Genomic DNA, 1153433 nt, shown 5'->3' on the forward strand with positions numbered 1-1153433 from the left:
TGTGTCGTATTCAGCCAGTGTCCTGTGGCTGTGCAGAGGCCAGCTCGAAGGAGCAGGGGCCCTGGGTTCTAGGCAGCATAGAAAATATGCAAATTCGCCTCCTTACTCACATTTTATGTGTAACTCCCAAAATCAATACTTGTGTTTTTATAGACATTCCAGAACGTATGTGGAGCGGGGAGACATTTGAGCTGCCTCAAATTTGGTGCACGTGTTCCCAGCTGAGGTCGAATAAGGCGACGGTCTGCCTTCTTATTTCAGCTCCTACTGTCCTTTTTGTGGCATTTTGGTGTTGTGTTGTTCACGATTTTGTGCTTTTTTTGGTTCACAGTTTCACATGCCCCTGAATGTTGGGAAAACTGGACAGCGACACGCAAAAGAATGAAAATGGATCACCGTATTACATCGTACACAAAAACAAACTCAAAAGGAATTAAATACCTAAATGTGAGACCTGAAACCATAAAACTCTTGAAAGAAAGCATAGGCAGAAAGCCCCTTTGACATCAGCCCTAGCAACATTTTCCTAGCTGGGTCTCTGTAGGCAAAGGAAACATAAGCACAAATAAACTACTAGGACGACACCAAAATAAAAAATTTTGCACAGCAAAAGAATCCACCAGGAAGGGACTCTTGGGTGGCTCAGCTGATTAAGCTGCTGCCTTCGGCTCGGTTCATGATCCTAGGGTCCTGGGATCGAGTCCCACATCGGGATCCTTGCTCAGCAGGGAGCCTGCTTCTCTCTCTGCCTCTGCCTGACACTCTGCCTCCTTGTGCACTCATTCTCTCTCTCTCTCTGATAAATAAATAAATAAAACCTTAAAAAAAAAAAAAAGAATCCACCAGGAAAATAAAAAGGCAACCTGCTGAATGGAAGAAGATAGTTTCAAATTATATAGCCAATAACAGGGTTAAAATCCCCAGTACATAAAGAACTTAAAACACTCAGCATCAACACACACATACAAAACCTCAAACAATTGGGTTTAAAAATGGGAAGAAGACCTACATAGGCATTTTTTCCAAAGAAGACATCCAGATGACCAGCAGACACATGAAAAGATGTTTAGCATCACTAATCATCAGGGAAATGCAAATCAAAACCACAGCGAGGTATCAACTCACGCCTATCAGAATAGCTAAAATAAAAAAGATAAGAAATAACAAGTGTTGGCAAGGATGTGGGGAAAAAGGCACTCTTACGCACTGTTCATTGGGAATGCAAATTGGTAAAGCCACTGTGGAAAACGGTATGGACATTCCTAAAAATATTTAAAATAAAAACTACCATTTTTTAACTTGGCAGCATTATTTACAATAGAAAAGATACGGATGCAACCCAAGGGTCCGTCTATAGAAGAATGGCTAAAGAAGTTGTGGTATATATAATGAAATATTGCTCACCCACAAAGAAGAATGAAATCTTGCCATTTACAACAACATGGATGGACCTAGAGGGGATGATGCTAAGTGAGAGAAGGCAGACAGAGGAAGACAAATATGGCATGATTTCACTTCTGTGTGGAATCTAAAAAACAAAGCAAATGAACAAACAAATTCTTAAATACGAAGTGGTGTTTGCCAGAGGGGAGGGAGTGGGGAGTTAGGTGACCTAGAGAAGAGGGATTAAGAGGTACAAACTTCTTTTTATAAAATAAATGTCATGGAGATGAAAAGTCCAGTGTAGAGAATCGAGTCAACAATATTGCAATGACATTGTATGAGGACACACGGTGACCATGCTTCTTGCCGTGTGCCTTGAGTAATGTACGGAAGGAACTGTGGAATTAATAGACAGTATGACTCGAAACTAGTACAGCAGTGTATGTCAATTACACTTCAATAAAATAAAGAACAATGAAAGCGTCCCCCGAGTTCAGCACTGAAGTGCCGTCTAGTGCGCTCCTAAGCTCCAGAAGGCCGTCTTGTGCCCGACGAGGAAGGTAGGTGTGTTGGAGAAGCTTCATCAGGACATGAGTCGTCGTGCTGTCAGCCATGAGGTCACGTGAAGGCACCTACAACAGGTGTCAAGTGTGTTCACACCCAGAGCCAGACTCTGTACCGCCGGCCTGATGAAGTGTGACCGCTTGCGGGAGCCTAACCCTTCCTGTGTGTCCCTAGAGGCTGTGGTTTAATCTTTGCTAATTCGGTGTACAGCCACTTCACAGAACAGCACAACCCTGAATACCGAGAAGCAGCTGTGGAAACTCATTTCGTCTTCGCAATGACCCTCCTAGAGCTCTCATTGTCAGCATTTTGCTGACGAGAACACGGAGGCCCAGAGAGGCTGCCTCCTTTGGCTGAGACCATCCAGCTCTACGTGGCAGAGTTGGCATCAAAGCCAGTCGGAGTCGTCAAGTCAGGTCAAGTCACGTGCCGAGACTTTGAGGGGGCACCCCCCCCCACATCATGTGCCCTCATTGAGGCTCTGCCACTCGGGGCCACTGAGGCCCTGGGACCAATGGTCTCTGAAGTTCTCTCTTCTCTGATACTCCAAGCCCTGTAATTTCTGCCCCTTCTTCCAAGCTTGCCCCGCAGTGTAGGAGTGGGCTGGATCTGCAGGCCAGGGGCTGGCGAGCTGTAGCTTCGGGAGTGGAAGTTGGGGTGCAGAGGCTGTGGGCATGGGAGGGAGCATGCTGGGGAGGAAGATCTTCTCGGTTCAGGTGCTGTCGCAGAGAAGCCTGGGGAGAAACTTGGCTGTCACCTCTCCTATTGTCCCAGTGTCTTCAGAGCTGTCCCCTCACTGACGGGGGGTGGTGGGGAGGGCTACGATAGACTCATTGTCTTGCATAGAAGTGTGACCGGAAGCTGAGAGAGCTCTCCAAGATGACAGGACACCTTGGGATGGACCAAGAACAGAGCTCATGAGGAGTGATATTAAAAATATTCAACAGTGGTGTGGCACAGCCTCCAACCAATATTCCCAATTGCTGCTGTAGACAAGGAGACTGTTGGCACTGAGGATGTTGGCTGAATCTTTCTGGGGCCAGGGGTGGTCCTGGCTACTAAGCTCTACTCCTCTGTCTCTTGTCACATACCCGGATGTGCAGAGCTGGAGGGATTTTTCTACTTCAGTAAGAATAGTACCATTGTCTGGGTCTATCAAGCTACATGAATCTTTAGCAGATGCCTTTCCTGGAAAATTCTAGTGCGTGTTATGAATGCCAGGGCTCACCTCTCCCTCACATCACAATGATTACCCATTCAGTGCCCTGTTAGTGAGAAGTGAGGGCTGGGAATCTGGAGAGAAGGTCTGAATTCAAATCCCAGATGTCCATCAGCGCTTGCCCGGGAGCAAATACGCCTGCCTTTCTGGGTCCGGTTCTCTTATAGGTTAAGTCGGATAAAACCATACATCTCACTCGGTGTTGTAAAGTTAGGGGACGATTTTACAGGTGAAGATGGGCCGTATGTTGAAAAATTCTGTCTATAAAATGAAAAGAATTGAGCTGGGTCCTATCTGAAGAGGGGAGGGGGGGATCTTGACATTTAGGTCAGATGGAGCTCCTTTGGATAATCTAGGTGGCAGAACTGTCACTTGGCCACACATTCTCCTTCCCTTCTTCCATGGCCATTGGATTTTAGTTGGAAACTTGACTTCCCAGAATTAAGTCTTAATTTCCCAGACTCTTTGGTCACATAGCCAAGCTCCAGCCCATGGGATATGAGCAGAAGTGGGTGGAGGAGGGGTGCCTGGGTGGCTCAGTTGGCTGAACAGCTGTATCTTGGTTTTAGCTCAGGTCAAGGTCCTGGGATGGAGCCCCCCATTGGGGCTCTGTGCTCAGCGGGGAGTCTGCTAGAGGATTCTCTCTCTCTCGCTCGCTCGCTCTCGCTCTCTCTCTGCCCCTCCCCCTGCTGGCACTCTCTCTCTTAAATAAATCTTTATTTAAACAAAGCAAAGAAAGAAGTGTTAGGTGCAATTTCTGGATATGTCCTTAAAGGGCAGAGCTCTCCATTCTACACCCCTCCCCCGCCCTGCTCCTTCCTTCCTCCTCCTTCCAGAGCCCGGATGTGGTGACCAGCTGTCTGAAACCATGAGATATGGCCAGGCCCCTGCCCCCTCCTCCCCAGCCTGGGGATGGCTGAGCAAACATGGATGGTGCTGGGTTTCCTGCCATGCAGGGCTGCCGCAGCACTCTGGGCTCCTGGGCTCAGACTAGTGCATGAGGGAGAAATGCTTTTTCTCCCATTTACAGCGTGGTATTGTTACAGCAGCCAGATCTCTAGCTTTACCATGTGAAGGTGAACCCAATAGTGAAGTCAAAATGGTAAACCAGTTCTCAACAGGCTAGTTGCCAGAGCATTGCCTGCGAAGTCGGGAGGACAGGTAGCTATAAGAATACTCTTGAAAGGTGGCTCAGTGGGTTAAGCATCTGCCTTCGGCTCAGCTCATGACCTTAGGGTCCTGGGATAGAGCCCTCCTGCATTGGGCTCCTTGACTAGCGGGGAGCCTGCTTCTCCCTCTCCTGCTCCCCTTGCTTGTGCTCTCTCTCTCTGTCAAATAAATAAATGTCAAATAAATAAAAAATAAATCAAATCAGATTATATATATAATATATATGTTCTATGTGTGTATGTGTATATATATATATATATATATATATATATATATATATATATGAATGCTCTTGAGAAGGGTGCAGCAAGCTACCAGACATCTTTGGGTCATTTTGTGAATTATTTGTCACTAGGCAGTACTTCAGAAATATCAAAAGCATAAATACTCTTCCGCCATCTACCCGTTCCCTCAAGACTCCCTCTCTTCCTGGCTCCCTTCCTCTCTCCCTTATCACGCACCACGCATTGTCCCCATTCTGTATCCCTGAAAATACAGTGAGGATGAATAAGACACAGTTTCTGCCTTCAAGGCATGATACAATGCAGACTCCAGCCACTTAACTCACAAACCCCAGGGTCAGCCTCAACCCATCTCTCTCACACCCTATAAAGAATTCATCAGCACATCTTGTTGGACCAACTTTTCAAAATCTACCCAGAATCCACCCTTGCATTCTGGCATTCTGATTCTCCTGGTCTAAGCCACCACCCAAGGCTCCCTAAAAATTTCCGTGTTTTTTACCCTCAGCCTCTTACCCATAGTCTCTTCTCAACAGAGCACCCAGAAGGACCCTCTTAGACCATAAATTAGGTCATGACACTGCCCCCTTCAAAAGTTTCCAGTAGTTCCTCATCTCTCCAGATTAAACCTCACATTCCTTTCAGGAGTCCATATAACCCTATGTGGTTGGGCCCTCAAGTCTCTCGCCTCAGCTCCCACCATTTTGTGCACAGCTCTCTTGGCCTTGGCTATTTTTTCCTGGATATTCCAAGACTTGTCCCTCACACAGCCCTCTTCTCCTGCATCACCTTCTCTGAGAGGACCTCCTGACGACCCTCTGTAAATATCACTGGCCCCATCACTTGCCACCTGCTTCACCCTACGTGATGTGCTTCCTAGCATTTATTATCAACTTATATTTGTTTCAGGGGCCAGCAGATGGAGTTCCTGGGGGGGCTATCTTCCTGGTTATGCCATCGCACTAGGGGTTCAGGCTTCAACACAAGAGTGTTAGCCTACAAACGGCCAGTCCGGGGCCCTTGTTCATTGAATTCCTCCCCCCACTAGGTGTAAGCTCTTTGAGAGGATGGTCTAGGCATCGGGGTCTCCATTGCCTGCACTGAAGCCAGCACGAAGTCGGGGCTCTGCACGTTCTCCGGATGGGGAGTGGGACTGCGGGATGAATTGCTCCAACAGAACACAGGGGCAGAGTGGCCTCCTGCAGGGGTCCAGAGAACGTAACTGTTCCTGGGTGTTGGAAGGTGACAAGGAGGGAGTGCTCAGCCTGAGTCCGTTCAGATGGCCCGCCAGGCCAGCCAGGCCATGCTCCGACCTCGGTTCTAGAGAGTTCGGTTTGGAGACGAGGGAACCATCAGGATGGAGCTGGAGGGATAGATGACTCCCCTAGTCAGGGACTTTGTCCAGGGTGGTCAGAAGGGTGAGGTAGAGGCAGAAGGGATGGCTGGGATTAGAGAGAGGGGGCCTAAATCCAGGGGAAGGGACAGGAGGCAGGGATGGTGGTGGGTGGGCAGGCTGAAGGGATGCGCGTGTGGGCCCCACCTTGCCCAGACCATGGCTGCTGGAGCGCGCCGTGGCGCCTGCTGTCCGTTTCCAGGCCTGGCTGGGTGTTTCCTTGGCCAGTACTTTGGGCAGCCTTGGCCTTTCCTTGCTGAATGTTACTGCTGAACTTCAGAGGCAGAGTTAAGTAAATACTGGCTCCCAGATACGGGAACTCAAAGCATACAGGAAATGTGGGGGCGGGAGGGAGCCGGAGGACCACTTGTGGGTTTCCCCTGCTGGGGGGCCCCCAAGAGCACACACCCAACTCATTCACCCCTGGCCCTGTGAGGAGCGAGATGGGTCATCCTGTGTTTTCCAGTGGAAACCCTTCTTCATGGCATTCATCCATTCCTAAAGCTGGCAACCCTTCCTGAGCCCTAAATGCCATTATCAGGCCAGGAATACAGAAACCTCTGTGCGCCCAAATTTGCATTGAATGTTGACGGTCTCCTGTTCTGTACTTTTTCCTCCTCTCACTCTTGAAACTTCTCCCCACATCAGTTCCACGCCCTAGACTGGTGCTCTATGCCTGGGAGCAATGGTGTGCTGGTAAACGTTTAAACCTCTGATCCTCGGGAAGGAAAGCCCTGATCTGTAGCTGATGAACATGGTGTCCATATTACCACCATGGCTACACATGGCTACATTTTCATGCCGCCAATGTGATGTCACTGAATGACAACGTGATGTCACCGAATGAAAAATTGGGCAGAGTAGCCCAGAGGAGACCAGATAGAATATACACCACACAGACGCCGTCGTCCGTCTATATGACCTCGAGAGCCTAGAGAATAGTAAAATCCAAAATGTGATTAGGGAGTGAGTTTTGAGTCATTATTGTCTCTGCGTTAAATACAATTTAATTATAAACTTATGTAATTTAATTTTAAATAATGACTGTACTTAAAAAAGGAGCCACAAAATTCCCGAAAATGTTAACAGTCAACTCTTGTAAGTCAGCCTGTCAGTGCAGGGAGCTTGTCCGGAAGGCCAAATCCTAGACTTTACACCCCATCTACTGAATCACAGTAGGAATTTTAACACTTTTAACAATGTCCTCAGGTCTGGGGCGCCTGGGTGGCTCAGTGGGTTAAAGCCTCTGCCTTCGGCTCAGGTCATGATCTCAGGGTCCTGGGATCAAGCCCCACATCAGGCTCTCAGCTCAGCAGGGAGCCTGCTTCCCCCCGTCCCTCTCTGCCTCTCTGCCTACTTGTGGTCTCTGTCAAATAAATAAATAAAATCTTAAAACAAAACAAAACAAAACAATGTCCTCAGGTAATTTGTGTACGTGTTGGAGTTTGAGAAATGTGGCCCTAGAGATAATCACTGTTTAGGACTTGGTGTCTTCTAGAACTTTTTCACAGCAAAGATGCGTATAATTGTCTATGGTGTTTTCCTGTCTCTTTCTTCTTCTTTTTTTAAAGATTTTTTTCATTTATTTGAGACAAAGAGAGAGAGAGAGAGCTTTAAAGGGGGAGGGGGCAGAGGGAGAAGCAGACTCCCTCCTGAGCCGGGAGTCCGACATGGGGCGCCATCCCAGGACCCTGGGATCATGGCCTGCGCCGAAGGCAGACGCTCAATGACTGAGCCACCCAGGTGTTCCTCCAACGTAGTTTAAACAGAAGTGGTAAGAATGGGCATTCTATCTTGTTTGTTATTTTCATGGGAATGAGTTTACATTTCTTATATGTTCTCATTAGAATGAAGAGGTTTTGTTACTCTTAGTTAACTTACTTTCTTTACTTATACTTAAAGTATTTTTTTCTATTTCCAGTTTGCTGAGTAAATTTGCCAAATGCTTTTTCTGCATCAGTTGAGATGCTCATCTTAGTTAATCCATTATTTATTTTTTTTAAACATTTTATTTATTTATTTGAGAAAGAGAGAGAGAGAGTGAGAGCAAGCATGAGAGGGGAGAAGGTCAGAGGGAGAAGCAGTTTCCCCACAGAGCCAGGAACCCAACGTGGGACTCAATCCCAGGACTCAGGGGTCATGACCCGAGCCGAAGGCAGTCACCCAACCAACTGAGCTACCCAGGTGCCCTAATTCATTATTTTATATTGAGATATAATTGACCTACAATATGATATTAGTTTCAGGTATACAAAAGTGATTCAATGTATATATGTATTACGAAATGATCACCATAATAAGCCTAGTTAACGTCTGTTACCATACATAGTTACAGAACTTTTATTATTTTTATCCCTTCGGTTGCTAATGTGGTATGTCATAATTATAGATTTTTACGCTAAACCACTCCTAAATTTCTGGAATAAATAAAACTGTTTCATAATATATTATCTTTTTTTTACATACTGTTGGATTCAGTTGCTAATATTTTGCTTAGGACTTTTTACATTTACTTTTACCTCTATGTTCATGAGTAATCCGGCCAGTGGTCTTTCTTTTCTCACTTTTCTTTTTTTTTTTTTTTTTTTTGTTTATTTTTATTTATTTGACAGAGAGAGATCACAAGTAGACAGAGAGGCAGGCAGAGAGAGAGAGGGAAGCAGGCTCGCCGCTGAGCAGAGAGCCCGATGCGGGACTCGATCCCAGGACCCTGAGATCATGACCCGAGCCGAAGGCAGCGGCCTAAACCACTGAGCCACCCAGGCGCCCCTTTTCTCACTTTTCATTTCTCATGTCTGGTTTTGGCATCAAGATCATATTAGATTTATAGTCTAAAGTAGGGACACTTTTCCTCGTGGAAGAGTCTGCTGATGATTCTCTAGTAGTACTGAAGCCTCGAACAGAGCATCAACGTCTAGCCGGCCACATAACTGAAGACTGCATTTCCCAGCTTCCCTCCTCGTCCTGCATGTGATTAAGTTTTGTCACTACCTCTTTATTGGCACCATAGTAAGTCACTGCTCTATAGCTTTGACCACTGGGATTTATGTCCTGCATTGAGAAATAGGTCTTTGAGGGCATTTGTTTCTAATGGTTACCAGTTTCATTAAAACTAAGAATACGATCTAGCATATAAGCCCCTTCACATGTATGTTTCTATGGGTAGGATTAGAGAAATAACTTCACTGTTTCTTGATATATTTACATCTTCCCTAGATACCTTAACATAGTGGGAAAAAAATATCAGTTCCCGAAGTCACTAAACCAGCAACTACTTGCATGAAAGGATGTCAGTTATGAAACATTTTCAACTTTTATGAAGATCTTTAAAAACTCTTTTTTTTTTTAGTGGTAAGAAAGCTTGTTCCTAAATATATGAACCAATGCAAACTTTGTATTAAACTAATAATAATAATTGTATTATTGTTGATGTGTTTCTTTGATTTTCTTATTAAATGGTTTATATAATTGGCTGCTCCCATGTTAGGAGCATAGATATTTAAAATTGTTAGAGCTTGTTGGACAGACCCTTTGAGTATGATATAGTGTCCTTCCTCATCTCTTACTATAGTCTTTGGCTTAAAAATCTAATTTGTCTGATATGAGGATTACCACCCCAGCTTTCTTTTGATGTCCATTAGCATGGTAAATTGATTTCCATCCCCTCACGTTAAATCTGGAGGTGTCTTTGGGTCTAAAATGAGTTTCTTGTAGACCGCATATTGATGGGTCTTGCTTTTTAAATCCAGTCTGATACTTTGTGTCTTTTGATTGGGGCATTTAGCCCTACCCTTGTATGTTACAAACTCTTGTCCCCAGCTGCTTTCAGGATTTTCTCTTTGTCACTAAGACTTGTAAGTTTTACTATGAGACGACGGGGTGTGGACTTATGTTTATTGATTTCGAGGGAGATTCTCTGTGCCTCCTGGATTTTGATGCCTGTTTTCTTCCCCAAATTAGGGAAGTTCTTGGCTATAATTTGCTCCAATATACCTTCTGCCCCTCTGTATCTTTCTTCTTCTTCCAGGATCTTAATTATCCTAATATTGTTTCATGGTATCACTTATCTCTTGAATTCTCCACTCGTGGTCCAGTAGTTGTTTGTCTCTCTGTCTCTCAGCTTCTTTATTCTCCATCACTTGGTCTTTATCACTAATTCTCTCTTCTGCCTCATTTATCCTAGCAGTAAGAGCCTCCAGTTTTGATTGCATCTCATTAATACCTTTTAAAATTTCAACTTGATTCGATTTTAGTTCTTTAATTTCTCCAGAAAGGGATTTTATTTCTCCAGAAAGGGATTATCTAGTATCTTCCATACTTTTTTCAAGCCCAGGTAGCACCTTGATAATAGTCATTTTGAATTTTAGCTCTGATATCTTACTAATCTCCATATCAATTAGGTCTCCAGCCTTGGTACTTTGGTACTGCCTCTTGTTCTTTTCTTTTCATTTTATTTTTTTAAAAAAGATTTCATTTATTTATTTGACAGAGAAAGTGAGAGAGCACAAGCAGGCAGAGCAGCAGAGGGAGAGGGAGAAGCAGGCTCCCTGCTGAGCAGGGAGCCCGATGCAGGGCTTGATCCCGGGACCCTGGGATCATGACCTGAGCCGAAGGCAATCGCTTAACCAACTGAGCCACCCAGGGGCTCCTGCCTTGTCATTTTATCCAGATAAGAATAGATGAATGAAAGAACAAAATACTAAAAGGGTAGCAATGACCCCAGAAAAAGATATACTAACCAAATCAGAAGAGACCTGAAACCAGGGGGAGAAGAAAGAAAGAAAGATGTATACACACACACACACACACACACACACATATATATATACATATATACACACACACATTAGACTGGTGAGTAGAACAGAGCCACACACTTGATTTTGGGTGTATTTTGGTCTGTTAGAAGAAACTGCCTCCCAAAAATTTAAAGAAAGAAAAACTTATATATATACAAAAATAAGGGTAAACATGATGAAGGGATGGAATATGACTGCAAAGATGAAAATTTAAAAATGATTCCAAAAAAAGAATTGATAAGATGAGAAGTTTGTTGAAAAAAGAAAAGGAAAAAAAAGAGGAAAGAATGTGATCAGTCTGGAGACTAGAACAAAGCCATGCACTAGATTTAGGGTATATTTTGGTCTCTCAGAAGAAACTGTATCCCAAAATTTTAAGGAAAGAAAAACCTATATGTATACAACAAAATAAGGTTAAGTACAATGAAGGGATAGAATATGACTATAAAAATGAATATTAAAAATATTTTTAAAAAGATACTGATAAGATCAAATAGTTTAAAAATGTTAAAAGAGGAAAGAGGAAAAATTAAAAAAAATAGAATAAGAAAAAAATAAAATTAAAAAATAACTTTGAAAGACTAAAGAATTATGGGGGAAAAGCCATGAATTCTATGTGCTGTATTCCCGTAGCTCTGATGTATTGTAGCTTTCATTGATCGGTAAACTTGGACTTGGCTGGATGTTCTTGCTAATCTTCTTGGGGAGAGATGTCTTTGCCCAAGGCTGAATTGCACCACCCTTGCCAGGGGCCAGGCTAAGTAATCTATCTGCTCAGGTTTGCTCTCAGAGAGTTTGTTCCCTGAATGCTTTCTATACCGCTTTGGAGGACAGAAATGAAAATGACGGCCTCCCAATCTCTGGCCTGTAGGAGCTGAGAGCTCAGGCCCCACTCCTCAGTGCGCCCTCAGAGAAAAGCAGTCAATCCTTCCCATCTCCCTGGTCTCCAGCTGAGCTCTGAGCTCACCCGGCCTGTGACCAAGCATTTCTATCACAGGCGCATGGCCCCATTTGGAGTCTCCAAACCCAGCAGATTCCTGCCGCTCGCTCCTGTGCTGCTCCTCCCAGAGGAGGAAGGTGGGTCTCCCCGGATCTGCCACTTGTGGGGTCCCTGCTCAAAGAGCAGTAGTGGCCTGACTGTGCCTCGGATCACAGTTTAAGGTAACTCCAAGCTGAGAGCTCACTGCTCGGCTCCGTCTCTGTAGCTGGCTTCCCCACTTCGATAGCTGGGAACTCTGCCGCACTCAGACACCCACAGTCTTTCTATGACCCCACGGGTCCTGAGACCACACTGTCCCTGCGAGGGATCAACCCCCTGCTTAGCCTCTGGAGTGATGTCCCTCAGTGGAACAGACTTCTAGAATTCTGATGTTGTGCTCCGCTGCTCTCTCACGTGCCAGGAGCCGGCCCCTCCCCCCCGCGGTCTATCCTCCCATGGCTTCGGAATCACTTCTCTGCACGTCCTACCTTCCAGAAAGTAGTCACTTTTCTCTTTCTAGGATTGCTTCTCCTCCTCTCTTCGATCTACTATTGAGTCTGTAGGTGTTCAGAATGGTTTGGTAGCTCTCTAGCCGAACTCCTGTGGCCTGATGTCATCTCAGTCTGCTACTCCGCCATCTTGCTCTTCCTCCGACAGGAAGGTTTTAACACCGGGTCTTTGCTTTTAAAAGAAAAAAAAGGCTCCATCCTTCGTGAATCACTTGCTGGATGGAGAGGAGCTTTTTCAAGGCCCACAGTTGAGGATGCATTAAATTTTCCATGCAAATTATAACAGAATGCTTCAGTTTCACAGAAAGAGGTTGAAAGCTTAAGAAGACAGAAGAATTAGAGGAAGTAAGAGGAGATACCCATTTCCACCCCCTAAATCTACAAATGCTTTGTAGTATGGGAGAAGCCATTTCACATAATAATGGTTCTGTTTCAGGCAGCCATGAAGATAGGAGGCAAGTTCCTGTGGCAAATGAATGTGGTGGTAGAAGCCTCCTATGAGAGGGTGTGGCCTGCTTTGCAGAGGCATGATCTGTGTCCCCAAGCAGATGCGGGGACCTCCAGACTAACTGAATTAAAAGCAGGAATTGCTTAGTTCAGCCAAATCATCTCATCCCAAAGCTCTTTCCTACCAGTGAAGTCCAAGCTGAGAGGATTCCAGCCTGTGTTTCACAATAAACCAGGGAAGGCTCAGCCAGAGATTCTAGGGCCCTTCAGTTCTTTCCAGATGGCAGTGCCAATTGGGACTACAGAGAAAAGGCCATCCCCAAGATCCCCAAGATCTCCTCCAGCTGTGACCTCTGATGCCTTTGCTTTTGGATTTGAGGGCTGAGCCATGAGGATGTCTCAGCTTGCACTAAACAGAGGGGAAGGCAGTGAGAGTGTACAGTGGAGAGCACTGGACCAGAAATCAGAGGGCAAGGGGTGAACATGGGCTTTTCCACTCCCTCACTATGTGGCTGGTGACAAGTCACTTCCCTGAGGATTTACTTCCTCATCTGCAAATTGGAAACAACATTGCCTATTCTTTCTAACTCATGGTGGTGGTACAAGGCTCTGAGGAGGTCATGTCTGTGAAAGTGCTCTGAAAACTGAAAAATACCACAGATAGGATTCCTATCATATCCAGCACATTTACACCTCTCCAGCCCTTTCCCCCACCATGTTTCCCCTTGTGTCCTGTGTTCCATCCAGCCATGTAAACTGTCTTTCAATTTCTTTGTAGGCAGTTCTCTTCTGCCACTGGGCCTTTGTACATGCTGGCTCCATGCCCCCAAAGAACTGCTTTTCTTGGTTTTCATCCTACTCACCCCATAAAGCTCAGCTCAACTGTCAACCACTCCACCCCCCACCTCGAACAGTTTAGGTTGGAGTACTCCATTACATGTGTGCCTCCCTGGCACCACTATCTTACCAATCACCATCTGCACTTCTAATTTGTTCAGATTCTTGTCAGTCCTTGTCCATAGACCATAAGCTCCATGAGGTCAGAGAATGATATATTTTTACTCATCTTTGTATTCCCAGAGCTTAGCCCAGATACCAAGTAAATGTTAGTGATTACAGAGTGGGGACAGGAGTGTGGATAGCAGGGATGCTGGATTTAGGAGCCAGGGTTAGGATCCTCAGAAAGAAAGAAACCAGTAAGGAGTGTCTCCTCTCTGAATAAGCTCTGTGTTTCCCCTTTTACTTCCCCTCCCTTTGAGCCAAGCTGTGCTCCACTATGTGATGTTGTGTTGATGTCCATATACATTGTATACATCAAACTGCGGCAACTAATTATTAATCGTAAATCAGGGGATGCCTCTGTGTCCATCAGGAGAGGTAAACAGCTCGGGATCCAGAGAAGAGCCAGCCAGAGCAGGAAGTGGGCTTCAGAACAAGGAGCACAAGATGTGTTAGTAGATGCTGCTCTGTCTGGAACACTGCTTGGGAGACTTGAATTATTAATAAAAATTCTAGGAAGCCTGTGAGCTTTTCAGGAACTTTTATCCAATTGAGAGAAGATAAATTCCAAGTATGCTTCCAAGCACCATTAATTTTTTTTTCATTTTGAAAACCTCATATTGATGTACAATATTCATAAAGAAAATACACAGATCCTAAGTGCACAGTTCAATATTTTCTCACAAACTAGACACCCTGTGTCATCACCAGCATCTGGGTTAAAAAATCAAACATTTCCACACACCAGAAAGTCCCCGCATCCTGCCTTTCAGTCACTTCCCCCTCCTCAAAGGGAACCACTCTTCTGATTTCTGACAGCTTAGATCAGTTCTGTCAATTTTTGTATTCTATGTAAATGGAATATCCAGTAAGTACTTTACTGAATCTGGCTCCTTTCACTCAACATTATAGTTGTAAAATTCACCCACGTTGTTGTGTATGGGTTGTAGATCATTCTCATTGCTATATAATAACCCCTTCTGTGAACATAGCACAATGTATTTACCTGTTCTACTGTTGATGGAAACAGGTTGTTTCCAGTTTGGGGTTATCACAAATGGCAGCACTGATAAATTTGGTTTGTTGTAAAGAGGTATTGAAAAGTAAATCAGGCTGTTTTTCATTTGCTTTTCTGCCCACATTTTTTTTTCCCCTCCAAAATCTTTTCTAGGGAAGCGAGAATCTGGGTGAAAAGAGCGCCTACCCCTTTTCCTCAGAATTCACAGGTGACCTCTCCTTCCTTCTTCTCTCATTTGCAACTTTACTTTGTAAGTTACTTTCTGTGTTTGATTTTCCCTGCTTCCTTTTTTTTTTTAACACAAAAAAAGTAAAGATCATTTTAAAGACGTTAAGTACTATTACAAGCAACATTGTGAAAAAACTGGAAAATATAGAGAAGCTTAAAAAAGAAAAGGACAGGGACACCTGGGTGGCTCAGTGGGTTAAAGCCTCTGCCTTCAGCTCAGGTCATGATCCCAGGGTCCTGGGATCGAGCCCCACATTGGGCTCTCTGCTCAGCAGGGAGCCTGCTTCCTCCTCTCTCTCTCTCTCTGCCTACTTGCCATCTCTCTCTGTCAAATAAATAAATAAAATCTCTAAAAAAAAAGAAAAAGAAAAGGACAACCTCCTCCCACCCAGAGATAGCTACAAATGCGTTAGCATATTTTTTTAAAAAGATTTTATCTTTTACTAATCTCCACACCCAACATGGGGCTCAAACCCATGACCCCAAGATCAAGAGTCGCATGCCCTACTGACTGAGCCAGCCAGGTACTCTGTGTTAAGATATTTCTTTATAGTGTTTTCTTCTGTATATATTTTACACACTTGAGATTGTATGGAATATGCTTCTTCATCTCTCCTTTCACCTAAGATTATTCCATAAACGTTTCTCCATGTCATTTATAACTATTCTTCAACGCTGTTTTTCCTGGCTACGTGATAGTTCATCCCATGTGTGTGCCAAAAGTTACTCGGCTAATCTCCTAAAGTAGGACACGTAGGATGCTTACGCTTTCATTTTGACGATTAGAAACAATGCTGCAGTGACTATCTTGGATGCAGATCTTTGCCCTCATTGTAGATGGTTTCCTTAAGTTAATTCCTAGAAGTGGAATGAACTGCATCAGGAGTATGAGCATGTTATAGGAGTCTTGTACATCATGTGTTGCCAAGTTGCCATTTTTACACTCCCACTAACTTTATGAGCCAAGAGCACAAAAGAACACATTTTACTACATCTTCACGAACTTTGAATATTGCTTAATATGGAGTGTCTTCATATTATTTGGTTTTGAGTATTTAGAATTTTGAGAATTTCTCTTCTCACTCTCTCTCTCTTTTTTTTAAGATTTTATTTATTTATTTGATAGACAGAGATCACAAGTAGTCAGAGAGGCAGGCAGAGAGAGAGGAGAAAGCAGGCTCCCCGCTGAGCAGAGAGCCCAATGCGGGGCTCGATCCCAGGACCCTGAGATCACCATCTGAGCCGAAGGCAGAGGCTTTAACTCACTGAGCCACTCAGGCGCCCCTCTCTCTCTCTTTTTTTTCTTTTCTTAAGTAGGCTCCACGATGGGGCTTGAGCTCAAGACCCTGAGATCATGACTTGAGCCTAAATCAAGAGTCAGATGCTTAACCGACTGAGCCACCCAGTTGCCTATAGATCAAACTTATTCATTGTTTTTAAAAAATTTTTAGTTAAAATTTTTTATTTTGAGAAAATTATAGATTCACATGTAATTGTAAGGAATAATACCAAGAGATCCATTGTATCCTTTGTAATTTCCCTTAAGGGTAACATCTTGCAAAACCATAGTAGAATATTGCTTGCAGGAAGCTGAAGTAGATACGGTCTATCTATTTTATTCAGACTTCACTAATTTTACTTGTACTCATTTGCATGTGTGTGTGTGTGTGTGTGTGTGTGTGTGTATTTAGTTCTGTACAGTTCTATCATGCATAGGTTTTTGTCTCCACCATCACGGCAACATAAGGCCATCACAACAAAGATCCCTCCCATTGCCCTTTTATAATCACAAGCACCTCCCTCTTGTCCCCCCCCCTTCTGCCCCTAACCCTTGGCAACAACTAATGTGTTCTTTGTTTCTGTAATTTTTGTCATTTCAAGAGTGTCATATAAGTGGGGAATTATTAGTATGTCAACTTTTGGGGTTTTTTTTTTCACTTACATGTTGTATTTGTATCAATAGTTTATTCTTTTTTATTGCTGAACAGTAATTCATATATGGATGGACCACCATATGTTTAACTATTAACCCAGTGAAGGACATCTAGGTTGTTTCCAGTTTTTGACTATTATAAATAAAGCTGCTAGAATATTCATGTCTAGAATTTAGTGTGAACCTAAGTTTCCATTTCTTCTGCATAAATGTCCAAAAGTGCAATTAGTGTGCTTAACAACTGTTTAAAAAAATGTCGACTTAGCCGATTTGATCTGTTTATCTTAGATAATTGAGAAAGACTTTGAAGTTGACTTAGTGACATAAGTAAATTTGAAGCTATTTTATGAGAGGCATACAAGTTTAGAGTTGGCATAATTTTTTGTCTGCCAAGCGAGAACCCCAGGGCCTGGGATAGTGGATCTGGGTTCAAGAATTCTGTGCTGCTGGAACCAGAAACTCCACCAGATGTAGTGCTCTGATACTCTCTAACTCTATGGCAGTAACGGTGGTGTCATAGTTACCAAGAACACGAGAGGATTGGTCTGAAGTTGTGCCATTCTTTAGAACTTGTATCGCAGGTTCGTCATCACCATGATGATGCGGTGGAGGAAGGAAGTGAGCGTACTATTTTGCCCACAGATGTCCCTGGGAGAAGGGAAGTGGAGGAGGATGGCTTCCCTTCAGGTGCGGACTGTATATGCTGGTAGCTGGGAGCCTGGCTTGAAAAATCTGGCGTGTTTGTTCATTTGGAGTGGACTCTGGAGAAAGTTCTCTTACCTGTAGAGTTTGCACGGGAGAAGAGATGCTCCAAATATACAAAGAAAGGCAAATATAAGCCCTGCTAGGACGTCTTTCCTCTTTGAGGTTCTTTCGTATTTGTATTAGTTATGCTCCGGAGAATTTACTCTGCAGGCAGGCAGAGGTCGACTCCTGCATCCCCCTGCCTCTGGGCAGCATTGCCCAAAGTGCCTCCCATCATCACACTTTCCCATGTGTGCTATTCTCTGTTCGCATCAATTCGTCCTTCAGGGGTCCCTCTTCCTTGAGCCTCATAGCACTTACTGTCCTCTCAACACTAATTGAGCAAGGCTGCTGTGTGAGAGCCGGACTGAGCAGCATGTGGTCTCCGCCCTAGTCTCCTCTTGCTGCTGGAACACATTGTTACAAACTTAGTGGCTTAAAACAACACAAAGCTTTATCTTACAGCTCTGGAAGTCAGAAGTCTGAAATGGGTCAAAGTCAAGGAGACAGCAGAGCTGTGTTCCGTTTGTAGGTTCTAGGGGGGAATTTGTTCCTTGCCTTTTCGGGCTTCCAGAGTCTACCCACATTCCTTGGCCTATGGCCCCCTACCACTCCAAGCTCTGCTTCTGAGATCGCATCTCCTTCCCTGACTCTGACCCTATTGCCTCCTCTAGTAAGAACCCTTGCGACTGGCTTGGGCTCACTGGGCAATCTGGGATCATCTCTAAATCTCAGACTCTTTAACGTAATCACATCTGCAAGGTCCCTTTTGCCATATAAGATGACATTCACAGGGTTTGGGGATTAGGATGACGACACCTTTGGGCCAGATCTATATTGCCATTAGGTGTCTGGCTGTATCTGCTCAAGCCCTGGGATCCCCTTTAGATTCTCATTGTGCATCGTCTAGAAGATTCCATCAGCCCCCTGACCAGTCTCCGTTTGTCTGGCTCCTCTACTAATCCATGTCCACTGCAGCTACAGTGTCTCACCCAGAGTCTACAAGATAAACACAAACCCTTTACCTTGGCTCAGGTTCTCAACAGATTGTTCCCGCTTTTTCTCGTCTTATCTCCTACTAGTCTTCTTTACTTGCTTTGATTACCAGCCCATTTAGTCATTTATTTATTTTAACATGCATAGAGCAATTCTGGTTCTGTGCTTTTACTTCTTTCTGTGCATCTAAGATGCCCATTTCCCTCATTTTCACCTATCAAAGTCCTGTTTGGCTTTATCATCAGAGACCTTAAAATACAGACTACCACTGACCCAGAAATTCCACGGGAATTTCATACAATGGAAATAATCCTGAGGGTAGTGTATAGCTACAACTTCAAAATTCATCACTCACTGCAGCGTTATTAATAAAAACTAGGGCCAACCTAAATAGATAACCAACAATATGGAATTGCTTACATAAGTTGTGGAATGAAGTGAAACATTATTCAGTGAACACAAGCAAAAAAGCTTCCTAAAATGTTAATGAATTGAATATTTATGATATATGCAAAAGGAAAAGGCCAGATGATAAGACTATCTGTATGAAAAGATTTTATTTAAAAATTATATATATACTTAAAATATAAATACAAAATATTATATAAAATAGATGAAATATATTTATATTAATATAATATATAAAATAGAAAATAAATAAAAATAAATATTAAAATTTTTATTTAAAAAGGAAAGTAACATGCTAAACTCTTGTCAATGGTAGCTTCTGTATAGTAGAATTATGCACAATTAAAAAAAGTTTTTATTTAAATTCAATTTAATTAACATATAGTGTATTATTGGTTTTGGAGATAGAATGTAGTGATTCATCAGTTGTATATGACACCCAGTGCTCATTCCATCATGTGGCTTCCTTAATGCCCGTCCCCCACCTCCTTCCCCTCCAGCAACCCTCAGTTTGTTTCCTAGAGTTAAGAGTCTCTTATGGTAGGTCTCCCTCTATGATTTCATACTTATTTTATTTTTCCTTCCCGTCCCTTATGTTCATCTCTTTTGTATCTTAAATTCCACGTATGAGTGACATCATATGGTACTGCTCTTTCTCTGACTGACTTATTTTGCTTAGCACAAGACCTTCTAGTTCCATTCACATGGTTGCAAAGGATTATGGGCAATTTTTATTTTCTCATTTTTTTGGTCTATCCTTTTTTTCCTACAAGAACCAGAGGAGACTTTTGTGATAATAGAGACGTGATTAAAGTTGTTAAAATATCACTCTACCCTCCCTACACAGGTCAGTTCACACTCCATCCCTTCTTGCTAGGGGAGATGTTGGCCTCCGCTGGCAATCATCCTGGATGAAGGTGAGTGCTCTTTCCTTTGGCTCTCCAGCATGGTTTGTAAGCTCTTAGCACACCTCCTGTATTTTTATTTAAGAAATTGCTACAGAGCAACCTCTGGGAGAAGCGTATCATCCCTATGGTGTAAGGCTCTGTCTGGGGCTGCTCTTTGCCCTCGGGAGTGCCGCTGGAGAGGGATCCCCCAAGCATCCCACACACCACACCACACCCTATGGCAGGCAGCCAGGATGCAAGACTGGGTGACTGGAGCTAGACCTGGAGGGTCATTTTTGCTCCTGTGTTTGGAGGTGGTGTAGAGTCTAGAAGGGCAGGCTGATTTCCAAATTCCATTCCTGTTGTCATGGAACTGATGGTCTAATTAGGGAGATAAGACATCAATACACTATGTTTTAGAAAAAAGTACAAAAATTGCCAACAGATATCTTGGGAATATGAGAGCAGAGAAAGGAGAAGTCACACAGGTCATGGCAGAGGGATGTGCTCTGGGCTGTTGAAACATCAGGCCCATGTGATTAGACCCCCACACTATATATAAATCTGTCTTAAACGCTCATGTGGCTCAGGGCCATTGGCTCATGTCTAGAACTTTCCTTTCAAATAATGTGCTTTTAAACACAGAGAACTTTCTAGAATCCCAGGGAAATCAACCACATCAATGGAAATATTAACTCAGAAAAGCCTCCCTGGACAATTTTTAAATGTATTAACAGAGCAGTTGCATTTACTATGTAAAATACCTATTAAAATCCCTGGGCTTGTACTGTCAAACATGAAACTTGGTGGCTTGGCCTCTGACTTGGGATTTCCTTAGGTAATGGGGGACGGCCCAATTCTAGCTATGCTCAGTGGAGTCAGAGGTCTGGGTTGGAGGGGGGTGCTGAGGGCTCTGAAGCCTGCTGCAGCAGTTCCCGGTGTCCCTCTTCCTCCAGCAGCTTCCCCTCCCCACCAGTGCAGTTCACTCAGCCCTCCGTGTGGCAGACAGGGAGTCCCAGTGGCATTCATCTCCCTTTCCCTGTAGAGAAAATAGTCTTTGTGTTCTAGGCAAGAGTGTCATATCCGATACAACAGAAGTACCAGGGTCATTTAGAGATAGGAAGTGCCAAGTATTATGCTAGTTATGGCCACAGAATGCCAGATGAGTGCACAACCCTGGTCTGATGTCACTGTCCCGTTGCAGAGCAATCCTGTGACTCTCCTTGTGTAATTTCCTCTGACCACAGTGGCAAGTGCCCCTTTCCCCCAATTTAATCTCTGTGTTAAACTGGAGAGTAGCTCAAGATCTTCCTCAGATACTCAGTAGCTATCTGCAGTTCCAGCCCTCAAGTTACGTTTTAATATTATACACTAATTAAACACCACGGGGAGTTCAACAAACATTTATGGGGCACTGGCTACATGCCATGCCCCATGCCAAGTGCTCTAGAAGATACAGGGTTGCATTAGGCATGGTCCTTGTTCTAGGAGAGCAAAGACTGGAGGAGATAAGGCTTGAATAAGATAATGCACAGCAGAGTATGTGGAGAAAGGGGAACCCTCCTCCACTGTTGGTGGGAATGCAAGCTGGTGCAACCACTCTGGGAAACAGCATGGAGGTTCCTCAAAATGTTGAGAATAGAACTACCGTATGACCCAGCAATTGCACTACTGGGTATTTACCCTAAAGATACAAACATAGTGATCCGAAGGGGCACGTGTACCCGAATGTTTATAGCAGCAATGTCTACAATAGCCAAACTATGGAAAGAACCTAGATGTCCATCAACAGATGAATGGATAAAGAAGATGTGGTATATATACACAATGGAATACTATGCAGCCATCAAAAGAAATGAAATCTTGCCATTTGCGATGACGTGGATGGAACTAGAGCGTATCATGCTTAGTGAAATAAGTCAATCAGAGAAAGACAACTATCATATGATCTCCCTGATATGAGGACATGGAGAAGCAACATGGGGGGTTAGGGGGATAGGAGAAGAATAAATGAAACAAGATGGGATTGGGAGGGAGACAAACCATAAATGACTCTTAATCTCACAAAACAAACTGGGGGTTGCTGGGGGGAGGTGGATTGGGAGAGGGGGAGGGGGCTATGGACATTGGGGAGGGTATGTGCTATCGTGAGTGCTGTGAAGTGTGTAAACCTGGCGATTCACAGACCTGTACCCCTAGGGATAAAAATACATTATATGTTTATTAAAAAAAAAAATTTGGAAGGGGAGGTGAACCATAAGAGACTATGAACTCTGGAAAACAACCTGAGGGTTTTGAAGGGTCAGGGGTGGAAGGTTGGGGGAACAGGTGGTGGGTAATAGGGAGGGCACGTTTTGCATGGAACACTGGGTGTTGTGCAAAAACAATGAATACTGTTACGCTGAAAAAATAAATAAAAAAAAATCAACACAGGATAACTGATAATAAAAAAAAGAAAATGCACAGCGGAAGAGTCACAGTAGAGATGTCAGGGTGGTTCAAAGGCAAGAAAGTGGTTTCTAGACAGGAAAGTGGGTGATGAGGGAGGGAGGAAAGGTAAATTAGCTTCTGGAAGATTGACAGGTGCAGCGGAAGAAAGAAGGACTTGGCATCAGATGGAAGTCTGTTCAGATGCCCCAAACAGCATAATCCTTTGCAAGTTACTGAGCTTGTGTGAGCCTTAGCATCCTCCTTGGTAAGATGAATGGTTTTTAGGAGGTGTGGTGGGTTGTATGGTGCTCCCCAAAAGATATGTCCATGTTCTCACTCCTGGAACCTGTGAATGTGACCTTATATAGGAAAAGTGTCAGGGCACCAGACTGGCTCAGTCGACTCTTGCTCTTGGGGTTGTGGGTTTGAGCCCCACATTGGACACAGAGACAGCTTAAAAGTAAAAATTAAAAAAAAAAAAAAAAAAGGAAAAGTTGTAAGCTAGGGATCCCAAGATAAGATCGTTCTAGATTACTCAGGTGGGCCCTAGTCTCCATGACAAGAGTCCTTGTAAGAGACTCACAGGGGAGGCCCTCAGAAAGAAGAGCGGAAGGCCCGTGCGACAGGCAGACCTTGGAGTGAGGCGGTTAGAAAGGAAGAATGTCTGGAACCACCAGAAGCTGCAAGAGATGAGGAAGTTCTCTCTCTGAGAGCCTTCGGGAGGAAGGTGGCCCTGTGGAGACCTTGACTTCAGCCTTCGACAGAACTGTGAAAGAATACATTTCTGTTGTTCCAAGTCATGACGTTTGTGACAAATTGTCACTGCAGCCCCAGGAAACGGACAGAAGAGGGCTAAGAAAAGCACGGAGCAGTGTCTGCGCTTGGAAGGTGTCCACCAGATGACTGATCTTTCTCTCCAGGGGAGGGACATGCAAGGACGATTGCAGGCTGGAGTGGGAGAAGAGGAAGTTCTCTTGGACGGTGGAAATGAGTAAGCTGAGACCAGGAGGAAGTGATGCCGGTGGGTAGGAGCAGACATTTTGGGGTGCACAGTGGTGCCGGGACGGGCAGGAGGCAGTTAAACACACCGACTGTGGGGCACGAGGCCCCAGAAGGAGGGCCCTACAGAAAGGGAAGAGGTAGGGGCTCGGAGCTTACTCCGCTGCCTTTCCCTGCTGGTGTTCCTGCATTTTGGCTGCTCCTGCCTTGCCCACACCTTCCTGGGGATCAGGATGGAGCTGGCGCGGACAGCTGGTGGTCGTGCCAACAGGGCCTGGGAGTTGCTGGGCTGCTGCTCTTTAAGGGAGTTGTGTGGACCTGGGAAGGAGGAAGGGCAAGGGGCTGGGCTAAGATCTGAGAACCTTGACCTTGCTTCCTGAGCTCATGGCATGCCCTGGGCTCTTGGGTCACCCTGCCTGTAAAGAAGGTTGCATTTTATTTGATGGAAAGAAAACAAATGATGTGGCATATCTTCTCCATGGGAGTTTGGGGACAAGATTATAGTTCCACCACAGCTTGGGAGATAAATATTTCCAACTTCTGCAACACTTCTGGGATTTCTTGGCTACCCAAGACACTGGTACCAGTATTGTCTCTGGGAAGGAAACTAGGGGGCTGGTAGGGTAACCAACTGTCCCAGTTTGCTGAGAACCGTCCCAGTTTTAGTAATGAAAAGCCCGCGTCCCCAAGCGTCCCTCAGGTCACAGCAAAGTCGGACAATTGTCATCCACCTGGCAAGGAGGGAGGTTTGACTTTTCTCTGTGCATCCTTTCGAACACTGTGTTTGTACTTTTACTTCGGGCCCGTGTTACCTAGTGCCCCTCCCCCACCGAAAAAACATGAAACAAGTCCCCAGACTCTTGTACATAAGAATCCCCACCATAAATAAAGATTAAAGGTACATGGAGAACTGAGAAAAACATTTGCATATTAATGTGAGGAAAAAAGAATAATATTCTTTATCTATAAAGAGCTTAAATAAATCAGCAAGAGAAGACAAACATGTCAGTGGAAAATGAGCTAAAAACACTGGCGAGAATTTCACAAAGGCAGAAATACAAATGGAGAATTTTGTCTTATTTTATTTATTTTTTTTAAAGATTATTTATTTATTTATTTATTTGACAGAGAGAGAGAGAGAGAGAGATCACAAGTAAGCAGAGAGGCCAGCAGAGAGAGGGGGGAAGCAGGCTCCCCGCTGAGCAGACAGCCTGATGTGGGGCTCGATCCCAGGACCCTGAGACCATTACCTGAGCTGAAGGCAGAGGCTCAACCCACTGAGCCACCCAGGTGCCCCACAAATGGAGAATTTTAGAAACTACTTCTCTGTAATTAAAGGAATCATTTCAAAACAATAATCGTATACCAGTCTTTTGCCAGTTAAATTACCAAATAATAAAAAAGAATTGTCTTAGCTCAGGCTACTGACTATTTAAAAAAAAATGATGCTATTTATTTATTTATTTATTTATTTATTTATTTGAATGAGAGAGAGAGGGAGCATGCGAGAGTGAGAGTGGGTTGGGGAGGGACAGAGGGAGAGGGAGAGGGGGAGAGAGAGAGAATCCCCAAGCAGACTCCCTGCTGAGCACAAAGCCCAACACGGGGCTCGATCTCATGATCTCACAACCCTGAGATCATGACCTGAGCTAAAATTAAGAGTCAGATGCTTGACCAACTGAGCCACCCAAGCACTCCAGGCAGCTGACTTTTTAATGGTGTTTCGCTACAACAAAATACCAGACTGGGTGGTCTTACCAATAGACATTTATTTCTCACCGGTCTGGAGGCTGGAAGTTCAAGATCAGGCTGCCAGCAGATTCAGATTTTGGTAAGGGTCTGCTTCCTCCCTTGCAGACCGTTGTCTTCTCCCTGTGTCCTCATATGAGAGAGAGAGAGAAAACTCTGTGTCTCTTCCTCTTCTCCTAAGGGCACCAATGCTATCACAGGCCCCAGCCACACGACCTCATCTAACCCTAATTACTTTGAAAAGCCCACCTCCTAATACCATCCCATCGAGGGGAAAGGACTTCAACACATGAATTTTGGGGGACACCGTCATTCAGTTTGTAATAATCATGAAATGCTTTGGAAGCGTAAATTGGTATAATTCTTGGCAGAATATATAAAAGTCTTAACAATTTTTGTGCCTTTGACTCAGTGATTTTTTTTTTTTAACTGCTAGGAATTTGTTTCAAAGCAATAGGCCATGTGTGCAAAAATGGGTGTGCAAGGATGCTAGTCACTCTGCTGCTTGTAAGGGCACATGCCAAGGTCCCTGGCTTCAGGCCTTTCCTTCTTCTTCTTCTTCTTCTTTTTTTTTTTTTTTGGTGGAGGGGGGTGCTTTATCTTTTCAATGAAAATTTCAAGCATACAGAAAACCGGAGAGGATACTCTAGTAGATTAGATACATAGATAATGCAGTGGAGCTCGGTCCCATCTCAACCTGTTTCCGTGTTTGCTTCATATTTTTGAAATGATCAGATAAATAAAACATATGAAAGAGGAGTATCCTTTTGTGTACTGCTCTTTGGATCTCATCTTCCTCATTCTTCCCTAAAGGCAGCCACTACCCTGAATTTACTGGTTATCACACCAAGCCTGTGTATGTGTACTTTACTGGCAACTAAACGTATTTGTAAGCAATAGTATACGGTTTTATTTTACACGGTCTTTGACTTTACATAAATACTATCACACTGTAGAGATACTTGCTTTTATTTCCTGCTCACTATTATTTTGGGGATTTATCTATGTTGGTACATGTAGTACATGTAATATATATATTTTTAAGTAGGCTCCACACCCAGCGTGGACCCCCAATGCAGGGCTTGAACTCACGACCCTGAGATCAAGACCAGAGGTGAGATCAAGAGTCAGTGGCTTAAGTGACTGAGCCACCCAGGCGTCCTGATAATTTTTTAACTGCTGTTTGGCATCTCATTGAATGAATGTACCACAATTTATTTATTCATGCTGTTGAAGTATAGTTAGGTTGTTTACACATTTTGGTGACCACGTTCACTGATGCAAGGAAGCCTTCTGTGCAAATTGCTTTGTGCACGTGGACGAAAGTTTCTCCAGGGGATATGTCTAGGACTATAATTGCTGGGTCATGGGGAAGAGCATCTTTAAATATCATAGCTATTTCTACATTTTGCTCCAAAGTGATATACCATTTGTCCTAACCACAGCAAATGGGAGTTCCAGTGGCCTCACATCCTTGCCAATCTGATGGGTAGATAACTAATTGTGATATTATTTTGGATTTTCCTGATGACCAGTGGGGTTGAATGGTTTTTCATATGTTTACTAGCCAAATGGGTTTCTTCCTTTTCTGTGAATTGTCTTTCTGTATTACTTACTGAGTGCCCCTGGGTCGTTTGTCCTTTTTTTTTTTTTTTAAACTTTAAAAGAATTGAGATATAATTGACATATAAAATTACATTAGTTCCAGGCACACAGTGTAATGATTTGATACTTGTATATATTGTGAAATGATCACCACAGTAAGTCTAGTTAACATCTGACACCATCCATAGTTCTAATTTTTTTTCTGGTGATGAGAACTTGTAAGATCTACCCTCTCAGCAACTTTCAGATATCCAGTACAGTACTCTTAACTAATATCACCATGTTGTACATTATATCCTGTGAGGGATTGATTTTATAACTGGAAGTCTGTATCTTTTGACCCCTTTCACCCATTTTGCCTACCCTGCCTCTTGCCCCTGGCCACCATCAATCTGTTTTCTGTATCTATGAGCTTACTTTTTTTTTTTTTTTTTACGATTTTATTTCTTTATTTGAGAGAGAGAGAGAGAGAGTGCACTCATGCGAGCATGAATGGGGGTAGCGGCAGAGGGAGAGGGAGACAATCTCCAGCAGATTCCACACTGAGTGTGGAGCCCATGAGGGGCCTGATGCCACAATTCCGAGTTCATGAGTTCATGAAACCGAGAATTGGATGTCTAATGGACTGAGCCACTCAGGCGCCTCTCTTCTTTTTTTAAAAATAGCAATCTCTCTCTTTTTATTTATGGCACTGTTTACTTTTGTTTCCTTTCAATTTTTTAAGTTTATTTATTTATTTTTAGTAATCTCTATGCCCAATTTGGGACCTGAACTCATGACTTTAGGATCAAGAGTTGCATAAAAATCGCATACTCCACCAACTGGTCAGGCTCCCCTGGAATTCCTTCTCCCCCAACTCGGAATTCATTTTTAAGTGCCTTACAATATTTGTTTTACTGGTAGAGTCATTTTAAAGATTACATTTTATAATTACGTAGGAACAGAATAGGTTTTGAAAATTCATCTTATTTTAGTAAGCTGCTGAATTCTTGGAATTTTTCAATGCAGACAGTCACATCTTCAAATAATAACTATTTTTGCTTTTTCCCTTCAAAGTCATGTTTAGCCTTGTGTTCGTTTACTATACTGGCCTGAATGTCGGCTCCAACGTTGACTAGCAGGGATAATACTTGGCATCTTTGTCTGCCAGTTGTTAAAGGAAAAGTGGCTTATAATTTACCATAATTGTGAAGTTTACTCTCTTTCTTAGGTCAAGAACATTCCCTTCTTTTAGCAGGTCACTAAGATTTTTTTTTTTTTTTAAGTTTGTTATTTTAGAGAGAGAGAGAACGGGTGGGAGGGGCAGAGAAAGAGAGAGAGAGAGAGAGAGAATCTCAAGCTGACTCCACACTAAGCATGAATCTCAATGCTGGGCTTGATCTCGTGACCCTGAGATCATGACTTGAGCTGAAACCAACAGTTGGAGGCTTACTGGACTGCGCCACCCAGGCGCCCTTTACTAAGATGTTTTTGATTGCTTGTTTTCCATAAGTGAATGCTGTTTACTTTTACCTGAAGCTTTTTCACTTTGCCTTATAATCCAGTAATTTAAAAAATACAATTGGAGCTTATATTATGAAGTGCACATGAATCTATAATTATTTCTTCCTGGTGTGTTCAACTTATTACCAACTTTTTATCCTCCTTATGTGTAAAAGTTTTATCTTAGATCTATTTTGTCTGATGCTAGTATAGCCAGTTTTCTCTTGGTTACCACTGACTTTTGCTTTTTTTCCTTGCAATCTCTGTGTTTTTTATGTTTTAGGTCCTTCTCTTGAACGTTGCTGGATTGTGCGCCATTTGTTTCTTTTGAAAGAAATCTAATATGACAGTCTTTCTTTTTACTGCTGGTTATCCATGTTTGGATGTTTTATGCTATCTTAACTTATGCTGTTGGCCCTGCTCTTGGCATGTCTCCCCCCGCCTGCCAGGTCAACTTAGTTTTATTTCCTATTTTTCTCATTGGTTTGGAAAACTTACATTTAGTTTTTTTTTTTAGTAGCCGCTCTTAAAATTTTGGTATGCGTTGTAGCCTTAACCAAGCCTACAGTTATCATCCCTTTCTTTCTCCTGAGCAATTTGAGGACCTTAATACACTTTTACTCTCATCACCCACTCCCTATATGAGGTGTTATTGCTACCTGGTATTTTGGTTCTATCTTATTTTTATAACTCCCTAATTAATCATTGCTATTGTTACTGTTTTATGCAATCACTGCTTGCTCATATTTACCTCCGTATTTACCAGTTTCTTTGTTTGCCTTTTCTTCTGGCATTTTCTTTCTGGGTTTAATTTCCTTCTTCCTGAAGTAGTCTCTTTAATAGTTCTCTCAGAAAGGCCTCTTACTGTTAAGCCCACTGTCATTTTTCTGAAAAATGTCTCTACTTTCCGGGAACTCTGAATCATAACTTAATCAGGCAGAGCAGATGCTACAGTACCTCTCCCATGTTCCTCGGAACTTCAGGTATTTCTTCTAGCCTGCCAGTGTCTGCACCATTGTGCCCAAGGGCCAGATGTGTGGAGGACTTAGTGCCCCCTGGAGCAGCCCATGACAATTGATGACCCATGTAACTATAAAAATACCTCTGCTTTCTTGACCCAAGACTGGGATGATTCTGAGCATGAGACTCAGCCTTTCTCCACATTTTCCTCACAGAGTTACCTCAGGTGCCCATGTGGTGGCCGTTCAATAAATATCTTCTGTTGGCAGGTCTCCCTTCCCCATTTCATGTCCCCATTTCCCTGTTGGTGTTTCCTGCTCTCCCAGATAAATTATGTACACTTAAATTCTCAGGGCCTGCTTCTGGGGTGCATTCAAGCTGAGGCATGGCGCACAAGGGCAATCCCTCAGCGCTTCTCTTCGGATTGTCTCATTCTATTATGTTCCTTAGCCCAGGTCTCGTTTTTTCATCTCCTTGTCTCTTTGGAGAATGTCCTCAGTTCTGTCTTTCTTCAGAAATGTCTGTTGTTTGTATTTGGATTTTTCAATGAATTTATTATGTATTCTCGTTTCTTAAAGTTCTTTTTCAAGTCTTCCTGTTCTCTTCTCATCACGTCTTATTCTTCTATGTTTTCAATTTCTGATCTTTCACTTACCATATTTTTAAACATTTGGATTTTTTCCATTTCTATCTGATGATTTTATTATCTGAAGTTCTTGGGGGGACTCTAATCCTGCTTTGGGTTGTTACTGACTATTCTTGCACATGGTGGATTGTTTTCTCAAATGTTTTAACATTTGTGATTTTGAATTGCTCCTCGAGAGAGCTTTATCTCTGGATATCATATGGGACAGGGGAAGAAATTTTATCTTTTTAGATAGATTTCAATTATTTGTTTCTACCAGGGGCCCCAGGTACTAACCTAAGACTAACCTCTGTGTCCTCTTCTCAACTTGGGAGTTCCTGGACTATGTGTCAATGTCCATTTGAACCTGAAACCTGCCTGAGTGTGGACCCGTGGCTACAAATTCTAGAGAAAGGCTTCATTTCCCATCAACAAAACTGATGGAGATAAACAAGCTCCTTTTCTTCTATGTTGGTGGCTGGAATTTTTCCTAGTCCACCTTTTGGAAGGTTTCCCTTCACATATCAACCTTATGTAGGGTCTTGTCCAGATCTCTGCCTGGGTCAGGCCCAAGCCTTGTTTCATATTCTTGCAGAGCTCAGCCTCAAGCCTGGAAGGTACCCAACTCACTAAACCTGTAGGCTGGCCTCACTTCCTGCTCATGGGGAATCCTTGATCCTTGGAGATATCCATTATTTTCCCCCCACATCAGCTGTGAGTTTAAAAAGTATTTGTAATACTTAACATGGCATTTAAAGATATTTCACAGTGGGCAGATTTTCAGGTTATTTGGTAAAAAAAAAAAAAAAGAAAAAAAAGCAAGCTGGAAGTGGAAATCTTTAAGTACCTTTTCTACTCTATCCTATGAATTCTGGCCTCTACTACCATTTTCTTCCTCAGGAACATTCAACCTCCTCTTCTGGGTGGTAGAAGGAGTGGTAGAGCATGAGGCATGTGTGTGGGGAGTGGGGAGGTTGGGGACAGAATGGTCTCCCAGACTCCCAGAGTCTTAGGGCAAGTGGGAATCATAGGTGAGAAGCAGTGAGGCGGGCTTCCTTACCTACATGTGTCTGTGTCTGCCCATCATGATGCCTGGAACCCCACCGTGAGAGTGACCTTCCTCCTGTTTTATCAGCTACCTGTTTTAGCAGGAATAGGTTTAGCAGATGATGTGGAGAATTTGGCTCTTAGGAATGGGAGATTAGGAAGGATTGAGGTGTGTGGTGTGTATGTGGTACATACATGCATGTGTGATGTGTGTGTGTGGTGTGTGTATTGTATGTGTGTGGTATGTGTGTATATGTACACATGGTAGTGTGTGGTGTTATGTGGGTGTTTGTATGGTGTGGGTAGTGTATGTGGGGTGTGTGTGGTATGTGTGTTGTGTGTGGTGCATGCGGATGTGGGGTATGTGTATGTGTGGTATATGTGGGATATGCGCATATTGTCATGTATGTGGTGTGTGTGGTCTGTATGATGTAGTGTGTGTGATGTGTGCATGTGTTGTGTATGTGTGGTACATGTGTGTGTATGTGTGGTGTTATATGGTTTGTGGTATGTGTATGTCTGTGTGTGTGATATGATGTGTATGGTGTGTGTATAGTGTGTATGTGTATGGTGTGTGTCTGTTATGCATGTGCGGTGTGTATGTGCTGTGTGTTGCTGTGTATATGTATGTGCTATACATATGTATGTGGTGTACGTGCATGGTGCGTATGTATGTGGTATGAGTGTATATGTGTGGGGTGTATGATGTGTATGTGCATACGGTGTGTGCTTGTCTGGCGTGGGTAGTATATGTGGTATGCATGTGGTGTTGGATGGGTATGTGTGTATGTGCGGTGTGGTGTGTGTATGTGTGCATATGCGATATGTGTGTGTGTGTATGTGCATGTGGGGTATATCTGTATATTGTGTGTGCGTGTGGTGTGTGTGCATATGGTGTATGTGTGTGTTGTATGTGTATATGGTATGCGTGCATGTGTGGTATATGTGGTGTGTGTGGTATATGTTAGGTATGTGTGTGTGCATGTGGAATGTGTGTTGTGTGTCAGGTGTGTGATGTGTGTGTAGGGTGCATTTATGTGCATGTGGTGGTGTGTGTGGCATGGATAGTATACGTGGTGTATATGTGATGTGTGCGTATGTGTGTGGTATATGTGTTGTGTGTGTTGTGTAGGTGCTGTGCATGTGTGGTGTGTGTATATGTGGTATATACTGTGTGTGTATGTGCATGTGGGGGGTGTGTGTGTGTACGATGTATGGGATACATGTGTGTATGCTGTGTGTATGTGCACGTGGGGTATGTGTTGTGTGTTGAGTGTGTGTATGTGTGTATGTGTGTGTGTGTGGTGTATGAGGTCAGGGACATGTCAGTCACCAGCAGCAGCAGGAGGAAGAGTCTCTGGGGGAAGGACGAGAATGAAAGGGTCCCGGCCATCATTTTACAAAGGCCTGGGCTCGGGAGCAGCCCCTTCATCTAACTAGTCTGTGAATGCTAGCCCCGACTCAAAGGGCCTGTTTTTGTCTAGGCCAGGACCGCATCATTCATACCTTAACATGGACAGGAAGCATCCGTTCTCTTCTTTCTCCAAACACAGTGGCTGATTTGGCTCAGGTTGAGGTGTTTTTCCAAACTTCCCTGGCGTCCGGCCTTGGCCGCCGGATCCAGAGGCTGTGTTCATCAGGTCTGGACTCTTCCCTGGCCTGGACCAGCCTGCTGGGGGACAGGCAGCATTCCCAGTCATCACATCTGTGTGGAGCCCGCCGTGCAGGGAGGACCAGGGTTGGGGTGAGGGGGGCGTGGGGAGGACAAGGCAGCTCATTAGGGCAGCTGTCTGAGGTCTCCCACCAAACTCTTCAAAGCCTTATCGGCTTGAAGGTATTTCTAATAACATTTCCGCTCATTGTTCCCTTGTGGTAATTAACAGGAGGCCAATCCCCTGCTGGGGCAGCTCTCCGCTATTGTGGTGGGAAGGGCGGGGGGGGGGGGGGGGGGGGGGGGGGTTGGTGGACGTCATGACTTGGCCTTTATCTCCCCCTGGCTGTGGGAGTGCAGCCCCTGGGTCACTTAGCAGCAAGACAGCGCAGAGCTGCAGCAGTCCCTTCAGCCTTGGCTGCCCAGGAGCATGGCCTAGGCGGGCGGCACCTGTCGTGCGACGCTGAGCTTCCCAACGGACCTGGGGATAACTGCACCCCTGCTCGCAGGAAAAGGTCTGGTCTTTTGGGGGCAGGGTTGGATCAGTTTGGGGAGGAAGATCAGGACTGGTCCCAGCCCCTGGGGGAGAGGAGGTCCTCTGTTCCGGGGCTAGAAGGGCTTGCTGGGAGGGTGACTCAAAGCCAGGGACCATCCAATGGCCGGCTCGCCTTGTCGTTAGGAAGTCCTGTGGCCACCTCTGTTCACGCCTGACTTTACTGCATGTAACATACGAAGAGGCAAGCCTGGAGTGAGTTTTGCGCTTACCTCTGGCTGTGTTCTGGGAGCCGCTTGATGTACCTGAGTGTTGGGAGCTTGTAGAGGGTCACCTGCTCTGAGACCAAGACGTGGCTCTAGCAGATGTCGAAGTGTCCGTCCCGCAGATGCATGACAGATTGGGTTTGTCTCTCCTGGGTTGGATGAGGCACTGGGCAGGAAAGGGGTCACCCCCAGCGAATCTCAGGTGATAGATTCTGTACCTATTTAATAATGTTCTCAAGAGGAGAGGGGCTGTGAAGATTTGGGGTGCGCTCTGCGGCCAGAGTCAGTGGTCTCTCTCTGGGGGTAGGCACACTATGGGGGGCCTTGCCCAGGCCTGGAGCTATTGGACGGCTGTCCATTCATCAGCTCATTGCCTGAGCAGCTCCTGGGGACTGGCACCCTGCCAGGTGCTCAGGGTATCATGCTGGGGATGGACCAACAAATGTGGTTGTCGAGCATTCTCGACATCTGGGGCCTGTGGTAGAAACAGAAACATTTAATAATTCTTTCTCTGCAGTTTGCTGTCGGGTGTGGAAGAATGGAGAGGCAGGGGGGGATTAGGTGCATGTCAGCTGCTGGCTGGTGCAGGAGTGCGGGGGTAACGAGAGGCCAGGCAGTCCTGGGGGCATATGGACCAGAAGGCAGAGCTTTTGTCCTCTGCCTGGGCTCTGGGACGGCTGTTTGGAGAAGGACGCCTGGGGTCTGGCTCACAGTGACTGTTACTCTTGGCCCTGGGCCTGGCTGGGAGCTTTTTTGGTGGTGGTGGGGGTGGGGGTGGGGGGGGAACAAGCCCTCCATGTTCAAGGCAAACAGGGGCCAGTGAGGATCAATCTTTTCTCTTGCTTAAAAAAAAAAATGTTTTTCCCACTCGCACATGGACTGTAGTGCATACCGGTGGCTATCTGTGAGGCCAGTGATCAGTGACCATTTCTCCTGCCCCTCTGCAGATGATTCCTGCCAGACTTACGAGGGTGCTGCTAGCTCTGGCCCTCACCTTGCCAGGTAGGTATCAAACTGCTTCCATTCTTCACTCCTGTCTCAGAGTCATTTGGAAAAATTCTCTTTGAGGAATCAGCAGGTGTGTCTGGAGCTCACCTGTGCACCCAGGCCCATATTAGGCATGTGTTGGGCCTGCCAGAGTCACTAGTTCATTCCTCTGGCGAAGCTTCTTCAGAGCCCTGTGCTCCTGACTTGTGTTCCTCAAGGAGCAGGTGCCTGCAAATGCCAGTCTGATTGGACTGTTAAGCATAAGGACCACACAGGACAGTCCTCTGCAGTGGGTTTGCAGGATGGGGAAGAAGGAATCCAAGAATTGGATAGAGACTGCAGAGGTCATCTAGTTGAACCTCTCAGAGTACAGACAAAGGGACTGAGGGTCAGAGAGGAAAAACAAATGCTCCAAAGACACATACAACAGAGATCAGAGGTCGGTTCTCCTAGGTCCCAGGATACTACTCTTTCACTGGATTACACTGCCTTCCTTCCCATGCTGAGATACTGAATCTGGGAATGGCAAGAGGGACCGTTTTCTGACCTTGGCTTGTCCTCACTTATACCACTCAGGCCAGCAACATCCAGCCTGCTGCTCACAGTGTAGTCTGGGGGAGAAATGTACATTTTTCATACCCTCTACGTCTTCCTTCTAGGTGGGTCCTGTGCCAGTGGACCCAGGCAACTAGAAATTTCCTACTGCCCCATCTGACCACACACACACACACACACACACACACACACACACACACTGGAAAGGTGGCAGGAAGGTCTCCTGGGAATTAGCATATGATCCTAGAGGATCTAAGGCTTCATAGATTCTGCATGTTGGACACATAGGCTAATTTGTTGCAATGTACACTGTTCAAAATATACCAGTAGATTAATGCATAAAGGTGCTCATTACAATCTACTTATATGTTAAAAATTAAAAAATGCTAAGAACCTAATAGTAGGGGCTTATACTGTATATATTCAGGTGCAAAATATAGTCACTATAAATCATATTTTGCAAGTATACACAATGGTATGGTAAATTCTTTATAATACCTGAAGAAATAGACACGTTATAAACAGTTTGTATAGGATGATCACAAATTCGTAAAAAATCTCTAATTGTATAAATGTTGTGAAATACAACTGAAAGATAAAACTAAAATGTTGACTCTAATTGCTGTTGAATGTTGGTTACAGGTGATTTTACCCTGTTTGTATTTTTCTTCTGTATTCTCCAAATTTTCTCTGATAAGCATGCATTACATTTTAAACTAGTGAGGAAACATCATTCAAACAAACAGATATCCTGAAAAGCTGTTCCTCGAGCATTGCTGTGAGTCCTGGGTCATTCTTGAGGGCCAAATGCAACAACCTGAGTCTTGTTTAGGAAGGAATGTGCTTCCCTAATTTTTGTCAGGCACAGTCTCATTTCCATGAGGCTGAAGTGCTTTGGGCTGATGGTCCCAGCTTGCTCACCTGCCGTCTCTCCCTCTAGGGACACTTTGCATGAAAGGGACTGTCGGCAGGTCCCCGCTGGCCCGATGCAGCCTCTTTGGAGACGACTTCATCAGCACCTTTGATGAGAGCATGTACAGTTTTGCAGGAGATTGTAGTTACCTCTTGGCTGGAGACTGCCAGAAACACTCCTTCTCGCTTATCGGTGAGTCTGGGGCACTGGAGGGAGGGTTCAGAGCAGGTGCTAGCTAAGCTCAACCCCAGTGTGGGTGGGGGTTGCGGGGATAGTCTTATGTTGGTGCCTGAGCTTTGCAGATTCCTGCCGAAGCATGGATGGCAATGGCCTTTCCATGACCAAGATCTTCCCTTAGCTTCTCCCCCCCAACCCGCCGCAACTCAGGTCTCTCTCTCTCGGGAGCCTGGTGGGGTGGAGAGAGTCTTCCTGCTTTTCCAGTAGTTGTGTGCATTGCTCTGGGTCCAGGCAGCACTCTGGGAGCTCCAAAACATCAAGAGAAATGAACCAGAAGATGCTCTGTAACACCCAGAGCTCCTGGCGGACGGGAGGGGCTGTTGCTATGTTCACAGTGGAATTCAGGGTACCTGGCTGATGTTGAGCCCCTTGCGTGCTCCTGGAGGAGTGCTGGTACTTTGGCCCCTGTTAGGTCTGCACCCCACAGCGGCTCTGAGATGTGCATCCGGGTGCAGCCACCCCTGTTTCACACATGAAGAGCCGAGCCCAGGGAGGTGGTATGATCCTGCCAAGGGTTGACAGTTAACAAAAGGTTGAGCTGGATTTGGATCCTGGCCTTGTCGGGGTGCAGAATGTTCCTCTGCACTAGAGAGGGAGCTCTCTGGGCGGGGGTGGGGGGTGGGGGGAGCGGGGCTGGAGGCGGTGATGGGAGCTTATGGTTCGGCAACCCTAAGGATGAATCGGATGTGTGCGATGGGTGAGCGAGGATGCTATAAAACTCGCAGAGACGGGGTCTGCAGCCTCGGGAAGATGGCGTGGCAATGGACAGACCCACACTGTTAAAGCACAGATTTCATGACACTTGGTAAACATAGTTAGGAAGGCTTTGTTCAAGAGGGACCACTGCCATGGGTTGGGGAGGGGGTTGCAGTAGGGGAGAAACATGGGGCTTCACACCAAGTATCATAAGGCCAAGTGGGGATTCACAGCCAAGGAGCTGGGTGGGGGTCAGGGCATGGAAAATTACCGCGGGGAGCACATCGGGGATAACATCTGGCTAAGCCCGCTCAACAGGGTTCTTGCTGAAGGCAGGCTGGGGCGATAAGACATTGAGGGAGGGGTGTAAGGAGCTGGTCAGTTATTGAGGATGGGGGATTTTCAATTAACTGACCCTGCAAGATTCTTGCCGAACTGAACTAATCAGACCAAGGACAGAGCCTGAGGTGGGGCTTAATTGAGAGGAGCCTGATTCAGGTTTGGTCAAGGAGAGATTTGGTCAACACCCAGACCGAGATGCAGGCCCTGGGGCCCTTGGGGGGGTCACTCCACCAGTCTCCCAGGCTGGAGGCAGCCCTTGGGGCTCAGTGCAGGGCGAGATGGTCTGGGAGCTGTGTGGGCTGACAGCGTCCTAACTGGGAGGCTCCTGCCGCCTTCCTGCCCGCCGTGCCTCTGCTGGAAAGCCTGTCTCAGTGCGACTTCAGTGGGCTGAGCTTCACTGGGCTGCCACCTTCCCTTCTCCTCTGTGAGCCCCCCCAGGGGCAAGGACCGTGTCTCTCTCATCTTTGTCTCCTGGTGCGGCTCAATGGGGTCTCCGGCAGCATGGAACGTGGGGGTGGGGTGCGGATTCACACAGCACAGTGCTCTGTTGTACCGAAGAGCCGATTTTGTGAAAAGCATGGCCTCTGAGGAGACTTGTGGGGAGGGGGGCGGGGGGGTGGTTCCAGTTGGGCGGAGAGGACCAAGAGGACGGGCAGGGGGCTGCAAGCAGCGGGGACAGCCAGGGCACAGGGAAGAGGCTGGACAGCATGTATGTTCCCTCAGTGCTGCCCAGTGGGGAGGTCAGTGTGGCCGGCATAGTCGTTCTCAAACAACCTACCTCAGGATCGCTGGGAGGGCTGCTTAGAAACAGGTTGCTGGGTTCCATCGTCAGTGTTTCTGGGTCTGTGCATCTGGAGGGGGCTCTGCAAGGCTCATTTCTAGCAAGTTCCCAGGTGCTGCTGCAGCTGCTGGTTTGGGGATCAAACTTTGAGAAGCATGGGGCTGGGGGGTAAGGCTGGGTCATGGGGTGAGGCTGACATCCTGAGACGGGAGTTTGCGTCCTGACTCAGCAGCACTGAGGAGCCTGTGTAGACAGATTGTGCAGCTGGAAGGATGAAGAGGGAATTGCTACTTAGCCAAAATGGTCCAGAAAGGGAAAAAGGCGGGAGTAGGGTGGTCTTGGCCGCGATAAAAAGGCAGGGGTTGAAAAGGACCACAGACATCCCCAGCCGTCTGCCAAATGGAGAAAGCCATTCTGAACATTGAATTTGGGGACCCCTCTTGCTTCAGAGACTGGGGAGAGACTTCGGAGAGTAGTTGCAGAGAAAAAGTACCCTTGACCTTCCCCTGGAGGCTGAAGGCTGAGTAACTCCTCCCTCAGGCAGCCCCCCCCCAATGTTTATTTGGATTTCTCTACCTGAAAAAGCACAGTGCATTGACGACAACATGGAAGGAACTTGGGGGCATTCTGCTAAATGAAATAAGTCCGGCAGAGAGAAACAAATACTGGATGATCTCACTTCCATGTGGAATCTAAAAAAGAAAAGAAAAAAAAAAAAGCCCAAAACAAACCCAAACTCTTAGAAAAGAGATCAGATTTGTGGTTATCAGAGGCAGGTGGTAGGGAGAGGGGGTCTTGGAGGCAGGGGGTCACATAGTACAAACTTCCATGTATAAGACAGAGAAGTCCTAAAGAGGGGCTGTACGACAAGGTGACTCTAGCTAACACTGCTGTATGGTGAGCTTGACGTTGCTAAGAGAGCAGGTCTCAAGGGTTCTCATCACAAGGCAAAAACCATTTCTCTCTTTTTTGTCTTGCTTCTCAATGAAAAAATCCATAGTGGCCTCTTATATTTCCATAAATAACCCAAAAGTTACCAGAGAGAATATCCAAGATTTATTTTTTTAATCAAACTTTTTATTTTAAGCTAATTATTGATTCACATGCAGGTGTAAAAAAAAAAATACAAATCTGTGTACCCTTTACCCAGTTTCCCTTTATTGGTAACATTGTACAAAACTATCCATAACTATCCTGACCAGGAAATTGACATTGAAACCATCCACTGATCTTTCTATGTGTACTCAGTTGTATGCATCTTAAAAAATCATAGTGGGGTTCCATATAGACCTCCTGCCCAAGAACCCCTCCCTAAGATGACTCTGGGGTGTCAGTGGGAATGGACGTTTAGGAGTGATGGGAGACAGATTTTGAAAGAAGAAAGAGTGACACGCTTTCTGCCGTGTGGCCTTGGGCTTCAGGGGACTTTCCAGGGGACCCTACGGAGACCCTAGGGATTGCTATCTTGACTCCCGGCTGTGGACTTCTTACCCTGGAGGTGGATTTGAAACATGTGTAATGAAATCTTGGGGCCAAGCACAGAGTGCACCTTCTGGGCTCAGGGAGGCCAGCATGATGTTGGACAAGTCCCCGTCCCCCACTGACACCCCACTCCAGACCCCTCCCGGCTCAGGGCTGGCTTCGCAGGCAGGGGACTCAGGCTGTCTCTGTTGCCTCCTCCAGGAAGCCCCTGACCACGCTGGCAATATCCAGCCCTGGGCTCATCCTCTTGGGGGCTGGTTGTTTTCCATCCCCCAGCATGACATGGCTCTGCCCCCAGCATGACAGGGAAGCGTAGAAAGAGCCACAGTTGTGGTCAGAAAGCGGTGTGCTTGTCTGGGCTCCCCCCGTTCACGGAGTGTTCTTAGGGAAGTGCGCCTGTGCCCCCGCTGCCCCTTCCTCATCTTTAAGATGGGGACACCGTGAGGACTGAGGGAGAGAAATCACTGACAGGTGTGCAGGATTACCCCCATCTTCATGGTTGAAAGCAGCCCCTTAACACGGGGTGTCCACTTGTTGGGCACCAACGTGGTGGGGCCATGGGCTGCAGGGCCCTGGGGCCTATCTCTGTCAAGGTCATTAGTCCATCCTCCCCAGCCTATCGCTTGGGTTTGTGCCCAAGGGCTGGCCGTTCTGCCCATCCTTTTCAGGCTTTCAGGGCCCAAGGAGAAACTGCAGGGCTGTGTTAGGCCTCTCTGTTTCAGAGCATTTCAGTGGGACACCCCCCCTTCCCACCTCCCACCGTACACCACTGGGTTGTTGTCAGGGGGCAGTTTTCTGGCAGGTAATTGGCCTAAAGCAGCCTATGGGTTCTTCACACTTTTTTTTTTTTTTAAACATTTTATGTATTTCTTTATTTGAGAGAGCGTCCTTGCACGAGTAGGGGGAGGGGCAGACACCCCACTGAGTGCTGCTTCCTTGGAGCCGAGACATAGGGTCAGGCATGCTTGGACATGGCAGTTCCAGTTTCCACGTGCATGCCCGTATCCCCTCCCACACACCTCTGCCCCATTGTTCTCCAATGACATCCTGTTTCCTTGCTTCCAAATCACAAATTCCCATTCTTCTCGAGTGCCTGTGGACCTTATTCATATCCTGGGTAAAGTGTTTATATCTGAGCATGAAGGACCACCTGGTGCAAAGGGTGGGAGGATCCTGTCCTCAGTCCTGGCTCTTGGTCAGGCCGGTCCAGGCAGGCTTGAGTTATGGGTCTCCTGGCCCACTGGCACAGGGACGAGAGAGCGAGATCCCTGGAGTCCAGGAGCCCCTGCTCAGAGAGACTGCTCTTCCTCCAGCAGGCTGAGGGATCTGGTTCCCATGCCGGCCCAGAGAGAGCCATAGACTGACAACGCACCCTGTACTGAGTCACTTAACCTGGGGGAGCCTCAGTTTCCACATCAGTAAATGGCACTATTAGACCAGATCCCCATTTCTCAGTGTTTGGAAGATGATCACCTGCATCAGAATCACAGGAGTGGAGGTGGAGTATTTGTTAGAAATGCATATTAGTGAGTTTCACATTCTAAGGTCCAGGAAAGCATCCTGATCTGACTGATTCCAGCCACCAGCTTGCTCCCCAGTAGGCTTCCCACTCCAACATGGGGTGGGGGTCCCTTGTTCCCTCACACAGCCCCCTCGGTCACTGAGTTCAAGAGGACAGGTGAGAGACAGAGCCATGGGGAAGGACTTCCCTGGTTTGCTCTGGCCCCTTGCAGGGGATGCCCAGCCCATCTTTTCCCTGTGTCCATAGGAAGTTGCCCCCTGTGCGTCTGTGGAGTGTGGGAGTCCCCCCTGGGCTCACCGGCAATTTTTAACGACTCATCTTCCTCATAGCTGCCATTGGATTCTCCCCCTGAGTTCTGCAGGGAGGGAAGGAAGCAAATAAAGATAAGGCTAATCAGGAGTTCTCTCCCACATTAGTGGTTATGTGAATCCAGAGTGCTGAGATGTCCCGTTAGGCAGCTTTGTGTTTGGAAAGGTGATTTAACCTTGGAGTCAGAAAACCTGTGGATGGGCTTTGCCTAACATTAACAGCGTAAACCAATGGTTCTCAACCTAAGTGATTTTCTCCCAGAGGACATTTGGCAGTATCTGGAGACATTTTGGATTGTCACAACTTGGGGATGGATGCTACTGGCATCGAGGGGGTGGGGGGTCAGGGGTCCTGCTAATTATCCTAGGATACTTTAGAAGGCCCCCACGACAAAGAAGTGTCTGGGGACAGCTGAATGGTTCAGTTGGTTAAGCGTCTGCCTTCGGCTCAGGTCATGATCCCAGGGTCCTGGGATCGAGCCCCGCATCAAGCTCCCCAACGCAGCGGGGCGTCTGTTTCTCCCTCTCCTTCTGCCACTCTTTGCATTGCTCATGCTCTGTCTCTCTCTCCCCCTCAAATAAATAAAAAGATCTTAAAAAAAAAAAAAAAAAGAAGTACTTGGTCCCAAATGTCAATATTGATGTGTGGACAAACCATGTTGTAAACTCAGGCTTCATCTTCTCTACCTATGAAGTGGAGTCAGTCTAGATCAGTGTTTTTCAAACCAAGTCATAGCGTATGGATTTAAAATTAATGGGTGTAACCAGCATTTAAAGAAATTATATGGGACAGAATAGAACACCTTAGAAGGTGTCAGAGTGCATGGCACATGGGAAGGGTAAGTGAAGGGAAGTGTGTGAGTGTGTGCATACAGCCTCATGAAGTCAACTGTGTTTTTATTCTGCTTTTGGGCGAAAACGTCTTAAAGCCACCTGTTTAGACCATCCCCAAGAGACTTCTTGTTGCCATGATGTTTTTCTTTCTCTCTCTCTCTCCCTTTTTAAGATTTCTATTTTTTTTTAAAGATTTTATTTATTTATTTGACAGAGAGAGAGAGATCACAAGTAGGCAGAGAGGCAGGCAGAGAGAGAGGAGGAAGCAGGCTCCCTGCGGAGCAGAGAGCCCGATGCGGGGCTCGATCCCAGGACCCTGAGATCATGACCTGAGCCGAAGGCAGCGGCTTAATCCACTGAGCCACCCAGGCGCCCCCTAAGATTTCTATTTTTAAGTAAACTCTACACCCAACATGGGGCTCGAACCCACGACCTCGAGATCAAGAGTCACATGCTCTCATGACCGAGCCAGCCAGGTGCCCCCATAGTGTGTTTTTCTGTACCGAAGTCTTCAGGACACACTTCCAAAAATCTTCTTGCTGCCCCTGCCTGCTTTGGGTGTGGAGTGATCTGCTCCTCAGATGCCCAGTGTCGGAAATCCCACAGACTCCTCGAAGTTCAGCCTCACCAAGTGTCCCAATCCCCACCCCCTTGGGACCCTGGGCAGCCAGCTCCACCTCCCCTGACAGGGCACTGCCTCACCCAGTCTCTGCTCAGCAGGTGTTCCCTGCCTTCCCAATGCCTACCCACCCTCCAGCAACATTCTCCCTGGCAGCCTTGTTCTCCAGAGCCCTTTTGAATCCCCATGAGAGGGCGGGAGATTCTACAGGGTGTGGCACACAGGGATTCCTCTCCTTTCCAGGAATGAGATGCCTTTGGCTCAGGGGCAACATGCTGGTTGAATCACTCAGTGAGGCAGAGGCAAGACCGCCCATCTATCTGCTCTATGACACTGGGCATGATGGCAAGGAAAGTCATACTGATGGGGAGCCAGGTTCTGTGGTCATACAGGACCCAAAGCCCCCGACTTCTTGGGCTCATCATCCACCCTTGCCCACAGGCATGTGGTAAATGGAGTAGTGAATGGGTGGGCTAAGCTCCAGAACAGGCCCAGGAAGGGAGCTGCAAAGGCCCAGGGGCACGGAAGGCTCTGGGGAGGGACTACTAACTGGAGGTGGTCACCAGGCTGTCCCCTTTGCTTGTTTTTTCAAGATTTTACTGCAGAAATGTCCAACCATTTAGAATTGTTGAAAGAATAAGACAGTGAGGGGCACCTGCGTGGCTCAGTTGTTGTGTGTCTCACTTCCACTGGGGTCATGATCCCCGGGTCCTTGGATCGAGCCCTGCATTGGGCTCCCTGCTCAGCGGAGAGCTTGCCTCTCCCTCTCCCACTCCCCCTGCTTGTGTTCATGGTCTTGCTGTCTCTCTTTCTGTCAAATAAATAAATAATCTTAAAAAAAGAAAAAAGAATAACACCCATATGCCCAGCACTCAGATTCTACCATTAACGTTTAACTCTATTTGTCCGATCACCTATCTCTGTGGTGTTTATTTTTCTTTGCCTAATTTCTTGCTGTCAGAAAGTTTGCTTAACTGTTTATAAAGATTTGCTTGTGGCAAAACTGTTCTAAGTGAAAATTCAGAACAGGCAATCTCCTCAGGCAAACAGGACAAAAACCCCTTTAATGTGGTTAGCATCTCATTTTCCTCCTGCCTGATTCGGTCTGGAGCTCTGCAGACTGTGGTTTGTGGGCTGCGGGTGGTCTGGGGGCTTTTCCTGGGGGCCCCTGAGCTGCTAAGAATGGACCGTCTAGGAATCTGGTCTTAGAATGGGCCAGTTATTTACCTGTGACTCCCTCACTGAAATCTCACCGGAAGCGACCGTATTTTCTGGTTGGTGCGTGTGGGTGTGTGTGCGTGTGCACGCCATAGCTCATCACTGTCCTCCAGCAGCTCGGTCCAGCTCAGGTCTCAGCTGGGAAACTCCTCCTCTCTGAGGTCAGTGGCCCAAACCGTGGCAGCAGTACCCATGCTAGCAAACCTTCACGTCTCCTGCGCTTAGTTTCACAGATATTCTTTTTTTTTTTCTTTTAAGATTTTATTCATTTGAGAGAGAGAGAGGGAGAGGGAGCAAGAGCAGGTGGGGGGAGTAGTGTAGAGGGAGAAGCAGACTCCCTGCTGAACAAGGACCCTACATGGGACTTGATCCCAGGATGCTGGGATCATGACCCGAGCCGAAGGCAGCTGTTTAACCGATTGAGCCATCCGGTGCCTAAGTCCACAGACATTCTTGCCTCTTCCTTTGCTGAGTGGCTGGAGCCCACACTCTTCTAGGAGAGGGACTGTTTCCTCATTTCCAAGGTTAACTTCTTCGCCTGGGTCCTTCGCCCTAGTTCTGCAGTTTCCCTCAGACACTGAACCCCATCTTCGACCCCCTTTTCTCCAGCATCTTCCATCTCTGTGTGCACTGCTGCCCTTCATCTTTCCTATTTTCAGCAACTTCCGGGTCTCCAAGGCTGGAGACTCAGCCTCCACATTGTCCCTTCTGGCTCCTTCACCTCCGTGGCCAGTCGGTAATCTTTGAAGACCCCCAGTTCTCAGGGCCTCGTGGTGGGATTAGTCTCCATGGTGCTGGGGCCGCTGGGGCGCCTGCTTGTGCTCCTGCTCTCAGGTCCCTGCCCCCGCCCTGGCCTCTGAGTTGGCCCCTCACAGCGGAACCCTTGCTCAGAGACGACTGTCTCATGTGTTCGCCTAGTCACACATCTCTCGTGGCAGTATCGATCCTTTATCGCCTCCTTCCTGAGATTCCCAGGAGGAGTGAGGCGCTTCGCCAGCAGGAGTTCTAAATGTCTCCCAGAGCATCACATTCAGTAAACTGAGACAGAACTCATGAATCTCCATTTTATTATTATTTTTTAAAGATTATTTGTTTGTCAGAGACTGGGAGATCACAAGCAGGGGGAGCAGCAGAGGGAGAGAGAGAAGCAGACTCCCTGCTGAGCAGGGAGCCTGATGTGGGACTCAATCCCAGGACCCTGGGATGATGACTTGAGCTGAAGGCAGACATTTAACCCGCTGACCTGCCCCCAGCGTCCCATGAGTATCCATTTAAAACAAAGAGCCCAGGGATTCTGATTTGGGCTGTCCTAAGAGAACAATTTATGTAACTCTATCCTAGGGTACCTGTTACAGATAACTCACAATGTGGCTTTTATTTGCCTCCTTACAGTATGGTCAATTACTGCCTGCTTATTTTACTTAGATGATAAGCTCCCAGGGACACCTGGGTGGCTCAGTTGGCTCAGTGTCTGCTTCGGCTCAGGTCATGATCCAGGGTCCTGAGATCAAGCCCCTCATCAGGCTCCTGCTCAGTGGGGAGTCAGCTTCTCCCTCTGCCTGCCATTCTCCCTGCTTGTACACTCCCTCTCTCTCTGTCAAATAGATGGATAAAATCTTAAAAAAAAAAAAAAAAAGATTCTAAGCTCCCAGAAGGGGTTATGCTTTTATGGTTTTCTTTTGAGAAGAAGAGACTATTAGCAGGCATTCAATAAATATTTTTAGATGAATGGGAAAACGAGTGAGTAAATGGTATTTTGGGGCAGATATTATTGCCCATTTAAGCCCTTATGTGGCAGGAAGAGTTTTCCACGGAGATGAGATTTTGTGATGTACATGAGATGATTAGAAATAAATATCCAAACTTTTTGGGTAATAATCCATGATACTGACTCTTTTCTCTTTCAGGGGGCTTCCAAAATGGTAAAAGAGTAAGCCTCTCCGTGTATCTCGGAGAATTTTTTGACATCCATTTGTTTGTCAATGGTACTGTGCTGCAGGGGACCCAAAGGTAAGTCTGAAGCCCAGAATGTCTGCAATGTCTGAGTTTAAAAGGACAAGACACCGGAATGGGTGGGGGCTTTAGGGGGCTGGCGCCTGGGCGGCTCAGGCAGTTAAGCGTCTGTGTTTTGCTCAGGTCATGATCCTGGAGTCCTGGGATTGAGCCCCACATCGTGCTCCCTACTCCAAGGGGAGCCTGCTTCTCCCTCTGCCTGCTGCTCCCCCTGCTTGTGATCTCTCTTTCTCTCTCACACTGCACTCCCTTCCAATAGATAAATACAATCTTTAAAAAAAAAAAAAAAAAAGGACCCTGGGGATCCCTCTTGCAACCTCCTTGTTTTTTCAGCTGAGGGAGCTAGGGCCCAGAGAGAGGAAATAAATGTGCCCAGGGAAAGTGAGAGACAGGGCTGGGTGAGAGCTCTGTGTCCGGACTCCTGGTCTAGACCCTCAGTGACTTTGCACCAAGGTCCCAACCTTGGAGCAAGGGGTTGGGGTTGAAAGGTGGGAGAGACACCCAGGAAACGCACAAGAAACACACTTCCTGAACTCATCCTTGTCCCTCAGCATCTCCATGCCCTATGCCTCCAACGGGCTGTACCTGGAGACCGAGGCTGGCTACTACAAGCTGTCCAGTGAGGCCTACGGCTTTGTGGCCAAAATTGATGGCCATGGCAACTTTCAAGTCCTGCTATCAGACAGATACTTCAACAAGACCTGTGGGCTCTGTGGCAACTTTAACATCTTTGCTGAGGATGACTTCAGGACGCAGGAAGGTAAGTGACTCTCGGATACCATTTCCCTGGAGTTGTGGTATTGTTTGTCATTTCCCTGCTTACAAAACTTCACTAACACCCCTCCTCAGGCATGTCATGTTTATTCTGCCAACCTTAACTCTGAGCGTTCCAACCCACTGCCTAGACCTGCCCCCAAACCACATCTTGGAGGTTGGTTGGTTCATCTTGGCTTGGTTCAACTCGGATTTGCCCGCAGAAGCTTACACAGGGTAGGTGGTTGGTAGATGCTGGATGGTTTCAACAGATCCTCCCAAATGAGTACAATAGGACTTCATGGAGGAAGTCTATAAGGGGAGGTCCATAGTCCAAGAAGGCCGGTCTATGTGTGTATTCATGAGCAATAGAATATGGACATGTGGAAACTACTACTTATCTTTAATCGTCTTTTGATAACTTCAATTATGTGAATATTCAATCAGTGATGCTTCCTTACAGAAGCTGAACGTTTGTACATAAGTTCTTCTTCCTTACGGCCCAACTACCCTCTGATTAAGGGGTGAGCATCTAGAGAAACAATTGACTATTCCTTTCATTTCACTGTATATGTTGGAAAATAGTCAGATCATTTGTTTTCATCTTCTCCAGCATTGATTTCTCAAACTTTGTATCATCCGATATATACGTTTTTAAGGCTATACATTTTCCTCTAAATGTCATCTTAACTACACCAATTATGGTATTTTCATTTTCATTTAGTTCTATGGATTTTCTAATTGCCATTGAATTCTTTCTTAACCTGTAGAGCGTGTTCAAAATTTCCAGATGTTTAGAATTTCTAAAGTTATCTTTTGTAACTAAATCGATTTCTAATTAAGAAATTTGGGGAGATTTGTTTGTGACCTCCTAGATGATCCTTTTATGCTCCAAAAGAATGTGTTCTCTGATTGGTGCAGGATTCTGTATATACTTGTTGAATTAAGTTTGTTAACTACGTTATGCAAATATTCTACATAATTCCTACTTTTTGTCTTCTTCAACTACCCTTACTAAGAGAGCTGTATTAAATTTTTCTACAGTGGTGGTGAACTTGTCAATCACTTCGTGTAATTCTATCAAGTTTCCTCTACATATTTTGAGCCTTTGCTATTAGATTTTAGAAATATTGAATCTTTCTAGTGAACTGTTCCTTTTATATAATGACTTGCCATTTTTAATAATGCCTTATGCCTTAAAATCTGACATTAATATATAAGTACCTCACTTTTTTTTAGGTATTTGCTTGACATATATTTTTTCATACTCTCAACTGGTCTGTGTGGTTTTGTTTCAGATGTATTACATGAAAGAAGCACATAACTGGGTTTTATTATTATTATTTTTAAAGGTCAGATTTATCAAGGTATAAGGCATATACAGTAAAGGCCACTCTTCCAGGTCTACGAGCTTTCAGGAAAGCGGGGAGCCATGGAACCACCACAAACTATGGAACAGCCTCCTCCCCCCAGAATTCTTGTGCTCCTTTGTAGGTGAACTCTCCCTGTGCCCCTAGCCCTGATAGCCACTGCCCTTTTTTCTGATCCTATAGTTTTGATTTTTCCAAAGTTCATGTAACTGTGATCATACTATACTTGGAGTACTTCGCCTTCCATGTCTGGCTTCTTTCACTTAACATCATCCTTTAGAGATCCATCTGTGTGGTTGGATGTATCAGGAGACTGTTCCTGTCAGTTGTTGAAGGGTACTGCTACAATGCATTTATCCATGCACAGGGAAGTGTCTAGTCTTAGGCAATTATGGATAAAGCTGCTATAAACAGTCATGCAGGGGCGCCTGTATAGGCATCGGACCCTTGATTTCCGTTCAGGTTATGATTTCAGGGTCATGAGAACAAGTTCTGTGCTGGTATGGGGCCTGTTTAAGATTCTCTCTCTCATTTGCCCTCTGCTCCCTCTCCCCCAAATTCATGTATAGGTTTTTTTTCTCCATTTTAAAAATTGTGGTAAACAGGGGCACCTGGGTGGCTGAGTGGGTTAAAGCCTCTGCCTTCAGCATGGGTCATGATCCCAGGGTCCTGGGATCAAGCCCCACATCGGGCTCTCTGCTCAGCAGGGACCCTGCTTCCCCATGTCTCTCTGTCTGCCTGCCTCTCTGCAGACTTGTGATCTCTGTCTGTCAAATAAATAAATAAAATCTTTTTAAAAAATTGTGGTAAACACACATAAAATAATGTTGACTGTCCTACTAATTTTTCAGTACACACTTCAATGGCATCAGGTACTTTCACACTTTGATGCAATCAATCACAATGTCTGTCTCCAGAACTCTTTTTCTCTTGCAAAACTGAAACTCTATACCCATTAAGCAGTAACTTCCCATTCGGCCCTCCTCTTTCCCAACCCTGGCCACCACCATTCTACTTTCTGTCTCTGTGATTCTGACTACTCCCAGTACCTCATGTAAATGGAGTCATACAGTATTTGTCTTTTTGTGACTGGCTTATTTTGCTTAGCATAATGGCTTTACTATTCATCCACGTGTTGAGACGTATATCAGAATTTCCTTTTTTTTTTTTTTTTTTTTGGTATTTAAATCATTTATTTCAACACGGCATTGTTTTAAATTTGTACCTCGTGGGTTTGGTTGTTTTTTTTTTTTTAAGATTTTTTTAATTTATTTGACAGAGAGAGATATAGCGAGCAAGGGAACACAAGCAGGGGGAGTGGGAGAGGGAGAAGCAGGCTTTCTGCTGAGCAGGGAGCTCAACATGGGGCTTCATCCCAAAATCCTGGGATCATGCCCTGGGCCGAAGGCAGACGTTTAACGACTGAAGCACCCAGGTGCCCCTAAATTTGCACCTTGTTTTATAACGCATTTCAGCATCTAGAGAACAACTTTGAGAACAACAGCAGATGAGCATTATTTGTCAACAATTTAACAAAGTGCTTAAGGCCCGTTTGTGTCAGAAACACAGTGCCAGTCGCAATGAGCCCCGAAGTAAGTGCTAATAGACTCGCAAATGTGCCTGCAGAGTAAAATAGTACACATTTACGCTATACTTGTAAGTGGGATATTCTGAAGCAGTATTGCTATGAACAATAAACCCTTGGGAAGAAAGGCACTTTTTTATTGCAGTGTAATCAACATCCAGTGTTATCTTGGCTTCAGGTGGACAACATAGTGATTCAACACTTCAGCACATTACTCAGTGCTCATCGAGATAAGTGTAATCACCATCTGTCACCAAGCACGTTTTACAGTCTTATTCACCATATTCTCTGCATGCTGTACTTTTTACCTCTGCGACTTATTTATTTTGTGACTGGAGGTTCATACCCCTTCATCCCCTTTAGGTCAGAATTTCCTTCATTTCTAACCTGAATGTACATTGTATGTATCTACCACGTTTTGCTTAGCCATTCATGCCTTGGCGTTGTTTCCATGTTTTGCCAGAATGAATAATGCTGCAACAAACCGGGGCGTACAAATATTTTTTCAAGACCCTACCTTCAAGGGTGCCTGGGTGACTCAGTCATTAAGCATCTGCCTTTGGCTCAGGTTGTCATTTCAGGGTCCTGGGATCAGGTCCCATCTCGGGCTCCCTGCTCAGCAGGAAGCCTTCTTCTCCCTCTCCTACTCCCTCTGCGTGTGTTCCCTCTCTTGCTGTTTCTCTCTCTGTCAAATAAATAAATAAAATCTTTAAAAAAAAAAAAAAAGACCCCACCTTTAGTTCTTTTGGGTAGATACCCTGAGTTGGAATTGCTGAATCCGGTGGCAGTTCTTTTTTTATTACTTATTACCTTTTTTTTTTTTTTTTAAGATTTTGTTTATTTATTTGAGAGAGAGAACACAGAGGGAGAGCAAGAGGGAGAAACAGGCTTCCTGCCCATGCGGGACTCGATTCCAGGACCCCAGGATCATACCCTGAGTCAAAGGCAGACACTTAACCGACCGAGCCACCCAGGCTCCCCTCATTCTTGTTATTTTAATGCAACCTATCCTCTCCTGTCTTCTTACTGGGAAGTTTTGCCTCTTTTCATTTATTTTATATTCAGTTGTGGTGCTGGTGTATTTGGATTTCTATTAACCGTCTTATTTTGTGCTTTCTACTATTGCTGCTTTTAATTTTTTTAATGTTTTTAAATTTTTTTAAAATTTTTATTATTTTTTAAAGATTTTATTTATTTATTTGACAGAGATCACAAGTATGCAGAGAGGCAGGCAGAGAGAGAGAGAGGAGGAAGCAGGCACCCTGCTGAGCAGAGAGCCCGATGCGGGACTCGATCCCAGGACCCTGATCGATCCCAGGACCCTGAGATCATGACCTGAGCCCAAGGCAGAGGCTTTAACCCACTAAGCCACCCAGGCGCCCCCTATTGCTGCTTTTTAAAATGTTACTTCTCTCCTCACTACTTCACTGACCCCTCTACCTTTTTTGAATACCACCAAATTTGGTGTTATTATTATAGTTTGACACAATCAATGCTTCTTTATTTTTATTTTTTAAAGATTTTATTTATTTATTTGACAGAGATCACAAGCAGGCAGAGAGGCAGGCAGAGAGAGAGGGAGGAAGCAGGCTCCCGACTGAGCAGAGAGCTCGATGTGGGGCTCGATTCGAGGACACTGGGATCATGACCTGAGCCGAAGGCAGCGGCTTTAACCCACTGAGCCACCCAGGCGCCCCAATCAGTGCTTCTTTAGATGTATCTTCATGTTTAACACATTCTTTGCTCATAATTTCCTCTTGTATCTTATTCTTTTTTTCTAGGTTCAATTTCTACTTTAAAAAAAAAAACATCCCTCAGTTCTTCATTCAGGGTCTGGTAGTGATAATAGCAGTAACTGGAACAAACACCCCCTCATTCTTACACGATACTTTAGTTAGGTATAGAAATCTAGGACATGAGTTATTTCTCATAGTACTTTAGAAGATGTCACTCCCTTGTTGTTCTGGAGAAGTAGATTGTCAGTCCAATTGTTATTTCATTGCAGATAATATCTTTTATCTTTGTACACAAGTCATCTCTGTTCTTGGCATTCTGAAATTTTACTATGTTGTGTCTAGATGTGGGTTTTATTTTTATTATCTTTTTAAAAATAGATCTTACGTATTTGAGAGAAAGGAGAGAGTGAGCACAAGTTGGGAGGAGTGAAGGCAGAGGGAGAAGCAGGCTCCCTGCTGAGCAATGAGCCCAGTGTGGGACTCGATCCCAGGACTTTGGGATCATGACCTGAGCCAAAGGCAGATGCTTAACCAGGTGCCCCAGTCTTAATTTTATTATCTTGCTTGAGGCTGTGATTCCTGAAACTGAGGACTCCTATCTTCCATCAGATTTAGAAAAATTTCAGTTATTTTCTCTCTATCTGTTAGACATACATCAGATATTTTTATTCCATCCTTTTTTTTTTTAAACCTTATTTTCGTTTTTCTATCTCTCTATTCCTCTTTGTTGCTTTTTGGGTGGTGCACTCATGCTGGCTGGTGAGAACCAGTTGCGTGTGTCTTTACCAGGTCTGCATTCAGTACTGACAGATTGGTAATTAGAAACTGGCCATGGTGGGAGTATCTGCTGCATAGAAATCAGCAAATCCTAAAATCATAAAAATCAGGACTTTGCATTTCCAGACAGCTGGCTCATCAGCCCATCACTACCTAGATCTATCTTCTGGTTTACTAGTTCCCTCAACTCTAATTTCCAGATGATATTTAACCCACCAATTGGGCTTTCTTTCTATTTCATGACTACATTTGTAGCTTTAGAAGATAAATTTGGTACTTCTTCAACTCTCATTTTTTTCTTATTGTCTTGTCTCCTTGTATTAGGTTTCAATTTCTTCTTTATAGTAATAATTTTAAGCATATTTGTCTTATAACCTCCATACGAAGATGGTATAACCTGAAGTTTTTGGAGCTCTCATGGTATATTAGAAAGTGGACAAGCCTGTGTGGCATGGTGACTAAGAACGCAGAGGGCATTTATCATAATGCCTGGCATACAGTAGAAACTCCATAAATTTAAATTCCCTTTGGCTTCTCCCATGGCTTAAAATAACAGAAGTTTATTCTCTCACAAGTTCAGGAGGCCCAACGTCTAAAATCAAGGTGTTGATAGGGCTGCACCCCTCCAGAGGCCCTACTGGAGAACCTGTTCCTTGCCTCTCCCAATTACCGAAAGCAATCCTTAACTTGTGGCTACATCGTGTCTCTGTTTCTCCTCCTGCTGCCTCCCTCTGATAAGGATATGTGTCGTTGGATCTAAGGCCCACTTAGATAATCCAAGATAAGCTTTTCCTTTTAAGATTCTTAAAAACTTAACCACATCTTTTTGCCCTATAAGAGAATACTCATAGGTTCCAGGAATTAGGAAGTGAATCTTTGAAGGGTGCCATTTTCCCTGCTGACGACACGCCAGATGCCTGCTGACAATACTTCCATCGTCCTGCTTTTCCTTCCCCAAGGATAGTTTATTTTCTATTCTCAAGTACATTATTTGACCTTGAAACATGCTTCAGTCTTCCAGACCTGGTTATACAAAGGGACTGTTTGCCTCAATGATGCATTAGTCCCTTGGCAGTGAAGACTCAGAAGGGGTATTAGGACTCTCCTTTGCCATGGAAGCCTGTAGTCCCATCTGCTGTGGGCGTTAATGGAGGCACGATCGGTATAAGACTAAGGCCCCAGTGCCGTGAGAGCCCGGGGAATGCAGTGACTGGGGGCTCAGCTTCCATGTCACATTCTTACCTTCAATCTGCAAAAACATTTTGAGTGTGTACAAAGCGCCAGATAAGAATTCAGAGCGAAGAGACACAGCGTGTACCCTGAATTAGGGAGCTCACGGTTGAATGGAGTATGAATATAAAAAAAAAGGAATACTAACACAGAGGGCAATGAGAGTTTTGATGGAAGGATGGCAGGGGTGCTGAGGGAACACAGACTGGGGCAGGGGGCTGGGAACAGAACCACTTCAGAGGGCTTCCTGGAGGAAGTGGCACTGGAGCTGCATCTCAAAGAATGAGTGGAGGCAGCCAAGGTATTAGGGGGTGGAGAACATTCTGCACATAGGGAAAAGTCATGCAAGGACGGGGAGACAGCGTGGATGGGCACGCTCCTCATCACCTTTCAAGCTGCCCTCCTCACTGTGCCCATCCAGCCAGCCACCCCTCTCCACACACGGGCTGAGCTCTGAGCCCTGTGCCCTGTGGTAACCTGCTGAACGCTGCACAAAAGGTACTCCCCACCCCAGGCTCCTATGTACCAACCTAATGGAAGGTTGATTCAGGTGACGAAGAACCCAGAGTTTTCACTCAGAAGTCCTGGCTCAGGCTTAACTGTGACTTCCTTCCTGAAACCTTCTCCACAGGGACCTTGACCTCGGACCCCTATGACTTTGCCAACTCCTGGGCCCTGAGCAGCGGGGAACAACGGTGCAAACGGGTGTCCCCTCCTGGCAGCCCATGCAATGTCTCCTCTGAGGAAATGCAGCAGGTGGGTACCGCCCCAGCTGGGGTGGTCTGAATGGAGTGGGTTTTCTGGGGTTAAGAGGCAGAAAGTCATCTGGTCTCAGATCCTCCACTGAGGCACAGAGTGGGCCTACCTCTGTGCAGAGTCTGGTTAGCTTGAATCTAACACTGTTCTGGGCCTGCACCTCTGAAAATGAGTCTAAGGAGTTGGTAGAGTGAACAACCAGACTTTTCTGTTTTACATTCTAATGCCCTCTCTTGTCCCCAAATATCTCCATCATCAGCTACCGCCTATCTGAGATTCTGCAATTCCTCTAAAAAGGAATCGATTCCTTTTTAGGTGTTCAACGAGTGGTTTTTAGAAAATACGAATAGGAGGGCAAGGCCCCAAGGTCTTACCAGCATAAGAGCTGCCAGGGGTTTACTTTATACTCAGAGAAGCTGAGCAGAGAGGAGGGAGGTGAGCCTGAGGTGTCCAACCTGTACGTGATAATATTTTCCTGAGGCTGTGGTGGCAAATTAGTCACAAAATCAGTGGCTTACGGCAATGGGAGCATATCCTCTCATAGTTCTAGGGGCCAGAAATCTGAATTTAGCTTTCCTGGGCCAAGATCAAGGTGTCAGGAGGGCCGCCCTCTCCAGGGAGACTCTAGGGGCAAATCTTTCCTTTTCCCTGTTCTGGTGGCTGTGGCATTCCATGGCTTGTGACCACATCAGTCCAGTCAGTACCTCTGCGGTCACAAGGCCTTAAGCATCTGTGTGTGCCTCTGTCCTGAGACTCAGGACAGATGGTGGCACCTCCCATCCCTTTCCCCACAGCCCCTGTTTCTAACCATATGGCAGCTTCTTCCCCTTCAGAGTTGCCCCTTACAACCCCACTACCAGACCCTCCCCCTTGGAGAGGAGGGGGTCTGGTGGGAGAAAGAGGCAGGACTGTACCATGCCTCTACCTTCTGCAGGGATGGCCTTGTGCCGTGGTGGGTGGGGTGTTAAGAGGGTGATGTTTCGTGGGTAGGGGGCAGACCTCCCTTGAGGCATGACCCCTCTCCCCCATGGGGTCTGGCTGCTTGGGCTGAGAGAGGAGAAACAGCATGGCTCTGGGTGAAGCTGGGCTCTTGTCGGCACAGGGATGGCCCTACTGAGGCTGTGGCACACACTCACTGTCTGGGGGACAAGATTTCTTGGGGATGGTGTGAGTCAGTTCTCCTGGGCAGGGAGTGACTGGAGACCTTCTCAGAAGCAGCATCTGGAAGGGTGTGAGAAAGGCAGCATGGGCAGGGGGGAGGGTGAATCGCCATGTAGTACATGAGGCAGATCCTTCAGGGAGCTCTGAAACCTGGGGGGGAGTGATGTCCCCCACTAGGCAAGCCTGAACTGACTACTTGGTCATCGGATATAGGCTTCCTTTGCGGCAGAGAGGCAGGACAGCTCTCTTGGACTGAGGGCAATGCCTGCAGCGACTCAGCTGTGAGCCCTTAGCCGCCAGCACCGTTAGCCGTGAGGAGATGAGTCCTTGGCTTTGAAGGGCATCCACACTGCCCTGGACATCCCCTGTAGAGAGCCGTCCCCCACCCCCCACCCAGGGAGCAACCACCCTGCTCCAGCCCACAGCAAGAGGGTGGCTCCTGCCGCACAGCCTTGACAGGCCTCCAGGGCCACGGTGGGCCTCCACGGTTCTCCAGAGCAGTGAGGAGAAAGCGAAGCCTTGGGAGGCTAGGTACCTGTCCAGCATCAGCCGTTTACAGGCTGCAGAGTCAGAGTTCCCCGTCTCTGGCTCCCTGGTGTCTGCATCTCTGGCCTCATTGCCTCAGGTGGCTCATTATCTCTGCCTGTGGTCCTTGAGTTTTCCTTGATGGCTTCCAGGATTCTTAGGGTTCCTTTCAGCTCTAGAACACTGTATGTTTCACTGGATTGGGCTAGAGAGACAGATGTTCAGTGGGTGTGTTATGTGTCTGGAGACTGGGACTACCTCCACAGCATCGATGCCCCATCTGAAGCCTGCAGAAGTCTGATCTACCCAGCTCTGCCCAGAAATAGAGAAACTCCAGCCTCTCCTGCTCCAGAAGCAAAAGAAACACACACACACACACTCCCGTGCCTTAGCACAAGAGACTTTCATTGCTAGCTTGTAACTCGGGTAGTGAGCCTTTTCCATTTTTGTGGAACAATCTGATCTTTGGAACCAAGGACTTTGTCAGGCACAGGAAAATATTCTAGCTTGATATTTAGTCCAGCTGCCGAGATGGTAAACACAATTTCTAGTTTCTAAACAAGCACGATCCGAATGCCTCTTTATCTTGGGTTTCCAGGGTTTCAGTGGTGCTAGGTTTCCGGCTTGTCCATAAACATCTGTGTCACCTGGACCGTAGCCCAGTCCTGGAAACCGACTAAGGCTGACCAAGTTCTAACACCCGGAAGGAGGGTCCTGTTGTGTGGAAGAGGGTAGTTTACTCTTCTTTCCAGGAAAACTTTTGAAATATCTGGTGGTTATCCTTGGTACCCCCTCGATTTTTTTCTCCTCCATGGGCATCTGCATGATGCTAAGGATATGGGTTTGGGGTCAGGCCACTTCCTGGCTTTGTAACTCTGGGGAAGACACTTGCCTTGTCCAAGCCTCAGTTTCTGCATGCATAAAATGGGCATAGAAGAGCAGCTGCTACAGAGGGTCACTGTAAGAATAAGAGAGAAAGAATCTGTGTGGAGTGTTTAGGGCAGTGGAGTTCAACTGTAGGCACTGTTCTTGTTATTATTAATTATTATTATTTCTTGACTCCCGGCATCCTCCGGCTGTCTGGGCTCTCGGCTTCAGGGGCTCTACCGTGAGCGTGGGAAGAGGCCAAGCACACACAGTGTTTTAAGCCTAAGATCCAAAATTCATTTCTTTCTCTTCTCCTCCCCTCTTCCCAATTATAACCCAGTTCCTTCTGGGGGAGCCAAGACTGAGGTTAGAAGGAGAGAAGGTGTCTAAACACATCCACGCTGAGTGACGGGTATGTGACCGAAGCCAAATTTTCTTCTAGAGCTGCTTGGCAACCCAAGTGAATTTCAGATGGAGGGCCCTCCAGGAATCAGGTGCAGTGAGGGGCAGGAAGGGAGATTTTGGTCATTTCTGTCTTTATTTCCTAGCTTCCTGTTTTGTGGCTGGCAGGCGCTTCCCCCTCTCCTGCCCTTCAGTGTTCTCTAGGCAGCGGTGGGGTTAGGCAGGGGGTGCCTCTGTGGTGAGGTGGGGTTGTGGGTCACCTAAGTACCTCTAATGCTGAATCTGCTTCTCCAGAGCATGGGCTTTGTCTCACTGTTCTTTGCAAACACAGGCCAGTGCCAAGAAGTGCTAGACAAATACTCCCCGACCCTTGAGATAGAAAGGGATATTCTCACCTATCCCTAAGAGGTGGGAGGTGAAGACGGGATTTTCACATGGAGAACCTGATCCTAGGCCACTCTGGCTGCTGGAGACAAAGGTGAGGGAGGGAGGGAGGAAGGAAGAATCCATGAGAAGCCTTGTCTGTCTCCAGGGTTGCCTTTTGGAGGCTCCAGCTACAGGCTTGCTACTCACTTTGTCTCCTGGGTGCCATTGAAGTCCTTACTAACCAGTGTCCTGGGAGCAGCCTGGGAAACTGGTTTCCAAGTTCTTAGTGCTGGGCGGAGGCCCCCCAGACACGCCAGACCTCCCCAGGCGCAGGCTTCTTTAAGCTCAGAAGTAGTATCAGGTTGTTTACCTGCGAAGACAGAGCTGGCTTGGTCTCCACCAATCAGGTTGTGTTCACCCAAGACCGGGCGCCCTCATTGGCTGGGAAGCGCAACGACTCCTCTCCTGGGAGGTGATTAGTGCAGGCTCTGGAATCGTTCTCCACCTGCTTGGTCCCCTGGGCCACCGGGTTCAAAAGGCAGGTCTGGTAAATGGGCATCACTTACAAGAGCTTGCCGTTGTGGCTCTAAGGACCATTTGCTGTGGCAGAGTGTTCTGTGGGGAAGACTACCTTGACCTAAGAACTTTTCTTGAGAGCCGCCCGAATCTATTCTCCCCCTTCTCTGGCGCTCTCCTTTCCATGCTGGTAGCCAGGAGTCAGCTTATTCTGAGCCAGGTCATATTATAGCTAGGGGATGAATGTTTCCTTGTTATGCCAACAACCCCACCCCCCAGTCTCCCTGCTGGGACTGAATAATGCCTTGTTTGATTGCATGCAAATTTCCAGGTTTTTTTCAGCCTTTGAAACAGAGGGTAGGGCTGCTGGAGTCTGGAGCTCAGGGTGCAGACCTAGTAATAAAAAGCCCCAAGCTCTAAATGCTCAGATAATTGATGTTAATTTGCAGGTAACTCTACTACATAATGAACATTTTAGAAAGAGTCTTAGGTTGCCTTTTTTTTTTTTAATTCAAATTCTGTTAGTCTGGGTACTGTCAGAAGGGCTGAAGCTTATGAAAGGATTCTGTCTTTGTCCTTAGTCCTCACTACCACAGCTAGTCCACCCAATAGTCTTACTAATTAGACAAAGGGCCCCTTGCTCAAGGCACTTTACCGCTCCCTGTTGGGAAATTGCCATAATAAGTATTAGAAATGTGCATAGAATGTACGTGTACCTGTGTGGTGTCTATGGTGTGAAAGATAACCCCTCAGCATGTTGCCGCCATGTGCTGGACGCTCTGCAGAACTCTACTGATGGCCATGACCTTGACCTTGCTTTCACTGGAAAAACGGCAGTTGTTGCAGCCATTCTCCTCCCCAGAATCACTTCCCCCAGACTGGGAAGACCATCTCTTGCTTTTGCAGCTGCTACCTGAATATGAGGATGCTTTCAGTTCCCCCGCCCTAAGAGTTGTCTCTGTATACCTCCCCAGAGTTGGTCCTCAAGATGACAAGTCTTTCCTGGAAGACTGAGTACACCATATATTGCTTGGCCCTCCAGCAGTCAGTTGTCCTGCAGCAGCAGCAGCAAAATCAGGCAGGTGTCTGGAGCAGAAGAAATTTTTTTCATCGATGTTAGGAATCTTAGGCTTATCATAATTCAGAGTGGCAGTGACCCCGCGTGATTGTGGTGGGTTGGGGGTGACCTTGACCAGTGTGCTTTTGGGGTCTAGTCTGATAGCAGAGATCAGGGGCTGCCACAGGTTTCCAGAGACTTCCCCCAGTCAAGCAGTATTTATTTGACAAACCCTTGAGGAAGGTCAGATAAGGTCCTAGTCCTCAAGTTTCCAGTTCAAATGGCTTCCTAACATAACAGTCTCAAAATCCTTTAACAAACTTAACAAAAGTGGCTTTCTTTTCCTTTTCCATTCCCTGATGAGGACAAGAATGAGCAAGTCTGATGGTACCCATGCGTACGTATTTACTGAGGTATTTTATGGGGCTTGGGTGATAGTAATCTGTGTGGATTGGATCTGCAATCTTGTTCAAGGGACAAAACACATTTGGGAAACTGAACAACCATGAAAGAGAACAACATAAACGCCATCTTGGATCCATAGGTGACAGACTGCCATAAGAATGGTGAGTGGTGTTGTGGCTCTTAGCACAGTGCTGATAATCTTTCCTCACTGGGAGCAGGATGAGTAGAGTGGTTCCATCCCAGGGCTTGGACAGACCCCAAACTGGGAACCTGGGGATGGTGCTTGGCCTGCATCCCAGCCCACTGAACCCTGCCCTGGTCCCTGACAATGGCTCAGATACCTTCCAGGAGACCAGGGCAGAGGGTAAGGAGGGTCCTTTGGAATATGGGGACTTCTGTGACATATCCAGTTACCCTATTCCTCATGAGGGCTGTACCCCAGTCATCTCAGAGAGAGGAATGTCCAACTTTGAAAAAAAAAAAAAAAAGAAAGAAAGAAAGAAAAAAAACCCACAAAAAAAAAAACCAAAGAACATCCATTTGGTGGAAATCTATCGACCAGTTTCATGGGGGCTTTGTGAGCCAGATCTTGGAATGTGGGTGGGAGTCCCAGGCCAGCCAGAAGATATAAATAGAATCAGCAACCCTCCCTCATCTGTCCTTGCCGGCTGACCAATGAGAAACTATGCCCTGCCACGGGGGTGAATTCTTGACCCCACTATTCTGGACCTGTTCAGGCGCCAGGCGCCTCCATACCTCCTCCAGGGCCAGCCGCAGAGCACCCACCCCAGGGCTGGAAAGAGCAGGGCCGTGGTGAACAATCTTGCACTCTCTATATTAGCTTCTCCTTCCTTTGTTCACTTCAGTCCTAGGAATGCCCCCTCCCTTCTCCTGGGTCAGCTGTTTGGGAACAAACACAATAGCTAAGCTTTGGGTCTCCTCCCCGCCTGCCTGTCTGCCTGGGGAGATGTGCTGCTTTTCTCTCCCACCCCCTCGCTCCCTTGGACCGGGCTGGGCATCCCCAGGGAAGAGGCCTGGACTTCTTTAATGAACTGCAAATGTGATTAAGTTGGGCTGCCGTTGGCTCTGCACACCCGCCCGGGCAGGGTGAAGTCATGGGCGGACGGAGCTGGGGCTGGATCTCTCCCGCCAGCTGCTGGCACTGCAGACGAGATGAAGGAAGGCAGAGTAGCTGCTGCCAGGCACTGGAGCCAGGGACATGCTGGGAGTGAGCAAACGAACTGACCATCGCTCGTGTCTCTGCCACAGCGGCTCCACGGAGAGCTGAGGAGGAGCCATTTTCGCGCTGTGTGGCTGCTATTGACAATAGGCTAGTGGCCCTAGGGATGGGTCCTCGACTGCCTTTCCCGTGTAAAGTCGTGCGGTCTTACTTTGCAGCAGCTGGCTTCCGTAGGTATTGCTGTCTGTGTCCGTGAGGAGTAGGTCCCACTGTGAGTGATGAGACACCTAAAGTAAAAGAGAAGTTTATTTCTCTCTTGGTGTAAAGGAGCTCAGGTAGGATGTCCAGGGCCAACACAGGATGCCTTGGTGTTGGGACCCAGGGACCTTCAGTCTCGTTTTTCTGTTGTTGTTGGCATGGAGCTGCCACTTCATGGTCCAAGATGGCGGCTCTCACCTCAGGCGTTGCAGCTGCATTCCAGCAGTGGGAAGAGAAGGGGCTAAGAATGAAGCACCCTTTCCTTTTGAGGACATTGCCTAGAACATATTTCGTTATCCTTCTGCTTATGCCCTACTGGGCAAAGCTTCGTTACGCCTATGGGCATATGCCTACAGGGAAGTGAAGAGATGGAATCTTTATGCCCAGTGGGCACATGCTCGGGGGATGATTGAAAATTGAAGGTGCTGGGACTAAGAAAGAAGGGAGGAAGAGATCCCAGACAACTTTCAATCTCTTCTCTGCTCTGCCTTCTTTACAGGGGAGGAAACAGGCACAGACTGGCAAGATCATTTTCCCACAGACGTACATTTTGGAAGTGATGGGGTTGGGACTGTAGAACAAACACGCTTCTAAAACTCGAGCTCTGTCTCCTGTGCTCCGTTTGTCTAACCTCGTGTGAGGAAACAGGTGGGGAGGGTGGGGGCGTGGAGGAAAACCATGTAAATTGTGGTTTGGTGACAGGCCTGTAGGCTGCGATCAGGTTTGAGCCCTGCTCGCTACAGGAGTCTGTGAGCTGCGCAGTCTGATGACGCCCTGACGCGCTTAAGAATAATAGAAGACACAAAAGAGATTTTCTATGGTTTATCTGTTGATTATGGGTTTGGATTATCTATTGATATATACTATATTAGATACTAAAATGGAGACATTTACAACATACTCCTTTAAAAATAATAAACGCATTTAACAAGATGACATCTTTTTAATAAAAGCCACTATAAATTCCAAGCAGAAAAATGTGTAGAGAGAAGAATGGCATTGTTTCACAGTTTTGCAAATCTCTTTGCTATCTGGCTTAAGAGAAATCAGCTGGATTCCCATGTCAGCATCTGTAGTCAGTCTGTGGTGTGATTATCTATCGTGGCGCTTCTGGAAAATTCCACTGTGCCCTCATGAAAGAGTGAGAGCCCAAAGGCCAGAAAACATCTTAGTATGATTATTACAATAATCTTGCAAGGATCTTGGGAAGTCTCCCAAGGATTTTGGGGGGTCTGTAGGGGCTTTCTGGACCAAGTCACACTGTGTGAACTGCTGACCTAGTGAATGCTTTACTTTCTCCATGCCTTAGTTTCCAAATCTGGAAGTCTGTTTATCTGGCCTTTCTCTGAGGAGTTTTGTGTTCTTAGAAGGTGTTTTAGGTTTACGAAGGGCCCGTTTGTGGGAGGGGGTGCCAAGGTGGTCTCTGAAACCACTTCATTTGTTCGGGGGACATTGGTGATGTGTGAGATGGGGAGTCGGAGGGGGAGAGCTGGACAGTAGCCGGGATCAGATCCTAGAATGCCTGCTGCCTTTCTAAAGGAGTTAGAACTTTGTCCTTTAAGCTGGGGTGGGACACAGTCAGATGTGCTTGTTGAGTAAAGGTTTGGTCACCTCCTACCTGCTGACGTCTCTCCAGGTTCTGAGAGGATGCCATGTCAGCTCCAGCCCGGACTTATTTCTGTCTCAGGACCTGGCTTGACCCCTCCATGTGGAGCGGGAAAGGCTGGGAGGCAGAGGTGGCAAGCAAGGTGTGCTACCACTCTGCACCGCGGGGCCCTCAGACTCTGGTCACCCTCATAGGCCAAGTTCAGGCCAGAGCTGACCAGAGGAAGACCAGAGAACAAGACGGGGAGACAGAGTTTTCCTTTTGTCTCTAGCAATCCTAGTCAGATTTTCAGGTGCACATGGAGAGGCCAGAGGCATTGTTCTCAGAAGGGAGGTGGCTGTTTCTGCAGAAATCCACTCCCATCCTGCAGGCAAATAATCAGAAAACACCCTTCTTGCTACAGCTTTCTGTAAACCATTTAATATCTCAAGGGACCTCCCAGGAAAAGTGCTGGCGAATGGGTCCCACTTTTCCTCTGAGCAAGGAACAGACAGGTTTGGGCCAGCTGGAGATGGGCCATGGCGGACTCTTCCTGACATCGCTCTCAGTGTGGGAGGGGACACTGGACTCCTGAGTCTCTTCTTTTTTCCGGTTGACGCTATGCTGTGCTGGTGATGAACCCCAGGCGCCTGGTCCCTATGGAACCGTCCTGTGATACAGGGGCTGCTCCAGGCTGCTGCCCGACAGACCAGGTGATGGCAGCATCACTAGAAAAAAAAAAAAAAACAACCCATGGAGTTGCCTTTTTGGGTTTTTCTCTGGTTCCAAATTTCGGATGAGGAGGAGGGCCAGCAAGAGCCCAAGCCTCTGGCCCTCCCCGGGGCACCCTTGGCAGCCCTTTGAGAGCCCAGGAACGTTTCTCTCTGAGCGGCCCATCTCATGGGCCAGACAGTGCAGCAGAATGGAAAGAACTAGACCCAGGCTCCAGCCTCCTCCCCCTGAGCCTCAGGAGAGTCTTAAACCTGCCTATGGCAAAGAAGAGAGGGTCCCTCCTCCATCCCCTCGCTCAAAAGAGTCTCCAAGATACTAGTAAAGCGATTGTGTTGTCATGGTGACCATTCATCCCAGTGTTGCCCAGTCTCCCCAAGATGCAGACAGAGGGAAAGGGACAAAGATGTCCTCTGTCCTGCTGCCGAGCTGCCCACCATTCTGGAGGACAAGCCTCCTGGCAGGAGGGAGAGGGGAAGGGACCTCTTTGGTGGCCTCGGTGATGATACAGAGTCATCATTTTTGCAGTGAAGCCTTTACCTGCATGATTTCATTCAATCTGCACTACCATCACATCACACAGGAACTGTCATTCTTATCCCCAGTTGATGGAGGAGCAGGGGTCTAGAAAATAATCCAAGGTCACACAGCCAGCAGGTGCAAGAGGCAAAACTCAGATCCAGGGCTGTGAATTCATAACAAGTCCAGGGCAGGACTCTTCTGGCATGGTCTCCCGAGACCTCAGTTTCCCCTGCATAAAATGCCCAGTATGGCAAACAGTGGGCTGTAGGTCATCACCCAAGACCTCAGTGGTCCTGGGACCTACTACAGTGATCTTCATTCATGGATCGCTGGCTCAGTGCCGGGCACTACGGTGTCTTCCCACCGCCTGCAAGGCAGCACCTGCTGGGATTATTCTCATGTTACTCAAGGACGCCCTTCTCCAGTGAGGCAAGGAGATTTCCTTCCTTCCCTACCTCCAGCAATGGCAGGGCCTGGGCTTCAGCCCTGCAGTGGGTGTGGAGTCTCCAACCTGAAGCTGGTAAGCCCAGAGAGGTGGAGTCATGGAGGGAGCAGCGGCTTTCAGCAATGACCCGGCTGGCTCATGGTCCTTGTCCTTACGTCTGCAGCTGCAGCCCTGCAGTCCAGCAGTCCCTGTGGCTACAGCCTTCCTAACAGGTGCGGGGAACTGGCCACATCCACCTGCTTGGTGGGGCCCTGGGCATCCTTCTGTGTCCTCCCCGCCCCCCTGCCTGCTATGACCCCAAGGCAGCTGTGACACTCTGCCATGCTTCCTAGTTCTGAGGGCAGACTCCATGCATGCCGGGGAGGGGCAGGGTCCCAGCTCAGGTGGCCTGTGGGCAGGATGTGGCTTTTCCCCAGAACCACAGCTTATCTTTGGCGTAGCACGATTGCTGTTCCTCTGGGCTTCCCATGGTGCTGCCAAAGCGCCGCACGGGCCTGCCCCCCAGCTCTTGATTTGCACAGGCTTGCTCTGGCCATCCTTCTGTATAGTTTGAGCAGATGGGTTTCCTTCTCATCAAAGCTCTTTTTTCCTGTTCCCTGTAGTCACACCGATTTGCTCTGATTTATTCTTCAGGGCACAGCCTTCCATTTAGATGCTCTGGTACTTCTTTCTTTTTGACTGAAGGTTTTTTTGTTTTCTTAAATTTTTCTGCTTTATTTACTTAAAAAGTAGGCTCACACCCAGCGTGGGGCTCAAACTCATGGCCCCGAGATCAAGAGTTGTGTGCTCTACCGACTGAGCCAGCCAGGCACCCCCTTCCGTCCATTACTCTCCAGTTGGAGAGCGTTCTGTGCGTGAAAGGGCGGATGCCCCCGCGGGGAGGACCCATGGTGACGTTACATTACTGTGTCAAGTCCTGGACACATCATGGTTCCATGTGTCACTAAGCAAGAAAAGTCGAGGAGCAGAGAGAAGGAAGCAGAAAGTAATGCGGTGAGAGGGAGAGAAATCAGAGGGAGGCCTGTTATCTGGGTCAGTGGTTATACATGGATTTTCCTGTAAAAATATACTAAACAAATGAAAAACTAATTCTTTAATGTGTTCTGTAAATTTTCTTGGGGGTTTTGTCTTGGTCAGTATTCTGAGGCAGAGGAGAGAGTCCACGTTAGACAACTGGAATAAGAAGGATTTATTGCAGCGGGTCAGATGACTTACAGGTTATTAAGATGGCTCAAGAAAGATCTGTAGGGTGAGATTCCAGAATCCATTCTCAAGTCCAGAAAAAAAAAAAAAAAGCTGCTTCCAATTGAAGTGTAAGATTGATTGGAATAGGCACCTTAACTTCAGAGACTTTGTTTTGTCAAATAAAGACAACGATTATTTGCAGCAAATAAAGAGATCAGGGAATAGCTTCTAAAACTGTGACTCCCAACTTCAGAGATTTTAAGATTTTATTTATTTATTTATTTATTTGAGAGAGAAAGAGAGAGGGAGAGTGGGTAGGGCAGAATAGAGAGGGAGGGAGAGAGATAAGCAGACTCCGTGGGAACCCAGTGCAGGGATCGATCTCACCACCCTGAGATCATGACCTGAGCCTAAACCAAGAGTCAAATGCTTAACCAACTGAGCCATCCAGGTTCCCCATCAACTTCAGAGATTTTAAACTACACACACACACACACACACACAGTGCAGTTGGAATCATTAAAGCAGAATGCAGAGATGTTTACAAAGACAGCACATAGGAGTGTCTGTATTACTGTGTTTTGGGAGTAGTAATCAACAATTTCCACCTCGCCCTGTGTTGTTAGGTTGAGGGTATTAACAAGGTGGTAAAAGCCAGTGTAAAATGCCAACCTTTGCCTGGCAGAGGGTCTGGCGGACATTTCTGAGAATCCTAGCTTGTTTTTGCTGATGGGAACGGATTCTGTCTGGCGCCAGGAATCACCTGGTGAACACTGGGAAAACCTGTCGCTGAACTCCACCCCTAGTAGAGCTCATTTCAATTCCTGAAAGTCCTGGGGCCATCTCCTCCTGTGTGGTAGGGGGAGGCCCCGTTGGGGAGAGGAGGAGGAGGAGGCAAGGTCAGCAGGAACCAGACGCCGCTGGGCGTTCCTGGATGCCCTGGTCTGTGCTCCGCACCTTTCACTCCCCTCTCTCTGCTCTTTGCTTTCTTTCCTAGGACCCCCCCACCCCGCCCCAACCTGCCATGGCTGTTCAGAGGCCCTGGGCTCTGATGTTCAGGGCTCAGCCTGGGAGGTAACCTCAGTGTCTCCGTCTACTTCTGGTAGCGTGTGTTCAATATCTGCCCTTGGATTGGTAAGACTGTGAGAACAGCTCATCAGCACCCGCTCCGTGCCCGGCGTGAGGCAGCTTCCCCAGGTTTCCGCGTGGGATGGGCTCTTCATGGAGCCGCATTCAGGAAGACAGAACCAGTGCCCCGTAGAGCCGGGGCTGCATGGCTGCCGTCCTCACCGAGTGGCATCTTGTTCCTGCAGGGCCCGTGGGAGCAGTGCCAGCTTCTGAAGAGTGCCTCGGCGTTTGCCCGCTGCCACCCTCTGGTGGACCCTGAGCCTTTCGTGGCCCTATGTGAAAGGACTCTGTGCACCTGTGCCCAGGGACTGAGGTGCCCTTGCGAGGTCCTCCTGGAATACGCCCGGGCCTGTGGCCAGCAGGGCATGGTCTTACATGGCTGGACCGACCACAGCACCTGCCGTAAGTCCACCGCCCACCCTCCCAGCTGGGGACGAGTGGTATCAGTCCTCCTGGGGTGTCACTAGGGAAGCCCTCTGGCTTGTCACGCTCCTGGGCCACCTGATCACAGAAGGCTGGCCTGCAGGGGGCGTCCCTTCCCTTAAAGGCTGTGGCTAGGAAGGCCGCCTGGCGTCTGGCTCCCTGCCTCCATCCGGGACCATGCCTCCCCCAGCGCCCTGGACTCCCTTGGGAAATCTATTCCCTGGACTTGGAGAACATTCCCCGCCTCTGATGGGAAACCCAGCTGTCCTGATTTCAGCTCACGGCTCCGCCGCCGCCGGCCTGTCTGCATTGACAAGGAGCAGAGAGTTGTCCACACTGTCCACAGCGGTGGTGGTGGCAGTGGCGTGATCTCAGAGAGACTGGCAACCTCTCTGTAAGCCCTTCCCTTTTGTGAACCCAGGCTTCTCTCCTCCCTGCACGGGGCTCCCCTTTCCCTCCACCTCAGGACGCCTGTGTTTCGGATCTCCCAGTCTCACGGGGTCTCTGATCGCTGTCATTGTCACCATCCCCAAATTGTCATAATTAAATAGGAGCTTCTTTAGTTCCCTTGCAAGAAGGCCGCTCTCTCCCCAGACGTTCCACCACGGACCAAAAGCCATGCAGATGGACAGTCCGCTGTAATTACACGGGCCATCCTGGCTGATGGAGCCGGAACAGCGGGCCAAATATTTACAGCACACACATGTTTTTCAGTGTGTGTGTTTTTTCCGCTTATAAATTAGAGCTTTTATCTCTGCTGTGGGGGTGTGAGAAGGTGGCTATTAGCAGCTGGCTTCTTGGCTGTAGGGTGGAGTGGCTGTTATTTGAGGTCTTTGAAGATAGGGTGCGGGGGGTGGGGAGTTGCCTCTTGGAGGAGAAGGGGTTTGGAGCCATTGTTTGGTGTTGTGAAGCCCAGGAAAAGTCACTGGTACGTTCTGGTTCTTCAGTGACTCTGAGCATCAGTCAGTCACAGGGTTGAGAGGCAAAGCAGGGGAGTCGGTCCTTGCCCAGGAGGAGCTGGGTCCAGTGGGGAGGACAGATGCTTGGATGACAAGGCTCTGAAGACAGTCCTGCAGTGCAGTGGAAAATAAACGTCGAGCATGGCAGCCACGTGGGGAAAGTGGGCATGAATGGTGCTGGGCGGGGGCCTTCCACGGGGACCGGTTTCATGAGCAAGGGGAGCCCTCAGAGGACGGATGTGATGCAGATGGCACTTACCCCTTGCTTGGCCCCCGGAGGACATTTATTCTCAACCTAGAGGACTTTGGTATTATCTTGAGAGGGTTTTAGGTGAAAGGGACAGAGCATAGGGGGAAAAAAATGCCAAGAAGCAGATGACCAAGGGGGAAGGGGTGCCGGTCCCAGGTGACTCTGCTGAGTCTTAGCCTGGCCCTACAAGGGGGAAGACATCCCTTCAGGGAGGGATGGTTGGGCCACTGGGGTGCCACTGGGGTGGAGCTGGCCCCTGGGACCCTGAAGACAGAGGGGAGCAGAGGAGAGAGTGCAGAGGCTCTGAGGACAGCGTGGCTGGGAGGTGCCCTCTGGGAGGGAGCTGCTCCGGGAAGACTCCCGCATTTTCCTGTTTCAGGACCGGCCTGTCCGGCTGGCATGGAGTACAAGGAGTGCGTGTCCCCTTGCACCAGAACCTGCCAGAGCCTGCACGTCCAAGAAGTGTGTCAGGAGCCATGCGTGGATGGCTGCAGCTGCCCTGGTAATAAGCTTCTTACTCTATTCACAAATCCGAGACCTTGCCGGTGTCCTTGGCTTGGGAAAGCCAGATGAAGGCCACTTGTGTTTGTCACCCGTGGCTGGAATCAGAAGGCTTTTATTTATTTTTTAAAAAAGTCTTTGTACAGAGGGATCAGGATCGAGCCGGGGTTTATTTTTAATTTCTGTTTTCCTGTGGTACTGTATCCGTGAAAGCGCGTGTGTCTCGGAAACAGAAGGACCGTCTGGGCTCCGACAGCGACTTTGTTTGGGGAGCACGTGGCCTGATCGGAGTGGCACTTTTGTTTCCTCAGTTGAGTGTCAGGGAACGGGTCTGGGCAAGATATTTTAAAACGTCTCCTGGGTTTGCCACGGGAGCTCAGCTGAAAAAGAGCTTTGCACTAGAACTTGTTTCTCCGGGGAGACCGAGTGAGCTTTGGTGAAAAACACTTTAATTACTGAGAGTGAGGCCTGTGTGTTTTGACTAACGACTTCCCCGCTGGGTGACCTGGAACAAAAACTCTTGCCTCCTTTCTTCATCTGTGCAATGGAAATTAATAAATAAATGACTTCTTCCAATGCATGACTGTGAAAGCAAGGGTCGTACCAGTTCTTGGAGCTTCCTGGGAGAGGCTCATAGCCTAGACTCATGCTTTCCTCACTGGTGGACCTTGAGCAAAGCTCTTTCCCCCATTTCTTCACTGACAGAGAAGGATTAATATTCTCCCTCCCCCCCAATATGGCCCTATTGAGACAGAGCAGGTTCTTTGAGCTTCCTTGAAGAAGCCTAAGCTGTGGTCACCCATGGGCATTCTGGAGCTGCTAGATGAGTAATGATGATAAGTTGAGTTTTTGCCTTGATGCCCTTGAACCCAGAGGGACAGCTCCTGGATGAAGGCCGCTGCGTGGGGAGCGCTGAGTGTTCCTGTGTGCATGCCGGGCAACGGTACCCTCCGGGCACCTCCCTCTCGCAGGACTGCAACACCTGGTACCTGGGGCTGCGCCGTAGGGTCTGGGAGGGCAGCCCAGGGGCAGTGGGTGGCAGGAAGGGCAGTGGCAAGTGCAGTAGGATCTGGCTGGGCAGAGGGAGAAGCGGTTGAGATGTGGGGGCACTTTGAGGAAGGGGGGGACATCAGTGAGGAGGAGCAAGGATGGGGCTAGAGGAGGGAGTTGGGGAGGAAAGGCCCCCTTACATGCAAACATGGTCTCTAGCTTTCCCCCCAAGCTCTGCTGTAATGAATGACTCTCTGAAGGAAGGTTACCTGACCATCACCACACCACAGGCAGCTCTCTCTGTGAGGACAGAACCCCTCACTTCATCTTCAGGCCTCTTCCCTTTGCTGTCTTTCCCTGCTCGACTGTCTTCCAGGAGCCCCCATGGGCTGGCCGGCATGGGTCTGGGTGGCACCCCTTTCACCAGCCCTCCCGTCCTCGCTTCTCCCAGTGGTGGGGAAGGGACAGCTGGTGGGGTGGGGGTGGGGGGTAGGAATTTCACTGCTCAGTGGCTGGGTGGATTTTCAGAGATGTCGAGTCCCCTCAATTTTCTTCTCCTCTGTCTTTGTCAGGGTCGCTCCCTCTCAGCCTCATCTCCAAGGTGCTTCCCACTTTGGCCACAGCACTGTGCCATTCATGTCCAGCCTCATAAAGACCCCCTTAGCACCAGCTCTCTCTTGTCCCAGATCCCTCCCTGTGGGGTCTGTGGCACCTGTGAGGAGCTTTAGGTCTGTTCCTGTGCCCTCGGGTTTGCACAACTAGCCACACCCCGTGCTTTTCTCTCCAACAGCATTTGCCGAAACAGCCTGTGGATCTGCAGCAATGAAGAATGCCCAGGTAGGAGCCTTTCTGCTCATCTCCCCTTCTCCGGATGGAATGGTGTGTCGTCCTTGCTTGATAGGGAGGGCTGCATCTCAAGGCAAGGGGAAGGTGGCCTCTGTGCCGGCTGGATACAACCCTCTGACCACAGCTCTGGTTTGGGATCCCAGCTGTGCTGACCCACTTGTGGGCCTGGCAGAGGGACACCCAGCATAGCTGAAAGGTGAGAATGCACCTGGGCTAAGGTTTTATTGTCCTTTTCTTCTCACTTGTTTGCTCAGGGGATTATGGTTCAATGAACTGTAAGAACTGTAGAGTCACAGTCTAAACAAAGATGATGCAAATTCTTTGGAAATTGAGAGGAAAAAGGGCCTGGTAATTCTTTAAATTCAAAGTGAGAAGTTTCTGGAATGCCTGATAGGAAGGCCTTAGAATGGCACCCTGGAAAATGTCTTTAGGAAAAGTTGCTTTATAATAATCTCTGCCCTTTATTGGATCTTCTCTTTGTCCCCAACGCTATTCTATTTGTTGCAAACTTTGCCCATTTGAGGCTCCCTTCTGCCTAATCCCCCCATAACCCTGGCTCTTCTCCTGATAATTGTCCCTCACATGGTGTTCGCTGTGGGTTAGGCTCTGTACTAAGCACTTTACATGCCAGCCGGTGGGGCAGGTAAGTTATTCTAGGTCAAAGAAGGAGGCAGAGCTGGAGAGATTACATAACTTGCCCAAGTCACACAGCTGCTAAGAGACAATGACAGGACTCAAACTCACACCTCCCTGATTGCTGCTTTTGCCCTTCCGTTTACTCTCCTTCCTGGTCCTCCATCTATTCCTTTGCAGGAAGGTCTTTGCCATCCTTCACCGGCCCAGAAGAGGACCCACATTTAGCTAAAGACCAGCTCAGCCTCAGCTTGTATGCTGGGTACTACTTTTTGGGTTCCCTTGGCCTGTAGAGCACAAGAAAAAACTACAAGGCAAATAGCTTGATAACAGGCTCCCCTCCCTTTGGCTCAAAGAGGCCACATTGGCTTTGGTGGGCCGACAGGGCCTGAACTTGGATATTGGGGTCATATTTGGGGCCTGTTGGCTGGAAGGTCACTTAGGATCTAACCCAATGCCCACCACACTGGGAAAATTCTGGAACTAGATGGAAAGTGGTCACTAGAACTAGGTCAGTTAGTTTGGCTTAGGGATAGCCAACCAGCAAGTTTATCTTCTGTGCAATTTTTAAAGGAAGCATGAAGAACAAAAGATTGTTCTTGCAAGGGATATCAATGTTCCGATTTAACATCATCAAACCCTGTGAAAGACCTAAGGAGCCCTTTGAAAGACAAGAAGTTGCTATAAATGCCTTGCAAAAACACTGTTAATATCTAAATAATCATTGTTATTGTGAGCCACAATGGACTGAATTAGGAATTCGTTTACTGTCTTTTGTTGGATTAACGGATTTGGAATTCTTTTTTTTTTTTTTCTTTTTAAGATTTATATATTTATTTGAGAGAGAGAGAGTGTGGGGAAGGGCAGAGAGAGGAGGAGACAGAGAATCTCAAGCAGACTCCCCATCAAACACAGAGCCCTATGGGAGGCTCAATCGTGCAACCCATGAGATCATGACCAGAGCCAAAATCATGAGTCTAATGTTCAACCAACTAAGGCACCCAGGCACCCCCAGATTAGGAATTCTTTTTTTTTTTTTTTAATATTTTGTTTATTTGACAGAAATCACAACTAGGCAGAGAGGCAGGCAGAGAGAGAGGAAGAAGCAGGCTCCCTGTGGAGCGGAGAGCCCAATGCGGGGCTTGATCCCAGGACCCTGGGATCATGACCCGAGCTGAAGGCAGAGGCTTTAACCCACTGAGCCACTCAGGCGCCCCCAGATTAGGAATTCTTAATAACGACTTTCTGTAGGGAGCATCTTTCACTCAGCCAACTGTCCATCTGTTCATCCATCCATCTATCCAACCATCCATCCATCCATCTATCCAACCATCCATCCATCCATCCATCCAACTAACCATCCATCCATCCATCCATCCATCCAACTAACCATCCATCCATCCATACATCCATCCAACTAACCATCCATCCATCCATCCATCCAACTAACCATCCATCCATCCATCCATCCATCCATCCATCCATCCAACCATCCATCCATCCAACTAACCATCCATCCATTCATATATCCATCCATCCATCCATCCAACAATGATTTGAACACTCACTGTGCACATGTTGGAATGTTTGGTCTGGGGCAGACTACAACCCCTGGTCTTCAGTTCAAAATTTAGAAGATAGCTTTGCTGAGGATGTAAGATATTTTCTTGACTCCTTGATGGGAGGATAACCAGTTCCAACTCTGCAGTCTACAGAGTGGACGATCCATATTTTGCCCACACAGTCGCTAAACTCATACTCTGTATATTCAAAGCCTCAGCTCTGACCCTCTTTTTCAAGTTCTGGAGTTTAGCTGGTCATCTCCCATCTCCTGTTGTCTGGTTGTCTCCCATCTCCAAATGCTTGACTCCATTTCTACCTGTAGCACACAGGCATGTTTCCATTATTTGCCATGATGCAGCTGGCAGTGGGGCTGTCTTATGCCCCCAGTGTGACAATTGCTGGTAAAGCTTCCGATGGGAAGGTTCTGGAAGGGGATATGCTTGACTCTGCTAGAATAGCAAAGAGCGGGCTATGACTTCTCCACAGTCCCTGGAAGAGCTGATATTGCGAATCTTAGAAGTAGGGAGCTGGGTTTTGATTCTCGGGGATAAGATGAGAGTGTACTAATTGTCTATTGTGTAGACAATTACCCCAAACTTAGCAAACAAACTTTTTTTTTTTTTTTTAATCTTAGAGCTTCTGTATGTCAGGAATCTGGGTGTGGCTGAGTCTGGCTCACTATTTCTCATGAAGTTGCAGTCCAGGGCTGACTTGGGCTGTGGTTTTATCTGAAGGCTCCTTTAGGACTTTGATAGCTGGCTTCTTCTAGGGTGAGTGACCTCAGACAGAGTCAGGGAGAACAGCCAAAATAGAAGCCCTGGTCTTTTAAAAACCCAATTTCCAAAGTGATATCCTTCACTTCTGCTGTATTACATTTACTAGAAAAAAGTCAACATGTCTAGTCTACACTCAAGGTGAAGGGATCACACAAAGACATGAATACAGGAGGTGGGACCATGCGGGGAGCATCTTAGAGGCTGCCTGGCACAAGGAGTGTTGTGTATGGGGAGTGGGAGGGAGAAGAAATTGCCCAGGAGAACATCAGTCTGTATGGGGAGGGGTTGGAGCTTCAGGGCTCCTCTAGGCCTTCATTACTCACTGAGGCTCTCTGTTCTTGTTAGGAATTAGGGCAGCAGCAGGCAAAACTGTGGTTTTCTCAGACTTCCTTTTCTGTAACCCCAAGCCTCTCTTCCCTCTCCTCCTCTTCCTTTCCTCTGCAACACATGCTGCCCAGGAAAGTTCTGCTAATTTGGTTCCCATTGAACCATAAATGTTTGATCGGGGTCAATGAGGAAGGAGCATGCCTATTAACAGGGACTACTCTTCCAGTAAAAGTTCTAGAATTTCAAACTCCTGATGGAAGAATGTAGAAGGTTCTCTTCTGCAGCTGGGAAGGTGTGAGTGGAGGCTTCCTCACTTGCCCATCCTATGCCCATTGACAGGTTATCATAGCAGGGGGCCAGGGGCCTGGGCAGTGGGGTGGACTCGGGCAGCCTGGCCAGAATTCCAGTTCCCTCACTTCCCAGTGGGGTGACTCTGGTAAGCTGCCTGATCATTTGCAGCCTCAGTGTCCTCATCTGTGACACAGGGATGGTAACAGCAGCTTCATCCCACAGAAGCTGTTACTTGGCAGACAGCAAGCACTCAATTAATGTTAGCCATATTCATTCCCAGTAGCCCCGACTGCCTCATTAAGCAGGATGGGAGAAGGACTGAGACATATAGGCACACGCCCAAAGGAGTCTGGCCTGGGCAGGGTGTAGCTTGGGGCCTGAGGGGCAAGAAGGTCAGAGAGAACCCACCCCTGCCTTGGGCTTGGCTTCCGGGCAGGGGAGGGCCTTGGTATAACTTGTTCCTTGTTTGGTTCCGTATAATTTCTGATTCCTGTAATTCAACGTTAGGATTCAAGCTATCTGTTCCGAAGCCTCAGGGAAGACAGACTTCTTCGTTGGCTAACAGAGACGGTGATTAGGACCAGTGCCTGTCCAATGGGAGCGTGCATTCCTAGGCACCTGGGCTCACCTGAGGGATCTGAATGCCCAAGTTCACTGAAACGCTGCTGGGGCCTTCCCCAGCCAATACTGGGGCTTCTGGAGTCCCAGCAGACCTCCTTCAGGACAGGCCAGTGTACTACCTTTAGAAGCCAGGGCTCTTCAGGAAATAAATAAATCTTTAAAAAAAAAAAAAAAAAAAAAAAAAGGAGCGGGGAAGCGTGCCTGGGTGGCTCAGTTGGTTGAGCATCTGATTCTCTCGGTTATGCTCTCAGGGTTGTAAGATGTAGTCCCACATCGGGGGTCTGCGCTCAGTGGGAGGTCTGCTTGACATAACTCTCTTCTCTCCACTGCCCCTCTCCCCACTCTTTCAGATAAATAAATAAATCTTAAAAAAAAAAAAAAAAAGGAAGAAGCCAGGGCTCATCTCCACTCAGTCTCCGTATCCAGACTCAGTGGTACCTCGGCCCCTTGGCACGGGGCCCACGTGTGCCCAGGCTCAGAGTGACCCAGGCTTGGCCTTCACCATGTCGGGGACTATGGGAAACCGCAGGAGCTGGCCCGGGGGAAGGGTGCTGGGTAGTGTGGAGTGCTCTGGGCCCTGAAGCCAGGCACAAGGCCCACGAGCAAATCCCTGTCTGAGGACCTTGGGCCTTGGGTGAGTTTTTCTCTGTGCTTCGCTTTCCTCAGCTGTGAACTGGGGTTGGTGACGGCTGCCTCATGGAAACAGTGCATGAGACGCACCCATGGAGCCCTTGAAGTGCACCTTGTGCATTTGGGGGACAGGTGATGTTATTGTCGGTCTACAGGCAGGCTTTGGGGGAACTTCCACTGGGGGAGTCTGTGTTGCTTTGCGAGAGGCTGGCATTTCTGGAGGCCATGTGGCAAAGGATAGAAGCAGACGGGCTGAGCGGAGAAGCCCCAGGGACGTCTCAGGTACTGCAGATTTCTTTTAGACAAGGGGTTTCTTTTAGACAAGGTCATGCGTTCCCATTGGGGGAGAGGGTTCTTTCCAATTTTTTCATGAGGGAAGATCTTTTTTTTTTTAAGATTTTATTTACTTATTTGACAGCAAGAGTGACAGAGCACAAGCAGGCAGAGAGGCAGCCAGAGGGAGAAGCAGACTCCCCAAGGAGCAGGGAGCCCGATACAGGGCTCGATCCCAGGAGCCCGGGATCATGACGTGAGCTGAAGGCAGACACTTAACCCACTGAGCCACGTAGGTGCCCCAATAAGGGAAGATCTTTATTCACGTAGCAGATCTGCTTTAATTCCCGGCCATTCTACTTTGAGGCTCTTTTAAGAATCCCCTGTTCCGGGACACCTGGGTGGCTCAGTTGGTTGAGCGGCTGCCTTCGGCTCAGGTCATGATCCCAGCGTCCTGGGATCGAGTCCCACATCGGGGTCCTTGCTTGGCAAGGAGCCTGCTTCGCCCTCTGCCTCTGCCTGCAACTCTGTCTGCCTGTGCTCGCGCACGCTCTCTCTCTCTCTAATAAATAAATAAAATCTTAAAAAAAAAAAAAAAGAATCACCTGTTCCTCACTGATTCTGATTCACCAGACTGTCATTGCCCGCCTTCTCCATCGGCTGGGCAAGGTGGGGGTGGGGGGGGGCGGGGGGGCAGCCATTGGTTGGGGGCTGCCCTTTGTGGCTTGACCAGCTAGCTGACCGGGAATGTCCTGGCCATCCTGCTCCGGGCAGAGGACGGGTGAGAGACAGGTTCCAGCTCCCAGGGCCATCCGAGAGCCCAGCAGCTTCCCCATCTGTGTTGTTAGGTTTCCTGTGCTCACAGCTCCGTCCCTCAGTGGTACCAGAGCGATAAGCTAAATGTCATATTTAGACTTTCGATTCCTGAGGAACTTCAGAGCACAAGTCAGTGGGGGTCGGAGCAGGAAATCAGATCCGGCGATTAGATTCAAGCTCTGGAAGTTCTGCTTTTGAATGTTTGTGCATTTTTCTTCTTGACCCCTCTTTTCCTAGACCTCATCGGAGATAATGCAGGCCCACTTTCATACTCAGATAAGAGCCCTCCTGAGAAAACAGAGAAAGGTCAGGGGAAGAATTCCCACCCATTTTATTGCCATGGGGTCAAGATGTTTGACACCAAGGTCCATATCACTCTGTTTGCAGGATCGTGGTGGATTCTGAGAAACAGCCCTTGCAGAAAGGCTTTCCTGTGACACCAGCTGATTTGGAATTTCAGCACATTTACAATGGGTTGGGGTGACCTTTGGCCCGACCTTTACTGCCTGCCATGAACAGTGATCCCTCACTCTTGCTTTCTTTGGGGCCGATGTCATGGGAGGACCTGAGCTGTCCTATTTATAGCACTTCTGACGTGAAATGTGTGTGGTTTTCCCCCAAGTCAACCAATTCTTTTACTTTCTGGTTGCCAACTGGGTGTCCTACAATTCAGTCCTGACACTAATGACAGGAATCATGCAGACCCTGCAGGTTAGGGGCTCCGTCACCCAGGATGCCCCACTTCAGGTGCTGAGCCCAAGTACTGGGCTCTCAGGGTACCCACTTCTGTCGGATTGGTTACAAGTTGGGGGTTCCCACAATGCCTTCCTCAGGTCCAATAATTTGCTAGAATGGCTCCCCAGACTCAGGCACTTTATTTACTAGTACTGGCTTATTATAAAGGATACAAATCAACAATCAGGTGAAGAGGTGCACGGGGCAAAGCCTAGAAGGATGGAGCTCCTGTCCCTGTGGAACTGGGTATAGCCACCCTCCTGTGCGTGGAATATTCACTGACTCAGAAGCTTTCTAGATCCTCTTGTTTAGGGATTTTAAAGGGAGGTTTTACGCAGACGTGATCCATTAGTAATCCCCAGCCTCTCTCTCTGGTCCCTGGAGGCTGGAGGGTGGGACTGAAATTTCCAATTCTTTCATTTCGCCTGGGTCTTTCTGGTGACCCGCTCCCATCCTGAAGCTGTCTAGGGGCCCACCAAGAGTGGTTTCAGTAGAACAACAGCTGCTCCTAGGATGTCCCAAGGGCTTTGGGAGCTCTGTGTCAAGAAGCAGGGATAAAGACCAAATGTATATTTCTTACTATCGCAGAGGGTGATGCTGAAAATGATCTGGGGCCTCCCTGATTTTTAATTTCTTCTGGGCTGAGTGTGCCTTCCTGGCCCATGTCGTTTTGGGAGGGGTCAGCCGCCCTGGGGACCAGTCAGAGGACACTCACAGTGACCTGAGGCTACTCTCCCCTACCCCTGCCTTCCAGTACAGACCAAAGGCAGGACCACACCCGGATCCAAAATTGTGCCTGCCATGCCTTTCAGCGCAGACGTGGGCCTGAGGCGGCAGGTGGTAGGGATGTGTTGGGCATGTATTCGCCAGGGGGGGCGGCTCCAACGCCCCGACTGGGAGACAGAGCCTAAGAGCAGCCCCTGGTGGTGGGCCAAGGTGGGACTGGCTCTAAGACCATTTTAGGGGGAACTTTCAGTTTCGGCGGGATTAGTGCTCTGGAGAATAGGTGTCTGCAGTTTGGAGGTCAAGGGTGACTGGGTGGGAAGGAGGGACCCCTACTTTATGGGACGGTCATGGTGGGTGTCTGTATTTCTCTAAAGAGTAGAAGGCACAAAAGAGAGAGGAAATACATAGAAGGAGATTGGGAAGGGATCCAGATGCCCACTTCAGCTTCAATGGGCCCATTGTGGGTCCTGGGGACGGAATTGCCCCGAGCTGGGTGGGAGCGTGTAGGGAATCACTGGGGACTTTGGCAGCCCCCCCCCTCAACCCCCCTCCCCACCCACGCTGCGCGGACACTCTGCGGGATGTGTGACCTCTGGCCTGAGGTGCCTTGAGCCAGCCTCTTGGCGGGGCTGTGATCTGGGGCGGGATGGAGCGGGGCTCAGGTGGAGGGTGAGCCGAGGGCTCTGCGTGGCAGGGTGACCAAGGGGAGTCCTCATCCCTGCCCACAGATGTGTCAGCCTGAGCTAGGGAGCTGGCTGGGCAGTGGTGAGATCATGGGCAGATGGCCTCCCGGCCCCCCATTGGCCCCAACTGAAGTCACAACATGGACTTGCCCATGAGGAGGCCTTAGAGCCGCCCCTCGGCTGAGGGGCGAGGATGGTGCCCCGGCCGCTGCCCTGCTGAGCCTGGAGAATGCCCGCCTCACCCCTCCTCCGTCCTCCACCTGGGCTGACCTTTCTGCCTGCTTGCCTCAGGGGACTCTCCAGGGTGGGGCCGTGCCCCAGAGCCCCCCACAAGGCCAGTGCCAAGAAAGGCCCTTCCTGGGACCAAGAGGCACCTGACCCCCGCAGAGCCAGACCCTGTGGGGTGGCTGGGGGAAGCACAATGAGCCACACTGAACCAAGAGCTCAAGCCGCGGGCTCCAGGCCGGGCTCCGCTGCAGACTGCATATGGCTCTGTCACTGCCCTTGGTTGTCCCCTCCAAAAAGTGAGCCATTGACGTGATGATCCAGTGCTGACCTCTCACTGTTTGAGGACTGGGACCTGAGTTCGAGTCCTCCCATAGAACTCATTTTCAGACTGATGTGGGGAGAGAACGTCTGTGCAGTTCCACGAGAGGGGCCCGGTTTGCTCATGCAGGCCTCCTTTGTCCCCCTCCCCCACCGCCACCAGGGGTCTCCCCTTCCTGTTCTCACCGCCTCCCTCTGTGTCCCTCCAGGGGAGTGTCTCGTCACAGGACAATCCCACTTCAAGAGCTTTGACAACAGGTACTTCACCTTCAGTGGGGTCTGCCAGTACCTGCTGGCCCAGGACTGCCAGGACCACACCTTCTCTGTTGTCATTGAGACTGTGCAGGTGAGCTGGCCTGCTGCCCTGCAGGAGGTGGTGATGGAAGGCGAGGGGCAAGGTGGTTCCTTCTCTGAGTGGCTGTGGTACACACTATCCCTCTTTTCTCCAGGGACTGGAGCAAGGAGGGCAAATCTAGAGGGCACATGGCTCCCCCTTAGGACTGAAGTCCCAGATTTGCTTTGGAACCATAGGCCCAAGCAACAGGAAGATAGAGGCCTAGGAGGAAGGGAAAGGGTGTGGGGAGCTGCAGGGAGTTGGGCAGCTGTGAGCGCTGGGCTCAGGGCCTTGTTCAGCCACCCCTCCAGGGGACCTACTCACAGAGACCATTCTGTGACAATGGAATTGTCACTCAGAAGGCCAGAGGCTGCCTGGGGTTGTGCTCTTTCCATTGAGTAAATGGGTCCCAGGCTGGGGTGACGGACAGGGGGTTTGTGGTGACGTCACTCTGTGTGGCCCTCTTGGCAGTGTGCCGATGACCCCGATGCTGTCTGCACCCGCTCAGTCACTGTTCGCCTGCCCCAATGGCACAACAGCCTTGTGAAGCTGAAGCACGGAGGAGGCGTGTCCGTGGATGGCCAGGATGTCCAGATCCCTCTCCTGCAAGGTGTGTTCTGTCCTCCTCCACCAGGCTGGGGGCTGGTCCCACTTACTCCTCAGCCATGCTCCCTGCCCACCTCTTCGGTGAGGAGGCTTCTGGGGAGGGGTGGGTATCCTCAGCAGGCATCCTTGCAAGCAAGGAAGGCTTCGTGGAGGGGGAGGATGAGTTGAGGAAGCTGTCGTTAGTGGTGTGTGTCTCCCTCTCAGATCCCTTCCTCCAGGGTAAAAGGTATGTCTCCTGCCTCGTCTTCAGGGACGAGTGCTGCACGCAGCTCTGCACACTCATGGCGCAGCCTAGAAGCAGTGCAAGGGCAGAAGCGCCTGGGGGAAGGCTGGGGGCTGTGGAGGTGGGGTGTCAGGAATTCAATGGGAGGCAGAGCTGCCTCAGCAGAGGATGCAGGAGCCTCTGCCGCCCTCTTGTGGCAGTAGAGTGAATGGCAGGCTGCCGCTGGGATAGTGGGGCACCTTTCTCTGGAATTCCATTTGTACCAGGTTCATCCTGCTTATCTTTCCTCCTGAGAACCCCTTCAACCTCATGGACATCTCCATCTGTCCCCAACTCCTTGATGTCATTGTTACAGTCCTTTGTGAGACACTCTGTCTCTCTCCACGATACATCTGCCTCTCACCACCCAGCCCTCTCCCCATCTCTGCTGAAGGGCTAAATCCTGTCCCTGCTCGGTTCCAGGTGACCTCCGCATCCAGCACACCGTGATGGCCTCCGTGCGCCTCAGCTACGGGGAGGACCTGCAGATGGACTGGGACGGCCGGGGGAGGCTGCTGGTGATGGTAGGTGCCCTCCCGGACTCGGCCGCCTTGCAGCGGGGACCTTACAAAGTGCCATTTGTGCTCTGGGAGAGTGGCTTTCTGTGGTGGGAGAAGAATTCCTCTCTCCCCAGGCCCTACGCCCCCAGAGGGAGGAACAGGCCTCTCTTGTTTATGAGAGACTGGTGTTTGTTGTTTGGATGCCCCTTGTTTGCCCTGGGGGTTCTCACCTCTGGAGCTCTGGCTCCCCAGGGGCGCCCAGACTGGGTAGGCTCCTGAGGGGCTAAGAGATAGCATTTTGGAGCGCAGCTTCCTGGCTGTGACAAATGGGAGCCGGGGGCATCTCTCTGTGGAGGTACCCACAGTGAGCAGAAAGGAAAGAGCAAGTCTGGAAGTGGCCACTGAGATCCTATGTTGTGCTCCCCAGGGGTACAGACCATCCTGGCCCTGAAGGGTTGCACTGGGAACTGCCAGGTCTCTCATCCCTTCCCTGAGCCTTTGCAATCTGGGGGGGGGCACCCCCCCTTGGTCTCTGTGGTCCCAGAGGCACATTTGGGTAGCAATCCATATATATCACAGGGCTTCCTTATACACTGTTTCCTCTGGGAATTTCCTGAAGCAGTAGGGGCAGTATGGTTTTCACTGCTGTTTTTATGAATGAAGCGACTCAGGCACAGGTGAGCGGGGAGAGGTGCCCAGCACTGCACACGAGGCTGGGGCAGAGCTGGTCAGCGCTCAGGACAGTGTCCTTCCTGCCGGACTGGTGCTTCTCATTGTTTGGTCATCACATGCCTTTGTACTCTTACAAATTACTGAAGACCCCAAGATCTTTTGCGAAGGGTATAGCTGTCAATATTTACCACACTAGAAATTAAATCAGAGGCTTAAAATATGTATTTACGAATTCACTTAAAAATTACAATAATCAGGGGCACCTGGGTGGCTCAGTGGGTTAAGCCTCTGTCTTCGGCTCAGGTCATGATCTCAGGTTCCTGGGATTGAGCCCCGCGTCAGGCTCTCTGCTCTGCAGGGAGCCTGCTTCCTCCTCTCTCTCTGCCTGCCTCTCTGCCTAGTTGTGATTTCTCTCTGTCAAATAAATAAAATATTTTTAAAAAAATTACAATAATCATATATGGCACACCTGAAACCAATATGATACTGTATGTTAATGACACTTCAATTAAAAAAAACCCAAACAAAAAATAACAATAATAAAACCACTCCATGTTAATATAAACAATATATTTAAAAAAAAATAATCATGTTTTCCAAAACAAAAATAAGTTGTGAGAAGAATACCATTGTTTTACATTTCTGCCAATTTCTTTAATGGCTGGCTTAATAGAAGACAGCTGGAGTCACAGATATACTTCTGCATTCAATCTTTTGCAACATTATGTGTCATGTAGCCTCTGGAAAATTCCACTGCACACTTGTAAGAGAATGAGAGGGAAAAGCCAGATAATGTCTTTGGATGATTAGGAAAATAGTTTTGGCCTCATGGACACCTTGCAAGTCCTCAGGGATCCCTCACCCCCAACTTCAACAGCTCCCCAAGGCCACTCTTGGAGAACTGCTGCCCTAGATCATTCCTTGGATCCCTGGAGAGTCCCTTCTGATGCACAGGTGTCCTGTGGGGCACAGGGCCCTTGGTATAATCCTGGCAGGGGCATTAGGGCATTCCTGATGAGATCTTGGTTTCCTCTGTCCTCATGATACCATATTCTTTCCCTTGTCTTAGAGTCCTGGAGAATGTTCCATATTAATGACTTTCTTTTCTTTTCTAAAAAAATAAACCTTATGACCACAGATCATAGAGCAGGAAGATCTCGGACAACATCTTGTCAGCCACTCATTTGCAATTAGAAATAAAATCCCGGGGCGCCTGGGTGGCTCAGTGGGTTAAAGCCTCTGCCTTCGGCTTGGGTCATGATCCCAGGGTCATGCTCAGCGGGGAGCCTGCTTCCCTTCCTCTCTCTCTGCCTGCCTCTCTGCCTACTTGTGATCTCTGTCTGTCAAATAAATAAATAAAATCTTTATAAAAAAAGAAAGAAAGAAAATCCCTTTCTGGAGCCAGAAAGAACTCACCCTGGATCTCGTGGTCATTTGGTGACAGAGCGAGGACCAGAGAACTCAGGTCTCCTGACCCACTCACCTCTGGTACCCTGGTCTTCAGGGAGGGTGCCCCCCTACCCTGCCAATGGCCATCCCACCTTCTCCACAGCCTCCCACTTCCCAGAAAAGGTGCTCTTGATCTGAGGGCTGAGCCTACCCTTGAGTTAAGCCAAAGGGACTGAGGGAACGGATGACGCTATTGTCTTAGTGGGGGGGTGGTGGGACAGGAGGTCTGGATGACCAAAGGGACTTGGGGGTGGGGGGGCACGACGGCACTCAGTCTGGGAATGAAGCAGGAGGAGAGGGTGCTGTGGCATGGGTGGTGGAGTGAAGATACCACCGATTTAGTTGCTCAGCTGGGGCCTCGCCTTGACTGCTAGCATGATGTTTCAGTCTGTGTCCTAGGGAGAGCCTCATTCACTCATGAACTCAGCCATTTGTTCAATCATGGACTCAACACAGCACCTTTTGAGTGTGCAAAGTCGCATTTGAGAGGCCGAGGTTGCAACAGTGAGACAAAACAGACAAGAAACCCTGTCCTGCTTCATTTATGTTCCCTCCGGGGAGCCAGACCAGAAACCAAACCAAGCCGTAAATTATATCATATATTAGAAGGTGATAAATCTGGAGGAGATAAATAAAGCAGCCAAGAAGGACAGGAAGTATCAGGGTCAGAGGATTTACATTTTAAATAGGGAGGGCAGGACAGGTCGTCCATGCCTAGAGTGGCAACACTTAAAATTTGTAAAGCAAACAAGGAAAATCACTCTATTCTCTTTCTTTTAATGCTATTTCCTTGGGTACGTTTTATATGGGTCTGGAACCTTCCACTAGATTGTTCATCCTGCATCCTGTGAAGTCGTAGCTAGAAGCTGGAAGAGGCTTCTAGAGATGACCATACCGGGCCCAGTCCTACCGCGTGATGGTTTCAACCCAGGAAGGCTGTCCGGCCATGTTAATTACATGCAAAGTAGGAGTCAGGACTCTGGGGTCCCCGCCCTGGCTCTGTCTTTGGATGAGGGCCCTCTTACTAGAAACTGGTGGAAGCCCCCCCTTGTAAAGTGTGAAAGGCAGGTTTTACTCTCCAAGTTGTCCATGAGTGTGCACTTTGGGTTCCAAAGGATGGAGAACAAACCGTTTGCTGGTGGCCTAGACTTTGCCTCCAGAACCATCCTGGTCACCCACAGTAGACTGCCCCAGAGTCCTTGCTGACCCTAGCTTCTCTGATCACAGCCCCTAGAGTCCTCCTTGGCTCATGGTCTTTTCTCTCCAATGACACCCAGTGGCTGAGTCGAATCCAGACGGGCAAGTTTTGTTCTTTGTCACCAAATGTGAGCTCTGAGACTACTTGGACCACAAGGGACCTGCTTCCCCCACATGTGTGACTGATATAAATGTTCCGTAAAGGGCTCTTTGCATTTGGTTCTCCTGGGTGGCAGGGCCCGGTGGCAGGAGCATCTCCTCTGATAGGCACAGAGCATGCTGGATGGGGACCTGATCCAGCTACTGGTCCTAGCTCTGCCGCCACCTCTGTGACCTTAGGCCAGTCACTTTCGCTCTCCTGGACTGTCTCTCCATCTTTAAATGGCTAGATGATCTCTGAAGTCCCTTCTGGCCCGGCTGCTCTCTGACTCTAATGATTTAAGAGTGGGATGTTGCTGGTGGTAGGCTTACACCCCATTGGGCTCCCCCCCGCCCACAGCCTCAGGCTTCTGCTGCAGTTTATTAAATTTGTATTTATTTTTCACCCGGGGAGCGGTTTTTGATGAAAACCATCTCATTAGCCGAGGGGAAGCTGTGGCTGCTTTGGCAGCCGCAGCTCCAAAGGGGTGTGCGTCTCCCCACAGCTGTCCCCAGTCTACGCGGGGAAGACGTGCGGCCTGTGTGGGAATTACAACGGCAACAGGGGTGACGACTTCGTGACGCCCTCAGGCCTGGCGGAGCCCCTGGTGGAAGACTTCGGGAACGCCTGGAAACTGCACGGGGACTGCGAAGACCTTCAGAAGCAGCACAGCGATCCGTGCAGCCTCAACCCGCGCCTGAGTATGCGAGCCCCCGCGGGGGGGCATGGGGGACCTTGCAGAGCCCTGAGGTCTCCGGGCTTCCATGGCACGGTGCACCCACTTGAGGGTACAGGGGCACTTGGCTTTTACCACCAACATTTGATGATCTCCATCTGGATTGTTTATTCTTCCAAGTTCCTTGACTGCGCAACCCCTCACCACCACCCCCCACCCCGTGAGCCTAACCCTGGGAAAGAAGAGAACAGTCCATGCTTCCTGTCCCTGGACCTTCTCTCAGTCTGTTGGCACAGCAGCCACACAGATCCAGAATTAAATTATTGGAAGATAAATGCTCTGGGGTGGCCATTTGCAGATTTATCTGTGGCAACATTTCAGGCCTGCATTAATTTCCCCCTCTTACCCTGCCCATCCTGGAACTTTCTCCCTTCTGTCAGTGGGCGTGTGCCCTGGAAATGCAGTTTGTTATGTATTTAAGCCAAATGTAATTAGGAGAGTTTATTGGCTGCAGAAGAAAAATCACAGTGATTTCCAGAGGGATGTGAGGTTGTTTTGTGGGGGAGAGCTGCCTAGGGAGGAGCTGTTGGGGGGATTTCAGAGCCCGACTGGTCCTGGCCCTCTGGGGCCTGGGCGCCGAGTGGGGCGGGGTCGCCGCCAAACCCATGCCGCTCCCTCTCCCGCCACAGCCAGGTTTGCAGAGGAGGCGTGCGCCCTGCTGACGTCCTCCAAGTTCGAGGCCTGCCACCGCGCCGTGGGCCCTCAACCCTACGTGCAGAACTGCCGCTACGACGTCTGCTCCTGCTCCGACGGCAGAGACTGCCTTTGTAGTGCCGTGGCCAACTACGCCGCAGCCTGTGCCCGGAGAGGCGTGCACATCGGGTGGCGGGAGCCCAGCTTCTGTGGTGGGTGCCCTCCCTCCCCGCCAGTCCCCACACAACCCAGGCGAGCCCTCCTCAGGTGCCCTGTGCACTGCTGGTCCTTTTCTAGGCGCTGTCTTAGCATTACTGCATTCAGTACTGGGCCCAAAGGCATTCAGCAAGCCTGGATCCCGAGAACTCTTCATTTGCAGCCGCTTTTTCCTTCCATCTCCAGCAAGACGCGGTGGTGGCGACTGGCTCTCCCACAGGATAGTGTGATTACTCTGGCCTGTCCTAGGAGCTCGAGCAGCATCCCCCTACCTGGAGGTCCAGAACCTTGGAGTCCCTGCCAAGCAGAAATTTCCTGTGGCTGCTGCCACCTAGCGTTCAATACGTGTATGGCCAGGTTGAGGAGAGAGTGGGTCCCAGATCCCAGTGGGTCTCTGCATCCTGGAGGGTCTCACGAAGGGAGTGGGGGAATGCACATACCAATCCTTCCTTATAACTCCAGGCAAACCACCAGTAGACTCCTGGCCCAAATCTCTAATAACACAGGCTGGCTGGCCTAGCATGGTCAGGCAACGCCAGTGGTGTAATTAAAGCCTGAACTTTCTTCCCTCTTGAGGCACAGGTGGGAACTGCCTCTCTGCTAGGTGACTATCACACTGAATAAAAGATAATTAGTTTGAGGCAGGGGCAACCAAGGAAGGCCTTCTGGAGGTGGTGTATTTGACCAGGCCTTAAAAAGACGCCATCTTGGCTGAAAAGAGCTGTTCCACTGTTGGACAGTAGTAGTCATTTGGGGAAATGAAGGGGATATTCTGAGAGGATGAGCTGTCATAAATATTCTGAATTTTAGAGTGATTTTGCTTGGAGACAAAAATGTCCATGGTCTTGGCAGAAGCAGGAAAATAGAGGAGATATGAGAAATGGTGAAAGGTCCTAATCTCATATCATGTATTTGAAAAGAAGCTTAGGTAGGGGTCTAGAAGTGTCTAGACCCTTCTAGAAGGGTTGCGGCCTAAGTGCCATTTCACGTTTGGAGTCTAAGCAAGGTCATAAAAAAGATGAGCAGAGGCAGAAGTAAGGACGTAAGGGACCATGTCTATGCAGGCATGCCGTTTTGCCTCCCTATCCCTCTGGGCCTGGCACGACACAGAGGCATGGCCAGCAGCCAGAGGAGTAGAATCTGAGGTCTTCCTGGAACCAGCCCTTGACTTCCCTGCTCTGCAGCCTTGAACTCTTTGTCTTGCCCTCCACACCATAGCTTCCTCCTTGGGGTTTGCTGTTTAGAAATTAGGCAGAGCAGTGAGGAGTAAATGGCATACTGCTCGTGAATATGCTTGTCTGCCATATTATGGTTCGTTTGTCCACCAGCATTAGAAATTCTGTTTTATCAGTGTGCTGCAGCATCGGAAGGATTTCCTAATTTAGGACATTGTCCCAGAGGCTGAGGGCTTACCGACATAGTCTTTAATCTTGAAAGAGCCATCGTCCTTCACCTCCATTGAGAACAGAACAGGAGGGAACAGGCTGAGATTTGGCTAGGGAGGCAAAAAATTTGAGGGGAGGTGGGAAGGAGTTTTCTGGATCTATGGGCTTACTTGGAGGTAAACCAGAGAAAAGGCTGGCCAGAGGGCCTGGGAGGCCTGAACCTAAGGAGGATGGGCATTTTCGTCCTGAAAAATGAACAGAGCTCCTTAAGCCACTCCATGCTTAAGAAGGATGAAGAACCCACGCCCACTGGGGATGCTCAGGGAGCAATCACCGTTCACGTAGCTACTCTGGGATGCTGGGAGAAGATCTGGGAGAAGTACACCCTTTTTTTCTTCTTCTTCTTGTAACTGGACAAGAGCCCAGGCTCCCTGCAGGCAGGAGCCAAGTCTTACCGTTTCTGCATCCATGAGCGTAGCACAGCCCCAGTACACAGTGGACGTGCAATACGCTTCTGTTCCGTTGAGGTGTGTACCACTTCTGGGGACAAAGGCCAAAAGAGAAATTTCATAGGGCTCTAAGCCGGCTCTCTGCTCCAAATGCTCCTTAATGGGTGAAACGTGACCTTACTATCATAGGTTCGGTGGACTGAAAGCGAGTCGCATCTTTATGCCCCATACGCCCCATCTTAACCCGCCCTGCTCTAAATATTCACCCACCGCGACCCAGCCTCTCTGCTGGTTCAGAGAAGAATCCACGTCTAATATGGTGACGGAGCCCCCTGCCTTCTCAGCCACCCTCAAACCCTGAGCCCTGAGCATTTGCAGGAGGCGGAGGCCGCAGGGGCTCCCCAGATGTTCCCACCCCCATGTCCGGGGTTCGTGGCCTGGGCTTTCTGTTACAGCTTCCAAGACACGTGCTGCCCGTAGGTTCCTCCTGTAGAATTGGATCCTAACAGAGAGGGCAAGGCTTCCAGTGGTCTCAGGAGTGTCCTCTGAGTGAGGCCCTCACTTCCTGGACAGCAGCTGGTGCGCAGCGGGAATGCCTGCAGAAGGGGTGAAGGGCTTCCAGCACACCCCAATAAAGAATTTCTTCACTGGGGTGCTCCCAGGAGTGCGTGCGGTGGCCGGATCCCAGGAGTTCCAGGCCTTCCTCTGCCTAGGCCTTTCTCTGGAAAGCCCCTCCCTTCAGGAGCTCTCAGAGCTCAGGCTGAATTTCCCCAGTCATCAGAGTGATTAAGTAGCAGTGACCGTGTGCCACGGGCCATGCCTGCCTCAGACCTGCTTGGCTCGCTCAGCCTTCACAACAAGCCAGGCGGGTATGAGTCCCTTCCAGCCAGGAAACTGCTCAAGGTCACGTAGTAACTAGTGGCAGAACTGGGTCTCAGACCCAGGAACTTGGGAGACAGAACCCATCTACTTCCCTGTGTTGCGACGCTTGGCCCCACGACCTCTTGGCTCTTGGACACCGTGTTGTCTTTCTGTGGGAGGCCAGGGAGAGTGAGGCAGCGGGGAGGCAGGGCTGCCCGCCTTGCTGGAGCAGGTTCAACAATGGCCAGCTCTTTGCGGCTGTCCTCCAAAGCACAGCTCCTTCGGGGCAGTTTGCTTTTAGGGCATAATGGTGAAGAGCATGAGCTTTCGGGTCACGGAGAACTGGGTTCAAATCCTGCCTCAGCTTCTGCCTGGGAGGCATGATCTTGACCAGTCACTCAGCTTACGTTGAGTTTTCTTCCGTGTAGGACAGGGGCCATGAGATCTAGCTCAGTGAGAGGCGTAAAAGGCATAAAAGCTGTGTGAAGGGCAGGGTTACAGTAGGGGCTAAATTAATGATCTTTATCCGAGGAGAAATGTCCTTGCCTGGCGCTCCCAGTTCTTTTTAATAGTCACAGTATCAACGTCCCCCCAATTTCTACACGTCCCAGGCTTCAAGGCTTTGGAGACTGCTAAGGCGGGAGCCCTCGGGTTCAGCAAAGGGGAATCCATGTGCATCTGTTATTATCAGAGACGTTTGTGAGCCTGAAAACCCAGTTTTGCTCAGAGTGGGAAAGGAAGGTGGTGATCGTATAGCTACACTTGGAGTCCCAGCTGCAAGGGTGGCACCCCAAGTCCCAGAACCCTAGTCCTTGGCATCTGTGTGTTTCTATGCTTCCACTGAGGCCTTCCTCCCCTCCCTTCTCTCCCAGCGCTGAGCTGCCCACCGGGCCAGGTGTACCTGCAGTGTGGGACCCCATGTAACATGACCTGCCGCTCCCTTTCTTACCCGGATGAGGACTGCGATGAGGTCTGCTTGGAAGGCTGCTTCTGCCCCCCAGGGCTGTACCTGGATGAGAGGGGAGACTGTGTGCCCAAGGCCCAGTGCCCCTGCTACTATGACGGCGAGATCTTTCAGCCTGAAGACATCTTCTCAGACCATCACACCATGTGGTAAGTACGAGCAGTGGGACTGCGGACCCCAGGAGTGGCAGAGCTCAGAAAGGAAATGGTCCTCCAGGTCCTTCATTTCATGGAAGGGAGACTGAGGCCCAGGAAGGGAAGGGACTCACCCGGAGTCACACAGCAGGTCGGAAGCAAAGGTGGGATTCACCCAGCTCGAATGACTTCCTTGCACTGTAGGGATCTAGAACAGGCTACCAGCAAGACTGCTTCAGCTCCGTTGCTAGCTCCCATTTGCCTGCACTACGTCTCAGCTTCCCCTTTTGAGAACAGTAAGTGTCCCCTCCACTCTAGCCTCCTGGCAGGGTTCTCGCACAAGGGCATTTGAGCCAGAGGGAGACCGACCGCGGCTCTTGATCTGCTTCTTGCACTGCCTGAAAAATAGCTCCCGCTGTATGCACTTCTTGTGGCCTTTTGCCCGGGGCCTCGGTCACAGTCAGTTTCAGCAGAGCCGTCGCGGTCACGAGAGAAACCAGTAACACAGCATTTGTTGGGCAAACACTTCCTTGGCACGTGCTCTGCCTTGGGCACTGGAAGGTGAAGAAGACACAGCGTCATCCCTGAGGAAGCTGACAGTCTATAGAGGAATGAATGCACATGTCCTGATTCCAGAATATTCTGTCATGAAAGGAGAGAGCGTAGTGTGAGGAGCCCTAAGGCATCCATCCCCAGCTTCAGCGATGATCAGCACTTTGCCAATCTTATTTATGTATCCCCACCTCTCCTTTTTGGCTGGAATAAAGAAAATCTCAGCTCTTACATCATTTCATCTGAAAATGTTTAAGTTTGTGTTTCTAACAGATAAGCACTTAAAAAAAAAAAACCAAACGTGACCGTAATATCATTATTAAGCTAAGTGTTAACAATAATTCCTGATAACACCTAATGTTCCACCCGTGTCCACTTTTTCCTATCCATCTCCAAATGTCTTTTTACATAGAATTGGTATGTTCAAATCAAAATCCAAACAAGGTCTGGACATTGCATTTGGTAATGAAGCTCACTTAGTGGAATTTACAGTCATTCCCAATCTCGTGTGCTCGAGGAAGGTTTTTTACACTCAGAGTACAGCAGTGGCTGTCATCGGAGTTGGATTTCAGAACAATATGCTCTACTTCCTCTTGGGACCGTGACCTCCCCAAGAGTAGAGACCATATCTTAGGTCCTGATCCCCAGCACCCAACACACTTCTGGTAGAAAATAGGTACGCTCAATGTTTCTTGAGATGAAAGAACATTGTGTTTGATAGACTTGTCATTTTGGAGACATAAAAAATCTCTACTCATTCTGGAAAGAGCAGATTTCTTCCAGTTGGAGAAGACTTAGTGTAAGAGGTAGCTTTGGGTTTGAGGAGGATTCTAACAGTGGGCATTGTGGGCCCATGGGATGAGGGCTTTGGGGTGGGCCCATGCCCAGGGACTGAAACCCACAATGAGTCCTCACCCATCACCAAGGTAAGTCCTCTGTCAGAGGGAAGAGAACCTTGGAGGGATGTTGAGGGACTTTGAAAAGTAGGGTGAGGACTTGAGCAGTAGGCAGTGAGGACCTCAGAGGTGTTGAACAGAGAGCAGAGAGCATCAGAGCGTTCTGGAAACTTTGAGAGGCATGAAGGCAGGGAGATCCGCTGTGGGAAGAAGTGGACAATCCGATCAAAAGGTGTCAAGGCCCTGGGCCAATACCAGTCGTGAAAATGGAGCAAGGGGACAGACGCCAGAGACCCTGGAAGTAAACAGACTGGGGGCATGTGTGGGGGGATGAGGTTTGCTAAAGATGACCCCAGGACTCTGAACTGGAATGCCAAGAAGACCAGAAGGGAGGACAGGAAGAGCAAGAGAGCTCCTCGTTGGTAGAGGAAAGACAACGTGTTTGGTCTTAGCCCAAATGAATGAGTTACTGAGAAGGCATGTTGGTGAGTGATTGGAAACAGTCACAGGGATGATGGCTGTGGGTGGAACTTGAGTCTGGACAAGATTCATGTGAAGGTAGGGGGGATAGCCATGAGAGTAGCGAGGTTCATGGAGGGTGTGGGCCAAGGAGCAGGAAAGGGGACTGAGTCCAGAGCTTGGGGGGATGTTTAGAGGACCAGGGGAGGAGAAAGAGGACCCCATGAGGGAGGCCAAAGGATAAAGGCCAGCAGAAAGGCATAACGAGGGCAGAGCCCTGTTGTGGAAGTGAGGGGACCAGGGGAGTAATAACATCTGTTGGGTTGAACATTGGGCCTTCGCCCAGTGGTCGTTTTACTACAGTTGTCCGGCTGTGACTTTCAGGGTGTTTCTCTCTGGGACCTTAAAACAATGTTGTTAGGAGTCAAGCATTGCTTTTTTAGCAAAGAATTTGAGACTTAGAGAGATTATCGCTTTCCCAAATCATTTAGCGAGTGACAGGACCCAGGGACTCTTGAACTTTTCATATTACATGAAGAGTAGGCGACTGGATTTGGCGATCAGAAGGTCATGGTGGTGCCCATGTTGCAGTAGCATGGTGAGGAAAGCGGCTGGAGGGTAGGAGGCTGGGGTGACTTGGAGAGCAGCTAATGTCCCTGGTCATTTTACCATATCGGAGGCACAGGGAAAGTGGGAGATGAGGTACTGTGGGCCCTGGGTGAATAGGGCTGCAGGGGGAATAGCCCTGGCTTCAGGCTGTCTTTGGGATTTGCACATCAGTGACCTCTCCATGATGTGGAAACCTCCTCTTTCTGGTCTTCCCTTCAGGCACCAGGGCTGTTTGTGGCTCTTTATATTTACTCTTCAGATGATCATGAGTCCCATGGACGCATGCCGGGGGCGTCTACAACAGGTAGTAGGAAGGGCAAACACCTGTGGCTAGCGTGTGTCTTCAGGCCATTTGGCTGGTCATCGGACAGGCTTATGGGTAGAGTGCTTGCCCTCTTGCAAGCCAAGATCCGGGACAGGAGTTGATTGTAAACCCTCCTGCAAGGTTTTTCTTTTCTTCTTTCTAAAAATAAAATTAGGCGTTTGTTTTAAAAGATATATTTATTTGTTTATTTATTTGAGAGAGAGAAAGAGAGCAGGAGCCGGGGAGGGGGAGGGAGAGGGAGAAGCAGACTCCCACTGAGCAAGGAGCCTGATGTGGGGCTTGATCCCAGGATGCTGGGACCATGACTTGAGCTGAAGGCAGATGCCTTCTGTGTGAGCCCCCAGGTGCCCCAAAATTAACCTTTGGGTCACGTCCAAATGACAGGCCAGACATCTGCGGGAGGATATCTGTAAATCGAGTGATAGTTAAAAACCAGAGGGTACAGTTTCTGAATGTGCCCAGGTCAGGAAGGGCTGATTCTCTTGCTCATTCAGTTCAATTTTGATTAAACAGCAGCCACATTGAAAATGTTCACAATCATTACAGTCAGAGAAGTACAATTAAAACAGTGAGTGTTACTCATATCTATTAGAGTAGAAAAACTGGAAATCTGGGTAATGCCAAGTATTGGCAGGACTGTGGAATATGGGGCCCCGGATCTGCTACACGTAGGACATACACTGGTTCAGAGAACCCAGTGGCTTTCCAAAACCTCAAGCTGATTATGTCATACCTCTGCTTGGAATTCTTTTTTTTTTTTTTTTTAAGATTTTTGTTTATTTATTTGACAGAAAGAGACAGTGAGAGAGGGAACACAAGCAGGGGAGTGAGAGAGAGAGAAGCAGGCTTCCCACTGAGCAGAGAGCCCAACGTGGGGCTCGATCCCAACACCCTGGGATCATGACACAGACCGAAGACAGAGGCTTAACAACTAAGCCACCCAGGTGCTCTCCTGCTTGGAATTCTTAATAATTTCCTTTCAGGAGGCCTGAGGATAGACACCTAATCCTCAAGATGGTCTCCAGGGCCCATGCACTTTGACCCCTGCCAACTCCTCCCCTCTCCAGCCTCCTGGCCTTCCTTAATCTGGAAGGTGCATTGCTCCCTTCACATGCAAGGTCAGCTGCCCCTGGGAGAGCCGTTGGCACAGTTTATGCAAATTAGATACCCAGCCTTGATAACCCCACAGTTCCGTTCTGGGGCATGTATACTAAAGAAATTCTCACACTGGCTCTTAAGAGCACATGTATGAAGATGTTAATCACACCTTTGTTTGCTGTGGCAAGGAGCCGGTGACAATCTACGTCTATCCATGGGAGGGTACATATGTAAAATGTAGTGGATGCAAACCATAGAGGGCTGGGCAGCCTTAGAAGGAACCTGGCAAGTAGGTATGTACTAGCAGGGTGAATTTTTTATTTATTTATTTATTTTGAGAGAGAGAGGATCTTAAGCAGGTTCCACGCTCAGCGCAGAGCCCAACACGGGGCACCATCTCATGACCCTGAGGTCATGACCTGAGTTGAAATCAAGAGTCAGATGCTCAACTGACAGAGCCCCCCAGGCTCCCTGGCAGGGGTGATTCTTAAACACATGGTGCTAAAGAAAACAGCCAAACGGTGTGATATATGAGACAACACCGCTTATGTAAATTAAACATACCCGCGTGTGAAATAAACACACTTTATGAGAATACATTCAGGCAGGTATACATTAAACAGAATAAGATTGTATTAGTTTTCTTTACCTATGGCTGCATAAAACAATGAACCCCAAATGTAACAGCTGAAAACAATGAACATGTATAAATCTCTAAGTTTCTCGGGTCAGGATTGCCGGAGCAGCTTGGCTGGGTGGTTCGGCTTGGGTTGGCTCCTACGCCTGGAATCATCTGGAGCCTCAAAGGGAGCTGGAGCCTCTAGCCCCAGCTCATTCACACAGCTCTCGGCAGAAGGCTTCAGTCCCTCACCCCGTGGAACTCTCCACTGGGTGGCTTGTGAACTGGTATCCCCAGAGTGAGTGATCCAAGAGAGGGCCCCAAGAGAGGAGCCATAGTCTTTCATCACCTAATCTTCGGTGACACGTGGTATGTCACTGTTACCACATCCTGTTGGTCACATGGACCAACCTTGGTGCAACAGAGATGACACCAGAGTGTGAACACCAGGATACAGGCATCACCGGGAGCCCTTTAGGAGACCAGATATCATAGAAATAGTGGTGCGTGTGAGGGGAGGGCATTGGGATTGGAGGAGAGGAAGAAAAGAATATAAAAAATATATTGAGTACTTTATGCAAAGCCTTGTGCTGGCTGCTGAGGAGATAATGAGCAAGACCAGTCATGGCTTCTACCTTCTTAGATCTCATAGTCCAGTGATGGAGAGAGAGAGAAATGTTAGCCATATAATAACTCCAATGCACGCAAAGGCACGAGGGTAGGAGGAAGAGAAGTATGTGGACTATGAATGCTTGACATGGGCTAGAGGAAGGGCAGGCTGAGTTCCAAGCACATGGGGCCAGGGATACCGTCTTAGGGATTTGGTCTGTATCCATCAGTTCGGAGTTTCTGCCTCGTCTGGGTGAGAAGTGGTGGTGGCTCGAGAAGTCGGTCTGAGGGCCAGTGATGTTTTGGAGACGAAGTCCAAGGGCTGGGTGATGGCCAGATATGGGGGCGGGGAGAAGGCGGTGGCAGGGCTGACCCCTTGTTTGCTGGTTTGTGAACGTGGATGGATGGTGGTATCATACAATGGATCCAAGCGCTGGAGGACGACTGGCTTTGGTTTGGAGGGATCATGAGGTCAGTTTTGGACATAGTGAGTTTGAAGTCTTTGAGACACCAAGATGGCGATCCTGTAAGCGCTGGAATGTATGGATCTTGGGTTCAAGGTGGGAGATCCCAGCTGCTGATGTGAGTGTGTGAGTCATCTCTGTCCTCGAAGCTGAAGGTGTGGATGACAGGACAGGGTGAGAAGAGAGAGCGGAGCGGGGAGCCAGCGGCGGGGGAGTGGGGGGGAGCAAGCCTAAAGGAGCAACCAGGAAGTTAAGAGGAAACCAGGAGGGGTTTTCTCTTTTTCTAGAAGAACGGAATAGTCACAGTGATGAATAATGTTAAAAGGGATCAGGTAAGCAAAGAACTGAAGACATTCCATTAGGATTGGTAACACAGAGGCCGCTGGGAGCCTCAGCAGACTGTGTTTCCGATGAGTTGGAGGGGTCAGAGGGTGAGCGAGAGGCAAGGAAAAGGAGATCGCCAGGGTCTCCGCTCTTGCAAAGCTGGGCTCCCACCTTCCTGTCTGCAGCTACTGTGAGGACGGCTTCATGCACTGTACAACGAGCGGAACCCCGGGAAGCCTCCTGCCCGACACCGTGCTCAGCAGTCCCCTGTCTCACCGCAGTGAGTACTGGGCTCTCCATCTCCCGGCTGGGCTGCTCTGTCCCATGGGTGCATGTATTCGGGCGTGGGTCAGGACCGACACAATGTTTGCGTCTGTATGACTGACTCTCAGGCCTTAACGTGTCTTTGCATATGTATATCCAGATTATTGAGGCAAGGAGGAATTTTAGGGGGAAAGATTGAGTTCTCTGCAAGGTGGATTCAGTGGGACTTCTGTTTTGCCCATGGTGACCTTAACCTAGAGGGCAGCTGTAAGTTGGTCACCTTGATTGTAGTGAAGACTACCCTCCTTCTTTGGCTTCCTTTTGCCCACAGACATGCTGACAAGGATATCTGTCTGTCTGTCTATCTATCTATCTAATCGTTTTAATTTATTTTTATTCATCATGATAAGTGCACTCATCAATCCCCCCCCAACACCGTCCCCACCACCTCCCCTCTGGTAACCAGCGCTTTCTCTATAGTTCAGAGTCTGTTTCTTAGTTTCTATTTCTCTCTCTCTTTTTTTCCCTTTGCTACTTTGTTTCTTAAAATCTACATAAAAATGAAAGTATCTGGTGTTTGTCTTTCTCTGACTGATTTTTCAATGCATTAATACTCTCTAGCTCCATCCATGTTGCTGCAAATGGCCAGATTTCATTCTTTTCATGACTGAATAATATTCCATTGTACATCTATACACCACCTCTTCTTTATCCGTTTCTCTATGGGTGGATGCTTGGGCTGCTTCCCTAGTGGGGTTACTGTAGATAATGCTACAGTAAACACAGGGGCGCAGGTATCTTTTTGAAGTACTGCTTTTACTGTCATTGGGTAAATATCAGGTAGTAGAATTATTGGAATTATTGGGAATTCTATTTTTATTTCTTTTTGAGGAAACTTACGCTCTTTTCTAGAGTACCTGTACCATCTTGCATTCCCACTAACAATGTAAGATAGTTCCCCTTTCTCCACATCCTCTCCAACTCTTGTTTCTTGTGTTGCTGATTTTAGCCATTCTGACAGGTATGAGGTGGTATCTCATTGTAATTTTGACATTTCCCTGATGATGATTGATGTTGAACGTCTTTTCATGTGTGTGTTGGCCACTGGATGTCTTCTTTGAAGAAATGTCTGTTCATGTCATCTGTCCATGTTTTAATTGGATTATTTGTTTTTGGGGTGTCAAGTTGCATAAGTTCTTTATATATTTTGGATGTTTTTTTATATATAAGCTGTGTCGTTTGCAAATATCTTCTCCCATTCAGTAGGTTGCCTTTTAATTTTGTCGATTATTTCCTGCACTGTGCAGAAGCTTTTTATTTTGATGTAGTCCCAATAGTTCATTTTAACTTTTGTTTCTCTTGCCTCAGGAGACCTATCTAGAAAAAAGTTCCTATAGCCGGTGTCAGAGAGATTACTGCTGCTTCTCTTTTGAAGGATGTTTATGGTTTCAGGTCTCACATTTAAGTCTTTGAAGACAAGAACATCTATTTAGGAAGCTTTTCAGATGGATTTGAAGGCAGGGATCTTGGACCCTTTGTTCTCAGTTTGAAGGTCCTCATAGTTGGTACGCAGTTTAAGGACAAGGCACAGAAGGGAGAAGGGGTTGGTCCGGCACTGGTGGGACCATATTCACATTATAGTTCAGGGAGAACTAATTGGCTTCCAAATGGATCTTTGCTTAGAAAGGACTGTCCCAGGAGAGGGAGAGGAATGACTTTAGGCAGATACATACACGATTTTCAGTGTCCCGCTTGACCCCCTCTCTCTGAATTTCTCTTCCCTCAAGACCCCATCTCTCCAAGCGAACCGGGTGTGTGCTCTGCCTTTGTTCTCCAGTTCGCCCTGGGTGAGAAGTCGGGCTGCCCCGTGTGACTGCTTGGGGAGTCTCTCTCAGCCTGGAGCTGGGGCAAGATCCCAAGCACGTGGGCGGCTCAGAAGTTGAAATAAGAACTCATGACCTTGTCTTTTTCTGTTCAGGCTGCCATAGCAAAATACCACAGACTAGGTGGTTGAAGTGTGAGAAATACAATTTCTGTCTTTGTCTTGTAAATGTACTTCTCACCGTTATGGAAGCTGGAAGTCCAAGGTCAGGGTGCTAGCAAGGTCCCGGTGAGGGTTACAGACTTCTCGTGTCCTCACAGGATAGAGAGGGCTGGGGAGCTCAGTGGGCTCTCTTCATGGGGGTATGAATCCCATCCGTGAGGGCTCTACCCTCATGGCGCCGTCACTTCCCAAAGGTCTCACTTCGTAGCACCACTACCTTTAGGGTCAACATGTGAATTTGGGGGGCAGCAAGATATTCAGTCTGTAAGTGACCCTCAGGTCTCTTACAGACTGAATGTCTTGCTGCCCCCCAAATTCCTGTCCTGCCCTGCTCTCTGGTGGTTGCTTGTGTCCCCACACTCTTGGCTTTTTTTCTGTCCTATAGCCCCTGGAAGGTAACTTATTTTTCTTTTTTTAAATAAGTCAGGAAGCTCCTAGAATTTTGTGCAATTTGGAAGGTCCACCTAATCTTTTAGGGTTTCAGTTTCCTAACAAAGTTTCTGTATAAAAATAAGGCTGGAACTTGTCCACAGGAGATAGTAAGTGCTCTACATAGTCAGATATAAATGCTGTGAGGCACATGCAGGTTTTTGAAAGGCAAGTGCTGTAGCAACCCTCCTGTCATCATTTATTCAATCGGCCCGTGATAGGTGCCCATGGTCAGGAGATACGATACATCCATGTACAAAGGAGACAAAACCCCTTCCTTTGGGCTGTCTGGGTGGCTGTCTGTTAAGTGTCTGCCTTTGGCTCAGATCATGATTCCGGGGTCCTGGGATCAAGCCCTATATTAGGCTCCCTGCTGAGCAAGGGACCTGCTGCTCTCTCTCCCTTAGCTTGCCACCCCCCCTCCTTGTGTTCTCTCTCTCTCTCTCAAAAAAATGAGTGAAGTCTTTTGAAAAAAACCCTTGCTTTCATGGAACATATCATGGTATTCTGGGGGTGGGCAGCTGGGTGGGCAATGTACAAATAAGTACATAGTGCATCAGAGGGTGGCATTAGAGATGATCAGATGGAGGATGACAAAGCCGGGAGGGCAGGGAGGAGTGTGGAGGGACAGAGTATAGCAAATTCAAGCAGAGCAACTGGGGTGGCCATTGGCTGGGCAGAGGATGGCATGGAAACAAAGTCCCTCTTAAAGATTTTGTGGCTCAATTAGTTGTGACCATTTTATGAGCGATCCAACTAGTGCCCACAAAGGTTCCTTTTTAGCACCCAAATGCATGTCCTTTAGAGCATGGGTCTGGACATTTCCACAGTGCATCCTGATTTAATGCTTGAACATGATGCAGTGGGTTCAAGGGGAATGAGGAATGGGCTGATAAGGGGACAAGGAGGGAAGGAGAGATGCTTTCCATTTAGGCAAAGGTCAGGGGCTCAGATGAGTAGATGGGGTGGCCCTCCAGTCTCACCAGGGGAACCTGGCTCAGGGCAAGGCCTGCGGGAGCACCTGATCCCAGGAAGTGGGCGGCTGGGTCTCTGCATGCAAGTGAGGCGGGGACCAACGACAGGGTGGAAGGGAGATCCATTGACTCTTTTGCTTTCTTCTACTTCCAAGGTAAAAGGAGCCTGTCCTGTCGGCCTCCCATGGTCACATTGGTGTGCCCCGCCGATAACCCGAGGGCTGAAGGGCTCGAGTGTGCCAAAACCTGCCAGAACTATGACCTGCAGTGCATGAGCTCCGGCTGTGTCTCCGGCTGCCTCTGCCCACCGGGCATGGTAAGCCACCGGAGCCACCGTGAGCAGTGGAGGGTGGGAAGCCTTGCATTTTCCTGCAGGCTAAGCATGGGCCAGGTGGCTCTGGAGCAGAGAGAGAGGACGAAACAGGAGCAAAGCAAGAATGGTAATGGGGGTGGAGGCTGTGACTGGGGTAGGGGTGGGAGACAGTTTTCTGTGGCTGACTCAGCCGCCAGAGCCGGGAAGGGAGATGGTGGGAAAGTGTCTGGAGTCCATCCTGATAAGATCCGACAAAAACACAGGAATTCCGTGCACAGAGGTACTGCAGGAAGCAAAGTGAGTATTTCCAGAAAATACTTATGTGTGGAAACTGGCATTTCCCCTGAAATTTTCCCAAGGGCGGCTGCATTCCCTGAATGAAGAGGAGAGGGCACGCATATATTTGCATATCGTTTGCATATATGTGTAGAACTTTCTGTTGCAAGAGATGATGTTGGTGTTGCTGTCCCTTCACCAGCAAGGACTGGCCCCAGTCCCTTCCCCTCACTGAGCCTGGTTTTCCTCACCTGGGAAGTGAGTTACGAGGTCTTGGCCAGCTCTTAATAGACACAGCCTGCGGCCAGCAGTTCCCAGCATGCCTTGCATGGTCCAAGGTCTGCTGCTTTGCCTCCACCTGGTTCTAGACGGCTGCTGGCGGCAGGGGTCTGAGCGTGCCCAAGATCCTTGGCTTCCTCCCAAGTCTGCTTGTGGGTCAGTTTTGTACACATACATTACGGCCGGTCGTTCCCGGTTACCCACCGTCCACTGGGGTCCAGAAGCAGGTGCCTGCAGTAGCCTAACGCCGTGTCTCAGTGCCTGTCCCATCCCCCTCACTTCATGTCACCACAGAGGCATTTTGTTATCTCACATCCTCACCAGAAGGAGAAGGGTGAGTGGGTACAGTAAGGTGCTCAGAGCACATCGTATCACTCTTCCTAGGTATAGTGTTATAACTGCTGCATTTTTAGTTATTGCTGTTAACCTCTTCCTGTGTCTGATTTACAAATTCAGCTTTATCATAGGTATGTGTGTATAGGGAATAAAACAGTATATATGGGGCTTGGTCTTATCTGCGATTTTGAGCATCTACTGGAGGGTCTTGGCATGTATTCCTGTGGATAAGAGGGAGGGGAACTGCATAATAGGTTATTCTTGTCACCCTGAAAAATGTAACTTCTGGGTTTTTCTCTTTCCAAAGCCTCATGTCTCCTCACTTTCCCTGACTCTGATTCCCCTGTACCCAAAGCAAGTAGTGTAGGGCTGGGGCAGGAGTTGGAGAGGCCAAATGGGAGGGGGCAGGATGGCTATCCTATATGACTGTACAGAGTGTGAGTGATGCCCAGGCCTTGGCTTGAGGGGTGATGTACTGGGCCGTGGGAGCTGCCAGTATCCTGTGGAGGGAACTGGGACCCATCACCGGTGGCCCTCAGGCGGGCTGTGCATTGGGGGTGCACGGGCACGTGACTGATCTTTCCCTCCAGCTGTCCTCCAAGACAGAGAGGCGAGCTGTTCGCTCTGCCTAAGGTGTTCCCTTCTGCCTTAGCCCCTGACGATTTTGAACTGCCTTTTCTTTTTTTTTTTTTTTAAAGATTTTATTATCATTATTATTATTATTTTTATTTGTCAGAGAGAGAGAGAGGGATCACAGGCAGACAGAGTGGCAGTGAACTGCCTTTTCTAATGGGGGAGCTAGAGATTGGCCGGGAGCACCCCTGACCTAGAAGGTCTTCTTTTCAGGAGGTGGCTATTCAAGGAGGCTAAATAAGGAGGGGAGGCTCAGAGCTGCATAGCGGCAAGAAAGAGGATGGGGAGAGGAAGATTCTGCATTGCTCTTTTTATCCCAAAGGCCTCTTATTTGACTGTCCTTTCACTGTACCTGGAGGAGAAATTCTCCAAACATCAGAGAAGCCTCTGGCAGCGCCTGGGTGGCTCAGTGGGTTAAGCCTCTGCCTTCGGCTCTGGTCATGATCTCAGGGTCCTGAGATTGAGCCCCGCATCAGGTTCTCTGCTCTGGGGGGAGCCTGCTTCCCCGTCTCTCTCTGCGCGTCTCTGCCTACTTGTGATCTCTGTGTGTCAAATAAATAAAATATTTTTTAAAAAACCCACAAAGAAACAGAGAAACCTCTGGCAAGAAAAGAGGTATCACTCAGGGGCTTATGTCAGCATGAGACTCTTTTAAATAACCCCCCCTATTTTTTCAATGAAGCAAATGGGACGGATCATCTTAGATAATAACCACAATAATTGTGTCATGGTCCCAAATCCCCACTGGGGAGCTAGACCTCATGCACAGGATGTGGGCACACCAGGAGCTCCCTGGCATTTCCCAGACATCTGGCACACACTCTGAGGACAGTCTTTAGGTGTCTGTCCTACAGCGAGGTGACTCTAACCTCAACCGCAGGGACTCAAAACTCAAAAGCTCAGAATGTGAGCGATTGGCTTATTTTCACAACTGCTTCGTTAGGATGCCAACAGAGGTGCAAATCGTTGAGGCTAGATTCAGCAGAGCAGAAAAGTCCATGATTTACGAGGTGCGCAGGCGGCTGGCCCCTGCATCGGACACGTGTTCCTGGCGACAATGCAAAGACAAAGGAGCTGTGTGCGCCCATGTGATGGTGTAGACATCTTACCCAGGGGTGTTTCTCTGTGTGGCCTGTCCTCCGGGGGAGATGTAAGGATGTGGCCAGGGACGGAGGGTTCGGGGAAGAGGTCGGGCGTTTGCATCCTATGCACTTGAGCAGGGGGCCAGGCCGGGGTGGGGTGGGAGTGGGGAAGGAGCTCTTTGCTGGGGGGCAGATCTTGGAGAGCAGAAAGAGCACCTGAATAGGAACAGGGTAGGGGGCCTGAGTTCTCTGTTCAGGCTTCACTCACCCTGGGGTGAGCGTGTGTTCTTTCTCTGAGCCTCGATTGCCTTACCTGTGATATGGGCGTATAATTCCTGTTCTGCCTTCCTCACGCATTGGCTGTGGGCCCAAAAGGGTTGTAGAATCATAGGGATAGCTTCAATTCTTTTTGTAAATGACCAAGTCTCAGTCCCAGAGGCTCTGTCAACCTCCTCCTGTCCACAGGAGAGATCCAAGAAGGGCCTGTTTTCTTAAATTTTCAATCTGTCGTGGCCTAAAGCTTTTGTAGATATAATAGCAATGAATGATCAGAAAAAAGAAGCAGAAAGCAAGGACATACAAAATAAGTACAAAATGTGCCCCCCCATTTTTATTTGATTCAACAGATGTGATGTATTGCAGTAGAATTTTCGTAGCGCCTTTCATTTGCATACTCATTATCACAGAGTAACACTGGCCAGGGGACCACGCTGGAAGACTGCCTCTCTCTGTCCATAGAAGACATTGCTCAGTGTCCACTGTAAAGCCCGCAACTGTCTGAAAATATTGGGAATGGATTGGGGGTCCCTCCTCTTTGCAGTCTGTGCCCAGCTTGGCATCTGCTTAGAGCTGGGGTTTCCTGGCCACTTTGTCTGCTCCTGACACTGCTGCAAAGGTCTCCTTGCACAGGACAAAGCAGGGGCGGGGGGATGCTTTCGATACGTGGCCAGTGTCCTCTTAGGTAAATGGTTAGTGGAGAAGCTGAGTGGGAAGGGCAGTGGATTGGAGTCCCGTCCTTCCAGGTGTGAACCCTGGCTCCTGACATTTACTTAATGGAATGGCAAGTCACTTAAAACCCTTGAGTCTGATTTTTCTCATCTGTAAAACTGGGTTAGAAGGGCGGTTGGGAGGACTGGTAGTGCAGTGACAGGGTCATGGAAGTTGCTTAGTAAGTGGTACTTTGATCACTGTTGGAAGCTTGGGGAGAAAAACTATGAATCATATTATGAACGGAGAGATGCTATAGGAAGTTATCAGACACCAGGAGCAATTTTAAGACCTCAGTGTCCACATTCGGAGGCCCTTGAGATCAATCAAATAAGGGGGTTGCATTAGAAAAATTTCCATCTTTTTCCTTAGTTCAAAAATTGAGTGATTTGCCTTTGTTGGACTATTACCCACTTTTACCACGAGGTGACAGCAAAGCACAACCCACTGCCCTGCTCACTCGTTCAGCCGCCCCATTCATTCTCTTTAGGAGCAGGATCCAGCGGAGAAGTGAGAAGGAGCCCTAAGGACTCGGGGTTTCTGCCCCTTCTATCACACGGGAGTCTGCGGAAAGACAGGAACCAGAACCACTCAAGGCTACATAGTTCTATACTGGAAATCCTGGTTTCCTGATTCCCAGGCTGGGATCCTTCCTTCAGTCCTATTTGCCTCCCTCTCTCCTGTGAGGTGGTCTTGGAAAGTGTGGCACCCCAGTGTGGGGGATGCTGACTTACTCTCTGAAATCTAGTAGTGACACTTTCCTAGCTGGTACCTAGTTCAGCTGGCACGAGGAAGCCCTTGGCAGCTAGGAAACGTGTTCATCTCTCTGTCCTTTTATGCCTGTTTTTCTCACTGGCCCAGTATGAAGACTAAACAGACTCTGGCATTGCTTTTTTGAAATGTAGAGTTTGGGGGTCCGGGGCCCATCAGGGGTGGGCCTCACATGTGGGCACTGTAAATCCCATGAGATGTAATTTTAAAAGGCCCCCAAAGCCTCTCTGTCTCAAAAATATCTTCTACTCCTTGTATGACTGACATTAAGTGAGCATAAATTCATTTTGGTTAACAAGAGTTTTAGAAAAGCTTACAGCTTTTCTAAATTTAAATTTAAATTTAAATTCTCACAGGAAGTCATTCACACCTTAGTGTGAATTATTTAATCAGGTTCTTGCCTCAGTAGCAAACACCTAGTTGTAATCAGATGCATTGAGCTGGAAGTATTGGTGGGATAGGGAGAATGAACAAAGGATAGCTGGGAGGCAAAAAGGTTTTGGAGAATGGATCAGTATGGTGTTCATGCATGGGGGCTGGGCGGGGTGAAGGTGAGGATGGTGCCTTTTCAGAGAAGAGTAAGAAAACCAATTTTTTTCTACTTCATAATTTTTCTTGGAGCTGCCTAATACCTAGTACCATGTTCTTGGCATGAACTATTCTTCCTCAAGATGGCCCAAGTTGATGAATAGTAACAATGATTTCTGCATGTTTTCTTCTCAAGTCTTGGAAGGGCATTTGTTAATTTTATCTTATTATCATTCTGGTGTTCCAAAGGGACAAACACTCGTCAGAGATGGTTTACTTTATTTTGAATGTGATACTTAAGTGACTTTTCCCAGCTGGGGACTGCTGTCCTGACTTACCCTATGTGTCTGACCAGTCCTCATCTGGATCCTCTATCCTCCTCATCCCCTGTGTTGTGCCTTTATCTTTCAGTTTCCAGGGATTTTTTTTTTTTTTTAATGCTTTAGGACTCTCTGGGTGTTTTTGGCTGGACTGATGTTATTTGATCTTCTCTCCCAAGTCAGAGCCTGTACAGAGGTGAGGCCTGGAAACCCTCTTCTTTCCTTTTAAGGTTTTGCTTTGTCCCCTCTCTAGCTCTCACTTGTGGATCTAACTCCACACCCCTGTTGTCTATAGAAGTCTTCCTCCAGTACAAAGGTTCTTTTTTTTTTTTTTTAAAGATTTTATTCATTTTTTTGACAGACAGTGACACAGTGAGAGAGGGAACACAAGCAGGGGCAGTGGGAAAGGGAGGAGCAGGCTTCCTGCTGAGCAGAGAGCCCCAGGTGAGGCTCGATCCCAGCACTCTGGGGTCATGACTTGAGCTGAAGGCTGACGCTTAAAGACCAAGCCACCCAGGCACCCCCCAAGTTCTTATTTTAATACTGTAATCCAGCCGTGGGTCAGGGCAAAGAGGAGCCTTGTGGTTTGTCAGTGAGAGCACAGAAGGAGGAAATGGGAGCAGCAGTGGTGGCATTATCTCACGACCAAGCTGGCATTTAAGTTTATGTCCATTGGAGGGGGGCTGGGACTCACCCATGGGCTGGGAGAGGGGCTACCTAAGCCCTGGGTGTGCAGGACTTTTGTCAATGGGCTGAATATCCTGGAGAGAGGTAGAAACAGCCAACATGCAGACTGGGAGGTGTGGGAGCCTCAACTCAGCCTGCTCAAAGGAGAAGGGATAGGGCATGTTCTGCTGAGGTGAGGTGAGGTGAGGCGAGGCGAGGGAGGTGAGGTGAGATGGGCAGGGTTCTGTTTCCTGGAATCCGACTCTGTGCATCATGTTTGTCTCAATAATGTTTCTAATAGGGAGACTTACTGTCTGGTCTCCATCGTTGGTAGATGTGGGGGCTGGAGAGCTCATCAAGCTTCTCCAGCCGATGCAGCGGTCATTCTCAGAGTAGCCACTACTTAAGTCAAGGCTGATGAAGCCTGGGGGTGGGGGATGGATATGTGGGAATGAACCCTAATTGGGACAGCTTCAGAAGGCTGTGGCAGAAACAGAGGCTGCCTCCTCCCTGTGCCTCCCCTTTCCTGTGCCTCCCAATCTGCCATCTTCTCTGCTGGGCGCCTAAGCTCACGGTCTTCCAAGAGCAGGACATGGCGGACCTGCTTCTTCTTCATTTTCTGTGTTCCCACCCTCCCCCTTAGGAGCTGAGGACTTAGGGTTGGATGAAGGTGGTGGTGAAGTAGTGGAGGTCGTTCTTCCCATCCCCTCCCAACACAGACACACACACACACACACACACACACACAGACACACACACACAGACACACACACACACACACACACACACACACACACTACTTTAGCCTACGGTTCCTGACATGAAAGCCCTTTGTTCAGGCCCAGGCTGCCCTGTTCTCACAGCCTTGTGGGAACTCAGGCTTGTCTGGGGAGTGACTGGAGCACACGGATCCTGACATACAGACCAGGAGTTCCTCACCCCTTAGGTAGCTCTGGCACCAAAGTGCCATGGTCCCTTCACCTGAGGGTGACCCAGGACTCTTGAGATCACCTGCCATTAGGCTACTCCAGAGCAGACAGCCACAGCTGCCCTGTCATCCCCCGGGGCTGGGACAGAAGCATGTCTACACACTGGGGTCAGAGGGTTTGGACAGCTCTTCTGGGACCCACTGGAGCCAGTGGGTCTTAGTTCTTTTGTCCCCCTGAGGAGTATGACATGCTCACATAGTGCTTTCTTCATGGGCAGAGGGCAGGGAAGCAGAGCATCCCCCCGTGGAGGGTGTCAGAATCCTGGGGGACTGGGTGAGGAGTGGGCTTGTGGGGCTCCAACAAGCCCCCAGACTCTGGCTTTGGCCCATTCCTGCCTGTGACCAATATGCAGCCTTCATCTCCAGCGCATTACATGCATTTAAATTTTATTAAATACATCGTCCATCTTTTCTGTTGTAAGTATAATACGGGCTCACTGATGAACATTTGGGGAAAAAATTTTAAAAACCAAAGATGAAAATAAAATTCCTCTATTCCTCTATCTCAGCCTTCCATTCAGATGGAACTTCTGTATTTCCTTCTAGTCCTTTTTGATATCCATGTATATATATATGAGTGTGTATATAGTTTTATAGATATATGTCACATATATATTTATAATTGGGACCATATGTATGCAAAGTTTTCCTTGTTTTAAAAATGAACAGCCTCAGTGTCTCTCACAGCATTTAAAAGTCTTCCAAAAGGCCCTTCCAAGAGCTCCAGAGGATGCCAATACCTGGAGATTCCTTAATAGAATTCAACATTTTCCTATTGTTAAACGCTTGGTTATTTCCATTTTTTGCAATGATAAGTGTTTCTACATTAACCTTTGTCCATAAATCTGTTCCCTGTGGAGAAATCCTCTGCGTGGAATCACTGGGTCTATGATATGCACATTCCAGGGGCTTTGGCCACAGGTTACCAGTCTTCACTGTGGTCTCAGCAGGGTATGAGGGCAGAGGGTGGACGGAGTGTCTCCAGCTGAGCGAGGGGGCATCTGTGTGGATGGGGGCACATGTTTGCTGAGCCCCAGTCGGGGCGTGGGTTCCCTGGCCTGGCCTGCGGCAGAGGCTGTCTTCCCAGCACTCATTATGGCCCCCAGAACATTTGGATTCCTTTCCCTTAGGTCCGGCATGAGAACAAGTGTGTGGCTCTGGAAAGGTGCCCCTGCTTCCATCAAGGCAGAGAGTACGCCCCAGGAGAAACCGTGAAAATTGACTGCAACACTTGGTAAGTCCCCTGGGTGGGGACTGGAGCCCTTGGGGTGGGGGGAGTGACAGTGGGGATGTGGGGGCCAACACGGCCACAGGGCCTCTGGCACTTGCCTGTAGCACCCTGTGGGAACATGGTTATTCTTTTCCATTTCTCTGTGCCTCTGTTTCTCTATCTGTAAAGTGGGGGGAGAATCTTTATCCTCCCCTGGGCTCATCCTACACGGACAGTCTCCTGGAGAGTAGCGTTTCCAAGAAGGACCGTGGCCCTTATGGATCATTGCACGTGTGGCCAAGCTGCCAAAAGGCATGGGCTTGTGAGGTTCCCTCTCTGGCCTCATAATGTCCCCTCAGCATACTGTAAATGTCCTTGTAATGGCATGGTTCGCCAAGGACCTTCTGAGGGTGGCTGGTTTTCTTCTTTCTTCTCTGTGGCCACCCTTCACTGGCCCTTTGCTCTGCTCACTCACCATGCTGTGACTTCTGGGCTGTGCACAGCTGCAGGGGCAGGCCTATGTGGACAGAGGCAGGCAGGGCTGGGACCTGGAAGGGGCTTAGCTGTTTCTTGGGTCTGAACTTACCACCTCTGATGCACAGAGTCGGCTTCCTGATGTCAGCTCTAGTGACTGGGTGGCGGGGGGATGGGGTGCTGTGATAGTGGGCAAATCACTGTAGATTTAAATATAGCTATGTACACACAAAACCTCTCCTGGCAGAAGTTGATGGTCGATCACTGTTTTCCCAGCCCAGAACTTTCCTGCTGTTGTGTCTCGTTCTCCCCATTCACCTCAGTGGGCTCTCAACCTCAGTGTGCCTCTTCTGTAGAGACCCCATGGCCACTCTCAGGCATCTTCCAGGGAGGCTGAACTTCGGCAAATCCACAGCAGATGGTCCTCAGAGCATCTTTCCCTGGCTGCCCAATCCCCTTGGGTGACCTGTTAGCTTCTTTGCCTCCCCTTCCCCCTTGGAACAGGAGAGCAGCATGGCTTCCCTCTCTCCTCCTCAGCCTTGTGCTCTAAAAATGTGATTGTTGATGACTGAATTGCCTTCCCACACCCACACCTCCCAGGTGTGGCTTCTAGAGGCTTCCTGGAGGGTAGGGGTGGCACCCCAGAGTGATCTGCATTCCTTCATTGTCTCTCGCTCCCCAATGCCCGGAAGAACCCCACACACCACAGCATCCAGCTGGTCATCCCGGCCATTACTCTTCCTAGTGTCTGTCGGGACCGGAAGTGGAACTGCACAGACCACGTGTGCGACGCCACGTGCTCTGCCATTGGCATGGCGCACTACCTCACCTTTGACGGGCTCAAATACCTGTTCCCTGGGGAGTGCCAGTACGTTCTGGTGCAGGTGAGAAGGAGGGAGGGCAGGGGTGCTGTCTGTCTTTGGGGGGCGCTGGGAGGTGCCGACTGCCCTTTGGGGGTTTCTGGGTCAGATTCTGCTGTTCTGTGTGTGGAAACAGCTCTGGGGCTGGTTTCTACTGCAGCAATTTTCCAGCCCCTAAAAAAGGGGCCTGAAACTCAGAGCACTGGTCCATTTTCCTTCAGCTGACCCGGAGACTTACAAGAACAGGGCAGAAACTCCTTTGTTGACCGGGATGGGTGTGGGGGCAAGGCTAGCCCCAGCCCAAGTTAGCACCCACGAGTAGCTAACGCGTTGGTTCCTTTTGGCAGACAGCCTCAGTCAGGACTTATAGGGGAGAGGGGAGCTCGGGCTGGACTCAGCCCCCTCACCCTCCCTGCTGGTGAGTGGCCCAGGACTGGGGGACAGTTGGAATAATCCCTGAGTTGGCTTCCCGCCCTATGATCCTGTTGTCCACCATTTCCATTTCAAACCTAGTCCAGTTCAGAAAGGGGGGTGCACAGAAAAGTCGTACTGCCCAGAAAATCCTAGCTGGTGAGTAAGGGGACCCGCCCCTCCGTCTCCCTCTCCTGCCGTCTGGATTCCTGTAAACTTCTCTTACTGGTTGACACCAAAGCGAGTAAGCAAGGAGATGATGAGTGCTTTTCTCATGAGGGATGCGACAACTTGATGCCGCGAAGCTTTAAACAAATGTGGTTTCCTGTCTCCATTCTTGGGAAGAAGGGAAGGGGCTTGGCGTGGTCTCAAGGGAAGACCACAGACCTATAGGAGCCCCAGTCCCAGAGACAGAAGCCGTGAGGCCCCATGAACCAGGTAGTGAGTGTGCCTGAGCATGCATGTCTGCAGAACATACTGAGAGTGAAGCAGAACCGGCAGCAACGCAGAGCATGCTGGGAGAGGGGTGAAATCGGCAGCAGCATAATGCATGCTGGGAGTGGGTGGAACTGGCAGCAGCATGAGCAGCTGTGGGCAGAGCATGCTGGGAGTGAGCATTGGCACCAGCTAACCAAACTTCCATCTCCCGTGACCCAGTGTGGCCCCAGAAAGGCAGGCAGCGTGCTGGGGAGACAGAGAGGACATGCTCATCGTGACATGATTTTACTGACACTTTATGAACCTGGGGTGTATCCCCGTCTAGAGCTGTGCTGCAGATTATATATGGCAGCCTGTCTTTCGATTATCTGCCTCCCAATGCTAGTAGCAAGAGATGGGGAGACACCAGCTCTAGGGCTCAACCATGCAGCCAGTTTCAAACAGACAACACTCACTAGTTCAGTGCTCTGAGAAGCAGCTGGTCAGATCTGCTCCCCGCTTTTCTCCTGCCCAGGCAAAGCTTTCCCAAGTGGGCCAGTTTTAGAGTCCCTTTCAAATTGTGCTTCTTTGTGGGTTGCTTGTTTTCCTTCCTAGCCAGTCCTGCTGTCCCCTTCTGATACTTTGTCCTGGATCCTCCCCTTTCTCCCTTCTTCCTTTGGGACATGTTGTCAAGACTTGACTCTTTTTGAGCCAAATTTCAGCTGATGCCAAGAGCCATGTATAAAGCACCTGTACCTTTGTTCCCTCATTTACCTTTCACAATCCCATTAACACAGACCCGTTTAACTTAACAATCCCACCACTGGCTGACTCTGTCTTTTAGAGAGACAGATTGTATGTGTGTGTGTATGGGGGGTGGTGTCAGAGAGGTAAGTGATTTGCTCAATGTATCCAGTAAGTGGCAGCACAAAGGCTCACACCTTTTTCTGGGTCTTTTTTTCCCTCCTGTCATACCACAGCAATAGCCACCATGGGGTGGTATTTGCCAGAAATGTCCCTCCTTTCCTTAATTTTTATGCAATTGACCAGCAGGGACCAGTAGTCCCTAATTCTCTATTCCCAACCAGAGGGGGTAGCTCAGTGCCATGGAACTGTGTCAGATGACCTTTGGTTATATTTATGGGCCGGCAGTCCGGAGGGATTCAGCCGGAATCAAGAGCCACAAAGTGCCTTGTGGTCAAACTGTCCCAGTTAGCTGGGTAAGACTAAGCACTAACCAGTTCTGGATAGGGGCTTATAGGCTGATGTGCTCAAAAAGCATACCACAGGCCATTTGCCCTCTCCTCTTCTCCCTTCTTTCTCCCTTGTGCTCACTGACTCTGGTTTGTATGTTGTGGCTGAAGATGACACACCTGTCCCTTCTCTTCCACCCCCATCCCATCCTCTTTCCCTCTCTCTCAATTTCATTCTGTCTCTCTGTCTCACACACACACGTGCATCGCACGCACACACACGTGCACGGACATGGTAACATCCTTTAACACGTATCCTTCAATGGTCTGAGATGATGAGATACCATCTTCCGATCTGGGGAGAGAGAGCGGAGATAATATTCCTCTCCCGGCACCCCCTTTCCCCAGGATGACTGTGACGGCAACCCTGGGACCTTCCGGATCCTGGTGGGGAACGAGGGGTGCAGCTACCCTTCGGTGAAATGCAAGAAGCGGGTCACCATCCTGGTGGAAGGAGGAGAGATTGAACTGTTTGACGGGGAGGTGAGTGCCAGCCTTCCCCGCTCCACCCTCACAACCCCGTTGTTCTTCCATCAGCCGATTAAGAGCAGGCATCAAGCATTGTTTAGCTCTTGTGCTCTTGGGATGTTGTATGGCCGTTAGAGGGCATAAGGTAGAGCTGTATCATCTGACCTTGACGTGATCTGTGAGAAGAACAAGTTGTAGATGACTATGGATAATGCAATGTTAACGAAGGGCAGAGGTGTGTGTGTGGAGAAGAACATGTAACTATATCTGCCAAAGTGCAGTGCTTACCTCTGGAGGGTGGAGTGGGGACTGGAAGGCAGGAGGCCTTTCCCTTTCATGTATGCATCTGTAGATGAAATATGTAGATATGAATACACACACAGCACACATATACACCAACACACACGTATGCATGCACAGGACACAGATATATCACACATGCACACGCACACACACATATGTGTGGCACACGATACATATATATCCACACACACGCATATATCCCACACATTTATACATCATGTGCATATATAACACAGACACACAGAGATCTATCGCATATACACACATGCACATACACGTGTACACACATATATACATAGCATGTGTACATGTCATATACCACGCACACATATACATGATATAAACACATATCACATGGCTACCATATCTACCTATCTATACACTTCTATATATCAATCATATACATGTACATCAGCTCTACATGTATATATGACATGCATACATATACATACATATACACATGTAAGATACACACATAACTTATACATATATAATACATATACATATTTACATATCCATCATATACACACGTATAATATATGCACAAATATATACATTATATGTAACACTCATAAACATTTACTTTGGGAAGTAATGGTCTTTTGGGGGATTTTGACTTTATGTTTTTCAGTTCTCTTCAGATAAAATCTTTTTAAAAGAGCTCAAAAGAGAAGTCATCAGATTCAGTCCTTGTGTACTAAGAGTTTATGAAGTGGTTCTCAGAAGGGTACAGAAGAACCACCTAGAATTTTGTTTGAGATACTGACCCTAGAGTCTACCCCAAGTTTCTGAGTTGTTAGGTCTGGGTGGGACCCCGGAATCTGCATGCGGAATGCCAGGGTATCTGGGCACCACCATTCTGCTTCTGCTGGTCTGGAAAGGGAAGCATCTTGTACTGGGGAGTGCAGGCTCTGGGCTCAGACCTGTCCTGGTACCTTCATTTTGTTCCACGGCCTCAGCCCGCATCCCTGCCTTCCTGCAAATAGGCACCACTGATCTTAGGGGACCGAGGGGCAAATTCCCGTGATTACTGCAGATCAGCAGTGTCCACTCTGTTTCAGAGGACAGAAGACAATGGTGATGTCCAATAGGAGGTGTGCACTTATGATTCGCTCTGCATGTGGTGGGTCACTAAGGAGAGAATGCTTGCAAAGGGATGACAGGCCCTTAGCAATAACTTCAGTTTTACAAATCAGTCAGCCAAACATGCCGAAATGGGCTCTGAGCGCTCAGCACTGGTGACAAGCGTGCTAAGTCAAGGGCTCAGGCCAGAGTCCTTCTGGAAACCGAAATCCATGATTCTGGCCACCAGCGCTGAGCTCCTCAGTGTCCCTTTTCCGTCAGCGGTGGCTCCTGATGGCAGGGACTCTGGGGAGCAGGGTGGGGGGAAGGAAAGGGAAGACTCTAGTGTTCATTTATATAAATGGAGAGATTTTTATGTCAATTGCTTAGAAATGTTTCAAATCATGTTCATGTTAAAACCAATTTAGGGGACCACAGGCATTTAATGATCAAGTATCAAAAAATTCTTTTTTTTTTTGCACAGTGATGGCTATTTTCCACTAGTTGGCTTCATTGTATTTTTAATCTCCTAATTATGATTTTGCCGTCATCTATGGTGTCATCAGCTAGTCATAGGGTTCTTGGCCAGTGATAGGCGAGACGGACCGAGAAGCATCCAGGCAGGGTGCTGGCCTGGAAGGGACATGCTCTGACCAGGTGGGGTGAACAACTTGTGGTTCCGGGGGGGCTGCAGCAGCAGGCAGGGGTGTGGGGTAGAGGGAGGAGCTCGTCCCCCCTGCCTGCTCTCCACACTCTCTGTTCTCTCTCACCTTCAGGTAAATGTGAAGAAGCCCATGAAGGATGAGACCCACTTTGAGGTGGTGGAGTCCGGTCATTATGTCATCCTGCTGCTGGGCAAGGCGCTCTCCGTGGTCTGGGACCGCCGCCTGAGCATCTCCGTGAGCCTGAAGCGGACATACCAGGTCAACGGCTCTTCTCTGTTTCCTCTTCATCTTGTCTGTGACGTACTCCTTGCACCTTCCTCAGGCCACTGGCTTGCCCACCATCACGGGAGAGAGTGGGTGACCCTCCAGCCCGGTCTCCCTCCTGACACACGTAAGACTGTGGATTCCATGCGTGGGGTCAGCTTTGGCTGTTTCTTGAGTCAGCCGCATGTAGGAAGGATGGTGGGGGGCCCCCTGCACCCTCCCAACCCAGCAAACATTTCCTTGACTGACCTTGCTAGGCAGGCAGTTTCTATCCACAGAAGAAGGAAGTGAAAGATCAGACAACAGCTTTTCTTAAGTTTTCTTAAAGAGGCAAACCGATCACACACACTCTTAGGAAAACCCTGGGAAATATTCTGGGGTGTGGACTTGCCATGGAGCCATCCACCAGCCCGGTGTGAGAGCTCTTTGCAGAAATGCTGATACGCTGCTTTTGTGAAAGCGATGGTATTTGTGGCCAGGTTCCGACCGCGTGTTGGGACTGTTTTTCTGAGGAGCGTGGGACAAGTGCTCTGTGTACTCTGGGGGCTGATTTAGTCTTGGGGCCTCTCTGACCGCACCGTTCATTTCAGCTGTGCTGAGGTGAGGCCTCATGGCCCTTACTTCTTGTGGTTGCCCATTCTCTTTCTAGAAAGTATTAACAATTCACACATTCATTTATTCACCAAATCCTTACTAAGCTCTCGTTTACATCGGGCATTGTTCTGGGCACTGTGGATACAGTAGGGAAGAAACCACATGTATATCATACATACATACACACACACATATAATATATATTGTTACTATTAGGTATAATATATATTATTATTGATACAAATATATGTAACTATATATGTATCTACACATCCATACCCACATGTGTGTATATATATGTATGGGTGTGTGTATATATATATGTTTTAAGCCTTGTCTTGTTTCCTATTGCTGCTGTAACAAACCACCACAAACTTAGTGGCTTAAAACAGCAGCATAAATTTATTACCTTAAGGTTCTGGAGGTCAAAAGTATAAAGCTGGTTGGCAGGGCTGCTTTCTCCTGGAGGCTTTAGGAGAGAACCCATTTCCATGCCTTGTCTAGCTTCTAGGGGCTGCCCAAATTCCTTGGTTTGTGGTCCCATCCTCCATGTTCAAAACCAAGAGCACAGCCTCTTCCAGTCTCCCTCTATGCTCCTGTCACCTCACCCTCCTCACTCTGATGCCTTCGCCACCCCTTGTAAGACCCTGTGATTATCCCGAGCCTACCTACATTGTCCAGGACCCCCTCTCCATCCCAAGGTCCTTACCCCAATCACATCTGCGAAGTTCCTTCTGCCATGTGTGGATTAGGGCATGATCATCTTTGGAGGGGGCCTGTGGTGTTGCCCTTTACTACCCTGGTGGAGATCATATTCTAGTCGGGCTGTCATTTTAGCGTGGTTGGTCTGATGAGACCTAAAGGTGACATGAAGAGTCTTCAGGGAAGGGAGGGAGTGAGCCATGTAAATATCTGGACAAGAGAGTTCAGACAGGTGGAACAGCATATGCAAAGGCCCTCTGGTGGATGGAGTTTGGAGCGTTTGAGCAGGGAGGCCAGTGTGGCTGGAGAGGAGGGCCTGGAGTGAGTGGTAGTTTACAAGGACAGGGGCTGTACTCTGGGGCCATGAGGCCTTTGTCCAACTGTGAGAACATTCTTCTTACCTGTTCCCCAGTAAGTTCACCCTTGTACCAAACCAAATTCTCCATATTGAAGTGAACTAGAGCAAGTCACATCTCTCGGTGCCAAGACAGGGCTCTAAATATGTTTCAAGAGCATCACACTTGTTTCTTTTCCAGGCCAGATAGTTCCAGTGCTTTACATGTGATGGTTTCCATTCATTCAGTAACGACTTGTTTGGGACGTGTGTGCCTGTTTACGCATGAGGGGTGAACACGGAGACAGATGAGATATGCTGTGGACCCCGGTGGCATTCCGTATACAGCAGAATCCTGGCCAGCCTGTTCTGGACAGACATTCAGTTGCTCAGAATGGGCTCGCTTGTCTGCAGTAAAATAGGACCAGAACATTCCCTCTTGGGACCTGTACACTCTCATTGACATAACGTTGAAGCAGCTCCCTCTGCTCAGCCTGTTGATGGGGAGAGAGGTGACCTCTATTTAGCTCCAAGATGGGCTGTGTGAGGAAGCCTGGGAGAGACCACAGTGGGGACGTGGCTTTGTCCATTGCCCTGGTCTGCTCCTGGGTCTCTGTCTTCATCCCTCTGCCTGCTGCCGCTTCCTCTGACGAGCCTGCCTCCTCTGCTGCCCCGGGGAGCCTACCTTTCCCCGAATCAGAGAGTTTGCCCTGAGGTTTAGGGTGCTCATGACCTCATCTTGTCTGTCAGGAGCGTGTGTGTGGCCTGTGCGGGAATTTTGATGGCATCCAGAACAATGACTTCACCAGCAGCAGCCTCCAGGTGGAAGAGGACCCCGTGGACTTTGGAAATTCCTGGAAAGTGAACCCGCAGTGTGCCGACACCAGCAAAGTATGTCTGGGCTCTCCGCATGGCCTGGACCCCAGAGGCCTGCTTCCCAGAACGTCACCCCTCCCCCAGTACTCTCATGGGGGCTGGAGGGGTGGGGTAAGGTGTGGGGCGGTATGAATGGCTGGGGTAGCAGGGCTGGCCAGGAGGGACTCTGGGATCCTTCTGGGTTGATGGTTGGGGGTCTCTCTGTGTCCTCTTGCCCTGCCCCCCAGGTACCCCTGGACTCGTCTCCTGCTGTCTGCCATAGCAACCTCATGAAGCAGGCGATGGTGGACTCCTCCTGCAGGATCCTCACCAGTGACATTTTCCAGGACTGCAACAGGCTGGTGAGGGCTGGGGGGAAATAGAGGCAAGAGAGCCCTGAGGGTTGGTCTCGTGGCTTGGGCCCTCGGAGCGTGAGCTTTGCCCTGTGGATGCGACCTTGGAGGCTTGGAAAGGACCTGTATCACGTCAGCTCTCTGGTCCCTTTCTTGGCTTCAGGCTGGGAGACAGAAAGCGTGGTGGCCGGAGTAGGAGGAGAGTGATGTCCTGCGAATCATTTCTTCTTCCGCACAAAGTGTAGCTCTTCTGGGCACCTGTCAGTGCTTCTCCTTGGACCTCGTCTTAGGGCTTGTCCCCCCATACCCCACCCCACAGGATCTTGTCTCCTGCACGAGAGCCAGGATTTCATCCTCCTGTTCCTGCTGCGTGTCCGGCCTGAGCACCCCCTGCCCTCACAAAACCCTTTAGCAGAAACTCTTCTCAGAGCCGATACTCAGGGATTTTTGAGGCCTCGTTGAGACTTGTTTCGGGTCTTTATCTCAAAGGGTGACAAGCAGTTCCCCAAAGTTGAATTCGTGTTCTGTCTCTGTATGAATGTATATACTCATGTATGCGGGTGCCTGTGTGGGTCCGTGTGTGGTTGCGTATGTACGTGCACACAGCCACGTACACACGCGCTGCTCTGTGGCACCACACGTGGGAACATCTGGCCGAATTCCTGTACTCAGCGCTCCTTCTCCTGTCCCCTGATTTGTGGTCCCTGAGGATACGGCAAAGCTGGTTTGAGGGGATCCTTGGGCATCTGAGCTGGAAGAATGCCGAGAGCCTGGCAGCCAGGGAAATCAGGATTGTTGGAATGTCTTGGGAACAATGACCCACTTAGTGTCCGGATTCATTCCTGTCACAGCTACCTTGGAGAAGGCCAGTGTGGGCAGCAGTGTTTGGGGGGAATGGGGAAGGGGGGAGGCGGTTACTGTGGCTGAGGGTAGGTGGGGGGTGGGTAGGCTTGGGAGCAGAGTCCGGGGAGCCCAGCCAGCCTGGCTGTCCAGGGAATAGCCCCACAGCACCTCAGTGAGGCAATGTAAGCAGTCTGATGCGTCTCCTCCTCCGCTTTGCTGAATGTTGGCAAAGGAGGAAGGTGACCAGCTTGGATGTCTTTGTTTTGTGTAGAAACACGCAAATATCCATGAGGTTGGGAGTGGGTTATGGGAATGGCTGGCTGGCTGAGCAGGTACATGGAAAGATGGTTCAAGGAGAATGTTCTGAAAAATTCTAAGGCACATTACATTCTAGGAAAGGCCAGCAGCACTCCTGTATCCAACTCTGCTTATTGGAGTCCAGATTAGAACCTGGGAATTATGCCTCTGTACCCACTCCCTGTTCGGGCCCCTGACCAGCATGTCTCCTTCCAGCCAGAGGCCCCATTGCCCGACTCTGACGCCCAGAACATTCTCTCTCAGACCAAGAGCCCGAGTTCCTAAGTTCTGCCCAGGCCGAGGCCCACCCCAAGGTTCCCTTGCAGGTGGACCCTGAGCCATACCTGGACGTTTGCATCTACGACTCCTGCTCCTGCGAGTCCATTGGGGACTGCGCCTGCTTCTGTGACACCATTGCTGCCTACGCCCATGTGTGTGCCCAGCACGGCAAGGTGGTGGCCTGGAGGACAGCCACATTGTGTCGTGAGTCCTGATGTCCCTCATGGTCTCGGACACCCACCCTCCCCCCTCATGAGTCTAGACCTCAAAGTGGGGTGCAGGAGGACTCCTTCGTGGGAGAGAAGACAGAGCTCCCATATGGGGACCGGTGGCCGAGGACTGAAGGGAGTTAGGACATCGACGTGAGTGAGGAGGGACAGGGGAGAGCGACTAAAGACATTAATATCTAGAGAAATTCCAGAAGAGGGAGAAGATGGAGCAGTGATGAAGAGAAGAGGGAAGTCAATATATTAATCACATTCAGTATCTTTTAATTAGATGCTAACGTGAGTGAGCAACGCATACATTTCTATAGAGTCTTCCTCGGGTGTGGGCAGCTGATTTTTTTTTTAATATATTTTTTATTTATTTGACAGAGAGAAATCACAACTAGGCAGAGAGGCAGGCAGAGAGAGAGGGGGGAAGCAGGCTCCCTGCAGAGCAGAGAGCCCGATGTGGGGCTTGATCCCAGGACGCTGGGATCATGACCTGAGCCGAAGGCAGAGACTTTAACCCACTGAGCCACCCAGGCGCCCCCAGCTGATTGTTTTTATATGGAAAACTGATTGAGAACGTTTGGTTCCTGGTTGGGTGCTTTATTTATCTTTTTAAAGATTCTTTAATTCTTTTTAAAGAATTTATTTATTTGACAGAAGGAGAGCGAGCACGAGTAGGGGGAAGGAGGGAGAAGGAGAAGCAGACTCCGCTCTGAGCTGGGAGCCCAATGCAGGACTCAATCCCAGGACCCTGGGACATTATTTTAGCCCAAAGCAGATGCTTAACCAATTGAGCCACCCAGGCACCCCTGATTAGGTGCTTAAAACATCAACAGCCTCAAATATTGGTGACTGCCCTGGCTGCTTAGTTCCCCACCATCACCATCGCCTCCCCCAGGGTCATGGCCTCCATGGGTCTTGCCACCGTCTCTTTGGGGGACTTGGGTGCAGGCCTGGCTTCTCGGGTTGCACAGACTGGTCGTGTTCTGTTTCCACAGCCCAGAATTGCGAGGAGAGGAACCTCCACGAGAATGGGTATGAGTGCGAGTGGCGTTATAACAGCTGTGCCCCTGCCTGTCCCATCACGTGCCAGCACCCCGAGCCGCTGGCGTGCCCCGTGCAGTGTGTCGAAGGCTGCCATGCACACTGCCCGGCAGGTAAGGCACCACCCCGTGGTCGGGACTGGCGGGAGGCTGGGCTGGGCTCTCAGGAAGGGTGCTTCCCCGGTATTCCTCTTCGGCCCCGCCCAGCGCTGCCCTGTCCCCGTCCCTGACACCCTGGGCTCTGCTTCTAGGTGCCCTTTCATCCAAGCCAGGCCAGCCATGGTTTTGTCAGGCTGAGCTCCTGCGTGGGGCTTGTGCACCCCTATTTATAGGCTTTTCACCGAGAGCATGTTCTGAGAGAATGTTCCGCAAGGATGGGAAAGTTCTGCTGCAGTGTGGCTGCTGTGTCTGAAAAGCTGAATTTTCAGTTTTGCTTAGTGTCAGCTCACATTTTAAGTTAACGAGTGGCCTGTGGTAACTACCTTAGGGGTAGCACAGATGTGGAGTAATCAGCTGTATTCTTTGCTGGCGTGAAATGACCGTTGGAGAGAAGATTTCATTTGTCTTGAGGCTTGGGTGTGGTGAGAGAGGTGGAAGGAATGCCCCTTCCTGGTCTGGCAGAGAGATGAATCAAGGCCCAAAGAAGGAAAGTTCCTCCCCCGGAGGTGAGATGTCCCTTGAGGGAGGAAGGCAGAGCTAGCCTCCGGGACTGAGTCTTCCTTGTGTGAAAGGTGAGAGTTTCGGCTGCTAACGAGGGATGTGTCATGCAGGGAAAATCCTAGATGAGCTTTTGCAGACCTGCATCGACCCTGAAGACTGTCCCGTGTGTGAGGTGGCTGGTCGTCGCTTGGCCCCGGGAAAGAAGATCACCTTGAACCCTGATGACCCTGAGCTCTGCCAGATTTGGTAACACAGACCCCCTGGTGTTGGAAGGAAAGGGTCTTACCGTCTCCTCTGGGTCCTGCTCAGGGGCAGATGTGTGGGGACGAGCCCTGCTATGTGAACTGAGAGCTTGAATGCTGAGTTTATTTTGTTTCGAGAGTCTGCTTCTCTTTCTTTAAGGACAGACCCCATTGCTTTCCAAGAAAACACCTCTAAAGAGGCTGGGGTTTTGGGCCTCTTCTCACTTAAGAAAGAAGGTGGTCTCTTATTGCTCCTGGAGGTCACATCTAGCCCAAACACAGGTGCCTCCAGGAGTCAAATTTTTTTTTACTCAGAGCCCCAACTGCTCCGTGTGACATAGACCCCTTGGGGACACAGCCAAGGTCCCCGGATGAGGCTTTCGTGTTTGGGAGGGAAGACACTCATCACAGCACCCCCGGCTCCCACTCGGATTGCCTCTGAGCACTGGCCTTTGTGGAAGTGAGGAGGAGTCCTCAGGGCGGGCTCTGAGCTTTCTGAGCTCTGCTCCCAAGCTGGGAACATGTATTTAGATCTCGAGGTGTTTAATACCACACCCTGACCCTGATGGAGCCTTATGGGAACTTGAACTCGAGAACTTAAATTTTCTGGGGAAGGCCTGTGGCCACAGCTGCCAGAATCAGACCCCACCACCGCCATCTGTACAAACAAGGGGGAACACTGCCTGGGGTAAATTTTCTAGCAGACACAGGAAAGTCTGTCACTCATGCATTGTTAACCAAGGACTGAAGCAATAAATCGTGTGGGCCACAGGGAAGTAGGAATGAACTTCCTGGTGAGATCCTGCCGGCCTACCTTCCCCATGTTGACACAGAGGCTGTAAGGAATAAAAAGGGGGTGAACCCAACACTGGCTTGAGGTTCTGAGCCACACAGGCATGAGAGCTTAGAGCCCTCTCCCAACCACCTCCTGCTGGCCTGTGGGGAGGGGCAGCTACCAGGGAGCAGACTGTGGCATCATGCCGCTGTGGATAGTAATTCCAAAGCAGGCTGGGGACATCGCCTAGGAGGCAAGCCACGGGGACCCTTCTCAGGGCTCAGGGCACTGTGGCCTCTCAACTTTACTGTGGGTGCTGAAGGCAAGTTGCTTCGAAGGCAGAGTGTACAAGTAGGAGAAGGTCTCTGTGGGTCTGTGGGTCTCTCTCATAGGGCAACTTGGTTTTCACCTGCGGTCTGGCATACTTTGCCCTTTCTAGGACACTGGTGAGGAGTGACCAGAAGGGATTGGAAACTTGGCCTGGTAGTGCCGGAATTTATGTGAGGGCAAAGGTTCTGCCACAGGCTTGGGGTATGTGCTTAGGGCTGGGTGCAGGGCCTAGGTGCTCCTTGGCACATGGCAGGTGCTCACCATGTGGTTGTTGGATGAATGAAAAATGAGCCAGTGTCTTTCCCCCTAATATCTAGACCTTCCTGAATACAATTTCCATCTTTATTCTGGGATAAAGTTGGGATTTTAAATCTTTGTTCATCTTCCAAAAATGTTTTCACTCCACCTTTTCCTGTTTTTCTTAAGGCACAATGTATTAAACATGGTACAAAATTTATTCAGCTTAAATTCTGGTACAATAAATATCGTAAAGCATTTGTCTTCAATAGGACATTCACATGCCTTGGCCAGCATCAACATTTTAGGGCGGTATTTGTTTTTGGAGACCCTTGCAAGAGAGTTTGAATTACAATTAAATATTTATCCTGCTAGAGGTGTAGGTTGAAAAGACATTGACTTTGAATGGCTGCGAGGATGGCCTAGAAGCAAGAAGGGTTCTTTCTTGGGTGCTACAAGGGGTTAAAGCTTTGGCTTCTAGAATAAAGGGAGGCCTTTGCCGTACGTGCAAATATGTGCACAGGTGCTGTTTGGGGACCTTTGCTGAAAAATGTTGGGTCACTTGGGTGGGGAGTGGTCCATGGGAACTCAGCTCAGGTAGGCCAGGCGGGTTGTTCTACGGGAAGGCTTGGAAGGGTTCTAGATAAGGTTGAGAAGTGCCCAGAGGTTCTCCCTGAGCCATATCTGGTCTTCTCTCTCTCCTGCAGTCACTGTGAGGGCGTCAACCTCACCTGTGAGGCCTGCATGGAGCCTGGAGGCCCTGTGGCACCCCCCACGGAAGGCCCCATTGGCTCTACCACCCCGTATGTGGAGGACACCCCCGAGCCGCCCCTCCACGACTTCTACTGCAGCCGGCTTCTGGACCTGGTTTTCCTGCTAGACGGCTCCTCCAAGCTGTCTGAGGGCGAGTTCCAAGTGCTGAAGGTCTTCGTGGTGGACATGATGGAGCGTCTGCACATCTCCCAGAAGCGCATCCGCGTGGCCGTGGTGGAGTACCACGACGGCTCCCATGCCTACCTCGAGCTCCAGGACCGGAAGCGGCCCTCAGAGCTGCGGCGCATCGCCAGCCAGGTGAGGTACGTGGGCAGCGAGGTGGCCTCCACCAGCGAGGTCCTCAAGTACACGCTGTACCAGATCTTCGGCAAGATCGACCGCCCTGAAGCGTCCCGCATCGCCCTGCTCCTCACAGCCAGCCAGGAGCCCCCGAAGCTGGCCCGCAATTTGGTCCGCTACGTGCAGGGCCTGAAGAAGAAGAAAGTCATCGTGATCCCTGTGGGCATCGGGCCCCACATCAGCCTCAAGCAGATCCGCAACATCGAGAAGCAGGCCCCCGAGAACAAGGCCTTTGTGCTCAGTGGTGTGGACGAGCTGGAGCAGCGGAGGGACGAGATTATCAGCTACCTGTGTGACCTGGCCCCCGAAGCACCCGGCCCTACCCAGCGGCCCCCTGTGTTGCCGGTCACTGTGGGTCCGGAGCTCTTGGGGGTCCCATCGTCTGGACCCAGCAGGAACTCCATGGTTCTGGATGTGGTATTCATCCTGGAAGGCTCAGACAAAATTGGAGAGGCCAACTTCAACAAGAGCAGGGACTTCATGGAGGAGGTGATCCGGCGGATGGACGTGAGCCAGGATGGCGTCCATGTCACTGTGCTGCAGTACTCCTACGCCGTGGCCGTGGAGTACACCTTCAGCGAGACCCAGTCCAAGGGTGAGGTCCTGCAGCACGTGCGGGAGATCCGATTCCGGGGCGGCAACAGGACCAACACCGGGCTGGCCCTGCAGTACCTGTCTGAGCACAGCTTCTCCGTCAGCGAGGGGGACCGGGAGCAGGTCCCTAACCTGGTCTACATGGTCACGGGAAACCCCGCCTCTGATGAGATCAAGCGGATGCCTGGAGACATCCAGGTGGTGCCCATCGGAGTGGGCCCTCATGCCGACCCACAGGAGCTGGAGAGGATTAGCTGGCCCAGTGCCCCCATCCTCATCCAGGACTTTGAGAGGCTCCCCCGAGAGGCCCCTGATTTGGCCCTGCAGAGGTGCTGCTCTGGAGAGGGGCCGCAGCCCCCAATCCCGGCCCCCAGCCCAGGTAGGCGGGCACCTTGCCCTCTGCGAGGGCTGCCGAGGGCGGGCGGAGCCACAAATCTTGGGTTCTGACCCTGCTTTCTTGCTCTGTGCCTTCAGTCAAACCCTGGCCTGTAGAGTGCCTTGTTTCCTCACCTCCCAGCCAGAGGGATGCATCAGTGATCCTTTTGCGGGGGTGGAGGGGCATCTTTTCTTACTGCTTGTGCTTGTAAATTCAAAGGTTACACGAGGCTGTTGTTACAATGTAAACAATGTCAAGGATACAAAGTGAAAAATACAAGTCTTGCTTTATCATCCCCACCCAGCCCACTCCTTGCTTTGGAGGTAACCTATTACACGTGGTGACTCTCAGCTTTGACCACGTGGGACGGATAAAAACACTCCTAGTAGCTGGTGATCTTTGGGGCAAGACCAGGAAGTTAGTGACAGGTTGGAGCCTCAGATTCTGGAGCCAGACTGCCTTAGTTTGAAATTCAACTCTTGCCACTTACCAGCTGGCTAATTTGGAACAACTTATTGTTGGTAATAATTTTGGGGTGGCTTTGAGCAATTACCTCTGTGTAATACTCTGCTCATGTGTAAAATGGAGATAACAACAGTGCTTGTAAAATGCTTAGAACGGTACCCAGCACATAGCCAACAGCTCAAAACCTGATTGCCACCAGAGCTATGTGATCGCCTTCTTAACTGATGCTAATGTCTAATTGGATCCCAGTTCTGAAGCATAAGAGTGTTCAAGACATTTTTTGGGGTGTTTGAGACTATCCCAGAACCATTAACTTCTTTTTTTTCCCCCAAAGAGCGTTATTGTTTTTTTCTAATTGAAGTGTAATTAACACACATTGTTATGTTAGTTTCAAGTGTACCACATAGTGATTCAACAATTCTAGACATTTCTCAGTGCTCATCACGATAAGTGTGCTTTTAATCCCCTGAGAGCACACAAGCTTGTCCCCCAGCCCTCGGCGGCACTCTGTCTCCTTTAGCCATCCATCTCCCTGCTGTGCTGCTCTGGTATTTTGCTCAGTTCTAGAAGAGTTGCAGCCTCCAGTTACTGAGGGAGCTGATGTCTCTTGCTTTCATCTCTAGGCATATAAAGTGCCTTTGGGTGGACTCAGAGTCTTTCCAGTGTGTCCAGACCTGGGGCACTCATGGGCTCCTCTTGCTCCTCCCTGGCCAGTGTTCCCACTATGCGGGACCAGCAGAGACACTCTCCCCTTCGTGGTGCCGCGCGGCCGGCAGCATCCCGCTCACGCTTGGATGTGCTGGGTGCCACGGGGGGCCTGGTGCCAGCCCCCCTGCTGGCCCCTGTGTGCTCCCACTCTGCTCTCTTGGCAGACTGCAGCCAGCCCCTGGACGTGGTCCTCCTCCTGGACGGTTCCTCCAGCTTTCCCGCTTCTTACTTCGAGGAGATGAAGAGTTTTGCCAAGGCTTTCATTTCTAGAGCTAATATAGGTGAGTGGTGCCCCGGGTGCTGCATCCTGGGGGGCCCCGCCTGACCCAGAGTGTGATTCCCATGTTGTCTTTCCCGCCAGGGCCCCAGCTCATACAGGTCTCAGTGCTGCAGTATGGGAGCACCACCACCGCCGCCGTGCCATGGAACGTGGCCTACGAGAAAGTCCATCTCCTGAGCCACGTGGACCTCATGCAGCGGGAAGGAGGCCTCAGCCACATCGGTAACCTGCCACGGTGGCCGGGAACTCCATCCAGTCTTAACTCCTGGCATCTGGGACTGAGTGACCTTGGCCGGTCCCTTGGCTCGTTGGGCTAGTTTCCTTTCCCGGAAAGCGTGCAGGCCTTGCTGCTCTTCCCGATCTCCGTGTGTGTTTCCCTGCCTCTGAATCGTTCCGTTCTGACCACCTAAGGATCTGCCATGAGATGGGCTGCCTGATGTGCCTGCAGTCGGGACTGACTTGGCGTGGTCTGTTTTCCACTGGCAGGGGGTGCTTTGGACTATGCTGTGCGGTACATCACCTCTGAAGTGCATGGTGCCCGGCCCGGAGCCTCAAAGGCGGTGGTCATTGTTGTCACCGATGTCTCCGCAGATTCGGTGGAGGCTGCAGCCGACGCTGCCACATCCAACCGTAAGTGTCCGGTGTTTGATGCTGAGACTCTCCTGGACCCCTACAGCACTGAGAGTGGGCCCCGGGGTGGGGGTGCTTGTGGGTGGCCTGGATGGTTGTGGGTGCTACAGAGCCACCCATGGCCTGGTTTCAAACAGCAGGAAGTGGCCCAATCCCCGTGTTACTTGGAAACCCGACAGTAATAAACACTTATCTGTCCTTCGTTGATCTGCCTGCTTTCTGCTCTGACCTGTAATTTCTCCATGCCCTGTGAGTCCAGGGCTGGGTCAGACTGCCACACCTTTCCTTTCTGAGGTGGTGTCCTTGCTCTGTCCCCACTCTCACCGCGTCTGAGGCCAGAATGACTCATTATGGGGCCGTGGGAACCATCAACCCTAACAGGCATGGGCGGGGTGCTGGTCGGACAAGAGAAAGGGTGCAGCTTCAGGAAAGGGACAGGCGTGGGCATGACCCAGCCTTGGTGCCCCATGCGAACCTGTGGTGTCAGTGGCCATGGAACGTGAGCCAGGGCAGGTGGCATTGTGCCCAGGGAAGCCCGGGTGAGTGGAATCACGTTAAGTCCTCAATTTGCTTATTTTCCTGTCATCTGTGCATGGTGCACAAAATAGGAGGCCATCTAATGTTTGTTGAACAAATGAAGGGGAGTTTATGAAATTGATTATTTTAGGGAAAAGAACCCTAAAAGGAAAAGGATATACATTTGGGTGATACAATGAGCTGATAAGAACTGATAAGGAAAAGTTGCTGGTAGAAAATCAGCTCTAACCTTAAGCCAACTGCAAGTACCTAGAACTTTCTGGAGAACTGAATCGGGGAATTTCAGGATAGAGACAACACTTCTCTAGTATCATGAATCTGAAGAAAGACTGCGTCTGGGAGAAAAAGACGTGCTCTAGGGAAAGTCATTTAACTGTTCAGAGCCTCAGTTTCTCTTCAGTCAATGGGCACGTACATACTCTGGGCTCAGGCCTATGACATTTTCTTGTCTCTTCTTACACTCACGCCCTGGCTGGTCTCATTCAGTGTCACGGATATAAATCCATTCATACACCGCTGACCTCAATATTCCTGTCTCCTGTCTGGATCTCTTGCCTCGACTCCACCTTGATGTCCTAAAGAGAAACTCATCATAAATCAAATTCACATCTGAATCTCCTTTGACAGGTTTTCCCATCTTAGACAATGGCAGCTCTGTCCTTCCAGCTGCTCAGACCAAAACCTCAGCATCTGTGATTCCTCCTTCTCTCTGAGACCCCTGTCTGATCCATCTACAAGCTACAGCTCTGCCTTCAGAGCAGATTGAGAATCCCACCCCGCCATACCACGCCCACCACTGCCACCCCTGTCTTCCACCTGAACTGTTGTAAGAGCTTTCTGATGGAACCCCAGCTGCCGCCCTTGCCCCCTGCAGTTTATCATCAGCACAGCAGCCATAGTGACCCTTTAAAAATGGGTCAGCCCAGGGGCGCTTGGGTGGCTCAGTCGGTTAAGGGCCCGACTTTTGATTTCGGCACAGGTCAAGATCTCAGGGTTGTGGGGTGGAGCTCCATGTCTGGCGCCATGCTCAGTGCAGATTCTGCTTGAGATTCTCTCTCTCCCTCTCCTGCCCCTCCCCCCTCTAAAATAAACAAATCTTGAAAAAAGTTGGTCAGCCCATGTCACTCCTCAGCTCCATAGTCTTGGCTGGCTTCTCATTTCATTCAGAGAACATGTTACATCCTTATGTGTTGTATGAAGCTTTGCATGGTCTGTGCCTCACCCCCTCTCTTACTTGCTCTGCTCCCGCCGCCCCGGAATGTGCACTCATACTATTGCTCCGGCCCTTGTGCTCACTGTTCTCTCTGCTTGGGATATCCTCCAAACTCCTTCAGTCCTATTTCAGGTCCCTGGTCTCTTCACTAAATGCTTCTCCAGCCACCTTGGGAGAAACAGTAATTCCCACTCCTACCCCTGGGCACTCCCATCCTCATATCCCATTTTGTTTTTCTCCTAAGCTCTCGTACATATCTGAAACATGGGGCACTTACTTATTTTTGGGTCTGGTGTCTGTCTCTGCCCAGTGTGAGGTCCATAAAGACAGGGATTTCATCTGCTCAGCTCAATGTGTCCCCATTGCTTAGAATCATGCCTGACAGGGGCACCTGGGTGGCTCAGTGGGTTAAGCCTCTGCCTTAGGCTCAGGTCATGATCTCAGAGTCCTGGGATCGAGGCCCATGTCGGGCTGTCTGCTTAGCAGGGAGCCTGCTTCCCCCCTTCTCTCTCTCTGCCTGCCTCTCTGCCTACTTGTGATCTCTCTCTGTCAAATAAACAAATAAAAATCTTTAAAAAAAAAAAAAAAGAATCATGCCTGACAGAGTGGCATCATTAATGTCGGTTGACTGACTGAATGTCTTGTTCCCAGGGTCAGTTTATGTGACCCGTCTGGAAAACACGAGGCTCTGTACAGATGTTGGGTACAGCTGTCCATTGGGGTCCCAGCTGACCAAAGCAGATTGATACAGACCCGTTCTCGTTCCTCTGCTAACCCCAGGAGTGACTGTGTTTCCCATTGGAATTGGGGATCGGTATGATGAGGCCCAGCTGAGGAGGTTGGCAGGCCCAAACGCTGGCTCCAATGTGCTGAGGCTCCAGCGAATCGAAGACCTTTCCACCATGGCCACCCTGGGAAATTCTTTCTTCTACAAGCTGTGCTCTGGTGAGTCTCCTCATGTCTTTCTTACCCCCTCATAACACAAAAACAAAACCCATTCTAGAGACCTGAGGTTGGCCAGGCACGGGCTCTGGCCTTGATGAAGACTGTTACATAGACCGGGACCTTTAAGTCCCTCCTCATGGAAAGTTCATATGACAAACACCCAAGGGGCTACCAGAAAGTTCTCTGGGTATAGCCCTTCTCCCATCCTAACTGTCCATCAAGACTTCAGCAGAGACAGCCCGTGCTTACTAGTGCAGAGTGATCTTAGACAAAGAAGTGTAAGACAAAAGCAGGGAAGCCCAGCATCCCACACACCATGGTCTTTTTCCCCACTCCCTATATTTACCCTCAGCATGCGTATACAGGGCCTTAGAGAAATAGCAGCATAAAATCTAATATTAAAGTACCATAGTTTATACTGACTTAGATTTTTTTTTCCCATATGTGATTTTTTTTTTGCCTGTTTTTAATTATTTCCCTAAAGTAGCTAGCTGTGAGTCTAGCTGTGAAATCTTCTCCCCTATGCTCCCTACTTCACTCCTACTGGCTCACTATACCAACAGCAGCCAACTTCTCTCACTTAATGTTGGACAGGCTGAAGTAAAACCTGCCCCACAATTCATCCTTCTCTTTCCCTCTATTGACCAGGTTAACATGGGTTTTCTGATACAAAGATGAGCATGTGTGTGGGACTTAATAAAAATGTGTGGAAAACCAATAATGTGAAAAAGAGATACTTGCCTACTACAGAGTTATTGCCCTCTCCTGCTGGAAGATACCTCTCCTGGCAGGACTCTTAAAGATCTCTTTCAGATTTGGGAGGATCTTGCCTCATTTCCTCCCTTTTTCCCTCACTAGGCCCTGATCTACATATGAAATGGGAAAAGGAGATACTGACCAAGAGAGGCTTCATGCACTGTAGGGATTTCTGTGTTCTTGATATCGTTAGCACCATAATTATTAAGAACCACAAAGCATGTAGGAGAAAACCGCAGGCCACCCGGTGGACCAGCATCCCATGGTTAAACCCACTAAATCCTTTGCAGAGTGACGTCCACTTCATGGACGAGCCCAGGACGAGCAGACATCGTGAATGACTTGGAACTTCTGCATAATGGGTGGAAATTCAGATCTTATTTGTGTCTGTTTCAGGGTTCATTAGAGTTTGCGTGGATGAGGATGGGAACGAGAAGAGGGTGAGTTCTCAGCTGACTGAAAGAAAGATCAGGAATGAGTATTTCGGGTGCTTTTTTCCCCTTGTTCCTCTTTCTATCTTGGTTCTGTTCTCCCTCTTATCATTATGTCCTGCTTGTTTGGTTGGGGAGGGGGTTCCACCTGTAAATCTTGTGTTCTGCATCTTTGCTGCTTGGGCCCATGTCCATGTCCTAGTCTCTGTGTCCTCAGAGACGGTCAGTTGCCCAGTTGATGGGCTTAGGGCTGGACTGGCTCAGCCTATGCCTTCCTGAATCTGCTTCTTCTGCAGCCTGGAGACGTCTGGACCTTGCCAGACCAGTGCCACACAGTGACTTGCCTGCCAGATGGCCAGACCTTGCTGAAGAGTCATCGGGTCAACTGTGACCGGGGGCCGAGACCCTCATGCCCCAACGGCCAGCCCCCTCTCAGGGTAGAGGAGACCTGTGGCTGCCGCTGGACCTGCCCTTGTAAGTCCGTTGCTTCACCAGCCTGGACGGTGTTATAAGGGCTGTGCTTTTAGCATGGCTGTGCAGAAATGTAGACCAGAAGCCCTTTCCCTCCTCATTACATGCAGTGTGAGCCCGTCACCCATGTTGCCTCCCCCTTGTGTCCTTTGGACGTGTTTTCATTCAGTCCCAGGGATCACTGTTCTCCTTCTGTATCTTTGAAAAGCACTTCCCCGGATCAGGCATAACCAGAAGGAAGAAATGATTTTCTGAGATCAGTGTTCAGCCTGGCTGTTTGCAAGTCAGCCTCTAGGAGTCTTTGCCGGAGAAGTATAGCAGTGAGAGTGACGCCCTCAGAAAACTTTCTGCTCACACCTAGAGCTGTATGGGAGCTGGGTGCTATGGTACATCATCACAGTGGCCTGGCGCAAGAGGAGGACATAGTCAGCTCCATCTCCGGCAGACCGGTGGAGGACATTCATCCACGGCGATGGGTTAGCGCTCTGCCTTATGGTTGGGAGAAATGGTTGCATTTGGCGGTACCCACTCTGTGTAATTACTATGTTGAACAGACACAACCGGTGGGATAAAAGCAAAACTGTATGTTATACCCCACCCTCCCTTGAAAATTTGTTTAGTGAGTGAAATGATCTCCCGGGACTGGTTGAGAATGCTACCAGACCTCATGTCACTTCTGTTTATTTGTAAACAGTTCTATGGTTCCTTTACGTTATAGAACAAACTCTCAACTTGGTAATTAGGTGCCCCCTCCCGTGTAAGAATCAGAACCTAAAACTTGAATTAGAGTTAAAACAGCTCCCTAATCCCAGTTTGGGCTGCCTGCCCCCAGGACAGGGGCGTGTCCTGCTTGTGGGATGCAACCCCATCTCTGGGAGGGGCCTCTGGAAAGTCCTTTTCATAAGGCTCAGGTGTCTCCTTTGTCCCTAGTTGGGGTGTGAGGCTCACAACGCAACAGGAGCTTCGAGCAAACAAATTTCTTAAATTCAGTCCCTCAATACCCCTCTGGACTCCTTTTAAACCCTTGGCTTTTTTTTTTTTTTTTTTAAATTCTTTATGTTCTCTTTTGTCAGTAGTGGTAAAACTTGATTTACGCTCTTTTTTTTTTTTTAGGGATTAAAAATTTTAAATTAAAGCCATTTAAAATAGACACATTTAAAACTTTTTATTTTGATTAATTTCAGACTTACAAAAAAAAAAAGTTTGCACAGACGGGACAAAGAATTCCTGTATATACTTACCCAGATTGTAGTATTGTACATGGTCACAGTGTAATGATCATGGTCAGGAATTAACCTCTGTAAAATATATCCATAAAAGTCTTGGTTTTTGTCAGTTGTCCCACTGATGTCCTTTGTTTGGTTGCAGGATTCAACCCAGAATCACACATACCATTAGGTTGTCATATCTCTGAGGTCTCCTTAAATCTGTAGCAGATCCTTAGTATTTCTTTGATATTTGTGACCTTACCCTTTTTTGAGAAGTTCTGGCTAGTAATTTCGTAGAATGTCCCTCAATCTGAGTTAGAGCCAGGTTATTCATGTCGGCAAGAATACCCCAGAAGACATTGTATCTTTTTTGGTTTATCAAGAGGAGGCACATGGTATTGATTTGCTTCGTTCCAGGTGATATTAAGTTTGATCACTTGGTTGAGGTGGTATTTACCAGATTTTCCACTGTAAAGTCACTGTTTTCCTCCTTGGAATTAATAATGATCATGTACAGAGACATTTTGGAATTATGGAAATATGCTTTTACCCACTGAGTTTACCATGCATAGGTGATCCTTACCTGACACAGTTATTATTGTAGTATTTGCCAAATAGGGATTTTTGATTTCCATCATTCCTTCCACATTTACTAGTTGGAATTCTACTGAAAGGAAGAACTTCTCCTTCTCTGTCATTTATTAATTCAATTCATTATTTGTCAATATGGACTCATTGGCTCTTATTTTATTCTGGGGGTAGGATCAATTCCTAGCATTATTTATTTTCTTCATCAGGGTCCCAGATTTGGCTACTGGGAGTACTTTCTTTTGGGACTCACATCCTTTTGACATCCCCAGCTGCTTCTCTCACACTGCGAAGGGCCTGGCTGTCATTATCCACAGTATATTTCTGTGTTGACTTAATCCCAGAATACACATAAAGTCGTTGCAGAATTGCTAACCAAAACAAATCTACTAACTAGCGTAGGATACTCTCACCCAATTCTTTTTGTCTTTTGTCTTTGAGTATAGTCCGTTTTCCCCCAAAAGTTATTTAGGTGAGTTTCTCCCCTTCCTACAGTTATGTTACTCATGACCATGAGTTTAATTTGCTTCTGTTTGTTCCGTTTTGGGTTTCCCTCATCCCCGTCCTTGCTGATTTTATTCATATGTTTGTTTTCAATGTGTGAATTACTAATGCGGGTCCAACTGTGAGGATGTACAGAGAGGTTAACTCAGATGTCACCCACGGCTCCCTTTCCTCTGTCCTTTCTGCTCACTTCCACCCACGTTCACGCAGGCACCAATCTCATTCATGCCAGGTTTATCCTTCTTCACAAACGAGCTTCGCCTTTTTGCTTAAAAGCATAGCCCGCAAATCCTCTCTATGAGCTCAAAGACCGCAGCGCAGCAGGGACAGGAGAGGATCACAGAAGTGGAGTAATTTATCCCAGATCACAGTACAGTCACGGGGTGGGAGCTGAATTCAATCCTGGGTTTATCTGGCTTGCAAGTACCCACTTGTCTGTAACATTTCATGTGACGGTGGGCAGAGCCGCTCTCACTGACCTACCGCACGGGAGCTAACACTGTTTCTTTGCCTGTGACTTGTTACATCCTGATGGAGCTGGGGCTGATCTCCTTAAGGCTGGACGTTCCCCACAGCTGGAGTCTTGGGGACACTTGTAGCGTGGGTGTTGGCGGCCCAATGGCGTTCGGTACTGCCGCTTGGAAGAGACCGTGTGCTTCAGGATGCAGGAGATTTTGAGTGGAAGAGCTCCTGGCAGGCTGCTCAGCTCTGACAGCTGGTGCATCCAGCCCCTTCCTTTGTTGGTGGCCATGCTGCTTGACTTGTAGGCCACTCGTGTGGGTGGAGGTTTCCTAGACCTTGTGTGAGTGAGTGAAGGACATGAGCGTCTTCTCGCTGACCCCCTGTGTCTGCCTCTCACTTCTCGGGCTTTTATTTAACCACTACCGTAGCTGTGGCCATGGTTCTCCAGCTTCATTTCAGTCCAAGATTAACTTTCAAATCATGCATGGCGGTGGTGCCTTCCCTGGGGGCATTTTTATGGAATGGTCTTAGGCAGATGCAAGATGACTGGTATTCCCAGGTGGTGTTTTAATAGGAGCCTTGAGAATTTGCTGACCATGTGAATGAATGAGTGGCAAATGAGGGAGTGCTGAGACCCAATCATTTGTCTTGGCTTCAGAAATATTCCTCTTGTGTGATTTCTTAAAGGATCAAGTCAACATGGCCTCTTGTACCGTTAGAAACTTGGCAGCTGAGAGGACACATGTGTCTTTAGGTGAACTTTCTTTACAATGAGCTCATAAGCTCATGATACGCTTAGCTCCTCATGATTTCAACAAGTCCTAACAACCCTGAGACTTAACTTTGTTTCCTGGGCCAAGGCATCCCTGTAGAGGAGATCATTCACTTCGCACGCTAAAGTTTTTTGGAAGTATAGTTCTATAATTTTCCATTTTTTTTTAATGTGATACTTGTCCTTCTAAATGTTTTCTAGAAAAATATTTACTGGCCAAGGATTACTTACCTAAGATATTCTCTTAGAATTGTTTTCATATTCCGTATAAAGGAGGAAATTAGACTGCAGGACCTCAAGGGGCCCATTCAGCTCTCAGCTCTGTTAACTGTGTGCAGCTTGGTAACACCCGCCTCTGCCTCTTCGCACGTGTGGGAGTTTGGGGGAACGTCACACCCATCCTTTGCTCTCCCGTCCAGGTGTGTGCATGGGCAGCTCTACCCGGCACATTGTGACCTTTGATGGGCAGAATTTCAAGCTGACTGGCAGCTGTTCGTACGTCTTGTTTCAAAACAAGGAGCAGGACCTGGAGGTGATTCTGCATAATGGGGCCTGCAGCCTTGGGGTGAGGCAGACCTGCATGAAATCCATCGAGGTGAAGCATGACGGCCTCTCAGTTGAGCTCCACAGTGATATGCAGGTGAGAGGTGCTTTCTCTGGGTCCCGTGTAAGGCGGCGGCAGAACCTCGAAGAAGTCTCTGCTGGTGGTTGGTTTTAGCTGGTGTGTCTTTTAGGGACTCCACCTTCTGCCTCCCCAGTAGAGCACCCCCTTCTTAGGAGGGGCCCATTCCCATCTCCCTGGTGGCATGATTTCACATTGTTCTGGCCCAGATTTGGAAGAAAGGATCAATTTTAGGTAACTTTAAATCACAAGAACAGAGCTGGTTTCCGGTTGCTCGTAGAAGATTGGGGTTGGCTGTTTACCCAGCAAGCACTATAAGCCCCACGCTTAGGGCCTGTGAGCTTCCCAAAGGAGAATATTTGGAGCCTCAGTTAGGGCCTTTGAAAATATTTGTGGCCTAAACAAAATGTATGGCTCCAGAATTCAAAAAGAAAACTGAAAAACTGGTAAAAATAAATATTTGACTAAATATTCACAAAAGGTTACATGATGCGAAATTATTTATTTGTTCATTTAGAAATCGTAAGGATTTCATGAGTTGAAAACAACTGGTAGGTTAGCTCCTCTCATTCTGTAAGAATTCCTGAATATACACACTAATTATTGAAAAATCGTAGCCAGGCCTTTACTAAATGAGCAACTCACAGCCCCAGATTTTAAAATTAAAAAAAAAAAAAAAAAGCTTCCAAAATTTTTAACATGAAAAATTATGTTCCTTGTGGTACATGACTGCCTTTTTAAAAATATGTTTGATGTATAGTGGGGCCTCCAAAGAGCTAGTGACCCAAAACACATACATACATACATACATACATGGACTTAACATAGTTCCGTGTCATGCTCCTGGAGACACTGCCCCTGAGTTGGCAAAAGGCAACTTTCTCAGCCCATCTGGGGGGGCGGGGGGGTCATCCTTCCCTGTTGAATGCACACAGACTCAAGGCTGGCTTTATCCCCTGGGCTTTTGGGTTCCAGGAGCGTGGCCATCTGTATAGGATTCTGATAATCTGTTCTGCTAAGCTGTGCAAAGCCCTTTTATCTCAGAAGAGTTACTGGCAAACATCAGAGTTTGTGGATGACATTGGAGTTGAGTGTGGCAGAAGCGTAGGGAGTGGCAGGACCCTCGGGAAGAAGCTAAGAGTGAAATTCTAGGATTCCTTACTGCTACGACTACTGATAAGTCACTTCCTTCTTTGGACAGCTGACAGTGAATGGGAGACTGGTCCCCATCCCATACGTGGGTGGGGATATGGAAGTCAATGACTACTGATAAGTCACTTCCTTCTTTGGACAGCTGACAGTGAATGGGAGACTGGTCCCCATCCCATACGTGGGTGGGGATATGGACGTCAATGTCTACGGCACCATCATGTATGAGATCAGATTCAACCATCTTGGCCACATCTTCACGTTCACTCCGCGAAACAATGAGTTCCAGCTGCAGCTGAGCCCCAAGACCTTTGCTTCAAAGACGTATGGTCTCTGTGGTGAGAACATTCTCCTTTGTTCTGGTCTCAGGTCTCTTGACTGCTTGTATTTCTGGGTCCAGTTGATTGTAAGGTTCAGATGCTGGTGAACATGGAGAATGACCAGGTCTCTAGCATCAATACGTGGGCACCCAGGGCTACCGAACTTGCCTTTCCTATCTGTCTAGGGATCTGTGATGAGAACGGAGCCAATGACTTTGTGCTCAGGGATGGCACAGTCACCACGGACTGGAGAGCGCTCGTCCATGAATGGACCCTGCAACAGCCAGGGAAGACATGCCAGCCGATCTCCTGGGAGCCGTGTCCCGTCTCCAGCAGCTCCCACTGCCAGGTCCTCCTCTCAGAATTGTTTGCTGAGTGCCACAAGGTCCTTGCTCCAGCCACCTTTTATGCCATGTGCCAGCAGGACAGTTGTCACCAGGAGCAAGTGTGTGAGGCCATCGCCTTGTATGCCCACCTCTGTCGGACCAAAGGGGTCTGTGTCGACTGGAGGAGGACCAGTTCCTGTGGTGAGTCTCCATAGGTGTCCTGTAAAGTTGTGAAGACAAACTGATTTGGGCTTGCTCAGCCCTCTTTGGGCCTTTTCTTTCTGGGTGCTAAAGATCGAAATCCCTGCTTTTCCCATTACCTAGTATCCCATTTAAGATCAAATAAGACAGTAGATGTCTCAGTAATTTGAGTGTAGAATGTCTGTGTAAATGGAAACGTTTCTATAGTCCAGACAAATGTGACTTTAATGTATCGGACAGAGATAGGTATCAGCAAAGTGCAGAACGACTAGTTACATTTCTGAACTTGAAATTCCTCCAAGGGTAGCAGAGGTTCACAGAGTGAGCCACAGCTGAGCAGGATGTTGAAGGGTGAGTGGAATTTTGTCACGGAAATACCAAGAGGCATCTTAATTACAAAGACCACGGGATTGCTAGTGGAGGTACCTTCCCAAGTTCAGCTCCCTAACTTGGAGTTGGCATTTATTTATCATTTAGCATGTGGGGGATACCACAACAAATCAGATGTGCCTCCAGCCTCAAGGGCACTGCAATGAAAAGAACGCTGAACTTCAGCACCTCCAGTTACTGGATATAATCCCTCACTTTCTCTGGAGGGCAACCAATATATGCAAGCCTCTTGGAGTCTCAGAGTTTATTATTATAGAGCAGTCGCGGCTCGAACCTATGGCTGCAGGACTTGGGCACCTAGTTCCAGCTCAGGCGGTGATCAGCTGTTCTCTCTCTGGACCTTGCTTTCTGCTTCTCAGAATGAGATGACCCCTGCATTCCTTCCAGCTCTGCTGTTGTGAGTCTCTTAGCTGGTAGTGCCTCGGTTCAGTCTGCCTGCCGATCAAGAGGCAAATTGTCGTTCCTGAGTTAGCCATAGTCCTTCTCTACTTACTAATTTCTTTGTCTACCCCTGGCTACTCATGGTGCGTTTACAGGAAAATGCTCGGTGCTCTAAATCCTTGGACACCCCTGCCCCCTGCCTTGGCGCGGTGAGAAGGGGTTGAGCGGGGCCCGCTTGGGGCAAGTGAGTCAATCATCTTGTACCTTTCCTCCAGGCAACTCTTCACAGCTGCGCATTCCTTATTTAATTTAAGAGTGTTTTTAAAGGACTCACCATACCGGTATTCAAAAGGAAGACCCATAAAACTTTCTAAGGATACATCATCCATTAGGATTAGATGTGGCTCAAATAACAGAGAAGTAAAAATTCTCTCTCCCAGGTGTGATCGGAGGGACATGCCTCCAGCTGTTTCTGGGTTTCAAATTGGATTCTAGCTTTTTGCTCTGTCCTCGCTTGGGTGTGCTTTTTTCTCCTGGCTTAAGATGGAGCTCTAGCTGTCAAACCCAGGTTCCAAATGGCAGCATGGGGAAAGAAAGGAAAAGGGACAAAGGACAAGCACAGTTGCCCTTAAAAAAAAAAAAAAAAAAAAAAAAAATCCCTGGAAACTGCTATTGGAGTCTACATCTGCGCTTACAGTTCATTGGACAGAACTACAGTCATGTGATTACACTTAGCCGCAAGGGAAATTGGGAAATGTAGTCTGTATTCTGTGGTCGGGTGCCTCACTTCCAGGTCTACTTTTATGGAAAATGGGGGAAATAAAAATGGGTAGTCAACCTCTTTGAAGCAGCTGTGTCTCTGTTTCTCTGTGGTTGGTGTGGGCTGAGTGTGACTTTGTTCTCTGTCTGTAGACATGTCATGCCCACCATCCCTGGTGTACAACCACTGTGAGCGTGGCTGCCCCCGGCTCTGCGAGGGCAACACAAGTTCCTGTGGGGACCATCCCTCGGAAGGCTGCTTCTGCCCCCAGAACAAAGTCATGCTGGAAGGTAGTTGTGTCCCCGAGGAAGCCTGTACGCAGTGCATCAGTGAGGATGGAGTCCAGCACCAGGTAAGAGCCTTGGCCTTTCACCTCCTTATTTGCTCCCATGGGCTGGTTCTCCTGTGGGGCGGTAGTGTGAAGTGTTCACCAGTCAGTGGTCCCTCCATCTATGGCAGCAAGGGTCACCTCTGAAGGGGATCACTGAAGAATAGGGAAACAGTATGGCACAATGGCTTTGGAGCCAGACACGTCTTGGTTCGAATCCCAGGTGTGTCCTGTATTAGCTGTGTAAGCAAACACCAAAGTATTAATAACTTGTTACTATTACTACTACTGTTATCATCATTATATTCATGTAAGTAGAAGGCTATAGGAACCCAGAGGGGATGGGGAAAGAATATTTATATTAATATTAATTTATATTAATTTAATTTATTTATTAATTTATATTAATATTTATATTAATAGTGATGTCTACTGTGATTATGATCTATTATGTACCTTGCACTGTACTCAATGTATCTCAACAATTTTTGAAGGTTTGTTTTGCAAGATATTAACAATCACCTATGGTCAAGAGAGTTTAAAGAACATTAGCTAAACAGGTTTCTTTACTGCAGCATTCTTTAAAGCTTTTAATGTGCTGATGTATGGTGCAAGTATTTAAGAGGGTTTTTGCCTCTCAACATTATCTGACCATGGCACTTGTATGTGTGTGGGAGTGAGTGAACATGTGTGTGTGTGTGTGTGTGTAGCATTCCCTTGGACAAGGGTACCATAGAACACATTGGGATGTCTTTCATCATCTTGGTAAATACTTACAAAATCTTTAAGAGAGAACCAAGGCTTAGAGAACTTCTTTGCCCACGGACATGGTTTGTAAATGACGGAGTTGGGAACTGGACTCAGTATTCAAAGCTCTGTCTGACTCCAAAGAGTATGTTCTTTTGATCTATGAAAATGCAGTTTTGCTCGGTCTTCTTTGGCTTTTTTTGGGAGTCATGGAGTCATCAGTTCTTGTAGTCCTCTAAGGTTATTGAGTACATTTTGAAAGGATACTTACCCCCATCTTGGCCGACGATGGCAGTCATAGTGTCAAAATTGACACCATGGACATTGGTAGTAGATGGACAGTGTGTGTATGGGCACGTGGCTGAGTGCAGGCGTCCGGTCCTTCCTCTCAGAATCAGGGATATTGCAGAACATGGCAGAGGGAGAGTAGACTTGGCTTCTAGCAAAAGAGACTGTATTCTATGATCAGATGCTATGCCCCAGACCTAACATCTCCATCATCACCAGGGAGGACTTTTATCACTAAGTGAACCAGGGGAGATGACTTACTATTATTTAACCACAACTAGGAAAACTCATGGTAACTAGCTGACCAATCTCGAGAATGATAAAAACAGTAATTCCTGTAACAACACTGTCTGTCCCAGACATTGTCAGCCACGAAATGAACCATTTCCTTTCACTCTCTCCAAAACTCCATAGGGTCGTTATTACATGTACCACTAAATGGGTGAGGAGACTGAGGCTCAGATAAGGCTGGGTTCCTACCCATGACACCAGGGCGTCCCATAATGTCCTAGCCCTGCCTTCCATTGGTTGGAACCGCGAGCTAAACTTTGAACTGTGTGTTCATGGAAGCATAGGCGTTCATCCAGTTTTGTTTTGGGGCTTTATCCTAGTGGGCCCCATTTGCTCTCACTGTGGAGCAGATGAATTAGGCGGGAAGACCCGTCCCATTCTACCTCTGTATTTCAACTTGCCAAATGAAGTAACTGCCTGTCCCATAATATTTTCCAAAACGAGTAAATAAAACCTTACATTGCTCTCCCTGACCCGCACACTCCTAGAGTTCCTCCCACTGGCCTCGAAGGGTAGGTACTGTTCACGTGGGGTACCAGGACCCAGTGGTCCTTTCAGCCTGGATTTGCTGGTGGTGGCAAGGCGCTCTCGGAGGGAGGCAGAAATGGTTTCTGCCCTCTTCTTAGGCATTCTGCAATGAGAAGGAAGCTGAAGTTTGTAAAGCGTTTCTAGCTCCCCAAGTGTCATTTGGCTGCAGGGTGCTGAGAGCTGGAAGCTTGTGAATTTTATCTTCGTGTCTCCGCCCACCCCCTCTGACTCGAGTTCTCCTCTCACCTTCCATCCAACACATTGGAATATGTGTTTGAGTTGTGTAGAGAATGCTTCCAAGTAGTGCAATATTTTGGACATAGAAACAGTCTTAGAAATGTATTTCAGAACCAAGTGACAGTAAAATTAGTTAATCAAAAACTATGAAGGGAACAAAGCCAGTTTCAGTTTATTGCAGAAAATGTAGTTTAAATGGATGAAAACAAATATCTGATCAGCCACCTGCAATTTCAGCTTTTCTATTCAAAGCAGAGAAAGAATAAAAATCTAACATGGAGAACATTTCCATTAAATGAAATGTCTTTAAGCGAAAAAGAAAGCCTAGACAGCTTTTCTTCAGGGAAATAATCCAGGGTGTAAGTCTCTGGTGGTAACTTTGGAAGGGCAAAATATTTACCAGTTTCCATAGCTCTTGTTGATTTTACAGAATGCAGTATAAACACGTGAGCCTTTGCGGCTGGCTCAGAGGGGATCCAGGCCGAGCAGCAGCGAGCAAGTGGCTGTCCCCCTCTGGGTTGGGGGCTGCACCGGGGGCAGCAAGGACCGCCCCTATCACAGGGACAGAGCACCTCTGGCCTGCGCTTCCTCCTCCGTGGTCTCTGCTGTGCCCTGGTGGCCCAGTGCTTACACTTTCCTGCATCTTCCCCCAGATCTTTGGCTGGGGTGGGTGGTGCATGGTCACTGGCTGTGTCCCTTCTCTGACCTGGGGTTTTGAAGACTTCAGTTTTCCCTTACCATATTCTCTGCAGGCTGTTCTTTGTCATCTTTATTGAATTTAGAACTGCAGCCAGTTCTCATTCCTGTTCTGTCCTGGGAGTAGTCCCTCCTTGGTACCCCGTAGGTGAGGCAGGAAAGGCGGCTGGAGTTGACCTGTCCTGGTGCAGGAGTGCCACCTGCTGGTGTGTTCACTGCATGACCGGACAGGTGATACCGGGGCAAGCTGGCGACAGGTGCTTTTTTATCTGGAAAGGGCTTTCTCAGGGACCGTAGAGGCTGTCCCCTGCCTCGGGCATGCCTCATTAAAGCCTCCTGGGGAAATAAAAATCCCTGGAAGAGGAGGCTTAACACCTGATTTTGACCATCTGATGTTGTCTCTTGTTCACTCTCAGGATTGTGGGGAAATTGTATTATTTTTTTCTTGAATTTAGATATCTAAAGTTCACATTTAAAAAGAGAGAAGAAAAACCCAAACAGGAAAAAAAAATGATCCTCTCCTTTCTCATCTCATCACTTTTGCCATTTAAAGGTCTAAATATAGATCCCTTGAATGGTCATTTTCTTGGCATTACCATCTGTGCAAAAAGCAGGAAAGAGGCAAAACAGAGCGAGGCCTGGGGAGATGTGAGATGTCCCCTCCTCCTTCCATTCCAGGCCTCAGAGGCCAGCGCCCTGGGCCCTCCCTGGACATTCCCAGCCCCTAGGAGAGCACTGGGCTCTGGTGCTGGCTCCTGCCTTCTCTGTCCTGCTCACTTATTCGACATTCTTCTCTCTGAGGCACGGTCCTGCTTACAAAGTGTCAGGGTGAGTATCGCCTGTCTTGTGAACCCCCGAAGTGGACAGGGAAGGCCTCTAGAATCTTCTAGATATCCACAAGGACCTTCCATCCTCTGTTCCCACTCAGAATTCCTTCTCTTTCCCTCTGCCCGGGTCCTTCCAACCCAGCACAGTGTGCCTTGTGCGGCCTTTGTGGAGCACCCCAGCTTCTGTGAACATCTCTTCGGCCCTGCTGTGGCTCTTGTGTTTCTCATTTTTTAAAAAACAGCTTTATTGAGGTATAGTTTACTTACAGTAAACAGCTCCTATTTAAAGTGTACAATTTGATGAGTTTTGACATACAGACATTCCCATAAAGCCATCATCGCAATCAAGACAATGAACTTTTCCATCAGTCCCCAAAGTTTCCTTGGGCCTCTTTGGAAGGCATCCGTTGCCCCCATCTCCCACCCCCAGGCAACCACTGCTCTGCTTTCTGTCACTAGAGATACGTTTACATTTTCTGGAACTTTCTGTAAATGGAATCATGCAGAGTGTACTCTTTTTTTTTCCCCCCTGTCTTCTTTCACTCAGTTTGATACTTCTGAGATCCCTTCGTCTTGCATGTTTGCATAGTTTGTTCTCATGGCTGAGTAATGTGCCAGGCTGTGAATGCATCACAATTCATTTCTCTCATTCAACTTTTCATCGATAGGTCTTATTTCCCCAGTTTGAGCATCAGCTGTTTGAGGGCTGAGATGGGGCTTTCAGCCCCTCCACTCCTCCCACGGCTCCAGCAGTGTGACCTGCCCATTGCAGGCAGTGTGATTGCCGATGAAGGCAGCTGGAGTGCAGAAAACACGAGGTGTCTGGGACCGGAATGCCAGGTTCAGTCCTGGGGGGTACCTCCAGGTCACATTTCTTGTCTGGGTCTCCATGCATCATTTGTAAGTGTAGATAATGACAGTACTTCCCTGATACGGTTACTATAAGGAGTATGAACTGAATAAATGTGAAGTCCTTAGAAAGAGATCTTGAACATATTTAATGCTAGTTATTGCTGGGAGGCAATAGAGCATGGTGTCGAAGAGAGGGCTTGTGGGTTCATTTCGTAGCTCCGCTGCTGTGATGGTATGACCCTAAGCAGAGGCCTCAGCTTTTCCATTTGACAAGTGGGGGTAATACAGATGTCCTCACTAGTGGGCTACAGTGTGAATTAAATGAGTCATTTATATATAAAACCCGTAGAACAAGGGTGCCTGGGTGGCTCAGTCTGTTAAGCAGCTGCCTTCAGCTCAGGTCATGATCCTGGAGTCCCAGGATTGGAGTCCGCATTGGTCTCCTTGCTCAGCGGGGAGCCTGCTTCTCCCTCTTCCTCTGCCCCTCCCCACCAGCTCACACACAGACTCTCTCTAAGTAAATAAAATCTTGAAAAAAAGAAACCATAGAACAGTTGTACAGAGCATATGCTCTTCAGACATTGGCTGGTATTATATACTGAGTGAGGGGACGGTATCAAGGTCAAAGGATTTAACCTTGGAGGAACGGTGTTTTCCTTGGAGACCTCTTATCTTCCTTCTCAGCTGACTGATTGCTAAACCTGGAAACATGCAATAAATAAGACCTTCTTCTTCTTCTTCTTTTTAAAGATTTTATTTATTTATTTGACAGACAGAGATCACAAGTAGGCAGAGAGGCATGCAGAGAGAGAGGGGGGAAGCAGGCTTCCTGCTGAGCAGAGAGCCTGATGTGGGACTCGATCCCAGAACCCTGAGATCATGACCTGAGCCGAAGGCAGAGGCTTAACCCACTGAGCCACCCAGGCGCCCCTAACTAAGACATTCTTGACCTGGGAATTTTTTAGCCTTTGAGATACTGCTTAAGAATGTGTTTATTCTTAAACACATTTTGGGGTGGGGGATTTATTTTATCTACTTTTATTTAAATTTAATTAATTAACATATAATGTATTATTAGTTTCAGAGGTAGAGGTCAGTGTTTCATCAGTCTTCTATAACACCCAGGGCTTATTATATCACATGCCCTCCTTAATGTCCCTCACCCAGTTACCCCTTCCCTCCACCCCTCTCCTCTCTAGTCATCCTCAGTTTGTTTTCTATAAATTAGAGTCTCTTATGGTTTTCTCCTTCTCTGATTTCATCTTGTTTTATTTTTCCTCTCTTCCCCTATGATCCTCTGTTTTGTTTCTTAAATTCCACAGATGAGTGATATCATATGATAGTTGTCTTTCCTTGATTGACTTATTTCATTCAGCATAATACCCTCTAGTTCCATCCATGTTGTTGTAAATGGCAAGATTTCATTTTTCTTGATGGCTGAGTAATATGCCATTGCATATATACACCACTTCTTTATCCATTTGTCTGTTGATGGGGATTTAGGTTCTTTCCATAGTTTGGCTACTGTGGACATTGCTGCTCTAAACATTCAGGTGCACAAGCCCCTTCAGATCACTACATTTGTATCTTTAGGGTAAATACCAAGTAATACGTTTGCTGGGTCGTAGGGTAGCTCTATTTTCAACATTTTGAGGAACCTCCATGCTGTTTTCCAGAGTGGATGCACCAGCTTGCATCCCCACCAACACCACAAGAAGGTTCTCTTTTCTCAGGGGCAGGCCATTTAAATGTGAATTTAATTTTCACTCTGAATTTGACTCTGGCTGAGCATAGAGGGATGACTGGTCCTGGCTCGGTGGTCCCCGCCTGCGCTGGTCACAGGCTGCACGGCCGAGGTGGGCCTGCTGCCCTCTGTTTGCAGGAGAGGAAACCGGCCGGGGAGTGAAGCCCCACCGTGGAGTTCAGGCCTCCCTGACTTCACAGCCCTGCTTGCAGTGGGGCTGCCTGCAACTCTGGGAAAGCTGCATGAACCATCATCTGCCCTCAGGTCTCCCGCCACGCCCTGTACCAGCAGTGAGATGAGTCTGAGTGTCTCGCTGTCCACCCCTCACACCTCTTCCTGCCCCATCCATGTCTTATCAATTTCAGGAAGAAATGGAATCTGTTTCTCCAGCTATACTCCAGCTTTGGCTTAGGAAATGGCGAGCTGTGTGGGCATGGGAATGCTCACCTTCTTGCCTGCTTCCTTTCAGCACCCCTGGTGCTTCTCCAGCTCTTTCCTCTCAGAACCTCACACTGCCTTTCAGCGTGTGCTCAACTGTGTGGTTGTGACAGGCAAGGCTCCAGCCCTGCCCTCGGAGGGGAGACCGAGCCGGAAGTGGGGGGACCGACTTCCATGACCTCTGAGGCTTTGTGCCGCCAGTGTCCTGGCCTTCTCTGAAACTTGTTTTCCTTCAGTTCCTGGAAACCTGGGTCCCAGCTCACCAGCCGTGCCACATCTGCATGTGCCTCAGTGGGCGGAAGGTCAATTGTACGTCGCAGCCCTGCCCCACGGCCAGAGGTGAGCGTCCCCATCCCTGCTGCTCCTGGAGGAAGGACCACTCCCTGGAGCCCTGGCCCACCCTGTCTGCATACCTGCGGGCGAGATACAAACGTCTGTTTCCTCCACCCCTCCTGCCCACCCTTCCTTCCCTCGCTGGACTCGGGGTCCCCTTTTCTGTGCCTGGAGTAGATACTCTCAGAGATTAATCCTGCCCTCTCCACCCCATCCCTACCTTGGCCTTCAGACTCAGAGTCTCCTAGAGGGTACGTTTGATGGGACCACCAGGACACCCCGGGAAGACTCGTTTGTCAGAGGGCCCTTGGCCCGATTCCTGGTGGGCCTCGCAGGCGGGGCCCGTGCTGGTTTTCTGCAGCATTCTGAAGGCTGCATCACTGATCTCTCCGACTTCCGTGGTCTTTTCCCTCAGCTCCCGTGTGCGGCCCGTGTGAAGTGGCCCGTCTCCGCCAGAACGCAGAGCAGTGCTGCCCGGAGTACGAGTGTGGTAGGTGTCCTGCCCTGGGCGCCTCCCCCAGGGTGCAGGCCCCAGCCCCAGGCGATCCACATGGCAGGTGCTACAAGGCACGTGTGGGCTCAGGCATAGGGTGAGCCAAAGGAAGGGGAAGGGGGTAAGGGCTGACTGGCTTTTTCAAAAAAAAGGGCAAGAGTAACCTCTGCAAAGTAGGATTTGCTTCCTAGGAAAAATTCTGCAGTGGATTAGGAAATGTAGGTTTGAAAGCATTTAAAAAAAAAAAAGAATGGGGCAATCTCTGGTGGGGAGGCAGTGCAGAGATTTATTGAAGAAACAGTCATGCCAACCCATATGCCTTTTCGATAAAATCCTAAGGGTAAAAGCTCTAGAGAAAGGCACATGCAGGGCACCTTGATTTCAGCAAGTGATTCGTCAAAGGGTTTCATTATAGGCTTGCAAACTCCACGGTGAGTAATGGGCTGAACACACAGTGTAATGAGATGAATCCGGAGCTGATGGGATCATGGTTAACATGACAGGAACTCTCCAGTGCCCGGTCGCTGTCCTGTCCAATGTGTTTATTAATTGGGCAGATGAGGACATAAAGCGCAGATGCATCAAATCTGCAACGACGTAGGTCTGCAGGTCTTTGAGGGAGAGCGAATAGATCAAGGGACTGTCCGGGCGTCTAAAAAAGAATGAAATCATCTGAGAAATGTATTCATGCTGATGAAATTGATAACGCACAAATAGAAAACTTGCGTGGAGGGAGATGTGGCTTGAGATAAACTTGTGGAAAATAGGGCTCAGAATGTTAACAGTGGAGAGAGCTGGGGCAGCCTTTAGTTCAAGCCCCTCATTTCGAAGATGTGATTAAGCTTCTATGATGGGCCAGACACTCTGTCTCCAGTATTTCATGACATCTGGAGACTGGTCCTCAAAGGTAGTCTTCCCCACCTTGCAGAAGACGAGACCGAGGCCCAGAGGGTTCAGGTGATGTGGCTGACATCTGGAAGTCCCAGCAGTGTCCAGAGTAATCAGCATGAGCTTATCATATGACTTGGATCTATCTGTCCGTCTACCTACATGTCACTTCTCCCCTTCTCTCCTCCACCTCCAGCTCCATCCCATCACCATCACGCACCTAACAGTGGAGGTCTGCAGGAATAGGAATGTAGGGTGCCACGGGCAATGGTGACCTTGCTGACCTCTGAGTGGGTGTCTCTCTTTCCTGGCCTCAGTGTGCGACCTGCTGAGCTGTGACCTGCCCCCAGTTCCTCCCTGCGAAGGTGGCCTCCAGATGACCCTGACCAATCCTGGAGAGTGCAGGCCCAACTTCACCTGCGGTAAGGCCTCTGTGGATGAGGAGGGCATGGCATGGCCGCTGTCTTCTGGCCTGGGGAAGGTGTCCTGTGTTCTAGTTCATTGAAATCTGGGCTTTGGGCACACCTGGAGCAGAGGGGGTCAGATCGCACCTGAATTGAACCTTCCAAGCCATTGCTGCTGCAGCCTACCAGGCATGGGCATAGCTGTACACACCTCCCTCTGGAGCTGTGTTGAGAGACAGTGGGACCTGAGATGGAGAAGCATCCAGGCCCAACCTGTACTTACTCCCATCCTCCCACACACCATTGAGGGGAGGAATATTCCTCTGGGTTGTCCTCATCACTGAATCTTACTCCCAAACAAATCTGTCAGTTTTCTTCCCCTTGTGTACCTACTGAATCACCAACTAGTGTCATGTGAGCATAAGGTTGAGCTAAAGCAAGACATGGCTAGGAACACAATTCCATGTGTCTCCTTTGAGAATACCCGCTTGATGTCAAGTGGGGTTCCTGTCCTGTTGGTCTGGAGTCTCACTTGAGCTCCTAGATGTGAGACCTGGCTGGTCAGAGGAGACCCCATTGTATTTGAAGGAAGTTGGGACGAGGCAAAGGACACAGGGAGAGGATGGGCATTTATGAAAAGACACTGTGGGTTGTTTTTTTTTTTAAGATTTTATTTATTTATTTGACAGACAGAGATCACAAGTAGGCAGAGAGGCAGGCAGAGAGAGAGAGAGGAGGAAGCAGGCTCCCCGCTGAGCAGAGAGCCCAATGTGGGGCTTGATCCCAGGACCCTGGGATCATGACCTGAGCTGAAGGCAAAGGCTTTAACCCACTGAGCCTCCCAGGCGCCCCAACACTACTGTGGGTTTGACATGGTTGCTAGCATTCTTCCGTTCAACATTGTTGGGGGATCTAAAATTATGGGGCATTGTTCTAGGTACTGAGCCAGGGCTAGGATCACAGAAGCTACCAGCCTGTGAGAACGCTTGCTAACCCATGGTGTGCCCAGGCCTGTCTGGGTCTTAGAGATTCTATGTCTGCTGTCTCTGAGATTCTATAGCTGGAAGGACCCTCCTTTATAGAGCAGAGACCCAAGCAGCCTTCACTTCTCCTCCATTAGAATTCCTAGCTTCACATTTCTCCTTTTCATTAATGTTCTTATTTTTCCTGTAGACTGCTTTTTGTAATGATTGAAAATCCCACAGCCCCCAAGCTGGGCTCAAGGGCATTTCTGATTTTATAGTCTGGGCTTTGGAGTTTCCTGGGATCTTATATCCAGGGTGAATATTTATGAACCCTGGCTGAGCGCACCGCCCAGTGTGGCAGGACAGAGACATTACCTCGTGCTGCCCCTCAGCCTGCAGGAAGGATGAGTGCAGAAGGGAGTCCCCGCCCTCCTGCCCCCCCCACCGGACACCGACCCTTCGGAAGACCCAGTGCTGTGATGAGTACGAGTGCGCCTGCAGCTGTGACAACTCCACCGTGAGCTGCCCGCTGGGGTACCTGACCTCGGCCGTCACCAATGACTGTGGCTGCACCACGACCACCTGCTTCCCTGATAAGGTAGGGGCTGCTTCGTTCTGGCTGGGAAAATGGCCAAACATTGGCTCCTCACTAACTCTGCCTACCTAACCATCCCTTTCTGCCCAAACCGAGTGCTTTAAGGGTAGGCGAGCAGTCAGCATTCCATCACAGCTGGAATAGACATTTAATTATCTCAGGAGGTATTTAGAGAGAACCTACCATGTTCTCAGCATGGCTAGGTGCTAAGGTTAAAGCAAGCTATAACACATGGCCCTACCATTACAAAGCTTATTTTGTAGGGTAGCTAAGGAACTAATATGATCACATGAATTATTAGTTAATAGTTTACTCTATTCATTTGTTAATTGCTATCAACTTATCCAGGCATCCGTCCATCTATCCACCTATCCTTTCTTCCATCTATCTACCCGTCCGTCCGTCCGTCCATCCATCCATCCAATATTTATTAAGCAACAACTATGTTCTAGCAGAGCTGGTGCTATGTTAGGTGTTACGGGAGAAATGTAAGAGCAGATGACCTATGATCTTAGTAGTATATAGAAGATCATTGTTTATAAATGGAATATCGTAGGCAAGGGACAGTATAGCAAGTAAATGCAAGTTGCGGTCTCTTGGGGGAGAGATGCACCAAGATGAGCTATCACGAGCCAGAGCTGCTGCGGGAAGACCTGGGGACACTTGCAGCTGCTGGATTATTGACAGTGATCCCGAGAACAAATGCCAGGGAGAAGCCATGGTTCTCCCTCCCTGGATACTTGCTGCTTATGGGCGGTCATTGGCTCCAGACCTTTTTGGTGAATAGATCTTGGAAATATATTTCTAAAGAGGATAAAACTCATGCATTCATAGTGGTATTTCAGATTCAAATCCAGTTTTAAGGTTTCACTTAACTTCTTTGATTTATACCCATACCACTTCTCTTCTAAGTTGCAGAAACTGGTTTCGTAACGTCATTGACATCATTAGTTATTTGCTTCATACTACAGAATGCCTAGAAGAGTCTCAGAAATAAGAATGCCAACACTATTGCTAACAATTTTAGACAACTGAAAGAGGTTGAAGATTTCTTTGCAGTTTTTTAGCCTAGGAATAGAACCCATTAGGGATATATAGTCAAAACCCTGGCTTTTAAAGTTATTTGAAATAATGATTTTCCTTGTGTGATCTTGCCACTGCTTTGTTATCTAGTTAATCAAATTATTTCAGTTTGTTTTCCATTTTTAGGGCTTGCTTTTACTTCCTTTTTGATTTACTATTTTGTTGCATGAAACATACCGTGTCATAGTAGCATAGTTATTGATCACACTGTAACAGATAGCCTCGGACACCTGTCATTTTGTCTCTGGGGCAATGTGTTTTTTGAGGTAGACTCCTGGAAGGGAGATTCTGGGTGGTAACATTTTCTAGCATGTTCTTAATAGAAGAACCAGGGGTCTGATTCAACTTCATTGTGCAGCAGCTGGAAGACCGAGCCGGTAAAGGGTAATGACTTATGAATACTTGCACTGCTATGATGTGTGTGAGTGAGGGTCTCCACCTGTTCATAGCTTCAGAGGGCAGATTTGGGATTATGTCAAAACTGTCATTAAGGGTCCTAATCAAACAGTGCCTCATTCCTCTAGAATAAAGTCTGAGTATTATGTTCAGCCTGGCTTTACATATTCTAATCTCAATCAACCTTTGTAACTTCATTTCCCATATCCCTTCTGTAGCCTGTAGCCCTTCCAAGTGGGATCCCTTGTCTCTCAAGCATATTCCATTGTCTGTGCCCCAGGTTCTTTCCTGGTCCTGCTCCTTGTCATCTGCGGGCATCAAGGGAGCACCTATTCATAGCCCACCCCTCACCTTCAGCCCACTCCTAATAAGACAGAGGGCTGTGTGTGGATGGGGGCTAAGTCCAAGGACTTCAGTGGGTGAGGATTAGGGAACAGTTTTCTGTGTGACGTGGGAGGGAGTTAAATGCAATTAAGGCAGTGATGAAACTGGATTGAGGCAGCCAAGTGAGTTATTTCTGAGCCCATGGTCCAAGATGGACTCACTAGCGGTCACTAGCATATATACCCGCGATGGCTCTTGAGGGCTGGTGGGCGGAGAAGGGCAGAGGACAAAACCTCCTTCATAAATATCCCTCTGGGTGGGTGGAGAGCATGTCAGTTTAACGTACTGCTGTATTCTCAGCACCTACAGCAGCTTCCCACACACAGGAGGTGCTTCCCGATCTCTTGCTGAAATGGACAGAATGAGTCTGCTCATGCAACCTTGTGTCTGCAGGTGTGTGTCCACCGAGGTACCGTCTACCCTGTGGGCCAGTTCTGGGAGGAGGGCTGTGATGTGTGCACCTGCACCGACTTGGAGGACTCTGTGATGGGCCTGCGTGTGGCCCAGTGCTCCCAGAAGCCCTGTGAGGACAACTGTCGGTCGGTAAGTGGCGCAGAGGAGCTGGGCACTTCCTGGAGCCGTCAGGGCAGGAGGCTGGGGGGTCCCAAGAAGGGGCAAGAAATCCGCTTTAGTAACTTCTGGTTCCTGGTCAGAGGTGAGGGGAAGAAGGGGGCTGGGACTGGGGATGAGTGAAAGAAGGCGTGAGGAGTGGATTGCTATGCCATCCTTCTGTGAGTCCGTCCTTCTGTGAGTCCGTCCTTCTGTGAGTCCGTCCTTGGCTAATGGCCATGTCTCTGTTGGTCTTGAGTTGAGAGCGCTGTGGAATTCATTTGAGCAGAAATTGGATTTAATGCCTACAGAGGAGGGCCTGATATTTTCCCCATGTCTTTCCCCTCAGACAGCACCTCAGCCTGCCCCTAGAACAGACACACATTCTGATTTTTCGGAAGTTCCCCCAGTTTCAATGTCCTACAGTGTGTCTACACAGATTGGTAATTTTTTTAGACTGCGTTTCTAATTTGTGGGACAGGAAACATGGTCCCTGCTCCCCAGTTCAGTTTTTAATTCTTCTGGCGGTGGCCTGCCCCCTAAGGCTGCTGTGTGCTCTGCGGCACTCTATTCTTGCTCATTTCAGACTGACGAGATCCTAGAAACAGGGGAGCAATGGTGTGCTGGAAGAATTGTGGGTCAAATTCTGGTGCTATTATTATTCTTCTGACAGTGTTATCAGGAGATGATGATGGTGAGAGAGGAGGAGCTGGGACAGACAAGGACATACATCTTGTGCTTGTCTTCATAACAGCAGTGATGCTGGCTTGGAAGGGGGTGCTTTGATGGTGGAAGGGAGGAAGGGAGGGCCTGAGAGCAAATCCCAAAGTTGGAGAGTCTGTTCGGCTCATCTGCTCTCCACCTGCCTTGCTGGTACTGAGGAGGGATGGAGTTGTGAGGCGCCCTTGGGAGAGGGTGATGTGGTATCCAGGTGTGTCCACTGGGGACACTGAGTTTGGGAAACCTATCAGTCTCCATCCCTTCCCACAGACTATGGAAGGTGATGGAAATAACTTGCCATCAAGCAAGAGAGTGCTGCTTAGAGGTCATTTCTATAAAACAAGCACCCAGTGTGTGCATGTATATAAATAATTTAAAGATTTTATTTATTCAAGAGAGAAAGTGCAAGGCAGGGGAGGGGTAGTCAGAGAGAGAGAGAGAGAGAGGGAGACTCTCAGGCTGATTCCATGCTGAGCACGGAGCCTGACACGGGGCTTCATCATGACCCTGAGCCAAAATCAACTGTCGGACACTTAACCAACTGAGCCACCCAGGCACCCCAGCCCCCAATGTATTTTGCTATCAGTAGGGAGTTTCAACTGCAAAGAACAGACTCCACTAAAGCTAGCTAAAATGAAAAGGGGATTTATGGAAAATACAGGGAAGCTTTCAGAAATGAAAGACAAGAGATATGAGTGGGCGCCGTGGTCATACAGCATTTCTCTTCATTTGTCCCGTGAGGCCCTGTCTCTGCTTCTCTCTGCCCATCTATTCCAACTCCTCCCTGCAGGCCGACTGCCTCTGGGAGGAAGTTTTGCTTTCTCGTAAATTTCCTTTGCACGTGGCTTTATTGAATCTGGCTTCAACCCAACATGGCTTTGCAGACCCAGGGTTCATCCCTGTCTAATCTGACTTATTCAGTCTTTGTGTTCCACAGAGTAACTTCTCAGGAAGAAAACCGATGCGCTCAACTCAGTCTATGGATTGGGTCCTCTGTCCGGTCCCCACTCTGGCCTGGTCAGCTGTTAGGGAGGGTGCAGGTCACGTGGTATAAGCCTGGCTGTCAGAAGGCTGTGGTGCTGGAGGCAGTTTCACAAAGAAGATGGGTGCAGAGGTCGGGGAATGGGTGGAGGGGGGTCCCATGTCTAGATCTCTTGACTGTATGATTGCTCAAGGGAATTGTCTGAGAGACATGGCTGTCTTAGAGACTGAAAGCTCACATCTTCCAGGAGAAGGCAGCCTCACGGTTTAGTTCAAGCTAAGGGGATGTGGGAGGCCGTGCAATGTGTTGAATTGAGGTGGGGCATTCGGTGAACTCAGAGGGCCTCAGACTTCATTCTGCAAGGAGGGTAGCATCAGCTCAGGTCCAAGTAGAGACATCTGAGCTCACTTGCCTGGATTCATTTGTTTTCTAGGTTGTGACACCAAGCAAGCACAGGACAGCCTTACCCACAAAGACTACCATTACCGTCACCCTCTGATTGTTCTTTTCTGAAGACACGGTCTGCAGAAGTAGACTTTCCCTGACCACCTCCATAGTTCTCAGCTCTTCATGTCAGAAAAATGTAAAGCTAGCAAGGGACATTTCAGGCTTCCCATAGAATTTGTAGCAGGGGGGACCTATGTGCATACGACCTTGCTTCCATGTGGACAGCAAGAGGAATTCCCACTCCTTTGTATATATCTTGGAAGAACTTTCTTTGAAGGCTTCTGACTGCCTGATTCCCTACCCTTAGACTCCAGAATCAGACTAAATCATGGAAACTTAGGAACGGTTCTGAGGAACTGAATATTAGGCATTGTATTTTATTTATCCTCATGATTCTCTTCCAGAAAGAAGAAGAGGTAAGGCTCTTCCCACTGGCCAGATAGGGAGCAGAGGACTAGCACAGGTCATGAAGGGGCCCATAAGTTCTACAGCTCACTGGAAGCCAGTGGCCATGAGAGTGTCCTGACTCCTGGCCCAGGGCCCATTCTGATAGGCGAGTATACAGGCAACACCAGCAAGCATTGCAAGGGCCGGTCTGAAGCAGCTATGGGACAAGGACAAGGGACCAGAGCTCCATGCCTCCCACCTCCATGTCAGCTATGGCAATTGTGCTGCTAAATACGTTAGGGATTTATTCTCAGGGGCATCTGTCTTCAGATCGGGGGATCGTAGATACACTAGTTCCATTCTTCCCTTTCTTTTCCTTTCCTTCCTTCCTTCCTTTCTTTCTTTCTGTCTTTCCTTTTCTTTTTCTTTCTTTCTTTCTCTCTCTCTCTCTTTTTTTTTTTTTTTTTTTTTTTTTTGGTAAAGATTTATTTATTTGAGAGGAAGAGAGCAGGAGCAGGAGGGAAGAGGGAGAAGGAGAGAGAATTCCAAGCAGACTCTACTGAGTACGAAGCCTGGAGCCTAACATGGGACTCGAGCCCACCACCCCAAGATCAGGACCTGAGCCAAAACCAAGAGTCGGATGCTCAACCAACTGTGCCAGCCAGGCGTCTCTACTTAGTTCCATTCTTTTTTTTTAAGATTTTATTTATTTTTATTTATTTATTTGACAGAGAGAGAGATCACAAGTAGACAGAGAGGCAGGCAGAGGGGGGGGGGGGAAGCAGGCTCCCTGCTGAGCAGAAAGCCCGACGCGGGACTCGATCCCAGGACCCTGAGATCATGACCCGAGCCGAAGGCAGCAGCTTAACCCACTGAGCCACCCAGGTGCCCCCTTAGTTCCATTCTTAACTGGGGAACCAGTGAAAACAGGGTGGAGAAGAGTAAAGAGGTGTGAGATACAGATTTTGAACAGTTGTAAGCTAGAGGATTTGGAGAAATATGGGAAAAGAAGGAGAGATGACATGTAGGATAAACCCTGGGAATACACAGCAAGAAGACGGGACTGTTGGAGGCTTGGAGGGAATCTTAGAAAGATGGCAACCAAGAAATTTGGTAGCATGCCTAGGAGTACCTGAGTGCAAGAAGTTGGTGGGGTTTTAAGAACAAGGCTTCTGGTCTGGAGTTAGCCAACATTTGGACAACATGTTTGCCCATGATGGCGGGAGTGGGATGGGGCAGCAGCAAACAGAAAGATTATGCAAATCCCGGTGACTCAGCACTCTGAGAGAGGCATACAAGAGTAACTCTAGATCCCTGAAGGCATTAATGACTCTCTTCTGTGCTCCCCTGAGGCTTTCTTTTCTGGCACTTTGTGGATTCTGCTTGTAGTGAAGGGTGCCTAGATTGTACCATCCTCATTTGTTGGCTCCTCCAAAGTACCTAGTACGTCATAGATACACAATAAATGACTAGACTCTCAGCTGATAGAAGACTGGGGACAGCTCAGTGGGCACTGTCGTGACGCGGGTGGGGATGTAAGTAGGTCCCATGCAGAGGGTGTGAGGTTGAGCCGGGTCTCTGGAGGGCTTGTGTTCCCCCAGGGAGAGGCAACAGTGTTGTGCGCATCTCCCAACTCGGCCTTGCTCGTGAGTGTGCTTCTGGAGCAGCGCAGGCTTGCAATCATTCCTTCTCTCTCGAGGACAGAGCTCCAAGATGAAGCTTGGTCCTGGGTTCTCTTTCCAGGGCTCCTGGGACAAACACACATAGCAGTGTTTCGCTCATTCTTTGCATATTGCTTCAGAGTTTCTGTGGAGGATTTCAGTCCAAGTCCCTAAAGCTTTGGCCAGATGGAGGACCTCCAAGAGGCAAGATGGGCGGGCCTACTTGCAGGACCGTGGTCTCCCCAACACGCTTTCTGGAAAAGATCAATCTGTGTACTCTCTTATCTTACTGTGTCCATAAACCACTAGATAATATCAAGCAATGACCAGGGGAAACTCTGTAGGTTGGTGAGAGGTCAAGGTGTTCATCTTGTATAGACAGTTATCCCTGTGAGAGCAGAGAGTAGAGCCCAGGCATCTGACTGATTTTCCTTAGTCAGTGAGGAGAACTAGGGTTGTCCTAATCTCTGTTCTTTGCGTTTTTCCAGGGCTTCACTTACGTCATCCATGAAGGCGAGTGCTGTGGAAAGTGTCTGCCTTCTGCCTGTGAGGTGGTCATTGGTTCACGGCGGGGGGACTCCCTGTCTCAGTGGAAGAATGTAGGTCTGGGGCCCGGGCTGGGTAGGAAGGAGGGTGGGGACCTGACCAGCTTGGTTGGCCACTCTGTGGTCCACCGCTGGCTTTGATTTTATCCCCCACCTTTCGGTCTCCCCACAGAGAGTTGTATCTGGCTGTGGTTTTAGCAAGATGTTCTTTGGGATGACTATACTGTCATTGTTCCTTTACAGGAACAATTGAGATTGCCTCCGACTTCCCATTTGGTTGATGTGAGGGGAGGCCCAGTTCCTTCCCTAAGAGTTCTGTAAACTCCTGGGGGATTTGCGTCCTCCTGTTTACCTGTGAATCTGAGGTCTGCTTCCCCTGAGTGCTCGGTGTGAGACACCCTCACCATCCTGTGTCTGTGGTAGGCTCACCACCGCCCCAAAGCTCCACAGGCTCTGAGTACTGTTCTGCACTTGGCCGGGCCACTCATCTACAGGCCTGGAAGCCCGGGGCACAGATTGCTGGGCTGTGGGGGCCAGGTGCCAACATCCCTGGTCTCTCGCTATTTGCCTGTAGGAGTAAGTGGAAAGTAGCACCCGGCTGGGAAATGCGTGGAGTTCCTTCCCCATCTCTTCTGTGTCCGTCCTTGCTGCCGCTTCTCAGTCAGAGTACCCTAGAGCCTCTGAGCTCAGCTCACCGCCAATGCCTGGGGCGGTGGGGGGGGGGGGTCCCCAGGCTTCCCTAAGGTGTGAAGACTCTGTCCATAGAATGCATGGTCCTGAGTGAGGCTCTCGGTCAGGGAGGCTTTGACCCAGACTCACTGAAGGACTTGGGATGTGCCCCACTCGTTCCCTCTGTGGGCCTTACCCTGTGGGTGGGACTTAGACATTCAGCTGGAGCTCATCCCCAGATCCCAGATCGGCTCCCTGAGAGAACAGCACACCCCTCTAGGACCCTTGGCCTCAGCCTTGCTCAACTCCGGGGCTCTTCCTGCAGGTTGGCTCTCACTGGGCCTCTCCTGACAACCCCTGTCTCATCAATGAGTGTGTCCGTGTGAAGGAAGAGGTCTTTGTGCAACAGAGGAATGTCTCCTGCCCCCAGATGGAAGTCCCCATCTGCCCCGTGGGTTTCCAGCTGAGCTGTAAGACCTCAGAGTGTTGTCCCACCTGTCACTGCGGTAAGACGTGTGTCCAGGGGCCGCACCTCCAAGCCTCTCTGTCCACTAAGGGCTCCTGAATTCTTTACCTTTTCAACAACTCAGGGCGATGGGGAGGATCAAAGTCCTCCTATCCATTCCTAATGCTTTCGTGGGAAAGCAAATAAGAGGAGAAAAATATTACAGTTTCCTGAAGGTCATCATCGTGCTCAGTGGTGGCTTTCTACCATGGGACCTCTGTTTGCTCATGTGAGTTAGTGAGGGGTGGACTCGCTCACTCCACACTTCTCAGTCATTCACTGTAACGCCTCTGCTGGGAAAGGTGCTCCAACTTCCCACCCCAACCCTGCCAACAAACAAACAAAATAAGACTCTCTTCACCACCTGTTCTGAATCCTTTGGGACTTTAAGTTTCCAGAGTAGAATTTCCCTCTTTCAGAAGCCAAAGTGCCCTCTCACTCACTCCTTAAGTGTGGACCATTTAAAAAGGGCTGTCCCCTTGAGGACTCAAGAGAAAAGGATCTTCTCACTGTGCGCTGGGTGGTAGGACAGGCCGCCTGCCCTTCCTTCGCAGGCCTGGGGGAGCAAGGCCATTGTGGCTCTGGCACTAGGACCCCCAGCGCCTGGAGCAGGGGTGGGGCGCTGGACTGCCGGATGTAGGAGAGGGGCCCAGACTGAGAGGAGAAGACCCTGAGGGGATCAGTTCTGCACTTTTCTCTCCTCCCAGAGCCCCTGGAGGCCTGCATGCTCAATGGCACCATCATTGGGGTAAGCCTTCTTCTCCAGGGCGAGTTGTGGGGGAGGCACGGGGGTACTGTGGGAAGGGTAGGCAGCTCAGTCATTCTGAAGTGGAAATGAAAGGAAGCAGGGAGCCCTATCCTCCACTTTCCACTGCCTCCCAGCTTCTGGGGCATCTTGGTGCCCAGGCTCCCCCCCATCTTGCTAACTTTCTAGGGCCTCACCTTCCAGCCTCCACTGAGGCTCACAAGCAGCTCTTCTGTGTGCAGAGAAGCCCTCTGATGGCATGACACACATTTTAATCTATCCCCCTCTCCCACTGTTCAGCCTCCCTTTCGGGGCATAAAAGCTCTGGCTTACTATTCCTATCCTTAAGGTGGGAGGGCAGGGAGGGAGCAGGCCACTGGACACAGGAGAAGTGACGGGGCGATGACTCATCTTGGCTGTGGGCCATGGGGCCCCCTTTCCTAAGGCAGATGGCTGAGGTGAGTGGGAGGGTTGGGGGGTCAGCCTGGGCTGTCTGACGCTGGTGCCTCTGGTTTCAGCCCGGAAAAAGTCTGATGGTTGATGTGTGCACGACTTGCCGCTGCACAGTGAAGGTGGGGTTCATCTCTGGATTCAAGCTGGACTGCAGGAAGACCATCTGTGAGCCCTGCCCCCCGGTAAGAGGGTTTGTCAGGGACCGAGAGTCCCTGGGGACCCGGATACTTGGGGGACCCAAGCACTGGGACCTCACTGGGTCTGTAAATAAAGGTCTTGCTATTTTCTGAATGTGGGCAGTATTTCACAACTATAATGGAGAATCTTGTTTTGTAAATTTAAGGAATAAATATAATATTTGCAAGTCCTGGGGAACCATATTTATGGTTCTTTTTCTTTTCACACAGCATTTTAAGGAGCATCACTACCATTCTTTGAAAACGTTAAAAATTAATTAGTTAACGAATATCGATCAGACACTCACTGTGTGTAAAATTCTACACACTCTTCCTTGGAACGGATGTACCCCAGCCTATACTTTCATCGCTGGGCACTGAGGTGGTTTAAAACCTTTCACCCTGTTTCTGCCAGGTCACAATGACTCTGTTCACTCTGAGGGTGGATTCTGAGAAGTAGAATCATCATTCTAGTTGGGTAGATAAAAACCGGCATTCACCACTTGAGTGATGACTCAGCCCCACCTCCAGAGCTGGACTGACAATTCCTCCTCCACGTGCCGTCTGTGTTGGGGGCTCCTGCTTTTTTTTTTTTTTTTTGGAAAACAGAATTGGACACATGAGCCTCTTGTCAGCCAGAGGCACCGAATACAGTAATAGCTCTCTCATTCGGTGCCAACGGAGGGCTTTCCCTCTCAGCTTCGTCAGGGAGCAGGCAGGCTGTGGGGCGGCGTCTGGGAGGAGTCCTTCACGTGAGTAGGAGCGGAGCCAGCCAGAGTGGGAGGGGACTTCAGGAGGACAGGGACCAAGAACACTTGAGCGGGTCCTTTATATGGAGCGTTCCACATCTGTGTGCTTCATGGCACCTGGCACAGACTCATGCTCCAAGAAGGGGCGTAATAAAATATCTGCGGAGTGAATGGGTCTATAAGAGACACAGCTATTTCTGACAGAATGATTCAAAGAGAACATTCCTGCCTCAATCAGAACGAAGCCAACTAAGCACATGCTTTAAAAAAAAAAAAAATCCCAGTTGTTGCTCTAGGATTTTGGGTGGTGTATGCGCACGTAACAGCTCCCCTAGAATACATATCAGCTTGAATAGGGAATGAAATAATGCTGTGTGGAGTTTGTGACAGACCTTACCCCTTGGATGTCCACTGAAATACAGTCAGTGCGGCAAGAAGTCCCCACCAAGGGTCTCCAAGGAGAGCGTTCAAGAGGGCAAGCGGCTAACTCTCTAAAAGCGCCCTCTAGTGGCCAGAAGTTGGCACAGTCCGCTCCTCTGCATCCACGGAAACCCAGCTTTAGAACCAATCCAGTCTAGCACTAGGTTTCAGCAGTTTTAAATCCATGCCCCCACCCCCCCGCTTTTTTTTTTTACTCTTCCTCCTTTCCTCCAAAATTCGGATATTCCCCCATGGCAGTGTCCTCACTTCCTCCCTCTTGAGAACTGCTAGATCCGTCTCCCTTCCATGTTATTGCTCAACTTTTGCTGAAAACTGCCTCAGTTGTCCGCATCCTAGTTTAGCATCCTTAACTGGTCTTGCCACTGTCCTCTTCTGTGAAGGTCAGAGAGGTCTCCTGCAAGTGAGGCGCTGTGGCGAATTAAGTTTAGGTAGGTCGGCTTGAACTGCCTACACCAGACTGAAGTGTTGTCATCACCATGTGAGTCCTTCATTTCCTCCCAGTGGAGACTGTGCTTATACCTAAAAGGAGTCTGTAGAAGGTGGTTTGTGCTGGTGGGTAGTAGACGGGAAGCCTGACCAGTGAACTCTCAAGGAAGGCATGAGGAAGAGAGGTCCCCTGACATGGAACGCCGAGAAGGCACCTGGAGGGACCCGACCACGAGCTGACCTTGAGTAGAGAGTTGAATATAGAGGACCTTCCAGGAAGGGGAATGGGGGCTGGACTGGCAGCCGGAAGTAAGAGAAGACGACAGCAGAGGGAAGCAAGACTGGCAGGCTTTGAGCAGCCAATGCAATTTCCAGAAAGTGCCATGAGATACAGGCAGGGCAGTGTTCAGGGAATGACTGGTCGGGGGCAGGACGGACTGGCTGCTCAGACCTACAGAAGTGAGCTCAGGCTGCTAGGAACTTGGCTGGCAGGCAGAGGAAGTGGCTGCTCCTGATTGGATGTTTGGGGGAAAGCCCATTCAGCGGTGCGTTACGCTGGGTATGAGTGCGTGTGCGCATGCGTATGTCTGCAGCTGGAGCACATCATGGTGCCAGGAGTGGCTGGGAAGCCTCACAGGGCTAGACAAGCCCTGTTACCTGGTGCAGCTGCATTCTGGCCTTCTACGGCAGGGGACCTGCACAGGGCATGCTTTCTTTGTTTACTCCTGTAAGTGGGTCCTGCCATGTGCCCCTCCTCCCCCTCTTCCTTCCTCCCTGGTTCCCAACTCCAGAATCATTGCCCCTCTCCTATTACCTTCTACCCTGTGTTCCTTTACTTCCTGCTGTTTTTTCCTATCATAACACCCTCTGCCTTTCCCTATTTTTGGCTTCATTGTGCCCTCTGCTTTTCTGGAGTGTGGGTTTTATCCCCATCACCCTGTCCCTTTACTTAATGGTCCCCTCCTTCCTTTGTCCCCTGCCCACTCACTTCTCCTGTAAAGATTTTTCCATTTTCCTCTCCTTCGGCCTGCTGAGCAGAACCTGTTTCCTGGTCTCTTCTTCTAACACTTACTGAAAAGAAAAGCACCCAAATCCATGCTCCCACAAAATCCTGCCCAATTTAATCCCTGTTTAATCTCCTCCTTCGGACTGTAACCACCCACACTCACTTATACTGTTTATTCCCTCCCTTTCTTCCTGTCGCCTTTACCTCCATCGTACACCTTCCAGGAATTGTACGTTTTTTTGAAAACACAGTTAAAACTCACCAGTGAAAGACGACCGGATGCCTCAAACTCCAGCGGTGTCCTTCCCAGCATGGAGAGTATGGCCTGGACCCAGGAGCCCCGATTCTGTGCTGACTCCACACTCACTGGCTTTCTGCACAGCCTACTCCCTGACAACACGTTGTGTTCAGAAGCTTGGTTTATGAGTAGCAAAGTGTTTACATTTGTTCTGCACAAGCTTATGGACTCCTAACCTTGCCTGCTGATTAGAAGCATTCAGCCCATGTGCAATGAACAAGGGAGCAATACAGAAAGGCCCACATTTTCTGTCCGAGGGCTCCAAACGGACTGGCTAGCGCTTCATGTTCGGAAAACCTCAGGACCTGAATGACTGAATCTCCAAGTGGTGATTCCTAAATGTGGCAAAATGAGAAAAAGAGTGACGCTGTAGCTGGCTTCTCATATAATTCAATTTATTCTTTAAAAATGTTGTGAGATGACGTCCCCCGTCCCCTTTTATTTTGGAGTGGTGGGTAGCATTAAAAGAGCTTAAAAGAGCTTGATGCAGTGATGAAGCAGTTGATGGTAGCTTTTGGTTTTTATTTTGTTAACATTGTTGAAAATACACTTACTTTGCAAGATAAAAAGTTGGTTGCCCTGTATTGTCTCCCAAATTTGGGGGCATTTTTGCAAGACAGTGAGGTCCTATTTTAGGGAAGCTGGAAGCTCCTGCTTTTTCCAGCTCAGATGTAAATGAAGGATTGTCACTTAAAGACACTGTCATGGAGTTCCCAGCTCCGCTGATACTAGTGATTGTAGGAAGCCTACTTAGAGCCAAGTGCTGCATACGACAACAGCATAGACTTAGTTTGGAATTTACATGCCTCTCAGGGAGAACAAATGAAAATTTCAGATTGTGTTAAGTGTTGGTTTTTTTTTTTTAAGATTTTATTTATTTATTAGTCAGAGAGAGAGCACAAGCAGGGGGAGTGATGGGCAGAGGGAGAGGCAGACTTCCTGTTGAGCAAGGAGCCCATGCAGGACTTGATCCCAGGACCCTGGGATCATGACCTGAGCTGAAGGCAGATGCTTAACCAACTGAACCACCCAGGCATCCCTGGATTGTGTTAAGTGTTATGAAGAGTATGTGTGTGTGTGTTGTATCTTGCAAGACCTCTCTGAATAATGATATTTGAAATGATTACTGAAGGATGAGAAAAGCTAGTTATACAAGCATGGGGAAGAGCATTCCAGATAGAGGGATAACATATATAAAGACTCTTAGGTGAGGAGGTTGGGATATTCATGATCCTAGAAGATGCAAAGGTGTAGATTGTCAAAAGCAAGGGGATAGTCATAGAAGACAAGGTCAGAAAACTAGGAACGAGCCATACAGGGCCTTGTAGAACGTGTTAAGAAGATTGGATTTTATTCCAAATGTAATGGGAAGCCAAAGCAAGTCTTATTTTTAAAATTTTTGTAAAAGTATTATTTTTTAAAAAGCAGGATAGTTCATCTACAATAAAATACATAGATATTAAGTATATAGTTTGATGAGACTTGATAAATGAATAAGTCTGTGTAACACTAAAATAGTAATGTGAAGAAATGCACCTAAAAGGCCAATGGGGAAGAGAAAATAAAATTCTAAACAAATAACTTGATTAAACCAAAAGAATATAGAAAAGCATTAACAATAGAACAGATAACAGAGAAGACAACAAATAAAATGAATAGCAGAATGGGAGATATAAACCCAAACATATCAATAATTACATTAAATATAAATGGGAAAACAAAATCCCAATAAAAAAATGGAACTTATCAGTCTTGGATAAGAAAGCAAGACCCAGTTAGTATGCTGTTTATAAGAGATGCACTTTCAATTCTATTTATCTATTTATTATTTTTTAAAGTAAGCTCTATGCCTAAGGTGGGGCTTGAACTCAGGACCCCCAGATCAAGAGTCGCACATTCCACCCACTGTGCCAGCCAGGTGCCTCAAGATTTATTTTCACTTTAAAGAGATGGAGACGGGGTACCTGCGTGGCTCAGTGGGTTAAAGCCTCTGCCTTCGGCTCAGGTCGTGATCTCAGGGTCCTGGGATCAAGCCCCACATCGGGCTCTCTGCTCAGTAGGGAGCCTGCTTCCTCCTCTCTCTCTCTCTCTCTGCCTGCCTCTCTGCCTGCTTGTGATCTCTCTCTGTCAAATAAATAAAATATTAAAAAAAAATAAAGAGATGGAGAGATTGAAAATAAAATGATGAAAAAAGATAATGCCAGTCAATGCTAAGAATAAAAAAGTTGTGATGGATAATCTAAGAGACAGACTGTAAGATGAGGAATGTTACCACAAATAAAGAAGGTTATTTCATAAAATGTCATAAAAGACTACTATTCATAAAAGACTACATAAAAGAAGGTTATTTTATGAAAGACTACTCTGAAGACACAAGAATCCTAAATGTGTATACATCTGGTAGCAGAGTTTCCAATATGTGAAGCACAAATTGACAGAACTAGAAATAGACTTATCCACAACCATATTTCATAATTCTAATATTTTTCTCAGTAGTTGATAGAACAAGTAGGAAAAATATCAATAAAGATATAGAAGATTTGGAAAACTATATCCACCCACTTGACCTATTGAGAATAATAGACTGCTATACTCTCAAAGCGCAGAACACACAATCTTCTCAATGCACATGAAATTTTCACCTATCTGGACCAAATTCTGGGCCATTAAAAGGTCAATATATGTCAAAATTTTGAATTTTGACATATATTGACCTTTTAATGATTAGATTGAAATTAGTAATAAGGTATTTGGAAGCATGCCCCACCACTTGGAAATTAAATAAAATATGTTAATTTATGAATCAGAGAAGAAATCACAAGTGAGGGTGGAAAATATTTTGCCATAGAAAATTCCAGTTACTCCAGAGATTACAATATGCATCCTTGACTTCTCATGGTCTACCTTGGTTTGATAGTAAACACTTCATGTATAATGTACTTACCCCCCTATACTTTGTGCTATTGTTGTCACATTGCTTACTTCTACATGAGAAATGAATTCACAAGATGTTCTTTTTGCCATCCAGTGCCTTTCAACAATTGTTTAAAATATTTTGTCAAGAGTTTATAATCATTGTCTATAGAGCGTCAGTCCAATATAAGCTGTTCTGCCATTACTAGAACAAGAATTCCATGAATGTTTTTTAAGCAGAGGAGTGACATGACTAGACTTATAAGAAAGTCTTTCTAACAGATGTGTAGAGACCTATAGGATCAGTACAGGGGCAAGAATGGAGGTAGAAAGACAAATTAAGACTGTTACCAGAGTCTAGAGGTACATGATGATTGCTTGGACTAGGTGATGACAGAGGACATTGGTCATGACAAGTGGCGGTTGAGTCAGAATTTTTGGCAAGATTTGGTGATGGGAGTGGGGGAACGAGAAAAAGAAAGAAGTTAAGGATGACTCCCAAATTTCTGGTTTTGAGCAACTGGGTAATGAAGCTATTTACCAAGGTAAGGTAGGACAGGAGAAGGATGAAATTTGGGAGAAATATCAAGTTGCATTTTATGAATAAGTCTTGAGAAGATAAGATAAATAGTTGTCAAATTAAGCAATTGAATTTGTAAGTCTGGAGCTCAAGGGAGGGGTCTAATTTAGTAGGTCTGGCTGCTAGAACATGAGCAAGATGTACATATGCGGAGGGAAGGAATGCCATCTAGGGGACTGAGAACTGACAAAGGTCAGCCAAGAGTTGAATGTTAACTTTCTGAGCTCTGGGTGCAGCTGCTGGATTGGAAAGATCAGAAGCTAGAAAAGTAAGCCTCCTTATGATGGGGTGTTCTGGGGGGTTAACCAAGGCTGATTTTTCTCCTGGATACAGGGTTACAAGGAAGAGAAGAACCAGGGCGAATGCTGTGGGAAATGTCTGCCTACGGCTTGTACCATTCAGCTAAGAGGAGGACAGATCATGACACTGAAGGTGGGAACAAATTGAACTCATGTCACCACCTGGTTTCCTATTTTGGCATCTCTTCTTCAAGAAAGAAGGACTAAGTTTGGGTCAATATCAGCTTCCCACCCATTTCTGATTTTATAGAAAAAAGATGGATAGCCTGTAGAAGGTACAGAATTTTCTCTTTGATTTAGTAATTTTTTCACTCTCCTCGACCAGAGTGTAGTTGGCGTAAGGCCTATGGTTTAGAGTTGGTTGATCTTTAAGATTTCTTCCAGCCTCCATTGTCTATAAGACTGATGGGCAATCAGAATGACACAAAGTCTGATCTATGAGAGTGTAAATTAGTTGTTAGGGCTGGGTGGTGGTGCCTGGTTCATCTCTGGTTCAGTTATTGATTTGCTAGTTTACCCTCACTATGTCTTAATTTTTTAAACTTCTAGGTGGTCAGAAGGGTTTGGGGGAGTTCTCTGCATTTATGCAGCCCTATTCACAATAAATGAGCTGGGACTCTACTTCTGTTGTGTGCTCTGGGTGTGGAGACCATAGATAGACTCAGTCTTGCTCCATAGTCCTCCAGATTGTTTCAACAACTTCAAGGAGTCATGGTCATGGTTTGAAGTGCCTTTGCAGACCAAACACTGTCTTCAGATTTGCTCTACCCATTTCCCCTCTTTGTTTTCAGCGTGATGAGACACTCCAGGATGGCTGTGATAATCACTTCTGCAAGGTCAATGAGAGAGGAGAGTACATCTGGGAGAAGAGGGTCATGGGCTGCCCGCCCTTCGATGAACACAAGTGTCTGGCTGAGGGAGTGAGTAGTTGAAGCTCAGGCCCTAATTTCCTCTTGACAGCTCTATCTTTGACTCTAAGAACAGAGTCCTCTGAACAGTATGGTCTTCCCTGACATGATGTCCCAGTGTCCAAGGAGACCCCAGACCTAGTTCAAAAATCCATGAGGTTTCAATATCAAAGCCTAGTGGAAAGACAATATATAAGCACTATATGGTGCTTTCAATAGATACTTTTCCCTTGGGGAAGACTGAATCTGTGATCCTCGAATGGGAGGGTGAGAGATCAAATGAATTCTAGTCCCTCCTGAGAATGATGGTCCTGGTGATGCAACTGAGAGAGAATCTAGAATAATCAGTATTGTTCCAGCCTGGTCAGGTAGGGTGGTCAGTCTGCTTTCAGCTGTGATGTCAGTGCACATTTTATGTCTGGGGACTGAAGCTCGGGGCTGCGAGGCCAGAGCCAGGAACTGGCCGGGAATGACCTGGAAGCTGTCTGTTGTGTCCTAGCTGTGCCTAATCTGGGTTTTTGCTCTTTTCTTAGGGGAGAATCATGAAAATTCCAGGCACCTGCTGTAACACATGTAAGTATATTACATGTATAAGTATAATAGCTTGTCCCTTGAAATCTGTCAGACCAAGTCCAAGGGCTGTTATCTTTGGAGGAAGCTTGTCTGGAAAGATCATTCTTAATCACTGGCCAATCACTAGGTTCAGTTCTTCAGGGAACCGCCACCCTCCCTGAATGTTCTTAGACTGCCTACTCCTCAGATCGCCTTCAAATCCCTGTGAAGCAGGCTCTTCCCCTTTTCCAAAACTCCTAACGCTTTCTATCCTCCTACCTGCTTTTTTCCCTCCCAGAGGCAAGGGTGGCTCATAGTCCCATCCTGAGACAGTATCTTCTTTTTCCGGCCAGAGCTCCTCGAAGAAAAGCATCCTTGATCCATAATCTTGGCAGAGCAGACACTCAAGACACATGTATTCTTTGAGGGTCAGACAGCCACCTCCCAGAGAAAGAGAAGCCACAGGCTAGCTGACATGAGCTCCCACCACAGGTTGTGAGGCCTGCAGACGCAGAGACCACAGAGTCTTCTCAAGAGTTCAGAAGACTTGTCTACATTGATTAACCTCCCCTTCTTCACTCTCGGCCCCTCATGGCCTTGCAGTTGTGTTCTGCCAGTGGGTCCTCGTAGCTCACAGCAGGCTGCCAGTGCCCATCAGACTTTAATGTCAATGCACATTCCTGTGTTCACGAGACAAGTAACTTTCTGAATCCTAGTGCTAGTGCTGTGGTCTCTGAACATAGACTATTTTTTTGGTTTTGGTTTGGTGCTTTGTGTTTTTTGTTTTATTTGGGGCTTTTGGGCCCATGTTTGGTATTGGGTAAAGAAAGGAGGAGTAAAAGGATGAATACCTTCGGTGCCCAATCATTCATTTTCTTCCTGATGGCTCACTCTGACAGTCCCTGCAGTTGCTGTAAGCAGGTTGCTGATCGAGGAAACATGCTCTGAAAGCTACTCTTTCTGTGATTCCTATCTGCATGAGTTTCAGAATGCTGAAGTCTGGAAACCATCAGGGAGCAGGAATTCTCTCTGGGCACATTTTGCACACAGAATTTGGTCAAGAGACAGTTATTTGCCAAACTAGCAGGGAGGCAGCGAGGGGCCTGTGTTGGTCAGTACTCTCAGGAGGGTGGAGACCCTTCGAAAGGGGAGGAAGCCAGGCTTGGGGATTTAAATCTACAGTGAGAGAATATAGCCTGTTGGCCTAAATATATTTTCCTTATTCATTCTTTTAATGTGGTTGGCAGACTTTCACTGTAAAATAAAGTTATTTGGAAATTGGGAGGCAGGCTAATATGTAGTTAGGGTTGATTTAGTTTGGGAGCCATTCAAGAATGGAAGAGTTCCAGTGTTCAGATGGGGAATGGTGAACTGGTATTACATCTTAGAATTATCAGTGGGCCAGGCAGAGGTTCAGATCTGAATGCCACTAATCCTCACGTGCCAGAGACCGGAAACAGCTATTCCCAAAGGGAAGACTCCATAAGGGGTCCTAGGGATCCTCTTAGTCCCCTGTGTGGTTATGACATTTGCCTTTCCTCTTTTCCAAAGGCAAAGATAGATGTTAGTTATATTTATTGGCTCCTTCCTTGCCCATTAGCTTCCGGATATAGTTTTAAGCATAAGGAGATTGCTCCAGTCATTATGGTTTTTAGAGTCTACAATTACATAAAAGCAAGTCTCATCCATCTGTATCACCAATGCACAGTGATAGGCCAGGCTCCTCCTGCCATTCAGATTGTACCACTAAGTGAGTTAAACCCAGCTGTAACTATTACCTCTGAATCAGAGGGCCAGGAGTTGCAGAGGTGAACTAGGATAACTAATACCCCCCCGCCACCGCAGCCGGCTTCAGTGATTTGGTTACTGTGAAACTGACCTTTTTCCAGTGAAGTGTGGGAGATGGGCCAGAGAGCTTTCTATGGAACCTCAGCCAGGCCCACGTCCCGTCTCTCACCTGTCCTGTAGGTGAGGAGCTGGAATGCAAGGATATCACTGCCAGGCTGCAGTATGTCAAGGTGGGAGACTGTAAGTCTGAAGAGGAGGTGGACATTCATTACTGCGAGGTAAGGGGGTCCTGGCTGCAGTGAGGCTGGGGTGGGGAAGGTTAGAATTATGTTTCCTCATCAGACATGCATAGAAATTGGAGCTCGTGGGATTTGGGTTAATAGGACCATAAGGATAGGGGGCATGTCAGACTTTCCTGAGGTCTGCCTTTGCAAATTGCCTAGCAGGACCCTTCAGTGTTGCAATGCCAACCCCCCCCACCTTGTTCCGTCACAGGGTAAATGTGCCAGCAAATCCTTGTACTCCATCGACACGGAGGACGTGCAGGACCAGTGCTCCTGCTGCTCGCCCACGCGGACAGAGCCCATGCTGGTGCCCCTGCAGTGCACCAATGGCTCCGTGGTCCACCACCAGATCCTCAATGCCATGCAGTGCCGGTGCTCCCCCAGGAAGTGTAGCAAGTGAGGTCGCCCCAGACCCTGCCGTCGCCCGCCTCACCTGAGACTGGACCAGCCAGCGTGCTGCTCTCGCTGCTCCTCCTCCTCCTCCTTGTGCTCCGCTCTGGAGCCGTCCTGAGCCCACAATAAAGGCTAATCTCTCACCTTGCAAAACGCTGGTGGTTCACTGCCTCTTCCAGGCCCAGATGGCCAGAGGAGAGGGGGCAGGGCCCAAGCTCCGCATCTTGTTCTGGGGGAGAAAGCACAGGCTCCATCCGAAAAAGCATTCCAGCCCCAGGCATGGCCGGCCTCTGGGAAAAAATGGTGTCTGCCTCCATGGGGTGGGGAGAGGATTGTCTGGGGCAGGACTTCTCAGAACCCAGCCCAAATCTCCAAAGGGATTTGCTCAGAGCACTAGTTCTCCAAGCTCTGGATCCAAGGGCTTCTGAACAGAGCAGAGGGGTAGGCCACGGAGCCAGGCTCCTGCCAAGGCAGACGTGGTCATTGCCAGTGTGGCTGACCTTGGGATGAAGGAACTTGAGCAGGTGTGCAGGGGTTTCTCCAAGCCCTTGGTTCCCTAAGTTCCCGTGTATCCTCGGATACATTGAGGACTGAGGGACTGGAAATGGGGTGCTGGCAGGTACAGGAATAGGGGCCCATCCAGCCAAAGCTCAGCCCTGGGGGATGAACCCGACTTGTGGGCAGGCCTGGGTTCTACACATGGCCCTCGTTCTACTTTGTGGCTCCCAATAAGACCATTAGTGGTTCTCGGCCTTAGTTTCCTCGTCTGGAAAATAGGAACATTAGTCTGAGTCATAAGGTTGAGAGTGTCAAATACAACTGAAAGTCTGGGGCAAACTGTCAATTGCTCTTTAATAACATAATAAGTGGCAAGAATAAAAATGAGGGGAAATCAAGGCTCCAAGCGGGGGAACAAGTGTCTTGTCAGTGGCAGAGCATTAGGGACTGACTGTATCCTGAGGGGAGGAAGAGCTGAGTTTCTTTTGGGCTGTGTGCTGGATGCCCAGGCCCTGTCGGTTCCAGTGCCATGGAGTCAAAGTTTAGTGGAAGGACAGAGATAACGCCAGACTTCACCCAGTCCCCAAACCACTAACTGGTAACGTCACTTTTTTTTTTTTTTAAAGATTTTTATTTATTTATTTTACAGACAGAGATCACAAGTAGGCAGAGAGATAGGCAGAGAGAGAGAGGAAGGGAAGCAGGCTCCCTGCTGAGCAGAGAGCCTGATGTAGGGCTCCATCCCAGGACCCTGGGATCATGACCTGAGCCGAACGCAGAGGCTTTAACCCACTGAGCCACCCAGGCGCCCCCAGTAATATCACTCTTAAGGAGAGATTGTCCTTCTTTAAACTTTATGTGAAGAGTTTATGTGTATAAGCTGGCAAGATGGCAGAGACTCTAGCTGGGGAAAGAAGACCCATGAATATGAAGGGCATACCCTGGGTTTGTAACAGGAATTTGATGGAGAATTGATTTTCATTCCAGATCCTTTTAACCCAGGAAAGCCTCTACTCACTGGAAGGGCTGGCTGGTGGGGCTGGAAAGGATTTATACATCATCCAATCCACTGCTCCCCACCCCCACCTTTACAGAGAATAAAAACAGCTCAGAGGACTTGCCAAAGGTCACACAGCTCCCGGGTGGCAGGGCACATTCAGAACCCAGGTGCCTGACACCAAGGCAAGAACTCCCAGGTCACTCCACTGGAACCACGCTGTCCCTGTTGCTTATAGGGCAGGTCCTTGCTGGCGTGGAAACCAGGGACTGCTGCGTTTGTAGGACTCACCCGCTTCCGATGCTGTGGGGAATCACACGGAGGGGACATACGCTACAGGCAAACAGCATGGATTGTGTTGAGCAGCTTTGGTGGGGGGTTAGTCAGCAGAGGAAAGGAAGAATGGATAGAAGTTTTATATAACTGCTCAATAATTTACAGATTGTCATCTGTCCGTCCATCTCCAGGCCTCCAACTCTGAGTAGCCTCTGAGGTCTCTGTAGGAAACCAGATCCCGGGGCAGGGAATTACCTATCTCTCTTCTTACCGGTCGCCTAACACTCTACCTGGCGCTGAGGTGTTACTGGAGGCCTCTTGGCCCCAGAGAAACTCAGCAGGGAGGCTACCTCTCCAGCATAAGGCGTCAATTTTCCAATCCCCTATGCCTCCTAGCCTGAATTTCTCCTCAGATTTACTGATAGGACAATTCACAGCCAAGAAAAAAGCCAAATCAGAAAAGCTGTATGCTTTGATTTTTAAAAAATGGCAAGGAGCAGGAAAAGGAGGCTGCTGACTGAGAAAGCCCCAGTGTGTGTGTGGGGGGGTGTCTCGGGGCTTTCCCTTCCTCCAGGGGTTTAACAGGACAGGGTCTGCCTCTGGTCTCAGGGACACCTCCTGCTTGTCCTCAGAGCAGGTGACATAGAGTCCCCCCAAGGTAAGCGTTTCAGGGAGAGTCTCAAGGAGAGAGTATACAGGGGAGAAGGGATTAGAAAGTGCAGGAGGAAGAGAAGAAAGGGAATGGATCAAGGAACCAGGGTAGAAAGGCTTCCAGGGTTCTTGGTCTTGAAAAGACACGGAGAACGGTCACTGGGAGCGAATGGGGACAAGGCCCTTGTCTGGGAGGGAAAGAAGCAGAAGAGCAAAGCGTTGCCGTGGACGCTGAGCAGGCTGGCTGCTTGGGGATCCCGGCACAGCTCTTAGAGGCGAGATGCTTGAACTTTTACACTGTGGTCTCATCTGTCAGACGGGCACAGCGGCAGCAACTGCCTCACAGGGCTGTGTCAGAATCAACCAGTCCCCCGGGTACAGCTCTGAGAGGGACAAGGAAGTCCTGAATAAAGGTTAGCCCCCATCACTCCTCGTGGCCCCAATAAAGCTCTGGACTGGGATCTCACACTTCTGGTTTTCCTTCTGCGCCGCCCCTGACTCCTCTGTGCTGTGTACTCCCCCTCTGCTTGCCCTCTGACAAGCAGGGAGCAGTCGCCACCCGCCTCCCTTATCCGTGCGGGAGACAGGATTCCTCACTTCACACTGAAGAATAAATAGCATACTTGACCTTAGCAGAATACCCTTTCCCTCGTTTGGATCCCTGTTGTTCTCGAACTCGTGGAGCCTTGGGGCGTCTGGGAGTTGCCGATTCCAGCGCCCAGAGCGGCGCTTCAGAGGGTCTTCCGTGTCTCTGCTCACCGCGGGCACCTGAACCCGGCGGAGAGACGGCGCCCCTCGAGTGCTCTGGGATGGAGCTTCCAGACTCCCTCCTCCACCATGTCCCGGTCCCGAGCGTCTCAGAGGGACGGGCCCCGTAAGACTACCTCGCCCTCCCTCTGCCCCTCGCAGCCCCTCTTCCTGTCCTCCTGTCCCTTGTACCTTATTCCACCCCTTCCGCCCCTCGGACTCCCGGGGAGGTGGGGGCAGCAGGTCGCCGGGGCGAGTGCGGGCCGCCGGGCGAGGGGAGCTCGCAGTGCCCGGGACGGACGGGGCGGCGGGGCGGGACCGCAAACTACTCAGCCGCACCGCGCGCGCCACAATCCGGCCAAACGCGCACCCCGACCCAGGTTCGGAGGCCCCTCCCCGGCTCGGGCAGGGCCGGCAGCTCCGCCTGGCTCGCCCCTCGGCGTCACCAACCCCGGCGCGGCCGGGACTCGGGCCGCCCGCGGGCGCACTCCTTGCCCACGTGCCGCTCGGCGCGCCGGGAGCTCCCGCTCGAACCCTGGCGGCTGGGCGGGCGGCGCGGGGTGGCGGGCGGGGGAGGGGCGGGCGGGGGGCGGGCACGTCCGGGCGCCGCCAAGCGCCATGGAATTAGCCCCGCGGCGGAGTAAGCCCGAGCGGACGCCGGCGCCGCCGCGGGCTGGTTCGGCTTTCGTGTCCGGCGTGCCCGCGCCATGGCCGCCCCCGGGCTGCGCGGTGAGTCTCCCCTGCCCCGGACTCTGGTCCCGGGCGTCCGGCCAGCTGTAGGGGGGAGCGGGGCTGCGAGGGACGGGGCCGGCATCCTCACTCCTCGCCTCTGGGGCCGCTGACCCCACGTGAACCCGGAGAGGGAGGTGCGGGGCCCTGGTCCCTTCCCCGCCGCGGTCGGGGAGCTGAGGGACGCCGGAGCAGTTTTCCACACAGTTATTATTAGTATTCTTTATTTTTATTTTTATCGAGGAGAGAGGAGGCAGGGCAAGAGGCGGAGGGTTGGTGCAGCGGCTTTTTGGTGATTGATGACCCATGCTTACCTCTGCGTTTTGGCCTCAACTCATTACTAGTCGTTAGGTGTTTAGTTGAGCTTATTTGGGGCAAGCAAGCGGCTGGGGTTTAATTACCAAGCAGTCTGCTGAGTATGGAGGTTTTAGATTCATCCCCAGCGACTTTGACTTTGGCTTCCCCAGGGTGTCCTCAGGATTTCAGGAAGTCTCTCCCCCCCACCCCAAACCTGCCTTCAACAGGGGCCTTTACACCCCAGGGTGCAGGGCCACACAGGCGCCCCTTTTCTTAGAGGGAAAGCAAGTGCAGATGGACTTCCTGGGAGGGGAATATTATCCTGCCGCTTCTCTTTCAAGTTATACTGAGCGGCACTTGGGCCGGGTTGACCTTGCCTGCAAAGGGATTATGTTGAGTGTCTTTCTTCGGGTGGTTCTTGAGTGAGGCATAAGGCTCATTGGCATAAACTGTGAACCAGGAGAACTGAAAGGTAGGTGTCGGTTACAGTCCTGGAGATACCTCCGGAACCATGTGGACCCTGGGTGGGGACACAGCCCAAAGGCAAGTGGCAGGTGTGGGGAGGATCTTAGACCAGTTGGAGGGAGGGGAGGCTCTCCTAGAGGACTATGGTTGGTATTCTGGGTCCCTCTACTCTCCTGGAGTTTGTTCTCAGGACCTGACCCCAGAGCCCTGGCCCATCTATCTGGGTCATCCTGGCAGACATTTGCTCCTCTCACTGTGTCTTGCCACACACCTGTCATTTTGGGAGGCAGAGACCTAATGGGATGGTCCTTTCCAGCAAGCTGTAATGCTCTCTGAGTTGCCTGGATGTGAGAACCTGAGCTGCTTTGATGGCTGAATGAAGTGGAGGTGTTAGGGGGAGCGGTGGGTTCCAAACACCAACCTCAGGTTCTGGTCTGTTCACTCTGTGTACCTTCTCTGCCCTCGTCTGTGGTAGGGCAAGGCTCCAGGACATGAGGCATAGGGCCTGAAGTGAAGCTTGTCTTTGATTTAATGAAGTGAGGACCTGATTTTGTGGAAATCCACCCATCTGTGAACTCTTTCTGCTGGCCGAGGGAAACTTGTCCCACCCTATGTGTGGCATTCTTAGAGCACGTGGAGAACAGAAATTTGACCACTAGACATAGGGATCTTGCTTCTAGTTGCAAAATAGACTCGGTCTCCATTTGTGATCAAGTGGTTAGGTAAGGCTTCTCTGCAGAGATGAGTTTGAACAGAGATCGTGCTGAATGAAAGAACAAGCCTTGCAAATATCTGGAGAATGAACTCGCAAAGGCAAATATAGGCGAAAGACCCTGCTGCAGGAGTGTGCTTGAGCTGTCCAAAAAATAGTGGAGAAGCCAAGTGCCTGGAGCAGAGAGATGAAGAGGGAGCAAGAAGGAGCCAGCTCCCGCAGAGTGTTGTAACTCAGGCTACCTGTTCTTGGCATTCAGAGAAAAGGTAGACTAATATTCATTAAGCATCTACTGTATCCAGACTCTGTGCTAGGTACTTTGCCTCACAACAGCTTTATTGTTGGTGTTCAGTCCATTTCATCGAAGAAGAGCCTGAAGTTCAGAGAGGGGCAGAAATAGGCCTCTTACCTTGTGTTAACCCCCGAATAATCACGGAGGGATAAAGTTGGAATTCAAACTTGTTTTCCCCAGCACCTCACCTTGTGGCTTTTGCTCTGCTCATAAGAAATCATTAGAAGGAAGTGTAGGTACCAGCAGGTGGGGTGGGAAATGTGGGAGGACCTGGGGCTTTAAGGGGGATACTTATTTTGCAAGGCTGTTGGTGAAATAAGGTGGTCACAGGCCAGGCCGGGTATTATCTTTACACTACAGTTGACCCTTGAACAATACGGCTTTGAACTGCGTGGTTTCACTAACATGCAGATTTTTTTTTTTTTTTTTTTATAGTACAGTACCTGAAGTGTCTGTTCTTACGATATTCTTAACACTTTCTTTTCTCTAGGTTTGTTCTAAGAATGCAGTATATAATACACATAGAAAACATGAGTTAATTCACTATCTATGTTACTGGTAAGGCTTCTAATGAATAGTAGGCTATTAGTAGGTAAGTTTGGGGGAGTCAGAAGTTACATGCAGATTTTTAACTGCATGAGGGCATTGGCACCCCTAACCCTGCTTTGTTCAAGTCAACTGTATTTCCAGTCTCAGGTCATCATGGTTAGTTTATCAAGTGGGACCAAGCCCAAGGAGACTGGATGTCATCACCAAACTTGTAAGGAAATGTACCACTGTGATCTCTGCTGGGGATATGCCTTAACCAGCACGGATTAGCTGAGTTCCGCGTTTAGGGTTTACATAGGCATGGGAAACTGACCTAGTGATGACTGTGGGGAAGACGTGTTTAATGTCCTGATGGGCTCTAGCAAATCTGGCTCACTGTAGTATGCCCTTATAAGTGCAGCTCAAATCAGCTCAGAGGACACCTGTGAGCCAGACTGTGCCAAATACTGTGCTCAGAATTGTAGTTACAAAGATCAATAGGGCACAACACCTGCCTGTCAAGACCATACTTTCTAGACTCTTGGAACCCTAAGATGATCTTAATACTTTAGCAGCCTTATCCACTGCTGTGCGTCCTGGGAAGGAGGAGGTGGGGTCAAACTTTGACTTGTTCAGACCACACCAATGGCATTAGCCTAACCACACTGTAGTTATATCAAGAGGTACTCAACGTCTTTCTTGGACTCCTACTGACGGCCCTGCTTTTCCTCCAGAATCTTCAAGGACATAATTTTTAAGTCTGTCTGGCTGACAACTCTCCCTCTAGGTTAGCCGGCACTGAAACTACTCAAGGATCTCCATTCTCACAATCAGCTGGTGTCACGCCCTCCCTCTGCTGAGCAAACACAAGCAGAGGACACACCACCCTTTGTTAAAAAATGGAATCCAGCCACGTGAATTGGAAGGTTTCATTGGTTTTATTAAGTGGTACCTGAATCAGGCAAATCCTATCCAGCAAGTAGAGGGGAGCGCTACAAAAGGGAAGGTTTTAATAAGTAGGTGGGCGGGGCAAGAAGTTATTAGCAAAAGAAAAAGGATTGTTTCAGGCCTGGAAATAGTTTTTTTTCCCCATGATTTGGAAGATGTAATTTATATATATATATATATATATATACACACACACACACATATAAAAATATATAAATATATAATTATATATTATATAAATTAGAAATATATATATATTTAAATAACATAGAATGTAGTATTTGCTTCAGGGGTACAGGTCTGTGATTCATCAGGGTTACACAATTCACAGCGCTCACTGTAGCACACATGCAAGGTCCGTCACCCAGCCACCCTATCCACCCCCCCACCCCCCTACCCCCCCACCCCGCCTTTTCTGGGGCAAGGGAATGATAGTGTGTTTCTCATGCAGTTTACTACCTCACCAGTGTTGATGGGGAAATTTCAGACAAACCTTTCAAAGGTTACATACCCAGGATAAAAGGTCACATTCCTGGGATAGGTTGAAACTGTTGATTTGCTGGAGGGGTGTGTGTTGTGTATGTGTGTGTGCAGATGACTCAGTTTTGGGCTTGTTTTGGTTTTTTTTTTTTAAATACCTTGTATCTTCTGACTTGTTCACTGACATAGAGATAATCCATACTTTCTAGCAGTCCTTGATGCCTGATACACAATATTAGCTAATTAAAAATAGCTTAGAAAAAGCAATAATATACTTCCATGTGGAAAACTTTAAATACAAATAAATAAATTAAAAATAAAAGTTCCCTGTTTTTAATTATTTTGGTAATTAGTCTTCACTCAAACTCCTTTTTAGTCTGTTTTTATTTTTGCCTGTATCAAATAACTGTTTCTACTTACTATTAATTAATCTTCAAACAGTTTACAAAAGAGGAAACCCCAGGTACAGTAACACTTAAATGAACAAATGCCAAATAATGAAGGATTGGGAGCACAGTATTATATCACAAAACTTAGACTAAGAATAGGTACTGCAGTTGAACAAAAATTTATCTCTGAACTTCTGAGAGGCAGGTTAGAAAACAGACAGCAAGTTGCATGGGCTTCATTGTCTGATAGAAGGAGGCTAGTTCTAGTTCATCAACATTAAACTGTAAGAAGAATGTCACAGTGATATTTGTGCTATTTATATAAGACATTGCCCAACATAATGAGCTGTAGTTTCATTAATAGATTTTTGGAAAGAGTATTATTCATCACGTGAGCATTTATTGTTTCTCATTTTTTTTTAAAGGGGTGTTTGTGTGCTATTCTTTCCTGGGCCATACTACCCTATTATGTTTTTAAAAATGCTGTTTGCAAGCTTGTAGGTCACTAGCTACTGGATTAAACCTCTAATTTGAAAAGTATAAAAAGCTCCTCGCTTCATCATGCATTTAGACCAGAGGCTGCCAGTCGAGGGACACAGGACCCTTCCTCAGGAACAGCTCCCCAGGTTCCCTGTGGTACCGTTTCCCTTCAACCTAAAGAACCTCCTTTAGCAGGTGTTGAAGTGTAGTTCTGCTGGTGACAAATTCTCTCAGCTTGTATTTTTTTTTTTTTTTTAAGATTTTATTTATTTGAGAGAGAGAGAGAGAGCGAGCACGCGGGGGCTTGGCAGAGGTAGAGGGAGAGTGAGAATCTCGAGCAGACTCCCCATTGAGCACAGAGCAGGGCTCCATCTCACAACCCTGAGGTCATGACCTGAGCCGAAACCAAAAGTTGGACGTTTAACTGACTGAGCTACCCAGGCACCCCTCTCAGCTTGTGTTTTCTTGGAAGACTGTCTGTTTTACTCTCTTTCCGGAAAAACATTTGCATCAGACAAGTTTTTCCTTTCAGGACTCCAGGTGTTCTCTGTTGGTCTCCATGGTTTTGATGAGAAGTCAGCCTTAAACCAGATTTTTATTTTACTTATGTGTAATACTTTCCTAATCTGGTAGCTCTCGATATTAATATTTTATTTTATTTTTTTTTGGTGTTCAGCAGTCAGACTACGATGTGTCTGGGGTGATTTTCTTTGTGTTTTTTCCTCCTTGGTTTTTTTTTTTTTTTTTTTTGACCTTCTTGAATATGGATGTTATATTTTATGAGCTTTTGGGATAATTTCTCTCGCTCTTTCTTCCGCTGTTTTTCTGCCTGATTTCCATCCTCTCCTTTTTCTAACATGTATGTTAGACGATGTGGTCCTACCAGTTCCTAAGACCATGTTAAATTTCTTTAGTCTTTAGTCTTCTATTCTTTTTTTTTTTTTTTAAATATTTTATTTATTTGACAGAGAGAAATCACAACTAGGCAGAGAGGCAGGCAGAGAGAGAGGAGGAAGCAGGCTCCCGGCGAGCAGAGAGCCCGATGCGGGGCTCAATCCCAGGACCCTGGGATCATGACCCGAGCCGAAGGCAGAGGCTTTAACCCACTGAGTCATCCAGGCGCCCCTAGTCTTCTGTTCTTTAGATCAGATCATCTCTATCGTTCCGTCTTTAACTTCCACTGATCTTTTCTCTGCCTTCTCCAGTTTGCTGTTAAGCTCATCCAATGAAATTTTTCTTTTTCATTATTGTACGGTTCAGTTCTAGGAGTTCCATCTTTTAAAAAATGCCAGCTTTATTGACATATAATCACATACCATAAAATCCACCCTTTAAAAATGTACAATTCAGTCATTTTTATTCATAGAGTTGTGCATTTTCACTGCTCTCTAATTTTAGAACGTTTTCATCATCCTAAAAAGAAACTCATACTCCTTGACAGCCATTCACCTTTCCTCCCTCCCTCTAACTCTCTGTCTCCATGGATCTTCCTATTCTGGATATTTCATGTAGTGGAATCATACTGTATATGGTGTTTTGTGCCTGGGTGCTTTCACAGAGCATGTTTTCAGTGTTTATCTGTATTGTGACATGTATCAGTAGCTCAGTTCTTTTTATAGCTGAATAATATTCCCTTCTGTGGATACACCACATTGGTTTATCATTTGATGGACATTTGGATTTCCACCATCTGGTTACTATGAATAATGTTGCTATGAATGTTCAAGTACAAGTTTTTGTGTGTGCGTATGTTTTTATTTCTCTTGGGTATATACCTAGAGTAGTATGGCTGGGTCATATGGAAGCTCTGTGTTTAACATTTTGGAATTGCTAGGCTATGATTTTACATTCCCACCAGCAATGCCTGAGGGTTCTAATTTCTCTACACCCTCACCCACACTTGTTATTGTTTGTCTTTTTTTTTTTTTTTTTAAATCATAGACATCCTACTGGTGTAAAGTGGTATGTCATTGTCGTTTTGATTTGCATTTCTTTTTTAAAAAATATTTTATTTATTTGACAGACAGATCACAAGTAGGCAGAGAGGCAGGCGGTGGGGGGGTGGTGGAAGCAGGCTCCCCACTGAGCAGAGAGCCCCATGCGGGGCTCGATCCCAGGGCCCTGGGATCATGACCTGAGCGGAAGGCAGAGGCTTTTACCCACTGAGCCACCCAGGCGCCCCTGATTTGCATTTTTTTAATGACTAATGATGTTGTACATCTTTTCATGTGCTACTGAATATTTCTTGCCTATCTTCTTTGGAGAAATGTCTATTCATTTCCTTTGTCATTTTCAAATTAGGTTATTTTTTAAATTACTGAGTTGTAAAAGTTCTTTATATATTTTGGATACAAGTCCCTCTTCTGATACATGACTTAGAAATATTTCTTCCCTTTCTCTAGGTTGTATATTCACTTTATTAATGGTGTCTTAAAAAAAAATAAAAGATTTTATTATTTATTTATTTATTTGTTTGCTTAGAGAGGGAGCCGGAACAAGGGGAGGGCAGAAGGAAAGGGAGAAAGAGAATCTTAAGCAGATTCGACATGGAGCCTGACACGGGGCTGACCTCAAGCCCTGAGGTCATCACCTGTGACAAAATCAAGAGTCGGTTGCTCAACAACTGAGCCACCCAGGTGCGCCATTAATGGTGTCTTTTAAGACATTTTTAATTTTGATGAAAGCTAGTTGTCTATTTTTCTTTGCTTGCATGTGCTTTTTGGTATAATACTTAAGAAACAAGTGCTTAAGGTAGTAAAGATTTACTCCTGTGTTACCTTCCACATGTTTTATATTTTTACCTATTGCATTTAGGTCTGTGATCCGTTTCTGGAAAATGTGAATTTTTATGTGTGGTGTGAGGAAAGGGTCCAACTTCCTTCTTTTTTGTGTGGATATCCAGTTGTCCCAGTACCATTTCTCCATTTCTTTCTCCACTTCTTAGTTCCTTTGTTGAAATTCAAGGACTTATTTCTGGGATCCCAATTCTAATGAGTGATTAATTCTTCTGTCCTTATGCCAATACCACAGTAACTTTGTAGTAAGGGTTTTTTTGTTTTGTTTTGTTTTGTTTTTGTTTTTGTTTTTGATTTTGGATCCTGAAACTTTACTGAAGTTAATAGTCCTAACAGTTTTTTGATAGTCTCTAGGGTTTCTCCATATAATATTATGTCATCTGAAAATAGTGCCAGTTTTACTTCTTCCTTTCCAATTTGGCTATCTTTATTTCTTGTTCTTGCCTAATTGCTGAGCTTGTAGTACATTTTTTTTTTTTTTTTTTTTTTTGCCTCGGAATCTGCTTTCCATTGTAGTACATTTTGATATCGGGGAGTGTGAAACCAATTACATTGATTTTTGTTTATATTTTCTAGTTCTCTGTACTTTTTGCAGTTTCCATATCTTCTACTTACTAAGATCATAGAAGTATAAACAGTGCAACTAGGAAAGAGCAATGAGAACAAACACTAATCCCCTTGACAGGGCCAGATCCAGCATAGGCTATGTCTGTGTGTATGACCAAGGCTCGCCCAGTAGCCTTGACAGTGCAGGTGAGAATCTTTCATGAGATTGGGGAGAGAGTTCATTGGCCCTGGGTCCCTCTGGACCTACTGAAAAAGGCCAGAGGGCTGATGTGAATTTTTATTGCTTTCTTTGTATCTTTCATGGGTCACTTTTGTCTGTTTCTTGCATGTCTAGTAAATTTTGATAGTAAAATGGACATTGTGCATGATACAACACTATCTTTCAGGAGAGTTAAAATTTTTTTTTAAGGGGGCACCTGGGTGGCTCAGTGGGTTAAAGCCTCTGCCTTCGGCTCAGGTCATGATCTCAGGGTCCTGGGATCGAGCTCCGCATCGGGCTCTCTGCTCAGCGGGGAGCCTGCTTCCTCCTCTCTCTCTCTGCCTGCCTCTCTGCCTAGTTGTGATTTCTCTCTATCAAATAAATAAAATATTAAAAAAAATTTTTTTTTAAGAAAAGTTTTCCAGCATGTAGTTCAATTACGAGCTGATCCCTTTGAGCTTAATATTTAGGTCTAGTTTTCTGCTCATTAAGGTCTATTTTTGGAAAACACAAGGTTTTTCCCATGATTCTCTAACTTGGTAAGACTCAGCCTCTCATCTCTCTCCCCTAGTGATCTGTTCAGGGCTTGGCCTTAGAAGTTTTTAGGGATAGTCTGCTAGAAACATTTTTCTAGCGTGTGGTTCTTACTCCTAAAATGGGATCTCATGTCTTAGCTGGATATCTGGAACGTTAGGACATGTTAATGAGGTCTTGCTGCTCTGGCTGGGATGGAACATCAGTGTCTTCCAGTACTGCATGACCTTCAGCGTCTTGTTCTGATCTCAGCATGGTGGTAGCCTCTCTCTGGTCAGCCTCACACATCTCGCACTTACACGTGTGGAGACTTGCTCTCAGCCAAGGACTCATGAAGGTCCCCAAAAATCTCTCTAGGGAACATTCTTTGCACATATTTCTCCTCTTTTTTACTCTGCCCCGTAATTTCCAGCCATTTTAGTTTTCTCCAAGCCTTGACCTCTGCCTCCTCAGTTCAGTGGGATTTTCCTTTACTTGGGTTCCTGCTTCCTGAACCCCAGTCAATAATGTGTCTTTATGGGATTACATTTGTGACTTTCTATTCTCGAAAATTGCAGTTCCATACGATGGATGTGTTCAGTGCCTGAAAATGTTTGGCTTGTGTACTTTGTCCTGTTTTGTAGCTGTTTACAGCAGAATGTCCACCCCAGTACCAGTGATTTTATCGGTACTGGAAACAAGTTTATCAGCAGGTTTTTAGGTAAAAAGTATTCTGTTGAAAAACAGTTTCAGTTGTAGGTCATTGGCAAAGGCCAGAAGTAACAGGACTTTCTAATATTAATTAAAAAGTGATCTTCATGATTTAGAAAAGAATGAAGTTGTTGTGTTTATCTAATTTTAATGAGAAGCTGAGAGCCCAGCCTTAATTTCTGTTTTAAGAGAGAGTTGGACTATGGAGGTGCCTGCAGGTAAGGCCGTAACTTTTCTTTAAAATCACCTTCGTTAGTGCTCAACAGTACTGGATAAACATAATGAAAGCTCCAGAATTCTATAGCACAAAGCATAGTGGAGATTATTTTGCACAAAGCATAGGGGAGAAATCCTTCTGCTCATCTTTTGGGCATTTCAGTTTTTAATTTGCTCTTTCGTTGAGCACCTACTATGTGCCAGGCTGCAGTGAAGGTCAAAGATGATATCCAGTCCCTACCTCTGAGTATCTCTCCTGGCTTGTGGTTTGCAGAAATTAAAGAGGGGGCTGTTAAATCTGGCAGGTTGGGAGAAGTTTGGGGAAGGGTCTGTTGAACTGAGCTCTGACATGTGGGTATTTGGCTCGGATGGTATCTCAGTAGACTAATTACTGCACTTGTGAGTAGAGTTATTTATTATTATCTGCATTGCTAGTGAAGGGTACTGCGTTAGTTAGGGTAACACTCAGCTGCTCTAACGAGTAGACCAAAAAATAAATAATAAGTAAAACATGACAGTTTCCTTCTTGCTAAACTTATAGTCCAGCTGAGTATACAAGTGACTGGGGTGGCTCTTATCCATATAGCTTTCCAGGGACCCAGCATGATGGAGGCTTTACCAGTTTCAACTCTGACTTCCAAGGCAGCCCCGAGGGCTTTCCTCCCAGTTATCTGAAAGGGGAGAGAGCATGGACGGGCAAGCAGAAGCACGCACAGGAGGTTTCTATGGGCTAGGTCTGAAGGTAGCACATAGCACTTTGGTTACATTCCTCTGGCTGGAATTGTCTTGTAGCTACATGTAATTGCAAGGGAGGCTAGGAAATAGGGTCTAGCTATGTGTCCAGAAAAAAAGAGAGAACATGGAATTTTGGTAAGCAGCTAGTAGTCTCTGTCTTAGGGACTTATCAAAAATGATAATTTTGGTGTGGCATGGTCACACTTATTTTCCTGAACTAAAGTTGCAGAATTACACATTTGTCTCTCCAAAAAAGTCTCTGAGGTCTTCAAGTTTCAGCACCCAGGGCAGGACAGGGGTTGCTAAATACTTATTAAATGGTTTTTGAATGAAGGAATGAATTTTTAAATTTAGTTTTATTTGTCTGATGCCAAAGTCCCCAAATGATGATGATGATATTGATAATAAGAACTGCTGTTTATTGAGCATCTACTGCATGCTAAGCTTTGTAAGCATGATCTCATTTCTTTTTTTTTAAATTTAATTTTATTTCATCATGATAAGTGTACTTTTTAACCCTCATCCCCTATTTCCCTGTCTCCCCACCCATTTCCCCTCTGGTAACCTTTAGTTTGTTCTATGTAGTTAAGAGTCTGTTTCTTGGTTTGTCTCTCTCTCTTTGTTTTTCCTTCGCTCACTTGTTTTGTTTTTTAAATTCTACATATGAGGGAGATCATATGGTATTTGTCTTTCCCCGACTGACTTAGTTCACTTAGCATAGTACTCTCTAGGTCTATCCATGTTGTTGCGATTGGTAAGATTTCATTGTTTTTTTTTTTTTTTTTTAATGGCTGAATAGTATTCCATTGTGTAAACATATACCACCACATCTTCTTTATCCATTCCTCTGTCGACAGACACTTGGGCTGCTTCCGTAGTTGGGCTATTGTAAGTAATGCTGCTATAAACACAACGGTGCATGTATCCCTTCAAATTAGTGTGTTGGTATTTTTTTGGTAAATACCCATTAGTGTGATTCATATGTAATACAGTAGTTTTATTTTTAACTTTTTGAAGAACCTCCATACTGTTTTCTATGGTAGCTGCCTCAGTTTGCATTCCCACCAACAGTGCATGAGGGTATTTTTTTCTTCTCAACCTCACCAGCATTTCTTACTGCTTGTCTTGTTGATTTCAGCCATTCTGACAGGTGTGAGGTGATAGCTCATTGTTGTTTTGATTTGCATTTCCCTGATGATGAGTCATGTTGAGCATCATTTCATGTGTCTGTTGGCAACCTGTGTGTCTTTGGAGAGATGTCTGTTCAGGTCTTCTGCCTGTTTTTAAATTTGATTATTTGTTTTTTAGATATGGAGTTATATCAGTTCTTTATATATTTTGGATACTAACTCTTTTTTTTTAAATTAACCTGTAATGTATTATTTGCTTCAGGGGTACAAGTCTGTGAATCATCAGTCTTACACAATTCACAGCATTCACCATAGCACATACCCTCCCCAATGTCCATCATTCAGCCACCCTATCCCTCTCCCCACACCCCCCAGCAACCCTCAGTTTGTTTCCTGACATTAAGAGTCACTTACGGTTTGTCTCCCTCCCCATCCCATCTTGTTTCATTTTTTCCCTCCCTACCCCCCACGACTCCCTGCCCTGCCTCTCAAATTTTTCATATCAGAGTTCATATGATAATTGTTTTTCTCTGATTGATTTATTTCGCTTAGCAAAGTACTCTCTAGTTCCATCCATGTCATTGTAAATGGCAAGACTTCTTTTTTGATGGCTGTGTAGTATTCCATTGTGTATATATACCACATCTTCTTTATCCATTCCTCTGTTGATGGACACCTGGGCTCTTTCCATAGTTTGGCTATTGTGGACATTGCTGCTATAAATGTTCGGGTGCACGTGCCCCTTCGGATCACTGCATTTGTATCTTTAGGGTAAATACCCAGTAGGGTGATTGCTGGGTCATAGGGTAGCTCTATTTTCAACTTTCTGAGCAACCTCCATGCTGTTTTCCAGAGTGGCTGCACCAGTTGCATTGCCACCAACAGTGTAGGAGAGTTCCCCTTTCTCTACATCCTTGTTAACATCTGTCCTTTTGTACCTGTTAATTTTAGCCATTGTAACTGGTGTGAGGTGATATCTCACTGTGGTTTTGATTTGTATTTCCCTGATGCTGAGTGATGTTGAGCACTTTTTCGGAGGTCTGTTGACCATTTGGATGTCTTTGCAGAAATGTCTGTTCATGTCTTCTGTTTATTTCTTGTTTGGATTATTTGTTCTTTGGGTGTTGAGTTGAATAAATTCTTTATAGATTTTGGATACTAGCCCTTTACCTGATATGTCATTTGCAAATATCTTCTCCTATTCTGTCAGTTGTCTTTTGGTTTTGTTGACTGTTTCCTTTGCTGTGCAAAAGCTTTTGATCTTGATGAAGTCCCAGTAGTTCATTTTTGCCCTTGCTTCCCTTGCCTTTGGTGATGTTTCTAGGAAGAAGTTGCTGTGACTGAGGTCAAAGAGGTTGATGCCTGTGTTCTCCTCAAGGATTTTGATGGATTCCTGTCTCACATTGAGGTCTTTCATCTATTTTGAGTCTATTTTTGTGTGTGGTGTAAGGCAGTGTTCCAGTTTTATTTTTCTGCATGTGGCTGTCTAATTTTCTCAACACTATTTGTTGAGACTGTCTTTTTTCCATTGGACATTCTTTCCTGCTTTGTCGAAGATTAGTTGACCATAGAGTTGAGGGTCCATTTCTGGCCTCTCTATTCTGTTGCATTGATCTATGTGTCTGTTTTTGTGCCAGTACCTTTCTGTCTTGATGATGATAGCTTTGTAATAGAGCTTGAAGTCTGGAATTGTGATGCCACCAACTTCGGTTTTCTTTTTTAGCATTCCTCTGGCTATTTGGGGTCTTTTCTGTTTCCATATAAATTTTAGGATTATTTGTTCCATTTCTTTGAGAAAAATTGATGGTATTTTGATAGAGATTGCATTAAATGTGTAGATTACTTTAGGTAGCATAAACATTTTCACAGTGTTTGTTCTTCCAACCCATGAGCATGGAACATTTTTCCATTTCTTTGTGTCTTCCTCAATTTCTTTCATGAGTACTTTATAGTTTTCTGAGTACAGATTCTTTGCCTCTTTGGTTAGGTTTATTCCTAGGTATCTTATGGTTTTGAGTGCAGTTGTAAACAGGACCGAGTCCTTAATTTCTCTTTCTTCTTCTCTCTTGCTGTTGACTGTCTATACATTTGGTGTATAGAAATGCAACTGATTTATGTGCATTGATTTTATATCCTGACACTTTTCTGAATTCCTATATGAGTTCTAGCAGTTTTAGAGTGGAGTCCTTTGGGTTTTCTACGTAAAGTATCATATCATCTGCAAAGAGTGAGAGTTTGCCTTCTTCTTTGCCAATTTGGATGCCTTTTATTTCTTTTTGTTGTCTGATTGCTGAGGTTAGGACTTCTAGTACTGTGTTGAATAGCAGTGGTGATAGTGGATATCCCTGCCGTGTTCCGGACCTTAGTGGAAAAGCTGTCAGTTTTTCGCCATTCAGAATGATTTTTGCTGTGGGTTTTTCATAGATGGCTTTGATGATATTGAGGTATGTACCCTCTATCCCTATACTGTGAAGAGTTTTGATCAAGATAGGCTGCTATACTTTGTCAGATGCTTTTTCAGCATCTACTGAGAGTATCTTATGGTTCTTGTTCTTTCTTTTATTAATGTATTGTATCACAATGATTGATTTGCAGATGTTGAACCAACCTTGCAGCCCAGGAATAAATCCTACTTGGTGGTGGTGAATAATCCTTTTAATGTACTGTTGGATCCTATTGGCTAGTATTTTGGTGAGAATTTTTGCATCCATGTTCATCATGGATATTGGTCTGTAATTCACCTTTTTAAGGGGTTCTTTGTCTGGTTTTGGGATCAAGGTGATGCTGGCCTCACCTCCAAATGAGTTTGGAAGTTTTCCTGCCTTTTCTATTTTTTGGAACAGTTTCAGGAGAGTAAGTATTAATTCTTTAAATGTTTGGTAGAATTCCCCTGGGAAGCCATCTGTCCTTGGGCACTTGTTTGTTGGGGGTTTTTTGATGACTGCTTCAATTTCCTTGCTGGTTATGGGTCTGTTCAGGTTTTCTATTCCTTCCTGGTTCAGTTTTGGTAGTTTGAATGCATCCATTTCTTCCAGATTGTCAAATTTGCTGGTGTATAGTTGCTTATAATATGTTCTTATAATTGTTTGTATTTGGTTTGTTTGGTTGTGATCTCTCCACTTTCAGTCATGATTTTATTAATTTGGGTCCTTTCTCTTTTCTTTTTGATAAGTCTGGTCAGGGCTTTATCAATCTTATTAATTCTTTCCAAGAACCAACTCCTAGTTTTGTTGATTTGTTCTACTGTTCTTTTGGTTTCTGTTTCATTGATTTCCTCTCTGGTCTTTTTTATTTCTCTTCTCCTGCAGGGTTTAGGCTTTTTTTTTTGCTGTTCTTTCTCCAGCTCCTTCAGGTGTATGGTTAGGTTGTGTATTTGAGATCATTTTGTTTCTTGAGAAAGGCTTGTGTTGCTGTATACTTTCCTCTCAGCACAACCTTTGCTGTGTCCCAAAGGTTTTGAACAGTAGTGTTTTCATTCTCATTTGTTTCCATGAATTTTTCAAATTCTTCTTTAATTTCCTGGTTGACCCATTCACTCTTTAGTAGGATGCTCTTTAGCCTCCATGTATTTCAGTTCTTTCCAGGTTTCCTCTTGCGGGTGAGTCTAGTTTGAAAGCATTGTGGTCTGAAAATATGCAGGGAATGATCTCATTCTTTTGGTACCAGTTGAGACCTGATTATGACCCACAATGAGATCTATTCTGGAGAATGTCCCACGTGCACTAGAGAAGAATGTGTATTCTGTTGCTTTGTGATAGAATGTTCTGAATATATCTGAGATGTCCATCTGGCCCAGTGTGTCATTTAAAGCCATTTTTCCTTGTTGATCTTTTGCTTAGATGGTCTGTCCATTTCAGTGAGGGGGGTGTGTGAAAGTCCCCTCTATTATTGTATTATTGTTGATGTATTTCATTGATTTTGTTATTCATTGGTTCCTGCACTTTCAATCTGGAGATGTCTTTGGGTCTTAAAATGAGTTTCTTGCAGACAGCATGTGTGTGGGTCCTGATTTTTTAATCTATTGTGGTACTGTGTGTCTTTTTATTGGGGGCATTTAGCCCATTTACATTTAGGGTAACTACTGAAAGATAAGAATTTAGTGCCATTGTATTGCCTGTAAAGTGACTGTTACTGTATATTGTCTCTGTTCCTTTCTGGTCTGTTGCTTTTAGGCTCTCTCTTGGCTCAGAAGACCCCTTTTAATATTTCCTGTAAGGCTCGTTTGGTGTGCAAATTGTTTTAGTTTTTGTTTGTCCTGGAAGCTTTTTATCTCTCCTTCTACTTTCAGTGCCTAGGTGGATGTAGTATTCTTGGCTGCGCGTTCTTCTTGTTTACTGCTCTGAATATATCATGCCAGTCCTTTCTGGCCTGCCATATCTCTGTGGATAGGTCTGTTGCCAGTCTAATATTTCTACTGTTGCATGTTACAGACCTCTTGTCCTGAGCTGCTTTTAGGATTTTCTCTTTGTCACTAAGACTTGTAAGTTTTACTGTTAGATGATGGGATGCTGACCAATTTTTATTGATTTTGAGGGATGTTCTCTATACCTCCTGGATTTTAATGTTGTTCCCTTCGTCAAATTAGGGAAATTCTCTGCTATAATTTGCTCCAATATACCTTCTGTCCCCCTCTCTCTTTCTTCTTCTGGGATCCTGATTATTTCAATATTGTTTCATCTTTTGGTATCATTTATCTCTCGAATGGTCCCCTTGTGTTCCAGTAGTTGTTGGTCTTTTTCTCGGGTTCTTTATTCTCCATCTTTTGGTCTTCTATATTACTGATTCTCTGTTCTGCCTCATTTATCCTAGCAGTAAGAGCCTCCATTTTTTATTGCACCTCATTAATAGCTTTTTTTGATTTCAACTTGGTTAGATTTTAGTTCATTTCTCCAGAAAGGGATTCTCTAGCATCTTCCATGCTTTTTTTGACCCTCAGCTAGCACCTTGATAATCGTCATTTTCAACTCTAGTTCTGACATATTACTAATGTCCGTATTGATTAGGTCCCTAGCCATTGGAGCTGCCTCTTTTTCTTTTTCTTGTGTTTAATTTTCCCACCTTGTCATTTTATCCAGGTAATAGATGAGCTAGAGAACAAAATACTGAAACGGTAGTAACAACCCCAGAAAGATATACACTAACCAGATCAGAAGAGACCTGAATCCAGGGGGAGAGGGAAGAAGGAAAAAAAGAAAAAAATGTGTATATTAGACTGGTGAATAGAACAGAGACACACACTTGATTTTGGATATATTTTGGTCTGTTAGAAGAAACTACCTCCAAAATTTTAAAGAAAGAAAAACTCATATATATATACAAAATTAAGGATAAACATATTGAAGGGATTGAATATGACTGTAAAGATGAAGATTTAAAAAGATCCTAAAAAAGGAATTGATAAGAAGTTGGTTGAAAAAAGAAAAAAAAAGATGAACGAATGGGATCAGGCTGTAGACTAGAAAAAGCCATGTGCTAGATGAGGGTATATTTTGATCTATTAGAAGAAACTGTACAAAAAAATAAGGTGAAATACAATGAAGGGATAGAATATGAGTATAACAATAAAAATTAAAAAAGATTTTTAAAATGGTATTGACAAGATAAAATAGTTAAGAAACGTTAAAATAGGAAAGAGGAAACATTAAAAAATAGAATAAGAAAAAAATAAAATTAAAAAAATTTAACTTTGAAAGACTAAAGAATCATGGGAAAAAAGCCATGAATTCTACATGCCATATTCCGGTAGCTTTGAAGTTCTGCAGTTCTCATTGATTGGTGAACTTGGTCTTGGCTGGATGCTCTTGCTGATCTTCTGGGGGAGGGTTCTGTTGCCCTGATTCTCAAATGTCTTTGTCTGAGGCGTAATTGTACCATCCTTACCAGGGGCCAGGCTAAGTAATCTGCTTGGTTCACTCTTGGGAGCTTTTGTTCCCTGAATGCTTTCCATACTGCTTTGAGGACGGGAATGAAAATGGCCGCCTCCCTATCTCCAGCCTGGAGGAGCCGAGAGCTCGGAGCCCCACTCCTTAGTGCGCCCTCAGAGAAAAACGCTCAATCCCTCCTGTCTCCCTGGTCTCCGGCTGAGCTCTAAGTTCACCCAGCTTGTGACCAAGCATTTCTATCACAGGTGTACGGCTCTGTTTGGAGTCTCCAAACCCAGCAGATTCCTGCTGCTGGTTCCTGCACTGCTCCTCCTAGAGGAGGAAGGTGGGTCTCCCTGAATGTGCCTCCTGTGGGGTCCCTGCTTGAAGAATAGTTGCCCGACTGTGCCGTGGATCACAGTTGAGGCTAACCCCAAACTAAGAGCTCATTGCTCGGCTCCATCTTTGCTGCCGGCTTCCCTGATCCAAGACCTGGGATCTCGGCCACACTCAGACACGCATGGTCTTTCTGTGACCCCAAGAGTTCTGAGACCACACTGTCCCTGTGAGGGCTTCCCCCCTGCTTAGTTTCTGGAGTGCCACCCCTCAGTCGAGCAGACTTCTAAAAGTTCCAGTTTTGTGCTCCACTGCTCTACCACTTGCTGGGAGACGGCCCCTCCTCCTGTGGTCTATCTTCTCGTCTCTTTGGATTCACTTCTCCGCATATCCTACCTTCCGGAAAGTGGTCGCTTTTCTGTTCCTAGACTTGCTGCTCTTCTTCTCTTCAATCTCCTGTTGAGTTTGTAGGTGTTCATAATGGTTTGATAACTACCTAGCTGAACTCCTGGGACCTGATGATATTTAGGTCTCCTACACCTCTGCCGTCTTGCTCCTCCCCCTCCAATACTAACTCTTTATCATATATGTCATTTATAAATATTTTCTCCCATTTTGTAGGTTTCCTTTTAGTTTTGTTAATTGTTTCCTTTGCTGTGCAGAAGTTTTTTATTTTGCTGTAGTGTCAATAGTTTATTTTCTCTATTTCCTTTGCCTCAGGAGACATATCTAGAAAAATGTTGCTATGGCTGATGTCAGAGAGATTACTGTGCTCTCTTCAAGGATTTTTATGTTTTCAGGTGTCACACTGGGGTCTTTAATCCTCGTTGAGTCTATTTTTAGTACGGTGTAAGAAAGTGGTCCAGTTTCATTCTTTTACATGTTGCTGTCCATTTTCTCCACCACCATTTTTTGAAGAGACTGTCTTTTTTCCTATTGGATATTCATTCCTCCTTTGTTAAAGATTGATTGACCATATAGTTGGGGGTTCATTTCTGGGTTTTCTGTCTATTCCATTGATCTATGTGTCTATTTTTATGCCAGGCCATACTGTTTTAATTATTATCACTTTGTAATACAACTTGGAATCTGGAATTGTGATGCCTCCAGTTTTGTTTTTCTTTTTCAAGACTGCTTTGGCTATTCAGGGCCTTTTGTGGTTCCGTACAAATTTTAGGATTATTTGTTCTAGTTCTGTGAATGAAGAAATGAATTAATGGTTAGTCAGTATGATATTAACTGGCCAAAAGATTCAGTTGCTTCTTTTAAAAAACTGAAAAAACTTAATTTTATTGAAGTGGTATCTGACTGGTGTGAGCTAGAGTAAGCAGATGAAGGCGTTGTGAGTCTTGTCTTAAATGTGAAATACATACTTCATTTGTGCTTGATTCCCAAGCAGTTCTTTGAGATGCTAAGTTTGAATGTGATTTCTCCTTTGGAACTCAGTACTTTTCAGAATTTATATACCCTGATGAAATCAACACACTGGGTTAAAGGAAGGAGACGGAGAAATTATAAAAATAATATATGAACTGGAGATACAGTTGCATATTTAAAAACTTTTTCTTTCAATAAAAACCTCATTATAAAATACTGAGCCAGGGTACTGAGTTATGGGGCTTGGCTATCCCTGATCCTCTGAAGTGAGATGAAATAATAATGTTCTGCCTGAGGGTCGCCTTTTAAAAAAAGTTGCTTTTTAGGGGCGCCTGGGTGGCTCAGTGGGTTAAAGCCTCTGCCTTCGGCTCAGGTCATGATCTCAGGGTCCTGGGATCGAGCCCCACATCGGGCTCTCTGCTCCACGGGGAGCCTGCTTCCTCCTCTCTCTCTGCCTGCCTCTCTGCCTACTTGTGATCTCTCTCTCTGTCAAATGAATAAATAAAATCTTTAAAAAAAAAAAAGTTGCTTTTTAAATGCATGCTGTATTAGGATGGTCATATACGTTGATCTTGAGGCTCTTCCTGGAATGGTGCCAATTTTGAGGAAGATGCTTGCCTTTCTGTTTGTTATGGCAGGTAGGCGAGCCTCCAGTTAGTGTATCAACTGTATCACATCATTGAGGCACAAGTTCACTACAGTTAATGACATTTAGTGTTTGGATTTACTTGGACCATGTAAAACTCATTCCTGCCTCCTCTGATCTCAAGCTGGAATTACGATCTAGGCCCTCCAGTATGCTTTAGAAGTCAGGGAGCCAAACCAAAGCTACAAGAGTGGAGGGTCTTACCCCTGGTTAAAGCACACACTTCTTCTATAGCCACTGGCCCAAGGTGTGTTCGTGGGTTGCCAAGTATGGTCGTTTTCTTTTCTTTCTGCAGGGACAGGCTTCCTTTGCTTCTTGGTTCATGCAGCACCCACTTTTTTTTTTTTTTTTTTTAAACACCCAGGCCAAGAAAGGTCTCTAAACTTAAAATGTTTAACTTGGCCATGCAAAGTGGCACTTAGTTTTATTTGTCTTAAGCTCACTTTTTTCAGGTTCTAGGTGGTACTCCTTTCCTTCATAAGCTCCTTTCCTTCCTTGTGACTTGATTTCTGCCCACACTTTTGATTCCATAGACCAGGGATCTCACCCCTGGTGGTACAGCGGAGCACCTCACACAAATGAAGTCCAAATCATCAGGTGGAGCCCAGACATCAATATTTTATCTTTCTTAGGTGATTCTAATTATGGATCCAGGGTTGAGAACCAGCCAGTTTCTCCACGGGCTCTGACCTTTCCCAGTTGCTGACTGCTAATATTTTAAGTCTGGCTTCCCACGACCATCTCTTCCCCCCCCCAACAGAGCAGCTTCTGGATGCTTCTGTCTCTCCTTCTCCAGGACTACTACTTCTGGTTCTGTCCTTTGGAATGTGGTGACCATCGCCTCACTGATAGTCAAATGAGGACACATCTGGTTTTAAGTAAGAACAATTTATATTTGGCTAGGTCTAGTAGAGGTGAAGTTAGGAGAAATTAAAAAATTTGTCTCTTAAACTTCCCTCCCTCCTAGTTATTATGGGCTCTCCAGTGCTTTAAAAAGTCTGACCCAGTCGGTAGGGGTGTTTCCAGTGTGTTCATGAACAGTTCTTCAGGCCTCCACGTGGCGTTAACCATCTTAGTTGATGCTTGAAGTTGTGAATTTCCTTCTCCCAAGTTGTGGGGAGAAACCTGTCCTCCTCCTTCTGAAGCCAGCTATGTGCAGTCCTCATGCTTGGGGCTAAGCATATGTGGTGAGCAAGATAGGCACTGTTCCTGTCCTCGAGGAGAGCACAAGTGAGCAGGTAAGGCTTGTTGTCTATGTGATATGAATTTACTCATATCAGCTAACCAGGCTGTAGCACAGAGAAAACTTCTGCGCAATTTCCTATAGATTATACATGTATTTGAAATATTTGATAAAATTCTCACATCCATCCATGTTCTTCTTCCCTGCTGAACCCCTCTGTATGCCTCATTTCTCATCCAGGTTGGAAGTCGGGGTGGCCTGGGCAGGGAGCTATGATTGCAAGAGCTGTCTTAGACTTTAGCCTCAGACCCAGTCTATTTTGGGCAATGGAAATCTGTTCCACCTTTTTTGGAGAGCTGGGAATAAGACAGAGATCATCAATCTTGGTTATACCCCTGGTGATGAGAGGTGAGAGAGGTTTGTTGGTTATGGAGGAAGATGGGGGATGTTGCAGGAATCCACCAAATATGTCCACGAGAGGACACCCTCATTGAGCGGTGTGCTTGTGTGTGTGGTATTGGGGGGGGGGTAGAAGAAAAGTTACATTTTGCTCACCATTGCATCATCATACTCTTTTCATGTTAATGAACTTGCACAACAGGTTGTGGTTGGCCAACAGACCAGTTTTGATCAATTAGGCTGTAGACTGGCTGCTTCTTCCTGGTGTTGGGGTAGGGATGCTTACATTAATCTCATCAGCCATACTCCAGACCACAGTGTAGGATGGGCTGCTGGTGAGTAGGTTTCATCTGGAGAACTCCTCCAGATCCCAGTCCATGGGTTTTGTCACTGAGGGAAGTGCTTCCTGAAATTCTTATTCTTTTCTTGACCTGGGTCTACACTTCTATGATCTTGGGTCTGAGCGTTGACCGTAAGTGCTCATTGTTTGAAGGCCTTTTGTAAAGGGGAGGGGAGAGATGTTAAGAATGCTACCACGAAGGGACTTACCAAGTAGTCTTGGTTGAGAAGAGATGTTTAGGGGCAGAAGGGAGTACAATTCCAAAGATCAGAGACCAAGGATAAGAAAAAGCAGGTCACCTTAAGGAAGCTGCTGGTAGTTAAATGTGCCTGGTGCGTGTGTGTGTGTGTGTGAGAGAGAGAAAGAGAGAGAGAGAGAGAGAGAGAGAAATGGAGGAAGGGAGAAAGGGAGGGGGGAGTAGCCAGCAGGAGGTCATTGATACTGGCAGGTTGACGGAAAAGAGAGTAAGGGGCCTTGTAGGCCATGTTACAAGTGTGTATTATAAACCAGAAAGGTTCTTTCTCTGCCCCTCCAATCCCATCACATAGCTGGCCGCCTGCTGGGGTTATGTGGGTAGAAAGGAACATGAGGAGGAGGAGGCAAGCCTTGCTCTCAGAGGGTTGATGATCTGAAACAGCCAAGCCCAGCAGCTGATTGCAAAGGACATGCAAATGATTGCCTTTCTCCCTGCAATCCCTTTTCCTCCCTTGCCCTTTGGAATATGCCCACTTCTCTTTTCTAGATGCTTCTCAAAAGTCGTGTACCCTGGGAGGCCTTTCTTGCTAGCTCTAAGCAGAGCTGCGGGCTTCTGCTTCTACAGGTTCTTGTTCATACTCCAGCTTTAGTTTTTCTCTTGTTCTTGAAATGATCTCCTTATTAGTCTATTTTCCTTATTAATCTGCCTTCCTTGGGAGCACCTAGGGCAAGCCTTATATTTCCAATGTATTATATAGAGCCCAGGAAGTGAAATGGTTCTGAAATGAATAGAAACATAGGCGTTCACTCCCCGACCCTGTAAGGACAGCCACTTGAGGTTGGAGCATGGCGTGATGGCTTGTGGTGGTGGTGGGGGGCTGCAGGGAGGGGTAAGCAGGCTGTGGATGGGTGTTAGATGAAGGAGTATTCAGACAGGTGGGCAGGGGCCAGATCATGAGAGGTCCTGTGTGCATATCAGACAATCTGGTCTTCATCTAAGAAGAGCGGATTGAATAGGAGTAACTTGGTCAGGTTGTGACCCGAGAATCCGAGGGGAGCAAGGTAGTGGCAGGGAGGCCAGTTAGCTCTTATTTACCCAGGTTCAAGGGTCATGTTGCCGTGTCATCCTTAGGAAGGGAATATTTGAGCATTGGCGGACAGAGAGCTGTTTTTGAGTCTGAGAGGCAGAGCCCAAGAGGCAGATCCGCAAATGGTCCTTTTTTATGTGGAGGGGCCTGGAAGACCGTCCTTCTGTTGCTCAGGCCTAATGCAGGGTCTAGGAAGGTGCTGTTCAACAGCAGCTGTGGGGCAGGGTGTAGGGTGATCAGCAGGGCCATTGGGTCCAAATTTTAAGCTTGGCACCTCCAATTTAGACGATCAAGTTCATGCAGGAAGGCAGGGTAAGACCTCTGCACAAGTGCTGACCCTACCTGAACTGCGTCCATCCATCCCACAGTGCTTGGGGCAGGGCCACGCGAACATCCACAAAGTCTGCACATGCCCCGGTCTCTCTGAGCCCCACCTGGAGTCTTGTTCTCGACCTGGGAGAGTGTGGATGTGCTGTCTCCGCTCAGGGTAGCCCTGGCCTGTCTGGCTTTACCTGAAGCAGTGGCCTTGAAGGGCTGGAGAGAGAGGCGGCCCTGTTCTTCCCTTCACACTTGCCCTGCCCATGCTTCATGACGAGGCAGTAATGACGCCATGAGGGAAGCTTCGAGGAAGAGCGCTGCTGCCTGGAGGTCAGGCTCCCACAGGACACCACCTCCTGCTGTTCTTTCTTGGAGGCTCTGGAAACCTCCGAGAGCCCCGATGACTCATCTCCCCCTCCTACCTGCCTGGGGAACCCGCTCCCAGTCTGTTCAGCCTTCTGCCGCCTTGCTCTTGACTGTGCTTCCTGGTCCCTTTGTTCCGGTTCTCCCGCCATTCCCTACTGCCTGAGCTCTCCCCACCCTCCTCGCTCTCCACAGCCTATGCCTGGCCGTTTCCCCTCCTCAGAAGCCCCGCCTCACTCCGATCCTTTGCTGTGACCCCGAAGAGTCTCACCAAACTGTTTGAGAGCCGGGGCATGGTTCGAAGGGTCTGGAAAGAACCCCTGCAGCATCTGTGCCCAGCATGGTGCCCAGTGCCTACCATTGGAGGCTATTCCTCGTGGTGAGACCAGAGCCCTGCCCCCTGCACACATACAGGGCTTGGGACATCTCCAGAGCGCTTTAGAGTTCCCTGAATTCTTTCCCTTCTGTTGTCTCAGGATGCCAGCTCTTGGTACTCCGGAGTCTATTAGCTTGGAAGCCAAGACAGCGAACAGCTCAATGGAGGAATGCGCGTCAGAAGTCCCTGATGGTGGATGGGAAAGCGCTGCTCGGAATGGGGACCCCAGCTGGGGAGGGGCCTTAGCTGGGCCGGGCTGGGGGAAGGGATGGTATGAAAGGGCAGGCCACAGGAGGACCCTGAAAACAAGCTTTTTCATTTAGATTTGGGGGCTCTCCCTGCCTTTGTCTCTGTTCCTTTCCCTCTGGATCTCTGATCCTGCTTCTTTGTCTGCCTCTGTGGTGTAGCCTAAGGCACCTGCAGCTCTCCTGAGCAGTGGAGGCGGGATCCGTGCAGAAGGGACAGAGTTCACCCCTGAAATTGTGGTTCTAAAGGCTAAGAAAATGTGCGATGGTGCCAGATGACAAACGAAATCCTGGTAATGGGGGGATAGAGAGCTGGTGCTTCTCCTGCCTCCTTTAGGAGGGCTTCCAGGGGGAGGTGAATAGGAGCAGGCAGGCGGGTGGCAGAGAAGGGCAATTCTGGGACTTAAGGCCAAGTGACTGGTATGAAACAGAGAAGTGAGGGTGGGCAGAGGCATGGGAAGGGGCAGGCCCTGAGGCCCTGGGGTAGGATTTGGTAATAATCCCTCACATTTTCTGTAGCTCGTGGACTTCCCAGGAGTTGTCATCTTTCCTCTTGTTGTGGGGAAAAGATAGGATAATAATAATCCCTCCTCTCAACTGTGGAAGTAGAAACTGACGTCAAAGAAATCACATTATTTTTCTGAAATTGTCGCAATGCCAAGATGTGGCGCCGAGGGTCCCCCTGGCTCAGCGTGGGGCTTGCCATGTGGCAGGGTGCTGACAGCGAGGCCTGCGAGGAGTGCTGGAGAGGAATGTGGTTGTCGCCCCAGCACTCCTCAGTTGTCTGTAGATCCCACTCCACTGTGAGATTCCTTTGACTGGACGGTCAATGGCTGCCATCAGTAGGTTACCCTTATTCGGTGACCCCAGACAATAAATGCCCCACTCTTTGTGGTGCCCTCCCGACCAGTGGAGTCCATGGGATAAAGCTCGGAGGCCTTCTCCTGCAAGCTAGACCTGTGTCTGTGTGTCCCCCAAGTCCTCCCAGCACCACCTCAGCTTGGGGAACCGCAAGTCTTGTCTGCAGAGGAAGCGAATCAGCTTTGTCTCTAGTGTCTGAATATTTCCGTCTTAGACCTTGAGCAGTAGCTTTTTGAAACAGCCATGTGTTAATTTTGATTTTGTGGGTCCCTTGTGACCCAAAGAGCAGGTGGCCCACAGCTAGACAAAGAAGCACGTCCTAGCCTGAGGGAGGAACATGGGTCAGGCCCTGGGCTGGGAGAGCGTGTGGTGCGTTCCAGACACTGTCTACAGAGCAGCAGGGCTGGGACTCAGAGACGCAGCAGACCCGGGGAGCAGCGGGGTGCGGGCGTCAGCAGGCCGGTTAATTCAGGGTCTCCCAGCTGTGGGGGGGAAGCACCAGAAATCTCCATGCATGCGGATGTCGTAGCCAGGCTGACCGCCTTTTGGGGAACAGTGGAGGGCGAGAGTGGAAGCAGGGGGTGCTGTTGGAGTGACCCCGCCGCATGAGCATGGTAGTTTGGACCAGGGTGGTGGTCATGGAGGTGGTGGAAAACAGATGGCTTTGGGAGCTATTTCAGGGCAGAGTTCCTAGGGTGGGTGACAGTGGCTGTCGGGCACGGGGAAGGCTGTCCAGGCTGGAGTCTGGACTGGTGTGGTGGCGGCTGCCACAGCGACAGGGAATGCTGGAGCAGAGTCCTCCTGCGGAGCAGAATGCAGGTTTGGTTTTGGACCTGTAGGTTCTGAAGGGGGCACCGAAGCATCCAGGTGGAGAGGCCAGTAGGCGGGAGCGTGTTTGGATCCAGGGTGTTTGGAAGAAAATAAGGGTCAAAGACAAAATGCTGGGCGTCATGAGCACAGTTGATCATTAAGGCCGTAGGAGTGGATGAGAGTATCCAGGCATAGGGTGAGAGTGTAGAGAAGAGGCCCCAGGTCCAAGCCTTGTGAAAATCTGTCTGGCTGATCCAGAGGTGGGGAAGCCAAGCACCTTCCCCACCCCACATGGCACTCAGAGCCCAGGAGGCAGCTGCATCCTGCACACCCAGGGTTCTGTTGGGCAAAGGCAGTCTCGGCCAAGAGCCAAGTGAATGGTCAGTGAAGGAAAGATTATTTTCAACTTTGTAACATGTTCCATAGGCTGTATGTAGGCCTTTCCTTCCGATCAGACTCAAGTTCCCCCTTTTTCAGCTTCTTGGAGGAGTCCTGTGGAGTGAGTTCTCCTGTCCCGTTTGTCCTGATGCCCAGGCTTCACTCACCCCTCCCGTCCCCCCCCCCCCAATTTCGTGGTGAGGCCAGGTGACTTGAGTGTCTCCACCTCTGTGTCATTACTGCCTGTTGTGTCTTTCTGGAGGTGGGACGACTCAGCCGTGTGCTGTGTTCTCATTGTTGGGTGCGGGGGGCGAGGGGAGAAGGTGGACATGAAAGCAGGGCCTCAGGCAGCTGTGGTCCATGCATCAGAGACAAGCTGAGGGAGCTGCTAGGATGACTGGTAGAGCCCTGGAGGCCAGCCTCAAACCCCAGGTTGTACCTTCAGGGGCTTGTGCCTCCTGGATAGGGGTTTGACTAATACTGGGGCTGACCCTGAATCTGAGCTACAGCTGTGAATGGGAATACAGCTGACCAGCGTGCTTGAGTGAGGCTTACCTTTGTCCTGCCTGAGCACAGGTGTACATTGAGGTGGTCTTGGTCTCTTTCGATGTGCATCTGGAGGTTTTTCAAGCCTTCCCTGGGGACAGTTCTGCCCTGGGCCAGGTGGTAGGCAGGCATGTGAAAGGCACAAGGGGAGAAGAATAAGGCAAGATGAGGGACTGAAGAAGGAAGCCCTTCCTTGCCGTCCTGAGCCCCAGGTCCTCCATCCCACCACCAGCACGCACATCCACTGTTGCCCTTCTGTGTTCTCGCCCCTGCCTTTCCAAACCCATCCACCCTTCAAGACCAGTGTTGGGCTCGGTCCCTCTGGAAGCCTTCCAGCCTCGCTGGTCTCCCACAATGTAGAAGTAAGTTATGAGAGCTCTGCTCTGCATTCTTCCTGCCTGCCAGTTCTGTCTTCGTGAAGAGATGATCAGGTTTTCCAGGACAGGGACCGAATGTTCTAGGGCCCCTGAACTGTCCAGCAGAGAGCTGGGTGCCTAAAAGGCTCTTCTGAGCTGCTTTTTGTTCATTCCTCCTTAGAGCAGGTGTTAGGGGCTGAGCTGGCTGTCCGTGGTGTGATTTCTTCTCGTACACAGCTCAGAGTGAAAATGAGAACAATTATGACAACCACCTTTTATTGCGTACCTGTGGGCTGACGACTGCCCTGGGGGTCTTGCATATGTATCTGTCCTTTGGTTTCTCACCACAGCCCGCCAGTTTGGGATTCTCATGCTATAGGCGGGAGGAGCCGGCTCAGAGAGGTCTGAGCAAGTGGCAGAGATGAGGGTGAAGCCCAGGCGCCCTGCGCTGTGCAGCTTGGCTGGAAAGAGTATTTCTCAGAGTGGGTACAGATTGGGCCTGGTCAGCTTCGAGGTCCTGGCAGCTCGTGGGCCCTGTCTGGGGTGTTTAGTGCTTCGGTGCCATCCAGTTCTGACATTCTGCAATTTTGTCACCAGCCTGCGTCCTTTCCCTGAGGAGGTGAAGCTGGGAGGTCTCTGAAGTAGCGCTGGTGCCCGCTGTGTGTTGCTAGGGGGCTGCTCTGAGGAGGGCTGGGAAGGGGCTGTGGAGCTCTGAGGCCCTGGTGGAGGCAGCAGGTGCGTGGGAGCCCCTCAAGGGCATTGGAGACAGCGCTTTTGTCAGAGCAGGCCTCTGCCCTCAGGGGACCCACGGTGGTGTGTCTGTCCTTGCTCTCTCATCAAGGGGCGTGAGGGCTGGCCAGGGTGCCCTGGGAGAGACCCTACAACTCCAGCCTTTGGCATTAGTTCCGGTGTCTCTCTAGGGAGTGCTCCCACTCACCCTGGCTCACCTGAGCCACTATCCCCTCTTGTCTGGGAATTAGAAGGTTGTGACAGCTGTCACCTGAAGGAGCTTCTGCCACTGGCTCCCCCGTCTCTCTCTCTGTGTGTGTGTGTGTGTGTGTGTGTGTGTGTAGTGCTGACACCCTCTTCCTCATCCCACTGCTTCCTTCTACTCTCTCCCCACCCTGTGGCCAGTGTGACTTTGCCTAAGCAAGACCGTGAGGAGGTGTGGCCTCTTTCTTAGGGATATCCCGGTTTCCCTCCCTCAGTGCCTCAGTTTCTCTGTGTCCTGGGTTTCCTGTCACCTGAAGCTGCTTTTTCTCCTTTGTCTTTCCCTCTCACAGATATCCCCCTGCTCCCTGGCTCTCCGCGCCGACTGAGCCCTCGGGCAGTGGCCAGAGGGGATGAGGGCCCCAAACATGGACAGCAATACCTCAAGGTGCCGGGTCCCCAAGCCCCCGGCCCTAGCCGTTCTGGCCAGCAGGGCAGTTCTGCCGGAGAATCTGGCCTGGCTTCCGGTGGAGGGAGCTCCTGCAGCGGCTCGGTGAGTGCTGGGTGGAGTAAAGGCTGACCCTGTTGGGCACCCCAAAGGAAACTCTTGACTGGGGCCCCATCCACCTGGAGGCAGGTGTGTGTGTTTGTGTGTGAGTCTGTGTGAAAGAGAGAGAGAGAGAGAGAGAAAGAGGCCCAGGGGATTTGTGAGGGCCTTTTCCTCTCTTCCCTCTCCAAGTCCACGCTGAGTCTGGGAAGAGGAGAGGGAAGGGGAGGCGTGAGAGGCCACGCGGGCCCACCTGTTGGTCTGCAGACTCCCCAACTCCCCTGCCAGGTCTGAGGAAGCAGAGCTCTGCCGCGGCTGCTCGGAGGCTCTCCCCTGTGCCTGGCACTTCATCTGGTTGCCCAGGTGGCCTCTCAGGTGGCTGCAGAGGCAGATGGGTAGCAAACCACGAACAAACAGGGAAACCCCCAAAGGGAGGGAGGCAGGTCCCTCTCCTGCCCCGCCTTGGTCTTTCCCCTCCTCTTCTCTCAACCTCCTACCTCTGCGCTGGCAGAGAGCAGAAGCCGGTCCCCCTGCTGCAGTCTCTGGCAGGGTCCCGACTGGTCCTGCAGAGCAGGAGGATGTGGGGCTGCGAGGGGCACAGTGTCGAGTGAATCCCTGGGGGGTGGGGCTGGGGCCGGCCTGGTGACAACAAATTGGCCTTTGTTCCGATGGATCCAGAGAACTTGCCTGTGAGTAGTCTGGGTGTGTCAGGAAGGGGATGTTTGCGGGCCAGCCAGCAGATCTGCAAGGGGATGGGTATGTGTGGGTGTGTTCCAGCACACGTGGAGGGCTGTGTGTGTGTGTCCGAGTGCCCTGGGGTGCGGTGTGTGTGCACACGCATGTGTGTGGGGTGCCGTGTGTATTTGCTCTGTGTGCACGTGCAGGAGCGCCGTGTGGCTCTGGTGTGCAGGGCTTTGCCGCTGCGTGTTCAGACCGTGCATGCAAGCGAACGTGTGTGCGTGGTGGCCACAGTGGGTTGGAGGGCGCGGATAGCCAGGCTGCGGACAGGTGCGGGTGGCTGTGTGGGCCGGGTGTGGCAGAAAAACCTAGGCCATTCTGTCCTTCCACTGGGGGAGCCAGGGCTTCGGGGCCTGCGGGGCTTTTTGCCCCCCTCCCTGGGCCCAGAGCATGAGGTTACCCCCCTCCATCACTCCCTTTTCCTCACCGGCCCTCACTGTCCCTGTCCTGTTCTCTCTGGCCAGGTCATCAACAACTACCTGGACGCCAATGAGCCAGTGTCCTTGGAGGCCCGCCGGAGCCGCATGCACTTCCATGACAACCAGAGGAAGGTCGACTACGTGCTTGCCTACCATTACCGCAAGCGTGGGGTGCACCCTGGCCAGGGCTCCCCTGGCCAGTCATTGGCGATTGTCTCCAATGGGGAGACAGGCAAGGAGCCTCATCCTGGGGGCCATGGTGACATTGAGCTGGGGCCCCTCGACGCCCTGGAGGAGGAGAAGAAGGAGCAGCGGGAGGAGTTTGAGCATAACCTGATGGAGGCCGGACTGGAGCTCGAGAAGGACTTGGAGGTGAGGTTGGGCAGGGGGCAAAGGGCCGTGAGGTGGGATGGCCATGCAGGACTGGCCTCCTGGTGATTCGGGTCACCTGCAGGGAACATTGGCCTTGTTCTGGCAGGTGGCATTTTCTTTTTTTTATCTGGTGGGCAAACCAGATTTTCTTGTTCAGAGACTTGAGGAAGAGCCTTGGTGTAGCCAATGCTCCTGCCTGGGGGATCCTGGGTAGTGGTGGTAGGGAGCTGCCAGTCTGTTCTGTGGGTGTTGGCCTCCTTAGAGATGGGAGGCAAGACATTTCTTTCTGGTGCTTGAAGACCCCATCCTGTGGCCTTCCTCAAAGGTTTCTTTGAGGTGAAGACCCAGATTGCATGTCGAAATTTGGATCACATTCCTCTGTAGGGGATATATGTCACTAAGAAATGTGCTTGCCTGGGGCTCTCCGAGGGAGGGGATTCATTGGAGACTGAACTTTGGACATGTTTTATCAACTTGTGAGCAATATATGTTCTGACCTCTGGTCAGTAGCAGCTTAAGGGATTCCATGAAAATCCATTTATCTACATATCCATATCTGTCCATCCATCCTTCCATCCATTCATTCATCCATCGATCCATTTCTTCATATCACAGTGATCCTTTAAAGATGACCTGCCCTAACCATCCCCTCCATACTCATCTTCTACCCTTCCTACCCTCCTGCACCTGCTCCAGCCCATTGGCCTTTTCTTGGTTGTGTGTTGGTCACCCTTACCTCAGGGCCTTTGCACTGGTTGTCTCCTCTGCCTTGGGCACCCTTCCTCAGACCTGTGCCTGCTCAGCCCCTCACTTCAGAACTCTGCCTAAATGTCATCTCTTTGCAGATATCTTCCTGACCATCCTAGTTAAAGTACTCCTACCCCATCACTCTAGTCCTTGGCCATGCTTTACTTTCCTTCATCACACTTAGCATTGCTACCTGGAACAACAAGATAAGTTTTTTTTTTTTTTTTTAAATTTGTGCCGCAACCAGCTTCATGAAGGCAGGGGTCTTGTTTGGTTCACTTCTGTATCCCCAGCCCCTAGGACAGAGTCTGAAGAATAACGCAGTGTAGTAAGTGCTTAACTAGCGTTAGTTGAATAAATAAGTTATCTCCCTAAATCTCACATTTCTCATCTGCAAAACAGTTCATGTCCTGCTGAGGTGTTGTTTCACGCAGGTCCCATCCATGGATGGGGCAATGAAAACATCTCATGCAATGTGTACTACATAGTAGGCGCTCAATAAATGCTCGTTAGGATTATTTTAAGTAGAGTCATGCTGAGGGGTGTGATGCCATTCTCACCTCTTTTGTAAGAGTCAAGTTAATACCATCCCCAAACTGGAAGGGACCCCCAGGGGACATTTGTTCATTTCTCTGATCCCGAGAAATATGGCATGTGGCTTGGCTCAGAGCCTCGTCCTACTGGCTTGGGCTACTTATCCAGACCCTTAGACTAGGAGCTGCTTCTCTCATTCTTTCCACCAATGCAAGGACACTGCTCTTTGAATACAGACTGGCTCCCTTGCCTCCTTGATTTTCACTTTTTGGAACCCAGAGCTCACTTGGTGCCTTGAATTAGAGTCTGATGGGAAGGTTTCTCGAGGTAGTAGTTTGTTTTGAGGATCAAACAAGAAGCTCTTGGCACTGTTATCGTGGGAGGCTCAGTCCCACACCTGTCTCTGGGTATCAGGGAGCCGAGGCCCTGGGCCTCGTTCAGCTGCTCAGTTGGGAAACAGCATTGTGCTCAGGAAGGTGGTCTCTGGAGTCTAGAGACAGATGCTCACATCCCGGGTCTGGCATCTACTAGACTCATGACCTTGGGTGAATGACTTGCTCCTTGGGAGTCAAAGTTTCCATGTCTGTGTAAAGGGGAGAGCCATACATTCTTCACTGGGTTGTTTGAAGATGAAAACAAGACGAGTGAATTAAGGACTTTGAACAGTAACAGTGCATGTCACTGCTATTATTATTATTATTATTATTTAGAGTTGCCAGATTTATCAGATTCAAGATGCCTAGTTACATTTGCATTTCAGATCAACAGCAAATAGTGTTTCAGCCGAAGTATGTTCCATGAAACATTTGGGACCTGCTTAGATACTTAAAAATTTATTTGTTGCTGATCCGAAATTCAAATGGAATGGTGCAGGGGGTATAGCTCAGTGGTAGAGCATTTGATTGCAAATGGAACTGTCCTGGCAACTCCCCCCACCCCACTCCCCCCGCCCTCCAGTTAAAGATTTTAATTCAGGGCGCCTAGGTGGCTCAGTGGGTTAGGCCCCTGCCTTCGGCTCAGGTCATGATCTCAGGGTCCTGGGATTGAGTCCCACATCGGGCTCTCTGCTCGGCAGGGAGCCTGCTTCCCTCTCTCTCTCTCTACCTGCCTCTCTGTCTACTTGTGGTCTCTCTCTGTCAAATAAATAAATAAAAAATCTTTAAAAAAAAAAAGATTTTAATTCATTTGACACAGAGAGAGAGAGAGAGCACAGGCAGGGGGAGTGGCAGGCAGAGGGGGAGGAAGAAACAGGCTCCCTGCTGAGCAGAGCCCTACGGGGCTTGATCCCAGGACCCTGAGATGGTGACCTGAGCTGAAGGCAGAGGCTTAACCCACTGAGCCACCCCTGCCTCCTGTTCTGGCAACTCTGACTACTGCTACCAGTGTCACTGCCCAGCTTTGCTGCCCCCCAGCAGGTTCCATTGTTGTTGCTCTTGGATTTTCCCAGCTTTGGCTGGGAATTAGGAGGGCCCAGAAATAGCTCTTGGGATTGCCCAGTGTTAGATGGGGGCATGGAGCGGGTCCTAGATGATTGTCCCTGGTCTGCAACTAGCCAAAAGCGCCTCCCTCCCAGCCTCTCCGACCCCTTTGCTCACCTTCATAGCCTGCTTAACTCTTCTCCTTCAAGGGCAGGTGACTCAGCTCCTTGGAGCCCCCTTCTGTCACCAGAGCCCCCACCACTCATGCAGCCTTTGTGACCTACATTCCTGCAGTGTTGCCCCCCCCCCAATTTAAAAAATCAATTATTGTTAGTTTTGGGACCTCTGATGCAAAGCGCTAACTTAACGGCACTTGTCGTTCAGGCCACGTCATCGTCACTGGTCTGCGGGAGGACCCTCTCACCACCTGCACAGATGCCTGCCTGGCTCTTCCCACAAGCAGTCATACCAGTGCGGTGTGTTTCTGGGGAATGTATGGTGGTGTTTTTGCTTTATGTGAGTTTTTCATTTGAAAAAACAGACTTTATTTTTTAAAGCAGTTTCAGACGTATAGAAAAATTGCACAGAGGGTTCCCGCAGACTCCATACCCAGTTTCCTCTGCTGTCAACCTCTGTGTTAATGTGGTGCTTTTGTCACAATTAATGAGTCAATATTGATACATAATCCTTCACTAAAATCTGTACTTTATTCAGATTGAGTTTTTACCTACCATCCTTCTTCTGTTCCAGGATCCCATCCCAGACCCCACATGACGTCCAGTTTCTTTGCCTCCTTAGGCTGCCCTGTCTAGGACAGTTTCTCGAAACTGGACACATTTTTAGTGTAGCGAGGAGGCACTCCCGTTTTACAGCTCACTCTGTTTTTGGCCTTTCCTCTTAGCCCTGTATTGTGAGACCACTCGTGTTCTGCATGTGCCTCTAACCCATCTTTCCTAATGGATGAGGGCTTTGTAGCTGCTGCGGTACCCTGTTTCTTCCCTGAGGATAATGGGCACCCACGTTGCCTCCAACTGTGTGCCACCCCAAGAAGATGGAGTAGGAATTGTTCCCTCCTTCCCTGTCTCCGACTCTCCCCCTGCCCAGCCCCCGCCCAGCCCCCGCCCCCATGCCACACTGCCAGTGCTAAACACTGGCTGGAGATTGGTCAGCTGGAGCCTCTGAGGGCCTGAGTAGCTCTTTGCGGGGCCTGTTGGGGCCTGCACAGCTCTTCTCGCTGTCAGGATGCTCGGTCTCTGCCTTGAGCAGCAGGCTGCCGCTGGCAGCTCCCGGGAGTGGGGCTGTGGCTCAGTGGCATCTGGGGGGCAGTCTTGGGGGGCAGGTGCAGTTGGCCCCACCTGCTCAGCCCTCCCCGCCCTGCTGGGCTACACTGTCTTAGGCTCTAGTTTCAATTTGATTTTCAGATAAATGGAGAGGAAATGGGTTTCTATCAGAGACCCATTAAAAATTATTCATTTAGCCTTATAGATCAAAAGAACTTTGCATCCATCAAATCCTGACTGAATATCACAGGAGTCGTTTCCCACCCCGGTTGCTATATGAGTGTGCCTGATGCAGGACGGTGATTGGCGCGTACCTTCCCTTTGGTGTTTCACTGTTTTATTCAGTGGGTGTAGGTCTGTGTATTGACTTGTCCGTGATCATATTTTAAAGGCTGTTTAGTATTTATCAGATGACTACATGATGGTTCGCATGTCTGTTTTCTTACGTGTAGCCATTTGATTAGAATTTCATGTAAAGGCATCATTGGAAGTGCCCATGGGAGGCAGAGACATGGGCCCCCTCACTGTCACTTTGGGTATATGAGGGCGACCTGTCTGGAGAAGGGCATCTCTGCGCAGTGGCCGGCGAATGTGAGCATCTGAGGGGATCGCCCACCTCAGGCCTCCAGGTGGGGTTGTGGAGGGGTGGGCTGAGCAAGGCCTTCTGTGACACGCCTCCTCCCACCTGTTCCCAAGTGCCCTGCCCTGACCCAGACAGCTGGCAGGACAGAGGCACAGACTCAGATGAATGAGGGCCACCAGGGGGATCCCAGAGCCAGGTGCAGTGCAGTGCACGTGCTGGCCCTGGGGGGGCCTGAAATTCCGGCAGGCGTGGCCCATAGCTTCATCTGTGTGGGCACTGGACCTTCCAAACTGGGAATGGAGGAGAGGGTATTAATGGGGAGGCCAACGGCCCCCTCACTCCAGACTAGCTCTCCTGGGGTGAGGGCACCAGAGGACCGAGAGCAGAAGGTGCCTTTTTTCAGCACGATCTGGCATCTCGGGCAGGTCCCAGGGCAGCTTTGGGCAGAGGCAGGTGTGGAAAGGGCAGAATGCCAGCTGGAAGGTAACAGGGGCGCACAGCTTTATTCTGGTACAGAGCTCTCCTCTCTGACTTGGTATCAGGTGGGAGCTCAGGACGCACTAGATCCCTTCCCTCTCTGCAGGAGGAGAGCGCCCCCACCCCCGCCCCCCATAAGCCTCAGGATGGCCTCGACACCTGACCGTTTACCCTCTAGCCCTGGAAGTCTGGTGTCTCAACCCAAATTACTGTTCTGAGCCAGAAAAGTAGGCTAGGGGACTCTGAGGTCTAGGACATCATGATCTCCCACGGGGGCTCATTTGGGGGAAAAAATGAGCGCCAAGAAAATCAGAATGTCTTCTCACTTTCTTCAAAACAGAGGCCACTGTTTCTTGACCTTTGTCATCACCTCCTGTTCCCACTTCCTTTTCAGAAGCGTTGTTATACATCTGATTAAACAGCTGATAGGACCCTGTGTCCTTCTCGGCATGTGCACGGAGCTGGGGTGACTTTGGGCAATGCTCTCTGTCATTAACCTGTGGTTGTGGGGGAGGAAACCAGCTTCCTGAGTGCCTTCTGGGTGGACTTGTGCTCCCTCCGTTAGTCTTCGCGAATCCCCTGCCAGGTGACTCTTCTCCCCATCTCTTTAAGGAGGGGAGAGAGGCTAGTGTCCCCAACATGGGGACATCTATGGAGTGATGGACCCAGCTGGGATTTGAACTCTCTCTGGGGTCTTTGTCATAGCAGGGATGACTGCCAAGCCCCTGATAGTGCTCTCCTATCCCTCCTTGCCCAGAATTCTTACAAGAGGCTCCAGCGAACGCAGGGAAGATGGAAATGTGGATCCCAGGATGTCCCAATCCATGCCGTGTCTTGCTGTGGGCCACGGTGCTCTCATGAGTGTGGGGAGCACACGCACTGTGGGCGACTTGACTTTCGCTAATGACCGAGGAAAATGTGCTGATTTCCCCCTGGCTTTGCCTGTGTTCCTGTCCCGCGTGCCCCACCCTGAAGCTGCACGCAGGAGCCTTTGGCTTCTCACCTGCCTTTCTTTCCTGCCCCCAAGGGACTTTCAGGGGACACAACAAAGACAGCCCCAGCAACCCCTGCCCCTGGGACTGCACAGCTGAGTAGAGCAGGGTCTCTGCAGGGCTGGCTGGATCTCATCTCCTGGGGGAGGCCTCTGCACAGCCTGGTGGAGGGGGGGCTACCGGGAGAAGGGAGGAAGTCACGTGCCCCCTAATGGGGTACCTAGTTCCTTTTCCAAGGAATTTAAAAAATTAATACTCAGTATCCTTACTTGATGCTAATGGCATTCCCACTCAGGTGGTTAGAGCAGCTCTTTTCCCCTTGTCACAGGAAACCGAAAACGCCTTGCCAAGCTGGTGAGGAGCCGGGCCAGGCCTTGCAACTTCTCCCCTGTTCTCTTAAAAACGACTGTCCAGGGGTGGCAGTTTGTCTACATAGCCCGCCACCTGGGGATGAGCAGTGTCTGGGGTGTGAAAGAGGTGGGGTGGAAAGCAGGTGGAGTTTGCTGCTGCTGGGGTGTGGCTCCCTCTTAGTTCCTTCACGCCTGGGGTCCTTATGGTCCAGGGCTTCCAGAGCTCACTAGGATTCCGCAGAAGGGGCTGGGAGGAGTGTCCAGGCTCTGACTTGCCAGTCCCATGCTACAGAGCAGAGGTCAAAAATCTGTGCCTGGCCTGGCTGAGGGCCCCCTGCCCGGGCCCCTGGGAGCTGGTGGTGTGTCCTACTGGTTTTCTGTTACCAGGTGCAACTGGAGAGGTATGAGAAAATGTGACCATGGGATATTAGAGCTGGGAGGACTCTGGAGCATTCCTTTCAGTTCCGTTAGAGCAGAGCCTGAGGTTGCGAGGATGTGGCTTGTACGATCTCATGTTGCTAGTTAATGCCTTAAATAAATGAAATCTTGGTGATGGAGAGTGTGTGCCACAAACAAGTCAGGAGGGTGAGCTTCCATCTGTTCGGCCTGTCATCCCGATAGCTGAGTTCCTAACTTCTGGCATGGCTGAGGTCTGACGGGGGCTCCTGGTCCGATTGTGCCGGGGTCGGTGGCTGGGGCCCGTTCTTGCTGGCTCTTAGATATTTTGAGTATCGCTTGTGCTTTCCAGGGGGGTTGGCATCACTCTCTGCATTTGGTGAAGAGAGGGTCAGAGGACAGTTGGTCTTTGTCCTGCTAATCCTTCCCCTTCAGGTCAGCTCTAGATGTTTTGGGCTCAGAAAGAGACATGGAGAAAAAAGGCCCTTCTCTGCTTGTGAACTGGTAAGTTTAAGGTCTTTGTGGGCCGGAGGTGGCTTGGGCAGTGACTTGAGCTGTAGACCCTCAAGGGAACAGGTCTGGGGAGACCTGCCAGGCTCTGCCTCTGCCACCCTCTCCTGCCTCTCATTTTGTAGATTTTTTTTTTTTTTTAAGATTTTATTTATTTGTTTAACAGAGAGAATGAATAAGACAGAAGGAGCAGGGTCAGGGACAGAGGGAGAGGGAGAAGCAGATTCCCCACTGAGCAGGCAGCCTGACGTTTGACTCAGTCCCAGGACTCCTGGATCATGACCTGAGTCATCAAGGCAGACGCTTAACCAGCTGAGCCACCCAGGTGCCCTCATTCAGCAGATCGTGACTGAGGTTTGTAGGTGTCACGTCCCGGGAGCTGATGACATGTGTGACTACAGTGTGGTCCCTGCCTTTAAGGACCTCGTAGTCTGTTAGGGGACGCTGACCTGACTGCAGAGAGTCACCTAAATTCCATCTAAAAGTGCAGTAAGAGAGGGTGTGGGGAGAGCCACAGACTGGGTGGCTCCCTGTCCTGCATCTGCGTGGAAGCTGGATCACTGTCTCACTGCCTGCCACGGGTGCAGGGTCCTGGCAGGCGTGAGCAGGCTGAGTCTCCTACTCTGATCAGGTCTCTGGGCAGGATTCAGTCTGCACACTGAGCCACTGGGGGATGCTGGGCAGGGTAGAAGGTGTTGCTCAAGCGGGTGTTGTATGTGGCAGGGTCTTGGAGCCTTTGAGGTCTGGAGACACCGGGAGTCATATCCGGTGCTTGGGAGGTGGTGAGGATGGTTCTGGAGCTGCTTCAGCCCAAAGCTTCTCCTCACTGGAGACAGGGTCTCCCTGTCACCTCAGGTCATCTCATCCGGGTGCCTCCTCCATACCTGATAGCTGATGACCCTGGGGCTGTGAGGCAGCATCAGGAGCTCCTTAAGCCTTGGGGGTTCTGTGAAGAGAATTCAGAGGCAGAGTGCATAAACGTGGATGGTGGAAAATTGTGCTTTGTTTTTACCAACATTTAACTAGAACTTAGTGGTTATTTCAACTAAGGATATGGGCACAACCTACGTACTATGAGTTCCTGTGAGTTTGTCGCCAATAGAAAGCACACGTAGATTCATATCAGGTGGCACAAATCTCCAAAAGCACGGACGCTCATCATTACTTTGAAATTGTGACAATTTTCGGATACACTGCCAGGTCTTGCTATTTAATGTGTTTGACAGAGAAGCAAGTATATGAGTAGATCGTGAATTTACATTTAAATGTTTCAGTAACTGTATTTCTGTATACTTACTCCCTCCTTATTCTGTTAATTATTTTACATATCTAAAAACATTCTGAGAAGGGGCCTATACATTTTAGCTGACTGTCATAAGGCTCCAAGGCCCCCGAAAGATGATGACTCCCTGCACATAACCCCTCAGGCAGTGAGGGGTGATCCCGCCTGGCTGCTGGGGGAAGGGAGATCCCATGCGGACAGCCACTGGCTGCTCTCTGGAGTCTGGCTGGCTGAGAGAAGGTTCCTGAGGAGTACTTGAGGCAGGGTCCTAATTTGATGGGCGTGTCAGCTGTGCCACTTGTAACATCAGCTAGCCCTCACGCGCTGCAGCCCCTGCTCTGTGGGACCCATGTGGCTAATTTAGTCCGTGATATGCTTGAACCAAAGAAGGACACTGAGAGGAAAAAGGGTTGGGCTGAGCACCAGATGACCTGGGTTCTAGATCCCCTTGTGCCACCTGTGGGCTTCTTTCTGGACCTTGACTTCCGTGTCTGGAAGCTTGGGCGTCATCAGGGATGCCCAAACTGTGTACTTGAGAGTCCTAGCTTCTCGTGACTTACACTGATACTGTCTGTGCTAAAAGAAAACTTGATACTGTTCTCTCATTTAGCAGGAAAATTGCAGTGATAACGATAATTTCCTCAATTTAAAATTGTTCTTGGGGCACCTGGATGGCTCAGTTGGTTAAGTGTCCGACTCTTGGTTTTGGCTCCGGTCATGATCTCAGGGTCGTGCGGTCGAGCCCACGTCAGGTTCTGTGCTGGCTGTAGAGCCTGCTGAAGATTCATTCTCTCTCCTTCTACCCCTTCTTCCTCTAACCCCTTCCCCCAAATTGTTTTTTTCCTTAAAACTTTGGAGGCTGGTCTTCCAGGAAGCACTTGATGAGGGCAAAGGAAGCGCATGAGAAGTACAAGAACACTAATGGGAAAACTTAGAATTGACCAGTCGTGTTTGGTTTTGCAACTTACTTTTGGCTGTGGTTTTTTGTTTCCTATCCTGTGAGTTCTTCCACTTAAATTTGTCTTCGTGTGAATGTTGGGATCAAGCATGTTGGTATTCAAAGGACTTCTGTAAAGGATTCTGCAAAGAGATGATGAGCTACAGGTGTTCTGACATTCCGTGTGGGCTCCAGGCCCCTGCCGGCTTGGCAGCGTGAACATCTGGCACCTGGGGATGCCTTCTGCTAAGAAGGCTGACCTTCATTCTGGATGAGCAGAGGGTGAGTGGGCGGGTGAGTCTGAGTGGGGGGATGGCTCTTCTCCGGGGGAGATAGTGCTCCTGTTTCCTTCAGGCCAAAAGCAGAAGTGATAGAGCCCTGACGTGTTCCCAGCCTTCCCTCTTCCGTGTGCCATGACTGCGAGGAGGACAAACAACAGTACTTTCGAAGCAAAAGGAGGAAGAGCGGGCAGGGTTGTTAGCCAAGTTACCATCTCCTGAAGTGGACAGGGTACTGCGGAGACCCCACCTGCCCATGTCCCTCCATCCCTCTTGACGTGGAGCTCAGCTTCACAAGGCAAGAGTGTTGCGAATCGCCCAGCAGGACTCTTGGAGATTGCCGTCTATGGTGGCACGGCTCCCAGGAAGCCCTGGGTGGATTCTGATGGCTTCCAGAATGTGTTCACCATCCGCTGAGCCTCGCCGGTTTGGGGGTCTCATTGGCTGCATATTAGCCCCCCATGGAGAGCAGCCAGACTCTGGGTCCAGTTCAGCTGTCCAGGGGGCCGGGTGACCACGGGTATTCTTATAACCATCTCATTGAGTTTCCGCTCAGCAATCCGGCCATTGCTGTCAGGTGTTGAAGGGTGGAGTATGTCTGACTGGGAATGTTGTAGCTCAAGCTGTGTTTCCCCTGCTCTCCGAGCTCGTCCAGTCCAGGGAATTTACACTTAGCTCATCCACAGGCCCTTGGATTGTCGAGGTTTCCCAGGCCGCAGAGAGGGCCTGTGGCGTTTTAGCACCTTTTTTAGGAACAGGAATTCATAAGGAGTGGAATTTGATGGGTAGGCTGTTCTGTTGTGTTTCGTCAAGTGCAGAGGCAGGAACCCCAAAGGCTTTGGAGCTGAAGCCCCGGGGCCCTAAGAGTTTGCTGCTGGCTCCCTGCACACACAACCCAGCCCTGGTTACAGCGTCGTGTGTGTTGCTGTGTACTGTTCTCACCGCGCACCGTGGGGCTGGAAGGGGATGCATTCAGACCAGCTCATGCCATGGTCTGTGATCAGGGCCCACGAGTCCCAGCTTGGATAGTGGAGCATTTTAGAAAACCAGAGGCTATCAATAGGAGTTACTTCCTGTGGGTCCCTTGGACTTGCCCAGCCGCGGAATGTAGTGGGAAGAGCTTCGTGTGTGGAGGGCAACCAGCAGGATTCACTGATGCGTGCTTTGTGCAAGTCTGTCAGGCATGCTGGGTCGGTTTTCTTTTCTGAAACCTGTAGCCAGCACCTTCCACTGGGAAAATATTTCATAAATATCAGAAAATGAAGTGTCCTTGTTTTCACAGTTCCTTATAGGAGTGGTGTGGGGTTTCCTCGACCACACGACCCTGAGATCATGACCTGAGCCAAAACCAAGAGCTCTCCCACCTGTCCATGCTTTGTCTTAATTTTCCAATTTTTTAACCTCCCTGTGAGCTGAGTTAAATTTCCTCCCTATGTTCTGAGTGAGTGAAAATGCCCTCTGTGTGGATTAGGCACCCCCGAAGGGAGGAAGACATTCAGGGAGTTTACTGTCCAGCTGGGAGACGAGATAGACACACGAGGGCACATGCGCTTACTGCTTCTTTTCTGGGTCAGAAAGTCTCACAATTTCAGTTTTCTGAAGACCATGATGGTGATTTTGATTACCACGGCTTACCCATTGTAGGATTTTCAGGATTGCCATTCACTATCTGTGCTGTTACTTGTTGAATATTTTTGCTAAGTTGGCTTGCTTTTTAAGTTTTTAATTTATCTTAAAAGGAAATATTACATTGTTATACATGGAGAACTGATACTACTGACCAACAGGTGGACAATACTTACTGCAAAAATGAACCACACCAGAAACACAATAACCTTATTAAGTCCGGCTGGACACAGCTGACTGCCGAAAATCTTAGGCTGGGGGGCCTGCTCAGTCTTCCTTGAGAAAGTAGGCTTGGCTAGTGTCGGAGAGGTTAAAGGTATCTAATTGAAACTCTATCTTTGCAGGATAATTGGAAAGGGGCTAACTTTCTCACTATTCAAAAATGCTATTTAAAAAAAAGATTTATTTATTTGAGAGAGAGAGAGAGAGCGCGCGCATGCATATGCACTTGTGACTGGGGGGAGGGGCAGAGGGAGAGAATTTCCAAGTAGACTCCCTGCTGAGCACGGAGCCTGAGGCTCTATCCCACAGCCCTGAGATCAGGACCTGAGCTGAAACCAAGAGTCCGAGGCTTAGCTAACTGAGGCCCCTGGGTGCCTCTAATCTTGCTGTTTGGTACTCTTTTGTATCTATTATTTGATGCTCCTTGTTCCGTACTTGGGCCACATCACAAAAGTAGTTAGGACACCCTCTGAGCTTCACTTGTCCCTGGATAGACTGAAGACTTGGAGAACAGGGATTGTGTTTTCTGCTTTATTTCTTTGTACAGTGTCTGGCACATCGTTAATACTCAGCAGTGTTTGTTGACTTGTTTCAGACGTGTAGCAGAGAACTATGCTGTAGTGTGGAGGGGATGGAGAGATCCATGAGAGTCAGGCTTGGCAGGGGAGGCTTTCCAGAGATGGCCCCTCTCATAGCCACCTGGAGCCTGTCCCTTTGCTGCTCCTTGTGAGCCCTCTCCTGTTCTTCCTTCTCCTTCTTGGTTTCCTCACCTCCTTCTCCAACCAGAGCAGCAACCCACTTCCCCCTCAGAGCCACCCACCCTGAGGAGAAGGACGAGGGGAGCCAAGACCAGGGTGAGAGGTGGGAGGAATGGGGTCTGAGGGGAGAGTGAGGAAGGGGAGAGGTTGGGGGAGGGAGAGCTGGGTGGTCAAGAGACCTGTGGGCTAGGGCTGAGCCCTTACAGGCTGCCGGCAGGTCCAGCATTAAGGGGAGGGAGTCTGGTGCCTTCACCAGGGCAGAGGTGGAGCTCTGGGGGTTGTCAGCTGTCTTTTTGTGTCATTCCAACCTCCTTCCTCTCTAGCTGCTTCCCATTCTTCTTGTTGACAGCAGCCTCTAGCTCTGTACTGGTGGGCAAATCCCACAGCCCCAAAGACCCCTGTGGTGAAGCACTTAGTGGTGGTTGTGTTTATTTGGCTGGTCTCTGGCATGTGATTACATAGTCCTTCAGAAAAAGATGCAGACAATATTTGCTGTGGACACCGTATCAGGAGCTGCCCTTATGACCCATGGCTGTGCCCCAAAGGGCCTCTGGCATTAGGACCTTACTTTCCTCCAGTCCCTAGTAGTCCCCGTGTTGCAGCGGGGGCGGGGCTTACTTGTTCTCTCCCTCCCGCCCTGGGAATCTGGCCCCTTCCCTCCCTGAGCGGCTATGTTACCTCGGCTTTCCAAGTTACTAGTAATGACTACAATTACTTCTACTGTGCTCAGTGCATCAGGTAACTCATTAAATCCTGATAACAAGCCTCTGAAGTATTTATTCCAACCACGGCTCTTTTGCGGATAAGAACACTGGGGTTTCCTAACTCGGTCAGGGTCAATCAGCTGGTGTCAGGGATTCAGACAGACCCTGAGCCTGAGCTCTCAGGCCCTCTGGTGTCCCACCTCTCCAGGGATAATGCTTCTGCCATCTGAGCCTGGTGTGGGGAAGGGATGGCCTTATTCTCACCATTAATCTTACCTTATTCTGAGCAGTTAAAGCAGGTTCAGGAAAGGAAAGGGCAGGAAAGGCAGTATTGTCTGCTTACCTCCTGGTTCCCAGTGGTGCACACCTGTCTTCCCTCCTATCTGCATGGGAGGCCATGGGCTGGGGAACAGTTGCACCCCACAGATAACTTTTCATTACAAGGTTCATGATTTGTTTGTGGTGAGAGTCAGTCCACTCAGGACAGGTCCTGAGATGGTTTGATGGGTATGGAGCCAGCAGGCAGGGACAAGAGGCATCAGGGTTGCCCAGGAGGGTGGGAGGGGTGGCCTAGGGGGACAGGGCAACAACTGGAGAGCACATGGGTCCGGAGCTTCTTGGGGCCCCAGTAGGGAGGGCAGTGAGCCAGGGTGGAAGGTCAGCTTCCCTAGGGAGCAGGGCTGGGATGATCCCCAGGTGTGTGTCCTGCCCTTTCCTGCCTTCAGGCAGCAGAGTGGGTGTGGGGGACCAGGAAATATTGGTCTTAAGCATGCTCAGCCTTCCCGCTGCGTGGCTTCTCCCCGGCCGGTTTTCCCATCACGCCACATCCTGTGCATGGACTCTCAGGTCTTTCCTTCAGACCCTTCATGTCACCTTGCTTTCTACCAGCTGCACTTTAATGGGGATCAAAGCTTCAGGCTTTTGGACACCAGCCGGTGGAGCGGGGCTCTGGAAATCACACTGTACTGGCTCTTTCTTTTTCCAAGCACCATGGCCTCCACAGGCCTCCCTCCTCCTTTCCCCCAGCTGTCATAAGCCGCTTACCTTAGAGCCTGATGCCGTAACAGCCAGGCCACATTCGGGTTGGAATGCCCTTAAGCGCAAAGGCCTCTCTGCTGATCTGGGATGAAGGAGGCCGTGGTCAGTACATCTGGGGGTGGGAGGGGTCAGTGTTTAATGAAGGAAACAGAAGGCAGGCAGTTTTTCAGGGTCCTGCAGGATGACCCCTGTAAATGTGCAGGGTTGTTCCACGTGGGGCTTCTTGTGAGGGGGAGGGGCTAATCTGCTCAGGGCTTCCTATATTCTGGGTCATTCCCTCCTGCTGTTAGGATGTTCAGGAAATGGAAGCTAATTCAGTCATTAATCTTAGCCTAAGCCCAGCTGAATCTGACAGACATGCTGGGATCTTCCTCCCTCAGACGCAGAGTGTAATACCCTCCAGGACCGAAGGGCTGTGGCTTCTCTGCGCCGCCCCTCGCCTTCACTGGTTTGGGTAACTGGCAGCTGCCCAGGCCTTGTTTGCCTGTGTACGAAGGCACACATCCTGACTGTCCTGCTGGGATGACTGGAGCCAAGGGGAACAGGGCCAGAAGGTTTTCTGAAGGAGGAAGTTCTGATGTAGGCAAAGTCGGAATGCCAGACTGAGTCTGAGTCCCGGCTCAGCCATGGAGTGACGTCTGTCTAACCTTGGGCAAGTCGTGCAACGTCTCCTGTCCCTTCAGTGTTCTCGGTGGATCTCTTTGAATTGTTTTGAGGAAATATTTGACACGTGTTGGACACTAAGTATTGGTCAGGGACACAAGTGGTTCAGTTTTGGTTGCTATTCCAGCTCCTTGGTCTCAGATCCAGAGATCCCTAAAGCGCTTTTGTCTTTTTCTGGCCCCTAGGCCGTCCTGTCTATAAATGAGATGCAGTCTCCCGTCCAAGTGATGCCCTGGCTTCAGGGACCAGCGGTAGACCACGACACCGGCCCCATTGTCCACTTGCCCTGGGAGCCCCTCTTTAGGAGGCCTTTTCCCCCCCTTTTTCTTCTTTCTGGGGTCTCTGGAGCTCTTTCAAATACCTTACCAGAAGGCTGACTGGTTACTCCCTGGGCCTGTGACTAGGTCTGCAATCTTTGTCCTGGTTTGAGCTGTCAGTTGTCTCACCTGTTACACTGAATACCGAATTTTAAAATCCTCGTCAGTCTTGAAGGGTTTTCATGTCACTTGTTAAAATAAGTGCTTTTTCTTTTTTTTAAAAAATGTTTAATAATTTTTTTATTTTTCATAAACATATAAGGTATTATTAGCTCCAGGGGTACAGGTCTGTGACTCGTCAGGTTTACACACTTCACAGCACTCCCCAATGTCCATAACCCCACTACCCTCTCCCTAGCCCCCTCCCAAAGTAAGTCCTTTTTCAAAGTGAACAGTCCGTGTCGTTGATCTGTTTTCTAAACTTGGACTTTCACAGGGCACTCCCGTACCTCTCTCGCTGTGCTTTGGTGGGAAATGCTCTACACCATACAGTTCTAAGCACATTCTGGCCCAGGAACCTACAGAAGGAAGAGGGAACAAAAACGGGCTCTCTTGCTTGCTTGTGTGGTATTGGAAAGCTCAAGAGCGAAGTTCTACTTGGGGTCTAACCTAACTCCCTCCAGGGCAACCGTCTGTTGGTGAAGGAGCAGATCAGATGGCATGCACTTGATTGGCCCCGCTGGGTTTCACGTACCTAGGGATTTGTCTCCAGAGCCTCATTTTGAAGCTCCCATGTCCCAGGCAATGGAGCCAGTGGGAGGATTGGAAAATATCTTCTTTATGGGGCCAAGGAGGAGGGAGTCCGGCCATCTGCAGATTGGGCCTCTTTTCCTAACTTTGTCTCAGACTCAGGCCCGTCGTGGGACTTTTCCCAGATCTTGCATTTCAGTGTTTGGGGCTGGTTTGGGTTCCTCCGTGTCTGTCTCCTGGGCATCGATAAATAGGTCTGCTTGCCGTCTTCTGCAGAGTCCCATTTTCCTTGGTAGGCTGCATGGGACACCTGCAGGCCGTCTCGTCCTGCAGGCTTCCTTGTCTGTGTCCTTCAGACAACTGCCCAGAGACTTCTCTATCACTTCAGATAATACATCCCTATGCTTTGTAGTGACAAGGTTCTTTCTAGAGTCTGACTTGAACCTCTCTTGCTGCCATCTCAGTCCCTTGGTCCACCCAGTCCTGGCCTCTAGAGAGGCCAAGAACAGCTGTGGGACCCCGCCCCTGTTCCTTCCTCATTCTTGGTGGGGTATCACCTCTGTGCATGCAGCTCGCGAGTCCCCCGACAGTTTCTTTGTCACTAGATCACATTGCAAGCTCCTGTCCAAATGCTGTCTGGCCGCTTCCTGTTCCAGGCATCTCCCTCCCACCTGAGTATTTGTGTTTCTGATTATTTATCCCCAGATGCAACGGCCACATTTTTCCAGGTTGAATCTGCTCGTTGTTACTTCCTGCCTCGGTTTGCTAACATCTCCAGGTCCCTTTTGCTGCCTCCGCTTGCTGGGCGGTATGCAGACCGAGTGGAGCGGGACGGGGAGCGCCTGTTCCCCTGCCTGTTCCCCTGCCGTGAGGGGCCCCACCCGTCTGAAGTCAAGGCCCTCCCCCGGAGGACATCAGAGCAGATGAACACAGAAAGCCATCAGACGCTGCCAGCAGGAGGATGACCTACGTGGAGACCTGTCACAGCTGTTCGACTTTCTCATAGTCTCCTGAGCCCAGAACAAGGGGACGCCTTCCTGCCCTCTCGGCCTTGGCTCTGTCCGGACAGCCATCACCAGTTCTAATTAAATACTCTGCAGATGAAGCCACCGAGCGCCAGAGGAGGGGACTGGGGCCACTTCCTGTCTGGGGAGGGGGCCGGGCCAGGATGGCAGGGTCTGCGCAAGTTAAAGGCAGAGGAAGTGCAAATGATCCCTCTTTTTTTTTTTTTTTTTTTGAAAAGGAAGAGTTTATTTCATTTTAGTTTTTCCTCTTTTTTTTTATGGTGAGCCCCGATGACTCAGAACGTCAGAGTTGCAAGGGACCTTTGAGAGTCTTTAATACGCTCGTCTCGTTTTTACAGCTGGAGGTCTGTGGACGTTTGGTATCTTTCTCTGGTTCCCAGAAGCGTTATAAATGGTCCTCTGCCCTCTAGATGGGTGCTGAGTATTAGATGTGGAAAGTTAAAATCTCTCGAGACTAGGAGAGGCTCAGCGACAGATGCCTGTGCAGACAAGCCTGTCTTCTTCCTGCTGTTCCTTCCTTGTGCTTCCCCTGACTTGGGGCTGGAAGGCGAAGTCGGGTGGGTGCCGTGGGTGCCGTGGTGGTACCTCTCCAGCTTCCTGGGGCTCTTGGTTGACCTTGACTACGTTGAGGTCCACGTGAACACGGGGGAAGTCAGATGCTTCTCCCGAGGGGGGTGGCAGAACTTGAGTGGTCGGGGGAGACCATTAAAGACGGAGCTCCTTGTGTGTCCTGCCTCCTGGCCTGGTTCTCTTTCTTCCTACCCCAGCACAGCTTCTGGGTTTTGAACATGTTGCTCTTTAGAAGGCTTCCTTAGAAGATGCTGATGAATCCGGAGTGATTTTAAAATTCATCTGGGGAAATAAACAGCGGCAGCTTGAAACACAAACACACACATTTGAGCTGTTGTCTCCGCACCCCCCTGGACCTGCCCCCCTGCCCATGCATCTAGGAAAAGCGAACACACCCAAACTGTGTAGAAACACAGACGCCTGTGTGGATGGGCTAAACGAGCGCTTCGAAGGGAAAGAGATGAGCTGTCCTGCAGACGTGCATGTGTCCTGCCAGGAGGTTGCATGGTCTTAAGAACATGCATCTGGACTCCTAGAGACCTTCGCATCCCTGGTTTGTGGGGACTCCTGGCAAGACAGGGCTGTCTGTCTTTTCTGAAAACCTTCTGCTCTCCGAGGGAAGGGGGAGGAGGAAGGGAACGAGCCCTTGTGGTCACCCGAGTACTTGCCGGCCTCGTAGCCTCTTCAAGCTACTGTGTACGTTTTCCAATTTTATAGAAACTGAGGTTTTTAGAGATGAAGCTCCATTTGAGAGCCATGCACTTTCCAGGACACTGTATGGCCAGTGGAGTCCCCTGGCTTCTGTGGATCTTCCTGACTCAGGGTCTTGGCGTCCCTAGTCTTTGAGGGACTGTATGACTTTGCAGGTTAGCTGCGAACCCATGACATGTGTCTGTTTTCTCCTCTGAAGATGGAAGTCATGCCATTTGGCTATTTGGCCACGTTATTAGAATTCCTAATAACATGAGGTCTAGAGTCCTCTGAGCTGTGATCAGGAATGACTGTGAAAGCGGTGTTTGCCGGCCTCTGAAGCACTGTCCAGAGGGGTCGTTTGCATTAGTCTACTGTGCCTCTACTGTGCCTGGGCACTTGTGGGCAGGACGCAGAGTCCCAGCTCGGGCAGACAGCAGGGAGAGTCTCTCCCACCTCAGTGAGAGATGGCCAGCTTTTTGGCTGCAGTTGGTTCACATGCCTGCACCCCCTTTTCTTTCTGTCTTTAGGAACCCCTCTTTCAACTCTGTTACCCCTCAGTTATGACCTGCTCACTCTTGTCTCTTCTTAGCCAGGCTTAAAACTTCCTGTTGAAGAGAACATAGATCAGCAAAGCATAAGTGTGCGAAGTGTGAGTGTGCAGCTGCATGGATACATAGTGTAACTGCCACCCAGATGAAGAAATAGGGCATTTCCAGCCCTGCAAAAGCCCAGCTAGGCTTCTGCCTGGTCATGGGGCCCTGCCAAAGGTCTTAATATCCTACTAGCTTCATGCATGAGTATTGCCTGTTTCTGAAGCATTCAGAATAAATGGAATCATTCAGTATATACTTAGTGCCTGGCTTTTTTTGTTGTTCAATTGTGTAGATTCATCTATATTGTGTATAGTGGTTGTTAATTTGTTCCTATAAAGGTATTTATTTTGTTGTCTGAGTGTACCACAATTTACTTATTTATTCCACTGTCAGTGGATGTTAGGGTTGTGTCCTGCTTTAGACCTGAATACTGTTGCTTTGACTGTTCTTTTGCAAATCTTTTGGTGAATGCACTTCTGATGGGTATATACTTTGGGTGGAGTGGCAGGGGGAGCTGGGTCATATGGTGTATGTATGTTTGCTTCGCTTTAGTAGACATGACTGAGCAGTTTCCAAAGTGGTTGTATCAATTCATACTCTCCATGAGCCGCGTGTGAGAGTTCCCGTTTCTCCGCATACTTGATGACACTTGGTATTGTCGGTCATTTACATTTTAGTCATTCTGGTGACATACGTAGTGGTGTCTTAGTGTGGTTTTCATCTTCATTCTCTGGTGGCAAATGAGATGAAACGTTTTTATATGTCTTGTGTTTTTTCCCCCCAGCCATGTGGATATCCTCTTTTGTGAAGTGCCTTGTTCATGCCTTTTGCCCTTTTTAAAAGATGAGGTGTCTGCCCTTTCCTCATTGATTTGAAGGAGTTTTTCATGTATTCTTGGTACACGTCTTATACTGAGTATCTGTTTTCAGAATATCTTTATTTCCACTCTGTGGTTTCCCTTTCACTCTTTGTGTCTTTTAGTGGAGAGAGAGTCTTAATTTTATTTTAGTTCAATCTATTGATTTTTTTTCTAATGACTAGTGCTTTTTGTGCTCTCTTTAAGATATCATCACCTATATAGTACAAGTCACGAATATATTCTTTTCTTTTAAAAGCTTTTATTTATTTATTTGAGAGAAAGTGATAGAGAGAGAGAGCGAGCGAGCATGAGAGGAGAGAGGTCAGCGGGAGAAGCAGACTCCCTGCTTATCAGGGAGCCTGATGTGGGACTCCAGGATCATGACCTGAGCCGAAGGCAGTCGCTTAACCAACTGAGCCACCCAGGCGCTCCATGAATATATTCTTTAGTGTTATCTCCCAGAACTATGTTAGTTAACACTTCACATTTGGACTACAATCCACATAGAACTGATTTTTTTCTTGCGTGTGTGCATGGTGTGTGTCGAGATTACCCCCCCACCCCAATGTGGATATCTGATTGACCCAACAGCATTTATTGAAAGAACCATTCTTTTCTATGGCTCTGCCGTGTGTCATGTCATCACACATGTGTGGGGGCCTCCTTCTGGAATCTTCATTTTACTCTGTGGGTCTGTTTGACCATCTTTGCTCTAATACCTCATTATCTTAATCACTACACTTTATATTAAGTATGTTATTAACTTTCAAGGATTTTTTTTTTTTTAACTATTTACATTTTTTATCTTAAACAAGCTCCTTCAGTTGGCCTTCCGTTCCCACCACTCTGCCCCAAGTGCCCTTGTTGAGATGAGCATTGCTGTCTGGTTGGTGCTAAAACCTAACACAGATATTTTAGTTTTCAACTTCCCTACCCTTATAGCAATATCAGCACAGCCGACCACTCCTTCCTGTTTGAAACACCATCTAACCTGACACCACACTCTCCCAATTTCCTTCCTTCTCTGGCTACCGCCTTTAAGGAGGGTTTTTCTGCTTGGTTATTATTTAAAATTTTTTTTTTTAAAGATTTTATTTATTTATTTGGCAGAGAGAGGGATCACAAGTACACAGAGAGGCAGGTAGAGAGAGAGGAGGAAGCAGGCTCCCCGCTGAGCGGAGAGCCCGATGCGGGGCTCGATCCCAGGACCCTGAGATCATGACCTGAGCCGAAGGCAGAGGCTTAACCCACTGAGCCACCCAGGTGCCCCTGGGTTATTATTTTATTTTATTTATTTATTTATTTAAAGATTTATTTATTTATTTATTTGACAGAGAGAAATCACAAGAGAGGCAGGCAGAGAGAGAGGAAGGGAAGCAGGCTCTCCGTTGAGCAGAGAGCCCGATGTGGGACTCGATCCCAGGACCCTGAGATCATGACCTGAGCCGAAGGCAGCGGCTTAACCCACTGAGCCACCCAGGCGCCCCTGGGTTATTATTTTAAATGTTAGGCTGCTTTGAATCTCATTTCTAGGCTCCCTTTTCTCATTTTACAGTTACTCTCAAAATGATTTATATCCAACATTTCTGCTGCCATCTTTATGGGAAGAGAGCTCCTAAATTTATATCTTCACTTAGAATTTTCTTCAGAGCTTGAAATCATGGATTATCTCAATCAGAGTTTTTCCTCAGGGGTTCACTTACTGAATTATTTTTTTTTAACCCAGGATTTTAAAAAAAGATTTATTATTTATTTGAGAGAGAGAGAGAGGAGGGACAGAAGGAAAGGGAGAGAGAGAATCTCAAGCAGACTCCCTGCTGAGTGCAGAGACTGATAGGGGGCTTGATCCCATGACCCTGAGATCATGACCTGAGCTGAAACCAAGAGTCAGATGGTTAACTAACTACCGGAGCCACCCAGGTGCCCCTAACCCAGAATTTTTTTTACCTTCCTACCCTTCTCTATGTACCCAGATTCCCTCCAGTTGGGCTTCAGGCAATGGATTTAATCTCTTTGAGATTCAGTTGCCCCAAAATCATTAATTGGGGGCAGATTTCTCTCCTACATTTCTCAGGAAATTGAGAGAATTACCTGATTTATTTCTGTCAGTTTCTTTGTTCTCTTAAGAGACAGGTCATATCCCTACAAAAATGTTGGTTGTCAACACTCTTAGATTTCTACAAAGCACCTCTCATCATTTTCATATTCATTTTGACCATCTAGAATGGTAGAACTTCAAAGGAGGGGGAAATGAAGGCACAGCAATACCAAGTGGATTCCTCCTATTGCAACTGGTGATCAGTGAGGCCCTCAGTTTTTCCCATCAGAGTCCCCTGACAAGGAGCACTGATGATTCTCTGAAGCTAGATGTCCGATCTCCAGCCTTGATTACTGGTTCAGGGCAGGGAAAGAACTGCCCCTTTCACTCTGCTGGGGAACTGACAAACAGGTCTGTTTATTTGTTTATTGCTTAGGCCCTATTGTTCAGGCCAGAATCATCCACTGTATCTCTTAAAGCTGGAGTTTCAGTGTCATAGTGACTACTAATCCCAATTTCTATTCGATTGAAAGTTCTTTTTTTTCTTTTGTGATCCATTTGTTCTCAAATTTGAGCATTGTCAGAATTACCTGAAGATTTTGTTTAGGAATATGTTTCTTTCTTTCTTTCTTTTTTTTTTTTTTAAGATTTTATTTATTTGTTTGAGAGAGAGTGTGTGCATGAGCAGGGGAAGGAACAGAGGGAGAGGGATAGGCAGACTCTATGCTGAGTACAGAGCCAACATGGGACTTGATCTCACGACCCTGAGATCATGACCTGAGCTGAAATCAAGAGTCAGTGCTTAACTGATTGAGCCACCCAGGCTTTTTAGGAATATGTTTCTTTGTATGGTTTTATTCGTGGTTCCTTGAGGGATTACAGTAGATATGCTTATGTTTCCACTGTCTACCCAGAAGCAGTATTTTACGCCTTCAAGGATAGTGTAGAAACCTTACCATCTCATAAGTTTCTTTACCCCTCCTGCTTTGTCTCATTGTTTTCTTATGTATTACAGTTACATATATTGAAAAACCCAATCAGAAACATTTTGATTCTTGTTTTTGACTACTAAACATATTTTTTAAAAAATCAAGAAGAGAAGAGTGGTATATTTCATTCACTCAGACATTTACCAATTGTGTGGCTGTTTCTTCTTTCCTGTTGTTCTAAGTTTCCATTTGGTGTCATTTCCCCCTTCTATCTGAAGAATTTCCTTTACATGTGCTTTTATAGCAAGTGTGTTGACAATAAATTATCATCGTTTTCCTTTATCTGAGAAGCCTTTATTTTAACCTTCATTTGCGATTGATATTTTCACAGGATATAGAATTCCAGGTTGACGATTCTTTTCTTTTTGCACCTGCAAAATTCTTCCACTGTCTTCTTGGCCTTCTGTTTCCTAATAAGACTTCTATACTCTTTCACATCATTGTTTCCTGTTTAACTCTGGTGTGTGTGTGTGTGTGTGTGTGTGTGTGTGTGTGTGTTTTGTCTTTAGTTTTGTCAACAGTTTGATTATATGTCTGGGTATGGATTTCTTTGGGTTTATCCTGTTTGGGATTTGATGGGCTTCTTCAATCTGTAGGTTTACATCTTTCACCAAAGTTAGGAGGAAGTTTTCAGTTATTATATATTTTTTCTTCTTGTTCCTAACTCTTTCGTCTTCCTGGAGGCTTGGCGGCATTAATGTTGGATCATTTTGGTAATGTCGCACAGGTCTCTGAGGTTCTGTTTGTTGTTTTCAATCATTTTCCCCCTCTGTTATTCAGATTGGATAATTCCTATTGATTTTTTTAAGGACTCTCTTCCTTCTGTCATCCCCATTCTTCTACTGAGCCCATTAGTGAGCTTTTGATTTTGGTTATTGTATTTTTTTCCTGAAATTTCTCTTGAGTTCATTTTTATATCTTCTCTTTTTTTTTCCCTGAAATTTTCTACCTATGTATTTCAAGAATTTTCTATCTATGTATTTCATCGTTTCAAGAGTTCCTTCTTGAGGCATTTTTATAGTAGCTACTTTACAATGTTTGTCAGATGTTCAGTATCTTTGTTAACTTGGAGTTGGCATCTGTTGTCTTTTCCCATAAAGACATTTCCTGGTTCTGTGTATGCTCAGTAGTTTCTGATCATATCCTGGACATTTTTTAATATTATGAGACTCTGGGTCTTCTTTAAATCCCATTTGTGTTTTAGCAGGCAATTTATCTAGTTGGGTTTGGGCTACAAGTTCTGACTAGTCCTCTGTGGGCTGGGTCTCAATGTTGGTTTCATTTTCAAAGCCTAGTGTTATTTGGATCTGTCCTGCGGATGCTACCAAGTGCCGAGTCTGGACATGGCTGGTGGTCTACCATATAATTCAGTCTCTAACATATGTAGCATGCTACTCAGGGTCAAATGTGTACGTGTGGAGCCCAGGGGTAAGTGAAGGAATTCATGAACTGCTTTATGGAGTCACTTTGCTATATTCCTCTCTCTCCATGATCTTTCTGTACCCTCAATTTGCCAGGATCCCTTTTGTCACTTTTCCAGAAACCTTGGAATTTGCTTACCCTCCTCTGCCATATACTTCCCACAATTGCATCTGTATCCGGGGTCAAGTGGTGGGAGGACACAGAGAGGGAAAGAGCAACAAGGATTTGCTCCACCCTCTCAGGGGGTACAGCTCCTCTGTTTAGAGCAGAGCATTCCTTTCCCTTGGACTTCTAGGGCCTGTGGGCTAGGGTGCAAAAGAAAGGGGGTTTGCGTCCATTGTCTCTGAGTGTTAAGAGAGTCCTTTTTTATTTCTCAAGTCAAAACTGGAGGGCTTCTCTTGGGGCTCTTTGTGATGCTGATAATACGGACATCTGGCTTTTGGACCACTTGAGTCTATACTGGGGGGATACTGAAGGAGAAGGACACCAGTTTGATATTAGTTTAAATTCCCTTCTTCTTCCTCAGTCTGCCTACGTTTTTTACTTTTCAGAATTCTCAGATAGCTGCTCCTTACCTTCTGTTCAGGTTTAGTAGCTTTATTCAGAAGAAAAGAAACTGGGAGTGGCTTATGCCATCTTTCCTGGAACTGAGACTCTTGGAAGGTTTGTTTAAAACACAGATTTCTGGCCCCCACTCTGTTTCTTTGTTCTCTTGAGTTTGTTTGTTCACTCTGAGACTTTCTGATTCAGTTAGTGTCAAGGCCTGAGAATTTGCAATCCTAAAAGTTGCCAGATACTAATGCTGCTTGTCCCAGAACCACATTTTGAGAACCTCTGATCTAGTCTATCCTTAAATAAACATGGGAAAACTTTTTATCCAGGGTAGAATATAAGTCAAGTTACTTCATTTTAATAATGTTAAATACCCAGTGGCTTATTATTTAATAAGCTGAGAAAGAACAGTGGAAATTCCTTGGTTGAGCAGATGAGATTAAAAGAAATAAAACATTGTAGAGTTTATTATCTATTAGATGGCCAGGGACAGGCTAGGAAGTGTGGTTGATACTTTACAAGTTTATAGAGCTCAAAACTTGTGGAAATGTTGTAATGGAGAGTTTCCATTATTGAGATATCTGTTCTACGTATACATTTTTAAAGCAGAGTATTATGGAACATCTAGAAACCCTTGAATTTCTTTGTAGGCTATTTCTTTGACCATAGGAAAGATAATAAGGGGAAGTAAATTTTCATCTCATTTCCGAATAACAAGGAAAGGCTGGTAGGCAAAGGAGGAACCCCATTTGGCCATGCCTTCTTGGCAGTGATGAAAGCCCAGAGCCTGGTCAGATATAGGTACCAAGCTTTTCATGTGAATGTGATTTACGTCTAAGAAAAGATAGATATTGCTTGAATGTGTATCACAAGAATCTGAATTTTAGAAAAAAGAAATCCAGTTCCACTCCCTGCTCCTTAATACAGGGCTTGAGAAGTGATTGCTGGGATGAATTCTTTCTATCTCCCACTTTAATGTGTGCCTTGGGAAAGGTCCTAGAAGTTAGAGCTGCTCAAAAATAATTAACTTCAGGTTAGGTACTTATAAAGCCAGAGCAGTCCATTGATCTCTTCTGACACGTGCACCTCTCACCTTGGGCTGTGGGTGGAAGGCCCTCCTTGGAGGGGACCCAGGCGGGTTTAAGGCCGAGTCTTGTTCTGTTGCCTGATGCTGTTCCGGTGTGACCAGCTGGAAGCACATTCTCTGGCCTGTGCACTAGCGGTGAGGGTGCCAGCATCTAGAGCAACTGTCGTGCTAGAGGAATGAGCTCTGCAGCCACGAGAGGCCTTGCCACTTTCCCCAGGCCCCTGGAGGAGATTTTCCATGCTGCCAAGGACTCGGTACTGGTGGAAATTACCACCTCTGGGCAGAATTGTTTTTCCCAGGTTGCGGGTATGGACAGAAAATTAAAAAAAAAAAAATGGAATTTTAAGCTCCAGGGGCCACAGACCAGAGAAGGCAGAGACCTGATGAGTCCATTTTTCCGTCTGTGTACCTGCTTTTTCTTCCACAGACACACTGCCTCTGAGCCTCTGATTGTATTTTAGGGCTGAACTCTTAGCCCCAGGGCATTATTTGCACAACTGCCATGAGTCCTCCAGGCCACCAGGGGGGGAGCAGTAAAGAGCAGTGGAGGGCTGTTTGGCTGAGTATAATTCTGTAAGAGTAAGTATAACTCTGTAACCCACTTTAAGAAGAGGTTACTTTTCTTTAGGCCCTGACCTGAAATAGCTTCATTTTCCCTCTGCTTGGGAACTCCACGTTGTCATTCCTGAGTTGATTGTGCATCTGCTGGCAGGCACATCCCAACCCTGGCACTCTCTGTGTGGGATGGGGACAGAGGGACTGTGGAGAGGAGGCCACATGGTTGGTTCCCAAGAAAGCCACAGGCGGGGGAAGGAGATAAAGACACAAGACATTTAGAGTCTAAGAGTCCCATCCTGTAATCAGTCTCGACTCTGGTTGTGGCTCTTGGGCACCCATACCATACACTGGCCCACGTTTTAGCAAGTGTCTTTCGGAGTACCATTGCTCCTGCCCTGCTGTTGTTAGCAGCGTGTGCACTCCTTGAGGGCAGGGGTCATGTGGCATTAATTTCTGCATCTCTGGGCATGGGCCAGGCAAGTCTAGACTCAAATCCCTGTAAATCCCGGAAGCTTTATCTCCTTCATTAGGAGTTTGCATTTCCATTTAAAAAAAAAAAAGGGAGGGGCACCTGGATGGCTAGGTTGGTTAAGGGTCCCACTCTTAGCTTTGGCTCAGGTCATGATCTCAGGGTTGTGAGATCGAGCCCTGCGTGGGGCTCTCAGTCAATGTGGAGTCTGCTTAAGACTCTCTCCTCCCTCTCTGTCCCTCTCCCACCTCTAAAATAAATAAATAAATCTTAAAAAAAAAATGTCATATCAGTCGTGTGTACTCTTGTATGAGGCATGTAGAGACAAGGCTGTGAAGAGCTTAGAGCTGTGCTGGGTGAATTACAATGTCCTGAAGACCTTAGTTCCCCTGCTCCTGTCTTACTCCTCCTCCTTCCTTGCTTGCAGAGCTTCTCACGCTGCTTGGCATAGAGAAGGTGCACATTAAAATGTTAGTTGAATGATTAAGAAAATGACTGAGCAGAGAAAACCAGTTATGACTCAGCGATATGGCTCATTGGGCCTCCTGGGGACAGGCTCCTGGGTGTCCCTGGGCACTGGTGGGAATGGGCTGCTGCAGGGCCTTTGGGAGGGGCCAGCCTCCAGGATCAGCATCCCCACTGGGGAAGCAGCCGGTTCTCAGGGTTGGTCCCAGCCCTGTGAGCATGATCTGCCTGGAATCATACATTTTTACTGAGGGTGCTGTTGGGTCAGGTAGTGTTACTTACCTGAATAATTGAGTATTGGAAGATTTAACTTTCACTGTCCTGGATTTCTGTGAATCTGTCATTACATTTCATTGGTGTTTGAGGCTAGGGAACGTAGCTCCTTTCCATCTGTGGATTTTATGGATTACTTATTGCTTCTTGCTTTTTTTTTTTTTTTTTTTTTAAGATTCAAGCCTAATTTTTAATTGCTGTTAGATTCAAGAGACATCACATTATATATTTTTTGTGATTGCGGTGAAATATGTATAGTTTAAATATATGTACATAAGATTATACACACAATTTTGAATCAAATAAAATGTACCATTCTAGCCATTTTTAAACAGACAGTTCTGTGGCATAAAGCACATTCACACTGCTGTGCCACTATCACCACCGTCCACGTCCAGAACTTTTGCATCTTCCCAGACCAAAACTCTGTCCCTGTTCAACACTAACTGCCCATTCCCTTCATCGCTAGTTCCTGGCAACCAGCCTTCTACTTTCTGTCCCGGTGACCTTTACTACTCTAGGTACCCCATATATGTGGACTCATACAGTATTTGTCATTTGTGACTGTCCTTTTATGTCCCCTTATGAATGTCGTTAAGGTTATCCATGTTGTAGTAGGTGTCAGAACTCTCTTCCTTTTTTTTTTTTTAAGATTTTATGTGTAAGTAATCCACACACCCAATGTGGGGCTTGAACTCACAACCCTGAGATCAAGTATGTTCCACCCGTTGAGTCAGCCAGGTGCCTTAGAATTCCCTTCCTTTTTAAGGCTAATAGTCCATTGTATGCATAGACCCCATTTTTGTTTATCTGTTCATCTGCCAGTGGACAGTTGGGTCGCTTCCATCTTTCGGCTTGTGTGACTAATGGTGCTCCGAACATGGGTGTACAAATACCGCTTTGAGCACCCGCTTTTCCTTTTTGCTTTTCAGCTTGCTTGGGAGGGTCAGGGTGGCTTTGGTTTGCAGGCTGGGAAGGACCTCTTCTCCTCAAACGCAGGTCCTGAGTCCTAGGTCAGGACCCTATTCTGCATCAACTTGGCCCACTGCAGGCATGTACTGGGTGATAGGGTCTGTAGATTCTCCTGGAGATCCCTGCTCACGGAGGGGGTGGCGGCATACGTCTCCAGAAAGACAGACACAGGAAGGTTTGCTCTGGCTTTGGATGGAGTCAGCCTTGACAAGGGATGTACTTGAGTATGTGCCGATTTGCAGTCGGGATCTGTAAGTCAGGTGGAGGCAGGGCTGTATTGGCTTAGGGTCTTAATTAGCCACTCGCTGCACAGCCCTCACAGTCATCCCCATTGCTGCTCATTAAGGTCCGCACAGTTCTAAGGGATGTTCCAGAGAACTCAGACCATGCTGGTAGCGTGCTCAGTGGTTAAGGACTTGGACTCTGGATTTAGACTGCTGGGGTTCATGCCTTGGCTCTGCCGTTTATGGACCCCCTGAGCACATGACCAAACCTTTCTGGGTTTGTTGAGACAATCAGATGAGTTAATGCTTTGAAAAGCCTTAGCACAGGGGCGCCTAGGTGGCTCAGTGGGTTAAGCCTCTGCCTTCAGCTCAGGTCATGATCTCAGAGTCCTGGGATCAAGCCCCGCATCGGGCTCTCTGCTCAGCAGGAAGCCTGTTTCCCCTTCTCTTTGCCTGCCCCTCTGTCTACCTGTGATCTCTCTTTCTGTCAAATAAATAAATAAAATCTTAAAAAAAAAACAACCAAAGAGAAAGAAAACCCTTAGCACAGTGCCTGACATACGGTAAGGTGCTCTTTCAATACTAGGTATTATTACGTTTGCTTGCGACCACTTCCTTCTGCTCGGTCCTGGTCATTAGTCAGTAAGCACGGACCTCAGACAGAGTGTGGTCTGTGTCTGTCGTGCATTTTTCCTTCAGTTGTTCTCTCTCTGCAGAAGCCTGACATCAGCTCACTCGACCTGAAGGCTTGCTGAAAGCTCTGACACCTTGTAAAGCCTCGCTCTTCCCTTATAACTTTCTGTGTGAGTCAGAGGCCGCCCAGAGTGTTTACGCTTCCGGACCCTAGCACTGGGGAAGGGGTGGTGGCTGCCACTGGCTTTGTAAGCTTCCAGGCAGCCGGGGCCAACTGGAGAGGTCGACCCCACCAGAGGAAATTTCGTCCAGCTTCCACGGAATAGGAATATTAATCTGACATGGGGCCAGAGCAGACTGGACCAGAGGGAGATGAAATAGCAGAGCAAGAATGTAGTGCTTTCTGGTAGAATCAGGCAATGGATGGCTGCAGCAAATCGGAACCAGATTTTCGAACATGGGTCTGATGGTGGCGGATCGGAAGGTAGCCTTCCTGCTTTGGGTCCTCTCTGCCCTTCGTCTGCGGCCCTGCCCTGGGGCTGTTTGTCCTTAACCGTGCTGGGGGAGGAGAGTGTTTGCGGGGCTGGCTGTGGGCCTCCTCTTACTTTTGTTTGGTCCATTCTCTGTTCAGATGTTCTAGAGCAATCCGCAGGCCCAGTGTATTGTCCTGGGTCATGGGTTGGAGAGAGGGCTCTAAGCTGTTGCTCTTGCCCTCCAGTGGAGACTCTCAGGCAAGGGGGCAGCACCTTCCCCAAGCAGGCAGGACACCCCCCCACCTGGCCCCCAGGAAGAATTTCCTGCCTTTTGTGTGGCTGTTGCCTGTTCGCCCTCTGGAATGGTGCAGAAAGTGTGGGCTGTGCTGGGTCAGGACAGAGATAGCCTCGGGGGCCTTAGTGTCCCCACCTCGCCTTCCTGCTGTGATGGCTTTTGGTTCAGAGGTATTTGTCATAAAAGCAGCAGGAAGAAGGGGGAGGCGGGGTGGAGGGCGTGGAGTGGAGGCTTTCCCGCCTGCCCTTGGCTGGCATTCACGAGTGCACCTGAGGCTGGTCAGGGAGATGGGGTGAGGACGACACTCCCGGCTCTGGACAGAGGACAGTGATTTCATCCTCCGCTCTTGCACTTTACGGCGCCCCCCTGTGGTGGCAGCTAGAATCGCTGCCCACTTTGGCTGTGAGGGAGTGCTGCTGGGCACCTTGGCTGGCGAGAGGCCCGGGTTCAGAATGCCATTCCTTAGGGGCGCCTGGGTGGCTCAGACTCTTGATTGAGGTTCAGGTCGTGATCTCAGGGTGTGAGACTGCTTCCGTCTCCATGCTCAGGGTGGAGTCCGCTTGGGATTCTCTCCCTCTGCCCCTCCCCCCACTTGTGGAGCTCCCTCTAATTAAATAAATAAGTAAGTAAATACATAAATAAAATCTCTTAAAAAACAACAACACACCCCGCAAAGCAAAATACCCTTCCCTTCATTTACGGCCAACCGGCCAGTAGAGTGTCCAAGTTCAGTGTTCCGGGTTTAGAGATAGATGACTGGAGTTTGCCAGCTCCTTTTTCACTAGCTGGGTGACCTTGGGCCACATTTTAAACTGTTCTGTGGCTCCGTTTCTCTCTCTCTCTCTGTCGGGTGGTGACTATTATGTATCCTTAACAGGGCTGGTGAGGGGAGTAAGTCAGAGAGTGCATGGGAAGGGTTTAGAACACGGGTTGACAGTCAGAGAGAGGAATCCTGTGATTTTTCTGGGACTGATGGGGTGCACTCCTGTTTGTGAGATTTACAGCTTCAACCCATTTTCCTGACATAGGCACAGGGTTACAGAGCTCAAACATTTTGCCTTTTTGCCTCATTAAAAGGCCACGGTCAATCAACATTTGCCATTATACTTATTCATTATACCTGGCACTGTTTAAAGTGTAGTAAATAAACCCAGAAAACGTCAGAGCTAGAAATGGCCTGTGACGTTAGTCATTGCAACAACCTCCTGCTTCTGTGGAGAAACTGAGGCCTGGCAAGGTGACGTGTCTTGCCAAGGCCCCAGTTCCAGGCCATAGGAGAGCAGGAGCTTGAAGTGAAAACCTGAGCTCCCAGCCCAGGGCTCAGACTGCTTCCCCACAGGGCCCTCTTCTCCAAACTCAGAGCTAGTCCTGCAGAACAGCCAGAGATCCAACGCCTGAGCAGACATCTGCAGGTACAAACCCACCCAAGTCTTTTTGCTATTTCCCGTTGACGATATCGATGACTGCGCAAGAGAGATGACTCAGGGTGTGCATGAAACGAACTGCTAAGTGACATTCCCTTGAGTGTTTGTACAGAGTGGCTGTAAGTTTACGAGTAAGCTCTGCGGCACAGCACTTCTCCAGGTCTGGTTCATCGGTAGAGGAGGTGGGCCTACCCTTGTCTTCTTCGTAGGGCGGACTGTGCGGGAATCTGCATGGCTGTGTGTGCGAGCCTCTGGTAGTTAGCTGATCTCCATGTTCTGCACCCTAGCTGGTGACAGGAAGCTAGGGAAGGGGGAACACAGCCACTCTGAGCTTGGAGGTCGACCCATAGGTGGTGGCTTGAGTGGTTTTCAGCAGGGTGTGCAGTGGGTGCCTGACACTCCTTAGTTTATCATTAGCAGAGGAGCCCCAGGGAGGCGCCTCTGCCCATGTGCACCCCTCTGTGATCTCCTGTCTCTCCTTCTGGCTCTTAACCTCCCCATCTTCTAGAGAATTTTCTCTTTGTCCATCATCTCTCCAACAGACAGCATTGAGTGACTCTGAAGATTGCAGTACCATCCCCCTTGACCCCAGCTAGAGCAAGGTCATGGCCCTTTTTCTTGGGGCCTGCGTCTGCTGCTGGACTTGGCGTCAGGAAAACAAAGACAGCTCTGTTTGGGGATGTGGGCGACCGAGTGCTCTCCTTTCTCCATCCCCTTCCTGTTCCCTAATGGCTCTTTCAGACCACCCAGCTAATGCCTCTCCTTGCTTTGATGTCGGTTTCCTCTGAAGCTTGGACCAGAAGACCTGTCACATGGCTCCTCCTCTGGCCACCAGTCCCTCTGATGTCTGACCAAGCTGTGAATGTCCTCAGTCCTCTGTCTAGCCGGCGGGCCAGGACCCGAAACTGGCACAGCCCCTACTCTGTGCCTGTGGGGAGGGGTGCAGATACTGGCCTGGCCGTTTGAAGGTATCATTAAAGGCCCTTGCTCTCCAAATCCCCTTCCCTAAGGAGTGGGAGAAGGTCGAGCATGGTAGCAGTCAAGTCAGGTGGTCCCAGGAAATCACTGCAAACTTGACTTTCCCATTTGTGAAATACAGACCACAGCCTCATGGGGTCTGTCCACGTTCTCCTGGTGAACTTGGACCCCTGATGGACGCTTGAGCTGGGGAGAGGCACTATTTCTCTCAGACAGTAGGAGAGATGAATTATACGGACCAAGTCGATAATAGGTCAGGGTCTACTGCTGTCAGAAAGTCTCAGGCTCAACCTGGAGATGTTTCTGCCTGTTCCTTTCCTTCCCACTCTTAAGGATCCCTGAAAAAAGGTCCTCAGTGTCTGTCAACTGGCCTCCCTCTTTCACGCATGGTTTATGTTTCAAAATCTCTTTCTCGGCCTCCCCCACCACCTACCTCCAAGCATAGCCCGAGAGAGTTAATTTGATTCTCGGCTCCTGCCAGGAAGTCTCACTTTGCCAGCAGAGTCAGCCCGAGATGAGCATTATTGAAATTGCTAATTTATTTCTGTAGCTTCAGTCTCCAGACTGGAATGGAACAATGAGACCGCAAGTGTCCCAGACACAGTGTTTGTTTAATAAAGGAACATTCTTCCAGCTGAGCTGTATGGCTGTTGGATTTTCTGGTTTGATTGGATAACCCCCGTAAGCAGTTTGGCTTTCTCTTGTTAGAGCTGGTGGGCCTAGGAGGTTGCGGGGTCCATGAGCCCCTCTAATTGTTCTATTGTTACTCCCCGGACCCTGACCTCTTACCTCCTCAAAAGGTTTGACTTCTGAAACATCATCCTGCATCCGGAGAATTGGTTAAAGCTGTAAATCTCACAGAAATGAGCGTGCTGGATGGCCCCGGGAGAAATGACAGGACGGCCCCGGGAGAAATGACAGGACTGCCCCTTCTGAATTTCAACCCCTTTGGCTCTGAGAAGCCTGTTGATTTTATTATTGATCATTGAGTTTGATCTGATGCATTTCACAGAGACTTGGCTCTGTGGCTGGGCCGTTGGCTCCAGGGGCAGCAGCTACGCTGATGACAAGTTTTTCCGTTCCCCCCTGCCAGATGCAAGAGGTGGTAGGGTAGACGCAGACCGACCCCTCCCCTCCTTCTGGTAATTCTGATTTGGATGAGTGCGTGTGTGGGTTTCTTTATGTTACTGATGGTGTGCGCTAAAAATTGTTCTTGACCTATTGCCAGCGGCAGGGGGATAGATGGAATGACCTTTGGAAGGCCCTTCTTGGTAAAATAGCTCTGAATTTTTTTTTTCTTATTATTTTATGGACTGGACACTTCCTTTTTTTTTTTTTTTTTTTTTTTTTTTTTTTTTTCCTGTCGCTGTAGGTAGATGACTATATGACTTAGCTTGGAAGGGATGCCCTGGGGTCACCTGTATCTCTGTGGCTCTGGAAAAAAAACCCTTGCAAATACAACCCATGTTGCTGACATTGAGTTTAGTCGGGGAACTTGGGGGTGGTCAGTATGAAGTATTCCCTCCCTCCATCCATCCCTCCACCCACCATTTATCAAATGTCTGCTAAATTTCAGGAACGATGTTTGTGTGCTATTATTTAATTTTGTTTGATATTTCTATTCAGTGAAATCAGAGATGGTTTCAACCCTGTTTTAACTGGGTCTTTCTTTCGCATTTGCCACAATTGACCACTTCCGACTTGGGATTTTCTCTTCCGAAGGTTTCCAGGGTCTGTGACATGATTCGTTCCTACGTTGGCTGCGCATCTCCGGGCATCCTTACTCCTCCTTCTCATGTGTTCTCCCCACCTCCCCATTTTCTGGTGAAGGAACAGTGTGTCAGGCTTCTATCTTCAGCTCCTTTTCTCCTTTCCCCTTCACCCTTCTCTTCAGACTCTTTCCCCGGGCAGTTTTGCCCATGTCACCATGGCCAGGTTATTATTTACATGCATATGACGACTCTCAGTTGCTTTTATTTAACCCAGCCCATGTGCTGCCGGCTCTTCCGCCGGTCTGCTGACCGCGCATGCCTGGGTGTTCAGGAACATCTCACACTGATATTCGTAGATGAACTCAGCATCTTCTTTGTCAGTCCTGTACCTTCTTGATTCTCTCCCTCGAGGGTTGTCTCCCCCATTCTCCTTCTCCACCATGTCAGAATCTGGAAGCCTCCCTGGATGTCTCCCTCCCCTCATAGCCACATGGAGATCAAGTCGTGTCAGTCCTGTTTTTCCTATCTGTTCCCACCTGTCCTTCTTCCAGGGCCACTGTCCCGATTCCGGCACTCAGTACCCACCCCCCTCGCATTATTGCAGGATGTCTTAACTGGTCCCCAGGTTGCCCCCTCCAAACCATCTTCATGCTGTACCGGGGTGGTCTTTCTCTGTGCAAGTCTGACCAAGTCAACCCCTTACATGACATCCTGCAGTGGCTTCCAAGCGCCGAAGATCAAGATTACACTCCTTACATATGCTGTCAGGTTTCCGTGATTAGCTTCTTGCCCACATCTTTGCCTTGTCCCTAGTAGTTCTCTTCACGGACTTGACCCCAGACACACACCCGAGGCTCCAGTCATGCCAAACCATGGCCTGTGCAGCTTCTTGCCTCCACACCTTTGCTCATGCTTTTCCCTCCACCTGGCATGGCTTTTCCCCACCTGAGGTTTGGGTCTCAGCTCATGCCTGCTGTCTTCTGTGAAGCCTGCCTTGACCCACTGTGTTTCCTCCTTCCCCCTTCTGTTGTGCCTTGCAAATGTCATAATGATCTGTTTTCATGTCTGTTTCCCCACTAGACATCAGGTTTATTCCTATAACCCTAGTGAGTCACACAGGCCCTGTACCCTGAGAGTACAGGCTATATAGCCCCCTAAGATTATTTTTCCTCCTCTGGTCTGTACCTTGAGTTATAGAAACTTCATTGCTTGTCCGGTTCAACTCTTTCTGTCTTACCCTGTTGAAAATCTGCCAGAGACCATGAGAACTTCTGAAACTAGTTTTGTTTCTCATGTTGGGTAGAGTCAACTTTTTAAAAATTTTTGTAAGATTTTATTTATTTATTTGACAGAGAGAGAGAGATAGCGAGAGAGGGAACACAAGCAGGGGGAATGGAAGAGGGAGAAGCAGGCTTCCCGTGGAGCAGGGAGCCCGATGCTGGGATTGATCCCAGGACCCTGGGATCATGACCTGAGCTGACGGCAGATGCCCAATGACTGAGCCACCGGGGTGCCCCTACAGTCATCTTTTATTATCTGTCTGTAGTTCCATCTGCTGTTTTGATTATATGAAGGTGAAATTATTAATATGGACTGAGCCTCACTTGGGTTCTTAGGCCTGACCCTGGTGCTGCCTCCTTCCCTTTGTCCCCATCCTGCTGGAGCGGGGACAATGGATGGCTATCATGTCAAGCCATGTTTTCAAGGGAGAAGGATGGAAGGACACCGTTCTCTTCTTGCAGACCCCCCACGTTTGTGGTTTTGCCAATGGTCCCACATTCAGTGTTCTTAGCGGCCATTTCCACTTTCTTCCCTCTGGTCTGCTGTTAAGACTGACCTGAGTAGAACAGGATTAGCATTCTGCTTCAGGATAAAATCTTAGAAGGTACGCCTTTGCTCTCTGCTCCATTTTCCATGGAGAACTGAAATCTTTTTTTTTTTTTTAAAGATTTCATTTATTTATTTGACAGAGAGAGAGATCACAAGTAGGCAGAGAGGCAGGCAGAGAGAGAGGAGGAAGCAGGCTCCCTGCAGAGCAGAGAGCGCGACGCGGGGCTCGATCCCAGGACCCTGAGATCATGACCTCAGCTGAAGGCAGCGGCTTAATCCACTGAGCCACCCAGGCGCCCCGAGAACTGAAATCTTAATGCAGTTAATGGATGGCGCGTTCCTCCAGGGCAGTGCCAAGTCTCACTGTCACCTTCCCTGGCTTCTCTAAGTAACAAAATACAAAATATGTGTTTTCGGTAAGGTTGTGTGTCCACGTAGGATCCTGTGTAGGTCAGTGTGGGAATCTGATGTTCCCATGAGTCTGTCCATTCATCTGGGGATTGCTGTTTAGCTTTGTAGCTGTTGGGTACTTGGTTTTATACTTTGTGGACTGAGATTAAGAGAAAGTCCCTGATGCTAATATTTGGGTCAGTCGAGGGTTTGGGGCACAGTTACTATTATCTGGGCCTTGTGCTAGGGCTGGTAATGCAGCGGGGAACAGAACTGGTCCCTGCCTGATGGGGAGGGCATTAAAGTCACATAGACCTGAGTGTAAATCTGGATTATATCACCTCTTACTGTGTGGTCCTAAACAAGTCACTCAACCTTTTGGAGCCTCCGTTTCTTTACTTATAATTATAGTGAGGATTATTCTCCTTCCCTTGTAGTCTCATTGGCAGTATTAGAGAGGACATCAAGCATACTGTGGTTGGCACAGTGCTGTTCACTTAATAGACACTCACAATGACTGTCCACCGCTACAGTCGCGATTATAGTAAAATATATATAAAACTTAAATTCTCCGGTCTGCTTTAGCTGACCATAATTGCTGAAGTTTATAAGGCCTGTTCCCTAATACAGACTCTCTTCTCAGGGGTTTCCGTGTATTTATGCACTAAATCCTTACAGTACTTTTATTCTTTTGTCGAAGGGGAAATGGAGGCACAGGGCAGTCGAATAACTTGCCCAAGATCACCTAGCTGCTGAATGGTTGGCGGCAGCCTTGGCCCTGGGCAGTCCGGCTTCATGGGCCATGTTGTACTCCCTCTCCGTGAAATGCTTAGCCTCCTAGTCTGTCCAAGTTGGTAACTGTATTGTTTGTTCAGGCTGCCGCAAAACATTACCCCTAACTCATCGGCTGGTGACAACAGGAGTTTATTCGCTCACAGTTCTGGGGGCTAGAGTCCACAGTCAAGGTGTCTGCAGGGTTGATGGCTTTCTTGGAGGGAGACTTGGCCTGTGGCCCTCTCCTGGCTTTGGTGGTTGCCAGCAGTCCGTGGCTTTCCTTGGCTTATAGCTGCGTCCCTCCAGTTCCTGCCCTGTCGCCGCACTGCCTTTTCCTCTCAGTGTCCCTTCCTCTTCTGCTTCGGCCACCAGTCATTGGATTTAGGGCCCACCCCAGTGCGGTAGGCCTTCGTCCTCACTGATTGTATCTGCAGTGGCTTATGTCTGGGGATCGAGGTGGGCGTGAATTTTTAGAGGACACTATTCACCCCACTACAATACCCATTTGCTCTTTATTTTAAAATGGAAATTGACTGAGGAAGGTTTATTTACTGCCTTATTCCAAAAGGCCGGTGAAATAATTCAAATGATGCTCTGAGAACCTAATCATATTTTAGAACGTGATTCTTTTTTTTTTTTTTTAATATTTCAGTTGCAGTTAGTTAACATACAGTGTAGTATTAGTTTCAGGCGTACACTATAGGGATTCAGCCCTTCCGTACAGCCCCTGGCGCTCGTTACAAGTGTCCTCCTTCATCCCCATCACCTCCCCGCGGGTAAGCCCTCCATTTGTTCTCTGTAATTAGTGGTCTGTTTCTTGGTTTGTGTACCCCCCCCCTTCATTTTTGTTTTGGGAGGGGCTGTGGCCAGACAGTGGACTCAGAGGACACTTCCTTCTTTCTCAGGCAGTGGTGGCCCTGCCCAAGCTCTTGCCCTGGCCTTCTCTGTAGTCAAACACCTTCATCCGTTTTTCACTGGCTGTGGCCTTGAGTTCTTCTACTTTTCTCCTGCCTCTCCTCTGAGTGGGCTCTGAGTTGTCTGGCCCTCTGTCCCCTTGAAATGCTTCGGTGAGAAGGAAGTCTTCCTCTCTGTCGTTTGAGACATGGTCTCGGTCACATTAGCTCTTGGTATCGAAGCCCTGGGACTGGTGCTGCCTGCTGCAGTGACGTGGAGCCCGTCAGAGCCTGTCCGAGTACAGTGTGTTCGTTTGTGGAGTGGGGGGATCCTCACACTCAGTCACAAGTGTGTCCTGCGTCGGGTGGCCTGCCGGGGCCGGATGGTCTTTCCTGCCTGTGCAGTGCCACGAAGCTGGTAGTGGTAGGTGTTGGGCATCATCTGCAGGTTCAGAGGAAAGCACTGGAAACTCCCCCAGATGTTTGCCCTCCGTGTTGATCCCCGGCCCGGGAGGGCTAGCCCTCTGGGTGAGGGGGTGGAGGAATGGATCCAAGAGGCAGAGTGTCTGGTCCAGACTTTTGATCAGGAGGGGCACCCTTTGATGTAGCAGAATGGAGTTGCCTCCAAGAGCCCTGCTGAGGCCAGCAGGCCAGCTTGCCACCCCCCCCCCCCCCAACCCCTGTGTTCCCTGGCAGGCAGGCATGAACTTGTGTGGCTGGGTTTCGGCTCTAGGCCATCCTCCCCTTGGGGCTCAGCTGCATCTTGAGATCTCCTGGGCTTTTCCTGGTGGTGATCTCCCTTGGTCATGAGACGTACAACGTACGTGTGATGGGACAAGCACTTACTGGATCTATGTATGCAGCATATCTAAGGCACAGTATTAGATTGGGATTTAGCAGTTCAAAGACACAAAGCCAGCCTTTAAGTAGACAATCGCAGTGACGGGAGAGGGACCAGGTGGAGGTGTGTCTGTCAGGGAGACCCGACCTAGATTAACGGTTGGCCCCCTGTGGCCTGCAGACCAAATCCAGCTCGCCACCTACCTTTGTGAGTAAAACAGTGCTGGAGTTCGGCTACACTCGCGCATTTATGTATCGTCTGTGACTGCTTCTGCACATCAGCCGCAGGTTTGAGTAGCTGTGCCAAAGACCATGCGGGCAGAGCTTTAAAATCTTGGCTATCTGCCCCTTTACAGAAAAAGCTTACTGCCCCCAGTCCTAGATGACGGGTCTGTAGGCAAGGGCTTCGAATAAGAAATAGACATGGATCCTATCTCGGGACCGTCCTGGAGCTCGTTTGTGCACCTAACACGGGATTCAGAGAAAAGCAGCTGGAGCAGCTGGCCCGGGGCTGGGGGGAGCTTTGGAGCTGTGAGTGAGCTTTTTGACCGGGAAGCAAGAAGTCAAAAAGCAGGGCAGGTGGGCAGGAGGTGTGAAGCATTGGGAGAGAGCGGTGCATGCACAGAAGCACTTTTACAGGTGCCTTCCCGGGGCCAAGCAAAGACAGGGAGGCATTACGGGGACCTGAGGCCATGCTGTGGTGACATAGGTCACTCAGTGTCAGGCATTCAAGCCATACGTGACCCTGGAGTTGGAACGGTCCTTACCCATTTTCCACCCCGCCGCTCACTGCATTCGTCACACAAGTGAGGAGAAGGGAAGGGAATGGAGGCGGCTCATGTAAGCTCACCCAGCCAGTGAACGGCAGGTCAGATGCAAGTCATGGCTTTCTCTGCCGGGTGTGACCTGGGCCCCGGGACACTGACCCTGTGACCTGGCTCTTCACAAGAACGGTCTAGGAAACTCAAGCTCTTCCCCCAGCAGCCTTTCTCTCTTAACTCTTCTGTGTCCCTCAGACTTTCAGTCCTTTTTTCTAGCCCCTTGGAAAGTTCCCCTACCTGAGGGCAGGGTCTGGGTAGGGCTTCTCTCTGTGAGACTTTTCATGGATGCGTGTGAAAGCCGTGAGCCTCTGGTCCTTCATCCCCGTCTTCTCACGAGGTCGGGGTTCAGTGGGCATCCCTAGGGTGGGGTGGGAGTGGGATGATATTCCTGCTCATAGCTGTAGCCGGTGTCACTGGGGTGGAGAGGGCCCTCAAGAGGCCTGCGAGGCTGTCACTGAGACTTGACCGGCTTGACAGCTCCCCATGCGCTTTGTCCCCCATGCGCTGGCCACCGCAGAGCCTTTCCTCTGGAACGTTTTACCACCCCTGAACAAGGAGCTTCTTTCCGTGCTGAGTGTCTCCCAAGCAGCCGCATCAGCTGAGGGAGGATTCAGTCGGGATGCCGTGCATCTTCCCTGATTGACAGAAACCCCTCACTTGTCCTGACGTGTTGACGGGACTGCTGGAAGAGCAGCCAGCGATGACGCTAGCACTCGGCCCGTCCCTAACCCACAGGACTTTTTCCTCCCGGCCTTTCCCAGTCTTCGAGCAGACTCCCCTTGGCTTCCCCCTGCGTGTTGGACGGGCGCCAGCCACGGTCCCTCCAGGGAGGCAGAGATGGCCAGAGACGTGGACGGGGAGGGGAAGGCGGCAGGCATGCCGTGCGGACCGAGTTGGACCGGGTTTGCCCACGCAGTCCCAGATTTGTCTGTCATCCGTACAGTAACATAAAAGTTGTCCAGAGTCCGAGGCAGAGCTGGCTCAGTGGTGGAGCCAGAGAACACAGGCCAGAATTCTGGGGCCCAGGGACACCAGGTGTCATGAGAGAGACAAAGAAAATTTCTTTAGGTGCTTACAGGCAAAACCTGCCCAGTTATGACCCTGGCAGGGCCTGTACCCTCCTTGGTCTTCATCCCCTCTCTTTCATCGCTTAGCAGGTCTTATTTACATAGAGCAATAGAGAAGCTGGTCACATGTGGCGGCCGTGGGGACCTGGCCAGGTTACCAAATACTGAGGAAAAGAAAAGACCCAAGTGTAAATCATACCCTGTCACTGAAGGAGGTGATGAGGCCATGCACCTACTCCAGGCACGCCTGTGGCCAGGGTTCCCCACAGCTCTGCCCATCGGCTCTTCATGGTGGTCTCGTGGAGGGCGTCATTTCTTCCATTCTGTGGTCCAGGGCTCCGAGTAGTTAGAGAACCCCCAAAGTCATACAGAAGGACCAGTAGGTCCATCAGCTTCCGGAGACTGTTTCTTTCCATGTCTCTTCCCAGGACCATGGACACGTCCTTTTCCTGGGGAAGCACTATTTAGGAGGCCTTCCCAGAGTCCTGACAGCGCAGGCCCTCCCCGTGGGCAGAAATGAAGGTTTAGGTAGCATGATTTTTTTTAAAAAATTGAGGTAGAATTCTCAGACCACAAAAGATTCCCTTTTAAAGGGTACAACCATGTTGTTTTTACTATATTCACAGAACTGGGCAAGTATCAGGTAGGTGGCACGATTTGAGCCTCCCTGGACTTTCATCCTCTCCCCCCAACAGCCTCCTTGTGGGCCTCAGTGTCTGCTCTGAGCCCCAGGGAGGAGGAAGCATTCATGCCCCTGTCACGGTCCTGCTGAGTGGGACCAGATCTTCACCAGCTTTTCATGCCTCAAGGGGTTGCCTCATCATTGACCGACGAACTTAGTCTCTGGGTGGTTTTACTGTGTGGGAATCTGGGGTCAGGCTGTGAGCTTTCTCAGGACATCCCGGGCCTGCCTTAGCTGCAAGGATGTGGGTTCAATGAGAGGTGAGCCAGGATGAGGGAGTGTTCAGGGTACAGACCCTTCTGAGCAACCCAGGGGCAGGTGGAGGGTCCCTTAGAGCTCTCTGAAACAGCTAGACATGGAGAGAAGAAGAACTGCAGACATATTTAATTCTGACCTCATTTGCCTAGACCTTGTGAAAGCTGGCAGATGCCCCGAGACTAGTCTCTGGACGGCTTCTCTGATTCTCTTGGTTGCAGGATGAATAAAATGAGCTCAGAAGGTTGTCTGTCTCTAACTTTCTCTGGTTTTAGAAACATCCATGAAACTCCTGAGCATGGCCTGTTGGCAGGGCTTATGAAGGACTCTAAGTGGATGTGTTGTGCTTTCTGGCCAGCGTGGTCTCTTTGTGGGCTAAGACTTAGGGCTACTAAGTCCTGGAGTCTTTCATGACCCACTCGTAGGCTCTGCATTCCTCCATGGGTCCTGTTCATCCCAGTGAACTGTTTGGAGTGCTTACTATCCCATAAGTACTGTGCCAGGTGACTTCATGCTTGATGAGCAAGCCATGGACCCAGTCTTCAAGAAATTATTTCTTTGTTTGATCCTTTAACAAATACGGGTATTCCCAGGAGGTGTTCTGCTTTGGCTTACTGGTCACTTACAACTTGTGTAGATGACTTTTCTAGATTATATTCTGGAGAGCAGGTTTTGCTCCAGGGCACTGAAAAGGACACTAAGTGCCCCTGTCCTCTTTCTGGTGGTTTTCCTGTGGGTCAGCATCCAGGGTTAAGATGGGTGCCACAGCCAGTCCATATGGCATCTTTGTGCCAATTAGGAAAAGGTCTTCCTTCCTCAAGATACTTTATTTCCATTTTTTAAAAAAGATTTTTATTTATTTATTTGACAGACAGAGATCACAAGTAGGCAAAGAGGCAGGCAGAGAGAGAAGGAGGGGAAGCAGGCTCCCTGCTGAGCAGAGAGCCCGATTCAGGGCTCGATCCCAGGACCCTGGGATCATGACCTGAGCCGAAGGCAGAGGCTTTAACCCACTGAGCCACCCAGGCACCCTTTTATTTCCATTTTTAAAAATTGTTTTTTTTTTTTTTTTTTTAAAGATTTTATTTGTTTATTTGACAGAGAGATCACAAGTAGGCAGAGAGGCAGGCAGAGAGAGGAAGTAGGATCCCTGCTGAGCAGAGAGCCGGATGCGGGGCTCGATCCCAGGACCCTGAGATCATGACCTGAGCCGAAGGCAGCGGCTTAATCCACTGAGCCACCCAGGTGCCCCTAAAAATTGTTTTAATAGGATGATTTTTTGTTAGATCAAAACAATTTCCTGCCATGTGTCAGAAAACTGTGGACTCTAATGAAACTTCTCTATGGTTGAGACCCTCTTATTGCAACATCTGTGTGCAGTACATGACCTGCACAACTGCACAGGACCAGTTTGGGTAGGGTGAGTACTAGAGTTTAATAAATATTCTTGCTGACTGATGTCTGCTGCATTTTTCATCCAGGAGAGAGGTGCCTCATCCTGATTTGGACTTTTGATCCTTTCAAGTTTTAGAATATGAGAACAGAGATGGGAGCCTTGGGGAAAGAAGACAGAAGAAATATAGCTCTGTTTAGGCAGTAATAGTTTCTGTGACTCTGTGCTCTCACTTACTTCTGGGAGGATGGAGGCTTTGCAGCCCATCAGTTTACTTTTGTGGTGGAATAACCGAAAGGCCAGTGATTTGGGATGAATTGCTAAGAAAACTCCCAGCTTTCATGAAATCAAAAATCTTTCAGTGTGCGGATCTTTTGAGTTCAGCCTTATCATTTTATAGGGAAGCAGAAGGCAGAGGCCCAGGGAGGCTCGGGTGTGACATCCCAAATGTACCCCAGATGGGAAGTGCAGGGCCGGCACCAGGACCTGGGACTCTGTGTCATCAGCTCATGCCCCGTTTCTCCCACTGCTCACCCTTGGGGGTCAGCAGTGCTGGAACAGTGTGGGTCCACGTGAGCAGGAGAGACCAGAAGCGACCGTGGGCTTTCTTTCTGCAGAGACCTCACAGTCGTGGCGTATCCTATTGGCTTGGGATAGAATGAACCTGCTATGCAGAGAAACACCTCCATCCCCGCTTCTCAGAGGGGGATTTTTCAGCATGGGTTGGTCTTTTACTTCCCCCCTGTTGTCCCTGATGCCAAAGTAGGCGAAGCCTCAAAGCAGTTTTTGTGTTGGCTTCTTTTGTCCCTTAAACACACATGTTTAGTGAGAACAGGGGTATTCATGGATTCAGTGAGGGGCTCCCGCCTTTCTTCTAAGAGCTGGACTTGACAATGGGCCCAGCAGTGGCTTCTCTGTGGTGCCTTGCTCCTGTTCCCAGAGAACGAGTTCTAGCTAATTCTCCCAGTTAGCGTGGAGTGTAATAATTAATTATGAAGTTTTGAGCTAAAAGGGGGCAAGTAGTTCAGGGAAACTCCTGTAGTTTTGAGAAGCCACAGCCTGCGTCTCGGCCAAATTGGAAGAGTCATTGTCAACAGGGGGAGGGCGTGTGTGTGCTTCCTCGTGTTCCCCAGACCCATCATTCGTCCTCTTTACCCTGGACCCTGAGTGACCTCTGGTTTGTGCTCTGGCCTGAATACGGGTTGAACAGACCACATGTGTTTGATTCCAGGACACCCTGCGGTAGGCTAACTGCCGCAGCACACAGGGCCTAGAGACAAAGACAGAGAAGCCTCAGAAATAATCTCAACCCATAAAGGGTGAAGGAGAGAAAGTCTTCTCTTTGTTGTGTTGTTTGAGATGATGTCACTCCCCTCTCCCACTGTGTTGAGAGCCTACTAGGGGCTGAGCCCATGGTGATGCCAGGAGGAGCCAGTGAGCTCCAGAGCTGGGTCTCTGTGGCCCTGGAGGTAGAGAAATCAGAGACAGTGCTACGTGTCCCAGATAAGTGGCCAGTGAGGAGACAGGTCTCACTCACTTTGGGAGCCCGGAAGGGCTTCTTGGAGAAGGTGTGACTCGAGCTGGAGCTTGCATGGAGGACTGTCTTTGGAAATGAGCCTCGGAGAATGCCTCGTGGCCCGGCCAGGTGGGACCCTGGCACCAGCTCCTTCTCCATGTGGCCTCAGCATGCAACTTCTGTCCGTTCCTCGTCATTCACCTCTTACTGCCCATTCTCCCACTTGCCACCTGTCACCGCCGCCCCCAAGTCCTCATTTCCCAGCCTTCTTCCAGCTCACCGCTCAGTGTCTATGTTCCTGATTATTCCCCCCAGTTAGTTGCTTGCATTCTTCTGCATTGAATCTCATTTTGTTATTTCCTGTCCCATATTTCCTAAACTCCCCAGGTCCCTTCTCATTTATTTCCCCATCCTCTCTGGTGCTGTTTGCAGCGCCGCCCACTTTGTTATCATCTGTGGATTTAATTAGCGGGGCTGATGATCCCTTGTCTTCCCGACCAGAGGAGGCTGCGGGGCAGGACGGGCGGTCTCAGGCAGGGCCAGCTTGATGGCAGCGTGCATGTGCACAGAGACACGGCTGTGGAAAAGCTGGTTTTGGCTGCGTGGAGGGGACATGTTCCAAACCGGGCTCTCGCTTCATATAGGGGAACAAAATGCTGGCGGAGCCAGGTTTTTCTGGGAAAAAAGGGAGGATGCTGGAAACTGGATTGCACAAACCCCCTCCATTCAAATTCCTCTGGCCCTCAGACACCATCTGCAGAATCCAATTACTGTTAGCATGGAGCACCTATAATGCGCCAGGTGTGGTGCTAGGCTCCTTCCTTGCATCGTTGCTGGTCTTCTCAAGTGCTCTGTGGGGTCACTGCTGCTGTGGATTATTATTTTTCTGTTTCACCAACCAGGAAAGCGTGGTCCAGAGAAACTACATACCATGTCCATGGTCACACAGGGGTATATGGAAGAGCTGGGATGTTAGGTCACGTCTCTCTGAACTCCTCCTTAAATGTACCCTGCTTCTCAGGGACCCCATCTTCTTCATCCTCTGGCCCCCAAACCACTCTAGGCTCATGGATTATTTTCACAGCCCTCTTGGAAGGTGGGCTAATTCTGTGTGTTTTTTTTTTTTTTTTTTTTGGAAGCCCACAAAGTAATCAACTCTTCTTTTTATTCATTATAGTGATGGCTCTTTTCTTGAAGGTCCCTCCTCAGCTCCTCAATATTGGATCCAAGGTCGAGATCTTAGCTAATTTAACAGCATTTATTCACAAGTAATTTCTTTAAGCTCCCCCTTAATATGTTCAAGTCTGGGTCTGGTGGGGTGGGGACAGGAAACTGGTGAGATAATTGCTTTTCTGTCTGGTCTGATACATCTGCGGCAGCACATGGGTTTGCACCTCCAGGTCCCTGAGCTCTAGGGTACCGATTCTTGGTGGAGCATTGGATATTTCAGGAAGGAGAATTTTCCTTGTGTGGGACTTTCCAAAACATTGAAGCATATTTGACATCCCTTCCTCTGTCCACTAAATGACCGCGGTGCTCCCCAGTCATTGTGACGATCAGAAGCTTTCACCCGCTCCCAGGGGGGAGTAGAGTAGTACAACCCTTGCAGTTTGCATCAAGGTGACACAGAGACCATCTTAGCACCGAAGATGGCTGGTGAAGTTCTGGTCCTCCGAAGTTCAACCAGGACTGCCCCTTGAAATGTTTGGTTTGAGGAAAGGGTTCTTTAGCTGAATAAAGCATAGTGTTGTAGGAGGTTTTATAGCTTCTTGGTACATGTTCAGAATCTACCTGCCTCCCTATAAAAGACCTCTCTTATAAAGGCTGAATGGCCACTAGAATAAAGAGCCAGAGCCCCGCCTTTAAGAAATCTGCTTCCTCTGACCTGCAGAAGGTCACAGTGGCACCTGGGAGGCTTGCTCCTTTATGCTCTTGACCACAGCCTAGACCAGCTGTGGAGCAGGGGGACAGTCCCTGCCCATCTATTGTATTTCTTAGACTCACTGGCCATTAGGAGGATGTTCCCAGCTTGAGCTCTGCTGAGAAAGGAAGAAGGCAATTTCTCAGGGGGTACTCTTGTTACTCTTTATCCTCTTGAAGAGCTCTTGAGTGTAGGTGACTGTACAGGGTTGATCCATCCAGGTTTCTGTTTTGTGAAGTTCACGGGCAGCGGTAGCATGGCAGGTTTTAGGCAGACTGGGCTCTACACGCCACACACATTACTCCTGGCACCTTTATCTGCCTATCCCTCCTCTCCCTGCCAGCCACAGCCCTTTTGCATCTGTCTGTCCCATCCTACAGTGTTCACAGCACAACTCACAGTCCCTGTCCTCCCATGGCATCCCTTTCTGGCTCCTCTAGCCCAGACTCAGCTCTTCTACTGGTTTCTAAGATCAGGGAGAACTCTTGGTTGCATGGACAGAAAACCCAACTCAAACCAGCTTGAACAACAAAGGGAATTTATGAGCTCATGTGATCAGAAAGCCCATAAGTAAATTTGGTGAAGCTTGATCCAGCAGCTCAAATGATGTCCCCAAGGACTCCCTATTTCTCCACTGTTCTGTTTAACCTTCTGCAGGTTCTACTTCTGTTTACTCAGTGGTCCCTTGGCTGACCCAGGTCTTCCCTTTATGGAACCAATTGACTGCCACTATTCTCCCCAAAGTTCTGGCAGAAAGGGAAAGCTGCTTTCTCCCGAATCCCTGGCCAACATTTCCTCAACGTCTTATTGGTTCTGACTGCATTACAAACCGATTCCAGAACTAGTTGTTTTGGCTAAGAGGAGGGATACGCTGATTGGCTCAGGCTAACTGGGCTTAATTCTGGAGGTGGTGGTCGGGTCAGTTCCACTGAAGTCGTAGGCAGAGATCCAGGAGAAGTAATTCTCTCTGAGCAAAACCTGGCAATTATCGAAGAGTGAAAGGCAAGAATCATATGAACATTCACAAGGTGTCCTGTCCTTTTGGACATTACTTACCCCTGGTCATGATGTTGTTCATCTGGCTCATGTGTTAGATATCATTCATCAGGTTTCCAAAGAGTCTGAAAGCTGTGTGATGGTATGATAACTTATATTTCTTCTGTATGCCCTTAACTCTTAGTACATTGCTGAACACACTGTTGTTGCCCAATAAATACTTGTTGAATTGAAATATGTTGAGATGATTGAATCATAGGAAATAGTGGAGTTATTCCCTGGGGGAGAGGTGAGTCATGGCTAAGAGAAGACAGGGCACATCTTTGGGAGGGAGAGAGGTTAATTAATGATAGCCTGACGGTTTTATACAAATGTCTTCAGAAGGGGAGAAAAGTATCAACATCAAAGAATCACATAAGTTTTGAGTTAGGAGGGATATTAGTGATGGCGTACTTATAGAGGTAGTAGAGGCTTTTAAATGCCTGGAAATGCTTCTCTTTGAGTGGGACATTTATCACAGGGGCCAAAGGAAGGAGGGAGGCACTGGGCATGGCTGCCTGAAGGTTTGATGGCTGTTGGATGTCGTGGTGATCTGTTTACTCACTGCTGATCTGTGGGGTGACCCTAGGATTGACTGTCTAATCTGGGACGTTTCTGATGGTGCTCTATGGGGTTGGATGATGAGGCAAGAGAAGTAAACTGCGACTCTCCCAGCCCACCCAGGACCCGTGGATCATCCTTGGTCTGCGTATGTGTCATTCACCAATGGCGGCCCTGTTGTCCACCTCCCCACATCTCTCTCCCTTCCTCTGGGCATTGAAATGCTCACAGCATCCTGCTAGGGGTGAGTGGGAAGCCCACACAGGGCTGAGAGCTAGCCTTCTGAAGCATCTGATTCCACTTGCGAGATGTTGGCTGTCCAAAATACTTTTGCTATGATAAATAGGGAAGGCCAACATTTTCCTCTGGTCTTTGTCATAGTTTATCTGTGACCTCTTCCCCTCTGTCAGGGGCTGGCCCTGTGCACCTGAAGCCTGGTCCTCAGCCCCTCCTAACCTTCCTTAGTTTGGAGAGAGGCCCTGTCCTTTCTGCCAACATCTTAAGGGCTTATGGATTTTTATCCTCTATTTTTGCAGAAATTTGGTCCCTGGCTCATGGGTTCTGTTTAGCTTGTTACTTTATACATTGCAGATTCCCAAGGCATTCTCTTTTATCTTTGACCTCGCTTGGTGCTGTTGAGGGACGTGCCAGGAACTATTGCTGTTCTGGGCTCAGTTATGATTTCTCCTAGGTCGGACCCAAGAAGCCTGGTAGGATCCCCATGGAGGTCAAGGCCATACGTTCTGTGATCCAAAGGCAGGAGCAGTTTCTGTCCTTTGAGTACGGAGGCAGAGATTTGGCAGTGGCTGTCCTCGAGTTCGCTCTCGAGAAAATCCTTTTTATTTATATGTGGTAGTTTGCAGAATATTTATGTAATCTCGTCTGCTTCTGAGCTACCATGGGATCAGTATTAACTTCTGAATATTTACTAACTAAAAACCAACATATGGCATATTGTTAACCAAATAGCCTATTCATCTAACATATTTTAATGAAAAATAAGGGTCTTTTCCAAAACAAAAAAATTGTGAGAAGTGTGGTGTTGTTTTACATTTTTCCTCTAACTTTATCGAGGTGTAACTAATGGGTGATAAACTGCGACTATTCAAAGCATCGGGGCTGTTGAGCTCTGACTGACGTCTGTACACGCCTGTGAAGCATCGTCAGGACAGCGGTAATGGACATACGTACCCCCCGAGAGAGTCTGTGGGTGTCTTTGTACCGTTTGTCCTTTTGTCCTCTAGGTGGTATTAGTTATTACGATTATTTTAACATTGTCTCTGAGTTTCAAGAGCTTTGGTGATACGTCATGAATGGCGTAGCTCGTTAGTGATAGAGCCAGGCTCCCAGACCGGGTCCTGAGGCCCGAGTACCCACGGCCTTCCCACGGCGTGTCATATATGGTGAAGATTTGCTCTCATTTCTTCTGCAGGATTTTTAAAGTAGAATGAAGCCCAGAGAACAGTTAGTCCCGCTCTGTACGTGTGGCTCTCTTTCCAGGGTGCCGTGCCGCCCTTGGTGGCCTCTTAGCCGGGACTGGCGGGGGGAACGGGCTCTCTCACCCCCTGGTGTGTAAGAGGGTCTGAATCTTCAATTTTCCCGGGTTTGCCCTCACGACTTCATCTCCACCTGGGCTTTGGGGGAGGTTTTCTGGGAGGCTCCTGTCTGGAGTGCAGGGTTAGGTGATACACAGAGTTGACACTTCGGTGTGGGTCCAGAGATAATTGCTTCTGGGAACCTGTCCATTTTGGTAGCTGACCCAAGGGATCCTCCCAGCCCTGAGTGTCCTCCCCTTCCAGGAACTTTGGTGATGACTGTTTGCTTTGAAAAAAGGACAAGATGGGGCTGAATTTTCATTTCCACAGGACCCTGGCTAGGTTGTCCTGAGTCTTTGGTTGGGGACTAGGTAAAGCCTTTCCTCTTATAGGGGACATGCCTTGTCTTATAGCCTTTCCTCTTATGACCCCTCTTATAGGGGACATGCCTTGGATATTTTGGCGGGGTTTCTGGGACAGGGTGCAGTAGGCAGTTGGTCCTGCCCTCTGCCTCTGCTGACCCATCCCACCTTGGCTCGGAGAGGCTAGGGTTCAAGAGAATGTTCCCTTGCTGTCACCCAGGGCCTCTCAGATGATCTGAGAATGTGGGAGTCACTGAGGGCTTCTGTCACCCTCTCTGTGGGACCGTGTGCCTGTGGTCCCTGCCAATCCCAGGTGACTGAGTTTGGTGATACCTTAGGTGAGCCTGGCCCTGCTTTGTCCCTGTCTGTTGTCCACATACTCATCTCCCCACCCTTCCTCTGACTGCCCTTTTCCTGGGCCACGATGTGCTGCCGCTGATGTTCTCGGCTCACAGCAGGGCCCGGGACCAGAGTACACTCAGGCGTCTGGGGTCAGCGTTGAGGCGGCTTGGCAGGCCTGTGTGGGAAGGCGGCTTGTGGAGTATCGGTTTCCAGTGTTTGGCTGGGGCTGCCTCCCATTCATTCTCGTCTCTCTGGAGGGAGGACGTGGTCTTGCAAAGCCACATGCAGTCTTTGGATAACAGCAGCAAGACATAAACAACACGGAGAGCCGCACCAGGAGCACTTGGCCCTTGGTCCCTGCCAAGGACCCTGACAAGTGGCTGGAACACTGGAGAGGGGTTACTGGGGGTGCAATTCCCTCCCAACACTGCTGTTCCTCCATCCCTCATTCACCTACTGTCCTGTGAAGGGAGAGGCTGCAGGATTGCCCTCCGACGGACTGGGCGCCCTCGGGGACGTGTGGTGCCGTCCTGCTCACGCACTGTGGGGCGGGCCCCAGTGTCAGGAGACCTGGATTTCTTTCCTGGCTCTGCTGCTCACTAGCTGCATGTCCACGTCCAAGCAGGTGAGCCTCTTGCATTCTAGGTCTTCATTCGTTATTTGAGGAAGGTACGTTAGCTATCTTCGGAGGCCTCTTTATCTCCAGAGTCCTTTAGTCAAATCAGTTCGTTCTTCTGACTCACCACACTCATTGGCGGCTCTGCTTTGAGCTGTCTGCGTGGGGAAGCTGAATGGTACCGTGGAAAGCTGATGCTTGGCAAGTACAGATACCAAAGGCTTTTACAGTTGAAGTCCCTTTTATTTTCCAAGGTACCCCTGGTTCTCCTTAATGCTGCAACACCCTTTAAGGCTATAAGGCAGAGAGGTTCTAGGTACGTGCAGTCCTAGCTCAGTTCAGATTGCGTTTTGCGAGCACCAGAATGAGTGTGTGCATGTGGGTTAGGCCTCCAGGAAAGGGAGCAGTGGTCTGCAAACACAGTGAGGACCAGGGGCTACTGATGGGAATGGAGAGGCCCTCTTGCAAGGCCTTCATAAGGTTCCTGGTCAGATGGAATCTTGAATCACTTCCGTTGTTAACAGGAGAAACAGATTCAGAGATGACACTTAAGAGTAATTGAATTATTCTCTTGAAATCGAACTAGATTTAAATGTGGTTGGCCAAAGGTCACCAATTGCTTTCTGCGCCGTGGTAGCCAATTTTTAGAAATTATTCACAGGATCCACGCAGAACTGACTAGGCATCTGTGCATATTGGGGTTATACTACATACTTACTGAGTTTGTACTATATGCCAGTACTGTGTCGCCTGCTGAGGACAAATCTGTCACCAGGAGAGACACGTGCTATGTCCTCCTAGAGCTGAAGGTCTAGTCAGGAAGAGAAGCGCTAGATACCAAGTCGTAGCAATTGCACTAGTGGCCAGTGCTATGGAGGAGAAGGACGGGAGCCAGGCAGGCAAGAGGGGGACCAGGCATCATCCAGGGTTCAGAAAAGGCCTCCTGGAGACAGTAATGATAAAGGTGAGAAGCAGTTAGGAGTTGGCTGGGTCTGAGGGCAAGAGAGGACTTTGCAGGGGAGGAAACAGAGTGTGAGGAGGTTCTGAAGTGGGACACGGGCCAGGGCGGTTGGAATCCCTTGGGAAAGGCTGTGTGGCTGGAGTCCAGGGAGCGGGCAGAGGAGCTGGTGTATTAGAGGAGGTGCCTGTGATCAGGCCTGCTGTCGAGGTGACTTTAGAGAGGAAGGAGGGAAGGAGAGGATGGGACGCTGGCTGTCTAGGCAGAGCACAGGTGCACAGGGGACCCGACTTGGCTTTGTGAACTCCGGGTTCCACTGATTTAGTTTGTGGTGAACAGGTCTAAGAAACCAGGGACAGTACAACTTAAAGGAGACCGAGAGAGCTGAAAGTCAGGTTATGACTGAGGAGTACATACCGTGGGGGATACCCTCCAACACGCCCCCCCCCCATGGATGCCTCAAAGTATGAATGGTACTCAACCCTACATGTACCGTTCTTGTTTTATCTATACGTGCTATTCATTTTCTCGACCAGAGTGCTTGCATCCTCTTCTCGGGTACCTTTTCTTGACACCCAGGAGATGGAGACACAGAATCTTTGGGGTTTTATGAAGATAGAATCACGGTGAAAGCAATCGCAGAGTTTTGTGAGACATTTCAGCTGAGCAGGAGAGATTTTTCTGCTCTGTCATCTATTTCACCTTTCTTGGAGCTGGCAGAGTTGCGTCCCCAACACGGATGTGTTCGTGCTTGCTTGCAGAAATCTTTAGGCACCGTTTCCTTTGTCTGATGACCAGAACCAAATGACACGTGACAGTTCCTTTTCTATGGGTTTGAAATCTAGTTGCCTGATAAGGTGTGGGAGCCCCTCCAGTCACATGGGTAACACATTTATAAAATCTCTTCTAGAGATGGGGGCCATATGCTGTGATAGGCCATCTCTTATTTACTCTATACTGAATTTCATGTCGGTTTCAGAAAGTCCTGTTTTCTGTCCTCATCCTCAATGTCTGGAGATGTGCTCTATTTTGAACCTGTGAATTTCCTTTAGGACACGTGGGACATTTTGAAAATCCTGTTGATAATCTTAAAAGTTCAAGGGCAGTAAAGGATTGTGTAGTTACCGTTGTAATGTAACAGGAACTGGTGTTCCCTGAGTCTTTCTGTTGACGGCAGGAATTCAAGGAGGACCTCCTCTGTGTCCAGCCCCGTGCTAGGTGCTGGAGGAGCTGGCCGTCCCTGCAGTCATTTCAGTTGGGTGGCGCGCATCCACATGGTCATGGCTGACCTCTCCCCTGGCCCACAGTCCAGGCCCTGCGGCAGGGACTTTGCAGAAACCTTCTCTCCAATCCTCACAAGAGACCTGCAGTCTTTCTCATCCATATTTAGATAAAGAAACTGAGGCTCTTTGGTTTAGTGCCTTGTCCATCGTCCTACAGCTATAAAATCCAGCATTCAGATCTGAATCTGTTTTTATCTGGAGCCCAAGCTCTTTCCACTCCCCTGCTCTGCCGGAGAGAATCTGAATACGGGGAAGAATGGATGGCAGTTGGGCCTAGAGAAGAAGGAAACTTCTTTTTTCCCCCCCTTTAAAGCCGGATCTGTGTTTCCCTTCAATTTTAGATTCCTGGGTTAGTAGAAAGAGCTTCTGTACTGGGTGGTGGTTCTGCTCAGGGGTTTTCAAGCCTTTGATTTTCTCCGGGAGACCTAGCTAACATTTCACGTGAACTCGTGTGACTTTCTTTTTATGAGAGGGCAACAATGTCGCACGGATTGACAGGGCCGTGGCTGGGTGTTAGCGCCACACCAACTGTGCTCCAGCTTTTATCTTCATTTACTACACGTCCCGCTAGAGAAGAACACAGGAGAAGTACGCTTTGCTGGAGGGAACTAGCCAAGAGGTCAGGCTGCCATTAATAGACCCTCTCAAGTCACAGTCTGTTGTGACACTCTGAGGTTAGGACCCAGATTTTCTCTTGGTACTTTGCTCTTTCTGGCCTTGATGTTGACTTCAAGGTCTGACGTGCTTGGCTCCACGTTCTAGGCAACTGATCAGGGGAAGGCAGGACAATGGAGCGGCAAAGGTCACCCCTTTGCTGTCTTTGAAGAGCGTTGCCAGCAGCTGCTTCATGACACTTCCTCCCACACCACACGGCTTAGAAATTAGTGTTTGGTTATGCCTAACGATGCAGGGAGATACAGACTTGATTCTGGATGGTCATATACTTAGTTTTAAAGTGGGTGAAGGGGATGAGAATGGCTGTCAGGGGATAGCTAGTGATCTGCCATCAAGGCCATGGACTCAGACCCTTAACCTTCTTAACCCTCCCTCAAACTGTGAACATCTGCAGTCACTTAATGGACATTCAATACACACTTGCACTACCAATTATAGGTAAAATTTTTTTTTTTAAGAAAAATGTTCATCACAATTTAAAAGCAAGGACAAAACATCATATATTAAAATCAGCAAGAGTCATGATTTCATCTCCAGGAGAAAGATGGTACCGTTTGCCATCTTTCACCGAAAACATTTTTCCTGGTGCCATGATGGAGAGCTAGGGCTACAGGTCAGCTTCCCAGACGGTTTCCTTTCTTACCCTTCATTTTCACTAAATTAGAGAAGCTTAAATTACAGTTAGGAGTAGCAGCAAGTGATGGATAACTTCGTCTAGTAACCCTGGACATTGAAACCATAGACAGACGTAGGAATCGAGGAGATTCCTTGCTGAAAGCCACTTCCAGTGTTTCAGCAGAACGATGTCATCCTTGGAAGCTGGAAGGTTGAGTGTTTCATCTTAGGACTGCCTCATAGAGTCCTTATCCATCTTTTGATTGGATTTTAGTCCAAAAATGTGTCTTTATGTTCCGTTTCAGCCCTTGGAGGTGGTTTGTGACTCTGCCCGGTCATATGTTTGGTCTGTCCCCCGTGGACAAGAAGATCATCAGGTAGAGCATGGACTGCTTGGGTCTAAGTACCTTTTTTTTCTATCACAATATTTATGTAACTTTGGACCAACGATGTCGATTTTCCCTGCCTTGATTTCCTCAGCTGTAAAATGGAGTAGATGACAGTACCTGCCGACCACCTGGCCCTGAATATCCTTTGTGCTAAAGTACAGGACCGTCTCGCTCTGTCCTCGTTCGTGACACACACTCAGTATATGCCCATCACGATTATTGTTATTATTTTCAGGTGTTTGCTGACTCTCCAAGACTTTCATACCATAGTTAAGTCTTCCTGTAAAATCTTCATTTCTTCTTCCTCCTTCTTCCTTATAAATTGTAACCTTTCATCCCCAAAGTGGGGGCAGGTAGGTTCTGAATGTGTGAATTACTGAACAGATTGTGGGACTGCCATTCAGAGTTGTAGAGATGGTCTTCACTTTCATTACGAACACAGTAAAGTAGCTGTTTATCTTACTCATTGCCGTGGTCCACGTACTTCTGTGGGGGGAGTGCGGTCCTCTGGTTTCCTACCTATTCTTCTGTCCAAAGCATTGGAGAAGCAAATGGTCGGGGCTGTGTGTGGCCGGCTGCCACTGTTACCTTCAACACCAAATCAAGACCAGAGGGTGGATTGTTGAACACATTCATTCGTTCATTTTTTTTTTTTTTTAAAGATTTATTTATTTGAGAGGGACAGCATGAGTGGGAGGGGCAGAGGGAGAGGGAGAGAGACAGTCTCAGACTCCACGCTGAGCCCGCAGTGCCCAACGCGGGGCTCGAACTTGCAACCCTGAGATCATGACCTGAGCCAAAACCAAGAGTTGGAAGCTTGACCCACTGCGACACCCCAGGGGCCCCGAACACGTTCATTCTGCGAATGAAGCTGGAGAATGATTTTTGAAGGGAAGACCTGCTTTTACGTGAGCGGTAACACCTTTGCTGCACGCAGAATTGGTGACTTCTCAGTACTGATCTCTGTGATTCCTGCTTCACAAAATATGCAGGAATTCAGTAGAAACCTGGGGGGCTAGAGGGCTGGCAGAACAAGAAGCTGCGAGCATTCTCTCAGCAGAGCACATGCACTAGGACTGGGTTCCCACGCCGCCCCTCGGCTGCACGCTGATGTCTGGGGCAGGCTGGCCGGCCCACCAGCATCTTCCCACCCTGGGACCTGGGTTCTGTGTGATCTCCAGCAGTCACGTGATGAAGCAATGGTGCCCTCGGCTTGTTCTGCTATTTCTGTGAACCCTGCGGGTTTGTAATGAATTCTGCAGGTGGAATTCATTATACCTTTCTTGGTAAGAATGGGGTTTTTGCCCATTTTTCTGACTTGTTTTGGTTTCCTCTCATTCTTTAGGGACAAAACTAATTTTTTTTTTTAAAAGATTTTATTTATTTGTTTGACAGAGAGAGATCACAAGTAGACAGAGAGGCAGGCAGAGAGAGAGAGAGGGAAGCAGGCTCGCTGCTGAGCAGAGAGCCCGATGTGGGACTCGATCCCAGGACCCTGAGATCATGACCTGAGCCAAAGGCAGCGGCTTAACCCACTGAGCCACCCAGGTGCCCCGGGACAAAACTAATTGAATGAATGTCAGAAGTAGTCGTTTTCTTTGTGTGCTTGTTTTGAAAAGAATTTGAGCTTTTATTTGAAGATGGGGAGAAACTGATAGCTTCTTGTCATAATCTGACCAGTATTTTATCACAGGCACTGTGACGAGGGTTACTGAGTCAATAAGACCTGATTTTCAAGGGCTTATTGCTACATTTCCTTTCCTTTTCATTTTTGGGTGAATTCACAACACTCACATAGTCACTTACGCGGGGACATAGATTTATAATCTGGGTTCACGCTGGAACCCTGTTCGTGATTTATGTTTATGATGTCATTTTGCATTGTACTACCTTACTGTTTATGTCATACCTTTTGGGCTTCGTGAACCACTTTTGTTGTTTCGGCTATGACATAGCACAGTAGGAACACAGGTTCAAACTTAACAATGAACAGTGAAACCATGCGAACGGGATGAGTGTCTGGCTTTTTGTTGCGTGCCAGCAAAGGTAACTCCTCTCACTGCTCGGAAAAGCGTAATAGATTTCTGCGAAAATCATAATTGCTTACATTTCCAATCTGGGGACAGGCTCTTTTTAATTCTTCTTTTCCTCTGAAACCATGAAGCCTCCAAGGACCACACTTTGGGAGCAGTACGCTGTGGTTTTTCATGAGAGCCTTTCTGGAACAGAGCTGGTGAAGGGGATACGGGCGGGAGGGGACTGGATCTTGGTGAAATTTCAAGAGAACAAACACCAGGTCAGGGCTTCTAGTTTGGGAGAGTTGGGGAGACAGGAATTTAAGCTATGTCCTTCTAAGTGTTTCCATTTTTTCTTCCTTTGTACCTTACAGAGTAAAAGCCAGGGATCCGTCTTTGTCCGGATACACGCCCCGTGGCAGGTGCTGGCCAGAGAGGCGGAGTTCTTGAAGATCAAAGTCCCCACCAAGAAAGTATGAGGATGTTTCTTCTGGGTTTGGGGGCCTCCTGAGGGCTGGCTGGATGGGAATAGTGTGGGGACAAGGCCAGGGTTTGGGGGATGAGGGCTTACGGAGTTGAAATTGCACTTGCCTCCCCAAGAACCTTACGTATGGGGCAGTGCTGTGGGTAGGGTGGGGAAGAAAATTGGGGTGCAGAGAGGGGCTGGGAGATCCCTTCACCTCGGAGCTCTACCTGGGATGTGCTTCATGAGAAGCCAGACATTGCCCTGGTCCAGCTTCTTGGTTTCTCTGTTATACCACTCTCTCCCTCTTCTTGGTGTTCCAACACTGCCAAGCTTTTTTTTTTTCTTTTTGAAAATTTTTAAGCAAATTTAGCAATGAGAGCAGACAGCAAGCCTTGCTCATTGGGTCAGCAGCATGCAAGGTTGTGACCCTGCCACTAAGTACTGCATGGTGGTGGCTTCCTCTGGTCTCTTCTGTAGGATAGAGGGTTCTTAATCAGGAGAGTTAATAAAAAATATCATCTGGGGAATGTTTTTTAAATGTTCATGCCGGTGTCCCACCTCTGGGATTTTGATTCAGGTGGTTCATATGGCATGAGTTTCTGTCATCAGTATTGTGGGAAAAACAAAACAAAACAAATATATCCCTGGTAGGTTCTGATGCATATTTGAGTTGAGAACCACACAGTTCAGATGATTTTCGGGTGCCTTTCAGCCAACATAGGTTATGTATGATTTCAGAATCTCCCCAGGGAATTCCTAGGTGAGTGTCCTTGTATAACAAAATTTAGCAAACACTTCCAAGGAGAAAGGAAAAGTGTCCATGGATTTACCATTCTTTTGTTTTTATTAGGCATTTTAGGGGAAAAGGGTAGTTATGGACTTTGGCCATTTGTGATGTCTGTAGGAAGAGTCCTGGGGTGGATGTTACTCTGGTTTAACAATGGGTGATTTATAGATGATGTCTCTGTCTGTCTCTCTTTCTCTTTCTCTGATTGTCTCTGTGTCTTCCTGTCATTCACACACACACACACACACACACACACACACACACACACACACACACACACTGCTTTATAAGTGGTGACCTAGCTTTGCAGAGATCATTTTCCTCATTCCACCCACCATCACCGTGATTCCCACCCCCATCGTGAACAGAACTCCATGTCTGTTGCCTTTGGCATCACCACTGCATCACCTGCCTTCTTATCACTGCCTGCACTATCATTACCATCCTCACGGTCAGCAACACCACTTTGATGAGCATCTCATGGGCTACGTTTATACCATTTTCACGACCAGCAGATCTACCGTCTCCATCAGAATTCACTCATTGACTACCAACGTGTGGGCCACCATCACGAATGCCGTACTCAAGAGGCGTGAAGTCTGTGGGTTCTGTTTTTATAGGTGTATTAAGACAGACGATACCTTCATGGCAGGTGGACAAATGACTATCAAACAGTGAACACACGCAGATGGGACTATCAGCTACAGACATTCTGCAATAGAAAGTAAATGTTTTGGGGTCACCTGCCTGAGTGTCTTGTTTTCACAAGGACCACACCAGGGTCTTCTCCCCTTCAGTCGCCCTGCTGCGTTGTCTCCTAGTTTTGGACCTCTTGCTCCTAAGCCCATTGTTCCCAAATGCAGGTGTCATGGCATGTCCCCCCACTCCTCCACTGATCTTCTCCTCGACTCATCCCCAGTATCAGTCTTGGATGGAAGCTTTTGCTTCTCTCAGGTGGTGTCCTAACTTGGCCAACCCTTTCACTTTTCTTTCTTCTGCTTCTAACTTCAATATATTTCTTCTCTTTTCGTTGGTTTATGTGAGTATCAAATGTTCTCTTAATCTCATTCTATTTGTATCTTGCTTCTTGTGTTTTATCTTTGCTGGCTGATCCTTGGAAAGAAGGTGAGTGAAACTCTAGTGCCCATGCTATGGCTTCTGTCTCCCAGGATGCCCTTATAGCAGGAAAGCTAGAGACACAGAAGAAGTATGTATCCTTCTCTTCCCGCTTATGTCTCTTTCTTCTTTGCTCACCTTCCTAACCTTCTTCCCTTCCCCTTCCACCTCTCTCTCCTGATGCCTTTTCCTAGCCTCCTTCTCTGTTTTTGGGACATCCTACCATGCCTCTCAATTCTCAATAACCTTCTTCTCCTCTTCATTCCCAGACTCAGCCCCTGTGTAGTACCTATCCCTAGTCTCTGCTTATCCTTTCACAGGCTCATAGCTTTGAGAGCATAGATCTGCTTAAATGACCTATTTCCCGCAGAGTTATGTGCCCCCATACACTAGTCTACTGGGACTACCTGTAGTTTAGGTGGTGCCTGTACTTGAATTTGTAGATGAGATGATGAGGGCAAGGACATATTGCAGTGCAGCCATTTGTCTTTTTTTATTTTTTATTTTTAAAACAATTCAAATATAGTTGATATAACCTTGTGTAAATTTAAGATCTACAGTCTGTAAATTTGGTACACTTATGTATTATAATATGATTACCGTTGTAGTAATAATTAGCACCTCTGTTATACAATTATGCTTTTTAGTGGTTGGAATAATTAAGTTCTAGTCTCTTAGTGAGTTTGATGGCTATAATTCAACATCATTGTCTGTATTTGCTGTACTGTGCATTAGATCTCTGGCGCTTATTTCCTACTCGTTGCAAGCAGGAACGCTTAAGCCCCATCTGTCTTATCCCTTCAGTTCTACGCTCCCCACCCCCTGCCCATTCCCTGGTAACCATTCTTTCACTTTCCGTTTTTACAGGTTTGGCTTCTTAGGTTCCACCTATAAGTGGTAATACACAGTACATTTTTTTCTCTGACTTCCTCTCACTTAGCATCGTGTGCTCAAGGTTCATCTGCATTGCCAGTGGCAGGATGTCCTTGTTTCTTGTGGCTGAGTGAGAGTCCACTGTGCCCACGTACCACATCTTCTTTATCCGTTCCTCTGCGGATGGGCAGTTGGGCTCTTCCCACCTCACCCCCCTTCCTTTTTCTTTTGGAGGTGTGGAGTGGCAGACACTAAGCTAGACGAGTCCTCAGAAGCCCAGACTTGTCACCTTGGCTCTGCACGTATTTGCTGTGTGACTTGGGGATGTCACTTCCTCTGTTGGAGCCCCAGTTCCTCATCTGGGATATGGGCATAATAATACCTGCCCTATTTTTCTTAGAACTTTGTTCTTTTTTTAAAATTTTTTTTATTTGTTGGAGAGAGAGAAAAAGAACAAGCAGGGGGAGGGAGTATCAGTAAAGAGAGAGAGAGAAGCAGACTCCCTGTTGAGCAGAGAGCCCGATGCAGAGCTCAATCACAGGACCCCGGGATCATGACCTGAGCTGAAGGCAGAGGCTTTAACCCACTGAGCCACCCAGATGCCCCTCTTAGAAGGTTGTTCTAAGACTCTAACTCCTAACCAGTGCTATAGAAATATAGGAGTTTATTATTGTGTCTGTGTACTCAAACATTTTTATGTGCATTTTCGATTCCTAGTCCCCTAGTCAGCTTCCCTGCTGCCAGCACCGATGAGGTCCCACTGTAGAGGGTTTTTGGAGAGACACTGCAGCGCACAGAAGTAATCCAGGCTCTCAGAGAGCTTACAACCAAAGGACACAACAGGAGGAACGCGCATACCCAGACAGCAAAGCACAAATTAAATGCTATCTCAAATGGCAACTCATTAGCCCAGCACTGGTCTCTATGTAAATACGATGGGCCAGAGAGTCTGGGGACGGCAAAGCCAGGTGGTGGCTCCTAGAAGGCTGCAGATATAACAGAAAGAACTTTTCCCTAAAGTCTGTGAGCCCCAGACTCAACACAGGTGGGCTGTTGTGGCATCCTTCTGTGGCTCCAGCCATGCGGCCCCGATCTTTGTATTCATAGAATGCAGTGGCCGACCTCACAGGGGATGTCATGAACAGAAGGGGATATAACCTGGTGGCAGGGTGGGATGCATATGTTTTTCACAGTCAATCTGAGAACCTGATTACAGGGGTAGAGGTGGGGGTTATGCCCAGTTCCTGAGATGAGACGGGGGCATGGACAGGGAGGACAAGGCGGGGCAGTCTGCACAAGGCTAACACTGGGGCCAGTGGTGTTTCCCTCCTGTTTTCGTGGGTTTGGGAAGTGACTACAAGGAGAATAAACTGCATTTACCGGGGCCCACGTCCTGGTGGCCGGGGGAACGCAGAGGAAGACTGAGGCACGGTGCGGGATCAGCTGAGTGTTCTCCAGGCTGGTGGAAGTTTATATCTTTAACTCAGCAGGGTCTGGAGAGACCAGGAAGACGGGGAGGAAATCGCAAAGTAGAGATTTCAAACCTGGACAGATCCATAGTAATGCGTCCAGGGACTCGGAGTCCTGAACACAGATATTAACCGGGAGGGGGAACCTTGGAAGGAAGCATTTGTTTTCCAGAAACAACAACAGGAGAGCCAGCATTTTGTGAGACATGCTCAACAGCCATGCACAGGAAGGGGGTGGGGAGGCCTGGCCTTTGGCCCTAGGCAGCTTGGGGAAGTTTGAAATGGGTGTTTTCTCAGCTTTATTCATTACTGGCATTAATGTTCCTCTCTCATTCACTTTTTACGAACATCCTCCCCCACGCCAGAGCCCCCATTTCACTTATTCTCCAAGTGCTCCCTACAGCAGAGACAAGGCTGGGAACAGACAAGGGGAAGGTAACGGAGTCCATTCTTGTCCATGAGATCATATTAATCCGGCCAGAGTCCACTGAATTTGGATGAAATGACATACCTGGAGCAGGTGAAAATCACTTTTGTCCAGCCTGTCAAAACTTCCGTGGCTCTTCTGAGTAGACAGACTGATGTTGCAGGGGCCATGTTTACTGTTCCCAGGAGCCTGTGAGGAGTTTTGCTTATGAGCCCTTTGCATGCAAGAGGCTGTGAACTTCTTGCAGGTTCTACCTTTTTAGGCAAGCAGCCTTAGAGCAAACCTCATCTCCAAAACAGGAGTAGTAAATGTTGTGGTGGGCTGTTGTTAGGAGCTGTGCTGATATGGGATACCTAGCATCGAGGCGCAGGCAACACATGGTAGCTGGTACTACGACTTTTGTCACTATTGTTGGTCATACGTGAGGGGCAGAAGGCAGCATGGTTGGCAATGACTTGGGTGGTTCATTCCTGCTATTTCCCTCCACCGCCAGCATCTGCAGTGTTGGGGGAATCATACCCAGTTCTTTCAACCTGCCAAGGCAGCCAGAAGCCCAGGCACGAAATTTGTGGCGAGGCAGGAACAGATGGCCTTTGCGCTGTGTGCTAGGGGATTTCTGTTTCCTAGAGCATGGCTCCTTGGGGCGTCCCTAAACATAATGGCTGCATATGTGAGGTCTGTGATGCAGTCCCGGGAGGAGCCAGCAGGAAGGCTGCTCAGCCCCACAGTGCAGGAGGGAGGGCTCGAAGGTGCTCATTTCGGGGGACAGACAGCAGGTGTGGCAAATTGAGATGTGAGTTTGACTAGTGGCTCTGCCCCCATGAACCTGGGGTTATTTCAGATCTTCCCCTATTTCCGGAAACAGGACTTGTGAAGGGTTGCGACCGAAATCATAAATGCATATGGATCATTTTTAAAAAGGACAGATAACAAAGAACCCTGTAATTGGGGGAAAGTAAGTAAGTGCAGGGGAAATGATGATGGTAGAAATGAAAATAAGAGTGACTCATGTATGTGTGACAGATTTCACTTTGAGCTTCCTGGCAGCCAAGGCAGAAAGGACTGGGACTCATGTAATCCCTGGCAATGAGCAACCGTTTTGGCAGAGGAAGCAAACTTTTTCCTGCTGTTGAAGCATAGTTGTTATATAAAGGACACAAACAATAGAAGGGACCTATTTTCAGTAATGAGTGGATAGAAGGTGCTGGAATGCTCTTTGTATAGCCACTTCTTAAGTGCTTCTGGATAAGAATTGGTAAGTCATGTTAAACTTAGTGCATGGTGGGTTCTAGTACAAAGTAATATATGTCCTTTTCTGATGAGCCGATGATTGAAAGACAAAAGGGCGGAAATGTCATTCACCCTTTAAGTCTCTCCGTGGAATTCATGGTTTGAAATATCTTTTATTTACTAAGCAGCATTTATTAAAGAATAATTCATCTTTTAATTTTCATTAACTGAAAACATGCATAACTGCCATTAAGAAATTTCTGAGCAGCGTGAGAAAATTGGTGTTACCACACTGAACAACTATAATTCTAGCTAAAAAGCAAAGCCACTTGGCATTGTGGTTAGCCTGAGTGGCCCCTTAGAAGAAGATATTAATTCTTTTAAGCTTTGTAAATCATTGGAAGGTGTTTGGGTATCTGCTACTGCCTCTCTAGAGATTCTGATTTGGTAACCATGGCTTTTACAAAAGCTCCATGGGAACACCCTCGCTCTGGCTCCTGGTATCCAGCCAGCTTCTGGGACTCTGCCCAGCCAGGACCAGAGCATCTCTTCTCAGTTGTCCAGATTTGCAGCTTGTATTAATCAGGGCTCTCCAGAGAATCAGAACCAATAGGATGTGTGTGTATGTGTATGTGTTTGGGTAGTGTGTGTATTATATATATTATAAGGAATTGTTCCATGTGATTATGGAGGCTGAGAAATCCCGAGATACGCAGTTAGCAAGCTGGAGACCCAAGAGAGCTCATGGTGTTAAGTTCCAGTCCAAATGCCCATCAGGCTTGAGACCCAAGAACAGCCTATTTCAGTTCAAGTCTGAGGGCGAGAAAAGATCTGTCTCAGCTCAAACAGTCAAGCAGGAAGAGTGCCCTTTTACTCAACCTTTTTGTTCCATTCAGGTCTTCAGCTGATTGGATGAGGCCCACCCACATTAGGAGGGCAAGGCGCTTTACATAGTCTACCCATTCAGATGTTAATCTCATCCAAAAACACCCTTACAGACACTCTCAGAATAATGTTTGGACAAATATCTGGGCACCCCATTGCCTGTCAAGTTGACACATAAAATTAACCTTCATAAGCACTTGTGATTTTGAGGTCCATAATCCTTTCTGTATTGGTTTGAATAGTGGTGTCCACAAATATATGACCAAGCCCTAACCCGTGAATGTGATTTTATTTGGAAAAAGACCCTCAGAAAAGGGTCTTTGTGGGTATAATTAGGTAAGGATCTCCAGATCATCCTGGATGTAGGGTGGGCCCAAATCCAAGGATGGGCTAAAGAGAATTGAGATCCACAGACCCGCAGAGGAGAAGACCAGGGGAAGGCTGAGGCTGAGATCGGGGTAGTGCAGCCCCAAGCTCAGGGAACAGGTTCAGAGAGGCTAATAAACTTAACCTAAGGTCACATGTCCTGAAGGGGTTAGATCTAAGGCCCATTTCTTTCTGACTGCAAAGCCATACTCCTACCACACTTTAATGAGGAGTCCAAAGTAAGGCTTGAGTTAGCATGGCCTAGAACAGCATTTCTTAGAGCCTAAGCTGAAGAACAGTGGTCTTCTGATTTTTTTTTTAAGATTTTTAAAATTTATTAGAGAGAGAGCAAGCATGAGCAGGGAGGGGCAAAAGGAGAGGGAGACTCCCTGCTGAGCAGGGACCGCCTCCCCGACGAAATGCAGGGCTCAATCCTGGGATTCCAGGCTCATGGCCTGAACCAAAGGCAGATGCTTAACTGACTGAGCCATCCCAGATGCCCAGTGGTCTTGTTTTAAAAGAAGTTCATGATCTAACAAACTCTAGAAACACTAATTATTACAGTTTATCTGACAAATTAAAAGTTCTGAGACTTTTAGAAAGAACATGGTTCCATTTTATTCAGCTCTTTTCCTGCTGAACATTCATAGATTATTTGTAGCTGTATTCCTAGGTATCCCAGGGAAACAGTTATCTGCAGAACATTCTCTGGGGAACTCTGTCCTAGATTAAATACTCCTGGGCAGGAGAGGCAACACATCTGAAATTTTCTTTTGTCATTGCTTTGGGCTGGTATGGTTAGTTACTTAGCAGTCCTGGATTATAGTTTTCTCGCTGTAAGGTTTGGAGGTTGGACCCTGTGACTTCTCTGTCATAGCTTTATAAAATGCTGGGGTCCATATGGCAGTCAGTTGAGTTAGTGAATTTGTTCATTCTTCTCCGTTATGATGTTAGCAGAGGGATCCGAGGACAGATACTCCTGTGGAGTCATTCACACTCTGATTGTGTCCAGGTATCTAAGAGAAAGTGTCCCACATCTGCCACTTCTTCAAGCTGTGTGTTAAATGAGGTAGTACACTTAGCCTGTGGGTCCCTACTCTGTATCTGGGGCAGCCCTTTGTCCCAGAGCCTGGCAATGTCACTGGATCTCCTCTGAGTTCTCCTGTCCACGCCTTTCTGTGGAGCCTACACTGAGCTCCCTGACTTAGACTCTTACGAAGAGGGAGTACTTTACTCTCTCTTCCAGGGACTGGAGATGATTTCAGCATTTGCCTCTGATCCTGGAGTGATCTCGCCATCTTATCTACATATACAGTAAACAATAAAGAAACTCTGTGTCCCAGCCCAAATCTCACTTCTCTCATAGACCCTCCTTTATTCCTTACATGGATTCTTAGGCAACCTACAGGTAGGATTTTTCTCATCCATTAGTTTTTCCTTAATTGCTTTGGGTGCCTTATATTCTCGTGTCTCCAAAGGTGCCATAAGCCCTCCCTGTGCCACCCCCGCCACCTGAGTTGTTTATAGTTTGTTTCCTGTCTGTTCCCTGCAAACTGTAGTGTGATGTTGCCTAAATAATAGGTGGTAAGTAAATACTAGATTAATCGGCTGACGGATGCCAGATCATGCTTGCTCACCCTGGCCCCAGGAACTTCTAGCAGCTGTGACCCATAATGTAACAGTGGGCCTTTAGCTCGCAGCTGCATACAGTTCATGCCGTCTTCCAGAACAGGAGGCACATTCTCTTCCTTCCTCATCTGGACCAGATCCTTCCTTCATTAGGTGGTGAGCTCTCTTTGGGGCTATTTTGATAGCTCAGTGAATCTTCTCTGGTGATCAGAATGTAAGAAGCCCGAGAAACTTGGGCTTTGTCAAGGATGGAGAGCTTGTAGACCCCTGGTCACAGGGAGGAAGGTCACCATTTTCTCAGCCTCCAAGATGCCTTTCAGGGCAGACTCTTTTTATTATTACTGGCAGTAATTTTCAAATGAACCAGAACTGTTGATGTTTGCGCCGGGTTGGCTGTAGGTGGGGCCTTGCCCCATGTTGTCATTGTCTGTTCCCAGACATTTGTTTTTAATAGAGGTGCAGCTGAGAGGGTAGTGTTTATTTGATATCTTTATGGGCTTTTGGTGCACGCTCTCTGATTGCTATTTGCATAGGCTGGAAAGAGTACAGAATACTTTGACTTTTTATTCCTTCTTTGTTTTTCGTAATGCTTCTCGTTTTCAAACACAAAAACAAAATAATCAATGCCACCTATGTGCCGCGGTTTGAGCGAGGAACTTGACATGGCACACGGCCATGTTCTAGGAGTGCGTAGGGGCCTGGTGAGACCGCACAGGCCTGGCCCACCTCACGCAGCTCTGTTAGGAGATAAGCCTGACGTGGAGCTCAAAAACAGTGTTGCTGAAAATATGAAAATATAGTGGGAAGTGAATTTGAATAGCTGTATGAAATTGTTTTAAGACTCAGGGTTAAAAAAAAATGGCAATAGAAATGGTGGCTTTGTTTTTTTAAAGCCTTGAGTCGTGTCTCTCTGAACTGGGGGATCACCTGCCAGCCTGGGGCTGGCTGGGACCTGGACACCAGACCCAGTGCCGGAGGGCAGCGGGCAGGCTGACCATTGAATTTGGCATCCCAAGTGGGGCCCTGTGATTATGGCAGAACGTAGTACTAGATGTTGAATATGCCAGGACTGTCCCGAGTGACTGGGCCTGGTGGGCGCTCCTTGAGCTTGGCCATGGCTGTTCCTGAGGGTGTGTGGGGAAGGGTGAGCAGGTGGAGAAAGGCAGAGAAGCAGGCAGGGACAGTCACTTTCTGGCACCTGGGGATCATGGACGGAGGGCTCTTCTTACCCAGTTAGAACTGGGGTTGGTGACATGTTGACTCCTAATACCTCTTGAGATCCGATTATTACGTTTTCAGGAATTTTGCAAGCTGGTTAACACAACTGGTACCTTGAAAATGGCCACGGTGGACATTATTTAGACCATAGAAATCCGCCAATGGTACACATCAGCAACGGGAGCCCCCTCCTCCAGGTGGTTGCTAAGCATTTCTCAGGACAGCACCATGAAAGCCCGAGGGTGGGCACTGGGTGGAACCTCAGGGACTATGGGTATGTCCCATGGCCAGGGCCTGGTCCAACCTGAGGGTGTCTGTGATTCCTGCTATAGGCAGGAAGGGCTGTTGGTCAGACAGGGTCCAGGAATGACAATGTCTCTGTCAGGGACCAGAAAGGGATGCCATGTCTGCCACCTCTGGTACAGAAACTGATTGCCCACCACTCCCTACTTGCTCTCTCTGCTCTAGCCACACTGGCCTTCCTGCTGTTCCTCCAGAATGCCAAGCCCGTTTCCATCTCAGGGCATCTCAGCTTGCTCTTCCCTCTGCCCGGAACACCTTCTCTCACTACCCACAGAACTCTCTCACGTCTCTGGGGGCTGACTCCTACGTACCATCCTTGGACAGGCCTCCCTATGCGAGGCAGGCCCCCTGCCACTCTCTACCCCCTTCCATCATTTTTCCTTCCTAACACTCGGCGCTGCCCACTCCTGAGTCATGTGTTTGTGTCCTTGTTTGATTGTCTCCCCACTGCATGGGAAGCTCTGTGAAGGCAGGGATTTGGTTTTGTGGTGCAGGCAGTGCCTAGAAGGGGCCTGGGAGAATGAATGAAAGAACATTTCCCACAAACCACACCTGATCTACAGTGGCAGCACTGCAGACTGATGCCAAGTGGGCTGTAAGGCCCATCTGACGGCATTCGGGAGGACCGCTGCCATGCCTTAGGGCTGTCTGTAGGGGTGGGGCTGGCAGCCCACAGACCATGGTGGCCATCCCTGATCTGGGTTTTCAGCTGCTCCTTCAGTTGCTAAGAAGCATTTGTGAAGAGCGCACTGTACCTAGTTTGGGGCTAGGTTGTATAGAGGGGTTCCTAGCCTTTTAGAAAGGCTACATTTTTTCATCCATCCATCCATCCATCCATCATCCATCCATCTGTCTTTCCGTCCATCCACCCATATGTCCATCCATCCACCCATCCGTTTGTCTATCCATCCATCCACCCATCTGTCCAGCCACACATCCATCTGTCCATCCATCCACACGTCTGTCTGTCCGTGCGTCCATCTATCTATCCATCCATCTGTCCATCCATCTGTTTGTCCATCAACATATCTGTCCATCCATCCATCCATCTATCCATCCATCCATCCATCTACCCACCCATCTGTCCACCCATCTGTCCACCCATCCATCCATTCATCCTTCTATCCATCCATCCATCCATCCATCCATCCAGTGAATACCTATTGAGTATCACTAGGTGTGAGATGACCCTGCTGAGGGTGGGTGAATCAGTGGTGTCCACAAGTGGTCCTGTCCCCATGTGGCCTCGGCCACATGTTGGTGAAGATTCAGAAGAGAGCTGTATGAGCTGGGAGGCACCTACAGAGGAAAAAGAGCAGGGTGGACAGAGAGACAGCCAGAGGAAACTAATTTAGGTGTAGGGTGCAGTGAGGGAAGCTGCCAACCCAAGGGCTGGGTTGGGGTTTGCCAGGTGGGGAGGGCATGTGAGAATCTTCCTGGGAGAGGAAGCACACGTCTTCTAGTCCAGAGGTAAGAAAGCCCCCCAAATATGGGGAAATGAGAGGAGGCCCTCATGCCAGTGTGCACGCAGCGGGAGGCGGGAGACACGGCTCACAAGGGCTTTGTCAGCCATGTAAGTAGCTTGGATTTTAGCCCATATTTTTAAGGTCACCAAACATCCATTCATGTGTAGAGGACATACCAAAACAGTAAAAAGCCATAAAGGAATATAGAGGTAGACAACAGGAGCGTGTGTGTTTTGTAAGTGTATCACTTTCCACACTCGGTGGTGCTTCAGGCAAGAAATGGACCTGTAGGCACAGGTGGGGATGGAGAGACTTGTTAATTCCTGTTGTCGGCGTCACACAGTATCTCCCTGCGGGATCTTGAATGCCACTGATCTTAGTGGCTCCTTGTGCTGTTCGCACTTTGATTGGTGAGTAGCTTCACACTTACATGCGAGGGTAAATGTTTACGCGGGAGACTCCTCAGGTCGGACGCGGAGTGTGCACGCATGTTTGTGTGTGTGCACGTGTGAGCCTCTCTCTGCCCTCAGGTACCAACAAGGCGCATGAGAACAGGTGACAAATTCTGTGGCAGCTTTAGCTTCTCTTCCTCATAACTTCTTGAGTCCAGGGGCTTCCACCCTCATGCAGCTGGTGGCCTGCGGTGCCAGGCTCCACGCTAGCATTTCAGCATGCCTGTTCCTTTTGCAATTAAATGTCGGTAAGTGGGTGTTATGATAATCTCCATCCCAGCCCTACCTCTCAAGGTGAGCAAGCTGTCATAAGTAACAACAGTTGGTCCCCAATTATCCAGTGACCAGAGGAACAAAGGAAAGCATAGATTAAAAGTGGCAGATAGGGGCACTTGGGTGGCTCAGTCGGTTAAGCATCTGCCTTCAGCTCAGGTCATGATCCCAAGTTCCTGGGACTGAGCCCCACATGGGGCTGCCTGTCAGCGGGGAGCCTGCTTCTCCCTCTCCCTCTTCTGCTGCTCCCCATGCTTGTGCTCCCTCTCTCTTGCTATCTCTCTCTCTCTGTCAAATAAATAAATAAAATCTTTTTAAAAAAGGGGGTAGATAATTAGAAGTAATACCTTTTGGGTCATGGGGTGTAAGCAGACACACATGGCCAGAGTTTTACGCCTGGTCTCTGCTTATCCCACTGACTTTTCCTGTAAGTTGTAAGGAAAGGTCTTTGCTCACTACAGATAAGGGACTCATAAAAAAATCAAGATTATATTATTTATAGCTTATATTGTTAAATCTTCTTGATCTTTGGGGTCATTGGACCTCTTCATGTTTGTACGACACTGGGCATGTTAGTGAAACTTTCTGTACCTTGGTTTCTTTGTCTGTAAAATGGGGACAGTACTGTGTATATCACCATAGCCTTGGTTCTTTGCATCCCAGGAGGGAACATGATTCCAGTGCAGGAAGGAAACAAATCAGCCCTCAGACCACAGTGTTGTACCTCTCTGGAGGGGAGAGGCAGGGAGACGGGGGTGGGGGTGGGGGAAGAAGTAAGAAAAGAAGGAATCTCGGTAAACCTCTTAGACTGTGACAATGAGGCCAAAGTGAGCTTTTATAAGAACCACATTTGAGCCCTGGAATAAAAAATAAGAGCAACATACTTTAAAAATTATTTATGATTTTAAGCACATGAAAGGCGTATCGTGTACCCAGGGAGGGCATAATGGGGAACAGCTGGCTAACATGTGTCTCACCATTTCTGAGGATGTTCATAATTCTCTGATGTCCAAGAATAACAATAATAATGATGCTGCCGCTGAGAATATTAATGATGATAAAGAGGGCCAGGGTGCCTTTCCTGGATCCTGCTGGACCCAGGAGAAGAGCCAGACTGCTGGGTTTGGTGGGGGCTGACAGGCAGTCCCAGCCTGCATCCTTGGGCAATCATGGAACCCTTCCAAGGATCAAAGGTTGAAGGAAAGAGCCTGGATGGGGGAGTCAGGAAACCCGGTTTCAGGCCTGGTTCCACACCAGTTCTGGCATTTCCTTGCCCCTCTGAGTCTCAGTTTTCCCATCTGTAAGATAGCAATGCTAACACTACTTGGCAGGCGCACTTGCAGAGTTTTCGTGGAGCGCAATGAAACTGTGCTCGCGGAAGTGCTGGACACTTCACAGAGCATTCTGTGTTGGAAGGGTCATCGCCCTCTTTGTGCTTCTCCAGCACTTGGCAGATGAACCACTAAGCTCAGCGCCTGGCATCCAGGAGATGCCTACAACGTTGAAACGTAGAAACGTCATGAGTGTTTCTTTTCATTAAATGTTTAAAGCTGTAGAATGTCAGACTTGGACAATACTTTACAAGGCACTTAGTCCAGTTCTTTCTTTTATGATTTGTTAAGGGATCTGGAGCAGTGCACCATCTAGGGTCTAATTATCCCGCACTGCTGAATCAACCTGAGTACTCTATCCAGTGCCCTGTGGATGATGAGCGTTTCCATTCTGCCTGATGGGAAGAGTGCTATTTTCAGTCCTTTTATATGGTTCTTTCTCCAGACTTAGCTAGTCCCCTTGTATCCATGCGGCCAAATACTCACAGGGGACCTTCTGTAGTCCTCCGGGGCTCCTTGGGAAGCTCGCTCCTCTGGACTACTCTGTCCTGTGACCTCCAGTGGCCTTGTCCTCCCCAGACTTACAGCTCTGTCACCTCAGCTCGAGGGGTTCGATGGGCTCTACTTGTCTCCACTTCCTGCCCCAAGGCCGAGAACCTCTCTTAAAGTAGTGAGCTGGAGCTGTCCCAGCAGCCGTCTTGCTTGTTTCCTATTTCCCAGGAACTTTGTTCAGGATGCTGATGGCCAGTATCCTGAAAACCATGGTCTTGGTCCACTGGGGCTGCTGTAATGAAATACCACAGACAGGGGGGCTTATAAATGAGGAATTTCTTTCTCACACTTCTGGAGGCTGGAAGTCTGAGGCCAGGGTGCCAGTGTGGTCGAGTGAGGGCCCACTTCTGGTTCATAGCCAATCCTTCCTTGCTCTGTCTTCACATGGTGGAAGGGGCTCCACTTTCATGACCGAGTCACCTCCCAAAGACCTCACCTTCTAATACCATCACATTGGGCATTGAGGATTTCAAACAATGAATTTTGGGGGAAGCCAGACATTCAGGGGGGCCACAAACATTCAGACCACAGCAACCATTATTTCAAAGTGGCCAACTTTCCCAGAAGTTTTTCTGGGAAAATTAATGCTTAAGCCTAGAAGGTGAAGGAGAGGTAGGAGCTGTCCAGGTGAAAAGGAAGGGAAGAAGTTTCAGGAATAGGTACAGTGCATGCTAGGGCATGGAGGTAGGGAGCAGGTCCTTCGTCCTATAAGCTTAGTGTCCATGACATTGGGCCATGGGACCCACTTGTGTTTTATTGCAGATATGTGTCTGGTTCCATCCCCCAATAGTCCCTGAAGTCTAGGAAATCTCTTTCCAGCATAAGTCAGTCAGACCTTTCAGCCTGGGCATGTTTGTGTGGGGTCTTGGTCAGGGCTGTGGAGCAGATATTACCTAGATGTTTCTGGTGAGACTCGCCTTCTACACCTGTTACATTTTTCCTGGAGGCAGATGATATTGCTTTCAGTGATCTGGAGTTCCCATCAAGAAGCAGTGAACATTTATCCTCGGCCTATGCCTCGCCCCTCTAAAGACATACCATATGTACCTACTCCTCTTAGGTGTTCCTCCACATGCGCTTTACCAGAGCAACCGCCAAGGTAAGGGTCAAGAACTGCATGGAGGTTCTCAGCTAACCTTCTGCTAGAATAAAACCCTGAGACAGCTGCTGGATGATTAATCTATAGCAGTTGAGGGGCGCCTGGGTGGCTCAGTGGGTTAAGGCCTCTGCCTTTGGCTCAGGTCATGATCCCAGGGTCCTGGGATCGAGCCCCACATCGGGCTCTCTGCTCCGCAGGGAGCCCGCTTCCTCCTCTCTGCCTGCCTCTCTGCCTAGTGTGATTTCTCTCTGTCAAATAAATAAAATATTAAAAAAAAAACCTTATAATATATAGCAGTTGAATATAGGCGTTCTTGACCTCTGTCGGGGCTGGGCTCCAAAATACATTTGTAGGTGGTGAGGACAGGAAGAAAGCCAGAGTCTTTGGGCTTCTGGCTTTATTCTCCAGTCTGGTTTATTTCTACCAGGCCTGTTACCTTATGGCTGTTCTATTCCCAGCTTGGGCTCCTTCTGCAGCAGCAACTGCCATCACTGATGCTGATTTCCCCCTAATTTATCATTCCTTCATTGATTCATTCATTCAAAGATAGGGAGGAGTTTGTACAGTATCCTGCCTTCATGGAGATCATGGTTAAGTAGGGCAGCCAGACATTAATCCAATAATCTCTTGAATAAATGTGGAATTATAATTGTAGTAAGTGCAGTGAAGGAGAGGAATTTGGGCCCTTGAAATCCTGAAGGTGGGACTTGACCTTGTCTGGAATTCAGAAAGGACTTCCCTTAGGAAGTGACGATTGAGGGAGGCATCAAGTGTGAACAGAGTTGGTGTGGGAGCGGGGAGGAGATGAAGAGCGTTGAGCGCTCAGCGTGTTGGGAAACCGCAAGAGGGCCAGCGGCTGCGTGCAGGGAGCAGGGACTGTGGGGGCAGGGAAACATGGAGACTCATACAGGGTCTGTGGGAAGACCTTTGTGTGAAGACTTGGGCTGTGTTAAGAACTTTGCCCTTTATCGTTAGAACAATGTAAATGTTGAAGGCTTTTTTTTGCAGGAAGGTGGTATGATCAGATTCTTGCTTCAGAAACACCACTCTGGCTCCAGTGTGGAGACTGAATTAGAGGTGGACAAGAGTAAGGTTGCAAGGTAAAATATGGGATGCCTAGTTAAACTGAAATGTCAGATAAACAATGAATACAGTGAATACTTTTTTAGTCTAATTGTGTCCCAAATACTGCATGGGACTGTACTTGCGCTAAAAAAATGGCTCACTGTTTATCTGAAATTCAAGTTTAACTGGACATCTTAGAATTTTTATTTGGTAAATTTGGTAGCTCTGGGCAGAAGATGTGGGGAGACCAGTTATTGTGGTAGTTGAAGCCTTCCCAGACTAGGAGAGCAGAGGTGGACATGCAGAGAAGTGGACAAAGAAGAAGTACCGTGGTGGGTCCAAGTCTGTCATTCCAAAGCATCTGGGTGACAGAGTCCATCAGCTTCCCTCCTGTTCTGAAACTCCCATTTCCACACACATGCCATTGAAAGACACATGGTGATGGGTATAATGAGCACAGTGTAGTCTCAGTGTAGGGCGCATGCCTGTTCAGCACCTGCCTTTGGAGGTGACCTGTGAGATGTGTGCTGGGAACCCCTGAGGGGACCGTCTTTCTGCCTCCCTGTCCCTTTAGGCCCAAGGATTCCCACGGGGTGGACACTTTGCACTACAGTGACCAGTGTGCATGAAGGAGAGATTTGGCAGGACGGTCAAGAACTTAATGACAAGAGAGGCATTACTGTAAGTTGCACACTGTTTTTCCCCCTGATAACTCATGGTTTAGCAAATGAAGCAGTAGCATAGGGCAGTCAAGAACACAGACTTTGCCAGGAGCTTCCAGTGTTCCAGAGGTTACTAGCTGGTTTACACTCTCTCTGTGCGGCAAAGAAACCAGGTCATTTAACCCCTCTTCAGTGCAGCTTGAATTTTTCTACCTTTTTGTTGCCTAGACGTCTTTTCCTGCATCTTTGCGAGTCTCGTTCAAACTATTTATAAGGTAATGTTAATAGAAGTATGATCAAACAAGATAAAGCATGTATAGAAAATAAAATAAATGTCACTAGGGAAATGACTAAACCAATTAGCATTCACGTCTGCTGTGCAGTATTACACATTCATTAAGGTAGTTGTATGTGAACTGACCTGGAAAGATAATATATCTGTGATGTATTGCTAAGTGAAACAGGCAAATGGTTGGACAATGCGTGAAATATGATCATAGTTGTGTTTAGAAAGGAATGTGTATGGAAAGTGGGAGGAAACGTACTTCAAATTGTTAATAAAGATTTCCTCTTGAAAGGAGGGTGGGATTGGGTTGGGAGTAAAAGGGAAATGCTCACACTTTATTAACACCCTTTTATGGTTTGGTTTTGTTTGTTTACTAGACTGGTGTTAATTTTGTAGTTGAAATAAAATTAAAATGCATCAACATTTTGTTAGCGTAAATAAACCACGATTATGTTTCATCTGTTAGATTGGGGACGTTCTTCCCCTCCCCCAATTTACTGTTTTATTAGAGAACAAAATGGGAATAAAAGAAAGTTACCTTTCTGTAAAGCCTGACAGAAATGCTGCCCCCAGATGAAACATTTTTCTGATTTGTCAACTGGATGTCCTATCCCCTTTTTTTTGAACCCCTAAATGCTTTGTGTGACTTTTGTAGCATTTACCTTGATCTTGGATTTCATCCCTGTTTTACTGCCTCTCTAGATTTAAGCCACTGGAGGGTTATCGTGGTAGAGAAGAAAATTGGCTCTCAAGCTAGAAGATCTGGCGGTTGCTCTTGTTCTGGTCTCCTTTTACAGCATGACAAGTTAGCCCACTCTTAGTAGCTGAAAACACAGTCACTTTTTTATTTCTCATGCATTTTTGGTCAGGAACTTGAGCAGAGCTGGGATGGGGGATTCTTCTGCTCCATGGGGTAGTGAGTTGGATCACTTGGTAGAATTTAGCTGGACAGGAGGGTCCAAGAAGATGTCCTTCCTAGGCCTAATGCATGGCTGGGGAGCTGAAAGGCTGGACTCAGCCTAGGTCCTTTGTCTTCCTGATGACTCTTACCTCTGCATGGACTTCCTCCTAGAGGCGCCGGGCTTCCAGAGACCAAAGCAGTCCAAAGCAGGGCTGCCCATCTTCTGAAAGGATGCAGCCGGCGTAGTGTCCCTTCTGCTGTACTGGTTAAGCAGTGACAGAACCCATTCAGATGGAAGGGGGTGGGAACAGTGCAGCACCTCTTAAGAGGAAGATTTGTATGTAAAGTTTGTGGCCATCTTTAATCCATCACAGCTTTGGGGCTGCAGTGTCTGCAGAAGGACCCTCTGCATTATAACAAGCTCTATGTCCTAGAAATACCGAAAATTATCTCAGTACTAACTCTATGCTTGATTTAAGGTAGGTACTTGTTAGGTTTCATACTTTGAGGGCAGACTCATTTATCAGATATTTCCTAAGAGGAACACACAAAAGCAAGGGTGTGGGTGATGACGCAGGGGCACTGCCTAGCTGTGGAATACAGACTTCAGTTTGGTTGACATGAGTTAGATCCGCGCTGTCGCTCGGTTACTGTCTGTGTGACCTTTCTTGACGCCATCATACCTTTCTGAGCCTTAATTTACTCATCATAGTGTGAGAGTAGTAGTATTCGCTTAGCTGGGTTGCTGTGTGCGTTGAAGCTAATTTGTGTAGAGCACTTAGTATGGCGACTCACATAGTAGTTCCTCTGTGTAATGATGTGTGTAACGTAGTCATGGAGCGAATTTGGCCTCTTCACTGGTTTCTCTGTCCCGGTTACCTCCGTTCACACCGATGACTGAGAGGGGGTCCAGAGCCCACGCCGTATGAAAAGCCATGGTGGGGAGGGGGTAGAAGGGCTCTGCTTGCTTCCGCCAGTCTCCTCCTCTTTCCAGAGTGTCCCCTGCTGGGGGTTCAGTACCCTGTGAGCTGTGGTTGTGAGTGAATCACTCTGGTCTCCATTGGATGTGGCCTCCTTTTTAGGCCTGTGGCTTTGCCTTCCCTAGATGTACGAGATCAAATCAGAAGGCAGCATTGCAAAGAAGTTCAACGAACTTCTGCAGAAGCTGAGCTCGCCCCTGAAACCCAGAGTTCCGGAGCACAGTAACAACAAGATGAAAAACCTCTCCTACCCGTTCTCCAGGGAGAAGATGTACCTGTGAGTATGGGTGCTGTGGGGGTAGGTATGGGGACAGGGAAGGGGAGGGAAATCAAACAGCACTCCATGCCCTGGACTCCCACAGTGAGTGCCCTAGTGCCTGGGAGATCGGAGAGGGGGCATGCTCTCATGGCCAAGTGTTCCCTGGATCTGCTTCCTGAATCCCCTTCCCTAAGTGAGACTACCCCAACGATGCTCCCATGTTTGTCCAGTGGCTTGTGGGGACACCTTCTGTTTCAGTCCTTTGACACGACGGCGAATCGTGGAGTACACAGCCATAAACCTAGGGACTCTGTGAGAAAATGGTCGAATACCAGTTTCCCTTCTGTGGGGAAACCGTTCTGCTCAGTTCCTAGTCTAACAGGGTTTCACCGTATTGTAATCAACCAGAGAGAAGGAGGATAAAGCTTCGGGAATTCTGTGTCCCCAGCTGCCTCCTCATGTACTCACCTCAGTTGCCAACAGTAAGTCCCCGTTGTTCCCTGTGCCTCTGACTGGCCGGCTGTAGTCCAGAGCTTTCCATGACCTCCTCTTTGGGTTAGATTAGTTTGCTAGAGAAGCTCTCAGAATTCAGAAAACTAGGTTTGCTCACTAGATTCCCGATTTATTACAAAGGACACGAAGCAACAGCCAGGTGAAGAGATGCAGAAAGGGAGGTTCCGAAAGAAGGTGCTTGTGTCCTGTGGAGCTTGGGGCCCAACATGGTGGCACATGCAAGTGTTCTGGTTCCCCAGCCTGGAAGCTCTCCAGATCCTTTCAGATTTTTTTTTATTTTTAAGGATTTTTAAAATTTACTTTAGAGAGAATAAGTGAGCGAGAGAGAGACAGAGAGCACAAGCAGAGGGAATGGCAGAGGGAGAGGGAGAAGCAGACTCCCTGCTGAGCAGGGAGCCTGATGCAGGAATCAATCCCAGGACACTGGGATCATGACTTGAGCCGAGGGAGGTGCTTAACCTACTGAGACATCCAGGCGTCCGTCCTTTCAGGTTTTTACAGAGGCTTCGTTAAGTAGGCTTGATTGATGGGCCATTGGAGATGGATTCAACCTCCAGCCCCATCCTCTCCCTAGAAATCAGGCATGGGACTGAAAGTTCCACCCTTCTAGTCCCGGCTGGTTTCCCTGGTAACCAGCTGCTCCCCTCTCCATTTTAGGAGATTTCCCAAAGTCACCTCATTGGCATAAGCCCAGCTGTGGCAGAAAGGGGCTTGTTATGCATAACAAGACACCCATCTCACCTTTGTGGCTCTGACGGGAGACCAAATATTATGACGGAAGATGCTCCCATTGCTCTTGTTGCTCAGGAAATTCCAAGGGTTTGGGGAGCTGTGAGTTAGCGGCCCGGGATGAAGACCAAAAGAGGTATTTATTATAAGTCACAATATCACCTCCCCTCATGAGGTGGCCATTCAGATAGAACTGTCTGTCTCTTAGAAAGAACCAAGACCTGGGGGCTGTTTGAGGTCAGACAGCATGAAGTGGCTGAACTGGGACTAGCATGTTGATCCCCTGGTCTGCTGGTTGTTTTTTTGTTTTTGTTTTTTTGGTGTGCTCTGTGCTTCTTCCATGCTTCCCCTTCCATGGGCCTGCCTTCATGCCCATGGTGGCATCTGGGCTGCCCTCTCCCTTGCATCTCCTGTTCTTTCAGTGCCTGGGGCCCTTTAAACCCAGTTCCTAAACACCTCCATCTGGAAGAACCTTCTGTTCTTCCCACCCCAAAGATGCTCTCCATCCTCCGAGTTTTCCTAGCAGTGGTCTACTTACTACCATGTTCTTCTCTTCATCTGTTGCTAGGAGACACCCCTCAACCTGACTGGCCTCCAGGAGTGGGGGCTGGGAGCATGATCTAGGAACCTGGGTGCCCAGTGCCTAGAGTACCCTCAGCTCTAGGCAGGTGTTCTCTTTAGTGGAAGGTCATAATTTAGAGTTTAGAACTGACACATACCTTGCGTAATTAGGAGTTTGGTAGCTAATTGATTTGACAATGGTGACAACGTTAAATGAAAGTTTGAAAAATAAAGAGTTACCATTCCAGCATGTGGAAACTACACTCTTTGGTGGTTGTTATATTTTTTACTATCTTTGTACATTGGAATCCTTTCTACATACTTTTATGTTTAAAACTTTCTATGATTATAATTTTCAGTGACTGCATGATCATCCATCCTATAGATCATAGACTTACGTTTTATGTCCGTAATCCTTATTATACGTAACCTCATAATGAACATTTTTATGCATGGGACTTTTTTCTCCTATTGAACTTATATTTCCTAGAGTCCATTTCTGTGATAAGCTCTCAGAATTACTGGGGCAAAAAGAATGATGAACACTATGCGTGAGCATGCGCAAGTATGTGTGTCTCACACGTCTTGCTATGCTGCCTTCCAGAGGTTTGCTCTAGGCCTGGGTAACAGTGGTCTCAGGACCAGGGTCATGAAATGAGTCGACCTTCTGTTTTCTTGGTGTCTCCAGGTACAACGTCCAGGACAAGGACACCTTCTTTGATAATGCCACCCGTAGCCGCATTGTAAGTACACGGGTCAACCAGGGGCGGTGGGCTGTGGAAGTGAAGGGAAGGCTGAGGACCCAGTGTGGCCAGCGTTCCCCTGCTCTCCCTGCTACCTTCCCTTGTCATTTGCTTGGGGTTGCCTAGCAACTGAGAGGCCTGTCTCAGAGCTTCTGGGTCTTCCTTGCAAAAGGCACAGCAGACAATTGCCCTCACCCACAGGTTGAGAGAAGTGCCTTCTCTTTAAGATTCTCCACCCAGGCCTGTCTTGGAATCACAAAAAGAGGAAATGTGACAGCTGGTGGGGACTTTCAGCTATCAGGTGGATCCCCCGCCCCCCTTGCTTTCCAGCTGGGGAAACTGAGCCTCTAAGAAGCAATGGATTAAAAAAAAAATTATACCAATCATTGGTATCTGATTGAGGACCATTGTTGGGCTACTGTGTTTCTTTGCCTCTCAGAGGAGTCTTATGCATTTATACTGTAGGGAATGCTGGAACTAGCCAGTTTGTCCAAGAATAAAATTAATCACCAGCCCATTCAGGGGAAAGGCAAGATTCATGCCTGTAGCTGTTCTTCTACATATTTTTTTTTTTTTTTGCCTTTTGAAATCAAGTTTTTGAATTCTGCAGGATGATTGCTTCTAATGCAAACCTGTATATGGCCTGTGCCCTTGTGGCCCCTGTTTGAGCTGTGGCCTGTCTCCATTCACTGATCCATTTATTCTCTCTCTGCCTATACAGCATTCAGTCTAAGGGCAGAGGGCGAAGAGGGGGCCCGAAGAATGCTGCACACTTCTTCATGCCACAGTGGGAACCTGGCAGTGTGTTCCCATTGATTCCTAGGGAAGCACTTAAGTTTCCACAGAGGAGGGGTGAGGTTAGATTTCTAGAAGGACTTCCAAGTCAATAAGGTGATAAGGATTAAGAAAGGACAGGTGGTTAGAGGAAGCTACAGAACATTTCTAAGGCATACTGAAAACATGGCCTCGACTCTTTGCTTACAGGTTAGGCAAGGAAACACCGCAGGTCCCTTTGGGTTGTGTTTTAGGAAGGTTTAAAATGGGCACATGATTTCTTTTATCATCCTATGGAAAAAGGCATAAACTTCCCATTTTTTGGTTGATGCTATTATAAGCCATTTAAATCTCCCTGTGGCTTGGGTCTCATGTCTGCGGGGGAGTTATAGGGTGTTGTGGAGTTTACCAAATAATTGCAGAGTACTTATAAAATAGTACAATGCCATATAAATGCTGCTCCTAATTATTATTGTTGTTGAATTACTGCACAGTATTACAAGTGAATTAAACATTCTGGGCCCCATACTGCTGGAAGTTATTTATTTCCCACTCCCTCTAGGTCTGTGGCTAGAAGATGGGAGTGTGAATGATGATGGAGGAACACACTTCTCTCATTCAGCTCTCATTCTAGAAGATTCTCCCTTTCTCTAGTCTACCCCACATGGTTGAGAAGGGGAAGAAAAAACCCTTCAACTTTTGTCTTGGGGTCTACTCTGCCCTGGACTTCTGTCTGAGGACTGTGTTCACATCTGTAAACGTCATCCCAAGCCCCTTCCCTGTGGGTTCCTAAGCACCCCAGCCATTTGTCCCAGAGCAGACTGCCTTGCTTGGCATGTCTTCTTAGCCTGGCTCAGGCTTGGAACCCACTGGAGGGCACCAGTTGGCCAACAGGTTTACCTGTGTCCCTGTTGCCTCTGCAGGGACGACCCAGCAGCCCTCCCTCCTAGGTGACAGGCAGTCCCCTGCAAGCCCTGTGTCCAGGGCTTTGTTCAGCTGGTTTAGGCATGCCGTGGCTGTTGAGCTGGTGGCCTGCCCTGTGCCCCAGAAGTGCTCTGAGCGGTGGCGTCTTGAGGAAGTGTCTGACTGGGGAGATGAGATGAAGACTCGGAGAAAAACCAGAGAAATAATAGTAACAATGAGCAAGATGTAGGTGGTCCTTTTTTAGTTTACAAAGCAGGTTCATGGTTTCTTGAAGCAGCTCTGTGAGTCAGCTCCGTTACAGAGAAGGCCGTGGACCGTCAGGGTCCACAGACAGCTCACTCAGGACCCCTTGGCTAGAAGCCAGCACTGGAACTGGATTCGGTGGCCTTCTTGTCCTGTGCTTTCCCCAGCGTGGCAGCAATCAGGGCTGGTGGAGAGGACCGTCTCTTCTTCTCCTTCCCCAGTCTGGCCCAGGCACTTCCTCCCTGGCCCTCCAGAGGCATGTGGGTCTGGGCTCCCTGCTGTGTTTTCCTTACCTCCTGTAACTGCAGTCAATTTATAGCCGTTCTTTATTTTTTCAGGGTGGGGCGAAGGGGGGAGTGTGTGTGAGGGGCTTAGATTCTTGTTTCCTCAAAGCACTCAAGTCTGAGTGGGTTTGACAGACCAGGCACGAGCTTGGCACATGCTTGGCTTCCCCCTCCCTGGAAGCGGGTCCAGCTGCCTGGTCCACTGCCCAACCTTGTGTGGTGACACGCATGGTCATGGCGCTCACAGCCCTGCTGTTGTCCGTCTTAGGTGCACGAGATCCTAAAGCGCACAGCCTGTTCTCGAGCCAACAACACGATGGGTAAGGACCCCCTCCCCTGCCCCTGGGCTGGTGGTGGTGATGGGCTGCCCAGGGGGCCAGAGCTGTCCTTTCAGTGGCTCCCTGTGGGGGCGGTGTTGGGCAGCAAAGAACAAAACAAACAACCGGCCCCCACAGAGGAGGGGAGGCTGCTTCTCTCAGGGCCAGAAGTCCTGCTTGCTCTCTGGGAGCAGCAGTGCCCCATTTCATGGGGGCACGGTTCTCCTTGGGTTGTGGTGACTTCTCTCAGACCTTCATCCATCCCTGTCTCCACAGTCTCTGAAAGTTTTTCACACTCACCCAAACATGACAGGAGTTACTTATTTCGTAAGAAGAGAGGCAGGGGCTCCTGTGTGGCTCAGTCAGTTAAGTGTCTGCCTTTGGCTCCAGTCATGATCCCAGGGTCCTGGGATCAAGTCCCCTGGGAGCCTGCTTCTCCCTCTCCCTCTGTCTGCCACTCCCCCTGCTTGTGCCCCTCCCCTCTCTGTGATATAAATAAATTAAAAAAAAAATGAGGCATCTCAGAGGCCCATTAGTGTAGCCTCCTCCTTTATGTGTGAAAGACGTGGCCTCCCACAGGGTGAGTGACTTGTCCGAGGCCACACGTTAGTCGGAATGTGTGGCTCCTGAGTTCAGCGTTCCAGTCACCAGAATGTGGCTGTTTCTGTTCCCTTGGTGGTTTGTTTTTGAAATTTGAGGATATTAGTCTTTGCAGCAGGAATGTCAGCATTTGGGGGCCCAAAAGGCAGGCCGACTGATGTTGGCGGACTTTGCAGAAGACACACATAATGGCTGAGGTAAACATGGGAGCTTTTAAGCACAAGCACGTGGCTTTTCCACAGGAATCACTCTGCAGGCTGAGCGCTTTCTAACAGTGTTACCGTCACTCAGAATGGCTTTTGAAACCTTTGAGAGAAAGTCCTTTGGAATACATTCTGGGGTGCCAAATCTTTGGCTTTTGAGGCAGCTTTGAGTTACAGAGTCCAAAGTCATTGAGAGGCAATGATAATAATGATAATAATGGCTAATATTGGAGAGTTTGAGTGGGGGGGACTCATAAGATGCCTCACTACCAAGAGAATGATACTGAAGAAGGAACCAGAATGGGTTTTATGTAGTGACAGGGCTTTTAGTATAGCACAGAACTTCTCAAGGGGGCGCTATATGTATGACTGTTTGCTTTGACGTATTCGTCTTGCTACTGAATTACAGGTAACACTCCAATTCTAAAAGTCAGGTCTTCTGTGTGATGTTATTTGTCTGGACCATGGTGCTGATGAGGCCAGGACATGAATGAGGAAGGTAACTAATTAGCCCAGCTCGATTCCGTGGAACAGACTGGAACCCTCCCTTAGAGCAGCCATTTGTCCTTTGTTACAAGGACAACCAGAGGAATCAAGAGATCTTAGAGTATATTTTGTATTTTCTCATGGCTTCTATCAGAATTCTTGAATTTGTCTCACTTCTTGACCAGTTCACTCCTCAGTTCCATTAATCTGCCTTTTATCCTGTCACACCACCCCCACTGGACCAAATCTGCTCCTTCAGGTATCATATGTGACCTCCTACTTCCCACAGTTCATGGCCTTTTCCTTAGTCTTCATCTTTCTTAGCCTCTTACGTCTTTCCAAACCTTCTGTACCATCCCCCGTCTTCTGAGAGTTGATATCCAGGAAGGTGCTACTGCAATGCTAATCTTCTGCCATTCTGTTTCTGCCTCCTGGACCACACTTTCTTTGGTTCTTCTTCCTTCTTCTAGATTCTTCCTTCTTCTAGATTTTAGATGTTTTCTTCTCCATATTCCCATGGCCTCCTTACTTTCTGTCTATACAGATGACTAGCAACCATGTATTTCCTTTCTCTTTCAAGATTTATATATTTATTTGAAAGAGAGAGCATGAGAGAAAGTGCACTTGGTGGGGAGGGGGAAAGGAAGGGAGAGAATCTCAGTCAGACTCTCTGCTGAGTGCAGAGCATCCTGCAGCATAGATCCCGTGGCCCTGAGATCATGAGCGGAGCCAAAACCAAGAGTCAAACTCTTAACTGACTGAACTGGCACCTCTGGCACAATGGTCAGGCACCTCTGGCAACCATGTATTTCTATTTCGCCCTTTTCTCACCAGTTCCAGCCCAACATTTCCAGCTGCGAGATGGATATCTCCACTGAGATATTCAACAGAACCTTAAAATCAATATAACAAATGTCCATTTCTATTGGATTCCCTCTCTCTCCCATTTCTCTTCCTGTTGACCTGACCACCACCATCTTCTCTGTTTATACTCACACAGTTCCCTTCACCTGAATGTCCTTTCTTCATCTCCCCCATGTCCCTCCCCAGACCAGACATGGCTGTCTCACAGTTTCTCCCAATGCCCTCTCCTTGGCATTCCCACCAAACTCATTGTCTTTCTTGCTAATTGCTATGTGCATGGCTTAGACTCCCAAACACTCCTTGAGGTGTGTCTGGATCATCTTCGATGCCCCAGTGCAGTTAGCTGTCTGCCTTGCACATTCTGCTCTGTCAGTTTAGTGAGTTAATTAAACATGCCTAGCTGGTAATCGTGTCCATGGACAAATGGCTCAACTTCTCTGCAAGTCAGTTTCCTTTGATGTCAAGTGGAGATAATAACACTATCTTGCAGAGTCTTTGAGAAGATTAAGTACAGAACTGTTTTTTTTTATAATCTGGAAAATCCTGAAAAACTGAAATTTATTTTGAGACAGTCTCTGGGTTGTTGAAAGGCCATTAAGGACCCTCTGCTTTAACGCTGAAAGTTTTGTGTTTTTTTTTTTTTTTTCCTTTGAAGATCTAAGTTTTTTGGTGATGTCTCAAATCAAACATCTTCAGGATTTTGTTGCTGTTGAGTAGCTTTCCAAAACTTCTTCCTTTTTTGACATCCTGAAAACATTTATTGAGCATCTTCTAGGTATCAAATGATATTACAGAAATGGAGAGATGCTAAGATGAATTTGACCTAATTTCTAGCCTTGAGGGGCTCTTAGTCTTGCCATGCAGACAGACATGTAAATAAATAATTATGAGATAATCTGCTAGGTACAACTATGGAGACATGTCCAGAGTGCAGAGAGAACACAGAGGTGGAAGTAATTACTTCTATGCTTATGTCTGAGTATCAAGATAAATGATTTAATACTCACTTTGTAGCTCAGGGGAAAGTTGGGATGTCAGTAATTCTACAAATGGGGACAGAGAAGACATGTGACTTGTCCAGGGTCACATACTGAATCACTATCAGAACTGGGTCTACAGCTTGGGTTTCTTTGCTCCAAATCTCATTTCCATTCCCTTTGGGATGCTGTGAACCAGGGGTGGAATTAGGTTGAGTCTTTAAAGTCTGTTACTACAGAAGCAATAGTTATCCGGCCACCAATTTAGAGGCACTTGAATTAGAAGGGAAAGCCTACCTTTTGTGGACATGTATTGAACCTGAGATCCTAAACACCAAGGTAGGATCTCGGCAGGGACCTCGGCAGAGAAACATGGTGAGTTCAAGTTCTATCTCCATTTAATTCAGTTAGGTTTTAGTAGGCTCTGGGGTGTCCATTAGCCTCAGTTTTCCTGCACTTATAAAATGATGAGTAAAATGAGGGAACACTGAGGCTAACACATCATAAAGCCTCTTCCTTAGTGCCATTCTAATGTAAGTTAAACCTGAAGTACACAACTCACTGCACAATACATTTTAAAATTCCCTTGTTGATTTCTGTGCTTTATGCATGGGAATGATACAAATCAAGTGATGAATGATTTTTTTTTTTCTGTAGATTCTCAGAATTATCTGACAACAGACTCGATATCTCATGCAGATCCTCTGAAAGAACCTCAACCCCAGTGTAAACAAAAAAATACAGATTTCCTTTTGGGGGGACAACCCAGTCCCATCCATGTACCCCAAATTTCAGTGAACTCTGGTACTTCATTTCACAAGCCAGAAACAATAACAGTGTTGTTGGGTTGATCTTGTGAACATGTCTGAAATGGGTGTTTACAGCCATTATCCTACTCTACATCAACTGTATTTTGTTTTTTACCTGAATTTACTATCCCAGCCACTAAGAGGTCTTCTTAGCCCCAGTTCTGTCCATTTTTAATCCATGCCATAATGTAACAGCCTATATGAGCTTTTAAAAATGCAAATCTGGTCATTTCACTGGTCTGCTTGAAATGGTAAAATAGATCCACATTTCACTTAGATAAAATCCCAACCCTTTAATAGTTACATATTGTTATGGACTTAATGTTTGTGCACCACCACCCCCCACCCCGCCTGCCAACAGATCCATTCATTGAAGCCCTAAACCCCACCGATAATGTGTTCAACAGTAGCTGCCAATGGGTTTGTAACCATTACTGGGTTTGTAACAAGGGACATGTGACTGAAATTCTCTGATTCCCAGTGGAAGAGAGCCCTGAGGCTGATTTTCAAGTTGTTTGTCTTCTGTCTAGGAAAGTGAAGCTCCCCCTAAAATCTTTGGCCAATGTACCATCTTACTTAGAAGATCAGAAAAACTAAGGAATGTAATGACACTCAGAGGCCTCAAGATAACATGGCCCTTTGAGCCATGGGGTAAATTTTGATTTTATTGCCTTTCTCTCTGTTTTTATAGAGAAACACAAATGGCTAGAATTGAGTTGGATTCCTCCAGAGGATTGTTGCCTCATAAAAAAGAAGAGAAAAAGGGAGAACAGTGCTTGGCATTGTTTTCTAAGGTATTTTTGTTGATCCTTTAGCCCGGGAATTACCTTTAATATGGTCATTATTGTGGCCAGATTACAAAGCTTTATTCCCTTTGCCAGTGTACAAATTATGTACACTGGGTTATGTTATGAAGGGAATTAGAAGATAGTGAACATAAAGAAAGATTAGAATCGAAGATGGAAAATATACGAAAGATAATGATAATTTGGAAATACTTCCATTTATTCAGTATTATCACTTTGTTTTTCATTGTGGAAAATACATATATCTGAGTGCCTACTTTTGCAAAGCATGAAGCTGTATATAAGTCGCATGTGTGGGATTATTTATATTCCTGTCTTGTTCCACAAAATTTCTGAGGTGGCTTACAAGAAAAACAATAAAACAGCATAATATAAATAAATTAAGAAATAAGAACCAGGATCTTTGAAAGAATCAATAAGATTGATAAACCCCTGGCCAGACTCATCAAAAAGAAAAGAGAAAGGACCCAAATCAATAAAATCATGAATGAAAGAGGAGAGATCACAACTAACACCAAAGAAATACAGACAATTATAAGAACATACTATGAGCAACTCTACGCCAACAAATTGGACAATCTGGAAGAAATGGATGCATTCCTAGAGACATATAAACTACCACAACTGAACCAGGAAGAAATAGAAAACCTGAACAGGCCCATAACCAGTAAGGAGATTGAAACAGTCATCAAAAATCTCCAAACAAACAAAAGCCCAGGGCCAGATGGCTTCCCAGGGGAATTCTACCAAACATTTAAAGAAGAACTAATTCCTATTCTCTTGAAACTGTTCCAAAAAATAGAAACGGAAGGAAAACTTCCAAACTCATTTTATGAGGCCAGCATCCCCTTGATCCCAAAACCAGACAAGGATCCCACCAAAAAAGAGAACTACAGACCAATATCCTTGATGAACACAGACGCAAAAATTCTCGCCAAAATACTAGCCAATAGGATTCAACAGTACATTAAAAGGATTATCCACCACGATCAAGTGGGATTTATTCCAGGGCTGCAGGGTTGGTTCAACATCCGCAAATCAATCAATGTGATAGAACACATTAATAAAAGAAAGAACAAGAACCATATGATACTCTCAATAGATGCTGAAAAAGCATTTGACAAAGTACAGCATCCCTTCCTGATCAAAACTCTTCAAAATGTGGGGATAGAGGGCACATACCTCAATATTATCAAAGCCATCTATGAAAAACCCACCGCAAATATCATTCTCAATGGAGAAAAACTGAAAGCTTTTCCGTTAAGGTCAGGAACACGGCAGGGATGTCCATTATCACCACTGCTATTCAACATAGTACTAGAAGTCCTAGCCTCAGCAATCAGACAACAAAAAGAAATTAAAGGCATCCAAATTGGCAAAGAAGAAGTCAAACTATCACTCTTCGCAGATGATATGATACTATATGTGGAAAACCCAAAAGACTCCACTCCAAAACTGCTAGAACTTGTCCAGGAATTCAGTAAAGTGTCAGGATATAAAATCAATGCACAGAAATCAGTTGCATTTCTGTACACCAACAACAAGACTGAAGAAAGAGAAATTAAGGAGTCAATCCCATTTACAATTGTACCCAAAACTATAAGATACCTAGGAATAAACCTAACCAAAGAGACTAAGAATCTATACACAGAAAATTATAAAGTACTCATGAAAGAAATTGAGGAAGACACAAAAAAATGGAAAAATGTTCCTTGCTCCTGGATTGGAAGAATAAATATTGTGAAAATGTCTATGCTACCTAAAGCAATCTACACATTTAATGCAATCCCTATCAAAATACCATCCATTTTTTTCAAAGAAATGGAACAAATAATCCTCAAATTTATATGGAACCAGAAAAGACCTCGAATAGCCAAAGGAATATTGAAAAAGAAAGGCAAGGTTGGTGGCATCACAATTCCGGACTTCAAGCTCTATTACAAAGCCGTCATCATCAAGACAGCATGGTACTGGCACAAAAACAGACACATAGATCAGTGGAACAGAATAGAGAGCCCAGAAATAGACCCTCAACTCTATGGTCAACTAATCTTCGACAAAGCAGGAAAGGATGTCTAATGGAAAAAAGACAGCCTCTTCAATAAATGGTGCTGGGAAAATTGGACAGCCACATGCAGAAAAATGAAATTGGACCCCTTCCTTATGCCACACACGAAAATAGACTCCAAATGGATGAAGGACCTCAATGTGAGAAAGGAATCCATCAAAATCCTTGAGGAGAACACAGGCAGCAACCTCTTCGACCTCAGCCGCAGCAACATCTTCCTGGGAACATCGGCAAAGGCAAGGGTAACAAGGGCAAAAATGAACTCTTGGGATTTCATCAAGATCAAAAGCTTTTGCACAGCAAAGGAAACAGTTAACAAAACCAAAAGACAACTGACAGAATGGGAGAAGATATTTGCAAACGACATATCAGATAAAGGGCTAGTGTCCAAAATCTATAAGGAACTTAGCAAACTCAACACCCAAAGAACAAACAATCCAATCAAGAAATGGGCAGAGGACATGAACAGACATTTCTGCAAAGAAGACATCCAGATGGCCAACAGACACATGAAAAAGTGCTCCACGTCACTCAGCATCAGGGAAATACAAATCAAAACCACAATGAGATATCACCTCACACCAGTCAGAATGGCTAAAATTAACAAGTCAGGAAATGACAGATGCTGGCGAGGATGCGGAGAAAGGGGAACCCTCCTCCACTGTTGGTGGGAATGCAAGCTGGTGCAACCACTCTGGAAAACAGCATGGAGGTTCCTCAAAATGTTGAAAATAGAACTACCCTATGACCCAGCAATTGCACTACTGGGTATTTACCCTAAAGATACAAACATAGTGATCCGAAGGGGCACGTGTACCCGAATGTTTATAGCAGCAATGTCTACAATAGCCAGACTATGGAAAGAACCTAGATGTCCATCAACAGATGAATGGATAAAGAAGATGTGGTATATATACACAATGGAATACTATGCAGCCATCAAAAGAAATGAAATCTTGCCATTTGCGACGACGTGGATGGAACTAGAGGGTATCATGCTTAGTGAAATAAGTCAATCGGAGAAAGACAACTATCATATGATCTCCCTGATATGAGGACATGGAGAAGCAACATGGGGGGGTAGGGGGATATGAGAAGAGTAAATGAAACAAGATGGGATTGGGAGGGAGACAAACCATAAATGACTCTTAATCTCACAAAACAAACTGGGGGTTGCTGGGGGGAGGTGGGATTGGGAGAGGGGGAGCGGGCTATGGACATTGGGGAGGGGAGGCGAACCATAAGAGACTATGGACTCTGAAAAACAACCTGAGGGTTTTGAAGGGTCAGGGGTGGGAGGTTGGGGCAACCTGAGGGTTTTGAAGGGTCAGGGGTGGGAGGTTGGGGGAACAGGTGGTGGGTAATGGGGAGGGCACGTTTTGCATGGAGCACTGGGTGTTGTGCAAAAAGAATGAATACTGTTACACTGAAAAAATAAATAAAATGGAAAAAAAAAAGAAATAAGAACCAGGAAAAACACAAATTGAAATAGAATGCCAAAACTAAGGGAAAAAAATAGAATACAGATATTCAAACCGTAAGGCCCTGTAGTTTCTGCAGTTGGGCTGCAAATTTGACCTTGAACCAAAGTGAAAGGGGAGTATGGGTTAGTGGTTTAGTTCTTGAGGTCCTCAGCGATGTCTTTTTATACAGAAATTTTCTGAAATCTCTTGTACTATTCTCTGCTTTCTTATATAGGATAGATCAAGGTACCTTCTCTGGATAGATGCATATGTAACCTTTTTTTGGATGATTCAGGATCATCATTAAGAATACAAGTTTTTAAAATGTTTCCTTAATAATCATCTAAGTATTGTTAGGGTTGTTGCCCCACACTCTCTGATATCTTGAATTTCTGACTCTGGTAACCACTGTCTCTGAATTCTGCTCTTTCAGTTTTGCTTTTGCTGTCGGGGAGACAGAAGAACAAGCTTGTGAGAATCTGGGATAAAGAGAGAGAGAGCAAATGCACTGAGGGGGGGGTCTGTGGGATTCTGCTGTGGTGAGGGTCTACAACATTAGGGAATGGGTTTTGTGAGATTTACATACTTTTTCTTTCTTCTGGGCTCTTCGTGGTGAGACCTGAGATAAGCAGATAAGAGATCTCTGAACACATAAGGTATTACTCTAACCAGAACTATCAGGACCCATTGCACAAGTACACTTCTACACTCATTTCTCATGTAATCCTTGAAACCTACCACACAGAGGAGGGTCAGCAGAGGTTAGCCAATTTCAGGGTGGAGAGATAAATAGGCTGCCCAAGATTAGAAATTTAGAGCCAGATTTAAATCCCAGGTATCCTGGCTCTTTAAATTAATTAATAAAATAAATTAATAAATGGATGAGGCTTTCGGGGAAAGATTTCCCAAAGAGGTGGAAGCTGAGGTCTTCCCGGGATAACATCCATTCATTTATTCAGTGGGTATTTACTGAGCACCTACTATGTGTCCTTCCTGTTCTAGAACTAAGGGATAGAGTAGTGAATCAGCCAGACACAACACACACCAATCCCTGCTCTTGTGGGGCTTACATTAGCATTTGAGGAGAAGAGGTAATAAGGCATCACGTGGCTGTGCGGCCAGAGAGACGCATACAAGGAGAGCAAATAAGAAGACATGATGGGAGCCACTCCAGAGAAACACGGTCCCAACGGGAACAAATGATATGATCAAAGTAGGATAGTTTAAGGTGGGAATATTGAGACACCATTTCCAAAGGTGGGGACAGGGAGTTGGGAATGCCTGGAATGAGCAGCAGTAAAGCTCTTCCTAGCTGTAGATCCATGAGGCGAGAGAGAGGTTACTGGAAGGAACATGGATGGACAGAGCAGAGTAGAGGAGACCCATGGAAAGGAGCAGGTGGCTGTTCAAGGAGGAGGTCAGAGGGTCCCATCCCCCTCTGGCCTGCCAAACCCAGTAGAAAACCAGAGAGCAAGGGAGCCCATTCATGTCAGATAGAGAAGGAGAGAGAGTGTATCTAGGAGGGGCCAAAAGAAGATAGGCACACACCCAACAAGGCTGAGAAGCAGGTGGCATTTCAGGTCCGGGATGAACAAATTGAGAACCGTAGGTCAAGTCACAGCTCCTCTCTGGGCCCATTTCTTTCTCCTCTTGTAACATAAAGAGGGACCCCTCAGTATGCTCGAAGCATCTAATTCCAGCTCCAGCATTTCGTAAACTTGGATTCAAAGGAGCAACATAGTCTCCTTTCCATAAGAACCAGCTAGGCTGAGACTAGGGACTAGGTTTCCTATAAATTCACGGCGAGCAGGTCCACAGGCCATAGCCAGGACTTGAATTGCACAATGTTTGTGGACCTCAAAGAACAAGGGAGTAGACAGTGGAAGGGAAGGTGAGGATTCAGGACTGTTGGCCAGGGTGGTTGGGAGCAAAGATGCCCTCCTACCTCGCTCCTTCTCCCGTGGCCATGGGTGACATTGCTCAGGTGTGGTGTGCTTCGTGGGTATCTGAGTCCCCTGGTGCATCTCTGAAAGCCCTGGCTCCCTGGGCCCCACACCGTATTTGCTGGATCAGAATCTGCAGGGGCAAGGCACCAGGGGCTACAGTTTTAACAGGCTATCCAGAGGACTCTTAGGGACTTTAAAGTTAGATAAAGCTGATTATGGGCAGGCAGCCTCCGGCCTCTTGGCCTACTGACATCTGGGAATGGAAAGAATGGTGCAGTGTACTCTGTCCTCTGGGGATTTGGCCCTTGGTTTTCTGAAGTATCCAAAGACAACCAAGATGTCTCTGTGAAGAGCTTGATTGTTGCTAGTACTTTGCTAACATTTGTCATGTGGGCATTTAGTTCATTTAGTTCAGTCTCTTTTTGTCCTAGCCAGCAGTAGGGCCCCTGGGACTCTCTTTCTTCTCCCCACCCCTTTGCTAGAAAGATGGGCAGGAGGGTAAAAACAAGCATAAGAAGGCAAAGAAAGGGTTACCGACTATCAAAAAGTATGGGTGTATTGGCATTGGCTGATGGTCTAACTTGTAATTGGGAGGATTTCTTCTGTAACCCAGCTTTTCCCTCTTATTTACCCAGAAGTGAGGGATTACAAACTAAGGCACATATGGTGTTCAGAGACCAGATTTATTTGTGAGTTTGGGTTCTGCATGGTGGTGGTAGTGTGTGAGCAGTCTTGGCCCAGTGAAACTTGGCTTGCCCCCATGATGCCTCCTTAGTCAATGTAATCTAAGGTCAACTATCAGGGTCCTGCAAATTCATCTTATCCTGGAATGCCTTTCTAAAAATGAAAGTGTAATTAACATACAGTGTTATATTAGTTTCAGGTGTACAACATCATGATTCAGTGATTCTGTACATTGTCCAGTGCCCACCACGATAAGTACATACAACATTATTGCAATATCATTGCCTATAAGCCTTTAAAGTGCACTTCGCTGTGGAGAGAAAGCCAAGCCCTTGACCACATCAGAGGGAGAGAGACACCTTTTCTACTTCTTTTGTACGGAAGTTATTGCTTCGTCTTCATGGACAGAAAATTACAGATTGATGGAACTACATTTTCATAGACACTTCGGTGTCAGAGCATTTCAACAAATGTACGCTTCGGGCATCTCTCCTCCCCACTCAGGAGACGATGTCTTAATTATTTTGACTGAAGCCAGACTGTGTTGTGTGTTGTAAACATCTGGTTTATCATTCATCCAACTGAACTGGTTTATATTTTGTTAGAAGAAAAGGCTCGGGATTAAAGGCATTTAAATAATTAAGCGCATGTCAAGACAATTTGGTGATGGGTAAATATAGTCTCTGTTAAATGCACCGTCTGGGACCTCTGGTTTAGATTTACGTCCGGCTGGAGCACAGGATGAAAGCAGAATGCCGGGTGGACTGGGCCCTGTTCTGGGGGGGGATCAAAACCAAATGGGTTTTCAAGAGTTCACCACTGCTCTAAGTACCTGTCCCACTGGATGAAAGTTTCCTTTGAGTTTGGCCTGGAGGGACCAGAGCTGCCGTCCCTGTCACCCAGCAGCTCTTGTAGATTTAATGAGGCTCTCTTTGGGAGGACGACCATCAACCATGCTTTGGTTGATCCTTTGTGTCTGGGAAAACCAGAGATGTCTTGGAAGCTAAATGCTAGGCCTTGGGTTTTGTGTTCTGAGTGTGTGTTTTCAGGTACGGGCCTGGTGCCTGAGCCCACCCTGCTCTGTTCCTTTACCCTGACCCTCTGGGTGCCAAGGAACCATGTTGCCAGGCCTGGCCAGGTCAGGCTGTGTAGAACTGTGGTTGGCACAGGGCAGAGGAGAAGCATGAGCCTTTTCTTTTAGGGATTATAGTTCTAAGAGCAAGAGATGTGAAGGATCTAGTGACTTAAAGGGACCCGAGGGATCAGTGAGGTGCTTCTCACTGATGTGAGATGTCTGAGCTGAGACACTGCTTCTCTTTGTGGGGAGAGGGAAAGGACAGTGTCCTTTGTGCTTTCTCCTTCTTCCTGGCTCCCCTTCTGGGGGCAGTGGGACGAGAAGTTGGGTCTTTCTCTCTCCCTGGGTTTAGAGCAGAGAGGAAAGACTAGATGTGATCCTAAAGAAGAAAGCTTTGCCATTATGGCCAGATGGATGGGGCACGATGGAACCAATTAGCTCATTTTTGCTGAAAAGAAAGGAAAAAATTCAGAATTTCAGTTTTCAAAGCAGAGACTCTTATTTAAAAAAACGTTTGATTATTTTCTTCTTCTTTCAAACTGATTTCCATGCTTGTTTGGGGGTAGGATGTTGGTTTCTGAAGTCTGTGGGTGACCCAAGAGGCCAGAGCAATTCCTATTCTTGGGTGAAGTTGTGGATGAATAGTTATTTTCAACTCTCCTTCCCCCTTCCCTGTTCTTCCTCCTTTTATGTGCTGTTCCCTCCCTCTACAACAGCCACTGATTGAGAGCACCCATATGATGCCATCTGGTAAAAAGGAGGCATCCAACCCTGGAGGACAGAGGCACATTCCCTCACTGCATTTTGGGGCTCTGCTTATCTGGGTTGGGACAACTCAGGTTTGAGGACATGAATTGTGTTGGCCCCAAGACCAAGAACCATTGGTTGTGCTTCTTCTCTAGGAAACAGACCAATCAACCCAAGTTTAAAGGTTCTTCATCAGCAATGGTTGCCATAGAAAATTGGGGGAGTGAGGAAATGGGTGCCTGGGATATATGGGAAGAGAGAGTGCAGTAATATTAGCATGATTTATCAGCCTTTATCCCTTCTGTGTTCCCAGCAGTGAACTAGCTGCCACGAGAGATACAGCTGAGGGGGGAAGGGGACACTTGTGAACTTTCAGGGGACACACAAAACAACGGGCAGACAACATTCTACAAGGGAAGTGAGCTCTTCTAGGCACGTGGTATGCAGGAAGCTTTATTTGAGATGCAAGGTGGAGTGTTTTAGACCTCCAGTGATCTGCGATCCTTCTGAGGATCTGGCAGCAGGACCCATGAATTCAGGTTGTCAGCTTATGCTGTCAGGTGCTTGGCTACTGTGCTCAGAGCCTAGCAAAACCAAGAATTCCATACCTGTTTAACTTTCTCCCCCATGGAGCTTGGGAACTATCTTCAGGGTACACGCTGCTGCTGTGGCTACCATGGGTGTGAGTGCAGGGATTGGGGGGGTAGTGCGCAGGGTACGGTCTGGGTTAGAGCTCGCCCCGCCTGTGGTGCTTCAGCCTCTGTCCCCATCGACAGACCTTTTGTAGCTTCGGGCTGCCCCCACCCCCTCTCCTGACTCGGGACCCCTCCCCTTGGTTATTGTAGGGTGGCTTCGCATTGCTGTGGTTACGGATCTTGAACTGATTAATGATGTTCAGAGTGAAATTGTAGTCTTGTGAGTAAGACAGATCTGCAACTCATTCAGCCCCTGGGCACCCTTCCCCCATCCACACTCCCTTTACCCACCCCCTGCTCTCCCCGCCCCCCACCTCCCAGAGTTATTTCAGATGGTATATGTTCATGCCAAGGAGGAAACTTAAAATAGGGAAAGGACTTGCCCCTTGGCAATGCTGCTGCTCCCAGCTCCCTGGAAGAGTGGTCCCTTCTGAGAGCGCCCCCTGCAGTCTGCCAAGGGCCTCTGCTTCCCTGTGGGGCCCATGGCCGGTCTTGCTGGCATCCCGTGTCCCTAGAAATGAGGCGAAGAGGGGCCGGGTTTGAGGAGAGAGAGTTGTTTGAGAGCCTCTGTGGTCTCTGAGTATGTGGGTGGGGTATCGCTTGGGAAGGGGAGGTGGAAAATGTTGTCTAGATTGTTATCCGTCCTTGTCATTTATCCAGAGCCGTGCAAATACAGATTACTTAGCATTAGTATGGGATACATGTTTCCCTCCAAACCCAATTTGCTTTCTTCTCATCTCACGACTGTCTGCAGTCTCTCTGGAAAGAATGGTTCAGGGCAGAAAGTGTGTTTGAGGCAAGGGGAGTCACCGAGTTCCAGAGCTCCCCCCTCCTCCTCCCTCTCCATGATTACATGTGCATCCTTGCATGGTAGGGACCATGGTAGTGGGGGTTGGCGGGATATAATGTCCCCCATATGGGAACCGGTGACCCAGGACAGACTACCCTGAGTCAGGATGTACAGTTTTACAGTCTCTGAATAAAGCTGTGAATGAAACAAGTAAACAACACTGCCTCCGTGCTGGGCGAAGGTTCTCTGTTGTGACTGTGCTGGAGTTATCAGGATGGAGTCATTGACTGATTTAGCATATATCCAGTAGGGTCTGCTCTGTGCACATCGTGTAAAATACTGTTGGGATTAAAACATGAATCTCTTGTGTGGTTTTCAGATTTTGTGGCCTCAAGAACCCTTTGCATTTTTAAAAATTATTGAGAGTATCCAAAGGACTTTGGTTTATTAACTGGGTTGTGTCCGTCAATATTTATTGCATTGGAAATTAACCCTGAGAAAATTTTAAAACACAAGGGTCCATAAGCACATACTCCATTAGCTGTCGGACGGGGGGGGGGGGGGTGATGCCATACCATTCACAAAATGCCACTCTGTACTCAGGAAAGAATAGGAGGGAAAAAGCAAATAATGTCCTAGTGCTATTATAAAATTAGTTTTGACCTTGTGAACTGCCTGAAAGGGGTCATGGGGATGCCCAGGGCTCCCCAGACCACATTTTGAGAACCATTGCCCTGCGCCACCCTACCTTAGGCAACTAATGGTCCAGGGATAGGGATGCCATGGGCAGGGATAAACACTGCTCTGGGAAGGAACAGGAAGGCACCAGAAATGAGTTCTGAGAACATGCTGTGGGATGCTCTGACGTAATTTTATTGATCCTAATGACAGTAATCTGTAGGGTCATTCCTGCACTGTCACTGAACACAGGTGGTATCACTGGACAGTTGTGGTGCTGGTGATGGAGTATCTCTGGTGTCCTGAGGGTGTGAAGACAGGGGCACGTGAGGTTAGAGAGCACATTTGATCCTAGACCATAACTTTGTATTTGGGAAATACAAATATCATTCTTGTGCTGAGATCTAAAGCTCCACAGAAACTTCTAGACTGGGGGTGACGAGGAGCACACAGCAAGCCTCAGCTGGGGAGGTGGTGGGGATAATGTTTCCTGATGGACAGAGGTTAAGTTGAGAAACCCCTGCCCTACAGTTACCTTTTTCATCTTCCCTCCTTCCACAGGCATTAACTCTCTGATAGCAAACAATATCTATGAGGCTGCCTACCCTCTCCATGACGTGAGTATCCTTTCCTCTGTGTGCTCCCCACAGTCTTCAAACAATTGCGTACCTCAGGTGACACGGTGGCTGAAGGCATGCCAGGCAGGGCAGAAGGGAGTCAAGCCGCTCAAATACCTGGGCTGATTCTGGCCTCCTCAGGGCCCACGGTAATCTCCCCAGAGACAACTGTCTCTCCTGGCATTGCCCCCGTGGCAAACTGGTTTGGATGCGAGCATTCCCCGTGCTCCCTGCGGTGGTTTTGGGAGGTGGTGTGAGAAGGCTGACGAGGCATGCAAGTGTCTGAAGAGAGGAGGAGGTGGTGAAATTTCTCAAAATTCCTTATACTCTTGTTTGGTTAAGCAGAGAAGACAGAGAGACTGTAAGGAAAGCTTTCCTTGATGGGGGGTCGTGTTAGAAACATCCCTGTGTTAGAAATGGCAGTGATGTTCTTCGGGATGCTTCATGAAGAACTTAACTGGCCCATGAATGAGATGCCCTCACAGCAGTTTTGGCCCCTGGCTGGTCACTTCCTTTGCGTGGGTTACACGGTTATGCCACATGAGGCTGCCAGGACGGGGGGTTCCCTGAGTGCCCGAAGAAGTTTCCAGATGGCAGTCTCTCCCCACTGATGGCTTTGCTGTGGGCAGATAGGATGTCTGGTGCTGCCACTTGTGTACGGGGGTTGGGGGAGTGTGCCGTGGCCCAGGGTGATGTCGGACGGTCTACTGGGCGCGGGCTCTGCCATTGCCTTTGCTCTGAGGAGGCACAGGCTGATCGCGGACGCATTGGAGGGGGGCATCTTTGTGTGAGAGGCTGTCCACAGGAAACACTGCACGCGTTGCTGCCTAACAACACGGAATATTGGCTCCTTACCATGGCGTGCTTTTGACTTTCCTCAAAAGGGGAATGAGAGAAAGGGATGACGCCAGAGAATAGAAAAGAAAATCCTTGCTCTGGCTTTGATAATTCCTTTGGCTTTATGCAGCAGCACTCCTTTCTCTCTTACAGGGTGAATACGACAGCCCAGGGGACGACACGAATGATAGGAAGGTAAGCTGGCCCGCGGCCGCACGCAGCACTGGGGCACAGGGGACCGTGGGTGGGTGTGGGACTAGCTCCAAATGTCCTGAAAGTTCTGTTTACCTGCTTACGTATTTTTTAGCAGTTCTTCACAGCTCCTTGGCCTCCAGGGGTTGGAAATGTGGGGGCCACTTCTGGTCACTGACATGACAGTGTGTGTGTGGGGGTGCTGTGGGCATTTATTGTCTGGAGGGCCAGCACTGCTCACCATTCTGAGGTCTCCAGCTGTCCCACCCCCGATGACCAGGGGGCTGCAACTGAGAAAACTGAGCGTGCAAATCCTGTCATTTCTAGGTGGGGAGACTGAGACACAGAGTAGCACCTTGCCCATAGTGACCCTGCCACCGTGAGCAGAGAGGAGACTTGCAATGCTTCTGACTCCCAAGCCAGTATCCCTGTTAAAAATGTATTATTATCCATTCTGTTGTGGTTTTTTCTCGGAGTGGGGGATGATCTTTAACTTATTCTTCTTACCCTCGAGGCAGACAAGTGGGGTATAGAAACCTGAGGGAGAGGGAGGCTCAGTGTGCTGTGGGCAGCTGGGAATCAGAGGTTACAGTTAGTGAGGGAACAGTCCCTTTGGAAGGACCACTCCTGTGCCAGTCACAGCACCTGCCCTTACCTCTGTCTCCTCGCCTACCACCCAGACCCCGGTTCTTCTGCATGGGTTCACCACCCTCCCCCACCATGACATGGCACTCTAAGCGTCACCTGCCTCTTTAGTGGGGACTGCCTCATCTGGCTGTCAACCCCTTCATGCCATTCTCCCACCCAGCTTCTCCCAGCCATCAGCAACTCTGGCAAGCAGAGGAGGGAGGGCAGGGGCAGGAGGGCTGAGGAATTGAAGCCCGAGGAGATCCCCCCCCCACCCCTGCTCTGTTGTCTGGAAAATTATTCATCCCCCAAGTTGCCTTTTGAGCAGCCTCCTTTTTATCCTGCCTATTAGTCCCTGTTATGAAGTGTTAAGTATTAAAAACATAAAAGGTCTTTTCCAGAAATACTGCTGTGATTGCTTACACATGTCCCCTCTCTGCCTGCCCAGGGAATCTGCTGTAGTACTGCCATGTCTTAACCTCATCTGTTTTCTATCTGATGCTAATAGTCTCGGTGTTTAATTTCCTGAAAAGTCCCGGATCAGAGTTAAAGGAAAAGGAGGAAGCATTTCTCCTCACATCTCACCTAGCTCGCCCCAACCGTTTTCTGTCCTCCCGCTCTTTCATTTCCACGTTCCTCCCCTTTAAAGGGTGATCACCACTGCTGCCCACCTAAGAGTCCTCCTGCTGAGTGGGTGCCCCGCAAGGTGGAGCACTTTACAGGAACATTCCACAGACCAGGAACACACAATAACTCGGGGGAGAAATCAGCCAAACCTCTGTTATCTGCACGGAGGCAGAGGAGAGCAAATTGTAGACCATCTGAAATAGATGTTTATTTGTCTTTGGAATGATGTTGTGTTATTGTTAACAACACAATCTTGTAATGGAAATTTTTCCTTCCAGGAAATGTTTTGTGTAGGCCAATAGAACTTTTCCCAGCGCACAGCCGAACTGGCAGAATGGGTAGACGTTGGGAGGCAGGGACAGAGCAGCTAGGAAGGAGCTGTACCTTGGTGGATATTTCCTAGAGTTGATGTCGAAAGGCACATAGATATCTTTGAAAGACAGGAGGCTCCTTCCTTGTGGGTTTACCTTCAGCTTGCTGGCCAGTCCTTATTTTCCTCTGCCAGGGTCATGGTTAGGGAAATAGGCTTTCCTGGGATAGGGAGAGAGGAGATCCATGAGAGAGGGCAAATTCCCTCCCCACCCCACCCCATCCATTTGGGTTGGAAAACTGATTCCCAGCTAGGTAAGGAGATGGTTTCAGTGGCTGTAAAATGATTGTCAAGTCAGGATGAAAACCCTGGCGTCCGCAGCCCCAGCCAGCCCCATACAGCCAGCTCCTGAGCATCTCAGGTATGGCGAGGGGAATTCTCAGCACAGTGCTGGCTTTGTTCCTGCAGTTTCAGTATATGGGTGGGGCCTAAAAGGGTCCTCGTGAAGAAATAGTCCAAACCTCTGAATACGTGCAGCATATTGATCTGTTTTAATTGCATTATAATAGTCTAGTGTTCTTGGAGAGGACTGCAAGCAGATTTTGGTTGGGTGCCAGGGAGAATCCTCACATCTGTTGCTCAGGGCGTGGAGAAGGGTCGGGAGCTGCCGTGGGATTGCCCCTCTGGGGGCCTGTAGAGGTGACTTGCAAGGGCATCCCAAGTTGCCCATCATGCCAGTACCTACATGTCCTCCTTTACTCTTCCCTGCAATTTGTGCCTGTTCCCCTGATCTCCTGGAGGCCCAGGCTCCTCCCGGGCAGATCCCAGGAAAGACCGGGGGCCCCTGAGAGTGCAGTCTTCTTCCCTTCCAGCTTGCCTAGTGCATTTGTACGGTCTGGATGACTCAGCTCCAGCTAGGGGCTGGAAGTCTCTCTCTCCCCATTCCTGGAGGGTAATTAACAAGACGCACCCTGCCTCTGGAGAGCAGGGGTTTTCCGCCTTTCTAGAAAGCACAGCAGCAGGAAGAGGGAACAGCGTGGGTGTGGATGGGTCTCCCCTCGCTGCCCGTAGCCACCTAAATCCTCATGAGCGAGACCTGCCTGGTTTTCTCAAGCATTGCAGGGAAGTGACTGTAAGCATCTTCGGAGGGCTGCCTGAGCCCCGCCCCTCCGTGCAGCTTCCTTACCCAGTACAGGGGACCCTAAGGTCCATCACTGGACTGTGCTTTTCTTTAGCAGTGTTGAAACCCGGGCCTTGGGTTTTCCAGCTTCTGCAGATGATTGTCTTCTCTAGTGGATGGTTATAAAGTGACCCCATGAAAAGGTGTGTAAAGAGAGTTCTGTTTTTGTGACTAGAAGCGTCTTTGGTCCTGAGGTGTCCCCTCCTGCCCTCATTTTGCTAATGGAGGAGGCCTAGAGAGTCGAAGTGACTTGCCAACAATCTGAAAAGGTCATTACAGGATCTGGGAGTAGAATTCCTTTCTTTCCCATTCAGTTCACCCTGTCCCATCACCAGCCATCTGTCGGGGGCATCTTTCTTCCTGTTGGGGTCTGGCTCTCCGAGGAGCCTGAGGCCTTCAAGAGAGCCAGGAGTCGCAAACATCTTGCCATTCTCTGGCATTGCGAATGGTTTTCACAGTTGGGCTCCTTTATGGTTTCATGAAATACTTAAACCCACTGACCCACCGTCAAGTGTGATCCCCAGGGAGCCAACTGGCCGCTTGAATGCTCTGATCCATCAGGCGGGGTGGTCCCCGTAGAGGTTTGGGGTAGGGCTGACATGTCTAGAATTATATCCAGGGCCTCTGCTATAAGGCACTGTCCATGGAGAGGGAGCGGCAGACCTTCCCTAATCTATTCGCAGGCATGGCCAGTCGTGAAGAGGACACTGGTATAGCTCTGAGGGAGAAAGTGGGTTTGCTAAAAGCTGCATTAGGAGGCTCTAGACGCTGCCCATTTCTCAAGGGATTGTTCCAAGACACTGTGGATGTCTTCCTGCATTTTACTCCACCATACTCATCCCCCTGGGGCAGAGACTCCAGAGCACGCTGCCTTCTACCCTGACTGCTAGTCTGTTCTCGGACCCTGCGGCCTGGGCTTTAGCGTGACCCCCTTGGTTTCTGAGTATGTGCAAGTGAACATTTCATAGAGATGGGGAAGGGTCTACGGTGCTGCCCACCCCTGCAGGGAGGTGTGAGCCAGCCTGGGTCATAGCCACATGGGCCCTAACGGCTGTGACACTCCCAGGCCTGGTGCTCTGTGTCTGTAGGTCCCTTGCAGGGGCTACCCTGGGATGTCCTCGGTGCCCATCCAGCCCTTCTGCCCCAGGCTCACTCAGGTCTCTTGGCTCACCCCTCATCCACAGCGACAGACCAAATCCAGCTTCATGCTCAGAAGGCAGCACACTGAGAAAGGGTGTTTCTTATAGCGTGCCTGGGATCCCACTCAGGGTAAGGCCGGTGAGGGTGGCTTTCACTTTGAGCCTGAGCCACCTGTGCCATACTGGTTCTCGGGGGGCATCTCTCGTCTCTCCCTCCAGGGCAGTGGCAGATCAGAGCTCACAGGCTTTGCTTTTGGCTTGATCCGGGACTCAGAGAGGAATCCGCTCCAGAGGTCAGAGCCTGTGAGGCAGGCAGCGACGAGCCACGGCCCTCAGGGGAGTCCTTGCCCATACCTCCTGACGCACGCTGGCCTCCCTCTGGGCCACAAATGATGTCACTGTGACTGCCAGGTGCTAGGGAGGGCAGGGCTTGCACCAAGGGAGGGAATAAAGACCCAGGGCAATAGAAGCACCTGAGGTGAAGGGGAGGAGACATCTAATGAGAACAGTAAGATTCAGTTAGGAGCCGTCTGCCTGGAAGGAGCGGCCTCCGAACTCGTGGATTCGCATCCTGACCTACCAGTCAGGCTCGGAGGGACCCCTTTATTTATGTCCGGGTTTCCTCCTTCACAGGTGGTGCTAAGTGTGGCTGCCATTTGCTCTGTCCAGGTCCATGTATTTTCGGGTTCAGTGTTGCCGTTACTGGGAGATACTATGACAATAAAAGTCTAAACCCATTAAGTAGGAATGCCAGTTCTTATGTCAGTTTGTGAAAAAAAAAAAAAAAAATCATGTCTTTAAAGGGCTTGAGGTGGAAAGGATGACCTCCTACTGTTTAACTAGCTATCCAAAATACCTGGTTAGGGCAGGTTCTCCTGGTCAGAATGCCTTGTGACTTCTGTGGGCTGGGTAAGGGGACTAGAGAACATGACAAGATAGCCAGTGTCTTGCAGACTTGTCAATTCTAGACATATAATTTGATTACATGCCAATGTCTCTCAGCGTGGATATCTAGATGATGTCTAATTACTTCATTTACTAGTGGATAATCTGTGAAGCCTGCCGGCCAAGTGTTTGAAACTGAAATGCCATTTGCCCTGGTGGTGACACCTAGGTTTTATCCACGTGCTAGTTCTGCTAAAGTTGCCATTCATCTATCACAAGATGGCACGCCTCTGTGTGTGGGTGCATCATTTCCTCCTGTAACTTCTAGAATGTGTTCCACTCAGGCGTTGCCCCCACACATCCATGGAAACTACTCTTATAAAGGTCACGAGTGACCTTAAAGTCACCAAACCTGGAGGTCGCTTCTCCATTCTCACCTGAACTGGCCCGTCAGCAGTGTTTGACACAGCGGGACATTGTTTTCTTTTTGAGACTAGCGGTCCTTTTGCTTCTGGTGCACCACACCTTTCTAGCCCTTGACATCCCTGGCGGCTCCTGTGTCTCCCTTGCTGCCCCTGATCTCCTCGGCCTCTGAAGGTCACCACGCCAGGTCCCCACTGTCATGCCCCTTCTTTACCTACTTCCTCTCCCTTGTTGGTTGCATCCATAGCTCAATGACCTTATAAATCATCTCCCGTCAGACACCTCCCAAATTTTCATCTTCTTGTACATTTAGGAAGTGGACACTCCTTTGAAATCCAGACACTTGCATCCGGTTGCATACTGAGTAGCCCCACGGGGATGCCTACAGGGTGCCTCAAATGAGTGCACCCCAAAGTGAACTCCTGGTCCTGTCCTTCCCCACCTGCTCTTCCACAGCACACGCAGTCACCGCCTCCATGGGGAAGGCCACCTTAAGTCTCCTGGACTGCTGCAGAGACCCCTGCTCCTATGGTCGTTCTCAGTCTCTTCTCCACGTGGCAGCTGGCATGAGCGATCTGCGGTCCAGGCTGGGTGGTCTCTCCCCACTGCTGCACGGCTCCCCCTGGCTTCCTGCAGAGTGCAAAGATTTTAGCGTGGCCCACAAACCCCCAAGTGAGCTGCCACTTTAGTACCTTCTGATGCTATCTCTGCCTATTTGCTTCACGCTCACGCTGCCCTGGCTACACGGCTTCCCTGTTTCCCCCAGGACATACCACATGCACTTTTTCTCAGGGCCTTTGCACAGGAAGAGTGTTCTTCTGCCAGGTGTGTTCCCTCACTTCCCTCAGCTCAGCTGTCACCTCAGAGAGGCCTTCCCTTGCCATCTGTCTGAAATAGCACCCTACCCTACTCCCCTGCCCTTCGTGTTCTACTCCCTTGCCTTGATTTAGCTTTCTCTGTGGCATTTATAAATCCTGTGTGTTGACATGTTTCTATCTGTTTCCACACGTCAGGGTGTAAGCTCTACAGCAGCAATGACTTTGGTTTACAGTGCTCTCCAGTGTCTGGCACGTAGTAGATGCTCAAGAAACACATGTTTCGTGAAGGAATGAGGGAACATAGCAGGCTCATTTTGCTGGACTGAGCCAGGCGAGGGAGTGAAGAAGGTGGGGTTATGATTGGCAGTGCAGCAGAGTCTGTCCAGGAGTGTGAGGAAGGTCACCTTTAGTACGTGGGGAAGGGCAGTCAGCCTCTATAGCCTCACACCATTGGAGACCCTCCTTGTGGATGTCTTGGGAGAATTTTCCTAGAAGCTGGGCTTTGGTGACTCAGTTTTGACTTGCTAGGGTGGCTGTGGGGGATCAAATTCTGATTTGCTAAGGTGAACAAAAAGAAAGGAGAATGGTTTCCCCCGCCACCCTTAATCTGTTTCCCTTTTCTTTTTTTAGCTGCTGTATCGAGAATGGGCACGCTACGGAGTGTTTTATAAGTTTCAACCTATTGACCTCATCAGGTAAGATGTGAGGGGCACTCTTGGGAGGACCGTAGAGCTGCAAATGCTGAAACATACCCGTTAACCCTCTTAACCCCGGGCCATCTATTGGACAGGCAGAGGGACCTGCCTTTCTGGGCTGTATTGTCCTGCTGTATGTCTGACACATGGGGAAGCAGCTCAGGGGCGGTGAGGGGGGTTGGGGTCTGTGTGAGGCAGCAGATAACATAATGGATGCATCATGACTTCCGTCTTGAGGTCTTTACCACCGTGGTCTCTCTTTCCCTGCCTGCGCCTCTGTTTATGGGTGGAGGGGGAGGTATGAATGCAGTTATCAATCTTACACATTGCCCTTCAAATTTGTCCTGGAGAAGGATGGGGTGAAGCAGATCCTTAGGTTATGAGCAAGTCGCCACAGCGTGGACCAGAGAAGGGGAGACCCGGCAATCTCATGAGGAATGAGCTGGCTGGTCTGAGAGGGCATGTCAGTTTCTTATGGCTTTTTCACATTAGAAGGGAGAAGAGAGAGGGCCTTGGAATCCCTCCCTTCAGTGCTGCCCCTCAGATGATGTCCTGGTACCTTGGGAGTTTCCCTAGCTTCTACCAAGTGTTAGTGAAAGTCCTTCGAGAAAACTTACTAGAATGCTGTAGGTCTGACTAGCCTAAAGTGGGTTAGGGGCTCTAGCAGCTCCGTGGGCTTGTTGAGTCGAGCTGCTTTCCCAGCTGGAAGGTTGGGAGGCAGCACTGTGAGGTGGGAAAGCACTGGGCTGGGAGTGGAGACTGGGCCCACCACTATGGCCTGTTGCTTCTTCCGGCGAGCCGTGTTCTTTCCATGGTCTTCAGGATCCTGGTTATCATAAATTGGATTAAAAAAATGGGAGGTTGAACTGAGGGATCTGGGAGGAAAGTTGGTAGCATACTCGTTTGGGAAAGATGGGCACTTTTGGCCCCATGCCTGACATAATGGCCTCACCATCACACAGTCACTTGTGGCTCTTAGAAGGAGCTAATTAATCAGCCGGTAAACACAGAGAGTGTTCCTGGCTAATTGCCCCGGGCTGGGATTGTGAGAGGGGCAGCAGCCAGAAGGATTGTGTCCAGAGGGAGGAACTCCAGCTTCTCCTTGGAAGAAGAAAGCAGCCTGGGGGCCGCCGTTTGGGTAGGTTCACCGCCCACACAGAGATACACGGCCCTCCCGGGGAACTGGGAGCTCGGTTGGATGTCTCTTGACAGCAGGTGTTTGTTCCAGCTGGAGACCGTTAACTGCAGTGCTGGGGTTGCGGAGCAGGGCCACGGGGTGCCTGTGACTGAGGCTTCCTCACCCCGCACCTCCCGTTCCCAGGCTGCCTTGTATGGAGCTCGGGCCACCTAGACTGTTCTCTGGGCCACAGCCTTGGTGTGGCTGTTTCCTCTGTGCCTGGTGGGCTTTGATCTTTCTCTCTGCATCCCAAGTGGCCACCCACTCTGTCGCCTGTTTTCTCCAACTACTCGTTCGTTTTTTTGTTTTTTTTTTAATATGATTAAAAAATAAGAATTCTTCCTACCAGAGAGCCTTGTCTTTTTCCCCAGAGACTTCAGGTGACTGGCCGCCAGCTAAGTGGGAAATGTCTCCAATCTGCACTCAGTTTTGGCCACCAAAGCAGCCTCACCTGCAGGGGAAGAATTGCCTTTGGAGCAGAGCCCCGATCTGGGGCCTGGCTGTTCCTGAGGACACAGAGCTCAAATCTGTCTAGACGGGGCATGGTGTGCTGCAGAGCTGGAGACTGTCCACTGCTCCTCACACATCAGATGGCTCAGGGAGCTCCCACAGTCCCTGGGTGAGGCCAGCAGCTTGGCTGGTTTGGCCGGGAGGGAAGAAGGCTGGGGACCCAGGCACCTCTCAGAGGCCAGCTGAGGGGAAGGGAAGGGGACACTGGGTAGTGTGCATGTAGGGGCCCTGCGGGGGTCCGGGGAGGCTGCTGTCTACCCAGTGGATACCGACTTCAAGGAGCTGCTGGAGGGAGAAAGTGGCAGTCGTGGGGAGAGAGGGAAGGGCCAGAGGCAAGAGAGAGGGGCAAGCGGAGGTAGTAGGTGGGTAAGCAGAGACAGGTAAGCAAGAGCCGGTTGCTGGAGGGTTCATGAAGGGGGAAGAGGGTGCAGGGTGTTGGGAATGGCTACCCACACTCAGCAGCCGCCTCCTGAGACTCACGTGACATTGCTTCCAAGGCCCAGCTCACTCTTTCTGATTCTGTCAAAGCTACCTCCTTCCCCTCCTCTTTGTCCTCTGCCCTCTTTCTCACTGCCCACTGCCCTCTCTGACACCAGGTCCTGTGGGTGTTTTTCCATGCCCTTTCTCTCCAGCTGCTTCTCCATCTTTCCTGCCGCTACCTGTCAGGACCCACCGGACCCACAGAGCCCACCCAACCGGGCTGCCTTCCCTGAGCCATCACTGGCCCTCACACTGTGTCAGTGCTGTTCCATTGCTACTTACTAAGGTGAACTGTACCTTTTTGGTGCCTCGCACAGAAATTGTACCAGTGTGTTGGTGCTGAAAGATTGGCCGCAGCAGGGGAGTCTTACATAAGTTAGAAATGATAATTCATTTCTCACAAGAGGTCCTCCCGCCTATTTCCTTGGACACTCAGTCCTTGTTTTCAGCATGGAACTTCTATTGCTCCTGTGGGTCCCCAGGGCTCCTCTCTTATGCTGAACATTTGGAACATTCTAAAGCATTTGAGCAGTTGAGACCTCGGTGGGGGTGGGAGAATCGTTTGCATTTTGAAAGCCCCAAGGCTAACTATCTTTCCCTTCCCACAGGCCTTCAAGTCTAAACTGGCAGTTTGGGGTTTGAGGCTCCTTTCCTGGGTGTTGGAAATGGACCGAGGGGAAGCAGACACCCTTCCCTGCACCCCTCACCCCTGCATCCTGCTGCTGCACCTTCATTCATGCCCAGCAGGCTGCACTGTGAGACTGCTGATGGGTGTCTCCCAGCCCAACAAGGCTCTCCAACCCCGGATCCTAGCTTTGCTCTAGAAAGCTCGGGTGGGGCCTGTAGGCCTGAGCTGACTGTAAGTGTGTGTGTGTGTGCGTGTGCAAGCGTTGCCTGGAAAGTTCCCCAGGGAGGCATCCAGCAGGGACGCCACTCACAGTAGCTCTCTGGGAACTAGCAGTCAGCAGTGCTGGTGCCCTGGCAGAAACACGGCTTGTGACCAAGCCAGTGGATGAAACGGTGCCTTTGCTGGAAGGAAATGTCTCTTTTGGTCCCTTAGGAGCCATAAGAGCTCCTCGTAGCCAGAAAAGTAGATTTTTGCCTACACCGCCCTGGGTTAACTCCCCAACATCCCAGGAGGAAAACAGCCTTTATTGTCTGGGGAGCCTGGGGGCCTGGGGCCTTTTGGATTTGTACAGGTGTGATTCACTATTAGTCAGGGCCATGACCTGGCTTTTCACTAAAATGAATGTCTGCTCGCAGGCTGATTTTCTTAGTTGGAAGGTTTTGATACGGATGAGACAAAGCAGTAGGCTTTAAGCTGAGTCTGACTGAGCTCCTAGCTATGTTGAAGCTGAGCTACAAAAATTTTATTTTCAGTCCTGGCCACTGCCTGCATCAGGCCGTATAAGGAAAAGAGGGGTCTAAAATTCCCCTAAGCTTAGCGCGATGGCAGCCCATTGGCTTTGGGGAATTCACCAAGGGGGTGATGCTCGGGCAGCCTAGCGTTCGCCGTATGGAATCAGGACTATGGTCTGGAGAGGAGTGATGGATTGGCTCTCCCTCATTCCCACTCCTCTCAGGAATGCCCACTTCACGAGTGAGGCCCTGGACATGAAACCCATCCCATGTGGCAGCTCTGGGGTTCTCTTAGCAATGTCCCGGCCTGAAGCCTTCAGGTACAAACACTTCCACAGCAGCTTGAGAGTGATTTCTCTGGGGCCTACCATCTCAGGAGCCTTTGGGCCTGGTCCGTGGCAAGATGCGTGATCCTGTGCCCCCACCGTGCTATGTACACATCTCTGTCATAGAATCCCAGCTCTCTCCAGCCCCGTCTGTGGGGAGCCAGTCTGCAGGCCTAACATCACAGCTGTTGCCTTTCCCTCCTCCTATGCAAGGCTAAGGTCCTCATCGTTGCTGGTGTTCTCCAGAACAGCCGCTAGAAGGCTGTGTGATAGGATTCATCCCTCTTGGTCTCTGGGCCCCACTGCTACCCTCCTGAAATGTGACCGGTCCAAATCCCTCCAGAAGGAAGACAGAGGAAGCCACATTCTTTCTTAGGAGGCTTCTCAGCAGGCCAGGCTCAGGAAGGACTGGCTGCAGATGGTTTGAGGGAGGGAATGGAGAGGAAAAAATGTTGATCAACCCGTGATTAATTATTTCCTGAGTCCTGCTGCCTCCTCCTTGATCCTTCTCTGGGATTTATAAAGGCGGTTCAGTCAAGCGCGGAAAGCATTTACTGATGCTTATGGTGAGCAGTCTCTGTGCTAGGCAGCGTGGGGAGGAGCGGTGATGAGTAAGGTAGGTGCCCTGAAGGTCTAGCAGTTATGAAGGGAGGTAGGCATGTGCAAGGCAGGGTGAAGTGAGGGCTTACAGGGCTGAGGACATAAATACAAACAAAATACTGCAGAACAGTGCACGAAGAGTAATTGCTATGAGCAAAATAAGGGAAGGCTTCCTGGAAGAGGGGGCACTTGAATTAGAAATGTTCCTTTCTGAAGGGCTGAGGTTAAAGGACCTAAATGTGTCTTCACCAGCCTGGGCTTCCCTGTGTACAGATTTACTCTTTAGCCAGCTATCAATGGCCAGAAATGCCACTGACCCAAAGCTAGATCCTTCATGACTGTTGATTGCGAGTGGTTAGGTCCAAAAGTTGACTTGGAAGCCTCACCTGTGTAGATTCTGCGCCAATCTGACCCATGCCCCTCGTTCTGCCCTGTGACTTAGCAGAGAATCCAGGGTTGGAAGGAGGTGAGACTAGATCCCAGGGAGGGGAGATCAAGGAGGCATGAAGTGTGGGACTAGTGCCTTGGTCTTTGCATAGGTCCCCAACATTTGAAGTATTGGATTTAGCTGGGAAGCATTTTGCCGGCTGGAAAGAAATAGTATCTTGTAGGCCTGAAGAATGTTTTTCTTTTCCTTCTGGGAGTGGGGGAGGGAGGGGACAGAGTAGACACAGAACAGCAGGCCGTAGCTGGTTGAGGCAAGGCTGAAACAAGGATGGTAATGTTCTGTGATTTTATGTTCTGGCCCATTTTCCAGATCAGGAAATAAGCCAGGCTGTTTATTAAATCTAGTTGCGACAGGGCTCTTGCTCCCCCCACCGAGTGCCACTGACCTTCAGTGTGCCCCCTCTGAGGGGGAAAGCCCATGGCCCGTGGCCTACCAGGAGTTGGAACAAAGTGCTCTCCACTCCATGCCTGGAGACTGGCTTGGTCTTATGAGGGTGGCCTCTCAAGCCTCAGAACAGACTTCCATGGAGGGTGGTTCCTGTTTCAGATCAAACTCTTCATCTTTCTGCTGTGGTATCAGCCATATGGTACAGAAGGTGGATCCCCAGCACCAGGAGGTTGCCCGGACACACACACACACATGCTCCCCGTGGCCACCCAGAATTCCATGGGCAGAACAGGGGAAGGAGCAGGCTGTCTGGCTCGCAGCTCATTCCTCCTTGACTCTCTTATGTCCAACTTCCCAGGGAGGAAGAGAGGCTGCTCTTATTCTAAAAATATATGGCAAGGCTCTATATTCCATTCCCTTTGGGCCCTGGTGAGCAATAATCTCTCAGATACCCAGCACCGCTGGGACCAAACCATGGCAGCACAGAGATGGAATGTGCTTCCGGGTCAGCCGCCTCAGGGCTTAGGCCTGGAATGAAGGGATGGAAACCTGCTCTCATGGCATATTTCTCTAGCAAGTGCCCAGCTTCTGCTGCATTTTTCTTGTAGTAGCGAATGCCTTGCCTCAGGGGAAGCTTGTTGCTCTGCTGGACATTTCTAGCCATGAGGAGGTCATGGAGCCAGAGCAGGAACTTTCCTGATTTCCCTCCTTTTGATTCCAGGTCATCTCCCTGAAGCTCAGTCTTTTAAATAATGGGAAAAAGCTCTTGGCTCTTGTGTTCCTAACAGTTCTCCTATACCTGAGCTTTTTTTTTTTTTTTTTTTTCCTTCCACACAATCTACTCTTGGACCTTTCTGCATGTCCTCATGTGACATGGGATCTTCATCCTCACGATGCTTCTCTGCAGGACTTACTGGCCTGGGGAGCTCAGAGCAGGGTCCCTCTGCACACCTCACCTGGGGTTGTTGGACCAACACATATTTTGCATTGACCATATGTCAGACACTGGTGCTGGACATACGGAAATTAATTAAGTATGGCCCTGTTCTGAAGGCGCTGAAGTTCAGAGTCAAAGCTCTAAGCCTATAGATGACCACAAGGCTTTTCTGGGAAATGAAGGGACAAACTGATGGAGGAATTTACAGAAAGTAACTGTGAGGCTATAAAAATAGCATATGGAAAAGATCATGAGGGGAAATTGACCCCCAAACTAGTCATCTAAATTGGCTATGCCTCAGGCAAAGATTATTGGGGGTGACCATAACTCTTTCTAGAAACATCCATGTGATGTGTTACAGTACCCACAGACCCTGGAAATTGCCAGGAAACATCTTAGGATCACATCACTTATAAATCGTGGCAGAGCCAGAGCCTCACATGTGTCTAACTTGGGTCATCACGTCTAAAGAAAAAACTCCCAGCCAGACTGGAAATATTTCGGGGAAGGAAAAGTAATGTGATCAAAGATTTGGAGAGGATACATCTGAAGACAGACTTAAACAAATAAGAGCTCCCTATCCAGGAAGAAAATGGAGGAGTGAGGCTGCCACTGATGAAGGTAGGGGACAGATAGAGAGTGCACATGTTTAAGTCCTGAGGCTCGGGCTTAGGGACATTCCTGTAGGCTAGGAGCAGTGGGTTAAGAATGAAAAGAACTCAGTTTCAGCTCCAGCTTTGTTTCCAGTTGATGTAATGTCTGGACAAGACTCTGTCTTCCAAACCTCAGTTTCCTTGGTATGAAAGAGGGATCATAACACCTGTCCCACATGGCCCACGATACTATTTCATGGACTGTGATAAAGTATTGCACAGATACTGTGGTGATGGACATAGGGGTAAGTAAAGGTATTATCTGCTCCCTAGAGGAAAACATTAGTGTTCCCTATGCTAGCAGGATTTTGCAGAGTCCTTCAACTCATGAGTTTTGACAAATACTATATAATTGTAAGACTATTTTTTTTTTAAAGATTTTATTTATTTATTTGAGAGAGAGAGAGAGACAGAGTGAGAGAGCATGAGAGGGGGAGGTCAGAGGGAGAAGCAAACTCTCCATGGAGCTGGGAGGCCGATGTGGGATTTGATCCCAGGACTCCGGGATCATGACCTGAGCTAAAGGCAGTTGCGTAACCAACTGAGCCACCCAGGTGCCCGACTTTTTTTTTTCTTACTGTGAATCAATGTATCATGACTGTGCACTTTGTATGTGAGTTCCATGCCTCCTAATGACCCTGCAAAGTGGGTATTTTTACCTGCATTTTACAGATGAGGATACTGAGCTCCGCGAGATAAGGAGCTTCCCCAAGCCACAGAGCCAGCCCATCTGGGATCAAACCGAGGCCTGCCTGATTCTAGAGACAATGTTTCTCCCTTGTAGCATGGGGCTAAAGGTGACAGAACCCTTCATCCAGCTGGGTGTCAGGCGAGCTGGGTCTCCAGCCCCCTGGTGTTAATCCCTGAGGGAAAACTGGTGTGGGCTACTGGTCAACCCCTGCTTTATAATGGCATCGTCCTAAGGAGAATTCCCCTGTATTTAGCAGGAATGATGGGCCCCCCCTCAGCTTGTTGAGCTGGATAGCATCATTTGTGCCTCTGTTAAGCAGAGAATGCCATGTTTTTGATTTCTCAGTTCTATTTTTTATAGTCCGTTTGTTCTGATTTCTTCCATGCTGTCAGGTTGTTAGCGGTCACTTCTTTTGTCAGCCGAGTCTCTCCCTGCACGCTGCCACCACCACGTGGCTGGGTCTCAGTGGCAGGTTTTGGAACCAGGTTCACACCATGCACCAGGCGAGACTCTTCCGTGGCCTGTCCTGGAGTCCTGACAGTCCTGGCTCCTGTCAGTGTGGGATTTTGTGGAAGGTCTGCCTTTGTCATGGGAATGTCTTCTTTTTGTTTCCCACTGAACGTGAAATGATGTTTCTGAAGTTCAGGGGGCCTCCGAGATGGGACCAGAGTAAGTATGACACTGCCAGGTCCCAAGAAACCCAGACTCCCAGAGATTTTTCTTAAAACAGAACTCAGAGTCTATTAACAACGTGAGGATGGATTTTTATATCAAGGGTTTATTGGTGAAGAACTTTGTCCTGGGGTTGGTGTCAAAGCTAAAAGAAGAGGCAAGGAGCAGGAAGCTCAAAGTGTCATGGCGGGACACAAGGTGCTCACAGTGGAACGTTGCTGATGGAGGTCACAAGCTGTAAGGAGTGCCCAGCAAGGAGCTGACACACACACACACACACACAGCTAGATGTCGATGTGCTAGGCCCAGGTGGTAGAAGGTTTCGAAGGGATAGTAACTGGATTTAGTGTGGTTTGTGAGAGGAAAAAAAAGCAACTTATGGGGCTGATGAGTTTGGAGTAGAAAGCAGAGATTTGAAGGTGAAAAGAAATATGGTTGGGAGATTTACAGGATTTGGATGAAGTCATTCCTGGTCAGGAGAGGCTGACCAGAGAGGCTCAAGAATGGCTGGGGCTGAGGAAGGGCTGAGAAGAAAGCACAGGGCTATGGGCAGTGGTTGGAGGAGATGTTTGAGACAGTGAGGGAAGAGAGCCCAGACAGAGGCCTCACGACAGGGGAGAACCAACTGTCAGGTGGTTTCTCTGGAAGTTAGGCAGGCGGCAAAACAGCATACGATGGCTGGGGGACGTGTGTGCTCCGAGCTGTGAGGTGAGAGCAGGCAGTTTCTCACCTAATCTTCTAGGAAACTTTGGACAAGTCATTCAGCCCCTTTGGACCTGGTGCACTCTCTCTCTCTCTCTCTGACAGAGAGGAGAATCTGTTCTCCACAAAACCTCTAGGCTGGCCATGGCAGGTGCAAGCCTGTCTGTGGGAGTCAAGGACTTCAGGTAAATCTGAGGGACTGATCTTGCCCTAGAAAGAGGGAGGGGACTAGCATACGGATCAGTTACCATGGACACAGCCCAACTGTTTGATCCCGGGAGCCACGGTCTCACCACGTGGCTCTGGAACCCTTGAGCTCCCTGTTCCTGCTAATGATATTCCCTTGAGTGATGTTCTCCACCCACACCACATGGGTATGTAACCAACATAAACAGAAAACGTCTTAACACATTGAATAACATTGGCGGATCACACGTTACAACAACAACCACAAGATAGCTAAATTTAATTAGTCCGGCACGCCCAGGCTTTTCGCAGAGGGACATGCCTCTGTTTTAGAAACGGAAAACCACAGCATTTTGTGGGTCTGGAAGTCACAGACGCAAGCAAGAAACAAACAAAACAAAAAGCTTCAAGATCCCTGCCTGGGAGACTGCTGTCCTCTAGTACCTTTGAGATCATCTCAAGATATTCAGAGATGTGGGTAGTTGGCTATCTGCCAAAGATTGCAGTCTGCCCCTGGCACAGTGGTTGAACCAGGCTGTGGAAGATGTGGCAATTAGCCTGGGTCACCCAGCCCACTGAAGGGACTCAGGAAAATCGTCCTTGAGGGCATAGGCCTCAGGGTTGTTGCCTCGGCTTCATTGGTTTCTTTCATAGACTCCATATTCAACTGAACACAGGAGAGACTGAGAGGGGCTTGGAGGACTGAGATTTTTCGCTTTTTATTTGGGCATTTTAGTCTGGATGAAGGTAAGGGCAATGGCTGGTTCCCAGCTGTTATCAGTAACAAAATGGCGGTGTTTCTTGAGGTTGATATTCTGCCCACTCCTCAACCTTTAGTCAGGAAGGTAAGCTGCTCAGTGGAGAGAAGAATCAAACCAAGGATGTCTCTTTGCCCCAATCATGGGCACTCTGCCCCGTGGAAGCCGCACCTGATGAGCCTGATGTAGATTCCTCTTGCCGGGGTTCCTTTCCTTTCACTTTGGTCTTTCTCCATGCTTAAGCCATGGTCTCTCCCCACTCTTTTTCAAATCCTGTGAGATCATATCTCCCTTTGGTATACAAGCCCTTCTCTGAAGGCTACATCTTCCTGTCAAATCCTGTGAGACTGTATCTACCTTTGGACATATTAGCCCTTCTCTGAAGGATTAACATCTAACCATGGAATTGGGAAGAAGACTTCATGTTTTGGGAAAGAGATTTAAGAGACCGTGTAATTCAGTTCAGTTTTACCCAGCATATTCATCCAGCACTTCCTCCATGCCAGGCACTGTTTTGGGCACTGGAGTTAAAGAGATAAAAAGATGGATACAGACTGACTTTGGGTAATGAGATACTGTATCATTTAACCTGGAACACTTTTGAGTAGGGAGGTGAGCACTATTAATAATTATGCCTAGTGTGCTAGTCAGCTGTTGTTACAAGAATGCTGCATAACAAACTATCCCAAAGTCAGTAGCTTACAATAGCAGTCGTTTACTAGTCGTGCTTATGTGTCTGTAGGTTGAGTGAAAAAGCTCAGCTTCAGGCTGGTAATTGGCTGGGCTTCGCCTCAGGTTCCAGATTGCGTTCAGGTCTTCATAGGTCTGTACGTTCTCCTTAGATCAGAAGCTACCTGGGGCATGTTTCTCTCATGGTGACTCAAAAGACCCCAAGCCAAGGAATGGAAACAAACAGTACCTCTTTTGGTATTGCTGACATCACTTTCGTTAGCATTCCATTGGCCAAAGAAGTCACATGACCAAGCACAAATCCATGTTGCCGGGAAGTATACTCTTACATAAGGAAAGAGGAGTTCATGTTTGCTGAACGCTAGTCTAACCTACCATATGGAGACAACAGGTGAAACCGGGACTGCCCCAGGAGTATCTGTGGTCCACACTAGTTTGAGCTCATGGGCCTTGTGATCTAGCAGGGAACACAGCCTTTTTTTTTTTCAGCGTAACAGTATTCATTGTTTTTGCACCACCTTTGAGATAGATACTATTATAGTCATTTTACAGATGAGCTACTGAAACACAAAGAGATTGTTAAGTCCCCAGGGTCACCCAGCTAGTAAAGAAGAGGGAAGATTTGGACTCCTAAGTCTGGTTCCAGAGTCGGTTCTCTTCGCCGCTGTGTATACTGCCCCAGTGTTGGGAGAGGGTGCTTGGCGTGCAGGGACATTAGGTCTGCAGTGAGGGGAATGCTGGGGGGCCAGGCTGGGGCAAGGCAGGTGTCAGGGCCTAGTGGATCCTGTAGGGCGGTGGAGGATTTTGGACTTTATCCTAAAAGAAAGAGTACATCCTTGAAAGGCTTGGCTTGTGTGGGTGCACTTGTGTGGGCAACACTGCCATGATCTGGGTGGCTTTTACTTTTAAAAGATTTCAACTTCTTCCTTGTGGGACATTAGGAAGGGATTGCTTGTTTTGTGCCAGACAGGGTGGCGGGGGGTGGGGTGGGGGGTTTGAGAGGGAATATCTGGGGAGAAGAGCAGCATCTACTCCTGGTTATCTGTGTCCTTCCAAGAGGACATGAGGGATGTTTTGGTGATGTGATGCTGAGCTCAAGTCTGTTTTCTGTTCTCACCCTCCATATCCTTGCTAACCCATAGATTTCACTAGGTTGCAACGTCCCTGTGCCCCAGTGGCAGATGTCTCAGTGGGCATGGTGAAGGCCATTACTGACAGCATCAAACACCACACTCACCATGTACCCATTTCACCGCGCCCTTTGTATGCACAATCTGCTTGGATCTTCATGGTAACCCTGTGGAGTTGGCACAGTCATCGTCCCCATTGTCCACAACAGGACATTGCAACACCAAGAGGTTAAGTCACTTGCTCCAGATCTCAAGCAGTACAACTTTAGAGCCCATTATCTGAAAGGTTTTGCTACACTCTGTAGGAGGAAGATGCTGGCGGGACGCAGGGGCTGCTTCCTGAAGGGGCCTTGAGGTGATGGTGGGGATAGTGGACCAATGTGGTCAGATGTTAGATGGGATAATGAAGGGACTCAGGATCTTTTAGAGTAGAACAAATCTTATTCCTTAAGGGGGTATTGCTGAAGATCATGAGGACTTAGGAATTTCAGATTTGGGGGGGTCCTTGAAAGCCATCCCCTCACTTTATAAAAAAGGAACTAAGATCCTCTTAACAGATTTAATGGAGCAGAGGGACAGAGGTATCATGTCTGAGGACTTTTAGATGAAGAATCATTAACCTGTGCTGCTATTACCTGCTGATATTTAATATGGACAGCGGTGAACTGGGAGGTAGGAGGGTGTGGGGAGTTAGAGGTGGTGGGCAATGCTCCAGACAGGTTGACTTACCTGCTGCCTTCCTCACCTAATAGTAGGGGGGATGGGACAGGTGATCTATAGCAACACTTCCAGGGCCAACTTTCTAGGTTCTATAGATAGAACCTCAAGCCTGAAGCTAGTCTGAGGTCAGGACTCTGGGTCTCACAAGGAGACAGGTTGAAGTAGGGATTGGCGCCTGGGAGTCTGGATCCCAGTTCTAGATTCCATCCATCGGTCTTACCACCACCCAGGGCACTCCCACTGCTGCGCTCCTGGATTTCGTTCATTCTGTCCCCTTTCCTAAACACCCCATCTCTGTTTTCTTTTGCCTCTCCAGTTTTGATCACATCTGGAGCATTTTGTGGAGTTGATGAGTGTGTATTTTCCTATTGGGACACATGGTGTATATCAGGGACATTTAAGAAGCTTTGGACGAGTGGAAAAGGCTGCGTGGCATCTCAGGGGCTGCTGGCCTGAGAGTGGATGGCAGCTGCATGGCAGGAGACCTGGCAGGAGGGTTGGCTAACTCTCTGGGGAAAACCCCGAGGCCCAGCTGCTCCAAATGGCTCTGAGTTGTTCTAGTGGGGTTGGTGCATGGGAATTGCGTGCATGTGTGTGCACGTGCGTGAGTGTGTAAGAAGAGTGGAAGGCCCTCTGCCTTGTGGCTATGGAATGCCACCCTTCAGGGCTTTGCTGTCCGTGGTAACTGGGGCTCTTATCTGCCTGTGTGCACATCGAATAACATAAACCAAGGGAGACAGTGGGTGACAAATGTGACACAGAACAGAGAGGCAGAGCAGTGCCTGAAAAGGGACAGTAATTTCCAGTGAGCCACCAGACAAGACCACCGAGCAGTGAGGATAGATCAAATGCAAAGTGGGCTCCCCATGGTGAAGGAGTGGGAATATGCCAATCCCCTGACCAGGATTCTCTTTGCTGTCCATTATCCTCTCCCTTGGTGTTGACCTTTAATCCTAAATTATTGGATGGGCAAGAGGCAGCTGGTATGTTTATGTAGGTGAAGATACTTTCAGGAAGTATCTTTAAGAAGAATGGTGGTGGTAGAAGCTGACAGATTCTGTGAGAGTGATTCGGAAGGACCAAAGTCACCCTGGCTCTACTTTTCTTTCTTCTTTTTCTGGGTGGTAAGGAGGGATACATGTGCCTGGCCAACTCTGTTTACCATTTATTTGGAGCCTGGTTTCTGGGCACAGTCTTTCAGAGCCCATCATGGCTCTCCTGAATCCTTCCCACTCCCTCCCAGGGCTTGAGTTAGTGATCCTCAGCCTTCATGGCTGCAGACATCTCCCTCTAAACCTCTCTGCCCTCCCCTCCCCCCAAACTTTCTCCTTTTCCCTCCTCCAGTAACCTCCAGGCTTTATTCTTCTTCTTCCATCAACTTTCCTTACCAGTCCATCCCAGCTCTTCTGTACTCGTTCATTCTTAGTGATGTCTTCCAGATTTGGGGATGAGTGACCCCCATCTTGGCCTGCTGAAGGTGATTTTTGAAAGTAATAGAAGATATTCATAGGCTCAGGGTTTGGGTGGTACTGGGGAGTGCCACACAGAGTTCAGCCTAGAAGGTTGCTTACGCTCTTGCAACCCTAACAGAGAACAGTCCTTTCTATCCATGGTTCAAATTAAATTGCAGATGCCCCAAACTCAGGGTTAGGAACGTAAACAGCTAGTGGGTTGTCGACTTCAAGCCATGAACAAACTCGGCAGGAGAGAGGCCTAGAGAGGGCTGGCCAGGGATAGATTTTCCAACTGATGTTTTTCCAGAGGCTTCCCTGACTTCTTGGATCCCAGGCACCAGAGCACCTCTCTTGGGCAGCACATCTGGGAGTGTGGCTCCTCCTTGGTTGTGAGGCAGTTGTGAGTGGAGAGAAGAGAGGTTTCTTCCATTTAACTTGTCCTGCCCAGGGAGAGGATTTAGACAGAGGGTGGAGAATTGAGCCAATGGCCTGCAGAGTCACATAGGGATGTTAGACATTTTGATTCCAGCTGTGACATAGAGTCCCAGGAGCCTGGGTCTGAGCTCAGGATGCTGTGACAAGGGCTGAGCTTGCAGGCCTGGCCCCTCCTCTGAGTGAGGTAGGCAGCTGAACCACGTGCTGGGACTGACTCATCATTTATTCCCTCATCATTCAAAACACTTTGTGGTTCTAACACCTATCCTATGGCAGGAACTGTCCGGGCAGTGGTAATGAAAAATCCTGATCTTCAAGAAGCTTATAGTCAACTTGGTGAAAAGATGAGTCAGCTAATACCTAAGGATGTATGATGAATGCTCAGAATATGTGCAGTGGGATTCAGAGGGCACCTGAATCAGAAGAGGCCTGGAAGATGCATGACTGAGCTGAGTTTAGCATCATGATGTAAGATGGGTGGGAAGAGGGGGATGGGCATTCCAGGCAGGGAGAACAGCATGAACTAAGGCATGCAGTAATGAAAAAGCATACTGTTCAGGAGTTTACAGGGAGCTGCCTGTGGTTGGAATGAGGAGTATACGGGTGATGGGGAGAGATGTCGGGCAGGAAAGGTAAGCAGGCATCAGATCATAAAGCCAGCATGAAATGCTTAGCCCAAGCAATATGGAAGGATTTTGAACAGGAAGCTGGTAAGATCAAACTGAAGAATGTTATTTGAAGGATAAAGTCCCCCTAACTAACTTTTCCCAGAAGCCTGTCTAGTCACAGCCAGGGCAATGCCAAGCCTTGTGGAAATGGGGCATAGATGAGTCTCTGATGGGAGAAGGGTGGGAGAAAGAGCAAATCTTCTTGGGGAGGGAGACCTCACAGGAGTAATTAGACCCTTGGGAAAGACAGCTCAGTAGCTCAAGGCCATACGGCTAATTCGCAACGGGGCTGGAGCTGCTGAATGGAAGCCAGACGGGAATAGTGACCCTACAGTCTTGCTGTGTGGTGGCCCTAGTTACCTGTGGAAATGAGCTGCTAGAGTATTCATGGGAATGTTTATACAAATTCCACATACATACTGCAAATTTACCATCACCTTGGAGTTTTGCCAAGATGCTAAGAGCTGGTTTACTTGTTTGTGCTTCCTCTCCTCTGTTCTCTATTCTCCTGGGAGTAGAGGTTATGAAGAACAGAGGTAGTACTTGTTGGCTAACATTAGTCAAGGGGATTGTGTCATGCCATCTAGTCACTAGGCTCTGGGTCCTTAAGAATGGGAGGCATACTTATCAGATTTTCCATTGCACACATCTGGAAAAAGTAGTTACCTTGAAAGGTAACAGAGTCAAGATTCAAAATGTCCTTTGCAAGTAGAATCCTGGTCCCAAACCAACAAGGTGAAATTTACTGGTGATAAATGAAAGGTCAGGACATAAATACAGTGCAGGACCTGAAAACCTGTTGTGGCAGGCATTGGTATGAGTGAGATGGGAGGTGGTTGTGAGCTGACCAGCTAAACATGAGCTCTCAGTTTGTTTTCAAACATTAACTTGTCTTAACTGAACTAATGAACTCATGGGAATATGGATGGGGAGTAATTTTGGTGTTACTTACCTTGAGCTTCAGTCAGTCCTCCATGGAAGCTGGAGCTCAAATCTGGGCATTCCATTTTAAGAGATATATTGATGTTAAAGAAGAGTCACAGGAATTGCAAATGAGTGGCCTTGGAGAAGACTTCAGCCAGGAGACATTTCAAAATACTTGGTCCAAAAGATCTTTTAAAAACATTACATGTGCATATTTTCAGTCAGAACCTACGCTGTGTGGTTCCTACACCTCCCAGCATTCCCTGCTGTCTCATATCCAGCAGCTCACATTTCTGCTCTGTGCCTTTATCCTACCCTTTAAAGTGGGACCCTTAAAGCAGAGATTCCCAATTCTAGTAGCATACACAAATCACCCAAGAAACCTTTTAAGCATCAATTCCCTACTTCCACATCTGGCCAGGATGGAGTTCCTGCTCTAGCACTAGCTTTTCTGCCATAAACTACTACAAACCTAGTTAAAATTTATGTCATAAAAATTTCCAGACATCAAACAGCAGGCAAGTAATCCATGAAGGAATGGGGTTAGCCCTATTGTTGCTCTGAAGAAGTACAAAATAAAATAGCAAAATGGCATACTTCAATTCAAGCATATTGGTAATCACATCAAATATAAATGGCCTAAACATCAAAGTTAGGAGGTAGAGATTATGAGATTGGATACAAAAGCAGTATGTAACTATGCTGCCTACTACAAACATACTTCAAATATAAAGGCACAGATAGATTAAAAGTACAAGGATGAAAAGAGAGACAGCAAACAGACTAATCAAAGGGAAGCTGGAGAGGCCATGCCCATTATCGGAGATATGGTAATATTTGTGTTGATAAAGGAGCCAATGCCTTACAGAGATGCAACAATCCTATTTGATTGTGTGTACCTGACAGAACACATGGAACACAAATGAACAAAACAGAAAGGAGAAATAGACAAAGCCACAATGATACCTAGGAATTTCAACTCTCTCAATAGTTGACAGAACAAGTAGCCGATCCATTGAGGATGTTGTAGATTTAAACAACATTGTGAATGCAGTGATCCTTATTAATAGTCATAGAACATTGCACCCAAACTGCAGCAAGCACATTCTTACATTCTTTTCCCTTGCACATGGGCCACTTACTGAGCTAGACCATATTCTAGCCCCTAAAGCAAGTTGCTGTGATTTCTGGGACTTGAGGTCATAAGGCATATATCCTCAGATTGCGACGGCATTAAGGTGGAGATCATGAACAAAAAGCCCCTCGTGCCTCTGCCCCTTGTTTATGTAGGACCCTCCCCCTGCTCCCATTCATCTTTTGCACGCTGGCCTAAGCCAATTTAGTCATGCACCATTTTTTTCAACAGCCTCTGAGGTTTTGAAGTAAGTGACATTTATTAACAAGTGTGGAAAATGATAGTTCATACGATGTGTTCAGAATGTCCTAACTCATTGTTCTTTTGTATTCTCTGACCATCTCCATGCATGAAAGATTCACTCCAGGCAAAGCCCTCAATTCCGGAGGCAGAACTTTGTCACCTTTATAAACAGTGTCAGGGAAATAAAATCCAGAGACTCAGATGTGGGACCATTTTGGGGTTTAGCCGGAGGTATCATCCCTAGGACAAGGGGTACAAGCCTCCTTGGATATTTATAAGAAAGGATATGAGTATGTCTAAAATAGGTCAAGGCAGTCCATGCTACTTGAATACCTCTAATTTTGCCAAATGAAAACCCTTTTCTAGCATTCGTTATGCTATTCAACAGGCCATTATTTTTACCCATGAAAATCCATTTTTGACAATCTATGCTAATTCACCAAGCTCTGCTTGTCGACAGAGATAAGCCAGGTAGAGATGCCACCTGTGAGCATGGGCTTGCTGAACACCTGGGCTGTCTTGGCTGGCAAGACCTGCATCAGAGGTTCAGTCAAGGAAGACACATCCTCTCACCTTTTATGTGATGACGTATCTTGAAGTAAATTCTGCACATTGTAACATTTTCCTAGATGGTCTCCTCTTCTTTTAAAGATGTCCAGGAAAACATGCCCATTCCCTTTCCCTCCAAGCTATTCCAGTACCTCACAAAGTGATCAAGGTTTCCTTTTCCCCTTCCAGAACCGCTTCCAGGAACATCTTTATGCTTGTTTTTGGAGCCTCCCTCAAAATGTGCAGAGCCCCTACTGCCTGTCCTGCCTTGTAACTTTGATTTAAGACTCGACATTCCTGAGGGCAGAGAGCAGAGTTGGCCGAGTTTCCCTGCTAGCGTGTTTACAAGTGAACAGTCACTATTAGCTTTCTCTCTGTGGTTGTCGTACTAATTGTTTTATGCTCAGATAATTACTTTCAGTGATCGCTTTGTTCACTTGTGGTCTCTCCTGAAATCGAAGGAAAGTCTGCACATGTTGAGAGACTAGAGGTGCTGCTGGACGTTTCTCTGGTTTCTTCTTCTGTGATGGTTTGTGGAGCCCAAGAAATCAGACATTGCTACTTAGACACCAGGACCTGGGCTAAGTGATGCCTGGGAAATGAGAAGAAATGGGTTCCATTTATTTTTTTTACTTTTGATTTGGAAGTAATTTCAAATTTACAGGAAAAATGAAAAATAATGCAAAGGACTCCCTTATTGTCAGGACTGAGATTCATGGGTTCGCATGTTGCTACATATACTCTGTCTTTCCCTCTCTCTTGCTCTCGTTCTCCACAGACATGGATATATTATGATTATTGAACCATTTAGGAGAATGTGGCAGACATCATGCCTCTTTATCCCTAAATTCCTGTGTGTGTTTTCCAAAAACGAGGGTTTTTTTCCTCGCAGCTTAATTTTCAAAACCAGGAAATTTAACACTGCTGTTACATCATTATCTGTTCGAGAATCCATACTGGAATTTCAGTGGTCCCAATAATGTCTTGTGTTACAGTTTCGTGTTAGTATACCTCCTTAGTCTCTTTTAATTTGTAACCTTTTCTTAGTTTTTCATAATTTTGATGTTTTTGAAGAATAAAGGATCATTTTATTGAAGGTCTCTCAGTTTGGGTTAGTCTGATGTTCCCTCATGACTGGATGCAGATTATATATTATTAGTAGGAATCCTACATAAGTGATGTGTGTTCTTTTCAGTATATCACAACAGGAGGCTCATGCTGTCTGTTTGTCCCTTTTATGGTGATGTTAGCTTTGATCCCGGATTATGGTGTTGTCTGCTAGACTCCTCCACTGTGTGGTTACTCGTTTTCCCCTGTAATTAATAATATGAGGACAGTCTTTGAGACCCTGTGAATATCCTGCTTCTCATCAGATTTTCATCCATTACTTTCAGCAAGCTGAAATTGTTTTCGGTTCCTTTACATCTTGGAGCAGTATTCTGAAGGAGAAAGTGTGGAGGAACTCTTTATTAAAGGCTCCCCTTGGTGTGAGATCATTCTCTATTCCTGTTCCCTAACACCATACAGCATTTCCTGAATAAAGTAGACTTTTCACCAACTGAGCCACCCAGGCACCCCTAAAGTAGACTTTTAGATATTTAAATTGAAAATAGAGAAGGGAGATTAATTTACCTTTAAATGCCTGTGTGTGTGGGTGTGTGTGTTTGCGGATAGGAGAGATCAAAAAATGGGGAAATGGGAGAAGGAAGCTTGGTTAGAGAGAAGGGAGTAAGCACAATACTGCTGAGTGAGTTCTTGATTCGATAATGTCAATGCCCAGTAAGTTTCTGTAGTTGAGCAGGTTTCCCATTTTAGGTACAGAATCCTGGGTCTAGGATGGTTCTCCAGAGGTCATCTGATTCAACGCTCTGCCTCTGGCAGGAATCACTAGAAATGTTGGATGGGTTGGGCTTTCCCTCACTTTTTGATACTTCAGAGGGGAGATACCACCATTCTTTCTTATATAATGCAGAAATGAGAACTTGGGGAACAAAAAAAAGATCAGTTGAAATCCCCATTTTTAAGAAACATGTACTCTTCTAGGAGAGATGCTTCAAATCACCAATCAAGGTTCTTTCAGACTTTTTTCTTTTCTTTCCTTTTTTTTTTTTTTTTTTTTTTTTTGGCCTTTACATCTAAAATTGATGCCACTGTTTTTGGACTGTTCTATCTGGACTATGACACTTACTTTATTTGTCACTTAACACTCACTGTCCCAATATTATTCATAACACTTTCATATAGAACTGGTCTTACTTTGAGATGATCATTTTTTATTGATTCCAAGAGTCTGCTGATTGTAAGATGCACATTTATTTTATGTAGTACTTAAAAGTGAACATTTAAATTGATGAAATATGGTATAGGAACATTGGTGGCAGAACCTGTCATTTGTACTTGCTTGTTTATTCATTCAACATCCATTCAGCATAAAAGGTTGTCCTAGATTTTGTAGGGAGGTACAAAGAATTCCTTTCAGCACTGAAATCCAAGAAAATAGGGAAAAACAATCAGAGTTGGATAAATTTGAGTTTGTTCCTCGTGCCACCATTTCCTAGCATGATGATCTTGGGAAACTCCTTTAACTTCTCTGTGTCTCAGTCCTCATCTATAAAATAGGGTTCATTATACCCATTTTTACAGTGCTGTTGTGGGGACTGGTTATAATATTTGAAAATCATCTACTTTGTGTCTGACACACAGTGCAGCCCTTACTAAGGTAGCATTCGATAAATATTTGTAAATAGATTGATTTATAGGCATGTCATGAATATGCTCTGTTCTCAGAGTGTGTTAGAACTGGTCATTGCGTTTGACGTCGAAATTGTGTTCCCTCTGCTCTAATGGAAGCCTTTTGTTCCATTTCCAGTGGAGATGAGGAACAGCTGGACACCAACCCTTTGATAAAGTCTGAGGGCCGAAGTGGACTCACCCTTACACATGGGTCTTGAGACCACAGGGAAATGATGTGTCACCTTACCCATTTAAGTGTCCAAGATTTTGGGAGCCATTTGTTTCTAGTCCCCTCTGGCAGACCACATGTCTGCTCCCACCTCAGGGCAGTTACTTTCCTGGCTGTTAATGTTAATGACAGAGCTGGGTGCCACTGCTGTTTGGATCTGTCAACCAGCGACCGTTATTTCCCTAGCATGTTCCAAGCTTGCTTAAAACCATACTAAGCATTTTGGTCCCTGGCCGTTCTTTTGTTTTTTTTTTTCCTTTTCATTTAGAAATCTGTATGTGTTTTTCTGGCATGAGGAATGGAGGATGGCGGCGGGGCGGGTTGGGGGGGGTAGATACAATCATATCCATATGTTCGTGATGCATTTGCCCCGAAATAATAAGACAGGATTGCTGGGGAAGAGCCTTTGGATGACTTAGGAGCCACTTTGACATTGCCCCATGCAATGTCGAAAACCTGGCTGCTACTTGCCAGGTTTTTAGAGGATCACATTCATGCAGGGACACTGCTCTCTTCTCTTCTCTTCCTTCTTGCTGCCTTGGTCCCTAGGACCTTGTCTCTTCTGTATCCTCAGTATACAGTGAGGCCATAGCTGATGACGGCTACTATGACCTCACTGCCTGATTAAAAGACCGTTCTTTTTCTTATCCGCCTTGCTGAGGATTCTTGGTTGATGCTCATGCAGTAAGCCACAGCTAAGCGGCCCTTGTGAGCTTCTTCTCTCTAACCACCTGTTTACTTCCTCCAAGCTCATGCTGGTTTCCCCATCTGATTATTTCATTTCTTTCACCCTAGCCCTTACTGCATATTTTAAAGGGATATTTATCTTTCATGCATCTGCTATCATGTGTCTGGGGTTTCACAAGTTCTTTGGCAGAGGTTTGAATAAGGGATTCGTGACCTTCCTCTAAGATCTGGATGCTGAATTGTTCAGGGCCTTCCATGGTCAGGAGCTCATCTCCTCACATTCTGACGTGGTCTTCCCGGTTCCAGCATCGTTCTACACTCACATACCTCAGGAGCCACGCCAAAGATCTGCAAGCATGTAACCTTTGACTTAAGCCTAAAGTTCTGCTAGGCTTCTACCTATATGTACTGATGAGAACAAGACAGTGGGACTGCGGTTGCATCTAAGTTAAAATGAGCTCCTCATCCCTGGTTCTTAAGTCAGAGATGCTGGGAGAAAGCTCTTGGGGTTGGGTGGGGGGATTGATGGCCAGAGCTGCTCCAAGGTAGATTCTTCCATGGAGTTAGGATTCTGGTCACAGAGACTGGTGCTGCCCCTGCATGGCTTCATTTCTAAAAGCCATTCGCCTGAAAAGTGAATTACCTGAAGCGTGCTTTCTCCTTCTTGCCATTACTTGACACACAGGGGAGCTCACTTCACATGCTCACCATTCACGGATTCAGTGAAGATTCACCAAATGCTGGGAAAGGGCAGAACTTTGTACAATAACCAGGTGGGGAGAAAAAGATGTGTAATGCCTGGGTGTTACAGTAAGGCTGGGGAGACAAGACACAACCTCTTAAATGATAAGAAAGAGTAGAGCCGCATGAGCTCAGACAATGGAGACAGAAGACATGGTCCCAGCATCCCCTCTCTTAGCTCTTTGGCTTTGGGCCAGTTGTTTTGATCTGTGATCTTTACTTTCTTTTCCAAAGAGTGTTTGGGAGGATTGCATGAGATAGAGTATGTGAATGTACTTTGTACACCATAAGGTGCTGTGCAAATTTTCAGTACTGTTGATTTTGATAGTAAAGTTGCTGTACAATGCAGAAGAACTAAGGTCTAGAATGTAGGTGAGGTATGAAGACATATGTCTGCCAACAGTGCTCATAGCCTGTGTGGGGTCTGAAGAAGGATAATCAGACTGGGGGAGGATATTTTGATGGTCTTCCTTGTAGCCTTGGTATGCCTAAGCATATTTACCCCCAGCCATCGTATGTGAGGATGGGGTTTAGATGTTGTTGGTTTAGGTCAAAGTGTTGAGCCCATGCTGCTCCATTCATTACTGTCATTTGCAGCTTACAACACCAAAGACTGCAGTGGGTGCTGGGCAGGGCCCTAGCCAGGAGGATTTCTGAGCCAAGGGAGCTTACTCTGTCAGAGACAAGAGAGGTGCACATTGGAGAGATTAGAGGGAGAAAACTGAACCCCTGAAGAAAAGATTTATGGTGCTTAGGACAATGCATTTCAATCACTGGAAAAGCAATTAGGTGGTTTTTAATTTTTATTCTCCCATAATTTTTTTTATTATGTTATGTTAGTTACCATATAATTCCATTATTTTTAACGTGATGCCTATGAGCATGTGGTCATCTTCTGGGTCAAGATGAGACAATGGAGATTGTTCCTGTTTTGTAGGATCTATTTTCCTGTGTGTGTGTGTGTCCGTGTGTGTGTGTGTGTGCGTGCATGTGAGAGAGAGAGAGAGATAGATACAAGTATTCTTGTTCTCTTAGCCATTAATCACTTTATATCAATAGAGGAGGGAGGTATAATTAGCAGTGGAAGGAAAGGGTTTGGAATTGGTACAGTGGGACAGTGGAAAAGATCAAAGACTCTCAAAGTAGGCTTTGGTTGGAAATTCAGGTGTGTAGTTAAACTGGGTGTGGATCTGGAACATGGGATTTAACTTCTCTGATGCGTGTTTTCCTTATCTGCAAGTGGGAGAATGATTTCAAACTCATAGGGTAGGGATTAACTTATCTGTGTATGTAAAAAGCAGTGTAAGTTCTTAATATGGGTTCCTTTTCTTCCCTTTCTTGGTGGATGAGAGGGGAACAAATCTGGGGAAAAAAGAAGTCATCAAGAAGAGGCACAAACGCCCAATGACAGAACAAACAGGGTTATTTTTAAGATGAGAAATGCCCCTTGAATTGGACCAAAAAGCCACAGGGGCATGGCCTGTGTCTTGGGAGACAGCAGACAGAGTTTGGGAGGGCTGAGCTCTCAGAGGGCTTTTCTAGAGGTGGCCCCATAACATCAGGTGTTCTTCAAAAACATCAATACCGACATTGTTCATGAGCTTATTACAGTAAAAGCTGTGCTTTGTATCAAGACGTTCTTTTCATCAACCTTTCAACATGAACTATAACAGGTTTCTTGGCATGATTGTTACACATCATAGTGCTGGCTGTTCTTTCCCCTTGAGAATATTGAAGAACACTGAAGAATGATTTTTTTTTTTTTTTTTGTCATACGGGAAAAAAAGCTTATTTTTTTCTGCCACCCACACACATTATGGAATAGTGAAGTCAGAACAGTTCTCCAACCTCTTCTTATTCTCATCTCTGGCCTCTTTTCTTTTTGGAGGAATGTGGAGTAAGGAAGCCACAGTCATTTGTGCTGGAACCTTCTGCTTTAGAATTCTTAAAGTACATCTCATATGCTTTCTCAGTGGATATTTGTAACTGCTCAATGAGATGAAGTTCATTTTCATTTAACAGTGACAACTGCTTGCTGGGGGACCTTGAAGTAGGGCCATTCTGTGGCAGCTGTGCAGAGCTCAACAGGGCACCTGGCTAAGGCAGTATTAGGGGGCTGGAATGCACTCCATGTTATTACCAACCCGTGAGCCTTGGCACTTCTTTCTCATTCAAACTGAAGGTAGCAGGGGTCTTGCCTTGGCCAGAACCTTTCTGGGCTTCAGTTTCTCCACCTACCCAATAGAATTAATTTTAGAATCCTTATGCCAGAAGGATTGTGTATTTTTAAGTCCGTGTCCTCCCCCCACCTTTTTTCCTAAACTAGATAGGGAATTAGCACACGACAATGACGATGGTGATGATGATGCTAGCTACCTAACTTTTCTGAGTATTTACTATGTGCCAAGTGCCTTTTCAAGCAATTCATGTGTCTTAACTCATACGACTGACTCTTCTAACAGTCATACCATGTATGGTCTCTGTTATTCCTGTGCCAAATTCTTATCTCTAAGTGTGGCTCTGCCTTGTTTTGCGTGGGGATTTTGGACAAGTCTGGTTCCCGAATCTGTCAAAGGAGAGGTTGTAACAGATCAGCAACTTCTAACTCTTCTCACATTCTTTTTTGATTTTTGAACTGTGTATTCTTTAGGAAAGAGGTGACACACTCAAAAGGGTAACTGATTAATGGAAATCCGTAAAGGATGGCAAGGCGCCCTAGGGATCAGCAACAGTGGGGAGCTGTTAGTACATCCAGGGCCAAAGGGCAAGAGGAAGTTGTGGTTATAGAACTCTGAGAGGGCTGTGGCTGGAGCCAGTGTGCAGGAGAGGCCCCTGACTGCCAGCCCAGGGCTTTGTGGCCATGTGGTTGGGGGAAATCAGTCCTCCACCGTCTTTATTCCCTCTGCCCATCGATGGCCTTCTGATGTCTCCCATTGGCCAATCCAGACACCAGAGAGCCAGAGGACTTGGTTGACTCTCTCCAGTGAGGTCACCATCATGGGGACACAGGCCATGTGGAGCTGGGTGGGTGGGGGGTAGGTCTATAGCTCCACATAGGCCATCCTCACAGCAATGCATGTCTAATCCCCTAGACCCCCTTAGGAATTGTTTTTAAGTCAATATTTTATGGAATATGATGAAGAAATAATTCTAAGTAAAAATATTTTATTTTAAATTAATATTAATGGATGTTATCCTATAAAATTATTACATATAATCTTTTATAATAGTCATTATACATAAAGACAAGTCTGTCCTTTTCTTTTTGACAAAGGTAGCACACTGTTCATGTTATCACATTAAATGATGCAAGGAAAAAAAATGTCCCAACAAATAAATTTTTAAATAGCAGAGTGTGTCATCCTTGGTTTGGGTAATGATGTATATAAAAACTTAGATTTTATCATCATATTACATTTTCCAAATAGTCAGAAAAACACTCATTATTTGAAATTTGGAATGTTGTAATTTGAGTTCAGAATTTAATATTTATTCTTCATTCCCAAATTAAGAGCTAAAAAAAAGTTTTAGGTTACTCTTGCAAGGATTTTTCTGTGGATGACGTAGTAGTTGGGGACAACACTTAACTCTCAATATGTGAAAAGCCAGTTGGGTAAAACCGGATGTTATAGCCCCTCCCACCTTTTAACATTGAGTTTTGGCATTGAGGATATCTTTTTATATGTCATATTAATAATTTTGGCTGGTGGCATGGCATTTATGGATCTGTGTGAATATCACCTAAAGGTGAATTTATTGACTTTCTTGCCATTTTTATGTTTTGCACTAACGTGTTATATTTCGACATCAGTAATCCTTATGTTTCGATCTTTTTTTTTTTTTAAAGAGTCATCTTTAACTGTTTAGCTCATCCGAACCGAACCTTAATTCTAACACTGATTTTTAAATTGCCTTGTAAGTTTTTGTAAGCATTAAATGGCGTACTGTGTATAAAGCACTAAGCCAGAGCTTGGCATATGGTACCTGCTGAATGACTGTTGCATTTCTCCCCTTGCTCTCCAGTGTTGACCCCATATGCAACCATGGTCCACTTAATATTATTTCCTAGAGCTGCGGGTACAGGAAAGGGACATTGGTAAGGCAGAAACCACATTGAAACCCATCTCATGGTTTCACCAAGGAGAGGCCTTAGAGAGCTTGCCTAGTTTCTTATGTATCTGGGAATTCCCAGGCTGTCTTCCGGGGAGCCATCCATTGTGAACTCTAATTAAAGGCTCTGAACTTTCTCTTGGGCATCCCTGCACCTGCCCACAGTTTGTCTCCCGAGGGCTGGGAAAGCCTGAGCTTTTTGTTAAGACCAAGAAGGAAGGTGCTGTGCTTGCCATCCTGTCACGCTGATGTGGGCTTGGCAGGAGTTGAGAGCAGAAGTTGCCCGTCTCTCCTGACAGGGCCAGCTCCCCTGGAACATGCCCTGCTGCCATGTCTGGTCTGCTTCTGATCTGAATGCTTGGGAATGGTGCAGGCAGCATCCAACCTCCACCACCGCCTTGGGCTACCGGGCCAAATGCCAACCTTGCATTTCAGGGCTGGCAGTCAAGTTCTGAAAGCCTTGTCTGTGCTTCATCAAGGTGAAAATTGCCTGTTCAGGTCTGGTGACAGACTGGGCCTGAAAGACATGTACACCTGATGTAGATTATAATGCCATTGGGCTTGAGGGCTAGAGAATGGACAAGGTGATCTTCTGGGAATCTGTTGGCCTGCAGATTATAAAAAATGTGGTGTCTCTTAAAAACCATTTTAAGGTATCTTTGTCTATTTGGGGTCTTTTGTGGTTCCATGCAAATTTTCATAATATTTGTTCTAGTTTTGTGAAAAATGCTGTTGGTATTTTTATATGGATTACATTGTATCTATAGTTTGCTTTGGGTAGTGTGGAAGTTTTAAAAATATTAATTCATTTAACCCATGAACATGGAATAGCTTTCCATTTGCTTGTGACATCTTCAAATTCTTTCATTAGTGTTTTATAGTTTTTGGAGTATAGCTCTTTTACCTCTTCTGTTAAGCGTATGGGGTTTTTCTTAATTTCTCTTTTTCTCTATTTTGTTATTAGTGTATAAAATTGCTACTGGTTTCTGGGTATTAATTAAGTATCCTGAAGCTTCACTGAACTCATTTATTTACTTTACTGAACTCAATTTATTATTTCTAGTAGTTTTTTGTAGAATCTTTAGGGTTTTCTATATATAGTATCATGTCGTCTACAAAATGACAGGTTATTTCTTTACAAATATGGATACCTCTTAATTTCTTTATCTTGTGTGATTGCTGTGGCTAGGACTTCCAGTACTGTGTTTAAAACTGGTGAGAATGGATATCCTTGACTTGTTCCTTATCTTAGAAGAAAATCTCTCAGTTTTTCTCTGTTGAATAAGATGTTACTGTTGGTTTTGAGGTACGTTCCCTCTAACCCTACTTGGTTGAGAGGTTGTTTTTTTTTTTTTAATCATGAATGGATGTTGATATTTTGTCAGATGCTTTTTCTGCATCTACTGATATGATCATATGAGCTTTTAAAATTTATTTTTTATTGTGTTATGTTAGTCAACAATAGTACATCATTGTTTTTTGATGTAGTGTTCCTGGATTGTTTGCATATAATGCTGATTCAGATTCCTTTTATTTCTTTTTGTTGTCTGATTGCTGAGGCTAGGACTTCTGTACTGTGTTGAATAGCAGTGGTGATAGTGGACATCTCTGCCATGTTCCTGACCTTAGGGGAAAATCTCCCAGTTTTTCACCATTCAGAATGATTTTAGCTGTGGGTTTTTCATAGATGGCTTTGATGATATTGAGGAATGTACCCTCTGTCCTAAAACTGTGAAGAGTTTTGATCAAGAAAGGTTTCTGTACTTTGTCAAATGTTTTTCAGCATCTATTGAGAGTATCATATGGTTCTTGTTCTTTCTTTTATTAATGTATTGTATCATATTGATTGATTTGAGGATGTTGAACTAACCTTGCAGCCCAGGAATAAATCCCACTTGGTTATGGTGAATCATTCTCTTAATGTACTGTTGAATCCTATTGGCTAGTATTTTGGTGAGAATTTTTGCATTCATGTTCACTAAGGATATTGGTCTGTAATTCTCCTTTTCGATGGGGTCTTTGTCTGGTTTTGGGATCAAATTAATGCTGGCCTCATAAAGTGAATTTGGAAGTTTTCCTTCCTCTATTTTTTGGAACAGTTTCAGAAGAATAGGTATTAGTTCTTCTTTAAATGTTTGGTAGAATTCTCCTGGGCAGCCATCTGGCCCTGGGCTTTTGTTTGTTGGGAGTTTTTTGATGACTGCTTCCATCTCCTTACTGGTTATGGGTCTGTTCAGGTTTTCTATTTCTTCCTGATTCATATGTAGTTTATATGTCTCTAGGAATGCATCCATTTCTTCCAGATTGTCAGATTTGCTGGTGTATAGTTGTTCATAATATGTTCTTATAATTGCTTGTATTTCTTTGGTTTGGTTGGTTGTGATCTCTCCTCTTTCATTCATGATTTTATTAATTTGGATCTTTAATCTTTTCTTTTTGATAAGTCTGGCCAGGGGGTTATCAATCTTATTAATTCTTCCAAAGAACCAGCTCCTAGTTTCATTGATTTGTTCTACTGTTCTTTTGATTTCTGTTTCATTGATTTCTGCTCTGATTTATTATTTCTCTTCTCCTGCTGGATTTAGGCTTTCTTTGCTGTTCTTTCTCCAGCTCCTTTAGGTGTAGGGTTAGGTTGTGTCCTTGAGACCTTTCTCGTTTCTTGAGAAAGGCTTGTATTGCTATATACTTTTCTCTCAGGACTGCCTTTCCTGTGTCCCAAAGATTTTGAACAGTTGTGTTTTCATTTTCACTTGTTGCCATGAATTTTTTAAAATTCTTCTTTAATTTCCTGGTTGACCCATTCATTCTTTAGTGGGATGCTCTTTATTCTTTTTTTTTTAAAAGATTTTATTTATTTATTTGACAGACAGAGATCACAAGTAGGCAGAGAGGCAGGCAGAGAGAGAGAGGGGGAAGCAGTCTCCCTGTGGAGCAAAGAGCCTCATGTGGGGCTCAATCCCGGGATTCTGGGATCATGACCCGAGCCGAAGGCAGAGGCTTTAACCCACTGAGCCACCCAGGTGCCCCAATGCTCTTTATTCTTTATTGGGATGTTCTTTCCAACTTTCCTCCTGTGGGTGAGTCTAATTTGAAAGCATTGTGGTCTGAAAATATTCAGGGAATGATCCCAATCTTTTGGTGCCAGTTGAGACCTGATTCTGACCACGATGTGATCTATTCTGGAGAATGTCCCATGTGTACTAGCGAAGAATGTATATTCTGTTGCTTTGGGATGGAATGTTCTGAATATATCTGTGATATCCATCTGGTTCAGCGTGTCATTCAAAGCCTTTTTCCTTGTTGATCTTTTGCTTAGATGATCTGTCCATTTCAGTGAGGGGAGTGTTAAAGTCCCCTACTATTATTGCATTATTGTCAATGTATTTCTTTGATTTTGTTATTCATTGGTTTATATAATTGGCTGCTCCCATGTTAGGGGCATAGATATTTAAAATTGTTAGATCTTCTTGCCAGACAGACCCTATAATTATGATATAGTGTCCTTCCTCATCTCTTATTATAGTCTTTGGCTTAAAGTCTAATTTATCTGATAGAAGGATTGCCACCCCAGCTTTCTTTTGATGTCCATTAGCATGGTAAATTGTTTTCCACCCCCTCACTTTCAATCTGGAGGTGTCTTTAGGTCTAAAATGAGTCTCTTGCAGACAGCATGTCGATGGGTCCTGATTTTTTAATCTATTCTGATACCCTGTGTCTTTTGATTGGGACATTTAGCCCATTTGCATTTAGAGTAACTATTGAAAGATAAGAATTTAGTGCCATTGGATTGCCTGTAAGGTGACTGTTACTCTATATTGTCTCTGTTCCTTTCCGGTCTGTTACTTTTTGGCTCTCTCTTGGCTTAGGGGACCCCTTTCAATATTTCCTGTAGGGCTGGTTTGGTGTGCAAATTGTTTTAGTTTTTTTCTTTTTTTTGTCCTGAATCTTTTTAGCTCTCCTTCTATTTTCTTTCTTTTTATTTTTGAAGATTTTATTTATTTATTTGACACACACACACACAGAGATCACAAGTAGGCAGAGAGGCAGCCAGAGAGAGAAGGGGAAGCAGGCTCCCTATTGAGCAGAGAGCCCAATGCGGGGCTCAATCTCAGGACCCTGAGATCATGAACTGAGCTGAAGACAGAGGCTTAACCCACCTAGCCAGCCAGGTGCCCCTCTCCTATTTTCAATGAGAGCCTAACTGGATATAGTATTCTTGGCTGCATATTCTTCTTGTTTGGTGCTCTCAATATATCATGCCAGTCCTTTCTGGCCTGACAGGGGCTCTGTGGGTAGGTCTGCTGCCAATCTAATATTTCTACTGCTGTATGTTGCAGACCTCTTGTCCTGAGCTGCTTTCAGGATTTTGTCTTTGTCACTGAGACTTGTAAGTTTTACTATTAGATGATGGGCTGTGGAGCTATTTTTGTTGATTTTGAGGAGGGTTCTCTGTGCCTTCTGGATTTTGATGCTTGTTTCCTTCACCAAATTAGGGAAATCTTCTGCTATAATTTGCTGCAGTATACCTTCTGCCCCCTCTTTGTTCTTCATCTGGGATCCCAGTTATTCTAATATTGTTTCATCTTATGGTATCACATATCTCTCGAATGTTCCCCTTAGTTGTTTGTCTCTCTTTTTCTCAGCTTCTTTATTCTCCATCATTTGGTCTTCTATATATCACTAATTCTGTCTTCTATCTCATTTTTTAAAAAAAGATTTTATTTATTTATTTGACAGACAGAGATCACAAGTAGGCAGAGAGGCAGGCAGAGAGAGAGAGAGGGGAGAAGCAGGCTCCCTGCTGAGCAGAGAGCCCAATGTGGGGCTCGATCCCAAGACCCTGGGATCATGACCTGAGCCAAAGGCAGAGGCTTTAACCCACTGAGCCACCCAGGCGCCCTATCATCTATCTCATTTATCGTAGCAGTAAGAGCTTCCATTTTTTATTGCACCTCATTAATAGGTTTTTTAATTTCAACTTGATTAGATTTAATTCTTTTACTTCTCCAGAAAGGGATTCTCTAGTATCTTCCATGCTTTTTTCAAACCCAGCTAGCACCTTGACAATTGTCATTCTGAACTTTAGTTTTGACATATTACTAATGTCCATATTGATTAGGTCCCTAGCTGTTGGTACTGCCCCTTGTTGGTTTTTTGTTGTGAATTTTTCTGTCTTGTCATTTTACCCAGATAAGAATAGATGAATGAGAGAATGAAATACTAAAAGGGTAGCAGTGACCCAGGAAAATATACACTAACGAAATCAGAAGAGACCCAAAATCAGGGGAGAAAAAAAAGAAAAAAAAATATATACATATATTAGACTGGTAGATTGAACAGAGCCCCACACTTGATTTTGGTTGTATTTTTGGTCTGTTAGAAGAAACTACCTCCCAAAATTTCAAAGAAAATAAAACTTATATTGTATACAAAAATGGGTGTAAACACAATGAAGGGATGGAATATGACTATAAAGATGAAAATTAAAAAAGATTCTAAAAAAGGAATTGATAAGATAAGTTGGCTAAAATGAGAAAAAAGAAAAGAGGAAAGAATGTGATGAGTCTGGAGAGCAGAACAAATCCGTGTGCTATATTCAGGGTATATTTTTATCTATTAGAAGAAACACTATCCTCGGGTGCCTGGCTGGCTCAGTGGGTTAAAGCCTCTGCCTTCGGCTCAGGTCATGATCCCATGGTCCTGGGATTGAGCCCCACATTGGGCTATCTGCTCAGCAGGGAGCCTGCTTCCTCCTCTCTCTCTCTCTCTCTCTGCTCACTTATGATCTCTGTCTGTCAAATAAATAGATAAAATCTTTAAAAAAAATCAGAAACACTATCCCAAAATTTTAAAGAAATAAAACCTATATGTATACAAAAAATGAGGTGAATTACAATGAAGGGATAGAATATGCCTGTAACAATGAAAATTTAAAAAGATTTTTAAAAAGGTATTGGTAAGATAAAATAGTTAAAAAATGTTAAAATAGGAAAGGAGAAACTTAAAAAATAGAATAAGAAAAAAATAAAATTAAAAAAATTTAACCTTGAAAGACTAAAGAATCATGGGAAAAAAGCCATGAATTCTATGTGCTGTATTCCTATAGCTCTGAAGTTTTGCAGTTCTCATTGATCAGTCAACTTGGTCTTGCCTAGATGTTCTTGCTGATCTCCTGGGGAAGGTGTCTGTGGCAGTGATTCTCAAATGTCTTTGCTGGAGGTTGAATTGCACTGCCCTTGCCAGGGGCCAGACTAAGCAATCTGCTCAGGTTCGCTCTTGGGAGCTTTTGTTCCCTGAACGCTTTCTGTACAGCTTTGGAGGATGGGAGTGAAAATGGTGGCCTCCCAATCTCCACTTGGAGGAGCTGAGAGTTCAGGCCCCACTTCTGAGTACACCCCCGGAGAAAAGTAGTCAATCCCTTCCGTCTCCCTGGTCTCTGGCTGTGCTCCATGTTCATGCACCCTGTGACTGAGCATTTCTGTCTCTGGCACACGGCCCTGTTTGGAGTCTCCAAACCCAGCAGATTCCTGCCACACCTTCCTGAGCCACTCCTCCTGGAAAAAGAAGGAGGGGCTCTCCACAGATCTGCCAGTTGTGGGAACCCTGCTCGAAGAGTAGTGGCCCGACTGTGCCTCAGATCACAGTTTAACGTAATCCCGAGCTGAGAGCCCACTGCTCGGCTCTGTCTCTGTAGCCAGTTTTCCTGCTGTGATACCTGGGAGCTCTGCCACATTCAGACACCCTGGTCTTTTTGTGACCCCGTGGGTTCTGAGATCACACTGTCTCCACACATCTCCACCCCCCCTACCCCCCCCACCCCCCACCCCCACCCCCGCTTAACCTCTGGAATGATGTCCCTCAGTGGAGCAGACTTCTAAAAGTTCCAATTTTATGCTCTGCTGCTCTACTGGCTTGCTCACTGGCCCCTCCCCCTGTGGTCTATCTTCTCGTCTCTTTGGATTCACTTTTCCGCATGTCCTACCTTCCGGAAAGTGGTCGAATTTCTGTTCCTAGAATTGCTGCTTCTCTTCTCTTCAGTCTCCTATTGAGTTTGTTGGTATTCAGGGTAGTTTGATAGCTATCTAGCTGAACTTCTGTGACCTGATGATATTTTGTCTCTTTCTCCTCCACCATTGTGCTCCTCCCCCCATCAATGTGGTTTTCATTTGAATTTCCCTGATGCCGAATGATGATGAACAGTTTTTCATGTGTCTGTTAGCCATTTGTATGTCTTCTTTGGAAAAATGTCTGCTCATGTCTTCTGCCCATTTTTTGACTTGATTATCTGTTTTTTCTGTGTTGACTTTGAGGAGTTCTTGGTAGATCTTGGATATCAGCTCTTTGTCTGTAGTGTCATTTGCAAATAGCTTCTCCCATTCTGTGGGATGACCATATTATTTTTATCCTTCCTTTTGGTGATGAGGTGTATTATGTTGATTGGCAAATATTGAACCATTCTTGCATCCTCAGAATAAATCCCATTTGATTGTGGTGAATTATCATTTCAGTCATGAGAAAGAAAAACAAAGTTGAGGTATCACAATTCCAGATCTCAATATATATAATACAAGGCTGTAGTAATCAAAACAGTATGGTATAGGCACAGAAATAGACACATAGATGAATGGAACAGAACAGAGAACCCAGAAATAAACTTATGATTATATGGTCAGTTAATTTATGGCAAAGGAGCAAGAATATGCAGTGAGGGAAAAGAGAGTCTCTTCAGTAAATGGTGCCGGGAAAACTGGACAGCTTCATGTAAAAACATGAAACTAGACCACTTTCTAACACCATACAAAAAATAGACTCAAAATGGATTAAAGACCTAAGTGTGAGACCTAAAACCATAAAAATTCTAGAAGAGAGCACAGGCAGTAATTTCTCTGACACTGACCATAGTAACATTACTCTAGACATGTCTTTTAAGGCAAGGGAAACAAAAGCAAAAATAAACTATTGACATTACATCACCATAAAAAGCTTTTGCAAAATGAAGGAACCCATTGCTAGATCTAAAAAGCAACCTACGGGGCACCTGGGTGGCTCAGTGGTTTAAGCCTCTGCCTTCGGCTCAGGTCATGATCTCAGGGTCATGGGATCGAGCCCCATATCGGGCTCTCTGCTCAGTGGGGAGCCTGTTTCTCCCTCTCTCTCTGCCTGCCTCTCTGCCTACTTGTGACTTCTCTCTGTCAAATAAATAAAATATTAAAAAATAAAAAATAAAAAGCAACCTACTGAATGGGAGAAGATATTTGCAAATGATATATCTGATAAGGGGTTAATATCCAAAATATATAATGACTAAAGACAATGCCAAAACAATAAATAACCAATCAAAAAATGGGCAGAGTAACCGAATAGATCTTTTTCCAAAGAAGACATACGAATGGCCAAAAGACACATAAAAATATGTTCAGCATCTCTAATCATCAGGGAAATGCAAATCAAAACCACAGTGAGATATCACCTCACACCTGTCAGAATGGCTAAAATCAAAACACAAGAAATAAAAAGTGCTTGCAAGGATGTGGAGAAAAAGGAATCTTTGTGCACTGTTGGTGGGAATGCAAACTGGTGCAGCCACTGTGGGCTAACAACAGTATGGAGTTTCCTCAAGAAATTAAAAACAGAAATACCAAAAGATCCAATAATTTCACTACTGGGTATTTACCCAAAGAAAATGAAAACACTCATTCAAAAGGGCATATGTACCCCTATGTTTTTGCAGGATTATTTATAGTAGCCAAGCTATGGAAGCAACGAAAGAGTCCATTGATAGATGAATAGATAGGAAGATGTGGTATATATGTATGTATGTATGTATGTGTGGGATGTATCATGGAATATTATATAACCATTAAAAAGGATGAGGTTTTTGTGTTTATTTGTTTGTTTTTTGCCATTTGCAACAACATGGATGGACCTAAAGGATATTATGTCATCAGAATAAGTCAGACTGAGAAAGACAAGTACCATATGATTTCTCTTAAATGTGGAATCTAAAAAAATGAATTAACAAACAACAGAATCAGACCTGTTAACACAGAAAGCAAACTGATGGTTGCTAGTGGGAGTGTGCACAAAATGAGTGAAGGCAGCGGGAGGTATGGGTTCCATACCTCCCACTTCCAGTTATGAGATGAATAAGTCACAGGAATAAAAGACACAGCATAAGGTATAGTCAGTGGTTTTGTAATAGCATGGTGTGGTGACAGATAGTAGCTACACTGTGGTGAGCATAGCATAATGTTGAAACTTGTTGAATCACTGTTTTACACCTGAAACTAACGTAGCTTCGTGTATCAACTGCTCTCAAATAAAAAAAAATAATAAAAATTTAAAAATGAAACCATTTAAAATCAAAATATTATATACCTATAGTATATTTGCTGAATTTTTGCAAACTGAACACACCCATACAACTAGTACCCAGATCAAGAAAGAATATGATTAACACTACATCTGGACTTCTAGCACAACTATTTTGTTTTTAACTTTATATACATATAAATAGAATAATTAAATATATATAGTTTTAGTGTGTGACTTCTTTTGCTCAACGTTGCGTTGATGAGATTTATCCATATTGTTGTGTGTTCTTTTAATGTATTCATTCCCATTACTGTATAACATTCCATTGGGCAAATATGGCACAACATATTTATCCATTTTATTGCTTGTAGGCATTTATGGGGTTTTATAGGCATTTATGGGGTTTCCAGTGTGGGGCTATCATAGATAGTGCTGCTGTTCTGTGTCTCTCAATGTGCGTGTATGCATTTCTCTTGGGCACATACTTAGGAAGAGAGTTGTTGCATCATTGGTGATGCCTATGTTCAGCTGTAGTAGATATTACCCATCGGTTTTCCCAGAGTAGATCTACCAATATACATGCCACCTGCACCGTGGGAGCATTTCTCGTTTTCCACATTTGGCCAAGACTTAGTATTTCCCCTCTTTTTCGTTTTTACCATTCTCTTGACTATACAGACTTATTGTTTTGTGATTTCATTTGCTTTTCCCTGATGATCTGATGATGAGGAAAGTTGAGTACATTTTCATATGTTTATTGGTCAATTGAGTATCTTTTTTGGGGGGAAGGGGCAGAGGAAAAGGGAGATAGAGAATCTTAGGCACATGGAGCCCGTCACAGAGCTCGATTTCACAACCCTGAGATCATGACGTGGGTCTAAATCAAGAGTTGGATGCTTAAATGACTAAGCCACACATGCATCCCGATTGGTTATCTTTTTAATGAAGAGTTCCTTAAAGTCTTTTGCTTATTTTTCTGTTGAATTCCTAATTCATATTCATCTGTAGAAGTTCTTTATGTATTCCAAATACAAGTTCGTGTATACAAATTTTTTTTTTAACTATTCCTTGGCCTGTCTTTTTACTCACCTAATAGTACCATTTGATGAGAAGTTTTCCATTTTAATGTAGTAGATCACATGGGTTTTTAGAATAAGTGTCATCAGCAGTGTTAACATTTATTACTTGCTTATTGTGTCCTAGACCTTGCTCATTTCATTTTCACATTAACATATTTTAAATGGAAAGAAAATGAAGCTTTGAGAGATGGAAAGACTTTCCCAAGGTGGGAAACAGCAGAGGGCATTCATGCCTGCTCTCCCCACTCCAGAGCCCTTGTTCTGGGACCTCTGCTATACCAGAGAGGACACCAGCTGATATCCCATAGACATTGTCCAGCCCTTGAATTTTTTGTTTGGCCTGTACATTTTTTTTCCAGTTGAATTAGTTGCCAACATTGAAAAATTAGGAGAAATACAGATTTCCAGCTTTTCTTGGAAAATTGTAGGGTCTGGCAATATTGGTCCCATTTTCTCACATGTCTCCCAGAACTGCTGGACCTGAGTAGTTACTGGTCCCTGTAGATAGAAATAAGCCCTCTCCTGTTCCACTGGAGATGCTATGATTGGTTGTGCTTGGCCTGCTTTGGTCATTTATGTTTCCTGCCTGGTTCCTGAAGGCATCGAATTTTTGACAACTAAACTGTTGCCCTTAAGTGGCATACCTGACTCCTTTTCCTTCTTTGTTTCATCTGTTCTTACCCTAATAGATTTTGACTTTGCTCGCTTCCTTTGCAAGGTATCTGGGCTCTGTGTTCAGGCTTCCTGTCTACCTTTCTGGCCATTGATGATTTTATGGTAAAAAGAGGAGTCAATTGCTTATGTGGAACAGTTAAAAGAACTCCTCAAAATATTCTCTCCCTTCCTTTAAGGGGTGAAGAAGGCATTGTTTCCATAAGGCTTGAAATGTAATTCCTTTCCTGGAAGAAGTGACAAAGTACCCCAGTGAGGTTTAAGTTACCAGATCAGCTCCTTAAGCATAAACCTGGGAAGCAACAGGAGAAAAGATTTGTAGATTTTATGGGTTAAGAGACTGGTCAGGGAAATCTGTCTCCGAATGGCGGAGTGCCTCGGATGGGATGCTTCAGTGGTCCGGTTTCAGAGCTGGAAAAAACTTGAGAACATGGCAGGGGATGGAGGATGAATAGGTAGCTATGATCTGTCTTTCTCTAACTCAGCAAATTTTCCTTGGGCATGTCCCCTGCCCAGCCATTTCCTTCCCTTCCCTAAGTCCCTCCTAGAAGTTAGTATACTGTGGAGGAATCTTGAGAACTGGAACTCAGTTAGCCTCACTGAATTTGAATCTTGTCTCTGCTTTCTTCCCAGCCATGTGACCTTGGGGTACTATCAGAAAACCATCAGTGTCTTCATCTCTAACTGGAAGATAATAGCATACTACCTCATAGAGTTGTGGGGACTAAAAAAAAAAATGAGACAATATTTAGAATCTTCTTAGAACAGAGCCTGGCAAAGAATCAGCCTTCAATAAATTTCAGTCCCTATGACTGTTGTTGTTATCCTGGCAAGAGCACATGGAGGGGTCAAATGCCAAGGGACCAAATGCTTGCTTTGCCATCCACTAGCCATGTGACCTTGGACAAGTCTGTTTATCCAAAGAACTTCTGTTTCCTCACCTGGAAAAGATGCTGTGAGAATTAAAAGTGGAGTTAAATAAGACGATCAAGACAAGAGCACTAGGACAGTTTGTGTTTGTTATGTCTTATGTCTCTTCTATCTTCCCGTTCCCCACTCTTCTTCCAGAGGTAGGCAATGTAGCCTAGAGGGGAAGGCAAGATGAGCACCCATGAGGGAGCAGCTAACAGTTCCCCATGATCATGGAAATAGGAACTGTAGCGATGTCCCTTTTTTCAGTCCCCATATTGGTAATTTGTGTTTTGTCTTTCATCTTCTTGATTAGTCCGACTAACATTTATCAAGTTTATGGATCCTGTCAAACAACCAGCTTTTGGTTTCATGGACTTTCTTCCTGTTTTTTTCTGTTTTCATTCTCACTGATCTCTGCTCCCCACTTTATTATTTCTTTCCTTCTGTTTGCTTTGGATTGAATTTGTTCTTTTTCTAGTAGAAGTGAAAGCTTAGATGATTGATTCAGAGCTTTCTTATGTTAGTACAAGTATTCAATGCTATAAATTTCTAAGTATTGCTTTAATGGCATCCTACAACTTTTGGTAATGTTGTGTTTTCCTTTTCACTCAGTTGAAGCTACTTTCTAATTTCCCTTTTTATTTCTTCGTTGACCTTTCCTTGGGTTATTTGGATGGGTGTTATTTAATTTCCAAGTATTTATTGACATTTTCAGATATCTTTCTGCTGTTGATTTTTAGTTTAACTTAATCGTGCTCAGAGAATAAAATTTCATTACTTCAATCCCTTTAGATTTGTTAGATTAGCTTTATAACTCAGAATATGGACCATTTTGGTGAATGTGTATTGGAAAGAATGTATTTTCTGCTGTTTAGTAGATGATTCTATACATGTCAATTAGGTCAGGTTGGTTTGTAGTGACTTCTGTGTCCTTACTGATTTTTTATGTCTCCTTGTTCTCTCCATTACCTGAGGAAGTGTTGATGTTTCCAGTTTATACTTGAGAATTTGTCTATTCATCCTTTTAGTTCTCTCAGTTTTTGTTTTATGTATTTTGATGTATGCAGCTGATCTGTATATTTTACTGTATGCATTTAGGATTATCAGGCCTTCTTAATCAGTTTACCATATTATCATTAATTGATCTGCTTCTTTATCCCAGGTAATGTTCTTTGTTCAGAAGTGTTTGTGTGTCCCACTTCCTTTTGATTCCTGATTGCACGATATATTTTTTTACTTTTCTTCCATATATGCCTTTATAATAAAAGTGGGTTTCTTGTATGCTTACATTTGTTATCATTAATGTATTTATATATAGTTTTAAATTTAATTTTATTTTTTTCAGTGTTCCAAGATACATTGTTTATGCACCACACCCAGTGCTCCATGCAATATGTGCCCTCCTTAATACCCACCACCAGGCTCACCCAACCCTCCACTCCCCTCCCCTCCAAAACCCTCAGTTTGTTTCTCAGAGTCCACAGTCTCTCATGATTCATATCCCCCTTCGATTTCCCCAACTCACTTCTCCTCTCCATTTCCCAGTGTCTTCCATGTATTCCTTATGCTCCACAAGTAAGTGAAATCATATGATAATTGACTTTCTCTGCTTGACTTATTTCACTCAGCATAATCTCCTCTAGTCCCATCCATGTTGATACAAAAGTTGGGTATTCATCCTTTCTGATGGAGGCATAATGCTGCATTATATAATGTATTTATATTTTAAAACTACCGCCTTACTATTTGTGTTCTATTTGTTTTGTCTATAGTTTCTTTCTGTTTTTCCTCTTTTCATGACTACTTTGCAAATGAGTACATTTTATGGCTCCATTTCATCTCCAGTTTGGGTCTGTTAATTATTACCTATTTTTAAAATTCAATGGTTGCTCTAGGGTTTACAGAATTCTTTAACTTACCACATTCTACTTTAAAATAATATTATACCATTTCACACCCTGGGGAAAGGCATTCCAACACTATTTCTCAGTTTCCTCTCTCCTATCACAGGTGCTGTTGTTGTCCTACTCCTATATGTGTTACAAACTCCACAAGACATCATCACAATTTTTGATGTTTACCAATGTTTCTCTGCCTTTTTTCTATTATTGCTTTCTTCCATGAAATTTTAATACCACATATATGTTCTGTGGCCCTTTGGAGACCTAAAACCACTGTAATACCCAAGATAGTTTTTGGCTTCCAAAGAACTAGTTTTATCCCCACGGGAGCACTGTTTCATATAGTATTCTGGGTTGACCGTTACCCCCTGCCTTCCATACTTTAAGGTTGTCACCCTATTATCTTCTGGTTTGCATAGTTTCTACCAAGAAATTGGCTGTAAGTCTTACCTTTGTCCCTTTGCATATAATATCCTCCCTTTTCCATCTTTCCCTCCCCAGCAAAGCCTCACCCCCATCCCAGCTTAATTAAAGATTTTCTGTCTTTGTCTTTCAGATTTGATTATGATATGTCTCAGTGTATAAGTTTCTGTTTTTGTTTTTATATTTACTCTGGTTGGGGTTCTCTGGAGTTCTTAGATCTATGTTTTATTGTGTTTGATTAATTTTGGGAAATTTTTTTAGCCATAGTCCATTCAGATATTTCGAAAGAAGAGACAGTGTACATTCTAGATCATGTTTTTTTCATGATCTAGATAGCTCTTCAGGATGCATTCTGTGTCTGTCTCTTTTTTTTTTTTTTAAGATTTTATTTATTTATTTGACAGACAGAGATCACAGGTAGGCAGAGAGGCAGCCAGAAAGAGAGGAAGGGAAGCAGGCTCCCCGCTGAGCAGAGAGCCAGATGCGGGGCTCCATCCCAGGAGCCTGGGATCATGACCTGAGCTGAAGGCAGAGGCTTAACCCACTGAGCCACCCAGGTGCCCCCATTCAGATATTTCTTCTGTCTTCTTTCTATTAATCTTCCTGGGACTTCAGTTATATATATGGTAGACCCTAGAATATTATCCTCTGTCCTGCCCCTCCCCCAGAACAGACTGCTGATTCTTATCACTCAATGATTTGAATGAGAGATGGTCTTGGAAGATGGGTGTGCTTCAATGCCCCTCTGCAAATAAAGAGGCCCTTTCCAGTTTCCTATGTTGCCCATTACCCTCCTTATTAGTACCAGATGGTGGGCATTGGCTGGGATCTTATGAATGACTGCAAACCCCTCTTGTGTCTGGAGCTCCCAATTATTCTAACCTATCATGCTAACATATACTCAGCCTTTCAGAATTTACAAGATATAATCTTGTAAATTTTTCTTTGTACTGCCTATTCCTCCTGTGGTCTGCCAAATCTGAAAGGGTTTCCATGTCCCATTTTCCTTGGAGGTACTTGTCACTTTTTAAAAAAATATTCACTTCACATGATTACCTTGTAGTCTCCACTCTATGATGGGTTCAAGGAAAGTTTAATGTCACAGATTATCTGACTTCTCTTGTTGTTAGGGTGGAAGCCACATTATCTTGCCCTTGTGTGAATCCTAGGTGAGAGCAGCCCCTTTGTTAGTGGACAAATAGATTCAATTCACTGTTCTTATTCTTTTGTCCTCACATCAAAGGTGGGCTGCACTCCCATTTCCCTCCTGTGTTTTATGTCATAGCCTCTTGGGAAAGAAAATACATGGTTTCTCTGTGGTCTGTATTTTTCTACTCAGGTGCCTATCACCAATAGTTATTTAAAAGAAAAATTCCTTTTTAGAGACAGTGTGGCAACTTACTAACTTCCTGACCTGGGGATCAAAAAGATAATGGCTTGTAAATTTTCTCTTTAAAAGAATTTTTTTTTTTATTTGTATTTTTTTTTTCCATTTTATTTATTTTTTCAGCGTAACAGTATTCATTCTTTTTGCAAAAAGAATTTTTTTATTATAAAATTAATTCATTAACAAAGTAGAGAGTTTAAAAAATGCAGAAAGGTAAACAAAAAAAAGAAATAAAACCCATCCATAATCCCATCAGCTAAGGAAACCATTGCTAATATCTTACCAAAATTCTTCTGGTCATTTTTCTGAGTTTTATGGTTTGTATACATAAGTATGTGTGCCCGCCTGTTTGTGTGTTTTAGTGACATAGCAAAGTTTTGAAAAGGTATTTTTCTATGGGTTATGGTACTCATGAGGTGATGTGTTACTCATGTTTGTCTGGTAAAGATGCCAAAATGTATGGCCTATTTTCAGTTTGCTCTTAGGGCTGGATTCCTTCTTGGGACTATTTCATGTGAATAGCCAGGATTCCCTGGTGTGTGTGTGTGTGTGTGTGTGTGTGTGTGTGTGTGTGTGTGTGATTGCTGGAATTACATTCCAGGGAATGTAATTCATAGTGGAAGAGACCAGTTCTTTGTGCTGAGGTCCCTCTTGTGCCATCTAACTTCCATCTCTTTTTATTTATGCTGACCCGTTGGCAGGTTTAGAACAAACAGAAATGGAGGAAGTGTATGGTGTTCTTAATATGTGTTGCAATTGTCTTTCTTTTTCAGAAAGTATTTTGGAGAAAAAATTGGACTGTATTTTGCCTGGCTGGGGTTATATACATCATTTCTCATTCCATCTTCTGTAATTGGAGTAATCGTGTTTCTTTATGGATGTGCAACAATCGAAGAAGATATTCCCAGGTGAGATGTTTTTAAGGAAAAAGCCTCAGTTCCCACAGGGCAGTACTTTGGAGTTTCATCCCAGTTGCAAGTATAGTTCACACGCTTCCTTCCAAAGTCCTCACCCTCTATTCTCTCCTCCCCTTACCACACACGTAACCTCCCTCCAGAGACAGATCTGGTAACTACAGAGTCTGGGAATGGCTTCAGAGCCTGCTGGGGATGGCTCCCTTCCTTTCCTAGTTAAGCTCTTCTCCAGGGCTGGAGGCTGATGTGGGCAAGTGGATTCTACCTGATGAAAAAACCCACGCCTGAGAAATGCATTTTCCTTTCAACTTCACCACTTTTTTCTCTGGTTTCTCCTGAGACCTGAGGCGGGAAACATTGAGTGGCATTGGATAGAGATCACATGTCGATATGGCAAACACTGTTGGGGTAAAATGCTGTGAGGCTATCCATAGAAGCAGGCAACTCTGAAACTGAGGAGGGCTCAACTTCTGGTTCAGGAAGTCAGAAACTGCAGGTGACAGGCCCCATGGTGGGGCTCTTGGAGAGCCAAGAGATGGAACAAAGGCTGGTCTTTATGGTGAAAAGAGAGCCTACAAAGAATATAAGCACTTAAAAATAGCATACTTGGGCTACCGGGTGGCTTAGTTGGTTTTGGCTCAGGTCATGACCTCAGGGTCACGAAATCAAGCCCCGTTTCCAGCTCCATGCTGGGTGTGCAGCCTACTTCAAATTCTTTCCCTCTCCCTCAGTGTCCCCCCAACACCACTCATGATCTCTCCTCTCTCTCTCTCTCTCTCTCACAAAAAAAACAGCATCGTTTAGGATGGAGAGCATTACATATTAGCTATAAGACTGGATAGTTCACTCCCCAGGTCTTCCTTCCCTTGGCTATAAATAGTGATAATAACACGTACCTTGTGATGTTGTTGTCAGGATTCAGGAGATGATGTTTGGCACATAGTAAAATATTAATAAATAATTGTTGAAGGAATCAACATATGTGGAAATGAAGTACAAGTGACACTTAACTTACATTTGGCATTTAAATCTCTTGCCGTCTTCAGCACTGTCCTCAAAAACCAAAGCGTGATTAATGTATTTTAATACTTTTTCAGTTGCAAGTGATAGAAATGCAACATGAACTAGCTGAAGCCAAAAAAAAAAAAAAAAGGAATTTATTAGAAGGATTCTGGGGTGTGTCAGGGAACACAGTGGCAGGTGTATGGCTAGCCTAGGGGCCAGTGGAAGTAGGGACTCCTGTTTATCTCCCATCACTGGCTTTTTCTTGTATTTGTTTCACTGCAGGTTTTCTCCATTGGATGTAAACATTCCTACTAATAGTTCAGGGAACTTGGATCTTAGAGCTTTCTCTAATTGGTTCCAAAAGCCCCGCTGGCTCATTTTGGATTAGGGTGGAGGCCCTGGGCCGTAGTCGTGGCTGTGGGGCTAGATCACTCTTTACCAACAGGATGTTCCCTCAGTAGCCCGGTGGAGGAGGACACTGGGCAGACTGGGTGTCCACTAAAGTTGGAAGAAGCAATGGCTGTCCTGAAGAAAGGACCAAGAGCTGGGCTTCTTTGAGGAAAGGGTTTCACCAATGGTCAATACTTAGACCTACTTAAATACTTAAATACTTAAAGCTGGATAACTTAGTGTAAGAGACAAGGGTTTGGATATTTCTATGTGTAAAACCCTGGTACCAACTGCCCAGTGTTTTGACTGGGGGTTCTGGGACCACAACAGAACAAATGTGATGGAGGTTTTGCTTTCCTCAGGCCATCTAGCATGAGGGAAAAACTAATACTTACCAAATGCCTTCCTTGTGCCAGGCATGGGGCTGGGTGTTTCTCAGATACGAGTTTCTTGGATCCTGTAGAAATCATGGTTGTAACCTGTTAGATTGGTATTATTTTCACCTAACAGAGGTGGAGAAATTGATGCTACAGTCATGTAACGTGTCTAGCTTCAGCAACTAGAAATTGTCAGGGTTACAGCTTGACCTCAACTGCCCCCTTTCCCCCTGAGATGTGACATCTCCCAGAAGCCTCAGATCCTCCTTGGCAGCCAAGCAGTTTCAACTGGCCTTGCCTGGTACCTTCTCAGAAAACATGGCTCCCATGTTTCTCTTGCCCAGTTTGATCCCTAGAGAGCTGGGCCTCAGGTTGATCCACATGGGAAAACTCGACTGTGCGTAGAGAGCTAGTGCCAGGGTAGAGGGTGGGCCATCGGCGTGCTCGTTTACATTGGGATTTAGAACTTGTGCCTTGGTTCTCCATATGGGAATACATATGACAGGGACCGTGTAGCCGGAAATGACCATGGTCTGCATGTACTGAGAAATATGAATCTGCACACATGCAGTCATGTACATGCAGGTATGCGTGGACGCGAAACGTGACCGTTATCACTGCAGATGTCTCTTCTCACCTGTCAGAGTGGGTAAGGTTTCACACACTATGTCTAGCAGCCCATTAGGGGGTTAGAGAACCAGCTGAATGGTTGTCTTTTTTTTTTTTTTTTTAAGATTTTATTTATTTATTTGAGAGCGAGAGAATGAGAGAGAGGCAGAGAGAGAGCGTGAGAGGGGAGAGGTCAGAAGGAGAAGCAGACTCCCCGCCCAGCAGGGAGCCCCATCTGGGACTTGATCCCAGGACTCCAGGATCATGACCTGAGCCAGAGACAGTAGCTTAAGCAACTGAGCCACGCAGGCACCCCTGAATGGTTGTCTTTTAAATGAACTAAAATAGGATAGAGTAGAATGAAATATGATAGTAGTATTCATCACAAGAAGGAAGTAATAGGTATTGTTTCATGAGATTTTATTTAGCCATATAAATATGTTTATGGTGGGGAGAGAGAGAATGTTTGTATTCGCATGCTGGAATCTGATGGAAAAGATTATTTTTAAACTATAGCTCACGGTCAAAAAAGTTTGAAGTTGACTCTTTTAAAGCTGAGATTTTGGTTGTTGGCTCTTCAGACTCAGGGTGGGGAGTGATTTTTTTTTCTATTATTTACATCTTCCTTGTTTAAGTGTATTAGGAAGAATTTTTAAAGGAACTGCCCTTTAATCATAATTATATTGCCATCAAAAATCCAAGCTCAATGGGCTTGACGAAAACTCATAAAATACCACTCCCCATCAACAAAAGAATAGTCTTTAAATCCCAATACTGAATCTAAACAAATTTATACTCTTCTGGGATCTGTGTCTGTTAGCCACACCTAAGCATGATTAAAAACTTGTACCATTCCTGGGATTACTTTAGAGATTTCTTATTAAGCCTGGAATTTATTATCTATGTATCATTTTTTAAAATGTTCTATTTTATAAGCATTATAGATTAATAGGAAGATAGTACAAAGGGGCCCACTGTACCCTTCATCCAATTTTCCCTAGTGGTTATATCTCATATAACTTTAGGACAATATCGAAAGCAGAAAATTTACATTATGTGGAACTTTAAATGGTACCTTTTATCACCAGCAACTTTGATATATGAATACAAATATCATTTATAAGTAATAATTCCATATGTGCATGATACATCTATAGAGCTTTTCTCTACTTACCAAAGGATTGGTTCCATTTATTAGGCATTGGCTTACATGGGTAGGAAAGGCTAGAGGATTAAAAAAAAAAAACAACCAACTAAAAAAAAAAGATTGATTGATCTAAACCATGTTGAAAACAAAAACTGGTTACCTTAGTCTGAAACCTTGATAGCAGATGCTGTGTCTAAATTTCTAGACTAATTCCCATGTTGCACCTTCTCCCTTTGTGCAAGCACGACCCTGTATCACCTATCTTATGAGCAGTGAGTTACTGATTAAGGACACCACTCACTTTGGGGTCCTGGTTCAGCTCTTGTCGACCATTTATCAACCTTCTCGTGCTTTCTAGAGACAATGATAGACTGAAGAACTACAGCATTCGGTTTATAGCTACAGTTGCTTCTAACTAGAAATCCGCAGATGATGCAGCTAGTGAGTAACCCAGATGAGATTTCAGTTCTAGCTGAGCTTCCCTCTCCTTTCTGCTTCTCTTCACAGCCTTCTCTAGAGAGGCAGCCTCTCTCCGAGAACACAGAGTTGTTTTACACTTGATCTTAGTCAAAAGGCCAAGAAGCAACCACAAAGTCACTTTAATATCACCCTGAAGCAGAATTTCTCCAGAATTCTGTTCAGATTGCTTACATCAAACAGACAAATCAAGAAACAGATCACCCTAATAGCTCTAAAGCATTCTGACTTCAAGTTTAAATGATTTGGGGAGTATCGACGTGACTGCAGTACCATTTTGTACAAATGGTTGATAGTTGACCGTCCTCCCATTGTAAAGCCAGTAACTGAAGGAGCTCTTATGTTTCCGGGTGCTCTGGACTTTGGTAGCTGGTTGCTAACACTTTTTCATTCCTGACCTTTTAGCATTGACTAGCTTTGATTAGGATTAAGTTGGTTAGAGATGATCCCTTCCTCAAGTCTATGTGTTAAAAAAAAAAAAAGGCCCAAACAACAAAGTGCTATTCCTGGCACACATATTTGAAGGGCAAGACTGAGAAACTTACATGTCCTCAGACACGGCTTAAAAACACAGCTCCTTACTCTAATTTATATAGACCAACTGGTTTCTGTGTGAATCTGTTTCCTAAGAGGGGACTCTCCTCTCAGAAAGTAGTGACTCCTCCTCAGCGATATAGTGGACACTCGTCTGACCCCAAAGACTTAGAATAAATCTTGCTGTCTGGTTACCCATTAAGAATGTGCCCAAGTGAAACTAGCATGGCTGAACTTACTATTAAGACGTTCCTATTAATACTGTCGTGAATGAGTCACGGGTATTGACACTTGCCAATGGGGAGCTTAGCAGCGAGTTAGTAGAGGAATGAGGATTTACTCTCAGAGACGTAGAGTTTCCATTCTCTCACGCAGAAGGCCTTTCCTTGCTGTGGGCTTAATAGTTCATTAAAAAACAAGCCTGAAAGCCGGGACTTGACAGACAGTGACAGCCCTCAGAAGAACCCTTCTTCTTCTTAATGAAGGGGAGCTGGACCCAGGCACTGCTTGATTTATGGTTTTCATCTACGCACTTGCTTTAGCGATTAGGGTACCAGCTGGCTGACCCTGACAATGGCCTCCCACTTGTCAGCCATGCTCTGTAGTGCCCTCTGCTGCTTCTTTCCAAAGGAAACACAGTGGTGGTTTTCAGTGTAGGACCCCTGCCTCCTCATGACTGTGTCTCCTCACCGTCCATGAGACTGTGTCTCACAGCTGCTCTGTGAGAACAGCCAATGCTTCATTTTCGTGAAATCTTGAGTTCTCCACCCTGTTCCCCCTAACAATGAGCTTAACCATCGACCCATTCCTCCAGGGAAGTATTACACACCAGAGTGATGAGTTCATTCATTTTCCTACCAATATGTAGTGTGGAGGGACACTAGGGAAGCCAATTAGGGCTGGTGGTTCTTTGGTTCTTATCTGCAAGTATTCATGTAAGCCTGAATTTATTGATCTAGCTAATCACCTAAAGAGTGAATGGAATTTCAACTATATTCGTTTGTCCGCTAAATAGAAATATACTGAGAATAAGTTAGAATATAGCTAATGGTTTTTTTGACTCGTGCTTCTCTCTATAAGTATCATAGAACCTAGGCTTTGGAAGAATTTACTTTATTCTTCCATTCCCCCTCATCCCATTTCATGGTTTAGATCATTCTTATTAGGCTGAGGTTATTAATCCCCCTTCTACAAAGGGTCATGCCCTGATGTACTTAGGAAGGGGCTTCCAACCCAGCTCTGACTCCATTCTTCTCCACATGGCTTGTAAGTAAGAGCTTGTGTTGATCCAACCACACACTTGTATTTTCTTCTCCTTGTGACCAGGTCTCACACAGTTGTGAGGCAGCCAGTAGGCTTTAAGAAGACCGCCTGTAAGCACAGGCATGATGAGGGGGAATCTAACTTCTGACAAGTGACGGATTCCTAGTTGTTGGTGCTCCCCACCAACCTCTTAGACTCAAAACATTTTGAAGGAGCTTTATAAAGCACCATGTAATGTACAACATCTCTGACGGATGCTCACTGATCTTCTGTTAGGACACTCCTAGTGACAGGGGGTCTGTACCTCAGAAGTTGCCCACCCACTTCATTGATAAAAATACAGGAATAATGCTCTCATGGTAAAGGATCCGATTCCAGCGTCTTTAACACACCTCGCTGTGGGAGTTGATCAGCTCAGCCACGGACTTGGAAGTAGGAGATGTCTTGGGGTGATTTACTTGGGGTGGGTTCGGCTTGATGTCCTCTTGACCCAGCAGCCTCTCTCTACTGCAGCAAAGAGATGTGTGACCAGCAGAATGCCTTCACCATGTGTCCCCTGTGTGACAAGTCCTGTGATTACTGGAACCTCAGCTCAGCCTGTGGTACGGCAAAGGCGAGCCACCTATTTGACAACCCTGCCACCGTCTTCTTCTCCATCTTCATGGCTCTGTGGGGTAAGTGGTTATCATGAACCTTGCTTATTTTGCTGATGCCCTTACATGGGTACAGTGACCATGCTCTGAAGTCCATATCCTTTGATTTATGTCTTTTAGTCCTTATATCTCAAGAAGTATTTTAGGGACAATAGCTTTCTCTCTTTTGCTTCTGTTTGTGAATAGAACTAAGACCATCCTCCTTGGCTTTATATATTTTTTAAAAAATTAGAGGATGTTAATCTTGTATTAATCTCATGTATGCTTTATTCAGAATTTGAACCAATGCAAATCCCTAGCACACCCATAAGGCATTCCAGCTATCTCTACTAAGATACGTAGTTATAGATAGTCACTATAACACTCAGAGGGGGTGGGGAGACTGCCATGGCCGCAGAGTTCACTGGTGGAGAAAGTGGATCCAAACCTGATCTCCAGACTGCAGGTTCTGGGCAATTTCCAGGACACCATGAACACAGACAGTAGAGATTTTACTTAATGCCAGAGTAGTGTTTTCAGTATTTCCACCAAAGGGATTTGTGAAGGAAAGAACAGATAGTTCCTTCATTTTCCTTCTCCTCCCTTTATCCCCAGAGTATTAGGGTAATAAACATTTTCTGGGCCATAGCCATCTGACCATAAGCACACACACACACACACACACACACACACACACTTTTCACAAACGTGAATGGAATAACCTGGAATAATAACCCCTGTGGTAACTGGACCTTTCCAAGAATACATACCCATGAGGATCATACAAGGAACGAAGTCAACATGTTTCAGCCCATCTTGAGTAGCCTCCTCACTTTCACTTTTTACTCCTCATTGGATATGCAGGCCCTTTGTTTCCCCTTTGGATCACGGAACAGCAGGCCTGTGATCCCACTGCGAAGGATGCTTGATTATCACTGACTCCATGGGGCCTGGAGGACATGCCAGGATGGGACCATGAGTCACACATTCCTGAAAGTGTGAAAAAGAGAGAGGGAGGAGGGAGAGGTCCATTCTCAGTAGTGCTGAGAGTACTAATACAAGCTTTCTTTGTTCCCAGCAGGGACCTCTCCTTGGGTGGAGATAGAACCAGAGTGGAAAGATTGCCATATTACTAGGCCACCAGGGAACATTTCCAGGGGACACTCTATTCTCTGTTCTCTTGTGGAATCGCCCCTGCCCAGGATACATGGCCAGTAGTCAGCCCACAGAAGTAGGGGCAGGGAGTAGGAGGAAGTGGCGCTTGTCACCATGGGGCCCTGGAATTGTTCACAGGAGGGGTTCAGCAGAACGAGCTGGAGCTGGCGCTTGTTGCCTGGGAGTGTTAGGCAGCAGCTCTGTGTCTCCTCGTCAAGCAGGGCATCTCATGATTATCCCCAGATCCACTGGAACTGATTTGGAACCCGGAATACACGTTCAGTTTTTGATATATTGCAATCCTAATTCCCATTCATTTGTCTTAAGAGATTCCCATGACTGAGTAGCTAAAGCTTAATGACGCTGGGCCCATGATCCCTTACGGACTTTCCTGGGATGTGTAATTCCTTGTTGTAGAGAAACTGAGTTTTCGGTTGTACTTGGCCACTCTCAAGCCCCAACAACTACCTCTTTTTCCTCGATAGCTGTAATTAGCAGATGCCTCCCGGCCCCTGGGATCTGCAATCATTTACTGCCCCACCCCTGCCCTTCTCGCTCCCCCTCACGTGGCAGCACAGGAGAAGCATGGAGGGTGGGATGCGTCAGAGCTTCCTGGCATAGCGTGGGGTTCAGTTGTGTTTTTTAACAGTCTTGCTGAGTTTTACGTGATTGTGTATTTGGTCGCAGCAGCCAAGAGCCGCTGGGCACAACTGCCTGCAAATTACAATGAAAAATAACAGTACTGCCTCTTATTACCATGATTATTATGATCAGCGGTGCTGTGCTGGGTGGGCCTGGGCTGGGGCCCAGCCTGCCAGGAGGAAAGCTGGGGAGAAGTGGTTCTCGGCAGAGAGACGGTCTGTCAGTGGAGCAGGAGTGGGGCCCACTGAGGTGCTGGCCGGCAGGGCCTGGATTTGTGGGGTCTTCAGGCCGAGCTCCTCTGTGGTTCAGCTTCAGACTCCAGGGAACCCTGGAAGCCTCACTGAAAAGGGGAGTAAAGGGCGAGGGTTCCTGAACCCTGTTCTGAAGAGAAGTTAAGGGCACTGACTTAGGGATCAGGCAGGTCCTAGTTGCATGTCTCAGTCCTGCTCCTTGCCAGCTGGGGGTCCACGGCAAGACAATGTGGATCTAGCTCCTTGTCACAAAAGTCAGCACTCTCAACCAATGTGCCAGGTGCCTGGGGCAAGCTTCTTAACCTTTGGGCATCACCCTGCTCATCTGTGAGATGGGTGAACGAGTTCCTACCCCATAGTGTTTTTGGGACAAGTGAGGAATATCTGTGTGCAGAGCACTTAGCATAGTGCCTGGCAGGGGACATACATCAGGAGCTGTGAGCTTCTCTTCCTCATTGTGGTGGGCCTCCCTCGTCCTCATGACCCCTCTGCAGTGACTTCTCTGCCCCTCTCCTCTGTTCCCATGCTCTGAATTCTCGTCTTCATAGAGATCACAGTCAGGAAGCACTGTGGACCCTGCTGTATGCCGAGCCCTCCTCAGGCACTGAGAAGAGCCTAGGAAAAGGAGGGATGCCTTCCTCCCCACCTTGTCCCCAGAACATCCCCAGGCCTGTGCCAGTGTTGGGAGGTCAGGACGTATTTATACTGAAAAGCCGCAAATCCCCAGGAGAAACCCTACGAATCTGTGCACTGTAACGTAGCGCCAAGTCAAACAAATGGAGCTTCTAGCAACTGCACATTCAGCCGGTCTGTAGGTGTCTGTTCCGCTTGGTTCTGTGCTGTGCCCGAGGCAAACAGGCAGCCAAGAGCTTAGGAAGTTTACAGCCCTGTTACTCCACCGCAGACCTGAGTCGCAGGCAACAGTGTGGGGCGGCACGTGGTGAAGGGTGTCCGGGCTTTTCTCGTGGGTGGTGTTGAGGTGCGTGCGGGGGTGGCCTCAAGGAGTGTCCCTTCCCTTCCTTTCTAGGGCACCAGACCCTGAGGACAGTAGGAGCGGGGAGGAGAGGGTGCCCCCAGCTGAGTGGGTCAGGAAAGGATGAGGGTAGCCCATGGACGGCAGCAGAGGGGCGCAGGGCAGTTTGTAGGACTTGAGTATGAGGAGGGCAGCGAGGGGGTGACATTAGCAGCAACCCAGGTATGAGGTTGTGTGTTGACAGAGCAAGGGAATGGATTTAAACAGAGGGGTCGGGCTGCATACACAAGGTCTGCCCGTCCAGAGAGAAGAACTTGAAAGGTAAGGAGCCATTGAAAATCTAGACGGGGGAGTGTTGGCATTCTCCCTCTCCCCGCCCCTTCTTCACAGCCCAAATGCCATTGTTCTTCAAGACTTGGCTGAGATGGCTTCTCGGGCAGCCAGCACTCCCTCAGCTGCATGCCCACAGCTCTCCACTGGGCCATTCTTAAGGCCCTGAACACTTCATGCCTTGTATGGTAGCTATTTACAGTCCCTCCCCATAGACTGTCAACAGTTTGAGAGCAAAATCCACAGCAGAGTCACCTAACCTCCCTCATGATGTCTAGAAGGCTGTTTTGTATATTACAGATTCCTTAATCAGGCCCAGTTCTTTTTGCAGGTTTGGAAATTTAGTCCAGCTTGCTCAAAGAACAAGAGAGGTGTTGTAAGAAAGCCAGAAGCTAGCTCCTGGATGCTGGTAACAAAAGGGAGCCAGGCCTCCAGGAAGTGGAGCTGGGGGAACTCTCTGGAATCCTGGCCCTTTCTCCTGTCAGGTGTTGCAAGGTTCATCCCAGTTCTGCTTCTCTTTGTGTCGCTTAGTTTCAGTTTTCAAAAGAGTGGGTCCATATGGTTCATCAGCAGGCTCTGGAGGAGGCGTTGGTCCTGGGGTAATGAGCCGTGGCTGTTGTGTGGAGGGTGCTGGCTCTGCCTGGAGCACGTTGGCCTGGCCCTTGGAGGGGCTTTGTGTGGAGCAGACTGACCGTGTGGGGATGGGAGACACTCAGCAGTTACTTGCTAAACAAGTAGAGGCCTGGGTGAATGCCCCGTAGGGGAGAGCTCTCCATCAGCCACGTGCAGCCGGGCTCGGAAGTCAGGTGGAGCTATGAGGCGACTGTTACAGAACCTCAGGACAGGATAGTTGGGGAAGGGAAGTGGTGCTGGTAGAAAGTTGGGAGAAAATGGGTGAGAACGCTGAAGAAGGTGCAGGAGGAAAGAACGTGTATGTAAGGAAGATGAGCTTTGTCCAAAAAGACTACAGACCCTCCTGTTCTTGTTGTCTTCATCCTTCCGTCCTTCCTTTATTTCTTGAGATCCCTGTTTGCCCTCTTCTCATGACCTAGAAGTAGGGAGAGGTGCACGCCTGCGTGTGTGCTGGTGTGTCTCCCTTTACGTATATCTGTTGGGCTCTCAAGGATGGGGACTAGTTGGAGCAGTTCCAGTTAGAAGTAAGAGGAAGGGAATAAGTGCTTTAAAGAGAGTCCCTAGATTTGAAATCTCTTAAGTTTATCCTCTACCTCCATTGGTGATCCCAAAGGGTACTCAAAATTCAATCTTTAATAGAATTTTTTTCTTTATCTTTAAGCTACCATGTTTCTGGAAAACTGGAAGAGGTTACAGATGCGGCTGGGCTACTTCTGGGACCTGACTGGTATAGAAGAGGAAGAAGTGAGTTCCCTTGCGTACTTCTCTGGGTCCTTGCTTGGTTTCACCCTGCAAATAGACCTTCTTGAGTGAGGTGACCACTTAAATTTGCTGTCACATCAGCCAATCCCTGGCTCTATGGTCTTAACTGTGGTAGATATGCACTGAGGCCAAGAGCTCAGATCCCCACTCTGCTCCTGAAACACTGGACCTGAAGGGTAGTCAGATGTCCCAGGGACCCTCTCTGGAAAAAGAGATGGCACAAGAGAAAAGCCTTTGTGGTTCCTTTGAAATTTATCTTAACATTCTTCTACCTCCCATTTCGTGGGTGCATGAAGCCAGAGAGTAGGAATTGCTCTCATGTAACCCAGAGCACGCACCTGTCAGCTGGCCTCTATAAGCCTCCTGAGGATCAAGAGAGTGGTATGGGTGCCAGATGCTAATTGCCTTTGGTGCCTATGGAAGAAGAAAGAAGCACTGAACTATTACAGTGTAAGCCAGTACAGCATGGGTGAAACTAGAGGATGAGCTAAGGGCAAAAGATAGGTTCTTCTCTAGTGTTATGAACCGATGATATTAAAGGTTGAAAACAAGTCAGCCTTCCTTCTGGGCTCTTACGGGGGCCCCAGGCCTGATGTTGGTGAGCTGGCAATGAGTAGTGTGTGTCTGGTCGCTCACAGTTCTTATCTATTCCCACACGCTACCACTGACAGAACAGTAGATGTGAATATTGGATAGGGGCTCCTGATATTGTGGACATTGTTGATGAGGTGCTGGGACCAGTGTCTAGAAAGACCAGGAGGCACTCACATCTGCCCAAGTACTGGCTTGCAAAGGCTGGGCGCGAACATAATGGCGGCTACACGGAAAGCAAGCCTTTTCTGCATTCTCCCCTAGTAACTGATGCGCCTCGCCTTAGACTAGGGATCGCTGGCTTTGTGGCCCTGATGTTTTATGACCAAGCAAGGACCTCTCCAATTCAGTCTTGTTCTCAAGCTTGCTTGGTTCTATATGTCTGTCGCATGATGTCGTTTCTTCTCCTTGACGCTCTCACTGAGCAGGTGGGCATTCCATCCCCATGCATTGAGTGCCTGTGCTCACTGTGTTCCAGGCCTGTGGATTAAGCATCTGCCTGGACACTAATGGTATCATGGGTTCCGTGGCGGATCAGAGTATGTCCACGTGGGTTCTACCTTCAAGGGGGATACAAATTAGGAGGATAAGCATCAGAGAATGATGAAGGCAATTGTGTTTTTTGGTAATTAGTGGCAAAATGAGTGCTTCCAATAGAAAGAGCTATGGAAGTGGGACTATGGAGGTATTCTGGTTGACATCCTTGCCCTATGGATGAGAGAGAGAGAGAGAGAGAGAGGGAGACAAGGGAGTTGTGGTGGGTGTGGGGAAGCGGGAGCTCCTGCTCTCCTAATGCAGGGCCTAGCATGGCTCCCAAGAAGAGAAGAAGACATATCCTGGCATCCAAGCCTGCATAGGGCCGGAGAAGAGCTAAGTGTGTCTGCTAAGTAGAACTGAGGAAGCCAGAAAGTATCTGGAGAGGAGGTGTAAACACTCACACAGAGAAAGCCATCGGTTATGACTCAATGTCCTCAAGAATCTCCATCGCAGGCCCCTGGCAGGTGGGGGCAGGATAATCCATTTTGTTTCTGGAGCCAGTTTTCCTGTTTTCTGATTAACCCAGAGATCAGGGGTAAGATCACGGGTGGACCATGATTTGAGGAACTCGTGTGCAGGCTGGGAGTGGGCTGGCCAAGACTGGTTCACCTGTGGCACAAGGAGAGGTTTGTCCTGGGCCCTGGTCGCTCCTGATGGGAGCTTATTGCAGGGTGGCTTGCTTTGACCGCGTGGTTGGTGCGCCCTGGGCCAGGCATGGTTGAGACGAAGGGAGGACAGCCTCGTCTTGTCCTTTGATGTATTTATATTTCGAACTAGGATATCAAACACACTTTAAATTTAGTTCAATCTGAACAGTCTCTGAGCATCTCCAAAGGGTCACATTCAGCTAGGGTGCTTTCTGGTCTCCAAATCTTTAGAATACGGTGGAGAATATGTGAGAGAAATTTTTTCTGGCTAATGTAGCCAGGAAGGGTTGAACAAGTGGGGTGCCTCAAGTCCAGGTTGTAAACCAGGGAGAAGTGGAAGGAGGCTGGAGACCATTTTCTTTCAGGGCAGGGAAAAGCATGAACAACCAAATCCAACCTCCACTTCTGGGTTAGTGTGGCCCCTGCCTAAGGGGGTCTGTGTGTGGAACCAGGAGGGTCATCTCGAGAGACTTAACTGAGAGACTCTTTGGATCCTGTTCGTGATGAAGGGAGGCCTGCCAGACATCCAGAGCCTTTAGCTCTGAAGTCGATAATCTTCAGCTCAGTGGGCCTCACTTGCCTGATTAACTTCTGTCAGACCCCCTGGAGTGTGGCCTTGTCTGAACACAGACGGCCTCTCCTCCACCTCTCTCCCAACCCTTGTCTGTCATATCAAGCTTTCGGTGTCCTACATGGCTTCGCCTCACAGGAAGCAGAATCCTCTACCCCTGTTTCTGAACTCAGTACATGTCCTTCTCCTTGCTCAGCCCTTCTGGCTACAGAGACCTTCATCCTCTCCCCAGCTCATTCTAGTCTCTGCACCGGCTGTTCCCTCCCCTAGAATGCTCCAGTCTCCACGTGGCCTACCCTTTCTTGGCCGTTCCATCCCACTCAAAACATGACCCTCCTCAAATGGGCCTTCCCAGAATCCCATTCGGAAGCAGCCAGCCGCATTTTATTTCTTCGATTTTTCTTACCCCTAGCTGCTGGTTTCTTACTTGTGTCTGTGTTTTGTCTGCTGTCACCTTCCTCCCCTTGAAGATAATCTCAAGCTCCACTGTGGCCTCAGAGCCTAGAAAGAATGGCAGAGGAGCTTGAAGACTCTTCAATGAAGACATTTGTTGAGCGTGTATCTGGGTTTACTTCTTTAGGTCAGAGAAGGCTGGTCCTAAGCTGGCCTGGGGCCCTCCTTCAGCCAGCTCCTGAGGAGACCAACCAGGTAGAGGTAGCTTTGGGAAGTATTTCCCAGGGTCGTGGTGGGACGGGTTATGTATTTATGGCAACTTTGCATCAGACCACCAGTCCAGAGAGGCCACGTGTTCAGAACATCAGGAATAAGGAGGACCCACCCGTGGCTGGGGGCACTGGCACAGCCCACACAGGGGCTGGATTCTGCTCTGGCCAGGAGCTCAAGCTCTGCTTGTCCAGCTCCTGGCCTTTGGGGAACTCTGTAACCCCACCGGACCTTCTTGGCCACAGACAGAGAGATCCTTGTCTGACCTGCTTCAGCTGGAATGCAGAACAGGCAAAGACTCTGCTCTGAGAGTCTTGGACTCCTGTTCATGTGGCGAGAATGCTCAGCTTGTTCTAAAGAGATGAGGGGTTCTGAATGGGTGCCCAGCAGGGGGCGAGGCGGGATGAGGGTGAGGTTGAGGTGGGTGAGAGGGATGCGAGGACGTGCCTCTGTGTGGTGTCACAGCTTGTCTTTGGAAAGTCAGAGGCAGGTCAAGAGCAGCCTCCTAGTCAGAAGGGGAAGTTCCTTAGCTCCTTTGCCAGGTATGAAAGGTAGGAACAATGCTAGCTTGAGGCAGTTTAGGATCCACATTATGGTACTCACCAAAAAGATCCTGCTCTTGTTTTTTAATGAAAATCTTGCATGGAAATAATATAAATGAAAAGCGACCAGATTTTAGGGGCCATGGAGGACAACTTCAAATCAAATTTCTTGAAACGTTCCGGTAGGGTGTTCATTGTTGTAGGCAAAAGGATTTTTGCAGGAAATGTGGGTTTTAAAAACATTAAGCAAGTGGCTTCACAGTAGAACTTTTCAGAGCTAGTATGTTCATTGTGACTCTCAGGTGATACATTGTGTGGGCTTTTCCAATCTCTTAGCCCCTGGAATCCCTTTTTAGCTACAACTCTTAGCACACGCATTGGGAAATGATGTGTTGGAGAATGGATGAAGGTGTGAGACCAAATCAGTGAGCCTCACAAGCCTTTAGAGATTTCTGGGTGCTCCACATGGTACTAATTACTGTGAGAAATAGAAAATGAGACATACTGGGTCGCAGATCCTTATGTTAGTATAAAGAGACTCTCAGATGCAAAACAGCTAGGAAATCCTGGAAGAAAAATACATAATTGAGAACGGCACGTGGTATAAGTTATACTATTCTAGGCTATTCGAGAGGGAGGAGACTCCACCAGGTTGGACGTGGCAGGGAAGTCGTGGAAGGGATGGGGCTGATGGGTCTTTGAAGATCGGTAATGGCGGGCTGCCTTAAAACTCTGGAATAACATTGCCTCCTGTTGTATCAGTTATGTTTCTAAGCCACCTGCATGGTTTCTCCTCTCCAATGTCATGGCATGTCCCAGGAAAGCCGAAGACTTGTCAGGAGCCTAGCTTGTTGGCTTTTGGAATCTCTGATGCGTGAGTGGTGATAAGGAAGTGGTGTGTCCTCTGAGTCAGCTGTGAGCCAGCGCCTGAATCCTTGCACAGGAGTCATTGATAAATGATGCGGGAACATGCAGTCCTCACACCTGTAGATGTTCGTCCTCGGACGCTGCAGGGAAGACCTGCCAGTGAGGCCAGGTGTACACTGTTAAATTCCCTTTGAAGTAAGTCATGCACCTTCCTGCTTCAGCACCTGCATTGATTAGGCTGCAGTCCTCTTGATTAGTCAGGTGCTCTTTCCTGTGCCTGGTGACTCACTGTTCAGGGTTGTGTTGCTGAATGGCTCAGTGATATCTCTTGAGCATTGGTGTACTTGCCAATGAGTTACTCACCTAGGCTGCACAGGAAACAGGTTTAGGCAAGTGAGTTTTAAGATTCCCCGTGGCCATCTTTAACTTTGATGTTTATTGGTCGCCATTTTAGCTTGCAGAATAATGGAGCAGGAAGAAGTTTGGTCGTTGCCCTAACTCCCAGCTGCGGGGCACATCTGTTTCTCTAGCTGGGATTTGGCTCATTGAAACTTACAGTTTGAGGTATGAGAATAGTTAGTAGCATGACCAGATGCTTCTGTTTGTTTCAGTTGCCCAGTTAACGTTTCCTCTCTCCTTTCTCAACACCGGCGCCATCCCCAGGAACGTGCCCAGGTTTGGTTTTCAGTGTGGTAGCAACTGTTATGTGTCCCCTCTCTCTCCCCCACATTGTGTTCCTGGTCTAGACTCCTTGTGGTCGTGTGTGGTGTGACAGTTCATGTCTAATAGCATTTGATCCTAAGTCCTGACTTGAGTGGGCTTGTGGCGTCTGGTTTATAACCCACAGGCCAGAGCCACTCTTCTGCTGTTTACTAACTCCGCATTGACTCTTGGGTTTTAGGAACACTCCCGACCTGAGTATGAAACCAAAGTTCGAGAGAAAATGTTGAAGACGAGTGGCAAGTCGGTTGTCCAGAAATTGGGTACCAATATGACTGAGAATGAAGATGAGGTAAGATGCTGGCACTCGCTGCTCACTGTCTTCTTTATTTCTTAAGGTCCTGTTGTCATCTCATTTGGAGTGCCTTTGTGGACAGAGACTGGGCTGGGAGAAGGGGTTGACTGGAATGGGACAGGAGGGAATGATTCATGACACTTCTCTTTGACCTACACGCAGAGCTCATGGGGAGCAGGGTTTTGCTGTGACTTGATTTATCTCTCTTCCTGGGTGGCAGTGTCTGGGCAAAACGGGAGAGCAGGTTGGAGGAGAAAGAAACAGTTTCCGGCCCAGTTACTCTGAACTCCGTCACCTAATTATCTAATAATGACAACTACCACCATACCAACTAGCACAATGGCAGCCAACCCCTGTCGAGTGCTTGCTCCAGGCCAGGTGCCATTCTCAGTGCATCATATCATTTTATTCTCACAATAAATTTAGGAGGCTGCCACTCTTGTTGGGCAAATGAGAACTAATGAAAAAAGTTATATTCATAACTTAAGTCAGTTGCCAGAGATCACCCAGCCTGTGTAAATGGTGTGTGGACCTGGGATTCCAATCTCGGTCTGTCTCTGACAGTTGGTGCAGTACTGTCCTTCTGGGGCAATGAAGAAGTCTGAGCAGGAACTGGCTCTTTGGGCTGGCAGAGGCTAATTCATGCCTGTGCTCGCTTGAGCTGCTCATAGAATGTTCCTTATATTTCATTTTATCTGGGTGGGCCTTCGTAAGTAGGAATGGGATGTGAACATGTCTCCTGAGTCCTATTTCTGAGTTTTAGGGTGGCATTCAGACATTAAAACAGAGCTTCAGAATCTGTGCTGTGATCTGCAAATACTCTTGGTGTGCGTGAACTGGGGGGTTCGGGTGGGGGGCTCCTCTTTGGCAGCGCCTGTCTCCTCTGAGCGCCACCCTGCTTTGAAACCTGTGTGTGTGTGTGTGTGTGTGTGTGTGTGTGTGTGTGTGTTTATGTCTTTCCTAATCTGGCTCCTGAAAAAAATCAACAAGATTGGAAATCTGTTGTTTTTGCATGTGTCTTTTCTCCATCTTGGATTTGAATTCAAATTTCATTTAATTTTACATTCTTAAAGTTGGAACCATTCATGTTAACATGCAAATTTATTCAAGCACCAAAACAGAAGAATGTGGTGTTTTTGAGCCCAGAACACTGGCTTTTTTTTCCTTCTTTCTCTCTCTCTCTCTCTCTCTTTTTTTTTTTTTTTAAGAAAATAGGACTTAAACAGAAGAGAGAGGGGGTGGCCCTCTGAGTTTTTTTTTTTTTTTTTTTTTCATAGACGAAAAATAACTGCAAGACCATCAATTTTTGGGGGGAAATAATGAATTCGTTCTTAGGAAAGCCTAATCATCACCACCACCCTCATCAGAAAGCAAGCATTCTTGTTCTGTCAGCTTCGGCAACTCCAGGCAACCTTCTTTCTCCACCCCAGAGCAATATACAAGGGATAATTTTATGGAAATCACATGTAACTTTTATTGATCACTGACTCATTTAATTTTAATTCCATAGACGGGAATGCCAAGGAGCTGGAATTGTGTACATCGAGGCTGTGGTTCTAATATAAACTTTGTTTGGATATATATGCATGATAGGTCACATAACTTTCAGGAACCATGAATAATTGAAAAACATCTGAATGCATTATGAATGATACATATGTTTATGTTTTAGCATTCAACATCTATTTCCATTACACTGTCGAGAATGCAAAGCTCAAAGCATCTAATGTCTTACGGGCACCGGGGAGAAAATGACCTTCCCAGATGAGCAGTGCAAGATGAAATTGGCCTGGAATTTGATAGTCAACATTCTTCTTGTGTTCCCTCCATTCTGTTAATATTGTAAATATTCTGTTCTTGCTGTAAATCTAGCCAAAGGTGGGAGATGATGGAGGGGGGGCACATGTTGCTTCTGTTGGGTGGGATGCAGCTCTCGCAAGTGGGACGAGTCAAGGTCAATGCTCACAGCATAACATGGCTCTGGGGGCACCCTCATGTGTGGGATATTTAGGAAAGACACCTTCTGCTGGGGAATAGAGAGGGACTAAAACCCAAAGTCTAGCTGGTGGTCTTGGGTATGGGTCTTTCATCCCAGAGGACCATCTTGGCTCTGCCTTCACTGTGACCTTCAGGCTGCATATCCCCACCTCTCCTTACTTTCCTTCCTTTTGGATGATCAGGTACCATTTATTGAGACCCAGAGCAGTATGGGAATTTGCTGAAGATCACATAACATGTGGGGAAGCTGGTAGTCAAACTCAGCTTCACCTGATCTCCAAGGCCCGTTGCTTTTTTTTAAGTTTGAGGTTACCGAGCCCATTTTTAAAAACACCTCTATTAAGATTTAGTTCTCAGACCATAAAATTCACCCACTTAAAATCTACAATTCATTAGTTTTTTATTATATTCACAGATTTATGCAGCCATTTCCACCATCTAAGTTTAAAATATTTTTATCACCCCAAAAAGAAACCCTGTACCTAGTAGTTACCAAACTTTGGGAAACAATTATGTACTTTTTGTTTCTTTTTTTTTTTCCATTTTATTTATTTTTTCAGCGTAACAGTATTCATTCTTTTTGCACAACATCCAGTGCTCCATGCAAAACGTGCCCTCCCCATTACCCACCACCTGTTCCCCCAACCTCCCACCCCTGACCCTTCAAAACCCTCAGGTTGCCCCAACCTCCCACCCCTGACCCTTCAAAACCCTCAGGTTGTTTTTCAGAGTCCATAGTCTCTTATGGTTCGCCTCCCCTCCCCAATGTCCATAGCCCGCTCCCCCTCTCCCAATCCCACCTCCCCCCAGCAACCCCCAGTTTGTTTTGTGAGATTAAGAGTCATTTATGGTTTGTCTCCCTCCCAATCCCATCTTGTTTCATTTATTCTTCTCCTATCCCCCTACCCCCCCATGTTGCTTCTCCATGTCCTCATATCAGGGAGATCATATGATAGTTGTCTTTCTCCGATTGACTTATTTCACTAAGCATGATACCCTCTAGTTCCATCCACGTCGTCGCAAATGGCAAGATTTCATTTCTTTTGATGGCTGCATAGTATTCCATTGTGTATATATACCACATCTTCTTTATCCATTCATCTGTTGATGGACATCTAGGTTCTTTCCATAGTCTGGCTATTGTAGACATTGCTGCTATAAACATTCGGGTACACGTGCCCCTTCGGATCACTATGTTTGTATCTTTAGGGTAAATACCCAGTAGTGCAATTGCTGGGTCATAGGGTAGTTCTATTTTCAACATTTTGAGGAACCTCCATGCTGTTTTCCAGAGTGGTTGCACCAGCTTGCATTCCCACCAACAGTGGAGGAGGGTTCCCCTTTCTCCGCATCCTCGCCAGCATCTGTCATTTCCTGACTTGTTAATTTTAGCCATTCTGACTGGTGTGAGGTGATATCTCATTGTGGTTTTGATTTGTATTTCCCTGATGCCGAGTGACGTGGAGCACTTTTTCATGTGTCTGTTGGCCATCTGGATGTCTTCTTTGCAGAAATGTCTGTTCATGTCCTCTGCCCATTTCTTGATTGGTTTGTTTGTTCTTTGGGTGTTGAGTTTGCTAAGTTCCTTATAGATTTTGGATACTAGCCCTTTATCTGATGTGTCGTTTGCAAATATCTTCTCCCATTCTGTCAGTTGTCTTTTGGTTTTGTTAACTGTTTCCTTTGCTGTGTAAAAGCTTTTGATCTTGATGAAATCCCAATAGTTCATTTTTGCCCTTGCTTCCCTTGCCTTTGCCGTTGTTCCTAGGAAGATGTTGCTACGGCTGAGGTCGAAGAGGTTGCTGCCTGCATTCTCCTCAAGGATTTTGATGGATTCCTTTCTCACATTGAGGTCCTTCATCCATTTGGAGTCTATTTTCGTGTGTGGTGTAAGGAAGTGGTCCAATTTCATTTTTCTGCATGTGGCTGTCCAATTTTCCCAGCACCATTTATTGAAGAGGCTGTCTTTTTTCCATTGGACATTCTTTCCTGCTTTGTCGAAGATTAGTTGACCATAGAGTTGAGGGTCTATTTCTGGGCTCTCTATTCTGTTCCACTGATCTATGTGTCTGTTTTTGTGTCAGTACCATGCTGTCTTGATGATGACAGCTTTGTAATAGAGCTTGAAGTCTGGAATTGTGATGCCACCAAGTTTGCCTTTCTTTTTCAATATTCCTTTGGCTATTCGAGGTCTTTCCTGGTTCCATATAAATTTGAGGATTATTTGTTCCATTTCTTTGAAAAAAATGGACGGTATTTTGATAGGGATTGCATTAAATGTGTAGATTGCTTTAGGTAGCATGGACATTTTCACAATATTTAATCTTCCAATCCAGGAGCATGGAACATTTTTCCATTTCTTTGTGTCTTCCTCAATTTCTTTCATGAGTACTTTATAATTTTCTGTGTATAGATTCTTAGCCTCTTTGGTTAGGTTTATTCCTAGGTATCTTATAGATTTGGGTGCAATTGTAAATGGGATTGACTCCTTAATTTCTCTTTCTTCAGTCTTGTTGTTGGTGTACAGAAATGCAACTGATTTCTGTGCATTGATTTTATATCCTGACACTTTACTGAATTCCTGTACAAGTTCTAGCAGTTTTGGAGTGGAGTCTTTTGGGTTTTCCACATATAGTATCATATCATCTGCAAAGAGTGATAGTTTGACTTCTTCTTTACCAATTTGGATGCCTTTAATTTCTTTTTGTTGTCTGATTGCTGAGGCTAGGACTTCTAGTACTATGTTGAATAGCAGTGGTGATAATGGACATCCCTGCCGTGTTCCTGACCTTAACGGAAAAGTTTTCAGTTTTTCTCCATTGAGAATGATATTTGCAGTGGGTTTTTCATAGATGCTTTGATAATATTGAGGTATGTGCCCTCTATCCCTACACTTTGAAGAGTTTTGATCAGGAAGGGATGCTGTACTTTGTCAAATACTTTTTCAGCATCTATTGAGAGTATCATATGGTTCTTGTTCTTTCTTTTATTAATGTGTTCTATCACATTGATTGATTTGCGGATGTTGAACCAACCCTGCAGCCCTGGAATAAATCCCACTTGATCGTGGTGGATAATCCTTTTAATGTACTGTTGAATCCTATTGGCTAGTATTTTGGCGAGAATTTTTGCGTCTGTGTTCATCAAGGATATTGGTCTGTAGTTCTCTTTTTTGGTGGGATCCTTGTCTGGTTTTGGGATCAAGGGGATGCTGGCCTCATAAAATGAGTTTGGAAGTTTTCCTTCCATTTCTATTTTTTGGAACAGTTTCAGGAGAATAGGAATGAGTTCTTCTTTAAATGTTTGGTAGAATTCCCCTGGGAAGCCGTCTGGCCCTGGGCTTTTGTTTGTTTGGAGATTTTTGATGACTGTTTCAATCTCCTTACTGGTTATGGGCCTGTTCAGGTTTTCTATTTCTTCCTGGTTCAGTTGTGGTAGTTTATATGTCTCTAGAAATGCATCCATTTCTTCCAGATTGTCCAATTTGTTGGCGTAGAGTTGCTCATAGTATGTTCTTATAATTGTCTGTATTTCTTTGGTGTTAGTTGTGATCTCTCCTCTTTCATTCATGATTTTATTTATTTGGGTCCTTTCTCTTTTCTTTTTGATGAGTCTGGCCAGGGGTTTATCAATCTTATTGATTCTTTCAAAGAACCATCTCCTAGTTTCATTGATTTTTTCTATTGTTTTTTTGGTTTCTATTTCATTGATTTCTGCTCTGATCTTTATGATTTCTCTTCTCCTGCTGGGTTTAGGGTTTCTTTCTTATTCTTTCTCCAGCTCCTTTACGCGTAGGGTTAGGTTGTGTACTTGAGACCTTTCTTGTTTCTTGAGAAAGGCTTGTACCGCTATATATTTTCCTCTCAGGACTGCCTTTGCTGTGTCCCACAGATTTTGAACCGTTGTGTTTTCATTATCATTTGTTTCCATGAATTTTTTCAATTCTTCTTTAATTTCCTGGTTGACCCATTCATTCTTTAGAAGGATGCTGTTTAGTCTCCATGTATTTGGGTTCTTTCCAGCTTTCCTCTTGTGATTGAGTTCTAGCTTCAGAGCATTGTGGTCTGAAAATATGCAGGGAATAATCCTAATCTTTTGATACCGGTTGAGACCTGATTTGTGACCCAGGATGTGATCTATTCTGGAGAAGGTTCCATGTGCACTAGAGAAGAATGTGTATTCTGTTGCTTTGGGATGAAATGTTCTGAATATATCTGTGATGTCCATCTGGTCCAGTGTGTCATTTAAGGCCTTTATTTCCTTGTTGATCTTTTGCTTGGATGATCTGTCCATTTCAGTGAGGGGAGTGTTCAAGTCCCCTACTATTATTGTATTATTATTGATGTGTTTCTTTGATTTTGTTATTAATTGGTTGATATAGTTGGCTGCTCCCACGTTAGGGGCATAGATATTTAAAATGGTTAGATCTTCTTGTTGGACAGACCCTTTGAGTAGGATATAGTGTCCTTCCTCATCTCTTATTATAGTCTTTGGCTTAAAATCTAATTGATCTGATATAAGGATTGCCACCCCAGCTTTCTTCTGATGCCCATTAGCATGGTCAATTGTTTTCCACCCCCTCACTTTAAATCTGCAGGTGTCTTCGCGTCTAAAATGAGTTTCTTGTAGGCAACATACTGATGGGTTTTGTTTTTTTATCCATTCTGATACCCTGTGTCTTTTGATTGGGGCATTTAGCCCATTAACATTCAGGGTGACTATTGAGAGATATGAATTTAGTGCCATTATTAGCCTGTAAGGTGACTGTTACTGTATATTGTCTCTGTACCTTTCTGATCTACTACTTTTAGGCTCTCTCTTTGCTTAGAGGACCCCTTTCAATATTTCCTGTAGAGCTGGTTTGGTATTTGCAAATTCTTTCAGTTTTTGTTTGTCCTGGAAGCTTTTGATCTCTCCTTCTATTTTCAATGATAGCCTAGCTGGATAGAGTATTCTTGGCTGCATGTTTTTCTCGTTTAGTTCTCTGAATATATCATGCCAGCTCTTTCTGTCCTGCCAGGTCTCTGTGGATAAGTCTGCTGCCAATCTAATATTTTTACCATTATATGTTACAGACTTCTTTTCTCGGGCTGCTTTCAGGATTTTCTCTTTGTCACTAAGACTTGTCAATTTTACTATTAGGTGACGGGGTGTGGACCTATTCTTGTTGACTTTGAGGGGGGTTCTCTGCATCTCCTGGATTTTGATGCTTGTTCCCTTTGCCATATTAGGGAAATTCTCTCCAATGATTCTCTCCAATAGACCTTCTGCTCCCCTCTCTGTTTCTTCTTCTTCTGGAATCCCAATTATTCTAATGTTGTTTCGTCTTATGGTGTCACTTGTCTCTCGAATTCTCCCCTCATGGTCCAGTAGCTGTTTGTCCCTCTTTTGCTCGGCTTCCTTATTCTCTGTCATTTGGTCTTCTATATCACTAATTCTTTCTTCTGCCTCATTTATCCTAGCAGTGAGAGCCTCCATTTTTGATTGCACCTCATTAATAGCTTTTTTGATTTCAACTTGGTTAGATTTTAGTTCTTTAATTTCTCCAGAAAGGGCTTTAATATCTCCAGAGAGGGTTTCTCTAATATCTTCCATGCCTTTTTCGAGCCCGGCTAGAATGTTCAGAATCGTCATTCTGAACTCTTGATCTGACATATTACCAATGTCTGTGTTGATTAGGTCCCTAGCCTTCGGTACTGTCTCTTGTTCTTTTGTTTGTGGTGATTTTTTCCGCCTTGTCATTTTGTCCAGATAAGAGGATATGAAGGAGCAAATAAACTACTAAAAGGGTGGCAAAGACCCCAGAAAAATGCGCTGTAACCAAATCAGAAGAGACCCCAAATTGTGGGGTGGAGAAAGGGGATAAAAACAGGTTCTGAAAAAAAAAGAAAAAAAAAAAAAGAAAAATATTTAAAAAATAAAACAAATTAAAAAATATAAAAAAGAAAGAAAAATATATATATTTAGATGAACTAGTCAAAAAACGTTAAAAAAGAAAAGGGTAAAAGTTTTAAAAAATTTAGCAGAAGAAGAAAAAAGAAAAAAGAAAAAAATATTGAAAAAAAAATTGAAAAAAGAAAAAAAAATTGAAGTAGCCGCAAGACTAAAGAATCATGGGGAGAAAGCCATGAGTTCCGTGCTTTGCTTTCTCCTCCTCTGGAATTGCTCTGCTAGCTTAGGAATTGAACCTGCTTTCTCCTTGATAGATGAACTTCGTCCTGGCTGGATATTTTGTTGATATTCTGGGGGAGGGGCCTGTTGTAGTGACTCTCAAGTGTCTTTGCCCGAGGCGGGATTGCACCGCCCTTACCGGCGGCCGGACTAAGTAATCGGCTCGGGTTCGCTTTTGGGAGCTTCTGTTCCCTGAACGCTTTCCGTAGAGTTCCGGAGGACAGGAATGAAAATGGCGGCCTCCCAGTCTCCGGCCCGGAGGAGCCGAGAGCCCGGGGCCCCACTCCTCAGTGCACCCCCAGAGGACAGCACCCAATCACTCCCGTATCCCCAGCCTCTAGCCGCGCTCCGAGCTCACCCAGCCCGCGACCAGTTCAAGGTAACCCCGAGCTGAGAGTTCAGTCCTCGGCTCTGTCTCTGCAGCCGGCTTCTCCGTTCTAATACCTGCGAGCTCTCCGACACTCTGACACCCCCGATCCTTCTGTGACCCTGCGGGGCCTGGGGCCACGCTGACCCCGCGTGGGCTTCACCCTGGTTTAGCCTCTGGAGCAATGTCCCTCAGTGGAACAGACTTTTAAAAGTCCTGATTTTGTGCTCCGTTGCTCCGCCGCTTGCCGGGAGCCGGCCCCTCCCCCCGCGGTCTATCTTCCCGTCGTTTTAGATTCACTTCTCCGCCAGTCCTACCTTTTAGAAAGTGGTTGATTTTCTGTTTCTAGAGTTGCTGTTCTTCTTCTCTTCGCTCTCCCGTTGGATTTGTAGGTGTTTGCAATGTTTAGATAAAGCTATCGAGCTGATCTCCTGCTACCTGATCTAGTCTCAGGCTGCTACTTTTCCGCCATCTTGACTCCTCCCCCGTACTTTTTGTTTCTATGGATTTGCCTATTTTGGATTTTCATGTCAGTGGAATCATATAAAATATGGTATTTAGCTTCCTTCACGTGGCAGAATGTTGTCATGATTCACCCATATTTTAGCTACTTCAGTGCCTAATTCTTTTTTTATTGCCAGATAATGTTCTGTATTGTGGATATACCTCATTTATGGCTTGATGGACATCCGGATGGCTTCCATTTTTTGGCCATTATGAATAATGGTGCTATGAATATTTGTGTGCAGGTTTTTGTGTGGATATGTGTTTTCATTTCTCTTGGATATATGCCTAAGAGTGGAATTACTGGTTCTCTCATGGTGGCTGCATATTTTTTTTTATTTAATTAATTAATTTATTTTTTCAGCGCAACAGTATTCATTGTTTTTACACAACACCCAGTGCTCCATGCAATACGTGCCCTCCCTATTACCCACCACCTGGTTCCCCCAACCTCCCACCCCCCCGCCCCTTCAAAACCCTCAGGTTGTTTTTCAGAGTCCATATTCTCTTATGGTTCACCTCCCCTTCCAATTTCCCTCAACTTCCTTCTCCTCTCCATCTCCCAATGTCCTCCATGTCATTTGTTAGTGGCTGCGTATTTTATACTTTGAAGAACTGCCATACTATTTCGCAAAGTAACCATGCTATTTCACATTATTATTTTTTAAAGATTTATTTATTTATTTTAAAGAGAGAGTGTGTATGTGTGAGTATATGCATGCATGCATGGGGATAAGGGGAGGGTCAGAGGGAGAGGGAGATAGAGAATCTGAAGCAGTCTCCCCGCTGAGCATGGATCCTAATGTGAGGCTTGATCTCATGACCCTGAGATCATGACCTGACCTGAAACCAAGAGTGGGACACTTAACCAACTGAGCCACCCGTGCGCCACCCATTTTATATTCTAACCAAACAACATACGAGGGCACCAATTTCTCTACATCCCGGGAACACTTGATATTATCTTTTTTATTTTATCCATCTTAGTTGTGTAAAATGGTATTTCATTGTGGTTCTCTTTAGCATATCCCTAATGACTAATGATGTTGAACATTTTTTCGTGTGCTTATTGGCTATTTGTATGCCTTCTGTGGAAAAATGCCTATTCAGATTCTTTGCTCATTTTTATTAAATTATTTTTTATGATTGTGTTAGAAGAGTTATTTACATAATATGAATACCTCTCCCTTATGTGATATGATTTACAAATATTTTCTCCCTTCCTATGGATTTTTTTTCACTTTATTGATATAATTCAAAGCTCAAGAGTTTTCTGATGTAACTCAACTTTTATGCATTTCCTTTTATCACTTGTGTTTTTGTGTAATATCTAAGAAACCATTGCCTAGTTCAGTGTCATGAGATAGATTCCTAGGTGTTCTTCTAAGAGATTAAAACTTTAACTCTACTATTTTAGGTGCGTGATCCATTTTGAGTTAATTTTTCTGTATGATGTAATTAAGGGGTCCAAATTCTTTATTTTATTTTATTTTTATATTTATTTTTATTTGTATTTTATTTTATTGTTTTTGTCCTAACACCATTCATTTAAAGACTGTCTTCCCCATTGAATTATATTGACACCCTCATCAATAATCTATTTACCATAAATAAAAGAGTTTTCTTCCATACACTGTTCAGTTCAGTTAATCTGTATATCTGTCTTTATACCAGTGCCACATTGTCTTGATTACCACACCTGTGTAATGAGTTTTGAAATTGAGAATGTGACTTTTGACTTTCTTTTTCAAAATTGTTTTGACCTGGGTGTCTTGCATTTCTGTATGAATTTCATGACCAGCTTCTCAATTTTTACAAAAAACCCAAGCTAGGATTTTTGATAGGGATTGAGTTGAATCTGTAATTAATTTAGGAACCATTGCCATCTTAACGCTATAAAGTCTTATAATCTATGAACATGGTATATCTTTTTATTTAGATCTTCTTTAGTTTCTTTCAAGAGTGTTTTATATTTTCAGTGTACAAGTCTTGTACATAGTTTGTTGAATTTATTTGTAATTATTTTATTCCTTTTGGTGCTATTGCAAATGTAATTACTTTCTTAATTTCAATTTTGCATTGTTCAGTATGAACATATAGAAATACAGTTGATTTTTTTTTAATTTATTTATTTATTTTAGAGCGAGAGAGAGCATGCGAGTGAGCACAGGGAGGGTCAGAGGGTAAGGGGAGAGAAACTCCAACAGACTCTTCTCTGAGCTTAGAGCCTGACACAGGGCTTGATCTCATGACCCTGAGATCATAACCCGAGCTGAAACAAAGAGTTAGATGCTCAACCAACTGTGCCACCTAGGGGCCCCTTGATTTTTTGGTATATTGATTTTGTATCCCACAGCTTTGCTGAACTCATTTTTTAATTCTAATTGTTTTTTAGTGAATTTCTTAGGATTTTCTATTTATAAAATCATGTCATCTATGAATAGAGATAGTTTTACTTCTTCCTTTCCCAATCTGGATGCATTTTATTTCTTTTTCTCCTTTCTGTCTCTCTCTCTCTTCTTTTTTCCCAGCTAATTGCCCTGACTAGAATCTCTTGTACAATGTTGAATAGAAGTGATGAGAGCATACTTCTTTGTCTCATTCTTGATCTTAGGAGAAAAAAAAAAAATTAGCCTTTCACTGTTGAGTATGATGTTAACTATGGCCCATTGCTTTTTTTTTTTCTCTCTCTATAAGGCTTCCCAGAGAAAAATTTACATGGCATCAAGATGATACTGATCTGAAATGAAAATTCTCTACTGTAATGAGGTGGTAACTACATGTTCACATTGGGGGGGGGGCAGTGCAGTGTGTCCCAAGGTTGGCAGGGTCATGGTACTCTAATTAAGTAGCTGAACTTGTCTCTGAGCCTCTTCTGCTTCAGCTGTCACATGGGGAGAGTGAATTTTAGCCTCTGCAGTTCTGAGAGTTGGTGACTTTCTTTGTTTTTGCAAGAGATGATGTTGGTCATTAGCCCAGAACTTTGGGGCATAGACTGTCTCTTATTTGTCTTAGATGTTGTTAATTTGGGTATTCTTACATCTATTTTTTTTTATACCTGCCCTTTAAAAAAAGTTTTAATTTGAGTTCCAGTTAGTTAGCATACAGTGTAATATTAGTTTCAGGTGTACAGTTTAGTGATTCAACACTTCCAAGCAATACCTGGTGCTTGTCGCGACAAAGTACACTCCTTCATCCCCATCATCTACTTAACCTGTTCCCCTCCCCCACCTCCCCTTTGTAACCATCAGTTTGTTCTCTATAGTTTAGAGTCTCTTTCTTGGTTTGCCTCTCCCTCTCTCTCTCTCTTTTTATTTTTTACCACTTTGCTCATTTGCTTTGTTTCTTAAATTCCACGTAGGAGTGAAATCATACGGAATTTGTCTTTCTCTGACTGACTGAGTTTGCTTAGCATAATACTCTCTAGCTCCATCCATGTCATTGCAAATAGCAAGATTTCATTCTTTCTGATGGCTGAGTAATGTTCTTGTGTGTGTGTGTGTGTGTGTGTGTGTGTGTGTGTGTGTCTGTCTGTCTGTCTGTCTGTGTCTGTGTACCACATCTTCTTTATCCATTCATCAGTTGATGGACACTTGGTTTGTTTCCATAATTTGACTATTGTAGATAATCTTGCTATAAACATCAGGGTGCACGTGTACCTTTGAATTAGTTTTTTTGTATTCCTAGTAGTGCTGTTGCTGGATCATAGGGTAGTACTATTTTTAACTTATTGAAGAACCTCCATACTGTTTTTCAGAGTGGCTGTACCAGTTTGCATTTCCACTCACAGTGTAAGAGATTCCTTTTTCTCCCATCCTCGCCACCACTTGTTTCTTCCCTTTTTTATTTTAGCTGTTCTGACAGTTATGAAGTGATATCTCATTGTAGTTTTGATTTGTATTTCTCTGATGATCAGTGATATTGAGCATCATTTCATGTCTGTTGTCCATCTGCATGTCTTCTTTGGAAAAATGTCTGTTCATGCCTTTTTAAATGGGATTATTCATTTTTTTGGTTATTGACTTTTATAAATTCTTTATATATTTTGAATACTAACCCTTTACTGAATATGTCATTTGCAAATATCTTCTCCCATCCTGTAGGCTGCCTTTTAGTTTTGTTGTTTCCTTCATTGTGAAGAAGGTTGGTTTTTGTTTTTTTTTTAATGAAGTTCCAGTAGTTTATTTTTGTTTTGTTTCACTTATCTCAGAAGACATACCTAGAAGGAAGTTCCTACAGCTGATGTCAAAGAGGTTACTGCCTGTGTTTTCCTCTAGGATTTTTATGGTTTCAGGTCTTGCATCCATTTTGCACCTATTTCTGTGTATGGTGTAAGAAAGTGGTCCAGTTTCATTCTTCTGCTTGTTGTTGTCCAGTTTTGGCAACATCATTTGTTGAAGAGATTGTGTTTTTTTCCATTCGATGTTCTTTCCTGCTTTGTCAAAAATTATTTGACCAAATAGCTGTGGGTTCATTTCTGGATTTTCTATTCTGTTCTAGCGATGGCTGTGCCTGTTTTTGTGCTGGTACCATATACTGTCTTGATTGCTACAGCTGTGTAATGTAACTTGAAGTCTGGAATTGTGATGCCTCCAGCTTTGTTTTTCTTTTTCAAGATTGTTTTGGCTATTTGGGGTCTATTGTGGTTCCATACAAATTTTAGGATTGTTCTAGTTCTGTGAAAAATGCTGTTGGTATCTTGATAGGGATTGTATTAAATGTTTAGGTTGCTTTGAGTAATACAGACATTTTAACAATATTTGTTCTTCCAATCCATGAGCATGGAATGTTTTTCCACTTCTTTGTGTCATCTTCAATTTCTTTCACTGGTTCTATAGCTTGCAGAGTACAGATCTTTTATTTATTCTCAGGCATCTTATAGTTTTTGGTGCAATTGTAAATGGTGTTGATACCTTAATTTCTCTTTCTGCTGTTTCATTATTGGTGTACAGAAACACAACAGATTTCTGTACATTGATTTTGTATCCTGTGACTCTACTGAATTTGTTCATCAGGTCTAGCAGTTTTTTGGTGGAGTCTTTTGGGTTTTCTGTTTAGGGTAACATGTCATCCACAAAGAATGAAAGTTTCACTTCTTCCTGCTCATAGGACTTCCAGCACTATATTAAATAACGATGTTGAGAGTGGACAACCCTGTCTTTTTCCTGACCATAGAGGAAAAGCTCTCAGTTTTCCTTACTGAAGATGATAATAGCTGTGGGTTTTTCATATATGGCCTTTATTATGGTGAAGTATGTTCCCTCTAAACCTAGTTTCTTGTGGGATTTTATCATGAATAGATATTGTACTTTGTCAAATGCTTTTTCTGCATCTATTGAAATGATCATATGGTTCTTATCCTTTCTTTTATTAATGTGGTATGTCACATTGATTAATTTATGAATGTTGAACCACCCTTGCAACCCAGAAATAAATCCTACTTGATTGTGATGAATGATTTTTTTTTTTCAATGTACTGCTGGATTCGTTTGCTAATATTTTATTGAGAATTTTTGAACCCCTGGTCATCAGGGATAGTGGCCTGTAGTTTTTGTTTTTGTTTTTGTTTTTTAAAGTGGAGTCTTTGTCTGGTTTTGATATCAGGGTAATGCTGGCCTCATAGAATAAACTGGAAAATTTCCTTTTCTATTTTTTTTGGAATACTTTGAATTTCATTTCTTTGCTGGTTATCAGTATGTTTAAGTTTTCTATTTTCTTCCTGTTTCAGTTTTGGTAGTTATGTGTTTTTTAGAAATTTGCCTATTTCTCCCTGGTTGTCTCATTTTTTGGCAAATAGTTTTCATAATATTCTCTTATGATTGTTTGTATTTCTGTGGTGTTGGTTGTGATTTCTCCTCTCTCGTTTGTGATTTTATTTATTTGGGTCCTTTTTCTTTTCTTTTTTTGATAAATCTAGCTACAGTTTTATTAATTTTTTTTTCAAAGAACCAGCTCCTGGTTTCATTGATCTGTTTTGCTGGGTTTTTTGTTTTGTTTTGTTTTTTAGTTTCTGTATCATTTATTTCTGCTTTAATCTTTTTATTTCCTTCCTCTTGGCGTTAGGCTTCATTTGTTGTTCTTTTTCTAGCTCCTTTAGGTGTAAGGTTAGGTTGTTTGAGATTTTTCTTGCTTCTTGAGGTAGGCCTATATTGCTCTATACTTCCCTCTTAGGATCACTTTTGTTACATTCCAGAGATTTTGGACTGTTGCATTTTGTGGGTTTTTTTTTTTAATTTCTTTTTGATTTCCTGGTTGACTCATTCATTGTTTTCTTAGCATGTTGTTTAGCCCCCATGTATTTGTGTTTTTTCCACATTTTTTAGTGTGGTATTGATTTCCAGTTTCATAGTGTTATGGTCAGAAAAGGTGCATGGTATGATTTCAGTCTTTTTGTATTTATTGAGATCTGTTTTGTGACCTAAAATGGATCTATTCTGGAAATGTTCCATGTGCACTTGTAAAGAATGTGTATTCTGCTGTTTTAGGATGAAATGTTCTGTAATATTTCTGTGAAATACATTTGGTCCAGTGTACAAAGCCATTGTTTCCTTGTTGATTTTCTGCTTAGATGATCTATCTACTGATGTAAATAAAGGGGGTTTTAAAGTCCCCTACTTTATTTTATTATTATTGATTAGTTGCTTTATGTTTGTTATTAACTTTTTTTTTAGGATTTTATTTATTTATTTGACAGATAGAGATCACAAGCAGGCAGAGAGGCAGGCAGAGAGAGAGGAGGAAGCAGGCTCCCCGCCAAGCAGAAAGCCCAATGCAGGGCTAGATCCCAGTACCCTGGGATCACGACCTGAGCCAAAGGCAGAGGCTTTAACCCACTGAGTCATCCGAGCACCCCTGTTAGTAACTTTTTAATATTTGGATGCTCTCCTGTTGGGCACATAAATATTTACAATTGTTAGATCATCTTGTTGGATTGTTCCCTTAATGATTATGTAGTGTCCTATTTGTCTCTTGTTACAGTGTTTGTTTTGAAGTCTAGTTTGTGCTACTCTAGTTTTCTTTTGACATTCATTTGCATATAAATGTTTCTCCATCCCCTCACTTTCAATCTGCAGGCATCTTTAGGTCTCAAATGAGTCTCTTTTGGGCTTCTTACATCTATTCTTAAGATTTTCAAGGGTATAGCAAGGATTGTAGTAATGATAACATTATGGGTAATATTTGTGGGGTGCTCATTGTGTGTAAGGCTTTACGTGTTTTGTTTCATTTAAGTCTCAAAACCATTATGGTCTCCCGTTAATGCATGAGAAGCCTGAGGATTAAAGAAGGAAACAATTTGCTCAGTGCTGATATGTGGGAGAGCCTGAGAATGAGCCAGGTGGTCTGACTCAAAGCAATGTTCTTGAGCATTGTGCTCATTCTGCCTTTCGAATGTTTTCCCTCAACATATCCTCAAACACTACTAAAAAGTCATGCTTACTTCTTCTTTCTTATACTAAAGAAAGATGGACAAGGGTATTCATTGGAAAGATGGGTATGAGACAAATTTGCTGCCCTGTTTCTTTTTTTTTTTTTAAGATTTTATTTATTTATTTGACAGAGAGAGATCACAAATAGACAGAGAGGCAGGCAGAGAGAGAGAGAGGGGAGGAAGCAGGCTCCCTTCTGAGTAGAGAGCCTGATGCAGGGCTCGATCCTAGGGTCCTGAGATCATGACCTGAACCAAAGGCAGACGCTTAACCCACTGAGCCACCCAGGCACCTCCTGTTGTTTCTTTCTGTGTCAGTGCTCATGGGGTGATGGTCTGTCTCCACTGAGGACAACAATGAGTAGAATTAGCTCAGTTTACAGCAGGAGGTTCAACAGACAGTAGGGAAAATTCAAGAACATAAACACAGATATATATGTTGTGTTTCCAAGGAAGAATATAGAGTCTGAGACCTTTTAATAAAAGAATAGGCGCTCTCTCTCTCTCTCTCTCTTTTTCCCCTGGATCAGTTTAAGTCTTTTCTGGACTAGTCTGTCCTAGACAGATTTAGAGGTTTTCTCAAGTTTCCCTCTGAGGCAGGATTTTTCTGTTTTTACAGGATGATAAAGCTCTAAGCTATCTAACCCTGCTATGAATGGCAAGGTTGGGGGCCAATCCCAGTCTTTCCTCTCATCCCTCTGACCTTTCACTCAGCCCCTTCTAATTCCAGCTCGTGCCCCCCCCCAATAAACTTTGTATTAGGCAGGGTACACTCAGCAGAGCATTTGCCAGTCAAGGGAAAACAATACGAGGACCTAATTACAGAGGTGTTCGAACTAGGCAAGGAGGGGAAAACGTCTGGGAACGGTGAGGCAGCCATAGGGACTTGCTGCCATTCTTAGGACTGGAAAGTCAAGGAGGGAGGTGGGCTTACCAGAAACTAGGCACCCAGACCACACAGTGGGGACCGGAACCCTGCAGGAGGTGCAGCCCCTTCTAGAGATGCCTTCTGAAGCAGGTGGGGAGAGCAGAGGAGAAAGGACCTGAATCCCCTGCTCCCGCCCTCCTGTCTCCCATCAGTGCCCACCCCACCACGGGCCAAACCCAACTCAGAGTCGGTTACTGCCTTCAGTCTGGGGTTGTCATTTTCAGGGGTTAGTACCCGGCATCACTGAGCAGAGGAGGAGAATGGCAGAGAGCGGAACTGAGAGCAAGGGGTAGGGGACCGGCACAGCGTTCGGTCAGTAAGTCAGCGGATCCTTCCTCATCGTAGCTGACTCGACACAGAGCCTTACCAGCCTGGCTCCAGCTTTGGGGAGTTGAGAAGCTTCTGGGGCAGAGAAATAACAATTTGGCAAAAAGTATAAGAATGCCCACCACTGACAAAACGGTCAGGGGTTCAGACCACTCGTCAGTCGTCGTGAATGTTTGTGTGAGCACATGTGAGTGTGAGTTCGTAAATGTGTGTCGGAAAGACAGAGCCTGGGTGTGATGGGGGTGATTGGAGAGACAAGTGGGAGCAGATCACCAACGGCTTCCACAAGGAGGGGAAATGGATTTTTGTGTCAAGGAACAAGGAGGTTGCAGCAAGCTGGGGAGAGGGCAGGAGTGAGTCTTCAGAGCGTATTCTCCCGTCAGTCACACCACGGAAAGGACTCTGAGACAAACTCCTGTCGAACTGGTCCCGGGAGTTTACCTCGCGGGACTTGTCCCCCAACTGTTTATCCAGCGTGGCCGGGGGCACCTGTCCTCCCTCTGCGCCCGGTGATGCTGCGTTTAATGAATGTTTTATAGGAGCATTGAAGCCGGAGCCTGTGCCAAGAGGAGGCCTGGGGATAGATGGGTGTTAATTTACTGTACAGTGCACCACCCTAGGGACAATTATTTCAAAAGAAAACTCATCTAAAGTTAAAGTATTGAAACATTTACGACAGATGCCTCTGGCAGGCGCAAACAAACATGTGGAATAAATTATGCATAATTGTAGGGCCTTTGACGAGGAGGCTGGGACGAGAGCAACAGGAAGCTCGGGACTGTCAGAGTGCTCTGGAGAGAAGGGGGGCCCAGGGAGGGATGGGCTGTCTGGGCCCTCACTCTGGGCCAAAGGGTCTGGCCCCGGCTTTCCATAAAGGCCCTTGGTTGTCTGTCGGGATGTTCCCGTGGAACAGAATAAAGTTCCCTCAGGCCCTCTTTGAAGACACTAACTGACTTGACCGCTTGAGGGTCAAGGAAAAAAAAAAGAATCTAAGTAATTCTCTTAGACTCTTCTTAGGGGTGAAAAAGATTCCCCATTGGCACAGGGAAACATTGGGGGCAGGAAATGACCTGGTTTGCTAAAGGGCCCGGTAGTGAGGAGCTAAGGTGAGGCTAGAGCCTGGGGCCATTGCTGAAAGCCTTGTATTTGCATCAGTGCTGACAGTCCCTAGTCTGCCTTATTTTCTGGGTGTTTCATGGCCTCTCAATATTAAGGATGAGTTTCTGAATGCTGGGGCCATCCTGGGCCTTCATTCTGTCCTGTGCTTCTGCATGGACTGAGGACTGTCAGGAAAGAGGCTGATTTGATCCCACACTGCAGGGCCTTTTACAGGAGTCAGGCCCCTTGGTTTGCAGACCCAGCCCCTTACGTCAGCTGGTAAGGACTGACTGACCGAGGGCTGGTCCCCTCTCAAATCCCCTGGTGCCACATCATTCATCCCCGCTTCCCTGGAATTCCTCAGGTTTGATAAGGCAAAGGATCAGGTCCCTGTACGGTGGAGCTCCGTGGCGAAACACAGCTTACAAAGTTGACTTGTTACTGCAGGGCCTCCACCCCCAAGCCCCACTGACCATTTTATGTACTTTCATTTACTTTATTTTATTTTGTTTTATCTTATTTTATTCATTTTTTGTTTTTACTAACTGATTATTATTTTCTTGTATTTTTTATTCATTGTTTTCAGCTCTGGGTCATCTGTTTCTCTCTCTCTTTCTCTCTGTCCCTCACCCACCCTCTAGCTCTCACTGTCTTTCTGCCATCTCTCAGGGAGAGGCTTCTGTTTCTCACCTCGGGTCCCTTCCTCCTTGGGACAGTCTTGCCAAGGAAAATGGTAAGCAAAGGAGCAGAGAAATGGATGTAGTGAGGGGACGAGGGAGTCAGTCCTGTTTGACTTTAGAATAGAGGTATCTTCTTAGGAGTAGTTAAGGACCTAAATTTGGATTTTTGGGGTTCTGCGTCCCTTTCCCTCATTGGTGGGATCCTGCCCCATGGCTCCACATAGAGAAAAGGCAGGCTGGGATATATGGTTCTTGCCAGCAGCCTCCAGGCAACAGCCCCAGACTACCAGAGGACAGTGGCCTTCTCTGCCACAGTGTCACGATGTAAGGGGGATGTGAGCAGTTAGACTCTGGGAAGGTGGCTGGAGGGGTTAGTGTGGAAAAGTCCACAGGTGATTCTGACTCTCACCCTTGAGAGTCACTATTGTGAGAAGTGAGAGAAGATGGAAGTTTCCTGAAGAGGGAAATGTCATGAGGAACAATAAGTAAGATACGTTTGCCTGTCAGTGTTCTGCGGAGCCTGACTGAGTCCTTTAGTGAATAAGTCCCTCCACTGGAGTTTGGGACTGACCCTCTCTGCACAGAATTTAGCCTTATGTGAAGAGGTGGTTTAGGTAAAGTTTTGGGTATGGGTACATTAAAATTTTGGGTTTTTTTGTTTATAGTTATACAGGAAGAGCATTCTCCTCAGGAAAAATTCCACATTATGAATAAAATGCAGGGCTCCCCCATTCTCATCTCCTCCAAATGTTGTCTGTCTCCCTAGAGGTAGCCATAGTTACAGTTTGGTTTGTGCACTTCCAGACCTTTTCCTGGGAGTTTTGATTCATGTGGGACCTTGTATATGTTTTGGTTATGGGCTTATTTACACACACATACACACATTCAAGGAGAGAGTCCTGGACAAATAGTTTCATTATGCTGAGACAGTTTCTTAAGGCAGGAAGGTAGCGTTTTCCAGACAGTGCCACAAGACGCCCCCAGGGTGCCACAGTGAACTCACAGAGGTGTTGTGGAATTTGTGCACATCTCTGAGGGAAGCCCAGCAGGACCTGATGTCTGTCAGACACCACGTGAGTTACCGCCTTGGCTGTGTGAGGGTTAACACACATGATAAGCTGTTGAGTGTCGTCCCATCTTTGTGAGGTTGAGTTCCCAGTACCTGTGGTGCAAGTTCCGCACAAAGGCATCCTGGAACAGGAGGTGAGAGTGCTCATGTCCAGTCAGACTCCAAGGTTGGCGAATTGGGATAGTGTCCAGCAGGCGAGCCCATCCTTGTAGTAAGTCGTTAAGGCTGAGAATGAAAGGAAATATTTTTTCCTTCAATTTGTGCGTATTTTTTTCCCCAAATGTCTACTAACATTGTTAGGACATACTGAGGAAACACTTACTAATTTAGTTGGACTCAACTACTCTAAGTGGAACTGTTAAATGTTTCTTCTAGCCTAGGGCATTGTGTAAAAATTATAGAGACATTCCGGGTACAGTGAACCAAGAAAGTTTGGGAACTGCTGCATGGAGAACTTCCTAAGTTCTGTAGAGATTTCAGAGTGACATATACGGCCAAGTGTAGAAAAGCTTAAAGAGATAAGTACTGAGTTTTAAAGTTACAGGAATTTATTTGGGGTGGCAACATTCTGCGGCAAAGTGTGTGCTAGGAAGCCACCAGGAGGACTGGCTGCTTCTACACTTGCTTTGACTACACTCCTAGGCCTTAGAGTACAGCCGCCCCAGGACAGGGTCTCTGTGTCTCTCTGCCTCTTCATCTGACTGTTTCTTTCTCTCTCGGTCTCTCTGCGTCTCTGTGTGTGTGTGTGTGTGTGTGTGTGTGTGTGTGTGTGCGCGCGCGTGCGCGGAGGGGACTAAGGGTACTGATTCTGGGCATCCCTTTAAATCCATGGGCTTAAAAATAAACTTGACATCTTTTTATCCAGGAGACTTTGCTTTCCTTATAGTCTCCAGGGTGGTTTGGGCTGCCTCGAGAGGGATGCCAGAGAAGCACAGAATGTGTCCATAAACATGTCCCTCTGTGGAGCCTGGGAATTACTCATCCCAAGGAGAGACTCCTCGGGTGGCCCTGGCCATCAGATGGGGGTCTCTGGCCCTCTTCAACAGACAGCCCACTCTCGGCATCAGAAGTGCTGGCTAAAATAAGACCTTCCCTCTGCTCTCTTTGTATACATTTCTACGGACCCAGGTCTAAATAAAGAAGTTACAAATAAGGAGAGTCCCGAGGACTGTGTTATGGGGGAGACTGGAGCGCGGTAGGGGAGGCAAAGCAGAGGCTCTGGCCTTGGAGTGAAGACTGGGCACATTCAGGATGGCATTTCAGACCAGACCTTCTTGGAAAACACAAGGCCCAAATATGTGCAGTGATGGAGAATGTTGGAACGGCAGACTAGCAAATGAAGGCCAGCACATACCATCGGGCTGTGTGATGTTTGCCACTATTGACTTGCAGTTTGGACTTTTCTTTTTTTGGTCTAAATGATTTTTCCATATACGGCCTGAAGTATGTAAATTAAATTTGTCTTTTGCTGTCTGGGCCAAGGTCATTATTTCACGTCCCTAGAATTCACGGGAAGCACACATAAGCCCTTCAGGTTCCTCTGCTCTCTTCACTGTCAAGGGACAGAAAATTGAGTGTTGGCTTAAAAAATTTCTTCTAGGGTCAGGAGGTATTCTGGCTCCCTGTGATTCTTTTGACAAGATGGTCAGGAAGAAAGCTCCCAAAGAAAGCAGATGGGATTGCTCTTGGGCAGAGAAAACAGAGACCTCAAGACCATGCTCTCCTACCAGTCATATCCCAGGCTAGAGGAGGTTTCCGGAATGTCCCCCTTCCCCCAGCACTGTGGCCCGCTCAGCTGTGCTCCAGCCGGAGAGCATGGGCAGCTCGCTCGGAGCATCTACAGTCACATCACTGAGTTCTCCTTGGATGTGCCTTCTCCGCTCCCATGAAGAATAAGGACTAATTAATAGGAATAAGAACTAGGAAGAAAAGCAAAAAGGGTCCTTGCTTAAGGTTCACCCAGATGCAGACCCTGAGCCAAGGAGTCAGGTGCAGAATTTAAAAAGGCCCCATAAGATGAACCATGAGAGACTATGGACTCTGAAAACCAACCAGAGGGTTATGAAGGGGCGGCAGGGGGGTGGGGGGGGGTGGGAGGTTGAGGAACCAGGTGGTGGGTAATAGGGAGGGCACGTACTGCATGGAGCACTGGGTGTGATGCCAAAACAATGAACACTGTTATGCTGTAAATAAACAAATAAAAATAAATATTAAAAAAAAAATAAAAAAAAAAATAAAAAGGCCCCACAGTGGAGTGGCAAAGTGATAGAGGAGGAAAGGCAGCTGCCAAAGGGTGCCACCTTCTATGCTACCGCTCGTTTTGCTACATGACTGTGGGGTTTGCCATCCCCAAAGCGGACTCTTGAGAATTTCCAAGGAATTTGAATGGACTCCATTTTGGGAAAGGATAAGTGATAGGATGAGGAACATACCCCATACCCTTGTCTCATCCCCGCCCCCCCCAACCCCCGTTCTCAGGTGTCTTAGGGTTATTCCTATGCTTTTTGTTCTGCATCTTCTGCCTCCATCATGGAGGTCATTGGGGGAACACCACATCTTACTTACATCCCTTTTCTCTGTGTCACTGGTACTCCGACTTGCCAAGGTTTGGTTTCTGCTGTTTCAGTTAGGTAGGTTTCCTTCCTTTCAAAACCTGGAATGTGCTGGATTCTTTCTCTCTTTCTCTCATATCATTACCACATAGACATGTTGGCTTTTACCTGTTCAATAAAACCAAATGTCAACATTCTGTTTGCTAGAAATAGTGATCTCAATTCATGCTTGCCCCCGCCCCCCGGACACCCCAGGCCTTCAGTGTTTACCTCATTTGTTCTCCCAACCTTCCTGGAAAGAAGTTATGTTCATGTAGTCTCCTGTTCTTTCAGATGGGGCAGCCCAAGTGAGGTTTTCGTGACTAATGTGCACCAAGTCTGGAGCAAAGCCAGTCCCAGTGTCCACTTCCCTTGGTTACCACTTCTGAGTTGGGTTCACTTACGAGCCAGCTGAATCCATAATATGACTAAGAATGCAGTGATCTACATTTCTATTTTTTTTTTTAAATATCTAAGACCAAATCGGTAGGCATATTTAATATTCACATGCTACTAGGAGAATGACATCTTAGGAGAATGACATGCTGTTATCCCAAGCAGGCCATATGGTTCAAGGTAAAATATAGTTCAAGGTAAAATATACATTGAAATTGGGTCTGTGGAGGTACTAACCCCAGAGACGAAAGGAGTTGGATCCCTCTGTGGGAAAGGTAAGCAGAGGATATTAATTGAGTTACCTTCTTTGGGTTTTAGAGACTGGAGCAGTGTGATACAGGGAACAAGGCGATCCTTGAATTAACTCACCTTCTCTCCCTGTCATCTCTGCAAATCACACTTCTTTGCAAGAACATGTCTAAAATCAACTCCTGTGGGACCTTTCTTCTTTTCTGTTATCTTGACTTTCAGCTGAAGTCCTTGAGATGTGGTTATAAGACGACCTTGATATGCAATTCCAGATCCTCTGGGCTGACTTGGGCATTCCATTTTCTCTGAGAAATGAGCATGCATTATACTCTGGGTGGTGAGAGATGAGAGAAGGAAAAACATTATCCCAGGCCTTGAGGAGCACCAGAGGCTTCTTCACGGTTCCCACATAGCCCCCATACCAGGTGTTTGCTACCGGCAGAAGCCGGCACAGCTGGAACTCAGTGCTGGTCTGGGCCTGGGGCAGCCTGTGCCATGAGCCATTCTTCATCCCCAGATTTGCCAGAGCCAGTTCCTCATCTGGGGACCTGCTGCTGTTGCTTTTCTTCAGAAATACTATGCTTTCCCAACATTGTGTTGCCAGATGCAGGATTTTCTGCACACTGGCTTTCTTTTTGCTTGGTCTAGGGCTGGGGGGCTTGTGCTGATTTTCAAAACACCTTTTGATCACGTCCATCCCCTGGGTGGAGGTACACACACCTCTGGAAGGGTTGCCATCCACTCGGGGCCAAGGTCCTGCTCACCAGTGGCCTGGGTTTGGACCCAGCCTCATGATTCCTTGGGAAGGACAGACGTGGTGTTCAGTTGGCTGCAGATACTTGACATCCAATTCATTTTTATTATAATGGTGCAGGGTCTGCCAGCCAACTTACATAAATTTTGTTCTGAATTTGGGCATCTGCATTGAGTTTAGAGAATTGCAGCAGGAAGTTTGCCCTGGCAATGTACTCAGCCGATTATTCGCACTCCTTAGCATGAAGTGACTCCCATCCAAGAATCTTAGAGAGCTTGTCTATAAACATGAATGAATTAATCCTCCCAGCACCACTGTATGCTCTTTGCCAGCTGGATTATTTTAAGGGAAGTGACCAGTCCAGGGGCCTGTAGTGAGTCATGAAAGAACTTGCTCATAACCAGAGGGTTTGGAACGCAGGATGCTGGGTGGAGCCAGGGACCACTCTGGGCCCTTCAACCCCCAGTGCGTGCAGTGTCCGGATGGGGGTCGGCAATCAGCATGGTATTTCTGGTGCTGGCTGGCCACGTCCCAGCTCAGCGCATCCTCCTTCAGCATCCTCATCATCAGCCCCCTAAAACCATGGTTTTGTTAAACTAAATAACTTTGATTTTTCCTGTATATAAAAGTAAAATGTGCTAAGTGTAGAAAATCTAAAAAGGGAAGTCATATATAAAGAAGGAAAGTAAATCATTCATTATTTCATCTCCCAGAAAAACTCTTGTAAGCCCCGTTTTCATGTTATATTGTCACATGGTTAAAAAAAAAATCATTCTACATATTTAATTTTCTGTCACGATTTCTTTACTTAGGCTTAGAACATGAGGAGTTCCCAGTCTTGTTAAATACAACTCATGAGCATCATTTCAATAATTGCATAATATGTCATTATGGGGTTGTATTGTATTTTTCTTAGCCCTTATTCTGTAGTTAACATATGATGAACACACTCATTTCTTTCCATGAATTTTGTGTTATTTGGATTAATATTATGTGAATTTATCATAGTTTTCTTAGTCTCTGTGCTGTGGTTGAATATATTTGTACTTCTTATTTCAGTGGGAGGATGGTTTGGATTTTCAGGAGGGTTGTATTAATAGGAGAGATTACTGGAAGCTTAAGGTCATTATTCAGTTGCTGGGTTTCTAATTGTACAGGCTGTTGTGCTTGTTGAAGGAACTACACAGATACAGCCCTGACATATGACTGGTAAGTGGAGGTAGCGTGAGGGTAATTGCCCTTCTTGCCACTGCTCAGTTGTTCACTGTGAGCAAAGGTGGGTCAGGTCACTGAATCCATGTTGTAGGACTTTCCTATTGACTTGGGTGCCCCTTCTGGTACAGCAGGGGGCCTTTGTTTTTTCTGCATGTGTGATGGGGAGAACAGATGTTCTGGGATATAGGTGGGTCATTATCTTAGTCTCCGGGTTTCATTTCTGGCCAGGGAGCCATTCATCACATCCTGGGAATGGGTGGGTAACTTGTATCAAATCCTAGAACTGTCCACATCTTCCAACTCCATCATTAATATGTAAAAATGCTTGTGGGGCAATGGATGGATCATGAGTGCTTCCCCAATGAAGATATTTTATCATTCGAACTAAGGCCGATTTTTGGCAGGGAAATCAGTGGGACAAATTGTGAGCTATGGTTTTAGCTCCAAGAGGAAATGTGTCCTGGTTGGTGAATGATCAACCAAAAAAGTATGAAATGATAACTTAAACTTCTGGAAACAATTTAGAGGGCAAGTAGGGTCACTCTGACTTCCGAGAAAGGGAAAGATTTTCTTGTTGTTGAGATGCCGATTTTTTTCCCAGCTTTACAACATGTACACACAAACAGTGTTGACCTATGGAAAATATTATTAATCCACAGAAGAGCCCTCGATAAATACTTTAATATGATGTTCTTTCTTTAGTACCATTTTTCATTTGACTTGAATTTTCCATCAATAGTCACTTTGTCTGCCTGTGGTTCCTAGGCGCACCTTCACACTCTTTGATATATCAGGAAAATGCAGTATTAGCCACAAAACTGATCTAATTGGGCTCGGAATTTAGAATGCATTTTGTGCTTTTCCCTGTCTTTGCTTTTCCAATCATACATAATTTAGGATAGAGGCTCCTAACTAGTTCGTGCTGTGATTCTAAACTGGGCACCTTTGAAATTCTAAAAATGTAAATTCTTTTTTTTTTTTTTTTTTTTTTTTTTTTTTTTTTTTTTTTCTAAAGATTTTATTTATTTATTTGACAGAGAGAGAGATCACAAGTAGGCAGAGAGGCAGGCAGAGAGAGAGGAGGAAGCAGGCTCCCCGCGGAGCAGAGAGCCCGACGCGGGGCTCGATCCCAGGACCCCGAGATCATGACCCGAGCCGAAGGCAGCGGCCCAATCCACCGAGCCACCCAGGCGCCCCTAAAAATGTAAATTCTTAATCAGAGTTAAAATAAGTAGACCTCATTAAAAGGAAGGAGGAGGAGGAAGGGACTAAAGAGAAAGGAGAAGAAGGAGGAGCCGAGGAAGGACTGTAGCTACTATTACTCATGGATAACAACGAGCGCCATGTTAGAACCTCATTCTCCAGAGTTTTTAGCCTTTTCCCATAAATGGAGTGTTTCACGGCTATTTCTAGCTCTCTGGAGGCCCAGGCGGAAAACAAAGCTGGCAGTAGCTGCAAGCTTGTCAGACCTGGGGGTTGGCTAATGTTTCTTGGGCATGGTGTACAACTTGCCATAGCCTCACCTCCACTGGAAGTCCCAGAGCCAGCCTCCCTGCCTCCTCTGTCCTTATTTAATCCCTATTGGATGACAGTAAGTGGGTTGAGGTTCCTTCTTGACCTTTGTTTGGTCAAGACTTGCGCTAAGAGCAGAGATGGAGCACTAATATGGATTTGGCTAAAATGATTGTGTCCTTTGAACTTTTGCCAGGCAAAGTTCACTCCGGAGTGATCTGATAGAGTGGCAGATAATCCACATGTGGGAAAGTAGAAGGAATGGACCAGAATTTTGGCAGGCCTAAGCGAAGCAGGGAGGTTGCTTAAAGTCCGCAGGCTCTGGGCCAGATCCTGATACTAGATCTTGTTTCTTCCTGCTTTAGCATCCCTCCCTTTGTCTCCTTTTCTTTGGCAGAAACCAGGAGCTGGCAGACAGAAGGGGGGCCTGAGGTGGCTCCCCGAGAAAATGAGACTAGTGTCTCTGGGCCAGCTGAGCCCTGAGGGGAAGGGCGTAGCTGGGAACGCCTCCTTCCTCCAGGCTTTTGTAGCCAGTATCATGGATGGTAGATGGTGGACAAAGGATTCAGTCTGGGAACCAGCAGGGGAGTCTGGCCACTTGAAATCTGGAAGGTGGTGGGGCTGCCAGGCTGAGTCATGCCAGAGGGGAATTGCTAACAACTACTCCGTAAACAAGCCAGGAGTTCCCAGTTCCCGAGAGCCCACCACGTGTCATCTTCCATCTTTCTCCCTAGAAGCTCCATAAACCTTGCCTCCTTGCACTGACCCCTCTCGGTGATTTGATTCATGTGTTGTCACAATGCTGGTTATCATGTTGGCATACAGGGTCAGGGTTGGGGGGGGTTTGGTGTTCTTCTCAACCCCCTGCCCAGGTTTCCCAAATGGAAAGTATGGCTGGACCGGCAGCTTTCTGGAAGGAAATGTTTCAAGTAGTTGAGGACACAAAGACACCTTCGAACACTGACGTTTATCTGGTATCTGTAGCCTTAGGTTAAGAAATTAGTAAGAAACTAAAACAAGAATAATTGCATGCGTCGTAAGGTTGTTAGATGACACCGATTTTGAAGGATTGAGTTGTATAAACCAGAGACTCAGGATTCGTCCACAGTTGCTCTCTTCCCCTCCTCCTGCTATCAGATGAACCCCTGTCTGCCAGGGCAGACTTAATGTCCTGCATTTACCCCTTCTTCTTTATCCTCTGAGCTCAGGCCCTCATCAGTTCTTGCCTAAACCTCTTCGGTGACCCCCTGCCCCTTGTCAGGCCCCTTTCCAGCTGTGTCGGAGGGATCCGTCCAGATTGCAAATCTGATTATGACACTCCCTTGCTGAAAAATCCTCTAATGCGCTCCAGAGTGTTTAGGATTATTTTCAAGCTTCTTGGCTTTACCCACAAGGCCCTCCAGGACCCACCACTCCAACTGCGTATCTCGCTCTCCCACACAAAGCCTCTCTGCCAAACGTTTCCCAACTACTTGCAGTGCTCGCAGTGTGTCTTGCTGAATCATGCCTCAGTGACTTTGGGCATGCAAGTCTCTTTGCTTGGAAGATGCTTTCCCTGTTTTTATCCAGTGCACTCCTTCTTGTCTAGAAAACTTGGGGCTAATGTCATCTCTACTGGGAGGCCGTCTCTCACTGCCCTGGCAGACTTAGCTGTTGGCCTTTGTATTTATATTCCAGGGCTGTTATAACAAATTACTGCGAACTGGGTGGCTTCAAACAACAGAAATTTATTCTCTCACGGTTCTAGAGGTCAGAAGTCCAACACAGAGGTTTTGGCCGGGTCAGACTGCTGCTGAAGGCTCTGAGAACCTGTCCTTGCCTCTTCCAGCTTCCGGTGGCTCCTGGCACTCCTTGGCTTGTGGCCGCCTCACTCTGGTGTCTGCCTCTGTCTTCACTTGGTCTCCTCCCCTGTGTCTGTGTCTTTGCCCCTCCTGTCTTCCATAAGGACACTGGTCATTGGATTTAGGTCCCCATGCTAAATCCAAGATGATCTCATCTTAAGATCTTTTGCTCAGTTACATCTGCAAAGGCCCTTTTCCCAAATAAAGTCACATGCACAGGTTGCAGGGGTTGGGACTCAGATGGAGTCTGAGGAATTCAGATGAAGTTGGGAGTCACACTTCAACCCACTGCAGCCCTTATAATGCCCTGTATATTCCTCTTAGGAGGGGATTTTCCATGGACTTTTTAAGCATTAATTGATGTTCCTATTCCCCCAAGAATTCAATCTCTTTGAGGGCAGGTCTTCCGTTTGACCTCCTTGTGTTTTTGCACAGGACCTGACTGCATCTCGGCGTGACATTTTCATTACATTAAGGCCACTTGTCTAAGGGCCGTCCGTATGTCTGCAGGTCCTTATCTTTAGCTCAGGCTGATGGCAGCATGCTTGGAAGCAGCAGCTTGGACTGTATTGCCTCTGCAAAGCCCATCCCACTCAAGGAACCAGTTTCTGCAGTTTTTGTTTGGATCAGAGTGCATTTTTAGGCTAATTGATTTCAAGGACTATCCAGAGGAGGACTTGGGAATATCAGAAATCACAGGGAGAGTCCATTCTGGTGTGATTTGCCTGTTGGATGATGACTAGGTCTATATATGTATTTATAAGGTCACCAAGTGGCGGAGAGGAAGCACTAACATTTTTGAGCATGTATAGGCATTGCCTGGATTCCCTCCATTTCAGGTCAGAGCTTGGCTTTCGAGGGAGGAGCCAGTCTTGGGGAACTGGTCAGGAAATTCATGTGTATTATGTTTAGGAGACCTGCCTCTGTTATTCTCTGGGCCTCAGTTTATTTATTTACTTTTTCTTTCAACAAAATTGAAAAGAACATAACCTTTTGATTTTCTTTATCTGCTTGTGGTCAGAATTCACCCTGGGAGTCCAAAATCCCATCTCCCAAATCAGTCTACAGATAATTAGTATGGCCCTACTGTGTGCCATATCCTTATCCATAGGCCTGGATAAATGAGGCCTTTGTCTTGGACTCTTGGAGTCCTTTGGAAGCATGAAGCTTACATTATTCTGAGGATTTTCATCTTTGGTTACAGGAGCCAAATAGGAAAGTAATTTGGCAGGAGTCTTTTAGCTCCTGTTTAACCACTGACTTCTCTCTTTGAGGTCTCCCTTCCCAACCCACATTAACAAGACTGTTTATGTGAAAGAAACTATAAAATCAAACTGTTCTTTTGGAAAAGGGAGGATGCGGCTAATTCTCAGGGCTCTGTAAACTATTTACAAAAGGCTTAAGTGTTCTCGGTCATCTCTGCCCTATGTCACCGACAGGGTAGAGCCCTGAGTGCCAGGCCCTCTTCTCTATGCAGAGCCGGCCATGCCCTTCACATCTCTGGGGAGCTCTTGCAGCAGCTGGGACCTGTCCTTGCTCTCCATGTCAATCACCCATGACAGGTTGGCCCAGCATTCTAGAATCAAAGCCTCTGTAATCTTGGGCTTTCATGCAGGACTTCCCATCTTCAGGGAAAGCTTCTAATCACACTGGGCTCCTTTTCAGCTTCTTACCTCTTCTGAAGGCCTGTCTTCATTCAATGTCTTACGACCTACCCCCTGGCCATTATTTCTGCTCCTGAATCCTCAATCCAGCTCCCAAGATCAGCTCATGCAGCATGACAGATGTTCAAGGCCCTGCCCTCCAGCACATTCTCACTTTCACTGTGGAACTTTTCCAGTTCCCACCCATGTCCCGGACCCCTGGGTCCTTGCCCACCCCACCCCTTCTTCTCTGCATTTTCTTCCACAGCCCATACCTGCTGGCCCACAATGCTTCCTGTCCTTCCAGAACAGTTAGGCTGGGGCATGAGTTCCTGCGACCAGCTTAAGGCACTGGAACTGTACCCCCACCTCTCTATTGAGGTTTGGGCACCCCAAGAATTTCCCACAGTCAGATCACCCCGGTAGTGTGGAGAGCACAGAGAAGGAAGGAAGCGATGATGGTTGTGGGTCACTCATTTGCCTTAGATGTATTGCTTACAGAAAATACAGATTCTCGGGGCGCCTGGGTGGCTCAGTGGGTTGGGCCGCTGCCTTCGGCTCGGGTCATGATCTCAGGGTCCTGGGATCGAGTCCCGCATCGGGCTCTCTGCTCGGCAGGGAGCCTGCTTCCCTCTCTCTCTCTCTGCCTGCCTCTCTGTCTACTTGTGATCTCTCTCTGTCAAATAAATAAATAAAATCTTAAAAAAAAAAAAAAGAAAAAGAAAATACAGATTCTCAAAGATTTGTCAAATGGCACGTGGATGTAGAACCTGTGTGTGAGTAAAGGAGCTGAGGTAAGCTCAGTGGAGGGGAATCCTGGGGAGGCGTTTCAAGCCCTCTCATGGCTTTCCTGGAGGCCTCTGGTTGGTTGCCAAACCCTACTTGAATGGAACCTGAGTGTGGCTAAGTATTGATCCCTTCCTGGGCTCAACGGTTATAGTAGTGGAGACATTTAAATACTTGGAAAGAGTTGACATTAAACATATTTTGATCAAGAATATGCTTCAGAGAAGGGGGACTGTCAAAGGGAAGAGCACCCTCCTTCCTTTTAAAGACACAGTCTAGAAGTTGTATGTGAGACATCTCTTCCTATTTCATGAACCGTAGGCCATGGCCACTCTTCATGGCAAGGGAGGCCGGGTGGTGTAGCTGTTCTTCTGGACATCTACAGATGCAGCTAAATCCGGCAGCTCCAACACTGTGCAAAAGGAGAATGGATTTGGGGAATACCAGTGACCTTTGGGGGTGGGGGTCGATACATTTCATTAATTGCACTAAGTACCGTACTTACGTGGGGGCTTGTGGAAAAGCCAGGTTTGCAAATGAACCCAAGTGATACTTATTGAATCGCTTACTCCATGAGTATTTATTGAGCACCTGCTGTGCGCCAGATGCTATGCTGGGAACTGCGATGGAAAAGTGAATGAGATGGACTTGACCTCTGCCTTTGTGAAGCTTAAGCTTATGAAGAGGATAGACTCTGAATGAGGAAATAATGAGCTACATCCTAATTTCATCCAGCGACTCAAGTGGTATGGGACTGTGTAACAAGAGAAACTAGCATACTTTGAAGAGTTGAAGAAGCTTTGCCGATTAATTGACACTTAGAGAAGATGAAAAGCTGAGCAGAATTTGGGGGGAGAGAGGAGCTGAGAATAGCTAACGTGTTTCATGTGCCTCCCTAAGTGCCAGGCCCTGTCTGAAGCGCTTTTAACTTTTACAGCATGGAACTTACAAGGTAGGTACCTTGATGATCTCCGTATTTCAGGTCAGGAAATTGAGATAGGGCTCAAGTACTGCATCTAAGGTCACAGGGTGTTGGGTGACCTTGGGTGACCCAGGGAACTCTTGATACCCGGGCAGTCTGACACCAGGGCACAGTCCCTGAACCACTGTGTAACTGAACAAGGAACCTGCTTAGTAGTCAAGGGAAAGGATGCACTTTGGAATGTCCTGTTGAGAACAGGGGCTTAGATAGGGGCTAAAGGACCTCTGTAGGCCTGGCTAAGGGTTTGGCCTTTGTTTTAAGACCAATGGGAAGTCTCTAAAAGATCTGAAAAGCAGGGACACTCCATGATCAGATTTGCATTTTTAGATGCTCTCTGGCTGCTGTGTGGAATCCTGGTGAAGTAATGCCACGTGCAACGGACATCAGTGATGCCTGTATCTTTTAGGCCAAGGAAGGAGGAGTACAGACAACTCCAGATATGTAGCAGGGAAAGTTCACCAGGTTTGGTTAGAGAAACAGGTAAGAACCACATACAGGGATCTCACTTGAACAGCTCAAGGTGGTGATTTTATTTACTAAGGTGGAGAAGACAGGAGAAGAGGCAGTTGGGGAAAGACATGAGTTCAGTTTTGTGCATACTCAATCAAGGGGTTTATAGAATGTCCATGCGGAGAGGTCATTTTGGCAGTTGGGCCCAGAACTCAGAAGAGAAGTCTGGGCCAGAGAAATAAATGTGACATTTAGATGGTATTTGAAACATAGACATAGACAAAATAGGGATGTCTTTGTCGATAAATATCTTGCTATTTAGAATATATCATTTAGAATAAAATGAACACAAGACAGCTTAGCAGCATCACACAGCATGGTGTGAATTTCATATATGCCATCTGTTCAGAGGAAGGAGAAACCAGTGGGAGGCTGGGAAGACTGGCAGTGGTGGACAGTGTTTCAAAGATGAGCCCTGAGGATACGTGGAGCATCAGAGCATCCTCTGGGGGGGAAAATCTGGGGGCACGTTCAGTTTGCAGAAGGCCTCAGGGCCCTGAACCGGGTCGGAGACTTGCTTCCGCCACTTCCTCACTGCCTCACCTTGGGGAGGCCTTTGACTTCCCTGAGCTACTAGGATGGACACCCACCGTATCTGACACCCAGACTGGCATGACTGCAAAGAATAAACAAGATCTACCCCTAAATGACTCACGTATGTTATGAAGCTATGCAGGTTTGAAAAGTTGTCTTGTTAAGTGAAATTCCGGGTCCACACTGGACAAGGTCATCTGGCTGGTAGGTGCAGGAGTTGGCAGTGGGGCCTGGGTCTTCCAGCTTTCAGGGGAGCAGTGAGGGTTGCGGGGGCTCCTAGCTACACATCCTGGGGCAAGTTACATAGCCCGACTCCCCTCTCCCTCCCACAGAACTGAGGAGGTAATGCCATCAACTCAAGTATTAACCGTTTCTTGAATGTTTGCTATGGACCAGACACTGTTTGAGATCGCCGGATCACAGCAGAGAGCCAAGCGAAGTGCCTGTTTTCAAGGAGCTTCCGCGGTGGTGGGAGGAGCACAGGCCACAGGAACAAGCTAGTGAAAGTGCAGTGTGTCAGAGGGTGGTGGAGGCTCAGAAGAGAGATAAAGCAGAGGACGGGGACAGAGAGAAATGGGACAGGAGGTCCCATTTTTTATAAAAATAGGGTGGATGGGGGGCGCCTGGGTGGCTCAGTGGGTTAAAGCCTCTGCTTTCAGCTCAGGTCATGATCCCAGGGTCCTGGGATCTCCAGCCTCTCTGCTCCGCGGGGAGCCTGCTTCCTCTCTCTCTCTGCCTGCCTCTCTGCCTACTTGTGATCTCTGTCTGTCAAATAAATGAATAAAATCTTTAAAAAAAAATAGGGTGGACAGGGAAGATCTCTGATAAGGTAGCGTTTGAGCAAACGTCATCATGAAGCAAGAAAGCAAACAGTAAGGATACGTGGGGAGAGAGCATACAGGCTGAGAAAACAGTCAGTGCAAAGGCCCTAAGGCAGGAAACTTCCTGATGTGTTTGAGGAACAGTCAGGAGTCCAGGGTGATGGTAACAGAAAGAGCAAAGGAGAGTGGGAGCGGATGAGGTCTGAGAGGTGGCCGGTGGCTGGATCCTGTAGGGCCTTCTCAGGCACAGTAGGGATTCTGTTCTGTATGAGACAAGCAGCCACCACATGGTTCTCAGCAGAGATGTAAGGGATAATATCTGTCTTCTCGGTAGAGTTTTCTTGAAGAGTAGATGTTGGTAATGCATACAGAATTGCTTGATGAATTGGAAAGTTAAGTTCAGGAATGTTTCCAGGGTCATATAACTGGCCAGGCACTAACAGAGCCAGCACAGAACACAGCGTTCCTGACCCCCAGGCCACCCCTCTTTCCATGGCACCCGGGGTCTCCCTCAGAAAGCATGGGCACCATGTCAGTGTAGGACCAGGCCAAACCCTTGAGGAGGATCCAAGACACTCCCTCCTTCCCAAGCCAGAGGGCTTTGGGAACCTCAGTGACCTGGCAGCATTTGACTCTTGGAAGGAGCTGTAGGGGCTTGTGATCTTAAATGGGTAGAAAGAAGGGAGCTGGAAGCATCCAAGGCAGTTGGGGTTTGGGCAGAAGGCATTGTCTTAAATTAAACACAGACCTCTGCTCAGGGCTGTACTAGAGAAGCTAAAATATCAGGACTTAAGAGGAAAAACCAACAGTTATGATAGGTTTTGGAGAATTCCTTTAATATCTACTTAGGAAGCCACAGAGTGGCCAAAAATGACAGAGACCAAATTTGTAAGAATTTATAGTTGTTTATATAGTATTAGGCATAGATTAAGCAGATGTAATAGTGCGTGAATTGGGGTACTCAGAGTGACCTTGTATTGTACACCCTGCTCTGACAGGGCAGCTCTGTAGATGGCCACATCTGGCCAAGGGCTCTGCCTGGCTCTCCCTTTGTGTGGGCAGACTGATAATGATGCCGGAGGGTGACAAAGAGAAGGCACACTGAGGTCTTGGCTGGGGAGCCTGGGGTTGGAGTTCTGGCCCCCTTGTGTCTTCTCTGTTTAGGATTTTTTTTTTTTCTCTCTCTCTCTACCATCCTCTTTTTCTGGCTTTCTTTCCTTTTTTTTTTTTCTTCCCTTCCTCTGTCATGAACAGAGAACATTAACCAATGTTTGATTTCCCTCTGTTAAAATTATAATAGTTCACAGGACAATTATGTATCACACGCCCAGAGTCCACCCCCTACAAGAAAATCTCATCACAGAATCTCCATTCCCAATACAATATGCTCTATATGCCTACTAAGTGGTCCTCATAAATTACCAGCTCTTAGGAAAACAAAGTGTCATAATTTTTTTCAATGAAACTTTGTTGGATTCCAACTGTATAAAAGCCATAATGATGAACAATCTGTTAACGAAATTATGTTTCTTAACCAAAGGTATGATTTTCCCAGAAGTGACAGGCAATTGATATTCCAATTTCAATTACTTTAAGTAGGTAAGTTTTAAAAACACAACTATCTTAATGTCTGTGTATTTTTCAAATGATTCTTGTTATAACCTAAGGTTTCTTTGCCTACAGTTCCCTCATCTCTGAATCTTGGTAGACTCAGAAATACATTTCCTCTAAAACCATAGAAAACTTGGGGTACAATTGAAAATACGTGTAAGAAATACAAATGGGGTGTATAACACACACACACTCACTCACACACGCTTCTTCTTGCTAGAAAAGCTCACTCGGGGGGTTTCCAAGGGCAGAATCAAGTCCAAGTGGTAAAAGTTTCAGGGAAGACAGATTTCAGATTCCTCGGGGAAGAACTTTTTTAACAGTCAAATCTGCCCACCAACAGAATTGGCTGCATCACAAAGTTCAGTAAAAGGCTGGGTTTTTTTGAGAACTTTGTAAATACCAGAAGCTTCCAATGACAGGACTGTTCTAAAAAGAGCATTATTTTATGCCTGCCCATTTAAAAACCATGCCTATAGCAAGTAAAGAAGGAGCTGCTGTCATGGCACATGGTGAGTGTGACCTGCTGAACTGGGAAGGACTGGGCGGTGATGTCACAGAAAGCACATGGACAGGAGCGGATGTAGATTGTGATCGATGATGGCAATCTTGGTAATGCAGGAGTCACGAGGGATTTCAGACATTTATGTATTCTGGCAAGAAGCTAATGCTCTGAGATGTTTAATTGCAATTCTGCAAATGTGTTCTATGCAATGAGTTCCCCCACCTTGATCCCCGCCCCACCCCCAATCTTTTTGCTCTTTGGATCTAAGACTGAAAAATCCCTAAAATAGCACACGTCCTTGTCAAGTCAGATCCTGGGTATTCTGAATAAGTAATATTCTATTGTAGTGAGCTCCCCACTTCCGGAAGTGATCAAATAGAAGGTAATATGGATGTTGCCAGAAACGTTAAATAAGGAATTTCTGCTTTGTGTGACTAGAGGAAACAGATAATAGGCTTATGAAGTTGTGAAATACTTTGAACACACTGAAGAATTTAAAGGAGTAAACTAATGAGTACCTATGTAACCCAGACACAGTTTTGTCATAAAGCACATTTTGTCGTATTTGCTTCAGATCTCTCTTTTTATTTTGTGAATGTCATTACAAATATAAACGAAGCCCTTCTCTGACATTCTCGCTCCTTCTCTTCCTACAGGTTACTAATATTCTGAAGTTTGTGTTTATTATTTTCATGGCTATTTGTGTGCTTTTATTTAATGTACATGCACACAAATGCTCTACAGTATTTTTCACACGTTTGTAAACTTGATCTAAATGGTATACATATGAGTCTGTTACTGGCTTTTTTGCTCAGCATTGTTTTTTATTTTTTATTTTTTATTTTATTTTTTTTTAAGATTTTATTTATTTGACAGAGAGAAATTACAAGAGAGGCAGGCAGAGAGAGAGGAAGGGAAGCAGGCTCTCCACTGAGCAGAGAGCCCGACGCGGGACTCGATCCCAGGACCCTGAGATCATGACCTGAGCCGAAGGCAGCGGCTTAACCCACTGAGCCACCCAGGCGCCCCTCAGCATTGTTTTTTAGATAGATCATTTTGATATATATACTTCGAGTGCATTCATTGAAACGGAATTACCATATCCCTTAGATTAGTGTACTGACATTTATCTACCCACTGAGGTTAGTTCCTTATTTTCTACTATCAGTGATGCACTTGTGTGCACTCTTACACGTGTGTCTGGCAGCAGTTATGTAGGAATTTCTCTAGGAATAGAATTACTTCTAGAGGTTACACATCTTTTTAGGATATAATCAAATTGTTCTCTAAAATGACTGAACTAATTTATGCTCCCACTAATTTATACGTCCCTACCCATTCTTGCCAATAGCAGAATTTAAATTTTGCCGAGCGATAATTATTAAATGGTATTTCATCAGTTTAATTTAAATGTAGTCCTATTTTTTGTTTTCTTTTCTGTTTGTTTTTGTTTTTTATTTTCCTTGGACTTGTGCCTCTTTGTGTTTCATTTAAGAAATTTCTCTGGCTTGTAAGATCATAAAGATATTCCATTTTTTCCTAAAAATTTTTTAAACGATTACTTTTTTACATAAATTTGAAACTACCTGGAGTTTATTTTCATGTGTAGAGTGCAGCGGGGACCAATTTTCATGGTTTCCTGTATGCTAGTTTTATTTTACATTTTCTAGGCTACTAATAAGAATGGGCATCTCTGCCTATGTTTATTGTCCGTGTGAGTTGATTGTTCTTCTAGTTTGGTCATTTTCCTCTTGAATTGTTTGCCTATTGACTTATAGGAATTCTTAATATATTGTGAATACTATACTTGTGAGTCCTGTGAATTGAAAATATATCTTCTAATAGTCTGTACTTGTTTTTACTATGACTGTGGCATTCTTTGATAACATTGGCATTGTTTTGATGGTTTGATAGATCTTGTGATACATGGCTCTGGTATGTATTTGGTAGAAGGGCAGCAGCATTCTTTATCAGTCTGTTAGATAAAGTGTGCTAATTGTGGTTTTCATGTTTTCTGTAACCTGGTGAAATTTTGCCTTCTTGCCTTATCAGTCACTGACTGTGCTATATTGAAATCTCCACTTTTTTGAGTTTGAGTTTGAGTTTGATTTTGAGTTTGAGACATTTATGAAAATCAACCATGTCTCAAGCAGGAGGCAGGTCTGAACATGTTTTACAGAACTTATGTTATGAAAATGACATTTTCTGAACACCATGGAGTTAATTTAAGAATGATTTTTAAGGGTTATCAAAACTACCTCTATATCTTTAAAATTAAAAAAAAAAAAAGTCTTCCAAAAAACTCATGGGTTGAATAGCAATAAGAAAAGGATTGGAATTTAATGATGACAATTAAATATTGAATTTATCAATTTCTCACGTAGGACTAACAATTTTTGGTTGTTAGTAGTTGCCTATTCATTTAGAACTGGTAGATTAGTACACTTTTTGGAATTGGTTCTTTCCTTGTTGTAACACCGGTTCAGGCATACCTAAAGAAAATGCCATTTCATATGTTTTCCCAAGAATTAGTATGGTTTCCATGCTTGGAAAGGTCTACTCTGCATTTTGTGTACCACACTACTAGAAATGGGAGTGCCTGTTCCATTTTCTATGCAGTAGACAGTCACATTTTCTGCAAACAATGAAAATTTTGTGGTTTTTTTGTTTTGATTTTTGTATTTTATTTGTTTTCTTGTCCTACTGCATAGCCAGTGTCTGTAGTACCATGTTCACTAAAAAATGTAAGCTTGTATTTTATTTTATTTCTGATTTTAAATGGAATGCTTTTCAGATTTTATCCATAAATAGGAGTTTGTTGTGGTTTTTGTTGTTGTTTGTTTTTTTTGGTCGAGACCATTTATCAGGTAAAAAAATTCTCTTCTGTTCTTATTTTGCTAAAATACTTAAAAGTAAATTTTCAGATGCTTTCTCTTGAGTTTTTATTGAGGTGACTCAATCACATGACTTTCTCGTCTAACCATTGAATGTAAGGATCTTCAGTGATAGAGCTCCAAAGTTAATCTGTGCATGCATTCCCGGTAATGCCAAGAAGGTCATTATGTACTCATTTTTGCATGTGGTCATATTTGGTTTGCTTATATTTTATTTAGGATATTTGCATCTATGTTTATGAGTGAGGTTGGACCAGAGGTTTTCTTTTTCTTGTTCTGTGTGTCTGGTTTTAGTGCCAAGATTGTAAAAGCTGTATGTCATTAGTTCAGACTGTTCCTTCTTTTTTTGTTTTCTGCAGTATGTTATTGAAGGGCAAGATTATTTGTTTCTCCGAAGTCTGATACAGCTCATTTTAAAAATATCCGGGCCACCTGGTGGGTTTTGCGGGTGGCTTTTTAATTTGGAATTCTTTTTACTGGTTCTGTTCTAGTCAGGTTTTTCTCTTTTTGATTCTGGTTGTTAAATTATATTTTCCTAGGAAGTAAGTTGTCTGTTCTGTGTGTATTTTCACATTTATCAGTATGAAATTCTTCATAGAATTGTCTTTTGAAGTTCCTAATTTTTGTTGCACCTGCAATTATATTATTGCCTTTGTGATTCCAAATATTGTTGTGTCATCTTTCGTTTTAAAAATGCGATCAGTATGGCAGATGTTTATTAGTCTTAAAAAAAACAGATTTTGGTTTAATTTACTCTCTCTGTTGTTTGTCTTTTATTTCATTTATTCCCATCCTATTACTTCTTTCTTCCTTTCTCCTTTTTTCTTTTCTTTTCAGATTTTATTTATTTTTTTGAGAAAGAGAGCATGAATGGGGGTAGGGGCTGAGGGAGAGGGAGCGAATCTTAAGCAGACTTTGTGCTGAGTATGGAGATTGGGAGATTGATCTCACAACCCTGAGACCATGACCTGAGCCAAAACCAAGAGCTTAACCTGATTGAGGTATCCAGGTGCCCCTACTCCTTCTTTCTTTGGACTTTCTCTGTATTGTTGTTGAATGTTTAACTCACTCATTTCTAGTCTTACTTCTTTTATTCATGTACATTTATTACCATTTAACTTGTTCATTTATTCCTTCCTTCCTTAATGCAACAAACATATATATGCTAGGCACTATTCTAGGTTCTAAGAATTCATCAGTGGACAAAAACAACCAAAACCCCTGTCCTCTTATTTTAAAAAATTCTAATTTAATTTCTTAATTCCATGAAGTATGTTTTACATTTCTATTGATGTAGGGGTGGGAAGTTTGATATCTTGGCTCTTTCTAATTTACTTGAGTTTTGTTTAGAAAATGTGGCACATATGATATTGATTTTGGGGGTACTTTTGAGATTTGCTTTGTGACCTGGAATGGGTTATTATTATTATTATTATTTTGGTAAAAGTTCCATGCATACCTGAATTGAATGCTAACCAAAGAAAGATTTTAAGATCCTTTTCCAACTTGGCAATTCAGTGGTTCTCTGTCAAGGTCCGTAACCCTGCCTGGTCTGACATGTTGTTCGAAGTCGTGGTTAAAAGGGCCTAATTCATGTGGACGCTGATTCCGTAGTGAGTCAAGAGTGGTGCTTGAGTACGCCCCATGGTAAGATGAGAGTTTAGGGGCGCCTGGGTGGCTCAGTGGGTTAAGCTGCTGCCTTCGGCTCAGGTCATGATCTCAGGGTCCTGGGATTGAGTCCCGCATCGGGCTCTCTGCTCAGCAGGGAGCCTGCTTCCCTCTCTCTCTCTCTCTCTGCCTGCCTCTCTGCCTTGTTGTGATTTCTCTCTGTCAAATAAATAAATAAAATCTTTAAAAAAAAAAAAAAAAGATGAGAGTTTAATGAGGGCCAGTCTCCTCTTCCTTTCTGGGAGTAGCAGGGCAGGAATTACAGAATATCAAAACCAGAAAAACCCATTAGAGGGCATCCATGGCTGCAGGGCCTTCACGGCGTAACTGTGAGTGTGCAACAGACACTTACGTAGTACATCAGGCATGGACTTTACGGATACCGACTGTGCCCATTCGTACCCACGCACTTCGTCTTCATACCAGGCCTTGGCAGGTCGCTGGTGAGGAGACTGGGTTGGATTCAGGCAATGTGTGAATGCAGGGACCGTGCTCTCAATGGTTCCATGATGCCGCCTCCCACGCAGATCTGATGGTAAACTCTTGTTAAAAATACATATTTTCCTGCCCACCAAAGACTTCCAGTATCAAAATCCATCCAGGAATAAAGTATCTTGTTTTGTTTTGTTTCTAAAGCTTAATTTTTTATTAAGTTTTTTTAAAAAATTTTAATTCTGGTACCGTTAACGTACAGTGTTGTATTAGTTTCAGGTGTGCAATACAGTGATTCAGCCCTTCTTCTTCTATATGTAATCCTTCTATATGTAATTCTTCTATATGTAATCCCGGTGCTCAGCCCAGGTGGACTCCTTGATCCCCATCACCGGTTTCATCCCGTCCACCTCCCCTCTGGTAACCATCTGATCTCTATAGTTAAGATTTTGTTTCTTGGTTTTGTCTCTAGGAATAAAGTGTTGAAGGCCATGTGTTCCACGTCTCCAGGTCGATTCTGATAGGTTATGGAACTACTGTTAGGCCATTCCCTTCATTTTAGATGGGACAATGGGGCTAGAAAGGAGGAAGGGAAAAATCTGATCCCCTGAGGCTCGCCCCTCGGTAAACTCTGTGAAGATGCTGGGGAGTTCAGGGATCCCGACATTGCTGGAGGAAGTCAGGCTCACCACTCTTCTTGTGGATCTGAATAGCTCAGCCTTTCCCAAAGAAAATCCATGGAGACCGACTCCACCTGACTTTCAGTCCTTCTGTCTCTCTCTTTCTCTCTCTGTCCCTATAGCTCTGTCTCTCTCTGTTTGTCTGACTGAAGCTCTATCTCCTTAGAATCGAAGCAGAGATCCTGGAAGCTTTGGGGGTTGGTGTGAGCTTTGGGGCATGTTCTTTTCTAGTGGAAAGAGTTTTAGAACCAAATGGGGCCAGTTTGAGTCCCTGATCTGCCACCCTCTGGCTTTGTCATATTGGACCAATTGGTCATAATGGACCAAAGGGACCATTATTGTCCTCTCAGCTTCCTCATCTTTAAAGAGGGACATCGTAAGACCGACCTTGTAGTATCTGGAGAGGACGAAGTGAGAGTACACTTGTAAATTTCCTGGGACGTGAGCACACCAGCACATGTTGCTTGAGGCCCCGCTCTAAGCCAGACACAGACCCAGGCTGTAGGGATGCAGCAATGAAAAAAGGGACAAAATCCCTGCCCTCAGGAGGGTTTGCTGCCTAGTAGTGAGAGGCAGACAATAAAACGAGTGAACAAGTAGGTAGATCGTGTGTTCAGTAGCAATATGTGATGTGGAGATAAAGCAGAGTAAGGGGCTAGACGGAAGAGGAAGATAGGGTGGTCGGGAGTGGCCTCTGGCCCAGTGACGTCATGGAGCAGAAATGACCCCGTGAAGGAGCAAGCCAAGCAGTAGTGAGGAGCAGCGGGTGCAGAGGCTCTGGGGAAGGACAGGTTTGTTGTGCTCAAGGAGCAGTGAGGAGGCCAGTGTGGCCAGACCAGAGAGTTCTTGAGAGAGGAGGAAGTAGCTGGAGGGAAAGGCCGGGTGTATGTGTGTGTGGGGGGGGGGTGGCTGGGGTCACAGGTGGAGAGCCTATAGGCCTTTGGAGGCCTCTTGGTTTCCTCTGGATGAAATGAGAAGTCACGGGAACTCTGAGCAAGGACTGACATGGTCACTAACATTTTTGAATGTTCACCCTGGTTGCTTTGTGTAGACTAGACAACTGTGGCAAGGGCAGAGCACAGAACCAGTAGGAGTCTATTACAGTGGTCCCCAGGGAGAAAACTGTGGCCTAAATGAGGGGGCTAGCCATGGAGACAGTGATAAGTGTCCCTATTCTGGCTCTATTCCAAAGGCAAATCCCTTAAGATTTGCTGATGGAGGGAGCATGAGGTGTGGGGGAAAGAATGAAATCAAGGATGACTCTAAGATTCTGGCCTATGCACCAGAAAGGACGTTGGTTAGGGAGGAAATCTGGAAGTGAGTGGCACGTGTGTGACATGGTGATGGCTGTTAGGGATCCATGGAGAGATGAAGAGAAGGCCCTTGGATATGCTCAGGGGCACACTGTCATCATCTATAAAGAGGGGTGTCATAAGACCGATCTCGTAGGATCTTGAGAGGACTGAGAAGTACATGTGTAACCTGCCTGGTCATGGAATGGCCCATGTTGATTGAGGCTGTCCTCTGAGGCAGACACAGACCCTGGCTGGAGGGGTGGTGGCACTTAGAGGCTTTCCCAGCTGCGAGATTCTCTGAGCTCACCCAGTGTGTAAGCGGAGGTGGAGAAGAGTGATGCCCAGGAACTGAGCCCGGGCCCATCTGAAGTTCAGAGATGAGCCCAGCCAGAGTCACCGAGAAGATAAAAAGGACAAAAACCTGGAAGTGATCCTTTATTCTTTTTGTTCCCTTGTCCCCTGTATATGTAGTCCACAATAAGTCCCTTTGGTTCTATTTCTGAAATGTATCCCTTATCTGAACACCTTGTCCAAACCCCCATCACTTGCCAGGGTTATTGCAAGAACTCCCTGCCTGCTCTGTCTGGAGACCTCATTCTCTTGTAGTCTCGTCTCCACACATTAACCAGGATGCGCTTTCTGAAGTATAGATCAGATGGTATAGATCATCCCCATAAAACCCATGAGAGGCCTCCCCCATCGTGTCTGTAAGACCCCACAGGATCTGGCCCCCATGCCCCTCTCTCCTTCCACACTTCCCTTATTTACCACACAAACTGGATTTACTCTTTTTTCTGTCCCTGAAATATAGTTCATATCCATCCCAGGGTCTTTGGTTGACCGTCCCTTCTTCTGGAAGGTTCTTTCTCAGTGTCCCTTTTGGCCATCTGCTCTCTTCATTCTGCTGTCAGCTTACCACTCCCTCAGAGAGATCTTTGCCAGCCCTAGCTAGAGCAGTCCTCCCGCCTTCACCTTTGTGATTTTCCTCGTAGCACCTGACAGTGCCCCAAATGGTCTTACTCATTTATTTCTTACTTGTTTGCTGACTGCCCCTCCCCTCTTTATGTCAGCTCCTTGAAGATGGGAAGTCTGTCATCCCAGTTTTAGCATATGTGCTGCTGAAGCGAGCGCAAAGATGGGGCGTCTGTCAGGCTTGTCACTGCCATGTACGCTGTCTCTGCAGTAGGGCAGAGTCTTAGGAGGTGTTCCCTCAGTAAATGCCTGCTGACTGACCGACAACCAGAACTTAAAGAGAGTAATTTTAGGTCTGGTTTCTGATTTTCATTAGGTTTCCAGCTTTACTTTTATATTGAGAACAGGGTAACTTGTTCCAAGTATAAGGAGCGTTGTGATTCTGCCTGACCTTTTGAGCCGGTTGAGGCCAGGAGTGAGGGACCCTCTTTCCCAAGGTAGACGTGGGGGGGCTCACCCGCCTCAGCTCCCAGCCCCTGTTCTCACCAACCACTGCCACAAGACAGGGTGACAGTGGGACAGGAGGGAACCTCGGGCAGCCACCTTCGAAACTCTTGCCCTGGGGTCACTTGGCTGATGCCCCAGCATGAGACCTTGATAAACCAGGCACAGAGCAAAGGAGAATTTCGCCCCGCAGAGTATGTAGACTTTGAGGAATCCGCAGAGCGGGCCAAGTTATATTAACATGAAGCTGGCCAAGAGCTTTGGCTGCTTCGTTTTCCTCCTAGAGATCCAAAGTCAGTAGCAACTGTGGATTCCCTCATTTCAGAGCACTCACTCTTATTCGGCTTTTTTTTTTTTTTTTAAAGTATGTTGTTTCAGGGGAATCCTGAGTGAGAAAATAGTGAGGCTGGCAGGCAGGCGGTTCCAAAGCTGTGGGTTTCAGTCCTGGTGGGTTTGGGACAGGATTCAGGGTGGTTTGAGACCCTTGTCACCTTTACTTCGTGTCTCCCTCGGTCCCGTAAGTTAGTTCTGTTGTGAGTGCCTGTGTTAAGGAGTGACTTCATCCTTAGGTCCAGCCAGCCAGTCGGTTCTCAGAGCAAAAAATCTGCCTGGGTAATTTTAGACTTGACTTTGCCCTGCTGTGTCTGGCTGTGAGGGGCATATGGAGAGCTGCTTTCTGCAAGCGGTCTGAGACTTAAACATGTCACAACGAAGCTCACACACTGCCCACGTCGGGAGTCTGTCTTATGTCAGCCTCTTACACAAGCAACATTTTAGCTGCCTTGCTTAGGAAAAATCATTTTCCATTAGAAGCCTCCAAGAAGGGAGACAGAATACAAAGCAGGCTGAAGTTCAACGATTATTTCTTGAGTGTTTACTATGTGCCAGACACTGGGCTGGCAACTCAGCAGGGTCACATCCTAAGCGAGGCCACAAGGAAGACCAAGACCACAGTAGGTCCGGCATCTCTCCTTAAACTCGCCATTGCCACGGGCACCCCTTGGGATTCTCAGCCCCCCTGCTTGTGTCACACTGGGCTTGCAGGGAGGCAGTGCTCGAGGGGCAAGGCAGCGAAACTCAGGAACCGCAGGTGGGTTTGGAGGAAAGGTAAGAGCTGGTCGTGAGAACAGACCAGAGTCCGTGAGCGCCTCGGAACAGGACAGCAGTCACTGTAGGCGAGCTGGGGCCCGGCCCTGGAGGTAGCACCCAGGGAGGAGCTGAGAGGCTGGGTCCGCAGTTAGAGCCGTAGATTCCAGGTTCCACCAAGAAGGCTTTAAATGAAGCCAGTTCCTACCTCCTGCAAAAAGCCTGTCTCTCTGTGCATGAGCCCATCTCTCCCTGTCCACTCCTGGGCTTTTACTTGACAAAAACGATCTTTTTTTCTTTCACATTTATAATCTCTACTTCCTCATTATCACCTTTCTTGCCCTAAAACCCAAGCCTGCTCTCTTACAAATTCCCCCTCAAATAGGTACTCCCCTCAAGTATGCCATCCTTGGTGCCACTGTCTGTCTCTTACTGGTCGTCTTCTGGAAGTTCCTACCTTGGCCTCATTACATGCCTGCCCTTCAGTAACTTTGCCATCTGTTTCCCTCCCCAAACCTTCTGAAAGGAGTCTCTCCAGAGATCACGAGTTGCCTTCCTAATCAGTACACTCTGTGGCTTTCACTTCATCTGGGCTCTGTGCACCCAGAGGGCTAATCACCAATTTGAGGCCTTGGCCCTTTAAGACCTGCACTTCCTGTGTGGGACAGCAGAGTCGGGCCTAGGATACTGGTGTGGGGAGACTGGGGTTTTCTTTCTTTCCTCCTGCTTGAAGAACTCTGAGAAGGGAGGGGCGCTCCCATGGTCAGAATTTTCTCTTTAGCAAAAAGAGGAACAGAGACTGTATGGAAGAATGCCAGCCTTGGATGAACCAGGCACCACCCCCAGGGCTCTGTTACCCTTTGACCTATTTGCAGAGGAATAGGCAAATCAGGATTAAGCTGTGTGCCACTGTCTCCTGGGTTTGCATAAAGCAGCATGCCTAATTGAGATTTTCACCTTTTTGGTCTCTGCCCTTTGGATCTAGGTTCCCAAGGATTTGAGTAGGTACACATAGGATTAGATTAGTCAGTACTTTAAGCCTCCCTCAAAGGGGAGTTAGAGGAGTCAAGCCTTTGTTTGGGGGCAGCTGGGGCTTTAAGGATTGACTGTCAGAAAATCCTTGTTGAGGGTGTAGCCAGGGCTTTGGACTAATTAAGAGAGCCCTCTGATTAAAGCAGAGAGGGGTGACTGATCCTCCTTGGGAAGGGTTGTCTTTGCTGGGGCCTCTTGTAACACTGAGCTGGTGTTTGCTTCTCGGGCTCCCATTCAATCCAGACTTCCTTCCCTTCACGATTTCCTAAAGTGCTGAGTGTTGCAAAGCTGCCCCTAACGCCCCACAGAGCTGATGGGCTCTGCCCACTGATCAGGTCCCGATTCAATGGTAGGATTTTGACCTCTTCCTCACCACTGTTGTTCCTGCGTTTCAGTCCTCATTTCTGTTCCCCTACAAGATCCTAATCACTGAAGTAGGAACCTGGAAGAAGAAGAGGGCTTGGAGCCATGACTAATACTATTTTTTAGTGGTCTTATTGGATTCCACCAGACATTCATGATGGTAATACAACAGTACTCATATGTACATTTCCTTAATGCTTTTAACTCTCAGCAGCAAAAGGTCAAGGCAAAGGCAGGAGAAGGGACTAGTGTGGGGCATGAGGCCAGACCACTCCTTTTCAGCAGTCCGGCATTTGCTGTGTAACCTCAGGAAAGTTTCTCTCCTTCTCTGTGTCTGTCCCCCCACGTGTGCAACAGAGGTAATCATGCTGGTCCCCTCCCTGCCTCAGAGGGAATGAGAGGATGAATGAGATCATGTCTATAAGTGTGTGGAATTCCTTGGAGAAAGGTACTATAGAAATTCACAGATGTTGGGTATTTGTGCAGCACTCCAAGTTCTCAGAAAACACGGCCTCATGCAAGGGACACCTTGCATGCTGCTAGCACTCGGCATCCAGCCCCAGCCCCCATACCATGCGTTGGGGACTGGGTGTGCCCTGGCGGCCATGCAGAACCCCACCTGACCAGCCCAGACCAGGAAGCCAATTGCACGTGCTTCCTTGGAAGCATATCCCAGGGTTTCAGAAAGCCCCCCTTGACAGCAGTCTTCCCTGTGTGGGGCTGCATCCCCACTTCCTTTCCTTCCATATTCACTGAAGGTCATTCATTTTTATTCAGCAACTGTTCTCAGCTACCCGTGAGATCAGGTGGTGAACGAGTCAGGCCTCTTGAGCTGAGGGTCCAGTGCAAAAAGCAAATCACTGAAGAGTGTGTCACATGAATTGTGCATAATTTAAGCAGGTGGAAACAGTGCCTTGTCCAGTCATTTATAATGTAGCCTAACTGAGTTGGTTAAAACACCATTTCTCAGCTCTTCTAGGCCCAAGTCACGCCAGGTGCTTAACTCAGTTACTTAAAATGTTTGGCAGCTGTTTCTAGGTGGCCTTTTCTTTTTCTTCCATTTCTTTTTCTATACCCCAGGTACCCATCACCCTTTCCCCGGCCCCCCACAGCCATATTTTGGTGCAAGCACGCACACCCGCACTTTCCGTGAACCTCCTCTACTCGAATTTGGATCTTTCATCCTGACTGTCATGAACAGCTTTGCAAAACATCTAGATTTCCTGAAACATGGAGTGGGACACAGTAGATGCAGAGGAGACAAGGAAACGGGGTGGGGTTATTGTATTTTCACCAACTACACGAAAGGAACTAAAGGATACATATTGAATTGGCATTACAAACCCTCAGAAGACCATGCCCATCAGGGACAGTGACCCTGCTGGCTGTCAAAGTAGCTGGTGTCCTTGGGTGGGCTGTTGGCTGCCAGGTTTTGATGCTGGATGCTAGCTTCCAAGAGGGCCCATGGGGCCCTCCAGCCCTCCCTTGAGATGCCCCTAGACCTTCATCACAATGAGCTGCTCCCCCTTTGTGGTTCCATAGGATTTAAATGGACTTCTCTTTTATTGCTAGTAGTAGTGGACTGCCTTTGTGGCACCGTTTAATGGTATAGACCCGTTTTCCCCTCTAGACTCCGTACTCCTTGGAGGGGATGGACCGTCTGATTTGTCTTTGTCTCTCCATTAATCCAGCACATATTAAGTGCTTAATAAATATTTGGGAAAGAAAAAAGGAATGTAGGCATTTTCTGTTGGAATCCATAAGGAGAGCTCTGGAAATTCCTGTCCATGGTACCTAGTTAGCACTGCAAGTTGCTAAGTGTTTAAGGAAGTTTTTTTTTGTTTGTTTTTGTTTTTAAATGCAGACCGTGTAGGTCGTAGTTCTGTAGGGGCCCACTGGCCAATGGGTTGTGAGAGCACACACATGCTTTCCATTTTCTGGGGTGCAGTGGGCAGGATGTCCATGGAGGGCTCTGCCAGGGGAGGGGAAGTGAAATGTTGCCATTCCAGGTAGTTGCCCCAGGACCTCGTCCTGAGGGAGTCTCTGTACTCCGTTGCTATGTAGAGGTTGCCCTGCCTCATCTGGGGGGCTGGCCCATCTCTCTGGCTGCTACCACAACTGTTCCTTTTCCCGATGAGAGGAAGCCAGTCTCCGTAGAATTATCTCTTCTGCCACTTGAGGGGAGTGCTGCTCCAGCTGAAGAGGTGGGGAAATGGCCGATTCCTCTGTGGGCAGAGCTATTTCCAGAAGCCAGGCTGGCTCGAGAAGTCCACCACAGGCAGTCGTCCTGTCCTGCCCTCGGCTCCCCCTTGAGGCCCTCTTCTCTGCTCTGGAGGGTGGAGGTGAGTGGTGAGGGAGGGAATGGAGATAAGGAAAGAACTTGACCTGACCCGGAGGGGTGGACTGTCACCAGCCCCTCCTTCTGCCATCCTTTCCGTGTTCACAGAGACTGCTGGGGACATGCCTAGAGTATTGTTGGTACTCTATAAGCCCCCAGATTTCCTACTGTTCTTCTCTAGTCTTCTGCTGATCGGCTCAGTTCAGACAACCTTACATGCCTCACTCTGAAGGCCAGGCCCCTTTCTGGGGTGGCTTAGCAGATGCTTGGAGCCTTCTTTGCCTCTTCTCCCACTGGCCATCCCAGGAGTAGAAAGGGCTTATTCCTCATAACCAAGCCCAGGTGGGCACAGGCAGGCTCCGGGTTGCCTGTAGTCTATGCTATATACAGATCTGGCCCCAAAGAACCCTGACTTCCTGAGAACATGTCATGTACGTGACAGAGAACTGGACCTTCCCCCTATATTATTTTTTTTAGTTCCCATTACATCATCTCTTGGAGTTGATTAATTTGATACATTGTGTAAAGGGAAATGGAGGCTCACCAAAACAGGCAATGTACCTGATCTCCTAAGCTAATAAGTAGTGGAGACAGAATTTGCACCAAGGGCCCATAACTCTAAAGCCTGTGCTTTGAAACACTCTTTCAACACCAGTCTCTCTAGGACCTCCAGAGGGACAATGAAAAGGCAATGTGGACCTTATTCTTGGGGGAGTAATGGTTGGAATGGGAACCAGTATAACTACATAGGATGAAGGCACCCGAGATATCTGCAGATGGGTGTGTCCTGCCATAGAGATTTAGGATGGAATATGGTTAGTAGGGAAAGGTTTCCTAGAAGAAGTGATGTTTCAAGCAAGGCTGAATGAAGTCTGGATGCAAGGCAGTGCGAGTGGTTGGTCAGAAGTTGTACTCTATTGGAGGAATGGTATTCCCAGGTGGAAGCTGGCCTACTTTTACCCGAGACCACAGCCCTCCCATGTCCCCCATAGAGGGACAGCTCCCTGTGCAGCGTCCAGGCCATCTAAACTAATTTCTTCTTAATCAGCTATTTCCCCATTGGATTATCAACTCCTCAATGGCAAAGACCTTCTCCATTTCATTGTGATATTGTCTATGTCTAGCCCAGGGCCCGAACTCAATGAATATTTGTGAATTGGTCCACTGATCCCTTAGAGGAGCAGTGGTTCACTGTTGGCAGTGACCCAGGCGCTGAAAACCCAGAGCAGCTGGGTTTTTTAATTTCTGTTGAGGCTGCTTGCTGCCAGATCTTGGTGCCACATTGTGAGCCGAGGAGCCCTAGGGCCTGTAGGTGTGTGGGAGGGACATCTGGCACGAAGGGCCATAGGACAGGTGTTGGGCCTGCTGAAGCTTTGAGTGTGACCAGGGGTGGGAGTGGGAGGGCTGTTTACAGTCTCCTCTTTCCATGCTTTCTGATCCCTGCACACATCTGCCACAGTGAATTATAGATGGTGGAACACTGGGCCACACAGGGGTAAGAGGGACGACCCAAGAGAAGCCGATTCAAGAGAGATCAGAGTGGGAGTGGAGGTAGGCAGCCGAGAGGCCGAGCCTTGGAAGGGCCGGACTAGCTGGCATGCTCCCTTTTGAAGGGTGAGAACCATTTCCAAGTCCCTGTCATGGCCTCCTCCATGAAGCCGTCTCTGACCTACCCTACCTCTACTAGCCTCTTCTTCCTTCGTCGTCTGAAATTCTCTTATCCATATTTTCTGTTTGACTCTTTGGTGTACGGTTACAGTGACTCTGTTTTCTGACCTGAAAATCAAGACATATGACCTAACAATGAATCTGTTAAAATTGAGGTTGTCCAGAAAAATCCACTGTATGTGGCCAACACAAAATTGACTCTGTGGGCCTCCCCGCCTTGGCTTGCCTATTTAAATCTGTTGTTACTTATGTAGGGTTTTTTAGTTTTTGTTTTTTTTTTTTAGAGAGAAAGAGCGAGTGGGGTTGGAGGAAGGGCAGAAGGAGAGGGAGAGAGAGAATATTAAGCAGGCTCCACACCCAGCATGGAGCCCAACATGGAGTCCGATGTAGGGCTCAATCTCATGACTCTGAGATCATGACCTGAGCTGAAATCGAGTCAGGTGCTTAACTAAATGAGCCACCCTGGTGCCCCCAAATCTGTTGTTACTTGTTTAGTTTTGAAGTCCTCACTTGTCTGAGCCTTATCTCCCCAACCAGAGTAAAGTCTGTTGAAAGGAAGACAATAGAAATGGCATTCCTTTGAGATTTTTGAATCTTTCACAGATCTCTGACAGTTCATCCATGCTTTGGAGAGTAGGAGAGACATTTGAATCTTTCCTCTATGACTTGACTTTTTTTCCCTCCAAAATAAGATAATTTAGGATCTTACTTGAGCTGGGTTTTCTATCTTTAGTTGTTGGCTTACATAGAGAGAGGGCCACGAGAAGGCTTGTGATGATGATAAGGCAGAGGGCTGGAGGTAGTATGTCCCATAGTCCAGGCTCAGGATATGCTTGAGAATGCAGAGTAGAGACAGGTCCAAGAGCACTGCAGAGAGGAGGTGGCAGGTGGCCCTAGAGGAGGTGACCCTAGGGGACAGTGGTGAGCACATCACAGCCCCAGTGCTCATAAGGTCCTAAGAAAAAAATCAGGGTTTTTTTTTTTTTTTTTGGTCTCTCCATCTGCCTCCAAATAAGATCAAATTTCACCCACTTCACTCAGGTGAGTGATCTTTGTTGTGTATTCAAATATGGTACCGACCAGATGGTTAGGTTAGCTCTTCGAAGTCAGAGATCCATTGTTTATCATTTTGTTTCCCACCCTATTTGGCATGGCAGTAGCCACATAGCAGAATTCAGTAAATCCAACACAGGGAAAGAGATGGTCAGGCCTATATGTTGCCTGCTTTCATGCCTGACTGCCCTCACAAACACAGGCTCTTAAGTGCCTAACATAGTGTTTCTTGGCCTAGGATAGGACCTGAGCCGGACACTGCAAGTTTCCAGGGTACTGGAGCCGAACAGCATGAACTACAGAGCTCTTAGCCTTGCCTCTAGCCTGTGCCTGTGGCTGCTGTAAGAAAGTCACCACTACCCCGGCCTCCATCCCTCATCGTTATCTATGCTCTTCCATATTCCTTCCCTTTGCCTAGCCCCACCCAGCAAGAGAGAGAAAGAGAGAATGCAGCCTATAACTCAATCAGGAATAATGGTTTCTCTTGTAGATTTTTCATTTATCTCTTAAACCTCGAAAGATCAGAAATCCCAACGTACTTGCTGGTTATGATGAATATAAGAGTTGGGAGAATTTAAGAATCCCAAACTGGGGGATAGGAAGCCTAGAAAGAAAGGCACAAGTCTTAGGATAAACAATTCAAAAGAACCATTGACCTACACTTATCTCTCTGCGTCTGTTTCCTCCCTTCCTCCTCGGAAAACAGGAAAATCCAGTATAGAGAAGGAATTGATACCATTTTTAAAATAATTTAAGTGATGCAGTGGCCTCTTCTTCCATAATTTTGTCCAGTTATGCCTTCTACCCCCTCTGTTTTCCAGCACAGTCTATGCTTATCCTCTAGATCCACGAAGGAAACTTTCCAAGACTGTGTTCCTGGGGGTTATTCAGAGGAAGCGTGGGTCTCTGGGTTGACCAGGGAAACGAGGGGAAAGAAGGGCTGTCAAGGAAGAGATGTAAGAGTTTAATAAATAGCCTTTGACTCAAAAAATAGCCGCAGGGGCCATAAGTAGTAATGGGCTCCAGGGAGTAAAAAGAGGATATGAAGCTGAATAAGGAAGGAAAAGGTTAGAGGAAAAGAGTACATTTCCTCCCGGGCAGAAGCAGCCCCAAGAGCAGTAGGGAATTGGTTTATTAACTTCTAGTGGGACTTGCACTTTTACCATTATTCCCAGGGAGGGGAGTGGGAAAACGGGTGGGGTCTGCCACGACTGTGAATGCCGGCCTCACTGGAGCTTTTCCCCAGGGCTCCCCGGCTTTGGCCTCATCCTTGTGGGAAATTGATTACACCTTGAGCCCTCTGTCCCTCCCTTCTGTGCTGTGACCTTGATGTCACTGAACCAAAAGTCACAGAATCCATGACAGTCACAGCAAATGTGGGAGGTGGCCACCACCAGCCTTACATATCTGCAGGCCTCTCTTCTCTTCCCAGAAGAGAACCCCAAGGGCAGAAAGGGGACATGACTTCCTGGATGTCATAGGGCTGCTGCCACATTGTGACTTCATCCCAGGTCTGTTGATAGGGATGCTGCCTGTTCTGGGTTTATCTGAGACCTCTTCCTTGCTTCAGGCTTGCCTTTCCACGTGGAGGGCAAGGTAGTGCCCTGGTGTCGAAGTCTTTGCACAGGATCTGTGGCTGGATGGCAGTGGCACCAGGCCTTGAGGAACACCTGCCTCCTCCGCTCTGATGGGTCTCAGCCTGAGGCTGGGGTAGAAAGCTCTCTGTTCTTCCCCTGCAGAGCCGCTCTGCCATCCAGAGGCTGGTCCCTCATAAGAGCTTCACCCTGTCTGTGTCCTTTACCCTGAGAGCACCTGTGAGTCTGCTCCCATTCATCCACATGACCAGGATGCCAGCAGGTGGCCAGCCACGGCATAGCCCATTAGCTTCTCATCATGCCCTGGGATCATTCCTTTCATCATTACGTGGCCCTGAATTCATGGAGCCCCAGGGTTAAGAAGGACAATCCAAGGGATCCAGTAGGTTCTACCAGGTCTCTGACAGGTGCTCATTGAAGTCTCTGCTTGACTATTTCTAGGGATGGAGATTTACCACTTCCTAATGCAGTCTGTTCTGCCTTTTGGTCAGAAAGCCCATGGTTTCCACCAGGGTGTCCTAGTGCTGCTCTCGGAGCCCATACGGCAGAGGCAGAGCCGTCTTCATGAGCCAGGTCTTCTGATGTGGGAAGGCAGTTGTCCTGCCTTGCTTGAGTGCTTTCCATGTCCAGCAAAGCAGTCCATTGACTTCCCCCATTCCTTACTTGATGCTGTTTCCAGACCCTTTCCTATTCTGGTCACCCTCTCCTGCTGATCCGTGTCCCTTTTAATACAGTGCCAGAGAAGAACTCCTCAAGTGAATAGAATTGGACTTAACTCGGTTCGTTTCAAGTATCGTACATCTTTTAATAAATAAGCTAAAGTTTAGAGGCTGAATCACGTTTTTGGTTTATGCCAAGCTCAGATTCTAGAGAGCCCCAGCGTCTCGCAGGGATGAGCTGATGTCGGCATGGGCTGTACCCACCTCTGTTTTTCTCTGAACCTAAATGTAGGTCTTAGCAACGGTCAGATTCGAACCTAACTTGTGAATTCCAGCTCTTCTCGCTAGGCTGCTGAGACCTTCAGGGCTACCCCTGCTGCCAGCCACAGTGTCGAACTGCTCTTTCTGGCTTTGTGATATCTGCACCTTTGAAGCTTCCCCTCTCTGTCTTTATCCAAATCACTGATGAAAATATTGCCAGAAAAAGGGAAAGGACTGGCATGCCGTCAAAAACTGTCCTTCATTATTTCACTTGTCAACACCCCTTGGGTACTTTTGCTCCAACAATTATAAGTCCATCTAATTCCATGTCAGAAGAAAAAGATGGTGTTCACTCCACATCAGCACTTTCCCTTGGAAAATGTTAACCTCAGTCCCCAGTGTTTGCCTCGATATGTCTCTTTACATAGAGACTGTGGTCCCAGGCATCTCAGTCTTTCCTTTGGCAGAGAGAGAGGGCTGCAAGCTTGGCTTCCTCACCCAGAGCCCAGAGATACCCTTACCACCCAGTTGGTGCCCTGAGGATTTTGGCTTTAAGCTTGGGGGGAGTTGGAGGCAACTTGAGGCACCAGTCCAGGCCTCTGGCTGGACAGCCCTTCAGAATTCCTAACATGAATGATTCTGTCACATCTGGTGGACGGTGGGGATATAGGGATCCAGCCATGCAGCTAGCGTTCCAAACTGAGAGTCTTTCTAAATTAGCATCAGAACATCTTCAGGGTCACCCCCAGGAAATATATGTCAAAATCTGCCAGCTTCAATTACCCAGGGGCCACTGTCTCTGAACAGAGCCCAAGGAGTGGGACTTCTCAGCAAGGAATCTGGGCCCAAGGCCTTTGCTGGCTTCAGGAAAGAAAGCAGCATGTCTCACAGTCTCGCTGTTTCCCTGGGGTGGGTTTTCTCCCCTACCTCCAGCGGGGCTACCATCCTGCTTCTTTTCTGCACACTGGTTTGATTCATTTTCTCAGCACTGCCCTCACTCAGGAGTACCCGGCTTTCACACAGCTCCACCCTCTTCCACATTTCCGGAGTGTGGGCTACGGGAGAAAGGAGGGCATCCAGGGATATTGCTGCTACCCCGGATGGGGGATCTTGAGGATAGAGGTCCCTGTTTCCTATGGATGAAAAGATGGGACGGGTACTCCTTTTCTCTTTCCCAGAAAGGAGGTACCTTTGGAAAGGTATAAATCCATACGGGCAGCCACCGCCTTTGGTTAGAATAGCCGAGCCTTCCTGGGTCACCTGTGCAAGGAGAGGACCATGGGTAGGGTCCCTTGGGTGGCGGCCGTGTGGTGGGGGATGAGGTTTGGTGGGACTGGTAGCCTGGAGAGGGGAGGACAGCACAGAGAAGCTCCCCAGCACCCCAGGGGTACCTAACTAGGGCCTGGGCAGAACTGGTACATCGATTTTCCTTCTGTCTGCAAAGCCCCCTCTTGCTAAAGGGGGAGGAGGCGGGATGGAGAGGGATGATGGATGCTAACAGGATAATAACTAATAACTAAGAAAGGATAAATGTACATTGAAAGGATAGCACCTTCTTGAAACTTCAGACACCAAGAGAGAGAACAATGTCTTTGCTTATACTCAGAAGCAGGTTGTGGCTTGGCCCCGTTGCCTTCTGGGCCATGCTGGTTTGCATTTCCCTTTGTCTCCTATACGTCTGACTTCTGCATGAACAGGAATTGGTCTTCCATGCCGTATTTTCCTTTCCAGTGGGCTATGGGGCCTTTCCCAGCACCACACCCCGACCCTGCCTGATCCCAAATGTCTCGTAGAGCCTCTTCCTTCTGCTGTCTCTTGCCCCTCCTGGGTCCTGAGAGCTGCTGTGTCTTCTCTAGTGACTACACCTCATGTGTTACTTTCTTCTCAATTTCGTGTCGGCTTTACAGTACATTTTTAAAGAGAAGAATCTTTTATTAAACATTTTTATTATTTTTTAAAATTTTATTTATTTGGAGAGAGAGCACGAGTTGGGAGAGGGGCAGAAGAGATGGAGAGAGAGAATCTAAAGCAGACTCCAGATGAAGCGTGGGGCCCAATGCAGGGCTCGATCTCACGGCCCTGAGATTCTGACCTGAGCCAAAATCAAGAGTCAGATGCTTAATGGTTGAAGCCACCCAGGCTCCCCCTAGCATTTTTGTTTGTAAAATCTTAGGATGGGGTAGCATTTCCAATGATATAGTTTATTTTTTTTCCTTTTATAAAACAATCCTTGTTTATTGTAGGTAAATTAGAAACTATAAATAAGAAGCATCCTTCCTAATGTGATATTAGTATTTTTGATATTGGTGTTTTTCATTTGAATCTTCATGTGCATTTGTGAGCCTGTGTGTGTAAATAAGATGGAATGTGCAGTACACTTTTTGGCCTGAGCTTTTCACCCAAGAATTATCGTGAACAGGGAGCCATCTTTCATCTTGTTTGTTGGCTTGATGCTTCTAAAAGGAAACAGTGGCGTCCTTTTGTTGTTCGTTCTTTGTCAGTACCAGATAGTTGGCTGGCGTGTTTGTTTCTCGGCCAAGCGGTGACTGAGGGCTCTTTTCAGTTCTCTCTGTACACCTGTGAGGTCCTCTTCCAGGGTCTGATGCCTCTCCAAAGTGTATTTCTCATCACGGTGCTCAGAGCTTCTGGTCCCTCAGGAGGGGTTGTCAGCAGTTCTTGCTAAGAGCCCTGCTGTCCTCTCATCCCCTCTTGCCCCTGTGACAAGGAAGAGTGGCATGTCTGGTCCCTGGCGAGAACAGAGGCCCTGATGAGGAGGAAGGGGAGCAGAGTGGTTGCGCAGAGCGGCATCTTGGAAGAAGGGATGTGGCTCCAGGTCCAGGAGGGGTCTGGAGGGAAATCACAGAGCCCTCCTGCCTTAGAAGGGTTGTTCGACCAGAAGTAGACATGTGCTGCTCTCCAGGGCCCTGAGGTTACCGTGAGCACAGGAGCTGCATGAATCACCAAACAGTAGAAAATGGAGAAATCATGGGCACCTTTATTTTGCAGATATGGAAACTGGGCTCCAGAATGGAGAAACTTTCGTAGCAAGTAACAGCAGAGCTGGGACATGGGACCAGGACCCTTGATTCCCAGAGCAGAGATACTGCTACCACCTGTGTTGGAGCAGCCCTAGGAACCAACTGGACCACTGGTGACATATTGGGTCAGGGGCCAAGGCCTAGGGTAGTTCCTCCTTGAAAAACATCAGGAGTAAGGCTCAGTTCACTTTTTCTTTCCTCTAAGAAAGGCTAGGGTTTGGGGTGGTAGGGATCTCGGGGAGGTGATGACTGGCAGCCTTTCCCCGAAAAGAAGCCGTTCATCCAGGAGGTGTTCCTTAAGTGCCAGATTGAGGCTGACACTGAGACCAATGATTACGCTGCGCGTGCCGTCAGAGTGTTGGTGGAGTGCTGCATTGGGTGCTGGAGGCTTTGCCCGTTATAGACACACTAGAGCAAGATGGGCAGTCATGGGCTGCAGCCAGTAGAAAACTTTTGGGGTCACAGGGATGAATAGGTTGTGTATATTGTGTATACAGAGAGGCAGCAGGAAGAGTGTCACACTTGGCCATGGAGTCACACTGACCAAGACTCAGATTCCAGCTTCTCATTACACTCCTTCCTTCAGCCATCCAGCCATCTCGTCATTCTTTCACTCACTTGTTTATTCAGCTAATATTTATTGGAGGCTAGGAGCTCTTGTAGGTTTTAGGACTCTAGGAGTAAACACAGTAGACGCCCCCTACTCTCATGCAGCTCACATTCTAGTAAGGTTGCTGAGTGATCTTGGGCAGCTCAACCTTCCATCCCTGAGTTTTAAAGCTGGCCTGCTGACCCTGTTTCCCAGGGTTGCTGTGAGTGAGTGAGGCGGTATGAGGAAGATAGAGTTGGGGGCCTACCCAGACCCCTTCTCGGCACCCAGCATTTGCGGGTCATCCACAGATGATCGCTGTTGTTAATGACATTATTATTATTTGTTGTTATTTGAGACTAAGAGCTGATAGTCAGAAACTCCCCTAGTGTCTGGGAGCACAAGGTGGCTGGTGGGGAGCAGGAGGAAATGAGGACAGGAACACGACATGGGAGAAAGCCCTGGAGAGAGTGAATTGAAAGCCAGGGAGCAGAGTTGAAGCCCAGTGTGGTAGGCAGTGGGGGTGGTCTTAGTACTCCGCTCTGAATGCGGGCCAGGGGTTGCTGAGCCACGATGAAAAAATAAGTCACATTTATTCAACCATCCTAGCCTACCAGATGCTCTGCTAAACATTCTGCAAGCATATTTTCACTTATTCCTTGTAACTCCCCCAGGAGGCAGACGTTTACAGATGGGGAAACTGAAGCTCAGGGAACTAAAATCATGACCCAAGACCAAGGGTTAGAGGTAGGAGTAAAACCCGGCACTTGTAACCACTGCGCTCGGGGTGGCCCTCCTGAAGTGTGGCGGATGTGGCTGGCAGCTGGTTTCCACAGAACTCTGTACCTTTCCCAGGAAATGCTTCTTCTGGAAAGAGGTGGTCACCACCGCCTATAGAAGGCTGTGGCCCTGGAGTGAGCCTTGTGCTAGTCAGCTTCCGTGTTTGAGACAGTGCTGCTTGCCAGAGCTGCGAAGTGCCTTCTGTTGTGGCTGGGGGGAGGGCTTTCCCTGGGTTCTGTGTGGGGAGGGAGATGTATTCAGGAGGAGATGGTGACTGTGTTGCTTCCCGAAGGAAAGGCGAGAGCCCAGTGCACAGTCTGGGGACTTGACCTGAGATTCTCCGGTGGCCTGGAAAAGATGTGTATCTTGCGGATTAGTTCAGAAAGTTACTGGTCCATGGTGGTTTTACTTGGCTCTCCTTTCCTTTGCTCATGAGCTACCGCAAATTTATAATTATTTTTACTGGAGAGTGGAAAGTGGTAGCACTCTATGTCTGAAGCAGTAACTAGCTCCTGGTGAGTTCTTCACGTCTGGAATCTCTGTGTAAACACTGTCTCCTCCAGGGCTCACCCTGTCTTGCATGTGACTGAAGCCAGAGCGAGGAAATGGGCCTTCCTGAGATCATCCGTCAGATCTAAGACCAGAGTTGGTCCCGATGGCGCGGGCAGGTCAGGGGTGAAGCCGGGAGCATGAATGTCCCTGGAGATCCAGGAGAGGCAGCAAGGAATCCGGGAGAGGATTTCTTATCCTTGCCCCAAACCTGGTGCTGCCACTTCACCCCCACTTGCCCTGCCTGCCCTTCCAGCTCAGCTCTGTCAAAGGGCGGGCCCGACTGTTGCCAGCAGGTAACCCTTAGAATCCATGTGATTCCTAAAATGAATATGAAACAGGAAGAAAACCATTATTTCTGCTTCTCTGGCGGGAGGGTAGGAAGTGACCACTGTCTCAGGAAAGGCTTGTGTTACCAAAGTAAACCGTCGCTGGTCTGGCTCTGAGAGGAGCCAGCTCTCTGTCTCTTCAGGCTTACTCCAGGTGCCATTAATTTGGAACTTAGTAATCAATCAGATTCTACTAATATTTATTTTATGAAGTGGCTACTATGTGCCAAGTACGGGGCTGAGGCTTTCACATAGTTAGGTCATTTAGTCATTCGAAGAGAGAAGGGCTCAGAATTTATCTTTGCATGATCTGTGAGGAAAAGGTTTACTAAGCAAATGAGTGGTGTGTGCAAGGTTGCCAGGGGAGATTTTAAACTACTTAAGTAAGAGGACAAACTGCTTGTGAGAAACCCGCCAGTGCCTCAGAGATGCTGCCTCACGCAGTACTAAAAAACAAAATTCAACCGAGTGAATTTTTTAATTTTTTATTTCTTCAGTGTTCCAAGGTTCATTGTTTATGCACCACACCCAGTGCTCCATGCTGTCCGTGCCCTCCTTAATACCCACCACCAGGCTCACCCAGTCCCCCACCCCTTCCCCTCCAAAACCCTCAGTTTGCTTCTCAGAGTCCACAGTCTCTCATGTCAACCAAGTAAATTTTTAAAATCCTGTTGGTTTTATTCATGAATTGGGCAGGGTCCAATCTACCAGGTAGAAAGGAGCTCCAAAGAGCTGGACAATGTGAGACTTTTATAGGCAGAAGGGGGTGGAACAAGGAAGTTACTAACAAAGAGTGGATTGTTTAAAGCAAGATCACCTTCTTCCCGGGGAAGGCAGGGGTCTGTCAGGTGGATGAGCTCGCTGGTCCTGGTCAGGAGAGTCCAGACTGACTGGTCCAGATCATAGTTCTGGGAGAGGCTGAACCCACAGTTGGGTTAGTTATTAAGTCTGAGTTTGGTGACGTGGGCTCAGCACAAAAGAGCCCTGGTTGGACCTGTTGTCTCCTTTTTTTATTTAAGATTTTATTTATTTATTTGACAGAGAGAGATCACAAGTGGGCAGAGAGGCAGGCAGAAAGAGGGGGGGAAGCAGGCTCCCCGCTGAGCAGAGAGCCTGATGCGGGGCTTGATCCCAGGACCTGAGATCATGACCTGAGCCAAAGGCAGAGGTTTAACCCACTGAGCCACCAAGGCGCCCCGTTGTCTCTTTTTTAACAGTGGGCAAAGTGCAGGTCGGGGAGACGTGTGGGGAAGGATCTAGGATGGAAAGTCCACAGAGCTAGCTTCCATGTCTGGTCCTGTGCCACGTCCAAGCCACTGCACAGTACCATCCGCTCCCCAGTTCTCCAGCTTGCCCACAAAGATGGTAGAGCCTTCCTCAAGCCTCGCCGAAAGTATGCGACAGGGTGCGTGGTGTGCCTCCTTCTGTGTCCAAGGGGGAGAAAATGTGCATAAACGCACACACACATTTGTGCTTCTGTGTTCGTAAGCTCAGTCAGGAAATCAGGAGTAGCGGGAGGTAGGACTGAGAACCGCTCAGGTGTGGACCCGGATGGCAGGGAGACTTCTCACCCCTGCAAGGACCCACTGGGTTTTTGGAGCCACTAGGACACATGACCTGTTTATAAACTAAATTCATGAAAAAGCCCTCCTGAAATCTAGAGACAAAGGGAGTTAGGGCATTATCTGCTCTAAGACACCACCGCTGGCTCTTTCTAAGTGCTCTGAAATGCCTTTTGAAATCGTTCTAGACTCTTGCCCAAGACGGATGTTATTCCTCATTGCCAGGTCACGAGGCAGAGATTGTCTATATATTGGGTCTCTATTACTTTCTTTACTTCCTCAGCAGGTGCGTGTGCACACGCACACACCTAGAGAAAGAAAGCTGAGTCACTTCCACCAGGGAGCTGACATCCAGGGATTATTCACACTAGGGCCGAATGTAACCTGGAAAAATAAAAATGAGCAGAGCAGCATTTATCTGGAGAACTTGATTTTTCAGCCCAAGGAGTGCTTTCTAAATCAAGAGCATTCAGAAGGGCACAGAGCCCAGGACATTGCCGGGCCTCTGTTACCATTCACGGTCCTGGCCTCCGTGAGGCATGAATGGCCTCCCGAGAATGCAGTGATAACACAGCATATGCCATGCGGATGGACCACAATTATAGAGTTACACTGAACTTTTCCTCCACTGTTGTGGCCTTGGTACATTTTTACATATCCTTGGACTGGAGGATGGGCGGCCAGGTCACGGGCTTAGCTTTTTATTCTGCTGGTTGCCTCTTGGTTCTGTAAAAACCCAGGAGATGCCGCAGAGAATCCACCAGGTGGGGAGTCCAGCCATGGCTTGAAGAGTTGCCTGACTTGGGGAGGAAGTGTGGAGGCAGCCTTGAGCTCACTGCTCCCTCCAGCCCCCGGCCAGGAAGAGATATCCAGGCCGTGCCATGCCCAGGATATGTGTGCCAGGGCACGTCCCACTACAGGGCTGGCAGAGGGGACTGGGCAGTGTTTCTCACGCTCCTTGGGGTTTTCTGGTTGGCCAACTGATGTGTGGCTGCAAGAGCGTGAGAAGAAGTTAGAACATGGGGTGTGAAAACACAGCCCATCTTGTGACTCTCCTGTCATGGAGGAAGAGAGAATTCTAGGATGTGGGCTTTGGCAAAATATGGTCAGAGGAAAGAAAATGGTTGACTATGTCTGCACACTTTTGAGTACTGTTGTTATTACTTGTGCCATGTTGTTTTTCCCTTTTAGGGAAAATTGTATAGCTCCCAGGGTCAAACTTCCAAACAGATGCAAGCCACAGCCAGCTCTAGCACCGCAGATGGCCATGTTCCTAGTGTGGCTTTTGAAAAGTGTGTTTCTTTTTTTTTGAGCTCCATCCATCTCCTCTGCCCTCACACACAAACACGCGCACACACACATGCATGCATGTAAATGTATACACACACTTCCGTGTACGTGCTCATACACAAACACACAGTTCCTTCCTTTGCAGAAAAGATGGGCTGTTCTTTCTCTATTCTAGAGCAAATCCTTTGGAAGGTAAAGACTCTTCTGATGATATTCTTGTCTCTTTGTACAGTCCGCACATAAACTTAAAAACAGGACTGTGAGCAGGTTTGAGGAAGTTGCTGAGAGTCAGGCCTGTGTGCTACACACTCTGGGAGCCTCCAGCGATGCTTACACAGTGCTCTTGGGGACTCACACCAATGTTCACAGATGATGATTGTGACTTCGAGGAGGCCCTGTGCTCCTTAAACTTCTTCTTTTTTTTTTTTTTTTAAAGATTTTATTTATTTATTTAACACAGAGAGATCACTAGTAGACAGAGAGGCAGGCACAGAGAGAGAGAGAGAGGGAAGCAGGCTCCCTGCTGAGCAGAGAGCCTGATGTGATCCCAGGACACCGAGATCATGACCTGAGCTGAAGGCAGCAGCTTAACCCACTGAGCCACCCAGGCACCCCGCTCCTTGAACTTCTTAAATGAGAGGTAGAAAGGGGCCCTTGCATAGGAGAGAAAGGTGCAAAGATGTTTGTCCTCATCTCTACCCCTCTTTGCAGTGGGAGCAAATCTAGAAGCAAACCTAGACGTTCAGAGAACTCCTTTCCGACGGCAAGCGTGGTTGTGAGTGAGCAGGTTCTGGCCGTGTAGGACATCACCTCCCCGGAGCTGGAGAGCTGGGGATGGGGGAGATTGCATGGACGGGGGAACCTGTGGCCCCAGACCCAACTGTCCCTCTAACACTGTGTGGAAACCCCACATTTCCTTAGTTCTGCCTTGGTTCCCCACAGGTAAAGTGGGACCCGGAAGACTTGCCTCACGCTGTTGCCAAGAGGAGGATTTTAAGTGCGTATGTTACTAGAACATTTCAAACGTGCCCAGAAAAGGAGGAGACAGTGGAGCAAACCTTCAGCTCCTCTTACGCAGCTTTGGGAATTACCAACTCACAGCCAGCTGCTGTCATCTGTACCCCCACTTGTGGCTTTTTCCCCACATCTAGCCCCCCAACACCAGAACGTGAGGACTTAAGGGAAAGAAACAATGGTATGGAGGCACCTTCGAGGTCCCTAACAGCTAGTCAGTCGATTATTCAAAATGTCTATGAAATCTGCAACAGTGTGGGCTTTAGAATGATTTCCGCCTGGCACCTGTGGGCGGCAGGGCAGGGGGGCAGATGCCACGTTCTTTCTTGCTGTCCCACGGCGAGAGGGCCTAGTCGTAGGTCAAGTGGCTTCTATGAGGTCATGTAGCCCCCAAGGGTTGGGAGGCTGTCACTGGGACACCAGTCTCCACGTCCCATGGGTGCATGCCTCGCTCCACGCTGCTGCCTCTGTGCTGGTTTTTCCTCCTGGCTATCTTCCTGGAGAGGAAGGGAGACTTGTGATGTTTGATGTGGGCTCACAGTTCAAAGACAACCTGTTTGTGGGGCTCAAGAGCCATGCATCCATGGACACGACTGCTTACTGTCTCTGAGGGATCGGCACCCCCAGTTCAGTTCCTCAGGCTCTCTGTGTGTCACTTTCTCCCTTGCTCTCCAGACAGTGGGAGATGAGTAGGAGATGGCCGATCGGCGATCTCCTGTGCACGGAGACGTGCAGATAACCGGACCGAGTGGAAAGCAGGAAGCTTAGTCTGCCGAGTTTGCCGAGACGAGGCTGTGGGACTCCTAAGCACGCTGTCTCCATGAAGGATTACGGATACGACCAAAAACTGCAAGCCTGGCACTGGGGCGATTTGTGCTGGCTCTACAGTTCTGAGAGCTGACTGCTAGGTTTAAGGCTAGCCCTGTGATCTTTTCATGAACTTAGAGACTTTATTTTAAAAAGATTTTTTATTTACCCATTTGATAGAGGGCATGTGTGAGTGTGTGCACAGCAGGGGGAGAGGCAGGCAGATGGAGAAGCAAACTCCCCAAGGAGCAGGGACCCCAATGCGGGGCTCGATCCCAGGACCCTGGATCATGACCTGACTTGGAGACAGACACTTGACTGACTAAGCCACCCAGGTGTCCCAAGCTAAGAGTCCTTATTAGGTCAGTTTTACAAACCACTGAAGGAAGAATGGCTCCCCCAACAGAGGTACCATCTAGAAATCCGTTATTCAGTATTATCCACCCTGGAAATGGAGGCCAGCTGTGAAGACTTAGCTAACTGCACAGTGAGAAGCACTCTGCACAGACCACCCTCACTTCTGATACAGATCCCATACTTCTGTTACATTTAGTGACTTGCTGGAAAGACTCAGAATTCACTGAAACTTGGCACCATTTATTTCGGAAAAAAACCAGGTTGGAGCCTTCGTCCAGGTTGGACGAAGCACATAGGGTTGTGTCCAAAGAAATACCAAACAGAGAATTTCCATCTCCCTGTCCAGGCAGGACTATGTCACTTTCTCAGCATCAATGTGTGACAATATTCACAGAGTGTTGCCAATCAAGGCAATTCTCTGGATCATATACCACCTGCGTGGCTGACCTATCGTCTCCAATCCGCCCAGGGGTAGAACTGATGCCTTGTACCCAAAGATCCCAACATAAATCACATTATTATGCTGTCTGATGGCCAAATCCTCCAGACAAACAGAGATGCTCCCATCAGGCATGGCATCCTAAGTAGCCAAGGGCAAAGGCCAGTCCTCCTTTTGGTTAAAGTTAATTACTTACTACACAACTATCAAAGACTCTTCGTCTGCAAAAATATCAGTAGTCAACTTTGGGGGCTGAGGGGCTGGAAGCTTTGGGAGAGGAAAGGAGATGGACATAGTAATGAGCATAGTTCTGAAAATCATTTTACTTTTTCAAGGTAAAATGTAATAGTGAGGAATTTAAACAATTTTATTTTTCTTTCTGGTTCCTGAATGGTCATGCAGCAAACAAATCACAGTGCTGGGCTAGAACCCAACTTCAGGAGCGCTTTCTCAACACAGACCAGTGGAGACGGTGAGCCCTCGACTCTAGGGCAACCTGGGGCTTGCTGCCTGACGCTTCCTCCCCACACTCAAGTAGGAGGGAGAGAAGTCAACAGGGGTGCCCAGGCAGGAAGAAGAATTTGAGGCTCTCTTTCCTTCCCTTTTGTCTTCCTTCCTTCTCTCCCAGCAATATTTCTCACCAATATGGTGAAGCAGTTGGGAAGAAGGGAGAGAAAGCAAGAGTAAGGAAGGAGACTCCTTGTTTCTATCAGGGATTTGTTGCCATGGTTCCCTTCTTCCAGGTTACCTGCCATGTTCAAGGGGTAGATTTCCCTTCCTTCCTCTGCCTCAGTCTTCACTGTTTTTGAATCAAACATAATAAAAAATAATGCATCATCCATGAATTCTTACCTGGTTCATGCAGGATCCTAGAGAGCCCTAGGTGGTCAGGAGAGGCCAAGCTCTCATATTAAGCTGTGCATTTTGTTCCTTAAGTAAAGTGATGCCCTATGCATGACCTGGGAGCCAACTCCAGCCGCTCCTGGGGGTTAAGCATTCAGGATGACTTGAGCTCACTGGAAAGAAAAAAAAAAAAAAGTAAACCCTTAGTCTGTGACACAGTGAGGTGGCTGTACCCTGTGGTGCAGAGCAGGGAGCCTGCTTGGAGCAGCTGAGCCTGCAGATTTCAGGGCAGTCATTGCCCAACAATGCAGTGAGTCAGGGCCTGGAGTGCAAGGAGGTGACGTGTGTTGACTCTTTGGATGGTGTTGGGGGAGGGGAGGACAGGGATGTGGGGCAAGCTGCAGAGTGGGGGGGTTCCCCCAGGTGGACACCACACTGGGTCACCGTTGGCTTCTGGTTCTTGGCTGCAGGTCGGTGGAGGCAGGGCCCCGCCTCACTTTCTGAGGCAGTAAGTACAGTCTCTTCTTGGCATGATGCACACGTCTGGCTTGGTCCTGCCAGTCTATCTCGTTTTCAGGAAGAGAACTGTGAGCAGGATGGAAAGAGAAACTTGAGAAGTAAGTATAGATAGAGCTTCTCCTTAATGCTGAAGCTGGGGACAGAGAGGCTGAACATTGGGGAAAAAGGCCACTGTCCTGCAGCCCAACAGTAACATTTACAGTGGATGGTATGAGGCTAGAGTAACCAGGAAGATGGGTCCTTGCCCGGGGCCAGTAACAGTTTAAGACTCAGAGTCAGGAGATAGGATGAGAAGGTTCCAAAGTACATGCAACCCCAACTTGCAGGTCAAATCCCTCGCTTCTGTGAAGTCTAATAGTCCCTTTACCCTCTGTGTTTCATGGAGATCCCAGCAGCCCAGGGGAGAGAACAGAGGTGAAGGGCCGTTGGAAAAAGAACATCTTCAAGATGCAAGCGGGTGGGTTGTTGCTGGCATAAGGTCAGACCATTATCTGCTGACTTACTAATGTATTAGTATAACCCTGGTCAAGTAATCTTCTTGGGTTCTAATTTCCTCAGGCATAAAATAGGTCTAATAATTCCTATCTCATAAGGTTATTGTGAGGAATAAGTGAGATCAGATAGATAAAGAATCCTAAAAAGTGCCTGTAACATAGTAAGCACATAGTGAAGGGAGGAAGGAAGGAAGGAAGGTTGGATGGATAGATGTGTAGGTGGATGGATGAAAGAATTGATAGATGGGTGGATGGATGGATGAGTGGGTGGGTAGTTGGGTAGGTAAGTGGGTGGGTGGATGGCTGGTTGGCTGGGTGGCTAGAGGAGTGGGTGTTTAGGGGGCTGGGTGGCTGGGTGGGTGGATGGATGAGTGGTGGGTGGATGGGTGGGGGGATGGATGGATAGAACAGTCAGTCTTGGACCACTACCCTAGCTAAGCAGAGTCACTATTCTGGGGCACCCCCATACCACAAAGCATGGTTGTATGTGTATGTATGCGCACATGTGTGTACAAGCACTCATTCATGCATTCCTCTGAGTCTTTTCTGAACACAGAGAAGTTAGGAGTTCCTCCGCCATGCTTCCACGGCATCCTGGTCATGGCCACGTCCCAGCAAGTATTCCACTGCACTGTAACTGTTTACCCATCTGTCTCTGTCATGACATTGAGAGTCTTAGAGCATAGCACAGTCCCTGCACACAGCAGATGCTCACAGAACCACTGTAAAAGAACTTGCCAGCACCTCCTCTCAATAGTCTGGCAGGTAGGGCCACTGCATCATTGACATCTGAGAGGCCTGACCCCAGCAGCCTATTAATGTATTATAACCCTTCTTGCATGTCAAAAATAAATCCTCTGAACTCAGTACTGCCTGGGGAGTCCGAGGGGCCGATAACATCTGTATGTGGACGAGATGAGGGCTGGGCAGTGTGGCAGTGCAGTGGGTTCCACTAATAGCATCGGGCCTCAGGTCCTTCCCTTCCTCACCAGCTGGCCTGGTGAGAGTCATCTACAGCAGCTTCGAGGGTCTGCTTGGATTCACCCAGTTTGCCCTCCCATGCTGGGACCTGCACACGCTCAGTCCACTCAGTAACTCTCTGTGGGCGGAGCCTCATTCTGGGCCCCGTGGGGCAGTGGCAGCAGAGAAGGTTAGGCAGAAACTACCTGTGCCTGCAACCGTCCTCCCCCCTGCTCCTCCATTTCCTCCCCTTTATAGACTTTTCTTCCTCTCCTTTGCTCCACTCCCCTCTGTCTGCCAAAGCCTGGTGAGGCATGCCACGGACAGTGTGCCACGGACACTGATGTCTGGTATGGTCCTGTGGTTCTGCTGGGATATTCTCAGCCTAGCTGGGCATGGAGAGCACTGAACCCAAGGGAGAAGCATGCACAGGTGGGGCAGGATCTCCCCTCACCTACAGTCCATACAGAAGGAGACATCCCTGTATGGATTATTTCACTTTTTAATTTCAGAACAGATTGCCTAAGACTGTATATTCTAGCAGCTCTGGGTGTGTCCACAAGTGGTGCCAGGGCTGGTGCTGGAGATCACTGTTCTCCTGAAGCGTAATGGAGGACACCTCCCTTGACTGCGGCCCCCAGGTTTGAGGAAGATCAAGGGAGTGCTTCTGCCTGGCTTATCCCGTTTCCCTGGCTGGGGTTCCTTTCCATTTGTTCTGACCCCTGTTTTTAATGAAGAGGAATAGCAACGAACCACTGTCGCGTACTACTTAACAGCTTCGGAAACCAAACCAACAAACATTGCAGGCTCAAGTTCAGTGTCACCAGATACCATGATGCGAGTTAATTACAGTGTCTTTTTGCCAGTTTACTGTTGTTGCAAGTTCCTGAGCGAATGTTGCTCATGCAGTCCTAGTTCCAGACCAGCTAGTTTACATGTGTACAATGTAACAGTCACACTGTGGTATAAGAGCCACAGCTCTGTCCCTGGGCCGAGGCCAGAACAAACTGACAATGTTACTAAAATAGTGAACAAAATTTCCTGAAAGTTCATTATTTATTCATTTGCCCGGGGAATCTTTCAAAGGGCACACTCTTTCAATAAAAGTCACCAACACTTTTCCAAATGTCCTTTTTCACATGGAGAAAGCTGTCACCTCTGGTTTTGAACGGAAGGCAGTGACCGTCTCTTAATATGGTGTCTATGATGCTGCTCTGCACACAGTGGGGAATGTAAAAGCTCAACAAATTCACCAAATGCAACGTGAACTTTACAAATGAAGTCAGGGAGTCAGCTGTTGCCTGGGTCATCTCTGACATGTCAAGCAAATGGTTCGAAACTCAAACCAGGTCTCAGCGGCCGGCCTCCCAAGCACGGCTGAGGCCCAGCGGGTACACCCCTCTCTCTTGCCCTTCTTACCCCGTGAGCTGCCGACACCGTGTAGCAGTAGAGCTGAAACGTATCCCCGCACTGGAGTGCGATCGGTCCTGGCTCCGTCCCTATAGTCAGCTTGTGGGAGGGCGGGGAGGGCGTGGCTGCCAGCCAGTTGGCAACTTGGCCGGGCCAGCAGCACAGCTGACATGACAAATTCTGTGTGGACATCCTGCTCGTGAGGGAATGGTCTCCAGTCTCGCTTCCACACTGTGAGCTCCTCTCCGAGACTGTTCACAGAGGGGCAGGCTATAGGAATATGGGCCCCAGAGCAGAAACAGCAAGGGAGGGGTGAGTCCTGAAGAACAACAGTATTTCCCAAATGGGGCTGCTCTGTGGCATCACCCATAAAGCATTTTCAAAACCAGACTCGTTCACCCCCATCTGTCTGGGACATGGCCAGGCATTGGTTTCCTTTGAACTGTTGCCCCAGTGATTATGATGATTAGCTAATGTGGGAGCCAGTGACATTGCCCTGGGTGTCCCATTCCAACTTCATCCCCATACAGTGGCCCCCATCTTCTCTTTGGCCTGAGCATCTGTGGGGGGACTGAGCCCCCAACCCTCTCCTATCTCCAAGACTCAGGACCTGCTTTCCAGTGTCCTGCCTGTCCCAGCCCAGAAGGTGTGGAGACCCACCTGCAGCGTGATCATGATACAGAGATAATAGATACAGATGGGAATGCAGAGCCATGCATGTTTGGTAGGGAAAAAAAATCAGAATGACAAGTAAGTTATTCTTCAGGTACTTGAAGAAAGCAAGAATAAAGCGGGGGATTTCATGAGGAACTTCCCATTTGTAAACAAATATTTTGCAGATCAATTCTCTCTTCTGTGGGCTAGAATATAAGGAAAGGGTCCACATTGCTACTAGAGGCTTGTAGGTTAGACTAAGAGATACTATGTGACGTAAAGGGACAAGACACACCAGAAAGAGCTAGGTGTGGCTGCAGGGTCTCTGTCACAGAGATCTCCCTGATTAGCACAGGATGGCTTAGGTCCTCCTTGTCTGGAGGCAGGAGGATGGATCAGAACCCAGCCAAGTATCAGTCGCAGGCTAAGGCTCTCCCTATAGCGTTTTCCATGAGAAAAGCTGTCCGCATCGGCACATGCCTGTGCCGCTTGTTCTTGACCATTGTTCTCAAAATCTTGAAAGGTCACCACGAATGTTTTTCGTTTTCCTCTTAGATCTTGGCACTCGTACATAACCTGAGGCAGTAGTATAACATTGCTTTGCGGGCTCCTCCTGTGTGAAACTAGGTTTGATGCACTCAGAGCCAAAATACTCAGGCCCAACCTTATGGGCACTGGGCGCTACCGAAATGAGCGAGGCTGTTGTTTGCCAACTAAAATTCACCCACTGAGTCATACTTGCCCATGAACTCCATGGGCCCAGTTGACTTCAACGCTGGAGATCCAGTGCAGAATTAGACACACAGGCTGCCTGCCCCCGCGGAGCTTATGTTTTCCTCAAAGAGATGTAGAGGAGATAAATAAACAAGGTAGCGTCAAGAGTGAAGAGGGTTGTGGTCGAGAATGGTAAGGTCCAGGGGATGGGCTCATGCACTGGGATAGACCTCATGGTGGGGGGGGTGCCAGCACTGAGAATGGAAGGGTGGGCCCAGGGCCCAGCTGGGTAAAGAGGTGGGAGAGGAGTCTGACAAAGGTCCTGGGGTGGAAGCCAGCTGGTGTGTTCAGTGGACAGGAAGGAAGCCAATGGACTGAAGTGGCGTTAGCAAGAGATTGAATGGTAAGAAATGAAGTTTGAGAGGAGCCAGACCCCCGATCATGTTAGCCTTGGGGTCTGGCACAGGGTTTAGATGCATTCTCGGCCTGTGGTCATTCGGCTTAAGGCCTTTCTGTGATGTTCTAGGTGAGGTTGTGTATTAAGGATTCACGTGTAGTGCTAGTGGAGGGAGGCGATGGCTTCAGCCCAAACTACTCTTTTTACAGGCAGGGAGGCCTGCAGAGAGACAGTGGAGTAGGGTGTCCCCTTGAGAGAATGAGTGGGAGGGGCTGTCTCTCATCTGAAGCCAGGCAGGGCACCTGGTGGAACTGTGGGGACTGGGGTCAGGGAGGGAGAGGCGCTCGGTCTAGTACTGGAACCCAGGAAGGCCAAGGCAGTTGGTCGGGAATCAGAGAAAGCGAAGCAGTAAGCTGTCTGGGGAGCCTGAGGGGTCAGAATAAGCAGGCTTGACCTCAGGATGGGAGACAGGGAGCCAGAGTCTGTTTTTCTATGTCTGCTGGGAAAACCAAGCAGTGGGAGAATCCAAGAATGTTTTCCATTTTAGCCACAAATTATACTGCATTCAGCCCTGGGCTTCAGGCATGCCTGTAGACTTAGGTGCTGGGCCATGTGACTGCCTCCGGCTCCTTTGCCAAGAGTTCTCTCCTCGATGGAGGCCCTGTCCCTAAAAGTTTTTACCTCTAGACTCTTGAGACGGCTCTGGGCCTTAGTTGTGGGCAAGTCCACAAGGCTCAGCCAAAGAGGTTGTGTGCTTGGGCTGTGGGGACAAAGACCAGTCTGGGGGCCCTCGGGTTCAGCGAAAGGAGGAGACATGCACTCCCAAGCTGGCCTCACTCTTCTGGACAGGCCATGAAGGCTTCCTGGAGGAGGAGCTATTTGAGGGGAGAGAACTCGAGAGAGAGAGAAGATGGTTAAGTTGGTGGGATCTCTGTTCCTCGAGTAGATGTTTTTGAGAGTTTTTGAGGGCTCATCCAACACAGGGAGCTCCAAGCAGCCTTGTGTGAGGGCAGAGTAGCACCAGAGTGGCAGAATGAGACCACACAGGAGGATCGGGTAGTCTTGGAACAGGAAGAGTGGCCCCTGGGTCTGTGCTGTAGGAAGCATTGCCCAAAGTGAACTGGAGTTTCTTCATTACATTGACAAGGAAACTTCGCCTAATGTGTTCCAGCCAGAGCCAACGTCCCTGGTAGGCGAAGCCACTGTAATGGTAATGGCATTAGGTAACAAGTACTGGGTTCAAGCTGGGTGCCAGGCACAGACCCAGGCAGAGTCCCTTGTGTTACCTCCTTTCATCTCCAGAAGCCATCTTGCACAGCTGCCAGTATTTTCAGTCTTACTTTTAGGAATGAGGGAATAGAGGTGTAGAGAAGCTGGTCATGTGCCTGTGGTCCCATAGTAAGTGTGCAAGCTGGGAATCAGACCTAGGCAGCTGTGCCAGGCTCACCCGCCTTGCACAGTTCTTGGGCACACCACGGCTCTCCCAACCAGGCTGCTGGGAGGCCCGACTCCATCAAGGAAGAAGCAAAGGGGGATGAGAAGGAAGATAAATGAGCAAAGAATGTTGTTTTTCTTTTTTCTCAAATGCAACTTGATGGCCCCATTTTATCGATTGCCGGCCTCCAGACCTGACTGCATGCCAATGGTCTTTTTCCTTGTTACTTTATTCAGTGTGTATCTAGAGGGCTCCAGAAATTCACAACAGAACTCCTGTCAGTTTCTTGCTTTCATTTAGGTAGTGAAAGGGGACTGAATCCCATCTCTTTTTGCACAAACATTTATTCAGCTTACACTGTGTACCTGCCGCTTTGCTTAAACACCAGGTGCGTGCAGACAAGTAAGACAGGGCCTCTGCTCTCCTGCAGTCAAATGCTCTACCCCTGAGCTATACCCCCTGCTCTGGCCTCTGCTCTCCTGGAGCTGGAAGTCCATGAGGAGAAGAGACAAGGCCTTGTGCACTTAGAGCAGAAGGTAATGAAACCGAAGATGCTCGGGTCCTGAACTGTGGCATCAGCAGGAGAAAGGACAGAAGGAACAGATGAGGAGAATGTTTCCCGAGCTAGATGCTACAGCACTTGGGGCAGCTTGCGGTGAGTGTCGGGGAGGAAGGAGCCCAAGCGAATGCCTCAGTTTCAGGCTTTTTCTGCTCAGAGGGTCATGGTTCAGTTTACTGAGTCAGGGGATATAAAAGAGGAAGATTTCTGGAGCAAGATGATTCTTCTTCTGGGACATTTTGAGCTTGGGACATTCCACTGAGCCTGCACCCTCGAGTTCCCTCACCAAAGCCTGTAATTTCCATCTAATTATGAGGAAAACTTCAGCTCAGCCTATATTAAGGAACATTCTATGAAATACTTGACCAGTACTCCTCCGAAAATGTCATCAACAACAAGGAAGTCTGAGAAACCATCATAATCTAGAGAAGCCTAAGGAGATATTATGATTAATAATAATATGGCCTCTTGGATGGGACCCTGGAAGACAAAAAGGATGTTAGGTAAAAATTAAGAAAATCCAAATAAAGTATAAACTAGTTAATAGTAATGTACAGTCTGGGTTCATTGGTTGTGAAAAATATACCCATATTAATAGGGTAATAGGGGAAACTGAGTATGTTTGCCTAGACTCTGTGCCATCTTTGAAGCTTTTCAGTAAATCTAAAGCTCTTCTAAAATAAAAAGTTTAGGGGCACTTGGGTGGCTCAGTGGGTTGAGCCTCTGTCTTTGGCTCAGGTCGTGATCTCGGGGTCCTGGGATCGAGCCCTGCATCGGGCTTTCTGCTCAGCGGGGAGCCTGCCTCCCCCTCCCCCTCTGTCTGCCTCTGTGCTTGCTTATGATCTCTCTCTCTCTCTGTGTCAAATAAATAAATAAATAATATCTTTTTAAAAAATAAAATAAAAAGTTTATTTAAAGAAAAGAAAGAAAGCAGAGGAAGAAATTCTCATACATTACTGGTGCAAAAGCAGAATGGCATGGTCATTTTGGAAAACGGTCTAGCAGTCATTTACAAAATCAAACATAGATTTACTCTATGACTTAGCGATTCCACAACTTGGTATTTAACTAAGTGAAATGAAAACCAGTGCTTACACCGAAGACAGTAGGTGAAGACTTAAAATGACTTTATTCATAATCACAAGAAACTGGAAACAGCCCAGACACCTCTCGGCAAATGGACCATGTCATGTCCATGTAGTGAATTGCTACTTAGCAATGAGCAGGAACAAGCCCCGAGAACGCCACACGGACGAGTCTCAGCTCTGCTGTGACAAATGAAGGAAGGCAGGCTCGAAAGGCTCCACACTGTCTAAGTTTACTTACATGGCATTCTGAGAAAGGCAAGACTAAAGGCACACATGGCAGGTCATGCCGGGAGCTGGAGCCTGGGGGGACAGACTCCAAAGGGAGTTGGAGGGGGTGGATAATGAGTGATTTGGAATTGCTCCTTGTCCTGATTGTGGTTGTTTCTACACGACAGTGTACGTTCATCACAACTCCCAGAACTGCACGCCAGTAAGGTGAATTTTGCCATATGTAAATTGTACCTTGATTAAAAATGAGAAAATAAAACAACTCAGGAATGACTGGCCGCTTTTCAAAGCTGCTCTCCACAGGATTTGTTTGAGTAGTATTCTCACCTGCTATCCTGCTCCCGTTTCCAACTGCTCAGTTGACCAAAAGGGCACTTTGCTGCTGTTTTGTGAATGTCTCTGGGCTGTTTGCTGTTTGGAGTCTCCGAAGTGGCAGTCACAGTCCAGGAACAAAGACCCAAGACAGCAGAGACAAAGCGACAAACATAGACAACAGCTTGGCTTGTCTCTTAACAATGGGGACATTAGCTAAGTGCTTTCCTAAGCACCTGCTTTTGATACAATCGTGAAGCTGATGAGATCTTACTTTTGTACGGCGCCTTATAGTTTCCAAAGCTCTCACAGCCATTCACTTGTGATCCACACAACGCCTCTGTGGCTTAGAGGGACAAGTGTTGTCACCCCCGGTGTTAAAAGGAGACACGGCACCTGGGTGGCTCTGTCCATTGAGCATCTGACTCATGGTTTTGGCTCAGGTCATGATCTCAGCGTCGTGGGTTCGAGCCCCACATCACTATGCTCAGAGTAGAGTTTGTTTGGGATTCTTCCTTTCCTTCTCCCTCTGCCCAGCGCCCCCTCTCCCCACCACTGGTATGTGTGCTTGTTCTCTCTCTCTCTCTCTAAAACAAATAAATAAACAAAATCTTAAAAAAAGAAAAAGAGGGATGTCTGGGTGGCTCAGTGGGTTAAAGCCTCTGCCTTTGGCTCAGGTCATGGTTTCAGGGTCCTGGGATCAAGCCCCGCATTGGGTTCTCTGCTCAGCAGGGAGCCTGCTTCCCTCTCCCACCTCCCACCACCCCCCCGCCCCGCCTGCCTTTCTTCTGTCTACTTGTGATCTGTCTGTCAAATAAATAAATAAAATCTCTTAAAAAAAAAAAAAAAGGAAGGAGAGGGAGATATTGAGAGTTCTCACTTAGCTGTGTATGCCGGTGCACTGGCTTGGCCCTCTCCGTAGGCTGGTAATCAATATGAGACACATAGTTATTCTGTGTGATATTACTATCTTGTGTATTTTACAAATAAAGAATAGAATGACTTTATAGATGATGAACCTGAGGTTGTAGGTATTTTCCGACGTCACTTGACAAGGAGGTGGTAGAGGCAAGAGTTAAACTCAGATGTTCAGCTTCCAAGCCTACTTCTCTTTCTCTTATCCCATATGCTGGTGATAGGACTTTCCTGCATAGTGTATTTAGATTAATGGCATTTTGCCATGAATCTTCACCTCTTTAATGTGCCAGTGAGTGGACAGTGTTAGTGAACTTCCACTACCAGAGACTGTTATTACACATAAAGTCTGCTTTACTCACTGACATCTTTACTAGGAACTTTTGGGGGCTTGGAAACAGTCTGCAATCTTGTGTTTCTCTCAGCCCTTGTGTTTGAATAGTGTCTGAATGTATGAGAACTGTGTGTATGTTGGAAGCTGTGACTTCCAGAAAAAAAAAACAAAAAAATCCACAACCCCCCCCCCCCACCAAACTCAGTGGGGTAAGCATGAGAGGGAAGGTGATTTTTCAACAAACACCAGAGCATCTACGTCAAAATTAATCTTTTCCCCTCAGATAGCTGCTTTAAGAGGATATCCAGTTCAGTTGCTTTTTAGCTGTTTCATTTTTATGCAAAATAGTAACACCGTGTTCCTTACCAGGATTAGCTCTGAAAATCCTTTCCTTTGATTCCTTGGTGGTCTCTGAGCTTCTTCTGGCCTGGGCTGAGCCTTCTCCCCTCCATGTCTTCAGGTATCCAGAGCATGGCCCTCTGGGTGCTCCGACTGTCTTTTGAGAGGAACTGAACCAGAACATTCTCCAGGATGGAGTTGTCATGGCAGGGTAGAGGCTGGTCCGCAGACATCTTATCCTCCTTGACCTCTCGCCTGAAGAACATGGACAACAACCAGGCAGGAAGCCTTAGCCCAGACTGTCTCAGATGCCTGACCTTGCCCCAGGTTTATTAGTCACTCTGTATACTTCTTTCTTTGAGCCCATTTGACCTTGGCTATATTTTCTGCTCCTTGACTTATGCTTCCCTTCCACCATTTCTTCCAGGACTCTCCAGCTCTCCCTGGGGGCCACTCTGAGCCTTAGCTCACCCTCACTGACTGGTTTTTCTCACCCCTTCCCTCGCACCATGGACCAAACATAGGTTTTTCCACTCCTGCTTGCCCTGCTTCTCACTCAGAAGCCCCACTGGGAAGGAACTGGAAACCAGTGGAACCTCTATCTGGATTTTTCCTGGATCACCACCGATATTTCTGAGCACCGATATATTTGCTGGGGTTTAAGGCAGAACCTCTCATCTCTAGTCCAGAGAGAAGGAACAAAGAGAATCACCAAACCTTCCCTGTACCGTGGGGGCCTCAGGAAGAGCCCGCCATGCTCTGCCGTATTTCCATCCTGAATCCCTAATGAGTGTTCCTGCCCACCACTCATCCTCAGTTTTCCTCCCCAAAATCTTAGAGGAAAATATCACCAGTGTGAGTGCAACTAAGAATGAACACTGAAGGAGATAAGTGAAAGAATGCTCTTCCCTCTTAATGTTGACTTAACATATGAATGAGCCTTATTCCAGTCCTAATAGAAGTAAGTTTACATGCTCCCACCTATTCAGAATGGTTGCAACCTATAATTGCCTGTTCTCACTATGTGATGGGAAGTCTGCTGGTCTCAGAATCTAGAGCCTGGATTCTGTTGCGCCGTCTATGACAGCTGAGTCTCACATGCTTATGTCGTCTGGGAATGACAGTGCTGATCACTGAGTGACTTCTGCGCTAACACTCCCTTGCACCCCCATTATTGAGCCAGCTCAGCCTTGTGCTCAGTTCCAGTTCCAGTGAGATAGACACATCCTTCCTTACTCAAGTTGCCTACAGGTTCGCTCTCCAGATAACCCTCTCTCTCGAACGGCAAGTGATTCCTGAAGCTTTCTGGGGTGGGTGTCCCTTCTGTCTCATTAGACTGTGAGCCGCCCCCCCCCCCCCCAGAGCAGTGATCGTACCCACTTTCTTCTGTTTCCCCACCATGCGTGGCCCCAAGATCTGCCCACGGTAGGCACCCACTGGCTTTTAGAAGGAAGTCTTTCAGGCCAGGAGGGCTCTTAGCCTACAGTACAAGCTCTTAAAGGCTAGATGGCAGTATTGCTAGAGCCAAATCAGGTGTGTTGGGAAAGAAGGGGGAGGAGGGAAGAGAAACCAGAGCAGGAGGCCCTGGACTGTTGAGTTGCTGAGTTTGACTCAGACTTATTACAGAGATGCATGAGGACTCCTGCCAGCATGGCTTCAGTGGGTCCTCACCGCAACCTTGGTAGTGGATAGGACACTGCACCAATTCTAACTTTAGAGAAAAGCAGCTCAGAGAAATCAAGTGCCTGGGCTCAGGTTAAGGGGCAGCTAATGAGCAAGGATTTCTTCCCTCTGTGCCTTGTTGGCATTGCTCTGCCAAGGAGGGCCCCTGGAGTTCACCCATGGAGGACTGTGGTTGATGGCATGGCTGTCCCAGGACAGTGGCTTGGGTGAACTGGACCCAGTGTGAGCGGAAAAATTAGGGTTTGCAGGTAGACTGACTGCAAGGCATCAGGCTAACTTCTGCCTCAAAATATTTACTTTTGTGATGAGGGGAGAATGCAGTCATTGTGGAGGAAACAAAGATAACACATACAGGTTCTTTGAAGAACGGTGACTATAGGTAATTTGTACCCTTGCAAGGCTCTAAGGTGAATGGTTGATAGTTCATCTAAAGAATGACTTATTTGCGGATGCTGCTCTGTGGCTGGGTTCTAGCTGTCTTTTGTCCATTGCTTCATTATGTTCACATGTTTCTCATTAAAACGAAACAACGTAAATAAGACCATCTCATGCAGTAAGCAGGATGGGGTCATGACCGTGTCCGTTTTACAGATGAAGAATAGAGGCTCAGAAATGGTCACATGGCTGATCATTCAAACTTCAGCTCAGTCTGAGGCCAGAATCAAATTTGTGCTCTTTAGAAAAACCATGGTTTTTCCAGGCTAGGCAGAAATCACAAAAATAGGTGGGCTGTTGTGGATATGAAGGGTAAGGCATCAGAGACTAGGAAGAACCTATTCAGAGTAGTGAATGATTAAGGATATGCAAATGTGTACAAATTTGAGGGAAAATTGATACATCTGTTGTTGGTGCTATCTGATCATATTCTCCTGTTTCCCTAGGATGATGAAGATAAGCTGACCTGGAAAGATCGTTTCCCGGGTTACCTGATGAACTTCACCTCCATCTTGTTCATGGTAATTTTCTTAATGGAATCCGGCCTATGACTTATGCATGTAGATCCCATAGAGCAAACCATGGGTGTGTTATTCTAGCATGCTGTGGGGATAGTGAGGGGCTAAGAAAGATGAAGCCACAGTCCTGTCTAAACAGGGAGGATCTTACCTGATAATGAGGCGCTGTGGGTGCCAGCCACCAGAAGAGGGAAAGGGGATTCCCTCAGACCTGGGCTGGGGGTCAGTGGCCTTCAGTGGCTACGGAAGGGGTTCTGTCTTCCCAGGTAGAAGAGCATAGGGAGGTTCTATCTTCCCAGTCCTGCACACAGGGGTTTTGAAGTTGGAACTTCTGGGGGTGGACTGTGAGATGGTACCTTCCATGTTGAGAAAACCAAGACCTTGGAAGAGGTAGCCCAGTTAAGATGGCTGCAGGATTGTGGCGGCCTGTTCGGGCTGTGGGCTGGCTCTCCCTGAGGGTTTGTGGGATAGAACAGAGCCTGGAAACCACAGAGGACAGCCAGCTTGGGCTCTGTGCGAGCCTGATTCTTAAGCTCCCCTATAGTTGTGTCTATTTCCCTATGTTCTCCCTTAGAGTTTGGAAGAGGCTTTTCAAAAGACCCACATGGGTCTCAGCTGTGTCAGGGAAGATGAGGAATGGGTGGGATTCATGTTCGAGTCAGATCAATAAAATGGTAGCAGGTCATTCCTGGGAGTCAGGGTGGGTGAGATAACTGTGAACCTGGGGTCTTCTTGTCCCTGAAGCTCAGGTCCCGGAGACCTCTTCTCCCCCTTTATGGGTAGATTCCTTCTAGTAGCCAAGACTGGAACTTCTGTTTTACAAAGGAGAGCTGTGTCCTTACAGCATTTCTAAGCAGGACTACACATTAGTTGTAGGGTCGGATTGCTTATTCCGGGACTGAAATCATAACCATTTTCTGGACCTCCTTGCCAGCATTACCTCTGGCCCCGAGGTCATTATAGCTGGTGTGCTCCTGGAAGACAGGAACCATGTCTTTGTCTCAGAGATTTAAAAAGAAAGGGACTCCTAGGCAGGCACCTTTTATATCAGCACCTCATTTCACAGATAAAGTACAGAGGGCATGGGTGCCTTGCTTTGCCAAAACTGAGATTTTGCATTCCTTACCTTCTCGTTGCTTAAGAAGAGCAAGGCGTGCAGAATTTATTCAAGAATATGTGGTGAATCACAATGTGTTAAGCTGGAATGATGTAAAGTTTAATTTAGCATTTCAGAGCCTCCCACAGTGTGCACACTGTTGTCAAAGAGTTTGTTCACTCATTCAAGAAATATTCAAGGGGGAGGGGCGCTCAGTTGGCTCAGTAAATGGAGTGTGTGACTCTTGATCTGGGTTCGTGAGTTCAAGCCCCACGTTGGGTGCAGAGATTACTTAATATAAAATCTTTTTAAAAGAAATTTTAAAAATATATGTAACAGGTGCCAGCTATATAGTTGACACTGTTCTTAGGCATTAGGGATAGAGTAGAAAATAAAATAATCTCTCCTTTAAGGATTTTACAGATAACAAATATGTACATAAATAAGGAAATTGGTAAGTGAAATAGACTTCTATCTCCCGTAGCAGTAGGTTAGGATATTTTAGCATCCCATCTTGCTGAACATAAGAAATATATATGGATGAATGTATTTTTCATTCTTTTTAAAGCCTTGAGGGTCTAATAAGTTAATAAAGAATACTAAGCGATTCCTAGTACAGATCCACCTAAGGGAAACGGAACCAAGGAGACAAATACTTGGCATCAATACTGCTTTTGCCTTGAGGACATTCTCCCATCTAGGCAAACTCGGGCTTTGGTTTTTGTGGTTTTATGGTGCACAGAGGATAGAAATTGGGGTGTGGCTGGCTCAAAATGGAGATGCTGACAGGAAGTTCTCACTAAGCTTGGAACTCCACAAAGATCTATACTCGCAGAATAAAGGTGAAGTAGAACTAAACTCACCCCTCCCACTTCTGGGACTGCAGAGAACATTGCTCTGGCTCTAAGCAGAACAGGGGGACACAGGGAAACAAAATCCTGTCCCTAAGAAGTGGCCATAGACAATCCCCATTGTAGACTTCCAGCCCAGTTTTTCGCTTGAGAAGACCTGGGAAGCTCACACTGTGAATGTGGCCAGGGAAAGTCGTGCTTTCGGGTACCCAGCAGAAGCAAGCATACATTCTCTCTGTGGGAAGGCAGATTTACACCCTTCCTCAAGAAATTCTCCCAAAAGAATTTTTTAAGGGCAAAGAAGAGAATGCAGTTAAAAATAATCAATTATACAGAAGCTAAACACAATGAGAGAGAACCAGTGTGGAGAGACAGCAAAGACTAAAGATACTAGAAATACGCAGTCACAGGTCAAAATGCAAAGAATAAGAAACTATTTTAAAGATTTTATTTGCTTATTTGTCAGAGAGAGAGAGAGAGAGTGCGCGCATGCACAAGCAGGAGGAGTGACAGGCAAAGGGAGAAGCAGATTCCCCAGGGAGCAGGGAGCTCGATGCAGGACTGGATCCCAGGAACCTGAGACCATGACCTGAGTTGAGGGCAGACACTTAACCAACTGAGCCACCCAAGTATCAACCAAATAAGAAACTTTTAAAAATGGCCAAAGGATTTGAAAACCAGCTAATGAATCTTCTAGAAATGAATATATATCAATGAATGTGAATATATAATATATAATAATATATATGACACACACACACACACCAGGGACGGGTTTAAAACCAATTAGACATAGCTGAAGACATCATTTGTGAACTGCAATTCAGGTTAGAAAAAATTATCCATAATGTGGCACAGGGAGGCAAAAGATTGAAAATTCAAAATAGAAATTAATAGAGTGAGAAGATTTCACATGTATTTAATTCCACTACTGGAAAAAGAGGTGAGAAGAGTAATGAATGATACACTGACTGGTGGTCTCTTAGGTGGCTAGTTCTGCTAACAGAATTCCAATTCAGAGATTGAAGAATCCCAGTGAAATTCAAGCAGGAAAAATAAAAATGACTCTATCTCTGTGAAACCATAAAACGTATGAGACACAAGAAAAATCTCAAATGCAGTCAAAAATCAAAATAAAAAATTACCCTTAATGAAGACTGTTTGATCAGCCATTGATTTCACATAGCAGTTGGAAGTCAGAATACGGGGACGTGTGTATCTTCATGCTCTGAAAAGAAAACAGTTGCTAACCCAGAATTCCATACCCAAGAAAAATGTAATGTAGAAGTATTAGTGTAAAATAAAGATATTTATAGCCAAACAAAAGCTGAGGGTTTGCAGCCAACTGAATCTTTCACTAAAGGAAATCCTAAGAATGTTCTTTGAATGTGATCCCATCTGGAAAACCACAGTTTTAAGAAGGAATGAAGAAAAAAGTGGTAAATATGTGGGAAAACCTATGATATTTGACTGTAAACAAGGATGATGGTGTCTCATAGGGTTAATAATAAGATAGAGGGGTGCCTGACTGGCTCAGTCAGTAGAGCATAGAACTCTTGATCTTGGGATTGTGATTTCAAGCCCCACACTGGGTGTGGAGTCTACTTAAAATTAAACAAAAAAAAATAAAGTAGAATTACATTGTACCACATTAATAATAGCATAAATTGGATGAGCAGTAATGAAACAATAACATTGTAAGGTCTTTATATTTCCTCCATGAGAATATATAAGGAAGCAAAAAGGCTGAGAATAGTCAAGAGGCTCTTGGGGCAGATGGGTTGCTCACTCTATTATGCATCCAATTCTTTTTTTTTAAATTTCTTTTATGTATTTTTATTTATTTATTTATTTATTTATTTAACATATAATGTATTCTTTGCTTCAGAGGTACATGTCTGTGAATCATCAGTCTTACACAATTCACAGCACTCACCATAGCACATACCCTCCCCATTGTCCATCACCCAGCCATTCCATACCTCCCTCAGCAACCCTCAGTTTGCTTCCTGAGATTAAGAGTCTCTTACGGTTTGTCTCCCTCCCTGGTCCCATCTTGTTTTATTGTTTTCCCTCCCTACCTCCCACAACCTCTTGCCCTGCCTCTCAAATTCCTCATATTAGAGAGATCATGTGATAATTGTCTTTCTCTGATTGACTTATTTCACTCAGCATAATACCCTCTAGTTCCATCCACCTCATTGCAAATGGCAGGATTTTAGTTTTTTGATGGCTGCATAGTATTCCATTATGTATATATATACCACATCTTCTTTATCCATTCATCTGTTGATGGACATCTAGGTTCTTTCCATAGTTTGGCTATTGTGGACATTGCTGCTATAAACATTCAGGTGCACATGCCCCTTCGGATCACTACATTTGTATCTTTAGGGTAAATACCCAGTAGTGCGATTGCTGGGTCATAGGGTAGCTCTATTTTCACCTTTTTGAGGAACCTCCATGCTGTTTTCCAGAGTGACTGCACCAGCTTGCATTCCCACCAACAGTGTAGGAGGGTTCCCCTTTCTCCACATCCTCGCCAGCATCTGTCATTTCCTGACTTCTAATTTTAGCCATTCTGACTGGTGGTGAGGTGATTGTCTCACTGTAGTTTTGATTTGTATTTCCCTGATGCTGAGTGATGTTGAGCACTTTTTCATGTGTCTGTTGGCCATTTGGATGTCTTCTTTGCAGAAATGTCTTTTCAGGGGCGCCTGGGTGGCTCAGTGGGTTAAGCCGCTGCCTTCGGCTCAGGTCATGATCTCAGGGTCCTGGGATCGAGTCCCACATCGGGGTCTCTGCTCAGCAGGGAGCCTGCTTCCCTCTCTCTATCTCTCTGCCTGCCTCTCTATCTACTTGTGATCTCTCTCTATCAAATAGATGAATAAAAATCTTTAAAAAAAAAAAAAAAAGAAATGTCTGTTCATGTCTTCTGCCCATTTCTTGATTGGGTTGTTTGTTGGGTGTTGAGTTGGATAAATTATTTATAGATTTTGGATACTAGCCCTTTATCTGATATGTCATTTGAAAATGTCTTCTCCCATTCTGTTGGTTGTCTTTTGGTTTTGTTTACTGTTTCTTTTGCTGTGCAAAAGCTTTTGATCTTGATGAAGTCCCAATAGTTCATTTTTGCCCTTGCTTCCCTTGCCTTGATGATGTTCCTAGGAAGAAGTTGCTGTGGCTGAGGTAGAAAAACATCTTTATTTTGTGCTAACTTTTCCTCAGTTTTTTCATTAAAAAAAAAAAAATCCTGGGCGCCTGGGTGGCTCAGTTGGTTAAGCAACTGCCTTCGGCTCAGGTCATGATCCTGGAGTCCTGGGATCGAGTCCCACATCGGGCTCCCAGCTCCATGGGGAGTCTGCTTCTCCCTCTGACCTCCCCTCTCATGCTCTCTCACTCTGTCTCTATCTCTCTCACTCTAATAAATAAAATCTAAAAAAAAAAAAAAATCCTCAGTCTTCTAAAGAGAAGGGCTTGGCACTGCCCTAGAACAAGGTGTGGAGTGGGAGATAAAGGGTTACAGTGGTGTTTATAAAAAAGTGAGATTTGCTTATAGAATTAGCGTAAGCCAAAGGCATCTACTGCAACACACAAGAGTACTGAGTATCCTTCCCTTCTTCACCCCCTGTGACTACATCTTAGCAGAACATGCCAAGGTCATGGTCATGGGGAAAGTTTCAGGGATGCCAGTCTGCCAGATCAGCTGGGGCAATTTTCATGGGATGGTGAAAGCAAAACAATGGCCCAGGGCTGTGTTTCTCTTCCTCACCTGTGACAGAGGCCAGCCACTTCCCCACCTGTTACAGAGGACAAAAGTGAATTTCCTCTTTCTTCTCCAACCCAACGTGTTGAGCTACAGTTTCTGTCCTTTTTTTTTTTTTTTAAGGTTTATTTATTTATTTGAGCTAGAGAGAGAGAGAACTTGAGCAGGGGTGGGGGCAGAGGGAGAGAGAATCCCAAGCAGAGTTCCTTCTGAGGGTAGAGCCCACTCGGGGCCCGACCCCACAACCCTGGGATCAGGACCCAAGCTGAAATCAAGAGTTGGATGCTCAACCGACTGAGCTACCCAAACGCCCCTTTCTTTCTTTTTTGAATTAAACTTGCTTTGTTTCCCTTTTATGTGGGAGAAGATTATCAAAAGCAGTGTCCTGGCTCTAGGCTAGGAGCCTGAGCCTCCCTCCCACATGCCCAGGATAGTCATTTACTTCTACTTGGGAATTAGGAACCAGCTTCCAGAAGCCACCTCCTTCACCTGGCTTGTGGCAAGGGGCCCCTAACTGTGCGCCTAGAGATGATCAGCTAACTCATCTTTTTAAAATCTAGATCAAATCTCACGTCACTTCTCTGCTCACAACTGTCTTAAGCATCGGCCTCTTATGAAATATAGAAGCCAGCATCCTCTGTACGTCCTTGTACATCCTGTCCTGTGTCCTCCTCTTCAACCCCACCCCTCCCTTGCTTTCTTCTTTACCCACCCTCTGCCCGGAAGCCCCTTCCCTCAGACAACCCCCCTCAAGAGCCTTGCTGAGGGGCACCTGGGTGGCTCAGTGGGTTAAGCCTCTGCCTTCGGCTCAGGTCATGATCTCGGGGTCCTGGGATCGAGCCCCACATCGGGCTCTCTGCTCTGCTTCCTCCTCTCTCTCTGCCTGCCTCTCTGGCTACTTGTGATCTCTCTCTGTCAAATAAATAAATGAAAATCTTAAAAAAAAAAGAGCCTTGCTGAAATGTTACCTCCTCACCTACGCCTTTCCTCACCACCCTCTTTTAAGCTGCAACCTGTCCCACTACTCCTGTTTTGCTTTATTTGTTTCTAAAGTATTTATCACACCAGATATACTATCTGGTTGATGTTAGTTGGTAGTTGGTTGTCTGTCTTTCCCCTCTAAAAGTGCCACGAGGGCAGACAGTCCTGTGTGATTTGTTTGTGACTATATCCCTGACACTTAGCATGGTGACTGGCACACAGAAGGCACTCAAGACATAAATGGCTGAGTGAGAATATAAGTTAATTAATCAGATTAATAAAGTTGACAGGGACAAGTTATTATGTCAGTGATAAAGCCATTAGTGTGTGTATGGTTTAAAATTGAGCCACTAATTCCATGCCCTGCTTTAGACTGGGTACATTCCTGCTGGTTAGCCCAGGTTGCTTCTGATTTGTCCATTTCTGCTTGCTTTTTAAAAATTCTTTTCCCCAAGCCTTTCTCATAGGAAACCAACCCAAAACTACTTCCGTAGGATTTTCTCTAATCCCTCTGCTCTCTGTTCAGAGCATAGGAAGCACATGAGCTGAGCCTGTACTCTGTCCAGCTGCTACAAGGCTCATCTTTGTATATGTGTAATGATTTTCTCAACTTTGATTCAGAACGCAAGACCTGGAGGGTGGGGTCCAGACCCATTCTCCTTCCTGTCTCTCATAGCATTAAATAGGACTCTGGACTCCATAGCCTGACTTTCGTTACAGTTTGGCTCTGTCTACAAGTAAAGCTACAGGATCAGAATACAAACAGCAACGGGGAGCATGGTGATTTGCCATGTCCTTGAGAGCTAGATTCCTAGAGCTAGGGACCAAGCAATCTTTACCAAGCAGGTTCTATAGTGAGGCACTGTTGTGAAAATGACACGAGGTGCAGAATGCAGTTACAAATCCAATCCCCACTTTTGGCCTATTTGGGGGGAAACTGGTCACAAACATGAAATATACCCAGTGTGTATTTGCTGAATTTAATAAGCAGAATCAACATTGCAGCCAGAGTGGTGAAAACAGTGCTGGATTTAGTACCAGAGGACCTGCATTCTAATGTCAGGATGGGACTGTAGGCGTGGGAGCCACAGAGCAGGGTTCAGGTCCTGGATGGTTAGTAAATCACATCCACAAAAGCCATATTTTATGCTATTGTTGTAAGAATTACTGCTCATGAAGATAGGCATTGAATAACAAAATTAAGAGGACACAACAAGATTAGTTCATGATGATGGTCCCACCATTAGCATCCCAGCTTTGCCAGGAACTGTCTAGACCTTGGACCCATCACGTTGCTGCTTCTCAGGCCTCAGTTTCCTTATATATGAGATTAGAGGCTGGATTGGGATGATCCCTGAAGGCTGAAGTCCTTTAACTCTTACGAGAATCCCAGATATGAGGGTTGTAGTCCAGGCCTTGTGACCTTGAACAAATCTCAATTTCCATGCCAGTTTCCTCATCTTCAAAGTGGTCACAGGATGGGACTGGTGTTCTCCAGGCTTTTTCAGCTTGAGAACTGTGATCCTTATGGGAACCACTGAAAGACAGGTCAGAGCCTGGTTTCTCTAGTGGCTTGGGAAATCAGGGGCTGAGAAATTAGGATCAAAAGGGACAGCAGCAGAGGGCTAGGGAGGGGTGTGTTGGAGATAGGGCCGAGGAGACAGGGAGTGTGGGAAGAAGGGCTTTCCCAAGAGAGCAGTGCCTCTAGAACTTGAATGGGAATCTTGTTCACGTGCAGATTCTGAGCCAGTGCGTCTGGAGCTGTGCTTGAGACCCTGCATGTCCCCCCAAGCTCCCGGCTGATACAGCAGGCCCACAGATCACACAGTGGGTAGCAACGAAGAGTTTTCTTCTTCCCCCGTTGAGCAGCTGAGCTTCTTGGAGAAGAATAGAAGCTGATCTCCTCCCCACTCATTCCTCCATGCTCCACCCCCAAGACCCCAAAGCCAAGGATGTTTTTGCCATTGTTGTTTTCCCCCAGACCCACCCCCAGATGCACACACACTCACTCTTTGATGCCCTGGCCTCCCCCCACCCCCCAACTCTCATCAATACCGCCATCACTGGCCTTCACTGCAAAAGTGATTTTGGGGGAAAAGAATCTCACACCACGTTTTCCAGGCCCTTACTGTCTGGCAGTGACAATCCCAGAGGAACGGGAAGTGAAAGCGTCTCCATTGCTGGAGAATGGTGATGTCATGTCCAGGTTTTCCCACTTCCATGGGTCGTCATTCCCCACTAGTCCTGGAGGCTGGGGCTGCTGCTGCTCCCGCCCCCACCCAGCATCAGAAGAGGGGCCTCCCACACAGGGTCCTTCCCATCTAACCCCTCCTCCACTCTGACACCCCCTGGACCCAGAGAACATCGCCATCCTGCCTGCCTTCACATGGTGGCCCAGAGGACAAATGCTAATCTTTGTGCGGCTTACAGGGATAATCAGCTAAGGCTGCATCCCCAGGCATCCCCCCCAGGGGTCTGATGATGTTCCCAGCTTGGCTCTTCTGCAACCCATTCCCCATTTTCTCACTGGTGTCCTGCACGCTGCTTGAAAAATATTGCCTGAGCCAGAGCCCCCTCCTCCCTTCCCCTCTCCTCCATACCCCCTCCTCCTCTTCTTTCTAGGGAGGGAACATGTAGTCCAGGACAATTTGTCGTTTCAGAGGGAACGTTCCCCCCCCCCACCCATGTATCCATGGAGCTACCCATAGCCAGTGCCAGCCCCCCATCCCCTGACCCCAGGGGGAGTACTATCTGAACAGCCTGCTCTGTGGAAAGAATTCTAAGAAGACTTCACTTGACTGACACGAATTAGAATTTTGCTCAGAGCAGGTTATACACCTAGATATTCCGTGTCCTCCCTCGGTCCTCTCTGAGAGCTTACTCAGGCCACTTTCTTCCCCTGACATCCTCATGCTTCATGGAAATGGGCTTTCCTGGGCTGTGATGGGAGAGGGAAGGGGCTCGTCTGGGAGAGTGATTTATTGTTCTCAGGTTCTAGAAGGAGGAAGTGGAGGACCCTTAGAGGTCCATTGGCTGGGAACCTTTCCTTTCAACGTGAACAGCCCGAGGTTTTGGCATCAAATGAAAAATCTGAGTCTCTGTTACCGTTGCCTACTAGAGAAATCTTAGTGTGATTTTTAGTTCACCTGAGGACTGAGAGTCTACAAATCTCACTCCTGGTTTCTCTCCCTTGGTTCTCGTTGGGGCAGCCTTCTGGCACCCAGCGCCTGAAGCTCTAACTCACCGCTTCTCAGTTCAGATGCCTTCCATGGCTCTGTTTCCCTGCACTGAGAGTCTGTCCCATTACCCAGCCTGGTCCTTTTGCTCCTCTGTACCCTGTCCCTTCACTGAGCACACAATACCTCTCCGGTAGTCCTCACCGTGGGTTAATAAGAGTTCAGCTCACCTCCATAGTTGGCTAGAAGCTCCCTAGTGAAGGAAACCACGTTGCGTGTGCCACACACCCCTCAGTGTCCGGCGTTTTCACTCTTAGGGTTTTGTGTGTGTTGTCGACTGTTTGGCATCTGATAAAAATGGAAGACTCTCTCTTGTGGACAGTGCACCTGTCCTCAGGCTTGGCACATGAGTTCACAGGGTGCACATGAGTGGACTCCATATCCATAGTTTCTGGCATAGCGGCTAGGATGATTGGCTGGGTAAGTAGGAGCTGCTCAGTACTTGTCCACTGGACACTGACTCTCCCTGTTTCCCAAACAGATTGCCCTGACCTTCTCCATCGTCTTTGGGGTCATCGTGTATCGCATCACGACCGCCGCGGCTCTGTCTCTCAACAAGTCCACACGCTCCAATGTCCGGGTGACAGTGACAGCAACAGCAGTCATCATCAACCTTGTGGTCATCCTCATCCTGGATGAGATCTATGGCGCCGTGGCCGTGTGGCTCACCAAAATCGGTACAGTGTCACCAAACCTCATTTTGCCCCAGGCCCCCTCAAACGTGGTCAGTTCAACGTGCGCAAGGTTTTTGGTGGTGGTGACCGAAAAGGAAGAAAAGGGACAGGGACAAAATGCTTTGTGCAATGCATTTTAATTGAGGAAATGAGGAAGTATGGTGGTTCTGTACTTCCCCTGAGAATCATCCATGGGGTCTCTTCCTTTTAGCCCAGCCTAGAGACAAGACGGGTTGAACACTTCCTGCTATGAATTGCGGAGTTTTAGCCCTCCTCACTTTCCCAGGAGTGTTTACAGAGTCGAGAAAGCTCTTGATACTTGAGCCCTGGGAGGGTCTTATCTATCCCCATATTGCCGAGGCCCCAGAAAATCCACACATTCCCCACGCACTGAGCAGACTTCAAAGAGGCATATCAAACTTCCCCAGCTTCAAGCCAGTGAGAAAATGCGGTGGCCTCAGTATTCACACGTGTCATTTGAGCTGCAACCTGCTGTTGCCTGAGTGCCACTTTTTGGCATTTGTGTTTATTAGGAGGGGGTGGGCTGAGAGCTGAGACCCTTTCCTCATGGCACGTATCCTAGGTGGCCTAGAGGCGTGCACCTCTTTCCCTGGTTGAATCTGGGCATGGGGACTGTCAGCCTCTCACTAACCTCAGCAAAGTTGAATTAATGATATGATATCTTTAATTCACTGACCAGTTAGAAGCTAGACACTTGATAGACTGACCCCATCTTCAAGAGAGCCTCCCCTTCTAAGAGGATCAGAAAATTCCAGAAAGGTTTCCCTAATTCCAGTCAAAAGGACTCTTTCGGTGCCTTTCCCTAGTCCCGGGCTCTACTCACAGTGGGCATTGACTTTGGGTTTCCATGTGGCTCTAGGCAAGGTGCCATCTAGAGTGGAGGTCTGCTCCCTTTAAGTGTGTGCACGTTTATAAATGTTCTCTGTGTTCCTTCATAAGGTTCTCGAGAAAAGTCAGCAGAGGATGTTGCTTCGGTGTGTTTAGTGGTATGTGGGATTCTATGGAAGCACTTAGGGGGGCCTCCAACACTCCTGGGGGCTCAGGAGAGGCTTCCGAGACAAGGACGTCACGTTGGGAAGCTCACAGATAAGTGGTCTTCACACAGGCAAGTGCACAGGGAGGAGGAAGCGAGCCGGAGGACAGGAGGTTCCTGGCAGAGGGAACAGAATGAGAGGGAGAAATCAGATCCCTCAGGAACAGGAAAGGTATGTGGAGGGGTGCATGTGGCTTGGATGATGGCGACAATGGGTAGAATTTTGGTGCCAGGGAAGGAGCCAAGAGCTCGGCCTGTGAAAGAAGGAAAACATGAAGTGCGTCCAGGATGTGTGAGGAGCCCAGCATGGCGGTTCCTATTGGGTCTGTGGCACGTCCAGGGCACAGCAGAGTGGGGGCTGGACCCAGAGCATTGACTGAGAGCTGAGTTTTCAGTGGAAGACCTTGGATGGCACTGAGAACTCTGCTTATTTTCATAGACAGGGAGAAAGTGTTTGCTAGAGCTCAGAGGGTCATCCAATAAAAATTACCCATCTCTCTGGCCTGATTGCTGAACAAGCTGAGAAGTAAGGAAAGGCAGACATAGGCAAAGGCCAAGATCTCACTTTTAAAGCTAAAAATGGCTACATGGGAGGAAGCAGCTTAGCAGGAGAGCAGATAGGCTTCCTAATACCAGATGACAGACAGACTTCCCTGCCCGGGGCTGGCAGCAGAGGACAGGGAAGCCTGGGAAGTCTTAGGACATGGAGGGTGAGAGGGCCAGAAGAACACCTGCTTCCTGCAGGCCCTCAGCTCCCCAGGGGAAGGGCAGAGGAAATGGGTGGACGAGGAATGCCAATGTCACCTTCCAGACAGACCAATGAGATAAGCTTCTGTCCCCCAAGAGGGGAAATGAGCAAGGTAGGGGAGACAGGGTGGGGCATGACGACTAAGCCCTCTCCCTCCCTAATACGGGTGACATCAGGAGTGGAAGGAAACGTTCCCTATTTCCCACAAGAGCTCTTACCTCACACCACTGGGGTTTTTGAAGAGGATGATGCGATTGGAGCTGGATATTTGCAAAACAGTCCTGGCAAGGACTTAGGATGCCCCTAAGAAGAGAGAGATGGGAAGGCCTAATGCAAAGGGGATTGCTGAACATGCAGGCAAGAAGGAAGGAGAGAGGAGCAGGAAACCAGCGATGGTGCAGAAACGTCTCCCTGCCACCTGTCTGCAATACTTTATATCACCTGTCTTCCATAGCTCAGAGACTGGGAGGCCTAGAAACTAGAGTGTGGCCCACAGTGCAAACCTCACTAACAAGTACTTAGTGAGCACCTCCCATGCACAAGGCTGGGCAAATTCTCTTCATATCGGGCTGTGAAACACTTCCCACACCGTGAAGCTACATCCACTGTTTGTAATAGCACTCCCTCCCTCACCCAAAAATCTTAGCCTCCTTCTGGCTGAGAAGCCAGGGGCCAGGAAGGAAGCCTGTACCCTGGAAAGGCGATGAAATTCTAACAACTCCAGTTTGTTCTTTGTGATAGTGATACTCATAGAGCGGCTTTAAACTTAAAAGAATTCCATTATCCCATTTTATCCTCACAAAAACTGTGTGTGGTCAGCAAGGGAAGTATTAGATCCTCATTTTACTAAGGTTCACATTCAGATTGTCCCTCTGAAATGCAAATACCTTTTGTGTGACGCTGACCTGAGTTTCTTACTGTCTGGAGAGAAGTGGTGTATTGGGTCTCCGTGCAGTAACCCACGTGGGCCTCGTCCCCAGATGGCTGCTCTTGTCTGCCTCACACTGGGTGTTCCCAGAGGGCTCAGAGAGGCGCTTTTGTGTAGTGGAAGGGCCACTCAATTTGGGAGCCCAGTGGAAGGAAACTGTGAGCACTGGGCCTGGTTCCTTCTCCCTCCCAACCCCAGATGTGTGGCATTGGGCAAACAGGGAGCTTTTCTGGAATGAAAATGTTTGGTCCTTTCTTTGTCATTTTCCTCCTCCCTGTCCATGGATCGTCCCCTCTGTGTCAGCTGTTGTCATAGTCTAAGGACTGTGCCGTTGTCTTTAGCCCCTTTCTCTGGGCCTCTAGCTTAGAAATCCTACCCAGGAGGTCTTTCTCAAACCTTCTTCCTGGGCTGGGAGAGGGGAGAACCACTCCTATCAGCACCCCCCCCACACAGCAGCTTCCTTTTGGTCTTGGGTCAAATATCAACTAGCATTTGAGGCTCTCAGCCACCTTCTTCCCAGTGTCCTCCTCCACCCTGGCAAGCCACGCCACTCACGGTCACCCGCGATCACCCTGTGTGTTCCCACCTCTGTGCTGTGCTTAGGCCGCTGTAGGCACTCCCACAGCCCTCAGTGACCCTCCTTTTATTTTTTTTTTTTTTTTTTTTTTTTTTTTATTATTTATTTGACAGAGAGAGATCACAAGTAGACAGAGAGGCGGGCAGAGAGAGAGAGAGAGAGGGAAGCAGGCTCCCCGCCAAGCGGAGAGCCCGATGCGGGACTCGATCCCAGGACCCTGAGATCATGACCTGAGCCGAAGGCAGCGGCTTAACCCACTGAGCCACCCAGGCGCCCCAGTGACCCTCCTTTTAAAGGACCTTGAGAGGCCTGCCTCCCCTCTCCTTTTCTGGTCACTCAGGCCTCAGGGAGTTTCCTTATACCCGCTTCTGAACTGTGGTGCAGATCATGTGTTCCCTAGTCCATCCCCCGGATGTGGAATGTCTCCTTTGTGCCAGGCACAATTCTGGAAACACAGCCATAGACAAGGAAGACATGCCCTTGATCTCACCGAGCTTACCCCGTAATAAGGGAAAGATAGTGAGCGGGAACACTCCCCCGAGGGTGAGAACAGGCACGGGACCATAGTGTGGTGGTGTGCGCTATGGTCAGGGGGTCGGAAAGGCCCGTGGAGGTGGTAACATGGTGGCTGAGACTGGGGTGGCAGGAAGGCACCAGCACACAGAGACCTGGAATGAGGTCTCTAGGAAGAGGGGACACCACACCATAGACTGGTGGCCCATAAACCAGCAGGTGCAAGTAAGCTTGGGCGCCTTATCTGCTCCACCTCCGTCTTTTCTCGTCGCTGGACTCGTGTCTGTGTTTACAAGTCTTAGAATAGATGAGGCTCTGCCAGGGTAAAAAAAACTAACCCCAAAATCTCAGGTGCGTGATGCGCAGTTGTTTATCTGACCCCGCTCACGGATCCATGTTCGGTGTGGCAGGGCAGGGGGCTCGGGCTCACACAGAAGCCTCACGCAGACGCCATGTTGGCTGTGAGACGCTACAGGCTGGAAGCGCCTCCCTCACTGCCGGTCACGGCACGCTGGCTGGAGCGGCCTGGCTGAAGAGCCGGGGAAAGTGTGTGGAAGTGCATGGACGTTCCGCAAGCGGGCAGGGTCACTGCTGCTGGCTCCTGCCAGGCCGCGGAGCCCTGGAGGACAGCTGCTCGCGCTTGCCATTTCTTTGTATCCGCTACATGGGGCCTGCCTCCCAGTAGATCTTAGCACAGCTTTGTCAATGCCTTTATTGGCTAAATCCATCTCTCTCTCCACTGGTGCCCTCGAAAATTTGTTTTCAAGGAATGCCCGAGGCTAGGCATCCCGCAAGTCACAGTGGGTGCTACAGCGAGCATTTATGCATTGGGTATTTCCTATTTACCAGAGAATTTGAGGAAATTTTGAGATGAAGAACGTACATGCCAAGTTGTCTTGATGGGCCAGTGATTGAGAGTTGCAACCAAGGCATCAAAAGTCTTGACATGTCCTTAATGGCAGAGGGTGGGTGTGAGCCCATGAACGAATGGAGGTGGAGGTGCCCAGTGGGGTTCCCGGTGCACCTATAGGCAGAGGCATGGCTGCGGAGTCCCCCAGGGCTCCATGGGGACAGAAAGCTGTGAATAATGCCACCTAATGGAACGAGGATTCTGCCGGGTTTAGGGGCTTCCTTTGCTATTCTCACGCTGGTTTAATACCCGTCTGGCTTCTTGCCCCAGATCTCCTGATTGATGAGGAGGCTGTGATGACCGCCTTGCTCACCGGGTGCAAGCAGCTGGTGTAAACAACCCCAGCAAGTTCCCAAGTGTTTCCTGCAAGGCTGGGTGGTGAAGACTGGTTTCTTGGGAGCATCCCCCAACAGGCTCAGACATCAGGCCAATCCAAGGTCCATTCTTGCCACAAATATTTGTCACCAAAAAAACCTCCAGAATTTGCTAAGAGTTGGCTCTGCCGTGGTAGATAAAGGCAGTGATTGTCTCCCTGGCTGCCATGTAACAATGGTCACCGGTTTGGGGGCAAGACACAGTGTTATCTGGTGGCTGCGCGCACTGGTGGGGCAGGGAATGACCTAGAACCTGCGGTGGAGGGATGGGGCTCCTGGGGAAAAGTGAATGAAGCTCGGGGCCTTGGCGGACAAGGCCCTCTGTATAAGATGTGCAGTCCGGTTCAGTAGCATCAGTGATGAGTTTGTGAGGATCCTGGTAAATGGGTGGGACAGGATGGTCTCCAGTGATCTGTTCATTCTTAAACCACTTAAAGGTGGTTCTAAGAAAGGGTCTGCCTCCAGGGATGGGAAACAAACCAGAGCTGGCCAGGACATCAGGACCTCAGCTTCCCAGGCCAGTCAGACAGGGCTTAGCTGTCCTGGGAGGCCAGGGGAGGAGGTAAGGTGACAAGAGTCACCAAGTGGATGAGCTTGAGGGGTCTGCTTCATTCCTACTCTGTTCTGCTGCTATCCCAGAAGCCCATAGAGTGGGTATCAACAGTGGAAATGTGTTTCTCCTACCCTGGAGTCTGGGAGTCCGAGCTGCCGGCAGAGTTGGGAAAAGGTCCTGTCCCAGGCCACAGATGTCTGGCTGTGTCTGCCCATGGCAGAGGGAGTAGAGGGCTCTATGGAGCCTCTTTAATCAGGGCACTGATCGCTCTCATGAGGGCTCCATCCTCCCAAAGGTGCCACCTCCTGATCCCGTCACATTTCAGCATGTGAATTTGGGACAGACACAAACACGCAGACCATAGCAGCTTTCTCCTCAGGACGTGGGGAGGTAGCGTGCCTTTGAGGCAGCAAGCTCCTGAGCCCACACAGAGGGAGCAGAACTAGTGCTCCCGAAAACTGCAGGGTCTTCCCCTGCCCCATGTAGGCATGGGTCCGCCTTGGCCTGGAAGGGGAGCCTGTCTGCACCCTCGCTGTGGGCAATCTTCTAGCTGGAGGCAGAGTGGGGGAGGCAGGACTCACAGCAGGCTTCTAGACCGAATCACCCAGGTGCCAGCCGCTCCTTTGTCTCAGGAGCAGTCTCCATCTCTAGCCCCACCACCTCTGCCTCCTCCTCCTCTCTTCCAAAAATGTGTGCGCGGTGCTGGTTGTGCGTGGGGCTGGGCGGTTCACCCATCACTCTCCCAGGTATGGGGCTGGGCTTCTTGTAGGTGCTCAAAGAATGGTGGTTGTGTCAAGTCAGAGTCTCCAGTTCTCAAAATGGCTGTATTTGTGAGTTGTTTAAACACTGCGAATGTCCTGCTGCTCCGGGGCCTCTGAGGTGGGGCGGGGAAGTGAACAAAAGGAGGGGGTGGGGTAAAGGACCTGGTTTTAATGGAGCGCCCACCACCTGTGTGGGACAGCGGTGGGCACGGCACATACATTGTGCCATGGAATCTTCACCGTAGGGCCAGGAATTGGTCATTGCTTTCATTTTACTTCTGGGAAGCCTGAGGAGGTTTAGGAGCTTGGCCCATGAGCGCGTGGTTAGTGGTGTGTGTGTGTGTGTGTGTGCGCGCATGCCAAACACTGCTCTAAGCACTTTCTGTTTATCAGTATATTTAATCCTCAGAAGAGCCCCCAGGATGTTGGGAGTCTTAACATGCCCATCTTAGAGTCAGAAGACTGAGCCACAGAGAGATGAAGAACAGGCCCAAGGTCTTGGGGTAGTGGGGGTGAGCTGGGCCTCAGTGCAGGGACCTGTCTGGTAATACATAGCTGTCCTTGTCCTCAGGAAAGCTCAGAGGTGTTAAGAAAGGAAAAGAAAACACTGCAAGAGGCTCTAGGTTTATAAGGCAATGCCCCCACTCATGTGGATGCCAGGTGGTAGGGGTGTCCGGAGAGCAGGGGGACTCAGAGGGAACAAGCCCTGCGTGCCCTGTCCCCTGCCTCCTAGGCCCCCACGCACGAGCACACCTGTGTAGGTTCACAGACTTTGGGGTCCCTCATGCATTAGTAAATTTAAAAAAAATTTTTTTTTCGAAGAATTGAAATGCCTCAGTGTAAAATTTTGTATCCAGTTCTAAGCTCACCCCAGGGGAAAGTCAGTCTATTACTGTCAAGGAGAAGGAGAGAGGGAAGGGAAAAAGGGAGAGGAAGCTCAGCTCCAGAGGCTGTCAGGACATCGAAAATTCTTTTAAAGAACATCTTGAACATTCATGGGTGGGTCTAATTTTCCATCAAATGTGGACAACGTGTGTTTTCAGAGTCAGGGGGAGCGCTGCTTTGTTGGCTCTGAGCGTGGGGACAAGGGGAGGTGGCGTCACTGGGGCCTGAGCCTGCTCAGGAGCAGCAGAGTACTTTCCCCAGGAGGGATACGTGGGGATGCATGTGGATGTGTGTGGGCAGGGATGTGTGCCTTCCTGGGGTGGGGTTTGGGGGCGTGTGGAGACCGTAGTGCTGGTAATTTGAAATCTGGCCTGAGAGTCAGGTCTACAGGGTCCATGCTCTGCCACCAGCTACAGACTCCCTGGGTGGCCTCAGGCAATGGGGGAGGAAGAGCCTCCTGTCTGGCCGTCTGTGAGGCCAGGGGAAGTGTGTGGCTCCAGGGGATCCTGCTGCTGTCTGGGGGCCCCCTCGCTGCTGTGGGCATGAGGTCTTGTGCATGTTGTCTGGGAGGGACGAGGACATGGGAGGCCGCTGCTAATAATAAAAGGGGGGTGATCATGGTTATATAGCCCAAGTTTGTGGCACAATTCATTCCAGTTATAGGAAACTGTTATTAGTAACATGCTACTTATAATAGTTTAATACAACTGGCAAGAATCCCTTCCCTAACTTGAGCTCTAACTATGAACATGTCTCTTTCATGTTGCCAGTGAATCACGGAAGCACTCCTCTCTCCTACTAGCAGGAAGTCCAATATATTCCTCTCCTTTGAGGTTTCCAAGTACCCCGACTCAAGACTTAAGCCACGAGAAGAGAAAGGAGTACAGTGGGCATTGTTTGCTGTGTTTTCTCTCCAGACCCCTTCTCCCCGCTTCTTCACCAGGTCCTGTGCCCCCAAGCCCAGCAGCAGATGGTGTCACAGGAGCTCCCCAACTCTGGCTTCCCATTGGGATCAGTTGACAGGAAGCCATGGAAGAGCAGGAGGAAGCTTAGCGGGTGGGAGAGGGAGTTGGGGCTAGTTCTTCCCTGCTTCTCCCTCCTCTCTGGGAGAAGTGCCTCCTTTCCTAACCATGGCTTCTATGGGATGAATCCTCCCTCACAGTCCTTGTTGGCCTGCAGGGACACCATTTCTTCTTCTCACCCCTTCGCTGCTGTAAGTAGAAGCTTCATTAGATGCATGTCCTTTGAACATCTGAGGTGAATTATGTTTCCTGCGGGGATCTTGACTAATAATAGAGGCAGTCGGGCCAACATCCTTGTTTAAATAGGGAAGTACCTGCAGTATGTCCAGCCTTCCACTCTTTTGGGTCTCCCAGCCTCGCACCATGGCTGCTGGATGCCAGCCCTGTCCCATCTGACAGAAGAGGCTGGGCCTTTGCTGAGAGGGTCCCTCCATGCTGCTGGTCATGGGCAGCCCATTGCTCCCCAGGGAGGAGACCCTCCCCTCCACAGTAAGCACGGGGGAGGGGCTGTGGCTGTCAGGGTCCCTGCTTCCAGGGACTCGTATGCATCTCCACCCCCCATCTCCAGGATGCCCTCCATCCCATAGACCAGACCAAGAACTCCCTTCTCCCCCTGGAAATCCACTCAAGGAGCATACAGCTTGTCGTCTTCAACTTGCACAACACAGTAGACCTGATACTACGCCTTTTCATCTCCCTCAAGGAGACGTTACCCTCAGCAACACCAGGGGCCCTTGCCAACACAAGTGATGCCCACCCTGACCTTCTAAAAGGCCTCTGTCAGAGATTCTTAGTAACATGCCGGACCTCTCTCACGAAAGAGGAGACAAATGTCCAGATTAAATGCCTGCTACAGTGCTTTGCTACACTAATCAAAGCAGATGTTTGTGCCCTTACTCTCTGCTTGGTGCTCCCCATACTTGATTTCTCTCAGTCTTTACAAGAGATGCTTAAGGAAGGTCCCATCTGAGGAGTTAGGACAGTGAGGCTCAGCAAAGGAGATCACTTGTCTGGGAACACTGGGACTGAAAAGTCCTTTCCGCCCAAGGTCTTCATCTGTTCTGTTACAGCCTTGGGACTTGTGTCCCAGGACACAGAAAACCAGAAGCGAGAAGCCCTTGGGATATCTCCCAGTGCACCGTCTATCTATGGCCACGACTCGCTGGAGGCTCTGGTTTATCAAAGCTGGAAGGTGGCTGGATGCTTTGAAGGATGATTCGCAGTTGTAGTGCTTCTCCCTGCTGGGGACGTGACCCCAGGGGGACAAAAGCATGGAGTTCCAAGGACTCCTTTGTCCAACTTTGAGCTCTTAAGTTTTCCTTCAAACCTGCTACTTCTCACCCATTTATTTATCGTCTCAGGAATGGGAACCATCAACCACTCAAATGCTTTTAGCCAAACCTGTGTGTCATCTTGGACCTCTCTCTTGCTCTCTCTCTTTTTTTTTTTCCACACCCAGATTCCAGTCTGTTAAGTACGGCCCATTCCACCTTCAAACATACCCCATACCCCCGATCTGACCACTGTTCACAGGTTCCATCATCATACTGGTCATCTCTTGCCTGGACCGCTGTACACTCCTCTTTGGTCTCTCTGCTCCTACAACTGTCCCACCCTCCACACACACACACACACACACACACACGCACACACACGCACACACAGAGCTCATTTTCTGTGATCCTTTTAAAATCTAATCTAGCTCTTTCCCTTCCCTCTGCAAAACCCCAAGCTGACTTCCCATTGTGCCTCCAGCGAGATCTAAAGTCCTCCCCTTGGCCTGTGGAGGCCCACTAAGCCATCCCTGCCTTCCCCTCCAGCTCTACTGCCTACTAAATGCTTTCTCCTCACTCTGGCTGCTCCAGTCCCTTGGGCCTTTCTGTTCCCTGTGCATTCGTAGACCTCTCCCGTCCACAGCCCTTCCCCAAGGTGGCTACCCCAGCTCCTCCCCAGCCCCTCCATGCTGGCTTCGCACGATCCCTGGGGCCTCAACTGAGAGGTCAGCTCCCCAGAGGCCTTTCTTGACTGCTCTGGTTGAAACAGCCTTCCTGCCCCTCTTCTTCTCCTCGTCTCCCTGCCTTTTATTCTCATTGCTCTCCAGAATGGTACGTGTGTCTGTGCCCTCTCCCAGACCATCAGCTCCACAGGCTGGGGAATATATTGTTTGGCGATCGCTGTGTTCCCAGTGCCCAAGGCCTGGCACATAATAGCCCCTTGAGAAATATTTCTTGAGTAGAAAAGGGATAAAAAAAATAAAGCATTCCCTCTGAGCTGCCTTCCCTGGGAAGACATGAGTATACGGGCTAAGGTGGCATGACTCCCTTCCCACTCATTGGGATTGGTTTCCAGACCAGTGTGCTTGCGAGATGACCCATTGGTGTCATGGGAGCCTCTGTGGTCCCACACCGGGCACACCTACCTACCTGTTTTCTCCCTGCTCCTCTCATTGCCACGGGGAGACAGTCCTCATGGTGCAGCTGAGGCAGTCAGATGGGGAATCCTTGTCAAGGGCCTGGACAGTGCCTGGCACGCAGTGGCCCATGATGGGGCCCATGAATCTCTCTGCTCCCTTGCTTCCTCTCCCCCAGGAGCTCCCTGCCTACTTTGTCTCCTTCTTTCTTAAAATGAGATGCCCTGGGGTGCTGTCACCTTGGGTGAAACTGCTAGTCAGCACAGTAGGTCTCCCATCCCTCTGGGAACTAGAGTCATCTTCTTGACTTGAACGGGTTGGGGGGGATCCCTTGCACTAAGACACTCTCGTGGGCTACAGGAGTATCTCAGGAGCATCCACCCTTAATCTCCAGTTCTGGGGCTCTCCAATCCCTTCGGCCATGCACGGGCTGCTTAATTACCCAGCTGGCTGGCTTTCCCTATGGTGATTCCCTCCCTTTGACGATGGCGCAAACAAGGCAACAACATCACGCAGGAGGCTGAGACATGCCTACCCGCGCTCCCACACACACGCACACACACAAATAGAGGGAAGGCCAGGGCTGGTACTAGTTGAAATACACACTTGGACAACTCATTTCCTTTTGTCGCCATCACTGTATCTGCGCTGGCTGGGTGTCCGGGACTCCAGGGATGCTGAGCTGCTTCTCGAAAATTCAGACCCTGCAGCTGGCATCCTCTCATGGGCCATGCTGTTTTCATATGATTAGGATGGAGCTCTGGGGACGTGGACTTCTGAGCTGGCCCCCTGGGACTAACTTGGGCTTTCATACTAATTATTTTCCAAGGCAGTTTACAGCTGGGTCATTCGTACTCATATTTTTTCATGACACAATGCTCCAGGGGTTTAACACTTCAGAGAAAAGGGGGCTTGGGTAATGGCTCGGCCCAGGAATTCAATGCGATTGCCCTTCTGCTGGGACAGCATCTGCCCTCTGCTGGAAATCTGCCTTGGCAGGTCAGGAGGAGGTGGAACCCTCAGAAGACCTCTAATCAAGGCAGGGTGACTTTTAGGGGGACACGGGATTTTGGGAGCGAATAAGGATGCAGAGGGGTTGCCTTCTACCTGCTCCCATGGTCTCCACGTTGACGCCCCTCCTACACCCCTGTAGCCATCGCAGTCTAAAGGCACTGTGTTCAGGGTTTCATGAAGCACAAGGCTCTGAGCTGTTTTCTCATGGGCTCAGCTTCTGGCCCCTCTAGAGGTCTGTGTCTTACGAGGGGATCCTGCCAGTGGCCTGAACTGCAAATTGTTCTTCTTGGCCTAAAGACATCATCCCCATCTCAAGTGGACCCTGGGAGAACTTTTTCTATCTCTTGAGTCATGTAGCCTTTGTAGTAGATGGACGAGGCTCCTTGTGTTGGCCACTGAGAGAGATCCAGCAGTCCGACTGGAGCCTCGGGCTTTGACACTCCCCACCCCTGGTTATCTACGTCCCTGGGGGGTGTTTCCTGGACAGCTCAGCAAAGCCCAGAACGTGGCTGCAGAGCTTCTCTGAGGTGGGGGCATCCAGCTGATTTAGTGGCCTATCAAGGGGATTTGGATTGTTTATTGGAAGTGCCCATTATTTATGGTGGCCCATGGCCCTAAGAACACAGGCAAAGGCTGTTTTTAGAACTAAAACTAATAAATAATAACCAGGCCCATGATTTATCAGCTTGGAGGAAGGGAACCACTCTTTTCCAGTTGGAGTCAAGCATCCCAAAAGGATCAGATTCTCTTTCCCAAGAACGTGGAGGACATTCCTGCAGGGATTGGGAGATCTGAGCACAGAGAGTTCCAAGGAGATTATAAAAGAAAATCAAAGACACGTGCCTCTCTGTACCTCATCCTTAATCCCCTCCTTGCCACATTTACAAGACAAGTTTTCTAAATTTTCAGCTCCTTAGACCTGATTACTCATTTTTGGGTGAGATAAGTTTTAATTTTCTTATACCCCAAATATTTTAAAATGAGAGACAAGAAGTGGTTGTTACTGTTGAATTGGCTGCTTCTGGTATACTGGGCAAAGGCTCAAAATCGCGCTGAAAACCTTTTCCTTCCCCCCTCCCTTCCCTCCTTCTCCCCATTTCTTCCTTCTTCTTTCCCTTTCTTTGCCTTCCCTTCCCTTCCCTTTCCTTCCTCCCTTCCTTCCTCCTTCCTTCTTTCTTCAACAGGGAAGTGAAGGAACATTTCTGCTGGGTGCCTCTGCCCCTCCCCCATCACTTACATTTTCTTCTTTGGCAGCAGCTCTGCCTCACCTCCTGCCCCCTCTGTCAGGAGGTCCTGTCAGGGGCTATAGCCCTTCTGGGTCCTGCATCCAGCTTCAACACCCCCATTTCTTATCTCGTGGGTAAGGTGGGAAATTTAATTAAATGAAATTGAAATTGAAATGAGGGAGATTTCACTCTTTTGACTGTTGCTTTCTTGTAATTTCATACCCACAAGCAATGGTCCTCCCTTGGAATGTGACAGGGAATTTTTATTAAATGATAAATATTTTTTCATTATTCTAAATCATATTTTTTTGTCACTAATTCATTCATTCGATAAATACGCTTAGTCAGGCTCATCTGCTGCATAGGACCTGACTGTGCTCATTGTGGAAAAGCCATCCACACCATGCATGGCGGGGCCGGGGAGGCGTGGGCCTAAGGAAAGGCAAGGTTAACAGCCACATGGGGGTTGAGAGTCACGAGATCTTAAAATGGAAAGTGACCTTAGAAATGGATGGCAGGCATTTCTTGGGCCTCAGTGTTACTTCCTTTTGTCAAGGAAAATAGGAATCAGACTAAAGAAGGATCCTGAGCCCAGCGAAGATTTGAGAAGCATGAATCCAATAGGAACATACCGGCTTCTTTGTCAGGCAGACATCATAGCAGGGAAGGAAAAGCCCTTACAGGCGACATATCTGTGGGGCTTTGCTAATGTCCTTAAACTGAAGAAGAAGTCGCAGTGTTCACTGTGAGTGGTGAGTATAGACCATCTTCCAAATGTTTGTTGGGCAAGGCTATGTGGGATTGGCCACCCTTCTAGCTCATGGGGCTGTGCCCGTGGCCCTCCAGGCGGGGCAGGAAGGAGAAAACCACAAAGAAGCTGTCTGCCAGCTCAGGGATAGCATGGTAGACTTTTCCAGCTTCTTCTCCTATAAAATTATGGCAATGTCTCCAGATTCCCTAGCAGACAATGTTTATTTCCAAAGTTGTCTGGGGGACTTCAGGAAGCGTGGGCTGGGAGTTCTGGGGAGGTGGGGGGAGGGGCAGTTTTGATTAGACCTTTCCAGCTACGTGCCAGCAGGGTCACCTACTAGCTGTCCTCCCCACTGGTTGGTAGAGAGTACTCATTAGTCAACATGAAAATGATGCACAGAACCTTAGGGTCTAGAGTCATACACAAATCCCTGGCCACAGATGGCCCAACTATGCTGCAGAAAGCAGGGCTGCCAGCTTGGAGGAGATGACGGCATTGGAGGACGCTATTTAGGACACCAGGAGCTATCGTTTATTGAGGTCCAGCACTTGCCTGGTCCTAGGCTGAGGGCTCTATCAGCATCCTATGCTGTCTTTAACAACTTGTGAGGGAGATGTCGGTACCCTTCCTCTATAAGTTCATTCCTCTAACTATGCTCTGCATTTGAAGTCAGATGTGTCTGATGCGCAAATCTGTCCCTATGGCCATCTCTGGAATAGAACAGCGAAGTAGTCACTGCCATCAACATACAGCTGAGCCCAGAATAGCATGACTGGGTGCTTTGTAGGTTCAGCTTGGCCTGCCAGGGCCTCTAGGCCTGCTCAAGAGCATAGGCAAACTTAAGTAGGCTTCAGGATGATAAGACTCCTGGAGAATGAATCAGTTTTCAGTGTTCCTGGCTGCCTAGGGGTGATGCCATGTTTCTTAGGGTTCACGGGGGCTAGGATATGACTAGAGGATGAGTAGCTCTCATTTCCCCAGGCCTTAGGGAGAAAACTGGGCCAGGATCAGAATTGTGATAGTAGCACTATGGTGTCTTAAGCTTTTCCGGGGCTCTGGGTTCCCAGGGGCTGACATCTGCCTGCGACAGTCTCCTCAGTAGGTCTCTGCTCACACTTGGACCACTGCTGATGCTCCTGGGCATCACCTCTCATCCTCGGGACTGTGTTCTAAGATTGCAAAGGAATGAGGGGCTCACTATGCTTTGTGGGAAAACAGGTCATGGAAATCCTTCATTCTTCTCCCTAAGATCCCCTTGATGAAAGGGGAGAAGATTCCTTGCCACTCACAGATTGTCTTGAAAAGACCTGGCAGTTTGCAAAAGGCTCCCCCAGAGACCTTGGTAAAAGAAGCTCCTTGCAGGAAGGATGGAGTCGTCATTCACCCTGGCAGCCCCCAGCTGGGGTTCAATGAATGTGACCTGAGCACTCAGAAATATTTCTTAGGTCCCTATCCTGTGGACTGGGGTGGAGGGTGGGGAGGTGGAAGAAGAGGTGTGATGGAAACACCAGTCCAAGGTCCTGATTTCACAGTGTGGTGGTGTCTCTTTGGAGACAGGGGGATCTGGGTTCAGACCTTAACTCTTATGTAACCTGAACTTACCCCCTGTGTGATCTAGAGCAAGGCTCTCACTTCTCTGGACCTTGGCTGTCTCTCCTTGTAAAAGTGAGATGTGCTACCCCCCTCGCATAAGTAGGTACAGGACACATGTCCCTTTGGCCTCCCTGGGGGTCCCCGCAGCTCTCTGCCTGCGGGAGATCTCCGGTTATGAGCTCAGCCCCTGCGCAGGACGAGGCAGAAGTGCCAGGGAGTCAAGTCCAGTGGTACCCATCGCCCAGTGAGGGACTGCACTTGCTCTTTCCTCAGGGTAATAATTATGAGGGGTGTTTCACAGTCTCCTACAAGGTCTCCAGGGAACTGAGCCCCCATCGCCTATGGCATTCAGTTGTTCAGAGCACATCCGTGCTGCCCTCCCTTGTCTGTCTCACTGCCACACTCCCTCACCAGGCTTCCTGGGAGCACTTCCCAAATAGATTACTTATTCCCAAACTACTTACTTCTTGACATAGCAGGTAACCCCAACTAAGACAGAAGATTAATGAAAAGTCCTGTTATGATTTTTGGAAGGCATGGAGATAGGTCATTAATACTGAGAAATATAAAATACGGTGGAAGAAAAAGAGATTACCACCCTCTGAAGTCATCGGGGAAGGCTTCGGGGAGGAGATTACAGGCAACATTTGATCTGATTGCGATAGGATGTGAAGGATTTATACGTAAGGGGATGGGTTTGGGAAGGGAATATCAGGAGAAGAAACCGAGTTTTGCATCCACTTTTCCAAAGATGTCTACTAAAGCTACGTGTAAGTCAGGTGGGCAGACACTGACAAGTCTGTGCACCAACCTCATCGGGGCACAGGGCCTCCCGGCTGGCATGGTCATGGTGCTTTGGCCCTGCCCTGCCCTTGGCACACTTTCAAGTACACGACGCAGGGGTTGTGCTTGCTTTCCGCCCCTGAAGTGTAGCCCTGTCACCTCTTATCTTTGCCAAGCCGTTTGTCACAATCCATGAATCCCCAGCAAACACTCGGCCCCGTTGTCCACCACAGCATCCCCCGGTCTCGAGTCTTCTGAAGGCATCAGGGAGGTTTCTGCCCAGGGTTTCTTAGGGCTCTTGGGGGATTATGGGCTGACTCCTCTGCCTGAACCTCATAGGACTTGCTGGGGCTGTGTCCCCCGATTTGGAGACATTAGGCTTGTGTTTGTTTCGCTTGTCTGATGGTCCATCATCATTTGAATGCGTGAATGCAAGGTGCCCCGGTCTACCCAGAGAGTGTACAGATACAGGCTTTCCTGCCGGAAATGAAGAGACAAGAAGGAGGAACTGTGTCATGGTGCCCAAGACACGTCTTTGCTGCCTAATGACTGTAGCTCGTTGGTTGATAAGGCTTTTTCACCAGGGACTTTGGTTCAGCTAGAATCTTACAGAAGTGGTAATCGCACAGTTAAAAGCAGAGTCCCCCCTGATGAGGTGAGCGTGGTTAGAAGTTCTACTGGCTCAGATGGCATAAGAGGAGGGAAGTGGAGGGAGAAAGGTGATGATTATGCATACCCTTTGCCTCTGTACCTGGCAATCCATTTGGGACCTCCCAGATGAATTCAAATCTGATGTGCCAGAGACCAATCTCTTGGTTTCTACTCTGAAGGAAGGAATGCTGAGAGACAACAGCTCATGTAATCGGGATTAAAACTCTGAAGAGGTGAAAAATCTGTCTCTCGGGGCACCTGGGTGGCTCAGTGGGTTAAGGCCTCTGCCTTCGGCTCGGGTCATGATCCCGGAGTCCTGGGATTGAGCCCCGCATCGCATCGGGCTCTCTGCTCAGTGGGGAGCCTGCTTCCCCCTCCCTCTGCCTGCCTCTCTGCCTGCTTCTGATCTCTATCTGTCAAATGAATAAATAAAATCTTTAAAAAAAATATGTCTTTCAGTCTTACAAGCTTTGCTCTTCTCTTTCAGAGGTTCCAAAAACAGAACAGACTTTTGAAGAACGACTGATACTCAAAGCTTTCTTGCTGAAGTTTGTCAATGCCTACTCGCCCATCTTCTATGTGGCCTTTTTCAAGGGAAGGTGAGTCCAATGGTGTCACGCATGAAGGGCATCTTGTCCCTAAGACTGGGTCCCCAGCTAGAGTCAGCTTGTGCCTGCTGCCAATGCACACCTTCTTCCCACCTGACCACATTGTTTGTGAAGTCGTGGCATTAGCGTTACATCATTTTGGATTAGAATCTTTAGACTGTGATAACCAGGGAAACTACGGGATTTGACCCTGGGCTCCAAAGGGAATCTCAGAATAATCTGGGACTCCCAACTTCGAGCACGAGATAGGAGGGAATTTCCTGTCTGGCAAGTGGCTCTTAGGTCTTGCATTGCCTTTTGGACACTAGCTACCTTGAGTTAGCACAGACATCACAGGTTAAGGGCACAGTCTCCCACAGGACTGCCCTCACTCCAGACACGAGCTGCAGGCTCTGGGGTACCTGTGCCACTCATGATTCAGACCAACTGGCTACGACCACTAATGCCTCAGGTTTGCTCACAGAACTCACAGAACTCAGGAATGTCCTATACTTAAAATTACGGTTTTATTATAGAAAGAGGGTACACATCCAAATCAGCAAATGGGAGAGGCACACAGGGTGAGGTTTAGGAGGGTCCTAAACAGAAGCTTCCAGGTCCTGCAGATGCACTAGTTTCCTGGTACATTGATGTGTCCCACCACCCAGGAAGCTCATTCAAGCCTCTGTGTCCAGAATTTGTAAGGTTGTGGTACGTAGGTCTGATTGGTTGAATCATTCACCATGTGACTGGGCTCAGCACCCCCCACCCCACTCCCAGGCTCCTGAGGTTGGGCTGCTACTACCTGGGTCAAAGGCCCAACCCTCCACTCACACAGTTGGTTTTTGTGGCATGGCCTCCTCCATCCTGAGTAATCTCATTAGCATATATTTAGGTATAGTCCCCAAAGCCCACCATGAATAACAAAGAGAATCCTCTGGGGAAATTCTAAAGATTTAGGTGATTCTCTAAGAACCAGCAACAAAGAATCTGGTAAGACTCTTTATTATGCAAAACGTCTAGATGTAAAATCACTTCCGATAACTATTTCTCATGGTCAGATCAGTTGGCTGCCTATAAGGAGATTTCCCAGTAGGCATTAACTTTGTCAGGAAAACTTCCCTAAGACCAACATCTCATCAAGCAGGCATCCGTAACAAGAGCTACTATTGTGCATATTTGATAGTTTCTTACAAATAGGTTCGTGACAAAACCACAACCCCTTTCCAGGGATCTCTGCCCTTGACCCTTATGAAATTAGAGTAGCAGAGAGACTGTTCATATTAGTGGATATATATACTCCCCTAGTGCTTTCTCTCTAGATTTAATATCAATAGCAAGTTTCATACGTAGATAGTCTAGGCCAAAAAATAGGGTCCTGACCCTCTAGATAAATCTGTGGTCTGTTGAAAGAGATGGTATTGTCAACAGCCCATGCAATGAGTTGCAATCAGAGAAGTATGAAGAAAGTGTCGGGGAAATACTTAATTGTGAACAGAGACAGAAGACTTCACAGAGAAGGAAAGATTTGAGCTGAGCCTTAAACAGATGGGTAGGATTTCCACAGGTGGATGAGGGGTAACAGTTCAAGAAGGAGTCTTCTCATTACCTGGCTGCTTCCGTGGTTGACTTTTTCCTCTCGACCTCCCTCGCACCTGCTCCATCTTCTTGTCCTCCGATAAGGTAGACTCTACTTGGAGGAGGAAGGAGGCTGGCTGTTTCCGTGCCTTTGAATATTCTCAGTAAGAAGTCTGAATTTTTCTTTTCTGATCCCAGGAATCGCTACTTGTGACTTTGGCCTGTCTCCTCCTCCATTTCCTGGGAGATCAGAAGCTCCCATTGAGGAGCTGTGAACAGAACTCAGTTCTTGACATTAGTTGAGGGAAGAAGGTGAACAGATAGTACATTTAGGGATAATCCAAACCTCATGGTCTTGAGGCTCAGAAACTGTCACAGATGCCCATACATGGGACCTTCCCAGACCCTTGCCAGTCCCAGCCTCAGCCCCGGTCCCCTGGAACTCAGGTTGAGAGGTGAACCCTCAATGGTGCAGGTGGCATCTAGCCAATAACATGGTGTCCACCCCCATGCCTGGGTGATTTAGCGCCCACCCTGGCCAGTTCTTTCCATGAGGGTACTGACCACTGCCTCATCCACTCAGAAGGCAGCCCTTCCAGCAGCCCTGCCTTCTCCTTCCCTAACTCTCCCACACTTCTGGACTTCAGGTTCGTGGGCAGACCTGGAAGCTACGTCTACGTGTTCGATGGTTACCGCATGGAAGAGGCAAGTACAGCCTGGCTGGTGGTGGGTCGGTGCCCCCCCTGGCCCCCGCCCCCTGCCCCGGGCCCCAATCGTGCCCGTCCCGTCCCCCGTCCCCCCCCCCCCCCCGGCAGCGTGCCTCATTTCTTGTTCTTTCTTCTCTGAGCTCCATTCAGTCTAACCAGTCTTCTGTGATCTTCTTTTCTGGGCAGTGTGCTCCGGGGGGCTGCCTCATGGAGCTCTGCATTCAGCTCAGCATCATCATGTTGGGGAAGCAGCTGATCCAGAACAACATCTTTGAGATCGGAGTCCCGTATGTAATGAACCCCTCTTCCTCCTCCTCTGTCCTCACAGGGCCGGACTTCCAGCACAATGTTCCCGGCCTCCTCCTCTCCGAGAGCCTGGTTGTTTACTCCTGGTGGATAGTTTTCCCCATGAGGCAGGGCCCCTCCCACAAGGCTTGTTTGCTGATCTGATTTGGGAGGTTTGAGGCTTAGAAAGAGTCATAAGCACTTGCTGCGGTAGCATAATGGCTAAGCAGCAGAGCTAGGAGTCAGGCAGCTTGGACCTCGAAGTGTGAAGTACATTTAATGCTCACTGTCCTCCCACTGAATAAGTTAAAAAAATATTTCATCATAGTGGATATAAATGAACACAAAATTTTGAAATATTGCAATAATAATTTAGAGCAATTTCCCTAAGGAGCTGTGGGACATGTGATCTTAGGAGGGGAAAGATGCAGAGCCAGTAAAGCCCAGACTGGATCTTCACATGGATCTTCTCTCCGCTCCCATGTGGTTTGGTACAGACTTCACAGAAGGACCTCTTTCAGTTAGGTATTGCGTGGAGATAGTCATGAGAAGAAACGCGGACTCACAGGCACTGGGTCTAAAAGAAACAAAAACTCAATAATGAAAATCTACCTTCAGGTCAAAGAAAAATACAAGCCCTCCGCTCCCCCCCGCCCCCACCCCCGCATCTTACTTTTTCTATTGCTTTTTGGTGTTCACGTACCATTTTAGGTGTTTTTCTTTTTGGTTTCGTGTACCATTTTAGGTGTTTTTCTTTTTGGTATTCACGTACCATTTTAGGTGTTTTTCTGCTCTCATTCTGAGACAATCTCAGGAGCCCTTGGGTGTGTGCTTTTCTTGGAAGAGGATGGGTGAGAACATCCATGTCTGGGCGTCTCTCACCTCCCTGCTTAAGCCAGCCTCTAGTCATCAGTCAGGACGTGATCACTTTTGAGAAACTCCACCCTCTGAAAGTGTACCCAGTTCCTAGCTTTCTGATCGAAAGCCATTCGGAGATAGTCAAGCAAAGCTGGTGAAACACATGGTCACCGTTCTCTAAGAGCTTACCATCTCAGAGAGAGACCACATTTGTTATGGATAAACATCCAGAAAATATACAGACCAAGAAAAGATGTACCAAGCCACATCTGGCTCCTTTGAAGCTACAAGAGCAGCCCCTCCACTCCTGCTACAAAGGAAAGTCTCTGTTCTCCTCCAGACATCTGGGGAAGACACCTGTCCTTCCAGTGCATCGTTACTCTGCTCTGGATGGAATTGTATGCAGCTTGCAGGCATGAGACTTACTTATCCCTGGACATCTGCTCTACCACTTAGTCCATTCACTCTGGATCCAGAGGCCTTTTTTAGAGGATAGGAGAGACAAGAGCTCAGGCGTATGTTTGGATGATGTATTGGCATGTCCCCCCACCCATTAACTCCATCGGCTCCATAACAGATGAAATTAACACACCACTGTTTGCCTTGAAGCCTCAATTTTCTTGTTTATGCTTGATGTGTGTTTAATATGCCACACATTAATTAATGGCAATTGCATGGTGACTCATAAAGCTGTGGGCAAGCCACTTCTCTAAGTCTTGCTGTCCTCCTCTCTAAGGTGTTCTCATTTCAGCTCTGACATTGAGCGAACTTCTTCTCTATTCAGTGACCCTGGACACCGCTGCTTCCAAATACAGGTCACTTCTGTTTCAAAAGATCGTTCCTCATTTCATTTTCTTGTCTGCTAGAGGACACATACAACATAATTCTGTAGTTAATTTCATATATATATATAAACTATATAAGATATGTAGTTAATCATAATAATAAATATGTAGTTAATCCCTGAGGATTTAGAGCAAAAATTCTTCTACCAGGCCCCAGTGTCTTTTATCTCCAGAGCTCCTTGTAGTTCTGCAGGTTGTTTTCTGAGTTTGGCCACGTGAAATCATTATGATGGTGATTTTTGGATTTTCCACTCCCTACTCGGAGCCCACTCTCAAGAAATTGGACCCCACCCAATCCAGAATTCAAGCATCTGGCAATACCCTTATGTGGGACACCATTGAGAAACATGACATAAGCAAGGGAATAAAAAGGAGTCTTTCACAGTCAAGAGAGACATGACAGTTGAACCTGGCAGTAAGGAAGGAGAGGTCTAAATTACAAAACTTAGACTCAGTGGTCTTGAATTTTGTGGCGGAGGTAGCTCATCTCAGTAGGACAGAGATTGTCCAACAGATCTGGATTTAAATTGAAGCTTTTTAATATACTCACTCTGTGACCTTGTTAAAGTTATCCTAAGAAGATTTTCATGCACCAAGGCTTATGTAAAAATAAAGGTTGGATGACAAATTAAAACAACATTGAGATACCACCTAACACCAGTTAGAATGGCCAAAATTAGCAAGACAGGAAACAACGTGTGCTGGAGAGGATGTGGAGAAAGGGGAACCCTCTTACACTGTTGGTGGGAATGCAAGTTAGTGCAGCCACTTTGGAGAACAGTGTGGAGATTCCTGAAGAAATTAAAAATAGAGCTTCCCTATGACCCTGCAATTGCACTGCTGGGTATTTACCCCAAAGATACAGATGTAGTGAAAAGAAGGGCCATTTGTACCCCAATGTTTATTGCAGCAATGGCTACGGTCGCCAAACTGTGGAAAGAACCAAGATGCCCTTCAAGGGATGAATGGATAAGGAAGATGTGGTCCATATACACAATGGAGTATTATGCTTCCATCAGAAAGGACGAATACCCAACTTTTGTAGCAACATGGACAGGACTGGAAGAAATTATGCTGAGCGAAATAAGTCAAGCAGAGAGAGTCAAGTATCATATGGTCTCACTTATTTGTGGAGCATAACAAATAACATGGAGGACATGGGGAGATGGAGAGGAGAGGGAGTTGAGGGAAACTGGAAGGGGAGATGAACCATGAGAGACTGTGGACTCTGAAAAACAACCAGAGGGTTATGAAGGGGCGGCGGGAGGGGGTGGGGTGTGGTGGGAGATTGAGGAACCAGGTGGTGGGTAATAGGGAGGGCACGTACTGCATGGAGCACTGGGTGTGATGCCAGAACAATGAACACTGTTATGCTGTAAATAAGCAAATAAAAATAAATAAATAAATTTAAAAAAAAAAACAAAACAAAGGTTGGATGAATGCCCAGCTGTCTAGAAAATAGAAAATATGGAGTCCAAGAAAGGAGGAACCATTCTTCGGGGTTCCAGGCAGCCTGGGGGACCTGAACATCATTACCTTTATGTTTTTAAGTGTTGCTTTGTGAGTGTTGCAAGTCCAAGAATGAGATTGAAAAGACCAAGTCAGGAGCACGGTCTTTCTCTTCTCTTCAGGGCCTAGCAGCTTTTGACTCCTGTACCTTCAGATTCTTTCCCCAGAGGAGATAAATATTAGGCTTAGAGGCCAGATTTGATTTTTTTAAAAACAGAAGCAAGTCTGAGAAGTTAGGTGATTATACTAGATAAGCATACTTGGGATGGGGACGCCTGAGTGACTCAGTTAAGCCACTGCCTTCGGCTCAGGTCATGATCCCAGGGTCCTGGGATCGAGTCCCGCATTGGGCTCTCTGCTCTGTGGTGAGCCTGCTTCTCTCTCTGCCTCTGCCTGCCAGTCTGCCTGCTCATGGTGCGCGCTCTCTCTCTCTCTCTGACAAATAAATAACATCTTTAAAAAACGAAAGAATACTTGGGATGAAAAAATATAAGATTATACAGTTAGAAGATGTTTATCATCTACTTCTGAAAGTGATTTTCTAAGATTCTTCCAAAGAAAATTTCAAAATATTAAAGACTAATTGGCTTTTGTCAATAGCCTGTCAATAGCAATAATTTATTTGTCTCCTCGAGGGTGAAGCATTCTTATTAGATTCTGTGTGTGGGCATATCTTGTAAAAAGTACTATAACCACAATTTTGATGCCCTTGAGAATCTTACAGTCCAGTCAGTTTCTTGTAGAACATTGCTTCCCAACTTCAGTGATTTGTGAACTTTTAAAGTTTTTTTTTCCTCCATACCTACCTAAACAGCTATCTGCATATTCATTCCCTCTAGACCAACTCACTTTTAAAATCCGTAACATTTCTGAAAATGGAAAACGAACGCCACCAGCTACCAGGAACTGCAAAGCACAATAGAAAGAAACGCGATCGAAGTAAACCCTATTAATTAAAGAACCGATGACATCGGCCCGAGATCTGTGTTCTCTCTCTGATAAAGGAAAACTGTGTGGGCTCTGGGGTGTTGTTAAAGACATGCCAGCCGCAGACCGGGGTTTTCTCCTTGAGCACAATCTGAGGGGCTGAAGGAGCACAGGGAAGGGAAGAATTCTGCCAGATGCTCTCATGCAATGAAGGCTAAGTGTAGCGACCTCCAGAGGTGTCCCAGTGAACTGCAGGTGCAAAGTGCATGTTGCTGGGGAACGTTTCTCTCAAGCAACAGCATCATCTGCTGATCCCACTGGTTTCCACAAGGCTGGGCCAGACTCGGGCATGTCTGAGGATACCATACAGCTCCCTTGGGGGACCCAGAGAAGCCTCACCAGCTCACTCAGGCTCTCCTTTGCTACCCCTTGAATCTCGCAGGTGCCAGATCTGCCCCGAAATCCGCAGAGCCGTGCAATAGCCCAACTTGTCCAGGCACCTTCCCCCAGGCAGCGGCAGTCCCACCTCGACCAGGCCCAGTTCCGAGGCCCTGGGGATGAAAGAAACACAGTGCTTCAAAGGATGCAGTAAAGCTGGGAGCAGAAGGCCCTTTAAGGGCAGCTCTGCGACTAATTGAGGACACGATAATAAATAAAACTGGGTTGCGTGATCTGGCCTTGGACTCTCCCCACTCAACAACCCCAGGCTCCTGGGGCCTGACACAGTTGCGACAGATGCTTTCCAGAGAGGCGTTGGATGGTTTTAAACATCACAGGCCCCAGAACAACCCTCACCGGCAGCTCCCTCTGGGATGACTTCCGACATGGCGGGCAGTGTGGCAGAATGCGATCTTGTGCTATTTATTACCGGAGTCCCCTGACGGGGGTTCCCATTCCCTCCCCTGCTGCTGCCCCCCCCCGCGCCCCGCCTTTCCCACATGTGTTTGTGCAAGATAGACTTTGCATGGATCACATGGGGCCCCTGACACAAGCCACCCCACATCCTAACTTCTCACCATAATTTTATCTCAGACTCCGCTCCAGTCTTCCTTGAAGCAAAATTGGAAATGGGCCTTTTATTATTAACAAGCATTTTTTTTTTTTTTTTGATAAGAGAGAAAATGCTATCTTTTTCGAATGCCAGATTCTCTCCTGGGTAAAGTCTGAGGCAGACAGAGCAAATCCATGAATACTCCAACCAGCAAACTGTCCCCCATCCCTATTCTTACTAAAAACACCAGATCACATCCCAAAATAGCTGTAATGTACCTTGGACACGGCCAGCAAGATTTTATAAACTTTCTGCTCCCCCCCCCCAAATGTGATAAATACTACATTTCAAGACATAAAACAGTCTCTCTTTAAAGCCATCACAGGCGAAGGAGGTCTGCATTCTCAAAGACAGTGGAATCTGGCCATGAATCAGAAGTTTAAGGAACAAATTTGAACCTTGTCAGGTGTCGAGGATAAGAATACATAGCTCAGTGGTTGCTGTGTTTCTCTTCTTTGGCCCATTTAGGGCTTGGTTCTGCCTTCTCTGATAAGGCTTGAGGCGTGTGGAGCCTGGGTCTGAGGAGGGCTGCCTGGGGCCCAGATTCCTGTGGCAGGAAGGCCTTAAGGTGTGACAGACAATCACCATGGTCTTGGGGTGAGCCCACAGGGCACAAGCAAAGGAAAGGCTCTGAACCTTCCGGACAGTTTCTCAGACCTGTCATTAAAAAAGGGACGGAAAAACAGCAGAGCAGATGAAAAGGACAAGGGGGTAACATCAAAGGAGTTATTTTAACGAGCGAGTGCATCATACGGTCGGAATCATAATATGAAGTTTTCCAAACGGCCCATCTGTATGTTATACAATTTGCAGGATTCCTGTTAAATCCTGTTCTCGAGGGACTTTCTTTACTAATTTTTTTAATGCTCACTGAGATCTGCAGGAGGAGAACTTTTGGGAAGGAATGGTGCATAAGAATTATTTGAGGATTTTTTTCCCCCTCATCATCCTTGACCTCCCCACAGTGTATAACACTGTGACTGAAGTCTTTCCTGAAACTCCCCTTATGCCCTTCCCTTCTTTGCCACATGGGCTCGAAGTTGACCTTCTGTTCCTACAACAGCTGCTTTCTTGCCCTTGGAAGGCTTCCTCTCCCCATCCCTTGACTGTTGGTATTCCTTCCCTGTGCTCCCTCCACAGGTGGGGCTCATTGCTGGGGTGTCAGTTCCTCTCTCCAGGATGATTCTTATTATTGTTGGTTTCTATCCAGACCTGTTTTAAGGGCTGTAGACCCATGTATAAAATGCTTACTAGATATCCCTACTTAGTTGTCACGTGGGGTCCTCTTCCTCAACCATTCCTCCCCCCTTCATCAAAATGGCCTCTTCTCTAGTGTTCCTGTCATAGCAAACTGTACCACCATCCACACCCATCCTGACGACCCCAGAATGGTCCTTATTCCTCATTCTTCTTCCCTTCCCAGTTATGGGTCACTACCAGCTTCTTAACTCTGCTTCTTGAGCCCGTCTCAGTCTGTCCTCATGTCCACTGTAGTGACTGCGGACTCTGTGGCCATAATCTCTCATGTCAGCCGCTGCCTAAGATGGCCGACAAGGCCTTCCATACTGTGAACCTGCACTACCTTTTCACTCTTCTGTTTCCTCACTTTTTCTCTCCTACTGTCTGCTCTGAGCATTTTGAACTCCTTTCAGTCCCTTCTCTGAGCCATTTTCATATTTGCCTTGAGCCATTGAACAAATATTGCACATATAATCTCCTCTGCCTAGAACACACCTTCTCCCTCTTTCCCATAGTTCCATCATCTTTCATCCTTTAGTTGGCTTACATATCTCCTCAAACTTCCCCTGATTTAGGTCAAGTTAGTTTTCTGCTTTCATAATTACCTGAATTTCTTCCTTCATGATACTCATTACACATTATTGGCAGCACTTGTTCAAGTGTCCACTTTCCCCTGCTAGAACACCTCATTAAACACATCAGATGTCATGTTTTTGCCTACAGACCATCCTCTGGGAATCTTCATTCTCCTGTTCAAACCAAAACTGGTCACTAAACCTTCTATGTTGCTACCCATCCAGTTAGCTCCAACACTTCCTTTTTCTAATGAATTTCTTGTTTGCTGGATTCCACTGTTTCCTTTCTTGTTTTATATCCTTGGTCGGTGAAATTCAGCCTCCCAGAACTTAATGAGGGTGGATGCCTAGAAGGATATCTTTTTTAAAACCTTGCATGGTTTACATTTCTTTATTCTGCCTTTGCACTTGAGGTGTAATTTGTCTGGGTATAAAATCCTTTGCTAAAAATAATTTGCCTTCCCAATATTAATAATTTTTTCTAGTATATTCTAGTGTCAAGGGCTGATGTTGAGAGTTCTATTTTTTTGTTTCCAAATAAATTTTAGAGACTCTTTCTCTCTGGACATGGAAGCTTTTATTCCTAGAGTGGTGAAAGCTCATGATGACAGGCTTTGGTGGAAGTCCTTTTTCTTATCATTATCCTGAATAAGTCCTTCTAATCAGACAATGCATATCTTTCAGCTCTGGGACATTTTCTTGTATTGCCTTGTACTTTCCTTACAATTTTCTCTGTCTTCTCTTTCTGATTAAATGTTGGAGTTGCTGGACTGATTAATTTTATCTTTTCTTTCTTGTCCATTTATTTGTCTTTTCTTATTTTTTCTGCGAGTTTATTGATTTTTAAACTTCCTATTATTTTATTGGATTTATTGTAGATCTAAATTTCCCCAGCTCATTTTTCCCTCTGAATAAACTTTTTACTCCTGCTGGTATTGGGAAAATAGTAGTCACCTGGGAAATATGGGTAGATGGAGACACTAGGGTCTGCTTTTCCTTAAAGAGTGCACTGACCAATCACTATTGCCTGCCTTTGATGATACCTGGTGCCTGAAACTCCTGAGCCTTTCTGAGATTGCAGCATGAGTTGGCTTGCTTTTCTCTGCTGTCTTTCCCTGTAGGGATTTGGTATTCAGCCATCACAGCTTTACTAACCCCTTTATCTACTGTCTGGCTTCCAAGATATTTATTAACATCTCTCATACCCTGTTGTACTCATGACTCTTTTCTTTAACCTTGTGGTTTTAGACATTTTAAAATTCATTCACTGTCATTTTTGTAGCATTTCAGAAGTGGAAAGGATATATGTATGTGCTCAATTTTCCATATTTAATTAAAACCACTGATTATTCTTTACTAAAGATTTAGCCAAGTTTTCTGATTACTGGTATCTGGAGCAAAATTCTCAATTTGAGTTTTAATTCTGGACCTCCCTTTCATCCATCCTTCCCTCTCTCTCCTTTTGCTTTATTTCTTTTCTTCTCTCTCTCTCTCCTTTATTTTTTTTTCTTCATGTCTCCTTCTGTCTTGACCTGCAGGCAGGGTCTCAGCCAGTCCATACTATTTGGCTTCAGAAACTTTAGGCTCCTCCTAGGTTTTTCTTATTATTATCACAGAATTACTGTTTGCTTTTTATCATGAAATATTGCATTTTACTGCTGCTTCTGTGGATCTCAACTCATTCTTTAAATCCTTCTGTGATGGTGATGATGACGACGATGATGATGATGATGATGATGGTGGTGGTGGTGGTGGTGGTTGTCGGTGGTGGTGGTAGTGATGACAAGAACAAGGATAAGCCCTAAGTTAAGCATGTTACATAGATTATCTCCTTTAACTGACCCTAAGGACTAGTTAATATTTATTTTCTCATAGATAAGAAAATTAAAGCTTATGGAATTTTGTTTTTTTAAAGATTTATTTATTTATTTGGCAGACTGAGAGACAGTGAGAGAGGGAACACAAACAGGGGGAGTGGCAGAGGGAGAAGCAGGCTCTCTGCTGAACAGGGAGCCCAATGCTGAGATTGATCCCAGGACCCTGGGATCATGATGCCTGAAGGCAGATGCTCAATGACTGAGCCACCCAGGTACCCCAAAGTTTATGGAGTTTTAATAGCCTGACCCAGAAAATACACCTGGTGAGCTGTGAAAGTGTGTCTTAAGCAATTATTTTCTGCCATCAAAGATCAGACTTTCCCCCACTACACTACACCACTATACCCCATTTTCTTGATAGCAAATGGTATTATTACACAGGACACTGATCAAAACATTATTTTGAACTTAGATTTCCACTAGCTGTCAGGAGCATACTATAACAATGGAAGCCATACCTAAATGATATTGCGAATGCTTTTCTGGAAATAGCTGCATAGAGGTTAGATGATCCCATGTGGGCAATGTGGGGGGAATTCCTGCATTGGATGGAGCATGGACTTCAAAATCCCTTTAACTCTTCAAGTCTGTGATTCTGACTGTTCTGCCAATAATTCTCCTCCCAACTATTTCCTAGAAACTTTCTTCTAAATTGATCAGAGGAATTGGTACTTTGTTCCTTTACCTAATTTCATTCTCTGTGATGGTGTATCAACAAAAAGTATAAAAAGACTATACCATGAGGACTATATCCTCAGGCATATTTTAGCATTTAATTTTTTAAGATTTTATTTATTTTTGAGGGAGAGAGAGAGAGAATGAGCAGGAGGAAGGTCAGAGGGAGAAACAGGCTCCTCACTGAGTGGGGAGCCCGATATGGGGCTTGATCCTGTGACTCCAGAATCATGACCTGAGCCAAAGGCAGATGCTTAATCAACTGAGCCACCCAGCTGCCCTATATTTTAGCATTTAGTATTAAAAGTTATTATCTGTTGAATGCTTACATTGTCCAGATATTATGCTAAGGATCGTATTATAAACATCATTTCACTTGTTGACTAGTGTCCTCGAGCTGCTGTCACAAAATATCATAGACTGTATGGCATGAGCAACAGAGACTTTTGTTTGCCTCCAGAGCTGTGAGTAAACTCATTCCTGTTATTTAAACAACAAACAAACAAAAAACCCTGACAGGTACTGATTCTCACAGTTTGGGAGGCCGGAAAGTCCAAGACCAAGGACTGGAAGAATTTGGTTTCTGAGGGCCACCATCCTGGATTGAAGATAACCAACCATCTTCTTACTGTGTCCCCCCTGATAGTGGAGAGAGGAAGATCACTGTCTCTTCCTTTTCTTATAAGGTTGCCAATCCTATTGGATTAGGACCCCAGTTTTATGACCTCACTTAATCACCTCCTAAAAAAGTCCTGTTGTCCCCAAATGCAGTCACATCTGGGATTAGCCCTTCAACATATGAATCTTGGGGGAATTCAGTTCAACCCATTAGAGTGGTAGACAACATTTAGGTTGGCTTTGATGGAAATATGTTGATGTTTATGCTATTAAGACCCAAAAACGTTTGAGCTGGGAGGAGAGCATCTTTCTAGTGCTCTCTAGACATCTCTCTTCCTCATGAAGAGGGTGGATAGATCACCTATTGGACAATAGTGTGGTCTCAGCATTTGGCAAGAAGGGCCAACTGTCTTGTTGCTTCTTAAACAGTAGCAAGAGTTCAGTTTCTTTGGGTTTAAAGAAACTGGACCCTTTGTGGGGGGAACCTTTCATCATCCTGTTAAAAAAACCTCATGTTGTCTTAGAGAGAAAAGTAGTCTTTTTAGTGTCCCTCTCTCTGTGTCCTTGGAGCAGAGATGACTTTAGTGTCAAAAAGCCTTATTTTATTGTTGTTGTTGTTGTTTTCTCCTTCAGTCTCTAGAACACTAGTCTCTGTCTGCCAGAGGCTTTTGATGACTGGTCCATTTCTTTCCCAGGAAACTAAAGAAATTATTTCGGAAGCTGAAAGATGAGACAGAACCGGGAGAAACTGACTCTGCCCACTCAAAGCATCCAGAGCAGTGGGACCTAGACTACAGCTTGGAGCCATACACTGGACTGACTCCAGAGTACATGGAGATGAGTAAGATCCTATAATTTTTCCTCCCACTTAGGGGAGGTTCACATGGGGGTTCTGCATGGAGGTTGCAGGGAAAGGGATTAGGGAAATGATGGGGGCCGTCTCTGCATCTTCTTGGGCTTCATGGCTACACAGTGTCACTTTCAGTGCCACATGGGAGTGATGAGGGTTGGTCAGAAGGAACCCTGGAATGAGAACCAGGAACAACTCTGTTACTACCTTGACAGTAGGGTGATACACTCTTCTCCTTGGCCTTCTCATCTATGAAGTGAGAAGTTTGGTCTCTCAGGTCCCTTCTCATGGTTTCTGCCATTGATAAATGTGAAATAGTGAAAGGGAAAGAATGAATCTTGAAATTTAGAAATGGAGGTTCCATTAAGGAAGAGTAAAGTAATCCTAGGACCCTCAGGCCAAGGATACAGATGTCTTTGACATGGAAAATACAGGAGAAGCCCCCCCATTCTACCCAGGTGGGGCTGGGTTTTCTCTTCAGAAGTTGGGATGTTTTGTGTAGGGGATGAGAGGTAGATTTCTAGTTGTAGAGCCTCTTGCTGTTCTTGGCAAAGGCTGGAAAGCAGGAGCACATGTAGTACAGGCTCGTGGAACACAGTCATTTCACATGTGGGTTAAAAGCCATGAGTTCTCCATCATGAGTGTACTAACTTAGATTAGCAGCCTTCAAGCTCTTGGTTGCTTGGGACTAGTCCTGACCTTTTCCTGGGGTGGATATTTGAGAAGCATCTTCACAAGACTTGGAACTAATGAATTAAAAACATAGGACCAAGAGGTCAGCCACATCATCTCTGCATTTACTCAATCTAGAATGTGTGAAGAAATGTCAGATCCATCAGAAGAATTACTCGGTATTCTATCTTTGGACGTATCATTGTGTTCTCGAAATGGCTCCTGCCTCCTCTGGTTCATCACTTGTAATAGGGCCCCCCGATGCCTCTCTGTGCACCAGGTCCCCTGCTTGTTACTTCTCATGGACATTTCCCCCCCTTCTGTTCATAAGAATGTGTGAATGTGAAGGGTATTGGACAGGGTCTAGAGTAGATGGCTATAAAAGGTCTGTTCTAGTCCTGCGGTTCTAGAATTCCAGGCAAAATCAGCACTTTGTAATCTTAAATAAACTCACCAGAGTAGGAACAATCATTATATCTGCTTCAGGAACAACAGGCTAGGACCCAGCTCAGGTAAACGTGTAGTACCTTCGTCTGAGTGCTACTGACCATGGACCCCTGTCTGGCCCTGAACCAGGTGTTTACACAGAGGTGATGGCTCATACGCCAGATGCCACTCCTCTGCGTCTCCATCCTGTCAGGCAGAAATTGCTGCTAGTTGTTGAGGCTTCCACTGGGGAAGGGGCTTACCTTAAAAATCCCTGCACTCTGTCTCCCAGTGCCTACTCTCTAACCCCAGTCCCCCACTCCCACCCCCACCCCACCCCCCAGTGGTCCATGCAGGTTTTTCTGGCCTGTCTGTCTAGATAGCTGGCTATTTCCAGGCTTCCTCTTTGGGTCCTTAAGAGCAGAGACATTTGAGCCCTGGGTTCAAATCCTGGCTCTGTGACCAGCTATTTAGACAGCTTTGGGTAAGTGGCTAACTTTTATGTGTCTCAATTTGCTTTAGCTATAAATAAATAAAATAATTAATAATAATAATGATGATGATATCTACCTCATGGGATTGTTGTATTTAATGAATTAGTATCTGCAAAGTGCAAGAAGAGTGTCTAGCACATTTAAAAGCTGTGTCGAGTACTACTGTTTCTCTCAGTGGTCTCAAGGTACCAGGAAAGCAGAGTGTAGGGATATATGGGCAGTCTGCCAGCCACTGTAGCACTGAACGGACACCCACTGAGAGTTCAGACTTGGGCAGTCTACAAAGTAATGAGAAGAGGAAAAAAACCCGAGAACTAGACTTAGTGGCTTCGGGAAGACGTTCGTACCCCGATTTTGTAGAAAAATTCATTCTGTAGATTAGATGAAACATGCACACGTACACACATAGGCACACACACAACTCTTTACAGGCTATCAGGGAACAAATAAACCATATAATAGAAAGTTTGAAAGTAGAGAAAAGAAGGGAGCAGGACTCCCAAACTTACTTCATTTCAGCCCAGTTTTTATTAGCATTTTGGTGCCGTTTCTTCTTAGACACTTTTCGTTATGTATATGATTTTAATACAAAGTTGTAATCATAGGCACACATTTCTTGCTCCTTTTCCAGTTAGTATTAGATGAGTATTTCCAAGTTGTCATATAATATTCAAAACTAAGAGCTGCATGATAAATGATCCTTCTAATAAACGTATCATAGTCGATTTGCTGAAGCCCATTGGAGGCTCGTTTTCCGATTCTTCCCGTATTTTAATGATCTAATATATACTGTCTTCATGCATATAATCTTTCCCATATTTCCTAATGATTCCCCAAGGTAGATTTTTACAGATATGATTGCTAGATCGAAGGTATGACCATTGTATAGTTCTTGTTTTATTTTACTAAAATGCTTTCTGAAAGGATTAGACCAATTCACCAAGCCACAGGCAATGTACTAAATACTCTTCCAGTGAATACAGATTATTTAGTATCCTGACGTAATGTGATGTGAAGGGATTAACAGTGTACAGTAGGCTTGGGATTCTTGGCCTGTGGTCACCTCATTCCACCTTGTTGATGTGAATATTCCAGACTCATCCTTTAAGACTTGACCTTTTAGGGGCGCCTGGGTGGCTCAGTGGGTTAAGCCGCTGCCTTCGGCTCGGGTCATGATCTCGGGGTCCTGGGATCGAGTCCCGCATCGGGCTCTCCGCTCAGCGGGGAGCCTGCTTCCCTCTCTCTCTCTCTGCATGCCTCTCTGTCTACTTGTGATCTCTCTGTCAAATAAATAAATAAAATCTTTAAAAAAAAAAAAAAAAGACTTGACCTTTTACCATGCTTCCTCTGTGAAGTCCTCTTAGACCAGGCCCCATTCCTCCTAAGAGGATCATTAATTATTTGCTTTTTTGTCCCAGCATTATGTGTGATACACACACTGATGGTGTATCTTACCGAATTACGGCAATATTGCTCACATATCTGTTTTTCCGCAGACCCAGTCTCTCAGATTATAAAGAGCAGTGTGTAGCGGTCATGGCTTATTCATTTCCATGTCCTCCATGACCCAGCACATTTACTGGCACATGATAGATACTCCCTGTGTCCAGTAAACAAAGATGAGTCAATGAATGCTTTATTAATTAATGAAGGAAGGTTTCTTAACAGAAATAAGTGTTTACCAACTTTAAGGGGCAAATGAAGGATCATCTTCAAAGTGGGGCTTGGTTGGTGGTGGGTCAAGGATGTTTTGAAGAGATTTCCAGTGTAGATAGAAGGTTGAACTTGATCCCCAAGGTCCCTTTAGATTCTTTTTGTCTACATATTGTGATGAGTAAGGGAGGGTATTCCAAGGAAAAGGACTCACAAGGTCGTTCAGTTTCCTGGCCATGAGTACATGTTGCCAAAGCAAATGGTGGATTTGGGGTAGGGAGGGTTTGGTTGAAGGTCTGGTAGGTTAATGGTGAACCCTGATGATCAGACAAGTTTATGTTTCATATCAGGCCCTAGGGAGCAGTTGTAAAATCTTAGCCAGTGCTGTGACTGTGTTTCCCTTTAGGAAACAGGCAGCAAGTACACAGAGGGGGTAGTAAGACAAAGGAAGGAAAAAGAAACAGAGGAGGTTTCATTCACTCGTTATTTCATTCATCAAACATTACTAAGCACGTAAGGGGAGGAACAAGTTTAGAGACCAGGACAGAGTCAAGCGTTCAGAATGATACTGATTCAATCCACAATTCAGCTGATACTCATTCAGTTTTCTGTGGAAGAGGAAGCCGAATTACACATGAGTTTTCCCAGCTGAGTTTCACAGACACTCACTCCCAGAATTCTTTAGGTCATTAATTTTTTAAAAGGTTTTATTTATTTATTTATTTATTTATTTATTTGAGAGAGAAAGAGAGCACAAGTAGGCAGAGCGGTGGGCAGAGGGAGAGGGAGAAATGGGCTGTCCACTGAGCAGAGAGCCTGACGTGGGGCTCAATCCCAGGACCCTGGGATCATGACCTGAGCCTAAGGCAGAGGCTTAACTGACTGAACCACCCAGGTAGCTAAGGTTTAGGCCAGTTTGCTAAGCTATCAGTCATTTTAGAGACATGACTATTCTATTTCATATTTTATATAAGTGCATGGACTATGTTTCTAAGTTAGGTTCCTTTCACTCCTTTTACCTCTGGAATATCCTCTTCACCCTGGAAGGGAGTATTTGCTCCCATTTGCAATCAAAGTCTGGGCTGCAGACTAAACTCGACCAAATATTACTCGGCCTAGTAGTGTAGACTAAGTGAGGGTAGGGGTAGGCTCTGGAGTCAAACTACCCGGCTTCTAGTCCCAAGCCTGCACTGGCTAGTTACATGACACCTGGGCTTGATGCATAAAGTCAGCCAGACTCAGTTTCCTCATCTAGAAAGCAGATTGGACGATGATAGCACCTACCTTACAGAATGGTTCTGAGAAGTGGGTCATGGAAATAGGGTAGTTAAAAACCAGTGCTTGGTACACACAGGCTATCCATGAATATGACCTGTCACTCTTCTCGTCAAGAGTCCAGTCTCTTTCCTTTTAATCTGGGAATTGGCTGAAAACAGTCTGAAGCCCAGGTCACCTAGGCAGCTTAGTCGTTTAAGTGTCCGACTCTTGGTTTCCACTCAGGTTGTGATGTCAGAGTCGTGAGATCAAGCCCTCAGACTCACAAAGAGTCTGCTTGAGATTCCCTCCCTCTCCCCTTGCCCCTTCAGCCAACCCCCACCCCACTCACTCATGCTCCTCCATTCTCTGTCTCTCTCAAAGAAAGAAAGAGAAAGTAAGGAATAAATAAAACGAAAACAAAAACAAACCCAGGCAACAGTCTGAAGCACTCAGTGTAGTGAGCCCTGGATGTTCTTCTCAACCCTCGAGTGTGGGGTTGGGCAGTAATGTTGATAGACTGAGGGTACCAGACTCCAAAGCAAATCTAAGAATCCCACTCAGAATCCTGAGATGTAAACACTCCAAGATGTTTGTCTTTTCAGAGAATTCTAAGCCCTTAGGGCTCTATTTGTCAAGTCTGGCATCTCAAATGGGCTCTTTTGTCATCTGTTTATGTAAAACCCACAAGCTTTTGTTCCTCCAGTCATCTAAAAAATAATCACTGTTGTCTTCCTGATTCAGAAATTCAGTTATCCCCCTTCAAGCCTTCCTCCAGCTTCTTGAATACAGCCCAAGTTTTGAGGCCCTTAATGTGGGCAAAAAGACACATTTCTTCTGTAATTCACATAGTCATTAGAGGAAGTCTAATTTTTCTTGGTCATGAGTTTACATCCTGTCGAACTTTAATAGAAAGGGGGATGCATTGTGCTTGCAAATGTACACATTCATTCACTTGGACTGAAGGCCAGATCACGACCTTGGAGGGCCAAGGGCTATCCATCCTCCACTGTTGTCTAGATGCGTCCACCAAGACCTGTGAGTGTCAACCAATGGGTGGAAATGGGTAGGGCAGGTCTGCTCAGAGACCAGGGTTGCAACACCCTCCTGAAATTGCAGATTTGAACTTCTGGGTTCAGGAGTTGCATCCCAGAAATGGCATCCAGCCTGTCTGTTCCCAAGACTCCTCTCTGACTTTGCATCAGCTCCAGTGGGGAGAGGCCTGCTCAGTATGATCCAGAATCCTTTTTATTCATGGCTCCTTACCTCACTGGTTTTACCTCTACTAAGAGTTTTCCATTCCCACTCAACCATTCCCACAGTTCCTCCTTTTTCTTCTTCTTCCTCCTCTTTTTAATTTTTTAAATTAATTTTTAAAAGATTTTGCTTATTTATTTGAGAGAGAGAGCATGACCAAGGGGAAGGGCAGAGGCAGAGGGAGCAGCATACTCCCCGCTGACCAGGGAGCCTGACCTAGGGCTCAATCCCAGGACCCCACGATCATGACTTGAGTAGAAGTCAGATGCTTAACTGACCGAGCCACCCAAGCACCCCTCTTCTTTTTTATTATTGTCTGTGTACCCCAGGCTATCCTTTTCATCTCCACGGCTTACTTATTTTATAACCAGAAGCGCTTGCCTCCTTTGCATGACTGCAGACATCCTAACTTGCTCCCTGCTTCCTTTTCCCCTCTCTTTCCCCATTTCTTTCTCACTTTTTAAAATGGCTTTTCTAAAATGCAGTCCAGAGCACGTTTTCTTTTCTACATAAAATCCTTCAACGTGACTGACTTCCCTTAAGTTAAAGTTCAAATATCCCGCAGGGCGTAGCTTCCTAGGTCACCCAGGAGCAGGCTCTGCGAATGCGCACCTGCTTGTCTCCTGCTTCCGGGGCTGGATTTGCCGGTGCTGGTCTGTCTGCCTGCAGCAAGTTCTTGCTGAGTCGCTCAGGCTCAGACATGTCTTCGGGAAGCAGTTTTGGGTTCTTCCACTGATGGTTCTTCTCGTCCCCTGCACCTGCTTTAGTAGAGGAAGAAATGAGTATTTGAGGACAGAAGATCCCCTATTCCTACCTAGTCTCAACTGGCACAATTTCTGGAATGTAGTAGACCCCAATAAAATGTTTCTTTTTTTGTTTTTCTTAAGATTTATTTATATTTGAGAGAGAGAGAGAGCACGAGCAGGTAGGGCAGAGAGAGAGAGAGAGAGAGAGAGAGAGAATCTCAAGCAGACTCCCCACTGAACACGGAGCCTTATGAGGGGCTCAATCTCATGACCCTGAGATCAGGACGTGAGCTGAAATCGAGAGTTGGAAGCTTAATCGACTGTACCACCTGGGCACCCCCAGTAAAACATTTCTTGAATGAATGGTACTTTAGCTCCCTTCCTTCAGTGGCAGAGAAAGAGAGGTCTCACTTCTTTCTGTCCCATGATAGTTGGGCTGGCCTCCCTTTTCACTGCAGACGTATTTAGATATATATTTTTATAGGCAGCAATTTTCATCTCCCAAGACCGAAGTGAACCATGTTTATGATCAGGGCTTACCTCAAAGAACAGTCCCTGCTGGCTTCAGTTTGCTCCTTTGCCTTCAGGGATCGGACATCAGCAGAAGTGGACAGAGTGGAATGCTGTCCCTCAGACTTGGATTTAAGCTCAACTCCGATTTCACATCTCCCTCTGCAGTGGCCCCATCCGGGCCCTCCCTGAGGGTACTGCTAGGTCAGGACCTACGCCAGGCACCGGGCCTACAGAGGCAACGAGTGGGACCCAGGCCCTTCAGGACCTCAGGGGCTAGCGACAAAGAGAGGGGGTAGTTACAAGCAAGGGCCTCGTGGTCACAAAACAAAAAACAAAATACAACTAATGGTGCTTTCTTCGGAGAGGCTGGGCCGTGAAAACTTCCGTTTGATGGAGTAGAGGTGTGTATAGAGCATTGTCCATTCTCTTCCACCCCGGCTGTCATTGCCCCCTCACCAAACTGCGTTGGGTTTCGGAACCCATGTACTGAGGCAGAGCAAACTCTGGCCTGCAAACAAGAGACTCCTTGCCCAGCCTCCCCCTCAGGCTTGTTTTGAGGCATTAGACAAGGCCAGGAGGAGACTCTGTCCCTGGGGAGACATTTCTCAGTCCTCTACCTAGAGACTCTGCTCCTGGGACCCTCCTGTGTTCCTGACCATAGGGATGCTTCGTGGCCCACCAGGCCCCGATAACATTGCTGTTCCTTCACATTTCTGTCTCCACACACCTCCCATCCAGGGGGTTTGATCTTGCCTTGGGAATATCTCTGGGAGCTGCTGCTTCTGCTCAGCCTCTGAACCTCTTGAACCTGGTGCTTTGCCTAGCACACCCTCAGCGCGGCTCCTTGCAGCCACCGCCATCTTGCTACTGCCCTGTTTATGATTTCCAACGTTAGCCTTGGTCTTACCATCCATTGTTCAAAGACTTCCAGGGTTCCGCTATCTTTACCAAGGCCCTGTGGGATGTTCTTTCAAGGTATGGAACCCTAGGCCTCTTTACACACCCTTGGTCCAGCCAAAATGGACACCAGTGATTTCTCACCCGCAGCCTCCCTTTCACTCCTTTCCTGACACTCCCTAGCCACCTTGCCCTGGAGCTCCCTGGGCCTTCTCATTCTGATGGCGCCTCCTCCCCAAAGCCTCTCCCTTCCCATGCTCTCCCCACCCCTCCCCTCCAGCCTCCCCCATTCCTTAGGATTTTAGCTGCCCCCACCCCACCCCAGGATTTCAGACAAGCTGCCTCCTAAGACAGGGACGCCTCTGATAGCTCTTGGTAGCTAACGTCCTGGGGGCGGGTTCCTGGAACCACAGGGCCTAGCGCAGGCCCCACCACCGCACTAGCACTGAACACACACCAGGGAGCCCCGTGAAGGAGTGACTGAAGACAGGAGGGTATCCTTCTCTGGCTCTCCTTTCTCTTACCAGCCTATATCTTATCCAGGCTGAAACAGCTCCCCTCCAGCAGGGCTGCAGTCAGTTCTCGGTAGGAATTGACTGATAATCCAGTGGGTGGATTACCAAGAGGGAAGTTAGCCCCGTTTCTCTTTCTCTGTCCTCCTCCTCCTTTCCTGTCTCCCCCCTCGCCCCTCTTCCCCTTTGCTTGTGCCTTCTGCCCTCCCCCAACTCAGCCTATCATGTCCTCCGTTCAGTGAGTAAGCCAGGGAAGTAAGAGCAATTGTAACATGAACCCTTCCATGCTGCTGTCAGGTAGCAGCCCTGGAAACAGCTTGCTGGGGGGAGGAGAAGAATGAAGTCCACGACTGTCAGAACCTTGTTGGGGGCCGCAGTTTCTGCCATCCCTGGGGAGGACTGAGGTTTGGTGGTAGTAATCCTATCACCGCTTCTGATTCCTCCACACTCTGTCTTCACAGCAAGCCCTTTTGTCTTCAGATGATCACTGCAGGGCAGAGCAAAGAGTCTGTCCCCTTCCCATCTTCACAGGGTGTCTGTCAGGTGGGAAGCGGGTGTGAATCCAGTTTTCCCTTTATCCAGAAGTGGCCCTGAGCACGTCAGAGCATCTCTCTGGGCCTCACACTCCTCCTTGATGTGGTAGGGCCGTAGACTAGAGGGGAATCTTTCCTTGTGGAGATGCGACACACGGGTCTGTGGTCAAAACCAGCTGCGGAATAGGTCACAGATCAGGTGCCGCTACTACCGGTCATGTAGTTTAAAAATACGAGGTAAAGCAGAGTCCACACCACCCTCACTCTCTCACATTTCTAGATTATTTTCGAGTGGGAGAGCAGGAGAGGTTTCAGCACACACAGAACCTGGCCGCCACAGTGGGACTGAATGGTGCACATAACCGTTTGTCACTGATGTCTTGACAAGAGTAAAGACTTGCATACCAGGCAAAAAGGACCAGGCAACCTCCAGGGAGTCTTCCGGTGCTGGCACCCCAGTTCACACATCCGGCTAGACGTGTACCCTGAGGCCAAGAGGTGCAGGGAGTGGGACAAGGCGCCTAATGTTGCCCTGAAGGCCCATTAGTGAAACTGAAGCTAGAGCCCCTGTCCAGATCTCCAGATCGTTGCATAAGAGACTTTCATCAAGACCCACAGGAACTTGGGCTTTTGTGGAGGGATAGGGGTAGAGGGAGCTTTCCTCCTCCTTCCCAACAGGCTGGACCTCCCGATTCCAGAAAGACCCTTGTCTTGGGCTTTGAACAAAAAGGAGAGCAGTGAAACCAAAGCTGCCCACTCCCTCTGGTGTGCCTGACATGGTGATCCCTGGCTCCGCGCTCAGCTGTCAGCTTACTTCCCCGTGATCCCCAGGACCACCCATGCAGACAGGAAGTGCATTGAGCCCACTCTGAGCCTGTCAGTTGTAATGGTGAGGCAGGTCATCAGTTGAGGAAGGCAGCAGGGAGAGATGTATTATATTTACATTTTTCTAAATTGAGCTGGAACCAGGGCCTAGGGCCCAGCAGGCATGGGGGAGGGGTCCCGAGGTGAAAGGGAAGCTGGGAGTTGGGGGTGGGGCTGGGAGTCAGCCCGTGGAGGGGGCGCTGGCTGGCCATAGGCAGCTACCTCTGGGCAGCCCTGCAGCACCCGGTGGTGGGGCTGGGCTGGCCCCAGACAAAGAGAAACCTGAGAGTGAGGGATTAAGCTGGAGAAACCTGTGAGGGGGAGCTGCAAGCTTTCGAGGGAATCTCCAATATCAAACCCTTTTCCTGAAGAGCTTACTAAGGGGGACTTCAAGGGTCATCCCCCACCCCTACCACTGAGGGGAGGAAAGAATGCTCGCCCAAGAGCAGGCCATGACATTCATCATCACTGTCCCCAACCCCAAAATGAGGCTTCAGAGCTTTTTGGCCACAGGCCCCTCACAGCTCCGTCGTGGAGTTTTCCCCAGGGCCTGATGGGAGGAAATTCTTCAGTTGCTTTAAGGGCTGCAAGTGTAGTTCTCTGACACTGACGGCAGTTTGGTTGTACAGAGAGGAATTTGGCATAAGAAGGTAGGCCTAAATTTAATTCTGTAATTTCCAAAGGAGTCTCTTAATCAAGTTTTGTTACCATTTTACCAGGTAAATAAGGGATACAATGAAACACCAGTAGCCTGTGTTCATGTTCATGAAATTGGGAAGGGAGCTTCTCAAGGGCAAGATTTGTGTCTTATTTATTCGTAGTACCTAACCACAGGGCCAGGCATACAGTAGGTGCTTAATAAATGTTTGAAGAAGAAAAAGGAAGACTAAAGAATGAAAGAGGTGATCCTATAGCGAGGACCTTGAAGACAAAGTGACAGTTGGACTCTACAGCCATCTCTGTTCACCGGAGCTCTCTGGACACCCTGGCTGTGTTGATTTAGCTGCTCTCCTTTTTGTTCTACTGCTTGACTTCCCCCCAGCCGGGGGCCAAGGTGCCTTATTTTCAAATGCTTGTAATGAAGAGATGCTATCCTCTCAAAGGCAGGTCTCCTACAGCGATACAAATTGATAGGCTTGTCCCATCATCTGGGTGGTTTAGGCAAAGTATCCCATGTAATAGCTGCTGCTATCGTAAAGCTTCATAACAAATAGCCCAAAGTCTCAGTGACTTGCCACTGAGACAGAGAATAGAAAGCAATGGAAAGAGCTGGCTGCAGACATCACTGAGTGTCTTCCCTGGGTAACAATCAGGTAAAGGTGGCCACTTATTAAAGAAAGGGTAGAAAGGTTTGGATAGAGCAGTGACTCAGATGACACCCAAGATCCCTTTCCTATTCTGATATCCTTTCTTTGGTCATGGGTGGTGGGGATCACACTGGGTAATTTCCAAGTTCCCAACAGACCAGACATACAAATCTAGTCCCAAAGGTGCCTTAGATGTAAGTGATGAAATATTCCAGAGTATCTGTACAGTCATCAGCACTGAAGCCCAAATATTCTTTCATAGAACTCCAAGATTGTATGCTACAAGGCAATGGCTCAAAGAGCCAGGAACTTCCTTTCCCTGAGCCATCCTGTTTATACAAACTGAGTCATCTCACTGGCTAATCAGGCACCTGCCATCTTCTTCAAATGGCATTTAAACACAGTTCAGGCAGTATCCAGGGTCTCATTCCAGTATTTCTGGGAAGTAGGGTGAGTCACAGGTCATCTCTCTCTCTCTGTCATTCTCTCCCCACCCCCCCCTTTCTTTTTTTTTTTGCTTTTGGAGCATACATTGCTTGTCATTTTCCATGCTAGGAGTCCCTCTCCCCATACATACTTAGGAGAAAAGGCCACAGTATGTCTGGATACCATACCCCTCGAGGTTCTACAGAAAGCTCCTGACATGCAGGAGATGCCCAGGCAGTGCTTGTGAAATGAGTGGATGAGTAAATGGAAGGCAGTCTTTAAGATTAAAACTTACCGAGACCTCCATCACTTTGTCTTTTCTCTTCTAACTGTAATAGCCAGGAAGCTCAGAGTGCGCTCTCTTGCTCAGCCAGAGCCCAGGAATGGGTCCTTAGAATTTGCACATTTGTTTCTTCCTCCTTGCCCTGTCATTTCCTTTTTGTCTAAAATTCTGTAAACCCAATTATGTGTTCTTTTTATTGATTTTTCTACAGCCCTTTGGGAAGATGAAAGGGCAAAGGGATAAAGGAAACAAAGGTTCTCAGTCATGATATGTTGCTTGGGAACTTCTTTCTGGTCATGCTTACTTTCATTGTCCTTCCACCTCACTGGCTGTGTTACTGCAGCCCAATGGGTAGATGAGAAGTCGGACAGACGGATGGATGGATGGGAGGAAGGAATGGATAACTGGTCTTCAAGTTCCCATTTTGCAGGTGGATAAAGTAAACAAGAGTGAGTAAGCCAGGTCATTCATTTGTTCACAATAAACATTTACTGGAAAGTCACTAGGCTGTTCTCTGAAAATCAGAAATAAATCAGTAGATCTCATCCTTCAATTCTCTCTAGTTTTAACAAGCTGAATTAGGGGGCACCTGGGCGGCTCAGATCATTAAGCATCTGCCTTCGGCTCAGGTCATGATCTCAGAGTCCTGGGATGGAGCCCCATATCAGACTCCGTACTCAGTGGGGAGCCTGCTTCTCCCTCTGCATCTCCCCCAGCTTGTACTCTCTCTGTCTCTCAAATAAATACAGAAATCTTTTAAAAAAAGGAGAAGCTGAACTGGGTCCACTGATACAAGTTTTTTGAGGTGGCGCAAACGCAGCCAGATAGGAGCAGTGACACAGAAAACAGCAGGGACTGTCCAACGCACCAACCCCAGAAGACGTGTGAGCGAAGATGCTTTGGAGAGGGAAAATATCAATACAGATTGCTGGTTAATTGTACGACAGGAAGATTAGAAATTAGATTGGAGAAGATCCAATAAAGGAAACCCAAGGGATACGAAAGCAGCTTGGGAGGAGGATGGACACTTTCGCATCAGGGCTGAGTATTTTCCTTTTTGTGTGGTGAAAAGACATGGAATTTGGGTGACATCAGAAGCTGTCTTTGTGTCCCAGCTTCATCAGTTGTTAGGTCCGTGGCCCTGGGAAAATTATTCCACCTCTCTGAGACTCAGCTTTCTTACTTGAAGATGGAAATAAGAGTACTTGGCACTGGAGATTATTTTTCTGAACCAGAGAGCCTGCATCCTGCGCTGGTGGACGTGTAGGAGATGCGGCTGAGGTTCCGTGAAGACTGACCATTGGAGTTTTGCTTAGAGGCTGTGGAAGGGGAGCAATGGGCAGATGTTTCCAGAAGACCGTAGTGTCCAAGCCTTTAAGCTCCCCCTGTCTGAGAGCCACATTCTCCTGCCCTTTGCTGTGGTCATCAGCAGGGTTCATCCCAGAAGGCTCCCATGGTCCCAGCCTCTGTTCCCAAGGTAGAGAAGAGGGCTGCATATGGACTGGTCTGCATCGCACTGTCAACCCACATTCTGCTGTCCAAACTAGACTCTGAATTATTGAGTAGCAGGGCTCTCAGAAATCACTGGACCATCTTCCTCCATCTGGAGAAACTAGTGTTTCACTGTTCATGTGGTGAAAAAGTGGGGACTGGCTCTCCCTTAATCACAAAGAAATGAAGAGAGTATGTCTTGCCTATCTCTCCCAATGTTGCATTTGTATGCAGTGAACTCTTAATATTTAAGCTGTTCCTTCCAGCCTGTTCCTTCCTGTTGTGACTTCCAGAGTTTCTGAATTGAGCCCGATCCGCTGTATAAACCCCAAGTGACTCCATACAGACTGGAGAGGAATTCCACCTACTATCTTTATTTCCTAAGTAGTTTGTTTGGAAATTTGGATCCGTGGTTTTCATGACATCTTAACTACCAGCCATAGAGCCAACCTTCAAATGCTTTCTTTTCTTTTCTTTCTTTTTTTTTTTCCCAAATCCAGATTACTTTATTTTTGTTTTGTTTTGTTTTGTTTCATTTTTCTTGTGTTATGTTAATCACCATGAAAGACATCATTAGCTTGTGATGCAGTGTTCCAAGATTCACTATCGTGCCCTCCTTTTGCTTTGCTCTTCAAGTCAAGCGCAACGGTTGAGAAGCTTTATGGATCTGCTGGTGAATGTGAATTATTCCTGCCCCAGTGCTCCGGGAATGCTGCCGTTAGAGTTCTAACTCTCTGACACCCGCAGTGTCTGTCCACATGTCCACCTTCTCCACTGTGCACTGTGAGCTCTTGGGAGGATGGCACAGTAATTTGTTCGTCTTCATTTCCTAGCAACAGACATGGTGTCCAGCATATAGAATGTGCTCAATAAATGATTGTTGGATGGATGAATGAATGGTGACTGATGGACACTGAGAACCTTCTTAAATTCTTTCAGCACTTTTAATTGTTTTCCTAAGCATTAGAGGCCCATGCTCATGCCCTCATTATCTCTTCCTGTTTAACGATCAACCGACATTTGCAATTCCTTTTTACACCGGATACCCTCTGTGCTGAGCCCAGTTGGCTTCCCTTGCCCTCAGGAAATGGGCATCACTGGGTACAGCCTTGAAATATGGGCTGATAAAATAAACAGTGATGACCTTCCCTTGCTCTATTTTCACATAAGTATTTATATTAACGGACTGTTTCTAGCTGAATCTTTTCAGGGACTGCTTCCTGAGTGAGAAGACCAACTCACATCAACAAGTCCCTTAATCATTTCCTTGCATTGCTTGTTAGTGGTTCAAGAAAAGGAGGATTTTTAAGCCCCCAGTTTGTCATCCTTTGAAGAAGATTGTGTTGCTGGGGCGCCTGGGTGGCTCAGTGGGTTAAAGCCTCTGCCTTCAGCTCAGGTCATGATCTCAGGGTCCTGGGATCGAGCCCTGCATTGGGTTCTCTGCTCAGCGGGGAGCCTGCTTCCTCCTCTCTCTCTCTCTGCCTGCCTCTCTGCCTTCTTATGATCTCTCTCTGTGTGTCAAATAAATGGGTGGAATCAAAGAAGACTGTGTTGCTTTTACTAAGCTATAGAAAGTTAAGGGAAAAAAACAATATCATGATTTTCATTAGTTTTAGACTCTCCTAACTGACTGGTTTTATGTTCACTTTCTTCCAAGTCTTCCATGCAAGTTACAGCACTGAGAACTGCCATGTCAAGGTGTCAGCATTTCATGTCCCATCTCTCCTCACCATCACTAAGTACCACAATTTCCCTTCACACAGTTGAGCTGACCTCTTTTTTATCTGTTTTGTGTTTACAGCTGGTGAAAAAAATAACCTTATATTTATGAACCAACTAACTTCTGAACACCTGCTGTGGGATAGCCACCACACAAAATTGTGAGGACTCAGAAAAGAATTTGATATGTCCATGGTCCCTGGGGCTCCCCATCTAGGGAGCGAGTCGAGTAGACCCGTAGAGCTATGTATGCAAGGCATGATGGGAGTGAGTAGGAGAGGGGACTGTCGCACTCACTTCTGCCTGGGCAAGGTCGTGGGACTGGGGCGGAAAAGGTTCTTTATCGAGAAGGTTAGGTTTAAGTCACACCCGAAATGCAGATTGTAATTCATTCATCACATGAGTGGAAGTATGTATGAGGGCTCAGAAATATGGAAAACATGATGAGTTTGAAATGGTTTTTTGAAGTGGTTGGAGAGCAGGCAGAGTTGGTCTCCAAGCATACCTGCTAAATATTAGCCCTGAGCTCAGAGCGTGGGTGGGAAGGCGATGTGTTTGGAAAAATAAATTCGGGTTAGATCACAAGGTCTTGAATGTCACAACAGAGATCTGGGCTTGTGTGTGTATGAGTGCATGCATACGGGCATATGTGTGATGGGAAGGTGGATATTTTCACTGAAGAATTGTAAATTAATGAGTAAAAACTGTGCTGGATCAAGAGCTCTTCCATAAATCCTGGCTAATCTATTCTACCTGATGCACTATTTTTCTTCCCGAAGCAGATTGTCTTGGAATGTCCTTGCTGGAAGCCATCTTGTTCCGTTTAGCCCGCTCCTCCTAGTTATTTTAACTAAGCCCGGGTATCGAAGGCCGAGATTTTAATTGTCTCCAGTGTCAGGCAGTGTAGGGCTGGTGTTGATTTGAGAAGGTCCTGGAGAGAGGAGAAAAGGAATGGACTTTGTGCCTCGGAGTGTTTCCAGTCTTTGTGCTTCCAGCCCAGCATTGCTGGAGCTCCTTAGAGCAGGCTTTGTAAAGATTTAGCTGAAAATCAACTTACGGATTCCTGCCTAATTGGCTTGGCCAGGTTTAATCTGTTACTGGTCAAGCCAAGCTGGCTTCTATTATGCAGTGCACGGAGGGTTCCCGGCGACGTTCTTATCCTAATGGAGGCTGGCTGTTTGTAGAAGTAAATCTTGGTGTTGGTGAAGGCCAGTATTGTTGTGTCCTCTGAAGTGAACCCAGAAGGACGCCCATCTGATACAGCCTTTAGGCCTTAGACTTAAAAGAAAAAGTCTTGGATTTGGTATGTGTATGTTAGAGGGTTAGAATTTTGTTTTTTTTTCTCCCCCAGATAAAACAAAGCTTCCTATTTGTTTCTGCCTCTTTGGGCTGATTCCTAGAAATGTGCAGTGTACCCTGTCCAAGCAGGCAGCACCTACCGCTTAGGACATCTGCAGAGAGGGGCTCCTTGTGGCCTAGGGTACCCTGCGGAACATTGGAGCAGGAACGGGGGTATCCTGTCACTGCAGGCCCAGCACCATAGGCCTTTGCTGAGCCCACCCCCTTGAGGTCATACAGGGCTGGACACATAGGCTCACATGGCAAGGAGAAAATAAGAACCGTGTCATGGCCTTGAAGTAATTCAGGTGCACTGTGAGCATCGAGCCACCACTGAAAGTCCTTGATGTTTACCCAGGAGAGACCAAAAGGAGCCTGTAGGTCTGGAGAGTTTATGAAGGTTAAAAAACAAACCATCAGGGCAACCCCAGGGAGAGGGCTCATCTCTGCCCCTGGAGATCACATGAAGAAAAGGAGAATGAGGGCACAGACCTATTTTCCTATTTCCTGGAAGACTCTGGGTGTCTGCGTGCCATTTGCACAAGTGTGGTGATGGCGTGCTGTGTACATTGACAGCCGCTCAGAAGTAACCTGTCCCTTCCTCCCCCTGCCAGTCTCCCTGCCAGGCCCTTGTGGGGGCTTTGGAGGGTTTGCATGGTTTTGCTTGAGGAAGTCACTACCAAAAAGAAGAACACTTGCCCTGTAGAACTGAACTCATTAGAATCAAGAAGACCAACTTAGAAGTCCATAAATAAAGACACATTCATACATATACTTAAATACAGACATGTATTTTAAAGGTTTTAGAAAGCTAGTCTAACATCTGTTTTGCTTTCGTTGTTAATTCCGTCCCCTCCACCCCTCCGCCCCCACCCCTACCCCTGACTCTAAAGTGAATTCCTCAGCAAAGCCTGATTTAAAAGATGCCGGAGACCCTGCATTTCGAACTGGCTCCCAGAGCTTGTTTTTGAAGATTTCCCCTCCTGCTCCCCACCGCCCCAACCCCTTCAGTCAGCCAGCTTGGCAGGCGTCATTCCAAGGTCCCAACCTTGACAAATCTGCGCCTTCTGGTGATCTTGCCACCAACTGACACCTGCCAGTCCCCTGGGGCCAACTGAGAACCCGCTGGGCATCAAGGACCACATGGAAACAGACAAGAGCAAAAAACGACAACTGTGGGCCCAAGCAAACTGCCAGATCAAAAGCAGTTCCATGCAAGTTCTCTTTCTCGAAACTTCTACTGCCATGAGGCATATCCCTCTGTGAACGTTTTTCTATTTTATTATTATTATTTTTTTAGTTTAGATCCTGGGTTTTCATTCTTTATTTGAATATCCTAGAATCTTGAAGCTTGTCCAAGAGAATGAGAATCACAGCGTCATTACAGATCAGACCTGGAGAGGAATTTAAACCAATCTCTTCAGGGCTTCTCAGCGAGGATGCTGAAGCCTATTGAAACAGAGACAATTACACCAAGACGTGTGGCTAGTGAGAAACGTCTCCAACGCTGGAGGTCAGGCCTCCCGACTCTTCATTCAGGGCTTACAGCCTAAATTTGTGTCCGTGTAACATCCGTGTGTGGTCTACGTCGCAGCCGCTCGTAAGGGTTGATATTTATCCCAGTAAGGGATAACGTTATCGAGCAATGATTAGGTGGCAGACACTGTTCTAAGCACCTGATTTGTGCAATATCACTCACCCTTGTGACAACCTAGATGGGCATCATCGTTCTCCATTTGCAGTCAAAGTAACCGAGACCCGGAGAAGTTAAATAACTTGCACTTGGCATGTAGGGGCTTCCTATTAGACTGTGACGTTCCCGGGACTCGGGCTGTGGTTGCTGAGCCCCTAGGGTTGGATGGAGCCCTCGCCTGTCTAGTGGAAAAGAAGTGTGAGTAGATGAGAAACAACAGCGCACGATGAGGGCTGTAACAGAGGCAGGCGCTAAGGCAGGGCGAGAGTAGAGGAGGAGGAAGGGGCTTCTCTGGGAAGATGGCATTTGAATAGTCTTCAGGCTGCAGAGATGTTGTTAGCTGGAGAGCTTGTGCACAGGCGAGGGGGGCACCTGCTGCCTTCCAGGAAGATCCCAAAGGGGAGAAGCCCGGTGCCCGAAGGGAGAAGCGTGCTGACTTTGGGGGCAATGTGGAGAGATAAGGATAGAGAGGTAGGTGGGGAGCAGATCATGAAGTACCTGCCTCCCGAGATAAGGAATTTGGCTGATAGGAAACAGAGGGGAGCCCAGAGCCATTTTTATTTAGGTAAGTGCCAAGATCAGGGGGAAGAGGCTGTAGAAGCCTGGGCAGATGGGACAAGGGAAGAAGTTAGGGGGTCGGGCAGTAGCCCAGGCGGACACGATGAGGGGCCAGGCACCACGCAGCCATCTGATTGGCACAGGCCTCCTCCCTTCTTTGCTCACACTGCTTCCAGGGCTTGGAATTCTCTCTTCAGCCCCGGCCCATCTTTGAAGACCAAGCTTAGGTGTTTGACCTGGAGGCTCTCTTTAGCCCCCACCATGAATGGGCTTGCGCTCCCCCTCCCCTGGGTCCCTGCTATCTCTGACACATTCCTCGTTCACTCTTGGCACGCAGTCTTGGTGCTCATCTTTGTGTATGTTTCTCTCTTCTGCTTCGCACTCAGCTCACCAAAAGCAGGACCAGACCTTTGCCTCCTGAAATACTTGGCAAGGTGCCTGACATTCAGTGAGCTCTCAATAAATGTGTGACAAATGAATAAACTTTCTAAAGACAGTGACTATTTATATGGAAAGATGAGGCCCAATTTGGGAGGTGATTTTTTTTTTTTTTAAGTGACCGTAGGGGTTGGCCCATGGGCCAGTTTCAGCCCACTTTATATATTGCTTTTGTGAATAAAGTTTTATTGGAACACAGCCAAGCTCATCTGTCCACGTGCTGTCTCTAGCAGCTTTCGCCCTACGGTGGCAGGGTTAAGTCATTGTGACAAAATGGTGTGGCCTACAAATGGAAAAACACTTACCATCCAACGCTTACTGAGAAAGATTGTCAACCTGTGAGTTAGAGGGCCAGGATTAGTGACTAGAGATAAAGAGTGATGGAAAGGAGAGAGTCACATCTTTTCTTTTTGTCACATCTCCTCACCACGCCTCACGCAGAGTTTGCTCCGCGGTGATGGCCTTGGCCTGTGGGCCTGCAGGTGCTGGGAGAGAAAGACCATAGCTGTGGGGCAAGAGGAAGCGGGAGCTGGGAGACCAAGGTGGGAAAGGGACCCCGTAAGGAAAGACAAGCCCGTGGCTGCAAGGCCAAGTTGACCTAGATCCTGCTTCTTCCTGGGGAAGCTCCTCACGCTCTTCTCTCCCGTAGTCATCCAGTTTGGCTTTGTCACCCTCTTTGTGGCCTCCTTTCCTCTGGCACCTGTGTTCGCCCTCCTCAACAACGTCATTGAAGTGCGGCTTGATGCTAAGAAGTTTGTGACGGAGCTGAGACGGCCAGATGCCGTGAGAACCAAAGATATCGGTATGTTCCCTGCCTAGAGATCACGGCAGGCCCTCCAGCCTCCGTCCATCCCCTTAGGCTCCCTGCCACGTCCTGCCATCACCATCTCACTCTGGATTCAAGAGGGCTGGGGGAAGCCCTTGCCTCACCATCCCTTGGAGCTCCTCATCCTCATATCTTCAGGCTCTGGGAGGTCTTTATCCACACCCACTCGTCCCCCTGATTTCCAGACAGGTGCACCTAAGCCTTCCTAGGCAAGCCCATCCCTGGGGGCCCCACAGACCTCCAGTGGTACTTTGTCTGTGGATCCTCACCCTGAGCTGCAGCCTTCTTGTCACCAGACCAACGGTGGCAGCGAGCCCGACGCCCTGCTCTCTGTCTTACAGGGATTTGGTTTGACATTCTCTCTGGAATCGGCAAGTTCTCCGTTATCAGCAACGTAAGTGTTCCTTCCATGACACCCTAGCTCTGTGGGGAGGGAGCTGCTGAGGGGGCCTCTAGGGGAGCTGCGGCTTTCAAAGCAGGGTACCAGCCCTCGTTACCTCCAGCCTTTTATTTTGGAGCTTTGTTCAAGGCAGCCCCTGGTTAATAGCGTGTACATGCCTTCTGACTCCTGCAGCAGCCAGGGCTGCGCGACGTGCTTGTTAATTTCACTATGCACAAAGGTAATTATCCACCAGAATGCATACCTTGGCCTTAAGAGTCAAAAATCTGATCTTTCTTTGGAGCCAAGAATAATGAGGAAAGAATTCCCCATATCTATCCATCTCTTTCCTTTCTTTTTTCTACTCCCAAGCTAAACAATACCTGGACTGGTGCCCAGGTCCGTGGTTCCTAATTACGGTTCCTCCAAGCTGTCAACACGGAGTCGTAATTACTCCCATGGACTCTGGCCTGCGTAGGTTAGGATAGGACAGACAAGAAGAGGGATCCTACCTGTTGTGACCTCCTTAACTGCCTTGCCAGACATGTCAGCATTTCAGGGGAAATCCTGCTGGGCCCAAGCCAATGGCAGCTTTTGCTCCTGCCTTTTGTACGGATGGTGGCCCTGCAGGACCTTTTGTTCCATCTCCCAAGAAAGTCCTGCAGGCCTGGCACATACCAAGAAAGCCACCGCCCCCCCCCCCCCGCGGGAAAGAAACTTTGGTTCTGGCTGGGACTGGGTTGCCTGTTAAGAACAGGTAAAATGACTAGAGAGGCAGAGAGAATCAGCCCCCTGCATTTTGAATGCTCGAGGTAGGAAGCGCACATCTTAAGTCTGGCAGATAAGGTGGAATTCAGAAAGTAGGTCCTTAGCTACTTTGGAGTTGTGTTTACCAGGAAAGGGGCCTTGAATACTAGGCACCTTCCACCGTACCACAGAATGACAAGAAGTCTTTCCTCCCTGGCCTTTCTGAGACTCCTTTACTTATCTGTAAGAATGGGAGAGCATAAGATTACCCACCAAAAAGGATCATTCTGGAGATTAAACGGGAAGATGAAAGGACATAGAGCAAGAGCTCAGTAAGTATGTTACTCATTCTCAAATATGGTTATGGCCATCCACGCTCATATATACATGTAGAAAACAATACCTAAACTACATTTTAAAAAAAAAAAGAGCTTTAATTATTGGTGCAGAATACAGTATAAACACTGCCAGAAAGATTTAGGATTTTCTTTGCAGAAAGTACCTCCACATTCAAACATGCCATCATTCACTCGCTGTTTGCTTTGCTCCATAGACAGTTATAGGACACTTAAATATGCCAGACAGTACGTTGGGTATGTGTGGTTGGATCCAGCAAGACCCACTCCTTCCCCATCGGGGTCTCAGTGTTCCTAAGTCCAATGGATGAAAGCACAACTCCCATTACGTGCTGTGCTAAAAAGTGCCGAGAGACGATGGTCAAACGGAGGGAACTGTGGTACCAAGTCCCTGGTACTCCTTGTTCTTTGGTGTCCCGCAGAGGCAAAGGTTCGTCGTCATCCAGTGTCCTTGCATGTTGCCTCTAAGTGGCACTCTTGTCACTCTCAGTAATCTTCTCAGAAATTCTTCCACTCTGCCTTGGCTTGGCCAACATCAGGGTCAACTTGGATATTTCAGAGGGGCTCACTCCCGCCAGAACCCAACAACAGTCCACACTGGCTTGGTACTCTCAGCAGCCAGCCACTGTCCAGTGGGTTCTCTTACACATATCGAAGGTGGGAAACTGCATGAGGTCCGAGTAAGGACTTCTCTATCAGAGCGGTGCCTCTGGATGGGGAGCCCAAGAGGGACCCGTCCCTCAGCCAGAGGGACCCTGTGCCCCTGGACAGCATCCGCCCTGAACACCCCTCAGCACCCCTGTACTTCTGTCCTTCAGGCCTTTGTCATTGCTGTCACCTCCGACTTTATCCCCCGCCTCGTGTACCAGTACGCCTATAGTCACAACGGGACCCTGCATGGCTTTGTCAACCACACCCTCTCCTTTTTCAACGTCAGCCAGCTGAAGGAAGGAACGCAGCCGGAAAACTCACAGTTTGACCAAGAGGTTCAGTTCTGCAGGTAAAGTAATCGGGTGGAGGAGGGCGGGAGCAGGTGACCAGAAGTGATAGATCCAAGGAATTATCTGGAAGATCTAGATTTATATCACTCTCCTCTCCCTCTTTCTCCTACCCTCAGCCACCCCGAATCACTATAAATCGATTTCAGTAAATCAGTAAGTATTTATTGAGTGTCTTTTGCCAGACACTACAGAGCAAAGAAGTATATAGCCTTGTCTTTACCATCAAGGCCTTTGTGGTCTGGTTGGAAAAAGCAAGCAGAGCAGATGGGACAGAGCATGCTATTCAGGGACTCTATCTAGTGTGGACCGTGAGCACTGGGGGTGTTCAGAAGAGAGGAAGATCGGTGGGGGCTAGAAGGGAAAGGTAGGCTTCCTGGAGGGCCCAGGAGGAGATGTAAGATGGAAAGAGAGTATGCTACGTGGGGAGTTAGCATGGGCTCAGTCATGGGGTGAGGATGAATTTGGGGTGTTAGATGAACACTCAGGGGCTAGGTATTGTAGTTATCAAGAAGAGCACTTAGAAGATAACAAAAAGGAATAGTTTTGGAAAGACAATATATCAGAACTCCTAGGATAATATAAGCCAAAACATTGTTGAATTTGAATAGGTAGGACGAAGTCGGTGATAGGAAATCTTGATATATTGCAGGAATTGTAATGTGATGGGAGACTGATAGGTAAAGTGTAGGCTTAGGAAAATTCGTCTCAGAAAGAAGTATGGACTAGAATTGGGAGAACTGTGCTCGCTTCGGCAGCACATATACTAGAATTGGGAGAACTCAGGGAGGGCAGCTCGGCCTCTGCCATCATTCAGGCATGAACCATGGCAGGCATGGTCCAGGCTGATGGAAGGAATTAGGAGGAATTGAGGAGCTATTTACTATAATACATGGTAGCATTGGTAGCAAGAGAGTAAGAGGGAGCAGGAGCCAAGGATATCTCCCAAGGTTGGGCTGAGGTCAGAGGTGGGTCCATTGACAGCGATGGAGAAAATGCTAAGAGAATCCGATTTTATGGCATGTAGGATGAATTTGATTTCAGTCACATTGATTAAAAAAGAATGGTGGGAAAGTTTTCACCTAACTCTGAGGCACAACTAAGCTGGAATTCCTAAGGGGTCCAGGTCAGAGTCGTGGTTGAAAACCACCAGCACGGGGAACATGGAAGCCAAGAAACAGAAAGCTCCACTATTAACCCAAGAAGGGCAAATAAAGAGAGGAACAGATGGGAACCAATTTGGACCCTTGTGAGATGATAGTAAAGGACTTTGGCAAAGATCACAGCTCATATACTAAACAACATAGAGCAATAAATACAACAGAATCAAAACCTAAGAAAGGTATCGAGGAACAAACGGAGGGCTTTTCCAGGCCATCCCTGAGCGTGTCTGATGTAAGAGCTGGTGACCCTCCGTCAGAGAAGCGAGGCCTCAGTGGTTCTTGCCGCAGGGGTGACCGTGGGTACAGCTGTCGTGTGTTCCTGCTTGGTACCCGAGGCCTGCCGTCCGTGAGATGGCCGCTCAGGTTTAGACTCACAGTCTGACACCACACAGGAGAGGAGACGATTGGTCCTCCCCACCCAGATGACCGAGCGATGCAACTTTATCCCTGTGTGATTGCAATGGAAGGGTATCTGGTCCTCGCCGAGAGAGCTGTAGGGTTGCGCTCTAGCCGACCTGGAGAAGGCTCAAAACCAGTGACCGGATCCAAGAAGAGGTCAGTAAATTTAGTCACAGATAGTGATTTCTGTCAGCCTAGATGTTTCCAGTAACCGCACAGCTGGCGCCAGGGAGTCTTACTCTGGGACTGAGGGCCTGTGCAGGCAGATTTGCTACTACGCGGTGCACGGCCCAGGGCCACTCCACTGTGCGCCCGCCACGCCGGACTGCCTGTCCTTGCCGCTAGGTTTTGGCCCACAGATGCGACAGACGTAGTTCCAGCATGCGGAGGATGTGTCCTAGCCGCAGGCTTTCCTGGTAGCGTCCAGACCGGCTCCAGCAGGGTACACGAAGTCGGCCAGCAGTCGGTACTACAAAGTAGTATTTCCAGAATCGTTTCTATAACCAGAAGGTATAGGAATGATCTTTTCGAAGCTCCCCATTCTACCGAGGCTTAGAAAGGTAAAGAATTCTCCGAGTCACTGGGGTTTCAGGGACAGATCCTGAAGTAAAACTCACGTATATCCAAGAAAGCAGGCTCAGCCCCCAGACACAGCAGGGAGCAGCACCGTGTGGGTTGTGGGGAGGCAGGGCTGACACTGTGTGTTTTGTGTTTTTTAAAAAATATTTATTTGTTTGAGAGACAGAGAGAAAGAGAGGGAGCTCCCAGATCAGGGGGGCAGAAAGAAGATGCAGATAGAGAAACTAAGCAGACTCCACACTGAGTGCAGAGCCCGACACAGGGGCTCAGTCTCATGATCCTGGGATCACAACCTGAGCCGAAATTAAGAGTTGGACACTTAACCCACTGAGCCACCCAGTCTTTCTTTTCTTCCTTTCCCTTCCCTTTCCTTCCCTTCCCTTCCCTTCTCTCTCTCTCTCTCTCTCTCATTCTCTCTCTCTCTCTTTCTTGGGAGAGAGGCTCCCCACAGAGCAGGGAGCCCAATGCAGGACTCCATCCCAGAACCCCAGGATCATGACCCGAGCCAAAGGCAGACACTTAACTGACTGAGCCACTCAGTGTCCCATCCCCCCCCCCCCATGCGTTTCTTTAGTCAGTCTAGAAGCACTGAGGGTCTGTGACCTTGCGCCTGACGATCGGAACTTCCAGAAACACTGTGGGGGGTATAGCTCAGTGGTAGAGCATTTGACTGCAGAAACACTGTGAATATGCTTTCCAGATATATCAGGGGCTTCACTGGCTTAAACATAAAAGGACTTGAATGGGTGGCCACATTGAAAGTTGAAAGTAGTTCTAATTTTAGGCAAGACTTGATTCAATCAAGTCTGCCTAAACCAAATCTTTCTCCACCTCCCTCGCAGTACTATTCCAGTCAACTACCAGCAGCTCCTGGGTCCAAGTCCAAGTGGGAACATACCTCTTTCCCAGCGATCCTGCAGAAGTCTCATTGGCTAGGACCAGTAGGCGTGCCCTCCCCCGAACCAGTCACGGTTTCCAGGGGCGGAGCTGGCGGTGGAGGTGAAGCGATCTTGGTCTGAAGCACCAAGTAGGAGGTAGTTGCGTGGGAAGAAGTTAAGGTGAACGGATGCAACAGTAAATGTCCTACACACCAGGTATTACTAGTACACACGGAGCAGGTCAAGCTTTGTTGTAGCTGCTTCTAGACTGCCCAGCCAGCTCCAAAGCCTCGACAACTTCTCTCTCCATCGTTTCCATGTAAGCTGATGGGATCGTGGCTTATTAGGGACCCGTTAAAAAACAACAAAGGGGCACCTGGGTGGCTCAGTCGTTAAGTGTCTGCTTTGGGTTCAGGTTGTGATCCCAGGATCCTGGGATTGAATGCCACATGGGGCTCCCCGCTCAGCGGGAAGCCTGTGTCTCCCTCTCCCACTCCCCCTGCTTGTGTTCCTTCTCTCACTGTGTCTCTCTGTGAAATGAATAAGTAAAATCTTTAAAAACAACAACAGCAAAACCTCTCTTCCAGCAAAGTGGCAGAATTATTACTGAATGCATGTGTAGAAGTGTGTTCTGTATTTCTGCTAAGAAAATGTTTCTGCAAGATGAAACCAAAATGATTTTTGGAGCGTCTGACATGATTTCCTTACCCAGTGCCAGTAAAGAGTACAGGTTCACTGTGCAATTATTTTTGAGACTTTACGAGAAAGGCTTGTTGTTGGTTCCATGATAAGGAATAAGACACAATGTCTCCCTCAAGAAGTCTAGATGGAGGAGATGAGCAAGTAAGCAAGCAATTAAAGTCTAGCTTTAATAATTTATAACAGAGTAACTGCAGGGAGCTCCGAGAGCCCCGTAGAAGGAGGCACACACCTAACCCAGACCCGAGTATTGCGGCGAAGCTTCAGGGGAGCTAAATCCTGGAGGTCGAACATTGTGCAAGTTTGGCCAGACTGATGCTCTTGTCGACGCTCCTCGTTCGCACGACCAAGCTGGCCTGGGAGGGCTGGGAGGAGTGTGGGGGGACTGGAAGGGAGCCTCAAGTGCTGAAAGAGGTCTGGGGAGAGCAAGGTAGATGAACTCCTTGGTGCTGGGTGGTGGGAACTGGAGTGGCGGATAAGCTCTGAAGGCGAGGAGGGAAGAGAATGCAGAAGCCAAACTGAGAAGAGCGTGGTGGTCTTATGGAGGTGCGTGGACTCCCCCTTAGGGCAGTGGGGAGCCACAGGGAGCAGGGATGAGATTACACTTGTCATTGGGGTTCTCTCTGGCTGCAGTGTGAAGGTCAGTGGGTTACATTTGAAATAGAGATGCTCCACTCTATGGTGTAAACAGGTGTCCAGAGCGGGCTCAGCCTATTACCTGGATACGACATACCAAATAGGTGTATTTCGGGGCTACCTTCTCCTAGAGGGGCAATAATTATTGATGGAAATCTCTGCCTCAGTGGGTCCTACTCGCCACATGCTGTGGGAACTTGGCCAGCTCGCCAGCGTCTCAGGAGATTTGGAGGGAGGCATAAGCTACTGATGTAAGCCAGGGATCGTCAGTGGCTATAAGAGATAGCAATGAAGGAGAAGGAGAGAGAGAGATTAGGAGAGGAGAGGGAGGGAGAGGGAGAAGGAGAGAGAGCTCTAGAGCTAGTCCCAAAGCCAGTGTTTAAAACTGCTTCCGTGGTGGGAAATGAAAAGTTTGCCCTGATTTTCTGGCAAATAGTGTTGGGAACTCCATGACCCTTCTTATTCTTAGCTTTCAGTGACCTCTGGAGATAAATGTGGTCACATAAAACTGAGGGCTCGGGCTCCAGCCCAGCCTTGCCAGGCATGGAGGTATCCTAAAAATAGCAGTAAACGTTGGGACATGTCTCCAGCTGCCCATTTGAGATGCGTTCCCAGCATTTTGGGAGCAGCGTTCACTTCGGTCCTCTCGCTGTGCTGGTGGGGCCGCTCCATAAACAGTCCGGTGACGTGGGTCTGCGGGCAGGAGCCGTGACGGCTGACAGGGTGGAAGGGCTACCGTGTTCTGGAGGGCGGATGGTGGCCCAGGCTCCCAGCTTCACGGGAAGGGAGCGGAGGGATGGGCAGGGGAGGGCCTGGCCAGGGAGCTGACTTGGGCCTGGTCAACCCAGTGGGACTGCCGGGGGCTGCCGAGCATCATTCCGGGCGTCCACCGGGTTTCTCTGCAGGGCCGAGTTCTTGCATATCCCCAGGTCACGTGACAAGTCTTTGGCGAGGCGAGTTCTCTTCAGTCCAGGACTGTCTCTCATCTGCTCCATGAATGCAGAGGGAGAGTCAGCTTTTCCGGGTGTTGCCATTACTGATCTTTATCGACCCCTGGATTAATGTGGCTCTCATTAGTTCCTAATTGCCTGTACTGTTTTCCCTCCTTAAAGGCCAGTCTCAGAAGGCAGTTTTAAGTAGCTCAGATGGAATGAAGATATTGTATGTAATTGTGTTTAGCATGAAAATGACACTAATTGCCATTGGGACTATTAAATTTTTTTTTTTAACATACCACTGTTTGGAGTTGAGAACCGTATTCATAATGTAACTAAAACCTCATTTTTGGAAAAAGCTATCCCTGACTGTTGATGACTAAATACTCAGTCTGTAACTTCGGTATCCTTCCCACCCACAGTGGTGTTGGATGAGGAGGAATTGTGGCAGATGTCCCTGTCACTGTCACTGGCCACCCCTGCAAGGAAGGATGGGCTGGGGACATCTGAGCGGGGAGTCTCTCTCCTCTCCCTCCGCACCTCAGTGTCCCCATCTATAGCTGACATGGAATGAATGATCTCCAAAGATTCTTTTCTGCTTCTTTCTAAAAAAATTAATATTTCATGATACACGTAACATACTAAAAACTCTAAACATTAACGGGCAGCCTCTACGACTCTGTCCCACATCCGTCTTCCCCTCTGTCTGGTCCTAGGCACCTCCCCAACAGTACTCATGGCGGGACATTTCCATGCGTCTTTCTCAGACTTTCCTTTGTGAGTTAACATCAAGTGAGCTCATAGAACCTTTATGGGGTTTCATGGCTTTGTTTTACAATAATGAAATATATTCAGATTAATGGGAATGTTATTTCTTTAGGTAGTGTATAAATTCAAACTCCATGTGATTTTTCATAGTGTTAGAACAATCTAGATATAATCTTACAGTAATTTAGAGCTACAATATAATGATGATTTTTCTACCAGTTTCACTTACTGTGTATGAGTCTGTCTCAGTTAACGCTATAATTTTGCTCCTCAAAGCTTAGTATAAAAATGTGAGTCCACCGAATATTGCCATTAATTATATCCTCTTGAAACTGTAACTTTTTTTTTTATCATAAAAGCAATTCTGTATACATATGTATATATACAAAAGGAAAAGTCTTTCTTGATCATCCTTACCCTAGTCATTCTCTCCCAGGAGAAACCATAGTCTTTATTCTTGGTGGAAGCCTCCAGAAATCAGTCACGTGCATTGTCTTATTTAATTTTCACTGTGCTTTCCTTTAACATTTAACGTACATGCACACACACGCAGGCCCATACTCATTTATTTATGGTCGGTGGGTGAGAGCTGGAGCACTTCTGTGTGCTCAGCACGGAGATGTGTGTTCTACGAGCTCCATTTTACAGGTTAGAATGCTGAGGTTCAGAGAGGAGAAACAGGTTTCTCGGGGTCTTATAGCTAGTAAGTGACAGAGGCCACTCCCAGTGCACACTTGCTTTTTAGACACTCCAGTGGGTTTGTAATTGCAAGCCTCTTCTTATTACAAGACTCTCAAAATTAATATTAAGGCTCAAAGACAATAAAGAGAGCTCTGGAGGGGTGAGGATGAGGTCTAGGAATGGCTCCTAAAAATCCTAACTCTGAACTTAAATCCCAGCCAGCAGGTGCAGGAAGGGACCAGATGTGGGGGTTCTCCCAGTGCTTGGCCCCTTAGGGAGACTTTGGGAGAACTGCACTCCCTCAACCAGGGAGAAGCATCTGGTTTTGAAAGGCCTTTAAGCTCCTGGGAATGGGGCAGAAGTTCTACCTCCCACAGGCCTGAGGCTTACCTATTTTGTGCCATTTACTTGGACACGGATCCCGAGAGAAGCCCCTGGCAGTTGTGGCGCCGACTGACCCTTTCTGATTCATATCAGCGTGAGGGGAAACCTGGAACGTCTGTGCCCGTGAGCTCAGAGACAGCCCCCCACCCCCCGGAATGCGGGAAGCCCTGGGAGCAGTTGTGTATGTGCTCTGTCCTCTTCCCAGGAGTGGTGTCAGCCACCTCCAGGCAAAGGGGAAAGAGTAGCTACTGTTGATGGGGCACATGTCCCTGTGGGATGGAACGTTGAGGCCACTTTGTAGACCAGCACCTTGGCCATCAGAACGTCAGCTAACTTGCAAGAGAACGTAGAAGCAAAGTGATAGAGGTAACATTGAGCTGTCACCTGCTGGCTCTGAAGTGTATGCTTTTGCCAGTGCTGTGCACGGGGCGTAGACACCAGACGGACCTGGCCGACAGTTCACGTGTCGTGGTGGACACAGTGAAGGTCATTGGTCCCTGGTCTTTTTTTTTTTTTTTTTTTTTTAGATTTTATTCATTTATTTGACAGAGCCCAAGCAGGGCGGGCAGCAGAGGGAGAGGGAGAAGCAAGCTCCCCACTGAGCAGGAAGCCTGATTCGGGGCTCGATCCCAGGACCCTGAGATCATGACCTGAGCTGAAGGCAGACGCTTAATGACTGAACCACCCAGGCGCCCCATCACTCATCTTTTGTGGCCATTTCTAGCCTTAAAGATGATTATCTCTTTAAGTAGTGCCTTCTTGTTACTCACTGAAAACATTTGATAAGCTTGACTTCTTAGGATGACACTTGAAAAAAATGATGAAATCTGAATTTATATTGGAATGTAAACAACCAGTCCTTTCCTGGTGGCAGAAGCTTACGGGAATAATATTCTTCAATCTATGAGTCATTGTTTATGAGTGGGTTAGGAAATCACTTTAATTGGTCATGATCAGCATTTTATTTTATTTATTTATTTTTTAAAGATTTTATTTATTTGACAGAGAGAAATCACAAGAGAGGCAGGCAGAGAGAGGGGAAGGGAAGCAGGCTCTCCGCTGAGCAGAGAGCCCGATGCGGGACTCAATCCCAGGATCCTAAGATCATGACCTGAGCCGAAGGCAGCGACTTAACCCGCTGAGCCACCCAGGCGCCCCATGATCAGCATTTTAAAGACGAGAATAGGATAAGACAGGAGACGATAGATTCAGAAAATATTGGTTCATCACACATGGCGAGGGTATGATTTTCAGCTCAGTGATGTATACTTAACGTTTGCATTAATGGACAGTGTATTTCTCACTACTGTAGGTCATGGGTTTTTTTTAAAGTTTGCTTCAGAAAAGGAGATATGAACAGACACATAACTCATTAAATTGTGCATTGTTCTTTTCCGTGGATCGTTTGTCCTCTAGTTCCTACCAGAACTACCTTTAGCCCATTGGCATAGTGGTGTTTTCAAGTAAAGCTTTCTAGAAATATCTGTGTTAATCTTTCCCCAGATCTTTGATTCAGTACATGTGTTTGTTAGATTTTAAAAATGTTTTGGACACTCAGGGAGGGCAAAGGGACATTTGCAAAAGCTGTGGTGAGTTAGTATCAGAGGTGGGACCAGAATTAGATTATTTATGGATTCTTTCCAGACTTGGAAAAAGAGGGGTGAGCAGTGGCTCCTAGAGCAAGGTCAGTGAGCAGCTGTTCCTTCCTAAGTGGAGCTAGAGCATGAGGACAGACTTTGGTTGTAGCAGGAGAGATGGGACTGACCTGGGGAAGGGCATGCCCATGGTACAGGCTGGGCGCTAGGTGTCGCGCCCATCCCCCTGAGGTCTTGAGAAGAGTAGATAGATCCGCTTTTGCCGTGAGGTCCTTTGGGGGGCAGCTGGAGGGCAGCGAGCCTGAGCTTTTTCCCACCGAAGGTGTCCCTCTCCATTTAGCCATGCTCTCCCTCTCTCCCGTTAGCAAGCCTAATCTAGGGCTGGCCGTGCTTCTGTCCTCGGCCACGGGTGGATATGCTGAATCCCGCGGTGTACCGCTGGGCTGCAGTTAGCTTTGCTTTTCAGCCGGATGTCAAAGCAAGCCTGCGACAGCTGTGATCAGCTGTTGGAAGGGCGGGGGTGGGGAAGGGGCAGCTCCTGGCCTCCTGCCCAACCCTAGTCAACTGCTTACTGTCCACATCTGTTTGTCTGTTCCTGTTGCTGACTCTGTCACTCTGCCGTGTTCTGTTTGTGTGCATCTCTTTTCTTCTTCCTCTTTTTTTCCTTCCTTCTTCCTGCATCGCTCTGGACAGTTGGAAGCCACTGTGCTTTTACCTGGATCTTTTAGGGCAGCTGGCTCATTCGAGATGAGGAAGGGACAGAAAGCTCCCATTTCTGGGGTGCCTGGGTGGCTCAGTCCATTAAGCGCCTGACTCTTGATTTTGGCTCAGGTCATGATCTCCGGGTGGTGGGATCTTGCCCTGCATTGGGCTCTGCACTCAGTGGGGAGTTTGCTTGAGATTCTCTCTCTCCCTCTGCCCCTCTCCCTATCTCTCTCTCTCAAGTAAATAAATAAATCATTTTTAAAAAACCCCAAAACCATTTCTGAATCTCCCACCTCAAACCACAGCTGTTGGCGAGGTGCTTTCTGACAGTAGAGGAAAGGTCCGCCTTCATCCAGACTTGGATTCTCGCCTTGGCTGTAGTCCTTGCTGGCCAGGAGAGAGCCTGGGCAAGTAACTGACCTTCTCTGAGCCTCAGTGTTCCCTATATTCTATGGGGATATCAGCACCTGCTGGAAGATGCTATGGAGATTGAATAAAAAAGCTTCCAGAAAAGCTCCTTGCTCGGGGATTGGTGCATACGGCATGTTCAGTGTAGGTCATTTTCCTTGTTGGCCCCTCGTCATGCACAGTCCCCACCCTGCCTTCCTTGGCTTGGTGGCCTGACACCACCCCAGTCCTTCCCCGCAGGGCATGTTTTGCTTTGACTAAATGTCAAAGATCTGTTGAATTCCATGGAGAAAACAGTTCCATGAAGGGTCATAATTCTTCTGGTACCAGCTCTTGTCACTTTTCCAGGCTTAGAAAAAAAAGTGAGTCTGAGAAAAATGAGCCTTTTCTTTTTAGAGGTGGGGGGGCAGCATGGGGAGCAGAGGAGGAGGGAGGGCGAGAATCTCAAGCAGACTCCTTGCTGAGCACGAAGCAGGGCTCGATCTCACCACCCTGAGATCATGACCTGAGCTGAAATCAAGAATCAGACACTTAGCTGACTGAGCCACCCAGGTGCCCCAAAAATGAGTGGTTTTTAACCAGAGTCATCACAGAAAGGGGGTGAAAAGGCAGCGGTGAGGAAAATCTCCATGGGTCTGAGAAAGAGGCGTGAGCAAATGTCAGGCATGGACATTTTGTTTCTTAAGCCACATGGACAGATCGTAAATGCAGTCAGTAGACGAGGATACTGACCAACCATCACTATGACAGCCATTCCCCCCGTCACTCAACCTTGAGCTTGGTTTGAGTCGGCCTTCCTTGGGCTGCAAGAACGCAGCCGTCTCTATGGCCGTGGTCCTGGAGCAGCCAGCCAGGAAGGAAGCCTGGGGTTGTCTGCAGGCACCTGTGTCACCGCTGAGCCTAGGGGCTGCTGAGAACTGTCCAGTTTCTGGGCATCTCCCTCCCCTCTTGAGCTCATGGGCCAGTGAGGCCAACAAGGACCCATGGTGCTGGGCTCCTCTCATGATTCCTGGGGTCCTCTGGAAGAAGAATCCATGTGGAAGTCATGAGGGATATTAAAGAGAGAGAAGGAAAAAGGCATTTCCAGGCCAACACTCGGTGTTTTTTGTTTGTTTGGACTTTGGTCATTTTATGCAATGGACACCTGTTGGTGGGGCCGTGAATTCCTCCCTCCCGCTTCCTGCTAATTCCCACATCTGGGAGCCAGGAGCTTGCCTGCTGCTCTGTTCCTTGAGGGTCATAAGCACCCCTTGCCCTCCATCTCTTCCCAGTCCTAATGCCACATTTCTTTCTGAGCAGGTTTAAGGATTACCGAGAGCCGCCGTGGGCCCCGAACCCATATGAGTTTTCCAAACAGTACTGGGCCATTCTGTCTGCCCGTCTGGCTTTTGTCATCATCTTCCAGGTGAGCTGAAGCCCGGCTGCGTGGGTGGAGACAGCCATGTCTCCTTGCCTGCCCCTCCGCTCCATGTGTCCTTGGTGCCGTGACACCAGGGTCCCCGCAAGCGGAGGAGGCAGGAAGCGCTCTCACGAGGACCTCCATTGGATTGGCAGAGAACAGAATGCAGAGTAAGGTTACAGGACAGATGTGGGGTAAGATGCAGGGTGGAGATAGATCCCACTGAGACCTAAGACAAGGAAGGAAGCGAGAAGGGCAGTGGGGACCAGAGTCTCAACCCTGCAGCAAACAGCCCCGCCTGGTCTCTGCAGCCCAAGAAGGGGCTCGAGTTCGGAACCGTTCTTCTTACTCTCAGCTGGCTCCCTCCTTTGTTAGCGTGCTCTGGCCCCTGAGACACCTGGCGAGGAGGGCCCCAGAGCCATCCAGCCATGCCTCTGTGGATGAATAGCAAACTCGAGCCCCCGATCGCTATCTCTGACAATAGCCGTAGCTCAGGTTGCACGGCTGAGAGCCGCGACGCGCAGCCCCAGGTCCCACTCGGGGTCCTGCCACCTTCAAGCAGGAGCCGGGATCCTTTTGTCTTCCACTCCCTCTGGCTTTTGTATTCCCTGAAGGCAGATCTCTGGGGGGCTCTAAGATATCCTGCCCTGACCCAGCCCAGGAAGTAGAGAAGCCCATCGGCTAGTCTTTCACCTAAAGAAGACAGCCCTTCTTCCTCTGGGGAGATGGGATGATGGATTTGAAAAGCTGCTCCCCCCCCCGCAGGCGTCCCCTGGCTTTCCCACAGGTCACATGCAACACTCGTTAACTGTGTAAAAGTTGATTAAGAGAAGAATGTGACTTGAGGCAGCTCTAGAGGAGCCCCTGGAAGCCGCAGTTGGTCCCCTGGCCCTCCCCTGGGCCCTTAGGTGTGAGTGAGATTCAAGGTCAAGGTGGGAATAGGTTTGGAGCCTGGAAGACAGCCGTGCCCTAAACATCTTGTCCTGAGTCCCAACGCTATCCCTGGATCTCAGAGTGTGTGTGTGATCGGCGGGCAGAGAGTGCCACAGCTGGGGAGTGAACTGGGCAGAGCATGGCTTGGGGAACTGGGCGGGAACCAGGCTATAAAGGAGCGGTCACATATTGGGCCAAGCTGGCACTGTTGCAACGTGGTCCCCGCTTCCGTGGAAAATGCTGCAGGAAAGGGAGTCCTGTCCTACCTCTGCTTCTGAGAGCAGGGTTGGGGCTCAGCGGGTGGATGAAGCCCATTACGAGTGCACACAGAGGCTTGGAATGGAGAAGGGGTGCTGGGGGCAGGGTCCCTAGCCAGGCCCATGTGACCAGCTTAGTGGGATGGAAGAGAGAGCAGGATCGGGTGAGGGGAGGTGGGCTGAGGCCAGTACTTAGCACAGAATCCAGACATCCGTCTCTGAGCTGGAGGACAGAGGGCAGGCTGGGAACAAGAGAGGAGCAGCTGGCTCAGGGAAGCCCTGGGGAGGCCAGTGGGCCCCGTGCCCACTTCCCAGGGAGTGCTGGAGCAGGGTGCTGGAGGCTGAGAGGCCATCCAGGAAGGACAGGATGGGGACAGCCCGACCCCATGTGAGCTGTTGACTGATTTCCTCCCCACAACAACCCCGGGACAGGTACTCTCACTGCTCCACTTTCTACCTGGGGATGCTGTGGGGCCCCTCGGCACATTGGCTCAGAGCACCTGCTAGTTAGTGGCCGGGCCAGAAGGACACAGCGGTGTCCTGCTTCCGGGTCTGTGCTCGCCACAGCCCCCACCTCGGCACCACGCTGCCCGCCCCACTGCTGAGACCATCACTGACGGGGAGAGGTGGCCGGGGGCGTCCCCAAGGTGTCCCTTGGGGCTGGGCCTCTCCTCTCAATCCCCCTCCCTGGCTTTTGGCAGAACCTCGTGATGTTCCTGAGTGTCCTCGTGGACTGGATGATTCCAGACATCCCCACGGACATCAGCGACCAGATCAAGAAAGAGAAGGGCTTGTTGGTGGACTTCTTCCTGAAAGAGGAGCATGAGAAACTCAAGCTGATGGACGAGCCGGCCCAGAGGAGCCTGGGAGGGGGACGTCGTAGCAGGAGCCGGGCACCCAGCTGGGCCCCCTCAGCCCAGAGCCAGCCGGGCAGCATCGCGTCCTCTGGTTCCCAGCACACAAACGTGTGAGCGAACCAGCCCCCCTGTGGGAGGGACGCCGCAGCCAGGGACCTCACAGAACGCGGCTGTGCACCTGCGCGGGCGTGGTGGCCTGCATCTGCCGGGGTCTGGCCTGCCGGAGTCTCAGAAAGGTGTGCGTGCACAGAGAGAGGTTAGAGCGAGCGAGAGAGTGAGCATGGGCAGGAAGAGAAATGGGGCTGCTTCTCAGAAACTTCAAGCTTAAGTTTCTTTTAGGTCCCCTTTGTGTATCTTTTTAGGGGCGTGGTACCCTATTTTGAGTCACTTGGCGAAAGAAGGGGTATCTTGACCCCAGAGCACCCAAGGGGCATGAGCCTTCCCTGTGGAACCTCAGGTGTCCTCTCTCGGGTGGCCACAGGCTGGGAGAGAAGTGAACCCCCATCCTGAGGTATCCCTCACCCCTTCCCACAATTTCCCTGAGCAGAGTACCCCTGAGTCACTTTTGCAGCTAGGGCTGTCCCAGCCCCACTGGGTGCAAATTAAGTCGCAGGGCTAATCGCTGCGGCCACTGGACTGTGATGGTGAGTGGCAGAGGTCCAAACCCGAGCTTGTCCCCAGTGCGCATCACGGGGAGCTTGTGGAACTAGCTTAGCCATCACTTCATGCAGGCTCAGATTTAAAGTAATAAAATAAATGGAAACATTCTTTGTAAAGATACGTCTCCTTGTCTTTGGTCCTCTTTTTCTGTCACTTCCTACCAGTGCTTACTGAGCACCTACGACGTCCCAGATGCTGTTCTCAGATGAGAGATACGGTAGAGTCCAAGAGGGAAGGTCTCGGCCTCGTGGAGCTTCCTTTCTGTGGAGACAGACAAGACGCCGAGGAATGTGTAGGATTTCAACCAGTAACAAGGGCTAAGGAGAGATACGAGGATGAGGGAGGTCAGGGGCACAGGAGGGAAGGGGCTTACCATTTTACATAGGAATCGATGACAAACCCAAGATGCCCAAGATGGTTCAAAGGTTACACCTTTCCTCCCAGAGCCGGGGTGGGGGTGGGGTGGGGGCGGGGTGAGATTTTCAAGACTAGTTGGAAGCAAAGGCCAGACATCATTCATCACGGTCTTTCGCACACCTCAACCCCACCTGTGGTGCAGAAACCTGGGGCACGGTCTTGATCCTTGGGACTGGGCCCCTGTTCCTCCTGGGTTAGTCTGACTAGAGTCCAACTCGGTGTCCAGGTGGAAGCGTCGTGGAGGGCCGCGCTCCAGAGGAGACATGTGTGTTCTGTTTTCAGCTCACCTGCTGATTCAAGGCCCCATGGGTGCCGGGCTGGGCATCCTTGCTGCTCACCCAGGCTTCTGTTGCTCGCCCCCAGCCGTGTGCAGGATCCCACTGCCACCAGCTCTTGCTCCAGGAAGTGGTCCCTTCTTCTGTGGGGACACCAGGACACAGCTTTAGTGGGAGCCCAGATGAGGCTGTCCCACGCCACTCACAGACCGGTGGTCCTAGGGTACATTTTAACCACATCACGCCTTCGTGGTCACGCTCAGCATGTGAGCCTAGATGCAAACTCCAGTGTTAGCAAAACAAAACATGGCATCGCCCTACAACACGCCTCAGCTAACTTGGGGAGAGGGGAGTGGCCCACGGGAGAGAAATTTCCCTGCAAGAGTGTTAATGTCGTGGAGATTCCGGGCCCATCAAAAAGAAGCTTTCCCCATGGACGAGTCCTAACAGGGTTGGGGGGATGGGGGGTTGGTATTTCCCAGAAGCTGGAAGCCATGCGGGTCCACACTGAGGGTCAGGGGCCGCCTCCAGCACCCAGACACACACTGTACCCTGACTGTGGCAGGCTCACAACCCCACCTCCCCCCACCTTCTTTTTTCAAGTAAACTTTTAATATGATCACAGAGATGCCACTTGGACCCCAAGAGTCAATCAGAAAATCAATGAAGAAGACAGTGAAATCACCCCACAGTCCCCCAAATTTAGAACCAACATCAGCAACTGTGTTTCCCTCCAGTCTCTCATTTCCTCTCAAAGGCATGCGCATTTTTAATTTTATTACTTATTTTTTTACTTAGAAATCTGTCTTTATTGGCATACAATATATATACACATAAGTTGTGGGAAGAACAGCATAATGAGGAGGTGGGTATACAGCTAAACGGAAACCAAGTTTTTCGGTTGGTTTTTGTTTTTTGTTTTTTTTGAATCTTAGAACGCATGCGTATTTTTAGTGACCATTCTGCAGTATATGCTATCTTGCTGTTTCCACTTCCTGTAGCTCAGCAGTCCTTTTGTCTTGTAAATTTCAGTTTTCAGTTTTGAATTATTCAAAATGGCATACGGACCACTTACCCTGTGTCAGGCTCGGTGTGGGGCCCTTGGGCTACATCCCTTGACACAATGTTTCCTGCCCTGGGGAGTTTGCAGTTCCTGTGGGTGAGTCAGGAAGACATCATGAACCACGAAAACAAACCACATAGTATGTTAGAAGGTATGAAATGCTATGAATGCTATGGTAGAGGGGATTAGTGGTGGGAGAAGGAGCTCCATTCTATTTCATTTGCATAATGGGCCTTTTGCTGTGTTTTTTCCCTGCCCCACTCTGTCCTGTTAAGGGGTCGGAGGTTGGGGATGGAAGCCTGGGGTGGCCAGAGCTCACACAGGAGAGGGAGGGACTGGGTCAGACGGAGCCTTCTGGGGAAATGTAGGTGGAGAGGAAGGGAGATTTCATCTGCCCAGGTATAGGTTTCCACTCGGAAAGGTTTCTGAATTAGGAACTCTGTGATTTGTCCCACCCCCTCGCCCAGATCATCTCAGTAGCACCCCCACTACCAGCACGACCACCGGACGTGCCCACCTAACACAGCAGCAACTGGATTTAAGCAAAGTAAGAGGAACTTCCCCAAGGATCTGTTAAGTGGGGTAGAGAGAGGGTAGGGTATAAAATGCAAAAAAACAAAACAAAAAAACTGTGAACACGCACTGAAACACTAAGAAAGGAAAAACTATCACTCCTTTTCCAACCCCCTTTCTCCAGAAATAGTAACAGTCAATATTGGGGTTTGAGTTCATCTGTGTCCTCCTGCTGTATGTGTGGCCACCTACATTGATCTGTAATAGCATCTATTTTGTTTAATCCTACAAGAAACACACACTCATCGAAGAATACTTAGAAAATGCAGAAAAAGTAAAACATAAATAAAATAGAGGAAATCGTCTTTTTCCTCCAAGAGAAACAGCCATGAGCCCCAGGTGGAGGGCTTGGTGACCAGCCCTATTCGCCACAGCGGTCATTAGTTTTTCCTTATTAAGAATAAAAAGACATGGAATCCATTTGATAGTTGATTTAAATGAATCTTAATGGCTCTTTCTTTGATGCACGCATTATAAAGACAAGAGGTGGAATAAAAGGTAGACGTCCCTTCCCATTTCCCCCCTCCCAGTCTCTTCGGAACAGAGCAGCCTTGTCTGGAGCATTCCTGCTTGGCGAAATAAATGGAGCTAATCTCAGTGAAGACTCCTCCCGCCCTTCCTCCCTCCCTTCCTTCCAACATTTTTCAGCTTTACTGAAAGGTATAATCGAAGTATGATTCACAAAAAATTTGTAAGCTCTTTTAAGTGTACAGCATAGTGATCTGATACATGTATACATTATAAGAGCACTCCTCCCATTAATTTTTTTTTTTTTTTGCTGTCTACAGGAGATATACATTTTTTTCAAATTTTTATCTAAATTTTAGTTAGTTGACATACATGTAATATGGGTTTCAGGAGTAGAACTGAGTGATTCACCACTTACATACAACACCCAGTGCTCATCATAAGTGACCCCCTTAATGCTCATCCCCCATCTAGTTCCTCCTCCCCCTCCTTCCCTCCAGGACCTTCAGTTTGTTCTCTGTCATTAAGAGTCTCTTATGGTTTGTTTCCCTCTCTCTGTTTCCCCGCTACCGACATGCTCATCTGTTTTATTTCTTAAATTCCACGTATGAGTGAAGTCATATGGTATTTGTCTCTCTCTGACCTATTTCACTGAGCACCATACATTCTAGCTACATCCACATTGTTGCAAATGGCAAGATTTTTGATGGCTGAGTAATATTCCATTATATATATGTATATGGTGTGTGTGTGTGTGTGTGTATACACATATATACATTATATATATTATCCATTCATCAGTTGATGGACATTTGGGCTCCTTCCATATTTGACTCTTGTTGCTAATGCTGCTGTAAACATCGGGATGCCTGTGGCCCTTTGGCTCTGTATCCTTTGTGTAAATCCCTAGTAGTTATCACAGTGTAGCTCTGTTTTCAACTTTGTGAGGCACCTCCATACTGTTTTCCAGAGTGGCTGCCTTGGTGAGGATTTTAAAGACACAGAAAATCATCATTAACTCCTTCTCAAATGGCCATTATTTTGCCATACCAAACTTTGCTTTTCTGCAAGATGAATGAAAGCCTTTAGGTTTGGTGAGCTGCCCAGCACAAAGTTCTAGCCTTGTATAGAGATGAGCCCGTATTAAGAAAGACAGGAAGGAAACTTACCAGGTATTCTTTTGAGCGCCCATAAATTGTGGTAAAAGATTCCACCAGGTTGTGGAAGGCATTTCTAGAAGCAAGGATAAGATGAGTTGGGAAAACTCAGGGACCAGTCTTGGGTCCCATCGTTGCTTGAAATATGTAGTCAAACAAGGTCTGGGGTTAAAAATAAATGAGGAAAATGCTTCTGTCTTTTCATACTGTCACAGTGTCCCCTGAGTTGGCCAGAGTATGCCTTTAGGAAAAATGTTTTTTAACAATATGGTGTTAAAAGTTCCCTGTTTTTCCTTATTGGAAAGGATGTCAGTGCTTGGTGGCTCTGTGGGTTAAAGCCTCTGCCTTCCGCTCAGGTCATGATCCCAGGGTCCTGGGATCGAGCCCCGCATTGGGCTCTCTGCTCCACAGGGAGGCTACTTCCTTCTCTCTCTCTGCCTGCCTATCTGCCTAGTTGTGATTTCTCTCTGTCAAATAAAATATAAATAAATAAATAAATAAATAAATAAATAAAAGGTCCCTGTGGGACTAAGGCACTCACCCCCCTCCCCAGCTGTTGATGATCACAGCTGGAAGGCCCTTTCAGAACTTTGGTTAGTGGAAAGGGGCTGCCTGGACCAGGCCACTCCTTGCTTGGAAGCTGCCTCTCATCTCTGCAGGGGCATGAGCCTCACTTTGGCTCAATTCTGGATCCTTCTAAGGGCTACGTCAGCCCCAGAGTTCCATGTGCAATTGGCTGAAACTTACAGCAGCTCAGCTCTCCCCCCTGCCCATTCTGCTCACCTTGTCCCGCTCCCCAAACACCAGCGTCCCTCTGGAGCACACGTACCAGTCAACCCTCTGCAGGCCAGGCATGCAGCTTCCCATCCCAGAGTGTGCTTCCCGGACAACTTTATCCAAGACATGACTCACGCTGGGGGGTGGGGGGGGGGCATTTGCTTTTGTTGGAACGATGACTAACCGGATTTACCTTTCTCAGGTCACCATCCTTACCTTCCAAACGCTGTGACTCTGGCAATGAATGATACTATTCCATGGTTTCCGAGGGGGGGAGAAATCATCTCTGGAATAAGCCTGATACATATTCCTTTGAATGTATCTTTTCCCAATCCTGCCTTGGTGTTTATAGGACTTTAAAATGTATATTTGGAATTCAAACATTACACTAGGCTATGTCTTGATGTGTGTTTCTTTTAGTTAGTGTGCCTGAAATGAGGTGATCACCTCCAGTCCCCATACTCACTCCTTTCTCAGGTCTGGAAGGTATCCTCCCAATGCAGGAAGGGAGTCGAGTATAGCCAACCCAACTGTTTTGATTACTTTAAGGAAATGCTGAAGTTGTGGGTCAGCTTTCCGGTTTTTTATCTCCATGTCCATCATCCTTTTTCTGAGCATGTCTCTCCCTGTCCTGATCCTCTATATTTCAGGAGTACCAAGTTCCTTTTCTTTCTCTGCCCCCTCCCCCTCGGAATCACTCCATCTATAATCTCCAATAAATTATACGAGCAGCTTCGAAGTAATTGTAAGACCCTCAACAGCTAATCTGGAAGAGAGGTGACGATTTCTCCTAACCTCCCCCATAACCTTACTCTTCTGAACTTCCTGTGCTGCTAATGGCCTTGTCTTTACCTGCTGTATGTATTTCCCAAGATAAGCCCCCTGCTAGTAAATGAAGAGGTTAGACTGGGCAAGCACTGACATCCATTCCTGCGCGGACATGTACAGTTCTACAGGTTAACCACAAACGTGAAAAGCATGGTCAGTTTCACCTTCCACATTGCCATTCTAGTCGTCTTTCACAATCCAGGCCTGGCATCTGTGTCTCCGATATCGTCACCCAGTTCAGCCCAGGGAGGAGATGCTGGATGGAGTTTCTACTCTTGCCCCAACCCACCTTGGCATCTGATCTGCTCGGCCACAGCAGAGGGCGCCAGAGAGCAGAATCCGCCCTTGGAGGCTTAGCCCCAGTTCTGGAAGACAAAGCAGCTGTTTCCTCAGAATGCAGCCTTGTTTGCACATCTGGCTAGCCTCCTGCTCCCCATTCCTGTTCTATGGAGCAGAGAATGGCAGGGCCCCCAGAACCAGACCCCTCCTGAACCAGGCTAGAAGACAGACGTCTCATCAGGACTCCTGCCCAAATGAGGTGGAACCCGCTTACTCTTCTTCCCCTCCCATGGCGCATGCGGCTTTATCTGCAGAAAGGAAGTGCAGGGCGAAAGCCAGATGGGGATTCAAAGAGACAGCTCTACATACGAGTTCAGGAACCTTCATGTTTTATTGCCCCACCTTTGTCTCACTTCCTGTCTGTCTAACAGAGCAAGGAGTTGAGGACTGAGGCTTCCAAGCCAAGATGTCTTCCCCAATTAGGGGAATAAAGCCATAGACCCTAAGGGAAGGAGGCAGACTTTTGACATGGATCCCACATCATAACCTGCTCCTAGTTTTCTGCCTGCACGATGGACTCTGGTTGGCCTGCACCTAATTCTTCAGAGAGTATGTGTCAACTTCTATCAAGAACCACATCTGCTTGGTCTGAGTGAGGCTGCTCGTCGAGAAACAGATGAGGGCCCGAAAACAGGTCTCTTCGACCCTCTTCTATGGGGCCTCATTCCTACTCCACTCAGAAACTTTTCTCAGTATCAGCCTTAACAACTTCAAGTTTAGTTTTCTTAGCAGCCAACCTCTGTCTTCACTGTCCTGACCCAACCTGTCTCTTCTGATTGTTCTCTGTCTTGTCACAGGGCAAGGTTTTTTTTTCTCTGTATTTGTCTTCTCAATAGTTCCCACCTCCTTCCAGAAAGCCCCCGAAGGTTTTCTCCAGGTCAACGGGCAGCATATGTAGAATGCTTTTCAATGTCATGATGTCAAAAGTACGTAGTAGTATTAACACAGGCAGATCCTGGCTTTGTGGGGCCAGAAGCTGCCACAATTTTCGGAAGACTCTTTCAGAAAAAGTTACCCCAAATTATAAGATCAGATCAGATACAAAGTGAATATTTAGCACCCAAAGTTCCGAATACAAATTCTAGGCTACACCAGAAACGTCACGAAATCCATTAACAGTTTTGTCTTTTACCAGTGGACAAACTCACTCGTCTTTCTATCACAAAACAGCTCCGTCCACATCTTTAGTCCTGAGCTCTTGGAAGGCTTTCCGTAACAGTGTTTTTCATTAGGAAAGAGAAACCTAATTCATCCTTTCCCCTAGCCAAGGTGATCAACATTTGCATTATATTTCTTTTCTGTGTGTTTATTTTCGGCAGATCCCGCCACAAGTTAATTTGTACAAAGAGCCCAGGAGGACACCGGCCCCGGGCAGATTAAGCCCAGGGTCCCAGCAGTCTTTCTGTCCTCACAGCAGCAGGTAGAAGCCTCTACCCTGGAGCCTTTGTGGGGCCCTGAGCACCTTTGGGAGCTGGAGTCAGTCTCAGCTGCAGCCTCGACCTTGGCTCAAGACTTGACCTTGGACTCTGGCCGGCAGAACCTGAGACCCTTGGTAATGTGGGCACCAGCACGCTTCCCGAGCTTGTAGGCAAGTGATGTAGGCCAGTCGACTGAGCCTGTGGTAGCAGCCATTGGGATCTTGGGCTTGACTTCCTTGGGTTTGACGAGGGCCTTGATAGCCTCAGGATGTGCGCACATGACCTTGGCCTTGCTGGCCTGCATCTGGTTCAGGCCCTTCTTGCTGTGCTTCTTGGCAGAGCACATGTTCCTCAGGAACTTGGAGTCCTCCCCGTTAAGAGATGTGTGTCTTTGTGATGGGCTTTCCTGAGGCCATTTCTGTGCCATTTCGTGAGATTGTGAGTGGTGTGGTTCTCAGACTTGGCCACGTCTGTGCCGAAGCCTGTGCCTCCCGAAGCACCTTGGACCATGCATTTTATTTCTGGTGGAAACTAGAAACCTAGGAAGTCTCTTCCAGGCTTGCTGTTGGGGACTGCGTCTGACTGTTAAGATTATTGTCAAATTTGGGAAAGCTCCTCTCAAGTTTCTTTCATATATAAGCCCCAAGATATGAAAGAATTTTCCATACATTTCCGAAGTCGTTTTGCCCCCACTTTCCACATATCCTGGGCTCCCGTGGGAGGAGACTGCCTGGAAAGGTTCCTCTTCCCATTGGCTCCATTTTCGTTGTCACTGGAACGGAAGCTAAGAGGACTTCAACCCCCGGGGGCAGACCCCAGCCTGTGTTTCTTCGACATCAGGGCTCCTCCCTCAGAAGCCCACTGGTCCTGGGTGCTCTGCTAAGTCCCTTGGAGTGACATGATAGTCGTGGCAGTGGTGACAATCCCTGGGAGCCTGTTGCTGTGCCAAGAACCGTCCCCTCATCGCCTCACTGAATCCTCACAGAGGCCTGTGAAGCATTCCTCTGCCCCATTTTGCACTCACCCACATGAGCCGCACCCCTGCTTTGCACCGCATGCCCCTCTTTCCCCTACCAGTCACCTGAGTGCCCGCATCACTTCGAACAAAGCTGGAGCGAGAGGCCACTGATATCGCCCACCTTTGGTGTCTTCAAGTCCCCAGGGTGGATTCTACCCCAAGGGGGGATTTCGGGGACCCCTTGAAGAGATGGCAGGGGAGTATTCTGTCCTCTTTGGCTAATGCCATGCAGGGTGTCACTGGGGACATTTGCCATATCGGCACCCAGGCTGAAGAGATTTCTGACCATAACAAAGTCATGCCCCACACTTGGGCTCCAGCATCCGCCCGAGGGGCTGGAACCCCAAGGATTCCCAGCCTCACCGCCTGTGCACTAGCTCCAGCCCTGTCCCAGGAACTGCCATATCCTTGTAGTAAGTCAGGTTTGCCAGCCTGGACACCCCTTCCCCACAGGGACATCCCCTCGGAGGCCCTGGCGTGTCCCTTACCACACTCATCCAGTCTGATAAACACCAGTCAGGGATTCCCCACTAGGGGTTTCAGAATCGTGAAAAAAAATCTTCCCTCTGGACCAAGCTGAGTCTAAAGGTTTGCCTCTCCCAGGCCACGGAAGCTCCTGGTCTCCTTCCACTCTGGGCAGTCCTTTGTCACATAGAAGGAAATCCTTGTGTCAGGCTTCTCTGAATCTAGAACCTGCAGTCCGACCTGGCAGAGATGGCGCGGGGGCCATGGCAGCGGACTCGGGTGCTCAGTTGCACACAGATGCTCCGCTTGAGGCTCCGAGAAGCTCTGTCTCTGTTCAAAAGTCTGAGGCGACAAAGTGGCCGAGCCGGAGTGAACTGCCGTCTTTCTCCTCCCAGGGCCTCTGCTCCTAACCATGCGCTGGAGACAGGCGAGAAGGCACGCTGCTCAGCGTTGTGTGATAAAGCTTTGTGGGGACAATATGTCCTGTGAGGCTGAGACCATGTACTTGCTGGAAGACACACTCCGTTTTGGAGCTGGACCTGGTTCCAGTGCCCGCTCTCCCAGTCAGGCAAGCTGCAATTTCTCTGTGCTCTTCTTCTCTCTGGAACATGGAGAGGATCCCTGCTCTGCCTCCTTGTCAGGGTTGTCCTCAGTAGGTGGCCGAGCGTGAGATCCACGGGAAGGAGTGGTATCAGAACACACACACGCATTTCTAAGAAGACAGACATCATCATCCAGGGCTAAGACGAACGTATGCCCACTGTGAGATCCACTCCTGGAGGCTGTTGTGGCCAAGAGTAAATCCAGAGTCCAGGCGTGGCGGTGGATGGCATGGCATGCCAGGAAACAGAGCCCTTGCGTGCCGGAATGATCTCTGCCGAGTACCCGGCAGTGCCTGGTCAGCATTCTTGACATCAGCACGTTCGTTAAACTCCGTTTCAGGCTGGGTTTCCAGATGAGTAAACTATTGAGGAAGACCTCAAAGGCAATGTCACTGCCCAGCATTCACTAGAATTATTGTCTTTCCTCCCGACTTCTGTTAACGTGCCTTGGCTTTTAAAACAAATGCCTTGCTTTGACGTCGAATAAGTATGTGGTGGTTTTTTAAAAACATTGCACCAACTCCATTAAAAACATATCGAGTGATACCCAAGTATAAGCTTCAGTCACTAGACCATGATTTTCAGAAAATGCATTAATCTAAACTAATTTTTCATGGTTTTCGTGGTTTCCTTGAGTGGTCTTCATGAATGTCTACCAAAGAAAAGAGGGTTTATTGTGGGAGCAGGATAGATAGACTTCTGGACTGAAATGCTTCATCATCAAGACTGAAATCCCCTCCGAAGAAAACTCGCTTTTCTACTGATCTTTGGATAAGTACTTCATGGCCTCACGGCTCAGCCAGAATCCAAGATGGCGACTCTGGCTCTACTACTGCCTGTTTGGGATGCCGAATGCAGGCAATTTTTTTTCTAGGATCACAAGTCAGAAAACGCCAAAGGACCTTCAGAGAATGGCAATCAAGACTAGGCTTTCTGAAAAGTATCTTCCATCTCTCAGTGGAAGTCTGCAGACTCAAATCTATTTTCAGGAAGGGTAGAAATGAAGAATTAGATGCCCATTGAAGAGCGCCCCCTCACATGAGAATTTATATTGGAAAGATGTGATGTAGCCGTTTCTCTACCCCTTACAAATGGGGCATGCGGGCAGGGGCATGTTGTTCGGAAAGCGAGGGGTCAGATAAAAGCATGTCTCACTGGCAAAGAGATTTTTAAAAACAGAAGATATTTCTGTTTCTTTATAGATTACCTACTTTGTTCTTTATATATATATATATATATATACACATACATACACATAGAGAGAGAGAGCGCGCGCGCGGAAGCGCAAACAGGGGAATGAGGAGGGGCAGAGGCAGAGGAAAAGAGAGAATCTTAAGCAGTTTGCATGCTCAGCACAGACTTGGGGCTCACACTCACAACTCTGAGATCCTGACCTGAGCCCTTCTCAAGAGTCAGACACTTCACAGATCGAGCCACCTAGGTGCCACTAGATTACCCACTCTGGAAAGAGATTTAAAGCCACTATTATATACACGAAGGAGTTAAAGTAGAGAGGTGTCGGAAAGTACATGCAGAGTGTGTCAGGCAATGGACAACACAAGGCTTATCGAGTCTTTAAGTTACTACAGTAGCTTCCCTGAGTATCTAACTGGACGCTTCAAGTTACTCCATCCTCACTGTTTGAGCAGGAGCGCTGCTCCAGCATGGCTATGGCTCCCACTGTCTGACCCTCCACACCACGCGTGATCGCACAGGGTGCCCGATCCTGGACTGACCTTCTCTTCACCTCTGCCATCCTCCCTGAGATCCCTGCCCCTCCCTCAGTTCTCCTGCCTGGGGATCCTCTCATGAGCCCACATTGGCCTCATCCCTTGCCGCTGGGCATGCCCTTCCCTGGCAATTCTTAGGGCAGGTCAGGAGACTTCTGTCTACTGTGGTCATGCCCACTGGGCCTAGGCTTCGTGTTCCACCAGCTCGTTCGACAAACCCTTTACCATTTTCTCCTCCATTCTGCAAGGGGAATTACACACACATTGTGGGTCTGGGGCTGGAAAGGGGACGGATGTGTACGCATATTACAGCCATTCATTAGGAAATGTTGGACCAGACATATCAGAGTAATTATCTGTAATCCTCACAAGGACCCGTAACAATGATCCCATTCTATGGATAAACACCTGGTGTTCTAAGACACTCTCTGCTTCAGCACTCATAGCAAATGCATTCATGAGCCACAGGTGAACCCCAGGTCTGTCTTAGAGGCCAGGCTCCTTCCTCTCTGCCACTCCGCCATCAGTTTTCCTCCAGCCTTCTCCCCATTATTTGATTGTATAAACTTTCTTCTTTGGCCAACCCATCTGGGGTCATCTCTTCCATATTCCCATGTTCCTTTCCTGGGCCTTGGCTGCACCTGGAGTTCTCATTTCTGGTGGGCTGCCAGAAAACTGTGCTTTTACACCTGACCTTTGGTTCCCACTCAAGACGACACACAACAAACGGCCCGCCTTTTCTCTCGCGGTTGACAGTGCTTCCTCCCATCCCCAGCTCCTCGCCCCTTTACCATAAAACCCCTGCGACTGGGCTTGCATGCTGGTGGGCCTCGTGTGAGCACACTCGCCCATGGAAAGGTGTGAACAGCTCACCCACGGGCTTGACTTTCCTTAAGGAGAAGGAGCACATGTCTGTCACCTCTGGATCCAGAGCCTGGCACCACCCACCCCCCCCCCCCGGACACACAGTCCACACTCCATAATGGTGGGTTGCTACAAGGCAGGAGGGTGGGAACAGATGCCGGGAGCTAGGAGACAGGGGCGGCTGGGGCAGCTGCCGCTGCAGGTGTTCAGAAGGTGAAGCTGGTCAGCCTTGAGGCTTTCACGGGGAAGCAGCCATGGCCCGCCATGGCGCTCCCCTTCCCGCACCTCATCGCCTTGTTCTCTGCAGAGAATCAGAGCTAATCGTCCACGGGCATGCCAGCCAGGCCAGATTCAGGACTAAAATATTCAAATAATTTTCTACTAGATTTTAAATAGCCACCGCCCACCCCTCCCCACCCCAAGGTCTACTCCAAGTGTACCCCAGGCCACCCAGCTACCTGGGGGCCCTGCTCCTCCCCATGCTCCTGGAAGTGAATAGAGGAGTGCTGCTTGTCACACCCAAGGCACCTCAGGACTCCATAGTCATCAAGGCTGGTACATACAAGTCCCAGTTCCTGGGTGCCTAGTCCTGGAAGTCTCACCGTCACCCACTTGCCCTCCATCCCCCCCGCACCACACCCAGAGACTCCCCTTCCGCAATGTCCAGCCATCATTGGAACCCCGAGTTGATATCCTGAGCGCAGGCTGCCCCTCTCGCCTTGAGGCTCCTGGGTCCCTGCAGGTGGCCAGCATAAACCAACCCAGAGGAACCTCCCCAAATTCATTCCAAAGAAACAAGCCAGGCAGCTGCCTGCCTTTGCTGTGGCTCCGTGACGTGAAATCCAAGACAGGGCAAACCTTTGGCGTCTATCAAGTTGGCGTCTCTGTTATCAAGTTGTTGTCTCTCTTATCAAGAAACGTTGGTCCTTCCAGACTTCCTGAAGAGACTGTAGCAGAGGAAAACGCTTGTGTGTCTCCGATTCCTTGGGTCCCTCAAATCCTAGGCTCTTCCTAAAGGAAAAGGTAATTATCATTTTCAGTCTGCTCTGAGGACATGTATTAATCACAGCTGGACTGGTGTCACATCCCCAAAGCCCCGGAGAGTCTCCGCCTTTCTTATGTTCTAGTGGATGTACTCTGAGCTGGCTGGCATCCTTTCCGGGGACGACTAAGTGGCTAAGATGCCTCTGTATTCAAGGCAACTTGTGTTTTCGCACTGCAGATAATAGATTTAAACACAAAGAAACCCATTTTAATGAACACCTGCTATCTTCTCCATGCAATACATCTTTTGCAGGAGAGAGAGGACAGCGCTCACACTATTCTCTCTGCTGACACTTAACTCATTTCCTTCCCCTCTCTCCCTCCTGCCGAGCAAGGGCTCCCAGAGGCTCAAATGTGCCAAACTCTGACCTGGTTGGTGGTGATGTGACTCAGACACACCGGTAATTCCCGTGGCTTGTGGATTCCTTTGGAGCTCACCTCCTTCATCCCCCTGCCTCCAGTCCAGGAACCATATCAAACTCATCCCAGATTGGTATGTCAAAGACCGAGCGGGCAAATGAGCCCCAGACCTGGAACAAATGAGTCTAAGATGAAAGGAAACCATGTCCCAGGAAGAGAGAATGGCGCCTGGAACAGATAATACAGACCAGCCTCCGGCACCATATTGCCCAAGGCCCGCAGTGGCCAACCTCAGGCTGGTTGGGGTCATGACGGCCCCGGTGAGTGTGAGAATGGTGTACAGAATACTGGAGAGGGGGCGAAAGGCTCATTATGTCGAACTTAAATTTATAACCTATCTGACTCAACACTGTTTTTAAGAGACAGAATTCCACAGCCACCATGAATTATACTGGTGGCGCGGGCTGGCTCTTGTGGGTCCCGAGGTGAATGTTGCTGTGGTAGCTTTCTGGGGCTCGTGTCCCACAGCTTCACGAAACACACGAATCTCTTCTCACCTAGGGCCTCTGTACTTGAGGTTCCAGTGCCTGAAATTCTCCCGTCTCGAGCCTCCTTACATTATTCAAGCCACTACTCAACTGTCCCATCTTCAGAGAGGCCTTCCCGAACCACCGTGCGTCCACTCACGGGTGCGTACACGGGTGATCTATTCCGCGCTTGGGGGGACAGAGCCACAGAAGAGAGCGTAGAGCCCTGCATGTGGGCTTGGGGTGATCAAGTCAGAAAATTCTGGGGTCTTGAAGGGGGCGTTCCTGACTGCATGGGGAGGCGTGTGGCCGGCAGACAGCAGGACCAACACAAGGGTCCAGAGAATTCATGCAGGCTCCTCTCTTCAAAGCCATCGCAGAGCTGCAAGCTGGCCTCCGATCCAGCCATCACTTTATTCTAGGGGAAAAGAGTAAAGCGGTTTCCTTTCCTTAGGAACTTTCTGGAAGCCACACTCTGTAACTTCTGTTTACACCTCATGGCCCAGGACTTAGTCTCAAGGGCCCCTCTCTGAAAGGGAGCCTGGAAGTGTCATTTTCTTCGCTGGTCACATTGCCTGAGGGGGTAGAGGTTAAAGGCAAGGTTCCACTGGTGAGGGAAAAGAGGAGTGTAGACTTGTGCTGGGCACCGAGTACTCTCTGCCCCCATCCTTCACGTGACTCCTTTGGACTTTTAAATAAAGAAGAGGAAGGTCTAGTTTGAGGTTGGAGGTGCACGAAATAGAAGCACTGGGGGAGGAGAGGCTGTTCATCCAGGAAGGGTCCAGATCATAACCGACCTTGAATGCCAACTTAGTAGCCGAGAGACTCCAGGTGGTGACAGTTGCCTGTGGCAGGGGCTTGCTTCGTGCAGGGCACAAAGTCCAATGTCTTTATATGTACGACTTCATTGGACCCTAATAACCAAGCCATGAGGTAGATTTTATGGTTTCCATTTTCCAGAGGAAGAACTGGAGGCTGTCAAGTGTCTTGGCTGTCAAGGGTTGGCTTTCTTCCTACTGTATCTGATTCCAAAGCTCACACTCCTACCCCCAGGCAACAGCCTGCCAAGTGTCCAGCAGCGGCTCCATAGCCCCACTCCCTGGAACCCTGGGTCCTCAGCCTGCTCTCTTCTACCACCATCCCTCCTTCCTCTCCCTGAGACCCTCTCCTTTCCCAAGTTCCCTATGGTTGTCCTCCTGCTGCTTCTCTCAGCGGCGGCCCATGCAGCCTACAAGTCGGGGCTGGAGACTGTCTCTGCCCTCCGGCCCCGGCAGGTGGCATAGCCCTGCTGCGAAGACCACTGGAGACCCTCGTGCTGATGAGCAGGGGAGCCTGGGAAGACTTGGCTCTCTGCCTGCAGTGCAGAGAGCAGTCGGGGCAGACGGGATACCTGAGAGCTTCCTAGGGCCTGATGGCACGAGGTTATGTTGCACATTCGGGCAATATCCCCCCACTTGATGGGTGTTTCTAAGACCCAGCAAGTAAGGAAATGTGCCCAGGTGGTGTGCACTTAGTATGTACGGATGCTGGGACACTGACTCCACTTGCCCTCTACAGTCCCCGAACCGTCTGTGTACACCCCCTGCCCACCCCCCCACCCCCGACGAAGCCTGCTTCTATAGGAGAGAAAGGGAGGATGGGAAGGCAGGAGGAAAGAAAAGAAGGAGAGAACGAGTAAGTGTGACACAGACCTCTGCAGCCTACAGGTCACGTGAACCTCCAGTGCCCAGCTCATGCTCCAGCTCCATCTCACCAGATCTCCTTCCTAGGGGTTTCTGGTAATCCCGGGGAACTCTTGCTTGGGTAGCATCCATGGGTCTCAGCCGCGGCTGCTCCTAAGCCAGTGGTTGGGCTCTGATGTCATGCCCGTCCTTGGCAGGTCCCTTTGTACCCTCCCTGTGCAGTTTCCCTTGAGATGCCGCTTTTCACTGCCCCTATGTAGACAGAGACACATTCCTTAATTCTCTAAGATCAGACAATCAAGAATCAAGATTTTCAGGGCTTTACTAAGAGACAATCTCATGCAACATCAAGTTGCAAGGGGCAGAAATCTTCCCCGGGTAACAGGGAAGTTCAGGGATAAAGTTGACCTTAGGAACCATGGACACCCAACTGGGTCTTCCTCTCTCCCTCTCTCCATCCCTTCCACTCATCTCTCTTCCTTTCTTTTCACTCTCAGGGTGCCATCAGGAGAGTAGGGCTAAAGGTAGCTCTAGGTCTACATCATCCCAACTTTGTGACTGCAGAAGGAAGAGTCACTGTCCTGGCATCTGTACAGAAGAAACCAGGGAAAAACTATGATTGGGTGATAAGTCTTGCCTGGCCCACTACTTGTAGCCATGAGCAGTTTTTACCCTGTCAACCAGGTCTGACCCAGAGGGTTTCAATGCGACCCACAGGAAACCGGGATGTGGTTCCCAAGCTTTGCCATTTCTCCCAGGTGATCAGCTTGGTTCCTGAAGGCCTGCCTGTTCCAGTAGCCCAGAGTTGCCCTAGCAGAGAGGCAGAATAGTCCTCTGGAATCCCAGCAACGGACCCAGGTGCTCAGGAATGAAACATGTCTCATCTAGAAAAATGAGAACATGATTCTGGAGGAAGGTAGTTCTAGACCAAGCTTTTATGTTCCTTCCAGGGTTCGTAATCTGTGGCTCCAGGATGCTGAAGTCTTGGGAGAGTTGGTCACAATACTCCTGGATATTTGTTCAGAATATACTTATTGGCTATACTTAGTATAAAGCCCCTTGTTGGCAAGCATGGCAGGGAGCTCGTGTTCATTCCACAGATGAGGCTCAAGGACCTGCCTTGTTGCAGTGAGTGGGGAGCTGGTCTCCTTGATCACCTCGTCCAGTGTTCTGTCCTCCATCACCCATTGGCTCATGGTCTTACCCAGAAGACTACAGGACCCAAGCCCACCCAGATAGGAAGACTCCTGGAGAGAAGGTCTGGTGTGTGCTCTTCGCCCTCTCCCCAACCTCAGAGACCACTGACCCTGGGCCAGCTGGCTCCCTCTGACATTCAACAGAATGCATGGAGAATGCTCTTTCCTTAGGACTCTCCCACGTCCCCCACCACACACACTCGTGCACATGAGCTCATGCCACGGGGATCATATATTCCCTTCTTCCAGATGTTCACTCTGCTCAGACGTTCTTTTGCAAGCTGCCCTGGTGATGACAAGGAAGAGATAAGGGAAGTGAGGTAGATAGAGGTGAAACCGCACTCTCCTCTTGCTGTCTGCACTGCCTGTGTCAGAAGAGTTCACCTTTTATTGAGTGACGTGCCGATGCAGGTGGGTAGAAGGCAGAGGGGATATTTTTGGGGAGTGTGAGAATGTCATCCTGCTGACCCACTAGTTGGCAAGTCTGCCCTGAACATTTTCTCTTTGTCTGGTTCAGAACAAAGTGCTAAGAGAGATTCAGAGGCACAGAGGTACAGAATTTGGAAGTACAATTTGATAGATGCCCTTGAGAACCCAACGTTCTCAGGAAGCAGTCCCACGTGCCAAATTTGTGAACCAAAAACTTTTGGTGGACAGGGAAGCATTAGCTGTTGAGGTGCCATTTGAACTGAGCCAAGGAGTGTGATTGGTTTTCTGCAGATGGAAAAAAAAAGGTGAGAAAGTTATGGCTGCCCAGACAGTAGATAGCTGGGCTGCTAGATGGGCTAGCAGGACTGCAGGGTTAGAGAGGGAGGGGTAGGTGGACGACAAAGTAAGAATTAGGGCTTGGTCCTTTGTAAAACTCTAGAAGGCAGTTTGGATCAATGACCCTATCAATCAATCAGCATTTACAGGGTGCTGGGCACTGGTGACTCAGAAATGCACAAGACTTGATCTGGACCCTGATACTAAAACATAGAATATTTGGAGAAGAAGGCATTTGGCATAGAATATTTGGAGAAAAGGACATTTGGCATAATAAAGGCATTTGGCATAAATCAGGTAAGAAGCTATGAGTCTTGGGGCGCCTGGGTGGCTCAGTGGTTTAAGCTGCTGCCTTCGGCTCAGGTCATGATCTCAGGGTCCTGGGATCGAGTCCCGCATCGGGCTCTCTGCTTGGCAGGGAGCCTGCTTCCTCCTCTCTCTCTCTCTCTGCCTGCCTCTCTCCCTACTTGTGATCTCTGTCTGTCAAATAAATAAATAAAAAAATCTTTAAAAAAAAAAAGAAGCTATGAGTCTTGTCCTAGAGATGACCATGGAAGACCAGACATCAGGCTCCCTATTGCATTCAGGTGTAAACCAGTTCTCACTAATGGATTACGGTGAGTGACCTGGAAGTCCTTTTCAAAGGAGAGCATACCTTCTCCACTGCTCTACCCACCTATATGTTGGACGCAGAGTCACAAGCAGAAGGAGGCTGAGTCCCTGAGCCAGAATCTTTCTAACCAGGACATAGACGCTGGACTGTTACGAGAGTCGGAGATATACCTCTATTAAGCCAAGCTACTGACACGTTAGGTTTTATTTACTATAGCAGCTGGGACCTCTTAGCTCTTTCACACTGGGCATTCCCTGGAAGGAAATGAGTCAAGTAACCCCTTAGTAGCATTTTCCAGACCCCATTCTAGATCTCAGGACACAAAACTGGACTTAGGCAGAGCTCGGCAGAGAGCTGGAGCTGAGGCTGAAATGACTTTATCTGTTTCTTAGGAGGTTCCGACCCTTTCTACTTCCTTCATGTGCCCAGGAGGGAAACCGTCTCCTGCTCCTGCCCCCTCTCTTTCCCCTTAGGACTCACAATAACCTAGAGAGATCCTACGCTCACCCTCCTCGTTTTCCTACAGAACTACTCAGGGGAGATCCTGGCCTGCCACTGAAGGAGATTCTATAATCTTCAATTTTCTGCCAGATCCTTGATTATGAAAAATTTAACATGGTTTCATAACTTAAGACACTGGTTGCATTGTGCAGCGTTCCAAAACCCACTTGAGCCATTTCCCAAAAAAGACATGCATTGGTAACGAATCAGAGTGGATCCTAAGGAGAAGTGACACCAGCACACAAGAGAGTGACACAGGGACGGCGGTGTGAGGAGTGTGCTAGGACTCTGTGTCCTCGGACGCTCCAGGCCCTCCAGACCCACAGGAGGGTCTGCTTGCCTCTGCATGGGGCCAGTCTTGGCAGATTGGAGCAGCTTGTCTCTCGTACCCTCTTGCCGCCCCATCCCAAGCAGGCCTCCTCCTGAGGTCCTTGTCCAACTTCTCCCCACTGTCACCCAGAACCCACAATATTCTATTCCTGGTTCCAGGTAAGGAGGTTTGTAATTTCCACTCCCCAGACTTAAATCATTTTTCTTTTAAGAACAACAACAACAACAAAAGGAGTCAAAGAAGGGCCTTCTGAAGATGAAAAAATAAGGCTTGAAAGAAGACATTACTGTAGCTGTATCACACAAATTGGTGTAACCACTTCAGAAAGTTGTGTGACACTCGTCTGAAGGCTAACATACACATTCTCGAGGACCACCGGAGTCCACACCCAAGAATATACCTGGAAGGTATGCGTATATTTGTGGGGAAGAAAAAAAAGACTATGAAAGAAAGCTCATACCGGCATTATTTGTAACAGCCCAAATTAGAAACAAACTTCATGCCCATCCATAGTACACAGATAAATTGACTGTGATAGATAAACAATTGATAAACAATAGAGTACCTTACGGCAAAGAAAAAAAATACAAACTCTACTACGTACAACAGCATGAATCTCACAGATGTAATATGGAACAAAATAAGCCATAATGAAAAATGTTTATATGATTCCATTTATATAGAATTCAAAAACAGGCAAAAAATATTTTAGGAAAAACAAGAGTACTGGTTATTTTGGAAGTGACTGACTGGGAGGGCAGGAGGAAGCTTCTGAGGCTATGAAGGGGGTGTCCTCAGTGTCTGGAACGTTCTATGGCCTTAAATTGGATGGTGGTTCATGTGCTTCAGACTTTGTGGGCCTTGTTGTACATATGCTCTACTGTGATCTTACAGTGTTCAGATAAAAAGGAAGCTTTATCTGAAGGTTTCGTGGAATGCTAGAAAGTTTTTTAAGATTAGGGAATTTTAAAACTGGATTTAAACACAGTTCAATTTTACTTGGTCTCTTTGAAGTTTCCCTAAAATGAAGGGTCTAGGGACTTCTCCAAACAATGCCAATCTTATTTTATTTTCATATGACAAAGTTCTAGAGGTAAGCCACTGCAGAGGTGCAGAATTAGCATTGCAAACACTGGCAACTGGCGGTTAAGGTACTTACGAAGGGGAGTCATCGATGGGGTCTGTGCCCTTAGCCTGTGGAGGAGCTAGAGGCATGGCTCCTCCTTGTCTTCGAGGAGTTCTGGATGGTGTGGGGTCAGCTTTCTGCTTTACCCTGTGCTCTTTCTGAGACCTGGATGGCCTTGTCAACAGAACCAAAAATAGAACAGCTCAGCCCACCGTAGCCTATGGCGGGTAGCAGCGCTGCTTGGCTGCCGTCTTTCTCCTGGGCCGTTCCCTGTCCTGCTTGGTTGGGTAATAATTGTCTTTTTCCTTCCTCCAGACCACCAGAATTTCCCTCCTCACCGTCTTTCTCACGGAGCATGCTGGAGCCGTGAGAGGCGGGACTCTAAGCCTGCCCATCCGCCCTCCGGCACTTTCCTGTCCCGCCCCTCCTGCCCCACCTGTTTCTCTCTCTGGGGTGATTCCTGTCTGTAACAGCTCCCACAGGAAGATAAAAGTAGAAAAACGTCTCCTTCTAATTATTGTCCTATTTCCCCGCTTTCCTTGAGAGCACAATTTCTCAAAAGACTTTTAAATCTCAATGGTCTCCACTGAAAAGACTTTTCTCCTCTTCTCTCTCCAACCCTCATCATCTGGCTTTGGTCGCCACTGCTTGTCAAGGTTACCAAGCACCTCCTGTTGCGTGGTCCACAGGTGTTCTCCGTCTTTACCCTGTTGAGAACCAGCCGCCCCTGCTACAGGGGTTCGTACCCTCCTCTCACTGCTCACCGGGCTGCGGGCCATCTCCCCTCCCCCCCATCTTCGCCCTACTTCCCTGGTTGCTCTCACCCTCCTGCTCCTTTTCTTCTGTTGGTTTCTTTGCTTCTTTTACTTTAGAGATTACTCCTTGAATCTCCCCCCCCCTTTCCCTACCCTTACCTCATTATTTCTCATGTAGTGTCAGGTTTTAAATATAAATTCAAAATATCTACCTGTGATTGCCTTTTGGACATCATAGGAATATCTAATTTTATCTCAAATTTAGTATCTCCCAAACCAGATTCCTCCGGCAGGATTCCCAGCATATAGTTACTCTGCTTTCCAATTACTTAGGCTAACAACCTTTCATGGTTTCAACCCTCTCAGGTCTTACTCAGTCCAAAGAGTCAGGCTTTCATCCAAATGCCACCCACGATCTTGTTCATCTCTGGTGACGGAAACTCCATCCTTCTAGCTGCTCACATCAAATCTTTACCATCATCTTTCCTCCCTCCTTCTTTCATGACCTATGTTTGTCAGCTCTACTTCCAAACAATGTCTGGATTCAGAACACTTCTTGGCAGGTGTACTACTCCCCAGCCGCTGTCGCCCCAGCAGGACTGTGACCATGACCTCCTGAGCTCCCTGCTTCAGGTCTCTGCTTCCTCACCATCTGTGTCAGCGTTCTCCACCTTGCAGCCAGGTCAGGCATTTAAACCTGTCAACTGTCCATGCCCCTCCTCTGCTCAGAACCACCCTGGGGCCTCCCTTCCCATCCAAAGTAAAAAACCAAGTCTTTCCTACCTGATCTGGACCCTGCTCCTTCTCCAACTTCACCTGCGTCACAGGGTGCTATTCAGAATGGTAAATGACATGGAAAGGTGCCCGCAGAGGCGCTGACACTCTGAATGGGTGCCCGCCATCAGGGTGGGGGGAAGGGCATGTAGGTGTCCTGCTGCACCAGGCATTCCCTTGTAGCCGTCGCCGGATCTGAGTTCCTAGGGGGAAGGTGGGTTTCTGTGGCTAGAGCCATGCCGAGGTGGCACTGAGACTTTGGAAGAGAGGTTGTTTGCCGACCAGCTTGGACCGTTTGCAGTGTTTTAATAATCAGTACTCCCATACACGCACGTGTCGGCTGACCACCAGTACTGCTCCTGCCATGCTGAGCCCCACTGCCGTGTGCCAGGCGTGCCTGTGTGGGGTGCTCCCCTGCCTGGGACTCGCCGTCTCACTCCTGCACACCTCTGCTGGTGTTTTTCTCAGAGAAGCCCATCGTGATCACCGGCATCCCCATCACCTGTATGTCCCTGGTTGTTCCCCAGAGTTCTCTCGACAATCTGATACATCCAACCTGTTTGTTTCTTATTGCCTATCTCTCCACTAGAATGGGAACTTCAAGGAGGAACTGGATTTCCTTTTTCTGCCTCAGCTCCAGCACCTGCCCCTAGTAGGCACTCAATGAAATTGTTAAATGAATGAATAAATGAACACTCTGTCATTAAATGAGACCAATAATTAGTACCAACCAACCTTCAGGCTAAAGCTCAGAGTAAGGAAAAGCTTTGTGAGGGTCAGTGCTACTCATGGGAGGAACGGGCTATTTCAGAGAAATGGTGTACTCTCAAGTTCAGGGACTCTGTGCATTATGCTGGGCAATCTGGCTTCCACCATCTGGGCCTCAATGATGCAACCCGCTTAACCTGTCAGGGCCTCAGTGTCCTCATCTGCAAGATGGGGTAATATCACCCACGTCACAGGGTTGTGTTAACGGGATATGCAAAGTGCTTATCATGATGCCTTGCACGTGTTAGGCTTATAGAGTTGGTTCCCTCCCCCTTCCTTCTCCTATCCCTTCAGGGGGTGTGGTGGTCCTCAGATGGGCTGCAGCTTCAAAGATGCACGAGTAGGTGGGGCACACAGATCCAGCCAGGGGCTGGAGAGTGGGGTGAGGGCAGGGATTGGTGCCATTGCTCCTGCTGGGGTGGCTCCAGTCTGCTGAGTTGGAGGGCACAGAGCAGGCCCCATCTGTGCCACCAGGCCTTCTGTGATGATCTGGGAGAAGTGACAAGAACTACCCCAGATCATGCATATTCAAAGCCCAGTCTGGTTTCCTGGCACAATGGGCCAGAACCACAAAGCAGGTAACAGCTTGCCTCCTTGAGTCAAACCCTGAGTAACTGGGTCGTTTAGGTCTGAATCAAAGGATAGGATGGGATCCCAAGAAGATGCTATGTCTTTTTCTTTGAATTCAGGTGGCCTCTCTCCGAAACAAGGGTTCTCATCCAAGATCCCATGACTTCCAAGATACGTTTGGATAGAATTCACCCAAGAACTTGGATGGGAATAAAAACATGTTTATTTTACTAACCTCTAACTGAATTGTCGCACACATACTTCTACTCTGAGTGCAGGTACCAGCGTACATTACTAATAGTGGTACTAGTGACTTTGTCACAACAGAACTCACAGAGAGCTTCATAGCGCATCCTCGTTGTTGCAAATGTCATGAAATACCATCATACTCACCACTGCTTTGAAATAATGGTAACTCTTTAGAATTGCTGCAATATCTTATTATTTAATGCTTTGCTAAAGACATTTTAATCAAGGTTTTGTCATACTTCAATACCCGTGTTTCAGTACCATTGGTTTCATTTGTAATACTATGTGTTTTGTTGTATTCTAGAAGATATTTCTACAAGAAACATTATTCTGAGAAGTGGCTTTGGGCTTTAACAGACTGCCAGAGTGGTCCTTGGGTGCTGGCGCTTCTCTGTTTTATATATATATATAAATCCAAATTGCATGAGGTAATATATGAGGGAGAGAGAGATGTTTGTTGTGCCTTGTGTGTCGTGTGTGTGTCTGTGTGTGTGTGTGTGTGTGTGTGTGTGTGTGAGTGCATAGATGTATTTATGTTCCTGACCCAGAATTAACCATCAATCTAATTTCAGGAACACTCCTCCAGGTCAAACTCTGATCCTTTCCTACTGCCAGAAAGCCAGATTACCTGGTGTCAGTAGGCCTGGAGAATAGCTACCTATCAGACACTAGCTTTCCCCACACCACAGTGAGGTCACTCCAAGCCGTCTCCTCTCACACGTGATTGGCTAGGACAATGGGCTCCTTATTCCTGAGCCTAATCCCAGCCCCGTCATCATCCACTCACCCAGGACCACACTGGCACTGATTATCTTCCTGAGCTTTCTCATCTTTCCCCATCTGTTATTCACAGAAGGTTTGAGCTTCTTTTTACATCCAAAAACTTCACTCTATAAAGAAAAACAAAATACAGTACCATCAGCTGAAAATTAGTAGATTGTCAGGTCCCCACATAAAGAGATTGAAGCTTCAGAAGAGCCCAGGAAACTTTGCTGATGTCAGTATCCAAGTCACCTATCTTCACTCCTGCTTCTCTAGACATACTGGCAAGACTCTTTAGCCTGAAGACACCTGGGCAGTCACCTTTGCTGTTTCTTCATTTTAATGAGACAGGTTAGGCCAATAGAAATAAGAAAGGTAGCTGAGTGGAGTGTTCAGAACTGAGCAAGAATACCCCTAATTTGGAGCTGTTGAAAACCAGAACCTTCCCTCCCCTGTCTCTTGACATCTTGAGCGGCTTGACTATAAGAACCAAGTAATAAAAGCACAGACACATAATGAGAAAGTACTAGGCTTTGCCCTGAAGACACAGTAGTGGATAAGACGATGTCTCTCCTCACAATTTGCAGAGGAAAATGAAACATAAATAAATGAAAAGAGAACAACATAACAGGGTATATTAATGAAAATCTTTTTTAGTTGCATGTGACAGACACCCAATTAAAACTAATTCAGGGAGGAGAGCACAGACAGCAATCTCTCTGACATCAGCTATACCAACATCTTTCTAGATATGTCTCCTGAGGCAAGGGAAACAAAAGCAAAAATGGACTGTTGGGACAATATCAGAATGAAAAGTTTCTGCAGAGTGAAGGAAACAGTCAACAAGTCTAAGGCAACCTACTGAATGGGAGAAGATAATTGCAATGACGTTATGATATGTGATATGTGACATTATGATAAAGGGTTAGTATCCAAAATATATAAAGAGAGCTCCTGGGTGGCTCAGTCCGTTAAGCATCTGTGTTCAGCTCAGGTCATGATCCCAGGGTCCTGAAATCAAGTCCTGCATCAGGCTTCCTGATCAGTGGGGAGTCTGCTTCTCCCTCTTCCTCTGTCTTGTCCCCCTGCTCGTGCTCTCTGTCTTGCTCACTTGCTCTCTCAAATAAATAAATAAATAAATCTCAAATAAATAAATAAAATCTTAAAAATATATATATATAAAGAACTGATACACCCAAAAAACAATCCAATTAGAAATGGTCTGAAGACATGAACGGATATTTCTCCAAAAAAGACATACAGATGGCTATAGACATGTGAGATGTTCAACATCACTCATCAGGGATAGCCAAATCAAAACTATAATGAGGGGCGCCTGGGTGGCTCAGTGGATTAAGCCGCTGTCTTCGGTTCAGGTCATGATCTCAGGGTCCTGGGATCGAGCCCCACATCGGGCTCTCTGCTCTGCAGGGAGCCTACTTCCTCCTCTCTCTCTGCCTGCCTCTCTGCCTACTTGTGATCTCTCTCTGTCAAATAAATAAATAAAATCTTAAAAAAAAAACTACAATGAGATGTCACCTCACACCTGTCATAAAATGAGAAACACAAGAAATAACAAGTGTTGGTGAGGATTTGGAGAAAAAGCAACCCTCTTGCCCTTTGCTGGGAATGCAAATTGGTGCAGCCACTGTGGAAAACAGTATGGAGGTTCTTGAAAAATTAAAAATAGAACTATCCTGCAACCCAGGAATCACACTACTGGAAATTTACCCCCTAAATACAAATACGTTAATTCAAAGGGATACATGCACATTTGTGTTTATAATAGCATTATTTACAATAACCAAACTATGGAAGTAGTCCAAGCGTCCACCAATGGATGAATGAATAAAAAAGATGTGACATATATATTATTCAGTCATTTAAAAAGAAAGAGATTGGGAAGGAGCAAGATGGCGGAGGAGTAGGCGATTTAAATATCGTGGGGTCCTAGGACTTCAGCTCTCAAACCATTCCAAACACCTACAAACCCAATAGGAGATTGAAGAGAAGAGCAGCAATTCTAGAAACAGAAAATCGACCATTTTCTGAAAGGTAGGATCTGCGGAGAAATGAATCTGAAGTGACAGGAAGATAGACTGCAGGGGGAAGGGCCAGCTCCCAGCAAGCTGTGAAACAACGGAGCACAAAACTGGAACTTTTTAGAAGTCTGCTCCACTGAGGGGCATCGCTCCAGAGGCTAAGTAGGGGGTGGAGCTCCCGAGGGGACAGTGTGGTTTCAGGTCCCATGGGGCCACAGAAGGATCGGGGGTGCGTGTGTGTGGCAGAGCTCGCAGGTATCAGAGTGGGGAAGCCGGTGGCAGAGATGGAGCTGAGGAGTGAGCTCTCAGCTCAGGGTTACCTTAAACCATAATCTGAGGCACAGATGGGCCACTGCTCTTCTGGCAGGGACCCCGCAGGAGGCACATTCGGGGAGACTCACCTTCCTCTTCCGGGAGGAGCAGCATGGGAGCGCACTGCAGGAATCTATGGGGTTTGGAGACTCCATGCGGAGCTGTGTACCAGAGACAAACACTCGGTCACAGGTGGGGTGAGCTCAGAGCGCGGCCGGAGACCAGGGAGACGGGAGCGATTGAGCGCTTTTCTCTGAGGGTGCACTGAGGAGCGGGGCCAAACTCTCGGCTCCTTCGGGCCAGAGATTCAGAGGCTGCCATTTTCATTCCTGTCCTCCAGAGCTCTACAGAAAGTGTTCAGGGAACAAAAGCTCCCAATAGCGAACCCAGATTGCTTAGCCTGGCCCCTGGCAAGGGAGATGCAATTCTGCTTCAGGCAAAGACACTTGAGAATCACAGCAATAGGCCCCTCCCGTGGAAGATTAGCAAGAACATCCAGCTGAGACCAAGTTCACTGATCAATGAGAACTATAGAACTCCAGAGCTAGAGAAATAGAACACATAGAATTCGTGGCTATTTTCCCCACGATTTTTAGTTTTTTATTTTATTTTTTTCTTATTCTTTTTTAAAAATTTGTACTCTTTCCTATTTTAACCTTCTTTAACCATTTTATCTTATTAATACTTTAAAAAAATCTTTTTAAATTTTCATTGTCATAGTCATATTCTATCCCTTCACTTTATTTAACTCTATTTTTTGTATACATATAGGTTTTTCTTTCTTTAAAATTTTGATGAACATGGATGCAAAAATTCTCACTAAAATACTAGCCAGTAGGATCCAACAGTACATTAAAAGGATTATTCACCACAACCAAGTGGGATTTATTCCTGGGCTGCAAGGTTGGTTCAACATCTGCAAATTAATCAATGTGGTACAATACATTAACAAAAGAAAGAACAAGAACCATAAGATACTCTCAATTAATTCTGAAAAATCATTTGTCAAAGTACAGCATCCTTTCTTGATTAAAACTCTTCACAGTGTAGGGATAATGGTGCATACCTCAATATCATCAAAGCCATCTATCAAAAAGTGAATATCATTCTCAATGGGGAAAAACAGGGAGCTTTTCCCCTGGTCAGGAACACAGTAGGGGCTGTCCACCATCACCACTGCTATTCAACATAGTAGTAGAAGTTCTATCCTCAGCAATCAGACAACAAAAAGAAATTAAAGGCATCCGAATTGGCAAAGAAGAAGTCAAACTCTCACTCTTTGCAGATGATATGATACTTTATGTGGAAAACCTAAAAGACTCCCCTCCAAAACTCATACAGGACTCATGCAGGAATTCAGAAAGTGTCAGGATATATATTAAAAAAATGCACAGAAATCAGTTGCATTTCTATACACCAACCGCAAGACAGAAGAAAGAGAAATTAGGGACTCAATCCCATTTACAATTGCAGCCCAAAGTGTAAGATACCTAGGAATAAACCTAACCAATGAGGCAAAGAATTTGTGCTCAGAAAACTATAAAGTACTCATGAAAGAAATTGAGGAAGACACAAAAATGAAAAAATGTTCCATGCTCATGGATTGGAAGAACAAATATTGTGAAAATGTCTATGCTAACTAAAGCAATCTACACATTTAATGCAATCCCTAACAAAATACCACCACTTTTTTTCAAGGAAGTGGAATAGTCTTAAAGTTTATATGGAACCAGAAAAGACCCCAGATAGCCAGAGGAATTTTGAAAAAAGAAAACCAAAGTTGGTGGTATCACAATTCCAGACGTCAAGCTCTGTTATAAAGCTGTGATCATCAAGACAGTATGGTACTGGCACAAAAACAGACAAAAAGATCATTGGAACAAAATAGCCCAGTAATGGGACCTCAACTTTATCATCAACTAATCTTTGACAAAGCAGGAAAGAACGTCTAATGAAAAAGACAGTCTCTTCAACAAATGGTGTTGAGAAAATTGGACAGCCACATGTAGAAGAATGAAACTGGGCCATTTCCTTACACCACATACAAAAATAGACTCAAAATGGATGAAAGACCTCAATGTGAGACAGGAATCCATCAAAATCCTTGAGGAGAACACAGGCAGCAACCTCTTTAACCTTAGTCACAGCAACTTCTTCCTAGAAACATTGCCAAAGGTAAGGGAAGCAGGGGCAAAAATGAACTACTGGGACTTCAAGACCAAAAGCCCTTGCACAGCAAAGGAAACAGTCAATGAAACCAAAAGACAATGGACAGAATGGGAGAAGATATTCCCAAATGACATATCAGATAAAATGCTAGTATCCAAAATCTATAAATAAATTATCCATCTCAACATCCAAAGAACATATTTGTTCTTTGGGTGTTGAGCTGGATAAGTTATTCCAATCAAGAAATGGGCAGAAGACATGAACAAACATTTCTTCAAAGAAGACATCTAAATGGCTAACAGACCCATGAAAAAGTGCTCCACATCACTTGGCATCAGGGAAATACAAATCAAAACTGCAGTTGAAATACCACCTCACACCAGTCAGAATGGCTAAAATTACAAGTCAAAAAATGACAGATATTGGCAAGGATGTGGAGAAAGGAGAACCCTTCTACACTGTTGGTGGGAGTGCAAGCTGGTGCAGCCATTCTGGAAAACAGTATGGAGGTTCCTCAAAAAGTTGAAAATAGAACTACCCTATGACCCAGAAATTGTACTACTGGGTATTTACCCTAAAGATACAAATGTAGTGATCTGAAAGGGCACATGCACCAAATGCTTATAGCAGCAATGTCCACAATAGCCAAACTATGGAAAGAACCTTGATGCCCATCAACAGATGAATGGATAAAGAAGGTGTGATATAGATACAGTGGAATACTATGCAGCCATCAAAACCCCAAAATCTTGCCATTTACAATGACATGGATGGAACTAGAGGGTATTATGTTAAGCAAAATAAGCCAATCAGAGAAAGACAATTATTATATGATCTCTCTGATATGAGGAATTTGAGAGGCAGGGCGGGGGGTAATGTGGGGGGAAAGGAGGGAGAAAATGAAACAAGATGGGACGGGGAGGAAGACAAACCATCAAAGACTCTTAATACCAGGAAACAAACTGAGGGTTGCTGCAGGGAGAAGGGTGGGAAGGATGGGGTGACTGAGTATGGACATTGGGGAGGGTGTATGCTATGGGGAGTGCTGTGAATTGTGTAAGACTGATGATTCACACACCTGTACCCCTGAAGTAAAGAATACATTAAATGTTAATAAAAATATGTGGATATTAGAGTGAGAAATTGTAATATTTATATAATTTTGAGGGTAAGTGTATCTTTGAGGAATTGCATACCTACCAATTCAGTCCAAACGTTAACCAGCACATCAATTCACACCCAGGATAGAATTCTTTCTTTTATATATTGGGAGAGAGAGAGAGATACGAGAATATTCATGCAGCAATGTTTGATATAACAATCAAAAACCAAAAACTAGAAAGTAGTAGGAACATAGATAAAGTGTGACCTATATTTTATATGCATAATTTATATGAATTATATTGTGACTATGAAATACTATCAAAAAGCGAAAAATATAGGGCACCTGGGTGGCTCAGTCATTAAGCGTCTGCCTTCAGCTCAGGCCATGATCCCAGGATCCTGGGATAGAATCCCACATCTGGCTCCCTGCTTGGTAGGAAGCCTGCTTCTCCCTCTCCTACTCCCTCTGCTTATGTTCCCTCTCTCACCGTGTCTCTCTCTCTGTCAAATAAATAAATAAAATCTTTAAAAAAGTGAAAAATAATGAACTCTTATTGTATAGATCATTGTGGATGAGGCATGAAAGTATAATGTGGAATTAAAAAAGGAAAACCACAGAAAGATACATGCAATATTATTTTACTCATACAAAGTTTGAAAGCAGGAAGAGAATGAACAATAGAATGATTTACTGAATAGGAATATAAGAATACGTGAAAACAGACAAAAGTGAAGAAATGATAGGCAAAAATTCAGATTACTTCTAGGGGTTAAGGGAACATGATGGGATCAGGGAAAGCACACAGGGGCTAATGTTCTACAACTTGAGTGGAGCCTTGTCTTCATGTGCACATTTATTGATTTTGACACCCTTTTCTTTATGTTGAAAGTATCTTTTAGGGGTGCCTGGGTGGCTCAGTGGGTTAAAGCCTCTGCCTTCGACTTGGGGGCTCGGGTCATGGTCTCAGGGTCCTGGGATAGAGCCCCAAATTGGGCTCTCTGCTCAGCAGGGAGCCTGCTTCTTTCCCTTCTCTCTTTCTGCCTGCCTCTCTGACTACTGTGATCTGTCAAACAAATAAATAAAATCTAAAAAAAAAAAAAAAGAAAGAAAGAAAGCACCTTTTGAATATACTCAACATATTAAAGGTATGAAAAAATTCATATCAAGCAAATATGTACCAAACATATAACCAAGTTTTTTCAGATAAAATGCATTTTGAGGTAAAATCCATCCAAAGGGAGAGAGAGAGATACTAAATATCAGTAAAATGAATATACAAAGATATATAGTGATCACAAACATGTATGCACCTAATAATAAAGCCTTAAGATATATAAAATAAATACTGAAACTTAACTTTTGAGATAAATAGATCAATCATTTGTTGTAGCTGGTGATTTTAGCACATTCCTTCATGAAACTAATTAATTTGACAAAAAAGAAAAGATATGATAGATTTGAATTATACACCTGTGCAATTAATAAGCCTGAACTAATACATATATACATATATATTTCACACCTAATAAATATAGAATGCACGTGCTTTTCAAAAACACATGGAACATTCACAAAAGTCAACATTAAACTTGAGTGACAAAGGGAGCCTCAATAAATTCCAAAGAACTAGTCACTGCACAAAACTTACTCTGACTATGATGCTAAATAATGAAGACTTGATAACAAAAAGATAATTTTTAAAAATCCTATATAACTGGAAACTACAATGAATGCTACTGAATAACACTTTTCTTAAAGAGGAGTCATAGGGAAAAGTATGAAGTACTTTATTTTTTTTTAAAGATTTTATTTATTTATTTGACAGATAGAGATCACAAGTAGGCAGAGAAGCAGGTGGGGGGGGGGGGGGAAGCAGGCTCCCGGCAGAGCAGAGAGCCAGATGCGGGGCTCGATCCCAAGACCCTGGGATCATGACCTGAGCCGAAGGCAGAGGCTTTAACCCACTGAGCCACCCAGGCGCCCCAGAGTATGAAGTACTTTAAACTGAATGGAATAAAAGCACCATATATCCAAATATGTGGGGCACAACTAAATCACTTCTTTGAGAGAAATTTACAGCTTTAAATACATTTATCACAAAGCAAGAAAGAACAAAAACAAATGAGCTAAGCTTCCAGCTCCAGAAGATAGAAAAAAAGCAGTTGTGTAAACTAAAAAAAACTAGAGGTAATAGAAAATTAGAATGAGACAAATAAATAAAGAAAAGTATCTTATTCATGATTGGTCAGTCTAGCATTGTAACTATTTCAGCTCTCTCCAGAGTAATCTGTAACTTCAAGTTAAGTCTCAAAAGGATTTTTTTAAAGGACATAAACTTATTCCAAATGTGTATCAAAGAACACAAATCTGCAAATAGCTAATTAAACATTATAAAAATAAAGTAAAAAAAAAAACTTTGCAAAAAGAAAATAAGTCAAGATAGTCATCTTACTAAAAAAAAAAAAAAAAAAAAAAAAAGAGGGCCTCCTGTGTGGCTTAGTCTGTTAAGCATCCCTTTGTCTCAGGTCATGATCTCAGGGTCCTAGAATAGGCCCAAATCAGGGTCCCAGCTCAGCGAGCAGTCTGCTTCTACCTTTGGCCCTCCCCCTGGTTTGTGCTCTCTTTCTCTCTCTCTCTCTCTCTCTCTGTAGCTTGCTCCCTCTCAAATAAATAAGAATATAAAAAAATTTTTTAAAGGAAAATGTGAAAATATTACAAACCTATAGTAATGTAGCAATAAAAGCAATGTGATTTTGGAATAGGGATAGGTAAAGAGATCAATGCAATAGAATTCAGTGCTAAAAATCCTCATTATATTCATATATGTTCTTTTCCCTAAATATATGTGTATGAATCACCACAAAATCATGACCAAAAAAATTACATTGGAGGAGAATAAATCGTATACCTACTTTACCAAATGTAAATGTGATCTTTTAAAAGATTAATGATCTATATAGGAAAAGTAAAATTATCACATCATAAAAGAAAGAGGTAACACATCTGTAATTATTTATTTATTTGTTTTTAAATGTTTTTTGATATTTATTAAGTGATAGTACAAAAATGCAAATGACAAAGAAATTTTTAAAAATGATACATTTGACGGATTCCTGGAATCCATCAGAATCATAGAGGAGAACACAGGCTGTAACCTCTTTGATATCAGCCACAGCAACTTCTTTCAAGATATGTCTCTAAAGGCAAAGGAAGCAAAAGTGAAAATGAATTTTTGGGACTTCATCAAGATCAAAAGCTTCTGCACAACAAAGGAAATAGTCAACAAAACAAAGAGGCAACCCACGGAATGGGAGAAGATATTTGCAAATGACAGTACAGACAAAAGGCTGATATTCAGAATCTATAAAGAACTTCTCAAACTCAACACACAAAAAACGGATAATCATGTCAAAAAATGGGCAGAAGACATGAACAGACACTTCTCCAATGAAGACATACAAATGGCTATCAGACACATGAAAAAATGTTCATCATCATTAGCCATCAGGGAGATTCAAATCAAAACCACATAGAGGTACCATCTTACCACCAATTAGAATGGTCAAAATTAACAAGACAGTAAAGAACGTGTGTTGGAGAGGATGAGGAGAAAGGGGAACCCTATTACACTGTTGGTGGAAATGCAAGTTGGTACAGCTCCTTTGGAAAACAGTGTGGAGATTCCTTAAGAAATTAAAAATAGAGCTTCCCTATGACCCTGCAATTGCACTACTGGGCATTTACCCCGAAGATACAGATGTAGTGAAAAAAAAGGGCCATTTGTACCCCAATGTTTATAGCAGCAATGGCCACAGTCGCCAAACTGTGGAAAGAACCAAGATGCCCTTCAATGGACGAATGGATAAAGAAGATGTGGTCCATATACACTATGGAGTATTATGCCTCCATCAGAAAGGATGAATACCAACTTTTGTATCAACATGGACGGGACTAGAAGAGATTATGCTGAGTGAAATAAGTCAAGCAGAGAGAGTCAATTATCATATGGTTTCACTTATTTGTGGAGCATAAGAAATAACACAGAGGACATGGGGACATGGAGAAGAGAAGGGAGTTGAGGAAAATTGGAGGGAGAGATGAACCATGAGAGATTATCGACTCTGAAAAACAATCTGAGAGTTTTGACGGGGTGGGGGTTGGGAAGTTGGGTGAGCCTGGTTGTGGGTATCATGGAGGGGACGTATTGCATGGATCACTGGGTGTGGTGCATAAACAATGAATTCTGGTACACTGAAAAGAAATTTAAATAAATAAATAAAATAAAAAGACTAAAGACATGATAATTGCGAATCCGTGATCTTGGATTTTCTTCTGTAATAAAGGACCTCATTGGAAAAATAGGTGAGATCTGAATAAGGTTTACGTATTAAGACCTAATCCTAATAATGCTGTATCAGTGTTAAAATGCTAACTTTGATCATTGTATTGTGGCTATATAATAAACTTCCTTAATTTTAGGAAACAAAAAAAAAAGATACATTTGACTTGATCATAATTTTTGGTTAGCAAAGACATCACTGTCAAGGAGAATAAACCAGTAACAGATTGGGAGGTGTTTACAAAAATGAAAAAAACAGGGCACCTGGATGGCTCAGTGGGTTAAGCCTCTGCCTTTGGCTCAGGTCATGATCCCAGGGAGCCTGCTTCCCCCTCTCCCTCTGCTGCTCCCCCTGCTTGTGCTCTCTCTTCTTCTCTCACTCTCTATCAAATCAATAAATTCTTTAAAAAAAAAATAAAAAATAAAAAAAACCAAGCCTGAGGTGCTCAACAAACAGAAATCAGCAGCAAATATGTGGGTTTCCAATGGAATAATGGGGAAACAAGCTATGAATAAGCAACCCACAATATGGGGAAACCCAAATGGCCAAAAAGTGTATAAAGAGATGCTGAATCTCACTAGAAGTGGTGGTACAAGTAGCAGCAGCAAATGGTAGTAGTAGTAATTACTAAACATTTATATACGTACCACACTACTAGTTCATCTACTCCTCATAGTAACACCATGAGGAAATTATATGACTCTCTCCATTTTATAGAAGCAGAAACAGAGGCATAGAGAAGAATCTTATCCAAGCTCTTGTAGGTAGTCAGTGATGGAGTGAAGATTTGAACCCACACTTCTAACTATCACAAAACCCCAAACTTCGCTTTCATATGAGTGTCGAGGATATTGGTAAGGATGAGAGGAAACAGCTTCATGCCCTGCTGGCAGGAGGACAGTCTGGGGCTGAGGTTCTAGAGAGAGCCTCAATGGTGAGTACACCGAGTATGTCTTTCTACTTATCTCCTTCTATCACGTCCTTAAAAGAGGACAGGAGCAGAGTCAGGGGCAGGGGCCCGGGTACATGTAAAGGGGTGGGCGCTCCCTGGAACGCCAGGTAGTGGAAATCCAAACCAAGAGTTGGAGGGACATAGAGCATTACAGCCAATCTGGCAAATGTACTTTTAAATTAAAAAAGAGAAGAAACAGAAAGTGCCTAGCAGGATGCCATTTATGTAGATTAAATACAAAAACACAATGTATTTAAAATGTGTTTTAGGAACCGCATTTCTATTGGGGTGCCTAAGTTGCTCAGTCCTTTGAGCGTCTGACTCTTGATTTTGGCTCAAGTCCTGATCTCAGGGTCATGAGATCGAGCCCCGCATCTGACTCTGCGCTCAGCCTTGATGGATTGGGGGGTCGGGGTGTCTGGTAAAAAGTCTCGCCCTCCGCCCCTCTCATTTGCGTTCTCTCACTGCCTCCCTCCCTCTGTCTAAAATAAATAAATAAAGCTTAAAAAAAAGAGAGAGAGAGAGAGAGAGAGAAACTCCATTTCTCTTTGGGAGAAACACATTGGGAGGGCAGTGAGGGGACTGGGGATGGAGGACACGGAGGAGAAGATTAACACACCACCGCCAGAGGGGCTTGTGCCGGGTCACAGTTTGTGTGGTTAGCTCTCTCTTCCCTAGGGAGCAGTGAGTACTCTACTGCCTCTCCGGATGCCACCTGCCCCTGCAGAACCCTTCCTAGGGGTTCTGCCTGGTCACCGCGGCCAGAACTCAGACTTGCCTCTCTGAGACCCTGGCTTCCCTCGGCTGTTCAATTCCTAGAACGTGGAATTTTGGTCACGTCCAGACCTCATGCCTGAAGCAGAGCTTCTGGTACTCGGGGGGGAGGGGGGGTGTACTGATACAGAATTCCATTGCAGCCAGGTGCCCCTTCAGGGGAGAATGGCTCCTCCTCTCCAGGGCCCACACACCCCCATCCCACCCACCTGGAGCTGAGCTCAGCAGGTTCTCCTACCCAAACGCTTGCCCCTGTTACTGCCGGCCTCCACTGGGCTCAGGGGACCACAGTGTCCCTGACCCAGAGCCTCCTTTTCCTTCCATCATCCCAGTAAGGGAGATGCCCTTCCTGCTCCTTGCCCTGAGTGGCACTTCTCCCAGACAGCTCCACCCTCCTCCTGGTGCTTGGCGTGCACACAGGCCTGGCACCGGGCCTCTGAGCTCTCAGTGTCAGACGGCAGGAGCGTGCCAGGTGTACCGCGGGCCAGCCTGGGCCCTGCGTTCCAGCTGTGTGGGCTTTCAGCATTTTTGCTTCTGTCTGGGCTGTGTCACTTGGCACTTTGAGATGTGTTGCTTCCTATTAGAGTCATTTCCCACATATGCATTTAATGTCCCTTGCTAGACTGACAGCTTGTCCCACTCCCCATTGCCCTGGAAATGCATAGGTGTGTGCCCCTGCGTAGTGATTGTTCTGTTGTTTTTCAGGAGTGGGATGGACCAGCCCTGAGCCAGGCATACCTAGGCAAGGCAGCCTTCCCCCGCTCCCATCCAACCTACACGACCAGGGTGCAGTATCAGGAAAACCCACAGAGCTAATGGGGTAGAAATAACAACTCTTGGGAGTCTGGACCTCCACAGCATACAAAAGCCTTTTCACAGGCCATTAGGCATTTAACTGTTCCAACCTCTCCGAGACCCAGCACCCTACCCAAACCCCTGGGGCAGCCTGAATTTCCCAGCTTCTGCACCCACCTCTGGGATTTTCAGAGGAGCTTGGTCCGACCAGCCACTGCCTTTCTCTCGAGTGGAACACACAGTGCCTGTGCGCTGGGGTTTGGGCCCAGCCTTCTGGCCTGTCCCGCTCTGCAGAGGCAGGACGCTTTCATGACCACCTCGGCCTGCAGGGAGGGAACGCTAACCAGCTCTAACACTTCTTTCCCCAAATGGCTTTCCTCCTAATCAATCCCAGGAGCTCCCCCTTTGGCTGCAGGGAGATGCTGACTGAGACACTCCAAATGCTCAGTGCCGCACAGTAGCAACTTCGACTGTAAATACTCCAAATTGTGTTTAGACAGCATTAAAGCCTGGTTAGTTAGCAGCAGGAAGCTGGGCTAGGGCCCGGCCTCCATCCTGGTCTGGCTGGCTCCCTGCTCACACGCGGGACAGAATGCACCCGCTTGCTGGCCTATCTGCTTCCCCTGAGGAGTGTGTCTCTGTCCCTATCTCTTGGACACAGCAGGGCTGGGGGGAGAACTCCTGATGAAAATGGGGTCTCCTGGCTCCCCAGTCCTTATCATCCCTCCCTCTGTCCCGGCAGCCAGTGTTGATAAGAAAAACACGGTGCCAGGGGTAGAGCCTTGTTACTTCCATTTCCTACGGCTGCTGGGACAAATCACAGCTCAGGCAGTTAAGACAACAGAAATGTATTGCCTTCAGTTCTGGGCCCCGAGTTCCAGAATCAGTTCCACTGGGCCAAAGTCAGTGTGTCTGCTGGGCCTCCTCCCTCTGGAGGCTCTGGGGGAGAACCTGTCCTTGTGTCTTCCAGAGCCCCTTGATTTGCAGGAACGTCCCTCCCCTCTTCGGGGTCAGCGTCTTCTCTCTCTCTCTGCTCACCCTCCCATCACCTTCTTCTTGGTGCGGGGTCAAGTCTCCTCTGCCTCTCTCTTATCAGGATACATGCATTTGGGGCCCATCCAGAGAATCCAGGGTCATCTTTCCAACTCAAAATCTTTGCTTTGTTCCCTCCTGCAAAGACTCCTCTCCACACCACATGTCAGGTTGTGTTCACAGTTTCCAGATACCAGGACGTAGGTATCTTCTGGGGGATGAATATTTTTCAGTCTTTGACAACCTCTAATTCCTTGTGCTGTTGGAGAAGTTGACTTCCTCTCTGGGCCTCAGTTTCCCCATTTGTGAAGGGGGAGGCCTGGCTAAGATGGCCTCTGAAGCCCTCCCAGCGTTCTGGTGTCATTAACCTCCCTCCACAAGCCGATCCAGCTGGATGACCCTGGAGGCGGTGTTTCCCGGGCAGTGGGTGAGGGGGGACGCACGCACATTCTCCTCCCCACCAGGGCCATTTCCGGAGGAGTTTCAATTGCCCGAGGTGTCGGAGCACTGACTGACAGGTGGCCAGAGCAGCCTGTGCTCTCACGGGGCGCCTGTCAGACCTGTGCCAACACCGGCCACCAAGCTCTGGGCCCAGGACAGGGAGAAGGAAACAGGGTAGGGTGAGGAGGGCAGAGGTGTAGGACTCTTCCCTCCTACCCCTGCACCTAATGCACGCCCATCCGCCCATCCAGTCCCTTTGAACAGGAACACCGAATGTCGGCCAGCTCCTGCCCTGCTGCCCCCCCCGCCCCCGCCACCCCAGCTGCGTGCTCCCGATAGTAAACACATGACCTCACGTCTGGCTGTCTGGCATTCTGGAAGCTGTCCAAGGAGCCTAGGCAGGTGGGTATGGCAAGCCCCTCAGCACGGAGCAGCCACAACCTCAGGCTGCCCCATCAGCCCTGTGCTCTTGGATTTTAAAACCCATCTCTGCTAACCTGACAACAAGCCCCATGCTCTGCTCCCTCTCTGTTGTGTGGGGCAGCCCCCAAGCCCTCGTGTGTGGTGAGCGTGACGGTCTCCTGCAGCCCGGGGTGACCTCGCAGCTGTGCCTCCTCTCTCCGTGGCCCCAGCTACCCGGAATCTCGGCCCATCAGCAATTACCCAGCAGAACTCTGTTTCCGGGCCCCTGGCACATGCCGAGGACACTGTTAAACGTTCTACTCGTGTGATCGAACTTACTCCTCCAAACCACAATCCCCAGAAGTTTGTGTTATTCCTGACTTCTTTACAGGTGAGCCAGTGGAGACCTGGATAAGTCATGGATTGGCCCACGGTGGCCTCGCTGGTCAAGTGGTGGCCTGGGGGTTGAACCCCCCTGCCTGAATTCCGCACAGGCCTCCCAGCAGCTGGGAGCCCTACCACACACCACTCTTGCCCCAACACGACGTGTCTCCCGTCTGTCTCTTTGCCAGGCATGTCCTTCTCCGCCTCTGAGGCCTTGATCACCTCTCAACAACGTTGTCATGATTGCTCTTTTCCAGAAGACTCCTTGTACCTAGGTTCATTCCAGACCACCCTTATCTTCACTGTAAAATTCCATCCAGATGCTCGGTTGATGTTGACAGAGGCCAGGTGCAGTCCTGGGCAGCTCTCGGGCCTCAGTTTTCCACCCTGCGGACTGGTGGGGTTGGATGAATCTATTGCCCTCTGTCTTCACCCCTGCTCTGACCTCCGTTCCCTCATAGACCTGCCCACCAAGGCTGCTGGAGAGAGAAGAGAGCCAGTGCCAGCCCTGCCCCTCACCCAACCTCCTGGCCTCCGGCATGACCAGCCCTGCCGTGGGTCTGGAAGGCCGTGGGGATCCAGTGAGCAGTCACATAGTCCTTGCTCACCACACTGACTTTTCTTGGGGTACAGTCCGTGGACTGGCCTTGCTTGGCCTCCTCTTCCCGGCTTCCGATTGGCCACCTGGCAAAGAGCACAGGCTCAGTAATCACACAGACCCTGGTTAAATACCAGCTCTGCCACCCAACAGCCATAACCCTGAAACTCCAAAGGTCTCAGTTTTCTCCGCTGTAAAATGGGGATCATATGACTTCGGAGTGTCCTAAGATCTGAAGGAATGTGGCAGAGTGCCTGGTATAAGGTAGCACTGGCTATGGGTAGCTCCTCTTACTGGCCTCCCCCCATCCCATCCTCCCCTCTATTCCTGCCCAGACTTGCAGCCTCGTGTCCAGCCCTTGCCCAAGGCTCCGGGTGGAACTTCTAGGGCTGCAGACCGCCTAGCACTGCCTGTGGTTTGGAGGTTCTGGCTAGAGCCCAGCGAGTGTGTACCTCAGGATGCCAGCTCAGTGCCTCTGCGGGATGGTCCGTGGCATCCAGTCCCACTCCAGCTTTAGGCCCATGGTCTGCCTGCCCTGTAGGGTCATATCACTGCCATACACCCAGACCCACTCCTTGAGCCCTGCTTTCCCCTGTGGCACTTGTCACTCTGCCCCATCTCCTGTTGGCTCCTCCGCTGCCTGCTCTTACTGTGTCCCTGTGACCAGCTGACCGCTCGTCGTGTAGAGATGCAGCCTCTGGGGACACCTGCTTATCTACGAAACAGCCAGTCTGAGGAAGAACCTAGAACCGGACACAGTGTCTTTCAATTTGTTTTCGGGCCGCAGAGGAATCGTCAGCAAAGATCGAGGAGGTAATCATAGCATGTGGAGTGCTGCCCTTATTACAACCTTCTAAGATCGATGAAGGTTGGATTTTACTGGGATGATACAGGAAATTATGGTATCTGAAGCGTGGAAACAGTCAAGATAGTGCAGTGATTTCACATGGTGATAGCGAGAAAGCCCAGCCAGGACTCAGAATCGGCTAACGGAGGTCCGGGACTTGCCACCAACCCTAGCTGCCCTATTCCACCCCCACGCCAGAGAAGCTGTCTCCCTCTCGGTCCTTCCATGAAATTCTGCTCCAAACCTGCTGTTCCTGCAGCTTCTACCCATAGACTGGGAGGGCCGGTGGGACCCAAGGGACCAGCTGGACTCATGGTTCCCAAGTTTGGCTGCTCCCCAAAACCACCCTCAGAAAAATTACAGATATGGGCTTGTGCTCCAAGTCCACTGACTCAGAATTTCTAGGGGCAAAAGTCCAAGAGAGTGGGATTTTAAAAAAATTTCCAGGTTATTCTTCCAGACACCCAGACTATAGAGCTCCTGGCTAACCCCTGTTCCCTCATCACACAGCTGAGGAATGAGATTGAGGGGGAAGCCAGCTGGTTCAGGGTCAGAGCTAAGCAAAGCAGGACTAAACAGACCCTTGGAGGGGGTCCTCTGGCTACCACGTGATCCCATCCTATTGGACGGCGGCATGCCCACCCTAAGCTTGCCAGGGCTCCTCTGTCCAGGTATGCACATGGCCATGGTGCTGGGCTCTGAGGTCACAGGCCAACTGTGAATCCCATCTTTCATCTGCAAACTGGGGCAGGCATGTAGTTTCTACTCTCCTCTGATCCTATCCGGGGAGTCTGGGTTGGGCTCTGCCCATGGGATCTAATTATGTGATCTTTCCAACTCATTTTGCCTCCAGGAGAAGAGGCCATTGAAAATAATCTATGCCATTCCAATTTAGGAACAGGTTAGATGTACCTAGATTCTTCTATATTTTTAAACTCTACTATGGATACATACTCCTCTTGGAATAGGTCACTCAGGCTGACAAAACCTTGCATGGTCAAGGTGACTCTCTCCTTCCTCTTCTCCAAAGCGTAAAGCACTTAATTGAGCGTCATTGCCCCTGCTTGGCTTGCAGGGACGTTGAGGAACAATAAGGAGATGTGGATTTACAACATCTCAGCAAAACAGGATAAAGTTGGTTCTAGAATCTTTTCATTCCTTGTTTCTGTATGGTAATATTCTGTCAAACAGGGACCACTCACATGGCATCCTCAAGGAAGGAAAATATTTTCTGCATCTGATTTCATAGTAAAAAGACAATATGTTCACATGGCTTTTATGTGGCTTTCTGTTTTGAGGATGAAACAAGCACCAGCCCTTCCTCCCCAAGTGAGAAATTAACATGTTTCATAGTTTACAAAATGCTTTCACATGCATTATCTCTCCAGACCCTGCGAGATAGGTACTGTTCTATTGCCATCAGAATCCGTACAGACAAGTAAACTGAGGCCAGGTGGTTCAAGTTCTTTCCATCTGACTACTCTGTTTCTCTGAAGGCAGAGCTGACTCGCTTGGGGCCAGTCCTGCCACAGTGGTCTCATGTGGCCACAGGATCCTGCCCATGCCTCCCTGATACTCTAAGTCCCCTGTTCTGCTGCCGTCCATGGATGCTTCCATTTCAGCTGTAAAACTTGCTCAAGCTTTGGGGCTGCTGAAACTTGGGCAATTTACAGACATTGCCCTATTTTTCCCAAATGAAAGCTTTGCATTTAGGAGCAAATACACGGAGACTGAGAGAATGTCCGGTAGATTTTCCATGCACCCCTCCAAATCTTTTCTCTCCCTGCTCTGTGCTACAGGGCTGACCCACAGGAGCCCACAAGGACCACACCATTGGACTCTCTTGCCCACCGGCATGCAGTTGGGCCCAGCCCATGCACAACACTGGCAGGAGATGGGAAAAGGAGGAGAATGAGCTCCAGATGCTTTCCCAGCTTTTCCTTGTAGAGGTCCCAGTTCCTGCCAATTGGTCCTCTCCACTCTGTCTGCAGCTTCTAGGAAGCGTCTCCTAACCTTGCCCTCCAGGGCGGGGGGGCTGGGCGTGGCCATGTCCTGCACAGCCGCATTGGAGTGTGAGGCAACAGGAAAACTGAAGGCCTCTACAGACATGCTTTTATACCATTTTTAATGATCTCTTTTTTTTCCTGAAACATTAACTGAACAAATATTAAAAATTGAAAACGGGTATATCAAAGCTCACATTATTTTTATATTTTTAAAAATATTTTATTAATACTCCACATTGAATGTATCATAATTTATTTCCCAGACTTGAATGGAAGCGAGCTCATGGTTAATACTTTCAAAATCGATCTCTTCACTAAGCTTATTTTCAGTGGAGAGTTACAACAAATAAGAGGAAATAATTTTGAAAATACTTGATGAATGTAAGATTTTAGTAACAGATATAATATACTTCCTGAATTTAAGAAGAAATGAAAGGGGCACCTGGGTGACTCAGTCAGTTATGCATCTGACTCTTGATTTTAGTTCAGGTCATGATCTCAGGGTTGTAAGATCAAGCACCTCATTGGGCTCCACACTAGGCATGGAGCCTACTTAAGATTCTCTCCTTCTCCCTCTCCCTACCCACTGCAACCCGCCATCCCTCACCCTTTGCTTATACTCTCTCTAAAAAATAAATAAATCTTAAAAAATAAAACACCACAACAAGTAGATTCTGAAAACACTATTGCTGAAGTTGCTTTCATTTTAAGCCAGGAAAATAAAATTATGGCACAATCTGGTTTTGATACAAACAAAATATTTTAGTTCAAATAATGCTGAGTTACAGCCACTTACTTTTAATTTTCAGTATTTTAAAAGCTATATGTTCTGGAGAAAAATTAACCATTAAAAACATACAGAACTATGTATCTGTAGGGATGCCCATTTTTTTCCTTTTGCCTCAGGCTCCGACATGGCTCAGCGTGGAAATCCTGGAGCTTGTTTTTAGGATTTTGATATTTTGTTCTCTATAGTTTTTAAAAAATATTTTTAAAAAATATTCTTGCTTAAGTAGATACCATTTTTAAAAAATTTTTAAAGACTTTATTTATTTATAAGAGAGAGCGCAAGAGCACAAGCAGGGAAGCACAGGCAGGGGGAGAAGCAGGCTCCCCGGCTGAGCAGGGAGCCCGGTGCGGGGCTCCATCCCAGGAGCCCGGGATCATGACCCGAGCTGAAGGCAGACGCTTAACGAACTGAGCCACCCAGATGCCCTGGGTTTTTTATATTGACTTTAATTTGAAAAAAATATTGCTTTAAGATACTCTTTATCTTGACTGCTGAGTTGTTCAGCGGCCCTTCCCTAGCTCTCCCTCGTCTGGCCCTCCCTGGGTCATGGCGCCATGCCGTTTCTAGCCCCAGGGGACTGCACCTCCCCCTTGTGTCCCCATTTTTATAAACAAGCCATTACTACAAATCTCTTCAAATTATCCAATTTGACTGTACCTCCGCTTCCCGCTGGAATCCTGACTAAGACAACAACATCCAGGAACTTGCCCAGGGTGACAGCAACCCCCAGGTTCAAATTCAATCCGTAGGACTCCAGGGTTCTCGCCTACTCCCCCGTGCAGTGGGGTCTCCCTCGTGGGAACAAGGACTTGGAAAAAGTGAGGCTGTCCCAGAGACAGCTAACTACTGAGGCACCTGTGCTCTCTTTTCCTGTCTGGAAGGGTGGGACTGCACAGGCTCCTTCCTACCCTGCCCCTCCCTCCCCCCACCAACTCCTACCCAGGGCACACTGCCGGCTGGGGCATTCGTCCTCCACCTGGGAGTCACTGCGCCTCTGGCAGGGAGGATTCAGGAGAGGATTCCATGCTAGACTTCTTCTTCTTTTCCAACTCAGCCTCTAATTGCAAATGACCCCATGCAGCTGTCAGCCTGGAGGCCCCGGGTGTCTGCACCCCAGCCTATGCCAATTGCGGAGATCCTTGTTGTGATGACATCAAGCGCATACGCCCAGGAAGACATTAACAACTGGTTGTTTGCCCCTGACAGGAAGGCGCTGCGGAGCACAGCCTTGGGGCTCCTGAAGCCTGGCAGCGCTCCTAGAAACCGGAGAGCCACACGCGCGGTGCCTGTTCGCAGACACAGCGAGTCCTAGCCTGCCCTGCGAGGGGCAGAGACAGGTGGACAGAGGAGGTGCTGGGTCAGGGGATTGCAGGGGAGGCTTCTCCCCACGTTGCCGGTGTTGAGAACACCAAGGGCAGTGTCTCAGAAGGGAGCCACAGAGTGACTTTCTCTGGCACACAGTTTTGGGACAGAATTTGCCTTCTCGAGGTGGACTGTCTTGTTGAGAAAGCAAAGACTAAGGCTGGCTTACCCTCTCTGAGCTCGTTTCCTCCTTGGCACAATGGAAGTAACTACAGTACATCTTTGGATGGGAGGGAGGAAAGCATGATTTGAAGAAAGAAAACAAATGCTTCTCTCTCTCTCTCTCTCTCTCCCTTTTAACAGAGAAGCAATGGGATTTAACTCTGAATTCCTAGTATAACATTTGCTCTGTGCTGTAGACTGCCCCTTCACTTAATGATTATCTTACAAATCAAAACATTTAGAAATATTAGGAGAAATAATGCGAACACATAGGCTTCTGCTCCATAAACGCTTATCCTGAAGCTGGGGAAGACAAAGTACTATTCACTGTGGTAGGTATACAATGGGATGCAAGACAGCTGGGACCGCGGTGCAAAGTGGCCCACATTCAGCATCCAATCAGTAAAGAAACAAGTACACAATATAGCAGAAGGTGGTGGTAAGCACTAGTCAGGGAATAGAGAGCGAAGGACATTGTAAAGAGGAGTGGGGTACTGGTGATAGTGGGTGTTTTAGCTCTGGGGGTCAAGGAAGTTCTCTCTGAAGAGGTAGGGATCGAAATATCATAAAAATTATTCCATGGGGAGATCTGGGTCAGCCAGATCACAGTCAGAGGCAGAGAGCATAGGTAGTGCAAAGGCCCTGAGGCAGGAATGTTTGGCAGATTGAAGGAAAAGCAATACTGCCCTGTGACTGGAGCAAGATTGGCAAAGGGGAGAGTGATGAAATGTGGTGAGAGAGGTAGTCGGGGTTGGGTCTTCTGTGGTCTGGTAGGTTCTAAGAAGTTTGGATTTTATTCTAAGTGTGGTAGGAAGTCACTGGAGGAGGTTTTTGAGTTGAAAATGAACATAACCACACTTTTGTTTGAATGGGATCTTTTTGCCCACTGGTTACAAGAATATGTAGGGGGGAAGGATGGAAGCGGGAAGACCAGTTAGATTTGTGCAGAAGTCTGGGGGATAACTGTTGATGGCCTTTGCTGGGTGGTGATGGAGGCAATGGGATGAGGTTGGCTTTTGTGGACATTGTGAGGAGAGGGTTATAGTGTATATAATGGGCAAGCTGCAGTACAAAAGAGAAAGATAATAGAATATTTACATAAATAGATATGGTTTTGCTTTGCTTTTCATGATGTCCCTCCATTTTTGGTCCGAGTTGCTAGTTGAGCAGAGGAATACGCTACCGAGGAATTACTTACCCAAACTTGGGCTGACTCTGTGGGAGACGGGTTTGGGGAGCGGGCTGGAAATCGAGTTTGCCTCTGCATGTTAATAGTATTTGCACAGAGAGATGCAATTTGAGTAAAATTTGAAGAATGATAAACTCATAAGTCATATAAATATCTCGCTAATTGACCTAATTGCTGATCGTTCATGAATCTGGCTTTATCGCCAGACTTTGAGAAGAAATAACCAAATCTGAGCCCAGCGGTATATTGGCTTAGGCTCCTGGGGTTTTTCTGATGATGAACTAGTAAGTTCCTTGAGGGCTAGGACTCTGCCTTATTTATTTTTGTCATTTCCAATGTCTCCCTGCTTTAGGATAGACTTCTAACAAATATTCATTGAACCCAGAAGGGAAATGGAATGCTTCTACCGAAACAGGGTCAATCCTCGGCAAACCTTTGAGTGCAGGCGTGCCTGCGTGCTCTTGGGGTTTCAGCCTGATTACTTCCCCTGACCTCATGGAGGCCCCTACTGGGACACTCAGCCAAATCTGCGTCCCCGCCGGGGGTCCACCCCAACCTAGAAGCAGCCATTCCTGCCTCTGATTCCCATTTCTCCTGCTAGCTCATGCCACCGAGACGGTGGTGGGCTGTGTGTTTGTCTACATGATGTGTATCATCTCAATTGTAATTCAAAAGACTGATTTTTCAGACCACAGTTTTGGATGCCATGGCTGGCCCAAGTGGCTGATACTTTATGCCTCTCAGTTTTGAAGAGACCTTGAAAAATAAAATCATATCACATAGACAATTGTCTGTATGTCTTTATACATAAAGCGGGACTTTTGGGTGGGAAACTTATTTTTAAGAAATAAATTAGTGCAGAGGTAGAAAGACCAGATCCTGTGCATGGAGGGTCAAGGGAGCAAAATAGGGGAGGGCTGGGCTGTCATGGGGGAGATTCTGGGTGTATCATCTCTAAGCTATTGCTGTACAATGAACTACCTGCTACGGCCACTCATCCTCACTCACATCAGTTCTGCTGATTGGAATCGGGCTTGGCTCATCCTGGCTGATATTGGCTGGGCTGAGCTGGGCTGGGCAATTCTTCTGGTGGTGGTTGGGGGTCATATATGTGTCCCACCCTCCAGTAAGCTAGCCTGGCATGTGACAGTTCCAGGAGTCCAAGAAGGAGAAAGGTGTTGTGTAAGACCTCTTGAAACCTGGGCTCCAAATTTACTCAACAGTACTTCTAGTTCATTCTTTTGGCCAAGTGGCCACAAAGCCAGCCCAAATTTAAAGAATGGGGACATAGTCTCCACCTCCAGATGAGAAAAGTGTGAATTCACATTGCAAAGGACTTGATACAGGGTGGGATGGAGAAGTGGGGCCATTTGTACAGGCGGGGGGGCCCTTCTGCTTTTCGTTTCTTGTCAAATAGGGTCCTCTTGATGTATCATGTGGCATATTCCAAAGGAAGGACAGCCCCAGGGGGTGGGAGGTGGATGCCTGGGGCACCAGGAAGGAGGTCCTCTGTTTCCTATAATTCCCAGAGATGCTAGGTTGTAAGGCTTTTCATCAAAGGAGCAGTGACCTTTGTGAACGTTATCTTGGACTGGACATCAGAAGCTCACCCCTTTCTGACTTCTCCTTCCCTTATAGAAAACTGAAGCCCAGAGAGGGAAGTGGTTTGATCAAAGTCACACAGCTATTTCTGGTTCCAGGAGAATCCAGATGAATATGGAGAGAAAGTGGTTTTTTTGGTTGTCATTTTTATTTATTTATTTATCTTTTTACTTTTATAAGATAAAATGACAGCCTATTCCAAAGCGAGGGAGGGAGTTTGTATGAAAGCATTTGGAAGAGTTAAGAAAAAGATTTCAGGGCCTTATAGGATAGGGATGTGATGGACAAAGGGAGAGAAAATTGAGGTCTCAGTGTCTGGAGACCATCCAGTGCCTCTGAGCAGCCTGGCAGGAACAAAAAGGGCATCAGATCTCAAAGAGCAGGTCATCCCTCGATCCCACAACCCTGAGATCATGATCTGAGCTGAAAGCAGGAGTCGGATGCTTTACCGACTGAGCCACCCAGGTGCCTCTTAAATACACACCTAGCATATTAAAATATGTTTATTGAATGCCTGCTATGTGCTGGGTAGCCTCACCAGTGCTGATAATGCCGCAGCAGAAAGAAGAGACAGTCCCCGTTCTCGAGGTGCTTGCATTCTCATGAGCACAAAAACACCAGACGGAGAGCGAACTCCAGGACAGGATATGGCAGGACAGAGACAGAGCGCCGGGAAGGAGGCGACTGTTAAAATTTCCACCTGAAAGACAAGAAGGAGATGGCCAGTGGAAACGTGAGGAAGGAGCATTCGGGGTGGACAGAGCAGTTAGCTCAAGACCCCCATGAGCAGAAGGGAGGGTCCTGTCTGCAGCTTAGACTAACCTGCGGCCTCTAACACCGAGCAGGTTTTGCCCTTCAAACAAAGAGTTGTTTTTGTTTTTCCTTTAAGCTTTTTCCTAGTTGAAAACAGGCTGTCAGCATTGGCTCAGAAACCATTTGTTCGCCCGACGGGGGCATAAACACACGGTCTCCGTGCCTTGATCGCCTTCAGTGGAGCCAGCGCCCTGGTGTGTAGGGCAAGAAAGATTTGAGCCCTGGAACCGCATCCAATTTCCCCCAACCCCAGTAACAAGATCTCATGTGCTTGACAAGCCGGCCCTCTCCCCACTTCCCGCACCATCCCTGCCCCCTGGAATTCCTGGGCAGAACAGCTGCGCCAGGGGCTCAGTTTTCAATGAAACAATAAAATACTCCTGCGTGTCCCGAAGAGGATGGCATTTATGACTGGGGTGGGCCAGATTCCCTGCACAGACACCCCCTCCCCGATTCCCAGGCTCGCCAGCCCAGACGGCCACATGTCCCACAGCCTGTCCTTAAGCCTCTGGGAACTGCTGTAGCATGGGTGCCCCAGAAGGTCCTGGCGCAGAGCACACTGGTGGAGGAGAAGGACACGCAGAGCCAGTAAACAGAAGGACCTTTGCCAAGAAGGACCAAGCACACATTTGCAGCCTGGGCCGTCCAGTAGGACACCCTCTTTGGCACCACACCCTGACCCAGAACACTACCACCCCGCCCCACGCACACAGCTGCCTCGGGGAGACTGTCTGCTCTCTGGTTCAAGGACTGGAAAGCCCTCCCTGGCTGGGAGAGGGGAGAGGAGAGTGGGTGTGGCCTACATTCCACCAGCGTCGCACACCCCTCCCCCACTCCCCGCCTCTGTCCTGCGCTCTTTAGTGGAGCAAGAGGTCCTTGACGTTCATCAGTTTCTCTAGTGCTCCGCATGCACATTTGGACCCTGCGCGCTGATCCCTCGGGTCCTGCCTCCGAGTGCCCGATTGGAACTTCCACGCGGAGGGGCCGAGCCCTGCAAGCTTCCACGTGGGGGCGCAGCCTGCCAGCCCACCGCTCCCCATCGGCCAGCACCCTCTGCCTCAGGCTCTGAGTTTGTGCCGTTCTGTTACGTTAATTTAATTTTGTCCTTCCTGCTTTATAAAAACAGAGCCATGGAGAGCAGAGCTAGGGGGTTAGGTCTCATATGCAGAATATAATGCGACTTAGATACGCGTCATTAGGAATGCTCCAGGAAGAGCAAAGAAGCCACAAGCAGGCGCTCACTAGAATGAAGCTGATGGACTTGGGGTTCCAGTGGGTGCCCGACGCAGGCCCGCTGTAGGCCCTCTACCCAGAATGCTCTTCCCCCGGGCTTGCACAGTGCTCTCACTCGCCAACCTTCCAAGTCCTTGCTCAGAGCTCAGTATTTCAGTGAGGCTTCCTGACTCTCCTGTCTACCCTCCCCTGCCTTCTGGGACGTCTTTACTCTGTTCTGCTTTCTATCCCCCCTTCCCCCCACCCCCGCAGTCCCCCACCCCCGCTCCCCCTGGCACTTAATCGCCATCTCACAGACTGACTTATTTATTAAGTGTCCTTTTTATTGTCTGTTTCCTTGGCTTGGCTGGGGTCTGGTCCCTAAGACATTTGACATTTCATTCATATTGGCATTTCGTTATGAATGTTGGATTGTAAAGGAAATAAATTAACGAACGCGTTCAAACGATGGGGCCTATTGCAAAAAATGCTCAAAACAAGGTGAGGTGTACTCACAACGTTACAATTTCTTTAAGGTCCCTGGGGAAAACACATACCTTGGCTGTGTAAGGCTATGACTCTGCTTTCAGGTATTTTACTGTAATGACCAGTTTCAGAAACACTATATACACCAGTAGGGATGGCTCTTGAACAAGCTGAGCCCAGAGTTAGAGCAGATACAGGTTATGAGCAGAATCCAAGGAAGGAGAGTGAAACCCAGAAAGACTTCCTGGAAGAAGCAGTGGGAACTGCCTTTAGAGTGGTTGATGTTTGGCACACAGTGGGTCAGGTTTCACAGTGGGCTCTTTCTAAGCAGGGACAGACTGGAGACTAGAGCCTGGGCGGATCTGGAATTTTGCCGGCTGGGTATACCTCCTTGTGCGCTCTGTCCAATAGGAAATGGGGACAAAACAAGTGGCTGTTCCCCAAGGCAGAGGAGTAGAGGGTGCAGCTTCCAAATGAGGCCTGAGGGAAGGGGACAGGTAGAGCCTCTGGAGCAAGGACGTGGTTGCTCCCCACTCTCCGTTTCCTGTGATTCTCCCAATCACACCTTTAATAAAAAACATCAGCTACCCTGTGGTGGGCACCTGTGAAGCGCCCGGTCCTGTACTAAGTGCCATACCCACAGCAATAACTCACGACCTTCTCACTGTGACAACTATCCTGTGTTCTTCGGTTCCCTTCCTTCCATGTTCCAGATGAGGAAAGGAAGGACCCAAAGGGCTCATTTGCCCCTGTTGCACAGCGAGTATAGGATGGAGTTCGGGTCAGAGCTGCAGCTGTCTGGCTTGGGAGCCCGCACTGTTAACCCCCTCAAGGGCCACAGAGAGAGGGGAGACCCTAGGGGACCGGTGGGACCCCTCTCTCACCCACCTCCCCCAAGTCCCTCACCCGGGGGGAATGCAGAGGTTCTCTGTGGGATGGATAACAAAAACCAAACCCTTTCGTGCTGCTGAAAAAGACAAACAGGAAAACCTTACACAAGAAACCAGAGAAAATCTTATTTGGGTTGACCAGATGAATGGAGTAGACAATGCCCTCCGAGTCACCTTCATTTTGGGTTCAGGGAACTGTTTCTCTTTCTATATGTAAACACAGAAAATGTGCATCATTTCCTCCCAACTGCACAGAAGTTCACCGCAGCCTGGGACTGCAGGTCTGGACACGGGTGTCGCTGGGGCAAGAGGTGGTGACTGGTGGGGGTGGGGGTGGGGTGGGGCGCTGGACGTATGTGTAGTTCAGTTTGTCCGAGCCCCAGCCTTCAACCTTGACCAGGGCTGATTTACCAGGAAATTATGAAATTTCGGTTTCCCTCATTGGCTCCAGCCCCTTCCAAAGGCTGGGAGGCGCCCTTACAATGTCTTCATATGTGACATGATTTTTAAAATCTTGTGGTACTAAGATTAAGATTATTCGGACATCAAGAAACAAATTGTAACAAGAAAAATCTCAGATCAGGGGCACCTGGGTGGCTCAGTGGGTTAAAGCCTCTGCCTTCGGCTCAGGTCATGATCCTGGGGTCTTGGGATCGAGCCCCGCATCGGGCTCTCTGCTCAGCGGGGAGCCTGCTTCCCTTCCTCTCTCTCCCTACCTCTCTGCCTGCTTGTGATCTCTGTCTGCCAAATAAATAAATAAAATTTAAAAAAAAGATTTTAAAAAAAATCTCAGATCACACTAATGTCTTAATTCATTAAGGGAAAGACATACATTTCAATAGAAATGATACATTTCCAATCGAAGTAATGAGTAGGTCTTGGCTTGTTACATAATCCAGTTAAAGGAAAGAAATGAATTATATGTTCACATGGAAAAAAGATTTCTTTTCTTTTGCTGATGCAACAAAAACTGCCATCATTGACAAATACGTAACATAACCCCACAGTGGGAGCGATGATGAATGTCGGCAATTCAGAGAGTAGGTGAGATCAATCACGGCCTTAAAAAAAAAGAAAAAAAAGGAAATGTCCTGACATTTTTCAGCTGATATGTGAAAGAACTTTAAAAAGAGGTTTTCCTAAATTTAGTGACCATTCTGAAAATGCACATGATATTACCAAGGGTAAGTTGTGAGCCCGGAAGAAACTTTGCCCAAATATCAGTATTGCAAAAAGCACAACACGATCACCCATGTGAAAAGAAAAGCTAAAGGTCTCTTTCTCTTCTCTCTATAGAGAAAACATGATGAAACTATTGTCAGGTGTGAGGAATAAGCAGACAAAAAAATATGGGAAAGAAAGTATCATAGGCATAAGCCTGGCAATTAATGAAATTAATTAATATTAGTCTTTTCACATTTTCTGATGTTTTAATAGGACCTGTCTCCTTTGACATTTATAATTTGTTGTGTTTTATTTTTCTTCTTTAAGTACCTGTATGGGTTTGTTGGGGCTGCCATAGCAGACAGGGGCTTTCACCATGGGAATGGATCGTCTCAAAGTTCGGGAAGTCCAAGATCAAGGTGTCAGTAGGGTTGGTTTCTTCTGAGGGCTATGAGGGAAGAATCTGTTGGCTCGTAGATGGTGGTCTTGTTCCTGTGTCTTCACGTAGTCGGTCTTCCGTGTGTGTGTCCTAACCTCTTCTTCTTCTAAGGACATCTGTCAGATGGGATTAGGGCCCAACCTAATGACTTCCTTTCAACTTCATTACCTCTTTACAGACCCTCCCTCTAAGTACAGTCACATTCTGAGGTACTGGGGATAGCACTTCAACACTTGAATTTGAGGGGCGGGGGAGGTATGCACGATTACGCCTATAATCATACTCAGTCCTTTGTCCCGTGTTTTTGAAGAGGATGTCAGGTTTTTTTTTTTTTTCAAGTTTCCAGCACCAGGAAAGCTGGACCTATGGGTATCTCTTTGTTTCTGAAGTTCATAATCCCTTGCATACAAGAAGTCTTTCCAATTCAATAATGTTTGTTGAGGACCTACTACATGTGGGCACCACTCACACTGGGGCTCCAGTGACAACAGCCATGGGTCCAGCTTGCCCGGTCCCCAGGGGAGGTGAGTGCTGGGAGGGAAGCAAGCACCCAGTGTCTGGAGCCCAGAGCAGGAGTAGATTGGTCTCACAGGGGCACCCCCCGGGCAGTCCCCCAGGACCCTGCCTGTAGAGGGGCTCTGTGCTCGGGGTTCATATTTCCCTGTCACCGCTTTGAAGTTATTTATCTGTGTTTGCCTTGAGCATCCGGCCCTGCAGATTCTATCCCCAGTCCCAGGGAGGGAAATTGCAGCAGCTTCTGGTGATGGCCAGATTAGTGCTGATGGCTGGCTAGAGTTTTCCCTTCAGAAAAAGTGGAGGATGAGCCCGCAAAGGGGGACCAGGGTCTGCAAGACATGTGGGAGCACTGCATGTGTACTCTGGAACTCTCTCCCTTCTCCATTTGAGTCCTGAGCTCTGGAGACGGAGGGTGCAAGACCAAATGCCAGCACTCCAACTGCACCTGCGGGCAAGGCACTGACCCTCCTGGCACTCAGCAGCCTCATCTGTCACAGGGCAGGGAGTCCTAAGTTCAAGAGTCAGGACTTCATACCCACAATCCCTCTCCTTTTCTGGCATCGCTTTCAAGTTAGAGCAGGCTGGGGGCTGGGACCACTGTGCCTGATGAAGGTTTTGGTTAGGGAAGGATCTGGGGAGGTTGGGAAGGGGGGAGTGGCTATGCCAAGGCTGTGTATGCACCTGGCAGGTCTGGGAAATACGGCGACAATCATGGAGGCTGATCTCGGGGTCTGTGTGAGAGAGAGAAAAGGTCAGAAAAGAGACTGCACTACATTGTCAGTGACCCCCGTGCCCAGCCAGGAAGCTTGGACTCTAGTAATCGGAAATCTCCTGGAAGCATTTGGGTGGGGCCTGATGAAAGTGACATTCATGTCTGGGAATAATCTCCTTCAGTTCCTTTACAAGGAGGGAGGAAAAGCCAGCATGACTGCGGGGCTCCTGCAGGAAGGAGGTGAGACCTGCTGCTTCTGATCGGCTGCAGTGGACACACCACGCAAAGGGCTCCAGGGGGCCGCCAGGAGCCCCGTGCTCTGAAGACCACCAGAACTGTGCTCTCTGTCTTCCTACCTCTTAAAGAATTGCAGCCTTGCTGCCCGTGGGTGGAGAAGGGAAGTGTGGGTCGCTAGCCTGGAACAGGGCCTGTGGGCTTCAGAGGCAAAGCAAGGCTCCAAGATGCATGCCGAGGAGACCGACTCCTCTGGGTGGACTGTCAGGCTGACATGAAGCAGGGTCCATGTCAGAAGTTCAGGAGGAAGCATGACAGGATAAGACGGAGAGGAAGCCAGGTAGACAGTGCGATCGTCTCGGGACCGAGACCCAGCATCTGGCCTTCCAGCTGCAGCAGACCAGAAAAGGCAGGAACCAGAGCCGGTCCTTCCACCAGGCCAAGGGGACCAAGGAATGCAAAGGGGGATGCCGAGGGAGGGGTCAGAACCAGAAGATGGCATGAGGGACGAAGTGGCCCTTGCTGAGTCCCACAGCTCCTTTCTCCAAACCTGGTTTCAACCCACCAGGAGGCCTCCCAGTGCTTTCCCTTTCACCTGATGTTGAGCATGTCCTTCCCCCAGAGAGGATGTAATAGCCCAGCCTGGCCTGAGATGTGCACGGGACCCACCAAACAGCTACTGTGCTGCCACCCGGGCTCCTCCCACTCCAGGCAGGCCTGGGTCTGCTCAGATCCAGGGAAGCAGCTGGAGCAGGTGGTCCAGGGGGTACAGAGCCCCAGAGGATGGAGAGACGAAGCTCAGGGCCCTTCTTGACAGATGAGACTCTTGGATCCATGGTGACCTCTCTGTTGAAGGCTATTCTTCTGCTTAGCTCCCACAGGACGCAGACTCCCCCATTGTCAGCAGGACTGGTCCAAGTTCCTTAACATTGGATAGTTGGCTTCCGTGGTGTGGCCCTTGCCATCCTCACTCCCTGCATTCCAACAGCACAAACCTGTTGGTGGGCCTGCGGCAAAAAAAACCCTTATCTTTGCTCTAATGATAATCTATCATGAAACTATTGAAACACTGAGGGCATTGCTATCTGTGTCCCTGTCTCCAGGACAACGGGCTGCGGCCTTGGGCGGGATCCTGACACAGAGCCGGTGCTGAGAGAAGACGGCACGGATGTGACCTAGAGACTCCTGCCTCTTCGGCGGTCTTGAGGGGGGACCGGTGTGGTCGGGTTCACATCTGTCGTTCCTGATGCATGCACGAGCTCTTGCCTGTCAGTGTCTCTCCCACCTCTTGCTAAGCAGAAAGGACCAGGAGGAGCGATGTGGCACCTGGCAGAAGCGGCAGGACCTGAGTCCCGCTGGAGCCAATGTCAGCTAGAACACGAAAAGACAGGAGGTAGATGCTGCAAAAGAAATTGGGAGAAATCAAGAATCCTCTGCTCTATGGCCACCTTCCCACCCAATGGTACTGGGCTTTCGGAACCTATGGGTACTTTCAGGAAGACCTCAGGAAGCTTTCCAATTGGTCTGGACTAAAACATCAGAAGCCCTGGAATTGGCTGAGCTCTAGCACGAGGGATCCGGGCAAGGACAAGAAGAGAGGGTGGCAGTGGGCGGCATGAGAGTGCATGCCTCTGTGCAGGTCCCCCAGGCGAGCACCCGCTGCCTTTCCTCTGGGCTCCAACACTCTGAGAGAGGGTCCAGTGAGGCCCCTGGGACCCTACCCCAGCCTACAGCCCTCCACGGGCCCCCACTGCCTGTTCCAGCTGTAGACACCTTCACTCTCTCCGGAGAGGCAGCTCTTACATCGTCTCCATTTAAAGAGACTGAATGAAATCAGGGAACTTGCCCAAGATCTGTGATTATGAGTGGCCAGGACAGGGGTCAAGTGTAGGTCAGCTGGACTTGGGTCCCCACATCACACCACAAACCTGAGGGGCAGTGTCTGGAGGGTCTGAGAGCCACAGAAGGAAGATTCTTGCTGGAAAAATCCCGTCTCTGGGAAGTCCCTGGAAACAGTAACTCATTTGCTGGCAGGTCAGATGCTAGGCTGACATCTGCAAGGTCCTTGTGAAAGCACTTCTGTGGGCCTAGTAGAAATATCTAGATGGCTCCTGTTCCTCACCCTGTAGCTCGGTCAAGAAAAAGGCAGTGTGGAGGGTTTCTGGACAGAAGATCCCGTTCTCATCCTAGCTCTGCCCTGCCTATTAGCTGTGTGACCTTGCCTGGTTTGCCTGGACTCTCTGGAGTCCAGCTGGCTTCGTAGGTCGGGGTGGGAAGTAGTCCTGGTGGCCTTTCTGGAGCTTCTCAGAGGCCACCCTGCCTGCCTCTCCTTTGTGCAGTCTCAAATCTTTTATCCCAGCCACTCATTTTTAGGGTAGGCTGGTAGAGCGCCCATGATACTTTGTAACTGAAGGAGAAATGTTTTATTTATTTATTTAACAGAGAGAGAGAGAGAGAGGAATCACAAGTAGGCAGAGAGGCAGTCAGAGAGAGAGGGGGAAGCAGGCTCCCTGCTGAGCAGAGAACCTGATGCGGCGACTGGATCCCAGGACCCTGGGATCATGACCTGAGCTGAAGGCGGAGGCTTTAACCCACTGAGCCACCCAGGCACCCCAGGACAAATGATTTTGTACCCATTTTTCAGGAAGGAAAACCAAGGGCTGCAGAATAGAACCCACTCCACTATGGTCTCAAGAGAAGTCACCGTGACAGGGCCACAGGCTTAGTTTTCTTGACATATGACTTAGGTGAAAAGAAAGTTCCCTTGGGCACCCGAGCCAGAAACCTAGCCTTGGGTGGGGCAAACTTCTCCAATGACCCAGTTGGGGAGCTGCTCCCAGGAACCAGAGAGAGTGGCCCTGCCCACCACCTGTTTCCCTCACCCCAGGGCTTTCAGCATCTGGAGGGGGACCAGAGGGCCCTCCCTGACGGCGGGAGGGAGTGACTGAGTCTTGCTTCTCTGGAATGGAACAGGTTTGACAGGCTAAAAAGTCCCTCAGAGGGAGGGAAGGCTGGAGAAGACGCTCTGGGGAAGAGCAAACTATGCGGAAGGGAGAGAGGGGTGCCTGAGGTCTCCGGTAAACAGCTTTGCCCAGAGATGATTCATTCATCGGGCCCTGTTTGCACCTCCCACTGCCGAAGCCTGACTTTTGGTAGCAGACCCTGTGCCTCAGTTACGGTCATTAATGGCTCAGAGTACACGCCGTGCGTTTGACCTCCTTTAGCTGAACCGCCGTGTCCGCCTTGAACTTCACAACATTTCAGTCACGAGGACACCCAGCGGGTAACAGCACCACCCCCCGCCCCAGCCTGCTCCCTGCTCATTCCTATCCTTTGTCTGTTTCAGATTTCTTCTTAGCGGTGACCACTGCCTGCCTGAGGCTTCTTCCTTTATCTTTTTGCCGTGTAGCCCACTCCAGGCGGGAAGTCCCACGAGGGCATGGGCATCATCGCCTTGTTTGTCATTATACTAGTCAATGCCCAGGAGGAGAGCCGGCACGTAGCTGGGTCTCTGTGCAAGTCTATGGAACGAGGGTGTGCTCGCTTGAATGGTTGAATGACCGCTCCACCGGTACATGAAAGGCTTTATTGAAGAGGTGTAAACACAGCCCTGTTTCACGGCCTTGTGTTGTGTTTCCCTTAACTTAGGTTTAAGAGCTGTTTGCTTCCAGGGTGCCTGGGTGGCTCAGTGGGTTAAAGCCTCTGCCTTCGGCTCGGGTCATGATCTCAGGGTCCTGGGATGGAGTCCCGCATTGGGCTCTCTGCTCAGCAGGACGCCTGCTTCCTCCTCTCTCTCTGCCTGCCTCTCTGCCTACTTGGGATCTCTGTCAAATAAATAAATAAATAAAATCTTTAAAAAAAAAAATTTGTTTCCTTCCAACTCGTGTTCTTACCCCACATTTCTACCAATGGAATAACAGAGGCTCAAAGCCTAGGACCGAGAAGGACATTAGGATTGTAGACTATTGGATGTTACAGATTTTGGAACTTTTTGCCTCCAAAACATATTCCTCTAACTCTTCATCGACATCTAAATAACTGAAGAGTGGTACAGTCTTCCACACTAATCCGTTCTCCTTTAGGTTGAACCCAAATCCTTCCTGTTGTTTAATTTTTTTTTTTTTTATTTATTTGACAGAGAGAGAGAGATCACAAGTAGGCAGAGAGGTAGGCAGAGAGAGGAGGAAGCAGGCTCCCCGCGGAGCAGAGAGCCCGACGCGGGGCTCGATCCCAGGACCCTGAGATCATGACCCGAGCCGAAGGCAGCGGCTTAATCCACTGAGCCACCCAGGCGCCCCCTTCCTGTTGTTTAGTAAGAGGCCTCATTCTTTCGTTTGTGCTATAAATACTGATTGAGGGCCTCCTGAGAGCGGGGTGCCCAGCATTCGGGATATGGTTCTAAAACCCGTTCTGCTTACAGAGACTACAGCCAAATGGGGCAACAAATCCAGCAAAGGATCACACAAACACCCAGAGGAGTGACTTCGGTCGCGTTCTGTGGGAGGAGATGAAATTCTGGGTGCTGTGGGAACACGCGGCGGAGGGGACGACTGGGTGACGAACTCAAGAGGAGGCTTCAGGAGAGGTCCCCCCCAGGGAAACGGAAATTACAAACTGAGATCTGAAGACCGAGCAGGAGTGAGTCTGACCAGGGGAGTGGAGGACAGAGGAAGAACATTCCAGGCAGAGGGGCATGGCCTGTCTGCGCCTCCCGCGTGGAGGGTGTTGGCTCCTTCAGGGATTTTTCTAGTAGAGGAATCTTTCATTTTCCTGATTGACCAAGGGGCTTTCAAGGAGACACGTTAACCTTGGTAAAGGTCCTAGGCCCAAAATAGAACACAGTAAGTCCTTCCTTGCCAGAATCTTTAGATTTTAGCTCCCCAACATTTGACTTTTCCCTTTACAAAGGAGCCTGAATTGTCCTTGATAGGAGTGTCCTCAAGCCAGATGCCGAGGCTCTGCGCTGGGCCTCAGAATGTTCATCTGCTTCTCCCCGGTCATCTCCACGCTGTCTGTCCGGCTTTCAAAGTGATACAGAAGGAGGGTGGATGAGACAGGCAGTGGAGGCCGGGCCACAGCCCCCCACAGGGGTCCAGACACCACACCCCGATTTACAGATGAGCTCAGACCCGCCGGCTGAGCTCTGACGACACCCATTTGCAAACGGCTTATCTACCCTGGGTTATTCCTAAATAAGTAAAAACTGTTCTTTCAAAACCCCAAGCATAAAGCTATCTTAATAACTAACTGTCTGTTGGGTCTGTGTACCTGGATGTCCCACCGCCTCCTTAAACCAGTCGTCTATCATTCCTGCCTTCAAACCCACTTGTCTCACTGTCCTATTGAATTTGGTTTGGAGCCAGCATACCTTGAGAACGTTGTGGTCATCTTCCTTGACACCTTCCTCTCTCGCCTTCTGCATCCAGTGGTGACCAAGTCTTCCTGACACCATTTCCCAAACGCTTCTCCAACCCGATGGGTCTCCCCACCCCCGCTGCCTTCTCTTTAACCTATGTCCCCTCTGGTGTGTTATGTACTGGTGTTCTTCCAGCTACCAGCCTAGCTCCAGTCTGTCTGTCGGTTACACTGCCTCCCAAATCATCTTCTTTAAAAAAAAAAAAAAAGGCTGAAAAAACCCTATTGAGTCCTCCTCATTGCTTAGTAGACCGGTAATTCTCAAAGGGTGCAGCACCGTTACCTGGGAACTTGCTAGAAATGCGAATTCTCAGGCTTCAGCCCAGACCTAAGGAATCAGGAACTCAGGACGGGGCCTGGCAAACAATTTTAACAAGACTTCTCAGTGATTATTCTGATGCTAAGTTTGGGAGTAGCCAAATAATCACATACAAATGTCATAGCCTTTCACACAAGGCTTTGCATTAGTTGGTCTCCGCTGCTCTCTCCAGCTTCCTATAATCATGAAATTCCTGTTACCCTGAACCTTTTACTTTCCTCTATGTATGTCAGACCCTTTCACCCTTACACACTTTTGTAGGCTATTCTTCTGTCCGGGATACCCTTCCTCTCATTCTTCCCTGTCACAAGTCACCCCCTCCATGAAGCCTTCTTTGACTGTCCCAAGCAGCACTTAGTGGCTTATTTTCTAGGTTCCTGTAGCCCGTTTGTTGATAATTTAGTTATAGCTGTTGTATCTGTGGATGTGGCTTCAACATGGGAAATGGATTTCTAGCAGACAATTAGTCATTTTACCATAGAATCAGCTCTCTGGGAAGAAACGCTTAGAGAAAAGGTGTGGAGATTATGAAGGCCCCTGTCAGCTGCTATCTGCTACGGTCCCAGCCTTTCTCCACTGTCTCCTGGGAGAAATGACCTCTCGTGCTGAATGTGTGTGCTTGGACAAGGTACACAACATGTTACAGGCATTCCGTAAATTAAAAAGAAAAGGATTGAATGAATAAAAGATTTCTGCTTTGTAAGGGAGGATGAAAGTTTCTATCCAAATTTGAAATTCCTGTCTTCTACTTCCTTGCAAAGGCCCCAGAGAAATAATACAGCAATGCTGGTCTGTACATTTCAGGGACAAGCCACAGGCCCCCTCCGTGGTTGCCCTGCTGCTGGGTTGGGGGAGGGAAGGCGCAGCCACTGCACAGTCCGGCAGTTCCCTCAGGTGGAACGATCATTGGGCATTTCTGCTGCACTGACCCTTCAATCTCCCCCGTGTGCTGAGAGCTCGCCACCCTCCTTGCTCCCCTTACCCCATCGCGATCCACCCAGCAGGTCCTCTGAAGCACTCGGCATCTTCTCCATCAGTGTGTCACTCACCCAGCTAAGGGCATCATGCCTCCAAACCGCATAGACCTCTGGGGCTCCAATCTGGGCCCTTTCCTTTACCAGCTGCTCAACCTTGGGCATGGGACGACTTTTTTTTTTAAACCAGTGTTCCCAACTGCAGGAAGAAGTAAAAACCAGGTGCACACAGGGCTTTACATGGAGGGATCAGCCAGAAAATGATCACCATTACTATTATTTACTCTTTGGTCCAGACTTACCTTCTACCTCTTAAGCTCAGTACCAGCTTCCAGTGCTTTCCTACCAAATCAGAAAGCCCACGAATCCAGCTCCTTCTGTTTTGGCTGGTGGAGTCTCCCCCATGTCTTTTCTGTCTGTAAATCCTCAACCCTGATCAGCCCGTTTTCTCATCCCAAGAATGTTCATTTTCCATATGCTCGCCAGCTGGCTACCAGCTCCGTCTCCTAAAGGTTAAACTTGTGTTCCGGAGCATTCTTTTTGAGCATTACCTTTTCTTAAAAAAATGCAATACATCAGTGGTTAGGAAATCAAAGCAGCTACACACACACAAACACACACACACACGCAAACACACGCATGCCCACCCACCTCCAAACATCTCTACGTGAAAAACCGTCTAATTTTGAAGAGTGTTTCACAATTTCCCAAGGAACTTTTATGTTTTCTTGCCCCGGAGACTTCCGTAATTGACAGGCAATGCCGTTAATTGAGCTCTGTAAGCTCAGCCAGACTCGTCGGTGGTAGGCAGCTTCTAGAAACGGCTTCTAATATTTCTGGACATGGCGTTCCACCTCCTTGCTCCTCTACATGCCTGGCTCCCGCTACCCGGAAATCTGTGCTTGTTTCCTTGCCTTCCGTATGCTGTAACCGAAGACAGGCCAACCGTGAAGGAAACAAACCCACCACCTATCGGGGGCCTTCCGACCTGCTCTGTGGTTGCGCTCTGCCCAGCTGGGCCAGCCTCCATCTGGAACCGAGGGGCTCCAGTCAACACAGAGGGGCTTGCGTTGAAGCCTGTGGTGAACACGTGCCTTTTGAGGCATCCACTCGCCCAGTGTAACTTGTGTAAAGAGTACGGCTCTCCTTAGACGCAGGGTTAGCCTGAAGAAGGTTCCAGGTGAGAGAATCAGCCTGCCGTGGTGGTGGCCCTTCCTCTGTCTGCAGAAGCAAGCAATTCAAGGACCTTGGGCAGGGGTGAGGACGGTGGTGGAGCGGGTGGGTGTAGGTAGGGGTGGGGTTGGAGTGGGAGGAGGGGCTGCTCTAGGCTGTTGGCTATTCTCCCTGCTTCAGAGTGCCCTCCTGGGGCTGAGTGGAGCGGAGCTCTGGGAGGAAGAGCCACGCCTAACCAAAGACCTGACATTGGCTTTGCACACCCAAAGCCGTCTGAGCTTGAGGTCTGGGGATGCGTCTTCCTGGTGAAGCCAAACGAATCTCTAGGTAGCCATAAACTGACTACACAGGTTTCATTTCTGAACACATGTTTAAAGGTGGTAAAATGAAAGCAGATAGTTTCTCCAAGCCTCAGTGGAGGGTTTTTAAGTGGACTGACTAAAGCAAAAAGCACACACGGACACCCATATGGGAAAGGGAACAGCAAAGAAAGCCTCAAAAATGCCAACCCAAAGAACCCAAAGAACCAAATGAACCAAAGATCAACCTGGAGAAAGCCTTGTGGGACATAACCAAGGTGGAGAGTAGCAAGAACAAGGCTCTGTCACACATTTGCAAGAAGGAACACAAGACACACGCACACACGCCAGAAAATCACAGTTTGCTAGTAGTTCTTCCAAGGAGGCTTAGACACACCTTTCCTGGTGTGTCAACTGAGGAGTCAAGGTCTGTTGAGGAGACGGGGCTGGGGACGGGGCAAACGCTCCCCTGGGGACTGCATCCCATGGGGTTGGTGATGGATACACTTCAGTCAGGAATAATCCACCTGGAAGTTTGGAAGTTTCCACCAGAATTCCAGAATGAGGACCTGTGCAACTCCCCCGATAGCTACTCATCACCACCATCATCGGTAACACTCAGCGGAACTTACGAGCCAAGCACTGGATGATTGCGTTACATTGCCAAACACACTGATGGCGTGGTACTGCCCTCACTTTACAGAGGAGGAGAGAAAAGCTCAGAGAGGTTAAGTCACGTGCGTAAGGACACACAGCTTGTTGATGGGAGACTTAAGGGAGGGCAGAGAGAATCCCCGCCGATGGCCCACAGGGCTACTCACGGCAGCCGCCATTAAGGAAGTGAGGACCGCCTAGTCTGGCCACTGGCCCTCTGCGCAGCAGAAACTCATGGTGCGGGAAAGCCCCCATCCGGACAGGTAAGTCATCTGAGTACACGGGGCTGCTGTTGGCAAGAAGCGGGGCCGCAGCCTGTTTCCTCCTGTCCGGTGAAGGTCTTCACACCGCAGCACACCTGCCTGTGTCCTGAAGCTCCAGCAGGAAACCAGGCAGAACGGAAAGATGAAGGCGAATGTGGCGTTCTCCCAGAGCCAGACTCCAGCCTGCCAAGTCTCCTCTAGGGCGAAGAGCTTAATCATGGAGCTAAAGCAATGGCAAGTGCGCACACTAGACAGAAAGGGGCCTCCTGTGAATCTTGAGGAAGGCTCTGCCCTGGGCCCATAAGCCCGACATGTTGACTTTGGCAACACTTGAATGCCCTTTTCTGCTAATAAAGTTACTCACATGGAACTGAGTAATGCGTCGCTGTTCTGCCACCCAGCACGGGGTGGGGAGGGGAGGGCAGAGCCGTCCCAGTGGCCCGAAGGCTGGAGTTCCTTTCTGGAAGGTCTTCATCTCATCCCCCGGCTCACTTTGCTGCCCTGTTGTTTAGGGATGGTGCCTTCCCAGGCCAGACCCTCTAGGCGACCCCTACACCTGCTTGGAATAGCAAGTCCAGAAGAGGAACATTAATTCTAGCCCGAGAAGAGGGCTTGGGCTTGACCATCAGGCAGCCATCCCCCTATCAGCGGGTACATAGTGTTCTTGCTCTTGAAGCAGGAGCACAGAAGGTTTCTGTGCAGGCGACTACACTTTCCATGTCCCTAGGACTGTAATGGTCATTTGGCAATGCCAAGTGTCGCACAGAGGGGGGGATGAGGGGGCTTAGTGAAGAAGAAACGAGACTGTGTCCTTTTCCAGGCACGGATGTAACTCTTCGCCCTGCCTCCTGCTCGCTCAGTGAGCACAGGCGAGGGAGTCCTCAGCCACGTCTTCTCACCTGTAAACTGGAGTGACAATGTCTACCTCAACAAGCTTGTGACAAGGACGGGGGGCCGTGTTTGCAGGTGCCCCGCAGAAATGGGTGGGAGGCAAATTCCTCCGGTCCTGTCTTCGGAGTTGAGGCGTCCGGAAAGGAGTGCTGCATTATGGTGCTCCTAACCCAAGCCACGGTGATCGGCGGAAGCTGTTTCAAGAGGTTCATGCCACATAAAGAACACACATTTTCTTAGGCATGTCAGATCTCCAGGGCATGGGCTGCTCTAGACAGAGAACACTCAGACCTTGAAGGCAGGGCATTTCATGGAAGACCCAGGACAGGGATCCCAGGCAGAACACGGGGTACATGTGCCTCCGACAAGATGGGAGATGAGAGTCTACGGGCTCTAGGACCAGGGGAGAGTCTGCTTCCCAGTGGGGTAGGGCTTGTAGGAGCCACTGTGTCCTCCTCAGGCCTGCCTCTGTGGGCGGTGTGGCCCTCACCATAGGGATTCCTCTGGGACTTGGGATCACCTTCCTTCCATTTGAACTTCTACTTCTCAGAATGATGAACCCACAAAAAAATGATACAGAGGAATACGATAGCTAAGAAAGAAGAGGAAGGGAAGGGAGAAGGATCGATCTCGAACGCCTCCCCTATGCTAGGATGTCCACAGTGACAATTGAGCTGAGACCTCATGACAGCCCTTTGAGTTAGCAGAATCCCCCCATGACTTTCCAGCCCTAGGAACCCCAGGCTCGGAGAGCCTTCAAAGCCTCGCCCCCAGTCACAAGGAAGGGAGGACCCGGGATCTGAACCCAGGTCTGACTCTGAAGTACGAGCATTTTCCAATTCCTCATGCAGCTCTGGGAGGGATCCCTAGGGAGGGGAGGAGGCCATGTGCCCAGAGGATCTCAAACGAGGAAGTTCTCTTCTGTCTGTAGATTTTTCATGATCTGTTTCAGCTGGCTTCTGGGTAACCATACAATTATTCTGTTACAAATAGTTAAAACATTTTTTCCTATATGCCTAAACGGATCAAAACCACTTACAGAAAGCAAAACAAAACCATAGGCCTCCCTGCCCAATCCAACCCTTAACCCCAAACCCCAAAACAACAAATGTGCTGAAAAGAGACTTCCAAAACTAAAATTGCCAGGTTTGTTGTTACTGTTCCGGGACCATAACCTTGGAGCAAATCAGGGTTCTAACTGGCAAAAGCGACAGCCCAGAGAGAAGAGCAAGTCCCTGACAGTGAACTTGCTGGCCGGAATGAAGCATGGAGCTCAAAGCTACTGTGTGTCATTCCAGAGGATGTGCCGACTGGGCATTTAGTGAACTGATCAAACATGAAGTAGACCAGAAACGGGTTGGGCATCACTGTGTCTACACACAACTCTGACAGCATCTGATTTTAACAAGTTTACTAAAATGACAGTCATGGCCTTGACAAATACTGAATGCAGAATACTGGTGTACATAGATTTTACAGAGCGGCTCCCGAGAGCCGGGTCACAAAATAAGGTCTAACAGATGGGAGAGGCCTGAGGGAAGGCAAGCACACGGATTTTATTGAGAAAAAAGCTTATATACTGTAGGGTTGCTGAAGTTTAATAAATAAAGGTCAACTTATAATATATAAAAACAATATAAACATTTATATGCTACATGCATATCATATAATTTAAAGTAATAATTTATATATGGGGAGAGATGCCAATTTATGTTCTTCCGATTTTTCTCGACAAGGCACACACACAGGAGGTGTCTATCCGTATCCATCGCCAGCCCACAAGTTTATTGTTTTCTGACGTCAGTGCTCGGACGTAGGTCTGGGACGTTTTGCACTGAGAGTTCCAGTGTTTATCGTCAATGCCCCTGCAACCGTTTTTGACGGGCCTGGCTTCTTTACATCGTGTCTCATAAAAATACTGTTTGACGGGAGAGTTGCCGGTTTTGATCTCCCCCAGCACTGTCACCTGGTGTCCCCGAATGTCGATAGCCGATGACTTGTCGGTTACCCACAGACTCTCGCTATCGCATACGGAGTACTCCCCTCGGTGACTCTTGTGCTCCGCATACCTCTTTCTCCGCGACGTTCTGTTCGCGGCCGCGGGGTTGCCCACGTAATCCTCCATGAGATACAAGGGAGGGGGCTGCAGGGGGGTGCTGTCACTCAGCAGAACCCGGGGCGAGCTGTAGCGCCTCTGCTGCCGCAGCAGCTCCGTGTCCGTTGCAATCACAGGCTGGAATTCCGACTTGGCGGGCTCTCGCTGCTCCGGCTTGCGGGGGGCCTCTGCTTTGGGCAGGGTGCTCTGGTAGTTCTCCTTAACGTCCACCATCTGCTTGGAGAGCTTGTTCTTCAGAATATCTGCCTGGATCAGCTTAATTATCAGGGAATTTAGCGAGTCTTCGGGCAAACTCCTTTGATCCATGTTGTTACCTTGGATGCCACGGAGATACGCGAGAAATATCACATAAAACAAGATGGACATCACCTTGTTCACCTGTAAGATCTGAAAAGGAAACACAGGGGTTAATGGGGGCCCGTGGCAGCTCAGTCCATGTCAATGTGGGTTGAGTAACTCTGCGAGAGCGACCAGGCTCCTCTCTGATGTCGGGAGACCAGGGTTGTCGATTTCTCTCCTTTGGAAATACTGCCTTTGAATATCTAATGGTATCTTTTCCCCCTAGAATTCCACCTGTCTTTCCCCCAGTAATCTTTCCTGCAGCGTGGCGGCCGTGTGCTAGGGAAAGATGGGTGCGTGTGAGCACATGTCGTTGTGTGTCTCGTGTTCCTGAGCCGACAGAAGGCAAGATCACTTTTTTTTTTTAAACTAAATAAGCCAAAAACATGAGTGGCGAGGTCTTCGGTATGGAAGAGTTAGGGTCGTCCCCAGGACCTGTGTCCCCAAGAGTCTCCAAAGCAGAGGGAGGAGCAGACTCATACTTAGAACTTCCGCCTCCGCCCTCTTTCCTAGACAGAAGCCCCCCCACGGCATCTGCATTTGAGGTCTGTGCTTATCTGCAGACTTCTGTTGTGTGCAGATGTCATCCGGCTGCTTCTTTAAATATCACCTGAGCCCGAGAAGACCACAGTCCACTCCAACTTGGCAAACTGTGAAGTTGTACCTGAAAACTATGAAGGCATATTTGCATTCTTTTAGCAACAGGAACAGACTTGCAAATGGTCTTAAGGAACATAGCTCTACTGCCCTCCCCCACACCTGATGCAGCTTCTGGGTCTCTGGAAGAAATACCCTGAGGCTGGGGACGGGTCACCTGCCTGTGCACTGCAACATCTGCACGGGCTCGTCTCTGGCCAGGCCACGTCTGGGGAAGCTGGTCCCCAGCCCTGGTCATGGCTGCCCTGCACTCTGGGAGAGGGCCCAGCTGAGCTCGCCGAAGGACATGCCTCACCAGGGCACCCAACGACTTCCCAGAGACCCCCTCCCCAGCAGAGCTTGGAGGCATAGCAACAACCAGCTCAGGTTAATGGGCTGGACTTGCCCGAAACAGCAAGATTCCTTGTGGATTCATTTTTTCTCCCCCTGTACACAATGTTTCCTTTGGGGGTTACATTTTCATTTTGCTATCTCCTTGTTTAAATGGAACTTGAACTCGTCCGCACTCTCCTTTTGTTGCCAGAGCAGAACCTTGACACGGGGTTTCTGTTGGGTCCTTATGGGATTATAGGACTGATCTCCAGATACCTTTCCGGCTGGTTTCTCCCTCACTAGAGCAAAGCCCAGCTTTTCTGAAGCTTGGCGCTGGCAGGAGACTCTTCAGGCTGGGCGGGCTGGCAGCCGGAGCGATCTCCACCTGCTCTCTGATCCACACCACCCCCATGAGGTAGCCAAACCTTAGTTACTATTGCTATCACTTCACTGGCCCCCAGGGCCTCATGGTTTCCTCTTTAAGGCCCTAAGCATGGAAAATAAAAGCCCTTCCCTCGGTTCACCTTTGGTATTTGCCGAGAGACTTTAGTAAATCCAGGGGGAACGTAGAAGGGAAATAAACAAGAGAGACACAGGAATCAGAGAAGCAACCCTGCTTACCAGGTACCCATGTCTGAGCTTGCCCACGCTAACTTGCTCCCGGGACTTCCAGATGCGGCCTCTTTCCCCATCTTGTCTGAAGTACTGCTCTCTTGTCCCCAAAGGCCAGCAACGCTGCGAGCATTTTGCTCCGACTTCCTCCTCCTGGCTCGTGGCCCACCTCTTTGATAAGGGGATCATCTTCCTTCCATGGGAACCACTCTTGCGGACAACAGACTCCTTCAAGGTCAAAGCCGAGAGAAGGATTCTAGATTCACCGCCCACCCCTAGAGACTGCTCTAAGAATCCCATTATCCTAAGAAAGTGGTTCCCACAGGATAACTACTCTCCCTCCCGCTCTGCATATAATTGACATTTCCTTCAATGTTGCAGGCCCAACAAAACGAACCTTGAACACCAAACGTACAGCATGCGTGCGACTAGAATTGCATGCCCTTTCTCCCGTCTCCAAACGGAACACCGCTGCAATAAAGCAATTTGGGACTAAGAGTCTGTCACAAAACAATTTATTAAATCCTCCCAAAGCCCAGCCACTGTAAGCTAAGAATACACAGGGTACCTGCTCATAGGGAAAGAGATCAAAGAGGGTCAGTGAGGGGAGGTCCCAGAGAGAATGAGGGTCGATGTACTGACTAGCCAGGGAATGACGAGGGGGCATGGACAGGAGGAAAGACTGATGGGGCCGGTGGACTGGGGACGCAAAGAGGAGAGTCTTTATGACTGGGGCCTGAACTCAGAACCAAAGGGTTTCAGGCGTAGAAGAGCCGTATAAAGAAAGCATTGAATCCAGCTCCTTCATTGCATAGACGATGAAAACCTAACTGCGGTTGAAGGAGGAAGAGAGATGCACAGGGTGGAGGGGTCCTCCGCCCTCCAGCCTAGTGGCCCTTTCTGTCAGGTCATGGCTGGGTGTACACTCCCGGGCCCCAGCCCATTTGCTCTTGCAAAGCTGCCTAAACAAGCTTTAGGAGCCGTGTGCATGTGCTGTTCCCTTCTGCTGTTCCCACTCTTTCCTCAGCTCTCCTGCTGAAATTACACTAATTCTTCAGCGCTGGGTTGGAAAGTAACTTTTCTACGAAGCCCCCTAAAAAGCAACAGGCCCCCCAAGGCGGCAACCACCACTTCCTTTCCATTCCTGTGGCGTATTTCCGATGACCAGCCTCAGGGCTCTCCCTGCTTTACTCACTGGATTCCCTCTCCTCTAAGGCCAGGAGACCCTTCCTGCCTGTGCCTCCCTGCTGTGTCCGCACCGCGGTGAACACACGGTGAACACACGATGGAGGTGGAGGTCTGGGTGTGAAGAGGTGGGGACGGAAGGGAGGGGGGCAGAAGGCAGAAGAGCCACCTGATTTGGAGGGCCTCGTTGGGAGATAATTTAGAGGCAGGGTGGCGGCAGGAAGGGTGACTGCCTTTGAGCCAACTCTCCGAGCCCCCCAGGTGCATGCTCCATTGTCCCACCAGACCTCACTTACAAAACAGAGATTTGAAGATAAAATTCTTAAGAATTTCCAAATGACAACCACAGGGCATTAAACCCCGAATGTGGGGTCCCCTTCTGGAGTGCAGGGCCTTGGACGATGGGCATTGGTAACACGCCCATGAAGCCAGCCCTGCTGCAGGAGTTAGAATGTTCCATTTTGGTGAAATTGTGTGAAGGGAAGAGTAGAAATCCATTTTGCGTTGGGAGGGACGGGCAAAGCCCAATGAGCCCTTCATGGGAGGGGACACGTTCAGAGTTGTGGGCAGAAGCCATGACTTCAGCAGCAGTCTGGGGGGTGGAGAGAGCCCACTGGGGATGTTTAAAGTGAAAAGGCTCTCATGACGACCTGCTTTCCTTCTCTGGGCAGTGGCAACCAGGAACTGTGGGAACCAAGGGCGTCAGGGTGCTTCAGTTGGTTAAGCGTCTGCCTTCAGCTCAGGTCATGATCCCAGGGTCCTGGGACTGAGCCCGGCATCAGGCTCCCTGTTCAGCAGAGAGCCTGTTTCTCCCTCTGCCCCTCAACCCACTTATGCTTTCTTTCTCTCTTTCTCTCTCTCAAATAAATAAATAAAAAGTCTTAAAAAAAAAAATGGAAATGTGAGAACTAAATGGGGCAGTGGGAGAAGTCACGATCGTCAGGCAGGAACATCGTATCGTGGAAATGGCCCCAAATTGCCAGAGTATGCTGATCCTAAAAAGCAGAATGACTTGTAGTTGATTTTATTACTGTTTTTAGCTTCTGCCCGGACAACACTCAATGCTGTCCCTGCGTGGACGGCTCCTAATATCCCACCTTACTGTGCCCTGCCTCTGGCAGCCCAAGGCATTGCGTGGATTAGAACCCAGGTCTCCTGACTCTTTTAGACAACTCAGCTCCTCTCAGGTCCCAAGCACAGAAACTCAACACAAAGAAATCAGGCCACCACCGTGGGCAGGGGTGAGACACACATGAAAAATTAATAATGTAAGAAAATTTCCAAATGCCTCTTAGCATTGGTTCTACTTATTTCTGGAGCTCTGCTGTTTCTTACCATCGAATCCAAAACCTTACCATGATACTTGAGAATAAGTTAGGGGAATAAATTAAGTGCAGACTGGTAGAGGTTTCTAACCCACTTGTAAGGCTGCATTAAAACCCAGCAGGGGTGCCTATGGCTGTCCCCTTGATGATCTGCTTGTAGCTTTTTCACAGTGAGCAAGTCCAGGGATGTTGCTACCAGTCCTCTCCAAAACACAAATGTTTGAAGCTGGAAAGGACCCTGTGTAAACCCCTCATTTTTATAAGTAAGAGAACTGAGGCCCAGGGTGGTGATGGAGGGAGTCATCTGAGATTAGTCTCCTCAGTAATGGCAGAGAATGACAGAGGACACCTGGTTCTAAAGCTCAGTGAATAAATGTGGCTTGTGTAAAAGCAACATTATCATGGGGGTAACGATGAAATCTATGTAAGAGCTCCCAGTACCATCTCTGGCATGGAGCGGTACACTGGGAATGATCATTGAATGTGAATTTGCGTTCTCTGTGGCTGCAGAGTCGCTGTACACCTGTCCTCCACACTCACGTACGAGGTACCAAACAGCGGGAGTCAGGAATTCCTTTTCCTCATACAGCCCACAGCAATCTGCTCCGAAACAGAGCATTCTCCCAAATGCCACTGCTAGCAAGTGCTTGGATCTCAGACCAGCTACACAAGTTGTGGGAGAAGAAAAGATTATTGCCTATTGGAAGCACAGAGAAGAGGAATATCGCAAAAGCAAACATGCATGGGAAACTGTGAAGTGGTGTTTCTGAATATGGCCGGGGGCAAGAACCTAGATCTGATCTCCGGGTCCTTCTGGCTACCAAAAGCCTGCAACTTCCTCCCCATCTTCTGGGATGGGTTTTCTCCAGAAGGCTAGTTCCCTTGAGTGGGGAGAGAAGAAAGGAAGGCATTCTGGCTTGACTGCCATGACCCAGGCAAGGCACGTCAGTGAATTTTTCAATTTAGAAGGACCTCTATGCTCCTTCTCTTTCGGTCACTGTTAATACGGACCCCATCCAAGCATCCTGTTGTGTTATCATTGGCCTTACATCTTCTCTTGGCTGGGGGGTCAAGCCTTCTTCATCCACACGTGCCCTCTGCTTAGCATGGAGCTGGTCCGCTGCAGAGTCTCAAGGTCTAGTTGGTGAATGAGTGCCTACCACAGTTGAGACCTGCCCAAGACACTGCTCACTGGCCTGAGATCCTGTACGGGCTTCTGCCAAGCCTGGTCTGGAAGCCACTCAACCCTGCTTTCTTTTTCCCAAAGAAAATACAAGGCCTGGCTCTGAAGTAGGCCATGGTCCCCAGGCTCTTCTTGGCTATAATTGGAAAAAGACCTGTTAAAGACCTCAGTAAAACCCCCTTCCTACACTCTCCCCAGTGCCCATTTCCCCTGCTCGGAGTTTTCCAAGATCCTGACCAACTAGCAGATGCTATTTTCCTCACTTAGAAATGCTTTCCCACATATGGTGTTTTCTCAGTCCCTGGAGCAACATTCCTACAAGGTTTCACCATCCCTCAAAATACTCAAAAGAGAGCAATTTCTGATTTCTCCTTTCTGGCTCAGTTTACAACACACACACACACACACACACACACACACACACACACACACACACACAGGGTTTTTGGGCAAAGCGGCTGAAATGGAAAAGAAAGCTGGGTGGAGAGTGAGGTGGGACAGGACCTGGCCCAGAGCCACCCTTGTCTGTCCTGTCACACACGAACACCTGGGGCGCTCTCCTTTGAGTTCTAATTTACCTTTCCACAATTAGCTTCCCAGCACGTGTCTCCTCCTGACCGTGGATCTGGAGCCCTTGCTTGCTCCACTTGTAGAGTGAAGGTTTAGCCTGGCTGGAGTGGGAACATCAGCCAGGGACCGGCATACATTAAATCTCTAATCTCAGTAGGTACTAACATTTCCCATTTCAGATGGGGAAACTGAGGCAGGAGACGGTTACTAACCAGCTAACAAGCAGCAGAGTCAGGATTTGATCACAGTTTGGCTCGGGAACTGATGCCCTTATGGACTATGCTATGAGGTCTATCTGTCCCTGCTCTGGAACATTCCAAACAGTTTATTTCCAGAGAAAGTTCAAGTTCTGAGGCTGGAACCAGGGAGTTTGAGCACCTCCCCCAGGAATCCCCAGCTCTGGGCAGAGCTTCTAGGGTTTGAGGCCACCACTCCTGTTTCTTCCTGCCCGTATTCCCTGTGAGAGTGTTCGCCATGGAAGTAAACAACTCCTGTCCCCCTTTGGCCCCGTCCCTCTGCGGGTCACCCATCCTTGCAGAGGCCATGTGTTGTAGTGGACGGAGCACCAGATGCCCCATCTCAAGGCCTGGCGTTGGCGCCAGCGCTGGAAATCAGGGGGACTTACAAATAAGGCATAGGGGCTGAGCTCTGGCTGTCCTCAGGGAGGAGGCATGAGATCAAAGGGAAGCACTTTTTAATGTGCCAAGTTTTTAATATGCAAATTCAAGAGATTTCATTATTTCTGATGAGGCCGTATCCTGTGGAGGCAAATGCATTTCTCTGGCTGGGTTAACAAGGACACTGTCCAGCTGTATCCAGAGGGCCTAATTCTTTGGAGAATTCCTGCAGCTATGACATGGTCACTGACTAATGTCAAGGGCTCAAAAGTCTACATCCTGCCAGATAACCCTAATATCTTATTCAGGGACGGGAAAGGGGGAGAGGTGGGAAAGCGATAGATATAAAGTAGAATGACAAAAAGGAAAGGAATGTGGTGGAAATATTAAACTCAGGCCATACAGAAGACTGACTAAGTGTGTTCCCCATATCTTAATTGCAAAATTAATTCAAACCGGCTTTGTTCTGAACCCAGGTCCTGAGGCCTGAAAATTAGTCAGTGGGGCCATATGAAGATGTTCTGACCCATGACAAGGCTGGTCGCCGGGAGAGAGAGATCCTGGCGGAGCCTCCGCTGGGGACTGGTCTGGTTTTGGTTAATCTCTTTATTAATGATCCGGAAGCTGGAGAGAGGAAAAAGTGGCAGATTAATTAAAATGCACAGATGACGCTCAAAGGGAAGGTGCTACAAACACCGGTGAGGACAGACCAATTATTCCCCAGCACCCGTGGGGGTTGGCAGCCTGGAAATAGCACGATGAGATTCAAACTGGAAACATGTAGGTTAACTCACTGGGGGCAAGATGAATCCAAAACCAACAAGGGAGGGAAATGCTTGTAAAGGGATGAAGGGAGAGAACGACTTGGAATGGCTACAAGGAGTAAATGAGAAATGAACTCACATGACAAGGGCAGTGTGGGTTTCCACGGCCCCGTCTTCTTCCCCTATAGCCCTACGGTCTTTCCTAAATCCCACCTCATTCACTCTGAGCACGCCTTTGGAGTGGAGGCAACTCTTAGGTGCCCTGTCTTATAAAGCGGAAAAGTACATAAGTTGAGCTTCAGAGAGGGCAAGAAACAGAGTCAGGACTGGAGAGCAAGTGGATGGCTATCACCGGAAGATGCCGACCAGCATGCTCTGCGTTCCCCCAGACCGGAAGTGAGCGGCGATTGGAGCAAGAGCCTTCTCTCTGTGCTTCACTTGGTGACACCTCATTCGAGAGTCCTGATCCCTGGGCAGAGACTGCACCTACACAGTCCAAACCAGCGAGAGCAGAGGCAGGGAGATGGACTGCTCTCCTGTTCTTCTTGTTAAAATACTTAAGGAAAAATTGGGACAGGGACAACACATGGCCCAAGATCTGGGATAGGACAAGGTCCTCAACTTTCAGGGGCTGCTGGCTTCCCAGGGGGAACGAGGCACACAGTCAACAGGGAAGTCCTATTCTAGAATGAAATGAAACAAATCAGAGCACTTTCCTCACCTCCCTCAGAAAGGAATTTCTGAAACTGGTCCCTCTTGGGAGCCTGAAAATGAGGAAGGCAGATTCCAGAATGGACAAGGAGCCCGTATTCAAAAACCAAGCTCGATGCCCTGAGATGGAAGTTGAAAGCTGTGAGTTTGCTTTGTGCAGCTGTTGGAAGAGGAATTTTACGTTGTTCAAAGCTTAGCCTCCACTCTGGCCCCAAGGCAGTGAAAGACGGAAGGTATGGTATACGTCAAAACAGTGTGCCTCACAGCTCCAAGAGCAAGGTAGCACAGTTGTTCCCCAGGCCACGGAAGCCTCTGGAGTGGCCCCGTCTTGGCAAAGAGATCTGAAAGGACCTTCGTATGCCAACACAAGCCCCAGGAAATCCAGATTTACTTTATCCTTTGCATACTAAACTCTCCTTTCATGCCCAGAGGCTGGACAAGGAAGGTTCTGCAGAGAAAATCTGAGTCAATCATCTACTGGCCATAATGTATTGTTACATTTAGTTTTCTTTGTTCTGGGCCCTAACACTCATCCGCCACTGGGCATAAAAGTGCATGCATGGGCTTGTGTGTGTACGTGCACACGTGCACAAATGGGGGCACCAACGCGTGCACACACACAACACACACATTGCAGCCCCTGAGACGAGAAGACGTTACAGCCAGGCTACTTCTAAATTACTGCATCATGGAATATCCCAAGACATTCTGATTTGGGTTTTGTTTTCTGCATTGGGGGAGACCTCGTTTTCCGAGTATGAAAACTCGGAAGGTTGTTTCCATTGTACAGACAGCTGGGTGTACAGTTGACATGAAAATCCCAGCATCAGAGAATAGCTGTCCAAGTCAAGCTTCTGCTTTACATTTGTGCCTCATGTTGAGGTTGGGTTCATGAGTTGGACATCAGCACTACCTGCAGAGTTCTTTACAGCTGTAAGTTAGTATTATTACAAGGTAGGGGCTGCTAAGTAATTGTTCTTTAATAAACATAATAAATAATGATGACGCCAATGATGATAAGTTATTTATTTTGTCCCCCCAGCCAAGAATGGGTCTCAAAATGGCAGGAAAAGAAGTTGCCTTCACCTTGAGAGCTGGAAGCTCAGGGAAATCCCAAAGCGCGACTTCCATCCACGCTCTGGATGCCTCTTCCAAACCAAGACCGCAGCTGCCTTGGCAACGCCCAAACCCCTGTGCATCAACCAGAGCAGTGGCAGCGAGAACAGGATCAACCCAAACCATAATGGTTTGGCCCCACGAGGACTTGGCTGCGGTGTGCTCGGATGGCAGCCTTTCTCCTCCAGGCTTGGCGATCGGGCCCGTGTCAAATACAGTCTCTGTCTCCCCCTCAGACATCCCGCTGGCCCCGCAGCCAACCTCCTTTCATGAGGATGAGGGACTGGCAAATGGTCTGGGCTTTCTTCGGTCTGGACCACCTCTCCAGGAAACCGTGAGGCCTGGAGACTCCGAGAGCCACGGCTTCCTTCTACTCTTCTGGGCGTCTCTCCGCTCTGCTCACCCTGGCCACCGTCATTCATCTGAACACCCTGACAGACCAGGACACCGAGGCAGGAGAGACACCTGTGTGATTCCCTGAGCCTCTTCTCACCGCTTGTAAAGTGATGCTGGGATGTGCATGCAGGAAGAAAATCAATCTTCCACCCAAACCGGAGTGTGCAGTAGGCACGTCATAAACATTATGACTCCACTCCCCCAAACAGTCTACGGCTCGACAGAAAACCATCCCAGAGCTTGTCCTCTGAAAGCAATTTTGGCACCAACACTCCGAGCCCAAAGCTGTCTTTAATCACTGACACAGTCATAATAATAGCTTGTAATAACGGCTAGCTAGCATTTACTGAGCCGCGCCATATGCTAGGGACTCTGTGGGACACTTTACACGGATTATCTCAATTAATCCTCACCGATACGATTCTTATCCCCATTTCTCAGTCGAGGAAACTGAGGCTCAGAGGGATTAAGGCATGTTGTCTGAGATCACACATCAACGGAGGGGTAGAGCCAGGGTCTCTACCTGTCTGCACGACCCCGCGGGCCTTACTTATAGCCAACACTGCCTCACACCTCCAAGTTCATTCAGAAGAATCTAAGTTACCTGCCACTTGCTTGCAGTGAACTAGGCAGTGAGTGCCATGCTGGTATATTAATGCTTCTTCCCTTTTTAGAGAAAGGGACCTGCAGGACAGGGGCTCTGAAGTGTCAAGAGTATGTTTCACAGTCTAAGCCTGGTGTCACCAATTTGCGGTGGCTGAAAGATAAACCGACACCGCTTAGGGCTGTCAGGCTCCTTGATGTACCCCCTGGCTTCCCGAGAAGTAAAATGCTTCTTTCCTCCCTCCTTATTTGATGGTGAAGAAGACCATCTCAGGGGTTCTTTTTAAAAATTGCTGGATATTTTGAAGGTGAGGCAGATTTCTGATTCTTTGGTTTTCTTTGTCGTGTATCTGCAGTTGGCAAGGAGAAATGAAATAACGTGGACTCCTGGCATGGTTTCTGCTCTGATTTATGAATAAAACCCAATTCTGCCACCAATAAGCTTTGTGGCAAAGGAGGAATCATTGCTTGTCTTAGGGTTTCAATTCCCAATATTTCTCCATGGGGTGCCACTGGTCTTCGGGCAGGGTAGTTCTTCACCGCTCAGCCTTGTCCCCCACACACAAAGCTCTGGCCGCCATCTACTACATGCCAGTCATGTCTCCCCAGTCCCCGTGATCATGGGAAATACGCACTTGACCTTTCCAAATGCCACCTCACCTGGGCACGCTTTATCCCTCCCAGTTAGGAATCACATTACATAACATCGGTGGACTAAAGCAGGGTTTTTAACCATTTCTAGATCATTGACCCTTTCCAGAATGTGACAGAAGCTAAAGCGTCTTTCCCGTAAGTAGCATACATGTGCACACAAAAGAAAACTTTTCAGGGGCACCTGGGTGGCTCAGTAGGTTAAAGCCTCTGCCTTTGGCTTGGGTCATGATCCCAGCATCCCAGGATCGAGCCCCGCATTGGGCTCTCTGCTCAGCAGGGAGCCTCCTCCCTCCTTTCTCTCTGCCTGCCTCTCTGCCTACTTGTGATCTCTGTCTGTCAAGTAATAAGTAAAATCTTAAAAAAAAAAAAAAAAGAAAATTTTTCAGAAAACTTTCAAGGCAGTGCAGACTCCCTGAAACCTCACCCAGAGGTCCACAGATCCTAGGTGAAGAATTCTTGAATGAAAGAATATTTAATTCAGGCTTATTTATTCATTTGAGAGAGTGAGTGGGGGCAGGGACAGAGGGAGAGGTCCTCAAGCAGACTCCCATTGAACGCAGAGCCCAACTTGATCTCAAGACCACGCCTGATCTCAAGACCTGAGCCCAAATCAAGAGTCGGATGCTTCAACAGACAGAGCCACCCAGGCGCCCCTCAAACTGAAGCGTTTTAAAGCCTCCTTTGAGCAGGCATACTCTATTTTTCTATTGTCCTCTGTCAACCTTGAGCCATTCCTTCGTCAGACTAAGTAATTCTCATTATGGGTCTCATTTTTTGGTCCTCCCCATTTTGTCTGCATCTCTCTGAAGCTATGGAGCCAGGCACCCACATCCTAATCCACTCGGATTCTCATAGCCTAGGAAGATTATGGCAGGAAAGTGACCTGCCCCGAACGAAGCAACAAGTTAGTGGGAGAGCCAGAAATAGAAGACAGCTCTCCAGAGGACCAGCCCCAGGCTACTTGTTTGGAACCAACACAGGACACTATATTTAAGAACACCAGGAGGAAAACCTGTCTACAAGGCTCACTGCCTCCAGGGCTTCCCTAGGAGGCAGAAGGGTCCCAGGTGAGCCGGACCAACATGGCACCTTCAACATTACAGGGTGAGAGGGCTGGAGTGCTCATAGCCTGACCCAGTCAGAGAGGTAGCCCATAGAAGCAGAATCCTTCCCTTCCTCCTTGTGCAAATATCTGTGTCACATCAGCACCATCCCTCAATGATACCCACATTCCTCAAGGGCTTTGGGATTTTGTGCATTTTCCTTTCCATGTCTGATTCTGCCATCATGTTGGATGGCCTCATGTCCACCCTGATGACTTTTCCCTCCCTTTGGTCTCCCTGTGTCTCAACGCCCCCAAGACCATCATGTTGGAAAACCTCATTGTTTCTGAAGAGCTTCTCTGCATTCCAACTGTCGTTATGATTCTGGGGATTCCAAGACTTGAGTGTGGATGCACATGCTCTCAGAGGAAAGCTGGTCACATGTGGAATGCTAGAAACTTGGGAGAGCTTTAAGCATATATAGAGGCTATAGAGGCTCTCTTGATAAAGCAGATATCGAAAATGGGTCAGTCTACAAGATGGTACAGCCAGAAAATACACTGGGGCCAGGTATCACACACAAGCAAGTTGCTAGTTTGAAAACAGCTTCTCATTGCTGCCACTCCTGCCTAGAGGTGCTGTCCACGTGCCCTCCCCTTATATGGGGGTGGCCTGTGTGGCCACTATATGGTGGCCACTATGACTTCCAGTATAGCAGAAGTCATGCTAGATGACTTTCAAGGCTCAGCCCTAACAGGGCATGAATCTTGCACCTGTTGTGGGAGACCTGAGCTACCGTGTGAGTCACGTGACAGTCCCAAGGCCACCATGCCAGAGAGGCTCCCCCTGATGGTCTTCTAGCTGACCCTGCCAAGGCGCTAATCTTACAAGTAAAACTGACCCAAATAATCCAGACCAGCCCATCAGCCATACTTCCGCATACTTCTGGTTATGCACGGCATATCCACGGCACAGAAAAATCACCAGACCCAGCAGTCCCCGAATTCCTGACCCACAAAATCATGAGAAATGTGAAAACGGTTGCATTCTATGCCATTAAGCTTGGGGTGGTTTGCTACATAGTGAAAATAAGCAAACCCCCAGAGCTGGAAAAAACTATAGATTATATGTGTCATTTGTTAGTTTCAATGATGACATTTCATGAAATCTGCCCAGAAGCGTCTGAGTAAATTCCTGGAGGACAGATCTAAAATGGACCTCTAGGACCACTGCCAGCACACTGCTGACGACTTGAGGCTGGAACTGTGAAGGGGAGGGGTCCCTGGGAGCTGCCAATCACCGGAGGGTGTGCTCCAGCTGGGGTGCCGCAGTCCCCATGCGCCTGACTGCGAAGTGGCAAAACGGGGGTGTGAAGCCACCCTCTACTCTTCGAAGCTTCAGGGTGTATGCGCACGAGCACGTGTGCCTGTGTATGTGAGAGCGAAGGAGGGAGGGAGAGAGGGAAGGAGGGTGGCAGACACAGAGAGGCGGAGAAGGTTTTCCTGAACAGGGTTTTGCAGCTGACTCAAAGGACCCTGGCCTGGGGCACTTTTTCCTGACTAGGGAAAAACAGGGGGCCTGGGAGTCAATGTCCCCTCCCAAGACATCACCACGGTAGCCCCAGAGCTGGGGGCAACTCGATCCATGTTAGAAACCGTTCCGCCTTGACGTTATTCCCAGATCTGCGCCGTAGCTCCATTTCCTTCCCACCCACCAGAGACGTGATCAAGCTGGTGATGCAGGTAACCAGAGATCAGGGACCGAAGGAAAGCCTGACCACAGGGGCACTCAGGTTCCCAAGGAGCTTCTGGCAATGCTGTCGAGGCCCACAGAACTGGCCTGATCATTTGGGCCATTTGTGGCTCGTTCTAAGAGTGGGAGGGGGCAGTGCCAGTGACCCTTGGTCTTCAGAGATGGGGAGAGCGGGAGTTCCAGCCAATGCATGTGCTGTCGGGAAACAGGCCAGGCAGTGCGTGTGTGTGTGTGTGTGTGTGTGTGAGTATGCCTGTGTGTGACCATCTCTGTATGTCCATGTTGGTGAACACGCACATGTGTGTATGAATGTATTTGTGTGTCTATGTCTATGTACATCTGTGAGTGTGTATGTCCGTGTGTGAGTCTGTGCATAAATGTGTGTGTCCATGTGACTGTCTGTGTGTTGTGTGCATCTGCATGTGAGTGTGTAATGTGTGTGTCTGTATGTGTGAACATCTGTATGTTTGTGTGTGTGGTGCATCTGTGTACATGTTGGTGTAAGTATTTGCGTGTGATGTGTGTCTGTTAATATCTGTGAGTGTGTCTGTGCGGGTGTATGGTGTGCAAGTCTGTGTGGATATCTGTGTGTGAGTGGTAAGTGTGTGCACGCATGTGGTGTGTCTATGTGTCTGTATGGGTATATGTGTGTGGTGTGTTATGTCCATACGTCTGCATGTGAGTGTATGGCGCGTGTGTGTGTGCCTATGTGAATATCTGTGTGAACGTGTGTATGGTGTGATTGTGTGGAGTGTGTGACTGTGTGCGTGTGCAGTATGCTGGGAGAGGGATGCTGACAAGGGGAGAAAACCCAAGGGTTAAGAGGACTCCAAAGATGGGGGTCCCTCCCAGCTTGTAGTCACTGTGAGACCTTGGACAAACCTTTTTTTCCCCGAACCTTTCAGGTATCAGTTTGCTCTTCCAGAGTGAGGGGATCAGAATAAATCATCCTCTGATCATTCCAGTGCTATCTGTGTGCCCCCCACAGGGGGTCTAAGGCAAGGCTCTGGGCTGAGGCTCTCTTTCTGGCCCCTTGCACATAGAGGATTGAGAGATGGCTCTGGGGCTCCTCTGTAACCCCCCCACCCCCGCCACACACACACACACCACGCCAGCTCTGCTCATCTAAAGAGCAAGGCGCACGTTTTGGTGGCCTCGCTCGGTCCCTGTGAATTAGAAACATGTAAGGACAGGCAGGGGAGAAGCCCAGGAGATAGAAAGAGAAACTCTGGGTCAAGTTTGCATTTCTCATTATTTCTCCAACCCTTCTCAAATTCCTTTTGTTTAGAAACCTCCTTGAGTTTCTGAAGGCTCCCCCTCCCCCATCCCACCCCTGAAAACCTCTAGAAGCTCCTCCAGCCTGTAACCCTTCCCGATAACACATTCCATATGTCGGTCACTCTGTGCATGAAACGTTTGCACTCACTTTTCTGGTCACATCATCTGTGGGCTCCCCACACCGCCTCTCCCTAGAACAGCCCATCCAGCCCCTCTCAGGCCCTCTGCTCAAGCAGCGTGGGTTGGGGTCTCGCTGGAGCGCTCCATGCATTCCGTCCCAGGAAATTCCCACTTAGGATTCTGGCAGGTCTGGCCTCCTGCATGCCTCTGCCCCAGCCCGCCGTGCCAGCCACCACCGTCCCTGCAGGGAGACCCTCCTTTAGGCACTGGGGCTAATTGAGCAGTGCTCTGACTGAGCTTGCCACATTATTTGCTTAAGAGTGTGCTTTTATAGGAAGGCAACACAGCATTCTATTGTCTTCCTCTTCCCAGCCCGGCTCCCCCCTCCTCCCGTGGCTAGCCACCATGGTAAATAAAGGCTTAAGAGATTTTTCCAACATAACTTCCAATACTCCTCATGAGGATACAGACAGACCTTCCGTCCCTCCTCACCCACCCCTACCCCATGCACCACACCTCCTCGCCCCACTACCCCTTGTGACTTTCTGATGTATCTTTGAAAAATACAAGGCATGGCTTCGCACTAGTTTTGGGGGGTTTCCGCTGCTCTGGAGGGGTTGCGCTGGAAGGGCTGAAGACCTCAGACTGGTCCAGGGAGCCTGAGGACTGCGTGTAGCCTCTCTTCCTCAAAAGCATACTTGCATTTAATGGCTTTGTCCCTACAGGTGCTCTGGAGAGCAAGGAGAATACCTTGAGACAGGAAGTGAGGCCCCCCGTTAACCTAATGGATGCAGCCAGGGGCAAGTGGAGAAAACACGAGTGCCCAGGGGCTAGATCCAGGTCTCAGGGTCTTACAGAATAGACACGTGGGTCCCCGGCAGAGAAACACATCTGGGGACATGACAGAAACATCAACTCTCTTATAGAGAAGAAGGGAGATAACTCGGGCACATGCTCTATGCCAAGGATGGCAATTTAAAACTTAGATCCTGTGAAATAAGTCAATCGGAGAAAGACAACTATCATATGATCTCCCTGATATGAGGACATGGAGAAGCAACATGGGGGGGTAGGGGGATAGGAGAAGAATAAATGAAACAAGATGGGATTGGGAGGGAGACAAACCATAAATGACTCTTAATCTCACAAAACAAACTGGGGGTTGCTGGGGGGAGGTGGGATTGGGAGAGGGGGAGCGGGCTATGGACATTGGGGAGGGGAGTCGAACCATAAGAGACTATGGACTCTGAAAAACAACCTGAGGGTTTTGAAGGGTCAGGGGTGGGAGGTTGGGGGAACAGGTGGTGGGTGATGGGGAGGGCACGTTTTGCATGGAGCACTGGGTGTTGTGCAAAAAGAATGAATACTGTTACGCTGAAAAAAAAAATAAATAAAACTTAGATCCTACTGCCTTTAGGGTTTTTGGTCTAGATGGAGTTAGGAAAATTAAAAGAGGCTATTTCTGAGGGTGCCTGGGGGGCTCAGTTGGTTAGGCATCTGCCTTTGGCTCAGGTCATGATTCCAGGGTCCTGGGATCGAAGCCTGCAACAGGCTCCCTGCTCCGTGAAGAGTCTGCTTCTCCTTCTCCCACTCTCCCTGCCCTCCCAACTCCTGCTCTCTCTCTCTCTCTCTCACTCGCACTCTCTCAAATAAATAAACTCTTTAAAACAGATAAAAGAGGGTATTTCTATTTTAAGGCTGAGAAATTTAGGGCATAGAGGTGAGTGATAAGGCTTGGTGTTGTCGCAGCTGGAGGTAAAACTATAACACGAGGGGCGTCTGAGTGGCTCAGTGGGTTAAGCCTCTGCCTTCAGCTCAGGTCGTGATCTCAGTGTCCTGGGATCGAGCCCTGCATCCGGCTCTCTGTTCTGTGGGGAGCCTGCAACCCCCTCCCACTCTGCCTGCCTCTCTACCTACTTGTGATCTCTCTCTCTCTCTCTGTCAAAAACAAAAACAAAAACAAAAACAAAAAAACTAGATCCCGAGTCCCTGCTCCCTGACTCCTGGTCCTACACTCTTCCTCCAGGACAACCCTCTCTACCACCAAAGTCCTAAAGAGTCCAGAGGGCAGACCACATGCCCGTGATGCCCCAGGAAGCAGAGCTCCGTCAGCTGTCTGTGAACTCTGGGACAGCCCCCACAGTACAAAATGCGCACTGCACTTTCCTCTAGGCTCACCTGATCTTTGATGCTCCAGTTTATATAAAGTGGATGCACTACCTCTGGCTGCAAGAACGTCCCCCTGTCCAGGCGGATGGATGGGGCCTGCCGTCAGCCCAAGCTCTGCACCTACTCCTTTATAAACCACCCCTACCCCCGCCCTCCCCTCACCGGCCTCCCTGTAAAGCTTTCCTGCGTTCTGGAGATCAAACAACAGGTTAAGCAAAAGTGCGTGTTAAAAACGCTCTTTGTCCACAACACCTGCATTAAGAAAATGACAACAGTCATGAAGGGAAACATGTCGGACGATGGGTTTGGATGACGAGTGGTGGCTAATGAGACAGCTGAACTAATGTAATTGGAGGATCCGACTTCAGAAGCTCCAGTTATGCTTGACGGGCTTGGCGAGGCACACTGCAATTTGGTGCTAATGAATGGATTAATCCGGAGGAGAAGGTGGAACCCAGGAATGTGTCCTGACACCGTGCTGGGCATGCCGTGGTGGGGCCAACGAGGACCTGACAGATCCAGGTAGAAAAGCTTGTAGGCTCATGGCAGGGTTGCCATTTCCGGCCAGCCTACCAGCTCTTCCGCCTCTGGGCTGCCTCACAGAGCACTAGAGCTGTCTCTGTGAGGGAGGTCTACTTCAGCTTACTAGAAAGAACGCAGTAGTGAGTCTCCAGGCCTGCAGGCTAAATGACCAGGTCAACTGGATTTAATAGAGCCGACTGCAAAAAAGTTCCTTCCAGACCTGAGGCTCTGGGACAGTATGCTGATGTTGTGAAGGCAGAAACTCCACCGCAGGGAAGCCGATGAGGCCGCAGAGATGTGTGGGAGCCACGAGTAACTTCCACCCCAGGGTGGGTGAGTCATGGGGTTGGAGGGAGGGGATCACTTCAGGCTGTGGTCACACGGAAGGGTCTGGAAATACACTGACATTGATTCAGAACATGGAACTTTTGATCCTATAAACATGATACAGTCTAATTCCCCTTGGTGATGTTAATAATGTAGTTGGCTAATGCCACACTAACAGAATTTATGAAGTGCCACTCATCCAGGAAAAGGAAGAAGTAATGACCTCAGTGTGTACCCTACTCATGCTTCTGAAAAGGTTGAGTGCAAATCAACGTTTTGTGAACTGAATTTTATTTGAAAGAATACTAGAAGGGCTTACAACAACAACAAAAATCTGACTGTGGATTCCTATGGAAAGCAGTGAAAGATCATTCTTCAATTAAAAATACTATATATAAGACTAGTTTTAGCTAGAAACATAATGGAGAGCAACCATGCTATAATTATATTACAATCGCACAGTGAACACATATGCTTTGAGATTAAACTCTTGACATCAGCCTTATTTATCCTTGGATTAAAGGATAAATAAAACTATCTGGGTGCTCTATGAACATGCATTATTCCTTATTCCAGGAAATTGGAAATCCAGAAGAAGAAAAGAGGCAGGAGAACTTCCTGCTGCAAATTCCCCTTTTTTCCCACTCTTACGTCTTAAACCACGTCGGCCTACGTTCCTGGAGTAAACCACACATCAGTCTTCTCACAGGTCCCAATAAGGAAAGGAACAGAAGGAAAAGAGGGCAAGAAGAAGTCATACAGTCTACTTAGTGAAGGTTCAAGACTAATTAGAAGGTCGGTGATGATGCTAGCTAACCTTACTGAGCATGACTCCACGTCAGGAGCTGTGTTGGGAACTCTACAATCATAACTGGTTTAGTTCTACAGTAACCTTCCCAGGAAGGTCCCCTCGTTCATAGTCTCTTCTCTGAAACCCTGTATGAATATAACCTAATACTCTCAATGGGCCTGGGGCAGTACCCCATGATGAAACGACCTCATATTTCTGCTGCAAAATTACCAACACTCACTGAAGGGAGGGAGATTCAGGTCATATTTTGCAGCCAAATGGATCTGCTGTAACTTCAAGAAAGGACACCGGGTTTTTGAGTTTCAGGGGTTTGGGAATTATAAAGATGAGAATGGGGGCATTTACTGCTCTCCCTCTTTCATAAATCAAGAAACCACACCCAAGGGGTGCTGGGTGGCTCAGTGGGTTAAAGTTTCTGCCTTCAGCTCAGGTCATGATTTCAGGGTCCTGGGATCGAAACCCATCGGGCTCTCTGCTCAGCAGGGAGTCTTCTTCCCTCCCTCTCTCTCTGCCTGCCTCTCTGCCAACTTGTGATCTCTGTCAAATAAATAAATAAAATCTGAAAAAAAAAAATAAGAAGAAAGAAACCACACCCAAGAGAAAGTAGCTTGCCCGAGATCGCACCATGGCAATCCCATACAGTGAGTTGGTAATGAAGATTAGTAGCAGAGCTGGGATTCAAACCCAGCCATGTCTCACCCCAAAATCCATGTTCTCAGACACCAGGCCAGGCTGGTGGTGTTCCTCGGGTGAGTCCTGAGGGAATTAAAAAACTCCCTACAATGGTTTTCCAAGGAGACAAATTTAAACTGTGATTTCATACACCCTTTCTTATGTTTAAAGAATTTTTTCCTTAAATAAATTTCTCTAGAGAGTCTTTTTCTTTATAAAATAAGAGCATATTGAAGAATATTCTAAAAATGTACAAGTATATAAAGAAATCTATCAGCTCCCACAAGTATCAGTATGGAATATTTGTGTCCAGCCTTTTTTAAACACATACGAAGCTTTTCTCTGCATTCCATAGTTGAGAATGGTTAATATGTGGTGTTCTGTGAAATTCTTCATCTCATAATTGAAGCATTCTCCTGTCATTTTAAAAATTTTGATGGCTACATAATATTCCATCCTAGGAATGTGCTGTAATTTGCTGGATTATACACCTTTGTAGGAAATTTATTATTTCCAGTTTTCCACTCTCGTAAATAAAGCTGCAGTCAATGTCTTTGTGCACAGAGCTGACTGCTGGTATGAGTTACTGCCCGGAGCGTGGGCTCAGCCGATCCGCCTGCCGTGGGCAAGTCTGCCTCGGGTGTCAGGTGCCCTGGAGCCTCTGCCCTCTCTCCTGACTGCTGGGCTGCTCAGAGGCAGGGACAGCAGAGACACACTATCTGCTGCCCAGCAAATTCACGCTCTCAGGTTCAGCTCAGCCCCGGCTGTGGACCAACAACGCCTGCTGGTGTTTCCGGCTCTTCAGAGGACACTTGTTTCAAAATGACACTTGTCTCCTGAGGTCTCTGAGTACACAGAAAACCCTGCCTCTACTTCACAGAGCCCCTCAGATAGGAACTCTTTAACTCCTTATCTGCTGGAACCCACTGGAATGCGTATGGTTCGAGGAACCGATCCTGCAGCCCCAAACCCACACACTCCCGAAAGTGAAAGGGGGTGCGGCTGATCACGTGGCTGGGGGAAAGGCGTCATTGACGGCCTGCCCTGGGTCAGCCTTCATTTCCTCTGAGTGACCAGGTGTCCCTGTCCCAGCCCTCTCTAGGACCTACGGTGACCGCTGGTCCCACTCCCTCCCGTTTGCTCAGATGTCTCATTCCATCCGGGCCTCCATCCTGGCTCTATCCTCAGCCTTCCCCGCTATGGACTTCTTCCCTTTGGTTCATAGTGTCCATCTCTTGCCAACCTTAAAAGCAGAAAATATTTGTCCTCCTCTAAGGACGACTACCTGTCCTAGCCCAGGCTTGTACAGCAGCACATGCCTCTCCGTCCATTTCCTTAGCCCCTTGCAACAGACAGGATCCCCACCTTCCGTCACCAGGGTGCCAGGTGACTCACAGAGCAGCGTTACCAGGACACCCCTGAGCACCTCGTGTCAATCAGACAGACACCTGCAGTCCTTCCATCAGCGGCTGTGACAGCACTCTCACGGCTTCGTCCAACCGCCACCAGCACGGACCTTCCCACGCATTCAGCGCCGTTCCCCTGATCCTGTTTTCTTGTCTGTGCCCGTGACTGCACGCTCATGCGTGCCTGTCCCTGTGCGGCTAACTCCCACATCCCCGCCTCCAGCACAGACCTCAGTCCTAGACTCCACGTCTGCGGATGCAACTGCCCCCAGGGCGTCTCCACTTGAGTGTTTCAGAGACATCTCAAGGGCAGTCTGACCCCAGCCAATGTCATCACCTTCCTCCAAGCCCTGCTCCTCCTCTGGCCTCCTTGCTTGCTCGCAGGCAAGGGCACATACGGTGTTCGAGTCTTCGCCCTTCCCTGTCCCCCACATCACACTGATCTTTAATTCCGGGTGATTCTGTGTCTCCTCTGTTGCTGGCCTGTCCCCCTTTTCTGCGTAGCCCACCCCTCTATGGCCCGTGCGACTTCTCTTGCCAGGTGACGTCAGCAGACTCTGAGGTGGTCTCTGAGACCCCACTTTTGTCCTCTCCCAGACTCCCTGGCACTTCTTCTCCACACTGGAACGGGATGTGCTTTCTCAAGTTGAGCCTTATTGGGTCACTCTCCAACTGTAAAAGTGTGTCCATTTCTACAACCTTCAGCATAAAGCCCAAATTCTTCGGCCAAGCAGGAGGCCCTTTCCAGCCTGGCTCCGGGGTGCCACTTTCCTTGTTCTCCCCTTACGGGCCACAGGGGAGGGCCAGCCCCTGGGAGGGTCTTCAGTTCTGCAAAGGCCCCCAGTACCTTCTCACCTCTGCATGGACTCCCCACCCCTTTCCTGGCTGATTCCTATCTGCCTGTCTGTCTTTCCCCGCTCTTATCCCACCCCCCGACAACTTCCCGCAGCACGTCCCCATTGTTTATAAACATGCATTCACTGTCCGTCTCCCCCAGTAAACTGCAAGCTCTCTTTCCATGTCTGGTGTCCCCAGCATCTACAAAGAGTGCCAAGCTTGTGGTAGAAAAGATTCTAGAAACAAAATCCCTGGGACAAAAGGATGAACCTTTTAAGAAGTAGGACCATTTAAATTTTTCTTTGGTAGAGTTATTATTAGGTTCTCCCTTTCAGTCTCACTTTTCTCTAAAGGCTGTTGATATGGGCTACCTGCCCCCTGGAAAGATACTTGTCCAGAGTCAAGTGCAAGAAAGTGGCCCAGTGAATCTGCTGAATTTGCTTATGTGAGGGTTGGAGTTAGCGGTTTCTGGATGGCCTGGGTGATGGTGACTGATGAGGCTGATCGACCCCTCCTACAGAACTCTGTGTCAGCAACTGCCAAGAAAGGATTCAGCTGCCAAAAAGGGAAAATAAAAATTTTAATTCTCGGGAGCCTGGGTGGCTCAGTGAGTTAAAGCCTCTGCCTTTGGCTCAGGTCATGATCCCAGGGTCCTGGAATCGAGTTCCGCATCAGCCTCTCAGCTCAGCGGGGAGCCTGCTTCCCCTCTCTATCTCTGCCTGCCTCTCTGCCTACTTGTGATCTCTCTCTCTCTCTGTGTCAAATAAATAAATAAAAGCATTTAAAAAAATTTCAGTTCTCGCAACGCTAACCCACTGCCCAGAAGCAGCACAGTTACCTCTCTTCAGGAAAGAAAAGCAAGGAGGAGGAAGGCAAGTGTACAGAGAAAGGTGGGAAGGAACTGGCCCTGAGGTCCTAAGGCCCTCTGGACCTGAGCCTGCTCCCCTCCTCCCTCTCCCTTATCCTTATGCCTCTCCCTCCCTTATGCCTTATGGAGGCATAAGACCATGATGCCTCCAAGCAACTCTTCCTGGTCCTGGCTCCTTCCTTCTAGACCTGGCACAGCAACAGTCTCAGACTGGGGATTCCTAGGTATGGGAGAGGATGCAGAAGACCAGAGAACCTGAAAATGAAAGCAAGTCCAATAGGACTTAAAAATGTGAGATTAGGGCTGGGCCAAAATGCCCCCTTAGGCAGTGTTGTGATGGGCTGGTCTGGGCTGGGGCAAGGCCCCAGGAGGGCTTCCTAGCAGGTCAGGGGCTCCTGCAGCTCTAGGAGACCACAGGGCTTCATCGTATCTGAGGCCAGGGCCCACACCATATTCACCTGGGAAACCTCAGTGTTTAATACAGTGCCTGGAACAACGTGAGCTGCACAATTCCATACATGGATCAGAAAACATTTGCTCCCAGGAGCTGTACAGGATCTAGAAGAGCTTGGCAGGCAAAAGGTAAAGAAAAGAAAGGGCTGCGGGACGCCTGGGTGGCTCAGTCGGTTAAGTGTCCGACTCTTGATGTCAGCTCATGGAATCGAGCCCCATGTTGGGTTCTGTGCTCATTGAGGAGTCTGCTTGAGGTTCTCTCCCTTGCTCTTTGCCCATCCCCCTGCTTGTGCCCTCTCTCTCTAAAATAATAAATAAAAAATCTTAAAAAAAAAAAAAAAAGAAAAGAAGGCTGAAATCCCTCATGGAATGTTCTGGCTCATTGTTTTTGAAATGGGTAAGATAGGAACTGGGCTAGAATCTCCCCAAAATATATGCATGCCTTACAAGTAAACCTCAGAGAGGCGCTCTTCTGGCCCAAAGAAAAATAAAGCTTGAGAATTTTCTTTTTTCCCCTTAAGAAGTTCACTGAATAACAGCTCTTGGTGTAAATTAATACAGTCATGAATATAGTAATCTGAGGACACTGATTCTCTAGAGCAGAAACCAAAAGGCTAACTCTGAGACTAGCTCCTTGAGTAGAGGTCTCTGACCCTGCCACTTCCCTTAGCATCGCCATCCTGGGTGGCCCTAGGAGGTGGGATAGGAGGAGGAACAGGTGCAGAGGGGAAGAGACCAGTGAAAGAGCAATGCCAGGCTTGAAAAACTGCCCAGCCGCTCAGCATCATGGGAGATGAGCACCTGCCCAGTCCCAGGCGAGTGTAAATCATAGCTACAAAAAACTGACCAGAAAGAGGGATAGCATAAGTAACCACTGAAGGGAAAACAAGGCAAGGATGGTGGCAGTGGTAGATTCCAAATGTCCTAATAATTCCCAACATATATACTGCTCTGTATATTTTCAAATCGATCGTAGTTCAATGAGATACGAGATACGAGACCAAGAGTCTTTTCATTTTCAACCTAAGCAAAATGAATCACAGGAAGGTGAAATGAACCGTCCGATGGCAAACACCCAGTAAGTGACAGAGCCAGAACTAGGACCCCCAACCTCTGCACGTTCGTGTACACTACACGCCCCATCATGCTTTCCCTTCCCACTACACAGACCTTCAACGCTCTTTCACCGACACAGTCCTAGGATTCTTGTCCATTCCACAAAGGTAAAGTCTGGGTATAGATTTTTCCAAGTATTCCCATTAGTAAACAAAAACTCAAAACGTCTTGAGAGCCTGTGTATGGATACAGGCAACCCTACTGTTAGCTAAGTAACAAACTTCTTGCCAGGTGATATTTTTCCTGACAGGATCTCAGGTATCACATTTGTCAAAATGAAACCAGGTGAAAATTGACAGTAGGCAGACAAAGATCTCAGGGCTCCAGGGTTGGTCTTCTGTCTTGTACATAACACATTCCTGCATCAGACTTCAAGGGATCATGCAAGGCAGTGGGGAGCTCATTCCCTGTCTCCGTGTGCTCCAATCACTGATCAAGACAAAACCTCCAGGATGCCAAACCTGCCTTTCCATCTTCTGCTAGACAACAGAGACTAAGTCATCTCTGCCTGAATTCTGCAGAGATCTGGACATCTCTCCCCAGTGGACAAATTCAGATCTGTGCAGAGGTCTGACTACCTCCAATGCCTGCTCATGTAGATTTCTGACCATTCTTCCCCAGCCCCGACCCAGACCCCCTTGACTCCAACCAGAGCTCCCTAAGAGTATGGCCACCCATCAAGGGCTGGGACTATAATGAGCCCACGCTGAAGATGACCCTTCTAAAAGGTTTCTGGGAGGGGCCGTGGAACCTCTCAGTTGTCTATGCCCCTGCTGTCTACTCAAAAGCTTCTTACTGCAAAACCAGTCCCTTTCCTTTGGGGATGCTTTCAGTGAAAATGGGAATGTCAACAAGATCCTGTTTCTATACCTTAGCTTAACTTTATAATTTCCACACACTATCGTGTTAGAGTTTCCCTAACCCACACAGGGCTTCTGTGTGACAGACGAGGAAACTAAGGCCCTATGAGGAAAGTGACGTATTTAAAGTTGCTCCCTGGCTGATGACACAAGGCAAAGTAGGAATCCAGGTGTGCTGACCCCCTGTGAATTGCTGTTTCCAAAGGCGGTCTGCTCCACATTAATAGCCCATGAAACAGTCTATAAAAGCCAGAGGAATTTTTAGTGCTAGAGAGGACCTTAAAGTCAGCGAGTCCATGTTTCTCAACACAAATTATACAGTGGAAGAATAAACTATTTAAAGTGTCTATTGCAAGACCTAGTAACAGGGCAGGAGAGAGAGGAGGTCCTGGAGGAAATGAATTGCAATTTAGTTGCCAAAAGGAAGGGTGGGGAAGGGGAAGGGAAAGAGCTCAGAGCAGGTGTTGACAACATGCCCAGCTTCTGTGAATACCAACACTTGAGAGACTCACACATTTTGTATTTCAAAATAACAGCCTTTATCAGCCCTCAGCTAGGGGCCATACTCATCTTACAAGCAGTATATGTTTTATTGAAGACAAGCCTCAGGGCTGGGGGGCATGTCCTGAGAATGCCTTTGGGCTTTGCAGGTGAGGGAAATATCAGGTCTTTAGGTCTCATAACAATGCTGGCTGGCACAGATGGGTAAAGGCAGGGGAACCCATTGATGGCTCCCTAGCCCCCTTTCTTCAGCCACAGCCCCAGGACCCAGGAAAAGGCAGGGGCACACTTGTTCAGGACAAGAAGTAAAGGGAAGGGCACAGCCCTTGCCCTCTAGCCAAAGGAGGATGGGTGGTGGAGGAAATTTATCAACAGGAACTGCACAAACCATTCACTCAGGTTACAGCCGACCAAGTGCGATGCCCCTAGAACACGGATGTTCCTTCCACTTCGGCATGCAGACCATGGAATCGGGAATAGACTGGCTGTTTTCCTGCTGCAAAACTTGCACGTGCTAGATACTCCCTCCTGGAGCCTGTGGCAGTTAATCCAGCTTCCTGCTCTCACTTTGAAAGGGGTCTTGTCTCCACATCAGAGGAGGGGAAGAATCCCAACCATATAATCCCTTCCCATGAAAACCTGTACACCAGAAGCCCCTCTTAAAATGAACTCATGAACAACTAACAACGCAAAAGGGAAATGGAGAGCCTATCATTCAGTTGTAGTTTTTCTTTTTTTTTTTTTTAAGAAAGAGCGCATGAGCAGGGGGTTGAGAGGGGCACAGAGAGAAGGAGAGAGAGAGAGAGAGAGAATCTCAAGCAGGTCCCATGCTTAGTGTGGAGCTTGCCGTGTGGCTCCATCTCATGACCCCAAGATCACAACCTCAGCTGACATCAAGAATCAAGGCACTTAACCAACTGAGCCACTCTCTTCTCTCTCTCTCATTTATTAATATAGGGTGTCTCACTAAATCAAAGGGTAAGTAAAAAAACAATGGAGGCCATGAGTCAAAAATTATTTCATAAGAATTAAATGTTGGGACAGCTGGAGAGTATAGTTGGTTGAGCTTCTGACTTTTGGTTTCAGTTCAGGTTGTGATCTCAGGATTGAGATCAGCCCCGTGTCAGGCTCCACGCTCAGTCTGCTTAAAACTCTCTCTCCCACTGCCCCTCCACCTCTCTCTCTCTCTTAAACAAATCTTAAAAAAAATTAAATGTTAAAAAATGTATGGTTCAGGGGCGCCTGGGTGGCTCAGTAGGTTTAATGTCTGATGTCAGGTCAGGTCATGATCTCGGGGTCCTGCTATCAAGCCCTGTGTCAGACTCCCCAGTCTGTGGAGAGACTGCTTATCCCTCTCTCTCTGTCTCACTCCCAGCTCGTGCTCGTAAATAAGTAAATAAATAAAATTGTAGAAAATGCATGATTTAAAATTATTTTTGTATTACGGTGGAACGTGAAAGAGACACATATTCACCAAGATTTGTGACCTTCAAGGAAGGCTTGGCCAGTGTTCCTGCATTTTGCCTTACTGGTCTGGATTAATGATAAAACCCCATCCAAGTCCATGCTCATCCATAGCATTTAGCAAAGCGAAGATGTGGGGCGTCCCCCTTACGCTGTTCACTTGAGATGGTCACTACACCCCTGGCGAATGTATGTGCCCCCTGCCATGGTGGTGCCCTCCCTGGGCAGTTCTCTGTCTATCTCCAGGACTCTGCACCCCCCAGCCCCTCCCTGCCTCCCTCCAAAGACAGTGACCGAGCTTTGTCGCTTCCCCCCAGAACTCTCCTGTCCCTGTCTGTTGTTTGGGAAAATGGCTCCGTCGTCGCTATACTCCGACTCCTCCAGACTTTCGCTCTGAATGTTGTGAAGTTAAATTTTCATAATTCACGAAACACTTTTCTCTCTTAAGTGCCTGGCTTGGGAAATTAAAGCCATGACTTGCCAGAATCGATTCTATGATTCAACTGACTTCCCTGTTCTAGATGGTATCCACCCTCCAGATAAGGTGTTGAGTGTTAATGACCTTGCAGGCAGTGGGGGCAGGGGTGGGGGGGCTTCACTGTCACTCAGAATACTGTCCGGCTTCACTATATCCACATAACCAGTCAGTGTAATTATGGGGCTGGTACAATTCAGCAAGTGGGGCATGTACCAGGATTCTACCAGGACGCTGCCATTTCTGAGTTCATTTCAGCGTTGTCTTCTAGGTCCTCCCTGAGTCAGAGCTTCCCCGGGGCCGCCTCATATCCTTTCTTCCAGACAAAAGAAAGGATGTGTAATAAGATGAATGAAGACTGAGAAGGCAGCGCCGGTAGTGAGGAGCACGGAGAAGCCAATCACCCACCTCATTCTTCACGACCCTGCTACATGGATGAGATTTAGGACTGGGGAGAGAAGAAGTCTGCCCTCTGTTGATAACTTGATTTTGGCCCAGATTTAGAGAGCTCTTCTTAAAAAATAAAAAGAGCCCATCAGAGTCCTTGAAATGATTACAATTTAGGTGATAGGCATTAAGACACTGATTTGGAAAGAGATGAAAAGAAATTACAGGCATGATGGAAAGTGCATCTCTCTTTCAATCTGTAATATACATACATTACATGTAGTATATACACATATATATGTCTTTAAGTGTGTGTATAGAAAACAGCCTGAGAAGTGGAGGACACAGCCTGAATTACACGAACAAATCAAGGCAGAGTTGATATCACTGAACAGACTGTGATTATGTTGATTGAAACCAGGTTGAAAGGACCAGGGGAATTTGTTTGGGAACAAAGAACAGGACCAAAATATCCCCTCGGAGAGGAAATCTCATCAGAGGAGAACCGTGGGGGTGGGGAGCAGTGGGGAGGAAGGGTGAGTGGGGGTTGGGGAGAGGCAGGGGTGGAGCAGGCACGGTGGCGGAGTTCAGGAAAGTGGGATGGATCTGTCCACTTTCAAGGGTGTACGAGATACACAGCAGGAAAAATCCAGGGGAGAGGGTGGCGGGGTGAAGCGGAATCTGGGCGGGGAGGGAGGAGGGCCAGGAGGGAGGAGGAAGAGCGGGCCTGTCTATCCCTCTGTGGCTACGTGCTGGGAAATAAATTCGCTCCGATTTGGGAACTTAACAGTGAAACATACCTCATCTCTAATTGTCGGAATTCAAGGATGAACGTTCATCATGTTCAGGTTTGAAGGAAGCAAGATTAATGGACAGGTCTAGCAGGATGAATCAAAAGAATCTTTTTAGGCGCGACCATTGAGGAGGGGTGAGAGGCAGGAGGTGCAAGAATCTGGCATTTGGCCAATCTCTTGGAGAAGAAAATGGCAAATTCAGAATTCCTACCTTCTAGGCCAGTCAAAGCCACTCACAGCTGACTGCAGCCTGACCGAATGACAAGCTCGCAGATACGTGACAACACGGGGTCACACTCCCCTGCGGGATCTCCCCAAAGAGATGCTTTGAAATGACAGTGATATTTAAAAAACAGTCATCACGGGAGGAGAGGAGGATTTTAGCGCTGGGGGGAACATGGAGGTCATCTAATCTTCAGCCTTTATTTTACAGCTGAAGAAACCAAGGCCCAAAGAGCCAAGGTGAACTGCCCAAGGTCACAGGCAGCTAATGGTCCAGCTTGCATTGGGTTTTGTGCATCCAATTAAATGTCAGTTTCTACCTGTTCTTCTTTTTTTAGTTTTTTTTTTTCTTTTAAATATTGTGCTGCTTTTATGACAACATCGTAACCTTCTTCAGATCAATTAAATTCTAGAAGACACTCAAGGGAATCTGGCCTAAGAATAAGTAAATTAAATACAGAACAGAAATAAGCACCACACTCAAGCCCTTCTTCCTCCCAGGCACTAGGATGTGAGCATTTTGGGAGAACAAAATTCTGCCTCTTTGAAGGCAGTCACAGAAATAATGGGAAGGGCAGAGTAGAAGGGCTGGTGGAGATCACGGAACCCAGATCCCAGGACCAGCTCTTCCTAATGTCGTCCCAATGCTCCTGAAGTGAGTCTGCTAAGTCCCCACTCTTCAAGGGCATGGAGGAACATTTGGCGGGGAGGGTCTGTTCCTGCTGCTCCCTTTCTCCACCTCCCTTCCCTAAACAGAACTAACAAGTACAGGGAGTTCAAGTTCCCTGATCGTCCCAGGGCAGACGGCTGCCAGTCCTCCTGGGAAATCCCAACCTACAGCATGTCTCGCCTATTCATTCGAAAGTGGAGGAATTTTTTTATTTTCAAGTTCGAACAGGAGACTCTACCCAGGGGGGGAAAAACCACACAAAAAAATGGCAAATAACATTTCAGTGAGTACGCAGTACTTTCTGGATATAGTTTTCTGCTACATTCGAGCAGATCCAAACTTCTCACTTCCCCTCTCCTCCTCTCCCCTGGACTCCCCTCAAGCGTGTATGTGTGCGCGCATGTCACTTCTGGAATGACTGGATGCCTAGGAAAGTCCGGATCAAAAGGAGAATTTGTCAGAAGAATTACGAGGGAACAAGAAGTTGTCATAAAAGACACCCCAGGGGCTGGCAGAACATTCTTCTGGCCTTAACCTTGCAGGCTGGTTTTAGAGCTCAGCCGCGCGAGAAGGGACAGCCCCATTCCGCTGACACACTGCGGGCAGCCGTGTCGCAGACCAGCAGCTTCCCTCACCACGGGGCATCTCAGTCCTGGCCACAGTAGAACAGGACTCTCAGTCCCGGCTCCACCGCTTGGAAGCTGGGCAGCCCTGAGTGAATCCTGTCATCTCTCTGAGTCTCGACAAGTTTCTTGTGGCAATGTTTCCTAAGTAGCCACTCCTGGTGCACGGGCTTTTAGCTAAACAGGGGTGCTGGTGTGAGAGGAGGGCCAGTCTTTCTGGAGATGTCACTGCTGTGGCACCCTCAATGAACCAGTTCAGTAGGGTCCCCGGCCTGGGACTCAGGAGATGCAGAGACAACAGGTGACTCACGCGGCAGGCGGCTCTGATACAAGAGGGTAGGCTGGGAAGTCAGAAAGACCCAGAAAGGCCTGCTGTTAGCTGTCCATGCTTACATTACATGGTTTCTCTGGGCCTCAGTTGTCCTAGCTGTAAATCAGGCCAGCTGGGTTCACTGGCGACCTCGCAGAGCAGGGAAGAGGAATCAAAGAGGCCTTTCATGGTTTACACCCAGTAAACCATGCATGCTGCCTGGCACATAGTAGGCATTCAGTAAATGCTAGCTCCATTCATTTAGGAAAAGTACTCCCTTTGACTTGAATTTTCCCACCGGCAAGCTTCTGGATAATAAACTCCTCCTTTCTGCCTCATGGGAATCCGGTGCAGGGGAAACACCATAGCACACGCCCTCATGGTGCTACCTACCCCTGTAGAAGGCAGATAGGAAAATCCATCATTCTCAGCACCAGGGGTCATCCCAGATCAGAGCCGTGCCAGCTGCCCTGCGCTGGATGACAGGCTCCAGCCAGTTCTCTGCCACCTGGAGTCTGGCTCCCTGTGCAGCTGCCCCCAAGGACCCAAGCCCACAGTGGCCTTTCCCAACTGTGGAATCCAGTGCTCTGAGGAGGAAAAGGATGCTTCTCACTTAGCATGGAATGGGGGAGCAGCCCTGAACCGAGGGCAGGAGCCGGGCTCCGAGTGGTGGGCCTTACACTTGCTGCTTCTGTGGGCTACGTGTACAGATTCCCCTCTCTGAGCCTTCGTCTCCATATCTGGAAAGAAGAGATAAGGACACCTGACCTGTCCTCTGTAGGGGGCTCTTTCCAGTCTCACCGGATACAATGAAGGCTTAAGGAGATGGTGCAGACGCTAATGGAAACATGTCCCATGGGAGTGATTTGCTTCCTGGAGGTTCTAAGCTGTGCAGACACTTAGAAGTGTAGGTTTTACCGTATTCTAGCTTATATTCTCCATCCCAGCCCCCACTATGGGACACAGACGGCTGCATTGAGCACATGGGAGAAAAGAGACAAATACTGAATTCATATAGACACAAGGGATGTAGAACATGGTCTTCTTGAGTCGTGATAATTGAGAATCCTCCTTGGGCTGGCGCTCCCTAACCTTGGCCCAGCATCACGATCATGGGGAGAGAGGTTAATGTTACAGACTCCCAGGCCTCATCCCGGCCTTACTGAATCAAGGAAAGGGGCCCAGGAATCCAGATTTCAAAGAAATGCTCTATAATAACTCTAATAAGCCTCGGGTCAGGGACCCGCTCCTCCCTCCCTGTCTCCCTATCTGCCTCAACGTTAGCAGGAACCTCCACCCCACATGACCCCAGCACAGCACCCCACACAGGAGCTGCTCCAAAAGCACTGACTGAATCGACCTGACGTGCCAAGGCGGTGGCCCAGCAGAACACAGCCCACTGGAACCTCCCAGAGGACAAGGGTGAGCTGAGCTGTGTACTGGTGTCAGGGCAGAAAACAGACAGAGCAAGCCTTCGGTCAAGCCCCGAAGTGGACCCCTGATTTCTACTGTCATGTGGAGACGGGTCCCACTTCGTTCCCACTCCCTTCTCAAAGAGGCACTGTAAATACATAAACAAAGTTTCCCATCACCTTTCATCATCACCACAAAATCATAGGTGTCGGACCTGGAACAGCCTAATTCAACCTCCTGGTTCTACAGGTGTGGAAACTGAGGGCCAGGGAGGGAGGCAGGAGCTGACCATGTTATCCAGCAAGTGAGGGCCCCCATGCTGTGGGGAAACGGGAAGAGAACCAAGCCAGCTGTCCAGTTATCCAAGCATTCTGCAGACCTGCCGAGATCCCACGCTGGATCTGTTGGAGAACCCATAGGTATCATCAGCCTTGTCTCTGAAATCCAACCTCAGCAAAGGAAGGCATCTTGTCTCTCAGTCCATGCCCTTTATATAAATCCATCCTCATAACAACATGTATCCGTCAGGGCCCTTTATCTCCACAGCCTCACTCTGGGGGCCCCTTCTGCCTGTGGGTCCTATTGTCCCACTCCCACAATCCCTGCCCATCCATCTAGAGCTCTATGTCCAGACTGACCCCAAATGCTACAATCGCTTACCTCCTCCATGAAACCTTTTGGGATCTGCCTCCCAAGGCATTTTGATGGTCTGTTTGGTAGATCTTCTATTTTTTCCTTGCCCTTTGTATATTTCTTTATCCCTCATGACAGCTTTTAAGCTGTGTAAGGACAGGGACTACATTTTTATGCCTTTCAATAGTCCCTATATCGTCTAGCACACACTCAGGTAATTAAAACGTATTTATTCAATCAAACTGAGTTTTGACCTGATGCAATGGTCTGGGTCCTGCCTCTCTCATTCTAGAAGAAAGAGCAGAACACCCTTGACCAGGGTTTGGGATGGAGTGCCCACACTTAACTGGAAAGATAAACAAGGTAAAGTCCTGAGAGAATTTGAAGCCACAGGGAAGAGGCCTATTCAGCTTGTTTTTTTTTTTTTTCAGTGCAGACCAGTAGGATAGGAAGTAAAATGCATGCACTGCACAGTATGTATATACATATACACACACACATATATATGTGTGTATATATAATTACTTTTATATAAAAATACTTATAAATAAAAATACTTATTATATATAAATTATATATGAATATATAAAAATACTTCTCAAGTCTATATATGTAAACTTGAGAAAGCATTTTTATATTTATATATTTCTAAATATAAATAATTTATATTTATATATACATATAAACTTGAGAAAGTATCTTAAAAACTATTTATTTACTTATTTTAAGTAGAGAGAGAGCACAAGCAGGAGGAGCAGACCAAGAAGGAGAGAGAATCCCAGCCAGACTCCACACTGAGCACAGAGCCCAAAGCGGAGCTCAATCTCAGGACCCTGAGATCATGACCTAGACGGAAACCAAGATTTGGATGCTCAACCAAGTACACCACCCAGGCACCCCCAGAAGGCCTTTTAAAGTCATTAATATCTTGGGATATATCAATTTATGATACTAAGGCTTCAGCTTGCTCCAAGAATGGTCCCTGAGCTTGCTGCTTGGCAAATACCTCCTTCCCAGTCTGGAGGCAGGGCTGGATTCCATTCTGACATCGCCTTATTCCCGGGGATGTCTTGCACACCACTCTGCAGTCTTCCGACCTCGGAATGAGGTCAACTACAGTGAAACCTCCTCCAGCAAATCCTGTCCTACCATCTCCGTGTCAGCCAGTTGTACAAAGATCTCCACCAAGATCTCTTCTGGAGCTTTCTTCAGCCACAGGAAGATGCTCCAGAGAGCCAAGTACTAACGCAGGCCCATTGTTGCCACAGGGCTACACACTTAGCGTGTCACGTCCTGACACATGGGTGTTAACCGTGTCCTCCCAGGGTAACAAGGAGGCATTATATCAGCTCACGAAAGAAAGATTTCACAGCAGTCTTGAGCATGTGAAGTTGAAGGGAGGTAGGTGGGGAGGGCCCAGCTGTTCTCCATCTGCCTTCACCGAGGACGATAAAGGAAGCAGCAAGGGCAAAAGAAGTACTATTCGTTGTTCCACATGTTGGGGGGTGCACACTGTGTCTGTGCCACTTCACATGGTATTTGCTTATCATTTGCTGAGTGCTTACAACATGCCAGGCACTGTTCTAGGCACCCCCGCATATGTTATATTGTATATGTTATCCTACTGAATCCTGACCTCAGACCTTGGTGATGAGCTAGTTTTGCCTATCAAAGATGAGGAAGCTGAAGTTAGATGATCATTATTAACAACTAATTATTAAAAAGTAATAGGTCCGGGGCTGGGATTCGCGTGTTCTGAATCTGAGCCTAATGTTCTTTCCATTAAAGTAGAGGTTTCAATGGGTTTCCATCTAACTTCCAAATCCAATTGGCTGATACATAAGGTGACCTGGAGGTCTGTGTAGAGGATTAAAAGACTTGGTGAAACTCAGTGGGAACAAGGGCTCTGATTGGTTAGTGATGTCTGCTATGGGCAAAGGAGTGACAGTAGGAAGGAGTGGTGTGATTGATTAGCAATGTCTGCTCTGAGCAAAAGTACAGAGTGTAAGCACGTGCGATGAATGTATTTGTTACCCTTGCACCAAAGCATACTTCAGTGAACAACTTACCCTGTTACAAAGTTTGAACACAAATACAATTCCCCACTACATCCTTTTAACACTTATGCTCACACATACCCCTCCAACATTTCCAACATTCCCTTGCTTTTCTTTTCCCAAGTCTTCCAAGTTCTCCACATTTTTAAGTTGCCAGCCCCCAAAACAAGTCTTGGATTAGCATAGCTGATGAACACAGATTTCCCTTCTAAGGGCTTCTTCCTGTAGGCTGCCCCAGTTTCACCTTCCTCATTATCCAGAAGGACCCCTTGGGGACAGAAAACATTCTCAAATCACAGAGGGTGACATGCTTTACCTGACCCTTGACAATTGCTCCCTGGAACAAACATTACCAACTGATGGAGCATGAGGAATGGAGTCCTGGAGAGTCGGGAGTGTGAGGACAAGGGAGGAGGGCGTCAAGGAGGCAAGACTGCACATGGGGGTCAGAAGTCAGCGCACAGGGAGCTGAGCAGCCCCTTGCAGAGTGCAGACAAAACCGCACTGCCTGCTTCAGCAGGGACTTGAAGAGTGCAAAGAGCAAGGCCAATGACCAAAAGCGATTCCGTCTAAAAGTGATTTACCATCTTGTGGAGCCAACCGTTGAAAAAAATAAAATAGACAGGAAAAGAAAGGGAGGAAACATCTCTTCTTCATTTTAGCTGCACTGTCTTAATCATCGAAGTCATTTGGACGTCGTGCTGCAGGCAGGACTGACCGCAGCTGAGAGCCTGGAGAAACCGGATCCTACCCTGGGCCCCCTTTAAAGCGATTAAACTTGTATCAGACCAGGCTGGACCCCCTGACAGCAAAGACGTCATGCTTGGAGCAGCAACCCAGGGAAATGCTCATTGGGCAAATCAAGACCTTAAAAAATAATTACAGTTCACACATCCTGAAGCAATAATGACTTCAAAACTCCCTTCACATGTGATTTATATATAAGCACATTTCCCCCTTGAACCTTCTCCCCCATTCCCATTCTGCTCACCCCACCCCAATCCAAGTGGTTAGAAAGTCAATATTCTTAGGTCCTGCTAAAAAGTCCAGATGGAAAAACCCTGGTCTGTATCAGGAGGAAAGAACTGCTAACACCACCTGCCATTAAAATTCTCATACACCCAATTGTGCATGAATGTGAGTATGTGCGTGCATTCCAAGAAGTTCAAAGGAAAAGAGAGAAAAATTAATTAAGCCTTCACCTCTCTGCCAAGGAATCAAATGCTCTCTGGGGCCTGATTTTTAAGGCAAAGAAATGTACTCCTACAGGGCTGCTGGTTCTGATCCAGTGTATTGCAGAAAGAAGGAAGAATGAGATTAAATCTGGGCCGGGGCACTGGGATTGACCCTGACCTCTTTCCTTGTCCCCAGGAAGGTGTCCCAGGTTGTGAGACGGAATGACCACTCAATGTGCACCTATTGTATGCCGAGTCTGGCATAGGTAGAGGTAAAAGGAGCATACACAGATGGAGAGATCCCTTGGGTGGTTGGCCTTGTAGTGACTGATTCCACTTCCATGAGATCCCAAGGGGGGACTGATAAGTGGGATCAGGAAAAGGAAAATGCAAGAGGATAAGCTGGCCCCTTAGGACAAATTGCAAATTGGAATGAGCATCTGGGATGACGAATCAAATATGCTTTCAATGTCGGTCGTAAAGACATGAACCAACTGCACAGACTGAGCTCACATGTCTATGAAGAAGAAAGAACCAGACACCCCAAAGAGAAAGCAGCTGAAGAAGGGTGTCCCCTCAAAGGCCCTGCTGATGATATCTGCTCTAGGGCTGCAGTCCCTTCTGGAAAACAACTGCCAAGCACCTTGATAACCTGGGTCTGGGACATCAGCTGAGCTCTTTTCTTCCTCATACTGCAGCCGCAGGTGTAAAGAAATGGAAATGAAATTTCACAGCCAGGCAAAGATCCAAGACGCATGTTCCTCCCTGAAGATAATTGAAATACGGAAACAGCTTCGAAGAGGATGGAATCACTTATAAGACCTCTGGGAAATAGCCTCTTGCTGGGGTGTGAAGGGTAGGAGCCAAGGCCGGGTGTCACCCTAGCACAGGAACAACAGCAACATCTTTGAAAGAGAGGGACAGACGTGTCCTTAACTGAGCAGCCTGTGGGGCAGGTGCTGAGCCCTCGAGCTTCTCAAAGCCTCCTCCTCCTCCACTAGCAAGAACTGGTTGCCTCCTGAGAGCTGCCACGAAACTTTATGGGGGTCAAGGAGGAAGGGTGTGGTCAGTCTCCATCCTCTGACTTCATCCCATATGAGAATCCAGAAGAGGAAGAGAAGATGAACTCTAAGCCCAGGAAGGAGAAAACCAGTTGGGGGGGGGGGGGTGGGGGTGGAGCGGGAGATCCGGTGTTTGCTTTGGGAGCAAGCTCGCCGATAAGAAATGGGCATAGGGGCACCTGGGTGGCTCAGTGGTTTAAAGCCTCTGCCTTCGGCTCGAGTCGTGATCCCAGGGTCCTGGGATCGAGTCCTGCATCGGGATCTCTGCCTAGCAGGAAGCCTGCTCCCCCCTCTCTCTCTGCCTGCCTCTCTGCCTACTTGTGATCTCTCTCTGTCAAATAAATAAATAAAATCTTTAAAAAAAAAAAAGAAATGGGCATAGATTACGCTACAGACTTCACTGTTAGAGTCAAACCTGCTTCCCCAGATTGAAGGCTGATGGGATTTTCCATGGCATGCCAAGAGCCCAAACTGAAAAGTAAGTTACCGTTTTGTGTGTTTGGGCATGTCCATGTGCGAGCGTGATGTCTGTGAGTGTGTGTGTGCGTGTGCATGTGTGTTTATGCTCCTTTTTTTCTACATCGCTGCTCACAGAGGAAGAAGGACCAGCTGGTCTACCTGCCAAAATCATTTCAGAGCTTAATCTAAGAGATTTTCAAAGAAGGAATAAGCTCCTTGTGAGGAGGGATTAAATCTCATTCCACTTTTTACCTGTCTGTGTGGCATGGAGTAACTGTTTGTCAAAGCAAATGAGGTTAGTCACCTGTTCTGGGAACTCAAGATGCCACCTTCTGAAAGTGGGTTCCTTAATCCCAGGCCAGATCTCAGATCTGAGTCCAGGTTTCTGCTGGATAAGCACCTTCCATTCCCTCCTCTATGTATTCGACAACTAGCATTAAGCCAGGCACTGTGCTGGGTATGTTTGGCGGGAATGGTTCCTGCCCTTGAGAAGTCTAGAGCCTAGTAAAAAAAAAAAAAAAGAAGAAGAAAAAAAAAGGCGTTGAACGGGTAGTTAGAATACAAAATGTTGGTGTGAGGAAAAACACTATGTGTATGAGAGCATGTGGGAGGGGACCCTAACACAAAGTCGGATTAGGGACAAACTCCCCAAGGAAGACGTGTTCAAGCCGACACCTGAAGACTGTTAATCAGACAACACGCACTGAGGGCAGAGAGAGACGGTTCTAGGTAGTGGGAACCATTACCTACGGACTGAGGCTCAGGGGCAGGAAGGCACATTTTTATATTCCAAGAAACAACAACAAAAGCCAGAGAGGGATAGAGGAGAGGGGAGAAAAGGGGGATAGAGGGGTAAAGAGAGGGAGCAAGGATGTATAAAGAGGAGGGTGATCGTGAACAGTCGAGGGTCTTGATAAGGACTCAGAAGCAATGGAGAACCGTTAAAAAATTTCAAGTAGAACAATGACCCGGTTAGCTTTGCAAAGTGTGGAGAACAGCACGAGATAAAGGTGATTCTGATTAGCGTTGTGGCAGTGGAAATGAGGAGATCAGGACAAACTCAAGAAGTATTTTGGAGCTTAGAACTAGGATGACGTGGAGATGGCCTGGTCATGGGGAAGGAGGGCGGAACAAGATGGGGATGACTCCCCAGGCTTCTGACTTGACCAAGCGCGGTAGCAGGTGGCTCTATTTACTAAGCTGCGAAACAATGGAGAACATTCACTGGAGGGGGAGCAGGTCTGCGGCACAGAGGGGCCCAGGTTGAGTTCGGGCACACAGAAGACACGTGGATGGCATATCTGCTGGGCAGCTGGATGTATGGGTCTGGAGCCTAAGAGAAAGTACCCGTAGGTTTGGGAGTCAGCACTGTGCAGATAAGGGAGGCCACCGGAATGCCTGACATTGGCTATGGAGAGCGTGTGGAGAGAGGAGAGCCCAGGTCAGGCAGAGGAGAAAAAGTCTGCCAGGAAAAGTGTAAGGACGCTGTCCCAGAGGTGGGATGAAAAGCAGGACAATGTGGTTGATCAGGGGAAGCCAACAAAGAAGAGAGCACGGAAGATGAGTTTGGCTCTCTTCACTGGTTTAGTGACACAAAGGCCTGAGGCCAGAGAAGGCTCTGGGGCTCATCACTGGTGACAGCCCCACCCAGTGGGTCTGAGCACAGAACAGAAGTTGCAGGAATAGAGACTCCATTGAAGAAGTCAGGTTGTAAAGAGGAGAGAATCAAGGACAGAACTGGAATGGCGCATCCTGGGGTGGCAAGAGGGACAGCAGTGGCTTCTAGTTCGCGGGCCCCAGTACTTCCTGGCAATGGCACCCGGCGACTGGATCGGATTAATTTCTAACTTCTGACCACGTAGACCTCAAATCCTAATATGCCATGAATTTATACGGTTCCTGTTCTCTCTGGAATTCAAAACACTTCATAAATATGTCCTCTTTGTTCTCGTTCCATACATGTAGCAAAAGCAATGAGATACCCTTTTCTTCTTTTTGCAGGTGAGCAAAGCCAGGCCGACACTGCCTTGGCCCCATAACCCTGTGTGGGTGGAGATGGGACGGCAGATCGGCAGCCCCCTTCTTCCTCCCGCACCCATCTGTCCTGGACCAGCAACTGCAGGAAGCTTGGCACGCTCTTGCTGCTAACAGAGCAGTTATTCAAGGGCTCTGATAAACTTGGGCCCCAATCACTTGACCTAAGGGAGCTTGCTCTGTTTCCCTGTCTATTTCAGGAAGCCTGGTAAAAATCTTGGCAAATATCAGAGCTGGGAAACTGAATCTGGTCCTCGTCATCCCATCTGGGCTGAGCTGTGGAGAGGGAATCTTACCCAAACCTTTCCTCCGACAGTCAGACACTTAGCAGACTAATGCCAGAGCTCTGACCCCGAGTCACAGTTCCAAAGGGGAGGGGTGGAGGTGGGCTCCGCAGGCTCACAGCCGGGGGGGACAGAAACAGAACAGGGACCACCTCTGCATGGAGAGTTTTCTGCCAACAAAAGGCAGCCCTGCCTGAGGCAGTTAGGTGCAGTCTGCCCCAGCAGCAGGGGGATGGATTAAATAACGCTGGCAAGGCTCCACCTGGGGCTGAAGATTCCAAAGCTCCCAGTGTTCAGTACGTTTCGAGAGTGAGAAAAGGAAGCGGAAGTTATGTTGCAAAATCACAAACGCTGGAGATCATTCATTCGTTTTTCACTCATTTAATCAATGTTGATCTATGTGATTCTCTGAAAGGGCTGGTACATCCCCTCCTGAGGGGCATTTGGAAATGTGTGGCGGTGACCTTGGTTGTCACGGTGACCGGAGGAGGGGAAGGTGGTCCTGGTGTTCCATGCTCGCAGCTCATCCTGCACCACCAAGCACTGTCCCATGCAAACTGCCCGCAGTAACCCTGCTGCAGACCCCCAGCCCACCCACTGACTGGAACTCCTAGGACCCTGGAAGGAAGGAGCCATTGACATGCAAACACCTGGCCTGCTCTGCCGTGGGACCACACACCCCCACCCTTTTCCTCTATTCCCAACACGGAGACTTACCTTGTCTGGGGTGGGCCATTATGATCCCCGTGTGCCAGAGTTGGTTCTGTTCCCCTAGATTCTGTGGACCATTTAATGCTTCCCACTGCCCTTCATTCCTGACCCTTGTCCTTGCTTGTCCTTCCCTGTCCCCACCAATCGTGGAAGGCGGTCTCAACAGAAGGATACCCCGAGCCAGCTTCTTCCATCAGTGTCTGGGGGTCAGTGGCTCATTCTAGTTTATCTGCTGGGTGCCCCCAAGCAAGACAGTCACTTCTCCGAGCCATCCCTAACCTCCCCATCATCCATACAAACAGGGTGCAGACCTTGGCCTCATACTACCCATGATGCAAGCCGGCTAAATCAGACGGCACAGGCAGGGCTCGGGGCCCTAGGAATACAGAGCAGTGTGGGTGTCTGTGCGTACTGAGGAGACATGAATAGGCCATCCCCGCCCCGAGATGCACTGAACTATTCGGGCAGCCCCTGTGCAGTCGAAGCTGGAGCCAGGCCCGGGCGCTTCTGCCCCAGACCGGCGTGCAGGCATCTTCCTCTCAGCTCCCGGCGAAAGCACAGGACAGAGCCCAGTCAGTCACAGGCTGTGTGCAAGAACCTTGGCATAGCCTCCCAGAGCTGACAGCGATCGAAGACAGATGTGTGCAGTCAAAGACTACTGGGAATCATGAAAAGGAGTAGCAAACTTACGTGTGGAACGAGACAGCAGCTGGTGGGGGAGAGAAGTGGGAGCAGTTTACTGAAGAGCAGGCCGGGCACTAGAGGCACCCTGGGTGACCCTGCCGGCAGGCCAGCCCTGCTGGGGAGATCTTTCTGCAGGAAGAGGGGCTGGACTTTCTGCAGGGGGTTGGGAGCTCCCATTCACTCTGCACGTTAGGCTCTAATTGAGAATTCTGTTTCGGCCAGGAAGGGACCCTAGGGAGCAGCCATCCACTTCCCAGTCTTACCCCTGGAGAAACCCAGGGTGCAGAGAAGTTGAGTGCTTAGGCCAAAGGCACACAGCATAGCAGCAGGGCTGGGACAAGCCCTCATGGCTACTAAGCAACCTTGTGGTGCCTCCTTGCCAATCTGGTGCCTCACTCACTGTACTTTCCTGATGTCTCCACTCCTGGCACAGCCCTCCACTCCACTCTCTGCTTTCCCAGACCGCCCCCCCCCCCCACGCTGTTCTCTACCAGCTGCCCTCCCACTGCGCTTTCTCTCTGTGGACCCTGGAAACTCCCAAATTGGTAGAAGAGGAAGGCAGGAATCATGTTGGAAAAAAAAAAAAAAAGTAATGGATTGAGAAGGAAGGCAGGGCACCTTCCTTCTTGGATACCAACTCTTGCTGAGACAGACAGAGGTTCTACTCTAAGGTCTTGCCACTCTTCATCTTAATTCTGCAAAGAACTCGCGTATTTGCACACGGCCTGCCCTGCACAGTGGGAATGTGTGAATCCTTAATGTCTTTCCTTCCTCTTATAGGTTGAACTGTGTCCCCTGGAGAGAGACAAAATCCGAAATCCCAGCACCACAGAATATGACTTTATTCGGAAATAGGGTCTTTACAGTGGTAATCCAGTGACAGTGGGGTCTTTGGAGTGGGTCCTAATATAACCGGTGTCCTTCTAAAATTGGGAAATTGGGACACAGCCAGACATGCACAGCGGGAAGACAGTGTGAAAACACACAGGGAGAATGCCGTGTAAAGATTAAGGATTTGAGTGATGCATCTACAAGCCAAGGGACACATCAGGCTACTAGAAACTGAAGGAAAGGCGTGGGAAGTTCCTTCCCTGGCATCTCTAGATGGAGCGAGGCCCCACCAACACCTGGAGTTTGGACCTTGAGCCTCCTGAACTGTGAGGCAACACATTCTTGCTGTTTTAAGCGACCTGGGAAACTCAAACGGTACTTCCCCGGGTAATCTTCCTCGGCAGCCTGCCCACCCTAGGGCCTCACTCCGTGGTCCACACAGACAATTCAGGCTGAGTTTTTATCAACACGCCACAGAGTACAAGCCCCATCATGGATATCGTGGATCAACAGGATATCCTGATCAACGTGGATCTCCTAGGACCCGTCTAAGAAACTTCAGCTGACATCCCCAACTCCCTCCTCGCCTAAGAGCAGCCGTTCCAAGGAAATCCTCATCAACACGCCACCTCTGATGTTGCTGAGCAGATGAAAGCTTCAGGACAGATGTCCCCGGTCTGTGGTCAGCTGGGGCAGAGCCCCAAACTAGTTGGGGCACCGGAAGGGGCGTGAGGGTAGGCGAACGGGATGAGAAAATCACCCCACTACCCACACATCTGCTGGGAGAACGAAGCCAGCTCGACACGGATCTAAGAGGTTTCCGAGTAACAGCGAGAGTGGTCCTACGGTGCAGCACACGATACAGCCAGCTGGAAAAGCTGCCCGCCAGGCTCTGATTCCTCCTCAGTGGAACAAACAAACTGATAAGGAGGGAGAGTCCCAGAGGAAGAAGTAGCATGCACACGTGGGTAGATCGGGAGGCGGCGAGAAGCCCGTGCTCTGTAAAATAGGGAGTGTCCAAGGGGAGGGGAGAGAGAAGGAAAGAGAAAAACCTGAAACGGAGGCAGGAACTTGTGTTAGGGACCTGAGAAAGTCGCTGGCAAGTCACAGGCACACAGCGGTGCTCACACACTTGCAACAGGCTCTACAAGTCGAAATAGTATGACACAGACATTAGGAGTGACAGTCTGTTACTGATTTATCCATCTTGAGATTTATTTAATAAACTGCCACTTACTAAGGGCTTCCTGTGGGCCAGGCACTGTTTGAGGCATTCTGCGTGGATTCGATCGTCTGGTCCTCCCTCCATCTGATGAGGTAGTTCAATCATGAGCCTCACTTTACAGAAGAGGAAAATGGGGATGACCGGCAGAAAGTAACCCGCTCAAGGTCACCCAGCTAGGGCGAGAGGGGGCCAGTCTGGCTCCCGCATCCCAGTTCTTCCCCACCACGCTGCAGGAGAGGTGCACTTAGCAGAAAGGTGGCGGATGAGGTGGGGAGAGAAGCCAAGAGGAGAACCATCCAAACTTAGATCAAGAACGCACATACACCGGAAGGAGCAAGCTAATGGCTCGAAGGGAGGGGACAGGCTTTCTCTGACCCTTCTGCTGCCCTGTGATAACCGCCAGCTCACTCCCCACTCGGAGCTGATATACCTTTTAAAACCGACCACCTTAAAAAAAATGTTAATATCTTTAAGCCCAGAAAGGTAACTTCTAGAAATCTATTTTAAGAAAATAACCAGACACGTGTATAAAAATCTATATAAAAGGATGGTTAACTGTAATATAAAAACAGTGGCCAAAATGAAAATACGCAGCAGCAGTGACATGGTTCAAGCGTGGTGCATGACGGAGGGATACACAGTGAAATTCATCTTACCCAAGAACGCCTGAAGATATGGGGAGACACATATGATACATAGAGGTGGGAAATGCCACTTAAATCTGTTTATCAAGTACGATGCGCTCCCTTACTAAGAAAAGGAAACACACACACACTCAAGGACACATGTGTACACACACAGAACTGCAGGGGATACATACTGGAAACTGTCTTCCTCTTCATTTATCCTAACATCTTCCTAATTGTCTATCGTGAAATCATGCATTAGAACAGGTACTTGTTTCATCATCAGAAAACACAATGTCGTATGTTGTAACTGCTTTGGGAGGGTCCCAAAGCTTTGGCTGTCACTTTTGGCTTCTGTCTCATCTATTTTCCACCAACTGGGTGCAAGAAGAGGGCATTCGAGAAGCCTCCGTCAGCATGATGGTATTTCTTTGTCTCTGATCTTAATTTAGGAAGAACCAAAACTTTGAATTAAGGAGAGCACTGTTTTGTGTTTCCAGTTAGATGAAAGAATATAGATATATTATAGATATATTATAGACATATTATAGATATATTAATAGATGCATAGATATAGATTAATGACACCTGCTGATTTAACAGGAAGGATCCTGCTTAGGAGGTCAAGTGGGCTGAGGGTACCCTGTGGCCGGGGACTGTCGCTTACTGCATCTAGTAAATGACAGCTGTGCCATTTACGCAGCTAGGGCAAGAAGGGGTAAGGCGCTAGAGAGGTGGGCAGATGGGAAATTGTAAATAAACAGGAAGGCAGCCTGAATCAGAAGAGTTCCAAGCTTGGTGCCACCACTTCTTAGCCATTTAACCTCGGATGAGTTATGTGGTCGTTCTACAAATATTTACTGAGTTAACTACTCTGTGCCATGTTCTACTCCAGGTCGTGGGGATAGAAGAATGAAGCCAGGATACAAAAATGCACTGCCCCCATGGAGTTCACTTATATAGAAGGGAGAAAAAGAGCAGCACCTGGGTGGCTCAGTTGGTTAAGCGTCTGCCTCCGGCTCAGGTCATGATCCCAGGTCCTGAGATCGAGCCCCATGTCGGGCTCCCTCTCCCCTCACTGCTCGTGCTTGTTCTCTCTCTTTGTCTCTCAAATAAATAAATAAAATCTTTTTAAAAAATAGGGAGAAAAAGATAATACGTTAGAAAAACAAGTAAAATATGTAATTTCTCAGATGATCTTAGGAGCAATGGAGAAAAATCTGCCCAAGCCTCAGCTGCCCTGTCTGCAGAATGGAGTGGGGCTAATAAAGTAGCCATTTCGTCAAGTACCTGGGAGAATTTGTGAGGTCACACGTAAGGCACTGAGCACGATTCCCACCTCAATAGATATTACCAGTTACCATTATATTGAGATTAGAGTTAGATCTACTCTTGTCCGAGTGATGACACAGGGAATTGTAAGAAATGGTCGCAACCATTCACAAATTGAAGAGCCAATGGGGCTTCATCCCCAGCAATGAGGAAACATCAACCCACCAACTCTAGTAGGGTATTGAGCTTCCTACCGACCACGACAAAGAACAAAATTTTTCTCCCTTGGGGTTTTTCCAACCCCAGAAGAAGTCAGAGGACTCCATGATGATTTCTGTTATCATGGAACAAGGACAGTATCTGCCCCTTGGTTTCTCCCACTTCAGGATTTAACACAAGGCACCTGATCCAGCGAGCTCCCCTGCGTCCCCGCAGCTCTGCCATCATTTCCTCCCCCATGTCTCTCTAAGGATGGCAGAGGTCAAGAGGAAAGGAGGCCTGTAGCTTGTCTAAGTCTCCACACTTCCAGGGCCATGTGGGAGTCAGAAGATCGGTCAAAGATTCACATGGAGTTCTCCTAAAACCTGGCGGCCCCAGATTATAGATCACTGTGCAGATTTCCACACGGACTTTAGGAAAAAGCCCCCAGAATACAGGGGTGCTTCTGACCCATGGCCCAAACACTGGGCCAATGGCCAAGGATTCTCTGAGGGAGGAAGGAAAGAAATGGTGCCGTGGCTAGTCAGAAGGAAAAGCTTTCCAGAAGTCCATTTTACAAGCCTTGGATTCTAGCCTCCTGGAGAGGCGAGAAGTCATGAGAAGTTCGCAAAGGGCACAAAGAGAGAGAGGTGTGTGTTTGTATGTACATAACGCCAGCATATGTGTGTGCAAGAATGTTTTAAGTAATTAAATGCAGAGCTTAAATCAGGTGGATTATCCCAGGGTTTCACAGACCAGTAGCTTATTTTCGGTGGACCTCTGAGGAGCCCAATGCTTTGTCTGCCCTTGACATCAAAGAGGATAGCTTGTTAGTGCTTTTCCTCTTCTCTCTGTAAAGCCAGGTTTGGCAGAGCTCTGGCTCTAACTCAGGACTCAGAAGTGTTAGGATTTTCTGTGAAGTCTGCTGCTGCTGCGCTTATGTCCTTCCTTCCTTGGGACTGGGAGGACAACACAGGGTTGAACACAACGGAGCATTCGGGAAAGCCGAATCTCAAAACACTACAAGCTCCAAAGCAGGAACCCATGAGATGGAGCATTGTGTTAAACTAGGAACAGATGAGAAGACCCCAAGAGGAGTTTCTAGAAAGTTCAAAGAACACTCCAAGGGGGAAATAATGCAAACCAAAACCAGAAAAAGGGAAGAGAGGGCCCATGAGAGGATGCAATCTTCCCTTTCCCCCAAACTATAGTGCCCAATGAGTGGAGGAAGGTACCTTGAGACATAGCTTCTCTTACTGCTATGCATGAGCTCTCTCTTTCCAGCACATCAGTCAAGCCTCAAACACTGTGTGCTTTTCCCCACCGCTATGTCTCTGACTGTGCTATCCAGATCTACCCCCTAGAACTCTCTTGCCTGAGCCAGGGGTCTCTTCAATCATCTACCCAATGTCCTTGGAGCTCTAACTGCCCTCCACTTAACACACCCCATTGCCTTAATCCTTTCTCTCTGGTTTTGTTTAGTTGGTGATGTCTCATTTCCAGAGATGTGCTCAACGTTCCTAGAGGTGAGGAACCACACATTTTTGTATTCCCCACAATGCAGGACATAATACCTTACCATATCAGGCACTCAGTAGCTCGCTGCCGAATGAGTGTTTAAGAACCAGAATTTATGCCCATTAGGTCACTGAGCAGAGTTCATTTTTCAGAGGAGAGAAATGATGCATACTGAACATTCTGACTGCTTTTCTTTCTCTTGGGCTCCTGCTAGGGGCACACACAGTCTCAGGCATGGAAAGCAAGCTTTTTCTGATAGGCCTCCAGAAGTCAACAAGAACCATGGTGCTGGGGCTCTGACAGCCCCTTCTACCATCACAGCTTGCTTTCCCTTACCCTCCACGGCTTGTCCATCAGCAAATCCTTCCATCCCTCCTTCCAAAACAGATCCCCAGTCTTCTGGCTCCTTCGACCTCACTCATGACCACCCAAGTCCAGGCCACCACCTCTCTCACCCACCATGTTGGCATCTGATGGTCTCACTGCCTCTGCAGCTTGCCCCCCAACAAGGTAGGCAGAAGAACCTTTTAGAATGGTTAACCAGATGACATTATTTCCTGCTCCAAACCCTCCGGTGGGTTTCCATTACACCCGAGAGGGGAAAAAACTCTGGCTTCCCAACATATTTGCCAGGGGCACTGGAAGGTCCTGACTTCTCATTACATGCTTCAACTCATCATACAAATAAACTCTGTAAATGGCCCATGAGGCTCTACATGATCTGGCTGGCCTCTCTTGCTGCTCTCTGTCCCAGCCTTCCTGCTGTGTCTTGAACATACCAATCGAAAATTCCCTCTCCCCCTGCCTCACATCTCCTTGTTTTATTGTCCCCCATGGCCTTGATCCCCATAGGAAAATGTCATTTTTGGATCTACTTACATGCTTGCTTGTTTCTGCATTTATGGGCTGTCTCCTCTGGAATGTAAATTCCATGAGGGCAGAGGGTTAATTTTTCCCATTCACTGCTCGATCTACTCCATCAGAAACAGTGCCCAGCATACAGTAGGCACTTACTAAATGTTTCTGGGTAGAAAAATCTTTTGGGATACTGGTGTAGGAATTACTTGCCAGCAGAGCTCTTTCTAATGTCAATATTCATGCCCAAAGACATTCCTAGAGATCAGAAATTGAAAGCCACGATTTTATAGCTCTTTTTAAAGTTATGTAGTTGAAATTTCTCATGAAAAGAACAGAAGGCTTTTAAAAATGGCCACAAACCTTCCCACAAAGATGTGCTCAACAAAGATAGATCTCGCGGGGCTGAAAAGAGTCTCGCCAATTTCTGCTTACCCATTGCGCAACTTTAGGTTTGTTTGCTTGGGGTCCAGTTCAATGTAACCAACGTTCCTTGAGCACTGGAATTAGGTCCTGGCGAATATAAAGATGATTAGCACAGGGCTCTTACCTGCAAAGAGCCTAAGGACGCTTGGTGAAGACAGACACACGAGCATCATATTTGCAGGGCGACCCAGGGTAGTAACGCAGTAAATGATAAACCAGAGATCTGTCTGGGGTCTCAGGGGACATTTCCTGCATGAGCACACCTCACAGTCAGCAAGGCAAACAAAGGTGGAAAGAAACCCTAAGCTTTGGGAGAAACACAATGAAAGTATGGCCGCGAGAAACCCCAAAGAGGCAGACAGAGTGTGTCGCGGAGGAACAAGCAAGTCACTTCCCAGGAGTCTGGACCATATTTGGTGCAAGCACGGAGAGAGTCTTCTACTGCACCTTAGTTATTCAAACACACAAGTGTTGGGTAGTATGGGATATGTCTACTCTTTTCTTCCATAATCAACAAAGTTGTTCATCACCAAAAAAAATCCCAGCTCATGTAGGAAATGGAGAGAAGAGTGAGAGGAAAGACAAGGGCTGAGACTTTGGAAGCCCACTCAGAAGTTAATCTAACAACTAGATGACAGGCTACAATAAAAGAATTTCACATGAAATCCAGTGAAATTGTGTACCTCTTACAGAAAGGTATGTGGCTTTATTGAGAGAATGGATGAATGGAAGGAAGCCAGACAGACAACCACTGTAATCCTGAACGAGGAGGTGCACGGGTCACTGGGTAGCCTGTGAGGCTGGGAGTCAGACCTTGCTTCTGCTCAAGGCCCCACTGGGCAGGCCTCTTTACTTCTGAGTCTCAGTTTCCCCATCTGTAAAATGGGGGGAATTATGTCTAGGCGTCCTGTCTAGTTGCTGTGGGGACTGGGATTGTTCAGGGAAACCACTTAGCACCATGGGATACTCGGTGCCATGACCCCAAGTACAAATCAATCCTGAACACAATTATCCCATTAAAAACTCTCCTTGGGGATCAGAAACTGGTTATCTTATTTGCTTAGGGTTTAAGGATTTGAATCTGCCATTTTAGATATTCTTAAGGCCTTCATTGTTCAATCCCGTATTCAGCTTGGAAAATACAAGGAATTAAAAGGCTCACACAATTGGGAACTCCCTGTATACAGTGAGGCGCTGCGCTTTTTGACTTTATGAGAAGAGCCCAGTGGACCTTCAGAGGGAAACGCTCAGCTCTGTGCTTAGGAAGGGAAGCTGAGCTTCGACAAGGCAAGCCCGGAGCTCCCAGGGCTACACAGCATGGGTGAGGGAGAAGGAAGGACCCGCCTAACCGAACCTCGCCAAGCCTTCCTGAACTACAAGCAGAATGCATTTCCTGCTTGTCGACTCAGGTAAAAGCCCTGATTGAATGATTACCCAAAGATAGAGACCAGGGATGGTCTTGAGCATGTGGCCTGAGGCTCGACAGATGTCTTGCAGCAAAATGGGGAGCAGTCCTTTTCCTAACAGGATTCTCTGCGTGATCCTCTCATTTGTCATATTTGTCTGCATTTTGCTAACTGCTTCTCTCCTCCCTGGTGTGGATGCTCCTAACTCCAGTTCAGCAACAGCGCGGTATGCCGCCCCGGAGAGACTGGTCTCTTCCGCCTGTCCCCATCCATCATCACCTGAGAAGCCGCACACGGCTCATTGCTGTTTTCAGTTCTGACATGATTTATTGACCATTTTAACGGATAATTTGGGGGGTAAATGCTCAGTCCACAGGCCTCTGCTCTGAGAACAGCCGCATCTTTGTTGAAAGGCTGGGCTTCTGACGTTATTTATGGACTACATGACATGACCCCGCTGCCCTGTCCGCGGCTCATGAACTCGCACGAACCTCTGACTCGAGCTGGGCCGGTCAGGATCTCTCTGTAAGGAATCGGAGATGGGGGCCCTGGGACCGTCCGTGGCTGGGTCTTGAATGGTGGGGGGTACGGATGCAGGGAGAGTGGAGCCCACATGATCCTGTAGAGAACATCCTCCAGGACTCTTGGTTAATGTCTTAGGAAACCCGTTGGCAGTGTCTGCTCTTGGGTCCCTAAGATGGCACTGTGTCTAGTTATTTTTTTCCTTTGGGTTCATTAGCAGCATTTGAGATAAAATCATGATAGTAATAATTAACATTTATTAAACCTTGACCGTGTTCCAGACTCAGAGAGCCACGTACTATTTCTCATTTAGCCCCTCCAACAATGTGAGGATATCCTTTATGCTTAAGAAAACCAACTGAATCTTATCAATACCGTCAAGACTGCACAGCTAAGAAGTGAAGCTGGGATTTAAAACTGGGCTGATGGTCTACTTTCAAGGACATACACAGCTGAGAGAACAATTCTGCCCGTGTAACCCCTCCACCACGCCACTGTTGGCGAGCACCCTGCTAAGATGTCTAGCTGTTAACCCCCATCACCTCCACTGCAGTGATGGACTTCGATGTTTCTGCTGGCAGAAGCGTTCTGAGAACTTCGAAGGGAATCCCTTTCAAGATAGCAAATGGTGTCCCCCCTGAAGACTTCCTCCTCCCGGATCAAATTCATACGCATAGGGGCACCTGGGTGGCTCAGTCTGTCAAGCGACTGCCTTTGGTTCAGGTCCTGATCTCAGGGGTCCTGGGACTGAGCCCTAAAAGCCAGCACCAGGAAAAGAAAACAGCAAACTGGTACCGGAAAAACTCAAACCCAAAGAAGGCATTAAAAGAGGAATCAGGAAATTGAGTGAGCAGCAGAATTCTTTGGAATATCATTTTTCTATTTTATGTATATACAATCAATCAAGAAAATGAATTATGGACAAAACAAGCAATCAGAAGGGGATTGCGAATATTTCATAATCTCGAAAAAGTAAGGTGCTTCATCCACAAAATGAGAATACCATGCTTCAAGGAGATTTTCACAATGATAAGAAGACACACCGGAAAGTCGTGTCAACCATGAGCTCTGCAGCCAGATCCACGATGGTGCTGGCAAGGAAGTTCTGTTTGGCAGATACACACGTGTCCTTGAGGAGGGAGTATCAATCACACAGAGCAAGCAGCTGGACACAAACGGGGTGACTGGCCTCATGGAAGGGGTAGGCAACCTGCACTGAAATGAACTCAAATTTCCTAGATGACATTTTGACTGCCCTGCTTGTGTCCATTTTTTTTTAAAGATTTTATTTATTTATTTGACAGAGAGAGAGATCACAAGTAGGCAGAGAGGCAGGCAGAGAGAAGGGGGGAAGCAGGCTCCCCACTGAGCAGAGAGCCCAAAGTGGGGTTCGATCCCAGGACCCTGAGATCATGACCTGAGCCAAAGGCAGAGGCTTAACCCATTGAGCCACCCAGGTGCCCCTTGTGTCCATTCTTAACATTCTGTCCCACCAGCCATCCCTCAGGAATGGCAGGACCCTGAGCTTATACCCCAGGTGGCAGCATCAGAAAGATGTAAATTAATGCATTGATTCTTTCAAGTCACACCTGGAATATTCCTTCCCATTTCTCACGGTGCCCCCCAAGGCTACCTCCCAGACTCCCAAGGTTTGCAGGAACACCCAGGTGCTGCAGGGTTTTTTTTCTGGGAGTTCTCCCAGCCTGACTTGGAGGAGAGCCACCTTTCAATCAGAACAATGTGCTATTAGGATAAGAATATACCAGTTTAACCATAACATATATTTGTAAAGTAATTTACAGCTTGCAAAACACTTTCCTATGCACTATCTCATCAGCAACCCTGCATTAATTATCTTAAGTAGGTAGAGTTCGTTATCGCAGTTTACAAAAGAGGAAATTAAGGCTCCAAGACGTTGTGACCATTAGCGATGGACAGACTGACAGAAGTGGAAACAGACCTGGGTCCTCTTTCTTAAATGTTAGTTCTCAATATAATTCACCGTAATGAGGCTTACATCCCTTCACCACTCCCTCTAAGGCAGAAATAGCCCAAGAAGCATTTTCTCCTGAAGCTCCCCTGCAGGATCCCAGGGCGGGGGGGGGAGGGGGCGTGGGGGAGACGACTTCACTACTCTTACCTGCTCTTCCTGCCGAACGCGCTTCATGTGCCTCAACCCTAGTGTCAACTTTCTACTCAGTACATGACCCCCTGTTTCCACAGTCTACACTGGATATCGGAAAACAAAATAAATTGCCTCGTGTCCAGAAATAAATGCTTCAGCTAATCTCTCGCCTTTGAAACATTCCTGTCCTTTGACTTTAAAAAAAAAAAAAAAAAAAAGGCCACTGTTGAAGGTGATTGCTAGGTTGGGGGCGGGGGGGGGGGTGGTCACAACTACACACTGCCAAGAATGACTTCAGTTCCATCCACTTGATACACACAGAGAGAGACAGCCCCGGGCTTCCTGCCTCCACTGTTCTTTGCAGGGCTTCTCTCTGGCTGTGGCAGTGCAATCCTTTGGCAGTCCCTTGTGCAGGATGAGGCCTGTCCCCACCTCACTGCCTGGTGCTGCAGACTGCGGTCACACCAACGTCTGCCCTCCTCCTATGAACCCCCTTCCCAGTCTTCACATCTGGTCAGCGTGGCTCACTCCACCGCATCATGGCTCCTAAACCATCCTCAGGTCACTCTCCGCCATCAGGAGAACCCCAGGTCCAAAATGCTTAGGGAAGCACGCACTTAACCATGGGTGTTAGTCGCCCAGCCCCAGCCTGCCTGACCGCCTACCCGGTAAAATCTTTTTGTAAACGAGAAACCCAGAGACTGCGATGATTCCAGATGGTCCACTTTACAATTCAGGACTATGTGGTTGGAAGCATAACTTTTGCAGGCCTTATTCGTGTTTTCAAACCTTGGTTTTTAGCTTCCTTCTCTGACCCTCTGCTCCCTGGCTCTCCTGCAAGCCCTGGCTTCCCAACAAGAAAATGTCAAGGGAGAGAACAGCTACTTTCTTGGGCGTAGAGAGCCGCTGGTGAGGGTGTGGCCTCAGGCTGCGCCTCCTGGAAGCCCCATCCCAAGACGGGCACCAGGGCTGGATGGCACAAAGTGAGAGGGGAGCGAGGGGCTTCCTTTCCCCCAAGCCATCAGTGCAGAAATCAGCAGCCCTGATCCCCAGCTAAGCCTGAAGGAAGGTCTCTGACTGGTATGCACATTCCCAGGAAGCACCAGTGCAAGAAATCTGATCATTCAGAGACCACAAACCATTTTGCATCTTAAATGCACTATGGAAACCTGGTATAATATCTGCCTCTGAGGGCTATTGGGGAAACTAATGAGATGACATTTACAAAAGTGCCTGCACAGCACTCATGTCCTGGGAATGCTGGTCTCTGCTTCTTTCTCCTGCTCTGCGCCATTCATCCTCAAATCCCCCTCCAGGAGACGGGGGTCGTGGGGCCTTCACTATCCGCTGATGACCCGTGACCTGCCCTCCTGGTGTCCAGTTTCTAAGGCAAATGCAAGGTAGTTAGGGTGTAGGAGAGCTCAGCCCGAACTCGCTAACCATCCTTAACTAGGTGAGGACGTCTTGGAAGGACACCAAGCATGAGGATGGGCATAGACAGAGCAGCGTGGGCCGATACTGTCAGTCAGGGCTTCTCAAACTTGGCCATCTGTTGGAATCACCTGGTGAGCATTCAAAAGTGCAGATGCCTCTGTCCCAACCCAAGATTTTCAAAGTCAGTTGGCCGGAGTATCATCCAGAGCAACCACTGAGCCAAAGCTGAAAGATCAAGTGCAAAATGAGATCAGAACCACAAGAACATGGGATGGGCTGTCTCGAAGCCCTTTGAGATGATGATACCTGAGGCTCCCTTTGGCTTCACCAGGTGAAGTTCTGGCATTTCCACATTCCAAGTCACTGGGCGGCATGCCAAGTGTCCATCTGGGTCACTGTTACACAGACTCTCCTTCTAATATCCTAAAAACAGTGTGACCTTGCAAGGAACTCTGTACAGATTCAATACTGGCAAAGAGGTTCTGTGAATTGGGGTATTTTCAGGAGACTCTGAAACACACATGCACACACATACCCATAAGAATCATCTACAGGTGGATCTGATCTCCAGGAATCCGGGACCCAGAAACCTTAGCATCTGTTCACATTCCACTTTTCGCCTGGGAAAAGGTCTGTGCAAGCGGCCCCCTCTGGGGTCACAGTTCCATATTTTTAGGGGTGCCACTCCAAAGGCCACTTTCTTTCTTGTCAATGAAACAAAAATCAGATGGAAATGCATAGAGAAAGAAAACCTGCCAAGCATCTTAAATTCCGAGCATTATGAGTTCCTAAGTCTAGTTTTTGTTCCCCTGCAGTCAAAGCCACTCTGTCTGTGTATGTCTCCCCCCCGCCCCCACCACCCCTCTTCCAGGGCTGGCATTATCTCCCCCAGCCAGCACTAGTCAGAGTAGCCAGAGCCCACACCAGGCCTGATGCTCCCGCTCTGCCTTTCATTCATGTGTTCCCTCACTCATTCATTCTTCCGTCAATCCAACCAACAGTCATTCTTTCACTGTAGCTATAAATTAAGAGCCAGAGTGATCCTCCTCTTTGGAGCCAAAGCCTAACTTTGGCCTCTCCAGGGCTGACCCCAAGTCTTCAGTAGTGTCCCATCACCCTTGGGGGAAAAGGGAGCCCCCTGTCGGCTCCTGCCTCCTCCACACCTCTCTGTACCCATCATCCCAGGCTGTCCTGTGCACCCACCACCTATGCGGGCGTCTTTCAGTTCTAACTGCTGTTCTCACCTTGTGGCCTCTTCCCACCTGCTTCCTCACCTGGAACTCTCTTCCCCCTCCATCCCCTCCTGCTTTCACGGATGCTTACAAATCACCTCACACGCCTTCAGAAAGCCTCCCCGCTATTTCCTGTAGTTGTTTGGCTTGGAACTGCTCTCAGAGGAAATTTCTTTTCTATCTCTACTGTAGCCCCTGCTCACTGTTTCTCTTTGGACAAGAGTCTCAGATATCCCCGTGTCCCCAGGAAAACACATGAAAAACAACAGGAATCCTTTTCCAACCCCCTCATATTTTTTTTCCATTTTCGTAAAAAATCGGACCTTCTCGAATGGCTCTATCCTGGACGGTGCCTCTGTCGAGTGGTCCCCCAAATGACTCAGGAGACTTGCAGCAGACAGACGGTAACTTTATACAGCAGCCCCCAAAAGGAGATGTAAACACCGAAGGGGGCGCTGGGAAGACATATTCCCGAGTCATACAAGAGCCAAAAAGTAAAAAGGGAACGTCAGAGGATTAGAGTGACATGCTGAGGTCTCTCTGCCAGTAACCCAACCACATTCAACTTGATTTCCTAGACTTGCTAATAGACCACAATCTAAAGTCTTTCTTTCTTATTTCCACACACACACACACACACACACACACACACACACACACACTCTGAGACACAAGAACATGAAATGAACTGAACGTTTCCTTGGTGACCATTTAAATGCTAAGAGAGAGAAGAGTATGAGGGTGAAGTGATGAAAACAACTTTTTCCCACTTTAATCCACAACCATGGAAAATGCGCGCAGAGTTAGAAACAACAACAACGACAACTTCCTTAAAGCCAAGCCTGGATTCTAGCGTGACGGACTCCCACACTGGACCTGTGACCACAGCGAGGGGACCGACGCAGGTTTTCGGGTGGGGGGTGCTATCTCTGACTCAAGCACTGGGAGTGGACGGATCTTCAGAAGGAAGGTCCAGGAGAGGGAGGGTGGGGAGGAACAGGGCAGACGACTCAAGAAGCCATTCACCCCCTGGCCTTTGTGTTTGCACTGCCCCCACGACTCCCCTGGGAAGTTCGGTCTCTCGCACTATGTGGGGGCCCACCAGGACAGGCAGGGCCACATCTCGAGGTGCCCCTCCTTGCACAGGATCCACGTGGGACTCTCGTGCTGCTGCTTCCCGACAGGCTGGACCCAGGAACCACTTCCGGCTGCATTCAAGATCAGGGATGGGATGGCCCTCAGACAGCAAGCCAAACAGCCCCAGGACACATGGTGGCCCTGTAGGTCCCAGAACTTTCAGTCCTGTGCCACGACACCAGAGAGCTCCCTCAGGATGCTCTCGCTGACCCCTGGAGTGGTTAAAGCAGACCTGGTGGGTCGTGCTCCTCCACATGTCTTTCTGATCAGCCTAGCCTACAAAGACTCCTCCTTCCTCCAGACTCTCAAAGCCCCTCAAGTCCCTGCTTCTTATGTGCCGCTTACCAAACATATCCTGCCCCCAACCCTGGCCACCCCCACTGGTCTATTTGTCTGCAATCTGTCCCAGACTCCCAAACAGACTGCAAGGTTCTTGAAAGCAGGGTCCCTGCCTTTCAGCCCTTGGAGGTCCCCAGGGTGCCCAGCATGGTGGCTGAGAAGTGTCAGGTGAGGCCGGAGGCCCTCTTAAAGTAACACTTTTGTTCAGTGGTTAAGAGAAACATCCAACAGATGTGTTAGGTTTGTTTTTTTTTTTTAAAGGACCCTTATAAAATCCAAAGAAAGCATTAATAAGGATCTGCTGTCTAGTGGTATCTGGACCAGTTGAAAACAGGATATGAAAAAAAATTGCTGAGGTTCTCACTGAGCAGGAGGGACTCGGCGGACAGAAGTGGACAGTAGATGGCAGTCTGTCCCTGTGTCGAAGTGGTCACAGAGCCAGGAACTATGCGGGGAGGCTGCAGGGAGAAGCGGTGAGCTTCTCCAACAGATGCACCACCCCTGTCTCTGCGGACCAAAGCCAGGAGCCAGGAGACTTCTGGAAAGCACACCTGCAAGCACACGCATTTACACATGGACCACACGCACCTGCCACAAACTCTCCCCATGAAGAATCACGGGCACGTGCATCCCAACGGGCTCTGAGCATCCACGGCCCGAGTTCTGCGAAGCATTAGGAACTTGGGGATGCAGAGAGCCACTGCCCTGCAGAAGGGATGACTGCTCCTGACCAAGAGGATTACCAATCATCATTCACACTAAAAAACAACCATCCAGGCAGGAGCCCTGCACGTGCTCTTCCGTGCTCACACTGCTCCTCCCTGGAGGACCAATGATAGGACACCTGTCTCCCTCACCAGCTCCTGTATCCTCAAGGTCAGGGGCAAGGCATTCACCTGCATCTTCTCCAACAGCTAGCACAGGGCCAAATACTAAGCAGCAACCAACATATATTACACATACATTTTCGAAGTGTCTAGAGAAGGATTGCCTTCATTTGTACGCAGTGACACCCCACTCACCGGTGATCACAAGCCCAAATTTGCAGATGAGCTTGGCAGAGGAAGACATGGGGTGGGGAGTCCAGGAAGGGAGCAGGAAAACCCTTTCCCAGTGAGGAGGCAGTGAGCACCATGACCTCAGCCTTGGGACAGGCTCAAAGGAGACACAGAGAACACAGCCCTGGACCCTTGGCCAGGCGCGTCATTCTCTGAGCCCAGCTCTTAGCATAGCACAGTCTGGCCTCCCGGATGACCTGTCATACACTCATTCACCGACACATTTCTGTAGCAGACACTGCTCAAGGTGTTGGGGGACACGAAGATGAAAAGTCCAGATCCTTTCTTCGCAGAGCTCGCATTCTAGTGAAAGGTAGGAATGCAAATAAAACTTGGGCAGTTAAGTGCTATAACACAGGGAGGCTGGGGAGGGAGAAGAGGGCTCTTTGGGGGAACGCAGGGAGGCTTTCCAGAGAAGGTAATGGTGAAGCAAAGATGTGAAGGATGATTTTCATATCCTTGGTGAAGAAGGAAGGGAGGGCATTCCAAAGACAGAACATATCCTCCAGGGCCATCTCAAATTCAAGAACAGATTTCTATTTCTGCCAATCACGACATCTTGTAATTAGGGGACATTAAGGCACATCCCCTTATGGATCCAGCCATCCAGGTTCTTCTGCTAATCCTGGATTCCCAAAATAAAGGGTGAGGAAGGAAAGACTTTAGGCATCACCAAAGCTAGTAGTCCTCAGAGATCACACTTAAAACCTGAGCAAAGTGAAACTTGGTGTGGGGTTCAGGGACCCCCCAAAATTGCACAGTTCGTCTCTGCTGGAGTTTAGGGCAGAGTCTGGTCTTCTTCCTCACAGCTTAGGATCCTTCGGATTTAGCTTACTGAATTCTGCTACCCACAGACAGTTTTATTCCATATAAACCTCTCCCTACACTCCCAACTTCCAATCCAAGATCTGCCACAGATCTGGCAAGCTTGTTTCTTCAACACTACAAACATACACTCATCCGTATGTTCAATAACTTATCTGGCATCACATAACTTAATTTCCTCCTCCACCCCCTCCACATCTCTGCACATAAGTCCTGCAGGCCAGTAGGGATACCTGGAAATCCCAGGCATGGACCACAGTGAGGCTTAGGGAGCGGCAGAATCACGGAAGATGTGAACTGTTGCAACTGGCAGGGGCCCTTGGCCTTTTAGTGAGCCCAGCTCACTCTTTTTCCACAAGGGGAAACAGAGGCCCAAGGAAGGAGAGTGATTTGCTCAAGGTCACGCAGCTAGTTTGAGTTCTTTTGCCAGGAGAGATGGGGCAAGCTGTTCCAGGTAGAAGTTAGGAGTCAGGAGAGCTGGGCATCTTCCTAACTGTGGGCCATGCTTGTTGGCATCCAGGTGATTCCCAGAGCTGCACTTTCCTCCAGAACCCAGTGGAAGCAAGGGACATGCCCTATGAACCACCAGGAGCAGCAGCCCTGCTAGACACGGTATGGAAAGAATCCCAGACTACGAACGTGATACATATTCCCTAAGGGATAATTTAGAACCCGGGGCGGGGGGGGGGGGTAGAATATTTTTTAATTCTAGAGTCTGAGACCTAGAAACAGAAGGAGGAGGGCAGTACATTGCCAGGACCCAGCTATCATAAATAAATAAATAATGAAAGGGCTACGTCCTCTTATGGAGAAAAAAGCACCACCCTATGTAAAAAAGTATTCTAAATAAAATGAACACATATTTTTAAGCACCTACAATCTCACAGGCCCTTATGTTAGTGTCCTATAGTTATCTGCACATTGCAAATACCTTCCAGCAACCAAACAAAGTCATTCTCATTAATGGCCTTGAAGAGGTAGTGAGAGTGGTGATGGGGAAATCAGTGGAGGGGAAGGAAGAATAAGAGCCTCCAGTTATGGCTTCAGAGATGGCAACATGCACCCCCAAGCACCCCTGTGTTTTCCCTACTTCTGGTACCGCTCAGAGATAGGCATGAGGCAGGAAAGTGCCAAGGCTGGGGGGTCTCCAACTGCTGTGCATCAAACAGAGCCTGGGGATCCCAGGCCTTAGCAGCAACCCCCACCCCAAACTTTCAGCAAGAAATCAACATCCACTTTGACCCCGGTGTAAATGGAAGGAGTTCCCAAGCCTATTAGGGAAGGCCATTTTCCAAATTCCGAAGGACCTGCGTGCTGTCCATGCAGATTCTCTTTTACTTCAATTCCGTGCAACCCTCATCGCAGGACTCGAGAATGCTGGGACCTACCACCTCTTGTGGGCGTGTGGATCAAAACCAGATGTCCAGCTCCAATCTTATACAGTTTACAAGGAGGCAATTGTGGCTTAAATCAATACCCCTATTCTGGAAGGGCAGATTCCCTTGTCAACAGAACGGGAAGTGAAGGGGGAGGGCTGATGGGAGCTAAGACAGATCGGACACATGCTTGCCAGCAGGTGGCTAAAAAGCCTCAACATTTGTCTTGCACATGAAGAAAACACAATCTGACTGGCGGATGATGGACTTGGGATGGCCATAGGCTTCAGGATAGAAGGCCTCAACAGTTAGTTGTATAACTGTAACCATATCTCTTAATGTCAGGTAACCTCCATCTTCCCATCTGGAAATGAGATTATCCTGGCCATTGAGATAATGCCATGGGGTATTTGTAATAATGCATGTAATAATAAAATAATAAAATAAATTTGTAATAATGCCCAGTAAGTATTCAGATATTAACTATCACCATCATCATCATTATCACCATCATCATCATCATTATCACTATCATGGTCATCATCAATCATCTTAAGGGTGAGTACTTGTTTTAGTCAGAAACACTGACACTAAAAGGCACTCAATGTAGAAGCCGGTTGATAAGCATCAGGCTTACCCACATGCCAAACCCAACTCCTCTCAACTCTGTGTGCACTGTGAAGGGTAAGCCAACTTCACGAGCGTTCTTGGCCAAAACAAAACACTATGGCAAATTCTTTGCATGCCTTTCTGCCTTTGACTAAGCCATTCCCCAAAGATAAGAAGCGGGAGTTCATTAAGGGTGTGCCAAGATGCAGTCTAAGCGCAGCACAGACTATAGGAGGATGGGCCTCGGCAGAATCCCAGGTTGGTGGAATGGCAATGGGACTTGGAGGTTTTCTAAATCAAGCTCCTCCTTTACAGATGGGGAAATCAAGGCTCAGTGAGAATGCTGAGGGGCACATAACAACAGCTGGGTAATGACAGATCAGTCTCAAGAGTGATCCCCTACCTCCAAGTCAGCAGGCTTTCTGCTGCCCGGTGTTGCCTGATATCACCTCATTGGCCTGAGATCTTTCGAGATCAGTAAGCTACTGTTTACTTCTACAGCTCTGGCCTTAAATGAACAGGAACCTTAAGATTTTCAAAAATCCCTGACTAAACAAATCCATAAAAGATCTGGGTCTTTTCTACAAATGTTGTTAAAAAGTGAGCAATCACAACAGACCACACCAAAGTTCACTTCAAGATCTGTTCTTTCTCCAGCTAAATCAAACTTATACTCAGAGGTAGAGAGGTAGGCTGAGAGCCACAGACAGCCTCTGGCAGTTACCAATTAAGACTGCTTGAGAAGGACCAAGGCATAGATGGGGACATGAAACAGCCAATGCATTTTCATTATCCAGAGGTGCATGCCCTCTCTAGCCCCTTGGCATTTTTAGGTAGAATGAAAGGCTGAGTTACAGAAAACGATGAACAACAAAAAGTGCTTTAATGACCTTGGACTCTCTACACGGGCTTTCATAGGTTCTGAAGTTGAGTTCTCTGTAGGGTTTATCTTTGCCCACCCTTGATCTTAATAGCAGTCTGTCAGGGTAGAGCAAGATACCATCTCTACTGGCCTCATACTTCTTAAAAGTTCCCACATCTCCATCCTTATATACAAATGATCTGAAAGAAGCTTCTACCAACTTTTCCCACAAGCTGGCCCTTCAGCAAGAAGAGTCACCAGCTTCACGTATCATCTAATCTGAGCCAGGCAGCCATGTACAGAGCTCTGCAAATGGCACCTGCCCACCCAGGGCCGCTCTAGAGTTCACGTGTCCCCCAGCATGTACACGTGTATCCCATGCTCCTCTCTCCCTCTGCACACGTCTGTCCATGCACAAAGTACATCCACAGCCCTTATCAGCAGCACCGCACGGGGCTTACGCTTGTCTCCAGTAGAGGATTTGGTCCCTCTCCAACGGACCCAATTTTAAATAAAACTAAACCTAAAACCCTAGCAACGGTCATTAGTTCACCATCTCCACCACCAGAAACCGCCTGCCTCATTAAAGTGTAAAACAGCAGCTGGTGAGGTCTCCAGGCAGGGTGGTGGGTTTTAAAGATCTTCTGTGTCGGCCTGACTCCCCTCTCTCACTTCAGCCAACTTGCGGATTTACATTCCCTCCAGTTGGGGCCAGAGCCCTGTAACTGCTCAGGAAAAGGTCTGGAGGAGCCTGGAGCAGAAGCCACTGCTCTTGAATAGAGGGGAAGTGGAGAGGCCTGAACATCTGATCCATCTGGGAGTGGAATTGCAGGGATGGGAAATGTTATGTAATTAAACTCTGCTGGCCTGTCCCGCCTGGGGAATGTGAGACCCATCAGCAGTGACCTCTTCCAATCAACTTAATTGGCCCAATCTCGCCAAGAAAAGCAACAGAATTGGTTTAGTGCCTCATGGAAATAGCTTAGCTCCTGACTATTTATGGCCACTGAACTCAAGGATGGGAGCCTGACTCTGAGCCAGGAGTTGACAGCGCGTGCTGACTGCTGGGAGGACTTGGAGGCTTCAGTGGATTCCCTTGCCTCTCTGGGCCTCCGTTTCTGTCTCTGGGGGAAGGCGCTGTAACCGCGTGCTGCGTCGGGTGCACGGCACTCCGCAGACCCAAAGCCTCTTACCAGGCAGGCTCTTGCCTCCAATGACCCACGGTCTAAAGAAAAACAGACCTTCACAGCAATCCGGGATGGCTGGACTTTGCTCCTATTTTATTCAAATATGCCAAGGACCACGGCCATTTCCTGTTTCCAAAGTCACGTTTGTTTTAGTGTCGTGGTCTATGTAGCTCACGTTAAGGAATGGGCAAATGTCTCTGATCATCAAGAACATTGATTTGGGGACCACCTTTCTTTGGAAGCATTCAAGGACCTTTTATGAATACAGAGTCCCATCAGCTGCAATCTAGGCTGGGCTGCCTTGGTTTATCGGGCGAGTAGACCGAGGCAGTTATAGAAAGTTCTCTTGGCACAGTGCGGGAGCAGTAGACATGCAGTGGATGTTAAGACTATTCTGCCAACTTGGGAAGGGGTGCACATCCCATTTTTATTATGGTTCACAGGCATGCTAACACCTATGTTCAAGGAGACTTCATCTCTGAGTAAAGCTTTGTATTCCTAAGCACTCAAAACTTAGGGGGTAAAAAAAGAGGGAACTTTTCTCTTTATTGAGTCATTACTGAGATTCGGACATTGTCCCAAAGTCACCCTGCCCCCAAAGAGGCCCAGCTGAAATAGAATCAAGGCATTCCCAGCATCTTTGGAACTATGAACCACCGGATCTTCAGAACCGATGGTTCAAGCCTTTATCAATTCTGTCCCACACGGGTGAGTTTTACTTAAAATTAAGCTAGGACCTCAAAGTGACAGCTTCGATGTCACAAATTTAAAACTGTCAGGAGTCAACTAAAGTCTCCCCCGTTATATGCCCTCATGTGATTAGAACCTAATAAATGAGGTTCCCTTTCACCTGGTCCAGGTAAGCCGGTATGTGTAGCCAGAAGCCCACCCTCCTTGTGGTCTGAGGAAGTTACCTCACTAGCCATCCTAAGGTACAAACGCCACCAGACTTCACCTTTCCTTCACTTCCCAAATGCTCCCGGAAGCCTACAGCTCTTGTTCTACGTATACGTTTTACACTTAAAATACACATCTGAGCATCCAAGACAATTCTCATCTTTCCTCAGGCACAAAGAATTCCTGCAAAAACGTATGCCCTACCCCCTCGCGAGGGCCGGGACATGTATGCCTCTTACCCTCAGGCTCTAGCTTTCTCTCAGTCACTTAACCTCAGCCTCACGCTGCGCGCATGCGTGTGCCCAAGCCCACGCACATACACGCACACCGGGTTAGCTGTATGCTTACAGTCCAGAAAACATCAAAGTGAACAAACACTCCCAAGCCGCATCCTCCCTGATCCCAGCTTCTCTGTCACCAGCTCCACATATCAAGTCTCATTCTTGCTAGTGAGACCTGCACATTCCCAGAAACTCAATCCTCTGCTGTATCAGGACCTGCCTTCTGACCTGAATTGTGGCACCCGCCCCAATCATCAGCCCACACCCCCTACAAGAAATAGTCACACCCCTCAGTTGCCTCCCCAGCGCATAAAACCATACATCATTCTTATCGTTATGCCCCATTTTTACTTAACCACAGATACATTTCAAGTCAGCTTCCCTTTGGCCCCCAAGATCCATAAACATCTCTAGAAACTGAATTACAGTTCTTGAAGAAACCTCAGCTAGCATCCAGCTCTCTTCGCTCCTTTTGGCAAAACTGCAGCAGTCAGCTGAGTCCAAGAAGGAATTTTTCCAGGGCACTGTGCCATGCACCAGTACCCAGCAATGGACTCAGCATCCTGTAGGCATTCCATAAATTTTAATTACTAATCAATATTAACTGGTGACAATGAATTCCCTTATTAAATAAGCAACCCATCATCCAGCATAATATAACACGTGTCTCTGTCCCCAGGCGTGCAAAATGTATTCCTCCCCTCACTCCAGTCTTAAGTAGATATTCTCCCCGATCCTTACCTAGTGCCAACACACAGGACTCTTCCCCTTAAATGTATACCTCTCATTCTAAGCCTTCTCCAATTCCTTCCTCTCTGAGGAGGTACAGAGGGGCAGAAGGCAAAAACCAACACAGCCTCCTTCTCTGCAAATGCCTTGTTTCTCCATAATGAGTGCCTGAGCCCATTTTCCTATCCCCTGGCTACCCAGTGCCATCCTAGCGGAATTTCCCCTTGCACACTCTTAAAGTTCACACTCTTTTCCCCACGGAAAGTCTTCCCCCACCCCACCCCCACACACATCCCTTTGATAATCTTCAGGAGGCCAACTTTCCAGACACGTCCACCTTTCGCTCCTCCACACAGCAACCCTCCCATGCCACACCCACTCCATGTGTCTGTGCAGACATGCACAAGCCATCTGTCTTCGACACACTGTACCTCTCCTCCTGCTCTGACACCCTTCACAGGCACAGATTTCTCATTAGCTACACCTATGTTCCCACATGCTCTCATCTCCTGCCAGTCACACATATGCCCATCCAACAGACTCCCCAGAAACATACACCTCCACGGCACACCCAACAGGGTAGAGCTCCGGCTCTCTGACCACCCGCAGTACACACCCTGCTGCGGAGACTTTCCAGAAACCTCCTTCCTTGACCACACAGAGCACCCAAGTGGCCTGGATCTCCCCCCTCCCCTCCCCCCAGGAAAGCAGACCCCATTCACACAGAACCCAGTCCTCCACTTCCAGCTACAAGCCAGTCCTTACCAAGGCAAAATCTCACACACTCCTTGCTGCAGGCCCGAAGACTTGGTGTTTTCCTCCCACACTGTTCACAGAGCCTGCTTTCTCTTCGTCTCCCCCCAACTCCCAACACCATACCCAGGTCTAAGTGTCTGAGCCCAAGGCAGAGGTGGTTGGATTTTGTCCCCTGAATTCTACCTCTCAACTTTCTTTGTGCAACATGTCAGGAAGGAATTGGGGGCTGGGGGGGGGGGCGGTCAGCTGAATATACTGGAGAATTTCTGAGTGTAGGGAAAACAGAAGGGATTGCAAAGTTCCCTCTCTGTTACAACTTTCTCCCCTCCTGATGTTTAGGGCAGAGGGTTTACATATTTCTCTTGCTCTCTGTTCTGGAGGGTGGGAGAGGGCATCTCTTTATGAAAAAGCAGGTCGTCCAGAATATTCTCTAATAGGTGAGTTACAAACAAGAGGCTCCAGGAGGGACACCCACCCCCGTTTAGGCCACCCCTCCCAGCTCCTGCCCTCAGCTCTTCTCACACATAAACAAGTCCCCCCCGCGCGGTGTCCCAGCTCTCCAACTCTGAGCCCAGCGCTCAGGCTGCGTCCAGGCTGCGCCTCCACTCTGACTCTGAACCTGCCACCCGCCGCCAGAGGTCGAAAGGAGGCGGTCTAATTCGATGTTTTCCCCCACCTGGAGTACCTCCAGACACGCGGGGTGGGGGGATGTACTTCTTACCGGTTGGCAGCCCTCACCCGGTTGAGCGCGAGGTTCTCAGCTCCATGCGTTTGAAACGCAGCCGAGGAACGCAGCAGCCACCCCCCCCCCCCCCCGCCCCCAAACAGCAGCGCCTCCTCGCCGCCGGGCACCCACTTGTGCCCGAAAGCAACAAGCAGCGTCCCCTCCCCCACCTTAACCCCTCCTTTCCCGAACCTTCAACTCTCAAGCGTCCCAGATTTCATTTAGAGTGTGAGCAGCGCTTTGGGGCAATGGGGTAATTTGGCCCACCCGGGATCCTTCTGACTCCAACCTAGCTCTGCCAGTCCCTGGTCTCCCAGCCTTCCCACACCTCCGCCTCAAATTCCTAGAGATGGCCTGGAGAAATCGCGAAGAATTCCGCAGGGACGTCCTGGCCAGCTTCCCTGCTGCTCCCCTGCGGGGTCCCAGATGAGCCGGCTGCGCGCGGAGCTCCAACATCTACGCAGAGACCCAGGGTGGGGTAGCCACAAGGTGGGCGCTGGCCACCACGAACCCGGGGTGCGTGGCCTTTGCCAAGAAAAGCTTTCGGAAGAGGTAGGGTACTCCAGGACAGGTACGCCGCGCACGGCGAGGAGTTGCAACTCCCCTAACTGGGAAGCCTGCGCCCAGGTCGTGAGCTCCGAGTCCCCTCCCCCAGCCCACTCCCGGGCCCGGGGAGGGGGAGGCGTGCGGGGAACCCCGAGCTCTGGGGAGCCGGGCACCGAGGGCGTGCTGGGGAACAGCCGCGGCACACTCGCGTCTTTCCCGCGCGGGATCTGTCTGCCACCCCCTTTTGTTACGGGATGCGCGGGGAGCCCTCTCTTGCAGGAGCAGACGGGTGTGTTGGTTGGGGGTTGGGGGCCAGTTCTGCTGAATCCCTTTGCTGCCCTTCCGTCGTCCCTATTTCCCCTCGCCTCCGCCCCCATTTCCAATCCAGGTCCCTTAAACCTGATCACTTTCCCAGATATTGGGCGTTTTTTTTTTTGGGGGGTAGCCGAGGGACCGGAGAAGAGGTGGGGAGGAGTGTCCGTGTGTGTATGTTTGTGGTGGGGAGGGGGTGGCTGCGGTCGCGCCTGGGCCTGGGCAGATCCCAGCGCAAACTTCGGGGAAGGCACAAGCCCGGGAAAGTGAGTGAGTGAGACCCGATGGGGGTGGGGGCGGGGTGCAGTTGGGGTCCCCCCTCGCTAGTCCACAGGAAAATCTCCCCACTTAACGCCCCCACCCTCGAACCTGCCCACCTAACGTGCCCGCCTCCCCTTACCGTGGCAGAAGTAACCATGGCATCCGTGTGACTGTTTCCAGGGACGTCGACATGAAGAGAAAGGTGGACGCGAGCTCGGTCATTCAAAGTCTCCCCCACCCCGCCGCAGCCACTACCCAGCAGGGGAAAAAAAGAGAAGAAGAAAGAAAGAAAGGAAAGGGAAGAAAGTAGTTGCGCCGGGCTCTCTCGCGGGGCCGCGCGCGGAGCTGCTCGATAGGGAGAGGAGCCTTCAACTCTGAGTCCCGTGAACATAATCTGCGCGGTTATAACCAGCCAACCCGGCCAGATGGCTCCGCGCTCAGCGCCTTAACCCCTTCCGTGCCGCGCCGCCCGCCCCCGCGCCGGGCCGCGCGTTTCGCCTGCCCGAGCCCCTAAGCCCCTGCGGCTTGGGGCTGGGGACCCAATGGGGCAACGGGGTCATTTCTCCTAGCCTGTCTTAAAACAACAACAACAAAACAACAACAAAAACTTCTAAATTAATGGTATACTTCAGTATCCCCTTTTTAGAGACCCAGGGGGAAAAAAGAAAACGAAATATTCATTTTTTCACTACATTTTACATGCTCATGTCTTCAGCCTGTCTTATTTGTTCTTTTTCTTGAAAAAAATTCTTTTAAATTTTCTTTTTCTTTTCTTTTTATTTAAGATTTTCCTCTCTAGGCAGAAGGGCCTTTCTTGCCCCTTCCCCCTGGCGGCTTGGGGCTACTGTGCAAACTCCTCCTCCAAACCTTAGACCCTTCCAGCTCTAGATCTCTCCCCACCTCCTATCAAGCCCACCCGTCACTCCTTCCCCCACCCCACAACACGAACACGCCCAAGGACAATCCTTCCCCAGCGAAATCGCTGCTCCCAGGGACCAGTACCCAGGACGCTGTGCAGGCCGTCAAAGACAGCGAGTCAGAGAGGTAGGGGGCGGGGGTCAGGGGGACCAAGGAAGGGGTGGCCCTGTGTGTATGTGTGTGTGTGTGTTTGCGTGAGCGTGAACGCGAACGTGGAAGAGAGAGGGAGGAAGGATCGAAGACTCCCATTTGACCCAGATACCGACTTCCAAGCCCCTTCCTTCCAAACTAGGATGGGGCCCTGCCGCTGAGCACCCATCCAGCACCCACCAGTCTGCACGCGGGGACAGCGCGGGGAAGCAGAAAAGGCAAGCCACAAACAAACCTCTTAGTAGCGCTCCCAAAGTAGTGACGCTCACTCCCCCGGAGATTATTCGGGGAAAGGATGGGAGGGAGGGGACAAAATCTCTTATTTCGCGATAATTTTAGCTGCCCATTAGACCCCACTTGTTCTGAGATCGTTCTCTCTAAATTTACCGAGTTAAGTCATCTTTCTTTCGTCCATTTGCCATCGAGAGAAGTGGCGGGGGTGGGGTCGGGGTGTCGCTTAGGGGTCAAGGAGAAATCTAGAGCCTCTGAGCAGAGTTTTGAGCTCCTGACCCCCTCCGAGGGCAGCTCCCCGGGCGTGGCGGACTCCCATCTCCCGGCCCCCCACCACTTCCTCCCTGTAGCCTCTGCCACCCTTCGCCCCTATCTCTCGCCAGGACATTTTGACTCAGGAGCGATTGGGGGAGGGGAGCAAGTATGTATCCGGTCTAGTCCCTACCCTGCCATTCCAGGTGTCTAAGAAGCAACCCACTCAATGTTTCAGCCGGGGTCCAGGTTCAAAAAAAAAAAAAAAAAAAAAAAAATCCAAATTCTTTGAACTTGTTTGAGAATTTGGTCAAACAAGGAGAAGCATTGGCAATGTCCTACCAGATCAGGCCAAGGTGGATGCAGAGAGAGGCGGCGGGGTCCGGGAGGAGGTAGGAAGGGATATGGAGCCTGGGGGCTGCGTACTAGATAGATTGTACCTGCCTCATCATTATCCTGGCAGATGGAGGCTGCCACATCGAAAAACGGCCGGAATGGCCCACTGAGGCCCAGGGGCGGAGCTCCCGCAGTCCCTGGGAAGAGTGGGGTCCTCCTTCAGTGCCGGCCTTCTGCCAAAAAGTCGAGGTCTTCCTCCGGACCAGATTAAGCTGCGGAGTTGTTTCCTCCACTGGGCACACAGCACCATGAAGGTTTGGATTGGGCGTGATCTGCTGGGTTCTGGTTTTCTCCTTCTGCTCCGGCCCGCCTCCCTGCCCTCCCCCACTTCCAGCACTTCACCCCCACCTCCTCTGTCAAAGGAGGGATTCAGGCCCAGTTTGAGCTCCACTGGCTAAGGTCCAGGGGCTCTTTTCTGGAGCTCCAGGTCCACCGGTAACCCAGGATTTGCAGGGAAAGAGTTGGTTGGTTCCTGCTGCAGTGAGGAAGGGGTTAAAAACATGTGCGGGCTGATCCGCCTGCAGCTCCTCGGTCACTGGCAGTCTGGAGGGAGGAGGGGAAGGGAGGGGGCAAACTTAAATTTGAAAAATCAGAAGAAAAAAAAAAAAAGAAGAAAAGGCAGCAGTGAGTTTAAGACCCGATTTGTTCTGCAGATGCCTTGCACGGACTGGCGGCCACAGTTTGCCAGGACCTAGGCAATCCCTGGAAGAGTTTGTATTGTTTTCTGACTCGGGGTTGGGGGGGGTTGTTCTGTGCTGGTGGGTCTGTCTTTGCGTGCAATCAACACGCCTTGTAATATGAGAGGTGACACCTTAATCTTGCCAAATATGTGTGGTGCCTTGGGGGGGGGGGGGGTTGCAGAGGGAAGGGCTGAGGGAAGGAGAGAAGGAGAGAGAGAGAGAAGCAGACAGAAACCAAGAGTAAAAGAGGCATTTTCTTCACTTTTTCCAAATGGAGAGCTACTGGTCCTTTCCTTTGTGAAAGACCTTTTTTAGACAATCTCCCCGAGCAAGCAAGCTGCCTTTCCCTTCACTGTTTTCCTTTCTATTTCAGAGCTGAAGATTCTCTTCTCTCTAAAGAAGACTAGGGACAGTTGCCCAGGTCTCTCTCTTGACTTCCAAGAGCATAGCAAGGTGATCAAAGAAGGCGGTCAGAGAAAGGAGTAGAAATCATATATATTCTTTAAAAGAGTACAAGATGATTGCATATAATGTGATGCATTTTGGAACTGCAGAACATTGGGGCTTCTAAGCAAATCCGTTTTTTCTAAATAGAGGAAGACCTTAATGGTACAGATAGCTCAAGCAAAGAACAGAACTAGGAAGTAAGCTGATGAGCTCATGCCCCATAGACAGTGCTGGGTGTGGAAGTCCATCCAGGACTAGGTCTTTTCTGATTCGCCAGGTAATTGCCTCTCTCCAAACTGACTCCTTTGTCATGGCCTTGGCTGTCTGTCCATCTGTTGACTGTATGTTTAGGTTGCTAAACTTTCTTTTTCTCCCTGCTGCTTCTGAGTGTAGGGCCTGACTCCTGAAAGTTGTTTGTGAGGGCAGAAATTAGATCTAGTGATTGAAAGCCCCCTTTCAAAACCTCTTAAAGCAGATTTCTAGAGCGTGCCTTCTGCCCACCCTTATCTTTTGCAATAGCACCACTCTGTGGTTGAAATACTGAACAGAAACGAAATGGAAATGGGAGAATGAATCATGCCTTTACCTTGTGAAATACAGTATTGATGTTTCAGTTAAATGGCCTGTGTGTTGTGGGGTGGCGGGGGTGGGGGTGGGGGGGTGATTGCTCAGCATGTGGCAAAGGAGGGCGTCTTGGGCAGTAACTGGATGTGGTTAATTCATTATGACATGGTGACCCAAGAAATGAGAGTCTTGGGCCTAATGGCCTCCAAGGACCCTTTCCTCTGTGACCACATGTGGCAAAGACAAGCTCAGTTCTTTGCCCCAGCACGGCAGAGCTAGCCTTGAATGTTTGTCCTCTACCTTTGTGGGGTTTTTTCTTTCTTTCTTTTTTTTTTTTTTTCTGTCTTAGATTGCTAAGCTATACTCCACACCTTAGCTCATCCTAAAGTGTTTGCAAGTTGCCTCTTCTGCTGCTGGAGGGTACTGGGGAGAGGTCTGCAGAATACTGGCACCTGCTTTCTTCTGCCCTACCCCATTCACCCCCACCCCCACTCACTTAGACATCAGCTTGAGCTCCCGGAGCTGGAAAGTCTATGTTTCTGAAACAATTAAAGTGCCTGCAAAAGGTATTTGCATAGGGACTGGGAATTTAAGGGCCCAGGAAGACTGTGTGTTACCTTGGCTCCGGCATTCAGAAGACTCCTGGCTGCCCACCCATTACTACACACACTGTAACTATAGCATTAGTAACCAACAGCCGCATGAGCTGTCCTGGCAATTAGCTACTCCGCCCAAATGCCCTGAAGAGTCATGGGAACCATTCTTCTTCCTTTTTTTTTTTCCTCCCCAAAGTGGGTGCAGATGTCTGCAGAAACTGAGTGACTTTATGTTTATTTAACGAACCCAGATCCTCCCTAAAATGTTCATCATCTTGAGAAAGCCAGCTTTGCTGCTATCAACATTGATAAATGTTGATAAAACAGAGCAATGAGATGGATCAAATTCTGTCAGCCTCTGTGTCCCTTCCCCGCATTTAGTAGTTAAGAAAACTGAGGCTCTGGCTTCTCCATGAATTTCCCCAGGAAAACAAACAAACAAACAAACCCCCCCAAAACAAAACCAAAAGCCCTCACAGTAACAGATCAGGAAGTAGAACTCATCCAAAGAGTGGTTCTTGGAATTGTACAAACCTGGGTTCTGTGCTCCCTCCTTTGCTGGTAACTGTGTGTCTTTGACAGGTCGCTGAACTTCTCAGAAGTTGTCCGTAATTGGTAGAAACAATGCCAGCCTCATAGGAGTATTATGGGGAGCACACGAATTAATTAATTTAAAACGCCCAGCACAGTGTCAGGCACAATAAACGCACCAGTTCCCAATCTGATAGTCCTCCTATCGGAAGACGGCCAGCTATGCTGGGAGGCAGAGGGGATCTTAGCTTCCCTCTGGAATATCCTCTTTGTTACTTGTAAGCCGTCTTGAAACATTTCCCTAATGTAGCTTCATGGTTATATATTTTTCCCTTGGACAAAGACAGAAAGAAATTAGCAAACTGACGTGGTGAACATTTTTAGAATTTATATGTTTCCCGGCGTGGACCTCAGAGAGCGTGAAAGGCATAGTTGAGGGATTTCAGAATCTCATCTTATTCATTCTGTCTCTAAGGCAGGACTGCCTCATCATGTAAGAGGAAATTCCACCATGTCCTTCAACTTGTAACAGATTGCCTAGTATATTATTGGTTTGTTGTTACTGCTAATTATGTTCTAGAGCTTACATTGAACAATATGATGAATTACGTTGAATAACAATGGATCAACTCATTTTGTGGACTAGCATACATATTCATAATTATGTTTCAAGAAATTACCCATAATGATAGAGGGAAGGTATGTATTCCTACCACACAGGTGGATATAGAAATCATAATAAAGTCTCCTATTTCACCAGTCATGACATGAATTCCTCGCCACCCTATAAATTAACTTTATGCTGCACCTAACTCCACTCATAAAAAAAAATGACATTAAGGTTTCCTAGGTAACTAATGCACTTCCAAAGGGAATAGGCCTCAGGAGACAAAGAGGGCAGGGAAAGGATGGGGGTGGGGAAGGAAAGAAAAAGAAAAAAAAAAAACATTAGCTTAGGCGCATGTGCCATAAACAAAATATTTCATGGGGGGAAGAACTCATAAAGTTTTATTGCTTGGGCTTGAAATAGATATGGCACTGCCATTAATTCCATCTTCGGACAGTAAAATACTCAATAGGCTAGCCTTCCCACTAGGGATGCCAGCATCTCCTCTTTGAGGTTCAGATTAACAAAAGGTGAGAGTCATCAGTCCCTTACATTCATCTGCTAAGCTGTGTCCACTCACCAGCCAGCTGATTCTTGAGCCCTTTATGGTTGTATTTAGACATAACCAAATGTTGAGATGAACGTGAAAAATTGGATTGCTTTGGATGTTTCAAAGTATGCAGATGCTTTTAATCTTACAGACTCTGAGAACCTTGGAGCAGGTATGTTAGCCTCAGGAGAGGGCTGGCACCCCAGGGTTGAAGTGACAGGGTCCAGGTCCTGTTTCCAACCACCCTACTCCTACCTGGTGGTCTTTTTACCCTGGCTTCCTTCTTTTAGGGAAAGGTCTGGATGCTAATGAACTCTTGAATGCTTAGGAGGAAGTGAAAGATTAAGATGGAGTGTAGGTTTTCATTTATGCTGTAAGAATTTTGAGCAATTCTGAAAGACCATGCAATCCGGAGAAGGTCTATGGGCTGGAGACTGGAAGAACGAGAATGTGAGCTAACTTTGGCAATGCTTTGTGAGCTACGGGAAATCACTGAGCTTTTCAGTGTCTTGGTTTTACTGTGTTTAAAAGGGACTTAACCTCATTTTCTTGTATAACTGGAAATATAAATAAGAAAGTAAAGAAATTTGAATACAGTTGGGAGTTTTGTATTATCTGCTTTGAACCTACAATAGCCCAGAGTAACTGATCTCAGTGGGTGGAAACTCAAACTGGTTGTAAGTCACAGCCAGGTGATTTCTTTGTGTCAAGTGTGGTGAGTTTCCCTGGTGATTCCCATAGCAGAAGTGTTCCTGCCCGTTACCACTGGGACAGTCAATGTTGAGATGCAGCCTGCCTTTTGCATGTTCTATGCCCTGCTGAAGAAAGGACACGAGATGCAGGTTCATGGCTGAAAAGTTGAAAACCAGCACTGTTTGCATCACACAATACCTTCCATTGGGGATTGAAGTCATTTTGGGATTTGCTCTGGCTGGGTCCTTGGTGTGGGACTGAGGAGTAGAAAAATCTCTGCCCATGCCCTCCATTTACTAACTTTATTGGGTACTAAAGGGTGGGGAGACTCTGGGAAGCAAACATGTAGCAATCCAAATTTGCAGGTTTCCCAAGGATTTAAGGCTAAGTAAGATGGAGACCCAGGTCTTCTCACCCTCACCCAGTCTAGCCATGTGTATGACAACATATGATAACATGTCCTGTGAATATTCTCTTCCAACACATCTCTCCCCAGAATTCAAGGCTTGGGTTACCCGACAAATGTCACTTCACCCATCCTCCTGACCCCAAGATCAGTTCTCACTTACCACTGACAAGATAGGTACAAACTATATGGGATGGGTTGGTGGGCAAGGAATGTTCTTTCTATTATCCATGTATCCTTGAAAACATTCTCTCCACTCCAGTGGTCTAGGAAAACTGAGGAAGGAGAATTAATCACAGTCTTTTACTTTATTTTTTTAAAAAGATTATTTATTTATTTGACAGACAGAGATCACAAGTAGGCAGAGAGGCAGGCAGAGAGAGAGGAGGAAGCAGGCTCCCCCGCTGAGCAGAGAGCCCAATGCAGGGCTCCATCCCAGGACCCTAAGATCATGACCTGAGCTGAAGGCAGAGGCTTTAACCCACTGAGCCACCCAGGCGCCCCACAGTCTTTTACTTTAAAGACCTTATGTCCACAGTTCCCATGAAACAGCAAAAACAGGTATTAACAGCTCTTGGGGACCAAGGAAATTTGAGTTCAAGGTAAAATAAACTTATTTACCTCTACTTTCCACAACACACACACAGAGACAGACAGATATACCCCTGTAGACAATCCATCTGATGGTTTTCTGTATTTATCAGTCAGTTCACTGACATTTCTGCTCCAGTTCTCACTCTCAGAGCAGGCTGTCCTCAGGCCTTTGTTCAGAATGCAAATGATGCTCCCGCAGGGAAGAACAGCCCAGCTGGGATCTCATAGGAACAAATGCCCAGCTCAGGAAGGAATGTTAGCAGGTGGGAACTTCTTACCAGATCACCATCATCATGATGATCACAACAGGTAGCTTTTATTGAGTGTTCGCTGAATGCTAGGTACTGTTAATAATATCAGCATAATATGCCAGGCACTGTTTCAGGCACTGCGTGTATTTGTATATGCATACACGTGTGTGTGTGTGTGTGTGTGTGTGTGTGTGTGTGTGTGTGTTAGTACTTGTCTTAGTACTGCAATAGAAACAGTGTTCATGGCTGAGGTCTTCTGTGATCTTAGGCAAGATACCTGTCCCCTTCTAGATCTCATTTTTAAAAAATCTGTAAAATAGAGATAATAATAGTAGAGATAATCAAGTAGAGATAATAACAGTACCTACTTTGTAGGGTTTTTCCTAAGGATTAAATGATAGCAGGCACTATTTTTTTTTAACATTTTATTTATTTATTTGAGAGAGAGAAAGTGTGCGGGTGAGCAGGGCAGTGGGGAGAGTGGGGAGGAGAGGGAGAGGAGGGAGAGAATCTCAAGTAGATTCCCCGCTGAGTGGGGAGCCCAACACAGGGCTCCAACCATGACCCTGAGATCATGACCTAAGCTGAAATCAAGAGTCGGATGCTTAACTGACTGAGCCACCCAGACCCCCGGTAGGTGCTATCATTATCTTCACTTTATAGAATTAAAACTGAAAAAATTGAGCCATAAAGAGTTTACATAACTTGCCCAAGTCTACATAGGTAGTAAATGAGGGTCTGAACAGAAGTTTGAACTGCGACTGTCTGTTACCTCTACACCATCCAACCTCAAGAGTGTGACATTTTAACAGATGAGGAAACTGAGGTCCAGGAGGGATGAGCAGCTTGCCTAAGCACACTCAGAGGAGCTCTGATGCCAGCCGGCTCTCTTGCCTGTGGTCCAAGACTGAGAGCAGCAGCAGCTGGGCTGTAGTGTGCATACAGGCAATTCTTCTGGGCCGAAGGGTGTCCTCGAGTGGGGAGGGAAGCAAGGAAGTGGACGATGAAGTCAAGTAGGATCAGGTCCATCTGTGGGCCCTTTGCATGCATTTCTAGGTAACTGTAACTCACACTGCAACAGTGACTTGGTACATGGGAAAAAGGACTGGTTTCAGCACTTACCCATCTCTTCAGAAGGTTCCTTTGTCAGGACACACCTGTATAACTACATGACTTCCTTGGGCCAGAGAGCTTCTACAAGCAGCAGGACAAAGCCACATGGTGTCAGGTGGCTTAGAATTCTTCTAACGGGCCAGGCCATTGACTTGGCTCCAGTGATTAAAAAGCTAATCGAAATGATATTGCTAGTGTTTGCAGCATCGAGATACACAGAAAAAAAGTTGAGTCTCAAGTCCCTCATAAGTAATACTTCTGTAAATGCCCACTTAGAAATTAGAGAGCCCTGGAGTAGAACATTATGGCAATTGATGTTTTGCTACAAATGTTTCACTTAAGTCCTGTCATTTTGCTACAAATGTTTCAATGTTTGAATTCTGTACAGTCACAAATACATAGTCATACAAATGTCTCTCCCTCTAGCATAGGCATAGACTTAAATGCCATTTAGAGCTCAATCTGAGCGGGGAAGCCAGTGTTCAAAATCTGCCTTTAATGAACTTTAAATCTGGAGCTGCTGCCAAGATAGTAAGCATGAGGCATCAGATTTGTACTTCACTGCTTCTCCATGCCCACACGAGGATAAGAGCCTGCCTTCTTCTCGCAAGGCTTAAATGATGCCAGTGGTTTTCAACAATGAGCCCAAAAGTTAGAAATTAGCTCCTTCCCAGTGAATAGAAAGAATAACATTGCAAATGATGATAACCATTATCTTTCTACCTGTATCGATCTCCTGCAATTAACTCTACGGACACCTTAAAAGTGAATGAATGGAAGAGGTACACAGCATAGTTGGAAAAAGGCTTCTATGGGTAGAAATGAATAAAACCCCTAAACCATGTCTTTTTCCCCCAGGGTTGGTAGATGAGGATGGACTCATGATTGGCAAGAGACCCACAGTATGAATCACTGGTCCACACTCTGTATCTCAAATTGGAGAACAGAGACTGGCTGCAATGTAGAATCAAGGAATGAATGACTCCTAATGACTTCTGTTCTTCCGTATTACCCACCACCTGGTTCCTCAACCTCCCCCCCCCCCTTCAAAATCCTCTGGTTGTTTTTCAGAGTCCATAGTATCTCACGGTTCATCTCCCCTTCCAGTTTCCCTCAACTCCTTCTCCTCTCCATCTCCCCATGTCCTCCATGTTATTTGTTATGCTCCACAAATAAGTGAGACCATATGATACTTGACTCTCTCTGCTTGACTTATTTCGCTCAGCATAATCTCTTCCAGTCCCGTCCATGTTGCTACAAAAGTTGGGTATTCGTCCTTTCTGATGGAGGCATAATACTCCATTGTGTATATGGACCACATCTTCCTTATCCATTCATCCGTTGAAGGGCATCTTGGTTCTTTCCACAGTTTGGCGACCGTAGCCATTGCTGCAATAAACATTGGGGTACAAATGGCCCTTCTTTTCACTACAATAGATAACATTTTTAAGACTTCACTGACATGAATCTTTTTTTTTCCCCAAAGTGTCCTTCTTGCTTTTTAAAATCTTTCCTTTGTGTTAAAGATGGCAAAGGATCAGTTTTTCTAGGGAAATATTTCTTTGGTAGATTAAAATTTTCTTCTTGCAATAAAGCAATCAATAAAACCTGGGTCAAATTATTTACTCTCCTGTTTGCCTCCTCATTTCCTTCCTTATAAAATAACTGACACTAATATCTGTCCTTGGCATTATGGATGTTAGAAGCCTAGAAGCACCCAACATATAGGATTTGAAAAGAGTCAGATATCTGCAGGGTTATTATGTAAATGAAAATGTGACTGTTCTGTAAGACTTCAAGGGGTAGAACTAGGATTGATGGCTGGAATTTACAGGGATGCAAATTTCAAGTCAAGACAAGGGTGATGGTTCTGACATAGAGAATTTCCAAAAATAGAACCAATTGCTTCATAGCTAGTGAGTTGTTTTCCTGTCATTGGACAAGCTCAGGCATAGGACCACCTTCAAACAATGTTGTGGGGGGGGGTCCACATTTGGATGGGTGAGCGAACTATGACATCTCAGTGATCTGGTCACTTTAGAAAGTACGTGCGTTCCCAAAGCATTTTGTATATATTAAGATTAACAGGTTTTTTTGATGGCACATAGATAAACATTTTAAATTACGGTAGTTATATTTAATTTGTTTCGATGTACCAATTCAAAAATTCCTTTAAAAATACATTTATTTGGGACTTTCTCTTCCGATTATAGCAGACTAAATTGTAATATACCATTCTTTTCACCAAAATACTTAGAAAACCTGGAAAACTATTTTTAAAAGCCATCTGAAGGTTCTACTTATGATATGGTTGTGTAAATCCTTCTATAGGTAACAGATACAGGCTGGGAACAAGAGAATGGGAAAGTAGGCAGATTTTCAAGGGAAGTTGACATTTCAAGAAGAGAACAAGATAGGATGAGTTTTCTGTCTTTTATAAGTTTTAGCTTGAGAGCAGTCCTCAGTTGGTGTCGCATGAAGCAGCAAAAGCTTACAGGGAGAAACAGACAATTCTCAGTGATAGCTTGAGATTTTAATACCCTTGTCTATGCATTAGTAGAACTTAAAATAATCTAAATCCCAGTAAAGGCAAAGGTGATACAATCAATCACCTTTACTTAATTGCTATTTATAGAACACTACACCCAATAAATGCAGAATACACATGCTTATCAAGCATATATGGTATGTTTACAAAGATAGTCTCTATGCTTGGTAATAAAACAAGCCATATTAGATTTAAAGAAAAAAATCATGTAGAGCATATTCTCCAACTTCAATGGATTAAACCTAAAAATCAATAAAATTAAGATGTGTAGAAACCTCTAAATAGTTAGAAATTAAGCAACACACCTTTAGCTCTTCTATAGGTCAAGGAGGAAATCACGTGGGAAATTAGAAGGTATTCTGATCTACAATAATGAAAATACAACATATCACAATCTGTGGGATGTGGATAAAACAGTGCTTAGAGGGAAAGTTACAGCTTCAAATGTTTATATTAAAAAGAAGAAAGATCTAAAAATCAATGACCAAATGTTTCACCTTAGATATCTAGGAAGAGAAGAGCAAAATAAGCCAATATAAATAGGAAGAAGGAAATTATGAAGATAAGAAAAAAAGCAATGAAATGGAAATTAACAGAGCCAAATTTTTGAAAAGATCAACAAAACTGGTTACTTCTTAGATTGGAAATGAAAGAGAAGAAAATAACCAATATTGGGAAGGAAGAGGGACTGTCGCTCAGATCCTACTAATGTTAAAAGGAGAACAGGAGACTATCATGATGAACTGTATTTTCCATACAATATTCCATACATATATTCCATACAAAATTCCATACAATAAATTTGACAACTTAGAAGAAATAGACAAAATAATTGAGCTAATACATGGTCAAATAGAATAGCTGAATAGCTTTTTAACCTACTAGAAAAATTGAATTTGTTACCATAAATCTTTCCACCAACAAAACAATAGAAAAAGATGATTTAGGGGCACCTGGGTGGCTCAGTGGATTAAAGCCTCTGCCTTCGGCTCAGGTCATGATATCAGGGTCCTGGGATCAAGCCCCACATCGGGCTTTCTGCTCAGCAAAGAGCCTGCTTCCCTTCCTCTCTCTCTGCCTGCCTCTCTGCCTACTTGTGAGCTCTGTCAAATGAATAAATAAAATCTTAAAAAAAAAAAAAGAAAAAGATGATTTAAATTTAGGGAATAGTATCATACTTAAAACACTTCATAAGTTGTTATATGTGGTCAGTGTAATGGTAATACTGAAGTTTTACAGGGACATTATTAAGAAAGGAAAAAAAGAAAGAGGAAAGAAAGAAAAAAAGAAAGAGGAGAAAGGAAAATGTGCAAGAAATAAAGAAAAAATAAACAAAATTATAGACCAATAATTTTTTTTTTAATCAATACCTGTATAGTTTATTCAGATTTCCCTTGTTTTTAAGATTTGAAATATAACCGACATGTAAGATTATATTAAGTTCAGGTGTATAGTGTAATGATTTGGTATTTGTATATATTGTGAAATGATTGCCATACTAAGTTGTGTTAACACCATTAACACACATAGATGCAAATCTTTTTTCCTGTGATAAGAAATTTTAAGATCTACTCTCTTAGCAGCTTTGACATACAGTATTATTAACTATAGTCACTATGCTGCACAGTATATGCCCATGACATTTTTTTTTTAATTTATTTATTTTTATTTGTTTATTTACAGCATAACAGTGTTCATTGTTTTGGCATCACACCCAGTGCTCCATGCAGTACGTGCCCTCCCTATTACCCACCACCTGGTTCCTCAACCTCCCAACCCCCCCACCCCCCCGCCGCCCCTTCATAACCCTCTAGTTGTTTTTCAGAGTCCATAGTCTCTCATGGTTCATCTCCCCTTCCAGTTTCCCTCAACTCCCTCTCCTCTCCATCTCCCCATGTCCTCCATGTTATTTATTATGCTCCACAAATAAGTGAGACCATATGATACTTGACTCTCTCTGCTTGACTTATTTCGCTCAGCATAATTTCTTCCAGTCCCGTCCATGTTGCTACAAAAGTTGGGTATTCGTCCTTTCTGATGGAGGCATAATACTCCATTGTGTATATGGACCACATCTTCCTTATCCATTCATCCGTTGAAGGGCATCTTGGTTCTTTCCACAGTTTGGCGACCGTAGCCATTGCTGCAATAAACATTGGGGTACAAATGGCCCTTCTTTTCACTCCATCTGTATCTTTGGGGTAAATACCCAGCAGTGCAATTGCAGGGTCATAGGGAAGCTCTATTTTTAATTTCTTCAGGAATCTCCACACTGTTCTCCAAAGTGGCTGCACTAACTTGCATTCCCACCAACAGTGTAAGAGGGTTCCCCTTTCTCCACATCCTCTCCAACACACGTTGTTTCCTGTCTTGCTAATTTTGGCCATTCTAACTGGTGTCGGGTGGTATCTCAATGTGGTTTTAATTTGAATCTCCCTGATGGCTAGTGATGATGAACATTTTTTCATGTGTCTGATAGCCATTTGTATGTCTTTGTTGGAGAAGTGTCTGTTCATATCTTCTGCCCATTTTTTGATATGATTATTTGTTTTGTGTGTGTTGAGTTTGAGAAGTTCTTTATAGATCCTGGATATCAACCTTTTGTCTGTACTGTCATTTGCAAATATCTTCTCCCATTCCGTGGGTTGCCTTTTTGTTTTGTTGACTGTTTCTTTGCTGTGCAGAAGCTTTTGATCTTGATGAAGATCAAAAGCTTCTGTCACTATTTATTAGAGGTGAACACATACTTAGCTTTGGCCCAGCAATTCCGCTACAAAATACATACTCAGTAGAAATATGTCATGCTTTTGTACCAAAAAACATGCGCAAAATGTTTGTATTGCAATATTTTAGAGACAATAGAAATGCCCCTCACCTGTGGAATGAATAAATAAATTGTAGTGTATTCATACAATGGAATACTCTACAGGAAATGAAAATTATGAATTATTGCTGCATGCAATAGATAAATCTGACTTCCAATATATTGAAGAAAAAGGGCAGACAAAAAAGTCTTACATAATACCATAATTTCATTTTTAATGAGTTGCTAAAAGATGGGATGCCTGGGTAGCTGAGTCAGTTAAGCATCTGCCTTCAGCTCAGGTCCTGGGATCGAGCTCCTTGCTCAGAATGGAACCTGCTTCTCCCTCTGCCTGCTGCTCCCCTGCTTGTGCCCTCTCACTCTCTATCTCTCTCTCTGACAAATAAATAAATAACATCTTAAAAAAAAAAATCACTTGCTAAAAGAAGCCAAACTAAGTTGTGGTTTTTGAAGTTAGGATAATGATTACCTTTGAGGATAAAAGTTTAGTGTTTAAGAAAGAGGCAGAATGAGGTCTTCTAGAGTACTGGTGATCATTTCTTGATTTGGATGATGGTTAAACAGTGTTTGCTTTTCAAAAAATTATATTTTCTGTAAACTTATATAAATATATTTATATAAATATGTTATAAACATATTTATATTATAAACATATTTATATAAATATATTTATATAAGTTTACAGAAAATATAATTTTTATATTTTTATATTTATAATAAATAAATATATTATAAATATAATAAATATGTTTATTATAAACATAACAAATATATTTATTATAAATATGTGTATATAAATAAATATATAAATGTAGTATTTTATTATAAATATATTTATAATATTTATAAATTTATATTTATATATTATGACTGGGGAACTACTCCACATGAATTTATACTTCAATATTTTTGTAAAAAAAGAAAACATCTCTCTAAATAAAACAAATTAAGCAATTTAAAGAAAAATATTGCTTATAATAGTTTTATTGATATGCCTATATGGGGAAAATATTATATGGTTAGCAAAAGATAGACGTTTGGAAAATATTGAGCTTGTAGCGACTTATATTTCACATTTCTCATTTTTGGGTGTCTTTTTGTGTCTCTTTAGTCTGGGGACAAAGGCAGAGGGAGTCTGTCCCGACATTACGTATTTCCTACCCTTCAGCCTTCTGCAGTCTGTAGGGCTGTGTCACACTAGAGAGCATCTTTTTTTTTTTTTTAATATTCACGTATTTTTATTTATTTTTATTTTTTGAAACATTTATATTTATGTTTATTTAAATCTTTGTCTGATCTCTTGAACCTCACAAAGGTACCAAACAACAGGGGAAGTTTCAAATGATGTAGCATGTCTCAGCCTCCAAGTGTAATTTAGCATGCTGCTTCTGTGAAATTCCTTCACCAGTACCGCCTTGGATAACTCCATCCTAAAAACAAGCTCCTATAGGTGAGAAAGTATAGGATAATTAAAAAGAGAAAAGAAAGGAAAAGAAAAAAAAGCAAGGAAGAAAATAAGAAGATGAATAGGAAAGTAAGGGCTGTAGAACCAAACTTGTTTTGAATCCCAATATTTTAGCCACTTTCCGACTGGAGAACTTGGGCAAGATCACTAACATGAGGTTGCTTCTCTGAACCAATGTTTCCTCTTCTGTAAAATGAGCTGTTGTGACAATTAAATAGGATAACAGATGGGAGGCCCTTGGTACTGCACCTAAGATAGAGACCCCACAAAATTTTGGGGTCTGCATTGCCTCCGCATTCAACTGCTTCAAGAGAAGGATCAAGGGCGAGGAAGTGATCTCAGGGTATTCTGCATCTCAGACACAGGGTATTATCATTGATCCCACACCAGGCAGTCTACTTTAACACGTGAGAGGGAGGGTAAGGTTAACCCTCCTGAGAATATCTGTAATAGATCCCTCACAGGGTCTGTACTTGAAGAATGTTGGTTGAACTAAACTCTTACAAATTCATGGTCTCCAGAAGGCCTCTGTCAAAAAGTGTAAATTGGGAAACACAGATCATTTGTGCTCATTAGCACTTATCAGTTTATCAGATCAAATGGATCAGGTAAGGAAGGCACATTCCACTGGAAAGAAGCAGTTAGCCCTATTAGTGGGGGCAGCCTGGTTGGTGTACCCCTGCTTGCCAAAGTGAACAGGAGAGAGAGTTCTGTCTAATGGCCAAAAACACAAATTCTGGGGACTCCTTGGGTGGCTCAGTCGCTTGAGTTTCTGCCTTCAGCTCAGGTCATGATCCCAGGATCCTGGGCTGGAGTCCCACATCAGGCTCCCTGCTCGGCAGGGAGCCTGCTTCTCCCTCTGCCCCTTCTCTGCTCATGCTCGCTCTCTCTCTCTCTCTCTCTGACAAGTAAATAAGTAAAATCTTAAAAAAAAAAAAAACCCACAAGTTCTGGAGCCACTCTGTTTAGATTCAAATCCCTTCGTACCTCTAAATTTAGAAAAATCACAAAATTTTCTGTACCTCTGTTTTCACATCTTTATAATGGAGATGATGGCTGAGTAGAAGGAATGACAGGGAGCAGGGTATGAGGACCATTCTAAGGAATGTCTACAAGAGTCATTTGCTTCTATTTCAGGCTCCTTACTTGTAGTGCCCTTTCATAAAATTACGTAAAGTCTTGTTACTGTTTTGCCAAAATCAGTTGCACCATTAATAACTGTATCCTTATCTGATATGCCAGTTAGGGTTTAGAAAAGTGACCCAGCATAATGGAAAGAACACTGGATTAGGAATGTTTTAAACTGGTCTCCATCATGGTTATACCACATAATACTCATTAAGCCACTTTCGCCCTGAGAGATTCACTTCTCTCTGCAAGATGAGGGGCTGCACTAGACAATTTATAAATTCGCCCCCAGTGGTAACATTTTACAACCCCTTTCAATTTGTAAGATGGAAGGGTTTGGTACATGCTGTGACCAGGTGATTTTGCTAGGTGACTTCGTGAGGCGTCTTTCCCATTCCTTATCCTGTGGGCTTGAGTGAATAACTGGAGTTTTCTGTTCCCCTTGACAGATAATAGGGAAAGTTTCTATGTGCCTATGTATGGGGTAATAGATTCTAAATCTCTTTGCAGCCTCTATGGGAGAAAAAGGCAAAGAGACAAAAAGTGATTACCCAGTAAATTCTTAAATTCAAATTTCTGACTTCCCTAAACTACACATTAACTTCTGAAATGAATTAGCATTTATAATCCTTGACAATTGTTTATAATATTTGAGATATCATGAAAATGTATCAGACACTGAAAACAGGCAGATATTATTGTTTTCAAAATAGGAAACAAAGATGACTTCAGGACACTATAGGTTAAATGGAACATTCTGAAATGAATCTTGTGTAGGCAGCATGTAGATGGTTCTTGTTTTTTTATACATTCTGACACCCTTTGTCTTTTTTCTCTTTTTTAAAATTTTAAATTCAATTAGCCAACATATAGTACATCATTAGTTTCATATGTAGAATTCAGTAATTCATCACTTGCATATAACACCCAGTGCTCATGACATCACTTGCCCTCCTTAATGCCCATCACCCAATTACCCCATCCCCCACCCACCTCTCCTCCAGCAACCCTCAGTTTGTTTCCTACAGTTAAGAGTCTCTCATGGTTTTTCTCTCTCTCTAATGACTTCCCATTCAGGTTTTCCTCCCTTCCTCATGATCTTCTGCACTGTTTCTTATATTCCACATAAAAGTGAAACCATATGATACTTGTCTTTCTGATTGACTTATTTTGCTCAGCATAATACCCTCCAGTTCCATCCATGTCAATGTCAATGATAAGTATTCATCCTTTCTGATGACTCAGTAATATTTCATTGTGTGTATGAACCACATCTTCTTTATCCATTCATCTGTCAATGGACATCTTGGCTCTTTCCACAATTTGGCATGTAGACATTGCTGCTATGAACATTGGTGTGCAGGCACCCCTTCAGATCACTACATTTATATCTTTGGGGTAAATACCTAGTACTGCAATTGCTGGGTCATAGGGTAGCTCTATTTTCCTAGCTTTCCAGAGTGGCTGTATCAACATGCATTCCCACCAACAGTGTAAGAGGGTTCCACTTTCTCTGCATCGTCTTCAACATCTGTTGTTTCCTGACTTGTTAATTTTAGCCATTCTAACTGGTGTGAGGTTGTATCTCATTGTGGTTTTGATTTGTATTTCCCTGATGCTAATCGATGTGGAAGGATACCCTATATCTTTTTTTTTATTTGTTTATTTACAGCATAACAGTGTTCATTGTTTTGGCATCACACCCAGTGCTCCATGCAGTACGTGCCCTCCCTATTACCCACCACCTTGTTCCTCAACCTCCCACCCCCCCGCCCCTTCAAAACCCTCTGGTTGTTTTTCAGAGTCCATAGTCTCTCATGGTTCACCTCCCCTTCCAGTTTCCCTCAACTCCCTCTCCTCTCCATCTCCCCATGTCCTCCATGTTATTTGTTATGCTCCACAAATAAGTGAGACCATATGATACTTGACTCTCTCTGCTTGACTTATTTCGCTCAGCATAATCTCTTCCAGTCCCGTCCATGTTGCTACAAAAGTTGGGTATTCATCCTTTCTGATGGAGGCATAATACTCCATTGTGTATATGGACCACATCTTCCTTATCCATTCATCCGTTGAAGGGCATCTTGGTTCTTTCCACAGTTTGGTGACCGTAGCCATTGCTGCAATAAACATTGGGGTACAGATGGCCCTTCTTTTCACTACATCTGTATCTTTGGGGTAAATACCCAGCAGTGGAATTGCAGAGGATACCCTATATCTTTTGATTGGAATGTTTAGTCCATTTAGAAAAGATGATTAAATAGATGGCTTTGCGTTTTTAGACTAGAAGGTGATAGTCTCTAGGATCTAGGAAGGATTCACTGAAAATTAGTTGCAGCAGCTAGATTAGTCAGCAGTGAATCAGGCAGTCTCAGTGGGTTGAGGTCAACCTGCAGTCAAGTCCCAAGAGGCATGAAGAGAGAGCTGTGTCTGTGTTCCATACTTTTTGTCAATGACTTGGAAGAAGATGAGTTCAAACTTTGCATAAAAATAGAACTACTCTATGATCTAGCAATTATACTAAGAGGTGTTTACCCAAAGGATACAAATACACAGATTTGAAGGGATACATGCACCCCAGTGCTTATAATAGCATTATCTATAATAGCTAAACTATGGAAAGAGCCCAATGTCCACTGACTGATGAATGAATAAAGATAGTGAAATATCACTCAGCCATCAAAAAGAATGAAATCTTCCATTTGAAAGGATGTGGATGGATCTAGAGTGTATTATGCTAAGTGAAATAAGTCAGCCAGAGAAAGACAAATGCCATATGATTTCACTCATCTGTGGAATTTAGGAAACAAAACAGATGAATGTGTGGGAAGGAGAAAAAAATAAAAAAAGAGAAGGAGAGAGGGGGAGGCAAACCATAAGAGACTCTTCATGATAGGGAACAAACTGAGGGGTGATGGTGGAGATGGGTGAGGGATGGGCTCGATGGGTGATGGGTATGAAGAAGAGCACTTGTTATAATGAGCACTGGTGTTATAGGTAAGCAAGGAATCACTCCTGATTCAAACCCTGATTCAAACTACTCCTGAAGCAAACAAATGAAAAAAAAAAAAAAAAAGAAATCCAACTTTCCAAATATATCGGTTACTTCAATCTTGGAAATAATTTGTTAATTCGATAAATGGCAGAAATAACATTCAAAAGAATTTTGAAACTTAAAATTTTGGGTAAAAACTAGCGATATGAAATTAAAAATGAAAGAAGAGGACAAAAAATTCAAGACCTGCATTTAGATGCAACAGCAGTTCTGTCAGATCAGGAGTTGGGTGATCTGGCTTGACACTGAGTAGTTCACATGGAAGAGAGTAGTAGTCTACTGGACAAGGTAGACTGGACATGGTAGTCTACTCTGACTACTGGACATGGTAGACTGTGTCCTATATGTAGTATACGACAAAGAGTAGACTGTGTTTTATATGACCAGAACCAAGATGCATCCAACGACCTTTAGATTCCTCAAAGGACCTAATCCCAGGGACACTTGTCAGACCTTTGGATATGTAGGGTAATTTGGACTACCACAGGCCCTTGGCACCCAAAGTCCCTTACAACCAATTTCGTTGATTGTCCTTCTGAGTCCCAGCGCATTTTCACCTTATGTCTTCTAGCTCTGAGTATAAGTTATTTCCTTTTCTCTCCACTGGATAGTTTATCTTGTGCATGGTTATGTCCAGAGCACCAGCCCATTAGGATGAAAAATATACTCTCCTGAAATCTCCCCAATTTATTGAATGGTTCCTTTTTTTTTTTTTTTTTTCTCATTTTTGAATGGTTCCTTTTAAAAGCATTCTAGCAGCAACTCAAAAGAGCTTTCAGAGGCAAGGTGTCTGATCACTCAGAGAATGTGTGCAAGAGTCTTTTTCATGCCCACAAGATGAAGCTGTGTTCCTGCAGGAAGTTGTCGTCTGGAGTCTGATAGTATCAAGAAGGGAGAATCACAGTTTATCAAGTGAGTGAGAAAGGCTGATGGTTAGGAGCTGAGCTGTGCAGGTCAAATCCCGGTATAGGGACAATCCCTGCTCAAGGACTTACCACTGCGTGATCTTGGGCAAGTCGCTGAGCTTTTCCATGCTTTTCTTTTCTTGTCTGAAAAAGGGAGAGCATGGTGATAACAGTACATACTTAATAGTGGTGCAATGAGTATTCAATAAGCTATTATATTAAAGAGTTTGGAAATGGCTGTGTGTTCTTGGGCAAGTTGCTTGATGTTTCTGAACTCTGGTTTCCTCAGCTCTTAACTGAGGATGACATTACCCACTTACCATGAATATTACCCACAGTCATGAAACTCAAGTAAAACTATATACAACGTCCTTTTCATAGTGTGTGACCCCTGGTGGGAGTGTTAACCTTGACAGACATTAACCAGAGGGAATACAATTTCTCTAGTCCTTTAACACATAACCTATTCCAAAATGAGGACCCTGGTCTGTCGCTAAGAAACAAAAATGTCATCATGCCCATACTGAATAGTGACTGCCCTTCTGGTATCCATTAGCTGAGAATATTCACAATGACAGACGGATACAAATTCAACAGTTCTTTTATTTTTTTAAAAAGATTTTATTTATTTATTTTGACAGAGAGAGATCACAAGGAGGCAGAGAGGCAGGCAGAGAGAGAAAGGGAAGCAGGCTCCCCGTTGAGCAGAGAGCCCAACTTGGGGCTCGATCCCAGGACCCTGAGACCATGACCTGAGCCAACAGCAGAGGCTTTAACCCACTGAGCCACCCAGGCGCCCCATCAACTGTTCTTTTAAATTGATGTTTACTTTGATAATCTTAGCATGTACATCCACCTGAAAAATGGTAGCTCATGTATGTACAGAACACATGCGTATTATAGTGGCCCATGCTGCTGACCTAGGAAGACTGCGAATTCAGCAGTGTGTGGACATACTTCCATGTGTGCTTAGATGTGGCTGTGTGCTCTACCCCTGCAGCTCTGGAAAACTCATGCCATGGTGGGCTCTGCAGTGGGTGTCCCCTCATCCTTGGATACTCATGCAACTGCTTCAATTCACATCAGGGATTTTTCCTCTCCCCTCCCTTTCCTTACAAAATGCCCCCCTCCCCAGCACTCTTGCCATCCTACCATGGAGTGATGCATTGGTCATGGGTTTTGGCATGGCAATCACCTGCCCCTTGCTGCCTGCAATTCCTATCACCTGGTTCTTGACATACAGTTGAGACTTTACTATTGCCTTCCTTTCAAAAATAAGTAATATAATATATGTCACATTCCCAATATCATGGCTGACAGCCAGCAGTGGCTAACTGCCTTCCTTGTTTCCCTTCCTCCTCCTTATTGACATTCTATCTCTCTTTAATGCCCAAACCCAGTCCACTGTAGATAAGAGGTAATTAATAAATGTTTAGGTGATTAATGGATTGCCTGTCAGTTCTATGTCTTTTCATATTGTTTGGGTGAATGGTTATTTTAAGTGATTAAGATGAGATATTAGGATATGATTAGAATAAAACATTCTCATATTTAAATAAGCCTTAACCCAAGGAATAATTACTGTAGGAATTTCAGGTACCCATATAGGCCAGTGATCTATATATTTGGACCCAGCAACTTGGTGAGTCATCACACCACGTACATCATGGCAGGCTTTACCTGAGGACAAGCGGTCACACATGTATGGCTCTTCTTCTGTGGTCGGTCCCCTTAGCCCATAGCTTCAATAAAGTGTATGTTATATGCCATTTTATTTCATCTACTTGTAGCTGCCTGGTCTCTATCAGACAGCAGGAAACTTCTCTGGACTGGGTCATATTCACCTTTGTACCGCCAGTATCTATGATTAGTTTGACATATACAAGTGCTTGACAAATGTTGAATGCAGGAATGAAAAACGAAACAAGAAAAGCCAAATCATATGGCCCTCTTGAAACAGGAAAGTGTCTTACTCTTCTTTCTGCAGAAGGGAGGCTTTCATTTCCCGTGGTGGTGAAGCCTCATCTGACCCAGTGGGAAGGAGCCACCTTGACTCACCTCAGACATAATGTCTCCAGCACTATTTTCAGGACTTGGCCTTGACATTTAGAATTGGACACACCAGGCAGCCAGCAGAAGGCACACATTTCTCTTCCAAAAATACTATACTGGGAAAGAGGAAATATATCTTACTTTTCTAAGAAGTAATTTAATTATCCAACAGCTAACATGACCGTGGAGACTCCCCACACAGCTTTTGGAAGACTCTGATCTCATTCCTTTCTTCCTTCAGCATGGCTTTGGTTCAAGTACAATGTGAACCAATGGCGCTGTGCCTGGAGGCTTTACGAAGGAGGTGCTTACCTTCTCTGGCCAGTGACCTTCCCCTAAATCTGACCTCTTTGGCATTTGCCTCTTCTGAGAGGCTAAAAGAACATTGTCCAGAGTCTTGGGGAGCATTCCATTCCTTAGCAACCCTCGCCTCTGTGACTTCTTCACGGAGGAAACACTGGAAAATGGCCCAAAGCATTGTAGTATCTTCCTAAACAGGCTCCCTATCTGCAATTCTCCCCACTCTGAGCATTCTCTCTGCTGCCACACCAGTAATAGCTCCAAGAAAGCAGAGACTCATGTCAGAATATTCTGCCTTGTCCAAGTAACAACTTTATTGTTGAGCTTACAGGATAAAATTGGGACCCATACATACATGCCTAATCCTTTATCTTTAGGGTCTTTTCTGTCTTACACATTTTCTGTCTTATTGCCTAACCTCTCCCCATGAGAAACCATCTGATCCATCCAACTCTTTCAATAGGAACTTGTCGTGAATCGCCTGTTCCCTCTGCCTGGAATTACCTTTACATATTCAATCTCTACTGGAGTAAGAAAGAGAGCCTGGAGTTGTGCGGAGTTCCCCACTCTTTAGGGGAGCTCAACCCAGCAAACTTATATGAAGGACCTACTCTGGCCAGAAGATTCATTCAATCTGGTGGTTCTTTACAAAAATTGAAACTTTTTTTTTTCTTGTGAGTAGCCATAAGATATCTGATTTATTATGAGTATAGGGAGCTTCCTTCCTATTCGTAGGCTGAATTGTGCCTCCCTCAATTTCATATGTTGAAGCCTCAACTCCCAGAAGCTCAGAATGTGACTGAATTTGGAAATAGGGCCTTTAAGAGGTGAGTAAGTTACAATGAGGCAATTAGGGTGGGCCGCTGTTCAGTCTGACTGGTGTCCCTCTAAGAAGAGGAAATTTGGATGCACAAAGAGACACCAGGGTTGCATGCATATAAAGGAAAGTTCATGTGAGGACACAATGAGAAAGTAGCCATCTGCAAGCCAAGGAGAGAGGCCTCAGGAAAAACCAAACCTGCTGACACCTGCCGCTTAGACATGTAGCTTCCAGAACTAGGAGAAAAAACGATTTCTGTTGTTTAAGCCATCAACTCTGTGATATTTTCTTATGGCAGCCCCAGCAGACTCATACTTGCAACAAGAAGAATTTTCTTATTCAACTTATTCCTTAAATTCTTAGTACTTAGAGCTTCTTGGAAAATAGAAGATAGTAAATGTACATCAGAAGACAGGAAGAATCTAGAGTTGGCATCATCCAAGAGGAACTGGATATAGGCACCGCGTACTGAGGGAGAAGGATGCACCCAGCCCCAGAGAGATCTGGGGAATTTGCAGGAGTTTAGGGCATTAATAAAAATGTTAGGGGACTTAGGCTCTGCCGTTCACTCCCACATCACCAGTCAGGCTCATGCTCAGCTACCCTCTGTCTTCAGAGGGTATCTCTTCCCTCCTAAAGGAATTTGCATCCCTTTGGGTGATGTTTCAAGATTCTTCACTTAGTTTTTGTTTATTATAAGGAAATAAGAGTGGGTCTCCTTTTTTCCATGTCAAAATTTATTAGTATAACCTCCACCCCACATATTGCCTTTCACCTCTTAAAAATAGGACATTCCTCTTTAGTGAAATAACATGCCAGCAACAAAGACAAATGGAGAGCAGCAAGAAAAAGAACTAGGGAGGCTGTGAATTGCTTTCTTTCTTTCCCATACAAATATAGCAAGAGAATGTCCGAACGCATAATAGTGCTTTGGGGAAAGATCTCAGCCCATTTATAGGGGAATAGTGAGGACTCTGTTTTTTACCGAGCCAACTTCTACTGGAGGGAAAATTGATGTTGGAGCCAAGTTATACCCAGAGTGACCTTTTCCCTCTATTTTTCCTCAAACTACATCTCCAGACTCTCTTCTGGGATTAACTTTCCTGGGTCATCCTACCTGCTGCAATGTTCCTTTTCCTCTGTGTGCTTATCCCCTTCACTTGCGCAGTTTGTGAGCTTCTCCAATTTATACTTGTTAGTATGCATTTTTAAAAATCAAGTTCATAAAGCTTTTGTTTCAAAGTGTGGCTGCCTGGTTTATGTCTTAGCCCATTTGTTCTGCAAATGTTCGCTTACTCTCTGAAACAACAGATGAGATTAAGTTTGTCTCCCTACTTCCACCCTAGTGCATAAACACACACACACACACACACACACACACACACACACAAACTTTGTGTTGGTTGACTGGCTATTGTCCGCAGCTAAAGAGATCTGACCTGGCTGAATGTGAAACTCCAAGACTTAGGGGAAAACGGTGAGTTGAGATGCTCCCAGATAACTTAGAGAATAATTAGACACTGAAAAATGGAGACACAGAATATCCAAAGCCAATCACCCGATCCTGCAGAGCCAGAATGGAAAGGCCTCTTGACTTTTAGTTCTGTCCCAGGCCCAGAAGTCCTTTATGGTTGCCCGGTTTGGAAGACTATTTCACTAGCTTGCCCACTAATTCTGAAATCTATCTAATGTACTTGCAAGAAAATCTACATCCAGTTAGGGAGAGAGAAAATAGAGAGGCGGGGTGGATTAGAGGGGAGATAGCAACAATAACTGGTTTTATTGGGCAACCTTGTGGGGGATCCTCATAGATATCCCCCTTCCTTTTCTGCACACACATGCACACACAGAGGCACACACACACACAGAGGCACACATACATGTATGCGTGTACACAAATAGTTCTCCATTCTACATCCCTTCCTTTGTAGCCCACCAGCTTCAATGAGCTGTCAGAATTTCATCTGCCTAACAGGGTGTCTTGACCCACATTTGCCTTTAAACAGGGCCTCATGCCCTGGACTGCTAATTCTTCATCAGTCCTATTAGAACTGCCCAGTCTCAGCTCTCGTCATGTCAGTTGTATCTATTCCAGAAAAACATTTATTGGCCCAACACAATTAATGGTGGCATGTCAAGTATTGCCAGAAGGCCAATGGGGAAAAGATTATTTTAAGGGAAAGGGGCCTCCTTAAATTACACCACAAGTGTTCCCTGTTTTTTAAGCTGGCTCTACTTGATGCCTTGGGGCTATAGACAGCCTGCTGCAGGATTTCTACCTTGATAAGAGTTTGGAGAGGAGCTGATTAGACTCCAGTCTTTAATATGGTAAAGGGAATATCTCAACTACTTTGTAAAACATGTTCTCTTATGGCTCTATGCAATTCTAATGTTTAAATATGGGTCAATCTGATCATTTCGTATTCAGTTAGTAACTCATTTCTATTCTGATCTCCAGTTTTTCATTGTGCAACTCTGTAAGGGAGCAGCACGGTGTCTCCTCTTCTCCTTCAGGGTGTGGAGACTAATGATCTCAACCCCACAGAAGCCCTCCAGAGTTGGAGACAGCTGGTCCTCTAAAGTAAATTGAACAGTACAGCTGATGAATGAGGCAGTGTTAATTAATGCACCTAGAATAAATGGCTTATGGTAATTCCTTCATTCGGCATATATTTACTCATAAAACAGCTTTGTTTTGATTTTCTCAAGGAGACTCTGACATCTCCTTGGAGGTACAGAAAAGTCAAAATCTGTTATTTTCAGAAATAAAAGGCTAGAGAAGAAAGAATAAAATTTAGGCTCCAGTTTGAAGTCCCCAAGCCAGAGCATGCCATATGTGATAAAACATAGGTATTAATAGTCCACTTCTCCTTCTCATCGCTTTCTTATGTGGGCCCAGGAAGCCCTGTTACTCCCCAGCCCGTCCATTAGCATGGCTAGTGCAGTGATTCCTCCAATACTTCCAAATTCGTATTTATCCCAAGCATTTGTATAAATTGGATCTTTAAAAATTTAGCATCATTGCAAGGAGAAAGGCTCTGATATGCTAAGGAGGCTCTTCCCACTCCAGCAATGTGGGAACCGCTGATTTTTTTTTTTTTTAAGCTCACATTTCAGAATTAGTAAGAAAGACCGGTGTTTCAATTTTCTCATTTGATCAAATTAGCTGGCTCACCTCTCTAAGCCCTGCTCTCTTCATCAATGAAGTGGGGATAACTATACCTATCTTAAAGAGTTGTGTGTGCATATGTGAGTTTTGGGTTAAAAAAAGAAGGTGCCTATGGAGTGATTATCCCAGTAGGTGGAACACAGTAGGTTTTCAATGACTATTAACACCTGTGTCTTTCAAGTTTCAACCCCGAGAACTGAATGAAACCACATTCACTTCTCCTTCTTTGCATCATGTCTGCCTTTTCAGCTCTGAAGTTTCTTCCTTCCTCATGGACCTGAAGGGTGGGTGAGACAGAATTATAGGAGTCCCCAGTCCTTATCCTGTGCCCTGCTCGACACCCTTATCACCTCAGAGGGCTCCATGGAAGACATTCCTGTCTCAATTACCATATTTCTCTCTCTCTGTACACACACACACACACACACACACACACACACACACACTCACACATGCGCACGTATATGCATTCACCCTGGGATGGGTTCACAAAGGCCTTTTCCGATCCTCCTATGGGATCTCTAGCATGCTGTGAAAGCTGATCAGGGTCAGCTGAACCTCAAGGTATGTGTCAGATTCACTCCCATAGCCTTATGTAATTAAAATCTGGTTGTGGAGGGGCACATGTGAGGCTCAGTTGGTTGAGGATCCAACTCTTGATTTTGGCTCAGGTCATGATCTCAGGGTCATGAGATTGAGCCCCGCATTGGGCTCTGCACTGAATGTGGAGTTGGCTCGAGATTCTCTCTTTCCCTTTCCTTTCGCCCCTCTCCTGCCCCCACTCTCTCTCTGTGTGTCTCAAGAAAAAAAAATATATGGTTGTGGATATATAAAAAATGAAGCAAAGAATCAGTGCACTTCCTTGCATCGAATGGCACCAGAGTCTTAGTTGAGAAGCATTCTCTACGAAGGAGAGACCCAGGCCTGTTCTCTACATTGCAGAACTTTTCTGCTTCATGCTTAATCACAGCTCAGAGAAAACTCGGGAGGGCTGCATAATCTAGCCAAGGGCAACTGTTTTCTAAACTCAGAAATCTCCTCCCAATATCCAGCAATTTCCCAGGCTCTCCAGTGAGGGCCTGCTTGGTTCTCACTAATTTAATCAGCCACGCAAAGGAAACAGAGGGGTTGCATTTGGCTCTGGGGAATTTTCATTATGCTGTGTTATTAGAAGGGAATACTACCTTATGGAATAATATCAGGGAGAGGCTCATGTAACATCAGACCTTGGAGACAATCCAGTTCAACCCCAGACTTTAAAGAACAGGAAACCAAGGCTCAGAGCAGGAAAGTGCCTTGCTCAGAGCGACAGATCTCAAGCAACCACCTGAGTTTCTAGGTCATGTTGCTGCCTTATCTGTTTCATTCTGGCATAACAGTTCTGTGGTCTTTGGAATCCAATATGCAGACGTTTGTATTCATCATTTATTTTTAAACACTGGGGATTCTCCTTATTACTCTTGTTTCAGCTACTACTGCATGAAGGAAGGACACATTGAAAAACTGGGACGAATGAATAGTTAGTGAATGCCGCTCTCAGCCTGCTGTCTGGCTACCTGCACTGGCCTAAATGAACTATACAATGGAAAGTTATTGGCTTCATCTGGTGCCAGGCAAATTGTGTTCCTTCTCCCAGTACCTAGGAAAGCAGGCAGTCCCTCCTTTCTCATCCTCACGGTGCCTTCTGTACAGTAGGGGCTCAGTGACATCTTGCCAAAAATGAAAGAATGGATCAATGAGCAAGTGAATGAAGTGGATTCCATCTGTTGGAATTCCATTCTTTCTACCTTACTTGCTGGAGTCCTTGTTTTTTTTCTGCAGTATGTAGAGTCACAAATTTTTAGAACTGGAATGGTAAGTCTAGATTACCAGATCCAACCCACTCACTTTTCACAATAACATTTGGAGAGAGTAAATTCATGGGCAAGGCTCACAAAGGGGCTGTCAGGACAGAGATTGGATTCCAGCTTTTGTGACTCCTGGTGTAAGAGCTAAGTTTTTCTTATCACCCGATTCCTTCTCATGTCCTCTCCCCGAACATCCCATACCTTGGTTCTTAACCTGGAACATGTGTTCCAAGAGCCACCTTAAAAGTTCACGATACGATGTGTTCCAGTGTGGTATTCTCATTAAGAAAGAGCCCACATAGTTGGAATAACGGCAAGTGTGCAAAGCATAGCGAATCCCCTCTACTGAAAGATAAACTTTCACTTTCCTTCTAATTAGAAGCACCAGTCTAGCTCAGCTGAGACTGATTTGTAAAAAATGGTGCTCCCCCAGTCTCTCTGAGGGCTGAGGCCAAGGAACGGGTTGACAAGCATCTTCATCATTCCTCACCATGGCACACTCTAGTTTATTCTCTCATATGATGATCACAGATCTTTGAGGTTGGTTGGAGTAATATAATACCCATCCTTGAAGACGTGGACGTGGAGACTCAGAAATTATAGTGATTTGGCGAAGGTCTCGCAATTACTATAACAGAGTGAGGACTCGGGTGCCTGGTGGCAGAATCAGGGTGAGATATTGAAGTGGGTGGATATTCCTTAGTCTCCATGGCTGACCTCAGAGAGAACAATCGTTACTTTCCACATCACATTTGCTGGCACCATAGTTCAAGAGAGAGAATTAGATTGACAGAATTGTGAGTCTCAGTCCGGAGTTCTCAGTTTTCTCCCTAAGATGCCCAGTGAGAGCTGCGTAAGTTAGGCCATTTGCTAATAACAAGACAACTTGAAAATACGGTCTCGTTAAATAAGAAATTTTCCTCTATTTCATAATTGTCTGAGATGAGTGGCTCAGAGTGGCAAGGAAGTTTTGCTCCTTGAGATCGTACAAGGGCTTGAGTTTCCCTTGTATTGTGGCTATGCGATTGCCTAGGATGTTGTCTGCCTTTGTGTGATAGAAACTGGGTCTTAACCAAGTCTCTCTTCTGGACTGTGGGCAAGGGAATGAAAAGAAATGTGGACAAGACTTTGCCTTTAAGCAAGTGACATGGAATTTAGTTATGCCTTTTTTCTTATCGGTAAGAACTTATGTCATGAGGCTACTTCTATCTGTAAAATCCTGAGAAAAATAGTTTGTAAATGAGTAAATGAGTGGGTCTGTGTGCAGTTAATTTTGTGCATGTGTGTGTGTTGGGGTGTGGTTCTATTACTAGAAGAAAGAAGGTAAAGTAGATACCAGGGACAGTTAGCAGTCTCTAGCTGTGTGGCTGAAAAATCAGGTACCTCTCTGAGACTTACTGATAATAAGAAAAATAAGAATAGTGAACCTTTATTGAGTACTCACTGAAAGCCAAAGACTAGGCTAAATAGTTTACGTATGTTGTCTTATTTAATGTCCAGAAGAACCCTGTACCTACAAGGAAAATAACCACTCACCACTGTTCTTCAACTGTTAATTATGCTTACTATAAAAGCAATCCAAGGTGGCGTTTGCAGACAGTTTATTCATTCATTCATAAAACATTGAGCACTTTCTAGGTAGCAAGTTCTAGGCTTATCATTGCTTATCTGATGCTGAGTAAAGTAGACATGGTGTCTGTCTGAAACGTGTTTATAAACTAAAGAAGGGGATGGACATTAACTATGGTAAGAAAAGCAACAACTAAAAATTCCACAACTACAAATTGTGGGTGGGAGGAGGTGCTCACTTTAGGCTGAGTGACCTGGAAGGCTTGGAAGAAAGAACACCTCAGCTGTGTTATGAAATATGGATGGGAGGCATGACAAGAGTGGGGAGGAAGTCTCCAGGGAGAGGCAACAGCCATGTAAAGACCTTCAGGCAGGAGGGATGTTGGCCTTTTTAAGGCCTGGGCAGGAGATCACCTTACCTGGACTTAGTGAGTGGGGAAGAACCAGTAGGAGATGAGGATGTTCTAGAAGGCCCAGAACAGGCCACACAGGGCCTCGTAGGCTGTGCTAAGGTATTGAATTTGGGATGTTTTCAGGGGTGAAAGCATGGATTTATCTTGTACTAAGATCCCTCTTATTCATGTATGGAAGGTAGAGAGGGGAGAAGCAACATTGGGGAAAGGAGAAAGATTCAGAAGCTATTACAATAGTTCAGCAATGATGGGAGCTTAAGCCAGGGGATGGATAGTGGATGTGGAGAAGATCATGTCTGCTGGGGGTGTATTTTGGGTTGAGTGATGGATTGGATTGGATATGGTGGACGGGTATGGCCCTGAGGGAAGTTAAGAAAGATGGGCTCCCCTGGATTTCTGATTGAGGGACTTGATAGATGGCAAAGAGGGGGGAGGGGACAGTTTAAGGTGATGAACTGGTGATAAACAAGGTGGGCCCAGTACAGATTTTGGAACAAGTGTAGTGGCTAAGGGACTACAAAATTAGGTTAGGCCTGTTCTGGGCAAGAGAATTACATGTCTGTCACACATGCACGTTGATAATTAATAAATGAGGGGCTCTGTGGGGCTTGAGTCGGTTCACCAGATCAGTCTGTGGGCCGAGCTTCTTGAACTGTGCCCTCAAGTGTGATTCCTAAATCATGGGGAGAGTGATACTGTGCCCCAGGGATCCAATGCTGTAGAGAAAACAGGTTTTGAATTACTTTGTCTTTTGCTTTATCATAAAAGCTAGTGTGAAAAAAATTTTCTGTTCCATAATATATATGCACGTGTATGTTACCTTCTTTTTTTTAATCACCTCTGGATATGGTGCAAAATCACATTTCCAGAAATGCAAAAATTTTAGCATCAGACCTTGGGCTAGAGTAGAGACATAAAGATACTACCATGTTCCAGGGCCTTCCAGAAAAAACACACAACCACTTCTACTACCTTTTCAAATGCTGTCATCTTGTATAATACCAACTTTTCTTTAGAGCAACTTGAGTAGTGAGCTAAAAAGTGTCTTACCTGACACTTTTACTGCAAATGAGAAATGTACATACTAATAATGTATTTATGATGCATGTCTCTTTCTAGTATATGTTCTAATAAGCATTATTTTGTAACATCAAGACTTTTTTTCAAATAATTATATTAACTGGGGCACCTGGGTGGCTCAGTTGGTTAAGCGACCACCTTTAGCTCCGGTCATGATCCTGGAGTCCCAGGATCTAGTCCCACGTCAGTCTCCCTGCTTGGTGGGGAGTTTACTTCTCCCTTTGACCCTCCCACTTCTCGTACTCTCTCTCTCATTCTCTCTCTCTCAAATAAATAAAAAAAAAAAATCTTTAAAAAAAATGTGCAGATATTATCTTGGAAATATTTACAAATATACTGACACATACATATCTTGTAAGTGTCTATGTACATAGGGTGTGATGATATTAGTGTTGAATTATAACTCAGATTACTTACCAGCAAGTGACATCATCGACCCTCCAGGAAGAAACATCTCATTTACACCACGGTTTCCTATACTGCCTGGCATCAGGTCTGGCATTCTCAAAGGGTATGTGCCCCCTTTTTGAGGAATATGACTGTCAATAAATGAAAATTAGAATAGAAATGAGTAGATCTGGCTCCAGGATCATCTTCAGTTTCGGGCGAGATGGCTCTCCTCATCCCTGAAATGATGGTAATACTGTCCATCTACCCAGGCTTCCGTGCTCAACAGGCTCCAAATTGCCGCCTGCACCTGGCATATCATTTTTCTGATCATCGGAGCAGGCGTTGTCTGTCCTGACAAGAGGTGCTGTGCCTTTCTGCTCCTAAGCTGTCTGGTATGTGAAGACCAAATTCAGCTGAGCGGTAACAGCAGAACTATGATAATATGCTGTACTTCTGGAACTGACCCAGGGCACACACCACAGACAAACAGACACACACAGCCTTCTTGTTTGAGGAGGAAATACCTCCCCAGACCTGGGCTCATTTCACAGAAGTGGGAGTGGGAAGCCTGGCTGGGAGGTGACCTTCATTAGCTCTGAACCTGCACTTCCTCCTCTTTCTTTCTCCCCTTAGAGATTTATTTATTCATTTAGTTTGGCGTAGTTAATGGGGACTCAGGTTGGGAATGGCCGGGGGCCAGTAGACTGCCGCGGATGGAGGATGTTATATATTGCTTCCTGAAAGGTGACATCTGGGGGTGGAAGGGTGACATCTGGGGGCAGGCAGGGCGGGAGGAAGAGAGGGAGTGAGAAGGGAGGAGATGGGCGGTGGAGGTCTGCTCTAATTGAATACCTAGTGCACAAGATGAATGATTCCCCCCCAGGGAGCAATTAGAAAAGAAGTAGCAGGAAGAAAGCAGAGGGAAAAGGCTGGATGGGGAAAGAGGAAAAGAGTCATAAAGAGACAAGGCCCTGTGGTGTCCAAATCTCGGAATAAGGCAGATAAACCAGGCAACAAAGGTGGGGATGGGGAGGGAGGATAGAGCCAGTATCTATCTGCCTCATATCCAGGGGCAGGCACACCAGAGCAGGGAAGCTGCTGATGTGATTTGAGAGAAGCCATCTTGTCTCCTCTTTGCACCTCACATCTCCATGTTTGATGATGCCTGGAATTCATTATTTAGCTTCAGGGTTTTGAGTCCCCCGAGGAAGGCAATATTTTAAGCTGTTGTAATCGTTTTACACCACAGTGTGAATGAGCCCTCTGGTGGTGGTGGGGGGGCAATTTTAGAAGCAAGTTAACACCTGGGGTAGGGAGAAAGCAAGGAAAAGATAGGAGAGGAGGTGTAACGAGTGGATGGGATCCAGGATGCAGACATACCATTTTTCCTCCCTATCACCTGAATCCTGGTGCTCCATGGTTGAGTCTGGAGGACTCAAGGCCTTGCTGCAGAAACACTGAGGAAGTGAAACAGGAGGGGTGACAAGAAGGTGGAGAACAGGTGCAGCTGGCTGAGGGTAAGGAGGACAGGAGGGAGCATGTGTAAATATTTGGAGGGCATAGATAGAAACCTGGTTCAGGGACAAGAAAGTGCCCAAAGCAGAGACTCTTAAGAAGAAGCTGATGGAAAAGAGTTTTCAGAAGGACTGTGGGTGGGTGGCAGGCAAAATGTGAGGGACCTTAAACATACATGATGGAGCTTGGACTTGATTTTAGAGATCACCAGTAAGAACCCCCAGAGCTCTCTGAGCATGGAGAAGAGAAGAGGAAGTTGTGAGGGAAAAACCCTGACCTTCTCTTCATAACACCCTGGGAAGGGAGGTCTCATCTGCTTTCTATGGATGAGATGCTGGGGACCTAACAGGCTGTACAATTTGCCCAAGAACCTTGCCCTGAAAAGCAGCAGAGCTGAGATTCAGATCTAGGTCTATCTGACTCCCAGAGCTGTGCATTTCCATGACAACATGTTGGAGTGTCTTAGTAAGACTGAAATTTTCTGCCAACATGTCATGTTTTCTTAGTGAGTGTATTAGTCCTAGGGCTGCCAAAATGAATGACCACAGACTCAGAGGCTTATGACAACATAAATTTATTCTTTTTCAGTTCTGGAGCCCAGAAGTGTGAAATCAAGCTTTCTTCTGAAGGCTGCAGAAGAGAATCCTTCCTTGCCTCCTTCAGCTACTGACAGCTCCAGGCCTTTCTTAGTGTGGGGCAACTCCACTCCAGTCTCTTCCTCTGTCTTCACGCAGCCACACCTATGTATCTCAGCTCCTTCTCATCTCTTGTGAGGACTCCTGTCATTGCAAAGGTCTGTCTTAATCCAGAACGATCTTATTCTCAGATCTTCTACCTGATTACATCTGTGATGACACTTTTTCCAAATAAGTTCACTCTCAGGTTCTCAGGTTCTCAGTCTTCTTGGGGCCACTACTCAACCCACTGTGTGAGAGTGGTGAGGACTATGGAGACCAGGGCTCTGGGATATGCTTTTTCCCTTTCAGCCCCAGAATCAGTAGTGGTGTGGGTATGGCTTCTTCTGGTTTTACCGTCACCGGTACCAAGAAAGGAGAAGGAAGAGATGGTGCTTGTCCTCAATGTAGATGGGGAAATGAGGCTCAAACTCTGAAAAGGTGCCTTGTGGGTCCATAGTCAGACTGGAACTTGACTCCCAGCTGGCGGTGGGGCTAGGGAGGGGGCCAATTTCTTTACCAACAGAAACTGCTCCTGATTCCAGACCATCTGAATAGTAGTGACATCTCCTTTCTTGCCTGTCCAGACCAATCTCTTGTCACCACAGTCTGGGCCTGTGCCCTGTGCTAAGTAGAGACTCTTAGGTAAAAAGACCCTTAGCAATGGCTGAAAGTGAAGTAAAGTTTTAATGATTTGGGCCAATAAAAAAACAGGTCACTGGGTTTCAGAGCCAAGGGGGCATCTTTCCCCCATTTCAGGTGTTCCTTGGCTAGCTGGTGCAATTGTTAATGAATGTGTGAGGTTGATTCTTGCTGGCCACCTTTGGGACTCACCACCAATCCTTGAAGGTAGCGATGGTTACATTTGTGAATGATCTATGTAGGTCCTGAGCTCCAGGCTCTGGCGCTGCCCTCCACATGGCTACAGGGAAGAGGTGTTCTGAAAGTCCTGGGCAGTGGTCACTGAATGGACCTGGCAGATCAGACAAAGAGCATGCTTTAACATGAATGTGTTTTGTGCATCAGGAAAGGGATTCCAAGAGTATTTCAGAGGCCCCTAAGTATCCAAGTCAGGTGTCGAGCCAGCCCTGCTCCTCTCAGCTTGGAGGAACAGCTTCCCTGTGCTGGGACCCAGATGTCTGACATGTGTTCTGTGGGAACAGGATGGGGGAGAAAGAAGAGGGAGAAAGGGAAGGGAGAGAAGGGAAGAGAGTTTGGTAGAAGACTAAGGACCGCAGAAAGACAGAGAAAGATAAATAAAAGGAAGAGAAAGGAGAATTTGAAGAGAGACAAACTTACTGGCTGTTGTGTAAAGGGGAACTGAGGAGTCTTGACTGATTTGTTCAAAAGAATGGATAGCCTTTGATCCTCACTTGCCATTGTCAGGATGCTCTTTGAAGCCTTCAGCACTTAAAAATGTTGGAACCTCCCAGCCATGTCGTTCTAAGGAGAAGGAGAAGGAGAAGAAGAAAGTTCATCTAAGTTCTAATTTTTTTCATGATAAGTTTTTAAAAATCACAAATATGATTTCATGATATTTTAAAATAGCAAATATTATCTTATTCCAAAAATTTTTTTTTGATGACCTTCCTTTGCTAATGTCCCAAGCATAGATTTAAGACTATGCTCATCGGGTAGAGCGCAACAAACAGACAAGCATCTACAAAATGAAGTGACCTCATCGGGAGAGTCCTCTATATTTGTTTGGTAGTTCAAAGTGTACAAAGCTCTTTCTCATATATTGTGTGCCTGGATCCCGTGAGGAAAGAGAGAAAACAGGTTTTTATGTTTAACTGGGAGAATGTACAGCTAAAGGAAAACAAATCCAAGAGTCTTACCGTCCAAGTCTTCCAACTCCTTACCTTTTACTCCAGGGTGCTGGTAATTATGCATATGTGAGGATATTTATGTAACACGAGAAAGAACGTTCTACTTCGACGCTGTCCAAGAATGAAAGACCCCAGATCAGGAAGAAGTGAGTAGCTCTGCAGTAGAGGATATTGTGATCCCTGTTGTATTCCCCACCCACCCAGGTAAACATACGTCCACCGCCTAACCTTTAGGAGTTGTGAATGTGCCTTATTTGGAAATAGGGTCTTTAGATGAAGTGAAGTTAAAGATCTTGAGATGAGGTCAACCTGGGTTTAGGGAAGGCCCTAGATCCAATAAGTGGTTTCCTGATAAGAGGAAAGAGAGGAAGATTTGAGACCCACACACAGACCAAAGCAGAGACTGGAGTGGTGCTGCCATAAAGCCAAGAAAGACTGGAAGCCACCAGAAGCTGGAAGAGTCAAGGAAGCGTTCTCTCTGGAGCCTTTAGAGGGAGAACGGACCTGCCTGCAGCCTCTTCAATTTCAGTGCTGTCTTCTAGAGCTGTGAGACAACAAACCCCTGTTGGTTTAAGCTATCTACTTTATGATGATTTCGGTGGCAACCACAGGAAATTAATATATAGGGGCAAAAGGAACGTATGTTCCCTTAGTAAAGATGTCTTCCAAGGTTTCTGAGGATCAGAAAATCAGACTGTTGGCCAGATGACTTTTATCTAATCCTCAGGCTTTATGATTCACAGCATCTTTACTCAACTGCATTATGTCCTTATAATTTAATGTTCTGCTTTTATTTCCAATGTAATTTTTTTTTATTTTTTATTTTTTTATTTATCCATCCAACAGACAGAGATCACAAGTAGGCAGAGAGGCAGGCAGAGAGAGAGAGAGGGGAGAAGCAGGCTCCCTGCTGAGCACAGAGCCCGATGTGGGGCTTGATCCCAGGACCCTGGGACCATGACTTGAGCTGAAGGCAGAGGGTTTAACCCACTGAACCACCCAGGCTCCCCTCAATATAATTTTATATGAATTTTTTTGCATATAATTTCATGTTTTTATCTGTAATGGCTATATGCCATCAAATGAGTGTGTCATAATTAACTCACCCCTCTCTGCTGATGCAAATGGTTTTCATGGTTTTCACTATTATACATAATGCTGCTGCAGACCCGCGTTCTTACACAGCCATCTTTCTTTTGCTATCCCATGATGGTGCTTCTCTGCTGGAGTGAGGTCTCCCTAGAGACATTCAGCCGTATCCGGAGACTTTGGTTGTCACAAGCTGTTGGTGAGAGTTGCTCCTGACATCTAGTGGGCAGAGGCCAGGGATGCTGGTAAGCATCCTACAATGCACAAGGTAGAATTCCACAAGCAATAATCCCCAGTTGAAAATGTCGATAGTGATGAGATTGAGAAAACATGCCTTAGGATAAAATCTTGGGAGTGGAATCAATGGGTCCTTGCATTTGACTCTTAATATATTTTTGGGGAACACAAGCACCGTGGCTAGAGCAGGAGTTCAGAGAGGTAAAGGGATCGGGGCCACAGCCCATGGCTACTAGCCAGGGTCACGGCCTCGGTGCAGACTGCAGTCCAGAGCTGTCACCATCCTGGCCCAGCTGCGTCTCCTCACAGTCTTATGCCAGGAGAGCATCCAACGAGCTGTCTCAGGGCCAAGAGTCGATGAAAGATAAACACACCTGGGCCTTTGGGGCTGAGGCTCTTGATGATATCGGGGGAACGTGTTTACTCCTCCTCTAAATGGAACTCGGATTCACACTGTGTCAGGAAGTCTTCCCGAAACACCCGGCCACGCTGCCCTGCCACGTCCCCCTCCTGTGCGCGCCTCTCATTGCCTGACCTGCTCACGATAGCACTTTAACATGTCTGGCCCGTGGTAGGCCCTGAATAGATGCTTGAAAATGTCTGACTGATGATCAGGTTAATAGCTTTCTGTGAACCGTCCTGAGTCTGCAGTTAGTGGTCTGAAATGGTGACGATGGGAAAGAACATGCTCTTGAAACGTGGGACAGTGGCAGAGCCTCTATGCTCTGCTTTGTTTCCCAAGACTCAGTGGCCGCTCCCCGTCAGAGGCTGGGGAAGTCCATCCCCAGTACGACACTCAGAGCATGATCTGGGAGGGGGTGTCATCTCCACGTCACCTGTGGAACTCCTTAAGAATGCAGATAGCTGCTTCATAGATTTAAAATCCATCACCTCCCTGGAGCCCGGAGCCATGTTTATCGTGCATTTTTGAAGCGAGGCTCCCCTTCCCCTACCACCATCGTGGAAGGAGCTTGGGTGTTCGAGGGAATTGATTTGGGCAAAGCACAACTCCTTGTCAGCGAACGGGATGGAACTGTAATAAAGCAGAGGGCAGGGAAGGGGCAAATATTCCGTTAGCATAATAAGGTGAGGATTATTATCTTCCAAGAAAGAAAATTAAAGTAAAAGGAATACAGATTTCTCATGAAGGCCAGACAAGTCTTCAGAGTGACATTAATCCTCATAATGCTATAATGTGCTGGTGCCAGATTCTTAATGGGGAGAAACAGGGATGGTCCAGAGGAAAGCCCCTCCTGCCCTCATTTCTTTCCCCCTGTTCCAAGTGTAGTCCAGAGCTCTCTCCCTACTCCACCCCTTCTTGCTGCTTGGAAACCAGAGCATGCTCCTTTGTTTGATTGGGATTGAGTGGAGATTTCAGGCATAAGAAGACTGAAGAGATGGGTGTCCCATGGTCAGGGGAAGGGAAGAGACACCAAAAGCCAGGGTCTTGAAAGAAGAGAGCACCATAGGTCCGAGAGAAGAGCGGAAGAGGACACAGACATGCATGTGGGGGCCCTCTTCCTCAGGTAGGAGAGGACTGGTTAGTAAGACTAGGGACTGATGCCTGATTCCCATTTCCCACCCCTTTCCCTCAGGCTGAATGTGACCAGATTCCTTCAGTAGGAGCTGCTTCCTTGGCTGCCCCCCAGTGTGTCTTCAGGTGGAAGAAAGCAAGGGAAAGAAAGAAGGAAAATTCCCATGCCCACCCCATCCCTCATAGTCATCTAACAGGTATAAACTACACCCCCTTGATGGAGTACTGGGTAGCAGGAAGTATTTTCCCTCAGAGTACGACTCAGCTGGAAGAGGATAAACACAATTCCCCTTCTTTAGCATCCATCTCCGTGGAACAGTCAACAAGCATCCTCGATGCTGGTTATATTCAGATAAGAAAACTGAGAACCCAACGGGTCTATTAGCATCGTGGTAAAATAGCATGTTGCTGACAGAGGGAACCCACCTGTATGGCCTCTGGGGGCCAGTGGTGTCAAGCAGGGGGCACAGCTGTCCACATAGCCAAGGGAGAGGCCATGATGTCCCAACATATCCACCATATGAGGCTAATGAATCCCAGTGTGTGATTCATGGCACGTAACTTCTCCCTTCCATGCAGCAGTGGAACAGAGTGAGAGGGGCTTTGCTCTCACAAGAGCCTCCGGAGAGTCTCTGAAAGTACTGACCATTTCAGAGGGCACATGACCTTCTCGAAGGACAGTTTGGCTGCAGTGAGCAGTAAAAGTGTGTAAAGTGAGCTGCAAATAGAGAGTCTCTATTGTCTGATGTGCGGTGGAACAAGTGCGCTGGGCTCCTTCCAGAGAGATCCTTCGTATTTTTAAAGGAGCAAAAATATCCTTCATGCCGCAAAAATCACAATCCTCTCCTTATCCATCAAAGCCCTATGAAAACTTAACCTCTTTCTTTCTGTTTTATTTATTTTTAAAGAAGTGAACATATTGGCACAGCCTTTTTTTTTCCCCCTCTTTCCTTCTTTCCCTCGCTTCTTGCCAATTTTGTTTAAAGTAGTGCAGGCTGAAAGGTGGATGTGGAGGAGGTGATGACCATGGTAATGAAAGGATAGACTATCAGGAATAGTCAGATATTTAACACGTATGTGGTTAGGCGTGCTCTCGATAATTAAAAATATTTTTTCTTCACCCAGCATATGTTTATTGAGCACCTCTCATGTTCGTACTATGAACCCGAGTGGGTCTAGCTGATAAGAGGAAATATGCATGCTGATGACTGCAGTATGAAAAGTCAGTGCCTTCAGATACACATGTGCCTATTAAAATAATAGAGGATTTGAGAGAAAGCGTTCAGCTCAAAAGATCGTGGAGGTTTCGTGGAGTCCCAAGGTGACATTTTTGTTGGGCTTAAAGAAGCCATAGAACTGAGGCATGAGTGGGTGGGAAGTAGTAGGAATTACTGACAAGAGAATGTGCCCAAACAAACAAGATGGCAACACAGAATTATGGGCTAAACACCGGAGATGGTAAATCATACAGGTTGGGTGAAGTTCAGATAAAGTGTATGAGGAAAAGTAGTGGAAACTATGTTTGGAAAGATATGTTGGTATCAGATGGTGGACTATATCGGGTGGATTGTGCTGCCTGCATAGGAGTGGAGTATAATGAGAGTGGTACTTCACCCACACTTGCAAACAGGTGCGTGAAACTGAGGCAGGGAGAGCAGTTATGAGGTTATTGCCGTGGCCCGGAAGGGTGATGAAGCCCTGAACTGTAACGATGGGTTGGGATGGAGAGGCTGTTCGATCTCAGAGGTTGAATTGATGGGATTTATAACTGATCATCTTTCAGGTTGAAGGAGTAGGCAAAGTTTGAGATGGCTTAAAGGTGTTTCCAGATTACAAAGTCCAAATCAGGGTGATCTCTTAAAAGGATTGGGAAATAAAGGAAAAGAAGCTGATTCATGAGGGAAGATCAGAAATTCAGTTTTGGAAACACTGAATGTGTCATTCCACAGGGATAAATAGACGGGGATGCGTATGAGCTCTTTTTCTGCAAATGCAAGGTTGCACTTTCAAAGCTGGGAGTTTTCAGAAGAAAGGCTATAATTAGAGCCAAGAGGCTGGCTGACATTGTCACAAACATATCTAGACGAGGAGAAGAATGGGCCAGAGAAGACAGCAGAGTAGAGGCGAGGTCAGCTCTTTGGATAAACTGTGCTTTAAAAGGCACAAAAAAGAAAAACGTTTTTTAAAAACAAGACATTGGAGGGATAAGAAAACAAGAGGAAGAGGAAGAGTGATCAAGGGGCATAGTAGGAGCCGGTGGACAGAAAGAATATGCTACAGTGCAGTGGAAGCTGAATCAGACAGTGTGAGGTTCGCTGTATGAAATGGAAAACAAAATAACAGTGGTTTAAAATTTTAGCTATTTGGGTTTTTTTTTTCCCCACATAGAATAAATCTGAAGTAATCGATAGGCTGCCATGACTGCTCCATGATGTCATCAGGAACTCTGGCATTCTTTGCTTCTGCTCCATGACCTTTTGTACATGTTTTCTTGCTAAAGTTTGCCTCGTGATCCAAATGGCTGCTGGAGCTATAGCCATCACACTCACAATGCAGTAATCGGAAGACGGGGGAAAAGACAAAAATGCCTGTGTCACCTTTTTGCACTACTTTTTAGATCCTCTCCTATAAATCCCATCGGGCAACTTCTGCATCCCTATTATTGGCTGCATTTAACAGCAGCGAGGCTGGGAAATGTGCTGTTTACACAGCTGCCCGGAATAAAGTGAGAGTCCATTCTTTTTTTTTTTTTTAAGATTTTATTTATTTATTTGACAGACAGAGATCACAAGTAGGCAGAGAGGCAGGCAGAGAGAGAGAGGAGGAAGCAGGCTCCCCACTGAGCAGAGAGCCCCATGCCGGGCTCCATCCCAGGACCCTGAGAGCATGACCTGAGCTAAAGGCAGAGGCTTTAACCCACTGAGCCACTCAAGCACCCCACTGAGAGTCCATTCTTAAATAAAAGGGGAAACAGGTACTAGATAAGCAATCAGTAGGAATCTCGACTGTAGAAGCCAAAGGTAAAGAGTGTTTCATGTAGGGAAGAAGAGCCAATAGCAGTGGTTTTAAAAGTGTGTTCACCAAACCAGCTGCTCCAGCATCACCTGTGAACTTCTTAGGCATGCGGGGCCTTGGGGCCCACGTTTGACCGATCGAACCAGAAACTCTGGAGGTGGGACCCAGAAATCCATTTTTGACAAGCCCTCCAGGTGATTCTGATGCTCCCTAAAATATGAGAGCCACCAATTAATAGGTTTAGATGCTGCCATTTGTCTCAAATGGCTTGCTTTGATTATCATGTGTCAGACAGAGTATTAGGTCTCTCTGTTTATGTTATAGCATTTGACAGATGGTTTAGTTAAGGGACCATATGAACAAATAATAATAACCAAAATTACACCAAAATGATTAAATATTTCTTTGATGATTTTAAAAGGTCTTACTGTAACCCATTGAAATTCTTCTGAATATTGCTTTTTATTTTACAGGGCTAAGCAAAAGTCTGATTATACAACCATTCTATTTATCTGAATATTAGATTTTTATTAATTTATTTGACAGAGAGAGAGAAGAGAGAGAACAAGCAGGGGGAGCTTCAGGAGAGGGAGAAGCAGGCTCTCTACTGAGCAGGGACCCTGATGTGGGGCTCGATCTCAGGACCCTGGGATCATGGCCTGAGCCGGAGGCAGATGCCTAACCACCTGAGCACCCAGGTGCCCCTATCTGAGTTTTTAGGTAGAGTTTTGACTTAAATGACTCCCCAACCTCTTTGAATATCTGGTCACATGTGAGGCAGTGTTCCAGTGGAAAACACACAATTATCTGCTACTCATTGAGGAAGAGAAGAGGCACATTGCATGATCTTACAACTGCCAGGTGATAGAACCATGAGCATTTACTTCCCTCTTGTAATTGCTAATAAGAGCTGGGGACAGATAGAAGTCTTTACAGTCTTTCTTAGTTCATATTTCCCCTATGAAGAGACAAAGAAATAGGCAAATGATCCCAAGGACTGTCAGAAAATTAAGGTGGAAAAGATCATCCCTCCAGATAGATAGCTTCTTACCACATGAGCCCCCAGAGAGTTAATGATGTCTATTCACATTCACTCATTCATTCATTCATTTAAATAACATTTTAAAAATGCTTAGCACATCAGGTTTGGTACTGAGCTTAGGAGACAAAGAGAGGGCAGATCAGTGTCTGCTCTCAGGGAGTGCAGGTGCACTGTCTAAAGAGGGGAAGTGGTTGGGAGAGACACAAGCCATTGACAGTTACAGTGGTAGACATGGGGGCAAGCCTCCAAGGGGCACGAGGTCAATTCTTCCTGGGAGAGAAAGGATCCAAGATTTCATTCTTTCATTTGCCTTCTACTCTAGATTGAAGTTTCGTAAAGGTAGGAACAAATCTATCTTCATTTTACAAAAACCCTTCCTCTCTCTTACTGCCCTTCCATGGGCCTGGTAAACCTTGAATGATGATAGTTTTACAGCTGCTGCAGCCAATGGCCTCACATGTAGCAAAGTCTTGAGTACCGAGAGCCTTCTACTGTTGCATGCTTAGTCTAGTGTGCAGACCCACAGTAGTATTCAGGGGTCAACCCTCAACTGTAACCATTGCTTTGGTTAGCTGTGCATATGTGTGTGTGTGTGTGCGGGCATGTGTGTGCACACACCACATCTGGAGAACATTAAGAAAGAAAAAACCCAACCCCATCATGCTGTAACACACTATTGTTATTGAACCCGAGTACCCTATAAAAGTTGTCTTTGACTCCAGAAAGAAAATATTTGTTCCTACACCTGTTGGCTGTTACCAAGTGATTGTGTATGGTCTTTGGTCAGATGCATTTATTTCCCCCTATTTTGACATTTTCTTCCCTAAGACATGAATTTCTCCCAGACACTGTTCCTCCACAAAACATGGTGAGACATTTCCCTGACAGTGAGGTGCCGGGCAGACCACTCCCAGGAGTGGCAATCTCCACTGCTTCTTCTACTCCTACTGTGCAAAGGTCTACCCTGGGAGCTGAGCTGTGAGCCAACTTACCATCTTATAAGGGGATGAAAAATAAGGCCTGCAAGGTGACAAGATTATGTTGCTCCTGAGACAGTAAAGAGCATATCCTGACTGGAATACAGAGTGAACAGAGTGTGGGTAAGACAGTGGGAGGATTTTGTATCATAGGCTAAAGAGTCTGGACTTCGTACGTCCTAACCAACTACTGGACCTTCATCAGGTCCCTACTGGGGACCTCTGTTTCTTCTTCTGTAAAACAAATCAGGTTGGGTTAGAGGCCTCTTGTGACAGGTGATAAAGAGGAGGCACTTAAAGCAGTGCAGTGGTGTGTTGGAAGGGTTGTTGGGGAAGATTAATCAGGACTGTAGAATGGATGGTACTGAGGAAGTATTGGATGCAGGAAATTTGCCCAAGAAATTATTCCTATGCCGGGCTGCTTCCCAGTCAATCCCCCAAAGAGTTCAGCATAACCTCTCCTCCTGGAGGGGTGCAGGGCGGGTCTCAGGGGTGGCAGGTCTGCCATCTTCGCTGCTGATTCTCAAAGAGCCAAGAAGTGCGTTCTGCAGAAGCTGGCTGCCAACATCAGTGTGGAGGATGGACCATAGTTTGTCACGGAACTCAGTTTCTCAGGTGCACACGAAGCTCTATGAGAGACAAAGAGGGGAGCCAAGAGGGCTGTGCCCTCTCTCGGGGCTTCTTGGCTTCTCGATAGCACAAGGGCTAGCATTCCCCTTGGCCTTTGCCACCGGCACTTGCCAGACTCCAAATCACATCTCTGTTTGTGTGGAAATCCCACCCTCCAAGGAGGGACAGAGGTTGTTTTATCCATTTTATTTACAAGGAACCTGAGACTCAGTGATGTTGTGACCTACCCAGTTTGCAGAGCTTCTGTGTCAGAGCTGGAACTCTCCCTCAGTCTTCCAAATCCATTGGTTGATTCTGAAGGATGGTCTTACAGGGGTCCAGGGAGTCCACCCAACCCTGGAGAGACTCAGCTACTGGGGAAGGAATACTCCAACATTTCTCTTCTTGTACTCTAGTCTCCAGTCAAGGACCCCCATTACTAGAACCCCACTGGAAGCTGGTTGGCGAGAGAGTCTGGGCGATGTGGCAAAGAAGGGCAGAATGTGGCTGTGGAGGGGCAAATAGAGGACCTTCAGCAAATCTGGCATCCCATGTGGGTCTCTATCCCTGCGCTTACACTGGTAGCCAGTCCCCCTAAAATGGACATCCTAAAAGCTGCCAGCATTCGATACCTGGTGTTCTGGGGTAGAAGGTCACAACCTTCTTTGACATAAGTCAGGGGACCCATGAACTTGGGTTGGTGAAATGTCATGTTTGTTCTCACTCAACTCTGACTGAAATTTAGCGTTTCCTTCAGTTATGAAATATGTAAAAAGCTACTGTAGAATCAGCAGTAACTGTGACATTATCATCAATACAATATTTTTTATGTATACTATAGATTTGACAGGTATCTAGAATTAGGCTTTACATTGTTTACTACTTCCAAATTGAAGTGATTATTAGACTTGTCTATAGATGATATTATTTAATGTGTTTGCAAAAAAGCACATCTTTGTATCACAGATTAGTTTTTGTATTATTTTTGACAACTGTATCTCAATATAACTGGTATCTTGTTTAATCTGATGTATTTTAGTTTATACACTTAACATTTTTTTTTCTGAGTTCATAGAGTCATCAGATTGCTAAAGAAGTTCACTGGCACAGATAATTTTTAGGAACCCCTACTCTCTGAGTTATGGAAGATCTCTTAGATCAGGGGTCTGATAAAGTCCTGGAGAGACAGAGAGTCCATTCGGAAAAACTCACTCAGATCCTATTCCATAATGGAAAGTGGTGACAAGGAGGAGTTGAATTAGTCAGCAGGGACTGTCCAGAGAAGCAGAAATTATCATACTGTGAAGGCCTCTCACCTCCCCTGGATGTTTGGGTCCAGGGCCTGGGGCATCTGAGGGGGAGAGAGAGGAGGGAGCTGGAGTGGGGGAGGGGCACTCCACTTGGAGAGTCACAGTCAGGAAGTGGCTACCTGTTGAAGCTAGTTTAGGTCCTTACCATCAATGTTGACTTTTCCTTTCCTGTGCCTCATTTCTCTTGTGCTCTCTTCCACCCTCCACACACGCTGGATGCTGCTTGCCTTCAACTCTTGGGGAATTAAGGACAACGCAGTGAAAGGAAGGGGTAGCAGCCTAGGAAAGTAAGCCAGAGCGGCGATGGATGGCCGGAGATTCCAGGATGGAGGTAACAAGCAGGGCAGAACTGCTGGCCTCGCGATTCCCGAGGCATCCCCCCTAAAAAGATCTGGCAAAGATCAGATTCCGGAAGTCACACACAGTGCAGGCGTGGCTGGGTTCCCCTGTGACAGTGGATCCCTAAGGCCAACAGACTCTTCCTAGCTTTGCCTATAGACACATCCTAGCTTTGCACACCACTAGGAAAGAAAAAACGCTGTGGGTTGGGGCAGTGAGGCCCCATCAACCGGAAGACCGATCCTGATTTCAGACACGCTAAAATGTGGATAAGTGTGTTCTCAGAATTGATGGAATACAGGAGTTGAATAGCTAATTAAAAGAAGCCCCCCCTCCCAGAGTTGGCAGGCTCAGGGACATTCGTGTTTCCTGTGGTCATGGTTGGTGGCCTTGCTCTTCTCCCCATTGTGTGAGCCGATTCAGACCCAGGTCTGTGTCCTAGCCTTTGTGTTTCCTCAGCATCCAGCACAATGTCTTTCCCATGGTAGAGGCTCCAAAACTGTTCCTTGTGTTAACACCTGACTGGCTGAATGTACCCATGAAAGGGTGATTGATGGAAGTGTGCCTCAGTGGCTTTTCCAGGTGAGGAGGCAGAAGTGGAGGGAACTGTTGAGCCCAGCCGAAGGATTATTGTATCGCTGACATATTTAGGGTTTTTAGCTCACGGTGATACTAAAAAGCAGGTTGACTTTTAATCCAATTTAATATTGTTTTCAAATCCTTTGCCCACAATGTGTGCCCTTGATGCTTGCACTCAGGACGGATGGGTCCTTTGGGTATGCCTCACATGAATGTACCAAGTGGAGAAAATGCCAGTTCACTGCACAGGGAGACCAAGCAGAGTCCGTGACCGCATGTCTTTGCTGCCGATGTTGACTTCTGAGAGAGCCTCTGCTTTTGGTACCATGAATTGGGAAAGGAGAGTGTCCACATGGGGTTACTACCTTTATCACTCTGAATCCCAGCCTGGCATTCCAGGGACTGACTCGGCAAGCTTGGTGATAGCAGACCAGGCCACATTTCTCCAGAGATGTTGGGAATAGGGAGAGCAGGAGGGATGTATTCTCCGCTGCTTGTTGGGATGACTGGCCAGGGGCGGGGGGGTTGGGACAGCCCTGGGTTCGTGAGTCACTACAGCTAAGTATAGTGCTGGCTTCTGTGGCAGAACAGATGGACAGTCAGAGCAGACATTCCACCCGGCTCTAGGCCCACACATCCCTGTCCAATGGGTTAGCCTTTGGGCTGAGCCAGAGTGGCCAGGTCTGTGCTGACACAGACATACACATGCAACAGGGTTCCCACGTCCTGGGAATAGCAGGCAGAGACCAGGAACTGGGACTGCCCATCATTTCTTCTCCACTTGATCCCTCAACTTTCACTGAGCACTGGTTATACAGACACAAGCCCCTCCCTCCAAGAAAACACAGTCTGAAAGGAGGATGGACCCCAAGTGCACAGGTGTATCAACAGGAGGCAAACAGATGGCAAGTGGATGGGAAATAACAATGGCAGAAACTTGGACAGTGTTTCTTAATTAAGAAATCCTTTTCTCAAATCTATCACTTTATTTGCTTCAAACAGTAGCCATGCAAAGTTGTATTATCATCCCAAAGTTACAGATCAGCTGGCATCCGGGCTTCCTCCCTCAGTTCTCAATTCAGAATCTATTTCACACCACTCTGCCCCTATGTGAGCTTTTGGGGGGCTACACATTTGCTCAGTTAAGAGACAGTGCGGTTTAAGAGTCTTTGCTCATAACAGTATGGGTAACCTAATGATTGCAGCATCTCCTGCTTCATCCATCTTTCCCTCAGCCTTTGTTGCCCACTTGGCATTTCACTGGGTCTCCCAAGAAATGGTTGCATGTTTTTCTCTCCTGGGCATGATGTCTTTTTCAAGAAATGTAATTTTGTTGCTTTTATGTTCACAGAACGATTCTCTATGAATCGAAAAGAGAAGGTAAGAATATATTTGATTATTCTTAATAAATATAGATGTAGAAAAGGTAGATTGATAGATGTAGGTATACAATAATACTCTTTATTATTATTACCCAGTAAGAAGGTAGGAATCACTAGTGATTATCATATTTAACAATGTGGAGTTTAATAGCAGTATTTATATGTGATGATTTTCTAAAAGCATTCCATGTTTACTTATTTTTATTTTATTTCATATCATTTCATTTTTTGTTTTGTTTTGTTTTAAAGTGGGATAGAGGGGTTGAGGGAGAGGGAGAGAGTCCCAAGCAGGCTGCACGCCCAGTGCAGTGCCTGATGCGGAGCTCTGTCTCTCGAACCAGAGATCAAAATCAAGAGTTGATCATATGATATCCCTGATATGAGGAAGTGGAGATGCAACATGGGGGGTTTGGGGGTTAGGAAAAGAATGAATGAAACAAGGTGGGATAGGGAGGGAGACAAACCATAAGAGACTCTTAATCTCACAAAACAATCTGAGGGTTGCTGGGGGGAGTGTCGGGAGAGGGTGGTGGGGTTATGGACATTGGGAGGGTATGTGCTGTGTTGAGTGCTGTGAAGTGTGTAAACCTGGTGATTCACAGACCTGTACCCCTGGGGCTAATAATACATTATATGTTTATAAAAAAATAAAAAATTATATGAAAAAAAATCAAGAGTTGGATGCTTGACTGACTGAGACACCCAGGTGCTCCTATTTTTATTTTTAATTGAGGTATAATTGATACATAACATTGTATTAGTTTCAGGTGTCCAACATAACGATTTTATATTTGTATATATCATGAAATAATCACCACAATAAGTCTAGTTAACATCCATAACCACAGATAGTTATGATTTTCTTTTCTTGTAATGAGGACTTTTAAGATCTACTCTCTTAACAACTTTCAAATCTACGATTCAGTATTGTTAATGTCATGTACATGTCAATGTCATGTCATGTCATGTCCCATGCAGTACATGACATCCAGCACTTATTTATTTTGTATCTGGAAGATTATGCCTTTTGAGTCCTTGAACCCATTTCCTGCTTTATCCTCTTTATAGCTTTCCCTGCTTCTTTGGGAATTGTATTTTTCTCCATCCCTGAAGGCCAGCGTCCTGCACAGGGAATGGGCAAGTTGGTGGGAAAGGGTTGGTGTGATTTTTATGGAGGAGATAGGAGAGTACTATGAACCCTTAGCGAACCCCTTATACCTCCCCAGTGTCCCACAAGACAATGGTCAGAGTTGAATGCAGTGACATCTACTTCACCCTACATCCTAGAAATTCATACCCACACACAATGTCTTTAGGGAAACCCACACTTCCTCCAGGCAGGGAAAGCCCAGCATGAGTCACCCAGGTTGGAATCCAGACAGTAGGCTGTTTCAAGTTTTTTCTGTGCCTTTCCCAGGCAAGAAATTTGGAGATCTTATTATTCTAGGATCTGTTATAATCCTCTGGTGGCCACTTCCGGGGTGCTCTGACCTGAACTCAAACATGCTTGCTGTTTTCCCTTTAGACATGGCTTTTGCTTATTTCCAGACTCCAGCTTTTAATACAAAATATGGAAGTGTCTGTAAGGATGAGCTCTGGTTACTCTTCTGATCAGGAGCAATGAATCCTGCTGGATGTTCTTTCTAAAGATATGATTTGGATATCTTTGGGATGTGGGGAAAGAGTAGGTTGGAGGGGAGAGAGATTGTGTGTGGGGGTGGTGTTGGGGTGGGAGTGGGAATACTGATGTTGGTTTATTGATAGTCGTCAGGATGACATTCTTGTTTCATCACATGATGAGTGTTTTCAAGGCACTGAGCCAAGACCAGCCATAAACCTGTCTAGGGAAACATCTCCTTGAAATATTCCCGAGCTCACAAAGCAGATGTCTACAGAGGCAGCACGGCTCACCTGATTCACTCCTTGAGAGTGCCATAAAACGTGATCTGGAGAAGGTGGAGATGGGTGGGCATCTTGCAGCCACTTGGTGACAGAGCCAGGACTGGAACCTCAGTCTCTTGAACCCTAAGTTCATATTCTTTTCACAGCTCCAGAGTGTAGACACTCAAGGGATAGTCATTCTCATTCTAAGTGTGCCCCCATCAGTTTCATGACTTTGGTTATGTTCCTTCTCTGCTCTGGGCTTTGGTTTCCTTTTCTGTAAGACAAGGTTTTGGAAAGGTTGACTTCTATCCCCCTTGGGCAGGGACTGTGCCCCCAAGACATGGAGGGTGGCCTGGCCCCCAATGGAATGAATGCATGAACATTTCATGGTTCTATGATGTCCCTTCTCACATTAGCTCCCTATCTTTAAATCTGCTCTCCATCTGTTTATCCATGATCTCCCACATTGTGCCTATTTTGTAGGAGGAGCTTTAAAAAACACCACCACCACCAACCACAAAATGAATCATTTCTAGTATCTTCTGTTAGTATTATGCCCATTACAACACTCTGTGACAAAAGAGGCTTGGCTTGTTCTAGGAACAGTGATAATGCCAGTGGTGACAAGGCACATGTGGAAACTTTAGGTGTTGTAGTCCTTTCATTTGAGCGATGGTCCTTTTCTACCTTGTCCCTTATGCTTTGGGTCCTTGGGAGGTATCATATTAACAAGTACTTCTTTATCTGCTGTGTCTTCAGTGCATGAGAAGGTAGGTATCCATGAGTTTGTATATGTGTGTTCTGTTCTTCACTGTAGCCAACTAATGTTATTTTTATTTTTCCAACATCTTTTTTCTCTCCGTCTAATACCTCAGTTTTCTTGGGGTAACACCCTTCTCGTACTCTGACATTATATACCAGGAGTAAAGCAGACCCTACCTGCATCAGGTAGAGATAATTAAGGTATTAAACCCTCCTGGCCACAGGGTGTTGTTCAGCAATGGACATGTGATCTGATCAGATCTAAAGAGATTCAGTTCTTGATGAAACCACTGGAAATAAGGCTTTCTCTTTCTGCTGGGCTTGTTAACTGTAGATGTAATTCTGTACAGCCAGCAGACAATCTTCTTACCTGCACCATGAGGGGAAATTTTGCCTAACAATGGAGATTACACAGAAGAAAGCAGAACTGAGGGAAAGAGAAAGACATGATCCTAGATCCTGGAACCAACAGCACCTGAAGGCATCCTCCCCCAAGGTTTTAGTGTGTGAGCCAAGACATTCATACCGCCAGCGCAGTCTGGTTTGGGTTTATTGCCACTTGCCATTGAGGGATAAAATTCCATTGCACTGTGTAGCTCTGGATCGTCCTGACCCTCTGCATCTCCTCTCATTGTCAGGTCTCAGTTGTAGGATGCTGAGCCCTGGTTTTGTCCCCTTTTCTGGACTGCCTGTTCAAGCACAGTCTTGCACAGGGTCTTAGAGGAACTTGGTTTGGGGGTTTGGGGATGCTGAGTGGAGCCTGACCCACAATTATCTGCTACCACAACCGCTTCTTAGAATCTTCATCTAGTTTCATGGCTGTTTCCATCTGTAAACCACTGTGTCAGGTTCCATGGGAAGTTCAAATAAATCAGATATTCAAGTTTTTCATTTTAGGGAAGTTCTCCGTTATTTTATATGTCATTTTTTTCTGGTCTTTTTTGTTCCATGTTGACTTTAGGGAAATCAGTCACATACGTTATTCATATGTCGAGTTGTCTTTTCTTTCCTCTATGTCTATTATGTTCCAATTGCTTTTCTCACATTACAACTTTTTTTTTATATTTGCTAGGATTATCTTGAGTCCTTTCTCTATGTTATTCCTTTGACTTTCAACTGAAGCTGTCCTTTTTCTCACTGTTTCTTATTTATTTATTGTTTTTGCTCTTGGATAGTATTGGTTTTTTTTTTTTTTTTTTTTTTTTTAGTGAAATAAGTCAATCGGATATGATCTCCCTGATATGAGGACATGGAGAAGCAACATGGGAGGTTGGGGGGGTAGGAGAAGAATAGTATTGTTTTTATCTCAAAGTTGTCTCTCAGATCTGCCAACCTTTTATTTTATTATGTGGTACTTAGGCTATTTTTAAAAATTTAGTTCAAGTTCTTATTGCATTTCTCTAGAGTACGAAGCATAAGCACTTTGATTCTGTTCCTTGAATTAGTTTTCTATCCTGTTGAGATGTCTTCAACCAATTTTGCTTCCTTGTTGTAGTTTGCACACAATGCTTGCCGTGAGTGGTTTGCTCTGCTACCTGTTCTGATTCGAATTGCTCTGATATCTGTAGGTGATCTTGGCTCAGCTCCCTTCCCTTCTGTATATGAGTGCTGTTTGTCTTCTTTGCTGTTTATCTAAGGCTGAGAGGTTAAGAACTGCATTCTGTCCACTTCTCTAAAGGACTGAGAGCTTAAAGGCAAAGTCACCCGGGGCTCTGTCCATTGTGTTTAATATCCTATATCACAAAGCACTGCCCAGGTGGGCATGTGTTATCCTGTCCTGGTGACTGTCCTGCCAATTCAGAGCAGGTCCCAAGAGCTAAGTTTCCAACAGAGAGGGCCAACATACGTTTATTACTGTTTCATCCCCCTCTCTTTCATGCCCCATTTACTCCCACCCAGCAGGAGGTGGAGAGAGATAAAGATGCCTACTTCATCCACCTCTCCTTAATTCAAGAGTCCCCTTCTTTTTTTAAGATTTTATTCATTTATTTGAGAGAGAGAGAGATCACAAGTAGGCAGAGAGGCAGGCAGAGACAGAGGGTGCAGCAGGCTCCCTGCTGAGCAAAGAGCCTGATGCGGGGCTCGATCCCAAGACCCTGAGATCACGACCTTAGCTGAAGGCAGAGGCTAAACTCACTGAGCCACCCAGGCACCCCTAATTCAAGAGTCCTAATAAGATTTTCAATACTTTGTGGGGCGCCTGGGTCGTGCAGTCTGTTAAGTGTCCGGCTCGTGGTTTCTGCTCAGGTTGTGATCTCAGGGTTGTGAGATCAAGCCCAGGATGCGCCTCTATGTGTGCTCAATGCAAAGTCTGCTTGAGGTTCTCTCGTCTTCTGGCCCTCATGCTTGAGCTCTCTCTCTCTCTCTCCCTCTCTGTCTCTCAAATAAATAAGTAAATCTTAAAAAAGAAAAGATTTTCAGTATTTTGTCAACTCAGTAGTACTGTTTCAGGGGTGAGGGCATGCCAAGAATTCCGTTTGTATCCTTGGATTCCACTTTTTGATGTTTTCAGCGTGAGGGCGTGTCCTTTTACTGGTTTGGCTGCAGATAGCAAATTTTTGCTGAATTTTAATATATTTATTCCTTAGGTCTAAGTGCAGGAGACATTACCAGAGGCAACATGGCATCCCCAAAAGAACAAAGGCTCTGCAGCCCATCAGACCAACTATGGGACCCTGAGTCTCTCTGAGTTCCAATCTATTCTCTGGTCATGGGAACCGTCACACTTGACTTGTAGAACTCGTGGAGGGGAAACTTGAAGGAGGGGGACATGGCTGAGCTTGGCAGAGAGAAAGGAAGAGAGAAGCGGTTGGAGAACAGAGGCAAAGCACCTCATGACCTTATCTCTCCAGCCCAGAATTCCTTCCACTTTTAGGAATGTTGTATGCAAAATGCTTGGTACGTGATAAATACTCAAAAGGAGACTATTAGAAGTTAGGATAGGTGTCACGCCATGCAGGATGGGCATCCTTCAATGAAGTAGTGTAGAGCATGAGGAGTGATCATTCTGGGGCCATGGTTTACTGTGTGCACGTTCCTGTGCTGTTTATTTTATTTTTTAAAAGATTTTATTTATTTATTTGACAGAGAGATCACAAGTAGAGAGGCAGGCAGAGAGAGGGGGGTTAGCAGGCTCCTTGCTTAGCAGAGGGTCTGATGCAGGGCTTGATCCGGGACTCTGGGATCATGACCTGAGCCAAAGGCAGAGGCTTAACCCTCTGAGCCACCCAGGTGCCCCTTTCCTGTGCTGTTTATAAAATTTCTTGGCAAAATGTGGAGGTGGTTACTATGTGGGGATAGCATGTCAGCTTTGCCTTCACATCAGCCTGACCCAATGATTTGCTTGTTCTCTCCGAGTACCTAACTGAGGACTAGATGTCTTTGTCAGGGAGTGCTCTTGGTTTGCTACATATTCTTTCTTTCTTTTCTTCTACAGATCCTTTTATGAAAATCACATATGGCCATAGGCAGAGTTGTGATCTGAGGAAGAGGGATAGCATCTTACCATTCCTGGTATAGCTAGGATGAAAACTCCTGGACTTTCTACCCACAATTTTTCTCTCCCATATTTTGTTATAGACAGTAAAACTTTTGAAGTGATGAACGATCCATAATACCTAAACTTGGTCTGGCCATGGGTGGGACCAATGCTTAAAGCTGTCCTGATGCATCTGCAGGCTCTCCTTGTGTACCCCTCCCTATGCATGAGAAGTATTTGTAGCATGGAGGGAGCGTGGGGGCCCCTCTGGCACAGTCAGTGGCCTCTACCATGGTGTGATGATCAAAGGTGTACTTGAGTATCTATGACCTCTTAAATATTAGATTAGAAAAATATCTTTCAAAATCCTGAGACAGCCACGTATCTGGCCTACCACAGCCATGGCTGAAAAATATACGATCAAAGCACAAAGGTAGCAGAACAGAAAAGAGTACAGTGAGTTTATAAGGACATATGTCTATCTCTATGACCTCTGTGACCTCATCTGTTAAGGTGAAATAATAATCGTACCTGCCATATAGTTTTGTTGTTAGGATTATGGTCATAGAGCACCTGGTATATTGCCTGGCAAAAAGTAAGGACTCAGTGCATGGAATCTTTTAATGTTATTTTCTTGTAGTTGTTTATTTACTAGTTAATAGAGCTTGTGTGATGCACGTGCACACACAACGAAGGAGCTGTGTGATCTTTCTCTGTAAGTTGTATGCTTACACAGGGGAAACTAGGAGTTGTAGCTCCTCTTCAACTTGTCTCCAGTTCCTAGGCACCGGGACGGACTTCGTCTATTTGTTGAATTACTTACAGCAGGGTGCCTGGAGATATGTGTAAAACAGTGCTGGCATAGAGTCGGTATTCAGTAAATATTTGTCGAATGAATGCAAATGAATGAAAAAAAAGTCTCTTTTTAAAAATAGCTTCAAAGAGAATGAGCTTGATCCACAGTAAGCAAGGAGGGACTACGAGGGACTACGTGGGACTACGAGTCCCACGAGGGACTACTGCTCAACAGCAGGCAAGGACAGACTGTGAGAGAACTGAGAGAGCACACTGATGGTTACCGGAGGGGAAGCAGTGGGGGGACGGGTGAAATAGGTGATGGGGGTTAAAGAGTACATTTTTCACCATGAGCACTGAGTAACACAGAATTGTTTAATCACTGTGTTGTACACCTGAAACTAATATAACTCTGCATGCTAACTAAACTGGAATTAAAATAAAAAGTTACTTCAAAAAAGAGAACTGAGAGACACTGTAGGCTCTTCTTTAAAAAAAAAAAGAAAGATAGTATGAATCTAGAGGCAGAGAGAACAAAGAAATTAAGTTTCTAACCTCATGTACTCCTTAGACTCTAAAAGTTTGTCAGTAAGAATCTTTGATATTAAAGACCTACAGAGAGATGAGTGTTTTCACAAACCGTTCATGTCACAAAGTCAAAGATGTGGTGGATCCTGGGAGAGTAAATTAAGACAAACAAATCAACGACTTAACCCAAAGCAAGACAACCCAATCAAATTCCCGTGCTTCAATTTTAGGCCCTTGTTGGTGGTCAGGGTCCTGTGTTGTTCAATTTGTTCATCTAGTCAAGGTAGTGGTACAACCTTAGTGGATGGAGTTGTGAATACGGATGCCTAGAATAGCTTGTATTTTGTTACTTAGGAAATATAATTCTAATATCTTTTTTTCCACATCAATGTTGAACTTAATTGAATACCAGTCCAAGAAATCTTATGGCCCCACAGTGAACTGGATTAGGATTGTGAATGAAAGTGTGTGTGTGTGTGTGTGTGTGTGTGTGTGTGTAGGGGTGTCTGTGTGTTGACCAGAGAAGCGAAAGGGTTGAAAGAGCTCACCTTTCTGACTCAGGATCTCGCATTTGTTGACAATACCGTGCTGCCTCCTGTGGCCAGTACCACCCAATTTGGCACTAAAGTATTCTTGAGTGGTTTTACCCATTAGTTCTCTCCCTTTGAAAACAGACAACAGAGCTTATACTCTGATTTTCCAAGTGCTTAGCTCAGTGTAAAATAGGGCTGACTGATTGCTGTGGATCGGCAGATTTCATTTACTAAGTGTAAGCACCAGCATGCCTTAGACTTACCATGCGACCGAGTGTCAGATATCAGACAGCACCCAGCATAAAAGCCACCCATGAGGAGGAGCTGACTTAGCCCCTAGAAATTTCTGGTATTCATGACTTTTTATTTTTGTCTTTGGTAGGCAGAAAAAATTAGGGAGCCAAGGCTATTTGGTTTGTCATCGGGGAATTAGGAGGAATGGTATAGAAAAGCAGCAGCTATAAGTGTCCTAGGAATTTGGGTAGACATGTTTATGGGGTTGGCATTTTGAAGGCTGGATAGAAATACTATTTGTGTGTGTGTGTGTTCGTATAAGAATGTGTTCAAGGGCCTATGCTAGGAACTTCTAGAAAGACAAGAAAGTGTGGAAAGAAGAAAAAAACCCGTGACATATAATTTTTTGCAATAGATTATATTTTTTTTCCCATTTTATTTATTTTTTCAGCGTAACAGTATTCATTCTTTTTGCACAACACCCAGTGCTCCATGCAAAACGTGCCCTCCCCATTACCCACCACCTGTTCCCCCAACCTCCCACCCCTGACCCTTCAAAACCCTCAGGTTGCCCCAACCTCCCACCCCTGACCCTTCAAAACCCTCAGGTTGTTTTTAGATTATATTTTTAAGAGGAAAAAATATGGACATTGCTGTAACTACAGTTCGATAGAGCATCTTTTCTGCACCTGCTCAACTATGACCCTGGGCAAACAGGGACAGGTGAACATTAAGATAGGACACCAAGTCAAAGAACTGTGCATGTCACAACACCATCATCACCACTCCAACCTCATGACTCAAAGACCATTAATTACATCAGTGTTTGGCCCAATATGGGCCCTTGTTGGGAATTATTAGCCAGACTTTGTTTTCACCTCAGATGTCATGATGGATGGGATTGAGCCTTTAAATAAGCAGAACGTATATGATTCCTAAAAAGACCATGATTTAGGCGTCATGTAGTGGCCCTAAAAAAACAATTAACAGGGCGCCTGGGTGGCTCAGTGGGTTAAGCCTCTGCCTTCGGCTCAGGTCATGATCCCAGGGTCCTGGGATCGAGGCCCCCAACGGGCTCTCTGCTTGGTGGGAAACCTGCTTCCCTTCCTCTCTCTCTGCCTGCCTCTCTGCCTACTTGTGATCTCTGTCTGTCAAATAAATAAATAAAATCTTTTAAAAAAAGCAACTAACACCCTTGAAAAGATCGCAAATGGTGAATTTTTAAAATTTTATTTTATCACCATTTTTGAGCATTCTTCCTTCTTGGTAGTCCAGGCTAATAGGAATGACAACACTATACACAGTCACTTGCATTGCTAAATATTGGGAGTCTGTGCTTATGTGTGAATGTGTGCTTGTATGTGAGGGTAAGACACACAAATGGGGAGGATGAATAGAGAAAAAATCTATGCCCTTGATTTTGAAGAGCATTTAATAATGCAGATTTAACTACTTATTGCTTGAGCTCCTGTAACTGCAGAGTCAAATTCCCTCATTCTTAGGACTTTTTGAGTGTAGCTACATCCCTTTCTCAGAGAAAGAAAAGATGCAGGCTTAGGTTCAGGTCAGATTTTATTATTTCATAATTGATCTAGACAGAAGGAAGTTTTTAAACTAGGCTTCACATAATGAGCCAGAATTTATGAAATGCCCCTTGGATCCATCACCAGATACTTTTAAGAGAAAATTAATCATAGACCCCAGAGAAAAAGGCTGCTGGAGGGGAAATTCGAGGGAGAGGGACATGGCTGAGCTTAGCAGAGGGAGAGGAAGAGAAAAGTGGATGGAGAACAGAAGCAAAGCACCGCATGACCTCATCTCTCTAGTCCTGAATTCCTTCACAGTCTCTGTTCTGCTTTCCGGAGGGTTCTGCTTTCCGGAGGGAGCTGGCAAATCTCTCCCTCTTCCAATCTATCCTGAACACTATAGTCCTATTAATCCTCCTAAATCACTGCTCCCTTCTCATCGCTCCCCTTTTAAAGAGTCAGAGGTGACTCCCTATTGCCTGCTAAATCAAATCTGGCTTCTCTGCCTCACTTGCATTGACTTCCGGAATTCAGCCCTCCCCAGCCTGTCCAGCAGCTCCCAACCAGCAGCTCTGTCTCAGCAGCCTGGACTCCTCACTGTGTCCTGCACAGATCAGGGCTTTCCTATGTCTATGCTTTTGCTCCGTGGTTCTCCTGATGGGACTATTGCTCTGCTTTGCTCTACCCAGCCTCCCTGCCTGACCCCTAGGGCCTAGGTCAAGCTCCACCCTCTCCAAAAAAGTGGCCATCTGACTACTCCAGTCCTCTCTGAAGTCTCTTCTCTGAATCCAGTGATGTGCTGGTAGACACTTTTTTTTTTTTTTTTTAGATTTTATTCATTTGACAGACAGATCACAAGTAGGCAGAGAGAGAGGAGGAAGCAGGCTCCCCGCGGAGCAGGGAGCCCGATGCGGGGCTCGATCCCAGGACCCTGAGATCATGACCTGAGCTGAAGGCAGAGGCCTAAACCACTAAGCCACCCAGGCGCCCCTGTGCTGGTAGACATTTAACAACAGGCTCTCTGGGGGTGCGGGAGTAAGGGAATAAGTGCATTCATATACATTCATGAGTTTATTATAGAGTTTAGTGATATAAAGAGTGTGTAGTACGCAATTTACAAATAATAAGATATATAATGCTTTCTATTGTAAGTTCCATGTAGTGCATTTCTTTCTGTAAAATGCTTTCACTGATGCTTGTTAAACGTTTGTATTTGTAGCCAACCTCTGATTGCAATTAACAAACAAGCATTGTTCTGACATGAATACTGGTTGACACTTTAATGGGTAAAATAAATGTGAAACAACAGAGACATATGTCACAGTTTCACATGCTCGTCAATGGCACGAGAGGCTTTCCTGAATTGGATAATAGTTTTCAAATGCTCAGGGTGTGTGCGTGTGTGCTAGTCACAGTGTAATGATTACAGACACTCCTAATTTAGTTTGCGTAAACATTTTATCCATCACTTTGCTAAGCCTAGATAATCAACAAAACAGTAAACCAAGCCTTCATTTGTAGCATTCGCCAATTTGTGTTGTGTCGATGGTCCTGCCATGGCCAATTTCAAGCCCCCAGTGTGATTTTACGGAATGTGATGTTGGGAGATGTGCAACAACCCAATATTATATAGTGTTTCCCCCATACTTCCTCTGGATACAACCTCAGGTGCACAGATGACAGGAAGATGTGACATAATTAGAAGGTGATGAATTTTGAGTATTCATAAATTTTGTTTTGAATTTATCGAACTGCAAGCTTATATAATGTAATTTTCAATATTGGCTGACAAAATTCCTAAAGTTCGACAATAGGGCCTCACAAGTCAGTTCAAGCTGTCAGTACGAATCAACTGTATCCCACCACTGTCTGACTTCAGTAGCTAGAAAATTAAGTGCCAGGCATCATGTGAGGCACTGGGGTAAAGAGATGAAAAACCCATCCTCGTCCCCAAGGAATTCACATCCACTGGAGATGACAGATAAGCCAACAGATAATGACAATGGATTTGGACTAGAGTGGAGGCATGACGAGACTTCTAGGGATTATGGAGGCCCAGAGAGAGGAGGATATTATTAACTCATGGTGGTGATCAAGTGGGTGACACAGAGGAGACGATTTTATGTAGAACCCAGAGAGATTATGCGGAATTTATCAGGCGGAGTAGATAGAGCTGGACCTTTCAGGCATGAAAGAGGAAGCAGGTGTACAAAGACCCATGTTCATGCAATACGGGGTAATTTGGCTTGCCTGGAGATGGGGAGATGGAGATAGGCTTGGCTGGAGGTGGGGACTATTTGGGAAGATTTAATTACTCCCTATTTTCCCCTTGGTGTATATTTTCAAAATGTTTCTTCTCATAAAGATAAATCTTCATTTTCACCCATAACTTACTCATTTGTCTGTCCTATTGACTGTACAGAGAGCCAGAGGAACTTTTTGGATTGTTGGCACGTGGGACCTTTGTGGAACTTTCTTTCTTTTCTTCTTGAATATTTCAATTCCTTTGATTTCTTTTTTTCCAGACAATGGGACATAAGACCTTTATTCCCCATTATTTAGGCAGGCCAACAGAGAAGGCCGTGAGAAGGGAAAAGTTAAAAGAATCTTGAAAATCAAATATTTTCTATCTTTCAGGGCCACACCATTGGCCAGTGGCAGGACTAGATGAAAGATGCAGGTTTTTTTTTGTTTGTTTGTTTTGTTTCTTTTTCTGTGCAGGCATCTGCACACTAAACCAGTGATTCCACCTTAATACCAAATCTTAGCCACACGTCATTCACCTTCCTGAATGATTCTGAAGTCTCCTGTGACATGGTGATGTGGGAAATATTCAAAATATAAAAGAACATTTAGCAAACCATAGAACTGTGTCAGTTGGCCTAAAAAGTTTGAGCAGGGAGCACATAAAATATCTAAAAAACAGTCAGAATCTTGTCAGAAACATTTGGAAACCAAAACCTTTGAACTCAGAGCTGTAAAGGAGAGATCTTAAAAAATTGTTTTGCTTTGTGTGTGTTCAGTATATTCAATTAATATGTGAGCTTGGTTTCCAAACATATGGAAGAGATTTTTCATCAAAAGAAGGACTTTTTACTAGGTTTCAAATTTCTAGTTGTTGCCTGTCACTTGATATAAAATATCTGATTTTCAAGATCTTTTTAAAGCCAAGTAGAAAAGTAGATAAAATTGCTTTCCATTCTGAAGTGGGATGGAGGTGTATTTGTGGGACTTAAAGGGGACAGTCGCCTTGGTGACAATGTTACAAATCAGTAACGGCTGAGAAGACGAGACAGACTAAGTGGCAGGTAAGTGTGCTCACTTTCCTACCAGGAAAGGCTGTTGAATCTTACAGGGAAAGGATTCTTGTTGCCATGGTAAATGGTAGGAGTCCAGAAAGAAGAAAGTTGTGGAAACACTTGAGAAAATCCCCTGAAGCTACATGGCTAGAAGTATCAGGACTACCTGCAAGGAAGAAGTGGTAGGATGCATTTTTATGGCTGTATGGAAACATCCCTTCAGCATCAGTTGACAGGTAGAAAACCTACCTTCCCACTTATCTTCACAGTTCTCAAATGGTCCAGTTTGGTTTTCCAGCCAACCATCCAGTATGATACGTAAAAATCTCTTCATGCTCAAGAGATGGAATAAAGGGAAAAGGGAGTGGTCTGTCTTTACCTTGGCAAGAGATATTGTTGTCAAATCCACTCACAGTTCGTTCCTTGATAATGGAGAGCATGCCTAAGTCTGGGTGGGCTCTTATTTTGTGCGGTGTGTCCCTACAATGTAGTAGTTATTACATTGCTTTGCAACTTCCTGATTACTGATCTCTTCCTCTACTGGACTACAAGCACCTTGATATGAGTTGTTGCCTCTCATCCATTTCTAACTCCAAACACAAGCTTTTACACTAAAGACCTTAATAAAAATAGGATAAATGAAATTTTAAAAATGAGTTAACTCTAGGAAAATAATTTTCCTTTCTCAATTTCTCAATTTTTAAGATGCAGCATTGGTGTAAATTTCTTTCCAACTGTCATATTCCATGCATTTTTCTATGACTCTTCTCTCTTCCACTATAACATCATTTCATTGGGTCAGAAATCATGTCTTCAACTGCTTAAGAGAGTCTCTTTATGTGCTGTCAACTATTACTGATTAGGAAGCTAAATCCTGACTATATATGTTCTTTGCCTTCATGTATTCAGACGAGGGTAGAAAAAAGGTGGATGTAAAAAGTGTCCAGAAGTAAAAACAAAACATAAGACAATAAAAACAAAACTTTTTTAAAATTTAAAAATTTTTAAATTTAAATTCAATTAATTAACACATAATGTGTTATTAGTTTCAGAGGTAGAGGTCAGTGATTCATCAGTTTTTTTTTAATTAACATATAGTGTATTATTAGCCCCAGTGGTTCAGGTCTGTGAATCGTCAAGCTTACACACTTCACAGCACTCACCATAGCACATACCCTCCCCAATGTCCATAACCCAACCACCCGCTCCCTAACCCTCTCCCCCCTGCAATCCTCAGTTTGTTTTGTGAAATTAAGAGTATCTTATGGTTTATCTCCCTTCCAATACCATCTTGTTTCATTTCTTCCTACCCTACCCCCCAAACCGCCCACTTTGCCTTTCAAATTCCTCATGTCAGGGACATCATATGATAATTGTCTTTCTCTGATGAATTTATTTTGCTTTGCATAATAACCTCTAGTTCCATCCACATTGTTGCCAATGGCAATATTTCATTTTTGATGGCTGCATAGTATTCCATTATATATATCTATGTATACCACATCTTCTTTATCCATTCATCTGTTGATGGACATCTAGGTTCTTTCCATAGTTTGGCTACTGTGGACATTGCTGCTATAAACATTCAGGTGCACATGCCCCTTCAGTCACTACATTTGTATCTTCAGGGTAAATACGCAGTAGTGCTATTGCTGAGTTGTAGGGTAGCTCTCTTTTCAACATTTTGAGGAACCTCCATACTGTTTTCCAGAGTGGCTGCACCAGCTTGCATTCCCACCAACAGTGTAGGGGGGTTCTCCTTTCTCCACATCCTCGCCAACATCTGTAATTTTCTGACCTGATAATTTTAGCCATTCTGTCTGGTGTGAGATGGTATCTCACTGTAGTTTTGATTTTTATTTTCCTGATGCTGAGTGATGTGCAGCACTTTTTCATGTGTCTGTTGGCCATCTGGATGTCTTCTTTGCAGAAATGTCTGTTCATGTCCTCTGCCCATTTCTTGATTGGATTATTTGTTCTTTGGGTGTTGAGTTTGATAAGTTCTTTATAGATTTTGGATACTAGCCCTTTATCTGATATGTTGTTAACCAATATCTTCTCCCATTCTGTCAGTTGTCTTTTGGTTTTGTTGACTGTTTCCTTTGCTGTGCAAAAGCTTTTGATCTTGATGAAGTCCCAATAGTTCATTTTTGTCCTTGCTTCCCTTGCCTTTGGCGATGTTTTTAGGAAGAAGTTGCTGCGGCTGAGGTCGAAGAGGTTGCTGCCTGTGTTCTCCTCAAGGATTTTGATGGATTCCTTTCTCACACTGAGGTCTTTCATCCATTTTGAGTCTATTGTGTGGTGTAAGAAAATGGTCCAGTTTCATTTTTTTGCATGTGGCTATCCAATTTTCCGAACACCATTTCTTGAGACTGTCTTTTTTCCCTTGGACATTCTTTCCTGCTTTGCCAAAGATTAGTTGACCATAGAGTTGACAGTCTATTTCTGGGCTCTCTATTCTGTTCTATTATCTATATGTCTGTTTTTGTGCCAGTACCATACTGTCTTGATGATTACAGCTTTGTAATAGAGCTTAAAGTCTGGAATTGTAATGCCACCAACTTTGGCTTTCTTTTTCAACATTCCTCTGGCTATTTGGGTTCTTTTCTGGTTCCATATAAATTTTAGGATTATTTGTCCCATTCCTTTGAAAAAAAATTGGTGGTATTTTGATAGGGATTGCATTAAATGTGTAGATTGCTTTAGGTAGCATAGACATTTTCACAATATTTGTTCTTCCAATCCACAAGCATGGAACATTTTTCCGTATCTTTGTGTCTTCCTCAATTTCTTTCATGAGTACTTTATAGTTTTCTATAAAACTATTTCTTTCATGAGTACTTTATAGTTTTCTATAAAACTATAAAAGAAAAAGAAGTACAGCTTCTTTTTCTCTTTGGTTAGATTTATTCCTAGGTATCTTATGGTTTTGGGTGCAATTGTCAAATGGGATTGAGTCCTTAAATTCTCTTTCTTCTGTTTTGTTGTTGGTGTATAGCAATGCAACTGATTTCTGTGCATTGATTTTATATCCTGACACTTTACTGAATTCCTATATAAGTTCTAGCAGATTTGGAGTGTAGTCTTTTGGGTTTTCCACATAAAGTATCATATCATCTGCAAAGAGTGATAGTTTGACTTCTTCTTTGCTGATTTGCATGCTTTTAATTTCTTTTTGTTGTCTGATTGCTGAAGCTAGGACTTCTAATACTATGTTGAATAGCAGTGGTGATAATGGACTTCTCTGCTGTGTTCCTGACCTTATCAGAAAAGCTCTCAGTTTTTCTCCATTGAGAATGATGTTCACTGTGGGTTTTTCATAGATGGCTTTGATGATATTGAGGTATGTACCCTCTATCCCTACACTTTGAAGAGTTTTGATGAAGAAGGGGTGTGTACTTTGTTAAATGCTTTTTCAGCACCTATTGAGAGTATCATATGTTTCCTGTTCTTTCTTTTATTAATGTACTGTATCACATTGATTAATTTGCAGATGTTGAACCAACCTCGCAGCCCAGGAATAAATCCTACTTGGTCGTGGTGAATCATCCTTTTAATGTACTGGTAGATCCTATTGGCTTTATTTTGGTGAGAATTTTTGCATCCGTGTTCACCAAGGATATTGGTCTGTAATTTTCTTTTCTGATGGGGTCTTTGTCTGGTTTTGGGATCAAGGTAATGCTGGCCTCATAAAATGAGTTTGGAAGTTTTCCTTCCATTTCTATTTTTTGGAACAGTTTCAGGAGAATAAGTATTAATTCTTCTTTAAACGTTTGGTAGAATTCCCCTGGGAAGACGTCTGGCCCTGGGCTCTTGTTTGTTGGGAGATTTTGGATGACTTCTTCAATCTCCTTACTGGTTATGGATCTGTTCAGGTTTTCTATTTCTTTCTAGTTCAGTTTTGGTAGTTTATATGTCTCTAGGAATGCATCCATTTCTTCTAGATTGTCAAATTTGCTAGTATGTAGTTGTTTATAATATGTTCTTATAATTGTGTTTCTTTGGTGTTGGTTGTGGTCTCTCCTCTTTCATTCATGATTTTATTAATTTGGGTCCTTTCTCTTTTCTTTTTGATAAGTCTGGCTAGGGGTTTATCAATGTTATTAATTTTTTTGAAGAACGAGTCCCTAGTGTCATTGACTTGTTCTACTGTTCTTTTGATTTCTATTTAATTGATTTCTGCTCTGATCTTTATTATTTCTCTTCTCCTGCTGGGTTTAGGCTTTCTTTGCTGTTCTTTCCCCCAGCATCTTTAGGTGTAGGGTTAGGTTGTGTATTTGAGTCCTTTCTTGTTTCTGGATAAATGCTTGTATTGCTATATGTATTTTCCTTTCAGGACTGCCTTTGCTCTGTCCCAAAGATTTTGAACAGTTGTGGTTTCATTATCACTTGTTTTCATGAATTTTTTCAATTCTTTAATTTTCTGGTTGACCCATTCATTCTTTAGTAGGATGCTCTTTAGCCTCCATGTATTTGGGTTTTTTCCAACTTTCCTCTTGTGATTGAGTTCTAGCTTCAGAGCACTGTGGTCTGAAAATATTCAGGGAATGATCCTAATCTTTTGGTACCAGTTGAGACCTGATTTGTGACCCTGGATGTGATCTATTCTGGAGAATGTTCCATATGCAGTAGAGAAGAATGTGTATTCTGTTCCTTTGGGGTGGAATGTTCTGAATATATCTGTGATATCCATTGGGTCCAGTGTGCCATTTAAGGCTTTTATTTCCTTATTGATCTTCTGCTTAGATGATCTGTCCATTTTAGTGGGGGGGGGGGTGTTAAAGTCCCCTACTATTATTTTATTATTGTCAATGTGTTTCTTTGATTTTGTTATTAATTGGTTTATATAGTTGGCTGCTCCCATGTCAGGGCCATAGATACTTAAAATTGTTAGATCTTCTTATTGGACAGACCCTTTGAGTATGATACAATGTCCTTCCTCATCTCTTATTATAGTCTTTGGGTTAAAATCTAATATATCTGATAGAAGGATTGGCACCCCTGGTTTCTTTTGATGTCCATTCACATGGTAAATTGTTTTCCACCCCCTCATTTTCAATCTGGAGGTGTATTTGGGTTTAAAATGAGTTTATTACAGACAGCATATTGATGGGGTTTGGTTTTTTTTATCCATTCTGATACCTGGTGTCTTTTGAGGGGCATTTAGCATGTTTACATTCAGGGTAACCATTGAAAGATATGAATTTAGTGCCAGTGTTTTGCCTGGAAGGTGACTGTTATTGTATATTGTCTCTGTTCCTTTCTTGTCTACTACTTTTAGGCTCTCTCTTTGCTTAGAGGACCCCTTTCAATATTTCCTGTAGAGCTGGTTTGGTGTTTACATATTCTTTTAGTTTTTGTTTGTCCTGGATGCTTTTTATCTCTTCTTCTATTTTCAATGATAGCCTAGCTGGATATAGTATTCTTGGCTGCATGTTTTTCTCATTTAGTGTTCCGAATATATCATGTCAGTTCTTTCTGGCCTGCCAGGTCTCTGTGGATAAGTCTGCTGCCAATCTAATATTTTTACCATTGTATGTTACAGACTTCTTGTCCTGGGCTGCTTTCAGGATTTTCTCTTTGTCATTAAGATTTGTAAGTTTTACTATTAGATGAAGGGGATGTGGACCTATTTCTATTGATTTTGAAGGAGGTTCTCTGCACCTCCTGGATTTTGATGCTTGGTTCCTTTGCCATATTAGGGAAATTCTTTACAATAATTCACTCCCAATATACCTTCTGCCCCTCTCTCCCTTTCTTCTTCTTCTGGAATCCCAATTATTCTAATATTGTTTTGTCTTATGGTATCACTTATCTCTGGAATTCTCCCCTCATGGTCCAGTAGTTGTTTGTCTCTCTTTTGCTCAGCTTCTTTATTCTTCATCATTTGGTCTTCTGTATTATTAATTCTCTTTTCTGCCTCATTTATCCTAGCAGTAAGAGCCTTCGTTTTTGATTACATCTCATTAATATCTTTTTGTATTTCAGCTTGGTTAGATTTGAAAAATCTTTCTCCAAAAGGGCTTTTATTTCTCCAGACAGGTTTTTTTCTAATATCTTCCATGTCTTTTTCGAGCCCAGCTAGCACCTTGAGAATTGTTGTTCTGAACTTTAGATCTGACATATTACCAATGCCCGTATTGATTAGGTCCCTAGCCTTTGGTACTGCCTCTTGTTATTATTTTTTTTTTTGTAGTGAGTTTTTCCACTTTGTTGGAATCTTATCTTATCCAGATAAGAATATATGATCAAGAGAATAAAATACTAAAAGGGTGGCAAAGACCCCAGAAAAGTGTATGCTAATCAAATCAAAAGACACCCCAAATGGGGGGAGAAAAAGGGGGTAAAAAGAAGTTTAATTTTTTTAAATTAAAAAAATATATATATATTAGACTGGTGAATAGAACAGAACCACCCACTTGAATTTGGGTTCATTTTCATCTCTTAGAAGAAACTACCTCCCAAAATTTTAAAGAAAGAAAAACTTATATATATATATATATATATATATATATATATATATAAAATAATAATAAGGGTAAACACAATGAAGGGATAGAATATGACTGAAAAGATGAAAATTTTAAAAAAATTCTAAAAAAAGAAATTGATAAGGTAAGTAGTTGGAAAAAGAAAGAAAAAGAAAGTGGAGAGAATTTGCTCAGGCTAGAGACTAGAACAAAGGCCTGTGCTAGGTTTAGGATATATTTTGATCTGTTAAAAGAAATTGTATCCCAAAATTTTTGGAAGAAAAAACCCTATATGTATAATAATGAAGGTTTAAAAAGATTTTTTTTAAAAGAAAGGTATTGTTAAGATAAAATAGTTAAAAAACCAATAGAAGAGGAAAGAGGAAAAAAATTAGAATAAGAAATTTTTTTTTTTAAATTTAATAAAGAATCATGGGGAGAAAGCCATGAATTCCATGCTTTGCTTTCCCCTCCTCTGGAATTCTGCTGTTCTCCTTGATCAGTCAGCTTGGCCTTGGCTAGATATTCTTGCTAATCTTCTGAGGGAGGGACTTGTTGCCATGATTCTCAAATGTCTTTGCCTAAGGAAGGATTGTCCTGCCCTTGCCAGAGGCCAGGCTAAGTAATCTGCTTGGGTTCATTCTCCGGAGCTTTTGTTCCCTGAGCATTTTCTGTAGCGCTCTGGAGGATGGGAATGAAAATGGCGGCCTCCCAATCTCTGGCCTGGAGGAGCAGAGAGCTCAAGTCCCCACTCCTCAGTCCACCCTTGGAGAAAGGTGCTCAATCACTCCCGTCTCCCTGGTCTCTGGCTGCGTTCCAAGCTAACCTGGCCTGTGACCGAGCATTTCTGTCTCTGGAATACAGCCCCAATTAGGAGTCTCCAAACCCACCATATTCCTGCCTCCAAAGTAGGAAGGTGAGTCTCCCTGGGTCTGCCACTTGTGGGGTCCCTACTCAAAGAGCAGTAGTCTGACTGTGCATGGATCACAGTTTAAGGTAACCCCAAGCTGAGGGCTCATTCCTCGGCTCCGTCTCTGAAATTGGCTTCCCTGTTCTGATACTTGTGAGTTCTGCTACACTCAGACACCCCTGATAATTCTGTGACCCCGCGGGACCTGAGACCACACTGTCCCTGAGATGGCCCCACCCCGCTTAGCCTCTGGAGTGATGTACTTCAGGGGAACAGACTTTTAAAAGTCTGAATTTTGTGCTCCATTGCTCCACTGCTTGCCGGGAACTGGCCCCTCCCCCTATGGTCTATCTTCCCATCGCTTCTGATTAACTTCTCCACATGTCCTACCTTTTAGAAAGTGGTCTATTTTCTGTTTCTAGAATTGCTGCTCTTCTTCTCTTCAAACTCCTGTTGGGTTTGTAGGTGTTCAGAATGGTTTGATAACTAGCTGAACTCCTGCGACCTGATGTCATCTCAGTCTGCTACTCCTCCACCATCTTGACTCCTCCTACACAACTTTTTTGAGTTTTAAAAAAATTCATAGACTTACTTATTTACTTTAGTAGTTTGAGGTTTATAGAGAAAGTCAACAGAAATTACAGAGTTCTCATACACCTTACTGTGCCCATGGAGATTCCCCTATTATTGACAAACTGCACTACTGTGATATAGTTGTTACATTGAGGAGACATTATTGAAATATCATTATTAACTGAAGTCAGTAGTTTGCATTAGGGTTACTCTTTGTGTTGTAGTCCATGGGTTTGAATGAGTGTATAAGGACATGTATCCACCATTGCAATATCCTACAGAAAAGTTTCAATGCTCTAAAGATTTCATGTGCTCCACCTATTCATACCTCCCCCCACCCCCTCAAAAACCATTGATCTTTTTACTCTGTCTATAGTTTCACCTTTTCCAAAATACTATTTAGGTGAAGCCATATAGGAAATAGCCTTCTTATTTTGGCTTCTTTCACTTAGCAATATGCCTTTAATTTTTTTCTATATCTTTTCACGACTGATAGCTCATTTCTTTTTATTGTTGAATACTGTTCCTTTGTCTGGATCTACCACAGTTTGTTTATTCATTCACCTACTGAATAACATCATGGTTGCTTCCAAGTTTTGGCACTTATGAACAAAGCTGCAATAAACATATATATGTAGGTTTTTGTTTGGTCTTAAGTTCTCAGCTCATTTGGGTAATACCAAAGAACCGAATTGCTGAATCATATGTTAAAAGCATGTAAAAAGTTTGTAAGAAACTGCCAGACTGGTCATGGTGGATAATCTTTTTAATATGCTGCAGGATCCTGTTTGCTAGGATCTTGTTGAGAATCTTAGCATCCATATTCATCAGTGATATTGGTCTGAAATTCTCCTTTTTGGTAGGGTCTTTGCCTGGTTTGGGGATCAGGGTAATGCTGGCTTCATAAAGAGTCTGGAAGTTTTCCTTCTGCTTCAATTTTTTGAAACAGCTTCAGGAGAATTGGTATTATTTCTTCTTTGAAAGTTTGGTAGAATTCCCCAGGGAATCTGTCAGGTCCTGGGCTCTTGATTTTTGGGAGTTTTTTGATCACTGCTTCAACCTATTGAGGTTGTCAATTTCTTTCTCATTCAATTTTGGGAGTTTATAGTTTTCCAGGAATGCATCCATTTCATCTAGGTTGCTTAGCTTATTGGTATATAACTGTTGGTAATAATTTCTGATGATTGTTTCTATTTCCTTGGTGTTAGTTGTGATCTCTCCATTTTCATTCAGAATTTTATTAATTTGGGCTTTCTCTCTTTTCTTTTGGATTAGTGTGACCAATGGTTTATTGATCTTATTGATTCTTTCAAAAAACCAGCTTCTAGTTTCACTGATATGTTCTACTGTATCTCTGGTGTCTACCTCATTGATCTCTGCTCTAATCTTGATTATTTCCCTTCTTGCATGTGGAGTTGGTTTGATTTGTTGTTGATTCTCCAGTTCTTTAAGGTGTAGAGAGAGCTGGTGTATTCTGGATTTTTCAATTTTTTTGAGGGAGGCTTGGATGGCTATGTATTCCCCCTCAGAACCGCCTTTGCTGTATTCACTTTTGGACCGATGTGTCTTCATTCTCATTGGTTTCCATGAATTGTTTAAGTTCTTCTTTGATCTCCAGGTTGATCCAAGCATTCTTAAGCAAGGTGGTTTTTAGCTCCCAGGTGTTTGAGTTCCTTCCAAACTTTTCCTTGTGATTGAGCTCCAGTTTCAAAGCATTAAAGATTATCCACCATGACCAGGTGGGATTCAACCTACCTGGGTTGAAAGGATGGTTCAACATTCACAAATCAATCAATGTGATAGAACAAATCAATAAGAGAAGAGAGAAGAACCACATGGACCTCTCAATTGATGTAGAAAAAGCATTTGACAAAATCCAGCATCTGTTCCTGATTAAAATGCTTCAAAGTATAGGGATAGAGGGAACATTCCTGAACTTCATAAAATCTATCTATGAAAGACCCACAGCAAATATCATCCTCAATGGGAAAAAGTTTGCAGCCTTCCCATTGAGATCAGGAACACTACAAGGATGCCCACTCTCACCTCTCTTGTTCAACATAGTATTAGAAGTCCTAGCAATGTGGGGAACCCTCCTCCACTGTTGGTGGGAATGCAAGCTGGTGCAACCACTCTGGAAAACAGCATGGAGGTTCCTCAAAATGTTGAAAATAGAACTACCCTATGACCCAGCAATTGCACTACTGGGGATTTACCCTAAAGATACAAACGCAGTGATCCGAAGGGGCACGTGTGCCCGAATGTTTATAGCAGCAATGTCTACAATAGCCAAACTATGGAAAGAACCTAGATGTCCCTCAACAGATGAATGGATAAAGAAGAGGTGGTATATATACACAATGGAATACTATGCAGCCATCAAAAGAAATGAAATCTTGCCATTTGCGACGACGTCGATGGCACTAGAGGGTATCATGCTTAGTGAAATAAGTCAATCGGAGAAAGACAACTATCATATGATCTCCCTGATATGAGGACATGGAGAAGCAACATGGGGGGTTAGTGCGATAGGAGAAGAATAAATGAAACAAGATGGGATTGGGAGGGAGACAAACCATAAATGACTCTTAATCTCACAAAACAAACTGGGGGTTGTGGGGGGGAGGTGGGGTTGGGAGAGGGGGAGGGGGTTATGGACATTGGGGAGGGTACGTGCTATCGTGAGTGCTGTGAAGTGTGTAAACCTGGCGATTCACAGACCTGTACACCTGGGGATAAAAATACATTATATGTTTATAAAAAAAAAATTGGAAGGGGAGGCGAACCATAAGAGACTATGGACTCTGAAAAACAACCTGAGGGTTTTGAAGGGTCAGGGGTGGGAGGTTGGGGGAACAGGTGGTGGGTAATAGGGAGGGCATGTTTTGCATGGAGCACTGGGTGTTGTGCAAAAACAATGAATACTGTTATGCTGAAAAAATAAAAAATAAAAAAAGAAGTCCTAGCAATGGCCATCAGACAACAAAGAGAAATAAAAGGTATCCAAATTGGCAATGAAGAAGTCAAACTCTCTCTCTTCGCAGAAGACATGATTCTTTATATGGAAAACCCCCAAGACTCCACCCCCAAACTACTAGAACTCATACAGCAATTCAGTAACGTGGCAGGATACAAAGTCAATGCACAGAAATCAGTGGCTTTCTTATACACTAACAATGAAAATACAGAAAGGAAATTAGAGAATCGATTCCATTTACTATAGCACCAAGAACCATAAGATACCTGGGAATAAACCTAACCAAAGACGTAAAGGATCTGTACTCGAGGAACTACAGAACACTCATGAAAGAAATTGAAGAAGGCACAAAAAGATGGAAGACCATTCCATGCTCTTGGGCCAGAAGAATAAACATTGTTAAAATGCCTATACTGCCTAGAGCAATCTATACTTTTAATGCCATTCCAATCAAAATTCCACTGGTATTTTTCAAAGAGTTGGAGCAAATAATCCTAAAATTTGTATGGAATCAGAAGAGACCCTGAATTGATAAGGAAATGTTGAAAAACAAAAACAAAACTGGCAGCATCACGTTACCCAATTTCAAGCTTTACTACAAAGCTGTGATCACCAAGACAGCATGGTACTGGCATAAAAACAGACACATAGACCAGTGGAACAGAGTAGAGAGCCCAGATATGGACCCTCAACTCTATGGTCAAATAATCTTCGACAAAACAGGAAAAAATATACAATGGAAAAAAGACAGTCTCTTCAATAAATGGTGCTGGGAAAACTGGACAGCTATATGTAGAAGAATGAAACTCGACCATTCTCTTACACCGTACACAAAGATAAACTCGAAATGGATAAAAGACCTCAACGTGAGACAGGAATCCATCAGAATCCTAGAGGAGAACATAGGCAGTAACCTCTTCGATATCAGCCACAGCAACTTCTTTCAAGATATGTCTCCAATGGCCAAGGAAACAAAAGTGCAAATGAACTTTTGGGACTTCATCAAGATCAAAAGCTTCTGCACAGCAAAGGAAACAGTCAACAAAACAAAAAGGCAACCCACGGAATGGGAGAAGATGTTTGCAAATGACAGTACAGACAAAAGGTTGATATCCAGGATCTATAAAGAACTTCTCAAACTCAACACACACAAAACAGATAATCATATCAAAAAATGGGCAGAAGATATGAACAGACACTTCTCCAACGAAGACATACAAATGGCTATCAGACACATGAAAAAATGCTCATCATCACTAGCCATCAGGGAGATTCAAATTAAAACCACATTGAGATACCACCTTACACCAGTTAGAATGGCCAAAATTAGCAAGACAGGAAACAACATGTGTTAGAGAGGTTGTGGAGAAAGGGGAACCCTCTTATACTGTTGGTGGGAATGCAAGTTGGTGCAGCCACTCTGGAGAACAGTGTGGAGATTCCTGAAGAAATTAAGAATAGAGCTTCCCTATGACCCTGCAATTGCACTGCTGGGTATTTACCCCAAAGATACAGATGGAGTGAAAAGAAGAATCAAATGTACCCCAATGTTTATAGCAGCAATGGCCACGGTTGCCAAACTGTGGAAAGAACCAAGATGTCCTTCGATGGATGAATGGATAAGGAAGATGTGGTCCATATATACGATGGAGTATTATGCCTCCATCAGAAAGGATGAACACCCAACTTTTGTAGCAACATGGACGGGACTGGAAGAGATTATGCTGAGCGAAATAAGTCAAGCAGAGAGAGTCAACTATCATATGGTTTCACTTATTTGTGGAGCATAACCAAGAACACGGTGGACTTGGGGAGATGGAGAGGAGAAGGGAGCTGTGGGAAATTGGAAGGGGAGATGAACCATGAGAGACTATGGACTCTGAAAAACAACCTGAGGGTTTTGAAGGGGCGGGGGGTGGGAGGTTGGGGAACCAGGTGGAGGGTACTAGAGAGGGCATGTATTGCATGGAGCATGGGTGTGGTGCAAAAACAATGAGTACTGTTACACTGAAAATAAATTTTTTAAAAAAACTGCCAAACTTCCAAGTGATTGTATCATTTTGCATTCCCACCAGTAATGAATAAGAGTTCCCATTGCTCCACATCTTTGCCAGCATTTTTATCTCCCTCTTCAAAGTTTTTATACTTGTCTTGATGAACAGCACCACCATCCCTCTGGGCACTCAAGCCAGGCATATTCCTTGTCTTCCTCCCTCCACTACCCAGAAGAATCGATTCTCCCATTTGTGTGTCTCTGAGATTCAGTCCTTCTTTCTATCATTTCTGCCTCCATCCACAAAACAACCTCCCTCTGGTCTTCCCCCACTCCACACTGCAGGTACCCATCTTCTAAAACTCCATGTTGATCTGTTGTTAAAAATAAAGCAAAACAAAAACCTTTGAAGTCCTCCCATATCAGGTTAAGGTCCCAACACCCCTGGATCCCCTGGATGGCTGCAGGGTCTTTGGGAACCTTCCTCTGTTAACCACTCCTAACCTCATCATTGTTTTGTTACCTGCTGCTCCAACTCCTGGCAAGGTTGTGATGGTATTTGTAGAATCAGCAGTTTCCCAAACTTTCCAAGCTATTGTAAACCATTGTACATGCTGTCCCACTTCCTTGGAACTCATACCTGCAATATTTCTCCAGTGAATTTTTATTCAACTTTAAGACTCAGCTTAAATATTACCTCCCTGGATCACTGGGGGAGTTGGGTCCGCATTGAGCTGCCACAGTCTAGCTGAGTTATGACCTCACCTCACTGACTGATTTGTGTATGGGTCTGTCTTCCCTGCCAACTCCCATATCTATGACTTTCTATATCCTTGAAAGCTAGCCCATTTATACAAGTTTTGAATTAAAATTTATAAACAGTAGCTGGCAGGGGAGGAGAGGCTAACTGTGTCTCCAATACAGCCTAATTATTTCAGACACTGAGACTGCACAACCTCTTGATCACCATGGGCTGACTGAACCGCACAGGACTGGAGAAAAACAGGAGGAAGGGACAAGGAGGTAGCTGTGTGGTATAGCCTCCAGCCATATATATTTTCCCCTTCTAACAATTTTGAATAGGTTATGGGGAAAAGAGGCCAAGGTCATTGCTAACTACTACTCTTGTGCTGATGGGGGAGGAGAAATTGTAAAATGTGAGATGTGCAATTAGTTAGATGGCTGCAGAAAGACCATAAAAATTACTCATTGTCACAGGAAGGATTTATTCTGGTTCATGAAAATTATCCTGCTTCAGAGAACAGGTTTGAGAGTAATGGCAACAATTCTTTGTGAATCTCCACAGACTCCAAGCCTGGCCCTCTAGGTAATCTATTGCATATGGCTTTGTGTGCAGATGGGCAGGGACGTGGAGGAACAGGTAGCAGATCTTATAGGAAATAGCCATCTACTTTCTGAGCCTGTTTTTTCTGCTCATCAGTAAACCTTCTCATGTTTAACCAGTTACTCATTTCTTTCACAAAAGTCATTTTGATCATCTTGAAATTTGTGTCCCACTTCCCTCTGGGTGGAGACTGGGCTGCAGACAGCCAGACTGTCAGAACAAAATTCTGAGGTTCTTCCACAGGCAAGGTTGGTCATTTCTTACAGATCTCCTAGCTCTGTAAACTATCCCAGGAAGGATCCTTACATATCTATTTTGTATGCTTTCTTGTTATGTGTCTTGTCTGTTTGTTTGTTTTACTTTGTTTTGTTTTAGCTGCTTGGAAGACATCTTATTAAGTTAGAGGGATGTAAGTGGAAATCCCAGCAATACCGTGTGCTGACATATAAGCATAGAAACCCTTGAGATGATGCTGGGGAACATATATAGGAACTTTCTTCTGTGAGAAGCACTCCCTTCTGCAGTGATGGGTCAATATAACATGGTTTTGTTGCTTTGTGACCAGATGGGAAGTTGTCCCTCTATGGAATCTGCATGTTTGAATCCAGAGCAGGAGTTAACTGCTGGTGAGAGTCCCAGAGGGAGAGGGGGCCTGGGACATCATGTCTCTATTCTCTCCCAAAACAACCCACAGCTTTGGCCTGCCCTTCCTCTGCAGAGCCCCAGAACTTCTGGTCTGGAGCTATCAGAATCCTGCTTTGCAGAGACATCACACTTCTTTCACCTTCCAATAACTCTGAAAAATTGTAGGCGTGCTGGGAGATGGGTGGGAGACCGGCTGGGTGGGTGGGTATGGTTAAGCATCAGGGTGGACAGGAGAGAGGCAGCAGAGGTTCTAATGGATTGGGTTCTAATGCTGGGTTGGGAGCTAAGTCTCTGCATTCTGTTCCCTGTTCTGAGGCATAACTTCTTCCTTTGAGAATTTGGTGTGAAAAAGAAAAAAATGCATGAATGAGTTATAATTATGCATAAAATTTGTTGACTGAACATCCTTTAGAAGAAACAGAATCAACTGCCTTATTTTTACAGAAGAATAATATAGTGAATTGCCAAGCACTGAGTAAGACTTTGCAAATATTTGGTCTTTGAAACAACCATAGGAAGTTAGTGTTATCATTACTCCCATTTTACAAAAAAAGATAAAGATGTAAAAATATGTTACTTGGTTTACCTAAGATCACACAACTTCTAAGTGACAGAGCTAGGATTTGAACCCTAGATTCCTGGTTTTTGGTTTGTGCCCTTAAACCTATTCCATGAAAAACAAGCCAAAAAAATTATGCCTTGCTGCCTTCCAATCTTAAACATGCCTAGATCCTTTTAAATGTCATGACTTCACTCTCCACCATTCAAACCTCATCCTGAGTCTTTTTATGACTTGAAAGGACTTTGTCACAGATTTTTTTTCCAATGAAGAGTTTCGTTTTTTAGAGAAAATAATTATTTTGAAGTCTTCACATACATGATTCTTCCAACTCTAAAATTCTGTACTTTGTGGTTTATGAAAGATTGGGAATGGGTTTCAGAAAATAAAATCACCCAAAGAGAATTTAATCTAACTCAGCTGCTCTTTCTAAAAAATCTTAAAATTAGAATTCGTGGGGTGCCTGGGCGGCTCAGTGGGTTAAGCATCTGCCTTTGGCTCAGGTCATGATCCCAGGGTCCTGGGATCAAGCCCCACTTCGGGCTCTCTGCTCAGTAGGGAGCCTGCTTCTCCTGCTTCTTGCCTGCCTCTCTGACTACTTTTGATCTCTGTCAAATAAATAAAATCTTTGAGGAGGAGTCAAGATGGCGGAGAAGTAGCAGCCTGAGACTACATCAGGTAGCAGGAGATCAGCTCGATAGCTTATCTAAACATTGCAAACACCTACAAATCCAACGGGAGAGCGAAGAGAAGAAGAACAGCAACTTTAGAAACAGAAAATCAACCACTTTCTGAAAGGTAGGACTGGCGGAGAAGTGAATCTAAAACGACGGGAAGATAGACCGCCGGGGGAGGGGCCGGCTCCCAGCAAGCAGCGGAGCAACGGAGCACAAAATCAGGACTTTTAAAAGTCTGTTCCACTGAGGGACATTGCTCCAGAGGCTAGACCGGAGTGAAGCCCACGCGGGGTCAGCCTGGCCCCAGGCCCTGCAGGGTCACAGAAGGATCGGGGGTGTCAGAGTGTCAGAGAGCTCGCAGGTATTAGAACGGAGAAGCCGGCTGCAGAGACAGAGCCGAGGACTGAACTCTCAGCTCGGGGTTACCTTGAACTGGTCGCGGGCTGGGTGAGCTCGGAGCGCGGCTAGAGGCTGGGGATACGGGAGTGATTGGGTGCTGTCCTCTGGGGGCACACTGAGGAGTGGGGCCCCAGGCTCTCGGCTCCTCTGGGCCAGAGACTGGGAGGCCGCCATTTTCATTCCCGTCCTCCGGAACTCTACGGAAAGCGTTCAGGGAACAGAAGCTCCCAAAAGCGAACCCGAGCCGATTACTTAGTCCGGCCGCCGGTAAGGGCGGTGCAATCCCGCCTCGGGCAAAGACACTTGAGAGTCACTACAACAGGCCCCTCCCCCAGAAGATCAACAAAATATCCAGCCAGGACGAAGTTCATCTATCAAGGAGAAAGCAGATTCAATTCCTAAGACAGCAGAGCAATTCCAGAGGAGGAGAAAGCAAAGCACGGAACTCATGGCTTTCTCCCCATGATTCTTTAGTCTTGCGGCTACTTCAATTTTTTTTTCTTTTTTCAATTTTTTTTTCTTTTTTCTTTTTTCTTCTTCTGCTAAATTTTTTTAAAACTTTTACCCTTTTCTTTTTTAACGTTTTTTGACTAGTTCATCTAAATATATATATTTTTTCTTTCTTTTTTATATTTTTTAATTTGTTTTATTTTTTAAATTTTTTTCTTTTTTTCTTTTTTTTTTCTTTTTTTTTCAGAACCTGTTTTTATCCCCTTTCTCCCCCCCACAATTTGGGGTCTCTTCTGATTTGGTTACAGCGCATTTTTCTGGGGTCTTTGCCACCCTTTTAGTAGTGTATTTGCTCCTTCATATCCTCTTATCTGGACAAAATGACAAGGCGGAAAAAATCACCACAAACAAAAGAACAAGAGACAGTACCGAAGGCTAGGGACCTAATCAACACAGACATTGGTAATATGTCAGATCAAGAGTTCAGAATGACGATTCTGAACATTCTAGCCGGGCTCGAAAAAGGCATGGAAGATATTAGAGAAACCCTCTCTGGAGATATTAAAGCCCTTTCTGGAGAAATTAAAGAACTAAAATCTAACCAAGTTGAAATCAAAAAAGCGATTAATGAGGTGCAATCAAAAATGGAGGCTCTCACTGCTAGGATAAATGAGGCAGAAGAAAGAATTAGTGATATAGAAGACCAAATGACAGAGAATAAGGAAGCCAAGCAAAAGAGGGACAAACAGCTACTGGACCATGAGGGGAGAATTCGAGAGATAAGTGACACCATAAGATGAAACAACATTAGAATAATTGGGATTCCAGAAGAAGAAGAAACAGAGAGGGGAGCAGAAGGTCTATTGGAGAGAATCATTGGAGAGAATTTCCCTAATATGGCAAAGGGAACAAGCATTAAAATCCAGGAGATGCAGAGAACCCCCCTCAAAGTCAACAAAGAATAGGTCCACACCCCGTCACCTAATAGTAAAATTTACAAGTCTTAGTGACAAAGAGAAAATCCTGAAAGCAGCCCAAGAAAAGAAGTCTGTAACATACAATGGTAAAAATATTAGATTGGCGGCAGACTTATCCACAGAGACCTGGCAGGCCAGAAAGAGCTGGCATGATATATTCAGAGCACTCAACGAGAAAAACATGCAGCCAAGAATACTCTATCCAGCTAGGCTATCATTGAAAATAGAAGGAGAGATAAAAAGCTTCCAGGACAAACAAAAACTGAAAGAATTTGCAAACACCAAACCAGCTCTACAGGAAATATTGAAAGGGGTCCTCTAAGCAAAGAGAGAGCCTAAAAGTAGTAGATCAGAAAGGTACAGAGACAATATACAGTAACAGTCACCTTACAGGCTAATAATGGCACTAAATTCATATCTCTCAATAGTTACCCTGAATGTTAATGGGCTAAATGCCCCAATCAAAAGACACAGGGTATCAGAATGGATAAAAAAACAAAACCCATCAGTATGTTGCCTACAAGAAACTCATTTTAGACGCGAAGACACCTCCAGATTTAAAGTGAGGGGGTGGAAAACAATTGACCATGCTAATGGGCATCAGAAGAAAGCTGGGGTGGCAATCCTTATATCAGATCAATTAGATTTGAAGCCAAAGACTATAATAAGAGATGAGGAAGGACACTATATCCTACTCAAAGGGTCTGTCCAACAAGAAGATCTAACCATTTTAAATATCTATGCCCCTAACGTGGGAGCAGCCAACTATATCAACCAATTAATAACAAAATCAAAGAAACACATCAATAATAATACAATAATAGTAGGGGACTTGAACACTCCCCTCACTGAAATGGACAGATCATCCAAGCCAAAGATCAACAAGGAAATAAAGGCCTTAAATGACACACTGGACCAGATGGACATCACAGATATATTCAGAACATTTCATCCCAAAGCAACAGAATACACATTCTTCTCTAGTGCACATGGAACCTTCTCCAGAATAGATCACATCCTGGGTCACAAATCAGGTCTCAACCAGTATCAAAAGATTAGGATTATTCCCTGCATATTTTCAGACCACAATGCTCTGAAGCTAGAACTCAATCACAAGAGGAAAGCTGGAAAGAACCCAAATACATGGAGACTAAACAGCATCCTTCTAAAGAATGAATGGGTTAACCAGGAAATTAAAGAAGAATTGAAAAAATTCATGGAAACAAATGATAATGAAAACACAACAGTTCAAAATCTGTGGGACACAGCAAAGGCAGTCCTGAGAGGAAAATACATAGCGGTACAAGCCTTTCTCAAGAAACAAGAAAGGTCTCAAGTACACAACCTAACCCTACACGTAAAGGAGCTGGAGAAAGAACAAGAAAGAAACCCTAAACCCAGCAGGAGAAGAGAAATCATAAAGATCAGAGCAGAAAATAATGAAATAGAAACCAAAAAAACAATAGAAAAAATCAATGAAACTAGGAGCTGGTTCTTTGAAAGAATCAATAAGATTGATAAACCCCTGGCCAGACTCATCAAAAAGAAAAGAGAAAGGACCCAAATCAATAAAATCATGAATGAAAGAGGAGAGATCACAACTAACACCAAAGAAATACAGACAATTATAAGAACATACTATGAGCAACTCTACGCCAACAAATTGGACAATCTGGAAGAAATGGATGCATTCCTAGAGATATATAAACTACCACAACTGAACCAGGAAGAAATAGAAAACCTGAACAGGCCCATAACCAGTAAGGAGATTGAAACAGTCATCAAAAATCTCCAAACAAACAAAAGCCCAGGGCCATACGGCTTCCCAGGGGAATTCTACCAAACATTTAAAGAAGAACTAATTCCTATTCTCCTGAAACTGTTCCAAAAAATAGAAATGGAAGGAAAACTTCCAAACTCATTTTATGAGGCCAGCATCACCTTGATCCCCAAACCAGACAAGGATCCCACCAAAAAAGAGAACTACAGACCAATATCCTTGATGAACACAGACGCAAAAATTCTCACCAAAATACTAGCCAATAGGATTCAACAGTACATTAAAAGGATTATTCACCACGATCAAGTGGGATTTATTCCAGGGCTGCAGGTTTGGTTCAACATCTGCAAATCAATCAATGTGATAGAACACATTAATAAAAGAAAGAACAAGAACCATATGATACTCTCAATAGATGCTGAAAAAGCATTTGACAAAGTACAGCATCCCTTCCTGATCAAAACTCTTCAAAGTGTGGGGATAGAGGGCACATACCTCAATATTATCAAAGCCATCTATGAAAAACCCACCACAAATATCATTCTCAATGGAGAAAAACTGAAAGCTTTTCCGTTAAGGTCAGGAACACGGCAGGGATGTCCATTATCACCACTGCTATTCAACATAGTACTAGAAGTCCTAGCTTCAGCAATCAGACAACAAAAAGAAATTAAAGGCATCCAAATTGGTAAAGAAGAAGTCAAACTATCACTCTTCGCAGATGATATGATACTATATGTGGAAAACCCAAAAGACTCCACTCCAAAACTGCTAGAACTTGTCCAGGAATTCAGTAAAGTGTCAGGATATAAAATCAATGCACAGAAATCAGTTGCATTTCTGTACACCAACAACAAGACTGAAGAAAGAGAAATTAAGGAGTCAATCCCATTTACAATTGTACCCAAAACTATAAGATACCTAGGAATAAACCTAACCAAAGAGGCTAAGAATCTATACACAGAAAATTATAAAGTACTCATGAAAGAAATTGAGGAAGACACAAAAAAATGGAAAAATGTTCCATGCTCCTGGATTGGAAGAATAAATATTGTGAAAATGTCTATGCTACCTAAAGCAATCTACACATTTAATGCAATCCCTATCAAAATACCATCCATTTTTTTTTTCAAAGAAATGGAACAAATAATCCTCAAATTTATATGGAACCAGAAAAGACCTCGAATAGCCAAAGGAATATTGAAGAACAAAGCCAAAGTTGGTGGCATCACAATTCCGGACTTCAAGCTCTATTACAAAGCTGTCATCATCAAGACAGCATGGTACTGACACAAAAACAGACACATAGATCAGTGGAACAGAATAGAGAGCCCAGAAATAGACCCTCAACTCTATGGTCAACTAATCTTCGACAAAGCAGGAAAGAAGGTCCAATGGAAAAAAGACAGCCTCTTCAATAAATGGTGCTGGGAAAATTGGACAGCCACATGCAGAAAAATGAAATTGGACCACTTCCTTACACCACACACGAAAATAGACTCCAAATGGATGAAGGAACTCAATGTGAGAAAGGAATCCATCAAAATCCTTGAGGAGAATGCAGGCAGCAACCTCTTCGACCTCAGCCGTAGCAACATCTTCCTAGGAACAACGACAAAGGCAAGGGAAGCAAGGGCAAAAATGAACTATTGGGACTTCATCAAGATCAAAAGCTTTTGCACAGCAAAGGAAACAGTCAACAAAACCAAAAGACAACTGACAGAATGGGAGAAGATATTTGCAAACGACACATCAGATAAAGGGCTAGTATCCAAAATCTATAAGGAACTTAGCAAACTCAACACCCAAAGAACAAACAATCCAATCAAGAAATGGGCAGAGGACATGAACAGACATTTCTGCAAAGAAGACATCCAGATGGCCAACAGACACATGAAAAAGTGCTCCACGTCACTCGGCATCAGGGAAATACAAATCAAAACCACAATGAGATATCACCTCACACCAGTCAGAATGGCTAAAATTAACAAGTCAGGAAATGACAGATGCTGGTGAGGATGCGGAGAAAGGGGAACCCTCCTACACTGTTGGTGGGAATGCAAGCTGGTGCAACCACTCTGGAAAACAGCATGGAGGTTCCTCAAAATGTTGAAAATAGAACTACCCTATGACCCAGCAATTGCACTACTGGGTATTTACCCTAAAGATACAAACATAGTGATCCGAAGGGGCACGTGTACCCAAATGTTTATAGCAGCAATGTCTACAATAGCCAAGCTATGGAAAGAACCTAGATGTCCATCAACAGATGAATGGATAAAGAAGAGGTGGTATATATACACAATGGAATACTATGCAGCCATCAAAAGGAATGAAATCTTGCCATTTGCGACGACGTGGATGGAACTAGAGCGTATCATGCTTAGTGAAATAAGTCAATCGGAGAAAGACAACTATCATATGATCTCCCTGATATGAGGACATGGAGAAGCAACATGGGGGGGTAGGGGGATAGGAGAAGAATAAATGAAACAAGATGGGATTGGGAGGGAGACAAACCATAAATGCCTCTTAATCTCACAAAATAAACTGGGGGTTGCTGGGGGGAGGTGGGATTGGGAGAGGGGGAGCGGGCTATGGACATTGGGGAGGGGAGGTGAACCATAAGAGACTATGGACTCTGAAAAACAACCTGAGGGTTTTCAAGGGTCAGGGGTGGGAGGTTGGGGCAACCTGAGGGTTTTGAAGGGTCAGGGGTGGGAGGTTGGGGAGCAGGTGGTGGGTAATGGGGAGGGCACGTTTTGCATGGAGCACTGGGTGTTGTGCAAAAAGAATGAATACTGTTACGCTGAAAAAATAAATAAAATGGAAAAAAAATAAATAAAATCTTTTAAAAAAATCTTAAAAAAAAGAATTTGCAAGACTATTGTATTTAGTTTAGTCTAATACTTATGCTCTACCTAAAAATCTCAATATCCACAGCCATCCTGACCATTTCACCTCAGGACCCTTCACTTAATAGTATCCACAAAGACATTTTTCATGTAAAGTAGAACACAGGATCCAGGTATTAGGATGTGGACATATCATTTTGAGGGCAATCATTCAATCCACTACACAGATCGTAGGCTAATAAAATGTTATGGTGAAAGAATAACCTTCATTTTTTTTTTATAATTAACATACAGTGTTTATCAGTTTTAGGTGCACAATATAATGATCCAACAATTCTATATGTTTTTCCATTCTCATCAAGATAAGTGTACTCTTAATCCTATTCACCTATTTCACCTGTCCCCTCATCCACCTCCCCTGTGGTACCATCAGTTTGCTCTATGTATTTGAGTGTGTCTTTTTATTTGTCCCTTTTTTTTCTTTGTTTGTTGGTACTGTCTCTTAAATTCCACATATGTGTTAAATTATATGGTGTTTGTCTTCCTCCAAATAACTTATTTCACTTAGCATTATACCCTCTGGGTCCTTCCATGTTTTTGAAAATGGCAACATTTCATTCTTTTTTTATACTGAGCAATATTTCATTACATATACCACAACTTCTTTATCCATTCTTCTATAGAGGGACACTTGGGTTGCACCCATATCTTATTTATTGTAAATAATGTTGGAAATTCCTAGCATTGCATTTATTTTAACAAATTAGTGTTTTCATTTTCTCTGGGTAAATACTCAGGGTAGAATTACTGGATCAAATGGTAATTTTATTATTTATTTATTTATTAACATATAGGGTAGTATTTGCTTCAGGGGTACAGGTCTGTGAATCATCAGTTTTATACAATTCACAGTACTCACCATAGCACATACCCTCCCCAGTGTCCACAACCCAGCCACCCTATTCCTCCCTACACCCACCAGTAACCCTCAGTCTGTTTCCTGAGATTAGGAATTTCTTATGGTTTCTCTCCCTCCCTGGTCCCATCTTGTTTCATTTTCCCCTACCTACCCCTCACGAGCCCCCCTGCCTCTCAAATTATTCATAGCAGAGAGATCATATGATAATTGTCTTTCTCTGATGAATTTATTTTGTTTAGCATAATAACCTCTAGTTCCATCCACATTGTTGCCAATGGCAATATTTCATTTTTGATGGCTGCATAGTATTCCATTATATATATCTATGTATACCACATCTTCTTTATCCATTCATCTGTTGATGGACATCTAGGTTCTTTCCATAGTTTGGCTACTGTGGACATTGCTGCTATAAACATTCAGGTGCACATGCCCCTTCAGTCACTACATTTGTATCTTCAGGGTAAATACGCAGTAGTGCTATTGCTGAGTTGTAGGGTAGCTCTCTTTTCAACATTTTGAGGAACCTCCATACTGTTTTCCAGAGTGGCTGCACCAGCTTGCATTCCCACCAACAGTGTAGGGGGGTTCTCCTTTCTCCACATCCTCGCCAACATCTGTAATTTTCTGACCTGATAATTTTAGCCATTCTGTCTGGTGTGAGATGGTATCTCACTGTAGTTTTGATTTTTATTTTCCTGATGCTGAGTGATGTGCAGCACTTTTTCATGTGTCTGTTGGCCATCTGGATGTCTTCTTTGCAGAAATGTCTGTTCATGTCCTCTGCCCATTTCTTGATTGGATTATTTGTTCTTTGGGTGTTGAGTTTGATAAGTTCTTTATAGATTTTGGATACTAGCCCTTTATCTGATATGTTGTTAACCAATATCTTCTCCCATTCTGTCAGTTGTCTTTTGGTTTTGTTGACTGTTTCCTTTGCTGTGCAAAAGCTTTTGATCTTGATGAAGTCCCAATAGTTCATTTTTGTCCTTGCTTCCCTTGCCTTTGGCGATGTTTTTAGGAAGAAGTTGCTGCGGCTGAGGTCGAAGAGGTTGCTGCCTGTGTTCTCCTCAAGGATTTTGATGGATTCCTTTCTCACATTGAGGTCTTTCATCCATTTGAGTCTATATTTGTGTGTGGTATAAGGAAACGGTCCGGTTTCATTTTTCTGCAGGATTGTCCAATTTTCCGAACACCATTTCTTGAGACTGTCTTTTTTCCCTTGGACATTCTTTCCTGCTTTGCCAGAGATTAATTGACCATAGAGTTGAGGGTCTATTTCTGGGTTCTCTATTCTGTTCTATTATCTATATTTCTGTTTTTGTGCCAGTACTTTACTGTCTTGATGATTACAGCTTCTTAATAGAGCTTAAAGTCTGGAATTGTAATGCCACCTCTTTGGCTTTCTTTTTCAACATTCCTCTGGCTATTTGGGTTCCTTTCTGGTTCCATATAAATTTTAGGATTATTTGTCTCATTCCTTTGAAAAAAAATTGGTGGTATTTTGATAGGGATTGCATTAAATGTGTAGATTGCTTTAGGTAGCATAGACATTTTCACAATATTTGTTCTTCCAATCCACAAGCATGGAACATTTTTCCATATCTTTGTGTCTTCCTCAATTTCTTTCATGAGTACTTTATCGTTTTCTGAGTACAGCTTCTTTTTCTCTTTGGTTAGATTTATTCCTAGGTATCTTATGGTTTTGGGTGCAATTGTAAATGGGATTGAGTCCTTAATTTCTCTTTCTTCTGTCTTGTTGTTGGTGTATAGCAATGCAACTGATTTCTGTGCATTGATTTTATATCTTGACACTTTACTGAATTCCTATATGAGTTCTAGGAGATTTGGAGTGTAGTCTTTTGGGTTTTCCACATAAAGACTTCTTTGATCATTCAGATGCCTTTAATTTCTTTTTGTTGCCTGATTGCTGAGGCTAGGACTTCTAATACTATGTTGAGTAGCAGTGGTGATAGTGTACAGGCCTGCCATGTTCCTGACCTTAAAAGAAAAGGTCTCCATTTTCCCCCATTGAGGATGATATTCACTGTGGGTTTTTCATAGATGGCTTTTATGATATTGAGGTATGTACCTTCTATCCCTACATTGTGAAGCATTTTGATCAAGAAAGGTTGCTGTGCCTGTACTTTGTCAAATGCTTTTACAGCATCTATTGAAATTATCATATGGTTCTTGTTCTTTCTTTTATTAATGTACCGTATCACATTGATTAATTTACAGATGTTGAACCAACCTTGCAGCCCTGGAATAAATCCAACTTGTTTGTGGTGAATCATCCTTTTAATGTACTGTTGGATTCTATTGGCTTGTATTTTGGTGAGAATTTTTGCATCCGGGTTCACCAAGGATATATTGGTCTGTAATTCTCTTTTCTGATGGGGTCTTTGTCTGGTTTTGGGATCAAGGTAATGCTGGCCTCATAAAAAGAGTTTGGAAGTTTTCCTTCCATTTCTATTTTTTTGGAACAGTTTCAGGAGAAGAGGTATTGATTCTTCTTTAAATGTTTGGTAGAATTCCCCTGGGAAGACATCTGGCCCTGGGCTCTTGTTTGTTGGGCAATTTTGGATGACCGCTTCAATCTCCTTACTGCTTATGAGTCTGTTCAAGTTTTCTATTTTTCCTAGTTCAGTTTTGGTAGTTTATATGTCTCTAAGAATGCATCCATTTCTTAATATATGTTCTTATAATTGTTTGTGTTTGTGTTTCTTTGGTGTTGGTTGTGATGACTCCTCTTTCATTCATTCATGATTTTATTAATTTGGGTCCTTTCTCTTTTCTTTTTGATAAGTCTGGCTAGGGGTTTATCAATCTCATTAGTTTTTTCAAAGAATGAGTCCCTAGTTTCATTGACTTGTTCTACTGTTCTTTTGGTTTCTATTTAATTGATTTCTGCTCTGATCTTTATTATTTCTCTTCTCCTGCTGAGTTTAGGCTTTCTTTACTGTTCTGTCTCCAGGTCCTTTAGGTGTAGGATTAGGTTGTTTATTTGAGACCTTTCTCATTTCTTGAGAAAGGCTTATATTGCTATATACTTTCCTCTCAGGACTGTCTTGCTGTGTCCCACAGATTTTGAACAGTTGTGGTTTCATTTTCATTTGTTTCCATGAATTTTTTCAATTCTTCTTTACTTTCCTGGTTGACCCATTCTTTAGTAGGATGCTCTTTAGCTTCCCTATATTTGACTTCTTTTCAACTTTCCTCTTATGGTTGAGTTCTAGTTTCAAAGCATTGTGGTCTGAAAATATTCAGGGAATGATCCCAATGTTTTGGCACTGGTTGAGACCTGATTTGTGATCCAGAATGTGATCTATTCTGGACAATGTTCCATATGCACTAGAGAAGAATATTTATACTGTTGCTTTGGGAAAAAATGTTCTGAATATATCCGTGATTTCCATTGGTCCAGTGTTTAATTTAAAGTCTTTATTTCCATGTTGATCTTTTGTTTAGATGATCTGTCCATTTCAGTGGGGTGATGTTAATGTCCCCTACTATTGTTGTATTATTGTCAATGTGTTTCCTTGGATTTGTTATTAATTGGTTTAAATAATTGGCCGCTCCCATGTTAGGGGCATAGATATTTAAAATTGTTAGATCTTCTTGTTGGACAACCCTTTAAGTATGATATAGTGTCATTTCTCTCCTCTTATTTTAATCTTTGGCTTAGAATCTAATTTATGTGATATAAGGATTATCACCCCAGCTTTCTTTTGATGTCCATTAACATGGTAAATTGCTTTGTACCCCTTCTCTGTATATCTGGGGATATAAAATGAGCTTCTGGCAGACAGCATATCAATGGGTCTTTTTTTTTTTTTAAATCCATTATGATACTCTGTGTCTTTTGACTGGGGCATTTAGCCCATTTATATTTAGGGTAACTATTGAAAAATATAAATGTAGTGTCTTTTTTTTTGCCTGTAAAATGACTGTTACTGTATATTGTCTCTCTTTCTTTCTGGTATGTTACTTTTTGGCTCTCTCTTGGCTTAGATGACCCCTTTCAATATTTCCTGTAGGGCTGGATTGGTGTTTGCAAATTGTTTTAGTTTACAAATTGTTTGGTGGGAGCTGTGTGGAAACATTTCTCATGGTGACAATTGGGTGATTAATAGCGATTGAATCTTCAGATGGGCTAATACCGCATCGGGGCAAAGCTGGGCCCCAGACATAGTTTCTGGGGCAAAGTCACAGTTGGGGGTGGTGGGGCGTGAGTCCAGGTAGCTCGGCACCAGTTGCTGTCTTCCTTGCAGTCAGTTTTAAGAACTTTATACAATTGGACTTTTGGAACTCCTCCTTGGGCTGATTCTGCTACAAAGAAGGGAACTTTTTTTTTTTTTTTAAGATTTTATTTATTTGACAGAGACAGACACAATGAGAGGGGAAATACAAGAAGGGGGAGTGGGAGAGGGAGAAGCAAGGTTCCCGCTTAATGGGGAGCCCCATGTGAGGCTCGATCCCATGTCTCTGGGATCATGACCTGGGCTGAAGGCCGATGCATAACAACTGAGCCACCCAGGAGCCCCAAGAAGGGAACTTTTTTATGGAAACTTTTTATCTCTCTATTTTCAATGATAGCCTAGCTGGATATAGTATTTTTGGATGCATGTTTTTCTTATTTAGTGCTCTGAATATATCATGCCAGTTCTTTCTGGCCTTCCAGATCTCTGTGGATAGGCCTGTTGTCAGTCTAATATTTCTACCATTATATGTTACAGACCTCTTGTCCTAAGCTGCTTTCAGGATTTTCTCTTTGTCACTAAAACTTGTAATTTTTGCTATTAGATGATGGGGTGCACCTATTTTTATTGATTTTGAGGCGGGTTCTCTGTGCCTCCTGGATTTTGATGATTGTTCCATTTGCCAAATTAGGGAAATTCTCTGTTATAATTTTCTGTAATATACCCTTTGCCCCCCCCCCTTTAATCTTCTGGGATCCCAATTACTCTAATATTGTTTTGTCTTATGGTATCACTTATTTCTTGAATTCTTCCCTCACAGTCCAGTAGTTGTTTATCTCTTTTTCTCAGCTTCTTTAATCTCCATCAGTTGGTCTTCTATATCACTAATTCTCTCTTCTGCCTCATTTATTCTAGCAGTAAGAGCCTCCATTTTTTATTGTACCTCATTAGTAGCTTTTTGTATTTCAGCTTGGTTAGATTTTAGTTCTTTTATTTCTCCAGAAATGGATTCTCTAATATCTTCCATGCTTTTTTCAAGCCCAGCTAGCACCTTGATAATCATCATTCTGAACTCTAGTTCTGACATCTTACTAATGTCTATATTGATTAGGTCCCTAGGCATTGGAACTGCCTCTTGTTCTTTTTTTTGAGGGGAGTTTTTCCTCCCTTTCATATTATCCAGATAAGAATAGATGAATGAGAGAACAAAATACTGAAGGTGTAGCAACAACCCCAGAAAAATATACACCAACCAAATCAGAAGAGACCCATTACTGGGGGAAGAAGAAAGGAGAGAAAAAAATTTTATATCTATATCTATCTATCTATCTAAAAATTTTATATAATGTATAATAAATTTATATTAAATATATAAATACATAAGTGCATAATTTATATATAAATATATGATTTTATATTTTATATAATATATCATAAATATATAATAAGTTTTATTTAAATATATATATTTATATTTATATATTAGACTGGTGAATAGAATAGAGCCACACACTTGATTTTGGGTCTGTTAGAAGATACTGCCTCCCAGAATTTTAAAGAAAGAAAGAAAAAAAATATATATATATATACATATATATATACACACACACACACACACACAAAATATATACATATACATGTATGTATATGTAATGTATATATATATATATATATATATATATACACACACAAAATAAGGGTAACTACAATGAAGGGATGGAATATGACTGTAAAGATGAAAATTTTAAAGGATTCTGAAAAAAGAATTGATAAGATGAGAAGTTGGTTAAAAAAAAAGAGTAAAGAATGTGATCAGCTGGAGACAGAACAAAGGCATGCGTTAGATTTAGGGTATATTTGATCTGTTAGAAGAAACTGTATCCCAAAATTTTAAAGAAAGCAAAAACCTACATGCATACAAGAAATACAGTTAAATAAAATAAAGGGATAGTATATGACTATGACAGTGAAAATTAAAAAAGATTTTTAAAAAATGTATTGATAAGATAAAATAGTTAAAAACATTAAAATAGGAAAGAGGAAAAAATTTTAAAAATACAATAAGAAAAAGTACAATTAAAAAATTTAACTTTGAGGGGCACCTGGGTGGCTCAGTGGGTTAAAGCCTCTGCCTTTGTCTCAGGTCATGATCCCAGGTTCCTGGGATCGAGCCCCCGCGTCGGGCTCCCTCCTCAGTGGGGATCTTGCTTCCTCCTTGCTCTCTGCCTGCCTCTCTGCCTACTTGTGATCTCTGTCTGTCAAATTAATAAATAAAATCTTTTAAAAAATTTAACTTTGAAAGACTAAAGACTCATAGGGAAAAAGCCATAAATTCTATGTGCTGTATTCCCTTAGCTCTGAAGTTTTGCAGTTATCATTGATTGGTGAATTTGGTCTTGTTTTGATGTTCTTACTGATCTTCTGGGGGAGGGGCCTGTTGCCATGATTCTCAAATGTCTTTGCCTGAGGCAGAATTGCACCACCCTGCCAGGGGCCAGGATAAGTAATCTGCTGAGTTTTTGTTCCCTGAGCACTTTCCATGCAGCTTTGGAGGGCAGGAATGAAGATGGCAGCGTCCAAATCTCTGGCCTGGAGGAGCCAAGAGATCAGAGCCCAATTCTCAGTGAAAAGCAGTCAATCCCTCCTGTCTCTCTGGTCTGTGGCCACACTCTCTGCTCACCTGGCCTGTGACCAAGTGTTTCTATCTCTGGCGCATGGCCCCGTTTGGAGTCTCCAAACCCAGCAGATTCCTGCCATGCTCCCATGCCACTCCTCCTGGAAGAGGAAGGTGAATCTCCCTGGGTCTGACACTTGTGGGGTTCCTGCTTGGATAGTAGTGACCTGACTGTGCCTTGGATCATGGTTTAAGGTAACCCGGGGCTGAGAGCCCACTGCTTGGTTCCATCTTTGCCACTGGCTTCCTCACTCTTATACCTGCAGGTTCTGCCACACTCAGACACCCCTGGTCTTTTTGTGACCCCAAGGTCATAAGACCATACTGTCCCTGCAAGGGCTCCACCCCTACTTAGCCTCTGGAGTATCAACCCTCAGTGGAGCAGACTGTTTTAGATCTGATTTAGATCGGAATCTAAAAGTTCTGATTTGTACTCAACTGCTCTACCGCTTACTGGGAGCTGGCCCCTCCCGCCACGGTCTCTCTTGCTGTATGTTGCCTCCAGTTCATTTCTCTGCACATCCTACCTTCTGCAAAGCAGTCAATTTTCTGTTCCTAGAATTGATGCTCTTCTCTCCAATCTCCTATTGAGTTTGTATGTGTTCAGAATGCTTTGATAACTAACTAGCTGAACTCCTGGGGCCTGATGATATTTAGGTCTCTTACTCCTCCACCATCTTGCTCTTCCCAGTAATTTCATTTAAAATATATTTTTAGGAATGTCCATACTGTTTTCCACAATGGCTTCACCAATTTTCATTCCTAACCAAGAGTGCATGAGTTCTTTTTTCCCCACATCCTCGCCAATACTTGCTATTTCTTGTGTTTTTAATTTGAGCCATTTTTGAAAGGTGTAGTGATATTTCATTGTGGTTTTGGTTGGCATTTCCCTGATGATTAGTGGTGTTGAGCATCTTTTTATGTGTCTGTTGGCCATCTGTATGTCTTCTTTGGAAAAATGTCTATTCAGATCCTCTGCTCATTTTTAAATCACATTTTTTGTTTTGTTGGTGTTGAATTGTAGAAGTTACTTATAGATTTTGGATATTAATTTCTTATCAGATATATCATTTGCAAATATCTTCTCCCATTCAGTAGGTTGCCTTTTTTTTCCTTTTCTGTGTGAAAACTTTCTATTTTAGTTTAGTCCCAATAGTTTAATTTTGCCTTTGTTTGCCTTGCCTGAGGAAACACCTAGAAAGATGTTTCTCTGGCTGGTATCAAGCAAATTACTGTCTATATTTTCTTCTAGAAGTTTTATAGTTTTGAGTCTGACATTCAGTTCTTTAATTCATTTTGAGTTTGTTTTTGTGTAAGGTGTAAGAAAGTGGTCTACTTTCACTCTTTTTCATGTAGCTGTCCAGTTTTTCCAGCACTATTTTAAAAAAAATATTTTATTTATTTGTTTGACAGACAGAGATCACAAGTAGGCAGAGAGGCAGGCAGAGAGAGGGGGAAAGCAGGCTTCCTACTGAGCATAGAGCCTGATGTGGGGCTTGATCCCAGGACCCTGGGATCATGACCCAAGCCGAAGGCAGAGGCTTTAACCCACTGAGCCACCCAGGTGCCCCTCCAGCACCATTTTTTTAAAAAGATTTTACTTTTTTATTTGAGAGAGAGAGAGACAGACAGAGTGAAAGAGCATGAGAGGGGAGAAGATCAGAGGGAGAAGCAGACTCCCCATGGAGCTGGGAGTCTGATGTGGGACTTCATCCTAGGTCTCTGGGATCATGACCTGAGCCAAAGGCAGTTGCTTAGCCAACTGAGCTGAGCCACCCAGGCGCCTGTCCAGCACCATTTTTTGAAGAGATGGTCTTTTACCCATTGTACATTCTTGACACCTTTATTGTAAATTAATTGACCATACAAGCATGGATTTATTTCTGGGCTTTCTATTATGTTCTATTGATCTATTTATGATTAACCTTCATATTGTAAAAAGTGAATATAAACATTGAATGTAAATTGTAACTCAAACAGGATTTAGATCAAAGGATACAGAACTAAAATTGAGAGAATCTGTGTGTGTTGGAGTACTTATGGTACCAAGACTATAAGCTGCCTCCAGATTGATTGCCTAAGTTGGCAAAGTTTTCCTAATTGATGATAGTATATGTTTGTTATTGTTTAGTTTCTCAGTACCTGTTTCATTTTTTCCCCTCCATTTGGTAACAGTATTGTTACAATACTGTTCTCTCATACAACTTCTGGAGAGGCCACCTCCCGATTTTTAGAGTGAAACACATGACACAGACTTGGCCAATATATATTTCCTTGGCCAAACCAATTGGTTTAGAGATGGACATATGACCCAATTACAGTCAATGAGAATTTTGTTAGGATTTTGGGAGAGATAGGGAAAATTCCCCTAGCGACTTGAACCTCAGATGCTCTAGACAGCTGTTGCCAAGGCTTAAGAATGAGACCAGTATAATGGGAGCAGAACAAGACCTGCCAAAGTCACTCAAGTCCTTGGAATAGTTGCTCTTATAGTACTATCCCTTTGTTATATGAGCCCACACATCCTCTTTTATTGCTTAGGCAAGTTGATGTTGGATTTTCTGTTACTTGTGACTTAGAGTCCTACTTGATTGATATACCAATCCTTAAAAATAGTATATTTTTATAGAAGGTATATTTATATAGAAGGTATATTAAAGACATATAGATATATAGAATATATATAGAATGTATGTATGTGTGTGTATACACACACACACACACACACACATACATATGTGTGTGTTATACTAAACCCTTCAGATATTTTAAGAGTAAATGTGTACAGTTAAGTGGTTTTTAGTATGTTTTGAGAGTTGTCCAACAATCACCATGGTCTAACTCCAGTATTTTCACCATCCCAAAACAAAGCTCTGTATCCATTAGCAGTTACTCCCTGCACTCCACACACCAGCCACACCCCCTGCCCACTTCCAGACTCTAGCAACCAATAACACATCTTTGGTCGCTATGGATTTGTCTATTCTACACAATTCATATAAACAGATTCATATAATGTACAGCCTTTTGTGTTGGGTTCCTTCACTTAGCATGATGCGTTCATAATTCCTTAATGTATCATGTATCAGTACTGCATTCCTGTTTATTGTTGACAATATTCCACTGTATGGATATATCACTTCATGTTTATTCATTATTCAGTTAATGGACATTTTGTTGTTTCCATTTCAGCATTTTGACTATTATGAATAATGCTGCTATGAACATTTGTATATGAGTTTTTGTGTGGAAAATGTTTTCATTTCTTTTGGGTATGTTTAGGAGTGGAATTTCCAGATCATATGGTACATCTATATTTATCTTTTTGAAGAACTGTCAAACATTTTTCAAAACTGGCTGCACCATTTATAATTCTTCCAGAAATGTATGAGATTTCCAGTTTCTCTATATCCTCACTAACATTGTTATTATATGTCTTTTTTATTATAGCAACATAGAGGTTATGAAATGCTATCTCATTGTGATTGTGATTTGCATTTCCATAATGGGTAAAGTTGCTGACCATTTTGCATGTTCTTTTTTGGCCATTTGTGTGTGTGTGTATATATATATTAGTATATATATTAAGACATTCCCCCCCAAATATATATATATATATATATATAATCTATATTTCTAAATGTATTAATACATTTCTAAATGTATTAATCTACATTTCTCCAAAAAATATATATATATAATCTATCTATCTATCTATCTATCTATCTATATCTATATCTATATCTATATCTATATCTATATCTATATATATATTTTTTTTTGGAGAAATGTCTATCAAATTCTTTGCCCATTTACAAAATGGTGGTTTTTAAAATCTTTTCATTGTTGATTTGCAAGACTTCTTTACATATTTTGGATACAAATCCCTTATCAGATATGTGGTTGGCCAATATTTTTGTAATCTAGTGTCTTTTGAAAGACAAAAGTTTAAAATTTTGATGAAGACCAGTTTATATATTTTTTCTTTTATTTCTTGTGCTTTTTCTGTTATAGCTGAGAAACCATTCAAAGACTAACGCAAGGTCATGAAGTTATATTCTCTTGTTTTCTTCCAAGAGGTTTTTTTTTTTAATGTTTTAGTTCTTACATTTATATCTATAATCCCCTTTGAGTTAATTTCTGTATATGGTTCAGGGAAGGGGTTCAAGTACATTATTTTGCATGTGGATATCTAGATATCCTATCATCATTTGTTGAAAAGACTATTACTTTCCCATGAACTCATCTTGTCACTTTTGTTGAAAATCAGCTGACTGTACATATACAAGTTTATTTCTGGGCTTTCAACTATATTCTACTGATCTATATGTCTAACCTTGTGCTACCATTATCCTGTCTTGTTCAATGTTGCTTTTGAGAAAATATTACAATTGAATAGTGCAAGTCTTCCAACTCTGTTTTAAATTGTTTTGCCTATTCAACATCTTTTGAATTTTCATAGGAATTTTAGGGCTTATTTTACAAATTATGCAAAACAGCTGGAATTTTAATTGGGATAGTGTTGAATCTGTAGATCATCTTGGGAATATTGCATCTTAACAAAATTAAGTTTTCTTCTCCATGAACATAGGATTTCTTCATATTTATTTGGGTTTTCTTTAATTTCTTCCAACAATGTTTTTTATTTTTCAGTTAATTCATCTTTCATGTTTTGTTAAATTTATTCCTAGGCATTTAATTCTCTTTGATGTTATTACAGGTGGAATTGTTTCCTCCGTTCTATTTTCTGATTTTTCATTGTTAATGTATAGAAACCCAATTGATTTGTGTATATTGATCTTTTATCCTGAAATCTTGCTAAACTCATTGAGTAGGTCTTAGTTTCTTGTGGATTCCTTAGGATTTGTCTGTATACAAGATTGTATGATGTGCAAATAGAAAAAAGGAAGTTTTTCTTCTTCCAATTTGAATGCTTTTTATTTAGTTTGCTTGCCTAATACCTCTGACTAGCATTTTCAGTACAATGTTGAATAGAATTTGTGAGAATAAGAACCTATATTTTGTTCCCAATCTTAGGGAGAATATTTTATCTCTTACTATTTTTAAAAAGATTTTATTTATTTATTTGGGAGAGAGAGAGAGAGAGAAAGCATAAGTAAGGGGAGCCACAGCCAGAGGGAGAGGGAGAAGCAGGCTCCTCCCTAAGCAGGGAGGCCAATGTGGGGCTTAATCCCAGGACCATGGGATCATGACCTGAGCTGAAGGCAGACACTTAACCAACTGAGCCACCCAGGTTCCCCTTTATCTCTTAATATTAAGCATGATATTAGCTATGGGGTTTTTTATATACTCTTGATCAGGTTGAGGATATTCCCTTCTATCTCTAATTTGTTGAGTGTTTTATCATGGAAGAGTTTGGATTTTGTCAAGTGTTTTTTATGCATCTTTTAAGATGGGCATATGGTTTTTGTCCTTTAATCTAACGACATGATATATAACATTGATTGATGTTTATATATTAAACCAACCTTGCATTCCTAAGGTAAATACTATTTGGTTGTAATATATAAACCTTTTCATATATTTCTGGATTTGTTTAGCTAGAATTTTGTTGAAGATTTCTTTCACCCATATTCATAAAGGATACTGGCTTCTTGTTGTGATGTCTTTGTCTGGATTTGGTGTCAGAACAATAATATTGCCCTCAACAATAATAATGCCCTCATTGCATGAATTCGAAGTTGTCCCTTCTCTCTCTCTCTCTCTTCCTTTTTTCTTTTGGATGAGTTTGTGAAGGATTGGTATTAATTTGTCATAAGTGATTGATAGATTTCACCAGTAAATCCATCTGACCCAGGGCTTTTTTGATGGGGAGATTTTGGACTACTAATTCAATCTTTTTTAGGGGGGTCTATTTAGATTTTATATTTCTTCTTGAGTTGGTGTTGCTAGTTTGTGTCTTTCTAGGAATTTGCTTATTTCATCTACATAATCTTTTTGGTATACTATTGATAATATAGTATTTTTTTCTTGTAAGATTGGTAGGATGTCCACACTTTCATCTCTCAATCCTGATTTTTGTAATTTGAGTGTCTCTCTCTCTCTCTCTCTTTCCTCAGTCTCTCTCCCTACCCTGTTCCTTTTCTTTTTCTTTCTTCCCCCCCCTTTTTTTTTGTCATTCTGGCTAAAAGATTATCAATTAAAAGAAATCTTTTTAAAAAATATTTTATCTATTTGAGAGCGAGCATGAGAGGGGTGAGGGACAGAGGGAGAAGCAGACTCCCTGCTGAGCAGAGGGCCCTATGTGGTACTTGATCCTGGGACTCCAGGATCATGACCTGAGCTGAAGGCAGTTGCTTAACCAACTGAGCCACCCAGGTGCCCAATTAAAAGAAATCTTTTTTTTTTTTTTAGTTTTTAAATTATTGTTATTATTATTATTTTTAAATTTCTTTTCAGCATAACCGTATTCATTGTTTTTGCACCACACCCAGTGCTCCATGCAATACATGCCCTCCCTAATACCCACCACCTTGTTCCCCCAATCTCCCATCCCCCACTCCTTCAAAACCCTCAGGTTGTTTTTCAGAGTCCGTAGTCTCTCATGGTTCACCTCCCCTTCTAATTTACCTCAACTCCCTTCTCTTCTCCATCTCCCCATGTCCTCTATGCTCTTGGTTATGCTCCACAAATAAGTGAACCATATGATAATTAACTCTCTCTGCTTGACTTATTTTGCTTAGCATAATCTCTCCCATTCCCGTCCATGTTGCTACAAAAGTTGGGTATTCATCCTTTCTGATAGAGGCATAATACTCCATTGTGTATATGGACCACATCTTCCTTATCCATTCATCCGTTGAAGGGCATCTTGGTTCTTTTCACAGTTTGATGACTGTGGCCATCGCTGCTATAAACATTGGGGTACAGATGGCCCTTCTTTTCACTCCATCTGTATCTTTGGGGTAAATACCCAGCAGTGCAATTGCAGGGTCATAAGGAAGCTCTATTTTTAATTTCTTGAGAGAGTGGTGAGAGTGAAAAAAATTTTGGTTTTATTTATTTTCTCTCTTATTTTTCTGTTTTCATTTCATGTATCTCTATTCTAATTTTTATAATTTTCTTTTTTCAAATTATTTTGTATTTGGTTTCTCTTCTTTTTTATAGTTTTTCAGAGTGGAAGATTATGATATTGATTTGAGCTATTTCTTCTTTTTAAATATAGGAATTTGCAGCTATAAATTTCCCTGTAAATATTACTTTAGCTGCATTTTGTAATTTCGGCATGTTGTGTTTTTTGTTTCCATTTATCTCAAAGTGTTTTTGGATTTCCCTTGTATTTCTTCTTTGGCTCTATATTAGGCTGCTAATGCTGCCACAACAAAATAATGCAGACCAGGTGGCATAATCAACATTTATTTTCTCAAGTTCCGAAGTCCAGAAGTCCAAGATCAAGTTATCATTGGAGCTTTGGAGAAAGGTAGAGTTAAATGAAGTCATAAGAGTGGGATATAATCTGATAAGACTGGTGTCTTTATAAGAAGAGGAAGAGATACCAGAGATACTTTTATTTCCACACAAATAACAGGAAAATCCATGTCTGTGAGCCAGGAAGACATCTCACCAGAAACTAGCTCTTTTGGTGCCTTGATACCTGGAGGCCTGGGTGACTCAGTCAGTTAGCATCTGACTCTTGGTTTTGGCTCAGATCATGATCTTGGGGATCTGGAATGTAGCCTTGGATTGGCTAATGCCCAGCTTAGGATTCTCTCTTTTCCTCTCTGTTTGCCCCTTCCCCCAAGTCACACTCCCTCCCTCTCTCTCTAAAATAAGCATGTAAATAAACAAATAAATAAACCAAAATTACAGACATAAATCCTACCTTAGCAGTAATTACATTGAATGTATATGCACCAAACACTACCATAAAAAAAGAGGTGGCAAATGAATTTTTAAATTATAAACAATTTTATTATAGCAACAGTCCTGAAAGTTGGTTATTACATGCCTATTTTACCTAGAAGAAGCTGAGATTCAGAGACATTAAAATACTTGCCAAATTTTAACGTCATACATTGGCAGAGATTGGATTTGAACCCCTACTCGCTTGTCTCCAAAGCCTTTTCTTTTTCTGTTTGCATTGTTCTTTTTTTTTAAGTTCTATTAGCCAACATATAGTACATCATTAATTTTTGATGTAATGTCCAATGATTCATTAGTTGCATGTAACTTCTATCTCTCCTTATGCTATTGATGTCATCATGACATCTCTATGCATTGTGTGTCCAATAAAACAGATTCATAATTACTGTTTTATGCAGTTGTCTTTTAAATCATAAAGGAGAAAAAGTAGTTTACAAATAAAAAAAATTATATATTGTTTTACACTTACCTATAAAATCACCTTTACCAATGTTCCTTATTTATTTATCTGGACTTAAGTTAACTGTCTAGTGTCCTTTCATTTCAAACTGAAAGTGTCCTTTAGTGTTTCCTGTAAGACACATGTGTTAAAAATGAATTCACTCATTTTTTTTCGGTTTATCTGGAATTGTCTTAATGCTCCTTTGTTTCTGAATGGTTGTTGTGTTGGACATAGATTTCTTGGTTCACAGTCATTTCTTTCAACTTATTTTTATTTGAGTATGGTTGACACACAATGTTACTTTAGTTTCAGGTGTACAACATAATGATTCAACAATGTTAACATGTTAATCATTCTCACCACAATTGTAGCTATCATCAATCACCATACAACACTATTACAATACCACTAACTATACGCTTTATGCTTACTTTCATTTCCATGACTTATTCATTCCATAACTGGAAGCTTGTATCCCCCACTCCCCTTGGCCCATATTGCCTATTCCCCTTACCTTCCTCATCTCACTACATTTTGGCCTCCCTGACTTCTGATGAGGATTCACCTGTTAATATTATTGAGGATCTCTTGCACATCAGTCACTTTTCTCAAGATTTTTTTTTTCTGGTCTTTTAGTAGTTTGACCCTGATAAATCTTGATGCAGAACTCTGAGTTTATCTGATTTGGAGTTTGTTGAGATTTTTAAACATGTAGATTAATTTTTCAACAAACTTGGGAAAATTTGGCCATTAATCCTATAAATATTCTTTCTCTCATCTTTTTCTGGAACTTCTATATGTGTATGTTGATGGTGTCCCACAGGTCTTTGAAGCTTTGTTAATTTTTCTTCATTCTTTCTCATTCTGTTCCTTAGACTGAATAATCTCAATTGACCTATCTTCACTGATTCTTTATTTTGCCAACTCAAATGTGCTACTGGACCATCTTTGTAAAATTTCCATTTCAGTTAGTGCATTTTTCAACTCCAGAATCTCTGTTAGGGGTGTGTGTGTGTGTGTGTGTGTGTTTAATATTTCTTTCTCTTAGTTGTTATTCTCTGTTTGGTGAGGCACTGTTCTAATATCTTCCTTTAGTTTTCTACATATGATATCCTTTAGTTTTTTGAACATATTTATAATAGCTGATCTAAATATTTGTCTAGTAGTGCAATCAGGGGTTCCTTAGGGACAATTTCCATTGATTGCTTTTTTTCCTTATATATGGGTCATAATTTCTTGTTTCTTTTTGTGTCTCATAATTTTTGTTGAAAACTAGACATTTAAAAATAATGTATTGTAGTAACTGTAGAAATCAGATTTCTCTTCTGCCTGAAGTTTGTTGTTCTTACTGTTTGTTTTGTTTTTAGTGTCTTGAACTATTTCTATAAAGTTTGTATCTTTTTTGTTTTTTTTTTAAATTTAAATTCAATTAGCCAACATATAGCACATCATTAGTTTTTGATACAATGTTCAATGAGTCATTAGTTGTGTGTAACATCCAGTGCTCATCACATCATGTACCCTCCTTATTGCCCATCACCAAGCTACCCCATTCTCCTACCCACTTGCCTTTCCACAGCTCTCAGTTTGTCAGGAGTCTTGTATGGTTTGTCTCCCTCTCATATTTCTTCCCCTTCAGTTTTCTCTCCCTTCCCCTGTGGTCTTCCATGCTATTTCTTATGTTCCACATATGAGTGAAACCATATGATAAATGTCTTTCTCTGACTGAATTATTTCCCTTAGCATGATACCCTCCAGTTCCATCCATGTTTATGTAGATGGTAGATATTCCTCTTTTCTGATGGCTGAGTAATATTCCATTGTATATATGAACCACACCTTCTTTATCAATTCATCTGTTGAAGGACATCTCAGCTCCTTCCACAGTTTAGCTATTATGGACATTGTTGCTATGGACATTGGGGCACATTTGTCTTTGTTGTGTGTGGTCACTGAAGTCTCTACCATTTAGTTTAGTGGTCAGCTAGTAATTAGACAGTTATCTTTTTAAAATTAAAAAAAATTTAACTTTTAAGTAATCTCTACACCCAATGTGAGGCTCAAACTTACAACCCTTAGATCAAGAATCACATGCTTTATTGAATGAACCAGCTGGACTCCCAAAAAGTTTTTGAGATTTATCCATATTTACTGTACCAGCAATTCATTAAATTTATTTTTTATTTTATTTTTTATTATATTATGTGAGTCACCATACAGTACATCATTAGTTTTTGTTTGCATATAACACCCAGGGCTCCATGCAATACATGCCCTCCTCAATACCCATCATTGGGTGAACCCATCCCTCTGCCCCATTCCTTTCTAAAATCCTCAGTTTGTTTCTTGGAGTCCATGGTCTTTCATGGTTCATCTTCCCCTCTAATCCCCCCCTTCATTTTCCCCTTCTTTCTCCTAATGTCCTCCATGCTGTTCCTTATGTTCCACAAATAAGTGAAACCATATGATACTTGTCTTTTTCTGTTTGACTTATTTATTTAAAAAAAATTTAAGTATTTATTTATTTATTTTTAGAAGGGGGCAGGCAGAGGGGAAGAGGGAGAGAATCTTAAGCAGGGTCCCTGCCCAGCGCAGAACCTGACATGGGGCTCAATATCACAACCCTGAGGTTACAATCTCAGCCAAAATCAAGAATTGGATGTTTAATCAGCAGGACCACCTAAGAAACACTATTTTTTTTAGATTTTTAAAATTTATTTGACACAGAGAGAGAGAGAGAGCACAAGTAGGCAGAGAGACAGACAGAGAGAGAGAGGGGAAATCAGGCTCCCTGCTAAGCAGAGAGCCTGATGTGGGACTCGACCCCAGGACCCTGAGATCATGACCTGAGCCGAAAGCAGAGGTTTAACCCACTGAGCCACCCAGGCACCCCTATTTTTTTTAAATTAAGCATGGAACACTGGGTGTTCTACATAAACAATGAATCTTGGAACACTACATCAAAACCTAATGCTGTATTGTATGGTGACTAATATAACACAATAAAAATTTTTTTAAAATGACAACAACAGCAAAAAGTAAGCTCCAGGCCCAATGTGGGGCTTGAACTCATGACCCTGAGATAAAGAGTCATATGCTCTACTGACTCAGCCAGCCAGGTGCCTGGAACAAATATCTTTAAATGACTTAATCGATAAGTCTCCGAGCTTTCATTTTGTGTTAGGTATGGATTCTGGGCTCTGATTGTTTATAATTCTGCCTTAGCTTTCACTTCATGCTTTTGTGGAGGCTTGACAGCAGCCAGGAGTGAGAAATTAGGTTCTTCTCAGGCGTGTACACAGCCCTGCACATGTGTGCAGGCTTCTAAATTCCTAGGAATATGTCAGGGCTTTTCAATGTCCCCTATGGACATTGTATTCCCCAGATTTTCCCTTTAAGTTTTTTTCTAAACCTCTTGTTTGTCTTACCTGGTATTGCCACCTCAATCAGCAGTCATGTTAAATAACTGATTTTTATTTTTATTTTTGTCGAATACTCTCTGGCAGGTCTGTCAGAGGGCTACAGATTTTAGGGGTTCTTAATTTACCATTCCAGATGTGTTACCTAAACTCATCGCCTCTTGATTCCAAAAGATTCAGATGAATTTTGTTATTTTCCCACTTGGATCTATAGATGCTGGCAACTGAGTGTCCCATCAAATTTAACCCTTTTCAAACCACTGTCCTCAATTTTTCCATCTGTCTATCTCTGATACAGCTGTCTTCTTTGTTTACCTTTCCCATAGTGGGAAATTCTATTTTCTACTTAAACTTTTCTGAAAACTGAAGGTCCAACTTAAACATGTCTTCTTAAGCCAATAGTTTATGGGGTGGAGACATGCAATTCCTGTTTAGCACTTTGCACAATTATTGCTCTTATTCTAAGAGAGAGGTTATAAAAGAAAAGCATTGTCTTCTTTTTAAACCTTAACACACCAATATGGGTAATGAAAGTAGAAACAAAAACTAAATTTCCAAGTTGTAGGAAAGAGCAAACAACAAATTATGTGTGAAAGAGATTTGTACATTAAATACTATAAAAGTTTTATAATTCAACAAGGAAATGGTCATCAGCTGGAGGTATTGGAATTGAGGGATTTGATTTGTCTAAGATTTAGAAGGGATGAGTGATACTTGGAATATTAGAAGGCTACTGATAGGCTCTAGAGTGGGAGTATGTTCCTCCTTAAGTTTTGCTTCCAAGGCACCTCACCTCACTTAACTCACCCTAGTCTCAGTTCTGTTACTCATTTCATCTTTCCCCATCCCCTCCTCAAAGGTCAACATTTCTGTTTTCTTTGTTTTCCACAAATGTGGGTATAGAGGCAAATGAAAACATTTAAGCCATTCAGTGGCTCTAGACTGCTGTATGCCTACAGCAGACTAAGAGCAGACATTACCAGCCCTCTTATCAGTCCCTAGGGCATTGCCCACCTGGTCAGTGGCTACTGCAGACAAAAGAGGATGTGGAGTGGCATGGGGGAGGAGATTGTGTTGGGGAGGGGGTCTTCTGTGAGAGCAGGGTCCCAGTGTTAAAGGAGCTCCTTCTGGGAATTCAGCCCAATTGAACCACAGGTATGCACAAACAGGGAACAGAGAAATCAATGAATGCCTGGTCTGTGTTTGGGCTTGTGGAAAAGGATTGTGTTTCCTTTCTTTTTGTCTATTCATAGATTCTCAGACCACTAATTCCTTTAATCAATAGCGAAGATTTGTACCAGGTGTCTCAGAGATGCCAGCATTTGCTTGTCGGGTTAATGCCACTTAATCCCCTCTCTTGCAGAGCTTGCTCAGGGACTGTGTGTAGAACGCCCATGGCAGCTGGCTTCTCCAGAGTGGTTAAGATGCATGAGGCCATAGACTGAGCGAGGCCAGTGGCAACCTCTGTTTTACTAGTCATTGCTTATTCATATATCACTTTTTTGGTACAGTTTTCAAAGCACTTTCACATTCACATTCCAGCAGGGGGATGGGACAAAAGTTACCATAACATACAGAATCAAAGAAAGAAAAATGCAGCAAATTAATAGATGGCACACCCTTGATTACAAGACAGATTCCAAATTCAGAGACATTAAAGTATGATTAAATAAGTGTGTGTGTGTGCGCACATGCATGCACACGTATGTATCCTGGAATCTTGTATCTTATATTTTGGAATCAATTACACTTAATTCTATGTCTAACAGGCAAAAAAAACTAAGACCCAGAGAAATTAAAGACAAAGCTAAGTTCCTAGTTCACTAGTTCCCATATCTCCTAGTTCCTAGGTCCATGCAATTTTTAATGAAAATACAGTATGTAAGACAGTTGGACAAACCCACACCTACTCTGGATTTTATTTCTCTCATCTATGAAATCAGGATAGGAATATTCAGTCTCCCTGCCCCAGAGGGTTATTATGAGTCTCAGATTAGATGATGCCACTGATTCTTCTATTTTTCCATTAACTGACTAAGAATTTACTGACTTTCTCCCATATGGTAAGCACCATGTCAGGTTCAAGGAGTTGAATGGAGACAGATGTGGCCCTTGCCTTTGTGAAATTCCAAATATAACACTTCGTAATTTGCAAATAACAATACAATTATGATGTATTATTGTTGCTATTATTATCATAGGAGAGGCTGACAGTAAAGCCCTTGAATGGGGCCTCATGGGTTAGCAATGAGAGAATAGAAGGTGTATCCTCACCTTTTCCTGAGATAAACCTCTAGATATTGGGCATAGAATTTTCCCAGACCTAATGGAAACATTTAACTATCTTTTAAATCTGAATTCACACCCCAGTGCATTTTCTCAATCCTTTCTCACTGTGGGACTCCCTATTTCCAATCTATTTCCTTGAACTTGTCATGGGTTTCCCATCTGTGTGTCTTATTTCCATCCTTTCATCTTCTCGATTCTTGGAAAAATCCTGCCCATCCTCAAGCCCCGGGTTTTCTGAATATTTTTCTAATCACCTCATACCACAGTGATTTCCTTCCTTTCAATCTCTTCAGTATGTTTTGTGACCCCAGTCATTCAGCATTTTCCATGTTCTAATTTTGCTGCAGCTAACTCTGTACATGCCTTATCTTCCTACCTGAGGAAAGGGTCTGATCCTACCCATCATTGCCTCTCCCTCAGCATCTAGGTTCCATGTGTTGACTTAGTGATGATGGAGATTTTCCACAGTTGAAACTTCCTCACCATCCTTATTGCTGGAAGTGGAGAGTGAATGCAACCTTTTATGAAATAGAAAGCACAAGTTCTCTGTTGTAAAACCAAGTATAGAAACTGGTGTAACACCTCATCCCAAGACCTTCTCTAAGTTGAAAGGCTGAGGCCACTTGACAAATGAACTTGTTAAGGTAGGTACGTTGGGTCCCACTCTAGTTTTTTTTTTTTTTTAATTTCTCTCGCATCCTCTCCATTCTTCAATTTTAAGAAAGAATGAAATTGTTACAAAACACTAAGAGAGTAAATTATCAGGGATAGATAGATCCATGGTGCCTGGCACTACAATTACTGCTTACTAAACATTTTTTGAATGAATAAATGAAAGAGCAAACATGAAAGGGCATGAAAGAGCAAATGAAAGAGCTAGGTGGCCATGTGAGAAGGCAACCAAAGGAAGTGGCAGAGGCCAGAGGCTAAAAGGTCTAATTCATTTTCTTGCTAACTGGCTGATGGTGTCATTGTTGTCTGGAGGGGAATTGTAAGACTACAGTATTTTGCTCAAACAGACAAAGCCCATTCCCACTTTAGGACATTAATACAGTATTTTCACTTCCCAGGTGCTCATTCTTCAGATTATGAGTATGGTATATATATTTTTTTACTTCATTTAAGACTCTGTTTAAATAAAACCTCAGCAAAAAATCCTTTAAAAACTACAACTTAAACAGTACCTTCCATCACTGTCTATCTCCTGACACACTTTTTTCTCTTCATAGCACAATCACTTCCCAGAATGATTATAGTCTACCGTGTGGTGACTAACACAACATAATAAAAAAAATAACCAAGAAATAGGGAAAAAAACTATTATAGTCTAGATGAAAGCTCTGCCTAGGAATGTGCAGGACATAGTCCATGTGGTCACATGCAGTGGTGTGTGTTTAGAGGACATATATGAATATGTTACTTTATTTATTCATCGTTGGTCTCATCATGTAAGCTGCATGATAAAGACTTAGTTGTCCCCTGAATTACTAGTGCTTAGAAAAGAGCTTGGCACACAGTAGATTCTTTCAGAGATCTGCATCATGTAAAGCTTATAGGACATTGACAGGCATCTCATGCAATCCTCTTATTTACATGGCAGAAGCAGAGACTCTGAGAGGTACTGTGGTTTTGCTTAAATCACCCTAACAAGTTCATGAAATAGTGGCAGAGCTAATCAGAATCCAGACCCTTTCGTTGCTCAGACTAGTGCTCTTTCATTCTACATTGTTGACATTTCCATTTGAGAGATGGAAGATTTAATCCTTCTATAATATAAAATAGACCCTTGCCATGGACCAGGGTTTTCTTTTTGAAACAAGAAGTTACAGCTAATTTATGGCCCAGAGTGGCTTTCATAAGCTCTGACCATCTGAACCCAAGGCATACCCAAGTTATTTTCCTAGCATGGATCTACTTGTAACAAACATCTGATCCCACTTATTAAACAAATTCCATCCTGCCAGGTTCCTCCTATCAAACAATCAAAAGACTCATGAATGATCCTTTCCTGGTGGAGTCATCCAAAAGTATCACTAACAATCCAGACATTACATAGGAAGATATATGCAGAGCTCCAATCTTCCAGACAACTTCTAAGACCCATTTCAGGCCCATCACAGAAAAATCAAGGCCCAAGTGTACTTAAATACATCAGGTCTTTATTAAGAGCTACCTACTTCCCAACACTAGGTTTCAATGCAGTTGGAGAGATGAGGGAAAAATCTATATCAAGTGCACATATCTTTGGAGATTAAATGTGATGAGCTATGTGTGGGAAAGAAGGTCAAAGTGTTCAGGAAGAGATGGACAGGTCAGAGAAGGTTTCAGGAAGGAGGCAGTATTTCCACTGAACCTTAAGGGATAAATGGTACTGGTAGAGTTTAAACACATTCAGAAAGTGTACAAAAATGAATAAAGTCATGACATCAGGAATGGTCTAGGACCTAGATTCCCAGGAATATTTATAGGATAGACTATGTTCTAGTGAAAGGTATTTGCAAGAATAGAGTATAAGTAGTAAAGGCCCATTACGGAGAGTTGGAAGACACAAAGAGGAATTAGACACGATGTTGTAAGGTATAGGAAGTATAGCTAGAAAAAAACAAAACAAAACAAAACAAAAAACAGTGACATGATGGAAGGAAGACAACAAGAGTTTGATATAGGTTGGTTGGAAGAAAAGGAAAGAGACAGCTGAAGGCAGAAAAAGCCATGTGAAAGGGCTGAACCAGAGAGGAAAGTGTTTGACATGATGAAAGCCATCTCTGCACGTGGTTCTCTCAGCTTCAGCCTCCTCAAATGTATTCCACTGTGGGTGGGCAGATTGTATTCTTCAAAATATCAGGGAAATAGATTCTACAGCTCTCCTCAGAGCTCTGCCTCAGTCATTCATGACACCAAAGGTTGGAAAGTTCTTCCTTAGGTTTAACTGGCCATTTACATCTTCCTTCCTCTGAATCCAGCAGTGAGGGGGAAAATGAAGTAATCCTGTAGAGCAGATTTCATATAGTTACCCTAGAATGACACTCCTGGAAGGGATCTTTGAAACCATTCAATTCTACCTTCTCCTAAGGATCAGAAAACAGAAGTCACAAGCTAGTCTGTGGCTGGATTGGGAGCTTACCACTACCCACTTTTTCATTCCAATCTTGTGGTTGTCAGGAACCTCCCTCAATCCTGGGTAACCACGCCCCTGCCATCCCACGATCTCAAAGGAGAAATTTTACCAGTCTTCTCTGGGAGCAGTCAAAATGCAAAATTTTCTAAATGGTTTATTTTGGGACCAAACAATCTTTATCTTTAAAAAGAGGTATTGATTTGACTAATCATCACTGGAATTCCATTGGCAATTTACAACCTTCTATGTTTGTTACCAAATATCACCAAATCCATTATTCACTAGGTCTGAGTGCATATATATCTGAGGATCTGAGCTCATCCTCTTTTTGGTCTTTGACATAATGCAGAAGCTGAACAGATTCCTTTCTAGCTTCCAGCCTGAGGAGCAGTGGGCATAGCCTTTCATGATATCAATGCACATCTTGACTTGGGGCTCCAGGAAATCTTTCTTCTTCCTTTTCAGCTCTAAAGCTATCCTTCAGCCCAGCTGCCTTGAGTACATATGCCTCAGACTTGGATTCTCTCCCTTTCTCTAATGTTTTAATTGCAAGCAAAACCACAAAGAAAAATTTCCCATAGTAATTTCACTTCAAACATGAATAGCCAGTGAATGTTCATTAGGATAGAATTTGGAGTTGGGAGGATTATATAGACCTGGCCAGAACTCATTTTCATGCCATGGATTTGTTTTTCCACCTGTACCTACAACACTGACTAAGAAAATGACTGTCTTTGTCTCAAGGCAGTTTTACTGCTGCCAAATTATTTTTCTGGTTTACCCAATCTTCCCTTTTTTCTTTCTGGCAACCATTGCTCCATGTTGGTCAGTGTATAATAGGAAACAGAATGTACTTACACATTGAAAACTTTGAAATATGCAATTCACTTAGTGTGGAAACTTGCCTGGGGATAGATATCAGGCCTTCTTGGTGACCGGTATAGGACATGCCCATTCAAAGCATCCTGAATATAGAACTTGATGAGCAGAGGTTATCTTTTGGAGCAGCTGAGGATTAGCCATGTCAGGAAGAGATATCCCCTGACTTTCTTCAAGAGTTCTAAAGAAAAAAAAAATTGATTGAGGGAAATTGGAAGGGGAGATGAACCATAAGAGACTATGGACTCTGAAAAACAACCTGAGGGTTTTGAAGGGGCGGGGGTGGGAGGTTGGGTGAACCAGGTGTTGGGTAATAGGGAGGGCACATATTGCATGGAGCACTGGGTGTTGTGCAAAAACAATGAATACTGTTATGCTGAAAAAAATAAATAAATAAATTAAAAACAGAAAAAAAAAATTTGACCCTGCTCTGGTGTCCTGCTCGAAGAGCCTGTAGAGATAATATAGTCTTGCTTCTTCTTACAGAACTGTGGCACTAAAGGTAATCTTATTGATAAAAATACTGAGGTTTATAAAAAAACAAGTGATGTGGCTCATTCACTAATGCCTTGTAGAGATTAACCTAGAATGGAGGATTGACTCCTCAAGTCTACATCATGTAGGCAGGATTTTGAGCATAAGGTACTAGTCTAAAACACTGGGGTCCATGTCTGAGGCCCTAGTCAGGGTCCTAAATTACATCACTCAAGAACCCACTGTTCTCCTTGATTTTCTTTTCTTCTCGGACTTATTCTGTCCCTTCCCCATAAGCAACTACTTATGTCTTAAGGCAAATAAACCTTGTCTTATCATTTTCTTGGACTGTAAAAGCAATTAAGAAGCCACATACAGTCTATTCCCCTATCTCCAGGCCATGCTACAGTTTATGCAACAATCATCCTTTTTATGATCCAGACAGGTTTGAATCTGAGACTAGTGTTGTCACAGTAGACCCATTCCTGTTTTTCAACTGAGTTTGATTTCAAAAGCACTGGAGGGAATAAAAGATAAATAACCCAGTTAAACAAAACAAAACAAAACAAAACAAAACAAAACAAAAACCAGACATAGTAACTTCTCTCAAGACATGACTCCAAAGGCAAATGAAACAAAAGCAAAAATGAACTTTTTGGTCTTCATCAAGATAAAAAGCTTCTGCACAGCAAAGGACACAGTCAGGGGTGCCTGGGTGGCTCAGTGGGTTAAGCCTCTGCCTTCAGCTCAAGTCATGATCCCAGGGTCCTGGGATCGAGCCCCACATCAGACTCTCTGCTCAGTGGGGTGCCTGCTTCCCCTTCTTTCTATCTCTGCCTGCCTCTCTGCCTACTTGTGATCTATCTCTGTCAAATAAATAAAAATAAAAATCTTAAAAAAAAAAAGGACACAGTCAACGAAACTAAGAGGCAGCCCACAGAATGGGAGACGATATTTGCATATAACATTACAGATGGGGCGCCTGGGTGGCTCAGTGGTTTAAAGCCTCTGTCTTCAGCTCAGGTCATGGTCTCAGGGTCCAGGGATCGAGCCCCGCATTGGGCTCTCTGCTCAAGTGGGGAGCTTGCTTCTTCCTCTCTCTCTCTGCCTGCCTCTCAGCCTACTTGTGATCTCTGTCTGTCAAATAAATAAATAAAATCTTTAAAAAAAATTACAGATAAAGGGCTGATATCCAAGATCTATAATGAACTTCTGAAACTCAACACTCAAAAAACTAATAACCCAGTAAAAAATTGGGTGAAGATATGAACAGACATTTCTCCAAAAAGAACATACAAATGGGGGTGCCTGGGTGGCTCAGTTGGTTAAGCCACTGCCTTCAGCTCAGGTCATGATCCTGGAGTCTCTGAATTGAGTCCTGCATCAGGTTCCCAGCTCCACAGGGAGTCTGCTTCTCCCTCTGACCTTCTCCCCTCTCATGCTCTCTCTCTCACTCTCTCTCTCTCAAATAAATAAAATCTTAAAAAAAATGCGAATGGCTAACAGACACATGAAAAAATGCTCAACATCACTAGCCATCAGGGAAATACAAATCAAAACCACAATGAGATACCACCTTACACCAGTTAGAATGGCAAAAATTAACAAAACAAGAAGCAAGAAATGTTGGTGAGAATGTGGAGAAAAGGGAATCCTCTTACACTATTTGTGGAAATGTAAGTTGGTACAGTCACTCTGGAAAACGATATGGAGGTTCCTCAAGATGTTAAGAATAGAACTACCCAAGGACCCAGCAATTGCACTACTAGGTACTTACCCCAAAGATACAGATGTAGTGAAAAGAAAGAAATTGAGGAAGACACAAAGAAATGGAAAAATGTTCCATGCTCCTGGATTGGAAGAATAAATATTGTGAAAATGTCTATGCTACCTAAAGCAATCTACACATTTAATGCAATCCCTATCAAAATACCATCCATTTTTTTCAAAGAAATAGAACAAATAATCCTCAAATTTATATGGAACCAGAAAAGACCTTGAATAGCCAAAGGAATATTGAAAAAGAAAGCCAAAGTTGGTGGCATCACAATTCCGGACTTCAAGCTCTATTACAAAGCTGTCGTCATCAAGACAGCATGGTACTGGCACAAAAACAGACACATCGATCAGTGGAACAGAATAGAGAGCCCAGAAATAGACCCTCAACTCTATGGTCAACTAATCTTCGACAAAGCATGAAAGAATGTCCAATGGAAAAAAGACAGCCTCTTCAATAAATGGTGCTGGGAAAATTGGACAGCCACATGCAGAAAAATGAAATTGGACCACTTCCTTACACCACACATGAAAATAGACTCAAAATGGATGAAGGACCTCAATGTGAGAAAGGAATCCATCAAAATCCCTGAGGAGAACGCAGGCAGCAACCTCTTCGACCTCAGCCGCAGCAACATCTTCCTAGGAACACAGCAAAGGCAAGGGAAGCAAGGGCAAAAATGAACTATTGGGATTTCATCAAGATCAAAAGCTTTTGCACAGCAAAGGAAACAGTTAATAAAACCAAAAGACAACTGACAGAATGGGAGAAGATATTTGCAAACGACATATCAGATAAAGGGCTAGTATCCAAAATCTATAAGGAACTTAGCAAACTCAACACCCAAAGAACAAACAATCCAATCAAGAAATGGGCAGAGGACATGAACAGACATTTCTACAAAGAAGACATCCAGATGGCCAACAGACACATGAAAATGTGCTCCATGTCACTCAGCATCAGGGAAATACAAATCAAAACCACAATGAGATATCACCTCACACCAGTCAGAATGGCTAAAATTAACAAGTCAGGAAATGACAGATGCTGGCGAGGATGCGGAGAAAGGGGAACCCTCCTCCACTGTTGGTGGGAATGCAAGCTGGTGCAACCACTCTGGAAAACAGCATGGAGGTTCCTCAAAATGTTGAAAATAGAACTACCCTATGACCCAGCAATTGCACTACTGGGTATTTACCCTAAAGATACAAACGCAGTGATCCGAAGGGGCACGTGTGCCCGAATGTTTATAGCAGCAATGTCTACAATAGCCAAACTATGGAAAGAACCTAGATGTCCCTCAACAGATGAATGGATAAAGAAGAGGTGGTATATATACACAATGGAATACTATGCAGCCATCAAAAGAATTGAAATCTTGCCATTTGCGACGACGTGGATGGAACTAGAGGGTATCATGCTTAGTGAAATAAGTCAATCGGAGAAAGACAACTATCATATGATCTCCCGGATATGGAGAAGCAACATGGGGGATTAGTGCGATAGGAGAAGAATAAATGAAACAAGATGGGATTGGGAGGGAGACAAACCATAAATGCCTCTTAATCTCACAAAACAAACTGGGGGTTGCTGGGGGGAGGTGGGATTGGGAGAGGGGGAGGGGGTTATGGACATTGGGGAGGGTATGTGCTATCATGAGTGCTGTGAAGTGTGTAAACCTGGTGATTCACAGACCTGTACCCCTGGGGATAAAAATACATTTTATGTTTATAAAAAAAAATTGGAAGGGGAGGCGAACCATAAGAGACTATGGACTCTGAAAAACAACCTGAGGGTTTTGAAGGGTCAGGGGTGGGAGATTGGGGGAACAGGTGGTGGGTAATAGGGAGGGCACGTTTTGCATGGAGCACTGAGTGTTGTGCAAAAACAATGAATACTGTTACGCTGAAAAAATAAATAAATTAAAATGGTTCTCAGTTAAAAAAAAGAAGGGGCATGTACAGCCCAATGTTCATAGCAGCAATGTCCACAATACCCAAACTGTGGAAGTAGCCGAGATGCCCTTCAACAGATGAATGGATAAAGAAGATGTGGTCCACATACACAGTGGAATATTATTCAGCCATCAGAAAAGTTGAATATCCAGGGGGTGCCTGGGTGGCTCAGTGGGTTAAAGCCTCTGCCTTCAGCTCAGGTCATGATCCCAGGGTCCTGGGATCAAGCCCCACATGGGGCTCTCTGCTCAGCAGGGAGCCTGCTTCCTCCTCTCTCTCCCTGCCTGCCTCTCTGACTAGTTGCAATCTCTGTCTATCAAATAAGTAAATAAAATCTTTAAAAAAAAAAGAAAAGTTGAATATCCACCATTTGCATAGACATGGATGGAACTGGAAGGGATTATGTTAAGCAAAGTAAGTCAAGCAGAGAAAGACAATTATTATATGGTTTCACTCATATATGGAACATAAGTAATAGCATGGAGGACCGTAGAGGAAGAGAGAGAAATCCAAAGGAGGAGAAATCAGAGAGGGAGATGAACCATGAGAGACTAGGGACACCAAAAAAAAAAACCTAGGAGTTTCAGAGAGGAGAAGGGTTGGGGCGGTGGAAACAGGGTGATGGATATTCAAGAGGGCACATGCTGTGATGAGCACTGGGCATTACACTTAACTAATGAATCATTGAACACTACATCAAAAACTAATTATGTACTATACAGTGGCTAACTGAACATAAAAAAAATCTAGAAACATAAAAAAATTTAAAAAGTTAAAAAAGACAAAGAACTTGATTAGAGAGACATCTCTCCAAAGAAGATATACAAATGGCCAATAGCATGTGAGAAGATGCTCAACATCTTCTTCTTCAACCAGTAGGAAAATGTAAATTAAAACCACAGAGAGGGGGAGCGGGCTATGGACATTGGGGAGGGGAGGCGAACCATAAGAGACTATGGACTCTGAAAAACAACCTGAGGGTTTTGAAGGGTCAGGGGTGGGAGGTTGGGGGAACAGGTGGTGGGTGATGGGGAGGGCACGTTTTGCATGGAGCACTGGGTGTTGTGCAAAAAGAATGAATACTGTTACGCTGAAAAAATAAATAAAAAGGGAAAAAAAAAACCCACAGAGAGACACCACTTCATACCCATTAGGATGGCTATAATAAAAGAAGAAAACTACAAGCGTTGGCTAGGATATAGAGAAATTGGAACTCTCCTACACTGTTTAAAGTATCATAAGTGCTGCATGCCATTTGGCATTCATACTAGCCCCAAATGGAAACAACTAAAATGTCCATAAATGGATGAATGGATAAACAAAATGTCATATATTCATGCAATGAAATATTATTTGGTTATAAAATGTAATGAAGTAGTAACTAACACATGATACAATGTAGATGAATCTTAAAAACATTAATTTAAATGAAGAAAGTCTGTCACAAATGACTGTATTTTGTATAATTCCATTTATATGAAATGTCTGGATTAGGCAAATCCAGAGACAGAAAGTGGGTTAGTGATGGCCTAGGGCTGATTAGAATGGGGGAAAGGGAAGGAACTCCTAATGGATAAGGGTTTCTTTTTGAGATGTTAAAAATGTTCTGGATATTAAGAGTCATTTATGGTTTGTCTCCCTCCCAATCCCATCTTGTTTCATTTATTCTTCTCCTATCCCCCTAATCCCCCATGTTGCATCTCCATGTCCTCATATCAGGGAGATCATATGATAGTTGTCTTTCTCCGATTGACTTATTTCATTAAGCATGATACCCTCTAGTTCCATCCACGTCGTCGCAAATGGCAAGATTTCAATTCTTTTGATGGCTGCATAGTATTCCATTGTGTATATATACCACCTCTTCTTTATCCATTCATCTGTTGAGGGACATCTAGGTTCTTTCCATAGTTTGGCTATTGTAGACATTGCTGCTATAAACATTCGGGCACACGTGCCCCTTCGGATCACTGCGTCTGTATCTTTAGGGTAAATACCCAGTAGTGCAATTGCTGGGTCATAGGGTAGTTCTATTTTCAACATTTTGAGGAACCTCCATGCTGTTTTCCAGAGTGGTTGCACCAGCTTGCATTCCCACCAACAGTGTAGGAGGGTTCCCCTTTCTCCGCATCCTCGCCAGCATCTGTCATTTCCTGACTTGTTAATTTTAGCCATTCTGACTGGTGTGAGGTGATATCTCATTGTGGTTTTGATTTGTATTTCCCTGATGCTGAGTGACGTGGAGCACTTTTTCATGTGTCTGTTGGCCATCTGGATGTCTTCTTAATCTCACAAAACAAACTGGGGGTTGCTGGGGGGAGGTGGGGTTGGGAGAGGGGGAGGGGGTTATGGACATTGGGGAGGGTATGTGCTATTGTGAGTGCTGTGAAGTGTGTAAACCTGGCGATTCACAGACCTGTACACCTGGGGATAAAAATACATTATATGTTTATAAAAAAAAAAATTGGAAGCGGAGGCGAACCATAAGAGACTATGGACTCTGAAAAACAACCTGAGGGTTTTGAAGGGTCAGGGGTGGGGGGTTGGGGAACAGGTGGTGGGTAATAGGGAGGGCACGTATTGCATGGAGCACTGGGTGTTGTGCAAAAACAATGAATACTGTTACGCTGAAAAAAATAAATAAATCTAAGTGTGTTCTAGAGACAAAAAAATAATGTTCTGGATAGTGGTGATGACTGCATGGTTCAGGGAATATACTAAAAACCACTAAATGGTACACTTTAAGTTGAATTTTATGGGATATGAATTGTATCTATATAAAGCTGTTATTAAAAAAATCTTCACAGGCAGAAAGAAAACACAAAAAGAGGAAAGCAGACAATTTAAAGGAACTAGACAATGAATTTATCATAAAAGAAAAACTTTAATTTTTTTTTACAGAGAATTTATACATTCCCAACAAAATTTATGTGTTTTTTAATGCTGTGTTTTAAAAAATATGTGATTTGGGGCGCCTGGGTGGCTCAGTGGGTTAAAGCCTCTGCCTTCAGCTCAGGTCATGATCCCAAGGTCATGGGATCGAGCCCCACATCGGACTCTCTGCTCTGCGGGGAGCCTGCTTCCTCCTCTCTCTGAATGCCTCTCTGCCTACTTGTGATTTCTGCCAAATAAATAAATAAAATCTTAAAAAAAATAATATGTGGTTTTATCAAGCTGAGTCCATTCCTAACAGGAGCTTCTACTGCCTTTTGGATAGGGCAGCATAACCAGCCCCATTTTAAGGCTTTTGTTGAGTCTTCCTCTTTTCACTTCCACCTGACTGTCTGCAAACCTGACAGGAAACTTACATGAGTCCCCGTTGCACAATCTGGTAGAGTAAGCTGGTGACATAAGTTCAGGTTGGATATTCTCCAGTGTCAGGTTGGAGTGAGGTTGGTTTTCTTTGATTCTCTCCTTTGAGGATGGAATGATGTGGGGAAGGGGAGACAAAAGAATGGGAATTTAGATCTTTGACTCCCCAGTGGAAATCACAATGATTCTATTCTGCTAAGTGGTTTAGGGATTAAGAGACTATTCAGGAATCCAATGAGGAGCAGCATTTGTTATGTCAGTAGCAGCTAGGAAATATGGTGTACAGAGCACGCCAGTTCAGGTCATCTTCTTGACTATTTGCATGACTTTGGGCCAGCCGCTTAGTTTCCTCAACTATAAAAATGAGAATAATAATGACAATGGGAGATGGAGTCAAGATGGCAGGGAAGTAGGAGGAGGCGCCGTTTCAACCTGTACCCTAAAGTGAGCTGATTACCTACCAAAGAACTCCGACCACCCATGAAATCAGCCTGAGATCAGAATTATACACGTCTGGATCTCTACAGGAGCAGAAGACGCCAGTGGCAGGTAAAGCAGACTGGGAGCGTTGGACTGATATCGGAAGATAAACAAAAGGGGGAGGGAGCCATCAGAGGCGACCGATTGGAAAGTAATACCCCAATACGAGAGTGCCCTGCATCTGGGGACCAGCATTAACTTGGAGTCTGGTTGAAAGCAATAAAAAAACAAAGAGCAAAGGACCACGGGGGGGAAATAGTGGGAACCTGGGCGGTTAGGGTCAGGGACCTAAGTCCCCGGACCCAGGACAGCCTCCCCTGGCACTGAGCCAGAGAATAATAATGACAATGGTAATAATAATAATGGGAGTAATGAATTTTATAATCATAGAAGTTTGTTATAAATCATCTGCCACAGTCTATTTCAAATTCCAAACATCCCCTACCCTTGTCCCAGATTCTACCTCCATTTTTATCCACTCTTCCCCTTGATATTTTTGAAAATGATTGGCCAATCTTTATATAAGTTGGTTAGTCCTAAAAAGTCTACAATATATTAATCTGAAGTTTGCTAACTTGAAAGTCTTAATTGAGACCTTTACATGCTCCCACTGTACCTTGCACATGACAGAAGTTTGAACCAAAATCTAGCACCACCTATAGCTTTGCTTATCCAGGCTCAATCCCTCCACTTCATCTAAAGCTCTTCATGTAGCTTGGCTTCAAGTTCTCTCCTTTCCTGGTTATTCTCTGGACACATTCCAGATTTTCAGCTTCTTCAAGTGCCAAAACCAGTCCTGAAAAATCAGCAGAATAGCATGGGCTTCACCTTCTTTCTGGAACCATACATTAGTATCATATTAGTATAAAATTATTACCATCAGTATAAACTTGCATCTGTTTTGTGGCAACCGTATTCACAAGTAACTAAATATTATAATCCGTGAATCCCATAAACTCCTTTTCACATTAGATCCTTTAGCACAGTCTTCTTCGATTATTTTACGTGTGTCCTCTATTGTTTGGACTCAAGTGTCAGATGTTTTATTTTTCCATCAGGTCCCATGATTTCAGCCCATTTCCTGTTCTGCAGACACACATGAGGGTTGAAATGTTTTGATGTGCTGATGACAATGAGAGGAACAAATAGAATAGAGATACCAGCTCTACCTTTAAGGTCCTCTGTTGAGAAATCAGATTCACCTTGAAGCCACTGGAAGAATGTACACAGAAAGACACTCTACTCATCCAAGTCAGGCTTCTTCCCCCTCCCGAACAAGTGTTTACTGTTCGTCTCATCCTCAGATCCCGAGTTAGGAGTCATACAATGATTGTTTGAGCCGAGCTAGAAGTCTTCAGTGAGGGAAGTGAATAGGAAGTAGGTAGAAGAAAAGAAAGGAGGTGAAGAAAGGAAAAGGGGTGAAAGACAAAGAGAGAAATATAGCGGATGATTTTTGGAATGTTTACTTAGTTCTGGTAACATTCTTTTTCTTAAGCTCTATGGGACACCCCCCTATTCTTATAATTAATTCTATTTTATTAATTTGCTTGTCTGTTTCATTTATTTATTTAGCTTATGCTACAATAGTGTGTTTCTTTTGTTTGAAACAGTCCTGCAAATCATAAATAATCTAAGAACAGAACCATAATTATCTTAATGATCTTAACAAATGTGGAAAATGAGGCTAAGAGGTTTAAGCAGTCACTTGAAACTAAATAATGGTTGATAAAAAAATTCTGTAGTTCCTCGAGTACAGATCCTTTACTTCTTTGATTAGGTTTATTCCCAGGTATCTTATGGTTCTTGATGCTATAGTAAATGGAATTGATTCTCTAATTTGCCTTTCTGTATTTTCATTGTTAGTGTATAAGAAAACCACTGATTTCTGTACATTGACTTTGCATCCTGCCACGTTACTGAATTGCTGTATGAGTTCTAGTAGTTTGGGGGTGGAGTTTTTTGGGTTTTCCATATAAAGAATCATGTCATCTGCAAAGAGAGAGTTTGACTTCTTCCTTGCCAATTTGGATACCTTTTATTTCTCTTTGTTGTCTGATTGCTGTTGCTATGACTTCTAATACTATGTTGAACAAGAGTGGTGAGAGTGAAATCAGTGGCTTTCTTATATACTAACAATGAAAATACAGAAAGGGAAATTAGAGAATCGATTCCATTTACTATAGCACCAAGAACCATAAGATACCTGGGAATAAACCTAACCAAAAAGGTAAAGGATCTGTACTCGAGGAACTACAGAACACTCATGAAAGAAACTGAAGAAGACACAAAAAGATGGAAGACCGTTCCATGCTCTTGGATTGGAAGAATAAACATTGTTAAAATGTCTATACTGCCTAGAGCAATCTGTACTTTTAATGCCATTCCAATCAAAGTTCCACAGGTATTTTTCAAAGAGCTGGAGCAAATAATCCTAGAATTTGTATGGAATCAGAAGAGACCCCGAATTGCTAAGGAAATGTTGAAAAACAAAAACAAAACTGGCAGCATCACGTTACCCGATTTCAAGCTTTACTACAAAGCTGTGATCACCAAGACAGCGTGGTACTGGCATAAAAACAGACACATAGACCAGTGGAACAGAGTAGAGAGTCCAGATATGGACCCTCAACTCTATGGTGAAATAATCTTCGACAAAACAGGAAAAAATATACAATGGAAAAAAGATAGTCTCTTCAATAAATAGTGCTGGGAAAACTGGACAGCTATATGTAGAAGAATGAAACTTGACCATTCTCTTACACCATACACAAAGATAAACTCGAAATGGATAAAAGACCTCAACATGAGACAGGAATCCATCAGAATCCTAGAGGAGAACATAGGCAGTAACCTCTTCGATATCAGCCACAGCAACTTCTTTCAAGATATGTCTCCAAAGGCCAAGGAAACAAAAGCGCAAATGAACTTTTGGGACTTCATCAAGATCAAAAGCTTCTGCACAGCAAAGGAAACAGTCAACAAAACAAAAAGGCAACCCACGGAATGGGAGAAGATATTTGCAAATGACAGTACAGACAAAAGGTTGATATCCAGCATCTATAAAGAACTCCTCAAACTCAACACACACAAAACAGATAATCATATCAAAAAATGGGCAGAAGATATGAACAGACACTTCTCCAATGAGGACATACAAATGGCTATCAGACACATGAAAAAATGCTCATCATCACTAGCCATCAGGGAGATTCAAATTAAAACCACATTGAGATACTACCTTACACCAGTTAGAATGGCCAAAATTAGCAAGACAGGAAACAACGTGTGTTGGAGAGGTTGTGGAGAAAGGGGAACCCTCTTACACTGTTGGTGGGAATGCAAGTAAGCTGGTGCAGCCACTTTGGAGAACAGTGTGGAGATTCCTGAAGAAATTAAGAATAGAGCTTCCCTATGACCCTGCAATTGCACTGCTGGGTATTTACCCCAAAGATACAGATGGAGTGAAAAGAAGGGCCATCTGTACCCCAATGTTTATAGCAGCAATGGCCACGGTTGCCAAACTGTGGAAAGAACCAAGATGCCCTTCGATGGACGAATGGATAAGGAAGATGTGGCCCATATACACAATGGAGTATTATGCCTCCATCAGAAAGGATGAATACCCAACTTTTGTAGCAACATGGACGGGACTGGAAGAGATTATGCTGAGCGAAATAAGTCAAGCAGAGAGAGTCATGTATCATATGGTTTCACTTATTTGTGGAGCATAACAAAGAACATGGAGGACATGGGGAGATGGAGAGGAGAAGGGAGTTGTGGGAAATTGGGAGGGGAGATGAACCATGAGAGACTATGGACTCTGAAAAACAACCTGAGGATTTTGAAGGGGCAGGGGATGGGAGGTTGGGGAAGCAGGTGGAGGGTAATAGAGAGGGCACGTATTGCATGGAGCACTGGGTGTGGTGCAAAAACAATGAGTACTGTTATGCTGAAAATAAATAAATTAATTAAAAAAAATTTTAAAAAGTTCTGAAGTTTTAGGCTGTCCCAGGGCCATAAAGGACGGTCAAGAGAATCCCAAGGTTTTAAGCAGAGACATGAGAAGGCTAGTCCTATTTACAAGGACATAAAAAGTTTTATGAAATATGTACTAGACAGTTATTCTAATGAAAACAGAAGGAATTCTAGGGGACACAAAAGCCATTCCTCATCAAATATCTGAATGGTCTGCAACTGTCTCTGCAGATTCTGCCTCTTTGTAACCTCAAATGAGACTAGATAATCAGTGACCCTAGATGGTGAGACATTCAAGCAACATTCCTGAGCATCTGTTATGCATCTAGCCATGTGCAGGATACACAAGAAATGCCATATACAGACCTGCCCATAAGAAGCTTAAAAGGTCATTAGAGACATAGAACAAAACCATTCGCAAACAATACAGGGCAGCATATAATTAATCTTCCCAAGGTGTGGTATGGATCTACACATTATAAGAAATTAGTAAATGGAAAATTCAGCATGGTCTGGAATTGTTGGGAAAGACTTCAAGAACAAGTTTGGACTTGAGATGAAGTATAGATATATGGAAAAAGGTTCAGTAACTCACATGATAGGAAGAGAAGAGAAAGAAGAGAGGGAAGGCAGGAAGTAGGATGGTGAGTATTGGAATAGACTGTAGTGTAAGCCAAGTGAAAATGGAGTTAGCATGGTTGGCATGAGGAAATGAGCTTGGCTGAACTCTGCCTTTGCCAGCCCCTTATTTTGGTGTTATTCTGGCTCTGCTCTTCCATAAAACCCTTTCTAATGCTACATCCTTCTGAACTCCTAGCACAGTCATCACTCTTAAATGGGCCTTGTGTTGCTTTAGTTATTGGTATTTCCAATGTCTACATCATTTTGTTTAAAATTATTTTTATCTTCTTAACAGGATGGTAGGCTCCTTAAGGATAAGGACTTAAGGATATATGCCAGTATGTTTTGACATTCACCCAGAACTGAATGCAATAAGTTGAATTTCAAATTCTTATAATAAATAAACATTTATTAAATGGACCAAGTAGAATCTGGATATCACTTCTGGCTCTAGCCTTCTGGGATCCCTTGCCTCTATAATGTTTAGTTGTTCATTCCAAGGCTTTGTTGAATGCTGAAATCAGGTTGCAGGCATGTGGAAGAAGAGGTGGAAATAGGCCCCTCTGGTCTCTGTTTCTCCTGTTAGGGCTGAAACAGTCTTCTCAGCTCTGCTCTTGCTGGGGAACTAATCACAGTCCTGGCATACAAACATTGCCTAGAAATTAGGTACACTCAAAAGAAGCCAGGAAACAAATAAAGATTTATTTGAAGGGCCCCCGTTTCTCCCACAGTTGGTTGACACACTTTCACTATTATGCCCAGTTTGGAATGGAAAGTGCAGCTGGTATGCAGAATATTAGCACCCGAAAGACTTCAAACCTCATTGGAGCCCTTTAGGAAGTATTTAAATTATCCTATCACATCTATTTTGGTGGTGTTCTTTCATCCTCTGCAAATCAAATTTTTAGGTGAGAAGGCAGCCACATATTTCAAATGCATTTGCCTCTAGATATGAATACATTTGGAATATTATGGTAAAGCCTAGGAAAACTATCTGATGGTCTTCATTTCTCTTCTGGATTTGAGACCTATTTAACTCTACTGTGCATCTGGTTGAGATCACTCTGGCCATGTAGACCCTTTGCCTGGGAGCATTGGTGTGACCTAGCTTAGCTGAGGTGGAGAGAGAGAACTGGCTCCTAGGGCGTACAGTTTAGGGAAAAACCAGGCTTCTTTTGGATTCATACTACATTGAATTCTACCCTGACTATGCCATCTATTAGCTGTATGCCCTTGAGCAAGTTATTTCATCTGAGGCTGAGTTTCTTTGTTTTTAAAGATTTTAAATTTATTTACTTTAGAGAAAGAGAGAGAGAGCAAGTAGAGAGAAAGGCAGAGGGAGAAGCAGAGAGAATTCTCAAGCAGAATCCCTGCTGAGTACAGAGCCTAATGTGAGGCTGGACCCCGAGATAATGACTTGACTCAAAATCAAGAGTTGGATACTTATATATACAATGGTATATTACCCAGCCATCAGAAAGGATGAATACTCACCATTTGCATCGACATGAATTATGCTAAGTTAAATAAGTCAAGCAGAGAAAGACAATTATCATATAGTTTCACTTATATGTAGAACATAAGGAATAGTGTGGAGAACATTAGAAGGAAGGGAAAAATGAAGGGGGAGGGAATCAGAAGGAAAGATAAACCATGAAAGGCTATGGACTCTGGAAAACAAACTGAGATTTTCAGAGAGGGGAGGGGCGTGGGGGGATGGGTTAACCTGATGATGGATATTAAGGAGGGCATGTATTGCAATGAGCATTGGGCGTTAGGTGCAGATAATGAATCATGGAACGCTACATCAAAAACTAATAAAGTACTGTATGGTGACTAATATAATAAAAAACATATTATAATACCAAAAAAAAGAGTCAGATACCTAACCAACTTTTTTCATTTTCAAAATGAAAATAGTAATAATGCAGAACTGAAGAGATGGTCACAAAGAATAAATGAGATCACATATACATAATGCCTTTGGCATAGCAGCTGGGGAGAGTAAGGACTTGATAAGCAATAGCTCTTAAAATTATTATCACTAAGTACATTCTGGAGCATCATCCCTTGCCCAGACATTCAAGACAGAACAGGACTTGGGTAGAGTAAAGGAGAGGTGATGGGTCTGAGTATGTGGCTGGCTGTGTGTGTTGGTCAAGAGGGGTAGGTGTGTCCTGAGAACATTGTAGACTCATGGGTGTGTCTCAGCCCCAAACCAAGTAAGAGAATCTCTGACAAAGACGAGTCATAAGTCTGAGCAGCCTGTCATGCTCATGTCCCAGGCAAACGCTGCTTCCCATTCTGCCCAGTGAGCTGTTCCCACAGAAAAGGATTTACCAGTCACGTATACTCTTAAATCCTGCATATCTCCTGCATTTCTCTCTCTCTCTCTGTCTCTCTCTCCCTCTCCCTCTTCTTCTCTCTTCTTGGTCTTTGGACTCAATGAAAGAGTTGCAGCCATTTTAGGGACTTTGATTCAACCCCATTGAAATACCCATGCGTAGCCTATGCTTAATGCACCTATTTGGACCTACTAGTAAATGACAGGATGGCATTCCTTGTTAAGCAGATCATGTCTGGACTGACTTGGGGGATTATGTGTTCATTCATAGGGTATCATTGGTGGGAGCACCACAAACCTTGCCCAAAACATCTTGTCATTTATCTACCATAGAGACAGAAGTTCTATTATACCAGAATCTTCAGTGTTAAAGCTTTATAAAACTACAACTATCTCTGGGCAGGAATGATTCCTTAAGTCAATACAAGTCATTAGCTCTTAATGTGAAATAGTACACAGGGATTTATTCATCAAAGAAATTAGGAAAGAAATTATGAAGCTACAAGAAATAAAAGTTTGGGTGGAAAGGCAAAAGGCCACAGTCTGTCACTTCAGCCCACAGTGTGCAGCCCTGGGCAACTGGGTAGTAGGAAGATGCTGAGTGTAGGTTTCCTGGAGAAATCTATTGAAAGTGAGGGAGGAGAGAAAGGACAACACTTTCATCCGCTTCACAATTCTGCCTTGATTCTGAGGAATCTTTCTTTTTGCCATGTCTGGAACTGAAAAGTCAAGCTTGGAGACATAAGGCAGGCTCTTATCAAAGAGTGAACACATGTAGCAGGATTAGGGCCCATGGACATGAATAACTCAACCAGGCTGGCATTGATGTCTTCCCAATCTGCTCTGAAGGGAGTGATCCCACAGGCTGAGACATAACCTCACCGCCAAAGCCAAAGTATGTCATGGAGCTTTTAATAACCCTGCCTGTCCCTGTCTCCCCCACAAAGGGGAACAGCTGGCCTCACCCTCCCTTCTTCTCATTGTCACTTTCTCTCTGTGATTCCAGGGCATTGTCTTTGAATGGGTGTCCCCATGCTAAGAAGTATGTTTTCAGGATATAAGCAGCAATCATTTTATAATTTCTTTAATGCTATTGTTGCTGGGATTGCCTCTCTACGTGATGGTTACAAAAGGCAGATGGGGAGATTCAGTATAATTAGGGGCCCACCAAACTTTTCACCTGCCTGTAGTTTCAGTCCCACCCATGTTTACCTGGGCCACCCAGGCCCCACTACACCTCCTGCCCTCAACACAGGAGGATCTCAACACCATCTATGAGAACTTCAGACCAGCATTATGGTCAGGTCTACATTTGGGGACTTCTTATCTTCCTTTTAATGCCTCTCTGTACACTTGTGGAGACCCTCAGCTGTGTGCTGGAGCCCATGCTTACCAAGCAGCAAGTAGGAGCCAATTGTTAACTTCTAGGAATTTTGTGAGCCAGTTGACATCACATTGGTGTGGGGGTAGTATTTACATTCATGGAAATCGGTAGATGCTTCAAAACAGCACAGCCTTGTCCTCTCCTTCACTCAGGAAGTCTTCTCCTCCATGTAGTCCACCAAGGGTTTTTCTTTCCTTTCTCTCCCACGTTACAATTTCCCAGGTATGTGTCTTTTCTCTTTTGCTCAGCACTAGCTATTATTGAACAGAATCTAATAAAGTACTTCCTCTTACTGTATTAATAGTAGTAATTGTATTAACAGTAGTATTAATACAATTACAAGTAGTAATACAAGTAGTAATAATTGTATTAATAGTAGTAATTGCTACTGACCTCATGACACTTGCAACTTAACATTGGGTAAAACTCTTGGTTCCCTTCATGACATTCCAAGCTGCTAGTTTGGGGGAAAGGCCTTCCTAGAACCACTATCTGCTTGAAAGTTGTTCCAGTGTGTTAGGTGGCAGGTGGTACCACATCATCTCCTTGCCTGGAATGATGGAATTGTTGCCTGGCCTGGAGCTGGCAGTCAATGAGGTGAGCCTGTCACTGCCCTTCCCACCTAACAGTTCAAACTTACGTCATGCTTTCAAATAAATGGATCCCTCTCTATTCAAAACAAAGATTGTTCTAAAATCTTAACTTAATTCTTCAAGATGTAGTACTTCTTTCCAATTGAAATAAGGTCTCCTAGAAACAGAACTGTACATTAGAAGTGAATGTGTTTTGGTTGCTGTGGTTTTAGTCCCCCCAAATCCCCCATTATCAGAGACCAGGACACTCCAGTCATGCGTGCATGTGCAGTTGGAGGAAGAAACCACTATCTCTAACAAAAGGCACAGACTTTGAGAGAGCAAGTCAACTGACTCTCAACTTCTTGAATGATCTTAAGTTTTGTTACTCTTTTTTCCCATTCTTTCAACTTCCCCCAGGTCCTTTCTGAGCTCACTTTAAATTTTTTTTAATTAATTAATTATTTATTTATTTTCAGCATAACAGTATTCATTGTTTTTGCACCACACCCAGTACTCCATGCAATACGTGCCCTCCCTATTACCCACCACCTGGTTCCCCCAACCTCCCCCCTTCAAAACCCTCAGGTTGTTTTTCAGAGTCCATAGTCTCTTATGGTTCGCCTCCCCTTCCAATTTCCCTCAACTTCCTTCTCCTCTCACTTTAAATTTTTGAATGATCATGAAATCTGGACTCTGGTAAAGACTGTCTAGGGCAGGAATTGAAGGAAGAATTGCCCTAAAGTTTCTACATGCCATTTTTTGAAAGGAACATAAGTCCCGCCACACTCAGTCATGCTATGCCTTCCCTTGCATAAGATTCTGCAGTGGGACAAGGCTTCATGTGATGGATTAGGAATGATAATTGTCAAAGCCTTGATTTTTATTCTGTATCCAAGAATTAGGTTGATTTTGAAAACTACAGTATCATTCTTTACTATGATTTCTTGTTCTCTACCGTAACAGTTACAATAACTATCATTATTAATTTGTGAGATTACTTGTCTATATCTCCTTCCCTAAACTATAAACTCCATCATGGTATTAGTGATCACGTCTGTTTGACTTATCAGTATGTCTCCAGCACCAAGCAAAATATGGTGGCTCAGTACATACTTGTTAAATGACCTTAAGATCTTTCTTAAGATCTTCTTTCTTAAGAACTTCTTCCTCCATTTTGTGTCTGGATTTGTTTTTCCTCCTGTGTTACAGTAATTTGAACTTAATAGTATTGAACTACTATTTAACCAGGAAACAGAATGGTCTAAAGGCACAAGTTCTCTAAAGGTTTCTGCTTTTTGGCTATATAGTAATTCTGGTGGGGAATCCAATTGCTAATCCCAACTCCAGAATGTACATTCTTACCAACTTCTTAACACTCTTTTGTGACCTAGTTAGCTCAGCTGCCTAAACAATTATTAATGAAGTCAAGGTCAGAATGAAGCTGACTGGGGAAATAGAACTATGTCTTGAACCTCATCAATTTCCTGGTTATATGATGCTTCCATGAGAGACTGTGCATGGCTCCACACATACCCATTTGTCTTGCTAGCAACACAACTCCTAGGTCTCACCTTTGATGGGTCAACAAAGACAAAGATACCCCACCCCAAAATGCCCCACTCCACTTTCAAGTGGGAAAATTGTTCTTGTGCTTTGTCTCTCAGGGCTGTTTCAAGGAATTGAGATAATGTTTGTAGAAGTTCTTTAGCAAGAAAAGACACTACGCTGAGCTGCCCTTTGTGTAGAAAGAAGATGATACTGATCTGCGTTCAATAGGGCATGGTGTTTCTCATGGTATTTGAAGGTGTTTCTCACCTTCAATAGGAAGGTGTTTCTCAGCAGCTGGGCTTGGCTTCTGTTGCCTCATGATGTCTTTCTGACTGAGATTTCCTGAAAATAATAGCTCTATAAGTCCAGAACTGAGCTCTAGACCCTATCAAGTCTTCATAGTATTGTATCTGTGGCATTTTCTTAAATTCTGATGACATCTTTTAAGGAGCAGTTTCAGATCCCTGACTGCTCCTCTTTCTAATCCTCTACTCCTACATCACTGAGCACATTTGAATCTGGGTACAGCTCCTGAAGTAGTCTCTTGCTGACTACGTCCTTAAGTCAGACCTGTAGATAACTACTTCTGAAGCATGACCTTTCAGGATTTCATCTGGGTGCTTTTATGGTATAGATAGAAGTTCTCCAAGTGTGGTCTTTCAACCAGCAGCATCAGCATCACCCAAGAACTTGTTAAAAATGCAAATTCTCAGACCCCACTATAGGCTAGTGAGTCAGAAGCTTTGGTGTTAGGGTCCAAAAATCTGTGTTAGAACAAACTCTCCAACTGATTCATAGTCAAATTTGAGAGCCAATGGTCCAGACCATATTTAGTCTCAAGAGTTTTTCAAATTAGAACTTGGGATGGAATTGCAAAGCAGAACATCATATTTTTTTTACCCTTTTACCCTTTTATTTCTCAGGTGATTAAATTGAGACCATATGATTTGCCCAGAGATACAGTACAATCCGAGCAGAGCCTGGGTCTCATGCATTCATATTCAGAGCTCTAAGAATATATAGATCATAGTGTTCCCATGAGCTTTGGCCTTGGAAATGTGTTCATCTCTTGTGTCAGGGCAAAAACCAGCCTCTCTTGGGCTTTGACCTTTCTCAGCTGAGATACAAATCCTTCCCTCCCCCTTCTAATCTTTCCTCCTAATCTCTAACCATACCCCAAAACAGAACTGTCTTGGAGAAAAAGAAATCTCCAAAGGCTTGGTGCAGAAGTATGGTCTCTCTTCCGGAACTCTAACAGGTGACTCCCAAATGTAATTGTTACCCAGATTCCCTGCATGCCTGAGAACAGATGGGCAGTCTGTAGAGGACTCCCTCCTGGAATTTTTGGAAAACCTATTCACAGAAGTGGGGGGAAAGGCTGCAAAATCTCTCTGAACAGGTCAGCTGCAAATGCACAAGGTCTGGCAACCTTCGCTGCCCTTAAAAAGGAAAGAACTTGCTGTGTTTTGGGACAATCCATTATCACTTGGGAAGAAACAAAACAAAACCTTAACCCTCCTTCCAGCCTCTGCTGCCTACGTCCTTCCAACTCAGGACTATTGCCAGCTTTAAATTTCATCTATCATTTGAGACCATATGTGGAAATTCTGATCACTGACATTTTTATTTTTATCTCTCAGACTGAAAAGTCTTGTCTCTCTTCCAAACCATCTTATTAAAAAGGCTAGAGTTGACTCCAAGTGCTTCAGGCAGAATGGTGACAAGTGAGAGAGAGAGGGAGAATTCGGTGTTTGGGAGGGATGGAGTTGGTGCAAGTCCTAGCTTGTCCTGGGATCTCCTGGAGGGTGTCCGCATCATTCACAAAGACTCCACTAACCTCTCCTCCCAAGACCTTCAAAGCCTTTGACTTAACACAATCTGCCCATCCCCTCTCCCCTAAACACAGTTCTACGTGTCATTCTCTATCAACAGAGGTTTAAACAGTAAGTTGCTAGAAAAACATTGATTCCTTCTGCTTCCAAAAAAATCAATTTTTTCCCCTTTGACTCAGGATCATATTTTTGGTATTAGGTGCCCTAGCTATTTGCCTTCAGGCAATCCATAAGTTAATATTTACAAAGAGATGATCACTAAAAGCCCATATGGGTTCACTGAGAATTGTCCATGTGGAACTAACCCCATTTCCTCTTTTAAAAATGGTTATGAGGCAGTAAATCAGAGGAATGCCATAGTTATATCGAGTATCTTTATTTCAGAAAAGCAACTAACAGTGTTTTATGATAGCCATATTGAAGAAAACAAAACAAAAAACAAAAACAAAACAAAACAAAAAAATAATAGCTACGTTTGAGTACTGCATATGGATTCAGTTGTACTCAGTCAATCTGGATTAACTCATTTGCGCCATGACCTGTGCCCATCCCCATCATGCCTTCCTGTCTCTTCTTCAGTGATTTCTACAAAAGCATAGAAGAGCTATTTATCAGATTCGTGTGAGGTATATTAGAAAGACGAATGCTTCAGATAACAAGATGACATTTCAGACATTCTCAAAAGATAGAAATAGTTAAATAAAATCTAAAATAATTTTTTCAAAGAATTTTTAACACACATTATGATGCAATCAGTTACATAAACAGAAAACGAAAGAGAACTGGCTTAATAGTTATCAATTAAAACAAAACAGCGTTTTTATTGACCATCAGCTCCGGAATGCAGCTACCAAGAAAGCCAAACACTATTTGGCTCTATTAATAGAGATATAGAGAACATATCAAAGGTGAAAATGCCCCACTGCACCCTATACTGGTCAGACCACAGCTGGACTATTGCCTTATCCTCTTCTGCAAGCAACATTCTTACAGGCACATTAACAAACAGGAGAGTATGCAGTCAGCAGAAACTGGAGGGGTGAGCAGCCTGGAATCCAATTCATCTGTACATCAAGAAATGGGAAGGTTCAAGAAGTTCAAGAAATTATAAGAAGGGAGATTTCAGCACAATGAAAAGAAACTTTTCTAATAAATTTGTCTAATAATGATGTATTTTTCTCACAAATTAATGAATTGCATTCAAAGAAAATACTCAAAGAGAAGTTGTAAGAAATATTAATTTTTCTACTGTGAAGATTTCTATAATGCATGGAAGACTATATTAAGGAGTATGATTTCTTGGTCTTTCTTAAGACTGCTTCCAGCCCAAACACTGTATTTTGGTTAGTTTTTCCTCCAGATCAATCCCCTGGCCTGGGAATCAGGAATCTGGATTTCAAATATGATTTGTTAAGAACCAGTTGGAAAAGTGACTTCTCTCTGGATTTCAGTTTTTTTTTTTTTTCCAATCTGGAAAATGGGAGGGATGAGTTAAATGATAGCTATGATCACTGTTAGGAGAAATATCTGATTTATTAAATATTTTTGAATTTATAAAAATAACAGAATTAGAGAAATTACCACCAATTAGGTAAAATTAGACTCTTTGGGATCTTGTCTTGCAAAACATAAATCCCAAGATCTGCTTGAAGAAGATTTTTTTTTCTATTCCCCTGTCTTAGTCTTTGACAGAGAATATTTATCAAAGTGGGGTGCCTTGGTGGCTCAGTGGGTTAAGCCTCTGCCTTTGGCTCAAGTCATGATCTCAGGGTCCTGGTTGAGTCCCGCATTGGGCTCTCTGCTCAGCAGGGAGCCTGCTTCCCTCTCTCTCTCTCTGCCTGCCTCTCTGCCTACTTGTGATCTCTCTGTCTGTCAAATAAATAAATAAAATCTCTTAAAAAAAAGTAACCCACTAATTTCTACAAAAGGACATTTTTCAACAGTGGTAGCTACAGGATTCTTTTTCAAAAATGAAATTCTTCTATGTCCATAGGAAGTATTCAATGTTTTATACATTGTTGCAATACTTAAAAGCTGTGAAAATCTTGACACCAAGCCTTAAAACCTCCATAAGCACTAATAGAAATACCTTTAGTCCTAGGTGGTGGAGAAGTAGCTAACTATAGCTGCATTGAAGAGTGATTCAACTGTATCTATTAAAATTTCAAATGTTCTTACCCTTTGACCAGCTATTCCATTTCCAGTATCTTCCCTATGGAAATGTACACACAAGTATGAAAAAGCCTGGACAAGGACGGCCATTGTAGATCTGTTTATAATAACCCAAACCTGAAAACATCTAAATGTTCCTCAGATATTGAAAAGGACAACCAAGCCATTGGATGCCTATCCAGGCAACACATTGCAGCAAGCTAAAGAGAGGTACTGATGTGTAAAATCCTACATCTCATGTTAGTCAGTAAAAATCCCCCCAAAACCAAAAACAAGTTGCAAAGAATATATTCAACACAACCACAGATGCATGTTGTTTGGCCTGTACAAGATGGGCCCTGCATTCTGCCTTTGATTTTTCTGAATTTGGAAGGTAACATTTTATTATTTTATTTTATTTTTTAAATTAATTTCTTTTCAGCATAACAGAATTCATTGTTTATGCACCACATCCAGTGCTCCATGCCATACGTGCCCTCCATAATACCCACCACCTGGCTCCTTCAACCTCCCACCTCCCGCCCCTTCAAAAACCTCAGATTGTTTTTCAGCGTCCATAGTCTGTCATGGTTCATCTCCCCTTCCAATATCCCTCAACTCCCTTCTCGTCTCCATCTCCCTATGTCCTCCATGTTATTTTTTACGCTCCACAAATAAGTGAAACCATATGATACTTGACTCTCTCTGCTTGACTTATTTCACTCAGCATAAAGACTTCAAAGGTAACACGATGTCAATAAGAACATATCTCTCAATAATCACTCTCAATGTGAATGGCCTAAATATGCCCATAAAATGACACAAGGTTGCAGATTGGAAAAAACGACAGGACCCATCCATATGCTATCTACAAGAGACCCATTTTGAACCTAAGGATACACCCAGACTGAAAGTGAAGGGATGGAGAAGCATCTTTCATGCCAATGGGCCTCAAAAGAAGGCCAGGGTAGTGATTCTCATATCAGATAAATTAGATTTTAAACTAAAGACTATAGTCAGAGATACAGAAGGACACTACATAATTCCTAAAGGGACTATCCACCAAGAAGATCTAACAATTGTAAATATTTATGCCCCCAATATGGGACCAGCCAATTACATAAGAAAAGTATTAATCAAGATAAAGAGTCAAATTGATATGAATACATTAATAGTAGGAGATCTTAACACACCTCTCTCAGTAATAGACAGATCATCCAAGCAGAAAATTAATAAAGAAACAAGAGCATTGAATGACACATTGGACCAGATGGACCTCATAGATATATACAGAACATTCCACCCTAAAGCAACAGAATACTCAGTCTTCTCAAGTGCACATGGAACCTTCTCCAGAATAGATCACATACTGGGTCACAAATCAGGGCTCGACCGATACCAAAAGATTGAGATTATTCCCTGCATATTCACAGATCACAATGCTTTGAAACTAGAGCTCAATCACAAGGAAAAGTTTGGAAGGAACTCAAACACCTGGGAGCTAAAAACCACCTTGCTTAAGAATGCTTGGATCAGGCTCTCGAAGATGGCGGGGAAGTAGGAGGAGGCACCATTTCAACCTGTACCCTAAAGTGAGCTGATTACCTACCAAAGAACTCCGACCACCCATGAATTCAGCCTGAGATCAGAATTATACACATCTGGATCTCTACAGGAGCAGAAGACGCCAGTGGCAGGTAAAGCAGACTGGGAGCGTTGGACTGATATCGGAAGATAAACAAAAGGGGGAGGGAGACACCAGAGGTGACCGATTGGAAAGTAATACCCCAACACGAGAGTGCTCTGTGTCTGGGGACCAGCATTAACTTGGAGTCTGGTTGAAAGCACTCAAAAAACAAAGAGCAAAGGATCATGGGGGGGGGGGTAATAGTGGGAACCTGGGCGGTTAGGGTCAGGGACCTAAGTCCCCGGACCCAGGACAGCCTCCCCTGGTGCTGAGCCAGAGAGAGTGCAGCGGAGAAATCAGGTCTCCGTCCCTGAGCCGCTAGTGCGCCTGAACGCCAGCGCGCCCAAGAACGAGTGGGGTCTGGCTCCCGTGAGGGGCTGGGAGCCTGGCCAGACGGCAATCCTGAAACGCGCGCATCCCACACCCTCCCTTGCGATACATGCTCATAGGCGCTAGCCTGGAGCTCTGGCATCCGGAAAAACCAGACATTCCCAGCCCGGGACAGCGGGAAAATCTCAGTGTGCGATCTCTGCTCGGAACCTCTCTGGCGGTCTGGAGCTGCCTAGACAGCCACCGCTGCCCTGGTTTTGGGTACAACGAGGAGCTCCTGCATCCCCAGGGACAGTGACTCAGAACCGACTCAGCTAGCAGCTTTTCCAAAACATTCTGGGCTTCTCTCTGAGAGGGAGGTCGGGGTGCAGTTTGCTCTCCTCTAAACCTCCAAAAATCATCAAAAGCTGTCAAGGCGAGAGAAAGCAGATGAAAGAACATAAAAACGCCCAAAGAACAAAAGGCTGAAAAAAACAGTTTCCTCAGAGCTCACCCCCTTGAGGGGAGCGGGAGGACCTAACTCAGGGAACATCATTGTCTGAAAACCCACGTGGCAGGCCCCTCCCCCAGAAAACCAACCAGGAAGGAAGAAAAAAAAAAAGACTACAAGAGAACAACCACCACTACTTCATAAATACAACTTTTATTTTTAACTCTTTACCAATATTCTGGTTCTTTTTTTTTATACATACAGATAATTTTTTAACCTATTTACCACCACACTGAGATGTCCAGTACATCAAATTCTTTAATAACTTTCTAACCTGAACTTTTTGATACATACACCCGTGTTTTTCTTTTGCTTTTCTATTTTTTTAATTCTTTTTAAATTTTAACTTAGTTTAGTCTAGTTTATTCTTTTTTAATTTTTATTTTCTACTATACATATAGAGTTAAACTTCAAGGTAACCCCCTTTCCCCAATCAATGCTACCCCTATAGGCAAACCAGTTTCTAATCCCCCCTGTAACTTAGGAAAGTTGAGTCCCTTAACAAAAACATCAAGATACCTTCAGGAAGAATCAAAATAACCTTCCTCACCCACACTGAGAATTTATAACCACTCTCCCAATTTTTCCTTCTGTCAGTGTTTCTGTGAATTTGTGTTTGTCCTGATAATATATAAATCTTATACTTGGCATTCTTTCTGATGAGGTTCTTCCCTTTTTTTTTGCTTATATATATATATTTTTTCTCTTGTCATATACTTTTATCAGTCTTTTTGTTTGTCTGTTTTTGTTTGTATACTTCATAAATCTTACCTCGTGGCCCATTTGGGCTGAGCCTTCTCTTTTATCTTCCCTTTTTTTCCCTCTTTCTCTCTCTCTCTCTCTTTTTTTCCCCCCTTTTTTCTTTCTTCTTCTCTATTTCTTTTTCTTTTCCTTTTTCTCTCATTTGGGTGGGGAATCCTGATTGCACAGAAGCATTCCAGGGTGCACATTGACTGCACCACAATCGATACATCCAGCTGCATCTGTTCAGTCATCTCTTTCCAAAATGACTAGGAGGAGGAATACCCAACAGAAGAAAAATACAGAGGATGGGCCTTCTGCAACAGAGCTAATGGCTATCGACATAGACAATATGTCAGAAAAAGAATTCAGACTAACAATTATCCAGGCAATAGCTAGGTTGGAGAAAGCCATGGATGACCAAACAGAATTGATTAGGGCAGAACTGAAAGCCACCAGGGATGATGTTCAAAATGCTCTCAATGAGTTCCAATCTAATCTAAATTCTCTAAAAGCTAGGGTAACTGAGACAGAAAATAGAATTAGTGATCTGGAGGACAAACAGATAGAGAGAAAGGATCAGGAGGAAGCCTGGAACAAACAGCTCAGAAGCCATGAAAACAGAATCAGGGAAATAAACGATGCCATGAAACGTTCCAATGTCAGAATTATTGGAATCCCTGAAGGGGAGGAAAAAGAAAGAAGTCTAGAAGATATAGTGGAAGAAGTTGTCTATGAAAATTTTCCCAATCTCACGAATGGAAACAACATTCATGTACTAGAGGCAGAGAGATTTCCTCCCAAGATTTTAGATTCTCGAAAGTCCTCACGACATCTTATAGTTAAAATGAGGAATTATGTTTCAAGAGAGATCATCTTAAAAGCAGCTAGGACAAAAAAGCTCCTTACGTATAGAGGAAAGCCCATTAGAATAACGTCAGACCTTTCCACAGAGACCTGGCAAGCCAGGAAAGGCTGGCAAAATATATTCAGAGTACTAAATGAGAAGAACATGCAACCAAGAATACTCTATCCAGCAAGACTGACATTTAAAATGGATGGAGAGATAAAGAGTTTCCAAGACCGGCAAGGCTTAAAAGACTACGCAACCACCAAGCCGACACTGCAGGAAATATTAAGGGGGGTCCTATAAAAGAGAAAAAATCCTAAGAATATCATTGAACAGAAATATAGAAACAATCTACAGACAGAAAGACTTCAAAGGCAACACGATGTCAATGAAAACCTATCTCTCAATAATCACTCTCAATGTGAATGGCCTAAATGCGCCCATCAAACGACACAGGGTTGCAGATTGGATAAAACGACAGGACCCATCCATATGTTGTCTACAAGAGACCCATTTTGAACCTAAGGATACACCCAGACTGAAAGTGAAGGGATGGAGAAGCATCTTTCATGCCAATGGGCCTCAAAAGAAGGCCGGAGTAGCGATTCTCATATCAGATAAATTAGATTTTAAACTAAAGACTGTAGTCAGAGATACAGAAGGACACTACATAATTCTTAAAGGGACTATCTGCCAAGATGATCTAACAATTGTGAATATCTATGCCCCCAATATGGGAGCACCCAATTACATAAGAAAACTATTAATCAAGATAAAGAGTCATATTGATATGAATACAATAATAGTAGGAGATCTTAATACACCTCTCTCAGAAATAGACAGATCATCAAAGCAGAAAATTAATAAAGAAATAAGAGCATTGAATGAAACATTGGACCAGATGGACCTCATCGACGTATACAGAACATTCCACCCTAAAACAACAGAATACTCATTCTTCTCAAGTGCACATGGAACCTTCTCCAGAATAGACCACATACTGGGTCACAAAGCAGGACTCAACCGATACCAAAAGACTGACATTATTCCCTGCATATTCTCCGATCATAATGCTTTGAAACTGGAACTCAATCACAAGGAAAAGTTCAGAAGGAACTCAAACACCTGGAAGCTAAAGACCACCTTGCTTAAGAATGCTTGGATCAACCAGGAGATCAAAGATGAACTTAAACAATTCATGGAAACCAATGAGAATGAAGACACATCGGTCCAAAACCTATGGGATACAGCAAAGGCGGTTCTAAGGGGGAAATACATAGCCATCCAAGCCTCCGTCAAAAACATTGAAAAATCCAGAACACACCAGCTGTCTCTACACCTTAAAGAACTGGAGAATCAACAACAAATCAAACCAACTCCACATGCAAGAAGGGAAATAATCAAGATTAGAGCAGATCAATGAAGTAGAAACGAGAGATACAGTAGAATGTATCAATGAAACTAGAAGCTGGTTTTTTGAAAGAATCAATAAGATCGATAAACCATTGGCCACACTAATCCAAAAGAAAAGAGAGAAAGCCCAAATTAATAAAATTATGAATGAAAAGGGAGAGATCACAACTAACACCAAAGAAATAGAAACAATCATCAGAAATTATTACCAACAGTTATATGCCAATAAGCTAAGCAACCTAGATGAAATGGATGCATTCCTGGAAAACTACAAACTCCCAAAATTGAACCAGGAAGAAATTGACAACCTGAATAGAATGATATCTAGTAATGAGATTGAAGCAGTGATCAAAAACCTCCCAAAAAACAAGAGCCCAGGACCCGACGGATTCCCTGGGGAATTCTACCAAACTTTCAAAGAAGAAATAACACCAATTCTCCTGAAGCTGTTCCAAAAAATCGAAGCAGAAGGAAAACTTCCAGACTCTGTTTATGAAGCCAGCATTACCCTGATCACCAAACCAGGCAAAGACCCTACCAAAAAGGAGAATTTCAGACCAATATCACTGATGAATATGGATGCAAAGATTCTCAACAAGATCCTAGCAAACAGGATCCAGCAGCACATTAAAAAGATTATCCACTATGACCAGGTGGGATTCATCCCTGGGTTGCAAGGTTGGTTCAACATTCGCAAATCAATCAATGTGATAGAACAAATCAATAAGAGAAGAGAGAAGAACCACATGGTCCTCTCAATTGATACAGAAAAAGCATTTGACAAAATCCAGCATCCGTTCCTGATGAAAACGCTTCAAAGTATAGGGATAGAGGGAACATTCCTGAACTTCATAAAATCTATCTATGAAAGACCCACAGCAAATATCATCCTCAATGGGAAAAAGCTTACAGCCTTCCCGTTGAGATCAGGAACACGACAAGGATGCCCCCTCTCACCACTCTTGTTCAACATAGTATTAGAAGTTCTAGCAACGGCAATGAGACAACAAAGAGAAATAAAAGGTATCCAAGTTGGCAAGGAAGAAGTCAAACTCTCTCTCTTCGCAGATGACATGATTCTTTATATGGAAAACCCAAAAGACTCCACCCCCAAACTACTAGAACTCATACAGCAATTCAGTAATGTGGCAGGATACAAAGTCAATGTACAGAAATCAGTGGCTTTCTTATACACTAACAATGAAAATACAGAAAGGGAAATTAGAGAATCAATTCCATTTACTATAGCACCAAGAACCATAGATACCTGGGCATAAACCTAACCAAAGAGGTAAAGGACCTGTACTCGAGGAACTACAGAACACTCATGAAAGAAATTGAAGAAGACACAAAAAGATGGAAGACCGTTCCATGCTCTTGGGCCAGAAGAATAAACATTGTTAAAATGTCTATACTGCCTAGAGCAATCTATACTTTTAATGCCATTCCGATCAAAATTCCACCAGTATTTTTCAAAGGGCTGGAGCAAATAATCCTAAAATTTGTATGGAATCAGGAGAGACCCCGAATTGCTAAGGAAATGTTGAAAAACAAAAACAAAACTGGCGGCATCACGTTACCCGATTTCAAGCTTTACTACAAAGCTGTGATCACCAAGACAGTGTGGTACTGGCATAAAAACAGACACATAGACCAGTGGAATAGAGTGGAGAGCCCAGATATGGACCCTCAACTCTATGGTGAAATAATCTTCAACAAAACAGGAAAAAATATTCAATGAAAAAAAGATAGTCTCTTCAATAAATGGTGCTGGGAAAACTGGACAGCGATATGTAGAAGAATGAAACTTGACCATTCTCTTACACCATACACAAAGATAAACTCAAAATGGATAAAAGACCTCAACGTGAGACAGGAATCCATCAGAATCCTAGAGGAGAACATAGGCAGTAACCTCTTCCATATCAGCCACAGCAACTTCTTTCAAGATATGTCTCCAAAGGCCAAGGAAACAAAAGCGCAAATGAACTTTTGGGACTTCATCAAGATCAAAAGTTTCTGCACAGCAAAGGAAACAGTCAACAAAACAAAAAGGCAACCCACGGAATGGGAGAAGATATTTGCAAATGACAGTACAGACAAAGGTTGATATCCAGGATCTATAAAGAACTTCTCAAACTCAACACACACAAAAAAACAGATAATCATATCGAAAAATGGGCAGAAGATATGAACAGACACTTCTCCAGTGAAGACATACGAATGGCTATCAGACACATGAAAAAATATTCATCATCACTAGCCATCAGGGAGATTCAAATTAAAACAACATTGAGATACCACCTGACACCAGTTAGAATGGCCAAAATTAGCAAGACAGGAAACAACATGTGTTGGGGAGGATGTGGAGAAAGGGGAACCCTCTTACACTGTTGGTGGGAATGCAAATTAGTGCAGCCACTTTGGAGAACAGTGTGGAGACTCCTGAAGAAATTAAGAATAGAGCTTCCCTATGACCCTGCAATTGCACTGCTGGTTATTTACCCCAAAGATACAGATGGAGTGAAAAGAAGGGCCATCTGTACCCCAATGTTTATTGCAGCAATGGCCATGGTCGCCAAACTGTGGAAAGAACCAAGATGCCCTTCAACGGATGAATGGATAAGGAAGATGTGGTACATATACACGATGGAGTATTATGCCTCCATCAGAAAGGATGAATACCCAACTTTTGTAGCAACATGGATGGGACTGGAAGAGATTATGCTGAGAGAAATAAGTCAAGCAGAGAGAGTCAAGTATCATATGGTCTCACTTATTTGTGGAGCATAACAAATAACATGGAGGACATGGGGAGATGGAGAGGAGAGGGAGTTGAGGGAAACTGGAAGGGGAGATGAACCATGAGAGACTATGGACTCTGAAAAACAACCAGAGGGTTTTGAAGGGGCGGGGTGGGTGGGTGGGAGGTTGAGGAACCAGGTGGTGGGTAATAGGGAGGGTACATACTGCATGGAGCACTGGGTGTGATGCCAAAACAATGAACACTGTTATGCTGTAAATAAACAAATAAACGAATAAAAAAAAAAGAATGCTTGGATCAACCAGGAGATCAAAGAAAAACTTAAACAATTCATGGAAATCAACGAGAATGAAGACACTTCTGCCCAAACCCTATGGGATACAGCAAAGGCGGTTCTAAGGGGGAAATACACAGCCATCCAAGCCTCCCTTAAAAAAAATAAAAAAATCCAGAATACACCAGCTGTCTCTACACCTTAAAGAACTGGAGAATCAACAACAAATTAAGTCAACTCCACACACAAGAAGGGAAATAATCAAGATTAGAGCAGAGATCAATGAGATAGAAACTAGAGATACAGTAGAATGTATCAATGAAACCAGAAGCTGGTTTTTTAAGGAATCAATAAGATTGATAAACCATTGGCCACACTAATCCAAAAGAAAAAAGAGAAGGCTCAAATTAATAAAATTATGAATGAAAAGGGAGAGATCACAACTAACACCAAGGGGGGTAACATTTTAAATTGAGAAATTTTAAATTAAAATATAGATTTATTCTTTAAAAATTGATTTTTAAATCAAATCTGATAGTTTATTTTGTATATAACATATATTGAAATAAAATGTATGACAATAGCAGAAAACGATGGGAGGAGGTTGGAAATATACTATTAGAATACTCTTAGACTGTATGTTAAATGGTATAATATTAATTGAAGGCAGTCTCTAATACTTTAAAGACAATTATTGTGAAGTCTACAGCAACTGTTTAAAAATTAAAACAGAAGAACCTTGACATATGCCAATATGCCAATTGACATATGTTGGCATATGCCAACAAGGTAGATGAAATGAAATAATACATATTTGATAAACCCAAAAGAAGTCCACTCCTGCAAAAGAAGAAAAATGGAACAGACTAGATGGCACAAATAGAAAAGAAATAGCAAGGTAATCAATCTGAACCCAAACATTAAATACATTAAATATAAAAAGTTCAGATACTCCGATTAAAGTAACAATGAATCTTGGAACTCGGAATAAAATAAAATAAAATTAAGATGTTAAAAAAATAAAGAGCAGAGATTACCTGATTAAAAAAAATTCTTTAAGTAACCCAATTTTAATATAGAGATACAGCTAAGTTAAAATAAAAAGATATAAAATGTATGCCATGCAAACATCAACCATGAGAAAGCTATAGTAACAATATATATGTAATATCAATAAGTAGACTTTATTTAAAGGGTCACAACCAAGGACAAAGACAGATATTTAATAATGACAAATGAATCAATTCCTTAAAAAGTCATAACAATTCTGAGGGATGCCTGGGTGGCTCAGTGGGTTAAGAGTCTGCCTGTGGCTCAGGTCATGATCTCAGGGTTCTGGAAACAGGTCTGCATTGGGCTCCTTGCTGAGTGGGAAATCTGCTTCTCCCTCTGCCTGCTGCTCCCCCTTCTTGTTCTCTCTTTCTCTCTCCCAACCTCTAACAAATAAATTAATAAATAACTTTTTTAAAAAGTCATAACAATCCTGAATGTGTTTTCATTTAATGATAGAGTTTTAAAATACAAGAAGGAAAAACTAAGAACTGAAGAGTGAGAGAAAAATCTGCAATAATAACTATATACCTCAACAACCTTCTCTCAGTAATGGACAGAATAAGTAGATTAAAAAATACTGAATATATAAAAATATCAACCAACTTGACCTAATTAACACTTACAGAACATTCTGCCCAACAACGGCAGAAGACACATTTATTTATTTATTTTAAAGATTTTATTTAATTGTCAGAGAGAATGAGAGAGAGAGCAAGTAGGAGATGCAGCAGGCAGAGGGAGAAGCAAGCTCCCCGTGGAGCAAGGAGTTCGATGTGGGACACGATCCCAGGACCCCTGGAATCATGACCAGAGTGGAAGGCAGATGTTTAACTGACTGAGCCACCCAGGCATCCCCAGAATACACATTTAGTGCACATCAAACATTCATCAGAATAAATCATATTCTAGGCCATGAAACAAGTCTTAATACATTTAAGAGAGTTGAAATCACACAAAACATGATTTTAATCACAATAAATCATATTCTAGGCCATGAAACAAGTCTTAATACATTTAAGAGAGTTGAAATCACACAAAACATGATTTTAATCACAATGGAATTAAATTTTAAAGTATATTTTAAGAATTTTTAGATGGGTAATTATAAATGTATTAGGGAGATGGGTGGGAGACTTAGAAATAGATTTCCCTAAAGTTATCAAAAGTGTAGAATTGAACTTCTGGATTTTTTTAAAGTGGCACAAAGCATAATTGATTCTTTTGCTCTTTTCAACTCCTTCAAGGCCACAGACTCTTTCAAGACTTCTGTCATCATCCCAGTATTTAGAGATCTCTCTTCACAGAAGCAGAGTAGGCAGCAGTTGTTTCCATGGAAACATACCACGCAATACTGCTGCTCTTTGCCCCCAGATATCTCCCCCACTGGCCGTCATGATGTTCATCATTAAAGTTGAGGTGGGTGTCTGTTCAAAAGATGTGAGTATCAGTCACAAACAATTTAGAGTAGATCACTTTATTATAGTTAAACGAATCAGGCCATTAAGACACCAAGGGACCAATGGCAGCAAGTTACCATTATAGAGGGAAATGAGAAAATATCAATGTGTCCAGATTATGGTCTTGAACAAACCAGATTGAACAAACCCAGAAAGGAGGCTTCTGCATAAACACTGAAGAAGCTCATGGTGACAAGCATTATCAGGATGAAAAAAAAGGGGGGCGGGAATAGGCAGAGATCAGGATAGAGTGCAGGAAGAAGATGTAGATTCAGGACCTGTTTGTGATTTTCTTAGGACCACCTGTGTAGTAGAAAAGCAAGGCCACTAGTGCCAGAAAACTTGTTCCCATCTCTACTGAAGCATGTCATAGATCTGATCAGAATGAGGACTTACTCCTTCACTTTTCTTTGCCTCTCTGGGGATGTGAATGGCTGAAACATATTCTGGCATGCACCCCCTGGGAGACAAAGGCTTTACCATGGAATGTTCCATGACGTGGACCCAATGGCCCCAGAGGGAATATTTTCCTTAGGGTACTGGCTAGAAGATTTATTCTGTTGGAATAAATCTTCCAAGGATCTAACTAGATGTCTTTGCTCTACTCCTGCCCCTCCCCATAAGATTGTATTTTGAATTTGTTATGGCCATTTTCTGCACCATGGAAAACCCAGAGAACCTAACAGGTAAGACAATTGTCATCTCCTGGTGAAGTTTGAGTAACCAGCCCTTCCTCCAATGCTACTTCCTTTCCCCAAATCCCCCTGCTTACAGTTATAGCCCCCTTTTCTTTTAACTAAGTCTTATTAGTTTCTAAAGGGCAAAATTTAAGCCTTATCCATCTTGGAATCCTTTAAAGAAGAGGGGGAATTCTTAATTCAGGACTCCTCACACACAAGTGGGTTCCATAAATATTTCTTGGATTGTGTTGCATTATTCCCTATTAAAATGCAAAACCTCTTGGAAGAATGCACCATTAAACCTTATCAATTGAACATCTTACAATAAGTATAAGAATTCTCTCCCAAGGGAAAGTTGGTGGGAGGGAAATGATATAAAGATGGCAGATAAAGTTGTGAAGAAGTTAGATAGACATTAAAGCAATGAAAAGTATTTCATCAAGAGGATATGAAGGATGCAAAATAAACTTCAAGTCTCTCACAATATGACCAAGGATTGCCTATGTACCCCTTTGGTCGTGGTGACTAACGCTGTCCACAGAAATGGCTTATCAGAAGCTGTGTTTCTGCTCTGTGACCTTAACCCCATAGACATCACTGGGTGCAACAGGAATGGATATCTGATTAATGCTGAATCAGAGCTCTTACCTCTCTCAAGGACTGACCCCACAAACATGGTTTGAGAGTTGGGAGTGAGTCAGTCTCCTCAACAGCACAGCACTGGGCAGTGCATCCACACACTTTAGTTGCCTCTTTCCCTTGCACAGCTAGGTTGTTCAACTTGTCCTTGAATTCCAATACTGCTAATTTTTGCTTAAGCTTACTTGACTTGATTTCTATTACTTTTTTACAAACGGATTGTAACTGATAGAGAAATGCATTTTGCTTTTCTGCCATTTTTGAGGTGAGGGGCCCAGGCTGGTGATTGGGAGGCAGTATGACCTGAAAAAAATTACTCAGACTTTGAAGAAAGACAAAAATGATATTGAGTCCCAACTCCATTACTTGCTGTGAGTGAAGTGACCTTGAGGATCTCAGCTAAGTTCTCTAAGCCTCAGTTTCTTCATCTGCAAAATAGAGTCAGTGATCCATACGTCATGGATTATGATAGGATTGTGCTAAAAAGAGCTAAAATGTGCAAAGGTCTTGGCCTATAATAGCTGCTTTTTCCGCCTGTGTTGCTTCATTTTTTTTTCAGTCATTCATCAGACAATATTTCCACAAGCACTTAGACCCCCTAGAGGCCTTAAGAAAGATTCTTTTTAATTGTCTTCAATAATATAGTCTTCGTTCTTTTTTATATGTATGAGCATAATAAAGACAAAGTGATGCTGAGTGATGAGCACAGAATGGGAGGAAAGTGCTGGCTCTGCCCACGGACACGGTTGTGTGACCTAACATAGAAGTCATTTCTGCTCTCTGGGCCTGTTTCTACATTCAATGAAGAGGTTAGCCTAGGTCAGTGTTCTTAAAATGTGAATAAGATGTTTTACCCAACGGGGCACTACTGGCATTTTGAGTGGGATAATTCTTCATTAAATGGGAAGGACTGGCTCTCATAATACATGTTGTTTAGCATCCCTGGCCCTCACCTTCTCCATACCAATAGCACTTCCTGACGTTGTGACCAAAATGTCCCCCAGATCTGCAGAATTAGAAAGGCAGTACTGGACAGGTTTAGTACTACTTTGTTGGGCTAAATAGTTTCAGTAATAAAACAAGTTTCGGAAATGTTGTGGTAAGTGAAGTTGCATAGGTTTCTTTAGAGGAGGATTTCTTAAAACCTTTATTTGTGATGGTTGCAGATGAATGAACCCATTTCTTCATTAACCCAACTCTTACTTGGGATTGAGTTTGGGAACACTGATAAAGAGCAGATATGTGTTCCAGAGAAATTGTATTTTGGATATTTATGGTGAACCATGAGCTTATGCTGTTTCTGTGACCAAAACTTTATGCCAGTACAAAGCAGCACATTGTGTGTGAGAGAGAATAAAATAATGAAATATTAGTTTTTTGTTGTTATTAGCAAGAACAATGAAAGAAAACTCTGGCTGTTATATACTTTTACAATCTGTCTGCAAGAAATTCCCCTACTGGAAAGCACAATGAGAGTAAGAATGTCCAGGAGGTAAAGACAAATATAATGGATATTACAGCTAAAGTATGAAATGGAAGAAATGAGTATGCCTGGTCCCCATACCTGGTCTAAACTCTGTAGGCCAAGCTCACTGAGGGAGCCACAACAGAACAGTCAAAGACTCTTCACTGTGTCCCCACTAATTTACCATTCCATTATGAGTGCAGAATGAATTTTACATTTTTAGGACTCACCTCTCCATCCAAACATTGGCCCGTTCCAAAGTCAAGGAGATTACATCTTCCTTTGCAAAGTCTGTCTTGAAGATCTGGAGTAGATTCTCTTCATTGCCATTAACATGTTGGTTTTGTTTTAGTTCCCCATTTCTTCTTTGTCTGGTGTGGGCTGTTTTGATTAACCAATGTGACTAGAGCTAGGGACAATAAGGAAGGTATTCCTGAAAAAAGATTCTGACCAGCTTTAAGGAAACCTCAAGGAGCCACAGGCAGGACTGTTCAGAAAGCCAGCCCTGTGACCTGTGAAGTGGCCAAGTTAGAACTGGGGTCATGAGTCTATCAGCTCAGATTTTTTTTCTTGCCACCCAAAATATTTTTAATTTATTATTTGACTTATTTTAATTGATTAATTAATTAATTAATCACTCACTTATTGAACAAATAATTATTACAAACCTACTGTGAGTGTTACTGCTTTTGGTACAGGGAAAACAACAATAAAAAGAATTGGGAGGGAGATAAACCATAAGTGACTCTTAATCTCACAAAACAAACTGAGGGTTGCTGGGGGGAGGGGGGCTGGGAGGGGAGGTGGGGTTAGGACATTGGGGAGGGTATGTGCTGTGGTGAGTGCTGTGAAGTGTGTAAACCTGGCGATTCACAGACCCGTTTCCCTGGGGATAAAAGTACATTGTATGTTTATAAAAAATTAAAAAATTTAATAAAAAGGATAGACAAGGTTCTTGTACTTACTGAGCTTGTATTTGAGTAGAGTAGACAGATAATAGAAAATGAAGCAAATAAACAAGTAATAAAAGTCAGAAAGGGACAAATGCTCTGAAAAAGCAGAGTAAAGGGTTAGTGGATGGTGATATGGGATTAAATTTACTGTTTTATAAAAAACGGTCAAAGATAACATCTCCAAAAGGCTTTAACGAAGGGATGAGCCATATGAAAATTTGAAGAAAGAGCATTCTTGGCAGGGGGAACAATGGGTGTGAAGGTCACAAGCAAGAATGACATTAGTGTCATTAGAGGAGCATGGAGTCAGTGTGGCTAATGCAAAGTGAGTCAGGTGAGAAATAGTAGAAAAGGAGATCAGAGAAGTATGCATGGCTCAAGTTGTGTACAGTCCTGGAGATTGTGAAAACGAATTTGATTTTTGAGAGTTTGGAGCGAAGCAGTGAGCCTGTTTTGTATTTAACAAAAACATTTAAGCTCTTAGAGGACAGAAAGTAGGAGACGGCAAGAAAGGAAAAAGAAATAATCATACTGGGTCATGAACAGGAGCAGGAAGATCTGTTAGAAAACTGCTGCAGTATTTTAGACAAAGATGATAGTAGCTTGGACTAGGGTGATAGCAGGGGAAGCAGTAAGAAAGTTTTGGGTTGAGATAGTGTTGCAAATATTTTATTTATTTCCCTTTATTTGTCAACCTTTCTACAGTTATTGTAGGGCCAGATGACTAGTTATGACCAATGAACAGAACTTATATGTGTCATATCCAGGTATGGCAGTTAAAAGCTTGTCTGTCTCTTCTATCTCTGTCTTCCCTGACCACAACAATCTGGGCATCATGTGTGCCAAAGGATGGACAAAGGTCTCCCAACTTATACTGAACCAACTTTTCTCGTGTTAAACTCTGAGCTTTCAATGTATTCTGTCAGGAAGAAAATAAAAATACTAATTCAAAAATATATTCAGCCCTATGTTTATTGAAGAATTTTTACAATAGACAAGACATGGAAACCACCCAAGTTTCCATTCATTGATGAATGGATAAAGAAGATACGGTATACACACATACACACACACACACATATGCATACACATACCATGTTTATATATATAATATATATTAAATAATATAATATTATAATATATATATTATATATATTAGATAATATAATATTATAATATATATTATATATATTATATAATATAATATATTATATAATAATATAAGAGACAGACAGAGAAAGAAACCAAGATTCTTAAATATAGAGAACAAACTGGTGGTTACTAGAGAGGAGGTGGGTAGGGGGATGAGTGAAGTAACTGAAAGGGATTAAAAGTATACTTACTGTGATGAGCACTGTGTAATGTGTAGAATTGTTGAATCATTATATTGTACACTTGAAACTAATAGAGCACTATATGTAAATTATACTTGAATAATAAGTAAAAAATATTTATTCTGGCACCTAATAGTGTTTACTCTGAAAAATATGATATATATAAGGTGAATCCAAATAGGATATGTTTAGGGTATAAAAGAGAGAGAAGACTCCAAAATAATGTAACATTTTTTTGCTGTTATTATACGGTGAATTATAGTGCCGTTTATGCAGATGAAGAACACTAAGGAGAAGCAGCATATTGGAGGGCAAAAATCAAGAGTTTGAGTTTGGACCGTAATAAGTTTTCATTGCCCATTAAAAAATTGGATACATAGTCGAGTTCAGGGAAGACTCATAGCCAGTGAAACAGATGTGATAGTCATCATTTTTCTGATTGAGATTCAAGGCCATAGACTGGAGGTAATTACTGACACAGGCAGAGAAGTGTGTTATTTAATTTAATGAGGAAACAGCACTCAAATCAGCCTGGTCTCTGGATTATAAGAGGGGCAACAGAAAATTACAGGAAATCAAATAGATAATGATTACCCTCACTCTTTACTCCCTTGTTCCCACGTGGAATCTAATTTTGACCTGGTTCCTAGTGAGAGCTTGTAGAGTGGTGATGGTAATGTTCAAGGGATGGAAGTGGTACATGAAAAGAGATAGGATGATGGCGGTGCTTTGCTCAGGACCAACCAAACTTGGGTATTCCTCAGTTTAGAATATTCTTTCACCCTTAACCTAAATCATCTCAGTTCCTATACTCTAAATCATCATTAAATCCAATACTCCCTTTACTCTAGCCAACTCCTTATTCCCATAATGGGCCTCCAGTATATTTAGGATATGGGAGGTTGATTTGAACTGGAATGAGAAGACCTTCACAACCGAAGACGATGAAGTTTGGCTGTCCTGGACATTTACTAGCTGGGCCTCATTTGCTTTATATTAAAAAAGGAATGGGGGATGATGTCAGCAAAAATAGAAGAGCAAGAACCTCCAAGAATTCATCACTTCATAAAAAAAGTAACAATTAGCAAAAGTTGTCAGAACCAACATTTTTAGAACTCTGGAAATTAAGTCATGGTTTATAGTAAACTCAGAAATGTTTATTCAAGAAAAACAGCTGAATCTTAGTAAGAACAGCAAGATTTGTGGTTTTTAACTAACTCTACTTCCATTCTCAGCTCTCCAGTTCAACTATAGTTTCAAAAAATAATAGTTCACAAGTCTAATGCAGCATAACATCCATCTGTGGAAGAACAGACCTGGAGCTTTTTGAAAAAAATTCATTCCTTAAGAATTGTCATACTTTCGAGGTGCCTGGTTGGCTCAGTGGGTTAAGCCTCTGCGTTCGGCTCAGGTCATGATGCCAGGATCCTGGAATCGAGTCCCACGTCGGGCTCTCTGCTCAGTGGGAAGCCTGCTTCTCCCTCTCTCTCTGCCTGCCTCTCTGCCTCCTTATGATCTCCGTCTGTCAAATAAATAAATAAAATCTTAAAAAAAAAAAAAAAGAATTGTCATACTTCCACCTGTCTTGTGATTCCTTACATGATCCAACTTACAAACTTGTTCAGTGTGACTCAAGCTCATTCAGTGGGAAGAGCCTTTTTCCTTGGGAAGGGTGAAGGAGCATTGGTTGAAACAATTATAGAGAAATGTTTTAACTTGGTTGCTGCATGAGTTGATGAATAATGGTTGGTGCAAAGACTAACCCACAGCTTAAAAGGAAAAGTTAGGAAATGAGATGTCAATAGGGCTTTGAAATTTCCAGCATATTCTTGAATATCTAAAAGGCTGTATGGAGGCACAAGGCTAAGCACATGTACAGGAAAGATGTAAAATGGCCTTAAGCTTTCACCTCTAGCTGATCTTGAAACTCTGTGCAAGCAGAAAGTGAAGACTGTAGATTGTGCAGCCTGTAAAAAGTTAAGGCTGTAAGGCAGAACCGTAAACAGGCTGGCTGGGTATTAAAGATTGTCCTAAGACACACATACAGAGGCCCTTGGCAAAGACTGGGATATTTATTGGTACATTTATCAGATAGAATTAGGTTCTGGGCAACTGACAAAAATAAAACAAACAATATAAAAAACCACAATGACTTAAGTAAAATAGGTTTATTTTTCTACTAGATGAAGAAGGTTAGAGCTAAACATTTCAGGACTAGTATTACAGCTCTGGACATCAGGTTCAGGCTAATTCTAGCCTTCCATGTAGCATAACTGGGGTAGCCCATGTTCTCTGAGTTCAAGATGACTGCTAAATTTTAACTATCATGTTTGTATTCCAGGGACAGAATGGAATAAGAGTTAAATGAAAAATGAACAAAGGGCACACACAGGAAATCATTCAAAGAGGTTTTTCAGAAGTGTCACAAACCTGCCATTGAACAGGGAAGACTAAGAAATCCATATTTTATTAGGGGAAGCCTTGTGTTTGGATTTAGTCTGGGGACAATAAAAGAAAGGAAATAAGGAATATTTGGATAGGTAACTGGTAGTCTCTGCCATTGTGTGATTAGAGATCTGGGGGTGGGAAAGTGAAAAGATATTGAGGTCTGCATCAAAGTTGGTGTAAGGCGAAAAAGAAAGACTACATACAGGGATGGACATAAAACTGGATACTATGGAATGAGTAAGTCACAGGAATAAAAGGTACAGCATGGGGAATATAGTCAATGTCACAGGAATAAAAGGTACAGCATGGGGAATATAGTCAATGTCACAGGAATAAAAGGTACAGCATGGGGAATATAGCCAATGGTACTGTAATAGCATTGCATTGGCGACATTTGGTAGCTAAACTTGTGGTGAGTGTAGTATAACACACAGAGATGTTGAATATGTTGTACCCCTGAAACTAATGCAATAGCGTGTGTCAACTACAGTGTGTGTCAACTATAGTCATATAGTTGTTAGTGTGTCAACTATACTCAAATTTTTAAAAAAATGCAAAGTAGGGCACCTGGGTGGCTCAGCCAGTTAAGCCTCTGTCTTCAGCTCTGGTCATGACCCCAGAGTCCTGGAATTGAGTCCTGCATCGACCTCCCTGCTCAGTGGAGAGTCGGCTTCTCCCTCCTCCTTTGCCCCTCCCACCTGCTCATGCTGTCTCTCTCTTTAAATAAAATCTTAAAAAATAAATAAAAAATGCAAAATACCAAAAAAAAGACCCCTTGGTACAATATTAACAGTGTTCCATAATCTAAAATGGAAATAAACCCTATACTAAAATCAAGATCTAGGAACTTGCTAAAGATATCTTTTTATATTCCATAATCAGTATTATTTGAGTAAGGGAGTTGAGATATTCCACAAAGTTCTGTTGACTAGTTGACTTCTCCAGTCCTTCAGAACTGAGAAGCCCATCAAGGGCTTCCAAGCACAGTTTTTCTAGGTGCTCTAGAGATGTCCATGGGATGTCATATATGAATCATTTGAATCTGAGCACATGTTTTCATTGTATCTCAGTTTTGGAAAGGTTTGATGGACAAATTTCTACTTTATCTCTTTGAGCAAAAGAAGAAAGATTGGGTGATAATGGAGCATATTTAGTTCAAAAATGGCAGTTTTGATGATTTCAAACAAGTAGAATGTACTAGTCAGATACTTAATGCTAGTAGCAGATGGAGTCAGGTGTAAAGAGGACAAGACTATTTTTACCTTCTACAGTGTTGTTCTATACCCTCTAAAGTATTTCTCTATGTTTCACAGAACACGACTTTACATGATATAAAAAGGTTTCAAAACCCAAATAAAATAAAAAAATAGCGTAGTTTGCTCTTAAAGATTAATAATAAACTCTAGAGATTAAATTCATACTATGTTCAAGGCTCAGAAAATCCTGCAGTAAAGAAACACAACTTTGTAAAAGCTAGTGCTCCCAATCATCTGACCCCTCAAAACATTTTTCAGTATTTCATGAAATTTCTCAGAACGAAGTTTGGGAAACGGTGCCATAGGAGGGGACTTTACCTGCAGTAAAAGAAAGTATTTTCTTAATGTCCAATATTTCATAGACTGATACTTTTATTTAAAATTATAATAAAATGAACTGTAAGAAAAATTTTTAAAAAAGTGATACACAGAATAGGAGCCAAATATTTTATTATTGGAGTCAATAGTCATAAAATTACTGTGTCAAAATGCTGAAAAGTTTCCACCTGTTCACTACAGAAAGTTCTGCAATTATTTCACTGTAGACAGACAGCAAACAGTTGGTGAACTTGCTCCAGTCCACTGACCAGGTGGTATTAATGTACCACTGCCATATAGCATCCCCCCTTCTCTTCTCCTTTCTTAAAGTAAACCATACCTTACTTCCTAATGCATGTTTTGCTGTTTCTCATGAGAAAAGGCCAATGTTTGCATCAAAATATGACCTATGAGCTTGGGTTTAACTTAGAGAAACAAATGAGAGAAACCCAAGCTTGGGTTTTGGAATTCAGCTTTGGCTTTTAATAGTAGAGAAAGAAGCTTACTTTTCTGCCCCTGTGGATCTTTTATCCTTTTGCATAACTGACGCTATATCCAGAGATAACTGGGGCCTTAAATGAAGAGAGAAAATAAGCAACTTCAGTCTGGAGTTAGAGTCCTTCTTGGCAATCCTATTTATCAGTCCAGCTTCTAAGCCTTGATTCCCTGACATTTTTCTGGTAATTGCCGTTGATACCACCTGTCCCTTCTAGTCCATCTACCTCTTTGCAGTTAGTCTAATGTTTATATGACTTAGAATACCTGCTGTGGTCTGTTTCCTGGACTTTCAGGATACTCAGATCCATTATATTAGAGGGGTACTCCAATTTAACCCTACATCTTTGGAATATGAAAGTGCCAGATTCACGGAAATAGATGAAAAGTTCCTGAGAAAATGGGGTTTAGAGGATTTATCCTGAGAAGGAAAGGATTGGGGATGAAAAGACAAGTATCTAGGCTGAGACAAAGACAAAATTTGTCAACAGAGGAGTTATTCAGGAGTGGACCCTCTTATCTCCTAAGTGGTGTTGAATTGGAGGTAGGGATAAAGACCAAGAGAAAAAAAAAACAGCTTCTATCTTCTTCAAATTATTGGTATTTAAATAGTCTCTTGTAGAGGCAGGATCTCTGACAGGATCACAAAGCCTACCTGGTAGGGTTCTTACCATTAAACATTGATTTAATCAATCAATGTTTAAGAAGGCACTTGTGAATTGTGATATGATACACTAATCTCAAGATTAATAGTGATGATGATGTCAATAATAATGACAAAACACTAAGTTGAATTATGAACTTCTCTATCTTCATCCTTGTCACAAATTCCCTGCTTCCTCTTAACCTCTTCCATACTGCACACCAGCCAACATGTATCAACTAGACAATGAATGACCTTAAACCAAACCATTTAAAACTTGAGTATCTCTATAGAGCTCCAATGCTCTTTACTTTTCAATTCTAGGAAGTTTGGAGGGTAGTTACTAAGAAAAAAAATTGGTGGCATTTACTAACAATACTTGGGGCTTTAAAGATGGTGAAATTGTTTCTAACAAATTGGATTTTTAGGCAAATAATGAATGGGAAGCTGCTGGAATATTTATTTGCGTTCCTAAGAATCCCCAAACATTCTTGCTCTGACAGTCAAAATCAAAACAAATGCTTCCATTTCTTAAACATTTCCTGGTATGATGAACATTTCTCTTTATATAGAAGAAGAAAGAGTTTGAGTCATAAAGCTGCTCTTCAATTAAAGAGTGTTTAAAGGAACAAACATTTACTCAGGAATGCTTTTAAAAAGCAATGGGATAGAAATTTAATGCCTTAATTTCGTATCCTTCAAAATGGCGAGGAGAAAGATGTAGAAATAATATTTCTTTTCTCATGAGGTTTTTTGGAAATTAGTAAATTAGTGCTTATTAAGTGCTTGGCTAAAAGATGAGGTGAAAAATACCGAACATCATCTCTGTTATTCTGTTCCAAATGTTCATCTGTCACTGATAAAAGCCTGAGCCCCAGGCACAGTCTTTTGTACTCTTGTCTTTGCAGAGAATTGCCTAAAAGTTTCCTTTATGCTAGTGATAAATCATAATTAATAATTCATCCATTATGCTATCAGACACACAAGGCCAAGGATGCACCGCCTCAAGCACTGGCAGGCTCAGCACTCCCTCTCTCTTGCTCTGCTGCCTGCTATTGTTTGCAGCACAGAGATGTGTCCATGGCAAAGACCTATGAGGCCTGAAGGGAAAGGCACCTTCTTGGTTGATTCAGATCTATGGCTTTGGAAGAAGCATTTGGCATCCTGTAGAGAGGCCACTGCTAGTGGAATCAGAAGACTGACAGAGACACAGAAGAGAACATGATTAAGGGATGGGTCAGATCTTAACCATGCCTAGAAGCTTAAGGTAGCATTTTTTTCTAATGCATTCCCTCTGGCTTCTGTTGGACTTATTTGGTATACCTGAGATATCAATGAGCACCTATTGGACTCGGCTCATTACATGTACCCACCACTCAACAGAAACTCATTTAACAGATTTCAACAGAAGTCTCTTTAAGAACTCACTTTAAGAAATGACATTCTTCCTTCCCAGAATTTACAATATAATTTACAATATAATGGGAAATTCTAGAGAAGCATTATAGCTTCCAACTGTCACCATGACCCTACATGTTTTGTCTGTATTCTACCATAAGCAAATTCATGCTATTAGGCCAGGATTAACAACTGGATGTGCTAAGACAACCTAAAAAGGTAAGTGGTCATAAGCTAAAGGAACCACGCATTAATCCAGGAACCGAATAGGCAACACTTAATCTGCCTGCTGATGGCTGTCAGACTTTGGTCAGTGGCCAAACCTCTCTAAACAGATCACAAGGCAAGCAAGCTTCCATCCCAAGGCTTTTTGTTCTTTTTTTTAATAGTCCATGTCATGAGTTGGTAATCAGAATAATGGGTTAGATGGGTCATAGGCTGATTTTAGAATGGTGTCATTTCAGAACACAGTCAGAGTATTTTAAGTTGTATGGGAATTGGGAGATCATTCAATGTAAACCTTTTGTTTTATGGATGGGAAAACAAAAGGCTCAGAGAATGGTTCCATCCAGAATTGTATGGAGCTGGCAAAAAGTGAGACTCATTCTCAGGTCTTGTCCCAGGCCTGTGCTCTTAGCCAGCACCTATGTTTGTAGGTGCCAGAGCCAAAACTCCCAGAAGAGGGGTCCCCCATTACCCCAGGTCATCCTTCTTAATTATGCCCTCTTAAGTTGTTCTCCTTCCATAGTAGGAAACTATAGTTTTTGTCTTCCTGGGTCTACCTACCTCTGTGCAAAGAACAAATTAACTCTCACCTTGTAGATTTCCCCTCAAACCTTATCCCAACACCTCTTTCATAACACTTCTCACTCTGCAGATTTGTTGTTTATGTGTCGATTTGAGAAGAGTTCTTAGATCAAAATCAGGAGTATTTGGAGTGTGAAATAATCCTCTTCTTTACTCACTGTGACACATGTCAGAAAAATACCTAGAACTAAGAACTAGCACCCTGTCCCTATACAACCATCAGCCATGAGAAATGTCGGTCAAGGCTAAGGCACATTCAAAGCCCCCAGGGATGTGTGCAGATGCTCTGTGCTAGAGGATATGCTCTGACATGGTGGCTAAGAGCACAGGCCTGGGACAAGACCTGAGAATGAGTCTCACTTTTTGCCACCTCTGGATCTATGACCTTGGAAAATTGTTGAACACCTTGAAAGACCAATTTCACACCTCATGGGCTTATGCTGAAGATAAATTAAGGTCCTAGTCTACATCTAGTATACATACAGCAAACACTCAATGAATAGATGCTGTGGTAGTAATGGTAGTTGTTTTGAATTGTGAAAGAAAGGTCAAGCTTTGTGTTCTTTCTCCTTGGTCTTCCTGTACCCCATCCTTTTTCATCTTCCCATCCCAACTAGGCAAAAATCACTCATAGAACAAGCATTGGTGGACCATAGTGGTTATGAGTTTCAGTGCTGTGGCAAACCACCAGACTTTAAGTCTTGGCTTTGCCTTTGACTAGCTGTGAGACCTTGGGCCACTTACTTAACTGTTCTATGCCTCAGTTTCCTTATCTAAAAATGGGAATACTAAACCTACTTCATAGTGTTGTGTAATAATCACCTTGATCAGTGCACATAAAGTTTTTTGGAACATGCTGGACACAGGGTAGGCTCCTCAGTAAAAGTTAGCTAATTCTCCTCTCTTAACTCTTTCTGAGATACGACAGTCTTCTCCCAATATATGCTTCTCTTTCTTCGAGGCCCCTGTCATCAACCTTTATGTAGTGAGGAGACTATCTCTGAGCCAAAGCAAATGTTGGGAAAGAAAGGAGAGAATAGGGAAGGTACAGTCCAGACCCACAGACTACACAGAAGCAGGGGGTCAAGACAGAGTCAGGAATCAAATCTGGGCCAGCACTCAGGATGCAAGGTCAGGCAACATCCAGAGGCCAAGAGAGATTTCTGAGGTAAGCGTTCAAGGGGACAGAAGGCAGACCACAAAACAAAGAATGTCTAAAGGCCTTGAAATTGAGGCAAGGTCACTTTTAGACAAGTTCTATTTTAAAGATTTCCATGGAGTGGGCCTGCAAAGTAGCTCTACAACCAGGAATAAGATATGCAATTTAGCAATTTAATTTGTCGATAAATACATACTGAGTGCTTGCTATGTGCCAGGCACTGTTTTAGGCATTATGGATTTAGCAGTGAGTCAATTTGACAGAACTTCCTACTGTCATGGATTTATATTTATATTATATTACTTTCTATATAAGATACATTCACATGTAAGATAAGTTCCTAAGAGAAGGTCCTGATTAAGAGCTCAATGAGAAAGAAAAAAGGCAGTAGATATGTGCAAGGTAGCTGATACCTTCCCCTATCCAGTGTATTCTATCCTTCTTCATCCCATCCAGGACTAAATAATGAAATGGGGTATTATTATAGAGGTAATAATGGATCTTCTCCAATTTATATCTTAAAAAAAACCCCAATTTGCTTACAAATTTTGCTACTTTATCATTAGTAACAAAATTTTATCTTCACTACTCACATCTCCTCCCTGATCTTCTCCCACCTAGGATGTGCTTAGATACAAGGTCCTTTGGTATAGCTTTTCTCCACCCTGGACAGATTCTGAAAAATTACAAAACCAGTCAAGATAGGCCAGGTTAGTGAGAGTGTGCATGAAGCTGGGGGACAGTTAAGGACCCTGCAGCATTGTGGAGACTTGAGGAGTTTCCTGTCCCCAACCTGATCAGTAACCAAAGATTCATTCCAAATAGCTTTCTCCGATGACTCGGGCCTGCACTGAGAAGCCCGAGGCTAGTGCATCAGCCCTATGCTGACCAAACACTTTCCTGCCCAAGTTTGGGGTTGCCTCCTCAGCATGCTGATGTCACTGTCCCAGGCTGACCCTTGGCTCCCCAGAATATCAAAGTGATAGTGTGAAGCTGTTCTTTGGTAGAACTGGTGGGGATTTCTCTTGGTTCCCCGTTGTTATGAAAACTCTTTCCACAAATAAATATTTAGATATGGTTGAGGAATAAACTCCCTTCAACAGTGAGTGTATTTTATTTAATACTGAAAGTATTTAAGCATGGTTCAGTGCATGACTCAACTGGCAGTAGCCAGCTCTTTTCAAAAAGAAATGTTGCTTCTCTTTGACCATGCGCTATCCATTCCTAACTTCTCCTCTCTCTCTTCTGCTTCCTGCTTATTTTCTCTTGGTTCTTTTTCTCTTTACATTTTCTTTCTCGCTTTTGTCCTCTCAGATCTTTTCTACATTCCCGCATGTGTGTCTCCTTTTCTTCCCTTTTCTCCTACTTTGCCTTCTCTCATAGTAAAGCAGAGCATATTTTGGACAACTAAATTTGTATGTAGCTGGTTTTGATCAGCTGTGGTCCTCGAGACCATGAGTGACAGAAGTCCCTATCCCTTGGCCGCCTGTCACAGTATAGGCCCATGGCCAAGACCCACTTCCGGTGTTTGCTGGAGAGATGCTGAGCGGTCCTCCTGGCAAGTGCACAGATGGTGGGTGATGGAGTCCGGATGCCGAGACTTAGGACAGGTCAAAACAATGATTGCTCAAGTGTAAACTGTGCTAATTGCTGGGGACAAAGGGAGAGCCAGATCCCACTGGAGTACATGTCAGGGTGGAGTACCATAAACAAGAGGTGGCTTAAATTGTTCACAGATTAATATTAAGGCTGCTGGCCTGAGCTCCTAGACTGCTTTGGCTTTCATTGTCACTTTATTGATGTGAAGATTGAGCTCTGCCATTTCACTCCAGCACATAAAAATTGGTTTTATCATTTGTAGATCCTTCCATAATGGTGGAGGTATTTTTCCTTGAAAGACATCTCATGTAAAACATTACAGTGGATAGAATGACAGACATAAAGAAACACACACACAAACTTCATTCCAGATCTGACACCATTCTTCCTCAATAAATAATTACTTTACAATAACTAGTTTTATAGTAATCATGTCCTTATATTACTTTATGATTTTATCACTCAAGTGCATCCCTAAATGCTATAGTTAAATCTTGTACATTTAAAATTTTTGGTCTCTCGACACTCCCTTTAATTTATAGTTCCTTCCTCTCTTCCTCTTTTCCTTACAAATTGTATTGATGAATCTGGGCATTTGACCTGCAGTCTAGATCTTGCTAAATGCATAATCCTGGTGTAGTCCAACATGTTCTGTCTTCTGCATTTCCTAAAAATTAGCAGTTAGAATCTGAGGCTTGGTCAGATTCAGATGTGAACGCTTTCGGCAAGATTATGGGTGGTGTTCATTCTATGTGTTCATTCATCACTGCATTAATGTCTGGTATTCACTCCTTTTTTGATGTGAGTAGCCATTGTTGCTCAACACCTAAACTCATTCACTGGGGGATTGATGGCATCTTAATCTATAATTTCATTTGTCATCAAATAGCTTGATTACTTGTATAAGGAAACACTTTCTCATCCATTATTTTGTTACTCAGTGGTATAGTTTATATAGCACAGGCAGAATAAATGCTCAAATCACACTTTATTTACCCAGTTTTCAAGAAACTTCCTGTCACCCTCTGGAGGTAACAAATTGCAAATATTGTTATAAATCTGTGAATTTATTTACTTTTATTTTAAATATTTTATTTATTTGAGATAGAGAGAGAGAGAGAGCTCATGAGCAGGAGGCAGAGAAAGAGGGAGAAGTAGGGTTCCTACTGAGCAGAGAGCCTGATGCGGGGCTCTACCTCAGGACCCAGGTATCATGACCTGAGCTGAAGGCAGATGCTTAACCAACTGAGTCACACAAGGACCCCATAAATCTGTGGATTTAGAAAGATTTGATGGGTTTCAATTCATTACAATTCTTTTCCTTATTGAAGCTCCAACAGTCCCTCTTTGGCTAGTGAGAGCACACTGGTTCCTCAGTTCTTTTAAAAAAATTTTTTTTTAAAATTTCTTTTCAGTGTTCCAGAATTCATTGTTTATGCACAATACCCAGTGCTCCATGCAATACATGCCCTCCATAACACCCACAACCAGGCTCACCCAACCCCCCACCCCCATCCCCTCCCAAACCCTCAGTTTGTTTCTCAGAGTCTCTCATGGTTTGTCTTCTCCTCCAATTTCCCCCAACTCACTTCTCCTCAGTCCTTTTGACTCTGATATGGCAAGATATTCAAGGGTCATCTTGCAAATTTCTCTGAGAAACCCTGTTTGTTTGTTTGTTTAAATTGGGCAAGAGTATTTCAAGATGACAATGTTGTCATTAGAGATGCTTATTGCTACTGGGTTGTATATAGATAGCATATATACAATTGTATCTCTATATAATTATATAAGAAAAATATAACAATACAGATAATCTTCTATATACATCCATATAGTGAGTTCATATATTCATACTGATATTTCCATTTCTTTTTTTTTTGCATGTATGAAGGTGATTTATTATATCAATTAGAATTTTAACCATTGTTCATATATTAGTATCCCTAATTATATAAGAATCTGTGGGGATAATTGAATTTTTAAAAAAAATTATTTTATTTTTTAAATTTTTTTAATAAACATTTAATGTACTTTTATCCCCAGGGGTACAGGTCTGTGAATCGCCAGGTTTACACACTTCACAGCACTCAACACAGCACACCCCGCCCCCAATGTCCATAACCCCACCACCCTCTTCCGATCCCTCTCCCCCGAGCAACCCTCAGTTTGTTCTGCAAGATTAAGAATCTCTTATGGTTTGTCACTCTCCCAATCCCATCTTGTTTCATTTATTCTTTTCTTACCCCCCAACCCCCCCACATTGCATCTCTACTTCCTCATATCAGGGAAATCATATGATAGTTGTCTTTCTCCAATTGACTTATTTCACTAAGCATAATACCCTCTAGTTCCATCCACATCATTGCAAATGGCAAGATTTCATTTCTTTTGATGGCTGCATAGTATTCCATTGTGTATATATACACCACATCTTCTTTATCCATTCATCTGTTGATGGACATCTAGGTTCTTTCCATAGTTTGGCTATTGTGGATATTGCTGCTATAAACATTCAGGTGCACATGCTCCTTCGGATCGCTGCATTTGTATCTTTAGGGTAAATACCCAGTAGTGCAATTGCTGGGTCATAGGGTAGCTCTATTTTCAACATTTTGAGGAACCTCCATACTGTTTTCCAGAGTGGTTGCACTAGCTTGCATTCCCACCAACAGTGTAGGAGGGTTCCCCTTTCTCCACATCCTCGTCAGCATCTGTCATTTCCTGACCTGTTAATTTTAGCCATCCTAACTGGTGTGAGGTGGTATCTCACTGTTGTTTTGATTTGTATTTCCCTGATGCCGAGTGATGTGGAGCACTTTTTCATGTGTCTGTTGGCCATCTGGATGTCTTCTTTGCAGAAATGTCTGTTCATGTCCTCTGCCCATTTCTTGATTGGATTGTTTGTTCTTTGGGTGTTGAGTTTGCTAAGTTCCTTATAGATTTTGGATACTAGCCCTTTATCTGATATGTCGTTTGCAAATATCTTCTCTCATTCTGTCGGTTGTCTTTTGGTTTTGTTAACTGTTTCCTTTGCTCTGTAAAAGATTTTGATCTTGATGACATCCCAATAGTTCATTTTTGCCCTTGCTTCCCTTGCCTTTGGCAATGTTTCTAGGAAGAAGTTGTTGCGGCTGAGGTTGAAGAGGTTGCTGCCTGTGTTCTCCTCAAGGATTTTGATGGATTCCTTTCTCACATTGAGGTCCTTCATCCATTTTGAGTCTATTTTCATGTGTGGTGTAAGAAAATGGTCCAGTTTCATTTTTCTGCATGTGGTTGTCCAATTTTCCCAACACCATTTGTTGAAAAGGCTGTCTTTTTTCCATTGGACATTCTTTCCTGCTTTGTTGAAGATTAGTTGACCATAGAGTTGAGGGTCTATTTCTGGCCTCTCTATTCTGTTCCATTGATCTATGTGTCTGTTTTTTTAGTCATTACACTATACCCACATCATCAGAGCATATATCCATCCATCCACTCCATACCATACTATCTCCTGCTTAAGCCTTATTTAATCTCAGTTCAACAAAGATATGTATATTTGAGTGCATATACATGTAATGATTACTACCAGTCCTTGTGCCTATTTCTCTTTAGTCTTTTTGGTGGTCTAAAGCTCATTCAATATCTCCCGTCTATGACCAAAGTTAGTGTTTCTCCTGTGTGCACTGCTTCTTTGAAAATCTAATTCACATTAAAAATGTGCATGGGCCTTAAGAATTCAGTCTGATGAGTTCTGAGGATTGTACACACTCCTGTAATCACTACTCAAATTTTCCTCCCATCCCTTTGTAGCCAGTTGTGTTGCCTAGTCCCACCTCCCACCAGAGGCAGCCGCTCTCTAATTTTCATGACCATAGATGAGTTTTCACCTGTTCTTTGACTTCATATACATGGAGCTCAAGTTTTTTTCTATTCCTAGGTCATCACTGAGGACTTTTTTTTTTTTAAAGTCATAAAGCAGTGTTGAATTTTAGCAGATGTGTTTCCTGCATGTATGAAGGTATTATATGATTTTTCTCCTCTAATGTGTTAACACACTGAATTACGTTGATTTATTTTAAAAATGTCAACCCTGATAATGTTTTGTTAATGGATTTACTTATGTTTATAGAAATGTATTTCTCAGGTTTTGGCTTTGGGGTTATTCTGGCCTCATAAAATTGAATTGGTAAGGAATATTTTCTTGTCTGTTTCCTAAAAAACTTCTATAAGTGTTTCACTCATTTCACTATTTTGGCTTGGAGTTTATTTTGTGGAAAGATTTTAGATTATGGATACACTTAAAAATAGATATAAGCCTACTTAGGGTTTTAAATTTCCTCTGAAGTTAGTTTTGATAAGTTGTTCCTTGAGAAGATTTTGTTCATTTCATTTAAGTTGTCTCATTTATTGCCATAGATTACTCATAAATATGAGCTATTGTCCTTTAAATGTTTTTAGGATATTCAGTGTTGATCTATTTCATTTATTATATTAGAATTTGGTATTATTTTTTCTTAAAAGTTTAGTATAATTTAGCAGTGAAGATATTTGGGCATAGAGCATCCTTTATGAGATGGTTTGAACTATGAACTCAATTTCCTTAATAGATATAAATCTATTTTTTGTGTGTGTGTTTCTTTTTGAGTTAGCTTTGATAGTTTCTGTCTTTCAAAAATTTGCTCAGTTCATCTAAACTGTTAAGTCATCATTGTGATGTTTTTCATAATATTCCTTTATTATCCTTTTAATGCCCGTATAATCTGTTGTGATGTCTCCTCTTTTGTGACTGATATTGGTAATTTGTGTTTTCTCTCTTTCTTATATTTTTCTGATCTGTCTGGCTAGAGATTTATCTAATTTTATTGATATTTTAAAATAATTAGCTTTGGTTTCATTTTTCTGTGATGTTTTTCTGCTTTCTATTTTATTGGTTCTGTTCTTCATTACTTTTTGCCATCTTTGCTTATGGTTTAATTTTATCTTCTTTTCCATTCTCCGTAAATGGAAGCTTATCTCATTGATTTGAAAACTATTTTCTTTTTAAAAATAAGGAATTGGTATGATTAGGGCAATAAATATTTCTCTAAACATTGCCTTATTTGCATCTTACATATTTTGTGTTTTTGTTTTTCAATTAGTTCAAATTTTTTTGGCCCATGTTTTATTAAAAGTGTATTGTTCAATGAAATATCTGGAAATATTTCATATTTCTGTATTACTGATTTCTGGTTTAATTCTGTTGTGGTCAGAGAATATACTTTGTGTTATTTCAATTGACTTAAATTTGTTGTGACACATTTATTGTGACATAATTGTTCTATCTTGGTGGCTATTCCTTGTGCACTTGAAAAGAACATGTAACTTGATAATGGTGGATAATATGTATTATAAATATAAATTAGTTCGAGTTGGTCAGTACTATTATTCAAGTCATATACTTCCTCTCACTGATTTTCTGTCTATTCTTCCTATCAATATCTCCAAACTCTCCAACTATAATTGTAGATTATATTATTGTCTATCTCTCCTTTCAGTTCTACCAGTTTTAACTTCATGTGTTTGGAAGGTCTTGCTATTAAGTATACACACATTTAGAATTGTTATGTCTTCTTTTAAAAAATTAAATTAAATTAAAATTTTTTTTCAGTGATCCATAATTCATTGTTTATGCACCACACCCAGTGTTCCATACAATACATGCCATCCTTAAATCCACCACTGGGCTCACACAACCTCCCAGCCCCCTCCCCTGCAAAACCCTCAGTTTGTTTCTCAGAGTCCACAGTCTCTCATGGTTTGTCTCCCCTTCTAATTTCCCCCAACTCACTTCTCCTCTCCATCTCACAATGTCCTCTATGTTATTCCTTATGCTCCACAAGTAAGTGAAACCATATGATAATTGACTCTCTGCTTGACTTATTTCACTCAACATAATCTCTTCCAGTCCCATCCATGTTGATACAAAACTTGGGTATTCGTCCCTTATAATGGAGGTGTAATACTCCATAGTATATATAGACCATATCTTTTTATTCATTCATCTGTTGAAGGGCATCTTGCTTCTTTCCACAGTTTGGTAACTGTGGCCATTGCTGCTATAAACATTGGGGCACAGATGGCCCTTCTTTTCACTATATCTATATCTTTGGGGTAAACACCCAGTAGTTCAATTGCAAGGTCATAGGGTAGCTCTATTTTTAATTTCTTAAGGAATCTCCACATTGTTTTCCAAAGAGGCTGCACCAACTTGCTTTCCCACCAACAGTGTAAGGGAGTTCCCTTTTCTCTGCATCCTCTCCAACACTTATTGTTTCCTGTCCTGTTGATTTTGGCCATTCTAACTGGTGTAAGGTGGTATCTCAATGTGTTTTTTTTTGTTTTTTTTTCAAGATTTTATTTATTTATTCATCACAGAGAGAGATCACAAGTAGACAGAGAGGCAGGCAGAGAGAGGGGGGAAAGCAGGCTCCCTGCTGAGCAGAGAGCCCAATGTGGGACTTGATCCCAGGTCTTTGAGACCATGACCTGAGCTGAAGGTAGAGGCTTAACCCACTGAGCCACCTAGGTGCCCCTCAATGTGCTTTTTTTTTTTTTTTTTTGATTTGTAAACAAGAAAAATTTTATTGCAGTATTATTTTTTTTTCTTTTTTTAAATTAATTTATTTATTTTTATGTGTTTATTTACAGCATAACAGTGTTCATTGTTTTGGCATCACACCCAGTGCTCCATGCAGTACGTGCCCTCCCTATTACCCACCACCTGGTTCCTCAACCTCCCACCCCCTCCACCCCCCCGCCGCCCCTTCATAGACCTCTGGTTGTTTTTCAGAGTCCATAGTCTCTCATGGTTCATCTCCCCTTCCAGTTTCCCTCAACTCCCTCTCCTCTCCATCTCCCCATGTCCTCCATGTTATTTGTTATGCTCCACAAATAAGTGAGACCATATGATACTTGACTCTCTCTGCTTGACTTATTTCGCTCAGCATAATCTCTTCCAGTCCCGTCCATGTTGCTACAAAAGTTGGGTATTCTTCCTTTCTGATGGAGGCATAATACTCCATTGTGTATATGGACCACATCTTCCTTATCCATTCATCCGTTGAAGGGCATCTTGGTTTTTTCCACAGTTTGACGACCGTAGCCATTGCTGCAATAAACATTGGGGTACAAATGGCCCTTCTTTTCACTACATCTGTATCTTTGGGGTAAATACCCAGCAGTGCAATTGCAGGGTCATAGGGAAGCTCTATTCTTAATTTCTTCAGGAATCTCCACACTGTTCTCCAAAGTGGCTGCACTAACTTGCATTCCCACCAACAGTGTAAGAGGGTTCCCCTTTCTCCCCATCCTCTCCAACACACGTTATTTCCTGTCTTGCTAATTTTGGCCATTCTAACTGGTGTCAGGTGGTATCTCAATGTTGTTTTAATTTGAATCTCCCTGATGGCTAGTGATGATGAACATTTTTTCATGTGTCTGATAGCCATTTGTATGTCTTCGTTGGAGAAGTGTCTGTTCATATCTTCTGCCCATTTTTTGATATAATTATCTGTTTTGCATGTGTTGAGTTTGAGGAGTTCTTTATAGATCTTGGATATCAGCCCTTTGTCTGTAGTGTCATTTGTGAATATCTTCTCCCATTACTTGGGTTGCCTCTTTGTTTTATTGACTGTTTCCTTTGCTGTGCAGAAGTTTTTGATCTTGATGAAGTCCCAAAAGTTCATTTTTGGTTTTATTTCCTTTGCCTTTGGAGACATATTTTGAAAGATGTTGCTGTGGCTGATGTTGGAGAGTTTACTGCCTATGTTCTCTTTTAGGATTCTGATGGATTCCTGCCTCAGGTTGAGGTCTTTTATCCATTTTGAGTTTATCTTTGTGTATGGTGTAAGAGAATGGTCAAGTTTCATTCTTCTATACATAGCTGTCTTCTTGATGAATTAACCCTTTATCATCATGCAATATCTTTCTTTATCCCTGATAATACTATTTGGTCTGAATTCTACTTTATATGACATTGATGCAGCAACTCCAGCTCCTTTGGTTAGTGTTTCTTTCATGGTATCTTTTCTTATATTTTTCCTTTTAATCTATGTCCTCATATTTAGATTGGTTTCTTATAGACAGTGTTTAGTTGTGTATTGTTCTTAATCCATTCTGACAATCTCTGCCTTTTAATTGGAGCACTTAGTCTGTTTGTGCTTAATGTGCATGAGTTTAAGTCTACAGTTTTGGTATTTGTTTTGTATTTACCCTATTTGAATTTTTTGCCCCTCCCGTTCTTTTGATTTCTTTTGTGTAATCTTATATTTTCAACATCTTATTTTATTTCCATTGATTAACTTCTTACCATATTTCTTTGCATCATTTTTACTAGCTGCTCCATACATTACAATACATATCTTTAATATTACAGTATACCTTTAAATAATATTATACTACTTTAAAACCAATACTATACTACTTCATTACCATGACATTCCATTTACCTCTTTCCTGCCTTTGTTATTTTGTTATACACTTTATTAACTTCTCTATATATTATAAACTCCCACTCCATTGTTATTTACTTTGTTTAATAAGTATACACTACACTATTCTGTGTATGTATGCATGTATATATCTATCATCTATCTTTTTTATCTATTTCATCATTATATTTATATTTAACCATTTTGTTGTTCTTCATTCCTTTCTGCTAATGTGGTCTGAGATTTTATCATCAGTTCTCATAAATCTGTATTACTTTTTTAAGGATTTCTTGAACCTCAGGTATTCTAGCAATGAATAATGCCAGATTTTACTATGTAAAATTATTTCATTTTTATTATTATATTTGAAGTACATTTTCATTGGATATATAGTTCTAGGACTTTGTTTTCCTTCTTTCCTCACTTTAAAGAGGGATTTCAGTTATCTTTTGGCCTTAGTCATGTTCTACAATTATGAGAAGTTAGCTGTCCTTTTCATTGTTCTTTGGTATGCAATAAGTTTTCTCACTCTGACTGTTCTTAGATATCTTTTTACCATTTTTTTACCAACTTTTTTCTTATGATGTGCCTAGGGATGTGTGTGTGTCTCTGTGCGTGTGTGTGTGTGTGTGTGTGTGTGTGTGTAAAATGCTGTGTTTATCCTATTTGGAGTTTGTTGAGCTTTTGGATCTGTGGGTTAATACCTTTCTGAAAGTTAGAAAATTTTCATTAGGTCTTCAAACATTTCTTCTGCCCATTTTGTCTCTCCTCTCCATTTCGTAGGATTACACAGATTTTAGATGCCCCCCCACCTTTTTTTGCTCTTCACTATTCTTTGTGTTTCAGTTTTGATAATTTCTATTGAATAAATTTTGTTGAGTGATCTTTTTGTCTTTACTCTTAATTTTCTCTTAAGTGGATCAAATAAATTCTTCTTTTCTGACACAGTTTTCATTTCTAGAAGTTTCATCATTATTCAAACTCTTTTTTAATTCTTTCTTAAATTTGTTTTTTAAATTTCTTTTCAGTGTTCCAGAATTCATTGTTTATGCACCACACCCAGTGCTCCATGCAATACGTGCCCTCCATCATACACACCACCAGGCTCATCCAACTCCCCACCTCCCCCCTCCAAAACCCTCAGTTTATTTCTCAGAGTCCACAGTCTCTCATGGTTCCTCTCCCCCTCCAATTCCCCTCAATCGTCTTCTCCTCTCCACCTCCCCCAAACTACTAGAACTCATACAGCAATTCAGTAATATGGCATGATACAAAATCACTGTACAGAAATCAGTTGCTTTCTTATACACTAACAATGAAAATACAGAAAAGGAAATTAGAGAATTGATTCCATTTACTATAGCATCAAGAACCATAAGATACCTGGGAATAAACCTAACCAAAGAGGTAAAGGATCTGTACTCAAGAAACTACAGAATGCTCATGAAAGAAATTGAAGAAGACACAAAAAGATGGAAGACCATTCCATGCTCATGGATCAGAAGAATAAACATTGTTAAAATGTCTATACTGCCTAGAGCAATCTATACTTTCAATGTCATTCTGATCAAAATTCCATGAGCATTTTTCAAAGAGCTGGAGCAAACAATCCTAAAATTTGTATGGAATCAGAAGAGACCCCAAATTTCTAAGGAAATGTTGAAAAAGAAAAACAAAACTGGGGGCATTCACGTTGCCTGACTTCAAGCTTTACTACAAAGCTGTGATCACCAAGACAGCATGGTACTGGCATAAAAACAGGCATATAGACCAGTGAAACAGAGTAGAGAGCCTAGATATGGACCCTCAACTTTATGGTCAGATAATCTTCAACAAAGCAGGAAAAAATATACAGTGGAAAAAAGACAGTCTCTTCAATAAATGGTGCTGGGAAAATTGGACAGCTATGTGTAGAAGAATGAAAATCAACCATTCTCTTACATCATACACAAAGATAAACACAAAATGGATAAAAGACCTCAACCTGAGGCAGGAATCCATCAGAATCCTAAAAGAGAACATAGGCAGTAAACTCTCCAACTTCGGCCATAGCAACATCTTTCAAAATATGTCTCCAAAGGCAAAGGAAATAAAACCAAAAATGAACTTTTGGGACTTCATCAAGATCAAAAACTTCTGCACAGCAAAGGAAACTGTCAATAAAACAAAGAGGCAACCCAAGTAATGGGAGAAGATATTCACAAATGACACTACAGACAAAGGGCTAATATCCAAGATCTATAAAGAACTCCTCAAACTCAACACATGCAAAACAGATAATCATGTCAAAAATGGGCAGAAGACATGAATAGACACTTCTCCAATGAAGACATACAAATGGCTAATAGACACATGAAAAAATGTTATCATCACTAGTCATCAGGGAGATTCAAATCAAAATCACATTGAGATACCACCTTACACCAGTTAAAATGGCCAAAATTGGCAAGACAGTAAACAACGTGTGTTGGAGATGATGTGGAGAAAGGGGAACCCTCTTACACTGTTGGTGGGAATTCAAGTTAGTGCAGCCACTTTGGAAAACAGTGTGGAGATTCCTCAAGAAATTAAAAATAGAGCTACCCTATGACCTCGCAATTGCATTACTGGGTATTTACCCAAAAGATGCAGATGTAGTGAAAAGAAGGACCATCAGTACCCCAATGTTCATAGCAGCAATGGCCACAGTAGCCAAAGTGTGGAAAGAACCAAGATGCCCTTCAATGGATGAATAGATAAAGAACATATGGCCCATATATACTATGGAGTATTATATCTCAAACTCAACATACACAAAACAGATAATCATATCAAAAAATGGGCAGAAGATATGAACAGACACTTCTCCAACAAAGACATACAAATGGCTATCAGACACATGAAAAAATGTTCATCATCACTAGCCATTAGGGAGATTCAAATTAAAACAACATTGAGATACCACCTGACACCAGTTAGAATGGCCAAAATTAGCAAGACAGGAAACAACGTGTGTTGGAGAGGATGTGGAGAAAGGGGAACCCTCTTACACTGTTGGTGAGAATGCAAGTTAGTGCAGCCACTTTGGAGAACAGTGTGGAGACTCCTGAAGAAATTAAGAATAGAGCTTCCCTATGACCCTGCAATTGCACTGCTGGGTATTTACCCCAAAGACACAGATGTAGTGAAAAGAAGGGCCATTTGTACCCCAATGTTTATTGCAGCAATGGCTACGGTCGCCAAATTGTGGAAAGAACCAAGACACCCTTCAACGGATGAATGGATAAGGAAGATGTGGTCCATATACACAATGGAGTATTATGCCTCCATCAGAAAGGACGAATACCCAACTTTTGTAGCAACATGGACGGGACTGGAAGAAATTATGCTGAGCAAAATAAGTCAAGCAGAGAGAGTCAAGTATCATATGGTCTCACTTATTTGTGGAGCATAACAAATAACATGGAGGACATGGGGAGATGGAGAGGAGAGGGAGTTGAGGGAAACTGGAAGGGGAGATGAACCATGAGAGACTATGGACTCTGAAAAACAACCAGAGGATTTTGAAGGGGTGGGGGGGGGGGTGGGGGGTGGGAGGTTGAGGAACCAGGTGGTGGGTAATAGGGAGGGCACGTACTGCATGGAGCACTGGGTGTGATGCCAAAACAATGAACACTGTTATGCTGTAAATAAACAGATAAAGAATAAAAAAAAAAAAGAACATATGGCCCATATATACTATGGAGTATTACACCTCCATCATAAAGGATGAATACCCAAATTTTGTATTTAAACTTTTAATTATTTAAACTACTTGAAAATCCCTGTCTGATGATTGCATTATCTGAGTCATTACTTGTTCTGCTTCTATGACTATTTCTTGATTTTTACATACCTTGTCATTCTGCATGCCATGTCATTTAAATGTCATGCCAAGTATTTTGTGTAAAAGAACAAGATAGACTTCAATAAATATGTCAAAAAAATAGGTCTCTTTCTGTCAGGCCACTATTATGGGATGGGAAGGAAAAATGAATTAATCTGTCCTACAGTTGAAATGGATCTGGACTTTACTGCAATTTCAGTTAGATTCACCTAACCACTGCTCTCAAATATTTTGAGATAGAATCAGAACTTCTCCTATAACAGGTATTCATATTTGAGAACTTGAGTGATTCTGGAGTTCTCTTTATAGTTCAGCTGCCAATTTTCAGGTTGGCGAGAAGTTCTTTGTTTTCCAGTCTCAGTACTAGTGTACTGTACATCAGATGTGTTTTCACTCTACTAACATGTTTCTAGCTTTTGGAAAACTACCTCAGTGCATTTGGTGAAGGTTTACAGTGCCTCAGGATTTCTCTCAACTATTTTGTCTTACCTCCAACCTTTGGCAATGGCTGTTTTGTACTTGATCATGGTCCTCAGTTCTCATGCCCCATCCTCAGGCTTTGGAAGCCCCTACAGTGTACTTGATGAAGGTCTGGAATATCTTGGAGGGATCTATCTCAGCTCTACTGCCTTAACCATAACCTTTAGAGAACTACCTGTGTGCATTTGATGAAGGCCTGTACAAAAGAGTTGCTTGGTAGGTACAGACTCATTTTGTTCTGGAACACCTTGACACTCTAATCTCTCAAGCTAACCCACTTATGACCATTGAAAGTTCATTAAAAGTTTGACTTTTTCTCCTTATTCCATCAATGGTACATTTTTCCTCTTTCTATTGCTCTTCCAGGGGTAAAATGAACCATGGTTCTCATCTTTCCTAGGAAGGGCTCATCACTTTCTGGAATTTAGTTCTTTCAGATTTTTTGTTTTTGTTTTTTACATGTAAGCTGTATTACAGATTTGTTTTAAAAAGTTGTGTTTTTTAGCTTATCAAATTTGTTCTCATTGTGTTAGGGTAAGATCTTTTTCCACTTTCTATATCTAAATAGGAAACAGAAATCCAATTTATAGTCTTAACCATTTCCACTTTCTCTGAAGTTCAGACTGGAAAATGGCTCCACTTGGCTAAAGCAAAAGTCATAGTGGAATCAAAACACAGATCACTGAATTCAATAAAAATATTAAGATACTTTCAAGAAGGGACAATTTCCATTTACTTTATCAGGTAAATACTTACGTGAGGAGCACCTAGGGTTCCACTCATGCTTTATCTACTCCAGGTTTTCCTTTCTTTCATAATCTCATTCCAATTAAAATGCCCACAATCCAGGGGTGCCTGGGTGGCTCAGTCGTTAAGTGTTTGCCTTCAGCTCTGGTAATGATCCCAGGGTCCTGGGATTGAGCCCCACATCAGGCTCCCTGCTCAGCAGGAAGCCTGCTTCTCCCTCTCCCACTCCCCGTGCTTGTATTCCCTCTCTCACTGTGTCTCTCTCCGTCGAATAAATAAAATCTTTTAAAAAAAATGCCCCAAATCCAGACCATCTCATAAAAGTTGGGGTATGTTTCTTGCCTCTGAAGTCTTGTCTAAAATATGTGTGCTTTGACAAGTGAAAATTGGAGCTCATTCACCTGGACTATGATAAGAAAGAATTGTAGATTGAACCTGTATTTGGCTAGCATGTTTATACTTTGAACTCATCCTACTAAGCACCCCTCTTTGACCTTCCTAGTAGTCTATCTGGGCATTGACCATTCTGTCTCTGATCTCTTTTCCAGGAAGCCCTATGTAAATGCCTCAATCTTTTCTTCTTTTCCTTTTGATATTTCTGCACATTATTTGTTCATAGTGAGCCTTCAATTATAGGCAAGCAAAATCTACATTCAGTGTTTCATTCCCTTAATGAATGGGATAATATAGCTTTATGGCTTTAAAAGACATCTATATGCTGTTGTACATACCAGTACCTACCAGGTGATATCATAAAATTATACAGAGAACAGAATTAAGCCTACATTTTGTTTAAAGCAAAATTTGAAGAACAAGTTACTGGTAGATGAAGCCCAAAATTTCAGTAATACATCAATAAGTCTGAAATTTAGTCCAGTAGGTAGCAAACAAATTGCAAGTCACAGCAGTCCACACCTCTACACATAGGTGAAATACAGCAGAGACACTCTTGTGGGTGATACTTAGATGTCCAAGTCAGCTAATGCTGGCAGTGGCATAGATGGAGACTGATAACAAATAAGATCTCAGCCCTTGATTTGTGACTCATAAATGTCTGTTTCCTGGAAAGGAATTGCCAAATGCAAGACATGGCTCAAGTGTAGATGGCAGCTAAGATATAAGGCAGATGAACAAGATAGTAAGTTGTGCACAGGTAAAAAGACTAATGGTGATAGATTGAGTTTGAGTCTTGGGTATGCCACTTGTGTTGTGGGGGCCTCAACAGTCTATTTGCCCTTTTTCTTTCTGTTTCCTTCACTATAAGATGAGAATAATGATAGCTACTTTATTGGGTTTTGAGGACGTTCATGAAAAGAATAAATATGGAAGTTTCTGGTTCATAACAGACACCCCTTTGTTTTACTTCTCATCTGAAATTATGGCACTTGGTTTTTGGCTCAAGTTGACTGTGAGTTTCTGCAGCTGATATTACTATCATCGTTGTGATTTTCATCACTGTGGTTGTTATTATAGACATTGAAGTGCTGGAATGGAAAAGCAATTAATGGACTACCACAGAATCTCTGGTGATGTTGACAAATAGCTTTCCCCACAATTTAATTTGTGGTTGAGGAAGACAAAACCAGATCAAGGAAGTGACTTTGGGATAATTTATGACAAATTAATTTTGGGATAATTCATAACAAATTAAACTGATGTTTGTTGGTTTGTTGTTGTAGATGTACATTTCCCAGTTCACACCCATGCCTGAGATATGTAACATTTATCAGACTCCCAGCAAGTGTTGATGGCCAGGATCTCTCCCTGAAGAGATAGCAGCTCAGGCAGCATTCTCTCAGAACCACTCTCAGAGTCACATTATGTGCCTCCATGAAGGCAAATGAGTTAGCGTTCACATCAGTCTGCATTTGCATAGCTTTTTATGGTTGATGAAATAGACAAAAACCATGGAAGGAGAACAAAGCAAAGTCATTCTGTATAAAAGCCATCCTTCATTTATCAGATCCTGGTTTTTGAAGATACACAGAGCTCTCTAAACACATGTTTCAAGCTACATTTGTACAGAGAAAAAAGCTGCCACACTGACAAGTTCACCAACTTGAAGCCAGTCACTGAACTGGTTCTTATTTCAGTGGTAGGTCTCTACCTGAAAGGATTTTCCATCATCTCTTCTAATTTGAATTCCAAGAAAGAAATAAAGAAGAGAAAAGAAACACTTACCTAATTTTTATTATATGTGCTTCTTTGCAAGGTACTTTTAAAAGGGGATATATACTTATATGTACTTATGTACAACTTAAAATATAGCAAAATTATGCATTCATCTGTTGAAGGGCATCTTGACTCTTTCTACAGTTTGGCTATTATAGATATTGCTGCTACAAACATTGGAGTGCATATGGCCCTTCAAATATACATCTGTATCTTTGGGTTAAATACCCAGTAGCACAATTGCTGGGTCCCATGGTAGCTCTATTGTTAACTTTTTGAGGAGCCTCCACATTGTTTTCCAAAGTGGCTGTACCAACTTGCATTCCCACCAACAGTGTAAGAGGGCTCCCCTTTCTCTACAGCCTCTCCAACATTTGTTGTCTCTTGTCAATTTCTGCCATTTTAACTGGTGTAAGGTGGTATCTCAATGTGGTTTTGATTTGAATTTCCCTAATGGCTAATGACGTTGAACATTTTTTCATGTGTCTGTTAGCTATTTATATGTCTTCTTTGGAGAAGTGTCTGTTCCTGTCTTCTACCCATTTTGACATGATTATCTGTTTTTTGGGTGTTGACTTTGAGGAGTTCTTTAGAGATCTTGGATACAGCCTTTTATCTGTAGTGTCATTTGCAAATATCTACTTCCTATCAGTGGCTTGTCTCCTTGTTTTGTTGACTGTTTCCTTTGCTGTGTAGAAGCTTTTGATCTTGGTGAAGTCCCAGAACTTCATTTTGGCTTTTGTTTCCCATACCTCTGGAGATGTGTTTTGAAAGAAGTTGCTGTAGCTGATGTTGAGAAGTTTACTGCCTCTGTTCTCCTTGAGGATTTTGATGGATTCCTGTCTCACATTGAGGTCTTTTATCCATTTAGAGTTTATCTTTGTGTATGTGTAAAAGAATGGTCGAGTTTCATCCTTCTGTCCAATTTCTGTCTATAGCTGTCCAATTTTCCTAGTACCATTTATTGAAGAGACTGTCTTTTTCCCATTGGATATTTTTTTCCTGCTTTATTGAAGATTAATTGACCATAGAGTTGAGGGTCCATATCTGGGCTCTCTACTCTCTTCCTTTGACTTGGTAGGAAAGAGTTGCATAAACTTCCCTGACTTTAATGGGAAGTCTGAACAATTCTTGAATTTCTCTCTACCCAAAGACATTTATTTCCTACAATTTGACTGACTAATTTCTATCTTATTTTATTCTGTGTCACCCTCCAATTCAACACCAGCCCTCCAGCAATATATTAAAACTGGATTCATTGCTGCCTCTATGTGTTTTTTTGATTACCTTTTTGCTTTTCATTATTACATGAATGTGCTTTTTTGTACAAATGTTACCTCATCACACCCCTGTAAGATAGCTTTTAGAAGGTCTGTAAATTAATAAGAAAAGTGATGATCAGAAAAATTAAGTAACTTGTCCAAATTCACACAGCCAGGAAGTGGTAGAACTGGACTGCAGGTTTAGGACCATCTTAATCTAAAGTTTAATTCTTTCTACTGGGTCTAGAAACCTCAGTTGTAGTCCATAAGCTGGGTGACTCACACAGAGTCAGATCAAGATTGGTCTGTAAGACTGTTTCTGAGCCACATATAAGGCTACATGCTGTGACACACTCAGAGCGTTTTCAGGGGGTTCCTCTGTTTCCCCCATGACTATGCATCTTTGTCCTGCTGAGGGCCAAATGCTGACTGTAATATGGATTTTAGAAACAGTTAAGCACAAAGAACCACATACAAGCTCATATGATACAATGTCTTAGATTGTATTCTAATAATCATGGAATATCAGACTAGAAGAGAACCTAGAGATTAGATTCCTAATTAGAGATTAGGAAGAGTCAAGCCCCTTGTCTGATAGACTGAGAAGTTAAAGCTGAAGCAACCCCAAATACAGAACTACCCAGAGAGCAGACTGCTTCTGTCCATGCAAGCATTGGGTTAGAAATGTGAAGATGCATTATCAAAGCTTTTGCAACCTGACAGTGAGCGCCAAAAGACAATTTTGTGTAGAGAAAGTTTGTGGCTGATAATGGTAACCTATGGTGATGTCTCACTGGAGATTTATTTAGGCACTAGCCTTGGCCACAGATGCTTTGTGTTTGGAATTTATAGTGGTGAAGGTGCTTTGTCTATACTGTGTAATGTTATTGTACAGGGATTTAATTATTCTCATGAACTAATGATTAAGATATATTTTAGCAGTTGGTTGAATTTAACACAAAACAATGACAAAAAGCTACCTCCTGTCTATTAGGTACTTAGCAGCTAAGATTTATTAACCACTGCAGATTAATTGGTTAAAAGTCACAGATATTTTCAACTTCATGTCAAGTATGTCCATGTGATCACTCTTAAGTAGATAAAGTCTAACAATATCTAAATTTTATTTATCTTTTACAAATTACAATAGGTTCTTTTTAAAAGATTTTATTTATTTAATTATTTGACAGATACACACACAGAGAGAGAAAGAGAGAGAGAGAAGGGATACAAGCAGGGGGAGTGGGAGAGGGAGAAGCAAGCTTCCTGCTGAACAGGGAGCCTGACACAGGGCTCAATCCCAGGACCCTGGGATTATGACCTGAGCCAAAGGCAGTTGCTTAATGTCTGAGACAACCAGGAGTCACCACAATAGTTTTTTATATAAATAACTTTCTTTACTTGATGCCACAATCCTGAAAGTTATGTAGAATATGAATTTTTTTCATAGATGAAAAATGGAAACTCAGGAAGCTTATGAAACCAGAGTTACACAGCTATGTCTTAGCAGAATTGAGACTTCAATGCAGGTCTTGTGTATCTAGGTCTGCAATATCTTTATACTCTTATAAATTCAGGGAATCAATCTTTCTTTCTTTCTTTCTTTCTTTCTTTCTTTCTTTCTTTCTTTCTTTCTTTTTTTAAAGATTTTATTTATTTATTTGACAGACAGAGATCACAAGTAGGCAGAGAGGCAGGCAGAGAGAGAGGGGGAAGCAGGCTCCCTGCCGAGCAGAGAGCCCGATGCGGGGCTTGATCTCAGGACCCTGGGATCATGACCTGAGCTGAAGGCAGAGGCCCAAACCACTGAGCCACCCAGGCGCCCCTCAGGGAATCCTTCTAGTATGAGTTTGAACCCAGATACTTAACCCTTTAACTTTGTGCCTAATATGCATTTTCACTCAGGGTCTTGGTGGTTCAGGGCTCAGAGCTCTTAAAGAATTTTCCCATGTATCAGTGGCTTCCAATCTTACTCATTCCATGAATGAATTCATTCCATGCATGGCTCATTATTCGGTATCTGCCTGTACCAAGTACTGGGCCCATTTTAGTGGCTCCAGGACCTCATGTAGCTTATAGTATAATAAGGAGAACAGACAAATAAACAATAACCACATGGGTAAAAGCTTTCACAGAAGAAATACAACATTATAGGAGCATATAGATGGGGGGGGTGGTCGGAAAGGAACGCAAAGGATGAGAAGTCCAAGCTGAGACTTGACTGATGGGTAGGGAGAGGAATGTGCCCAGCTAAAGGATTAGTTTATATGTGAGAACCCAGAACTGAGAGGACACAGTGTATCCACAAAGGAGAAGGAAATATAATATGATGCCTGGAACATAAAGCGATGGGCAGAAGACGTTAAGAGTCGAAGCTAGAAAGTTACATAGGGACCGGGGTGTGAATTGCCTTATAGGCTACAATAAGGGTTGGGGCCTTCTCAAAATAGTGGGAAGCCATCAGTAGGTTTTAAATCACTGTGACATAAAACTACTTTTTTAAAAAACCAAATACTACTTTTACTCTAACCACAACAGAGAGGAGAATTTGGAGACAAGGGAAGTGAACACAGAGAGATCACTTCAGAGTCTATAGTCTTTATCCACATGTGTCTCTTCAAGTAGAGAACTCTCTGAGTTACTTAGTTCTAGTTGTTCTATTTTCATTTATCTCTTCCTTATACACTTAAACAGCACAGCCATTAGACCTGGGCAAGAAGGGCTTTTCTGTCCATGTTTTGTGCCTTAGAGGGGTCCAAGTATCATAAACACAAGAAAAATGCAGAACACTTGAGTACCTCTGTCACTTGGTTTGAGCGCTGGCTTACCATAAGCAGTTACACCAACATTGTCTATTGGAATCAATTCTGCATAAGCCTCAGGAAAACACTTTCACCCCCTGTGGCATGGTGTTCTCAGCAATAGTACATGGCAATTGAAGATATTCTGCAACAGCAAATCCTTCATATTACCCTTTAATTTGTGTATAAGTAAGCCTAGGCATAACATGGGTGAAGTGTGACATTGATTCTTGACATTACTGTTTATAGCTATATAGTGGTGATGAAACTATAAGCCAAATGATAAAATTTAAATATTTTATAATATTTTTGATAATAGTTTATTACATGCCATCCCATTACAATATTGAAAATGATATATAAAGTTCATATTTGATTTCTAAATGTAAGTACCATTTGAAGAATGGTATTAAAATTCTTAGTGCCTTTGTAGAACAGTTTCTCCAAATTTAAATTCCTAAGAAGCTGTTTACAACTAAAATTACTCACTAAATGTACTATAAATGAAATAAAAATTATGTGCACATTTTGATTATAAAACTATAATTAGAAATTTTGCTGAAATAAAGGCTATAAAAATTTTTTAAATAAGTGGTAAAACATAAAAATATAATTACTTATTAATCATATTTTAAAATATGAATGGTAATGCATTTTATTATGTATGAAGTATCATATTTATTTTATTGCTCATCTAAATACCACCAGTTCATCAGTAGAACATTCAGGAATGTTCAAGAATAGATTTAGTCATGAGAGACTCTGGGCTCTGGGAAACAAACTGAGAGTTACAGAAGCTAGGGGGTTGAGGGGATGGGGTAACTGGGTGATGGGTATTAAGAAGGGCACATGTTGTGCTGAGCACCGGGTGTAATACACAACTGATGAATCATTGAACACTACATCAAAAACTAATGATGTACTATATGTTGGCTAACTGAACATCATATATCTATATATAATATATATATACACACACACACACATATATATATGACTATATAGTCCTTTAGTCATTGTTGGTGTTCCAGTTATACAAAAACAATTGGCGTCCACATTTTTCTCATTTTTCTCATTACAAAGATGTGTTTGCTAGAGTGGGAGAATAGAACCTACTTTATTTGACTATATGTTAGCCTAATTTATAACTTTTTTTTTTTTAATTTTATTTATTTGACAGAGAGAGGTCACAAGTAGACAGAGAGGCAGGCAGAGAGAGAGAGAGGGACGCAGGCCCCCGCTGAGCAGAGAGCCCGACGCGGGACTTGATCCCAGGACCCCGAGATCATGACCCGAGCCGAAGGCAGCGGCTCAACCCACTGAGCCACCCAGGCGCCCCTAATTTATAACTTTTAAATAGACAGTATGTGGGCTTCCATAGGTACTCTTGCTGTGGGCCCCAAAAAGTTGGGATTTTGTCTACACCAAAGTGTATGTGCCCCAGAATTCAAACTTCAATCACCTTCTTTCTGAAAATTCCCTCTTCAATGACTTCATACTTTTCCTTGGGTTTAATTATTGTTTTTGTGCAAATGACTTCCAAATTTTTGTCACCCATTCTCTGATCCTGCATCTACCAATTACTTTGGGTAATTCTATTTGTCCCCCAGTGGAAAAGTGTATATGTCTCTGGAGAGCACAACCCATGAATTTTATATATATATAAATACAATATATAGTGTGTGTGTTTATATACACACACACACTAACTACATTGTATAACTAACTATACTAATAGTAAAACTATATATAGTTATATATATATATTTTTTTCTTTCTGTAATTCACGGTAAATACCAGCTTTCCACTTACACATGAATAAATGTGGAGGTGGAGGATAGATGAAAAAGTCATGAAAATGTTTCAGACAAAATTTATGGAAATTTGGATGATGGAAGAAGAACATAGAAAATAGTGGAAAGATGACTGTTGCTGCCAATATATACTCTGCTACCATTAGAATCCCAGAGCTGTCACAGTTAAAGGAGACCTGACCATGACCTTGTCTAACTCATTTGCAGATGAGAAAATAAGGGTCCACAGAGGGGAAGTGACTCCTGCGGAGCCATGTGGCCATTAAGCGGCTGTTAGGACTTCACCCCAGATCTCCTGAAGCCCCGATGCTTCATTCAGGATTGAGGCAATCATTCCCCAGGTGCTGTGCTGGCTCCTGGGGACTCACAGCTGGATCCTTCTCTGGGCATTGCCCTTGGCAAAGGAACAATTCCTAAAGCTGCCTTGCCCACAATTAAACCTGCTTCCCAGGGACAGCCTGCATGTAATGATGGACAAATGTAGAAGCACAGAAGTCTGGCCCCCTTGCCTCCTTCGGGACACCCCTGAGTGCTTGCTTCAACTCCTGAACACCCTGCAGCATTGGCTGGGGCCTGCAGTTCAACTTCTGCCTCTGCCCAGTCCTGCTCCCCTGGCTTCCCCATTGATCTTCTGCACAAAATTTCTAGCTCGGAGCCTATTTTATGGAGAAGTTGGACTAAGATAGTATTTTTTTTTTCTGGAAAAGAAACTGAAATTTGGAGTGTCTGGTCCATAAGTACCTTGGTTCTGATTGAAAAAACAAAAAAACAAAAGAGACACCTTTGCTTCTAGCCACCTCCCCTTCTCCTCCTGACTTAGTCCTACCCCCAGCATGCCTCCTCCCACATAGCCCATCTTAGGAGTTATATTCATGTCCTAACAATTGTTTGGGGGGATTTTCTAACCCCAGTCAGCCAAGTCCTACCTTTCAGTCTCTCTCTGGAGCCTTCCTCAAAAAATGTTTTCTATTTGTATTACTTAAAATCCCTCTTGGCAGGAATGGGTCAGACTGGTTTATACAAATACTGCTTACTGCTGTACATAATGACTTATAATCCAACCTGCCTTCCTGTGCTGGGTTGTCTCCTTCTACTTGTCTTCCACACCCCATAAATGTAGCTAAACCAGACAGCTTGGAAGCAGGCATGGAAGGAAGAATATGCCATTCTTTACCACCTTAACAGAGGCTGTTCCTCCTACGCCTGGTCCATAGCTTCTCTTGAGGGCAGGAAAAAAATACAGCAGCATATTAGACTTAGCCCTGGCTCTGGGTCAGCTTCCCCTAAGCCACAAAGTAACAGTGTACTCTTTATGTACTGCAACAGAATAGCTTCACCCCTCTTTTAGGAATTTCAGTAAGTGGTCATCTTTCTCCAGGATGCTGTCCTGCATCAGCTCTACCCATTCTGAAAACCAGTGATAGTTTCTTTTCTTTTCTTTTTCTTTCTTTCTTTTTTTTTTTTTAGAGACTTTTATTCATCAGAGAGAGAGAACACGAAGCAGGAGGAGCAGAAGGCAGAGGGAGAAGCAGACTCCCACTGAGCAAGTAGCCTGATGCGGGACTTGATCCCAGAACCCTGAGATCAGGGGCTTAACCAACTGAGCCCCCCACGTACCCCCAGTGACAGTTTCTGATGCAGGAAATCACATTCACTATCCTCACCTCTCCATAAACCCCTCTCCCCACTTGAACATACAGTATAGTGATTGATAGTGGGTGATCAGCCATTATGTGCCTACTTTGCATACACCCTAGAAGATCTCTAAACCTCCAGTTAACAAACTGATGGCATGGGGCTTTTAAAGCTTCTCATTCACACTGTTAGCAAGACACCAACTCAGAATTTTCACTCTCACCCACATTCATTCCTCCCCCTAGCTCTTCCTTTCACATACTCCCTTAAACTATCTGCAAATCCATCTGTCTTCCAAACGGTCCCGGGTGTTCTGTGGAGGGCAGGAGCCACACCAATCATTTTGGTATCTAATCTCCACTCTTCCCCACCTCACTGCCTCTGATTTTCACATATTTGGAAGTCATTACATACATGTTAAGTAGTACTATTTTTTTCAAGATTTTTTTATTTGAGAACACAGAGAGAGGGAGGACAAGCAAGCAAGGGGAGGGGCAGAGAGAGAGAGAGAGAGAGAGAGATAAACAGACTTCCCACTGAGCAGTGAGCACGATGCAGGGTTGATCCCAGAACCCCAGGATCATGACCTGAGCCGAAGGCAGACTTAGCTTAACCGACTGAGCCACTCAGACACCCCTAAGCAATGCTATTTAATGTACAAGTAGGAGGCAAACATTCGAGTTTATGATTCTCAAGAAAAATTTCTCCCTAGTTGTTACCTGCAAGCACTCAGTGTCCTCCACCAAGGGACCCTGTCCTGGGTGTGGTGCTCTGCACTGAGCTGTGGTGGATGCCAGGTTTCCCCTGTGTGATCACAGGGACCTTAAACACTTCCCTTCTGTGTACCTCAGTTTCCTCATCAGTAAATTGTCAGTCTCTTACGCCACATCACATATTCTTTCCTGTGACTATGATTTTCTAAGATCTCAGGTGAATTCATCAGAATCATTGGCACCTGCCCCACCCAGTCTAGTGGTGGCTGTGTAATCTCTTTTCTGAGCCTGAAACCAGATATGAGATCATCTGCTCTGCAAGACCAATTTGGCCTTAGAGCAAGATGGTAATCCTCTCAGGAGAAAAACACACCCTTCATAACACTAAATGAGCTTTAAATTGCAGCTTTTTACCCAACCTTTCAGTATGGATATTAGCATAGCCAATCCAGTCTTCATCTTCTTTGGATTTTATTAGGGGATGGGAGGGAGGTGAGGGGAGGGACAGGTAAGGCCACACATACCTATAAAAGTTTGTCAAAATCTTAGTCTGCATTTGTGTGTGTGCTTCTTTCTGCCACCCTAATTTGTAAAGTTCTTGAGGAAAGTGATTATCATCTAGTACTTTGGAATCCCATCTTGTATCCTGTCTCCTATCTAATCAACTTTGCGACTTTGTCAAAGGTTTTGCATTAGAAGAAGCAAAGTGTCTAACGCGAGATCACATAAAGAGTCAGGGACCCATAAGCCCACACACAGAGTGCTGTTAATGTGATTAATTACAAATAATAATACATTTAGAAGAAAGAAAGATTGATTTAGGTCTGTTTTTTATAAGGGTGTGAGGGAGGGTGCAGCAAAACACTGGGTTTTCCAATGAAAATACTAATTTTTATTGTTCCTGCATACATTTGGCATGGCGGTCTGCACAAAGATGAATAAAAAAAACTGAAGAATTGGTTAGAACCAGGGAATTTCCTGTCAATTACAGATGCTCTTTTTGTTAATCTGCTTGTGCTTCCATAGCAAAATACTACAGTGGCTGAAACAACAGAACGTTATTTTCTCACAGTTGTAGAGGCTGGAAGTCCAAGAGCAAGTATTGGTTTCTGTTGAGACCTCCTTTCTCAGCTTGCAGATGGCGGTGTTCCCTCTGTGTCCTCACATGACCTTTCCTCTGCGTGTGCTCACTCTTGGTATTTCTTCCTCTCTTATAAGGACACCAGTTCTACTGGTTTAGGGCCCCACCCAGTGACCCGATTTAGCCTTAATTACCTCCTAAAAGACAGCATCTCCAAAAAAATCACATTTGGGATTAGGACTTCAACCTATGAATTTTGGGAGACACTGTTCAGTCCATAATACTTTTCAAATTGAGTTTTTGGAATGAAATAGGCATGGAAATGAGAGACTTAGCTCTTTTGTTTTGTTTTGTTTTGTTTTTAAATTTTCCTTTGAGTATAGTTGACACACAATGTTACATTAGTTTCAGGTGTACAATATAGTGATTCAACAAGTTTATACATTATGCTATGCTCACCACAAGTGTAGCTACCATCTGTCACTGTACAACACTATTACAATATCATTGACTATATTCCTTATGTTGTGCCTTTTATTCCCATGACTTATTCATTCCATAACTGGAAGCCTGTGTCTCCCTCTCTCCTTAACCACTTCGAGAGGCTTAGTTTTAAAACCACCTACAGTCAATTTACCATTATTCATTCGAGATATAAGATGCTGAGAGGATTCAACTTAGTAAATAAAGTAATTAAAGTAATCAGGAAGCCATTTGTGCTCAGCCTTAGAAAGCATTTTTATTATTCCCCAATTTTATACCAGGTTGAATTTTCAGATTAAATCTCTAGTCTGGTTTCCAAAGTTGTTTCCAGCTCGTTACTATAAAATTTTGTGTGCATATGTGTCTTTGTATTTCTGTTTGAGCAAAGTTGTCAGGATTAAAATTGCTGGGCATTGGGCATGTGCACACTTGACCAAATCTTACACATTTTGTATTAAAATGGCTGTACTGGCTTGTACCCTAACCTACAAAGCATGTGAGTTTCCTTTTTCCCAGTACTAGATATTATAGCATTATTTGATTTATTTTCTTATTTTTTCCCGTTTCATAGATATAAAGTAGTGTCTCACATCATCACTTGATTTCACATTGTACTGATTAGTAATTGAGTTGACCATCTATTTGCATACGCAGTATCTTATCAGCTTTCACTTCTATAAATTGCCTATATATTTTCTTGGGTTTCCGGACTATTTCTTGCAGATTTACATAAATTTCTTATATATTCTGGATTATAATCAGTCATGTGTTTTTCAACATATTTTCCCTGTCTGGCAACTGCGTAGAGACTTTTTCTCAGAACAAAATATTTCATTTTTATGTGCTCAAATCAAAGTTTTCCCCTTAGAGGACTTTTAAAAGTCTGTTCCACTGAGGGACATTGCTCCAGGGGCTAAACCGGGGTGAAGCCCACGCGGGGCCAGCGTGGCCCCAGGCCCCGCAGGGTCACAGAAGGATCGGGGGTGTCAGAGTGTCAGAGAGCTCGCAGGTATTAGAATGGAGAAGCCGGCTGGAGAGACAGAGCCGAGGACTAAACTCTCAACTCGGGGTTACCTTGAACTGGTGGCGGGCTGGGTGAGCTCGGAGCGCGGCTAGAGGCTGGGGATATGGGAGTGATTGGGTGCTGTCCTCTGGGGGCGCACTGAGGAGTGGGGCCCCAGGCTCTCGGCTCCTCCGGGCCGGAGACTGGGAGGCCGCCATTTTCATTCCCGTCCTCCGGAACCCTACGGAAAGCGTTCAGGGAACAGAAGCTCCCAAAAGCGAACCCGAGCCGATTACTTAGTCCGGCCGCCGGTAAGGGCGGTGCAATCCCGCCTCGGGCAAAGACACTTGAGAGTCACTACAACAGGCCCCTCCCCCAGAAGATCAACAAAATATCCAGACAGGACGAAATTCATCTATCAAGGAGAAAGCAGATTCAATTCCTAAGACAGCAGAGCAATTCCAGAGGAGGAGAAAGCAAAGCACGGAACTCATGGCTTTCTCCCCATGATTCTTTAGTCTTGCGGCTACTTCAATTTTTTTTTCTTTTTTCAATTTTTTTTCTTTTTTCTTTTTTCTTCTTCTGCTAAATTTTTTTTTAAACTTTTACCCTTTTCTTTTTTAACATTTTTTGACTAGTTCATCTAAATATATATATTTTTTCTTTCTTTTTTATATTTTTTATTTGTTTTATTTTTTAAATTTTTTTCTTTCTTTTCTTTTTTTTTTTCTTTTTTTTTCAGAAGCTGTTTTTATCCCCTTTCTCCCCCCCACAATTTGGGGTCTCTTCTGATTTGGTTACAGCGCATTTTTCCGGGGTCTTTGCCACCCTTTTAGTAGTTTATTTGCTCCTTCATATTCTCTTATCTGGACAAAATGACAAGGCGGAAAAAATCACCACAAACAAAAGAACAAGAGACAGTACCGAAGGCTAGGGACCTAATCAACACAGACATGGGTAATATGTCAGATCAAGAGTTCAGAATGACGATTCTGAACATTCTAGCCGGGCTCGAAAAAGGCATGGAAGATATTAGAGAAACCCTCTCTGGAGATATTAAAGCCCTTTCTGGAGAAATTAAAGAACTAAAATCTAACCAAGTTGAAATCAAAAAAGCTATTAATGAGGTGCAATAAAAAATGGAGGCTCTCACTGCTAGGATCAATGAGGCAGAAGAAAGAATTAGTGATATAGAAGACCAAATGACAGAGAATAAGGAAGCCGAGCAAAAGAGGGACAAACAGCTACTGGACCATGAGGGGAGAATTCGAGAGATAAGTGACACCATAAGATGAAACAACATTAGAATAATTGGGATTCCAGAAGAAGAAGAAACAGAGAGGGGAGCAGAAGGTCTATTGGAGAGAATCATTGGAGAGAATTTCCCTAATATGGCAAAGGGAACAAGCATCAAAATCCAGGAGATGCAGAGAACCCCCCTCAAAGTCAACAAGAATAGGTCCACACCCCGTCACCTAATAGTAAAATTTACAAGTCTTAGTGACAAAGAGAAAATCCTGAAAGCAGCCCGAGAAAAGAAGTCTGTAACATACAATGGTAAAAATATTAGATTGGCGGCAGACTTATCCACAGAGACCTGGCAGGCCAGAAAGAGCTGGCATGATATATTCAGAGCACTCAACGAGAAAAACATGCAGCCAAGAATACTCTATCCAGCTAGGCTATCATTGAAAATAGAAGGAGAGATAAAAAGCTTCCAGGACAAACAAAAACTGAAAGAATTTGCAAACACCAAACCAGCTCTACAGGAAATATTGAAAGGGGTCCTCTAAGCAAAGAGAGAGCCTAAAAGTAGTAGATCAGAAAGGTACAGAGACAATATACAGTAACAGTCACCTTACAGGCTAATAATGGCACTAAATTCATATCTCTCAATAGTTACCCTGAATGTTAATGGGCTAAATGCCCCAATCAAAAGACACAGGGTATCAGAATGGATAAAAAAACAAAACCCATCAGTATGTTGCCTACAAGAAACTCATTTTAGACGCGAAGACACCTCCAGATTTAAAGTGAGGGGGTGGAAAACAATTGACCATGCTAATGGGCATCAGAAGAAAGCTGGGGTGGCAATCCTTATATCAGATCAATTAGATTTGAAGCCAAAGACTATAATAAGAGATGAGGAAGGACACTATATCCTACTCAAAGGGTCTGTCCAACAAGAAGATCTAACCATTTTAAATATCTATGCCCCTAACGTGGGAGCAGCCAACTATATCAACCAATTAATAACAAAATCAAAGAAACACATCAATAATAATACAATAATAGTAGGGGACTTGAACACTCCCCTCACTGAAATGGACAGATCATCCAAGCCAAAGATCAACAAGGAAATAAAGGCCTTAAATGACACACTGGACCAGATGGACATCACAGATATATTCAGAACATTTCATCCCAAAGCAACAGAATACACATTCTTCTCTAGTGCACATGGAACCTTCTCCAGAATAGATCACATCCTGGGTCACAAATCAGGTCTCAACCAGTATCAAAAGATTAGGATTATTCCCTGCATATTTTCAGACCACAATGCTCTGAAGCTAGAACTCAATCACAAGAGGAAAGCTGGAAAGAACCCAAATACATGGAGACTAAACAGCATCCTTCTAAAGAATGAATGGGTTAACCAGGAAATTAAAAAAGAATTGAAAAAATTCATGGAAACAAATGATAATGAAAACACAACAGTTCAATATCTGTGGGACACAGCAAAGGCAGTCCTGAGAGGAAAATATATAGCAGTACAAGCCTTTCTCAAGAAACAAGAAAGGTCTCAAGTACACAACCTAACCCTACACGTAAAGGAGCTGGAGAAAGAACAAGAAAGAAACCCTAAACCCAGCAGGAGAAGAGAAATCATAAAGATCAGAGCAGAAATCAATGAAATAGAAACCAAAAAAACAATAGAACAAATCAATGAAACTAGGAGCTGGTTCTTTGAAAGAATCAATAAGATTGATAAACCCCTGGCCAGACTCATCAAAAAGAAAAGAGAAAGGACCCAAATCAATAAAATCATGAATGAAAGAGGAGAGATCACAACTAACACCAAAGAAATACAGACAATTATAAGAACATACTATGAGCAACTCTACGCCAACAAATTGGACAATCTGGAAGAAATGGATGCATTCCTAGAGACATATAAACTACCACAACTGAACCAGGAAGAAATAGAAAACCTGAACAGGCCCATAACCAGTAAGGAGATTGAAACAGTCATCAAAAATCTCCAAACAAACAAAAGCCCAGGGCCGGACGGCTTCCCAGGGGAATTCTACCAAACATTTAAAGAAGAACTAATTCCTATTCTCTTGAAACTGTTCCAAAAAATAGAAACGGAAGGAAAACTTCCAAACTCATTTTATGAGGCCAGCATCACCTTGATCCCAAAACCAGACAAGGATCCCACCAAAAAAAAAGAGAACTACAGACCAATATCCTTGATGAACACAGATGCAAAAATTCTCGCCAAAATACTAGCCAATAGGATTCAACAGTACATTAAAAGGATTATTCACCACGATCAAGTGGGATTTATTCCAGGGCTGCAGGGTTGGTTCAACATCCGCAAATCAATCAATGTGATAGAACACATTAATAAAAGAAAGAACAAGAACCATATGATACTCTCAATAGATGCTGAAAAAGCATTTGACAAAGTACAGCATCCCTTCCTGATCAAAACTCTTCAAAGTGTGGGGATAGAGGGCACATACCTCAATATTATCAAAGCCATCTATGAAAAACCCACTGCAAATATCATTCTCAATGGAGAAAAACTGAAAGCTTTTCTGCTAAGGTCAGGAACACGGCAGGGATGTCCATTATCACCACTGCTATTCAACATAGTACTAGAAGTCCTAGCCTCAGCAATCAGACAACAAAAAGAAATTAAAGGCATCCAAATTGGTAAAGAAGAAGTCAAACTATCAGTCTTCGCAGATGATATGATACTATATGTGGAAAACCCAAAAGACTCCACTCCAAAACTGCTAGAACTTGTACAGGAATTCAGTAAAGTGTCAGGATATAAAATCAATGCATAGAAATCAGTTGCATTTCTGTACACCAACAACAAGACTGAAGAAAGAGAAATTAAGGAGTCAATCCCATTTACAATTGTACCCAAAACTATAAGATACCTAGGAATAAACCTAACCAAAGAGACTAAGAATCTATACACAGAAAATTATAAAGTACTCATGAAAGAAATTGAGGAAGACACAAAAAAATGGAAAAATGTTCCATGCTCCTGGATTGGAAGAATAAATATTGTGAAAATGTCTATGCTACCTAAAGCAATCTACACATTTAATGCAATCCCTATCAAAATACCATCCATTTTTTTTCAAAGAAATGGAAAAAATAATCCTCAAATTTATATGGAACCAGAAAAGACCTCGAATAGCCAAAGGAATATTGAAGAACAAAGCCAAAGTTGGTGGCATCACAATTCCAGACTTCAAGCTCTATTACAAAGCTGTCATCAACAAGACAGCATGGTACTGGCACAAAAACAGACACATAGATCAGTGGAACAGAATAGAGAGCCCAGAAATCGACCCTCAACTCTATGGTCAACTAATCTTCGACAAAGCAGGAAAGAATGTCCAATGGAAAAAAGACAGCCTCTTCAATAAATGGTGCTGGGAAAATTGGACAGCCACATGCAGAAAAATGAAATTGGACCACTTCCTTACACCACACACGAAAATAGACTCCAAATGGATGAAGGACCTCAATGTGAGAAAGGAATCCATCAAAATCCTTGAGGAGAATGCAGGCAGCAACCTCTTCGACCTCAGCCGTAGCAACATCTTCCTAGGAACAACGGCAAAGGCAAGGGAAGCAAGGGCAAAAATGAACTATTGGGATTTCATCAAGATCAAAAGCTTTTGCACAGCAAAGGAAACAGTTCACAAAACCAAAAGACAACTGACAGAATGGGAGAAGATATTTGCAAACGACATATCAGATAAAGGGCTAGTATCCAAAATCTATAAGGAACTTAGCAAACTCAGCACCCAAAGAACAAACAATCCAATCAAGAAATGGGCAGAGGACATGAACAGACATTTCTGCAAAGAAGACATCCAGATGGCCAACAGACACATGAAAAAGTGCTCCACGTCACTCGGCATCAGGGAAATACAAATCAAAACCACAATGAGATATCACCTCACACCAGTCAGAATGGCTAAAATTAACAAGTCAGGAAATGACAGATGCTGGCGAGGATGTGGAGAAAGGGGAACCCTCCTCCACTGTTGGTGGGAATGCAAGCTGGTGCAACCACTCTGGAAAACAGCATGGAGGTTCCTCAAAATGTTGAAAATAGAACTACCCTATGACCCAGCAATTGCACTACTGGGTATTTACCCTAAAGATACAAACATAGTGATCCGAAGGGGCACGTGTACCCAAATGTTTATAGCAGCAATGTCTACAATAGCCAGACTATGGAAAGAACCTAGATGTCCATCAACAGATGAATGGATAAAGAAGATGTGGTATATATACACAATGGAATACTATGCAGCCATCAAAAGAAATGAAATCATGCCATTTGCGATGACGTGGATGGAACTAGAGCGTATCATGCTTAGTGAAATAAGTCAATCGGAGAAAGACAACTATCATATGATCTCCCTGATATGAGGACATGGAGAAGCAACATGGGGGGGTAGGGGGATAGGAGAAGAGTAAATGAAACAAGATGGGATTGGGAGGGAGACAAACCATAAATGACTCTTAATCTCACAAAACAAACTGGGGGTTGCTGGGGGGAGGTGGGATTGGGAGAGGGGGAGCGGGCTATGGACATTGGGGAGGGGAGGCGAACCATAAGAGACTATGTACTCTGAAAAACAACCTGAGGGTTTTGAAGGGTCAGGGGTGGGAGGTTGGGGCAACCTGAGGGTTTTGAAGGGTCAGGGGTGGGAGGTTGGGGGAACAGGTGGTGGGTAATGGGGAGGGCACGTTTTGCATGGAGCACTGGGTGTTGTGCAAAAAGAATGAATACTGTTACACTGAAAAAATAAATAAAATGAAAAAAAAAGTTTTCCCCTTATGCTAGATGCTTTTGCATCTTGCTTAGCAAACTTTTGTTCAATAGAAGAGCACAGAGATAGTTTCCAAATTTTCTTTAATAGTTTTATAATTTCACCTTTCACATTTCAGTCTTTAATCTGGCAAGAATTTATTTTTGCAACTACTTTGAATTTGAGTTTTAATTTTACCTTTCTCTGTGTTTTTCAATTTCCCCATCACAATCTACCAGATAATTAATACTTTCACTATTGATTTGTGATCTGTGGTAAACCAAGTTCCCTTCCATGTGTGAATTCTTTTTCTGAATCCTTTGTTCCATTTCATTGCTATATTTCTTTGTCCTCATATCGATATCATGCTAGTTTTAATTAATTTCTTCGTAACAAGTTTTAACACATAGTAGGTAAAGAGTATCCTTTTACTCTTCTTTTTTTTTTAATTTATTTTTAGCATAACAGTATTCATTGTTTTTGCACCACACCTAGTGCTCCATGCAATACGTGCCCTCCCTATTACCCACCACCTGGTTCCCCCAACCTCCCACTGCCCCCCCCCGCCCCTTCAAAACCCTCGGGTTGTTTTGCAGAGTCTATAGTCTCTCATGGTTCATCTCCCCTTCCAATTTCCCTCAACTCCCTTCTCTTCTCTACCTCCCCATGTCCTCCATGTTCTTTGTTATGCTCCACAAATAAGTAAAACCATATGATACTTGACTCTCTCTGCTTGACTTACTTCGCTCAGCATAATCTCTTCAGTCCCGTCCATGTTGCTACAAAAGTTGGGTATTCATCCTTTCTGATGGAGGCATAATACTCCATCGTGTATATGGACCACATCTTCCTTATCGATTTGTCCATTGAAGGGCATCTTGGTTCTTTCCACAGTTTGGCGACCGTGGCCATTGCTGCTATAAACACTGGGGTACAGATGGCCCTTCTTTTCACTACATCTATGTCTTTGGGGTAAATGCCCTTACACTGTACACAAAGATAAACTCAAAATGGATAAAAGACCTCAACGTGAGACAGGAATCCATCAGAATCCTAGAGGAGAACATAGGCAGTAACCTCTTCAATATCAGCCACAGCAACTTCTTTTAAGATATGTCTCCAAAGGCAAAGGAAGCAAAAGCAAAAATGAACTTTTGGGACTTCATCAAGATCAAAAGCTTCTGCACAGCAAAGGAAACAGTCAACAAAACAAAGATGCAACCCACGGAATGGGAGAAGATATTTGCAAATGACAGTACAGACAAAAGGTTGATATCCAGCATCTATAAAGAACTCCTCAAACTCAACACACACAAAACAGATAATCATATCAAAAAATGGGCAGAAGATATGAACAGACACTTCTCCAATGAAGACATACAAATAGCTATCAGACACATGAAAAAATGTTCATCATCACTAGCCATCAGGGAGATTCAAATTAAAACCACATTGAGATACCACCTTACACCAGTGAGAATGGTCAAAATTAGCAAGATAGGAAACAACATGTGTTGGAGAGGATGTGGAGAAAGGGGAACCCTCTTACACTGTTGGTGGGAGTGCAAGTTGGTGCAGCCACTTTGGAGAACAGTGTGGAGACTCCTGAAGAAATTAAAAATAGAGCTTCCCTATGACCCTGCAATTGCACTACTGGGCATTTACCCCAAAGACACAGATTCTTTCCATATAGGTCTTATACATCTTTGTTAATTTCTTTAGATCTTTTAATTCCTATTTTATTTATTTTTATTTTTTAAAAATATTTTATTTATTTAACAGAGATTACAAGTAGGCAGAGAGGCAGGCAGAGAGAGAGAGGAGGAAGCAGGCTGCCTGTGGAGCAGAGAGCCTGATACAGCACTCGATCCCAGGACCCTGGGATTACAACCTGAACCGAAGGCAAAGTTTTAACCCACTGAGCCACCCAGGCACCCCTTAATTCCTATTTTATTTTATTTTTTTAAGATTTATTTATTTATTTATTTGACAGACAGAGATCACAAGCAGGCAGAGAAAGAGGAAGGGAAGCAGGCTTCCCTCTGAGCAGAGAGTCCAATGCGGGGTTCAGTCCCAGGACCCTGGGATCATGACCTGAGCTGAAGGCAGAGGCTTTAACCCACTGAGCCACACAGGTGCCCCTTAATTCCTATTTTAAATCGTATTTCCATTTGTAGATTCTTTGTGGGTTTATTATCTTCTTATAAATGCACCTTAACTTTCAAAGACATTTTCTGGTTGGTTATTATTATAGTAGCTTGCTGATTTTCTTGGGTTGTGTAAATGATCATTTTATCTATTATGATTTTTTCTCTTTCTTCCCAGTTCTTAGGCTTCATATGTTTTTCTTGTCACTTCTCTTTCGGCCAGGACTGTTTGAACTCTGCTGAATGAAGGGTGCCTAGATGCAAATAACTTATCATCTTCCTTACTTTATTTTTTTGTTTTTATTTTTATTTATGCATTTTAATATATTTTTATATTTCTTGGATAATTTTATTGAGGTATAGTTTATGTCCCATAAAGTTTACATGTTCAATGTGTGTAACTCAATGTTTTTTTTTATTATGTGATCATATTTTATAAGAAATTAAGAGGAGAACAGAGAAGCATTTATATTTATACACTCTTTTAAATTTGCCCATATATTTAACATTTTTGGGAGCTCTTCATTTCCTCTTGTGGATTCAAGTTACTACCTGTGTGATTTCCGGTCAGCCTGAAGGACTTCCTTTAGTATTTCTTATAATGCAGGTCTACCAGCAACAAATTCTCTGATGTTCTCTCTTTGGAAATGTTTTCCTTCTGTTTCCATTTTTAAAGAGTAATTTTGTTGAACTCTCTATTTGTTGACTTCCTTTTAGTACTTTACAGCACTGCACTTCCTTTTAGCCTTGTTTCTGATGATATATTATGGTTCCTCTGTACACAGTGAGTCTTTTTTCTCTGGTTACTTTCAACATTTTCTCTTCATTTTGGCTGTGAACAATTTGATAGTGATGTGTCTAGATATTTTTGGTTGTTTATTTTGGGGTTTGTTGAGCTCTTCATAAAATTTGGAATATAGTTGACCATTATTTCTTCAAGTATATTTTATGTCTTTCTCTCCCCTCCTGCTAGGACTCTCATTATACAGAAGTTGTTTTGTTTGAAGTTTTTCCCACGGGTCTTTGATGCTCCATCCATATTTCTTCATTATCCCCTTCCCCATCTTTGATCATCAGATTGGATAGTTTTTATTGATCTATTTTTGATTCACTGACATTTTCCTTAATTTACCTTTATTTTATTTTTATTTTTTTAATTTATTTTTTTTCAGTGTTCCAAGATTCATTTTTTATGCACCACACCCAGTGCTCTATGTAATACGTGCCCTCCTTAATACCCACCACCAGGCTCACCCCCAACCCCGCTCCCCTCCAAAACCCTCAATTTGTTTCTCAGAGTCCACAGTCTCTCATGGTTTGTCTCTCCCTCCAATTTCCCCCAACTCACTTCTTTCCATCTCACAGTGTCCTCTGTGTTATTCCTTAGGCTCCACAAACAAGCAAAACCATATGATAATTGACTCTTTCTGCTTAACTTATTTCACTCAGCATAATCTCCTAAAGTCCCATCCATGTTGATACAAAAGCTGGGAATTCAAACCCAATGTGGCTCAGTAGATTAACTGTCCAACTCTTGATTTTGGCTCAGGTCATGATCTCAGGGACATGGGATTGAGCCCTGCATCAGCCTCCACTCTTAACCAGGAATCTGCTTGAGATTTGCTCTCCCTCTGCCCCTCCCCCTCTCTCTCGAATAAATAAATGAGTCTTAAAAAAAGAAAAAGAAAGAGTGGATATGAGATCCCAGGATAGAATGACCAGAGATGATGATGGTGGTTAGTTGCAACAAGAGAAGAGAAGCATTTAAAGTGTTCTGGAATTTTGAGTGTAGGTGCCTAGGGAACTGATGGTCTATTAACAGAAACAGGGAAGTAAGGAGGAGGAGGAGGTGACCTTGAAGGAAAGCCACATTGGGTTTGAAGGCATCCGAGATATACAAGTACAGAGTTCCAAAGGCCTTCTGAAATGTGGGTCCAATGCTGAGGATGTAGATTTAACACAGCCCAGGGAGATGCAATAGTTGAAGCTGTAGTCAGAGACTGGAGATACAACTATAAGAGCGATTATATAGAAGGAGAAGACAGATGTTGTGGAGAAATGCTCTGCTGGGGGAACAAAAGGGAGAAAATAAGGACACAGGGACAGAGGAGGAGAAGGGCCAGAAAGTAGGTGTGAACCAGCAGAGTGTCTTGCTTCAGAAACCCAAAAGGAAGAATTACAAATAAAAGATCAACAATATCAAATTCTGTGTAGAAGATGGGACTGAAGAAGCCCTTGGATTTGGCCTTGGATAGGGCCTTGGTGACCTTCAAGAGAGCCATTCTTGAGCAGAGGAGGGCGTGGGGACAGTGCCGGATGTGAAGGAAAAAGTGGGTGGGGAGGAAGCAGAGGTGGCAGGTGCGGCCCATTCTCTGGGGAATTTGCCAGGGTAGAGGGGGGCCTTGAGGGGGTAAGTGGGTGGTGAGCCCAAGAAAGGGCCCTGATGTGTGTTTGCTACTGCACATCTAAAACCTTGCCGGTCAGGTCAAGCCTAGCTTAAAACCCTGTTCATTGTCCCCTCTTCTTCTCTATTCCAGCGGTCATCACCTCTTGTCTGGTTTTGAGAGCAGCCTACAGGCTTTTCTGCTTCCATTTCTCATCACTCCGTTGCTCTCTCTAGGTCTGCTCCAAGCAGTGTTCTGATCCTATTTCTTCCACGGTCAAAGATGAAATCCAGCCAAGTGCCTCACCTGTCCATGCTTGGGCTTAACTTCCTTTCAGAACCCTCTCCCTGCTCCCACAAGTCCCCCAGCCTGCACCTCAACCACAATGGGCGTCTACTATCTGTGCATGTCAGCCACTTTCCACCCTTACCTTTCCTACCCCCGCCCCCCTCACCGGAATAACCTCTAGCAACCAGCCCCAATCCTAGTCCAACCGCCCTCCAAAGCCACTCTCTTCTGGTCTGCTTGCTGTTATTCTCACATGTTTCCTTTTCTCTCTTCTTATGCTGGAAACTGATCTTCCAGAATTGGCTTTTGCCACAAGACATAATTCTTTCTTTCTCTTTCCAAAGGGGCATCTCCTTTTTGTGTTTGGACATGTTGTAGGTAAGCCTGCATCTGTCCCTCATGCAAGCCAGAGCTACTCCCCAAGCCACTCGTGAATGTCTTCTCTACCATGCAAACCTCCTGATTTCCCACATTTCTTGTGGCTTGAAAGCACCAAAACATTGTATTTTATTTTTACCCGGTGATCAAGACATATATATATATATATATATATATAGAGAGAGAGAGAGAGAGAGAGAGAGAGAGATTACATCTCCACACATATGCTTCCTATTGCTTTTTGAGGGTGTGCTTGGCTTTTACCTCCTCCATATCCTCTACTCGAAACCTACTGCAGGCCTATATCCTAAGGGTTAGATCCGCAAGGTAAATGATCCTCCCACTCCTAACTGGGCCAGGAGGATGTGGAGATGGGCAGGCACGGGAGAAGATGGAGTTTTCCATCATCCAGGCAGAATGGCTCCCCGGTGGGTCCCTGTCCCATGAAGTCAGACAGATGCCCTATTGGCAGCTGTCAGTGCTCCACAACACAGCTGGGGGCAGAGGACGGCTGTCAGTGCCGCCCAGGTTGGCACCTGCTGATGTTTAATTCAGCACCATGACACAGGCTGCCTCGTGGTGTGTGGCTGTTTCCCGTGTGGCTGTCTCTTTGCTCCAACAAGACCGACAACGAGTACTGACCATATAGCTATTTGCTGTGTGTCGGGTGCTGTCACATAGTTTTCATTTTTAAGACTCACAAGAGCCCTCGTGGTTGCGTATTAATTACTCTTATCGTAGTTGTTCAGGGGAGAACTGGAGCTTCAGAGGCTTGCCGATAGTCATGTGACTAATAGAGGCCAAAGTCAGAATTGGGACCAAGATGATGCAAGTGCCTTTCTCTGTTTTCACCCTTTGAGGGTGGGACGGGGCGTGGCCCCTGCCTCCCACCCTGGAGCCGGCCCTTCCTCCTGGTGGCCCAGCAGCCTGCTTGGCCCAGGACTCACCACACACCCTTTGCATTAGGTTGAAGTAAATGTGCCTTCCTTGTTGCTGTGTGCAGAGGATGGAAAAGCCCAGCTCTAGTTCCTGCCCATGCTCAGTGCCAAGCTAAGCCCCTGCAGGTGTGAGGGCAGAGCAATAAATACTCACTGCATTGTTCTCCTTGTCAGCACCAAACAACACCGGCTCTCCTTTCCTGGGGAAGCTGATGAATAAATGAGAGATGCCACGCAGACAAAGCCAGTCATGCCTTGGGCTGTGCCTGGGTGACTCCAGATGAATTGCTAAGGGGTGAATCCATTTTGTGACCTTTATGATGGAAGGAACAGGAGATCATCACCACCTCCACTGGCTGCATGACACACCAGGGCCAGAGCCAGAGGGGAGGAGGTGCTGCCACGCAGCCCTCCCTGTGCCAGGCCTTGGTGAGAGCCCGGCGCTGCTCATTTCCCCTTCATTCACCTCTGAAACATCACATATCACGCTCACAGCAACCTGGGGAGCAGGATATTTGATCAGAAGCACGAAAGCCCCTCATGCACGAATGGAACTTTATAGTTTACAAAGAACTTCTGGGACATTGGATGAGGCGGTATGAGGGGGGCCTCCTTTCCTAGAGCAGCAGACCAAGCAACACTCAGAGAGGAGATGTGACTTACCCAAGAACACACAGCAAATGAGAGGCAGAGTCACACACAGGTGCAGGTCTCCTGGCTCCAGGTCCAGGGCTTTTGCTGGTCTTCTACAGCAGTCTTTCTTAGCAGAAGTTTCAGAACACATCAGTAAGACATGCCCTTCTTACCACAGCCTGCCTGTGTGAGTAGTATCTGTCTCCTGTCTTCTCAGGAGGACAGTAACTGAAGCTGGCTGGGCTCAGGTCTTAATCCATTTACAGACTCTGTAGAAGAGACTTCAGAAGAGTTCTAGGCAGGAATTTTGAGACCCCCAGTGAAAATGCCTTAGTAATGTCTGAACAGCTTTGGAGCAAAGGAAGAGCTAATGTCCAAGCTATACCTGAAGTTCGGGGAGCTACTTAGAAAAGTAGGGTAACTCATAGCTTAAAAAAGGCTGTATCATAGAGCAGAATTTGGAACTCTCCGCAAACTTTTGGTGGAAGAGAAATATTCTTGTTTTTAGTATGTTGATAAATTAGTATAATTTCAGATATTAAATTATAAACGCATATAATAAAATACAACTAACAGAATAATAAATTAATAAATAAAATTAATGGAATTAATATTAAGTAACCGTCAAAATTATTTTTGAGATACTAATTTGCAACTGGGAAATGTTTAGTGTGTGCTAAGGTTGGCAGGCTGGCTTGGCTTCTACCTTTTGGGGCATTCCAGTTTCAGAGCCATAAGGGAAGTCCTGATCCTGACGACACAGTGCTCTCCCTACTTTCCCTAGAACAAGTGCTGTGCTGTCTTATACAGTCGTCCCTTGCACTTGTCGCCAAGTGACAAAGGGAAAGATTCTGAGATCCACAGCTAAGGCAGGATATGGCCTCTCTTGGCACTGAGTGAGCTCATCCTGCTTCCCTCACATGTTTGGGATCTGTAGAAGTTATAGAGCCTCCAGCATGCTTTCATCTGCCTCGGGCTTCCCAGATCCAGAGGCTGGTTGGAAAGGCAGAGTTGGGTCTGCGCCATGGATGGAGCAGGGCCTGCATATTCACTGCTAGGGAAGGCCCTGCCTAGGGACACCTGCCTATGTATGGGTGCAGCTTCGTCTTTGTTTCTTCATTCCCTGGGACAGAAGAAGGAGCTTTCTCATTCATTCATTCATTCATTCATTCACCTTATATCCATTCATTCACTTATTCATGCTACCTATTTTTTGAGGGTCTCCAAAGTACCAAGAATTGTTCTGGATACTGGAACTACAACACTGAATCAAACAGATAAACACTTCTCCCTCTGTGGGGCTTACATTCCACTGGTGGGTTTTTTGTGGAGTATTTGATGTCCACAAAAGTGTCTTATATAAGTAAGACATAATGAAATAGATACTATGTGAGGGTAAGTGCTAAAGGACATGGGAGACGTGGAGCAGGCTAAGGTTGACCAGGGATGAGGACTGCAGCTGTAGGAAGCATTCAGGATAGGCTTTATCAAAAAGATGACATATGGAGAAAAACTTGAAGAAAGTGGGGGAGTGTCTTATATAGGAACACGGGGCAAGAACATTGCAAGCAGAGGGGATAGTTGAGGCCAAGTCCCCCACTGGGAACTGTCCTGACATGTTTGAGGAACGTCAGAATGTTGGCAGGACAGAGTGGAGTGGTCCAAGGTAGGAAAGGTCAAAGGTCTTAGGGAGCACACACTCTCTTAGGCTGTGGATCACTAGGATCACTGTAAGGACTTTGGCTTTCCCTCCAGAAAAATGAGGAGTCACTGGAGGTGGCCTCAACCTGATTTCTGTTTTAATAGTATCACTTGGGGAGCTGTCTGGGGAAATAGACCATGGAGGGGTAATGGTAGAAGCAAGGGAACTAGTTAGAAACATTTTTAGTCCTTCCAGAGGTGATGGTGGCTTTGAGCAGGGTGGTGGCAGAGAAGTGAGGCATGTCACAATCTGGGTCTAATTGGGAAGTTGAAACAATGGAATTTCCTGTCCAATTAGATGTGGAGTGGGTGACAGGGAAGGGTTAAGGTGATTCCCAGGTTTTTATCCCGACCTCCTAGAAGGGTGGAACTGCCAACCTTGAGTTAGAAAAGCCATGAGCAGACCGTTAGGGAAGGCAGAACAGAAGCTTCTGAGTTTGGTGACGCTGGGCATGTCCCTTCTGAGTCTCCATCTCTTCACCAGCAAAGGGGAGATACTAGTAAGTGCTACCTCCTTCAAAGGAGCACTCAAGGGCTCAGACTCACATGAGGACTAGCACAGTGCCTGACATATAACTGGAGTTGATAAATGAGCGGTTGTGTTTTCCGTTCATACAGGACCAGGGTAGGACCAGCAAACATTTTCCAGGCTCCGAAAGGCAGAGTCTGTGTGTGACTGGCAAACGTCTCCTTTGAAGTCTTAAAGGTCAGCGCTTTGCCAGCTGCCTGCTAGAGACAAAAGGCAGCCTGATTTTCCCTATGGTTGCTTTTTGTTTCTTACTTTGTTTACCTCAAACAAAGGCCTGAGGCCAGCTCCGGAGACTGAGGGGACAATCCTGCTGGAGTCTCCCTTGCTCTGGCAGACTCCAACCCTTTGCCCAAAGGGAGAGGTCACCCCTGCCACTCTCCCACTATCTCTCCTCCAGGACCTGCCGCTTGGAAAGAACTCTGCTTGGTGGCCAGAGCCGCTTTCCAGTCCTACCACTAATGGGTATGGTGACATTGATAATGTTGCTTGACCTTCTTGAGCTTGTGTGGCTTCTCTGCAGAATGGGAATAATACAGCATATTTCCCAGGGTTGTCGTAGATGTCATTCATGCCCTGGGACCCTGGTTTGAATTCTGACTTAGTCATTTCCGAGCTGAATGACCCTGTACAAGTTACTTGAAGACTCTGTGCCTCGGTTTCCACATGTTAAAATGGGGACTATAATAAACACATACTTCATAGGGATCCTGTGAGAATCAAGTGAATGCTTAAGAATGATCAAGAATATTTAAATCAGAATAGGACACATTAAATCAAAAATATTTAAATCACAATGGGACTCACAGGTTCTCAAAAAATGTAAGGAATACATAAAAGTGCTTCAAAATGTTATAGCACTTTAAATATATGACATAAGGTTATTATGTTGGCTTTGAATTTATGAAGTTCCCAAGCCTCTGCCTGATTCTTATGCCAGAATCACAGATACACCCAAAATATTAAGCATTTATTTTTGGAGGGGGTAACGGAACCTTGCTGGACATATATTAAATAATCTCAGTATTCAGAAAAATGTTACAGACAACTTCAAAAGAAAGAAAAGCACACCCAGATGATCTGATTTTGTACATTTTGTTGTTTTGGTGTTTTGAACTTCCTAATTCAAAGTCCACCATCTCTGGCCTGTCTCCTGCGATTGCTAGGAAGTCAGGCATTATCTCTCATGATGTCTGGGTGTATGTACAAGCTGGTGATCTATGAATGGCATAGGTTCAGACTGAGCATACAGAACATGTGGGCACGTGTCAAGACGAATTTGTAAAAAGACAAAAGGAATACCTGAGAGATTCTGAAATTTACAGTACCAAGAACACACTCAAGCAATAGCAGGCATTATGTATGGTAAACATCACTTGGTGGCTGCCAACTATGTGTCGTAAGGAGACATTAATCCATGCTCCAGACAGATGTACATGGCATGCCTCACAGGCAAGGCTCCTAGGCCAGCTGCCCCTCTGCTTTTTCATTTGTTCCTCAACTACCGACAGTCTTGGTTATACCAGGCCCTGTGGCTGGCCTCACCAAATGGTGAGCTCACCCTAACTGGGTCTGTTTCTGCAGGCAAAAATCTTTTCATTCATGCAGAAGAACTGCACTTTTTTCCTCTACTTTGCCACTCACCAGATGTGTGATATGGAGCCAACTGCTTACACTATCTCAAACCCCAAATCTTGATTTCCCCAGAAGCAAACTTAGAATCATACTACCTATTCCTCAGGGTGGTTAGGAAGATTATTCATGAGTTTTGTAAATAGGTTAACTGGAAGATATTTTTGCCCCAACATTGCATGTGCTGTGTTTTTGCATTTAGGTTTCTGGTTTAGAGACAGAATGGTCAATAGCTTTCTGTCGTCCAGAACATGAAGAAGATTAAAAAGCACAAAGAGGCCAGGGCTAGTATTTGTTCCTTTGATCAAACTTTCTAGTAAGCTCTATGGCTGTGTAGCCCCTCTAGAAAGGACAGCAAACACCTCCCCACTACCCAACTTCTCAGTCATACTTAAGGCTCCTATTGTGATTTATCACTGGGTTCTAATTCAATCCATGCCACAAACTCATCAGCCTTTAGAAAATCATTTCTCTTCCTCTGAGTTGAAATTTCCTTCCCCATAAAACAAGGGGTTGTATTAAGAAGTCTCAAAGATCTCTACAGCTGACCTATCCCATTGTTGTAGTTCTATCATCTGATCAATGAATGCAGTATTTAGTCAATTTACGTGATGTATTAAGCCGTATCTGTTATTAATTAAAAGAATAAAATCCATTCATATTCTTTGACCTCCTCGGTCTGCACACTAAAAGCATTTTTGACGGCCTCTTAAAAGAAGAGCAACTTAAAACCTCCCAAAAAACAAGAGCCCAGGACCTGACGGATTCCCTGGGGAATTCTACCAAACTTTCAAAGAAGAAATAACACCAATTCTCCTGAAGCAGTTCCAAAAAATGGAAGCAGAAGGAAAACTTCCAGACTCTTTTTATGAAGCCAGCATTATCCTGATCCCTAAACCAGGCAAAGACCCTACCAAAAAGGAGAATTTCAGACCAATATCACTGATGAATATGGATGCAAAGATTCTCAACAAGATCCTAGCAAACAGGATCCAGCAGCACATTAAAAAGATTATCCACTATGACCAGGTGGGATTCATCCCTGGGTTGCAAGGTTGGTTCAACATTCGCAAATCAATCAATGTGATAGAACAAATCAATAAGAGAAGAGAGAAGAACCACATGGTCCTCTCAATTGATGCAGAAAAAGCATTTGACAAAATCCAGCATCCGTTCCTGATGAAAACGCTTCAAAGTATAGGGATAGAGGGAACATTCCTGAACTTCATAAAATCTATCTATGAAAGACCCACAGCAAATATCATCCTCAATGGGAAAAAGCCTGCAGCCTTCCCGTTGAGATCAGGAACACGACAAGGATGCCCACTCTCACCACTCTTGTTCAACATAGTATTAGAAGTTCTAGCAACGGCAATCAGACAACAAAGAGAAATAAAAGGTATCCAAGTTGGCAAGGAAGAAGTCAAACTCTCTCTCTTCGCAGATGACATGATTCTTTATATGGAAAATCCCAAAGACTCCACCCCCAAACTACTAGAACTCATACAGCAATTCAGTAACGTGGCAGGATACAAAGTCAATGTACAGAAATCAGTGGCTTTCTTATACACTAACAATGAAAATACAGAAAGGGAAATTAGAGAATCGATTCCATTTACTATAGCACCAAGAACCATAAGATACCTGGGAATAAACCTAACCAAAGAGGTAAAGGACCTGTACTCGAGGAACTACAGAACACTCATGAAAGAAATTGAAGAAGACACAAAAAGATGGAAGACCGTTCCATGCTCTTGGGCCAGAAGAATAAACATTGTTAAAATGTCTATACTGCCTAGAGCAATCTATACTTTTAATGCCATTCCGATCAAAATTCCACCAGTATTTTTCAAAGGGCTGGAGCAAATAATCCTAAAATTTGTATGGAATCAGGAGAGACCCCGAATTGCTAAGGAAATGTTGAAAAACAAAAACAAAACTGGCGGCATCACGTTACCCGATTTCAAGCTTTACTACAAAGCTGTGATCACCAAGACAGCGTGGTACTGGCATAAAAACAGACACATAGACCAGTGGAATAGAGTGGAGAGCCCAGATATGGACCCTCAACTCTATGGTCAAATAATCTTCAACAAAACAGGAAAAAATATTCAATGAAAAAAAGATAGTCTCTTCAATAAATGGTGCTGGGAAAACTGGACAGCGATATGTAGAAGAATGAAACTTGACCATTCTCTTACACCATACACAAAGATAAACTCAAAATGGATAAAAGACCTCAACGTGAGACAGGAATCCATCAGAATCCTAGAGGAGAACATAGGCAGTAACCTCTTCAATATCAGCCACAGCAACTTCTTTCAAGATATGTCTCCAAAGGCCAAGGAAACAAAAGCGCAAATGAACTTTTGGGACTTCATCAAGATCAAAAGTTTCTGCACAGCAAAGGAAACAGTCAACAAAACAAAAAGGCAACCCACGGAATGGGAGAAGATATTTGCAAATGACAGTACAGACAAAGGTTGATATCCAGGATCTATAAAGAACTTCTCAAACTCAACACACACAAAAAAACAGATAATCATATCGAAAAATGGGCAGAAGATATGAACAGACACTTCTCCAACGAAGACATACAAATGGCTATCAGACACATGAAAAAATGTTCATCATCACTAGCCATCAGGGAGATTCAAATTAAAACAACATTGAGATACCACCTGACACCAGTTAGAATGGCCAAAATTAGCAAGACAGGAAACAACGTGTGTTGGAGAGGATGTGGAGAAAGGGGAACCCTCTTACACTGTTGGTGGGAATGCAAGTTAGTGCAGCCACTTTGGAGAACAGTGTGGAGACTCCTGAAGAAATTAAGAATAGAGCTTCCTTATGACCCTGCAATTGCCCTGCTGGGTATTTACCCCAAAGATACAGATGGAGTGAAAAGAAGGGCCATCTGTACCCCAATGTTTATAGCAGCAATGGCCACGGTTGCCAAACTGTGGAAAGAACCAAGATGCCCTTCAACGGATGAATGGATAAGGAAGATGTGGTCCATATACACAATGGAGTATTATGCCTCCATCAGAAAGGATGAATACCCAACTTTTGTAACAACATGGATGGGACTGGAAGAGATTATGCTGAGCAAAATAAGTCAAGCAGAGAGAGTCAAGTATCATATGGTCTCACTTATTTGTGGAGCATAACAAATAACATGGAGGACATGGGGAGATGGAGAGGAGAGGGAGTTGAGGGAAACTGGAAGGGGAGATGAACCATGAGAGACTATGGACTCTGAAAAACAACCAGAGGGTTTTGAAGGGGCGGGGGGGGGGGGTGGGTGGGAGGTTGAGGAACCAGGTGGTGGGTAATAGGGAGGGCACGTACTGCATGGAGCACTGGGTGTGATGCCAAAACAATGAACACTGTTATGCTGTAAATAAACAAATAAATTAATAAATTAAAAAAAATAAAGCAAAAAAAAAAAAAAAAAAAGAAGAGCAACTTGAAAGTAGAGACTTTCATCAACCAAAGAGAAACTCCACTGGCCTTTTTCACCCCCATGCCTTGTGGATCACCACAACCTTACTTCAAGAATCAAGAACGAAGAAAGATTTAAGTTAGTGATGAGGGAGTGGGGAAGTTCAGAGAATTAGTAAATCAGGGACTAGTCATTCGAAGGAGGAGCTATGTCAGAACATGCATTGTGTCTTGGGTGGGCTCTCCAAGAAGTTTCGTGTTCTCCAGTGAAGCAAAAGGGAATCACAGAGAGGAGGATATGGTATAAGAAGATGGGAAGATTTTTGCTGTCATTCATTTCTATGCCTTAATTTTACTGAAGCCCACAGAGAACAAGTGGCTTGCCTAAGGTAACTCAGATATCTGGTGGCAGAGTGTGTTTCTAAGAAGCCAGTCCTGTCTGTTTCTACTTCATCTCTCCCCTTCAGCTATTGGCCCATAGAAGGTGGCCTTTATCCCCTTTGAAAGGAGAAACAGAGATCTGAGAAACATTCAGTGAACTTGTCTGATAACATACAGCATTTTGTTGTCATTAGCAAATTCATTGTTCTGACTGGCCTTTTTTTTTTTTTTTCATCATGCAATAGAGGCCAGTTGGCATGTGTCTATACTTATTTAAACATGAAAGTCTTGTCAGGGTCATTTTAATAGTCTGCTTCAGTTATCTGATTAGACTTTCCAAAAATCTGTTCTTTCTTTATATTGGCCGGGAAAGCTGCAGCCCAAACACACATTTGCTTATGTGCCTATATGCTCATATATACACATACGCACATGTACACGCACACATACACATTTAAGATGTGTGAGAGGGCATATGGTGCCTATGGAAGAGGGTGTGAATTTGTGGGTTTTGTAACATAGAAATACCTAGAAGATTAGCTTGTCTTCCCAAAGGCAGGGGGTTCTTTCCAGCTCTGAGCGTTACAGTTTGTGATTCTGTGTTGACTGAGGGATGACTGAAGACTTTCAGTTCCTTAAGAGTACATGTTTACTTCCTGAAAGAGACGACCCCAGGCCAAAGTCATGTTATTCTTGATAATTGTCCTATGGGTGGAAATGAGACATGCCATGTAGGTGCTCTAGGGAGAAGCTTGTGGATGTTGCGACCTTTTGGAATCAGGAGCCCATAGACACGTCCCTGGACTCCAGCCTCACACTGGGGCAGAGCAGTGGACTGGGAGGACTGGGTCTTCCATGACGGCTGCTGGTACCATGTCCCTGCATACACTCACTGCCACTGACCATGTGAAAGGCAATGTTAGGTTCTGGGATACCAAGATAAGTAAGTCATGGCTTCCATGTCTTCTATCACTGCGTAGTTCATATGCTGACAGGGATGACACATGTATTTTTTTAAGTATAATTAAGTAATGAACAATGTTTTACTGGACTATAGTTATATAAAAATACCAAAGGAAGAGAGGAGACAGAAAATCATTCTTCCTTGGAGGAATTTTCTCCAATACTGGTATAAGTTTCACTTGATGGAGATAAAATAGGTATTTTTTAAATGCCTTAACTATTTAATTATTACACATATTATACAATATGTTTCATTATTGGTTATCTGTGTTAAGAGTTGGGGAAAAGCAGTAGAAATAACTGTTTTGAAGAAAAATAAAGGAGACCCAGGGAAAAGAGCCAAGTTTCCTGATTGCCTCTCATTTATTCATTCAGCATTGCCGAAGTATAACTCATTGGTTGGACTCATGATATAAAAGCAAGTGAGAGATCCCTGCCGACTTCTCAGAGAACGTGCCTTCCAGGTCAGCTGCAGGGTGTCCACAAGGGTCAGGCCTCTGCCAGCACCACAAGGTGGTGTTCACAGAACCTGTCTAAGCCAGACAGAGAGCATAAACGCACCCTTGGGCTGAGTCTCCCTGTGAGGTATCCTATCTGGTTAGCTTTGATGGCATATGGGTCCATAGCTCTGGTTCTGGCACTGTGACCCAGACCTGATGAGTCCTGTTGTCATTTCTGGTGCGTGACCTTGTTCACTTCTGACTCTGGACTAAGTTTGGACATCGGGTGACATACATCTCACATTTAGACCTACCTGTTTGTGAGGGCTCACTGTGTTTTTTGAAAGGGCTATTGGAACCAGAAAAAGCTGTACAGTAACAGGATTCTCCTAGGGTCTGGGTGGAGAAAACATTTCTTTTCCTTTATCATCTCTGCTGATGAAGTGTGGCTGCCTAGGGTGTTTATTGTGATATGAAGCTGGAGGGGGTGGGAGTAGGAGGGCTTGTGGTGCTGTCTTCAGGGTCTCAAGGAGTGTAAGTAGTTTCCTGGAATCACTAGCTGACTGTGAGTCATTTAAAGCCAAACTGTGTAAGCTGAATGGGCTGCTAGGAAAGGTAGTATGTAGAACCTACAAATATATGTGTGTGTGTGTGCGTGTGTGTGTGTGTGTATAAATAATACTTTTACATTATGCAACTCCAGAGGGCTCAGATTGGCTCTCTCTCAACCTAGTACCCAAAGCAAAGTGATCCCCAGATTACCAAGGGAAAAACAGTGGGCCTTTCATTACTCACTTTACAGCTTATCTCCTGGAAATCTTACTTTCTGGTGTGCTTGGGAGCAGCAATGGTGTACTTGTTTACTCTTCTTCTAAGCTGTAGCTTGTGGCCCACAGAGAGGAGCAAGAGAAGGCTAAGGCCTCCCTTTTCCACCAGAACATGTAATTAGAATACCCCAACATCCTCTAAGACATGGTTTTGAAGTAAGAACCTGCCTGAGTTAATGACAAGAGAGCAAGTTCTGCTTTTTGTCTGGTGAGGCTGGTCTAGGAGCTCATCCAGAGGCTGTGACGGAAGAGCTCGACTATTTTCCCCAGCTCCTCAGGTCAGGTGCTCAGTTTTGCTCCAGCCAGATGGTCCAGGGCTAGAACACGACCTTCACAATAGTAAAATAACCTCATATATTTGAATAGTATTTTATAGCTTATAAAGATCCTTCGTATGTTATCTCATTGGAGTCATGGAAATCCCAGAGACAAAACATTATTATTCTCATTACACAAATGAAGAAACTAAATCCAGAAAAATTTAAATAGTTTTCCAATGGTTGTATGCTCACTCAGTGACTAACCATGGCTTAGCCCTAAGTCAGTTGGCTCTGAAAAGTCACTTTCACTCTAACATGGATGCATTCCTGAGCCAAATAGGAATAATTTTTGGACTGCTAGCTGTTTGGGATTATGTGTACCAATCTTCCTTTTCAATAGCACAGATAAACAGGAGCTGATAGAAAATGTCTGCTTATTGTTTTTAACGAGTTGAGAAGGAAAAGTGAATGAAAATTTGAATGTCTGGACTGGTTGCCAAGAAGTGCTGTTTCGTGCTTTGGAAAGTTTGTATAGTGGCAGTGACTCATGTCTCTTGAATGGCTAAACTAATATCTTGTCTAGATAGAGGGGAAAGGATAAGATGGAGTTTTAGGTTCTCATCTAATCTAGCCTCTCTTTAGCATTTCTAAGGCATCACCTCTCATGCATATCTGGTCACCTCCTGATGCCACCAGCCATCAGGGAATCTGACTGCCTGACCTTTTGAGGCCACTTCCCTAAGACATAGAATGTTCATGTCAACATCTCCTGAAGGTCCCTGAAGAATGGGCCATCACCACGAAGCAATGTAGGCTTGCTCACCAGAAGGACCTGACAAACCTCTTAGCTGCTATGGAACTCCACATGGAGGTAAATGGTTAGATTAAAAAACAAAAAACAAAAAACAAAACACATTTTGGCATTCACAAACCTGTTTTATATAAAGACAGTATTGCAGATATCATATTCATAATTTGATACAAACGGACGCTCTGTGTTTAGGACTTACAAAGACAGGATACACAATTCTTTGATTTCACTAAAGAAACGTATTTAAATGAAAATTTAGGGCAACCCATTATTATTGTATATTATTGTATATTATATAATTATTATTAAGATAATGCATTAAAAAATAAAAGTGATACAAAAATTATGAAAATTCAGGAAGCACAAATGACCAATAGCTAGCAAAACATTTCTTACAAATAGTAGAACATGGGGGTAGTGATAACTTTACCACTTGAAAACTTCAAAAACAAGAGTGTGCTCAAAGAGTACAATCATTAATCAACAGCAAGTGAGTCAGAATAAAGTAGGTTTCTTAATTTTGCATTATTGACTTTGGGGCCAGATTTCTTGTTTGGGAGAGGGGCTTATTGTAGGATGTTGAGTGGCATCCCTGGCCCCTCTACTCACTAATACCCAGTAGCACTATTCCACCCCAACCTCTATTTGTGACAACCAAAAATGTCTCCAGACAATGCCAAAAGTCTTCTGGGGGAAAACTGTCCAATGACAGGAAACACTAGAATAGAGAAATACACAAAATTAGAAAGAAGGACTTTGAACAGTACATCAAAAACTATGTACTTTATGTTGGCTAATTGAACATAATCAATCAATCAATCAATAAAAAGAAAGACAGACTTTAGGACTTATAAGTCTTGACTTTACCTTAATGAAATGTACAAACTTTTTGGGAAAAAAGAGAGAGGGGGTAAACTTGAGAAGTGTCCATCCAAACCCTTGCCAGGGTGCCTCATGGTCCCTTCAAGCATGAGAAGTTAAAATCCTTCTGGAAGGCGTGACCATAGCTGGACCCTCTTGAGTATTCTATTTTCCAGACTCTCCTTGTTCCAGATCCATTTCAATGAACAGCCTTCAGACTATCAATTTTTGCTCCAAAAAGGTTTTCCATAGGGAGAAGTTTCACTGGCCAAAAGATGTAGTTGACATCTTGTCTATCTAACAGCCATATTTTTCTTTTACGTAAGTGAACTGACATAGGGGTTTATCCACCATTCTCTTTGACCTAGGTTAGTGTTAAGTCATTATCTCTGATGTATGTTGGGATTTCAATCAGACTGAATTTTTCAGCCCAAAAAACTTTATGAATTTCACAAGATTAAAGTACACTTGTGAGACATTTTGGAAGCCAGCCTGTGCTTTTTGGTTATCTAATTGCTCTAAAACATACCACTCCAAAACTTAGTGGCTTAAAAAAAATATCTACTTCATTGCTCACAATTCTATAGATGAACAATTTTGGCGAGGCTCCATGTGGACACATGATGTCACTGGAGTCATTCCTGTGGCTGCATTTATGCCTGGGGTTTTGCTGTTGCCAGGAAGCTAAGGCATCTTGGTTCTCCTCTACTTGGCCTCTTCCTCAAATAGGAGAGTCTGGTCCTTGTTCCATAGAAGAGCCAGGCTCTGTGTGTGCAAAAGCAGAAGCTACTAGATCTCTCCAGACCTAGGTCTGAAAGTGATATAGTGTCACTTCTGCCTTATACTTGCCAGAGCAATTCAAACTTCAGTCTGTATTCAATGGGAAGGGGAATACACTCCAAAACTTTATGGAAAACATAGAAAAGTTGTATTTTCAAAGTGCACAGGGAAGTGGAAAGATTATTGTGGCCATCTTTGGAAACAATGTACCTTACTGTCACAGAATAAACTCCAACAAGACTCATTAAAAACCTATAAAGCCTTTGAGATTAGTATGTTAAAGAAAGTATCATGAGCTTGGATTTTAGGACAGAAGTTATTAAAAATAGGTAGAACTCTGGGTTCCAATCTTCTCTGGGCAGAGAGCAGACTGAGGTGAAAATGCTCAGGAGAAATGCAATTCGTTTCTTACGGAAAATGAAAGGTGGTTCAAAGGGCCAAGACCAGAGAGCAAAGCCAAGAACTGAGGAAAAACGTAGATAGGGAAACCACTTCTGGAAAGCAGACATGAACTCTACTCAAGGAATCTTCCTTGATACTAAGGTCAGGGGAACTGGGACAACATATGCCTGAATTTCAAAATTGCTCAGGACCACTGATTACCATGTGCTTCCTAACATTCCTCTTTTTAAATGGAATATCCCTGTCTTATCCTTGCATCTTGTGAGTGTGGAGGGCAGATAAACTTTCCTTCTAGTTCTCAGGTCTCCAGGACTCTCATCCACATCTTGGCCTGACGGACATCAGGTGGTCATCTATTTTGAAAATTCTAAGCACATGCCACAGCTTTCGTCAGGAAGTGAAGTCTATGTCCCTTCTCCCTAAATCTGAGCTGACCTTATGTATTGTCTCAAGTCATAGAATGTGGTGGAAATTACGCTGTGTGACCTCTGTACTTAGAACTTATGAGGTCTGGCAGCTTCCACGTTTGTGCTGTCAGGGCCCTGAACCACAGTAAGAAAGTCCAGCCTAACTTGCTGGAAAATGAAGCAGAGTGGAAGAGTACTAAAGTGCCTCAGCTGAATTCCAGCATCAAGTGCCCATATATGTGCCTCAGGACATCTTGGATCCTCCTGTGATGCCAGCATTACCTAGTCAGTACCAGGTGGGACAGAGTTAAGCCATCCCTGTTGAGCCTTGCACTGATCATTAATCCACAAAATAATGAATAAATGAAATGGGTGTTATTTTCAGCCATGATGTTTGGTATAGTTTGTTATACAAACAAGAAAAAACGGAAACATACCCCTTTCTTACAATTTGCCCTTTCTTCTATTTTATGCACGCATTTCATTTTCTCCCTGGATATTTTTAAGAAACCCTCACATTTTCAACTTCTTAGCAGATTCTAGGGTATTTCATTGTTAAAACAGTTGCATCAATGACGGGAAAATACAGTGACACTCTAGGACACTTCTGATCCCACTATGCAACGACTGAAGACCTAAAAATGACAGTAGAGTCAGATAGGCATAGGAGGTATCACCATAGACTTCCAGGTTTAGAACCCTCTAGGGTACCTGGGTGGCTCAGATAATGAAGCGTCTGCCTTCAGCTCCGGTCATGTTATTGGGGTCTTGGGATTGAGTCCCATGTAGACTCTCTGCTCAGTGAGAAGTCTACTTCTACCTTTCACTCTTCCTCTGAGGTCTCTGTCTCTCTCTCTCTCAAATAAATAAATGATTTTTTTTTTAAGAGAGACACAGTGAGAAAACGAACACAAGCAGGGGGAGTGGGAGAAGGAGAAACAGGTTTCCTGCTGAGCAGGGAGCCCAATGTGGGGCTCGGTCCCAGGACTCTGGGATCATGACCTAAGCCAAAGGCAGAAGCCCAACAACTGTGCCACCCAGGTGTCACAACAAATTAAATATTAAAAAAAAAGAACCTTCCTCTAGCTTCCATCAGGAAACTGTCAAATCACATTTGCTCTCCTCACCATCCCCTTTCACCCATTCCCCCCAAACCAGCAAACACTCCCTAACTTAATGATTATCATCTGTGGTATGCTTGCTTCTGCTTACAGTGCATTATAGGAACTGTCAGGGTCCCCAGGAGCTCGGCCTACAGGAAGGAAGCAGACCACCAGTGTCTCTTGGCTTTGAGAAATCTCACCAGTTATGCAGATAATTCTCTGCTTCCAGATGATTTTTGTGTTGTCTTTACCCTCTGCAGTTGCTTCTAAGAAATCAACTGTTAGATATTAGGCTCTGAAGTGAGCTGTTTTTCCAGATCACTGAAAACCAAATAGGCCCTGCTTTTCCATGGAGGTGTCCATTCCATGGCGAGGGAAGGAAAGAAGGGAGATCTGAAGAAGTCTGGAATTTTTATAGGGTTAAGAGCAGCAGACATGTTGAATGACCTGATTATTTTGGCTTTGGACACAGAGGCAAAAGAGGGCTCCCACCTCTCAGACTTGATATCTATATCATTAACAGAATTATAAATATCCTTTCTTGACATAGAAAAGTCCAAATAAGGAAATACACAGCAGTAATCCTGGGAATTTGTTCTAAGTTTACAGCTACAGAATGACTTGTTTTAGAATCTGATGAGAAATATAGGAACTAGAAACCAATGGTATGAAAACATCACTAAGACTAAAGATAAATGGTTCAACATCGCTGTCATGTCCCAAGAATCTGTAGAGTTGGGCTTGAATCCCAGCCAGGCTACCATCCTCAGCTGAGCTATCTACATTGCTTGATGATCCTTTTATACCCAGGATGTTTTCTCCTTAAATCCTTCACTTAACCCCACCCTACACTCCCAGCACCATAACCTTGATGCTCCCCATAAGACCATTAAGAGCAAAGTACTTCAAAGTCCAACCTTCTCCACCACCACAACTTCAAAATTTCAGCTCTTCCTCCGTGGGTCAGCTTCTTTCCTCTGGGCTCAGAAGACAAAGTGTCACTGTCCCAGCTCCCAGTCATCTGATACTTCTGGTTCTTGATGCCATCCCTTCCTGCTGCCCTAGGACTTTGTTTCAACCACTGCCTCATTCCTTGCTACATCTTCAACCCCCATTCTTTCTTGGCTATTTACCCTCTGCTGGTAAATATACCTATGTCTCTCCACTCTTTATAAATTCCCTCTCTTTTTTTTAAAAAAGATTTTATTTATTTATTTGACAGAGAGAGATAGATCACAAATAGGCAGGCAGAGAGAGGGGGAAGCAGGCTCCCTGCTGAGCAGAAAGCCTGATGCGGGGCTCGATCCCAGGACCCTGAGATCATGACCTGAGCTGAAGGCAGAGGCTTTAACCCACTGAGCCACCCAGGCTCCCATAAATTCCCTCTCTTGACTCTCAGTCCTCTTCCAACCACCAACCTGTCCTTTATTCTTCTGAAAAACCATATGCTCCTAAAATAGATGTCTATACTCATTGTCTCTACCATGTTACAATGTAATCACTTCTCAACCCATTTCAATCTGTTCTCCCACACTATTCCACTTCCACTGCCCTGGCCAAGGTCACTGTGCAGCCAGGTGCATTATATCATATTTACCAGATGTTTTCAGCCCTCATGTTATCAGACATCCCCTCTGCATTTAACATTGTGACCATGAAGTCCTTACTCTCTTGACATCTGGGGTACTTATTCATGTCTCCTGTTTCAACTTGTACCTCTTCAGTGATCTTGCTTTGACTTCTTCACAGAAGACACTTCAACCTCCTCAAATATGTTGTCCTCAAGAATAAGGCCTTAACCCACTACCACTTTCCCCATGAATGGTCTTAGTAACTCATTGTTTTACATACTCACTGTGTACTGAGGACCACATATCCTTATATCCAGACCTAATCTCTTCTCCAAGAGTCACATTGTCCTCCCACTGCCTCCCAGTCATGGTCAATTACCTTTTCTCATCCTATTTCTCCTCTTTCCTGTAGTCTCACTTTCTCTATCTATAATTCTATCATCCATCTTGTTACACATGTGAGGAACTTGAAATCATCCTATATTCCTTTTTCTCTCTCATTCCCTACATTTGACCAGTCACTAAGTCCGGCTCACTTTGCCTCTTAAATACTTTTCAAATCTCTCTTTCCTCTCTATATTTCTGATGCCCTAGTTTAGCTCCTTATCAGTTCTTATGCAATTTATTAAGTCAGCCCTGCTTTGAAATCCTTACTTCCATATTTGTCCCTTAAAATCCACTCTCCATATGAGGAAAGAATGTTCCATCTAAATGTAAACATGTCATTCCCATGCGTAATCTTTCAAAGGTTCCCTATTATCTGCAGAAATAACTCCAATCTCTTTCCCAAGGTATAAAAGGCCCATATAATCTCAACTCCCTGTTCTTGTGCTATGTGTTTCCATACTGACCAACTGCTGGTAGTTCCCCCATTCTCACCTTGTTCTTGAATACCTATGCTTTTGCTCACGCACAGAATTTTCTTCTTTCCTTTCACGGCCTAGGTAACGTATTCCCTTTTAGAACCAATGCCAAGCATCAGCTCCTCTGAGAAGCCACCTCCAAATCTGCAGGTTGGACTCCATGTCCCTCCCCTGTTCCCATGAACTTTGGTAACTTCATCTCTCTCATCCCCTATCCTACCAAATTCTATCTACATTACTGTGGATGTGTTTGCTCCCTACAACGTCATAGATTCCATAAGAACAGAAATGAATTCATCATTGCAGCCTTAAAATAACACATAATCTAGAAGGCATTTAACAAGTGTTTGAATGGAACAGAATGACCTGGTTGACCTTAGGAGGTCATCTTCCCTGCTTCTTCTGTAAATGAGCGGGGGTTGAATTAAATGTTGTCTGTTAAAGGATTTTCCCCTCTGTAACACCTCATGATTTTGTGATCTTTTGAACAGGGAGGTGTTGACAGGGCAGAGTTGTCCAAATGTCTTCTTTTTATTCTACTGCCTTTGGGGTAGATAGAAGAAGAAGGAGGAGGAGGAAGAGGAGGAGAAGGAAGAGGAGGAGGATATTTTATGCTGTATGTTACTTGGCACAGGCACTACTAAGGTCCTTTAAAAGTAATGACTCATTGGGACACCTGGGTGGCTTGGTTGGTTAGGTGTCCCATTCTTTGTTTCAGCTCAGTTCATGATCTCAGAGTCCTTGGACTGAGCCCCTGGTCAGACTGCATGCTGGGCGTGGAGTCTGCTTGAGATTCTCTTTATTTCTTTCTCTCCCTCTGCCCTTGACCCACTCTCTAAAAAATGGACACATTTGATACTCACACCTGCTCTATGAGTGGGTATTATTATTATCTCATTATTTTAAATGGGGAAACTGAAGTACAGAGTAACCTTCCCAAAATCATGTGGGTAGGAAGAGGCAGCAGCCCCAGAAGATGTGACATAAGAATCTGCACTCAGGGGCACCTAGGTGGCTTAGTCAGCTGAATGTCCTGATCTTAATTTCAGCTCAGGTCATGATCTCATGGTCATGGGATAGAGCCCCACACGGAGTCCCAGGTCAGGCTCTACAATTAGTGGGAGACTGCTTGTGGATTCTCTCTCTCCCTCTCTCTCTGCCCCTCCCCCTGTTTGTGCTCTCTCTCCCTCTCTCAAATACATAAATCTTTAAAAAAGGTCTGCACTCAAACCATGACACTATAATGCATAAATGGACAGCCAGCCAGATGCAGAGATACAATAGATATGTTAAAGGAGGAGGAAAAAATTAATGCTGAGTAGCAGAAGGGGTTGGGAGGTTTCATTCTCTGAAGCCCACATGAAGCCCAACTTGGCTCGGCACATGATAAGGAACAGCACAGTGGTAGTTAGGCCACCAGGGGCCTTGTAGGTATTGTGTTGGTAAAAAGAAAGAAATTGGACTTTATGAGGAATCTTTAGATATAATGAATTCTTCCTGCATTTGTCATCATAGTGCTAATTAGGCTACATTTTGTGGGCTTTAATGTGGCTCTGGCCAGAATTTCCTAGATATTTTATTGTAATTTAGCATTAGTCAGGCTTCAGTTAATGGACACAGGCAGCTTTACTCACCCTGGTGTGGATCCCACCATTGCTATTATATCTTTTGATATTCATCCTCATGACACTAATCAGCAAGTATTGATTTAGACATTGTACATTTCCATAGGAATTCCATTTTAATTCAACATTAGAGTGCCATTAAAATGTAAAGGCAAGGGCATGCAGAAGTCACCTTAAAGCATTACTGTCTCTGGAAAATCTGCTGGTTTTAGTCATTCTGCCAGCTCTGCTTGGAGGAGGACAAAGACCCAGACATGAGGGAGTAGCCTCCTTTATGATTCACACTTAGGCCCCATGGCTGCTTTATGACATGGCTTATTAGTCAGGGGTTGAGAAGTTGTGATGGAGGGAAAGGAAGGTGGCTCAGGGTGGAGGACACCCACTTATATCTTTGCCTTACCAAAGATTCTGCTGAAGCCTATATCAGATAGCAGCAATCTCAAAGAACAATGGAAATGGGGGCGGGATGTGATGCAGGGATGGAGTCCAACCAATCATTAGGATATAGGAGGAGAAATGGAGTCAATGTTTCTCATGATGGGAACACTTTAAATCTTTGTGCCTCCCAAAGTAAGGATTCTCTAGGAGGTACATTGCATTAAACTGAATCTTAAAAACTCCTGTGCCCTTTTTAAATTTTTTTCTCTGTGAGATCAATAGACAGGCTTCTCTTGTTTTGTTCATCCCTTATGTGCCCTTATATCTTTGTCTTGTCCAGATCCCATTGTCAACATCCTACCTTTTCCCTTAACTGTTCTCCCCTGGACTAAGGAACACCAAGGATGCCCACCAAGTTCCAGAAGAGTCAAGGTCTAGAAAGAGACAAGGAACAAATTCTCTCTCAGAGCCTCCAAAAAGGAAATAACCCTGCACACATCTTGATTTCAAATTTCTGGCCTCCAGAAATGTGAGAGAATAAATTTCTGCTATTTTAGACCACCTCGTCATGGTAATTTGTTATGGTAGCCCTAGGAAAGTGATACACATGTTGAGGTAAGACACAAATTTCACCTGCTTAAGCCTCCCCACTGCTTGTGGGCTAAGTCCCAATTCCCTAGCATCCCTGCCAGGCATCTCCATGGGCTAGTCTGCACACTCCTGCCCACTCCTTCAGCCCAATCTCACATGTCACCTGCCCTTCACAGTGCCCGCCTCCAAAACAACTCTCCTTAAGCCACCCAGAACAGAACACTTTGCCTCATCTTTGTGCCATGTCTTTACCTTCTGCGTAACTACCCAGCCCTCTGTTGGAGCTCCATTCCACTCTGACAAGTATGATTACATGCATGTTTTCTTTAATTGTCTGTCTTCCCCATAGTCTCTTAATAAGCCATTCTTTACAGAATGTTGATTAATTGAGAGAATAAAAATGGGCTCTTATTCATCTCTGAGTTCCTGGTGCCCAACATAATGCCCAGGGCATAATACATGTTCAGTGGATGTTTGCAGGATGAATGGGGATGGGGCTGACTCTCTGAACAACACCCATGTTTGGGAGACAAGAGGCAAGAGCAGGGTAGGGAGAAGCAGCTGTTCCTCGCATCGACTCCTTCATCTAGTGTCTACACTCCTGTTTCCTTCATCGTTCCTTGTTTCCATGTGTCCTGCACATGGTAGGCATTCAGGAGAGACTGCCAAGTAACAGGAAAGGAGCAGTTAAGGGAGGAAGTTGTAGTAGCGGAAAATAGCTTGTCATAGATACCAATGTGGGAGCAGACAGAGCTTCACCCATATATTCTGTTCCATATGGGTCCTTATTACAGATCTGATTGTGGACAGATAAGCAGAGCAGAGTAGTTTGTGCCCCAGGACTAACTCCTGGAGCAGCTTGCAGACCCACAACTTAATTTAAGGTCCTCTTGAAAAGAAAAACCACAAAATTACAGAATTTTGGAGTTAAATGTGGGTTGGAGAATATCTATGCTCAAGGATCTTGGAATTTTATAGTTACAAGGAAGCTTGAGGATCATTTAGATTCTGCTTCATCGCCATCTGCACTTGTATTTGTGAGAAAAAACTGAGGCCCAGAGAGGGAAGGTTTCTTACCCAAGGCCACACAGCTGATTACCATGGTTTTTGTGATTCTGTTTTCCTGTGTCATTTTGACATCTGTGGGGCATTGGTATTCTTTTCCAACAGCTGAATTAATTGCGTCAGAGAACAAAAATTGCCCATGGATGGCACTGTGGGCTTCCCCCCCGCCTTTCAACAATTCTTATGCAGTATCTGATCCTTTTCTGACCTAAAGAAAGCTCAAGGAGCTTGGAAGTGGCAAAATTTGAGACATCTCATTCCCTACTACTCCTTCCTGGCCTTGCTGGCATGGTCTTGCTAGAAGTTCCCTCTTTGCCTGGCAACTTCTCCCACATCTCTTATTTTCCACACATTCTCCACATGCCTAGGAATTTACTCACTTGTGTCTTCCACATATCTGTGTGCCTATGCTCTACCAGAAACCAGTGCCTCATTTAAGTGCTGTCGAAATGCCAACCAAGCAAGAGAAGAAGATCCTGGGTTCACAGTGCGGATGGAGCAGCTACCAACTCCTTCAAAGCAGCAAAACCCCTGTGGGTCTTAAGAATTCCCTTCTAACTCCCTGAAAATGGCAGGAGGATTCTGGTTTCAGAAGGAGGTCAGTCTCTTTAAGTAACAGGATAGGAGTGTGGAATTGGAAGTCATATGATGTAGTGTTGTGTTGATGGCTCCTGCCCCTAAAACCATTTGGGCATTTAGGGTCCTCATTTCATTTGTCATAAAATCACCATACAAAGGACTTCTTTACAGGACTGGTAAATGAAGAATACTGAGAAAAAGTTATAGAAACTGTAGGAACATTGCGAAGGCCTAGGCTGAGAAGGCCATGTAATAGCTCTGTGTTTGGGTCTGTGGGTACATGTCTTATAGGACTGCTGTTGGAACTAAGATGAAGGAAATAAACTCTAGGGCTAGCAACGGAAGACATTAATACTGATGTTCAGAGAAGGGAGAAAAGCTCTTTGGGCAGTGGGGCTCCTTCTTGGGCATCATTAAGAACAATCTGTCCAATGGCTTTTTTCACAGAGATAGAAAAAACAATCCTAAGATTTGTTTGGAGCAACAAAAGACTGCAAATAGCCAAAGCAATCTTGAGAAGAAGAACAAAACTGGAGGCATCACATTTACTGATTTCAAACTATACTATAAGGCCATAATAATCATAGTATGGTATTAGCATAAAAGAGGCACATAGTTCAAAGCAATAGAACAGAGATCCTGGAAATAAACCATGCATATATGGCCAATTAATTTACAACAAAGGAGCCAAGAATAAACAAAGTGTCTCCTGATGAATGAATGAATAAGAAAGATGTTTGTATTCCATATAAGCATATATATATATATATACACATACACATACACACACATACATATATATAAAATAACATTCTATTTTTATTTTATATATAAATTATATATAAATATATATTAAATTTATATATTATATTATATATAATATAATACATATTAAATTATATATAATATATATCAAATATATTATATATATAAAATTATATGTATATATAAAATAAAAATAGAACATTATTCAACCACGACAGAGAAGGACATGCTGCCATTTGCAACAGCATGGATGAAATTTGAGGGCATTATGCTAAGTGAAGTAAGTCAAACAGAAGAAGGTGAATACTGTATGATCTCATTTGCAGGGGGAATTTACAAACAACTGAACTCATAGATACAGAGAACAGATTGATTAGTTGCCAGAGGTGGGGAGTAGGGGGTGGAAGAAATGGGGGAAGATGGTGAAAAGGCACAAACTTCCAGTTATAAAGAAGTAAGTCCTGGGAATATAATATACCTCATGGTGACTACAGTTAATGATACTCTATTGTATAATTGAAAGTTGCTTAGAGAATAGACTTTGGAAGTTCTTACCACAAGAAAAAAAAATGTTACTATTTTAGCTGATGGATGTCAACTAAAATAATGTCATTATTTTATAAGATATACATATATCAAATCATTATGTTGTATACCTTAAACTAATTGGGTGTTACATGTCAATTACATTTCAGTAATACTGGAAAAAATAAAGTTAAGGAAAGAACAGCCTGAGTTGCTTAAGAACCTACAAGCAGTGGCAGAAGAAGACTCACCAGCCTCCTGCCTGTCTCTAGAGTCTGCGGATATGGTTGGCATACAAGAGTGTTCCTTGTGGATTTTCCAGGCCGTTGGCTACTTCTTCTTTTTCCCCTTAGCTTCTGAAGCCTTCTTTTTCAGTACTTCAGGTTATGGAACCAAAGAGGGTTATAGGTCTCTGGTGGCTCCAAGTCAGGAGTGGAGGGGCAAAATTTAAGGAGGGATCCCCCTTGGGGCCGACTCTGCACTAGCATGACCCTGAGGGTGCATGCCACCTTAAATTTTGCACCAGAGGTAGTTCTGGTCCTGCCCAGTGCTGCCTATTTCTGGGTAAGACGGCCCTATCCCATAGTTTAGCATTAGGAAATATTCTTGCTCATAGAAATTGTATCACAATAATAGAGATGATATTTGGCCTCTAGTCTGTTTTGGAGAAAAGCATCTGAGAAGGGATACTGTGTGGTGTAAAGGCTCTGGGGCAGATACTATGGGCTGTGTCCTGGTTCTGACATATGTTAGCTGGAGGCCCTGAGCCTTGATCTCTTGGGGATTCAATTTTCTTATTGGAAAGTGGGAATACTAAAATAACTCCTTTCTTAGCTTGTTTTGGGTTTAAAATAGTTGATATACAGAGAACGCTCCCACAATTACTTGACACTTAGTACATATTCAATAATATTAAAAAATAGAGCTTCCCTATGACCCTGAAATTGCACTACTGGGTATATACCCCAAAGATATAGATGTAGTGAAATGAAGAGCCATCTGTACCCCAATGTTCATAGCAGCAATGGCCACGGTCGCCAAACTGTGGAAAGAACTAAGATGCCCTCAATGGACGAATGGATAAGGAAGATGTGGTCCATATACATTATTATGCCTCCATCAGAAAGAATGAATATCCAACTTTTGTATCAACATGGACGGGACTGGAAGAGATTACGTTGAGTGAAATAAGTCAAGCAGAGAGAGTCAAGTACCATATGGTTTCATTTATTTGTGGAGCATAACAAATAACATGGAGGACATGGGGAGATGGAGAGTAGGAGTTGAGGGAAATTGGAAGGGGAGATGAACCATGAGAGACCATGGACTTTGAAAAACAATCTGAGAGTTTTGAAGGGGTTGGGGGTGGGAGGTTGGGTGAGCCTGGTGGTGGGTATTATGGAGGGCACTATTACATGCAGCACTGACTGCATGTGGTGCATAAACAATGAATTCTGTTACACTGAAAAGAAATTAAATTTTAAAAAAAGTAGCAATTAATATATAACATGAAGTGGGAAAAACACAACTCACACATTGATATTTACATTTATTGAAATGTCGTATGGTTTTATCCTTACTTAAAATACATTTGAGTGCTTAGTGATAGGTGATTATTAAATAGGTTTATTGTTATGTTTTTATTTTTATAGCTACTGCTTAAGTAATTGGATCATTAGGTAGGTGTTCATTTTCCATCAGTTATAAGAGGTTAGTTTCCACAGCCCCCTAACAAGTTAGACAATTATCTAAATTGCAAGCATGATGTCAAGAGAGCATATTCAGCTGATGAAGAGCTTACCTTTATGGCACAATATTAACGGCAGTCATCAAACTCTGGTCTTCTAATGGGATTGCCAATAAATAGGCAAATAAGCTTGATTCCTTTAGGCCTGGTATCATGGGCACATTAAGTCCAAATGTTTAGAATTTCTTTTTTTCCCATTTTATTTATTTCACTTTTTTATTATGTTAGTCACCATAGAATTTCTTAACAAATACGTATTTCACAAATACAATCACACTAGACATAGATCAGTTTGGAACTACTAAGGATGCCAACTCCCCATTACATTCTACTAAATGTGTACACTAATGATCTGTTGATAAATTCTAACAATTGACCCTTTGAGAAAAAAAATAAAGCCCTGATTTGTAGTGTTTACCAGTTTCTGCAGTGTAAGTGTTCCTACCATGGCCAGTCTCAAGCTACGACTGAATACAGAGTCTGGAGGAGTTTCAAGTCACACAATGCAGAGTTTGGGGGAAAGATGCTAACGACCAGCTCTTTTTTTTTTTTTTTTAAGACTTTATTTATTTATTTGACAGAAAGAGATCACAAGTAGGCAGAGAGGCAGGCAGAAAGAAAGGAAGGGAAGCAGGCTCCCCACTCAGCAGAGAGCCTGATGCGGGGCTTGATCCCAGAACCCTGGGATCATGACCTGAGCCAAAGGCAGAGGCCTTAACCCACTGAGCCACCCAGGCACCCCTAACGACCAGCTCTTATGGACAAGTACAATCTTGCTCCATCATATCGTGGGTTCCCAAAGTATATACATCCCTTGTCATGGAAGTGTCATTTTAGGAGTTAACTTGGTAGAGAAATTCACTCACCAGGTCTTTGCATTACCAACTGTGGTAGTACATAGTGCTTATTCTGAGCCAGGTTCTATTCTAAGCTTGTCACAAATATTAACTCATTTATTTCTTGGAGAAACTATAATTCTTATTTATAGATACAGTGACTGAGGCACAGAGATGTTAAGTAATTTGCTCAAGGTCATTCAGCTGGCAAGTGGTAGAGATGGGGTTCAGATGTAGGTAGTCTGGATCTAGTTATGGGTGCTTACATTGCGCTCTGTACCTTGTTCATTCTCAGTCTCTCTATCTCTTTCTACCTCTATCACTCTCTCTGTCTTTTGTACATAAAAATATATGTAAACTTTTTTAAAAAAGATTTTCTTTTATATTTATTTACTTGAGAGAGATAGTGAGACAGAGAGCACCAGCAAGGAGAAGGTCAGAGAGAGAAGCACACTCCCCACTGAGCAGGAAGCCCAAAAGTGGGACTTGACCCAGAGAATCCAGGATCATGACCTGAGCTGAAGGCAGTCGCGTAGCCAACTGAGCCATCCAGGCTCCCCAATATATGTAAACTTTAAGAGAAAATAAGGAAAAAACAGAGAGGGAGGCAAATCATAAGAGACGCTTAACTCTAGGAAACATCTGACAGTTGCTGGAAGGGAGGTGGGTAGGGAGATAGGGTTATTGTGAGATGAGCATTATAGAGGGTGATATAATGTGATATAATGAGCACTGGGTATTATATGCAACTGATAAATCACTAAATTCTACCCTTGTAACTAATAATACAGTATATGTTAAATAAATTGAATTTAAATAAAGAATTTTTAAAAATCTATGTAAACCCTATATTTATCACAGCATTCTTTTGCTTCCCTTCTCCATTCAATACAGATTATAGTTATTTTATCCTTTTTTTCCATTTTTTTGTTTATGTTCCTTTCCTCCCAGACTACAAGCTTCCTGGGAGTAGGGACCATGACAGGCACTCAGTGAATCATAGCTGGAGGTGTGAATGAAACTTACATCACGCTCTTGCCTCATCTGTCTCCTTTGCTAGAATGTAACACATGTGAAGGTAAGAACAAAGACTAAGTTTGTTGTCAGATCAGTAATTAGCCCTGTGCCTGGGACATAGGTGGCACTCACAAATGTTTGTGCCATGAATGAATTGAACTGTATGCTCTTGGACATTTAGTTGCTTCTAATATCACCCTATAAAAAGTTAGCTCCTCTTTGGGCACACCCATCCACACACATCTCACTTGCCTTTGTCTATATCTGTGTGCTTGCCTTAGCTTCCAAGATGGATTCTGACACGAGCAGAGACCGTGTCTTTTTATCTCCATAGCCCAGGATCTAGTATAATGCCTAGTGCTTCATAAGTGTGCCAAACATGTTTTTATTTTTTTCTAAATTTTTGTTTATTTTTTAATTTCTTTTCAGTGTTCCAGAATTCATTGTTTATGCACCACACCCAGTGCCCCATGCAATACGTGCCCTACATAATACCCACTACCAGGCTCACCCAACATCTCTACCCGCTTCCTATCAAAACCCTGTTTGTTTCTCAGAGTCCACAGTCTCTCATGGTTTGTCTTCGCTTCTAATTTCCCCCAACTCCCTTCTCCTCTCCATCTCCTCATGTCCTCCGTGTTATTCCTTATGCTCCATAAATAAGTGAAACCATATGATACTTGACTCTCTCTGCTTGACTTATTTCACTCAGCATAATCTCTTCTAGTCCCATTCATGTTGATACAAAAGTTGGGTATTAATCCTTTCTGATGGAGGCATATTACTCCATTGTATATATGGACCACATCTTCTTTATCCGTTCATCCACTGAATGGCATCTTGGTTCTTTCCACAGTTTGGCGGCTGTGGCCATTGTTGCTATGAACATTGGGGTACGGATGGCCCTTCTTTTCACTACATCTATATCTTTGGGGTAAATACCCAGTAGTGCAATTGCAGGGTCATAGGGTAGCTCTGTTTTAAATTTCTTTTTTTTTTTTTTTTTAAGATTTTATTTATTTAGTTGATAGAGAGAGATCACAAGTAGGCAGAGAGGCAGGCAGAGAGAGAGAGGAGGAAGCAGGCTCCCTGCCGAGCAGAGAGCCCGATGCGGGACTCGATCCCAGGACCCTGGGATCATGACCTGAGCCGAAGGCAGAGGCTTAAACCACTGAGCCACCCAGGCGCCCCTGTTTTAAATTTCTTAAGGAATCTCCACACTGTTTTCCAAAGTGGCTGCACCAACTTGCATTCCCACCAACAGTGTAAGAGGGTTCCCCTTACTCCACATCCTCTCCAACACATGTTTACTGTCTTGTTAATTTTGCCCATTCTAACTGGTATAAGGTGGTATCTCAATGTGGTTTTGATTTTAATCTCCCTGATGGCTAGTGACGATGAACATTTTTTCGTGTGACTGTTAACCATTTGTATGTCTTCTTTGGAGAAGTGTCTGTTCATGTCTTCTGCCCATTTTTTGACATGATTATCTGTTTTGTGTGTGTTGAGCCAAACATGCTTTTAGATTGAGGCTAAGAGAAGATGTTTAATAAGCACTTGTTAATGATAAGTTAGTAAGGCAGATACTGTTCCTCAAAGTAAGTTAGTAAGGCAGATATTGTTCCTCAAAGGCCAAGTCTGAGAGGAAAGGTACTCGGGTAATTAATACACATAATTTAATATATGTGTATATATAGTATCTGGGATGTTGGTGACAGAAGGACAGTTTGAAGGACTATACCAGTGTGCTGTGGATGACTTTGAAAATTATTTGAAAAAAGAACAAGGTGTTCCAGGAAGAACATTGGCGGGGGCACCCAGAGGTCATGATTAGAAATCTGGTTCCTGTACATGTACACCAAATGACCCTAGAGGAATTCCACTTCACCCTTCTAGGATAAGAGATCTCTAAGTCTTCCCAGTTAGTGTTTCCTGAGTTAAACATCTAGTGTATTCCTAGAAGTAGGAATTTAATGCCCCCAAATTGCTCTGGAACTCTTAGAGTTAAGCATGGGCCTGCCACTGGATATCGAGGATGCGAAAGAAGTAACATGTGACCATGGAGTTGAACAATGCATTTCATAAATCTCAATGAAACATAATGACCTGATTAATATTAATTGCCTTCCCCATCCTTTCCAGGCATGGGGTGAGGATGGAGGAAAAAAGGAGGGTGGAGAACAGAAGGCACTGAATTCTTAAGTGGTTTGATTCAATTACTTCCAAAAGATCTCTGAAGATGAGCATGCAATTACTACTAATTGCAAATAGTACTGATAATGATCACAATCCATCACTCTTCTTGGCCCTGCTCTAAACAAGGCTGCAGGCATTAGTGTGGATTAATCACATGAATCCTCAGCGCTCCAGGGGCTGTGGCCACTAAGTTTTGGATGATTCTGTGTTCTGAATGGTGGAGTAACAGTGTCCAGGGATTGCTGAGGACACCGAATCCCACCCTCACCCACCACCCACCTCTGCCCCATGCCTCACCTAACCTACAGACACGAGTAGCCCCTCTTCTGATGATCATACTCGAGAAAGCAACAACAACAAAAATAACCTTCCTTTAATCGGGGTCCCAGAGGGCTCATATTTGGAACTTGCATCCGGGTGGTCAACCTACCTCCTTCTTATTATGGTTTATCCCATAACTGGAATCTAGGAGCTGGAAGCCTGGCCATAGATGCTACAGAGTACAGTTCTGTTTTCCATTTCTGTGCACCTCAACAGCAGGAAAACGGGACCTTGATTTTCCTGCCTATGAAATAGAGCTAATACTATGATCTCCTTCTCTTCTGTTTTGTTAAAGTGGTAATTATAAGGCAAACCCACGGTGTGTCTTTGAGAAAATGGCTCTCTACATATATATCGGAGATTATTTGAGGCTTTCCTTTGGTATTTCTAAAGAAATCAGTTAAGTATGTGCGTGTCAGGGAAACTCATGCCCCTTTCAAAATATAAAAACAACCTCCTGTTATTAATATGTCACCGTTTGCCCCCTTGACAACAGAAAACGTGGCAAATGTCTGGTATCCTGAAACAGTCAAATCCAGACATGACAGGGGAGGCAGTTTCTCTGGAGAAGCTGGCATTGCTCTGCACCCACCGCAGCCTAGCCTGGCACGGATGTGGTCAGTTCCTCCTCACCACTCACACATGGGTCATCCATCTGTTGCTCCTCTGAAGAAGCTTTGAACCTCACCCTCATTTCTTTACACTGATTCTGCATTAAAAAAACATACATCACTATTAAAGTTTATTTTTTTTCTATCCGTGCTCCAATCCCCCCACCCCCCAAAAAACCAAACAGGTACACTAAAAAGCAAAAGGATATAGCTTCCCAAAGCTGATGAGATTTCTCTTTGGTTTATCCCTTGTCTTGGATTACCCACACCGAGAAAGAACTTGTTGAAACTTAAGTTTCAACTACATCAGTACCTGATTCTATCAGTGGAGGGAACATCCTGCTACTTGCCCTGTACGGATTGTTTCTCGGGGGAATGGAGCGGAACTCCCCGTGGGGAACTGGGAGCTTCTACCATGACAGAAGAGAACTAAATCACCGTTAAATGCACCAGCCCATTCTCTCCTGTACTGTTTTCCTTCTTTGATCCCCAAATAAGGAAGCTTCATTATAAGAGGCATGAGACAGAGGAGTCCCCTCAAAGCTGCTCTGTTGCTTTCAAGTTACAGTCACTGGAGAATCAGTATGAGTTAACCATTATCTTGCTTTGTCTGGACACAGATAGTCAGCCTCACTGCTTATTTTTACTAACAGAAAAATAATCATGAGTGAGTATCTTTCTTTATATTTTATAGAATGTTTAATTTGAAATGGCTTTTCTGCGGACTAAGCAAATAATTTTTATGCCCATTTTACAGGTGGTAACCTAAGGAGGAATTTTCAGAGTAAAACCCCAGTATTGGAATAGTAAGCTCCTGTGCTATACCCTAGTGCCTTTACTGTTTCTGGAACTCTCGGGGCACCCCAAAAGCTATGGCTGACAGATTATATCCAAGGGTCCAGTCCTAAAAATCCCACACTCTTATAACTTCAGTTCAAGTCAGTGGTCACAGTCAGCACACACAGTTGTCATTCTTAAGCCACCAGGAAAATGTGGCAGTGGAAAAAATCCAGGGCTTTGCTACAGGCCTGAACTCAGCTTCTCCATGCAACCAGATGCTGGAATCCATCAGGCTGCCCTGGGAGCCACAGCTGCCTCTAATCTTCCCAGTTCCACTTTGATTTCAAATCTGTGCCGCAGATACACCCTGATCCAGCGGCTGTATACCCCTGGGGAAAGTTCTCAAACTTCAGTGAACAGGGAGTTACCTGGCAAGTCTGCTCAACATGCATTTAGATCCCTCCCCAGTGGTCCTGATTTATCAGGATAGGAGTATGATGGGAAAAATCTAAGTTTCAAGCAGCTCCTCAGGTGGTCAGGTGCAGTTCCTCTGCGGAGGGCATGCTGAGGCCCACTGCGGAAGGGCGGGGCGGGGCGGGGAGGTGTCTCTCTCTCTGCAAATTCTAGTTAGGAGACCTGAGACTTCATGCTGCTTCTCTTTTTTATTCTCTTCTTTGTACCCAATTTCTTTTCCTAGAAAATGGCAGACAGTACACCCTTCTTAGAAGGTTCTTTCATGTTCGAATGAGTTCCAGTGACAACATGCCTGGTGTAGGTTGAAATGTGCCCTCTCAAAATGATATGCTAGAGTCTTAACCCTCAGGGCCCAAGAATGTGATGTCACTTGGAAGTAGGGTCTTTACAGAAGTAATCAAGTCAAAATGAGGTCATTAGGGTGGGTCCTAATCCAGTATGACTGGTGTCCTTATAAAATGGGGGAGGGGTACATGGGTGGCTCAGTTGGTTAAGGGTCTGACTTTGGCTCAGGTCATGATTCCAGGGTCCTGGGATCAAGCCCTGTGTAGGGCTCCCTGCTCAGTGGGGGGTCTGCTTCTCCCTCTGCCCCACCCCTGCTCTTGAGCTCTCCTTCTCTCACTCTCATGTGCATGCACACACATGTACTCTCTCTCAAATAAATAAATACATCTTTTTTTAAAAAAGGGGGAAATTTGGATGTAGGGAGGCATGGATACAGGGAGAATGCATGTGAATATTTGAGTTATGGGGGCAAAAGCCAAAGGAACTCCCAGAACCCAGGAGAGAGACCTAGAATAGAGCCTTCCCTGGCATCTTCAGAGAAAACATGACCTTGCCCACACCTTCATCTTGCACTTCCAGCCTCTAGAAGAGTGAGACAATGAATTTCTGTTGTTCGGGCTGTGTGGTTTGCAGTACTTTGTTATGGCAGCCCCAGGAAATGAACACAATGCCTAAAGCTCCTGGGGGCACAGGCACGCCATGCATTTTCCTCCCTGGCACGTCTGAGTCATGCTGGAGACTTGTCCGCTGGAGTCGGATCTGGTGAACATGGACAGCACCAAGGACAAGCCAAGGGCAGCTGAGCCCCTGATGCTTTACGTTGCTTGGAGTGGAGATTCTTGTCGTGAGAGGTTCTCTGGGGGGCTGTTTCTTTCCATTTCTTTGGTTCCTCTGAGGGTCAATAGCTGGTGTCACTTACTTCAGTACAAAAAGGAAGGCCAAATCTCTTCAGAGGCCATGTGAATCTATCGAATCAGGAGATACACTGCAAGCAAACCTTAATCAAGCTCTTACCACGTGCTGGGCGCTCTTCTCACTGCCACAGAGATACTACAACTATCCAGATAGCTCACAGACGGGGAAACCAAGGGAGAAAGAGATGAAGATCACACATCTCAAAATGGGACAGGTGTCAGGCTGGCCCAGTAGGCACAGAGAGGATGACATGGAGTACAGAGTGATCCATCTACTCGAAATGTTTTCCAAAAAAAATTTCATTTGAACTGCTCATAGGAAAAAAAAAGAAGGAGCTTGCTAGTCCAAAAAAGGCTAATGTGGGGGAGGGAAAAGAAGAGATCTCTAGAGAAGGTGAGGTTTCTGACAAATGTGGGTCAACTCATTGTGCTCAGGGAAGTCTAAGACTTTGGCCTGGTTGGAGCATGAGAGAAAGGCCTGAGTGTGTGGATGATTTCCAGAGAGGGTCACCATGAAGATGACTCACTTTATCCTGGGGTGTGCCCTCCTAAATAAGGCCTTGTCAACTTTGCCATCCCCATCTTCATCATCACCGCTTTCTTGGGTGTGGATGCTATTTTGCAGTTGATGAATTCCTCTCACAGTATCACAGTATCGTTTGCTCATCCTGATGTACTACTAGACATGCAGAACTTTTAGCTACATAAAAAAGAAACCCTATTTCAGGAAACTTCAGTGATTTCTTGGAGATCTCCAGCCAGAGATCTGACTTTTAGAGCCGGGATGTGAATCCCGGCGTGCTGACCTTCTCCACCTACCCAGGTTCTTTCTCATCTAGCCCCCAAACGGGCCCCCACTCTGGGCTCTGGGCTGCTGAGAGCCATTGGGGTTGGGTGTGGGGTCCGGAATCCTTGCTCCTCCTTGCCCCATTAATTATCCCCAGGGCTCCCTGCCCAGAGGAATTCAGAACATGCTGTGGTTATTTGTGGAGCACTTTGTCTCTGGGAGATGGGGGCTTACGCAGCTCAGAAAAAGCAGCACTTGCCCACACAGACAACACTGCCCAACGCTATTAATATCCAAACACAACAGCTTAATGACGAGGTGGAGTGTGGTTTACCCTGGCCACAGGACTTCTCAGCCGTGGAGGCTGTATTATTTTACAGCAACCCCCTTCTTCTGATTCAGCATAGACTGTAGAAGACGAGAGAAGGGGCCTTGCATGGCACTGCAATTGTCTGTCTTCAGTCACTTTCCTGGGAGATAAGGACAAATGGAGGCTTGAAGTCTTAAAATAATATTTGATTAGTGCTCCCCGCTTTTTTTTTCTAAAGCATCCCAAGCATTCTGCATTTGTTGTCTTTCTCAATCTTAGGGTTATCTTTGTGCCTAGGGAAAGGGTAAACATTTCTGATGCATTTATTCACGCAGAAAACACGTATCAAGTAGCTACCCTGTACCTAAACCATCCCCGCTCTGATAATTCTAAATGAGGAGGACAGAGTTCATTTGCTCAAGCTCTCAGTTGGGTGGAGAAAGACACTTAATACATTGTTGTATCCCAGTGCGATTCTCTCTGTATCAAAGCCTTAGAGGCCATGCCAGCACAAAGGAAGGAGTAGCAAACTCAGTCTAGAAAAGACAGAAGTCAGGGAGAACTCAAAGAGAAGAAGTCACCACACTGGCTCTCAAGGATGAGTGGACATTTGGCAGGACAAAGTGGGAAAGGGCATTCCACCCAAGGGAAGAGCAAGTGCAAAGTCGGGGAGATCTGCACTAGCCTGGCAGCCAAGATAAAGGATCTAAGTCTCGGAGAGGGAGGGGATGGTGTGGTGGGGCCCAAAGAGAATGGGCAGGAAAGAGCAGACTTGCAAGTCACTTCATGTCTGTGGGCTCTGGTTCTGAAGATAATGCCCTCTCCTCCTCTCGAGCATCTCTTCTTCCTTCATGCGGTGTTGCTGCCCACCACGTGTCTAGCTGGGCACCCAAGCCTCAGACTCACATGTGTCAAAGCCCTGAAGTTTCCCTGCAGTCCAGGCCACTACAAGAATTGTGGTGTTGTCCCAAGCTGAGATGATTTGGCTTCAAGGAATCTGGGTGGCAGAGGGCTGGCCAAGGCAGAAATGATGGAACAAAGACGGTGAAAACCTACCAGTTGCGACTAATGAGACTCAAACCATTCTCATCTGCATGGAGAGCAAAGAGGCTGGGAAGGGCTCTCTAATTGGCACGCCAGACTCTGGGCCTCCCTTTCTCATTTGTAACATTTAGGAACCTACTGACAGACCCACGTCTCATTAGTGCAAATTACCCAGGGCCACCTGTAACCCCAGTCCTTTGCTCCAACAAAGACTGAAAGGCCCAAGGGACCCCAAGATTGAACCATGAAATGTCATTAGCTGAATCTCAGTCCTCACAACTCCCAAAACTAATTATAGAGCTAGGAGTGGCTGGGGCCAGACCCCCTCTGATATAAAAAGATTTTATGAAAGGCAAAGGGGGGGAGGCAACAATAATTCTCACCCTATTATATTCCTTTCAATTATTTACAGTACTAGGCACTGGTGGTGAACAAATATAGAGACTGGAATCCAGTGAGGTCACACGGGTGTTCTGGAAGCCAGTGATGCCGTATTGGAATTTGGGGACACCATGAGGCAATGTTTCAGCTGCCCCTGCATTCCTCACCTCCCATTGTTTCTGTGTGTGTGTGTATGTCTCTCTCTCCGCCTCCCCTCCCCCACCGCCAAGGTTAAGAACACAGACCCCACCATGAGAATTCTAAGCTTTATCCCAAGTCCAGGACTGGTAAAGATCCTCCATCCAGGGTTTTAACCAGACTCACATTTATTCTCCCAAATGAACACAGCAGAAAATGAATACTGGATGAATGCAAAGCCAGCACGGGGATGGTGTTAGTGAGTGTGACCTGAAGGTCACCTGGGTGTCCTCTGACCATGACAAAACCCTTGCAGTAGTTCGGCAGCACCAAAGATCTATGTGCTCCTCTATGTTTCCCAGCCTCCCTGGTAGTAGTTGACACCTCAGCTGACTGGCGTCTGGCTAATGAAATGTACGCAGGGAGACAAGCTGCTTGAGGCTTGTCCTTAAAACTTGCTGCCGGAACTTCCAGCTCTTTTTCTCCATGGTGGACTTAGATGCCACATGCATTAGGTGTAGTTAGAAGATAAAGAAGCTCCTTGACCCACCAATTATCACACTATAACATAAGCAAGAAATAAAGGATTTTTTAAAGGTTTTATTTATTTATCTATTTTTTTTCACTTTTTTAAAATTTCTTTTCAGCGTAACAGTACTCATTGTTTTTACACCACACCCAGTGCTCCATGCAATACGTGCGCTTCCTATTACCCACCACCTGGTTCCCCAACCTCCCACCCCCCCAACCCCGCCCCTTCAAAACCCTCAGGTTGTTTTTCAGAGTCCATAGTCTCTCATGGTTCATCTCCCCTTCCAATTTCCCTCAACTCAGACAGAGAGAGAGATCACACACCGGGGACAGGAGCAGAGGGAAAGGGACAGGCAGACTTCATGCTAAGTGCAAAGCCCGACATGGGGCTCGATCCCACAAACCTGAAATCATGACCTGAGCTGAAATCAGCAGTTGGATGCTTAACCAACTGAGCCACCCAGGCGCTCCAAGAATAAATGTTTTTAATAATGTTGTGTCATTGATGCCAGGGACTATCTGACTTGACAGTTAATGTAAGCCCCTTAGGGAAGTTTGTTCAGAACAAGGAAGAAAAGTCCACTGCAATAAATAAACCTCTCTTTTTCTTAATCTCATGATTCATGTTTCAGAACAACCCTTGACCTGCGGGTCAGAGGGGGCCCTTTGTCACTGTCTCAGAACTGAAACAACGTAACATCTCCAGGAGTAGTAGTCTCTCCTGGGACAGATCCCAACAGGCTCCCTGGAACTCTGCTATCAGGAAGGGTAAGTAGCAACAAACTTGGCAAACAATATAATGCCCACAGATTTGTATACTCACACAGGCACACACACACATAAACACACACACACCCTTTTTCCCATGTGAAATAATCTTGCAATGTGTGCCTTCCCTGGGAAATTATCTAACAGAGAAGATTGATTGGCATGCCCAGTTATCGTGGCTTTTACGAGTTCCTGGTTTCCATGTTTCTGAATGGCCCAGGACCTGGTTTTTGGACAAATTAGACATCTTTTTGAACCAACGACATTTTTTTCTTCTAGAAATCCTTTCCTGCTTTTCCAAAACTCTCCCTTTCTTCCTTCCACCTCTATCTATAGTCTGGTCTCTCAACTCAAACTTCTGACATCTTTCTTGTCATCTAGTCCCATGCTTTTGAGAAAAGGGCACAATAGATATTTCAGAAAACAAGACCCCCATGATTTCAATATACCTCCTTTAGAAAGCAGATCTCTGATTTGAAGGGACCCCAGCACGTATGGCCTTCCTGGAGTCAGGCATTTGGTGATTTTTATTAACTCAGTCACTGAGGCAGAAAATCAAAAACAGAGGACAGCTCCAGAGTCCATTCTATTTGGCTCCACAAAGCATCATATCAGGAGTCATTAAAGCCAAGGGATCACACTAAGATATACACAGAGGAAGTTTCTGCCATACGGTCCTCATCACCACCATCTCCTTCCTAAGTATGTGGCCGCCCCAAACAGACCCCTTCTCCTAGGATATCGCAGTGGCCTTCTTCTACTTCTTCCCCTCCAGTCCATCCCCTTCACTGCTACCTGATTACATTCCCCAAACTCAGCACCAGTCATATCACTCCTTTGCCTAAAAGTTCTCCAAGATTCCCCACTGCCGTATGGAAAACCTTAACTTGGCATTCAAAGCCTCCAAAATCTGCACCCATTTTACCCTTCTAAGCCCATCCTTCTCTATCCCTCTTCCCATACTTTCAAACCTCCCACAACATCCATATCCCGCACATTCCCACCACCTCCTGAAAGACCACCATGGCCCTCTCTGATTGGAAAAATTCTGTAGGTCCTTCAAATCGTCACCTTGCCTTGTAGCTTTCCTGCTCCTTGTTGTCCCTGTGCATATAATGTCTCTCCCAGTTTAAAATTCCATAGCTCTTTGAACTTCCCACTTATATTTAACACATTCAGCTGTATATTATAGCTAATGCAGAGTTGTGTTTTTCTGTATGATTAGAGAATGAGATCTTTGAGAATGTGAATCCTGCATTATTCATCGTAACTGGTGATGTCTTTCACTGCGCCTGCATGCCTGTGCCTTTGCAAGGTAGTTGCTCAATAAATGTATATGCCATTGAATTGAATACAGGAGTTAGCCTAATATTAAAATTTAATCAGCTATTATCCAAAGTGGGAATCAAAAGTTGACTGGACTTTCTTGAAATTTGATCAGATAAATCTTTAAAGATCAGCCTTCCTTGGAAAAATAAAAGAGAAGAAGGAGAGGTTCAAGTCAACAGAAAAATAAGGGGTAGCCTCCTCATTTTTAGATCTTAGCCAGGAATCTGTCCTTCTGCAAAAAAGTCTGACACCACACCCTCTGGAACTACAATTGCAAGGCTTATGGACCGAGAGGTTGCAGGGAAAGAAAGCCCTCCCTCCATTTACCAATTGTTTTCCAGCTCCTTCCGCTAATCAGGAATCTCCGCTAGAAAATGACACCGGTTGTGTGTTGCTGCGTTTCGCCTACTCTCAGGCCTTCTGGTGCCTCCCAGACCCTTTGATCCTGGGCTCCTATTGTCTCCTGAAACCAATCCTTTCCATTTTGTATTTTCCCTCCTAGATCACCTGATACCTCCCAGCAACCAGGTGTTTCTTTCAGAAGCCAGAAGCTGATAACCTGGACTCACTCATCTAAGCCCCCAGTCCCTGTTCTTTGTAGTGGAAGACTCAGGGCGGAGATTCTTTCCACTGGGAGGTGGGTGCCAGCTCTCCCTTTCAAACTTGTTCATCAGCAAACTAAAGAAGCTGCCAGAAGTGTTTGGAGCTGCAGAAGAACACTGGGATAAGTAAATGACTTTGTAAGACAGCTATTTCAAGGTAGCATCTCATTTAGATGTACAAGTTTTGGGTTAAAAAAACAAATGAAATGCAATTAGTTCTATTACTTTGTAGATATCACTTGGATGATTATTTCCGCAGCTTGATTATCAATCCCTTGGTACAAAAACTGTGTGTGAGACATCTTTTGTGTCCTGTACTGTGCCTAGCCCTGAACTGAAAACATTATAAGCACATACACCTTATTGACTTGTTTCTGGATGAGACATATTCTTGGATTCCATGCCTTACTGATTTTTTCCACTAATTGGAACACCCAATTCAAAATAGTTGCTCAGTGAGGAAGTAGGGATGATTGCCATTCTCTAGATATTTTGGAATCAAGACCGAAGAGTGTGAGTAATTTTCCAAGCATCGTCAAATAAACCAGTGATAGAAGCCCCCAGGTGGGAGAGCAAACTTCACAGGAACACGGCAGGGATCTGTTATGTGGTAGGTAAATCCACTGAACGCAGTTAAGTGAAACATATGGTTGGAAGGGAGAGCCTAAATCCATCTTCATGCCAACTGGTTCCCTACACCTAAGGAGAAACAGGTATCACAGAATCTCATAACACTATTTCAGGCCATTTCTCTTGCTCAGAGGGACGAACCACAACCAACTCCTCCCAGAATAGCCCACAAAGGGTATGGGTGTGTGTGTGCTGAGACACGTGAGAGTGGAGGCCTGAGGTTGGGCTTGTCCTCACCACTTGCATTTGACATTCAGCCAAGTACCAATTAACTTCTCCATATGTTTCCCAGAACACAGAGGGCCTTCCTCTAGCATAGGCAAGGCCTGTCTTCAAACACACCCAAAGTAGAGAGACATGTTATAGCAGCAGGCAATGTCCTAGTTAGACACCTTCAACAATGGATGGGGGCCTGCCGTGGGACAGTGTCCATAATGAGGAATGGATATGCATTTGTGCATAGGCTCGGAGATTCCACTAAAACTCTGTATTTCTGGTCAAACTATATACGTATCCCTTGTCTGGCTGGCTCTAGTGGTACACTCCTAGAATCAAAGGCAATAATTCTTCTGTGACTTTAAATTCATGGGTTAATTCTAGGGATCTTTACAATCTGTGTTCCAATCTACTAGCATTAACATTTGAAACACTTTCAGAGGTTTTATGTGCAGATAATAAAACAGACTGGTACAATGGGAAGACCATAGTCTTTCTTTGCAAATAAGTTAGGAGAGCTTGATTTTTCCCCCCAGTAAATCTAGTTAGTGGTATAACACAAGATTTTCCTTAAACTTGGAAGAAGCAAAGAATTTGGGATCAGAAAAGCTTAGTTCAGGTGCTTTATTTATTAATTGTGCAACTTTGAGCAAACTACTTAACCTCCCTGAGTCTCAGTTTCTTCATTTGAAAAATAAGAACCTAATACCTACTTCACACGGGTATAAGGATTAAATGGGGTAATGTATGTATAAGTGCTTTGAAAATGGTAAAGAACGATACAAATGCGCCTTCCCATTGTTTTATTCACAGCGCTCCTGCCTGACTGCATCCACTTAACCCACTCTCCAAGATCTAGAATCAGATTTCAACCATATGGAATCATCCACGAAGCAGCAGATGGGTTTACAAGTCTCTTGGTCTCTTCGTGTAACTAACAGCCAAGAAGTCTAAAGCTTGCATTGTTTACATGGAAGATGTTTCTTGCTCTTCTCTTGCCCGTTCCCACGCCATACCATCCGAACTTGCCACCTTTTTTGTGCAGTTCTTTAACTGGGATCCTCTGCATACGAACTCCATCCAACTATTTCATCCCACCATCCGTGGCTACCTCCTATGAGTTTAACTCTATGATTTACAGCTTTTTCATAGTTGATGCTTGAATTATGTTTCACAACAACCCTAGGAAGTAAAAAAGGGTGGGATTGTCATTCCTCTCTTATGGGTAAAGAGCCTGAGGTGCAGAGAGTCTTACTGGCAAGTGACATTTGATGGCTCTTCTGACTCCAAGTCCGGTGTTCTTTGTTGATGTCACTTGTTGTCTTTTCTCCATAGAGGCAAACTGCCGAGAGCCAGGGGGAACTTCAGGAGAGATTTCTATCTTATAGTGAGATAACAAAGACTCAGAGAAGGCACTGAGGGGACTTCGCCAAGGCCATTCCTGTCATTCCCATTATTCTACCTCAGACCCTCTGAAGTCTCCACGTGAGCTGCCTCTGTGTACCGTGGTCTGCATTTTACTAGGGAGCTGGGGGACACAAAAACATTTGAGAAACTCTCTGGCAATTAAGGAACTAACAAGCCAGGGAGGTAAGATTAAGGTATTAAAATCCTTAAAACAGCTAATGGGAACATGGGAGGCACTCTCTCTAAGACCAAAATTTCTTAACCTCTGAATTCAAGTTTGGTCTCATTATTTGAGGTTCAGAAGTATAATTCACCTGGTAGATTTAAGTTCAAGCCTTCCCTGACTGAACATTTTCGAAATTCCCATAGTGACTCCCTGTGTCACTTCTTCAGCTCATGTGGGCAAGATGACTTTCCTCCCGTTTTAGTGGGGACAGGAAGGATTCTGTGAGGAGGAAACCAGGAAAAGACTGTAGTCTTTAGCAGCATTTTTTTAAATTTAAATTTTAATTTTTTTAAGATTTTATTTTATTTATTTGACAGAGAGAGATCACAAGTAGATAGAGAGGCAGGCAGAGAGAGAGAGAGAGAGAGAGAGAGAGAGAAGCAGGCTCCCTGCTGAGCAGAGAGCCCAATGCGGGACTCGATCCCAGGACCCCGAGACCATGACCTGAGCCGAAGGCAGCGGCTTAACCCACTGAGCCACCCAGGCGCCCCTTTAGCAACATTTTTCATGAGTGATGCAGCCTTCTTCATAGAAAATAACTTCTTGGGTTAGCTTTCTGTTTTTTCCTTAATCAAGTAGACCTACTTCCTACTGAGAATACTTCTAAAGGGGTATTAGGCATTTTATCTAATGGTTGTTGAAGGAACCTGTGCTTTGCTACCCCACTTGCCCTGTGAAGGTGAATTGATCATGCTCTCAGGTTTGAAGACTTCCAGGTTGTCCTGGGGCCCAGAGAATATGGCTGTCTAGGGCCAGGCCATCATGGCACCCCAGTATTGATGCTCTTCTCATACTCCACCTTGATTGTCAGGAGGCATCTCATAAGACTGTCTACTTAGAGCATTCCTGGACTGGCAGAGGTGGCCCTTGGATGCGCAATGGCCACATGTTGGCCTAGCCCCAAATTTCTTTCTAGTACTTTGTCTGCTGAGGCAGAGAGCTGAGTTAATGCAATTTTATGCTCTCTGAACACATTTACCAAAGCCACCTGGTCCTTAGGAGAGATGGAATAAAAGTGAAGGAAGGCTCCAGGCCCATAGCCCAATTTGAAACCCAGGATGAGGTAACGGAATAGATGGTGAGGATTCAGTAGCCTCATGAGGCTGAGGGTTTGTGAGCTCCCAACTAATGACAGGTGCCACGGGAGTACCGCACCAGTCAAGTTCCAGAGGCTATGCCGTCTGGCATTTGGAGGGAGAAAAAGCTGGCCACGAACTCCTGCTCTTCCACATACCCGTTGCATCATCTTGGACTGGTTGTTTTAACATCAGACAGTTTCCATGAGCCTGTCTCCACTGGAAGGCTGTGAGTACTAGTTGCAATGTTTGTAGGCACTCGAAAATATTGGCTGGCTATTATCACTTTCATCCTTTGCCTTGTGTAGAGATAAGCATGATCCAAATAGATCAAAAAGTTACAAAGCCAATTCCTGGTTTAGCAGTTTCCTATAGTGAATTCATGAAGTGTGTGTGTGTGTGTGTGTGTGTGTGTGTGTGTGTAAAGAACAGTATCATGGGGGCAAGGTTACATGGCAAAGGTTACATGGCAAAGATCAAGAAAGTTTCAAAGCAGAAATATAAGGCTGTAGTCCCACCTTTGCTTCAGCACTGCCAACCGGCTAGCCTGGGACTGATCATGCAACCTCTGTCTTTCTCAATTTCCTCTTCTATTTAAATCAGGATAACAGTAACTCCCTTGTCTACTCTACAGAGATATTTTTGTCAAGGCCAAATACTATTCAGTAAGTTGAAGTGTTCTGAAAACACAAAGTGTCATACAGTTATAAGGGATAGTTATTATTTAAAACTCAACAAGGCTCTGGACACCAAAATGTCTTATGTCAGTAATTCTGTACTTTTGGCTGTATTTTACTGCCCACTCTCCATAGCTTGCCATTCGGAGATCCCCTCTGCCCTCCCTACTGCCCAAGTCCCTCATGTTATAGCATTACAGCTTGGTCTGCAGTGTGACTACATTGGCCACAAGATTTGGGGAAAATTAGAAGACAACAAACATTGGAAAAGCATCTTCCAAACATGTGGTAAAGGCACAAATGTGGCTATCATCTGTGGAAAAAAGACGGAATGGCAATTTGATTAATGATTCCCCTGGAAATGCAGGGCAAAGAAGCACTCACTCTGGTCTTCATGGAGGGAGAGGAGAGCAGTCAGTCCATCTGCCCTCACTGAGATGGAGCTGGACCACGGGGCTCACTGCTTCCATCCCTTGCTCTTTCCTTCCCTCAGGGCAGTGCTACCTCCCCAAAAGACTTTCTCAAAATACCCTTGAACTTCCCTGGACTGACCTCTAAGAATGTTCTTTCAGTTACCCTAGGAATTTGGCTGTAACTGTGATTGGATTCCTCAAGCCAGCCCACCTTACACTCCAGGAATGTCAGGATTATCCTGGCAAACTCCGGGGGCATCCAGAGGACACTCCGCTACCCCTCCGCAGTGTTGTTCAAAGACAGATGACTATTACCATAAAAGGGAATTCCCATCTCACACTAGATTATGAGAGTCCTGGTGTCTGGGGCCATGTTGTGAAAATCTCTGTATACTTTGCTCAGTGTCTATTACAGTGATTTACACAAGGATGGAGAGTGGAGGGCAGAGGGTGAGTGGAAAGAGAAACAGTACATTTGTCCCCCCAGAGGCCTTGGTATCCTCTTATCGTAAGGCTATCTTCGGTCTTCTGTTCCTGGAATCTGCTCCCCTATGCCACCCAAAGTTGCTGATCATGATTTATAAAATATGTCACTACTTCAAAACACATCTTGCTCATTGTCTATACCCACATTAAATGTAACTCACAGAAAATCATATTTGTTGACCTCCTCTTCCATGGTAGGCACTGTGGTGGGAGTCACTACCTTCCTAGAACCTCAGACCAGGAGAATCGCACGCAGACATGCGTCAAGGTACTCCGCTTGATGCTGAGGAACTAAAGATACTTTGATGGTCAAGGCCAACCCTTTATCGTACAGAGGAGTCTGCCAAAACTCAAAGGGGTGTGAGTTTCCCAAGGTCACAGAGGGAGTGGCAGAGCCAGGCCCAGCACCCTCATCTTCCACCTCCCATTCCAATGCTTGTTCACAACACTGCTACTCCATCCAACTTCTCTGGGGAGTCTGTTCCTACTTCCAGAATGGGAGGAACATTAGTCCTTTCGTCAGAAGATCTGGTATCAGGACTTGGGTCTTCCAGTTATTCAGAGAATGACCATATACCTGATACTCCTTTACCTCTGTTTTCCTTATATCATATTAAACTTGTGGGCGTTTTCTCGGTAAACCAGTGGACTGAAGGAAAGAAGGAAAGAGGAAAGAGCCTGGTGGGTTTACTAAGGGCAAGGGAAATGTAGGGCATTGGGGAGCAGTGTGAGAGACTTCTGGTAAGATCTTCATGCAAGCAGAAGTCGCCTAAAAAATGCTCTTTTCTTTTTTCAAAAAAATTTCAAATAAATTTTTTATTTATTTGACAGAGAGAGAGAGAGAGAGAGCACAAGCAGGCAGAGCGATAAGCAGAGGGAGAAGCAGACTCTCCACTGAGCAGGGAGCCCCATGTGGGGCTCGATCCCATGAACCTGAGATCAGGCTGAGCCAAACACAGACGCTTAACTGACTGAGCCATGGAAGCGCCCCTAAAAATGTTCTTTTCTGACCACAGGCTAAGAAATGCTTAGGAAAGAAGGTGGAAGTTGAAAACATATCTGAGCAGGTATTGAGGATAAGTGTGAGGTGTGGACTGGAGCCTTAGCCTGAGGAAGTAACCGGGGCTGGTATCTCCAACCGGAGATGGTCCCCATCTCCAGAGCAAACACACACATACTCCAGCAGTACCATCCGCTCAACAGAATACTCCTTCCTGGGCCAGGAGTGGAAAAGGCCTTCCATAAGGCATAGAGAAGGTAAGGAGCTTTCTCTTTTCCCTCCTCCCCACAGGCAAAGAGAAAATGGCACTGTGTGTCTAATGGTGCTTTCTCCAAGATGGAGTCACACTGCTTCCACCGCGGCTCAGGTGAGGAAAAGTGTGCCTCTGTGAATCTGGCATGGCTCCAGCTTCCTCCACTCTGTGCTCTTCCTGCCAATTAACGCATCCGTCCTTCTCCACAGGTGGGGAAATGGCCCACGGCTGCTGTCTGGCTGCCGAGGCCAGCACAGCTCCGACCATGAAGCACCACCCAGGGGCGAGCTACGGGGGTGGGGGACACCTCAGAAGAGGGGCACGTGGGTCCGGAACCCACCCTCCCCCTCCTCCTTGCAGGAGAGAAGAGGGGGAAGACCAGGCTGGGGATGGCAGAGAAATTTGGGGGCTGGTTTAAGGGAAACAGACTGAGCTGCTTACAGCCTGCCGAGGCTGCCAGCAGTCCCAGATGGCGCAGAACCTGCTGCTCTTGCTGAAAATTGATTTTGGAGGCAGTGAGGGAAGGAGGAGGGGAAGCAGGGGAAGGGGTTGTTGAGCAGGGGGTGGGGTGGGAAGACTTGCCAAATGGAGGGTGGAATTTAGAAGCTTTGATGAAGACACACAGTCCAAACACTCTGGGGGCAGAGATAAAGCCCTCAGCAGAAAGGGTGAGGGGATCTCGCCTCTGTACTCTCGCTCTGTTTCACCTTGCTACTTTTTCTCCATTCTCCCTCCATCCCCATTACCAGTTTCGGAGGACACCCCCATCATACTCCCTCTGGGCTGGCGGGACGCAGCAGGCTGGGATTGGGGGTGGTAGGCTTTGGAAAGCACCACCCATCCCTCCTCCAGGGACCTCTTCCCCACCCCCAAGCCTTCAGATGGTTAGTAACCCTGAGCTAAGGAAGGAAGCCAACCCTTCAGTACCTTCATCTGGGCAAGCCCTTCTTGTGCCCTGCATCTAACTCTCTATCCATAATTTTACATTCTTTTCCTTGAAGATAACACCAAAGTTATGTAAGCTTCAGCCCCACAACAACTATGCCCCCACCTCACCCCAGTTTTTCACTCATTCTGCAAATACTTACTGGGCAACCCTGGAGGCCAGGCACTGCACTAAGCCCTAGGGACAAAACACCCACTGCTAGATGTGATCCTCACTGAATTCATAGGACTGCAAGAAGAATAACTCAAATTCACCAAAGATCATACTATACATCAACAGGAGCAGTGGAAACAAAGTGGGGTCAGAGAAAGAAGAGATCACATCCTGTTGGGAGCTCAAAAGGAGAAGTTTCAGGGTGGTGATTATATGTGAGGGGAGACCTGAAGGACAGCAAAGATGGAGGAGAAGGCGTGGTCTGCAAGGTGGAGGAGGAGAGGACCCTGTAAGCAAATGTGAGGACATAAGAGCATGGAGCCAAGCGGTGGGGAGTTGTACCTTTAGGCCTGAATGGGAACACTGAGGATGACCAGGCCAGTGGCCCCCAGTGTGGCCATGCTGTGTGGTTTGCACTTCTATCTGCAGATAGTGAGGCTTCCCTACCTGGGCACTGAGGCACAGTCCCCGGGGAGGGATTTGCAGATTGGCTTGATGAGAAAGGAAATTGGAGGACAGGAATGAAGTCAGGTAACAATCCAGGTGAACTATACATAAAGCAGGGGGCATGGGAACAGTTTGACTTCCATCAAGGAGCCAGACAAGATCTTCTTCATCTTTATTGGGACATGGAGACAAAGTGAAGATGGTGGGCCCCGCAGGGCAGGTGCTCAGGAAAGGACTTCATGTGAAGCATCAGTCAAAGGCCCCCAGCTAGCCATGGAGCAGTTATCCTGGGTCTTCAGACTTATGTACAGATACATTTCCAACTCCCAGTGGGTCCTCCAAACATCCCGGGAGAGAGCTGGGCATGACTGCCTCTTCTATATTCTAAAGGAGGAAACTGGCTCAGAGAAAGGGCCTGCCCAGGGCCAACCAGGACACTACAGGTGAAGTCAGGGAGAGAACTCAGGGTCTAGTCCAGGGCTCTCCCCATGTGCGAGGTCATTAGGAGTCATGGTGCAGTCCAGACGGTCCTCATGGCTGTGATGGGACAAGGACTCCTGCATTCTCCAAGGAACTGTTAGGCTCTGAGTGCCATGCCAGAGGGACAAGCACGCCCTGTTTCTGCATCTCCCCAAACATTCGGAGGTGGAAAGCTTGCCTCACTGAAATGACTCTCCTTTCCTCTCATTTGATTCTTGCCTTATTTTTAAAAAGGAGCAATCCTTTAACCAAATGCTCAAAGAGGGGGAACATGACCTTCCCTTGACTAGAAAGTGTGTGTGTGTGTGTGTGGTTTTTTTTTTTTTAAAGAAATGGTAAGGGATGACTTGGTGGCTCAGTCAGTTAAGCATCTGCCTTCAGCTCACAACATGATCGCAGTTTCCTGGGATGGAGTCCCGCATCGGGTTCCCTGCTCAGTGGGGAACTTGCTTCTCCCTCTGCCTGCCGCTCCCCCTGCTTGTGCTCATGTGGTCTCTCTCTCTCTCTCTGACAAATAAATAAATAAAACCTTTAAAAAAACATAAAGAAATGATTAAGAGTTGCAACAAGGTATCTGCCCAGCTTGGGAAGGGCCACTCTCCCTAGAGGCAGGCTGCTGCTTGCCCCTAATGCCTGGGTGCAGGTTTTTAATCTGTTCAAGGGTGTCAGCATCATCCTGACACCCTTGGATGTCAGATCCATCAAGGATCTGAAAAGCTGACTCCTTCCTCCTGTGTTTTGCTGCATTTTGAAAGGGAAGGTGAAGATGATTCTGTGCATTAGCCCTTCCTTGAGTCTAGTTGATGTTGTCCTCTGGGGAGGGGGGCTCTCTCTAAGACCCTAAGCAGTGGGGTTGCTCAAAGTCACTGAGTATAGGGCTGTTCCTGTCACTTGACCTACATTCACTCATATACGATTTAGGCAGGGCCCTGGGGACGCTGTGAGGGCCAGGGATTAGGGAGAGACCCAGCTTTGCAGGGCCACTGGTTTGGGGAGTTCATCACCATGCTTTCCTGCCTTTAGGGAGTGTCTGACCCCTGGAAGAACCATACTCACCACAGCCCCATAAAAACATCACCATCTGAAGAGAAACAAAAGCTTGAGTGAGGGACAGAAATTTCTCCCCTCCAGCTTGCCACAGAAGGCAGAACACAGAAGTACTGGCCTGAGGGGTCTCAAAGTTGGCCTGTAATATCCCCAACTTCTCTTGTCTCAACAGTCTCTACCATGGTAAAACCTTACTAAACCCCATAGAGGCTCCATGCTCTTTCTTCCTTCTGCCAAAACCATACTCTGGAATACACATGATGAAGTCATTTCTACTAAACCACAACTTTTGTGGGTACCCCTCACAAAGCTAGTTAGACCATGATAGGGAGAAAACCTCGGTGCTGACCTCTATGTGGAATACACTAGATCTTGGGAAGCAGGGGTCAGGAAGTTCTCTCCAAAACTACGACAGAGTGGAAAAAGCACAGAAGTGAGAGTGGGGAGTCTTAGCTTCCTGGAGGGCTCTGCTGTTAACCTGCTGGCTGACCCTAGCAGATCACCTAAACCCTTTGGACCTCCATTTCCTCCTTTGAGAAACTGGCATGATAGTGGGAGCTTCCCACCATCGTGAGGATGAGAAAAGATGAAGAGTATCAAGCACATAGCACTACAGGCTCTTCCAATAAACAGGAAGTCCAAAATGAATCTGTTTTTTCATTGCTTCCTTCATCCCTCTACTCACTTGCTCACAAAATCCCTTCCTAGGGCATCTGCCCCATCCACCTGCAGGCTGTCCTTAGATCTGAGCCCCAGCCTTTCACAATCACAAAGCTCCTAGTCTAGAGTCAGTCCGTACCACCCGTAGCTTTAGAAACCCAGATATCCCATTCTCCAGGGACAGAGTTTCCCAGAGGAAAGGCTGAAAAGCATGGGGACTGCAGGGCGAGAGGCTGTAGAACTTAATCTTATTCAGGTCTTACCTCTGGGCAATTGAGAAGCCTGCTTTGAGCTTCTTCCAAATCAGCTTCCTGCTTATTGCCCCCGGGGACAAGACAGAGGCTCTTCTCCCACTTGGGCTTTGGCAGAAGCAGAACCCAAAAGGCAGGGCAGCACACTCTTTAGTGCACAGCCTGGGACTGAGGGGTGAAGCCCTCCAAATCTGTCCTCAGAGCGTAGGACCCGGGCAGCCATAGGCATGGAGAGAGGAATTTGGACTGTTTCAGCATTGATGCTCACTGAGCTCTGGGTGATCTTGAGAATTTTTCTTGAGCCTCTTTGATTACCTAATTTTATTTTTTTATTTTTTTTTTAAGATTTTATTTATTTATTTGACAGATAGAGATCACAAGTAGGCAGAGAGGGAGGCAGAGAGAGAGAGAGGAGGAAGCAGGCTCCCTGCTGAGCAGAGAGCTGGATGCGGGGCTGGATCCCAGGACTCTGGGATCATGACCTGAGCCGAAGGCAGAGGCTTTAACCCACTGAGCCACCCAGGCGCCCCTGATTACCTAATTTTAAACTGTGAATGATAATATGCCTGAAGTGCCCAGGATGGTGATCTGTAGCTATTATCACTGTGGTTATTATCTGTCATTTGAAGGTTATGGAAGTTGATGGCCTTAGAGGTCGCTTTACAAGGTTTCCCCCAGGCGAGCCAGCAAGGATCTGATACCTCCTCAACATTTTCCTGGGCTGGACTTTCTCTTTAAGATTCAGCCTTCGGGTTCAGACCTTGATCTCCCTGGGAGCACCCATACTCTGACACTCCTCAATCATTTATAGGTTGGCAGTATGCTCAAAGAGTGAAGCTGCCCTGTCAGGTGAATAGCTAAGAGTCTTTAGCAATCAGAAGAGAAATTTGAAAAAAAAAAAAAAAAAAAAAAAAAAAAAAGGCAATCAAGAGTCAAGACCATATTTCTCCAGCAGCCTAGTTTTCCCTTAGTCCCAAGAGTTCTAAAGGGACTTTTTTTCCCCTTCAAAGCTGAAGGTCATTCAAAACCCCATCCCCTATCTCCAGACCCAGACATCTTAAAAAGAAAACCAAGAGATATCAAAGCAGGGAAGTATGGGAAGTTTCATTTGCTCCCAGGTCCATATCTCAACTTTCTCACTGTGTGTAAGTTGATTTCTTTGTGATACGAGGCAGGTGAATATTTTCACAGCAATTTTGTCCCATTCCTTGCTTCTGAGCTCTTTGAGATTTGAGAAACTCTTTCATTTTCTTATCATCCCAGGTCTTACCAACAGAAAGTGGAAGGAAGGGGATGTAAATGCATATTCCTTTTTCTCCAAATCCCATGTTCTACACCAGTGGGTGCGAATGGGTGGGATGGATGAGAAATTGGAAAGGCCATCATCTTTGCAGAATCACACGAGCAAGCAGCCAGGAGAGGGAGATCCACAGGGCCATGCATTAGTCCTCCTGGACGTCATTAGCATGCAGCCTGCACTCGCCAGGACAGCGCAAGCTTCGGTCTGTCAAAGAGTGATCCATGATGTGTCACTTGTGCTATTAACGGGCATTTTCCATTTTGGCAGTCTCAGCACTTTTAGCTCCTCTTCCACAAGAGCCTCGCTCTGTCCTCCATTAATAACCACTTTCAGACCCATGCAGTCCCCACCTGGGCAGCTCCATCTGAGGGCCTTCCTCACAGGGCAGAGCTGGACTCTGCTGCCGTTGGTGGTAATGGGGACATTCTCTCTCCAGAGGAGTGAGCTGCTCTTCTGTGACCTGAAAAATACAGGACAAGGGGAGACTGCCCTACAAGCTGTGGGCTTTCAATAAATCTCTATTAATGGGTGAATTAATTAAAGGTAGACATGAAAAAGGACTTTGCCTTGGTGGGGGTTGTCTATTGCTTTCTGGGCCAGACCCCATAGCAGAGGATGAGGAAGGAGAAAAGGATGAAGATAGTACAGGCCCTGCCTCATTGGTGCTTTTTTAGGAAGGGTGGGAAGACCTGTATGACACTATGTAGCAGGGGGTCCCAGAAGGGGACTCATTCTGCATATCCATAGAGGATTTCAGGGATAATAAGACCTGTTGGGACATTACAGAGTATGTGATCCAGAGATAGTAAAAATCTCCCTTACTCTACATGTTCTGCCAGTTTAGACAATTTATCTGGTTACTCCCTCCTCAAAAATCCCCAGTGGTCATGAAGGGAAGTCCTAGCCTCTCCTCCATGTGAGTTGCTATCTCCTTCTAGCTCCACTAGCTTTTCCATCCCACTAGCACTGATGTGTGAGAATCCAGGAAAAAAGTGATCCATACACAACACTCCTCTTGTTTAATAAAACCCTGGATTTCTTCCCATGAGCACTTCAAATCACAATCAGATTTTGTCCTCCCCTTGGCATTCAACCCTGCTGTAATCTAATGCCATCATCTTACCCAACCTCAGGTCTCATTTCTCTCGCAGGAAAGGATGACAATACAAGGATGTCTCCATTCCTTCCCTTGGGTCACTGCTTATGACTTGAATGCCTTCCCTCTTCTTTTCTCACTTCTCTCAAGGCCAATAGAAGTTAGCCCATCTTCTCTGGGGAGCCATCCCCACTGTCTTTGCTCACATTCTTTTTTTTTTCATAAGTCCCTACAATACAGATGTCTTATTCTCATGAGTTGACAGAGGCCACGTTGGTCTCTCCTTGTACCCTTGATTTTGCCTAGCATGGTGTTCAGCACCAAGGAACAACTATGCTGAGATCCAACACAAAAGCCTCACTAAAAAATGCCACCTGTGGCTAACAGATCAATCACATTGATTCTCTAGTGGTGATCTAGAAGAAGTGGGGAGCAGAGAAGCTAGAAGGAGAGAGCAGAAATGAGCCCTGAAATATTCATCTAGCTGTTTCTTGCACTATCCGTTCAGAAAGGTAGCCAAAGCAAACCCTGACATTCCAGGAGCCCTTGGCGCTGTAGGAAGACAGCTCCACTGGGGATCAGCAGGTAAGAGCTCACTCTGGCACCTTGCTTTTCGAGCAGAAGGTATCAGTGCCACCCTGTGGCATTCCATTGGACCTTCCTTTGAAAAGGCCTGATCTTTTCCTCGCAAACCGCCACCAAAAAAAAGAGAGGAATCTATGGACCAGGAGGGAAATAGCAAAGCCAATTTGGAATCAACTTTGGCCAAGGAAATGGCGCAATCTAGCTTTAATGAGATTAAATAAAATTACTTCCAAAAGGAGATGTAATTATGACAGCAACTTCTTTGGGGGCAGGCTGGGATTTATTTTCTTTTGGAGAGCCAAGACTGGATTTAGTTTTTCATGAGCCTGGGGCAGCAAAGTTATGGGGGAGCTCTGGAATGTTTTTCTTTCACAAAGAAAAATTTCTACCAAAGAAGAAAACTCAATTAGGACCAGTGAATGAAAGAGCAGAGCTTAGGTAACCTGGGGTAAATGGGCGTGGGGGAAAAACCCCTTTCCTGTGGCTATCCCTGGTAGTTTCATAGTTGTGAGGACTGATGGGGTAATACCATGCTTGAAAGCCTGCATGTGAAGGGTCTGTAGGAACATATCAATGACGTATGTGACCTTAGCAGTCTCCCTTATCTATGGAGGATATGTTCCAAGACCCCCAGTGGATGCCTAAACCTGCAGATAGTACCAAATCCCATGTATATATATTATATATATATATATAATATATATATACACACACACATATATATGTATAAATACATATATATATTTATATTTAACAGTGTATGTATATATGCACATATACATATACACACATATATACTATTTTTTCTTATACATACATACTTATGATAAAGTTTAATTTCTAAGTTGGGCACAATAAGACTCATAGCAATAACTAATAATAACATAGGACATTCATCGTATATAATAAAAGTTAAGTGAATGTGTTCTCTCTCCTTCTCTGATATCTTACTGTACTGTACTCACCTTTCTTGTTGTAATGCTGTGAGATGATAAAATGCTTGTAGGAGATGAGGTGCGGTGAATGACACAGGCACTGTGATTTAGTGTTAGGCTGTTGTTGACCTTCTGATGATGCTCAGAAGGGGGATCACCTACCTGACTATGGGTAACTGAAACCCAGAAAAGCAAAGTTACAGATAAGGAGACACTACTGTATATTTATACATTCAAATCATGTTGAAAGCCTACAATAGCCACTAAAACCAGCTTCTGTTATTGACCACTCATTATATGCTTGGTTCTAGCCTCAAAACTTTATATTTATTATCCCATAAAAGAGATCATCCTCATAACAATTCAAAGACTTAGGTATTATATCCATTTAACAGATGAAGAAAGTGAGGATCAGAAATGCCAAGTTTGCCCAAGAGTATCCCACTTGTAAGAAGTCAAGTCAAAATTCAAAAACAGGTCGTTTTGACTCCAAAGCCTTCTGATCCAGTATTTGGGGCTACACTGAGACAGGTTGAAAGCTCTGGGGGCTCTTACACTCTGGGTGTACTTCCATCCCAGTGTGCACTAGACTTTGCTATAATTACTTATGCTTTGCCAGACAGTGAGCATCCTGTATCCTCAGCACTCAGCAAAATAATTGGTCTTTTAAGTCAGGTACCACAGAAGTAGACCCTAAGCAGAAGATCTGTGTGTAGGTGTTTAAAAAAAAAAAGTGCTCCCAAGAGACCATTGAGAAGGAAGTAGAACATGCAGGACACAAAAGGAGCAAAATCCAAGCAAGGCTATTATTGCAGGTGAAGCCCTAGCTTCAGTCTGATCCTGCAGAAATCTCTAAATTATAACTCAGAATTTGTTCTTCCTGGAAGAAAGGGGGCTATGAGCCACTATAGGAGGAGGGTTCGGGAGGAGGAAATAAACTTCTAGGACTTTCCAACTCTCACGCTTCCATGAAGAGCTCTGGTAGCCCAAGGATAGTCCTCTTAAAAAGGGTACAGTTGCAAGCCATTCAGCAAAGTATTCAGAAGTTGGGGGATGGATACCTAGAGAAGAAATATCTGCCACCGGGGCTCCTGGGTGGTGGGGCACCTAGGTGCCTCAGTGGGTTAAAGCCTCTGCCTTCAGCTCCAGTCATGATCTCAGGGTCCTGGGATCGAGCCCCACATCCAGCTCTCTGCTCAGCAGGGAACCCTGCTTCCCTCTCTCTCTGCCTTCCTCTCTGCCTACTTGTGATCTCTGTCTATCAAATAAATAAAATCTTAAAAAAGAAAAAGAAAAGAAGTGTCTGCCATAATCATGGTCAATGAACTTGGGAATCTGGATTGAAAGCCCTATATTACCCCTTGGAGTCAGAGAATTCTAGAGCAGAAACGTGAGTCACAGTGTAGCTGAGTGAAGGACTATTCATTTACAACTGCAGGAAGCCAGTTGCCATAACCATGACTGGTAATATAGGTCAAAGGCTATGTGGCAAGATACAAGAGATGCCAATACCACATGATACAGTTTATCTGTGAATCTAGGCATAGGTGAGTCTTGCCTATCCATGTCCAGAGTTCATTATTGTTGGGAAGGAGAAAGAGCTTGGCACAAAGTTGTTTTATTGATGTGGAAGGAGATATAGGTGGTGACCAACTGAGGAGAAGCCAGCTCTTATGATTGTAGATACCATGACTTGATGACTCAGCCACTAAGTGACTATTCAGAGGTCGAAGCCCTTTAAAAATGCATAGATGCCATGTTCTAACTGAATCTCTAGCCCAAGAAACAGCTCCATCCTTCATAGCAAGGGAAAGTAGACTGTTTTTCTCTCCCATCTATGGATTTCATTGTTTGAGTGACAAGGATGGGCCAGGAACAGTGTGGTAACCTTGTGGAGGAGGTAAGGAGAAGTCTGTATCCTCAATCAACCCCATATATACTCACTTGGCTTCCTAAAATACAAGATCCTGGGGACAGGGGCGGGTGGGGTGGGAGGCCTCTAGTGCACAGGGAGTGGAGAGACAGAAGTTAGAGAAGATAGGAACAAAGGAGAGTAGAGGGGTCTCTGGGAGAGAGGAGGCTGCTGAAGCCAGGTCTCCTGGGCCAGTGTGGGGGGAGATTACAAACCCACTGAAAGAGAGCCAATCTGCCCCCTTTACCTAACAGCTTTACCTCCTAGCAGGAGCCTGGCAGCGTTACAGCTACTGTTCTCTCTTTTTCCTGGCATCGTTAGCCTACATCAATTGACTTCTTCCTTTAGGACTAGAATTGAGAAACTCCCTGAACAAAGACTCTTGTGCCTGATCTCAGGTTCTACCAAAGTTACAGTTGGCCTGCCTGGTGCTTTATCCTCCACCTTTCCCGTCTTGCTCTCTCAACTCATCCACTCCTGGGAGTTTGCTTTGATTTTTCTTCCTCCCTTTTCTCCCAAGAGTAGCCACCACTCCCTTTGCTTCTTCCCTCAAAGTGTATCTTCTGTTTCATTTACTTTCTTGGACCATGTGATTAAGTGGAAAGAACATGGAATATGTGTTCCAAGGATCTATATTCAAATACCGGCCTTTCCACCTGCTGGCCAGGTGGGATTGGGTGCTTCCTTCCTCTCCCTCCTCCCTTCCCCCCTAGCATCCTGTCCTCTACCACCTGGACTGCATGGCCCTCAACTTGGAATTCACCTGCCAGAGCTGTGAGCACACTTCCTGCCTCACTCCTAACACGTTCCACCCAGGCTAGATGCTCTTGGTTACCTACAATACTCAACCTAGAGTTGGTTTCTGACCCAACAGGATTCATCAGAAGTCCTGAGAGAAAAATCTTATCAAAATTAAAGGCTTTTTCTTTTTTCTTTTTTCTTGGAGTTTTAGGCTCAGACACCTGACCTATCTGCAGCTTTTGATGAGTGAAGTATACTGGTACAAAATGGTCACGTTATTACAACTTAACACTTATGTATGAATGTATGAATGCCAAAGAGGTTGGAGTTGTTAGCATTATGCACATACCAGCAAAATGACTAAAGTAGCTGAAAAGTCAGGAAAAGACAACTATGGCAATGGGTATGTATTCTAGTGTATAGCATATTAAATGAAAATTTGAGGTATGGTTAGCCCAGCAAATCTGGAAATAATTGCCATTGAAATGACAGTTTATTACTTAGAGTTCCCAAGAACAAGGGACACCCTAGTCCTTGGGGCACCAAAGGGCCATTCAGGAGGCAGAGGGAGACAGGTATACTGCGGATGAGAGTCTTATTGTGGTTTCTGCAGGAACAAATGGGCAAGGCAGGGCAAGCAGGCTGAGGATTGGCTGCTTGAATAATTTCACTGGGCTCTGGGGCAAAAGCACTGTCCCAAGCTGTCTGGTACCTGGCCCTGGGATGACTGGGTGGGTGGATAGTGACCAGGAGTGCGGGAGCTGAATAAAAGAGGTGGTTGGGTGGGGACTCTGGATAAGTTTGCTTGAATTTAAAAATCCATTCCTAGGCAAGTTGTTGACTAGCTCTAGGAACTGGTTGATGCTGAGAGGAACGTCTCTTCAGGATCAAGGTCCCAGATGTCAAAGCATCAGAATGGCCATGGTTAATGAAGTATGGTTGGTAAAAAAAGAAACAGAGCTAATGATAAGAAGCCTTTTTGTCCTGTGCAGAGTATAATTCATACCCAAGGGAAGGTGAAGCAAGTAAACCATCTCCTTGAGGCTTGTCATTCTGGGGAAAAAGGAATACCATGGTGTAAGTCCAATGAAAGCCTTTGTAATTCACACAAACTTGCGAGATTAAAGCATAATCCTTCTTACCAATACTTAGTAGTGATTAATCTCCTTGGTCCAAACAAAGAATTCTAGTTGTCAGGGATATTTTAACTAGAACTCTAAATAATGAATATGTGAATAGTGGTTCTTTGTTAGCATAAACTGATTTTTATATATATAACATTGAGAAAACCTTGGGGGCAAGTATCAGCACTAAGAGTATGATGGGAATGATTGTCTTTTTCAAAATAACAGATTTGTGTCAATAGTGTATCTCCCTCCCTTAAACCAAGCAGGCTGCTCACTCCTGAGAACTGAGTGGATGCCAGATGACTCCACTTGATCCTTGTCCCCTGCTGTGCCCTGCACACAGGACTCCTAGGGAAGGAGGCAAGACAGGGTACCACACACAACAATATGCAAATGTAGTATAAACACACAGAAGTGTGTGTGTGTGCATCATATTTAAACACTAAGCAGAAATAAGACTGTACAAAGTGTTACAGGGCCATCTTGTTCACATAGATGAATTCACATGATTGATGCGTTGGCTTCTTCTCTGAATGCATACAGGACATAGAGTGCCTAGCTTTTAGGGAAGCTGTACATTTGTTTTCTTGAATCTCCACTTCTCAAGGTAGAAACCTCCTTATTCCTGCTCCATGACCAGGTAGTTGGTCAGTTATTCAGGACAGTTGGTTCAAATGGACAATCAGTAAATATAGATCACACTATGATAAACATTTCATTTGAATTCAAAACATACTGTATGTTTACTATAAAACTTTATATATGTAGAGCCAAGGCCACAGGCCTGGGGATATAGATCTATCTATAAAGATGACCATTCCAGTCTTTTTTTTTTTTTAATATAAACAATTCTAAGTATTCTTGACAATTTTTCCTTGCAATTTCTTCGAAGTAGAATAAGAGGTTACATGTGTGAAGAATCTGAGTTCAGAAATCTAGATTGTTATAGATTGGAGTTACAGCTTTTGTTTTGACCTTTTATATTTGTTTCACCCAAATCTAATTGATGGCAATTCTCTTTAATAAATCACCTTTATTGAGACATCTGAAAGCATTCAACTTAGTTTTCACAGAAACTTTTATTCTTTTTATACTTGTTTTATTTAAGTAGTATTAAAATAATTAATCACAAAACCAAGTAGAACCACATAAACCAGTATGATAGCAAGCACAAGTGAGTCTCGGTAAACTTACCACCCTCCTAGGGGCAGCAGAAGTGTACAGCAGTGTTGCTTGTGTGAGCAAGCAGCCCACCCTCCTGGCCTGCCACTCAGTGGGACACCCAACATTAGGAGGAAACAATAGCATAGGGCAGCCAGGGATTCCTGAAAATGGAGATTGGCTAAGAGAATTTTTCTCATATTTCCTGATCCCAACCTCACTTCTTGTTTTAGTGCTAACAGTACTTTATTCAGGTATTGTCAACATATATTAAAATGTATGAATGTTAAGTATATAACTCAATGCACTCATGTAACTAGAACCCAGACCAAAATAAAGAACATTGCCATCACTCTGCAAAGTTCCTTCTTGGACCTTCAAGACAATCCCTGATCCCCCAAAGATAACCACTGTTCTGATTCCAGTCACCACGGATTAATTTTGTCTATTCTTGACCTTCCCTAAAAGAAATCATCTCAACTTTTTGTGTCTAGTTCCTTTTTCTTAATACAATGCCTTTGAGATTAACCCATGTTATTCAATGTATCAGTAGTTTGTTCTTTTTATGAATTGCTGAGATGTATTCTTAACTGAGTTCACTGGCAACCACTTCAGCTGAGAAGGAACAATAGGGTAAAAGGAGAAGATTTTCAACTATCATTCTAACTCTGTAGACTTCACTAGATGCTCTCACCAATACTGTGTTCACCCAGAGGTCCAGGGCACTGACAGATTGCAACTTAAAGCTAGTGGTACTTTCTGAGTGGTTGAGAATCTGTAGACTTATCTAGCTATCTTCTTTTTCCCTCCATCCTATCCACTCAGATGTTGAAGAACCGGTTTGGAAAATTATCTTGGGCCCAGTCATCACAAGACTGGTGGTTCACTATGGCTTGCTCAGAAGTCATCAGCCCATTTTCAGTAGCCATGAGTAACAATGATGGCTACTTGCTCATCAACATTTAAAAATCCTGCTGAGGAGCCCTATGAGACTGGGTTTGCCTACATAGCTAAATGAGTCACTCACGGGTAGCATACTTGGGGTTATTTGAACATAGACTCTTTTTGGCAATTTTCTTGTGATAATATAATCCAGTGAGTCCAATTTGGGATAGGCTAAAACTATAAAAGGGACCAATCCTCTTTCTCTCTTGAGTTCAGTGCTTTTGAGAATCTCATCTCCTCTGCATTAGGAAACATTGGTGGCTCAAGGCCAAGTCCATTTGGCAACTCTTGAGGCTCTGCTCAGCATGACTGACAGGGCCAGTGGTTGTTGAGAGTTTCAAGGAGCAAAAGGAGGGTGGAGCTCAGATTGTTCATGCTGAGCAGTTGGCAAAGGCACAGTCCCAAGGCTGGGACAATGCTTATTGATCAATAGAGACAGTGAGCAAGACAAGGGACAGTCTGCTGGCAGGTCTGGTCCATCCCTCACTGCTTGGTTTGGTTGGTACTAAGTATCCAAAAATCATTAAGCTGGTGTCTGGGGGAACAAACTATACTTCTGATCTTGGTGATCAGAATTATAGTTTGCTCTAAGATTTTGGTTCTAAGTGTAAGAGTATGCAGGAAAAGAAAGAAGAATAAAAAGGATAAAATAAACATTGAGAAAAAAGTTTCCACCTTTCTTGTCAGGCTGTCTGGACATTTCACCCTCTGACTTCCATCAAAGAACTGAGGCATTTGTCACTCTGATAGATGGAGAACTGTGGATTTTATGCTTAAGAATATGTTGGCTGAGCCCAAACACTGAATGTCAGCCTCTTGATTTGTAACTCTATGGATTTTCCAAGAGGTGAAGTCCATCCTTAGCTTGATTCTACTTTTTTCTCAGTGGAGATATGAGTTCCATAGATGGAGTCTGGGACAGAGAGCTAGGACTCATGTGTCTGATCCCTAACTAACACATTGCAAGACTATCAGGGTTCTCTAATGCCAGCTTCTACTTCTGACCAGGAGGAAGTGCCCTACTCTGTGACAGAGGTGTACTTTCAAAAGGTGTGCTAGAAGAGTCCTTACAAAGTGCACAGAGATCTGGGGAAGAGTATTAAATATAAAGGAAGCACTCCCCTAATATTCAAACTTATATTCTCGAACTTATTTTAAGGTAAAAACCTTAGAGTCCTAACAAGGACCTAACAAGTAGCCTCCAGGGGCTCAGTGAGCAGGCTAGGGGCCCAGAATGGCAAGATGGGGTCTCTCCAGGAAGCCATATGTGGGAGGAGGACCTGCCTGTGCTACACAGCTCTGCCCAGCTGTCAGGTGTGGGGTAGCCAACAGGAGGTCCCTCCCTCTCAATGATCAACATTCATTATTTACATGAAGCCAGCTGGTCAACCGCACTCACGTGGGAAGAACTAGAGGGTGGTGAAGATAGTTGAAGGAACATAATTCTGGACAAGAATACCTTTAGATTTGTGCTTAGATTCACTTAAAGAAGAGGATCTGGAATAAGGTAAAAATGACTTTTAGATGTGGGGAGAACTTTAAAATGGGGAATGTCCTCTCCACTTTCCCTCCCTGCCACCTCCTCTCTGTTTCCCCATTGATCTTCTCTTTCACACCTCCACTCCTCTGGACCCAATCGCATCTTGCCACATCCATCCTCCAAACCACTATTCATGGCATTCATGTAGTACTGCTCGAGGATGAAGGCCCAAAGACCCACTCTTCCAAGAATTCTGTCTGAGTTGATGCTACCCTAGAGGCTTGTAAAATATAGAAACTCCTTACCTCTGTTCCAGGAGCTTTGCTTTCTTTTATTATTATTATCATTATTATTTTTTTTTTTGTGCAGGATATTTTTTATTTGCCCTCCCAGATTCTTTTTTAAAATTAATTAATTAATTTTTTTCAACATAACAGTATTCGTTGTTTTTGCACAACACCCAGTGCTCCATGCAATACGTGCCCTCCCTATTACCCACCACCTGGTTCCCCCAACCTCCCGCCCCTGCCCCTTCAAAACCCTCAGGTTGTTTTTCAGAGTCCATAGTCTTTTATGGTTCGCCTCCCCTTCCAATTTCCCTCAACTTCCTTCTCCTCTCCATCTCCCAATGTCTTCCATGTCATTTGTTATATCATTATTATTTTAAATTTTATTTTATTTTTTCAGTATTACAGTATTCATTGTTTATGCACCACACCCAGTGCTCCATGCAATATTTGCCCTCCTTAATACCCATCACCAGGCCCTCCCAAACCCCCAGCCTCCTCCCCTCCAAATCCCTCAGATTATACCTTAGAGTACACAGTCTCCCATGGTTCATCTCCCCCTACAATTTCCCCCAACTCACTTGGAGCTTTACTTTCATATCTCTTCAACTCTAAGTTTTTGCTGTCAGTGTTGGCACCTGGAAAGACACATTTTTCCAAAGCTTAGCCAGGTATCTAGTTTATGGTAAAGGACAGGGACCCCTAGCCCTACCCTAGTCCCTACCCCTAGGGACTCCAGGAAATCTGGCTGTATCACTCCTATGATCCTTCCTGATGGGAAGGACCGGAGACAAAGAAACTTTATGATACCTTGAGAAGTGACTATTCTTGGTGGCAGTCTGTATCTAGCCTGAAGACCAGTGACTCAGAAGCTGTTTTTCACTCTGTGACTTCCATGGAGTCTCTAAAGTCCATCAATCCTGTCTTCTCCACATACTGTGCTTATTTTCCCGGCCTCCTCCCCAGCCAAGGTCACATGGAAATGGTGGGCCAGTTGCCATTAGGGCAGGCTAATAACGTGGTGCCCTTCACACTTTTCTTCATTTGTTCACTCTTCACTCAGAGCAGTGATTGTGAGGGCAGAGAAAGAAGACCCCTGATGGCCGGCTTGCCCTCAGTGCCCTAAGTTATCCAGTTCCAGCCCCAAACTTGCTACCTGGTAGGAAAAACCAGAGCCTTGCAAGATAAAGGAGACTGTACTGGCAGGTGATCCATTCCTTATTGCTTGGATTGGTTGGTACTAGCTATTTAAAAATCATCAGGCTAGAGTCTGGCAGGACATCCTTGATGAGCCAAGGCAATTTTACCCTGAGATTTTGGTTATATGCCTTGGCTTCTTGTTAACAGGGATGGGGTGATAAGCAAGGAGATGAGATGGGAAAGGATAAAATAAACATTGGGAACTGGACAAACCTCCTTAGAATAAAGATTGATGCTAGAGCATGTCTCCTTGGTGTCTGAAGCTATAACCCAAAAGCTTAGAAAAATATTCTTTGCAGTATACAGTATTTTCCCTGAAAGGAGTTATTGTAAATATAATTTTCTTCATCTTAAGACATTTCTAGCACATCTCTTATTACTCCTTATGATGTAAGAAGTAATAAATTGAGCAAGTTGCCTCTGCCTCTTAATCAGGTTCTTCTGTCATGATTCCTCCTCCAGAAGAATAGCAAACACAATGAGGGACTTCACTGTTCATCTCATTTTGGAACTAAGCAGGTTCTTCATGTCAACTCTGTTTTCACCAAGGATTGCATTGTCTGGAGGAGAGGAATAGGGCATAGAATCCCAAGTGCTGCAGAAGACAGAACAAGTCATGCTAGAGGGTAGAACAGGGACAGGTCTGATAAGGAGGAAGAATAAACAAGAAGAAAGGTTGGGGAATGGTTTGTCCTTCAAGATCCCCTGGCAAATGCCATAAAAGTCATGAACTTGACTTGGGTTTTTCCCCAAGAGATGGCAAGAGATGGCAAGCAGGAGTGTTTGTCAATGTCCTCTTGCAATTGTTCTGATGTTCTGATGTGTCTTCCTCTCCTTCTCAACTGAGGTATAAGAGAGGAAGGTGTACCTTAATCTGCATGCTCACACAGGTTCCTTATTTGAAAACCAATCAAAACCCAGGAGGAAGGACAGTCAGCTCTCTCTCAACTTTTTCTGTCTTTCTCAATGTGTGCACGTGTGCAGGTGCATGGCGGAGAGGAGATGAGGCATCCTATCCAGGTTGGAGGGTCAGCATCACTGTTTCTTCCTGTCCATGATGTTTTCCTTATAAAAACAAACAAAAACAAAAAAACAACAACAACAGGACTATAGAAAGTGACCAGCCCCCTCCCCTCCAGGGCTGGTGATGTGAAGATCAAAGGAAAGAAGGTGATAAGAAGGCAGTAGACAAATGCAAAAGATTATGATCCTCTCAATGAATGACGTAGGGCCTACCCGACCTCCAGCCCTAGTGGCCCTCATCCTGCCAGCAGGGCCTGAGTCTATACCTCCCACAGCTGCTCGATTTAGAGATCCTGCGGAGGAGTCCCCACTGATCCCTTGAGACCCACAGGGCTATTTCCAGCTCTCCGGTTGTCTCCTCTCCGCCAAGACTTGTGTATCAAAGCAACAGAGGAGGGCTGGTGGTTGCTTTTCCCTGAGCCCATGCCTGCCCCCAAAGCCTCTTCCCTCAACCAGGAGCACAGAGCTTCATGAATAATTAGAGGCATGGGACTCAGAGACCACCTTGACCTCCTCAACCCCAACAGAGGTAATGGGGCTCCTTTAGGAACTTATCCAAGGTTGGGAGAGCCACACTGAACCCAGCTTTTCTGACTTGTGGTCCTGGATTCTTCTGTCTGAACCTTGTACATTATTTTTACTGATGAGTAAACAAACAAAAAAGGACTCTTACCTAGGTCTAGCATTCATGCAAATGACCTAAACCAGCCCCAGGAATAACTGCAACAAGTGTTCTTCTGCCCTGGAGCTCTCATCCCTTTCCTATGCCTCGTCTTCTCAACCTCCAGTGTTTGATGCTGTTCTCTAGATCCCAATTTTGGAGTCCTCAACTTACCAGCGACATGTTAAGAAGAAAGCTAGTCTCCTCCTGGCTGTGTGATTAAGGACAACTCACTTAACCTCTCTGAGCCTCCATTTCCTCATCTATAAGTGGAAGTAATGAAAACATTAATCTGACTCTACCTCTAAGATAAAATATACAATGGGGATTTGTAGACTACAAAATATCATTGAATGCCAGTTGTATCTTTAAACTCTCTCTTAAGGCTTCTTTCAGCTACATGGCAGAATTTCTTGTAAGAACCATGAAGAATTGTCATGGTGATGTCTAAACCAGGACCCATCAGTTCAGCTATGTGTGGTGTTGCCCTGTTTATATTCAAGTGTAGATCTGGCACTGGGATAACGGAAGAAGAAAATCATTTTTTTTTCAAGTTGGTTACAGTTTATTCTTTTTTTTTTTTTTGAAGGAGCAGAAGACCCAGGAATGAGGGACAGAATGAAGGAATGAGCATATGGGTAAATGTTTGTGAAGAATAAAAACTAAAGAGTGGGAATGGCCCAGGAAGACCCCTCAGTATCTATCACAAACCCTTCTGGTCACCCATCAAGGTCTTGTTTACTCTTTTTCTGGCTTCAGTCCTAGGTGTCTGGGTCAAGCCCACTCTTATTTTGGAGCAGGAAATTATTGACCCATAACACAAGCCTATAATAAATAGCCTCATGTCATAAAATGCAAGCTCTCCACAGAGCTCTGCATTTGGAAAACACTGAGGCATTTGCAAGTTGCTGCCCAGTATATATTTGGTATCTTGCTGCCCCCTCCCCTTCTTCGGCAGCACAGAACACAGTCTAGGCAGGACAGCCCACAGCCTGGCAGGAACAAGAGTCAGCCCCTCACCCACAGACTGACCACTCAACAGGCATTTGCCCTACCTTCCATTTCATGTTAAGCACCTTTTGATGAGGTGCTGAAGTTAGCACATCTTAAAACATGCATAAAAGTAGAAGTGACAGATTACAAAAGATCAGCTCACCATCATCACCCAGGGCACCCAGGGTAGGCAAATGCCCCTGGAATGTCTGTGGCACACCCTCTCTGTCGCAGGCTAGATAGCCATGGGCAAGGACTGAGGGGCAGGATGGTATGAGCAGAGACTGAGCTGGAGGGGAAGGTGGACACCTTAGGCAGAGCCGAGCTCAGTCCTAAGGATGGCCACTTCTGCCAGGCTGGTGCAGGCCTTGGGGAGGCTCTCTCTGGAACCTGGCTCTTGAGGCAAGGAGATAGGGCCAAGAGCAGAATAGAACATGCATGTTTCTGGACTGGATTTCTGGATTCAGGCCCTAGCTGAAGGTTCCAGAAATGTCCCCTAGGAGCCATGGAGGAACTTCCAGTTCCTCCTAAGATCTTGGTCAGTTTGACTGTGTAGCAATGGCACCCTTTCTCCCAGGTCAAAATTTTGGGCTCTGTTTTGGCAAACTTTTTGTTTGATCCATGATGGAGATGGAGAGGAGTTTTCCCCACTCTCCTCAGCCACGGGCCTGGCAGGGAAGCAATTGACCTGGGTGTGATCTGGGAAGAATCAGAAGGCTTCATTCCCTCAAAAGCATATTTTTAAAGCTCGAAATCCTCTCATTAGGTTTCATCCTTTTCCCACCAAGTTTTCCCTCTGTTAGTTAAAATGTAAATCCTTCCAAGCAGGTGAGCAGGGCTAAACCATCCACATCTTGGCAGAAAGGAGGTTCTAGTGGGTCCTGGGAATGACCTATAGAAGGAAAGGCAGAGAAGACACGGGAGTCCTGGACTCTGGGGGTCGGGGATGTAAGTTTCAGGGTAGAAGGGGGCTGTGCAGGAAAGAATGCACAGGACAGAGCAATGCTTATGAAACGTAGCATAATGGAGCATGAACATTTGAGTCAGGAGCTCAGTGTTTGACTTCTAGCTCTACCTTTTACTTAGCTGAGATTTCTTTGAGCTTCAAGTTCGCCATCTCTAAGTGAGATTAATTATGCCTACCTCGCTTGTCTGCCTTCCAGGGTTGCTATGGGGACATGATTAGATGTCTAACGTGGAAGTGCTTTGCAGAATGTGAAAGGCTCACCAATGTCAGCGGTTCTTATTTGCAAGCCTCCCCTCAGCCTCCCCACCCCACCTTCCACCCCTCTGCTGGTTCTTGCATGCAGCTGCTGCTGGCCAAGCGACAGACCTACTGACGGGGCTTCTGGTAGAAACTGCAAATAATACTCTCCCTCCTGCATCTCTCCAACCTTGTAACATCAATATCTCCCGCCAGCCTCAAGCCTTTGTGAAAACCAATGGGTAGAGGCTCCAATGTCATATTTGGGAAGCTACGCCCACAGGCAGCAGGCGCTGATCAGAGCAGTTGCTGTGAAAAACAGGAGGGGTGACAGAAGGGAGCCCTAGGGGGCATAAATGCCTTGGCCCTGAGCCCTCCCTCTCCAAAGGGCTTGATCTATGTCTCCCTGTGGCAATGGCTGGAGAGCAGAGCCAGACTGCCAGAGCACGATGCTGGGAACAGGAGGGCTTTTGCCAAACTTCACTCTGGAACCGGTCACATTTGCCGTCTTTGGGAAGAGAGAAGAAAAGCATCTTAGATCTGTTCTAGACCCAGCCTCAGGGCTGATCAGAGGGGCAGGGGATGAATGCAGGGTTTTCTCCCCTGGAGCTCTCTCCAACAGGCAGATTTGTGAAGCAAGGAAACCCACGTCCAGCACTCGAAAGCCACACTAGACAGGCATCCATATGGAGTGCACACATCCTGAGAGGTTTGGTTTGGTTTTATCCTATCACCTCTCCTGTTATTCTCTGCTCCGGAAATACCCACTGAACCTCTGCTCGAGTTCAGTACATTATCTCATAGCTTGATGATACCTTCCTCTCCATACTGCTTCTAAACACACACACAAACACACACCCCCTCAAAGTGTCCTGGTTCCAGGAGAGAACCCACTGGCTCTCTCAGGACTCTAATTTGGGCATGTCGTAGGTTAAAAGAAGAATCCAGTTCAATGGGTTTATCTGAGGAATGCAATGTTTTAATTATTTAATCCATCTGGAATTTATTTTTATATTTGCTATACAGTAAAAATAGAGAAAAGATGGAAGTCTACTCGTTTGTTGCATCACTTCTACCCCGATATAAAAACAACAACAAAAATATTACACGGACACATTTTTCCCATGCACGTAGGTTTAAAAACCTTTGTAAAATACTTGCCAAAAAAAAATTCAATATGACATCAGTGACACAATTTTACGTTCTTTTAAGATTTTTGTATGTTTTAATTTCACCATGAGGATAGAAGCGGGGAAAGAGGAAGGAGTTTGGAAAATAACAAATTTCTTCAAGTGTCTGCTAAGAAGCAGAAAGCCTAGAGGTCCTGGCATCCTCCAAGACCCCACTGATGACCTCTGCCAACGTCATATAGAAAATCTAAGAAGATCTGCAGAGTTTGAGAGCAGAGAACCAGAAGCAGATGCAGGACTGATTCTGGTCATGCTGACTCAGCACAGCTTTCAGGGGCGATGAGCTCCAAAAAGATTGTTACAATGTGTACTAGAATCCAAACCACATCCTGGTGTGAAACCCCAGGTGCTGGGCCAGGGAATGGACAGGCTGCTGCCCCCACTCTCCCCACAATCCGCTCCCCATCCCAACATCATGAGCTTTCTGGGGTGGAAATCTTATCATGTCAAATGTCAGGATTCAAATATTTCAAGGTTCTCACAGGGTTTTGTAGCACAAGTCTCTGACTGGTGGGGACATTACGTCCTCCACACACTTTAGACCCTTATTTATCTGAGGAGGCCAGACTCCTTAGTGAAGCACAACAGGCCTTTAGGATCCGGCCTCTGCTCATCTTTCTAGAAACATCTTTACCACTCCACTTCTATACCTGTTCTCTAATTGTACTAAACTTCATTTCAGTTTCATGAACGTGTCCTCCCTCTTATCTCTGTGCTTTGTCCTATGCAGTTCCTTTGGCCTAGAATTCTCATCCTGAATTAGGTTATTTCTTTTCTCTGCTGCTGGTAGCAGCAACTGCCTGGTCTTGAAACCCATCAAAACACTTACTGCAGTATAATCACATGTTTATCTATGCTCTCTACTAGAATGGGCACTGACAAGGGACAGGGATATGTTTTATCCAGTTTTTATTCCTGGTTCCAGCACAGTGCCTGAAACAGGGCAGATGCTCAACATATTTGATGTAACTTGTTATGTCCAGCATTTAGCCGTTTCTCTGAAAGACTGGTTAGGATAGGTGGGGAAGACAGAAGGCTGCTAACTTCCAATAGGCACAGACTCAAAGAACAAAGACCTTGAAAAGAAAAAAAAATTAATCTATGGGCAGTAAAGAGGTTCATCCAAAAAGAAATGCCATCACCAGCCCCAATGTTATCACTCATATCAGCCCTTTCATTCATTATTCATTTTATTTAGTTAAAACAATTTTGTGTGTGTGTGTGTGTGAGAGAGAGAGAGAGATGGGGGGAGGGGTGGAGAGAGAAGGAGAGAGAGAATCTTAAGCAGGTTCCATGCCTGGCATGGAGCCCACCATGGGGCTCGATCTCATGACCCTGAGATCATGACATGAGCAGCACTCGAAAGTCAGATGCTTAACTGACTGAGCCATCCAGGTGTCCCTCATTAATTCATTTTTAATAAATTTTTTTGAATAATCTATTGGTCAGGATGAGTTAGGTGGTGCTGCGCTAAGAAGTAGCTCTAAAATCTCAAAAGTTAAACACAAGGAAATTTATGTGTCTCTTGGGCAACAACTCCAGTATGAGTTAGTGGGTGGGGGCAATATACCACACTATGTGGGAAAGATAATGCCATCGTATAGCTTCACCATCTGGAGCTCATGGCCTTCTTGGTTTGGAAGGAGAAGCTCGCTGGGGGCCACCAAATAATTATTCTGACACGCATCACTTTTGCTCCCAAGCTCAGATGAGTCCCTGCCTAATGACAAGGAGTCAGGGCCATGTAGGAAGCTGAGAGCTAATGTTTGGTAAGTGGCATTCACGCTGCCATCAGCGCCAACTATGATCCAGGTACTGAACTAAGCACTGAGGAAAATATAAACGAGTATGTACTCCCACTTCTCCCCAACGGAGTTCATAGTCAAATGGATGATAAGAAGTTTAAGTATGGGCATAAAAATTATAAGTCAGAATGTGCTGCCAGGCTTCTAGCTACAGTGATCTTCTTAGTAATGAGTTCACCACGTGAGCCAAGTTTCAGAGTCAAGCTCATAGGAGCCCTGCATTAATCCAGCCTCTTCAATACAATGCTTGTATCTGTACAGCAATCCCTAAAGCACGCTACTGTGGATGATTTTTCTTTCCCTTGTGTGAGCCTAGATTTTGAGAAGTATTAAGATTCATTTTTTTTCCATTTTGGGTATAAGATTCTATTCTGGTTCTGTTCTGATTCCTCATCTTCTCCTCTCTTTCCTTCTTCTCTAGGTAGGCTTTCCTATTGCTTATTCTCTTTCCTCAGGAATTACATCCTACCTCTCTCTGTGGTCAAAGGAGTTGGCAGCTTCATATGAAATTCTGGTTTCATCTTGAGAGGCTGAGCAAAAGCCAAACTCTCCTCTAATATCAGGGAATCTTGATCTTCGGACACTCAGCGAAAGTCAAAAGTGACATGAAACAATGTATACATGAACATTTTCTTACTTTGCATCCTGTTGTTATCTGTGTTGAGGTACATAATGCAATGTCATAGTGCAGAGGCTCATTTTCTGTCCTTCTCCTCTTTTATTCTCCATGTGGCCTCCCTTTTTCACCCTCTGCCAATTGTCTGGTGACCTTCTGTCACTGCAAGTTATTCAGGCTCTCCATCTATGTCTGCACCTTCCAGACAGTCTCTGGTTTCACATCCAGCCTAACCCTTCCTTTCTGTCCACCCAACAGAAACTACCCATCCTAAGTCCCCTTTCTCCTCAGATGACCTGTGCACAAAAGGCACCAAGAGCGCTGGCCTGACCAACTGGTCGAACACCGAGAGGTACGAGATTATTTGTGTGATCCCAGGGCCCAAGGCTGCTCTAGGTTAGGAGAGGGAGGTCTGGCCCCGCCAAGTAGCCAGCTGGCTCTCTTGGCTATGTGTTACTGTCAGCTCTCCATCATGTATGGGTCTGGAATATGAATGTACTTGGGAGGCATAGAGTGAGGAGAATGAAGACCAGAGAGGGGCCACCTTGTGCATTTCTCATATATTAGCAGCAGACACAGAGAGGGCTATATGGTCATGAGTCATAAATAAAGTACATTTTTTTTCCACTGCCAATTTCCTCTGTGAAAATTTCCCCCTTCCACATGCTGCCTCTACACATTTAATTGTTACCTGTCAATGGATGACTGCATTTTTAGAAAGAACTGCTCAGAAGGGACCATGGGCAATACAAAGGAATGAACACTACTGGCTGAATCTCAGGCATCTGTGATTATGTCACCGGGAAATATGTTTTCATGAATGAAGACCTCCCAGCAAGTCTAAAATCATGACACGGGGTCAAGGCAGCTAGCCTTGACTGGCAGAGTGACTTACCTCAGCTTCCACCTAACACAAAGCCATGAAATTCATGTTTTGCTCTACCGCACAGGAGAAGAACAATCTGTGGTGGTTCACCCAGGGAGAAAACGGAAGCTGGTTGTTGGGGATTTTCAAAGAGCAGGTAGTGAGAGCTGATAAGTATTTAAAGTCACTGCCCAAGTGAATAGTGGGGAGAAGTAAAAACAATTCACATAGCACTTAAAAAGCTACTTAACTTTCCTGATTCAAAGCTTTTCTGGAGAGTATTGTTAGTTGAGACCTTAGATGTTATCTCATCAAATGCCCAGTCCACATAGGAATCCCTGTCCAATGTTCATGCAATGTGGTGATTCGGCCTCTCCTGATCACACACAGAACTGGCTGTTCGTTGCCCTGTAAGCCACCTAGTTCCCTGGAGAATCACTCCAGCTGATGAATGAAACTGTTACTGGTACTGGCACCTGTGTTAAACACGGACGCACTCTTAATCATTTTGATTTAAAACACTGTAGGAGGGGATGTGGTTGTCAGGGAAGGACCGAGAGACATTACAATTCCCCAGTTCCTGCCCAGAAGCCGACCCCCCACCCCATCCGCCAGGACTCCATGTTACCACCACACTCTCTCTGCTGCTCCATTACGGTATTGGTAGTGTCCTTTCTGTTCACAGGTGCTCAGTCTTTCCCTCATTCTTCTTGCCTTCTTTACAGACTGGAGCCCCATGGGCTACCACAGAGAGACGCTAACATACAATGACCCGAAATACCATGGTTTGTCTCTTTCTTGGGTGGGTGTCTAACCAGCAAGGCAGCTGTCTCTCTCCATCAGCTCACTCAGGGACGCACTCGTTCTCCTCTGGAGCTCTGTGTGGCCAAAGCTGGGCCCAGGAGACAGAATGCAAGGGCAGCAGTGGCAGTGCTGGCAGGTGAGGCGGAAATTGCACACTTAATTCCACTCATGTTCCAGTGAGGAGAATTCAGTCCTGAGCCCCACCTCACTGCTGGAAGCCGAGAAATGTGGTTTCTAGGAGGGCAGATGTGTGCCCAGAAAGACAGAATAAAGAGGCTTTGGACTTTGGGAGGGACAATTACCAGTCTACCCCATGTTTTATATTCTCCTTTCTTCTGTCTTTCCTTTTCTACTTCTTCCTGCCTTCCTCTATCTGCTTCTCCTTCCTATCGGAACCAACCATAATGGGCAAAGTGTACAACTGTGTGTTTATAGAGTGCACATGTGTATATACACATATATATTCATATGCACATATATCCACACACACATATGTGTATATGAAGTATATTTACACATATACGTGCATGTGTATTCCATATACACATATACACATATGTATGGAAAGATACACACACACACACGTGCACATATATACTCTTTCTGTATAGATACACACACATAACTTGGGCTGAATTTGAGAGGTACCTACAGCCTGTGTAGAGGCATACCACCAGCACAGCGCCATCCTGGGTTCATCTTTGTCTGGTTCCCTTCCCATGGTTTTGACTTTCCAGATCCCAGGTGCAAGGAAGGTGAGGTTTCTGACAGCCCTGAGGCAGTGTGCTCAGCCTGTAAGTGAATGGGTTCAGACTTCATTGCAAGTAGAGGAAATGCATGCACAGGGAAGCACTTCTCTCCTTCTGTCCTCACTCTTTTCTCTGTCCTCAGCTGGGCTTGACCTCCCAGGTATTCACCCCAACAACAACCAGACTCAACCGTCTAATGGGATCTGCTTATGCACTTAGGAGCTTAACCCCTTAGGTCAAATAGGCCGCACCTACCACTGAAATATCAGAAAAGAAGTAGACGAGGGATTGCCAAAGAGAGGGATTATAGAATCCAACTTGGAAATTCAGGCAGTAGGAAATAAGTTAGTCATGCTCCAGCTATTATGCATGCAACAAATGTCTAAAATATTTTTTGAAATTGTTTTGGAGGGTGGTAGGGAATGGAGTACAAAGATGACTTCTTTTTAAATTCTCCAAAATGCTACCTGCATAAAGAATGAACAAATGTCAGGGACAGGCACATCTTGGACTGAACTTCAAGTGAACTGATGGCAGGCCTTTCCATTCTGAAAATATAAAAATTGAAAGCTGCCAGGGCTCAGAGCAGACCATGCATTTGCATCCTATTTAAATAATGTGCAAGAATCTTTGGTTGGATGGGAGTTTTTAGCCTTGTCAGAGAACTTTGGAAGTACTCAGAGTGGGACTGCCAAGGATACCCATGGACTGTGTCACCTGACAGTTTGATACCAGCTCAAATGCTCTCAATGAGACACTCCCACACCTGCAGAGAAAGGTCTTCTGTATTTGAGTGGCAAACCAGGCATGCCTGTCAGAAACTTTCTCCAGGTGCACCTGGTCTAGGGAACTTTCTGATGCTTGAATTATGAAACAGAATCTCCTCCTACCATCTGCCAGTAGTTCAGCTGCCCACACGCACATTTTTACCAAACAATTCCCAAAGCCTAGAGCCTAGGGCTCTGCCACAGGATCTTCCCTCCCTGCACTGGTTTTCTGGGCCTCTCTACAGTGACCCAAAGGTGGAGGCCCCAAGAGATACCAGGCTAATGCTGGGAAACATCGCAGTCGGTGTGAGGAAAATCACACGCCATAACCATCACACAGTGTACGCTGGGTCAACATCTGCTGAGTGAGTGAGCAGAACAACAGAGAATCCACTCTTGGATAAACAACCTATGGACCCGTGGCCAGGCTGGGTGGCACTCTCCGGAGAGGGATCCTACATGCTAAGGATGTGATGCAAATAACGTTTATTATTACCAAACCAAATTTATTTGTTGGTAGGAATAACTGAGATAGGCTTATCCAAATAAGTCGGAGAAGAGGACAGGAATATTACTCTTATTTCTGATGAGTATAAAGGGCACTGCTGTTTTGTTTATACTTGATCACTATAGAACACGAACCTTCTTTGGCCCACCGTTGTTCTGAAGGATTGGAGAAAAGAGGTCGTTGTTAGGAGTGTGCCTGGAACAAGACAAATTCCCCTCATCCCTAGAGATAAATTAATTCTGTCAGTAAATTGAGTCTGGTGGCAGATTAAAGCTGGTTGCAAATTATACCACATGCCTTCTCTATTTCCCCTCCCCTTGAATCTGCATGGCTTGCGACGACTTGGACCGAAGGAGTATGGGAGAACTGAGGCTGCTGTGAGGACCAGCAGCTTCTGCCTTGGTCTATGGGAAAATGAGCTGCCATGTGGATGGTCCAGCTATAATGACAGCGAGATTGTATAGAGATGCCCTGAGACCCATGAAAAGGGAGAGAGCCCAGGTGACATCAGCGGTCCCCACCAAGGCACCACGTGTGTGTGTAAAGCTGCTGGATGCTCCAGGGCAGCCCAGCTCCCGGGTGAATGACTCCAGCCATGGCCTGAGTCAGGGAAAGACTCCAACCATGGCCACGAGGCACAGAACAACTTCTCAGCTAAACTCTGCTCTAAGTCTTGACTCACAAAATAGTTTTAAAATCTGGCTATTGTTTTAAATCCACTGGATTTAGATACTTTACTTGGAAAAGCTTTTCATATAGCAATAGATAGCCTGAAAAACCATACACATGATTATGAAATTAAATTAGCAAAAAGTGATCAATTATGAATTCCCTGCATAAGGAATATATATATATATATATATATATATATATATATATATATACTTTCAGAGCAGAGTAATAATCTGCAGAGTTTGGGAGAGCCAGAGAAAATGGTCCCCCCAAATCAAGGATAATGATTCACCAAAGCTAAAATAATTAACGTTAAGTTTAGGTGCTCAAAAAGGAAACACAAATCCATGAACAGTGAGCTCTCTGTGACTGCAGGTGTCATAGCCCCCTGACCCACCCTCACTGGGACTTGCACCACCTGGAACTTCCCAGAGCATCAGGCATCTGCCCTCCTTCTCTAAGACCCAACCAGCCAGGTTCTCCTCCCTTGCTTCTGGGGGAGGGGCCATCAAGGCTGGTCCTTGCTGGCCTTCCAAGTGACGAGCCAGCAGCCATATTAGCATGAACCAGGAACTGGCTGCTGTGGAAGGCTGTTTGATCAGAGTGGAATTAAAGTAGTTCATTTTCTAAAGTGCCACGAGACCTGGTGATGAACCTCCGTGAAGTGGAAACCATAACTACAGCACCCTCACAGAGATGCAATTCATCATAGGCCCGACGGGTCTGTCAACAAAAGCGCTCTCTTTCTCCTGCTGATACACAAAAGCAATCTCATTGCCTCTGTGCTATAGCGGAAGAAACCCTGAGCTCTGTTAGACACTGTGGCTATCTGCAAGGAGTCTGCTAAGTAACTAAGTAACTAGTTAGTTACTAACTAGTAGCTAGTCTAAGTAACTAGTCCTCCCCCAGGGGTCAGAGCTCCACATGCATAATCAGGGGGATGCAGAGCAGAGACGTGATGGGAACACCGGTGTCTATACCCCTCATGATTCCTCTAATCAAGAATGGAGGTATTTGGAAGTGAGGGTAGTTTGGGATGGGAGATTTGTTTCTTGTTATTTTCTAATTGAAATGGAAAGCAGAAGGGATCTTGGGAATAACAGGGATATTTTTGTTTCCTGGTGACCTGAGGCCAGCAGTCAGCTGTCAGCTTAGGTAAGGAACAGGCAAGTTAGCAGGCACCTTCCAGAGCGTTGATGCATAGGCTCCTCCTACCCTCATGACCCCTTGCAGCCCACAGTGGCCCACAGAAGACGACCAGCTTAGACTCATCCCCCCTTTCATTCCTCCTTACTAGCCTTTAGCTCTGTCTCTGAACACATTCTCTCCCTTCTCAGGCTCAATGACCCAGGTGGGGGCTTTCAGACTCCTCTTCCCAGTTTCTAAATTCTAACCAGGTGAGTCAAGGATAACCAGATTCCCTGGTAGGCCACGGGGAGATTTTCCACAGAGCTGACTCTGCATCAGATCTGATCTGATCTGACTCAGACGTATTCTGGAAGAGTCCGTTAAAGAGCAATTAGAAGTTCTTCTTCAGGTTTTCCCCAAGTGTAAAACTCTGGGATTCGGGGAAATTTCTGACAAGCACACTGCTTCACTTGCAAGTTTTCCAGAGGCATCTGAAATTTGTTTGTCGTCTTTCTCTCTCACAGACCCTTCCCAATCCTGGCCATAAATATACTGTGTGTGGTTTGTGATACCCTGTTCAGAAAGCCTTTGATAGGACAGCTCTTCGATGTTCCCCTGTATCACCTTTGGACACCCTGACCACAGCCACACCCTTCAACAAAAGGTGGGTGCCGAGTGGAGACAGCACCCCCTCTAGTGGCCAGTGCCTTTAGGCTTTCAACTCTTGCCCAAGGCTGCTGGGGAGACCATGCCAAATAGTTTTTAGGGGTCAACCCAGAAGAAGAAAAACAAAACAAACAAACAAGCAAACAAAAACAAACAAAAACCCACTACCTTTGATTTTTTGAACAGAAATCCTGTCTTTATCCAATGCAAAGGGTCATTCATGTGAATGACCTTCTGTCTCCCCTTCTCTGCCCACACCCCCTCCCACCTCCCACTGGGTCAACACAGGAAGATAGAGAGGGCTGGCTAACTGCAGTCTCTGGAACTCAGTATCTCTGTCTTTCATACGGGAAAAGCAATCCCTTCTGCTGCCAACATGCGGAGTTCCCTACCCACAAAGAACCGTTCTCTAATTATTCACCGACGTTTCCCAGCATCAATGACCCTTCTTCATTGACATCACAGTGGTCAGTATAACGTAAATCTCATTCTCTGCTTAGAGCTTTTCTACGATAGGAATAAAATCAAGACACTGCAAGTATTCGTCCATTTCTTGACCCACTCCTTACCAGAACAGGTGGGCTTCAGGGAGAGAGTCTCAAGGGACTTACAAGGCAGTTTTCTGGGTGTTGGACAACAAAACTATACTCCTCCCACTCCTCATCACTACGCCAGCTCCCAGGTTCTCCCCAGGTGGGTAAAGAGTGACATGAATTTCTGCTGGGTGTGAGGAATCAAAAGCAGGCCCAGATTTATTGGGGTCTGCTATCCACTGCCTCTAAAATGAAACTAGAGACTTCAGTGTGGTCCTACCTCCAGGGCTCCTCTCTCTCAACTGCCTTCTCTTCCCTGCAAGCACAGAGCTGCAGGAAGATTCCCAAAGAGAGAGAGGACTCTCTAGTTCCACATTTGTTGTTTCTCAAACTCATCCCAGACTCTCTGGTTCCTCAGTGTGTGCTCTCCTGGTGCCACCCTCTCCCCCATGTCTTCCCTGCACCCTCATGCTGGCGGAGGACCCTCTAATGTATACACACAGTACCATTGCCCTTTGTCTCTCAAGTTGTGTGTGGAAAAGACCACAGATGCCCAGGAAAGATAGGAGCTCCACAAACTCAGCCCAGCCCACTCATTTCCAGGTAGATTCATTCATGTTCTTTGAAGAACTGACAGAGAAATCAAGTTGACAATGTCCTATTATAACACACTGTCTACCTCATAATCTCTCCCCCAACTCTCCTTAATGTTCAGCGTCAAGTCATGTCATCTTAAAAGAAGACCAGGATTTAGGAAGAGAGGTATTTTGTAGCCCTGAAGATTAGGATTCAGTTCTACTCTTTCTACCCCCAGACCTTCTGTTATTCAGACAAAATTATCTTAATTCTTTGAAACCCACTTTTTGGAGATATAAAAACTTGGAGACAACTTCATAGATTTTTTTTAATTGGAGATTTTTGCCTAAGAATATTCTGCCCTCGAAATTTCTTTTCTCTTGGCATTTTCCTACACAATTCATTTGGAGAATATAACTGTTTAATAAATGTGAGCAGTGAGGATAATTCTCAGGCCCAATCTTTGGGTAGTTGGAGGAATCAGGAGGGAGAGCAGGACAAAGATAAAGGAATTTCACTGATACATTTCTGGGAGTGATCTGCCGTCCTTTGTGCTGACTTTTTGGGTCCTACTTAATCTGAATTTCAGTTATTAAGGCAAGGGCTAACCTTTGCACTGGATTGTGGCAGTCAGGACATGGGTCTAATCTAGTTCATCCTCAACCCAGTTGAGTGGACCCTCACTAAATAGCATTCAGTTCTCTTAATAGAGGTATGCACAAGCCAGGGATACAGTCTAACAGTGACTATGTTAATTCACTTACTAGATTCATCAAAAAGCTGCTTCGTGATTGAAAAGTCACAGACCTGAGATGCTGCCTTGGTCCTGGTTGAGAGGAAGGAGTCTCTGAGGAAGACTTTGTCATCAGTCCCTTTATAGCAACTTTGAGATGCTATAAGGAGAGGCTAGATGTTGATGGAAATAACTCAATCTTCATCCTTGGGAGAAACCTCCTTGAACGTTGCTTCTCACAGAGCCTGGTAAATATTTTCAGTTTGCAGGGTTTGTGGTTGGGCAAGTCAAAAATCCAAGATTCCCTGTTCCGGCCCGTTGAAGAATAAGTAAAATATGAAATAGATGGGTGATCTTATCATATGAACTTTCCATAACAGATATTTGGGAGTTGAAAACTGGAGACAATATGACTTGGTGACAACATCATAAAAGTGATTTCAGTGAAATGTAAATACACTCCCTCGGTCCATATACATTTGTGCATGCACACATCCACAGACAGAGTTGGAATGAGTCAAAAGCTTTGTTGTCAAAACCAAGGGAGTGTGTGGTGTTCAGTGCAGTCAAGCAAACCCAAAGTGGAACAGACACCACTCTGTAGAACACCCTGGAAACTAAAGGTAGGAGGAGTGGGGCTTGGGGATGAGGACTGTGTCCCTCAGAATCAGAAGACAAGCTCCAGAGCCCGCTGTTTGGGGTTTATTGAACTATTTGCCTGGAGGAAGATTTGCATTCTTGTGGCATGTGCTTTCTTGCAACTTTAGTCACTTAAGCAGTCTCTTCTCCCCAGAGGGATGGATAAGACTTCACAGGAGGAGACTCTGACAATTCCAAGGGGTCCCACGAGCAGATTTTTCCCATAAGTTGTAAATGCACAGAAATGAGCCAGCATCCCCCACCTAAAAGAAGGATTTTTTTCTGACCCCTTTTCTTTCTTTAGGTAGATATTTAGACCAGTCATGGCAAATATTTATGTAGATTTTTTTTCTTAGTATATACTGTGACACTTGTTAGTTATTCTAGGATTTTACACAACGTTTTTCCCACTGAAGAAAAATCAATGCCACATATGTAAATAAAACATTCATATTTTTTCTCTCTCTGTCTCTGCCTCTCTCTTACACACACACACACACACACACACACACACACACACACACAGTGGCACTTGGTTTTGGTTCATTTTGGTCAACCAAAGAAGTTGCCATGTTGCCATGTGCTTTTTTCTTTGGACATCCCCAAATGAGTTGGAATGAAGTGGGTTGTCTCCTAGGCCATAGTTTATACAGGTCGATTCAGCCATTAATTGCTCTGTGGTTTCTGACTAATTCCTTCCTTCCCTTTGGTGCAGTGCATCCTTTCAAGGAGAGAGAGGTTTGAGGGTTACTTGGCAGATTCACAACTCCCGTTTGCTTAAAAATGTGGAGACACCACCTAGATTGAAAAAAAAAATGAAAGAGAGTTACAAATTCTGTCGCTCCAGGGAAGTACAGTCATCCAGGCCCACACATTCCATCCAAGAACGTTCCTGGAGGAGCCAGTTCTCCAAGTCAGATGCGGGAACAAAGCCCTTCATTTGGGTACCTAGATGCTTGACTTAAAGGACTCATGAGAGAATACATCAGAGTGGGAACAAAGGAGATCTACAAAATTATGACAACCAAGTACCTGATGCTGAGCTCTACTTTTACATGTGTTGGGGCCCCTTATGTAAATATAAGTTCTAAATAAATTCTGAACAGAACCTAAGATAGTTGCAATTGACAGCCTCCATATGTAGCAGCTAATTTCTACCATGGGATGGAATGATCATATTTATGTTTGGTTGGTTAATACCAACATTAGCTGCTAATACTAAAGATATCTGACTATGGATTTGCAAGTCACTTGTGTTAACATGAAAGTGATTAGCTACTAATAATACTATTTATATGCAGCATTACAAGACTATATATTTTGCTGGCATTACCTCATTTAGTTCCCCCAATATCTCTGTAAGGTAAGTACTAAAATAATTTCCATTTCCCATCTGAGTCTTAAAGAGGTTAAATAATTTGCCAGGGTCATGAACACAGTTGATTTCAAACTCCACTGCAGAGCCTGATTCCTAGACTTTAAGGTATATTGACATTTGTTATTTAGAAACTATACCAGCAACTCTTAGGGTAAATATACCTGCCTCTCCTATGACTCTGATTAGAAAGTTAGCTTAAAAAAAAAAAAGAAGAATGCTAGTTTTCCTGAGAGTAGAAGTCAGCCTCTCATTTTCTTTAAAATACTCAATACAGAACTGTGCACAGGATGAGCTAAATAACGCTGACTCACTCATGCGCTCAGGGAATTTAGCCAACAATTAACTCTTATCTCCTGCCATCTTGCTAAGTGTTCGCAGTTCTGTTGCACCCTCAATTGCTGCTTAAGTCTTTTAAGATACTAAAGAGAGGTTTGGGAACAGGATTTTGTGTTGATAATTATTTTTCCTGGATTCATGATAATATTGAAGGGGTGAAGGCTAGGGGTGAGTTTCTCAATGAGAAAAGTAGCAAACCAAAGCTAGAAATAGAGAAAAGGGAACAGAGAAAGTGGAAAGTAGAAGGTAGGAGAATTGAGGCAAACGATTGATAGAGAAGGGTAGTTCCAAAAGAATTGTCTAACTATGTTTATATTGATGACAATTTGAGCATTTGATACACAGCCTTATGAATTTTTATTTGGATAACTTGAGCTTACAACTTGGCTCTGAATCGAGGCAAAGGAATAAAAATGTAGCAAACACATTCTAGAAATCTGCAGAGAGCTATGAAGTCAAAGAGTAGTTCATGTAAGCCTATAGTAGAGGGTAGTGAGATGGGTTTCTATCCAACCCCTTCCCTCTCTCACAGAAGGAACTCCATTCTCCTTGGAGACAGAATAGTTTGGCAAAGTACTTTGCTGTCACTCTGCTTGGCCATATTTTCTTGAAGACATTAAATGACAGTAGTCACAAACAAACATATAAATGTCAACCAGACAGTTAGTAAATAAGTATTTGAGTACCTGGTTTCCCTTACCATGGCAAGATCCAAAAGTAATGATGTGTAATGAAGTGTAATCATGCTTTCTATATAATTTAGTTGGAAAGGCCCCAAAACAAGGATTGCAAATACGTGGCACACATACTGTCCGTATCTCTGCTTGTCCTTGGGGCAGATGTCTTAAATCAATCATGATGTACATTCTAACCAAATTAAGATGCTGCTTCAGAATCCTTCTCATCACAGCACTACACGCAATCTCTACTAACCATTCAGCACTGTCCCAGTAAAAGAAACCTAGTTTCCATCCTTGCCTTGGACTACCACAAGTAGAAAAACATCAGTCTAAAAGAGTGAATTATTCGGGTGCTTGGGTGGCTCAGTGGGTTAAGCCTCTGCCTACGGCTCAGGTCATGATCTTAGGGTCCTGGGATTGAGCTCTGCGTCAGGCTCTCTGCTCGGTGGGGAGCCTGCTTCCCCCTCTCTCTCTGCCTACTTGTGATATCTCTCTCTCTGTCAAATAAATAAATAAAATCTTTTTTTTTTAAAAGAATGAATTATTCTACGATATATTATGATACAGGATCGAGGAGGGCAGGAGGAGTTCAGAGAACATGTACATGTCTTGGAGCCATGATACATGGACATTTTTACCAATAAAGCAGGAGGTAGGGCTGTGGTTGAGACTGGCATGAGAAAAGGAAGGGCCTGCCCATAGTAAGAAGATGGACATAAACCCTGTATGGGCAAAGCAGGTCCAACATTCGCAGAAGATGAGCAGAACTTAAGGAAAGCTCACTCATTCACAACCATCTGATGGAGGACTAAGAGTCCAGCCTTGGTGGGTGCTAATGGGGGAGAAGCCTGACTACCTAGCAAATATCATTAAATACTATAAACTAAAGAGGGGCAGGAGGAAAGGCTAATGTAGTCAGATATCAAAGCAGAGCTGAGAGCCACCAACCTAGAGGACTATTAGAAGGGCCACACGGAGAATCTGAACTTCCGAAACTAATACATGGGAAACTTCTTCACAGTGCTGAATTTTCAGTAAAAAAATGTGCAAAGAAGTATAAGAGATCTCAGGAAAATTAAAATACCTTATGGTTTTCCATCATGGAGAAGATAAAGCAGCTAAGGGGTAAAGTGAGAGGTATTTACAACTGCTTTTTCTCAAGAAGGTGGTCTGTAACAAGCTGTTTTAATTTCCTTTGAGGGCAGAATAAAAAGGGTTGTCTTATAGCAAGTGATTTTTAGGAAAGACACAAAAAAGGTTCTATTTAGAGTTGTTGGAGACTGGTTTGGATCAAGAATGATATGATGTCTCTTTTACTGGGTGTCTTTAAGAACAAGAGAAATGCCCATAAATTTGAGTAATATTACATGTAGTTCTACCTGGAGGCAAAGAACAAACCAAATGGCCCCTGAAAGTCCATTCCAGGCAGGATGCTAAAACCATAAACAGTATGCAATCCCAGACTGGCTAAGCAAGGCAGAGCTTGGAGAAGCTCTTTGCATGCACTATTCGATGTCTTGCATTCTGTCCCTCCTGCCTCCCTCGCCTATAACACCACTGCTCATACAAGTCAATAAGAACCGAATGTAACCAACTCACGGACATTGGTTATTGCCCAAACATCTTTTCCTTGGCTTACTTTGCTACCACCTCTTATAGGCATTGCTATTTCTTTGTGTGACTCAGGCTGCTTTGCTGGAAATGAAATTAACTAAATGGAAATGGAACCAATTTTTCCCATTTCCAAAGAGATAGAAGATATCATGGTAATCTACATGTTCATGGATCTCAGTACACAAATGGTCCAGGGATATGGCTTGAAGGCCTTCAGCAGGGCTGGTGATATGGTCAGATCTAAACATTTTAGGCAAAATTATATTTAACTATAACTTTGAAGCCTGGTGTTGCTAGCAGAAGATACCAATGAGGAAGATAACAGCCAGAACTCAAATTCTTAAAATTTGATTATTATTATTAAATGAAGTCTAACAAAGAATTATAATTTCCTTGTGCTTTTATTTTCATTCTCTAAAGTGGAGTTCAGGCCACACATCTACTTATGTACCCAAACAGAATGGTTAGGGAAGAAAAGGACAGTAGCTTTAATGGTCTAAGAGCCAACCAGAGAAATCTCCTGTTACACTTGTATTGGGTTCCAGAAAAAAAAGAAAAAAAGAGTATTAGTGGTTGGGCTACTCAAGGTCTGCACACATTGTCAGACCATGAAGGGCAGGATCACTTAGCAAATTCAAGGAAGCAACATAAACCAGGAGCAGGAGAGCTGCCAAAAAATATACTCATAAGATATTTTAGCATGAAATGATTGTACTTAAGAAGAAGCCAACTCTAAAATTATAGGGAGACTCTCCCATTCCCTAGAAAGACATAGAAGGATGTAGGTTTCTGTATTTCTTCACAAATCCTGATTGCTTTCTTTTCTTAACAAGGGAAATGAAATGGTATAGACCACAGGTTGTATATAGGTACAAGGATGGTACAATCAAGTTGACCTGGAAAAATTCCAGTGCAATTTTTGAAGAAAGGTAAAGGGACTCGATATCAGCAGAAGAATACTTTCCATTCTTGAGATATAGAAAAGGAAATTTGTTCAAAAGGAATGTAATGAAGAAGGAGTGGATACAGCCTTGAAGGAATTAACAATATTGATTTTAAAGGTTCAAAAAATCCATAGACAGATATTCAGTGTACTGTGTTCAAAATTTTATACTAACTTCACAGTACTCTTCAGTGAATGGGCAAATCTGTCATCCCCCCAAAATGAATCTATCTATTTTCCATCTTGGATTGGCAGTTGGGTCTGTGTCCTGCCCTCCTAGACTTATTTCTCTTGAGCTAAAAGTAGGATTCCTTCCCCAATATCCACCATCCTTCCCACCCTATCTCTGCCCAACCACCATTAAAGAAGCATCCAAAAGTCTCAAATAGTGTCATCTGTGATTCCCCACCTAATCCATTAGTATTAAACTTCAAGGGGTTCCAGCCATTCTTCTGATAACTGTACCAAATTTACGGTAGATGTTTCTCTCAGCCTTTTCTTCTGTGGGGCGACTGGGCATATTCATCCAACAGCATTCATCCTGTTGTTGTGATTTGGTCCTGAGAACAAATCCATACGTTGGAGTATGCATGGCATTTGGGGAGGTCCTTAATGTAGAGCACATCCTTTCCTTCCTGCCTCCTCTCCTTAAAGGCAGGAAGACCTGTGTTGAACATCGATGGTCAATCATTGCGTTTGGAAGTTAGTCTCTGAGACTGTAGCAGCCCCTACATTCAGGAGAAAGAGACAGAGCTCCCAGACAGCAGTGAGATGAGAGGACTTCAGGGGAGTTTATCTAACACTCCTGTTTAGTCGGTGTATTAGTTTCCTAAGGCTACTATAGTGAAGTGCCACAAACTTAACTATAGAAGCTTGTTCTCTCACAGTTATGGAGGCTGAAAGTCAAAAATCTGGTAGAACTGTGCTCTTTCCAGGTGCTCTGGGTAGAATCCTGCCTGTCTCTTTCAGCTTTGGTAGCTACTCTGGCCTTTCTAACTTATGATGGCATTACTCAAATCTCTGCTTCTACCGTCACGTCCTCTTCTCTTCTGTGTGCCTGTCTTTGCTGTGTGTCTGTCTATTAAGTATACATGTGATTGTGTTTAGGGCCCATCTGATAATCCAGGATAAGCTCCTTTTTTTCAAAATCCTTAACTCAGTCACATTCACAGGTTCTGGGGACTTGACGTGGATGTTTGGTGGGGGCCATTTTTCAGCCCACCACTGCAGGGAAGAAAACTGAAGTTGAGTTTGCATACAGTATCTCATTTAAATTCTACCCCAGGATGTCAGGTATCCTAATTCCTAATTCCTAATTCAGATGAGGAAATCTGAACTTGGTGAGACGTTCCCAAGTTACTGAGCAATAAGCAGAGGAGTTGGTTCTGTCCGACTCCTCGTTCACTCTGTTCCACAGGCGGTGATGAACTGGGGATGTTGTGCTATTATTAGCTGTGTGCCCACGGGTGAGCCACTTACCCTTCTGGGGCTCCGTTTACTCACTGGTTGATAAGTTGGTTATCTCAACATTCCTTGCATCTTTATGATTCTTATATCAAGAAACACCTAATGCCCACATGAAATTACAGTGTGGTTTGGATAGAGTTAATGTTGGACAGAGGAACTGTTTTGACCTTGCTGCCACCAAGAAATTCTTTGTAGAGAAGACTGAGGTTCTTGTGGGTAGGTACTACCTTGTCCAGTCCCTACTTTCATTCTCCAGCATGTACAACAGTAAGAGTTAGCTCATATGGTCAGTCATTCTTTCACCACATATTTATTAAGCACCTTCATTTTTTCCCCCAGAGACTTTAGGCATGAAGAACACAATGAATTTTTGAAAACCCAACATAGTTCCTGATGGACTTTAAAATGATCAAGTTGAAGACGTCTGCTCACCTTCTCTGTAGCAGAATAGATTAGTTAATTCTAAGAACCTTTAGAGCAGTGGTTGCCAAATTTTAGCCTCCATCAAAGTCGCACAGAGAACTTATTATCACAGTCTCTTGTTCAATGAGTCTTGACTGGGGCTTTAGAATTTCCATTTTTAATATGTTCCCAGGCGATGCTGATGCTGGTGGTCCAAGAAATACACTATGAGGATCACTGCGCTAGAGCAGTAATTCCTAACCAGGGGAGTGAGGTCTCCCAGGTCTGTAGACTACCATGCACCCCCATATGGACCCCTATCACCACAGGCTACTATGGCATTTTATGAGCAGTAAGTATAGTCTTTTGCCTGAATAAATAAAAGCAAAACTACCATTATGTGGGCTTGTTTAAATATTTTGAAGTTAAAAATAAATTTTCACTCTTAAAAACTCTAGTAACCCTTGAACAAAAGCCAGAAAATCAATCAGGTTTTATCTTTTTGCCAGCACTTATCTTTTGGCAGAGGTTTCTATAATGTTGTGTTGAGAACAAATTGAATTCTGCATTTTGGCTCAGTAGGAAAGAAGGCCATAATTGATTATAAATATTTGTCTAGATGAGGAAGAGGGAATAAAAGAATCTATACCTTGTATTTGTATTGTTTTAAATTTAAATATTGGAGTTGTTGCAGTACAGACTTGGGCCTTTCCTCACTTTACACTCTTACCCTGGGGCCATCCACAGCATTAAAGATCATTTACATGCTGACATTGCCCTTCCAAGGGCCTGCCCAGCTCTCTCCTCTGACTTCCAGAGCTCTATTTCCAGTGGCCTCCTTGACAGCTCTACTTGGATACTGTACATGCATCTCACAGGTAACAACAAATGTTCGACAACAAATTCCTGGTTTTCCTTCTCAAACTGTTCTAATCCCATCTTCATAAATGGTACCATCAACCATCCCTTTATCTTGAGAAAAGTTCTTGATTTCTCTCTGTCTCTCATTTGTGATATCTATTTCATCCTTGAGTTCTATTGAATTCATTCACTTCTTTCCATATTCAGCCTCATTCATGGCAATTTCCCAGCATTTCTCATCTGTACTATGTCAGCAGCCTCATGACTGGTCTCCCCACTGCCGTCCTTTCTTCCATTTAATGCAAAGTCTCAATGATATTCTTCCCACTTCAGAACCATCAAGGTAAAATTCCAACATTCATTACTTGCCCCTAACGGCCCCGCATAATCCAGTCCCTGTCCACCCCTCAAACCTCAGTCCTACCACTGACGTTATTGGTTGGGCTCTGGTCACACTGGTCTTTGGTTTCTCAAGCACTTCCCCACCTAAAGGCTTCATTGTTCCCTTCTCTGCCTGGAATGTGCCTTTCCCACTCTGCCTTACACACACACACACACCCGTTCTTCTGGTCACAACTGAAAATATTATTTCCTCAAAGAGGCTTCCGCGGATCCCCCAATACTCTCTTAGTGTATCTTATATTTTTGTTCCACTTAGCCAAATTTGTAAATCTCTGGTTTGATGTCTGTGTTTCTACTACACCATAAGCTTCAAGAGGAGAAAAGGATGTGTCTATATGATCTCACCACTGTACCTCAGCATCTAGTTCAGTGCCAACAGGTGCACAATTACTGATTTTTAAATAAAGAGGTTCATAAAACCAGAAGGTTTGAAACACTTTGCTGTTCATCTCAAGCTGGCTTTCCTTCTGCTTGTCTGTACAGTTTCTCTAGTTCCTTCCCTCCTCTTTTGTGGAATCTTGACTTTACAGACTAGAATGTTTGTCTGATTCTGGGACAAAGATGGTTAATGACAGATGAGGTCGCAAATATTCTTTTTTTTTTTTTTTTTTTTTTTTTTTTTTTTTTTTTTCAATTCAGAATTCTTTATTCTGATTCTCAGATCTAGAAAAATGTACATTCATTTTCTTTCTCCCCACCTGTGTTCTCTTTCTCTCCCTCTCTCCCTCCTTCCCCCTCCCTGTACTCTAAAATAACATCAAGATGTTTAGAACACTTATTATGGGCCATAGGTCACTGACAGTGAATAAACAATTTATTCATCCCCCAAACCTAACAATCCCGTTGATATTGCTATATACGTCATACATAAGAGAAAACTGAAGCCGGAAGAGGTTGAATAAATAGTGCTTACAGGTAGCAGGACCTGTGTTTTATTCTAAACCCCATTCTCTTAACCAGTATGGTGTTACATTCATTCGTTCGTTCATTCGTTCCTTCATTTGACAACGTGGAGGCCACTAGGTCTCAGACTTTCCCAAGAGCTAGGAACACAAAGGTGAGCAAAATGGACAGGGTCCCTCTTCTCATGGAGGTGACAATATGTGGATACTTTTCTCCTTTTAAATTGATCGTATGTCAATGAGCAATGTCAGCACATTCGTAGACTTTTGCCCTAGGCATACGCTGTGTGTGGTTTTTAGGGCTGTTGCTGAGGCCTGCATTAATGCTGGGAATATCTGAATTCTGTAAGGAGGCAGTGTGTTGAGTCATCTCTGGGGGCCATGGAAGCCGTGGCTGGCTCTTTGGGAAGTAGCAACAGCGACACAGCCATAGCACGGTTCAGCCCCCAACCATGGGACACACGATCATCTTCTAAGTTGTTCTTGGGATTTCCCTGTTTTCTAGGAATCCGCCTCCTGCCTAGCCACCCACATAGGGAGGGATACCCTCTCCAGTTCCCCCTGCTAAGTCAAAGAGCAGGCTGCATGCAACCTAAAAGGAAAGATTTAATACCTCACTCGCTCCAAGAAAAAGAGTAATACTTTACTCTGACTTGTATGTACCAGCAGCACTGCCAGCCAGTTACATTTGCTGAATGGAAGGACATATTCAGGACTCGAGGAATTCCTATATAATTCCTTGGCATAGAAGGAGAGTATTAGGGCGCCTGGGTGGCTCAGTGGTTTAAGCTGCTGCCTTCGGCTCAGGTCATGGTCTCAGGGTCCTGGGATCGAGTCCCGCATCGGGCTCTCTGCTCGGCAGGGAGCCGGTCGCAAATATTCTTATTTACGACAACTTTTTGGTCTGAGTTCCCAGCCTGGGTACTGTAAACCATTTCATCCGTCTCTTCTGGCTCCTAGAGACAATTCTTCTGGCTGAGTTGGTGAGCTCTGTGGTGTGTCAGGATGAAATTGCTTTGCCTTTTACTCCTGACCACAATAGACCACAATACGCACTTTGGGAGAAGGGAGCTTGTTTGAGGCAGAAGATTTGGGACTGTCTCCATGCCGTAGATTTGTTTTGGTTTTGTACTTACAGTTTTATCACTCTCTCGGCATTTCTGGCATCATCCATAGTTTTATTCCATATTCCATAGTCCAGCTTTGAGAGAGAGGGCGAAGCACTTTTTATTTTGAAGAAAGACTAGCACTGAAGAAAGAACAGGTGGCGTATGGTCATTACTGGGATTGACTGGTACGAGAGGCTGGAGTAGGAGTAGAAGTAGGCTGTTGACCAAGAGCTGCCTCTCCAGAGCTTTCACCACACAGGAACAGAGGAATTGAGCTGCAGGCAGGTGGTCCTCTTCTGAAGTAAAATCTGGCTCTTCCCTATGCTGGCATCTCAGGAGAAAGACCTTTGGGTTTCTGCCCTTCCAGCAACAGGATTGGGAATGGGTGTTTCAGTCCTGAGAATTCTGTGCATGCAGAAGAGCTAAGACACTCAGGGAAGAAAGTTAGTCATTACTGCTAAAAATCTTACATATAATCTATTCTTTTTTTAAAAAAAAATTAGATTTTATTTATGTATTTGAGAGAGAGAGAATACAAGGAGGGAGGAGGGGCAGAGGGAGATGGAGAAGCAGGCTCCCGGTTGAGCAGGAAACCTGATGTGGGGCTCGATCCCAGGACTCTGGGTTCATGACCTGAGTGCACTGCAGATGCTTAACCAACTGAGATACCCAGCTGCCTCATATCTATTCCTTTTTTTTCTAATTCTTTAAAAAAATTTTTTTAGAATGTAGTTGACATACTATGTTATATGTGTTTCAGGTATACAACCTAGTGATTTCTATTTCTTTGCTGGCTTTCCAAAGGCATTGACGACTGAAGAAGTTGGACTTCCCAGACAAAATTACAAATTGAAAAAAATGTCTACACTCCTTACTCCTTCTTCCTTTTCTGTAAACACCTCACCCTCATCACCGAATGCCTAGAGTTCAGGGGTGGTATGAACTGAATGTTTGTGCTCCCTCCCTACCCTGCCCTCCAGCCCATATTGAAGGGCTAACACCCATTATGGCTGTGTTTGGAAAGGAGGCCTCTATGGAAATATTAAGGTTAAATGAGATCATGAAAGGAGAGCCCTGATAGAAAAGGGATAATGTTCTTGTAAGAAGAGACACTAGAGAGCTTGCTCTCTCTGTCTCTCTGTTTCTCAGTCTCTCTGTCTCTCTCTCTCTTTGCATGTACGCACTAAGGGAAGGCAAGGCAGAAGAGCCCTTGCCAGAACTAAATCAGCCAACACCTTGATCTGGGACTTCTAGTCTCCGGAACTGGGAGAAAACACATTTACCCACCACATCTGTGGAATTTGGTAGTGGCAGCCTGAGCATGTAAGTATGAAGGGCTAACAGATCTTCCTCTCACCTTCATTCCATACTTACCTGTCTTGGGTCCTATTCCATTACCATGAGTGTGACAAGTTAATCCATGCCAATATAATAACTGGAAACAAGTTTTAGCCCCCTTGATATCCCATGAATCCTAGCAGTGAGTGGGATTTTTGAAACCTATCAAATAATCTAGTGGCCACTTAATTGTCTGTTTTTCTTCCCTCCATTACACAATTGGCTGGTTTTGGGATGGCTTGGGTTATCAAGTAAGAGAAAGAACTGATGAGAAGATGATGGGAAATTTAAAAAATTTTTTATTTATGCATGTCTTCTGAGTCTCGTATTTTGCTAGATACGAGGGAAGCAAAAATTAGTAAAATGCATAAAGTCACTGTTTAAAGAAATCAAGGTCTAATGAACAGTGAAAACATACTAATTCATTGTTAAATTTTAAGTTTTTCTGTTATCTGTGAAATGTGACTTATAGTGAGTCTGGTTTTATAATTTTCTTCTAAAAAATTTCATTAATGTTCAATTTTTTAAAATGTCCAAAGGACAAAGGGGGATAGGTCTCTTTAAGAAATACTATCTGGCAAGGAGCCAGAACCAACTAATAAGAAATCTTCAGAATTCTGAAAAGGGTAGGCTATATATTCTCAGCCACCAGGGAAATGAATTCTGATTGAAAGGATATCATTCCAGGGTCTGGAACCTGGGAGTTAGTCTATTGTGTAGATTTTATTCTTCCTCCTTCTCTGTCCCTCCTTTTCTCCCTCCCTCACTTTTCTTTCCTTCCTTCCTCTCTTCCCCCCTCCCTTCCTTCCTTTCCCTTTCCTCCTCTTGTCTTTCCTTTCTTTTTTTTGGACACTTAAAACAGGAAATCCCAGAAATATTTTCTGTTAATGAGGTGAGCTCAGTTTTGCAAAATGGGAAGGTGCAGAAATTGTAGGTTCTAGGAGCGGGTAAGAGAAATATGATCATAGTGCTAGCTACAGTAATCAGAGTAAGGATGCTTGGTACCTAAAGGAGAAAGGGGAAAAGAGGTGAAAGGGGAAGAGAGGGAAAGCAGCCTTAGTCTCTAGGAGTACTTTGTACTCCAAGGCACTCCCAGGGCCAGAGGTGGGAGCAACACCTGATCCAGAGCTCCAGGACAGCTAGCTCCTCACCCTGTTTCATGAAGGTTACCTTGTTTCTGATCCCTGATAGGAAGCCATGGAGTTTAGTCGGAAAGATACTCCATTATCACTCGGTGTTTGTACTTTTTCGCATAGTGTTCAAATTTAGTGAAAGTTGATACAAATACATTGTGCAGTTGTTTGTAACCAGAGATGAATTATTACTTATGTTTTATGTTAACAAAAAGTTACTATTTGTAGGAATAGCAAGGAGCTGGACCATATGGAAATCTGGGGAAATGTGAAGAGTTGGGATATTTACTCATATCCCCAGGCATGACTTCAGAAGTGATACAGATCTTGGTAAAAAAGAGCCAGCTATAGTAAGAAAGGCGAGCTCTGTCTCCTGAGCGTGGACTGGTAGAGAGCATGTGGTGGTAAGTGTCCTAGCTGCATTGCCTACCGGGGATGGAGGTGATGATATCTTGATGCAGAACCTCAGGGGACCTGAAAGAGTTTCTCGGATGAGTCTCCCATTCCCTGTCCCAAGGATGTTTTCCAGGATATGGACTGACTCAGGAGATCAAGAACTTAATAATTCAACTAGGAACCTGGACTCCTCACACAGCAGGGGGGAGAAAGACATGCAGGAAGCAAGAAATCTAAAAATTCTCTGAAAGAGTAAAGAACAAAACAAAACAAAACAACAACAACAATAACAAAAAACCACAAAGCAGGGCTCATACCAGTTCTTTACACGCCTATATACAAATTTGTTTGGAGATAAAGGGGATTAGAGGATATGGAGAAATGCAGAAACAGAGTGAAATAAAGCCAGTGGGTTGAGCATGTTGTCACATATGTTTCCATCAGCCTTGAGGAGGGGAATGTCTGGGGCCAGGGAGGAGGAGGGGACCTAAGAGGCACTTGGAGCTGCAGTCTCCACACTCACACTTTAAGATGTCTTGGGTCTGGGGAGGCATTTCCCTTGGGGCCCAGAAGAGAGACTCTTCCTGGGTGTTTGCTCAAAGCCTGAGGTGCAACTGTGAGAAGGGAGGGGAAGGTTGACTTTGGACTTTGTGTTCAGAAGTGTGTGGTGCCCCTGGGCACAGATGGATCTAGTTTAGCCTCCATGTGGCATGAAACAATGTTTCTCCAGATTGGATTAACTCATGCTACCAGAAGGATTAAGCACTCAGCATGTATTCATTGGTCATTCATTTGCTACATGTGAGCCAAGGCTACAAGCCTATGGCACCTGCTCCATTGTCCCATTAGACTGCACTTACAAAACACAAATTAAAAGATAAAATTAAGAATTTCAAGATGGTGTCTGCAGAGCATTAAACCTCAAGTCTCTGAGCATGGAGCCTGGTATGGCTATCCATGAAGCCAGCCTTGTCTGCAATGTTTTTCTAAAAATGCTGTATTAAGTAAACTTCATTGGATTTTGTTATTTATAACCAATACCCTAAACACTACAGAAATTGGTGCCAGACAGTGGTATCCAGGAATCAGAAGTGAAATTGGAGAACAAGGTCCAGTTGAAATAAAGATCAGTGAAAATCTATATATTATTAAGTCATAATAATTTGGCAATTCATGGCTCGCAGCATTGAAATAGCCAATTGAATTGTTGTCTATGATTACCTAGAATTCAGCGCTCATTGAGATCAAGGCTTAGGGAGACACTGCTTTGAAAAATATAGGTGCTATGAGAAAATCAAGGAATATGTAGTACAGTGACCCCCTTCTAGATAGCACAAAGAGCAAGAATAATAAGATCAAATTCCCAAGTTTTCTGCTCAATGCTCACGATGAAGTTCAAGGACTTTCTATGACCTTGTGAAAAGAATCTCTTATGTCTTGCAGGCACAAGGCTCAGATAAAAACAATTTCACCGTTCGATCCTATGGGCTGTCAGTTTACAACAGTTGAATTCACGGCCTTCTGAGGTGCCATATGAGAACCTGGGGCACTGATTAGGAATAACTGGGAAGCTGAGAACTGGAATGGGGATATATAGGAGAATTAAGAATATAAGAGAATTAAGAGGAGAATTGGAATAATAAAATATTAGAACAGAAGTTGACTTTCCTTTTTCCTTGACTGACAAAGCTGTTAAGCTTTTTTTTTTTTAAAGCTGTTAAGCTTTTGATGAGTTGATTCTCCACAAGTCTCATTCCAATTACTCATAATTATCTCCTGACCTATAACCACAAACACATCCAAAAAAAAAGCCAATAACAAAGACAGAGTATATTAGTGAGTAGAGCTCCAGCATCTTTAATCAAAGCTTTAAAGGTTGTTGTTTAGGCAGTGATTTGATGAGATACACTATTATTGAAGTATGCTTTTTAATTATAATGGATTTAGAAAGATTCCGGACCGATTGGTAGCTCAGTATCAACACAAATAAGGAAAATATGGTTACTATAATAGTTTGGTCTACATAGTTATTAGAATGGTCTCAATAAGGATTTTAAGTAATGACTAATTCATCATGAGAGCACAAGTCCCAAAAGAGATAGGTGGCTCAAGTAGGTACAACCCAATTTTGGCAACTTAAAAACTCTGGCTCTGGTGTTCAAAGGCTGGTCTTAGACTTCCTGGTAAAGTCTTACCCCTTACCCAAGCTCCAGACATGAAACAGTTTACCAACCTAAAGCTTAGAAAATGAAGAAGTTGGTTGCCTTTTAGAAGGACCTTGCAGTAATAAAGTATATATCATTGAGTGTTTTTCTTAGCCTTCACCAAAGAATGTTATGTTCTTCAAGCAGGGTGAAAGTGTCCTAAGGAAAGGGAAATATTCTGATGTGTGGATAATTGGTCTTCATACCTAAGCTAAACTACTTCTTGGGAACCTGAAACACTACTGTGACCAAATAGTCATAATGAGGGCCTAGGAGGATCAGGAGCAACTCATTAGCATGGCTTATAAAAACACAAAATAACAAGTGTTAGGAGAGACCTGGAGACATTGGAATCCTTGTGTGTTGCTGGTGGGAATGTAAAGTGGTGCAACCCCTTTGGAAAACAATATGGCAGTTCTTACAAAGATTACAGATGGTATTACCATATGATCCAGCAATACACTTCTGCGGATATACACAAAAGAACTGAAAGCAAGGACTTAAACAGATATTGGTGCACCCATACTCACAGCAGCTTTATTCACAAAAGCAAGAAGGTAGAATCAACCCAAGTGTCCATCAACAAATGAATGGATAAACGAAATACGATCTAGACATACAAAGAAATACTATTCAACCTTAGAAAGGAAGGAGATTTGGACACATGCCACAACATGTATGACTGTTAAGGACATTATGCTAAGTGAAATAAGTCAGTCTCCAAAGAACAAATACTATATGATCTCACTTGTCTATGGTAACTAGAGCAGTCAAATTCACAGGCAGAAAGTAGAATGGTTACTGCCAGGGCCAAGAGGGGGTAGGCAATGGAGACTTAGTGTTTAAGGAGCTTCAGTTTGGGAAGACAAAAAAAAAAAAAAAAATTCTGGAGACAGATGGTGGTGATGGCTGTACCATCATGTAAATGTACTTAATGCCCCTGAACTAATGATACACATGAAAGTAATCAAAATGCCTAATTTTATGGATGTTTCTAGGATGTTCAGGAGATTGGGTTATGTGAGAATGTTTATTTCAAAATGAAGGAGATGCTGAAATTTCTATCATCTACTATTAAGGAGATTTGATTGTTGTTTTGATTTTGGAGGTCACAATAATAAATTTGGTTGTGATGTTGCAGTCCATTTATCAAGTGATCTGAAAACCTAGTTGTCAGCCCAAAATAAAGACCTTTCTTCAAATGGCCCAGAACATAGTTCAAGTACCCCCTGCTTTGTGCCCCAAAGTTGCTCAGAGTTCTATAGCAGACAAGAAAATATCTATGACAAATGGGGATGCTGCTGATGGTGTCTGGGGCAAGCTCCGAGAGAGAATTACTGAGGAGAACTCTAAGGCTTTGAGTAAATCTAGGAATTTACAGCTTGCTACTAGATCTTAATAGAGATGAATAATATTCATTTGTGCCCAGGAGACTGTATCATTAAGATAAACACACACACACACACACACACACACACACACACACACAACCAGGTCAAAGCAAGGACTCAGTGCACATTTTAATTGCACAAACAGGTTATTCACATTCCTGAACACTTCTGCCTTGTTGCCATCCCTCCCTCTGTCTTTGACTCTGTGGGAGATTCTCTGTGATCACATGGCCAAGGATGAAAAAAACTGGAGTCTGGTTTAGATAAGACTCTGCAGAATTGTTGATTCAAGACAGAACGGGATAGCTGGAGTACCACAGCCTTAATCAAGGATGGTTTGATTTGACAGAAAAGAAAATCCTCCCAGGAAGAAAACTATCAAATTTTATTTTTTAAAGTAAGAAAATATAAAGAGGTAAATATTAGGGGTCTACTGCTGAAGCTGCTCAGGCCTTAGAGTGGTTGGTCCATGTAGTTCCTCAAATTTCTATATGGCCTTAATAGATGTACACAGGTTTACTCTAATGCTTCCTCAGTAATAAACCCTACGATGTGAAAATCCCCATCATAAGAAAAGGAAACAAGATAGCTCTTCAAAAAGACAGAAGCAGAAATTCTCTCTCTTTCTCCCTTTCTTTCTCTCTCTTTTTCTCTAATCCCCAATTCTGCAGTGAAGCCTCAAGGGAATGACAGAAAACAAAGCAGAGGCAGAGGTACTATCCATCACACCGTTCCAAATCCCATTACGGTGTCTCTACAGGGCCTTAAACATATCTTCTTCTATATGGCCAAATTAGATTCCATAGCATTCTGGCATATGAGCTGATGATCGCAAAACCTTTGGAAAGTTAGAAAAAGTTTCAAGTATGAGATGTAGTCATTGTTGATATTCTCAAAGTAGATTACCTCTCAGTAGATGAGGGCAACTATTAACGAACCCATTGATTGGGCCTAGTTTATAGTTCTGAAATAAAAGATGACTGAAGACTAAGACAAATATTTAAGGGAAACCTCCCTTATATTAAAACATAGTGGCAGGCTGGTTCCTGCTGGAATTTTGTACGCTCACATATGGATTCTTCATTCATAACTGTAAAACTCCAGCCAAGCAATAATGATCATAATAAACCAAGGAGACCCTGGTTTAAACAAATGATTACAGTTGACAATAGAGGTGTAAACATGACCCTAATTCATGAATCTATAATCTCTCTTCTGAGTGTCTGGCCATTAGCCATGCTTCTAATTAAACCGAGTGAGGGAGCAGCATTCCATTACCTAAGAAAGCAGTAGCATTCTGAATTTCCCAACAGACTGACCACCCAGTCCTGACTTTTCAGCCATTGTTTCTTCATCTGTTGAAACTCAAACAAGGCTTAAATTGTTAAAAAGACTCTCCTCCAAAACATCTTTAGTCTTTGGCCAATCTTTATCTTTACTCTAATGAACAGAGAGAAGCTGGAGTGGAATTTTAAAGGGGAACATTGTGTATTTATCTGATGGCCCTACTATAGGTCACAAAGGCCAGGAGATGAAGCAGGTTCCTATTTTTGAGGAGCTAGCAAATGAACACAGCTAAAAATAAAAATAAAACGTTAACAGCATGTTCATCTACCTCAGATTGTCAAAGGATAGAAGGGACTTTTGGAGGTTATTAAGTCCATTTCCCTGTCTCAGAGCATGGTTGTCAAATGAGAACCATAGACTTGCACCTTCTGCTGAGGTCCACCATGACCTAAGCCCATCTTTGGACCATCAGTGTACATTCCATGTGCTTTTAGGCTCTGTGAACCATGTGTGATCAAAATACTCTAAGGAATTGGTGGGTTTCTCACATATACTCCATGACATCTGTTCTTTAGCCTGCCAGCCACATTTGATGCTAAGGCAGAGAGAGCTGTCTCCCAAACAGAATCTTTTGCCATACATCTATCGCGTGGCGTTGACAGTCCTTCATGCAGTGTGGTGCGGGGGCAATGATATCTCAGTAAAAATTCTTGCTAGGATCCAATGATTTATTTAGCTAACAGCTTAGTTAATTATGTCAGTTTGACAATTTCAAGAGGGAAGGAAAAACACACACGGGCTGGATGAGGAGATTGTCTTAGTAGTATTTTATGCCAAGATATGGTAAGGAAACCCACTGATTTCTTGGTAAAATCTCTAAGCTATCATACATTCTCCTACAATCAAGACCACTACTACATTTTGAAAGAAACATATTTTCTCCCCACACTTAAGGCAAAGTAAGACAAAAATAGAAAAAAAAGATGCACACACACACACACACACACACACACATACACACACACACACAAACAAAAAGGAATCCCAAAACCCAAATAAATATTTATTTTTAAAATAACACAGATGACCTGATACATTATGTGGAAAACCCAAAAGACTCCATCCCCAAATTACTAGAAGTCATACAGCAATTCAGTAATGTGGCGGGATATAAAATCAATGCACAGAAACCAGTTGCTTTTTAATACACTAACAATGTAACTGTAGAAAGAGAAATTAGAGAATCGATTCCAATTATAATAGCACCAAAGACCATAAGACACCTTGCAATAAACCTAACCAAAGAGGTAAAGTAAAGGATCTGTACTCTAGGAACTACAGAACATTCATGAAAGAAATTGAAGAAGACACACAAAAAATGGAAAAAACATTCCATGCTCATGGATAAGAATAAACATTGTTAAAATATCTGTGCTGCCCAGAGCAATCTATACTTTCAATGCCATCCTGATCAAAATAACAATAGCATTTTTCAAAGTGCTGGAAGAAACAATCCTAAAATTTGTGTGGAACCAGAAAAGACCTTGAATTACCAAAGAAATGTTGAAAAGAAGAAACAAAGCTGGGGGCATCATGTTGCCTGATTCAAGCTACATTACACAGCTGTGATCAGCAAGACAGCATGGTACTGGCACAAAAACAAACACATAGACCAATGGAACAGAATAGAGAGCCCTCAACTCAATATGGGCCCTCAACTCTATGGTTAAATAATCTTTGACAAAGCAGGAAAAAATTTCCAATAGAAAAAAGACAGTCTCTTCAATAAATGATGCTGGGAAAACTGGATAGCTATATACAGAAGAATGAAACTTGACTGTTCCCTTACACCATATACACAAAGATACACTCTAAATGTATGAAAGACCTCATTGTGAGACAGGAATCCATCAAAATCCTAGAGGAGATCATAGGCAGCAACCTCTTTGACATCAACCACACCAACTTCTTTCAAGACACATCTCCAAGGGAAACAAAAACAAAAATGAATTTTGGGGACTTAATTATGATTAAAAAGCTGCTGCATAGTGAAGGAAACAGGAAACAAAAGAAAGAGGCAACCCACAGAATGGAAGAAGATATTTTCAAATGACACTACAGACAAAGAGCTGATATCCAAGATCTATGAAGAACTTCTCAAACAACACCCAAAAAACAATCAAGTCAAAAAATGGGCAGAAGACGTGAACAGAGAGTTCTCCAAAGAAGACATACAAATGGCTAACAGACACATGAAAAAGTGTTCATCATCATTAGCCATCAGGGAAATTCAAATCAGAACCACATTAAAATACCATCTTACACCAGTTAGAATGGCCAAAATTAACAAGACGGGAAACAACAAATGCTGGAGAGGATGTGGAGAAAGGGGAACCCTCTTGCACTCTTGGTGGGAATGCAAGTTGGTGCAGCCACTTTGAAAAACAGGGTGGAGGTTTCTCAAAAAAATTAAAAATTGAGCTACTCTATGACCCAGCAATTATACTACTAGGTATTTATCCCAAAGATACAGATGGAGTGAAAAGAAGAGCCATATGCTCCCCAGTGCTAAAAGAAGCAATGTCCACAATAGCTAAACTGTGGAAGGATCTGAGACGCCCTTCAACAGATGAATGAATAAAGATATGGTCCATATTGAATATTACTAAGCCAAGAGAAAGGATGAATACCCAACTTTTGCATCAACATGGATGGTACTGGAAGAGATTATGATAAGTGAAATAAGTCAAGAAGAGAAAGGCAATTATCATATGGTTTCACTTATTTATGGAGCATAAGGAATAACATGCAGGGCATTAGGAGAAGGAAGGGACAAATGAAGGGGGTGTTGGTTGGGGATATGAGCCATGAGAGACTATGGACTCCAAGAAACAAACTGAGTGTTTTAGAGAGGAGGGGATTGGGGGATGGTTAGACCAGTGATGGGTATTAAAGGGAGCACATATTCCATGGAGCACTGGGTATTATACACAAACAATGCTTCATGGAACTCTATACTAAAAACTAATGATGTACTATATGGTGACTAATGTGACATTTGAAAAAAAAAAGAAACAAATAGTGGAACACTTCCTCTGGAAGGAGAAGGGGCCCTTTGCTAGGAATTGGAAGACCTGGACTCAAAAATAAGCCAGGTAGAAGCCCTCACAGTCCTTGCATGACAGAATGCTGCCAGATTATGGATGCTCAAGTCACAGGAGAGACCTGGAAGAGGACAGGGAGTTGAGTGGACATCGGCTGGCATTAAGCAGATATCAGAGGTTCTCTGCTTTATAGCCAAAGCCATTTTACCCATCCTGGCTGGAGAAGGCTTTTCTTGTTTCCTATCGCACTAGTCTCAAAACCTTCACTTCATTCAGAGGCTCAACGGCAGCATTTTCTTTGTACAAAATTCTTCCTGATCTCTTTCTCCCATAGGCCTTGAGGCTAGTCATGATTTATTCATCTTTTCCATACATATTTTTGAGTGCCTGTTATAAAAAAGATACTGTTCCCAGTGCTGGAGATATAGAATAAACAAAACAACCTCTGTTGTCATGGAGATACCTGCTATAGCTTTAATATCTTCCTGCATGAGAAATGGACCAGGTGTCACTCTCACATTAGGGATAGGAGAAGCTGGAGCCACAGGCAAATGATTTTAGCATTCTAGAGGTGGAAGACAAAAATAAAGTCTGTAAACAGACTATAACAAAATAGTCCACAAGTTTGTAGCACAACTTTACTCTCTTCCACAACTAGCAATAGTAAGTATAACAGCAATCACGAACACTTACATGGCACCCTATGGTGGAGAAATCATTTTTTCCCTAAGATTTTATTGATTTATTTGAGTGAGAGAGAGAAAGAGAGAGAGATAGTGCATGAGTGGGGAGAGGAGCAGCAGGCGAGGGCCAAGTAGACTCCCCATTGTGCAAAGAGCCCAACGTGGATATGGGGGTGAATCCCAGGACCCTGAGACCATGACTGAGCTGAAGTCAGACTTAACTGACTGAGACACCCAGGTGCCCCGAGAAATCCTTTTGACAGATATTATCATTTCCCTTAATAAAAATCCTAAAATCCTAGTTTTGCCTCTTAATAAGTGAAATTGGTGAATGCACAGAGTTTTAAATGACCAGCCCAAGATAACTAGTAAACAGTAGAGCTGAGACTAACTCTGGCTTTCACTTCAGATCTCATACTCTTTCTATTATGATGAAACTACTCTGAACATTTCTTATTCCACTTTCTTTTTTTAAAAGACTGTTTTAGTGGTCTGAAGCTTGCCAAAACCTCGTTCTAACTACAAATCATGGAGCCTCCCCCATGAACTTACCAACTGCTCCCAGAGTTACTTCTTAAATCTTGTTTTAGCCATTAAATTTTGGTCTGATAAGTAGTGATTTTAACTATATACCATAGAGGAAGTAAAATAGGGGGGAAATGACTGGCCCCTTGCTACATTTTGCTTGTCAACTGAAACAAAACAATTCAGGACTGAATTTAGAATTCTCTCAGTGGTTCTAGAGATGAGTAGCTTTGGGGATTGTCTTGAGGTTTGTAAAAGATGTCTCATGTTATTTCCACTGAGGGTGGAGGGATATAGGAAATAGTGAGCATGTAGCTCACTATTTAAATTACATTAAAGACACAATAGAACTTCAAGAAATTGAGAGCCATAATTCACTGGAATGGATAGGTACCTCAGGAGCAGGCAGAATCAGCTTCTCTTGACATGTGCCTCCTCTAAGAGGTTGAGATGGAGAATAGGAAGCAGAGGGTGATGACTGAAATGATTTCACAAGACCCCCATCTAGTCTTTGTTCCTAAGATTTAAGGAAGAATGGTACAGTAGAAAGATGGACAGGGGAAAGCCTGGGTGGCTTAGTAGGTTAAGCATCTGCCTTCGGCTCAGGTGATGATCTCAGGGTCCTGGGATTGAGTTCCACATCAGGCTCTCTGCTCAGCAGGGAGCCTGTTCCCCCCCCTCCCCTGCCGCCTGCCTTTCTGCCTACTTGTGATCTCTGTCCGTTAAATAAATAAATAAAATCTATTAAAAAAAGAAGAAGAAGAAAGATGGATGGGGATTCAAGCAGCCTCAGCTTTCCAGGCTCTGACACTCTCTAGCTGTGTACCCTCAGGAAGGACATCAAATTCCTGGGCCTTGGTTTCTTCATCTTAATCATAAATGAGACTAATGGATCTTGGTCTAACTTGCTTGACAGATCATCATGAGCAGCACTTAAGATGACCTCCTGCATAGGTAAATTCATAAGGGCAAACATCTTTTGTTTCATTTTTATTACTACTGTATCCTAAACATATGCCTTGGGATATATACCGGACCTGGTATACAGTAGACATTCAATAAAAGTTTGGCGAATAGATTAATACTTAGCACATGTAAAAATACTTTGAATGCAGGGGGAAAAAGGAAATGGGAGGTATTACAGTTACCTATCTGTGGAGACTGTGTCCCACTACCTCTCCCACCTCTACGCTATCCCATGACCATTCCTGTCAGTCAGGATGAGTTCAAAAGGGACAAACCAACAACATTGATCTCTACAAGGTAAAATCAAGTGGGTGACAGTGGGAAGCACCATACAGAAGGAGTTGATGTGAGGGATGCTGTTATGGCTGCTCTTTTGAATTACTCTCCTCTCTGTTTCCCATAAGTCTTGTTGAAACAAGCGTGAAGGAAGCTACCTTGCCATTCTAATCAGAACTCAACAAGGATGTGGTGTAGGAAACAGGAGGAAAGTCTTTCAAGTTTATCTTCTGAGGAAAGCCTTTTGATAGACCATTCTCTAATTCCTAGAGGGCAGTTAGCTTCCGTCCCAGCTGACTGCAGGCAGTTATGATCAGATAATTGAATAGGCATATATCCTATGTAATCAAAAGAAGCTGGTACCCATCTCTCAATTTGACATTAAGTTAGTATTTTTCCAGACAACCTCCCTGCCCCATCACAGAGCTGCTTCTCAAATGTAAATGTCAAGTGAGGCAGCAGAAATTAATTTAATATGCTTTATGGGCACTGGGTAATACTCAGAAGGCTAACAATGGCAGAAGAGAATTATAAAAGAATTGAGAGTGAGTATGCTTTATAGACCCTGGCACATTGCCCAGGGCAGTAGAGTAAGTGGGAGAAGGAAACACTGGTAATTGGGGTCAGTGGTCAGCTTTCTTTTCAGCAGGAGTGGTTTTTAGAACCACCAGAATTCTTCCTTTCAAAGACAGTACACAGGCTTTTTGTTCTGAGGCCCACCTCAAAGACAGGATGCTCAAGTTTTCTGATGTTTAGGTACCAGGTGGCTAGAGGTGGCAGTAAATTTGGTTCTAGCGATTGTGGAATTCTTTGTGTGAGGAATTAGGACAGGAGCACTTAATTGGCATTCTGTCTGCATTGAAACACTTTAGCATATGGTCAGGTGGCTGGCTCTGAAATTAGATCACGTAGATTTAAATTCCACTTTTGCCATTTATTGGCTATGCAACCTTAGGCAGCTTACTTAACCTCCCTGTACCTTAGTTTTCATATTTATAGACTAGAATAATAATGACACCTATTTCAGAGGGTTTTTGAGAGAAATAAATTAGTTGATACGTGTCGAACATTTAGAACAGTGGCTGGAACAAAGTACTTAGTTGATATTGGTTATCATAATTATCTGTCAATAGTATGCAATTTGGACTTTCCAACTTTAGATTAGAAAAGGCTATCTTTTCCAACTTTCTTGTTCCTCCATTGGTGTCCAGGGATCATAATGCTTCTGTGATCCATGATCATTCACTACTTTTGGGGCTCAATTTCCATCAACAGGAGGTAGAGATGAAAAAGCACTTCTGGCAGTCAAAGTTCTCATCTGAGGGTCAATTCCTCTATTAACCAGCTAGAGGACTCCAAGAAAGTCTCAATTGGGTAATTTCCTAAGTAAGGAGGTTGGACCAGTAGATCTTTAGGGATGCTTCTAGTCCCCAAATTCAAGAAATCTACTGGCCCCCATGGAGGATGAGAGACTCTCATATCTAACCCCTTAAGTGACTAAGCTTGGCTTCTCTTTTGTGTTGAATACCAAGAATGTATCAGCAATACTTTTTTTCCAAGTTATGTTTTCACTGTATTTTCTACCTTACTCTCCTCCCACTTCTCCCTCACTTGGCAACTTAGAGTCTTTGTGTCAGCAAGTAAGAAGAACTGGAATTTCCAAAATCCAATTAGCCTGAAAACTTCCTTTTCTTCCTCTTTCCCACTCTACCATCACATTTCTTGCAGTTTCTCAAAATACTTGGTATTTTTTCTTCTAGAGCATTGTCGCAACTACAGACACTCTGTCAGAGGAGAGGAAACATGTGAATGGGTCTGTCTCGTGTAGTCATTGCACCATCACTCTTCCCTTAGTTTATCATCACGTCAGCCAGGAGATGAAGTCCTAATATTATGTGCAGCCGGTGTAAGGGAAACCCCCTGACCTATACATGGTCTTAAAGTCAGGATGGATATGAATTGTAATAAGACATGATTCTTAGCTTAGGACTCTGATGTAGAGAAATGATATATGCCTGTAAAATGGTCCACCAGCGCTCTCTCCTGTTAACATTTATATGTCTATTGGATTAACATTTGATTCCCATATCAAACTATAAGTTCCGTGAAGTTGGGGATTCTATTTTTACTTTCTACAGCATCCCTAGCATTGAACAGAGAGCATGAAATATAATAATAGGCTGTCAATAAATATTTGTTGAATAAATAAATGAAAGAGGTTAGTATATCAGATTAGTAGTTTGGAACTAAAACTCATACCAAGTCCCTGTCTTATGAATGAGAATAGGAAGAGAAAATTCTAATGGGAATAATACAGGATCCATGAAATGGTCAAGATCTTCTGGTCCCTCATTTAGAAGATTCCTGTTGTACTACAGGGACCTCTTGGTTTAGGCCATGCACATATGACATTGTCCTCTTTCTCTAAAAAGGGACTGTAGGGAAATCTCAGTCCAGTCGTCTCAGAAACTGATGCTTAGAGAAACAAGAGACGCCTTTAGGAGCTACCCTTCTGGGCAGGGCACACAGCTATATCAGCCAAAATTAATTTAAAAATGAGCATGGATATAAAAATAACAATTTATCATGACAAAATGAGGTTTATTCCAAGAAAAAAGGTAGTATCAATTGATGTAGAAAGAGCATATGACAAAATTCAATATCTATGTATAACTCAAAATTTCAGAAAGTTAGGAATAGCAGGGAACTTCCTCATTATGACAAAGGGCTTCTATAAAAAAGCCTAAGCTAACATTATACTCAACATCGAAAGACAGAATGCTTCCCATCTAAGATTAGGAACAAGGCAAGGTTATGTCTGTTCTCATCACTACTATTCAACATTGTACTACAATTCTTAGTGCAATAAAGTAAGAAAAAATAAAAATCATATAGATTGGAAACAAAGTTGTCACTATTTTACAGATGACATGGTTGTCTACATAAAACATCCTAAAGAAACTACAAAAAATTCCTAGGACTAATAAAAAACTAAGAAAGGTCACAGGATACAAAGTCAACACACAAAAATCAGTCATATTTCTAGATATCAGCAAATAACAACTAAAATCTGAAATTATATATACATTTTATTTACAGTAGGTCCCAAACCCAAACCCAAAATATTTAGGTATTAGGCTAACAACATGTGTAGGATCTGCATGCTGCAAAATGCTGGTAGCAGAAAGCAAAAAAAAACTTCAATAAATGACATACTCAAATAGCAAAGATGACAATACAAATCCCGATCCAAATTCCAGTAGACCATATGTGTGTGTGTGTGTGTTTGGTAGAAACTGACAAGATAATTCCAAAATTCACTTAGAAAGGTAAAGGGACTAGGATAGTCAAAACAACCTGGAAAAAGAAGAACCAAGTTTGAGGACTTAACATGTCCTGATTTCAAGACTTATTATAAAGCTATAGTAATCAAGACAGCAAGGAATTTATGGTAAGATAGACAAGTAGATGAATGCAATAGAATAGAGAACCTAGAAGTGGACCCATCCACATACGACCTATTGATTTTTTTCTAAGGTGCAAAGTGGATCATAGACCTAAAACTTTAAAAACTCTAGAAGAAGATGTAAGAAAAAATCTTTGTGATCTGGGGTTAGATGTGCGTTTCTTAGATTCAACACCAAAGCAAGACCCCTAAAATAAACATTGAGAAATTGGACTCTATCAAAATTATTTACTTCTGCTCCTTAAAAGACAGTCTTAAAGAAATGAAAAAAACAGATTAGGAGAAAAATCTTGCAAATCATGTATCTGGTAAAGGTTTTGTATCCAGAACATAGAGAGAACTCTCAAAATTCAGTGATAAGAAAATATCCACACCAATTAAAAATGAGCAGGAGGTTTGAATAAACACTTCACCATAAGGGATATATCGATGAAAAACCAACACACAAGATGTCCACGAACATCTCATTAAGGGAAATGTCAATTCAAAACATAATGTGATACCACTACTCACTTATTGGAACGGCTCAATAAAAAATGCAGACAATATTAAGTGCTGATGGGAATGCAAACTGGAAAAACAGTTTGACAGCTTCCCATAAAGTTAAACATATATTTATCATGTGATTTAGCAATCTCACTCCTGGGTATTCAGCCAAGAGAAATGAAAACTTACACTGAAACAAAAACCTGTGCATAAATATTTATAGCAGCTCCATTCATTATTACCAGAAACTGAAAATAATTCCACATTCACAGGTGAATGTGTAAACAAGCAGTGGTAAGTTCATACAGCTGGGTGCTCCTCGGTGATAAAAGTAATAATAAGGAAGTGCTGATACACACAACAATTGGTTGAATCTCAAAGAAATTATGCTGCGTGAAAGAAGCTAGCTTCAGAAGGTTACCTCCTGTATGGTTCCATTTATATGACATTCCCAAAAAGACAACAGTATGGTCATAGAGAAAAGATCAGTGGTTGCCAAGAGTTAGAATCATGGAGAACACGTGAAAACAAAAGGGTGGTGAGAGGGTTTTTTGGAGTTAACAGAGCTGTGCTATATTCTGATTGTAGCAGTAGTCGTAAGATTCTGCATGTACATTAAAGCTCGTGGCACTGTAAACTCCTACAAAAGCCAGTTTTGCCATATTTAATTTTTGAAAATGAACACAGAGATGTTTCAAAGGAAATGAATAAGTAAAAGGGCAGCCCAAGAGGTTCAGATGGAAGAGGAAGAGGCAGAAGCAGAATTTTCCTTGGCTCTTGGCTTATGGAGTATCTCGAATATGATGAGTCTTGGGTCTTGTTCAGCCAGCCTGAAGAGCTGTGCTCCTTCCAGCCCTCTGGTTACTTCTTTGGGTCCATATTCTCCTCCGTGGCATTGGACTAGGCCCTCCCTCATGGGTCAGGGTATCAGGGCATGACTTAAGCATGGGGCTTTCCCAACCACTGGGTTCTCACAAAGTGTCACTCTCCTATTCAGCACCAGCAGTAATATCCCTCTTGCCCAAGCCTCTCTGTCCCCTGCACTTTGGATGCCCTCTAAATGGCACGAGCCCAAAACAGAGACAGTCACTTGTCTACTCACTTCGCAAATATTTACAGAGTCCCTATTGGGGACCAGGGACCCTGCTGCCAGGCTGAGGCCCACGGCATATTCTGGAGGGCACGGCTGTCAAAGCAGCTGTCCTCACGAGGCCAGCAGTGGTATGTCCTGTCCCAAAGGTCCTAGGCTCTTATCTCATTTCCCATCTTTGTTGATTTTAAAATGCTTTCCAACACTTCACCCCTTTCTCAGATGAAGATTTAAACATAGGCAGATGTACATCCAATATGGCAATATTTTTCTGTTGACTCACCAACCTCCATTAGCACGTGCTTCCTTAACTCTCTGTTGGTATTCAGTTTGTACTCGGAGTGACTTACCTCCACCCACTGTCAGAAAAATTCACGCTTTTTCTGCTTCCAGGAATACAGTATGAGGCTAGTGAGATGAGGTGTTGAAGCTCAGCAGGGACTTGTCCGAAGTCACCCACCAGACTGGAAGTAGAACTCATTTCACGGGAGTGCCAAGTTCTTTCCCACAGTCAGACGGGGGAGCCGAAGATCCTACACACAGAACAATTGCCCAAAATCCCTCTCTAGAAACTGGACAGAAATGGGAGACGCTCTCTCCCCAATAGCTGCTTGAGCCTTTCAAAAGTCATGTCCTGGGGGCAAGAGATGTTTTTGATGGAAGCTGCGATGACAGCAGTTTGCAACAGACCCGCATTCGGGGAACAGTTCCAGCATGCCAGAGGTTTGGAGGCTTTTAACTCTCATAATTCATCTTCGCACACAGGCCAACTAAGCTAAAACAATGTTAAGGGGCTGACAAACCACAAAGACCAGGAAATGCAGAGTGAACGCTGATCGGAAGAGCCATAGGAGGCAAATGTATATCAAAAGGCAATCTGGGAGCCCAGGCTGGCCCCTTGAGGCTTGAAAGCAATTGTGATGATTTCCCAGCACAGGCAGAGGCCTCCAGCCAGAAGTTGCCCAGAGAGGGAAGCGGGGAGATGTCCCCTATGGCCCGCCATGCTACCCAGGAATAGTCTGCAGGAAGGCTGGAGTATGCTGAACTTAGGTTGAGGTTTTACTGGGTGAGAACACTGAATTTAATGCTTTCTTAAATTAGTCCCCATTTCCCTGGGAGCAGAAGGAGAGTTAAGGAATCTGGGTTAGCTGAGGGGAGCATCACTGAGTGGGACCATTCAGTCAGGAGGGACAAGTCCATCCACCCCCCCTTCTCTGCTGTCATCCCCTGCCCCCCACACCCCACGCCGGTCTCATCTAGGTAATTTTTCTCATGTTCTCTCTTCCTGATGCTTCTCCTCCAACTTCAGGTTCTTTGCAGAAGAACAACAGAGCACAACCTGGCAGGTACCTCTAGCACCTGCCTCTCATCTCCAGTAAATACGCCATCTTGCAGATAAAAGACATCCTGAACAGACAGAGTTAGAGGAAAAAAGAGTTCAGAAAGACAGCACCAGAAACCCATCCCAGGTGTCCATCCCATGCCTGCTCTCCTCATTGCCTCAGTGACCCATTTCCTACCTGACCTAGAGGTTCGGGCACCTGTCCACCAGCACCGATTTCTTCCCATGAGATTGTCCTCATCTGCCCTTCCTGGCTGTTTACCTGGAAGATGAGAACAAGTCAATCGCCGGAGACCCTACATGATCTCTAATCAGTGAGAACCAGAACATACGGAGAGTCTGAATGCTTCTGGGAATGAAAGAAATTTGGATACTACTGTTGACCTTAGCCGTCCCGAGTTGTGAGGGAGCATTTGAGGGCCATTAGCAGATCTCCATGCTGGTTCTGGCTCTGACTAGCTGAGCGGCCAACATCATCCACCCTCTCAGGTCTGCCTCAGATGCAGCTGTGAGCTTGCTCAGTGCCCCCACAGATGAGGGGAAGGGCACGGTGGAACTTTCCACCCAGACAGCCCTTTCTGTACAGCCCTTGACTCTGGTCTAGTGTCTCTCAGACTTCAAGACTTAAGAGCTCTGCTGGGTACCAAACACCAAGGACCTGAGCCCTCTGATGCCTTCTGACTGAACCATGTTCTCAGGCCACTGAGGACAAATGACATTCTGAAAACAACAACAACCAAACAAAAACTTTCTCTCCAGCATGCAGTCCATCTTTTCCCCAACCTCCTCTCCTCGTGAACCCGGATGGCAGAGACTGAGCACAATTTTCTCTGCCTGCCACTGAAGCGCAGATTCCTTTTAAGATTGCAGGGAAGGGGGGCGCCTGGGTGGCTCAGTGGATTAAGCCGCTGCCTTCGGCTCAGGTCATGATCTCAGGGTCTTGGGATCGAGCCCCGCATCGGGTTCTCTGCTCCGCGGCGAGCCTGCTTCCTCCTCTCTCTGTCTGCCTCTCTACCTACTTGTGATCTCTCTCTCTGTCAAAATAAATAAATAAAATCTTAAAAAAAAAAAAAAAGATTGCAGGGAAGGGCTGTACTGCCTAAGGAAAAAATCCTTAGGGAGGTGCTGCCCTCTGCTGGGAGATGCACAAAAGAGAGACCTTGTCGGCTAGTCCCCTCTCTGGAGGAAAGGCACTCCTCTGTGTTCCGGAGCTAGCCAGAAAAGGACATCTTAATACAGAAGCAGGGAAACGATGGATGGAATTCGGGATCCAAGAATCAGGTGGATGTTCCCTGAAAGATGAGCAAAGTCCCGAGAGGGCAAGACAGGATGTGAGAGGTTATGGCTGTCATCCCCTTGCCTCTGAGCAAGCCCTAGGGCATGGCTCAGTCTCCTAGGACTCTTGGCATTAATAATAATAATAATTATTATTATTATTATTTTTTTTAAATCTTTCTGCCTACCAAGTTCTCACTTCTTTTAGGCGAGTGACTGAGTGAACAAACCAAATTTGAGTACCAATCACGCGCACAGCACACCAACATGAGTTAGCCCCAGCCTTGCCCACAGTGAACCCACAGCATAGTCAGAGAGGCAGAAAAGTGGCCAAAGAAAAGAATGCAGTGTGTGTGAATGCACCCAGTGTTAAACGAGCAGACGGGAGGGACCGGAAATGCAAACAGGGCAGTGGGCATCTGGATCCTAGAGCAGGTGCCCTCTTGCAGAAGGCACCTGACGGAGCCTGGTAGAATGCAGAGGATGTAAGGAGTGGAGGGCGAGAACAGGAACGGAGCCAGGAGAATGTATACAGATGGGCATGCGTGGGGAAAAGGAAAAACAGGACTTGTTCTTTCTCCCCTGTTTTCTTCCCCGTGGGGCTGAGAAAACAATAGGCCACTTCAGCTTGAGCTGAACTGCCCACCATAGCAAGCTGCCTGGTCGGGTCAGAGTTTACATACAACCTTCTGTCTATAAATAGCACCCTGCCTGTGGTTACACACCCCCCTCTGAAAATAGCATTGGCTGTTCTCACAGTGACTTTGAATGGAGAGTTTATATTTAGTTTACTCGATCCCGTCTATTTATAATTCTTTTGTTTACATAAATATTCTTCTCCATTTATTGCTGTCATGTCTGGGCACCTGATGTCATTAGAAGAACACATAGCAACTTCATTCCAAATGAACTGGGCAGCTAAATGCATTCCCCCTTATCCCCTATCTGTTCTCAAATGTGCTTCTTAGAATTCCACAATTCCAAGTCTGAGGCTTGCAAAGAGACTTAAAAAGGCAATTTTTTTTTTTTTTTTTTTTTTTTTTTTTTTTTTTTTTTAAATCTGTACTCTGCCTCCAGCTAGATTCACTGGAACTGGGCTGTTTAAATTTCCCAGGCCTCCCAGGAAGGGAGCAGCACCCCTCCCCCTTTGTCCTAAATTGACACTTTACAACCTTTGGCTCATTTCTGCTGGAGCAACCAGGAGCAGACCCGTGGCTCTGCTCAGAGGGCCCTGCAAATACTACCAGACTCGGTCTCTGCAGCCGGTCCCTTTTCCCAAGCGGCACTTGCACCCTGCTTTCCTTTGGTCCCCAGTTATCGTTTGTATGGATCTTTTCATGGCGTTCGTGAATTCTCCCTAGATCTTCCCTTCAGATTCTGAGCTATCCTTAAAGTTGAGGGTTCAGAATCCTAGCGAGACCCTGGATTTGGTCGAAAACTGTTGGAAAAGTGCTTCTCAGTCCCTGGGAGGACACTGAGTTCAGTCACGAATGTCCTGGTATCACCTCAGGATATCATGAATGGCCTGGGGCTGACCGTGAACTCTATTCTATCTTTCTTCCAAGAAAGCAGCAATCACATAAGCTCTAGAGGCAGACAGTCCTAGAGGCACAGCTCTGGGGCAGAAGGCTGTATTGCCTTGGGCAAGTCCATAAACCTCCCAGCACCTCAGTTCCCTCACCTGCAAAATGGAGACAACACTAACTTTTCAAAGTTGTGAGAAAATATAAAAAGCAGGAAGAAGAGGTGTCTCATAGTTACTGAATGTCTAATCCCTTTCCTTCTCTTTCCACATATCCCTCCTTGCATTTTTTGAAACCCTGTTCTAACGAAGACTTCCCATAACTCTTATAGGATCTAGGGAGGTGTAAATCTCCCCACTGAAGTGAGAGCCAGGGCTTCCAAGCCATTGTGAAATTATATAGCACAAGCTTTTGGTCATTTTCTGGGTCCCCGGGGAAGAGATGAACTTGTTGCACAGTCTCGGTATCTTCACTGGACCACCTGGGTAGAGCAGTGAACAGAGTTTTGTTCTGCGGTACACAGCATCCATGGGGAAGTTTGCATCCTCCATCTCTGATGAGGAATGAGCAGGAGAGCAGGAGATGGAGAAGCAAGGTAAAGAGTGAGGCATCGAAGAGGCAGGGGCTCAGATCCCTGGGGAGAGGCAAGACCCACGGACACCTCCCACCTGGGCTCTCTCTTAGCTCTTACCCTCACCCTCTGCTGCCTCTCACTGAGCATGCGGTCAGTCTGGTGTTTAGTCCAAGTAGTCTGTTGTCATTGTAAAACAGGATTTACTTGTGAAGCTCTTCTTCAATATGCCTATTCAGTAACTGAGCCCCTTGATCAAACTAGATTCTAAGTGCCTCCTCATTACAATCCCCCTCCTGGTCAGAGTCAGCATGATGGATCCTGGAAGGTGGGTGGGGATGAAAGCCCAGCATCCCCTAGAGAGCTGATGGCCCAAGCAAGCAGTCATCAAGGAAAGCAAGGATTCCCTGTTGGACTGAGGCCTGACAGTACCTAAAGAATCCAGTTTCTTCATGCCCTGGAGAGACAAAGGGACGACCACACTTCCCCTTCTCCTCCCTCACCTGGAGAGCTTCTACACTCCTTCCGCTCCAATGTCCACAGCAAACCCGCTGGGTGGCGTTCTGGGGAGCTGGTACATCCCCAGCTTTCCGTGGACCTCCCCATTAGCCTGGTGCTGTCTGCTATTTGTTGTCTAACTGCCTGCCTCACGACTCCCCATAACCTCACTCTGTTTCCAAAGGGGAGTGGCTGCTCATGCTAGAGTCTGAGCATTCGTCAGGCCTGGAAGTCCTTCAAGAGACTCACTGTCTCCAGTCAGGAGCTGTCTGTAGAGTCTCCTTGGTGAGCCCTGTGTTGTTCTGAACATTATCCATTCATGAACCAACCAGGACAAAATCCTCTATGATCACAAAGGTAACATTAACTTTCCGGATGCAGGGCTAATTATAACCCCTGACATTATCATGGCCTTTCATTCCTGATCAATATCTTCATTTTCACTCCTGCATTTGAACCTGCCACAGCCGTGGACCTTGCGTTGGCTTGTCCCACAGACACCACTGGTAGTAGGTAAGAGGGGAGGCATATGCAGAGCTGACCTCTCCTGTTTGTTGAAGAGTGGTTCAGATTCAGGGATTCAGAGGTGGGGTCAGGACTAGAATCCAGGGCTCTTGTTTCTCACCGTGGGCTCTGTAGTTTTCTACTTCTTGCCTTGATGCTACTGGGATCCAAGCCTGCCATTTCTGAGGCAGCGTCACTCCTGGAGGAAGCCGCCCAGCTCCCTTCACTACACTGTTACCCCCATCCCTGAGTTACTGCAGCCGTCAGTTCTAGCTACCGAGCAGCACGTACTCAAGTGCCTTGTTAAGCTGTTCAATATCGTTTCGAGTGTTACACATTCCCGGCGAGACTAAACTCCCAGAGGGCCTGGGGCCCCAGAGAGAGCCTCTGGATCATAGTGGCTCCTCCTGAATGGTATGCTGCAACGGTTTAGGAGAGGTCCCAAGATGGCCCTTGGGTCTGCTTAGGACAGTATAGAGCCTCAGATATGACTTCTTGCTTCAGGCGACCTCATTTATTTATTCTGGGGAGCTGTACAAATCACTTTACATATATGCCATTCTTTTTTTTTTTTTAAAGATTTTATTTATTTATTTGACAGAGAGATCATAAGTAGGCAGGGAGGCAGGCAGAGAGAGAGAAGGAAGCAGGCTCCCTGTTGAGCAGAGAGCCTGATGCGGGGCTCGATCCCAGGACCTGAGATCGTGACCTGAGCCGAAGGCAGAGGCTTAACCCACTGAGCCACCCAGGTGCCCCCATATATGCCATTCTTTAAAAAAAAAAAAAATGATGCAAAGCGCTGCTTATATTCCCTAGCAGAGAATTGGACACATGGCTGGTGGCTAGTAGATATTTGGCAATGCATTGAATACTAGAAAGACAAACTTTACATTATTTCAAAGCTGGGAGGGATGTGGGAAGTATCTGATTATTGCAAATGGGGACTGGGGCTACTGAGGAGAAGCTAATGACTAGTTGAGGGTCACACAGCTAGTTAAGTATCAGAGCCGGGAAATATTTCCAGGGACAATTGCTTTAGGTTTGCCTGAAGGTCTTCAGACCACAGAGAGTTTGGAACAAGGAGGCTGGGTGAAATCAGAGGCTAGGCCTTTTACATAAGCCCCAGATGCCTGGTGTCTCAGAGGACAGCTGGGACCATCTGACAGAGATAGCTACTCCCGTGCAAGGCAACGTCTCTGAGGGAATGGGGGACACCTGCAAGCCAGATGTGATGGTCGGAGGTTGGATTTTGTTGGTACTGGGTACAATGCACCCCGCCTCAGACCCACTCCTGCCCATATGGTTAGTGAGTAGAATTTTGTAACAAGGAAAAATGGCTGAGCAGAAACATATCTGGCATGCAATTTCCATGCAAGGTGCCAAGACAATATCTGGCTATCAACTCCTCAGTCCCTGTGGCACTCCATCCGGGCAATTGGTTAACAAAAGCAGGAACATTTATGGAAAGAGGTTAGGAGATCCCCAGAAACCATAGATTTGAGTCCTGACTCTCTGGGAAACTGGCTGTGGGGCATCGTGAAGTCTCTTAGCATCTTCCAGCTCCATTTTCTCATCTGCAAGGACATGAAAAGTTCAGAATACACAACACCTCAGATTCTTGTGTTTCTGATGTTTTGGTTACTTCTTCTCTCTTGATATCTTCAGATATTAGCAAAAGAGCTGCCAGGGCACTTACCTGTCTCTCATTAGCAGGAAAGAATAAATAGTACTAGGTTTAGAATATAATGAAATCAGAGCATGTACCTAGCATAATGTCCAGCATGTAGTAGACTTAAAATGAATGTTGATTGAGAGGAGAAGAAGAAGAAGAAGGAGGAGGAGGAGGAGGAGGAGGAGGAGGAGGAGGAGAAGAAGAAGAAGGAGAAAGGACAAAAGGAAGGAAGGGAGAGAAGCGGGGAGGGGGACAGCATTAAGGCATACTGTTTTTTCCTCCTAAGTAATGAAAGCTAACATTACTTTAGAACTTTTTGCTAAGTATTATTCTAAGTACTTTATTAATTCTTTACTCTTTATACCTAAACTGTAAGAGAGATGACCCCATTTTACAGATGAAGTAAAGGAGGCACACAGAAATTTACTAATGTGCCCCAAGTCACCCAGCTGCTAAGTGCTAGTAGAGTCAAGATTTGCCTTTCTGTCTTTTATTCCCTACCTGTGTCTCCCACATAGTGCCTACCATTGCATCTGAGTAAAAGAATGAGGTTGTTGGTTATGGCTGAGGAGCCAAAAGATAATGACACCAGAAAGAGGTTCATCCTTGGGAGAACCATACAAGTCCCTCCTTCTCCACCTAGATCAAGAGGTACTTAGATTCCGGGAAGACCACGATGGCCAAGGTAACCGACTGGTCACTGTCCGGTGTCAATCATTTATTCTCCCATACCCCACCTCCTGCAGCAACTATTTCCATAGTAATATGGTCAATGGAAAAAAACGTTGGAGCCCAAATATGTTGTTGTGGATACCGGCTCTGCCATTTAGTGTGTGACCTTGAGCCAGTCATACCTTTGTGACTCGGTTTCCTCATTTGGGTCATAAAGATTTTGGATCTTCTCCAAAGTACCTAGCCCAGAATCTGACAAATAGTCAGCTTTTAGTGGCATAACTTCCCTTTGCTTCTGTTTGTTTCTCAAATTCTAGAAACTTAAGCTCAGATTATATAATTCGTTCTAAGATGGGATGGAGAGACCCAAAGTGTGGTATGTGTCTAAACTCATAGCCCCAAGAATGGTTCACAAGCTCTCAGATGGTGTTAGCCATGCAGGAAGCCAGGGCACTCATGCGCTAAGCTAGAGCTTGTCACCTCAGGTCTGAGCTAAGGCCCATCCTCTGCTCTTGGGCAGGGATCCAATGAAGCCACAGATACTTCACCCTCATCAAAGATTGCCTTAGGTGTAGCACTCCACATGCTTCCTTGGCAATAAGTTCCTTCTTTTGTCTCACTGGCATCCTTTCTATTATAATTTTATCTCACTTCCTTTGCTCTGACTCTAAGGGGAAAAAAGAACAGCTGGTCCCCACCACCCACGTCCTAGCCCTTCCGATAAAGGTTGCTAGTGCCAAAACATGGGGTTCCAAAAAGCCTGCACTTTCATCCTGTCGTAAAACTCGATCCAACGGAGTTGGGAGCTTTGTGGTTTAGATATCAGTTGGGTCAACCTCAGTGGGTACCAGGCGGTCTGTGGGCAGCAGAAGATATTTCCTATGCCATGGGAGTGGGCCCCGTGGTCTTACTGTGGTGGCAGGTGGAGCAGGGTCCACCTGTCATTCCATTAGCCTTCTATCCAAGGTGTGAGCAAAGAGGAAGCATTTCTGGGTGGTCTGCTGGGCAGAATATCAGACAGGAGGTGATGGGAAGGAAGACGTTTAATGCTCCCCTAGAGTAGTGTGGATGATCCAAAGAGGAAAATTAAATAGCCTACAAATATGCGAAAAGCTATCAGATTCACTAGTTGTCAAAAGATGTAGCTTGTTTTCAAAAGATGCCATTTTCCGCCTGTTGGTAAATTTTGGATTTTATTTTATTTTTTTAACGGTATGACAGTTTTAGTGGAAATGCAGGGATTAAACTCTCTCATCCATGGCTGATCGAAGTGTAAACTGGATTGCAATTTTTGGGCAGGAATTGTCAGTATCAACCAAAGCCCTCAAAACATTCTTTCAAAAAACATTTTTACAAATTCTACAAAAATACTGATTAGTGTATGTAAAATTAATGAAGCTGCATTCACTACTGTATTTTTTAACGACTGCAAAAAAATTTTGGAGCCAATTACATGTTCAATAATAAGGATTTATTAAATAAATTAAAGCTCATAATGATTGTGGAAAAGTGTGTAGTCATTAAATATGAAAAATATAAAGACAGAAAAATAGGATATATTAGGTGAAAAAATAGATATCAAAATAACATACGCAACAACTATCTCTACATTGACTTTGATATCTATATCTATCCATCTATCCATCATCTAGCTAACTATGCAAGGATATAGACCAAAATATTAATTGTGATTATGTCTGGGTGGTGACATTTTAGGTCATCTTACTTTTCTTAGTTTTTCTTCAAATTTAGATTGTGGAATCTAATATTTATACCAAAAAAGCCATATATTCCATTTATGTTAAAGAAAAATAATAATGTGATTTTAAGGGTAGGAAATGATAGAAAAACTCTCCCCTACCTCAATGCCTTATTTAAAAAAAAAAAAAAAAAAAAAGGACAAGCCAAGATCAGCCTTGGAAAGGAGCATTAACAGAAAGACAGTGTGCAGGCTAAAGAGAAGTATGGAAAAGGGAGGCACAGCCCAGGCTTTGCTCTTTTAGGAAGTGGTGGGGGAGAACCATACTTGAGTGTCTGTTTCAGAACCTCAGATTTTAGATCCATCTTGGTAAGTCATGTCCTCTTTCCATAAGTGACTCCTAGAAACTTTGCTCCCAGAAAAGCAAAGAGGAGTGGGAGATACAGGTTTCCAGTTATGGAATGAATAAGTCATGGGAATAAAAGTCTCGGCATAGAGAGAGTCAGTGATGCTGTAATAACATTTATGGTGATAGTGGTGGCCACACTCCCGGTCAGCCCAGCATCCAGACTTGTCCAATCACTATGTTGTAAATCTGAAATTAATACTACATTAGGTGTTAACTATACTTCAGTAAAAAACAAAATAAGGAAAAAAATCTTTGCTCAAAAAGTACCCCGCTTTGGCTTAGCAATTCCAGTCTTTCCCAGAAGAAATAAAAGCATTTGTCCCCACAAAGACCGTACATGAATATTCACAGTAGCTTTATTCAGAACAGCAAAAAGTGGAAACAAATCAAGTGTTCATCCACTAATCAACAAAATGTGGTATATGCACAGAATGGACTCTCATTCTGCAATTAAAAGGAATAAAGTATTAATATAAGCATAGGTGAAATTCACAAGTGTTATGCTCCCTGAAAATGCCAGATGTGAATCCGCCACACATTGTATGGTTCCATTTACTTGAAACATCCAGAATGGCAAATGTATTGAGACAGAAAGTAGATAGATTAGTGATTGCCTAGCATGAGGCAGGGGAGATGGGAAAACTGGACGTGAGCCCAGGTGGCAACGAGGTTTCTCATGGGATGGTGGAATGTTCTAAAATCAGATTGGGGTGATGGCTGCACAACTTTTTACATGTACTGAAGCCTCAGATAGTATACTGAAGATGAGTACATTTTATAACATATAGATTATAGCTCAAAATAAAGCCCAAAAAAGTACCCATAGGTGTTGAGGGACATAGCCCTTTCAGTATATTTATTCTTTCATCAAATATCTTCAAGAATGCCCAGTTTTCCAGGTATTATTCTAAGAATACATGACTGAAAGAAACAGAAATTACCCACTGTATTTTAGTGATCTACAAATCAGTTTATGGTCAATCAGTATCAATCAGACCCTTACCTACATGGGCAGGGGTGCTTCTGGTTCATCTTTTCACCCCTCAGACGTTGCACAGTACCTGACTTATAGTACACCCTGTCTCATATACTGGATAAATGAATTACGTAGGTACAAGAGAGCCAGAAAGTTGAGAGAGAGAGGAAGAGAGAGAGCTATGCTTTTCCCTAGCAGATCCCTGGAGTAGCACAGAGGGAGGGAGGGTGATAAAGGAGAAAGATGCCAAGGGCTATGGAGAGTAGATACAGATTTTCTTTTGGCTTTTTGAATACCAGAGAAGAGTGTCTCTGAAGCTCCCATTCACAGGGTTTAGCAGGTGGTAATGTGTGTGTGTGTGTGTGTGTGTGTGTGTGTGAAAGAGAGAGAGAGACAAGTCCCTCAAGCCACATTTTGCAAGATTCTGCCCAGCACACTGTGGTTCAAAGAGACTGGGAGCCTCTAAGCCTCATGCCACTTCTCTCAGCCCATCCTTTCCTTGGGGTTGTAAGGGTGATGTAAAGCTCCGTGGAGCTTCTTTTCTGCTTCCACCTCAAGGTCCCTATTTGGAACCTGGCCACCTGATAGGAAATGGTTTTCAAATCCTATGCCACTCCACCCCTAGCCTCTGCCTGGAGTGTCCCAAAGCTGCCTTTCTTCATTGCCCCTCCCCACCAAGAGGGTCTCTTTGAACGTTGCAATGTGCACTTAAAGCTATAAAGATGTTTATTCTCTTTGACCCAGAGATTTTACTTCAAGGAAAAAATGGGAAGAAAACAATCAGTGACACAGTGATGTGCATATGAGGTTGTTCTCTGTGGGGTGACTTGTAACACTGGTGACATTGCAACATTGAAACCCCTAAATGAGCAAAGGAGGAATGGTTAGTTCAGTTATAGCACAACCGGCCGCCGAAATGCTGTGCAGTCAGAACAATCCTGTTGCAAGCAAATCCAGTTACAACAAGAGGAATCTGACCTTGACATATTAGTAAGTAAAAAACTCAGATTGTAACATGCTACCTACAGTATCATCTCGATTTTGTAGGTTATACATCTATGCTATTTGGAGTAAGGTACAGCAGGAAGATAATTTTTACACAGCAGGGGGATGGGGGTTGGAGAGGTTGGTGTCTAGGCAGTTGGTGAATTCATGCATACACGCATTCATAGAGAAGAACTGGGGTATATTTGTATAAGGACAAGGAAACTTGTTATTGCAGGTTGGTGGTATTGTGGTGAAGGTTCATGAGTTTATGTGTATTCGTGCTTTTCAGAATGTTCCAGTTTCTATAAGGAAAAAAGACTATTTTTATTTATTTTATTTTTATTTTTATTTATTTTATTTATTTGTTTATTTATTTATTTTTAGAGAGAGCATGAGCAGGGCGGGGAGGGGCAGTGAAAGAGGGAGAGAATCCTAAGCAGGTTCCATGCCCGGCCCTGAGCCAGACGCAGGGCTCGATCTCGTGACCCTGAGATCGTTACTTAATCAGAAACCAAGAGTCAGATACTCAACCAACTGAGACACCCAGGTGCCCCGGAAAAAAAAGACAATTTAAAAAATATCGGCAATTTCTCTAAAAAAAAAATGTACTTTAAGAAACCAGGTAGAAATTTGTTCTGCATGTTATCCTGTCAGATACGTTCCAGTTGCCCTGAGTCTGACCTGAGTGCCCTAAACCGTAAACTGTCAGAGCAAGCAGGCAGTCTGACAACTTCACTCCTTTGTAACTGACCAGAGGCGGACCTCAGAACAAGGAAAGAGACGATGAAGGCTGCTTCTCTTGCAGGGAACAATCATAATTTCAAATGCGTCAAGGTTTCTCCCTTCTAAGTTTGGAACTAATGTTTTATATTCTGGTTAAGTGTCACTCTCTGTGTGGTTGGAAGTGGCAGCAATCCACAGTGCAGGGAGCTGCAGGGCCTTCCTCTCACTGTCTGAGCCCCCAGCTCAGCACAAGGAGGGGAGGGAGGCTCAGAGGATGGACAGGGTATGCTTCTTCTGATATTTTAGTCCCACAGGTTTCTCGGAGGAGGAAGGATTTTTTAGAATGATTTAAATGTGGTAGAGAGGATGAGATGATCTGGGAGAAAGCAGGTGTGGGAACAGTCAACTGCCACAAGGAATAACGCAAGACCCCCTTAAAAGATGAGCTGGGTCTCATCGTTTCTGACCTGAGAACTTTATAAAAGGCCCATACATATCAGACCCCAGGAACGGAATGACTTCCATGTGTATATAGCTCTCGGTGGCTGCCCAATCTGAGAAAGGAATCTTGGCTAAACATCCTGGGATTTTTTCCATTTAGTCCATGAGGCACTGTAGGGTGGGAAGGTGAGGAGTGTGGTGAAGATAGAGGAAAGGGCCCCCACCATGACCTCCCCCAGCCTGTGTGGTGGTGACTGGGAGGATTTTTGTACTAACAGGGTGGCTGGGGGACAAAACTGTCATGCATCTGTGGTCCAACCCACGGAGAGTGAAACGGGGATCCCTAGGAGTACAGAGGACAGGGTCTTTTCTAGGTTGTTTTCTGCTCTTTCTCCAGAGCTAGCATAGTACCAGGCATAGAAGAGGATCTCAAGAACTCCTGAATTAATGGAGGAGTGCAAGTGGGCAGAAGGGGCTGGAATGAACCGTGCCCCTGTTTGACTGAGGGGACGCTGATCTGAAGGCACCCCAGGTAGACTGCAGGAGAGGCCAGGCTCCAGTCTTGGGTGTCTTTTGGGGAGAACAGACTCTGGCTCAGGAACGGCTGGGGAAGGGGAGCTGAGGAAGTCACTAACCCAAAATGGAAACACGCCTTCTGCTTCTTTTCCTTTCGGAATGGAGCCTCCTAGAACCCAGAGGCTCCCGGGGAAGTGGGGGAGGGGTATTCACGCTGCATATGGTAGCCCCCTCCCGGACCTGGGCTCGCCCTCCCAGAAGGTGCCTTCTGGGCAGCAGCAGGGGTTGCTGTGTGTGAGGGTGGCACACGTGGGCTGAAAGTTTTGTCTTAGAGACTGAACACTGAACTGCTTCTCCAAGTGATCACAGGCACTTAGGAGGGTTTAAGTTTGAGATGGGGACCACAGGAAGGAAAGTTCTGACGTGTTCATCAGCATCCCCCCCCCTTCATTTTGGCATCTCATATATACTCCAGTTGTCCTTCCCTTCGTAGGGTTTCACTCAGGAGAGCAAGGGTGGCCCTGTCCTTCACCCTGTTTCCCAAGTGCCTCAGTGGGTGCAGGGACAGAAGCATCTCCTCTCACTTGGAGTAATTTGTCCCATCACATCCTGACAGGAAACTTGGTCTCCCCTATCCAGCCTCGAGCTTGTCAAGGGGGCCGCGGGATTGAAGCAGTGTAGACCCTGAAGGCTTTTCACCAGGATTTCAGTAACGGGAGGGCAGAGTGAAGCCAGGGTGGGGACTGATGTCCGCATGTCTGCCTGCACCGCTCAAAGGTGAGCGCTCCCACACTTACACAGATGTACATGTGCACACACACACATGCGCACACATGTGCACACACACAGACCGGCAGACACACACACACACACACACACACTGCTTCTTAACCTTCACTCCTCAGGGTTCTCTCATGCCTGTGACTGGACTGAGTGGGGAGTGAGAGGTTTTATTTTTTAATTATACATTTAAAACTTCTGTTTGTTTCCCTATTGTGACAGTAGTAACATAATCATTACAGAAAATGAGAGAATAGACAAGAAGAAACTTCACTACCATCTTTCTAAACTGCCCATACTAATACCAACTCTATAACCTTCCAGACAATTTTCTGTGCTTAATTTTTTCCTATGATGATGATATTTAGATAATAGGGATGTAGATACAGATATACTCAGATATAGAAATGGATGTAGATACATATATACATATATATTTTAACACTTATATTTTTAAAAGATTTTATTTATTTATTTATTTGAGAGAGAGAGAGAGAGCATGAGGAGGGGAGGGACAGAGAGAGAAGCAGACTCCCCACCAAGCAGGGAGCCTGATGCAGGACTCGATCCTGGGACTCCAGGATCATGACCTGAGGGGAAGGCAGTTGCTTAACCAACTGAGCCACCCAGGCTTCCATATTTTAACATTTGAAAAAGTGAGATTAATCTGTTATAATATGCCTTTTATTAGTTAACATATAAAGAACCTTTATATGGCCAACAATATTTGTCTACAAAAATTATATTAAATGATGAAAGAATATTGCTTCTGGACATTGGCATAGTTAACCAGTTCTCCATTGTTGGACACTTAGGATATATTCAATTCTATAAAATAAATTTAATTAAGGCCAAATTTTTAATCTATCCACTAGTGATATATTGAATTACAATGATTCGATCGTATTATAATATTCAATAATGCAGAATATATAATTATAAGTACACTGTACTTTTTTCTTTCTGATGAGATTCAGACAAAAATGAAACGGATTTAGAATTCCTCTATTTGTAAGGCCCAAACTTGTAGTGGTACTACAAACAGCAAGTCTTTTTTTTTCTTAAGATTTTATTTATTCCTCTGACAGAGAGAGAGGCAGAGGGAGAGGGAGAGGGAGAAGCAGACTGCCTGCTGAGCAGGGAGCCTGACACAGGACTCGATCCCAGGACTCTGGGATCTTGACCTGAGCCTAAGGCAGATGTTTAACTGACTGAGCCACCCAGGCATCCCCGACAGCCAGTCCTTTTATTGTGTCTGTGTATCCTAAACCTCACTGTTAAAAACACAAATTTCCATCAACCGTGCTGGAGAGACCGCTGAATGATCCTTTCATTCCCTCTGCAGAAAATGGTTTCATAAAGTTGTTGCTATATGAGAAAGTGACCAAAAAGAATGTAGGGTGAAAAGAAGCACTTTCTCAAAGAAGCTAATTAATGGGAATATGAGTTTCCAGATTTTGAGATATTTGTTACAGATGTCAGCTTTGTAAAGCATTTAATTTGTTGTGACATATTTTCTTATGCTAAATAGATGTATTTTTACTTAATTCTGCATGATGATTTCTACAACTTTTTTCTACGATTGGGAAAGTTCATGCCTGTCAGAACCTAGATGCACACCTGGGAAACCCCTGTATTTCCCAAGAGCTGGCCACAGAGAAATTTCCTCAGCTAATGTTTATGGTCCAGAGCTGACGGCCTCAGACCTGGCTATGGCAAACGCTGTTCCACCAAACGCTGCAGAGATGAACGAAAGAGACAGTATTACGTGTGTGTTCCGTGGATGTTAAGGGGCTGTGAAGCCTTAACAAACAGATCTGACTGCTCTTTTCCTGAGTCCCTACTTCTCCCGTCTTCCCCATAACACTACCATTTTGCTTTACTGCTGTTTTCCCTACCTACCCCTTCTCTGTTTCTCCCCCTCCCACCTCTCTCTCTCTCCTCCCTCCTCTTTGCCTCATTCTCTCATTTTCCTTCTAAATCTGGAAAAGGATCTTCATAAAAAGCTGGTGAATATGACAGATGAGGAAATGGAGGCTCAGTGGCTGAGCTGGACCCACTTCGGATTCCCTGCCAGAGCACTCTTCCAGGGAGCCTAGGTCAGCCCGTGTCAGCCCGTGTGGCCTGAGGGGTCTTGTAAAGGCAAATCCAATGTGTGCTCAGACAACCACCCAACGGGGCCCTATGAAGCCCTGCTGGTTATGTGTGATGCCTCCTCTCCTGCCTTCCTGAGCCCTCTCCTCCCTCCTAGTCCCCAGGAATTGCTATGCAGGGCCACAGGCAGGAGAGTGGGCTACAAGGAGAATTTGGCAACTGGTAAATCTGTCTTCGAGGATCTCACGGGCCGCAGCGTGGGCACTGTCCACCTGGCCAGCCTCCCACCAGTACGAGCTTCCGGGATGCTTTTCAGCCCACATCTAGGGGTGAGAGCCAACTCCCAGCCCTCTGCCAGTGTAAACTTTGCACCCGTTCTGGAAGAAGGCAAGAAGGGGGAGGAGGAAGACCAGAGGAAAATAGGGAGGAGGAGGTCCTACAAAAATCCTACCTCCTCCACAAAGCTTCCCCTACCCCCTCAAGACCCTGGCCTCATTCCCTCCTCAAGGCTCAAGAACACCCGTCAGCATCACATAGCATGTACATCCTTCTTGCCCTTTTTGTTGAATAAAATTTATCTCAACTACCCAGAGTTGTTCTACATACAAACATGATGCATTATTATGCATTATTTATTTCTGTGACCCCACACCTAGAGCAGTGGCAGGTGGCTAAGAACCATTTGCCAACTGGGTCACTACTTGTGACAATGCTAAGATTATACCTCCAGGATGTGCTTGAACCAGACCCAATGTCACCTAGAGTTCAGAGTCTCAGATCATATACAGTTTGATACTCCCACAGGGGAAGGAATCCCATTAATACTGTCATCACAACAGAGAAGTGAGGCAGGTCACACAGTGACTTACGGGGATGGCAGTAAAGAGGAGGTGAAGGTGGTCTAGGGTACAGGTCTAGATCACCTCACCATCTCTCAGTTCCAAGAACTTCTCTAATAACCTTCTGTGATCCTTCTTGCTTTTCTAGGATGTTCCCAGCCAGAAAGTTGTGAGAAGCTATACCAGCCAACAACAAAACTGACATCAAAGAAGCCATTCCTTTCCAGGAACCACTGCCCACAATTTTTGAAATGTGTAAGAAATACTGCATGTGTCTTTCTGCATCTGTGGGCCCCTACCCCCAAGAAGGGAAAACACTCCTTCTGGGAAGCAGACCCATCCCATGCAGCAATTCCAAACTGGGCGACATACACCACAGGTATTGGGAGAAAACATTGCTGGTGCGTGGATTTCTGGAAGGCTGCTCCCATTTCAAGTCTCCTTCTTCCCTTCAAGGAGAATATCTCAGTCAAGTGCTAGAATGATCTTAACCCTTCTCAAATCCTTACCTCCCATTTTAACCCCAAATGAATAGGTCTTAGAGTGACAGCCTTCAATAGATCAAAATATCGAGCTAGTTTCCTAAGACTGTTTTCCATTAAATATATTTGCCCTTTGGTCTCCGATATTTGGGGTAAATGGTGCTGCTTTTTCTTTGGCATTAATGATATAGCTTCCTTTTAAAGTAAATACACTTAGGTAAAAAATGGGCCTGGCTAAAGAAAAAGTATTAGGTAATAGCACAGGTGTTTGCTGATATGCCAAAAGTGATGAAAGCTATATATTTACAACTAAGGGCTGGGAACCACTGAAACTGAGAAAGAGAAAGAAGTTATAAGTGCTTCATTCCCATCCTTGTCCTGACATTTTCCAGCGTGTGCTCGTGGACAAGCCACTATACCTCTTTCCATGACTGTTTTCTCATATATAACATGAGGAGAGTCTGTAGACCAAAGACTTTTAAAGTGTATTCCAATTCTGAAACTCTATGATGTCTTATTATTTTGTGTGTGAGGGGTGGGGGAAGAAGAGAGCAGGGAAAGAACAGAACTTTAGAAAAGGAGGGGGGATTCTTCGACTTGCTGTCTTCGAAGCTAGTACAGGTGAACTCTCTTTGATTTCACTATGGACTGATTCCTAAGAGCAATGCCAATCTGTTAGCAAGTCTGTCTGTAACCCTCCCTCACCCACCCACTGGCCCCCAGAGACAGGGCAAGCTGCAGCTCCCAGTTTCTTCAGAGATGGCAGCTACTTAGTTCTGAAGACGAACAGCTAGAAGAGAGAAATGAAGAGTGTGCCCTGTCTGCCTGGTTGGAAGTCCCCTCACAAACCTCCCCATCCTGAAATCCAAAGCCCTGGAAATGGGCTGTTCATGAAGGGCCTGATAGAGAATTCCTTGCAGGATCCTTATCAGCTCTTGCTTTTCTCCCCATTGTGGGACAGGTGAAGTGAGAAGCTTGGGGATAAAGCAGTTAGTCCCACTTCCAGAAGCCTGGTTAGAGTTCTAGATGGGACAAGGAAGCAAAGGCAAGCCCCCTGCTCCAAGGTCTGGGGAAGGGAGAAACTTGGCTCTATTCCCCCATTGGCATTAGAGGTCTTGTTGAAAAGTGAGAGAAGAGATATGAACTTGGATGGATTTTTCTAACAGTCCTTGAGATAAATTGAGCAAAATGTCTGAATCTGGGAGCTCAGATGTGGAATAAGCTCTAACATGGCTCTGGGCAAATCAAGAAAAGGTAGACTAGACAGTGCTTCAAAGGGAAACAGAGGCTAAAATCCTGAGAAGGGGCTGGGAGAACACAGCTGGTGTGCAAATCCCAAGCTGTGGCTCAGAGCCCGAGGACCGTTTCTTGGACGATACCAGACATGTTTACGTATGTGATGGATTTGAACAGAGAAGCTCTGAAATAAGGAGGCTAAATGACTTATCTCAGAAAGGAACGTCCCAAGGTACCTCCAACTGGGCTTTTGCCTAACGTCTTCTCTCTTCAACCAATCACTATTCATTCTTCTGGCATCTCCTCAGAATTTTTACCTGTAGATTCCAAATTAGAATTTTTAATAGTTTTGTCTGTCCTCTGCATCAGGGCAGGCAGGTAAAGTGCTCATGGGGGCATACACTGTGTCTGTAGATGAGGAGTTGTGGTGACAGTGGGGATGGGAAGTCCAGACCCTATCTCAAGATGGTGGCTGAGGCTTGCGCCCCCTGCTGGCTGAAGAGAGGCCAGTTTAGACTCCCTAATTGTTTGGGTTCTACTCTCAATTCCAACATGTCCTGGGTGTTGGGGTTGGTTCCCAACAACAATTCTCCAACACCAGCTGGTTGTCCTACAGTTCAACTTGATTCTGACCCTATCTACCCTGAGATAACTGCAGATTCCATGAGGTGACTCCAGTTCGTGCTTGTTGTTTTCTTTTTCACCACAATTCATATCATCCATATCATCCATCTTTCTTCCCATTTTCCACATCATCAGCCCTTTCTAGATGAACTTGTGTGCATCCTCTGAATCCCTGCCCTCACCCCAACCTTGGCCTCCCCACTCTGGAAGTGAGGCTTGACACCTACTGAAGAAAACAGTAAGTCCAAAAATTTCTTTAGATCTTCACTTAGCACCATCCTGTCCCATTCCCTGCTAAGAGCAGAGACGTGTTCCATTCCTTTCTGCACACCTCAGATGTCAGGAATTGTGTTCTACTCACGACATTTCAATGAATGTTCCTTGACAACCTAGTGCCATGACCAGGGCTCTGAGTCATATAAAGAGTGTGTTTATAATGGAAAGAAAAATGGATATGGAATTAGGAGATCAGGAAACTTAAAGGCATTCTGGTTATAGGAACAAACGTCTAAGGTGGGAATGGACTGAAGAATAGGACTTACCTATTTCTCTAGAGAACGATGTGCATGTGCGGAGTAGTGAGCAGTTGACTGGACTGAGGTTTAGGAATGTGGTGTGATGGCCTTTGACAGACCTGTTGAGGTGCTGGGTCACTCTGCTCTAGGCTTCTCAAACTTTTACCCCATGTTCACTAACAGCAGAGGAAATGAATATATTTCTTGGGAGCCTAGGGATTTAATCTAAAGTAGTGTACTTCACACTTAAAATTTCCTTGAAGCTCCATGTGGTATCATCAGAATGTTTGAGACTTTTGTACTCCATAGGTTTTTAACACATAGAATAATAATGTTTTCCTCAATTTTTAGCGCCATTAGGTAGATACCCCCTTGTGACTTTTCTATGTACACCCTGTTTAGGAAGGATCACCATGGGCCATGAGCAGGAGAGTGATGTGGTCAGAGCAAGAGCTGAATGAGGACTTGTGCATGTCAGGCAGGCAGGAAGCCACTGGATTATATAGGTGACAAATGACACTGGTCGGGACCAGAGTAGAAGCAGAGAAAATGAAGAGCAATAACAGACTGCGGGTAATGCTGAAGTGGAGCTTAGGCATTCACGGTCCAGATGTACTGACTTTGTGGGACTGATGCCCTTAAACACAGCTCCGAGTATACTTTTCACCAACTAGGGAACATGCTGGAGCTACTGGATCCCCACATTAAAAATATCCAATGAATGAATAACAAATGCAGCTTCTCAGGCCTGCTTTGGTTTAGGACTGGTGACTTCTCAACCAAAGAAAAGGAAAGATACTGCTCAGTTACAGTAGGCTTAAGCCAGACTTACAACAGCTTGTAAAACAGTGCCTGGATGGGGAGTTGCTTAGACTAAAGGATATTTTGATGAGTTGGCTGGATATGAATCAGAGCCTGTGGGGTCGGCTCTCCCCACATGGAGATGGCACCCTGGGGTTTGGGTGGGGGGTGGAATGGAGGTGATGGAAAGCATCTGAGTTTCTGCCTAAAAAAAAGACAAAGACATGGACAAAAGTAGAAGCAGTTGCTCCAGACCTGCTTTCCCCAATCTCAAAGTTGCCCTGAGCTTTGACCGGTCCTAATCTGATAGATATAATGAAGTCAAACTTCCCCAGTGCTCTGTTTGGCAAATCTGAGCCAAATCCATGCCAGGCTAGAGACGTTTAACCATCTAAACCTTTGCCCCTCACTTGCAGGTTTCCACGCAGGCACAAAACAAGGCCTGGGCTCTGGGTGAATGGACACAAGGAGGAGCCTGGATAACCCAATCTCCTGTGTAACCCCATATCATCTATATTTGGAAAACACATTAAGAAATTATTTCAGAAGCTATTTTACTCTCTTAACAAAGGGCCGCTTTGCACTCCTGGGAGTGTATTTGCACTCTGGGGGTCTGGGGGGTACCTGGGTGAGTTGGTGTGAAGTGTAGTTGCCGTCAGGAGATGGGAACAGTTACAGAAGGGAGGTGGGGAAGAAGTGATATCATAACTGGCTTTGTCTGTGCTTTTGTCTTTTAGGAGCAGGGGAGCTGAAGAGTTGAATGGAAGCCTGGGTTGAGGTCTGGACTGTTCCTCACCTGAGAAGCGTTGCACACTGATAACAAAAGAATCCGCTTAATTAAAAAGCAATGTCTGATAAGCCCCTCTTAAGTCACCTGCAACAGGTCTCATGCATCATCTCAGCTTTTCAGGGAAGTGCTCAGAGGACAGCCCGAGTGTGGTAAGCACTGTATATATGTTTGCCATTATTATTATTATTATTATTATTATTATTATTGACATTTTTTAGAATGTCAACATAACTGTATTGAACAAACTGCTCTGCCCCAGCCTTTATGCAAAGCATTGAGGATGAAAACATAAATGACATAGTTTGTGTCCTCAAGGAGTTTAAATTCTTGGATTTCAATAATATATCTTCCTGTCCATGTATTGTGGCTCCGAGAAAACGGAGGGCCCCAGCCCCTCTATGCTCACATGCACAAGTGAAGGCTCAGAGAATCTACAAGTACAGTAGCAAGGTTTAAGTGGGACAATGAGGCAGAACTCCGTATTGATCTGGGATTGCCACACGAAATAGAGGACACTTAGTTAAATTTGAATTTCAGATAAATATAACTGAGTATCTTCTTTCTGTTTTGTCTTGCCAAATATGGTAGCCCTCATTGACCTCAGCGTCAGGCTGGCCACCAAGAGCTATGGAATCTGTCTTCCAGATTCCCATCTTCTTCTACTGTGCATCACCCTCTTCTATCAGACTCTTATAATTGTTCTCTCCTCCAATACTACTCTTAAAAGTGTCTAGAGTTCTCCTAATGTAAACTGAATGCTCCCAGGGATACTAAATTATAAGCCTTAGTTTTAATTATGAAGGAAAGTTTATGCCCAGGTTTAAGGACTATTACACTCTAGTTGAGGGGTGGAAGTGTGATTTCAGGCAGAAAGTCTTCCTTGGGCCATTGGAATCACACAGCATTGACTATAGGCTATTGAACCCACACGTGAGACCAATGGCCTACTTACCTCACCTACCTCAGCCCTCTCTTTTGGTCAATTGCTTTCTTTTGGGAAGGGAATTCAATTCCTGAATTCCAGTGCAGGTGGCTGCAGCTCTCACTTAGTCTGTGCCTTGGATTCCTTTTCCCAGATGCTGACGAATTCCCAGAACTTCATATTGATAGAAGCCTGACACCCTCCGCTAACTCCTCTGTACCTCCTACCAGGAAGTACTTCAGGGGTCCTAGAGAAAAGCACACACTACCTTTCCCTTCCCTGGCTAAGACCAGAGGCTGCCCCTTTTGCTCTCCATGCTTATTTCTGTAATGCACCTTGGCTGGGCAGTAGCTTTTGGAGAGCTGCTTCATTTGGCATACACCTCAGCCGTCTGCCCTTTGTGAAGTGCTCGTTAATGATGTGTGCAAAACCTGCATTTTTCACAGAAGACAGGTCATCTCACATTGATTCATTTCCTTTCTCTGGGACATGTCTTGACTCTCCCTGCCTCAGTGACCCCACAGTAGGAAAGGTAATACCAACTGAACTTTTATTAGGTGTCCTTCATCCTTGAGGCTCAAGTTCGCTTTTACCCACTCTCCTATATAGCCACTTCCCAGTCAAGAGGTAAAGATAATTCTTCACTGGTTCACTCCCATTTCTGTCATTCTTATTCTTTTCTGACAAATGTTCGATGACCCAAAGTGACTCCTTCCTGGGTTTGGCCTCTGCCTTCCAGCATCTGGTCCTGTCTGCAGGCTTTATCCCTTCTCAGAGCTTGTCTTTGTCAACGAAATCCCACCATTCTTGAATTAGAATGTCTGATTTGACTCAGAAGGCACTTTATTTCCTCCTAATGTTGGCCACAGTCTTTCCTGTGCAAAAAAAAAAAAGTAGATCTGGGTTCTGAAACCTAGGATATTGATTCTTAGACTCTTTCAATGGCCTTGGGACCTGAAAGTACAGAATATATTAGAACTGAAATATCTTTGGAATCAAAAGTATGTCTCATCCGTTTATCCCCATAGCACTAGTTAAGTGCCTGGCACACAACACGTGTTCAAAAGTAACTAATGCATAAGTGAATTTGCTCCAACTTTAGAAGCTATGCTCTTAAGTAGCGTTATGAGGTGTTAGTGTGGTCAGCAAGAACCAACATCAGTAAGGACCATTAAAATCTTATCACTTTGTGGTCCTCAAGAACTGGTCAAAATTCTAACATCATATTGTGTTAAGATTTGGGAGTGACATGTTGGATCTGTGGAGATTTAAGAATGAAATTAAGAAAAATTAGTAAGGGTGCCTGGGTGGCTCAGTGGGTTAAGCCGCTGCCTTCAGCTCAGGTCATGATCTCGGGGTCCTGGGATCGAGTCCCACATCGGGCTCTCTGCTCAGCAGGGAGCCTGCTTCCCTCTCTCTCTCTCTCTGCCTGCCTCTCTGTCTACTTGTGATCTCTCTTTGTCAAATAAATAAATAAAATCTTAAAAAAAAAAAAAGAAAAATTAGTAAAGTGAATGGCTCTTATTATCCTTAGACTAAAGAACCACAGGATAATCTAGAAATACAGGAATCGAGATTTGGGAAAATCCAAGGCCATCAGGATGATTTAGGATAATCCCAAGGAGACAATCTGGAAAACTATTGCAACTAGGAAGCTGATATGTAATTAGGAAAAATTGTACTGACTAAAGAAATGGTAGTTTTCAGAGAGAGCAATAATATGGAACTGATAATTCAATATTAGCCAAAGGAGAAATTGGTCAGCTTAAAGATTCCAGGTTGATAAGCAGACAGCTGATTTTTTTTTAAAGATTTTATTTATTTATTTGTCAGAGAGAGAGAGAGAGCACACAGGCAGACAGAGTGGCAGAGGGAGAAGCAGGCTCCCTGCGGAGCAAGGAGCCTGATGTGGGACTCAATCCCAGGACGCTGGGATCATGACCTGAGCCAAAGGCAGCTGCTTAACCAACTGAGCCACCCAGGCGTCCCCAGACAGCTGATTTTTAACAAATACACAAATTCAGTGAAGAAAGAACAGTCTTTTTATTTTAACAAATGGTGCTAGGATGATTGGATATCCGTAACAACAACAACAAAAAGCTTGAATCCATTCCTTACATCATATACAAAAAAAAACTTGATATATAAGAGACCTAAGTATAAAACTTTAAACTATAAGACTTCTAGAAAAAAATCTTTGGGGAAAACCTTTGTGAGTTAGGCAAAAATTTTTCTTTTCTCTTCTTTTCTTTTTTAAAGATTTGTATTTATTTATTTGACAGAGAGAGAGACAAGGAGAAGGAACACAAGCAGGCGGAGTGGGGAGGGAGAAGCAGGCTCCCCATCAAGCAGTGAGTTTGATGAGGGGCTGGATCCCAGGAACCTGGGATCATGACCTGAGCCAAAGGCAAATGCCTAAGGACTGAGCCACCCAGGCACCCGCAGACAAAGATTTCTTATATGTGACATCGAAAACATGATTCATAAAGGAAAAATTGGTAAATTGAACTTCATCGATGTTAAGAACTGTCCTCTTCAAAAGATTATGTTAAGAAAATGAGACAAGCTACAGAGTGGGAGAAAACAGTTGTAAATCATATCATCTTATAAATGACTTGAATTCCAAATATTATAAAGTACTCTCCAAACTCAAAATCAGAAAATAAACAATCTGAATAACAAGATGGGAAGAAGATTTGAATATATGCTTCACCCAAGAAAATATGCAGATAGAATATAAGCACACAAAAAGATGTTCAACATTGTTCATCATCAGGAAAATGTAAATCAAATTGAAACCATGATGTTCCACTATACTAGAATTACCAAAAAAAAAAAAAATGTGACCACACCAAATATTAGCAAAAATGTGGAAATACTAGAACTCTCATTCTGTATATGGTAAGCGGGAATGTAAAATAGTACAGCCACTTTGAAAAAACTTTTAGCAGTTTCCTAAAAGTTAAACATACCCTATGATCCAACCATTCCACTCCTATTTACTTAAGAGAAAGGAATGCATGTGTTCATACAAAGACTTGTACCCAAATAGCAGCTTTATTTGTAATTGTCCCCAAACTGGAAACAGCGTGAATGCCAATCAACAGGTAAACTGATAAATTAAACTGTTGTATCCATATAGTGGAATCCTACTCAGCAATTAAAAGGAATGAACTAGTGATATATCGAACAACATAGATGAATTTCAAAATAATTTTGCAGAGTGAAATAAGCAAGACAAAACAGAGCATACGGTATGATCACACATTCAGTAAAATACTAACTAAATTTTAGTGGTAAAAAAACAGAGCAGTGATTATCTGGGAACTGGGGCAGGAGGGGTTATAAGGAAGCATAAGGAAGATTTGGGGGGATAGGTTTATTATCTTGATTGTGATGATAGTTTCATGGGTATAACACATGCCAAAATGTGTAAAATTGTTCTCTTTAAATATGAAATATACTGTATGCTAATTATGTCTTGATGAAACTTTGAGGGGTACACATGTCCAAGTTCTAGCAATTTCTCTCCCTATCTCTTACTACAGAGCTCAGGGAAAGCATTGAAACTCCCTTGCTTGTGCTCACTCTCTAAAATAAATAAATAAATCTCCCCCCCCAAAAAAAAGAAAGAAAGAAAGAAAGAAAAAGAAACTCCTAGGAATGCACACTACATCACGGGTTGCTCTGTTTCCTTCATGGTAGACTGGGGGGAGGGACAGAAGATAGGATTATATTTCAGGCAATGCTGGCTTTGGGAGAAAGTGAAACAATTTCTGGGCTGAACAGATTTTGAACAAATTTCCCCCACAAATATCAGGAATGCCTACAAATTACACACATACACCGACACACAAACACTCACACATGCTTCATTCATATACTCACAAAAGACAATCCGATAGAAAAAAGAAAAAACAAAAACAATGAGCAAGAGATCTAAACAAGTGATCCAAAGAAGGAGCAGCATGCGTTTATGCTAATAATTAGAAAGTATAAATTAAAAACACTTTGATGAAACCATTTCACACACATTAAATTGAGGATGAAAGTTTGTATCGGGTAGTACCAAGTGCTGGATAAGATGTAAAACAATACTTTGTTGGGTGCACATTAAGACTACCAAATTAAGGATCAATTTGGCAAAGCTAAAAATTCTTTTTATATTTTTAAAGATTTTATTTATTTATTTGACAGAGAGAGAGAGGTCACAAGTAGGCAGAGAGGCAGGCAGAGAGAGAGGGGAAAGCAGTCTCCCTGCTGAGCAGAGAGCCTGACGAGGGGCTCAATCCCAGGACCCAAGACCATGACCTGAGCCAAAGGCAGAGGGTTTATCCACTGAGCCACCCAGGTGCCCCAAAGCTGAAGATTCTTTTTTTTTTTTTTTAAGATTTTATTTATTCATTTGACAGAGCTCACAAGTAGGCAGAGAGGCAGGCAGAGAGAGAGGGGAAAGCAGTCTCCCTGCTGAGCAGAGAGCCTGACGAGGGGCTCAATCCCAGGACCCAAGACCATGACCTGAGCCGAAGGCAGAGGGTTTATCCACTGAGCCACCCAGGTGCCCCAAAGCTGAAGATTCTTTTTTTTTTTTTTTAAGATTTTATTTATTCATTTGACAGAGCTCACAAGTAGGCAGAGAGGCAGGCAGAGAGGAAGGGAAGCAGGCTCCCTGCTGAGCAGAGAGCCTGATGCGGGGTTCAATTCCAGGACCCTGGGATCATGACCTGAGCCGAAGGCAGAGGCTTTAACCCACTGAGCCACCCAGGCGCCCCCCAAAGCTGAAGATTCTTATACCTTCATGGAGAAAGTCCATTTCTTGGTACAAATCCTAGGGCAATGCTGGTACATGTGCATAAGAAAACATGTACAGTACCCTAACAATGAAAAATGGAACAATCTCAACGCCCTTTACCAGATGCTGCATAAATGAATTGTAGCATATTCAGGCAATAAAATTATAGAATTTTATAGCAGCAAAAATGAGTGAACAAAAACTACAGATATGAAAGATTTTTAAAAACTTAATATTCAAGGGGTGCGTGGGTGGCACAGTCCTTGGGCATCTGCCTTTGGCTCAGGTCATGATCCCAGAGTCCTGGGATCAAACCCTGCATAGGGCTCCCTGCACTCAGGGAAGCCTTCTTCTCCCTCTCCCACTCCCCCTGCTTGTGTTCTGTCTCTCGCTGCGTCTCTCTCTGTCAAATAAATAAGCAAAAATCTATTTTAAAAAACCTTTATATGGGTTGCCTGGGTGGCTCAGTGGGTTAAAGCCTCTGCCTTCGGCTCAGGTCATGAACCCAGGGTCCTGGGATCGAGCCCCGCATTGGGCTCTCTGCTCAGCAGGGAGCCTGCTTCCCTTCCTCTCTCTCTGCCTGCCTGTCTGCCTACTTGTGATCTCTGCCTGTCAAATAAATAAATAAAATCCTAATAAAATAAAATAAACCTTAATATTCAGGCAAAAACAAATTTTAGCATAATTCACATAATTAAATGACAGTCATTTAAACAACATGTCCTATGTGCCTTAGGGTCATATACCTATTAGTAAAGACAGAGTAACATGCCTGGGAATTATAAGCTATGAATTCAATGTAAGCTCATCATGGGTCGATTCAACCGCATTTTTGATGTTTAATTTATTAACTTCAATTGTGGGTACTTGTACTATTCTTTATACTGCTTGTACCTCGAGAATATTTCATAATCTTTTTTTTTTTTTTTTTTCAAAATGATTAGTCTAAGCTGTTTGCTTTTTGTGGCTTCCTTTGTTGTCCCATAAAATGAGTCTCTGCCCACTTTGCCAAACACGAAGCAGCTTAAGTTTGATTGTTAATCATGCTGGGTGAGGTGCATAAACAATGAGTTTTGGAACACACACACACACAAAGTTAAATTAAAAAAAAATCATGCCTGTGATTATGTCATCACATCTGCCATTGTTCCCGCCCAGCCTTTCGCTCAACCGTGCTCCATGACTGGGATGAGAGACCAGCAGAGGATTTATACACCCGGCAGCGGTGCTCCCCTCTGCCCCAGCATACAGTACGAGTACGAGTTCCTCCATACTTCCGTGCATGACCTTTAGCCTCCTCTAAGGTTTGTTTAAGTCCTGACTGCTGCCTGATTTCAGGACTTTTCAGTGCAGACTGAGGAACTGAAAAGACACTGGCGGTGGGATGACTATGACACATGCAGCTGTGATGCAGGAAAGGTCGGATACACGTAGGCTTTGTGTATTTGTTTCATGCATTTGTGCTGTTTCTCCAGTTTCAACATGCTTTCGTTCAGAAAGTTGTGCTTGAAAGTTCAAATCTCTGTGTGAGAAAATCTCCAAAGAGCCATGAGTCAGAGTTAGTCTATTAACACCTGGTAATCCCAAGTGTTGGCACACAGGTGGAAGCTCATATTTTTTTATTTTTATATTTTTATAAATTGTGTTGGTCATATAAATTGTTTCAGTCCTTTCGGAGGATAACCTCTCAATTTCTGGTAAAGATAAAAATGTAAATACCTTTCAACTCATCAAAATCTACTTCCAGGAGGATTCTAGCAAATGTGCACAATGAAACATACACAGGAATGTTGATTGCTGCATTCCTAGTGAGAGCAACAAACTGAAAACAGCCCAAATGCCAGTCAACACTTGAATCCATAAAGAAATTATGGAATATGCTTATAATGGACAATAATAAAGCAAAGAAATAGATGGCCACATGTATATATTTGGGATAAATAAATTTCCAAATGGTAGTGTTACATTAAAAAAAAAAGACGTTATGGAATGTTACATGCAATAGAATACCACTTGAGGAAGGTTCAAAGCTATAAAAACTAACACCGCATGTTACTTACGGGTACATACACATGGAGAAATAAAAACAAATATGGGTGGAAATAGTAAACATTGAATTTAGATGCTTTTTGTGAGGTAAGGAGAAGAACGAGATTAGGGAGGAGTTTACTCAGAGACCTCAAATTTACTTGTGATGTTTTTCTGTTGTTTTTATTGTTTTTGTTTTATTTTTAAGTTTTTCTTTGTTTGCTTATTTAGACAGAGAGAGAGAGGAGGGGGAAGGGGCAGAAGGAGAGGGAGAAGGAGAAGGAGAATCTTAAGCAGACTCCACCCTGAGCATGAAGCCCAGTGCTGGGTTTGATCCCAGGACCCTGACATCATGACCTGGGCCAAACCAAGTGTTGGACGCTCAACCAACTGAGCAACCCAGGTGCCCTGTTTTGACTGTTTTAAAGCAAATGCCTTAATTCAGTAATTACCTCTAAAACTAGACATTTTCTAAACTCATGGTCAACTTTTTCAGTAAGAGAACTTCTTAGGTTATGCTGAATATTTCTACTGCATCATATCTGGAGATACCCTGTGTTTCCGTGATGTGAAAACAGATGGAAATAACACGGACGGTGGCCGCGAAGTCCTTCCGTGGCAAAGCTTCCCATCCGCTTTCACTGGGTAGTTCCATCTACCGATGCTCATTGCCTGGATGGATGATTTCATCTCAGGCTGCAAACAGTGCTTTTCTAATTTCATCATTTTTTTTTACTGTATTAGTCTGAATTACTCAGTCCCGAAGGAAAAGGATCTTTCTTCATTTGCCAGGGCAACTTAGCTAATCTGAAGCATACACACAAGAACCACACTTCCTTGTTTCCTTCTCACTACCAAGTTTCAGAATTAGGAGTTGCTTTTCTTTCATAAAAAAAAAAAAAAAAAAAAAAAAATCTGAGGGCACCTGGGTGGCTCAGTTGGTTAAGCAACTGCCTTCCGCTCAGGTCATGATCCTGGAGTCCCAGGATCAAGTTCTGCATTGGGCTCCCTGCTTGGCAGGGAGTCTGCTTATCCCTCTGACCCTCCCCCTTCTCATGCTCTCTCTTTCTCTCTCTCTCAAGTAAATAAATAAAATCTTTAAAAAAATCTGAAAAAAAAAAAAAAAAAGGCCAAATGTTAAGATTTTATAAAGCTGGGTGGTGAGTATCTGAGTGTTTATGCTATTCTCTAAACCACTGTAAACTTTGAAATATTTTATGTTGAAATGTTTAATTGAACAGAGAAAAAAATCCCTATTTTTGTAAAGTTCAAAATATACTTGAAGCATTCTTATGACATTAAGAAAGAAGCTTGATCTAAACTTTGAAAGTAGAAGTTATATAAATTTTTTGAGACCTAATAAAATTTTTGAGACCTTGTTTAAAAGGTAGGAAGGAGGGGGAAAAAGAAATAAGCTAAAAGTATAAACCAGTGGACTGAGGAGTGAATACAGTCCCTCAAGAGCCCAGTATGGGAATGAGAGCCATGTGCAGCCCAGCAGTCTTGTCCTGGTCTGTCTTTTTCAAATGAGAAAAAATGAACAAGCCAAGCAAGCAAGCAAACAGAAAGACTAAAATGTTCTCTGAAGAGATCAGACTCGGGAGGGCAGAGCTGGTAAGCAGGCAGCACACAGATCCCTCTGTGTGCAGGACAGGCAGCAGGGAGCTGAGAGACCCCAGGAGCTGGCAAGGGTGTGCCAAGGGGAGGGTGGAAGGGAAGTGGTATTTTGACACACGCCTGGAAGGAGCACTAGCGGAAGACTTAAGACCCTAGGAATGCATCCAGGCACTTCTATTTGGGGACCCGGGAAGAAAGTGCATGCATAAACTCAGTTAAGCAGAACTATGTTTGGTGGGACTGGAGCCCAGGCAAGGGATGGAGAACAGAGGTGAAAACCGGGATATCTGGACTCAGGAAAACCAGCCTGTGAGTCTGGAGTCCACACTTGCCAAGTGGGTAATCCAAAAGCTTGTTACTTGACCACTCTGGGCTTCAAATTCTTCATTCCCAAAATGGGATAAATTAAAACCTCTTCCTAGGCCTGTTGCCACAGGGTTAAGTGACATCTTTGTGACTTAGCCTAGCTGGTTTTGAACAATAAGGGTTTCTATCCTTACTGCTATTATTGTCATACTTGTTTATTTAAATGTACAAATCAGGTGATATGGATGCTATGCTATGTTATAAAAGCCACTTGGGTGGGACCAGCCATCGTTTCGGTGATTTTCACGTTAGGCCCTAAAACAGTATTCCCCGAATGACCATGTGTAAGAATAAGAGGAAGTCAGAAGCAAACATCTGTTCATGTTTCGCCCACACCTAGAGTCCCAGAGCAGCCCAGGATTGTTCCAGAGAGCTTTTTGGTGAAAGGGGAAGGGAGGGATGGAGGATAGAGAGAAGATGCTGTGGTCTAGTGGCCTCACCAATCAGGGCCCCAGCTGCCTCACCTACAGAAACACATAGACGTGAGGTCCACATTAAATAAACCTATTTCCATGACACTTGACTCTGTGCATCTTTGTAAAAACCTGGAAGAACAACGACCACCAGCATCTGTCTCACTTGATGGTCCCACCCATGGAATATGCCACTTAAGGATCCAGCAACAATTTACAGAATTTGGCAGCAAGTATGTATTTATGCCTCTGGACATCACAAACATGTTCTGATATATTGGCTGGGCCTAGATCAAATGGAATGTGATATTTCAGAAAGAGACCGTAAAACAGTTTGAAAACTCTGACAGCAGTGATGAGTGAGAGCCAACACGCCTCCCAAGGGACCTAGACCTCCATTCGGGGAGGCCTCCCCAGGAAAGTTACCTGCCCGCCATAGCCTGTTTATAATTCTTTCCCTTGGCTGCTTCTCTCTGTCTTCTGAATTCTCCCATCTCCCCCTTTCGAAGCTTTATGGGACTTGCTCTAAAGAAGAGGCTGTCACCTTGAAGCTTGCACTCCAAGGTAGTGGCTGCTTATATGACTTTTTGGCTATTGAGACTAAAGCCCACCTTTTAGCAGCTCACTATCCCAGAGGGCTGTTCTGTTTCTCTCTTCCTCTTTACTCCTCTCCCCCATGCCCCCCCACCCCTACCCCAGGGAAGGGTGCAGGTCAGTGAATGCTAGAAATGTCCATCAACAACCAGAACACCCTCTCTCTGCTGCCTGAGCAAGTGAGAGAAAAGCTCTGGCACCCCACTCATGGGGCACTGTTCTCAAGGTCAAACCACCCTCTTTTTTGTTTTCCTTTCACGAATGAAGAATGTCAGAGAAATGCCAAGCAGCCATGTTTTCTAGTGATTAAGAAAAGCCTAAACTTCAAGAGACTGACACACAATAACACATCAGCCGGTCCCACACAGATTCTCCATGATCTCCATGCAAAAGAGAGGGCCCTGAACTTTGCCCTGTGGGGACAGGGCACACATGAACAACACAGACCCACTGAAGCTCATATGGAAATGTATAATTCCGAGCAGATGCATCTGGTACAGACCAGATATAGAAAGGCTGTGAGAATGCAGATTTTAGGTTGGGATTTGGGGGGGGGGGGGAGTTTTTGACAGAGCAGTTGAATAAACCTTCTGAAGATTTTCTCATTTGTGGGTCAGATCCCAGTGCCAAGTGCACAGCGTTTAGCAATCAGGTGGCATATGTGTATGGTCCTGGGCAATTGCTTCCTCAGAATGAGTCCATAAAAGGAAAAGCTGACATGAAGTGGTGAATCTCGTGGATTTGAGCCACAGAAAGAGCCCCATTTGCAAAATAAGAACTCTGTTTCTGAGGAGGAATAAAAGCAATTTTTGAAGAGATTTTCTCACAATTATGCCTGAGTTAAGGAAAGAGTATAGGAGAAAAACCTATTAAAGACAGGAACCAGGAACCATAAAATATGTGTTGCGCTCTTCTGGCCTAAGGCAGAATCTTAGGCACAAAGGGGACATAAAGATGATCAAGCATTGGACCTACTCTTGAGATAGACCTAGATATTAGTTACTCAGATACAACATCAAATACTCAAAATGCAATAGGGAAAGATGAAAATTATGGTCAAAGAACAGATTGGCTTCTATGGGAGCTCTCAGAAGGGATTCATGTATTCAGTTAATAAACATTTAGTGCCTGCCTATAACAAACATTGTACCAGGTCCTGGTGATACAAAGACAGAAGTCCTGCTCTTAGGCAGCTTCAGGTTCAGTAGATAGACAGGATCATAGGCAAAGAAGCCCAGTAGAAGTTCCCAAGAAGAATGGTTTGGTTTCATTAGAAGCAGTTAGAAAAGGAGAGAGTCTGATGTCTTGAAGGCTGAGCCAGCACATGGAGATACTTAGGGAATGACTTCTCACCAAGAGGACAGAATGCAATTTTATAAATAGGATTAACCCGTCCTGTCAAGGATGTTTGGGATCAAAATAGCCTCAAAAATATGGGTTTGGTGAATTCTTTTACTTAATCTCACCCTGTCTGAAAAGCACAGAGGACATACCATTCACACCCATGGTTACAGAAAAACAAGATGGATTGTGGCAGCATTATCCAAAAGGTCAAAGATGTCTCTAAGAGGTTTCCAGAAGCTCACTTCACAGAGCTGTAAAATAAATTTCTTCTTCATTGATGCATAGGAAGTAGGGTTTTAGAAATACCTAAAAATCCCACATGGATTCCAAGATAATTTGCATTACAAGATCTGAACATGCTGAGCAATTTTTAAAGTTTAGAGAGAGGGCCATATTACTGTGTCCCCACCGCAGATACACACAGACACACTTATACACACACACAAATGCAACATTTTAGATGAGGTAAGTCAGTTTCAAACCATAATGCAAAGAAAGGACTATGGGCTTTTGAGCCAGATAGATCTGACTAAGCTCAACCATGCAATAATTCTGCAGCTTGGGCAAGGTATATGATGTCTCTGAGTTTCAATTTCCTTATCAGTATAAAAAATGATACTACCTACTCCATATCTCGTTATGAATTTTGATAATAATATTCCACATGATCTATTAAGTACTAACTCTGAACCAGGCAATGAGCAAACACTTTGTCATTTAGTTCTTACAATAATCCTGCAATAGTAGGTATTTTAGAGGTAAAGAAACTGAACCTCAGAGAAGCTAAGTAGCTAGTCTGTTTTTGCACAATTAGAAAATGTTGGAGGCAAGACTCAGAGTCTGCATTTATTAAAACTGCACTATGATCCCCTGCAAGGAGCCCAAGACAGCACGTGAAGAATGGAAATCACTCAAGAAGTTGGGTTCTCCATGTCCCACACACCTCTTCTCCTTGTTTCTTCCAGCACCTTAATTTCTCTCTAGCTCTCTCAGTGTGTGGGTGTATAAAATGTATATGTTTCTAATTAATTTATTAAGGTCTCTGTATGCTTTGGTCATATGTTTATTTCAACATTTCTCTCCGTGTGTGTGTGTGTGTGTGTGTGTGTGTCTGTCTGTCTGTCTGTCTGTCTGAGGGTCTCTTTCCATGTTAGAGAGTTTCTGTCTAAGTCTCTACCTGGTTATATCTGTATTTGTTTCTCTATACCTTTATTTATAACTATATCAAAGGCCCAGTTGTTGTCTTTTTATTCTACCCATCCCCCACAGACTTCTTTTCCTTTCCTCCCCCCTCTTTTATTCCAATAACCTTCTTTCCAAACTGGACATAGTATAAGACAGATGGAATTCCATTTTTTCACTGGTTTATAAAAATTATAATTTAAAAGGGAGATGAAAAGAGTATTCTTTTTTCTCTGTTTTGTTGTAGGTCATGTATTCTTAGTTGTTCCCCTGTACCTTGGGAATCAGTGGCTATAGTTTTTAAAAATTGAAAGCTCTCCTACCTCTGGTAAAGTGTAAGCCAAAAGATGGATTAATTAAGCTGTTGTTTAGGGTTTCAAAATGACTTACCCAGTAAGCACTGTTTCAAGTCCCCTCCTGGTCACAAGCACATACTCTAGTAGGAAACAATTCATTTGTGGTTTTTTATTAGAACACTAGCATACACATGCCCCTTCTTGGAAGAGGAGAGCGCTTTGTTTTCCCTCGTTTTTGAGGAAAAAAACATTCTCCAGTCTGACTTGTTTATGTAACCTTTAGAAGGGAAATGGAGATATGCTCAATTCCACAGAAAAACAAAAAATAAAAATTATTTCTCCCAAAAGCTTGAAGACCCATATTTATAAACATAGGAAACCTAATACAGTCTGCCATTGGAGGAAAAAAATCTTCTCAGCCTGCTGTGAGAATATGCCATGTGTGGTCAGTGAAGGAAGTCTGGACAACAGAGAACATCCCAGTGCCATAGAGGGACAGGGGTCAAAAGAACAAAAGTCATCCAGCCATACCCAGTACCTTTCTGGAAATAGAAGCTTGGACAATGATGAGAAAGGGAGGTTTTTCATCCTTCCTCAACAATTGGAAATCTCACTGCAAAAGAAAGCCTTTTCATGGTTGGGCAGAGGAAGAACAGAGGGATGTAAGGGTTTATATGTTTGATTCATGTAAAAGAAAAGGTGGATACATGGATAGAAGATTTAATTGAATTTAAATTTAAAATTTGTAAAAAAAAAGATGTCAGTGTTCAAAATGCATTTCATCTGTGATATTCTCTGTGTTCTGTCACCATACAGTATGTGGTCTAAAGGTTGTACAGTACATTATATATCAGTGCTTTCTAGAGACCCCTGATTAGGGGATCACCACCTAGTGTGTGCACAGTGAACCACAGACATTCAGACCTAATCAGAGAGCAAACTGTAATCTACTATAAGAAGCTCTAATATGTCCTGTAACATCTACACCACTAACTTTGACAAATGAATTACTGAAATCCAAACTCTCCATCTGTAGTGCATCTGCCTGACTTGCCAGCAAGGAACATTCTTCACTGGACATGTTTTGTTATTTGTCCTTAGTGCACTCCAGATGGTTCCTAAGTGATCAGGTCACTCCTGCTCCAAAATGTACACACCATCTTCCAGCAATCACTTCTGGAATCTTCCCTGGCCCCTAGGCCTCCACATTCCTACACTTTCAACAGTCGGGTCATGTTTACCTGAAGGTTGATGTCCACCACATCTCCCATCCTTTCTGGTTCGCCACAGTCTGCCAAAACTGCCTAGCCAGCAAACCCACAAGTCTCCTGCACCAGAATCTCTTTAGACCAGGAAGCCACATGAAGAGCATGTAGGATCTCTAACACCTCTTCAGCCATGGCAGCTTCAATTTCCCCCTGGCTTGTCCGTTCCAGTTAGAGGGTCATTCTCTTAGACAAGAACACCAGACCTGGAGTGGGCAAGAGAGCTCCATGCTCTTACTGTTGCCTCTCTATCTGACAAGTAACATGAAGCACTGAGCCTTGTACTTGACTCAGTACCAAGTGTGCCTTAAAAGCCCTTTGAATTGTTTTGCATTTGTTATGATCCTTCGTTTCTCAAAGCTTTGACAATCTGAGTTCATTTTGGAATGAATTACAGAGATGAAAGAGAAGCAGCTCTTTTTCTTTCCTTCAATATGGTGGATTTGCCCTGCACTAAAGACTGGGAAAAGTTGAGGGCTTGGAGGAAACAGGAAGATCGCCTTAATGACTTCATATCCCTGGTCCTCCAGATCCCTAGAAAAGAAATTCCTCTTGCATTTCTAGCCATTGTCAAGAATCTCCTTGTTCCTTATTTTTCCAACTTAAATCCCATGTTTCCTTGATCTGGTATCACTATCAGACTGTAAGACACCCAGGAACAGAGGCCGCATTTATTCTTCACAATCCTGAGTACAAAGCTCCATGCAGGATGGACACTGTTGCATTGACAACGATACCACAGTAAGGCAGCAATGTCTGAGCTACTCTGAACCACTAAGCAGTTGTGAAGAACATGAGCTTTGAACATAAGTTCAAGGCCTATGTATATGACTTTGGGAACATCTCCTAATGCTGCTGTGATTTAATTTTTATTTATGCAACTAGCCTGATGGGATTGTTGTGATGAATATATCAAATAATACGTGAATGGTCAACAAATGTACCAATGATTTATATTATTTATCATCACCAACAGTAAAATGAAGACATGAAAGTTACCCACTAGGTTATTTTGAAGATTAAGTGAAAAAATTAAGTAGGTTAAAAATTTAATAAATGTTAGTTTCTTTTCTTCCTTCAGAAAATGAATACTATTATAAATTACCCTGACAACAATTTTATAGATGAATTGAGTAATGTGATTAAAAGGGAGTTAATGTACAAAATACAACTAAATATTAATTTGCAAATTATTGGCATACTCAAATAAAATATCATTAACTCTAAAATTGTCTCAGACTTAATTGAATTTACTTTAATTCTTCAAGAGACACTTTGAAATAGAAGGGGGTTTGTGTTGTGTGGTGTAGTAATATAGAGGAAAGAACACAGAATTTATTTTAGAAGACCTGAATTTTTATCCATGAAATGTCAGGCAAAACACTGAACCCCCTTAGCTTCTCATTTACAAAGTGAGAGTCATAATAATCTTGTTCAACTTATTATATAAGGTACTGGTATACAAATAAAATAGCTGAAAACATTTTGCAAGCTGCAAAGCATTATGTAGAAGTTAGCTATTGTTGGGGAATGTGAGTAAAAATGCACTTAAAATTACAGATAGGAAGTTTAGGGAATAAGGTTAGGACTAAACATAGATTTCTAATATTATTTTGTACATCTACCAGAGTCCTCGCTGAGCCTTTTGAAGGAAAGAAGCTATTTTAGGGCATGAGTTGACTACCAAGTTGTTACAAGATAATTTTTAAAAGAGAGTATAATCATGACTTTCATACAAGCATAAAATGAAATATCATCAAATATTTTGTTTAACTCATTAATCAGTGAGGGAGCCAGTAAGACGTCACACCAGGTCAAAAAAGAATTAAAAGAAACATGTTTATATGAAGTAAATGAAGAGTGAGTTGAGTTTGAAAATAGATAAAAAATCTGGTCTATCCACAGGCAACAGTCAATTGCGCTCCAACAGATACAACAAATTTGTAATATGGAAAGAATCCTTTGCCTTAATATTAGTTTAATACAACTTAAAGAATTATAAAATAGCTCAAAGAGAATGAGAGGGAAAGATAATCTGGATGGGAGAGCGAGTCAAGACACCCAGAGATAAGCATCTGTATTTAAAAGTCCATTTAAAAGGTTTTTATGATTTTTCCTGACAGCTGTAAGAAACAAGACAGGAGATCCAAAATGGAATCTCTTACATTAAGCCCCATGTCACCAAACCAAGACTTAACTTAGTTATAGTTTCAGATTTTCCAGAAATGGGATCTTAAAATAGTCAGGAATCACCTAGTCTGCCCTAGGTAGGTAATCTATTTGATAGATCCCTCTCATCCCCTAAAAGAAAGTGACCTTGCTGTAACCAGCTTGCCCTTCCACCTGGGTAAAGTCCTTGTTCATTTTGTATAGCTCCTCAGAGATTTGCTGGCCCATTCATGAATCATGGAATAAAGTCAATAAGATCTTTACAATTTATTCAATTTAATTTCGTTTTTTAATAGAACTAGGAGCTATTGAATTAGGTTAATTAACTAGGTTAATTCAATAATTTTTATTAGATCAATGCTAAGTACTTTCTGTGTGTTTAGGGGACAGATTGGGATGAAGAGGGAGCATTATCACTCATGTGTTTTGAACATCAGGACACTTAAATTTTAGTTATGGAATAATAAAAAAATGAACAAATAGTAGACCATACCACCTTCTCTTTCCTCAATTTTCAATCATTTCCCCCATGCTGAAAATGCCTTGGTCTACCAGTTCAGAGCCACTTAATGTCCTTACCTAAGGAAGCTGTTAGTAGCAATCAGAGTTAGCAGCCAGCAGGGATCCTGGCAGTTTCCAAAGAGTGTGTTTTGTTTTTTTTTTTTTTTAAGATTTTTTTTTATTTTTTATTTATTTGACAGAGAGAGATCACAAGTAGACAGAGAGAGAGAGAGAGAGGGAAGCAGGCTCCCCGCCGAGCAGAGAACCCGATGCGGGACTCGATCCCAGGACCCCGAGATCATGACCCGAGCCGAAGGCAGCGGCTTAACCCACTGAGCCACCCAGGCGCCCCAAGAGTGTGTTTTTTGAAGCGCCTCTTCATTCATTTCTGTGAATGGCCCTGAATTGTTTGTAAGGCATTTCAAGGCCATGGGAAGTCACAGCGGAAGACCAGGAGCTCTTCTTCCCCTCGTGCAGCTCAAAGGCACAGGTAAGAATTAGGGAGACAGGAGGGAGCTGCAGGGAGGGAATGGGATAGCGTTTAGTTTGGAAAGTTATTTTTCAGTGAGGAAAAAAAATCTTGCAAGTTTCTGCTTTGATCATAGATATTTAAGTCACTAAGTTTTCTGTGCCAGGAGTATTTGCAATTTAACCCTTAAGCTTGCAGTAGAGATACTCTGTCCCCTAAATAATGGGTTCTTTGTCCCTTTCTCCTTCCTTCCAGGATTTTATTTTTTAATTTTATTTATTTATTTATTTATTTATTTATTTATTTATTTCCTTCCTTCCAGGATTTTAGAGGGAGATTCTGATCAGTCTGTCCAGGCTGGTGTTTTTCCCTATTTGGTCCTCATCAGACTCACCTGGAAAGCTTGGTAATTCCTGTTTCCTATACCTTAGAGATTCTAATTTCATTGCTCTGGGCTATGGCTTCGACATTGGTCATGTTTTCAAATATCCTTGGTGATTATAATGTGCATTCAGGTTTGAAAATGATTAGTCTAAATCAATCTGCATGGAGTATTTCCCAGTACATATGGTACTATCTTGTGCCCACAGAGAATCAGACTTTGATCAAACTGACCCTATAGTCAGTTTCTATAGTAGATAGTCCTATTACTTTGCCAGAAGTAGAAAAAAACCTAGATCCTTGAAGTCATTATTGATGCCACTGTGGGTTTTTGTTTGTTTTGGAAAATAGAGTATTTTGTTCCTCACAACTAAGAACATCTAAGTTGGTCAGTACAGGATAAGCTAAGCCATAGTAACAAACTTCAACATTGCAGGGGTTAAATACATCTAAAGTTTATTTTTTCACCCCAAATGTAATGCAGGCTAAATAATCTACCTCCATTTTGTAGCTGTGTCAACTGAGACACAACCTTTCCAAAGTAGAGTGTGATTGGAAGAAGTATGGATTTTTTGTGTCAGCTTGGCTAAACCATGATGCTCAGTTGTTTGGCCAAACATTAGACATTGCATGAAGGCATTTTATAGATGTGATTAACGTTTACAATCACTTGATTTTAATAAAGAAGATGAAGTAAAGGAACATCCGGCTTGCTGGCCTGCCGTACAGATTTCCTATATAATGACTTGCCTTAGAGCCATAAGACAATATACTTTGGAGGCATAAACTTGGATTTGTAACTTACTGGACATACGGACTTGATAAAGTTATATACCTTCTTTTAAGCCTCACTCTACATTCTGATAAAATGAAGATAGTAATACCTAACCCATTAGGTGCTTAAAAGGATTAAGTGAAGTAATTAGCTTGACATTTATTACTCTAAACTGATAGTTATTAAACAAGTTTTGGTTTAGAATTCCTGGTTATAAATGAAGGCAAAGTTAGCTAAAATTAGGTGCTCATAAGGGATAGTCAAATGGGAGAACAGGTGTCCTGGGTATATGCTTCTTGGTAGTCTATGACATCTCCATGGGGTCTCTAGTGCCTTGGGCTAGATGGAGTCTCCCAGCATTTTCTAGTTTTATGCTGTTTTCAACAAAAGTGCACCCTCCCCCCCCCCACACACACGATATATCCTAGCATATATCTGCCCAGAAACTTGGATAGCAGGCTTTCCATAAATGTCCATTCCATGTGAGAACTGTTCTCTTGGGGCCCTGAGTTGACTACAGGAGTGGTAACAAGGGACACAGCAACCGGGGGATGAAATGGTGAATGGAGCCCGGATTGTTGCTTGCGCTAGACCTAGGTTTTGGTTTTCTCTGAACATTCTGAAGGTGTTTTCTTTTCTAGGAAGAAAAGGACAGGGAGAGAGAGTTGAAAATGGTACCAGAAGACAGCTAGATGTGGGAATATCAGAAAGGGACAGAAAGGACTAAGAAAAGGGGAATAGAGTTGTCCCTGGATTCTTGGCCCAAGTTGACATTCTTTTAAATCCATTATAAAAATAAAAGAGAAAGGATAAAAAATAATTTTATTGGACAAGGCTACTGCTTTCAATTCTCCCATGGCAATAAGGACAAAAGCAAGAAATTCATTCCTGGATTTTACCAAATCACAGAAAAGCACATAAGAGGGATATTCTAATTCCCAAGCGACATTATAGAAAACATCAGAATGAATGAAATCTAAGCCTGAATGCAAACATCTGTGGAATTTTTACTTAGAGGAGGGAAAAAGGAATGTGAGCTTAAGACCTACAGCATCTGAAAGAGTAGGTTAATAAAAATAATAACTATTTACCACAGTTTTATAACTCGAAAGGCACTCCCACATGTCAAAGATTTTCTGGAACATCAACATCCTTGGGAAACCACAATGTTTACCCCATGTTTAACATGCACGTAATGTACCCATGAGCTCTGTTTTTGCCTTCCCAGACCTCTTTCATCTTTCTTCTGCTAAAGAAACTTTCTTTTTTGTGAGAATCCATTCCAAGTGGTTTAGGTAGGGCTGCCCTGACACCAATCTGCCAAAGCGGTGCTTCTATGACCCAGGCCTGGCCTCTTGCAGCACTTCAGCCCTCAGACGAGAAGCAATTGCATAGAAATTTGGGCACATAACCCAAATAGGGCTAATCAGAACCTTCTCTGTGGCTGGATATATAGATTTTTTTTTTAAAGATTTTATTTATTCATTTGACAGAGAGAGATCACAAGTAGGCAGAGAGGCAGGCAGAGAGAGAGGAGGAAGCAGGCTCCCCGCGGAGCAGAGAGCCCATTCGGGGCTCGATCCCAGGACCCTGGGATCATGACCCGAGCTGAAGACAGCGGCTCAATCCACTGAGCCACCCAGGTGCCCCAAGAGCAAGGAGTTTTTTTCTTCTCTGGGATCAGGAAAGCTGAGGACCAGAAATCCTGGGAAGGCGTGGACCCAGCTTTGCCATTGCATGGGGTGCCTGCTGAGAACAAAGACAGTGAAGGGGAAAGGAAGCAGGTTCAAGAGATGAAGAGAGACTCAACTCTGATGACAGCCTCCCGACAGGGAGTCGTGCTTTCTCATTCCCTAAGGAAATCCTTGAGTAACTAGTGCCAATAAAAAAAGGTGCTACTCACGTAGTGTGAGCCCCTATAGGAAGGCCATCCTCATTAACCTGAAATGGGTCCATGGAGGATAAGGGCAATGACCATCCTGTCCCCAAGAGTCAGCATGGCTCTCCAAGGAACTCAGTGCTCTGACACATGGATACTCCTTTATCTCTGTCAAGAATCAGATGGTGTCTGCACTACAGACTTGTTCTCCTCTTTCACTTTGACTACGATATTTAATTTTTTTATTTGGGTACAGTTGAATATTTAGTGAAAAGTCTCTTCAGATAAAATCTTACCTACTTGAGGCTACACAAAAAGGATATGTCCTAAAACCTCCCAGCATCTTCTAAGTCTCTCAATCATGAACATTATTTCAATTTCTAGAACAGCTATCATGGGTACAGTTACAGGAAATAGAAAGTGTGCCAAGTGTACACTTAACCTTAAAATAAAGCCTTCCTGGGGTGGGGGTGGGGTCTCATCATGATTGTCTTAACTGGAGACTTAAACTGGTGTGTGTGTGTGTGTGTGTACATATGCAGAAAGCAGGGGGATTTGGGGAAAGAGGAGAGGAAGAGGAAACAGCTGAGGAACACCTAAACCTGTACCCTTGAAAGCAGAAGAGCGAAGGCAAAATGGGCGGGTGGTGAGGGAGACTGGAATACTCAAGTGACAATTTCATCTCAAAAGTCAGGGTCTACACTGACTCCAGGGCACAAATGGGGCAGCCAGTGTACTTGTACTCAGGCTTTGAGGTAACTCAATTAGTCCTAGTCTAATGTGGGTCTGGAGAAAATAAAAGAAATGAAGCAAAAGGCAAAAGTAAGGAGACATCCAAACAAATTCCTAGTATTAAAAATAAGAGTGTAGAACAGACAAGTGGGATAAGAGGAAGATATTTTAATGCTCCTAAAAACCTGAAACCAAAAATTGGAACGTCTCCTATGACTTTTAGCTGAATAGTTTAATCATTCTTATTAAGGGAATGGGAGGGATAAAAGAAGAACCAAAGAGCATACCTGGGGCCAAATTTTAGTGCGAACGTGTTGACTGTAACAAGGACTGTAAACTTTTAGGCCTTGTTGTGCTCATCTGTAACAGGAGGATGATAATGTCTGCTTTCAGGACTGTTGAGGGGAGTGAATGCCAACATGCATGACCAAGACCCGGAGCAGTGTCTGATAGGCAGTAAGTTCGCCCATTTACCTCTGTTCCATGCTCTGGCTGTGTTCCTGGTGCCCAGGCCAGGGCTTCTAAGTAACAATGCCTGACCTTCTGTCCTGATTCTGATGCTAATAGGCATGTGTCCCGACCTCAGGTGTGTGCATTATCAATGGCTAAGAGACTGTTTACTCTCCTGGAAAGGGAAAGGCAATGGAAGTGCTGGTCCAGCACACGTAGAAATCCACCTGCCATGCTGGCATCACCTTTCGCTAGGCCCCAGTTGTTTCCCAGCTACCACTTTCATGTTCACATCAAGCAACTCATGCGGCTTAAGTGGAATTGCAGAGTGAGAACCATCTATAGCAAATACCTCTTTTCCAAAACCATATGCTGGGCCCCAGGCCAAACAGCAGGACTCGTGCCTGCCTTTGATTTCCTTGAATCAGCTGCCAGTGGCTTTGCAGCTCCGCTCCCCAGGTTTCTGGTAAAACAGCTTAAGTGTTCAAAGGCTGTGCCTACATGGATACAAACGAATGGCAGGTTTGCCAAAATACTTCCAGGTACTGTGTCTTTGAATGAGATGGGAGAGGGCTAGGAAGGTGATTATCCCTTCACACACAGGTGTTTGAAGATATAGATCTTCTTGGATGCTTTAGAGTAGAGGGTGTCAGGTAGAAAAAGAGGGAAGAGCATTTATTCTTTTTTTTTTTCCCCATTAACGCTGTTTATTTCCACATTTTTTCCCCATTTTATTTATTTTTTCAGCGTAACAGTATTCATTCTTTTTGCACAACACCCAGTGCTCCATGCAAAACGTGCCCTCCCCATTACCCACCACCTGTTCACCCAACCTCCCACCCCTGACCCTTCAAAACCCTCAGGTTGTTTTTCAGAGTCCATAGTCTCTTATGGTTCGCCTCCCCTCCCCAATGTCCATAGCCCCCTCCCCCTCTCCCAATCCCACCTCCCCCCAGCAACCCCCAGTTTGTTTTGTGAGATTAAGAGGCATTTATGGTTTGTCTCCCTCCCAATCCCATCTTGTTTCATTTATTCTTCTCCTATCCCCCTAACCCCCCATGTTGCTTCTCCATGTCCTCATATCAGGGAGATCATATGATAGTTGTCTTTCTCCGATTGACTTATTTCACTAAGCATGATACGTTCTAGTTCCATCCACGTCGTCGCAAATGGCAAGATTTCGTTTCTTTTGATGGCTGCATAGTATTCCATTGTGTATATATACCACCTCTTCTTTATCCATTCATCTGTTGATGGACATCTAGGTTCTTTCCATAGTTTGGCTATTGTAGACATTGCTGCTATAAACATTCGGGTACACGTGCCCCTTCGGATCACTATGTTTGTATTTTAGGGTAAATACCCAGTAGTGCAATTGCTGGGTCATAGGGTAGTTCTATTTTCAACATTTTGAGGAACCTCCATGCTGTTTTCCAGAGTGGTTGCACCAGCTTGCATTCCCACCAACAGTGGAGGAGGGTTCCCCTTTCTCCACATCCTCGCCAGCATCTGTCATTTCCTGACTTGTTAATTTTAGCCATTCTGACTGGTGTGAGGTGATATCTCATTGTGGTTTTGATTTGTATTTCCCTGATGCCGAGTGACGTGGAGCACTTTTTCATGTGTCTGTTGGCCATCTGGATGTCTTCTTTGCAGAAATGTCTGTTCATGTCCTCTGCCCATTTCTTGATTGGATTGTTTGTTCTCTGGGTGTTGAGTTTGCTAAGTTCCTTATAGATTTTGGATACCCTTTATCTGATATGTCGTTTGCAAATATCTTCTCCCATTCTGTCAGTTGTCTTTTGGTTTTGTGAACTGTTTCCTTTGCTGTGCAAAAGCTTTTGATCTTGATGAAATCCCAATAGTTCATTTTTGCCCTTGCTTCCCTTGCCTTTGCCGTTGTTCCTAGGAAGATGTTGCTACGGCTGAGGTCGAAGAGGTTGCTGCCTGCATTCTCCTCAAGGATTTTGATGGATTCCTTTCTCACATTGAAGTCCTTCATCCATTTGGAGTCTATTTTCATGTGTGGTGTAAGGAAGTGGTCCAATTTCATTTTTCTGCATGTGGCTGTCCAATTTTCCCAGCACCATTTATTGAAGAGGCTGTCTTTTTTCCATTGGACATTCTTTCCTGCTTTGTCGAAGATTAGTTGACCATAGAGTTGAGGGTCGATTTCTGGGCTCTCTATTCTGTTCCACTGATCTATGTGTCTGTTTTTGTGCCAGTACCATGCTGTCTTGATGATGACAGCTTTGTAATAGAGCTTGAAGTCCGGAATTGTGATGCCACCAACTTTGGCTTTGTTCTTCAATATTCCTTTGGCTATTCGAGGTCTTTTCTGGATCCATATAAATTTTAGGATTATTTGTTCCATTTCTTTGAAAAAAATGGATGGTATTTTGATAGGGATTGCATTAAATGTGTAGATTGCTTTAGGTAGCATAGACATTTTCACAATATTTATTCTTCCAATCCAGGAGCATGGAACATTTTTCCATTTTTTGGTGTCTTCCTCAATTTCTTTCATGAGTACTTTATAATTTTCTGTGTATAGATTCTTAGTCTCTTTGGTTAGGTTTATTCCTAGGTATCTTATAGTTTTGGGTACAATTGTAAATGGGATTGACTCCTTAATTTCTCTTTCTTCAGTCTTGTTGTTGGTGTACAGAAATGCAACTGATTTCTATGCATTGATTTTATATCCTGACACTTTACTGAATTCCTGTACAAGTTCTAGCAGTTTTGGAGTGGAGTCTTTTGGGTTTTCCACATATAGTATCATATCATCTGCGAAGACTGATAGTTTGACTTCTTCTTTACCAATTTGGATGCATTTAATTTCTTTTTGTTGTCTGATTGCTGAGGCTAGGACTTCTAGTACTATGTTGAATAGCAGTGGTGATAATGGACATCCCTGCCATGTTCCTGACCTTAGCGGAAAAGCTTTCAGTTTTTCTCCATTGAGAATGATATTTGCGGTGGGTTTTTCATAGATGGCTTTGATAATATTGAGGTATGTGCCCTCTATCCCTACACTTTGAAGAGTTTTGATCAGGAAGGGATGCTGTACTTTGTCAAATGCTTTTTCAGCATCTATTGAGAGTATCATATGGTTCTTGTTCTTTCTTTTATTAATGTGTTCTATCACATTGATTGATTTGCAGATATTGAACCAACCCTGTAGCCCTGGAATAAATCCCACTTGATCGTGGTGAATAATCCTTTTAATGTACTGTTGAATCCTATTGGCTAGTATTTTGGCGAGAATTTTTGCATCTGTGTTCATCAAGGATATTGGTCTGTAGTTCTCTTTTTTGGTGGGATCCTTGTCTGGTTTTGGGATCAAGGTGATGCTGGCCTCATAAAATGAGTTTGGAAGTTTTCCTTCCATTTCTATTTTTTGGAACAGTTTCAGGAGAATAGGAACTAGTTCTTCTTGAAATGTTTGGTAGAATTCCCCTGGGAAGCCGTCTGGCCCTGGGCTTTTGTTTGTTTGGAGATTTTTGATGACTGTTTCAATCTCCTTACTGGTTATGGGCCTGTTCAGGTTTTCTATTTCTTCCTGGTTCAGTTGTGGTAGTTTATATGTCTCTAGGAATGCATCCATTTCTTCCAGATTGTCCAATTTGTTGGCGTAGAGTTGCTCATAGTATGTTCTTATAATTGTCTGTATTTCTTTGGTGTTAGTTGTGATCTCTCCTCTTTCATTCATGATTTTATTGATTTGGGTCCTTTCTCTTTTCTTTTTGATGAGTCTGGCCAGGGGTTTATCAATCTTATTGATTCTTTCAAAGAACCAGCTCCTAGTTTCATTGATTTTTTTCTATTGTTTTTTTTGGTTTCTATTTCATTGATTTCTGCTCTGATCTTTATGATTTCTCTTCTCCTGCTGGGTTTAGGGTTTCTTTCTTGTTCTTTCTCCAGCTCCTTTACCTGTAGGGTTAGGTTGTGTACTTGAGACCTTTCTTGTTTCTTGAGAAAGGCTTGTACCGCTATGTATTTTCCTCTCAGGACTGCCTTTGCTGTGTCCCACAGATTTTGAACTGTTGTGTTTTCATTATCATTTGCTTCCATGAATTTTTTTCAATTCTTCTTTAATTTCCTGGTTGACCCATTCATTCTTTAGAAGGATGCTGTTTAGTCTCCATGTATTTGGGTTCTTTCCAGCTTTCCCCTTGTGATTGAGTTCTAGCTTCAGAGCATTGTGGTCTGAAAATATGCAGGGAATAATCCTAATCTTTTGATACCGGTTGAGACCTGATTTGTGACCCAGGATGTGATCTATTCTGGAGAAGGTTCCATGTGCACTAGAGAAGAATGTGTATTCTGTTGCTTTGGGATGAAATGTTCTGAATATATCTGTGATGTCCATCTGGTCCAGTGTGTCATTTAAGGCCTTTATTTCCTTCTTGATCTTTGGCTTGGATGATCTGTCCATTTCAGTGAGGGGAGTGTTAAAATCCCCTACTATTATTGTATTATTATTGATGTGTTTCTTTGATTTTGTTATTAATTGGTTGATATAGTTGGCTGCTCCCACGTTAGGGGCATAGATATTTAAAATTGTTAGATCTTCTTGTTGGACAGACCCTTTGAGTATGATATAGTGTCCTTCCTCATCTCTTATTATAGTCTTTGGCTTAAAATCTAATTGATCTGATATAAGGATTGCCACCCCAGCTTTCTTCTGATGCCCATTAGCATGGTAAATTGTTTTCCACTCCCTCACTTTAAATCTGGAGGTGTCTTCATGTCTAAAATGAGTTTCTTGTAGGCAACATACTGATGGGTTTTGTTTTTTTATCCATTCTGATACCCTGTGTCTTTTGATTGGGGCATTTAGCCCATTAACATTCAGGGTAACTATTGAGAGATATGAATTTAGTGCCATTATTAGCCTGTAAGGTGACTGTTACTGTATATTGTCTCTGTACCTTTCTGATCTACTACTTTTAGGCTCTCTCTTTGCTTAGAGGACCCTTTTCAATATTTCCTGTAGAGCTGGTTTGGTGTTTGCAAATTCTTTCACTCTTTGTTTGTCCTGGAAGCTTTTTATCTCTCCTTCTATTTTCAATGATAACCTAGCTGGATAGAGTATTCTTGGCTGCATGTTTTTCTCGTTGAGTGCTCTGAATATATCATGCCAGCTCTTTCTGGCCTGCCAGGTCTCTGTGGATAAGTCTGCCACCAATCTAATATTTTTACCATTGTATGTTACAGACTTCTTTTCTTGGGCTGCTTTCAGGATTTTCTCTTTGTCACTAAGACTTGTAAATTTTACTATTAGGTGACGGGGTGTGGACCTATTCTTGTTGACTTTGAGGGGGGTTCTCTGCATCTCCTGGATTTTAATGCTTGTTCCCTTTGCCATATTAGGGAAATTCTCTCCAATGATTCTCTCCAATAGACCTTCTGCTCCCCTCTCTCTTTCTTCTTCTTCTGGAATCCCAATTATTCTAATGTTGTTTCATCTTATGGTGTCACTTATCTCTCGAATTCTCCCCTCATGGTCCAGTAGCTGTTTGTCCCTCTTTTGCTTGGCTTCCTTATTCTCTGTCATTTGGTCTTCTATATCACTAATTCTTTCTTCTGCCTCATTTATCCTAGCAGTGAGAGCCTCCATTTTTGATTGCACCTCATTAATAGCTTTTTTGATTTCAACTTGGTTAGATTTTAGTTCTTTAATTTCTCCAGAAAGGGCTTTAATATCTCCAGAGAAGGTTTCTCTAATATCTTCCATGCCTTTTTCGAGCCCGGCTAGAATGTTCAGAATCATCATTCTGAACTCTTGATCTGACATATTACCAATGTCTGTGTTGATTAGGTCCCTAGCCTTCGGTACTGTCTCTTGTTCTTTTGTTTGTGGTGATTTTTTCTGCCTTGTCATTTTGTCCAGATAAGAGGATATGAAGGAGCAAATAAACTACTAAAAGGGTGGCAAAGACCCCGGAAAAATGCGCTGTAACCAAATGAGAAGAGACCCCAAATTGTGGGGGGGAGAAAGGGGATAAAAACAGGTTCTTTCAGAAAGTGGTTGATTTTCTGTTTCTAGAGTTGCTGTTCTTCTTCTCTTCGCTCTCCCGTTGGATTTGTAGGTGTTTGCAATGTTTAGATAAGCTATCGAGCTGATCTCCTGCTACCTGATGTAGTCTCAGGCTGCTACTTCTCCGCCATCTTGACTCCTCCCCCCGCATTTATTCTTTTTTAAGAACTTGTTTTTCTAATTTCAAAGTAATGCATATTTAATGGAGAAAACCTAAATGCCATGGGTTAGTCAAGGCAATTAACATCAGCTCCTATAACAACCAACCTCAAAATCGCAGTAGATAGACAGAATAAAAATGTATTTCTCACAGAAAGTTGAGCAAATGTGCAAATGTGCAAAATGTGCAAATGTGCAAAAGTTGAGCAAATGAGGTGGGTGGCTGTCTTTGGTAGCTCCCTTCCAAGCTGTGACTTAGGGATCTAGGAGTCATCATTCTTACTGCACGGTAGTCCCCAGGGCCTCACAGTCTTCTGCTAGACTGTCTGTATCATCTGACCAGTCAACAAGTAGAGAGAGAGAAAGAGAGTATTGCTCTGGATTTTCTAAAGTAAGAACTATAAGTACTTTACTTTTCCTATATCCCACTGGCCAGAGTTGATCCCATGGCCAATGGACATGCAAAGAGGCCAGGAAACATCATTTTTCCTATGTGCCTAGAAGGAAAGTGGGGTTGGTAGGACTAATGAAGAGCTCCCCCTCTGCCACACCAGCTAACAACAATAGGGCACAACAGATCACCTATAATCCAATGACCCTGAGACAGTTCACTGTTAACAATATGGCTCATATCTTCTGTGAGCTTTTTCCATGCATGTATAAATAGACAAGTATACTTACAAAATGGTATCATAAGACAATATACTGTTTTGTAGCATATCTTTTAAACTCTGCAACTTAACTATAAACCTTTCTCAATAACCCAACCTTTAGAGGTTGTGTAGTATTGCTGTCCATAGGGATCACCATGATGGATTATATCAAACTATGGTGAGATTGGTTCCAATCCAGTTACTAGATAGTCTTGGTTTTCCTTCATAAACTACAATGTAATGTAAGCATGCATAATGTTTCTGTTTATTTACTCAGGATAAGTTCCTAGAGATGAAGTAAATCAAAGGGAAGTACATTCTTCAGGGCTGATAAAGTGGCTTCAAAAATGCTTCCTTTTCTAGGGTTTTATTTTGGGAAGTTTAACCACCACGACAATATTTTTTGCAAATCTTCGCTGAGTTCTAAGCAGACAATTCTCTCTAAAGGTGTCCTGGCTAAAGTGGCTTCCTCAGCACCTATTTTTGGAGGAAATAAACTTAATTTTGGCAAGTTAGGAGGGAAGGAAATACACAGTTGTAGGGACTAAAGTTGGAAGAGTCCATGCTGCACACCAGGCATAATGCAAGATACCTTAAAGAATTATATTTAATATTTATGATAAGCTTGAGAGATATGTAAGTATTACCCCAGAGTTGCGAAAAACACTAAGATTCAAGGAATCTCAGTTATTTGCCCAAGACTGTTAATGGCATAGTCAGAACTCAAATAGGTCCCACCTCAAGCAAAGTTTTAAGACTAATAAATGAACCTTGCTCTCATTCTTTCCCCTTCCTCATCTTTGGGTCCCCATGATTCTCATATCTCTAACCCTGTTATTCTAACAAAGCAGAACAAGATCCATTAGACTATGACAAAGGGCACTGGTCATAGCATCAGAAGAACTAAACTGAGATCCTGTCTGTATTTTTTTTTTCCAACCAATATGCTACATTTAACTTGGTGACTCTTTTTTCTCCTCTGTAGAAAGAGGAGTTCATATCAAATAACCTCTACATCTCTTTAACATCCAAAAATCATGGACAAAAAGCACGAGATTTAACATCCGGAGACTAAGGCTTAAAGTGCAACATTGTCACCTACATGTTGAGTAAATCTGGCAAGTCACTACTACTTTGAGCTTCAGTCTCCCTATCCATAAAAGAGGAATGTAGCCCAAATGAATCTCAGATTATTTTCAGGCCTGATTCCAGAACCCTTTTGCAGAGCCTAGCTAAAGATTTGACACATAGTTCAAGTACAATAAATGTTTGTTGACTCTTTAAGCCTCTCCATTTTGACACCCCAAAAGGTATTGAAATAAACCTAATTGTATTGAATTGGGATCCTGTTTGTGCTGATGTTAGTCTACAAAACAGGCAGACTTTTGATGCAGAACCTTAGCTATGATATGCCCAGGTCCACTTCCCTTTAATCCAGACACATATTTTACTGTAGCTGTAGGGGGCTTCACTTAGATGTAAATAAATAAATGTTAAGAAAATATGATCAAATATGCTTCATTAGTAATCTGGGGCTCTTTATGCTCCCCGAACAGTTCCAGTGGGAGAAGACCACAAGAACAATAACTTACGATACCAACTATTTTTGAATTCTTGGCTTGCTCAACCCTTTTTGAAAATCTTGGCCAGGCATTCTATGTGTAAATCCAAAGACCTTAGTCTACTACTAGGCATTGTGGATAAAGCCAAATGTCATAGTGGAATTATAGTCCTGGCACCATGGTTCCCAATCATTTTGGGTTCAAAGACCTCTTGGACAACCTAATTAAAGCCTATATAAGTTCTGCCTCCAGAAAAGTGCTTATATGCACTTTCAAACACACACACACACACACACACACACACACACACACACACCATAAATTTTGAAATATCAAATACTGAGCATAGTCCTGAAGGTCCCCTGTCAGATGCTGGCTCTCTACTTGCTGGGTTACAGGGATATCTGGAGGAGTCCTAGAAGGAGGTCAGAACACCTGGGATTATGGGTCACTAGGAGGATTTGGAACCAGTATTGAGGCATTTGGATGTTTTAATACATAATACAGATCTATTGGTAAACCACTGAATAGCAGACTTGCAAATATACACAATATTCTGCACACAAATTCAAGGGATTCAGGAGGAACTTTTTAGGTATTCATGGGTACCTAAATAAGATAAAATAAAACCACTCAGTTATGTGATTTAGGTGTGGTTACTTTATCTCTTGAGGCATTTTTACACCTATAAAATAAGTAAATAAGACTTACCTACTATCTAAATCTCCTGCCATGACATCAAGTATGGACAATGATTTAGTGTAAATATCTCTTGTGATATTTATTGTTTAAGAGTCTAAATGTTGCTTCCTCAAACCCTTTTATGGAGCTAAATAGGGTATAAATAAGTTGGCATGGGGTCAACCATGCAGAATAGGTTTCTAAAATGAGCCATGAATTGCCATGAGTTAAAAACTTGTTTTGCAGCAATGGGAGTTAGAAGACAGCTGGTCATCAGAATCTGTAAAATGACCTTTCATGGATTTGAATGTTTTGTGGAGTCATCTTTTGGGCTCTATTACTCCAAGCAAAGCAATTCCAGTTTCTTCAACTTCTTTTTAGTCTTATTTTCAGGCTGGAATAGAAAGAAAAGACTCTGGAAATGTTCTGATCACGGTGAGTTGCAAGAAGTTGTTTTTCACCAAAAGACAACCTTCCCTCGCTCATGTGTGAGTTAATTCCACAGCTATACTTTGGATAATCTCTCCTTTTTCTCCCCTTTTCCCTCATTCAAATTGCTTTTGAAATCCCATTCCACTGTGAAGGAAAGGCCTCCATGTTGTACAACTCTCCTTTTATTCCATGTGCGTAATGCCCCTGGAGCTGTTCAGAGCAGTAGTACTCCATGAAGCTTTCTTGATGAACCCAAAAGAAAGGACTTTCCCTGATTGCCCAACCTGGAAGCTCCCGTTTCCCATCTTCTTCAGGGTCCAAAAATGCATTAGCTAGTTTTAGCTATTTCTGAGCCTATCTGTTCCTCAGTATAGCCTGACCCTTCTCACAGATATATGTCCCTGCATGAATATCACCAACTCTAAGATCATCCATAGACCTTGGATGGGAATGAGTATAACTCACATAGAGACAGTAAAGAGACAAATCTTATAAGAGCAGAGGGTAGATGCTGGATAACAGAGGAAGTAAGGTTATATAGGTGGGAAGGCCAGGTGCTGCATCACTAGGAAGACCAGGTCAGTTCAGATCTGTTGTGGTGACAACCAGGAAGGTGTTTGAACATAGTTGTATCAAAACAGACTTTGTGATGCCATCCAGGCTGCCACTCAGGTTTCTAGACTATGTTTGAGCTCTGGTCATCTTGTACTAGTTTCCCATCCTTTACCCACATGAACATAGCTAAGTTTTCCAGGGATTGGCAGATGACCTGCATAAAAAGACACATAGGAGCAAGGTTATGAATTCCTCTATGACCATATTACTGATGAATTCAGAGACTTTCAGTCCTATACTCTACTTTGTGTGCACCGTGAAAAATTTATTTCAACGTTTATCAGACTCTCCCATCAATTGGCTTTCAAATGTGACCAGCTACATACTAGGTACATCCCAGTTCTTTGCTTCAGGTCCTAAGTAAACAACTCTACAGACCCAGGAGGAGGGGGAAAGCTCCCCCCAGCCCAGAGAAAAATGAATGTGGGCAAGACCAGCAGCCACAGTCCTGAATGTTTGAAAACAAACCCCTCTTGGGGCAGTTTCCAGGGTGACATTTATACTGGAAAAGGATCAATGGCCATCAGGAGAATGTGTGAAATTCTTTCATGGATGGAATCAGAGCCACTTGCTCGGTGAAGGGCAAGTCCAGCATGGGTGGGATGCTGTCACTTCTACATGGTACTTGGGGAATATTCTAGGACATACTGAAAGGAGAAGGAGGTCTCCAACAGAAAGCAGAGTTAGCAGGTAAAAGAACAAAGTAATGTGGTTTGCTGATGTTGATGTTTTTCACTAAAATTCCAGAAAGAGAATATTTCAAAGGAACAAGAAGCCAGAATATGGGACAGGTTCTGATTGAACAGACACTGAGAGCTTACTATGTGGGAAGCATCAGGTCAGGTTTTTTGCAGGTATTATTTTATCAAAAACCCTGTAAGTTAGGCTGTTATTGTTCTTCTGTTCAGTTGAAATGCTGGAATGAAAATGAATTTAGATGTTTTCCCATTTAAATTTCTGTATAATTTATATACAATAAGATGCACCTATATCAGGAATACAGTTTAATGAATTTTGACAATTAAACACACAAATAACCACTTCTTTAACCAAGATGTAGAGCATTTTCATCACCCAAGAAAGTTTCCTGATGTCCCTTTCAAATCAAACTTCTTCCCCCAAAAGTCAACCACCCTTCAGATTTCTATTATTTGTTATTTTTGCCTATTGTACTAATTATCTAGGGCTACCGATGTCTTAAACTGACTGGATGTCCTAAACAACAGAAATTTATTTTCTCATAATTCTGGAAGATAAAGTTCGAAATCATGGTGTTAGCAGGGTTGATTTTTTTCCCTGAAGTCTGTCCTTGGCTTACAAATGATTGTCTTCTCCCTGTGTCTTCATTTGGTCTTCCCTCTGTGTGTGTGCTTCTTAATCTCTTCTTACAAGAACTCGGGTCAGATTGGATTAGGGCCAATAATAACCTAATAACCTCATTTTAACTCAATCACGTCCTTAAATTCCTGTCTCCAAAGACAGTCACGTCATGAGGGACTGGAGGTAAGGACTTAAATTTTTGGATTTGGAAAGACACAATTCAGCCCATAACACCTATTCTTTTTTTTTTTTAAGATTTTATTTATTTATTTGACAGGCAGAGATCACAAGTAGGCAGAGAAGCAGGCAGAGAGAGAAGAAGGGAAGTAGGCTCCCTGTTGAGCAGAGATGCCCTGGGCTGGATCCCAGGACCCTGGGATCATGACCTGAGCCGAAGGCAGAGGCTTTAACCCACTGAGCCACCCAGACACCCCCATAACACCTATTCTTGAACTTCATATAAATCTAACCCTACAGATTACCCTCTTGCATTTGGCTTCTTTCACTTGAAGGGAAGGAAAAATTCTTCTCTACCCTCAAGGTCTTCCAGCTGAACTAAGAATTAAATTTGCAGGGAACAGATTAATAGGAGTAAAAAAAAAGAAAAACAAAAACGCACGAAGTTTTATTACATGTGCATGGAGACCTAGTTATGAAATTGAGATCTAAAGAGATGACCAAGGCAGGGAGTTTTTATATCTTTTAGATAAAGAAACAATGAATCTGTGAGGAACTGACAAGACAGAAAATTTAGCTTTCTGAGCTTCGGTTAGTAAGGAATTCTAAACAGAATTTGGGCTGGGATAGTAAATTAGTACTTTCTGGACTCTAAATTTCCTATCACTGGTGAAGGATGTCTCCTCACCTCCTGGTACAGAGATGCTATCTTTCGCCTGGGAGATTTATTTCCTGCTTTCAGGGGACAGAGGAGATCTGAGGGTCCTTCTTGCACAGGCTGTCTTATTTGTCTTGTTGTGCATATGTGTGAGTTTCTTTTGGGTAAATATCTGGGGTTGGCATTGCAGGGGCACAGGGAAGGTGTAGGAGTAATTCAAAAGAGCATACCAAGGAGTTTTCCAAAGTGGCTGTCCCATTTTCCAAGTCTGCCAACCACATTAGAGCTCTCCTGTTCCTGCACATTGTTGTCAATACTTGGTATTGTCAGTCTTCTCAGATTTAATCACTCTCATATGTGAAATAGTATCTCATTGTGGTTTTCATTGAATTTGCCTAAATGCTAGCGATGTTGAGCCCCACTGTCCATTCTTATGGATGTTTTCTACATCTTAGTGAAGTGTATGGTCAAGGTTTTCTTTCTTTCTTTTTCTTTTTTTTTTTTTTTGCCATTTTAAAAACAATTGAATTGTCTTTCTTATTACTGATTTGTGGGACTTCTTCAACATTCTTTATAGAAGTTATTTGTCAAATAAATGTATTGGGAATATCTCCTTCCAGTCTGTGGCTTGCTTTTCCATTTTTTAGTGCTATTTTTTGGTAGGAAGAAATTTTTAACTTGCCTTTTTTTTTTCTTTTATGGTTTGATGTTTTTAATGTCCTCTTCTGAGAAATTTTTGCCTAAGCCATAGTAGTAAAATACTCCCCTATGTTTTCTTCTAGAAGTTTTATAGTTTTACTTTTTACATTTTGTTCTATGATCTATGTTAAACTAATTTCTAAGTTTGGTGTAAGCTACTGTTTGCAGTTCATTTTTCCCTCCACATGGAATCTAGTTCTCCTAATACCATTTATTTAAAGATTTTCTATTCGCCATTGAATTGTCTTGGTGACTGTCAAAAACATAATTGACCACATGTGGATGGTTTTATTTCTGGACTTTTTATTGTGTTCCATTGATCTATTTGTCAATTCTTTTTTTTTTAATATTTTATTTGTTTATTTGACAGAAATGACAAGTACGCAGAGAGGCAGGTAGAGAGAGAGGGGGAAACAGGCTCTCCACTGAGCAGAGCGCCGGATGCGGGGCTCGATGCCAGGACCCCAAGATCATGACCTGAGCCGAAGGCAGAGGCTTTAACCCACTGAGCCACCCAGGCGCCCCCTATTTGTCAATTCTTATGTCGATATCACCCTCTTGTGATTATTGTACTTTTATAACAAATCTTGACATCAGGTGGTATAACTCTGCCAACTTTTATTGTTTTTTTCAAGACTGCATTGGAAAATTTAGTTTTTTATATTTACATATCAATTTTATAATAAATTTGTCAGTTACTACAAAAATGAGTCTCCTGAGATTTTTGCTAAGGTTTCAATGATTCTTTTATGCAAGCTGGGAAGAGTTGCCGTCTTACTGATATTGAGTCTTCTAATTCATGAATGTGGGATATTTCTTCATTTATTTAGGTCTTCTTCAATTTATTTTAGCACTGTTTTCTAGTTTTCAATGAAGCGGTTTTTTTGGTTGTTGTTTGTTTGTTTGTGTTAAGATTTATCTTTGTTTTTGAGAGAGAGACAGAGCATGAGTGTGCACGGAGAGAGGAGGGGCAGAAGGAGAGAAACAGAGAAATTCTAGCAGACTCCATGCTCAGCACAGAACTCAGTGATGGGCTTGATCTCACTACCCTGAGATCATGACCTGAAGTGAAACCAAGAGTTGGACTCTTAACTGACTATGCCACCCAGATGTGCCACTGCAGAGGTTTTATACATTACCATGAAATTTGTACCTAAGTATTTTATATTTTTTATCTTTTGTAACTCATATTTAGTTTTGTTTTTGTTTTTTACTTTCCAGAATTTTTGTGAGGGGGTATATATAAAGAAATAAAATTATTTTTATATATTCCTCCATATTTTATAGTTACTTACTATTTCTAATATTTTATTGACTTCTTCAAATTGTCTATACATATAATCATTTTATGTGTAAATTAAGAGTTTGACATCTTTCCTTTCTACTCTTTCTGCTTTTTATTCCTTTATCTTGGCTTATCACATAAGCTGGGACATCTAGTACAATGTTGAATAAAAGTAGTGGAAACAAACATCCTTGTTTTTATCCTTATCTTAGAAGAAAGGCATTCAATATTTCACTATAAAATATGCTACTGCTACAGATTTTTCAGAGATTTTATCACATTGCAGAGGTTCCTTTCTATTCCTAGGTTATTGAAAGGTATCCATCTTTTGTTTATGTGAATAAGTGTTAAATTTTGTGAAATACTTTTTCTGCATCTATGGAGATGCTTATTGTATATTAATGTGGTAAACTACATTAATAGAATTTTAATGTTAACTTAATTTTGCCTTCCTGAATAAGTTCTACTTGGTTGTAAACACAATATATATATTATATATATGTGTATATAATATATACATTATATATAACTAGATAATATTTCTAACATTTTTTTATTTTTTATTATTTTTAATTTTTATTTATTTATTTTTTTCAGCATAACAGTATTCATTGTTTTTGCACCACACCCAGTGCTCCATGCAAGATGTGCCCTCCCTACTACCCACCACCTGGTTCCCCCAACCTCCCACCCCCGCCCTTTCAAAACCCTCAGGTTGTTTTTCAGAATCCATAGTCTCTCGAGGTTCATCTTCCCCTCCAATTTCCCCCAACTCCCTTCTTTCCATCTCCCCATGTCCTCCGTGCTATTTCTTATGCTCTACAAATAAGTGAAACCATATGATACTTGACTGTCTCTGCTTGACTTATTTCACTCAGCATAATCACTTCCAGTCCCGTCCATGTTGCTACAAAAGTTGGGTATTCATCCTTTCTTTCTTTCTTTCTTTCTTTTTTTTAATAAACATATAATGTATTTTTTTCCCCAGGGTACAGGTCTGTGAATCGCCAGGTTTACACACTTCACAGCACTCACGATAGCACATACCCTCCCCAATGTCCATAGCCCCCTCCCCCTCTCCCAACCCCACCTCCCCCAGCAACACCCAGTTTGTTTTGTGAGATTAAGAGTCATTTATGGTTTGTCTCCCTCCCAATGCCATCTTGTTTCATTTTTTCTTCTCCTATCCCCCTAACCTCCCATGTTGCATCTCCATGTCCTCATATCAGGGAGATCATATGATAGTTGTCTTTCTCCGATTGACTTATTTCACTAAGCATGATACCCTCTAGTTCCATCCATGTCATCGCAAATGGCAAGATTTCATTTCTTTTGATGGCTGCATAGTATTCCATTGTGTATATATACCACCTCTTCTTTATCCATTCATCTGTTGATGGACATCGAGGTTCTTTCCATACTTTGGCTATTGTAGACATTGCTGCTATAAACATTCGGGTACACGTGCTCTTCGGATCACTATGTTTGTATTTTAGGGTAAATACCCAGTAGTGCAATTGCTGGGTCATAGGGTAGTTCTATTTTCAACATTTTGAGGAACCTCCATGCTGTTTTCCAGAGTGGTTGCACCAGCTTGCATTCCCACCAACAGTGTAGGAGGGTTCCCCTTTCTCCGCATCCTCGCCAGCATCTGTCATTTCCTGACTTGTTCATTTTAGCCATTCGGACTGGTGTGAGGTGATATCTCATTGTGGTTTTGATTTGTATTTCCCTGATGCCAAGTGATGTGGAGCACTTTTTCATGTGTCTGTTGGCCATCTGGATGTCTTCTTTGCAGAAATGTCTGTTCATATACTCTGCCCATTTCTTGATTGGATTGTTTGTTCTCTGGGTGTTGAGTTTGCTAAGTTCCTTATAGATTTTGGATACTAGCCCTTTATCTGATATGTTGTTTGCAAATATCTTCTCCCATTCTGTCAGTTGTCCGTTGGTTTTGTGAACTGTTTCCTTTGCTGTGCAAAAGCTTTTGATCTTGATGAAATCCCAATAGTTCATTTTTGCCCTTGCTCCCCTTGCCTTTGCCGATGTTCCTAGGAAGATGTTGCTGCGACTGAGGTTGAAGAGGTTGCTGCCTGCAATCTTCTCAAGGATTTTGATGGATTTCTTTCTCACATTGAGGTCCTTCATCCATTTTGAGTCTATTTTCATGTGTGGTGTAAGGAAGTGGTCCAATTTCATTTTTCTGCATGTGGCTGTCCAATTTTCCCAACACCATTTGTTGAAGAGGCTGTCTTTTTTCCATTGGACATTCTTTCCTGCTTTGTCGAAGATTAGTTGACCATAGAGTTGAGGGTCGATTTCTGGGCTCTCTATTCTATTCCATTGATCTATGTGTCTGTTTTTGTGCCAGTACCATGCTGTCTTGATGATGACAGCTTTGTAATAGAGCTTGAAGTCCGGCATTGTGATGCCACCAACTTTGGCTTTCTTTTTCAATATTCCTTTGGCTATTCGAGGTCTTTTCTGGATCCATATAAATTTTAGGATTATTTGTTCCATTTCTTTGAAAAAAATGGATGGTATTTTGATAGGGATTGTATTAAAATGTGTAGATTGCTTTAGGTAGCATAGACATTTTCACAATATTTATTCTTCCAATCCAGGAGCATGGAACATTTTTCCATTTCTTTGTGTCTTCCTCAATTTCTTTCATGAGTACTATATAGTTTTCTGCATATAGATTCTTAGCCTCTTTGGTTAGGTTTATTCCTAGGTATCTTATAGTTTTGGGTACAATTGTAAATGGGATTGACTCCTTAATTTCTCTTTCTTCAGTCTTGTTGTTGGTGTACAGAAATGCAACTGATTTCTATGCATTGATTTTATATCCTGACACTTTACTGAATTCCTGTACAAGTTCTAGCAGTTTTGGAGTGGAGTCTTTTGGGTTTTCCACATATAGTATCATATCATCTGCGAAGACTGATAGTTTGACTTCTTTGCCAATTTGGATGCCTTTAATTTCTTTTTGTTGTCTGATTGCTGAGGCTAGGACTTCTAGTACTATGTTGAATAGCAGTGGTGATAATGGACATCCCTGCCATGTTCCTGACCTTAGCGGAAAAGCTTTCAGTTTTTCTCCATTGAGAATGATATTTGCGGTGGGTTTTTCATAGATGGCTTTGATAATATTGAGGTATGTGCCCTCTATCCCTACACTTTGAAGAGTTTTGATCAGGAAGGGAGGCTGTACTTTGTCAAATGCTTTTTCAGCATCTATTGAGAGTATCATATGGTTCTTGTTCTTTCTTTTATTAATGTGTTCTATCACATTGATTGATTTGCAGATATTGAACCAACCCTGTAGCCCTGGAATAAATCCCACTTGATCGTGGTGAATAATCCTTTTAATGTACTGTTGAATCCTATTGGCTAGTATTTTGGCGAGAATTTTTGCGTCTGTGTTCATCAAGGATATTGGTCTGTAGTTCTCTTTTTTGGTGGGATCCTTGTCTGGTTTTGGGATCAAGGTGATGCTGGCCTCATAAAATGAGTTTGGAAGTTTTCCTTCCATTTCTATTTTTTGGAACAGTTTCAGGAGAATAGGAATTAGTTCTTCTTGAAATGTTTGGTAGAATTCCCCTGGGAAGCCGTCTGGCCCTGGGCTTTTGTTTGTTTGGAGATTTTTGATGACTGTTTCAATCTCCTTACTGGTTATGGGCCTGTTCAGGTTTTCTATTTCTTCCTGGTTCAGTTGTGGTAGTTTATATGTCTCTAGGAATGCATCCATTTCTTCCAGATTGTCCAATTTGTTGGCGTAGAGTTGCTCATAGTATGTTCTTATAATTGTCTGTATTTCTTTGGTGTTAGTTGTGATCTCTCCTCTTTCATTCATGATTTTATTGATTTGGGTCCTTTCTCTTTTCTTTTTGATGAGTCTGGCCAGGGGTTTATCAATCTTATTGATTCTTTCAAAGAACCAGCTCCTAGTTTCATTGATTTTTTCTATTGTTTTTTTGGTTTCTATTTCATTGATTTCTGCTCTGATCTTTATGATTTCTCTTCTCCTGCTGGGTTTAGGGTTTCTTTCTTGTTCTTTCTCCAGCTCCTTTACGTGTAGGGTTAGGTTGTGTACTTGAGACCTTTCTTGTTTCTTGAGAAAGGCTTGTACCGCTATGTATTTTCCTCTCAGGACTGCCTTTGCTGTGTCCCACAGATTTTGAACTGTTGTGTTTTCATTATCATTTGTTTCCATGAATTTTTTCAATTCTTCTTTAATTTTCTGGTTGACCCATTCATTCTTTAGAAGGATGCTGTTTAGTCTCCATGTATTTGGGTTCTTTCCAGCTTTCCTCTTGTGATTGAATTCTAGAATCAGAGCATTGTGGTCTGAAAATATGCAGGGAATGATCCCAATCTTTTGATACCGGTTGAAACCTGATTTAGGACCCAGGATGTGATCTATTCTGGAGAATGTTCCATGTGCACTAGAGAAGAATGTGTATTCTGTTGCTTTGGGATGAAATGTTCTGAATATATCTGTGTTGTCCATCTGGTCCAGTGTGTTATTTAAGGCCCTTATTTCCTTGTTGATCTTTGGCTTGGATGATCTGTCCATTTCAGTGAGGGGAGTGATAAAGTCCCCTACTATTATTTTATTATTGTTGATGTGTTACTTTGATTTTGTTATTAATTGGTTGATATAGTTGGCTGCTCCCATGTTAGGGGCATAGATATTTAAAATTGTTAGATCTTCATGTTGGACAGACCCTTTGAGTATGATATAGTGTCCTTCCTCATCTCTTATTATAGTCTTTGGCTTCAAATCTAATTGATCTGATATAAGGATTGCCACCCCAGCTTTCTTCTGATGTCCATTAGCATGGTCAATTGTTTTCCACCCCCTCACTTTAAATCTGGAGGTGTCTTCGCGTCTAAAATGAGTTTCTTGTAGGCAACATATTGGTGGGTTTTGCTTTTTTATCCATTCTGATACCCTGTGTCTTTTGATTGGGGCATTTAGCCCATTAACATTCAGGGTAACTATTGAGAGATATGAATTTAGTGCCATTATTAGCCTGTAAGGTGACTGTTACTGTATATTGTCTCTGTACCTTTCTGATCTACTACTTTTAGGCTCTCTCTTTGCTTAGAGGACCCTTTTCAATATTTCCTGTAGAGCTGGTTTGGTGTTTGCAAATTCTTTCACTCTTTGTTTGTCCTGGAAGCTTTTTATCTCTCCTTCTATTTTCAATGATAACCTAGCTGGATAGAGTATTCTTGGCTGCATGTTTTTCTCGTTGAGTGCTCTGAATATATCATGCCAGCTCTTTCTGGCCTGCCAGGTCTCTGTGGATAAGTCTGCTGCCAATCTAATATTTTTACCATTGTATATTACAGACTTCTTTTCCCAGGCTGCTTTCAGGATTTTCTCTTTGTCACTAAGACTTGTAAATTTTACTATTAGGTGATGGGGGGTGGACGTATTCTTGTTGATTTTGAGGGGGGTTCTCTGCACCTCCTGGATTTTGATGCTTGTTCCCTTTGCCATAGTAGGGAAATTCTCTCCAATAATTCTCTCCAATAGACCTTCTGCTCCCCTCTCTCTTTCTTCTTCTTCTGGAATCCCAATTATTCTAATGTTGTTTCGTCTTATGGTGTCACTTATCTCTCGAATTCTCCCCTCGTGGTCCAGTAGCTGTTTGTCCCTCTTTTGCTCGGCTTCTTTATTCTCTCTCATTTGGTCTTCTATGTCACTAATTCTTTGTTCTGCTTCATTTATCCTAGCAGTGAGAGCCTCCATTTTTGATTGCACCTCATTAATAGCTTTTTTGATTTCAACTTGGTTAGATTTTAGTTCCTTTATTTCTCCAGAAAGGGCTTTTATATCTCCAGAGAGGATTTCTCCAATATCTTCCATGCCTTTTTCGAACCTGGCTAGAACCTTGAGAATTGTCATTCTGAACTCTAGATCTGACATATTACCAATGTCTGTACTGATTAGGTCCCTAGCCTTTTGTACTGCCTCTTGTTCTTTTTTTGTGGTGAATTTTTCCACCTTGTCATTTTCTCCAGATAAGAATATATGAAGGAGCAAGCAAAATACTAAAAGGGTGGCAAAGACCCCAGGAAAATGCACTTTAACCAAATCAGAAAAGACCCCAAATCGTGGGGGGGAGAAAGTGGATAAAAAGAGGTCCAGAAAAAAAAAAAAAAGAAAAAATGAAAAAATGAAAACAAATAAAGAAAAAATATAAATATATATATATATTAGATAAACTAGTCAAAAAATGTTAAAAAAGAAGAGGGTAAATTAAAAAAAATTAGCAGAAGAAGAAAAAAAGTGAAAAAAAATTAAATTAACCTCAAGACTAAGAATCATGGGGAGAAAGCCATAAGTTCCGTGCTTTGCTTTTTCCTCCTCTGGAATTCTGCTGCTTTCCTTGGTATTGATCCTTGTCTCCTTGGTAGGTGAACTTGGTCCTGACTGGATTTCTTGTTAATCTTCTGGGGGAGAGGCTTGTTGTAGTGATTCTCAAGTGTCTTTGCCCAAGGTGGAATTGCACTGCCCTTACCAGGGGCCAGGCTAAGTAATCCGCTAGGGTTCGCTTTCGGGAGCTTTTGTTCCCTGAATGCTTTCTGTAGAGTCCTGGATTATGGGAATGAAAATGGCGGCCACCCAGTCTACAGCACAGAGGAGCCGAGAGCTCATGCACCACTCCTCAGTGTGCCCTCAGAGAAGAGCACCCAATCACTCCCGTCTCCCTGGTCTCAGGCTGCGCTCTGAGCTCACCCAGCTTGCGACCTGTTCAAGATAACCCTGAGGTGAGAGCTTACTCCTCAGCTCTGTCTCTGTAGCTGGCTTTCCTGCTCTAATACCTGCAAGCTCTGTGATACTCAGACACCCCTGATCCTTCTGTGACCCTGCGGGACCTGGGGCCACGCTGACCCCACGTGGGCTTCACCCCGGTTTAGCCTCTGGAGTGATGTCCCTCAGTGGAGCAGACTTTTAAAAGTCCTGATTTAGTGCTCCATTGCTCCGCTGCTTGCCAGGAGCTGGTACCTCCCCGCGTGGTCTATCTTCCTGTCGCTTTGGATTCACTTCTCCGCCAGTCCTACTTTTCAGAAAGTGGTTGATTTTCTGTTTCTAGAATTGCTGTTCTTGTCTTCAATCTCCTGTTGGATTTGTAGGTGTTTGCAATGTTTAGATAAGTTATCTAGCTGATCTCCTGCTACCTGATGTAGTCTCAGCCTGCTACTTCTCCGCCGTCTTGACTCCTCCCTTATTTCTAACATTTTATTAAGAATTTGTATATAGAGATTTTTATGTAGTCACCAAATTAGTTAAGTGGGGAGCCAAAATTTGAATTCATATTTATCTATTTGATTTTGCATCCAGTGTTCATTCTAATATAACATCCTGCTATACTCCACTGAAGCATGTCTGGAAAAATGTATTTTATTTATTATTTATTTTACTTTTTTTTTAAACTATGTTATGTTAGTCACCATATAGTGTATCATTAGTTTTTGATGTAGTGTTCCATGATTCATTGTCTGCATATAACACCCAGTGCTCCATGCGATACATGCCCTCCTTAATACCCATCACCCGGCTGACCTATTTTTCTAAACTCCACTGCTCTAAAACCCTGTTTCTTTCTTGGAGTCCATCATCTCTCATGGTTCATCTTTCCCTCCGATTTCCCACCTTTATTTTTCCCTTTCTTCTCCTAATGTCTTCCATGTTATTCCATATGTTTCATATATAAGTGAACCCATATGGTAATTGACTTTCTCTATTTGACTTATTTCACTTAGCAAACCCCCTCCAATTCCACCCATGTCAATGAAAATGGTGGGTATTCATCCTTTCTGATGGCTGAGTAATATTCCATTGAATATATGGACCACATCTTCTTTATCCATTCACTTGTTGAAGGGCACCTTGGCTCCTTCCACAGTTTGGGTATATGGACATTGCTGCTATGAACATTGGGTGATATGGCCCTTATTTTCCCTACTTCTGTATCTTTGGGGTAAATACCTGGTAGTGCAATTGCTGGGTCCTAGGGTAGCTCTATTTTTAATTTTTTTTAGAACCTCCACCTTGTTTTTCAAAGTGACTGTACCAACTTGCATTCCCACCAACAGTGTAAAGAAGATTCCCTTTTCTTCACATCCTCTCCAACATTTGTTGTTTCCTGTCCTGTTAATTTTTGCCATTCTAATTGGTGTATCTTAATGTGTTGTTGTTTTTTTTTAATTTTCAGCATAACAGTATTCATTGTTTTTGCACCACACCCAGTGCTCCATGAAATATGTGCCCTCCCTATTACCCACCCCCTGGTTCCCCCCACCTCCCACCCCCCGCCCCTTCAAAACCCTCAGGTTGTTTTTCAGAGTCCATAGTCTCTCATGGTTCATCTCCCCTTCCAATTTCCCACAACTCCCTTCTCCTCTCCATCTCCCCATGTTCTTTGTTATGCTCCACAAATAAGTGAAACCATATGATACTTGACTCTCTCTGCTTGACTTATTTCACTCAGCATAATCTCCTGCAGTCCCATCCATGTTGCTACAAAAGTTGGGTACTCATTCTTTCTGATGGAGGCATAATACTCCATTGTGTATATGGACCACATCTTCCTTATCCATTTGTCCGTTGAAGGGCATCTTGGTTCTTTCCACAGTTTGGCGACCATGGCCATTGCTGCTATAAACATTGGGGTACAGATGGCTCTTCTTTTCACTACATCTGTATCTTTGGGGTAAATACCCAGCAGTGCAATTGCAGGGTCATAGGGAAGCTCTATTCTTAATTTCTTCAGGAATCTCCACACTGTTCTCCAAAGTGGCTGCACCAGCTTACTTGCATTCCCACCAACAGTGTAAGAGGGTTCCCTTTTCTCCACATCCTCTCCAACACATGTTGTTTCCTGTCTTGCTAATTTTCACCATTCTAACTGGTGTAAGGTGATATCTCAATGTGGTTTTAATTTGAATCTCCCTGATGGCTAGTGATGAATGTTTTTTCATGTGTCTGATAGCCATTTGTATGTCATCATTGGAGAAGTGTCTGCTCATATCTTCTGCCCATTTTTCAATATGATTATCTGTTTTTGTGTGTGTTGAGTTTGAGGAGTTCTTTATAGATCCTGGCTATCAACCTTTTGTCTGTACTGTCATTTGCAAATATCTTCTCCCATTCCGTGGGTTGCCTTTTTGTTTTGTTGACTGTTTCCTTTGCTGTGCAGAAGCTTTTGATCTTGATGAAGTCTCACAAGTTCGTTTTCGCTTTTGTTTCCTTTGCCTTTGGAGACATATCTTGAAAGAAGTTGCTGTGGCTCAAATCGAAGAGGTTACTGCCTATGTTCTCCTCTAGGATTCTGATGGATTCCTGCTCACGTTGAGGTCTTTTATCCATTTCGAGTTTATCTTTGTGTATGGTGTAAGAGAATGGTCGAGTTTCATTTTTCTACATATAGCTGTCCAGTTTTCCCAGCACCATTTATTGAAGAGACTGTCTTTTTTCCATTGTATATTTTTTCCTGTTTTGTCGAAGATTATTTGACCATAGAGTTGAGGGTTCATATCTGAGCTCTCTACTCTGTTCCACTGGTCTATGTGTCTGTTTTTATGCCAGTACCACACTGTCTTGGTGATCACAGCTTTGTAGTAAAGCTTGAAATCAGGTAAAGTGATGCCGCCAGTTTTGTTTTTGTTTTTCCCACATTCCCTTAGCAATTCGGGGTCTCTTCTGATTCCATACAAATCTTAATGTGGTTTTGATTTGAATTTCCCTGATGGCTAATGATGATGAACACTTTTTCAGGTGTCTGTTAGCCATTTGTATATCTTCTTTGGAGTAGTGTCTGTTCATGTCTTCTGCCCATTTTTTGACTTGATAATTTGTTTTTTGGGTGTTGAGTTTGAGAAGTCATTATAGATCTTGGATACTAGCCCTTTATCTGTAGTATCATTTGCAAATATCTTCTCCTATTCTGTGGGTTGCCTCTTTGTTTTGTTGACTGTTTCCTTTGCTGTGCAGAAGGTTTTTTATCTTGATGAAGTTCCAAAAGTTCATTTTCACTTTTGTTTCCAAAAGTTCATTTTCACTTTTGTTTCCCTTGCCTTTGGAGACATATCTTGAAAGAAGTTGCTGTGGCTTATGTCCATGAGGTTACTGCCTATGATCTCCTCTGGGATTTTGATGGATTCTTGTCTCACATTGAGGTCTTTCATACATTTAGAGTTTATCTTTGTGTACGGTGTAAGAGAATGGTCGAGTTTCATTCTTCTATATATAGCTGTCCAATTTCCCCAGCACCATTTATTGAAGAGACTTTCTTTTTTCCATTGGAGATTTTTTCCTGCTTTGTCGAAGATTATTTGACCATAGAGTTGAGGGTCCATATCTGGACTCTTTATTCTGTTCCATTGATCTCTGTGTCTGTTTTTGTGCCAGTACCATGTTGTCTGGGTGATTACAGCTTTGTAATATAGCTTGAAATCAGGCAACATGATGCTGTCAGCTATGTTTTATTTTTCAACATTTCCTTGGTGATTCGGGGTCTTTTCTGGTTCCATACAAATTTTAGGATTGTTTGCTCCAGCACTTTGGAAAATGCCATTGGTATTTTGATTGGGATGGCATTGAAAGTATAGATTACTCTGGGCCCCCATAGACATTTTAACATGCTCATGGATCAGAAGAATGTTTTTTTCTTTAATTATTATTTTAAATTTTTAAAAAGATTTTATTTATTTATTTATTTACTTATTTATTTGAGAGAGGTAGGGAGAGAGAACATGAGCAGAGGGAGAAGGAGAAGCAGGGGCTCAGTCCCAGGATCCCAGATCATGACCTGAGCCTAAGGCAGCCACTTAGCAGACTGAATTACCCAAGTGCCCCAGAATGTGTTTTTTTAGATAGCTATGGAGATCCTACAAGGTCTACCAAATAGCTAGTATCATTGAGATGTTCCTGCTTGCTCTGTGATAGGGAGACATTGAGAATTGATAAAGTGGTCTGGGGAGATAGGACCTGAGGGCATATATCCCTCAGGGAGATAGTGGGAGAAATTAGAATCTTCATTATCAGTTAAACCCACTTTAATACCAGTGGAAAATGGTCTACTCAAACTGAAGTATACTGTAACGTTAATGAAAATTGAGTAGAGATATTCAGGTTCTGTTCTCAGTTCTACTGTAAGTCAGATGTACAAGTGTATAACATTGTAATCTCTCTATGTTAGCAAATACTTATTGAAGATTAGGTAAAGTGCAAGATAAGTTCATCAATTATTAACAATTAAATCCCAAGTTGACCTTAATAATAGGTCATCAATATTTACTTGCACCTTTCTCTATGTGGATTTTGGTTATACCTCTCTAAAAAGTCAAATGTCCTATTACATTCCCTTATTAGAGGAAGTACATTTCAAAACACTTTGTAAAAGTACAGAGAAAATAGAAAAAAGCAATACAGAGAATAAGCAGAAAATTGGGCCCAGGGACACCTGGGTGGCTCAGTCTTTAAGTGTCTGCCTTTGGCTGAGGTCATACTTATAAGAGCCTATTTAGCCAGAGCGATTCCATCTTGGTTAAGCAGTGATTTTGTTGTTTATGCAGTAAAACTTAAACTGACCCTGCCCCCTATCCCCCCCCCCCCCCCCCCGCCCCAGGAACTTACTTAGAAGCAAGTCTGGGAAATCAGTAAAATATGGGAAATTAGTAAAATATGGTGGACCAGTCCCTGATAACAGAGCCCGAATGCAAGGGCAGGTCAGGTCAAGTGGAGATAACAGAGCCGGAATGCAAGGATGAGTTAGGCCAGGTGGAGACATCCAATCACTATCTCCCTAAAGAATGTGGGCCCCACCTTTTGGGTGCCTTTTGGTCACCAATTCTGACCAAGGTGATAGACTAGTTCAAATAGTTACTATAGTGTGAATTGTAATTCAGTTGGCCACCTGTGTGTGACCTAGCATGACTATGCAAGTTTCTCTGTGTGTTACAATCTCATTGGCCACCTGTGTGTGGCCAGGCTCAACCACATGGCCTTTGCTCTAAAAAAGTTAGTCTGTGAGGCTGGGAGGGGTCACTCTCTCTGTAAGAGGTGGCCCCGACTGGTTGGTTTGATTCTGGATGCTTGGCACGAAATAAAGCTTTGCTTGACCCTCGCTTTGTATCAGTCTCTTTCCTTTGATTACGGACCCTATCAATGATCCCAGCCAGGGTCCTGGGATGGAGCCCCATTTTGGGATCCCTGCTCAGCAGGAAGCCTGCTTCTCCCTCTCTCACTCCCCCTTCTTGGGTTCCTTCTCTCACTGTCTCTTTCTCTGTCAAATAAATAAAATCTTTTAAAAAAAGAAAATTGAGCCCAATTCTCCCACTTCATTTATGTCACGTGCAATGGTCAGCCTTCAAAGTCACAAAGGAGAGCAAATTCCATTGAAATTGAGGTAGAATTCTACAAAAGTAAATGTAAACTCAAGGTAGGAATCGCACCCAAGGGTCAAAAGCCAACTCTCTATTCATAAAAATAGGTATTTTAAATCAATCACGTTTGAAGCAATGGGTAAAATAGTGCCTTGGCACATCATTCCATGAACATAAAGCTAACTATAAATTCATAAGGGGAATTATATTTATAAAAATCAGTAATAACAGAAATGATGATACATCATCTTGGCCAGAACTCAACTTCAGTTAATGAATCTATCTGTCCATTAAAGGTCAAGAAAAGTCCATAGTCCTTTGTATCAGGGTAAATACATGCAGCTTCTAAATGGAGCTGAAGTGGATGCATTTCTCATTCATCCAAGACTTAAGCTCCACAAACCCTACTCAGAAGGGCAATCAGATGTCAGGCTGATAACCTCTACTCCCTCTTGCTAAATTATGTCTATAGAACTCAAGAGTCCAAGGTCGGAGGCCTAGAGCAGACCATGGCTCCTGGAGATATAACCTGGGAGAGGAAGGTGCTCACAACCCTGCCAGTAGTGGCTCACAATGAGAAATGCCTCTTTCCCCTCTGTTTGGATCTGGATCACCAACACTTCTTCAGCCTGGCAGCCGTTTTCCCCTCTTTTTGTAAATGAGTGCATTTACTGCATCCTGAAACCCCTTCTTTGTTTCTCCTTGACTTGAAGATGAATTCGTGGATTTGCCTAAGAAAAATAAACCCAGGACTTCCGGCTGCTGGATTCTGTACTTTGTTCCCCAGATTAGATAAAAGGCTTATTCCTCTTTCAGACACAAGGAATTATCCCCAGATCAAAGCCAAAGCCCTAGAAACAAGTGATAAATGATTAAGATGCACTGGCCTTTGGCTATCCCTAAAAGGGATTCTGTGGTGAGGAAGCAAATCTGGTTCCAATAGCCTTAGCAGAAGTTAAGTACTTTATAATCCTATTATAATGCAAAAAGAATCAGACCCTCAGGGCTTGAGCAGGCTTTTGCTTGACTGGTCATTGTGTTTGGGAGGCTTGGTTGGTCACGAAGTTTATCTAAATATGGCTATTCAGTCCTGAGGTTATTTTTTTAGCTTTACTGTGAACATCTAAGGTATTTTAAAAATGTTAAAACAGTATAATTTTGAATAAGTTGAATAATTAAGAATAAGACATTCTGAAGAGTTTGTTTTCTTAATAGCCAGAAAAAATATTTTCCTTTTAATTCATGTTGAAAATTTTTCTATGATGATGAGTTAATATCACTGTGCAGCAGAAGGAACGTTCCACTAAAGAGTCGGGGGAAGAGCGTCTGATTACTGATTCTTCCACTAACCAGCAGGGTGCCCTGAGCCAACTGGTGTTTCCTCCCAGAACTTTAGTTTTCAAATCTGCCAAGGAAGAGGATTGGAGTGAGTGATCCCTGAAGCTCCTCCCGCACTGCTCTTAGGGACAGATGACTTAGGGACAGTGCATCCTACTGAATCCTTCCTCCATGGTGAAGGATCTCCAAAGAGGATCCCCATGTTGAATACTGTTGGGTCCCCAATGTTGGGTCCCCCAATAATGGGTCCATGGTCAAAGGAGCGAGACTGATACAAAGCGAAGGTCAAGCAAAGCTTTATTTCACGCCATGCATCAAGAATCAAACTGACTGGCCAGGGCTGGGCCTCTTACAGAGAGGGCGACCCCGCTCTCCTTTATGGACTAGCTTTTAAGGGCAAAGGCCATGTGGTTGGGCCTGGCCACACACAGGTGACTAATTGAATTACAATTCACCCCACAGTAGCCATGGAAATGAGCCCATCACCTTGGTAGCTAGGAGACAGTATGCGCCCCCACTGATTGAATACCTCCACCTGGCCTGACCCACCCTTGCATTTGGGCTGTTACCTGGGACTGGTTTCCCCGATTTGCTTTTAAATTTAGTTCCCCTGGGGGGGTGGGGCAAGGTCAATTTAAGTTTTACAACAAAATGGCAGTTCAAGCGGGGTGGGGCTGCTTTGGCTGAATAGGCCCTTACAATACCAGTTCTTGTTCTGTGGAGGTGGGGAAGGACCAGATTATGCTAGATATACCCTTCCTACAGAAGATAGGCGTTGTTTTGTTTAAAGCCAACACCTAGTATTAATTCTACAGTTGAGTTAAAGAAGCATTTTTAAAAATTATGTTGTTAGTCACCATACAGTACACGATTAGTTTTTGATGTAGTGTTCCATGATTCATTGTTTGCGTACAACACCCAGCGCTCCATGCAGTCTGTGCCCTCCTTAATACCTATCATGGGCTCACACACCTCCATCCCCCTCCCTTCTAAAACCCTCCCTTTGTTTCCCAGAGTCATAGTCTCTCATAGTTTGTCTCCCACTCTGATTTCTCTCCCTTCATTTTTCCCTTCTCCAATGTCCTCCATGCTATTGTTATAAGGCCCTTGTTAGATGCAAGTGGCTCTTCTAGGTGCTTGTAGGTGCCATAGGAAACAGCAACAACAACAACATGAATGTGGCCTTCGGGAACTCACGAGGAAAGATACTGCTTATGTAGACAGCAACACTTATTGACTGGTGCTGACCTGGAGATAAGAAGGACCACGGCATAATTGGGAAAAAGACCTACAACTCAAGGAAACTAGCTGAAAATATTGAGCAGTTAGTTGAAGAAAACTTGCTTAGTATTCTGCACGCTTTTTAACAGAGTAGTTTAAAAGGGAAAAAAATCTCCATTGAATGAGGACTCTATTTACTTTTGGGGTTCATTGCTTTGCAATTACTAGCCCAGACCAGGATAACTCTGCCAAATGGGCTACAGGAAAATTTATTTTCCTTGAAAATTTCCTGTTCCTGTATTTGATTACATGAATGCCCAGGCTTTAAAATCACATGACTACTAAAAACAGTTTGGCATTGAAAATAATTTCCTAATGGAGATGACAAAATGAGTTAAGAGAGAAGGGTTTTAAATATCTCCTCAGAAGGGCAAAGAGAGCAAGAGACACCTGTCCCTCTGAAGGAAGGAATAAAGAGGCAGATGACCTTGGAGACCCCTTCCAAGTACCAGATTTCAAGGATTGCAGGCATATTTCCTAGGGGTGCTGTTAGCAGTCCCTCTGAAGGTGAGATTTCTTGTTACTACCATGAGCTTTCCAGTCAGTAACAACACCCTGCTGCTCTCTGGTTTCCTTCAGAGGTAAATGCTCCCTTCAGAAAATGGTCTGTAAAGTTATTTCTAAGGGGCCTCACAGTCCTTATAAACTAGAAGAACTCTTCTGCGCCAGAGAGTGGGAACAAGGGCTTCACAATAGAAAATACAATATCCAGAAGTGCTTGAGCTAATGTGGTTTAACAGAGTTCAGAGCACTACTCAGATGATATTTTTCTTTTCTGAATGAGGGTATTGGTAAATGAAATCCAGGATACTTTTGCTGGCAGAGACCACTGCTGTGGAGGTAAAGACCACAACAAAAGTTAGAGATAGTTTTGTCAGGAGCTGAAAACCTGTATTTTGGAACCACTTGTGCATGTTGGGGAGTGATTTTTACTTACAGACTTGCTTTTATAGAGAGTTAAAACCTAAGACAACCTTCTTGGCTTCAAGGGGTGGGAATTAGTCTTTGACAATTAGGTGAAGGTAAAGGTCCTCTTGATAACACAGAGAGGAGAGAAATAAATGTTGTAAATTAGTGAACTGTATTGACTATTTATAAACTATGCTGATTTAAGAGGATTAGAGTATAAGTATCAGTAAAACATTAACAGATTTTTTTGTTTTGCTCAGATTTTTAATTTTTGTTAATCAGAAGGACCACTTTTAAAGTTAACCCAGGTAGACTGACTGGAGAATTTACCTACCCCAGAAGGAAACTTTTTGTTTTTCTTATTTTATGTAAAATGTTTACATGATCTATTGCGCACTGGGTGTTATAGGCAACTAGTGAATCATTGAACACTACGTCAAAAACTAATGATGTACCAAATGTTGCTTAATTAAATTAAAATAAAATAAAATGTTTACTGAGTAATAGATTGGTATTTCTCTCCAGCTTTTACTTTTACAAGAAGCCCTTCTTGGACCCTTCCCTGGGTGGAACTGGTCTTTTAACCACTAAGCATATTGTAGACTTTCTCCTTTTCTCTCTTTAGCCTCACTCTACTAACAGCGATATAGGGCAAATCTACTCTGCAAACCATAATTCTGCGAAGATACTTGGGGAGGGAGGAGGTCCATTTGAGTCTATGTGTCTCAACAACTTACTGAATTCAGTTTCATCCTTCATAAAAATGATATTTTAAGGGGCCCCCGGGTAGCTCAGTCGGTTAAGGGTCTGCCTTCAGCTCAAGTCATGATCTGAGGGTGCTGGAATTGAGCCCCATGTCTGGCTCTGTGCTCAGCAGGGAGTCTGCTTGATTATTTTCTCTCTCTCCCTCTGTCCTTTCCCCCCTCGTATGTTGTCTCCTTCAACCAAATAAAATCTTTTTTTAAAAAATGACATTTTGATATCCATCCAATTCTTGTAGATAGTCATTTAGTTCCTAACTTAAAAGTAATTAAGGTGTGATCACTCACAAACCTCTAGGTCTCAGAGTAGGTTTATTGAGCAAAGATAATTACTAAGTGGGCTTGAAAAACCTCTAAGAATTTGTCTACATAAGGTCCCATCCTTTTTGGAAGAAGGAAATGGAGGAGAAAGGGAGGAAGTGAGAGAACATGATAGGGAAGGAGGAAGAAAACAAATTAGGTAAATTTGCAAACAGGACCCTGTTATTATAATTCTTCATTTATTTTACCCATAATGTATAACCTAGTGGTGGGTGCAGATTAGTAGATAGTAACAGCTAAATTCATTGCAAATTGGTAGGGGTGGGGAGGTGGTCTGTGTTGATATAGCTTGCTTTGCTGAATACCTTCTCCACTCTGGCATCTTATAGTTCTCACAAAAGTCCTTATGCTAAGAGAATATTATAAAGGGAGTATCAGCATCTCCTGAAGCATATCCTTCTGGAGGTTCTCAAGTCTCTTCTCTGAGGATGGAACTATCCTAGAACGGAGCTCTGGAGCTTCCCTGGCTCATCAGCTTTCTCCAGTTAAAGAGGGGAAGCAGAGGGTTAAGCAGCTGAACTTCCCAAGAAGAGCATGCACCCAAACTGAGACCAAATGACTGATGGTATTATTCATTGCCGAACTGAAGCCTGAGATTCTACCTGAGGACTTTGATACAATGATGGGGGCTGAATAAAACCCTCAGTAGTTCAGGCACAAATCACTTATTCCAGACGATTTGGGAGAAATCACATGGGCTGCCCTAAACTGATCCCCTCCCCAAATAGATGGGCAAAGCTACACAGCAAAGATGTCCTAACATAAGATCGAGCTGGACCCGGATTCAGTCACTTACTAGCTGGGAGAACTTGGGAAAGTTATTTTGCTTCCTTGATCTTTGATTTCCCTTCTATAAATGGAGATTAAAAACAACTACTCTTTTGTGTTATTTTGTAAAAATAATGATACTGTGAATTTATGGAAAATATCTAGAATAATTCTCAGTAAATAATAAATAATTGGTACCCAAGGTTAGACAGTCTTTCTTCATTTTCAGGATAAGTTGATAATCCAAAAGCCATTTTAAGTCATTTTGGCACACAGTCACACAGCAAGACTCCTAGAAATATACAAATGCATAACATACTTATACATGTCCACATTTGTGAACACTTTTAATTCACCTGGAGGATGACTCACCTGGAAGATTAGCTCTTCTGGGAGATGTTCGACACAGATCCTCAGAACACTGAGATGCCGATGGCTCATGCTGTGATTCAGGAACACCCATTTTCAGGTGATGCCTAAAACAGGAAAATGATAAGGGAGAAATGGTTATCCAGAATGGTAGTTGGAAGGCTGGTAAGAAGTGTTGGAAGTTAGCACTAATATAACTCAGTCATCTGGAGGAAAAGATGGGTGGCCAGGGGAAGCTGGAAGAGAGCATCTTCCAAACATCTTAAAAATGGAAAAACAACATTTTCTAGAACCAATCTATTAGAGAGTGAAACTCAGAAAGTAGATTGAAGTCAAGCTGATGGGAAAGGAGAAAGGACAACAGCAGGGGTAGTTTTATATGGGATACACCATGAAAGAGGCTGTGAGTGTGGGGAGCCAAAGTCTGATGACAGAAAGTTCACTTTGGAGCAAGCAGCAGAAACAGATTGTGGGGAAACTGGCTTAGAAACTAATACCCAGAGCTGATACCAATACTACTATATAGAGCTAATACTAATACCAATCTAGACTACACACAACTGTGTCAAGGAATTACGGCAAAGTTAGTGTTACAAGGTAGTAATTTAGAGATAATCCAGTCCTACATGCTCACTTAAAAGCTATAGGAGGCAGAGAATACACTCCTGTATAAGGAAGTGTGCAACATGAACAAAGGCATGGAGAGTAAAAAAGAAAAATAGGACCAGTTGAATGGCAGGATGCAATTTATTTATTGTGATGTGATAGGGTTATAATTAAAAATAAAAGACCTCAAGGAGCACCTGGGTGGCTCAGTTGGTTAAGCAACTACCTTTGGCTCTAGGTCATAATCTCAGGGTCCTGGGATAGAGTCCCATATTGGGCTTCTTGCTCAGCAGGGAACCTTCTTCTCACTCTCCCTCTGCCCCTCCCCCCTGTTCTTACTCCCCCCAACTCTCTCAAATAAATAAATAAAATCTTCTTTTAAAAAGAAAAAAAATCAAAGTAGAACTTCCCAACTCTCCTTTTTATTTACAGAATTATCATTTTTATTTGTTGAGCCATCTTAGATCCTTCCAGGCTCACCTGTTTCTCTCTAGCTCTTGACCACTTGTTCTGTGGAAAATACATATGATTCCATCAGGCACAACCCAAGAGCCCTCCTCTCATGGCCCTGCTGTGTCCTCTCTGCTCCCACCTTGGGGTTTCCCACTGCCAGCTGGGGTATGAGTCAGTAGGAATCTACTAGATAACCCCACATATTTAACCTGAAATTCCAAGGGAGTTGATGTACATTCAGCAAAACTTTCACAGCTGAGACATAGGAGTTGGTGGATACGTTTCCTCCCTCCTCCTCCTCCTGGATAGACTGGCCTAGGTATCAAGCATGGCCATCATGAGAGTACACCCTCACATTTGTTCATCCCTCATCCCTGCCTCACAAGTCTTTCTCCTCATTCATGCTTCCCAAATAATTTAACCCATTTGATTTACTTTCAGTTTCAGACGCTTTTGGTGGGATCTATGCTAAGATGTTGTCTATAGTGCTTCTCAACTGGAAAACCCTTCAGAACGAGTATTATATACTTGAATTGAGTGCTAAGCTATCTACCGAGTTGACTGAGTTGAACGATTAAAGGCCTGAAGAAGGTATAAATAGACAGCAAACTCAATACTTGTCCTCTATGGGTCAAGCTAGGAAAATAAGACGATGCTTTGGAAATGCTCAATAATCTTAAGAGGCAGAGATCCCTAACACAGGCTTTTATCTTCAGCCTTCACCTCCTTCACACTCTTGTCTCCAGGACTGGACAGCCACAACCCAAGTGGAGATACAGTCTCCTTAGCTATCTGCAAGGAAGTAAATGTCTCAGCCTCCATCATAGTTCAGAGAGTGAAATTAGTGAAGCTTGAGGGTGTCTGCTATCCCACCAGCAGGGCCCATCAGACTGTCCTCAGGCCCCAGGACCCTCCGGCCATTTCTACCTTGTCTTCTCAGGAAGTCAGCTTTAACTGATTTGCACTAAGGAGTAAGTCTATGGTTCTTATCTCCATCACACCCAAATCTGCTTTATTCTTTTTCTTTTTTTTTAATTAACCTCTTATTTGTTTTTGTTTTACCTCTTAACCATTTTGCAGTTCACTAGTGCTATGTACATTCAGTTTACGTTGTCGTACAATCAATTTCCAGAACTTTTCTTGTCTTATGACAGAGATGATGAATTCCCCCTTCCCCTAGCCCCTAGCCCCTAGCAACCCCATTTTACTTCTGTTTCTGTAAATTTGGCTACTCTAGGAGACAAATGTAAGTGAGAACACACAGTATTTATCTTTTTGTGACTGGTTTATTTCACTTAGCACAATGTCTTCATGGTTCATCATTGTGGCATATGTCAGAATTTCCTCCCCTTTTAAGGCTACATAATATTCCATTCTATGTTTTTACCACATTTTGCTTATTCATTCATCAGTTGTGGACTCTTGGATTGCTTCCATTGTTTGGCTGTTGTGAATAATGCTGCTATGAACATTGGTGTATAAATATCTTTTTAAGAATTTTCCTTCAATTATTTTGATTATATACCTTAATGGAATTGCTAGATCAGACAATAATTCTATTTTTAATTTTTATATTTTTAGAAATTGTCATACTATTTTTCATAGCGGCCTCCCTATTTTGCATTCCCACCATAACAATGCTCAAGGTTACAGTTCCTCCATATCCAATCTTTGTCATTTTCTGGCCTTTTTAAAGCAGTTCATCCTAATGAGTGTGTGGTGATCCAGCACTTACTTGTTATAACAAGTCTATCTGCCTATATTTTCCTACACTCATAATATGCAAGCAATGAAAGCTCTACTGGATATAAGAGAAACAAAATGTATAAAAATATGTGTATTTCAACAGGCCAATATTCAGGGACCACTGTACTTAAAAAAAAAAAAAAGCTGTTCCCACAAATTTCTCAAGAACTTCCTTGGAAATGTCATTGCCTCAGCTGATGGTCCTTGCTGTTGGTGACCGATGAGAGCCATGTGCTCTTCCTTCTAGAGACAGTTGGACTTTTATAAGAGTCAAACATGAAGACTAGAGAGCTTTAGCCTCATCCAATGTTCAGGAGTCACTTTTTTTTAAAGATTTTATTTATTTATTTGACAGACAGAGATCACAAGCAGGCAGAGAGGCAGGCAGAGAGAGAGAGAAAGAGGAGGGGAAGCAGGCTTCCACTGAGCAGAGAGCCCCATGCGGGGCTTGATCCTAGGACCCTGAGATCATGACCTGAGCCGAAGGCAGAGACTTTAATCCACTGAGCCACCCAGGCACCCCTCAGGAGTCATTTTGCAGAGACAGACTTCAGAAATGCCCCCGAGACATGCTGTGAATAGAGCCAACTCACTTATTCTCCCAGCCACACAACATCCACACAAGCCTCTCTGTCAACAATTCCTTGAGCAAACCCAACCATCACAACTGTGCTTGGAACTGCATGGTGCCTCCCCACTGACCTTAAGGAAAAGGGCAAAATCTTGTCTCTCACTCCAGAGCTGAGAAATAGGAGGGTTGCGGCAGGGGGGAGCACGTTGGGAAGTAACTGCTTCTGGGCACCAGCACGTGGTTGAGAGAGACGGGACCAGAACCCCGTCTTGTAGTCTTGATCTTGTGCTTTTCTGAACACATGCACAAGGATGCCCACAGTTTTTACACCTGAAGAGATGGTGAAAGTAACCGGAGGCAGCTCCTTCTCTGAAGTTCCTTGAATGCCCTCTTTTCTGAAGGCAGAGGGATGGCCAGCAGAGGGATCGATGGGATAGTCTAGACCGTAAAAAGTGATGAGTGTAGACCAACGCCAAGCACAACGGACGTCATAACCAGTCAGAAAAAAAAAAAATCCTATAAATCTCTAGGCCATGAATTTCTCCCAGAGTTAACAAATTAACTGATACCCCTTCTGCTCTAATTCAGAGGCATTTGAGCAATGCAGAGCAGTGAATTTTCCACGTTGAAGTCCAATATCATAAGGAATTTCAATTCCCCAAATCCCTTCTCTCTTTTCAGCCAGCTGTCTCCTTTCTTCATAGTGCTCTTTGTGTGGAGGCCTCTCTGGACCCGTCGGCCCCTATCATGGAAATGATTCTGTTTCCCACTAGAAGGGAAAAGAAAATTGACCCATTGAACCACAGCAAATTGCAGTGACAGCATGGAGACCCTGGAGAAGTGCCATATTGATTAAAATGTTCACGTTAGTAAAGAACGGAGAAAGCAGGAGGGGGAGGAGGAAGAAGAGGCAGGGAAAAGAGCATCCACCTTCTGGCTATTTGGATGGATACCATCCAAAGTGATATGGTTGGGGCAACCAGGAGGAAAGGCATTAGAGTGGAGAGGGCCCAGCAGGAAATGCTGCACATCCCTTCACTTGCTCCTTTCAGATGAGCACTCCACTATCCCCCCCTTGTGGGGATCACCGCAACCAGGTAGAGCCAGGAATTCTGCAGAGCAGACCCTAATGGTATAATGCCTAGTTGGCAGTCGGGTGCTGCTTGGACATGCGGGAGCAGCCATAGCCTGAGTGTATTTTCTGGGAAGCATTGAATCTTTCCAAAAGACCCTGGGAAAAAAAATAGGTCCATCGAAAGTATCAGCTTAACAGGTTCTGTTTGCATTGACGGTCATCTTTAAATAGAGTAATAATGGTTCACATTGTCACTGCACTTGACAATTTACAAAGTGTATTGTCTCATTTAATCTTCACTGCCTCCCAATAAGGGAAAAAATTATTGTCATTTCTTTACAAAATAAGAAACTGAGGCTCAGTGAGATTAAGTGATTTTCCCAGAAGGAAATAAGAAACTCCCCTCTTGCAATCCAGGTCTCAGTAACCATAAAACACCCTCCAGACCCTCGAAGGGAAAAAGAATAGATATTCCCTCCCTCCCCTTTTGAATGCAGCAGTGATATGTACTCACCCACCCTGGCACCTGTTCCCCCAAAATCAAACTCTGGTGTCGCATAATTGGTCTGACTATAACTCTCCATGCACTTTCTTGGGGGCATGTGAACTCAATCAGAACATTTTCTTTTTTTTTTTTTTTTAAAGATTTTATTTATTTATTTGACGGAGAGAGAGATCACAAGCAGGCAGAGAGGCAGGCAGAGAGAGAGGAGGAAGCAGGCTCCCTGTGGAGCAGAGAGCCTGATGCAGGGCTCGATCCCAGGACCCTGAGATCATGACCTGAGCCGAAGGCAGCGGCTTAATCCACTGAGCCACCCAGGCGCCCCAATCAGAACATTTTCAAGCAGACAGGATTTATTTAACATTTTTTGAGTTCCGATTAGAAACTGAGGTATTCCTACTAGTTACTGAGATGCAGTAGGCCACAAATTATTCTCCCCACTCAACAGAGAAACAACAAAAGCTCAGAAACAGCCAGCTGCCTCAGTCATGGTGCAAATCAACCAGTCCAAATCTGAGACTCTTTGCACCCAATATGTCACCTGTATTTGGGGACCAATCTCCTCTGCTAAGCTCTGAGAAATTGGATAGCGTGACTTTGGGAATGCCCCCTGGCTCCCGGCGTCTCTCATGCAGTGTCAAGCTTGGAGGTGTTTTATTGATTCTGTCAAATTTATTCTTGTCTAGAACAGTGGAATGGGATTTGGAAGGCTGTTGTCTTAGGTCTGAGTTTTTAGATGTAAGTACGGAAATTATTTCACCTCTCTGGACACTGGCTTTCCTGTGTGTGACGTGAAGGGAATGGATACGCTAGTTGATGTGCTGGCCAGAGAGTGAGACGGCCGCGAGGGTGGCTTCTCTCCCTCTCTTGGTTGCTGATGAGTCTGTTGACTGAGTTCATCTGTTTACCAGGAGAGATGCAGCTGTCCCCCTCCGATTACTTCATCACAGGCGCTGACAGACCCTCCTGGGCAGGGCTCTTGGTATCGCCTCACTAGGGAGCATCTCCAGTCATTGCCCGTCCTAATCAAATCCAGATTTATGGAGTGTGAGGCTGGAAGAGGCCCCAGGAAGGTCACAGAACACATGGTCTCCAGGCCCCTGGGAGCTCATGTTCTGACTCATGGGCCATTTCCCAAGACACTCAGCCAAGCAGGCCAGTGTCAGAGTTCTCACCCCTCACTCAGTGGGGAGAGAGGGGCCAAGGAGTATGCCATATTAACAGAGTCATGATGCAGCTCTGCGTCAGTGGCCGGACCTGCCCCTCCGTTGAAGTCCACATAGTAATTCTATTTCACCTGTATTTTTGGACCAGTAATTATACAAGTGTGATGAGGGGCAATATGTGGGAGGAGCCTTGGATCTAAACAAATTCTACCCTCTTCATACCAATAGACAGCGTTTTTATTAATTTTTTTTAAAGATTGTATTTATTTTTTTGAGGGGGGGGGAGCAGAGGAGAGAGCTTGTCCCTCTAACCTCTGCATAGAGCCCAATGCAGGACTTGATCCCACAACCCTGAAAACATAACCTGAGCTGAAACCAAGTGTCAGATGCTCAACTGACTGCCTCACCCAGGTGCTCCTAGATAGTGTTCTAAAATAGTTTGTATGTTTCGGCTATTATTCTTAGTCCTTTACATACTTCTCCTCATTTCCTTCTCATAAGAATCCCACGAGAGGGATATGATTAACCCCATTTCACTGGCAAGGAGGCTGTGTTGTAGAGAGTGCAAGTGTTTGCCTGAGACTTAGACCAAAGTCTGATGCCTCATTCTCGCCCAGCTTCATTAGGATCACAAATTCCCCTATGTGCAAACAGTGGCAGACAACAGAACGGCCGATCAGTAATTACGTGCTAGCACTGAGTGGCATAGAGTGTTTGTGTGGGGGGGCTGGGAGGAAGGAGAGAGAAGTGTGCGGTGGAGCATTTGGGGGAAGTTTCCGTGAGGAGGGCGGATAGGACTGGCCTTTCCAGGATGGGGGGGGGATTTATCCAGAGGAACCAGAGGGGCCGGTTAGGAGCAGGGAAGAACACAAGTTGGGTGGGGGGAGTAGTCATAGCATGGTGAGTGGGAAAGAAAGTGAAGTGTGTTCTCTCCTTGCTCTTTCTTTTCCCTGTCTTCATTGATTCCCAGGAATTCTGAGCCTCTGTGAGATACTACACTTGGTGGGGATCACAGACAAATACTTGCTTTCTGATGACAAAGCACAGGAGATGGGGAAGGTGAAGAGGATATGGCTCAAGGGTTTTCTGCACCTATCTGCAAAGTCACTTGACTATGGTTTCCAGCCATTTTTGTCTTTGGGGCAGAAATTCATTCACTAGATTTGGGGGCTGTATACAACAAGGGATTGAGTTTTACCCCCATGCCTGCACTAACCTTGTGTTACTTTCCCTGCCCTGGTTTGCTCTGTGACACCCAGGAGCAAAATTCTTGCATGTTGTGATGAGTCTGTCCTCATGCTATGCCTCCCATCCTGTGATATGTTTCAGTTCAGGTGGACATCACCAGGGTAGTATGCATCCTCAATGAATGCAAAGTCAGTTTTAGACATGGATCAAAAATTGGCAGCACACCTGTGAAGGGGTTAGGTGCTTGTGTGCATGCACTGTGGCTGAGGGATGGACAGTAGAGTAGATTTGGGATGAAGATTTAGGATGCTGGAGCCTTAGCAAACCAGAGACTGCCAGGATTGGAATTCTGGCTTTTAGTTTTAGGTATGGTGCTAACCACCGCTGCCACCAAGTGCTACTTCACCAACATAACTTCCTGGGATCAGGGCTGGAGACTGTCTTGGCTCTCCTTCATGTCCACCCCACTTCCTCCTCCCCCACAACACACATGCTTCACACACATTCAGAAATAGAAAAGGTCAAGCCACAAACCCTCCCCTGATTGCTGTCCCTATGGCTTTATTTTTAGGTTAGAAAAGACCCTTTTCCTTCTGACTCATGGTCCTGCTGACAAATATGCCCTAAATGGAACAAGCTACATAAAAGAGTCCTTCCTCATGTCACGCTCCCTCTTCTCAAAGACGCCCTTGTGGCTTCACCCTGTTTTGTCATTTGCCTCTCCCTCTCCAGTGCCCATACTCTGTGGGCATTTCTTTAGACCAGGGCACCACAGCCAAATGACCCCTGCTCTCCCCTCCAACGGCTTCCATCCACCCTCCTCCACGCACATCTGGTTTGACTTCCAAGGTGATTTACTGTAACTTCTTAGGCAATGCTCTTGGGCATTTTTCTCAAGAGTCATCCCTTTGAGGTCTGGAGGTGACTAGGGCCATGTTAAGAAACCAAGGTAAAATGCTAGTAAATTACTTTGTTACTGGCCTCTTACTAGTCTCAGCTTAGGGAATTGCAGAGTATTAGAATCAAAAATCACTTGCCCATGAGAATGTGATGGCAAGCCCCGCTGTAAATTATGATCTTGTAGCCAAAATCTGGTCCCTTTTCTGAACCTCAGTCAGTTAAATCTAATCATTAGATCACACCTTTCCTCTGTGATCTTCTAGTCAGCCTATTGTTCATCAATCTCTCTGAGTGGAAATTAAGGTATGGATATCCAACATGTCCTTTTGCCTATATATTTTCTTTATATATATAAAAAAGAGTTAAGTGATTTTTACAGTTTGACACTAGAAGCTAAAATGGAGATATCTGTATCTCCTGTAGGTTTCAGTTCTCTGAGTTGCCTGTCACCATGGAGAACTGACACCATGATATCATCTGCCACCAAAATGGCCCAGGTTTTTCTAGCAAACTTCTCCGTGCCCATGATATTATATAATGTTCCTAACGGTCCTGGCAGCAGGTGTTACTGACCTCTTTTATAGCTGAGAAAATTGAGTTCCAGAAGAGACTTAAGTCTTTTGCCCAAGACTGCACTCTTGCATGATATAAAACAGCCCTGATCCTAAGTTTTCTCACCTCTAGCTAAGAGTCCCTCCACCTGGTCATATAGAACAAATACCTGTCACACTGCATGCTAGGATGTTCTTATGATGATGAATTTCTAGAGTTTCTCATTGGGGGCCATTGTTATGCTCCCCAAATGCAAATGTGAAAAATCTTCCAAATTCTCCCAGGCAATCCCCCAACTTTCCTGGAAGGTTGTCCCCCATGGTCACATGGCCCAGGATTGCAGGCGAGAGAGGCTGAGGTGTACAGCTGGCTATCCTGCCACTCCCCCTCCTCTTCTCCCATGGAAGAAACCCAACCTCCCAGCCCAGTCTTTGGACTCCTGGGAGCTCAGCGTGGCAGTGGCCAATTGGATTATTTTTACTGGCCTTCCTGCCATTGCTAAACCTCTGGGGAAATGAACCAGATGTCCCCATTTGACCAACCATTGCAGTTGTGTCCAGCAATGTCCAGCTGTTCCAGGGTCTGTTCACAGAGCGTCCCATTTATCTTGAATTTCTTAGTGCCATAACCAAACTGCCAGAGGAGAAAAGGATGCTCCACTCCTGACATCAGAGGGAAACTATGAATCAGGAATCTAGGAAATGCTGCTAAGCATTGTTTCCTCCCTATATGCACCCACGCCTCCCTTTCTCCCTGCGGAACCAGGGAAGTATGCTTTGCTTTCCTTCCTTGAAGAATCTGATCCAGGCAGCTCTTCTTTCAGAAACGATTTTCCAATTGTTTCTGAAAATCTGCAGCATTTTAAGGTCAATCCCATTAAGGGATTAGCTTTTGGGTTTTAGTTCCATGTCTTTAGAGAATTAGGGTAACACAGCTGGATGGATAATTCAGCACCAGAGATCTACCAAGGAGAGCTTTAAATCCAGGGAATTATTAGGGACCTTCAACTCTCCATCTCCCTTCCCTACCCAACTGTAATTTCATATTTATTTCCAAGACTTGGGATAAGATGTCACCCTCCCTTGAGTTTGATCAAGACAGCAAGCCAAGTTGTCTTTGCTTCAGGGCCTAACGTGGGTAAAGGTGTTGAAGAAAAAGTCACACTGCTTGGGAAGTCAGGAGAACTGTGCTCTACTTCTGGCTATACCTCAGATTCGCTGAGGACCTCTGGAGAGCTTCCCATCTCACAAAGATTTCTAGGGAGTTTTCTTCCTAGAAACCCCGTCCCAATAATGAGGTTGTTCCAAGTGATGCACATAAGCAGTTTGGTTTTGCATCTCTGGATCCAAACTAATGGTCCAGGGCTTGGTTACTGACCCAGATTGGATCAACCAGAATCCCTTTCCTGGGTACATGGGTTTGACACGAAGAGTTCATCTCCTTGGACTGGTCTCTTAAACTGAAGAGAGATGCAGATGGTAGCCTCTCTCTCCATCACATACACTGGAAAGCAGAGACAGTTGTGCAGAGAGAGAAGAATGAAGCAGACCTAAAGAGAAAAAGCTGACCCAAGTGACAGATAAAGAAGGGCAGATAGATGACTGTAGGAAGCCACTTATGCATTTTTCCTCAGGAATTCGTGTGATTCAGCTTAAAAGAAAAAGTTGATTTATGAAGAATGTTAAAGTTAGTGAGCAAGTTTTTAAGATCCAAAATGGTATTTGGGTGATGTTAAAGTAAAATTTGTTAATTACAAAGGGAAAATTGTAACTTTACAGTGAAGAAACCTAGGAAAGACCACCTCAAGACAATGATCAAGGTTAACACTTCCAGTAACGAGACAAGGCACTATCACATTCTCCGTGACACGATGCACTAAAAAGGACACGGCGTCACTTCTATGGTGATATTCTCAACAGTCAGTAACCTTCACCCGGAGAGAGTAACATGAAAGAAACATCAGAGAAACACAACTGAGAGACATTTACACACTGTCTGACCAGTACTCTTCTAAAGCTTCCAGATCTGAAAGACAAGAGCAAACAGAGATTGGAGGAAACATGACAACTAAATGCAATGTGAGATTCTGGACTAGATCATGGAAAAATGGCAAAATCTGAATAAAATCTGCAATTGTGGTGCACCAGGGTTAATTTCCTCACTCTGTTCATTGTGGTATGATTCTGTAAGATGTCAATAAAGAGAGGATTGGGTAAAGGATATATGGAAATTCTCATTATTTCTGCAACTCTTCCTTAAGCCTAGGATTATCCTAAAACACAAAAGTTTTAAAAGGGATGGGGCAAAATTTCTTATCAAGATAGAGGGATCCCTCATGGAGTTCAAGGACACCTATATAGATGAGCCTCTGGCTTATTTATGTTAGCCACGGTGACTTGTTCCTTAAAACTAAAAATGTCTAACTGGTTTAACCTGCATAAGACGTTAGAATTCTCAGCACCTCCGATGGCATCTTCCATTAACCAACACAGAGCACTGAATGTAACACTGAGCACCTTTGTATCATCATCATCCTCTCCTCTTAGATCACACACACAATGTTTGAGCACCATAAGGACCTGGAAGAAAGAAATGGGAATCTCATTTAATCGTCTCAGCAATGCACATGATCATTTTCTAAGTTGGATTATGGCTGTTTAGAGCTAGAACGTCATCTGACAACAATCTGGCAACTTGGAAGTCATCTGGTACTAGTAACATCCAGTAACTTCCAACCCCAAGCAGGGAATCTCTGCACATTCATGCCCAACAATACAATATACCTTAAATAATGGAGAGTCGGCACCGTGAGTCAACCTTTCCATTTCTCAGTCAGTCTCTGCTCATGAGGAAAGACGTTCCTGTTCCCAGGGGGATGGTCAGCATCCTGGTGTGCCTGGGGGATCCCCAGTGTAGGTCTGTTTTGGGTGTAATTATGACTGGCAATTTTTTCACCCTCAGATGTGTCCTGGTTTGGGTGATTGGTCACCTTCCTTATGCTAGGGGGGAATGCCCTCTCTAAGTTAAATAGGAGGACTAAAACCTTATAATACAGAATAAGTTTACTCCCTTTTCAAACAGCGTTTCACTTGCACTCCCCCATGCCAAATAGTCTCCGTTCAACCAGTTAAGCTTCATAAGTCATAGTTTCCAGAATCCTCACCACCCTCATAAACGTCTCTGATGTGCTCTGACCACGAAGGCCAGAATGGAATGCAAAACTCCATATGTGGTCTGACTGATTTTGAGCCATTAGAATCATTATATTATTCTCCTATCAGTCTTCATAAAGTACTAATGGCCAACATTATCTGTAATACAGAAACTGGAGGACAGTTAAATAACTGACAATATGGGGATGATTAAAGAGTTTACAGTATAATCATACCATAAAATATTATATAGACATTAAAATCATATTGTAGAGAAATAGCTAAGACCAAGAAAAATATCTCACGATATAATCATAAGAAAGCAGGACATATGGAATGAATGAACCTGTAACAACAGGGAAGGATCTCCTAAGCTCAGTGTCAGACCAAAGAAGCAGACACAATACAGTGTGATTCCATGTCTATAAAATTCAAATCCAGCCCAAACCCACCTATGGTATGAGAAGCCACACTTGTGCTTTCTCTTTGTGGGGAGACGTGACTGGCAAAAGGCCACGGGAGCTTTTGGAAATTTGGTGATGTTTTGTTTCTTGATCTGGATGTAGGTTAACAGAATGTGCTCACTCTGAAAATGCAAACCTTACACTTTTGACTTATATACTTTTATATGTGTATTTTATCCTTCCAAAAAGCTTACATTACCTAAAAGAAGAAGAACATTGGTATATTACACTCAGCGTGCTGGGGTATAGGTTAACAATTCTGAAATTACATACATTAGGGTTGAGCGAGTAAATAAACAAGTTGTGGAGAGGGGGAGCCTCGTTTCTCAATGTTGGAGAAAGAAAGTTCAAATAAGTAAGGATGGAAACGTAGCTTGAATCCTGCACTGGGTTCAAGTTGGAGCTAACCTGTGAACTTATGTTGATGTATACAGAAGTAATGACAAGTATGTGTATATGTGTAGGTTAGTATACGTCCATGTGTCTCCTAGCTATGTCTGCTGAGAGGGCTTAGAAGCAGCAGCACCCCAGAAGCAACGAGCATCCCAGTGCCCAGATCCTGGGGTCTATCACTCTCAAATGAAGGAAACCATGGCTTCTAGGAGAAATGTATGACCGTAGGGCTCTGCCGTGAAAATACAAGATGAACCCGGAGTACCTTAGGGCCGAAGTAAGGAAGAGTGTTCAGAAAAAGGATGAGGAGTTTAGGGACTTGCGGAAAGGACAGGGGAGCCAAGCTTAAAGAGGTCCCAAAGGTCAAAACTGGGACAGTTTTCATGACAAAATAAATAATGATAATAATATATTATAACCTTGCAAAATAAAATATATATCCGTGATACCATAGTGATATAAATACACTATTGAATAATTAAACAAATAAGTGGGAGAGAAAGGAAAAATCATCCTTACTGAAAAATTCCAGATAATATCCACAGACAAACTCCTTCTCTCCCAAGGAGGTGGAGCTTGATTCCCTCCCTTGAGTGTGGGCAGGACTTAGTGACTTACCTCCAAAGAGTAGCATATGAAAGGAAAAACCAGTAGCTCTACAGTGAGAAACCTAAAGGACACTCCCATAACCAAGGGGGTAGGTCTTGTTGCTTTCATGTACCCTCAGGTATAATGTGAGGGGAAGGGCCTTCATGTCTATGGTCTTCTTCCCATGGACCCACAACCTGCATCTAATCATGAGAAAACATCAGACAAACTGAATTGGGGGGAATTCTACAAAATACTTGACCAGTATTCTTGAAAATGGTCAAGGTCATAGAAAACCAGGAAAGGCTGAGAAACTAGAAGACTGAGGAGACATGATGATAAATGCAATGTAGTATCTTGTATTGGATCCTGGAACAGAAAAAGGACGTGAATAATTCTAAAAAACTAGCGAAATCTGAATATAGTCTGTCATTTAATTAATAGTAATGAATTCATGTTAATTTCTTAGTTTTGACAAATGTACCATGGTTATCTGAGATGTCAACCTCAGGAAAACTATAAAAACTATAAAAGGTATTTGGGAACTCTGTACTACTTTTGAAACTCTTCTATAAAACATCTAAGATTTTCCAAAATAAAACATTAATTAATTAAAGTAGAAACTCTATGTGTCCCATGATTCCAGTTTTGTTTAAATACACCCACATGTACATGCACACACATTGACAAAAGGATCAGGCAGAAATATACAGAATATTAAACACTGTGTGAGTACACACACCCCTCTTGTGGGAACAATGTTCAGTGAGGAAACTCATGGAGATGAGGACAGGGCAATGAGCAGGAAATCATTGTCCACTGCCTTCCAGGACAGTAACAGAAATTTGATAGGGCTGGTTGTAGGGTCCAAGATAGGCATCTTAACTCTTGAGTGGTGGGGTTTGAGTTGTCTGATTAATGAAGCACCAGTTGTCAAGATACAACTGCAGAACAACGTAGCAAGATGTGGCTCCCATCCCATCTGGACAGCTCAGCATTTGTGGTTCTGCAGAGCACAAGACCTTTCCCTCCAAAAGTCAGGGAGCTGGTTCAAGCTTTACAGTGTGACATGGCAAACTAATGGTAAGATTCACCACATCAAAAGAACCAAGATGCCCTTCAACGGACGAATGGATAAGGAAGATGTGATCCATATACACGATGGAGTGTTATGCCTCCATCAGAAAGGATGAATACCCAACTTTTGTAGCAACATGACGGGCCTGGAAGAGATTATGCTGAGTGAAATAAGTCAAGCAGAGAGAGTCAAGTATCATATGGTTTCATTTATTTGTGGAGCATAACAAAGAACATGGAGGACATGGGGAGATGGAGAGGAGAAGGGAGTTGAGGGAAATTGGAAGGGGAGATGAACCATGAGAGACTATGGACTCTGAAAAAGAACCTGAGGGTTTTGAAGGGGTGGGGGGTGGGAGGTTGGGGGAACCAGGTGGTGGGTATTATGGAGGGCACGTATGGCATGGAGCACTGGGTGTGGTGCAAAAACAATGAGTACTGTTAAGCTGAAAATAAATAAATTAATTAAAAAAAAAGATTCACCACATCAGTGTTCAGAGTTAGGGAATATCAGCCACTGACTTCCTAAGCACTGGGCCACTGCTGACTACCAAGGAGCTTGGTAGGAGGCTACCTCCTTTTCCAGAAGACTAGTTTGCAAGTTGACCATTACCTCTCATTCACTCCCCATTGAACAGGTTGGCTTCTAGATATCATAACCACCCTGTCTGCAGTCTGTACCATTTCAGCTATGAAGGGTTCGGAGGCTGGGCACAGACATCACCGTAGGGCACGCCGGAAGATGGTTAGGAATGGCTGAGTGACCCTCATGGGTGTGATCATGTTCACTCAAAACAGACAGGGGAGGACTTTAAAAAAAAAGAAAGAAAGAAAGCCCTGTGGCACTTGGGTGGCCCAGTCAGTTGAGCATCCAACTCTTGGTTTCAGCTCAAGGCTGTGGAATGGAGCCCCACAGTGAGTTTCATGCTTAGTGAGAAGTCTGCTTGAGATTCTCTCCCTCTCTCTCTGTCCCTCTCCCCACTCACACTCTCCTCTAAACTCTCTCTCAAATAAATAAATAAATCTTTTTAAAAAAATCCTAGGAAATGTGTCTCTCCTGCATCCTTGTCTCTTGGTCCTGAGCATGAGTCTGGGAAGTAGAACAAGGTCAACATTCATGGAAGTCAAGGAGAAGCTCACCAGTATGGCACCAATACTGCTGCCCAGTATTTTCCAGTCGCTGGAGGAATCTGAGTGGTTTTAGGGAAAGGAAGATTCTCCGTGCAGGGCTGACTCAGGCCTGAGCCCTGTAGACCAGGAGCTCAGGACCTGCCAGGAGAGCCTTGTAATGACAGGACACAGGTATGGCTACAATGGGTGGTAGATTTAGCATGTGGAACGGGTCGCCATATGTGAAAGATGTACCTGCACATTTGGGGTGGCCTGGTTGACATCTTTCCTGAGGGACAGTCCTGAGGGACAGTTCTTCTTTCTCATGGTATTGAGGCTGCCCTTCCTGTGCCCCAGGCGCAGTCATGCCCGGGACCTGGGGAAGCTGAAGTGTACCCCTGTGTCTAGCACAGGGCTCACAACAGGGCATTTGGAGCAGTGAGCACAGTATGACTGACACTGGATCCGGCCAGCTGGTGTCACAGCCAGCAGGGGGACAGCAACGCTTCCGCAGGGACGTCGACCTCCTGACACAGGAACCCTCCAGACCCCCCCGGCCCCTGGACGGAAGAAGGGATGAGGAAAGGACATCCAGATTGGTGTCCCTGCCCAGGTGCACTATTGACACGTCTCCACTTGCCCATCCCTGAGTGTCTAGTGGACATTTAAGAGCAGAGGGACCCCTGCAAGAGATGGCTCAGCTCAGCCATGCTTGACACTAGGTCCGTGGCCCAGCCAGTCTGCCATGAGAAAAAGACAGGCCTGGGGCAATTTGCTATTGATTCAGCTGTCCTAGGGTCCTATCACTCCCTCTCTCTACAGTGGGTAAGGGGCATGGGGTCAATTCCATGTGGGGTTTTAACAGAGACACATCTTCCCAATAGCCCATAGGAAAACCCACGCTTTTTGCATTTATTCAGGGCGTTGAGGAGGCAACAGTGGGGCCAAGTCCATTGAAATATCCACCTCAGAGGCCAACCCCATGTGTAAAGGTCACTGCACACAAACACGCTGCTCTGTGTCCGAGGCAAGTCTGTGGCCTTTTCAATTCTCTGACCCCAGGGGAACTAAAAATACGGTCAGGAAAATGGAGCCTCTTTTCAGAATAAGAATATGAAGCCAAATATCACTTTATTCACAACGACAGGCTTGGAAATCCCAATATAGCGACATGGGGAGACGGCCCAGTGCCCCCCCTCACGCTCAGGGCCAGGAGGAGACACGCTCAGCAAGGGCGCTGGAGGAGAAGCAAGAGGCCACCTGAAGTGTCCGAACATTGACGGGAAACAGGGCAAAGGTCAAAGGCCCAGCCACGGGCCTTGCGGGGTGTTTACAGGGACTTACAGAGTATGTACCGTGAACCTTGTGACAGTAGCAGGGGTATATAAAGTCAACTCAGCCTTGCTGACTGTGGCTTTGCCTTTTCATTCACTCACCATATTTTAGTTACATACCTCTTAGGGGCATGGGATTCGGCATCTCGCGATCACTCATGAGGAATGCTGACTCTCAGGCCACCCTCCCAGGTTCCCTTCCAAGCCCCCCTGCCCTGATGCCTCTGCTGTCCCTTGGCAACAAACAAAGCAGATCTTTAGGACAGAGTTACCCACTGTGTCTGCTACTCGCCCACATAAGCAAGGGCTACTGTGCTCAGCAGAAACTCGGGTTGCAGGAATTCAAGGGACGGCAGCCTGAGAAGGGATGGGGCAGGTGCTACAATTTATGCTATTATGGAGAGGTGAGGCCAATGTGGAGAGGTGTGGAGCCAGTCCAACACCTTTCTGGGCATACATCTGAATCCCAAACGGAGGGTGGGAGGCCGAGCACCACAATGCACAGCATCTCCAAGGTTTGGCCCGTCTCCTGTGAAATGAAAGGTCATTCCCATCCTTCATTCCCAACAACCCACTCAGCACCGCCCCTGGGGCTCTCCTTCCTGGTGGCCCCCAGGAAGCTTTGTGCTTTAGCTCAGTGGCGTTGGGGGTGCATTCAGGAGACCCCACTTAGGAGCTCAGTGAGGTTCCTGTTTCACAACACTGTGCCTGATTAAAGGGGGAAAATCCAAGATGATAGCCCTGACTTATCAGCACGCACCCCTTTGACCTGACATTCTCCCAGTCCAGACGGCCCCCTTCCTCAAGCCTCAAGTGCAAGATACAGAGTACTCGCAGGGAAGTACTTTAATTGGGCTTTTCTCCTGAAAGCTGTGCCACTAAGAGCCTGTGTGTTCTTGAGCAGGGGTGATGTTGCCCCTGGGCCCATCCACACCCCGAGTGGAACTAGGAGAATGACTCATGAGAACAAGGGAGGAATCAGTGCCCTAGGATCTACATAAAAATAATAGATTCACATAAAATCCAAACCCAAAATGTTGAGATCATCAGCACCGCAGTCTTTCCAACAACATGTCTCTGTTGTGCCTGAATTGATTCATTCAACAAGCACTTTGACCTCATACTGCCTGCCAGACCGTATATTGGGGACCATGGATACAAAAGCGAATCTGCTAATTGTGCACCCAGCTAATCCTGTGAGGGAGTGTGAGTGAACGGCACACATGTGCAGCCCTGGGTGTGGGGATGACAACTGTCACCCCAAAGGAAGAAGGATGCAGGAAAGGCCTCATGGGAGAGGGTGCTCCTGGCGAAATGGCAACCACACTGAGAAGGGGCAGCTGAAGAGAGGTGTGGGCAGTGAGAAGGAGGCCAACAAGACCCTGATGGTAGTGGGCAGCCCCTAGGTCCCTGGGTCCGAAGGAGCAGGTGGTTGGCAGGGAAGTCGGGTGCACAGAACTCACAGGTGCTGTAGCTGTGAAGACAGAAGCTTGCAGGACTAGGAGGGCTCAGGAAGGGGAGTATGATCATCCCCAAATCACAGCAGAGAATGGGAGGTGGACATCCTAGCCTTCTCTTTGCCCTCCCTCTGAGCTCCTCCTGTTAGTGCAGGGTTCATGAGAAATCTAACTGAAATGCAGACAGCAATGGACTAGGTGATGGCATCCAGGGCAAAGGAGAAGGGGAGAATGGATATAGAGGAGCAAAGACAATTACCCGCTGGTGGTGGGTTTGGAGCTGGACAGAGATAAGCTGAAGACAAGGTCCGAGAAGAAATCAAGGAGGTGGGCAGTGACCGGGTGGTGGGAGCTTGGGGAACAGTGATCTCCATGTCTGGGGTTCAGATGAGGTGTGGAGGTGAGAGTGGGGGCAGAGGAAGTAGAGGAGGTAAGCAGCTGAGGACGAGGGGTTTAGGATTGTCAGGGGTCGGGGATGCTGAGTAGGATGCTAAGAAGAGAATGCACCCCCGAGTTGCAGTGGAAACCATGGACGTTCTGTTTTCATTTTTGAAATTGGGGTCATGGCATGACTGGATCTTTGTCTCAAAAAGCATATCTGACTCCACTGTGGAAGGGAACTAAAGGAGAAGAGATGAGAAGACCAATGAGGGCATCACTGCCGTCACTGCAGCGAGAGATGGGAAGACCTCACCATGGCAGGAAAGCGAAGCTGGAGAGAAAGACGAGAGAAACCATTGCGGCATGGACAGAGCAAGACTGGGAAAGCAGATGGGAAGGAAGGAGACTGCCATTCTTGGCACTCTGGTTTGGGACAGGGCATTCCATCTTCCCTACAAAATAGCTGGAGAATAATGCTGTCCTTGCTGGCTTCCCTTCTGGCTCAAATAGCACAAGTACTTTGAAAAAGTAAAGGGAAAGACAGGAAAGTGGAGTGGGGTCCCTTTCACGAGTATAGCAGAGCCCCGTGGTGAGGACAGTTCTGCCGACACCATGAAGCTGTAATCAAAGATGAGTCAAGTCACGCTTTCTGGGGTCTGGGTGAGGTGCGGTGATTCACACTGAACACTATCCTCCCACCTTCTTAAGTCCCCTTCTCCTGACTTGGATATCCTAGTGGGTTTGATCCCTGTGCTGGCCAATTAAAATGTAAACGGTCTCTCTCAGTAGCGCTCCTTTCTGTTATGGACTGTTAGGGCAGGTGGTTGCAATATGGCATGTGCCCACCAGGTGGCACCCATAGCCCGTGTTTGAGATACAGCATTGTCTCCAGCCTGTCAGGGAAACTTTCTGCTCAAAATCCTGTCCGGAAGAACCAGAGAAGATCCTGCAGCATTTACGGTTTGTTCTCTATGGGACACAAGTCTGTGGTGACAGAACAAGGGCAGAGGGCCTAAAACTACATCTATCCTGACAGATGGAACTGAGACAAAAATAAGAACATTCCAGTCTTGATACGTGCTTGTCTGCAGAGTGATGACCTTCATCTGTAGAGGACTTTCAAAAGGATGGCCTCTTGGCAGTCTGGAGGCTGTAAGCCTAGATGGAGATGGAAGATGGGAAAGCCACCCTCTCCAGAAATCTGCCATTGCTTCCAGCCTGGAATGCACATTTTTGAGAATGTGAAGATTGGCCTATTGTTGTAATTTTATAGCTCCATCTTTAAGCTATAAAGTTTGAGTCACTCTGGCTGTGTAGCTTGGGAGTTTTAGAAAAGAAGAGAAAAAATGTGGACGAAAGAACCCCATGAAATTGTACACAACATTCTTTTCATCTAATAATTATAGTTGAATTTGATTGAGCATTTAGTATATGCAAAGCATTTTTCAGGTCAGGGTATGACTTAATCATCACAATCACTCAATGAGGCAGAGACTTCTCATCTTCATTATACAGATGGGGAAGATAAGGCTCAGAAGAGTGACACGGTGAGCAGAGGGAAGGGCCAGGACTTCTACCCAGATCTGTTAGATTTCCAGGTTCAGACATACCAACTATGGTAGCTCCCAAGAGTTTGCTGCCAGTGGGGCTTGGGGGGAGGGGCTGGGCATCAAGAGTGATGGGACATAGTCCCTGCCTCAGGGAATATTCAGAGATACAGACACGAGTGAAATACAAAGGACCAAACCTAATATACAGGTAAGTACAAGTGCTGTAACATCCCAGAAAAGAGACCAATTAGCCCGTGAGGTCTTCAAGGAGAGTTTTGAAAACTTAGAGGTGCAGAAGGGCATCCCAGCACAGAGATGAGACTGTGCAAAGGCACAGAAGCATGAACTTGCACAATGCCCAGTAAGAACAATGAGCATAGAGGGAGGAGAGGAAATTAAAACCCTCACTTAAGCCTGGCACTGAAAGGTATATACAGCATGACATAGTGGTTGAAGATGGTTTGGGCCAGAGTTTGAGTGAACAGGTTGGAGAGGTGCCTCTCAGAGACCAATGGTGTCCTTGTCCACTGGCTCCACAGTGTTGAGTGTTTTCCATGCTCCCATGGTGGACTCAAGGAAGCCCTTGGTATTTTAGTCCAGGAAAGGGAAATGACAGCTTCCTTCATTGGCAAGGAAAACTCAGAAATTTGAATACCACTTAGAAAACCTACTGGGGATATCCAGCTCACCTGTTGAGGTACCCAAAGGACAAAGACCCTTCAAGGGCAGGGAGTGGTCAGACACAGCAAACAGTTGAGAGGAGCTAACGGGAATTGGAGATGGTGGCTGGAACTGCGATTTTTAGGGACGTTAGAGTCATTTCTTCCCATCAGTCTCCTTTGTGGCAAATAGCCCCATCCTGAGTCAGGAGCTGGACTTCTCAGCGCATGTTTGCCATCCCTGTGGATCAAGAGTTATCTTGCCTGTGCGTGATTCCATGCTTCCTTTTCACGGAATGGCAGCTGCGTATCTTTTATCTTCTATTTTCTCTAGGCTACTCCTTAACTTAAACAACTTCAGAACCCTGACATAGTGCCCGAAAGTAGGCAGAAAGGCCAATCATTAAATGTCGGGAACCAATGGACCCAAAGGAAAATGCAGTGACAACGTTCTTTTCTCTGATCTCCTTTCCCTGTTCCCTAGGTAGAAAATTCTTAGTACCCAGATGGTCCTCCTGGACACGATCTCAGTGACTTTGAAACAAGCAGTCTGACCTTTCAACAGGCACTCGACCTGCTTTCACTCCCATGCTCCCTGCATCAGGGTGAAGCGAGACTTATCTGGCTTCCCCTCCAGGCCGTTACATCAGAGTGAGCTTATCCTTCATGCCTTTATCTTGCTTAAGAAGATAGATTTGGCAGTACTAAAAATCAAAACATTTCTCTGGCCTTGTCTTGCTGACCAGAACACAATTATCTCTGACCCACTGAGAACAGTAAATGGCTCTCATTATTATAGAAATGATTGCATATTGAGGGTCTTAAAAAAAAAAGACTTACATTTCAGACAGGCAGGAAATGAGGAAATTTTCCCTCCTCTACCTTCCAGAGACAACCACTCTCCCCAGTGTGTGTGTTCTGTCTTCCTCATGTTTATCATTGTAGCATAAAATAAAATGTCTATGTCTCTATTCCTTGATTTGTCAAAATTTGACAGAAAGCATTGTCTACCAACTGTCACAGTGAGGTATTTATTGAATTTCACAACCACACACTTTCCCTTTCCCATCTGTCTCCTGATTTTCATTAGTTATACTATTTTTGTTTTTTCCCTTAGTAATTATTGTGACCCAGATGATATGCTTCAAATGATTTAAAATTTAAGATATACTTTCAAATATACTTAGAATTATTATTTTAAGATGAGCATTTACTATGAATATCCCTACAATTTGAACTTTAGTATTTACTCAAGTTCAGACAGAACCTGCTAGTCGCTCTCTATGAAGGATGAGAAGTTGATATGTTTATTCCTCCTTTCGCCTTTCCTTCATCCCTCAAAGTCCTAATTGGTGGTGCTATCATTCTTTCAATGTCAAGATAACGGCAGTCATATTCATGCCAAAACATACCTTCTGTCTGCGATTTTAACCTTAGTAAGACCCTGGTTTTTCATTCTCAGGGTAATAACTCGTTCTTATGTTAATAACTATCCTACAACGGAAAATCCCCAAACAAGTCAAGGCCTCCCTTGCCTCAACACCTCTGCTTCCCACCTCAGTAGTGAAGGGCCGAAACTTCCAGATCAGCCTCTAACACCACAGGAAACCCTAAGTAGAGAGATCACAACCATGGATGCAGAAGGAAGGGGACATGCTCCCACCTCCCCTTCCTCAAGAAGGTCATCCGTTACAGTTTCTCTGGGTCCCTCTGTCAGCTGGCAGTGTCTGCTTGCCCTGGCAAGCCCAGCAGAAGTCAGGGAGTGGGGATGGGGAGAGCCCTCAGCTCCAGCTGACAGTGGAGAATAGAATTTACGCTCCCACGTGGTGTGGACCCCCTCTCACCTTGGAGAGAAAATGGATATTCTGAGTCTCTAACTGTTAGTTCAGCCTCAGTAGAACTCCATAGAAAAGTGACAAAGGTTCACTGTACTAATCCAACTAAGGATTTCTTTGTCTGGGAAGGAATCTTGAAATGGTATACAGTCTGGGACTTTTAGGGAAGGGGATACCATGAGCTAAGCTCTTGCAAGCTTCCATCTCAACATAGAAATGTTAAATAAAATAAGTTTCAGAAATTATGCAGTTGGGCTCACAAGAAAGAAAGGAAAATCCATAGATGTCTGAAATAATGATGGAAACGAGAGCCATAATAATAATATTCTCTCCTGCAACAGCCCTGGGAGAGAGGGCAAAGACTCAGAGTCTGAGGCTTCTGAAATGGACTCTGACGGTCAGAGGCTTCGTTAGCAGACACAGAACAGGAGATAGCGCCTCGAGGAGAAGCATCCGAGAAACTTATGTGAAGCTGTGATCCCCAAGTGAAAAAGAAACTATAAAATCTCTGCCTCATTCGCAAAGGGCAATAACCTCAGTAAAACGTGAGTATAAAATCTCTCCCTTCCACCCCTCCCTTCCTTCTGGCAAGGAAGCTTGTCTCTACTCAGAGTTGTGAGCGGTAAAAGACTCCCATGAGAAACCAAAAATCTCAAGGCTGTGTTGAGCATGGGTTTGGTGTCCAAAAATACACTATGCACATGATGGAGAACATCAATATAGAAATTGGTCCTGGGCCATCGTACCCACACTGTGGCCTCTCATAGAAGGAAAGTCTGTGCGGATCAACAGGGACCCTTCAGCCAAGTGGTCTAGGATTTCCTCTTAAACAATTCTGGTAAAGATGAGCTCACACTAAAGTCCTTCAAACCACCTTGAGAAATATTTTGAGTGAGAAGCAGCTTTGCTGAAACCTGTTAGATACTTAGCATAAAAATTTAAGATATACAAACGAGATACCATCAAAACACTATGAAATTACCTCATCCAGATCTGATTTCTCTTGAGTAAGGCTGTCCCCCAGACATCTCAGGAGAGAAAGGTCAGAAAGTCAGAAGGGACCGTGCATCCTCTTACCCAGCCACATCCCTTGTCTTACAGAGGTGGACACTGAAACCCAGGCAGCTCTTGGCCAGGTGTGAGACCGCTGGAGGTGGTGGGGCAGTGGTCAGCCAAAGAGTAATACTACCTCTTTTTTAGAGGAGAGGCCATGGTTCCATTAATCATCTCCTCCCTGAATTGTCTGACCCTGCCCCCCATCTCTTCAGCTCTTGGGACGTCTAAATGTGTGTCTTTTACATTGCAAAGGCTGACTCTCTGCTAAGGAAGGCAAGAGAGGGAACTTGAGGCACTATGTTTTGCTGGGACCCAAAGTGGAGCACCTGGTGTGGTTCTGGCTGCACTTGCCTGGTTCAACGCAGTGCCATTCTCCTTGGTTATCACATGACCTTTAAAGGAGAAGCTTTCTCTAAACTGGGGTCTCCCACACCTTTGTCTTCTGGAAGACTTATTGAAACTCCTGGAGTTTTTAATGCAACAGGTCTGGGGAGGGGCCTGGGAATGTGTTTCTAAGAAGCTTCTGATACCGATTCTGCTGGTCCGTGGACCACACTCTGAGAACCACTGAGGTAACACAGTGCTTCTCAAACTTTCATTGCATAGAAGTCACTTGAGTATCTTGTTATAGGTCAGATTCTAATTCAGTGGGTCTGAGGTGGGGCCTGAGGTTTTATAAGTTTAATAAGTCCCCAAATGACGCTGAAGCTGCTGGTTAGGGACCACATTTTGAGGGGCAAGGCTGTTATTTTTCTATTCTACTTCTTGCTACCCATACCTACCATAGACAGATATGGAAAAGAGAGAAGAGTCAATACAGTTCTCCTTAAAGGCTCTTTTCCTTCCAGAGAAGCTGTCCAGCCCACCCTCTGTCACTTGTAATGATGGGGAGCACGTTAGCGAGGCCAGCACTGAGCTCATTGCGTCTGTTCTGGAAACTGAGGTCTTCTGTAGAGTGGCCTCGATAATACTATCACCCTTCGGGTGGGGGGTGATACTGGGGGAACGTGTGGAAGGGGAAGTGGAGAACTGAGACCTGAGGTATAGGAATGGTGGAGGGGAGAGGAAGTGGCCACAGTCAGAGAAGACTGAAGAGTACCTAAGCATGAGACCAGTGCGGAATGTCCTGTACTGGCACCAATTTGCCTAGAAAAAAAGAAAGAAAGAAAGCCGTTCTAAAATTGGCCTTTCTTCTCTTGGGAAAGTCAGATTCTTTCCCAACCGCCACCAGTCTGAGGAAGATTGGGGAAGGGGGAGGGGAGACAAATCCTTCCACACACCATTACCTTCTATGATGGATGACTTCTCCCCTGAGGCTGCACTTAAAGCCAGTGTTCTGAGTCTTGGCTCAGGTCCAGGCTGTCTGGGAGCCTGGGCTGCCATGTCTGATAGAGAGGGCACCAGGAACCAGAGCTGTGTTGGGTTCCCAGCTCCAGCTGTAGTTTTCTAATTATAATCATCTCTTACTCTTGCTTCTCAAAATGCTTCATTCACTCACTAATTCCTTTCATCAACAAATATATATTGGGTAGGTACAACATGCATTATACCCTCTAAGAAGGAAATGAGAACCTAAAAGCCATATTGATCATTAGACTACAAGATAGAGAAAAATGTTGCGTTGGTATTCAGGTGTCCTACAGTGCTCATTCCTCATGACAACTTGTTATGTAGGGAGGCTCAAGGGAAGTGCCTTTCCTAACCCAGGAAGGGGCATCCTGGTTCACAGGGCATGAACAGTCAGCCCCAGAGCCAGGGCTGCAACTCAAGGCTATCCCATCCAAGCATGACATGTCCTATATCAACTAGTGTAGCTTCATGCAGGGGCTGCCCTACACCTTCTCTCTGATCCAACAAGAGGAAACAGGTTCAGGAGAGAGGTTTTACAGCCAAAATGAGACAAAATAAGAACCTACCTGGGAGCGCTTGGAGAATTCAGCAGATCCACACGCAGATTCCCAGTACTGCTGACTTGGAGTGGTTTTCATGACCAACCACCCAGAGTGTTTGGAAGTTACCATGACAAGGCAGAGAACAGGTGAGATGGCTTTTTATACAGCCCTGCAACCTCAGCTGTTTTGACAACCTTGGGCCAGAATAGAACACTACCAGGGGTCTCTAAAATAGGGGGAGCCATTTTCTCCCTGCAGAAGCTTAATCCAGAAGTGCCTACTGAAATGAGAACGAAGTCCCCTTGGTAAAAGGTTGACATCAGATCAGGACCTTGTTGAGAGGCTCTGCAGTGTAGACTTTACAACTGGGTAGACAGATAGCAGCTGTTCTTACAGCATCTCATCTGACCCACGTGGGGTCAGAATCATCATGGAGCTTTCAGAAAAAGACTCACCTGGGCTTCATCTTCTGAGATTCTAAATTTATTTATAAATCTGAATGGGGGCCCGAGTATCATTGGTGGTCCTGATAATGCAGTCAAAACAGAACCATGAGCAGGGGTGACAGGCATGGAATACCCCTTTGTGGCCAGATTTTTCCTCATCTTTATCCCCTTACTCTAGTCTTTTTAGAAAAGTTTTCATCTGTGGGGCACCTGGGTGGCTCAGTGGGTGAAGCGTCTGTCTTCAGCTGAGGTCGTGATGCCAGAGTCCTGGAATGGAGTCATTCCTGCTCAGCGGAGAGTCTGTTTCTTCCTCTGTCCCTCCCCCCTGCTCTCTCTCTCTCTCTCAAATAAATAAATAAAATCTTTAAAAAAAAGTTTTGATCTATTATGAAATCTTCAAGTATTCAAAAAATAATCAATGTACCTACTGCCATAATGTAATAGATTTTATGTACCTTGACACATTTTCTCTGGATGTTTTTGTTCAGAAATAAAATTACAAATAAACCTATAAGTAAAGCAATAGGCTTTGCTATTTGAATATCTCATCTTACTCTCTGCCTTCCCTTCCAAGAAGAAATCATTCCTACATTTCTTCCCATGCATGGGTTCCATTTTTCTACAAATGGGCATGCTTGGTTAAAAAGTTTGCATGAAAAAAACAGTTTGTATGAATGATGTCCTAGTGCATGTATCCTTTTGCACCTTGTATTTTTCACTCGACATTGCACTTCAGGGTGTATCAACATTGATCCATATTACTCTACTTCATTTACCTTAACTTTTCTTGACAGAGTACCAATTCCCTGGACCTGGACCAGTGGCTGAGGTCTGGGTGACTTGCCTCATTACTCTAGAGTCTTTCCCCTGGGGGGCTTGGATCGGGCACTTGAGATCAGGCACTTACAGACTCATGGGTTCCAGAGTTCCACTAGAGTTGCCCGACACCCAGGGTTGCTGTTGCCATGGCATCCATGCTGTTCACCCATGAAAGCATGTCAGGAGAGCAGCCCACCTTGCAGCCATGGCAGCAGTGTGGATCCTCATAACAGGGCAATTAGAAAATTCCAGGTCTGGGGTGTCTGCGTGGCTCTACTGGTTAAGCAACCCATTCTTTTTTTTTTTTTTTAATTTTTAAAGATTTTATTTATTTATTTGAGAGGGAGAGAATGAGAGAGAGAGAGAGCACAAGAGAAGGAAAGTCAGAGGGAGAAGCAGACTCCGTGCAAGCAGGGAGCCCAACGCAGGACTCGATCCCGGGACTCCAGGTTCATGACTTGAGCCAAGGCAGTCATTCAACCAACTGAGCCACTCAGGTGCTCAAGCATTCCATTCTTGATTTCGGTTCAGGCTGTGATTTCAGGGATGTGAGCTCAAGCCCTGTGTCAGGTTCCAGACTCAGTGTAGGATCTGGTTGGGATTCTCTCTCTCCTTCTTCCTCTGCCCCTCCTCCCACTCATGCTAAATAAATAAATAAATAAATAAATAAATAAATATCTAAAAAAAAGATTTCAGATTGAACTTACAGGGTTCCTTGTTTCCTTTTCTTTTCCTTTTCCTTGTTTCTTTTCTATAAACTTGAGAAAGGAAGGATCACTGACATCAGCAGGAGCAACGGCACTGCCAGGACGTGGCTCTCATTTCGTGTAGCTATGGAATTTTCATTCTGACTTTTCACTTTTCTGCAAACTAAGGATCAGACACACTGTGACTGAGTGCTCTGTTTACTCCCACAACCTTTCAGAATGGGCAAAGACTCATCCAACAAACCTCTGAGTTTGTACCTTACCTGCAGACTCACAGCATCAGTTGCATGGGACCCGTACTTAAAGTTTAGGTTTCCCATTTCTACATTCCATCCCCCCTTAGTGTGCCTGTTGCTTAGGTCATAGTTAAGAGCACAAGGTCTTCATTAGTGCTTTCTAGAAAGCCATGTCAGCTGCTGTTACCAGCAAGGAAGAAGGGAAATGAAAAAGTAACCAGGCCCAACATGTAAAGCCAGGTGTAAAGATCCTCTCTTCGCCATCTATAAAGATTGATTGATTGACTGATTGATTTAGAGTGAGCCCCTGAGGAGGGGCAGAGGGAAAGGGAGAAAGAATATCAAGCAGATTCCGCACTGGGCATACAGCCTGATGTGGGGCTTCATCTCAGAACCCTCAGATCATGACCTGAGCTGAAATCAAGAGTCAGATGCTCAATCGACTGAGTCACCCAGATGCCCCTCTATTCACCATTTATAATGTGGGCAAAGGCTGAGTGTGCTCCATGTGAGGAAGACAGCAGTGACAGAACACAGAGAGGCAGGATGCAGCCTGAGCCTTGTAGGTCAAAGAAGAGCCCAGAACACATGGTTGACCACGACCCAGATGAGGAGAGGTAGTCCCACAGCACACTGTAGACAATATCTCTGATCCTTCTGTGTTTAGCTTGTGGCAGGATCATGGTTGAAACTCGCTTCAGGGCCAGGGGAAGATATTTTCTGCTTTTCCAAAGGAGAACTCCATGAAATTGCAAGAGATTTGGGAGATCCTTGAAATCTCAGTAATAATTGTATTTGACCTGTGCTTTCATCAACATGGACTCATTAGATTAAAAAAAAAACTCTGGGATTTAAGCCATACAGTTACTATCACTATTTTTTTTATAGAAACTGTTCCCAGAGACTTTCGAGTCTCTGATAAGCCAGGGATACAATTCCTATCTCCTGATTACAAATCCAGAGGAATTTCCACTGTGCCATACTGTCTCACAGATATTACGCAAGAGACAAACCCTCACAGCAGTGTTGTCAGAGGAGTCGGCTCAGGGATCTGACAAGCATTTCTCTTCCTTGCAAACGAGCACTTCCAACAACAATGAGAGGGTGAGGAAGAAGGCACGTTTGAAAGAGAATATCTCCACGGTTAGAGAACAATACCACATTTAGCTGAATTTTTCTCAAGCAACAGAGGAGTCATAAAGAAATCATGTGACAATGAGCAATCCAAGAGTATCTGGAGAGAGAGCTGGGTCTAGGGATCTCAGAAGCAAGAAGAATGGAAATAAGGTAGCCTTGGGCTACCAAGTCATTAGAGGTTGACCTCAGTCTAAACCAAGTCATATCCTTTCCTCACCATCTCCTGACCCTTTGCTTGTCATGCACCCTGGTTGTGTTTTGTCCCAACTATTGATGCTGGCCAAAGTTCTGGCAAGCCCTATGTCCCTAACGGAAGCTTGTACTTCTCCGTGATGTATACTTTGGGGGCATTTTTGGCTAAATTAAGTCTCTGAATGCTATCTGTTGCCATCTTAAAATACTTTTCTAAACCCAAAATAATTTTATTTTTACTCCTAAGGTAGCCATTCTCTTGATTTCAGGAAATAGAAAAATGGAATCATTTGCATTTTGGCTTGCTTTGATGTTATAAAGCTGATCCAAAAGTCCTCAAGTACCTTGCAGATAGTAGAAAGACAACGCAAAAGGAGTCCCAGGAGCCCCACCCATCTTCTGCCTTCTGCACCTTCTTTGACTCCTCACTCAAGTTTGTAGCATAATGAGCAGCTCAGTAAGCATCTTGTCCTTGGATCGTCTGTGGCCCTATTTGCCCCTACCCCCACCTGCCTTCATCCCACCTCATAGGAGGAGGAGGTGGAGGAGGAGAGTGTGTTCATTCTCCCGCAGGATCTGGAAAGGGTTCCTCTGACAACTTTGCATTTCCCATTCCTGGAATGAAATAGTTGGAAATAGTCTATAGGGGGGCGGGGGAAGGCAGATAGTGGCATGGTATGAACCAGAACTCTGGCTCTGGGGACAGCTGCCTGGGACGATAAGTCATAATATCAGGCACTCCGTAGATAAAATCCCCTCCATGGTCCTCCTCCAGGGTAGTCACACTAGGAAATACTGCCATCTGGTGGGAATCTTCCAGCTTTTCTCCTTTTCTTGGTTTCATGCCAAGGAATGGGGATTGTTTCAAAATGGCCAAAGGGCTAGGCCCTAGAGTTCCAAGGTCTCCTAGATGTACGAAGGCTTGTACCTTGGTAAAACCTGTTTCTCCTTAGGGTATGAGAATCCAGGGCTATTGCCTCAGGTTTTGTGCTTTGCGATCAAGTCTCTCTCATTCCAACTTTCCCCTTGCACCGTAATGTACACCATCTCTGTGTCTTTCCCAAGGTTGTGCCACTGTCTGCATGCTCTCTCTTCTGTGGGCATAGATCCCTCAGGACCAGCTCATTGTCTTACTGTGTCACGGCCTCCGATTTGACTTCCCTAGTCTTTACACATTGGAGAAGTCATTTTATATTTCCATGCCCTTTACACTCACCTGGCACATTTCCCTGCATTTAGAAGATGGCCCAATACATGGCTGTTGACTGATATCCAGCTTATATCCTTCCAGTTATAATAAGCACATTTCTTGAATTGGGGATCTGGTTGCACCCAATTCTTAGAAACAGAGGAGAAACCAGAGACTCCCTTCAATTCCATTTTTACAGATAAGACTATAAAGCAGAAGATACTGTTTGTGTTTGAAGGGGTGGGGGGCGGGAGGCTGGGGGAGCCAGGTGGTGGGTATTACGGAGGACACGTATTGCATGGACCACTGGGTGTGGTGCATAAACAATGAATTCTGTTACGCTGAAAAGAAAAAATAAAAAAAAGAAGATGATACTGTTTGTGGACCTATGTAAGCCGACCATTATGAATGCAGAGGTCTTAGGCATTCATTTCTATAGATTTTTTCCAGGTGGATGGGGTTGGGGCAAAGTGGGAAATATTAAAATGTGATGACCTTAAGGGATACCCAGCTGTGCGGTAAGATGGAAAGATTTTGAATCTTGAATCTATTTATTGAACACTCATTATTAAACTCTTATTATCAAACACTGAAGCTTTGTTCCCTCATCTAACACAATGCAGTTAATAATTCAAGATACACTTGATCAGAAACAATTTCTTGGCCACATCACCTATCTCCAATCACATAGTCAAAACTCAATAAATATTTGTTGAGAGAGAAAAAAAAAATACCTACTTAGTGGTGTTGTGGAGGATAAGATGAGGAAACACACAAGCAGTGTAGAAACTGAAATTCCATACAGAGTAGGGACTGCAGTGGGGATGGATGGGACTCTCAGCATCCACTTCTTCCTCCTCCTTTTTCTCCATAACGAGATTCCCCGTATTATTGTTCTGGGTTTTTCTCTGTCTGCCTGTCTGTCTTTGTTTGTCTGCCTCTCTCTGTCCATCATCATGGGCTTCTACTTGGATGATAAACTGTGAAAGGCATGAGGAGCCCAGAGATACGATGAACAACACTCAGACACTAGTCCCTCTTCGTTAGGGTCAACCTCAGCAAATTTGTATTCTGGGAAGCAGGTCACAGTGGATCCAGCCCCTGCAACAGCAAAATGCATGATGGCGGTTTCTTGTTTTTTCCTTTTGTAAGTAGGTCACTGCTGCCAGGACCTCTCAAGGCCCTACTCCTGATGCTTCCTTGGGCCAATGCCACATGGCTTCTCCAGCACTTTCTCTCTCTGCTCCAGTGAGCAGCCCAGAGCAACTCAGAGCAGGCTGGTTTGCAAAGCTGCTGTTGTGTGAGGAGCAAAAGGGTGATGGTGGGACAAGCAGAGCTGCCTGGGAGCTGCGACCAGCTGGTAAATGTAAGCAACCTTGTTCTAGCCACAGAGAGAACCCAGCTATCACTCAAGTTCACCTCTCTGGTGTTCAGTTTCCTCCACTGTAAAATGAAAGGCATGGATTTGAAGATTTCTAAGCCCTTGGCCAGCCCTATAGTATTAGGAGAGACCTGGCAACACAGACAGGCTGATATTTGTCCCCTGATAATCTTCACTTTTCAAGAGGAAAAGTGAGTATCTGTCCCCTGAGCTCCTTACAGTGAACATGGAGCTCTGCAGATCAAGAACTTACCACATGTCAGGCATTGCAGTAACTGCTTTATATACACTTAATTTAAGCCTTCTAACAAGCATATTAGGCCAGTATTATCATTCCTGTTTGAATTAAAGGGACAGAGATTCTGTTCTTTAACATGGTTAGGCTAGTTAGAAGGAGGGAGAATTATTTTTAAATGCAAGACATTCTGACTCTGAAGCCCTGCTGATAGCAGGTTGACAGGTTGCCAGGGAGCGCCCTATAAAAAGGGAATCATGCCTGTATTAGTCAGGATTCTCTAGGGAAAGGGAACCAATAGGATTCTTATAGATATAAACACGAGGAGATTTGTTACAGGAGTTGGCTCACACAGTAACGGAGGACGAAAATTCCCATGATCCGCCATTTGCAAACGGGTAGAGCAGGAAAGCCAGTGGTATAAATCAGTCTGAGTCCCAAGAATTGGAAGGGTGATGGGGAGAAGGCTGATGATGTAAGTTCCAGTCTGTGTCCAAATACCCAAAAACAGAGCAAGGAAGTCCTAGGGAAAGTGGAGACAGAGGTCTCAGTTCAAGCGGAGAAAGTGAATGTACACTTCCTCCTTCTCTGTGTTCTCCTGGGGCCTTGAATAGATTGGATGATGCCCACTGCGTTAGAAGGGTGATCTCCTCTACTCAGTCTACTGATTCAAATGCTAATCTTTTCCAGAGACACCTTCACAGACACCCCCAGGAATCATGTTTTATGAGATGTGCAGCCATCTTTTAGCCCGGTCGTGTTGACACATGAAATTCACCATCACAGTACCCTGTAGACATGACAGCATGTTTGGTTAATCACACACGAACGAATGAACTTCATAATGATACTCATGTTTATCCAACCGGTTTTCAGTCATTCCATTTATTCTGTGTTGTCTCATTTCACAGTCACAAGAACCCATGGGGAATGTGGGATTACTCCTGCGGAGAAATGGGTGTGGTGTGGGGAAGAGGCTGCAGAGAACTGACTTGCGGACAGTCACCCAGCTGGGAAATGAGGGAGTCACTAGCTCGTGCCTTGGTGGTCTGACTTCAAGTCAGGCTTTCTGCTGTTAGGCCAATTTGGAAAAGATGGGGCAGTAAGTACCCTTTGCCCTCCCTGTCCCCAATTTCCCAGTTCACAGCCAGGATAATGGAAGCATGAAGAGTCTGCATCGTGACCATTCCAGAATAAAGATGGTATGTATCAGCACAGAAGCCAACTTCCTTCTGCTTCTAGCCACAGTTCTTCCTTTTGCTAGAGTCAAATTCCTTCCCCTGGCTGACGAAGTCCTGCCAAATCCACTCCCAACTCCTGTTTCCAACCTACTTTGGCCTCATGCTTGGACTTGTATCTGAAAGAAAGAAAAGTTTACATTTTTTAAAAAGATTGATTGATTGATTTTAGAGAGAGTGCATGAGGATTTCGGGAGAGGGGCAAAAGCAGAGGGAAAGGAGTGCCTGGTGGCTCAGCAAGTTAAAGCCTCTGCCTTCAACTCAGGTCATGATCCCAGGGTCCTGGGATTGAGCCCAGCATTGGGCTCTCTGCTCAGGGGTGAGCATGTTTCCCCCTGTCTCTGTCTCTGCCTGTCTCTCTGCCTACTTGTGATCTCTCTCTGTCAAATAAATAAATAAAATCTTAAAAAAAAAGAGAGAGAGAGAGAGGGAGAATGGAATCCCAAGCAGACTCCCTGCTGGGTGGGCATGGAGCCCAGGGACACAGGGCTCCATCTCACAAGCCTGAGATCATGACCTGAGCTGAAATCAAGAGTTGGTCTTTTAACCCACTGAACCACCTAGGCACTTCAAGGCTTGCAATTTTTAAGTGTGTTTATTGGTCTGATAGATTAAAAAGGGATCATTCGTCAAACAATAACATTATCATTACAATCTATTATTAACGCTGTGTTAAAGGAATAAGTATGCATTCTATAAATGCACTACAAAAACACAAATCCTTTGTTCTAGCTGCTCTAAGGGTCTGGATTAGGGGGGTCAGATCTCTCATCCCATTGGCTGTGTTATCTAGGTTTCAACATCAGCCCTGGCTTTTTGCCATCAGTCTTTCTGTCTCCTCCAGAACTTACCTTGGCCACGGCAGTCCCTGTGCTCCTGAGACAAGACCAGAGGTTGGGGTAAAGCTAGTCAGAAGAATCATACTGCAGGTCGGTGCTCCGAGATGCAGCCTCTTTCTTGTCTCCTCACATGTGTCACAACCAGCGGAAGGACCCCGAGGCCAACCGCCAATACAGCCCCTTCTTGGAAACTGTCACTCCACACTTTTTTCCATCTGAATCTCTTTCCTTTCAGATCTCCTCCCCAGAGGCCCATAGATTCAAAGCTATAATTACAAAAGCAATACCAAAGATTAGAAGAATACTGGAGAGTTTATGGAGACTTTCATGGAGACGCTTTGACTTGGTCGGCACCACCTCTCTCTAAGTTAAGTGCGACAGTGTTATAAGAGGCTCCCCCAGCTTCACTTTGGAGTCAGCAATCTGAAGCTCAGAGCATTTGAAGAATGTGTATTCCAGTGACAGAGATGGGACTGGAGCCCAGACTTTTTTCTTCTAAATTTAAAGTCACATGATTTCCATAATAGCAGTGAGAATCACCAAATTTCCATAGTTTCTTCCCTTTTTTAAGAAAAGATTTTATTTATTTATTTATCTGACGTAGAGAGACACAGTGAGAGAGGGAACACAAGCAGGGGGATGGGGAGAGGGAGAACAAACTTCCTGCCAGGCAGGGAGCCCAATGTGGGGCTCAATCCCAGGATGCTGGGATCATGACCTGAGCCGAAGGCAGATGCTTAATGACTGAGCTACTCAGGTGCCCCCATAGTTTCTTCCTTTGAAAGACCTCAGAGATTTCAATTCATATATATATATATAGATATATATATCTTCCTAATAGCCCTGGTCACTGGAGAAGGCCATATCTCCACATTTTAAAAACAAAGAAAACTAAGGAAAAAAAAAGGATCTGACCAATCTAAGACTCATGCAAATTTACAGACAACTCATTAAAAAGGTCTTCTTGGCATTTGCTTTGCCCACATTTCAGCCACCATGGCATCTCTCTTTAACTGGGTTTTGTGGGAGGATCTTCAGTGCACCACGGCCATTTTCTCACCCTTGACCTTTGAGTTTGAGTACTTGAAATCTAGTGTTAAGAGATGATTTGTTGCCCAAACTTCCAGGGAAACGGAGATGAGGAAAAGTTTTCTTTGACCCTCTTCGGGTCCCTGGCTGGGTCTGAAAATTGAACTGAACAAAGACAGATGAACGGGAGAAAAAGAATACAAATTCATTGAATTTATATATATATACTGGGGAACCTTCACAAAATCATGAAGACCTAGGAAATGACCAGGATAGGAAGCTTTTAGACAAAGAAACAATAGATTTGGGTTTGGGCAGGGGTAGTCAACGTGAAGAAGTAACAGGAAAGACAAGGGTTAGTTTAATGAGGTTGGTTTATATGGACTTCTTGGCCCCAAATTCCATCTCTGTGATAAGAATGTCTTCTATCCTCCTGGTACAGAGAGGGTACCTTTCACACAGGTGATTTATGCTCTGTTTCAGGGAAGAAGGGTGGGGTGGGGGAGGCCACGTGAACCTCCTGCCTCTGCCTTTTCTCAGGCTCTTTCATTTAAAGACATTCAATATGCTAGGGTCCCACCTTTGGGGGTAGTATGTCCTGATCCCTTTCTGAAACAAATCAAGAACCACACGTTGGAAAGACTGCACCCTCTCAGCCACTATTCAAAAGGGTACTTGTCAAAATGCAAGCAGAAAGCCATGAAATGGCTTGAAGAAGCATAGAAGGATGAACTTGATATAACCTCCCAGTGATTTCCTCTATATTAAAAATATCTGTCAATGCCGCAGCTTCTGTAACTCCTCCTCCTATTACTGTTGCTACCATCTAGAGAATGGCAGGAACTGTGCTATGACTAAGCATTTTGCTTATAACTCATGGGTCCTCACAACAAGCTCATCAGTTAGGGATTTTTATCACCACTTTACAGATAAAGATACATTATTATTATGTATATTATATACATTTATATGTATTTTTGTATATATACACACACATACACATATACTTATATGTATAATTGTATATAAGTATAATGTACATATTATAATGTAAGAATACACAAGCTGATAGAGGTTAAATAGCCCATCCAGGCTCACACACCTCAGATACGGCAGGGGGTGGCATTCAGAACAGATCCATGTGACTGTGGGTATCAGACTCCTGGGACTCTCTGAGGAATGTCCTCGGGAGCTAGGACTTCAATTCGATGATGTCCAAATATAACAGTATTTTCAGGAATGATTTATGATCCACTTGTGAGCACGGCACCTTTTCTGAGTAACAGAAAGCAAATACAGTTGTTTATGCCATGAAACTGAGCCTAAGAAACTCATGAATTTTTGGAGATAAAAATGTTGAGAAAGAAGACAGACCTCTAATACTGTGGGAAGTGTGTCGCCATTGGAGCCAGATGGGCCCAGGTTAAGGCCTGATCCATCCATTTATTGGCAACATGGTCTCTACTCTTAGCCTCAGTTTGCTCACCCATAAAATGGGGTGAATAATATCTACCCTTTCAGGTGGCTCTGAGGAGAAGATAAATCATGTAAGCACCTGGAATAGTCTGTGGCCAGAGTAAACAACCATTCCTGTCAGAAATTTTACTGAGGGCCTGGGAGCTGGGAATACAGTGATGGACTGAATGAAAATGGTCTCTGCTCTCATTGAGTTCATTGTTCAGTGTGAGATAAATAGTTGTTTCTGTTGTAGTAGCTCACCAAGGAACACAGCGTTGGAACGCGTGACTAAAGGACAGAGGGCCGCTCTTCACCTAAAACCGCAAGGAACAGCCTCTTTCATGTAAGCTCAACGGGCCAACCAGAGTCCTAGCAAATTAATTTATGAATAGTTTAGGAAATAAGACACTCCATTAGGAGTGAAGCTAAAAGCCTGGATATCTTGGTCCCTCTGAGCAGACATTCCTTTATTTGATAAAAGAAGTAATGCAGATGAATTCTGTGAGATGAGACAGTCATATCAGTAAAAATAACATCAGAGCTGGTACAAAATGGAAACATTTGGTTCTGGCAAAGGAGCTAAAAGAAACATGGAGCAGAAGCAAGTAACCTAGACTTAAACAGGAGAACTGGACTCGGGACTCAGACCAGTGCCTAAACGGCTGTGTGATTAGGAGAGAGCCCTTAGCCCCTCTGGGTCTGTTTCCAGCTGTGAAGCTGGCACAGAGCCCTGAGTGCCCATCCACTTCCGCCATTCAGTGGTTCAGTAAATACAAAATAGATAAATAATTAAGGTTAGTTTTCACAGCAATGAAACTAGCTCCAGGGAACAATTTGGGAATCTGGTAAATTTAGAGACTAGATCATACCTTGACATCATTTCAGAAGGTGGGTTTTCTAAACAGGGCTCATCACCGGGGGATTCCTCCCTTACTCCACAGTAGTAGATAATGTTGGCCTTCAGTTACCAACCGGGGCAGTGATTCCCTTTCCAAGTATTTTTGGCTCTCTTCCTTCTGGGCAGAATTGTTCTTTCTGGGCCAGCTGTGCTTCTGCTGTAGTCGTGTGACTAGTTCTGACCAATGAGAGGGGACTGAGAAAACTGCACCCCGTTTCCAGGGAAGAGCATTCAACTATGGGTGCAAGACTCCTCAGAGCTCACCTTCCCTCCAGTATAGTGACTCATAGTGCTCAAGCTGGCGGCTGTTTGTCATCTTTTGTCCCTGAGTGACTCGAATACACAAAGCTCCCTGCTATCCCATGACGGATACATAATAAGGAAAAAGCAAACCTCTGTGTTTTACCCGATTGAGGTTTGGGAATTATTTTGTTATGGGAGCATAATCTAATCTTTTCTCACTGATGCGTTACTTCATATTAATGTTTTGTTGATTTAATAGTTTCGTGCAATATACACTAGAATTGTTCACTAACGTCCTTTTCATTTAAATATGACTTCCTTCCACCTGATTCGACACCAATGCATTGCCGCTACAAGGGACACCATTCACCATGCTCCTGCAAGGCCCATTCATTTGGAATGCAATGTGAGAAGCAGTTCTGAACTTGTAACAGTATGGGGGAAATAAACTGTCCCACTCACTGTTTTTACTTCATTGATATTCATGTTAGCGGAACTAATCCTTTTCACTTGCAAAGTATTTTGTAGTTTTAAAAAGCTCTTGAATTCAAAATGTGTTATGTCATTTATGAAATAGTCATAACCCTATAAGGTAGATAGTATTAGCCCCATTTTACAATCAAGGAACTTGAAATACAGCTTAAGACACTGCATGAGGGGGGCGCCTGGGTGGCTCAGTGGGTTAAGCCTCTGTCTTCAGCTCAGGTTATGATCCCAGGGTCCTGGGATCAAGCCCGGCAGGGAGACTGATTCCCCACCCTCTCTCTCTACCTGCCTCTCTGCCTAATTCTAATCTATGTCTGTCAAATAAATAAATAAAAATCTTTTAAAAATTAAAAAAGAAAGACGCTGCAGGAGGTTGCTAGTTAATAAATGGCAACGCTGGGACTTGAACTCATCTCTTAACTCCACGTGTGGGACTAACTCAACTGCCACCTTTTAGTGTCTCTACTCTGAACAGAAGTCTCCTTTTGTTTCCAACTATTCTAATCAGGTTTCCCTTAAGTGGGGAAATACTAAACCAATCGGTTCCTCATCATTACTAGTTTTTTGCAACTTGGCTGTTCAAAAGAAATTGTGATTGGCAGAAACCTTCTACCATGTACTCTCAGGGCAATGGAGTCACTCTGGCTGTGGGACTAGAAGAAAATGCCATCACCAGGCTTCTTACGTTGGAAGAAGCCTAGAACTCCTGCGCCTGCCTTGGTTGTCAGTCCTGGCCCTGATCTTAAAGAAGCTGACAGTCTGGGACTCATAATCTCACACTCCGGACTTGGCACAGTAGCTTGCCTCTGAAGTGTGGGGACAGGGAGCACTAGAGGGCGGAAGCCTGTCGCACTGCCCAAGTACTCCCCCAGAGAGAATGAGCTAGTCTCCTCCTCTCACACTGCCATCGCCCTTTTCTTTCCTTCTGTGTTTTCCCTTTTGGTAAGGTTTTGGTTTGGGTCTATCAGCTTCCTTTCCTTAATTGCCTTTACGTGAATGAAACCACCCCATTTTCTGCATCTCTGATACCCATGTCAGTCAGGCTGGGGCACAGGGACTCAAAGATCCAGGCAGGAGAGCCCCCCCATCAAGGGTCTTCAGAAGTGACTGACAGAGAATCCCTCCCTGTCCTCTCTCCGATTAGTGCCCAGGTGGTACAAAACTTCAGAAATCACCTGTGTGGTCCCTGAGTCTCTACAGCGCTCCAGTGGAGGTGTGTGGTGCCAGTGACACCCGTCTTCGGAGGCGGTGTGATATCAGAGGGCCCCTGTTGTCCTCACTGTGCCATAGAAAGCATACCAGCACAGCATCCTCTCTAGGATCTGGCCCTTGGACCCCGCTCCACAGACTGTCCATCCTCCTCTCCCCGAGGTCTGCATGCCTGACACCAATTTCTCTCCCAGCAGAGTGAATGTGGATGATTCTTTTCAAGGACTTTCTTCCTCCAAGGAGGGTCTGATGCTGAGTTCTCATACTGGGAAGGAGTAAACTTTCAGGCTGACTGCTAGGAGGCCCAGCTGCCTCCCCCTCTCAAGGGCTTAGCTCAGGGCTGGAAAAAGCAGGGAACAGAGGAAAGTAGAGAAACTGCCTAGTGGAGACATAATACTCTCACGCTTCTTCTCCTCTCCTTCCAAACCCAAGGCTCCCAACTTGGGGTTAGGTCACAGGGTTCTTAGCAGGTGTAGGCACAGAAAGGCTTGCAGAACCCTGTCACGGGGCGTTTCACAGTTTCAGACTTCCATTTCATACCTACAAGACCAGCAAATTCATCTTATTGTGCATTTTCATCTCTTTCCGTGCTTTTTGCTTTTTCACAGAAGCAGTTTCACAGAGATTGTACGATTATTTGATCAGAGTCTTTCTCCCTCATTAGACTCACTACATAAAGTCAGAGACCATACAGTTCTCCCTAGCCTAGAAAAGACTAGGCACTCAGTAAATATTTGTTGAATGGATGAATTAATCTTCACTGCTGACATAGCAAGAGAGAACAAGCTTAAACTATAGCAAGAAGGATTAGCTCAGCACTACTCGGGAGGCCACTGCCTGGTTTTAAATCCTGGCTCTGCAACTTACTTCCTATGAGCCCTGGGCAAATATTGCTGCCTTACCTCATTTTATAGTTCTCAATGGTGGTAACAGACTGCTAGTGTTGCTCCATATGGTTGTTCTGAGGATTGGAAAAGATGGTATATGCACCATTCTTCAGACAGTCTCTGGGCAATATAACTGCTCTGTAACTATCAGCCAGCTATAGCTTGCTTGCAGATGAAGGGTAGCTGAAGGAGAAGTTTTCGATTTTGCTCTTTGCAAGATACAGGAGGAAATGTGTAACATACTTACCCAAGGAGGTAGTTTTGAGATTTAAGCAAAAAAAGATCGTTTAACTATAATTTTTCAACAAAGACACTGGCCACGTCTAGAAGTAGTATCTCTATAATAATGTGGTTCTGATTATTATACTAGGCAATGGCATTGTTGAAGGAATCAGGATGTAAACCATGGAAATCTTTGGCAGTAGATAACTGATCATAAGCACCTAAGCGCAAAAAAGACTAAGTGGGCATCCCAATAAAAGTTTATTTTAAAAAACCCTCCAGATGTGATATATAGCAGCCTGATAGAGATCAGAGAGCTCCTCCAAAGGAGAGTCCAGGTGAAGTACGGTGGTTAGAAGAGCACAGATTTTGGAACCCGAATCCCTAAGCTCACATCCCAGGTAACCCATTTCTTGCTATGTATCTCGGTTACTTAACCTCTATGGGTTTCAGCTTCCTCATCTGTAATATAAAAATAATAACAGGACACCAGTTTCCAAAGTTATTACAAGGATTGGATTTATAATATCACACAGTAAATACTGCATTTAATATTAGGTTTAATTAAAATGCTTTTTAAAAATCACCATCCTGTAAAAAAAAGCCTGTTCATAGCCCCTGGGCAAATGATCACTCATTTTTCCTAGAAGGGGAGATAATCTGAAGTAAAGGTCTACGTAAAGTCATAGGAAGTAGACAGCAGTTTGGCTCCACAGTTAAGGACATAGAAGGGCCCAAATCAGAAGACTGGTGACAAGGAAGTTCAGGAAAAAGGCTTGAGGAGAAAATGAGATCCAAAATGAGTGAATGCCACCACAAGGCCCCTTGTGTGGAGCTGATGCTTAACAGTCAGGTTGACCAGGTGACTCTCTCTGGATGTCATTCCACTTCCTTCTTTGTATCACCGGTCTTCTGTCTGCTCAGCTTCCCTTGGCTCCATGTACCACACATATCCTTTCTATAAATTATTTTCCTCCCTAAATCAGACAAGATGATGTTCCTATTGCTTATGATGAAGAGTCCCAGCTGACAATGCAAACTCCCCAGACCTACTGAGAATCTAGAATTTTGGAAGCACCCCAGAGGGGTCTTACACCTGTTGAAATTTGAGAGCCTTACCTAGTTTGGACTCTGAGCTGCCCTCCAGGGTTTGATACTCTTCTGATTCTATGGTTGTCTGGTTGTATGAACTCCTGGGCCCACTCCTTGTTGCCAGATCCACTGGGCACAGTTTTCAGAGGCTGAAGCATCTTTCTGATGCCGAGTGAACAGTGGAGGAAGACCCTCCTCTTTTCCCTTCCCCCCACATACCCGTACATCACACTTACAGCTGCCATGGGTGTGTCACTGCGCCTGACCAGGGAACCGACACATTCTTAGTAAGAGTCACTCTTTTTCCAGGATCTTTGACCACATTGCAGGGCAAAAAAATAAAATAAAATAAAATAAATCATAATAATCTATTTGTTCCTCACAGACAACTTTTCCACCACAGTCAAGAATGATGTTATGGAATATTTAATGTTAGTCTCCTATTTAAAACAAAAGGCACCATCTTCCCATCGTTCCCCAATGGGATAAGGGAAATAAATAAATAAGTTCTACAACATCCCAGTTATTTCTCAAATGACCAATAGCATTTTTTAGCAAGATAGCAAAAGCTGTGTAACCCCTTGCGATGGTAATGCATTGGCAGGCTTCCCTCAGGCTAAGAGGATCTGCTGAGGCCCAGCATGGCCAGGAAACCTTAGACATAGGGTGGTTCCCTGGCCTGAGGGGGCCAGGCCACAGGCCTAGCAGGAGCTGGGCATAGCACGTAGGAAGGGCAGAACTGTGTTGGCTATTTTGGGAGGACATGAGCAGCTGTGCTGAAATGGAGATAAGCAGAGAGAAAGGAAAATGGCTCTCAGACAGAACAGAACCTCAGAACATTCTGATGCCTCTTTCCTAGCTGAGCCTCACTGCTGGTTTCCCTGCCCCAGATCTCCCACGTATCCTCCTAATCTCTCTCCTTAAAATATCACTTTTTTTTTTCAGGTTAATTCCCCGTTCTTGAAAACCTCCACACCAGCCCTCATCTATGGTATAGAATGAGTCCAAAACTCCTGAATCAGCTATTCAAAGCCCACCACAGCCTGCCTCGACTTGTCTTCTCAAATTGGCTCCTACAATTCCCACGAACCTTCTCAAATACTCACATGCCTTCTGCTCCCTTCTCAGTACATTTCCCACATACTTACTTCCAGGCTTTTGCTGTCATGATTTCCCCTCCTGCTACTGAGCTCTGCTCTTCCCTGACCTGGCCTTTCCCTTTCCAACTTTTCAAATCCTGTGCTTGCCTGAAGGTAGATCTTCATTGTTCTATCTTGACCACCTACCAACATGGATCTTTTCTCCTTCATGGTCAGCCCTTAACAGCTGCCTGGGTGGAAAGAGACACACAATCTGGAGTCAGAGATCATGGCTTCAAACCTAGTGGTTCCAGTTGTTAGCTCTGTGATTTCTCTAAATATTTTTGGCTCTACAACTTAGGTAGTTTTTCCTATGATTGTGGATAGTGCACATAACATGTCTGCCATGAAGCACGGCACACAGTAGGTGCACAGCAAGTGGTACCTAGTGGTATCCGTAGCACCTACCACCTTGAATTCCTAAACCTCCCCTGCGGAGGAGCTGACTCCCCAGTTTGACTCTTGGCGTCTTCACTGTTCTTCCCCCACCATGATGGCTCACTTCCCAGTTCTTAGAATGGACTCAGAAGATATTTTCTGGGGTCTCTGGGTATTTTTGCTACAATTTCATTGATTTTTCTTAAATGAAATAAAAGTGATGAATTCTGAGACGAGCTTTGTACTCAACCAATAAGCTGACTTCACAAAGCCTGGAGACAAATCCATATAACAGTCTTAGGATAAAGTCAATGTGTCCTTCTGAGAAGGAAAACCCTTGAGAGTTACAATCTTGATCGGAGCTTTCTCTGCAGAGCTGCCTGAGAACACCAGCGGCTTGCTAAGGAAACCATTTGGTTGTCAAAACACATCCCAGCTTCTCCTGTCAGAGGTGTCAGTCAACAGCTTAGAGAATGGCAGAGCAAGCTCTTGGGAGTTCACAGCTGATAAATGATTTGCAGATGCCACATAGACCCTAGGGGAGGATGCCAGTGTAGATGGAAGTCACCTCTATTTCAAAGCAACGGAAAATTGTGAAATTTTCAGCTTTCTTTTATAAGTTCATGAATCATTTTTAAATTTATGAATAGTAAAGAATTACTATAAATCCACTTGTCCCTACCACACCACAATAATAAAAGCTTCCCTTACACTACAAATGATTTCCTATTCTTTTTTTGTCTTCAAGACCAATAACCTTATGATTTCCTTTACCCCATCCAGGTATGCTTTCTCTCTTGTTGCTACCGACTCAACCAATCAACCAACAAGTATTTATCATGCACCATTTTGTGTCCAGAACTCTGTCAGGGGCCAAGGAAGGTAACAGAAGAAAACATGGCTTCTGTCCCCCAGGAACAGTTTAAAATCAAGTTGTCCTTCAAATCTGCATTACCCAAGACATTCTGCTGGCCATCATTCAGCAGTTGGTCAGCCAAGAAATGTTTATTAAACATTGCTGTGTGCCTGGGTTACGGAGGGTGAATGAGCCAGACAAGGTCCTGGTTCTCATATAGCTTACATTCCAGTAGGAGAAAGAGTCAGTGAGCAAGTGGACAAGTATTATAAGTTCAGAAACGGTAGGTGTTATCAAAGATTAGATAAAGGACAGGTATATAGAGTTGGAGGGGCTGGAGGTGAGAGAAAGTCTTTCTGAACACGTGGCATGATTACTTTGTCAAAAGAGCTAAGAAAGAAAAGAGATGTTTAGAAAGCCCTTCCAGTAGAGGGGCCTGTCTATAAACCCTGGAGAAGCACAGAGGATACAAGAATGAATTCTAGGCCTCTTGGTCAAGCACTCTACTTTATTCATAGCATTAAGCACAGTTTCTGATACATAGAAGATGTTGAACGACAGTAATGTGTAACATTATTCACAATCTACTACATGACAGGCAGTGGACTGGGTACCCGCCAGGAGCTCTTCATTCAGTTCTCACAACCACCATATGAGGAAGATACTGCTAGCCCTACATGACAGACAATAAGTTTTCGCAGAAAATAAGCTAGAGCGATGTTGCAAATCCCAGCAGTCCATTTCAAGACCAGCTGCAGTCCATTTCAAGACCAGTTGGTCTCCTACACTGTGATGCTTGTAGGCATGAGTGAATGAATGATCGATCACCCACGTGATCTTTGAGCGCATAAATTTCTAGGAGGGATACAGAGGTGGAGGCTCCATGTGTCAGGCTTTGGATTGTTGGAATCCTTATAGTAAATTGCACCTGGCACCTAGCGACACCCCAATGTTAACACGTTTCCCAATATCCAACGAAATAGCCACTTGTCTGAAATGAGAGGCAGTCTGAGAGAGGTTTCATTTCTGAGTTGGGCAAATCTATCAGTAAAAGAAATGACATTTCTTTCCTTTTGGGTAGCTCATCAGTTCACAAGAGATTTCCGTGAAGTGGTAGATCAAAAAAAATTTTTTTAAATCACTATACACTAATCACAGTATTGAAAAATAATGCATAGTGCCTTGTGATGGGCAGGAAAGAGTCCAGTTCTCAGATCTGTGCTGGAAAGAAAGTTGAGATAAGGTGAGAGCCTCTCACCCATTTAGGACTTCACATACACTGCACCAGGACAGCATTATTCTTGATGGTCCGCCCATGGTCCCAGGTGTTCTACCTCTGTGCCTCTGCTTCCATGCAGGCTTCCTCATGGACCCCCTGCCATCTTCCCCACCTGGGTACGTCCCCACCATCCTTCACCTCCATTCCAAACAGCTGATTCCTTTATCTGTTTTTGTCATTTGTGCTCTTAGTCTGGGTCACTTCATAGATTGTGGTCAAATAATTTCTTCTAATTCCTCTTTTTATTCTGTATGGCTCTGCCCGACATGGGAGATAGTAGTGCTTACTAAACATTGCTGAAATGAATTTGATGTTGCTCCCACTTGGCCGAGGCAGGGCCTGTTCTAAGCTCCCTCCTGGCATTTTACAGGTCAGTAACAACAAAAACTGACCCTTGCTGAGGGCTTACTGCGTAACAAACACCTGTGGTGTTTATTATATTTGCCTATGACAATTAAAAGGTCATATTGTTATTCCTAGTTTATTGTTGGAAAAGATTGCAAGCTACTTAGAAGGGGATCACTTGCATTTGGTCACATATTGACAAAATTTGGTCACATAATTGGCAAAACTAGGATTCCAACTCAGATCTACTGCCTCCAAACCTCTCCCTTAACCAAATGCTTGACTGCCTCCTTGCCTCCCTGTGGCTCCTTTGTATGCCTTCCTGATTCTCTTCCACCTGCAGCCCCTATATCCCAGCCCTCTGCTTTTCCACCTCCTGAGGTAAAACATACTCCCCGGCTGCTCTCTGGATGCCCTAAGTTCTCCATTTCCCCACAATTCTTTAATCCATTCTGCCATCCAGCATTCCACTGGTAGGCTCTGCCTCCCTTCATACAACCTTCCACTTAAACTTCCATTTCTCTAGGCTGTGAGATTGAAGTTAAATTGTGTTTGACTTAACTAGTTCATACTAAAGTGTGAGTGACTGCTAGCCATTTAAAGTTCAGTAGAAATTTGACACTTGACACAAGGATAGCTATCAACTCAAAGAACTGAGTCTGAATGTGTTTCTAAAAGAAAACTGCAAAGTGTCTTCAACAATGACAACATTTCCTAGTTACACTCATAGCCAAGATGACTTTTTTGTACATTTATTATTTGGATATCAGAAGATTTGTACATATGCATTTGCTTTAGAAAACTCTAATGAGTTCATAGTCTGACCTCATTCATATACTTGTTATCAAACAATTCAACACTTTTCATCATGGTCCCATCACTGTTCCTTTTTCCAGGTTTGTCTCTCAAATTCAGTGTCCACACTATAATCCCCTCTGCTGCTCACAGTATGAGGGTGGTCTAGGCCCAGCATCAAAAAGGGGGTGATCGCTAATTCACAGCAGAGACTTAATCCTCAGCTTTGCCCTCTTGGAGTTTTCCCAGAAAAGACCTAACAAACCCTGCCTTACTGGGGGTGGCATCAGAGCAACCCCTTCAAAGCTGCAGAACAAAGGCCTGTGGGTGGCTCTGGGAAATTCCATGCTCCACTCAGATTCAGGTCTGGTTTGGTGGCCTCCAGCTGTCAACATCTGGAATCCATTTCCTACTCGGAAAAGCCACCCAGACAGAACTGCTATAGCTGTAATTGGGCCCACTGATGTGGCCAAGAGAGCATGGGGATCCCCTGAGGGCTGGGAGGGGATTGGATCACTGCCAGATTATCCAATAAGAGGAGTTAACCTGAGCTGAGGGCACTGACTCAACAGGGGACATCAAAAAATTTTTAAAATAACACTTGATATTTCAGTGAAAGCATCAAGGAAAATATTAGAACTTTTGGGAACTTACTTAAATTTATGTTTTGGTTAGTATTGTTTTTATTTTGAATTACATATGGGGCAGTACCATATTATTTTCAGTGCTGAAGACTTCTTAAGATTTTATCCAGTTCTGGACCAGGGATTAGACGACTATATTGTATTGGTCTGGGATTGAGGACATGGATTAAATGCCACACAGCACACCCAATGTCTTATGTGTACCTAAATCCCAGCAGCTAGCACAGCACAGCTCAGAAAATGTGTGATGACCTGACTGCATTTGGCCCTGTAGGCACTATTGCTACCGTATGACAGTCAACCAACCTGGCAGTCCAAGGCTTCACATGAAAATGACAGTGGAGATTGTTGGAAAAAGAGACGGTCACCCCTCCTTCCACCTCCCACTTCCATTTGGGCAATGATTCAATTCATCTTCCAACCTGGGAAGTTTTGGGAGTAAGGGAGATGGAGTGTTGGAAATAATGTTTCATTGGTCAACAACAGGTATACATTGGTTGTCCTTGGCGTATCTGCTATGTAATCACTCTCACCAGCATGTTTTTACCCATGGTGACATTTTTGGTCTTCCGCCTCTGTCCCTCAGCCCATCCTCTCATCCATTCCCACCCTATGGCTCTTCCCTAGCTCTGAAACACGCCCTTAGATCCTCATCCAGATAGGGCTCCATTGTTCTAATTCTAGGAGCTCCAGCTCACATTGAATGCCTTCATGTACCTGGTCTATACACATGGTGAGTGAAAGTAGAACAAAGACAACCGAAAATGCAACCATTCTCCCACAGCTTCCTAGACACCAAAAAATGTTTCAGTGACTGCTCTATAACGTTCATTGTGGGAGGCTGAGAGGGACTATATTTTATTGCATTGCAAAATAGCTTGCCAAGGGCTTAACCCAGTTTAACCATAGCAGGTTCCTCAGCACCACATCACATATGGAGATTATGATGAAGCTCATTTATATGTGCAGTGTCCTGGGGGCTTGGAACCTACTTCTAGGGTACATACAAGATGTCAGAAGAGGGGTCAATTCAGTCCAGAAAGCCATATTAATGAGTACCCTGTATTGTATTCCAGGCTAATTCTAGGCACCGAGATGAATCAGAAGATGGTAGCCAATTCCTGCTCTGAAGGAAGGGTTTGAGCCTGGGTAGAAGAGAGGTAGGTAAACACGTGCTGAGGTTGGGCCAAATGTATTCACAGTAGGAACACCAAAGAAGGGAAATGGCTGTGGGTGGGAGGAACTGAGGATTGTTCCTTTAGGGGGGAGATATTTGTGCAGTTCCTTGAAGCAGGAAGAGAATTTCAACACATTAAAGTAAGAGTCAGGTATTCCAACCAAGAGGATGACTGATGGGAAGGCACGCTGCTGGGTATTGGCTGGGGGCATGATTTTATCCACTTTGGCTACAAAGTGTGTCCTTGGATGTACATAATGTAGAGAAAGAAAAGGCTACAAAGGAAGATCTAGTATCACATTATGGAAGACTTCCAAGTCAGGCTAAAGGGACTGGAATTATTCTGTTTAACAGTCCTGAAATGACTTGATTATATGCACTGTCCTCCAGAGAGATTAATTTGAAAGTCACAAGTAGGTGGACTGGAGGCAGACATGAAAGGCAAAAAGAAAGACCGCAGGGAGACGACTACGGCCACTCCAGACTCCATTGTAAAACTCTTGTCCAAATGACATGGAATTTATAGGTGACTTTACTACAACCAAAGAAGAATGAAAAAACAACAAGAATATAATAATAATGCATACACTATATATGGAGGGAACAGTAGAGGAACAGAAACATTAACAACTGTCAGTTGTCCAACCTAGATATTCTGTGAGAAATACAATTGACCCTTGAACAACATGGAGATTAGGGGCACCAATCTCCCATGCAGCTGAAAATCTGCATATAACTTTTGACTCCCCCAAAACTTAATTACTAATAGTCTACTATTGATCAGAAGTCTTACCAATAACATAAACTGTGGATTAATATATAACTTGTATTTGTTTTTAAATGCTGTATTCTTACAATAAAGGAAACTAGAGAAAGTGAAATGTTGGTAAGAAATTCCTAAGGATGAGAAAATACATTTACAGTCCTGTACTGTGTTTATATATATATATATTATATATATATAAAAATCTGTGTATAAATTGACCCTCACAGTTTAAGTCCGTGTTGTTCAGGATCAACTGTACTTCCTTGAAATTGGATGCCTTGGCCCCCTAAAAAGAAGGGATATGCTTGGGACTGCTTGGTTCAATTTCCCACATGACATCCATTTTAAAAATGCAGATTACTGCAGTAATAGAAAGTTTAATCAGCTGGGGAAGAAAGCAAGCATGTTTCCTATGACTGGCATGGATTACTAAGAGGTACCAATTCAGGTCTTAGTGATCTCAGTTGTTTATAATACATGCCAAAGGGACAGATGTTTGTACTACTTGGGGTAAAGCTGTTGTGTTAATCTTCAGTTTTGTTATTGTAGTAATCTGTAAAATTACAATAAATATTACATTGCGGTGGTGTCATGTTATAGGCATTCAGAAATTCCAAAAGAGCAGGACTTAGGTTGGAACACAATTGATACATCACCAAAAGCAAAACCAAAGACTCTTTAAAGTAGTAGTCTTCAGATGTTTCAGAAGACTGATCACTATAAAACTGAAAACAAGAGAAAAAGAAGGGCAAAGCTCATTCTTTTTATGTAAAAGTGAACGTTTGGCAGACTATTATAGATCTCCTGCTATATTAGAGTATATGGCTTGTTGTACACAAAGGCCATGGGCAAAGAGCTGAGAGCCATGGCCAGACACAGGATGTCATAGGAGGGCAGCTTGCAACCTGCCAGAGTAGACTGGACACAAAGGATAGAGTTACATGTGATGTGACAGGACTGTGCGACTTGGCAGGAGGGCTCATGGGGCAGCAGGACTGGGATGACTTATACATTACTCATACTTCACAAGCACTAAATCTATGTCCTTGCCCTCACACTGCTTCTGAAGATCACTTCTTCTAGAAATCCTGGCTCAAAGAACTCCAGTGGACTTTGATCAATTCCCCAAACCTGTAAGTGCAATCTTTGTTCTCAATGGCATTTTCAGCTGATTCTTTGGTTTTCTTTAGTTGCTGTTGTTGTTGTTATGACTTTTGTAGGTGTCTCCTCATGTTCAGGCAGGTGTAGCCTGCCCATGTGAGTCTCTGAGTTTCCCGAGGGCAGAATTGGGTTCATTTCTGTCTCCCATACAGTACCCAGGGATGACAGCTTGTGCCAGCAGATGTGAGACACCTGTGCGAGGCAGAAGTGACTTCTGGCTACTGAGGCCATGCATGAGAGAGGGTACAGAGAACTGTGGTTCTCTGGGACCAGTGGACTGGACTTTGATGGCCAGTGCTTGTCTCCAGTTCCTCCAGCATCCACACCTCTCCACTTCTCCCAAAGGAGGGCTCTCACACACTGAAAAGAGACAAGATGCCTCCCAGAAGGAGGAAAGAGTGTAGAGAGCCTTGAAGAGGAAATCCCACTTTCCTTCAGAGCCCTTTAGCCCTGGAAGAACCACAGAGGAGCATGCTCATGGACATCTAAGCCAAGTTCACTGTCCAGGTGCCAGTGTGGCTGTCCTTCTGAATGTCCAGGCAATTAATGCTTTGCACACGGAAGTCTGGCTTTCCCACCATGCTCTCTCCTGAACCCCACCACATTCCCTTTTAGGTTTTGCCATCACTGTCCCTGGTCTTTGAATAGTTATGAGGAACTATAGGTGTTTTAAGGCTTCTTGCCTCCCTGCTCCCCACTTCTTACGTGGGGCTGGCCTCAGTCCACAGCCTCAGATTGCTCGCCCCTGTTTTTTAGCACAGACTCAAAAATCCGCTGGAGTATCCTGTTAGTTAACCAAACAATTAAGGGGGTATCTGAGGACCTTTGCCTGCCTTGCTCCCACTAACTTTTAAAACTCGCATCTGAACCCATCACTGGCCATCCAGTAGCAATTGGTGTTGTGCTTCCCTTGAGGAGATGGTCCCGCTGCATTTCTTTTGAATGTACTGCCTGGGACGTCAGGGCCATGTTCCTGCTCCTTGGCGGTCAATGGCCATAGATGGTGTTGGGGTTGGTAATCCTGCCTGGAGCTGTCCGGTGGGCCTTCACTTTCCCTGGCACTCAGCTCCACCTGATGTCTCCAGCCCCGTACTTCTGCAGGAAAACATTCACTCCTTCCTAGAGCCCCCATAGTCCCCACATCCCTGTCCCCCTCTCTTCACCCTATTTCATGCCTTCTCATGTTTCTTCTACATGTCACTCTTCTCCAACCATGCTTCCCTTTCCAGTCATAGCGATGCTCACTTTCTCCATGGCCCTCAATTTCAAAATGATCTAGCAAAATATTCATTCGCTTCATTGATTGCTGATTCTCCCCACTAGGCTAGAAAATCAATCAGGGAAGATCCCTTGCCAGTTATTCCCAGAGCCTAGCGTGGTGCTGCTTCAGAGTAAATAATAATTGAATAATATTTGTTGAATTAATGAGTGAATAAGTGAATGAATGAACAATGGTATCAGGGACACTGGATGATAAATGTTTCAGTTTCCCCCCCAAACAGTGAGATTCTTATCCAAAGGAGCCTGTTCACTGTAGTGCTCTACCTCCATTGCCAATACAGGCTTGACATTTGCAATAAATGCAGGTTGCATTGGGCAAAATCAAATCACAGGAAACAAATAAAGGTTTCAAAAGCGTGACTGGTTACCTAGGAGGCAACCTTCACAGGCAGACAGAGTAGACATAAACTGATGTGGCAGGGGTACACCCAGGGGGGCAGGGTAGGAGGGCAGCTTGAGAAGCAGAGTGGAACACAAGGAAAAATCCAGCCTACAAGTCAGGAAAACAATTCCAGTCCTACTTTAGGTTAGCAATGGGTGTGACCTCAGGGAAACCACCTCTTCTCTCTAGGTCTCAGTTTGCTCATTTGTCGTGAGTGGGACAGACGAGATTACTTCTAAGGTTCCTTCCAGTTGAAACATTTGCATGGTGCAAAGTTTGACTTCAGAAAGGAATACCAGTTAAAAGGGTAGGTTGCAAAAATCTGGTTTTGTCTGGAGGCCTGTGGTCTGGAGTTGCTTCACTTTAGGCTGGGCCACACCTTGCCCACCATGTACGCTCATATATATGTGCACGCCACAGGCACACCATGCACACACAAAGGACACGCAAGCCTGCAGCCCATCTCTACAGCCAGAGAAAAGCCAGGTGAAGAGGGGTGGGAAGTGTATCCTGATGACTCCTTGTGTGATGTCATGTCCAGGAAAAGACTAAGGACCAGAAGGAGAAGGAGGCCCAATCTCCAGCACTATGGGCCTGCTTCCACCAACAACTGAGGGAAAATCCACTGCTCAGAGTCCTAGGCAGAAATTCCAATTTGGCATCTTCCTCCTCCTCCCTAGAAATGGACCGGCCTGTCCCACAGCCACTAGCACAGTCTAATTTTTCATGACGGGGTAGAAGTGAGTAACATCTTTTTCATAAGGCCTTCCCTGGTCTAGGAAATCCTAGCATGAGAGTCTTTTCCCAAGCCAGGGGTCAGCATTTGCAAGAAATACAAATTCAATGGGGGTAAAATCAAACCAGGGAGCCAGGTCAGGCATGACTGGATGCCCAGGAGGCACCCTCCATGGGACAGATAAGCCAATCTGACAGGGATGTGTAGCCCTTGAGGTGAGGCTGGTTTTGACATTTTTCAGGGACTGCATTTCAGATGGTTATAGGAGTACCCACAGTGTAGTTTCCATTTGCTTCTTGACCTACAAAGCCTGTAATATAGATGATCTGGCTCTTTTCTGAGCTTTTGCCAACCTCTGCCCTGCACAACCGCTAAGTGTCCCTGCCATTGTCAAAATTGGGACTGCCACTATAGTCCTGGGAGCAGCATCAGCCTTGACTTCTGGACACCACACGGAATGATGGTGATGAGGACGGAGCTGTCACCGTCTAGCCCGCTAATCTCAACTCCCTCATCCCCAATTCCCTCCCCTCTTCCCAGCCACCTCTCAGGTCTCCAGAAGCTTCTCTTTCCTACCCTATGCTTCCTCACCTTCCCACGACTGACCCATAACCCTTCATTTTGAAACTCCCTCCGAGACACGTGATCACATGCTGTCTTGCATGACTTGCTTTTGTTTTACAGGGATTGCTTTCCTAGAGGGACTGGAAGCGTGAAAAGACAGGGACCACATCCTAACATTTGTCCCAGTATCCCCCATCCCCAGCACAATGAGGAGTGCTGGGCCTGGAGCCGGGGTGTGGGGGGGTAGTAGTCATGAGCTGCTGAGGTCCAACAGCAGAGAGTACTTGAACATCACCCAGAATCACCCTCCACCGTGCACAAGCCTGCTATTTCTGGAGGACACTTGGAGCAAGGTGTCCCTGCTCCAAGAGAAACACTTTGTGCAGTCTGGTCCAAGCCCAGAAGTGCACCTATTGTTAACTTTTAACACTAGAATCACTCAAAGGCCAGTTCTGTGCAAAGATTCCCTAGGGCTGATACTCTGTTTCATTTTCCCCTCCAGAGAGTGTCCCAGCCAGGCAGGGCAAATCAAGGAGCTGGGGTTCTTAAAGCATGTGAAAAGATCTGTTTGTTTTTTTTTTTGTTTTGTTTTTTTTTTTTTAAAGATTTATTTATTTGACAGAGAGAAATCACAAGAGAGGCAGGCAGAGAGAGAGGAAGGGAAGCAGGCTCTCCGCGGAGCAGAGAGCCCGATGCGGGACTCGATCCCAGGACCCCGAGATCATGACCCGAGCCGAAGGCAGCGGCTTAACCCACTGAGCCACCCAGGCGCCCCAAAAGATCTGTTTTTTGAATCCGTCATTGCTTAGGGTTCAGGAAGAGTGTGAACAGAAGAAACCAGTAAGTAGAGAAAAAGAGGAAGCCAGTTGCTTTGCAATAGAGAAGCTGTCCTTCCACAAGAGCATGGCACAGAAAGCCATCCTGCTCTCTGAGTTGTGGGGCCCAGAGCTGGGAGATTATGAGCCCCGTGCTGGTTTCCTGCTGTGGGAGCCAAGACACAACATCTGGACAAAAAGCTTGGCTGGGGCCACTTGATCTAATCTCCTCAGGAAAGCAAAGGCTATGGAAAATCAATGACAGCACAGAAGGGGAGGCTGGGAGAGGATGAAGGGGCCCCTTATCTCAGAAAGCCTGGGTAAGAGCCTTGACATTCAGGCTCCTGTTTTGCTAATCATGTAAATAGGAAGATCAGGATGGCTGGGAGTGAAACCGTGCAGCCTTTTTCGGGAATCATGGCAAAAATTATCCCGAGAAGACGAAGAGATTGAAATTCTTATACTGTCTAGTCGGTGCACACCCAGTGCCCCAGGGCAGATAACTAGGACACTGAATTCTGGGATGCAAGGCAGCAGCAGGGTACTAGGGTACACAACCCGCCTCTAGAATGACCTTCGTCCCCTTTGTAAACCTGCTTTGCAGGATCCCCTTCTTCCATGCAAAATATGGAAACTCTCTCTTTTCCTCCCCCCTCTCCCTGAGGATTTGTAGTAAGACTGAAGCCACTTACTGAAAATTTCAACGAAGCAGTCTGTTCTATTTGGACCAACCTCTATTAGGCCACTGGACACATCTAAGCCCCCGTGTTGCTCTCTCTTTGAGCCTAAAGGAACTGATTTTCATTCAGGTGGTGACATCTCTTTTGTCTTTAAGGCAGGGTGGTGCCGGAAGGAGGATCCGGTCCCCATCACCCGGTGCATGCTGAGCTACACACATTAGCTTGAAAGCCAAAGAGGGCTTGGAGGTGAGACTGTGGAGTTGAGCTTTGGCAAGATGCCCTGCTTTTAGGCAGATTGTAAATTATAAATAAATAGTCTCTGTTCTTCTTTTGCTTCAGCATGTAATGAAAAACAACAGAGCCCTGCCTGCACGGTCCTTCTGTTTCCGCCTCAGATTTGCTGTTAACAGTTCCTGACTGGAAATGACTCCAGGCAGTCACAGACACTGGCTTTTATTGTGCCGGCATCTTTTTTAAATACACAGTCCCAGACGTCAATTTAGCAAAGCCTCCCTCACCCCACGGAGATGTGCATGCACCCCTCAGAACCAACCATGAGGCTCCCTGTTGCTGTGGGGGGTGTGGTTGTGGGTCACCAGCCCACCCGGGTGGGGATACAAGACAACATGTCTTTGGTTAGTCAGACTATTTAGCAGCAAAAGCTGGAGCAGGAACCCAGAGCCCCGGAAGGTAGCTAATCCCAGAGAGAAATTACAGCCAGTGTTATACCTACTGGGATGTTCACCACTACGATCCACGGAACCGAGAGATTTGTTCCGAGTTTGGAGATTTACTCAGCACAAGACCACCATCTGTAGAAACTAGGCTTTAACGTGAAAAGAAGCCAAGAAGAAGCAAATCCTTCTGCTTGGCTTCTTTCTGCCTCTGTCCACTAGGAAGTCAGTGCATTCTCCTCTGCTACACCGTGGTCCAGAGGGAGAGTTTAACAACCAAGCACTGTTCCCTCCCTCTTCTGTGACTTTCACACCAGGGCTGCACTTCTGTGGACAGGCTTCATGCCTGGGAGAATCCGGCTTTGTTTCACCGAGCTGTTGAGAGCCCTGTGAAGCAGGGCTTAAAGCCTGCAGACAAGGGAGAATTCAGAAACATAGCCCCAAGGGATGGCAGTGGGGCTGGGGTGGGGGGTCTGATCTCCTCTTGTCTTTTAGCTGCATCTGCACACAGGGCTGAGAGTCTCATCTGATGCCACACCCTCAGACAGCGTGTCAAAAACAGCCGGAGACCACAGAGGTCACCCCTCGGTCATGCACAGAGGGGGACCACAAAGAAGGAGTTGGTGATCAAATTACTACTTTTACAAGTAATCTACCCCAGTCAAGGTGGTGTTTGTTCTAACTTCAAAACTAGAAATAGCAAGCGACAGACTCCTTTTTAAATTTTCATACAACAACAAACAAACAAACAAACAACTAACAACTTGCCTCAACCGTGTAACATTTTATTTCCTGGGATAAAAATAGAGACTGAATTATCAGAAGTCTTTCTTCAACATCATTAAAATGCTTTTCAAAGAAAGTTACAAGAATCGTTTAAGGCGCACAGAAAAAGTCAGTCTTGCTTTTCTTCCAGAACATTCCCTGCCCTAGACACAAAACACTGATACCACATCCCAGAAAAGAGAGGCTTACAGACACAGGAACCAGAAGAGCCATAACCAGGGTCTCTGGCTCTAATATAAGCATCACAGGGAAAAAAAAAAAAAAAAAAACACACATCACAATAACTCTCTCTTCCATAAATACAGCATTCCTGGAAAATGTATCCAAAATATCTCCATCTGAACTACAGTACAAAAATCCACTCACCGGTCATAAAAATAATATTTGCCCCTATACGCAAATAAAATCGTATGTAAAGCAAATTTGGAACACATGGAGGGGGTTACAAAATCTCTTGGGATCTGGGCTATTTAAAGTCATTTTTGTTTGGGTTATCCCTCTGCTGGGTATAGGGAACTGGCTACAAATACATCCATTTCACAGGGCTCACCATTTCAACAGCTCCTGCGTCATGGAATGTGGTACTTTTTAAAAATAGGCGACCCTTGGTGTCATGGAAAGAAGAGGAAAGATGGGGATCAAGGGAGGGGGTGGGAAGAAGAAGTGAAAGAGGAGTGACAGCCTTCAAGGTGGGCTTGAAATACTCTGTGGTATAAAGTAGATAGCCAAGCTCAGGAGGCCGCCGCTATCCCCACCCCACTGCCACCAATCTTACGAGTCGGTGGCTCCCCCTTACAAATCCGTTTCCCGGCTCGTGTCCAGGCAGAGGGCATAGAGGGACCTCCGCAAGTCCACGTTGCTTTTGGCCTTGAGGTTACACTTCTCCAGGGGGCAGCTGCCCCTTCGGGCTCCGTCTGCATTCTCCGGGGACACCCCAGCCTTGCAGAGGGATCCCTTGCTCCAGCTGGCCTTCCGAGGGCCTCCGCTGTCCAGCCCCGTCCCATGGCTCTGGCTGCCCTGCTCTTCCTTAAGAGCTGCCTGCTCCTCGTGGTCCGTCTCCCGGTGGTAGAAGTAGTTGAAGTTGGAGACAATGACGGGCACAGGCAGGGCGATGGTGAGGACCCCCGCGATCGCACACAGTGAGCCCACGATCTTGCCCCCCACAGTGACGGGTCTCATGTCCCCATAGCCTACCGTGGTCATAGTGACTACGGCCCACCAGAAAGCATCCGGGATGCTGGAAAAGTGGGTCTCCTGGTTGTCAGCCTCTGCGAAGTAGACGGCACTGGAGAAGAGGATGACTCCGATGAAGAGGAAGAAGATGAGCAGCCCCAGCTCCCGCATGGAGGCCTGCAAGGTCTTGCCCAGGATCTGCAGCCCCTTGGAGTGGCGGGACAGCTTGAAGATGCGGAACACCCGGACCAGGCGGATCACTCTGAGAATGGCCAGGGACATGGCCTGCTGCCCATTCTGGCCGCCCCCTCCACCCCCTGGCTGTTCTGCCAGCTCAGTGCCCAAGGTGATGAAGTAGGGGAAGATGGCCACCACATCAATGATGTTCATGATGTTCCGAGAGAACTCTGCTTTGCTGGGGCAGGCGAAGAAGCGTACCAGCAGCTCGAAAGTGAACCAGATGACACACGTGGTCTCTACAATGAAGAAGGGGTCAGCCAGAGTCCTAGGCAGGAGAGGTGCCACCGTAGGGCCAGAGGGAGGCGCCAGAGGCCCGCTGCCATTGGCCCCCCTGGAAGGCCCAAGAGGCTGGTGGGGCACTGGGGGATGGCGGAGAAGCTCCCGTTCATCCCTGAACTCAGGCAAGGTCTCCAAGCAGAACGTGATGATGGAGATGAGAATGACCAAGACGGAGACGATGGCGATGCCCCTCGCGGACCCCGAGCTTTCTGGATATTCAAAGATAAGCCACACCTGGCGTTGGAACTCGTTTCGGGGCAGGGGCTTCTCCTCTTCTTTAATGAAACCCTCGTCCTCCCGGAAGCGCTCCATGGCCTCGTCCCCCAGCTGATAGAAGCGGATCTCATCTGCGAACACGTCCAGGGAGACGTTGACCGGCCTCCGCAGGCGGCCCCCGGACTGGTAGTAGTAGAGGATGCCATCGAAGCTGGGCCGGTTGCGGTCGAAGAAGTACTCGTTCCTCAAGGGGTCGAAGTAGCGCAGGCGCTTCGCCGGGTCCCCCAGGAGGGTATTAGGGAACTGCGCCAGGGTGCCCAGCTGCGTCTCGAAGCGCAGCCCGGAGATGTTGATCAGGACGCGCTGATGGTGCAGGGACCCCGCGCCCACCACCTGGTCCTCCGCCATGCCCAGGGCGGGGTCGCCTTCTCCCTCCTCGTCCTCCGGGGGCAGCCTTCGAGGCTGCGGAGGCTCCTGGGGCAGCGGTGGCAAAGGCCGCCCTCCCGGGTCCACTCCCCTCTGCGTGCCGCGCGCCCTTGGCGCAGGCTCTTTGGGTCCATCGCTGAGCCCAGCCGTCGGGGGACACTGGAGCTCTCCCCCTATGGCCTGGCCACAACCTGTCCCAGCCTCACCTCCTCCTCTGACGGTCATGGCACCGCCGTTCTCCAGGGGCACCAGGGCGATCTCCATGGCCAGGGGGCAGGGGGCATGCTGCACCCCTGCTGCCCGGCGTCCGAGCCCCCCACTCACGCCCCGCTGGGCGCCTTGCCTCTGGCTCTTCTACCGCCGTCGGCCGGCCCCCCTGTGGGACGGCCTGGGGCTGCTGGCGCGATCCCCTGGCTCGGTCCTGACGTCAAGAAGCTGCTGCCCTGCTCTCTGCCTCGCTCTCCGTTCTGGCAGCCCGTTACCAAGCAGCCAAAAGCCTCCTTCCAGCAGATGCAACCTTCAGCCGCCCCTCTCTGGCTGCGGGGCGGTGCTCGGCCTCCACCCTGCGCGACTCCCCCGCCTCTTTCCTCCCTCCGCCCCGTCCCCTCCCTCCTCCGTCTCCCGCCTTCCCTCCTGGGTATCTCGTTAGCGGATGTCTCCCCAGAGGGCACAGCTGGGGCCTGGGGCGAGGGGAGGAAGGGGGCTAAGGGAGCAGCCTTGCGGAGGGAGGGAGTAGGGGGAGGGAATGGAGAGGCTGAAGGAACAGGTTGTACTGAGAGCGTGGAAACTCCCAGGGCAACCAGATGAGAAGAGCTGTGGATTTCAGTTCACCTGGGAACCCGCTGAGCGCCAAGGGGACTCCAGGGGAAATGAATTGCCTTGGGTTGGACGGGTGAGACATGAGATAACAGCAGTGCCTTTACAATCCTCCTTTGGAGGAGTAACTATTGTCTCTTCTTTGGGAAGAATTACAGACAGGAAGGGGCTGGGCAGAGCTATGGGCCTTGGGGATCTAGAAACCTAGAGATACATAGAGCTGGAGATACCTCCAGACCAATGGTGGAGAAGCCCCTCTCTTCCCGTCTTCCTACACACCCATCAAAAGGTAACAACGCTGAGAGCTGACAGCAACCCCCTGCCCTTGCCCTGGGACAACCCTGGTTCTCAGTGCAGAGAAGTCCTGGATTATGGGACAAATTCATTGTCTGGTCTCCTATCCTCGAGAACCGACAACTTCTAGCTCTCAAGTCCCAGTTGTAAAAACCTGTCAGGGAGAAGAGCAGGAGGAAGAAAGAGATCCTGGGGAGAGCTGTTCCTTACTGGTGAAGCTTGCAGCTGGCAACTGCAGCTTTGTGCAGGAGGTTTGTGTAGGGAGCAGGGGTAGGGGTCAGGGAGGCTGTGGAATCCCAGGGCTGGAGGACTCCCAGGAGCAGAATAAGAAGCAATACTTACTTTGCTCCTATGATGTACAGGGAGCATTCTCAGCACTTTACTTTTTTTTTTTTTTAAGATTTTATTTATTTATTTGACAGAGAGAGATCGCAAGTAGGCAGAGAGAGAGAGAGAGAGAGGAGGAGGAGGAGGAGGAAGCAGGCTCCCTGCCGAGCAGAGAGCCCAATGCGGGGCTCGATCCCAGGACCTGGGATCATGACCTGGGCGGAAGGCAGAGGCTTTAACCCACTGAGCTACCCAGGCGCCCCTCTCAGCACTTTACAAATACTGACTGGTGCATTCCTACAGCAGCGTATCTGCTCGATACTATTACTATCTCCATTTCTTCCGTGAGCAAAATGAGACACAGAGTGACTAAAATGCCCATGGGCATGTGGGTGGAAAGTGGTGAGGCTGGGATTCAAACCCAAGTGAGCAGAAGTTACCCTTGCTCCCTCCACTCCAGTCCTCTCTGGAAATGCATAACCCCCTTTCCAGGTGCAAGTGCACCCTCCCCACAGCATCTAGGCTGAGAGCTTCAGTTTCTTCCCGCAGGAGGCCAGAGGATGGCTGAGTAACAGCTAAGTCTTTCAGGGTCAGGAAATGGGCCTCAGCCTCTGTGGGGTTTTAGGGGGCATCCATGGCCAAGGGAAATATCTTTCAAGGCACATCTGCCAGTTCCAGACACACCTTCCTGGTATTTGTTTGTTCCAAGCTACCATAAAGTCTCTGTTTTTTAATGTTCCAAGTTCATTCAAACTTTTGAATGTGTGTCTATTTTTGTTCTTGAATGTTGTTTACTCTTTATATATGTGGATGTCAGAGCCTCTTGTCTGTGAATATGTCTGCACAGGAGGGAGGTTTTGGAAACATGCAGTGCACAGAACTTTTGTTGGAATAGCAAGGTGCGCACACGCAAGCTTCTGTCAGGGCTGAAGAAAGAGATGTGCACGGGCCTTTTTGTGTGTTGCGTGAAGGTGGTTGTGAATTGGGTGTATGTAACTGTTTTCATTGTGTGTGACCCTGTGCATGAGGTTGGCTATCCTTGCAGATGTGCATGAGTGAGGAAGGGGCTGGAAAGGGAAAAATCAGTATGTGGGAGCATCACTGTAACCACAGGGCCTTCCTTATACTCCCCTCCCCAGACCTCTGCCCACCCTGCTCCACCTGCCCTGGGTTTTTATTCTTCTATGCCTCTGAGGTTGTACATCAGGAGTAGGCCTTCCTGCCCCTGGGAACCTAGGGCCTACGGAGCTTGTAGAGGGTGAGGTCAGAGACCCGCAGCAACTGAGTCTTGTTTACTGACTCACCCGGGTATCTTGTAAATACAGGGATACCATCTTGGTTCACAAGAGCTCTGCTTGAGCTCCCTATGGGAGAGAATTTTCTGGACCTTGTCTTTCAGGGGCCCTTAGAGAGTCTGTTCCCTGAAGAACAAGAGCAAAACATAAACAGTGCTGGAGAAGCACACACCAGGCCTCCTTGATGTGGTATTTTCTTTCTGCTTTCCATACATTTACCAGCTTTGATAGGTTTCTTACAAAATTGGCTTCGGATGTTACATGTGGCAGCCAGGGGGCTATACTGGGAGGATATCCTTTAAAGATATCCTTTAAAGATAAGCTGAAATTGCTTTTCAGCTTCCAAGAGTGCAATTAGCTGAGAGCTTCTGGTCATTGGCAGCTTCAGGCCCTTCCTGGGCAGCCCTCTCCCAATGACGGGGCCCCACAGGCTTAGAGGGTTCTGGCCATTTCTGCCCATGGCAGAACTCTTCTGCTGTGCCATCTTTGCTCTGAATCTCTCCTGTTGGATTGACTATGATTTTGTATGAAATACGTTGTAGTCTGAGACTGTTCACCCCACTTCCTCTACTTTTTCTTTTCACGGGTGTCCTTGGGTCAGCATCAGGAGATGAAGTCTTTCCCTGCTGGCTTCCATAGGTTCTTTTCTCTTTCTTCTGTTTCTTCCCAATAAACTTCTTACACTCCAACACTAACGGACAAATCCTCTAACTGCAAGTTACCCTTTGCTCTACGCAACTAATCCTAGGAGATAAGCCCCTCTAGAGCAGAACTTCATGTGCACCATCACTTGAGGATCTGGTCGTAACACAGACTCTGACGTAAGGTGAGCTTAGAACACAATTCACTCTCCACCACTACGCTGATGCTCCTGCTCAAAGATCACACTTGTGAGCCACCTCCTCACAGACAAACCCGAGATAGGGTCTTCGAAGGAATTATGTCCTAGATTATGTCCCCCAGAATGAGCTATACAGAAGAGACAAATAGGAAGTCTTCCCTTAATGCATAGGACTGGGCCCAGCGGACCACAGGAGGACTGGTAAAGTGTGCAGAACCAAGAAGAAATGATTAATAGGAGAAGTAAGGCATTGATGGGGAGGAGGGCTGGGCTCAAAGAGGAAGGAGAGAGAGAAGAGGAGGAGGAGGAGAACGAATACCAAATACTACCTTTATTAATCCACTACAAAATAATTCACTGAGTGTCTACTATGCACTAGGCATTGTTCCAGGTTCTGGGAGTATACTGATGGCTGAGGCATACATATTTCTTAACCTCTGTGGAGTTCTATCTTGGGGAAGGCAAAAGCCATCAAGTGTCTAATTTTACACTGGTTGTTTAATCACAATTTTATGAGACACTATCTAGAATTTAGGGTGTTGTGATAATAGTGGGGAGCCTGACCCCATTTAGGACGTGAGGAAGCTTTCCTGAGGTGGTAATGGGGAAGACAACAATCCCAGGTGGTTGGAAGAGTGTGTTCCGAAGCCCTAAGGCTGGTTTGAGGAGCTAAAAGTTAGGGTGGTTGATGGGCGGCTCAGAAAGAGCTCTGTGAGATGGGGCCAGAGTGGTAGAGGAGACCAGATTCTGAAGAGTTTACTAAGTCATGTTTTCATGATCTCCAGCAGGACGCCATAATACTTCCTTTCTTCCATGCTCAGACACTTTGCTTGTGTCTATTAAAGCAAATATCCTGGGGCGCCTGGGTGGCTCAGTCGGTTAAACATCTGCCTTCAGCTCAGGTCATGATCTCAGTGTCCTGGTATGGAGTCCCGCATGGGGCTTCCTGCTTAGTGGGGAGTCTACTTCTCCCTCTACCTCCCCTCTGCTTGTGATCTCTCTCTCTCAGATAAATAGAAAAAATCTTTTAAAAAATTAAACAAATGTGCCAATAAACTTCTAGTTTATGCTCTACTACTTGTTTTAGTCTTTTCTCCCCTCCACTTCCACCAGAATATATCTTAAATTTATCTCAATTGTGTATATGTCTATCTTCTTTCTCCTTCCTTCCTTCCTTCCTTCCTTCCTTCCTTCCTTCCTTTCTCTCTCTCTCTCTTTCTCTCTCTTTCTTCTATCTATCATCTATCTATCTGTCTATCCATAATATGTAGGTAAGGAAGCAGGTAGATGGATAGCTAAATAATTGAGAGAAATAGAGAGACCTTGAAATCAAAGATCATACTTTACTCATCCCCAATTTTCCTTGCACCATCAAACATCCATCTTATGAACTTCAATAAGTATATGTTATATTAAATGTCAATAAACCAAGAGAAAGGAGTTCGGCCAAGGAGCAGGAAGGGAAGCAAAACAGGGATAAGAATTGAACATGAGTTCTGAGATTAACTAAATACTCAAAGGGATTGTGGACATGAAACCCAATCAGAAAAACATAAGACTCATTTGGGTGACCAGATAGAGGAAGTGAATTAAATCTACTTCGGCCCTTTGTTCAGATTATATGTATTACTTATTACTACACAATCCACCTCAACTTTGTGTATAAAAACAACTTTGTGGCTAAAAACAGTTGAATATATTGGACTGTGCAATTTAGTTCCCAAGCTGAGGGAGCCTTTGAGACCTAAAGTTACTGTAATTCTGTTTATTATATAACACTAAACTATGGAGCATAAAAATCCACTGAATTTTCATCTGGATCAAGGGAAAAGCTTCTACCATTGAGCAAAATTTAAAGGAACAGGAAGAGATGAAAATAAAATTCTGTTCTATATATGCCACTAGTCATTCCTCTCAAACATCAGTTTCGCTTCTCCACCTTGGACGGGGTTACAGACATGGGAACCTCATAAAAAATGTGATGAGAGGGCCCTAGCACGAGGCCAGGCTGACAAGTCAGTAAAAGTAGTAACCAGTGGGTCCAGGGCTCAGGGCTCAGCTACCTCTGCTCCTCCCTTTAGAGGGTGAGGGGTTCTGCTTCTGCCAAAGGGACCAAGGGACCACATCTCTAAGCATCCCAGGCACTTTGCACGGCTGGGAGATCTTAGATTTCTTATGGAAAAGTGGTACATTCTGAGTCATTTCCCCAGTCCCCCTCCTATCACTCTGGTGAGCCGGTTATGTTGAATTTCTGTCATCACACCTGAATCTCCTCTTCGTTAGAAAGGGAAATTGAACACAACCATCTCCTCCATGAGAGAAGCCATCACCCTCAGATTGGGAAAGATTATCTTCCCCTAACCTCCCCCACAACTCCTTGGTCAGCATTTTTCTAAGGAAACACGGAGGTACTGGGAGTCAGGAGAGAGGGTCTCAGGGCTCCTTAGGCTGGACCAGGAAGAACCCAATAGGGAAGAACCCAATAGGAGGCAGCATAGTTAACATAAACCAAAATATATTGTTAAAAAAAAAACAACTAAGAGGAAAACTTGGTTAATGGGTCCTTGACAGGCTAGGTCTCCCTGCTAAATGTTACCAAGTATGTAATTCAATGGTTCATTATTATTAAATAACATATCATAAGAGCACATTATCAAACCATAATTGGTAATCGAATATTAATCAGTGAAAGTGTAAAGCCATCTCTCACCTAATCCTCTCTCCCAGATGCATTCTGCTTCTAGATCTGGAGTGAAAAACATCTTAATGAAGGGAACAGCTGTTCTTCCTTCCCTCCCCTTCCCTTCTCACTTGCCTCTCAATCCAACACCTTGGGAAGGAAGCCTTGGAAATGACCTTCCTTTCCCGTTTGATGGGAGGAACTGAGGTGGAGTCAAGAAAGCAAACATACAAAACAAGTTAGTGTGTGTCTGTGGGGTGTGGGGGAGAGAGGATGTATCTGCTGTGTTAAGAGGTGGAAACAGGAGAAGACAGTGAATGGCAGAGAGGGAGAGATTATGCCTAAACTGACCCAGATCCTGAGAGAGACCTCAGGCCTAGTGCTAGGATTTCCTGTTTGCAGGGATTAAGATGAGAGGCCCTTCACAAATCAATGCTCACATCTGGAGCTTGGCTTTTTTCCCTCCCTCCCCCACTCCCTCCCTCCGTCCCCACATTTAATCCAGGAATAAATTCATTAACGGGTCCACTGCATTTTCAGAGACCAAACATAGAAAGGAAAGTGACCTAGATGCACAGGGGCTGGGAGGTTCAAGGGAGGGCTCACCCTGGAGAATCACGGTTTCCCTCCCTCCCCTGTCCCCTTCCACTGAGGAGCTGGCGGGTTTTAAAGGTGTTTGCTTGACTATTTTTCTCACTCTCTCGTTTTTACCCTCAACACACCTCACTATGGTATTCACTCATACAACATGAAAACTTTCTGACTTTGAAACTATGAACCAGTAGCTGCATGTGTTGTGAGGGTCAGAGATCTTTAAATTGTTTTTTACTTCTTCAGTACTACCTGCAACTTTCCTTTCCTCGCTCTCTGCCTGGGCATCCAGATCAGGAGGCATTAGTTGAGAATTTTCTATTCAGTGGCTTTTCTGGCTTAATTATTGTTAGTGTCACATAAAGGTATGTTATGAATTTAGATTATGTATCAAGATGTATGAAAAAAAGTACTTTATTTTAAAAAATGCTAAGCAAAGGTAAGACAATTTTGTTACTATGGAAGGAGCATCCTTTCTCAGTCTGGTAAAACATGTGATCACTTTGGAATTCATGCAGGCCAGACAGCACCCATTTTTTCTCAATGTCCTTATCAAAATAAATCCTCCTTATTCTGATTTGACAAAAAGATGGTTTAGTCATGAAACAGGATTGGGGCTCAGCCACAATTTCAATGCAGCTGGTTCTGGAGGTTGGGGCTGAGATAGGATGGCTTCCAGAGGCTTGCTACTCAAACATCAGCTCATGGACCAGCTGTATCAAGGTCATCTGGGAGCTTCAGAGACATGTTACTGAATCAGAGTATCTGGAGACAGCCCAGGAATCTGCATTTTAACAAGCTCTCTGGGTGATTCTGATGCTACCAAAGTTTGAGAACTGGTGTCCTAGAGGGACTGTCTCACTCAGGAGTCTGGTCCTTTTATTAGATACACTGTTGCATAAGGAATTCAGGGGCTGGGAAGTTCTCTGGGATGAGAGCTTGGGATCTGGATTGAGGTAGATCCCAGCAACATCTCTTCCTCATTATGACGCTCAGCCTCTCTAGGCCTCAGCCACTTTGTCTGTCAAATGAAGACATGAAAACTGCCTATGTCCTATACTTGTTTTAAGCATTAAAATGTCTGGAAAATCATAAGCACTTAATTAATATTAGTTAATATTTTAATGTTAGCTAGTCTGTGTAATCTGATAGGTGCCACATGCATGCACAGGTCCTAAGTCATCTGTATTTGTTGCCTGGACTGACTGCTGTTATCATTATATTAGTGGCCTTTCTCAGTTAACCCAGTCACAGAGCTAGGGGCTCCCACGTCGGTGGGACGTGAAACTGCCTCAGCACTGCAGATGCCCTAAGTGGTGGACGTGGGGGTAAGCCAGTCATCATCTGGCTCCTGGCCTTCCTGTTGATACTAGTTAACTATCGTTGCGCTAACAAACTACCCCAACATTATGGCTTTTTAAAAAAATATTTTATTTATTTATTTGACAGAGAGAGAGGTCACAAGTAGGCAGAGAGGCAGGCAGAGAGAGAGGGAGAAACAGGCTCCCCACTGAGCAGAGAGCCCGATGCGGGGCTTGATCCCAGGACCCTGAGATCATGACCTGAGCTGAAGGCAGAGGCTTAAACCACTGAGCCACCCAGGCGCCCCTCCAACATTATGGCTTTAAAAAATACAAATTTACTATCTTATCATTCAGGAGGTTAGAAGTACAAAATGCATCTCTTGGGGCTAAAATGCTGTGTCATTTGGGCTGGTTGCTTCTGGAGGCTCCAGGGAGAATTCGTTAGGGTCCACCTGCATCCCTTGGCTGATAGCCCCTTCCTTCACCCTCAAAGCCAGCATAATGGCAACCTTCTAATTCTCTTTCCTTTGCCACATCTCCTTCCCTTTTCTTCCATCTTTTAAGGACCCAGTGATTATGCTGGTTTCCTATTTTGCGACCCTTGATCTAATCATATTTGCAAAGTCCTCTCTGCCCTATAAGGTAACGTGTTCATAGGTTCCAGGGTTGAGGACCTGGGCATCTTTGCAGGACTATTATACTGTCTGCCACTCTGTCTCCGCCCCTCCCAGTGAGACTCGGAGGATGGAGCTCGGACTGTTAAGTGCTGAGCGGAACCCAAGAGCTTAGCTAGTTAAGTCCTCTCACTATACTGGTAACAAATACCTGGAGCTTTGTCCCAGAGAAGAAACAGAGATGGAGCAACCCAAGATCCCAGTTTCTAAACCAGGTCTGCAGAGTCCAGGTTCAGTGGTTTCTCCAGAAGACAGTCTCTCTGCAGCAGGGAAAAAAATCCATCAGTGGCCAGTCATATCAAATCATAATTCTTCAGATCCAGCCTTGCTGGAAGATGAAGGGTGGCTCTAAACATTGAGTCATCCCATGAGTATCTCAGTCTCCCTGTCTGTGGAAGAAGAGTTGATCGTGTTTTCTGCTCTAAGAGCTATAGCTCCACTCCTGAAAGCCCTCATGCATGGATGAAATATTTGTGAACTTGAAGCCTCATCCCTCCTTAATCACTGCCACTGCTCATGAAGTGAGAGGCAGCGTGATTTCTCACACACAGCCATCACTTCTTTCTCTGGTAAAGACAGTAATCTGGGGAAGGGCAATTATCTCAGCAGAATTACCAACCTTGCAGCATGACATTATCGACTGTTTGAAATTACATGGTATTCATTTGCTGCTATTTTAATGTCTGTTGCCTTCTATTTCCCCTTCCCCAGCCCGACGCCAAACCCCCACCTCCCAGCCTCTTCCTTTCTTTTTTATTAATCTTGGGAAATAACTTCCTTATTTTTAGCACGCTGGTGCCACCAGTAGGAATATGATGATGAGGATCATAATAAGGACTTTCACACTTTCAGCTGGGACTCAGCCACCACCCATTGGATTTTTCAACTAAGCTTCAGAGCCTTTGTCTCTGCCAACAAAGAAGTGGCTGGCAGACACCCCCACGACTGACTCTGTGAACTGCCTGGCTACTCTCCACTTCCCAGTGTTAGTGTGGTACACTGGGCGGTGTGAAAGGCGATTACCTCGTTGTAAGGATGGCTTTCCTGGAGCTCAGGAATGAGTGGAAGTAGCTAGCAGTGAGTGAGTGAGTGACTGAGTGAGTGTTTGTGTTGGCTGAGTTGGAAGTAGGAGGAGATCGCTAACACTGTCTCTAGGCCATGGAATACGTGTGATATTGGAAGATAGGCAACCAAGACTTTGGGCCTCACTCTGTACCTCTATTAGCTCCTGGCTTGGGCAAATAATTTAGCTTCCCTAAATATTTTTCAACACGTTTGTCAGTAAAATGGGAAATAAACATTGATTCCATAGGTTATAATTGGGTTCATGTAAAATAGCAAGTTGCATTTAAGCTGGTGTCTATTATGTAATCATAATAGTTAACACATCTTGAGTTCTTATTAGGCGCCCAATCTTGAACTACATATATGATTCTTTTATCTACATATGGCATTTTATCCTCAGTCACAACCCTATGAGATAGATGTTAGTATTAACCTTACTTCACAGATATGGAATCTGAGTCGCAGTTAAGCAAATTATCAAAGGTTTACCAAGAAGTAAATGTAGAGCCCTGGTAACTGCTGGTTATTGTTATGTCATTTTTAGGGCATCGGCAAGAGAATAGCAGAAGGAATTTTTCACTGGGTGTCTCTCCGTAACTTTCTATACTCTGTGCCTACTCTGCCTTTGGCCATGTCAAGTCCCTGTTAAGTCCTGTTGGGGAAAAGCCATGTGAATGATTAATAGCTCTGAAAAGTTTCAGGTTATTGCTTGTTAGCACATAAGAAACTCTGAAAAAGATGGGATGTCCAGCATCTTGTCAAAACCAAGTGACTCCAAGGAGAGATTTTGTACCTTGTGTTATGTGACTTCCCAGGTTAGGACAGCCAGATTGCTTACTCAGAGGAGACACTGCCCCATTTTGGTTCCCCCCTCACTTGCACCAGTCTGACCTGTGCAGCTTGGCTGAGATCAGAGGGCCTGAGGGTGAAAAGGAAGCTCTGGAGAGGAAGGCTAATACCACCAAGACTAGATACTGGGTTTTCAAACTCAAAAGAAGGAGTCTACTTAGAGGCCATTAGCACTGAGCAAGCATTGGAAATAAAGATGGGCCTGCTTTTTGAAACAGAACTAATAATTGCTGGGAGCTACAGCTGGACCATGCCAACTGTTCCCTTATGATGGATATTTGAAAAGACTTGAGCTTCTCCAGAAACTTTCTTTTGGGGAACTCCAAGCCCTTGACTTCATTATCCTCTCAGTACTCATGGGAAATAGTTAAGGGAAAGATTAGGATGAGAAATCCAAATATCCTAAGGAAGGGTTGTTGCACTGCCTAATAATAGATGAAAAACCTGGCTCTATAAAACTTACAGGCTGTGTGACCTTGAGCCAGTCACTTAACTTCTCTGCACTTTAGTTTCTTTATCCATAAAAGAAGAGTAATAATAATAATAATGGTGCTTAAAAAAATAATGGTGCTTAACCTCATGGGTTTGCCATAGATGAGTTAGTATTTGTAAACGGCTCAGACCAGTGCCTGGCACATGGCAGGCATTATATAAGTGTTTATTAATAAATGAAATTTTAAGATGCCCAACATTCCCAGTGAGGTGCAGTCAATGCCAGGAAGAGAGACCAGCACATTCCTCTTTAGAAAGACTATAATTAGATCCAACCAAAGGATGCAGGAATTTCCTGTGAATTAGGGAGCTGTGGTGGCCAGCAGTGGGGCAGTATGGAACAGTCACAGGCTTTGGAATTAGACAAATCTGGATTTCAATCCCACTCCATCACGTACTCTCTGAAATCTTGAACAAGCCATTGGGCCTCTCTGAAGCTCACTGTTCTCTGTAAAATGGGGCCAACAATGTCCGGCCTGCAGAGGTGTCACCTGGATTGATGATATATAGAAAGTAAGCTGATTCCAGCGTGTCTTCCATCGGGGGCATCTCTGTTGTCATCGTGGCGCTTGTCATCATCTTCGTTTTCATCATCATCAGTCTGCTAGGTAGGAAGAATCAAGAAAACAGGGTAGTCTTAAAGTCAGCGATTCTCAACATAGAGAGTCTAGGGAAGTATGTCAACACTGAAGGTGTGTGCAAGGTCAATATGAAGGCTGGGAATTACATTCAATAAAATGTCATTTAGTATTTGGAAAGTGAAAAATAACACTATTGTTTTCACAATGCAGACCAAATAGAGTGAGATTCAACACATCTCACTGGAGGAAGTTGACAAATTCTCCAGAAAAATCGCCATACTGGAGAAAGAGGTTGGGGGATGGGATGGGAAGACTTTATTTCTCTAGCTGGTGCTTATAAAGACCAGACACTCATGTATATGATGGCTATGAACTTTCGAGAGCCTCACAATGAAATAATATATGCAAAATGTTAATTTTTAAAAGACTGATTCTCACTAGGTTTGCTTTTTAATACTGAGGCTCCAAATGTAGCAGCAACATTGATGAGAAGTGGGCATCCTCTTCTGGTCCTAGATATGTCTAGAGCTCACATTCTTGCTCTAGAAGAGTCATTTTGCTTCTAGTTCTTCATCATGTCTCCTCCACCCTGGCAATCCAAGGAGACATAGCTGCATGCTCATCCAATGCCTGGGAGGTTTACCCACATCACCTCTGATGTGTTTCCCTTCTTTTAGCTCAGAAACTCTCTGTAGCCTCACCAGGGCTCTCACTCCAGCCTTCTTAACTTTTTCTTTCCGGTTGTGGGAATGGGGCATGAGAATGTTGAGTTGCCCTCCTTGTAGGATTATACAGATTTAGCAAATAAAAATATAGGACACTCAGTTACATTTGAATTTCAGATAAATAATGAATAAGTATGCCCCAAATATTGCATAGGATATGTTTATGCTAAAAATTATTCATTGATTTCTGAAATTCAAGTGTAACCGGACATCCTGTATTTTATTTAGCAACCCTGCCTCCTGGGTTAGTGCAAAGTCATGAGAAACTCAAGAAGCTGTCTGCAGCCCTCCTCAGCATAGGCAGACCATACCATCATCTGACCTCAAGGCTGCTGCACGTTGTTAAGCACAAGAGACTTCTTTATGCGCAAATAAAGGAAGCCCAGCCAAAAGTGAACAAGCAAAACTTGTGATAGCAGGGAATCAACCATCATCACTTGTATGTTGGCAGAGACCCAAAGGCAGACAGGTAGGAAACCTTGATGGTGGGAAGGAAAGCCTTCAGGTGAGCCCTGATTGGAGGCTGTCGGTGGAGGGAAGCTCTTGGTGTGCTAACTAGAAACAAGGCGCCCTATGTAATAGGTCAGGAGTGCATATTTAGTTTTTTTGGTTGGTCCTAAGTTGGAAACAGGGACAAAAATTAGAGAAGCTGTCAGTTTTTAAGTCCTAGTCTTTGGGGTGATTGTTCTAGAGGTTATTGTTAGCTTCCTGGACCAGCTGGTAGAGATAGCGGTCTTACTTCCTACCAGTCTGACTTGTAAATAGCAGGCTGATTTCCTGGGCTGGGCACTACCAGTAGTGGGTTGGTTCTGCTCATTGTGGATCTGAGCTCTACTTGTATGTACATTCTCACCGTTGTCCATTCGTATATCCAGTGTCAGATCTGCAAGACTTGTCCCATCCTTTGACTTCAGCAAGGTCTCTCCTTGCTCACATGTCCAAACAACACAGGATCTCTACACTCACATCTAACTGCACTGAATAATCTCCAACTATTCTCTCCCCCCTTGGTCTTACTCAATGGGGTGAAGGGAGAGGAGGAAAAAAAAAGGAATAAAAAAAGAGGGGGGAATAAATAACCCCTGCTCAATCACTTATATATTTTCCAAACTTCCCCTATATATGAATTGCGACTTTTCACCTTAAAAGCCAAGAATTTCAGTTTGCTGTCCTCAGATGATTTGATCGATAATCCTAAAGCAATGAATGTCTCCTTAGGAAGAAAGGTAAGCAGTACCTCTGTCTTCAGACAGCCCCAGGTTGTCCAAGGTTGGGGGTGAAGTTCACCATCCTGGCGCTGGAGGGTGCTCTGGGTTCTCCCAGGAAGCACGCACTTTGCAATAGCTGCTGGGTCAGTCTCCTTTGCTCACTCAGTCCTTAACAGGGTACAAATACTGCGGAAAGGCAACTTCTCTCCATTTTTAATTCAGGGTTCTCTGTGACTTTGTGGAACTGTATACGCTGCGGGGCAACGATATCAGTCAGGGTTTGATCAAAGAAGTTAACCACTAGGAGGTATGTATGGTAAGGAATTAGTCATAGAGACTTGACCCTACACAATGTGGGAGTTGGGGAAGCAGTCTCTGGAAGGCTGTTGTCTTAAGATCTGGTACTGGAGCTTCTAAAACCATACCTGTGTTCTCTTTTTTTGCTCTTAGAGAATCTGAAGACTGCAGATAGCTTTTTTTCTCCCTTCTTCCTTTTAAAAATAGTCTATTTTAAACAATTGTTTCCTCTGTGTCTTTCCCTTCTCCCAGTCTTTTCATCCTGATATCCTATTTGACATTTTGTAACCGGTAAGCTAAACGGTCAATATAATCACCACAGAAGTACTCTATGTTTGAAATAAGAGATAAGAAAGAAGGCACAGGATGTGTTAGAGAGTGGCACGCAGAAGACTGATGTCAGTTTTTCCGGTAGCTTGAGCTACCAGCTGGGACTCAAGATCTGGGATATCTAAACTGCCCTGTTCACAGGAATATATTCCTCTCATGTTGACCCTGACCTAGAGGACGCAGAGCCCAGGACAGGGAGCTGAGAAGCCAAGGACCTAGTTGTAACTCCCTTGTTATACAGATTCAGGGCAAAGTCTTTTCATCTCTTTCTTCACCTCTCAAATATGTCCTTAAATACCAAGGTCATTGGAAAGGAGACAAAGCTGTAGTTCAATAATCACTACCATTCACAACTAATCAATCCACTTTTGTTCTACACGTAAAGCTTGTTAGGAAGCCTCACCCTTATATTCTCACTTCAAAAAGCCTTTGCTAGGAAGCAAAAATTAGTACATGTCTGGGCAAAAGTTAGCTCTTGGACATGGATAATTTTAAAAATGTATCATATTTTATTAATTTTTAAAAGATTTATTCATTTATTTATTGACAGAGACAGCGAGAGAAGGAATGCAAGCAGGGGGAGTGGGAGAGGGAGTGGGAGAGCAGGCTCCCTGCTGAGGGGCTCCATCCCAGGACCCTGGGATCATGACCTGAGCTGAAGGCAGACGCTCAGCCAACTGAGCCACCCAGGCACCCCATATTTGGTTAATTTTTTAATCAAACTAGATTTACATTTGGATGCCTCACTTCTAACATTCTGGAAATGGTCTTCACACCAAGGAGCGGAGTCACAGAGGAAGATTAGTTTCAGAAGGGTGGGGTCAGCCCCATTTTCATATTTGACACTAAGTATAAATCTTGGTTCAAAATCCTCTTTCACCACCACTCTTGGACAAAACTGGCTGTCTTCCTAACTTGCCCTGGATCAGTGGACGTGGCCAAAGGTTTAGCTTTGTAAGTATTCGCAGGGTCCTTTCAGTGCAAATCATAACCTGTTGTGTGCCAGATTCCCTAACATGGAGTTCAAGACTAGCACACAGTAAGCCCTCCATATTCGTATGTTGCATGACCAGGAGGTCAGTCGTGGGGTCAGCTATGCCACCGTGTCAGAAATGAAGATCTGATGAGCAGATCGAGTACTTGCATAATTCTCAGGCTAGCTGTCCTAAATTTGTCATAATAGTAAAATTTTTATAATTAAAAAAAAAAGAATAGGCATTGCAGAAAACAGGAAAATACAAAGAAATTCAAAACATCCATAATTTCACCATCTAGAAAAGATTGTGGTTAACATTTTTATGTTCATAGTTTATATGTAATTCTTTGTGAAATTGGGATGCTCTTACATTTTTATTTAATATTGTATTAAAGTTATTAATTACTTATTATTAATAAGTTATTATATAATACATAAATATATTATATATAATATATTGATATATATTAATATAATATATAATATACATTATATATAATATAATATATAATATAATTAATAATAATTAATAATAACTAAGTTATTAAATGTTTTTAAAGAAAAGTTATTTTGTGGTCATATTTTATTTTTCCACCTCCACCAGAGTCTATTTTTTAGAGATGAGAACACCCCTACCTGAACTCTATACGTGAAAAAGACCCTAGAAGATGACGTGAGCCGTCCACGTTCCCTCGGCAGTGAGAGGGTCTGAGCTCAGCTGTTGCTTCTGAGGATCCAGGGCGGCCCCCCCTGTCCAGCATGGGTCCCCACCTTCATGATGCTCTGTGCGGACTGTTGGGAATGGATCTTCCCTTGTGTTACTCATGAACCCTTGTCCTCCCTCTCCCTGTGAATATACAGATCCTTCCAGTCAAGATCCTCTACTTCTTGGGTGGTTTATTCCCTCTTCTTCCCTCCAGTGTCTGCAGGACCAGCTCGCTGTCTACCTAAAGCTTACAAATCCATGAGATCGTAGATCCTGATTGGGAGGGCTTGAATTCCAAAAACCCTGATAAAGTCCACCTTTGTGGCAGATGTTTTACCCTAAGACCACCCAGGGACAAAAGGGTCTTCTTTTAGAAGGGTTCCCCCACTGACACAGAGAACCCCAAGAAAGGGCAAAAGGGAAGGGAAACAGGGCTTCCCTCCTAATTTCTGGCTCCAGACACCTGTCCAGGCCCAGCAGCACCCGCATGCATGTTCAGCCGAGCACACCGTGGAATGTGTGTGGCAGCTGGCAGCGAGGGGAGCGGTCACTGGATTCTGAGCTAGAAGATGACCACGGAGCTCCTCCATCTTGGGTGGGTTTTATTCCTTCCGTTAGATGTACCCTGATTTGTGGGGTGATAGCCAGGAGCCCAGACCTCCAACTTCTGTGCTCTCGTGTCAGATGTAGGACCGGCCCTTCACCTCTGTCTCTGGGACTGTCCCACTGGCACCTCTGGGTCTCCCTGTCTTGGCACAAGGCCACTCTCGGGGTGCAGCTCAGCCCATATATTTAAAATACTGGATATTTAAAAATGCAATATATTTAAAATTTATTTTTAAATATGTAATATTTATTTATATATTTAATACAAATTTTAAAACGCAATATATTTATATTTTAAAATATAAATATATATTATATATTAGTATCACATATTATATTAATATATGTTAATCATACAATTAATTAAATCATATAATTATAATTAAATTATAAATTTTATGATTAAATATTATAAATTATATCATCTAATTATATATAAATTATATAATTTATAATAATTATTTATAGTTATATATTATTATTTATACTAATTTATACATAAATAATATATAATTTATAATAAATAATAAATAATTTATAAAATATATAATTAAAATAATCATATGATTATAATTATATATTAATATATTATTTATGTATATAATATATACACATACACAATAATATACATATTAATATATGTACATCAATATATTATATATGCTATATAATTAATATATATAAATATAATACATTAATATATTAATTATATATATGAAATATATATTATATATATATTTAAAAATGCAACCAGCACCCTTGCTTATCATTTTCTTTAAAAATTCATGCAAGTAGACTATGATATTAATTATGGATTTGGCTATGTTTTGACAAATACAAATAACTTTGTGTTTTATAATATTCACACAATCTTTCTACACTGATAAACAGTGCTGCACAGAACTCCCGAACTAGGTAGAGTCATTATAACACAGTGCAGGTTAAAGGAAGGAAGGGCACCTTCAGCTCTCCAAGGATTTTTCCCTAACCCTCTCTACCACGCTGCCTCACAGCAGGCTCTCCCCAGCCAGAATCTTCCTTCATTCAGACGTGACCTGGGACATATCACTTCCTCCTGTGCTGCTTAATCAGGCAGAAGCAGCTACAAAGATCTGGATGAACATTAGCTCTGAACTCTGGAATGATGATTTTTTTTTTCCTTTATCTTGGCTGCTAAGCAAATGAACAGACTTTACTCTTATGTGTTCAAGGAGAAAAAAAAAAAGTTTGCCTTAAAATAGGCACCCACCTCCGAAGGCACTCAACCTGGGTATGGAAAAGTGTGTGGGATGTGTTCACATCCTGCATAACTTAGAGGAAATTTTCTTGGAATATGCTGTCCACAGGATGCAGCCCTGCCTGGCCTTGAGTTAATCAACCAGAGTGCCTGATGGATAAATAGTCCGCAAATAGCACTGCATCAGCTTCAACCGTTCGTGAATGTTCTTTACTGGTGAGGTATCACAAAATAGGGGCTTCCTTGGGGTAGGAAAAGAGCGAAGGAGAGAGATTATAAAGAAAAAACAAGCATCCTGGAAGCACGGAGACAGCTCCCAGGCCAGCTGCTCCCCAGAGATTTTCCACTCCTAGTTTTAAATGGCTCAGCAAATGTTTGCTTCTGCCGTACTGTGGGATCTCAGCCATGTGTTCTCTTTTGATGCCTCTTAGTTTCCCTCTCTGTGAAGTGGATGGCTGTGTTCAGTTTTCCCATTTCTCCTTTTCTCATGTCCTCCTGCGAGGCCCTTAGTGAAACATGTATTCAGAGATTTGTCAATGAACTTCCACATCTCCCATTGCAGAGAGAAGTATTAAGTATTTTTTAAAAGATTTTATTTATTTAATTGACAGAGATCACAAGTAGGCAGAGAGGCAGGCAGAGAGAGAGAGAGAGGAGGAAGCAGATTCCCCACTGAGCAGAGAGCCTGACATGGGGCTCGATTCCAAGACCCTGGGATCATGACCTGAGCCGAAGTCAGAGGCTCAACCCACTGAGCCACCCAGGCACCCCAGTATTAACTATTGATCCCAATTTGGCTTCTATTACCATGTGGCACTTACAGAGACTTATAGAAGAGCCAAGCAAACAACACAGAGAAAAACTTAAAGGGATCAAGCATGTATATTTAAAAGCAAATATTTAGACATAAACACAGAGCCCATTCCATCAGCCCATTCACACACACAGAATCATACAACTATATAACTACAAATGCAGGTAGTGGTGAACAGACTAGAAGAGACACAGGGACAAATGTTCACATAGCCACTCTAGAAACCAAACAGACCCACACTCACCCTTGGACATTCTTGTCATCATTTCCCATGGCAAGGTGAGCTATCAAGCCAGCCTTGACTTCTGGCATGTTACCAGCCCTGATCTTCTCCAGAGGTCATGACTGCCAATGGTGGACTACAAGGACACAAATGCACATTTCCTGAAGCACTATGTCCCGTGTAGAGAACCTTGGAAAGAAGACAGCCCCCACCCCCCCTCAGTGGGGGCTCACATCCAATAAAGGAAGGAGAAGTACAAACAGTTATAAATCCATGTGAAAAGTGCTGTAACAGAAGTGAGTTCAGGAAACTTAGTCCATTTCTGTCCTTCCTAACTCTGGGGAAAAAAGGGGTGGGGGACAATTCTCCTTCATCCTTCATAGAATGAAATGCAGGCCCAGAGGTATCTGTTCAGCACGGGTGGGCTGTGGCGCACGCTGTCTTCTGGCAACTCTCTGTGGGGACGGCTCTGCTAGTTTCAGTCCTTGGGTCCAGCCCCGATAAGTCTGCTTCTCCTGCTTGCTCTTCAGGTATGTCTGGTGATAGCAGTTGAGGAAAAGGCCGATGACACTGAAGGTGTGCAGGAGGACCGCCATGTCGAGCCCATCGGGGAAGGGGCACTCAGTGAAGAGATTGTAGGAGGGGGCAGCAGTGGCCACAAACGGACCCTTGGGTGAAAGAGAGCTTGAGAGAAAATAAAACAGGAGAGCACAGAGCAGCAGGGTTGAGGAACTGGAAGGATGTTGCCCTTGATCCCTCCTGTCTTCACCTCCCTGTCTGCCAGCAGGGGGCAGGCCTTCTGCCACTCAGGAAGAGAAAAACCAGGAAGCCTGGTGAAGCACTGCCTCCATTTGCTCCTGACTTATGATCCAAAGAGTCTTCCTGACCCCTCTCCTGGCTCTGGTGTCCAATTTACCCCAACCCAGCCATGTCCTGTGGACATTAATAATGAACTCAATCCATCCCAAGCTCATGAGGCCCACCTTAGGTTGCCACCATCACCTGGCAATGATGTTCCCCAAACCACAAGGCACCCAGTCACCTGCAGGATCACTCAGAGATCTCAGGCTCTCAGGATATTAGTGCTTTGAGGTCGTACAGCCCAGCCCCTTCACTTCACGGATGCGACTAAGACCTGAAGTGTGGAAGTCACTTGTTCCAGGTCTCACATCATGTCGGTGAGTTAAGGTCGGTTCTACTATTAACAAGATGTAAGCCTTCCAAGATGAGAAACTATGGAAGACCCAATGATGAGATTGGCTTTTGTTCATGGTAAGATACCTCATCACAGGTTCAGACAAGGTCCCTGGAGTTGATGGGTCTTCCCTTCCTTATCTGCTGAAGGATAGTTAAATGTCACTTCCACTATGGGTGGAGCTGCACAGGGCCCTGGGCTGGCCAGTCCATGGTACAGATATGTGAAGACATGGACCAAAGCTTCAGCATCTTGATGAAGGAGGCTACAGAGTAGGGAGGGGAGATACAGGGAAATAGTGGAGCTGGAACTAGTGGGGTTGTTTTTTTTTTTTATGTTCTCATCTTTTATGCTCCAGAGAGCATCTCTGCACACCCTACAGAAAAAAAAAAAATCCCTGAGAAGGTCCTATCATTAGGAAGTCTGGCATGAGCTATGTGAGGTCATGATTGTGGGTTGGGGTTGGTGGGGTGCCAAATGAGAGTGCTTATAACTCCCTCTGTACTGTCTGAGCAAATGGCCCCAAGAATCTCCAACAGTCCCCTCCCCCATACCAGAGAGGGTGGCTGGGACGCTCTGATGACCAATGGAGATAAAATGGGAGCAGAGGTCTGGTCTCATGACCAGAAAAAAAGGCGAACCTTAGAACCAAACTCTTGTTTATAGGGATGCACACCTCACAAGCTGGGGGCTCAGCCCAGCAAGAGGGGTCTGCCTTACAAGGGCCTGGAGCAGGGCTTCCTGCAGCTGTATCACTTACCTTGACCCTGTGGCGCACATCTGACTCCAGCCCATGGGCTCAAGAACATGGTAGACGTGCAGGAAGGTGATCTGCTCTGGCTTCTTACATAATATGAAGAAGGCCTGGAAAGAAAGAAAAGATGGTGTGAATTCTGGGGACCTTCTTTCTCCACTCTTCTCCTGGGACCTCAGCTGCCAAGGACAGGGTGATTCTGCCTGTTTTACCGAAGGGGAAACTAAAACTCAGGGGGAATAACACTAGTCGAAGACCTGTGTAGCGTGTACAGTGTGCCAGACACTTGGCATGTTTAAAGTATGAGATAAACACTCATAATAGTATATGCTTTAACACTTATCCCCATCTTACAGATGGGAAAACTGAGGCACAGAGAGGTTGAACAACTTGCCCTAGGCTATTTGGACACAGTCTTGCTTCGGATACTGTGCTTCTTCCAATAACCTATGCCACTTCCCAGAGCACTGGGAAGAGAACTCAGGTATTAAACACCCAGCCTAGGACCCAGGCAACCATAAGACAAATCTCACATGTTCTCTGCTCAGACTTTTTTTGGCAAGTTTTTGATAAGAAAAAGACCCATCCCTTTCATCACTCTCCCCAAATTATGACCCTAGCCCCAATCTCACTCAATCCTGCCTGATGAACCTTGTCACATAATATCAGGGTTTTAAATTTGTCTTTCCATTTTCATTTAGATTAGAACCTGATTGATTGCTCAGGGGGGCACATGCATACATTTATATGGTGCATGAATGAAGGGGGTTGTGTGGGAGTCTGTGGTGATGTGAGGGGTTACTATGATGAGTGTCCTTCTTCCGCCAGGGAGTGGGGCTAAGGTTTTGCTCTGAGATCAGCCTCAGACATGGCCACCTGAGCAAACCCCAAGAGCATTCAACCAAAAGGGTGCTGGAGGGAAGGGTTTGAACAGAGCACCTCAAAAACCATCCCAGACACAGCTAACAGAGATAACTCCACACAAGTGTGTAAGATCCAAAGAGACCTTAGCACTTAAATTGCAGGACAAGTCAATGACCTTGGAGAAGCACCACCAGCACACTCTCGCCATCTGCTGGACAGCAAAGGGAAGTTCAGTCAGACCCCTGTTGGCGCGGGTGGTGCAGCTGTCCCAACAGGGCTGGCTTCGCTCCAATCACCACCGTTCCTCTGTGGCCCCTGCTTCCACAGTGCCCACCTGTCTGCACAAAGAAGCCTGTTAGCCCAGGAAAAGGAGGAGAAACTATTGGGAGTGTTAACAGAAGGACTCTCCAAAGGTGCTCCGGCTGTAGCCATGCAATCTTAATGAGGGCACAGATTTTCTGGTCATCCTGTTTGTTGGAATGCAGATTCTTAATCAGTGCCCCTGGGGTGGGACAGGAGAGTCTGCTTTTTCCACAATTTCCCAGGGCTGCTGATGCTGCTGGTATGGGAGCCACACTCTGAGAAGCAAGACTTCAGCTCATCATTCAACATCCCTTAATTCAAAGGACAAATCACTACCCGGTGACTTGTTGAGCCTCAGCTAGATTTTTTTTTCTACCAGAAAGCTCTTTGTTCTGCTTCCATTTGAACAGAGAACAGCTAAGGATAACGAAATATCCACCACTTAGCTACCACTCAGTGTATGCCAGGCCCAGAACTAAACACTTTCATATATTACGTACTTCAATCACCTTCCAGTTGTTTCCTTTTATAAAGTAGGTGTTATTACCCTTATTTTATAGATTAAAAAATTGAGGCCCACAAAAGGTAGGTAAGCTGCCCATGGTCACATAGCCAGCAACTGGTGGGGCTGAGATTCAGACTGACGTCTTCCGGGCCTCTCAATGGAATCAGTCAGTTCACTGCCTCCTATCAGAAGTTGGCACCTCCCTGGTCAAGCTCCAGTTTTTACGAAGTGCATCCTATCCATCTTCTCTCCAGGCCCAACACTGCCATGCCCTGCCATCCCCTTATCCTGAGCCCACTCAGATGGTCCTCTCCTGGCTGGTGGAAGTAGCCATAGTTAGCCAGGAGTGAGGTGGCCATGAGCCAGGAGGAAGAAGAGAGAAGGAAAGACCATGTTCCCCCATGAGACCCACCTGGCTCAGGGTCTGCGAGGCTAAAGTCTCCTCCAGTCATGTTCTGGGCATCACTGTCCCGCCCTAACTCTCACTGAGACTTGGGGAGTGATTGCTAATCAGCCAACTCCACGGAGCGGCTAGAACAGAGGCTGGGACTTGCATACATTTTGCTGGCCTCTCAATTTTTTTTTTAATGTGCACAACTATGGACCACGCAGCTATAATGGGCACCTACTATGTGTGAGACTCTAAGCTAGGTGCTGGAGTATTAGAGGGACACCGAGCTGTACACACAACAGCCCTGACCTCAAGGAGCTCAACGGTTCATGGAGATGGAAACAATCCTTACTGGGATGAAGAGTAGGAACCAGGAGGTGCTCCTGAAGTTGGTAGCAGACTGGAGAATGAGGAAGCCCCGGGCAAACAGAGGGGAAGGGGAGCCAGCTTTATGCTAAGGGAGGAGTGCCTGGACCCTCTCTTAACTCCGAAGGATCAGTGGGAATGCAATGGAGGCTTCTAGGAGGGAAGGAGCAGCAGATGCAGAGAGAGAACAGATTTAATTAATGCGGGGTCTTGAAGACTGTTTTAAGGAGCTTGAAACGCATCACTTAATATTCATATGACAATGACAAGTTGAATAGCATTAAGCACTTCCCCATGCTAGATGCTCTTCTGAGCACCAAGCCACCTCCCTAAAGCAAAACAGACAAAAATCCCCACGTGGCAGGACTTCCCATTCTGGTCATATAGGCCAAGGGAGCTATGGAGGGCTTCTGAGTAAGAGGCGGCCATGGGCATGGCAGATTCTCAAAGCATGGTGGCAGCAGAGTAATTCGTTGCCACAATTAAATGACAAGCTCTCTGGGGCATGTCTCCTGTCTCACAAGTTATCTGTACCTTCCACATGGTGCCAGACAGTACGCTGGGCCTGATTTTTCAAAGAGAAGTAAAACGTGGCCCTGCTTCGAAGCACTTGCCTCTGGGAGGGGAGGCCAATGAATCTGCAAATCGTGAGACGGCAGAGTGTTGGTAAATGCTTAACAGGCTCCCATAGTGGGAGAGGGCAGGCAGATCTGTAGTGCTGGCCAGCTCAGTGCAAATGCTCCCACCACGGCAGATCCCGAGATCCGGGGAAGTCACTGAGCATGGAGTCGGGGAGAGATGCTGCACAGGGATGCAGCCCTAGTGCCCCACAGAGAGCGAGAGGCAGGCGGAAACCCTAGGCGGGAAACAAAGGACCTGGCCTTTGCAAGCGGAGGAAGAATTCAGGAGAAGCCCGAGTCTGCAGTATGCTCAGGAATTTGTCGGGGCACCTGGGAGAAGCGTTTCTGGGAGGAAGTAGTTTTATGCCAAGACTTGGGGCCCACAGGGCAAGGTTGTGGGCTGGGGAACAGTGAGGCATTGGGGGAGGCAGGGGTGCAGGCTGCTGGGGCAATGCAAGGAGGTGGGGTGGGTCAGGAAAGCAAGACTGAGCGAGAGGACTGTGGAAGGCTTCTACACCCACAGAGTCACGTTGACGAGTTCCCTTTGGTGGGTGATGTCTGGGAGGATCATTCCGTCAGCAGCGCAGAGGATGGCCAGGAGGTGGGCATTAATGAGGAAGGGAGACCAATGCGGAGAGGAGGGAAGGTAGAGGTGAGGCTGTCAGGACCTGCTTCTCGGGCTGGACTGCTGGCTTCTTCCCTTCCCAGCTGGTGCCCTGAGGCAGAGGGGCTGGAGGTGGGGCAGCGAGCTCTGTGACCAGAGCACCTCACCCCTGCTAAGCTACTTGACCCCTCTGTTCCTCCGGGCGGTGCTGGTATGAGCAGGTGAGCAGGTCCTCGGAAAGTGCTCAGAGCAGCGTCTCACCGTAATAAGCACCTTACAATGCCAGTGATGGTGACCACTTTCTCCAGAGAGCTTTTCCTGACACACCACCGCTGGGTCTCTGGCCCTCCTCCCTGTCCCTGGCACACACTTCGTGGCCCAGCCTGCCCTGAACCGTAATCACCCATTTCCACAGCTGACTCCTTATCTAAAGTGGGAGCTCCTGGAGGGTGGTCGTGCCTTCTCCAGCAGCGACTCTGCAGGCACTCACAGGCCTGGAAGCCGGCACACGCCCAGCGCACATGCTGACCAGTAATCTGCTGAGAGCAAGGTGTCTGGAAGGAACCCCAGTGTCTGGGGCTCAGAACATTGGGCAGAGATTCACAGAGCCCAGGTAGAAACAGGAGATGTTGCCGGTGGATTCAGGCGAGGGGCTGGGGTCATGAATTTTATCTTGTTTGCACTGACCTCTACTTTTCCATTTAAAGAAAAGGAAAATGAGAGGTGGGATTTGTGTCTCTACAAGGAAGGCAGGGTCACCAGAGATGGAACAGAACCCCAGCTCCTACGTGTGTCCCCTCCAAGGCTTTTCAGCTTTCTCTAGAGTCAGATAATGGTCTCTTGTGCACTGCCCAAAAAAGGAGGCCCTTGAACTCTGCCAGACTCCACTGGTCTTACCTCACCAAATAGGTCCTTTAGAGAGTCGCCAGGCCTGGGTTGTGGCTGGCAAGGGGTCCTGCCAACCTCGTAGGCTCCCATCCAGATGTGAAGCAAGGACTTGCCAGCACCAGAAGAGAGAAGACAAAAAGAAGGGGGACAGGGAGTGGCAAGTGTACTAGAACGGGGACTCTGTCCTCAGGTCTAGCAAAGCAAAGGGGCAGGGAGACAGCCAAGCTGGCCACCATGCCCACCTGCCCCGAGCCCCCCCCTCAGCCAGTTCCCAAAGCCTTGCTTGTCCCTTTCTCTTGTTCCTCAAGATGTCTGGCATCAGAAGGGGGTGAAAAAAAAAGGTTCCCATTAAATGACGCTATCCTGTACCTCGGTTCTCAAAAGCCCAGGTTATTTATTCAGAGCTTCTCCAGGTCACCGGCCATTGTGAGCACCTGTATGTAAGAATAGCGTTTGTTTCTTGTCCAAACCACCCGCTTTGCTCACTCTCTCCCTCCCTCACCACACAGCCAGCTGAGAGTCTACAAGCTCCCTCGGCCCCCTGCCCGCCATGACCACTGACTGCGGGCCTCCCCACTGTTCCTGCCTTTGGGCATTGGACGACCACCCACCATGCACCTTTGAAGAGACTCCACTGGCCATCACTTTGCTCTAATCTTCACATAGTTTGCTGTTCCACTTGGGATCAGTTGTCTCTGCAGGGCCCCCCAGACTGCAGGGCCCAAGCGTACGGTATCGTCACCACTGTGCAGGGAGCAAGGGGGAGGGGCATGAAAGCTCGGCTGCTCCCTCTTCTCCGGCACTATGGCGCCTGCTCTTTCTGAGAGCCCGGGCTCTACCTGCCCCTCACCGAGCCCAGCCACACCCAGTCCCTCTGGGGTTTAACTTACTGCTGTGGCTTCTGCGCTCCTCTGGTCAGTGACGGAGGCTGCTCTGGCTGGCGGTGTGTCCGAGTGACAGGTCCTCAGGGCTTCAGGGTATAGGGTGTGCAGGCGGCCTTATCCTCAGAAGCTCTCTGTACTCCTGTGCTCTGACCTGCGGACGAACCCCAGCCCCAGCCCTGACACACACACTCACACTCACACACTCACTGAGAATCTGGGACTGCGGATGATGTCCACGTCCTGGCCGGGCACCCTGCCCCTATCACAGGCTCAGGGAGAAAAAGGACAAGAGGCAGCCCAGGTGGAAGGAAGATTGCTCAGAGGGCGAAAGACAGAAGCTGTGGCTCAGAGAAGGTGGATAGAAACTCAAGGATGGACAGTGCCCACATGGAGGCCAACTGTTAGCCCACTGGTCCCCCTCACATCGTAATGACCCGTGCCTTGTACTTGTACTCTTCATTCTTAGCACAAGCAGTCCTCTTGGGGAAGAAGGTTATTGTGGGACATCATGCCTCCTCCAGGGGCGGCCATGCCTTCTAGGCTCAGGTTCATTTCCTTCCTCCCTCTGCTCCATGTAGGTCCATGGACAAGGATTAAGTGTACACCCTTCTTAGCGGGCTCTCTGCTCACCAGTAGGCTGAAGAAGCAGTGGGAAATTGGGGTTCCCACTCCACCTCTATCATCCTGTGCCTAAAAGAAGCAACTGGGTACTCACTTTCCGTTCTTGATCAGACAGGGAAAAGGACGAAGTTTAGAAGCCGGATCCCTGAATGAGGGGCCAGCAGCCCATGTCTCAAGCCCCATTGCACTGTGATCCTGGGGCTGCTCCTAGAACCAGGCTTTTAAGAACATCGAGCCTTAGTTTCTCCTCTGGCAAGATGGTACACTTGCACAGGCTTGTGAAAAATCATGTCTATGTAAGCCCTGGAGTATCGATGCTCAGGGCCCAGAGGATTAAGGGACTTGAAGAACCAGAGAAAGTAACACAAAAAGCCCACCAGGAAGATTTGGTTTAGAGACCTGGCTGGCCACATGCTCTACTATATGTCTGTATGTTCATGCGACCTGCTACAGACCCTCTTGTGGCCCCTGTGCTTCTCTCCACTGGGACTGTTTCCTAGCTGGGTTCCAGACAGAAGACAAGCCCTTCTTTCTGCAGTCAGAAAGCTGGACCATTTCAGCACCATCACTGTCCAAACCTTGTCACCACCCTCGAAGGAAACCCCTTACCTCCCTCCCCCAGCCCAGCACAAGCACTAATTCCCCCCAGGCTCTCTCGATTTTCCTGATCTGGACATCTCGTGTACAGGGAGGCGCGTGACCTAGGCCATGCCCGTGTCTTCTCTCACTGAGCATCGGCTTTCAAGGTCCATCCCGCTTGTGGCCTGTGTCAGCGATACCTGACGTTTCCCGTTGGCCCCCGGTTTACTGTCTGTGCTTTTATTCTAGCAGCGGGAACGAGGCAGTGTCTCGTGGTGGGTCTGTCAACAGATTCTCACCCCTTTATGCCAAATACTTTGCAGGGGCGCCTGCGTGGCTCATATGGTTAAGCGTCTGTCTTCAGTTCAGGTGGGGATCTCCACGTCATGGGATGGAGCCCTGCGTCGGGCTCCCAGCTCAGCGGGGAGTCTGCTTCTCCCTCTCCCTCTGCTCTCCACCTGCTTGTGCTCTGTCTCTCTCTCAAATAAACAAAATCTTTCAAAACTATTTTGTGACACTCCCCTCACCTTCTAAATCAAAGGCAGAGGTAACAGGGTTTCTGCACGTTAACTTACGTATGATTGAATCTATATCTATTATGTAGCTGTAATTGCACTGTAAAGGGGAATGAAAGGGAAATACATTTTAATAAAACAACATGTAAAAAAAAATGGCATTTCCTACAGAATCAAGTCAAAAGGAGCCAGCTGGGACTTCCAGGTTGCCCCTCCTGGACACTCCCATCCTCAGCTCTCTGTGCTACCATCAATCTGGTTTCCTCACTCTCCCTGGTGCACCCACACCCATTTCCTTCTCTGAGGTGACCACGCTTGGCCCTCTACCTCCATCCTCCTGTTTGTGGCAGGCCCCTCCTCTGCCCCAGAGGCCCCCTCTAGCCTCTCCCTGCCCATGACAGGCCCTGTATGAACCATGGAGGTTAGCCTGTGAGTTCAGTGGTCCAGAATAAATGGTAAGTTCCCTGTAGGAAATGACTCCCTACTACATTTAACACATGATGGGACCCCTAGAGATGATGTCAGGAAGAAGGAAACAGGGGACCTAAAAGTCATGGCTATCACTATGCTGACAGTTCTCGCCTCGAGTCTTCCTTCATGATGACAACCACTTACACACGGACCGCCTTACAGCGGTCGGGGAGGACCCTTGGAAAATCCCCTGTATGAGAATATAAGATCTGAGACGTCGTGGCACCACCTTATCTCTGGGAAGTAGGTGGCATCGAGAGAATGGAACTGAGAATTTTAGGCAAAACACACTACAGTCTAGTGCCTTTTTGGAGCTCAGCATAAATCTGCTATGAAGGAGGCGTCCACTGGTCAGCCACTATGTCCTCTTTCTTTAATGCCCCTTGGGTTTATAGATCATAAAGACAGGCAAAGCTTGTCTTTCCACACCTCACAATGGTCAAATAAGATTGTGACTAGATGTCCACACAGACTCCTTCTGTACCAAGCCGAACAATAAAGGGCACAATACCCTCTCGCTCCTTCCTCAACCTTTACCCATCTTGCTCAGAGAGCCCTGGCTTCCCCGAGTGCTGAGCGAGCTGGGCCACCTCTGGGGCTGTGAGGTGAGACAGGATGTCTGCCTGATGGCAGAGGGCTAGAAATTGTGCATGTGGGACCCAGCATTTGCAGGGAATGGTAGACCTATACACCTATATCACAACGATGGCTACTACTAAGCCATTACCATATGCCAGCCACTGTTCTAAATGCCAAACGCACCAGCAGGTATAACCCTCAAGACCCCATGAAGTAGCTGCTATCGACACTGCCTCTTACTGATGAGGAAACTAAGGCACAGAGAGGGTAAGTAACTTGCCCAGTATCACACAACCCCTATGTAGCAGGGTCAGGATTTAATCCAGGCAGTTTGACTCCAGAGCCCACACACTTAACAAGTGGAATATAGGGTCCCTTCAGTGTCCTGGTGTATCACAGCTTGGTTTATTGGGATGGAAAGAATCAACATGTGGCCCTCAAGAAGAGGAAGTCCCAATTTATCAGACTCAAATACAAATTTTCCTATTCATTCTCACAGTAATCCTATGTAAGTAGCAATAAAAACATCCTTCTCCTGCCCCCCACCTTCCTTCCCTCCTAATGTCCATCCATTCATGTAGATTGGACCAGGGGCTTCTAGACTCTTGGAATTCAAATGAGGGACACCTCAGCCACCTCTGTGTAGGGAAAGGGAGGCTCTGGAAAAATGGCCAGGTCCTCTTCATTTTGAACCAAAGAAGTATCTTTCCTCTCTTCTGTCAATCTCTCTCCCCCTCTCCCAACTTCTCCTCCTCCCTCTCTTCCTCTTTCTTGTCTCCCATCCCCCAGGGGAGGAGCTGGCACAAGATTTTGTTGGAATAGAAGAGCACCACTGCTTTTTACAAAACATGGAAAATGACCACCATAGATCATGGAAATTTTATCCTCAGCTCCAGCTGGATAATTTGGACCATGATGCTTTGTTGCTTGTGCTGATAGGAGCACTGGCGTCATCCCACCCCCATCTTCTGTGAGGGACACCCCCAGAAGCAGTCACGGGACCTTATTTTTCTCCACTGCAGAGACACTATCAAAGGCACCATTGTCTGCCTCCAGCCGCCATCCCTACCAGGACCCCGAGTGACACCTCCTCACTATCAACCCCCACGAAGGGCCAAATTTCAGCCACGGAAGAGAGATTCCCAGGTGCTGATCTTGGCTCTGACTTTCTTATAGTCTTCACATGCCATGCTCCTCTCATAATAATGTAGTTTACCCTTTTGTTCCATTAATGCCATTGTGAAGTTGCCACGACATTTCCAGAGGGGCATGCAGGAGGCTGTCAAAATAAATAGCGAGGCATGCAAGCCACGTTTGAGCATCTGTTACCTACTCCTGTGGGTTTGGTGGCCAGAGTCAGGCCAGTGCCCCTCCACCATCACCCACGCAGCCTCCACCACCTGGCTTGCCTGGTTCTGCCAACTTCATGAAGCCCCCGTGATGGCATGCACACCTGGCCGAGCTGCATTTCTCCACCATAACTCAGAGAGACTAGTTCCAAACCTAAAGACCTCACCCCTAAATGGAATATACCTAAAGACAAGATGAGGGGGAATGTGTGTGTGTGCACACACACGCATGTGCCCACACAGTGTATTAAACATGGCTTGAGCCAAGTCACTTTATTTCTGTCCGTATTTGCCTTGCGAGCAACCATGGGGTTGCCCCAACCATACCCATTTCTTTTCCACTTTCCTTCAGCTGCTCTCCCTTGCTTCCCTTGCAAGGGAAGTCTAGGAAGTCTGGAGAGTGCAGTACTGGGAACGAGGGCGGGGAAAGGAGCGGAAGCCCCACACCACGGACAAAGTGGGGAGAGGAAAGGGAGGTACGCGGGGGGCATCATGATAGGATGCACATTTAGGAGGCCCCAACATGCGCGGAAATGCCGATGTCCACCAGCCAGCTGAGCATCTTCCTAGACCTCAGGGAGCCTGACACGTCAGCACAGTCCTTCAGCCTGTCCCTTTCCTGTGTGCTGACAAGAAGCAGCCCCTCGGGCTTTGCAGGTCAACATTGGTGAACATTGCTGAGCTCTGGCCTGGTTTCTCACATTGGCCCTAGATGTTTCCAGCTCTGATGCATGTTGGGGGTGGGGTACAGGCTGCGGCTACACCCATGGCCTTGGGCAGCCTCCTCTCTGCAGTTGAGTTTGAGCTGAGAGAGCTCATTGTAACATCGCACACAGGTGCCTTGGCAGGGCGTTCCTGCCAGCCTCACAGATGCGGTAATAGGCCCTCGTACAGTGTGGGCCATCACCAACAAGGATAACTAAATCATTCATTTCATTAACAACAGGGTTTGGCAGATAATGGTGCACAAGGCAATTATCAGTCATGCACATTCCAGGAAGGAGTGCGGTGGGCTGATTTTCAACAGAGCTTCCAGGAGACATATGAGACAAGCTTGAAACCACCCCTGAGTGCTCCCCCACCAGAATGAACTGCTCTTGTCAGTCTGTGGCTTTATGGCTTTATGGCTTTATGATCAGAGCTGGAGAGAAAGAGAGAGTTCAGGGTTGCTCCTTGCATAGAGATTCCTTGGGTGACCTTGGCCTTTCTCTCCTCTTTAGTAGAATAAGCTCCAAATTCCACCATGCCCAGTTCTGCCTCACTGCACATCTGGTTTTCACCCCCACCCCCGACCCCACGACAGACATCTTCTGAAATCACTGATTTTGTCACGTTAGCAGCCTGCTCAGGAAATAGAAGTTATTCATTGTCTGCAGGTTTTAAGCTCAGCTCAGATTAGTACTAAAATCCTCCTGAGTGCATCAGCTGATGAATAGATAAACAAAATGCGGTAGGGCTAGGCACATCATGGAATATTATTCAGCCATAAAAAGGGACAAAGTACGGATTCAGCCTACAACACAGACAAGCCCTGAAAGCATCGCCAAGTGAAAGAAGATAGTCACAAAAGGCCGCTTTGTGTGTGATTCCACTTATAGGAAGTGTCCCAAATAGGCAGATCTAGAGAGACAGAAAGTAGATTCATGGTTTCCAGAGGCTATGTGGCAGAAGAAAGGGGGAAACTGAGAGTAACAGCTGATGGGCATGAGGTTTCTTTTTGGGGTGACGAAAATGGTCTGGGATTCGATCGTGATGGTGGGCTCGTAACTGTAAACATACTCAAAACTGCCGAATTGTATGTTATTAAACAGGTGAATTTTACAGCATTTGGTTTCCAAAATAAAAAAAATCTCCCCTGACCCCAGAACATGGGGTCAGGCAGGGGCTACCAGGTGCTGGCTTGCAGGGCCAGGGACATCATGCCCTGGCACAGTCCTGGGAGCAGGGACAGACATGCTATGGATGTTTATGTGTCATGCTCCCTTCAAAGGGTTCTTTGGGTGACCCCGTTCACAAAGCTAGTGCCTGGAGTGGCTTAGGATTACAAAGAAAGCACTCATTCTTTCTAACGTTTCTCTTACTGGACAGATGCCAAATTAGCTTCAAATTCTGAAATCCCCTTCTCTGCCCCCCCCCCACTCCTAACCTATTCTAATTTGCAAAGGTAGTTTCTGGGGTATTCCAAGGTGTTGTAATGTGGACCAGCAGACTTCCCCTTCCCATGTCCAACAACATATTTTTTTTTTTTTTTACTTATTACCAGAACTCATTCCTTTATCTTCAAATCTTGCCATCCTACCTGATAAATCACTTACCCAGAATTGAGACTTTCTCAGGCATGGATTCTTATGTCCAAATTTGTCAACTTGACAAGGGCATGTAAATGTTATTTGACTATTACTGAAACTACTACTATGGTCATTTTTCTCAGGGAGTGTGAGATCAAAGAATGAAGATATCCTATGAAGATATTAGGAATTGTTTCTTCAAGCTACAAGGAAGAGACATTTATGAAGAAAGAAAACCAAGGTTGGTAACTCTTGTGAACAGGATAATATGGAACTGTGTGTGTAGTTTTAGATTTATTTGCTAAATAATTGGTTATATTTCTTCACAGTCACTCCTTGGGTACCTCTCTGATTCTGCTTCTCCATCTGGAAAATGGGCAGAAAGCACGCACTGGCCTAGAATTCTTATGGGATGTTCTTCCCTTATTCCATAACTGACTATTCACCCTTGAGAAAAACTCTTAACTGTTACTTTCTTCTCCTCCCTCTTTATATTATGCATTCCTGTTTCATTTTACTGTTTCCTGTACTGAATTGGAGAGGGAGGAAAAGCCACCAATAAACCCAGTTTAGTATTTCTGAGTCTTTTTCAAGACCATCTGGGGAAAGAAGGAATTTGAGCTCCCGGAACAGAGTTGAAGACTGTGGATTTGGGGTCCCTGAAGTGTAGAAGGACCTAGGGCAGTGGTTAGGAGGGAGGCTGGGCCTGGACAACTTGGTCCCTGGGTTCTGGCCCCAGCTTAACTACCCAACCATCTGGAGAAGATCATTTTTCGGGGTCTTTTCCTGGGAAGTGAAGTGTCTGGAAGAGGTGGTCGGTTGGCATTGGGTCATTTCATTAAGTCGCAGTGTTTACTCCATACCGACCAACCAAGAAGTTGGCTTTTCAGACTCACTGCCAACGAATGGTAAGCCAAGGTGCTTATTGTTGACGACTGTGCTCCAGGACCCTGTCTGTGGAGATGCACTTGGCTAGCCCTGGGGTATGTTAGGTAACCCTGGCCGGGGGGTGTGAGATCTCCCATCTGTGTTGAGTTCCTCTCCGAGGGAATCCAGTCTCAGCTGCTTTGGTGCGTTGCCATGACATAGATCTGCTGACACGGAGAGGGCAGGTGGACGAGGCACGAGTGCCCAAGGCAGGTGGATGCAGCCTGGGGCCGCCCAGGGCCAGGTCAGACTGCCGGGGTGAAATCTGAAGACCCACGTCTGCCAGAGCCTGGGTCCGGATGCACTGGGGAGGAAGGCCAAGGGATCCTTGTGAGCAGAGGCTACGTCTGCACCTTCCTGCTACAGCTAATGCTAGGGCTGGATTGCAAAGAGCGGGTCTGCCCTTCGGCACTGCTGCCGGAGGTGAGCCGGGGCATCGACTCAGAAAAGCGCTGGCACCACCTCATCCCATGTGTTACAAACACCCCCTTTGTGCTGGAAGTTCTGCTTCTGCACAGAGAGCCTACAGAAATGCTCACAAGGTCTGCTGAGGAGGTCCCCAGAGTGGATATTTGTAGGGTGGGAGCTGAGGCGATCTGGGAGTGGGATGGCAGAAGGGAGGAGGGCACGAGGGGAGTGCACACCCAGAAACAGCCAACTACGAGAAAATGGAGCCATGTGGATGGACCTACAAACCATGGTACTAAGGGAAAAAATAAAAAGCAAAATCAGATTTATAACAGAACCCTGGTTATGTAATTAAACATATATGCCAACAGAAGAAGACTAGGTAGCTTGGACGAATGTGTACAAATACACATTAGGTGCCTTACAATGTTTGCCTGTGGGGGTGGAGAGTGGGAAGGAGAATCAAAGAGAATGAATACGGACATTCATAAAAGATAAGTAAAACAAGACAAGGGTGGTTTAATGACCTGAGCGGTATGATGAACCCACCTCTATCCTGGAAATAAAGATAGAAAATAAAAACAAACAAACTAAGACTTGACAGCTGGACATTATTTTTTGGAACTTGTGTCTAGGACCTGGTGACCTTAAAATCTGATGTGCTCACTGTCACAAAACCTTAGTGCCATTATATCCTACCCTTCCGAAGCCACCAGTTCTCTCATTGATGACAAATAGGAAAGGGGAAATAAACAAGGACATTTACAGTGTTTCTCAGTGTGCAGACAGCCTCTCAGTGGGATGGTTCCCACTCAGAGCAATGAAAAAGTGATCCCACCGGTCTGATATTATTTCCTGCCACACAGGATTATGGAGCCATTTGAATTCCTAATTCAAAGTCACTCTTGGGAAAGACAGTGGCAGCAAAATGCACCCTGAGTCCCCAAACCCCATGGCTTTAGGAAGTGCTCCTCCCATCATCACTGTGGGTAGCCCCAAGCAGACATGGTCCACAAAACCCATGTCCCGTGTGGCTGCCTTTCACACTGACCCTGGGTTTGGCCTTGTGACTTCCTCTGGCAAGTACAGCGCCATCCGTTTTGATATGGACTTGTGCGTGGGGCCTCAGACTCTTGTAAAGCTCTGGGGGCCCTCAGAGGATGGTCAGGTACCCACTGGAGACACTATGAAGAGACAGATGCTTGACCGAGCCCTTCCCCCACCCCGGCTGGCCCAGCCATCCCAGCAGAGGGGTCAGACATGTGTGTAATAAAGCCGCTGGGGACATTCCAGCCCCAGCAGCAATCACATAAAGGGGAAAACCTGCCTAGTTGAGTCCAATCAACCCACAGAAATCACGAGAAGTAATAATGCATTATTGTGTTAAGCCACTAAGTTTTGGGGTCATTCATTTTTTACAAAAAGGGACAGATATGAGAGCTGCTGGCCTGGATCGAGTTCCTGGTTGGTGTCTACCAAGGCAAGGGGAGGGTTGAGAGGAGGCTCCACCCATGCCCAACAAACAAGAATGAAAACTCTATGAGTGGGGGGACTTGCCTGTCTTGATCACTGTGATGTCCCTACCACCTGGAACCACCCTCCTCCCCACCCATAGGAGGCACTCCATAGACCTTGGTTGAAGGAATGAACAAATGAATGGGTGGGTGGAACCCCAAATCTGGGGCCTGAAGTGTGTCCAGGGGATGACCCCCACGTGTCAGGCTAGTTTGGATTTGTGCTGCCTGGTATTGCTGAATCTCCAGATGACCACACACACCTTCACCCGCATCATCTCAGGTCCTTCGGGTTCTTTGGGACTTAGCCCTGGGCTGCCCATGCCTTTCTCTTTCTCACCACTAGAGGGCAGGTGCATCGTTGGATTCAGCCAGCCAGTTAGGCAGATCCAAAGGCACCTTGGGCTTCCCTGCTGAACAGAATACTAAATGGATCTGCCAAGATAAGTCTTACTCCAAGATCACTAGAGATGTACTAAGTGAACAAAGGCATACATCGCCAGTCCCGTGACCTCACTCTAGCCTCCCTTCTGCTGCCTCTGCAGTGGGGAACCTCAAACAAAGGGCTCTGAGCCCCCTCTGTGTTCTGATACTAGGCAATGTCACCTTGGGGTCACCTTCCTGCACCCCACTCTCCAAATATTCCAAGCTGGAAAACTGCTGACGAGCAGAAGCTGGTCTGAGGAGTTGAGTAAAGAGGAAGATCTTAACATGTGCTCATGGGTATGATTGGGGTAAAGGCTGAGCACGACTACATTGTCCTGGGTGCTTGTGAATATGACTCCCCTTAGCTGATCCTCAAGGCATTTAGGAGAGGTGTGTATTATTACTATGTGGATGAAGAGACTGAGGGTCAGAGTGGTCAGTTTGCTCAAAAGCACATGGCTGGTATGTGACTGAGCCGGGACTCAGACACAGGGTGGCTGGGCTTAAAAATTATGCAAACTCTGTTTCTCCTTTTCAAAGGTTTTTTAAGGACTAACATAAGTATCTATGGGACAACTCCTAGGACTTTTTCTTTTGTCTTTCTTCCTCAGCCCCCCACTCATTTTGATTAAAGACAGTAGGCGCTAAGTGGGCTGGGCAGAGTCCCAGCATCAGGCAACATGGGGAAACAGCAAAAGTGTGCGTTCCAGGGCAACAGGTGCTGGGCATCTAAAGGGACAGAGTGGCACACACAAGCACCAGGTACTAACAAGGCTTGCTTCAGGAACCTGTCCTGCGCTGGGTAGTTCTCCCTCCTTTCCCACTGCCTCACTAGTGCTAGCAGCCAGGCTCTTGTTCCCAGGAGACACAGTGGGGATGGGGCTCACAATGGGCTTGGCCAGAACACAGCAGACCTGTGTCCTCCCACCAGCTAAGTGACAGATCCTCTCTTCCCGAGAAGACTGAGCCCCAGGTTCTTTACCTACAACATCTGTCTGAGCCCAGCTCAAGCCAACATAATTGCGTCTCCTTCTCTTGCTGTGTTTGCAGGAAACATTTTGCAGGAGGATGTTCCTTTTTCCTGGCACTCGGAGTTCCCAAACCATGAGCAGGGTACAGCTCTCTTCTCCCTAACTAACTGGGGCAGAAGAAGGAAGGAGGCAGCATCTATGTGTTTTTCCATGCACCATTGTTAGATGGACGGAGCACACAGGAACACTACCTCTTGGTCTACGTAGCATTCCTGAGATAAATGGGGTCCTGCTGCTGTGCACAATGCATTTGAAGGATGGGGACATGCCTGGCAAGGTGTAGGAGCTCCGTGAATGCTGGCTGGACGAAGGGGCTGCAGGTATGTGGCTCATTTTTGACATAGTTGCTAGGGGCACCTAAAAATGCAGACCATCTTTGCTGGGGAGACTGGCAATGTTGGGATCTCCCTCCTCTTGACTCTTCAAGGGGAGTCAGAGGACTCCTGATAGAGGACTCCTGATAGAGGCAGAGGCAGCATCCCCTGCTGGGGGAAGAAAGGGAGAGAATGCAAATGGGAGCAGGCTGCCCAGGAGGCCTTAGCTGCAGCCCTTCCTGCCCATGGGAATCCCCACACAAGGGCAGCAGCTTGTCCTTCTCTGCCCTCAGAGGCTATGGTCATCGAAGAGGTCTGTATCTTCCCTCTGGGTAGGGAATCAAGGTGACCCTTCCAAGTCTCTTTCAGTCTGTGAATTCCATAGCCATGGGAAAGCCCAGTTCTCTCCTGGGGTTTGCCAGCAGCTTGTCCTTCTCTGCCCTCAGAGGCTATGGTCATCGAAGAGGTCTGTATCTTCCCTCTGGGTAGGGAATCAAGGTGACCCTTCCAAGTCTCTTTCAGTCTGTGAATTCCATAGCCATGGGAAAGCCCAGTTCTCTCCTGGGGTTTGCCAGGAAGAGAGGAAGGAGGGGCCTAGATGCAGGTAAAAGGAGCTCCACCTTCTATGCTCTGGGGCCTCTGGACACCCCAAAGAGTTCCCTGTCCCAGAACAGTGCAGAGGGCCAAAGAGCATAGGCCTCCTGTCCTGAGTGTGAAGGCTGAGAGCAGAGCCTCCAGAGAGAGTGCATGGCAATGGGGCCCTTGCCCATGGTGCTGGCTTCAAGATGATGGGGTGCAGGTCACTGCAGGGTTGCTGGTGCTAATACCACCACTTGGGGGCCAGGTTCCAGGGAAGAGCACGTTTTCCCAGCCACGGGGCCACCTGGATGCACAGTGGTGGGGAGTCATACCAGCCCCACATGGTCTTCACCCCAGAGTCAGAGACATGAAGGCCTGGGTATAAACCAGCTGATCCCAGTCGAACTGGCCTGGTCTCAGCAACAGATCCTATGAATATCACCCCCAGTCCGGGGCAACCAGTTCGCCTGGGAGCCGAGCAAATTACGTCTCCTCAGAAGCTTCCTCTTGTAGGATGGGAAGTGCCTGTGTGCCGAGCTGCTCTAGTAACGGGATGGCACTTAGCACAGGCATGCCACCTGTCCACAGAGGAGCTCACCCACCACAGGCAGCCAGTTTGGGAGTTTGAAACCTGCTGGAACGAGATAAACACCCTTTGAGTGAGGCCAAGTGAAGAATGACAGGGCATTTGAATTATTAAGAATAAAGAAGTTCTTGTCCGCAGGGTTTTCTTGGACTGGCCTTTCACCCAGAGGTTTGCTCCCTCTCCTCCCTGCCTCAATACCAGGCAGAATACCTAGCTGGATGAAACCTTATCCAAGCCCTTCAGGCCCAGTGACATGCCCACCAAGTGCAGGTGTTGTGTCCAAGGTCACCCAGCCACTAGTGGCCAAGGGGAGACCAGGACCCAGTCCTGTTGAGTCTGGACGCACCATTCGGATTTATCGGATTTATCACAGTTCTTTCTCTTTCTCTGTCTCCCTCCTGCCACTCACACTTCCCAACTTCCACGGGAATGGTCTTTCCTCGGAGTTTCAGAAAGCCTGAGAAAGCAGAGATACCAGAAAGCAGACAAATAAAAAGATGGGAAGGGGAATCGAATGAACATTTTGCATGAGAAAATGAGCTGTTTTGTTTCGGATCACAAATCCCGGACAGGTGGGAACTGTGTCTACTCTACGCCCCACTGCACCGTGATCAAGCCTAGCACCAAAGTGAGAGTGAAGACCTGCCAGCCATCACTTGGTTGTTTTTCTGCATCTCCCCTGTGCACGGCTGGGGGGAGGCAGGGCCCCTTTCTTCCCCAGAGAGAGATGCAAGTGGAGGGTTTGAGGCAAGTAAAGAAAAACATGAGTAGGGCCTCCTGGGCCATTCTGTAAAACTCTCTTTCACCTCAGATTTTAGGAAGATGAAGCCCCAGAAACAGAGACACCTGTCTAAATCACAGACATTAGTTCCTGTCCTAGGACTGCAACTTGGCTTTCCAGACTCTGTCCCAATGAACAATTACTACAGTTTAAGTATGGTTTAGCCCAGTGTTCTTCAAATTGCAGATAATGACCTATCGAAAGTCATGGAAGAAATCTGGTGGGCTGCATAATTTTTAAAATAAAATTACAACAAAAAGAAATGAATAGAATAGAATAGAATCAGAAAAGAGTAAGAGTGTGTTTCCACAGACATTCATCTCATAAGCATGTGCATCGGATATACACACATGAACATACATAATGTCTACGTGTATGTGTGTATTCATGGCATCAGGATGTAAAATTTTTTCCTGCTATGGGTTGGCATCAAAGAAAGTTTGAAAGTTCCTAGTTTTGCTTAGAGTTAAAGTATATAATACTGCTCGAAGTCATGGTTCTGATACTCCTGTTACTGGGTTTTTAGACAATCGTTTTCTCCTTTCTGAACTTTGGTCTCTTCATCTATACACTGAGAATAAGGATAGATTTATATGGTTGAGAACATTGATTGAAATTATCCACGCACGGTGTCAAGCGCTGTAGCTGACACAAAGTAAGGGCCAAGAGTATTGAGTATTAAGTGTGCATGGGATATTTTACACATATCCTGCAAGGACCCGTATTCCAAGGGTGACAAAGAACCCTCACAGTCAGGCCAAGCAGAAAGCAATCTGTGGTGCATACAGAATGACACTCTGGGGAGGGCACCTGTCCAAAAGTGGGGCCCCGTATCTGAGCCCCTCCATTACCTATTCAGTCACGCACAGGTGAATGTCCGCTAATTCCTGCAGGACACACGTGCATTTACAAGGCTCATCTTCACCTCTGCAAGGGGACGGGCGGTTTGGGGTCTCCGGAACAAGGACAGAGCAAAAACAGGAGAAAGCAAGTCCTAAAGATAAATTGTGCCTCCTTCCAAATTCCACAGTAGGCCAGAGCCGCGGTCTTCCTCACCGAGCTCCCTCCTCCTAGAGCAGCTGGAGGGACCGGGGAAATCCCGCCTTCAGAGATCTCAGGAGAGAGCCAAAGGGCAAGAGGCAGCGCTGCCGTTGCTGCTCTTTGGTGTTTATTTGTTTGCTGTTCATGAACAAACGTCTTCTGGCCCCTTGAGGAAGGATGGCTTTGGGTGGGAAGGACGCAGAGCCTCTTGGAACCTTTTGCATCCAAGGAGTGAGTGGGTTTTTATATTTAGCAGATGACTCACCTTCAAGCACATTAGTCACAGCCTCCAGCTCTGATCTGGCAGGCTGGATGCTGGGGATCTCAGTGGGGTGAGATCAGACAGGGGATTGGGAGACAGAGCAAGAGAACTCAGGGAGCTAGAGTCAAGAAGACTGACAGGAGAGGCAGGGTGGGAAAGACAGAAGCAGACGGCCCTGAAAGAAGCCCAGCCGAGTCCCACCCAGCCAAGAGGACCCGTGGCGGCAGGACAGTCTAGCTCAGGTTTGCTGCAAACACCCAGCCGTCAGGGAAAGAAAGCAGAGGGGGGCAGGACCCAAAGCACCTGTCTCTGAGGCCACGCCTATGGCCTGGCTCACATGTCCAGGAGCTCTCCAAGTGGTCCCCTCTGGGGCACTCACGAAGCTTGCCAGCCTGGGCCCCATCCATGGGCTGGCCTCGGCAGTGACAGATGGCTGGAGCGGGGGCTTTTCAAGGGGTGCAGCCAGACCATGCCCAGGCCATGCTTCAGCAGGGCAGAGAGGGAGAACCTCCAAGAAAGACCCTCTGTCTCGAGAGGGAAAGGAACAGAGGAGCCAAGAGACTTTCCTGTCTAGGGCAAAGTTTCTTGAGTGCAGTCCCCGGGCCCCTCTGTCTGGTGTCTGAAGGCCCTGGGACCTTGAGAACAGTGATGCCTGGGACCCACCCCAGGTCTCCTCACCTGACTACCACTGGGCGCGTCCAGAGCATCTGCTTTTGCAGGTCCTGGTGCTTCATAGGCACCTTAAGTCTCCAAAACCTCTGATCTGGAGCTGGAGGTCTGCATGCCAGTGGCCTGACCCTGACTCACTGTGGAATAAAGGCATGGTGGTATTCGTCTCTGTGCCTCAGTTTACCATTCAGAAAATGAGAAGCTCACTCAAAGGATTGTTTGGAAATTTAAAAAAAAAAACACACACACAGGAAAGGAATACAAAGTTGGTTTGTTGTTTTTCTTCTTCATGCGAAATCTAAATGCTTCTTAACTAGAACTGGGTCAGGCCGCAGGGGAGGATGGATCCCACAGCTCCAGAAATGGCGAAGGTCATCTCGAAATGAACTCCAAGGGGCTGGTGTCCGATGGCAGAGGGCAGCTTGTTTGGGACTCGCGGGCTGCGATGTGGGGCCACCCTCTGCCCATCTTGGCCCACAGGCCCAACAAGTTAGGGCCCATGTTTCCACCACGGGAAAGGGGTCTGGAAGGTCAGAGGACTTGCTCTTCCAAACCTCTCTCAGGACAAGTGGGACCATGTCGTTGGGGCCCTGCGTGGAAGTGAAAGCAGCAAAGCGGGGTGGGGGGGTGGGGAGGTGGGGCAGACGGAGGAGGGGGGCAGGGAGGGGCGTGGAGCCTGCCTGCTGAGGTGGTGCGCATCCACCCTTCTTTCTCACCAGCACCCTCAAGGTGGGTGCCCTCGCCCTGTGAAGGGCAGGAGACTGGACTGAGAGTTAACTGACCCGCCATATTCCGGTGGCACCACCAAAAGTCAGCACTTGAATCTGGGTCCAGAGCCCATGGTTTTTTTCACTTCCCTAAACTGCTGCTTCACTTTGTCACCAAGATCCCTGGCTCACATAACAGGCCTGCCGCATTCTGGACAATGTGTTCAGGACATCCCTTTTCTCTTCATGCCATCGCCCCTCCCTTTGCTCTTCTACCCACTGTGGCCTGAATTTTAGAAAGTCTCCTCTTGGTTCTCAATATGGCAATCTCCACCCCCTTGGTTCTTGGGCCATTTCTTCTAACGATGGTGTCTTTTCCAAGGCCACATAAAGCTCATCTTTGAGACCCCCCAGGACCACTGCTGTTTCACCATCCCATGGCCCGCCCTGTGCTGCCATAGGCATCCATGTCTCCGGAGCTTGAAAAGGGTTCTTTCTGATGACCTTGGCTCTCTGAGGGCCAGGGTTGTGCCTTTCCATTTTTATGCTTCCCTCATTTAAAGCTTCATACCTAGAAATATAGACCCTGTTGACAGGTACAGTAGCCATGAAAAGGAGCCTTGGGGGGAAATGCCCTAGCATGGACTCACACATCCCATCTGGAGATGCAGGCCAGTTCTGTCCTCAGTCTGTCTCCTTCCCTGAAAGTCTACTGCCTTCTGCTCTCCACAGAGGAGACTCAGTTGACATGCCTCTCAGGCCAGAGTCCTGAGCCAGCGGCTGCAGGAAGAGGCTCCTTCAGGAATAGAAAAGCATGGTCTTGTTCTTAGCAAGTATGAGCAGTGTCCTCTCTGTCTCTCTTCTCACCAACCAGACTGGAAGGTCCTTGAGGACAGGGCCAGGCTTCCTTTGTATGATATGTCTGACCAGCTGCAGTGAGGTAAGTAAGAAACCACAAAGCAGGTGGTAGAGATGATGGGAAGGGTGCTGCAGAAGTTTTCCAAGAGTTCCTGAACTCTGGTCTTAAAAAGTCTATCTAGGATTTGTTGAGAATAGCATCTCTGACACAAAAACAGGAGAGTGAAACAAGACAGTGCTTAGGAAAGTGTTTAGCAAAGTGTTGTCTCATGAAATGGCATTTTATGAACTAAATTAATTATGCTAATGTAAGCACGGTGTATAAACAGAAATGAAATTTGGGTAAGGAGTACATGAAATGCAACCACCTACTACATGCCAGTCACCATACGACTTGCTCTGCCCATGGCACCCTATAAAGCTCATAGTGACTCTGCTTTGTAGATGAAGGAACTTAGGAACAGAGAGGTCTATTTTTCTACCCAAGGCCACACAGCTAGCAAGTGGCCAAGTTCTGCTTTGAATGGACCCTTGTCTATCCCCAAAGTTAGAGCTCATTCTTTTATACCAAGTTGCTTCAGTACTTGGAAAAGTTTAGGGGAGAAATTTCCTTTTTTCAAACAGGGTTTTGAGAAGATGGTGGGAGATAAGGGATGGAAGAAGAAAGAGTTTCAAGACAGCCTTAGGGCACCCCTTTAAGAATGGGTGACTTAATTCCAGAGAGGAGGCTGAGCAGAGCCAGACTGTCACAAGAAAAGCAGAGGTTACTTCAAGGCTGAGCACATCTAGCTGGCCAGCAGGCAAAGACTGTCATAGTGGTTGTGCCCAGAAAGGTCCTCTGGTGTCAAAGATTCCACTTGGCTGGGAGAGCAGACAGAGGGCGGAGGGTCCTGGGGGAAGTGGCAGGTGGCAGAAGTCCAATTTCGACTGCACATTCTGTGAGTGTGGTATACATGACCAGTCCAAGTAGCCATTTAATGTCACAAATATGAAGTCCTTAGAACAAGAGCATCATGATCCAATCCCCCTGCAAACACACATCACCTGGAGCAAAGATTCCAGGAAAGAATGATCGTTCCTGACCCCCTAAACATTCCTCCCTTGGGGTTTAAAAACTGTTACTGTCTGGAAGACATAACATAACCAGTTGAAAATTCTCCCATTGAAACTGATGTCATGAAACCCACAAGGTGAAAACAGATTCCTAACTAACGTGTTTTCTCATCCAGTGTCCTCTTGAAATTGGGGGGCTGTCTGATCACGACCCTTGGCACTTAGTGGTATGGCCTGTGTCCTTTTTGTGATGCCTCCTGCATTCTACACCAGACTCTGATTTCCCCTGGAGGAGCTGGGGAAATGGTGCGTCTCTGTGATTTCTGGTGTGCCCAACAGAGCACTTGACATGTAGTAGGCTTTTAATTATATTTATTGAGTCTATTATGGGGATTGCCATTTAGCTTTTTCAGAAGCTCTGTAAAACACGATAACAGTTTCTTATCATTTATTGTTTTTTATTTACTAATTTGTGATTAATTAATAATTGAAAATCCAGCCCTGCAAACAGAATAGTCCCAGGAGACCAGTAACTGGGGATTTCTTAGTTCTCACCTTCTAAGGTTTCTGCCTCAAATACCTTATTAGCTAAAGATATCACACTTGATTTTATGATGTTCTGAACAAGAGAAAGGGAAGGAAAGGCATTTAAGTAGCCTCAGCTCTTTCATCTCAAGTGGATTATTTGAGGTTTTGTTGTACACTGTGGCTTGGCAAATTCAGGACTGATTGAACATTGTTCTGTTCTTAGAAATGTGGATGGCCACGATTCGTGGGAGTCACTGTCCCTCTTGCCACCATCATCTGGATCTTCCCCTTAGTGGGTTTTCAGCTACTTGGGGTCAAGAAGATATCTCCACAACAACATATTCAGCCAGCCCCCTCCTCCTTAAGGAGTCTAGGAGTCTGAAGGTTTATGATTTGTTGGTATTTCATCAAATTCTCTTCTGCCTTCAAAGCTACTAGAGGCTTAAGATGCCCAGAGAGCATGTTTCATCGTTTGTCTGCTTCTTCAAGTCTCTCTCCGCTCAATAACAGGGCACTCTGCTGGCCATAACCAACCCCTGTCACACCAAATGAAGACTGGAACCCATGTGGTTTGGGGACTAGGCAGTTCCTACAGGATCCCAGGCAGAAGGTCCAATTCACCCCTTCCTCACTCCACTGTGTGGCTGGGGTGAAAGTCCCCTGGACTCCTGCTCTTGAATTTCTTCCCTGGTCCAGCAGAGCCTAGTGATCGAGCAACACAGCCCTTGCCCATATGGGCTCCATAGACCTCCACAGACCACTTATCCCAACAACTTTCAAAGGAACATGAAACAGACACCCTGCATGTGGATAAACTCCAATGTCAATAATAAAGAGGATATTGGTTGTGGCATTAGAATTCAGTTTCCCAGAAGGCTGTCCCGAGCACAGTCCACATTTGACTCAATTTCAATTTCCTGTACCTTTTATAACTATATGCTCCTTTTGTACACTCTGGAATAATAAAGCCAAATCAACAATTGCTACCATATGCAGGATACCGCTATGCAATTTACCTACATCATTTTCACATTTTCAACTCTCATTATAGCCCTATAAGATAAATGGGATCATCTCTATTTTTGCAGACCGGTAAAGAAAACGGAGGCTAATAAAGTTTAAGTCATGTTGTCTACAGTCACACGGCCTGTAAGTGGGATTTAAAGGTGAAATCCAGTGCCAAATACATCTCATTCCAAAATCCATGTCCTTTATACCTCATGCGCCTCTATCCGTAAAATAATGAGCCTTAATCATTCAAAGCTAGATTCATGATATTTACCAAGGTGAGAAAAGGGGTTAACAGGTTACAGTAACACGGCACAACCAAAAAAAAAAAAAAAAAGACAAGAAAAAAAATGTTCTGGTGAACTTTCAAAAAGTTCATAGTTCATTAGCCAGAATAGCATGGCTCCTGAAGAATTCAAATTTAGTTCCTCAAGATGTGACAGCTCTGTGGGTTGTCACAAGGGATTCTAGAGTGTTAGAGGCTGCTTGTATCTGCTCTGAGCTGTTTTCTCTTTCTGAAGCTTTGGGCCCTCAAAGGCGTAGATGTACATCTGTGCATGTGAGTGTGTGTGCATGGATGGATGTGACCTGCCCAGGACATGGGGGATGGTGATGATAAGAGCAGAATTTCAGGCGCCATACAGTCACACAATTAGTTTGACCAAGAACAAAGAAATGGATCATATTCCAGAGGATCAACAGGATGAACTAGATAAACCATCAGGCAATTGATGTGTTTCTTGGCAACTGAATAGCATAGTGCTAAAAACAAAAATAAATTGACTTGTACCCTCAGAACTGTCTGTACAAACAAGCATGGCCTCAATGACAAATAGACAACTAGAAATGGAACAAGCAATGGATTGTTTTTCTTTTATGAGAGGGACACCACAAAGCCTTTACTGCAGCATGGTCTTAGTCCATGTACCCATTTAATTAGGTACTCTGTGGATGATGGCCTTTCAGATTTCGCTCCCACAGCTTGGTTTGTCCATATATCACTAACAGTTGCCTTGCTCAGGAAGCAGCCCTGCTCATCTCCACTCTGTCCCACAGGCCTTCACAGCTCCAAGTGAAGATCAAGGCAATTATGGAGCCTGAAAGATATGGCAGCCTCCATCCCACAGACATCTAGGACCATCTAAATAAATGCAATGCCAGCCAGCCACCAGGCTCTCCTGTTTGGTTGTACAAAATTAGGAAAGTGTTGGATGGATGGATGGATGATTGGTTGGATGGATGTGTGGATGGATGGATGCGTGGATGGATGGATGGATGGATGGATGTGTGGATGGGGGGACAGATGGTTAGATGGACAGACAGACAGATGAAAGAACAAATGAACAAAATTAACACAAAGTACTTACTTGATGCCAAAATAAAATATGGGAACTTTTGTATAACTTATTTATCTGCTTATGATATAGAAGACCAGCATCCAGGTGCTTATAAGAAAGTAACACCTCAAATTATCTGTGAATAACTCCTGGTAAAAAGCCCAGCCAGAGAAATTATATTTAGAGAAGAGAATATAAGGAATGATGACATTCTACTCTGCTGGGCATCCAAGCTTGAGCGCATATCTAATGAAACCCCAGGAGCACTGGGTCCCACAGGAGCTCTGGGGAGTGGTCTTCAACTAACCTACAATTGAACACTATGCCCTCAGCTTCTATTAAGATGTGTTGTAAAAACCAGTTTTGAATTTGTTTGTAAAGTTATGGTTGGAAAAATTGCTCACTTTGTCATTCAAGGTCACACATAAAAACTTTACATCACGTAATTTTGTCCTCTTTCCCTTTTTACTTTTGCTGGCAAGAAGCTCTGAGACAAATATGACAAACTATTAAATAGTGGCTAGATTGGCCTACAGCATCAGCATAATTTTAAGTCCTGATATACAAATGCATTCCTGCTTTAGAAAGCTTACTCTGCCGACATCTATGCCTTTATCTACACCCTGTATATCCTTACCTGTGACCTATCTCAGACCCCCCCCCCTTTTTAAGAAAAAGGCAGTAGACACATCAAAAAAATCCATAAAAACATCATACCTTTAGTGGAGGCTGTGAAGAATAAAAAGCACAAAACAAGACTAAGCCTCGAAGTGCTTATGTATTGCCAGGAAATCAGACTCATTTGACTGTGCACAGTCTTGCACACCGAGCCACAAATGTGTACACCCATCATGGCATCCCGGAGCACCCAGAGGCACACATGCTCAGACTCTCTGTACTAAGAGTACAGAGAGTACTGAACCTGTACTACTAATCCACTCCCTGTCTTAGACCTGAGGTTTGGCAAAATCCAACTGCAGATAGATGAACAGATCACTTGCTACATAGAGTAACGCTGTAACTGTTTCATTTAGCGTGAATCTGGAATCTCTCTCTGCCTGTGATTATTACCATCTTTAGTGCGTTTACCCCTGGACTTCAGGGACTTAATTTCTCTTCCTGGCCAGCCAGGTTAGGTGGGAAAAACAATCAAGCATTTCATAAAATTTTGGGGTGCTTAAAACCATGCTAGCTATCCTTTCCTAAATAGTCACTGTGTTCTAATGCTTGCATGGTGCAAGAGAAGAAACAGCGACAGAGAGGTTAACTCACTTCCAAAGGGCACAGGTTAAGACCCAGGACTGCCTAAATCCACAGCCTGTGCTTTTTCTCCACCTGACCCTAACTCTGGGGTGATGCTAAGAGTGGTCAGGAGGGAATTTAACACAAGGAAAGGCCCTGGCTCCCCCACTATTTCACCTGCTATTTCAGAACTACCTATTAAAACTTCTTCCATGCTCGACACAACAGAGGATCTGGCAACAATGTGGAAGGAAGTTGACAAAGACAAGTGGAAGACAGAGCAAATGATAGGAATCCTCATTATTTTAAGGGGAGAAAATAAACCCTAATACCTTGCCCCGAGGCAAGTGTTCTGGCAAATTCACAGCTGCATTACCTATGTTTCCAGCTCTCCTGGGTCAGTCCAGGTCCCCTGGGCACTTGTCTAGGGCAGAGTTTCTCAGTCTTGGCAGTACTGATGCTTTGGGCCAGATAATTCCTTCTTGTGGGAGCTGTCCTATATATTGCAGGATGTTTAGTAGCACCCCTGGCCTCTCTCCACTAGATGCCAGCAGGACCTGCCCTTAGCAGTAACAATCACAGATGTCTCCAGATGTTGCTAAATTCCCCTGGAAGCAAAATCACACCAGGGTGAGAACTGCTGGTCTAGGGCCCCGGGGGAACCTGCCTCAGAGTACAGCTGCTAGTACTTGGAGGTTGTAAAGGGGCAGATCAAGAGTGTTGGACCGGTGGGGCCAACGAAGCAATCTGGCCAACGGGAGACCCCAGACTGAGAGGAGGTTTCAGGAAACCAGGTCACTGACCACGACTCGGCCCCTGAGCCAAGCACCGTCTCTCTGTGATAACCCCCACAGGGTCCGACCCTGACCTGCAGAGATGGGATGTAAATAAATGATAGGGACGCTCCCAGGTTACTGGGTGGTTTGTAGTTTGGATTCTCCTAACTTAGACCTTGTGACAAACGGGCCAACCCGAGCTGAAGTCTCCCTTTCAGCTGAGGGAGGACGGACGACCAGAGTGGACGGGTGGTACAGACAAGATGCACGGGGCGACTTCTGCCACCACCACACCCCACAAGGAACTAGCTGTTGAATTTCCTGTGCAGCACCCACTCCCAGGAGCACTTGCGGGGCTGATGCAGGTGAGCCTGTCAGGGGAGCGGAGCCCCCAGGACCTTTAGGTATGTGCTGTCAGATGTCACGGAGGGGCAGCTCTTGGCAAACCCCATAATCTGGATTTCTCATGAACTCAGAATATCCTGCTCTCCCCAGACTCTTTTGTCCTAACAAGTGGGGATGGAATGAATACCTTTTGGAGAAAAGCTAGAATCATTTGTCCCAAGCACAATCTGCTCCTTGACCGACTCCCAGGGTCCAGGCATGGGGGGGTCTTCTGGGGACTGGGCCCTGTCTGGGGGGTTACTTGGGCTTATTGGCTGAACCAAGCTCTTAAGTAGCCCTTGGCTCATCTTGCACAAACAGAACCTATTTTCTTCATGCCTGGTCCTCACCTCCTCCACTCTCAGATAAATACCTTGGGAGTTTTTTGTTTTTTTTTTTTTTTAAACAAAAGCAATTTTGGAAACTCACCTCTGAGTCTGAAACCCGCTTGCTTTGGAAAGAATCCTATTGCTTCATTCTCTGTCACCTTGCTCTGGATGGTTCTTAGGCTGGTGGCGGAACCAGCAGGAATCCTTGGGAACTGGGTAGAAATGCAGATTCTTGGGCCCCACCCAGAGCATCTGAATCCTAGTCTGCATTTTAACAAGATCCCCGAGTGACCTGGGAGGCATTAGAATCTGAGAAGCACGGTCTCTCTCCAGAAGCACAGAACCCTCTCCCCAGGGCTCCTTCAGGATTGATTACGCCCCTTTCCTGCAGTCAGACATGGCTGTCCTGATCGTAAGTGTCTACAGAAGAAGTTGCCCCCAGCCCTCGCCGGTTTGTCCCAATGGTTGCCCCATCCTGACAGCCAGGGAGCTCCTCCTCTTGCCAGCCCTCGGTCTCTCCGACACTCAGCACATCACTACTTCAATAACACTTCATTTGCTTAATGACAGTGAGTCACTCACTGGCTGTTTCCTGGCCCATCTCTGTTTTCAGAGAAGAAACCTGAGGCCTTTATCAGTGGAAGCAGCTTGTGTACTGGCCTCAGGCATGAACCGGGCCCAGAGCAAGCAGGGGACAAGAGTCAGCTGGGTAAACGTTTGGTTCTGTAGCCTCTGCTTCCAGAGAAAAGGCCTGGAAGTCTCCAGGACCAGTGGCTCCAGCTGTGTCTGAGATGAAGATACTCAGACTCTCTTTTGCCGTGTTGGGAAGCCCAGAGCTCAGGGGAGAATGAGGGTCGCTTGGCAGGCAACAGGCAGGAGAACACTGCTGCTCTGTCTGAGAGCCCGAGAGCTGTGACCTTGCTGCCCTCACCCAGGTCTGAGGGGCCATGGGCTGCTCTGGGGCTTCCCAGCTCACCACACACCTGAGCTCCCTGAAAGAATGTGGCTGAGCACTCCCGCAGCCTTAACACTGCATGCCCAGAAGGGAGCCTTCTCTGTGCCTTCGCAGCCTGAGCTGAGTTTAATGACCCCCGTCTGCCGAATGGGATGGGATAGCCCTGCTCTATACAATAGTGCAATCATTCTTACAGTCCTATAAATATCCCTGTAAGATCCCCTTGGAGAACGTGGTAAGTTAAGTGGGGAAACACAGGAACTGGCTCCTTCTACTGTTCCAGTGGGTGGCTCAGGACCCGATCCCAAGTAGAACCTCTACTTTCCTGAAGTGATGTTCTCTCCCATGGGACTTCCACTCACGTAACTCTGCTCTTGGGAGCTCTGCCAAGTTTAAGGGACCAACTCAGATTCAAACTCATCTAGGTCGCCTTCTCAGGCTCCCCACTGAGAATTCATTAGCCTCTCCCTTTCCCTTGGTGCTCCGTTTGTAACTCTGGTGTGGTCGTTTCCCCGGTTCTGGCTTGTACTTGCATTATTTGTGATGGACAGTCCATTTCTTGACTCTAGAGTCAGCCAGACACCGGTTAGATACCAGCTTGATTCCATCCCAGCTCAGTGCTCTGGGAAGGTGGCCTCAGCTCAGATTACGTGACTGTAAAATGGGTATAATAATGTCTACTTCCTAGGAGGAATGTGAGGAATAAGTGATGTGATGCACGCCCAGTCTGTGCAGTGCCTGAGCTCACTCGGTAACCAGAGCCCTGCTGCCATACTGTCACTCACGACAATGATGCCGATGACAAAAACCATCACGGCCACCAGACTGAGCTCCTGGAGGCATGGAACCATTTTAAAGTCACCTGTGACCTGTGAAGTGTCTGATCAAGTGCCTTCCAGTAACGGATCACAACTTGCTTTGAGGATAACATGAGATAATAAAATAAATGAAAGCAATTAGCACAGTGCTGGTCACTAAGGAGCTCAAGAAATTTTAATGTCCCTTTTCTCAAATAGATAGATAGATGGATAGATGGATAAATAAATAAATAAAAGCTTGTTGTATTTAAGCTTCAACAGCCTGAATTAGGCTGCTCGTAAAAAGGGCTTAAAGATTAGGGGATGGTGGTGATTCCAGGAACCAAGAAGTGATTCTAAACAGACCAGACAATCCATTGGTATGTTCTCAGAATGGATTCAAAGCAAATCTTCCGTGTCCTGGTCCTGCCCTCCAAGTGCCTGCAGTAATACCCGAAGGCAGTGAATGTGGAGTCTGGCGAGCCCTTGGAGGGTTGGGATGCAACAGTGATGGCGCGGAAGGGATGTGCACTGAGTACTAGGAAGAGCTCCACTGAGCCCAGGTGAAGGGGTTTGGATGTCACTCAGGAGACTGTGCACCTCTCTCCAACCCGATGCTTTCCCCAAAATAACGTTTCCCCAGCAATGACCTCCGCAGTGCCTGGAGGTGGGAAGAAACTGCTTTCTGCCCTGCAAGCTAAGTCGAAGCCAAAGCAGCAGGTGTCCATGTGAGCATGAACCCACAGCGCACATACCCACACACATCCCCGTCCAGAAGTCATCCCTGCTGCCCTCTCCCGCAGACAAATACTCTGAGCCATGGCACTCACTGTCCAATAATTCCATGACAGAGTAAGAGGAAAGCAGATGAGGAGGGACAGCCCCAGAAGAAGAGAACTGCTCCCTCCCTTCTCCTCTTCCTCCACAAGTGTCCCAATGCCTGGACTTCCCACCACTGCACACAACCCTTCAGAGGTATGCCCTGCTGAATTGGTCCTCTGAGAGAAGCCACAGGTGCCTTCAGGTACACCTGAAGAAAGAAGAAGCGCCCCCTTAAATTTAGAACCCCCGGGTTTAAGTCCTGGACCTTGTAGGTGGGTATGACCCTACCTGGGGAGAGGTCACATGGGGAGAGGCATAGAGGAAGGAGGTGATGGTTCAAGGGTGAAGATCAACTACTTGACTGCCTTTGTGTTGTTAGCAATACAGTTACGACACAGACTTAGTATAACTGTGGCATAGGCTGGTTGGGCTCTCACTAAACCCATTTTGTGCGCCTGGGCACACAGCTAAACTGCATTTTCCAGCCCCCTTGCATTTAGATGCAATCTTCAGTTGTTTTCACCAATGGGATGCTTGTCACTCCCCCAGATAAGGCAGTTGCAAGCGAATGCGTTTTCTCAGTTACTTCTGCCACAAGCTGAAAGAACCCACACCCTGTGTCATTCTACTAGGTCACGATAAGGATAAGTTATAGACTTATATTGTGTCAGATCACTGGGATATCCGGGATTACTATCAGGCCAGCTGGTGTTATGTATTTAAACTGGTGCAGGCACAATCCTCCCTTCTAGGAAGGCAAATAAATGGTACTCAATTGCAATTCTTTAGATATTTGTTGAAAATATTACTGAATTCAAGATAGGTGGCCTATCTCCTAGTCCAGGCTCTAAAAGCATCTGTCTGTGTGATTCTGAAGTCATTTCCTCCTGTGACCCTCAGTTCTTCATTCATATGGCGAGGCTGTTGAATTGGATGGTCACTACCATCCCCTACTGCTCAAAGACATCTGCGATGCCAGATGACGGGGGCTCCGCCTCACAGACTAACGTGCACCTGTCACTGAAATGGGAGCTAATGATGCCTCCCAGGTCTGAAGAGCGCTGACCTTCTGCTGGACAGGGCTGCTAAGTGTTATTAGAGACAGACCTCAAAAGCCTCCTCTGTTAGAGGAGTAGACAAGAATGACAGAGATATTTTAAAGTCCCAAATACTCCATATTTACTCCACCAGTGTGAGCTGGGCAATTTCTCATTGGTGGCCAAAGCAGATGGCATGAAAGGGAAGTCTCCCATGGTCCCTCGCTCACCTCCCCCACTGCTTCCATGTACCCTCTGTCTGGTCGCCATACTGCAGGACTCCAGGTGCCATTCACATCACAGCCTGTATACCTAGCCTCCCTGGAGTCGCACAGTGTGCAGCTGCTGCAGATGTGGGTGCTGGCCTGGATTCCTCTGTGTCCTCGATGTCCGTCGTGCACCCTCACACCTCCTTGCTTTTGTCTACATAGCTTCCTTTGCCTGTGCAGCTTCTCTGTCTTCTCCAGCTGGGGGACCCTAGTGTTCTTTCAGAGCCAGCCTGAACCACTCCCTTCTCTGGGAACCCCTGCCTGACTGTCATGCCTTACAGAAGAATTCATCCCCAATCACCCCCCGCCCCTCGATAGCATCAGTCACGTTGCTGCTCAGCTCATTATGCACACGCCTGTCTTCCCCACCGGACTGTGTATTCCTCAAGCACCATGACCTCGTCTTTGTCATCTCTGAAGTCCCAGAACCCCAGCAGTGCCAGTTTAATGGTGAATTTTTAAATGAATATTTACGAATGGAATGTGCCAAGTTTCTTTTTACTTGCTCCCCTGGGGTCATATACAGAGAAGTCAAAACACGAATTTGGAAAAAAAAAATCACAAAATGTATAAACGTAAAGCTACCGTGGACCTCCTCCCCGTCAAAGGCATCATCAGTTATCAAGTCATGAAAAGGTGGCTGTGGGTTGGTACTCTGGGATGAGAGCCGCCGCCTGCTGCTTCCCTTGGACAAAGGGAGTGCTGCCCCGCCATGCTAAACAAGGCCAACATTAAGTCAGGAGATGAATCTTCCTGAGGCTTAGGACCACAGGGCCCACTGCACAGGGCATGTTCAGGTGTGGTCTGTAGGGTCCCCACTGATACTTGGCAGTTCCCCTGGCAAGGCCACTTCTCTGCAGACGGACAGGTGTGACGATCCCTCTGAATTGGTCTAATAGAGTTTTTGATCCCCAAGGACCCAGGGAATGAAAGTGAGGGCCAGGAATAGAATATGAAATGTATGGGGGTGGAGAGGAAAGGGACACTGAGCTTTTCCTGAAAGTGTTGACCATGGGGGCAGTGTCAGGATAAGCAAATACCTGGGAGTGGTGAGAGATGGGAACGAGGGCGATGGAGACCATGGCATTGGCCAACAGGCGAACTGTGCCAAAGAGCATCTGAGGGTGTCCCTCCCACCCAGAGAGACCCAGGAGAGCCACTGAGAAGACTGAGGAGGAGGAAGAGCAGCCTTGCCCTCTCACAGATCCCAGAGGCAATCTGTGTCACGGCTACAGTTATTAGACAGAGCAGTTTCCAGGAGAGGGCTAGTGCTGATGGGTGGTTGGTGGACAGGTCTCTGAGAGCTTACATAATCATGTCTACACACTTTTGTCCCCAGTCAATCATTTGTGTACTTCTGCTCTGCCTTGAGGCTACTTCAACCTACTGAGATGCTGAGCTTCTCATTTGTTTCGAGGGTTCAACGCTCCCCCTTCCCTCCAGGCCCCATGGTCTGGGAGCCAGTGAGGAAAGCTGGATGTGGAGGTCCCCTAGGCCAGTGGAACTGATGAGCGTGTCAGAATAAGTCACATGCCTCTTATCTACGAACACTTGGGGAGTCTCAGCTTGGGACACAAACTTCACTAACCAGGCTGACCTTATTCCAATTGTCACCAGGTTATGCCAGCATTTCCAGGAAGAACCTCAGAGCAGTGCCCTCCACTGATCTTGGTGCTAGTACAACACCCTGACTGACTTGCCCTGGTTACCTACCTTCCCTCCCAATAGACCATCAGCTCCCTGTGATAGGGGATATGTCCCATTATCTTGGTGTCCCCAGGGCCACATAGAACCTAGGTAGTAAAGAATTTAACCTTGCCCAGAAAGAGAGTTTCCTTTACCCTTGGCTTCTAGGAGGTAACCTCTTGGAACGTCATGGCTGATTGGAGTATCTGTTTGGCAGGGGATCAAAAGCCAGTTAGGTTGTAACAATGTGATTAAGTAGGTTTTGAGCCACAGCAACAATATGATGTAGGGTGAAGGCTTTCGGTCAGTCGCATGGTATCACCAACCTCCTGGGGCCTAAGGGACTGAGATTAGCCACATGGGAAGTCAACCATGCCTACAGGATAGAATTCCAAACAAGACTCTGGACACCAAGCTTGAAGGAAGAATTCCCTGTTTGTCAATATTCTATGTATCCTGTCACACGTCAGTGTCAGGAAAGTACTTTTAAACAGCATGGGTTTGAGCTATGTGGGCTCACTTACCTCATGTAGATTTCTTTGATACAGTTCAGTTCTGTAAATGTATTTCTCTTCCTTAAGGTTTTCTTACTAGTATTTCTCTAGCTTATTTATTGTAAGGATTCAATGTATAATACACATAACATACAGAATATGTGTTAATTGACTATGTTATCAGTAAGATTTCTGGTCAGCTGTAGGCTATGAGTGGTTAAGTTTTGGGAAAATCAAGAGTTATACATGAATTTCTGACTGTGCGGGGGTTTGGCACCTTCTAATGCCTGTGTTGTTCAAGGTCAACCATAATGTGGTCCTCACTCCGGGAGAGGGCAACTGGAAGCTCTACATTTGAAAATCTCTTGGATTCTGCCCTGTGTGCTTTTTCCTGTGGCTGATTTCAAGCTGTGACCTTTCCCTGTAATAAACCATAACCATAAGCATAACAGCATTCAGGGTGTTCTGCACATTCTTTTGGCAAATTATCGAGCCTAAGCATGGCCTTAGCTCTGAACATACAGCTGGTGTCAGAGATGAGAGTGGTCTTATGTGGACTGAGGTCCCCTCCTGCAAATGTTGCAGAGCCTTCTGTATAGTCGGAGATATGAGACATGGGAAGTCTTACTCAACCCAGGGAAGTTGGACAGCAGATGCACTGAGTGGCCATGTTTAACTCTCCTGCCTTCCACCCCCGCCCCCAGATATTTATGAAGACCTCTCGCTTTGAAGGGAGACCTAGTCATGGAGCCTAATCAAGGGAAACTCAGAAATCACAGACAACAGTATTCTCAGAAGCTGGGAACCTCACCTTGAGGTTGTAGGTTACAGGATCTTCCATCTTGTGCCAACAGTACTCTCCCAAGGGATAAGAATATTAAGAATAATTATAAAACTAACAGTAGCAGCTAAAATTGACTGAACATATTCTAGATGCCAGGAACAATTCTAAGTCCTTTGCATTCATTATCTTAATCTTCACAACTCTGTGAGGTAAGTAAGCTATTATTCCTGTTCCCCTGATGAGAAGGCTGAGCCGTGGAGAGAATAGTGACTCGTCCAAGGTCACAGAGCAGGCATATGGCAGACCCAGGACTCCAGCCGAGGAACTTGGACTCCAGGGCCTTGGTCTTAACACCACCTGTCCAGCCACTAGACTCCAAGATCCCTGGGGTCTTCCTGGATGGGTGAGTCTCGACTGCCTTTGTCTACGGAGGGCGAGGGCTTACACCCATTCAGACAAAGCCAGTTTGGAGTATCATAGGCACTGACCTAAGCAAGCTCTTTTATACGTATCTGATTTGTCCTCCAACAACACTCCAGGGTGGTATTCACTCCATGATATAGACTGAGGAAGCAGGGTCTGCTTTGAAAATAGGAACCCCCATATGTTCTGGATCCTCTCGAGTCGAATACAGTCGTTTATCTGGCGCCTTCGATATATTAAGTTGAACCGCAAAATATGGCTGATATCTGACCATTTTTGACTAACCAAGAAAAGGCAATTTCACGTGATTCAACCTACTGTACTACGTCAGGCTAAGTGTGGTGGCAATACCAGTCACTGGTAAACGGTATAAATAGGAAATATTTTATCAGTGGGTGGCTTAGCCCTCGAAAGCTTAGGGACTTCCAGTGTTTATTCACCTGCATATATTTTTTAAAGATTTTATTTATTTGTTTGACAGAGAGAAATCACAAGAGAGGCAGGCAGAGAGAGAGGAAGGGAAGCAGGCTCTCCGCTGAGCAGAGAGCCCGATGCGGGACTCGATCCCAGAACCCTGAGATCATGACCTGAGCTGAAGGCAGCAGCTTAACCCACTGAGTCACCCAGGCGCCCTACTCACCTGCATATTAGC

General features: G+C 45.4%; 4 protein-coding genes across 6 annotated transcripts; 2 read left to right on the forward strand and 2 right to left on the reverse strand.

The window, feature by feature from the left end:
* Positions 1-32800: 32800 nt before the first annotated feature.
* Positions 32801-168735, forward strand: VWF (von Willebrand factor). The gene is made up of 52 exons (XM_046011417.1): positions 32801-32981; positions 34173-34227; positions 35708-35872; positions 45627-45729; positions 46284-46492; positions 53815-53939; positions 66456-66672; positions 68282-68404; positions 69277-69388; positions 70184-70230; positions 79069-79205; positions 79665-79803; positions 80485-80585; positions 84524-84719; positions 85384-85599; positions 89171-89411; positions 95537-95631; positions 99218-99378; positions 107372-107475; positions 108671-108809; positions 111215-111349; positions 113476-113622; positions 116009-116149; positions 116362-116475; positions 117933-118089; positions 119099-119257; positions 119914-120049; positions 122095-123473; positions 124808-124924; positions 125005-125145; positions 125410-125553; positions 128084-128248; positions 129401-129444; positions 129732-129909; positions 133860-134080; positions 135357-135549; positions 135717-136058; positions 137742-137941; positions 144802-144904; positions 145314-145388; positions 146597-146701; positions 148041-148246; positions 150500-150649; positions 155341-155451; positions 156392-156572; positions 157279-157319; positions 157835-157951; positions 164692-164790; positions 165449-165577; positions 166099-166138; positions 168086-168183; positions 168401-168735. Exons 2-52 carry the CDS (start codon positions 34173-34175, stop codon positions 168587-168589), a joined length of 8442 nt encoding a protein of 2813 aa, XP_045867373.1. The 5' UTR covers positions 32801-32981; the 3' UTR covers positions 168590-168735.
* A 3621-nt stretch (positions 168736-172356) lies between these two features.
* Positions 172357-524959, forward strand: ANO2 (anoctamin 2). The gene is made up of 25 exons (XM_046012406.1): positions 172357-172480; positions 200899-201098; positions 202295-202621; positions 259870-259968; positions 279457-279608; positions 282082-282136; positions 284630-284681; positions 300131-300186; positions 301177-301218; positions 307855-307919; positions 350716-350850; positions 357172-357332; positions 361936-362018; positions 367356-367466; positions 446947-447021; positions 457430-457625; positions 474863-474974; positions 477188-477245; positions 477434-477534; positions 488402-488547; positions 508280-508432; positions 508798-508850; positions 510757-510938; positions 522066-522171; positions 524057-524959. The coding sequence occupies exons 1-25, from the start codon at positions 172459-172461 to the stop codon at positions 524324-524326; spliced, it is 3012 nt and encodes a 1003-aa protein (XP_045868362.1). The 5' UTR covers positions 172357-172458; the 3' UTR covers positions 524327-524959.
* A 65132-nt stretch (positions 524960-590091) lies between these two features.
* Positions 590092-659731, reverse strand: NTF3 (neurotrophin 3). Of its 3 annotated transcripts, none has more exons than XM_046012787.1 (2): positions 659559-659731; positions 590092-591150 (listed from the first exon to the last, which is right to left on the reverse strand). In XM_046012787.1, the coding sequence occupies exons 1-2, from the start codon at positions 659595-659597 to the stop codon at positions 590356-590358; spliced, it is 834 nt and encodes a 277-aa protein (XP_045868743.1). In that variant the 5' UTR covers positions 659598-659731; the 3' UTR covers positions 590092-590355. The 3 variants fall into 3 exon arrangements, with proteins under 3 accessions (XP_045868743.1, XP_045868742.1, XP_045868744.1); XM_046012786.1 differs by lacking the exon at positions 659559-659731 and adding an exon at positions 657707-657962; XM_046012788.1 differs by lacking the exon at positions 659559-659731 and adding an exon at positions 592693-592826.
* Positions 659732-1093716: 433985 nt separating this feature from the next.
* KCNA5 (potassium voltage-gated channel subfamily A member 5) lies at positions 1093717-1096548 on the reverse strand. Its single transcript, XM_046010810.1, has one exon. The coding sequence runs from the start codon at positions 1096309-1096311 to the stop codon at positions 1094506-1094508; it is 1806 nt and encodes a 601-aa protein (XP_045866766.1). The 5' UTR covers positions 1096312-1096548; the 3' UTR covers positions 1093717-1094505.
* Between the last annotated feature and the right edge of the window lie 56885 nt (positions 1096549-1153433).

The sequence above is a fragment of the Meles meles genome, chromosome 7 (assembly GCF_922984935.1).
Source record: "Meles meles chromosome 7, mMelMel3.1 paternal haplotype, whole genome shotgun sequence".
NCBI classification, from domain to species: Eukaryota; Metazoa; Chordata; class Mammalia; order Carnivora; family Mustelidae; genus Meles; species Meles meles.

Bases quoted from the DNA above. Each gene is read 5' to 3' on its own strand.
- VWF (XM_046011417.1), top strand. From the start codon at position 34,173: ATGATTCCTGCCAGACTTACGAGGGTGCTGCTAGCTCTGGCCCTCACC. The intron at 135,550-135,716 runs GTGAGAACATTC...CTATCTGTCTAG, and splicing joins AAAGACGTATGGTCTCTGTG to GGATCTGTGATGAGAACGGA. The intron at 164,791-165,448 runs GTGGGAACAAAT...CTTTGTTTTCAG, and splicing joins GACAGATCATGACACTGAAG to CGTGATGAGACACTCCAGGA.
- ANO2 (XM_046012406.1), top strand. From the start codon at position 172,459: ATGGCCGCCCCCGGGCTGCGCG. The intron at 172,481-200,898 runs GTGAGTCTCCCC...TCCCTCTCACAG, and splicing joins GGCCGCCCCCGGGCTGCGCG to ATATCCCCCTGCTCCCTGGC. The intron at 357,333-361,935 runs GTAAGTGGTTAT...TTTATCTTTAAG, and splicing joins CATCTTCATGGCTCTGTGGG to CTACCATGTTTCTGGAAAAC.
- NTF3 (XM_046012786.1), bottom strand. From the start codon at position 657,958: ATGTTCACGGGACTCAGAGTTGAAGGCTCCTCTCCCTATCGAGCAGCT. The intron at 591,151-657,706 runs GTAAGGGGAGGC...TTTCCTTTTCAG, and splicing joins CCATGGTTACTTCTGCCACG to ATCTTACAGGTGAACAAGGT.
- KCNA5 (XM_046010810.1), bottom strand. From the start codon at position 1,096,311: ATGGAGATCGCCCTGGTGCCCCTGGAGAACGGCGGTGCCATGACCGTC.